Raw genomic sequence first — 1,043,646 nt, forward strand, 5'->3', positions numbered from 1 at the left:
CACCCCTGCTGCATATGTCCCTCTCCCCTTTCAGATAGTGGTTGTGGGGTCCTTGATCTGGACTGAGACAGCAGCAGAGGGAAGTTTTAACACTTTGCTCTGGTGTGATTTGCCCATTGAAATTTGCCCCTCAGGGGTTCCATTGCATCAAAAGGCACCTCGCAATGCAAATAGCTGTTCTGGGGAGAATTTCTACCAGGGAAACAGTGGGTGCAAAAAGGGTTAAAGCCCCCTTCACCTGCACCAGGCATGCTCCTGATCTGGATCCTCCCTCCCCTGGCTGTTTTAAAGCAAAGAATACACAAACACACACACAAAGAAAATAACATGTTTCCACCAGTTTGGCCCTGACCCAAGGGTGTCAACAACTGCATAGCTAACTGAGCTGATACCTGGTCCCCAATACTATGCCTGTTTGTTCAGAAGCAAGTCCCACTGAATTCAATGAGGCTCACTATCATTGTACATATCATTTCATACATTATAATGAAATAAAATCAAACACTTCCATAATATTAGAAAGTATAACTGAATATCCAAATGTATCACTACTCCCTAAATATGTTTGGCAGATTTTCAGAGCCTTTTCTCCAAAACTATGAGGTTCCCCCTGGTTGTGTCATGAGACTGCTGAAGCCTACATATGGTTTCAAAGCTCAGCTAATTAAAAATGTCCTTAGTTTATTACAGTTTTAATGTTTTCTATTTGCAACTTCTATAAAACATAGGCATTTATACTTTTAAATTCCACCTATATGCCGCATTTTGAATTTTGTGTTAAACTATAAACAATATATTTAATCTTATTAAAGCGACACAGTAAGTTTAAGTTTGATAAGACATTAAATATTGCATATATTTCAACCCACTCTGCCCCTTTCCCCCATGGCTTCATAATTTCCGAATCTCCCCTTCCCCTTCTCGCAAACAGTAAGGGAAACACAGCTCTAATTAGAGGAGGCTTCTTCTGTCTAACACATCCTCCCCTCCCTCTCTTGCTTCCTCCTTTTTCTATACACCCCCGGAGCCCTCCGTGAGACAATACCCTGGACTACATTTCCCATCCTGCTTCCGCGGGGCGGCCACTTCCGGGTTGCCGGAGCCGGGCGTGGAAGCGGGAGGGGTTGGGGAAATGTTGGAGGAAAGGCTGTGTGTTTACTTCCGGCCACCCTGAGAGTGAGAGCGAGAGTGTCTGTGTGTGTCACTCACTCGCTCCGGCTGGTTGGCTGAAGAGACCCGGCGGGCGCTGCCTGGGGGGCGGGAACCCGGCGGAGCCGTCCGGAGGAAGAGAGGGCGCAAAGTGGGAGAAGGTCCGGTTTGGGACAGGCACCCATGAGCCATCCCAGAGGCCGGAGGGGGCGGTGAGAAGAGGAGCTCGGACAAGCGGGCAGGCAGGGACACAGCCCGAGCCGCCTGCTTGCTTGTTCGCCCGGCCCAGCACCGCGGAGGCGCAAAGCAGCAGGCGGCGTCATGGACTGGCTCATGGGGTGAGTAGCCTTGGCCGGCGCGGTGGGTGCTGAGGGCTTCCTCGTGGGAGCAGGTCAGCCACTTTGCGCAGCAGCCCGCCGCCGCCGAAGGGGCACCGCTTGCCAGGGTTTGCTGCCCTCTTCTCCTTCCTCCTCGCTTAGCACCGTGGTTTGGGCTTTGGCATGGCAGCTGCTGTAGCTATCAACTCAAGGAGTTGTAGGATGTTCTTGAGTGGTATTTAAGGTGACTTAACTTGGATTAGTTAGCTTTCAATACGCTTTAATACTCTCTCCTCCCCTTTCTACTCTTTCTCAATAGGGTTAATCAAAAGAGTAGGAGAAGATGGAATTGGAACCCCGTATGATGTGTCTCTCTCTTTCTCTCTCTCTCTCGTGCTCGCACACACGTGTGTATGGAGTGGTGATGACAACTGTTAGTTATTGTGGCTCTAGAATCAAGAATGATTACTTATTCCAAGCAAGTGTATTCTGAGTTAAAAGGCTTGATTGTATATATGACTATTTTGGAAGCTATTTTACTTCCTCTCGTGCATACACTCTTCTTTGCCATTGTTTAAGAACCAGGGATTATAAAGAAATTAAGGCAGCGGATGCCCTGGATTACCGAAGTGCTGGGAGGAAGGTGGCAAATCTGGCCTGAATAGGAAGGTGTAGATGGATGTAATTGCCATGGAAACTTTATCTCTTACCAATGGTGGGAGATCTGGAAAGGGGTGCAAAGGGGTCTGGTGTGTGTGAGATTCCAAGCAGTTCATGCTGATGTGTATGGCAGCAGTGTATGGTACACTGGTCTCATATGCATTTGTTGTGACCTGTGTATTAAGATTCTGCTGAGTCCCAGGGATACTGAATCTCAGTAGGTAACACTTTCCAGGCAGACAGCATGGAGCATCAGAGCAGCTGGTTTGAACTCCTGTGTTGCTGGAAACCAAGTGATACAAAATGGTTGGTAAGACTTTGTGGGAAAGGGTAAGGGAGTTTCCAAAATACCATTACTTGTTCAGACTGAGGAGCAGAGATGAAATGTTTAGGAGCACTAGGAGTATAAATAGTAAATGTATGTATAGGCTTGTGCTTTTAAAGCACCATGTCTGGATGTTTGGTAGTTTTTTTGTCTAACTTGTCAGTTGCCAAGAGTATGAATATTGCTTATTTGGGCTGCAAGAGAGAAGAAATGTAGAGTACAAATTTGGCTGTAATTCATCAATGTAGTAATCGTTTGGGTGTAGAAAAGGCAAGTCTCAGCACATTTTCTGTCAACTTAGGCTTCTGTTTTTGCAGTAGCACTTGTGGTCACACCTTAAAACTTTTTCAACACTTGGTTTGCCTGAATGTAAAAGAGGAGACCTTGGCAGAGGTTAAACCAAATCATTGCCACGCCAGGGGGCTAAGAGAGCCTGGGATTAATAGGACTAATTACACAGAGAGGCAGAAGGTAGAAAGCGATTTGCTGCTGGTTTTAGGGTTGAAGATCTTGGGCAGATGAGGAGTGCTAGCTATGACCAAGTGCAAGTTTTGAATGGTTCCTGTATGGATATTTTTTACTTGGGTGGATATTATTTTCTTGGGTGTTTTTCCCACTTCTTGGAATAACAGTGTTTCCAGATCTGTAAAGTTTTCTTTTGTGATTAACACTTTCAAGTTATTTTGGTTTTATGCATTTATTTGTTCCTTTGCCCAAACGTGATGGTTTATCAGCATATTTTATAATATATGGAGTCAGTGTGGTGTAGTGGTTTGTGTTGGACTAGGACTGGGGAGACCTGGCTACAAATCTCTGCTCATCCATGAAGCTCACTGGGTGATCCTGAGCCAGTTTTCTTGCCTAACCTGAGATAAAATGAAAGTGGAGCAAGAGAGATGCATGTGTAGTGCTCTGAGTTCTTTGGCAAAAGAGTGAAATAAAAACGTAACAAATAGTAACAGAAGGCTTATGGGCTCTGTAAACTTCTAGGGTGCTTGGTATCCTACAGAAAAGGTGTCATACAGTCATGATGAAGAAATACTGTATGTCTCATAAGAAGACAGATCCCTGCAGACTGAATGAGATGCTCTTCCAAAATACCTGTTGGAATATTAGGAACATATATTGATTTTATGCCTATTATTAGCTTAGGCAAACAGACTGTTTCATTGTATGTTAGCATGCATATCCCTTAATAAAGATAGGCTATGTTCTAATGGATATTGTACGTATAAACGGTTGCTTCTTACAGGTTTCCAAGAAATGGACACTGTGCTCCCGTTACTCTGGTGTGGGAGCCTCAGCGGCACCATTTCCCCCAGTGTTGCTATGGTAACACAAGAAGTCCTAGCCTACAAAGAAGGAGCCCCTGTTGCAACTCTGCTTGATGCCAATGCCAACTTATTTTTGAGGGTAAATGCTGGTGTAGAGAGAAGCCCAGAGTGGGCTGGGTGGTCTGAGCCAGAGTGTGAAGGAATGGCTCCACTGCAGCTCCAGCTAGGACCCATGAGCCCTGGGTCCTGGTTACCACAGCTACTCTGCAGATATCAATATAGTTTTACTTTGTTCTTCTAATTGTTCACCTCTTAAACCTCAGGTTGCATTTTTAATATACATAAACTTTATTTTGAGTTACTTTAAGTTAGACTTGGTAGTTGCATGGAACACTTAAGGTAACAATGCTTATTTGCTCATAGTTTTCTGTAGATGACTAGAATCTTGTGCATTAGCGACAGCATATTGTCAGAATCAAGGCTGGACTTGTTTTGATGCTATACTATTGAAGTGCCCAGAGTACCTTGAAATAGCAATACAAAACAAACCCCAGCTAGCCTTTGAACCTTGGCAAGGGGTGGGAACCTCCCCGTCCAAGGTTGGGAGATAGCTTAGGGCTCACTCAACAGGGGCCACTTGAATACTTGCCATTTTGAGCACAATTATGGAAGCCTGATTACATGTTTTTGGTCTTTGCTGTTTCCAGATATATCACCAGCACTACTGATATCTGCTTTAACACAGAGCTTGACAAATCCCAGGTGCTGGGGAGTCGTGGCGCCTAGACTAGGATATTCAGAGGTAGAGTTATTTAATAAAATATTTATTTGTTCCAGGCAGCCTTGTTTGTTTTTTGCAAAGGTGATAAAGAGAAGCTTGTTTACCCTTCAGTGATGTCCATCACTAAGTCAGTAATGTTGTCACCTATCCATTGCCTGCGCTGTGGTACACTGAATGCAAATTGGGTTAGAATTTCTATAGGGGAAAGGGGCATGGGATATGTGAAGCCACAAGATGCTCAGTCTCTTAACCATAACTGGGAAATGTTACATCTGCACTGAGTTTGAGGAAGAAGAGGAAGCTTAATCCTCCTTGGAGGAGAGTAACTTAGATATTTAATGCTGCCCAGGAATACTGTGCTGCTTATGAGCGATTTTGAGTTTATTGAAGACTAAATACTATGATTTCCTGACCAGACAACAATAGTTCAGTATATAGCTTGTATTTCTACAATATGCTGACATTTAGGGGGAAAGAGCTAGCTATAATTCAGTCAGCAGTCTTTGTGACCTGTCATTGCACTAGGTAAATGCCCCATACTCTACTGCTGAGTAGTGTCATATGAATGTCAAGGTTACTGGCTAATGGGTGTGTGCAAATCCTGTTAACCTGAACGGAAGTTGTATTGTACAGAGACAATATTATGCAATATATTGCATCTTTTAAAGGATAGGAACTCCAAGTGTTCCACTGTATACTGAAAGTATAACACACAGCTTTAACTGGACTCCACAGTTCTTCTAGGATTTGGTTAACTTAAACCTGACATGGATCTGTGGAAGACTCTGTCTTTAACTTTGGAAAAGAACTGATCGCTATGAATGATTGCTGGTTTGCTGCCACTTCAGTGTTGTAATTTATGAAACATGCTGTTCTTTCAGTTATACAGTTTTCTTAATTTGAATTTTAAAACATGAAGGAACAATATCTTTATTGAATGTGACAAGACACTATCATCGTGGGATCTGGTGTAATGCTTATGTGCAAACTAAGCATGATTTACTTCAGAAAGGCTTGTTTTAGGAAACAGTTTTAAAAGTTTCTGGAAGCTGTAAACGAAAGGTTGTACAATATAAGGATTGTATTTAGTTGTAAACTTTAAAAAAATGATCCTTTTCTTTTTCTTCCACAAATTGGGGCACTTATGTACACACATAAATTTTTGCTGATCCCTCACACTTCCCAGTGTACTGTCCTGTTCCAGAGTGTCTCCCAATCCTCTGGACCCATAGTGGGAGCTGTGTAGAAAAGGGGAGATCAGTGAAAATCTTCCCCTGCCTTGTGTGAAGAGACATGCATTCTGTTTGTGGAAGGGAAAACTTGGTATACAATTACATTACACTTAAAACATCAGATTGGAAGAGGAAAATTTGTGAAGCATGTTCAATTTCTAAAAAATTATTTAGAAATCTCAGTGGCTGGTATCCAGACTAAATATTGCATGTGACAAAAATAATTCTGGGTGCACAGTGGGGGAGGGGCAATTTTTGCTGGTGGTCTTCCCTTCCCTCTGCTGCTGCCTGTGCCTCTAGAAAACATGTTCCTGAGGCTTCTGCAACCCACAGGGACATATTTTGGGGAGGCACAATGGCCTACAGAAGTTAGGGGGATGTGCCAAAAACAGTTGCTCCCCTATTGTGCATGTGGAATGTGTTTTGGCATATGCAGTTTTAGTCTGGATGTTGGCTAGTATTCTTAATTTCATTTTAAGGCAATAAAAACTATTTACTATCCAGTGTTGTATATCAGTATAATCATTTTTCCTGGAGTACTTTTCTGTGTCTGAAAGCTGGTGTGAGCATTGGAAGTGCTTATAAATGTGTTGCAGGTGTTGTCAGTAAAAATATATAGTCTTTTTGAGCAAGTATTGGTTAATGCTTTGAAACAGAGTAGTTTAGCCATGAGCCTTTTGGTCATATCTGTAGGTGCTGTAGTCATTTGCCATCTTTAGTCCTGGTGCCCTAGCGCTTCTCTTGTGTTAGTGTCACACCTGTCTGTGTAAAACAGGCTGAATAGGCTGCTTGGATGATTTTGCCTACCTACCTGAATAAAATTATTTTTGAGGCGCAATATTTGATTCTTTTCTGAACCAAAACTTTGTGATAGGTTCTAGCAATAGTAGCTCTTTGCTGTAAGTCTACACTGTCATGGTAGCATTGTGTCTCCATCAGTTAGGTTACTTGCAGGAGAGGTACAGCTAAACAAACCCAGCTTTTGTGATTCTTTTTTGCACCAACTCTTTGCACCAAAATTTTACTAAGCCAGGGCTGCTCAATTTTGGCCTTTCTGCAGATGTTGGCCTACAATTCCCATAATCCCTGGCTATTAACTGCTGTGGCTGGGGATTATGGGAGTTGTAGTCCAAAAACAGCTGGAGGGCTGAAGTTGAGCAGCCATGCACTAAGCCTTGGTGCCTATATGATATCTGAACCAGTCTGCTGTCTTTCAGCTATGAGCTTCCATCTGAAATATGAAAATGCAACTGGCCTGCTTTATAGGGTGGTTGCAAGGATTAGAGATAATAGAATTTTAGAGTTGGCAGGGACCTTGGAGATCTTGTAATGCAACTGCCTGCTGAGTACAGGAAACAGCTACAGTGTCATGGCTATCTTGCGTGTCTGGAAACCACTAGAGAAGGAATGTCCTTCAGGAGAGGAGAGCTGGTCTTGTGGTAGCAAGCATGACTTGTCCCCATAGCTAAGCAGGGTCTGCCCTGGTTGCATCTGAATGGGAGACTTGATGTGTGAGCACTGCAAGTTATTCCCCTCAGGGGATGAAGCTGCTCTGGGAAGAGCAGAAGGTTTCAAGTTCCCTCCCTGGCTTCTCCAGGATAGGGCTGAGAGAGATTCCTGCCTGCAACATTGGAGAAGCTGCTGCCAGTCTGTGAAGACAATACTGAGCTAGATAGACCAATGGTCTGACTCAGTATATAGCAGTTTCCTATGTCCTATGTCCACCACTGCATGAGACATACTGTTCCACTGTCAAACAGCTCTTACAGTTAGAATGTTCTTCTTATTCTGTTTCCTTGTAATTTCAACACATTGGTTCTAGTCTTGTCCTCAGGAGCAACAGAGAACAAGTCTGCTCCTTTTATATGACAGCCCTGCTGTGTCTGTGAAGAACTTCTGTGGCATATTCTTCTTAGGAGTAGCTTTTGGATGAGTGTGTCAGATGATTGAACTAAAAGACAAAAAGCAGGCTGTAACCTAATTCTGTCAGCAGGGTCTAGACAATAGTGTTCATTATATGCTACTTTTGCGCCCTATCAAGTATTTTGGATCTAGCTAATAACCTTCTTCTGTTCACTGTTTGAGTGCAAAGTCCACTTACATAGTGGAATCTTAAAGCTGATCAGTATTGACAACTGAGCTGGATTGGCTATAATACAGAAGTAAACAAAAAATCAAATAGGGTATGCCAGTGCAGTTAGAACATGTAAACATTCTACCATAATTACTAATGATAGAATCATTAATGATTAGATCCCCACCATGTCCGCAGGAATTACTTTTTCCAGTTGGAAGTCTCCATGTTGAAGACAGTGTCATATTTTGTTTGAGCCTTCAGTTTCCAAAATCATGCAGAGAAGTAATTAAGTTTTGATGGTGACATAGAAATCTGCTTTTGTTTCATTGCTGAGACAGAGTAATAACCTTAAATTCAAATTTCCAACTTGCTTGCTAATTTAGAGCTATGCAAATATTTAATGTTTAGATAATTGTCTGGTAGAGACATAGATATTAAGAATTACCCTGTTTAGATAGACCCTTGGTCTGATCAGTCTAATGGTCCATTGCCAGCAGTGTTCAGGCAGATGACTCAGGAAGCCCGCAAGCAGAGCATGAAGGCAGCTAACTTCACCCAGAGCAACTGGGATTCAGAGGCATCCTCCCTCTTTGATGTGGAGGTCTCATGGTTAGTAGTAGTAGCCATTGATAGACTTCTCTGTGGATTTGTATAATCTTTTCTTAAAACGTTCTCTAACCAGTGGCCATTCTCTTGTGGAAGTGAATTTGTAAGTTAGCTGTGCACTGTGTGAAGAAGTATTTTCTCTTGCTTGTTCTGAATCTACTGCTAATCAGTGTTGCTTCTTAAATTTTTCAGCTAGCCCTAGAATTTCATCTCTTGTAAGCTCTATTTGATGGTTCTTTAGATGTTTTCCTCCACTGCAAAAAGTGGTTGAGGTGTGGTATGTAACATCTTCTGCAGTGAAGACTGATGTGGAGAAGCTGAACAAAATTTTCCTGTCCTCTTTCAGTACTTTCACACATTTGGTGGTTTAACAGCCAGCTCTCTGGCTCCTTTTTTGCTTCTGTTCTTAAAGAAATGTTTATCTTTATAGCACTATGCTAAAATTATTTTGTATGCATTGTCATTTTTTTTTTCTTACCAGAGTTTGTGCTCCTTTTTATTCTCCTAATTCACCAGTCTTGCACCAATTCCTTGACACTGCTTGTTACCTACACTGGTTGTTAATTTCCTAATCTGTGGTACACACTTCAGAGTTTTAACTATAATTGGTAGCATCCAGGCATCCTGAAGAGATTTTATCCTGTTGATTCTCCCTGCCTTGTAATGAGTACCTTAATAAACTTGAAGGGGTTTTTTTTGCAATTAAATTTGATGATACTGAGACTCCCTGGTCAGTTTTCCATGTTGAATTTGATAGTGCTCTGACCACATTGATTCTGAGTCGTTGCAGCGTAATGCCGAGCAGCTCTATAATGAGGCAGCGAGTTCAGGGCCCCGCCTCTCCTCTCTGCGCGGCATTGCCTCACCTGCCTGCCACTGCCTTGCCTCAACACTTTCCCTCCCATCCAGCATTGGTGAATTCTCTTGCTGTACTGGCTGGTGCTCTCTTGCATGTGTTATGGAAAAATACATGTGTGAGAGAAAGCCTGCTGGCACCAAAAGAGAAACTACCGATGCTGGATGCCCACTGCCTACTCTTTCTCTGGCTGTGTTGGCTTCTCTTGTGAGATGGGGAGAGGGAGGGCCAGCCAGTGCAATGAGAAACTACTGATGCTGCCTGTTGTTGCCTGTGGTGGCTTCTCCCAGGACGCCTGGGGGAAGAGCCAGTGATGTGTGGGGTGGGGCAACACCGGCATCCAGCTGCTGCAAGGGATGGGAACACAAGCCTTGGGTCACTGGTAGACCTAGGCTGCCCGTGCATCATGCACATAGTTACCACTCAAAATTAAGACAAGAGTTGGCTCTGTGATAGGCTACTCTAAGATGGAGAGCCGGGTCTCACGATCAGTGAGACCCAGTTTGTAAAGCTAAGCGGGGAGAGTGGGCTAAGCTCAAGAAGGCTGAAGGTTACCCGCTCAAGTACCGCCGAGCCTGGTGTTCTCACAATTGTAGAAAAGCGGGCTAGTGGAGGCTAGCCCAATCTTCTACAATTGTGTGAATAGCCTCGGAGTCATTAACATATCTAGAAATGTGGTGTTGCTTTCACAGTTTTCAAATGTTACTTTCCATGGTGGCTGCAGCCATTGTAAGCAATGTGCAAGTTTGTTGTGATTCTAATTGCTTTTATCAGATTTCACATAATTCCTATTTCTACTTTAGTTCAATATTAGAGAAGCTAGAGATATCAAAGGGTTACATTTATAAAGTATTTATTTTATATAAAGCATTGCTGTGTTGTATATTATGAGGTTAGTATAATTGTCTTACTAACTTATCTCTGCAATGAAGCTTGTGAATACTTGAGAGACATTTTCATTGGAAAAGTACTGCTATTACAGTACTGACTAACTCTTGTTGTGTGTTCTGTCATTCACCATATTGTTGGGGTGGAGTTTTACATTGTAAAGTCTTTTTACAATAGCTGGTTTTTATGAGGCAATAAATATCTACTACTTGGTCATTTATTTCTAGGATTAGTTTTCATGACTTCTGAACAGACTGCATTATAGTGTGTACTTAGGAACAATGAATGAATTAACTATGTAGTATGATTTGCTATGAGGCTGGCAGCAACCCAAGACCAGTGTTCCCTCTAACAGGGATTCCCAGATATTGTTGACTACAGCTCCCAGAATCTCCAAGCAAAAGCCATTGCAGCTCGGAATTCTGGGAGTTGTAGTCAACAACATCTGGGAATCCCTGTTAGAGGGAACACTGCCCAAGACGGTTATGCAGATTAAAGCCAAAAGAAATATGCACCTTGTCTGAATATTAATCTGGCAAACGAAGCAGGGAACTGCCTCTTTAACGTTCATTGAAATCTGTAAGTCTGATGAAACAATTTAAACAATTTAGGAAGTAAATAAAGTAGATTATTTCCCCCATGCTTTCAGTGCTGCATAGAGAGGATTCTAATAAAACCTGCATATACAGGTGGATGGTATTTAACTGTGGGCACAGTTTGAGTGAAAGGGTGTAGTCATGTCTGTCATTAAGCTTTTTTCCTTTAGGGAGAAGAAGCCTCTTTCATGAAGTGACTTCCCCTGGTTTGACATGCTGCAGCCCTCTTGAAGAAGGAAATAAGTCTCAAGCTTGTGTGTGTGTGTGTGTGTGTGTTTACCTATAGTTTGGTCTCTGGGTCATCTTGGAGAGACAATATTACTCCTATACTAAAAGAGCTACACTGGCTTTCAATACATTTCTGGGCAAAGGTGTGGGTTATAAGCTATAAAGCCCTAAACAGCTTAGGCCCTGGGTATTTAAGAGGATATCATCTTCTCAATAATTCCTACTGTCCATTGAGATCATCTGGAGAGGTTCGTCTGCAGTTTCCACTGGCTCGTCTGGTGGCTATGCAGGGAAGGGCCTTCTCAGTTGCTGCCTCAAGACTCTGGAATGTACTCCCTGCTGAGATAAGAGCCTCGCCATTTCTGACAACTTTAAAAAGTCTCTAAAGATTTTCTCCACACCACCACTCAAGCTTTTTAACGACTGTGGTTTTAAATTGTGTTAAGGTTTTCATTTTTAATCTGTTTTATGTTGTAAAGCACCCACAGATGGAAGTTTGGAGCAGTCTACAAATCTGAAAAACAAAATGCAAAATAAAAAGCTGATGTGAGTTCACTCTTGCAAATTGCTCTTATTTAGATCAGGACAAATATTAGAAGCAGTGATATGTTAATGGAAACTTCACTGACCCATGTTTTTCTGTTTAAAAAAATGTGGAAAACTAATTTCTAAAATTTACTGAAAGTGAAAGGAACACCAAAACTATGGCTCTGATTGCATCAGATAGCTGAAAATAAAACCAAGATTTAGCACATTGAAGTGTAACTCATTTCTTGAAGTGTGAGGTAGGGATGTGCATAGACCATTTTCTGTGGTTTGTTCTGAAATAGGCTCTTTTTTGCTCCCCACCATCCCTCCCCCACATCCAATGGGGGCAGTTGCCCTGACAACACTTGATTTTGAATGATAACATACCAACCAAGGAGGAAGGAGATTGCAAGCCAATCGGAATGCAGTGACAGAAACCAATTAGCAAAGGAAAACCAAGACAACAGCCCTCCAAAATGGCACCTGGGGCTGCCTGGCATAGCCACTTGAACTGTTGAACCAGGTTCAGTTCAGATTGATCTCGGACCAGCCCCCTTTCCTGAAGGGTGGTCCAGTTTGTGATCAAACTTTTCAAACCAGACCCGGTTTGCAGTGGACTGGTTTGCAATTGAACCGTTCAGTACATCCCAAAAGTGGAGTCATGTTAAGATATTTATCTCCAATGTAATTTCCAAGTTAACTTTGGAATTTAATTTAATTGAACCACATTAGGTGTATTTGAGTGTCTGTCTCCCCTCATTGCAGTTCACCACCTTGGCTTCTTGAAAAACTTGAGAGATTTATGCAGCATGCAAAATTAGTATGGTGTACTTTGTGTGTGTGTCATAAACATGTTGGTGAAATAAAATACTAAATCAGATCAGTCTATTTTGGTTATTGGGAAAGTTTGCATAATAAAAAACTGAGAGGGGAGGGTCTTGATATTACATGCAAATAAGGAAAACTTGCATGTAAGTTTTTTTTCCCAGATTTCCAGTATTGTCCAGAAAACCCACACTGCAGTTATAATGCTTAACCTTCTTCTACCTGGCTCATCACATACCTGATGAGAAATGATGGAACTGTAGCATGCTCTTATTGATGGATGCAGTTTCAGAGTAGTTTTGCTAGAAGCAGGCTGCACATCATCCTAAGACACATAATAAGATGAAATTGTCTCCCTTGCTGAGGTAAGCTTTCTTAGTAATAAAGGCAAGCAGCAGTTTGTCTGGTTATGACACATCCATTTATTTCTGCTGTTACATCAGTATATGTCCTGAGGTCTGTAGGGTGAATACCAAAATCCTTGTCAAACTTCCCAATTTGATACTTGAACGTACCTAGAAGTGTTCCGTCGGGGTGGGGGGACACCTTGGATTCCGTTTAACTTTTCCTTCTAATCACAGGATCATGCTTATTAGTTCCTGGTTCTCTACTGAATGGAAAAATCCTTCCCCTGCTTTTTATATGTAGTTTTCCAGCTGTGCCTGGTTCCCATCTCTGTTGTGAGTAGACTTTTACAAGCAAGCTTTTCTATCTCAATTGCTTAACTGACTGCTGCATTCAGCAAGGCTGCTGCTTCCTATATACCGCGCCCCCCCTCCGCCAAAACTTAGCTTTGTATCTCCTCCTGCTACCCTGTCATGGATCCTGTTACTATGACTAAGGCCTTTAGCACAGTGAGAGCACCTCCTAAGCCTTCACCCCATTAAAAAACAAGAACCCCAAAATGGTCTAGCAAATGTTCACCTACCTTGTACAGTTCCAGGTTTGATCTAAGCCTACCCTGCCCTATTAATGTCTTTTAGCAATAGATTTTCTGTGAATACCCTTGTAACATTAGCAAGTGAATTCATTAGGGGATCCTTCACCTCAAACAAGTACCAGAAATTGTACTTCTGTGCTTTTTGTGGGGCTCATTCTAGAGTATTCTAGTTGACTAACAATTAAAAAAAACAAGAACTTGTGGCTTTTAAAGTGGTTTCCTGCTGAGTGATCTGCAAGCTTTTAAAGTGTCTCTGCTTCTTCCTGTGAGAATCCTCCTTTTCAGAGTAGCACACCAGGGTGTGTCGGTGTAATTTCTTTTGAAATTTAGAGACCTAGTTACTTATAGAAGATTCCTCAAAAAGAAGTGGTTCAGATTTTGTGGGAAAAGGGAGATTACTCCCTGGGGGTGGGGAGAAACAAAACACATCTCTTTTGCTGAAATTGGTGGTTGTTGCCCAGGGCCAACTTCTGGGGCCTTTTTCTCAGTTGTGTACTTTTTCCTGCTCTGCAGTAGTGTAAATTGGAGATTTCAAATTAATTCACCAGTTAAAGATTAATATTGGCAATAACCAGTATAATGCCAGTTTTAAATGAAGAATAAGATATTGTCTTCAGTCTGTGTACAAAAGAGAGAACTGCTAATTGGATATAAGTGGAAGTTAAAATCTCTACCAAATATTTTAAAAATCTTCCTCTGAGTGTGTGCATTCTTTAGTAGGACAGCCCCCAGGAGAGTGTCTCCTGGAAAAAGTGAGAACAAACTGCTGTGGTTGTCAAAATAATTAGGCAATGTGCATAGGAGATGGGTACTGATTCCCTTAGTTTGAAGAGATCTTCAAGGTATTAGGTATGTTTTTTTCATAGGCTGAATAGAGTTCATAAGAGGACACTCCTTTAGTTTTGGCTGCAGGCCAGGAGGTTTGTCATATCTGCTGGGCTGTAAAGTGAACAAAGATAACTGCAGATGTAGGCTTTATTATTATTATTTTGGTAAATCTTTGTGTAACTTGTGAAAGAAGTTCAGCTGGGAGTGGTTTTAAGAACACTGGTCTGTAGCTGTGTGTGATAATGTTTGGCTGTCCCATGGCCCCTAGAGAATGTGGGTATCATGTCTCGGTACAAAAGACAGTTGAAGGAACTGGATATTGGTCTGGGTTTATGACTGTGTGTACTGCACATACTGTGCAGTATGGCACTGATGCTCTGAAAAGATATATATGTAGTGTTCTCACTTATCTGTACTGTAATGGAATTCAGGATCTTTGCTTGGTTAACTGGTACATGGATGTGTTAGACCACCTCTTGCTTCCGCTTATGATGTCAGTGGCAAAGTTGCCTATTCTTCACTGTTTGCTTTCTTTTTCCTTATACTGTACAAGTTTTATTTACTTGTTTTATATATAAGTATATTGTCATTATATTGCACCTTGTCGAAGTGTGAAGCAAGAAGTCCCCTTTCATTTCTTCGTGTTGTGTTCCCTTAGTAACAAATTTATGGGTTAATAAACTCTAAATAAAGTTTAGATCTTTCAAATTTGTCTCCTGAAATTGGGCCACTTTCCTCTTGTAAATACTTGAAAATGTCATCTCATTGGGTTGGTTGCTGATTCTTCAGTGCACCAACCTCCTGAGTTGCAGCATAGGGACACAGAAGTGTAGGCTGTGATGGTATGAGTACATAGTTATATCTGGCTAATAAGAGTGGTCTGGCTATTTCTGTTAATCAGATGCTAACCTTTGCCCATGTACATGTTACAACTAGCCCTTTAAAGAAAATACTTGAGCTTTTATTGGAATGCTGTATATTTTAGAGTACTTTGAATTATTAATTATTCTTCCAGAGCACTTTATGATGATGATTAGTTTGACCTGTGACCTTCAGCTCTGCAGTACAGACTTACATCCAAATTGCATCATTAGATCTAAAAGTGTTAATTTGTCTTTTATGTGCATTTGTTGCAGAGGGGGACCTTTAATACTATTTGATGGGGATTTGTATTGCCACAATTTGTATCCATGATAACAGTTTATGCTTCCCTCTGAGCACTCAGAACAAGAGTGCATTGTAATGTACAGCTCACATAAACTATAAATGGTGAACTTGTTATAATCCTTTACAATCCAGGGGCTACCATAGGAGAGAACACAAGTTCTTCACTATCTAGTCCTAGCTATGTGCTTTTATGTAAATGGTTCTTGTAAAATCAGAACTATATGAGAATCTGATGAATAAAAGATGTAGACAAATATATAGCGAATGAAAGTTGGAGACATATTTACCCCATGAACTGAAATGTTGGAGAAGTGGCTTCTCCTCTCCAGTGCCTCAAAATAAAATTCCTGAAATGTGAGACACACACATTTTTTCAAAGTATTTATGTTGACAAAACATGTGCTTAACTTCTGTAAGAAATGTGAACAGAAAGTGTACAAACATTATGGCTTTTGCATGGAGCACTGCCACATAGAAATGCATTTCTGTGAAATTCATGGGACCATAATGTGTAAACTAACCCCATGATACCTCAAGGTGCTGCATGTCGCTTTCTCAAGGGAAGGGGGATTGACCTGCATCAGTTGATTTCTGTATAAAGATGCTGGAATGGCTTAGATGCATGCAGCCAGTTGTTACTGTGGGACAACTTTGTGCACATATTAGTGAACATTTTGAACATAATATCTTGGAGGAATGCACACTTGCTGCCATCTTTGTCTACTTCTAGAGGTGTTGTCTCTATTAGTTTTGCTATATGTTTTGGTTTTTTGCAAGAACCATGGATACTGGAAGGATTAACAAGGCTTATGGATATGATTAAGCTTGGTATGTGTTACCTTTTGCCATTTGTGACTACTTGACTTTTACAGTATATGCATGGATGGAGTGTTTTAATGTGGAGGCAGTAGGAAATAACTTCTTTGTTCTATCTTGCTCTTATCTTGCCTGCAAGATAAGATTGTCAGCAATTATCATATACGGTAAATATCTGCAAATATTATAAATAGGATTCCCCCCCCCCTTTTTATTGATGTTAGTTTCTCTTAATTTCTTGTTTAAAGTCACAGAACCAGGTAGTGATTTGGCATATTAGTGAATCCGCATCTTCATGCAGATACAAGATTACTTAACTAGCTCTCAGTTCTGATGTGTGGTATAAATAGAAGAGGGATATAGAGACAAGCATTTCCCCAGATGCCCAAACTGTCTACTGCCCAATCTTTGTAATGCACAAGCTGCATTTATGTAGACTTCCTGAACTCACTCAAGCAATGTGATGTCATCACAGCAACGTAAATAAATACTGTATGCTAGTTTAGAAGAATATACCCTTTGTAAACTGCAGAATAAACTAAATTCCCTAGTTGGTTTCAATTTATGACTTACTAGCGTGGATCTTAATGTACCTAAAAGTTTCTTCCAGTGTTCTTATGTAGCATTGTCTGCTTGCCTAGGGGGAATAGAAAATACTTAATTCAGAAATAAGTAACTTATTCTAAACCAGTCAGTTTTTGGAAGGTTTTAGGTTTTTATAGTAAAGTGTGTTTGGTTGGTTCTTTTTTTGGTGGAAGAGCTAGAAGCACTGTCATTCTGAACTCATGCAACCAGAACTTCAAGCTTCCTATTATCCAAGTTTAAATTTGCTGATTGGTGCTGTGTAACTTTAGACTTCAGCTTTGTTACAGTAAAATAATATGTTCCTGGCCACCTGTGTGGAAGTAGCTTCTGGTCTAAAGGTGTGACTTGCCTATGTTAAGACTAGTATCTAGAAGAATAGTGCAGGACAGGAGGAGAAGAATCTGTGGATAAAATATAGCATTAAGAAGGCATTTCTGTTTAATACACAGAGAAGGCCTTTCTCTGTACAGAAATATTTCAAATAACTTGTTCTTATATCAGAACAATATACACTAGAAAATCAAGCAGGTCTTACTTGACTAGGCTAACTTTTTCTTGTTGCTGGCATACAATGAAAATGTCTAATTTCAAATTTGAAAAGGTTTAATGAAGGGCAGGCTACACCTGCACTGTTGAGAGCTGCAGTCAGAAGTGGCAGGAAATGGAAGGAAGAGTCACCTGGAAATGGTAAGTGTGTTGTATGAAATGGTTCGACATATGTCTCTCTGCACTTGTCAGGTGTGATTAGCACATGCTGATAATTTTATTAAGCAGCCACTTAGATACATTCCAGTGCTCTGTAGAAAGCAGTCCAAGTAAGTTTTGGTGACGAGAGGAAGGAGGGAATCAAAATGGCTTATGTATTCAAGTTGTCTTTACTATGAACATATTAGGAGGTGCCAGATAGAACAGAACAAGTTCTTCTATATCTGTTCAGTGACTTATCTCTTGTTCAAAATGGGCTTTATTTTGATGTTTCAAATTACTTTTTAAATGTGTAGCTTGCTTCAAGGGTTATCATTTGCCTAAATAGTATCTTTGCATTGAAATGTTCTTCTGCAAAAGATAAGGACAAATAAAGTAAGGCCTAGCTATTTTAATAGGATATGCACACATCCATGTCAGGAATTTTTTTTTTGCTACGGTTTATATTACTGGATTTGGAAATTTACTAGCCCACATGATATTACTAATAGAATTGTCTATAGAAGGCCTGAACAGCCTTTGACTTAGCAAGCAGAGTATTTCACCAGCTTGTATGTATAGCAGCCCATTGTGGTCTCAGTACATTCTTGCTGCCTGCTTCAGATAGTATAAACATAGGCGATGACAAAGCACCTGATGGGTATCATGGTTGGTGGGCTTTGTTAAACTGTGGGTTACAAGTTGTGCAGGCCTGGTCAAGGATCCAGAGTACTGAAGCTTGCTCCAGAATCTAAAAGAAGGTTGAGGTTTCTTTTTCATTAACAGCAGCCCCCCAAGTACTGCATTGTAAACTTTAAATACTCAGGGGAGTTTTAAAGGCAGTCTGGGGAGAGGGGAGCTGCTGAAGAGTGAGTGTTTAAAATAGCTTTGGTATACACCATGTGCTACCTCTATCTCACCCAAGATCTAAAAACACATTTTTTCACAAACTGATCTTGACTGATCTCTTCACCCTACAGTTATCAGTGGCAGTAATTTTGAAGCATGTCACAATTTGCCTGTCATAACAACAGCTCTAGTGCTTTTTGGAAATGTAATTTGGAATGGTGCTGTTGCAGGTCCCAGAGAGGAGAGCTGGTCTTGTGGTAGTAAGCATGACTTGTCCCCTTAGCTAAGCAGGGTCTGCCCTGGTTGCATCTGAATGGGAGACTTGATGTGTGAGCACTGCAAGATATTCCCCTCAGGGGAAGAAGCCGCTCTGGGAAGAGCAGAAGGTTTCAAGTTCTCTCCCTGGCTTCTCCAAGATAGGGCTGAGAGAGATTCCTGTCTGCAACCTTGGAGAAGCCGCTGGCAGTCTGTGAAGACAATACTGAGCTAGATAGACCAATGGTCTGACTCAGTATATGGCAGTTTCCTATGTTCCTATGTTCCAGGTTACCTATATGAACAGATGAAGATAACTTTTCTTCGAGCAAATCCTCCTACAGGTTTGGGTGTTTAACCAACCAACTTAGTATTGTCATATGACGACTCCTTTCTTTATCAGATATCATTTTGATTCAATATTTTTTAAAGCCTCCTTTTACAGGAACAATATTCATGACTGATGTTTGACAATGGGCAGAGATGTGATCCAACTCATAGTAGTTGACCAGTGCCTGAATCTTGTGTTCAAGTAATAGCTCTATGCCCAGGTTAGTTCCTTTCTGCTGCAATGCATCTCTTTCTCAAACTGCATTGCCTTTGATGCAGTGGGAGAACACAACATGGCTTGCCTGTTAGAATGTGGCTTTAAGGTAGGGGGAAGTTACCTGCCTAGAGAGCAGGAGGCTGTTGGTTTGAATCTCCACTAGTGTGTTTCCCAGTACATGGGAAACTTCTGTATCAGGCAGCAGTGATATAGGAAGGTGCTGAAAGGCCTCATCTTACACTGCGCGGGAGAAGGCAATGGTAAAGCCCTCCTATATCCTACCAAGAAAACCACATCGCTCTGTGGTTTCCAGGAGTCGACACTGACTTGATGGCACAATCTTTCTTTTCTTTTATATAAAGAAAGCGTATCAGATCTGAAGATCCTCCCAACCCTGAAGACAGAAAGTAAATGTAATAGGTTTGATATCCTCTTATATGAAGTGAATAGCAGCTTTGCAGACACAGCTAGCTACCATTTATGGCAGTTGTGTTTTCTGTGAAGGCTTGCTGTGTGGTGCTTTGGGTTGTACATGGGATGTTCCTGCATTTCACACCAGCCTTGGGAGCTATCTATAAATGCACAGTGCTGATTGAAAGAGGCTTTTTTTATCTCACTAAAATGATTTGCATTTTTGGACAGAAGCAGACTCTTGCATGGGGATAGAATATCTTCGCCGTTAAAAATAAACCATTCTATTTTTAAAAAGTGAGTGTATCAGTCCCAGGTTCTGCTGTGACATTGCCGGCTATACAAGAAGATCTAAATAAAAATTGCCTTGGTCATCTTTGAACACTCTATATTTTATCACTTGGCAACTATACCAAAAGGCAACTTACTTTATTTTTTTTACTAGGTGAGGCCCATCACTGACTGGGCAAAGTCATTTTGTGTAAAGTTGTTTCCAGGTTTCCTCGAGCATATTCCAGTTTAAAATTGTTTTACTCTGTGAAATTTGTTTGGTTTTGTGAATTGTTTTTGTTTTTATTCTGTGAAAGTGTTTAAATTGTATTTTTATATTATAATTTGGATTATATACACCGCCTATGCATATTAGGAAGTATATAAACATGATAGATAAATACAGCACAGCGGGGAAATACTTGACTAACAAGGAGAAGGTCGCCGGTTCGAATCCCTGCTGGTACTATATCTGGCAGCAGTGATATAGGAAGATGCTGAAAGCCATCATCTCATACTGCATGGGAGGAGGCAATGGTAAACCCCTCCTTTATTCTTCCAAAGAAAACCACAGGGCTCTGGGGGTGCCAGGAGTAGAAAATGACCTGATGGCACCCTTTACCTAGTGCATTCAACTATTCTGAGTGACAGGATTCTTTATGCAAAATTTGGTATCTATAGGTAATTGGGAAGTGTGACTTGAATTTCCACAACTGTTAAATAGTAAAAACGTAACTAAAAAATTAAACAGAATCAATAAAATACTACTCATAAAAGTAACAGCAAAAACAAACAAGACACTCCTTAAAGGGCAAAGGCCAGTTAAAGCAGCCAAGTCCTTACCTGCTTTTTGTAGGTAGGGAAACTGAAGAGTGGATGTTCATTGGGAGGGCATTCCAAAGCCTGGGGACAGTGGCTCAGAAGGCCCTGTCCTCTGGGCATGCACATGGAGCAGAGTCCCCTCTGATCATCTCCAGAAACATTCAGGAGCGGGCAGTATCCAAGACCCAAACTGTTAAGGGCTTTAAAGATAATAACAAGCACCTTGAATTGGATCTGGAAACAAGTCAGCAGCCAGTAGAGTGTTGAGTATTCAGAGGTGCTGGGAGCTGTAGTCCAACATTTGGAGAACTGAAGTTGTGCAGTCCTGGCTTATATGATTAAGACAGGTTTCATGGCCACAACCATGCAAGGACCTACTAGGATGGTCTGCCCGAGAAGGCTATTGGATCCCAAAGAGGCCTTGGAAGGTTTTAGAGTTGGTTTTGTTGATGCCCTGGTGGAGACTTGGAATAAGGAGCTCACCAGGGCAGTGGACACAATCACCCCTAAGAGTACTCTCCATTCTGTTTCAGAATTGGCCCCATGGTATACCAAACATCTACAGGAGCTTAAGTGGCAAGCGGTATTTCAGCTCCCATAGCTGTTTCCAGAAGACTGGAGCGCAAGTGGAGAAGTCTACTCGAATCTGGTTTACACTATAAGCAGTTCTATTCTGCACATATTGCGCCCACAAGTTTGCATCCTGTGGAGTTGTTTAGTGTTTCTTGAGAATGGGGCACAGTTGGTATACTAGCTTAAGCTGTGCAAAGACACCTCTGGCCACTGCTTCCACCTGAACATCCCAAAGCAGAGCTGGTTCCAGCAGTACTTCCAAACTGCACACCTGCTCTTTAAGGGGGAGTGCAACTGAGTCAGTTTCTCCAAGTCTTCCTTCTGGAAGTAGATGCCATTTTATTTGCAGTGTGTAAGAATATGTAGAAAGTAACTTTAGTCTTGCATATAGGCAGATATATCCAGTTATTGTGGTGTGTGTGGGTGGGAGGAGGGCAGCAGTGTTTGGACACAAATATAAAGTGGTTGTACTTTCTGGCTGATAATAATGATGATTCGATTTCTGCCCTCTAGTAGGAATCTTGTTGCTTCCAGTCTCTGTACTGATGCAGCAGAATCTAAGTACTTTGTCTGTAGGCAGATGTGATGATTAAAGTCTAGGCTTGGTAATATTGTCTTATCTGTTCATGACTGTCACTTGGATATATGCAGTTAAATTACCTATCTGATTGTAAAAGGATAATGATGAACTTTCCCTAAGCTCTGCCCTCGTGGACCAGATGGTAAGTGTGTATTGTGATATGAGAATGGCAAATTGGGATGTGCAGTGTTTGATAGCCACTACTTAGTGTCTTGTTTAAAACCATAAATCACTTGGTTGCAGCACTTTCACCTTTTTAAATTAAAAAAAATTAAAATAATACTCATACAACCTGTCCCTCTGTAAATTACTTTCCTGGCTTCCTAAACCCACCACCAGATTAATGGGTGAGCGCACAGAGATCCTTCTGTGAATTTTACTGCTGTACTAAGCTTCTATGGATTGAGACAGAGAGATGCTAAAGATTCTAGTTGGGCTCTGGGGAGCTATGAGAAGGTTGTTGCTGGATCTGCTCCTCCTGCTCATGATGTTGGTCTGAAGTGCAAGGACTGAGGAAGTGGCTTCCTGCTGCTACTTGCTGTTCTTTGGGATCTTCTGCCTTGTAACCTCTCAATCTGTCCCACATTTATCAGGACTCTGGTGTGGGATTGGGAATAAGTGATGGTCTGCCACCAATAGTTTCCTAGATGCAGTATTTATTGCTCCCAAAGTAACTGCACTTCCATTTACCAAGGATTCTGTCCTTGGAAGTGTATGATAGTCAAATTATGTTGAAGTAGTTGTATGTCTAAGATTAGAAGCATATTTCTTCCTTCCCCTTTTTAAGAATTGAAAAGTAGAGATCATATACCAGAATCTGTTCAGCATATACAAATGCAGTTCCAGTGAATATTCTAATTTATTCTACCCTCCTCTTGAAAAGCTTTTGTTTTCATTTTGTGCTTCTCAATGCCTTTGTCCTCAGGCTGTCAAGCAGTGCATCAATATACTTGTTACAGCTTCTAAGTGTTCTGTGACAGTTTCATAGCTCTCTAGTGTAATATGAAAGGTGGTGGCAGCGGCGGCAGCAGCAGCAGCAGCTTAGGTTTATCAGGAGCAGCTGTTCCTGTACAGTAGACTGCTGTATGGGTGGGGTGCAGGGGAGGGGCCTTGTCACTTTACAGCAGATTAAGCTGTAATTGACAGGTTGCTTGGAAACCTTCCTGGTTAAAGAACTAAACCTCTAGGTAAATGCAAATAGAAGAAACACCAATACTTGTAAGCTTTCATTTATGACTCTTGCAGCAGCACCACCCTTTAAGCCAGGCCTGCACAACATAAGGCCCGGGGGCGAGATCCGGATTGACCATTTCCTGAGTTCCCAAAGCACTTCACATACACCAGTGATCTTCACTACTTTTCAAGTGGGAGCCACTTATTTTTAAACAAAACCCCATGGTAATTTCCCATGTTGCATCTCAAAGGTTTTTCAAGTAGCCAAGTAGTTGAACTGAAATATTGGGGTGGGGGTGGGGGTTCAGTAAAAATACTTAGTGGTTTAAATGTTATACTGAAAGAAATTCAAAGCTTTATGTAGAAATTATTTTTATTGAAATACTATATGTACATACTACTTAGAGATACAAATAAATGTTATAACTCAAAGTGACAAACTATCCTAATACTGCATTGACACCCAATCATCATTACTAATGAATTTTATGAAATAATGACTGACATTTGGACTAGCACTGAATGTATGCTGCAGTGCACGTTCCAGACTGCTGCCACCTTCTGTCTTTTTGCTGACTGCTCCTTCCTTCCGAAGCCCACCATGCATAACCAACACATGACCCTGAGGGTTTGCATAATCCTCAGGGACATATTTTTGTGATTCATGGTGGGCTTCAGAGATAAGGGATGATCAGTGAAAATCACCCCTTTGCCCACTCAAGCAACAGTATGTCAGGAGTTTGGAACCCTCACAGCTGCACTGTGCAGTACTATGTTGGCCAGTGAATTTTTAGCAATTGAAAACTTTCCACCGTCATCATCTAGGTCAAATGCTTCGTAGTTCAAAACCAGCCCTTAGAATTGTGTCTGGACAATGATAGGAAACCAGTGCATGCAACCAAGCATGGCTCTGATAGGTTTTTGCTAGGCTGGCATATTCGACATCAGCATCAACTTCCAGGGCAACCCACATACAGAGTAAATTACAGCAATCAAGTGTCAGTTATTAATGCATTAGCAAGTGAATTTGCATTTCAGATTAATATACAACTCCACTTAGTTTGAAAAATTTGGAATGTAAGACCCATACAGCTTTCCCATTGCTTACATGCTCAAATTCATAGCTTTATAATGGCTAGGACAAAGACTATTTTAATAGGACATGTATTTTTCTGATCTCTGGTCTGAAAATATAAACTTTATTAGTCTCAGTTCTAGTCTGAGATGTGGTAAGTTAGTGTGCTGTGAATGTATTTCCATTTTTATCCCACTTGTCTTCAGTAGAACGGAAGGTAGCTTGTATAGAGTTCCTAGGTGGTCTCCCATCTAAGCAGTGATCCGACCAGTTCCTTCAAGGTTCTGCATGATGGGTCTTTGGGCTGTATCTGTTTAAGAGTAAGGCCTGAAAATCTAATAGGTAATCTCAATGTACTCCTATTAATAAAATTCTCAGCAACTTCGAGCTAAAAATAATTTCAAAAATAAGTTCATTTTTATGTTAACAAGACTGTGGGGCCTGTGCAAATGGCCTTAGTTACTGTATATTACAGCAAGCAAATAAATACATGCATTCTAGTGTTTGGAGAACATAAACTTGACCATCCACAATCCCATCTAAACTGAAATTTTTAGAGAAAATTGTTCTCAAATTACAGCTGTGATGCCCTTGTGAAATGCCCAATTTATGTAAAATAAATACATTATTAAATATACTTCTATTTCCTGTGCTGATGAAATCAAAGATTTGTTATTCTTATAGCAAAATGATGGATTTATGTGTTTTTTTTGGAGGGGAAGAACAGCTGGGTTGCTCAGGAATTCTAAAACCATTTGTCCAATGTTGAGTTGAATAATAAGAGATGTTGCATATTGTATCTAATGTGCTATTAAAGTTGAGGTGGAGCTGGTGCAAACAGCTCTTTAGCAGGGTAGCTTTGTAGCAGAAACATTTTAGTAAGTACATAGTTTGTTCTGTTTTTCAATAGAGAAAAGAAGTAATACGGGAGAAGTAGCTATAGCTTTCAATTAGCTATTGAAGAGGTGTATTCCTCTTCCAGTAACACAGCCAGATTGTTTTTCACTTGTTGCCTGAAAGTAAGGCTGATCTCTGCCGCACTGTTTGGAAACTTGAGTTCTTGCACCCTGCCCCCTCCCACTCCTCAAAACGCGCTTTCCATCCCACCATAATTGGGAACATTTCACAATGCTAATGAACTTGGCAGGCATAAGGCTGCTGCTTGCTGCCAGAGTAAAGCACACAAATAAGGAAAACAACAGCGGCTCTTCCCTCCCCACCCTTTGCAGTGAGGTGGCTGGCACCACTGTGCCCATGCTGCAGGAAGGATAGAATGTTCTCCTTGCTGTTTCATACAGATGGCCTGGAATCAGTCCCACTGAGCAAGGGAGGGGAGGAGAGTGCCTCTTGCTGATCATCGTGCTGTTTGTGATTAAACCGGAGGAGAACATGTTTAATTTTCTTCATGGTGTGAACTGTGCACCAAGAGTAAACTCGCTGTAAAAGCAACCTGCCAGAAAGGATCCAGGTGGTATCCAGGAAATTATAGTCCTGTCAGTCTAATTCTGTTTCAGGTAATTGGGTGTAAAGCATTGTGGCTAGAATTACTAAACATACAGAAAAACAAAGCTGGCAGAGGAAGAGATAGAACAGATTGCCTCTATCAACCTTTTTAGCCTAATTTTCTTAAGGAAAATAAGCTTATGAGATCACCCCCCTTTCTGTGTGCTTCCCCCCCAAAGCAATGCCTGGACCAATTTGAATAAAATTGGATACAGTTGTAGGTACACCTCAATGGTGTAGTTTGTGATGTCATCCAATCCCGTTTCAAGATGGACGCATGAATGGTTGAGGCGCGAGAGGTCTAACTTGTGAACCGCCTAATCAATTTGAACCAAATTTGCTACAGCAGTAGGGACACAGAGGGACATCGCAGCAACGTAATTTGTGGTGATGTCATTCACCCCAATTCAAGATGTAAAAAATGTGACCATTTAAGGCTGAAGTGGGCTAACGTGAGGATTGTATTTATCAATTATTACTATTTATTTATAGTGATTATAGTGAAGGGGAATTATGCAGATTAGTACTTACCAGAACAGCTTGTTTAGAGTTCTTTGTGGGTGTCATCAAATGTTAGTAGGGTGAGCCTGTATATATTGTGTGCTTTGGCTTTCAGTAATGAAATTGGAGCTGGAAAAGGCAGCTAAAATGTTCAAGAGTACCTTCCCTACAACAAAAGGTGTAAAGTGTTCAGTGCTTTTTCAGTTTAGTAAAAAGTCAACTAAATGAAACATGATAGAGCTTTATAAAGTGGTGAGCAGTGTGGATAGAGAATTTTCTGTCTTTGGAATATACTGTACTTAAACTTGAGGCTACCCAGTTAAACTGGTTCTGGTCATTCAAGAGACTACTTATTCACATAATATGTTAACTTGTGGAATTCACTACCATAAGAAATGGTGATGGTCACTAGCTTAGATGCCTTTTAAAAAACACTTAAAAATTAATGCAGGAAAAGGCCTATTAGCAGTTATTACCTATGACTTGTACCAGCTGCTGGTGACAAAAGTGCACTTGTATGCTCAGCTTGTGACCTTTGTAGCAGATCAGATGGACCTTGGTTCTGTTCAAACGAGACATCAATTATTGCAGAGCAAGAAAGGGAGGGGCTGCTGATTAAGAAAAGAGCATGGATAATTGCTCTCATCTCCCCCGCCCCCCAGTTGCTTGAGCTTTAGAAATCTAATAACCTTTATTGTATCCTGGCAAACTCAGTAAAGAACTCCCCGACAAGTTAAACGACTAGGGGGAATGACCGACTGACGTTACCAAGGAACATGACCATGAAATCCAGAGAATGCCTCTTTTGAAGTTTCTCTCTATATTTTGTACAGGGAAAATGACATCAGTCTTCCTGGGTTGATTTGAAAACAAATGTCCCATTAATATAGGCAACAGATTGTGCTGGAGAGGTTGCAGTCCAAAGGCCTCCGATTCACGAGTGTGGTTCCAGTGTCCAAGATTCAGCAATTGTGATAGTTGACATAAGAAATTCAGGAAGGAACTGATTTTCAGCTAGAATTGATGCTCCAAAGGATCTTGAATTTAACATGCATACTGTTTGTACAAAAACCCAGTTGTTTGCTAACTACAGCATGCATGGTATTAGCTGGCTGATGGAAACAAAACACGTCTTCATCTAAATCCAATGGGAGAAGCAAAGGAGGTGTAACATAGCCCCAAAGAAGAAAAATAAACCATCATCATAAAGAATTTTCAAGGCTTACAGACAAATTCATGGAACTGACAGTTTTTGATGGCTTTCACATGCTGAAAAGCTCCCAGCGCAACATAGAATTTTGTGTTCCTGATAATTTTGTCAATATAACTGCATTTACCTTTAGTTGGGGGAAAGCTGAAAATAATTGGACTTGGCAGTCTGCAGCTAGAACTTCTAAGTAACTGCAAATCTATACATCTATAACTACAACAGCATTATAAAAACTTAAGACAGGCATCTATAGAGATGCTCTGAGGTTTCTGATGCAAGCTAGCAGGGGAAATATTTGACAGTCTGGGTTTTTGATGCCTGTCTGTAGGGCATCTATATTCTGTTCTTGTTTCTTTGGGGTTTTTTTTTTTTTTTTTGTGGGAGAGGGGGAATGTTTGAAGCCTTATTAAGGCTTCAGTAAAAAAAATTAAAATATTTCCATTGGGAGAAAAGGAGTGGGGTGGAGACTTGAAGTTTTGAGTGAGGTGGTGATTAATAGTCTGTTGTACTAGGAATAGGAAACCTGCATCAGAGTTGTAGAGGCTGTTGAAACCTCAGTCTCTTGATTGCTAGTGTTCGTGTATAGTCCCTTCCTAATTCCTGAGACTAGCCTTCTTCATGAGGGCTAGAAACTTCCTTAAAAAAATCCAAGGTGCCTGATCTTAATGCCTGTAATGTGTGCGCACACAGTGTACACATTCCGTGTGGTGTTGGAGTATGGCTGACCTTTACCTGTTGAGATTAGTCTGCTTGGACTGTTGAACCCCAGATTGATACTGACAAACTTAGTTTATGCTAAACCTAAATTTCTCACATTGGATTACAAACAGAATGTCAGATTAGAAGGACCGAAGGGACTGAGTTTCTTTCCCTAACTGTAGAGGAAAAGCTATTATACATTGTTCCCGTTCAACCTATTATTGTTCCTGTTCATTGTTCCATGGTTAACCAAGGAAACTGAGTCACTTGTGGCTGTTAGTCTTCTATTTTTAAATATCTATGACAGTTATATGTTGAGTTTTTGTGAACTTAAAGCATGCAATGCTTTTGCATTTTGGCCTTTGTGATATTGGTCATATAATTCTGGTTGACGGTTTAGAGGGGTGTGCACATAGTATTGAGTTTTTGGTGAGTTACCCTAGGAGCTTGAGCACTGCTGAGAGAAACACTGTCTATAGTGGGTGGACATAATTTTCCCCCACCAAATTGTCCTTTCTGCAGGGCTCACCCCAAACCTCCAACTGCTTTTTTTAAAAACTCAAAAGTATTTTAGAAACTCCATAGGGTGGAATTGTGAGTAGGCAGCCTCTCAAATAACTCCAGTTCACTGTGCTGTTTGCCAACCATTGCTCCTTGGAAGTAGAATTGCCTTTTTTCTTTAATTGCCCACAAAAGAAGCACTGGAAAGGAATGGATATTGGTTCTTCTTCTACCACCACTACTAAAATAATAATCTAAGACCCATAAGCTTTGCTGATCAGAATGTAGGTAACTATCAAAAGGAAAACCCTTTTCCTTTTTGCAGTCTTGTGTTTAGTCAGCCACTCTAGAGGAAGTGCAAGGACTCTTTCTTAAGGTCACATAGTTTCTGCTGCAAGTTGCTTATACTGATACTTATCCTGTTTATTAAAAATGTCTTGTCATGACTATGTAATTAGTTCTCCTAAACCATATCTGCTCAGATGAGAGGGTGTACAGATGGCTTTATTATTATTACTATTATTATTAATAATAAAGCCATCTGTACAAGATAGATACCAGCAACTGCCACTACAAAGATACTGTGCTGGGGTTGGATAGATAAGTGCCAGTTGCTCTCCCCTGCTAAATACTTATTTTTTAAAACATCTATAGCCTGCTCTTCCTCTGAGGAGCCAGAATGGTGTATGTGGTTTTATCCTCACAAAACCCCTGTGAGGTAGGTTAGATTGAGAGATAAGTGACTGATGCACAATCAACCACTGAGGTTCATGGCTGAACGGAGAATTCGAACTTGAGTATCTGTGATCCTATCCAACACACTAACCACTGCACCATGCTGGGTTTATAAGAGAATCACCACTTTAAAAGGTGTCTGCTAGGGGTGTGCATGAACCATTCAATCCTGAACCGGTTCTCCTCAAACCGGACTAGTTTGGCAGTTCAATCATGAACTGAACCAGAGGTGGTTCAGTCTGTGATTGAATTGAACCAAGTCGGATCCTGAACAGGAGAACCGGTTCAGGATCAAAAGGGCAGCCAGGGAAGGCAGTGAGAGAAGTAGTTTAAGGTTCTTACTGGCCCACCAGTGCTGCCACTCCCCCCCGCCCCCTGTGCAGCCCAAGCGCATGTTGAAGCCACCAGCTCCGTGGATGTGTGGAGGCCAGAGCCGTGTGGCAGTTTGCTGCATAGGGAGTGCCATACCAGGGGGGGCAAGCGGCCGTGTTGGTGGCTGCTTAGCCAGTAAGAACCTTAAACTTGCACTCCTGGTCACCTTTTAAAACACTTTTCAAAGGTTGCCCCTTGGCTTGTAAAGGGGAATCCTCACCGGATTCCCCTTTACAGGTATAGCTCCTCGAAACACTGAACCATATTGATGGACTGGACCGGACCAGTTGGTTGGTTTGACCGAACCAGTTTGGCGACAGGCAGTTGAGTTCAATTTCGGTCCAAATTAGGACAGAACCACAATTTTCGGTTCATACACAGCTCTACTCTTTGCCTATTTAGCAGAGGCTAATTGCTCTGAGTAACCAACTTGCCAGTGAGCCAAAGGATATCTGATTTATTTAGCTGGTGGAATTAGACAAGTAAAATTGTCTTTTTCCAGAATTCCTGTTTTGGATTAAGGTGGAGAGAGCTCCTTATTTACTATAGCCCTGTTAATACAGAGCAGGAAGCCTGTCCAGCAGTGAAAATGGCATTATGGAAAATGAGCAGACTTTTATATTCTAGGATTAAAGCAATGTGAATTTGAACCTCAAACATCTGGGTTCATATAATATTTGAGTCATGGATTCTGAACTGGTTTTGAACAAGCTGACATGTTGTGAAGATGAACAAACATAGGTTTGTAAAGCAGTTTGTGCTTTAAATTGCTATATTTAGGGACAGGGTGGATTTGATTTAAATAGCACTCAGGGTTGGCAGTTTTATAGCACAGTGGGGTTGCACTGCAATGCACTCCTCAGGCTTGGAACTGCCCCTGCCATTGTCTTGCCTTTTTCTCTTCACCTCCATCCAGTGTTCTCTCATTTTTTTCATCTGTGAGTGGAGTGAGTTTTGTTCAGGGCGGCAGTATCAAGGCAGTGTGTGCACACGTGCATTCAGAGTGGGGCCTTCCTGATTCAGCCTTAGTGAGATCTAAAATTAACCAAGTGGACATCAAAAAACTTGTGAGCATGCGCACTGCTTGGTGGGAACACTGAATCATGGAATGCATCAGGGAGAAAAGAGGCCATCAGCTTCTACCAGATACTGAAATTCAGGAAAATATATTGTACGTGTTAATACCATAAGCTTAAAACAAAACACAAAAATCCAGCACACACAAAAAACCCCTAACAAAACACTGATCTGTAGCATTGTTGGTCATTCCTTCCTCAACTTTCAGAATTAAGGTTTGGGCAGCTGAATTTGTTTTTTGCCTAAAATCCTAAATTAGAAGCAGCATAGGAACTTGCTCCCATTTAAGTGAGATCAGTTATTAGAGGCAAAATGAATTTAGGTACACAAGTTTCCAGTGACAATTAATCACCTGCATGTATTTTCTCTGAAAATCAGTTTGTCTCAACCAGCAGTTTTAAATATTTAACTTTACATTTTCTAATTCCACTGACCAGCTTCCACGTGGACTGGAATCTGACTGTGTATCTGGCTGTGTGAAATTTTTCAAATGTCTTTTGAGGAGCTTTGTTAAATTGGGGTTTTCTGGAAACTCTGCTGCCCCATTTTTGGGGATTGTTTACTTTGCTGTAAATTAGTATTATACAGGGATTCTGTTCAAATGCAGAAACACTTTCAGGTCAGTTCAGTTGTTTAGCTGGTGATCCTGCAGGGATCGATTGTAATCAGTCATTCCTGACTACAGATAAGTTATTCCTAAACTTAGCCTCTATGAACCCCATGGTGCTCCTTTTCTCTGCACCCGTTTATTTAGTCTGTTTATGTTCCATGTTCCCTTGCCACCTACATATTCAACTTTCACTCTCCCAGCAACACCTACACTGCATGAGTCACAGGTGCAGGCTAGCAGTAATGGCTGGCTGCAACAAGCTAGATAAAGTAGTATCAACTCCATCACATACCTCTCTGAACCCAGGAAGGAAGAGCAACACAGATGTAATAGACAGCTAATCTGCATTGTTGACTGCAGATGTTCTCCTAAAGAGATGGAAATGGGCTACAAATAATGGTTATTTGGAATTTTCTCCCCCCACCCCTGCCACAAACCACTGGGCTGCAATCAACATATTTTCCAGGCTAGGTCCACAGTGCAGAACTGGTTAGAGTACCTATTTTTAATGGCATATTTATATACCGCCAAAACCAAGCATCTCAAGGAAGTTTAAAATAAAATTTAAAAAATCTGTAAAAATTAAAATTGGATAAAACAGAAATCAAATTTAAAATCAACTAAACACCTGACTGGACATGTTTGTCTTTAATGCTCTTTTGAAGACCATCAGGGATGGTGCATCTCTAATTACAATGGGGAGTGTGTTCCACAGCCCAGGAGCAACTACAGAAAAGGCTCACTGCTGAGTCACCACCAGATGTGCTAGTGGAAACTGCAAACGAACCTCCTCTGATGATCTTAATTGGCAGTAGAGTTCACGGTAAAGAAGGCATTCTCAAATACTCTGGACCAAAGCTGTTAAGGGCTTTATAAGTAATAACCAGCACTTTGTGTTTTGCATGGAAACATATTGGCAGCCAGTGTCATTCCTTTAAAACAGTAATAATGGCCTTTTGGCTAAGGAAGCATTCTCTACTAAAGTCATCTGTTCATATTATCTGTTCGAGTTACCCCAGAGACCAACCTGGCTGCTGCATTTTGCATTAATTGTAGTTTCCAGATTATGTACATGAGGATGACAGAGTCCAGTTAGGAAACACAGCGTTCTTTCAGCACCAAGAGCATCCCCTGTTTGGTAATCCTGTGTGCCAAGTGTAATGGAGACCAGAAAAACAACCTTGTGTGAGAGAGCCTTAGAGAGAGATACCAGAATAGCTCAAAGGGGGGCACACATGAATGCATTAAAGACCCTACTATGGTTCCAGAATGGGAATCGGTGGACTGGGATGGGGGCAATGTTGCCAGACCTTTGTAGGAAATGCATGATGTGGGAAAATAGGGAGAAGGAGCCTGCCTGATTGAGCATGAGAACCGGCTGAAAACTGGTGCTTTATTAGGATGAAGACCCTGGTCGAGGCTGGCCTATAAAAAAAACCTAGAACCTTGGAAACAGTGGTCAAAGGTGGATCTACTTGCATCCTCCTCGTCCACTGGAGGAAGGTAGTCCAGGTATCCTGATAGATATAACTGGCAGTAGGCCAGCATGATGCTAGAATAGTGTTCCGAATGGCTATGGAGTAGCTCTCTGTCTCTACAATGGAGCGCTCAACTTCCAGGCATGGAGTTGTAGTTTGTCTGGGTGCAGAAGTGGACCCAACAATAGAAGATCTGGATGGAGGGGGAGATGCACAGGGAAGTGGTCAGCAAGGACAGCAGATCGAAAGCCCACGGGCACCTGGGCCAGTAATGGGTGATCAATATTATTTCTGTGTTTTCGATCTGCAACTTTGCTAGCGCCTTCGTGATGAGGGCTGTGGGAAAAATCAGGGGAGCCTGTAGTTTGGCAAAGCAAGCAGGTCCACCAGTGGCTCCCTGAAGTGCCTGGTTATGAGGCAAAATACCTTGGTATGGAGGCTCCACTCTGTCAGTTCTAGGGGTTGTTGGCTGAGCCAGTCCAGTTGGACATTATGCTGCTTAGGTGCTCTACCCTGGTGGAGGCTAGATGTGCCTGTGCCCAGCAGAGGAGGAGGCTGGGAGGTTGGGATTCTCTCTCAACAATCTATCTTTCTGTCTGTTTAAAATGAGAATGTGGTGGTGGTGTATTAGATGTAGGATTGGGATTAGGGCCTGGGCGCATGCAGTTCCAGCGAATTGACGCTGTGGTGGTGCTGCGATTGGTCCTACCTCCCACAGGCCACTCGATTGTTGCAATGGGCTCCCCAGCTTATTGGGCTGGCATCAGAGATTATCAGAATTCAGGAAGACTCCTTGAGAGTGAGGCCCTAGCCAGAGCCATAAAGACCATGGTAAAGAACCTGGGCAGTGCTGGCAGCCCAAATGGTAGGGCCCTGTACTGGAAATGTCAGTGTTTGTAACAGAATATCAGGTACTTCTGGTGGTGAAAAAAGGAATGTGCAGATGGGCCTCAAATAGATCTATGGAAGGCAGGAAGTCCCTCAGCACTAGTCTCCCTGATGGACACGATACAGAACTTCCGCTTGTGCATGAAGAGGTTGAAATGCTTGAAGTCTAGAATTGTTCTCCAGGTTCTCTGTCTCTTAAGTGCCAAGAAAAAAATAATAATAATAAACGCTTTGACATAATTCTGCCCAGGGAGCAGGCACTATTGCCTGGATGAAAACCAGGTGAAGGATGGCTTGATACATTATCAGTAATTTGTTTGGGTTATTGGAGACAGGAGAAGCAATATAGTGATTGCATGGGGAAAAGGCAGCAGGTCTAAGGAATGGCTGTGTTAGTGTTTTGAGAACCCACTGATTGTGAGTGGAGGAGGCCCACCTTGAGGCACAGTACCACAACCTGCTTCCTATGAGGAGATAGTCAGTTCTGCTTACAGTAGGCCTAGCCTGACAGAGGAAAGCTGTAGGTGGGCTGTGGATCCTAAGGCTGGTCCTGTCTTCAAAATGATTGGTTGTCCCTGAATTTAGTGAGGGCCCTAGATTGGCAAAAGGGGATTTGGTAGGGCAAAAGGCTTGCATGCTACAGCCCTCTTCTTGCTGCATGTCTCTGTCAGGACTAGTTCTGAATGGAGTCTAGGCTAGAGTCTGCCATGAAGGTAGTAGCTTTAGTGATTTTGTTAAGACCCTGTCTTATTTATTTATTTTATTTATATACTGCCTGACTCCGGAGACTTCAGGCGGTTCACAAAAACAAAACTAGCTATTAAAGCAAGATTTTTTTAAAAAAATAACTCATTCAGACACTTAATTTCAGCAATTAAAAATTTAACATATTCAAAGATTACTAAAAGCCTGGCTTAAAATAAGGGCTCTTTTGAAGGCAGGTAAAGGTGTTAAACCATGAATATCTATAGGGAGCGCAATCCACAGCCTAGGAGTGACTATAGAGAAGGCCTGCTCCCGAGTCACCGCCAGACGAGCTGGCAGTATATGGAGATGGACCTCTCTTGATCTTAATGTGCAGTAGGGATCATGCAGAAGGAGGCGCCTTCCCAGGTAACCCAGTCCTTAGCTGTTTAGGGCTTTAAAGGTAAATTACCAGCACCTTGTGTTTTGCCTGGAAACCTATTGGCAGCCAATGCAATTGCTTTAAAACAGGCATAATATGGTCTCTCTGAGACACCCCAGAGACCAATCTAGCCACTGCATTTTGAACCAACTGAAATTATCGAACTACATACAAAGGCAGCCTCATGTAGAGTGCATTGCAGTAGTCAAGCCTAGAGGTTACCAGAGCACCACAGTTCTGAGATCATGATTTTCAAAGAACGGATGCAGCTGTTGTGTATCAACCGAAGTTGATAGAAAGCGCTCCTGACTATAGCCTCCACCTGAGAAACCAGAGTGAGGCCTGGGTCCAGAAGCACTCCCAAGCTATGTATCTGTTCCTTCGAGGGGAGTGCAGCCTCGTCCAGAACAGGAAGATCTACCCCGTCCCTCTTAACTATGACCCCTTACCATGAGTACCTCCAACTTGCTTGGATTCATCTTCAATTTATTATCCCTTATTAGCCTTTGCCCCAACAGCAGTGCTGCTGCTTGGTTGGTGGGAGCTGGAGTCTGTTGTGTCTGTTCTGGCACTGAACCTGGCCAAGATGACAGAAACTGCACCACTGTGCTGTCCAATCCTGGAGTCTGGATTCACAACTCTCCACGCAGGGCTGTGAAGATGCAGCTGCAGGATCACCCTTTTAAACAACTGAACTGTCCTGAAAATGTTTCCGCATTTGAACAGAATCTCAGTGACTGACCAGGAGAGGGATCTTGGGGTCATGGTGGACAGCTCATTGAAAGTGTCAACTCAGTGTGTGTAAGCTGTGAAAAAGGCCAATTCCATGCTTGGAATCATTAGGAAGGGATTGAAAATAAAACTGCTAATATTATAATGCCCTTATACAAATCTATGGTGCGGCCACATTTGGAGTACTGAGTACAGTTCTGGTCACCACATCTAAATGAGGACATTGTAGAACTGGAAAAGATGCAGGAGAAGGCAACCGAAATGATCAGGGGTCTAGAGCACCTTCCTTATGAGGATAGGACTCTGTTGGTCCTTTTGGATCTCTTTGTGGCTTTCAGTACTTTTGACCATAGTATCCTTCTGGAACGTCTGAGGGGATTGGGGGTCGGAGACACAGCTTTGCAGTGGTTCCGCTCCTACCTCATGGGCAGATTCCAGATGGTGTCCCTTGGTCATCCTATGAAACTGACTTCCAAGAAATTTAGGAACGACATAAGGAAGTACTTTTTCATACAATGCATAATCAGCTTCTGCCATAAGATGTGATGACGGCCAATAGATTATATGGCTTTAAGAGGGGTTTAGATAAATTCATAGAGGGCAGCTGTAAAAAAGGCCAATTCCATGCTAGGGATCATTAGGAAGGGGATTGAAAATAAAACTGCTACTATTACAGTGTCCTTATACAAATCTATGGTGCGGCCACACCTGGCGTACTACATACAATTCTGGTCAAAGGACATTGTGGAACTGGAAAAGGTGCAGAAGAGGGCAACCAAGATGATCAAGGGCCTAGAGCACCTTTCTTATGAGGCTAGGCTACAACACCTGGGGCTATTTAGTTTAGAAAAAAGTCAACTGCGGGAGACATGATAGAGGTCTATAAAATCATGCATGGTGTGGAGAAAGTGGATAGAGAGAAATTCTTCTCCCTCTCCCATAACACTAGAACCAGGGGTCATCCCATGAAATTGATTTCAGGAAATCTAGGACCAGCAAACGGAAGTACTTTTTCACACAATGCATAATCAACTTGTGGAATTCTCTGTCACGAGATGTGGTGACAGCCAACAACCTGGATGGCTTTAAGAGGGGTTTGGATGACTTCATGGAGGAGAGGTCTATTGACAGCTACTAGTCGGAGGCCACCTCCAGCCTCGGAGGAAGGATGCCTCTGGGTACCAGTTGTGGGGGAGTAACAGCAGGAGTGAGGGCATGCCCTCAACTCCTGCCTGTGGCTTCCAGCAGCATCTGGTGGGCCACTGTGCGAAACGGGTTGCTGGACTAGATGGGCCTTGGGCCATACACTGAAGTATCTGAACTGGATGTGGCTATACAGAAAATGTCTTGTGGTTGTGATGGATAGCTCAGTAAAAATGTCCTCAGTGATCAGCAGCATAAAAAAAGAGCAGATTCCAAGTTTGGTATTATTATGGCTAGGAAATAAAATGGCTCGTATCATGTTATGGGCTTGCCATAATCTATTTGAACTGCAGAGGCCTGCCTTGCAGTTTTCAAGGGCCACTGGGCCAGACAGACTGGCCCAGTAGCTGCTCTGCCTGCCGCTGCTGCCACAGTGGGGGTAGGCCTGCTCAGCTTACCCCGCACTCCCACACATTGTGGCTAAAAGTACAGAAAAGCTGCAGTTTGGTGTGGCTGGGCCTGGTGGTGGGGGGTGGGGGTTTGTGGCAGCAGCAGCAGTGTTCCTGGCATCAAAATCAGGTAGGTATGCCACTGTACTGAGCTCAATGAACCAATGATCTGACTCTATATGGCAGCTTCCTATGATCCTAAGGAAGGCACCTAATGGTGCAGTGGGGAAGTAACTTGCTTAGGGAGCATGAGATTGCCATGTCTAAGCCCCGCTGGCGTGTTTCCCACAATATGGGAAACTCCTATATCAGGCAGCAGCGATATAGGAAGATGCTGAAAGGCATCATCTCATATTGCACTGGAGATGGCAATGGTAAACCCCTCCTGTATTCTACCAAAGAAAACCACAGGGCTCTGTGGGCACCAGAAGTCGAAATTGACTTGAAGGCACAACTTTATATTCCTAAAATAGCTTAACTGGATTTTCATTTTAAGTATTTAAGTAAGTGTGTGTGTGTGTGTGTGTGTGTGTGTGTGTGTGTGTGTTCCCATAGTAAATAATTCACTTTTATACACAAAGGAATATCTATAGTAGAAATTCACATAGGTTGCTTGTACTTTAGAGGAAATCCTCATTTGTAGTGCAAGTGCTTTTGGCACTCCTTATCACTGCAACAGTAAAACTGAATATGAAGCCTTGTGTGAAAAGAGACACCTTTTGACTCTTGCAAGTGAACAGTTGAGTTTGTGTAATAGTATGACTAAAGACTGGTGAAAGCTGTAGGAGTGTTCATTTGAGCATCTTGCAGTGAAAATATGTGTTGTGATTTTTGTTTGTCCTCTTAACTCAATACAGCAAGCCTTCAGACAGGCTACTGTATACCTCTGCTCTTCATCTTTCAGAGTGAAGGCAATAATGCTGTCCTATTTCACAGGATTTGTAAAGATTTTTGAGATAAAGGACTTGTAGTACTTTGAACACATAACAAAATACAGTATATAAAGTATAGTCTTTACTATACCCAGGGCCCACACAAATTACATAGTACAAGGGCATGAAGAACTGCATTATTAGTGGCTGTTGCACTGTTGTGGAATTTCTTTGTTTTAGAGACCCTTCCAAACCTGAGGATTTATACAATGTAAAATCCCCCCTTTGTTGCATTTAGGTCATTACATGAGTTCTTTGAGCTTCAAATGTGCTTTTTTTTTTTTGGCAGGATATCTTTATATTTTGTTTTCCTATCTGGGATCATGGTTAAAATAATGAAGCTTGCTTTTTTGCAAACCACGAACTAAACTCGTTTCCCACCCTGAGCTGACCACACTACAGGAGAGATGGAACAATATATATATTTTTAAAAAGATCACCAAAGATTAGACCATAGTGTGTTCAAAGAAGCACCCCCCACCCTATTTCATGAACCTGCCTTAAGTGATGGAAGGTGTCCTTGACTTTAATTTGACCTGGACCAACTCGAGTTGCAGGGTGCAGATCTCCTTGCCGTTCAGCTTTTCAAGCACTAGACTGACTTGTGTTTGTAACTAGAGAAGCAAGGTTCTCATTTATATTCCAAGTGTGTTACTTTAGAGTTTATGGAACGTCCAGTTTCAAGCAGCTACAGTGCTCAGATGCAGAAATGGGAGCTGATAAGAGATATGGCCAAACATAAGAATGTGTCTAATGGGACCTTCTCCAATCCTGCTCTAAAGTTAATGTTAAGGCTTATGTAGTTATACTGCATTTGGCAGGAACATGAGAGAGCAGCTATGCAAGGTGAAGCATTATTCTTATATTATCAGTAGTTGTACTTTCAGAGGTATCAGCGGTGTTGGTTTTGGAGAATAAAGAACATATACTTCAGCGCATTTGTTTGTGTTACATTTCTTAGTTGTCTTCCTTGTCAGAGAAACTCCTAATTGTTCTATGTTAAACTACATTTGGGGAGACCTCTAATCTTCTTATTTCCAATTATTGTTCTTTGCATGTTTTGTAGACTGTGTATTAATGTTTTTCACATGGGTCAGGAGTACACACATTTTTTTCTCCTAGAAAATAAAAGGATATTTATGAGGTGGAGACTACATTGGTCGGCCTGATGGATGATCTCCAATTTAGAATTGACAGAGGGAGTGTGACTCTGTTGGTCCTTTTGGATCTCTTTGTGGCTTTCAGTACTTTTGACCATAGTATCCTTCTGGAACGTCTGAGGGAATTGGGGGTGGGAGGCACAGCTTTGCAGTGGTTCCGCTCCTACCTCACAGGCAGATTCCAGATGGTGTCCCTTGGAGACTTGCAAATCAGAAATGGTGTTCCTCCTCCATATTGTCTCCGAAGTTGTTTAACATCTACATGAAACCGCTGGGAAAAATCACCAGGAGCTTTGGTGCAGGGTGTTATCAGTATGCTGATGACACCCAAATCTACTTCTCCATGTTAACCTCCTCAATGGAAGGCGTAACCTCCCTAAATGCCTACCTGGAGGCAGTAATGGGATAGATGAGGGATAACAAACTGAGGCTGAATCCAGATAAGATGGAAGTATTTATTGTGTGGGGTCGGAACTCGGGAGACAATATTGATCTACTGGTTCTGGATGAGGTCATCCTTTCCCAGAAGGAACAGGTGCGCAGTCTGGGGGTGCTTCTGGATCTGAACCTCTCCCTGGTGTCCCAGGTTGAGGCGGTGGCCAGAGGTGCTTTTTATCAGCTTCAGCTGATATACCAGCTGCGTCAGTTTCTTGTGATGAATGACCTCAGAAGTGTGATATATATGCTGGTAACTGCAATGTGCTCTATGTGGGGCTGCCTTTGTACATAGTCTGGAAACTGCAGTTGGTCCAGAATGCGGCGGCCAGGTTGGTCTCTGGATCATCTCGGAGGGACCATATCGCTCCTGTGTTGAAAGAATTACACTGGCTGCCGATAAGTTTCCAGGCAAAATACAAGGTGCTGGTTATTACCTAGAAAGCCCTAAACAGCTTAGGGCCTGGGTGTAAGAAAACGCCTTCTTCACCATGAGCCCCACTGCCTGTTGAGATCATCTAACGAGGTTCACCTGCAGTTGCTGCCAACTTGTTTTGCAACTACTCGGGAACAGGCCTTCTCCATTGCTGCCCCTGGACTTTGGAATGTGCTCCATGTTGAAATAAGAGCCTTCTCTGGCAACTTTTAAAAAGGTGCTGAAGACGCATTTGTTCGCCTAGGCTTTTAATTAGATTTATGGTTTAAAATTTTAATGTTGGTTTTAAATTATTTTAAAGTTAAATTAAGTTAATTAATTTTTTTCTTAATGATTTTAATGTTTCAATGATTTTAATTGTTTAATTGATTTAGTTTTGATTTTAACTGTTAATTGATTTTAATTGTTTTTGTTTGTTGTAAACTGCCCTGAGCTGTTTTTGAAGGAGCAGTATGTAATTCAAATGAATGAATACATAAATAAAATATCTTCTGAAAGGCATCCTATAGTCTGGAGTTTAGGGTTATGGCCTTATCAGTGTGTGACTTCAGAGCTGGGGTGCATGTGTGTGCATGTGCTTCAAAATGCGCTTCAGAATGCGCTTTCTACCAACTAGATGGGTTGGTTGTCTCTCATCCTTTAAGATCTGAGTCTTCAAATGGAATGATCAAATGCCAAAAGGAAAAAGCTGTTTGTCATTCCAAAATTCAGGAATTACAGCACTTTCCCAAGGTCAAAATACCTGAACCATCAGCTACAAGGTGTGTTTCAGTTTCCCTCCCTTCCAGCTGCTCTTTTCAAAAGTCTCTTGCAACCCTTTGATTTAACCTTCCCTGAGGGGAACCTTCACTTCCTGTCACTTCCTAGTTCCTGCTTGCTATGTGGACTTGTAATGGGTTGATCTGTCTTCTTGCAGTCAGATCCAATTAGTCCTCTGAACTCTTTCACAATCTGTTCTAGTCATTTAAGTATGTGTGCATGCCGTTCAAACATACTGCTGCAGTCACACAACATTGCGGAAGTTACACCGGCTCATTAAACAATGTACAATCTCATAAGCTCCAGGCAAATAAATCTTCCCAGATACACTGATGTCCATATCAATGTCCCTGGGGAAATTCTGATATTAGGTGGTTTTAAAAAAGGTTTTGAAAGCTTTAGAAAAACCCTCTAACTTGGCACTGCTCACTTTCCCACTTTTGGGGAAAGTGAGAGTGGGGAGGGATATGGAGTCTGTGATGTAGAGTGGCCAAAGACTAAAGCAGTCTGACCCATGTGCAGTACATTTATTCCTGACTACTGCCATTTCATGATTTGGCTAGAGTACATTGCGTTTTCTCTTTGCATATCCTCATGACAATGCAATCATAATATTCCTTTTTACAGATGGACAAATTGAGAGGAGTCCAAGGCCATCCGCTGAACTGAGGGCTGATCTATTGAACTCATATCTCAAATTATTAGCTGGCGCACACTGACTCTTAGTTTGTCTACTGCTTTTGGAATACAGCTGGCTGTGTTACTGAGGCCTAGCGTCTGCTTTTAGTGGGTAGCAGAGTGTTTTGCTAATTATTTTGGCTTGGGAACATAGGAGTAGCTTTGCTTTAAACAAGAACATAAGAACAGTCCAGCTAGATCAGGCCCAAGGCCTATCTAGTCCAACATCATGTCTTCCACAGTAGCCCACCAGCAAGAGGTGAGGGCATGCCCTCTCTCCTGCTGCTGCTCATGGCCCATGGGCTGGATTTGGCCTGTGCAGCTCCTTCCACCAAGCCCCATGTCGCCAAAGCAACAGTGGCTTCCTTCCCACCCAGCCCTACACATTGAGCCCTAACCCTTCCTTCTCCCCTCGAAACATCAGCATCCAAATTGCTGGCAGGCTTCCTTATTCCCCTGGAGCTGTTCCTTTCTTTCCCCTTGTCCCATGCTGTGCCAAAGCTCTGGGTGACTTCCTTCTCTCCCCCCCCCCACATGCCAACAGTGGTATTTCTTTTCCCATTGTCCATCCCCTTCTCCACATCTATCCTGACCCACCCCTTTTCCTTTGACCCACCCCCTTTCTTGTCAAGCCTTCCCTACCCCCTTTCTCTTTCTTTCCCCCCCTCTCCCTCAATGCCTCCCCCTCTGCTTCTCCTTAAAATACTGTAGTGATAGACTTATTTGCTGTTTCCTATCTGTTGTGATGTGAACAGCTGCCAATTTAACCTGCGTTTAACAAGTACTTGTGCTATTCTGTTCTGGCTTTGGTTTCAAATAAGAACAGCTCTGCTGGATCAGGCCCAAGGCCCATCTAGTCCAGCATCCTGTTTCACACAGTGGCCCACCAGATGCTGCTGGAAGCCCACAGGCAGGAGTTGAGGGCATGCCCTCTCCCCTGCAGTTATTCCCTGCAACTGGTACTCAGAGGCATCCTGCCTTTGAGGCTGGAGGTGACCTGTAGCCCTCCGACTAGTAGCTGTTGATAGACCTCTCCTCCATGAGGTTATCCAAACCCCTCCTAAAGCCATCCAGGTTGTTGGCTGTCACCACATCTTGTGGCAGAGAATTCCACAAGTGGGTTATGTGATGTGTGAAAAAGTACCTCCATTTGTTGGTCCTAAATTTCCTGGCAATCAATGTCATGGGATGACCCATTTTTGATATTCCTTACTTTTGATATATTCATTCTATAATGATCTCTCTCTTCAGTACTAGCCTATGGTTCTCTGTCTGTCTTGTGCTTTTTTGTTACTTAAGCTGGTGAACTGTATCAACTCCACCTCCTGCCCCCATAATCCACTTTCCTGTACTACCATTGCTTTTGTATGAGCTCCAATAGTGAAGTAGTTTACTCTGAAGTAAGTGGTTCCAAATTTCAGTTCTGAGAAATCATGAAACAAGTACTCTTTGGATAAACTTTCTCATATTAGGATCCAGAACAAGCAGTGACAGTTACCAATTCTGCTGGTACTATTTGCTGAAATTCAGCTTCAGGATTTTTGTGTGTGCAAGTACTAGGAAATTGGAATTGATGAGAGAATATTTGGAGGTACGGAGGGAAAAGGACATAAATAGACCTGCAAAGTTACAGGTAGAAAAACTAAGAACCAAATTAAAGAACTGGTTGTTAACACAAAGTGAATAACTGCTCTATTTTGTCACTATAAGTTCTCCTCAGACCTCTCTTGTTTTCACAGTGCTTAGCAAGGAAACTGTCTTACTGCTAGCCTTTTTCCTTTGAGTGAAGACTAGAAACTTAGTGGTGGTTCAGTAACTTACAGGTTTACAGGATTCTGCTGGCCACAATACTGAAGGGAATTCTGTGTGATGTGAGGTGAGTAGTTGGAACTAGATTTCAGCCACTGAGCTTGTCCGCCCCCCCCCCCGCCCCCCGCTATTTTCTAAACAGAGCCGTGTAGCAGTAGTAGTTTTATTTTCGGTTACTGACAAGAAAAATACAGATACATAAAATTCATAATGAATGAAATACTTTATTACTATCATTGATCAGTTATATATACAAACAGATGATGCTACATTGAGATAAGAAGTAAATCATACAGAATACACCAACACAGAAGCCTCATGTAACAACATCTAAAAATAAGGGCTAGAGGTTAGCTGTTGACGGATCTTAACAGCAGCTGCACAAAATATGGCAACCTTGTAGGTGGTTGAAGGTTTCTTATCTGCAAGGAGTATGGCGTAAAATTCAGCAGTCTGGCCGGGAAAGTGTGATAGCAAGGGAGAAGTAAGTCTGCACCGGCTATCATTATGCAAAGGACAAAACAGCACATGGTGGACAGATTTGACCTCACCTGAGCTACAGGGGCATAACTGACTGGCCAAAATGCATACAGAAAAATTGTTTTTAAGTATGTGCTTACAATATTAAAGTTTTGCAACCTAGGTAGTCCAAATTCTGGGCCCCAAAAGTTGAATTCTGGAAATTGAGCATATGTTCCTAGGAATAAAGACACTGAAGATTGAACCACTGAACAGCCATCCCTGGTTCCTGTATTATAGTAGATATTAATCATGCTTGCAAGCATGTCTTTGCAATCATAAGAGCTAGAAACTTGTTTTAAGCCCCAGATTTTTAGGAAGCTAGATTCTGTGACCCTATCACATTCTTTTTTCCTGTGGAATTGCAGGTTATGCACAGCTCTGCATCTCTCTCTTTCCCACCTTCAATTTGGCAAGTATCAAGAAAAGGACAGAACTATATAACAGATCTGGAGACTGTGTAACAATGAAATCTATTTATGAAGCAGCTTTGTATTTATATGCTTGGCTAGCTGGTGTCCATCATAACAGGCCTATTGATATTTAGCCAAATTGTGTTTGTAATCAATCAGTCAAACATTTTTAATTAATTATATTTGTGCACCATCTCAAAAATCTGTCTCTGGGCAGTTTACAGCAACATAAAACAAATTAAAACAAATTAAAACCTTAAAACAATTTAAGACTGCAAGTCTAGTTAAAAAGCTTGGGTGAATAAATGTGTCTCACTTCCTAGAAGTAGAAAGTTTATCCATATGATTTTAAATTTTCTATAATGTTTGCTTTGCTCAAGTACTTAATATGAATTATATTTCCCAAACTGGATTGGGGCACCTTGCACTAAAGGTTTTGGGTTGACCTGACTTGTATTTTTTACAGAAGTCTCCAGATTTATGTTTTTTCAGCATTCTGGAGAGTAATGGTAGGGATGTGTGGAACCGGTCTGTGGTCTGCCAGCTCGGTCCAGGGGTTTGTGGGTTCATGATCGAACTGAAACACACACACACCCCGGTTCCGTTGGACCGGAACCGGACCTGTAGCCCCTTTGGGGGGCTTGGTGTAGCGCGGGGTTGTGTGTCCCCGCACAGGTTCCCTCTCCCCCCGCCGGCCTTCTTCATCACCACCGTGGCTGGGTAACCGTAGTCTTTTTGGCTCTTTCGGGGCCTCGCAGAGGGCATTTGTGCATGTGTGACGGCCGCTCGCTTTTACGGAGGCCCAAAAGGGCCAAAAAGGCTACAGTTACCTGGCCAGCGGGCGGGGGGAGGGAACCCACGCGGACCCCCCTGTGGCTACACCAAGCCCCCCGAAGGGGCTACAGGTACATACTTTCACTTTCTATAATTTTTTTTTTTTTAAAGCAATGTTCGCGGACCAGTCCAGGACCGGACCAGGGGGGTGGTTCAATGGGGGGCAGACTGAACTGGCCTGGTTCGGTTCGAGGCCAGTCCGGCCACAAACCAAACTGGGCCAGATGGTTCCACGCACACCCCTAAGTAATGATATCTTGAGTGATATACTGTATAAGCTCAGTGAAGAACCTGAGGCAGATTTTCTGTCATATTTTCATTACTCCATAGCCCTAGAGGAGAAAGATCACTCTTGCTGAAAATGTAAGCTGCCAGCCTCCGTAAGAGATGCCAGAGAACTAGAAAAGGCATATAGCTTGAAAAGAAACATCCTGCTGGAATATGTTCCTGGGTGTCTCCCCAAAATATGTTCCTTAGGGACATATTTTGAGAGGGGGTCATTGGGGGCAGCAGAAGGAAGGGGCTTCAAATATTGTGTGAATTCCCCCCTACCTCAAGATGCTTTTCTTTAATGATTTAGCAAGGTGAACTGTCAAACTTTTTCAACCTCTATGTAGAGCAGGGATGCTCAACTTTGGCCCTCGTGTAGATGTTTATTTTTTTATTTTTATTTATTTTTACATTTCTATACCACCTTTCGTTAAAAGAAAACCCCAAGGCAGTTTACAACAATTAAAAACATACAATAAAAAGCAGTAAAAACATTAAGCTAAAAACAAGCATAAAAACAAGACAACAGATAAAAACACACAAAAGCAGCAGTAAAAAACGATTATGTAAAAGCCTGGGTAAAAAGCCAAGTCTTTACAAGCTTTCTAAAAGCCGTGATGGAGTCCGAGGGACGAATGGCCACTGGGAGAGCATTCCAGAGTCTAGGAGCAGCAACAGAGAAGGCCCTGTCCCGAGTGCACGACAGCCGGGCCTCCCTCATTGTCGGCACCCGGAGCAGGGCCCCCTCAGATGTCCTTGTCAAGCGGGCAGCAACCCTTGGGAGCAGGCGGTACCTCAAATAACCCGGGCCCAAACCGTTTAGGGCTTTAAAGGTCAAAACCAGCACCTTGAATTGGACCCGGAAACAAACCGGCAGCCAGTGCAGCTCTTTCAAAATGGGGGTGATATGTTCCCAACGGGCAGCTCCGGATAGAACCCTCGCTGCCGCATTTTGCACTAGCTGCAGTTTCCGGATATTCTTCAAGGGCAGCCCCACGTAGAGCGCGTTACAGTAATCCAGCCGCAGTGTGACTAAGGCGTGGGTAACCGTGGCCAGATCTGCCTTCTCGATAAAGGGATGCAGCTGGCGCACCAGCCGAAGCCGTGCAAAGGCACCCCTGGCCACCGCCTCCACCTGAGCTTCCAAAAGCAGAGCCGGGTCCAGTAGTACCCCCAAGCTGTGTACTTGCTTCTTCAAGGGGAGTGCAACCCCATCCAGAACTGGTAAAATCTCCTCATCCCGATTGGCTCTCCTACTGACCAACAGTACCTCCGTCTTATCCAGATTCAATTTCAGTTTGTTAGCCCACATCCAACCCATCATGGCCTCCAGCCCCCGATTCAGGACATCCACCGCCTCTCTAGGATCAGATGACAAGGAGAGATAGAGCTGAGTGTCATCCGCATATTGCTGACAACTCAGTCCAAATCTCTGGATGACCTCTCCCAGCGGCTTCATGTAGATGTTAAACAGCATGGGGGACAAGACCGAACCCTGCGGGACCCCACAGGCCAACGGCCACGGGGCCGAGCAGTAGTCCCCCAGCACCACCTTCTGGACCCTCCCCTCAAGAAAGGACCGGAACCACTGCAACGCAGTGCCTCCGATTCCCATACTCGAGAGGCGGCCCAGAAGGATACCATGGTCGATGGTATCGAACGCCGCCGAGAGGTCCAGCAGAACCAACAGGGACGCACTCCCCCTGTCTAGTTCCTGGCGTAGGTCATCCACTAGAGCAACCAAGGCAGTCTCAGTCCCATACCTGGGGCGGAAGCCAGATTGAAAAGGGTCCAGATAATCCGTATCATCCAAGACCCTCTGCAGTTGGGACGCCACCACACACACCATCACCTTGCCCAAAAAGGGAAGGTTAGACACAGGTCTATAGTTGTCCAGGTTGGAGGAATCAAGGGAGGGCTTTTTTAATAGAGGTCTTACCACCGCCTCCTTGAGGCACGATGGCATCCTGCCCTCCCTTAATGAAGCATGTTGGCCTACAATTCCCATAATCCCTGGCTGTTGGCCACTGTGGCTGGGGATTATGGGAGTTGTAGTTCAAAAACAGCTGGGCGTCTAATTTGAGCAGGCCTGATGTAGAACTATGGCTTGTTTTAGTGCTTTAGAATTAATCTTTTTCTCCCATGAGAGACACTAATGCAAAGTTCCGAGGATATGAAACTACTTCAACTCTTCCTTTATTATGCAGAGTGGCTGAAGTTTGTAGTTTTATTTAAAACCTGATTTCATTGTCAAAGTACAAAAATAGTGGATGGAAGTGATGACTCATCTCTTCAGGGACACAACAGATCAGTAACGGAACTGAGACTTAAACCAAAGAGGAAGCTATTAGTATCTAATCTACTATTTAATAGCCCTCTTAAAAATAATTTGTTATAGATGAGCATTGAAGCAGTGTTATAGCTTGTGTTTATCTACATTTTTTTCCACAACATGTTTGTGTATTAGTAATCTTCCGTATGCAAGATTTGCAATGTCAAAAATAGGGAGTGTTAGAACTTCATTTTTTGTGTATATTTAGGTACTGTATTTTGTGGCAGAAACGCTGCATCGGCATAAATGCTGCACTACAGAAAAAAGTTTGCATTTTGTTTAGAACCCATCAGAAATGCCGCATCAGCAGAAATGCCGCAACTATATGGTGGTGTTTGTTCCCTTGGTGGGTGGGGGGGAGCTTGGTTTGACCGCCAGAGGTGTGGGCGGGGGTTGCCTTCATAAAACAGTTAAGGTGCTCCTTACCTGTTCACCCCCTCCCTGCTGCTCCCCCCCCCCACTCTCGGGTTTGAAGGAGAGGTGCTGGACTGCAGTGTTCTTCCCTCCAGCCCCATTGTTGTCTGCCCGACCATGTGCCGATGAAGGTTGCAGGAAAGAATGCTGCATCCCCGTGCCTCTCCTTCAAATCCAAGAGCCGGCGGGGCGGGGGGGGGGACTAGTAGGGAGGAGGGGGCGAATAGCTAAGGAGCGCCTTACCTGTTTGAAGGCACCCACCCACGCCGCCTCAGGGAAGTGCAGGAACTGTTAGTGCCCATCCCTAGCCACAGCCCCCTCCCCCAGACTCGAGAGTGGTAGGAGCAGTGAGGGTACCTCACTGGAGCCCTTTCGCCTGCCTTTTTTCCTTAACAGAAAAAACCAGCAAGAAACATTGCATCAGCGTAATCCCTGCAGGTGGCGAAAATTAACTTTTAAAAACATATGTGCTGTGGCATTTCTGCCGAAATATATGGTAATTAGATTTCAGATTTTACTGTCTATGAATATTTCACATAATCTTATTTTTTGTGCCTCTGATTCTACAATTTGTGGTTTCAGTGTACCTCTATGCTTCTGATTCTACAATTTGTGGTTTCAGTGTACCTCTATGCTTGGCAAACTGTATTAAAGCTGTTGTCTTAAAATTACAGGTTCTTTCCCATAATTTAAGGAAAGGAGACTGGTTGAGTCCTTCAAATTAGACACAACCTACCAGCCCCCAGCCATTTCATTTAAGTTAACATGTCCACAAATTGTTCACCCCACAGCCCCAACCAGGAGCACTTGCTGAGAAGATGATTTCATGCTACTTAGCTTGTCCATATGCAACTCCAGTTGGTTCTGGCACCACTGCATTTATGAGCCTCAAAAGGTGTTACACTGACCTGCTTGTCAATTATACCTGTTCTGATCTGTCCATACAGACTTTGGAGTTTTGTGCAGGTGCACATATAATCCTCCCTTCCTTTTGACAGATACTGTATTTATTATGACTTGTCATAAGGTAGATAATTTTTTGAAATCAGAGCAGAAAGGGGGAAGATTGATTTGGTTTGATTCCTTTATTATGGTCATCGACCAGATAAGCAATCATAATACAGTTTGTGGCAGACAATAAAAGTGACATCAAAGTAAACATCTTCTTGTGTATTTTGCAAGCTATATAGCAGAATTTTGCCACATTTAAAGAAATGAAACCTTCATGGTCAGACAGAAGGTGGTGTATATAAAATATGTCAGTCTGGCCAGAGAAATTTGCTTAAAAGGGCAAAATAAAATTAATCCGAATGTCATTATAAAATGAGCAATAGAGCAAGACATGCACGGTTGTTTATACGGCATCTGTGCTGCAAGGGCATAGCTGAGCAGTATAGGGTATATTCTTAAATTTCCCTTCTAGTACCACAGTAGGGAGAGCATTGAAACGAGCAAGGATCAGTGCTTTCCTGAATTTTGATGTTACATGGTTTAGATAGCTTGCAGGTCTCAGGGGCACAAGTTGGTTGGACAGGAATACACCTTTTGGAAGGCTGGCTAGATCTAATTGTCCTTCAGTAGCCAGTAAGGTAATGTGTGCCTTCAAGTCGATTTCGACTCCTGGCACCCTCAGAGCCCTGTGGTTGTCTTTGGTAGAATACAGGAGGGGTTTACCATTGCCTCCTCCCGCGTAGTATGAGATGATGCCTTTTAGCATCTTCCTATATCGCTGCTCCCCGATATAGTACCAGCGGGGATTCGAACTGGCAACCTTCTGCTTGCTAGGCAAGCATTTCCTCACTGCACCACTTAAGGTGACCTCCCAGTATCCAGTACTGTCTGCTTAAATACTCTTTTGGCCTGATCAGAGCCCAGCTTAACAAGATCTTCCTGTGAGAAACTATAAGGAAATAATTTCTGCTCGAAAGACCTTTTCTACTTTGATTCAAAGTTGTCAACTAAGGTTAAGGAAGCTGACCCTACTGGACAGAATACTAATCTTAGCCAATAAGCGAAGACACACAGCCAGAGCTGTGTCTCAACTCTAATTACCCTTGATTCTTGGTGGAGGACCACATTGGGGACACAATATGGAACCTGGAATAACGATCTTAAGAATTTAGATTGAATCGATTCCAATAGAGTACAATTGTTATGTGGGCCAAGTTGTGTTGCATATAGGAATTGTGCTTGAGATTTTGCTAGAAATAGCTTTACTATAACTGGAACAAATAAAGCTCCTTTGGAATATTGAAAAGATGTTGCAGCAGCTGATTTATGGGCGTTTTGTGATACATAGTCCAGATGGGCATTCCAAAACCTGAGAATTGAAAAACTACTCCCAAATATTTGAAGATTTTAACTTGCTCAGTTTCGTGGCCGTTCAAATGCCATCAGCAGAGCGAATTTCGGAGTGTTTGGCAAATATGAGGATTTTTGTCCAAGGCTTCCTCCTTACAATATAACGCAAGAGAACTAAGAGCACGTTTTAGGCCGGCCTGAGTCTGGGAGAGCAGAACTGCATCATCTGCAGAAAGTAAAATAGCTAAATGTTTGTTTGCTAGCTTTGGTGGATGGTGAGCCAGATTATTTAAATAGAAGCCATGGATTTGATGTAAAAATGAAATAATGAGGGTGTCAAAAGAGGGGAATATTGATTGCAAGTTAAAGCTAGAGAACCATGCTCTTTCATGGATTTCATCACTTGGAAAGTGACGCAACTTTTGTGTGAAGCATTTTCTTTGTGTTAAAAAAGTGTTTTTTATTGTGTAACACAGGTCATTGGATACAAATAGTTTTTAACATGGTTGTATATAAAGAAATTATGAGGTCTCTTCATCGGTAATATAACTATTCATCTATATAACTATATGGGGGAACTATATAATCAGTTTCATTGTATGTTGCTCTCCAATTGTAATCAGGAAGAAACAGCTATCTGTAGTGTTTATGTATGGTATAAGTTGACTGCATTGAAACTTGACTTGTTTTCTTATACTTTGGAGACTCAAACATACAGGAAGCCCTCCTATACTGCGGGGTTACGTTCCTGGGAAATTCCATGAATGGCGATCTGTGATATTAGAGTGCTTAACCCTGCACCCAAAATGGGGTTAGGTTCACCACTCAGGCTGCACCAGTGGCTGGGACAAAAAGTGTCCTAGCTACTTGCACTGCCTCTTTAAGCCTCCCCATGCACCAGCTGGGGAGCTAGGAGAGTGGCCATTTAAACTAAACATCCCTAGTTCCTGCCCATCAGCTGATGGGTGGGGAGATTTAAAGTTGAAATGACCCCTGTCCTGGGTTCCCAGCTGGTGCATGGGGTGACTTAAAGAGGCAGTACCAGTAGATGGGAAAATTTAGTTACCATAGCAGGTAGAAAACTGCAAATGGACAAAACTGTCCAAGATAATTAAATTGGTATACAGGCAGGTGGCCCACGATTAAGCAAAACCATGGGAATTTAACCCACGGATATTGAGCTACCTGTACTAGATGATTGCAGTTAACCTTGTCAGATATGCCTTTTTATAGTGGAGGTTCTTTTATATTTAGCTGGTGGAGTGGAGCAGCTCTCTAACCATTCTGTTATTTTGTTTCTGGTGTCTTTGGGGGTTTTTTAAGATTGTGATCTCTTTTAGGACTAGGAACCATTTTCTTATTCCTTTTCTGTAAACTGCTTGGAGAATTTTTGTTCTTGTTGAGCAAGGTATACAAATATATTCTTAATAAAAGTGGTAAATGATTCTCTGCTATGCAAGAAGCTGGCCACCCCATTGTCATGTCTCCAGCAAGCAAATCTGCTGGCTCAAGGCTCACATTTCCATTTTGTTCTCTTTTAGTTGGGGCTGGGGAGCTGGGCGGCAAATAACACCTGCTAAATACATGTAGTTCTGAGTAGGTTAGTGATTGGCAATGCTCAGACTCCCAAGTTCTTTTTGCCTTGAGCTTACTATTATATGTATACTATAACACACATCTAATTAATTAATTAATTAATTAATTATCTGCATGAAGAGGAAGTTACCCAACCATAGTTTGTGACCCTAGGATATAAATGCTGTGAATATCTGTTTCTGAAAGTAGTTGCCTGAATATATTTGCATCCACTGTGCTGACGCATAGCATTGCTAACTCTCTAATCTGTTGAGCTGTTTCCCCCCATAGACTAGTCCAAGCTCAACCAGTGATAGAGAGCAGCTCCTTCCATCGCGCGTGTGTGTGCGTGTGTGTGCGTGTGTGTGCGTGTGTGTGCGTGTGTGTGCGTGTGTGTGCGTGTGTGTGTGCGTGTGTGTGCGTGTGTGTGTGTGCGTGTGTGTGCGTGTGTGTGTGTGCGTGTGTGTGTGCGCGTGTGTGTGCGCGTGTGTGTGCGCGTGTGTGTGCGCGTGTGTGTGCGCGTGTGTGTGCGCGTGTGTGTGCGCGTGTGTGTGTGCGCGTGTGTGTGTGCGCGTGTGTGTGTGCGCGTGTGTGTGTGCGCGTGTGTGTGTGCGCGTGTGTGCGCGTGTGTGCGCGTGTGTGCGCGTGTGTGTGTGTTCATTCGTGTGTGTGTGTCGGGGGGTGGGGGAGCAAGGTTCATTGTAACTTAGGTTTATTTAACAAAGCAGAATTGGTGCTGCAAATGATCACCAAAACTTAGTATATGGATATCTTTTTTCCAACAAAAAGGTTTTCAAAGCAGTTTATATAGAAAAAGAAAAAAAGATGATTTCTTATCCCAGAAGGGCTTGCAGTCCAAAAAGAAACACAAAGCAGACTCCAGCAACAGCCACCACAGAAATGCTGAACTGGTGTTGGGTAGGGTCAATTCCCCTGCTAAATAATATACCAATTTAAAAGGTGTCTCTTTGCTCAGTTAGCAGTGGCTTGTTGGTTTGGGTCTCACCCTCTGTCCTGTCCTCCCATGAAGTACCTGGATTCTGCCCCAGCCTGCTTTGCCCTGCTCTGCTGCTGGAAAAGCATTGCCTTGTTAGCTACTTCCTCCCCACAGATCCACTTAGAAAGGGGTTGTGGACTTCTGAGCACAAATTCCTCAGAAGTCTAGAAACACGGGAGCTGCTGTCAGTCTCCTTCCCCTACTGCAGACACTGCCCAAGCACAGTTAACCATTCCTACTCTTTCTGAGACTAGTGGAAACCAACACTAATGCCTGTTGGGGAAGCTGAGAGATGCTAGAGCCTAGGAAATATGAGGGAACCTAGAAAATATGAGGGATCCTAGAATGGGCCATTTGAACGAGCAGGCAGAAGAAAGCCAGCAGTAGGGCGGGGGGTGGTATAATGGGAGGACAAGATTAACTACATAATGGTGATCTGAGTTTAAATAGTGGAGGGTATAAGCAAAAGAATTGAAGAATTCATTTTGGTCCACTGTTTATAGCAGGCCTGCTCAACTCCGCCTGCCCCCCCCCCCGCCAGCTGTGTTTGACATACAACTCTCATAATCTCTAGCCACAATAGCCAATAGCCAGAAATTATGGGAGTTGTAGGCCAGCATCTGCAGGAGGGCTGAAGTTGAGCAGCCCTTCTTTATAGGCTTAACATTGTTTACCAGAAATATATTTTTTAAATTAAAAAGTCTGAATGAGGCATGGAAGCTTTTCAGAGAGACCAATAGTAAAAACTGCTACATTGTTTGGAGCTGTAAGTCAGTTATTTTATTGACTGATTGATTTGATTTGTATACTGCCCTTCCAAAATGGCTCAGGGCGGTTTACAATTAAAACAAACCACTAAAACAGTAAAGAGCTAAAACAAATTAAAATACTATAACAACTATTAACAATTTAAAAACATTTTAAAACAACAATTAAACAATTCCAGTGAATTAAAAAGCCCCAAAATCAGGTTAGAATATTAAAACCAGTTAAAAAACCCTGGAAAGCCAGGCCAAACAAATACGTTTTAAGGGCTCTCCTGAAGGCTGATAGAGAATTCAAATTGCAAATTTCTGCAGAGAGTGTATTCCACAGCCCCGGAGCAGCTATAGAGAAGGCCCGCCTCTGAGTCGCCACCAGACGAGCTGGTGGTAACTGGAGATGAACCTCCTCAGATGACCTTAATGTGCAGTGGGGATCACGCAGAAGAAGGTGCTCTCTAAGGTAACTCGGGCCTAAGCTGATAGAAAGCACTCCTGGCCATGGCCTCCACCTGAGAAACCAGGGTGAGGCCTGGGTCCAGGAGTACTCCCAAGCTGCATACCTGCTCCTTCTGGGGGAGTGTAACCCCATCCAGCACAGGAAGATCTAACTCACTCCTCAGATTCTGAGCCCCCACAATGAGCACCTCCGTCTTGCTTGGATTCAGCTTCAACTTGTTATCCCTCATCCAGCCCATTACTGCCTGTAGGCAGGCATTTAGCGAATGAGTGCCATTTCCTGAAAAAGGAAGGGAGAAGTAGATTTGGATTGTCATCAGCATACTTGTAACACCCAGCACCAAATCTCCTGATGACCTCACCCAGCGGTTTCATGTAGATGTTAAAAAGCATTGGTGACAGAATGGAGCCCTGAGGGACTCCATATAACAACTCCTGCTTTGAGGAGCGACTGTCACCAAGGTCCACCATCTGGAATCTACCCGAGAGATAGGAACGGAACCACTGCAGAACAGAGCCCCCTATTCCCAACTCCCTCAGGCGAACCAGAAGGATACCATGGTCAATGGTATCGAACGCCACCAAGAGATCCAAGAGAACCAACAGAGTCACACTCCCTCTGTCAATTCTCCGGTAAAGGTCATCCATCAGGCCGACCAAGGCTGTCTCAACCCCATAGCCTGTTCTAAAGCCAGTTTTAAATGGGTCTAGATAATCAGTTTCCTCCAAAAATGCCTGGAGCTGGTTAGCCACCACCCTCTCGATTATCTTGCCCAGCCAGGGGAGATTGGAGATTGGCCTATAACTGTCCATCGCCGAGGGATCCAGGGAAAGCTTCTTAAGAAAAGGTCTAACTATTGCCTCCTTCAAACAGGGAGGCACCCTATCTTCCGTCAGCGATGCATTTATGATATTAACTAGGCCATCTCCAACAATGTCTCCGCTAGATTGAAGCAGCCAGGTTGGGCATGGATCCAGAGAACAAGTGGTAGGCTGTACCACTCCAAGCAGCTTGTCCACGTCATCAGGAGTCACAGATTGAAACTGATCCAGCCTAACACTGCAAGAGGGATTGTGAGATACCTCCCTCACAGACCCTGCAGAAATAGTGGAGTCCAAGTCGGCCCGAATACAGGAGATTTTATCCGCAAAGAACCCACTAAAGGCGTCATAGCTAGATGAAGTCAGTGCTGTCTGGAAGGTGCTGAAACTGAGGTGACTTTTGACACACAAAAATCTGATCAGGTCCATTCTGCAGGTGGCTTAGATGCACACAGATTCAAATATATGAATAGATAGATCTTGAGCAGCAGGCCAGCTGCTTACCCCAGTACAGTACAGATTTATATTGTGATTTAAACTGATTTGATGTAAATCCAATCAACCCTGGTCCCTCCTGCAAATGAGTGGGGAGGGGAGGAGTACTGTCAAGCTGTCTAATTAAAGCAGGATGGGCAAGTGTTTGACCAAACTATGACTTGGCTCATGCTAATGCCAAACCATCATTTGGTGCTATGTCTTACGTGGCCCAGTTTGTTGTGTTCCCTTGACACTTGCACTGAGTTCATTTTGTAAAGCATTTGACTTCTATATTTTTGGAATTACATCTCTTGGGAGTGGCTTAGGCTGCTTCACGGAAGCAGCTGACATCTAGCTTCTCTCAGCGCAGGGAAGGACACAGTGCCTTCTGTAGCTAGCCAGTTATCTATGTGTCTCAGTAACTCTCCAGCAGTCGTGTCTGCCTGCAGCTGCACAGACTTGCTGAAGTGTGTATGTAGACTGTTCTCTTACTGAGTTTGAAGAGCTGGGTGCTGCCATCTTGGGAATTCTGGGCTCAGGCCTTAGGTTCAAGGTTTCCAAGGTTCAGGCCAATAGAAAACTACACTTTGCTGTTTCCATTATGAAACACATGAACTCATTCAGTCGTATTCCTTAACATGTTCCAGTCCTATTTTGTAGCCTCATTTTAGATAAATTCACATCATTATTATTAGCCCACAATTATTTTTGCTAGGCCTCCTGCTCAAACATCTGTTAGTTATTCATAGCATAAATGAAATAATTTCCACAGGTTCCCTGCTGGATCAGGCTTGGGGCCTATCTAGTCCAGCATCCTGTTTACAGAGGCCCACCTGATGCTTCTGGGAAGTCCTCAGACCAGATGTGAGGGCATGCCCTCTTGCCTGCTGTTGCTCCCCTGCAACAGGTACCGTATTTTACGGACTATAAGACGCTACGGACTATAAGACGCACCTTAATTTTAATCCAGTTTTTCAGAGTTTTAACATATTAAACTGTTAAAACATATAAGACGCACCTGAATTTTGGCGGATATTTTTCGAGGAAAAAAGTGAGTCTTATAGTCCATAAAATACAGTATTTAGTCACATCTTGCCTCTGAACCTGGAGGTGGTATATAGTCATCAGACTTTAAAAGAGAGGAGAGCTGGTCTTGTGGTAGCAAGCATGACTTGTCCCCTTAACTAAGCAGACCCTGCCCTGATATGTGAGCACCGTAAGATATTCCCCTTAGGGGATAGAGCCACTCTGGGAAGAGCAAAAGGTTCCAAGTTCCCTCCCTGGCATCTCCAAGATAGGGCTGAGAGAGAATCCTGCCTGCAACCTTTTAGAAGCTTCTGCCAGTCTGTGTAGACAATACTGAGCTAGATGGACCTATGGTCTGACTCAGTATATGGCAGCTTCCTATGTTCCTAGTAGCCATTGATAGACTTGTCCTCCATGAATTTGTCTAAGCCCCTTTTAAAGCCATCCAGGCTAGTGGCTGAGAATCCCATGGTTAATTATGCATTGTGTGAAAAAGTGCTTCCCCTTGTTGGTCCTAAATTTCCTTGCAATCAGTTTCATGGGATGAGTCCTGGTTCAAGTGCTATGAGAGAGGGAGAAAAAGTTCTCTCTTCACACCATGCATAACTTTATAGACAACTATCATGTCTCCCCTTAGTCCTAGTCGTCTTTTTAGCCTACTTTCCAGTAGGTTTATGAGATCACTCAGAATTGTGTGTGTGTCCTCCCGCCTGCCCGTATGTCCCCACTATCAACTTCACAATTCTGGAACCTATGCGAACCAAATCAGGTACAGTTGTAGGGACACCTCAACTGCGTTGTTTGTGATGATATCATCCACCCCAATCCAAGATGGCAGATGCATAAACTTTTGAGGCACACCACCTAACCAATTTGAACCAAATTTGCTACGGATGTAGGGACACACAGGGATGCCCAGAGGGTGTGGTGTGTGATGTCACCCACTCCAATTCAAGATGGTGGCCGTGTGAACATCTGAGGCGTAAGCAAGCTAATTTGTGGACTGTCTAACCAATTTAAACCAAATTAGGTACAGTTGCAGTGAGTGGCACATAGGGACACCTCAACGGCCTTGTTTTATGATGTCATCCACCCTGATCCAAGATGGTGGGTGTGTAAGCTTTTGAAGTGAAAGTGGGCTAACGTGAACCATTTAACCAATTTGAACCAAATTTGCTCCATCTGTAGGGGCACATAGGGGCACCTCAACAGCGAAGATTGTGACGATGTCAATTCAAGATGGTGGACATGTAAACTTTGGAGGCACAAGTGCACTAACTTGTGGACTGTCTAACTGATTTGAACCAAATTTGGAACAGCTGTAGTGAATGACACATGGGTACACATCTGTGGTGCAGTAATGACAACACCCACCTCGATCCCAGACGGCAGCTAGATGAACATTTGAGGCACATGAGATCTTACTTGTGGACCTCAATTTGCACCAAATTTTAGACCAGATGTAGAGACACTGAAAGGAAAGTAGTCTGATTAGTTCTAACTCGATAAACTAAAAAAACCCCAGGTTTTGTAGCCTTGCCTCATAAGGAAGGATTTCCAGGGCCCTGATCATCTTGGTTGCCTTCTTCTGAACCTTTTCCAGTTCTATAATGTCTGGAAGAAGGTTGCCAAGGAGTGATTTTATTTGCCATAGGTGACCAGGTGCATGTCTATCTAAAACTTTAAGGTCATTTTCTGTGGCAAAAGGAAATATTCATGAATCATGAAGGGGTTCATTATTAATAATCTACTGAAATTCTGATGACACAAAATGTGTAATTAGAAAACAGAAGTTTTGGATCTTCAACAAGCCTAACTACTTGATTTAGATTATTTTGTAGAAGATCTACATTTTAGTATTTCTTCTTTTTTAAAAATTTCAAACCATAGTGATATGTCACACTTCTATTTCCTTGTGAACTAAGAATGAAATACTAACAAAGGCATTACATACTTGGGAAAGTGGGCACTGGTACCTATCCATAAGCACTTTGCTACAGATATGGACATATGTATTAGGAGTTTCTAACATCTAAAATAAGAAAAATATCCTTTGAATGTTGAACTGAAGTTGCTGCATAATGCAAGGAAGGGAGGGAACAGATATTCCAAATAACACTTGAATTTCAGCCATGACCCCTGCTTGTTTCCTTGCTTACAATTTGCAGTTGGGGAAACTCCTGATGGGTTTCAATTTCTTTGTCTGATAGTCCAGATGTTGATTATTTTGCAAACTTGAAACTATGCTGCTTGTTTCATTTATTGAAGTTTTAAAATACTGCTTTTCAGGAAGTTTCTATTGTAATTTTTATTATGTCATGGAATATTTGGATGGGTTTCTAATAAGACTGCTTAAATGTGGACAATGAATATTCATATGCAGATTTTCAACAAAAGTTCCCAAATCAGTTTACATAGAGAAATAAAAATAAAGATGGATCCCTGTCTCTAAAGGGCTTACAGTATAAAAAGAAATATAAGGTACACACCAGCAACAGCCAGGGATAGTGTGCTGAGGATGGATAGGGCCAGTTGCTCTCCCCCTTCTCAATAAAGAGAATCACCACTTTAAAAAGGTTCCTTTTTGCTCAGCAGGGGGAAATGTGAGAAAAGTGGGAACGGACTTCTGGTGGGCTCTTCTGGTTGGAATAGTGGCTTCCATGTTCTTTAATCCTTCTACCTGCATCTAACAAAATCCAGCCCCTTAATTTCCTCCTTGAGCACCGGAGACCTGCCTAAATAAAGTTCACAGCCACAGCACCTTGCTCAGCACTTCAGACTACTTGCTATTACTGACGGCCCCTGCAGTACTCAAAATTTGTAAGACCCGGCTACTGGAGCCTCATCACTTTCCCTTCCCTTCTTGCCCCCCCATGGAACAGAATGGAGACTATCTGCTTGAGAAGGTTTGTCAACATCAGTAACTGCCTGAGAGCGGGAGGGGAGGGAGCAAACAAGGAGAGATGGAGGAGGATGGATGAGGAGGACAGGGCCAGGTCAGATGGCAGAGGGACAAACGAGTAAAGAAGCAGAAGGAGAATGAGTAAAGCAGGTTCCTGGGAATCCCTCCCTGCCTTTCGAATTGAAGCAAACATGGCCCTTTAAGTTCCTCCCTGAACACCAGAGTACTGCAACTGACTGGCCCCTCCCTTCCCCACACAGCAGATACTGCTGCCTGGGTGAGCTTTACAGGCCTCCCTCCCCTCCCGTCCCCATCTGAAAGAACCAGCAGTCAAGGGACCAATGGAGCAAGCTTAATCTTAGCCTGGTTACCTGAGAGGGGAGAATTAATGGAGGGAATAGTGAGAGAGAGGAAGACCAGAGGAGAAAGCGGAAGGGCCACGTGGCAAAGAGTAAGGGCAGTACAGAAAGAAATTTCAGTTCTGCAGGACCATGGCAAGAGAAAAGCCTTCTGTCCTGCCCGACCCTTTTGAACTATTGCGCTGGCGGGGGAAACACAGTTGGAGAGATAAGAGCACCCTCCCCTGCCCTTAAAGATATCCCTCCCACCTTCAAACTGGCTGAATTGCCGGTCATTTGAACCTGTTTGGAGGCCCCTGCACATCCCTGCACTTAACTTGCCAAAGCCCAGGCTTATTTTTCTTGAACTCGCCAAACTCCAGTTGAGATTCAAGCCTCCTGCCCTACTGGCTTTCCAGGACCCGCAGTCATTTTCCTGCAGCCATCCTTCCTGGCCAATTGTCCTTCTCTTCTTTAGCAAAGAACTGCCTTATTCCTCTCTACAGCTCTCTAGGTCCCACCCACCTGGTATGTTGATTGGCTGAGTCCTGTAGTTCACCAGCCTGTCAGTTAGGACAGGGTTCATGTCTGGTTAGCTCTTTAGGAGAGGGGTAGCTGATCACTACGTTTACCTAGTACATTACTTTGTACAGTAATGCTTTTTGGTATTGGGGTATTAGTTCAAATGGTGTTTTTGGTAGCTGCATAAATATATCCAATCCATCCCCCGCCCCTTCTAAGTCTGACAAGAAACCTAGTAGCAGTGGCTTTCTAAATAAATCATGGCAAGAAATGTAGGCTGGGGGTGGAAGTGAGTATATACAAGGAATTCCCCACAACTGAGATCTCTTTAACTTGCTAGTTTGTCACTAGAGGGCAGCACTAACCCAATTCGCCTTTAGAGTCAGTGAATCATGAAATTGTAAGCTACGCGTACAAAGCCTTTTAAAAAGCTTTATCCGTGTATCATAACAAGAATATTTATCTAGCTGTACAATCTAATATAAACTTGTGTAGATGAACACCTAAGGAGAATGTCAAAAGATCTGTTAGCCCTCTTAAAGTGCAAGGTGCATTGTATAAGATGTATAAAGGTTTCAGCATCTTCTTGTATTGCTGCTACTCAATATAGGTGTTTCCCATAGTCTGGGAAACATACCAGCGAAGACTTGAACCGGCAACCTCTGGCTTGCTACTCAAGTCATTTCCCTGCCATGCCATTAGATGGCTTATAAGAGATATATACAGCTTTTTAAAAATCACATCCCTCCCACTTTCATAAGTTCTTTGGTACCTTGATGAATTTCATAGACTGCAGTATGAAGCCACTTTTTGAAGTGAGGCTGAAAGTTGAAAAAAATGCAACAGGTACTGTACAATATTTGGATCAAATGAGCAATGAAAGTTTCTTTGCCAATGGGAAAACACAGATGAATTCTCTCCAGCTGGACACATAAGCTGTCCCTGTCCCATGGGCTCTGAGATACTAGATGAAGGTCAAAGATCTGTGGTAAAGGAGTTACCAAACTCTGGATTTGTTCAGAAAACATATTGTGTTTTTCTTTGCAGTTGTAGGTATCTCCCACAAGGTGGAGTACTTTCTCCTTTTGGAAACAAGGTTATTCTTAATGGAATAACACTGCTGAAATAAATTATTGAGAATTCTCTAATCTTTTTTTTTTTTTTGAAGAAAAATGATCTAGTATGGTCAAAACTCTGTTAGGCCAGAAAGCTTTGTGTTAAGTGTTAGTAAAGGTGGAAGAATCTGAACTTCCTAATGTTGAAAGTTCACTTGAAGGCATAGCAAGAGAGAGCTTTTTCTTCCATCACCTTAACTGTTAGTACGATAAGCAGTGTGTAGCAGTGAAGTTTCCTGAATATTGTAACATACCAGAAGCTTTCTGATTTGCATCTCACCCGCATATGAGGGAATATAATTTGGTGATATTTTTATTTTGTTGAACATTTACTGTATGTTTCCAGTGGAGTAATTTGGGGATTGTGGCTGCCACTTGCCACACCACTAATCCTCTCCTATTGGAATGTATTAGCACTACCATCCAGTGATAAGAATTTGGTACTAGAAAATGGTAAAACAGCACTAGCAATTGCTTGTGTTTGTACGTAGGGCTTCTCCCTTTGTACCAGCATGTGAACATGTAATCATGGAAATGCACTATTTCTGCTAATAACAGCTGCATATGTATGCTTCCAGCAGAAGTTAGGAATACTCTTTAGTATGCAATGGATATATAGTTTTTTCCTAGTAAGCATGGTGGGTTAATATGAAGCTTCAGTATCTTTGAGAGAGCCTATTGAAACCTTGATCAAGAAGAGATATTTGGAGGAAGGAGAATACTTTCAAAGTCCCTTTCTGCTAGTGAGAGCCCAGGCACACGTTTCCACACCCCCCCCTTTATTTTCCATGATTTTAGCATGTTGGGGCCCAGAAAAAATATAACCCTTCACTTCAGTGCTGTTGGAATTATCTGCTGATAGTTTCACTAGAATGGAATCTTTATATCTACCCATCCTGTAATAACCGGGAGATGGCAATGGTAAACCCCTCCTGTATTCTACCAAAGACAACCACAGAGCTCTGTGGTCACCAGGAGTCAACACCGACTCGATGGCACACTTTACCTTTATGATAATCCTTTAGGCTTATTCTAGGGGCATTGTTAGCTTTACCTGGGGACTTCAAAAAGAGCTTGCTCAAAACTGGGTGTTGATATTTGTTACATCGACTGTACAAAGATGGAATGTTCTGGAGCCCTATGTTAGAGATGGTTCTGAACATGTGGCACTTTTCGTTTATGAAGAAACTTGTTCAAGATGTGTGCAACATGTCTTAAAGACCCAGTTTCAAGCCTCCCTAGCACCAAAGACACTCCATACCCCAAAAACCCAACAATTGCAGAACCCCCCCAAAACTTAGCATGTTCCTCACAATATCTTCCACATTCCCATAAAATATGGTCAACTGTTTCCGGAAGGGCACACACAGAGCATAAATTATCATCCACTTTACCAAGCAGCTATAACTTCACGTAAACCACTATGCCCAGATAATATTCTTAATGTGGCAACTTGCTAAGTTCTATAGAAAGTCGTTCTACAGAATAGTTCATTTCTATGAGATTTGGAAAAATTTCATGAAAGCATTGTCCTGTATGATCAGTATCTCACTTCTGTTGCCATTCGACTTTCAACAATCTCACGTACTGACTTTTAACCTCAGACCTAGATAGTGGAAAGTCAGGATCAACAGACTCCCTTCCCAAAGCTCCCTTGGCCATAAACTCTGCCTCCTCGTGACCTGTAATTCCCACATGAGCAGATATTCATCTTAAAATTTACCCTTTTATCATCAGATTAATTAGATTTAGGATTTTGAAAGTTTCTGAATAGCTGATAGATTTTTTTCCTTCCTTCTCCTTTTCTTCTTTTCTTTCCATTCACAGAGAACTACTATTTTTGTATCTTTCTTATGAATGGGTTTTTTTCTTGGAAGGATAAGATCTTGTTTGTAAACATGTATTTTTGTTGGAATCTCAGAGATGTAACATTTTCTGTTTTTACTTATACTAATAAAAGCATTTTAAAAATCTTTTTTTAAAAAAAGTCATCACCAGTATACCCCTGGATCTTAACTCATTATCAGTGTCCCAAATTTCACTGATGGGGCGTGTGTGCACAAATAATCCAGACTTCTGTTCTGAATTGCCAATAGCCCAGACTGAGAATCTGATAAAATAAAAACCCATTTGCAAAGATGATCCCTTAATCCATTTTAGGGCCAACTTAATTGCTATTAACTCAGATGACATTATTTGTAAAATACGTACTGGTTTATTGTAAATGTTTGCTGGTCAATGACCGAATAAACTTATAACTAACTAACTCAGCTGACATAATATTTAACCTTCTGGTTAACTGAAAACCCCTCTTAACCCCCAACTTAGGGACAACAAATGCAGCTGAGACCCTATCCCCTTGTTCATTCCGGAAGCCATCCGTATAGACTTTACACCTATCCTGTTCCTCTGATAGAGATTCCAGTGCACCAATCGTAACCGTAAGATAATTTCCGATTTTAGAACCCTTTTATGGGCCATCTTGTATAACGACTGGAGGATGCTGCATCCAAACAGGAAAAGGCCAAAGCCTTCTCCCTTCACTTATTCCCAACCCCAGAGGATACAGGGCCTGCCACAACTTTACCCGCAACACATGGGGCAGTCTTATGTCATCTGCTCTACTGGGACCCAACTCCCAGCTGGGATCATAGATAGAACCTGTCGGTCCATTAGAATGTCTATGTAACTTTTCCCACACAGAAAGATATAAGACCAAGCATCATAGGTCCCTTGGCCATTCACCACCAACCCCCCAAATTATATTGCAGGGAGTAGTAATGAAAGTTCCACTGATTATACGAAGGGCTTTGTTCTGGATTACATCTAACTTCTGAAGGGTGGATCTAGATGCTGATGTATAGATGCTGACGTATAGGCCCATCCATGCGAATAAGAATAGCAACTCCACCTCCTCTATCCCATCACCCTATCCTTGCAAAGTGACTGTCCTCAACCAGCCAAGACTCCTGAATATAAACAACTGCAGGAGGATCCGGAATCATTATACTTAATTCTCTTAGCCAGCCACCAGCCATGTGTAGGGGTATGGCAAGGCTATGCGTACCAGCGGGGGAGGCACCTGATTGGCTGGGTGCTGGTTGGCTGCTGTTGGTAGCGAGGAGAAGCAGGCGAGGTGGCAGTGGGCCCAGCTGTGGGGGCAGGGAGATGGCGGCAGCGGTGGCGGGCCTGAGAGCGGGTAGATGGCGGCGGGGGCGGGCCCGGCAATGGCGGGGAGGTGTAGATGGAGGCGGGGGTGGGACCGGCCGTGGTGCAGAGGCGGGGGCAGGCCCGGCCACGGTGGGGAGGCGGCAGCACAAAGGAGGCAGCAGGCCGGCCGCCAGGGTGAGGAGGCGGCGGCAGAAGGGGAGGGGACAGGCCAGCTTGAAAGCCGGCCCTAAATGGAGCGGGGGGGGGGGAGTGGGCTGGGTGGGTGTCAGAGACGCCCCGGGGGAAGAGGGCACAGATGTTCTGCGCTGGGTCTGCTTGCTGTACTAAATTGCTTAAATTCCTGTCCATGCACTAAGACTATGGGCATTTCAGCAAATCTAACATTATAACCTTCTCGGGCAGACCATCCTAATAAGCCCTTCAGCCCTGCGAAGAAGTGAAGTGATTGTGAGTCCAACCTTAACCAGATTGTGGTCCGTCCATGACAATGGGGAAATCTCAGGAGTCCCCACTCATGGAACACCACCCTGATCAGAGTGAAAGACCAAACCAAGCGTGTGACCAGCAATGTGTGTCAGTCTCGAGACTACTTGGGATAGGCCCATAGTCGTCATGGCCGCTATGAATTCCTGAGCTGCCCTGGACAAATTAGTCCCAAAATGAATGTTGAAGTCCCCCAGCACCACAAGCCTGGGGGACTCTAACACCAAGTCCGAGACCAAGTCCATCAGCTCGGTTAGGGACCCTGTTGAGCAGCAGGGTGATCAGTACACCAACAAAAGTCCCCATGTATCCCTGGTCCCCAAACTTAGGTACACATATTTGATATGGTCTGGCACCTCAACAGGGATCCCGGTAAGAGAGATGTTATTCGTATAGATCACAGCCACTCCATTTCCCTGCCCGCGGTCCCTCGCCCGCTCCTCAACCGAGTACCCTGGAGGAAGAAGCTGGGACCAAACTGTGCCACCGGCCTCCCCCAAACAGATCTCTGTAATACAAACCAGGTTGGCTCCTGAATCCAGAATCCAATCATGAATGTTTTTCTTATTTGTTCTGGACCAACCTGGCATCACAAAGGAGCGAGGTGAGGTTCTGAGGGTGGTTGGCACTGCTCCCCAAGGTCAAAGAGCTGACAGGGCAGCCAGAAGGGGGAATAGCTATTAGATTTCTGATTCTCCTCCCCCTTCCCCTGTAATGACCTGCTGACCTGCCAGTATTACTTCTTCTGTTCACCACCACCACCACCACCACCACCACTGGAATTGCCCCCGTAATCAGTGGATACGGCCCCCATTTCCCCATCTCCAGCCAAACCTAGGCACATTATAAAAGAATCTCACCCAGGTCTCAACTAAAAACAAGCCAAACTATTAAATGTCCCCCCCCCCGCCACACACACATATGCAAGTACTTGGGCCAGGAAGCCTGGCCTTTGCCCTCACTGTCCCCCAAAGGGGCGACCCCCTTTGGTGTCGACCCCGCCGCCACTGGCAGCACTCTATATAGCCTTGAGCAGGCAGCTCTAGACAGATGGAATCCAGGATACTGCCAAGTCACCCCCTGGGCCTCAGTCTTGCAAAGCCTCACCTCAGCACAACAACAGGGACAGGAGCCCTGTGTTGAATCTCCTCACTCTTCTCCTGGATATCTAATTCCTTATGCTTCTTAATTGCCATAGCATAGGAGATCCCATGGATGATACAAAGGGATTGAATTTCCCAGGCCCACGTAACCACTGGACATCCTCTAGAACTGGATGCTTGGCTCCCTCCACAATTATAGCAGTTGGAGACCTGACCTTTTATCACAATCCTCCGTTGAGTGTGGGCCACCGCAGCAGATCCCTTACTTCACACTCATGCATTTGGAGAGTCCCCTAATCTTCAGGATCAGCTTTTTAAGGAGTCTCAAAGGGCCACAAAAGGGAGAATGTGGGAAGGAAGCTGTTCCCTGGATCCATACCCTGCATTTGTCTTAGTTTTTGATGGCTTTTCTTAAACCCTTCAATTCTAATCTGAAAAATATTAGAATCATATGGAAGTACATTAATATTCACAGAAATGCCAAAGATATGAAGGATATATGGTAGAGATGGTTACTCTGAACTTTCCATTTCCAGTTTCAAAATGTTTAGCTCATATAATGTATTATGGTGAAGTGGGGTTTTTTTGTGTTTTTACACTGAATGTTCTTTCTTTGGAGCCACTTAAGTTTCTCAGTGGAGTGAAAACAAGCATTTGGTGTTGCTTTGAGGACAGACTTCAAGAACTTGGAGTCTATAATAGTAAAGCCCTGCAAACATTTTCCTAGATAGTTCTTTATAGGTTTTTTTTTTTAAACCCTTAAAAGAAAGTTGGCATGTGCATTCTTCAGTTTGGAAGATGATGGAAATGTGGTGATGGAGGGAGGAAGCAAGTGATTTACCTGAAATAAATGTGTGGAGAGCTCTACATTTATATTGCTCAGACCGAAACACCAGTCTCTTACAGATACAGTACAGCAAGAATGTAAGGGTAGTCCAAATGATAGATGGCACCCCAACAGTTAAAGAGCACGGTTGTCTGGGAGAGGCTGCTTTCTTAGCTGGCAGAGGCTAGTTGCTTTATTTGTACAAGCTTTGGTATGAAGTATTAAAATAGCAATCCTGAAACAGAAGCCCACTCACTTCCTGAGGGTAACCATATGTAAGCCACTAACTGTAGCCTAAGATGAGAAGGGACTTCCTTCAGGAAGAAGCAATATAATAAGTAGTTAGCCTTGGCCCCTCATTTACTTCCTCATGTCCCATTTCTCATCAACAGTGAGAGGGAGTACCTTTTGCAAGTAACTGTCCCAATGTTTGGTGTTCTACAAGTGGGATGGGATGTTTCTCACATTCTTAAAAGTTCAGATGTACTCTTAAGGAGCATACCCTTGCCCAAAGAGGCATACAAAAGTAATGTGCAATTCCAGTCTCTGTCTTTCCCCTATACCTCTTCTCCAGTGTTCCCTCTAAGGTGTGCGCATGCTCCCAAGTTTTTGGATGTCCACTCAGTTAGTTTTAGGCCCTGCTCAGATTGAATCAGGAAGGCCCCACTCTGAATGCACATGCGTACGCACTGCCTTGATACTGCCGCCCAGAACAAAACTCATTTTGCATACAGGTGAAATTTTTTTTAGAGAGAACACTGCTCCTCTCATGTCACAAGTTGCAAACTGTTTTATTAGTAGTGCAAGATGTATTAGTGTAGCTTTGACTAGGGATGTGCTTGAAGCGTTTTGGCACCTCTATTTCGAGGTGCTGAAATGCTTTGAGCTGCCCCTGCCAAATCATTTTGACGGGGGTGAGCTGGTCACTTTAACTGGAGGAGGGCAAGTCTTACCTGCTCCTCCATTGCTCCACCACTGCCTGTGCTGTGGCATTGTTTGTATTAAGCAGCTGGGCTGTGTGTCTGAAAAAGGCAAAGTGCTTTGGTTGCATCAGTTCCCTGTTCCCAGCAACCTTTGGGCAGCGCCTGGAAGGAAATGGCATCGGAGCATGTGCAGATGCCATCTTGAGTGGTATGCAACACCATGCAATCTTGTTTATATCGGGCCATGAAGACAATACAACACCCTCATGAAGACAATACAACAGGCCTCAGAGGCAAGATGCCTCTAAATACCAGTTGCAGGGGAGCAACAGCAAGAGAGTGGGCATGCCCTCATCTCTTGCCTGTGGGCTTCTTAGAGGCATCTGGTGGACCACTGTGTAAAACAGGATGCTGGACTTGATGGGGCTTGGGCCTGATCCAGCAGGGCTGTTCTTAATAGTTTGGTGTTTGCTTTGCCAACATTTTACATTTCTAGCATCTTGAACAAATGCTCAATTGAAAGTATGGACACTCAACATCCTGGAGAAGGGTGATGTGGATTAAAGCAGCCAAATGTCTCCAAAACAGGGTTCAGTATATTTAAAAGGTCATGAGAAGCTTCTGACTTTGGCATGCTGAGCCTGTCTCCACAGTGTGTATATGTACTGTTGCGGGGTTGTAGCATATAGCATGCTGAAAGGGCAAGGGTGGGGGGGGGGCAGGGGGAATATGTGAGCAATTCTTGTGGTAATGCATGTATCTTCCAATGGAGTTCTTAAGGAATGGAGCCCTCCAAGCCATCTGGCAATAGTGGGGTATTACTAAACAGCACTGTCTGGAACCTTTGACAAATATAGGTAATATATTTGGCAACTATAGTATGTTGAGAGGGGGAGTGTTGCAACAGTGTTTTTCCAAGGGACCTAACTTCCTTCTGTATTGGTCACTTTTCAGCTGTGTGCCTGGATTTTAGAGATTGGGAAACCTTTCTTTCAGAACAAGTTGTTGGTCAGGTATTAGATGCTCATTTAAGATGCGACTGACAAATGGCATGACAGCTTGTTATACATGGATGATGTTTGCTCTGTCCTGGAATGAGTATCCAACTTGATAACACTGTCCTGATTCACACTAAATATGCTACTGTTGAAATTTTAAACTGCACAATTTCCCCCCGCCCCATGTATACTTCACTGCTAGGCATACAAAGGAATGTTGATTCTTAATATGTCTGTAAATCTATGAACAACCAAAATGTTAGTTGGTTCATTTGGAGTGATCTTGGCATAGCCCAATAATTCATGAGCCCAAACATCTTAAAACAAGTACCTGAATTCATTTATTTTTTAAAATAATGATAGGAATAACATTGAATGGAAGACTGTGTACTAATCTATTTTTGTCTCTTGGGTCCTGAACTTAGGGAAAAATTTTATCCATTGATTTATAGGATAGAAGTGTAAAAAAAAAAAAAAAACCCACAAAAAAGAGGAAGAGGTTGAGCAAAGAGATAGAGTTCAATGTAAACATCCAGTTTGAATATTACTTATCAAATGCATCAGTTGTCTTTAGGTGATCTTTTCCTAACCTGTAGGGCTTCTCTGTTGTCCTTTTAACCTATTTCTATTCTCCTGCAATATTAATTCTGGCTAATCCTTTTGTTTAAAGGCACAACTTTTATTACATAACCCTCCAAAGGGATTACCTATCATGAATACTGCAAGTGGCTAGAACGGGGTAAGAGCACATCAAGCTCTTGCCTTATAGCTCAGGAAAATATCATCTAAAAACAAACTGACGTTACCTGTATAATAATGATGATGGGGTGTGTGTCAATTGTTTTACAGAGCTATAATTTAATTTTTTAAATATCATTGTTATTTAAAAAAATGGGAAGTGGGATAGAAATCTAATAAAATAAACTACCATAATCATATAAAGAGTCTATTGATTTATACTCCATTATTTTCATTAGTAGGAAGGCATGCTGATTAGTAGACCAGTCCAGTATTGTCAATGGACCATGGCTGATATTCATGATGCAGCAATGTTGATTATGTTTGGTGGATTGGTCTGCTGCCTAATTAGCACAACTGTCCCCCCGCTTAAAAAACAACAACAACCCTTTTAAAATAGTAGTTATAAATTTGATTCTGTTTTAGCTTCATTTTAAAAAAATGTTAACCACCCAGGGACTTGTGTAAGGGGCCACACATTAAAATGTGTTAAATCAAATAAATAAATAAAACAAACCATAAGCTGACCCTAGTGTTCCCTCTAAGAGGGATTCCCAGATGTTGTTGACTACAACTCCCATAATCCTCAAGCAAAGGCTATTGCAGTTGAGGATGCTGGGAGTTATAGTCAACAACTTCTGGGAATCCTTCTTCAAGGGAACAATGGATCCTAGTGTTACAGGATAAAATCCAAAGGGAAATACTGTGTAAATGAATTGTTCACATTTGTGGAAACTAACCTAAAATGTATTAAAAGTTGTTCATTTTTTTTAAAATTCACAATAATTGGTAACTACTTCGTTGCTGTCATTAGCATAAGTATCAAACATTTTATGGTTTTTGTTCTAAAAGTAAAATTTAAAAAAATGACCAATATTTTCTGGTCAATTGACGGGGGCGGGCGGGGTAAGGCTGAGCCCTAGCCTAAAACAAAATAATTAATGACACTCTGTAGCCATTGTTGAGCTACCTAATGGCATAGCAGGGAAGTAACTTGCCTAGCGAGCAAGAGATTGCTGCTTCGAATCCCCGCTGCTATGTTTCCTGGACTATGGGAAACACCTATATCGGGCAGCAGTGATATAGGAAGATGGTGAAAGGCATAATCTCATACTGTGCGGGAGATGGCAATGGCAAACTCCTCCTCTGTTCTACCAAAGAAAACCACATGGCTCTGTGGTTGCCAGGAGCTGACACCGACTCAACGGCACAACCTAGCCATTGTTAATTCTAAGGTTTTGCTGTTTGCTCTGTGAATTAGCAGTTTACCTACATTAGAACTGGATTGGTCACTTGAGTAACTAGCTCTTTTTGCCCTGTCTACTTGCTGGTATTTCAAAGGCGGCACCTGAGTTCTATGTGTATTTTAAGTAATAGTAGAGATGGGCACAATAGAAGTAATTAAGGCCAGTTGACTTGGGCATAATGTCACAGGTCATTTATAGAAGTGTAAGCTAATTGTTTTTCCTCTGTTCAAACAAAGATGCACTAATTTAAGCTTCAGGGAAAGTTGTCAGAGTTGCAAAAAACCACCACAAAAACTGGTTTAAGTTCAGAGTTGTTAAGGGAACACCATGTAATGGAAAGGTCCATTCAGTTGTGGATGGATGAATATTACTCTTACTGAGTCACGTTAAAAGAAAGATACTCTGCTGCAGGACAAAAAGTTACTTTCTAGGATCTGCACAAAATACTGATATACAAATTCTTTTCTTTCAGTCAACCTTTGAAGTGAATTTGTGGTTATTTGTGTAATGATGAGGGAATAGCCAATGTAACAATGTGCTTATGGTTTGCTCAGTAGTAATTGGCTTTTGCCCTTTTGTGGGAAAGTGTCCAAGAGTTAATACATCAGGAACACTTGGTGCCCATCACAGTGTTTTTTGTTGTTGTTGTTGTTGTTACTGGAATTTGCTTGGATCTATCGGAGTAGAGGCCCTATAAAGAGTTGGTAGTTCCCAGACGATGGGAAACACCTATATCGGGCAGCAGCAACGTAGGAAGATGCTGAAAGGTATCATCTCATACTGCACGGGAGATGGCAATGGAAAATCCCTCCTGTATTCTACCGAAAAAACCCACATGGCTCTGTGGTCGCCAGGAGTTGACATCGACTCGATGGTACAACTTTACTTTAAGAAAACTGGTTCTCATTAGGAAGCAAATAAAAGTTTAATATTAGGATTGTATTGGGGAAAAAAGACATTTTAAAGAAATAGAGAACATATTTGCAGTGCAGAAAAGCATTTTCTGTGTGGTGTTTAGTCATACTTGCGCAGCTGTGGGGGGAAGGTAAATACAATGAAATGTTCTATTTTAAGGCATTAGTTCCCTTAAATGAAGTCTGCCATCTGGATAGAGGATGGCTGGATTGTTCCTGGAACATACAAAAAGGAATTCCAGGGGCTGAAATTAAAATACACTCTAGTCAGTGGAGACAGGAAGCATCTGAAGTATGGAAGGGCTGAGCTGCCCAGCCTTGTACTTGTTGCAGGAAAAATGAGAGTATCTTGCTACCACAAGAGCATCACTTCTTTTCCTATTACAATTCTAAGCTACCTAAACATCAAGAATGCTTTTATGAAATACTTAATTTTACAAGATTACCAGAAATACATTTTGTGGTAGCAGTTCCAATGTAGGGACCCTAGTAAGCTCACAGCATGGATTTCTATCATGTGGAAAGTCTTCATGCTAGCACCTGCATGGCCAATTGTTTTCAAATGTTTGGCCCCCAAATTAAGTTAAATTAAATTAAATTAAATTAAATTAAATTAAATTAAATTCACAAGTGTTTTCTGTACAAAAATATCTGTCTCTCTCATCACCTAAATATATAATTTATGAAGTCCTTGTATTTTTAATTCAGGCAGTGATTTGTGGTACAGTCTAATGGAGAGGTGGATAAGTTGGCAATTTGACTTGTAAAAAGTAATTTTACCTTACATTTTTTAATTTGAAACTGGAGATAAAATTTAGCCTGTGGTGCCAGACGTAGAAAAAGGTGCATAGTACACAATGTGACACAAACATTGTTCCTCTGAACAACCTGTTTTTTAATTACCTTCTGGTTTTTCTTTATCTCTAGGTTCTCAGTGTGATCAACACACACAAGAAAAGGCTAGTAATATGTCAGCAGATCTGCAGACAAACAGTATTACAGTAGCATTTAATAGAAGTTGTAGGCTTACTTCTTGGTCAAGGGTGGTATTCTGGGAATTCTGTTTTATAGTTATTTCTAGTTCAAGAAACTTCACCTGCAACAGGAGGAGTTTTTCAAAGTCATTTGTGTGCATGTATGGTCATTAGATGCCACTTTGTCCCAGCAATATGAAACTGAATTGAGAAGTCACCCAGCTTTTGTTAGAGAATATGCATATGTAGCATTGGGTTAATTTTTAAAAACACAAGTGTGACAAAACAGGTTGGTGCTTTTGCGCCTACTTTGAGCACACTGGTCTGGGATTCCTTCCTGAACTCTCGGTAATGTTGCCACTACTCTCAGTGAGGGAGAACGTTAGTTTTAGGGTCCCTTAGGCTTTCCTCAGCAATCCCCTCTGTCACTGCAGAGAAGGAGCCAAACTAAGTCCACCCAATATCAGGTTGACTTGTGAACAAGTAACTGAACAACAAATGATTGGACACATGGGAGGTAAAAGCCCCAGGGCCTCTAAAACACACTCAGTACTATGTCTTTCTTTAGGGATGCTCCACGTGGGCAGGATGACAGCTTTGGAGTCACTGGGGAGTTGAGACCTCCCTACACTACCTGGGAACCTGTAAGTTTGACACACACACTGTGTTTAAAGGAATGTAAATTAACATACCCCACATGAGTTGTGAAGTTGTCAGTTTTTGTGAGATGTACTTCCCCAGTGCCAATCAGGCATAGATCATCAAAGAGGTGTGATATCCTGCAGGGGATGAACATGGGGAGGACATGCCTGGTTCATTTCAGCTTTGTGGTGGAAATTCCCATAATGCTCTCTCTTTCTGTACAATAAGAGACACAAATGTCTCTCTCTCAAAGGAAAGAGAGCTATAAGTAGCTATTATATCTCACTTAGAAAGTTATTAACTACACTACTTCATGTAGTTGGTTTTTAGTGGTTACTCGATTGCAGTTCTGTAGAGCTTTTACAAGGGAGATGGTTCAATATTTGAGTTTAAAACCCCCCACAGATTTCCTATTCCAGTTATGGGATGCTCAGAAAGCTGACAATTATCAACATAAAGCAACAAAAATCAGATTTATTTATTTATCTATTTAACGCATTTGTATACCGCCCAAAACACAAGTGTCTGGGTGGTTTACAACAAAAAAGAAGCCACCAGTGACAAATACAAATCCACAGTAGATACAAAAGCACAATCCTGCAATCAAGTAGCAGCTTAACTCCTTGACAAATTGAAGACCCACAGAAAAAACAAACAACAAAAAAACAGTTTTTGGCAGGAAGTGGTACACAAGGATGGAATGGGGCCACAAAGCATTTTGTAAGTCAAGTGCCACTATGGAAAAGATATTTTCATATGTAACCCCCAGTTATGCCTCAGAGAAAGGTAGAATGTGCAAAAGGACCTCACAATATTGTTAGGGGTTGAGTAGAAAGTTGGAGGTAGTTCTTCCAGTACTTTGGTCCTAAACCAGGGTTGGGCAGACTTGGCCCTCCAGATGTGGCTAGGGATGATGGGAGTTGTAGTTCAACAACACCTAGAGGGCCAGGTTTGCCCAGCCCTGTCCTAAACTGTTCAGGGCCTTAAAAGTAGCAATCAACACCCTGAATTATATCTGAAAATTTATTGGGAATTTATCAGGGTAGCTGATAAAAATAGATCCCAATATCTTGTCAGTGTTCTAGCAGTTGCCTTTTGCACTAGACGGAGTTTCCAAAACGTGTTATCTTTAAAATGTGAGTGTGAGTGAGAGAGAATTTGATTTTTTTATTACTGGTCTACAGATCAAATTTTTTAAAAATGAAGCAAATATACAATTCCATAAACTGCTAATTAAAACACAAAATGCTTCAAAATCAGAGCATTTAAAAATTAGCTGGACATATCAAAATCAACAAACTGGTTTTAGAAACAACCAGTACCCATTATGTTCTTAATATTATGTTTACAAATTTTGATGGATAAAAATACAAACATTTAAACTGAGTTCCATAAGAGTGCGAACCCATCAGTAATCAGAAGTGTTATATGCCCAAATCTTTAATCTTTATAGAAAGTTCATAACAATAACAGTTTTTGTTTCCTCACTTTTTCAAGGACACACATGATTCACATAGGGGATGCCACATCTTTCAAAACGGAAGGAAGAACATTCAAAGAAAAATCATAAATGCTTTCCTATATTTACGGACAATTACCTCAAATAACACTGCCTCCTTGGTCAGAAAATATTTTGGGTAGATGCTAAAGAAGGTTGACAGCCAATATCTATAGTGAATTGAGATGGAAGAGGTTTAGTCTTAATATGGCCCAAATAGAAAACATGATACTGACGTTCTTATGAAATACACACTTTGTCCCTACAAAATAACACACAAATTGATCTTCAAAAGCTTTTAGAACCTTTGTTTCACAAGTTGTTAAAAGACCAGTGTATGTGATACCAATTGTGCTGCTTTATGCCTGTTTCTATTTGTTTAAAAAGAATTAAGGCTAACATTCAAAGGCGTTTATGCAAATTGTATGATTGCAAATTAGCAGTGATATATTTGGTGATTAGATTGTAGACCTAAATGTAGATCTTTACTGTAAAGGACTGTAGACCTTTTAGTTTTCTGCAAAGTAAATCCCTTAAATTGTTAGGACTTTACTAACCAGCAGGGAAAGGAATTAATCTTTACATGGATCAGTGTGTCTGCCTCTGTGTTACTCTCTGTTACTTAATAGAGTGTCTTGAATTCATCCTTGGCCTAACTTTAATTTTTATGTTTGAAGTGGAAGGAGAACAACACATGTACATATCGAAATTTTAGTTACATTGGTGCTAAGGGTTTAGCATGAGCACAGTTTGCTTTTAGTTTTCCAGACCTCTTTGCCGAAGAATGCATGAAAGTTTCTTACATTGAGTCAGATCCTTTGTCCATATAACCCAATATTGCCTTCTCCAGTGGCTCTCCAAGGTCTTAGGTGATGTGACCTCCAGCCAGTTACCTGAGATCATCTTAACCAGAGATAACAGAGACAGAACAGGACCCTTTTATGTGCCAGCATGTCCTGTACCAAGAGCTGCTACTTATATGAAATGTCACTTCTACTAATTACTACTTCTGCATAAGAAATTAGGAAGGGGAACCTTTTTATCTTCTCAACTGAAATAATTATTCAGTGGTAGTAAAGCATGAGGTTTGAGTTAAGAATAACACCCAATTTCTGTAGCATTTCAGTGGAATAAACAGCTATCATGTCTGCTGTACAGACTGGAAAACCTAGGCTGCAATCCTTTGTATGCTTCTTTCCTGAGCTTCAGTGGGACTCTTCAATCCTGAGCTTCAGTGAGTAAACATGTAGGATTTGCACTGTGATGCTTATTATTACTCCTCGTTTACATAGTCAGACAGGTGTTATTGACTGGTTTGTTTTATCCAGACATCGAGTCCTTCCCAAGGACCTGGGATGCCAGAATTTTATTGTCAATTGTTATAGATATCGTCGCAGAATATAGGCTGTTCCCAGTAAAGCTGCTTTTTGTAATTGGCTGATGGTGATTTCTGTGGCCCCGATGGTGTTGAGGTGCTCTTCAAGGTTTTTTGGAACTGCACCCAGGGCGCCAATTACCACTGGGATGATTTTGGTCTTTTTCTGCCACAGCCTTTCAATTTCAATTTGTAGATCTTTGTATTTGGTGATTTTTTTCTATTTCTTTTTCTTCTATTCTGCTATCCCCTGGTATTGCTATGTTGATTATTTTGACTTGTTTTTCTTTCTTCTCGACTACAGTGATATCTGGTGTATTGTATGGCAGATGTTTGTCTGTTTGTAGTCGGAAGTCCCATAATATTTTTACATCTTCATTTTCTTCAACTTTTTCAATTTTATGGTCCCACCAATGTTTGGCTACAGGTATATTGTATTTTTTGCAGATGTTCCAGTGTATCATCCCTGCTACCTTGTCATGCCTTTGTTTGTAGTCAGTCTGTGCGATCTTTTTACAATAGCTGATTAGGTGGTTCACGGTTTCATCTGCTTCTTTACAAAGGCGGCACTTGCTGTTTGTTGTGGATTTTTCGACTTTTGCTCTTATTGCATTTGTTCTTAGTGCCTGTTCTTGTGCAGCCAGTATTAAACCCTCTGTTTCTTTCTTCAAGTTGCCATTCTTAAGCCATTGCCAGGTCTTGGTGATGTCTGATTTTCCACTTATATTGTGCAAATATTGACCATGCAGTGGCTTATTTTTCAATTTTTCTGCTCTGTTCTTGACTTGTTCTTTCTTGTAGGCCTGTTCTGTTTCATTGGTGTTGAATAGTTTCGCATTATTGACCATTTGAAGTGCATCTTCTTCACTGTCCTTGATATATTCTTCAAGGCCTCTTTTCTCCTCTTCTACTGTTTGATGGACTTGCAGCATTCCTCTTCCACCTGAGCTGTGAGGGAGGTATAGCCTATCGACATCACTGCGGGGGTGCAGAGCATGATTGATGGTCATGATTTTCCTGGTCTTACGATCTAGCGTCTCTAGCTCTGCCTGGGTCCAGTCTACTATTCCTGCAGTGTATCTGATAATAGGTATAGCCCAGGTGTTTATGGCTTGTATGGTGTTCCTGCCATTGAGTTTGGACTTGAGGATTTTTCTAACTCTCCTGATGTATTCACTTCCAATTTTTCTTTTAACTTCAGTGTGTGCGATGTTATCAGCCTGGAGAATGCCCAAGTATTTGTAATGTTCTTTCTCTTCCAGGTTCTTGATCTTGCTTCCATTGGGCAGTTCTATTCCTTCTGTTTTTGTTATTTTCCCTCTGTTCATTATTAATGCAGCACACTTGTCTAGTCCAAACTCCATTGCTATATCGCTACTGAATATACGGACAGTGTTTAGCAGTGATTCGATTTCTGACTGGGACTTTCCATACAACTTCAGATCATCCATGTACAGTAGATGGTTGATTTGACTTGATGTTTTAGATGTTTGGTATCTGAGGCCTGTTTTGTTTAGTATTTGTGAAAGTGGGGTCATGGCGATTACAAACAACAGAGGGGATAGTGAGTCCCCTTGGAAAATGCCTCTTCTAATGCTAACCTCTCCAAGTGTCTCGCCATTGATTGTTAACTGTGTACTCTACATGCTCATTGCTTTTTTAAATAAATATTTGAATGTTTTTGCTGACACCAGTTGTTTCTAAACATTTTAGTATCCCTGTGTGAGGCAATGAATCAAAGGCTTTCTTGTAGTCAATCCATGCAACACTTAGATTGGTTTTTCTTCTCTTGTAGTTTTCTAAAATCATTTTGTCAATCAGCAGCTGGTCTTTTGTGCCTCTGGTGTTCGGGCAATTTCCTTTCTGTTCAACTGGAAGCTGTTTGTTAGTTAATAAGTGTTGCATCACTTCATCTGCTATTATTCCAGTTAATAATTTGAACATGGTTGGCAGACAGGTTATTGGTCTATAATTACTTGGAACTGCACCTTTTGCTGGGTCTTTCATGATGAGATGAGTTTTCCCAGTTGTTAGCCATTGTTCAATATCACCTCCTTGCAAAATGTGATTGAACTGTTTTGATAGTTGTTTATGAAGGCTTGTTAGGTGTTTAAGCCAAAAGCCATGCAGTTCATCGTCGCCTGGAGCAGTCCAATTTTTAATTTTCTTTGCTCTTTCACTTATTAATTCTGGTGTTATTATTAGATCTTGCATTTGTTGGTTACATTTTTTGACCTCTTTCATCCAGCCTGCTTTTTTATTATAATCTATTGGATTGTCCCATAATTTCCCCCAGAATTGCACTGTTTCTTCTTTATTTGGTGTTTCTATGTTTCTTGCAGTTTCTCCTTCTATGCTTTGGTAGAAACATCTCTGATTCGACTGGAATTGGAGCTTCTGCCTGTGTTGTGTAGTTCTGGCTTCATATCTGCTAATCTTCTTTGACACTGCTGTTATTTGCTGCTTTATTATTTCCAGGACTTCTCTAATTCTCCTTGAATCTAGGTGGTATTTTTGGATCAGATACTGTTTGGTGTTTTCATTCTTCAGCTTCTTGTCTTTCATATCTTTCAATTTACTAGCATCTGATCTAAGCCTGGAGATTTTATTTTCTAATCTAATCTTCCATTTAGGTGATGTACTACTTTCTTTTTTTACAGGTCCATTGAGCTCTTGTGTTGTGTTGTAATTGTTGCTGCACTGTACATTAGTTGATTTGTTTCTTGCAAATTATTGGTTGTTATTTCTGCAAGTGCAGCATTGACATCTTTTAATACCTGAGCAAGTTGTTTTTTGGCAACTGTTTTTAGAGCTGGAAGTCGAACCCTGGTGGTTGTTTGGTTCATGTGCTCAGTTACTTTTTGCTTTAGTTCTTGTTGCTTTTCTGTTAAACGGCATTCGGGTTTTTGAGGTGAAGGCAAAGGGGAGGTTGCCTGGTTTTGATTTTGAAACAGTTCAGCAACAGTGGCATCCTCTATTTCCAACACCTCCTCCACCTGCGCCTGAGCAACTTCTTCAGTTGGTGGTAATTCTTCTTCCATGTCTTGAGCCTGTGTTGCTCTTTGCAGTTCTTCCAGCTCAACTCCTGTGAATACCTTATTTCTTATTATGAATCTTCTCTGGTCTGCTAGCCTTTGTTCTGTTATTTCTGTATCTGGATGCTTCTCTTTCCAAATTTGGTACATTCTTTTTAAATAACCTCTTCTAGTTGGACTAGACTTGTAATAGCAGATTATGATTTTTATTATTATTATTATTATTATTTTTATTTTTATTCGATTTCTATACCGCCCTTCCAAATATGGCTCAGGGTGGTTTACACAGAGACATAATACATAAATAAGGTGGATCCCTGTCCCCAAAGGGCTCACAATCTAAAAAGAAACACAAGATAGACACCAGCAGCAGTCACTGGAGGTACTGTGCTGGGGGCGAATAGGGCCAGTTATTCTCCCCCTGCTAAATAAAGAGAATCACCACGTTAAAAGGTGCCTCTTTTCCAAGTTAGCAGGGGTTGAACTTCCTTCTTTGTAGGAAGGCTAAAAAGCGGCATATATGAAGAAAATCTAGATTTCTTATCTCCTACTCCTTTTGTATTCCTATTTCCTAGTTTGAGGCAAAGTGTCTGACCTGGCTGAAGCTTACTTGCTTTTTTTGGTGCAGAAATGGGTGATAAAAATGGTTTAGAATATCTTCAAAGGCAAAGGCAATTCCCCTGCTCCCCACAAAGACATGCCTGGTATGTATGAGTTGTTAAATACTAGTTTGACACAGCAAGAAGATAATATAAATCCAGTGTTCAACAACAATGCTTCATGCTATCATACTAATATCGTATTATATATCACAGCCCCTATTGTTCACTCTGCACCTCCATTTCAGGAAGGCTATTTTTAATTCATATGTGGACATAGTAGTTCACTGAGAGGACTGTAAAACAAAATGGACAGAAAAACCACCCTTCTGAAACTAAACACTTTCCTTTTGTTTTGTGTGTTTAAATATTGCAGATCAGATGATTGCATAAAGTTGTGAGATACATTGAGATATATACACTTTGGAATTTTGTGTATAGTTTGTTGGTTTGGTCAGGGATTGGATGAATAAGGATGCTGGAGAAGAATGAGGGAACCTGCACAACCTTTAGAGGCAATCACTGAAAACAAGCAATTCCTGTAACTCTCAATGAGATTTCTGCACCTGTCAACAGGTAGTTTGTCCCACTCTTTCTGAGCAAAGTGCTCCAGCTGTGTCAGCTTTGAAGGGTGCCTTCTCCAGACTGTATGTTTCAGTTCTTTCCATAGATGTTCAATAGGCTTCAAATCAGGGCTCATAGAAGGCCACTTCATAATAGTCCAATGTTTTGTTCTTAGCCATTCTTGAGTGCTTTTAGCTGTGTGTTTGGAGTCATTATCCTGTTGGAGGATCTAAGACTAACTGAGACAGAGCTTTCTGACACTGGGCTTTACGTTTCGCTCCAGAATGTCTTGATAGTCTTGAGATTTCATTGTTCCCTGCACAGACTCAAGGCTGCCTGTGCCAGATGCAGCAAAGCAGTCCAAAAGCATAACGGAACCTCCTCCATGTTTCACAGTAGGTATGGTGTTCTTTTCTTTGAAAGCTTCGTTTTTTCATCTGTGGACATAGAGCTGATGTGACTTGCCAAAAAGCTCGAGTTTTGTCTCATTGGTCCAAAGGACATTCTCCCAGAAGCATTGTGGCTTGTCAATATGCATTTTCCAAATTCCAAATTAGCAAAATTAGCAAATTCCAGTCTGGCTTTTTAATGTTTTTCTTTCAACAGTGGAGTTCTCCTGTGTCTTCTTCCATTGAGTCCACTGTCACTCAAAAAGCGACGGATGGTGCGATCAGACACTGATGGACCTTGACCTTGGAGTTCAGCTTGTATCTCTTTGGAAGTTGTCCTTGGCTTTTTGTCTACCATTCTCACTATCCTTCTGCCCATACTGGGGTTGGTTTTCCTCTTGCGGCCGCGTCCAGGGAGGTAGGCTACAGTCCTGTGGACCTTGAACTTCTTAATAATATTTGCAACTGTTGTCACAGGAACATCAAACTGCTTGGAGATGGTCTTATAGCCTTTGCGTTTAACATGCTTGTCTATAATTTATTTTATTTATTATTTATTAAAACATTTTTATACCGCCCAAAAACTTATGTCTCTTGTCTTTCTGATCTCCTAATTGTCTTTCTGATCTGCTCAAACAACTCTCTTCTTTGCTTTCTCTGGTCCATGTTCATTGCGGGAGACACGATGATACCAAACAGCAACTTTTCTCCATTTAAATAGGCTGAATGACTGATTGCATGATTGGAGACATGTGTGATACTAATAAAAGAAAACAAACTAATTTGAAAACTCACTCTAATCCAATTATTTATTATCTTTTCTAGGGGTACCAACAAATGTGCCAAGGCCACTTTAGAATATCTTTGTAGAATAAGCAATACTTTATCTCTTTTCACACTTTCTTTGCTTTACTCGATGACATATCAAAGGCATGCAGGTATACATGGGGCAATTGCTTTTCATTTAATCGCTTTTCAGGAGGCATAAAACACTTTTTCAATGAGCTGTAAGGGTACCAACAAATTTGTCCATGTGTATACAATTCCAGCGTTTGAAATTTACAGAAATGATCAGTTACTGCTTGATTAGGACCTCTGTATTTTCTATATTTCTTTTAATCTGTGTTTTTTCCTGGCACAGGATTCTTCAGGAAACTACTGCCAGTCTTATGGAAATATAGGTTTTTCTCATAAATTGAAGCCAAACTATACATTATATGCTGTTGCATGTAAACTTTTCCCTGATGTGTTTTGTTGTGTGAAATGATAAGTAGTCATGAGCATCTGTGGGGTTGAATGGTGCATCTCTGTGTGTGGAGAGGGTGGGAAGCTGTTTAAAACTTTCCCTTTGAGCAGTTTCCCCACTCAGTATTGTCCTGAAGATACTTTTCCTTGTAGGGACCTTCTGATCTAGAAATTTATATTGATTTTTAGTCCTTGTTTTATGTCTTGAGGCATTCATGAGAAGATGGGGGGAAAGTTATATTTCATGCAACTGGATGAATTGTGTTGCTTGGCCCAAGTGCAGCCACCATTGCGTGTTTCAGATGCTGAAACTGAATAGCCTTTGAAAGGGGAGAGTCCCGTTGTTTTAGGTCAATTGGTGGTGGTGGGGAATCCGAAAGTTTTGAAAATCAGCACAGATGTTGAGGACACTGTTGTAAGTAACATACTAACAGTCTTGATTGTTATGACTTGAGCGTTGGCTGCCATATTGGAAAAATGGCCACCCAAAGTAGTTTTTCACATACATTGTTGCACCATCAGGCAAATGTTAAATACAGAAATTGTAGAGCATCAGATTCCCTATAAAATGTGGTGTTCATTGTAGGTTTCAACAAATAACTTTGCCATAAAGTGAAGGTTTCCGTGGAATTATGCTACTTCATTGATAATGTGCCATCCCTGTTTTTGTCTTTTCCTCCAAAAACCAGAAACCTTTCCTGCAAAAACCAAACTGAAATATAATTAAGGAACATGAATTTTACTGTCAGTCACAAGAGGGGGTCCCCCCATTTTTGCCACACAATTCAAGGAACATACGGAGGGCAGAGTGTATGTAGTTCGTAAAACATGTGTCCTACAAACTCATTTCCATGCCATCTGAGGTAGAGTACTGATGCATAGCTGAGATCAGGTCCCAAAAGTTAGAGCCAAGCTCTGACCAGAGTTTCAAGCAGTGGTCAAATCGGGGCTGGATCTTATAGGGATTTGGACTTGGGTTAAATCCAATGATGGTAAAAGCTTGGGAGGTTCAGTTCTGTGCTCGGGTGGTGGTCTGGAAGAGATGGGGAGGTGACCCAAGTGCCCATTCAGTTGATGACTATAACAGAGTCCTGTTATTCCCAGTCAGCACACTTAAAGGGAGATTCTTAAGCTGATTATGTTTTGAAACTTCTCTGAATGCAAGGGGCCTCTCATGGCCTTGAACGTTTTTGAGGTATTAACATTTCAGTGGGGAAGCTTCTCATTCACAGGTAGACTTTTCCACTTGGCCAAATTCCAGCTGCCCAAATATGGCTGTCTGACCCTAACTGAGGCTAGAGTTCTTAGGTGCCAAATGCCAAGTTCTTACACTAGCTGTGCTCCTGTGGTCGGCCTCTGATTTTCAATGGGGACAAAGCAAAAAGGGTGGGCGGAGAAAGGCTGTCTGCTAACAAGTTATGACATGAGAATATGCCCTAATAAATTCCTTTCCAGAAAGCACCCAGAGACGGCATATTTCAGCTCCATGTGTATGCTGCACCATGGAGGAATAAACTGTACCCCTTGCTACTTTTAGGCCCCTGGACTAGTATTTTAAAAGACAGAAAATACTCTGTTGCCATTTGTGTGGACACCCTGGGTTCTTTTCAGCCCAGGAAGGGGTGTATCTCTCCCTAGCATTTCTGTGGAAGGGTTTCTTCTCTTTTGGACTACAAAAGATTCGTCTACAGTTGAATCAGGCAGAAACTAATTTCCCTTCCTGAATTCTTGTTCTCCCTTCCTAGTGCCTCCAAACCTTTCTCCTCCTCCTGGATTGTGTCACTGGCTATATTTTGCAGCAGAGTCTTTTATACCAACTGAGAGAACGCTGGGTGGAGCAAATTGGCAAGCTGCTCAGTTGCTTCCTGTATCTGGGTAAATCTTGTGCCTGTGCACAATTACCTGATTGTTTTTCTGTGGCAGGAGGAAAAAACCCTCCAATAAGCTGCAAGCTTTCGTCTCTCTCCCCCTTTCTCTACAACTTACATAACTTTATGAACTTGAACTCTTTTGGAAGTAGTGGTTTCATGGATTGGTATATATTTAAAACTTTGACCAAAATCTAACAGGCAGTTAAGCATGCTTATCTGTACTCTAGATTGTGGCTTTTGTTGGTGGCTGCAGTTAACAAATCCCTTAAACGGAAGTCTTCAGGACTTTTAACTAGCTGCTGTCGACTAACTGCATTGTGACAATGTATAGTTTCTAAAGCTTTTTGTGTTTTTCTGTATAGCTCAGTTTCTATTTTTAATACTTTGTTAAATTCTAATTTCAGACTTTGGGTAGCTCTAACTTGATCTGCATTTGAAAAATAAATTTGGAGCCAGAACCTACAATGTATTGGATCTGACATTTCAACTCATTACTCAGGCAAATTTAGAAATTGCTTACTTGGAATAGTATGCTGTGAAATTGAGCCTCAAGGGGAAAACGTGACATTTAGTAAGGGGGAAAATCCATCTGAGCAACTTCCTACATACACTAGCAATGCCACCTATGTGCTGGTTTTTTGTTTTGTGGTTTTCTTTTTTAGTCTACTTCCCATAAGGAAGAAGACTTAGAAAATTACCTTGTTTGTGTCCATACGTAGGAACAGACATAGTGATCTTTAAAGTCTTTTAATAATTAGAATATCTAATTATTAATAATTATCTAATTGCATTTACAGTCTGATACAAACCAAGTTATTAGCACATGGGAGGGAGTTCTAGGGGATCTGACCTTAATCCACCATGATTTTTCAAGATGGCAGTCACTCAAGTATGGGCATCATCCCTTTGTAACCCATGTGCTGATAGACTGATACAAGCCAAATTCACAGCACATAGGTGGTCCTAGATGAAAGTCTCCATGTTAAAAGTGGAAAATAGGCTCAATTTTGCTTGGGACTGCTTGTTTCTTTCTGCAGCAACAGGCCATTGGCACCTAATTCCTGAATCATTTCTGCAGATGTGTCTAAGTTAATTTCTTTAATGTGAGTATTGAATACAAACACAATGGATGCTTCTATACTGCTTTTCAGCAAAAGTCCCCAAAGCGGTTTACATAGATAGAAATAAATACAATTGGGGTTATAACCATCGGGACTATATCAGGAGTAACAAAACTCCTGCTAGGGGGAAAAAAGTGCCTAACCTTATGGCATTTAGACTTTGGGTTAGAGCAAGATCAGGCTTGATCTCTCAGCTGAGCTTACTTGTTCCCTTCATCACAGGCGGAAGATAATGGTGAAGAACAGAGGGGGAAGCACTTGATCCATGGCTCTCTTCTGATCTCATGATGAGGCAAAGCGTAATTTGAACAGCTCTTAAGATGCTTTGTTGATTAAGAAACCCTTCAGTTGTGGTTTGGATGCAGTTGTGAGTTTTTGGAGTGTATCTATCTGTACCTCTGTTTCTCCACTGTAGCTTCCCTGACTACTGGGAATGGCTTGTTTCTGTGATGGATTTTGTACACTTCAAGCACTCCAATAGTTGTATAGATCTTGGTTTTACTGAGCAGTTTGTTCTTGCTGATCTTCTGTAATAGCTTTCAGATGGAGACATAAAAACACACATACCCTTGTGCTGCTGTAATCTCTATATGAGACCAGGGAGAATGAAATTAAAAAGAGCATAGATACATTTTGGCAAGAGTACAGTTGACTCCTGAAGGGGAATATTCAGATTTATTTTAAGGTATTGAATAGGTTAACAGAAACAAAGGAGTGAGTCAGAGCTGGTGCCCCACCCTCTGCCATCCTCTTGCTTCTCCTGCTGCTGCTTAGCAACAGAGATGCCTCGTTCCTGCATTTAAAGGGGTGGAATAGCATTGGGAAAGCATGCTTTAAATAAAAGAATAGACACATGTGCAAGGATCCCTTTCATTGACTTTCATTTTCATTCCAGATTTAAAAGTCATCCAGGCTGCTGCAGGTGTTTGAGAGGTTCTGGGTTGGGTGGGCAGACAAGGCGAGCCCAGGAATGATTCCTATGTTCCAGGCTAATCAGTACCGGCTTGGCCTGGTGCTGCGGCGAATGCAAACCAGCCACCATGGCGCACTGTGGGAATGGACACCCATGGATTTGAAGAATCCCTAGACAGCCAGGTGACTGTGAGCAGCAAAACCAAGCATGGAGATGGGTTGTGAGGAGACCAGACTCTTTCAAGGGGCATTTATATTCTCATTTCCTGGCAGTCACTGGGACTAGGAGGGATGTTGCTGGAATAACCTTCTCAGAGCTTTGGTTGAACTGTCAACCAACCAAGTGATAAAAGCCCTCCAGCCCGCATGAGTGTCTCTCTGGCCAGGCACACTCATGAGAGAGTTGTCTGTTCCAGAGCAGGATCCATTGTTGTGGCCGGGGAGATCCGAGTTCAGATTCCCATTCAGCCACGTAACTCGCTGGGTGACTCTGGGCCAGTCACTTCTTGGCCTCGCCTACCTCTCAGGGTTGTCGTAACATAATCATATAGGTTCACTGCTCTGCGCTCTTTGGAGGAAGAGAGAGATATAAATGTTAAAATAAAGCAAATAAGAGGAATCTCTTATATGACTTAATCCTGCTCTAGATGGATGGTTCCTCTCAGGTTTGGCCAAGACCAAGGATGCTTGTACCCAGGGGAAGTGGCTGGTCCCCCCTTCGCCTACCAACTTGTACAAAAAAATAGAGCAATACTACCAGTAACTGAAGGGGCAAATCAAAAGTAATCTTGCCCTTTTCCTAGCAGTCTCACTCTAGCCATCCACACATAAACTGTCATACACAGAATAGGGATGGAGGTCTAGAGGGAGGAAAAAATAGAAGTCCCTGGAGAAATGGGGTGGCGGGGGGCATGCGTCTCATGGCGTATCTGCTGGAGAGAGGGCTGGTGTGGGTGTGTCACAAATGGCCACTGCCAGTTTAAAAAACAAACACAAACCCCTCCTTCTGAGTACATATGAGGAAAAGTAGATGGATCACTTCTGCAGTCTCTCTTGAACCAGTATAAGTGGAGGGGCCCAATCCTCTTTTCCTAGGGGAGGGAAGGAGCGGCATAAGACCCTTCCTCCCCAATTGCGGAAGACAGTGGCCCTGATGAGGGTGGGTGAACACTTCCAAAAAGGCACAATCGCACTGAGCACCTGTCCTCTAACCAGTGGTTGTAGCTTCACTAGCATGCTGGTGCTATGCCAGCAGTCTGGTGACATGAAAGCAACAGGGCTTGCTGTGATGCAGCCTGGGCCGACTAGGAAGAAGGAGGGGTTCCTTTGCCCAGAAGCCAGAGGCTGCTAAACCACAGTTGATCAATTATTTGTCGTATGATTCTCGGCTCACAGCTTCGTCTACCTGAGGTTTGACACTATGTCCGAACGAGACCATGGTGTCTGACTCAAGCTTTACAATAAAGTATATGTTTAGCTCTTAATTTTCTCAAGTGCTAATATCAGATCTCTTCAAAGGTTATGAAGAGTTCACCTGTTAGTATACTAAGGCTGTACTCCTAAGTATACTCACTATTACTGGAGAGTAAATCCCCCTCAACTTTGCTTTTGAGAATACATGTTTAGGATTGCTCTGTAAATGTAGCTTAAAAAAAAAAATTAAAAAAAATCCTAAAAAAAAAATTCAATACTAAAGATGAGATTTGTCAAGTAATAAAGTTTGAGAAACTATTAGAAAGGGCTTGTTTTGTTGCATTTCCCATTTGTACCTCATTTGTTTTATTTATCTCATGCCCAATTAATATTGCATAGTTTCTGCTTTTTGCTTGGATTTTTTTCTTTTTCATTGAAATACTGGAATAAAACAGGGTTGAGACTGCCATGGTCGGCTTGATGGATGATCTCCAATTGGGTATTGATAGAGGGTGTGTGACTCTGTTGATCATTTTGGATCTCTCAGTGGCTTTTGATAACATCAACCATGGTATCTTTCTGGATCACCTGAGGGAGTTAAGATTGGGTGGCACTGTTTTACAGTGGTTCTGTTCCTATCCCTCTGGCAGATTCCAGATGGCATAACTTGCCTAAATGCCCGCCTGGAAGCAGCAATTGGCTGGATGAGGGACAACAAACTGAAATTGAATCCAAATAAGGTGGAGGTACTTACTTTGGGCGGGGTGTGTGTGTGTGTGTCAGAGTTCGAGAGTTGGTTTAGATCTGCCTGTTCTGGATGGCATTTCACTCCAGAAAGAACAAGTACATAGCTTGGGGGTGCTCCTGCATCCAAAACTCTCTCTGATCTCTCCGGTAGAGGCAGTGGCCAGGGGAACCTTTTATCAGCTTTGGTTTACCTTAAAACAGTGGTACAGTAGTCAAGTCCAGGCTTGACTACTGTAATGCACTCTATGTGGGAAGACTGCAACTACAAATATAAAGCCAGTTCCCCACCCCCCACCAAAGGAGAGAGAGAATCACCACTTTTAATAGATGTCTTTTGTTAATGAAACTGCTTTAGGGTGATTGGTGAACACCCTGAAATCTGCTTTTGGGCTTGCATGGGGAAAATTAGCTCAGCAAGGAACAGTTTTCATGTTTGTGCAAATTAAAACTAAGTTGTGGACTCAGGAAGTGACTGGACTAAGACAAGATTCAAGTTTCAAAAACAAAAAGAAGATATATAAAAAGAAGAGATATATCAGTGAGACCCGGTTTGGGGCGGTGAGCGGGGAGAGAGCCCTGGGCGGCCGGATCAGCCGCCCACACAATTGCCGGCTCCGTGATGGAGCCAGCGGGGGCTGGGGGGCAATTGGTCCCCACAAGCTCCAGCATGCCCTGCGGCTCGCACAGGGCATGCTGGCAAGACCCCCGGAGCTGGGAGGTGGCTTCTCGCCTCCCCTCCGGGGAGGGTCTCCTCATGAGTAGCTGTGCCACAGCTACTCACGATCAGAAAGCCCGGGTTTGTGGAGCGCTCGCTCCACAAACCTGGGCTTTAGGGAGGGCTACTTGAGCGGGTTACCCGCTTGTAAATCACCGGGCTCGCCTGGTGGTTTACATGATCAACAAAAATTGGACTAGGCTCTCCTAGCCCGATTTTTGTTGATCATGAGAATAGCCCTATTGTAGAGAGGGGTACAGAGGAGATAAACGTGTGGTTAAAGCAATATTACTATCAAAAATAAGTCTAACTGTAACGAGGCTTTTTATTTTAGAGTCCTAATTGTGTAAGTTCCCAGGTGGGCAAGAGAAAGAGGCTTTTTAGAGAAGGAGGTAGTTGAATTTAAGAAAGGGGAATAGAGATAGAGTTTGGGCCCAGTGAGGGGCAAATGCTCATATCACCTGATCTGGATGAAGGACTCTGGGAACAACCGATGAATCTCATTCCTCAGGAACACCTTGGCCAAGGCAGGTGCAAGGAGGTTGGAAGAGTTAGTTGGTAAAGGTGAATCCATAAGGGTGCTTCCTCTGTGGAACCAGCTTCCTATGTTAGTGAGAAAGACTGGGCAGATCAGGCTGGGCAAGAAAACCAGTCTGGAGAGTGGCACGAAGTACTGAACACAGCCTTATGTGGTGGCCTGTGGACAGTAAATCGTCCTAAAGGCTGCTGGTAACTCCATTCATTCATTCATTCATTCATTCATTCAATGTATATACCGCCCTTCCAAAAATGGCTCAGGGCGGTTTACACAAAGATATAACAAACAAATAAGATGGAACCCTGTCCTCGAAGGGCTCACAATCTAAAAAGAAACATAAGATAGACACCAGCAACAGTCACTGGAGGTACTGTGCTGGGGGTGGACAGGGCCAGTTACTCTCCCCCTGCTAAATAAAGAGAATCACCACATTAAAAGGTGCCTCTTTGCCAAGTTAGCAGGGGTAAACTCCAGGGTAGTTGGTACGCAGGGAGCATGAAGATTGCAAGGAGCACATGGGATCATATAATTGGGACTTCTTATACCCAAAGGCATATCCTCATGGCCTATCCACCCCCAGCGCAGTACCTCCAGTGATTGTTGCTGGTGTCTGTCTTAAGTTTCTTTTTAGATTGTAAGCCCTTTGGAGAAATGGTTCCATCTTATTTATTTATTTCTCTGTGTAAACAGCCCTGAGCCATTTTTGGAAGGGCAGTTAGTTAATTCATTCATTCATTCATTCATTCATTCATTCATTCCTTCCATGTGACTTTTTTTGCCTGAGATGTGTGTCAGGTGGAACAGGCAAGGATTTCTTTTTTGCTGATCTTTCTTCCTGAGTGTAACTATGTGGGAATTGCTGAGGTATGCCAAGGTTTTTGTCATGAAAACAGAGTGCATAGATGTGAGAAGGGAAATCTGCATGAATAGGAAGGTCTAGTAATCCAATCAGTACTTTTAATGAGTGCATCTCTTAGGTCCTATTTTGCTGACTCAACCGTCTGTGTGTGTGTGTGGGGGGGGATTTACCTCTGCAAGCCTTATCTGTGTTCTTCCTCATTGGCACATTTAGCTGGCTGCTATCCTTTACAAAAAGGAAGGCTGGGGAGGTGGTTTACTCTGATGGCAGAGCGGCATTGGCGGAGAGTCAATCTGCTTTTAGTTAACTTCTTGGGTTGACTTAGAGTATCCCAGCATAGGGAGGGCGTGCTTCTGCTCCTCTTTCCAATTTCCTTGTTAGGAGCAAAATCTAGGGGCAACTGGCCCACTGTCATTAAGTGACCTGTTTCCCCCATGCCATAGATGGAGAGCTTATGATACTATGAGGCTCATGAGCATGTCCAGTGAAATCTCCAAGCCTGGAGACTCAAACACAAATGAGGGGGCTCCTGGGAACCAACAGAAAAGCATTGATGGCAACACTTTCTGTCCAGTTAATCTTTTTACGTAGTCTGAAAACTATAGTTGATGCAGAATGCTACAGCCAGACTGGTCTCTGTGATAACCCGAAGAGACCATATAACACCAATCTTAAAAGAACTGCATTGGCTGTCGATTTGTTTCCGAGTGAAATACAAAGTGCTAGTTATTACCTATAAAGCCCTGAATGGCTTGGGTCCAGGATATTGAACCCTCCTGTCTATTAAGATCATCTGGGGAGGTCCGATTATGGCTACCATTGGCTTGTTTGATGGCTACTTGGGACTGGGCCTTCTCTGTGGCTGTCCTGGTGTTCTGGAATGCACTCCCTGTAAAAATCAGAGTTTCTCCATCTCTGGCTGTAAAAATACCCTTAATATGCACCTGTTTCCTTTGGCTTTTAATTAATTTTAATTGGTTTTATATCATAATTTTATCTGGTTTTTATCTTTTATTTATTTATTTTATTACATTTATAAACTGCCCCATCCAGAGGCTCTGGGCGGTGTTTTTTGTTTTATTTTAACTTATATATATGCCTGGGGATGCATATCAGGTGGTGCAGAGAAATTATTTAAAAATACATAAATATATTCACTACCCTAAGACTTGAGCATCTTGAACTACTTACAGTTCCATCTGATTCAAATATACTACATGTTGTTCTCATAGCGCATCTCTCTTTCCAACCCTTCTCATGGAGCAGCTCAGTCATGACGTTTCGCCACATGGTTGTAGCAAAAACATTAGGTGTGAATAGTCTCAAGCTCATTCTGTCTTAATCCAGTTGTTTCACCATTAAAAATGCTCCAACCCACTGCTCTCCCCTTTCCCTTTCAGAGGTACCTCCAGCTTTGATCAGTTTACTCCTCTGACTCGTACTCTTCCTGCAACCTCTCGCGTGCCGAGCCTTACTAGGCTCCACCCTTGCCTAGGTGATTTCATGCCAAACCTTGGTTAGCATCTCTTATGCCTGACTCATTTTGTAGAATGGAGGGTGCAAAAAAGGTCACCTTCAAACTGTTCTCAAAGTATGAGAAATCGAAATGTGTCCGGCTTAAGTATTTTTAAAGTAGCTTTTTAGCAAACTACTAAACTCACACATTTTTCAGGGTTAGGTTTTCATAGAAAATCATAATAATAGCAATAGCAATAGCACTTACATTTATATACCGCTCTCTATAGCTGGAAGCTCTCTAAGCGATTTACAATGATTTAGCATATTGCCCCCCAACATTCTGGGTACTCATTTTACCGACCTCGAAAGGATGGAAGGCTGAGTCAACCTTGAGCCCCTGGTCAGGATTGAACTTGTAACCTTCTGGTTACAGGGCGGCAGTTTTACCACTGCGCCACCAGGGGCTCTAATAAGTAGGTACAGACCACATGCAGACTGTTGATAATCTGGCATCTGACTTCTCCAAGTTCCTTAACAATCTGGGAACATAAGAGATCTCTCCTGCATTTTGTCCTGAGATCCTAAACCTTGAGGAATATATCATTTGAAAGCTTGTTTTTCTTCAAAGACAAGTTAGTCCGACTCAAGTGTCCCTTGTATGCACAATGGGGCAGTTCATGTGATCAAGCATTCCTATATGGAAGGAGCTTTAATGTATGGAGTATGGAATATACATGTAGGTCACGTGTGAAGATCTTGCATTCACTCTTGGTAACTTGCATTTTCCAGTTGTTGGAGATTCAATTGTGCCTTCCTAGTGTGGATCCACAGACCAAGTACAGTAATAAATACTTTGTTTCATCTTCCCACATTCCCACATGCACATATGCTTACATTACATTTCTATGTGAAAAAGCCTTCCATGTAATATGAAACTGACCTTGTTCTGTGGTTCTAATGCAGTTACAAAAAATCCAGCTCACGTATAAGTAAACCTAGATCTCCCCTGAATATTACAAATTGCATAACAGCTACAGCTCCCTACAGAAACTGCATGATTCAGCAGCATAATGCTCAGCAGTTGGGAAGCAGGCGTCTATTTAGGAAGAGAAGCTAACCACCCAATCAGAGACCGTGTAATCCAGTGATTTATGCAGGGCAGCCTGCCCAGGACTGGATTGCTGGAAGCTCCCCCAACACACACACTCTCCAGTATACATGACTTGAGAGCAGACTGTTTTTTCTGCTAAACGTATCTTAACTACAAAAAAGCACTCTTTTGACATTTTGTGTAATTACTGTGTCCCACTTACACTCCTGCCTGACTGTGTTAAGCTTGATCTTTTTATGACATTAAAAAATCTGGGTACTAGCTACTCGGCTTTGTTTCTCCTTTGCCTTGTTCTCCTGAGGCAGGCATGAATACTTGAGTAATAAGTCACAGCAGGCTAGAGAGGAAGAGGGAATCTCTGAAGCTGCTTGCAGACTAATTAGAAGAGGAGGGTGAAACACATCAAACTTGATTCTTCTAGATGATTATCCTTTGAAACTTGGGGTGGGATGTAGCATTTTTCATCTCTTCCTTGCTCCCTGCTTCAGTTGCCAACTTCTGCTCCTTTTTGGAAAAGGTTTAAGAGTTTTGCTCGTAAAGAGGTGGGATATCTTACATCCTCAGGCTCTTGTTTTGCTTGCGGTTATTTCCTTTATACTTCCTGCTAATTGGCGCTTTGTGATAGTTCTGAACTGATGACTCTGTGAAACAGGAAAGAGATTCCCTGACCAACAAACGTCTTTCTGACAAACAGGTGCTTCAGTTCTCATTAAACTAGGAAAAGCACATTTCATTCTGGATTTTTTCTTTAAACTTCTGTCTGCAAGCATGAGACTCAAGAGGAATGGGTCTTATACGCTGAACAGGTAAGAAGGATAACCACAACCTTCTTTTGTCCCCCTACCCCCTGAAATGATATCAAAAGGGGGAGTTTGTTTCTGGAGTGAAGATAAAAAGTTGTTTCCTAAGGTGTACATACTACTGTATGTACATTATGACTATTTATTTACAGTATATGTATACTAGATTTCAGTCAAATAAAACCCAAATAATATTTTTTTTTAATTCTGTAAAGCACTGCACTGTACAATCTTTATACTCTTGAAACACCTCAGGAAGTAGGTGATTCTTGTTCCTCTTTTACAGACAGAAACTGAGGTTGAGAGAAAGTTGAATTGTCCAGGGTCATATAGTGAATTCATGGCAGATGTAGGATGTGCATAGATCTCCCAAAAGCAAGTTCCAACTGGACTATGCTGGCTCTTGAATAAGGAGCCTTGGTAGTTAAATGATTTCAGACTCTTATGCGAGACTTAGCTTCTGCTCAGAACAAGAGCTTAAAACCTGATTCTGATGGGAGGTGTGTGTGGGGTAGTGGGGGTGGTGTTCTCCCCACTTATCTCCAGAAAGGAGTTGTAGTGAAATGCTTTATGGTGCAGTAAAGCAGAAGAATTTAGTGTCTGATAGCTGGAATTTGATTTTGGAGTTTGAGAAGCAACCATAGGTTAACATGAACACCCTTAGCACAGCTTTATATATAGTTAGGTTGGTAAAGCCTAAGCTTAGAAGGTCAGGAGTGTGTTGGATTGTAGCTGGCTTTAAGTATAAGATTGGTAAGATTGGCGATATGTTGGGGTATCCTGTAAGTTGCACCAGGTTGCTATAATAACTTTGTAATTTACTTAATATCAAGAAATAGAGTAGTGGACTTTAGCAAATGCTTTCACACATGCAACAGGAGAGGGGCAATATTCTCCAGTCTCTCCTTCCCTCTGCAGCTCACCTTCTCCTCAGAAAATATGTCCCTGAGTATTATGGGACCTTCAGGGATATATTTTCAGGAGGCACAGTGGGCTCCAATGATAAGGGGAGATTGACGAAAATCACCCCTCCCTGTCACAAATGCAAAACATTTTTCATTACATCTGGATGTCAGCTACTATAAACTATTGATTACAGTGCAACCTCATTTAGTAGATCCTTTGGATCTCTGCCTAAGCCTTTCTACAGTATTATTCAAGAATGCTAGATTGTTTTTATTTACCTTATGCTACAGAAGCTTGATAGAAAAGCTGTCATTTTATATGGTGTGCATGGCCTGTATGATCAGAGAGGTCCTATTAGCTGTATTATGTGCTTCATCCTATTGACAGTATGTTTATAGAACTTTAGTGTTGTGCGGACTACGAAAATAATTATAAGAGTGCCAGTCTATAGCAGACTGGTATAAATTATTATTAGCTTATTAAAACCAAGGCTTCAAATCTTTGTGTATATAAGCAATCCAACTTGATTAGAGGTAGAATTCAGATTTGTTGCTTCACCTACAAGGCTCCGGTAGAAACAGCAGTATTATAAAAATAAAGAGATGGTTTACTGTCTTGAAGGAAAGACAGAAAAATGTGAAATTTGCTCACCAGAATTCCTCCCAGATTTGCCTGGTGCCCTGTGTCTGTCTTCCCACCTTCCCTTCTTTCAACACTGCTTTCCCCACAGGGAAATTTCAGTTCTTTTTAGCAAACTGAACCAAATGATCACTTCTTTCTGGTGCCTAGATCTGGCCTTTAAGGTATGTGTCATAAGCTTCCCTATAAACTGTAGTGTAAAGGAGAAGGGTTACATGTAGAGGTAATCAGCAGTCTTCTTGACCACCACCATCACCAGTGCTACAATGTTCTCATTGAAGTTTACGGTCAACCTTGAGTAGTAGTTTCAATTTCAACACTGCCAGTATCTGGACACAGTGTCTTTTTCAGTGTCTGGACACAATCTGGTACTAACAAATGTTTGACGTCTAAATTAAGCAGTATATGTGTGGGAGAGAAACTCTCTAATGAAATATATTCCTAATTTATGTTTGTCCATCACAGGTGGCCTCATAACAGTTTGTAATGGGAACAATGCCAAAGGAAATGTTGTTGTTCAGCTTAAACTTTTAACTTGTCAGCAGAAAGGGATTTGTCCTTGTAAATCTTGTTTTTTAATATTCTAGTTTTTAAAGTCACCATTTTGCCTTCTCCTCCTTAACTGCTTAATGGGTGTGGGACAGATATGGATGTTAGAAAACAGACAGGAGAAGGTAATAGACTATTTATGATGCTGCAGCCTTCTACCTGGTAAAGCCCCAGCTACCTCTAATCTTGCCCTGCTGGGGGGGAAAGCCTGCATGTGCAGGAGTGAATGCAATATTGGTTGGTGAACCAGTCACCCCTGTTTCCTACTGCTGTTTTCAGATCTTTGTTTTACATTTTGTTTCAGCATATGCTGCATGTGACCTCATTATTCTGGCAAGAGTGGAGTCCTGCTAGGTAGCGTCCCTGCCAAAAAAGATTTGAACGTTTTTCCGCCCCTTCCTCTCTATCTTGGAGAGGTTCACAGTGGTGATTGTACTATTCCTGCTTTTAAGGTCTTCCAGGCAAAGTATGGCAAAGATGTTCAGCACATCATCTCATTTGTACAATTTACCTTGTAGTTGCAAACCATCAGCAATTGTTTATGCAACTGTGGTGGTAATATGTGGTATTTCTTTGTTAGTATAGACAGAACATATAACTAGTCTTTTAATTGCTTCTCTGTCAAGGCAATAAAATAATTGTATTTAAATCACTTGTTCATACCTGCTGAGTATCTGAAATCTTGGGCCACTTGGAGCAGAAGTATTCTTCCTGTTCTAACCCAAGTGGATCCCCTATCCCTCATTGTTCACATTTATTTAACACTTAAAACGAGCTTTTTCCTGACAAACAAGCTGTGGACAAGCTGCTTGGAGCAGTGTGGCCTACCACCTGTTCTCTTGGCCCTTGGTATCACCCTCAAGGCTTATACCAGGCCTGCTCAACTTAGGCCCACCATCTGTTTTGGGACTACAATTCCCATAATCCCCAGCCACAATGACCAATAACTGGGGATTATGGGAGTTGTAGGCCAGCATCTACAAGAGGGCCAAAATTGAGCAGCCCTGGCTTATACTATCTGGCATGGAAGTTGTTGTAGAAGGCCTAGTACAGATCATAAATGCTTTTCTGAGGGAGGGTAGGATGCCTCCTTGCCTTAAGGAGGCAATTATTAGATCTCTTTTGAAGAAGCCTTCATTGGATCCCTCCGAGTTAAGCAACTATAGGCCCGTCTCCAACCTTCCAGGGTTGGGCAAGGTAATTGAGCGGGTGGTGGCCTCCCAACTCCATGCAGTCTTGGATGAACCTGATTATCTAGACCTGTTTCAGACTGACTTTTGGGTGGGCTATGGAGTCGACCAAGATTGATCTCCAATTGGGAATTGACAGAGGAAGTGTGACTCTGTTGGTCCTTTTGGACCTATCGGCAGCTATCAATACTATTGAACATAGTATCCTCCCCTGAGCGTCTGAGGGGATTGGGGGTGGGAGGCACTGCTTTGCAGTGGTTCTACACTTACCTCCCAGGCAGATTCCAGATGGTGTCCATCAGAGACTGTTGTTCAAAAACTGAACTTCGGTGGAGTCCCTCAGGGCTCCGTATTGTCTCTGATGTTTAACATCTACATGAAACTGCCGGGAGAGATCATTGGGAGATTTGGTGCAGGGTGTTATCAGTATGCTGATGACACCCAGATCTATTTCTCCATGTCAGCATCATCAGGAAAAGGCATAAGCTCCCTAAATGCCTGCCTGGAGGTAGTAATGGGATGGATGAGGGATAACAAACTGAGGCTGAATCCAGATAAGATGGAGGTACTCATTATGCAGGGTTGGAACTTGGGAGATGATTTTGATCTGCCAATTCTGGATGGTGTCACACTTCCCTGGAAGGAACAAGTACGCAGTCTGGAGGTGCTTCTGGACACAAACCTCTCCCTGGTGTCTCAGGTTGAGGCAGTGGCCAGAGTTGACTTTTATCAGCTTCAGCTGATACGCCACCTATGTCCATTTCTTGTGATAAACAACCTCAGAACAGTAGTACATCTGCTGGTCACCTCCAGACTTGACTACTGCAATGCGTTCTGTGTGGGGCTGCCTTTTACGTAGTTGGGAAACTGCAGCTGGTCCAGAATGTGGCAGCCAGGTTAGTATCTTGGTCATCTTGGAGAGACCATATCACTCTTATATTAAAAGATACACTGGTTGCTGATATGTTTCTGGGCAAAATACAAGGTCTTGGTTATAACCTATAAAGCCCTAAATAGCTTGGGCCCTGGGTATTTTAAGAGAATGTCTTCTTTGTTATGAACCACACCACCCATTGAGATGATCAGGAGAGGTTTGTCTGCAGTTGCTACTGGCCCATCTGGTGGCAACTCAGGGGCAGGCCTTCTCCGTTGCTGCCCTGAGGCTTTGGAACACGCTTCCTGCTGAAATAAGAGCCTCCCCATCTCTTACAACTTTTTAAAAGGCAGTCAAGATGCATTTGTTCCCTCATCTTTTAAATTAGATACTATTTTAATTGTTTGATTTTTAATAGTTTTAACCTTTTAAATTTTAAATTGTTGTAATGTTTTAACTCTTTCATCTGTTGTTTTTATTCTTTTGTTGTAAATGGCCCAGAGACTTGCATTTTGGGCGGTATGCAAATATGTTAAATAATAAATAAACGCGTTAAATAATAAACATCCTGACTCTCAAAGCTGTTGACAATAATGTAGGAATACAATTATAATCAACAATATAATCTTAATGACAAAAATAATAAAATACATTGAAGCAGCAGTTAAACAGAGTGCAACACCCATCCATACAGTCCTTGTGTGTGTGTGATGCTGTCCTAAGCAACACTATACCAACTTGCTGACTTAGACACGCATTTAGGGAGCAGCTTGGGTCGGCCTCTCAAAACTTCAAAATTGGGGACAACTACAGAATAGACTCTGCATTGAAATCAGATGATCTCAAGCAATCAGATTGTGGGGGAAGATGGTCATGTGCATAGCTAAAGATGTGCTGGAGCCCAATCATTGGGGATTGATGAGAGATGCTTAGGAACATAGGAAGCTGCCATATACTGAGTCAGACCATTGGTCTATCTAGCTCAGTATTGTCTTCACAGACTGGCAGCGGCTTCTCCAAGGTTGCAGGCAGGAATCTCTCTCAGCCCTATCTTGGAGAAGCCAGGGAGGGAACTTGAAACCTTCTACTCCTCCCAGAGCAGCTCCATCCCCTGAGGGGAAGATCTTCCAGTGCTCACACTTCTAGTCTCCCATTCATATGCAACCAGGGCAGAATAGAAGTGTGAGCACTGTAAGCTTGGGCTGTCATGTTCTCCTCTCCTGCTCCTCTTCCTTTGACAAGGGAGGGAGCATGGTTCTGAGGTCCACTCCTATTCTCACCTGTCCAAGTGGGGGTCTATTAATGAATGAATAGGATCTTAAGCAGGGGGAGGGAAGTGCTGGATACAGAGAGTAATTTTGATACACTTTTCTACCATGCAAGGAACAGGGCTCTTTCAGCAGTGATAGAAAAATGCATTGTTCATTCTATTTATGCGATATCAAAACCATATGATCAATTGCCTACTGATATATAGGGGAAATTATAAGTATACTTTGGATTATATATTTCAAGGCCTCACATGGGTTATAAAATTTAAATGTTTAACTAAGAATGCATAGGGAAGCTTCTGAAACTTTCATTTTGTCTCATTGTGGCCTTTGCTAATTGTCTTATAAGAAGCTAGTGTACTCCTGAACATTACCACTGTTCCATATATTATTCACATCTTAGATGTAAAAAGCCCAATGTATTGTGTTTGTCCACTTCTTAATAAGGTGACATTACAAATTATAACACACGAGAAGCTTAATACTGTACAATAACCTGCATAAAATATGTAAAATAATAAAAAAAATGTTAAATAAATAAAAGCCTGCACAATACTTTTACAATAACCTGCATAAAAGACACATACATGTTAAAAAGGATTTTTTTGGTCTAATTAGTAGTTTCAGTTAAAATATCTTGTTTATTTGGAAGCCATAACCCCCTCCCTCTCTTTCACCCTCAAGAGGTGAGAGAGTAAGAAAAGATAAATTCGCCAGTGGCATCTTTAAAGAAAAAAGGAAAGGAAAAGAGAGCTATTAGCAAATGCATGGAAAATTAAATGCCTCCTGAGGGCTTGTTCAGGGTGCTGAGGGAGGAGAAAAGGGCTGGCTGGCTTCCCTCTGGAGAAGGGGAGGCTGGAGAAAGGTAGCCAGGGCTCCTACCTGTTCCATTTACTTGCAGACTGGGTGCTCCCATTTTGCACAAAGGTCTCAAAAATGTATGCTCAGCCTGTCTGGAAGGACCCTGGGAGACTACAGGGCTGGCTTTGTTGCTGACTATTGGTCAGAATAGGTGCCTGTAAGCTATTCTGATTGGTTAGGGGCAGGGCTAGCCCCTGCCTACCCTTGGGGGAGGGAGGAAAGAAAAAAGGCACATTGGTGCTGGGGGTACTAAATATGCAATTTGGGTAGAAACTAATGCTAATTACTTCATTTGGGGCAACAGATCCCACTGAACACCCTAAAAGGGAGGAAATGGCTTTACAAAGGAATTTAGAAAAAAGACTAAGAGAAAATGCAGAAATGCAAGAGCAACATTCAAGTAAAAGTGACAAAAAGAGAGACAGAGGAAGAGATTATATGTTTGGTGAAACAAACATATGGGGGCCTGGCAAGCAGGGGGGCAGTGCTCCTCTGCCCCAAATGAGGAGCCTCCATTGCCTGTGCTGGTACCAATTTTGTGAGTACTGTTGCCACCAGAGAGAACTGCTTTGCAAAGGAGATTTTTCTCCAGTTGCTGCTACTTCTGATCTCTCCTCTGCTCTGCGCCCTCTTTGCGCAATCCACACACACTCTGAAGGAACAGACTGCCTTATCTTGCCTCTGGTGCTCCACTACCTCAATCATTTCTACTTTTGGTGGGGTTGGGCCAGGCAGAGCAGTGTTGTGCGGTTCGCATGGCAGAAGGGCCAAGTACCACCTGCCATGCTGGGAAGTATCACTGACTATTTCAAGTACCCACTGACTGGAAAGCACAGCTCTTATTTTAATCTTGCTTACAGGTTACAGTTCCTGTGCAGATCAGGGCAAGTCGTTCACTCTTTGCAGTTGCCTCACAACCCACAGTGTTCTTAGGAAAATAAAATGTCTGCATAACATCTTAAAGCCTCAACAGCTAAACTAGATAGCTTCCATCTGGTAATATTTCAATCAGAGAAGCAAAAAAACAACCACCTGTTCATTTTATTCCTTTCTCCTTGTCCATGTTCAAGTTAAACATTGATCCTTAAAGTGAAAATGTATTTATGTTCATGTTCATGTGCATATTGTGAACTTTTTTATTTTGCTGTTGATGGTTATCTGCTTGCTAGTTTGTGCATCCAAGTCTAAAAGTCACTCACTCGCAGGGGTCAAGAAATGATGGTTTTGTTCACCAGCCAGACAAAAGTTTTACTCATCAGGTGGTTCCTTGAGCTAAGTTGATACATTACTCATCAGGATTTTTTTCACTTGTCAGACATTATTTTTCATTCGTCACAGACAAGTAGACTAGTGGATTTCCTGAGTCTTGTTGGTTCATGTTCAAGGTCATGTACAAGCAGACATTTTATGGGTAGTTTTAGTAGAGATGTCATTAAAAGACATCAAGGCTATAGTTTGGAATATTTAACAAAATAATTTAATGCAAGCAAACATCACTCTATCCTTGTGTCCCTAGATAATTAATTTGTTCAAATCTATCCCCCCCCCCCGGCATACCTGTTGCTAATCTCATGTGTGGCAGCTCTCGCCAGAGTTTGAGTGAACTGCTGGGGGGCAGGGGAAGTGAATGGGCAGAAATGGATGGACGGGCAAGAGAGCGGCTGAGAATGAGGGGCTGAGAACTAGGGGCGCAGATGCTCTGGGGGTGGTGGGTGGACATGGAGTAATATGGGCTGTAGGAGAGTAGATGTTTATGGAGGTAGTTTAGGGCTACAAAAGGAGTTGTATTCATTTTCAGTCCACAACTGTCTCTAGCCTCTTCCTACTATTCATTTGTTCCCTGAAAAGGAAAAAAGAATGACAAGCTTCCTTGGCTAGTTGCCTTGATGAGATTTACTTTTCATACATGTATATACTCTATACACGTATATAAATATTCGTTGTATTCATATATGACCAGATGGCTATTTACAAGTTTTCCCATTTTTGTCATGCTTCTACATCTTCCAAGGATGAAGCAGGTATTACTGCCTCCGCTTTTCTCCTTTGTCCCTGTCATCACTGTGAAGTCCAGTGTTTTTGTAATTTTTCTTAAGTTTTTGTGCCCTTCCCCATCAATTCCCACTGGTCACCATCATTTTATGAATAATGTATGCCTGGCTGATAGCGTTACTGTACTTTGCTATGTATCCCTTTCCTGAGTATGTTTTTCTCAGCTGTTGATGCATGTACAGTGATGAAATTACATTTTGGAAGGAATACCCATATACTTTTGCAGAGCCAGTGTGGTCTTCTGCCATGTATTATGAGTACAAATGCTTGCTTAATTCAGTTTAGTACTCAAGGGAAGAGCTTAGATGATCATACTATGTCACCCTGATGGATGTGACCTATGCTCAGGAGAGCAATGGGGGAGTGCATCCCAGCTAATTCTTTTGGACCGGAGACAGTCAATTTAGTCCATGATTGTATCCTTATGTCAGGGTTGGGGGTACTGCTTTGCAGTGGTTCTTCTGCCTCTTACCAGGTTGTTTCCAGAAGGTGTTGCTGGTGAAGTGTAGTTCAGCACCATGGTAGCTGTGTTCTGATGATCCATAGGGTTCTATGTTTGCAAGAACCTTGCATTGTAAGGTTCACAATGTTTAATAACTATATGAAACCTCTGGATTTTGGAGTTGGGTGCAATCAATATGCTGGTGATAACAAACATATCTCCTTTGAATGAGACCAGGTGAATCCATGGGTAACTTAAATAGGTGCTTGGGGTCAATGCACTGGATGAGGAATAATAAACTTGCCTAATATTGCATTGGCGTTGACATCTGTTCATTAACAATGAATTTTATGAAACAAAGCTAGACATCTGGACTAGCATATTGCACAAGAAAGGAGCAACTTTCCCCAGACTTTGGTGATGCACAAGCAATCTGCACATCACCAAAATGTCTCTGAGGGTTGCCTGATCCTTGGAAATATTTTGGTAATGCAAAAAGGGCTTCAGAGGCATGGGCGTAACTGGGGGGGGGGGCAGCCAGGGCATGTGCCCTAGGCGCCACTGAGGGGGGTGCCAGGCCAGTGCCGGCCACCCCACCCCTTCCACCTGCCCAACCCCAAGACCCCTCAGCCACTTGCCTGTTCACCTTCTCTCCTGCTTGCCTTGCCCTCTGGCCTACAATCGGAGCAGCCTGCAAACTGTGACACAGCAGCTCCTTCTCACCCCGCCTCTCATCTGATCAGCGGGTGGGTGGGGCTTCCAGAGAAGCCTCCTTGCAGGCCTCCCTGAAGCCTGAACTCCAGGTCCCCAGCAGGCAGCCAACAAGGAAGGAAGGCCGAGTGGCCATCACTGGCTGCCTTTTATCCACTGCAGTTCTCTGTGCCCAGCACAGATCAGCCCTTGCCTGCTTAATGGAGGTGTGATGTGAATTCCTTTTTTTGGTTAAACCCCCCCCCCCATATATAGGAATCTGCTTGCTATAGGACTTTGATTGGGGTGGGGTGGGGAGACTGAGAAGTCTCTGAATATTCAATTTAAAACAGATCGGAAAATTTGCTGGCTTTAAAAACAAAAACTATTTTAAAAGGCCTGTAAGTGGCTTGTTTCATGGCAGAAAATTACAAAAACTTCTGGAACAAACAATATTTTATTTATTTATTCATCCATTCATTCATTTATAAATGCACTTATGTTCAAGTTGTTTTGCAACCCAGAAGGTCTGAGTGAGAACTGTGAAGCATGTGTGGTGCTTTTATTTTATTTTTCTTGTGTGTGAACTGCTCCCCAATAACTCTCTGGGACCTTCAGGGTAAATCTGGCCAACATGTGAATGCAGCACATCCATTCCAGAGGAGATGTATGTTAAAGGGCTTTAAAAGCCCCATGTGAAAAACCTCCTGGAATTAAACTTTACTGAATGTGTTCAGAATTCTGAGAAAACATACAGAGGCTCACACAGCATGGTTGAAAGTCTCCTTTGCTATCCTGCAGCGAGGGGCCTATTTTAATTATTTGTGTTTCTAATGTGTTCTAGGCATTAAAAGTAGCACAAATATTCAATGTATATCACTATATACTGTGAAGTGTGTGTGTGTGTGTGTGTATTCAGTGAAAAGTATTTCCAGACAGCATACTTATTTTAAAATATCAGACTTAAATCCTTGGGGGCCTGGGGTGTGTGGAGGCCCTGGACTCTGAGGGGCTGGGGGCCCATTTTAAAATCTCGTCTCTGGGTCCATTCAAACCTTGCTATGCCCCTGGCGGAATAGATACATATGTATTGATCACTGCACATGGGTTTCTGCACAACACCTGCACAGAAGAAACGTCCATGTAGAAAACGTGTCTCTTGTAAAATGGCCCTGAATTTTCCATCCGTGAGTGGGATAGCTGAGAGTTAGAGTCAATAATAAAAGAACAGCACACTGCTTGTGACAGGAAGGGGCAAATTACAATGATTTCTTAGTCTGGCAGGGGCTGGTTTTGACCCTGGCAGAACCTGGCTGTCTACTCCTGTTGCAAATTCCTCTGTCTAATGTGGCAAACTAATGTATCCTCCTCCCCCCGGTGCCAAAGTAAGGACTAGTGTGGTGAATGCACATATACCTGATCATGAGCCAACCGTCATCACAAGACAAAGACTGGCAGGAATCATTCATTGGTTTATGGGCTCCCCCCCCCCGCACCTTCTTCTTCCCCCATTTTCGCTAGTGGCTATTTGGACAGGTGATCCTCTAGGACAAAGTCATGTTTTTTAAAAAGCATGAGATGAGACAGAAAATGACACTTGGAATCCTCACATAACTCCTGACTGTTGTTCTAAGTCTTTAACGGAGATGGCTCATGTTTTCAGGTTTTGATCAACAACCATGTCTAGATGGTACAGTGTTCCTTTTAACAGGGATTTCCAGATATTGTTGACTACAAGTCCCATCATCCCTGTTTGGACAGCGGCGCAATTTCAGTGCTTGCCCTAGGTGCTATTTTCCCTAGATAGGCCCCTGTTCAGAGGGAAGGGAAGATTGTAAATAAATTGCTCCTTCCCTAGTCAAGCAATAGTGCAGTGGTAGTCTGGATCCTGCACAGCAACATGTGTGTGGTGTGTTAGTGCAACTGCTCCAGGGTAATTGGCGAACACCCTGAAATCTACCTTTTGGACTTGCATGGGGAAAATTAGCTCAGCAAGGAAAAGTTTCATGCTAGTTATAATTTGTACGTTTTATGGACTCAGAAAATGACAAGACTGAGACAAGTCAATTTTCAAAAATAAAAAGAAGATATTTATTGGGGGGGGCGTGTTACAGAGGAGAGAAATGTGTGGTTAAAGCAATATTATCAAAAATACATTAATTACATTAGGCATTCTAGCTTGGAGTCCTAATTGTGTAAGTTATCAAGTGGGCAAGAGAAAGGCTTTTTAGAGAAGGTGGTGGTTGGATTTAAGAAAGGGGAATAGACATAGAGTTTGGGCCCAGTGAGGCTGAGGAATGAGATTCTTTGGTTGTTCTTGGAGTCCTTCATCTGTTTGCTCATATCACCTGATCTGGACGAAGGACTCCAGGAACAACTGAGAAACCTCATTCCTCCAGAACAGCTCAAACCAAGGCGTGTACAAGGAGGTTGGAGGCAGTGTTCCCTCTAACAGGGATTCCCAGATGTTGTTGACTACAACTCCCATAATCCCCAAGCAAAAACCATTGCAGCTGGGGATTCTGGGAGTTGTAGTCAACATCACCTGGGAATCCCTGTTAGAGGGAACACTGGATGAAGGGGTTAGTCGGTAAAGGTGAATCCACAAGGGTGCTTCCTCCGTGGAACCATCTTCCTATGTTAGCAAGAGAAACTGGGCAGATCAGGCTGGGCAAGAAAGCCAGTCTGGAGAGTGGCACGAAGTACTGAACACAGCCTTATGTGGTGGCCTGTGGATAGTAAATTGTCCAAAAAGCTGCTGATAACTCCAAGGTAGCTGGTGTGTAGGGAGCACAGAGATCACAAGGAGCACACAGGATCATGTAACTGGGACTTCTTACACCCAAAGGCATACATTCAGGGCAGATTCCAAGTGACCTTTTTTGCTTGGCAAGTGTGTCGGGTAGAACCAGCAAGGATTCCATTTTTGCTGATCTTTCTTCCTGAGTGTAACCATGTGGGGGTTTGTCATGAAAACAGAGTGCATAGATGTTAGAAAGAGAATCTGCATGGATGGGAAGGTACAGTAATCCAATCAGTACTTTTAATGGGTGCATCTCTTCGGTCCTTATCGCTGACTCAACCTCTTTTTTTTGGGGGGGGGAGATTTACCTCCAGAAGCCTTATCTATGCTCTTTCCTGTTGAGCTAATTGGCACATTAGCTGGCTGCTATCCTTTTTGCAAAAGGAGAGGAGGGGAGGCAGTTCACTCAGAGGCAGAGTGACCTTGACAGATAGTAAACCTGCTTTTAGTTAATTTCTGGAATCTACTTAGAGTATCCCAGCATAGGGAAGGGCATGCATCTGCTCCTCTTTCCAATTTGCTTATTCAGAGCCAAATCTATGGGCGACTGGCCCACTGTCACTAAGTGATCTTTCCCCATGTGCTATAAATGGAGACCTCATGATGCTGTGAGGATCCTGAGCATATATAGAGTTAGATCTTCAAGCCTGGAGACTCAAAACACAAATGAGGGTCTCCTGGGAGCTGACAGAAAAGCACTGATGGCAACAGATGCTAATCTGCATGTCCAGCATTGTTTAATAAAATTCATTAGTGACGATGAATGAATGTGAGTGCAATATTACACAAGTCCAGTAATTTAAGTGTTGTAGTTAAAAATTTTCAGGTTTACTGGAAAGTGTGTGAGGCAGTGCATATGTTTTATTGATTTATTGAATATTCCAATTAAAAATTATTTCCACGAAGTTTTGAATTTGCTTCATATTTAACAATGAAAGCACGTCTTTCAGCTCTTAATTCAAAATTTTCTGGAAAACTCACACCTCTGCTTTGGAATAGTTTGGATGAACTGTTCACATTCCTGCATTTGAAGATTGACCCCAGCATATCAGGATGGACACTGGTGTATACATGTTCCTGATGTGCAAGGAGGACTGGTTGGATCATGTATGGTCTGAACTCAACCAATACTGTATATAACTGATTCTAAGACTAGTTCCCCCCACCCCGCAAGTTCTTTGATGTTAGAAATTGGTGGGTCATCTTAAATGCAGGGTACTTTTCCTTTTGGGTAAATAGTATAACTTATATTTAACCCATGTTTTTAAAGAAGCTTGTCTTAAATTCAGGGTTGTTTTGTATTTGAGTAAATACAGTATTTGTGTTTTCCATGGCGGGAGGAACAGTTTCCGGTTTTGCACAGGGTACCAGTTAGCACTGTGTTATTAGTTGTTAGTTATATTTGTTCTGATTTTTATCTCTTGGCTGGCCAACGGCTGTAATAAAAATTGATTGATTGATGATGCCAACCTATCTGGCGGTGACTCGGGAGTGGGCCTTCTCTGAAGTAACTCCTGAGCGGTGGAATGAGTTCCCTTCAGACATTCGTGGTTTAACATCTTTACCAGCCCTCAAAAGAGCGCTTGACACATTTTTTTAGCCTGACTTCTAGTAATCTTTGAATGTTTTAAATATAAATGTTTTAAATTGCTGTTATAACAGTTTGTTTTATTGTCTCTTTATTGTATTTATTTTTGTGAACCATAGAGCCTCTGGAGTCAGGCAGCATTTTCGTTGTTTTGTCTGATATATTTTTATACTGCCCAAAACTTGCGTCTCTGGGCGGTTTACAGTAAAACAATACAAATTACAGCAGAATAAAAGGTTAAAACATTACAAAGTTGTTGTGTTGTCGAGTCTGTTGATTCCCGGCAAGCATGTGGTTTTCTTTGATAGAATACTGGAGCGGTTTACCATTGCCTTCTCCTGCGTAGTATGAAATGATGCCTTTCAGCATATTCCTATATCGCTGCTGCACAATATGTGTTTCTCATAGTCTGGGAAACATACCAGCAAGGATTAGAACCAGCAACCTGTTGCTCCCTAGGCAAGTTACTTTCCTGCTGCACCACTAGGTGGCTCTAAAACATTACAGTAATTTAAAATTTTAAAACAAAGTTAAAAACAATTAAAACAGTATTTAATTAAAAGCCTGTGTGAACAGATGCATCTTTAAGGATTTTTAAAAAGTTGTCAGAGATGAGAAGGCTTTTATTTCAGCAGGAAGTGCATTCCAAAGCCTTGGGGCAGCAATGGAGAAAGCCCTGAGTAGCTACCAGACAAGTCGGTGGCAAATGCAGATGAACCCTTAAATAAATAAATAAATAAATAATGGTCAGTCTTTAAGGGAAGGAGTCAGTGGGGGCAGCTGAAATAAATAGGGACAGTATATACTAGGGTTATAAAATTAACACAACCACCACAGGCAGTGGCGCTGATTGTATGAATTGTAGATGTTAGGCTAAATTAGAACGGGTGTTTTCTCAGTTCTGTACTAACTTCAGGAATAGTCCATGACTACAAAAAAACATTTCTGTTCACAGTTCACTTTCCCAAAACTTTAGAATTCTGTTTATGATCATCTGCATTTGAAAGCTTTTATTGGCCTTTTTTAATGTGGAAGAAGTCTAAGAAAGTGAATGGTGCTTTCAGATTGTTTCAGCATGACTCCAATAACTGCCAGATTTTAAAGGCAATCTATTTATTGCTCTTGTATGATTTAGAACTAGCCAGACTAGCTTTTTAAGTGCAAATTTGGCACACCCTGTCAGAGCAAGTACACCACATTTGAAATCCATAGCAATAAACCTTTGTGGTATTGCATCATGCAATGGCGATTTTTAATGGCAGTATGCACCAAAACAATGGTGTTGCTGTCATCTCTGCAGAGCCCATGGACCCATGCATTGGTAATAAGTAGTCTTTTGAGTCTTCCCTTCCCCCCCCACCCCAAATGGAGATTCTTCCATTGGTGAAATGAGTTCTATTTTCTTATAGAAATGTGCTTTCCTAGATGTTCAAGACCATTGGTCATTGCATCTGCTTTAGCAATTTCTATTGCACATATCTCCTGAAATGTATTGTCCTGTCAGTTTTGTGTGCAGATTACTGTGTGGATTCAGAGAGATGATGATGATGATTAACATTTTAATATCCCGCTCTTCCTCCAAGGAGCCCTGAGCAGTGTACTACATACTTGAGTTTCTCTTTCACAACAACCCTGTGAAGTAGGTTAGGCTGAGAGAGAAGTGACTGTCCCAGAGTCACCCAGCAAGTATCATTGCTGAATGGGGATTTGAACTCAGGTCTCCACGGTCCAAGTCCAGCACTCTTTCTTATCCTGTTACAGACAGCTTGTCAACCAACTCTGCTTCATGGCCTACCGGCAGTCAGTAAGTTAACTCAGTAAGCTGGGATAATGAAATCTGCATGTGTGTTGCTACTAAGGAAAAGAAAGGGGATGCACAAAAAGACGAGGCTGGAGAGAGATAATTCTGTGGTGTACAATGTGATGCAGTAAAAGGGGTGGGTGATGGGCTGCAAAAATCCTTGTGTGTTGGATGGATGATAGTAAGACTATGGTGGCTGGGTAGCATTAACAGATGGGTTCAAAGATCTGTGAAAATTCAAAGACGAGTACTATGGGATGCATGGAGAAAAGAGGGTTAATGGAGTGGATTAAATAAATGATGTAGGGACTTGATGTTTCATGCAGCTTTTTGTGGGGGAGGGGGATACTTTTCCCCTCAAGTATCTGGTGCTGGATTCTGTTAGATGCAGGTATATTCGTACATTTTAAAAAACTTTTTTTTTTTTGCCATTCCAGGGAACTCTTGTTCTCTTTATAAATGGAAAAGTTAAAAAAAAAAAGCCTTCCAAGTGCAGCCTACACGTGATGAGAAAACTTTGTAACATGGCTGAGCAATTAAACTTGAGACGTGTGTTGTTGCACTGGAGCAAACCCCTTTTCACAGCTTCCCTTTCCTGAGTTAAAAAATCGACTCAGAAGGCTTATCCAAAATTGCAAAGAACAACAATAAAGGAAAACTTTAGAAATAATATAGGCAGTTTCCATCTGAGGCTCTCTCAGCTTTTAGGTACAGGTAAAAAGAAGCACTCAGTAGTTGCAAGAATACTTCAAAAAGCACCCTCAGATGATATAGGGGTGGCACTCTTCAAAAATCATGTTTACCCAGTTGCAAAGAACATAGATGTAGAAAATACAAAAAGCACCTTTGAGAGTTTACAGAGACTTTTGCAATGCCCTAGTTGCTGAGTTCGGCATAGGCTAGTGTTTCTTAGCTTCACTCAGGGGTGTAAGTATAATAGGGCAAGAGGAGACAGTTGTCTGGGGGCCCACTGCCTTCGGGGGGGGCCCAGAGGCAAGTCACATGACTGACTCCCCCAGCTGCACACTCGCCTGGGCTTCCTTCAGTGGTATTCATCCTCCGAAACTGATGTTATTATTATTTCTTGTTTACACAGTCAGACAGGTGTAATTGACTGGTTTGTTTTATCCAGACATCGAGTCCTTCCCAAGGACCTGGGATGGCTGAATTTTATTGTCAATGGTTATAGATATCGTCGCAGAATATAGGCTGTTCCCAGTAAAGCTGCTTTTTGTAATTGGCTGGTGGTGATTTCTGTGGCCCCTGTGGTGTTGAGGTGCTCTTCAAGGTCTTTTGGAACTGCACCCAGGGCGCCAATTACTACTGGGATTATTTTGGTCTTCTTCTGCCACAGCCTTTCAATTTCAATTTGTAGATCTTTGTATTTGGTGATTTTTTCTATTTCTTTTTCTTCTATTCTGCTATCCCCTGGTATTGCTATGTCGATTATTTTGACTTGTTTTTCTTTCTTCTCGACTACAGTTATATCTGGTGTATTGTGTGCAGACGTTTGTCTGTTTGTAGTCGGAAGTCCCATAATATTTTTACATCTTCATTTTCTTCAACTTTTCAATTTTATGGTCCCACCAATTCTTGGCTACAGGTAGCTTGTATTTTTTGCAGATGTTCCAGTGTATCATCCCTGCTACCTTGTCATGCCTTTGTTTGTAGTCAGTCTGTGCGATCTTTTTAGAACAGCTGATCAGGTGGTCTACTGTTTCATCTGCTTCTTTACAAAGGCGGCACTTGCTGTTTGTTGTGGATTTTTCGACTTTTGCTCTTATTGCATTTGTTCTTAGTGCCTGTTCTTGTGCAGCCAGTATTAAACCCTCTGTTTCTTTCTTCAAGTTGCCATTCTTAAGCCATTGCCAGGTCTTGGTGATGTCTGATTTTCCACTTATATTGTGTAAATATTGACCATGCAGGGGCTTATTTTTCCATTTTTCTGCTCTGTTCTTGACTTGTTCTTTCTTGTAGGCCTGTTTTGTTTCATTGGTGTTGAATAGTTTCGCGTTCCTGACCATTTGAAGTGCATCTTCTTCACTGTCCCTTATATATTCTTCAAGGCCTCTTTTCTCCTCCTCTACTGTTTGATGGACTTGCAGCATTCCTCTTCCACCTGAGCTGCGAGGGAGGTATATCCTATCGACATCACTGTGGGGGTGCAGAGCATGCTTGATGGTCATGATTTTCCTGGTCTTACGATCTAGCGTCTCTAGCTCTGCCTGGGTCCAGTCTATTATTCCTGCAGTGTATCTAATAACAGGTATAGCCCAGGTGTTTATGGCTTGTATGATGTTCCCGCCATTGAGTTTGGACTTGAGGATTTTTCTGACTCTCCTGATGTATTCGCTTCCAATTTTTCTTTTAACTTCAGTGTGTGCGATGTTATCAGCCTGGAGAATGCCCAAGTATTTGTAAGGTTCTTTCTATTATTATTATTATTTTTTTTATTATTATTATTACATTTATAGCCCGCTCTTCCTTCAAGGAGCCCAGAGCGGTGTACTACATCCTTGAGTTTCTCTTTCACAACAACCCTGTGAAGTAGGTTAGGCTGAGGGAGAAGTGACTGGCCCAGAGTCACACAGCTAGTATTAAGGCTGAATGGGGATTTGAACTCGGGTCTCCCCAGTCCTAGTCCAGCACTCTAACCACTACACCACGCTGGCTCTCAGTGAGTATTGAGTGATGTGAGTATTAAGACCTAGAGCTACCAGAACAGCATGTCTTTCTCTAGTACCATTAAATGACTTGCATCATCCACAATTTACAAAACCTTTAAAAAAATAATTTAGGATGATGTTCTATTGTGGCACATAGGTGTTATATATAGAGAGAAGATCCATCCAACTATAGACCAATAAGTCTCTTAAATATAATAAGCAAATTATATGCGAAACATCTATGCATAAAATTATGTTCCTGGCTGGACCAGGAAGGCTTATTAGAAGATGAGCAAGCCGGCTTTAGACAGGGCAGATTAGTTATAGATCAGGGCCGGATTAAGCTAGTGTGGGGCCTGTAGCATATGTTATGAAGGGGCCCCAAATTTAAAAAATGCACATAAATATTGAAACATAAATTATTTACTTGCATATGGTAGTAAAGTAATTCAATTTTTTCTTTTGCCTAGTGCCCCCCCACCAACCGCCCCATGCTTCCACTCAGCTGAGCCAGCCAGTCAACAAACTTTGCAAAACATACACACACGCACACACACACTTTTGTGACTCCTGACCGTGGCTTCTCCTTTGGAGTTATTTTCACAAAGAGAAAGGGGGTGGGGAACAAAACTCTGAATGTTTAAATTAAAAGGTTCTCAGGAATTCTGTACTTTGAGAAATCTGAACCTATTAGCAATTTTGGCACACAACAGTGGATGTTTGATTCCAATGTGTGCAGATCATATTGGATCCCAGCAGCCATCACATTAAATGGGCCATTTGACAATATTAAGAATATATGTTTAACCTCTTGTGCAAGCCTGACAGGAAGCAGATGTATATTTAAAGTAGTTGACGCATTGCAAATGAATGTGATTATGATGAGGTGCATTGGCAACTTCCATGAAAACAGAAGTATCCAAAAGACAATCTTTCGCAGGAGGCACAGCCTCTTTCAAGCTAAATTACACTAACATGCTTAATATTAAAAAGAGGAAATGCACAAATCATTCAGGGCAAACCTAAGCATGTTTACTCAGAAGTAAGTCCCACTGAACTCAATGAGCCTTACTCTCTAGTAAGCGTGTTTAGGTTTGCAGCCTCAGTTTATCTTTGGACAATTTCAACGGGCATCCCAATGTAAAGCTAATGAAGTTGGCAATGCAGCAGTAGTTATTTTAGTTGTAGAGGAGAGGAAAGGAGCTCACCTTAAATTTGGCAGTTCCTTGAAAAGCAATGATCACAAATTCCCTCCCAACAGCACTAGATACTAAAGGAGGATATAAGTGACCTTACCCAACAAGACCGTGATATAAGCTCCCCTCAATTGATCCACTAAACTTTGAGACTCCTTGCCGCGCATCTGAGTTATTTCCGGCTTTCTTTTTCCTCTTAAAGGTACACATTCTCATTGTTTATCTTTACCCTCTCCCAGTCAATTGGAAAACGCTGGCAACATTCAACTAGAATCTTCCTTAGCTTCCTTTCTTCCACCCGGCATTAATAGTTGGTTGTTTTTTAATCTAAACTACTTTTATTTCTTTTACTCTCTCTGTGTGTACGTTTTTAAAAAACTTTACAGTTTAAACAAATAAGGACCAACTCCCTGGCGATTAAGTTATCTTTGAGACCCCTTTGCAAACTATCTGTTCCTATTGTTGTTCTTACTACTCCCTCCTGTGCTGCTTAACATAATAGATAACCCAATCAACACCATGGTGCCAGGAAGACCTTGCTTAAACACCTCGACCGATTGAGAGATGAGAATGGGCAGCAGCAGGCAATGAAGAGAGTCAGCAGAGAGCACCAAATAGAGAGCAGAAAGAAGGGGCAGACGTTCAAGCCAGGCGTGCGGGGCCCGTAGCAAATACTACATTTGCTACTATGTTAATCCAGCCCTGTTATAGATAATTGTTTAATCCTGCAACATCTTATTGAAAAGTACATTTCCTTGGGTAAACGATCACTTTTTGCTGCATTTGTTGACTTTCGTTCAGCCTTTGATTCTATTTCTAGAAATTTATTGTGGGCAAAATTGGCTAATACATCAATTGATAAGCGGCTTTTACTGTTATTTTATAAGTTACACGAGAACTCTTCTATCTTTGTTTGTTTGAACTCTAGTGGTCACTTATCTAAAGCAATCCTAACTACAAAAGGTATGAGACAAGGGTGTATACTTGCACCCTTTTTGTTTAATTTTTATGTAAATGATATAATTAAACATTTACAGAAATTAGATACTTTTGCCCCTATATGAGCAAACAGCAGGCTGCCACTATTGATGTATGCTGACGATGCAGTGATTCTTTTCCAAACAGGATCAGGCCTTACAAAAGCTCTGTGGGCTTTGGTAACACATTTTCAAGAGGAACATCTGGTCATCAATTATTCCAAAATGAAAATAGTTTGCTTTAACAATAAAGCTAAGAGCTTTAGATGGACTGTTGGGGGACATCAAGTTGAACAAGTAAAGCAAATCAAATATCTTGGTGTGATATTTTAGTATAACAACAAGGCAACAAGCCCATGCTAGAACGGTTTCTGATTTGGCTCAACAAAGTGCGGAAGCTATTCTGAGATTTCACCATGCGCAGGGAGGAGGATATATTCCTGCCACCATTAAATTGTTCCTCGCTAAAACTGTTCTGCAACTTTTGTATGGAGTTCAATTGGGCCCCTTTGATAGTTTTATGCCCCTAGAGCGGATACAGTCGGGCTTTCTAAGAGCGCTTATTGGTACACCTAGATGCACCCCTAATGTGGTTCTACGACAGGAGGCTGGGTTGTGGGAGATTGAGACAAGGGCATGGCTGCATGCCCATGGTTGCATGCCCATAGGGAATAATGATCTGGTTCGAGTTCCATTTTCTCGAAGCTTCACCTCTAGCCAGTGGGACTTGTGCCTGGTTTTCTTTCGGCTACACCCCAGCCTATTTGGCTGGTAATGATTATGGCTAAACTTTCCAGTATTGGCCTAGATCCTGAATTTTTATTAGAAACTGACCTAGTGAATGCCAAAAAATTAGTTCGTCAACATCTAAATGATATGGAGTCTCAGAATGAGTTGGCTTGTCTGCCAGGATTTTACAGTCAGTTTAAGGCCAGGGTGGGTTTCTCCCCGGCTTCATATTTGTCCATCATAACTGTCAGAAAGGTCCACTGGGCTTTTTCAAGAGCACGCTTTAATGCTTTTCCTTCAGCTATATTAATGGGGAGATTTCAACATCTACCCCTGGAGGCTTGCTTGTGCCCTTGTGGTTCGGGTGAACCTGAATCAATCGCTCACATTTTATTACGCTGTAGATTCTACAGTAACATTAGATGTCATTTGATTCTGCTGCTTCTTTCTAGGTTTCAACATCAATCGGATGATTTTCTGGTGAAATTTTTACTTGAAGATGATGCACTCTGCATCTCTCATGTTGTAGCAAAATTGTTACTTCGCAATTAGAATTCGTAGTTCATTGATTGATGCTATAGTTAATGACTAAGTTAACATTGAATGCTGGAATAATGTTTATTGTTTGTGTTGTTGGTTTTTTTTGCCATTGGCCATAAATAATCTATCAATCATATATATATATATATATATGAGATAGATACACACACACAAATTTTACTATGTTTTTTTTAAACCACTATTCAGCCTCATTTAAGATTTCTTTACTTCATGAACTGAGCTTCAGTGAGGTGGGGGCATTTTAAAATCTTATCTCTGGGCCCACTCCAACCTTGCTACGCCCTTGGCTTTGCTTACAGATAAAACACAATAGACCAGTTGCAAGGATATGCAAGGCACACTTAAAGAAAATAAGTTTCTTATGCAAACTAACTAGCAAACTGTTCCCTAGACTAAATCCCCTTTTCCTTGAAAACTCACCTGATGAGCTTGAAGTATCCTGCAATCCTGTTTCTCAAAGATCTGCAGTCCTTTTCAGTAGCCAACTCCATGGCTACCATCCTGTTGCAAGCCCAGCCTGGCTCCTACTGAACAAAGGAAAAACCTTCTCTACCTGCTGCATGACTCTCAAGGTCCCACCCACCATGAGCACTCAGGCTGATCCTTAGAGGTCACTACCTGTCAGTCAGGACAGGGTTCAATTCTGGTTCACTCTTTAGGGGAAAGGAGGGGCTGTTCACTACAGCTTCTTTCCCTGCTGTCCTGATTAAGAACTGGGCACCTTGGAAAGTGTAGCCTTTTGTGCTACCATCGCAACTGTTTGAATTAGGGCAAAACCAAAGGAGGATTCACCCTGAAGCTTTGAATAAAATCAGGGGTGGTGGTGGGCAAAGTATCAATGCATCCTCTTGAAGTGGAGTTGTTTTGCACAGCCCTAAAAACTAGCCTCTTCTCCAAATCCTAGTGGTCACACCCTTTGAATTACAATGACTTAAATCTGGAACATAGGAACAACATAGGAAGCTGCCATATACCAAATCAGACTATTGGTCTATCTAGCTCAGTTTTGTCTTCACAGACTGGCAGTGGCTTCTCCAAGGTTGCAGGCAGGAATCTCTCTCAGCCCTATCTTGGTGAAGCCAGAGAGGGAACTTGAAACCTTCTGCTCTTCCCAGAGCGGCTTCACCCCCTGAGGGGAATATCTTACAGTGCTCACACTTCTAGTCTTCCATTCATGTGCAACCAGAGTAGACCCTGCTTAGCTATGGGGACAAGTCATGCTTGCTATCACAAGATCAGCTCTCCTCTCCTGAAATGTATCTGGATACATTTTAATAACAGTTACTACTACTTTGTTAGCTGCTCCATAACAAATTGTTCTCTGGGTGGCTCACAAACCTTTTAAGCCTAATACAATGTGTAGGGATGTGCGAACTGGTTTGAACTCGAACCGGTTCGAATTCGAACCAGGGTGGTTCAGTGGTTCGAATTCGAACCAAACCAGTCATCAGGTTCGGGCTGCAGGTTCGAATTCGAACCAAACTGGGGGTGGTTCGATTCAAACCAGTTAGAACCAGTTAAGTGATTTTTGAAGTTATGTGTCTTTACGGTTAGCAATGAGAGTGGATTCATGGTTTCTCATTGAAAACCTTATATGCTACCAAAGAATCTACACTCAGAACACTTCAGAAACAACAAAACCCAGTACCCCATGGGTTAGCAACTTATGGGGGTGGTTAGCATTCTCTTTTCACTACACCACCGCTCACTCTGGGCCACCCCAGCACCCCCCAAGTGGCTTTAAGGTTTTTCTCCATAGGGAAGAATGGAGGTTTCAGCAGCCCCATAACTGCACTTGGAGGGTGCTGGGATGGCCCAGAGCGAGGGTGCCAACCACCCCTATGGGTTGCTAACCCATGGGGTATTGGGTTTTGTTGTTTCTGAAGTGTTCTGAGTGTAGATTCTTTGGTAGCATATAAGGTTTTCAATGACAAACCATGAATTCACTCTCATTGCTAACCGTAAAGACACATAAACTTCAAAAATCACTTAAAAATCAGCCCTTTGCCCAATTCCTTTCTGATAGCTTCCTGGCCCCCCTTGGGCACTACCACCCACCACACTCTGCTCTAGGCCACCCCTTTGTCCCCAACATGAAGCTATATATTTGCTGACACCTCCTTGCTTCTTTATAGAGAAAAACCTTAAAGTCGCGTAAACTTCAAAAATCACTTAAAAATCAGCCTTTTGCCCATTTCCTTTCAAATAATTCTGATAGCTTCCTTGCCCACCTTGGGAACTACCACCCACCACACTCTGCTCTAGGACACCCCTCCCCCCCCTGACGTGAAGCTATACATTTGCTGCAATCCTCATTATTCCCTATGAGGAATTCCAAAATAATTTTAAAATTCACCAATAATCAGAGGAGTGTCCGATTGCCTTGGAGCTTTGTGGGTGGTAGGAACCCCTGGATGTCTACCACCCACCCCATTTTTGTGCCCCTAGGTGCTCCACAATAGGGGATATGGGCTGGTTCAGGTCCCATTATACCCTATGAGAAAAATTGAAAATATTTTCAAATATTCATTAAAAAATCATAGGGGTGTCTGATTGCTTCGGGGTTTGGGTAATTGTTGGCACCCTTGGGTGTTCCACAATAGGGAATAATGGGCTGGTTCGAGTTCCATTCAACCCTATGAGAAAAAATAAAATAAAATTCAAAAATTCATAAAAAATCGTACGAGTGTCTGATTGCTTTGGGGTTTGGGTGGCAGGTACCTCTGGGTGCCAGCTACCACCCTACCCATTTTTGGAGGTCTGAACCAGTTCGAATTCAAACCAAACCAGGGGGATGTTTGAGCAAAACCAAAATCGAACCACCCCCTCCCAGTTCGAACCTGATTCAAATTCGAACTGAACTGGGCAAACTGGTTTTGTGCACATCCCTAACAGTGTGGTCCTGTTTATGCCTCTAGCACAGGGATTCTCAACGTGTGGGTCCCCAGATGTAATTGGACTTCAACTCCCATAATTCCTACCAAAGGCCACTGGGGCTGGGGATTATGGGAGCTGAAGTCCAATCACATCTGGGGACCCACACGTTGAGAAACCCTGCTCTAGCATATCTGAAGAAAAGATGCCAGTTATATCTTTAGTGCAGAGTCACTGCACTAAGTCACGGTATAGAGTCACAGTCAGTACATTTCACCCCGAGAAATGTATTGGCTGTCATGAGTCACTTTTACTCTGTCTTTTTTTGGAAGACCTTTCTGGATAGGAATACAGTGCATACCTACTATTGCAATAAAGTTGTATTTCTATGTTTTAAGGCAAGCTGGGTTCTCTCTCAAAGTTAGAATCATTTGTGTAATACTTAACTGTGGATAGAATAAGAATTAAACCATGAACTGGTTTGTGTTCTATTTTGCTTTAGCTATAACCACAGTTTCATGCTTTTCAAGTACAGATGAAATTATATGGGCTGTCCTTAGCTGTTCAACCTTTCCCTTCCTTCTATAAAGTTGCCTTAGGTAGAGAGACAGGTGCATGATATAAACATGCTTGCACACTTGGATTTTGATGTTTTATGACTGATATGGAGGCGAATGGTGGGAGGAGAACTCTGACGGCTTATCTGCACCAAAGATATAAAGTGAATTTAACTGTTACATTCCATCCTGGGAACTATAGTTTTAAGGGGAAGGGGGCACTGTTCATAACCAAATTGGGGCTCCATTAGTAGTTCAGTGTCCAGGGGCAGGACTTCAAAAGAGTTCATAACTCCTCATCCCTCCTCATGACTAACAGAAGCAGAATAAATGATACAAGATAAGCAAATACATGCAAGTTTGTTAAAGAAGCATACTGATAACAGAATTAGGCTTTTCCTAGTGCTCAGTTTGCATGACTTGGACAATATTTCAGTATTGTTGTGTCAAATACATGAAGCTCAAATGAAGGCTAATAGTATATTAGTGCTTTTTACCGATTTGCGCATGCACAATTGTAATATTTCAGAAGGCAGATTCACCTTATAAATAGCAAGTGTTGAGGTATTTTGTCAAGGTATGTGTATGCTAAAACAAGTTCTTGAATCAACTTGTAAAACTTGCTTTTGTAGTTTAACAGGCCTGAATACTAAACATATACTAGGTACACAAGCCATTCTCTGTCCAAGTATTCGGCATAATTAGTAAAAGATCTTATGTACAATGGCTGATAGCATTTAAATGTTGATATGTTTTAATTCTACTTTCCTTATTTTTTGATGTTATAGATAAGATTCCCTGGCAGACTAACATAAGAATTTCCACAGCAGTGGAAGTAACCATCAATAAATCCAGCCATCCTTTTGCTTATCATCACTCTTTGAAAAACTAGTCTTGCCATACTCCACCTTTTCCCTGAAATCCATCTGTGTGGGAGTGAATTTAGTCCTATCTAACTGCTGTTTCCTTTTTCCCAGACAAGGGAGGAGTTTATGTTGTATGTAATTCCTTATTCTGAAAAACAGGAAAATGCTTGCCTGAAATGGACTAATTGCATTTGCAGCTAACATAGGGCTTATTTCAGGCTTACTTATAAACTAAGCATTACTCTGGTGCCTTTTTGGAAGAATTCAATTTGAAAAAAGTGTATTGCTTATACTGCTGATAAGATCTATAAAGTGATGCCCTGAATCAAAGCAGATCTTCAGTTAGTATCCTAAGAACTCATTTGTGGAAGAGGTTCTGTTTGGGTAAGGAGGGAAGGGCAATTCTCCCCCCCATGTGTCCCCCCCCCATGTGTCCCCCCTCTTGAGGAGTTTTGGTTCTTCAGATCCCTCATCAAACCCCACTCTTTCTGTGAAGTCCATTGCTTAGTCTTCAATCCCAATGGACATGAACCTGTATTTCCCTATACAGTGTGGTATGTAGTGTGATCATATTACATTGCTCTCACCCTCGGACCCTTCACTTGGACAATAAATGGGTGGAGAGGTATAACCCCTTCGGCTATGTGCCAGCAATGTAAATGCAGTATCTATCTGATGATAATTGGCTCACTTGAGGGAGTCTGAATTTCTGCTGTCAGCTATCTAGGTTACAATAGAGAGGAATATTGCTTGCTAATGGAAGTTCTTAGGATATAACCCTGTGTCTTAACTCATGCACAGGTTAGAGCACCCTCTGTAAGCCGCACAACTAGATAAGTAATTCAAGAGGATATGGTCCACTCACTAGTTATGGTAAAGAGCAAGCTGACCAGGAGAGGGATCTTGAGGTTGTGGTGGACAGCTCATAGAAATGTGCGGCAGCTGTGAAAAAGGCCAATTCCATGCAAGGGATCATTAGGAAGGGGGTTGAAAATAAAACTAATATTATAATGCCCTTATACAAAACTATGGTGCGGCCATACCTGGAGTACTGTGTACAGTTCTGGTCACATCTAAAGAAGGACATTGTAGACCTGGAAAAGGTGAAGAAGAGGGCAACCAAGATGATCAGGGGTCTGGAGCACCTTTCTTATGAGGCAAGGCTACAACACCTGGGGCTATTGAGTTTAGAAAAAAGATGACTGCAGGGAGACATGATAGAGGTCTATAAAATCATGCATGGTGTGGAGAAAGTTGATAGAGAGAAATTCTTCTCTCACACATATAACACTAGAACCAGGGGCCATCCCATGAAATTGATTGCCAGGAAATTTAGGACCAGCAAACGGAGGTACTTTTTCACACAACACATAATCCACTAGTGGAATTCTCTGCCACAAGATGTGGTAACAACCAGCAACCTGGATGGCTTTTAGAGGGGCTTGGATAACTTCATGGAGGAGAGGTCTATCAATGGCTACTAGTCGGAGGGCTATAGGCCACCTCCAGCCTCAAAGGCAGGATGCCTCTGAGTAGCAGTTGTAGGGGAGTAACGGCAGGAGAGAGGGCGTGCCCTCAACTCCTGCCTGTGGCTTCCAGCAGCATCTGGTGGGCCACTGTGAGAAACAGGATGCTGGACTAGATGGGCTTTTGACCTGATCCAGCAGGGCTGTTCTTATGTTCTTATGATCCACAGTACTGGTTCAGGCATGGGCAAGCAGCAGACTCCTGGCAATTGAGGTGAGGGTCAGCTGGGTGTAGCAAACATCGTAGGACGCGATCGGTAGTAGGGGAGCCCTTGCAGGCTGCTGGTCTGGAGGGCCACAAGAGCAAATGTGGACTGGGAACCCGAACAACATCTGCTGTGGTGGCCCTCCAGACCAGCAGCCTGCAAGGACTCCCTTCTTGCCAATCTTGCTGAGTCTGCCTTGCAGCCTAATCTGGTTCCAGAATCTTGCCCTGCAATGTTTGCTATACCCAGCCTTGGGCTGAGGGATATTTGTTGCATCTCCCCACCAGAAGATATTTGTATTTTCCCCACCAGAAGTCATCCATTAAGATTATCAAGGCAGCTTCTGTTCCTAAGGAGACTTAGCGAAATTGCCTTATTGACAGATTGAAGCCAACTCCTAGTGGTATAGCCAGCTAAATCATATGTATGATTTTTTTTGTGTGTTAAGCAACTTTGTCAGCTTAAAATAACTGCATGTTATGTAATATTGTGGCAAATTAAATCAAGAATGGGCTCATATCCTGCCTGTTACTTTATTTCTGAGCTCACCATCTTGAGGCCAAGTGAGGAATAAAAGGAGGAGAATGAAATGTGGCCAGAAGCAATTTGTGGTTTGCAAATTGTAATCCAGACTGTTTTTATCTCTGATGAGGAAACAGAGCAGTGTCGAGAAACCAAAATGTTCAGCTGGAGATGCTGAAGAGCAAAATTGCCATCCACACTAGAACTGAAATCTATCTTACAAATTTGTCTTATTTCATAAGAAGATTATGATTTTAGGCCTATTTCAGATGGAGCTGTATTTCTCACTTAGTGTATATACTTGCACTCATGTACTCCACGCATATACACACCCCACATTAAGAGATTGTTACTGTCTGAACTGGATTTGCATGGATGTTTACTATAGTCATGGTTTTTCTTAGATATGTTACTCCTGTACTACGCATAGAGGCACATAATAGAGTTCATTTCTGGATACAGGATAGAGATGCCATGCTACCATGGCAAGCATACATGGTAGTAACTGCCTCAGTGATAGATCTGAAAGTATACTTAACAGCATGTGGGGCTATCCATACAGCAAAATGCAAGGTTAGGTTCATGTTCTGATATACTTCAGTAGCCTAGTATGCCGAAATGTGAAAATGATACATATGTTAGTGATTAAGCTACTAATATAGAGGTCTGGATATCTTGGCAGAAGTAGTAAAATACATGTAGCCAGGGAGAAAAACATAACATGGCTAAATATAGTCATGAATCTAGGCAAAACTACAGGAATTACTTTCAAGAATTTGGAAGAAGAGATTTGAACAAGATCTCACAACAGTGGCTAATTCCAAAGTGTATCATGAGAGATTGAAAAAGGACGTGAATATAAACCATTTATTGGCTGACATGCTGACTATATTTCTCACAAGAAGCCCCACTGAAATTGAAACAAGTTAGTCATGATTTGTTCTATTTCAAATTATTCTACAATTTGTTTTATTAGTTTGCATGTCAACCAGTGACATTCCTGCACATCCCTATATGAAAGTCTTTTGAGAGAACTTAAAGAGATATTTCAATAATAAAAGCAACACTCTAATGATGAAAGTGGTGTGGTAACAGTTTAACTTCCATTTCCACAGGCTGTTATATATGTTAGGACAGTCAACTTTGTTGTCCTATAAGATGACAGATTCTTAATTATAACACCAATTAAATGCTGGATTGTCTTTCGAAGAGTAATTGTGTATTGCTGTCTCTTTGAAGTTCTTTAAGTCACATCTTAACGTTTTTGTTAAATTTTTATAGAATTCATTTTTTATGCATCATTGAAAATAATGATGCATATCCTGATCCTTTGAGATAGGGTGGTATGAAATATTTTTTTAAAAAAATCAGTTTAAAGATATTGCCTTTGATTAATCTAGAATAAATTCTGTGGTTTTTGTTTAAAGGAATTCTAAGTAATTTTCTCTGCCCTCTAGATTGCAAATATGATAGGTAACCAGCTGATAGAACAATCTTTATGGTTAAGGATTTCTCATGGCGTGATTCTTCTTTCTGGATTGATCTGAGAAGTTCTACTTGTGGTGTTGTATGTCAGGAAGCAGACAAGAACTCTTGACTTCCATTAGTGGTGGCTTCCTGCCTATTATTGACCCATGTTGGTTGTTCCAGGTGCTTATTCTTACCCTCTCCTTAAGTATCTAAAAAAAAATTGTATTGTTAACTAACAATTTCCAAAGGCATCATCCTGGGCTCGGAACTGCACACTGTACTACACAGCGCTGCTTGTCTGGGACGCAGTATGTGCTCCCAGAATCACAGCATTGCTCATCTGTGGGGGAAGGTGAATAAAATAAGCCTTTCCCCCACTGCCGCACCTACTGGTTGTGTTGAACGACCTCATGGCCTTCCTTATTTTTGTTGAGATGTTAGATGGGGTTCTCAGTCTTCAGAAAAAAATTCAGTGGCATACCAAGCTTGAGCCCAGTTAATGCAAGTCTGAGCATTTCCAATTCAGCTGTACTTTTACAGCTAACCTTTCTGGCATGCATTAGTGTTAAGTAGGTCATTGGAAGAGGTTCTTAAGCCTTTTCTGTAGCTTTCTGCTTGCCTTGTAGACATGCTGGCACAGGAAGTCTGTCTAAACAGGTTCTACTTTGGGGATATGAAGCTATCCTCCTTCCTCAGCCTTATATGTGGTAAAGTACAAAGGAAGAAAAAGTCAAATGAGATTTCTTCTGGCATACATATCGATAAGCTATTTCTGAAAGCGCTGGAAATGTTATGATCCTTATGAGCAAATGAATGGAGTGCCTGCGGGCAAGTGGGAGCTGCTAGATAGACTCAGGGTGAACGGTTAGTGTTCCAAAAAACCTGAAGAAAAAAACCTAAGAGGGCCAAATAACCCCAAGACTCCTCCATGTAAATCAGAGGGACTTGTAAATCAGAGCCATGTTCATGGGCTCAGAGTGCAGTTAACAAGCAAGTGGGTGGAGCTAAAGGAACTCAGTGGCGAAGCAGGGAGGAGGGCTTGAACAAAAAGAGCAGGGAACATCTTAACTTGAAGAATACTCCCTCAAGATAGTCACAATGCTGCTCTCGCTTTGTGTGTGTGTTTGTGGGGGGACTCCTGTCTTGCTTGCTAACTATTATTTTCACCATGCTTGGCCGCAGCGTGAGTAATACATGCACACCAGGGCTATATAGCAACATTTGCTCCATACTTGTATTACATATGTTCTGTTCCTCAGATATCTTCTGTGTATAAGAGAAATCATCTAATTATGAGCATAAGAGTCTTACTGGATTAGATCCAAAAAGTCCATCAAGTTCAGCATTCTGTTTCTTACCTGATGCCTTTGGGAAGCCCAGAAGCAGGGTGTGAAGACAATACCCTTTTCCTACTGTTGCTTACCACCAACTCATCTTCAATGACACACAGAGCCAGCGTGGTGTAGTGGTTAGACTGCTGGACTAAGACCAGGGAGACCCGAGTTCAAATCCCCATTCAGCCATAATACTAGCTGGGTGACTCTGGGCCAGTCACTTCTCTCAGCCTAGCCTACTTCACAGGGTTGTTATGAAAGAGAAACTTAAGTATGTAGTACACTGCTCTGGGCTCCTTGGAGGAAGAGCGGGATATAAATGTAATAATAATAATAATACCTCTGAACCAGGAAGTTCCATGTAGGCTTTATGACCAGTAGCCCCTAGAAGTGTTAAGCAGAGGTCCGGATGAAATGTAAAATCTTGCATATTAGTGATCTTTTAATTTATTATTAGTAGTGGTTTTGGTTTAGGAGTGAATTGATTCCTTTGTCATCAGTCGTAACGTGGTATTAATATATGAAACTGTCTTCTGAGATAGAGTTAGTCATGATAGCTATGCAGAATAAATGCTTCCTTTCTTCCAGTGCCATATGTTGGGAAGGGTGCAGTTTTGAAGGCTTCCATATCCCAACTTTCTTCCATTTCCTTCACAGCCAGAGTATTCACAGATTAAGCGACTATATAGTGAAAATCTGGGGGTTGTGACCTGCCCTATTTTTGTTTCTGATTAAATGTGATTCTGTTCACATTTCCAGATATCAAAAAAAGTAATACCAACATGGAGTCCATGTGGTAGAAGAATATGTGCACAAGTGAATTTTTCTGACCTTCCATCTCTGAAGGTTGAACCTGCGAACTAAAGAGCTCCCAGATTGCTCTTTGAATTATCTTGTGTTAAAAATCACTTTGAGGATTGGATGAGGGTGTTTTTAAAGAAGTGTTTAGGAAAAATCATGAATGCATATCAAAACCATTTACCTACAAATAAAGGAATTTTACACCAAGCCTCCAAACTTGCTTTTTGAAGTTAAGGGAATTCCCACAGTTGATTGGGGGTTGTTGGATACACCTTCTCAGAAGGAAACTGAGAATTTGTAGTGGGTCATGCACCCCTTGTTTATGACTAGTGTGTTCCTCAAAAGTTGTGTGTAGATTTAAGTGGGGTGGAGAAGAATGTCAGAATCCAAAACTAGGTGTCTGGTAGTTTTGCTCTATCTAAATCTGAACATTCAATATTGCCAGTGTCCCACAAAGCACAATATACAGAAAACCAGGGGAGAAAATGCAATAAATCCTTCCCTTGGATGCAGATTAGATATATAACCCTCCACCATCGTAACTGCATTTCTATATCAGTCTTGTTTGATGTTGACACATGACTGTGAAAACAGTAGTTGCATAGTAAAATGTGGAGTGAAAGGGTTATGTTATGCGAAATGAGTAGTTGATTATATTTATTGAACCTTGGGGAATCATCTTTGCCAAGTTTTTAGAAACTGCACTCTTTATATGAAAATGTGTCTAAGGTTTAGGTTCTGAGAAAGTTTTTTGGCACATTTCTATTATACGTATTGCATTGCTTGGCAGAACAGTGCATTTTGAATTTCAAAAGCAGAGCAGAAAGCTATTTTTAAAAATTGTGTGAAATTAACATTTTACCAATAATGTGCCAAATGTTACAGGTGCCCCCCCCCCCCGCCCCAAGTAAGAATGCCACAACTTGCTGGCTAGGAGTGTTTTGTAGTGCTTCCTATTACAACTTCTGTATAAACTAAAACAGAGCAAGGGTTGAGTACAGCAATGACAAACTTAAATAATTAGCACTCTTATTCCCTTTCCCCGGCTTAGCTGTGAGGAAAGGAAAATGAAGCAATGTGTCTTGAGTGGGCAGCGCTTGGGAAGGAAATATGCAGCTTGTCCCTAAAATCAGACTCTGTGCCAGAGGACTGGAAAGTAGCCAATGTAACACTGATTTTTGAAAAGGGATCCACAGGAGATCTAGGAAATTGCAGGTTGGATGGCTTAATGTCTGTTCCAGGTAGATTGATGGAAAGCATTTTAAAAGATTAAGCATATAGCAGAAGCCTTTCTGATGAACATGGCTGCTACTGTGAGAAACAGGATGTTGGACCAGATAGGCTTTTGGTTTGATTCAGGGATTTGTAGTCTTTTCTGAGGCTGTGAATGGTCTTGTAACAAAGTGGGGGGTAGGGCTGAAAGACCCAAAGTGAAGGTTTGGGTGACTTAAGGGTTCAGCTCAAAGCAAAGAGGGACTGAAGGGGGCCAAGATGAATAGGGGGATCCTTTGGAAGCTCTGAAGTGGTCGCTAAAGTGAAGTCGGGCTGCTTCACACAGGCCTGCAAAGCATGTAACAGCCTCTTTTACCAACAAAGATGGATGAAAACATAGAGTTCTTTCTCTCATGTTTTTACTGTGCGGAAGAATTATTGTGTTTACAAATGTTTTTCCATTTATGAGTGAAATGTTTTTCCGTCACTTCCAGTCAAGCACAAAATTTCAAACTGGTGTGGACATGTTGGGAGTCAAATTAAATAAAACTGAGTTTTAAAGCCACTGATTGAAACCACTTCACAAAGCTGCCTTTGCTAGAAGTATAGATCAGAGTACAGTACTACTTGTATTGCAGATTCCAGAAAAATATTGGAGACAATCTGCCCTAATAAGTGGTTTATTGAAAAATGCTTTGAAAGTACATGCTTTCTGAGATTATTCTGCATGTCGGGGGAAAACATGTAATTTACCAAATATGCATATTAAATTAAGTGTGTATTATTTAGTTGTACTATAAGGCTACTACCTGATATGTATACTACTTTGAGATTGTTTTAATGAAAGGTGGTACACGAATTCAACAATAAATAATGAATAAATAAACAAAAGAGCTGCAGCAGAAAATGCATTTATACTACCCTTATGCTGTGTAATAGCACAATTTCCCCTACATGTAGATTAATCCTTTAAGCTAAACATATCTAGGGTAACTGGCTAATTTTAGTAGAATGCTTTTTATTTTCGCTGGTAGTAGTAGCTTGTTAGATAAAACTAACAGTTGTTTAAGTGTTCCCAGTGCAAGAACTTGATGGAGGGTATTAGACATATATTCCGTGGGTTCTATTCCTCCCTTCCTTTCCCTCTTCCCCAGTTACCTTACTAATTTGTATGGCCTTCTCTCACTGTGCCTAGTCCTTCCCCAATCCTTGCCAAAATATCCAGATGCTTTTCACATCCAAATGTATGTATGTAATATTCCATTGAATAATTCTGAGTCCATTATTATAGTTTCTTTGGCACAAAGTTAAAACTTCTGGTTGTGCGTTGCATATGCCCCGCAAGATGTAGCTTGGGGTTTGGAAGGTGATCTTAATAATTCTTGGACATTAAAAGGATTGGTTATATGTTGGACAATACGTAGGGTTGATAAAAGTGAATTTAATTAATTTTTTTTTAAAAAACTGATTTTTAAAATTTAAATCAGATTTTTAGAATTTGCACATGTCACGTGCAGAGGGGGCGGAGCCCAAGTTCTGCAGAACCCGGGCCAGCCCTCTCAATGTCATTTGCAGTGAGGGTTTGCTTGCTGGATCATTTATTTCCTCTGGAGGGAGAGGAAGGAAAATAAATGCCTAGGCCCCTCCCCCTTTGTAGGTGACATCACATGCAAAGAGGGTGGGGGCTGGGCTCTGTGGAGCCCTCTCACTGTCATTCGTAGCCAGCGCTTGCTGCTCACTGCATTTATTTCCTTTCCCCTCTCTCCAGCAAACACTGGTTGCAAATGAGATCGGGAGGGCTGAGGCCATGCCTCTAGCAATCTGGCCATGCCCCCTTTGTGTGTGATGTCCCACACAACGGGTGCTCCGGCAGCTCTCTCTATTGGAGGCCTGGGTTCTTTAAACCCATTCACTCAATGGTGGCTTCACCCCTGGATCAAGTAGATCTGAGCAAGCAGGAGGAGTCTGGATATAAATGCAGGGGCTGGGGAAGGGAGGGAAATAGAGAGTGAAACGAAAAGTGAACAAAACATATTAATGCAGACCTGAGGAAACCTTTTCCAAGTGTATTCTCCATTGTAGAAGAGAAACGCCTATAATGGCAGCAAGCCACAAAAGAGATCCCATTTGGGAATATTTTAATAACGTTCCTGTACCTGTGGATAAGAAAGGTATGTGGACAAAATGCACACAGTGCAACAAAGAAATGCAAGGCCCGGTTACCAAAATGAAACAGCATTATGAGAAGTATATACCTATTATAGTGTGTACCTACCTTCTAAAAATGAAACCTACATCTATCCCTACATACGTATTAAGGTGATATTAGACAACAATAATGTACTTTTATAGAAAATGATTAAATAGAATCTTTGTGCCTACTAATTTAAATTGATCTTAATCATTAAAATTGAGTCATGTGGAGCGATTCAAATCATGATTTAAATCAAATCAACCCTGACAATAGGTAGTCGAGATACCTGGTAAGGTAGGAAATGGAAAGTACAAATCTCCTGGATTGGGACCGGAAATTCTACAGACTGGGGAGCAAGCACTTATGTTAAGAACAATGTATAGTGGCCTGAAAGACATAGGCCTTCGACACCTTCAGATATTTGTTCTTCAACATATTTCAGTCAGGGCAGACTGACTATCCCAGCAATTTGTGTAATCCGTTTCCCTTCTACTTGAAGTCCGTAGCTATTTTTTCAGATAACTCCTACTAGAACCAAGTTTGAGTAAAAGTGTTCTTTAAGAATGCTCTAAAATATTTAGCATGCCTGTGTGGCTGGACAGTAATCAACACACACTGAAATCAAACAAAAAAAAGAGTGATTAGCAGTGCTGAGCCATCCATTATGTTAGGCAAGACACGCGGTGTAAATAGGCTGCAATTTCAGCCTAGGGCTATGCAGTCAAATTCTGCAAACTGTTTGTCTCATAAGTGCTGGCCTGTATTTTAATCAAAATAATAAACTCTGGCCACTCCTTTAAACATTTTGAGAGAGTGTGATTTAACAAAAAAACTAACCCCACCCCCCCCAGACCTCCTCATATTAATTTTCTTGGTGCCTCTGAACACTTCATTTTTATTACCATAGAAAGAGACAAATAAATAGTTAATTGAGCAACAGTTGCTAATAAAGTGATTTGTAAACTCTAAGTGGGTTCTTAGTAATATTTCCCACTAACTATACTTTGTGTTGAATGGGCCATTATTATGACTGGTAAGAAATTGAAACAAAGCTCTTGCTATATGCCTCTGAGCTGGCATCATTTCTGTGTAAACATGGTTGAGCAGAGGAAACACATGCGTTTTTCTTGAGACCAGTCTTATTGGTATATTTCATGGTATTGAAGCAAAATGGTAGTGCTCATGGCTTACAGCTCACCACTCTCTGAACTTTAATACTGTTCTCTCTTGATGTCTGTACTTCTTACAATTAATCGTACTTTACCAATGCCCTTCTTATAGTAGTGAATGCTTGGCAGAATTGTCCTGCCTAACTATAGGAATATATTTGTATCTCAGTATCTCAAGTGGGACATAGCAGCAACAACTGAAGAAATTAACACAATGCAAGCTCAGGATGTTGGGAGGAAAATATGGCAGATCCTGAGCAAGTAGACTGGGAAAAGAATACTACCATATTAACCTTTTGGAAGTAGCCTTGTATATTTCAAACAAGATTCAAATTCCAAAATTGTTACAGTGTCTGATGCTGAGGTGTCCAGCAGCTCCTCTTATGTGGTGACCCTGGATCAGTTTCAGTTTGTGATTCCTGAGAATGTGGGCAAACTGCTTGGAATGGTGCGGCCTACTGCCTCTTGATCCTTGCCCAACGTGGCTCATACTATCTGGCAGGGAGACTGTTGTAGAGGGCCTGGTAGAGATTATAAATGCTTCTCTGAGGGAGGGCAGGATGCCTCCTTGTCTCAAGGAGGCAATCAGACTGCTTCTGAAGAAGTCTGCCTTGGGTGTCTCAGAGTTAAGCAACTACAGGCTTGTCTCCAACGTTCTGTGGCTGGGCAAGATGATTGAGAAGGGTGGTGGCTGCCCAGCTCCAAACAGTCTTGGAGGAAACTGATTATCTAGAACCATTTCAAACTGGCTTTTGGGCAGGCTGTGGGTGGAGACTGCCTTGGTCGGCCTGATGGATGATCTCCAACTGGGAATTGACAGAGGGAGTGTGACTCGGTTGGTCCTTTTGGACCTGAGGCTGAATCTAGATAAGAAGCAGGTACTTATTATGCAGTGGTACCTTCTATCAGCTTTGGCTGATATACCACTGCGTTCGTTTCTTGAGATGAATGGCCTCAGAACGGTGGTATGTATGCTGGTAACCCCAGACTGGACTACTGCAATGCACTCTATGTGGGGCTGCCTTTGTACATAGTTCGGAAACTGCAGTTGGTATAGAATGTGTCAGTCAGGTTGGTCTCTGGGTCATCTCTGAGAGGCCATATCACTCCTGTGTTGAAAGAGGTACACAAGCTGCCGATATTGTTTCTGGCAAAATACAAGGTACTGGTACATATAAAGCCCTAAGCAGCTTAGAACTTGGGTATTTAAGAGAACGTCATCTTCGCCATGACCCCCATCGCCTGTTGAGATGTTCTAGAGAGGTTTGGCTATGGTTACTACTGGATCGCCTGGTGGCTACTTGGGGATCAGCCTTCTCCGTTGCTGTCCCTGGGCTTTGGAATGTGCTCTCTGTTGAGATAAGAGCCTCCCCATCTCTGGCAACTTTAAAAAAGGCACTGAAGACATATTGTTCACACAGGCTTTTAATTAGATTTATAGTTTTAATACTTGGGTTTTAAATTATTTTAATGTTTACATTAAATGTTTTATTTAATGTTTGATGTAAAACGCCCTCAGCCATTTTTGGAAGGGCAGTATATAAATCAATCCAATCAATCAGTCAAATAAATAATTTTAGTTGTAAACCACCCAGATGCACATGTTTCAGGCGGTATAGAAATATGTTAAAGAAATAATAACTAGCTGATCCGGTGCAGAGCATCTGCGTCCCTAGTTCTCTCTGTCTCTCCCCCATCTTCATTTCTCTTCAGCCCCTGTCTGTTCTCCCCCTCCCAGTCTGCTTTCTCTCACTGCCCTCTGGCTGCACTTTCCACTTTTCCTCACTGCCTGCCAGCTACCTGGCTGCCGTCCAGCAGCCGCTCATGAACTGTCGCAAGAGTTGCCACGCATGGGATTAGTGACGGGTATGCCTAAGAGAAATAGTGAGTAGTGCTTTCCTTAATATTTATAGACATGTGTTTTGTATCGATAAAATTTTCTGTAATTAAGCATTACACTGAAAGGTAGAGAATTCTTGCTCTTGTAAGAAAGACATGTACTTTAAGTGTATTATGTTGAGCCAGGATGTAGTAAAACCTTTGTTCCTACTGATTATATTCCCTTGAAGTTCTTCGTAGAAACAGTAATAGTATACTAAATCTAAAATAAGGTTATTTGATATGGTCTCTGTGCTTCACACCAATAGCTGTGCTCCTGCACAGAGACTACATCAGGAACCTTCTAAAGCGTGTCTCTCTTGTTTTGGCCCGAACCAAAACAGAATGTTGGGGGAAGAGTGGGCAAACAGCAATGATAAAAAGCTATAGGAAGTATCTGAAAGTGTGCACAGATGAATGTATACAGTGAAGTTGTGTTGATTGTTTTGTAGTTATCCCACCTTAGACTTTGTGGATTGAGAATGATACTGAAGTAAAGTAGTTTGCGGGCTGCAACTTCAGTATGCAAAATTTGCTTGTGGATGAGTGACTAATGATTGCCATGAGCTCAGAATAGATGATGAGGGTTCTATCATTTGCTCTACTACACACTACTGTGTGTAACATTATCAAGCAAATTGCATCTGTTGTCTTGACACCATTTTAAAAGGAATGAATGACACAGAACATTCCTGAAGAATACACCATATACATGGAAGAGTAATCTGTAACAGGACTAAAAAAAATCAAGGCACCAGGGAGCTGTGGCACCTAGAAATTTGACAATGGAGTCTAGACTGGATTATTCGGAGGCAAAGTCATTGAATAAAATGTGTTTGTCCCAGGTAACCATGCTACTGTTCTAAGTATGTTACCTGCAAAGGAGATAAAGATAAACCCATTCTACCCCACTCCACAGTGTTCATTACTAAGTCTGTTAATTTTGTCAAGTGTCCATTGTCTGGTCCCTAAGTTTTTGGGCTGGCTCTTAGATCCAAAGAAAACTTGTCAAGGCCTGATCTGTAACATACTGATTTTTTCATCAAATTTCCCTCTTTAGAATAACTAGATTTGGGGTGTACATATCTAAGAACTGTGCTTCACACTCATGCTTGCTTCATTATTGACTAGGGCTGTGCACAAACTGGATTTTGCGTTTTGTTTCAAACTCAGAGGAAAACACAGATGGCTGGAACATTTCAATGGAACAGTGGTCAAATCAGCTGTTCAGAACAAGAATTGAAATGCTTTTAGTGTTTTGGCCATAGGGAATAATGGTGAGACTCAAAATACCCCATTGTTCCTAATGGGTAGCTCCTAGGGACACCAAAGCTGGTTGGGTGGTAGGTCATGAAGGGTGCTACCTATCACCCAACCACAAAAGAAATGGGCAAGCAGGCAATTTTTTAACATTTCCCCCAAACCCCCACAGCATCCTGTGTTTCGAGTTTCCCCATTGTTCTCTATGGCCAGAAAAAGCTGCACTCAGAGTGCACACCAAGTTTTGCATTGCAATTTGTGATGCATTTTGCAATCCTGCTTTGAAAAACACTGCAGAAGCACACAGTAAAAGGGATCTGTTCCTCCCAACACAGAACACGCATTTCAAACACAGTCCATAAATGACAAAAAATTATCACTGACCCAAAACCCACTGCCAGCCACAACACCTGCGCTGCAGTAACATCATTGGCACAAGTTGCTCTCTCACAATTATGATTCCTTACTTCGTAACATTGCAACACCTGCCACAGCAGCACGCATAGCCATAAGCTCAACTAGAGCAACTTCAGCCACATTTTGACTGAACGAGTACACCTTGGAATGCGAATTGCAGAGCAAACCAGAGCAGTGAGTGAAGCACAAGTTAGTCTCAAGACCATCACAGCAATCACCAAGAACTCCCCCCCTCTCTCATACACACACCCTCTGTCAATGTCTATTTCTCACTACAACCCTATCTCACAAACAAAACAAACCACAACTTAAGGAAGGAAGGCACCCAAGTTAGCCTTTGTCAGTCTGAGATCCAGCAAAACCAGGTAGTTATAGCAGCGATAGCACAGCATAATACTCGGTGCTGGAAAAAGAAAATCACAGATTCAAACTTTCCTCCTTCTCCTTCTCCTTCTGTAGTATCCCATTATTCAGGGGAGATACACTGCAAGGGCTCTCTCTGCCTCCCAGTCCCTTTGAATACATTTTGAAAATCCCTCCTTTTTTGTTCCCTCCCCCCCCAGCCAGTGGGGCAACAGTTGCTCATGGCAACATTTGATTTGTATGATAACAAGCCAACCAAGAAAAAAGGTTGCAAGCCAATCAGAAGCCCGTGCCAGAAAACCAATCAGCAAGGGGAAATGTTCTGATTAAAATGCAGTTGTTTTGTTCTGAGCCCAAAACAGGCTCTTTATTTAAAGGGCATTTTGTTTTGAGCTTGAAACACTTGAAATGGCCCCTTTTGTGTTGAAATGTTTCTATATTGAAACCTTTTTCACTTTTGCTGGTCAATGACCGAATAAACTTAATAACTAACTTTTTCACATCCCTAATATTGACTACTTCTGTAGGGGCAATGTGCCGATTTCTTTCCTTTTTTGTGTGCATATCATGCCATTTTACAAAGTAGTTATCCAGTACTTCATGCAGTAAAAGCAAGTATGGAAGGTGGTTCACTTGAAAATGCTACTCTATCCAACTACTCTCATTTTGAGAGAACAGGCATAACTACTCCAGTTCTTGAAACAATTTGCTCCACTACTGGTTAATTGTCATGCTTGAAATTGAAATATCTTCCAAATGGTAATGAAGTTCTCTCTTAATCTGAAACATTTGGGTGCGGATTGTGAAGGCACACTTTCAGTGTTGGTTCCAGTTGTAGGTTAAATTCTTATACAAGTACAGCTGTGATGTGTTGTCTGGTTTGTGCTTATGCACGCAAATTATTGCCTTGCTCCCTTGTTTACCCTGATTACTTAAATCAAGTATTTATATGGTGCCAATGTTGAGAGATTTTATTTAGTGGTTTAAGGCAGGTTAACTTCTGTACCTACGTGAACATGCATTAGTCAGGTTATTAATAGAAGCCTTGTAGTGCTGAAGAACTTGGCATACAGTGGATAGTACCACACCACCTGGATGAATGAGACCTGTGTTTGAGATGGACAAGATTCTGAAAAATTCAAGCATACTCCAAGCTATGTGTATTTTCATTGGTTACAAGCTTCAGTATCATATTGGGCTTCTCAGTCATGAAGGATGGTTCCATAAATGCTGATTATGAGAGTGTGTGAATGATATATGTGCCAATAAATGGATCCTAATCACAACTGGGTGCTTAATTACCCAGTGTCATGGAGGGGATATTCAAAATTGGCATCTGTTGAAGCATTGCCATAACTATTACAAGAAATCTGTTAATGTACAGCATCCTGCCTTGGGAAATTCGTGAAGATATGTCGGCAAGCTTTTGGGCTGCTCTTCTTACATCTCTGGAGTTCAAGTGTGAAAGAGCTCCCTCCTTTCCTCTGTGCATGTAGTATCTCTAACATTCTGCTGCAAAGAGGGTGCCTGAAAGAAGCTTGCTTATCCCCCACACTACTTCTCTTGTCCTGTTGCACAGCCGGCGCCAGTCTGAAAAGGCCGATTCAAATGCTTCCTTATTGGCACGGGCTCCTCAGGCTTGGCTTTTACTTGGGTTTGTAAAAAGGAGCAGCTGTTTGTCTTTTCCAGTCAAGGTTTTTTTCCCTGTTTCCTTTGCTGATCTCTTATTGGTTTAGGGAAGGAGGGAGGGAGGGCTGGAGTGAAGTAAACTGTGTAAACTCTGTGAATGTGGTTGGACTAGTTCTTTCAGGAGGGAAGGAGAGAGAGCTGGTAAAAGCGAAGCGAGTCTGTACTGGCAGTTCCAAAGTTTCCCCTCTCTTTCCCTCACTTTTGCTCTAACATGGTTGGGGATCACTGTAACCTTAGTGGCGAAAGACCTGTACTCTCCCAAAGTCCCAAAACTGGATTAAGCTGCAAAATGGTTCTACAGGCGGTGGGCAAAGTGTTAAGGTAACCATTTCTAAAAACAAACAAACCAGGAACCTCTTGATGTGTGGGAGTGGAGAGAGGAGTATTTGCCACGTTCTCAGTCGGGGACATGCTTGGTTATTCATGCACTTGGGGTGTATTATAGACTCTTATAGAGATAATGGCAAATCTCCCATTGACTTTAAAGGGGGCAAGATTGCAGCCTTGGTTTCTTGGGGAAATAGTTGTGCAAGAGAACTTTTTTCTAAGAACATGTTAAGTAGAATGATAACTTAAGTAGGACTGTAGTAAAGATGACCATGGTAAAGTGACTTAGTGTTGCCAAAATCTTCATGCAAATCATATGGGCTTCTCAGTTTAACTGAAATTTAGTTGAGGGTAATGTCCGTGGAACTTCTCATCTTTCACATGCACCTGTGCTTGAGTATCTTTGGTTCAAATGTTACTGGACTTGAATAGTAGAAAAATATGCATCGTGTGTGTGTGTGTGTGTGTGTGTTGGTTTTTGCCTTTTTGTGACAGTATTATTATTATTATTACAGTAGGGTTTCAATCCTATGCACATTTTCTCTGGAATAAGTTCCACTGAACTCGGCAAGACCTCTTTCTTAGTAAAGATAGGGTGTTTTCTTTTTTTGACAGAATGTCTTTCTATCTCCATGGATGTCTGGTTAGATGATACTTTCTGGTCAATTTTCTTCAAGTCAGAGTTTAATTGGGCTGTTGGGTAAGAACTTCTCATAATTAAGATCAGGGGTTGTGTCCTAAGGTTTCCTTCCTATAGAGGAAGGAATCCTTGGGATATAACCCAAAGAAGATGATGATTATAAAGCATATTAAAAGCGTAGTATAATAATTTATATGAAAGAGTGACTTAATGCTGAGCAAACAGCTTTCTGACTAGAAAGTATCCATTGTATCCACTAGAAAGTCACATCCATTGTGACTTGAGAGGGAGAAGCTTTACCGCAGGAGTAAATGGAAAATAGTTTTAAAAAGGAATCATTATTTAAATCAGACTTTTTTTTTTGAAGTGACAGATACAAAATTAAAATGGGTGTCCCTTATTGAAGGAGTTTAGTATTCTCACGCAATTTATTTTGGCAAGTTTGTGGGGGCTGCTTCCTGCTATGTGAGGCTAATTGTTAAAGCAGTTTCTCAGTCAGAATATGATCCCCACTTCCTTTCTTGTGCTTCATGTGCCCATCAGTCTGACATCTGTCTATGCTGTATGTGGCGAACTTAAGTTTTTTGTGACCAAAGAAAGGGAAAGATCAGATGCAGATCTACATTTCTAATATGGCACAAGGCTGCTAAATTATGGAATATCTGAGGTTCAGTGGATATAATTAAACTTTTCTTTTTTAAGGATTACCAGGCCCTTTCTTCTTTTTGTAAGTGTAGGTTAGTTTAACAAGTTGTACTAATCCCCATTCCAACATTGCGTCTTTTTTGTTTTATAATTTAAAGGGATGGATTATAAGACCTACAGAGAAATTGCTGCCATCAGCTGGGAAAAATTGCTAAAATTCTTGTGTAAATAGTTTTTAATACTAGCAATTACCTGTGGCTTGCAAATGAGAATATGTACACTTCTGTTTGGTGAAAAGTTTTTAAAAGTCAAAAGCCTTGTCTGTCTTCTCTCTAACTTCTTGCCATGCTAATATATGTACTCTCTATGAAAAGTACATGGAAGTGTATTTCATCCATATTAGTGGCAATAAATGTGCTTGTGTTTTTGTCTGATGTGACAGTCTTGCTTTTGACTTGAAAGTGATGAACTCCCACTGAGTATGCAGTGTCTTTGACTTCTCTAATGGATAAAACCTACAAACTAGCTGATTAGCAGTGACGACATGGGTTGTGTGTAGAACACTAATGATATGATATGTGAGTGTGATTGCCTCACTGAGAGTTAAATATAATGGCTTCTTTTTGAGGTGGAGTTGTGGCTTGCCTGACAGCCTGGGCTGCCATCTATTTGCTGAATCAAACTGCAATTAACATGGAAGGAAAAAGTGATATCACCATGCAGTTATTTCATCATTCTTGACCGCTGGACTCTGTTCTAAGTTGTGTGTCTGTACTACAGGTTAGCTTCTATAACCTTGAGCAAGTCACTTTTATCACTTTGGATAAATTTTAGAATAAGGATCCTTTTTCTGCATAGATTTTGCCAAATTTTAACATCTTTGAGGCACTCAGTACTCTGGGGTGTATCAGAATGGGAAGTAACAGGCCTTAGATATGTGTGTTGTGGAAGAGTGCAAGAATAAGACTTGGTGTGTGCTGCAGAACTTAGCTTCCTAAGAATCTCAGTGTTCTTTTTTTTTAAAGAAAACAAATTTCTAGCCTAGTGTTCATTGAAAGGCCCAGGAGCCAGTGGCAGCTGCCATTGACCCTAAGTGTGGCTTTCTGACTAATAGTTAGTTAGGCTTGTGCAAAGCTTCAGGCCTTTAGACCTGAACAAAGCCCCCCTGACACTGTGGGGTGGTGACTTTTACCCCTGTGCAGTGCTGCACTTTACCAAGTGCCAGTGGGGCACCTGGCGGAGAAACAGAGCTCCCTTGATCCAAGTGCCATCTTGAAAGTGTAGTTCTTCCAGTTCTTTCCCCATAGAGCTCTACAGGGAAAGCTCTGAAAGGAATTGCATGTCTCAAAGCTCTATGCATACCTTCCCAGATGGTGCTGTTTTCTACGGGGCTCCCTATCTCTGAAAGGGGACCCCCAGCACTGGTGGGAAATGGCTTTTGTGGAGGGGGGGGGCAAAGTGGTCTATCCCCATGGAGATCACTGTACTAGCCCTTAACATTCTGTGGATATGCTTGAAAACATATGGGTAATGCTTGGTGAAATTTCGGAAGCCAGGGGAATTTCTGAACAATACTTCCAGTAGTTAGTGGGCACCTTCAGTGCCTTGTATAGTTGTTTGCTCTTCCCATAGCTGGCAGATCTTGCAAATATATAAATTATGTCAGTTAAAAGTCACAGAATCCAGCTTTCCTTAACACAGAATTTGAGTTACCAGATTTTGAATTTTGTTTTTCTGTTATGCAGATATAGCCCTGAGCAAGAGATATGTTGAAACAAAAAAGTTAAAGGGAATGTCTTTAGTTCATTGCCTTTTCAAAAAAGCATTGCAACTAATTAGTATTTAAAACTAGTTACCCTTTATGTATCAAAGTACTCACCTATGGTGCCAACAAGAAAGGAAATGGCCAATTAGATCTTTCCACACTTCTTTGCAGTACTCTGTTATTCATATTATTCTCTGTCAACAAGAAACCTGCAAGAATCAATAGGCCTTAGAGCAAATAGGTTATAACTGAAAAGGGTGAATAGAAATAGGGCAAGGAAGAACATGCAGTAGTGCAGACTGCTGCGAAAAGTAAAGCAGTGGCCCTTTAGATGGGGGTAGAATGGGGAGATGTGACTGAAAGACGAAGATAGAATGTTGTGCCCAACAGATTGAAAATAAACACATGTTATAATCACTTTTAAGGGAGTGTTCATGGTAACTTTTAGGTGTCTGTTCTCTGTCCTTTCAGTTTGTCTGCCTTCAGAGAGGAAAACCAGGTTGTTCTGTATATTGCAGAAGCTAAAATCAGTAGAACAGTGGCCAGTTCATCATGCCATAAGCGCAATGAGTTACTCTTGTTGTTATGTTTGCTGCCAGTATTAGGAGTAGACACACCTGGCTTTCCCCTTGCAGTGCTACCACCTTTTTGAAGGTTCCAGATCAGACAGGAGGAGGAGGAAGCCCTTGTCTGGAGCTTTCCTCCTTTCTCACCGCCCGGGGTAGCCGAATGCTTGTGGAGTGGCAGGCAGCGGCGAGTAAGCAGACAGCTGCAGGCGTAGGCAGCTGTCCAGCGAGGGGGTGGGGGAGGCAAGAGGCGGCTCGTGTTCTTTGAACACGTCCACCCATTCATAGCTCTTCTCCTGTTACGCATTCTTTCATATGCAAGCTGTTCATTCTTCCTGTTATGTTTTGAATTATTCCGCCATTGTGTTGTGTTGGTTATTCTCCCCCTCCCAAATATTTTTGGTAGAAAAGATCATGGTAGTGGTGCAAAATTTAAAACTAACATTTTACTAATGTGGATGGATATCTAAATCATGTTTCAGAACATGGAATTGTGATGTGTCCTCACTCAGCAGTTTAGGCAGGAAGCCTACACACTCAGATGTGCAAAATTGAAGGATGGGTCTAAGGCTTTCTCTTTAGACGTAAAGTAGTAACTTGCATCATCCAGTGCCTTTACATTTTCTTTTGCAGAAAGTTCATTATTTTGGACATAGGTATCTTATTCAGCAAATGTTTACTTTGTCTTTGTTAGACTGTAAACACAAGACCAAAACATAGCATCACTGGGACAATTCATTCTTTTGGTCTTGCCTGTCTCCTTACATTGTTCAATGGCCCTACAATTTCTAGCAAAAGAAGAAAATTGTATTTGCAATAAATTATATTGTGTGAGTTAATTTTTCATGTATTTACTCAATTCTGCATCCAGATCTGTTTTAGAAATGATTTTTTAAAAATCAAGGATTGGTGTAGTAGGGAAGCTAGGAGGGATTCTGAGCAGGGTCTCTGTGAGACTGTCTTGGAAAAGGAACAAGGAACTGCATAGTGTCCCAAAGTCCTGCCAAACATGTGTTTGCACATGTTGTTGAACATTCCGCAGACTCTGACCACAATTTTTTAAAGCACTTTTGCACCACCATGAGAAGTTACCACTTTTTAAGGACACAACTTCTTCCTTGAATGTCTCTCTTCATCATAGATTGTCGGAAAGATCAATATGATAATCCTAGTTAGCTTTTTATATAATAGTCACACACAGTATTATAGTGATCTGATTCAACTAATTCTAATCGGATACTAGGAAGAACTTACATGTGTTTATAACACATTCCACCTGTTTCCTAATAAACATTGCAGTTGCATAGTAGTGTACATATTAAAACGAGTTCTTAACAAGGTTTTTTTGAACTGGATTTTGTCTCTAACCCAAGTTAACTTTTTGTAAGCCTAGTCAAAAACATGCCTTAATTGCAATCTGATCTACTCCATAAACAGATTATTTAAAAACTAGTTTAAATTATGTCTAAAATGGGCTGGAGGCTTGTGGGCAAAAGGCATTTGGACTCTCTGAACTATTTTTGTTTTGTTCTTTTCTCCAACTTTCCGTTGGACTAAAATAGTTTAGCAAGGAAAATGCTGAATTTAGCTGCAAATGATTGCCGCTAAAGCTAGGTGTCTTGAATCTCGGAATTGAAATCTGATTGCCGTTCACTAGAAATTTATCAAGTGAGGCTTGCCTCATTAGATCATGGTGAAAAGTTGATCAGAAGGCAATGTTTACTGAAGCTTGTCTGACAGAAGAGTGTTTATGTCAAATTTTAATGTTGTACTTTACTGGTGCTTGATAAAGGGCATGTCTGTATTCTATTCCAGAGTAGAATTATGGCAACAAAAGATGATTAACATGACTTGTATATATTTCTCAGGACAAATACTTTTGCACAGCCACAGAATCATAGAATTTACAACTCTGACAAGAAAGAATCTAAAATGATTTGTTTCTAACTTGCTTCCCCCCTCAATTCAAGTTTATTGCAAGGTATTCTACCTGTAGTTATAACAGGATACAAGAAATATGGAAAAAACCCACCTATTTTACAAACATTAGTTCAAATTTCATTTTTATGGTACTGCGTAACCTTGGATTTTACAAACATTAGATTAACATTAGACTCTGCAGAGTATTCAGCTTTGGCCGAAACTTCACACGGGCCCAATAAACAGTCAGCTGTCTGCACTTAGGGTTGATGGGGGCTGCCACGGGCCCCCAGGCCTTACAGTGAAGAACGCTGTTCTGACTAAAACAAATGTGTGTGATGCTTGGAAATTAAACATTCTGAAAGCATTCCTTAATTCTGCAGATGCTGAGTTCTCCATTTAGCAGTTATAAATTAAAGCCTGATCAATAGCTGCATAAAGTTCCTCTGTGTGTTAAACTCACCAGCTCTAAACACTTTAGTCTGCACTGCATAGCTGCCTCAAACATCTGCTAAAATACCCTGGTCTCTTGTGGTGATTTTCATCATTGCTGATTGAGAATGGTAATAACATATTTTTATAAAAAATTGATTTGGCAGTCATTTCTGAAGTTTCTCTGCAATTTCTTATAGTGAAAACCTTTAGAAAGAGATACGGGTATAAAAGTGTTTGTTTTGCTGTTTGCATAGACCGAAGTCCAGTTTTGGAAAATAATATCTATGTATCAGTCAGAATCATATGGCTCCTAAGATTATCACTTAAGGAACATTTTTCCTTGATAATTTCTGATGTTATCCAAGGTATAACATCTAAATGTGTCAGCTGGGTCCAAGGGGAAGCTGCCATATACTGAGTCATTGGTCTATCTAGCTCAGTATTGTCTACACAGACTGGCAGCAGCTTCTTTAAGGTTGCAGGCAGGAATCTCTCAGCCCTATCTTGGAGAAGTCAGGGAGGGAACTTGGAACCTAGATGCTCTTCCCAGAGCGGGTCCATCCCCTGAGGGACATATCTTGCAGTGCTCACACATCAAGTCTCTCTTTCATATGCAAGCAAGGTGGACCCTTCTTAGCTAAGGGGACAAGTCATGCTTGCTACCACAAGACCAGCTCTCCTCTCTGGGGAATTGTTGCAAATTCAGTGTCCTATTTCTAATCCTGCTAATTAAAGTTGCAAACTGATAACCAACTTTGAATTTAATGAGGTAGGATCTCTTGTGTGTGGAATGGCCCTGATAAGCTAATGAATTTTCAAAACTGGTAGAAAGTAATTTTTGTGAATTGTTAATCTGAGACATGTTTGAATTGACCAGTTTTTTAAATTCCTACAGCTCTGCAAACATGATCAGAACTGTTGTGCTTTAGTTGCTATTATGGGCATCTTCTTTTAGTATGGTATCCATGGAGGGATTTCTTGAATGTATGTACAGAGAAGGGGGAGGGGTAGAGGGGAGCTCATCACTTTAGTCTTTGTAGTTTGGCCAATACCTGCATGCTTAGGGGAATACAGGGTTACTTGTATTTAGTTGGCAAACATTCTTTTAGCTAATTTAGAAAGGCTCTCTATTAGTTTATATTACCATGGAATAAAATAAATTAGAAAGGAAATTTCATTTGCAGAACTGCGCAAGCGGATGCCAAAAGAAGGTGAAAAGTAAATTATGCAAAATGTTATTTATAGATTTTGTCCAGTGATCCAAACAGAGGGAGCATAACACAGTTACCTGCAGTGTTCTCTCTAATTTTTTTTCATCTGTGTGTGGAATGAGTTTTGTTCTGGGCGGCAGTATCAAGGCAGTGTGTGCACACGTGCATTCAGAGTGGGGCCTTCCTGATTCAGCTTTAGTGGGATCTAAAATTTACTGAGTGGATATCAAAACACTTGTGAGCATGTGCACGCCTTAGAGGGAACACTGGTTACCTGTATGCATGCATGTACATGTGGACATTCTGGTGGTGTCCGCAGCTTTCCCAAAAACAAAATACATGGGGAGATGGGACAGATGTCAAGTTCTGTTCACCAACAGTGGACTGCATCTTATTGTCTTGACAATACATGCTAGTCAAAACTCAGAATTGGATAAAATTATTGCTCTTTTGAATGATAGTCCTACCAAATTGATGTGCAGCTCCACATATAGGTGCTGAGGCAATAGTACTTTGGTCAAAACCAGTTGTGAGCTGAATTTTTACAGGCTATTAAAAAGGCATCATATGCTGAATATTATACACCACTTATAGTAACTACACATCTCTTAATTACTGCATGCTCCCATCAGAGTGTGTGCAAAGAGGTCACCAAGGTGGAATAATATCTTTCAAATGCATAAGTAGGGGATGAGTGAGATGAGATGTGAACAGATCTGAAAAATGTCTCGTTTCCCTTCCACTCCCACAAAACAGAAACCAAATCTCTTTAGCTCAGAGCACTTTTCATGCCTATATGGCCTTTTTGGCAGGACTAGGCAAGTCTGAATTAAAGACAGCCCTGTTAATGTTCCTCCCCTCTTGGGAACGCACAGCAGAAATAAGAAGACTGATGGAGCTCGGCTGAGAGCTGACAAGTTGCACCATGTTGAAAAATATTTATCCTTCAGAGAGGTTTCAGCCTGTCGGAATACTTCTCTGACTGTTCCGTTTACTCAGAAGTTACTGATGGTGATAGGTGAACACGGTTATCTTTGCTATCCAGCACAGCTCTACTTCTAATGTACGTTTTCAGGGAAACCGTTACCGGCTGTGCAAGTCTCTTCAAACATGACTGCATCTCTAGTAGATTATGGGGCTGCTTTGCTCTGCAGTCCTCACAGCCCCCTTGCTGGCTAGGAATTGATTGCCCCTGACTTGTCCTGGGTGTCTGTCTATTTCTTATAGTTCAGTCCCTGGCATCTCAATGTAGGGCTGGGACAGACCCTGCTGGAGACCCTGGAGAGCTGCTGCTGCTCAGTGCAGATGGTTCTGAGCTAGGAGGACCTGTGTATAAGTCAGCTTCATGCCTGCATCTCCTATGGTTAGAGCCAACCATTGTACTTTTAGACACATTTTTTCTATGCTGTCAGTCCCCGTCCCCTCCGAGTGGGGAAAAGGCAGTAGCGAAGAAAACAACCCCAAAAAAGCAGCTTGGTGTTGTTTTTTAAGGCAAACATGTCAAAGTTTTACTGTTTCCTTGGCAGAAAGCAACATATGTGGGTTTCTGCATATTATATTGCATAACAATGAACTGAACTACCTTTCTGTAAACCAAGCCTCATCTTGTTCTGTGTTGACTAACTCTGCATGCCATGAAAGCAACTCATATGCTGCCAGCATCTTCGAGTGGTCTGCACAGGGCATTTTAGATATGTAAAAGTATCCTTAGTAAGTGCCGTTGTTGGGTTATTGTGGTGGCAATACACCATAATTATAAAGGTGATGATGCTCTGATTATGTAAACCTTTGGGCTCCGCATCTCTCCTTCCAGCATTTCCTTTGAACTTTCTTATAAAGTCAATAGGGCTGTGCACCTGAACCACTAGCAAACTGTAGTGATTTATTTGTTGCTTCTAAAACTGATGTATCTTAGATCTGCAGAACTAGTGGGCAAAAACATAGGCCAACATTCTGAGCAGTACAATTTTGGTGTGAGGAAGCCTCCAGGGCTGCTGCACACGTGAAAGGCCGTCCTGGGCCCATACACCATTTTAAGGAGTTTTGCAACTGTTTTTTATGTGCACAGCAGCCCCAGCAGCTTCCTAATACCAAGATTACACTGTGCAGAATATCGGCCAGTCTCATTGAAAATAATATAAACAATGGGCGGGGGGGAAGTGCTTCTGATCATTAGCTGTAATTTGAATACAGTGACCAGTGCTTATTATTCATTCATTCATTCAGAATATTTATACCCCGTCACTCCAGTGAACTACTGCTTGGAATGGTTCACAACAATAAGATAGACACAGATAAAATAAAAGTAATAAAATGAACATTTTTTTTAAAAAGTCAGATTAAAAACTGCAATTATTAGGTTCAAATTAAAACTGAAAATTATAAAAAGCTACAGAAGCTAAAGGACCTACCAGATATAACAAAACAATAAAAGAGCATTAAAAATCCTCCTTAAAAAGGTGCATTTTGAGATGTTTTTTAAAAACACTGAGGGAGGGAGCATGGCGAAGCTCTTCAGGGAGGGAGTTCCAAAGCCGAGGGGCCACAGCCAAAAAGTCCCTGTTTCTAGTCCCTGCCAGCCAGATCTCTGTTAGTGGCGGGGTCATGAGCAGAGCCTGAGATGGTGAGTGGAGGGCCCTGGCAGATTCATATGGGCGAATGAGGTCTGGCAGGTACCCTGGCCCCAAGCCGTGTAGGGCTTTAAAGGTCAATACTAGCACCTTGAATCTAGCCCGGAAGCGGACCGGTAGCCAATGAAGCTGGCACAGGGTGCATGTAATACTTGTGAAGCGACTTGCACCCACGAGCATCTTTGTGGCAGCGTTCTGGACCAGCTGAAACTTCCAAACAGTCTTCAAGGGCAGCCCCATGTAGAGCGCATTGCGGTAGTCCAATCTGGATGTTACCAATGAATGAGTGACTGAGGTCAGGTCCGACTTCTCCAAGTAGGGTTGCAGCTGGCATACCAGCCGTAGTTGGTAAAAGGTGCTTCTGCACACTGCCGCCATCTGCGCCTCCAAGGACATCAAAACTGCCATCTTTCCTTGAAAGTTTTGGTATTTCTGGAGATGACTATCTGCCTTGGGAACATCAGCTTCTCTGCTTCAGACAGATGACATATAGAATGTTTCCTCTGTTTAGTTATTATGCATAGTCCTCATAGAATGATCACGATGTGTGATCTTCATTCTTATTCAGTTAGTGCAAAAGGAGGCAGGCATTATATGAAGGAAGAAGAAAACAGTCCCTTTGAAGGGGCTGATTTAATGGGTCCTCTTTCCTCCAAGATCTGCTTCCAAGAGTGAGATTCAATTATTAGAACTCTAGAGAAGTAAGTTTGCAACAAGCATGTTGACCACATGGTAGGTTGCCTTCTCAAGGTGAAAGAGATTATGTGCTATTTGGGTAGGCTGATAGTTTGAAAGAGGAGTCAGCTGTGATATGTCAGCACCAACAACTTGGAATAATATAACTGGAAAATCCTGTAAGTCGAACTCAGGTTGCTAGATGAGAGACAAGTTCAGAAATGTTACTTCTTCCATATGCAGAACTGCAGGATCTCAATGCATGGTTGAGATGGTGGCGCTGGGAGGAAGGGTTTTTGTTCTGTTAGCAAGAAACAGTTTTGGATATGACAAGCCTATTGAGAAGCTGGCTCCCCTTGAACAGTAGTGAAACCAAAGAGTTACTGCTTAGCATTGCAAACGTTGCAAAACGACTTCTATTGACTTCAGGGGAAAAGCTGACAGGAGCTGGGCTGTATCCAGTTCAGGACGAATCATCCCTTAGGGATGATATAAATATTTCAAGCCCTCAAAACTGGAATAGGATAGAACTTGGCAATGAGCATACTGAAACCAATGACAGCCATTCATCAAGAAGCAGGAAAACAGCTAGGAACATGGCTGGACCATTAGATTAAAAATGTGAAAGATTAACTGAAAGAAGATAAGACTGGAGAGAAGTTGTTGGACAGAGATCTACCTTAGAACCTGGTTTTCCCCCACAGCAAATGTTATGTCACGTTGGTTATATCATCTGCATTGGCTGCCATTCCCTTTCCAGGCATAATTCAAGGTGCTGGTTATAAATCCCTGAAATGGCTTAGTAAAGTAAAGTGTGTCGCCGAGTTGGTTTCAACTCCTGGCAACCACAGAGTCCTGTGGTTTTTATTTGGTAGAATACAGGAGGGGTTTACCATTGTCATTTCCCGCATAGTATGAGATGATGTCTTTCAGCATCTTCCTATATCTCTGCTTCCCAATATAGGTTAGGATCTAAATTATTGCCTCTCCCCATACAAATCTGCTTCCTTCATGAGATTATCAAGTGGTGTGTGAGCGTTTATGTGTACGCACACTGTCATTAATGGAGATTCCATTGGTGATGCATGAGAGGGCATTTCTCTGTTGTGGCACCCAGTCTGTGGAACTTCCTGCTTCAAGTGGTCCATTCATTTCCTACTTGGACAGCATTTTGCAGATTATGAAAAATGATTTTATTCCACCAAACGCTTTGATTTGGTTTAGAGGTAAACTGCTGTGGTTTAGTGTAAGGTTTATGCTTTCTCCGTTTTTCTCATTGCTGTTTAATTTTTGTTCTTATTACTTACTTTGTTCATATTGGTTGTTTTTAAAATGGTTAGACAATGTGGGCATCTCAATGCTGGAAAAAAAAGATGGGATATACATTTCATATAAATTGTTGGAGAACTATTTGTGGAAAGGATATACTATATATAAAAATAAATGGCTTATGGCCTTGTTTTCACAGATGACCTCTGCGTAAGGGTCTTGGGGGTGTTCAAAAAGCATTTTTGTAATCTAGAGTGTTTTCTGATCACTAGGTGAAGAGTAAAGGTAAATCCACACAATTTTGTTTCCCACCACATAGTGGCATGGGTGCATGGGTTTGCGCAATCTGTTAAGTCTCCTTTCTTTGGTGTGGGTATGTAGACTGACCTCTTCCAATCTGTTGGCCACTGTGTCATTCTCCAGATTTGCTGGCATAATTTGGTTAGAGGCTTGACTGATTCGTCTTCTGTTGCCTGCTATATATCTGTAGCTGTTCCATCAGTTCCTGTAGCCTTCTGACTTGGTAACGACCGGAGTGCTGATCTAACTTCATCTTCCTGTACTACAGGTTCTTGCAAGTAGGGAATATATTCTAGAGTATCTTGGATGCTGACGTCCTTGCTGTACAGATTTTCTGTATACTACTTCCATCTCATAAAGGAATGATTTACTTGCTTTATAATTCCTATATGTTTAAGCATCCCTTCTCGACCATGTGGGCTAGAAACATGGATGATATTGTCGCCCCTTTTCTTTGGAACACTCTCCCCTCCCCTGATTCATTCAGCCCCCTCCCTAGCTGTTTTTTGGCCCTTAAGATCCACTTGTTTCACCAGACATTTACCCTTTATTTTTTTAAAAAATAATAATTGTTATTGGTATTGTTGTTCACCGCCTAGAGTCTTTGGAGGAGTTGGTATATAAGAAAATTTTGCTAGAAAGGTTTGATAGATTGTCGGGATTCTCATAAGAGCAAGTTCTAGCACTAGCCACACATATGGCACATGTCAGTTCTCTCAGTCTGTTGTCTCCTTGTTTTTCTTAAGATTCCATATGTACAGTATGACGACAAATAATAGAGACCCTCCTAAAAAGAGTGGTAGCCCATAGTCTCCTAGTGACTGCTTCTGTGGGAGCCTGCATTTGTGAAGAGGGTGGATTAAAAGCATACTGAACACGTGCAAGAAGCCTGTCTGCATTCCTAAACTGGTTTTTCTGGATTGCAGCAAGTGTTTGGAAGGTTTAGGTTTGTCTAGAAAACGTTTTGTGTCATTGCAGTGATGAACTGTGTTAAATATACTGCTGGTTAAGAATTTGAGTTAAGCTCTTCAACTCTACTGGACACTCTAAGGCTGGGTCTACATATGTGACAAACCGGGCAGTACCTCTTCAGAAAGTGCAACCTTTCTTCACACAAGGAACATTTTAAAATGTTTTTTTGTTTGTTTCAAAAAAGTGCAGCTCGTAACTATGAAATGGTTATAGCAGGTAGAGAGCTGGTCTTTCTCCCTGATCTATTTTTCTGCTTGCTAGACATTATGTGGAGAAGCATTCAAAAATTGTTTCCACTTCTGGCAGTCTAAAGTGGTGCAATCCATTCTATCACCTCATTTTTCAGCATCGACTGCACCACCTTAAGTGGCACAGCGGGGAAATGCCTGACTAACAAGCAGAAGGTTGTCCGTTCAAATCCGTGCTGGTGCTATATCGGGCAGCAGCAATATAGGAAGATGTTGAAAAGCATCATCTCATACTGCGTTGGAGGAGGCAATGGTAAACTCCTCCTGAATTCTACCAAAGACAACCACCAGGCTCTGTGGTCACCAGGAGTCAACACTGGCTCGACGGCACACTTTACAGACCTGAGCTGACTGCTTTTACTATAAATTGTTCATTTAATTGTGGAGACCGCGGAGAAAATAGACCCATTTAAAGCAGCACTTTTAAATGCTTTTTGGGGTGGGGTGGGGGTGTTGCTTTTGCAGTAAGGCCTTTTCTGCTAGTCGCTGTGCTTGCTTTTTCACACCTACTCATTGCACTGTATTTGTTCACAGTGTCCCCTACCTGTAGATATTTCCACAAGACTAGAAATCTGTACTCTAAAACCTGAGACTCCACAGTCAGACTACTTAATAAAAATTTCCCTTTGAGGATGGAGAGAAGAGGAACCTTGGGAGGGAGAAAGTTGCTAGTTCAACACATTTTGCCACTTGGCACATTAACTTCTATAGGCCTACGTTTTCTTTGCACCTGAAGGCCGAGAGCCTTTCTTCACACAATGAATGCTCAGTTGAGAAAGCACTATTCTGAAACAAAGTTATGGCACTTGTCCCTTACATGCTTGCCATGCTTGGGCACCGGCAGCTCACAGCCCAGCAGCATCTGAAGCAAAGACAGAGATTGCCTTTTAAGGCAAAGAGCTGCTCTGGGAATATGGAAGAAAAACCTTTCTCGGGCGTGCAAGGAACTTCCTTCCTTCCTCCTCCTCTTAAATAAACGACTAGCAACTTAAAAATAAAAGACAAAAAAATGAAGGGTGGAGGGAAATCTGGTGGTTACAGCCAAAGATTCTTTACTTTGTGTGCTCCTTTTGACTGCCAGTTCACGATGCCTGCTGCTAGCTCATGACAGGAAAAGATAAGCTGCAAAATGAGGTTGGGGGGTCAGGCAGCTTGGCAAGGGAAAAGGCACTTCACAATTGCTTTGCTTGCTTTCCCTTTTTTAAAAAAAATCAGGAAAACAAACTAGCCACAACAATTTTTAGACTGCTGCTTTGCCACAAGAGACTATACAAAGTGTTCCTCAGTACCAAATATAAGAAACTGCAATTTTTTTTAATTGGACCAGCTTTTATCTTCTTTCTAGTATTCTGTTTTTCTCCATCCCATAGACTTGTTAATATTCAGTTACACTCCTGAGCTGAGTAAAGGACTAGATATTTTGCTAGAGGCCAAAACACAAACACAGGACATCCGCAATTTGATTTCCCAACTTTTCCTTTTGTACTTCAGAGCAGCTGTGGCATGTATGTTTGGGTGCTAATTTGATCAGGGAAGCAGCACTGGGGAAGGGATGTTTATTCCTTTCTCCAGTGCTATTTCCTCAATTATAACCCACCCACCTCATCACCAAAGCTCTTTTTAGTCCCAGAGAGAGAGAGAGTCGCCATACAGGTATATGTAGTTTTCCTCGGCAGATCTTAGAGCAGTTTTGGGAAGGATGATTTAAAAAGCAGACAGATGTCTTTAAAGCAGAGGCACACAACTCAAATGGTACATCTGTTGGTAACCTCCAGACCTGACTTCTGTAATGCGCTCTGTGTGGGGCTGCCTTTGTACGTAGTCTGGAAACTTCAGTTGGTACACAATGTGGCAGCCAGGTTGGTCTCTGGGTCATCTCGGAGAGACTACTTTACTGATGGAGCTACACTGGCTGCCAACAGGTTTCCGGACAAAATACAAACTACTAGTTATAACTTATAAAGCCCCAAACGGCTTAGGCCCTGGGTATTTAAGAGAGCGTCTTCTTCACTACGAGCCCCACCGCCCATTGAGGTCATCTGAGGAGGTCCATCTCCAGTTACCGCAAACTCGTTTGGTGGCTACACAGAGACGGGCCTTCTCGGTCGCTGCGCCGAGATTGTGGAATGCGCTCCCTGCTGAGATACGATCCTCCTCATCTCTGGCAATTTTCAAAAAACACCTGAAAACCCATCTTTTCGCCCAAGCTTTCTCAGCTTCCTAAATTTTGGGGGTTTTAATCTCTGGGGTTTTTTTTAATTGTTAAATTGTTTTAAGTTTTTTGTATACATTTTTAACTGGTTGTATGCTATTGTAAACCACCCAGAGATGAACGTTCGGGGTGGTGTACATAGATAGATAGATAGATAGATAGATAGATAGATAGATAGATAGATAGATTCCTCAATCAGATTAGCAGCCCCCACCCTACACAGCTGTTTTCTTGAAGGAGAAAAATGTTGGAGACTCAGTCATGGATCTCCATATTGAAAGTTAATAAATGAGATGCCAACAGCATCTGCTCCCCGAAAATTATGAATTCTTTTCAGCCTGTTCAACTGAATTCAACAGCCTGTTCACAGGATGTTGGCAGGATCCTCGGATTGCTGGGTTTGTCTATGTGCATGCTCTTTCCGTGTCCTTGGTTAATAAAGCTATTGTGGAAAGGAGGTGATGCCATCGTACCTTAAGTTTGTAATTGTTGTCTTTCTGTTAAAAACAAAAAACAAATCCTCCCTGACTCTCATCATTGATTGATTAAGTGTCGTCAAGTTGGTGTTGACTATTTGCCAGTTTCTAATATTTTTATATCCCGCTCTTCCTCCAAGGAGCCCAGAGCGGTGTACTACATACAACAACCCTGTGAAGTAGGTTAGGCTGAGAGAGAAGTGACTGTCCCAGAGTCACCCAGCAAGTATCATGGCTGAATGGGGATTTGAACTCAGGTCTCCGCGGTCCTAGTCCAGCACTCTAACCACTATACCACGCTGGCTCTAATCTCCCTTTTGGGGAGCACGGTGTTTGAGCGTGTGGTCACAGCCCAACTCCAGAGATTCTTAGAGACTGATTATTTTGGATCTGTTTCAATCCAGGTTCTGGCCTGCTTTGAGGTCTATAGAGGGGTTGTAGTGATGGAAGTTGTAAATATAGATTGAAGCCATGCTTTCTCACCACTGCCTTGTCTCATTTGAAATACAGTATAGTTAAGTGGCAGATAGTTTTTTGTTTTTTGTTTTAAATGACAGATGTCAATCAACTCAATGTAAATGTGTGGGTATTGGTATTGGAAAGGTGAAATAGCATTTTAAAGAAAACAGAAATGTCAGTAAGTTATACATTTGTATAACTATACATATAAGAGATTTGTGTAAACCAGCTGTGTCCTGTTAAGGGTGCTGTAGGCAGAACACAAGGGTGTTAGCAATCAGTTTTGTAATTTATAAACCTGTTTAAGCTACTGAGAGCAGAGCTAAAAAATGACACTTTGCCCTTAATGCAAACATGTTGGAACCAATGTTGGTGTGACCCTCAAAAAGAGTTACATTTCTTTGCATTAAATATTGGGCTAGAGAGCTTCCGGCTGCAAACCTGTTACCACTGGGTGTACTACTACTACTACCTTGATTCCATGAACATACACAAATATTAACTTGCAGATGTTTGACAGTCTTTATAGCTGCTGTAAGGGAAACAGAAGTGCAACACCCTCTTGCATGTTATGACATGTGCAAGGGGGCATGGCCGGAGCCCCCAGAAGGGCCACCCGAATCCTCTGGAGCTCATTTCCCAGCCATGTTTGATGCTGGGTGCCTGTTTTGGTCATGTACCAAGCAACGAACATGGCTGGGAAATGAAGACCGGCTAAAGCCTGGGGGGTTGGGGTGCATCAGGTGGCCTCCAGGAGCTTGGCAGCTCAGGTTCTTTGAACCCCCTCGCATTAATCAGACTTGAGAAACACTGCATGTTGTCTTGTCGGAGCCAGCTCTAGGTAACTTGAGACTGATTTATGTTATACTTTCCAGCTGTATGCTGGTGATTATGCTGCCTCATTGACATGGTTAATATATTTGCTTATTTACCCTGAAAGAAATTGAGTATATAAATATTTTACATCTCCTGGAGTTCTTGGCATACCAGCATGTACTATGCTGCACTTGATTACTTCTTGTTTAGGTCTAATTCCCATATTTAATAGTAATGATGAGTTACAGATTTTCAGAACTTCTCGTAGTATGTTCCTCCACTTTGGGTCATCTTTAAAGAACATTACATATATTCTGAATCACATAAAGAAGCAAATTAAATGCATGTTTCTTCTTCTCCCTATTGCTAAGCAGATCTTTGATTTAGGATTGGACATGCAGAGCCAGCCAGGGAGCAGAGCTGATCTAGATGCATTAAATTCATCAATTTTCATTGCTTCATACCTCTGCAAAGTAGATATTTGATAGATTTTTCTGGACATATTTTAGGAAATTATAAATTCAAAAGTATGGATATAGTTTCTCATGAAGAGCAGCCATTAATATACAAGCATCTTGTGTGTCGTGATTAGAATGGCCTGTGATCTCCAAAGAATAGCAAAGTTTGGCAAGGAATTATTGTCCAACTTGCTCAGATGAGTTTTGAGGGAAATAACCTTACCTGATGCTTAGACAACGGTTTGGATTTGCAGTCTTGTGACCCTTTGGAATGTGCATAAATATCAAAGTTGAATGTCAAGAGATACTTTAGAGCTGTGCTATAAAATAAGGGGCATTCATTATGTTTTATATGCAGCTGTGACTCTCAGAAATACAGAACATCCCTGAGCATAAAGGACATCTGGCAACCCTTAATGTGATAGTAAATGGGAACAGAACCTATAACTGTTCATTGTCGCCTCTTGATTTTAACAAGGCTGATTTATGAGGCTCCTTTAACCTACTCAGATAGGTCAGACCCTTTGTTATGTATATCCATGGATGACTGGGCTAGCAGTGAAGCAACACGTTTTTGGGGGATGGGGATTTTAACTTAACTAAAACATTTTAATAATCTTGTTCCTCAAAACTGTTCATTGCAGTTCATTCAGATGCACTTAATTTAGGGTGAAATATTGATGTCTTGAGTTGGATGGTGCTTAACTTCTTAAAGCTGTGTTTAATTGTTGATGTGCATTGCATCAATTTAAGAATATTGATCCAGGCATAATCTTATGGTTATTTTGATTATTTACTAATGTTCAACATATATATATATTTCTCCTAGGTGTGCCTAGGGAATATGCGTCCCGGCAGCCCAGCTGATTGGCTGGGTTGTGGAGGCGCCTGATTGGCTGGCGGGCCTGTTCTGGCAACTGGTGGTGGCCACTGGCGGGCCTGGCCTGGCGACTGGTGGTGGCCGCAGAGTGAGCAAGAGAGGTGCGCGGGGGAGGGGGGAGACAGGGTGAGCGAGAGTGGCGCGCGGGGGAGGGGGGAGACAGGGCGAGCGAGAGAGGCGCGCGGGGGAGGGGGGAGACAGGGCGAGCGAGAGTGGCGCGTGGGGGAGGGGGGAGACTGGGCGAGCGAGAGTGGCGCGCGGGGGAGGGGGAGACAGGGCGAGCGAGAGAGGCGCGCGGGGGAGGGGGGAGACAGGGCGAGCGAGAGAGGCGCGCGGGGGAGGGGGGAGAGAGGGCGAGCGAGAGAGGCGCGCGGGGGAGGGGGGAGAGAGGGCGAGCGAGAGAGGCGCGCGGGGGAGGGGGGAGACAGGGCGCGCGAGAGAGGTGCGCGGGGGAGGGGGGAGACAGGGCGAGCGAGGGAGCTGTGGGAGGACCAGCCAAACGAATTCTCCCAACTAAACCCAAAAAGGAAGTGAACTACCACACAGATGCTCTGTGTGGGTTCAGCTAGTTAGTAAATAAATCAAGACACTGATTTACCTAGATTTTAGGCATGTAAGTTTTAGTCCTGATCCTCCTAAACACAGCCAGTTCCAGTTCCTGTTAGTTGTGTGTGCCTGTAAACGTCCAAAAACTCCTGGAAAGTGGAGAGAAGGAATGATTTCGATATAAGTTTTGGGGAGGGCATTTTGGACTTGAGAATGGCTAGCCAGGTCTGCTAGCGAGAATTGTTTTTGGACTCGAGTTCTGAGCTGGCATTTGCTGGGAAACCAGTTTCTGTAAGGTTCAGTCTATCCTCTGTAACATGAGAGCAACAGGTTCAAGGCTTCAAAACTTTCCAATTGGTCGTTTGCTTGGGACAAGTAACAATTTGGTCCAAAGTAGCTTGTCAGACCCAGCCCTTTGTGACAGGTACATGTAGGCAGGAGCTTTCAGTAGAGTGGATTTTGTTGTGGACTGATAATGTTTGTACTTTATCTACTTGGCTGATGTAAAGCACAGTGCACATTAATTGTGCCATATACATATTATGATGATAGTGTTACAGAAGGAAGCTTGCAGCAGTAATGCTTTTCTCAGCTGAATTCAAAGCAGTGTGTGGAAGGCCAGCTAGAAGCAGCAAAGCCCCTTAGCAAGTGTAACATTTTGCTGAATGATTTCAGTACTCATTTCCTCTGGCATCCCGTCTCTCTTACCCCCTTGCAAGCCCCCTTCCCCCTCTCCCCCGTAGAGTGAATTGTGTCAGTGACATTTGCATCAACTCTGTTTGGGGTTTTTAACATAACCTTTGCTTGAGGATTTGGGTTGCAGTCATGTTTTCACTGGCTGACATAGCTGAGGCGTATTTCCTCGGAGACAGCAAGGAGATGTGACATGCCCACTTCAAGCAACAAAGGGGAAAAGCTTGCATTCCTCCTGCTGGATGTTAATTGACATTTAAGTGCCATGAAGCAGACTTTTCTTTTGCCCCTTTAACACTTAGGTCCAAGTTTGTGTTTCTAGCAGTCGCATTTGAAAATCAGTCAGGAACTACTGAAGGAATACTTTGAGATTGTAGATGCTTGTATAGATCTTACAGGTGACCTGAATAATATACCTTGTTCCCAGTGTCCTCTCTAATTTTTTTCATCAGTGTGTGGAATGAGTTTTGTTCTGAGCGGCAGCATCAAGGCAGGGTGTGTGCACATGTATTCAGAATGCAGCCTTCCTGATTCAACCTGAGCAGGATCTAAAATTAACTGAGCGGACATCAAAAAACGTGTGCATGTTCACTGATGGAAACAAACTTTCCTGTGATATAATAGGGAGTTCTGGACAGAAAAGATCCATAATACTTCATACTGCTGCCTGCCTACTGAATTGGAAATGCTGAGTTATAGGAAAATATGATCATAATGCTGATCCATATTACAAATTCTCTATTGAAGCTTTTTTCTCCAGAGGCCTGGAAATCTTGAATTGTGTTTCCTAAAAGACTTGGGATTAGGATGATCATGTAACATGATCATGTAGGATGATCATGTAAACAGCATAGAAAGTGCTGTTTATGTGAAGAGCTGCACTTTGTCCCAAAACAAACAAGGAATTCTATGTGGTGGTTGACAGGCAGAAAACTACATTAACTCAGTGAAATAAATTGTGTAAACCCTGAGAGACATTCTTTATTGTTACAAGCAGCCTAAATGTGAGTTTGTTTTTGTTGTTTTGTTTTTTTAATTTAAAGCCCTTCTTTACTTACCTCATGATTATGTTTTGGCTTTCTTTGACCCCTTAATCTCTTTGCCTTGCTTCCCATGGATAGTTGTTCCTGCCTAATGGGGTACAGCATAATTTCTCCAACTCCTTTCTGATGTTGCAGCAGCTACTTGTAAAGCAGTGGCTGACATACTGTGCAAAGGTACGTCGGCCTAGTGATGTTCCATTTGTGCCAACCATATTACACAAGAGTAAGCCCATTATTTCCATTGGGCTTGCTCTTGTCCAACACAGTTGGCACAGATTTTCTGTTTGCGCAAATTTGTGCAAATAGCATTACTAGACATACTACACAAGAATATGTTCGCCACAATCTTTTGATTTTATTTTATTAGTATTGTAGTTTCCATCATGAGTAACAACTAATACACTATAAGCACAACCTCTTTTCAGGCCACCATATTCAGCCTGAGGACGGTGTGTGCTCATGGTTCTCTTTGCTCTGCTTTTTCAGCTGATTTCAGTTTTGATCATCAATGCTTTTAGACTTGGTTTCTCCTAAAACACTGTTTGCTCATTCTGCTCTCTCTGCTCCATTACAGTTTATTTTCTGTACACAAGACAGCTTCGAGAGGAGAAGAGGTGTTAGAGGCATACTCTGTACAGAATCGGACTTGTTTGGCTGCAGTTTTCAGGGGCGTGTGTAGATTTCTCTTTAGATTGAAGCAAACTCATGGTGGTGTGCATTTTTCTTGCCTAGCTTCAGGCAAAGTTCATAGTTTGAACTGGACTGTGCTGTTTGCAGTTAGAATAAAACTGGTTCTAAGACTGGAACCTGACATTCCTGGAAGAAGAAGAGTTCAGGCAGATGGCTTCAAATGTTTACAGTTGGGCCTTTCTGAGAAATGTAGATTTAAATAGAGTTTTCCATGAGTATAAGACTCTCCTCTTCATTTTCCTTTTGATTTAGAAATAGCTGGTATTTGGGTCATGACTCAGCGCGAATGGAGATCAAAGGGAGATCTCAGGGCATGGTCTGAAAACCAGTGTCTGAATGGTAGATGGTCTGGGAACCCTGTGCTTTGGGCTCCATGGAGAAAAGATGAGGTGTAAGCATAATAAATGAGGGGCATGAACTTTAGTAGGCAGAAACCTGCTCCATGAGCTTGTGCATAATGCCAAATACTGTACAAATATTCTCTAGCATAAAATCTAGTTATGTATTCATGAAACCTAGACACCTGGTGACTAGAGTGGCTGCCCTAGTGTCAGCCTTACTTAATACTTTTATAGGTATGGTGTGCAAATCCTTTGTGTATATAGCGTCGTCATTGTCATCATCCTCATGCTTTTGAACAGAAAGTTCTAATGTGGTTTACATAGCAAAAAGTATTGTTCCCAAATGGTGAAAGAGAGAGAGAGAGAGAGAGAGAGAGAGCGCACAAAGAAGAAAGCAGTAATAGCTCCTGAGGCATGTTGTGCTGAATAGGGACAGTTGCTCTCCACCCTTCTTGCTCAATAGAAGAGCTACCACTTTAGAAGGTGCCTCTTTGCCCAGTTAGTAGGGGATTTATTTGTTGAATAAGCAAATACATCATCATTGGGATGGGGCTTGTGATACTGCAAGGGCCCATCCTGAGTTTACTATATCTTTCACAGCAGTTTTACTCTTGCCCTTGGCATTTCACATTTCTCCATAATGACCCAGAATTCTTCCTTTTTGTGATTCACTTGATTCATGTATGGTTCCAGATATTTTAAACAACAATCTTCTAAAGTGGACTCCTGTGGTATAGATGGCAGCATTAATCGATCATCTGGCAGAGGAAGGTTTAAATAAAATGCGGCTTGGCATGTACACAGTTTTTATTATTTGCTTGCCAGAGAAGCATGGGGTGGGCTGTAAAAACATTTAAAGATCATGTGGAACTAGCAGGGGGTGGGGGTAGTTATACCCCTTTTTATTGCTGCTAGCATAGGTTTTATAGGGCTTCTAACAGTAGGTCTCTTTAGATTATTATGAAAACTGGATTATAAAAATCCTCAGTTTAAACTAGATGTAAGGTGAACCCGAATTTTACTCATATTATGCAAAGTAAGGACATTCAGACTTAATGTCCTCACCTTCACTTCGCCATGACCCATTTCAGACACATTTCTGTATTCTTCTGTCTTTCAAAATTAGCCTCTATATACCCAGACTTTGCCTTCCTGTTTTCTATCCATATTAGTCTCACCAGAAATAGCTGAACACCAACATTTCATAGGTACAGGACACTTTCAGTAATCATCTGTTATGTGTGACAGTGATATCTCTGGCATTTTTGCAGCAATTTTAACCAAATCTTGAGACACAATAGTAACTTGTTAAGACTTTATCTATGCTAAATTTAAAGCAAATTGGATAGGCAATGTAAAAGTTATGGGTGAGAGAATGTGGAAAAACTTCAGGCGAATGTCAAGGGGGGGGGAATCCTCCATTCCCTCATCACCTTAAATACAGAGGCAAGCCTCTGTAATAAAAAGGGAAAGGTACACAGGATATATGCATGGAGTCAGTTTATATAACACATCTACACCTCTAGCTATGACTCATGCCAATGTTTTCCTCATTCTTTTGCAGGAAATCCAAGGGGAAACCGAATGGTAAAAAGCCAGCACCAGAAGAAAAGAAACTTTACCTAGAGCCAGAATACACGAAGTCCAGAATTACTGACTTTGAATTCAAAGAGTTAGTAATGTTACCACGTGAAATAGACCTTAATGAGTGGTTAGCCAGCAATAGTAAGTATTTTGACTCTTATAACAATTGAACACTTCAGTTAGCTAGATGTCACGCTGATAAGTTTTCATAATTAAAAGGAATAATTTATAAGGAGCGAACTGTTGCATTTGGGTACTAACTCTCTACCACATGTGTTTAGAAAGGTGAAAACAGGTTCTCCTTCCACTTTAACACCATTGAAGCCTGTTGAATGTTCTGTAGCTCTTTCAGGGTATGCCTTCTATTTGCTTTGGAAGAGGTTTCTAAAAGCTGCTGACTTGGCTGTAACTATAACTTGGGGGCAGTGATCTAACTGCTGAAATAATACCCTGACTGACTTACAAATGTCTCTGCTCACTGAGAGAAGACACACTACATTAGGGCATCAAGTACCTGCTTTAGTGAGCAACATCTTTATGATCCCTCAGGACTGAAAAATCGTCAGCCTTCTCCCAACTATTCATTTTTCATGGTCATCCAGGAACTAGGGATGTGCATGGAATTGGCCCAGTCCGGTCTTAGGCTTGGCTCAATCAAGTCCAGTCTAGTTTGGCCATCAAACTGGGCCGAGCCAGTCAGGCTGGCTTGGGGGGGGCGGGATACTTGTAAAGAGGAATCTGGTGAGGATTCCCCTTTACAAAAAAATGGGGATTCCCCAGCCTAGGGGTGGGGGAGTGAGAGGGGAATTTCTACCTTTGCTTTCTAGGTGGCAGTGGAGACATCAGCAGTGGGGACATCAGCAGTGGGGACTCCTCCAACACCTCCCCCCTGGCCTCCCAGTTCGGGTCTCTGTGCACATGCAGAGGCCATTTTTGTGACCCTCACACACAAATTGGTTGGAGCCTCTGCTGCCGATTGTCTCTGTGACCACCTCCGCCATCGCTGCTGCTGCTGCCCCCGCCATCCTCACTACCTGAAAATTAAAGATAGAATTTCCCCTTCCACTCACTTCTCCCCTTAAGCTAGGGAGTCCCCCTTTACTTGTAAAGAATCCTAGCTGGATTCCCCTTTACAAGTATACCTCCAAACTGGTCCGCAAACCATTCTTAGAACCGGGCCTGGTCCAGTTTGAACTCTGACCGGGATCTCCTTTGGGGGGCTGGTCCGATTCTATGTTGAGCCTGGCTCATGCATCCCTTCCAGGAACTTGTTAAATAGTTCAGTGAGGACAATTTACTTTCAAAACTGAGGACTGCTTCTTGATAGATGTCCATACTTGGAACTGCGTTTAGTGAAAACACCAAGAAATGTCCTTGGAAAGAAGCATTTTGATGCTTGTCCCTGTATTATAAATTTCCTGGGATCTTCCCTGCTGTCCGTACATCTCAGGCTTGTATTTGACATCCTCAGTTACAAAGGCTCATATCTGAAATCATTTTCTGGCTACATTACTACACACATTTTAAAACAGGAGTAAAGAGGCAATGTCAGACTCTGCTCTTTGAGACTGGAATTCAGTTCGTAAGTTCACCCATACTTCTATCTGCCATAGTTTGAACTCTTTCCTGATGTAAATTACTACATCTTCCAGAATTGCATAATAAATTATATGAATGTTCTTCATGAGAGGGAAGGATACTTTTATTTTATTAGGTCTAATTCTGAAGATCACTTAAGTCACTTGTAATCATGCAGCTCACAAACCTCTTTCTTCAGCCACATGTTCAGATAACTAATGGAAACACCTTGGTGTTTTTTCTTTCTTTCTTTCTTTCAGCAACAACCTTTTTCCACCACATCAATTTACAGTATAGTACAATCTCTGAATTTTGTACAGGAGAGTCGTGTCAGACCATGGCGGTGTGCAATACGTAAGTGGTGTATTTCCTTGGGTGGTGGTGGTGTGGACTGCTGAACTGCAGCAACATTATGAGGGATACAGAGCATTGCATTAAGATTTTGCCCAGGGAAGGTGGTCAGTGTATGGTGAGAATATGATTACCCAAAAAAGGATTAGAGGACTGAAGGCAAGAAAAAGCTGTCTGAATTGAGCCATATATCAATTCTTGTAATTTCTGCCTTATCAAGGTTTTTCATAAACAAAATAAAGATAATATATGAGCGTTTGCTGCTGTTAAAACAATATGCAAATAGAGTTATTACTTATAAATGTAGAGTTTTCTACATACAGCTTGTGAGCGTTTAAGTGAGACCCTCATTGTGAAATAAGTTCGATCTCCCCCACACCACCCCTAAAGAATCCCACATCATTCAGGTTTACATTCAATCAGGTTTACAATGCTAGACTTATGGAACAGAATTCTTCATCTTGAAGAATTTTTTTAAATGCCCACAAAACCCAACATGGAAGGACAAATGGCAGTTCTAAGCTGCTAACCTAGTCTGGGGGACTTGCTTTACCAAAGGAATGAGAGCTGGGCACCAGGCCGTTCTGCAGATAACCTCTAGTTAATGTCGTTGCCAAAGCTCTGTATTGGTGTGAAAACCAGTTGGCAGTTTCTCATGGTGTAAAGTAATGTTGTGATCCTGATGTTTACTCTCTGAGGTTGATCAAGTCTTTTAAAAACTGTTAAGTATGAAAGGGAGCTTTGTTGCATTATATTCTTGGAAGGAAAAAAATAATTAGCACAAGTTTACATGGAAATTTAATGCAAACAACTTTTATTAAGGTTCTCTGATGTGAGAAAATACACTCAAAGATGAAATTTAATTGCGAGGAACCTCTAATTCCTCAGTTGGTATTCTGCTATTTCCACCCACACTTCTAATCTGGAGCAAGACATGAAATTTCTAGAGAAGAACAGCTGTTGTTCATTTGCCTTTGCATGACAAAAAGCATTATCAATAAGAAAACTCTTGGTTCAGAAGTCTGGTGTTTATAATATGACATGTTCATCTGAAATCAAGAGTTGAGTATACAGTTTCAGGAGTGGTATCTACCAGGGGTGTAGCTATGGAAGAGGGGGCCCTTGTTCACCCCTTTCCCTAGCAGCCCCTTGGAGTGAGGGAGATAAAGGGGGGAAAAGGGAGGGTTGGAGCTGGGGACACCCCTCAGGAGCTGGGTGGGGGGCCCTCAGAAGCAGAAGGGCCCAGGTTCTTTGAACCCATCCGCTCAATTATAACTACACCCCTGGTATCTACATTATTTAGTATAGGAGGACCAGAGCACAGTGGCATTGGAAAATGATAATCTGTCTTTTATCTATTATATACACTAATTGCGTGTTCCATTAGTAGTTCTATACACAAATGGTACCCATCAAATTGGAAGTAAAATGGGGCCACCCCAAAATAAAGTGATTTCTAAATACTCGTGACATGTACTTCTGCATAACAAGGTAGTCAAGTCTGTAAAATGAGACCAAAAACCCAAGCCCACAGTCTGACATGGACTGAGCGTGCTCAGTGGCGCCTAGGAGCCACAAAATGTTTAAGTTTTCTGTTTGAATGGAAAATAGTAAATACTTCCCAATAGCCTGCTGACTGAGCTGCAGATTGTTAGTGTCCACTGGGAGTGGGTGGAGGCGGGGGAGGGGTGAAAAAAAAAGAATACAGCAGAACATTGGAGTGAGCAGAGGCAGTTCAACGGCTAGAGGTAGGCATTAGGGTTGGGCAAATGAAACATTTTGTATCAAGACCCACTTATGTATTTTCTAAAATTACTGTTCATGTCCAGTGAAAGGGTGGAATTTGTGTTCAGTAAAAACTTAGGTTTTTTAGCCCTAGAAAAAGCATTTTCATTAACATTTCCCCAAACACAAATGAGGATAATTTGCTAGTCCATTAGAGAATATGACTTGAGCCAAATTGTACAAGGAAGTTCACAATTTGGTCATGATACTATCTAGTCCCATCTGGTAGCTAGGGTTCTTTAGTGGCTGAATGCAGAAACATTTATATTTTTTATAGGCAGTGGCCATTCACCTTATTTTCCTTGTTACTTATTTAACCATTTAAAAGCATTTATGCTACTGGCCATTGCAACACCATGAAGAAACTAGTAAAAGATAGTGTGTCAGAGGCTTCAGTTGCTTCTGGCTTTCTTGAGAACAGGTACTAGGTTTGAACGTGAAGTATTGAATTAGGTCTTGAACATATATTCTGATCTCAGTCTCCAAGGTATGTGTTGAAATAGATTTTGTATTGCCCTCCTTTCTTCTTCTGAAAGCAGGTGCAGAAATTGAGTGCATTCAAACGGAAAACCATCTTGTCAATGTATATAGCATTTTTGTTGTGATACCTTATACTTCCAGAACAGATATTGCATTGTGTGTTGCTTTTTTCCTGTCTTCCTTTAAACATTTGCAGGGATTTGTCCTTGTACCAACATCTCTGATAACTCAAAGTTCAGAATAATAAGAGAATAATGAAGAGGCGAGTTAAACTAGAAGTCTCACTATCAATTATGCTTGTGCAAGGTAGCAGATCTGTGTCTGGACTATACCACTTCAGACTCTAGATCAGGCATCCCCAAACTGCGGCCCTCCAGATGTTGCTGAACTACAATTCCCATCACCCCCAGCTACAATGTATTGTGGCTGGGATGATGGGAATTGTAGTTCAGCAACATCTGGAGGGCCGCAGTTTGGGGATGCCTGCTCTAGATGATGGCTCACATGATGGACTGCCTGCATACAAAATAATTTCCTTCACATAGAAATCTAGATGCTAGGAAGAGGTTCTAGCCTAGTCCCTTACAGTCTTGTTTTCTGTGTGAAGGGAATGGTGTGTTGTTTTTTTAAAGAAAGGAACATTTAGTCCTGTTAGCTCTCACTTACAGTCTGAAGTGGTATAGATTCTTCCTTTGGACCACTCCATAAGAACAGCTCTGCTGAATCAGGCCCAAGGCCTATCCAGTCCAGCATCCTGTTCTTCACAGTGGCGCATCAGATGCTTCTGAGAAGCCCACAAGCAAGAGGTGAGGGCATGCCCTCTCTCTTGCTGTTGCTCCCCTGCAACTGGTATTTGGAGGCATCTTGCCTCTGAGGCTGGAGGTGGCCTATAGCCCCCAGACTAATGGTCATTGATAGACCTGTCCTCTATAAATGTATCTAAACCCCTCTTAAATCCACCCAGGCTGTCATCACATCTTGTGGCAGAGAATTCAATAGATTAATTATGCATAGTGTGAAAAAGTACTTCCTTTTGTCAGTCCTGAATTTCTTGGCAATCATAGGAATGACATAGGAACATAGGAAGCTGCCATATACTGAATCAGACCATAGGTCCATCTAGCTCAGTATTGTCTACACAGACTGGAAGTGGCTTCTCCAAGGTTGCAGGCAGGAGTCTCTTTCAGCCCTATCTTGGAGATGCCAGGGAGGGAACTTGAAACTTAGATGCTCTTCCCAGAGCGGCTCCATTCCCTAAGGGGAATATCTTACAGTACTCACACATCAAGTCTCCTATTCATATGCAACCAGAGCAGACTCTGCTTAAGGGGACAAATCATGATTGCTACAACAAGACCTGATCTCATCTCCAGTTTCATGGGATGACCCCTGGTTCTAGTGTTATGTGAGAGGGAGAAAAATTACTCTCTATCCACTTTCTCCACACCATGCATGATTTTATACACCTCTATCATGTCTCCCCTCAGTTGTCTTTTTTCCCCTAAACGAAAAAGCCCCAGGTGTTGTTGCCTTGCCTCCTAAGGGAAGTGCTCCAGGCCCCTGTTCATCTTAGTTGCCCCCTTCTGCACCTTTTCCAGTTCTACTGTGTCCTATTTAAGATATGGTGACCAGAACTGTACGTAGTACTCCAAATGTGTACTCCAAAAACACTCCAATTTCCTGTTCTCTGGTACAGAGCCTGCTTGTAAGGACAGGTTACACATTTTTGCTAGGAGATCATCAATTTCAGATTGGAGTTCCTTCAGAGTTCAAATTGGATTCCTTCAGAATTCATCTGGTCCTGGGGACTTGTTACTTTTTAATTTTTCAAGACAGTTTAGAACATCCTCTTTCGTCACCTCAAATTGACCCAGTTCTTCAGCCTCCAAGCCTGAGAAGCTCAGTTCCAGAGCAGGTATATGGTCAGTGTTCTCCACTGTGAAGACAGATGCAAATAAGTCATTCAGCTTCTTTTCAATCTGCTTATCCTCCTTAATAATCCGCATCATCTAGGGGTCCAACCACCTCCCTGGCAGGTCTTCTGCTTCTGATATATTTAAAGAAGCTTTAGTTATTCCCCTTGACACTTCTAGCTATATGCTCCTCAAACTTTTTTTGCATCCCTTATTGTCTCCTTGCATTTCCTTTGCCAGAGTTTATGTTCCATCATGTTGTCTTCATTTTGGCAGCACTTCCAGTTTCTAAAGGAAATCATCTTCCCTTTTGTAGCTTCCCTGACCCTGTTCGTTATCCATGCTGGCGTCGTCCTGAATTTGATGGAAATTTCCTCCTTCTCGGTATACAGTCCAACGGAGCTTTCTAGTATTGTGGTTTTGAATAAGTTCCATGCTTTCTGGAGTGATTTGACCCTCCCGACTTTACCTTTCAGCTTCCTTTTTATCAATCCCCTCATTTTTGAGAAGGTTCCTCTTCTGAAGATCAATGCATCTGTGTTTGACTTGGCAGTGCTCCACTCGCATAAAAGCTGAATTGGATCACACTTCTACAACTCTGAAATTTCACATCAGGTCCTGGGTATCACTCAGGATTAAGTCCAAGGTCGCCCTCTCTCTCGTTGGTTCTGCGACGGACTGTTCTAAGACACAGCATGTCTAGAAATGTGGCCTTCTGTTAATACCCGAACATGAATTTGTCCAGTCTATATGAGAATAATTGAAGTCACCCATTATTACAGCTCTGTCTCTCTTTGACGCCTCTCTGATTTGCTTCTCCAGCTCCAGGTCATTCTCAGCATTTTGATCTGGCATGTCCCTTGTATACATTTCCTTTCCGTCCTCATAGATTTTCTAGTTTGTTGGAATCTATTCCTCCTTTTATACAGTGGTAGTCCACCCCCAGTACTCCCCTCCCTGTCCTTTCTGTAGAGTTTGTATCCAGGAATAAGAGTCCTGGATACTGGTTCTCACCATTCTACTGGGTTTCTGTTATGCCCACTATAACTATGATTTCATTAGTAATCAAGCATTCCAGCTCATCCTTCTTGGCTTGGAAGCTTCTGGCATTGGTATATAAACACCTGTGTACAGAGTCTCTTGCCTGGGGTTGGTGTGTCCTATCTCCCTTACTGTCATTTGACCTTTTTGACCAGCTGCCATATGTTTCCATCGACTCTACTCCTTATTATACTCTGTCCCCTTCTGGTTTACCTGAAATGTTTGCACCCATGCACCTTAGGGGACTTTGCTTGCCGAACAAGATACCATCATATATTCCTATAGAAAGGTTTGCTGAAATAGTGCTTTCCACTAAAGTGGTTGAAGAGACTAAAATGTAAGAACAAATTCACATGAAAAAAACTGTTTCAAGTTGTTATAGAGCACCAAGATGCATTATTTTGCACAGAAATGTGTTTGTCTTGAGCAAGTGCTAGTGAAAACTGTGTTTCAGAAATTCAGCAATAAGAATTGCAAAGAGGATGTGCTCTCCCCCCACCCCAGCCTCATTATTCCATACTGCCTGTATGTTCCATACTGCCTTCATACTCTTTTCTTTTTGTACAGCGGACTTTTTGCGTGAAATGGAGGGTGTACCAAGGATCACATACCAGTAACAATGGGCCATTTATGCATTTGGAGCCTTATTGGGCTGCTTGCAAGGTTAAACATTCCCTTTTTGCCAGGCTAGCAACCACAGGCAGGAGGGTCGAAGACTAAAAACTGTTGTCTGGCAGCATCATATATGGATTGAAAGTCCCTGTAGGAAGAAACATGCTTATTTTATGTCATGCCATGCATCTGTTTCACTGCACATGCCACCTAATGGCGTAGCGGGGAAATGACTTGCCTAGCGAGCAAGAGGTTGCCGGTTTGAATCTGCGCTGGTATGTTTCCCAGAATATGGGAAACACCTATATCAGCAGCAGCGATGTAGGAAGGTGCTGAAAGGCATCATCTCACACTGTGCAGAAGGAGTTAGTGGTAAATCCCTCCTGTATTCTACCAAAGAAACCCACATGGCTCTGCGCTCACCAGGAGTCGACACTGATTCGAGGGCACAACTTTATCTTTAAACCACATATAACAAAATATTTTTTAAATTTAAGCATTAGCTATGTGTTTATCACACTTGTATCTCACCTTCTTCTAAGAAGCTCAGGATATAACATACATAAGTGAACTCCATTTCTTTCTCTCAGCAACTGGTAGGGGTAGGCAGTGAGAATGAGCCAGTTACTCCATTTTGTGGTGGAATTAGGAATCAGTCTCCCTTATCAAAGTCTGATTGCCAGTAAACCGGCTTATGTGGAATTTCTTTCACTGGAATGCCACCCACATAGAAAATTGTTAACATTTAACACAAAAATGAGTGTAGTGGAGATGCTATACAATCTAAACAAAGAAAAGCACAAAAAAATAGTAAATTAAAAGGCTTAGATAAATAAAAAACGGTAAAAGACAGTAGATCTGGTGCCACCTGACCCTCTCTGAAGAGTGTTCCACAAGTGGGATGCCACTGCTGAGAAGGCCCTCTTCTTGGTTGTCCATTGCCTTGCCTACGAAGATCCAGACAAGGTTCTCCAATGATCATCTTAATGATTGAGCTGTTCACATGAGAGTTAGTTGTTTCTTAGATACCCAGGTCCCAAGCTTTGTGCATTAAAGCCAACACTAGCACTCTGAATTGTGCCTGGAAACTTACTCGTAACCAGTGAATATATGTAAAGAATGGCGTCATATTTGTATCTGACTGGTCAAGCACCTAGATGACAGTCTAGCAGCTGCATTCTGGATCAACTGAAGTTTCCAAGTGGTCTTGATGTCCCACTTACAGCATGTTACAGTTGTCTAGTCTGGAAGTTGAATGTGTGAGTGTGTGTGCAGGAGCTGTCACAGCTGATACATCAAACATGTAGTGGAAGATGCTTAATGCCACTGAAGACACAAGGGCATGATGGGGCCAGATGAAACATCACCTCCAAGTTGAGAACTTGATCATTTAGGAGGAGTGCAGCATTGTCCAGAATAGGTTGAACAGCACCTCCATGTGGTGGTGGTGGTGATGTGGGCCACAGACTGTTGCATCACTTAGAACTGCTGGGAGGATAACTTTAGTCCTTCTATGAATCATGAAGATACTGTTTTTTGACATGGTCTCTGTGCTCTTACATGATTGGGCTTTGCTCCTGCGCAGATACCTTATTGGAGTGTCTCCAAGCTGAAAATTTTCTCACTGAAATGGGCGGTAGCCCCGCCCCATCTGGTGTAGTACACGTGTCCTGGCAGTCCTCTTCAGTCTTTCTTAGTCCGCCAAGAGATCAACACCTCAGTGAGGTTGTTCCAAGCTAGTCTAACCTCCCCCAACCCACCCTTCTATTTCCCCTTATATCTTTATTCCTTCTCTTTTAGTTCGTTGATCTACCTTTCTCTTTAGCATTTTCCTTTGCTTCCTCACATTTCTTCCCTGAGCCCCGTATTCCAGATCTTTGTTTTTGCCTATGGCCAGTAAGGTCACTTCTAAGGTTTTGTGCGGTACAGAGCTAAACTCCCCTCCACTGATGGACACAGCCATTGTTTGTTTCACCTTGGTGAGGCCCATAAGATCGACACCTGTTGCCACTGCACGAAGTTCACCAAACAAGCCAGAAAAAAACGTGCCTTGCGCCTTCACTCCTGGCTTTGGGTACAGACACTCAAATCCTCCCACAAAGCAGAAGTCCCTCCTAACACCTTGGGGATGCAAACAGCAAGTCCCCCTCAAATGGACTGGGGCTTACAGTTCCCCTCCTCTACTGTCTCCATAGGGGATACAGCCGCCCCTGCTGCCCGGCAGCTTACAGAGCCCACGGCTCTAAAAATGGCCGTCTCAGCTATGGATCCCACTGCTCCTGGCCCCTTGGGTTGACCGCCTCTTCATTACTGAAGAAAAAGAAAAAACCTCATCAACCCTCTCAGGAGCCTCAGGCCATTAAAATACCACTTCCCATCCAAGAACCCATTCTTAGATCAAAAAAGAAACAGACGGTCGCTGTACAATCTGAACCTTTATTGCCTCATTCGAATCTGACTCTCGATACTGACCAACTTTTTGAATCTGGGGAACCTCTTGATTGCCTCGATACCGAGCACACCCTCAATACCGAGAGAGTCTTTGATGCTGAGCATAGCCAACGACATAGCAGGCCTCCAGCCCATTCACGACTCTCAACCTTCTACCAAACTAGACCCAGACAACTGTCCTACATGGACCTACACTAACTGGCACAACAGATGTGCCCAGTGTTCTTACCAACCAGAGCCCTCATACCGCCTGAGACAATGGTATACCTATGACACGGATTGGCAGCCGCCACCTAGGGACCATTCCCAAACCTGATCCCAGATGGACCAGTGGAACTATGCCTCTGCTTGAAGAGACTGCTCTCACTCTCATCCTCAACCGTCCGCCACAGCTCCAAAGTGCCCTGACAGGTCGAGACCTTCTGCTACTCATCAACCTGATCCCTTCAATCCTCCTTTACTGTCACCAAGAAGGGCTCCTTCAAAGCAACAGGCCCAGCCTTTACAACAGATGGAACACACTATACAGGATTCAACCCAAGACAGACAACCAATGGTAGAATCCTCTGATCCTGAGGAAGAATACGAAGACCCTGATGCCCCATCGCCTAACTCCGACTTGGTATCACTAGGCTCCATCCCTCCTTACCTCCTTTCTGACCAAAAGCCAGGATCCCCTTCAGAGGACTATAGGTAATATGCTGACTATATCTCCTGAATGGCCTCATCCCTTGGAATCCAACTTTCTCAACTAAGTAACATGAATCCTGACCCTTTATTTGGTCTCATTGAAGCAGATACCCTCACTCCTGTGTCACTCCCTTTAAATTCCACCCTCTTGGAGATCACAAAGTCCTGTTGGACAAAACCATCTTCCCTAACTCAGCCTACTAAACGCCTTGAGAGCTTCTACCGAGTTCATATGGAGGATGAACAAAGCTGGGGCCTTTCTCCTCCGCCATCCTACACCAAACTAGTAGTAGAGTTGTCATTGTCTAAACACAGGTCTCACCCAGCTTCCACCCCTCCAGATAAGGAAGAAAATTAGACACTTTTGGCAGACATCTATACTCCATCTCGGCTCTCCACCTCCGTATTGCCAATTATCAGGCCTATAATGCCCATTACAGCCACTTCCTCTGGGAGCACTTCGTGCCCTTTTTAGATCATCCCCCTCCCGATAAGAAAGATCCTGCCAAGGTGTTCTTACGTGAGGCTGCACAACAAGCCAAACAGGAATTGCATGCGATTAGACACTCTACTGAATGCATGGCCAGTTATGTCCACCTCTATTGCAATCCGTAGACACGCCTGGCTCCGCTCTTCCAGCCTAGCATACGATGCCCAAGCTTATATAGAAGACCTGCAATTTGACAGTGAGGCCTTCTTTGGAGAAAACATGGATGAAACCCTTCAGAAAGTGCAATGCTTCTGTAATACCGTGCGCTCTGAGTCATCAACCTCAATCTTCCAGACCTTACAGGTCCAACAGATGGAATTGCGCTCCTCTGCAGCAACCCCCCTTCCTACCAAAGGGTGATTGCTCCATTCATTCCCCTCATTTCCAGCTATATGAAAGATGACCCTCCTCCTCTACCAAGCACCAACCCACCCCGAAGTCCAGGCCACCACCAGCCTTCCCCAAGAAGCAGAGACTCCTTGCTCCAAGGCCAAATCGGGACCTGACTCTCTCCCTTTCTACCAGCGTGGAAGAACATCATGTCAGACTCTTGGGTCCTCACTGTCATCTGAATTGGCTGTGCGCCAGAATTTTCCTCCATACCACCTTTCAATCTCCCCATCCCTACCATACCTCCTACTACTCTATTGGAAATCAAAACTCTCCTTGACAAACAGGCTATAGAACCAGTTCTCAATCCAAGCTCCCAGGATTTCCATTCCACATACCTCACAGTCCCAAAGACAGATGGCGGGCTCTGCCGTGTTCTACACCTTGGAGGCCTCAACCGTATCATCACCTAAAGATGTTTTCAGATGGTCACTATACCCACCATCCTCGCCCTCCTTTGCATGGCTTGTCTCCTTCAACCTCAAGGATGCATATTACCATCTGACCATCTGCCCACAACATTCGAGCTATCTCCGTTTTACAATACAGGGCATCACCTACCAATTCCAAGCTCTACCCTTCAGCTTTGCCTCCGTACCACGGGTCTTCACGAAGTGTATGGCCCCTGTGGTGGTGTATTTACACAGCGACAGGGCATTCAACAGAGCCAGCGTGGTGTGGTGGTTAGAGTGCTGGACTACGACCGGGGAGACTGGAGTTCAAATCCCCATTCAGCCATGAGACTTGTTGGGTGACTCTGGGCCAGTCACTTCTCTCTCAGCCTAACCTACTTCTCAGTGTTGTTGTGAGGAGAAACTTATGTAGTACACCGCTCTGGGCTCCTTGGAGGAAGAGCAGGATATAAAATACGTTTAAAAAACAAACAAAAAACCTCTTCCCATTCCTAGATGACTGGCTTATCGTGCAGACACCCCCCCCCCAAATCTTGAACATGCCCTCCAATCCACTATCTCTCTCCTAACCAGTCTCGGTCTCCAGATCAACTGCAAGAAATCCAAGCTCAGGCCAACTCAATGCATAGAATTTCTGGGTCTCCTTTTCAACTCTACACATGAGTCTCTTATCTGCCTGATCGCAGAATTCAAGCCATCCTCTTTAACTGCCAGAGTCGTTGCCCAACACTGTCACAGAGCTCAAGTCATCCAACAACTCCTAAGCTATATGGCCTCTACCACTTAGTACTCCCTCAGGTTCACCTTCGATCCAGACTGCTGCAACATTGGTTCCTACACAACTTTCACCCTCAATGCGACCCTCAGAGCTGCTGACTATGCGTACCTGTCCACGCCTGTTTGTCTCTCCACTGGTGGCTGGACCCTCATCACCTATGCTTTGGGACCCCGTTTCACACTCCATCTCCATGCTTCGTTCTGACTACAGATGCATCAGAGACCGGATGGGGAGCACATATGGAAGGCCTCCGCTTGCAAGACCTCTGGACTGTGTCAGAGGTCGCCATCACATCAATTAACTGGAACTTATAGCAATTTTCAAGGCCCTCCATGGTTTCCTTCCGCTTCTCGCTCATTCTACCATCACCATTCAAACAGACAATACTGCTGCCAAGTCATACCTCAAAGGACAATGGGGTACAACCTCGACTTCCCTTCTTTACCTAACCAAGGATTTCTGGCATTGTTGCATTCACCACTCAATCACACCTAAGGCGATTAATATTAATACACCAACTCAAGCAGACATCCTCAACAGACCAGGAGTCACCTCCCTCAGTAGCAACTACACTGCCAAACTCTTGAGACTCTTTTTCACCGCTGGTTCCGCCCAAACATAGACCTCTTCACTTCTCCACTGAACGCCCAGTGCCACCTTTACTGCTCCAGAGCAGGCCGAGGCCATCAGTCCCCAGGGGACACCTTTGCTATCTCATGGACAGGCCTCTCAGCATACTTGTTCTCTTTTTTCCTTTGATACCCAGGATCCTACTGAAGATCCTACAGGACATCCTCATCACCCCGTGGTGGCCCAGAAGGCCGTGGTTCCCTCGTCTTTTAAAATCTCCTCCCACAGATACTACCACCTTCCCCTGCTCCCTCACCTCCTTTTGCAGCAGTCCAGTCAACTGCTACATCCAGATGTCCTATGTCTCACAGCGTGGTGGATCAAATCACCTTTCCACAGGATCTCCTACTAGCAGCTTCACGCAAACCTGCAATGATAAAATCCTATCAGCATAAATGGACACATTTTCTATGATTCCTAGCCGCTAAGGGGTCATCTCCAGATACTTACTCTGCTCAACATGTCGGTGCCTACCTCCTCTCCCTTAAAGATGTCTTTCTTGAGGGTCCATCTAGCTGCCATCGTTGCCCACTCTCTCACTTCTCCACCTTGGTTTTGAGACCCTACCATTAAGTGCTTCTTGAAAGACCTCTCCCACCTCTACCCGGATGCCCCAGTTGTACCTCCTCATGGGATCTCTCCCTCGTATTTACTGTACCTGCCTGATGGGCCCCCTATTCAAACACATGGCTTCCTCATCCAGTGATCTCCTCTCCTGTAAGGTGGCCTTTTTGGTGGCCATTACTTCTGCACGCAGAGTCAGCGAACTCCGAGTCCTCCGTGTAGATTCACCTTACCTGATTTTCCACAAAGACAAAGTGGTCCTTTGTACGGACATCTCCTTTCTACCAAGGTTGTCTCCTCTTTTCATCGTTGACAACCTCTCACTCTACCTGTTACCTTCCTGAATCCTTTTGACAATGCTCAATGCCACCTACATATGCTTGACATCCAAAGGGTTCTGGCGTTCTATGTAGCTAAGGCAGCTGGCTGGCGTTCCTCTCCAGCGTTATTTCTTTCCCACACTGGTCCCAACTGTGGCTGTCAAACCTTTGCACAAACTATCTCTCGTTGGGTCACCTGAACTCTTTCAATATCAGCTCGCTAAGAAACAACTACCTTCATCTTGGAATGCTCACTCCACCACAGCCATGGCGGCCTCTGCCGCGTTTGACAAGGCCATCCCTTTGACAAGGCCATCTGCCAAGCTGCTACATGGGCATCACTTCAGTGTAATCCTTTCTGCAGGATTACACTGTAGACATCCATTCTTGTCGAGATTCCGCCTTTGGCACTGCTATTTTACAGTTACTCTACGCATGACATCCCACCTCCAGGTAAGATTTGCACAGGGTAAGCTTGCTATGCGCCCAGTCGTGTTGAGCACAGAGACCACATCAAAGAACAACAGGTTGCTTACCTGTAACTTTGGTTCTTCTAGTGGTCATCTTTGCTCTTACATACCCACCCATCCTCCCCTCTTAGTCTTTTAGGTTGCTGGACTCATTGACTGAGGAGGACTGCCAGGACGCATGCAAACTACACCGGAGGGGGCGGGGCTACCACCCATTTCAGAGAGAAAATTTTCAGCTCGGAGAAACTCTGAGGTCTCTGTGCAGGCTCAAAGCCCAATCGTGTAAAAGCACAGATGGCCACTAGAGGAACCAAAGTTACAGATAAGCAACCTGTCGTTCCTTTTCATGCTTCTGAGTTCTTAGATTATGAGAACTGAGTTCTCAGATTACTATTCTCAGTAGCCAGGAAACTATTCAGTAACAGGCTATGTAGATGGAAAGGTCTTTCTGGAAAGGAAAGCACTAGGGCAATTTTTATACCACACATTCAATTGCTAATTAAGGACAGATACATCAGCAGGGCTGAATGTTTTCGTGTCATTCTTTCAGTTTTCCCGGAAAGTGAAGCTGCAGCTGTTCGGGGAAATAAATGGCATCTGGGTGCAGTGCTGTTCAGTTGTTATGATCAAACTAAACAGAGTAGCTGTTTTTCCTGTGTCCTGGAGCAAATGAACAATCATGTTTGCAAACTGCAGTTTTGTTTTGATATTACTGCTTGATCTTTTCTCTCACATAATCCCTCCTTTGTATCTTCCAAATAAGGGAAGGATGCTTTCCAGCCAGCTAACTGCCTCTGTGCAAGCATGAGTAAAATGTATAGGAACTGGAGGGCATGTTCACAGTTGTCTGCCTCAGCAGCTCTTGTGCTCAGTTTGGACAGTCTTTCCACATTTGTCTTCCATGCTTCCTCCACAGTTAGTAACTCACAGTTTGCAGTAACAGCTACTATCCTCTCCACTGGTTTCTCTCCATTGCCTGCATTTATCACTTTTTCAAGCTTCAGCAATGAGTGGCAATGTTCCTGATCATAGATACTGCCTAATGAGGTCACTTGGTTCTTGCCATCCATTTCGCTTTTGCACGGGGAATGTCTGATACTGTTGCTGTAGAATGTCTACTACAGAGTGGCTTCATAGGATCCAGTTGCCTTTGTGGCCCTCTTTCAGTCTTATCTCTGCAAATATGTCTAGACTTCAACCAAGAATTCCTGTTGAGCCTGTCGAGTTGCCAATCCAGTGTTTTGGGGGAGAGAGAGAGCTTTGGTCATTAGGCACATGAACAATCAGATTTGAATTGGTTTTGAAGCTCTTCATTGCTGAGATGGGCAATCTGCAATTTGTCCAAAGCAAGACTTCCTGTAAACCTGCCTGGGCCAGAAGGCAGCCGTGGCTCTCGTTGCTCTCTTGAATGCTTAGAATTTTTTCTCCTGAAATTCAGCCCCTTCTCTGTCGGGCCATTGCAAAGTGCTGCGTAAAAACACAAACAGCTTAAAGCTTGGCCACTGATTACACTTTGCTGAACAAATGAGTACTGTGCAGTCTGTATACCACCTCTCAAATCCTGTCCCTGTTTCTGAATAGCACTGCGTTCATAACCCTGTTTATACAGCGAGAGAAACATTTGGCTGGCAGAGCCTTCAGCTTGGCTTCCTTTTAGGCAGAACCTTTTTTCAGACCAAGGCATGGTTAGTACTAGCCCAGGTTTTCTTGAAAGCAGATGACCAGTCCTTTCAGTCCAGTTTGTTCTAGCCCACCAGGACTTGACAGCTGGAATCTTTTAGAGCAGAAGGAGAGATGATTAATCTCTAGATGATATATCTGTTGTGCTATAAAACTAGGCAAAGGGATCAAAAATGAAACTGCTGATATGATGCCCTTATACAAATCTATGGTGCAGTCACATGCACAGTTCTGACAGCCACAGCTCAAAAAGATTACTGTAGAGCTAGGAAAGGTGCAGATGAGGGGGCTAGAGCACCATCCATACTAGGAAAGGCTACAGCATTTGGGGCATTTTAGATTTTTAAAAAGACAACGAAGGGATATCATGATTGAGACTTATAAAAGTATACATGGTGAATATTGAGGTTTTTCTCTTCTTCACAACACTAGAACCTTCTCACAGATTGGTAGGAGATTTAGAATGGGCAAAATGAAATATTCCTTTACACAGTGCATAATTAATCTATGGAATTTGCCACCAGATGTGATGATGGCTATTAGCTTAGATAACTTTGAAGGCGACTTTATATATATTCATACAATCCATCAATGGTTGCTTGTCTTGAACGCTATTTTTTATTTTATTACATTTCTATACCATCAAATTATAACATCTCATGGTGATATACAGCCAAACAAAATATAATTAAAACTAGATGAACCTGCACAGAGCATCTGTGCACTAGGACTTAGTTGCTCTCCTTGTTCCCCTGCTTTATTGCTCAGTGTCAACTGCTCGCTCGCTCCCTCCATGCTGCTCACCTCTATCTGCATATGGAATCCCCACTGCCCAATCACCACAGTGCTTCTGTTCTGTTACCTCTGACTGGTAAAGCACTGTGTGGGCGGGGCTTGCCACATAGGACCTGTGTGTGTGTGTGTGTGTGTGTGTACACTCTCTCTCTTTCTCTCTCTCTCTCTCTCTCTCTCTCTCTCTCTCTCTCTCTCTCTCGCTGGGCCAGACACAGAGCATCTGCACCTCTAGTTCTGCCCCCTCCTTCTTGGTTTTCACTCTGTTCTCAGCTCCTGCTGCCACTGCCATTTTCATTTCCCGCCCATCTGTCCGCTGCCGTCATTTTCTTTCCCCACCCGCTGCCACCGTTTTCTTCCCCCCCACACCCGCAAGCCTGTCCGCCGCCACCGCTACTTTCCTCTCCCCCTACCGACAGCTCACTCACTCAAACTCTGCCACGCATGGGATTAGCAATGGATACGCCTTAGAGGAATATATACACAGACAGTTAAAAATAACCTCCAAAAGCCACGTTAAAAAGTGTGCTTTGAAAGTCCACCTTAACAGCCACCAGAGATGTTAAGCATCTTGAAGACTATAAGGAGTGCATTCCAAAGCTCAGTGGCAGCTACAGAGAAGGTCTGACCCTGAGTTGCTGCCACACAAGCTGGCGGCAACTGCAAGTAGACCTCCGATCTAAATAAGCAGTGGGGATGATGTAGAAGGAATTATCTTGCGAATCCCAGACCTAAGCCATTGGGGTTTTATAGGTAATCACCAGCAGATATGCTACCTCCAGGTTTGGAGGCAGTATGCCTCAATACTATTAGTTAAAAGGGAGCAGTGGGACAAAAAGGGTCTGCTCTCACCTCTTGCCTGTAGGCATCTGGTGAGCCATTGTGGGAAAAAGGATGCTGGACTAGATAGGCCTTAGCAACATGATGCAACAGAGCTGCTCTTATGAAGTAGTGGTATCTGTTTCAGGAGCATAAGTTGGAGTGGGCCCAGAAACAAGATTTTATAATGACCCCCCCCATATATTTATATAAATATATAAATGTGCCACAATATATTGTAGCACAAAGGGTGTGTGTGTGTGTGTGTGTGTGTGTGTGTGTGTGTGTGTACACACACACCTACATGCCACAATAGAAGATCATTGTGGACGATGCAAGTCATTTAATGGTACTAGAGAAAGACGTGCTATTCTGGTAGCTCCGGGTTCTTAACACTCACATCAATTTTGGAGGATGAATGCAACTGAAGGAAGCCTGGGAGAGTGTGCGTCTGGGGGAGTCAGTCATGTGACTTGCCTCTGGGGGCCCCCCAGGGCAGTGGGCCCCCAGACAACTGTCTCCTCTTGCCCTATTATAGTTACACCCCTGATCTGTTTTGTTAACATACGTGACCAATGCAAATGATTTTCAAAACACTTTGCTATTGCTCCTTAATTTTTGTATTTTGTAGCTACTTTAGGATGCTTCTGTTTTGATGTTGATGAAAACAGGACAGTGCGTGACCATCTTCTTCCTTATTTTGGTATCTCTACTTCTGATGGTGGAGTTAGGTTATAGTAACTCCTGACCCAAAAGAAGATGGCTAGGATGAGGTCAAGATGACCATTATGCTCATTTTGTGTTTATGCTTTGCCATGAAGATATACATAGAGTGTATCTGTTGGAATCATCTTCTCTGTCTTAATTCTCTTCAAAATGTTACTTGTCTGATGAATGTTAGATAATAAACCCCTGAGCAAGAATTCATCTGTCTACCTGCTGAACTCCAAACAGTTATGCAAGAGAAACATAGTGTTGAGGTTAGGCAGGACAGCTTGCCCCTTTGGAAAGTCCTGTCCAGCCTTGTTTTATTATGCATCAGTGCCAGAGCTCTTGCCCTCTCAGCAATCTGAATTTGTAGGCTTTCAATTACCATCCGCTTTGGTTTGGTGGGTGTGTGTTTGTGTGTTTCCTGACAAGGGCTGTATTTTTTACTTTTCCACTCTTGTTTTATATGGCTTGACTGCATACTCTATTTGTTTGTTTGTTGTTCATAGAACAGGGGAAATGGTACTTGCTATTTTTTTGTTTTGACAATAGTGCTTTGGAGGAAGGGCACTTACTGTATGTACAGGAGCTCACGTGGAGAGCTCTCTTATAGGATTTGTTTGTTAGTGATAATGAAGACTTGTAGAGAATGCATCTTTGGTGTAAAAGCATTTAAAATTATTTCCTATTGTCAGATGGAATATTTACCTTAGTGATAACTAAAAGCACTCTAAATCTCAATATTGCTTAGATGATTATTAAAGGCTAGAACAATTTTAACCCAGAGGTGGCTTTTATTACTTGTAATGTTTATCAATTTTTGTTGTTGGAAATAATGGTTTACAGCTTGTACACCTTCTCTTTAAACTCAAAGGACATTGCGGGGACCATTTTGTAGCACTGGAAATATGAGTATATTCTTCTACCAGAGTTAGAATACTATACCCACAGATGTTAATAGTTAGAATTCTTAGCTTACTTAAAAGTTAAGGAACTTGATTGTATAAATACATCTAGATAAGAGCAGGTTAAAATTTTTAAAAAGCCCCACCTAATGCACAATGATGAGTTTTTGCAGGTTTTTGAGGGAGATTCTGAATAGCCTGGTACTATGGTGCCATCTCCTGGCAGTTGCTGCTGTTACAATTAACTTTGTATTTGGCATATATTTTACCAACACACATTAACATTTTGTTACAAATTTGGGCTTAAACTTCTATATTAGATTGTATAGTCGTGCTTTTATCAACACTTTTGTGCTTGCATAGAGATAATTAAGCACTGTAATTTGTATGTAAATAAGAGTGCTCTCCCCCACTGTATGGCTAAGAGAGACAAGTGATTAGCAATGCCCAAAGCTAATCAATCAGTCAGTGTTTATTTTGATCAAAGATCAGATACAGATGCCAAAAGCTGCATTGAGCTGCCATCAAAATAAGATGCATAGTAGTTATTAATGATGTTTAACTCTAACCTTAATCTATATTACATTATTAAATGTGTTGTGTTAAATGTGTTATTTATATATTATAAACTGTCTCAAGAACGGTTGCTTAATAGGCAGGGCACACATTTCTGATATTAATAAAATGAAGACCCTGGAGGACTGTTGCCATTCAAAATAGCAACATGGAACTAGATGGTTCTCTGGTCTGACTCAGTATAAAGCAGCTTCATTGGTTCAACTGGAGAAAAAATGTTCACATCTTGTGCAGATGAGTTGGGAAGAATACAGTTAATAGATTTGTCTGCATATGAATGTTGAAATAAAATGGCACCTGGAAGAAAAGGCTCTTAATATCCCCATCTGCTAATGTTGGAGAGAACAATATTGTTGCATTTGTAAGAGAAGCTTGGTTGTGTTCCAGTCAGATAGTGGTCCCCGTAAAAATTTGAAGTAGCCTTAGAGGATGTACCTGTTATGTCTCACAGTTAACCTTCCACAGTGGTAGCTGCTGTAATGCAATATTTCATTACCATTGATCACTGGAAGCTTCAGTTGTGATGCAAAGAGTAATTCATGACTCTGCAACTAAAGCAAGAAATTGGGCTACCCTCTGTGCATGAAGTACCACAAGAGGAGGGGAAAGCATGGGGCATGGGTTTGGACGGAGGGTTGTCCTGATTGCCATTCGAATAGCTGCTGCCTAGAGGCACTTAGCAACCTTGCCTCAGACTTGCACAAGTGATCTTGCCTTAGAAATGGCAGGCAACTGCTGCCACTTCAACCCTGTCAGAAGCTACTGCCTCAATACTGGGTCTCCAGTCAGTTCATGGTGCCACTTCATCAACGGTGGTATGACATAGGCATCAGATCTTAGCCTCTGTGGGACCACTGCAGTAGGAACAGGCTTTTAATTGGTACTTTCAGCTGCTCTGCTAGGTCAGTACACACTTGTAGTTACTTGAAAAAGACTTGGGCTACCAAGATCCAGGACAGAGATCACACTGTTCACAATCCTCTCCACAGACAATACTACTGGTATGATGAGAGGGGAAAGAAGATCAAGTGTACTGCTCCTCAGTATGTTGACTTCGTCATGAGTTCTGTGCAGAAGCTAGTGACTGATGAGGATGTCTTTCCTACAAAATATGGTATGTATTTAAACTATTTATAAGCTGCATCTCCGTTGCACAAGCTCACTGGAATAAAATGGCATCCAAATACCATCACGGAGGGGGGCAAAAGAGGCACGTCATTCCAGCATCTGGGTGCCACTGTGGAGAAGGCCCCCTCTCATGGTACCCACCAACAGAACTTCTGACAAATGGTGGTGCACAAAGCAGAGCCTCTCCGGATTACCTAGGCAGGCAGAGTAACACATGCAGGCAGGAGAAGATGGTTCTTCAAATTATACTCGTCCTGAACTGTTTGGGGTTTTCCAGACTGGAAGCCAGTAGAGGTGATTTAACAATGGAGACGAGTTAAATGCTTCAAAAATCTGGCCTTGTGCAAAGCTTTAGCTGCACTATTTTGTACTAGCTGACGTTTCCAACCACTCTTCAAAGGCAGCCCCACATATAAAGCACATTATAATAATCCATGTTTGATGTAACAAAGGCATATGTGGTCCTGGCCATGTCCTCCAGGAAGAGGCACAGTTGGTGCACAAGCGTAAGTGCTTTGAACACACTCCTCCTGGTCACAGTGGCTACCTGATCCTTCAGGAGCAAGGCTGGATTTAAGATTACTCCTGAACTGGGACAGTGCTCCACAGGAAATATTTACCTCAACCAAAGAATTGAATGGCTTTGACACAGATACATTCTACATGTGTATATGTACAAAAACTAGTTTAAAAAGTGATATGCAAATACATATTAAATAATGCTTGTTCTGGGATATTTATACAGACCAAAATTAAATTTCAGAAACCATCGGTGTCCAATTGCTTTTTCTGATATTCTGCATGTAAAGGTTTTTTGAGTTGCTCAAATGCAAATATTTATTTATTTATTTATTTTTACATTTATATCCCGCTCTTCCTCCAAGGAGCCCAGAGTGGTGTACTACATACTTGAGTTTCTCCTCACAACAACCCTGTATATGGACTGGGGCTGAAAGTATCCTTCCAGTCAGGCATAATTTAAGCATAACAAAGACCTCTGTAAGGCTGTCGACCATGCACTAGCCAGAGTAGCAAGAGGAGGAATAAGTCAAAGCAGTTAATTTGTCTAGAATAAACAGACATTCTTTGTGCCTAAAGTGTTGCAGAAATTATATAGAACATGATGGTGTCTCTTTTCTCTTCTTCCCTTTCCTCCTCCACCTCCCCCCCCCCTTACGGCAGGCAAGGAATTCCCCAACTCCTTTGAATCCTTAGTGAAGAAGATCTGCAAGTACCTGTTCCATGTGCTGGCCCACATCTATTCCTCACACTTTAAGGAAACGCTGGCACTGGAGCTGCATGGACATCTGAACACACTCTACATTCACTTCATCTTATTCATCAGGGAGTTCAACCTGGTAGACCCTAAAGAAACCACCATCATGGATGACCTCACGGAGGTCCTCTGTAGCAGCAGTGGGAGCAGCAGCAGTAATGGGAGCGGCAATGGTAGTGGTGGCAGCAGCAGCAGTGGCAGCAGCACAGGAGCACAGAACCACGTGAAGGAGAGATGAGTCTTCCCAACAGGAGCAAAACTAATGCTAACTTTTTTTAAAAAAATACTCTTATATGTGTGTATGTGTATGTATATGTGCATATGTGTATATATATATACAGACATACACAGCCATGACAGTTTAAGCAATTATGCTGCCACCACAGGACATGTAGACATATGAGACTGTATGGAGCTTTTGTTAAATGCATCATCCTTGGCGAAAAGTTGCACCAGTTCTATTTTATTGTTTCCTGCTCCCCGCTTCCTTTCCCCCCTCCCTTATCAGAGGGATGATGAGTGCTGTTTTAGAGAAGAACCACATTTTTTCTTAGTTGGGCCACTGCCTTGGGTTTTTTTTTCGTTCTGCCCACTTCCCCTCCACTTTGAGGGGTGGGGGTCTTTGAGTGCAAGTCCCTTTCTGTATGTCTGTCTTTCTCTCTCTCTAGGATGGTGGTACTGCCATTTTAAAAATGTTATAAGAAGTGACTTTTACTTGTGAAGTGGCTTAAGATGCAGGTATTTTGTTGGTTTCGGGGGGAGGGTTGGGATTTGTCTTTTCGTTTTTACTTAAACTGATCCTATTTCTTTTCCCTCCCCTCGGACCTTTTGCATCTAGCCCTTTGCTGGCTTGTAATAGGAAGAAAAGTGTTTTGGCTCAACTAGAGTAGCAATAAAGCTTCCAGCGCACTTAAGGGATGTGGTTCTTCAATCTACCTGGTCTCAACATGTGAACCTTGAAAGAACATCTACAAACATCAGTTGCTTATTGCTTCTAGGTTCTCTGCCCAGCTCTTTGGCTCCTCCTTTGCCAGACATAAATCCAAGAACAAAAATAGGGAAAGGATTGGAGACCAAAATCACTGGTAAAAGCCTCAACCATTTATTTTGTGTTGAATTGGAAGCCTGAGGCAGGATGGAAATGAGCACACAGTCCATCACCACCTGTGCTAGAGAGATGGCTGTTGGCATATAATTATATTGTTGGCTTATTTTAGTTCATCTGTCCGATAATAATAATAAAAAATTCTATCAGGCATAAGCCTTGTTCTGTTTGCTGTGTTAATAATCTTTATTTTCCTGCTAACTGCGAGTGTCAAGAGTGAAATATTTATCAGATTACAATATGGGAAATAGTTATTCTGTATGCAGCCAAGTTTCTTTATAAATGTTGTTAGCCAACTTTTAAGACAAGGCTCTGGAATGCTTGATATTTTCCAGTTAAGCTACAACCACTTATCTGGGTATTTGGCATCTATTTTTGTGAGTTTATTTTAAAGAAGCACAAACTTGAGCTTTGCCAATCAAATCATATCGAATAATCTTGTCAGCTGCAAATTTCAGGAATGGCATGCCCCACTTACTTTGCCCAGTTGCTATGAGAACCTGTGTTTACATTTGGAACTCATTGAGTTGCAATCAAGGGGGAGAAAGAGATGGTTGGTCCAAGACCTTATTGTCTACTCTTTCCTTATTGTTTATTTTTTAAAACTAACAAATATTATTTTGGGTATAGACAAAATTGATTTTTTAAAAACTCAGAGCAGCAGCATTGGTAAAATGACAAGAGGCTTATATATCGTAATAAGAAGGCACTTAAAATACATTTTAATTTGTTTAAGGCATTTGCCCTTTTGAAAAACACTTTGCCTATCTCTGCTTTCTCCATGAAAGGAACTTGAAGCCTGAACAAGAATTCTCACCTTAAATGTGAATTGGTAGGAAACAAATACAGAATATGACTTCCTGTCTTGTGGAGCAGATACGTGGCTGTATTTCATAGCAAATGTTTATCTATTTCAGATCTGCCTAGTTAAACGTAATGGAATATGGTCCAAACTAATTCACAATGTTTAAACTTGCTTTCATAGTTCAAAGTATTTTAACATTTTACATATATGTTGTTCACTAAATGAAATCTACTGTAGTTTTATCTTTAAATCAAACTCTCTTAGAACAGCACTGTTCAGAAAAACCAGTGTGGACTATCTTGACTAAGTGGTTCTCTTGCAGGTTGGTCTATGTAACAGACTTGGGGTTTGCTTTGACATGCTGTTTGGTAAGCTCAGATTCAGAAGCAGCTCAAGAAATAATAGTACCCTGTGCTGATGAGCCAGTCCTCAAACTTTACTATGTATTTGTGCAAAAATGCTTCCCGCCAGGATCAGCCCAAGAAAGTGCAGTTTTGTTGATTTACTTCTACAAAAAAGTGTTCCTTCACTGTTGGTAACATCTTCACAATATGCCACATTTCATGTCACTCATGAGGTAGAATTCATGAGGTAATCTTAGAGCGATATAGCTATATAAATGTCTATTGAGGAGGGGGGCACAGTTTTTTCTGGAATCCATTTCAATTTCCATCTCTCTTTGTATGCAGTCTTTAGAGAAGAACAGGTCTGAGGTTTTTTTAGTTAGAAAGCAGAACTGATGGCCATTTGCACTTTTTTTTTTGGTTAAGATAACCTGTGACAAGGATTATTGACCTGGCAAAATCAAAATCCCCTTGTAGGCAAACCTGCTTTATTTCCTTCAGCATGACTTTCCTGCCCTATTTCATAAGATGTAAATATATGCAGCATATGGATTTCTTGAATTCATGAGGTAGAAAATGGCCTGATAACAGTTCAGTAAAGGCACAATATTTAAGATCAGGTTTGAGGGACTACACGCTCTCACTTGCACATTCCCTCTAATTCTTCACCTTGCTGCTTAAAATGAAACTTCTGAGGGAAGCCGTTGAGAACAGCGGAGTGGACAGAGAGATGAAATTAGAAGGAGAAAGGGGAAGATGGGAGGTAAGAGCAAGGAAGCTAAGGGTTGCTGGGGAAACACAGGAAGGAAAACTACAGTCTCTGGGAAAAGGAATTGTCTAGTGAAAAAATGGCAGCACAGATTTCTAATATTAACCCATCTCCCTGAATTTTTATACTGCATTACCTAGTTACTGTCAAACAGAATTCTATCCACACAGCATATGGAACGCACTGAATAAAAATTGTGCTCCATATACTACGTGGATAGAATCTATTACAGATAATGTTTTGACAGTAACTAGTTAATCCATCATATAATAATTTAATCATTAGTCTTTGGTTTAAGAAGAGTTGCTTCAAATTTTTGCTCATGCTCTAAAAAGCATGGAAATTGAAAGTTAAAGTGTCCATCTTAATTTCCTTACTATATAAGCTGAAAAGACTTTCTACAATTTTAAATTAGGTTGAGTTTAGAAATAGGTGGCATTTTCAGGAAGCACTGACCTTTATAGAGATGCATCAGGTAGAAATTCATCAGAGGCATCTAATGAGTGGAGAAGCTGCACCTGTTGAATTCCTGCCTGGATGCATCCCCTCCCCAGACTAATCTTGAGTTGAAGGACTAAGGCAAAGAGTGGGTACATGGAGCTTCATTTGTAAAGTCCGCATCATACACAGGACTGTGCAAAGTATTTACATCTTATATGGTGCAGAAATTGTTAACTTGCAATTTCAATGCTATTTAGAACACCTTAACTCTAATCTTCAACAGAAGGTTTTAAATTACTGAATTTCCAAGCTTCTTAAAAAGGAAGATCTGATTAAGCGCAGCAGGATAGAGAAGTGTAACAGTGGCTCTTATCCATGCTGGCTAAGTAGAGCTTCCACATTCAGAGGCAGTGTACCTCTGAACCTTCACATTTGAATGTAGAGTTCTGGCTCCTCCTAGAGGGCAGAATACCTCAGCTGTATAACCTCCTTGTTTGAAGGCAGTTTGCCACCACTCTGTGTGCCTTCAAATGCCCCCCTGCCACCTCATGTACCTTCACAAGTTCATTTGCCACCCCACCACTGCCTCCCATGCCCTCCAAGTCCCCTTGCCACCTTGCTGCTTCCTCACATTCCCTCATAAAGTGCCTCACTGCAACCTCCGGGGCCCTTGTAGGGTGCCCTTGAGCTCATGGAAGGAAATGGAGGGGAGAGGGAATCGTTCTTTAACCATTCCCGTGCCAGGCTGCTCATAGACTCTCCTTAGTGGGTAGCCATGTTCAGAATCAGAAAGTTACTCTCTAGAGCTTGCCAGGACTTGCCCCTCCCAACTCTGGCTTCAGAACCCTCAGTGGGCAGAATAACGGATCTGTGCACAGTTGGTTTTACCTGTTAGAATGGGGACTCAGTAAACACTGGACTGGTTTTTTCTTTTCTTTTCTTCAAAACACAGGACAGTGCTTATACCTGAAGTTTTGAAAACATTTAAATGGACATTATTTTAAAAGGAGATCTGATGGCATAAAAACCTAGCCAACTATTGTTTTCCATCAGTTTTTAAACTGCTGCATCTCAGCCATTTTACATCAGATCTGCACCAGATTTGGCGGGGTGGTGTCACTTATCAAAATCTGATGTCTGCAAATGTTCAGGTGTATTAGAGAGATGGCATTGCTTGATGACCAAGAGAATGTTTAAGGCTTATAATGACAGAACCCTGAAACAACAGCTCCCCTTAACTATACTGGCACTCTGGGGATTTTCACAATCTTTATCTTCACCCCAGCTGCCTGTGAAATAGTCCTCATCTATATAGCAGGAGTAGTTCTATTCCTGCTATATAGATATGACTTAGAGCATTTAGACGGGATGATAAAAGGGGGAAATGGAAAGCACAAGTGACTAATGCTGCTCTACAGGGGCGTAACAAGGCTGGAGTGGGCCCAGAGACAAAATTTTTAAATGGGCCCCTCGCTGATACACACACACACTTCACAATATAGAGTCATGTGACTTGCCTCTGGGGGGCCCCTCAAGGCATGGGGGCCCCCAAGCAGCCACCTCCCCTTGCCTAATAGTAGTTATGCCCCTGCTGCTCTATCCTGTTCAGAGGGGATCTTTGGCTTCTCCCACTGTGGGGAGATATGTAACTCCCCAATACTCAGTTGCTTACACATCTCCTAGGAAAGAAGGTAATCAGATTTCCCCTTGGATATGATGAAGAGGACGCAACAAGAAGCATGTCAGTTTCACTTTCCCCATCCCCACCCTGGACAGGAAAACTATGCCTTTGTGTTGGCAATCACGCCCATAGGCACACAGTCCCATTATAAAATGTTCTAGTAGTAAGTTTGGGGGTAGAGGAAGGACAATTTGTTAGCCCCCAAATGGACCTCCAGTAGATGGCTATTTAACTCTTTCCTCCGGCTAGTTTCTAAAAACACTGCACTGTTCCAGTGATGCTAAACTGAGACAATTTGCACACCCAACAAGATTTTTACTTCATACATCCATGTATGCAGTTTTCCTAGACAAACTCAACCGGGTGAGTTTTCAAGTTAACAACAAAGAAATCTGTATTATTTTCTGTAGTATTTCCTTCACTATTACCAACATAGTATTTCTTTCCGTTTTTTAAGCTACAATTGCAGCCTAACAACCTTCATTTTACCTTCTGCAAGCAATGAATGGAAAACAGCCATCTGAACTGTCTTTGTAGGTATCATGCAAAATTCTGAACATCCAGCATTGTAAAATCTGTTGGATATATTATAGTAAGCAGAAATTCGTGGTTATGGTTTCTCTGCTCTGTATTTAGTAATAACCTGTAAAACTAATTAAGAAGCTAATCAGTATAGTGATCTTTGGGTACTGCAGAGTGTGGCCTGGGCCTCAGCTTAGATCAAGGCACTTGTTACGTTTGCATTCTGCTCTCCCTTCAGGGAGCCAGAGCAGAATAACTAGTTGCTCGGAGCAGCCTGTGAGGTTTTGTGTGTGTGTGTGTGTGTGTGTGTGTGTGTGTGTGTGTGTGTGTGTGTGTGAGAGAGAGAGAGAGAGAGAGAGAGAGAGAGAGAGAGAGAGAGAGAGAATAGCCCAAAGCCACTCGGGAAGAAGCTTTGTATAACACTGGTCTTTCTAATAAAAGTCCAGCCCCTGTAATTATTATTGGGGAATGGTTATTCCACTTCATAACACTCCATGTTGACCTCTTATTCCAGTATTAGAATACCTCCAGGACAAGCAAAAACTCCCCAGATACATGCACAGACAAATCACTAACCCTAAACGAAAAGAAAGCAATCTCAGAGCAGATTGCCTCATCAACTAAAACTAACAATGCTAACCAAGGTGGTTGTTCTCCAAGACCTGATGAAGATGGCCAGAGCCATAATGCTGTGCATCATGTTACCCAATGTCAGCAAACTGCAGGAAGGGAAGGCATCCAAATAAGTAGTAGTATCTAAAGGATGCAATATTTGAGTGTCAATACAGCACCCATTGATTGGCTGTTGTAACTGCAATCTTAAAACGGGACAAGCTGAAGCTAATAACTGCTGGTACAATTTGAAAAAGAAGGCATAAGACAGGCTGCCATCCATTCATGCCTCCTCCTGCAACAGAGCTCATACTGTGCTCATGTGGAACTCTATTGCCAACTTGTGGCTAAAGCACCCAATTGCAGATATGCATGAACTGGAAAAGGAAGCTGCTTTGCTATGAGAGAACTTTCCATTACAATTCAATTCAGTTTATTACGATCAAAGATCAGCACAAAGTTTCCATTACTACCTTTTAAATAGCATGAGATATTTCTGAACCTGGATGATAATTTTATTATGAAGATCACACTAAAGCATGAACCCAAGATGCTCCTTTAAGAACACAGGCAGTGTAATATTTGACAGTGAATGAGTACAGTTTTATAAGCCAGAATAGGGTAGAGGCCACCTAGTGACGCAGTGGGGAAGCAACCTGCCTAGAGAGCAGGAGGCTGTTGGTTTGAATCCCCGCTGGTGTGTTTCCCAGAATATGGGAAACTCCTATTTTAGGCAGCAGCAATATAGGAAGGCGCTGAAAGGCATCATCTCACACCGCGGAAGAAGGCAATGGTAAACCACTCCTGTGTTCTACAAAAGAAAACCACATGGCCCTGTGGTCGCCAGGAGTTGACACTGACTTGACAGCACAGTCTTGGCCTCTGGTAAATCAAATTACTGCTTGATAGGTAGCCAATGTCCCGCTCACTGTTTCTCAGCCTGGTCTACTTCACTGAGTTGAGAGGCTAAAATGCAATTCTGAGCTCCTTTCCAGGAGAGCAAGATGACAAAGTCAGCTAATGAGGAATTCACTCAGTGCTACTGAACCAGTCAGCATCTTTTGCAGCCATTTGATTAGGTACCCTGACGCACAATGCCCCCAGTAGCTTTAAAATATACATTTACTGACCAGCCCCAGGAAATAAGCTGTGTGTGTGGGGAGGGAGTGCCATGCAGTCGCCCATTCCTCAAATACCAGCAGTTTCCAAATATATGAAATTTCTGTTCACATATATTGGGCAGGAGTACAGTACTGACAACCAAATGGGTACAGCTTGCAGGTAATATCCAAAATTAGACACAAGAAGTGTATAGACATAAGGGAAGAGATACAAAGGCCAGACTATAGTAGAGATTTAAGCCCATTACAATAAAGGGGGTTAAGCAGGCTTAAGAATCTGCCTTCTGTGCAATCAGATCACTGGTCCAGCTAGCCCAGCATTGTCTGCTCAGATTGGCAGCAGCTCTGCAGGGTCTCATGCAGATTAGCTTCTCAGCCAAATCCTCCTGCTCAATCATTTTTAAGTGGAGAAGGTGGGGCCTCAGCCTGGGGCCTTCTGCATCCCAAGCATGCATTCTACAGCTCTGCAATGGTCCCTCCATAATTCTGCATTGGATTGTGGCATTACAGTGCAGACCGAGAGTGCTTCACAAGTGCTATGCAAGGACATTTCAGGACCAGGACAGTAAACTACCCTGCCTTATTTTGATATAGGCATGTAGAATGGAGAATGAAGAGCTTTCACATTAAAAGATATAATCAAAATCTGAACAGTGTAATCTTGTATTGCCAAAATTAAAAATAAAAATCTGCATTTGGCAAACTCCCTCCTGTTTTCCAGCTGTTAGATGTGAAACTTCTTATTTATTTATTTATTTATTTATATTTTGCATTTTATATCCCGCACTTCCTCCAAGGAGCCCAGAGCGGTGTACTACATAATTAGGTTTCTCCTCACAACAACCCTGTGACTTGACAAAGCCAATGGGAAAGCCAAGTTAAAAAAAATAATGCTGGGCCTCCCATACAAAACACAAACCAGAAGTAACTGGTGTGGAGTAATAGATCAGTCACCTTGTCTTGGCACATTATTATTATTATTATTATTTCTTGTTTACACAGTCAGACAGGTGTTATTGACTGGTTTGTTTTATCCAGACATCGAGTCCTTCCCAAGGACCTGGGATGGCTGAATTTTATCATCAATACTGTTGGTTATTATAGATATCATCGCAAAATATAGGCTGTTCCCAGTAAAGCTGCTTTTTGTAATTGGCTGATGGTGATTTCTGTGGCCCCGATGGTGTTGAGGTGCTCTTCAAGGTCTTTTGGGACTTGACCCAGGGCGCCAATTACCACTGGGATGATTTTGGTCTTCTGCCACAGCCTTTCAATTTCAATTTGTAGATCTTTGTATTTGGTGATTTTTTTCTATTTCTTTTTCTTCTATTCTGCTATCCCCTGGTATTGCTATGTCGATTATTTTGACTTGTTTTTCTTTCTTCTTGACTACAGTTATATCTGGTGTATTGTGTGGCAGATGTTTGTCTGTTTGTAGTCAGAAGTCCCATAATATTTTTACATTATTATTATTATTATTATTTTATTTATTACATTTATATCCCGCTCTTCCTCCAAGGAGCCCAGAGTGGTGTACTACATACTTAAGTTTCTCTTTCACAACAACCCTGTGAAGTAGGCTAGGCTGAGAGAGAAGTGACTGTCCCAGAGTCACCCAGCAAGTCTCATGGCTGAATGGGGATTTGAACTCGGGTCTCCCCAGTCCTAGTCCAGCCCTCTAACCACTACACCACGCTGGCTCTCACATGCAGGAAGCCATTGCCTAAACTCCTCCTGTCATATTCAGAAAGTTTGATTTGGGGAGGCTGCTCTTAGCTTAGTTGCTAGCAGGCCACTGGTCTTTTCTGTTGCTACCTTTTATTACATGTGTAAGATTCCCACTTCTCCCCCCCACCAAGGCATTCAGAGTGGCATATGCATGGCCCTTCTCCACATCCCCTTTTGTCTTCACAACCATCCTGTGAGGTGAGGTAGGGTGGGTCACCTAGGGGAAATTTGAACCCCTCTCTCCTCAGTCCTCGTTTGACACCCAACACTGCACAGTTAGAGCATGATCTATCTATCATATTCGTATGCTCCCCCAAACTTATGTCTCTCGTCAGCTTACATCAACATAAAACAAGTTAAAACACAAAAGTAAAAAGCTTAAAACAATTGAAAATCATAATTAAATTAAAAAGCTTGGGTGAAAAGGTAAGTCCTTAAGGGCTTTTAAAAAGTTGTCAGCGATGAGGAGACACTCATCTTGATAGGGAGTGCATTCCAGAATCTCAGGGCAGCAACAGAGAAGGCCCATACCAGATGAGGAAGGGGACTGAAAAAAATGCTAATATTATAATGCCTTTATACAAAACTATGGTGTGGCCACACTTGGAGTACTGCGTACAATTCTGATCACCACATCTAAAGAAAGACATCGTAGAACTGGAAAAGGTGTAGAAGAGCACAACCAAGATGATTAGGGGCCTAGAGCACCTTCCTTATGAGGCAAGGCTACAACACCTGGGGCTTTTTAATTTAGAAAAAAGATGACTGTTGGGAGATATGATAGAGGTCTGTAAAATCATGCATGGTGTGGAGAAAGTGGATAGAGAGGAATTTCTCCTCCTCTCACATAACACTAGAACCAGGGGTCATCCCATGAAATTGATTGCCAAAATATTTAGGACCAACAAACAGAAGTAATTTTTCACACAGTGCATAACCAACTTGTGGAATTATCTGCTACAAGATGTGGTGACAGCCAACAACCTGGATGGTTTTAAGAGGAGTTTGGATAACTTCATGGAGGAGAAGTCTATCAACGTCCACCTCCAGCCTCAAAGGCAGGATGCATCTGAGTACCAGTTGCAGGGGAGTAACAGGAGGGGGCATGCCCTCACTCCTGCCTGTCACTTCCAGCAGCATCTGGTGGGCCACTGTGTGAAACAGGATGCTGGACTAGATGGGCCTTGGGCCTGATCCAGCAGTTCTTATGATGGGCCTGATCCAGTTCTTATGGATCAAATTTGGGCTTCTTCAGAAGAGGTCTAATGACTGCCTGGAGACATCCTGCCCTCCTTCAGAGAAGCATTTAAAATCTCTACTAGGCCTTCTACAACAGCCTCCCTGCCAGATAATATAAGACATGTTAGACAAGGGCCAAGAAAACAGATGTTAAGTGGTCTTTTATAAGACCTCCAAAAAGGCCATGTATTTGATGCTCCTGGCCCTAGCAGGCCAGGACAAAATAAGACATGGCAGTTTGCATTAGGGCTGGGTAATGAAACATAACATGGTTTGAGCTTCTCTGTCCATTGTGTTAGCAGTTCTCCCTCTGTTTTTGAACTGCAAGCAGCAGAGTCCTATGTTTCACCCTCTTTTTGCCTGCACTAGCAGGAATGCTACTGTCTGGCTGCTTCTATGGGTAGTGCTCAGAAGCAAAACCACATGCATGTTAAGACTGGGATCTCAGAAATGAAAAGATAGTGTAGGTCTATAGCATTCATTCTTTGAATTCTTATAATCTTTTTTTTACAAGTATAAAATAAATAAATAAATAAATGTATTTTGACACTCTTGAAATGTATAAATAGCTTTGAAATCCCCAGCTTCTTCTAGATGGCCCTACACCTGAGCATTATTCACAGTTTTAATCGACCTCTTTAAGGCTGCACTATATAGTGTTACAGAATGTAACACTATATAGATGTTCTACCTACCAGTAAAATTTAGGAAAGATTAAAAAGATGTCTGGCAGAGGCTCGCAAGTACTGGAGCTCTGCATTTCCTCCATGAAAACTCAGTGCTGCTACCGTCTGCTTATTTTTCTTCTTACTGCGGAAGGAAGTTGCATGTTTTCTCTGTCCCTTGGATAGGTGAGCACGTTGATGATGGCAGCTTAGAATGACCCAAATTGCTCTCAGCTGCCAGAATAGGAACCCCCATTCTTGAATCCTTCCAAACCTTCCTGGCAACAGTCCACATTGCTGGAAGCCAAATGAGATTATGACACTAAAAATAACACTCACAATAAGCTGTGCTTTATTTGCAGAAGGTCTCAGCCTTAGTACCTTCTTTTAAAGAAAAGGAAAAGGCAGGGGCAGAAGCAGAGAAACAATTCAGCATTTCCACTTTGATATTCTGCTTTGGACAGAAACCCATTTCCCTGCAAATAAATAAAAAAACACCGCTCTCAGTATGTCAAGCCTAGACTTGCATATTACAAGAGCACTGTACGTGTTAGGCTAGATGCCGATGCCGATGGTGGGAGCAATGCACTAGTATGCTGTGACGGCAGCCACTATAGCCTTCTAAACATTTATTTATTTTATTTAACACATTTGTACACCACCCAAAACGCAAGTCCCTGGATGGTCCACAACCATGAATGGCTTAGATGACTATACAAGGACAGAGATTTATTGCAAGCTATGCACTCTTAACTGGCAAAAGGGCAGCTACCACTGTAACGAGACGTATCATTCTGGATTCCAGATGCTGGAAATCGCTATAACTGTGTTCTTCAGGGTAAGATCCGCCCTCCCTGCCAAGCCATTTTTGCATATGAGGCCAATGGGAAGCTTCAGCTAAAGATAATGTTTGGCAGAGTCCCCCTGGCACCATGTGGAATTGACCATTCCCACCATGCTATGCTGTGCTGTGCTGTTGAGACTTCTTTCAAGGGAAATGGATTCTACTTCAGCCACTGCACTATCTGATAGAAAGAGAATAGAATGAGGCATGTTGTCGTCTACTGTACTTAGGCCAGCATTACATGGTACACAGTCTGAGGGAAATGCTGGCATCTAAAAGAGGTGTGCACATACGTGTATTACTTCCATACATTATATGTTTGCTCTTACTCAAGTGTTATCTGCAGCAAATATATAGGAGGTCTGAGGTACTACATGCATGTGCATAAGTTTTGAAACAGAGAATTTCCCACAGATATTGTAACAAACACGGAGCACTGCCCATGCCCGGAGCCCTTAACTTCCTCCCAGAGCTGCAGTTATCCTACCTAGACTTGAGGAGGAAACTTTTTAATAGTCATAGGTTTTGGTCATTCCATTAAAAAATCAGGGTTTCCCAACCTTGGGTACCCAGCTGTTATTGGACTACAACTCCCATTATTCCCAGCTACAATGGCTGAAAATTCCATGATAGAAGACATAAACTGGACATGTGATAAAGCAAGTGTAATAGAGGGCTTCCCAAACAGAGCTTTTGCATGGATCCTGTTCCTTCTTCCTCATGTATGTGTGCACATGTGCTTATATTCACTGAGGTCTCAGTGACTGAATATCTTGCTGCAGATGCAGCTTTTATGTATGCCCATATCTACATGTAAACACAAGGCGAAGAAGAGACACTGCAGCTAACCAAGTGCTTTGCAACCTGTGTGTGCGCATGCTTGTACTACATACACACACAAACACCAGTGTTCCTTCTATTTTTTATTCATCTGTGTGTGGGATGCATTTTGTTCTGGGCAGCAGTATCAACGCAGTGTGCACACATCCATTCAGGGTGGGGCCTTCCTGATTCAACCTGAGCAGGATCTAAAATTAATTGAGCGGACATTAAAAAAACTTGTGAGAGCACATGCACATGCACATGCACATGCACATGCCTTAGAGGGAACACTGGCAGACACTCACTATGTGTCAGGGGGCTGGCAGAAGATGGGAAAAGGTGGCTTCAACTGATTTCTGAACATTCCTTATAATGTCTTGAGGCCAAATTTTACATTCTGCTTTCATGTCAGTACAAGTCCGCACTGGAATCCCTACGTTAGAAAACCAAAGGTTAAACTGTTGTGTTTCCTAAAAGGAAAAAGGCTATGAGGTATTTTTGTTCTCTCCCCACACCAAGGGCCAGTGCAGACAGCCAATGTCACTGTGCGTTATTGCCAGATGTCTCTCTACTCTTCTGTAGTGAAGTGTCTCTCAGGAAGAGTAATGGCATTTTCTCACTTTTAAATGCTTGTTCTCTATTGCTCCTATTCATCTTTCCTCTTTAATTTCTTTTTAAAAAGTTATTTCAAGGCTAACACATGCCATTTCACACTTCCATCAGGTTTTTCTGTGGCTGGAACGTTTTTGCCCCAGCTAGTTTTACAAGCTGGTGCCTCACACTTTTTGAGAAGTACCTCAAAATATATTTGTTTTCATATAACCAAGCTACCGTGTTTCCCCGAAAATAATACAGTGTCTTATATTAATTTTAGCCCCCAAAAATGCACTAGGGCAATTAGCGGTACATCAGAAATTACTGCTAGGTCTTACTTTCGGGGAAACAGGGTATTTTAATTTGATGTGGGTCTTTCTTTTCCTCTTGTGTCTATTTCATTTGTAAGCCTGAGGGTCACTATGGGAACAGAGGTGCTTAGCAATCAGCATTAAGCCCTTTCGGGGGCTGCAGGCTCTTCTCACCTCCCCAAATATATCGGCCCTGCACTTGACCATAGGCTCCTGCAAGATGGCATCCATGGCTTCTTCCACCTGCCCCCCAGCCTCTCCCAATCTCTGTATAATAAGCAAGGCTCTGGGTGTGTTGCCAAGCAAGTGGAAGAGAAAGACTGAGAAGCTACAGCTGTTTCAACTCCTAATGCAATGTCACATTTAAAAGTACAGAGGGATTTCCCTGAGCTCCAACTGGGTAACCCCACCCTGAATTTACCTCAGATCAGCAGAGTCACAGCCCTGAGGTGATACAAATGGTAGGCAATACTGAAGGAAGAATCCCTGAGTAGGCAATTCCTGTCATGGGTACCCCTCAACCAGTGAGTCTTGGCAAGGCGGGGGGGGGGGGACCAAGATGCCAGTGACTAAAAAGAGGTGATAGTTGGTAGGGGTGTGCAATTAGGATTTTCGGGTGATTCGGCTCGGACCCGAGCCGAATCACCCCCGTTCTGTTTTGTGCCCGAATCTGGGTCACCCGAATCACCCTTGATTCGGTTCGGATTCGGATTTCATCTGAATCCGAATCCGAATCGATTTGGGGGGTAAAAAGGGGCCCAGGGGCAAAATTTTGGGGTGGGGTGGTAGTGCCCAATGGGTAGAGTCTACCACCCCAATTTCATGGGGATTGGGCAAAGTCCTGATTTTTTGTGAATTTTTAAAGTTTTAGTGACTTTGGGGAAGTTCGGGGGCATAGCATGGGATTTGGGCAAAAGGAGTGGGGTGGGGTGGTAGTGCCTAATGGGTGCAGGCTACCACCCCAATTTCAGGGGGATTGGGCAAAGGGCTGATTTTTGGTAAATTTCTGAAATTTTCATGTCTTTGGGGCAGATTGGGGCATATTGGGGCAGAAAGTGGGGCCTGGGGCAGAATAGTGGGGTGGGGCGGTAGTGCCTAATGGGTGCAGGCTACCACCCCAATTTCAGGGGGTTTGGACAAAGGGGTGATTTTTTGAGAATTTTTTAAGTTTTGGTGACTTTGGGGCAATTTGGGGGCAGAAAGTGGATCTGCCCCAAAAGAGTGGAGTGGGGTGGTAGTGCCTAATGGGTGGAGGCTACCATACCAATTTCAGGGGGATTGGGCAGAAGGCTGATTTTTTGAGAATTTTTGAAGTTTGGGTGTCTTTGGGGCAGATTGGGGGCAGAAAGTGGATCTGCCCCAAAGGAGTGGGGTGGGCTGGTAGATAGTGCCTAATGGCTGGAGGCTACCACCCATCCCCAATTTAAGAGTGATTGGGCAGAGGGGGGAATTTTGGTGAATTTATTTTTATGAGGTTTGTCTTCATAAGGTGAAGTGTGCTAAATTGATTACTTCCTCATATTATTCATAGTAAAGGAAAGTGTGTAAAAGTGAAAGTGGGGTCATGAGAGTTGTTTAATTGAAAAATATCTCATTTGTTATGATAGAATGAGAATTCACACCTCAGAAAAAACTTCTGAGGTGTGAATTCTCATTCTATCATAGCAAATGAGATTTTTTTCAATTAAACAACTCTCATGACCCCACTTTCACTTTTACACACTTTCCTTTACTATGAATAATATGAGGAAGTAATCAATTTAGCACACTTCACCTTATGAAGACAAACCTCATAAAAATAAATTCACCAAAATTCCCCCCTCTGCCCAATCACTCTTAAATTGGGGATGGGTGGTAGCCTCCAGCCATTAGGCACTATCTACCAGCCCACCCCACTCCTTTGGGGCAGATCCACTTTCTGCCCCCAATCTGCCCCAAAGACACCCAAACTTCAAAAATTCTCAAAAAATCAGCCTTCTGCCCAATCCCCCTGAAATTGGTATGGTAGCCTCCACCCATTAGGCACTACCACCCCACCCCACTCTTTTGGGGCAGATCCACTTTCTGCCCCCAAATTGCCCCAAAGTCACCAAAACTTAAAAAATTCTCAAAAAATCACCCCTTTGTCCAAACCCCCTGAAATTGGGGTGGTAGCCTGTACCCATTAGGCACTACCGCCCCACCCCACTATTCTGCCCCAGGCCCCACTTTCTGCCCCAATATGCCCCAATCTGCCCCAAAGACATGAAAATTTCAGAAATTTACCAAAAATCAGCCCTTTGCCCAATCCCCCTGAAATTGGGGTGGTAGCCTGCACCCATTAGGCACTACCACCCCACCCCACTCCTTTTGCCCAAATCCCATGCTATGCCCCCGAACTTCCCCAAAGTCACTAAAACTTTAAAAATTCACAAAAAATCAGGACTTTGCCCAATCCCCATGAAATTGGGGTGGTAGATCGTTCTGTGCCCGAAATTTTTTGCACATCCCTAATAGCTGGATACTTTCTTCATGCCTTTCAGTCCTGCTCACAGATATGTAAAGCAGTGATTACAAGTCAGCCCTTCTCCTATTCCCATCCCTCCAGGTTGGGCTGCTAAACCCAAACTGTCCCATTCCTGGGTCTTTAGCAGAGACTTCATATTAATCAGCAGGTGAAGTGTTTCCTGAAATGAAACTAAGCATCATCGTCTGCTAATAGCTACAGATCAGACTGCTGTTAAAGGGATAGCTGCAGGAACTGGTTCAGAACTTGGCAACTCTGTTCAGGGCTAAGGCTCTTTCCACCTGGGACACAAAGATGCCACTAGATTAGGAAAAGCATCCAAGAAAAGACTCTGCCCAATTCCCTTGAGAACACAAGCTTTTTGAATGTGAACATTTTAAAAACCATATCAGCGCAAGGGTTTCAAAGTTACACTTTTCTCTAATGTGGCCTCTTGTCTCATGTCAAGTACCATTTTTCATAAGGGGCACTTGCAAGCAAATGGCTCCGCACAAGAACAGTTCCCTGTGAGAGGCCTGGACCACCTCAGTTAAGCAGATCTGAGTTGACCTCAAGACACATGAGAGGATTTAAAGGGGAGCTTGAAATTAGGGGCATGCTCAAACCAAGCACTGGTGTTGTGTGGGAAGGGAAGGGAAGCGGGGAGCAGGAGCTTTACAAAAAAAGAGAGCAGGTCCTTACCTCCTCTCTGCCACCCCATGCAGCTTCCCCCTGCTGGGGTAATGCATGTGCAGGTGCCACTCAGTGATACTTGGGCTGAGCACCACCCCAGCAGGAAGCTGCGTGGGGTGGTGGAGAGCAGGTAAGGAGCTGCTCTCCTCTTCCTTAAAGCTCCTGCTCCCCACTCCCCTCCCCATGCCAAGCTGGTGCTCGAATCAAGGTTTGAGCACATCCTTCCTTGAAATGCCCTTGGGTGTTTGAAAGCCATTGCTCCCAAGCAAGTGAATTAGCGACTGAAGTAGTCTGTCCTCTTCAAGCTTTGGAAGTTACCTTATAATTTGGACTGGCCACCAGCGTGTCCTCCTCTGCACCACTTCAGCAGAGACATTTCACTTGGCTGTGCTTTATCTAGGTATTTATAATAAACAAGTCAACTGATATCTTTCTGCTGAAGTAGTGCAGTGATGGGGAGAGGAGAGGCTCTTTCTTTACTGCCCCTCCTGTTAAGGAAGTGTAGCAATAAAAAATAAAATGACAGCTCCCTCTCCAGTGACAGAGAGGCACAGGAGAGTTTAAAACTCACCATCTACTATTACAGAACATTAACCACACAGCAAACGGTTATAGTTTTATCAGAAAAGCTAAATGCACTCCTGCTAGAAAACAGTTCCTGCTAGGATCTCTGGGTGAGGTTAGTTCTTGTTCCTCCTTGTAAACAAATACCTTGTAAACAAATACACGTTCAGGGGCCAGTCAGATGAACAGTCTCTCCCCCCACCCACACTCTCTCTAAAGCAGGGCTTCTCAATGTGTGGGTCCCCAGATGTTATTGGACTTCAACTCCCATAATCCCCAGCCCCAGCGGCCTTTGGTTGGGAATTATGGGAGCTGAAGTCCAATTACATCTGGGGACCCACAAGTTGAGAATCCCTGCTCTAAAGGGATGCACCAGGATGACACTGCAATAGGTGCACTGTAGGCACATCTCCTTCCCACGTGTGCGTCCACAGAATGCAGCACAATAACAGCATAGGACTTTGTTTTTAGCCGACCTCACCCAACACAGCCCTGTTGCTTGAGACAGCTTGGGGAACCCTGTCCATCCAGAGCACACCTCCTACTGGTCTCCCACCCTACCCTCAAGGAGTGCATCACTCCTCCCCCCCCCACCCGCCAATCTCTGGTTACTTGATAAGGGGCAGTGACCAGCATTCTCATTCTTCCCTCCCTTCTGCTCATTTCACCCTGACATTTCAAAAGGCAGAGGGCAGGGAATGGTGTGGCAGGAAACTGCTCTGTGCCACCTTCTGAAAAGGCTGAGCAGGAAAAGCAGGAGGAGAGCAAGTGTGGTGGTTGGCATGTATGTGCTGCTGGGTGGGGTTTAGGGGAGGTGGTGGGCTTGTTGTGGGCATCCAGATGCCTCTGCCAAACCACTGTCTGAGAGGTAACTTTTGCACTTGGGCCGCATTAGCCAGTCTCCTGTGCAATTATCTGCTGCCCACCCCACCCTCCCCTCCTGCCCTGCCCACCTGCCCCTCCCCCTCCCCCCAACAGGGGTGTTCCTAAGCAGAAGATATGCATTGCGCGTGTGCGTGGGGGGGGGGAGTGGCATTTCTTTTCTCTAGTGTTTCTTTCCTGGGAAACAAAGAGGAGAAACAATGCAATTGCCATCCTTTTCAGGGCCCTGTTCCTTTAAGAGCAACCAGCCACCAAGAGGAAGTAAGCAGAAGCTTTCCCCCATTGCTGTCTCTCTATACCAAGCAAAGGTTCACCACGAATTGATGCACCAGAGCTGCTGTTAAGAGGCACCGTTATAGGAGCAGAGAGAAAGAGAGAGAGGCAGCTCTTTAGAGAGAACAAGCAGAGTGGCTTCTTACTCCTGCCCCTCTACTAGGTATCATAAAAGAGGGGGACAAGTATCAGGTTAGTCTCCTGTTACCACTTTGAGAAAGATGATAGGTGACTGCTGCTGCCTGCCTTTGCTTACCTCTCATTTCTTCATGTATTGCCTGAAATCCTGAGCTGAAGGACTTATTGTGCTTGTGGCCCATCTCTGTTCTGAGCAGGGTTGGTGCGGTGGGGTGGGGTGTTGGTGGTGGACCAACTATTGACCAAAACTGCTTGACTTCAAACTCATCAAAGGGATGAGGATTCAGAGGGCAGCAGAGATCATGTCTACAGGGATGGGGTGGGGTGGGTGGACTTAAACCAGCCTCTGCACACACTTCTAGCTGCTGTCGACCTAGTCTCTCCCAGCCAATGAGTCTTGGGCATGTCTAATTTGGTGGCCAGTGATTGGATGGCTAGTCCTTGGCAGATGGACTCCAGTGCTTCTAAAGCAGTGGCGCAACTCTTTACCTTCTGAAATTTCTGTTTGTGCTTGCTGAGGTACAAAATTCCCTTTGGCCCCCATTTTATTACAGTATCTTACTCTGCATACTAGGGACACATTTTATATTAGAATTATTTTTTCCACTGCCCGTGCAAGTCAGTCCCAATTACAACGTCAGATAGAATTATACCCAGGTCTGCCTACATACATAGCACTTCATACACACTCTCAAAAATCTGCACATTTGAACACTTCACTCTCTATTGATTATGCCAATGAAATGCACTTGCATGCATGATCCTACTTTGCATAATTAATGCTTCCACGTCCTATGGTGAAGTGGGTATAGGGCATACTAGCTCCTCTTTGGAAATTCTACTACTTATTGCCCACACACAGGGCTGCCAAACATAAGGCCCAAGGGCCTTATAAACTGATTTGGAGTTGCCAAGAGTGGCTCTTGACCATACACATTATTGAACTAAAAGCAAGGAAATAAAGTCTTGTAGGGCAAAGGGGCTGACTCAGGTGGCTGATGATGCCTGCCTTAGGCTAGGTTTGCAGTACAGGTGCAGGGAGTGTGGAGTGCAGTGCATTAGGGCAGATCAGAATACAGAATGTGCAATTTGCCCATTTCCAAATGTGTTTAATGCCAAGACGGGTAGTAGCAGACTTAGGAGGAAAAAGGCTTCTTTCATGTCATCTTAAGCGGCGCAGCAGGGAAATGCTTGACTAACAAGTAGAAGGTTGCTGGTTCGAATCCCTGCTGGTACTATATCAGGCAACAGTGATATAGGAAAATCCTGAAAAGCATCATCTCATACTGTGCAGGAGGGGGCAGTGGTAAACCCCTCCTGTATTCTACCAAATAAAACCACAGGGCTCTGTGGGCACCAGAAGTCAAAATCAACTTGATGGCACACTTTACCTTTACCTAAGAGGGATGTTTGGGGAGAAGCTATTTTGGCATGTAAAAGACTCTTGGTAGGTGGTGTATTTTATCCAGTATCTTTTATGTTTTGTTGTTTAGAAGAGTGTCCTAGTGGGGATCCTATACAAAGTGTGTGTGGGTGGGTAGTGGGGGGAGTGTTGTCAGAAAGAAAAAGAGAGGGGGAGGAGAAGGAGAAAATGGAGTTATTTCTGAATAAGCTCTTAGTTAACTCTATATAAGATTTCTTTGTGTCTGTGAGGGAAACAGTTGGCCACAAGATTTTGAACCAGCTATGTGTGTGAGCCTGCAAAGCTTGTGAATGTTCATTTCATTGCTTTACTGGGCCTTCATTCCTGACCTGCTTTCTACTATCAGTGCTGCTCATTGCTTCTCCAGCTTCCTAACCTGCACAACCCCTGAAGGTACTTTTCCCTTATCAGTCCTGGACTCTGTTGTTCACTGGATGCCTACTGCAGCATGGCTCAGATCCCACCACCATCTTTTTTCTTGTCCACCCCAGCAGAACCTACTCTTCCCTGGCACAAATGGAGGTCCTATTTTTGCAATTATCTCCGCACCGGGATTCGAACCGGCAACCTCTAGCAAATCAGAAGACTATGTTGCTTCGCTGCCTGGGTCCTGAAGGCCAAATAATATATAATTTGCCCTTTCCTGCCAACTTGGGAGGGGATGCCTATTCTTATGAAGCTGCTCTTCAGGCCTTAGGTCATCATTTCAACCCTGCTTTGGATGTGATTGCTGAATGTTACAAGTTCTGTTCTGTTCCCAATTGCCTAGTGAATCAGTATGTCACAGCATTGCGTGCCTTAAGTGTAACCTGTGAGTTTACCAACTTTACTGATGAACTGATCAGGGATCAGATTGTTATGAAAATAAACTGCTCCAAACTGTGAGAAAAACTGCTGCTGGAGCAGGAACCTTTAATATATATATATATATATACATTTTATATCCCACTCTTCCTCCAAGGAGCCCAGAGTGGTGTACTACATACTTAAGTTTCTCCTCACAACAACCCTGTGAAGTAGGTTAGGCTGAGAGAGAAGTGACTGGCCCAGAGTCACCCAGCAAGTATCATGGCTGAATGGGGATTTGAACTCAGGTCTCCACGGTCCTAGTCCAGCACTCTTACCTTGGGGAAAGTTAAAGAGATGGCTGGGTGGGTTGAAAATGCTCTTCACTGTGCCAAACCTCTCTCTTTGGTAAAATCCAAGCTGAAATGGATTTCCTGAAATCCAAGCTGTCCAGTCTAAATCCTTGCAAGCCCAATATTCTCATATGCCATTGCCCCAGAAAGTGGCAGCACAAGAAAGGAGGAGCTACCACTGCTACTGATGTGGAGTCTCTGTCCACAAAGCCAGTTTTGCTCACTGTCCTGCATGGATGGCCACTTGCAAATGTGCAAGAAAAGGGGAGACTTTGTTAAGGCTTGCAAGTCTGCTGTCCACTCCATTACTGATTCACTGAAGCTATTCTCATGACCAGGAGAGATTGGGCTAAGGGAGCCTAGCCCGATCTCTCCTGGTTGCCTGCTGCCATGGGAACCACACAGCTCCCAGCAGCAAACTACCAAAACTACCCCGCCCCTTAAACAAGGTTAGCGGAGCGAGCGCTCTGCTAACTCAATTCTGTTGGTTGTGTGCTGCTGTGCTCCACACGGCAGCAACACATGAGGAGACCCCCACTGGAAGGATAAAACAAGTCTCTTGGCTCCAGGAGTCTTTCTAGAATGCCCCGCACACTTGCGCGGGGCATCCTGGAACTTCCAGGGGCCAGGTGACCCTCGATCCCTGCAGCCCCCACCGGCTCTGTGATGAAGTTGGTAGTCGTGTGGGCAGCCGATCCAACTGCTCAGGGCTGCAGGCATGATCGTCTGTGGGGAAAGCCCAGTAGGGTGCTTCACAGGGGTCATATGAAGTGCCTCGCTGTATGATGATGAGGCAGATGAACCACTTCCTGACAGTGTTCTAAGTGTGATACAATCAGAGCCTGCTTCTCCACATTGTCAAGTAAAACCTAATGGCCATGGTGTGGATGCTGGCTGATTCTGGTTCTCTGTACACTATCATTTCCCATATACTTCATAAGAAACTCTTTACTACATCAGATCTACACCTGCAGCCTTCAGACATCCACCCATGGGGATATGGAGGTTCCCCTATTGCCATAAGTGGATACTTCATTGCTTCCCTGGAATACAAAGGACGTACTGCTGAAGGGAAAGTATATGTGTCACAAAAAAGAGTCTTAATGTTGGGCTGGAATCATCAGAAAGATTTATTTATAGTGTTAGACCCAAATAGCACAGAAGCCGTATTACAGATGATGCAGCATCCATATGCTGACATGATTGCTGATTTCTCAGGTGTTTTTGCTGAGACTCTTGGCACTGCCATACATTTCAGACTTAAAATTCAGGTGAAGGCAAATGCAATACCTGTACAACACAAAGTGAGTAATGTACCCATATCGTTATACGAACCACTTAGAGAGGGGCTCTTGCATGCTGACATCATAGAACCTGTTAATTCATCAGAATCGGTCTCTCCTATTGTTCTTGTGTGGAAATCAAATGGTACACTTCAAATGTGCATAGATTTGAGAGATATGAACTCCAACATGGTAGTAGATTTACAGTCAGACCATAAATCGGTATCTGCTTTATTTACTACTCAGGGATCAAGTCGAGCAACTCCAAGAACAACCAAATGGATCACCAGATTTCCAGGTGGAATATCCTCCAAGTTTTCAGAATACAACTGCAAATTGTTTATCTCGACTTTCACTTCCAGACTAAGAGGAGATCCCAAAAGATGAGGATGAAGGAGTTTAAATTGCGCAAATAGCTAACATCACTCATGAAGTGATCACGTCTTCTGAATGGAAAGTGGCCCTCAGTCCTGATCAAGTGCTTACTGAACTTAAACCTTACATAACTAATGGATGGCCATGCAAAAACAAAGTACCTGAACATCTTCAACCATATATGCACATGGCAAGTGAGCTGTCTCTTCTCAAAGAGCAGGTGCTCTTTGATAATGCCAACCTCCTTACAAGCAAAAGTGATCAAAATTGCCCACGAAGATCACCTGAGCATGAGCTTGAATAAAAGGTGAATCAGAGACAGTTTCTGGTGGCCAGGTATGAACACACACATTGAAGATATGATTGGGCACTGCATGGCTTGTGCTGTATCTGACAAGTCACAGAAGACCTTTGCCACCCCCTTGACTCCCAATGATCCCAATTGACTCCTAAGTATCCCAATGGTCCCTGGGGAAAACTTGCTCTGGATATAATAGGGCCTTTTGATAACCAACCCACAAACCAAGGATTTGTTATAGTGATGATGGATTACTATTCCAGGTGGCCAGAAGTTTCATTTGCTGACAACATTACTACAAAAAAGGTGATCCAATTCCTGGCTGCAGTTTTTGCGAGAGAAGGTTTTCCTAAATAACTGGTGATCAACAATGGGACACAGCTTACCTCATTTGAAATGGAGCAATACTTGCCTAATCATGGGATAAAACACAAGACTACTTCCTTGTACCATCCTCAAGGGAATGGCTTAATGGAAAGAATGAACAGGTTAGTGAAAGAGAGTTCACAAGTGGCTGCTACACAACAATAAGCCTGGAAAGAGGGAATCTGTGAAACTTTATTTGCTTATTGAACTACTCCTTATTCCACTACAGGGAAATCACCCTTTGAACTACTGAGAGGACGCAAAGTAACCACTGAACTTATACAATGGAAACAACTGATAGGGCTTTCCATGCCATTTTGTCCTGAGGATGCAGAGATTTGTGATTGGGTAATGGAGAAGCAGTACCACCTAATGGCGCAGCGGGGAAATAATTTGCCTAAGGAGCAAGAGATTGCTAGTTTGAATCCCCGCTGATATGTTTCCCAGACTATAGGAAACACTTATATCGGGCAGCATCTATATAGGAAAATGCTGAAAGGCATAATCTCATACTGCACGGGAGATGGCAATCGTAATCCCCTTCTGTATTCTACCAAAGAAAACACAGGGCTCCGTGGTTACCAGGAGTTGACACTCCTGGTAATGGATGGCACAACTTTACCTAAGGGAGAAGCAACAAAAATATACATTGTATGTGTATCAGAAACAGGGTGCGAAATTGTGAACATTTCAGGTGGGGAACTTTGTTCAATTATGGCTGCCTTATAAAGTGAGAAAGGGATGTTCTTGATATTCTGGACCAAAACAATTTATCAAAATCCAAAGGTATTCTGCCATATTGGATGATGGAAAGAAATTGAACAGTTCGAGACTTTTCCGCATGCATATTCTGAGAAAAGAGCAGGGGCGTATCTAGGGTAGGTCAGGTAGGGCATGTGCCCTGGGCGCCACTTGAAGGTGGGCAAATTCTTAAAATTATTATTATTTTTTTTAAAAAATGGCCACCAAAAACAAAATGGCCACTGTACATGCTCAAATGGCCTCTGTGAGGCCCTAGGCCATGCCAGGCCTTGCAGAGGCCATTTGAGCATGCACGGTGGCCATTTTGTTTCCAGCAGCCATTTTTAAAAAAATTATTTTAAAAAATGGCCACAGCACATGCTCAAATGGTCTCTGCGAGGCCCTAGAGGCCAGCAGTGGGAGGGTTAACCTTTGCAGATGCCCCCCTCCCATGGCCTATAGGAAGCGCTCCGAAAGGACTACAGGTTAAAATAATAATAATATGTCACTGTACACATATTCAGTTTGGCACTATGTACAGAGAATCAGGGCTTGTGAATACTGAGCTGAAGCTTATGAGCTAGGATTGTAGTCATTTGCTCTTACTTTGCTTCTTATGATAAGTGAGTTAAATGTGGTGTCTTAATAATATGGCTATGGTGAGTTTGTCTTTGAATCAGTGTGAAATCCTTAATATTAAGGCCCACTGGGAGTTTCTTGCTCTCTTTCTCTCATTTTAACTGTCTTTCTGAAATACCAGAATATATTCCAAGCAGTGACACAGTTTACTCTGCATATCCTTTAATTATTTCCAGAGTATCTGGGAAAAGCCAAATTCTCCATTTATTTTTAAAACTTATGTAATAGTGATGCTACAATGCATAGTAGAGAATTAGACAGGCACTTCTGTTTAGTTTTCCAAGTACACCTCTAAATAGTATTTGGGTATTTCATGAGCTCCAGCATACTGAAATTTGTTGTTTCCCAGCATTTTTTTGGTCTGGTTACATCCACTGCTAAAAAGTTTTTGAAATTTTAAAAGATTAACAAGCTTGACTTGTATTTTTGAGCTGATATTATAGTAAAGTTATCTAAAAGATGGGTGTCAGATGTTTGGACAGGGGGAGCAATTTCAGTGCTTGCCCTAGGCACTATTTTCCCTAGATACGCACTGGAAAAGAGAGAAGACTGAGAAGACTTTCATCTTGCCTCCAGTTTTGACCTCACAGAGGAGGCTGATGAAAGTGATGGGCAATCCTCTTTACCAAAAAAAATATCACTAACAGCTCCTGCGCCAGATTACCCAAGAATCAGAAGTGTGCAAAAGACGTCAAGACTTTGTCACTGAATTTTAAATCAATTCAGTTCTGGTTGTTATAAAGGGGAGGGAATTGTTATATTCTATCTAGTATTGTTTATGTGTTGTTTAGAAGTGTGTCTCAGTGGGGATCCTGTAGAGAGTTTGTGGGGTGGAGTCAGAAAGGGGGAGGGAGGGAAAGGAGAAGGAGAAAATGGAGTTCTTTCTGAATAAACTCTTAGTTAAATCTAGATAAGATTGCCCCGTGTCTGTGAGAGAAGCAGCTATAAGACGGTAGGCAAACTGTAGCTTAGATGTTAGGGAGGTGCATAAACTCACAAGGAAGGGAACGGGCAATGGGGGGAGCAATGGTGGTGCTGCAGGCAAGATAAGGATGGACATTGGGATAGGATGGCAAAGAGTTATTCTAAAAGATAATCATTGGCCTGAACCAAAACTGGCAAATTTTGGTGGGAATGTTTAATGTGGCCCCTGGGTGAGGCATCTGGCTGGTTTGTGATTTTGATGCTACTGTTTTAACGCCTATTTTCACAGTGTAGAGTGACCAGGTGGGAAAGAGGACAGAGCTCCTGTGATAGGTGCACAGAAGAAGGATTTCCAGCAGGTACAGTACAGATTTTCTTTCCCCTGCATGACAAGCTGAACCTGCTGAAATTCACCCATCTGTGCACCTATAACAAGTATAGGAGTCCTGCCCACTTTTCTATTTGACTATCCTACCCCACAGCCAAAGAGAGCAGGATTTTTGTTTAATGAAAGCTTGGCTTCTCAGGATGTTGAATTCAATGTCCAATAACAAGTGTTGTGGCATTTCTGTACTCACATGGCATAAACACACAGTACATGCAGCTCTAATTTTACTTGTACCTGGGTGAGCCATTTTTAGAATGCTAGGGACACCTTACTATGGTTTGTGAATAAATATGAGTAAAAAAGGTCTCATGAGATTATGAGCTTTATAATGTGAATGACCTGAGGAAGATGCACCTTTCTGAAAGAAAAGGCTTTCAAAGCGTAGACCCTCCATCCCAATAGAAGTAACACACAGTTTACACAAACTTGTGCAGAGGGGGAAAGGACTGGGAGTGGGGGAAGGAAAGCTTAGGGGTGAAGGAATGAGAAGATGGAGCCAGAAAAGACAACTCAAGCAAAGAGCATTAATTGCCAACACTATTATGCAATAAAAATCACCCATGAACTATTTGCATCCCCAATTCCTCACTCCATCCCCAACTATCACCTTCCCATCAGCCAAGAAGACCTCCTGTGTGTGTTTTAATCCACGCTCCACGCTCCACAATCAATGTACAAGAAAAACAGGTCCAAGAAAGGGGGGGAATCCAGAAAGGCAAACACAAAGGAAAAATAATAGGAAAATAAAGAGTTAAGGAGAAATTTAGTATTATCATTAACAAAAATCTTTCAATAGAAAATATATGCATAGTAACCTAAGAAGCAGCAATTGAAGGTAATGAGAACTGATTGAACACGAATACTAAATTTACACTTTAAAATAAATATGGGAGACTGAAGCAAATAGCTCATCCCCATAATTTTACACTCACTTGTAGTCAAATTATCTGGTTGTAGAAGTTACAGCAGAGAATGCTGCAGCAGAACCAGACTTGCAGAGGTCTGTCTGCCTTCTTGTGAGAGTCAGCGTTCAGGGTCAGATGGTTGGTTTCTTTCTTTCTTTGTTTAACTCCCTCCCTTCAGAAGGGAAGGCCTTGGTTTGCATCGGTTTTCCCTTTCTCAGAAGCATAAGAACCACTACTTTCTCTTGAAATATGTTCTGCTTGACCAGCCTTGATCCTACCCAGGAACTCCTACCACCAATCTGCTGTATTTGCAGAGCTCCCCCGTGACACTCCCACGTTACGTGAACTCACCTGACATACATCGAACATACAAAAACATACCTTGTACTGCTGTTGTCGGAGAAGGCACCACCCATACAGTGCTGCCATAAATGCCTGGCAGATGCAGTTGCATATTAGTAACCATGCCAAAGAACTCCTTTTGTGTTGCTCCTATTTACCACCCTGAAGGTGAAGACCTGTGTTGACTGGGCAAAGAGGTAACAGTTGAAGGGGTCTCTCTCTCTCTCTCTCTCTCTCTCTCTCTCTCATATTTAGCAGGAGGAGAGTAACTGTTCTTATTCGTCTCTGCATAGGGTCCCTCCCTGTGGCTGCTGGTGGTGTCCCCCTTCTGCTTCTTTTTTAGGGCTTCTTTTAGAGCTCCCAAGCAGCTCATAGGAAACCATGTTGCCATCCTTTGCTTTATATTACATCCTTTTGAGAACAGTTTAAAATGTGCTATACATTTAATATTATTATTAATAGACGTAATGTAATTGGACTCCTGCAACTCCTATGTGAGCACAGCTTCTTCCTGGTTTTGCAGTCTGCATGATAGATATCCATGCCAGCTAACTGAATGCCCATGTTCTAGGTAAGCTGCCCACGTTTTTTTTTAAAAATGTAAAGCACCCCATACTGTCACTTTGCTTTTTAAAAAAGGAAACACTTGTAACAGCTTTGGGCCCTGGATATCTGAGGGGCTGCCTGCTCCCTAAGGTTTCTGCCTGCTTGACAAGATCATTGGAGGGGGCTCTGCTCCTTATGCCGACACTGAGGGAGGGTCAGCTGCCATGCATGCAAGACAGGGCCATCTCGGTTATTGCCCCCAGACTCTGGAATGCTCTCCTGGTGGGCATCTGCTCCTCATCTCCACAACAGTTTTTAAAGAGTAAGTGAAGTCTCAGCTTTTTACCCAGGGTTTTATATGAGTTGTTTTTGTTGCTGCTGCTCTGTAATTTATGGCCCTATTGTGACTGTTTTTTAAACTTTTAATTAGATTTGTATGTTTATTTTCCAATTTAAAATGTTTATTGTGCAACTGCTTTATAGTTTTCAATTGTTTTAAATGCTTTGTAAACCACCTTGAGATTGTTTTAATAAAGGGCAGTATAAAAATTTAATGATACATACATTTATTGACAAATAACACACTGCATAACTGCTTTAGGGATCTGGAGTGCTGGGATAAGGTGAGTTCATGTCACAGGTGCCAGACTATTTGCATTGTCCACAGCCAGTTCCTATGACAAACAATTTTTCAGAGCTCAGTCCTGGAGAAGAAAATTAGAGATACATTTGACATGAATACGAAGGCCACTTCCAAATAGCCTCACTGAGAGATCTAGGGACTTCACTAGCACTGGTGGTCAGACACTGTAATGCCTTTTGTGAGCCCTGGACACCTCTCAAATGCAGGCACAAGAAGCTTGATAGGGACTTAACCCATCTTCCTGCTATTGTAAAAATACAAGGTCCTGACTGGGCTTAGTAAGGTTCCAGAATGGTACTTACCTGAGCCTCTGTCTGATGGAAGCAGCTCCACCAACCAGCTACAGACATAAAGACGACACAATAACAGCCAGTATCTTTACTGAATGGATTTATTGTTTTTGAACTAAAGTTGCTCACAGTTATTTAACAAGAGATACATCAGAAAGTTTTTTGTCCATTTTAACTGTTAAAGGATGTCAGTTTGTGTCCATATGTGTGTGAGTGTGTGTGTATGTGTGTGTGTGTGTGTGTGTGTGTGTGTGTTTGTGTCTTCAAAGTACAAAATAGGAAGGATAACAAGAGGTATTGCTTTCATTTATTCTTATGTCTTGTGTAAGTAATCTCCTTCCTGCTTGTACCATATGGGTTTTGTTGTATTATTAATATTATTAGTAGTATTTTGTATTGAAATCCCAGCCTTTTGTAGAGGTACAATGTAACAGAAGCATCAAAATCTATACACAAGGGAAGAGAAAAGAGGGGGGAGGGCTGAGGGTGGCAGAAGGGAAGCTTGGGGGGGGAGGGAAGGAGTAGGTGGAGGCAGAAAAGACAATGAAAGCAAAAGAGACTAATTTACAGCAATATCATGCAATTAAAACTGCCTCCAAACCTCTTGCATCCTCACCTCTCTCCATCCCCAGCCATCACCCTCCCAGTGTCTGACATGCACACAGCAATACAAGAGAAATGTTTCAGATTAGGAAAAAACAAAGAAAAAACACCCTCCCATTTTTGTGTCTTTTTTAAAAAAGTTCTTTTCTTCAAACCTATGTACAAGAAAAAAAAGGTCCAAGAAGGAGAGAAGAAGGGGGGAAAGCCCATAAAGAACGAAGATAAAAAGTAAAGAAAATATAAAAAGAAAGAAAAGCATGAAGGAGAAATTTAATACCATCATTAAAAAACTTGCAGTACAACATACACTCATAGGAACCCAACAAATAGCAATTGAAGATAATAAGAGAATCGAACACTAATACTAAATCTACATTTTAAAAATATCAGTGAAGGAGAATGTCTCCTGCTTTTTTTTCTTTTTCTTTTTTTTGGTCTTTTGACACAAATGATCATGGTTTTTAAAACCTTTGAATGTGGGCCAGATTAAGTTATACTTGATTGTGAAACAACTGGAGAGGGGAAAAAAACTTTACAAAAAATAGACAGACACAAAATAAAATCTGGAATATTGGTGAGAGGAACAAGTTAAATGGTCTTGTCATTCTTTTTTCCTCCTCCCCCCAAAACATAGGAATCAGTGTTACCTCTACACAGTAATGAAAGCAGAAGATATACCTAACAGCTTAAATTTTTAAATATATATATGCATCATAAATAATAATGACCTAATAATAATTTAAACACACATGAGAAACTTCCAGCCCACCCACCCACTTTTGAAAAAAAAAAAGTGTATAAAAATATCTTGCAATACTTTTAAAAGTTTACAGTAGCTTTGTGTTTAACTCGCCCATAGTGCTATCTCCTCCATATCTTGCTCAGATGAACTAAGTACCAGTGGTTGTACACACGCACGCACACACGGGAGAAAAAAAATACTCTTATGTTCTTTCTTTTGCATTTTAAAAATAACAACCCAAATAAATAAACAGATAAATAAATAAATAAATAAAAATTAAACCAGCAAATAAATAATACTGATATATCAATGCAGCGCTAACGACACAACAGTTGCATTCAAATGCACGATGCAGCACAGAATTCAGCTGGTGGAACAAAGTCCCAATGCAGAAGGAAAGAGGGCAGGAGGGAGTGGGTTGAGGAGAGGAGGAGAAAAAGCAGCAGCAGCGGTGGTAGCGGCAACAGTGCTTGGCAGCAGAAGATATTGTCCTCACACAGGTGGATTCTCATCCCTCCTCTTTGTTGCCGAAGGTTGCCTTTCCCCTAAGTATCATGTTCATATCTGTTTGATGTTCATTTTGTAGATTTCCCTAAGTTTATTTCCTGCCCCTCCAGCAGGTTGAAAAGAAGTTTTGAGATTATAAAAACGTAAACACAATTTGAAAAGGGATAGGGAAGGGAGAACAGGGACAGGGGAAAAAATATTTGAGGACAAACCCTCTGATGAAACTCCTTAATGTTGGATGAGAACACAGCTTGAATATGTCATATAACATTCCCCCCGCCCCCACTGTAGTCCGGATGTGCCAGTGGGGAAGTGTGTTGTCAAGGGCTAAAATGCCATTCCAGTAATTCCAGCTGTGCAGTTTCAAAACTGAGCAATTCTCCAGCGCACAGCACCAAAAGAAAAGTGTGTGTTGAGGGCGAGTGGAAGGGAGGAGACCCATTTCCTGCAGTGGGAGAGGGGAGGCTGGGAGTCCCCAAAAAGAACCAGTCCGTGGACAGTCTTACATCAGTGGCCTTCCGTGAACAAGTGTTCGCAGAGCACAGAAGGTGAAGCTGTTGGCTGACATGTTAACTTTTCGGGATAATTCCTGGTAGCAGAGTGGAAACAAGTGGTGGTGTCAGAAACACAGAAAGAACCGAACAAGAACAAAATGGGGAAGGGGAAGGGAGAAAAAAAAAGGAAACTCAGAAGGGTGTGGGGAGAGGAAACCAGGAGGGAAAAAAGCAACCCAAGATCTGCCGAACTGGGTTTGTCATCTGTGCTACTACCTTTTATTTTCTCGTTGCTCTTGTGTTTGTTTCAGAGATGTATATTATATCATATAAATATATATGCATGTGTGTGAGGGTGTGTGTGTGTGTATATATATATATGTATGTATGTGTGTGTGTATACACACACACATATACATACATACATACATAGTCATTCCTTCATACAAAAGTTGACTATAGACAGTTCTGTTGTAGCAATATATATACACATCCATCTATTTTAAAGGCTAGCTTGCTAAAGAATACTCATTCATTTGGGGGTTCTGTGTTTTTCATTTTAGTTATTGAATCTGTTCTTTTTTTCTTTTTTCTTTCTTTCTTTTTTATTATTAAAAATGCATTTATTTAAGGTTGGTCTTGTAGGCCGAGTGACGAGACCATCTTTGCCTTCTCTTTGCCAGCAGGATATTTAGTGTCTCCTCTAGACCCATAGTCATTAGCATCGGAATCGCTCCGCTTGCTGTTTGCGCTATGCTTGGTTGGCGTGCCGGGGGGATGGCTCACCTGCCCATTCTTCTCGTCTGAAAAAAGTTGTTTAATTACGTCAAAGAAGTTACTCAATGGGCTGCCTGGGTATACAAAACAGAGGAGACAAAAAGAAAAAGAAAACAAAGCAAGAGAGAGAGAGAAGAGAGAGAGAGAGAAGAGAGAGAGAGAACAAACAAACAAATGAACAATGGGGTTTTAAACGAGAAGAACGTGATGAGCGGTCCAGAGCCACGTGCATGGGTGTATGTGGAGGATGAAGACAATGAGCAGAAAAGGAAGAGCATCAGGATGGGAGCACTGCACTGCCTATGGATATGAAAGCCTGGGGTCAGGAATGCCATGTTTGGTAGTCTGAATTTGCACTGTACAGACAAGAGAAGAACTTTTGCCTAGAAGGGAAACTACACAGATTTAGACAGCGTGACATACTGAAGAATGTCATGATACATTTAGCATAGAGTTACTACACCTACATGAAATTCCTTGGAAATTATTATCCTGAATGAAGAAAGTGAAGAGTAATGCAGTCTCTGGCACTACAGTCCTAAGAACACTTCGTGGGAAGTCAGTCACATTCCAGTAGACCTACTGATTTCAATACACCTTATTTCTAAACACGGGTGCCTAAATTATCTTTTGCTTCAGTGCCTGAGTAATATCTCTTCGGCCTAACCCATAGCTACATACCGGTATATATACACATACAGAACTCTTTACATGCTGGCTCCTTAATTTCAAGGGGAGTAGTATTGTGTATTCAAAGGAATTAGAATACAAATCTGGTTCCTCCATCAAAATTATACATTAATCCTTATGGGTAGTAGCACCTTCTGTGTGCATTGGAGCTCCTGTGCCTATAAAACACAAAATATCTGGATCCGTCTTCAATTATGTTCATTCTCTGTGTGAATACCTTGTTCCAAACTTGAGAATGCTCATTGAATTTTCCCTGTTAGATTCTGTCATCTGCTGTAAGCAGATGTAAGTTCTAAATATAAGTGCTTGAACCTGCATGCATGCTAGCAGCAGAGGAACATCTGAAAAAGTACACAAGAGCACATGGAAAGGCAACTATCATCAGCTTGTGTGAAGTATGCACAGGTACTTTCTAGCTGTGTATCCCTGATCTATACAGGATGGATGGATGGAAAGATAGCTTTCATCTAGGAGAATACGAGAAGCTTCTGGAAAAATTTTCTGGGACTGGCTATATGTAACCCATCAGCAGAAAATAGAAATACTGAAATGATTTATCAGGATTAATTTGAACAAGGGATCACTTGAGCTCAGCTGTTTTACACACACACAAACACACACACTCTCTCTCTCACCCCAGGATATAGCTTGGAAAAGCTGCTGCAGCTCACACCACATTCTGGGTGAAGTTGCTGATAAGAATTCTATTTTGGGGTTTGGTTACAGGAAAGCGAGTTCCCCATTAAATTCTACTTCTCTGTAATCTTCTGTGCAATGTCTGAGCAGATATCCCAAGGAACATGGAGTATACTCATGAGCAAGTAATTTAAATTACTGTGTGGAGTAGCATTGTGATGCTTACTCAAGAGTAGATCCATAGGCAGCAAGGGCTCTAGTCTGCTTCTGTAAAACTGAGCTCCTCCCAGTCCTAAGAGAGAATCATTCTCTTAGAGGAACAAAATTTTCATATATTAACTTAAGTATAAGTAGATTCGAAATTGGTCACTAAACAGCACTGGAGTTCAAGCTAAATAAGAAACCTGGCTTGAAGGGAACTTTGCCCACATTACCCTCAGTTAGATGGCAACCTGAACTGAATGGCATTAGGACACAGCCATGAGGACTAACTTGTAACTACAGCATAACTTGGATACTCTTCATCTCTTATAAAAGAATATCTCCCATTCATTTCTGGTAACTCTTTCCTGTCTTTGTCATAGATGAAAGGCCTTTCCCTTTTGGCCATCTGTCTGCAAGCATCAAAATAAGTGTCAGGACAGTATAGTGTCAGGACAGTATACAGGACAGTATAGTACAGATGTAGAAATATCCATTCTTACAATTTTATTTTTATATTTATGGTAGGCACACAGCCTTCTCTGGTTTGTGAAACTTCCACATGCCTATAATTTCTCCAGCATTCTAGGTTGACAAGGCATAACAACATTGGCTGACATCTTGACTGATGCTGTGTATATGCTTCTAACAGTATGCATGCAGTGCTAACTCCTGTATAAGTACTTCTAAAAGAGCGCTTCTGGAGCGCAGGGAAAGCGTTGAATGTAGTCATGCTCTTGCACGAGAGCACTCGCCTTTCAGACATGCAGGGGCTAGTGTGGGGCTTAGTACTGTGCACACACTGTTGTTAGCAGCATTTGCAAGTCAGTCACTGGCTGCAATTAATTACAGAAAGGTCACTGAAGTGCAATGATTTCAGTGGACTTGTGCACTTAACTGTGTGCTGTAGCCACCACAGTTCAGAAAGGGCTTGCAATTATGTAGGTTAGAACTGATTTGAAAAGTGTAGAACCAAAGAATAAATATCTTCTGGAGGTACTGTGACCATAAGCAAATGAGATACAATTCGATTGCTGCCATTTCCTTGCCCCACGAGTAAGGATATCAGAATGGTAAACTTCCCAGAAATTTTGAAGAGACTGGAAATAATTCCTCTCTCTCATCTTTTCTTCACTTTATTTTAAAACACAACCCTGAAATCTTGCCCCCTCCCAAAAAAGTGTGTTAAATGTGGTCGAATCTTTGGCATAAAGATAAAACAAGCTTCCATGTGTTGTTATACCCCTAAGTCCATGCTAAAGAAGCTCAGAAAATGTACTGGATCCAGTATACATAAGGGGGTGGAGATCTGTACCCCAAGGACCTGTACATCAAGCAGGAAGCTGCATGCCTCTGGCTGCACTGGGTGCAGTGATCCCCTTGTTGAGAAAGAGGAGCTAGTGCAGATGTCCCATTACCTCTCCAACTTGGAAATCCCAATGCTCCTCCGCTGAGTAGCCTGGGTTTTTTACTCGGGCTAAAAATGAGGTAGGAGGGCGCACATGTCACCATGCGTCCCACCATCCTGTTGTGTGGGAACATGGACTGCTGGCAGCCCTGTTTGGGCTTCTGGCAGCCATTGCAGCCATAGAGGCTAGGGGAAAGAACGACCTGGCCTCTGGAATTTCTACAATGCATCACACTGCTCATGTGGTGCATTGTGGGATAGTTGAAGGCCATCCCTGGCCTCTAGATTGGTGTTCCACTTGCCACAGTGCCAATTGTGTGGTCATGCAAATGGTGGCATCTGGTGCACAACTGATCAGCAGATGGGGGAGGGATGCCTTCCCTCCAGCATTCCCCAATGCCAGGCAAATGGTCATGTGAATGACCTTCACGTATAATTAACGTCAGGAATTTAATACAACAAAATGTATTGTTTTGTTGTAATTTTGTTGTAAAAATTATAGCCAGTAGTGTAAATGGTTATTTTAAAATATTTAAAAAATCATGAAGGATAGGTCTGTAAATGGCTATTAGCAATAATGGCTAAACAGAATCTCCATATACAAGCCAAGATATCTTTGACTATCTAACACTGAACACAAACAGGAAAAGGCCACCAATCATGTTCTGCTTATGAATTTCCAAATGCAACAAGCTGGATGCTTTTGGTAACAAAAGACTCCGCTTGAGTGTCCTTTGGTCTGATCTAGCAAAGGAATCTAGCAAATGTCCCCTGCCTTTGAAGCTAGATGACTCAAATTGTTATTAAATGTAGGGCAGGCCATTTTCTGACCTGTACCCCCTGAAAATTTTGTTTGAAGCTTGTCCTTAATGCTAAGTAAAAAAGAACCACAAGACCTATAGGGAAAGCCCTGAATTGTCTGAAGTTATTTCTGAAATTTGAGCTGGTTCACTGGATTGGGTCCCAAGCAGAGGCTCTCTTACCCCTAGACTTCGGCCCCAAAGTCCAGGGCCTGCACTCACCCTGGGGCCCCCCAAATCTCTTTAGTCTGCCCTGGGTGGTGTGGTTTGTGCCCTCAAGAACCAAAGTGTACCAAACTCTTTTCTATCCTTTCCTCAACAAAATAACTGTGTAAACGTAAACTGAAAATATTTTGTTGATGTTCATGATCAACCAGTCCAATGAGACAGGAATTCTCTTTGGAGAAACTACTTTGGGGGAAAAAATCTCAAGTGAAGTCCCTTGGGGTTAAAACAAAACAAAACACAGTTCAACCAAGATCACAGCACACAGCACATTTGAAGATCTATACTCTGGCAGTGTGGGTGGCAAAGAAGCGGTTCTTTTCTACTTGCATTACTCCCGCAAATTCATGTCCAGTCTAGGGTTGGGAGAGGGGTATGTGCCCCCTCCCCCCTGAATTTGAACTTGGACCCATCAGTCACTCACTGTGATGTCTTCAATGACTTTTTTGTGGATAAAATCTCTTGTATTCAAGCCAAACTGGATACCACAGTTACTGTAGAGTCTACTGTGGAGGTAGCAATCTCTCTTATAGGATTAGATTGGATCACTTTCAGTTTGTGACTCCTGAGGATGTGGACAAACTGCTTTGGATGATACATCCTACAACCTGTTCTCTTGGCCCTTGACCAACTTGGTTTATTTTATCTGGTATTAATATTATCAGAGAGAGTCTGGTAAATATTATAAATGCTTCTCTGAGGGAGGGCAAGTTGCCCCCTTGTTTTAATAAGGCTATTATTAGATCTTATTTGAAGAAACTTGCATTGGATCCCTCAGATTTAGTTAATTACAGAACCATTTCCAATCTTCCATGGTTGGGCAAAGTATTGAGCAGGTAGTGGCCTCTCAGCTCCAAGAAGTTTTGGATGATACAGATTATCTAGACCCATTTCAAACTGGCTTTCAAACAGGCTATGGGTTGAGAATGCTTTTGTCAGCCTGATGGATAGTCTCCAATTGGCCACTGACAGAGGGAGTGTGACTCTGCTGATCTTTTTGGATCTCTTGGTGGCTTTCGATACCATCAACCATGGTTTTCACACAACACATAATCCACTTGTGAAATTCTCTGCCACAAGATGTGGTGACAGCCAACAACCTGGATGGCTTTAAGAGGGGTTTGGATAACTTCATGGAGGAGAGGTTTATCAATGGCTACTAGTTGGAGGGCTATAGGCCACCTCCAGCCTCAAAGGCAGGATGCCTCTGAGTAGCAGTTGCAGGGGAGTGACAGCATGGGAGAGGGCATGCCCTCAACTCTTGCCTGTAGGCTTCCAGCAGCATCTGGTGGGCCACTGTGAGAAACAGGATGCTGGACTAGATGGGCCTTGGGCCTGATCCAGCAGGGCTGTTCTTATGTTCTTAGCATATCCTTCTGGGTCGCCTGAGGGAGGTGGGATTGGATGGCACTGTTTTACAGTGCTTACAATTCCTGCCTCTCTGGTAGATTCCAGATGGTGTCACTTGGAGACTTCTGCTCTGCAAAGCAAGTACTAAAGGATGGCATTCCACAAGGCTCCATACTGTTTCCAATGCTCTTTAAAATCTACATGAAACTGCTGGGAGAGATCATCAGGAGGTTTGGTGCAGGGTGTTATCAATATGCTGATAACACCCAAATCTATTTCTCCATATTGAACTCATCAGGAAATGGCACGTCTCTAAATGACTGCCTAGAGGCAGTAATGGGCTGGATGATGGACAAACTGAAATTGAATCCAAATAAAACATAGGTACTGACTGTGAGGGGAAGGGGAGGTCAGAACTCGAGAGATGGTTTAGATCTGCCTGTAGCCCAGAAATTGCAGTTAGTACAGAATGTGGCAGCCAGACTGCTCTCTGGGACAACTCAAAGGGACCACATAACACCAGTTTTAAGGGAACTGCACTTTCTGCCGATATGTTTCCAGGTAAAATACAAAGTTCTGGTTATTACCTCTAAAGCCCTCAACGGCTTGAGTCCAGGGTACTTAAGAGAGCATCTTTTTTTGTCATAAACTCTGCCGCCTATTAAGATCATCTGGGAAGGTCTGGTTAAATCTGCCACCAGCTCATTTGGTGACGCCTCAGGACTGGGCTCTATGCCTGTCTCGAGGGCTTTGGAATACGTGTCCTGTCAAAATAAGAGCATCTCCATCTCTGATAGCTTTTAGAAAGACCCTCAAGAAACACTTGTTTTCTCAGGAGTTTAAATGAAAGTAATTTTAAATTGTTAAATTGTTTTTATTCCATGAAATTGTTTTAACTTCTTTATTCTGTAAAAATTGTTTTAACTCTCTTTTATATTTGTTGTGTTTTAAATTGTGTATACCACTTAGAGATACACATATCTTCAGATCTGGGGGCAACTGAAGCCTCTTTGCTCAATCTGGGAAGTGCTAGCTCAAGCAGGTTGTAGTAGAGATGCCCAGACTTAGCTCCATGGACAGCTAACTTCATTCCATGGGATTTTTTCATGAGTGAGGGGGATACTGGGGAAAATTCTCCTGTCCTGTGACCCTTTAGCTGTGATGGAGTTTTAATGGGTCTTTGGAAGCCACACAATTTTAATAGGTCTTTGGAAGGGGTAGAGAAATTAGGCTCAGAGGACACACACCAACTTCCAGATTTGAAGAGAAGCAAGGGAAGGGCTCCTTGCTTCCCTTTAAGATAACATTAGCTGGCAAGATGAGATCTTGACCTTGAGCAATTTAGTGGGGTATGACTACAATCTTTCCACAAGAAACAAGATTTGCCTGAACGCCTCAGCTGTCATCTTCCCTATCTTGAAGGACCCTTCACACTTCCTGTTTACTACAACTGGTGTGTCAGCCCGTGTTCCGAGGCCAATGTGAAATGTGAAGTGGTTTCTTAGTCAACATGCAAGTCAACATTGCCATTTTCCCCCCTGAGTTCTTGGAAGGTTTCCTCTCACTTAAACATTTGAGTGTGAGATTTGTTGTATACCGCCTCCTCCAAAGACTCTAGGCAGTGAACAACAAAAAATACCACCAACACCAACACTGCCAACAACAAAAATTAAAGGGCAAAAGCCTGGTGAAACAGGTAGGTCTTAAGAAGGGCCTTAAAAGCAACTAAGGAGGGGGATGAACGAATCAGGTGCGGGGGAAGAGTGTCCCAAAGAAGAGGGGCAGCCACAGACAAGGCCCTCCTACGGGTCCAGACACCACGCACGACACCAGGGCCTGGGACAATAAGGAGGGCCATTTAAAGGGATATGTAAATTGGCTCCAACTATCATGGCTGAGGATCCGAAAATCTGACCTACAGTATTCCTTGTGGAACTTAAACAGTGGCTGATTCCTAGACTAACACAGTGTTGATGGAGCAAACATGCAGCACTTGCTATTTGTCAATTTTCCTTTCCCTCTAAAAGACACTGCCCATGAAGCCTTCAGGGGCATAGGCTTTGGAGGGAAAAGGAGATTGGCGAAAATCACCTCTCCCCCATAACACATGCTGCATGTTTGCTGCACCAGTGTTTCATTAGCCTGCATATTGGCCAAGGAGAATAATTAAAATGTCAGGAATAACATTTTTAAAAAATGTTCTAGGTGGAATCTAAACTGCAGTATGACGATGGCAAGAAAATGCTTTCCCTCCCAATACAATGAAGGTGCTTAAAACTTAATGATATTAAGAATTTTGTTGTCAATAGTGTGCTGGTCTAGGTCAGAATAATATGTCAGTTGTTAATTCTAATTGTTTAAAGTGAAGGGATATATAGAACATGAGGATATATTCTCCTAAACATCTTAACTAACAGCCACTGACAGTCCTGTCAAGTTTTAATTTGCTTCATGTTGAGAGGAGGTTGTTTGCTTGCTTGCTTGGACTTCTAGTCTTATTTACATAGCCATCCTCAGGTATCAACCACTCAACAGACTTTAACATTACATTTACTTACAAAATCGGGGGTAATTTAAAGCCTTGAAAATGAAAAGTGAAGGAAATAAAGAGCCTCTGGCTACCCTTATCTTAAGATAAATGAAAATGTAAAGAATCTATATAATTAATTCCTGTAAAGGGGATGTGTGGGGATGTGGCAAGCTCCATGCCCACTGAAGCCACGACCAATGGCGGGCCCAGAGGGAGTGATACGTGCAAGGGTGGGAGGGAGGAGCACGTGCCAGGAGCTGGTTGGGGTGGCGGGCAAGAGTATGATGGGCAGCGGGAGGAGGACAGGCGGCGGGCAAAGCCCCGCCGCCCCGAGGATGAGGATGGTGAGGCGGAGGGAGGCAGCAGCGCCACCCTGAGGAGGAGTGCAAGAGGACAGCGGGCAGCAGGAGGAGGACGGGCGGCGGGCAAAGCACCACCACCTCAAGGAGGAGAATAGGGAGGCAGCAGCGGCGGGACAGCCTGGCCCTTACCCTTGGGGTGAGACAGCAGCAGCATGTGAATAGTGGGGGACAGCTGGGCCCAACTAGAGGCACAGATACTCTGACCCCAGGTCCACTAGTATTGAAGTTAATAGTTGTTGAGGTAACAGAGCTGGTCAGAGTCACAGAAAGCACTAGGTGACCCAGGAAAACTCAGAAATAGTCAACAAGGAGGTGCAGCTCAAGTATTCTGGTCTCTAAGAGACCATGGAATAAGGGGACAGGTTCATGTGTGGATCGGTAACTGGACAAGAATCAGAGACTAGGAATAAATGGACAGTTTTCTCAATGGAGGTAGGTAGGAAGTGGGGTCCCCCAGGGATTGGTACCAGGACCAGTGATCTTTAACTTGTTCATAAATGATCTAGAAGTTGGGGTGATCAGCAAAGTGGACAAATTTGCAGATGACACTGAACTATTCAGGGTAGTGAAATCCACAATGGATTGTGAGGAGGTGCAAAAAGATGTCTCCAAACTGGGGGAGTGGGCAACAAAATGGCAGATGAGGTTCAGTGTAAGCAAGTGTAAAGTGATGCACATTGCGGCAAAAAACACCAACTTCACATATAAACTGTTAGGATCTGAGCTGTTGGTGACTGACCAGAAGAGGGATCTTCGGGTTGTGCAGGACAGCTCATTGAAAGTGTCGACTCAGTGCTCAGCAGCTGTGAAAAAGGCTAATTCCATGCTAGGAGTCATTAGGAAGGGGACTGAAAAGAAAAATGCTAATATTATAATGCCCTTATACAAATCTATGGTGTGGCTGTATCTGGAGTAATGCATACAGCTTTGGTCATCGTATCTTAAGAAGGATATTGTAGAACTGGGAAAGGTGCAGAAGAGGGCAACCAAGATAATCAGGGGCCTGGAGCACCTTCCTTATGAGGCTAGGCTACAGCATCTGGGGCTTGGAAAAAAGGTGACTAATGGGAGACATGATCGTGGTGTTTAAAATTATGCATGGGGTGGAGAGGGTGGACAGAGACAAATTTTTCTCCCTCTCTCACAACACTAGAACCAGGGGTCACCCCATGAAATTGAAGGTCAGGAAATTTAGGACCGACAAGAGGAAGTACTTTTTCACACAGTGCATAATTAATCTATGGAATTTTTTGCCATGGGATGTGGAGATCGCCACCAGCCTGGATGGCTTTAAAAGGGGATTAGACAGATTCATGGTGAACAGTTCTATCAGTGGCTACCAGTCTGGTGGCTGTGGGCCATCTCCAGCCTCAGAGGCACAATGCTTCTCAATACCAATTGCTGGGGAGCAACAGCAGGCGAGAGGGCATGTACATACCTCTTGCCTGTGGGCTCCCAGTGGCATCTGGTGGGCCACTGTGTGAAACAGGATGCTGGACTAGATGGGCCTTGGGCCTGACCAGCTGGGCTGTTCTTATGTTAAGATTACCTGTGTAAATTAATCCAAGATGGCAATATTGACTTGGGATAATAACTACACATCAACAATCTCTGAAACAATTCAGGAATCACCAGAGAGATAAAGAAGTTCTTGGTTATACTGCCTATGCTTCTATTACATTTAGTAGAAGAACATTCTGTAGCACAAAGCTGGCAATAAAGGGTGAAGACAGACATAAGAGAAAAAGAGAGATCAGAGCATGTTCCTCAGCCATGGTGTAAGCTTGGCTTCACAACTGAAATGGCATATGTGCACATCAGTGAGGTATACATCATCTGCCACTTGCCCCTTCCTTATGATTCTGGAAGGTTCTCCTTTAAAAAAAAAAAAAAGCACTACAGGAATCCTCCTGTGGGTTCCATTCATTATCCATTCATTCGTCACCTTATTTATAAAAAAGGAGGCTTTTTTAAAAAAAAGTGAAAACTGCTCTGGCAATATGGTATATACTGTATATGTGTTCTTAGTAATATAATAGGACCACAACAAAAGAGATGAAAAATGGGGAGGCATTAAACCAAGTAATAAAGGAGAGGAACCCCCATATCCCTCTGAATCAAACTTTATTCCTGGCCTAACATGTTTTGGCTAGGTCTTTGTCACACGCTCTAGAAGACTAAAGAATATTTGGGGTTTTCCTTTCTTTTGTTTTTTTAACTTAACATAATTGGGGGGGGGCATCCAATTAGTACTATACTCTGCTGTTTACTGATTAAAACTTGCAGAACAGCTTTTTTCAGAGCTCAACCCTGGAGTGGGATATGTATGTCTCAAATGTACATCGTGGCTGACATGTCATGTGGCTGACATGAGAGGAGAGCTGGTCTTGTGGTAGCCAGCATGACTTGTCCCCTTAGCTAAGCAGGGTCTGCCCTGGTTGCATCTGAATGGGAGACTTGATGTGTGAGCACTGTAAGATATTTCCCTCAGGGGACAGAGATGCTCTGGGAAGAGCAGAAGGTTTCAAGTTCCCTCCCTGGCTTCACCAAGATAGGGCTGAGAGAGATTCCTGCCTGCAACCTTGGAGAAGCCGCTGCCAGTCTGTGAAGACAATACTGAGCTAGATAGACCAATGGTCTGACTCAGTATATGGCAGCTTCCTATGTTTACTGCACAAGGGGACATGGTGGCTTGAGCATTGCCTCTGCCCCTGTGTAAACAGCTGCAAGGGGATGTGTGTACAGGGTTGCATGCTGCGCTGGCCATTATTTCCACTGTGTTGCACACTGAACAACTCCATGCACGGAACCCTGACTGCCATGTGCTGCTGCCTTGTAGTGCATCACCCACACCCCTTGCCCAGTATGTCAGTCAGTGAGGCTACTTCTAATCTAGTCCTACCAGGTAATACATGCTGGATTTTTACATGCTGGATTTGTCCTCTCCCAAAACTTTTGATCTCTCTCCCCCTCTTGTTCTTCCATCTCCTTTGCAGAGTAGCCTCAGTTGCACTTTCCCTTGCATGGCTTTAGATTTTATTTTGAGGGTACTGATTGTTTGAATCTTTACTGTCACATGGGTCTGTTCATTAATATTTTTAAATAGAGTCTTTCTCGTGTCAAGCAAACACTGCATTTTCCATGGGTAAACTGACACATGCAGACTTTCACACTACATCTGCTAGGTGGTCCATGGTAGCACATCATCCACATTGTTGGTTCACCTTGCAATTGACAACAAACACACTGGCCAACATCTTCATTAACCATACGCCACAAAGAAGTGTCCTTGCTGTGGAGAGGTTCTGGAAGACTTATTGGGAGGAGACTGGATTGATTTTGGACTGTTTCTTCTCTCCTCCCCCCGCCCCACCCAGAAGTGCCCTGTGCCACCTAATATGTTCCTGAAGGCTGCATGATCCTCAGAGATGTATTTTCATGTGCTGCAGGGCACTTCCATGGGAAGAAGAGATAGGTAGAAATTGGCCTCCCTTGTACATTATGTGCTCCAGAAGCTCTTCGCAGCAGGGATGCTTCTTCCTGGTGCATGGGTGCCAGAGTTGGCCAATGCATTCTTGATGTTTCAAGTGCAGTAAAACAGGTCTTGTATTTAGGGCCTTGCCCCCTTGGTTCTGAAAGATAAGTTTCACTCATCCTGGTGCAAGAGCCTCTATGACAATTTGGGCAGATATGGCTTCTTACCACAATATTTATTGGCTTTGGGTCATGATGCTGCCAAATAAATTATTAAACAGAGTGTGGCAGATATGGAAGAGCAACTGGATTCAAGTCTGGTTATCTCCAGTAGTACATTAGGTAGGTTTTCAAACTACCCCTGGCCAGCTGCATACCTCACCCACTTGACTACCTTAAATCAGAGGAGAGCCTTTTCGCTGGTGCGGTTTAATGCCTTGCCTTCTGCCATTTTGGATGGAAGATTTAAGGGGATACGGCTAAGGATCCGGTTATGTCCTTGTGGTTTGAGTGACATTATACTGAGTCTATACTGTGCCTACTATAGGGGCATTCATACTATCTGGATTGAACCATTTTTAAAAAATAGTTCTGGTCACTCAGAAGAAAATTACATCTCCTATCTTTTGGCAGATCAACATGCAGTTGTCACAGTGGGGACAGCAAGATTCTGTAGAGCAACCTGTAAACTGAGACGGGAACAACTGAGTAGTTATAACTGAGATTTTTGTAAAACCTGATGTTTTGTTATCTCGTTTTACTGTTTTGATTTTGTTTTGTTTTATGCTGATTTATATTTTTGGTGTGTAAGTTGACTGGTCATTGAGCATAATAAATTATTACTTACTAGGTCTTGTATTTGTAAGCAATATAAAAAATCCCAGGAGCAAACTGAATTTGCAATTGTGTATATCAATTCAGTGGTGTTAGGATTGCCACTATACTTGTTTTGCTCCTGTGGCTTTAACAAACAAGCCGATATGCAGAATTTTATCAAGTGAAACTTTTGCTGGCATGGAGATAAATAGGGAGAAAAGCTTTACCTGCTAAATTCCTTCACTTGTTCAAGCTGCTATCAAAGTCAGGAGAGCTGCACCAGGGTGAGGGCAGGGGAAGGTGGCAGTCCTAATAGCAATAGAGTAGTGCTTTGTAATATTGCAGACCCTGCTGTGATGAATGAACCAGTCTATTGCCACAAGCACAAATAGAAAAGTGCTCGCCAAAAGCAGGGCAGCTGCATGCATGTGCCTGCATTCTGCCTGGTACAAGGGCTTGAGTACTGCATCTCCTCAGGAGGGTGTTGAATCTCACCTGGTGCAAGATCTATTCGTTTCAAAAGTGACAGATGTTATGATAGTGTGGGCCTTCGCTAAACACAAAGCTGTTCTGGCTAAATTCTGTGACTCTGAAATAATCCCTGTGGCTCCTCATAAGAACATAAAATAAGCCCTGATGGATCAGGCCCAAGGCCCATCTAGTCCAGCATCCTGTTTCACACAGTGGCCCACCAGATGCCTCTAGAAGCCACAGGCAGGAATTGAGGGCATGCCCTCTCTCCTGCTGTCACTCCCCTGCAACTGGTACTCAGAGGCATCCTGCCTTTGAGGCTGGAGGTGGCCTATAGCCCTCTAACTAGTAGCTGATGATAGACCTCTCCTCCATGAAGTCATCCAAACCCTCTTAAAGCCATCCAGGTTGTTGGCTGTCACCACATCTTGTGGCAGAGAATTCCACAAGCCGATTATGCATTGTGTGAAAAAGTACCTCTATTTGTTGGTCCTAGATTTCCTGGCAATCAGTTTCACGGGATGACTCCTGGTTCTAGTGTTATGTGAGAGGGAGAAGAATTTCTCTCTATCCACTTTCTCCACACCATGTATGATTTTATAGATCTCTATCATGTCTTCCCACAGTTGTCTCCCCGCAGTCGTCTTTTTTCCATACTAAACTAAAAAGCCCCAGGTGTTGTAGCCTTGCCTCATAAGAAAGGTGCTCTAGGCCCCTGATCATCTTGGTTGCCCTCTTCTGCACCTTTTCCAGTTCTACAATATCCTTTTTTAGATGTGGTGACCAGAATTGTATGCAGTATTCCAGGTGAAGCTGCACCATAGTTTTGTATAAGGGCATTATAATATTAGCAGTTTTATTCTCAATCCCGTTCCTAATGATCCCTAGCATGGAATGGGCCTTTTTCACAGCTGCCACACACTGAGTCAACACTTTCAACTACAGGGGCGTAGCAAGGTTGGAGTGGCCCCCCGTCACTGAAGCTCAGCTCAGCTCAGCTCATGAAGTAAATAAATTTTAAAAATAGTGGTAACAAAAAGCATAATTTTTATACACACACACACACACACACACACACACACACACACACACCTACATGTCACAATGTAACATCATCCTAAATTATTTTTTAAAAGGTTTTGTAAATTGTGGACAATGCAAGTCATTTAATGGTACTAGAGAAAGACATGCTGTTCTGGTAGCTCCAGGTCTTAACACCCACATCAGTTTTGGAGGATGAATACAACTGAAGGAAGCCCGGGGGTGGGGGTGCGCAGCTGGGGGAGTCAGTCATGAGCCTTATCTCGGGGGGGTCCAAGATGGGGGGGGGGCAAGGTGGGGCGCCCGCAGACAACTGTCTCCCCTTGCCCTATTATAGTTACACCCCTGTTTAACAAGCTGTCCACCACGACACCAAGTTCCCTCTCCTGGTCAGTCACCGACAGCTCAGATCCCATCAGCGTATACTTGAAGTTGGGGTTTTTCATCCCAATGTGCATTACTTTACACTTGCCAACAATGAACCGCATTTGCCACTTTGTCGCCCACTCACCCAGTTTGGAGAAATCCTTTTGGAGCTCCTCACAATCTGTTTTGGATTTCACTACCCAAAAGAGTTTGGTATCATCTGCAAATTTGGCCACTTCGCTGCTTACCCCTGCTTTTAGATCATTTATGAATAAATTAAAAAGCACCAGTCCCATTACAGATCTCTGGAAGACCCCACTTCTTACTTCCCTGCATTGTGAAAACTCTCCATATACCTACCCTCTGTTTCCTGTCTTTCAACCAGTTAGCAATCCACACATGTACTTGTCCCCTTATCCCATGACTGCTAAGTTTTCTCAGGAGTCTTTGATAAGGAACTTTGTCGAAATATTTTTGGAAGTCCATGTATACAATGTCAACTGGATCACCATGTTCCACACACTTGTTGACACTCTCAAAGAAGTCCAAAAGGTTAGTGAGGCAAGATTTACCTTTGCGGAAGCCATGCTGGTTCACTCCCAGCAGGGCCTGTTCTTCTATGTGCTTTACAATTTTATCCTTGAGGATGCTTTCCATCAATTTGCCTGGAATGGACGTTAAGCTAACTGGCCTGTAATTTCTCGGATCGCCCCTGGATCCCTTTTTGAAAATCAGTGTTACATTTGCTACTTTCCAGTCCTCTGGTACAGAGCCCGATTGCAGGGATAAGTTATATAGTTTAGCAAGGAGGTCAGCAATTTCAAATTTGAGTTCTTTGAAGACTCTTGGATGGATGCTATCCGGCCCTGGTGATTTGTTAGTTTTCCGTTTTTCCAGACAGTTTAAAACATCATCTCTTGTCTCTTCTATCTGACTCAGTTCCCTCGATGGAAAGGGAGTGGCTTCCAGTTTGGTCATGGGCAAGTCTTCGATAAAAAATCAGGGCCGATGAAGAAGACTTTTCACCTTGCTCTGGGGGCAAATGCTTTCAAATAGCACAAAATTGGCGTGCAGCAGTTCTGTATCCTATGTCGGGATACTTCTGTACAATCTGAATGTTTCTTAGGCGTTAGGTGTGCTCACGGATTTCCCTTCAGCAATTATCTATATAATTCTGTCTTTCATTGGCCTTCATTTCCTTTAGTAAATTAAACTGATGAAGCTGACACTGACAGCCTTGTATAACTAGACATAAGAGTGCAGACGGGCCACCAAATGGCTTATTTTCTGTGAAGTTTAATTAACTTGTGTGAAAGTAGTACATTTTAGGATTTCTGCATGGCCTCACTGCCAGTAACTAAGGCTTAAGGGAGGAGGGAGATTTGCTGTTTGATGTTTTTATGAAGAAGCTGGAGATCTGCCTAGGATTTAGATGTCCCTCCAGGAGGAGGCTGGGGGCAACACATCCTGGTAGTGGAGATAACAAATCAAAGCAATCTCCCTCAGAGAAATGAACGGAAACATCTCCTTCTAGTTGAGCTGTGTAACTTTAATGGAAAGCAGGCATCTGCATAGGCAAATTCTATTCTCACTTACACCTATTGAAATCTGAAATAAATTCCATAGCAGTTTTAGTGATATCACCCTCAATTAGCCTACAGTAGTTAGCCGTGTAAGCACATCAATGGATTTGGAGCCCAAGTACTGCTAAGCGGCAAGAACCTTTGCCACTAAAGAGAAGAGGCCCTCTGAAGTCATGCTGGATGCACTGCCTTATCCCTGAGCCAAAATATACTGAATCTTCTTTCTAAGTCTCCGTGTTCTGCTTTAGTAAAGAGCCAGAGAAAGAAAACAATTTTTTTTTTTAGCAATGAAGGAGCAGGAGGAAACAAGAGTTAACTTCCTCAAGGAAGGTGGGATGCAAAATCCATATGGAAAGTTACTTACTTTGTATTATTTGTAGCTCTCACTATTTGTCCTATCAAAAGCAAAACAAAACTGGGCTGTAATTAAGCCCATTTACAGCAGCTAAGGATGTAACTCACAGAGTGAGATATTTCATGGGTAGTGGGGGAACAAGAGGAATTTCCCTAGACACACTGGGGTGAGACTGGGGGCACTAAGGCAGAACCTTGTTGTCCTCTTCTCAGCATGAGGTGTGGGGAGCCAGGCAGCAGCACAGCAGCAAGGAAAGTGGTACAAGGCTGCAGAGCAGAGAAAGGGTGATTTTAACATGAAGTCAGAGAGAGGCTTAAAAGCATATGTATATCTATATCTATACATATCACATGGGGAACGGTCGTGTGAGAAAAGGAACTTGCAAGTGAACCACATACACGTGTGTTGTGTGGCTTGAACCGTGGTGGCCTTGTGCATGTACAGGTGAAGGAAAAATTAGGTGAGGTGTGTGTTCAAGAGGCAAGCAAGAGGTAAGGGAAGCGTTCATAAACAGTGTTCAGAGGAGGGGTCCAGAGAGGGAGGGGTAGTTGGGTTGTCATGTTTGGTGAGGGCTGGGGAGAAGAGAAAGTGGAAGGGAAGTTCTTACCACATTTGGAAAGTCTCCCAGTCATCAACTCCAAACAGTTAGTGGTGTCTAGATCACAGAGCGGAAAGAGGAGGGAGGGAGGGAAACATATGAAAAAATGGTTCCAAGAGTTCTGTGTACAAGGCAGCAGTAATGTAGCAAAATTATCTCCTGGAGCAGAAATAATTCATGGGCTTCATATTCTCATGCCCTTTATCCCTCAATGTATGCGAGTAAAGTCTTTTCAAATGAGCTGCTAGTGTAGAGCAAATATCTCCTTTCTCCTTTTTCTTATTCCCATTGTTCTTGTATATATGATACAGTGAATGCCCACAGTCTGGTGACTGGTGACATTCACATGATAATGTTGACTATCTCAGACAAATATGGCAAATGTTGAAAAATTCATAGGTACAATGGTGATTGTTGACAGTCACCTAAATGTCTGAAAGTAGGAGAATCCTACATATTTTCAGACACTAACAAAATACTTTCAGGACTGTCAACATTCACATGTGAATGCTGACATTCACCAAATTTGTATCCACCTTAAAATATAGACACATAAAAAGAAATAATTGACACAAAACTCTTATTAATACATAGACATATTTGAAAAGCTCTCTATTTGGCTTGGATAGCTAAATAAAATGCATAAATCTGGTATGCGTTTCTGAGCATCTTAAGCAAGGTATTATTTTCAATGTGCTCTAGGTTGCAAGCTATCTTCTGTCACCATGAACTCATCCCACCTCCCCTTTCTTATGCTATAAGTGCAATGACGTCTTCGATCTTTCCAGTCAATTCTTGCCCCACGGCATTTCCTGTTACCGACACTAAAGTAATGCTAGCTTTAGTCTGTTGCCTTTGGTGATATAACCCCAATAGTGAAATGAAGATTGAGCAGGAGTGCGGGGGTGGGTGGGTGGATTTTTTTGAGTGTGTGTGGGGGGGGTCATGCCACCCAGGGCCAGAAATGCAAAATGGGAAAATTTGGGAAAATTGAAAACTCATATGAAACATTTTCTCATTTAGACTTATATGTGAAATGCTTTCCAAAGCATTCACTACCTGCTCATTATGCTCTCAATATGCCTTCTAATAAGTAGGACGATAACGCATTAGATACTCACAATCGCTATCCTGTATAGTTAGATATAACTCTCAAAGCTCAGATGCATTTCTGCTACAGCATCCCTAACAAAAGGCCATGCAGCCTTTCTGGAAACTCTAGCAAAGAGCTCACCACTGTGCAAGGCAGAATGTTTCAGCTCCAACTGAAATTTAATTGAATATAACCATATTTACTGCTAGCTAATACTGGGCAGTATCTAGAATAGTTAATAATGATAAACACTACAGCAATAAAGGAAGCAAGTTAGATATGACTAACTTAAGTCTCATTCATTTCCAATGGACTTAGTTCAACTGCCAGCTGTGATTTATGATGCTAAGTGGGAGTGGTGTGACATCCTGCCTAATGCCAGGAAAACACGTCCAAGCCATGGAGAGCATCCCCACTACCACGGGGGGTGGGTGGGTGGGTTGCCAATTTCCTTTGCCTCCTAAAGTGTCCCATGTCACCTGAAAAGATTGCCCAAGGGCTGCTTGACACTCAGATACCTATTTTCAAGTGGCACAAGGCACTTCTGGAGGCAAAGGAAGCGTGCCTGATGCTGTGCAGTTGGGACAGCTCTCCATAGCACAGATGCAGCTTCTTGGCATTCTCATGCTGCATTAGTCAGGATGTCAAAATGTTTTTTAAAAAGAGAACTTAAGATGATTGAAAGAGGGTTAGCTGCTATGGTGCACACTATTAATCCAATTTTGCCTATGCTAAGTTTTATGCACATCTGTATTGGTTGGGTTTTTTTAAAAATACAACTTTCAAAACCTATTTGACTAAAAGAAAGTGAACCAAAATATGTGTATCATGAGAAGCAAAAGCAATGCCTCAAACTACTTTCAGCTTTACTAAAAATGACTATCTCTAATCCCCATTCTTATTTCACATAGTAGGGATATTATTGTTTTTAGAGCAAAAGCTCAGAACATGAGTTTCCTCTATTTCTGCTCTACATAATGCTAACTACAGGAAGACGGGCCAACAGCCAGCGTGGTCCTCTGGTGATGAAGGAGGGTTGCAGATCCACAAGAAGCCTTCTGTGTCCCTGCCCTGAAGACTTCGTAGCACAGCTGACTGGGTGTGGAAGGGGAAGGGGAAGTGGTTTTTGCGCATCTCTCCCCTCCCTTGTATATGCCACTTGTATGTATCAGTATCTAAGGGCTGTGTGAGCTCCCAGGAACATATTTATACCACTGGACAGGGCATTTGGAGGGAGGGAAGAGATTAAAAAACCATCCTATCTGCTCCGCACCTGGCCCACTGTACAAAGCAGCCTTCAGTGCAGGGACACTGAAGGCTTCTGGCAGATCTGAAGCCCTCCTTCCATCACCAGAGGGCTTTGCTGGATGTTGGCCACTGTTTCTAATTCCAGGTAATAAAAGTCACCTTTTGTTCACTAAACTGTTGATAGTTCTTGTTTTCAGTTCTCCCTGCCTAATTTTCAACTAGCAAAATCTGACATGTTCATATATGCAGCAGTTTAGAGATCAGTCTCTAGCACTGGATATATTTGTAATTATTGTTTGATTAGGACATACAGAAGAATAAATACTATTGTTTTATAGAAGTCATTTCATGTTCTAAGCTTAGATGGTTCATTTTGTGTCTTTAAAACAGTAAACTTAAAATGATACAAAAAAGTACTGGCTGACATCTTTACTAACAGTGTGGGTGCTGAGGGCTGCATAACCCTCAGGGACATATTTATGAGTGTTAAAGAGCCCTTTCAGGAGAAGGAATGATCAGCAAAAATTGTACTCCCAGCCCATCCACCAGAACTCTGGATTACCAAACACTGCAGAGGCACTATGCATGCAACTCTTCTGTACAGTTAGTGAGGATATCAGGCAATATATATTTCAACTTCCCCCAAATTTCTACTTCCTAAAACAAAACAAAACTTCAGAAAAAAACACAAATTTTGAAAAGTTTTGAAATCTGGGCTGCAAACATTTTCAAAATTTTACATCTGTAAACAACATCCTATCATAATAAAAAGGGCTGAGACTCCCCTTGCTTTGAAGTGGGGAAAAGATGTTGACCTTACATGTAGGAGATGTGTACTCCAGCAGAGTCTTTGAAAGGGAAAAAGAAAAAAACCTAGAACACAGGGGCTTTCAGAAGGGAGGAGTGCAGGGACATGATATGCCTGCAATTATGTCAGGGGCATTTTCCAGTAGCACAAACACAGCTGAAATCTTGAGACATAATGGCTGCCCTGGTTACTGTTGCAGGGACAATAATCACTGTCATCAGCAACTACACCTTTTAATTTGAAATTAATGCTGATGGACATGGATTCCACCCACAAAAGAAGTCCATGCTGCTGGCACAACCAGCCAAAGGCCTTTGCTGCCAAAGTGAAGTTAAAATTCTGCTGCCCACCCCCCACCCCCCGCTTGTGTGTTATCATATGTTGAGCAGCACAGCAATTCAGCACAGTAATGTAGCTGGCCTGTCTCCAGAGGATTAGCTGCCTTCCCCTGCCTGCCTCATTGGCCAGTTCATTAGCAGAGGTGGTGGTCATCTCTATAGCTGGTAGTGGTGGTGGCAGAAGCCACCCCTCTCCCTGCAGTTGAAAAGATAGGGAATGGGACATGGAGTGGAAGGAAGTATGCAGAGGATCCCAGATTTCCTTCCTCTCTGTGTCCCACCCCCTGCCTTTTCAAATATTTAAGAGAACGTCTTCTTCGTCATGAACCCCACTGTCCATTGAGATAATCAGGAGAGGTCCGTCTGTAGTTGCCACCGGCTTGTCTCATGACCACTCAGGGATGGGCCTTCTCCACTGCTGCCCTAAGGCTTTGGAATGTGCTCCCTGCTGAAAAAAGAGCCTCCCCATCTCTGACAGATTTTAAAAAGTCTTTAAAGATGTATCTGTTCACCCAGGCTTTTAGTTAAATATTGTTTTAATAGTTTTAACACTTTAAAAATATTGTTTGCTGCCACCTCTAGATAGGAGGAGATGCAGGTGGTGATAGAATTAGTTCATGGCCCACTCTGTGAGTGACAGATGGGGAGACTGGGGAAGTAGATGGAGGAGAATATGGCTCACAGTGAGTAGATCCATAATCCAGTTTGCAAAAAGGAAAGAAAAAGAAAAAAAGAGAGTGCATCAGTTCATTATGAAGTGCCACAAGTCAACTCCCCTGAAAGGACAGGTTGATTACTTGTAAATGATGTTTGAATAATCTGTGTAGACACATATATGAGATTTGTGCCTATGCAGAGCTTCTTGCACTTAGAGAGCATTCTGGCCCTTGCCCTCACAGGGCTAAACCTCATGCTATACATTTACCTCAAGGGTGGGGAGGATACCTCTTTCCCTCAATTCCATGATGAGTGGCACAAAATTATCCAGTTCATAATTTTAAAGAGCCTACAGTGGGAAAAGAGGGTGGGTTGTGTGTCTGCACAGAAGACCACATGAAGAACGCCAGTTACAGATAAGCAACCTGTTTTTCTTCTTCATGGTCTCTGTACAATCACACAGATGGGAGACTAGAAAGATGATCTATCTGGAGGTGAATGCAGGAGGACTGGAGGACCAGGTGAAGATGCTTTGCATGACAGCTTGGCCTTGTATCTAGGGCATAATGCTTCACAAGCATCACATGTGTAGACTATGATGCTGGCTGGCATAAATCTGGTAACTCTGCCCATTTGAGGTTGGCTGCAGACAAGACGACTGGCTTACCAGTCAATTAAGTCAATTATTACCAGTCAATTATGCTTGTTTAATATGTTTTTAGCTTGGTGTTTTTATTGCTTGGTGTTTTTATTGCTTTTATTGTATGTTTTAATTTTTGTAAACCGCCTTGGGGTTTTCTTTTAATGAAAGGTGGTACAGAAATGTAAAAATAAAATAAAATAAAAAAGTAATCTTCTCCTATCTTAGTGAGTGCAAAGTGATTGTGTCAGTAACCCAACGGGCTAAAGATCAAGGTGAAACTTGACTACCTTTATGGAGCCCTTGGTAGCAAGCAGATAGAAATCTGCTTCAAAAGTCACTGTCCTGTTTAGATAAAAAGACAGAGCCTGCTTGAAGTCATAAGTGTAAAGGAATCATTCCCCTATGCAGTGAGGGTTCAGGAAAAACAAAGGCAAAACCAGATCTTGTTTAACATAAAAATTTGATATAGTCTTTGGGAGGAAGGTGATGTCTGACCACGAGATGACTTTAGTTCTGTTCAGACATTATGTTGTGCATGTGGATAGGTATCTGTACACATGTATTTGTATGCAAGACTGTACAGAATTCATTTTAAAACAATTGTACAGAATTAACTTTCTTCATTTTCATTAAGAATGTTGTTTTAAGAGAAAGTGGATGACATGCAAGGCAACACTGGCATTTCGGCCATGCCTGGGCTTCTATGCACATGAAAGCCAGTCCTGGTGATGTCGTGTAGGAGCACAGTTGCACAACTACTTGCACAGGGACACTTCCACTGGAAACCATGTAAGTAGCAAAGTGCAAATGACCATGTGCTCTTTTAAGTGGTTGCACAACACTACAGGGACTGGCTTTCATGTATGTAGCCGCCCTGGTGGATCAAAAATGCCGGCAGTGCCTTGTGCAACATATCGGACAGTGAATGTAAATCCACTAAGTTTGCCCAGGATCAATGATACACCTCAATTCAATAATGGGTTTCTGGCTAGTGGATAGAGATAAGGATCTTTTAACCATAGAGTAAGAAAAAACAGACATGTTTTCAGTCACAGGACAAAAGGTAGAAATAGCAGAGAGGTGTACTCTGAAACATACATTCAAGCCAGATTATTTTTAAAAAGTAGCACACTTATTTAGATGCCTATAAAGGCAGAAGGGCATGAGTACAAGCATATTCAGAGCATCTCTTCCACTTTACCATGTATGAATTCTGAATGGAATGTAAACTAGGTTAGGACATCCTAAGATTCTTTTTCTTCTCTTCTCTTAGGCTTACAACGAAAATGAGCTCTGTCAGTTGGAAGCTTACACTTCCTCAATCTGAGCTTATGCACAAGAATTGGTGTCAATATTGACATTACAGTCAAAACTGAGTTGAAAGCTGACAAAGGCACTGGATGAACTGGAACCACACCCAAAGAAGCTTTAGCAAGTAGCACTGAGGCTGGATTGGCCAGCAGCTGACATTTTATCCAAGCCCTCTTCCAGTGAGAAGCTTTTAACCTCAAAGTGCAATCACAGCATGTTTGCTTGGTAAAGTTCAAGCAGCTTAGGCAAGAGTTGACCTGCTGTGTTTTCACTAGAATATAGTTGTGTCCTAAACTAGGAGGTTTAGCTCCACAACTCATAAAGGAGCTCTAATGAACCATAAACAAAGATGATGGTGAAGGGAGAAAGTTCTTTTTTGCAAATAACAAATAATGTATAAAGTTGAAATTTGACAAACGCTGAGGTAAAATATACAGATGAGGAAAATGTTCTTCTGAAGAACTATAAGGAATTTCATGTTATGCTGATGAGGTGGTGGTCAAAAAAGAACTGAGAAAAAGGCATTCTACCTACCCTCAAGGTATGCATATGGCACAGTTTCCATGCAAGAGGGCTAGGTATAGAATGCTTTACTAAGCTCTAAAAGTTTCTAAAATGCTGTTCTGCACAAACACAGATCCTGAAGGTGTGACTGCACAGAGACTACAAAGCAGCAAGTATTTCTGTAACAGACTGCATGTCGTATGCAGCTTCTAATGAATCCTGATGGACAAGTATAGATTCATTTCAATCAGGCTTCAGGTCTGGCTTTTGGACATAAACTGCTTTGGTCACCCTGTGGGATAACCTGTGCAGAGAGAGATGGGGGAGTGCAACCCTGTTAATCCTCTTTGATTTCTCAGCAGCTTTTGACACCATTGACCATGGTATGCTTTTGGATAGGCTAACCAAGTTGGGTGTAGGAGGCACTGCTTGAAGGTGGTTCTGTTCCTACCTTAGGGCCCATTCTCAAAAGGTGGTGCTGGGGGATTACTGCTCCACCCCTTGGCAGTTGTGCTTTTGGGTTCCACAGGGTTCCATTCTTCCCCCTATGCTGTTTAACATCTACATGAAACCACTGGGAGAGGTCCTCCAGAGATTTGGTCTGAGGTGCCATCAATATGCGGATGACACTCAGTTGTATCTCTCTTTTTCATCAGATGCAGGTGAGATGGTGACTGTCCTGAATCAGTGCCTGGATGCGGTAATAGACTGGATGAGGGTGCATAAGCTGATACTAAATCCAGACAAGACAGAAGCACTGTTGGTCTGTGGTTCCTCTACCTGGGTGAATGATGTTCAGCCTGCTCTAGCAGGTTGCACTCCCCATGAAGGACCAGGTTCACAATCAGGGGGTGCTCATTGATCCAGCACTGTTGCTCAAGTGGCCTCTGTGGCTCGGAGCACCTTTTATCAGCTTTGGCTGATACACCAACTGCAGCCTTACTGAACAGAGATAGCTTGGCCTCAGTCACTCATGCTCAGGTAACCTCTCACTTAGATTACTGTAATGCATTTTACACGGGGATGCCAATGAAAACAGTCGAGAAACTGCAGCTGGTACAAAATAGGGCTGCAAGATTATTAACTGGGACTGGACATTTTGAGCATATTAGGCCAGTGCTTCTTCAGCTGCACTGTCGCCCAGTCCATTTCTGGACTCAATTCAAAGTCCTGGCTTTAACCTTTAAAGCCCTAAATGGCTTGGGACTGGGTTACTTGAGAAAGCGCCTTGCCGCATACATCTCAGCATGCTCAGAAGTCTTCATTGCAATCCAAGGAAGGGTTTAGAACAGTTCATGGTTTAGCCTTGGGAACAGTATCCCCCCCCCCACCTCCTAATGAGCCAGGGTGCTTTCCAGATGACATGCTAACAACAGTGTCACTACTGTCCACTAAGTTGCTTCTATACTGCCTGTGTTTTGACATCACAGTCCCTGCGCTGGGAGCAATGGAACGTACACATTTCCAATGCCTTCTTTTGGATTTCATCCTTGCATTTTAGTCCTATAACATTGCATGTGCATAGCAAAAAGGTGCCTGTATTTTCCCATTGGAGGATTGCACAAGCTATTTATGTTTTCAAAACGATCTTGCCAAGCTGAAGCATTTTACTGCTGAACAGCCTGTAATCTGGAGAGCGCACAGGAGGAGTAAAAAAAAAAATCTTTCAAGAGTTCATACAGGGGCGTAGCTAGCCCGCCAGAGGCCTGTGTGCAGCCGTGGCGGGTGCCCCGATAGCCCCGCCCCCTGCGTCTGATGTCAGACGCAGGGGGCGTGGTCTGGCTCCCGAACAGAGCCTTGAGGCTCTGTTTGGGAGAAGCAGCTTAACTGCTGAAGGGGCCGCGCGGCCCCTTCGGCAGTTAGACAAAGGCTGGTGCTGCGTTGCAAACACAGCACCAGTCTTAGCTGGCCCCTTCAGGAGCTAGTTAGGCTGGCACTGTGTTCGCAGTGCCAGCCAGGAGCAACTCTTCCCTGCCTATGCAGAGAAGAGCCACTCCTCCTGGCTGGCGCCAGCCTTTGTTTAGCTCCCAAAAGGGCTGCGCGGCTCCTGCTCGGGAGCTAAACTACCGCCCCGCATCTGACGTCAGACGCGGGGGGCGTGTCAGGGCCGCGAATGGCAGCTCCTGATTGGGCACAGCTCGGGTTCTTTGAACCCGTTCGCCCAATTATAGCTATGCCTGAGTTCATATTAGTTCTGCAGAATCAGCCCGTCAACCAACTGCCATTCCCCCTCCTTCCTTAGTGGGCTAGTTTAGACAAACACCATCCAGCACATGTGATCACGTTGAGGAGCCAGCACAAATACACCCCCCCACACCCGATGTCACCAGCTGATGTCCCAGTCCAGCATGTCCTTACATTGTACGAGTATTCATCTGCACTGCCCCTGTACACATATTCCAAAACACCGTTTAACACTCATATCTGCCAGTGACGTCAGGGGGGCAGGCACGCTTTTGGCAGGCCCCAATGTTATTGCATGTGCTGGGTTGTGTTCATCTGAACCAGCCCACTGTCAGCTCAACAAGCTGGGAAATGGGGAGGAGAGAAACAAGCAGATGAAAAGGCTAGTGTTAAGTCATTATAAACCGTGGCAAAATTCAGTCATGGGTTGGGATCTGCTCCTAATGGTCTGGAGATGCATGAAGTTTGTTTCTGAATCCCCACCCCCCACATTTCCAAAATTCCTTTCCATCCTAGAAAAACATATCCACAATACTTCTAATTATGGAAAGAATTGCCATGAGATTCCAAGATTCCCTGTGTCACATGTAACACTGCTCCTAGTTACTTACGCTTATAAATCAGCTGTGGCAACTTTGTCACCAGCTCTGTCTGTTTTAATATCTAACATTAAAATGCTGGTCAAACCTATGTTGAGGGCTTTAACATTCAGATCAACCCCTGCTGGACTGAAGGTAAAACTGAAAGAAAAACCCCATCAAGTCAATCAGCATTCTAGTTTCATCAGCTCTGAAAATTCAGTTTGCAGCATCCATTGCAGGGGTAGATTATTTCTAGTGCTCTTAATTCAGTTCTAGATTTCCCACCTACCACTTTTGCCTACTTTCCTATCAACACCTCAACACAACAAGTATTGCTTCTAATTGCACTCAAATGAATTTAATTCCACCAGTGCAAATGGCTGTGAATACACTTCTTAGAAAAACATATACATTTCCCTGAATTGTATCAATATCTGGATTCCAGACAGCAGCAAAAACACATCCGTCAATAGCAGCTCAGGACAGCCAGGCATAACTAGTGAACCCTAGTCCAAACAGCAGCAGTCGTCGTCATCATCATCACCATCATCACCACCATCCCTAAACTTGAATTACAGCCATTGACCTTGGCAGCTAGTTTTCAAGCAGAGTAACTGTTTTGGACTAGTGACTTGGATAAACATCAGATATGTTTCCAGCACTCTAGAAGAGATGACTGAATACACTCTGAAAAGTATTAACTTGTTTAAATGTGAAGGGAGAGGAGCAAAGCAAAAGGAAAGGTGTGTTGTGCATCACACAATTCAATTTTTGCTTTGAAAGCAAATATGTGAAAAGAGAGGTAGCACTGGTGTGACTGTAGGTAAGGAAGATAAATGAGTTTGAGAAAGGAGCCAGGAGGCTGTTCAGAAAGGACAGGCATCCCTCACTATCTTTCACCTAATTCACACATGCTATGTTTAATGCATTTACCATCTGTGTACTGTGTGTGCACGTCTACGTCTGCATACTTGTACAGTTATTCACAGGTTATGTTCAATGTACAGTAGTACTCTTCCTATCTGTGCCATACATTTGAGGAGGCCTGTACCCAGGTTCACATTTAAAATGACCAAATGTACAGTCATTCACACAAAGACAGGTACATGTGTCCCAACACCTGTACACATGTACAACATAATGTCTGAACAGGGCTTATTTATGTCTTGTACAAGGCAATACCCTAAAAAGGAAAGAATGGAATCTACTAATTTAAAAAGTTCATGGAGAGTCTGCAAATTGTTGTTGTGGTTACATCCATCTTTGAAGTAATTTCCAAGCATGGATGCATCTACCTGAACACCGAACCTCCACACAATTTGTTGGAGGACTAATCCAGGCACAGGTCAGGCCTGGTCTACACATGCAGTAGAATGAGGAGGTAGAACAGATTGCACCAGGCAGCAAGTAGGAAATTCCTTTTCCCAAAGCTCCTACAAACAGAAAACATCTCCTGCAAACAGAAAATGACCACAACATCAGGGACAAAAGGAGTCCCTTTTTTCCTTTTAATGTCGAGAAGAATTCATAAATAGAAGTAGCATAGTTTATCACATCAGAACTCTATCACCTCATTCTTCATGTGTAGACCCAGCCTCACACAATCATCTTTGAGCAAAGGGTGTGGAAGATACTTCATACAATATATTCACGTGAATGTAACCATGTAATGTTCGAGGTTGTGAAACATCATCAGAATTGGCTCTTGCTTTGAAGACTCCACTAGCCACATGGCAATGGGTAAACATGTTCAACTTTAATTACTTAACATTTACCTTCCTGTGATCCCACTGATTTAGTGTAAAACAGAAACAGAATCACAGACATTTAGAGCTAGAAAGGAGCTTGGAAGTCTCCTAGTCCAACCCACTGCTCAGTGTAGGAAACTACTACAGCATCCATGACACATGGCTGTCCAGCCTCTGTCTGAAAACTTCTAGAGAAAGAGACCCCAGTACTGCTTGAGGCAGAGAGTTCCACTGACAAATAGGAAATTCTAGCCTAAATCTGCTTCTTTGTAATTTCAACCCATTGGTTCTAGTCCTGCCCCCAGGAACAACAGAGAACAAGTCCGCTCCTTCTTCTGTATGACAACCCTTCAGATAATATATATTTTCCCCATTTACTGATTCAAACTGTAGTCTCCTGTTGAAGTGTATGAACACATTTGAGGAGTAGCAGTGAAGGGGAGACTGAGATATCTTCATTGATCCCAATGGCTGTGCAACCTTAAGGGATATATTTTTGGGTGCAAGCAGATTTTCTGTAAAAGGGGCCAGCTCTATGTTCTCAATATTAATGCTCAGAACACTTCCTGGGGAAACTGAAATCCCTCACTGCTGAACCAGCAGTGTAGCTGAGTTAATTGGACTTTTCAGAAATATTGGTGCTTCTCCTTGGTGTTGGTTGTGCCGTCGAGTCGGTGTCGACTCCTGGCAACCACAGAGCCAAGTGGTTTTCTTGGTAGAATACAGGAGGGGTTTAACACTGCCTTCTCCTGCACAGTATGAGATGATGTCTTTTGGCATCTTCCTATATCACAGCTGCCTGATATAGGAGTTTCCCATATTCTGGGAAACACACCAGTGGGGATTCAAACCAACAGCCTCCTGCTCTCTAGGCAGGTTGCTTCCCTGCTGTGCCATTAGGTGGCTTCTCCTCGGTGTACCAGTACTTTATTAGTTAGGATACCAACCACTATTTCATTCTGTGTTTCCAACACTGAATTCTAACTGGTCCTGGCATGTCATCTAGACTAGCAACAGTCAGATGGGCAACTGGCACAGTTTGTGTATGATTTGTGGATCTCATCATTATGATGGTGCCAGAACTCTGAACTGGATGTGTCTGTTGGAAATGAATTCCCTCAATTTAGAAAAATACAAAATCATTAACCTAAAACCTTCTCAAACTGCAGTCCTGGTTCGTAATAGCACACTTTGGCACAAGCATTCCCCACAGACAGGCCTCCTTGCCTCCAGAGTACCCCCCTTTCCCCAAATGTACCCTTGTGAAAAGGGTAGGGAGCAGGGGTGGCTGGTAAGGAGGGCTTCAGTTGCTGCTGAAGTAGAGGCCTAATTCTAAAGCCAAGCCTAACACTCCTGTGGAGTATCTATTGCCACTGGGGACCCTGGGAACTGGAGTTTCCAATGGCTCTTTGATTAATGCATTCAGTGGAGAGGCATGGGGAAATCCATTTACCAGGCTTATTGACTGTGGTAGACACTCTTGAGCATCGTCATCTTTTGCCAATAGGGAGTCTGGGAAATGGAGTTTCAGTCCACTGAGCCAGGAAGTATTGCAAACTTTATTTCCAAGGTCCCCTTGTGACAATGGATGCTATGTAACAGTATGTAGCTCTGGCTTAAAAAATATGTGGGTATCTGCGCTGCTGAAATTCTCCACCTTCTCCACCCCGCCATCTTCTCTTCTTAACAAGGGTACTTGGTGGGAAAGGGAGGAACTGGGGTGAAAGGGAGGAACTGCGGGGAGAGGACAGGAGGTGATCTCCCCCCTGGGCTTAGACATTCTGAGTTGTCTTGGAAAGAAATAGCTAATTATGAGGTGAGGTGGGGGAGCCTGCCTATCACTAATAATCAAGCATGCTAAATCACCACATGGGAAGCCCTCTGTCTGGAAGTTCCTATGTTTACATAGTGCCTTCCTTTCTCCTTCCTTAAAAACAAAAACAAACCCTACATGTAGCTGTTTCTCAGTCTAAACATAACAGGATTGGTTTTCTCGGACATCAGAGGACAGAAAGGAGATCGAACTTGATTTAATATTTCAAAATATGTAATGTGCTTGAATGTATACTGAATTCAAGGATTATACTGTTTGCATACTTACTATGACTACTAATACACACAAACTAACCCTAGACTTCTTTTTCTTAAATTGAATGGCCAATATCGAGATTCACTAAGTGCCAGCACTGCTAGTACTGTGTTGGTAATATAGTGAGGAGGCAGTTTTCATCGATCTTCCATATGAAGCCAACTGTGACTCCTGCAGATATGTTCCTAAGGGCTGTGCCAACTTCAGGGACATATTTTTGGGAATCACAGTGGGCTTTAGAGGGAAGGGGAGATGAATAAAAATCATCTTCTCCCTTAGCAGCAACACAGCTTTGCTGCACCAGTACTCCGTCAGTCTGAATGTCAGCTGATCACTTTTATTAGTGCTCTAACATTTTGATAATGCTTCAGAAGTTGAAAGATGTAAAACACAGAGAAAATACATTTCATGTTGACCGGATTCCTTGCTTTCTGTGTTTTTGATTTGATGGATGGAAATATAGAACATCTGGACTACTTTTGTACATTTTACTATAAAATGTACATTTTACTATAAAGTTAACATTAACTATTGGTGTTTCTTAAGGCTGCTTAAACTGAAGGCCCTTCCAAATACTTTTATGGCTTCTGATTTGGATATTTCAAGGTTCATCATTGAATTAAATGTTTATGTTTTGGTTAATGTTTTATGTTTGGATTAAATTTTTATCTTTTGGTTCCTCACCAGAAACCTGTTCAGAGGATATTATTGTATATCCTTGGTCTCTGCTCAGATATTCTTTATTGCTCATTTTCTCAACTGACGGTAGCTTTTATTTCACAAGCATATGTACAACTACCACTACAGATGCTAGAAACTGCATTCCTATCTCGGTATTATTGAGTTCTGTAGATAACCAATAATTGTACTAAGATGTCTGTGCCAAAAGCAAGCCATGAAGATCTACGAATGAATACAGCAAAACCAGTTATGCAGGCTTCCCCTTCATGCTACAGAACACAGAAGACAGCACAAATAGTAATCATTTAACTATGCATAAACTGAGTATGCATAAGAACATAGAGATGGCGCAAAGGAGCCATATGGACCTGCTTCTTTAAATATGACAGTGTCTGACTTTTAGGTGTTTGATGCTGAAAGCAGTTACCGGTACCAATCTGGAGAACCTAACTTTACTTGACATTGACAACGCAGCAGAAGATTGTCAGCTGCTGTACTTCCTGGCTGTTATTTCCCCAGTCCTTTTGCTCAGCCATCTCCATCTGCTGTAGCAAGTGGGGCTTTAATATTGTCCCACAACAGGCAGGAAAAGAGAAGGGCCAGCGTAAGGCCAGGCAGGAGATGTGTTTAAATTTATTGTTGAAACATATCATCAAAAGGTGTGTAAATTGCACAATCTCCTACTGCATTGCTAACATTAAGCTAAAATCAGGTCTTCTGGATTACAATCTGGCAATGCTGGAACTTGTGGCTAAAATATCTGGAAATTACCACAGGCATGAAATAGTGTAAGGGGAAAAAACAGAAAATTCACTGCCAAGTTGGAATGATAGAACACTTAGTACTGCCATTTTGTTAAGGGGATACACAGACAGCTAATTCCTTCCCAGAAGAAGGAATCAGTCATGCCAACAGAACTCACATAGAAATAACCACTGTTCATTTTTGAAAACATCGCTTTTCATTAACCGGTACAGTTTCCTTCCATGGAATAATGCCTCAAAAGACTGTACTGGAATGATACACAGAAAAAATTGTGGCAATTTTTTTGACCTATGAAGGCAGGATTCCCTTTTCATCCAAGGACATGCTGATCCATGGATTCAGGGACTTCCAGGCAGAGTGGTTTTCCATGGAGAGGGCATTCTCTCCCTCCCTCTCCCTTCCCTGGATACCATGATCCTTCCAGAATTCAGATGAGTATCAAGAAATGTGTGTGCTGAAGATTACTCCACCTGTTATCAATTTAACCTACAGTATTTGATCCCTACAGCACAGGGTTGATGTGCTTTGATGTCAAATGGCATTTTAATGTAATGTGCTTAACTTCTAGGAATTCATTTACCTGTACATTTAGGTTTTTCCAGTTTGCTTAAGATCAAAAGTAATAAGCAGAGTGAGTCCCAAGAAGAAGAAATGAGGATGGAAATGGAAGATACTAACTGAGATGCGCAGGTGTGACATAGGAACACATCACTGAAATGAGGTACACTGACACACAAGGAAATGACACAATGTCTATCAATGTTGGTGTGAACTTGCAAAGAATGAGAGACAACGGAAAACAGTCCTGTTCTGAAACCCAGGCAAGCCAGTTGAATGGGCTAGCCCATAGCTTAACAGACCAAGCAGGGTCAGGAGAGGCAGCAAGCATCCCCTCCATGAAGTCACAAATTCTTGCTGGCGGTGATGGAGCTGAAGAAACATTAACAGATGGGTTACCCGGTTGTAGGGCACATCTGCTGTAATATCTGGTATTATATCCCTCTCTCGCAGAGTATATAAGGTTTGTTCATACAGAGGCCTCCAGTCACTCACCTGTAATGCCACCTGGCCTGAAAGATGGGGGACACTACTTTGTTAGCAGGTAAGCTATCAGAACCTCTCTAGAGGCCAGAATCAGTACAATTGCTTTGCACTTTAATCTGTAAATTACAGATTAAATGCACATTCAGGGACTTCCAGGCAGAGTGAAGGCTGCTACTGAGGCTGTTTTTAAAGTAAGCAACTCTTCTTCACAGAATATAACTTGATTCTGAGTTATCCAGGCTGAAAAGATATTATGCCAAGCTGAATGGCCCATCATCTCTTGGGAGCCAGGGGACAAGAAGGCAGTTTTTGTGATGGAATAATAATTGCATTTCCCCCCATGCCCAGTCAAAGCTCATCTGGCACTGATACTGGTCTCAACTCCCCGTTTCTCCTGTTCCATCTCAAAATAGCTGATGAGCTGTACTCCTTGAAATCATCTGCCTTTGACAACATTTTGCTGACATCTTTCCCTCCTCAACCACAGTCTGGACTTCCATATAATTTTAAGTCACAGCCACTTATGAAATAAATGTTTGTCATCAGGAATTCCATCAGACACAGGTTTATTTTAGCCTGCAATCACACCACATGGTGCCTGCTTATATCATCACTGTACATAAGCTGCACACATAGGAGAAACCTGTTCTCTGAAAGGAATAGACCCAAAGTGAAGTTGACCTCATTGTGCTTTCACAAGAGCATGAAGATCTGGAGGTAGAAAATGTGTGATGAAGACAACATCGTTGGGTCGACAATCATTACAGGTGACTAATTTCCCATTTGGATACAGCCATTGCACGGTGCTTCCATAAGCAGTCATAATGCAATGCTGAATCATTGGAATCCACCCTGCTTCTTCCTTCTCTTATTAACTGTTTAATATATGCAGATACAAAATGTGACAGCAGTCTGGCTGATCAAATGTAATGCCCAGACACACAGTCCAAACTCAAACTGACTTGATGAGCACTGGACATTAAGCAAGTCTTTTTTTTAATCCCTGATCTCGGCTTGTGAAGGCTGTTCATCCTCCCTTATTTAAACATGAACATTGCCATACATCATCATCAAAAGGGTGGCTTTAAAGAACAAGATGCACTCTCCCATTGGTCTAGAGAGAAATCTCTTTGAGAAACTTCTAGCAGAGGAAAGAGAATGCAAACATTTAAAAATAAGATATCCTCATGGGAAAACTGCACTCTGGATCTATTTGCATCATGTTTTATTTTTTCCTCATACACTTCTCTGCTGAGAAAGGTTTCCTGTTGAGAGCTGCTTAGAAGTAGCAAAATCTACTTTCCTCTGGTGAGTCTAGAAGAGCAAGGAATGTGGAAGATTGGGGTAGAGGTGGGGAACAAGCAGTTGCCTGTTTAGGGAATGCTTCACCTCATTCGTGGAAAGGGACTGAAGGTAATATCGTGGTATCACGGAGTGGCATAAACCTGAAGTGGACAAGATATTTCTGTCAGTGCTCAACCATTTTAACTACACCACAGAGAGAAGATAAAATGGTGCATGGCTTTTCATGTTACCTTCAAAAACCATTTCCTCTAGAATTCAAGATATTTCCAGCTACAGACAAAAGTCCCTTTCCCAGGAGCTAACTTATATTGCTTCCATCTTAAAAAAAACCTGTAGAAGGCTTTTGAACTGGATCCATTTTAAAGCATGCCCACGTATTGGGGGGATTTCAGAATTACATGAGTAGCTGATGACACTTCCTGTGAGAGGGTGACAAATGGCTCTTGGGGCAGGGCGGGGCTGTTCACACAGGGGGATGGCATCTAGGAAATGGGAACTGGTGCAAGGCAGGTGGGAGTGGAGCAAATGGTAGGGAAGGGATGTGCAGAAAAGTCTTACTGTTTGGTCTGAATGAAACTAGGTATTAGGTGCAACGTGAGGGCTATGCTGAGAGGTGCTTCCAATTCATGTCCTTGCCTGAAGCAAAGCACTGAGCTGTGGAAGCTACTTACCTGATAACTGCTGCACTGAAGGCTGGTCATGTGTGCTTAACAACTGTGCCTGAATGGTTTCTACTACCCTCTTAAAGCGACGGCTTGGACCTGTGAAAAGACACATTGGACTGTGAGATGAGGCAGAACCGAAAGCGATTGCCATGCAGAGTGTGCAATGGATGGAAGGAAGGGAACTTTCCCTACCATTTCCCACTCAGTATTGGTCTTCAGCTTCAAGTCCTTTCCAACTCCCTCTTCTTAATTATCTCTTCTCTTTTGTATTCTGCATCTGCCACCCACTCACCCGCCCCAATGCCACCTTTTTGCTTCCACTGTGCTGCTGCATATACTGAGAGCCCCTTGGGCTTCCTTCTCCGAGTTATCTTTCTGCCTTCTGTCATGCTGTCCCCTATGTTTGGAATAGCACCCACCTCTCTGGTCAGCAAGCCACTTCATTTTCTTTCCTTCAAATCCATTTCTCAAAAGACTCAGGGTCAAACTGCAGGAGCACGCAAATGCATATTGCAGAAATAGGCTTCCAACCATATTTTTTGTCAAATACTTATTTTATACATATTTTATGTCGGCCCCTTCTTTATCTAATGAGGAAGCAGCATACACAGCCCGCACTCACTGAAACATGCCTGCAAATGGATCTAAGAAAAACCTGAACTCTTGCCACCAGTTGCTCTTATCTGAATGGCATCTCAGTCTCCACGTTCTCTGCATGGGCAATCCAACAACACGACACAACCTAATCCACACATAATGTAGGCAAAGTGGCCAGCTCAACCTGTCTACAATACTCTCCTCCTTTTGTATGGATATGGATCAACACTGCCCTGAGAAAGGAGGCTAGAGATGGAGACCTTTTTCTCCATCCAGGTCTCATTCCTCCTCTATATGAGGGCAAAAGGGTATATGGGGAAAGTGAATCTCGCCTTCCCATATAGAAAGTAAATGTTGGGTTACAGAAAATATATAGAAAAGAGTGGGGACGGGGGAGACAGCCTTTTCTCTTCTTTCTTGGAGCAGCATGGATCATACCCAAAGTGAAGGAGAAGGCTTGGGAAGGAGCAGCAGGTGACAGGAGCTGAGGTTTTCTAGGTCAACATCGAGCCGTATTCCAGGAAGTGGGGGCTGTGTGCTGCTGCCTCTCAAGGTTTTAAAAAACAGCTGTATTTGACACAAAAGAAGTGCTTCTGGCTGAAACTCATTTTCTATAGCATTTGTGTGCTCATGTAGTTAGACTCTCACTTCTTTAAAACAAGCCTTTCCTGAAGCCTTTCGCCCTAGTCCTTCCCTTTTCTTGCCCATCTAACAAAGAGACTGAATTCTGCACATGTATGTTATAACTTCTCCGTTCTGCTAAAGACCCTAACACAGTGTTAATAAAGCTATTATAATGTCAGACCTCTTTTTAGACTGTTCTCTCCTCACACCTGGAAACCTCACTGGGTATGCCACTCTAGTTCCTATGCCCCTTGTACTGCTTTCCCCACGCCTGCCTAAATCAGATATCAATTAGGCTGCTCCTTCTACTGCTTGCGTAACTTGGCATCTGGGAGGTTGTGTAACCAACTTCCTCTCTGCAAGGCATTTGCACGCCCTGCAGTGGGGGGTCACCTCCACCACAAACCTGGCCAGGGGATTGGCTCAGCAGAGGCCAGGTGAGTAGCAGAGGTGATCCCCGCCACAGGGGGTGCTGGGTGGCACACTGCTGCTCAAAGCAGCATTCAGGTGTGGCAGTAGCGGAGGCAAGCACCTATTAATTTACACTTAAATGTGCCTCACATCACCCTCCACCACTGGTGGCACCTGCACCAGCCACTACTGCCTTGTGGGGTGGATATGTATGGATATGGATCAACATGATATGGATCAACCACAGCATGACTGGTGGGCTGTGTTAAGCTTGGTGGGTCACAAGCTGTGAAAATCTGTCCTGAAGACTAGACTCAACAGCTTGAACATGTAACATGATCTTTAAGGTTAAATACTCTACACCTAATTCAGAGGAAGAACACGTAGTTCAAATGTTTGCTTCCAATATTTTGAAGCCAAATTTGCCTAAATTGGTTCCCTTCAGGGCTGCCTGAAACATGAACCACTTCCTATATGGGCAGCACTCTGATGTAGAAAAAAAAGTACAAACTATGTAAGTCATCATGTGTGATGCAGCATGTATGTGTGTGTATACACACACACACACACACACACACACACACACATGAGCAGCAGCCAATTGTGACTTTCCAACAGGCATAGCAGAAAAAAAACATGTGCAATGATGTGCAGTTTCCACATGACAAGCTATGCACAATTTGAACACCTTTTCCTGTTGTTTTAAGAAATGCATTACGTATGAGGCAGCCCTCACTACTTTGTCTATGTTTCAAGTTCTCCTCTTGAACGCAGACAGCAGGTTTATGGCAGTTACCTGATAAAAGCGTGAAAGTGACTGAGTAGATCCCATTCTCTTTCTGGGCTTCCCCACCTTCTGTGTATGTTATGTCCACTTGGAACTTCACTGGCTTCTGAAAGACAGCTGGGCCTCCCGTGGATTTGTACTCTGCACGGAAGCTTGTCTGTGAGATGACGCTATGACTGAGACTGGGAATCTAGATAAAAGAAAATGATAATAATAAATAAATAAATAAATAAATAAATAAATAAATAAATAACACATCAATTTAAAGGCAATTTTTTTCTTAGAATTTGAAAGAGGAAAACATTGCTTGTGGGTCTGAATTTTCTATAAAAACTAAAAGCTCTTCTAATCAAATCTGCAGTAATCTAAAATAAACTTCATCTGCATTTCATGAATGGATGAAAACAAAATGAGGCCTATAGCAGGAAGGCATTTCTAATACGGGAGAGAAGGAAGCATGGAACTATACCTATACTTGTAGGTATAGGCAGCACTTCTAAACCCTGAGGACCGGAGAGCTTTTTTTTTTTGCATGATAATTGTTTTGCACAATAAATGTGTATTTCTTTCTTATTTGTTTCATTATCATCCTTAAGGCTGCACTTCTGTGGTGGAGAAAGATCAGTTTCCCAACCACAGCTTTTACTATCTGGTGCAATGCTATACTTCCCCAAGAAAACACATTCATTGCTACTGTGTGGAATATGATTGGCCATCGTCTCTCAAACACCTTTTTGATAAAAATTAGCTCTCGCCCTTTGGAACTCTCAGTTGCTTGCTGTACTGATTGTTCCAAAGGATGCTTTGAGGGGGATGTTACTCAAGGGACAGGGTAAATAGGTAAAGAGGGGTTTACCATTGCCTCCTCCCGTGCAGTATGAGATGATGCCTTTGAGCATCTTCCTATATCGCTGCTGCCCGATATAGTAGCAGCGGGGATTCAGACTGGCAATCTTCTGCTTGTTAGTCAAGCATTTTCCCACTGTGCCACTTAAGGAAGAACCCCCCATATCAGTGATTGTTTTGGCACCCAGAACAAGAAATAGAAAATAATAGTTGTGGGGGTAAAGAAATTATTCCAATACGAGAATATTCCACTATGTGCAGTACAGCAACAGTTATCTTACCTGCACTTTTGGTTGGAGTGTGACTGGATTTATAAACTATGCTCTGGAAATATGCCTAAGAAGCCCATCTCTTTTTAATCTTATTTCTTAGAGAAGTTCCACTAAGAAAATCAGCTCTGAGTCTGACAGATTTGGGTGAGAAATGAATACATAAAAAAGCCTCAGAAATGAACAAATGCAGGAGAGATATGCGCAGTCTGAGAACAGGGAGACAAAGGTTGGTTCCACTGCAGCCATTCAGTCCGGAACTGACACCATCTGTTAACTCAGTTTTTACTGAGAATCCAGATGACACTGCTGCCAATTGGTTACATTCCATTTTTTTAAAAACAGATTGTCCTCTCGTTGTTTTCCTCCTTGCTCATTCTTTAAAAGCAGCATTTTTCAACCATGTTGCCCCAGCATTTCTAAATCAGTCCTTCATTTGTCAGTTTTAGTTGTGTGTGTGTGTGTATGTGTGTTAATAATAGAAGGGGTTAATGGTTTCCTCTTTGCAGCCAGAGCAAATGCTCATTATTATTTTTCCCTATTTTTATTATCTCAATTGCATGACTGCAATCATAAAAAGAAAAAGAGAGAGCAATTGCTCTGGTTGCAAAGAGGAAACTATTAATTAAGGGCCCCTCCTCCCTACAGGAAACAGGAACTGACCAATTAAGGGCCAGTTCAGGAATCCCATCTGAGTGAAAAGGAAACAGCTAACTAAAGGGACAGCAACTGAAAAGAAATTTCCTAGAAGAGAATGTCAAGGAGGAAACTACTAATTAAAGAGACAGTTGCAGGAAAAAGCAGGAGCTTTGCTGAAAGGGACTTATTTCTGACAAAACACATAGTAGGATCTTGCCCATGGATTTTTAAAGGAATATAGCATATACTAAGTGTGGTGTGGAAGCATCATTGCCTCAGGCTGATTGTGGAAAAGCAATGCCTCCAGCTGATTGTGGAAAAGTAATGCCTCCTCAGCAATCAGAAAATAGCCTAGGATAGAAGCAACCCAAATGAATGGAACTGAAGGTCGAGAGATCCCAGCTCAAGTTTTACTTAGTTATGCAAGTATGTTTTTTGTTTTTTTTAAATTTTGCACTTACCACAAGGGTGGTGGTGGGGGGTGGGGGTGGAGGTGGCAAACTGATCCTTATGGGAAGAGAGTTGGTCTGTGCTAACGAGCATGGATTGTTTCCTTTGCAAAGCAGGGTCCATCCTGGTTTGCATTTGAAAGGGAGACTACATGTGTGAGCACTACATGTGAAAGGGAGACTACATGTGTGAGTAAGATATTCCCCTTAGGAGATGGGGCAGCTCTGGAAAGAGCATCTGCATGCATGCAGAAGATTCCAGATTCCCTCCCTGGCTTCTCCAAGACAGGGCTGAGTGCGACTCCTGCCTGTAACCTTGGAGAAGCCACTGCCAATCTGTGTAGGCAATACTTAGCTAGATAGATCAATGGTCCAACTTGGTATAAGGCAGCTTCCTATGTTGGGGGGGGGAGCAACCCCTCAGAGAAGTAGTTTGCCCCCACCTTCCCCCCATTTCTGTTTCAGAAATCTTTTGTGTGGGACACAGCTTGCCCACCCATAAATGGACTTTGCCACCTCTATACCTTCCTCATTTTTTAAAATAGTGCTGCCACTTACTTACCGAGAGGAATGCATGAACTATGTCAGCCTTGATGGAACTCAGTGGTTTGTCCTTAATAACCACAAAGATCTGTTCTTCTTTCTCCAGGTTGATAAAGTTACCAAACCAAGACTTTTTGGCAAGCCTGACCAGGTAGGACAAGTGCCAGGGAGAAAGAAAGAAAGAAAGAAAGAAAGAAAGAAAGAAAGAAAGAAAGAAAGAAAGAAAGAGGGAAAAACAGAAAGCAAATACAAGAGTTAGAGATTACAAACATCATGCAACCAACACAGGGAATTGTTTTACCTGACCAGCTAAGAATGTGTGTGATGATATAATTCATTGTATCAAGAACACCTTTTTATCTCAGAGATAGAGAGCACCCCAAGGATTCATGTGGCTTTATTACAATAGCATGTACAGTCAGAAATAGGACAGGTATTGCTCAAGTAGATCTAGAGGAGCATGGCAGGAATGAATATAGCTGTGAAACAGCTTTATAAGATATAGAAGGGGCTGGAAAAGGAAGCTGTTGACAGGTTCCTGCGTGTATGTGTTTGTGTCATTTATATACACACACACATAATATCTGCACATTCTACTTGTCATCAGGTTTTTTGTACAGGCATGGAATTTCATAAGAATATCAGCCTGCTCAGTGTTCAACCCACTGACAATTCACTTCAACTGTCTAGTTTTGAGGTAATTTAACCGACAATCATATAATTCACTACACAGACAAAAGGAAAACTCAGATTTAGAGAAAGCAAGTTGGTATTTTTGAGAGGAGGATAAAAGCGGGAGGGGGGGGGGGATTGCATCTGTCAGTCTGCCTGACTAGTGAAAGCCAAGTTAAGCAGCCACAGTTGGGTAAATCTCTCCCTGATCCTCCGTTAAAGTGTGTTCAGAAAACACAGCTCTTTAAAATATTCATAAGCAGCTACAGCTGTCCACAAGCCAAAGATTAGCATGGGGAACAATAAAGAGGAGAGGCCACCCATTTAAGTGCGTTGTTAAGAAGCATGGAGTGGAACACGAAAGGACGTTAGATACTGATTTGCTTGTGTATATCTCAAACACATCCCAGTGACTCTGTAGGCTTCACAACAATCAAGGCATCCAGTCCTTGCACTTTAAAGGTCTTTGCAAATTAGGTATTTATAGATACTTATTCATCTATCCTGCTCAATCACTTTAGGGCTTGTATCAAAGTTAAGGCCACTTCATGGATTATTATTTTTTTCTGTACACAAACATGACTAGGATGGACTGAGTGCTGCTTTTGCTAGTGCAGGCACGTGGGTGCACACAGCCCATGCATGACTCTGATGAGGAAGTATGCAGCACAAAGGAACTCATGCCACCTTGCACATGTTAAAACAGAGAAATTCTTTTCTTCTACAGTTGTTTTTTTTTTAATTTCAAACTGGGACAAATAGGATTTCCCACACAGCAGGGTTCCCCCATCGCTGTGTTCTGTTAGTACATAAGTACTATTTAAGTACTTATTTAAATAAGTACAGTTTAAGTGTTATTGCTAGCAGGGAGAACACCACAATGAAAAAATTGTTTTGACTGCTCCAAAAAGGGTTTTTTTGGAGCACCAGTTATTCCAGATTAAAAGTGCTTTAATTTAAATAATGACAGGTTTTATTTTTAAAATGCTGCTAACCAAGCAGAAGATAACACTAGATCTGAAAGTTCAGCTGAGCAAACTGAGCTGCTAACTGAGCAAAGAGATACCTTTTAAAAGTGGTGATTCTCTGTATTTAGCAGAGGGAGAGTAACTGGCCCTATCCACCCCCAGCACAGTACCTCTAGTGACTGTTGCTGGTGCCTGTCTTATGTTTCTTTTTAGATTGTGAGCCCTTTGGGGACAGGGAGCCATCTTATGTATTTGTTATTTCTCTGTGTAAACCACCCTGAGCCATATTTGGAAGGGCGGTATAGAAATCGAACAAACAAACAAACACACACCTGTCTGACTGTGTAAATAATAATATAAAATACAGTGGCAGACATCCATCCTAACATTGTGCCATCATGCGAGGGGAGGAAGACAATTTTCACCCATCTCCTCTTCTGTCTGAAGTCTCTCAAAAATATGTCCCTGGGGGTTGCCCCTCATCAGGGAAGTATAGTAGGCTTCAGAGGGAAGGGGGTATTGTCAAGAATTGCCCCTTCACTCTTGTGCATCAGCACTGTTGCGCCAGTGCTAGACTGCATGCCAGCCAATGAATCCTGCTGGCTTGGCTTATGCTCTCCGGTCTGATTGAGAATGGGACAGAGCATATTTCACCATTTCCATCTGGTGAGCAAGCTATGCCCCTTTTCTGTGACATGTAGGCTTGCCTTTCATGTCATCATTGCCTCAAGGCTGGATGAATGTGTAATGTGTTCTATATTGGACTGGCTTTAAAGGGGGTTGGAAATTTCAGATGGTACAGAATCTGGCAACCTGCTTGTTAATGGGGCTGGGAATCATACCAGTACTCCAGGTTCTGCACCAGTGTCCTATTGGCTTTGAGACACAATTTAAGATGCTAATTTTGTCCTACAAAGTCCGACCTGATGCCAGCCCAACATTCTTCAGAGGTCACCTCTTTCCCTATACAGTACCTCATCATGACACCCAGGACTGGAATATGAACCAGATTCCAACAATAAGGGTACAGAGAGAGAGGCCCAATAGCTGCACCATGCATATGGTACTCTCCGTCCTTGGAAACACTCCAGAGCATAGGTATGCACAGGGGAGTGGTCATGGGGATGCATTTTCACTTCATTATCTTCCAACGGATGCATAAAAAAGTACAGTAGACTCTCTTTAATGTTGGCCGCTTTAACGTTGCACAATCACATACTTCCCCTTACCTGACATGGAAAAAAATGCATTATGCCTTCTCAATAACTTCTGTAGAATGGAGTGCACCTATATTTGTGATATTTGAGATTTTCTTTTTTATATGCTGTCACGGGTAGTCACACACCACTGACAACTCCATCAGATCTGTGTTATGTTATATTAATATCATTTATTAACCCTTGACATGGCATATGCACTATGTTGTATTACACCATTTTAAATGCTCAGTTACAGTATGCACCCCTGCTACTGACACCCTTCACATGCCTATGCTCTGGAGTTCAAGCCTGGACATCTTTGAGAAGCACTGGTCAATGTGTCTGCTTCAGCTGTTATTTTCTTTTTTGGGAGCAGGCGGGGGAATTTTTTTAGACATCTGAATGAATTTTACTTTGCTTTCATATATTATGTTTTTATGTGTTTTTCATATGATCGCTTAAGTCACGATGGTCTCTGCATGTAGCCCACACATAAAAAGCATCAGTGTGAAATGCACTGTGAGAGGAGAGAAAAGTATAAAAAGGAGAATGAGCATTGAGCACAGAGCATCAGAGGAAGAACTTGCAAACTAGAGCCAGACAGTAGGAGATGAATAGTTAATATGGCTTTGAGAAATGCAGCCAAAGTAACTGGCCTCCTCTTCTGCAAGGTTCTTCAAGAGATTGGTAGAAAGCAACAGATGTACTGGAAAGAAGATAAACTCTTATGTGATGTGGCAGAAAGTGCTGCAAACTATTCCTAAATTTTATTTTAAATCATCCCATGGAATTACAGAATTGTATTTCTGTAGGCTAAACATATTTTCAGAAAGGCTTTCACAATCTCAATTTCTATTAGACAATATCTTCTACAGGGGGGTTCTAAAAGCCCCTTTGAGCTTGATTCTAAGTTAGAACCCTAGTATGTACACACACACACACACACACACACACACACACAGCCTAATCCAGCAAGTTCTACATGAAACACATGATATAGGACTGTGCTGAATTGAGGCCTTGCTGCAAATCAGCATAGCTCCATCTTCTGGAACATGTTGTGAATTTTTTGTTGTTGTTGTTGAATGTCAGATTTTTGGAGGATAATAGCAAACAGAAACATTGAGAACACAAGTTAGGCAACCCCCTGAATCCATGCTGTTTCTACTGGCTTGCAATCCAAAGGCAGTTAACTCTAAGGATTGTTTCACGTGTCTGCAATTCTATATAAACATAGGATGTTTAAATCCCATTGAAAGACAGCAGTTGGAGTTGCTCTTTTCAGCTTGATGTGTAGTAGCTGGAGAACATAGATATGTACCAGAGAATATATCTGTACCTATGCTACTAGAATGAAGAATGCAAAGTATGAAAAGTCAATGGTAAATACCAACAATAGATACTTTAATATGGATCACAGAGATACTCCTAAAATGTGTTTGCTAGCTTTGAAATATGAGGAAATACATATCGAACATTTTATCATTTCTAAGGTAGTCCCCAGACCTCCAGTCCTTGGTTTTCAAGTGTCGTAAAAGAAGAAGATGGTCCCTGCCCCAACAGATTAAAGCATAAAACTTACACAAAGTTGACCAAGAGGTTTTGAGGGCCCTTTGATAACAGATCTTTCTTATATTTTGCATTAGTGGGGAAGTTCTTTGGTCACTTATGCTAGCAAGTGATGCCTTCATCCAACTTGACTTATGCTTAAAGCATTTCTGTGCAACTAATTGTGACAGAACATAGATTGGGATGCACATTTGAATGGAATGCAGTGCAGATGGAAGACACTGACCCTCAGATGAACATTCCCATATGCATGTGGGTGCACATCAGATTTAAACCTGCAGTTCCTGATGCAGCTATGCATGAGGAAACATACTTGGGGTGTATGGGCATATGACAGAACATGTGTGACACAACATATGACAGAACATGTGTGACAGAACATGTGTGACATGTGTATGGGCATATGACTTAACATGTGTGACGTGTTAAGATGATGGTACAAGGGGTATTACAAATATATTAGAGGCAGACTCATGAACACATTTAGGATGGAGGTGCCAGCTTGATATTTGCTAAGGATGCATATGTAAGTTAGGTTATTTTTCGTTCTTAAATCCATGTATTAAGGTTATGCAAAAATTTAAAAAGCAGATGGAGTCATGCTGCTTTACACCAGAAGGGGATGTGGGCCTATTCATTTAATTTCTATCGAGTTATCTAGACTTTTCCACAAGTAAAATGATACACATTACCTAGACATGTCAAGGTATAATATCCAGTCATCAGAACTGTTAAATGAATTAGAGTCATTAAAAGATGCAGCAACAGACAGGGAAACACATTTATGTAGCATTTGAATCATGGGGCCAGTCAAAGTGTTTTTCTGCAATCAAGACATCTTATTTCTAGAGTAAGAACAATACAACACTCGAAAGTGGCCACAGAACATAAAGGCCTTGATGGCTGAAATAAAAATGCAGTTCATTATTTTTTTACAACTTTTATTATGTTTACTGCAGGGTGCCATCCAATTGAACTCATTAATTCAGCAATTATATCAAAAAGGGGGAAAGGGCCTTAGGCTTTGAGTTGCATCCAAATTGCTTACTAAGTCTGGCTTTACCTCTACCCAGCAGTTCTTAAAGGGAGTGGGAGGTGCAGGAAAAGGCAGTATGTTCAGAGGATTTTAGATATGACTGAGAAAAGAGGGGAGAGAGAAAGAGTGGGGAGTGAAGGAAAAGGTAGGGAGTAATTTAAAAAGCCAAGGAACAAAACTGACCACTTAAAAATATTTGAAGGTAGTAGTCTATTTTCCATTGTTACTTTATGCTTTTGTCTACACTATCTTCAGTAAATATGACATATTTTATATTGTTTTACGCTTTTGCCTGAACCGGAATCTCCCCTCACTTTCACTCCTCAGCCCCTCCTTCACTCTTTACTGCCCTGCCTTGTATTACATCAGTGACAGATTACTAAGCTTTTACAATGTAAAGCTCTCAAATTGGGGCAGCTGCTAGAACCATACCAACACCTCCAGTTAGAGACCTTGGTCCAAAATCTTCAGCCAGAGTGCATGATTATTTCCATCTGTGCCTTAACCAAGTACCAGATCATTGCAACGGCCAAGGCTTATGGGGCCTGGGGTATACCCCAAAAGTCGGGAAAACAGATTTTGCATTCTTGCCAAATTTTGTATTCCTTGTAAATTTAGAGGCATTTAGAGATGAAAAATGACAATTTTAATGGTATATTTTCATTAAATGTGCTTTGGGTTTTATATATTATGGAGAGAATAAGTTTATGAAATAGCTTCTGTACTTCCTGATGCTACTGCACATGCTGTGGCAAGCAGGTACTAGGGATAAACATGGAACTGGCGCCTGCCGGTCCGAAGGCCGTGGGAGGGGGAGGGTGGATAACTTTAAGGGTGTGGGGGGTGCTCTTACCCCTCCCACTGCATTTCCCCCACCGGCACTGTGTATTCAAATTGTCTGGTGGGGCAGCAGCATACCTCCCTGCTGCCCCGTTGCTTCCTCAGACTGGAAGTGACCAGAAGTTCTTGGTGCACGTATGTACGTGCGTGCACCTGGACCTTCTGGTCACTTCCAGTCAAGGAAGCAAAGGGGTGGCAGGGAGGTATGCTGCCGCCCCGCTGGACCATTTGAATACACAGTACCGTGGGGGGGGGAATGCTGCGGGAGGGGTAGGAGCAGCCCCCACACCCTTAAAGTGTTGCACCCTCCCCCACTTTCTAACCGGCTCGAACACTGCTCCATGGAACCGGCTCGGCGCTCCTAGAATGGAGCAAGGAACAGTTCCACGCACAACCCTAGTAGGTTCTCTTTTTTAACTGTTGTAGCAATTTCTGTTCCTACATCAACCTCCACAGCATGGACTTTGTCATGGAGGGATCTGCACCCTAGCCCACTAGGCAATCTCCTGGCAAAGAAAACCCAAGAAAGCCTCAGCAGTCTCATGACATGGAACAAACACAATACTGGGGCTTTTGGACTGATTGATCCCCAAGAGAACACAGGATCCAATATATTTAAGGAAGCTTTCCTGAAGCAAGGGTTAACTTTTGTTTACTCAGCTTCTCAGAAAGGGATCTGCTAAGTGCACTAGAAATTGAATGTAGGTTCCCCATCATAGCCTTTTGCTATGACTGATCAAACACACAGACACTTCTAGGATTAGAAATGTTGTATATAATTTGAATTATAATGAGGGATATAGGAAGGTGGGGTTGGAGAAGAATGGGTTAAGGACCTTAGACATGTTGGCATTATGTTAGCTCAATGGATGACTCTTATTTTTATGCACAGGATCTAACTAATATCTCATTTTGAAGTCAGAAAGAATTTTTTCACTCTGATCAGAAAGCCAAATGATTCTGCCTGTATCTTTGAGCTGCTGGAGTTTGTATCCTTAAATGTATTCTTTGACTTAGCAGTATTTCTGATTATACATATCAGCCACTTCTACCCCCTGCTTGTTGCATGCTGTGATCTGATGATGTGAACTACTTTGTAAGGTATAGAATTCCATGCACCCGCTGTCAGACACACAGCTATCTTATGAACATGGTGCTTATATGAACAGTACTACAGTGAGTTACTTACTCTGGGGAAGATTCTGGAGTTAAATTGGACATCTCTTCTGGAGTTGGTACTGCATATATAAGTAGATATAGGCAAACAAAAAAGGGAGAAAGGAAAAAAAAGAAAATTACTGTATTATTAACAGAACCTCCTTTGCTCATCTTAAATACAATGAAGTCATTGCAAGCTCAAAGCCCACCATGTATATATCTCAAACACTACAGATTTGTCTTGATACTTAAATCAGTAATCCCAATTACTTCTATGTCCATGACACCTAATCACTTCCATGTGCACACTGATCCTATGTCCTCAGGTAAGTAACCCATATGAATATTTATATATTGAAATCTCATAGTTAGGATTAGGCATGAGTTCTTAGACTGAGTTCTTAAATATCAGTCTTATCATCATGCTTTGTACTGAGTTAGGATTCTTAGCTTAGGTCTCACTCACTTAATGATGGGGGTGTGAAAGAATTTACTCATTATTAACACATACAATGCTAAAGTTTGGTACACTGCACAGCTAGTCTATAACAGATAATCCCTGCTAACTAGGCAAAGAGGCACCTTTCAAAGTGGTAATTCTCATATAACCACCCAGAGATGTCAATTTGGGGTGGTATACAAATATAATAAATAATAATATATAGCAGGAGCAGAGCAACTGTCCTGTTCAAGACCCGTACAGCATCCTTCCCAGTAGCTGACTGCATGTTAGCTAACATCCTCACTAACAGTGTAGAATTATAGCATAAAAATGCCTCTGCAGAGTCCTACCATGCAGGGGTGAGGAATGGAATTTTTGCTGTTCTCCCCCCCCCCCGCCCCCAAAGCACTCAGAGCAACCTGGAAGAAGGCCAACCCACTTCTGAGTCTCAGGAAGCACTTCTGTGGGGAGGGGGAAATTGGTTAAAATTGTCTCCCTGCACATGCTCTGGGACTCTGCAACTCTAAGTTTCCCACAAATGTAAATTTTCACTGAATGTTGTATCATGATGAACATGCAAAAATTTCAGCTAAACATGAACTTCACACACATAGCACTATGTAATTTAGGCCTCAGATAGGCAGTACCATCTAATGAGTGCTGTTCTCTTTGGAGAAGAGCCATCTATTCAGCACCAGCTGAAACATGATGTAGAATAAAAAAATTTTAAATGTTAATAGTGTGAAAGCCCACTAGCATGATATTATTACGATCAGTTTGGAACTATCTTTTCTGTCATTTGTTCCTTCCCTAAGAGCTATGATATCTCCCAGGGCTCCAATCTTGAAGAGACATCAGAGGGGCTTCTCCTGCTGTTGCCCCACCTCTCTCCTTTCCCCAACCACCCTCAGAATGGATTTACAACACCCACTACTTTCTTCTCCCTTACTTCATCTCCTCAGTCACACTTCCCTCTGGGGGCCAAGGCTGCTGTTCTAGTCCAGAGACTCTCAACGTTGGGTCCCCAGATGTTATTGGACTTCAACTCCCATAATCCCCAGCCCCAGTGGCCTTTGGTTGGGGATTATGGGAGTTGAAGTCCAATAACATCTGGGAACCCAACATTGAGAATCCCTGTTCTAGTCAGTTATTTCCTCCCTGGCACTGTCTAGGCCTCTTGGAAATAGCTGGTCACATCCCTCACAGTCTCCCAAGAGTACCTGGTCCTCTTTGAGACTGCCTCCCATCCCTGCAAGATTACATGTCAGCTGATTGGTTTGTTACAGTCATGCCCTCTTACTTCCATGTCTGGCACCTCTCAGTCAGGAGTTGTTAGAAAGCCTTGTAGGACTGCCTGACCTGACTGCTGGGCTGGTGACATCCTCCCCAGTTCCCCTGCCAACACTGGGGTAGACTAGGCATCCTCCTTTGTAGGCAGGGGTAAGCACTTTTCTAGAGGATCATCCACCAGAGCCTTGGCAAGGGTTTAATAAATTGCCCGGTCTCCCTGGACCTTGAATCTATGCTTTCAGGCTTCTTGTCTCTCTTTATGTCTTCTTCTTTCTACTACTACTACTACTACTACTACTACTACTACTACTACTACTACTCCTCTTCAACCAAAGTTCTCAAAATGGTTTACATAGGAAAATAAATACATAAATAAGATGGTGTAGTAGGGAAATGCTTGACTAACGAGTAGAAGGTTGCCGGTTCGAATCCCCGCTGGTACAGCGATATAGGAAGGTTCTGAAAGGCATCATCACATACTGCACAGGAGGAGGCAATGGCAAACCCCTCCTGTATTCTACCAAAGACAACCACAGGGATCTTTGGGCGCCAGGAGTCGGAATTGACTTGACGACACACTTTACTGTCCCCGAAGGGCTTACAGTATAATAAGAAACATAAAGCAGACACAAGTACAGCCACTGGAGGGATGCTATGCTGGGGATGGATAGGGCCAGTTGCTCTCCCCTTCTACATATAAGAGAATCACCACTCTAAAAGGTGTCTCTTAGCTCAGGTAGCAGGAGTTGTCCACTTCTATGAAGCACAAACTCCAAGAGGTTTGGTTAGGAGCATCTGACTGTAACGGAAGAGGGCCAGCAACATATCTATATGTTCGCACATTTTGAAATGAGAAGAAGTATTGTGGAGAGTGACTGAATGCTAATACTTGCTCCCAGCTACACCCAGGAGCATGTCCACACTAGCAGCCCTTCCAATCTGTGTTTTGGATCCTGTAGTTTAGTTGAATGTTGTTTTGCTACATAACTGGTTCACAACCAAACAGAAACATCCTTAGGAGAAAAATAGCTGGGATGCACATCAAACATGAGCATGGCCAGAATATCCCCTCTGTAATCTTAGTTCCCCACTCCTGATGGCCATTTTTAATCCCCCATACATCCTAGCCATCCCATCAATAAATTAAAAATATTCCTCCTTCCTTCCCCAAACCCCACATCGGTTGCTTCCATCCTGATTACATCTGGATATACAATGTTGGTGATTTTGGAAACCTATGCCCATGAAGAAGAAAAACTCACTCCATGAAATAACTAGATTCAGCCCAATTTTCATAAGGATCTTCCTATTTTTCTTAAAGATGCACTTGAAGTAAATCCATCCATTATTTTTTAATGTTCAGGACAGAAATAAACCCAATTAACGAACACTGTTCTCACTCAATACTGACCATCTCCAGTACACAGAAGATCAGATCTAATGGGCTATTTGCAGATATCACACAGAAGGGGTGGCTCAGGACAGAAACAAGAAGGGAATCTACAGATCAGGTACATGTACTAAAGCCAAGCTACAGGATGGAGAAAGAATGTTCCACAATCCCCCTCAACAACTGTAGTCTTAAAATGAAAATGGGCATTTTTGGCTTGTCATATTATTCTTCAGGTGTATGGCTATAAATGTCTTTATAGAGAGCCATGCGGAGAACAAATCTAAAGTACAACTTCAGTATGATGCAGCTCTGTACTTCTATTCCCCTAAGAGAACAGAGCCTTGCAGCTTCTGCATCTTGGCAACACACTATCAACTTAAAGGGCACAATTTGGGAGGCATAGTGCTTGACAAACTGATAGGTAGTCTTTGCTTCTCAGCAGGCCCCATCTTTCATCAAGCATTACAACAGTACTTGGGAATGCAAAATTCTAGTACATTTTTCCTATTACACAAAAGTTAAGATTGTGTAATTTTCCAATTGTAGGAACAGAGGAAAAATAGGGAATTCAGTAATATGGTAATTTATATACACTGGAAGAGCTGCATGTGGCTCATTGTTTAAACAGCAAGTGTAGCAACACAGCCAAACAATTTCAAAAAATAAACAATTTTATAATCCTTTCAGTTAGTCTTGTGAGTGCTACCTATTTCTTTACTAGTGCTTCAAAACATCTGATTAAGACAGCTAATAAAATATAAGAATAAGCAATTTCAAGTTACCTTCCAAACTACCGTCTCTGTCCTTGCCATCTGCTACCCAACTTCTCTCTACAGTGGTATATATTTTTATATGCCCAAACCATCACATTTTGAGAACAGTCATACCTTGCAATTTCCTGCGATGGAATCGAGGAGATCCCAGGAAGCTGTTCTTGATCGAGTTGAGCCGTGTTCTCCAGGGCATTCCTCCAATGCTGGGACTGGATGGTGGCGTAGGGTTGGGTGTGCCTGCTGGGCTCTCCTTTGGCGTATGGACAGGTGTCCCCTTGGGGGTAGGGAGGGGACTGCCCCTTGGAGAGGGGTGAGGGGTGACCTGTATGATGGGGATAGATTTGGTGCTTGGGTCAGTACTAGAAGGGAGCAATCTAACAGGAGACATAGGGTTGGTTTGCACCATAGGAACAGCCAGCTGTGGACTAATCCCAGGAGCAGGTGGACGGCCCTGAGTGTTTTGTGCAGGGGTATTTTGGGATGGAGGGACAGTAGCATTGCTAGATGGCAGTGGATTCGATTTGGTAGACTGGAGTGGTTTCTCAGCCAATTTGCTCTTGGATGGCAAGGTTTGTGTCTTTGGATTGGGTTGAAGTGCTGGCTTTGGTTGGAGAACATGTCCAGGCCTGGAGGTGTTCCTACAAGCATCAGAGTCCAAGGAGACTTGGGGGCGGGGGGTGAAAGGGAGGTCAGGGGTCTGAGGGGGGATGAAAAATTTTCTGATAGGCTACAAGATACACAGAGAGAGTATCCATGCACATCAAGAAAAGCAAAACACACGCACGCACACAAAGTGGGTGAATCGAGAAATAAAGCCCATTGGAGTTGCAGTTGTGCACCACATCACAAGGAAGTACGAGTGATGGAGGTGAGGGTGAAGGAGGTGGGGTTAGGGGGTTGCAAAGAAACAAAAAACAAACACAAACAAAAACAAAAAAACATGCAGTTAGCTGGGAACGCAGCATAATCAACAACAGCAGCAGTGGCGGTAGTGAGAACAACAGTTTTGTCACAAGCTTCATTGTATTAACCAACCATGTGTCAGCAAAGAAAAACCACAAAGAAAAAAAGGAGCATGAAGAAAAACAAAGTAAAAATAACAGGGTGGGCAAGGGAGGGAAAGTCACGCACACGTGTGCGATAGAGAGAGAGAGAAAGAGAGAGAACTCCATACCCCTGAGCTGTTCTGACTGTATCATAGGGAGAGAAGAACAAGGCTGAAGGGAGGTGAGGAAGAGGGAGGAAGCACCATTCAAGCCACAGTGGAGACCAACATGTAAGCATGTAGGTTGAGCTTGCTCTGTCCCAGCTCAAAATGTCTACCACAGTCAAACACAGCAGGGAAATGTAGATCAAAATAATACGTGTGCAGCAGGTGATGGGAGACGCGCGCAAATTACTACATACATCAGTTTCCCCCCTGTCTCTGTCAAAGTGTTATAGGTTTCAGTACCATGGGGTGTGTGTGGGTGTGTTTAAGAGAGACAGGGGCCTCTATCACTTCATCCCCCTTCTTCCCCTGGCCTTCCATTGAGAGGGACTCCATTTTCTTGGGCAGGCTTCAGAATATGGCGTCTTAGGAGATCAAGGAACCATGGCCAATTTGGAGTTTAAACAGTGAATCCCAAGGGTCACCAAGGTTTTATGTTTGCTAGAAGAAAAAGTAACCCTCCACCCGACCAGCAAGCCCTCCCATTTTATCAACAGACAAATAAATCTGATTTTTCTTTAAAGCACTGCTTAATTTATACAACACAGCTCCAGAATGCCAGTCTGCGATGGATTACAATGATTATGTAGCAAAATGTAATTTGAGAAAGATAAAAAATAATTCATAATCCATCATATATAAAGTTCGAAAAGGGGATTATGACTTTTTTTTTTAAAAAAAAAAAGAACAGCAACCAAAACTGAAATAGCATCTATAAGTTCCAAGAACATATTCAGAAATATACTTTGAAACAGGAATCTAACATCTTTAGGGAACAAAATGCTTTTAAAATGATAGTTAGAATAAAAAAGCTTTAAAAAACAAATTAAAAAAGATCTCTCTTTCTTACTTTTAACAGCAGTATAGTTTAGAAAGACATGGCAATACATTTGTATTTCTTCTTTATTGTGAAACAGTGCAAGGCCATTAGAAGAATTAAAAATGTGGTGACAGCACTGACATCTGTGCTTCTGCAGCACAGATGCTCACATCGGGGGTAATTTTCACCAATACTCCCTTCACTGGAAATGCTCCGTGCGACCTGGACGTAGGTCCCTGAGGACTGTACGACCTTTGAGGACCTAGATCCAGGTTGTATGGAGTGTTTCTGGGGGAACTGGGGTTTGCAGAAATCACAGCCCCTACATGAGCATCCACACTTCAGAAATGTGGATGCTACCACTGTGCATGTGCTTTACTTGTACAGGTGCAGTGTTGGTCAGGATGTCAGCCAAGATCTATTGTCTTGCAATTTTGCAGTTAACTTTTAGAAAACAGTGAAGATGACATGAAACTATACTAAAATCTGCCTTTATGTTTATATATAATACCAGAACAATATCATTTCTAGTGCATTGTGTAACTAAGAGTAGAAACAATCTAAATAAACTGGTTTCTTCTCATTGCTACAATCAGGAAAAAAGCAGAATTCATATTCTGATATGGTAATAAGAACACAGTTTTGAAGCACCACTGAAACGGAATGGGCTCAATCTGGAATGGTAAATGATTATTTTTGATTTTCCTAATGGTTATTAACAGCAGGCAATCTGCTTCCAATTTAATCAACATGTGTTTTTTTTCCTTCAAGAGAATGTGACACCTCTAGTTTGTTTAAAGTAAATTGACAACATCTCTTTTTGCCACACAATTCCCAGCCTTAGCACATTCATAGTTAGCTGTGAGGTCTTCTACTCCATAGTGTCTTTGGCTTACATTTGTTTTTTTTAGGAGCAGTTGTATTTACCTCACAGAAAAAAGGCACAATTGTGTAGTGCTGTGCAGGACAGGTCCACGGTTGAACTGGTCCTCTGCAAACTGAGTGGTCTGAGTAGTTCAATCATGAACTGCTCCAAACCGGTTCAAGCTGGTTCACTTATTCAACCAGCCCAGGCAGGCAGTCCAACAAACCGGTTCACGGAGCTACAGTTTCATCTGAATACAGACTAAACTGCCACACACAGTCCATGCACACCCTTACAATTGTACAAAATAAATCCAGTCAAAAGCTCCCCAACACTGTGTGATACCACAAATGTCACAACCTCATCCTGCAGAATGTAAGTCTTAGGGGGAAGAATTGTGATATAATAATGAGTACTTTCAGCTACCCCACTCATTGTCCAACTCCCTCAAAGTAATGCTATCATTATAATAATGGTATCATTATGGGAGGAGAGCTGGTCTTGTGGTAGCAAGCATCACTTGTCCCCTTAGCTAAGCAGGGTCCATCCTCATTGCATATGAATGGGAGACTTGATGTGTGAGCACTGTAAGAAATTCCCCTTAGGGAATGGAGCCGCTCTGGGAAGAGCATCTAGGTTCCATGTTCCCTCCCTGGCATCTCCAAGATAGGGCTGAGAGAGATTCCTGCCTGCAGCCTTGGAGCAGCTGCTGCCACTCTTTGTAGACAATATTGAGCTAGATGGACCTATGGTCTGACTTAGTATATGAGGCTATCCTCACGATCGCACAAAAGTGGGCTAAGGGAGCTTAGCCGGCTTTTGGGCAATTGTGTGCTGCAATGGGAGCTGTGCGGCAATTTCCGGAAGCAAAGGCTGCCATTGGATTGTCTGCGGGGAGAAGTTCTTCTCACTGATCACGAGAACATGAAAGACCCAAATCTGAGGGTCTAGTTTGCTGATAAATTCAGGGGCATGAGTGCCTTCTTTCATGGTTTTATAAGACTTGTAAGACTTCAGAGCAGTTACTTTCTGTTAAGTAAAGTTTACTGACTTTAGATCAGTTACCTTCTGTTAAGGAAAAAATAACACTACGCACACACACACAAAACAAGTTTTGGTTTGCTCTGTAACTGACTAAAAACTGAGCAAGGGTATGTTTATTTTCTTGTCAGTGAGACTAAACCAGGGGTTCCCGATCTGTGATACTCCAGATGTGGCTGGCATCTAGCAAGCGCCAGCAGCTTTGTCCAAGTTGCACACTGGCACTTAGGGAGTGCAATTTACATTGGAAACAATGCAGGTTGTGCTCCCAAAATGTCAAGACACAAATTTAAATATGTGCGGACTTGCGCAAGACCACCGGTGCTTCCTTAGATGCCTGCAGCAGCATGAGCCAATTGGAAACACCAGCATAATAGTGCACAGCAGGTAGTTATGTGTCTCTTCCATTGCACACTTTCGTACTTCTCTGTGTTCCCCTTTTTACCTCTCAAATCCAAGTGATTCCTATTTTGACACTGGAGCAACATAATCCAACACGGTATGAGTCCTGTGCTGACTAGACTTCATTGTTTTTCCAGTATTGTTCAGCTGTTCTATTCAGTCCCAAAGTAGCTTTAGCTTTAATGGTTCAGTACCTCACTGTGGGTTTCCAATAAGCAGCAGATGCTCCTCTGATCATACGATAAGCTCTCCAGCAGGATCTTGTGTGCTGCCACCATGTTATGCCTTAACGATACTTGGGGCAGTAACACTGCTAGCAGTAACAATGTTAGACCCACAGGAGTTCTCGACACCAACTGCCAGCTAGATTTACAGGCAGCAGCTCCTTGCCCACATACCTCTGGCAGACAAAATGTTGCTGAAGTAATGGGGAAAAAATTAGACTGGGCTCACCTATGGGAGTAGCTACAATTAAGACCCTGAAATAATCCCACTTACCCTTGGACTGCTAAGGGGGCTGGTGGACAGGCCAGATGATGCTCCACTGATTGAACGAGACCTGGGTGAACACAAGAGAAAGAACAGGCCCTGAGAAACCCATGTCAAAGAAACACTATATAGTACTACATCATTTAATTTCCATATGAAGTTGCTGTTCATATTTCCATTGTGAAACCTTCTGGCAGACTGACATCCCTTTTGCTAAGGGTATTATGTGTTAAAGCCAGCTAAGTGCACAGCGGGGAAGTGACTTGATTAGCAAGCCAGAGGTTGCTGGTTTGAATCCCTGCTGGTATGTTTCCCAGTATATCAGGCAGCAGCGATATAGGAAGATGCTGAAAGGCATCATCTCATACTGCGCGGGAGGCGGCAATGGTAAACCCCTCCTGTATTCTATCAAAGACAACCACAGGGCTCTGTGGGCGCCAGGAGTCGGAATTGACTTGACAACACAACTTTACCTTATTATGTGTTAAACCAAGCAACCCATCAGTGTCTCTCTTTCTTTATAAGGACATAGGTTTTTCTGTTTGTGTCAAGAAATACCTTCCTTACAAGATTTGCCCCACAGCAAGATCACTGTATGGAGTTTTGATCTCTGTACTTACTGATAAAGACAGGAGAGCAAGGATGTAGCTATAATTGAACGAATGGGTTCAAAGAACCCAGGCCCTCCAGCTCCACCTCTTCCATTTTCTTCATTATTTCAGCTCACATTGAGGGGCCACCAGAGAGACGGGTGAACATGGGCCCTCTCTCCCCTAGCTACGCTCCTGCAGGAAAGCTTAAATTTTACAAGGAAGGTCACCACAATTGTTTGTAGTTTGGCAGACCAACAAGTTACCTCTATGAATTATCTACACTCCATCTCAATTCTACTATTGAGAATATTCTCCTTTTGAAATCAGATATACTCTTTTGTCCTTCCTTTCAGGAAACATCACTTCTTCCCCCCACATACTTGCAGAATGGTTGATTTAAATTAACACAATTCAAACCATGATTTAAACCACCAAGAAAACAAGGGCAATTTAAATCACTGATTTAAAATCAGACTGTCCCATTTATTATTCCGATACTTCCTAAATAAATTTGCACAATAACTGAGTGATTAGCAGGGAGGTAGAGTCAAATATATTTATAAATGGAGCATTGACTCTGAGCCAATTGCAGCTAGTTACTAAACATAAAATAGGAGTAAAAGAAGGTCATCCAGATGGACCACTGGATGATACCTGGAGTATATTTCTAGTTCCTGCCTCCCACAATCAAGTCATAATACAAGTACATGAATAATTGTCCTGTATGTTGATTGGACATCTTTCTTCATAGTTCATATGAGGGTCATAATTTCAGTTTTAAGAGATCATTTGTTTGTATTGAATCCACATTATGTTTCAAACCTGATTATTTTAAAAAGGAAAAAAGGTATTATACCTGAACCTTTTTTTAATTTTAATTTTTTTCCCTTTAAGTAAAAACAAACGAACAAAAAAACCCCAAACAAACCTCTGAACAACATCCAAACTAGCACTGCACTGGTGCACCAGTGTCTGACATCCACACCTTTGATGCGCTGTTGCGTAAGGGTGATTTTCAGCACACACACCCTTCCCTCTGAAGCCCACTGTGCCTACTGAAAATATGTCCCTGAGGACTGTGTAGCCATCAGGGACATATTTGATACATGAGACTGCATCCATGGTGCATAAGTAAAACTCACATTGGCCAGATACAGGGTACACTTAATTCCCTTCCCTTTTCAATACCCCATGAACATAGTTGCCCATGGGACAAATCCCACAGGAGAACCAAGACTTTGGCTAACCTCCCACATTCTAACGGAATGAGCCACTATTTGTCAAAAGAAGAGGCAACCGTGGATACAAACACATGTGACCAACAATATACAGTATGTTAGTTCCTTAATATTAATCTATAGGTTAGTATGTTATCAGCTTCTGAAGATAATTACAATTATTATCTTTTAATAAAACAAATAATTGAATGTATAAATGTCTGCAAAACAGAAAATTCCATTTTTGTGCATATGACCAGATCCATGCATGTGCTGGTACATGTATATATATTACAAGGCATACAATAGATATTTTATAATGTAGATAATTGCTCATCAAAAGCAAAATCTCTGCATGTGTCTCAATTTATTAATTGAATATCAGAAAGTAATTATAAATATAATTGTCCCTATTTTCAAAGTGTGGATGCACTGGGCAGAAAAAAGGGGTGAAGGAAAAGCCAGCTGGAAGTTCCTGCATCTCAGGAGGACCCAAAGGTTAGGATGGGAATTGTGTCTTTTAAAATAAAACATACTCCTCCAGTTCAGTAGAGACAGAGGGCTGTGCATGCTTGCTGCCTGTGAATATTGATAACATGCAGTTGTGAGCCCTCAAGCCATAAAGCTTTGAATGATGCACTCTTATGACTGTATTCTCCAAGTCCAAAATCCCTCCTCTACTGAAATAGAATAATTCATAAATGGGATGTGCATCTCAACCCAGATGGTCTATCTGAATCATCCAGCACTTCCAGTGTATACCATTGAAGGCACTGCACTGCATATCTGAGTACTGATGCTGTCTATTCACTTTGCATTGCTTTCAATGCACATTCAGATAGGCATTCAGAGGCACATGAAGTACACATTCCATTTAAAACAATGCTGTGTACATAAATCATCCACACTGAGAGGCACATTTGGATGCACATCTCTACACAAACTATGAGTGTTTTGTGTAGGTCAACACTTACAATTTCTAAAGTATCTCACATATTCTTAAAAATAAATAAATAAGATAGCAGAATGAAAGAGATTTCCACAGAGAGTTTAAATCAATATGCTAGATGTGTCTTCTCTTCCCAGAGTTATCATGCTGGGAAGCCTTCCATAGACACTTTTCCACATACCTGCTTAAATTTCATCCAGCATATATTTTATCTGTATAAAATTCCATTTCCCCAATCCAGTCCTAGATACGCTTTAAAAAGGTATTTGTGTGTGTCAAGTTGCACCAGAATATGGAAAGATGCATTTGAATGTGAATCCCATTGGAAGCAAATGAAATGCAGATAGATTATTTTATTATTTATTTATATGCCACTTTTCAACAGCAAAGTTCTCGAAGTGGTTTATACAGAAAAAGAATAAGACAAGGGAAATGCTTGACTAACAAGCAGAAGGACGCTGGTTCAAATCCCCGCTTGTACTATGTTGGGCAGCAGCTATATAGGAAGATGCTGAAAGGCATCATCTCATACTGCACAGGAGGAGGCAAAGGTAAAACCCTCCAGTATTCTACCAAGAAAACCACAGGGCTCTGTGGGCACCCGGAGTTGAAATCAACTTGACGGCACACTTTACCTTTTATCCCTATCCCTAAAGAGTTCACAGAAAGAAACACAAGGCAGGCACCAGCAAGGGCAACTGGAGGGACACCATGCTGGGATTGAATAGGGACATTTGCTCTCCCTCTGCTAAATATAAAGATATTCACCATTTTGAAAGGTACCTCTTGGCCTAATTAGCATAGCAGGTAGGATCATGCTAGCAGAATACATTTACACCCCTGTTCTCTGAGATCCCTTAACTGGAGATTCCAGAGTATGGGCATCCGCAGGGCTTTCCCCAGGGGATGGGGTGGGGAAACCAGCAATCCTATACTGCCCTCCCAGGGATTATGCCCCACTGAATTAAATGAGAATTCGTTCAGTCGGGGTGGGGAGTTGCCCTATCTCCCCCCCACCCGGCAAGAGGCCCATGTTTCAGAGACATGCAGTGCATGTTGTCTGCAACTCAGCCTTCCCCGGAATCTGAGGGAGGGATTTCACCTGGAAGGCTTGGTTGGGGTAGTCAAAGTGGTTGGTCTAGAACACAGACAGAGTATATAACACACACTGATGAAAATGAACTTCTGCTTTCTCTTCTGTATCCTGTTCTCTTGTTCTTAGCCTGTTCTAAGTACACTTATTTTTGTGCATGTAAAATCTTATCTTTTATTTCATTTCATTATTTATTTTATTTATTAGATTTTTATATCGCCTCATCCAGATAGCTCTAGTTGGTCCACAAATACAAAACCAGATAAAAACAAATAATAAAAACAAAATCTTATGGGACCACAGGCTGAGGTGTTTGAGTATCATGTCCTTTTTGTGTGTGACCATTCCCATTTTTAAATAGCGTTTTATTTCCCTTCCTCAGACTGTGGGAAGTTCAAGGAAACCTTTGCAGGAGTCAGCACTGGCAACACTGTAGTTTGTAGACTGTAGTAGAGATTTTCAGTAAAGTTGTAATACCCCAAATTCACATCCATGTTAGAGTGCAGGGGGAAAATAGCTCATTAGCCAATCATGGAGACAATGCTTGCTTTCTTAAAATATCTGGACTTTCTAGATAATTAGTCAGCTAAAAATTATTTAATCATCTTCCCTTTAAATAATAAAATCTAAATTATTATTATGATTCAAAATGTTTCTGTGCTGCTTTCAACAAAAAATGTTTTCATAGTGATTTAGAGCAGTGTTTCTCAACCACCGGTCCCTGGACCGCTGCCGGTCCCCGAAGGGTTGAGTGCCGGTCCCTGACTGGGAGTCAACCCCCCCCCCCTGAAATCAAGGCACTCACTTCCTCAATTTTGCACATGGCACGGAAGAGGAAGAGTATCACGGAGGCATGGGACCCTTCTTGTGCCTTGCCTCCACGTGCTGCTGAGATCTTCCTATAGCTATCTTATTCCCTATCTTTACAGCTTCAAACTGTATGCGATGCGGGGGCATGGAGGAAAAAGTATGGCAGTGGGCGCCACTTGAAGGGCTGCTGGTTCTTGCATGCTCATTGTTTGCAGCCAAAGGTTGGTTGATTGAAACCCAGCTGCCTGTTGTGATCGAGGCGCCTTGAGAGGGAACACTGTTTCCCTCTTGCATCAGTGGGGCTTGCTTGTATGTTGTTTTCATTGGCCCCATGTAGCTTTTGAATTTTTCCAATGGCCCAGCATCCCCTCTCCATTGAGTAATCACAAGCACCTCCACTCCAGACATACTGGAGACATATTTGTTCACCCAGGCTTTTAGATTCAGGGGTTCTCAACCTTGGGTACCCAGACATTGGTGGACTTCTACTCCCATAATCCCGAGCCATAATGGCCAAATGCCATTGTTGTTGGGGGTTATGGGAGTTTAACTGAGGGACCCAAGGTTAAGAACCCCTAATATTCAATGTTTGCAAAAGATTCCAAATTTAATTATTTTAATGCTTATATTATTTTCATTCTAAACTGCCCAGAGATGCAAGTTTTGGGCAGTATAGAAGTCTGATAGATAGACAGACAGACAGACAGACAGACAGACTTGAAACCCCTTTACTAACTGCTGGTCCGGGAAACTGCGCATGAAGAATGTAGCGGTCCTTGAAACTCTGCACGAAGAATTTAGCGGTCCTTGACTCCAAAAAGTTTGAGAAACACTGATTTAGAGGGAAGGATATGAAAAAATGATTCCCGGTCTCCAAAGGGCTTACAATCTAAACAAACACAAAAGAGAAATGCCATGCTGGAGATGTATGAGGACAGTTGCTCCCCACCTCCCCCCACTAAATAAAAAAAGAGCTACCACTTTAAAACATGCCTCTTTTCACAGGTAGCTGGGGTAAATAAATGTAGATGTTACCAATGCCTCAAAACCTTCTTGAGATATTATTTATTTTATTATTTATTTAAAATATTTCTATAAACTTGCGTCTCTGGGTGGGTTACAATTAAAATAATTTTAAACATTAAATCAATTAACAATTAAAATAATTTAAGCCTGTGTGAATATATGTGTCTTCAGTGCCTTTTAAAAAGTTGCCAGAGATGGGGAGGCTCTTATTTCAACAGGGAGCGCATTCAAAGTCCAGGGGCTGGAACGGAGAAGTCCGTTCCTGAGTAGCCGCCAGATGAGTTGGCGGCAGCCACAGGCGAACTTCTCCAGATGATCTTAGCAGGAGGTGGGGCTCATGGCAAAGAAGCCGTTCTCTTAAATACCCAGGGCCTAAGCTGTTTAGGGCTTTATAGGTAATAACCAGCACTTTGTGTTTTGCCCGAAAATGTATTGGCAGCCAGTGCAATTCCTTCAACAAAGGGGTAATATGGTCTCTCCTAGATGACCAAGAGACCAAACTGGCTGCTGTGTTCTGAACCAACTGCAGATTCCGGACTACGTACAAAGGCGGCCTCACACAGAGCAAATTGAAGTAATCCAGCCTAGAGGTGACCATCATATGTACCACTGTTTTGAGGTTGTTCATCTCAAGGAATGGACATAGCTGGCGTATCAGCCAAAACTGATAAAAAGCATCTCTGGGCACTGCCTCAACCTAAGACACCAGGGAGAGGTTTGGATCCAGAAGCACCCCCAGCCTGCGTACCTGTTTCTTCTGGGGGAGCGTGACCCCACTCAGAACAGAAAGATCAAAATCGTTTCCCAAGTTTCAACCCCACGCAATAACTACCTCCAACTTATCTGGATTCAGTCTCAGTTTGTTATCCCTCATCCAGCCCATTACTGCCTCCAGGCAGGCATTTAGGGAGGTTATGCCTTCTCCTGATGATGTTGAGATGGATAAACAGATTAGGGTGTCATCAGCATTTTAATAACACACTGCACCAAATCTCCTGATGATCTCTCCCAGCAGTTTCATGTAGATGTTAAACAACATTGGAGACAATATTGAGCCCTGAGGGACAACATATGAAAGTTCAGATTTTGAAGAACAACAGTCTCCAAGAGATACCATCTGGAATCTGCCCATGAGGTAGGAGCAGAACCACTGCAAAGCAGTGCCTCCCACCCCCAGTCCTCTCAGACTTTCCAGAAGGATACTATGGTCAATAGAATCAAAAGCTGCTGAGAGAGCCAAAAGGACCAACAGAGTCACACTCCCTCTGTCAATTCCCAATTGAAGATCATCCATCAGGCCGACCAAGGCAGTCTCCACCCCATAGCCCGCCTAAAAGCCAGTTATTAGAGGAAATGTGAATTCTTACAATTTAATAAGTAAACCTACCAATAATTGTCAGCAACAAAAGAAATCATTAATATTACAGAGACATGCCAGTACCAAAACAGCTTCAAAAATAAACAAGTCAGTACCTGAACAAATTAAAAATCTCATATTGGATTACACTTGTAAATGCAAATGTCAGCTAGGGGAGTGGGGTGGGGGGAAAGACAAGAAAGAAGTGTTGTGTGTGCAAGAGCGGAGGGGCTAGCCGGAGGGGCTAGCAGAGAGAGAGAGAGAGAGAGAGAGAGAGAGAGAGAACGCATGGCTGGCAACAAGGCAGCAGGGGTGGCTCTAGAACAAGTAGTTTGGGGGAGCAAAGAGGTTGCAAAGAATATTATTAGGGGAGCCAGGAGTTTGCTAAACATTAAATTCTTATAGAAGTAAGGTAATTCATGTTGTTAGTTCATTTACCTTATTAATGAAACTTGCATGACATTTTCAAACTTATTTAGAAAAGGACCCAGCTTCCTCTTAGAAAATGCTGTATTTATTTATTTTTAATTAGGCTAGACTTTTCTGTCTGCTTTCCAGGCTATTTTTCTCTGCCTGCCCAAAACCATCTGGCAGGAAAGACTGGGGTGTGGAGAGATGGGTCAGTACCAATCCAGTCAAAAACTGCAGGGGAGATGACTGTGTACCCCCACAAACCCTGCAACATCACTCAGCTGAGTTCCTGGCCAGGAAGGAATCTAAGGCCTAGTTCCTGGGAGGCTGGAGGAACCTCCTAACTACATGGCTGCATTGACTTCTGTTGCTCATTCTGAGGAAAGGAGTTAGAGAATGAGGCTTACAATGGAGCCCTTTAACAATAATTAATTCAAGCTATAGGACTATAATTTACTATGACTATCGTCTGACACTTTACTTTAAAGTTTCAGTCTGGTGGCCATGAGAGCAAAAGGAGGAGTGAGAAATATTTTGGAGAGCAAAAGGAGGAGTGAGAAATATTTTGGAGAAGCACCCGCTACTGCTTGAAGTCATCCCTGATAGGCCATCTGGCCTGGCTGTAGAATGTCTAGAGGCAAAGACAATGGCAGGTGCTCCCTTGCAGCAGCAAGAATATGAGCGAGAGCAAGTGGCAGCTCCGTTGTGTTGACCATGGGTGTGTGATCCTGCACCACCACCAGCTCAGGTGGAGAGCTGAATGTTGGTCCCATGACTATAGCAGGAGAGATGCTTTCCCACATAATCACATGACCAAGGAATTTCATCAGAGATATGGGTGGGAGCATGTGCAGCCTAAACACAACTTGAAAAAACCAAAACTATTGTGTGGCAGATCAAGGATGACTTCGCTCGAGAAGAAGAGGACCTGGAATGGCCACAAATCCACTTTCCTCCAATTTAGGCCATCCCTTTGGTGGTAGTCTGGTGGGGCCTGAAGACCTTACACCATTCAACAGAGAGGTGGCATGAGGAGGGGTCAGCACAAGAAGGAAAGATTAGAAGTGTAGAAGTGGGGGACAGAGGATGTAGTATGAGAGAGATGCACAGAGTGCACGTGCAAGGATGTGCAAGAAAAGGTATATGGAGGGACATAAGAGATAGACAGAGATTCTCCCTAGTCTGTTGATTAGGAGCCAACAAGAGAGTTGTATGCACCAGAATTTCCCAGCCAAAGAGTGGGCTGTAGAACTTAAGTGAATAAAGTGTTAGATGATTAATCTACCTTTAAAGCTTGCAGCTAAAGAAAATGTTGCAGCATCAAAGACTGCATCTAAATAATAGCTTCCACATGGATCCTAGAAACATCCTTGTAATTCAATGTCTTAAAATACATGACAATAATTACATTAAAAATAGATCTTCCGACACCCCCACTCCCATTGATGTCACCTTTGCAGGTAAAAGCTTATGTTTAAATTTTTTAGAGGAACATATTTCTTTGCTCTTCTTAATCCATTAGCCAGAACATAAGACTAGCTTAAAGAAACCAGGGGTCATACTCTCCTCATGAAAACTGGCCCGAAGCAGTGCTGAGATGAAAGAGCACAGAGAACTCAAAGAGAAAACAAGAGATCGTGCAATGGGTAAGTGATACAGAGCCTGTGTTTGGGGAAATTCCACAGGCAATAGTATATCAGCATGCAGAATCTGAGTAGTCATACTGTGTAGATATAAATAAGAGGAATGTGACAAACTATGGTGGGGAAGGGGTTTTTAACTTTGGATGTAATCCACAATTATTGAACAGGAAATGACTATTTGCAAGTAACTTGCCTGGAATCTCCAGAAGCATTTAGGATCACCGCAAGATTAGCATTTCTCTAATTATTGAGATGATATAAATGTCTCATAAGTGTTAATACTTTATATCTCTGCAGAGCTCTTCATTAAGATTTGAACAGACAATTTGTTAGACTATAGACACAGTCAGCTGCAGTCTGGTGAGTGGTACAGTGTTATATAAACAGTTTATTGCAATGAATTTGTGATAACTACATTGCTGGTAAATGATACAATTAAGAGAACTATAAAGAGGGTGTTTGTTAGGAATTAGACCAAAATATCTGCAAAGTATTTGCAAAGCTTGTTTGCGTCACAATAAAACTATTTTAGAAAAAACTTTCAGAAGCTGGAACTTTTCTCACATCCTTCCCACTTACAAAGCTAAAGGTCTTAGCACCATATGATACATCAGTCTGCCACATACCTATGTCTCACAGTACTCCTTTTGTTAAACTGCAGGCAGCTTGCTTTGTTAACTGAGCAAAATCAAATCTATTCTGATACAACACACAAACATCCTTTATAAGAACTACCTGGTAAAAACCCATGAAATATTTAAACTCTTAATTTTAACTCTTTTGCGTCAGGATTTTAAAAGAACAGTAATTTTGTTTCCTTTAAAGTCAAAGCTAAGTTGATCACAGACAATGTGAAGAATGTGGATGGCTGAGATCCTTCTGCCCTCTTCCACAACCAGCCTTTCCAGAAGAAAGCAAGACCTTTCAGAAGTATAAGCAGCCACTAACCAGACCAGTCAACAATAGAAGCAATGAATACACGATGTGTACATTCCCCTGCCACTGTGACCATGATCCAAGTATGGAAGATGAAACCATTCCCCTCTTTGCTTACCCCATTCTAACATCAGGAACATTTCAACTGACAGGGAACCTGCCCAGACTACAGTAGCTCCTCCTCAGCATAAAAGGCCAAATGGCATCTGGAAGAACCCTCTTCTTACATCTGTAGGAGCCACTTTCTTATCAGCGTAGGCCAGGCCTGCTCAACTTAGCGCCCCCCAGCTGTTTTTGGACTATAGTTCCCATAATCCCCAGCCACAATGGCCCATAGCCAGGGATTATGGGAGTTGTAGGCCAACACCTGCAGGAGGGCAAAAGTTGAACAGCCCTGGCTTAGGCACAGCTCAAGCCACTAGGATGGGAAGGAGCTGTGGCTTCAGTGGGGCAAGCAAAATGGCTTTTGCTGACCACTCTGTGGCTGCTATGACTACTTACCCATCTCAAAGGATGGAATGCACCTGTGAAAACCTCCATACAAACCCAACCCAGCTTGCTAGCACAAGGAGATTGAGTTGCTGTTGCTATTGAGAATGGATGGGGTGGCCTTTTCCCTCCTGCTTGTTATGGCTGTATCCACGTTAGTACTGGAGACAGCAAGGAGCAGAGGGAATTGCTTTCCATTCCCTGCTAGTTCCTGACAAAGCCCCATGTAATGGAACAAAGTAAATGGGTTGCAAGCAGGATGATCTAGCACCAACACTACTTCTGACCAAGGCTTGATGCTGACAGAGCATTGTGCTGGCCAATGAAGTGGGGTCTATGGCTTGGCTGCATTGTTAGCATGGACCTAATATCCCATCAGCCCACAAGTACAAATCTCATAGGTCATTACTGCACCATTTTTTGCAAAGCACGTCTGTGGACTTGCAGCCACAAATCATTACACAAAGTAAATATACACCAGTGTAAACAAGAACCTTTTCGGTCTCCAGGCACTTTAGATAGGTGCCAGTATTTCCATGTTCAGCCTTGTATTGCATTGTGGAGCATTGGAAGTGTCCAGAGAAAAAGGTGGGCATGTGAACTGCCAGTGCTCACTGGAGGAAGTCAGGGGTCTCAGGTGCTTCAGGTCACCATGGTTTAACATTAGTCCCCATTTCCTATGAATTCTGATGGTGAAGGACCAGCACAGGCTGAAAGACTCCATACCCGCCTGGACTGTGGCAAGCAAGAGCTGAAGTTCCACTAATCAGTTTCTAGGGCTACTTCATATGTCACTTAGTAGAAACATGTGTTTGCCACTGAGCAAACACACATCTGCCACAGTGTGTACATGTGACAGTGAGTCATAGCCAACATTATATACTTGCCTAATGCACATAACTGCAAGTACATGTTTATCATGGTTTGTTTGCTTGTTTATACATTTTATATCCCGCTCTTCCTCCAAGTAGCCCAGAGCTGTGTACTACATACTTAGGTTTCTCCTCACAACAACAACCCTGTGAAGTAGGTTAGGCTGAGAGAGAGTGACTGGCCCAGAGTCACCCAGCTAGTTTCATGGCTGAATGGGGATTTGAACTCAGGTCTCCCCAATCCTAGTCCAGCGCTCTAACCACTACACCACACTGGCTGAATATTCATTTAAAAAACAACAACCTAGAATGCACAAAGCAGCCCTCAACATAGTTGATGAGGTAGGTTCATCTGTCAGGAAAGTAGATGAGAAAAAAAGTTCTCCCATGCTTTTAAAAAGGCAAAAGCAGACATAGGGGGATTGTACCAGGGACATATTGGTGGGGGAGGAGTGGTTAATCCTCCCTACTGCTCCCCACCCCCCGGTGTTATTTCTCTGAGCTAAACTGTCCTGCCAGTTTTTTGCCCCACACAGAAAAATACATGTAACTGTTTGGTATGGTTTCCCTTTCTGGGGCAAATATCAACTTTGGGGTGGGAGGATTTTAACTAGGAAGAGTCTTGGGGGCAAAGGTTACACCCTACTTACACAGTGCTGTGGCCCCAATTCAATGTTCCCCAGTTGCTTTTATCTATTTTTTAAAAAACCATGGGAGATTTGATTATGGCTCTTCTAGCATCACATCTAGTTTGACCCTTATTCTGTAAAGATATGGGGAAAATCATGGCAATCATGTGCGTTCACACACACACAAAGTTGTACTAAAATCAATGGGCAGCATCCAAACTAAGTTAGTTATGGCTATGTCCCACTAAAATTAATGGGATTAAATTAGTTACAACTTGTCCCATTGAATTTAGTGGTGTGTAATCATGATGGATGCTGTCCATTTCTTCTTGGGACTTTCTTACTGTAATAAATTTTCATGCTGTAATATAGAATATTTAAAGCTGTGATCATCAAAGGAAATGTCTCTCCCCCCAAAGGCCCCACAACAGGTATAATCCAAAACTGGAGCTTACCCCAATGCGTCAGCACTCGTCATCCTTGGCAGAGGGGAATAAAGAGAGGAGAAGGAGAGAGAAAGAAAGGGACATGGAAGCAGGTGGAGAGAAGAGTACGAAAAGCAGAGTGAAATACTGTTCGGAGAACTACATGGTCATCATAATTGCCACAGGCATCTGCTGTTGATGGAAGCACCAGTGGGGAATACTCATGAGAGGTGAGGATTACAGTTTCTAGGCAAATATTTCCATATTGCTTATAATCACAGAGGATATTTACATTTGAGAATAAGGGGCAGACATAGCAGGTGTGAATGAGAAGAATAAAGCATAGCTCAACTAATTTGACTAAACAAGTCAGCAGAGCTAGCAGACCATGTTGGATCTGTTGCTTTTTCAGGGAAAATCATTAGATTATGCATATGGAGCTACAGTTACTGAAAAGAATGTGGACCATCTCCATTTTGCTCATGTAACACTTCTCCTATAATAATCTCCTGAGAATCTCCTTTGGTTATATGCTTCCTAGAATTTATATGTACTGTAAAAGACATGAGGGTGTTCACACAACTGTTAATAGGATAGGACATCTTAACCAGCTTTGGGAGCAGTGTGTACTCCCAATTTCCAGTCATGTGCTAATGAAAATGAAGGTGGAAGGAGGGGGAGTACACTCTGTGAGATGGGAGCGGGATAGGCTTTCCTACCCAGCACTTTAATGAGGCAGGCGGAAAAGCTGTCCTACCCTGTGCCCATCTCACAGATAATCACTCCGCCTCCTTCCACCTAGGTTTTCACTAGCACATGAGTGAAACTGGGAGTGTGCACAGCTCCTAAAGCTGGGCAGGATGTGTGTCCTACCCCATTAACGGTTGTGTGAACAACCATATGGATAATTGTAACCAACATTTCTGATTGGGCATGGGTGCCCAGTGAACAAAGTTAGAGATAAAGGCTGCTATTCACTGTGCATTTCTCCTGGGAGAGCTCAGCAAAAATGTATTTAAAAGATACACAATTCTGCATGAATCTCATTCACCTGAATAAAGCTTCAGCGGATTGTTTGCCAAGATGCATACATAATTAAATAATTCAGGCTTATTTAAAAGGTTGCTCCAGCTAAGAAACCTTCATTTTTTCTAAATTTTGAATTAAATGAAAACTGGTGTTTATAAAGATAAATTTTCTCTGCCTGAATACAATGTAAAAATAAAAATACAATATAAAATATAAAGACAGCATGACACTCAAACTATCAAGGAGATGTGAACTGCTTGGCTAACTGAAAAACAAAAACCTAACTGTGGCAAACTACATTTCTACCTTATTTTTTATTTTATTTTACTGCTACTCAAGCCACAAATAATGGTGATGGACAAGCAGAAATTTATAGATATGTTCAGAACTAAACTTCCATTAATATATTTGTTTATCCCCATACCTCAATCTCTACCTCTCTCTTCCCAATTTCTGTGGGAACCATGTAAAAAAAGGTCACAGTTAAGCACTAATCTCTTTTCAAGTAGGTTCTATGTATCATTTGTTCTGTATTTACCATTCCTATCCACTTGTCTATCTTTCTAAAGGAGGCTCTCAAGATACCAAAGTAACCAAAGTGTTTCTTTACAGCTACAGCAATACCAAGATTCACATTTTAAAATTACATGTTGCATCTGATTGTGGAAGTTGGATCAGCACTGGATCTGTGCAAAATGAGAGCTGTAAAGAAATCCTAAAACTTAAACACAACTGAATAATGTGAATCCATATATAAAAACGTGTTGATTGGAGTGCGGTATTCAAACTATGTTCCCCTTGTACTCTAAGAGGCTTACGTCCCAAGCGAACCCTCATCCTTGTCTCCTGGGGTAGAAACCTGCAACCCTACCCTACCATGCACTCTTTGTCCCCAAAGCAGGATATACTCAACTCTGTGACCTTACATAAATGATATCATTGGTAGTTCCATACATATAATTTTAGTCAGATTTCAACTATTGCTAGAAGGTCAGACGGATACATTTTGTTCACATCCTTAATATTCTTCACTGTTCCATACATTTCTTGCACCCTTTCCCACTTTATGAAATTCTGGTATATACTGCTGATGTAGAAGAGAATGTAGAAGATAACTTGTTCTTAAGTAAAAAATAGTTCATATGTAAAGGACCACATCTGGTTCTCAGTGTAGATCTATTTACAAAGAATGTTCCCACGTAGATTATCTGGTTCCCTGAATATGCATGTAGACCAACGTGCAAGTCCATGTGTCTGCACATAACACATACCCAATGCAGATAATGTAAGGGGTGTGTGTGTGTGTGTGTGTGTATGTATGTATATATATATATATGACACATTGATGCCATTCATGTTTCTTTAGTATTCCCCAAAAGGGAAAGTCACTGAAGATTTTGAGAATGGACATAGAATTGACAATGGAGGTGGGCTGGAGGGGAGGGAGATGAAGTTATTTAAACAAAACAAAACAAAAAATCCCAGAACACAATAAACCCAGCAGTGCAGACATGTGCATTTCCTACAGTACTGAAGCATGTGAACTACAGAGCTGCAGCAACCCAGATACAGAAGAAAAGCACTGAGGGGGTAGAGCAACAAATGAAGGAAAGAAAGAAAGGAAAGAAAGGGCAGAAGAAAGGAACAGTGGCCTCAGCTACCAAGACAACCGTGTGCATCTAGAGGGGCAGGATCCTTAAAGATGCAGTATTCCTCTTAAAATAAACGAAAAGTGAGAGAAATGTTAAGACACTGACCAGGTGTCTTACACTATAAAAAGTGTGATTGATTAACCCAACAAGGAAAGATTTTGATGGGGATTTCTTTGTTGCACATTCTTTCTGCTCCTGTATTTCCTTCAATTACATTCTCTATTCCTCTCTTAAAAACGCTTTCATCAGAATACACAAAGAATAAAATTTAGGAGATCTCTTTCCCCTTCATCCTCCTTCCTAATAAAAGAGGATCAAGAACGTTTTTCAGCTCTCTGTATGCATTTATAGTTCAGAAAACAGCCTCTGAGATATATCAAAAAGGCTGGTGTTGACATTAAGGGATTCCTGCAATAGCTTCTGAAGTACAATTCTTCCCACAGAATAAATACAATAGCCATTTTTTTCCATTAGAAAAAATATCTGGAGCAGGGTAGATGTTATCAGTTGATTTGCATGTGCTCAACAATCTTATAACTGACTTAATTTATCTCAAGACTGTGATGCAGCACAACTTGGTTCAACTAACTTTTCAAAGAAAGTTTTCAAGATATGAGTTATGATCTGTGATGAACTGAGACCATTCATGAAAATTGTTCAAATCATGCACATCCCCCAGGGAGAAAAAAAAACAACTTACAGTGACTTCAAGGTATGAAAAAGAAACCTCTGTTTCAGCATTTGGGGCTTCCACTTGGATGAACTCTCATGTATCATTTATTTGTATTATGATCTATCATTTATTTGTATTATCATGTAAAAAAAGAACCCACTGTCAGCTGTTGGGGCTACATTTTTATATAATAACAATAGTTCATCTAGGAGAAAACCCAAATACTTACAGAGAGGGTTCTTTTCCTGACATATAGCTTATTCCTGAAGTCACCTGAAGTCATACATCAGGAACAAGCTTACCTGAAGTCACAGTAAGTTGATTTTTTTCAGGGGATGTGCAAGATTTGAACAATTTCTATGAATGGCTCCATTCATCACAGATGCACTTCACATATGCTCTCTCAGCAATCCTTATTTTACAAGACAGGTCAGTATTACATCCCCCATATTATAAACTCAGTGCCAAACTAGGAAGGACTGGTAGGGCAAAGACATGACTTTTCTGTGTTTTTCACAAAGCGCGAGCACCCACCCATTTTAGGGCAATGATAAGTTGGCTTAACTCTGAGCAACTGCAAGGTAGGAAGACCTAGTGAAAATGGCTTTTCCTGAGGGCAAATGTATCAAAAGCCTCTACACTAAGGGGAAAAGAGGGGCTATAATCTTGAGCTGCCATGAAAGAACTTATAGACAAAGCTAACAAAATGTGGTTAGAGTTTTAGAACCCCATCCCCACTACAGTCACTCCAGGCTGTGATTTGTATCATGTCTCTGGCTCTTGCTTGGGGACTCCCTGATGAGTACTGCACAAGACAGCAGCTCATTATTTCTCCCTAGCTTGTGAACTTTTGATGAGTTTCTGGCAGCTTGACTGCAGTGCTTGTTTCCTGCAGGCCCTCATAAAATTGAGTGCCTTATATGCTGCGCCAGAATCAGACCAGCCATCTGTTGAGAGGCAGAATCCCTTCTATCTGCTGCTTTAAATGGGACACCTGTATGCCTTTAACATTTGTATTTAGTGGACCTTCCTTAACAATTTAGTGGACTTTTGTAGGATTCACAACCTACCAAAAAAGCTAATGTGAAGTTTTCAGGGCATAATCTGAGCCAGGGTTCACCAAAGCTTAGCCCAGGAAACTATTTTCAATATTAGAGTCAGTATAGCATCATGGCTCAATGAACAAGCTATACATCAGAAAAAAGTTCTACTTCAGGTCAAATCTTGCTGCTGCCATGAACTCACTAGGGTGCTTTCTAGACTAGCTTCTCATCAGCAGTAAAATGTCTCTGTTCGGGCAAGTCGCATTTGCAACGGAAACAGCAGGGGGAGCAGTCTCACAGCAACTAACAAAACAGCAACTTCTTCATGCCGGATGTACAACATCGTAGCTCCATTTCGCAGCGATTAAATTCGAAACAAGGCATCAGAAATGTGAACGGCACCCTGCTGTCCGTGTAGGGACTGCGGTAAGTGTGGAAGCACACTTCTGAGATGTGACCTGACCCCATTGCAGGGTCTAGTCTGGAAAGCACCTTAGTGCCCTTAATGCCAATTCCTCTCCATCTCAGCCCCTGATCTACAATAAGGGGATAATAATACTGACCTACCTAAGATGATACAGTGAAGTGCTTTAAAAGGCTATATTATTTGTTTGTTTGTTTACCACTTGTATCACCATGCCATGGTTAAGACTTCTTTCCTCTCTACCTGCAGGTTGACTATAGACCAAGATACCTTTGAATACTGTGTTTTCTTTTCACACCTGTGTCACCACAATGAGTCTCGGCATGTCAAGATTAAAGGCTTCGAGCTCACCCAAACAGGCTTGAGCATCAGTGCTTCTATGTTGCAGAGTATAAGAGTGACGTTGCAAAAGGTTTCTAGTTAAGAAGCTGGGGGTGCGGTCCACAATGACAAGGGAGATTTCCCCCTGACCTCAGCAAGATTTTAACACCACCCTGTTATCTATATTTGAAAGGAAAATGCTTCAGTGGTGGAGGCCTAATTCATTTTGTTTGTATTGCTGAGAGGAATTCTCCAGCTGAATGGATCAGAGCAGCCTCCACCTTGCTAGTGAATGTTTTCATGACCAGCTAATCTGACCCCTTAACTAGGTGAATTTGTGGGTTATGTTTGTCAAAGTTAACACATGTAGTGTTACACAAGATTATTGATATTAAGCCACAGCACAGACTAGGGCAACCATAAGCAAAAGCAGACCGGGCTCCTTTAGTTTTCACAGTTCTGTAGGAGAGGGAATTCTGGGAACTCCAGCTTATTATGCAGAGGTGAGAAAAGCTGCCAGTGCTAAAATTCTCTCTTCTATGCAACTATTAAAAATACAGGAGCCATGTGTACCTTTGCCATGCATAAAGCACCTCAAGACTGATGCACAAAAATGCATACTGTAATACTCTAAAGATAGTTAACGCTTTTCCATCCTTGGCTGCGTCTGTCTCTCAGAGTGCAAGCAAATTTGCCCCCAGTAGAAAAGGTAAGTACTGCATCTTTAAGGAATAGCAGTGAGGTAAAGGAGAGGAACAGATTGTTGGTGTTTATACCTTTCTTCTTTGTTGAATTTGGGATTGGCGTCACAGATATCCAGGCTTTTACTGAACATTGTTTTACTATGGCAGGAACAAAGTGAGAAAACAAAGTTACTAATGTGGACATTCATATGAGATTCACCTGATGCAGTCCCTGAGACCCACCCACCCAGTTACCCCAACCGCTCTTGAAGAAATGTGCCAAAATAAGGCCCTTGTTCCTTTACCAGTTGGTGCCCTGATCTTGATAGGACCAAGAGCTCCTTAAATTGATGGGTGCTTTTAACTTATATTTGGCCGTATCCTGCACCAGCAAGTCACTGGCAGATTTAACATTGATTTAATAGTGAAGGATCAAGTAGAATTTTTTTTGGCAATAATAGTCGTGACATGAGGTAAGGTGCATTTCATACAAACCATGTATATAGTATTTCTAGGACTCCTAAAATGACATGGCCTCCTAAAATACCATTTGCCCTGTTATATGGCGACCCAAGCTAGTATGATATATGCCAGCAGAGATGAGCACGACATGACACAATTCAGATGGGAAAATGAAAAGCCACTAATATTAAACATGGGCTGAAGAATGCAGATTCAGTCTAGCAATTCAAAATGGCCCTTTCTGCACAGGTTTTGTTGCCACAAGCCCTCTGCTCCCCACCATTACAAGGTTCAGTTTGCAAACAAGGGTCAAAAGAAGCAATAATCCATAAGCCCTTACAAATGGCTAGGCATGTGGCCTACAGGCAGTTGGGCTGGAAGACACCTAATATGAATTGCCTTTCCAAATAATCAGAGTAAGGACCCCCTCCCCACCCCGCAAAAAGGACTTCAGTTTGCTGATAGAACCAGCTTTAAGAAGTTTCCTTCTAGTTCACAATCTACTCACTCCACACTGTCCCGCTTGCTTTAACATGAATGTACAGCCTATGACACCCATCTTTGGGAAAAATAATCTGTTGCAGGAAAATGCACGATGAATGAGGCAGCTGCTATGGCATTGATGTATCTTGGGGGATATGGAAGGCTGATTTTAAATATGATGAACAAGAACAACTGGATGTACCAAAGCCCTCACGAGAGAAATAATACAGTAAATGGAAATGAAGTTTAAATAATCAAAACAGCAAATGAAGGAAGCAGGATTCTCAAAAGAGAAAAGTTGAAACCAAGTTGGCTTCAGGAGATTCACTGCATTTATTTCTTTCATAGACTTTTCCCTTAGTAGCAATGAACAGGAAGGTGAGAAGAACAGGAATGAACAGGTGGAGATACTGAGAGGAAAATACAAATATTCAAGGAGCTAAGAGCACTTTTCCTCACAGTACATTTGGTGGGCAATTAGCAGGATTAAGAAAGGCTGGCCAACCAGAATGATGCACAACAGATATTTGTGCACTTTTAAGTGTGCCTCAGACAGCCAGGAAGACAATGCAAGGCAACAAAAAATTTAAAGCACAGACAGACAGAAAGCAACCAGAGATAAAGTTATGCTGGTGCACAGCCATTTTTGCAGACCCCCCACTATGTTAAATAAAGGGAAGCTTCTTCAAAGTCAAGTCAAAGAAAGGCTAGATGTCTGCCCAAAGCCTATAAATAATTGTCCCATTTGGTTCTTCTCTCCTGTTTCCAAGCAATGGATGGCCACTCCTAGAGGATGTCAGAGCTATAGGAACCCCTAGTCAGCCACAGATACATGCAACAGTGGCACCATTATATATATTCTGCAAAGAAGCAACTGTTCACAGAAGCAGGAGTATGGCACTGGAAATTAAAAAAAACACAAGTAAGAAGGAAGAAAAACTCTTGCCTACTTAAGAGCCTTCCAAACTTTGTGTCAGTAGCAATACTTCTTTTTGTCCTTTTGTATATTAAACTAAAGAGGAGTGATTATTCTCTTCTACCCTTGTTCAATACTCAACCAACCTCTTGAAATCAATCAGAAAAAGAACATGCACATTATAAACTGATTGCACACCTATATTAGTTTATATCAGTTTTGCTAGCATAGCCTCCCTCAAATAATTCTAGGAATTAAACTACAATTCCTAAAATTATTTGAAATAAACTATGCTAGATAAATTGATATAAACTAATATAAGGGTGCCGAGAATGCTCAGTTAGAGATTTCTAGCCCTTCTTCAAAGAATTATTATTCCCTAGATTAATTGAGGAGAGGGATTTCCTGTTCATTTAATTCTGTACAGTATGGTTAAGTAGTATAGACACCTCCTGAAAATGAAGTTCGTCAGTGTAGCACTACAGCCTCCCAAAGATAGACATCTACAAACGTCTGCCTTACTTACACAGGCTGCTTGGTGCTAAGATTTTTGCTGTAAGTCTTAAAGTTTGCCTCTTTGCTGGAGGTATGTGCATGTGTTATTGATTATTCTGACAAATGATCTCCCTGTCAGATATTCATCATCTCCAGATACCTGCATATGTTAATGAACAGTCTACATCATCACTCTACCAGCAATCTATGCTGTGTTCCTTTGTCCTCTGAGGATAAGATACTATACCTGACTTACAAAAGTTCATGTCTGCACTGAAACACCTTCTCTCAAAGTGTGCACTCACAACTCAAACAATCCAGAACTGTTCCATCTGTTCTGTGTGTTTTCCCTTTCCTTTCCTCCAATCCAGGGGTGTAGCTATAATTGAGCAGATATGCTCAAAGAACCAGGGGCCCCCAGCTCCTGAGGGCCCCCCAGCTCCACCCCTCCCTATTTTCTTCATCTTCTCCCTCACTCCGAGGGGCCACCTGGGAGAGGGGCGAACACGGGCCCGCTTTCCCCTACCTATGCCCCTGCTCCAATCATATATTTGTTTCTTCCTTTAGCATCTGCTGGCGAACACACACACAAGTGAATATTCCAGATGTTATGTTGGGCCTGCATTCTGAATCCTTATAACCTACACTGTAGCAGGTTTGTATGGTGTTTCTAATAGCTCTGCTTTAAATTTTTTTTTAAAAAAATCCTTCTAAGCCCCTATCAGTTAATCAGTTCCCACTATAACAATGTTTTTCAACACTTAAAGCAAAAAAATACAAAAATAAAAAACCCCAAACCCACCAAACCCACCCAGCCTCATGAGACACACAGAACTGAAATATTTGCATTGTTCTGACAACTTGCTATGCATGCGATGTAACAATCCTAATGTGAGAGATGCTGGGAATTGCACAAGCTACCTCCACGTATCAGGATCTAGAGACAAGATTTTAGAATCAGGAAATGATCCTCCCCCGTCCCACCCCGCCACTAATCTGGGTTTTCTTTCTCAGGTGCTTATTGCTATTTTATTCGACCTAGGCAAGTATCTGGTGCAAACAACTGCAATGTAACACTAGGCAACAAACTGTGTGCAGATGAGTTGCTGAAACTCCCACAAGCTATGCCTGCAGCACTCCAATTCCAGTGAGCTGAATGGATCAGCACCCAGGAAGGACTATTAGAATTGAAACAGAGAACCAATCTAAGCATGCTGAGCAGTAGTTTAGCCTCAGCATGCCCAGCCCTGCTTTCTTCGCCTGTCATCTTGATGGAAGTGGTCTCATGAACTTCCTCACAGCAGCTTTACAACAGAATATATTTCTATTTACCGGTCACCACTTCTTTTTCAGGCATTCCACTACCATAGGTTTTGGAACCTAGAATAATAGAAATACCTCACCATGTATCCTAGCTATAAAACTCGGTTAGCTTTGAGGGAATTGTCTCTTTTCACACTAGAGGCTTACCTGCTATGGACCTTCAATCAGGACCACATGTGATCCTCACGCTTTGTATTTGGCTGCTCACCAAGAAACACTCTATGAGAGGGACCCTCTTCCTGCACAAAGCCTAACATTCGAAGCACTGAACTGATCTTGTAAGACTGAACTAAATTAGATGCTGAAAAGATTTGCATGTATAGATCTTTTGAGTATATTTCTGTATATTTCATAGACCTTAGTTCCTTCAGTACCAAGAATTAAGCTCCATTCAAAAGACAACCAGAAGAGATGCACTGAACTGATGATTTCTGTAAACTTCCTTTTCTTTAACCATCCACTGTTCACTGCCACATCATGTCTACTGTGTTTGCTCGGTCAGTGAGATCTGAAATAACACACTTCCACATACTGGGCTATGATTTTATTCTGATTTAATCCATGGTGTCTCTTTGGTCTACATTGGTTTCCTCTTGCTTACTAAGAACTCTGTTGGTATCCCCGCCCCCGCCCCTGCCCCCACCCCCCCAGGTCTGATCTGACTGAGAAGCAAAGATGTGACAAAAGAAGACACCACAAGAAGCAGAAAGAGTTTCCTGTGATGGGCCTCTCTTCCTCTAAAATGCTGCATGGTCAGATGCCTGAAGCACATATATCAGTGGTGCATTGTTATGGTAAAACCTGCTGTGCAACTGTGCCATCTGCTATAGCCTCTGAAGTGTAAGGCAAATGGCACAGACTTCCTGTCTCTTGCCTTTGGGGACCACTTACCTCTGTCCATGCTGTGCCATTTCAATTGCTCTGCGAGCTGGAACTGGTGATCCTCCATCTGTCACACTCAGAACCTCCATCGATTTCCTCTCCGGCCTCCGCTTCCCATGTCTGTTCAGCATTGGAGAGTCCACACGTTTTCTAGGGGGGTCTTTAGGTAGAGATAATGTAGTCAACTTAGAATGGCTTTGAATATCTCAGATTTCTCTGGCTGATAATACCTTATTTCCTCCTTAACCATATTTTCTGCAGAGACAGAGGAACCCTGGTGGAGAGCTGAAACATTAACAATCCTTGTCCCATATATCTCACTTTTATGTTTGACACTCCTGCAGTAGTTTAAGTATATCACAGCAGGTTTTCAAAAGTGACTTGCAGTGCAACAGATACAAATATATGAATAAATATAGAGATTGACTATCTGAAGGGTGAAATAAAAACAGGGCTTATCCTTTGGATGGGATGAAGTGCCAGGAAAGCTTGTATCAAAAAAATGTATTTTTCATCCATTTGTTTCTCTATAAAATTTAATCTTCTCTGATTGTGAAATGAAACCACCGTAATACTCCAGATCAAGAGTAATTTGCAAGCAGAGAGGGCAAAAGACCATTTTAGATATAGGTATTTTATACTATTTGTTTATAACCAACTATTTAGGTTTGATAAAGGCATCTTAGAAAGGCACCCAAGAAACAGCCTTAGCTTGCACTTTTCAGTTAAGATAGAGCCATTCACTGTTATGGGGTCCTGCAGTAAAAATGAGGAAACACAGGATGTAACGCTTCTTAAACTGGAGGAGGCTATATAGGATTTACACTGAAGAAACTTGCATGTTATGCTGATGTTACTCATCTGTTTTTGCTGGTCTTTGTTTTTGTATACTGTATTTTGTACTTTTGTTTTTTTAATTTGTTGTAAGCTGCTTTGGCATAGATAATAAATCAATGATATCATATTATATACTCCTGATCTACTTGGCCTTACACATCAGCCTACCTAGAGCTCCTACCCAGTTTCACAGTCACACAGAACAGTGGGTTGAAAAATGGGATATTCATATGTTTTACTTTTATGGAATTGAAATACAATGGAATAAGGATGCAGAAAACCTCTGGTAGCCTTCCATCACAAAAAGAAAAGCAGAAACTTTGGTCTAATAAAGGGGAAGAAAATAAACCTTTGAGAATAGGGAATCACAAACATGCATAGAAACACAAACAAATTAAAAATAGATCAGAATAACCAAATAAAGAATCAGATCTTTCCTTTAACATTAACCAGAATTCCAAAGCTGGCAACTTTTTCTCCAGTCTCTTTTCCAAACTTGCCCATGTGTACAGAAGAAAGGGAGCACTGACTCTGCATGATGTGCATCTTTGATGGAAGCAATTTTTCTAAGCAACTATTATTAGACTATCACCATTTATCTGATCCTTTCCTCTCATCTCTTTGTTCAAGGCCATAGTTAATGGCTAATGATGAGATATTAATCAGAAGCATGATTGCTCTCAATTAAACCTTGCTCTGCATTCCCAGAGATACTGTTAGGAGCAAAGAAGCTGAACTCAACCACCCTGCTTCCCCTGGGAAAGGAAGCGCAATTAACACTTGAATAATAATGCACAAGAATTCTTAAATATGATAACAGATAAATTCAGCTCAGAGATAAAGCTAACACATTCAGGGAAGACTTTTTTTTCTTTCTGCACAGACAAATTTAGTTTGCATTCGAGTATTAAATAAATTGTACGATATATGACTGTGATGTGCAAAACAAGAGGAAAGGATATATTGGAGGAATAACATTGCATTTGTCTGCACAGGAACTTAAAATTCAACTATCGCTGTAGTTGAAGTTTTGCTAGCAATGATCCTCTGCTCCTTTCCTGCCAAAACATGAAGCCAAAATCAATGCCTCATTATCTAGGGAGATCACTTTAGGAAGTCAGGAACAGCACATCCAAAAATACTCTCACTTAGAAAGAAGAGAGATTTAATGAGAGAAAGAGAGAGAGAGAGAGAGAGAGAGAGAGAAATGCTACATACAGTTCATTTAAATAAACTGGAAATGTTTCCCTTTTTCTGTTTGTGCCTACACTACCAAGGACATGCTAGTTGTGAGATGATACAAGGGTATTGCCTGTGGTCCAACGACATGTGCACTACAGCCCTATGCACTTGCTCTCAAAAGTAAGTCCTACTGTGCAAATGAGCTGAATTGTGCAAGCACAGCTTTTCATAGTTGAGGCTGTTCTATGCATGGAGTGAGAAGTGTGTAAGTAGAGTAGAGTAGAGTTGGAAGTTGGAAGCCTTTTCAGACATGCAAGTTCTTGTGTGTACACTAGACCTTTTGCATGTGCAAGGAGCATTTGGGTCAAGCTCAATATTGCACTATAATGATTGATTATGACAGAAAATGACACTGGAGCAAGGGCTACATCAAAAGAGAAAAAATGGGAGAGACCAGAATCCTTTCTAGATATACCTATTTCGTTTCTAGGAGGTAGGTCCTCATCTTCGTGACTGGGATATCTCTCTTTCCGATCAAGGAGAAGAAAATAAATCATTTTCTCTTGGTTCTCTCTGGAAAAACAACAACAATTAAATAAAAACTTCCCAGAGTTCTACAAAAAATTAATCCCAATGTTGACGTTTTAAACACTAGAATCAGGAGCCAGAGCAAGTGTTGTATGATTGTACAGTATATCTGTATGAGGAGTATGTATATCTGTATGAGGAGGGATGATACACTGCTTACATGAGGAGACCACTTGCAAGACCAGTTATTTCCACTGGTAAGCCGGCTGCAGTAATGTCTGTACTGGTTCTACCCAATATATTTCTTAGAATTCTAGTGTGTGCATGGGTTTTATAGTCTGTGCTTACCCTTTGAAAAAGGAATATCTTATTCAGATGAAGGCAATGCATGGAATGCAGGCATGCACTGGCATGCCCATATGTGTCAGGGTGTAGACCACCAAGTACTACGGCTGTGCTACCTGCATTCTTTTTGGTGGGCCCTGTGTAAACTCCATTAAACAAGCAGAGATTGTGCTGTAGAAGTTCCTTCATTCCTGCATCACCCTGTTGGCACTTGTGCAAAACTTATTTCTTAGGATGGGTTGTAGCTCAATGGCAAAGTACATGCTTTCTATGGAGGAGGTTCTACATTTGGTCCCTAAATCCACGAGCACTGTTTTTCAAATGTGCAGACTAGTATGTCATGCAGTCCTTTTGTGGGACTACCACTTCAGCTGGCAGGTCTTCAGGTCTAAATGCTTCCTCTGTTTACAAAACTTTCTGCTCAGGGAAAAACAGAAAGTAAAAGGGGCAGATTCCATGTGCAAGCAGATTTGTTTACTTGTTTTACTTGAAGGAGCATCTGAGTATACAACCCATTATCAGCAGTCTGAAATCGTCCCATTCAAGAAAGATTAATTATTCCTTCCTTCCTTCAATCACTAATTTTATTTAATAATACAACTACACATAAAAATAAATAATTCTGGGGGCTTGGGAACTAAGGGGAACGAACAAAGATACAAAAGGTTAGTGAAGGAGATAAGGAGAGTATCAGGAGGGAAGTCTCATACAGTTGGGGAACAAAATCCAAGAAGGATTACACAATGACATGCTATGTCTGCTAAGACAGCATAAGCCCTCAGCATCCTTGGAGAACTAAGTATGAGATCTACTGCCGATGAGGATTGACAGTACTAAGCTACATGGATCACTGGTCTGATTTACTAAAAGGAGGTTCTTTCACTTTCCAAACAGCTGGATAACAACCATTACTTCATTTTAACATAGCCCAGAGATAAAGAAAACCATACACTAGGGTGACTTACATAACACAGTTCCCACACCTATAACAGTTGCATTGAAGAAGAATTTTCAGCCATTGCTGTTTGTCACATCATAGTGTCACAGAGGTGAGAAATGCTGTATATGTCCAAACTCCCTCTTTAATGCACAACTATAAAAGAAGCATAAGCCCCCTGCTGTATCCGGTGGCTCTTCTCATATACTCACATAAGGTACGTGAAGAAAGACGGGGTACTTACTCTTCTGATAACAAGTCCTGTAAGAGTTTATTTCTATCACGGAAGCAACCTAATGAGTGCATGCTGTCTAAAACATCAGGATCAATGTCTTCCAAGGAAGGGAGGGAGCGAATCTGCACCTTTCGAGGAATGGGCTGTTCTGGTTCTGGCTCATTCTTGCCCCCTCTGCAAAAAAGGGGAAAGAGGGGAAACTAAAACATCGCAGCATTCGTTGCAATAATTGATCATGAAAAGCCACCTGTCCTACCAAGGAGGAAGCCTCAGCCAACCTCCATCTAACTTCAGAACTCAACAGCAGATGAACACCTTTAATACTTTGCAGGTTCGGCTCTTTAAAGAGTAACTTCTCTATGTACCTTATCAGAAAGGCAGCAGAAACCTCACAGCAACATAATGAGCAGCCTCACCGCTGTGCAATCTTTCAGCACCATATGCTTGTGAATCACTTGGAAGTGCCCCCCTGCTGTAATTACAGGTGTTGCTCCATGAACAGATCAAACTTTGAGCTATAGGTCTACAAAGCACAGTTCCGTTTACTGATTAATATTATTCCAAAGTGTGAACTATGAACAATTGCCACTTACAAGGCCTTCACCCAAACAAGTGTGTTTCAAGGCATATGTGGGTGGCTGCATCTCCATGAATGATTCTGTGTTTCAAATAGTGTATGCTAACAGTAACTCAGTTACAATTTCTTTCTTTCTTTCTTTCTTTCTTTCTTTCTTTCTTTCTTTCTTTCTTTCTTTCTTTCATACAGGGGTTCCCACAATAAATGGGAAGCCACAATAAATTGTATCTGGAGATGATGGGAGTTGTAGTTCAGCAACATCTGGTGGTACCACAGATTTGAAACTCCTAATTTAATAGAAGATATGTCTCAATATGGGCACTCAAAGTGTGTTCTCCTGTTTTCAAATACAGTTGTTTAAAATAGATCTTGATATTGGCCAACATCCAGTGCAATGTTACATGTCTGATGCTGAGGCAGTGTCAGAGCTGTGCAAAATGGACAGTTGTCCAAGGAGTGCCATTTACTCAATTGGCCATTTTGTGCACCCCGATGCTGCCTTTGAAGGGCACAGCAGCCTTGCAGTGCAGTGATATGAACATATAAAACTGCGCTGGATGTTGGCTATTAATTCCTCGACATTATGCTCTACTGATCCAACAAGGCTATTTTAATGTTCTTTTGCTATGTACTCTCCTGACTTAAGGACCATTCCAGATTAATGGCCTTTGCTAAAAGGGCAATGTTACTTTAATATTGACATATATTCAGTGGTATTTGCAGCCCTATAAAAAGAAAGGGTGGTGGGGAAAGCAAAACAACATTTGCTGGTGGGAAAAACAAAACAAAACACTCTGCCATGGGGTAGAACAGCTTAAAATATATTTCTTTTAAAAATGAAGATGACGTGCTTGAGCACTGAAGGGGATAAATGAGGAGCCTTTCAAATAATTAATGAAACAGAGGGGAATATTCAAAATTGCTATAGCTTTTAATGTGGAATGGGTAGATGGGATATAGACTTGTACTTGTGTGAGTAATCTCACACACCATCCATGATATTAGCACAACTGTATTGTATGTTTTAGTTCACTGGCTTCATTATTGATGTTTTCATTGTGAACCACCTTGAACACAATTATTAGAAAATAACATAAACTTATATATAAGTAAATAAGCCACTATACCCATCAAAACCACTGTGATAGTTGTGCTTGCTAGGATATGAATCATAGTTCACTTTCAGTGGTTTGAGTGCTGGTGAACTGTGATTCTTTAGCTGGCATCCCCAATTCTAAACAATCCTACTGGAACCAATATTTATTTCAGAGGAACTTATTTTCAAGTAAGTGTGTTCGTGGTTGTAAGCAAACTGTTGGGCAGAACCAGGCCGTTGGGTAGAAAAGCACAGCTTTTCAACAGTACAGACTGAGAAAAACTCTAGATAAATATTTACTGGCATAATAAAGATCCACTCAGCATGAGCATTCAAGCATCAGTTTGTTACCCACTTGTTATACAGGATTTTTATTTTAAGCCTACCAGCACTTTAATGCGAAACAAACAGCTATTCATTAGCACTCAATGAAGCACATCAACATCTTATACTACATATGAAACCCATGGTGCAGGATCCTTTTCCAGCAGTTAGCTGTCTTTTCTGCACCTGACCTGTAGGAACATTTCATTCTTGCCATTAAGAATGTCTACCTTTCTTTAAATCCCTTGAATGATGCCACTCCTATCATTGCAGTAGCAGATCTATGCACACTTTAGCAGAATTTGAAATCACAAGTCCTGCTCATTTTAAAGGAAGTTGTGGACTGGCTATGAAGGGGGCAACAATGGCTTGAAAATGTATATTGCTGCAGCTGAGTGGAGATAAGACCCAGGAATGCCAAAAGGATACCGAGGTATTTTGCCCAAGATTTTAAAGAAGACTCTGTCTTGTAATTGATTCTATCACATCCAAAAGGGGGAAAGCAGTATGCACCAGACTCTGACAGCACTGATCACTGACCAGTAGAAAGGGGAAGGGTGGGGCCTCTGTGAATGTCCAATTTCTTCTGCTCTGCACATGGTTTCCTGTACAGGAGCTGTTAACAAGTAGCCTCTAGAGTCCTTGAAATGCATTAATTTTAAGATAACTATCCAAATTTCAAGGGAAAGTTACTTACATATACCATATGTGCTTCTGAATGTGTTCTAGCTACAAGGAAAGAAGAAAACCAAAATGAATCATTACCATATAAAACAATCAGTTCCTAAATTACATTAGTGAAGATTGTAACTATCTATCTGTATATTTATTTCTCTAAGATATACCCGTGGCTAATTCCATGTGTGGCAGCTCTTGCGAGAGTTTGTGAGCAGCTGCCAGATAGCCACGGGTACAGGGAGAGAAAATGGTGGCCACCGCCGGGCTGGCTGGAGAGGGAAAGCGCCCGCCGCTGAGCTGGCTGGCAGGAAAGGAAAGCGCCTGCTGCTGGGCTGGCCAGCGAAGAAGAAGAACAGGAAGAACTAGGGTTGCAGATGCTCTGCGCTAGGTCAGCGAGTTATGTAGTAAAGTGCCTAGAGCTCAGGATTGTCAATCTCCTCACAAGGCTCTCGGTCCATTTGCAATCATCTGACAGAAAGCTATGACTATACAGTACTACTTATTAGGAGGGTGCACAGAACCAGCTGGTCTGGTTGAGTTTGAGTCTGGACCGGCCCGGGCCAGTTTGGTCCGGCACCCCCTTGAACTCCCTCTCCGTTCCAGTCCAGGGGGGGGGGGGTCACAAACTTTTAAAAAAAATTTTTTTTTTAATTTTACTTACCCTCTTAGGGGCAGTTGTTGGAGGTGGCGGGGGGATCCGCAGAGGTTCCTCCTCCTCCCAGGTCATGCAGAGGCCAATTGCACAGGTGTGGCAGCCTCAAAAATGTTCACCACGCCAGAGTGGGAAGACCTGGTCGAGCTGAAGAGCTGGCCGAATGGCCGGTATGGGCATGAAGGGAGGCCGGTGGGGGGAGAGGGAACCTCCACAGACACACACACACACACACCCCACTGCCTCCAACAACTCCCTCGAAGGGGGTAAGTAAAAAAATAATTCATACACACACACACACACACACACACAGTCAGGGGGTGTCCTGGGCCGGACCAAACATGAGATGGTTCAGTTCAACCCCGAGTGGTCAAACTGAACCAGTTCGACGTCAAACTTGTTTGCACATCCCTATTACTAATTCCTTCTCCAACAAACAGACTTGCATGTGTTTGCTCCTCATACTCAAACTGGAACCATGTTATATGTTTCCGATGAAGGCAACTGGCGGACAAAGACAAATAGATACCAAAATTCATAGATGTAAAAGGTTTTATAGTGGCAAGACTAAAGCCTACTGTTTTTTTGTTAAATCGTCTAGTATTGTTGTTATATGAACCAATTATAATTTTGCTGTATCAGATGATGAACAATTTCTACTTCATTTCTAAACATCCCATTATATGTCACATGAAGACTAGTAGTTTGGGCGGTTTCCTCGCCCACATGAGATCCCTGTTTCCTTACTGGCTCCATAGCAGGAAGAAGTTCCAGTTCCAACCTCTTGCTCTGCACAATTAAGTTCTCATTGCCTCCCTTGGAGGTTGGGCAAGGGAAGGACATGCCAAAACCTGTGTGAGATTAAGGGATTTCGTAAGGACACAGAAGCTGTTTGGGTAGACAAGTCCAGGGGTTGAAATAGCCATGGCAGAGGCTAAAGTTATGCCTTTAGTACAGCAGCAACTCTACACTGAAGGTATATGTCAAGTTCTCTTGTGGAATCAAAATTATCCAAGCCATATTCAAAACTCTCCTTTCCTGCATAAAGGTCATACGTCACACTTACTCTGGGTCATCAGAGACCACTCTTGCTAGAACCAGCCTATAACAAAGGAGGCAGACTGTTTGATGGCTACTGATTCCAAGTGAATGGACTTTATAAGAGTTGACTGAGTTTGCAAGGTAATATGCACTGTTCACATGGCCTGGCGCAATGTGTGACCTAGGAGTGCGCAGAGACCTGGAACACGTGTAAGCCCTAATGGCTGGAGGCTGGGATTAGAGGCCTCTTAAACTGGCCAGCAATAACTGAGGCAGCTGTCCCTCGCTCATGACTTGCCACTTCATTTCCAGGCTAATGAGATCTGGTAAGCCAAAACATGTGCGTGAATGTGTGAGCGAGCACAAGACTGCTTTGCGACAGAGGGAAGGAGGTCCCGACAGCCAGCAAATCACAGGCAATATATAACCATTGCTCCTTACCCTGGAAAGCTCTGCTGAGCACAGAATGACTTTTTAAATTTTATTAATAAGGCAGCTTTTTCAGAGTGACAGGGATTTTCCTAAATCAAAAGTACATTAAATAATACTCTGAACAGGATTTGAAGGTGGGTAAGAAAGACAAATAGTCCCCCTTAAAAAAAAAAAGAGGAACATGTTGGGCCTTCTGCTCCTAACCAGCTAGCAAACATGTCCTATCTCACCTTGGTTTAGCTGATTTGAGAGTTTGAGAACAGAGGGTGGTATATGTTTTCCATCAAATTTTGCAAACTCATGAGCTCCCTTTCATCATTTCTGGGTGGGATAGCCAGACTTTATGGACTATGCTGTTTCACAGTGATAACACGCTGGGAAGCTGTTATCCTCAAACATCTCTTTTCCAGATGGGGCAAAAGGCACAGCTCAAGGACAGAAGTAACTTTTATGCAGGGATACTGAAAAGCATATTTATTGTAATGCATTTATATCTCGCTTTTTCTTCCATGGAGTTCAAGATATTTATATATTGAAAATATTTATACCCTGCCCCTCCAGTACATTACTGCTTGGGGCAGCTCACAACATTTATAGAACAGTTACAATATAAAATCAGACTAATAAAATTAACCAAATTAAACAAGTTGAAAATCCAAGCTAAAAACCACTATCATAATTAACTTTTAAAATTCCAAATTAAATTCATAAAGCTAAAAACTAAGAATGATAAAAACTAAAATCTAAAGAACCTACCAGATATATGCAACAGGTGGAACATTTAAAAGCCTCTTTTAAAAGATGTGTTTTTAGTTGTTTTTTAAAAACACTGAGAGAGGGAGTATGGAGAAGCTCTTCAGGGAGGGCGTTCCAAAGCTGAGGAGCCACAACTGAAAAGGCCCTGTCTCTAGTCCCCGCCATCCAGATCTCTGTTAGTGGCAGAGCTATGGGCAGGGCATGAGATGACGAGCTGAGGGCCCTGGCAGATTCATATGGGCGAATGTGGTCCAACAGGTACCGCGGCCCCAAGCTGTGTAGGGCTTTAAGGACAACACCAGCACCTTGAATCTAGCCTGGAAGCGGACTGGTAGCCAATAAAGCTGATGCAGGATGGGTGTAATACTCGTGAAGTGACTTGCACCCATGAGCATCTTTGTGGCAGAATTATGAACCAGCTGAAGCTTCCGAACTGTCTTCAAGGGAAGCCCCACATAGAGTGCATTGCAGTAGTCTAATCTGGACGTTACCAAAGCATGAGTGACTGAAGTCAAGTCTGACTTCTCCAAGTAGGGTCGCAGCTGGTGCACCAGCTGTAGCTGGTAAAAGGTACTTCTGCACACTTCTGCCACCTGTGCCTCTAAGGACAGTGTTGGGTCCAGAAGTACCCCCAAGCTACCGATTTTGTCTTTCAGAGGGAGTGTGACCCCATCCAAGACCAGATTTACCTCACTACTAGGATAATCAGTTTTACCAATCCAGAGCACGTCCGTCTTATCTGGATTAAGTTTCAGCTTGTTTGCCCCCATCCAGTCCAGAACAGCCTCCAAACCAAAGATAGTGCATATAGGTTTCACAGGCAATCTTCCATTCAATCAAATTAGTTGATTAATTGATTAGGCTAACTGAATGGCTTGGGTCTGGGCTACCTTAGAGAGCACCTCTTTCTGTATCATCTCCATCGCACATTGAGGTCATCTGGAGAGGTCCATCTACAGTTACCATGGGTACGTCTGGTGGAGACTCGGGACTGGGCCTTCTCTGTAGATGCTCCTGGCCTATGGAATGAACTCCCAGCAGATATCTGCAATTTAGGCTTGCTGTTGGCCTTCAAGAGAGCCCTAAAAGCTTACGTGTTTGGCCTGGCCTTCCAAGGTTTTAAAATTGTTTTTAAGTACTTTAATTGGTTTTAAATGGTTCTGAATTGATTTTAAATTGTTTTTATATTATTTTAAGCAATGTGTTTTAAATAGTGTTTGTTTTTAAGTTTTTAAAAATTGTACACCGCCCACAGCCTTTGGATGGGGAGGTCTAGAAATATAATAAACAAAAAAAATAAACAAATAAATACTGGTTCACATGACCAGCCCTCCTGATCCTGCCACTCCTCTCCTGGGTAGCCCTGATTTTAAATGCTGGCTTATGGTAAGGTAGGAGGAAAATAGTGTGCCTCTTACCTCACTCACTGGTTCTGTGGATCATCAAGCTGCCAGCAACTGTTCCCAGATTGCTGGCAGCCATCTTGGTTAAAGAACTTGGGTGAAGGAGTGGCCCAGCAGCACGGATGTTCCCAATGCACTGCACTGCTTGTGCGGTGCTCTGTGGGATACCTGGCAGCCCGGCTTCGTTCCCCAATTGCTGCCTCGCTCACTGCAGCTCCGCTCATGTGGATTTGTGGGTTTATGTCATGTGGGATCAGGAAGGTAGGTTTCTGCCTACCCTCAAGCTCCCCATCGCTTGGTTGCGAGAACAACCATTGAGTTTTACTGATGTACAACAATGTGATGTACAACACTGCACTTCAGAGATGTTTTGTATTTTAAGAGATATTTTAAACAATGTTATGACTCTGAATAAACTTGCTTTGTCTAATTTTCTACCCTAATTTCCTAGTTCAGTGTACAATGCCCACCTTGAGTATTGAGAGAGTCTTCTGTCTGGCATGCATACATGACACATGATGTAAAGAAGAAATGATAGCCATTAATGGCTGCCGAAAGAGTGCAGATATGATTGCCAAGACATATCCAAGTATCATTTGAGACTCCCAGTCTTTCCTGGCTCACATCTGAAGATGTTTTAGTAAGAAATCAATGGTTTCCAAGAAAGAAGGATCTGCAACTTCACAATTCAAGTCAAAGACCAGGAGCGATGATGACGAGAGGCACCTTTAAGGAATAATTAGCAGGTGCTTACCAGTGTGTAAGCAGCACCTGCAAGCTGCCATGCTCCACCTGCAATCCCATGCGGAGCAGGAGTGCTCCACCTGACATCTGCAGAGTGCAGTGACCAGGGCCCCGCCATGGAAGATGCTGCATGGCGTGCCCCATGTGGGATTGCGGGCAGAGCATGGCAGCTTTCAGGTGCTGCTTACACACTGGTAAGCATCTGCTTATTACTTCTTAAAGGTGCTTCTCACTGACACACACACCCCCGGCACTGTCCTCAGTGGCTGCTCCTGTCAACGGCCTTTTAACCTTCCACATAAAGAGATCAAATGGAGTTCCATCTATTTCTGTAGTTCTTGCCACTTCAAGCTAATTCTGCTACACAGTGCCAAAGAGCAACTGGTCAAGAATTGCCCTTAAGAATACACTCACAGCGCTGTCTTTTATCTCATAGCACTGTGCCTTTTATCTCTGAAAGCATGTTCAGATTTCCTGGTTGGGGATATGAAAAGTGTTGTGTAAAACTAGTCTCTATTCTTATTCCAATTTAATTGCACAGAAATATTATGATAATAAATATCGCACGTGCCTGCTTGCTGCTGCAACATATTCATTGCTTCTGTGGTGTTTTTTAAAAATAAATACAGTAATTAATTAATGCTTTGTTGCTTTTCATCTACTTTAAAGTGACAAGGAAGGGTTGCAAGAGGGCAATTGATTTTGACCCTAAGACTGTAGGCTTTTTGCTGAGCAGTGCAAGGGAGGGTGATCCACAGTGGGAGTTAATCACACTCCTTCTACCTTCATACAAACAGGGCATTTAAATGCGTTTAAGTGACCAAGGCTTTTAACAAGTCTTCCCAAAGGATTTCTCTCGCTTCTTTCACTGGTGCTTCCTACATTTAGCACCATTTGGGAGGAAACATTTACAATCCCATTTCTCTATATGATGGGCCCAACTTAGAGAGTTTTCTACTTGCACTATAACAACAAGCGCCATAGAGACAGAGACAGTGGAAGTGCCGGTGTTATTCTGGAGAGGGAGGGAACAAGGACCACAGTTCTGCAGATGTCCATGCAATGAAGATGCCAAAACAATTGAATGACAAAACTGCTGTCAGCAAACTATATAAAAAAGGAACCCAGCAGCCAAATGAAAACGTTGGATGCAGTCCCCAGCCGTTGAAATCAAGGAGATTCTGAGACTGACTTCTATGCATCATCATTGGCTTGTGGCCAAACAGAGTCTGCAGTTATGTATATCCCTCTAAAATAAATAGGTATCGTGCTCTCAAACCTCAGATGTAACCAGTACATATCAGTACATATCAGAAGAATCCATAGCAGAACTCAAAATATGAACACATGCAAACTTTCATGTTGCACAGAGCTTACCCTCAGACACAGTGGAAAGAGTGGACAAAGCTGATTTCAAATGCAAACAGTCTTAGCCACTTCAGTTAAATTATGGCCTGATCATAAAACACTGCAATCACCCCCAAACCAAATTAAATCATGAATCACTGAAACTTTGCTTTAGTTTGTGTAATAGTTGCAAGTTGCAAACCAGGGAGTAGAGCCAATTCTAGAACACATACACTACAGTTTGAGACATGAGCAGATGGACAAAATGCCTGCATTCTTGGGGGCAAATATTCTCGGGCACATTGGAACTCAAAGATTCCTAGGATGCGATGAACCAGGATATTATTCATTTATTATTTATTTATTATTAAAACGTTTATATCATCCTTCCAAAAGGCTCAGGAAGCCTTTATTAGACAGAATTCATATGAATCACTCACCAAGCTGCATGAAACAGACTGATAATGAAAGATGAAAGATAGGTAACTGAAAGATAGGTAATTACAGTACTATGCAATGAGGTAAGGAGTTCATTTCTGTCCCTAGCAGATGTGTTTGGGGAGAGGCTCAAATCCTTAAATCACCATTCTGTTTAGAATGACTCAATAGTGTGCTATCTTCTGTGGAGAAACCAAACACTGATCTGAATTGTGATTTATAAATATTTTAGCAAATAAAGATCTAGGAGGAGTTTTAAATTTACATTTCTTTATGCAAACCTTTACACAGAAGGAATCTGTGAGCTCAATAACTACATACAAAATAGTATGTAATAGTATGTAATTGCCCCTGCTAACTGGGCAAAGAGGCACCTTTTACCGTGGTGATATCTCTTTATTTAGCAGGGGGAGAGTAACTGGCCCTATCCACCCCCAGTACAGTACTTCCAGTCACTGTTGCTGGTGTCTATCTTATGTTTCGTTTTAGAATGTGAGCCCTTTGGGGACAGGGAGCCATCTTATTTGTTTGTTGTTTCTCTTTGTAAACAGCCTTGAGTTATTTTTGGAAGGGTGGTGTAGAAATCGAAATAATAATAAAAAATAATAATATGTATTTTTAGCTGGTGACTAAATATATACTTTCCGAATTCAGACAGAAAAAGCATCTACAAAACTTTTTTTTTTAAAAAGGGAGTTAAAATCTTGCTTTTCAAAATTGCTGGTGAGTTCTTCTGACACCACAGCACTAATGTGGTATACATAAAGAGGCCATGCACACAACCTCCCTGGGGAGGGTTGGTGGGCTGTGGAGAAGGTAGGAGCTCGCTTGCCTTCCCTGGGAGATGAGAGGCTGCTGGCCTTACCTCTGCCACACTGTGCTCCCACACGTGTGGCAGCACAGCAAAGGGAAATGCTAAGAGAGGGAGAATTTCCCCTTCCTGCATCCCAGGGTGCCCCAGGGCATGAGCATGGCTACTCCCTGGTGGTAGGGCTGGGAGGGGGAGCTGTTTAATCTGGCGGTGATTAAACGTTGGGTTAAATACTGGGGCTTGCCATGGGGGCAGCATCAGGAGCAACCTTACTCCTGGTGCAGCCTAACTCAGGCTGGGCTGCCCTAGACTGAGTCAGGCTGTGCGTGTGAATACCCTTAAAATGTGCTACAAGGCAACCCTTGGCACAAGTTCTTAAGGGGCTGGGAAGCAAGAAGCACCTTGAGTAAAAATTCCCTAAAAAAAAGGTAATTCTCGCCACACACAAACACACAACAACATTACTGGCTATGAAGATTCTACAAAGGTTGATTCCAAATAGTGATGACACTGAAGTTCAGAAATGGAGGTCTATGATGGGAGACGTGTGGTTCAAATCCAACCCCACCATGAACTGATTATAAGCTGAGCCCAAACTCTGAAGAATTTCAGGCCCAGCTCATAATTAGTTTGCTGACACCATTACCAGGGGTCCCTGCCAACATAACAGCCCCCTCCCTTCCCACTACATGGTGATAGCAGAAAAGAGAAGATCTCAACGGAGAACTCTCTGCAAAGCCATCATTCCTCTCATCCAAAACTTCAATGGTAGCATACCAGGCACCAAGGACCTGAGGAAATGCGGATAGTCCTTAGTATGGACATCAGATAACCTGGAATATGCCTAGGATGCAGCATCTCGGGTACAAAAATTCCCAGGGCACGTTATTTCCAGGGTTTCCAAAGTCACTCCTGCCTGTCAGTCAGCTATTTGATTCTGATACAGATGACAGAGCCAGGACACTGAAAGGAGAGGATTAAAAAACAATAAAACAAGGCTGATTGTATTTTATGCTGGGGGTGGGGAACCATACTTCTACACCACGATAACTCAAATTCTGGGGCTAAAAAAGCTACTTTGCATATTTATGTTCTTGCTAATTATCTGGAGGGTAGGGAGGAAGAGATACAGGTTGCTGAAATCCCTCTACTGCCCTCTGTAACTTCCAGGGATGTGCACCAAATTGCTTCAATGCACATCCAAGGGCGGCAAGTGGTTCCCTTAAGAGGAGATGGGCAGGTCCTACCTGCCCGTCCTCCAAGCCCCCGCCACCCTGCCACGTTGCTGTTGCAATGGAAATACCTCCGTACAAGCAGCAGCTTGTGCCGCTTGCTCCTTTAAATCGCTGCTCCGTGGCAATGGGATGCATCCCCCGGCATCCTTCGCATGGCATTGGCATGCTGATGCCGTGTGAGGGATGTTGGGGTACGCATCCCATAGGCGCAGCATGGCGTTTTAAAGGAGCAAGCGGCACAAGTTGCCACTTGCACGGAGGTATTTCTGTTGCAACAGTGCAGTGGCAAACAGTTCCAGGGAGCCAAAGAATTTCAGCGCCTCTCCAAAGAGGTGCCAAAATGCTTCGGGCTCATCCCTAGTAACTTCTACTCAGATCTAGTCTGACAACTAAGATTTCAACTGGAATTACATGCATAGTTTCAAGCCTATCATCACAGCCATAAGAACTAGAAACTTGTATTCCTAAACAATTTTATTTTTTTAAATTTAAAATGAAAACTGAGATCCAAACAATTAAATTTTGTCCCAATAGCAAATTGTATATTTCAGCAGAGCTCTAACATTAAATAAAAATACATGTTTGAGATGCAGAGACACTGGTTACCTCACAAAGCTGAAGTCATGAGATCTACAGTGAACGCCTCCTTACCGTCAGCCGTTTCGAGGCATCCACTTCAATCATCCCTCGCAAGAGGTTCTGACAGTCTGGGGGGATGAAATGTGGCATATGGAACACACCACGTTTCACTTTCTCCAGCAGCTGCCGCAAGTTATCATCATCGAATGGTAGAGCGCCCTGGAGAAGTACGACAGAGGAAAAGGAGACAGAAGAAAAAGAGGAGGGGAATAAGGTAAATGAATGTTGACCAAACCAAAGAAAGAACAGCAGAAAGAAAAGAGGAAACATTAAGATGATTGGTCCATGTTGTGCTATAAAAAACAATGTACGTAGAGAATAATTTTCCAGCCTCTGAAAGCAGCATATCCCTTAGCACTGGTCAACCTTTACCAGCATGGAAAATAAAACCTTTCTTGAACATAGCTAATTGCCTTGATTTTTAATTAGAAAATGTGGAGAAGGAGACAATATGAATGGTTTTCAAGAAAATTTGCCATAGATACAAAGATTCACTTAAATTCAACAGAGTGATTAGTTGTAGTCACAAGGCTTTCATCTGCTGCCAGTCCTCCTGGGGAAACTCTTAGCAGCAGATGTGTTTATTATCTGCTCCTCAGTTCTAAATTCCTCTGGACATATTTACACCAAATACTGAAAGACTGTTTTAGCATCAGTTTTTCACCTTAGACAATGTCAAGAAGGAACTGATACTGGCCAGAATATGACCTGTGTGCATAAATAATAATATAAAGAGAACGTCATTCTAATGCCCTGATTCAGAATATTCAGCTCAGATAGAAGGTTACTATCAGTTAGTAATTCCAACCAGAATTTGGATCACTGCCTCATTGTTGACAAGAGTTTTTCAAGCTGGGCTGCATCCACAGCGAATGTACTTTTCCTCAGCTAGCATAAAATGAAGGAAAACACTCGCTGCACTGAAAAATACTTATTTAGTATCAGATAATCTCTCTCTGGTCTACCATTTATTCTGGCATTCAAATAAGTTTCAAATGTGATGGCCTATCCACGCCCGCCCCCCCCCGCCCCGCATTGTGCTGTTTCCATAAAAGGAATGAGTGGGGGGAGTCTATCAGATTTCAGGTAGTACCTATCCAAACTTGATTGAAATTACTTTTGTAAATTGAATATGTATATATTCAATTAATATTTCCAGGATTGGCACCAGGTTGCACTGCCCACCTGGTGGTGCTGGGTAGGTGGCAGCAGCTCCCTGCAGCACTGTTGCACCCACCAGGTGGGTGGCAGCAGCTCTTCTTCCCACCCTCAGAGCATGAGAAGAAGACGAGCTGCTGCCACCCCTGCCAAGTCCTTCTGAGGCAACTCTCCCCCCTCCACCGAGCAGTGGGCTTTCTCCCAAAGGCCCCTGCGTCCTCACAGTAGTCTTGGGGGGGGGGGCGCTTGCCAGTGGGAAGGGTGGAAGGAGGAAATGCCACAAGAATCTATTATCCTACCTTCCCTATAGGCCAGCGTTATGACACAAGAGCCTCTGGGGCAGGCCTGATTAACTTAGGCCCCCCACATCTGTTTTTGAACTCCCATAATCCCCAGCCACAGTGGCTAATAGCTAGGGATTATGGGAACTGTAGGCCAACATTTGCAGGAGGTCCAGAGTTGAGCAGCCCTGCTCTGGGGGATGCTCCCACTAACAGTTTCATATCCTGGCTTGTTCCCAAACCTTGGTAAGAACAAACTAGGATTTGCCATGTTCGGACATCATAGCAAATCTTGACTTGTTTCAAATCAGGATAGGAAGTAGAATCTTTCCTATCCTTCTGTGTGTTGTGGAGGAGGGAGTACATAAGCCCAAGGTGTGGGGATGTCACATGGAACCATGGTTTAATTTATTATGTTCTTCATACATGGCCTTTCTTTCAAAAGATCCTCAAGGCAGCATACCACTGCTTGTAATAATACAACAATAATTTAAAACACACTTGCAGGCACATAAACCAGGAGCCCAGAGGCCAGTGTGCACTTCTTTTCAGGCAACTGAATTCCAGGTTCCACATAATATCTGGACTAGGCCAGTACTGTATGTTTTCTATGGGCCGAGTTGCATTTTTGAAGTTGTACATACTTTTGACACAATCCAACCACATTTGCTTTTTCAAATAAGCTGGTTGATGCTGATTAAAAAGTAAAGGGTGAGGGAAACCATTATATTTCACTGATAAATAGCAAACTGCCTACAGAAATGACTTCTGTTATTTTTTTTTAAGCCCTCGCCGCTTTTGGTGGTTTCACCCAATTATAGCAGAGAGAAAAACGTTGAGATAATAAGCTCCTCCATATTTCTCCCCCTCCCCTTTATAGTGGGATTGGCATTTTATAGTAGTGGGAAAATATTTGTCCAGCATTTCTGCTATGGGAATGATACAAATTCTTGCATGTGGGAGTCATAAACAAGCAGAGAACTTGAGAAACTTGTACAGAATGTGAACATCTAAATGATAAAAAAGAAGAAAACAAATAAACCTGAGCAGCATTTTAAAAAACAACAACAGGTAGTGAAGACGATGACTCACCACTAACAATGCAAATAAAATGACTCCACAGCTCCAGACGTCTGCTTTTCTCCCATCATACTTTTCTCCCTGGATAATATGGAAATAAGAAGTTTTAACCAAAGGCTGGGTTGAAAAACAATACAGGTGTCCTTAAATTCAATCTCCAAGGGGGAATGTTTTCCACCACCACCACCCCCAAATATATAAATAGTGCATTACACAGATCTCAAATTCCTTCCTTTCTTCCTTCCTTCCATCAGCAAAATGGGGTTTTAAATTGTTCTGATTTTTTAATTGTTGTTTTATGATGTTTGAATTTTTTAATTGTTGTTTTGTGCTGTTTTATCGTTTTTGTTTTAACTGTTAATTGATGTTAATGGTTTTGTTTTAATTGTAAACCACCCTGAGCCATTTTGGAAGGGTGGTATAAAAATTGAATATAAACAAACAAACAAACAAATAAATAGATTATAGGATACCTAAATTACATAAATTCATATACCACTATCCAACCTCGCATAGGCACTGGGAAATGGCACAGGGCTCAACAGAACCCTTTTGCTACTCACCTCTCAAGCACACAGAGCTCCAGTGGTGTATAGATAAGAGAAAAGGCAGGATGGGGATAGGAAGTCACACACAGACCTCAAACTCACAATCCTGAGAATGGCCTGTATACCATGGTGTGGACTGTGCACATACCACAAGGGGAAGGGATAAAAGAGGTTCTACCGAGTCCGACACTGATCCCTCAGGATGGGCATTATGCCTGCCCATAAATTACCAAGATAAACTCCAGGGAAATGAAAATGAAATCAAGTGGGAACTTGAGAGGAATAACGACTGGAGAACTCATTAAAATTTGCTGTGTGTCCTTGTCTATGATCTGAAAGATGAGAAGGAGAATGTACTGGAATGGCATGAAGGAGAAAAAGACTGAAGCATCAGCACAAAAGCTGAAATGTCAGAGATGCCTTGAGGATATCAAGAAGCTGTTTCTCTCCCAGTTGGTTCTTTATGGAGCTTGGAATTAGTCATATTTGCCAGATCATAGCATCAGCTGTCAATTCTCTGCTACTGATTTTATGAAGCTTAGATACACAATTACTCCCCTCTGCAGGTGGAAAATAACACTTTGTGTGTCCAGGGCCACCAGGGGCTGCAAGCACATAGCCCTGAGGGAAGAAGGACACTATCTCTTTCATCAGTGGCACGCCAAGAGCAGTACAGAAAATCCTATTCCATCCCATTCCATCTTCCTTAGGTGAAGGGTATGAGTATGAAAGGGGATTCAAAGAGACATGGATGAGCTCAAGTGGGGAAATTATTCAAGTAAAAGCAGAGGGCTGGCTATTAACGAGCTGAGGGTGAAGTTATTCTTAGGAGAGCTTTTGCATTATTGAGGTAACCAGGAAATGTGAGGAAATGGAAGTCTTTTGCAATGTTTGCAGAAGGTTATCCAAACTCATCTGATAATAAATGGAGGGGGTTTGGTGCCTCCCCCTTGCCACAAGGTTGGAATTTCAAGATAACTTACCCGGATTACTTCTGGGCAGGCGTAATGCGGTGATCTGAAAAACAAAGTCTGATTAATTGACTGCAGAATCTCTAATTATTTTTGATTTATTTGACCTTTCAGTGTCTCTTTCTGTATTTGCCTACCTACCTATGTGTGTACATCTTGCTCTCTCTTTCTATAGCTCTATATTTGTATATATGTATGTATTTATCAAGAAATTCCCCAGAGTCCACTCAGCCACCTTAAGATCCCAAATATAGCTGAGTGGACAGTAACGTTTCCACAAACCATCTAAAACTCACACAATATAACACTTGATATCTCGTCACTCAAATGCATTATCACTTGATAACATGTGAACTGTCTTCATGAATGAGAATATATCAAAGCTAATTACTGAAGCCACTCGCCATAACAATATAATACAACAACAACAAGAAGAAGAAGCAAAATATAATCAATTGACAAAGCAGTGGAGAGAGGGGGGAGGGAGGAAGTTAAAATATAGGTTAATATTCAGTTAAATGCCATTATATTTCAACATTCTGACAACAAACTTCATTGCTAATAGAAACAGCTCCAATTTTAATAGCTGCTTAAGCCGCTAAGACCACACTTACATTGAGATCTCTAAAACTGAAGTCACCAAGTCCCTTAGCTGCATACCACTTGAGGCAACATTGTCAGGCACTGTTGAGCTAGAATCAGGAGTACTGCAGAGGAAGTTCCAGCTTCCTACTCCACCATGGCTGTTGGTTGCGGGATGAAACAGCAGGCACTTCCAGCTAGGGTACTGTGGCACAACTATTCTGGCCCAGGGAGTCAGATCACACCAGGGGGCCCAGACAGTGCCACTGTCTGATGGCTGCCTTCTAGCAGCGGTCCAGGCAACTTGTCAATAAGAAAAGCCCTAAGATTTTACATCAGCACCACCACACTAGAGTTAGTGTGGATGGTATTGTCCACCTTTTCATAAATGCATGGAAATTGTCATGAATGTTGCATACATCACAAACATTAATTAAAAGCATGCTGAAATTAAAAAAAAGGTGCCTATAAAACTGCATTTGCAAAACTGTGTTACACAACAGTAAGCCAATTATTTCCAATAGGCTTACTCTAATGTACCACAATTTGTGAAAAACCCAAGGCTACAGCACAACTTTACTTTATCGCATTTTTTGCATTGACAAATATGGAAATTGGCATGAATGTTGAATAAGTCACAAATATTAATAGAACAAGTTTTACATGTAGAACTCCAATATGGTGTGTCCTATATATTATAAATAATATATATTATATACTATATGATTTATAATAAAATAAGGCTATTGACACAAGCAGCCCTACCCTGAGCCTGCACGGCCCTACCAGGGTTGGGCTGCTCTTATGAAGCGCTGGGATCAAGGCTGATCCCTGTGCTGCCCTACCAGGAACCCAATAATTTCCTCTGGGCTATTTCCCAGGTAGAAGGGTGTGAGTGCACCCCTCTACCCAGGTACTTGGTTGTGTGTGCGTGCAGGCTGCAAGCAGCCCACACACACATAGAGCTGGGCAGCAAGAACACCCGGCTGAGGAAGAATCCCTCAAGACACCGCGCTCCCGGCACAATGCTTTGAAGGATGCTGTAATACTCTCTCTTCTGGCTCCCTACTCTGCTCCTTGATGCAGCATAGCTTGCATACCATGCAAGTGGCCGAGCATTGGTACTGAATTTGATCATGTGCAGGGAGGCAGCATGCCACCAGCCCTCCCCCCTGTGCCATCTTTACTGGTTGTGTGAATGACCTTTATTTGTCAGGAAACATAGATAGATAGATAGATAGATAGATAGATAGATAGATAGATAGATAGATAGATAGACAGATAGATAGATAGACAGATAGATAGATAGATTTAGGTGGCTACCTATATAAAACTGCATTATAGTTCTGATATTCATCACAGGCTTGAATTGAGAAAGTAGCATTCAAATGACTTGTAATATATTTTATTTGATGGAATTACACAACATAACACATATCTTATGAAACGGAACTAGTGTATCTGAATCATAAACAACAATGTTTACATTACTATAAGTTCAACTCAGCCTGTTCTTATGAGCAAAGCTATATATAATATATTATGCCATAATGAAGCAGTGAAGAAAAAATTATGCATTGTTGAAATAAAAGACATTTCTTATGAAAGTGAAGTACTATATCTGTATCGTAAGTAGCAATATTTTTACATTACTATACATTCAACTTAACTGTAATATATAACACAGTGGTTAATGAAATAAAATTTCATTGAAATAATATTGAATAGCATTCTGTTCCAAGCAAATACAGCTACACAGTCCAATGCTGCTGAGATCACTTTTGAAACATTTACACCTTCCTTTGCAGTTAGCTTTGCAGGTACATTTTGTATGCTCCTTGCGGCATTCCATGACAGGTGGGAGTGTTGTCCAAAGGGTTTTCAAGTACCTTACCCTTTTGTCCATCCCCATTCAGCAGGACTTGCTATGTTTGATTTGCAAGCTATAGCCTGGCCCCATACTATTCCTTCTTGGTACCCAGCCTGCTTGCGTGCAGCAAGAGGGCATCCTGTGTTGGTGGAATACCAAGATTGGGTTTTTCTTTCCTTGCAAACAGTTCCAGTCTTGCATCATTCACATGCACATCTGTACTTCCTCTTTTGTATATGAATCCACAAACCTCTTCAAAATGTGCAGATCTTGTTCTTCAACCAATGCTGGGCATTGACTCAGTTTGGTATACACACTTGACACATCATCAAAGACATTCCATGCATGCCACACAAACGTCTTTCCTTTGCCACGGAATGGTGATATTGTATCACATTCAATGAATACATGGAATAAGGGTAGTCCAGTAATTTTTTCAGGCCCTATTGAGTCCATGATTTTGTGGACAGGAATCCATCTGTGCTTTCCGCCTCTTCCAAAAGAAACCTACTGTATATGGTCTGAAAGCTAAGCTCTTTAAGTAATGGAAGAACTGACATGGCAGTGACAACAATGTCTGTGTCACTGGCTTTGATAAACACGTCCTTGCAAGTTGCAACCCAGTCTTACTGCACTGGCATGGACAAATATGTGTGTCAGTCTCTTCAAGTGAGCAAGGAGCCAAATTATCTTTGCAGATATTTTGGTTGATTAAGATGTATTATCTTTTGTTAAAATTATTATATCCTCTGTGCTGAGTCCTGCCACCTTGTCTGCTAAAAGGTAGAAAAGATCACTTTTGTTGCTCAAATGACTCTTCCAGTCAATTGGTGCGGTGTTCTCTCTGCTACCCTTCTCCTGGGACATTTGCCCCAGTCAAACCTGGTCTCTGCTTTCAGGTTGTCCTGAAAGTAAACATCAAAAACTATATCACATCTCTCATACTTTCGGCAGTATGCCTCCACTGCAGGAGGAAGCACATTCTTTGCATAGCAATCACAGGCAATTCCTGTTTTATGTGGTTTTAGGATATTGACCATTACTGTTGCATTTATTATTATCCCTCTTTTACCAAGCTGGCGGCTCAGCAAAAGAGTTGTGTGTGTGAGTGGGCTGCTTGGGGCCATCAGGAGGGTGAGTGGTGGTGAGCGGTGGCAGCTGCACAAGCCAGGTAAGCAGCTTACTTATGCGCCCACCACCCCTGCCCGGAAACCCCTTACCCTTGAAAGGGTCCCCTACTTCCTGAACTCCTACCCCCTGAACTCATGAAGGAGAACCCTCACCGGATTCCCCTTTACAAGTATATCCCCCAAACTGGTTGAACCAGACCAGACCTGGTTTGGGTGGACATGGAACTGGACTGGGCTGGGTCGGTTTGAATCTGATTCGGATTTTAAGCAAATTAGCCAAACCAGTTCCGGCACACCCCTAGCTTGTGGAACAGCAACCTGCTGTTTGAAGAAGCACAACTTGTGGTTCTTAATAAGTTGATAGAAGTTTTCAGCTTCATTGTCTAGTCCCACTATGAATGAATTGAACTGTTCTCTACCTCTGTCGTAGTGTGTAAAAATAATGTCAGCACAACATCAATATATCTGGTGTAGAGAACAAGTAGGTCTTGTGAAGATTTTGTAAAAGGCTGCCTCATGTCCAGTATCACAGTGGTGAGCTTGCACACTCCATCAAAGTATACTTGTTGAGCTCATCCACACTGTATGTGGCGAGTGCTGCTTTTCCTTAAATCTAGTCTCATATTCATTCACTAGATGGCTCAACTCTACAGCAATTATCAAGCACCTCTATGCTGATGGGTCCTCAGTTATTCCAATTGCTCCTCCATCACCCTTAATGTCTTTATTTGCCTGCTCATGTTGATCAAGCAGCAGAGCTAAGTATTCTTTCTCCAATTTGTGAACCACAAAGTTGCCTTTGTGAAGTTGCTCAGCTACCCATGGGTGTAGGTTTTCCAATGACATCACATCTCTTAAGTGGATGGGGACCCAACAGGAATAGTGGGAATTGTTAGCAAAAAAAGAAAAAGAAAAAGGGTATCAATTAAGATAAAGCTTCTCTAGATGACTGAATAAAGTTGAGGATGGTCAGTTCCAACAAAAGTATCAGGTACCAGAAGTGAAATTCTGGACTTTCTCATTTTCACTTCTCATACCATGTTGCAAAGTCCATGATATAAGGTCACTTACCTGAATTAAATCTGAGCCATCTAATTCTGAATGTAATGTCCAGTGTTGCGGGAAACTAGCTTCAGAGCATAGACAGAGTATAAGACTTAAAGTTACAAAGCAAGAAGAAGGGCCAATTACACGAAGGCTGATTGAAATATATTTTACTACAGACATAGCCCTCTTGTGCAATATAAGTATTGACTGGCATGTCAAGGCAGACTCAAGGAGAATGCTTACTTTCTGAAAATGAAACTTTCCAGCCACATTTCTGCCAAATCTTAGGTGTGATGGTGAATGACTCAGATGGCGATTGTTGCTTTTTAAACATTACATTTTTCCATTGTCTATCACAACACCATATTCATTTTGAGTCACCATATTAGGCTTTTAGCCACTAAACTGGGTTTGGGGGATGGCTCACATTATTTTCTAAAACCATCTGACAACATTTCTGCCAAATCTGAGGTCTACAAAGGTATGAATATTAAAAGTTAACACCGTGTCACAATACTTATTTTTAGCTGCCACGCAGGATTTTTGGGATGGGTCTAATACCATATGCATCTAACAACATTTTGGCCAAATCTCAGGTCTGTAACACTTTGAATCTGATTAATAATAACAGTTAATATCACAATGCCATATTTATGTTTAGCTACCATGTTAGATTTTTAGCTGCCATATTGAGTTTTTGGGGTGCCCACCATTACTTTCTAAAACAATGCTTATCTGACAACATTTCTGCCAAATCTCATGCTTTTAAGCCAAGGTGAATTTTGGCCATTTAGCTGCTCTACTATAACCTCTATCTACCTGCTGCCTGCCTGCCTAAGGTACTTACCTCCCCTTGGGCTGAGTGCTGAAAAGCTATGGTAACTACCATGCCACAATTGTATGCATTAATCAGGATAATTTGTCTTTTTCTCAGAGAAGCTTGAACAGGCTTTTTCTTAATCAAGGAGGAAACTAAAAATGTTTGCTGTAAATAAACCATTTTTTCCTTTCTGAATTTTATTGTATAGTCATCATTAAGCATATCATTTTCTTCTCTTTCTGTTTTTATTGGACATAATTACTTGCTGATCCATGATTTCTACATATGGCCCATTAAAGCACTGATGAAAAAATTGGACAACAGGAGTAACCCCCACCAATGTAACATGTGCTCAGACCACTGTCTGCTGCTGTGCTCCCTGCTTGGCAACTAATTGAGAAACAGTTCCCTGAAATCAATTATTCGTTCCAACCTGCCATGTAATAATTTCACATCCTAGAAATTATATAGCCACAGCCATTTGCTTTATAGCCTTCATTAGAAGCCACCTGACAAAGCAAGAGGGACCCAAATGGTTCTAATAATCTATGCAGACCTAAGCACACACACTCCTTTCGAACATCACATGGCAGATCACCAGAAACTGCTTATTGGGCATATATTCTCATGGGACAAAATAATCACACAACTGGTGATGCCAGCTTCATCTGTGTTTATTTCCTTGTCCTTGTTCCTTAGTTTTTATTAGGATATTACTGATGTACATTGTACATGATTCTTAACACTATTATGGATGAAAGATCCTAAAAGAACAGCGTTCTGTCATAGTAATGGCACAAGCATACAAAAATTATTTGTATCTTCATATTTCCTGTAGGCTAAATTAACAATGCAGACACAAATGAGTATGAAATAGAATCCTAGTTCAGCGGGCACAAATGCTGGAATCCACGAAAGAATCAAGTATTAGTATGTAGTTGGCCAAATACAGAATTAAGAAATGTTGACCATAGTTATGCTGGCTATTACAATTACTAGTTTGTATCAATACGGATCTACCCAACTGTCAGAGTTTGCACCAGAACTAGCTCTGAACCCAAGGAAGGACAATCTGGTGACACCAATCTATCCTCAGATGAAGAGTCACCGTACGAGGAACCAGTACTGAATCAATTCCAGGACCCCTGTGACCAAGACCCCTGAAGGTCCCTCAGAGGAAATGGAGGATGCCCCATCAACTCAGCCACCATAACCCTTGGAGCCAGCAGAATTTGTCCCCACATAAACCCTAAAGAAAAATCCTGAAGACGAGGCCTTCTGCATGCCACGACAAAAAGTGACCAGGCCTGGGACATCCTGGACCTGGACCCAAGACTCTTGGGGCCCCAGCAGATCCCCCCAAGACCCCAGTCAGGGAGGCTTGGTAAACTCAGGGAGGCCCTCCAAGCCAAATGAAAAAGCATATGTCTCACAGCCATACGCCTGCCAGACAATGGAGCTACACAAAAGGAGAAGTAAGCAGCCAACCTTATACTACTCAGGAGTAAGGCTTGGCTTGCTGCTGGCAAGGACGTGGCTCTCCAGTTCTGTATAAGCAGCTTTCTGGGCTAAAATCAGTGCTGGAGCTAACAGCTTACTGAGCACCATCCTCAGACCAGCCCCACCTCAGTACTGTGCATCACGTGTGTCTTTATCTTCCTTGAAGGCCTCTAGAGCCCTTCTCCCTGGTTAGAAACTGGCCCCACCTGGGCTTCTTGAACCCACCTGTTTGACCTGCTGCACTCTTCTGCTCATGCTAACTTAGCCTACATTCCAAGATGTGCTGGTGAGTCTCTGTTTGGACCTAGCCCAATGAAAGGGTGGGTTCACATGAGCCATGGCAAGTCTGGCTGGTGGGAACCTCCAGATCCTGTGAGCATGTGCTCCCGACACAAGCCAGTACCTCCGTCCATTTCTGTGTTGTGAGAACCCACCAATGATGGGCTGCTGAACTGCACTTCCCCCTGGGAACATAATGTTTCTAACCACTTTCACATCATGATTACAAATGATGGGTTCCCAGAGGAATGTGCTGCTTGGGAACCCGACATTGGATGGGGTTACACTTCTCCAGAAGGAACCGGTATGCAGCTTGGAAGTGCTCTTGGAACCAGGCCTCATCCTGGTATCTCAGGCTATTGCCAGGAGCACTTTCCACCAGCTTTGGCTGATTTGACAGCTGTGTCCATTCCTTGAAGAGCACACTCTCAAAACAGTGGTGCATCAGCTGGCAACCTCCAGGCTTGACTATTGCAGTGAACTCTACGTGGGGCTGCCTTTGTATGTAGTTCAGAAACTTCCGTTAGTCAAAAATGCGGCAGCCAGACTGGCCTCTGGGGTAAACTGGAGAGAGCATATTATGTCTGTTCTTAAATACTGTAGTTGCACTGGCTGCTATGTTTCTGGGCAAAATATAAAGTGCTGGTTATTAGCATTAAAGCCCTGAATGGCTTAGGTTCGGGTTACCTTAGAGAGTGCCTTCTTTTATATGATCCATACTGCACATTGAAGTCATCTGGAGAGGTCCGTCTCCGGTTACCACCAGTATATGTGTTGGCGACTTGGAGCTGGACCTTCTCTGTAGCTGTTCTTGTGCTGTGGAATGCACTCCCAGCAGAAATTCATCATTTGAGCCAGTGTTCCCTCTAACAGGGATTCCCAGATGTTGTTAACTATAACTACCAGGATCCCAGCTGCAATGGCTTTTGCTTAGGTATTATGGGAGTTGTAGAAAACAACATCTGGGAATCCCTGTTAGAGGGAACACTGTTTTTGGCTCATTGTTGGCCTTCAAGAAAGCCCTAAATGCTTATTAGTTTGGTCTGGCCTTCCAAGGTTTTTAAATTGTTCTTAAACGTTTTTAACTGGTCTTGAATGGTTTAAAATGGTTTTTAATTTATTTTGTATTATTTTGAGTCAATTGTTTTAAATGGTTGTTTGTTTTTGTTTGTGTTGTAAACCTCCCAGAGCCTTTGGATAGGGTCATACAGAAATGTAATAAATAAATAGATAGATAAATAATAAACATTTGTGGGTTCACTCAATACAGAAATGGGGCAGAAGTACTGTGTAATGACTGTACTGTATAATAGGCTGGCTGCCCAGCAGCTGGGAACCACTCTCTTCAATGGGGACAAGGGAGCCGCCAGATGCAGTCCGACAGGAACAAAGACAGAGAGTAGTCCTAAAATGTTGCTAAAAGTCAGCACCGGGAATTCCACAGACACCAAGATGAGGGGTGAACACAACTGTAGTCAGTCCAAACAAACAAGCTTGGTTCCAAGGTCACGGTTGCTCACGGTCAGGGCTGGTCACCATGGATGTTGTTTCCAGCACAGATCCAGCTTTCAGGCTGCTCTAAATAGGCTGTGTGCTGAGAGTCCTGCCCATCACTGCAGCTGAGCCTTGTCAGGGAGATGCAGCTGGGTCGGAGCTGGAACACCTGTTCCTTTTGGCCAGCCTTTCCAACCTGCGGCATTCCTCCCCTTGGGCCTGTAGTCTGGCCAGACGTCACTGCCCAGGATCTGGTACAGGTACCTCTACTTCGGGTGCCTCAGAGGCTTTATCAGGAGGAGGAAGGGAAGGTGGTAGAGGGGCCTGCAAGCCTGTCAGCTCTGGTTCTGCTAAGTCAACCAGAGTCTCAACCTGCACCACCTGCTCTGAGTCTTCATCTGAGGAATCCTCCTCCACAACCCCCATGGGGGTCATAACATACTGGCTCTTGCTGGGAGCACATGCTCGTGGGAACCAGAGGCTCTCACCAGCTGGACTTGCTGTGGGTCATGTGAGTGAAACTCAGGACCACAACTAGGTGTGATGTGGGACATTCATGAACAAGATTTTCCACTGGAGTGCAATTTGGAGCTGAGTAGTGGCACTGGGAGAGGGTGGTAATGGTACTCATATAAGAGTTAACAACTTCTCCCCACTGCCACAGCTCCAAATGCTCTCCTACGGCTGCTTTAAACATGTGGGAGATGTTGTTCACAGATTTCCCATGCTATATCTGCTATGGCCCCAGGCAAGCACATATTATTGTATCCGTATGTTCTCCTCTATGTTTCTTGCTCAGCCTGAGCTCCACTGAACACGAATGTTATTGTGCGGGGATCCCCCACCCCCCGTTTAATGACTGTTCCTTTTGGGCCATAGGTAAAAGGAGGCACTTTACCCTCATAATCAATACACTTCAGCCAAGGGTGTAAAGTCAGCCATCAGAACTTCTAGGTAGTGTTTATAAAGCAATTTAAACCATGCAAAATGAAGTAAGGATTTTATGTTGTCACATACTAGCGCAAGATCCTCCCCCCCCCACACACACCCCCCGCTCCAAGTATGGTTAATAATTTTTATGGATGAAACTGGAGGTCAGGGAGCAATAGGAAGAGAATGCAGGTTAACTGGACCACTCAGCAGTTGCACCTGAACTGCTGTGACAGCAGCATGAGCTCTTGGCATATCTACTCTAAATTTCTTGCCAATTCACAGCAACTGTATATCTGAAGCTTTATCTTGGCTAACAGTTCTAAATGCGATCCTCAGGCCAGCTTGGATGCACAGAAAACTCATTTCCATGCTGCCAATCACCAAACAACTTTGACTGCTTTAGAAAAGAAAATCCAAATTTAATCAAAAATCTATTTATCTTTCCACCAAGTCATGAATATTTCTTTGGCTCTTATCGCTAATTATTCAATCCATGTGCATCTAAGCAACTTCCTCCCTGCCTCTTCCCCCTAGGCCATCTCATCATCTTTTCTGCTACATCTCCAGGCAGCAAAGCCACAATCTGCACAGTGTCTTCAATAACAATATCACTCAGCAAGATCAAGAAGCAGTTTTTGCCAGCAGCCTTTGCTTAGTACATTGGAGGAGGCATGAGGATTAGGAACCCTTCTTTGAGGGGGAAGGCTGCCTTCTTTGAGTAACAAACTCTGTAGACAGCAATGGGACTCTGAAATGCCATTCTGTGGGCCTTGACTAGAACATAAAGCATAATGATCTGGCAACACAGCCTCATTCTGTCACTCTCAGGGCCGAACTATACACAACATACGGGTCTGGAAAGCAGCTGGCATGAGGGTACTAAAGAGGAAAACCAACAGACAGGGGTTTTCGGCATTAAGTGCTCCCCTCCTGCTCAAAGCTTCTCTGCAGCTAATCACAAGCTTCAAACACAGATTTCCTGGCTGAATTAGGAGAAGCCAGGCTTTAAAGATGTGGTGTGTGAATGTGGTTTGGCTATCAGGGATGGATCATATATTATGTGCCCTCCATGTGATCACATCAGGAGTGCAGGTGGCCAACAAATTTGTATGTGGCTTATATGTGGCTGTCCTGATGATCATGACAACAGTGGCTTGTGAAAAACGATGCCGTATAGACCAAACAAGTGGAAGTGACAGTTCATACATACTACACTCCCATGAGATTCCTGACTGACTGCAAGACTGTTAGAAAGCCCAATATGCTTCCTGGTTCTCTGGGGAGCTGCAGGTAGGGATAACAACGGTGAAAGACTCATGATGAATCTGATTGAACATAGGCTTAGAGACGACTCTGTTAGAGTATTATTCTGGGTCAGTGATGTTGGCAAAGAACATATCCACCACCATTGCATCTTCTCAGAGTTGTCTAACAAAGCGTTTCTGAGTGGTCAGAGGAGTTCCACATTTTGGCGCAAAGATTGGTGAGGATGATCACTTGATGGTCCACTATGATCAGTTTACAAGACACTTTGTGGGTAGTCAATTATATTGATTCCAGCTGGGATGTCAGGTTAGTGCAGAAACAGTGGATGTTCCTTCAGCACTTTCTTGTTCTGCTTTTATTTGTGCAGCCCAGGAATGTGAACAGGATTCTTGGAGAAAATCTTGGAGAGAATTCTTGCCCTTTATGACTGATAGAACTAGATAGTATGGGACTGGCCAAGTTAGTAATGGTCAATGTCTTCTGTCAGGAAGAGGTTGTGCTAGCAAGTTTTAAGGAGATGGTTTTGATCAATAAATAAAAATGTGTGTTTCATGTATGTATTTATTATTGTAAATAAGTAATAAAGTAAAACTTTTATTAAATCAAATTTCTTTGAATGGAGTGGTGCTGGATAACTTTTGGCCAGTCTCTGACATTCCATTCTTGGGCAAAATGATTATGAAAGCAGTAGGGATGTGCTCGGAACCAGCAGGGGTTAAAAAAAAATTAAGGGCAGGGGAGGGTGCACTCCCCACCACCACTGCGTTTCCCCCGCCTGTGCTCACTGGAAAACCGGTCCAGCAAGGTGGCAGCTTACCTCCCTGCTGCCCTGTCCGCTCCCCGGAATGGAAGTGACAGGGCGTAGCGCATGTGCACATTGGCATGTACGCACATATGGCATGCGTGCCCAACATGCACGTGAGCGATTGTGACAAAGAGCTTCGGTTGTTCCCTGAAGCAGAATCATGGAAATGAATCAATGGTGATCTTTGCCTATTTTATAAAGGTTGCACAATTCAGCTCTGCTTGGTGGAAAATCCAGATTTAAAGCACAGAATAAAAAGGGCCCTACCTTGAGGTCCGCTTCGTATTTCTGGCAGCAAGTTAGACATTGAGCCTGGACGCCCTCTCTGCACATAAGGAGCAGATGGGGTGGCAGGGAGGTACCTCCCCCTTAAAGTTATTCCCCTGCCTTCGAACTCCCCGAAATGCCCGGTGTTTGAACCTGTTTGGAAGCCTGTAAAAGAGCCTTTGAACAGGTTCATGCACATCCCTAGAAAAAAGTTATGACACAATTCCATGTGATATGTAATGATATGGATAAACTGTGTGATATGGGTTAAGCAGGCTGATTTCAAACTGGCTTCAGGCCTGGTTCTGGGACAGACACAGCTGTTCTGGCTGACAACCTATGGTGAGAACTAGACAGGGGGAGAGTATTGTCATTGGTTCTGCTGGATCTCTTTCTGCTGAAAAGTGACTTTTGGTATCATCAACAACCCTTCCAGACTATCTATTTGGGATAGAGTTTGGAGTAACAGTTTTGTGGTGATTTCAGTCCTTCTTGGAAGAGCAATTCCAGAAGGTGGTGCTGTGGGGACTCTTGTTTGACACCTTGGCTTTTGGCCTCCCACAGGGTTCCATTCTTCTAGCAGTTTCAGGTTGATGTTACATCATAGGGAACTATGATGTAACATCTACATGAAGCTGCTGGGAGAGGCTGACCAGAGTATGGTGTCAGCAATATGGTGATGACACATACCTCTATCTCTCTCTTCTATCAGGATCCAGTGAGGCTGCAGAGGTCTTGAGCTGGTGTCTAATGTGCTGGATGAGGACAAACAAACTGAAGATTAATCCAGTCAAGCTGCTCCTGAGCAGGACAGCTGATCTGGAAACAGGAATTTAACATTACTTAGATTGGGTAGCATCCCCTTGAAAATCCAGATTTAGAGTCTGGGGGTGCTGCTGGATCCAGCTCTGAACCTAAATGCTCAGGTGACACTTGTGGTAGGTGCACTTTTGCCCTACTTAGGTTGGTGCACCAGCTCTGTCCATTTCTGGGGAAAGAATATTTGGCCATGGTGACAGACATCTTAATTACATCATGTTTGGATTGTTATAATGTGGTCTATGTGGAAATGTCTTCTAAAAGTGTCCAGAAACATCAAACTGGTCCAGAATGCTGTAGTCAGATTATCAAAAGAAAAGTGCAATTTGCCTCTTGAAACAACATTACTTGTTAGCCGTTCATTTCTGGGCCTGATTCTAAATGTTTGTATTGATGTTTAAAGCCCCTTTACATCTTAGAACAGCTGTACCTAAAGTTCCTCAATCTCCCATATGAGCCTGCCCACCTATCAAGATCTTCTATGGAGTCCTTTCTCCAATCCAACATTTCATTGAGACATCAGAGAGGGTTTTTTTGGTGGACATGTCTTAGTTGTGGAACTTCCTGCCAAGGGAGTGTTGTGTTTGGGTGGGTCTCTGTGTCTGAAACATGATCTGTAAGGATGAAGCAAGGTCAGTGTCAGGAAGCAGCAGGTCAGGAGTCAGAAAGCAGTCCACAGAAGCAGACTAGGCCAGAAGTGCAACAGGCAAGAAGCCAGGAACCAGGGAATCCATTTCTCAGGAGTAAGCAAGGCCAAAGTCACTATAGCAAGATTCAAGTACTGGAAAATAAGTTTGTCAGGCACAAGCTAAGCTGTTCAAGCAAGCAAGAGATCAGCAGCCAGGGAACAAAAAACCAAACCAGCCTGGGTGCACTCACAAGCAAAGACAAACTGAAGCCTTTAATCAGGCCTGCTCAACTTCGGCCCTCATAAGAACATAAGAACAGCTCTGCTGGATCAGGACCAAGGCATCATGTTTCAGTCCAGCATCATGTTTCACACAGTGGCCCACCAGATGCCACTGGAAGCTTACAGGCAGGAGTTGAGGGCATGCCCTCTCTCCTGCTGTTACTCCCCTGCAACTACTACTCAGAGGCATCCCTGCCTTTGAGGCTGGAGGTGGCCTATAGCCCTCCGACTAGTAGCCACTGATAGACCTCTCCTCCATGAAGTAACCCAAACCCCTCTTAAAGCCATCCAGGTTGTTGGCTGTCACCACATCTTGTGGCAGAGAATTCCACAAGGATTATGTGTTGTGTGAAAAAGTACTTCTGTTTGTTGGTCTAAATTTCCTGGCAATCAATTTCATGGGATGACCCCTGGCTCTAGTGTTATGTGAGAGGGAAAATAATTTATCTCTATCCACTTTCTCCACACCATGCATGATTGTATAGACCTCTATCACAGTCATCTTTTTTTCTTAAATAAGTAGGCCTAGGTGTTTTAGGCTTGCCTCATTAAAAAAGGTGCTCTAGGCCCCTGATCATCTTGGTTGCCCTCTTCTACACCTTTTCCAGTTCTACAATGTCCTTTATTATATTATTATTATTTCTTGTTTACACAGTCAGACAGGTATTATTGACTGGTTTGTTTTATCCAGATATCAAGTCCTTCCCAAGGACCTGGGATGGCTGAATGTTATTATCAATATTGTTGTTAATTATAATAGATATTGTTGCAAAATGTTGTTATAATAGATATTGTTGCAAAAAGTGTTCCCAGTAAAGTTGCTTTTTGTAATGGCTGATGGTGATTTCTATGACCCCTGTGGTGTTCTGTGACCCCTGTGGTGTTGAGGTACTCTTGAAGTTGTTTTGGAATTGCACCTAGGGCGCCAATTACTACTGGAATTATTTTGGTCTTCGTCTGCCACAGTCTTTGAATTTCAGTTTGTAGATCTCTGTTATTGCTATGTCTATTATTTTGTCTTGTTTTTCTTTCTTCTAGACTACAGTTATATCTGGTGTATTGTGTGGCAGATGTTTGTCTGTTTGTTGTCGAAAGTCCCATAATATTTTTGCATCTTCATTTTCTACAACCTTTTCAATTTTATGGTCCCAACAATTTTTGGCTACAGGTAGCTTGTATTTTTTTCTTTTGCAGATGTTCCAGTGTATCATCCCTGCTACCTTGTCATGCCTTTGTTTGTAGTCAGTCTGTTCGATCTTTTTACAACAGCTGATTTCATCTGCTTCTTTACAAAGGCGGCACTTGCTGTTTGTTGTTGACTTTTCTACTTTGGCTCTTATTGCATTTGTTCTTAGTGCCTGTTCTTGTGCAGCCAGTATTAAACCCTCTGTTTCTTTCTTCAAGTTGCCATTCTTAAGCCATTGCCAGATCTTGGTGATGTCTGATTTTCCACTTATATTGTGCAAAGATTGACCATGCAGTGGCTTATTTTTCCATTTTTTCTGCTCGGTTCTTTACTTCCTCTTTTCTGTAGGCCTGCTTTGTTTCATTAGTGTTGAATAGTTTCCCATAATTGACCATTTTAAGAGCATCTTCTTCACTGTCCTTGATATATTCTTCAAGGCCTCTTTTCTCCTCCTCTACTGTTTGATGGACTTGAAGCATTCCTCTTCCACCTGAGCTGCAAGGGAGGTATAGCCTCTCTACATCACTGCTGGGTTGCAGAGCATGATTGATGGTCATTATTTTCCTGGTCTTACGATCTAGTGACTCTAGCTCTGCCTGGGTCCAGTCTATTATTCCTGCAGTGTATCTGATAACAGGTATAGCCCAGGTGTTTATGGCTTGTATGGTGTTCCCACCATTGAGTCTGGACTTTAGAATTTTTCTAACTCTCCGGATGTATTCACTTCCTATTTTTCTTTTAACTTCCGTGTGTGCAATGTTATCAGCCTGGAGAATACCCAAGTATCTGTAATGTTTTTTCTCTTCCAGGTTCTTGATCTTGCTTCCATTGGGCAGTTCTATTCCTTGTTTTTGTTATTTTCCCTCTGTTCATTATTAATGCAGCACACTTGTCTAGTCCAAACTCCATTGCTATATCGCTACTGAATATAAGGACAGTGTTTAGCAGTGATTCAATTTCTGATTGGGACTTTCCATACAACTTCAAATCGTCCATGTACAGCAGATGGTTTATTTTACTGGATGTTTTAGATGTTTGGTATCTGAGGCCTGTTTTGTTTAGTATTTGTGAAAGTGGAGTCATGGTGATTACAAACAACAGAGGGGATAGTCAGTCCCCTTGGAAAATACCTCTTCCAATGCCAACCTGTCCAAGTGTCTCGCCATTTATTGTTAACTGTGTACTCCACATGCTCATTGCTTTTTTAAAATAAATATCTGAATGTTTTTGCTGACACCAGTTATTTCTAAACATTTTAGTAAATTGTGGACGATGCAAGTCATTTAATAGTACTAGAGAAAGACATGCTGTTCTGGTAGCTCAAAGGCCTTCTTGTAGTCAATCCATGCAACACTTAGATTTGTTTTTCTTCTCTTGCAATTGTCTAAAATCATTTTGTCAATCAGCAGCTGGTCTTTTGCGCTTCTGGTGTTCGGGCAATTTCCTTTCTGTTCAACTGGAAGATGCTTATTAGTTAATAAGTGTTGCATTACTTCATCTGCTATTATTCCAGTTAACAATTTTAACATGGTTGGCAGGCAGGTTATCAGTCTATAATTACTTGGAACTGCACCTTTTGCTGGGTCTTTCATTATGAGATGAGTTTTGGCAGTTGTTAACCATTGTTCAATATCACCTCCTTGCAAAATGTGATTGAATTTTGATAGTTGTTTATGAAGGCTGGTTAGGTGTTTAAGCCAAAAGCCTTGCAGAGCAACATCGCCTGGTGCAGTCCAATTTTTAATTTTCTTTGCTCTTTCACTTATTAATTCTAGTGTTATTATTAGATCTTGCATTTGTTGGTTACATTTTTGACCTCTTTTACCCAGCCTGCTTTTTTATTATAATCTATTGGATTGTCCCATAATTCTTCCCAGAATTGCACAGTTTCTTCTTTATTTGGTGATATTATTATTATTATTATTATTAATTCAATTTCTATACCGCCCTTCCAAAATGGCTCAGGGCAGTTTACACAGAAGAAGAAAAAAGATGTATCCCTGTCCCCAAAGGGCTCACAATCTAAAAGAAACATAAGATAGACACCAGCAGCAGTCACTGGAGGTACTGTGCTGGGGGTGGATAGGGCCAGTTACTCTCCCCCTGCTAAATTAAAGAGAATCACCACATTAAAAGGTGCCTCTTTGCCAAGTTAGCAGGGGTTGGGATTTTAGATGTGATGACCAGAATTGTATGCAATACTCCAGGTGTAGCCGCACCATAGTTTTGTATAAGGGCATGATAATATAAGCAGTTATATTTCCAATCCCCTTCCTAATGATCCATAGCATGGAATTGGCCTTTTTCACAGCTGCTGCACATTGAGTAGACACTTTCAACGAGCTGTCCACCATGACCCCAAGATCTCTCTCCTGGTCAGTCACCAATAGCTCAGATCCCATCAGCGTATACTTGAAGTTGGGGTTTTTCGTCCCAATGTGCATCACTTTACACTTGCCAACATTGAACCGCATTTGCCACTTTGTCGCCCACTCACCCAGTTTGGAGAGATCCTTTTGGAGCTCCTCACAATCTGTTTTGGATTTCACTACCCGAAAGAGTCTGGTATCATCTGCAAATTTGGCCACCTCACTGCTTACTCCTGCTTCTAGATCATTTATGAATAAATTAAAAAGCACCGGTCCCAGTACAGATCCCTGGGCGACCCCACTTCTTACTTCCCTCAGGGCCTGTTGTTCTATATGCTTTACAATTTTATCCTTGAGGAAGCTTTCCATCAATTTGCTTGGAACGGATGTTATGCTAACCGGCCTGTAATTTCCCAGATCGTCCCTGGATCCCATTTTAAAAATCGGTGTTACATTTGCTACTTCTATTAGTAGCTATTTGCTACTAAAAATCAGTGTTACATCTTTTCGCACAGAACCTGATTGCAGGGAGAAGTTATATATTTTAGCAAGGAGGTTGGCAATTTCACATTTGAGTTCTTTGAGGACTCTTGGATGGATGCTATCTGGCCCTGGCGATTTGCTAGTTTTCATTTTTTTCAGACAGTTTAGAACATCTCTTGCCACTTCTATCTGACTCAGTTCTTTAGACTTCATCCCCCAAAAGCCCTTCTGCAGATGTTGGCCTACAACTCCCATAATCCCTGGCTATTTGCCACTATGGCTGGAGATTATGGGAGTTGTAGTCCAAAAACAGCTGGGGGGCCAAAGTTGAGCAGGCCTGCCTTAAACAGAGCAGGCAGGAGTTCAGTCCCAGCCTTGTCCAGAAAGATCCAAGCTTAAAGGGAAAGTACCTTATTCTCCAGGCACTGACTGAGATAGCTGCTGTTAGTGCTTCAACTGGGTGCCCAGGAACCCAGTAGAAGAAACCAGAAACCTACTTCATCTTCTGATTCAGCCCTTATGTGCTCCTGACTCTCCCAGTCCTGGCTTTGGACTTGTGCCCCTTGGTGACTGCTGCTCAAGGCTCAGCTTCCTGACACCATACAACTTGCATTAAAAAATAAAACATTGCCATTCTTTCTCTCAGTACAACCCTATCCTGCTCTGTGAGCACTCACAATCTGCAAAAGGCTTGTGTGAGATTGCATCTTGGGATAACAACACTCATTAGGATGTTTATCCATGCACTGTGAGGAACATTATGCCAAAGCAAGTAAGTATTAGGAATGTGCACAGAACCAGTTCACAGCTCCTTTTCTGGAGTGTTGAATCAGTTTGAAATGCCAGCATTCGAGCCGGCTCGGAGCACCCCCCCCCCCCGCTGGGCCGGTCCATTTGTTGCGGGCTTGCAATGATCTCTCTCAACTGCACAGGCGCACCTTGCAGTTAGCTCCAGCTGCTGAGCTGAACGGACAGGCCCAGCGGCTGCTTCAGCTGCTGAGAGGTGGGATGAGGACTACTCGGCTCACCTCTCGGCTGTGCGGTGGCTGAAATTTTAAAAAACATAGGTTCAGCATGGCAGGCAGTGGTGGGGCAGGTGAAGGGTGGCTGCAGGAGGCTCCCCGGCCATTTGGAGCCCCCCCGGACCTTCGAGGCCATGGACCGGGGCCCCAAGGTCTGGGCATTAGAGCACCTTTGGTAACAACTCACATTGTCAGTGAACTGTGCAATTACACAGGGCACCATACTTGGGATGTGGAGATCCTTATTAAATTATTGTAGGTTCTGTGGTCTGGAAAGGTTAGGGTCATCTAATGTAACCAATGGGACTACCTGAGAGTGGGAAGTCCTACTCATGAGTAAAAAGGACTCTGGATGAGGGTTAATGATAAACCTAGGCATAGAGTCCTAATCAGGGACTCCACTCAGGAGGAGGTGTGAACTGTACCAGCTCCTCAGGTGTCCCGGGAGTAGGGGTGGTGTGGGGAAGCAGCTGACACTGACATACCCTTATAGGTAAAAATCCTCTCTCTCCCCCCCCACATCCCCTCTCTATATCAGAATTAAGTAAGAAACTAATCATTCTCATTCCTCCTACATATATGTAGCTTTCTGGATCAGAATAAGGATTCCCTGCAGAGGCACTGATGTAAAACGATGCTGCATAGAAACAGTTAGTTAAGGACCTCTTGTCAGCTACATCAGTTTTTGTATAGAATGCATCTTTAGGGAATCAGGTTGGAGGCAGAGGCAAACCACACAGATGTGTCAACTTCACCATAGCTACTGCTCATTTTGAGCAGAGGGATTTTGAGAGAGGCAGCACAGAGACTTAGCACTGCAGCTTGTTTCTCAATCAGCCTGGCTGCCTGCAGCAATTCCTTTATATCAGGGACTCATTTTTTCTAAACTATGATAAGAGGAAGAGAGAGTTGGTAGCAGTGCAAAATAATAATAAAAAAGGAGGGGGAAGCTAATTTCCAAGAGAGTGTCGCTGGCAACAAGGAAATGTCAAACCCTCAACAACTGCCTGTACAACAACTCTATCTTTCTTTGGGAAAGATAAGTTGCCAGGTTGCCAGGACTGGCCCAAGTCATTTTATTGCCTGAAGAAGAAATGGCACACTTTCCTCAAATTAGTATGAGACAGAACCCTCTGGAAAGTTCTTCTACACAAATGCCATTGAGCTGTGCTAAGGCACTACCATTACTTAGTACAGTCGTTTATCTCACCTCACCGGAACCTACCACCTCACTTTGCTTCTTGTTAGGGACACCTCTCTAGGTTGCATACTGTGGAATTTAATGGCTAGAGAGGGTTTAATAGAATCTTGCCATTTCATATACTAATTATGTCACAAGAGTGGTTAGAAATGTTTGGTAAACAACTGCACAAGGCATTTATGTCAAGACGATCCTTCTGGACACCGCAATCCTAGAGAGGCAGCCAGAATGAGTCCCTGATCTGGCCAGTTCTTAGGAGCTTTGAAAGGTGTGTGTGTGTGTGTGTGTGTGTGTGTGTGTGTGTGTGTGTGAGAGAGAGAGAGAGAGAGAGAGAGAGAGAGAGAGAGAGGCAGAGGCATGTTGTAGGCACAACTCACAGCCAACTATACAACCAGAATAAATCTCATTTCCCTGGCATTTGGAAAAGTGCAGATAAATAGCAAGAACAAAGCAAAAGTGTTCAAAAATACATGTTGAAGCCATTTTCAAGCTTGTTTAACTGCCATGGCTCTCAGCTAAGGAACTGTGGGAATTGGTTATATGTATGAAGGGGCTAAGCAGGGCCGTAACTATAATAGGGCAAGGGGAGACAGTTGTCTGGGGGCCTACTGTCTTGGGGGCCCCCCAGAGGCAAGTCACATGACTGACTCCCCCAGCCACACACCCGCCTGGGTTTCCTTCAGTTGTATTCATCTTCCAAAATTGATGTGAGTGTTAAGACCTGTAGCTACCAGAACAGCATGTCTTTCTATAGTACCATTAAATGACTTGCATCGTCCACAATTTACAGAACCTTTAAAAAAATAATTTAGGATAATTTTCTATTGTGGCACATAGGATACATATCCTATGTGCCACAATTTTACTATGCTTCTCGTTACCACTATTCAGCCTCATTTAAGATTGTTTTACTTCATGAGTTGAGCTTCGGGGGGGGGCATTTTAAAATCTTGTCTCTGGGCCCACTCCTTGCTATGCCCCTGGGGCTAAGGATCTAATAGGGCATTCTTAGCACCTTCATCAGACAATTCCCAGGATTACTGCCAAACCCTGACAGTTAAGTCATTTCCAAACAAGTTGAAGTTGGGTGGTACTAAGGATGAACTTCCCTGATGTCCTATACTGGTCCATGAGAGTTCCCATCCCCAAGAGGCAATGCATCTACATAGCTGAGGAAAGCAAGAATTTCAAGCCCCTTATTAGAGAAAGGGCACTAGCATAGCAAATCCCAAGTTAAAATGTCATCTGTAGAGGAAGACCAAGTCTCCATGTCCCAGCCTGATACCTTCATCACAAAGCCATCCTGACTTTCCCTCTGGTGACAGCCAAGCATTTTGGGGCTATAACTAGCAATCTGAAATATCACAAAAGTATCACACACTGGAAAAGTGGCTCTGGGACAGATGGGAGAGCCTTCTCAGCATTTAATTGCCTTGAATTTTCTTTGCCCGGAAGGTAAAGGCAAGCGAGAGAATGAAGAAATCTGAACTAATAAAAGCGGCATCATGCCAACTCCCTAGTTCCATCCACTCTCTGCTGTTTGCTCATGGGCCTCTCCGGCTCCTGGAGAAATGCAAAGAATTGCTGAATTACCCCTGTGCTTCAGGGATCCACTTTCCAGCACAAAACTTGCCTGGCTGTACAAATTCTACAGCAAGCAGTACTTCTGGGGTTACCATTCTCCCAAAAAACTTTAAAAGTGGCATATTCTTCCCTTCGGGGGTCTGATGCATGCCCACACACATTTAAACTGTTCTTCTCTCCCTATGAAGATGTAATACGGGGTTCTATTAATGAGGAATTTATTACAAGCAAGGCCTGATGTGCAGTCAGTCAGCGACAAATTATATCCATGAAACAGCTAGTCTACTTCCCCTCCCCAGCTCTCCTATCCACTACTCTCCAAGATACATAAAAACAATCCCTTTTGATCATATCCTCTAGGGATGTTTTTATCCATAGCCATCAGCGTTAGAGCTAACAATCTGTGTTGATCTAATGAGTAATTCCCAGCAAATGCTAAAACTGTGAGATGGAATGTTATTAAGAAAAAAGGAAAAATCAGCAGCTGCATAAAGGTAACATCCAAGGCCACATCATAAATATTTCTGAAGACAAGCAGAGTTGGATGACACAGAGTCTTCTTCTGTAAGTGGATATTAGAATGAGCGGGACTGACCTCTGTAGAGAAGTCAACTGAATACTTGCACTTTTACACTACACTAACACAGAGTATCTGTTTCTCTGGAGCATCAAACACCATTTGATCCCTACAGTTCACAGACAAAGTTAACGGGATGCTTTTTTGGTGGCTATCAATGGAACACACTAAGTTGAATCTTGCCATCCAGTACAGATTTTTTTTTTTTTTAAAGACAGAAATCAACTTCTGAGCATATGGGAGAGCACGATTGTTAAGATTTAATGGCTCATTTATGATTCACTTTTTTAAAAAAATGGCTAAAAGCACTGGCTCCACACAGAGGACTAAGTACAGGTGAAACAGTTGCCTTTGAAATATCTAATGTCAGTTTACTAAGTGCCCCAGGAGAACAGTCACAAATCTGATGCTGACGGTAGTCTTCCCCACGCCCACGCCACTTTTCTCCCCCCAGTTGTTGGCATGACATTGCATTTTCCCTTCCCATTTTCTCCTTCTAAACCAGATACATCACAGGGCACCAGTATTAGCCATGCCGGGCCACACGCCAGGAAAATTAATGAAGTGGTGTAATAGCTCACATGGAGGCCTAGTGATTGACGCTGTGCTTAAAATGTATCTGCAAAGCAGGGGATCAGAGAGTTGCTGTGTTCTGCTTATTACATGCATGTCTCTTCCATTCCATTGATTTCTTTATTAGTGCATTTTAAGGCAGCAACATGGGGGTTTGTTCTGCTCCAGGCACCAAGGTTTGAATTCCAGCACTGCCCATAGACAACATATTCCCATTCTGAGATTCTAGGCAGGACTGACAGTGCCATCTGCTCTACTACCTGCTGAGCAGTTCCCTAGGAACATGAATGATCCTAAAAGGCAATCTAAAATTGGAAGGAGGTTGTTTTTAAGATGGGGGAAAGAGAAGGTTTCAACAGAACTGAATTATGCAGATTTTCCATGTGAAAGAAAGTGTGCACAAGAGTAGAACAGAAACAACAAAAAGCAACTGAAAGGAGGCAGGCTATAACTGATCTCACTTGAAATGAGGCTTGGGGAGATAAATAGTACTAATTACCCATCGTATCTTCTAAGATTCTGATGAAAGCTACTTGCCCAGAGTAGAGATGCCCAAATGATAGGCCAGAGAGTTCTCATAGGTTGTAGAAGCTTCATGCACATCACCAAGAGCAATGCAGTATAACAGACCACATAAACTAATTAATGGGTATGTCCCAAACAAGGACAAAGTTTAATGTATTCATTGCCACTCCCTGACACTTTACTAAACTGCGTGGAATCCCCGGTCTAAAGGAGCCTTTGGACAAGAGAAAAAGGTGAGCCAAGAAGGATATGCAATGAGGAGAGCTCACAATCCTTCAGCTTGCACACTCCTAAAAGGTTAGCACTGAGGATACTGATTAATATCTTTGCACTGTTTCCAATATACATGTCCCCTTAGGGATGTCTGAAGTCTCAGAAACTCCTGCTTCCTACACAACCCTTTCTTAAGACATCTTCCCTATTTCTACATCCCTATACACTCAAACAGTTTGAGCCCACAGTATCTGAAAGGGTGCTGCTTTTCATACATCCCCCCATGTCTTAAAATAAGCTGGGGAGGCACTGCTTAGGGTATACTTTTGCCATCTGAAAGATGATGAGAAGCTGTTAAGAGGAGAGCCTTCTTGATACTGCTGCCCTTGTTCAGCTCCCTGTCAAGGGAGTCTAGCTGGTCAATTCCCATCTTTTTTTCAGGGAATGTGTTACAGATTGTCTGTTCATGAGGGATTTGGGTTGCTGAGTTGGATTTAGATGCTAATATGGTGGAATGTGGTGGATGCTAATATGGTCACATATGGTGGAAACCTGTTCAATGTAGTGATCTTAATGGACTGGTTATATTGCCAAATATGGTGGAAACATGTCCTGTCTCAATCCCAAAGGTAAAGATATTTGAACTACCTCTTTGGTGTGCTACCTGTTATGTTACTTCTAGCAAATTTTCATGAGCATGTTCCCACTATATTTGACCAATGTCAATTCACAAGACCGATGTCCACTGGCACTTGACAAGAAAGTATCTTGAAATGCGGGTCACCATAGTGTGTGGACTTCTTCATTCATATTTTCATCTTACGGACTCCATTGCTCCATTTTGATACATAGTTTGTTGACTGTATCATCTATGTGTTGTATTCATTTCCACTATAATTCCTATTGTTTCTTGTTGAAATACAATTGTTCTATCTACATTCATTAACTAATCTATACTGAATATATTTTCCACTTTAGTAATACTCTGTCATATTATGTTTATTCTTTTCTTCCTCATTGGACAGTTTGGTGTGGGATCTTTTTGATTTTCTTTGTGGTATGTGTGTATAGAGCCCAGTATGCTATATTTTTTGCTCTTGGACTTTTTAACAAGACAGATGTCATTATTGTTTTCATGTAAAATTCCTGTATTTTCTTTTGTAAGCTGCTGTGAGAACCTATAGGCTGAGATAGTAGAGTGTTACATTTACTGTAATTTTAAAATAAATAAATGAAAGAGGGGAATGCTGAGGGAAAGGTACATAAGGGTTCACTCCTGTTGGATGGGTGCTCCTGGTATAGACAAACACTCTTGAGAGCCTTCTTCTTTCATTTTCTCACAGGTTCTGTTCCAATCTATGGGCTTGTTAAAATGAGTTAAACATGAATAATGTAAAATTACAAGAAATTCTGTGTGCTAATTTGTACAATGGCTGTCTACCAAATTGCTTTCTCCCCAGCATTTGCCGGACACATCAGAATGCTTTTCTTTATTGGACAACAGCAATGGTCAGTAAAGCTATTCCTTCTTGCTACCAGTAGGTGGTGGCAGCACACAGGATGTTCCATAAATAGCAAGTCTAAACTTCTTGGAGAAACCTGTAATAGAGTCTCCACAACAGTCTAAACACAAGGGAAAATCCTCACTCTTATGGTCTTTGGGGATTTAAAAAACATATCTAACTGTGCTGTTTTCTATTTTTAGGTGTTCTTGATGGGGATTCTTTTTCTATAGAAATTCATAGAAGCACATATCTGTAGGTTTTTAAAGGTTATTAGAATTTGAATTGCAGTTTGCTGTACATCTCCAGTATGAAACCACAGGTTTCACTGAAAATAAAAACAAATCTCTACTTGTTGTGGTGATGATTTTTTTTTTTAAGGAACCCTTATGTAAGCTTGAGTGGGCAATTTCATTTATTTATTTATTTATTCATTTGATTTCTATCCAAAAATGGCTCAGGGTGGTTTACACAGAGAAATAATAAATAAATAAGATGGATCCCTGTCCCCAAAGGGCTCACAATCTGAAAAGAAACATATGATAGACACCAGCAGCAACAGTAACCGGAAGTACTGTGTTGGGGGTGGATAGAGCCAGTTACTCTCCCCCTGCTAAATAAAGAGAATCACCACAATAAAAAGTGCCTCTTTGCCCACTTAGCAGGGTTTTTTTTGGTAGAGATGAGGCATGGCTCATCAAGCTGTTTTTTGTAGAGATGACGCATGGCTAAATCAGGGGACAAACAAAGTACTAACCAAGTGCTAATACCTTGGAGAAACCAATCCCATATCTTTGATAACGATGATGATGATGATGTATTATTTTTATTGGGAAAAGTAACCTTGGTAGGCTTTAGGAGCTACACACTGTTATATTCAAGAGAGCAGTTTTGTACAAATAACTTACTTTGGCATGGTTGCACTACCACCTCCATCCTGGCCAGTTCATGCACAGAAAGAGATTTGGGCACATACACCAGGAAATTAGGGGAGAAGCATTCTTAACAAATTTTCCTTTGTACAAAGACAATAATATAATAGTATATTGGGCATAGCTTCTATTGGACAAGGGGGGGGCAGTTGCACCTGGGCCCACATGGTTTGAGAAGCCCCCATGGGTCCCCAGGGTAGTCCCCCCTTGTCCACAAGTTGCTGTCGCCCCCACTGCCCTGCTGCGTTTGCTGCTACTTCCCCTCTTCGCTGCTGGGGAAGCGGCAGTGGTGGGCAGGCTTCCACCCCTCTACTATCACTGACGCACAGGCTTCCCTTCCTCCAAACAGCGCACCTGCAACTGTTTGGAAGATGGGAAGCCTGCACGCCAGTGGTAGTAGAGTGGGGGGAAGCCAGGGAGAAGCCTGCCTACTGCTCTGGCGGCGAAGATGTGAAGCAGTGGTGGCATGCCAATGGCACGGCAATGGCAAGCCCCCCCCCCATTGCCAGAAGTAATTAATGGGGGGGGGCCTTGAAGATGAAGCTGGCATGGTTTCGGCACGGGGTCCCCCTACCTAACTTTGTCCCCTGGCCACCGGGATCCTCGCCATGCCTTTGAGTACATCTTCTATAGCATGATGCTAGATGTGGGGAACACAGTTGCTCTCTTAGGATGGAAAGGGCTGGCTAACCATCTCTGCTTTATGACCACATTTGAACTTACCCACAGCTTGTTTCAAGCAAACTGTCCCCAACTTGAAGTGATGCCATCCCAAAGTCTGCTATCCGGATGTTATTCTTTTCATCCAGCAATAGATTTTCAGGTTTTAAATCCCTGTGGCTGTAAAGAAAATAGCACATTATGGGTTAAGGCAGAAAGCCTCCTCCTTCAGCTTCTCATGTTCTTTGCAATACATGAGGCTTATTATTTGCAAACATGAGGCTTATTTCTTTTGGAATGGCTTTCTTTGGATCTCACAGGAGGGAAAAAGTCTCTGAGGGCTACTTCCAATGCTATCTCTCTCTCTGTTGTATCAGTGGAGACAAATTAATGGAGGATAAATCTATGAATGCCTATGAATCTTGATGGCTATAGGCTGCCTATAGGTTCAGAGGCAGGATGCCTTTGAATACTAGTTGCAGGGGAGTCACGGCAGAAAAGGGGGCCTGCCTTGTGGGCTTCCCAAAGGCATCTGCTGCCACTGTAGGAAACAATGCTGGACTAGATAGGCCTTGGCCAAATCTAGGAGGGCTCTTCGTACATTCCTATGAGTATTGGAAGCAATCTAAATACAGTTCTCTCACCAATAGGGAAAAAGTGGCCAACATCCAGACTAATGAAGCGCTAGTGCAGTGACGCTGTGCTGGTGTTACAAGAGAGGGGTGATTTTCCTAAATTTCCTCTTTTTCCTGAATCGCTGCGATGACTTCCAAAAATATGGCCCTGAGGGCTGCACGACCTTCAGGAACCACAGCTGGCTTCAGAATGAAGGGGAGATTGATGAAAATCACCCCTCCCCCATAGCTGTGCTAGCATCTCATTAGCCTGAATGCCAGCCAGTGTTTAGTACAAATGAGAGTGATGAGATAATGAGAGTTAGCAACATGCCCACCTTGGCTGGGTAAAATCAACAGAGGAAGCTTGTTGCAATGGCCACTGGCTTTCCCAAAACAGCCTTGAACCTGCAGTTATTTCAGTCCCTTAAAAGCAATGCTGAGTATCCATTATGAGCACTCAATTTTCAAGTTTTCCTTTTGCAGAAAGATTGCCAGTTAGCTCCCTCATGCTTTTGGCTTTTCCAGCCTCTGCCAGTTTGGTTTTCAGTATAATATAAATTGTAGTGAGAGTCCACCCAGAGACACTGTATCTAGCAAATCCAACAAATCTTTCAACAGCCTTCGATAGCTTTGATTGCAAGGCACTGGTTTCTTAAGCATGGAGGTCAGTGGGCGGTCATCTAACTTTACTTTTTACTGTACTTTGCATCTAACATGGTCAATTTCAAGGGACTCCCAAGGCTGCTAACAACAAATGAATGAAAACAGCAAGATATAAATAACACACAAAACATCACATAAAAATGCAGCAGCATTACAGGGTGGGGGGGACCATCAGCAGACACTATCAGCATCTAAGAGCTTTCTTGAATAACCAGGTTTTAACTGATAACCAGAAGGCAAGCACTGACTGGTGTTAGTGGGCCATAACAGTAGTGCCCTGGCTGAAAAGGGCCTGCTTATCGTGCCCATCTGCATCACATCCGGAGGCAAGGGAACACAGAGCAGGGCCTCAGGTGTTGACACGTGGAAAGAAGAGTCTCCCCTACCAAAATATTCAGGGCATTAAAGGTTAACACCCAAGGGCAGAGCCACCATTGGGCGAATGGGTTCAAAGAACATGGGCCGCTGCCAATCAGGGGCCGCGCCTTGCGGCCCTGACACACACACATACACACACACACCGTGTCTGACATCAGATGCGGGGAGAATTATTTCACTCCCAAACACGGCTGCGCGGCCCTGTTTGGGAACAAAATCGGCCCGTACTGCATTCGCAGCGTGGGGTGGAGCAACTCCTCCTGCCTTTAAAGGCAGAGAGAGCCGCTCCTGGCCTCATTGCCAATGCAGTGGGGCCGATCTCCCTCCCAAACTGAGCCATGCGGCCCCATTTGGGAGGGAGATCAGCCCATGCTACATTGGCAGCATGGCCAGAATAGCTCTCCCAGTCTTTAAAGGTCGGGAGAGTTGCTCTGGCCTGAGCTGCCCAATGCAGCAAGGGTCGGTCTGCCTTCCAAATGGAGCCACATGGCCCTGTCTGGGAGGGAGACCACGCCCCCACATGGCTAGCCAGGCCCCTGCATCTAACATCAGACATGAGGGCGGGGCCAGGGGCCGCAGCTGCAGCTGAATACGGGCCGCCGCCAGCCTTGTTCCGCGGCTGTTAACACCTGTACCTTGAACTGGTCCCAGAAAGAAATTGGTAACACATAAAACTGTAATAGTATTGGACTTTTATGTGCCATACAGTAAGTCCCATTTAAAAGCATGCCTGCTTCACTTAGGACCAACTGGAGTTTCTGATGTTTTCTTCAAAAGCAGCCCCTCATAGAGTGTGTTATACTAATTCCACCTAGATGTTATGAGTGCATGAATAAGAGTGGTCAGCTCTTCTTTTCTGGCAATCCAGACCAAGCTTGTAGAAGGTGTTCATGATCACCACCTCCACCAGCACTACCACCCAGGCATTCAGAAGCATTGTTGGATCAAGAACCTACTCCAAGGTGCAGACACACTCTCTGAGAGGGAGTACAATATCATCCATAACAGGATCTATCAACTCCTAGACAAGCTTTCTCCCTAACCAAAGTCCAATTGTCTTGACTTTTGAACTGATAAGGAGATCACAACAAACCAGGTGACAATCATAATGTCAAATTCATGCCATTGCTGCCCACATTCCTTTTTTTAGTAAGGTAAGTTGTAGTAAATAACTTTGGTACTATTTTCAATGTGGTAACACTTCAGTACATTGTTTCCCAGATACTGTTATTACAGATATCATAGTTCAGAAGTGTAGTATTTCAGAACATCATTTACCCAAATCAAATAATGAGGACATTCCCTAAGATAAGTTGAGCTTAATGCTGGACATTTATGCAGCATCTACTTGATTCCTCAATCTCCATTTGCTTGTTAAAACTGAAGCATAAGGCAGAGAGACACATGGAGCAGGGGATGCTAGCCGCAATTTCCTTAAGAGTCCAACAGCCTGGATGATCTAATTAATATTCAAAAAGAAACCCCTTGTGCCAAAATGAAAGAAAACAAAAACAAAACCCCACAACATGTGCTAATTACTCAGCATTTAACGGAACATTGCAGGGTAAATGAACTTCATTTGGTTCCTTTCCAACTGATCTCTCTGGTTTCATGTCTTACATGATCAGTGTCACCTCCTCACCTTGTAGGTGAACAGAGGACACAATACCCTTTCATTGTTCTAGAGGCTAAAATGCCCCAGAGGCTTTCTTCACATCGGCTGGAAAGGAGGATTAAACAAGGCAGCAGCTTTGGTGAACAAGCAAGATCAAGTGCTTCATACAGAGCTGCATATGCTAGGAGGGAAGATGAAAGACAAAGAGATGCAGCACACATCACATCCGAATGCTGGTCCCTTTCAGAATGGTAGTTAATGAAGGCCACAACCCTTCTGCTGATGGTGAAGCAAGCAGCAAGTTTACTGATCCCATGTGAAGCACAGCTTTTGAAAAGATATTTGTATGTGTGCACAAGGCTCTGTGGTCACCAGGAGTCGACACTGACTCGACAGCACAACTTTACCTTTACACACGTACGTGTGTGTGTGTGTGTGTGTGTGTGTGTGTTGGGAGAGGGAGAGGGAGAGGGAGAGAGGCTTTCTTATTAGAAATCATAGAGGCTTTTTCTGGAATGCACGTGCACACACACAAAAATAATTTGATCTAAGTACAGTACTCATAAGAACATAAGAATACCCCCTGGTAGATACAGTTAAGACCCATATAATCCAGTATCCTGTTTCCCTAGGGGCCAGCCATTTGCCTCTGGAAAGCCCACAAGCAGGAGAGCATGCCTCCTCTCTTGCCTTTGCTCCCCTGGACCACAGTTTCTCAACCACCAGTCCCTGGACCGCTACCAGTCTGCAAAGGGTTGAGTGCCGGTCCCTGATGGGGAGTCAAACTCCCCTCCCCCCCCCAAACTGCAATCAAGGCACTCACTTTTGCATATGGCACGGAAAAGGAAGAGGAGGAGTATCACAGAGGTGTGGGACCCTGCTTCCACCTTGCCTCCACGTGCTGCTGAGATCTTCCTACAGCTATCTTATTCCCTATCCTTACAGCTTCAAACTGTATGCGGTGTGGGGGCGTGTAGGAAAACGTATGGCAGTGGGTGCCACTTGAAGGGCTGCTGGTTCTTATTTGTTCATTGTTTGCAGCCAAAGGTTGATTGACTGAAACCCAGCTGTCTAGTGTGGCTGAGGTGCCTTGAGAGGGAACGCTGTTTCCCTCTTGCATCGGTGGGGCGTTGTGGTCCCTCGGCCCCCTGTAACCCCCTGGTCTGCACCGCTGGTGGAAGACGGCAGTCCTTTTTGTGACCTTGCCAGGGGGTGGAACCTCTGGCCGGGATCATGCCGTGGTGAGGGCTAGGTGGCGGAGGGAGGGAGGAGGGCTTCCTTGGCTCGGACTTTGCAGAAAGGGAGTGCAGGTGGACCTTCCTCAGAGGAGGGGGAGCAAGCATGCGTACCAATGAGGGCTAAGTGGCGGAGGGAGGCAGCGTGGTGTGGGGGAGAGGCAAGATACCATTTTGTGCATTCATGCAAAAGGGTCATTGGATGAATGGCACTGGAATGAAGTGATCCTGGGGTATTTGATGCCCAGCGCGGTTCGTGTCCGATCCCAACCAATTTAAAACCAGCTGCCTGTTGCGGCCAAGGCACCTTGAGAGGGAATGCGGTTTCCCTCTTGCATTGGTGGGGCATTGTGGTCCCTCCACCCCCATAACCCCCTGGTCTGCACCGCCAGTGGAAGACAGCGGTCTCCTTTATGACCTCGCCGGGTGGCGGGGGGGACAGCCTCTGGCCAGGATCATGCCGCAGTGAGAGCTAAGCGGTGGAGGGAGGGAGGGAGCAGGGCTGCCTTGGCTTGCCTCGCAGCTACACATGGTCAGCATGTGGGACTACGTGAGCTGCGTGGCCCCAAAGGCAGGCTGGTGTGATTGGCACATGCAGGAGAGTTGGGAGGGGGGCGCAGAGGCATGCGCTGTGAGAGAGGATGGGGGAACACCTGCTACACTCTGGTGCGCAAGCACAGCAGTGGCAGCTCTTGGACCCAGGCGACCTTCCAAATGCAGTCTGGTGCACCATTGCCTTGCCCACCCTGAACAGTGCCTCATCTCCCCAGCGAGGAAGACGAGGCATCCACCACTACAACTCCCCATGCCCACGCCATCTCAGAATCGCCCCCTTCCCTTTAATTCCAGGTCCCCACTGCTCTTCTTCATTTTCTTTCACCATTAAAAAAAACCCATCCCCAGCACCTGCCACGTAACCATTTTTCAGGAGTTTTGGAGGAGTTGCGTGGGTTTCATTAGATCCACCACAAAGTGCACATTTAAGAGCAGGATCCAGATCAAGCCAGGTGATCATGACCAAGCAGCATTGACACAAATTAGAGATGACTAAATTAATTTAATTGGTTGTCCTGACTAATGTTGTCTTGATCCGGCCCTGCGACTACACAACTCCTGCTAAAACTCCACCTCCATCATGAGAGGGTTAAACTGTAGACTTCAGGCTCTGCTGACAACTTGCCCAGCTCTCCTCTCCTCACTTCCTTTTTGCTTTGCTTGACATCCAGTCTGATGAAGCATTTTGGGGAATTTAAAAGCTTGCTTGTGTGTTGTTTTCATTGGCCCCGTGCAGCTTTTGAATTTTTCTAATGGCCCAACATCCCCTCTCCATTGAGTAATCACAAGCACCCCCACCCCGCACATACTGAAGACATACTGGAGACATATTTGTTCACCCAGGCTTTTAGATTCAGGGGTTCTCAACCTTGGGTCCCCAGATGTTGGTGGACTTCAACTCCCATAATCCCCAGCCATAATGGTCAAATGCCATTGTGGTTGGGGGTTATGGGAATTTAAGTCCACCAACATCTGGGGACCCAAGGTTGAGAACCCCTAATATTCCATGTTTGCAAAAGATTCCTAATTTAATTATTTTAATGCTTATATTATTTTCATTATAAACTTCCCAGAGATGCAAGTTTTGGGCAGTATAAAAGTCAGATAGATAGATAGATAGATAGAGAGATAGATAGATAGATAGATAGATAGATAGATAGATAGATAGATAGATAGATAGATAGATAGATAGACTTAAACTTGAAACCCCCTTACTAACTGCTGGTCCAGGAAACTGTGCATGAACAAAGTAGCGGTCCTTGAAACTCTGCACGAAGAATTTAGCGGTCCTTGACTCCAAAAAGGTTGAGAAACACTGCCCTAGTGCATGGAAGAACCAACTCGTTTATTCATGTATGTCCTGTAAATCATATCAGCAGCATTGGCTTCAACTGTTCCGAGTTTCACAGTGTCCCTCATTATTATGGTGCTTGTCGATCTTTCCTGCTGCCAGTTGGATGCCACGTCCTGTTGGCTCTTCCTGGCTGTACACAAGAAATGCCAACAGGAACAAAGGGACTCAGGCTTGTAATTCTTGAGAAAACCAATCACATAGAGCCTCTTTTCACGACCAGCGAGAAGGGCTAGAGGGCAGGCTGCAGGGAAGGCTGGTTAAACCTACCTTCTCCGCAGATGAGCAGTCCTTCTTCCTTGGGCAGGAGGGCGGATCGCCCAACCAGACAAGCACTGGCTCCTGCCGGTAGCTATGAGGGTCAGGGTGCGCAGGGTCAGGGTGCGAGTGCGCAGTGCATTATTGGTATCCCCCTCCCCCCTGAGTCTGGAAGCAGCCGCAACTGACACACGATTGGCAGAATGGGGTTAGGAGACTGCTCGTTCTCCTAACCCCCTTTTGAGAGGAGGCTCCACAAACAGGTTTGCCACCATGGTGCCGCCAGGATTGGCTACAATCCTGGCGGGTCACACATGTGTGCAAAACTGGACTGGGCTCCCTTAGCCTGGTTTTGCATGTGTGCCTCATAGAGTGATACACATTGCTTTGTTTCTTAAATGACAAGTCCTGGAGTTCCCTATGCATGTGTTCTCCCCCCCGACCTCTGCCACCTGCAGAGGATAGCTTGGACTAGCAGCTTGCTGCTCAGAATAACAAAGACAGTGTTATCTGCTCTGCTCCCTTATTTCGTCCAGGAATGGGGAGCAGGCGCAGGTTCTTTTGAGGACAGCTTGCTCTTTTCCCAACCACTGAGATGGAGATAGAAGAAATTTCACTGCCATTGGCAAGGGAGGATGGCAATGCCATCTCTCTCCTGTGAGCATACTAACTGCCATGAAGCCAGCGATCTGTGGGAAGAATTTGGCAGTAGGAGCAGCTCTGACCTCCTGACCCAGACATGGTTATCTGCTCTGTTCCCGGATTTAGTCTGTGGGATGGATGCTTTCTAGGGCAGGTTTAATCGGTGCCCCACCAGAACTGCTGCTGACATCAGCAAGCAATTCCATTAAACCTTTTCCTGTGAGGATTCTAACTATCATCATGCCAACACAGTGATCCTCAAGAACAGATATCAGATGGAGGGTGGGAGTCTATGGGTTTGTTGTAGGATAGAAGATCTGCATATGAAATTTTACAATGCTATGACTTAAAACTTAATTCAAAGATGAATATTAGCCACCTTGAAGACCTAAAGGCTGGAAAGGCAGAAGACAGGGACATAGGAAGCTGCCTTATACCAGATCGGACCATCGGTCCATCTAGTTCAGTATTGTCTTACATTGACTGGAAGTTTTTCACACAGGGCTTTTAAAACCCTTTAACTCACATCCCCTCTGGAATGGAGGGGGTATGTTCACATATCGGCCAGATTTACCCCGAAGTCCCTGTGAGTTATTGGGCAGTAGCTCAAACACAATTCAGGTTTTTCACAGCATGTTAGAGTACAGCCCAATTTATATCTGGAGTAAAAAAACAAACATGTTTTGTGTCGGTTTTTTTGGACAGCTTTGAGTTAATTTATTCATAAATGATCTAGAAGCAGGGGTAAGAAGTGAGGTGGCCAAATTTGCAGATGGTATCAAACTTTTTCAGATAGCAAAATCCAAAACGGATTGTGAGGAGCTTCAAAAGGATGTCTCCAAACTGGGGGAGTGGGTGACAAAATGGCAAATACAGTTCAGTGTTGGCAAGTGTAAAGTGATTGGGACAAAATTCCCACATTGGGACAAAAAACCCCAACTTCAAGTATATGCTGATGGGATCTGAGCTGTTGGTGACTGATCAGAAGAGGGATCTTGGGGTTGTGGTGGACAGCTCATTTAAAATGTCCACTCAATGTGCCGCAGCTGTGAAAAAGTCCAGTTCCATGCTAGGGAACATTAAGAAGGGGATTGAAAATAAAACTGCTAGTATTATAATGCCCTTATACAAAACTATGGTGCGGCCACACCTGGAATACTGCATACAATTCTGGTCACCACATCTAAAAAAGGACATTGTAGAACTGGAAAAAGTGCAGAAGAGGGCAATCAAGATGATCAGGGGCCTAGAGCACCTTCCTTATGAGGCAAGGCTACAACACTTGGGGCTATTGAGTTTAGAAAAAAGACAACTGTGGGGAGACATGAAAGAGGTCTATAAAATCATGTGTTGTGTGGAGAAAGTGGACAGAGAGAAATTCTTCTCCCTCTCACATAACACAAGAACCAGGGGTCAGCCCATGAAACTGATTGCCAGGAAATCTAGGACCAACAAACAGAAGTACTTTTTCACACAACACAACACATAATCAGCTTGTGGAATTCTCTGCCACAAGATGTGGTGACAGCCAACAACCTGGACGGCTTTAAAAGGGGTTTGGATAACTTCATGGAGGAGAGGTCTATCAATGGCTACTAGTCGGAGGGCTACAGGTCACCTCCAGCCTCAAAGGCAGGATGCCTCTGAGTACCAGTTACAGGGGAGTAATAGCAGGAGAGACGGCATACCTTCAACTCCTGCCTGTGGCTTCCAGTGGCATCTGGTGGGCCACTGTGCGAAACAGGATGGTGGACTAGATGGGCCTTGGGCCTGATCCAGCAAGGCTGTTCTTATGTTCTTATGAGTTCACAGTAAAGCCTCCCAGTAAACTGACAGTAAAGCCTGCTGTGTGTAAAAGTCCTTGGCAGTGACTTGCGCAAGATTTCAGGCATGAGTCTTTCCTAGCCCTACTTGGAGATGCCAGGGATTGAACCTGGGATCTTCTGCAAGAATCCATAAATAAGTCTAACACAACTTCTGATTGGTTCCAGCAAATCTCACAAGATCTGAAAGATTCCTTATACATACAGAGAGATGGAACAAGAGCTTAGCCTCAGTTTATTTCCTCAAGGTAATGCATTTGCAGTCTGGCAGGGGCTTGCTGGTCCAAAGCAAAATGTACCTATTCCTGTAACTATGAATATTTATAAACCACTTTTCAACAAAAGTCCTCAAAGTGCTCTATATAAAAAATACAAACAATAAATAAATCAGATGGTTCCCAGTCCCCTAACGGCTCACAATCTATTAATAAATCTAAGGAAGACACTAGCAACAACTGGAGGAATGCTGCAGTGGGCTTGGCTAGGGACAGTTGCTCCCTCCCTGCTAAATATATGAGAATCACCACTATAAAAGGTCCTTCTTTGCTCAATTAGTAGGGTTTTCTCCCCTACCCCATGGTTGGGCCCTGGGTTGTCTTCAATTAATTCTCAAGGAAGTTAAGCTGGAACAGAAGTCTCTGTGGCCCATATCACAAACTATATAATAAATTACTTTACTGACTGAAGCACAGTTAATCAGTTCCTATCAATTGCCTCTCTCTCTCTGTCCATATGTTTATACATGATTATTCCAACAAACGGCTCAGCCCAGACAAACCCAGTTTATAGCTCCTCCCCATGGACATTGCTCAGAAATCCAGGAAAGAAATCTCTAGAAAATCTGATGAATGTATATTTGTGGAATTAGTAATAAACAGAAGTTTCTTAATGGGGAAAAAGTGTGAATTCAAAAATCTAGGTTATCAAATCTTATATTCATCAGTCTAGCTTCAATCTTTGAAAGTGGCTCTTGTTTTTCAGAAGTAGATATTGGGATGGGAACTGGTGGCAACCAGGCATTTCTTACTGGAAAAAATGACATTCAGTTTACCAAATCACATTTACATTTAAATGTAATAAATAAATTAATAAATTACATTTATTTATTTAATTTATATACTGCCTGACTCCAAAGGCTCTAGGCAGTTCACAAAAATAAACACAAGAAAAACAAAATAAAACAAACAGTTAAAAACAGCAAGTTAAAAATTTAAAACATCCAAAAAGTACTAAAAGCTTTATAACCTATGTTTTGGCTGCCATGTTGGAAAATGGCTCCCATTTTTGAGGGTGTTATGCCATAAAAAACATGAGTTGTGGAACTCAAAATAAGCTTTAGGCCACCCTAAATAATACGTTAACACAATCAGAATACAATTGCTTTCAAGATGCCAGTGTGTTGAGCTGCCCAGCTCAACACTTGATTTTAACACAAGTCACTCAGAAGTGTGTTTTCCCCACACAACAGCTGGCAATATACATAAAAAGAATAAGGATCTGGAGTTGCACACTCCCAAATATGGTCCACCCAAAGTGGCACACCTACCCACCCACCCACCAGGAGAGTATTTTCTACAAGATGCTTTAGCATCATTGCCAGTACCATGGGTGGCTTTAAGAGGGGTTTGGATAACTTCATGGAGGAGAGGTCTAAACAGCTACTAGTCGGAGGGCTATAGGCCAGCTCCAGCCTTAGAGGCAGAATGCCTCTGAATACCAGTTGCAGGCAGTGTTCTCTCTAATTTTTTTCATTTATATGAGAATGAATTTTGTTCTGGGCAGCAGTATCAAGGCAGTGTGTGCACATGTATATTCAGAGTGGGACCATCCTGATTCAATCTGAGTGGGATCTAAAATTTAACTGAGTAGATATCAAAAAATGTGTGTGCACGCCTTAGAGGGAGCACTGGATGAAAGGGAGTAATAGCAGGAGTCGGAGAGAGGGCATGCCCTCAACTCCTGCCTGTAGGCTCCCAGTGGCATCTGGTGGGCCACTATGTGAAACAGGATGCTGGACTAGATGGGCCTTGGGCCTGATCCAGCAGAGCTGTTCCTATGTACTTATGTACCACACTTTGTTTTTGTGTAAATCTCAATCACAAGTATGCCAATCTTTGCTAATATATAAAATAAATAAGAAACTCAGGGTGTGCAGACTACAAGCAGCTTTGGGCCACTCCAAATCACACACACACATATGGTAGAAGCTGCCTTATATTGAGTTAGACCATTAATCCATCTGCCTCAGTTTTAGGCTATTTACATGATCATTGGGGGGTAGGTTGGAGGGCAGGCGAGCTCCTACCACTTGCAATGAGCAGCTTCTCCGCTTGGGTCTGAAAATGCAGGAAACCATACTTTCCATTATGGTGACCAAAGCATGTTGTATAAAATTTGCCAGTCTAGATTTCCAGTTCAATGCACTTTTCCATGATGAAACACCTGATTGCCACTAATTGCCCTGAAATACCTCCACCTTCCATATTTTCTGGAAATCGGACTAGTCTGATGCTCCCTCACCAGGGGTAGAGCTACAATTGGGCAGACAAGTCCAAAGAACACATGCCACCCTGGCCTGCCTCAGGGGCTGCCTCACTTCTCCGCATTGGCCAGCTTGCCAGTCCCCCTTGCTACTGCACACTACCATGCTCCTTCCCACGGCACGCCATGCTGCTCATCCCCAGTAGCAGTGTGCTGCACTTCTGCAGCCTGCTGTTGCTTCCCAGCCACTCAGGGTACTGAACCTGAGATGGCTGAGAACGAAGATGCATGCACTCTTCATTTCCAGCTGTGTTGGGATCAGAACTGGTTGGAGGTCACCATCAGGGTAGCAAGCACATCACTGCAGCAGGAGGGCTGTATGTCAGAACACGGGCTGCTCATGCTCTCCCTATACCACTGCTCCTCACATCTTCTGCAGTTTCCCCTCAATCTCCTGCCATTTAATTCTGGATATGCCTTCTTGCTTTTGTTGCCTTGGCTGTAGAAGTGGTATCTGGAGTCTTCATCTCTGGGTAATAATATATTGTGGGCAAAGAAGCCTACTGCTTCCATAAGTGTGGTGTTCTGGGCAGCTAAATGGGCTTTTTCCTAGTGGAAAAAGCCATGTTGTTGTCGAAGGACAAAGTCTACAACAGCAGCAATAGCCGCAGCACAATGTTGATTGGGTCAGAGGAGGGGGAGAGTTCTGAGCTTTGGGTTACAGAGGGATTGGCATACATTATGTTTGGTAGAACTACCTGGAGCCTGGCTGTTTCTAAATGACACTTGGCATTTAGAGAACATCTTAGACTTGACTCCCAATGTCTGAATTGCTTTTTAATAAATCATATATGTATACAGTGGCATTTTACAATGTTATAGCTTGCAGAATCATGAGTAGCTCTTTTTGTTCCACATCTCTGGTATCCTGACATATGGCTTTCAAACCATTCTCTCCTTTTAATAGGAAGGATGCAGACAAAGCTCTTATTCTCTTCCATTTGTCCCCACATAAACATACACACAGAGATTAGTATGAGCCCTGACTGCATACCCCAGTAGACATGGCCTCAGGCAATGGAAAGAGATGAGGCTTTAATAATTGTCACTTATCAATATTCATGCAAAATCCTGTCTCACCCCTTCCATGTGCCCCCTAATAACCTCTCATAACCCAAATAAAAATAAGATGAAAACAGAACCCAGCTACTAATCACCAGAGGGAATTTCCTCTCAATGTTTTCCTCCCCTGTGGAATAATTGGCATTATTTATTACCATTGGAGCCTAATCAAGTTTGCCATAGGGCCTTTCCTGTAATCATATTTTTATTTGTCAGCACTGCGAAATACAAGCACCATACAGGAGTCTGACCAAAAGGGAAAAACCAACACACACACACACACACACACACACACACACACACACACCCGATCCCAGAAACTGGTCCAATCACTGTGTTGTTCGATGATGTCACAAAGAGCCAATCCAGAATCTTTTAGCTGTTCTCCCTTGTTGTATTCTATCTAGTAATCCTTTTTATGTTTTGTTGTTGCGAGGTTTATCCCAGTGAAGAGCCTGTAGAGCGTGTGGGGGGTGGACTCAGAAAGGAAAAGGGAGGGAAAGAAGAAGGAATGTCCTTGCATAATTCCCAGAGTGACTACAGATGGAATTGAAGCACCAGCTAAGTGTGTTGAGCCTGCAAAGCTTGTGAATATTTCTGCAGCCTCATTTCATTACATTATTAAGCCTACATTCCTGCACTGCTTTCTAGTATTGCTGCTAATTTATTCAGCTCCCTACCTTCACAACCCCTGAATGTATTTTTTCCTTATATATACTGGACTCTGTTGTTCCCTGGATGCCCACTGCAATATGACTGCAATATCCCACCACTACCTTTTTTTTCTTGCCCACCCCAAGAAAACTTACTCTTCTCTGGAAACAATGGAGGTTCTTTTTTCTGCAATTACCTCCTTACCATATAGAGCCTTGATTTAGCAAATTTAGCCTTGATTGAGCAAAGCAGAAGGTTATATTGCTTCACTGCCTGGGCCTTGAAGGCCGAAGAATATATAATCATTTGCCCTTCCCTGCCAACTTGGACAGAGATGCCAATTCTTATGAAGCTGCTTGTCAAGCCTTAGATTATCATTTCGACTCTATTTTGAATGTGATCCTTGAACATTTCAAGTTCTATTCCAGATCCAAACTGCCTGGTGACTCTATTGATCAATATGTCACAGCATTGTGAGTTTGCCAACTTTACTGATGAAATGATCAGGGATCAGATTGTTATGAAAACAAACTGGTCCAAATTGTGCAAAAAACTGCTACTGGAGTGGAAATGTACGTTGGATAAAATTATAGAGAAGATGGCAAGGGAGGTAGGAAATGCTTTTCACTGTGCCAAATCACTCTCTTTGGTATAGCCCAAACCTAACCTCCTGAAATCAAGGCTGTTCAGTCTAAATCCTTCCAAACCCAATCTTCTCATATGACACTGCCCCAGAAAGTGTCAGCACATCAAAGGAGAAGATACCTATGCTACCAATGTGGAGACTGCCCACAAAGCCAATTTTGCTCACTCTCCTACACAGAAAGTCACTTGCGACAGATGCAAAGAAGGGGGACACTTTGCTAAGGTTTGCGAGTCTGTTGTCCATTACTGATTCACTGTATGATAGGAGTGTGCACGGACCGGTCTGGGGCCATACAAAAGGCCTCTGGACCAGTCCAGAATTTGGCCGGTCTGGCGGTTTGGCGGGGGGCGAGGAGTGTATCTTTAAGGGGGAGCGATAGCACTCCCCCCCCCCGCTGCTCTTCCCCCTCCGGCACTGGACTTTCTTAAAACGTTCTTGGGGGGCAGAGTTCCTCCCTGCCGCCCCTGCCCCCATCGTTGTCTTTAAAGTTAGCAAACCGAAAAAGTTGGAGCCACGCATGTGGTATTCGCTGCGCGCGCCGCATATGTCACAATGATGTATGCAGCGTGCGCCAGCGGCGGCGAGCGCGAATGTGCCGCAAAGGGCGCATGCGTGGCTGCAGCTTTTTCAGCTTGCTAACTTTAAAGACAACGACGGGGGCAGGGGCGGCAGGGAGGAACTCTGCCGCCCCAAGAACGTTTTAAGAAAGTCCAGCGCTGGAGGGGGAAGAGTGGCGGGGGGGGGAAGTGCTATTCCCCCCCTTAAAGACACACTGCCCCCAGTGCCAGACCACGCCTCCGTGGTTCCGTGCACATCCCTACTGTATGATGAAGATGAGGCAGGTGAACCACTTCCTGACATCGTTTTAAGTGTGACAGAATAAGAGCCTGCTTCTCCACATTGTAAAGTTAAACTTAATGGCCACGAAGTGGCTGATTCTGGTTCTCCATACAAAATAATTTTCCATTTATTTTACAAGAAACTCCTTAACACATCAGATATGCACTTGCAGCCTTCAGACTTCCACCCATGGGGATATGGATGGAGGTTCCCCTATTGCCATAAATGGATATTTCACTGCTGTCCTGGAATACAAAGGAATACAGCAGAAGGAAAAGTGTATGTGTCCAAAAAGGAGTCTTAATATTGGGCTAGAAACATCAAAAAGATCTACGGATCATATTAGACCCAAATAGCATGGAACCCATATTACAGAACATCCATATACTGATATAATTGATGATTTATTTGATGTTTTTGCTGATACTCCTGGCACTACCATACATTTAAGAACATAAGAACATAAAATTTAGATGAAGGCAAATGCTATACCTGCATGACAAAAAATGAGGAATGTACCCATAGCAATTGAATCCGGATAAGACGGAGGTACTGTTGGTCAGTAGGAGAGCCAATCGGGATGAGGAGATTTTACCGGTTCTGGATCGGGTTGCACTCCCCTTGAAGGAGCAAGTACGCAGCTTGGGGGTACTACTGGACCCGGCTCTGCTTTTGGAGGCTCAGGTGGAGGAGGTGGCCAGGGGTGCCTTTGCACGGCTTCGGCTGGTGCGCCAGTTGCGTCCCTTTCTCGAGAAGGCAGATCTGGCCACGGTTACCCACGCCTTAGTCACGTCGCGGCTGGATTACTGTAACGCGCTCTACGTGGGGCTGCCCTTGAAGAATATCCGGAAACTACAGCTAGTGCAAAAAGCGGCAGCGAGGGTTCTATCCGGAGCTGCCCGTTGGGAACATATCACCCCCATTTTGAAAGAGCTGCACTGGCTGCCGGTTCGTTTCCGGGTCCAATTCAAGGTGCTGGTTTTGACCTTTAAAGCCCTAAACGGTTTGGGCCCAGGGTATTTGAGGGACCGCCTGCTCCCAAGGGTTGCTGCCCGCTTGACTAGGACATCTGGGGGGGGGGCCTGCTCCGGGTGCCGACAATGAGGGAGGCCCGGCTGTCGTGCACTTGGGACAGGGCCTTCTCTGTTGCTGCCCCTAGACTCTGGAATGCTCTCCCGGTGGCCATTCGTTCCTCAGACTCCATCACAGCTTTTAGAAAGCTTTTAAAGACTTGGCTTTTTACCCAGGCTTTTACATAATTGTCTTTTACTGCTGTTCTTGTGTGTTTTTATTTGTTGTCTTGTTTTTATGCCTGTTTTTAGCTTGATGTTTTTCCTGGTTTTTTACTGTATGTTTTTAATTTTTGTAAACCGCCTTGGGGTTTTCTTTTAACGAAAGGCGGTATAAAAATGTAAAAATAAATAAAATAAATAAATTAAAAAATTGTGCCAACCTCTTAGAGAGGAGCTCTCAAGGAGCTCTTAGAGAGGAGCATGCTGACAACATAGAGCCTGTTGAATGATGAAGAAAAATTCCACTATCCCCTTTCACCTAGTTGTGTTACCTTCTTAAGCTCTAAAGGTCACCAGTTTCTACACCCTGCTGTTACATGGCCCCTTTTCCTGGAGATAATACTCTGCCCCGCCTGACTCGAGGTCAGCACCTGTTGACTATACCTTGCCCTGCTTGACTAGGGATAAGCTAATCTAAAGCTGATTGGTGCATTATTGCTGGTTTCTGCCTTGTAACTGGTCCACCTTGTCTACCAATGGCTAAGCTTTATTCTGCTTGTACTAGTATTATTGGTGTATACTATGAAAGGTTGGCCTCTGATAGGCTCTGTACTCAATCCTATAGCCTGTAAACGGTATAAAATACTCTTGCCAAAAGCCTGATGGTTTGCTCTTGGAAGAGATACACCTGGCACGTTGTGATCAATAAAAGCTTGAACCTGATGGACAGTGATGGCCAGAATTCCAGGAATTTCTCCATCATGATTCATTATAAGAACATAACATAAGAACATCCCTGCTGGATCAGGCCCAAGGCCTATCTAGTCCAACATTCTGTTTCATACAATGGTCCACCATATGCCTCAGGGGAGCCCACAGGCAAGAGGTATGTGCATGCCCTCTCTCCTGCTATTGTTCCCCTGCAACTGGTAATGAGAGGCATCATGCCTCTGAGGCTGGAGGTGGCTCACAGCCACCAGACTAGTAGCCACTGATTGACTTGTGCTCCATGAATTTGCCTAAGCCCCTTTTAAAGCCATCCAAGCTGGTAGCAATCACCACCCATGGCAAAGAATTTCATAGATGAATTAGGTGCTGTGTTAAAAAGTACTTCCGCTTGTCAATCCTACAGTAAATTTCCCAACCTTCGGTTTCATGGGATGACCCCTGTTTCTAGTGTTGTATGTGTGTGTGACAGAAATTTCTCTCTCCACTCTCTCCGCTCCATGCACAATTTTATACACCTCGATCACATCTCCCCTTAGTCACCCCTTTTACTAGGCAAAGAGCCTTGCCTCTTAAAGAAGGTGCTCCAGGCCCCTGATCATCTTGGTTGCTCTCTTCTGCACATTTTCTAGTTCTACAATATATTTAACAGTGATAAAAGCTGTATGCAGTACTCCATAGATTTGTATATGGGCATTATAATATGAGCATTATTATTTTCAATTCCCTTCCTAATCACTCCTAGCATGGAGTTACAGTATCCTTTTTCACAGCTGCCGTGCACTGAGTTGAAACTTTCAGTGAGCTGTCCATCATGACCCTAAGACCTCTCTCATGGTCAGTCACTGACAACTCAGATTCCATCCGTCTATATGTGAAGTTGGATTTTTTTGCCCCAATGTGCCTCACTTTACACTTGCTTACATGAACAGCATTTGCCATTTTGTCACCCACTCCCCACATTTGGAAAGATCTTTTTACAGCTTTTCACAGTCTGCTTTGAATTTCACTGACCTAAATAGTTTAGTGTCATCTGCAAATCTGGTCACTTCACTGCTTACCCCAAATTCTAGATCATTTATGAACTAGTTAAAGAGCACTGGTCCCAGTACTGATCCCTGGGAGACCCCAGTTCCTACTTTCCTCTATTGTTTAAACTATCCAATTATTCCTACCCTCAGTTTCCTATCCTTCAACCAGTTACCGATCCACACATGAACCTGTCCCCTTTTCCCATGACTGCTAAGTTTACTCAAGAGCCTTTGGTGGGGAACTCTGTCAAAAGCTTTTTGGAAGTCCAAGTATACTATGTCAACTGGATCACCTTTATCCACATGCCTGTTGACACTCTCAAAGAACTCTCAAAAGGTTAGTGAGGCAAGACTTGCCCTTGCAGAAGCCATGCTGGTTCTCCTTCAGCAAGGCCTTTTCTTCTATACCCAGCACTGAAGTTAAGCTGACCGGCCTGTAATTTCCCAGATCCCCCTTAGATTCCTTTTTGAAAATCGGAGTTACATTGTCTACTTTTCAGTCCTCTGGTAGAGAGCCTGATTGTAGGGACAAGTTACATATTTTTGCTAGGAGTTCAGCATTTTCACATTTGAGTTCCTTCAGAACTCTAGGGTGGATGCCATCTGGCCCTGGCAATTTGTTAATTTTTAGTTTTTCAGGACAGTTTAGAATATCTTCCCTTGTCACCTCAAATTGGTCCAGTTCTTCAGTCGCTAAACCTGAAAAAGCTCTATTCCAAAGAGGGTATATGGTCAGTATCCTCCACCATGAAGACAGATGGGAACAACTCATTCAGCTTCTCTGCAATCTCCTTATCCTCCTTAATAATCCTTTTCACACCCTCATCATCTAAGGGTCCAACCGGCTCCCTGGGAGGTTTTTTACTTCTGATATATTTAAAGAAGTTTTTGTTATTCCCCTTGACTTTTCTAGCTATATGTGCCTCAAACTCTCTTTTTGCACCCCTTATTATCTCCTTGCATTTCCTTTGCCAGAGTTCATGTTACTTGCTGTTCTCTTCATTTGGACAGGACTTCAATTTTCTGAAGGAAGTCCTCTTCCCTTTTATAGCTTTCCTGACTCTACTTGTTAACCATGCTGGTGTCCTCCTGAAATTGGTGCTATGTTTCCTCCTTCTAGGTTTACATTCCAACTGAGCTTCTAGTACTGTGGTTTTAAATAAGTTCCATGCTTTCTGGAATAATTTGACCCTCCTGGCTTTCCCTTTCAACTTTCTTTTTACCAGTCCCCTCATTTCTTAGACATTCCCACATCTGTGTTGGACTTCCTTGACAATTCTCCACTCGCATATATGCTGAATTGGATCACACTATGGTCACTGCTTCCCAGTGCTTCTAGTACTGTGGTTTTAAATAAGTTCCATGCTTTCTGGGGTGATTTGACTCTCCTGGCTTTCCCTTTCAACTTCCTTTTTACCAGTCCCCTCATTTCTTAGACATTCCCACATCTGTGTTGGACTTCCTTGACAATTCTCCACTCGCATATATGCTGAATTGGATCACACTATGGTCACTGCTCCTCAATGATTCTGCAACTCTTACATCTCACACCAAGTCCTGGGCACCTTCTCCCTGGTTGGTTCTGTGATTAACTGTTCTAAGGCACAGTCATTTAGCATGTCTAAATTTTGGCCTCTCTTTCATTCACTGAATGTGAATGTTCCCAGTCTATGTGTGGGTAGTTGAAGTCACCCACTATTACTACCCTGGTCTGTCTTTGATCCCTCTCTTATTTGCTTCGTCGACTCCAGATCACTCTCAGCATTGTGATCCGGAGGGTGACTTGTCCCTAGTAACCCATTTCCTTTCAGTCCTTTCATCAAAATGGGTATCTCCCATTGTTATTGTGCAAATGGTACACTTTGAATGTGCGCAGATTTAAGAGATGAAACTTGAACATAGTTGTGGATTGTCATCCATTACCCAATATCAGTGAAATGCTGCTTACTCTGAAAGAGCTTCCTCATCTCTGGCAACTTTTAAAAAGGCATTGGAGACGCATTTATTCACCCAGGCTTTTAGTTAGATTTATGGTTTAAATTTTTTTATGCTGGTTTTAAATTATTTTCATGTTAATGTTTTTAATGTTTCAATGTTTGATTAATTTATTTAGTTCTGATTTTTGTTTATTTTATGGATTTTTATACTGCCCCAAACAAAAGTTTTAACTGTTAATTGATTTTAATTGTTTTTATTTGTTGTAAACCACTCTGAGCCATTTTTGGAGGGACAGTATATAAATCAAATAAATAAATAATAAATCAAGTGCTCCCTAAACCAAGGCTACGTGCTCATGTGCAAGCCAGGTTGCTTCCAGACTGGCCACACACAAAGATTGGTGCCTAGAGTGCCCATCTCTTGGGGGAATCCCCTAATGCATTGTGAATGTTGCATGGTGGATTGTAGGGTTCCTGGAGGCCAGGACAATGAGTCATAGACTCAGTTTATCCATGCTGTTTATCCTCATGGAGATCCATCTGCATTGGTCCCAGCAGTGCTGGTTGTGTGGACGTGTGCATTGCGTGCCTTCAGGGCAGCGAACAGTTGTCTGGGGGAACCATGCCTTCTCCCCTGCCTCCCCTACTGTGCACGTGCATGGTCATGTGCAAATCCCTAGAACTGGGATAAATCCTTGAAGGCTAGTTTTTGGACTATCCAATCAGCCATTGCTGAAAGCCCTGCTCTCACTTCTTTTGACACCAACAGGCACACTATTGTAACCACTGATGCTTCTGAATATGGTTTGGGTGCTGTCTTAACCCAGCAAAAAGGGGGAAGGAAAGTTACAGTTGCTTTTGCTTCCAGAGTGTTTACTGCTTCAGAAAATATGTATTCTGTCATTGAAAAAGAAGTTCTAGCATTTTTCTGGGTGGTGAGGCACTTCAGGATTTACTTGTGGGGCAGAAAATTCACTTTACCTCAGACCATAAACCTGTATCTGCTTTATTTACTACTCAGGGATAAAGTTGAGCAATCCCCAAGAGTAGTCAAATGGATTACCAGGGTCCTTTATGGATTTTGATTTTCAGGTGGAATAGCTTCCAGGTCTTTGGAATACAACTGAAGATTGCGACTTCCACTTTCAGACCAAGAGGAGATCCCAAAAGATGAGGATGGAGTTGTAATTACACAAATAGTTTCATCCATTCATGGAATGATCATGTCTTCTGAATGGAAAGTGGTTCTCAGTGCTGATCAAGTGCTTACTGAACTTCAACATTATGTAACTAATGGATGGCCACACAAAAACAAGGTAACATCTTCAACCATACTTGCACTTAACAAGTGAGTTGTCTCTTCTCAATGAGCTACTGCTGAGGACTGATCGTTTGATGGTGAAAACCTTCTTACAAGCAAAAGTGATCAAAATTTCCCACTGTGCTAATAGTTGTATACTAGCTGATCTGGTGCAGAGCATCTGCGCCGCTGGTCCCCCACCCCACCCCTGCTGCTTTTTTGCTTGCCTGTCCCCACCACATTCTTCCCCACCACCCGTCTTCTTCTCCCCCTGCCCGCAGCTGCCTTCTTTTTCTTCTTCCCTGCCCCCAACTTCTTTCCTGCTGTTCATGGCTGCTTGGGCACCCGCGGCTGCTCTGGCTGCCCATTTGCTGGGCCCGCCCACTGGCTGCAGCTGCTCCGGCCACCCGTCTGCTGGGCCTGCCCGTCTCTCCGCCTGTCTTCTTCCCGCCCCCCCCCCCATGGGCAGACATTGACCAGGCTGCCACTACTCTTCCCCCTGCCGTGGTCCCTGTCGCCAGTCAACAGCTCTCGTGTGATAGCTGCCACACATGGGATTAGCGAGAGGTACTGTGTAGGGAGAAAGGGAAGGTTTGGAAAGAGAAAATAAAAGTCAGTTTCTGTTTCAGATCAACATGGGCCCAACCGCAGAGAACATAATCATTTCAGGGGGACTCACAGATGCTCAGATGAAACAATGTAACGTAGTAAAATGGCCACTGGACAAACATTTCTTACCCCGGTGTAATATTATTTTTGCACAGGCCCACTTTCATTCACACAAACAAGAGAATGGGGAAATGTATCTGATTTTATCACAGCTCTATATGTCCTGATCCAATATTGTGGATATGGAGAAATGAGTGAAGATTTCACCATCTCTGGCAATTTTCAGAAAACACCTTAAAACACATCTTTTGGCCCAAGCTTTCTCAGCTTACTAAAAAGATTTTGGGGTTTTAATCTCTGGTTTACTTTTAAATTGTTTTTAAGGTTTTTGTATATGTTTTAAACTAATTTTATGTTATTGTTAACCACCCAGAGATGAAAGTTTGGGGCGGTGTACAAATAAATAAAAAATAATAATAATAAATAAATAAATTAAGATATCATCAGGGTCAGGTTGGTTGTAGGACTTCGCAACTATGGTGCAACCACACTTGGAGTACTGCGTACAATTCTGGTCACCACATCTTAAAAAGGACATTGTTGAACTGGAGAAGGTACAGAAGAGGGCAACCAAGATGATCAGGGGCCTAGAGCACCTTTCTTATGAGGCAAGACTACAACACCTGGGGCTTTTTAGTTTAGAAAAAAGACGACTGCAGGGAGACATGATAGAGGTCTATAAAATCATGCATGGCGTGGAGAAAGTGGAGAGAGAGAGATTCTTTTCCCTCTCACACAACACTAGAACAAGGGGTCACTCCATGAAATTGATTGCCAGGAGGTCTAGGACCAACAAACGGAAGTACTTTTTCACACAACGCATGATCCACTTGTGGAACTCTCTGCCACAGGATGTGGTGACGGCCAGCAACCTGGATGGCTTTAAGAGGGGTTTGGATGACTTCATGGAGGAAAGGTCTATCAATGGCTACTAGTCAGAGGGCTGTGGGCCACCTCCAGCCTCAAGGGCAGGGTGCCTCTGAGTACCAGTTGCAGGGGAGTAATGGCAGGAGAGAGGGCATGCCCTCAACTCCTGCCTGTGGCTTCCAGTGGCATCTGGTGGGCCACTGTGCGAAACAGGATGCTGGACTAGATGGGCCTTGAGCCTGATCCAGCAGGGCTGTTCTTATGTTCTTATGACACAGGCACCTGTCAGACACTACAGAATGACCCAAATCTCACCCTAGAGACAGCCAAAGCTAAAGCCCTCCTGGCTTCCTACATAATAGACCAACAGACTCTCCTCTGGAATGATTTCAAACAGGAGACCACAGTAGAAGCCATAGACGGTAGCAGAAAGTCATCCCAGATGCTACATATAAATAATAAACCCAGATTCCAGCAAAAAAATCCCCAGATGCCAGCAGGGTTGGGGATCAAAGGACATTTGCAAGCCAGGGGTACAAACGACAGCCTATGGTAAGGCATGTTGCCCCACAGAAGGGAACAGTGTCCTACTCGTGATACAATATGCAGGAACTGTAGAAAAACAGGGCATTATGCAAAAATATGCTGCTCCATAACTATGCTTGAAACAGTATCACAAGAAGAGGACTTGAGTGAAATGGAAATAGGTTTTCTGGGCTCCACTGAGAGACACTGCAACCGAACCACCATAGTTACTATATGAGGCCTCCAAGCAGAATTTTAAATTGATTCAGTGGTGGATGTAATGGTGATCCCCCTCTCAAAATATAGGAATTTACAAGTACCAACACTTCAAGAATCCCACAAGATATTGAAAGGGCCAGGACAGTCTTGGCTAAATGTGAAGGGGAAATTTTACACTACACTCAAACATGGTCGAGACACTATACCCAAAGAGATTAGGGATGTACGAACCAGTTTGAATTTGAACCAGTTCGAATTCGAACCAGGGTGGTTCGAAGGTTTGAACCGAACCAGCCATCAGGTTCGAGCTGCAGGTTCAAATTTGAATCGAACCGGGGGTGGTTCGGTTCGAACTGGTTTTAACTGGTTCAGACATCCAAAAATTGGTAGGATGGTATCTGGCACCCATGGGTACCTGCCACCCAAACCCCAAAGCAATCGGACACTTGTACAATTTTTTATGAATTTTTGAAAATTATTTTTATTTTTTTCTCATAGGGTATAATGGGACTTGAACCAGGCCATTATGCCTTATTGTGGAGCACCCATGGGTGCCAACAACCACCCAAACCCTGAAGTAATCGGACAGTCCTACGATTTTTTTATGAATATTTGAATTATTTTTAATTATTTTTCTCATAGAGTATAATGGGGCCAGAACCAGTCCATATCCCCTATTGTGGAGCACCTGGGGGCACAAAGGCAGGGTGGGTGGTAGACAGACAGGGGTGACTACCACCCACAAGACCCCAAGGCAATTGGACACTCCTCTGATTATTGGTGAATTGTTAAATTATTTTTGAATTCCTCATAGAGAATAATTAGGAATGCAGCAAATGTATAGCTTCACGTCGGGGGGAAAGGGGTGTTGTAGAGCAGAGTGTGGTGGGTGGTAGTTCCTAGGGTGGGCAAGGAAGCTATCAGAATTATTTGAAAGGAATTGGGCAAAGGGATGATTTTAAAGTGATTTTTGAAGTTTATCCGTCTTTAATGTTTTTCTCCATAAAGAAGCATGGAGGTGTCAGCAAATGTATAGCTTCACGTCGGGGGCAAAGGGGTGGCCTAGAGCAGAGTGTGGTGGGTGGTAGTGCCCAAGGGGGGCCAGGAAGCTATCAGAATTATTTGAAAGGAATTGGGCAAAGGGCTGATTTTTAAGCGATTTTTGAAGTTTATGTGTCTTTAAGGTTAGCAATGAGAGTGGATTCATAGTTTGTCATTGAAAATCTTATATGCTACCAAAGAATCTACACTCAGAACACTTCAGAAACAACAAAACCCAGTACCCCATGGGTTAGCAACCAATGGGGGTGGTTGGCACCCTCTTTGCACTAGACCACCACTCACTCTGGGCCACCCCAGCACCCCACAAGTGGCTTTAAGGTTTTTCTCCATAGGGAAGAATGGAGGTTTCAGCAGCCCCATAACTGCACTTGGGGGGTGCTGGGGTGGCCCAGAGCGAGGGTGCTAACCACCTCCATGGGTTGCTAACCCATGGGGTACTGGGTTTTGTTGTTTCTGAAGTGTTCTGAGTGTAGATTCTTTGGTAGCATATAAGATTTTCAATGACAAACTATGAATCCACTCTCATTGCTAACCTTAAAGACACATAAACTTCAAAAATCTCTTAAAAATCAGCCCTTTGCCCAATTCCTTTCAAATAATTCTGATAGCTACCTGGCCCCCCTTGGGCACTACCACCCACCACACTCTGCTCTTGGACACCCCTTTCCCCCTGACGTTAAGCTATACATTTGCTGCAATCCTCATTATTCTCTGTGAGGAATCCCAAAATAATAAAATTCACCAATAATCAGAGGAGTGTCCGATAGCCTTGGAACTTTGTCGATAGTAGGCACCCCTGGTTGTCTACCATCTACCCCGCGTTTGTGCCCCTAGGTGCTCCACAATAGGGGATATGGGCTGGTTCGGGTCCTATTATACTCTATGAGAAAAATTAAAATATTTCAAATATTCATAAAAAATCATAGGGGTTTCTGATTGCTTTGGGGTTTGCATGGTTGTTGGCACCCATGGGTGCTCCACAATAAGGAATAATGGGCTGGTTGTAGTCCCATTATATCCTATGAGGGAAAAAATAATTTTTAAAAATTCATAAAAAATTGTACTAGTGTCCGATTGCTTTGGGGTTGGGGTGGCAGGTACCCCTGGGTGCCAGCTACCATCCTACCAATTTTTGGGTGTCAAAACCAGTTTGAATTCGAACTGAACCAGGGGGAGTTTCGAGCAAAACCAAAACTGAACCATCCCCTCCTGGTTCGAACCTGGTTCGAATTCGAATCGAACTGGGCAAACCGGTTTTGTGCACATCCCTAAAAGAGATATATGTAGTGGATGGCCTCTACGTGCCTTTCCTGGGCTGCCCAGCAATCAAGGCCTTAGGCTTGCCAAAGAGTATATATAGAGTATTACAACAAGTTGTAATACAGAATATTACAACTGATCCAGCTGCAGACATCAAGAGAAGATTCCCCAAACAGTTCCAGGGCCTAGGCAAACTGGAGGATGAGTATAACTTAAAGACAATGCAAAGCCCTTTACCCTAGCAATACTGCCCTTATTGCCCAGTGTAAAGGACAAACTGGAATGCATGCAAGATATGGGTGTCATTTCAGGAGTAGACATCCCAACCGACTGGTGTGCAGGCATGGTGGTGGTACCAAAACCCAATGGAAAAGTACGGATCTGTGTTTATTTTATAAGACTCAATGAAAGTGTCCATTGCAAAGAGCATGTTCTTCCCTGTGTGGAACACACCTTAGGACAACTTTAGAACTGAGCATAAGAACCCAAGAACCTAAGAACCACCTTGCTGGATCAGGCCCCAGACCCATATAGTACAGCATCCTCCTCCTGTGGCTTCCAGCGGCATCTGGTGGGTTACTGTGTGAAACACACAGTAACCCACCAGATGCCGCTGGAAGCCACAGGAGGAGTTGAGGGCATGCCCTCTCTCCTGCTCTTACTCCCCTGCAACTGGTACTCAGAGGCATCCTGCCTTGAGGCTGGAGGTGGCCTATTGCCCTCCGACTAGTAGCTGATGATAGACCTCTCCTCCATCCAAACCCCTCTTAAAGCCATCCAGGTTGTTGGCTGTCACCACATCTCATGGCATCTCATGGAAGAGAATTCCACAAGTGGATTATGCATTGTGTGAAAAAGTACTTCTGTTTGTTGGTCCTAGATTTCCCGGCAATCAATTTCATGGGATGACCCCTGGTTCTAGTGTTATATGAGAGGGAAAAGAATTTCTCTCTATCCACTTTCTCCACACCATGCATGATTTTCTAGACCTCTTTCATGTCTCCCCACAGTTGTCTTTTTTCTAAACTCAATAGCCCCAAGTGTTGTAGCCTTGCCTCATAAGGAAGGTGCTCTAGGCCCCTGATCATCTTAGTTGCCCTCTTCTGCACCTTTTCCAGTTCTACAATGTCCTTTTTTATATATAGTGACTAGAATTGTACACAGTACTCCAGGTGTGGCTGCACCATAGTTTTGTATAAGGGCATTATCATATTAGCAGTTTCATTTTCAACCCCCTTCCTAATGATCCCTAGCATGAAATTGGCCTTTTTCACAGCTGCCGCATATTGAGTCGACACTCTCAACGAGCCATCCACCATGACCCCAAGATCCCTCTCTTGGTCAGTCACTGACAGTTCAGCTCCCATCAGCGTATACTTGAAGTTGTGGGGGGGGGGGGCGGTTTTAATCCCAATGTGCATCACTTTACACTTGCCATCATTGAACTGCATTCGCCATTTTGTTACCCACTCACCCAGTTTGGAGAGATCCTTTTGGAGCTCCTCACAATCTGTTTTGGATTTCACTACCCGAAAGAGTTTGGTATCATCTGCAAATTTGGCCTTTTTAAACAAAAAAAACCAAAAAACAAAACAAAACAAAACAAAACCACCTTGTACCTCCTATCTTGTACTGATAGTTAACTTTTCTAAATTTATGGAAGTTGCTCAGCTACCCAGTACTACTACTCAAGTGGTTATCAGTAAAATGAAGCCCGCCCACCCACCCCACTTTGGAATACCTGAAAAGGTCATTTCTGATAATGCACCTCAATTTTCATCAGTCCTTTTCCAACAGTTTGCAATAGATTTTCAACAGATTTTCTGATTTTCCTCAGAGCAATGGCAAAGTTGAAAGGGCAGTCCAGTCATTAAAACACCAATTGTCCAAGGCTTCTGTTACTAGCAATGCTTTTCAGCTGGCTGCCAGGAGCGCCCCCCCCCCCACAGTTGTGTTTGAGTTTCCAGGATTGGAGATCTCACTCTTGACATGCTCAGGAGCTTTAGAGCATTGTGAGCTCCTCATTTGTGGCACATGGAGAAAGGTCACTTAATTGACAATGGGCCAGTCACCCCTAGATTTGGCTACTAACAAGCAAATTGGAAAGGGGAGCAGATGCATGCCCTCCCTATGTTGGAATACCCTAAGTAGACCCCAGAAGTTAACTAAAGCAGGTTAACTTCCAGCCAAGTCCACTCTGCACTCAGGGTGAACTGCCTCTGCCCCTCCCCTCCTTTCTCAAAGGATAGCAACAAGCTAATGTGCTAATTAACTAATTAACTCAGTAGGAAGAATGCAGATAAGGCTCGCAGAGGTAAATCCCCCCCCCCAAAGAGTCTTGAGTCAGTGATAAGGACCTCAAGATGCAGCCATTAAAACTGATTGGATTATTGGACCCTCTGTCCATGCAGATTTCCCCTTTTCATGTCTATGTACTCTATTTTCATGACAATCAGCCTCATTCATTCATTCGCATTTGATTTTTATACCACCCTTCCGAAATGGCTCAAGCCTTGGCATCCCTCAGGAATTCCCACATTGTTACACTCAGGAAGAGTGATCAGCAGCAATGGAATCCTTGCAGGTTCCACCCAACACACCTATTCAGCAAAGAAGGGCAACAGGAATGTGGCCCCAGGATATGTTTTTGCATATATAGCGTGGTGTAGTGGTTAGAGTGCTGGACTAGGACCGGGGAGACCCGAGTTCAAATCCCCATTCTGCCATGAAACTAGCTGGGTGACTCTGGGCCAGTCACTTCTCTCTCAGCCTAACCTACTTCACAGGGTTGTTGTGAGGAGAAACTGAAGTATGTTGTACACCGCTCTCGGCTCCTTGGAGGAAGAGCGGGATATAAAATGTAAATAATAATAATAATAATATATCAAGCCTCAATTTCATGATCCAGTGTGCTCTTTGTGTACCATCTACCTTGGAGTTACCAGCTGCTTGGGTGATTTACTGTTCACAGGCCATCACGCCAGACTGTGTCCAGTTCTTTGTGCCACCCTCCAGATTAGCTTTCATGCCTAGTCTGATCTGCACAGTCTTCCTTGTTCGCATAGGAAACGGGTTCCATGGAGAAAGCACCTTTGTAGATTCACCTCTAACCCCTCCAACCTTCTCGCTCCTGCCTCTGACTGAGCTGTCCCTGAGGAACGAGGTCCTTTGGACATTCCAGGAACCCCAAGGTTTATTCATTCAGATCAGGTGATATGAACATTTGCCCCTCACTGGGCACAACTCTATCCCTATTCCCTTTTCTGAAATCCAACCCCCTTCTCCTCTAAAAAGCCTCTTTCTCTTGCCTGCCTGGGAATTTATACAATTAGACTTTAAGCTAAAACGCCTTTTTGTAGTTGAACATACTTTTAATAGTAATATTGCTTTAACCACACATTTCTTTCTGCTGCAGCCCTCCCTCCAAACTTTCTTTTGATTTTGAAATGTGAATCTTGCTTCAGTCCAGTCATTTCCTGGGTCTACAACTTTGTGCAACTTTAATCTGACATGGAACCGTTCATTTCTGAGCTAATTTCCTCACACCAGCCCGAACGCAAATTTAAGGGTGTTCACCAATCACCCTGGGGCAGTTTCATTAACACTCCTGACCCCTACCTTGCCTTGCTGGCCTATCAATCAACACTCTTGGCTAATAGTTTCAGCCCTGCAGAGCTGCTCATGGGCCAGAAACCTTGTTCCACAATCCGCACTTTGCTGCGCAGCTAACTCCCAGGTGGACTGATTTTCACAGTCTCTGAGAACATGATGAACATTACAAAGCTTCTGAAAAGAGAGCTTATGATAAATGCCACAAAGCAAAATCCCTACCAGCACTGAACATGGGAGATTTAGTTTGGGTGAAGGACTCCCAAGAAGAAGGGACAGTACAGGGAAATGCAAAGGCTCCTCGATCCTATATGGTTGCAGTCGTGACTGGTATCATTTGTCGCAACTGGCAGGAGATTCAACAGGGTCTCCAGAAGACATCACTGAAGCACAGCCTGCAGAAAATACCACCCAAGACATACCCCTAGTTGATGCTTCAGCCCCTTCTTCTGTGAGAAAGTATCCAGACAGGAAGAGACAACCTCCAGATTTTCTAAGAGACTTTATAACATCTGGAAGCATACGACATACTCAGGCTTAGTGGCTAACTATCTATGCGGCAGAATAATCCCTGACAGGAAATTGAGGTTTCAGGTAGTCTACCCTGGCCTCACAGGACTATATAGTATATTGTATATTCATTTAAATGGGGAGGAGGAGTTGGAGGAGTTTGGGGATGTTATCCCACCTTAGAAAAGGGAATGTGGTAATAGTTGTATATACTTCACGGCCACTAGGTGGCACTGTGTGGTGAGAAGGGGAAGGTTTGGAAAGAGAATCAGTTTCTGTTTCAGCTCAACATGGTGTGCAGGCTCTTTTTGCTACCTCCCAAACCACGAATGTCACCTAGGCATGAATTTGACTAAAATGCTAATCAGATAAAGTTTCTGGTGTCCAAGTATTGAAAATGTAATCCAGGACTATATGGCTTGTGCTGTATTTGACAAATTGCAGAAGACCTTTACCACCCGCTTGACTCCAGTAGAGTATCCCAACGGTCCCTGGGAAAAACATGCTCTGGATATAATGCGGCTTTTTGATAACCGACCCACAAAGCAAAGCTTTGTTATAGTGGTGGTGGATTACTATTCCACGTGGCCAGAAATTTCATTTGCTGACAAAATTACTACAAACAAGGCAATCCAATTCCTGGCTGCAGTTTTTGCCAGAGAAGGTCTTCCTAAAGAACTAGACTGAGCTTACCACCACTGAAATGGAGCAATGCTTGCATAACCGTGGGATAAAACACAAGACTCCTTCCTTGTACCATCCTCAAGGAAATGGCTTAATGGAAAGAATAAACAGATTAGTGAAAGAAAGTTACAACTGGCTACTACGCAACAACAACCCTGGAAAGAGGCAATCCATGGAACTCAATTTGCTAACTGAACAACTCCACATTCTATTACTGGAAAATCACCGTTTGAACTGATGAAAGGACATAAATCAACCACCAAACTTACCGAATAGCAACAACTGATAGGGCTTTCCATGCCATCTCAATCTGAGGAGGCAGAGATTTGTGATCGAGTAAGGAGAAAACTATACCAGGATATACATGAGAAACCTATACACAGGACAAGAAACCACAGTCCAGATGGAACATGGTGAAACAGACTGGTTCCAGATCAGCAAAGGAGTAAGACAAGGCTGTATACTTTCTCCTTCTTTATTCAGTTTATATGCTAAACATATACTGAGAGAAGCTGGACTGGAAGAAGATGAGCATGGTTTTAAAGTTGGAGGACGAAACATCAATAACCTGCGCTACGCTGATGACACCACTCTGATAGCTGAGAATGCAGATAATCTGCAAGCTTTATTAATGAAAGTCAAGGAACACAGTGAAAAAATGGGACTACAACTAAATTTAAAGAAGACTCAACTAATGACAACAGATACAGCAACCAGCCTCAGAACTGACAATGAAGACACTGAAGTGGTGGATAGCTTCTGCCTTTTAGGATTGACCATCAACAGTCAAGGATCCAGCAGTCAAGAAATACGCCGCAGACTAGCACTTGGTAGGGTTGCAATGAAGGCCTTGGAAAGGATATTTAGATGCTGTGACGTGTCTATACCTACAAAGATTAGAAGCAATGGCTTTGCCCATGACACTCTATGGATGTGAAAGCTGGACTTTGAAGAAGCAATACAGAAAAAACATTGATGCTCTTGAACTTTGGCGCTGGAGAAGACTTTTGAGGATACCATGGACAGCCAGGAAAACAAACAAATGGATCATAGAATAGATCAATCCAGAATTTTCACTTGAGGCACAAATGACCAGGCTCAAACTATCACACTTCAGACACATAATGTGAAGACCCAACTCCCTTGAGAAATCCATAATGCTGGGGAAAGTTGAAGGAAAGGAAAGAAGAGGATGACCAGCAGCAAGGTGGATGGACTCGATTACATCAGCAATGAATGCACCACTGAGAGACCTTAAAGGCCAAGTTGAAGACAGATCATTCTGGAGAGAATCTATCTATGTGGTCGCTAAGAGTCAACACCAACTTGACAGCATTCAACCAAACAACCAACCAAACAACCAATCAATCAAGGAGAAGCAACAAAAATACAAATTGTATATGGATCAGAAACAGGTGGTAAAACACCTAACATTTCAGGTGGGGGGATTTTGTTCGAGTATGGCTGCCTTATAAAGTGAGAAAGGGCTGTTCCTGATAGTCTGGACCAAAACAAATAATCAAAATCCAAAGAAGCTCTGTCTTATTGGATGGTGGAAAGAAATGGGACAGTTCAAGACTTTTCAGCATGCATACTATGAGAAAAGAGGGGTCTGATTTCCAGAAAGGAACTGGAGAGGACTTCAATCTTGCCTCCAGTTTTGACCTCACAGAGGAAACTGATGAAAGTGATGAATAATCCTCTGTACAAGAAAATCACTAACAGCTCCTGTGCCAGTGAACCCAAGAGTTAGGAGAAGCATGTGCATCAGGAAACCACCTAAAAGACGTAAAGACTTTGTCACTGAATTTTAAATTCATTCAATTCTGGTTGTTCTGAAGGGGAGGGATGTGTTGTATTCTATCTAGTAATCTTTTATGATTCCTTGTTGAGAAGTTTGTCCCAGTGGCAATCTTGTAGAGAATGTGTGTGTGGGGGGTGGGTGGGTGGGGGCGGAGTCAGAAGGGAGGGAAAGGAGAAGGAGAATATGGAATTGTTTCTGAGTAAACCCTTAGTTAAATCTACATAAAATTACTCTGTATTTATGAGGGAAGCAACTATAAAACATCCTTGCTGTTCCTTGCAGACACCTCATGCTGTTTAGAGTTTCTACTTCTGTCAGAAGAGGAAATGCAGCTCTGCCAGGCTCTAACAACACCATTTCCAAGTGACTCAGCACTGCTATCTACAGTGTTCTTCATTCCCAGAGTGACCAAAGATGGAACTGAAGCACTTCCAGGCTCACCCCACCACCAACATTTACAGGCCTGAATGACTTGGCAGTTTCCCCACAGCAAATGCTCCCATGCTGCAGCTGAGGCTCACCAAACTGGGAGTTTATCTCCAACAATGGCCAGTGTTTCAATAGTAGCTCCTAATTTTGAGTGCCTGGCCTGACATGCTATAAAGAAGATTGATTTCCAGTCAGTTAACAGCCAATGTTCAATCTGATCCTTTAATTTTCATTCTGAAGCCTTTGGAGGCTACTTTCATATAGCCAAAATTAGCCTTTGATCCACAGTACAGCACTGGGCTGCCAGCCTGTTCTCTGTCCAGTCACTATCTTGACAAGGTAGTTAATAAACTTGCATGTTGCAAATCTGGCTCTTTGTTGGCAGAATACAAGTCCAGTTTTTCTCCCTGGATGCTTTAAACTAAGTACTGGCCAAGTCTCCTTTGGCACTGCAATAAGTCACAGGACTAAATTCATCATGGGCTTCACTTGCTATTAGTTCTATTTCCTGTGAACCATACCTCATTTGGGAATGATAGATGGGGCAATTTATGAGTCATCTCACCCTTTCATACAATGCCCTGTGTAAGGTGTAAAGTAGGGAGGGCCTCAGCCAAACAGCACAGTCAAGCAGGCCAGGGGTCAGGTGGCAGCATGGGTGGACAAAGAGCCAGAGGCAGAGGGTGTGGTCAACTCTATGGCTAGTAAATGGGTTCTAGAGCAGCCAGACAAGAGGGTGAAGCACAGTAAGGGGAGCCAGAAGTTGGTTCGCACTTTCTCTAGTGATGAGACACTCAGCCCAGAGGAGGTCTTATATAGGGCCAGCAGGAGCCCTGTCGGCTCCCCAAGTCACATGATTCTTCCAAGGTCAGCTGGCTGCGGTTTCCCTTCCTGTCATTGTGAGAGGGTGTTGTGGAACAGCAAGGTTCAGGCCAGCCAGTACTTCTCCCTGTGAGCTGCCTCAGAGTAAGGCAATGGAGTCCTGTCACCAGAGTTCCTGGGTCAAGACCCCTGGCACCTTACAGACGTACATAGATTCTGATATTATTTTGAGATGCCCACTTGTACTTTGGATAGAAAAAAAGGGAGAGTATATCATATTTCCACATTTTAAATTTGCCCATGAGGTAAATACAATCTGCTCCCCATTATACAAACACACATTCTCTCTCACTCTCTCAGGTGGTAGGAACAGCATTTTTAAGGGAGTTTAAAATGACTTGAGAAAAGCATCCCATTCCATGGTATACACACATTTATTTCATCCCATTGTCACTTCTGGTCAAACAGATTTTTCAGATTTTTGAAATACAAACCCCTGTAAATTCTTTTTATTGGGGTGGAAGAGTGAACAATGATTCCTTTTTCAAACTTCTTTCAGTTCTCAGAAAGAAACTTGTCTCCAGACTATTTTGCACTCATGAGTGATGCTGCTTTTACCTTATGGGGGGAAAAACACCAGTTAAGCATTTGGAACTCCATTCCTGGTTGCCAAGGTCCACACAGATGGGGTGCCAAGGCCAGATCAAAAGAGCTGTGGGGCCAAAGAAATAAGAAGTGCTATATAAAGTGTTGAGAGTCTGATATATTTAACATGACTTTCGAACAAATTAAAAATCTGGTGTGTTATTCCTCAACTGGCCTGTTCCTTCAGCAGACAAAAGTGATTTTTGAATGTAGACTAAAATCAGAAGCATCTAATCTATGCACTCTCTGGGGAAAAGCTTTCACATTATCAAAGCCTGGATTCCATCCTAGGCCATCAGTAAATACAAAACTGAGGGAAGAGAACATAATGGGGGCCTAGAGCCATTTCGGAAGGGCGGTATATAAATCAAATAAATAAATAAAATAATAAATAGAGAGATTTCCTCAGATTTCTCTGGCTTGCCTACTTCTAGAAGAAGTATAAGAACAGTAGAAAGAACAAGAAGAAAGCATAAGAACAAACACAAAACTATCAATCTATTCTATAGGTAGGTAACAAGCAACCATGTTCTGTCATTAGCCAAAGGAGAAGCCTTCGTTTTCAGCATGGTCATGACTGGATAACCCAGCTGATTAGATGATTTGTCATCTTGTAGCCCCTTGTCAGGACAAGGTTAAACTTCATCATTTTAAAAAGCACATTATAGTGCCCCCCATGAAGCTAATCCCTCCCCACCCTATGTTTGATGTCTCAGATTCAAACATCACCACCACCATCCTGGAGGCTGTAAAGATCACAAATAGTGATTACAGAATAATGCTAATAATTAACTTCTTAAACAGGGTCCCCCCCTCCCTTTCCAACTCCATTATTATAAAATGGGATAGCCTTCCTTGAAAATGCAGTTCTGCACAAACAAACTTATGGACCGATGAGTGAGCACAGCAGATCACAGGAATAAGAGTAAAGTTCCAGCTCAACGCCTGCATGAATGCACAATCGGCTAGGTTGGTCAGAATGGAAGTTTAAATCCTGGGCTCAAATCCATGGTCAACATGAACTCACTGAAGAGCTTTGGGCATGTCACACTCTCTCAGCCACAATTATCTGTCTGTAAAATGGAATACTCATGATCTACCCCATAAGGTTGAGGTGAAGAAGGTTGCAGGTTTTAACTTTCTAAAGGTTAAAGATTTTGGAACACTATGCATATCAAAAGTACATCAGATATGATATAAAAATGGTTATGTTAGGGCAAGAGGACATGGAAACATAATTAGGATATTTATTTATTTCCAGAAGTGGTGAGGAGAGAGAAGCCTGGCCTGCAGTGGGACCTGACTCAGGTCTCCCAAGTCATAGACCATCACTCTTCCAGTAGACCAGACCATCTCACATGCTAAGCATCCTCTAAAAGCATAACACAATGGAGTCTGCCAAGCAAAACAAACAGCAGCCTATTAAAATAAGGCACTTTTGATCATGTAAGCAATAACCTGCAGGCCCTTTGTTAACTGTGAAACTGCAAGTGTCTGCCGGACTGATGAATTACCAGTCCAAAGGACTTATGAGTTTGGTCATATAGTTTAATAAGGAAAAATCTCTTGGCCTGATCCAATGGCTACCAAAGTAAGTGGGACTCTCTCCATTAATTTTAATGAGTTTCAGATTGGGCCCTCAAGCTGTTATTGATTTCTGTCAGCTCTCCCTTGTGCTCTGTTGACTGTTATAAACCCATATGTGCTACTTGCCTATTTTCTCTGGACTTGGCATTCAATCTACCCCATATTCTGTCACCACTCTTGTAACTTAGTGCAACTCAATATTTGTATGGTGGTGGTTCACAATGCATGCAACTGTCTCTAGACTGTCAGGCTACATACTTGCCATATTAGGGGTGGGGGGAAACTGTTCAAAAATAATCAAGAAAATATCTTTATTTTAATATCTTTATTGCATCAGAAAAGTTCTGGCCAGTGCCCTGCTAGGCTCTCTCGTATGATTTTCTTGGTCAACCCGCCCCCACCCCTTCTGTCCTTTTATTCCCTCTCCGCAGAAATCTCATGGAGAAATGTACAACTATACAACAATCACACTGCAGATTTATGCAAATGTGTAAGCAGCTCTACCAAAACACAAACCTAGTGGAAAATAATTTTCTTATGGAACAGAACAAGGCATGAGAGGAAAATAAACAGAAGGCACAGAGACAGATCTGTCAGTCCGGCCCACACAGGAAAGCCATGATGGTCAAGGATGGGGCTAGGTTTTCTGTCACTACTCATTATAATATCATTTTAAGTCTAGAAAAAAAATCTCTTATGTTCAATTTCATTTTGAAGCACACAAAGAGAGCTTCCAGAGATACCTTCAGAGATGCTCAAATTTAAAATTAAAGAATACAGGCTATTGCTGCAATCTTATGCACCCCTTACTTGGGACTAAGACCAACTGTGCCCTCTTACTTGGGATAAGACCCACTGGATTCATTTGGACATCAGATTCAACTCAATAGTGATCTGTAGACCAGCTTTACATCTTCTCTATATTTTTGCTTCCTTCCCTTTCAAAAGGGAGGTATAAAAATTGTCTGTAAGATAAAGAGGCTCTCCTCTTTGTTATGGATATAACAGGACTGGAGTCAGTCAAGCAAAAAGGATCTCTGTAATCACTGAACATTTATTAAGAGGTAGCAACACAGTGGTAATGCTGTGCACACTCTTCATCTAACTATAGTCTTAGCCTATCAGACTGAAGACAACTGACTGCCATCTGTACTGAGAAACATCCATACATCAATCATATAAATCACAGCCCTCAACCAATAAAAGTTTAGGAAATAGCATTACTTGGAAATAAGTGTGCAGTTATGGGTCAGTAGCTGTACAGAATCTTGCATTCCAATTGGTGGCAACTGCCCCCCTGCCCCTCAGTTTTGGTGTAATATAAAATTACACAAACGTTAAAGCAGTAAGTGGAAACTGGTTCAATTTTAAACATGGCCTATAAGTTACAAGTTACACTCAAGAGTTAAATCATCCAAGTGAGTTAATAAGTTTCAATAACAGACTGATAAAGAAAATTACTCCCTACCGGAAAGGAAATTAAAGGCAACAGTGATTCAAATGCCCAGAAGGGGTCTAGGCAAAGCTGCCAAACACCAGAAGATTTTCTATAACCCAAGGATGCCATAAAATGAGCTTGTTGAATTGGTAATTGTCCCAGGTTTCTTCAGGGACTAGGCTCAATATGACACATATTATTCTTATTTATTGGCAAGTACCCCCAAGACCCTTATAAATTAAGACACTGGTCCCACTGGGCTTTGCTTTTCCTAGTTAAAGTGTTCACTGTAAATGAATGTGACAGTAGGTGCTTCTTTCTCTTTAAGCGCACTTTGGGGGGAAAAGGTCTAGCATACAACAGCAGACAGATATGATCCACTCCATATACTGCATATTCCAGAATGTAACCAAGAAAGGCCATAGACAGCCTTCAGCATAAACTTGTGTATAATTAGCACACTAAGGAGGTAATAAGGGCTGGCTGCTGCATACACACAATAGAATGGATTCCTAATTCTGTCCATGGACTAGTTCATGGCCTGTAAAAAACCCAAGAGCTTTCAAGAATTTACAAGTAGATCTGCTGCATCATAAGCATCACAAGTTATATGCAACATGCTATAAATTGCTGTACTCACCATATAGAATGACTATGACAAAAATCTAAAGCAGAGATGATTTGTCGGAAAAACTTTCTAGCTTCTTTTGGCGTTAATCTTCCCTTCTTTACAAGATAGTCAAAGAGCTCTCCACCAGACACATGTTCTAGCACCAAATACCTAAAACAGAGAGGAAACACATCTTTGTTTATACACAATCAGACACATATATAACAACACACATCTTCAGAAGGACAGGCTTCCTCCATAACCAATTAGTAACTTTGTCGACACTCTAGAGATTACAAAGCAAGAAAATCTGAAAAACTAATGCACTTGCACATATTTAGGTGGGCTGTAAACAATTGAATTCCTAGAGTTCCCAGATCTTCTACAAAACAGACTCTCTCTGTCTCTCTCTTTTTTTTTTAAAGTTTCAAGACAGGGTGACTTCATTGCTTTCAACATCATTTTGATTGATTTCCAAGGTTTGGAAAGAAATTCAGCTAAAAAGGCCATGAAAAGTAATCGAGATATGATCTTCTAAAGTGGCATTGCTGGCTGTAATACTGATACACATTTGAACTCCATTTGCAGTGACATCACATTTTTGCATGAAATTCCCTGTGGAAACCAAGTTTCAGGGGGAAAATATACCAGAATAAACAACAGTAATGTAGAAGTTACATAAAAAGTTGACAGGACTTCTGCATAACTATTCTTTAATCTGGTACATTGCAAATTCATTGACTCAATCCAATAGGGCTTACTCCTAGTTAAGTGTGCAGCATCAGAGTGCATTTTTCCCACTTTACTTACTTTTATCTGATTTTTCTTAATCCAGTATGAAATTTGAAGCCCCTTATAAGAGGGGTTCAAAGAAAACCATTCTTATGTAACAATGAATTTATGAAATTGCGTTATAACTGAGTTAGATCATTGGTCCATCGAGACCATCAATGCACAACTCAAGTGCCCTGGTGGGTTGGAACCAATTATGACTTTGTGTGTGTGTGTGTGTGTGTGTGTGTGTGTGTGTGTGTAGGGGGGCGAAGTCAATTTTCAGTACATTAATTATTACATTAAAATTAATTATTAAAATATCAATGAAAGCAAGGAATAGAGTGTTGGAGTCAGGGGGAAAGGTGAGGGGAAAGAGCGATGAGGGATGGTGTCAGTGTGGCCCTACCCCAGGGGTGGGGCCAGCAAGGCAGGTGGGACACAACTGGGTCTCAAGTGGCCAACTATACTGAGTTGCTGCTGCTCATCAGTGGGGCAGACCAAGAGCTCTTCATAGCTCCTGCTGTTACCGTCTGCAGGATATTCCTCCCTGCAAGCTGGTTAAAAGAAGGTCTCCCTGACCAGATCAGATCTCCAGGCCTTCTATTGTGCAGGCTTGATCTAGCCCAGGCCTGCTCAACTTCGGCCCTCCTGCAGATGTTGGCCTACAATTCCCATAATTCCTGGGTATTGGCTGCTGTGGCTGAGAATTATGGCAGTTGTAGTCCAAAAAACAGCTGGGGGGCCTAAGTTGAGCAAGCCTGATCTAGCCTAATAATGACAGGTAGCAGCTCTCCAAGGTCTATTCCTTTGTAACTTTCAGGACTGAATGTAGGACCTTAATGTATACAAATCATTTGCTCTACCACTGACCTATGTTCCTTCACCAGGAACATTGTCCCACCTCTAAATCATTACTTCACTATTTATTTTATTTCCTTTAACAATTTATGTTTCACCTTTCTACAATACAGCACCCAAAGGGGTGCATCTTAAAAGGGAAAAACACAACCCAATTAAAAAACAAGTACAAAAAGTCATATAAGGCTGTGTTCGCACAGTCATGGCAATCCTGGTGAAAGAGTTAAGCAGGATTGCTAAAGCCTGCAGAGTGGGTTGTAAGGACAAAGGGACTATCTGGTTTTGGTTATCTATTCTGGTTAAATGCAGTTTATCCACAGTGGTTTGACCAGGACTGCCTAGGAAATCTGCCTTCTTACAGCCAGTGCCACAGGGCTCAGCAATCCTGGTTAACTCTTTCAGCAGGATCGGTGCAATGGTGAGAATGCAGTCTAAAAGATTGCAAAAACAAAGCATAACATTAAGACATAAAAGACTCATCAGTGCCTGCCATGCCCCAAGCGAGCTTCCTGTAGTTTAGTCCCCTCCTGTGGCCTCAGAGTACGGCCTGGACTGTGGAGTTTTGCCAGTGTCCCGGACCTCCCTGTTGCTTCACAGGCAGGTCCAAGGGTGTCTGCTGCCACTTGCCTCCTTTTAGGAGTCACCAGGCTCCTTCCTGTAGCAACCCTCCTCCTTGACTGGACCCTCATCATAGGCTGGACCAGTCTTACATAGCCCCTGACACCAGGGGCGGCTCCAGGATGAAATTACAGGGGGTGCAACAGGAATACCCCCCCCCCAATATAAAAATGCTGCGGCTTGGATTTTCTCTCTCTTGCAAATGCACTATGCCAGGGGTGCCAAACTCAAATCTGATGAGAAGGCCAGAATGGTTTCCGATAAACCTCTGGGGAGCCGCACATAGTATTATGCCACCTTCTGCCCACATCACACCACTTTCTGTCTTCCTCTTTCCCCACTTCTCTCATTCACTTTCTCCCCCGCCCCTGCCCCTGCCCCTGTGCCTTGCCCTGCCATTTAAATTGTTGGATATGGAGTTCCAGTGCATCAACCTTTTTGCACTAACTATCCTAATGACCACTAGGGGCATTGGGAGCAGAGATAGTGAGTAAGGGTCTCCTTACCTGTCCCTGCTTGCCTCTACTCTATGACCCTTGATAGGACTCCTCAAGCATTTCTTGTGAGAGTCAGATTCCCTTCCTTTCCTCTTAGAGTAGTTCTGTAGATTAGGGTTAGGTCTTTCCTATCCAAAGTGTACTTCACCAATAAATCTACTTAGTATTTAGTTCTACAAGAATTTCCATGTGTCTTCTCTAAATAGCTGCAACAACTAAACTCTGCATTCTACTCTGTAACTGGTGTGGGTAGCTTCTTTAGTGCTCTGCTAATTAGTCGGAATAAAAATTACAACCCCCAACATAAATTAGCTGAATGCTCTACTTCTTACACCCACTCAGAGGAATATTGAATCTTTTAAAAATTATTTTTAGAAGAAATTCTGAACATACCTGCCAATACCAGATTTTGCATACATAATCCTGCCACTCTCCCCTCTTCCTCTCCCCCTTACAGAGGTGTTGCTAGGTACTTTAAAGATCCAGGGCTTGGGGCTACAGGGCCTGCCTGGGGCCCACAGCCTCCTCACATTTTGATAATTAAACCCTTTCATACTTTCTAAAGGTATCCAACATTCTCCACACACTGTTTAGAACCAGTGTGGTGTAGTGATTAGGGTGTTAAGACTAGGACTGGGGGACTTGGCATTCCCCAATCAGTCATGAAACCCACTGCAGGACTTTAGGTGACACACACACACACACACACACACACACACACACACACACACACACACACACACACACTCTCTCTCTCTCTCTCTCTCTCTCTCTCTCTCTCTCTCTCTCCTCCAAACCTGCCTCACAGGATTGTTGGGAGAATAAAAGTGGGGAGGAAGATCAGGTACACTACCCTGAACTCTTTGGAGAAAGAACAGGATATGTGACATAATGAAATATATGTGTCTAAAACATATACATATTTATATTGACTTTTAGCCACATGCACTCACCACCACCTGGGGATAATCTCTCCCCTTAAGTGCATGGCTTGGAAGTGCTGTCTGTAGGTTTCTTCTGTTATTTCATAACGGTCCAAAATGGCCTGTTTTACTGTCTTTTAGTCATTTAATTTGCGGGCGGGGAGCACAGACAACCTGTGTGGGGCCCGTCAGGTAGGGTCCTAACATGGTTACCCACTGGGGTCAGGACCATTGGGCCACCTCTGCCATCCTTTCACATGTTACCAAAAATGCCTCCACATCATCTTCTGCAGTTAGCTTCGTCAGCTGGAACAAGAACGGATTAGGGTGGTTTGCTCCCTCCTTGGCTGTGCCTGTTGCGGGAGTTAGGCATGGGTCCAGTCTTTCACAGATGCCCCTCACCAAGTCCAACTGAGCTGTTTGTTGCTGCTGCATCAGCTCCCTTGTAAAGTTGGCCTGCTGTTCCACTAGCCATTGGCTGAACTGGGTCAGATCCATGCTCAGCGGTGTTTTGCAGGCTATGTATGAGCTTTCTGTCTGACCAGGGCCATCACAGAGAGTCCTATACCCTCTGTTCTGCACCAAATGGTCTTGTGGGCCCCAACAACCACCCACCCACCGTCAAAAATGTAAGGCTGGAGATACTTCCTTGTAGTAGGGATGTGTGAACCAGAACACTATGGAAGCCCATAGTTCAGTGCGACGGCCATTTGCTCATGCACAGCAGCCACAATTTTGTCTGCAGTGCTGATCTACAGAGGCCCAAACAGGCCAAAAAACTGGCCAGAATGGCTGGAGGCAATGTTTTCTTCCATATGCTGTTCCTGCTGTGGGTGACAAAGATGCTAGGTTTGTAATTTTCTGAACGTTTATGTTTGAAATCTGTGTGAAGGATGGTATATGTACATATAAAGTGAGTAGCATTGTTTCTAGGGATGTGCAAAACGATTCGGGTACAAAATGATTTGTGCCCAAATCTGACCTATTCAGGTGATTTGTAGACAAAATAAAATAACCCCTGTCCTCAATTTCCCAGATTTGGGTACAAAACAAATAACCCCAGATTTGGACCCAAAAAATTCAGAGATTTAGACCTCCATTTTGTGGCCAAAGGTCTTGTGAGACCTTGTGATCTCATGAGAGCTGCCCCCCCCATGTGTCATGGACTATATGAGACCAGACCAGCCTATGATAAGGGGCCAGTCAAGGAGGACTGCCATGGGAAGGAGCCCAGTGACTCCTAAAAGGGGGCAAGGGGTAGCAGACACGCATGGACCTGCCTACGAAGCAACAGGCAGACCCGGGACACTGGCAAATGCCCCACAGCCCAGGCCGAATCTCTGAGGCCATGGTCAGGAGTGGGGGCTAAGCTACAGGAAGCCCAGTTGGGGCAAGACTTATGGTGCTGAAACCCAGGAGCTCTGTGGAGTACAAGGTAGGGGTGTGCACGGAACTGGCTAGCCCAGTTCGGTTTGAGTCCAAAGTGGACTCAAACCTGACCAGAACAGCTCGGTCCGGCACCCCTCAACTCTCCCCCCAATTCAGTTTGTTCTGGGGTGGGGTTCACGAATCCCCCCCTGTAATTTTTTTAACCTTTTCTCCCCTCCGGGACAGTTCTTTGGGGCAGCGGGGGGCATGTCTGTGGAGGTTCAACATTTTCATAAATGATGTGGAGGGCATGGTAGAGGAAGTAGGGAGTGATTAATTCGTTAGGGCTAGTCTTTTCTAGGCTTTGATTTCTGGCTGGCTAGTGGTTTGTTTTTGACAGGGCAGTTGGAGTGGGGGATTAGCTGCAGGTGAGCCACACAGTTTGTGGGAGGGGCCACATTGCTGAGGTGAATCAGTTTTGAAGCAGCTCTTGAGAAGACAAGGCTGAGACCTTGAGAAGACAAGGCTTAGCCTGCTTAATTGCCCCCCCCCATGAGGTTAGCAGAGCGAGCGCTTCGCTAACCTGATTTAGTTGATTGTGAGTTGCCACAGTGTGGCTCTATGCCATGGCGACTCATGAGTAGACCCCTGACCAGGAGGTAAAAATAAGCTTCCCAGCCTCAGGAGTCCCCCCACAATGCCCCATGCACTCTGATGGGGCATTCTTAGACTTCTGGGGGCCCCCGATCCCCACCGCCCCTACCGGCTCCATGACGGAGCTCGTAGTCGTGTGGGCAGCCAATCTGGCTGCCCAGGGCTAGCCTGATTATTGTCTGTGGGGAGAGCGGGCTTGACCCGCTCTCCCCGCAGAACCGTATTAGGCTCTACACACCAATCGTGTGTAACAAGCAAATATACAGAGTTTGTTTACTTGAAAGCAAGGTCTTAGCTGCAGTTCTCAGCTAGGTAAAGGTTTTAAGCTCTGTCTAGTGAGCTTACAGCCAATAAAGCCAGTTATTAAGATAGAATGCAAGTAGGGGAGGGGATACTTCCCAATGTATTGTACGGAGTGTGGTATGTATGACTATCTGCTTGAGTGGCAGAAGTTGTGGGTGTGCGCTCAGTGCAAAAAGCTCCTGGCTCTCAGGGAATAAGTTTGTCCCCTCAAAAGCAAGGAGGCTCACCTGGAGAAGCTCAGGGACACACACACACACACACACACACACACACACACACACACAGAGATAAGTTTATTCGGTCATTGACCAGCAAAAGGGAGACAGAGAGGTATGTGGGTGAGATCCTCAGGGACGTGATAGAGGCATCTCACTCCCAGGCTGACAGCTCCTCTGCTATCACGGAGAAAGAAGGTCTCAGGGAAGGAGGACATCAGTCTGAGGAAAAGGGGAATGCTCCTTTAGAAGGGACCCTTCCTTGGGTTATGCAACCATATCCTCTTGCACAGAGAATACTCCTCCAGGGTCTGGGGGCCTCCTAGTAGTGGGTAATTTGATTTTTAAGAGCATAGAAAGATGGTTTCGTGACCTGCATGTAGGCCACACAGTGACTTGCCTGCCTGATGCAAAGGTTGTGGATATAATACAGCATCTAGGGATGCTGTTATGCAGTGCTGGGGAGGAGTCAGTTTTCAGGGTGCATGTTGGCACAAACCAAGTTGGGAAATGCAGTCGGGAGGTCCTGGAAACCAAATTGAGACTAGGGATGTGCACGGATCCACTGTAGGGAGGCTCAAAGGTGGCAGGGGCCTCCCTTTAAGAGTGGGTGGTGCACTTACCCCTCCTGCCGCTTTTCCCCACCAGCATCCATGTTTCTTAATGCCCATCAGAGCAGCAGTGTACCTCAGTCACCCCGTTGCCCTCATCTTCTTGATATGACCAGAAGTCACAGGCGTGCATGTGTGTGTGACATGCACGCCCCTGTGCTGACGTGCGCAGGTGCATCAGCGACTTCCAGTCATATCCGGAAGACGAGGGCAATGGGGCTGCAGGGAGGTATGCTGCTGCCCCAATGGGCATTAAGAAACACGGACACTGGTGGGTCTCTTAAAGGGAGACTCCGGCCACCTTCGAACCAGTTTGGAGGCCCATAAAGTTTGGAGGACCATAAAGGGCCTCCAAACCGGATCTGGGCACATCCCTAATTGAGGCTGTTAGGGAGCATATTGAAGTCTAGGATCTCCAGGGTAGCGTTCTCTGAAGTGCTACCTGTTTCATGTGCAGGGCCAGCAAAACAGGCAGAGCTGAGGGGTCTCAATGTATGGCTGAGACAGTGGTGCTAGGAGAAGGGGTTTAGATTTGTTAGGCACTGGGATACATTTTGGGGGTAAGCAAAGCCTGTACAAAAGGGGCGGGCTCTACATGTACCAAGATGGAACCAGACTGCTGCCGCTTAAAGTTAAAAAAAAAAAATACACCTCACAGAGCAGCTTTTAAAATGATGCCTGGGGGGTTATCAACATGAACTGGGCGGTAACTGATTCTGCAAGCAAAATCCCCCAAAGTGTAAGGGTAAAAACATTTCAGATAAACCAGAAGGGGACAGAGTACAACCAGGAGTAGAGCAGATGGAAACACATGACAGCTGGTAAAATAGGTCAAATGATGGTAAGGGGGATATACACGTGCCAACACCAGGTGAGGGACTCGGCATATAAGTGTCAATATAGGTGAGATCCAAAGATAATTTTGATCTCCCTGTTCTAGATGGGGTCACACTTTCTCAAAAGCAACAGGTTCAGAGTCTGGGAGTACTTCTGGATCCACACCTCTCCCTGATTTCTCAGGTTGAGATGGTGGCCAGAGGGGCTTTCTATCAGCTTCGGATGATACTCCAGCTGCATCCATTTCTAGAGATTAACAACCTCAAAACAGTGGTACATATGTTGGTAACCTCTAGACTTGACTTATGCAATGCACTCTATGTGGAGCTGCCTTTGTACGTAGTCCAGAAGCTTCAGTTGGTACAGAATGCGGTGGCCAAGTTGGTCTCTGGGTCATCTTGGAGAGATCATATCACTCCTTTGCTGACAGAGTTACACTGGGCTGCCAATTGGCTTCCAGGCAAAATACAAAGTGCAAGTTATAACTTATAAAGCCCTAAATGGCTTAGGCCTTGGGTATCTAAGAGAATGTCTTCTTCATTATGAGCCCCACCGCCCATTGAGGTCGTCCGGAGAGATCTGTCTCCAGTTGCCACCAGCTTGGCTGGTGGCCACAAGGAGATGGACTTTCTCGGTTGCCACCCCAAGATTGTTGAATGTGCTCCCTACTGAGATACGATCCTCCCCATCTCTGACAATTTTTAAAAAGCATTTGAAAACCCACCTCTTCACCCAAGCTTTTTCAGTTCTTTAAAATGTTAAGGTTTTAATTTGAGGGTGATTTTAAAATTGTTTTAAGTTTTTGTATACATTTTAACTTGTTTTATGTATTGTTAACCACCCAGAGATGAAAGTTTGGGGCAGTGTACAAATTTGATAAATAAATAAATATATTCCAACACCAGAAGTCTCCGAGCCAAGATGGGTGAGCTAGGTGCAGGGTTGCTAATGGAAACATAAATATTGTGGGTATAACAGAAAGCTGGTGGAACGGTGAGAACCAGTGGGACACTTATTTGTGGGTACAAACTCTACAGAAAGGACAGGGAGGGGTGGTTGGGGGTGGAGTAGCACTATATATTAAAACAAGGAAAGAATTCAACAAGCTAGAAAACCTAGGAAGACCGAGTCCTCTGCAGAATAATTATGGGTGATAGTATGAGGACTGAAAGGAAATATGTTACTGGGTGTCAACAGGCATAGGAACATACGAAGCTGCCATATACTGAGTCAGACCATTGGTCTATCTAGCTCTGTATTGTCTTCACAGACTGGCAGCGGCTTCTCCAAGGTTGCAGGCAGGAAATCTCTCTCAGCCCTATCTTGGAGATGCTGCCAGGGAGGGAACTTGGAACCTTCTGTTATTCCCAGAGCAGCTTCATCCCCTAAGAGGAATATCTTACAGTGCTCACACTTCTAATCTCCCATTTATATACAACCAGGGTGGGCCCTGCTTAGCTAAGGGGATGCTTAGTCATGCTTGCTACCACAAGATCAGCATGTGCATGAAGGTGATCCAGTTGATTAGTATACCTGGACTTCAAAGAAGTTTTTGCCAAAGTTCCCCACCAAAGGCTCATGAGTAAACCTAGCAGTCATGGGGTAAGGGAAAAAGTTCATATGTGGATTGGTAACCGGTTGAAGGACAAGAAACAGAGGGTAGGAATAAATTGACAGTTTTAACAATGGAGGAAAGTAAGAAGTGGGGTCCTCCAAGGATCTGTTCTGGGACTACGTGCTCTAACTTCTTCATAAATCACCTAATTGTGGTAAGAAGCAAAGTGGCCAAATTTACAGATGACACTAAACTATTTATGGTAGTGAAATCCAAAACAGATTGTGAGGAGCTCAAAAGGACCTCTCCAAACTAGAGGAGTGGGCACTACAAAATGGCAAATGCAGTTCAATGTAAGCAAGTGTAAAATGATGCATATTTGGGCAAAAAAACCCCCAACTTCACATATATATTGATGGGGTCTAAGCTATCAGTGACTGACCAGAAGAGAGATCTTGGGTTTGTGGTAAACAGCTCATTGAAAGTGTTGACTCAGTATGTGGCAGCTACAAAAAAGGCAAATTCCATGCTAGGGATCATTATGAAGGAGAATGAAAATAAAAATTCTAGTATTATAATGCCCTTATGCAAATCTATGGTGTGGCCACATTTGAAGTATGTGTGCAGTTCTGGTCACCATTAGGGGTGTGCATGGAACTGGCTGGCCCGGTTCAGCTCGAGTCCAAACCGGACCTAAACCGGACCTGTTCAGTTCAGCACCCCCTCAACCCTCCTCGGTTTGGTTGGGTCTGGGGTTTCTCCCCCAGTGAATCCCCCCCCCATTTTTTTAACCACTTACCTCCTCTAGATGACTTCCTCTAGGTGGTGGGTGGGTGTGTCCTGCGGGGGTTCCCCCCCCACCAGGCCTCCTTGCCACCCTAACCCAGGCCACACAGAGGTACATTACGCAGGCGCAGTGGCCTCCAAAATGGTCGCCGTGCCGGCCTCCAAAATGGCCATCATGCCAGTGGGGGACCTGAAGATAGGGCTGAGAGAGACTCCTGCCTGTAACCTTGGAGAAGCTGATGCCAGTCTGTGTAAACCATACTGAGCCAAATGGACCAATGGTCTGACTCAGTATAACGCAGCTTCCTATGTTCTTCCTAAGACACCCCAAGTAGCACTGTAGTGTTTGTGTGTGATATACATACATAGATACATACATCATACATACATACCTCCCTCCATGGTCCCTTCCAATTCTAAAATGCTATGAATCTATGAAAAGGCAATGGTTGGGAGTGGAGGGAAGGGGAAACAGAAAGGTGGGTGAGAGGTTCATGGGTGAGGGGAGAGGAGGAGGGAGAAAGAAGGGCAAAGGGCTCCCCCCCCACACACACAGTTTGTTGTGGGTTCTCTTTTGTTCCTATTATTGTCTTTGGAATGGCTTCTTAAACATGGGCAAAACTCACTAATGATTAACCACAAATCCACCATGATGAGATGAGAAATCCATTGAGGAAAACCATGGGGGGAAACTACATCAGGGTACGGTTCAGAGCTTAAAGGAAATGAGATTCTATAGGGAAAGAAGCAAGGTGCTCAATATGACAAATGGTTTCAACTTTCAAAGAAAAGTGGAAAAATGCTATGAAGCAATTTGAAGTGATTCTTCCAAAAGATGTTTTATTTATTTTGGTCTATCTGCTTTGTCACTTTTCTGTCTGTGTCCCAAACTCACCTCCTCTCCTAATCACAAAGCTTCTGACCTCAAACGCTCTCTAGGTATCGCATCAGGAAGACTAGCAGCTGTGATAAGCAGCAAAGATAGACATTATTTCTCGCTTGGAACTCTAAGCTGATCTTAAAGGCACAGAAATCTGTAAAGACACTGCAGTCTTGTGACGGCTAAACTGTGTACGGTACTGCCAAACTCTCTAGAGGCATAGAGAAGGAGGAGATGTCTGGAAGGAGCAGACTGCAAAGACAGCTTCATTCCGTTTTCACACTGTACTTCTCAAATTCTAGAGCAGGGCTGCACAACTTCGTCCCTCCTGCAGGTGTTGGACTACTACTCCCATCCTCCCTGCCTATTGGCCACTGTGGCTAAGGATGATGGGAACTGTACTTCAAAAAGTCTATAGGAGGGCCGAGATTGAGCAGCCCTGTTCAAGAGAGTTCCCGGAGAGTCTTTAGTTCCCAACAGACATATCAGGAAACAAGATAACTCTCCTCTTCTTGGTTTATGTAAGATTCATAAGAGAGCCAGCATGGTGTAGTGGTTAGAGTGCTGGAATAGGACCGGGGAGATCCAAGTTCAAATCCCCATTCAGCCATAATACTAGCTGGGTGACTCTGGGCCAGTCACTTCTATCTCAGCCTAACCTACTTCACAGGGTTGTTGTGAAAGAGAAACTCAAGTATGTAGTACACCGCTCTGGGCTCCTTGGAGGAAGAGCGGGATAAAAATGTAATAATAATAATAATAATAATAATAATAATAATAATAATAATAGCTTCCTCTTTTTATAAGCTTCGGAAGAATACAACAATGAACTCTGAACAACTATTAGTGGAGTGGGACTGCCCATGAGTCCTCATGATGTGTGGAGCCTTCCAGTGCCACAGGATTCCTGAGGTATGTGGCCTGTCCTCTTCCTTCATCCCATAGCAAATCAGCAATAGCAGACATGTATTTATTTACTAAAATGGAATCCCGGGTTAATGATTAGCAACAGACCTGAAGTTCCTGTTCAAAAGTATCAGAAAATATTTGACAAAGATTGGCTGTGACACTCAAAACTTCATTATCTGTGATGGCATCAACTTATTTGTTCTATATACTATATTAGGTAACACTAGATGCAGGGGCGTAACTATCATAGGGCAAGGGGAGACAGTTGTCTGGGGGCCCACTGCCTTGGGGGGCCACCCAGAGGCAAGTCACATGACTGACTCCCCCAGCTGCGCACCCGCCTGGGCTTCTTTCAGTTGTATTCATCCTCCATCCACAATTTACAAAACCTTAAAAAAAATAATTTAGCATGATCTTCTATTGTGGCACATAGGTGTATGTATATACACACACACACACCATCATCTAGTCAGGGGTGTAGCAAGGTTGTAGTGGGCCCAGAGAGAAGATTTTAATCCCCACCCCCCACTGAAGCTCAGCTCAAGAAGAAAATAAATCATTCATACACACACACACACACACACACACACACACACACACACACACACTGCTTTTTGTTACCACTATTTAGCCTCATTTAAGATTTATTTTCTTCATGAGCTGAGCTTCAGTGGGGGTGGGGGTGTTAAAATCTTGTCTCTGGGCCCACTCCAACCTTGCTATGCCCCTGACTAGATGGTAGTTCCATTTGCCTTTGGCAAGTCCCTTAGCTCAGGTCAGAGTGTAATCACACATGACTCCAACACCAGTGATTACTTGCATGTGTGAAACCATACCCTTACACAGCGAGTTCACATATTTAGCTGAAAGTCACTGAGTGATGAGAGCTCAGTTAATTTACCAGCATGTGTGAATCAGTTCTTATCTATAAAATGGGAAGTATGGCCTACCTCCCAGGCTCAAGAATGAACAAAACAAACTAGAAAACATCAAAACACTATACAAATGGATACTAAGCGATACCATATATAGTTTTAAAAGAATTATTCTCACAGCAACTTGCCTAGTTGCTTAGAGTAAGAACTAACTTCATGCAACCAGGAAGGGAAGCTTTAGCTAACTGAAAGAGGAAACAGAGACTGACATCCAGATGAATGAAATGTTGGTGCAGTGAACATAAAGCACAGGCTACAGGGGAGGGGCAATTTCCATCAACCCCCCTTTCCTTTTGAAGCCCACTGTGACTCCTAAAAATATGTCACTGATGGTAGTGCAGTCCACAGGGGACATATTTTCAGGAGTCACAGTGGGTTGCAAAAGGAAGGGAAGATCAGGTAAAATTGCCCCTCTCCCATAGCGTGTGCTATGTGCTCACTGCACCAGCACCTCATTAGTCTGAATGTCAGACTTTCTTCTTTTCTAGCCATCAATCTGCCACAAGTAACTAATGTAGGCATCTATGGACAGGCTGGCTAGTAAACATCTTCTGTGGGCTAATAGGAACAGTGGAAACTGCCAAATACTGAGTCAGATCACTGGTCTATCTAGCTCAATATTGTCTTCACAGACTGGCAGCGGCTTCTCCAAGGTTGACGACAGGAATCTCTCTCAGCCCTATCTTGGAGAAGCCAGGGAGCGAATTTGAAACCTTCTGCTCTTCCCAGAGCAGTGGCTCCATCCCTTAAGGGAGATATCTTACAGTGCTCACACTTCTAGTCTCCCATTCGTATGCAACCAGGACAGACCCTGCTTAGCTAAGGGGACAAGTCATGCTTTCTACCACAAGACCAGCTCTCCTCTCAAAAGAGCTTTGGGGTGTGCTTCCATGTCTGCTACGCACCATGCAGAGCAAGTACTCAATCAGACCATCAGCATAGAATTGAATTGGCTACGGCTGTGCCTGTCCATCTGAGATATAGCAGTTAGTGGCAGGAGTGGGGACAGATATAACATCTTTTTGATCAATCAGGCTGGTCTAGTTACTCCTGTATGTTGTCATTTATTGCATATTGCAGTTTAATTTTTTTTTAAATTGGTTGTTAGCTGATTTGGGCCACTTATATTGGAAAAGTGGGACATACGCTACTAAAATGCATAAATATTATTTAGAATGCTTTATGTATAGCTTTTCAACAACAACAAAGTTCTCAAAGCAGTTTACATAACAAAAGGAATGAGAAAATGGTTCCCTGTCTCAAAGGGGCTCACAATATGGCTCACAAGCAGCCACAGGTAGGAATGCTAAGCTGAAAAGAATAGGCAGAGTCACTTTCCAATTTGCCCAGGTAGCAGGGGTAAGTAAATATAAAATTTTAAAATTCCATCCTTAGGAAAATAAAATAAAGAAATGAATAAAGCCCTGCTTTCCAGGGGGAGGAATAAATACATTCTCTTTCTTGGGAAAATAATAAACAAGCTCCCTTGCTTGTGAATAAATAAATTCCTTCCTTAGCAGCAGTTCATGGCTTCCCTAAGGAGCCCTAGAAGTACATCCAGTGAATGCAAAGAGGGTGCCAAAATGCCTGCTAGGAATCCCAGCATGAAAAAGGAGATGTATCAATAGCCCTATGCTACCCACAAATTCTCTCTAGCATGCCATGTAATTTGGAAACAAGAATGACCATAGAAATCAACACAGCAGTGAACAGTGTCATATCCTATGTGAAACCAGTAACCCACGTCAGAAGACTAGTATTCACATAACAGCAGCTTTTCCCTCTTCAAAATTCTTGATAGATAGTCCAACAGATATAAACAAACATTGACCTAAACCTAGAACCAAATTCCCACATAAAGTATTTCAGCTTTTTCAGATTCAGGACATTCCAAAATATGGAGGGGGAAAAAAAATCCCAGTTAGATACACATGCAAAAACAATTGACAGGGATTTTATTGTGAAACTTTTATGAGTGCAAAAACACTGCATGAAACACCAATTTACATGCTTTAATAATTAGCAGCTTTTAAAAAAAACCTGCAATGAAACTGAAAGGACCCAGACCGGCCCGCAGTACCAAGCGGCCTCTCTGGCCACCGCCACTGCCACGGTAAATAGAAGGTAACTATTTATGGGGCAGCATGGTGGAGTGGGTGCACAGGGTGGCAGCAGGAGATCCCTCAAAATGCTGGAGGGGTGCGCGGCAGGGCGGTCCAGGCACCACTTTGGGATAGGTGTGCTACTGTGCAGTGGATCAGGTCCACTAATCTATTGGGCCATTTGAAGGTTGCTGGTTACAGGATGTGCAGGATATTGATATTTTCAATGCTAAGATGTCCAAGGCTTTACAGAAAATGACAAAAATATTGCTGTTCCTGACATCACATCATCCTTTCAGCCTGTATCTTATTGCTCTGTGCAAAATATTCACTGGTCATTCAGACAGCCAGAAGAAGGTTGTAGGAGGAAATCAGGGAGGCATCAAGGAGAGGCAGGGCAGTAATAATGGGTGACTTCAATCACCCACACATAGACCGGGTAAACTCACAGTCAGGTAATGACAAAGTGGACAGATTTCTAGTTACGCTGAATGACTGTGTCCTAGAACAGTTGGTTTTGGAACCAACCAGAGAGAAGGCGACCTTGGACTTAATCCTGAGTGGCACCCAGGACCTCGTGTGTGATGTCAGTGTCATTGACCCTTTAGGGAACAGTGACCATAGTGCAATCAAATTCAGCATACATGTGGGGAGAGAATCACCAAGGAAATCTAACACAGACACTTTGAATTTCAGAAGAGGAAACTTCTCCAAAATTAGGAATATGGTGAAAAGAAAGCTGAAAGGGAAAATCAGGAGAGTCACTTCACTCCAGAGTGCATGGAGTTTACTCAAAACCACAATACTAGAAGCCCAGTTAGACTGTATACCCAAAAGGAGGAAAGGTACCACTAAGTCCAGGAGGATGCCAGCATGACTAACAGGTAATGTCAAGGAAAGCATAAAAAGGAAAGAAGACTTCCTTCCGAAATTGGAAGACTTTCCAAATGAAGAGAACAGAAAGGAACACAAACTCTGGCAAAAGAAATGCAAGTTGACAATAAGGGAGGCGAAAAGAGAGTTTGAGGAACATTTACCTAAAAGCATTTAGCTAAAACTAACAAAAACTTCTTTAAATACAGGAGAGGAGAGCTGGTCTTGTGGTAGCAAACATGACTTGTCCCCATAGCTAAGCAGGGTCTGCCCTGGTTGCATATGAATGGGAAACTTGATGTGTGAGCACTGCAAGATATTCCCCTCAGGGGATGAAGCCGCTCTGGGAAGAGCAGAAAGTTTCAAGTTCCCTCCCTGGCTTCTCCACGATAGGGCTGAGAGAGATTCCTGCCTGCAACCTTGGAGAAGCCGCTGGCAGTCTGTAAAGACAACACTGAGCTAGATAGACCAATGGTCTGACTCAGTATATGGCAGTTTCCTATGTACATCAGAAGAAGGAAACCTGCCAGGGAGGCAGTTGGACCATTAGACAATGAGGGAGTGAAAGGGATTATTAAGGAGGATATGGAAGTTGCAAAGAAGCTAAATGAGTTATTTGCGTCTGTCTTCACGAAAGAGGATTCTGAGCATATACCTGTTCCTGAACCAGTTTTTTTTTTTTAGGGATGAAGGCTAAATAACTGAGTCACATAGAAGTGACAAGAGATGATGTTCTAAACTGCCTGGAAAAAACGAAAGCTAGCAAATCACCAGGGCCAGATGGCATCCATCCAAGAGTCCTCAAAGAACTCAAATGTTAAATTGCTGACGTCCTTGCTAAGATATATAACTTATCCCTGCAATCAGGCTTTGTACCGGAGGACTGGAAAGTAGCAAATGTAACACTGATTTTCAAAAAGGGATCCAGGGGTGATCTGAGAAATTACAGGCTGGTTAGCATAACGTCCGTTCCAGGCAAATTGATGGAAAGCATCCTCAAGGATAAAATTGTAAAGCACATAGAAGAACAGACACTGCTGGGAGAGAACCAGCATGGCTTCTGCAAAGGTAAATCTTGCCTCACCAACCTTTTGGAGTTCTTTGAGAATGTCAACAGGTGTGTGGATCAAGGTGATCCAGTGACATAGTATACCTGGACTTCCAAAAAGCTTTCAACAACATTCCTCATCAAAGACTCCTGAGAAAAATTAGCAGTCATGGGATAAGGGGACAAGTACACGTGTGGATGGCTAACTGGTTGAAAGACAGGAAACAGAGGGTAGGTATAAATGGAGAGTTTTCACAATGCAGGGAAGTAAGAAGTGGGGTCTCCCAGGGATCTGTACTGGGACTAGTGCCTTTTAATTTATTCATAAATGATCTAGAGGTAGGGGTAAGCAGTGAGGTGGCCAGATTTGCAAATGATACCAAATTCTTTCAGGTAGTGAAATCCAAAACGGATTGTGAGGAGCTCCAAGAGGATTTCTCCAATCTGGGTGAGTGGGAGTGACAAAGTGGCAAATGCAGTTCAATGTTGGCAAGTTCTTCAAAAACTGGTGTCCCTCAGGGCTCCATATTGTCTCCGATGTTGTTTAACAGCCACATGAAACTGCTGGGAGAGATGATTAGGTGATTTGGCGCAGGGTGTTATCAGTACGCTGATGACACCCAAATCTATTACTCCATGTCAACATGATCGGAAGAAGACATAACCTCCCTAAATATCTGCCTGGAGGCAGTGATGGGCTGGATGAGAGGTAACAAACTGAGGCTGAATCCAAATAAAATGGAGGTACTTATTGTGCAGGGTTGATCTGCCTGTTCTGGGTGGTGTCACAGTTCCCCAGAAGGAACAGGTACACAGTCTGGGGGTACTTCTGGACACAAAAATCTCCCTGGTGTCGCAGGTTGAGGCAGTGGCCAGAGGTGCCTTTTATCGGCTTTGGCTGATATGCCAGCTGCGTCCATTTCTTGAGACAAATGACCTCAGAACAGTAGTACATCTGCTGATCACCTGTAGACCTGACTACTGCAATGCGCTCTATGTGGGGCTGCCTTTGTATGTAGTCCGGAAACTGCAGTTTGTCCAGAATGCAGCAGCTGGTTGGTCTCTGGGTCATCTCGGAGAGACCATATCACTCCCTATCTTAAAAGATCTGCACTGATTGCTGATAAGTTTTCGGGCAAAGTACAAGGTTTTGGTGATAACATATAAAGCCCTAAACAGCTTGGGCCCTGGGTATTTAAGAGAACATCTTCTTTGCTATGAACCGCACCACCCATTGAGATCATCTGAAGAGGTTCATCTGCAGTTGCCAAGGGCTTGTCTGGTGGCTACTCGGGGATGGGCTTTCTCCATTGTTGCCCGGAGGCTTTGGAATACACTTCCTGCTGAAATAAGAGCCTCCCCATCTCTTACAACTTTTAAAAGGGCAGTCAAGACGCCTTTGTTCACCCAGGCTTTTAATTTGATTTTGTTTTAATTATGTTTTAGTTGTGTTTTAATAGTTTTAACTTTTTAAATTTTAATTGTTGAAATACTTTAATCTTTTTATTGGTTGTTTTTATTGTCTTGTGAACTGCCCAAAGAACTTCCTTTTTGGGTGGTACAGAAATATGCTAAATAAGTGTAAAGTGATGGATATTGAGATGAAAAATGCCTATTTCATGCTAGGGATCATTAGGAAGAGGATAGGAAATAAAACTGCTAATATTATAATGCTCTTATACAAAACTATGGTTTGGCCACACCTGGAGTACTGCGTACAATTCTGGTCACCACATCTAAAAAAAGGACATTGTAGAACTGGAAAAGGTGCAGAAGAAGGCAACCAAGATGATCAGAGGCCTAGAGCACCTTTCTTATGAAGCATGGCTACAACACCTGGGGTTTAATGGAGAGGAGAGCTGGTCTTGTGGTAGCAAGCATTACTTGTCCCCATAGCTAAGCAGGGTCCACCCTGGTTGCATATGAGACTTGATGTGTGGGCACTGTAAGATGTTCCATTTAGGGGATGGAGCCGCTCTGGGACCGTGGCTGACATGTCATGTGGCTGACATGAGAGGAGAGCTGGTCTTGTGGTAGCCAGCATGACTTGTCCCCTTAGCTAAGCAGGGTCTGCCCTGGTTGCATTTGAATGGGAGACTAGAATTGTGAACACTGTAAGATATTCCCCTTAAGGGATGGAGCCGTGCTGGGAAGAGCAGAAGGTTCCAAGTTCCCTCCCTGGCTTCTCTAAGATAGGGCTGAGAGAGATTCCTGCCTGTAACCTTTGAGAAGCTGCCGCCAGTCTGTGAAGACAATACAGAGCTAGATAGACCAATGGTCTGACTCAGTATATGGCAGCTGCCTATGTTCCTATGTTTTTAGTTTAGAAAAAAGATGACTGTGGGGAGACATGAAAGAGGTCTATTAAATCATGCATGGTGTGGAGAAAGTGGATAGAGATAAATTCTTCTCCCTCTCACATAACACTAGAACCAGGGGTCATCCCATGAAACTGATTGCCAGGAAATCTAGGACCAACAAACAGAAGTACTTTTTCACACAACGCATAATCAACTTGTGGAATTCTCTGCCACAAGATGTGGTGACATCCAACAACCTGGATAGCTCGAAGAGGGGTTTGGATAACTTCATGGAGAAGAGGTCTATCATAGGCTACCAGTCGGAGGGCTAGAGGCCACCTCCAGCCTCAAAGGCAGGATGTCTCTGAGTACCAGTAGCAGGGGAGTAACAGCAGGAAAGAGGGCATACGCTCAACTCCTGCCTGTGGCTTCCAGTGGCATCTGGTGGGCCACTGTGTGAAACAGGATGCTGGACTAGATGGGCCTTGGGCCTAATCCAGCAGGGTTGTTCTTATGTTCTAAGGTAACTGCAGATAAGGGTGAGGATACTGGCTGGAGAATATATGACAAAGTGACAGAAAAATCTTTTAAAGATGTGAAAATGGCCATGCCTTCTTAAGCCATAACAATGAAAGCATTGAAAAAGAACATCACTACTAATGGAAAGATCCATCATGTTGACCCACATTTCATGACCCCATGTCCCAATGAATGCTCACCAGCTTATCACTAAACACAGACTTACAAAAACCATGTGCCAATTCAAATATGAGCTGTGCTTTTTGCCTCCTCCATCTTTGTTCCACCCTGATATGTAGTGTATGAGAAAAGCCGACAAGTCATCTCTGGCAAGAACTCTTGATGCTTTGATAGCGACAGTCATTAGAAGGTCTGAAAAAGAGACTTATTGAGGCAGGTCTCACGATCCGTGAGACCCGCTTTTGCTGAAACTGACGATCTCTGCAAAAGCACTTGGGGGGTGCTGGGGTGGCCCAGAGCGAGTGATGATGTAGTACACATAGGGTGCCAACCATCCCCGTGGGTTTCTAACCCATGGGGTACTTGGTTCTGTTGTTTCTGAGGTGTTCTGAGTGTGGATTCTATGATAGTAAATGAGAGTGAGTGGATTCATGGTGTCTCATTGAAAATCTCATTTGCTATCATAGAATCCACACTCAGAACACCTCAGAAACAACAGAACCAAGTACCCCAATGGGTTAGAAACCCACGGGGGTGGTTGGCACCCTATGTGCACTACATCACCACTTGCTCTGGGCCACCCCAGCACCCCCCAAGTGCACTTATGGGGCTGCTGAAAGCTCCATTATACCTTATGAGGAAAAACCTTAAAGACGCGTAAACTTCAACAATTCACCAAAAATCAGCCCTCTGCCCAAATCCTTTGAAAAAATTCAGATAGCTTCCTTGCCCCTACCTGGCACTACCACCAACCCCACACTGCTCTAGGCCACCCCTTTGCCCCCGACGTGAAGCTATACATTTGCTGACAGGTCTTCTTTATGGAGAAAAACCTTAAAGACGCGTAAACTTCAAAAATCACTTAAAAATAATCCCTTAGCCCAATTCCTTTCAAATAATTCTGATAGCTTCCTTGCCCACCCTAGGAACTACCACCCACCACACTCCACTCTACAACACCCCTTTCCCCCCGACGTGAAGCTATACATTTGCTGCAATCCTAATTATTCTCTATGAGGAATTCAAAAATAATTTAACAATTCACCAATAATCAGAGGAGTGTCCAATTGCATTGGGGTTTTTTGGGTGGTAGGCACCCCTGTCTGTCTACCACCCACCCCGCTTTTGTGCCCCTAGGTGCTCCACAATAGGGGATATGGACTGGTTCAGGTCCCATTATACTCTATGAGAAAAATAATTAAAAATATTTCAAATATTCATTAAAAATCGTAGGACTGTCCTATTGCTTCAGGGTTTGGGTGGTTGTTGGCACCCATGGGTGCTCCACAATAAGGTATAATGGCCTGGTTCGAGTCCCATTATACCCTATAAGGAAAAAATAAAATTAATTTTCAAAAATTCATAAAACATCATACGAGTGTCCGGTTGCTTTGGGGTTTGGGTGACAGGTACCCCTGGGTGCCAGCTACCATCTTACCAATTTTTGGGTGTCCAAACCGGTCCAAACCAGTTCGAATCGAACCACCCCCTGGTTCGGTTTGAATTCGAACCTGCAGCTCAAACCTGATGGCTGGTTCGGTTCAAATCTGAACCTCTGAACCACCACGGTTCGGATTCGAACTGGTTCACACATCCCTAGTGGTAAGGACAACATTTGAATAAAATCACAACTGCAGGGAATGAGTTTGATAATGCTTGTTTATGTCCAACAGAAAACGCAGCACACTACCATCCCCACTAGGGATGTGCATCAAATTGCTTCAGTGCACATACAAGGACAGCAAGGGGTTGCCTTAAGAGGAGGCGGGCAGGTCCTACTTGTCCGTCCTCTAAGCCCCTGCTGCGTCACTGTTGAAACGGAAATACCTCTAAGCAAGTGGCAGCTTGTGCCGCTTGCTACTTTAAAACGCAATGCCATACCGTGGCGATGGGATCCCAGCATCCCATCGCTGCGGTGTGGCGTTTTAAAGGCGCAAGTGGCACAAGCTGCTGCTTGCACGCAGGTATTTCCATTTCAACAGCGCTGCGGCAGGGTGTCGGGGGCTTGGAGGATGGGCAGGTAGAACCTGTCTGCTTCCTCTTAAGGCAACCCCCCACCCCGTGACAAAACGTCTCGGGTGCCAGGGAGCTGAAGTGTTTTGATGCCTCTCCAAAGAGGCACCAAAAAGCTTCGGGCTCTTCCCTAATCTACACCATACCCATTCCCACTGCATCGTTTTGAAGATCCTGGGCATCAGTGTTCCTGACCCGACACACTTTGGATGGAAAAGTGTGGATGCAGGACTGCATCCTGTAACCACTGATCTTGGTCTGGCCCCTGACATGTTACTGGACTTGATCCACTGCACCTGTAAAGTATCTGTTGCTAAGCCAAGCACTAGAAGTTGCAAATACAGGCAATATGGCATGTTGTGCTTTGCAGTTTGTGAAAAGTGTTGTGAGGGTTTGTACAAATGCAGGCACCGTAGAAGACAAACACGAGGAAGAACAGTTATATTAGCCAGCTATATCAGTGATCTTCACTATTTTTTCAAGTGGAGGCCACTTTGGCAAAAAAACAAGAACAACCTTCATTGTGAGAGCCATTTCCCACTGTGCTGATCTTTTCTCAGCGCTGGGAGAGCCCTTTAAGAAAGACAGAGCTCACTCTTAAGAACTTCATGGGGAAAGTGTTGGCAAGGCTACACTTCCCAGCACTCTGTGTATAAAATGGCACATTTATATACTTCTATATTTTTGATATGCTGAAATACAATGCACACTCAAGTTTAAAGCAAAAACTGCTTCTGTAGGATTTTTTCCAACCTGAAGCTTTATATCTAATGGACTAATATTTAGAAATGGAGTACAGGTGGCCCTCATTATTCATGGGGGTTCAATTCTCGTCAAGTAGTACAAATATAGAAACTGCAAATAAAGAAACCTTACCCAATGGGAATCCAGGGGTTAGATTCCTTACTCTGGAAAAACTGCTTAAAAAGCAAGGAGGGGGCAGAAATAAGGGTAGAAAAGCATGGTACCTTGTTCTTCATGTCTAATGACCCCCCTAGTCCTCTTATTTTTCATTTAAATTTAAAACAAAAACAAAACAAAGAAGAGCCACAAAATGGCTCAGTGTGCTTCAAAATGGTGGCCAGAAATGACATTTCTGGCCACTCAGTCATTTCTGGCCACTCAGGAACTGCAGATAGGCAAAAATTGCCTATATTTCATGCAGCAGATAAAGAATCTGGGTCTCAAAGACCTATCTGCAGATACATGAAACATGAAACTGCTAATCATGAGGGTCTCCTGTTATTCACATTGACCCACACAACAATTAGGAAATTCATATCTCACAGCACTAGTTGTGCACAGCCAGGGATTTGGCAAGTCTAAAATGAAAAGGCATCAGAGAAGAAAGTTACAGAAGAACAAGAGCTCTTCTACATCTAAATCGGCTTTATAAAATATCTTAGTACTTTTCTACTCAGTGGGGGAAGAGTTAAAAAGTGGTCATCTCAGAGTAACTTGTTCCAATTCTTTGATGACTTTTTTTTTGCTATGCCATTTTCTATTGATTAAATAATCTCTATTAGATATTAAGCTCCTTGTTATTGGTGCAGAATATAAATTATTCAAGAACTATATAAATTCTTATGGCGGGCATGAATTTTTAAACCCTAATTTGGTGCTGAGCCAAGACCTCTTCATTTAAAAATTGTGGGTTTTTTCTTCTTGTTTCTGTGGCAGAAAATGAGTACATGCATGCTTGCGGATGGTTGTTGTTGAGGTTGCTGTTGTTTAAAGAACTGGTTTTAACCATTCGCTGCTCATTTGAAGGGGAATGTTTTTAAAAGTTGCTATGTGTACTTAGGGTGGAGCTGAAGTTTTTATGACGTTGAACCAATTAACTCTTAAGATTTATTGGGAATGAAAGGTTATTCAAATGCCGTTTTGCTTGTTATTTATAGTGTATGCCTAAACAGCCCAAAGATTAATATGGGGCATGTGATGCTAAGCAGAATCCAGCTATAGGGATGTCTGGTGCAGATCGGACTAGCTGAACAGTCCAAGGGATTCTTCATCAACCAATGCCCTTTCCAGGGGATCAAATATCTTTTGCTCCATTGGCCAGTTATTTGTGAACCTCTAGCAAGCTTAAAATATTTGTGACTTTTGGTTTGCAGATTATTCTTAATCTGTTGAGTCATGTGTGATTGAGGACAAATTCCTCTTGCTTTACAGACAGGCACCTTGCTTGTATAATCTATGATTGAATAATACCACAAGTGAATTTATAGTGTCATTTGACATGACACTGCAAAGCTCCTCAAAGTAAGTGAAGCAGTGGTATGCAAAATTACAGCATCTGCTTACAGATGACCCTGACTGCCACAAGCAGAAAGCCCCTATGGACAGAAAAGGAACAAAAAGCCAACACACAAATAGCCTGGTTGTATACAGCAGCCTGGAGTTAACCCATGTTTTTCCTTGCAAAAAATGCATATGCACCAGCAGTTAGTAATATGATGCATACATTTATGGTTCTATGTTGGCATTGCTGAGGAGGCATTTCATGGAATCCTCTCAAAGGATGTGTGGTTCTTGGACAGAGGCATCATTGCTGTAGTTTGTGGTCCACACAGATGTGTTTTTTTACAGAAATAATGGGGTGATTCTCACGATCACCAAAAGCAGCTGGGTGGGGGTGGGGAAGGCTCCAAAGAGCTTCCCTTCCCTGCAGATGACCCAAGCCTTGGTGGTGGGAGTGCGCTCAGTGCTCCCACACGAGTAGCATTGCTCTGTGATGCACAGAGCAGGTTGGAGGGATCCAGGGCCGGAACTTGTTGTTCTGGCTTCCAGCATCCCACAATGCAACATGTGACATGCAAGTTGCATTGGGGAATTCCCCTGTCAGACGGACACTCTATGTGCCTGTCTCTGAGTCTCCTTGGTCTGAACTCAGCCCGAGGAGACACACAATACATGGCGGCCATGTTAAGGGTGCAAGCACACCCATAACCTCAGTTAAAAGCTGGATTGTTTAGGAGGGTTAGGCGGGTGGGAAGCATAGTATCCCACCGCTTCTCATGACCAGCGTAACCCAGGCTGGGTTAGGCTGGTCATGAGAACAGCCTCAATGTGAGATTTAGGCTCTTATCTTAAGCTCCATTAGAAAATTAGAAATAATGGTGCCTTATTTTATGAAGGAACTTCCACAGCATATTAAATGAGACTTCGTTTCCATTTAGATGGCATCCCACAAAAAAGAGGTAGCAATTTGCTGTGGCTCTGCCTGATAAGCTTGGCACATTGTTCTGCTGCCACTTAGTTCAACTGAATAAATCTGCATGCTGCAAAAAGACTGGAAAATGTGTGACTTAGAACTGATCAACACATGCAATGGAATCACATGATGCAATTGGAATATCATCCCTTGCGACCTTCATTTGCAGCCAGTTCTGGATGAGGAGGGGGGGCAGGAAGGAGGACTACAGGTCGAGAATCCTTTATCTGGACTACTTGGGACCAGAGGTGTTCCGGGTTTTGGATTCTTCTGGATTTTGGAATATGTTCATAAATGAGATATCTTGGGCATGAAAGGTTACTGGGTTTTTTCCTCCAACAACCCCTGAAGTTCCTTCCTGCCAAGCTCCTTCCCGCTTCCACTCTCGCAGATCAGCTTGAGAAGCATGTGAGTGGCAGTGCAATCCCATTCACAAAACCAGCTTGGCTCCACCCCGAAGGAGAGCTCTTCCCCCGTTCAGAGCGCCATTGCAGATGGAGCCCAGGGTGCTGCTTAGCCTCCCTGGCCCCTGCCCTGCCTGCAAGTGCCCTTAAATGCCTCCAGCAAAGTGCCCGTCCATATGGAAAGGGAAGAGGAGCCAAGGCTGAGGAGGGGCTGGGCAACCGCCATTGCAGACAGAGCCACGGGTGCTGCTTTGCCTCTCTGTGAGTTGCGGGTGCTGCTTAGTTTTGGGGGCTTTTTGCTGCTTTGCTACTGTTAGCTGCTGAGTTTGGGCTGGGATTGGTTTGGGGGCTTTGTGAGTGGTTGAAGCTACAGTTCGAGAATCCAAGCGGAAAATACAAGCGTTTTTTTCTCTCTCTGCGTGGTGTCCAGATTTCGGAGCTTTCCGGATTTCGAGAGTCCAGATAAAGGATTCTTGACCTGTAGCCCATTTGGGACTTTCTTCCTTTCCCACTTGGGAACAGGCTACATGTGGAGCAGTGGAGTGGCGTGACAGGCAGTGGTGAGCTTGAGTGGCGAGCAGCATTCTCACTGCCCGGGCAAGCTGCCTGGGTGGTGGTGAGCTTGAGTGGTGGCTGATGTACTGGCAGCAGGGCTGCCAATGGCAATAGAGTGTGTTCACTTTGTGCACATGCCACTGCAGATGGAGGTGGGGGCTGCCAGAGGGAGGCGAACCCAGGCTCACCCTCCCCTAGCTATGCCGCTCAGCACAAATACAGAAGAGCTTTATAGTGATTGGTGAAGACCAGGGGCAGAGCCACCAATGAGCAAATTATTATTATTATTATTATTATTATTTTTACATTTATATCCCGCTCTTCCTCCAAGGAGCCCAGAGTGGTGTACTACATACTTGAGTTTCTCTTTCACAACAACCCTGTGAAGTAGGTTAGGCTGAGAGAGAAGTGACTGGCCCAGAGTCACCCAGCTAGTTTCATGGCTGAATGGGGATTTGAACTCAGGTCTCCCCGGTCCTAGTCCAGCACTCTAACCACTACACCTGTGCCTTGTGCCCCAGACACACACACACCCCGCATCTGACATCAGACATGTGGGGCATGGTTTAGCTCCCAAATGGGGACGTATGGCCCCCTTTTTGGAGCTAAATTGGACAGTGCTGCATTTGTAGTGTGGATGGGGCAACTCTTCCTGCCTTTTAAAGGCAGGGAGCGCCGCTCCTGGCTGTGCTGCAAATGCAGTGTTGGCCGATTTAGCTCCCAAATGGGGCTGCATGGCCCTGTTTGGCAGCTAAAGCATGCCCTCCACATCTGATGTCAGATGCGTGTGTGTGTGTGTGTGTGTGTCCGGAGCACGAGGCAAAGCCCCTGAGGAACGGTGGCATGAGTTCTTTGAACCCGTTTGCGCAATATACTTTATGCTGGTCTATGACCGTAATAAAGATTGATTGATTGATGTGCCTGCATCAGATGGGGGGGGGTGCATGGCTACATGTTCTCTGCATCTGACGTCAGATGCAGAGGCCGGGGCTAGGGGGGCTGCAGCAGCAGCAGAACCCAGGCCGCCACTGGCTTCCCTCCATGCCTGGTGAAGACTCTGTTGAGTGGAGTCTTTGGGAAGAGTCTTTGGCAGGGGGAGGAAAAATGGGGATGCTTGATCAAGGTCTGTGTTCTAAAGGAGCCTGGACTACTCAATTTACTTTTCTCAGTGTTATCAATCACTTTTTACAACATCTAACACAATACAGCTTTTGGAATGATTTGAATTCTTGACCTGCACAAATATTATCTTAGAACTGCACATTAAAAAAACCAAAAACAACCTTTGGCTTACACAAAGAAAACTAGCATGTTGGGAAGAACCATAGATTATACTTTCTCCCTATCATGTTAGGTTTCCATAAATATGCAAACATTTCTTTTCTGTTGTGGGTGGGGAAGAATTTGAGTATGTGATTCTCCTGCCTTCAGGATCATTATAACATATTATTCTACTGCATGCATAAATTAGCTCTGAGCCAACTTAACCCCTCTGAATACTGAAAAAGAAAAAGAAAGAAGTTGTAGTAAAATTACTGTCACATTAGCTTAGCTAGCTGCTAATTTTTTAAAAAAAACATTCCAAATGCATTTTCAACCTTAAATAAACTATAGAAAAAGGATTTGATTCATGACTGCATTAGGAATCTACTCAACCAAAGCCCCTTGTCACAAATTAAATCATAAACCAAAAGTCAAACATGATTTGTGAAATTAACATTTATCGGAGAAATATTCCCCTGCGCTGCACTGCGATTAGTCTTTGGCATCTGAAAGATCAACCATAATTCATAAGATGCCTAAGAAACCGTGCCATCAACACCATCATCAAGACATGATGTTTGATGGAAAGGTGATGCAGTAACCTGAGACTCATTCATTCGGGGTGAGGGTGGCGGGGGGGCACACTGTGCTATGTTATTTTTGCTGCGAACATCAGCATTCATCCTCTGAATCCTGAACTGTACTATCAAACAACTTGCACAAACTCTTTTATCCCTGCACAGGTCTACCACTACTTGGTAGTATTATCCAAACCTCATTGATTGATTGATTGATTGATTGATTATCTTTCATACTGCCAGTCTTAACAGATTGCTTTAATAATAAGCAATGGCATTTAGCACAAAATCTGTATAATATTCTTTAAATTATCATCGTTAATCATAACAGCTAGTTATTTACAACTTGACAATAACTATCATTCATCTGATGATCCCAAGATGTATTTCTCTGAGGCGCATTTTATTAACCCCATATTGCAGATGGATCAACTGAGGCTCAAAGATCCATGAGTGAACTGACAAATCCACACAACCATTCATTGATAGTATCAGGACTCAAACCTAGAATTCAGAACTAATATTTTCCAAAAGTAATCGGAAGCTTGATCAAAATCCAGTTTTCAAAATAATTGTATGATTTTGTTCCTTCTTCTCTGGTTACTGATTTTAGGATTCAGAGACACTCTAATGGTTCATAATGAGCAGGATGAACATAACCAGAGAAAACCCAAAAAGAAATAAACAGGGGTGCTGTGGCCATTCTCCTAGAGGGCCCCATGATCTTCACCAGGGGGAAAGTGGTTCCCTTTTATATTTCTGTAATTTCTTGGTCTTGAGTTCTGAAATTTGGCACAGATGTAGGACAGGCTAGCAGGACTCAAAGTATTGATTTTGAAGTGAATTGGTCAATTTGTTGATGTTTAATGATTTTTCTTAAACTTCAAAAAAGTCAATGTCCTATAAGTGGCTTCTTTCATGGAAGAAAATAACAAAAACTTCTGGAATTGAAGACCCCCATCTCCAGATGATCATTCCATCCCCATATGAAGGCCCTTTGCCCCTGGTGGCGCAGTGGTAAAACTGCTGCCCTGTAACCAGAAGGTTACAAGTTCGATCCTGACCAGGGGCTCAAGGTTGACTCAGCCTTCCATCCTTCCGAGGTCGGTAAAATGAGTACCCAGAATGTTGGGGGCAATATGCTAAATCATTGTAAACCGCTTAGAGAGCTCCGGCTATAGAGCGGTATATAAATGTAAGTGCTATTGCTAAGTAAGCGCTATAAAGAAGTGTGACATGCCCAACCCTTTACGTTTCCAGAATGGCTGGTAGGGATTTGCAGAATGTTTCGAGCTTGGAATGTTTTCACTTGAAACAGGCCATTGAGAGTGTTCCATTCTGAAACAGAATGCCCTTCAAATGAAGGGCTCATTCGAACTGGTTGTTCCAATGGAACATTCTGGGCATTTGCATTCCATGAAAATGACAGGAAAGTTCTGTTGGAACAACTTTTTGAGCCGGTTGTTCAGATAGAACGAGCCCTTCGTCTGAAGGGCATTCCATTTTGGAATGGAACACTCTCAAAGGCCCATTTGGAGTGAGAACGTTCCAAGCTCAGAATGTTCTGCATATCCCTAATGGCTGGGCTTAGAGTTCTGAAATTGGGCACACATGTAGTCCAAGATAGCAGGACTCTGTGTATTTTTATTTCAAGGAAACTGATCAATCATGTGATTGCAATAAAGCTGCTAGAAAAATCTCGGCATAGAGTACTTCACATCTAATGAATGTGGAACTGTTTCATTTGAACAAACTTTTGTTTATTTGTTTGTTTGTTTGTTTGTTTGTTTGTTTTTACAAATGCACTATGCTCAAGTTGGTTTGTGATCCAAAAGGTCTGCATGAGAACTGTGAAGCAAGGGGCATGTGTTGTGGTTTAAAATTTCCCCCTCTACTATATGCCCAAACAGTTTTTTGTTTGAAATGTGGATTAAGGGACATGTGTTGTGTCTGTTAGTTTGTGAATGGACAAGAAGCTGTGTGAATCCACTGGGACTTGCATAGTCATCTTCTTCTTTTGGCAAATGTGCTCTGGCCCACATCTGTGGGTTTGTGGTGAATGATCAAGAAGATGTACAGTATGGATCCTTTGGGGGTTGTGTAGTCTCTCCTCCTGCCCCCAAATGCACTCTGGCCCAGACCTGTGGGTTTATACACACAAAGAGAATGCTTATTTTTCAGGGGAGCCCCGTGAGCTCATTAGGTCCAGGGTCCAAAATTACCTAGCTGCACCTCTGAAAATACAACTGACAAGACACAAATACCATAGCTAATGATAAATCCCAGAGGGCTACTTGTGTTACAGTCTGAACCGATGCGGGTTTATACATTGTCTATGCACAATTAAATCAGTGGGCTTTGGCATGCCAAACTCTGCATATTATTGGACTGCTTCTTCTATTATGGAAACACACACACAAAAAGTCTTGTGGCATCTTAATGATTAACAAACATATAGTGGCATGAGCTTTTGTAGGGAGTGCTTACCAGCAGATGCTTCTTGCATCACAGCCAGTACTCACTGGCTAGGGTGACGGACATGGATGTAGGAAACCTTAATTCAAATCTGTAGTCAATTATGAAGCTCATTTGATAGCTTTGAGTATTTCTCTACCTCTCAGCATAACCTGCCTTGCAATAGGATTTGCAACCTTTTCCATACTTTAAAACATCTTGACAGAAGTCATTTGCATCCATTAATTCATATTAAATAGGCAGATATATAAGAATGAGCATTATTCAACATAGCAACATGGTGAGGCCAATTTAACTGTAGCCAAGTGGCAATCATATTCAAATGATACAGCTTGGTTGACCTTCAAGGCCTAGTCACTAAGTCTAGAAGGACTCAAGATTGTATGCCTTTAATTTCTGAGTAAGAAATTAAATTCTGTTATTAGTTTTTTTTAAACCTAGCTCTTTGGCAGGTCTTAGCTACTCATCTTCAGAACAGCCTCCTACTGGAGGATGAATACTAGAATAATTTCAAAATAATCGGTTACTGCTACCTGCCCTTTTCCTGACTACATGCCAGCCAGGATATGCACCGCCCGCCCGCCTGCCCGTGTACACACACACACACACACACACACCCACACACACCATAACAACTGCTTCCACTAATTCTACCCTGAACTCTTGAAACTATCTTATTGGGTAAGAATTCATCGCTTTGGTTGTATGGTCCATGTGGGATTATTACATCCATTCAACACTCTTTCTTTGGCTCAGCAAATCTACTCTTACGGGGTGAGGTTAAAAGGGTTACCTTTAGCAAAAGTTTAATAAAGAAAATAAACACACTTCTCACTTCTTTGTTGGCAATGTCATTAGAAACTTGAAAATAACATTTTGTTCCCTTCTATGTTTAGCCTTTCCCATTTTCAAATAATTCCTCCTTATCCATAATATGCAATTAAATATACATAATATAATATACAATTCAGATTAAAATGAATTGTCTGGCAATAAATTCAACCTTTCTGGCTTCCTCCTACTAAACCTGGGAGGTAAGGAGACAAACCCTATAGTCCAGATTCACTGCCTGGTGGTGGCAATGCTCTGGAAATAAGCTATGCATATATGGACCCACCACAATATCCCTAGTGTGAATGTGTTACCTGAGCCTGTGTCTGAGCCCAGTGAAAGTTTTAGGTACCTTTCCCCCTCAGAAGCAAAAGGGGTTGTGATTGTCTTGAGAGAGTATTCTTCACGATGAGAAATTTCCCATACTTTTTGTCCAAGCCCCTCTCCCTTCCCCACCAATGAGTTCCATGAGTGCACCTACCTGGTTGTCTGTTTACTGCTCCCTAACTCCAGATACATTCCACTCCCTTGTGTTACACTGGGGCAGATGAGAGATTGGCTCCCTTAGTATTTTTTTCTTGCAGATTTTTGTTAAACTGGTGCATCTGCAGGATACCCTGGGTCTGCCCGGACCTCTCACACGCAGGTGCTGCAGTTAACATTTCCAGCTCTTTCCGAAACAGACTTTACATTATTGTAAAGTCAGCAGAGAGAGAGCAAATCACTGGATAGGATCCGAAGTACCTCTTATGCTAATAGAAGGAATATACATTTGCACAACTTCTCCTTTCTCCTTCAGCCTTCCCTGCCCCGTACTAGCTTGTTCTACAGATTTTCAGGGGGAGCAAGGGACTGCTGTAGAAAAAAGCAGGCAAGGAAATCTGTTTGCAAGAGCTTCCTCCCATTTACACTCCTTAAGAGCCAACCCATGACTATTATTTTTTTGGTAGACCAATAAAAATCTTGAATATGTCAACTGAGTTTGGAATTTTAATTACTTTTTGAACACAAAAACAGGATCCCATTCAAATTCTAGAGGATTTTAAAGACTAAGAGTTTTATTAGGTGATCAGTTGTGGAGTCTATTGGATTTGAATTTGGGTGACCCAGTTTCAAACGACAATACAGCCGTAGACTCACTAAGTGGCCTTGCACAACTCATGCTCTGTTAGCCTCACTTCTCAGTGTCGAAAGTGACCATAATTATGGCTGCACCAAGTGATCTTCTGCTTTAACAACCATGATTTCGGAGGGGAGGTCAGGAATCTCTCCCCCTGCCCCTTCTTCAATTGGAAATTCTTTTTCTAAATGGATATTTGTATGTTTTAATTGTTAAAATTTCTTGGTTTGTTTTATTACTGTAAACTGCCTAGAAACTTCAGTAGTGGGTGGTATGCAAATATGTCAAATAAAATAAATAAATAAATAAATAATATCCTACCCGGTACTATTGTTTTCCTGCTCTTGCTTTACTATTCATTTCCTCTACTGCTTCTTCCTGGATTAGTTACATGGGTAATCCCATGCAACGGGGTGAATGGTGATGCTAGGGATGTACATATAATTTAATCAAATTAAACATGTAAACTGCTGGAACTTCCCCAACTATTCCATATTTCTATTCTCCCACTTCCTATAGAAATGAGTAATACCTACAAATATTTTTTGTTTTCGTAAACATCGTGCAGCTTTAAAACATGGGGGTGTTCTATCAACTTCAGGATGGCTATTTCTCGCTCCACCTGGAAAGATAGAGAAGAAGGGGTGGGGGGAAAGGAAAGATTAGAAGCTGTGTCTTAGATTATATTAAGTTATTAACCTGTTGCCCCCAATGCCCACCTCCTATCTACCACAGATCTTCCAATCATGGAGAAAAAACATTCAGGAAATAACACAATATAATAATAGAAGCAATAATATCTATGCATTTTTGCTGACAATTTTATTGAACTTCCAGATAAACAATTTTATTACACTTCCAGACAAACCTATATATCAGCCTTGCAATATTTACAAAGACAATTGCTTTTATTTTTGCAATAAATCAAAAATTATTTCAAAATCTACCATACCATTAAAACATTGAAAAATATGTTCATGTTCCTTCCAGAACTAAATCAGCTGATTCCATTTCAAACAGAAATTATCTGTTAGAATCATGGGCCCTGCTAACTAATTTAACATTTGATCATTTTTTCTATAAATGCTACATCCTGTCTCCTAAGTAATTAGGATCTTACCTCCAGGACTATTATTTCTTTCCAAAGTTATGTTAAACATATTTTACTTTTAAAAACATTTATATCCTGCTTTTCCATTCCAGAATGAAACACTCAAGATGGCTAACACCAAGTTACTATAAAGCAAAGCAATTTTAAACAAGAAAAACACTAAACAGGCAAAGAATGGCAGAAAAAAAACAGTAACCAAGATGAGAGAGAGCAGGTATGGTCAATTCATACATCATTCAGACCAAAGAACTGCCATGTCTCCATTTGGTATTGGAGCACCATTTGCCCAGCCTCCGCATATCCCACAAGGCATGATGGTGCCATGGGGGATTCCTCCATCCGACGGGTGCTCTAGGCACCTGTCTCTGTCACACGAACCCAGCAGCTGGGTTAAGAGAGCACTTGCTCCCTTAACCTTGGCTAAGAGTTGGGCTCAAGAACGGGGTTAGGCAGAGCTGGAGTGCCAGGATCCACACGGATCCCAGCTCTCCACACAAGCAGCCTAGCCCAGGCTAGGCTGCTTGTGAGAATAGGCTCTTTGTATAACTTTAGTAATTGTTAAAGTACACTTTAAAAACTGGGCTGTTATCTAAGTTTAGAGCCATCCCCATGAGCTAAATCTCAGGGCAAGTTGGCCCTGAGATTGTCTATTTCATTCACTCACACAACAATTCTGTGAAGTAGATTTGTATAATTCTCTGTTCTAAAGTAGGGAACTGTGGCTGACAGTAACCTGCCCCAGGCTGCTTAATAAATCCACTGAGGAAAGAAAGCCAGAGTATTTTCATCCAATTCCAATGCTCAATGCACAGATCACTCTATAATTATTTTAGCTGCTGTACAATTCCCTTAAATAAATAGGTCCCAGCAATATATGTTGCTTATTGCTCAAAATTTTCAAGCATAACTTTTATATCACCAGTAAATAATTAATAAGAATGAGTACTCAAAAGATTTCATCTTCATAGGTACCACCATAGATATGCTAGTAACATGAGGAAAGGTATGCTAGTAACATGAGAAAAGATATGCTAGTAACAATGAGGAAAGGCTCCTATGGGGGTTTGGGGAGAAGGTTAAAACATTTTTAAAAATAACTTCAGCCACATTTTGACTGAGTACATCTAGCAATGCAGCCCCTGGTGGTGCAGTGGTAAAACTGCCACCCTGTAACCAGAAGGTTACAAGTTTGATCCTGACCAGGGGCTCAAGGTTGACTCAGCCTTCCATCCTTCTGAGGTCGGTAAAATGAGTACCCAGAATGTTGGGGGCAATATGCTAAAATCATTGTAAACCGCTTAGAGAGCTTTGGCTATAGAGCGGTATATAAATGTAAGTGCTATTGCTATTGCTATATTGCTAACAGACTTGTGCTTTTTGCCTACCATACTGTTCAAATCCTATATCTTTCATATCTGGACAGTTCTCATCAAAGAATTGACCTCACTAGCTTGGATTTGCTTTAAGGACATTTTCTTTTTAAAGCAAACAAAAAACCTAGTTTATATTCAGGATTATTTTCCTGGAATCAATTCTCCCATCTACCTTCTCAGGAAAAAAAGAGCTACCCAATTGCAAGATAGTTTGCCAAAATAAAAGTGACGGGCTGCTGTCGAGATGCAATACCTTTCTAATGACCCATGGCAGTTCAGCCTATTTGCATTCATTCTACCCTCCCTCCAAGGTCAGATCAGTTCAGAGAAAAGATGGTTGTTCGCTGCTTGCCCTATTGCTGAATTTTCTCTTTGGGCTCTAGCCCAAGCTTCTGTTTGCCTGCCCCATGGAACTGAACTCCATCTTCAACAGACTTGGTACAGATCCCACTGAATCCATCTGGATGTCAAACACCAGGTACTTTGAAAAATAGTATTACCTGTTATTCCTTTTATATATCCATTTATGATAAGGTTTCTCATCAGTTTTACAACAGAAAGAAGAGAAAGAATAGGAGGTTGAAAGAAAGAGAGGAACAGAGAAGGGGTAACTCTTGACAGTCACATTGCCATTTGAGCAGGCTGATGGAATCAAGCAAAAGGGCCAGTGGACATCTCATAACCTTATGGAGTAGCACTTATGTGTCATATTTGTACCACTCCTAGGGTTATGTAAATGGAATTATCCCATTTTATCCTCACAACTCATCTTTGAATGAAATCAGGCTGAGAAAAAATGATTAGTCTGACCTAGAGCACCTAACAAGCTTTATGGCTAGCAAGAATTTGAACCTGTAATCCCCACATCCAAATCCAATGCATGTCAGTGCATCATACTAGGTCTAAAGCAGGGCCCTCCTGAAGATACTGGCCAACATTTCCCATAATCCCTGATGGTTGGCCACTGTGTTTGAGGCTTATGGGAACTATAGTCCAAAAACAGCTGGAGGGGCAAAGTTGAGCAGTCCTGGTCTAAAGGAATGGTCACTACGGCAAAACCTATAAGGCAGAGAGATGAGATGGAGATGATGATGCTCAAATATCAGAACCGGTCCATACACTGTATATGCAACAAGATGGGAGGAATAAGCATTGGGTAGGTGTACATTCTCATATAGTTATTAATAGTTCATACTGAACTATTAATATGAACCAAAGCATACACGTGGAAATCCTTATACAAGAAGGTCCTGCTCTATCCTTCGCTTTTTGTGGTGGTTGACTTATATGAATGGAGACTCCTTATGTGGGCATTTATGCACATATGCTCTGGTTTACATTCACAGTTCTATATATGGTAGAAATGGCACATCAACTTGATGCTCATTCTCATGCATTACTTTATCTAACACACTGAAGTTATGTGGAAGCCAGCCCTCAGAAGTCCATTAAACCAAAACCACAGATCTAACTGAATGATCAATCTGAGAAATATCGACCTCTCCCTAAACATTCATAAACTGCCAGCTAGAACCAGGACGATATGATATTGCCTCCTAGCAAGCATATGTATTGCAATTAACAAGTGCTGTATGGAAGGGGGCTACATAAATGTTACAGCCACAAACTGGTAACTGCCAGCAAGACCAGAGTGGTGAGTGACTGAAACTCTCCCTACCACCATGCATCATTTAGTTTATTATTATTATTTTAAAAATAATTTTAGAGGTTGCATACTTTTTTGTTTTACCACTGAAGAGAGAAGTGGCCATGTATTCTTTTCAAATGAATTAAGTACTGATCACCAATGAATCTACTCGCTCTCTCCCCCCTCCACTGGTTACACAAAATTTGACTAACATTTTTCTTTTCTGATCTACATGTATGGAGAGCATATGTAGTCCCCTGGAGACTGCACATTTCCCCTCCCTGATCCTAGAGCATGCCACACACCCTCTCTCTCTCTCTCTCTTTTTTTGTGGTGGTGGTGGTGGGGAAGTATTCAGGCCCACCCTTCATCAATAAGGGCAATTCCCACATTGTACATTGTGGGGAGGGGGGGGAAGATGTATGCCACTGAAACTAGATATTGGCCAGTGCTATATTCTCCTTAAGAATAAAACTAGAGGTTTTCTCTCTCTTTTTGTCTGAAAAGGCCTTCAGCACTCTGGAGATTCATTGCTTTTGAAAAACCCCTGCTGTTGATGGTTGTGGCAACATGTCCAGCCTAAGTGAGTGATGTGATGCTAGCGCTCTCTCAGGGTGCTTTTTAGTTACTGTCCAAAAGCTTAAGATGTACGGGCATACAAAAGCAGAGATTTATGGCTTAAATAGCTCAGACAAAGGCCACAGTAACAGTATTTTCTGATTTACTTTCAATAGCAAGAAGAAATAGATAACAAAACAAATCATCAGTTGCTGCAACACAGCAGTTTATGCTGGGATCCACACACTTTAATTAGTTACTAGTTGATCCGGTGCAGAGCATCTGTGCCCCTAGTTCTCCCTGTCTCTCTTCCCCTTCATTTCCCCCCTCCCTTCAGCCCCAGTCTGTTCTCTCCCCCTGCTTCAGCTCCAGTCCGTTCTCCCCCTCCCAGTCTGCTTTCCACCGCTGGCCGGCCTGACCGGCGCCTTCCCTTGCTGGCTGGCCTGGTCAGCTCTTTCCCTCCCCACCTGCCAGCCGCCACCATTTTCTCCCCTGTCCCCGTCACTATCCAGGCAGTTGCTCACGAACTCTTGTAAGAGCTGCCACACATGGGATTAGTGATGAGTACGCCTTGGAGGAAAAAAAATGTGTGTGTGTGTGTGTGTGTATCTCATACAGTTATTAGGACCAACCAAAATGAAACAGAGGCTGCATTCACATGTAACACGGAACCATGGGTCTAATGGACACACAGTTCTACTCCTCACCCCACCCCATTCTCCTGTCCAAATTGGGATGTAATGGAGAGCACTCTCTCTGCAGTCAGTGAGACTGCAGAGAAGAGAGGGACTGGCTGTGCGGGCTTCCTTCTGGCATGAAGTACAGCCCACACAGCCAATCACAGCCGGAGAGAGGAACTTCTTCCTAAACTCCAGCTGAAGGGAACTCAGCCTCCGGTTCCAAATTTGGATGCAACGTAGGCTGTGTTTAACCTCGGGTTGGAGTGACGAAACTCACTACAACCCAAAGGTTTAGATTGAAGTTTTTTAAAAACCCAAAACTTCTGGTTGTTCCCCTCGTGGAAGAGGAGTTGCACACATTTAGAAGTAATGGTAAGACAACCTCCAGCCCCTTAAACTCCAGTTCCACATTACACATGAATGTGGCCAGAATCTTGAGCAGTAAAGGGCCATTTCACCAGGTTCAGCTTTCCACCTGCATGCACACAAAGTTTTACTTTTCTTACCATCCAACCTGATGAAGAATTTTCAGAACCTAAAAACTAGCTGCTCAAGATTTTGTGTAATTTTGATTGGTTCTAAAAATGTATTGCTAGAATGTGGCTTTTGGGGGGTTTTCCGTTCTGGCTTACAACTTTCTAACATTTTAAAAAAACATTAATTAATGTAAGTGAGAGGCATATCTGCGGAAAATAGAGCCCGGGGCAAGCACTGAAATTGCACCCCTGTCCAAACATCTGACAAATGCAAACTGCTTTGTTCCAGTAGGGTGGGGGAAAGTAACTTGGAAGGGAAATACAAAAACAAGCCCACCTCCCACACAAAATCAGCACAAGGTTCCTGTAAGAATTCAGCAATAAACTGGGTTTTCCAACAGTCCCCAAAATTGTCGCCTCCCTATTGACTGAGCAATCCATGATTGATCCCTACAGGGAGCATAATTCATTACAGTAGAGGTTTTCAAATGTGTGCCCTCTGATGTTGCTGGACTACAGCTCCCATCATCCACAGCAAGAAAACCACTGTGGGGGATAGATGTTGTAGTCCAACACATGGGGACCCATGTCTGAGAATGCCCTGCACTCAACAACCGAGAAACAAAGAAATAATAATAATTATTATTATTTATTTACACAGTCAGACAGGTGTTATTGACTGGTTTGTTTTATCCAGACATTGAGTCCTTCCCAAGGACCTGGGATGCCAGAATTTTATTGTCAATGTTGTTGCTGTTGTTATAGATATCGTCGCAGAATATAGGCTGTTCCCAGTAAAGCTGCTTTTTGTAATTGGCTGATGGTGATTTCTGTGGCCCCTATGGTGTTGAGGTGCTCTTCAAGGTCTTTTGGAACTGCACCCAGGGCGCCAATGACCACTGGGATTATTTTGGTCTTTTTCTGCCACAGCCTTTCAATTTCAATTTGTAGATGTTTGTATTTTATGATTTTTTTCCCTATTTCTTTTTCTTCTATTCTGCTATCCCCTGGTATTGCTATGTTGATTATTTTAACTTGTTTTTCTTTCTTCTCGACTACAGTTATATCTGGTGTATTGTGTGGCAGATGTTTGTCTGTTTGTAGTCGGAAGTCCCATAATATTTTTACATCTTCATTTTTTTCAACTTTTTCAGTTTTTCTTCAACTTTTTCAATTTTATGTGCCACCAGTTTTTGGCTACAGGTAGCTTGTATTTTTTGCAGATGTTCCAGTGTATCATCTCTGCTACCTTGTCATACCTTTGATTGTAGTCAGTCTGTGTGATCTTTTTACAACAGCTGATTAGGTGGTCCACGGTTTCATCTGCTTCTTTACAAAGGCGGCACTTGCTGTTTGTTGTTGACTTTTCTACTTTGGCTCTTATTGCATTTCTTCTTAGTGCCTGTTCTTGTGCAGCCATTATCAAACCCTCTGTTTCTTTCTTCAAGTTGCCATTCTTAAGCCATTGCCAGGTCTTGGTGATTTCTGATTTTCCACTTATATTGTGCAAATATTGACCATGCAGGGGCTTATTTTCCCATTTTTCTGCTCGGTTCTTGACTTGTTCTTTCTTGTAGGCCTGCTTTGTTTCATTGGTGTTGAATAGTTTCTTGTTATTGACCATTTTAAGTGCATCTTCTTCACTTTCCTTGATATATTCTTCAAGGCCTCTTTTCTCCTCCTCTGCTGTTTGGTGGACTTGCAGCATTCCTCTTCCACCTGAGCTGCAAGGGAGGTATAGCCTATCGACATCACTGCGGGGGTGCAGAGCATGATTGATGGTCATTATTGTCCTGGTCTTACGATCTAGCGTCTCTAGCTCTGCCTGGGTCCAGTCTATTATTCCTGCAGTGTATCTGATAACAGGTATAGCCCAGATGTTTATGGCTTGTATGGTGTTCCCGCCATTGAGTTTGGACTTGAGGATTTTTCTAACTCTCCTGATGTATTCACTTCCCATTTTTCTTTTAACTTCAGTGTGTGCAATGTTATCAGCCTGTAGAATACCCAAGTATTTGTAATATTTTTTTCTTCCAGGTTCTTGATGTTGCTTCCATTGGGCAGTTCTATTCCTTCTGTTTTTCTTATTTCCCCTCTGTTCATTATTAATGCAGCACACTTGTCTAGTCCAAACTCCATTGCTATATTGCTACTGAATATATGGACAGTGTTTAGCAGTGATTCGATTTCTGACTGGGACTTTCCATATTATTATTATTATTATTATTATTATTATTATTATTATTATTATTAATAATAATTTGATTTCTATACCATCCTTCCAAAAATGGCTCAGGGCAGCTTACACAGAGAAATAATAAATAAATAATATGGCTCCCTGTCCTCAAAGGGCTCACATTATTTTAAAAAACCAAGATAAACACCAGTAACAGTCACTGGAAGTACTGTGCTGGGGGTGGATAGGGCCAGTTACTCTCCCCCTGCTAATTAAAGAGAATCACCATGGTAAAAGGTGCCTCTTTGCCCAGTTAGCAGGGGATAATTACTTTGACATTTATTTTTTACATTTGTATTCGACTCTTCTTCTAAGGAGCTCTGGGTGGCATATAAGGTCTCCCACATTTTAGTCTCAAACTTGAAAGGAAGACCCTCAAAAACATTCAAAAACCTGATTCCCACATACACCCTGAAATAAAAGGTAAAGGTAAAGTTTGCAGCTAAGTCAATTTCTACTCCTGCTACCCACAGAGCCCTGTTTTTTTCATTTGTTTACCAAAGAGGGGTTTACCAACCCTGAAGTGGTACAGTCCAATCTTTCATCTCAGGGCTGTACCACATCATTTTAATGAATACGTAGGCTAGAGCTGCAGCGGGCTAACACATAAAGTCCAGAGTGGAGGACTAGTTCTCCCTGGAAAAAAGGCCTATTTCCCCAGCAGAATGGGCTTCAAAATGGCATTTTTTTAAAAAAATTATTTGTTAAATTTATACCCCGCCTTTCATTAAGAAAATCCCAAGGCAACTCACAATAAAATTTAAAAACAAGATTATAAAAAAGACACATTAAAATATTGAGCTAAAAATATAAAAACAAATCTGATTTTAAAAAATTAAAACAAGCATAAAAACAGTATAAAATACAAGAAGCAGCAGTGGAGACAATCATATAAAAGCCTGGGTAAAAAGCCACGATTTGACATGCTTTCTAAAAACTGTGATGGAGACTGAGGAGCGGATACCCACCGGGAGAGCATTCCAGAGTCTGGGAGCAGCAACAGAGAAGTGCACGACAACCTAGCCTCCCTCACTGTCGGCACCTGGAGCAGAGCCCCCTCAGATGATCTCGTCAAGCGGGCAGCAACCCTTGGGAGCAGAGTGATTTGAATCACTCTGATTCAGATTGAATTGGGGGATTTGCTTTGACCCCTAATCGGGCCCCCTATTTTATGGTGATTCAATGTCAAATCTGCAAATTGCCCCGATTCAAGCCAAATCAATTCACTTTCTAATCAAATTGCACATCCCTAGTGAGCAGTGGACCCTGATTGCAGCCTCAGAACCTGATGATAGAACTTCCAAAAGTTAATTGTCTGATAGCATTCCTAATAGTGATTTGGACCTGCCCATTTCAAGAAATTTTCAGTGCGAGACCTTAAAAAGTGCCTTAAATCAGTGGTGTATGTGAATTAGCCAGTGGAGTCTCCCCTTTAGGGCCAAATGGGGACAGGTCATCCCAAGAAAAAAAGATAGACAGAAATTAAATTAAATATTTAATTGTATAAAATCAATTTTTAAAAGATTCCTGTGTTACTTTAATCACTGACTATTTAATCCTAGTTTTTATTTTGGTTTTCCATTGCTTCTCTCATGTCAGAATCACGTGTCTAGGCTCTTGTTGGCAGAAGAAGAGACCTGCAGATTGCAGATCACAGGACAAGGTTTCTTTGCTCCAGTCTTCTCAATGCAGGGAGGACCAAATTGGCTTCTCTTGTCTTGGCCACCTCTGGGCAGAAAAAGTCCCATGGAAATTGCTCAGTTAGCAAATGATCAGCAAATAGAAATGTTCAGCAAACAGGAATTTTCAGTCAATCACATAAAGCACAATGGCATAAAGTAATCTTTGGCAGGGCCAGCCCCTAAGATACTAGGGATTTACACGGAATAACATTTGCATTCCGAGCTCAGAATGGAATGCAAATTCCTGGAATGTTCTGTTGGAACAACTGGTTGTACTAGTTGAGTGCCATTCTGAGTGCCATTTTGGACTCCGAAATGGTGCTCTTCTGACCTCTGTGCATGCACAGCAACCATGTGCGTGGTGGTGTTGACCATGCAAATGGCTGCCATGTGAGCCCAGAAGAGTGGTATTTTGGAGTCCAACATGGCAATCTGAATGCTTGTAACATTCCGACTCAGAACAGAGTAGTTCCATTCCAAGCTCGGAACAGGCCCTTCATTTGAAGAGTGTTCTGTTCCGAGCTTGGAACACTCGAAACAGCCCTGTTTTAAGTTGGAATGTTATGAGCTCGGAACGTTCTGCACATCCCTGTCAGATACTCCTTCAGATACAACTTCTCTCTAATTGGTCAACTGTGAGGTCTGGGCCATGCACAGAGATCAATGGTCATATTGGGAAGAAGAGGCACAGTTCTAAAGAGCAGATTATTCCCCTCCCCTTTTGTTTTGCTGTTTCTAGACACAGCAAAGGGACCTGGCTCCAGTGGATGGAATTCAAGGTAAGTAGGCCTAGGCTAGTATGCCTTTATTTTCAAATTTGTGTTCTAGATAGTGTTGGCAATGCCACTGAAGCTATTACTGCAGGATCTGTCGCCTCCCCCCATATTTTTCACTACATTAACCCAGTGGAAGGGCCTGCCTGGCTCCTGTAACAGGAAGCTCAGTGGGTGAATTACACAAGGTACTAGGCCTTGCCTAGTCCACTTAGGCCTTTATTTTCAAATTTGTATTCCAGTTAGTGTTGGCAACTCCTGCTGAAGCTATTCTTATAGGATTCCCACCCACCCCCTCTGCAGCCAATGTTTTTAACAATATTAATATAGGGGTAGGGCCTGCCTGCTTCTCAAAGCAGTTTACATAGCAAAAGGTATGAGAAAATTGTTCTCTGTCTCCCCAGGAAACTCTCCCCAAAAAAGAGTGTAGTGGTTGTTGTTTTAAACAAAGCCTTGATCTATGCTTATAACAGTAGTACATACAGATATCATTTAAATATTGTCTGTTTTTATAAGCTTCCAGTAGAATAAAACATCCACCTTGTTTCTCTGTTCTGCAAAGGCTTAGAGACTCAAAACCAAGAATTACAAATTCTCCCTTCCTTCACCAATAATACATTATTTTGTAGTCTGTTCTTTTTTGTTACATCAAAATAAGATTTCAGAGAATGACTCATGGGGAAGCGCTCACCTAGTAGAGGGCAATTTGATCATTAGGGATATAGAGAGATGGGTTTGTGACCCGTATGTTGACCCTGTGGTGACTTGCCTGCCTGGTGCCAGGCAGGAGTCAGGTGTTATGGTGCACGTCAGTACGAACAATGTTGGAAAATGAAGTCAGGAGGTCTCAGAGCCAAATTTAGGTTGCTAGGTAGCATATTGAAATCCAGGATCCCAGGATAGTGTTATATGAAGTGCTACCTAGTCCATGTGCATGGCCACCAAGACAGGTGGAGCTGAGGAGTCTTAATGTATGGCTGAGAGGTAGTGCCAGGGAGAGTGGTTTAGTTTTGTTAGGCACTGGGATACATTTTGGGGCAAAGTCTGTACAAAAGGGACGGGCTGTACTTTGTATAGTTCTGGTCATCATATCTTAAGAAGGAAGTTGTAGAACTGGAAAATGTACAGAAGAGGGCAACCAAGTTGATCAGGGGCCTGGAGCACCTTCCTTATGAGCCAAGGCTACAGCATCTGGAGCTCTTTACCTTGGAAGAGAGGTGACTACGGGGAGACATGATCGAGGTGTATAAAATTATGCATGGAGTGGACAGGGTGCATAGAGAGAAATTTTTCTCCCTCTCACATAACACTAGAACTAGAGGTCATCCCATGAAACTGATTGCCAAGAAATTTAGATCCGACAAAAGGAAGTACTTTTTCTCACAACACACAATTAATCTATGGAATTCTCCAAAACTGCCTGGAGTTGATCAGCCACCACCCTCTCAATTACCTTGCCCACCGAAAGGAGGTTGGAGACTGGCCTATATTTATCCATCACTGAGTGCTCTAAGACCTTTTTATAAGTACAGATCTCACAGTTGTTTCCTTCAATCATGGAGGAGGCATCCTGCCCTCCCTCAGTGAGGCATTTATGATGTCAACTAGGCCATCTCTAACAGCCTCCCTGCTAGATGTTATAAGCCACGTTGGGCATGGATTCAAAGAACAAGTGGTAGGCTGAACATCTCCAAGGAGCTTGTCCACATCCTCAGAAGTCACAAATTGAAATGGATCCATTCTAATTGAACCAGAGGAGTTACTGGACACCAGTGCAATTGACCCCGCCAACACCGTGGAGTCTAAGTTGGCTCAAATGCAAGAGATTTCATCTGCAAAAACATTGTTAAGAGCATCACAGTGGGATGATGAAAAGTCCAAATCTAAGTTCAGAGAGAATAGAACCTGAGTCAATCCCCTCAACTCTGAACAACTCTGCTGGATGTGAACTTGCGGACTTAATACACACAGAATAGAATTGCTTCTTCACTGCACGTATTGCCACAGAATAAGCCTTCAAATGGGCTTTATGTCGTGTCTTGTTGGATTCAAGTTGAGTCTTCCTCCACATATTCTCTAGCCTTCTCCCTTGCCGCTTCAGCTGCTGTAGCTGTTCGGTGTACCATGGAGCCAGTTTTGAAGTGGAAGGGGCAATAAATAGTGTCTACTGCCCTGGTAAGCTCCTTGTTCCAAGTCTCCACCAGGACATCAATCGAATCACTGGCAGAACCAACTCTAAAACCCTCCATTGGAATCCTATAGGATCCAACAGCCTTCTTAGGAGGACCATCCTAATAGGTCTTGCACCTCTGAAGAAGTGGGTTGTGGCCATGAAACCAACCTTAACCAGATGGTGGAATTTCCATGACAGTGCAGACACTCTAGGAGTCTCCAACCATTTAACACCGCTCTGATCTGAGCAAAAGACCAAATCAAGAGTGTCACCAGCACTTTGTGTTGGCCCTGTAACCAATTGGGATAGGCCCATAGTTATGGCTGCTATGAACTCTTGAGCTGCACCAGACAAGCCAGCCATGAAGTGAACATTGAAGTCACCCAACACCAAAAGCCTGGGCAACTCTAACACCAACTCTGCGACCAGCTCCATCAGCTCAGTTAGGGACTCCATTGGGCAACAGGGTGCTCAATACACCAATAGAATTCCCAATCTATCCTGTCCCAGGCCAACATAGACACACTCAATATGGTCCAGTTGTCACATAGGGATTCTGGTATATTATTTAGATGGATCACAACAATTCTACCCCTCTGCCCCCTTCCCGTAACCTGCTCCACCCCAAAGTACCCAGCAGGGAGAAGCTGAGCCCATACTAGGCCACTAGCCTCCTCCAACCAGGTCTCAGTTATACAAGCCAAATCGGATCCCTCATCCATGTTCAAATCATGGATGATTTTGGTCTTCTTTTGAAATGACCTAGTTTTCTATAACACCAGTTCTTATTTTTAACTGACCGATGTTATTTTTAACTGACCTAGTATAAATAATAGTATTTATATTATGTTTCTGAGTGTTACATCATAGAAACAATTTCATGAACCATGATAAAAGTACTGTAAAGTAGGTTAGTTGGGGGCAATGGAGGTAAGCAATATGAGTTGGCTACCTGCTAAGTTCATGCAGATGCTATACTAATTACCCTTTGAATCATTTCTCAATAGCACACAGTGATTATCCAAAAGTATATATTCCCCCCACACCCACCCACAAAATGTGTGTGTTGTAGTGGTGTGACAAAAAAACCTAAATTGGCCCCACCAACTTTGACTTCACCAGCCTCCACTGGAATTAGCTCTTGCTAGTTAAGCAGTGAACACAGAATCTGTGGCAAAGTGGCCATGCAGCTCTTCAGACAGCAGGCTTTACCACAGGCTTACCACAAGGCTTTACTGTAAGTCTGGGGCATAACAAATACTCCGATGCAAAAAGAGGATTTTTTTTTTACTCTGGACATAAATCGGGCTAGGTTCCAATATGCAGAGAAAAACCTGAATTGTGTGTGAAGTGCTCTCTGGAATATTGCACAGACTTTGGGGTAGATCTGGCTGATATTTGAATGCACACCCACCCTTCCAAAATAAAGTCACAGTAAAGTCACCATCTGAAAAAAACTCCATCTAATTGCTTCTCTAAACTTAGAGAAGTGAAATAGGTAAAGTAGGTTGGAGCATCCTTAACACTGCCTCCCTCCCCCCCCCGCCCCAACCTTGATGCTTGCCTCTGGGCAATAATCAACAGCTAAGACAAGCAGGCTCTCTTCTCTCCATCCTCTTGGAGGGACTTCTTTCTTCTCTTCACTCAGCCTGTGTCTCGTGTACCCCTAGCAGGGGTACATGTACCACAAGTTGAGAAACTCTGCTCTAAAGGATCGTCTCATTGTTCACTATACCATAAGAAATGAATTGAGTGGTGATTTGGTGAGCACTAAGAGCATACAGTGAAGCTTGCATTTCGCTTCACTGTATGCTCTTAGTGCTCACCAAATCACCACCATTTCGCCTTTACACTATTTTCTACATCACACATACCCACACAAATACCCACCCACACCTTTTGAGCCTTTATTATGTTATTTATGTCATCTCTAAATTTTAATGAAAGGTAGAACGCAAAAGAGAAAATGAATGTGCATGCTTATCAGTCTTAGTTTTATATTTTCAGTAGCTTAGCAACATGTTTGAGTAGGAAGGATGGCAAGAGCCAGTCTTTCCCCCTGCTCCCTCATCCACACTCCCATCCATTTCTGAGGCCATTGCCTCACAGGAAGGACAATTCATAAGCCGTGGCCTGCTCTTCCAAACCTGGGCTTGCCTCCTATTTCCCCAAAATAAATACAGCTTCTGGGCCCCATGAAGGAAGGTTTCTTCCACTTCTCAGCCAAGAAAAAGGATGTGTGGCGGAACGTGAGAAAAAGGAAACAGTCTGCACTGGTCCCTGCCCTCCACAGCCAGAAGTGCTCGAAACACTGGCCTTCCCATAGAACCCTGAAGCTGCCCTCATGAGGAAAAGCAGTGGACTTTTCTGCCCGCCCCACATTGTCCCTCTCAGTAAGAACTTTGCCACTTAGAGTAATGTGCATTGGGTACATTTGCCCACATCACAATTGCCCCCAAGTGCAGCATTGTTCCCCAATCAACCTAACCTACTCTGATGATCCTAGGGTTTGAAATGCGAAACACACTTTGTCCCCTTCTCAGCAGTGTATCAGATAAATTAAAGTTGTGCCTTCGAGTTGGTGTTGACCACAGAGCCCTGTGGATGCCTTTGATAGAAAACAGAAGGGGTTTACCATTGCCTCCTCTGGCTCAGTGTGAGATGATGCCTTTCAGTACCTTCCTATATTGCTACTACCTGATATAGGTATATCGATATACCTGGGGATTTGAACCAGCAACCTCTTGCTCCTTAGACAAGTCATTTCCCCGCTGTGCCATGTATCAGATACTAGCCATTTATTCTGTCCAACAGAACTTAAATGGGAGCCATTAAGAAGCAAGTCAGCCCTTGACCACATAGGCTGGACTTAGTCACACTAAAGCCCTATTCAGACATTACATTGTACATTTGAACAGGTGTATGTACAGATGTATATGTTTTTGTGTGAATGACTGTAAATGCATTCATTCTAAAAATGGGTATAGCCCCTCAAATGCAGAGTACAGATAGGAAGGGCACTACTGTATATGCATTGAACATAAAATGTGAATAAGTGTACATGCACACAGACCTGCACATATGTACATTCTAGATAGACTGCACATGCATTGATTGTAACATGTGGAGGGCCTAGACTGGGGTGCAATGTTGGAAACAACACACAGAGGGGCTTTTATTAAAAATGGTTTAAAACTCATGTGTAAAACCAACCTTAGACTTGCATAACATCCGTCCTAAAAACCTTCCAACGTTTTTCAAGGCAGCTTGTCTACCTTTTATAGTGGAGCCCTCAGAAACAGTGCTTCTGTTCAAGAATTAGCCCCTGCTTTCTTTGTGACCTTTGACAAGTCAATGATTTCTTCATGATTTATAATCCCCATCAGTGACAGGAGAGATTTGGTAAAATTGCAACAGTTATCAACTGGATTGTACTTACCTAGGAACAGGGGAAATCAGACTCAGCTAAAATTGCAAGAACACCATGAGGATAATAAATTTTACCTGCCTTTGTCTCTGCTACTTTCCAATGAAATGCCTGTCTGTATTTATTATTACTATCCTGTGTAACTGAATTAAACACTGAAAGCCAGGGATAATGACAAGATCTCTATCCAGATTGCTGTGGAAATTGATACAATGCTGCTATAACTCTTTCCTCTTCCTATGGAAACATTACAGAGTCATTGTAAAGTAGTGTTATCCAAGGCTTAAAGCACAACCATGATTCCTAAATTATCTCTGCAGTAGTGAATGCCTACCCAAGAACATGATTTCACATTTGCAGAGGAACACCAGTGGCCGAAAGGAGTAAAGACATAGCTTGTAGGAATTCCATTGGTGGACTGGTTAGGACAAGATAATAGCAATCCATATCATGAGCAGACCACAGGCACAAGGCATCTGAAACCAAACCAAACAGACCTTACATATAGGATACAACACTGCATTCTTCCCCTGACCTTTGCCAGCAATTGGTATCACTTTTACGCCTCTTTGCACTAGAAAGCTCGCATATTGCTGTCTGGCTACAAGCCGGGAAGGGTGAGAGAAGCAAGAGCCCTGCAGGGCTGACTGCTTTAATGCAGACACAATTATTGGAGAGCAGGCCAAGCTTCAAACTACTAGGCTGGAGAGAGGCTCTGGGACCTGCAGTAAAGATGAATCATGGAGTGACATTTGCATAATGTTAAAAAGATACATCCATCTGCCACAGAAACCCTGGGCCTCAGGAGAGGGTCCCAGATTCATCTCAAGCCCCCTTTTCCTGCAAGAGGAATGAAACAAGCTTTTGTCCAGGTTGTGGCAGAAGCATTTATGCTGGAAGGAGAGGCCCGAAATAGTTTTAAAGGTCCACAAAGGCACATCGCTTGGTTTGTGACCTTGCAGGTGCCAATTAGAGATTTTTAGGATCTAAGCAGGGAGCTGATTAGCTAGTAGGATGCTTCACTGACTCTGCTAATGACAGAGAGCAACATGAGGGCAATGCTGCCCTTAGCAGAAGCAATACAATATCTTCACTTATGTCCCCACCCCCACCGCTTTCCCTTTTCTTTAAGCTCATTTCACACGGACGGTTGTCAGTGAGAAGCACTGCACTTTCTCCCTTGAAGGAGGAGGTCACGGCTCACACAGGGTTAACTTCCACTCCTTGCTCCATGGAGACAGGAAATCTCAGGTATTTTCAGGTAGCTGAAGTCTGTCCCCCTTCTCCCAGCATGCTCAGGTGCAATACCCCAGTTCCTTCCTGTCTTCGCTCCTGTTTATTTTATTTATTCGATTTTTATACTGCCCTTCCGGAATGGCTCGGGGTGGTTTACAATTAAAAACCCTGTTGTTGGGGGCACCCTTGAGTCAGGTTCTATTCCTGGGAGCACAGTGAGGCAGAGGCATCCGGTAGGGAAGATGGAGAACTCTCTGAAGAGGAGACACCCCAGAACTCAGACTCTTCTCCCAGGAATGGACCTCTCTCAAGCTGGGGTCACCCTACAGAACTGAGACTCTTCCCCCAGGAAGGCTATTTGGTAATGCTAGCCAAGGCCTTGAGGGTCATTAATGCAGCAACTCCTCTACAGGAATCACAAGAAGCCTCAGGGCAGCTGTTGCAGGACGTTTTCCCTGTCACCAGGCATCAACTTCCTGTGGTACCCTTCCCAACTCTCTTCCGCAGTGCTATGTGGGCTGAATGGGCTAATCCCGCTGCCCTTAGAAATGCTGGTACATTCCCTAAGAGGTTCTACATCCACACTGAGGAGGTTATGGCGGAGATTGGATTGCGGTGCCAAAAGTGGACCCGCCTGTGGTGGCCCTAGTATTGGGGGCAATCATGAATAAGGAAGGGGATGAACAACTCAAAGGGTCAGAGGATAGGAAAGCGGAAGCTCTCCTTTGCAAGGCCCATGAGGCTTTGGGAAACTCCATCCAAGCCTCAGCCTGCACATCCGTCATGGCCTGGGCTTTGGTCTTGTGGGTCAATGAACTCCTTCCGAAGATCGAGCCAGGACAAACAGTTCTCAGAAAAGGCCTAAAGCTGGCAAAGGCTGCTGCCTTCATGGCAGATGCAAGTCTGGATTCCATTCAGGAGTCCTCAAGGGCCATGGCAGCTAATGTGGTCCTGTGCAGATCACTATGGCTTAAGAACTGGCAGGTGGATGCTAAGTCTAAGGCCAATCTGGTGTCCACTCCCTTCCAAGGGGGCAACCTCTTGGGTGAGGCATTGGATGAGGTTTTGGTGGAGACATGGGACAAGAAAAAGGCCATGTCTGTGAGGCACAGGGATTCATGCAGACCCTTTTGCTATAACCGGCATTCCTTCCATTCCTCTAAGCAGGGAATTAGGTTCCAAGATCAGTGATCAAACCATTTTCAGAGATGACCCCAATGGGGGGCAAACACGCACAGGAACCAGAAGAACAGATCTGGGTTCTGACAGCCACAGTACCCCACCCCTCAGACGGGAGGCCGGCAGAACCGAAAACAAAACTGACTATCTACCTGTAGGGACCAGGTTGCAGCACTTTGCCGCCGTGTGGGCAGGCTCCACACAAGACAAGTGGGTATTGAAAACACTGGAGTCAGGTTACTGCCTGGAGTTCACCACTCTGCCACGCAACCAGGTCATCATCTCTCCAAGGTTCAGGGAACAAGTCAAGCATCGCCGGATGAAGCAGGCAATAGACAACCAGCTCCAAATCCAGGCCATAGAACCCATGCCATCGACCGAATTATGTCATGGCGTTTACTCTATCTTGTTCTATAGTTGGGGGGGGCACACTATGGAGAGCAGATGGCACAGGGCCTCTGATCCCCGGAGGAGGCCCTCACAGCATCAATTGGCTGGAATTAAGAGCCATCAGGCTGTCTCTAGTCTGATTCTCAGCCCTCCTTCAAGGGAGGCATGTGTTAGTGGGAACTGACAACATGACAGCCAAGGCCCATGTAAATCAACAAGGCAGGACCAAATCCAGATCACTGATGGAAGAGACCAATGCCCTTTTTCAGTGAGCAGAGGAGCACCTGGCGTCGATCAGGGCAGAGCACCTGCACGGCGTTTCCAATGTTCAGGCAGACTGGCTCAGTCGCCAGACAATGGACCAGTTGGAGTGGGCTCTCCATCCCAAGGTGTTTGATCAGATACAGCATCACCTGGAGGTCCCCTAAGATGGACAAAGGCTCTCTTCATGTTTTTCCATGCCACTTCATTGGGCGCTAAGGCGTCTAAGGTAACCTTAGCCCGTTGGCTGAGGGCATGCATAGCCACAGCCTACCAGGCCCTATCACTACCAGTGCCACAGGGTATCACAGCTCACTCTACCCATAGTGCAGCCACCTCAGTGGCCTTCTCAGCACAAGCCCCCCGCGTGGCCACATGGTCCTCCGTGTCACCCTTCCTCAAGCATTACAAAATTGAGTTGCTGGTCTCAGAGCAGACAGCTTTCAGGAGGACGGTGCTACAACAAATGGCACACAGCTGATCCACTCCCCCCACCCGCCCCGGTACCTGTACTGCTCTGGTAGGTCCCTGTGTGAGCTGTGACCTCCTACTTCGAGAGAGAAAGAAGCATTGATCTTACCATGAAGGGTTCTTTCTCCTCTGAAGTAGGAGGTCACGCGGCCCACCTGTGGATCAGGGACTAGCATGGTGCCAGGCCACGCCTTTTCTGCACCAATCTCAGGACTAGTTGTTCCAATACTAATCTGGGAACAATCTCCATTACTAACTGTCTAGTATCTCAGGTCCTTTGTCCTCTATCCTACACCCTTGCATGATAACCTTTAGTTTCCTCAACATTGTGGAGTTCTGCGGCCAAATTATGACTCTCAGCAGTCGGAACTGGGGTATAGCACCTGAGAATGCTGGGAGAAAGGGGACAGACTTCAGCTACTTGAAAATACCTGAGATTTCCTGTCTACATGGAGCAAGGAGTGGAAGTTAACCCTGTGTGAGGCGTGACCTCCTACTTCAGAGGAGAAAGAACCCTTCATGGTAAGACCAATGTTTCTTTCCCATTTCCTAGCTCACAGTGCAATATGCAGAGCTCATCGGATGGTTCTATGAGACAAAAAACAAACAAACACCTCAAACAATGTTATCAGCCATTGCGAAATCACCATGACCTAAAAGATATACATGAACCTCTATATGCTATGAGACCTCAGACTGTATATTAACAAAAATTAATAAAATAACTTGACTAAAATAGTGATATAAAACAGTATACATAGAAAACAATAATCATAATTAGTATACATATCAATCAAAACCAGAGTACAAGTAAATAGCTATTTACTTTGAAGACCCAAGTCAAAGAGGACGTTTTGGGTTTATACCACATAGGAGTAACTTGTACTCTGGTTTTGATTGATTGATATTTATACTAATTATGATAATGTATTGTTTTCTATGCATACTGTTTTATATCACTATTTTAGCTAAGATTTTCTATTAAATTTTGTTAATATACCGTCTATAGGCCTTATACCATATAGAAGTTCATGTACATATTTTACGTACTGGTGCTTTCCCATCAGATGATAACATGGTTTTGGGTTCTTTTTGAAATACTGTTATATTATACTGTTATATAATGTTATATTGGTGGAACTCATTTAGGTCCTTTTAGGTATTATGTCTATAAGGCAAATGCCATAGCATGCCCCCTCATATATAGGCACTCCATTATTTTTGCATTTCTCTTCCTCACTATTTATGACTTTTATTCAGGCAAGGCTGTACTCCATGTGTTCGCCCCATTAAGGTAAAGTGTGCCATCAAGTCAATTTCGACACCTGGTGCCCACAGAACCCTGTGGTTTTCTTTGGTAAAATGCAGGAGGGGTTTACCATTGCCTCCTCCAGCACAGTATGAGCTGATGCCTTTCAGCATCTTCCTTATCGCTGCTGCCCGATATAGCACCAGCAGAGAGCTGAACCAGCAAGCTTCTGCTTGCTAGTCAAGCATTTCCCCACTGCGCCACTTAAGGCACAGATAAAAATGGAAGCTCATGCTATCTTATTGTTTCCATCTATTTCACCCACAGTACCAATATCTTCTTCCCTGAATGGTAGAAAGCTGAAAAGTTGATCTTTCTGCAGCTCAGATAAGAGGTCATGGGAAGGCAGTAATTAAGGAAAAACTAGGTTCTATTTCCAATCAATAAATTTCCTTTCAGAAGGTAAAGAGGGAAGAACTGGAGACTAATGGCTTCTTTGTAAAATATGTTATTTACAAATGTACAGGTTGTGAAGTAGTAACAAGGACGCAGAAACCAGCCCACAAGAAGTGTGTATGTGTGTGTGTGTGCGCGCGTGTGCATTACAAAATTCTTAAAATCTGTCCAAGCTCCTGAAGATAAATAGGAGACAAACTGATCCCCAAAACTCTGTTTTAGCAAGTAACTCAATCAGTCATGTCCACAGTCCACAGAGTGCCTGTATGTCTCACTGATTTTTTTTTACAAAGGTATGCATCTCAGAGCTCTAAACAAATTGTAAGGGCTTGTTTCTAGGGCTGTGCAATTCGGGTATTCGGTGATTCGGTTCAGGACCCGAACCGAATCACCCCTGTTCTGTTTTGTGCCCGAATATGGGCCACCCGAATCACCCTTGATTCGGTTCGGATTCAGATTTAATCCGTATCTGAATCTGAATCGATTCGGGGAGAAAAAGGGGGCCCAGGGGCAAAATTTTGGGGTGGGGTGGTAGTGCCCAATGGGTGGAAGCTACCACCCCAATTTCAGGGGAATTGGGCAAAGGGCTGATTTTGGGGGGATTTTTGAAGTTTTAGTGACTTTGGGGCAGTTCGGGGGCATAGCATGGGATCTGGGCAAAAGGAGTGGGGTGGGCTGGTAGTGCCTAATGGATGCAGGCTACCACCCCAATTTCAGGGGGATTGGGCAAAGGGCTGATTTTTGGGAAATTTCTGAAATTTTCATGTCTTTGGGGCAGATTGGGGTAGATTGGGGCAGAAAGTGGGGCCTGGGGCAGAATAGTGGGGTGGGGTGGTAGTGCCTAATGGGTGGAGGCTACCACCCCAATTTCAGGGGGATTGGACAAAGGGCTGATTTTTTGAGATTTTTTGAAGTTTTAGTGACTTTGGGGCAGTTTGGGGGCAGAAAGTGGATCTGCCCCAAAAGAGTAGGGTGGGGTGGTAGTGCCTAATGGGTGGAGGCTACCACCCCAATTTCAGGGGGATTGGGCAGAGGGCTGATTTTTTGGGAATATTTGAAGTTTTGGTGTCTTGGGGCAGATTGGGGGCAGAAAGTGGATCTGCCCCAAAGGAGTGGGGTGGGCTGGTAGATAGTGCCTAATGGGTGGAGGCTACCACCCATCCCCAATTTCAGAGTGACTGGGCAGAGGGGTGAATTTTGGTGAATTTCTGAGGTTTGTCTTCATAAGGTGAAGTGTGCTAAATTGATTACTTCCTCATATTCATAGTAATTGAGAGTGTGAAAAAGTGAAAGTGGGGTCATGAGAGTTGTTTAATTGAAAAAAATCTCATTTGCTATGATAGAATGAGAATTCACACCTCAGAAAAAACAGACACCATTTCAGCCACCAATGAGAGAACCACCATATCTGGCATCCATTTGTAGTGTATGTCTCTTTAAATAGTGTCTGGGCTGCATGCAAGCAACAGTGATGAAAGCTGACAAGAAGAGGATTTGTTCATTCAGCAAGCAGGATTATCTGCTGTCCAATGGTAAATGGCAAATCAACCAACTGATGTACAGCTCCCCAACAACGCTTAGCAGAATTAGGCCCCCTGAAGGAGGAACCCAGATCTGTCTCCAATACACTAATTTCAGCTTAAATAACATTACAGGACGTACTCTGTTGTTGTTTTTTGTTGTTGTTTACCTTTCCCTAGCTTATCTCCCTCTCTAACTCCAGACCTCATTAAAATCATAGAGGAACTATATGTCTTAAGCTATGGGCAAGACTCTTGGAACAACCGTTATTGCTGTTTTCCGTTCTACCATAAGCCACAAACCTCCTTTCCATGCCCATTGTCTGCTCACACATGAATGATGCTGTTTGTCAAACTGGTGATTAGGGGCAGGAGATGGTGTCCTCTTTACACAGGATGGTCATCAGCTTAAAGAGCAGCTGCATCCAAACCTTTCCCTCCTCCTTGGTCAAGGGAAAATGCAATGAAAAGAGAGTGTCAGAAATGGATAATGGGAAACCACTTGGGTACATTTTTTAGACATTTACTGTACCTTGTCTAATGGGCATCTTGGGCCTGTTGCACTATGGTCCTTTTCTCCGTGTGTCCTAAATTAGTGTGAAGGATGGAGGCTCATCAGTTAGATGATGAGAAGCCAATTTCAATAAGGCAAGCTTGTATATGAAATGACCAACTCCTGAATACCATAAAAAGAAAGACCAGATGTGTGGAAGGGAATTGATATCAAATGTCTTAATTTACACTAAGTTCATTGTTCACTGTGATTTTCAAAAAAACTGATTTCATTTGCACAATCCAACCATCACAATCAGCCAAGGAATACAGAAATGTAGGCAGTTGCTGGGTTCCTCGCCTCTTCATAAAACAACAACGAGAAGCTTGGGAGAACAGAAGACAACATTCTTAGCCTTTCAGCACTCATATAATTCTTGAAACATATAATTCTTGAAATGCCTCCATCTGCCCTGACAAAAGCACCTACCACAAGCAGGCAGGTTTTCATTCTCCTTCCATTAAAAAGAAGTACATGCTCGTACTTCTGCAAAACTGCAATGCTCGGGAGAATCAGTGACATTGTACAAGGCAAGCAGCATCACCACACACCATTATCCAGGGCCTCCGAGGAAAGCCAAAGGACAGCACACACACAATCAAAAAGTCAAGTCTGCACTTTTCTCTCTCCTTTCAGGGGAGGGTGGAGGGAGGAAAGGGAAGGCCTCAGCTGATGCAGTGCCACGTGCACTCCTATGATTGATGAAGCTGAGCTGACCTAGTCTTACCCCTCTTCCCTAGTGGGGCTTCAACAGATTTGGTTGGAACTAGCAGAGTTGCCCACACCTGCAACATATTCCATTTCTTTGTCTTCTCCACCAGCCATGGCAAAGCCCGGGTTCAAGCTCAATGAACTATTTACACAGAGGTGGAAACTAGCAGCAAAGTAATAAGGTAAGCATTCTGGGAAGCAGGGAAACACCCTCCTGAATCCATTTGTGAGGAATACATCAAGTGTTCACACCCTTGCAGACTCCTTAGCAATTCATTTCATCACTGCTTACTAATATTTTTGCTGGTGACAAGCTCAATGCAGAGCTACAAGAAATGAGATATTCTGATGGTAGCTAGCACTGATTTTATTGACAGACAATTGTAGAGAGCAGCCTAGGGAGCAGTATATGGGGAATGCCACCTTTAGTGGGCCGGTGCTATAGGGAGACAAGGAACACCTTTGCTGGCAGAAGAGGATGGATGAAACATTCAGTGAGCACAGGAGGAATATCATCGATGGGTGAGTGGCTTGCAGCAGCCACAGATTGTCCAGAGGATACAAACTGGAGGCAGCACAAGCTTGTGCTGCTCTCGACTGGGAAGGAATAGGCAGTGTGCAGCACTGGCACACACATGGCATCCAGGCATGTGCAGGTGCCATTTGCATGGTCAGTATGGCGTTGCTGGCCACGCAAATGGTGCCCATGCTGCCCAGATGCCATGTGAGTGATGGCACTGTGCTTGGGTTCTTGGGGGCAGTGCAGTCGCAGCAGGAAGCTGCAAGAGATGGTGGAGAGCAGAGCAGTAAAGGACCTGCTCTCCTCCTCTTTAAAGATCCCACTCGCTGTTCCCCTCTCCACAGCGCAGAACTGGCTCAGAGCCGAACCAGAGCAGGGACCATGGTCCATGCACATTCCCAACACAGCGGCTCCTCTCTCCTCAAACCTTTGCATGATTATGCAGTACTATGCAGCAATAGAGAGGGAGGGAGAGAAATATTTCCCCCCTCAATCCAAACCTTTCATTGGCTGTTACTGTATGCAGTCGAGGCTGCATATAATAACAGTGGGACACAGCAAAGGAAGGCAAGCAGACATGCAGACAGACAGAAAGAAAAGCAAAATATTATATCACAAAATCCGTCTGTGTTGACAGCAGAAAAGCTGTCTGTGCTCAGCCCAGCATCACCTCAGGCTGGCTGTGCGACAAAGGCGATGACAACAAACTTCCCAGTCCCCCTCAGTGAAGACAACAACGTCCTATGCTTTAGACAGGCAATCAGAACAGCGGTGGCATCAAATCATCCCATCAGCTCCCCTGCCACCCAGGATCCTACCTGGCAGGGAGCTGAGTGATCAAAGTAGCAAGAAGACATCATTTTGTTTTAAAGCGATTTAGATGCCCCTGCTTTCCACCACATATTGCCACCCACACATCTCTCTCATTAGTGGGGGCACTGGTGACATTCTGCCAGCCAATCAATAGCAAGCAAATATTAGTTCTAGGAGGAATCTGCAGGGGAAGCCACAGAGAGCACAATCCTCTAGTCATGAGGTTTGTGGGTTTTGTTTGGAGTTTTCCTTGGCACATACACAGCTGCCCAAACGTTGTAACCGGAGGCTTTTCAGCAGTAGCATTATGTCTGAATGTGGATGCCACCATGACCATGGTTTCATGCAGTTTCTGGTACCATAATCATAGAGAGGATGGCCCAGATCTGCCCGGGATTGCACCTACTCCATGCCTGTGGCACTTCTTGCAGGCCACCTCTCTGAGTATTTGCACTGCCAACAGTGACAGGGCAGATTCCTCCTCTGTAATGCTGACGCATGCTGTTCCTGAGTGGACCGCTCACTCAAGAGAGTGTAAGGCCATGGGGTATCCCTTCACAACACGAGAAGAACCAGTTGTGAGGATGGGGGTGTCAGGTAGAATAGCTAATAATGTATGATGGCATCCCTTCTCCCATGGACTGTTCTCTCATGAGAATGTCTGGCCATGGAGAAATGCATGCGGACCAGGTGGCTGATGGCACCCAGCCTAGTTGCTTGAGACAAGCAAGCTGTGGAGACAGGCACCCCTGCAACACCTCTCCTTGTCTTGCTGACTGCTGCAAAGAAGCAGTCAAAGAGGATCCTCTGCCACCCTGTCTGTCCATTAGAATATATCCATCTTTATTTTTGCCCAGAATGGCGACTTCACTCTCTTGGGGCCACAGACAACCAGGGTTCCCCTGTCCTGCAATTCCCCACAATGGCAGATCTGCATACACTGCAATACTGGTCCAAGCCCAGGAAATTTGAAAGAGAGTTAAGATCTTTCCCCTGTCCCAGTGTTTCCCTAGTCTGCCCACCTGATTACTTTCAGAGATATGGAGTGTCAAAATCTGCTTTGGGTGCATCAAAGGCTTCCCTGGAGAGGAGATTGCTATGCAAAATATCTATAATTCACCAAAGAGAACCGGGGCCCCATGCAAGCACCCCCTCCCCTTTTGGATAGCTCAACTTATCAGCATGCAGTTCAACAGAAGACCAGAGGCTGGCAAGCCTAAGGTCCTCCCCAGTAGACTCACCCTCTCATGAGAGTGCTAGTCCCCTGGCAGTAAGCCGCCACAGGGGCAGGAGTGTAGTTTGGTCTCCATGGACTGCTTTGCTGGGGTGAGGTTTCTCAAGAGCAGCCTTGGTCACAGTGGACTAGAGCCCAGGATCCTTTGCCCTCCCTCATATACATACCCCCTTCTAGGAAGTCATCATATTCCCTTCCCTGAGTAATAGAAGAACAGTGTCACTCAGTATCCTCCCCTGCCAGAAATTGTGCTTGTGCAAGACTGTTTTGTTGGGGAGCTCTTAGGAGGGTGTTGGTGCAATCACTGTCAGATCAAGCTCTTGCATGGCATTTCAAAGGATTTAAATGCCCTTTCCCTGCCAAGGATGGGCTCAACCATGCTGAAAAGGCATGATCATGCCTGGCATGCCCCCTGGAAGAATGGCCAATGGCTGCCACACTAGAGATGTCCTGATGCCTTGTGCACAGTCTGGTGACATGAGTATTACAGAGCTTGCTGGGATGTAGCCTCAGCAGACCAGGAAGAGGGACAGGCTTCCATGCCCTGAAGACGGAGGTTAGTGGGCTGCAGTTTGACCCATGTCGGCAATGCAATTTGTGATTAGAAAAATTAACCACAGGTTTGGCAACCTCTGGATTCATGTTGTGTGTGAATGTGGCTATTGACTAAATGAGAGGTACAAGTTTCCCTGTTCCCAACAGTTCTGTAACTCTTGCAGCTTGTTGTGCAGAAAGATGCAGCAGAGTGACAGGTGATAATGAACTTATGCAGTCCAAGTGCAGAGATCACGTAAGTTACACCTGCTCCATCTACTCTATACAGTTCTTTGCAATTGTCATGTTTAACCCCCTGTTGGATCCTAATTCTGTTTTTCAAAGTTCAATCCAACTTTGCTTGTAAATAACAGACCAGCTATCATCCCAGTCCTGTGTAGCACTTAACAAAGCTTAAACATTTTCCTCTGCTTGGTTAATTGTCTGAATTCTGTATAGAAGAAAAAACAAAACTGTGGGGATATTTTTAGAGGCCCATTCCCCACACAGAAGATTGCTAAGAATCTGCTCTTGGGTGATTTGGATGAACACCCACAGGGTTTTGCGGTGCATGTAGAGGGGCAATTTGGACCCCTCACATGCAATTACAGGATGTGCCAAGAATGTGTCATCACATCCACCAGTGACAGTGGGGTGGGCACACTGTTGCCATGGCCCTGATGTTATTATGTGTAGCAGTTGCTGTTCACCTGAACCAGTCCACTATAATTTTGTTCTTTTTTGTAAGGCTCAGAGCTACAGTGTAACCTTATGTTTTTGTTGGCATGTTTGTTTAAATCCTCACAACATCCCTGTAAAGCTGGTAATTCAGAATGAAAGGAAGGAAGAGTGAATGCACCAGCATGTGCAAATAACCTGTCTTTACACTTCACCACCCTGGCCCCCGCTACTAATTTTTTTTCCATAGGAAGTTATTTTCCTGGCATCCTCTCTGTCTTACCACTGGATTCTGTGAATCTGAGCCCTCCCTGTTCCTGGCTTCCAGCTAGGAGTAGAGAAAACACCACTAACAATGCACTTTTGTCATTGTTTAGCTGGGCTTGTAACAGTCTTGCTCATAGTGGCCATAGTAGCTCTCAGCTCAGTGTATATTGTAAATACACTGTCGCTCATCATCACAGGCAGCATTTGAAGCAACTTCCACAGAGCAAGTCAAGTGGATCAAAACCTGTAGGACTCTGCTTATGGAAACCAAGCTTCTTTAAAAACAAAAACAGCTTGCCATGATCAAAGATTTGCCATGGATAGTCTTCAAAATAAATACTCTGCAATCCTTATTACTGTATCATAATAATTTATAATATTTTATAAATTTATAATATAATAAATTGCCTTAAGGATTGGAACAGTGGGGGTTGCATCTCAATGTTATTATTCCAAGGCACAATACAATGAAAGCGGTGATCACAATTTTGTAACCTAAGATGAAAGCTTATATTTTGGCCCTTTAAATGGGGGGAGGGTGTGAATAACCAAAACAGAACACCCCTGAAACTGTCTGTCTTAGAACTGCCAACTTTTATCCTCAAGGAGCTTCTGTGCCTTTATAAGTGTATGATAGGCAGAAAATTAGCAACTGAAACTTTTCCTACCATAGAAAAATGACAAGAAAAACATCAGCTACTAAACTTCTGCCTATCACACAGCTGTTAATGGCACTGGAGTCCCACCAGGAACAGAAGCTGGCAATCCTAGTCTGCATTTACCATTTCAGTGGGAAATTCTAAAGCAATAATTTTTCTTCTCAATTTGCAACAAGAAAATAAAATGTGCTCTCAAAAGGTTTACAGTTTCACACAGGATAGGAAATCAATTTCCCAACCAACCCTACTGTGAAGCATATGCTAAGACAAGGATTTGTATCTACAGGTACACATAGGGTCATAAATACTTTCATTTTAAGTGGAATCTAAATTCTTCTTATATTATGCCACAATGAAACCATAAGAGCAGAATATGCTATCAATAGGCTATCAATGAGTTAAAAAGGCATCTTCCTTTTCTTTTTACCAAAGGCTGAAGAATTCTCCCATTTCCAGTCTCTATGTTTTGGCACCCTGCATTTTCTTTTGAAGCAGTGATCTTTTTTGTGTGTGCTCAAAACCCCTCCAAGCACCAAGGGGTCAAGCGAACATCTTAGCTCCTTTGTTGAACAGAGCAATGCGGGGGCGCAAACTATCTCTGTGCAGGAGCTACCAGTCCAGCTGGGATGATTAAGACATCAGCATCATTAAGAGCTGCTACCTTCTGTGCCGTCAGCTTTGCCTAAGCCACCCACAGACCCTGACATACTGGAGCAGCCCACCTCTCCCTGGAGGGTTCCCATAGCTAACTGTGTATCCTGCATGCACATCTTCACTAGCACACAGAGCATATGCTCATTAATCATTTGGGATAGAGCTGCCGCCGCCACTACCACCTAGAAATGAAGGATATTATCTCTTCAAGGCTGAACAAAGATTCCTTCTTCTCTTCCCCCATATTTCTTTAAAGGTGATTTTCTTTATTTGGTGCCCTTGTACCCAAATGTGGAAGAAATGTCAGTAACAACAGGGATATCAACAAGGAAGACTATATGGTCAGTCTCCATGGGAATGCAAGTCAGGATTCCTATAGATTGCTTTATGATAGACAGCAACATAAAATGACCTTAAAATAAAAGGGAAGGCCATTCTGCTCAAAGGGTATCCCAGACTGGTAAAGAGCTAAAATTACACAACAGTGATGCAAATGAAGAATTTTAGGCTATAGCGAAGGAAACCATGAAGTCTAGCTACCCACACAATATGCCTCCATATGCAACAACTAGCGGCAGGGACCAAATTTCCGTGGTGAAACACATACTTTCCATGCAGATTATCCCAGTTTCCATCTCAATCATTTCCAGAAAGGGCTGGGAAAGATGTCTGCCTGAGACCCTAGAGAGCCACTGCCAATCAGCACAGAGACCTAGGTAGTACAAGGCAGATTCATATGAACAAGCCAGCCCACAATAAGGGAGCAGAAGTTTTAAAAGCACAATTCCAGGAAGGCTGTTGAGGACAAGCATTGATGCATAAGAGCCTTTCAGTGGCTCCAATACTGGAATATGGCTAAAACCTATTGCAAAACATCTGATTTTTTAATTATTATTTCCAGGTCTCATAGGGTTGTGTGTTAGAAGAATGCCCCTTCTTTGCTTTTTCCAAGATATGTCCCTTTCATCAATGCACTTAAAACATGTAAATGAGCTTCACAAGCAAGGAGCAGTATTCTTCCCATGCTTGACATAATCATAAAATGCCCTGAAACCACTACTTTGGCCTAAACAACCCGAGACTTAAAAAGCAAACCAAAAAACACACCGACATTTCGCCTTCCTCCCTGTGGCCTAGAACTATTAAGAACCCCTTCAAGATAGTCTCCATAGGGTTAAAAGAAAGATAATTAAGTTTTTGCTAAGGTGGGGGATGTGTCCACTCATTATGACTCTAAGCAATGGGCTGCAGGTCATTTATCAAGTATTATGAGACTGTGATAGATTGGCTCCAGTTGGCAATATTGCACCAGTTTTATGGTCCAGTGGAGGTGTAGTTACTCTGGCTATTGATCAGAAAGCACTAGGTACATTGCAGCTCACTCTGTGTACTGAAGAGGGCTGTAATGGAATCTAAAGAATGTGCTGCTAGGAGGAGAATAGTGTGGTGATGGGTTGCACCCAAGCGCTACAAGACAAAACAAAGTATAGAGGAAATGGTACTTCCAGATGTCAATTCTCCCTTCAATTCCCAGGTAGTTGCAGTCCTGTCAAAATGAAACAGGGAATACTTTAGAGATAAGGTACTTGTTATTACAGGGGTTTGGAGCTGTTGACATTTCTGCAAGATGCTCCTGTCCTTCTCCTCACTAATGACAAAATCTGCCTGGTGCATTTGAACTAGGAACGACTAGTACAGAAATTAACATAGATCACTACAGGCTTGTGAGTGCCGATCATAGAATCATGCTGGTGTGTCAATGTGCCAGTCAACTGAACAGCCATGATGATACCTGGGAATGCCCTAGATGACTATCAAACCTACAGTATAGGTCATGGATGGGCAATGTGCAGCATGCCAGAAGTAAGACAAAAAACTGTATATTTGGAATGCCTGGTCAAGAGCAGGAGGGCCTGTGGGCCTAGCTTTGGCATACAGCCAAATCTATACTCTTGCCAGCCTCTTCAGCACTGTGCTGCTGCTTGTCCCCAGCTCAGCAGACAAGACCCTGAAGTGGAACTAGAGGCCCTCCAAAGATGGGTCACAGTCATTTCAGGGCTTTGCCACCCCCGTTGATGACCAGGCAAAAAAGACTGCTGGTTGTAATCATGGCTGCTTGATAAAGAACAGCGTGGTATAGTGGTTAGAGTGCTGGACTAGGACTGGGGAGACCTGAGTTCAAATCCCCATTCAGCTATGATACTTGCTGGGTGACTCTGGGCCAGTCACTTCTCTCTCAGCCTAACCTACTTCACAGGGTTGTTGTGAGGAGAAACTTAAGTACATAGTACACGGTTCTGGGCTCCTTGGAGGAAAAGCAGGATATAAATGTAAAAATAAAAATAAGTAAATGCAGCCCATTCTCTAGAACCCTGAGACTCATCGCAGAGCCCTAATTGCTGTGCTTTAGGAACAGAGCTTAACCATAGAGAAAAAAGCTGAGCTGAACTGAGGAGAGCAAATAGGTGGAGAAAGCAAGAAAAAGAGTTAGTTGGTTGAGATTCATAGTGGAGAGGCTGAGTCCCGAATAGGAAGCTTCTAAATCACAACTGTCATCATCATTCTATAGTAATAATTAACCGTGCCATCTCAGTATAGCTGGCATCCCCTTTGAATATAATTTTAATCAATATTGTTTGGAGAAAGGGCAGGCACATTATGTCCTATGCATGTTCACTCAGAAGTTGTCATACCTGGGCAAATCAAGTGTAACAGGAAACACACTGTAGGAGCAGACCAAGCCAAAGTCACAATAAGTCAAAGATCAGAAGCCAAGGATCAATCCAGCAGAAGGAAGCAAAGTCAGAATCAAGCAGGCCAGGGGTCAAGATCCAAGGATCAATCCAGAGCAGGTAAGATCAGAATCAAAAGCAAGCAAAAAGTCAGAAGCCAAGGAATGAAAAAAGCAAAGAATAGGGCCAAACATATCCACAAACAAAGGTGCTTCAGCAAGAAGCAGAGGCAAAATGAGGCCTTAAGTAGCATCCAGAGGTGCAGCCCCACCCCAGCCTGGAATATCCTTGATCTTAAAGGGTCTGTCTCCTCAATTCCAGCTGCTGGTCCTGTGGGGCATGGATAGCTGCGGATGAAGGTTTTGGTGCTCTGCTTCATTCTCTGGGTGAGGACCAGGGGCATAGCTATAATTGAATGAAAGGGTTCAAAGAACACGGGCCCTCAGCTCCTGAGGGCCCTCCAGCTCCATCCCTCCCTATTTTCTTCATTATCTCCCTCACTCTGCAGGGCTGCCAGAGAGAGGGATGAACATGGGCCCCCTCTCCCCTAGCTACGCCCCTGGTGAGGACCAGGGTAGGGGAGTGTTGAGAGGGTCAGCAGGCATGGGAGACACTGATATTGGAGGTAGAGGCCCCTAGAATCTCCTTCTCCTCTGATTCCTCTGTGTTGTACCCTGGCAAGTGGGGGGTCAAATCTGGGGCTAAAGACTGCCTCCTCAGAGTCTGGCCCAGGTAGCATGAGGTTAGGCTTGGGAATGGGTTCATCACAGAATTAAGTCTCACTTAGTGATTGGGTTGTGCTCCCAAATAAGTCTGCAAAGGCTATCAGCTAAATAAATAAGTGTGCTGGCCTCAATTAATGTGGAGTAAATTGTGTTGTATGCAAATTGGAGGGAAGCAAGATAAGTCCCAACACACACACACACACACACACACACACTGCAAACAAAAACAAACTACAGAGTGAGTAAAATGCCTTAATCAGAAAAATGTTACAAGAGATCTGTCTCCAACGGCAAGAGGTCAAGGCATTAAAAACAACATACAGACTGATCCCCTTCCTTCCCTTTGCCCACTTTCCTAAAGGTTAAGGGTTGTTGCTGTTTTGCCCCAAAGCATGTCTTTTTTCATCCTTAAATATTAATGACAAGTTGCATAGGAGTATTTGTAACTCAAAGAGTGAAGACCTAACAAAGTACTAGAATAATTGTTGTTTGGTAGACTGATGGATTTTGAAGGTTCTTGTTTTGTTTGCTTTTGCCTTTGGTACATCATAGTAGGCTTATGTTGTAAAAGCTGAGGGTTACTTTGTGAGTAAAGGGAGAAGTGACTTTTGCTCCACATCCTTGCTCCTTTCAAAGAGGGGCCACATAAAAATATCTAATTATAACACAATATTATCACAAAATAAGTTTCTAGCTTTTATTTAGCTCAGGTTTTAGCTTCTTATTAATAACTTTTAATTTGAACCTTTAAAAAAATGTAATTTTAAATGTGGTTTTAGCCTGGTCTTTATTTTAGTCTTATTTTACATTGTACCTATTTTATTAATGTTGTGAGCTGCCCCGAGCAGTAGGGTACTGGAGGGGTGGGTATAAATATTTTAAATAATAATAAAATAAAAAATAGTAATTAAAATTTGTTTTTATATTTGCTGATTATATCTGATACTCCAATAATACATTAATACATTCTCACTTTCTCCAAAAGACCTTACTTTGTGTCTTTCTCTCCTCCTCTGTAGCGAATAATAGGATTAGCTCTAGCATACAAAGAGTGTTCCATGACAGAATTCTGTGTGCGCTATAATTTTTACTTTGATCAATTACTAAAGGTAAAGTGTGCCATCAAGTCGATTCCGACTCCTGGTGCCCACAGAGCCACGTGGTTTTCTTTGGTCGAATGCAGGAGGGGTTTACCATTGCCTCTTCCCGTGCAGTATGAGATGATGCCTTTCAGCATCTTCCTATATTGCTGCTGCCTGATAGATTTTTCCTTTGTTTAAATTCAAGTTTATGTATGATTGTGATACTCATTTTAAATAAGTAGAAAGAAGCATGCATCTGAAAAGCAGGCAACATGTATCACATCCTGACCACTTTGAGCCCCTAAACTTTAAAAACAGTTCTGGGGTTTGTGAGACTAGAAATGAAGTCACCCCAAACTATGGAGGAGCTGCATTTGTGCTGTTGTGCATATTAGGGTGTACTCTCATATTCTGAACTTGATTTACTAGGGGAACAATAATCATGAAAAAAGGTCAGTCATGATTACTAGTATAGGTTATGATTATTCAACTTCCCTCTCCTAGTACTGAGACCCAAGCATACTAAGCACAATCACACCAGACTCCATGATGTGGAAAAGGACTGCAGTATTACTGCACTCCAAGGACATCTTATCCTAGTGGGGAGGAATGTTGTAAAGTAATTGCAAAAGCAGTTCTGGCAGACTGGAACAGATTCACCCCAGGTTTTAACACTCTGCTCAGTCACCCCATCCTTTGTTGAACAGAAATACTGGCTTTTAAAATATGTTAAGATGCTGATATTTGAAACAAAACAGAAAGTGGGCATGTGAGATCAATTGGACCAAGAACTGTGTCCTTTTTCAGGGTGAACAGATTGTCCAAGCAGGGTCTACTTGTGTACGTACTTTAGACATACAGGTCCTGGTTGACATTAGAAGTTTTATACACAGCAAGGGAGGCCATACCAGCCCAATAGGAAATATATTACAGCCAGAGAATAACCTAAATTTATTGTCTGGGGCAAGCAACTTGTTCACAAAAAGGGCACACAGCTAACTTCATGAGCCCAAGAGCTACAGGTGATTTGCACAGTTAATTAGAAGTTATTCAGTTTACTTATATGGTCCCACAATGACGAGCCTAAGGGCATGATTTGCTCCACAAACCCAGCAGGGCTTTTGAAATGCCTTTCTTGAACAGCAGGGGAGCTTCAAAAGCAGTTTGTGATATAGCAGGGGGTGGTCTACTGTTCAAAGGAAAAACAAAACAATCTCAGTGGAGCTATACAAGCTCTTGAGACCACCTAAAGCAGCTATCTGGTTTCAGTTTCTGACCTCTGGCACAATGTATACCAAATCAGAGCTGATGTGGTTATTACATAACATGGCCTTTTAACCCTCCAAATTAAAACACACACACAGATCAATATTGAATCCCCACCAAAAATGATGTCCTGGAGTGGGTTGGTTTTTTGTTTTACTTGCTTTTTAGCTTTTAAGCCTTAAGAACATATTGGACCGGGTCTCACGATCTGTGAGACCCGGTTGGGGGCTGTGAGCGGGAAGAGCGGGCTAAGCCCGCTCTCCCCACTCACGAGCGGGGAGGGAGCCCTGGGCGGCCGGATCAGCCACCCACACGATTGCTGGCTCCGAGATGGAGCTGGCGGGGGCTGGGGAGCTCGGGGGCCACACAGCCCCTGGAAGCCCCAGTATGCCCTGCGCGAGCGTGAGCATAGGGCTCCCCTGGAGCTGGGGGGGGGGCGGCTTTTTGCCTCCCGGTCGGGGGTTTACTTGCGAGTAGCCACGGCTACTCACGAGCAGATAGCCCGGGTTTGCGGAGCGCTTGCTCCGCAAATCCGGGCTAAGGGGTGGGCTACAGGAGCGGGTTAGCCACTCCAGAACCACCGGGCTTGGCTGTGAGCCCGGTGGTTCTGACGATCAGCAAAAATCGGGCTAGCGGAGGCTAGCCCGATTTTTGCTGATCGTCAGAATAGCCCCATTGAGGCTATCCACATATGCCTGCAAAACAGGGCTAAGAGAGCCCAGCCCAGTTTTGCACACGCGGAGCTTCCCCACAAAACAGGGTTCAGAAAGCAAGCACTCTCCTAACCCTGCTTTATTGCTCATGTGTCAGCCATGGCTGCTTGCAGCCACAGTTGGCAGACTCAGGGAGGGGAGGGGAAGGGAGAAGCCCATAATGCACCACACACTTGCACAGAGCATGATTGGAGCTCCGGGGGCAGGGCAGGGCATCCCAGAGCGTCCAGGCACCCTGATCTTTGGAGTTGCAGGCAGCAGCCGGTGCTCATCTGGGCAGGTGATCCACCCACCCAGGGAAGCAGAACAATCGTCTGTGGGGAGATAAGTGCTTTTGGGTTTCCTCCCCGCAAACTGGGCAGCCCTTTTCCTCTGGTCATGAGAAAGGGCTCCTTGTCGTCATTCTCAGTTCAGCAACAAACTCATATCCTTTGATAGCGGACCCTCTATGATGGCTGATTTACCTCTCTGCTGCTACACTGAACATTGTCTCTGTTGTAGTAAACTTGTAGTTTACTTTCATTTTGTAAATTTCTTCAGCTTCATACTTTTGTAATAGAATATTTATTTTACACAGTTTACACAGAGAAATAATAAATAAATAAAATAAGATGGATCCCTGTCCCCAAAGGGCTCACAATCTAAAAGAAACATAAGATAGACACCAGCAACAGTCACTGGAGGTATTGTGCTGGGGTGGATAGGGCCAGTTACTTCACCACCACCACCCTGCTAAATAAAGAGAATCACCACATTAAAAGGTGACTCTTTGCCCAGTTAACAGGGGTGCAAATTAATGAAAAGGGGCTCAACTATGCAAGATCTCACTTTCAAGATAATTAAGATTGGAATAACGGAGGTTACATTTACAGTTCAAAATAAAAATATAAGATGTCTAATGTTTTTGTTTTGGAACATATACTCAAGAATCCAATCAGACTTGTTATTTTCTAACTTCAGTGGGACCTTCTTGTACACAAAGTGCTTTTACAATTTTCTCATTCTGAATGAAGGCAAATATTAAAATAGCTGAGCTAATTTTGTTCTCTGCATGGATAAGAAGGGGATGCCTCAGTCAAGGGATCTGACTGAAGTAAGTTTGGGGACTTCAAAATCAGGTACAGAATCCTAGATCAATTGATCTTGGATTTCCAAATGTTTGCAAGAATATAATTTCAAGTTTATCTTTAAAAAGCAATTGTTGCAAGATGAGCTAAGAGAGTTCTTTGGCTGCCATCTTTCCTTCTCTTCCCCTCCCCACCTTGCACATTTCTCTGAGGAAATTTAACACAGTTGGTTTTGGGTTTTTTAAAAGCCAGATGCAGCTGGGAGCATACTCATATCTGCATTGCTGCATACTGCCTGCTACAAAAGGTGGATCACCACTTCAGATCATGCAGTACTACAGGCCAATACTACACCAGGGAGAACCACACAAGAGATATAAAACTTTAGGTTAAAATCCTGCTTATGGTTAGGCTGCTTAAATCCCACCAAATTCAATGAGGTTTAAGTAGCCCAACTGTGCACAGCACTGCAGCCTCTTGCACTAGAACAAGAGGGAAAGCCTTCCTTTAATTCATAAAAAGCTCTGAATTGCCTTGATACATGCCCTGTTTCTTCTTTAAGTGGGGTTTGGGGAGCACCTTGATAAGTGGATTGAGCGGGCTGCCTTGCTTCTGCTGCAGTTTCCTTAAGTGCCACTGTGTCCTCCACTGAACTGCTGTTTTGTAACATCTTGGAGGTGAAGCATATTCCTTGGAGAACTGCAGCAGCTATCCTTTTATTGCAAGAGCAGTTTAGAGGGGCTTTCTTACCCACCCACACACCCTTTCTCCAACACAGGGCGACTCAAAATCATATGCCAAAGCCATTATTGATTATACTCTCGGCCTTTCTACAATAGTCCCAGTCTTGTACTTATACCAAAAAGACCTTTAGAAGAGAGAAATTGTTACCTGCAATCGATGCTACGTGCGCGCTTCATTGTGCATGATTGCAGATCAGTGCACACCACACTGCATTTTCCCCCAAAAGAGCACTAATGTAAATGCTGCAGAGGGTTTAGAGCTATGGTTCATAATTCATAATAAGTACAAGTCATAGCCTCACTTTCTGTGTTGCTGTTTAGCAGTCACTGTAACAGCCTATTTTACAAATAAAGGTAAAGGAGGGTGTTTCCCCATAGCTACATATGGACCAAACAAGCTGTGACTTTAATCATGTCACTGCCCTGAGCATGCTTACTTTTCCTGTAAATAGCATGTGCAGGGAACCTGATCCAGATTGGCACCATTTAATAAACAAACAAACAAACGTGGCAGATGGAATCCACAGGTAAGTTAAAAGGAATCTGGAAAGCCATTAGAAAGTCCAAACAATGCTCATATGAAAAGGTTCTCTTTATAATTTAACATTTACAAAAGTTCCTTTCTCCTTAAAGCCAAATATACTCCCCCTTTGATCTTTCGGCTCAACAGTATCCCTATCCTGTGTTCGAGCTGCTGCAGAACAGCCCTTTGGAATCTTCAACACCCAAGTCTGTTAGTTAGACGCTTCCAAGGCAGGCCTCCCACTCCTGCCTGCTCTTCATGGCTATTCTGTCCTATGCTGGTCTCCTGATGGTTCATCAATGAAATGGCTCTTCTTCTTCTCTCTTCTTCCCAACCTCCTTGACTGCTTCCTTCCTAACATTCCACATCCTTGGCCATGGTTGCCTTGACCCTGTTACCTGGATACTCCCTCTGACATCAGCCACACCCAATAAACACAAGAGTTGTCGGGGGGAAACCGCCCCCCCCCCAGTAAAACAGCACAAATAGATGGTTCCTCCAAGGTGTCAATCTGGATTGACCCTGTGTGCATGCTAATTATAGAAAACGTCTGGTTTTGCCTTGCATTAGCTATGGGGAAACACTCTTTACTTTTATTTCTAGCTATTTAGTAGCTGTTATTTATTTGTAGCTGTTAATTTACTTTTATAATGAGCTGTTACAGCAACTCCAAACAGCCACATAGAAAGTGAGGCTGCAACTCATATTGCAATGAGCACAATGAAGCATCTGCCGCTACAAGCATAAGTCATGGGGTATTTTGCTTGTGCAAGGATGTCAGGGTGGAGCAGGCCCTATTTAACTGGCAAGATGACAGACTTCAATCCTGTCTGGAAGTCATGTCTTCTCACCTGTAACCTTCCCCAGATACATATGAACTTGTTCATAGCAAGACAGGTGGAGCTGAGGCGGCAGGCAGTAGTCTGAGGATTCCGAGGAAGAATTGTCTAATTCACAGCCCCCTGAGGGGACCCTCCTGCAGGATGGTGAAGGAATAAGCCCCTTGGACAGAGCACTCACCTGCTGTGGTACTGCAGGAGATTGCTGGGGAACCATTGCCTTCCTCAGATACAGAGGAGCCGGGACCAAGCAGCAGGCCGGTGAGCCATGTGGAACGCTAAAGAGAATGCAGAAAGGAGCAGCATCTTGGGCAATGTAGAAGCAGCCAGTTGGCTGCAAGGGCAGACAGGAGTGACATCTGAACTTGCAGCCTAGTGGCAGGTGGGGGCCTTAATTGGCTTCACCTGGTGTGAGACCTTGAAGAACTATAAAGCCGGACTGCTCCTTTACATCGCTCTGGTTTTAACAGATCACTCTGGCATGCAGATCTAGTCTCCAGCTCCCAGAACCCTTGTGCTGTTTACTCTTGGACCCCGAGCTTGGTCTAGATATTGATTTGTGACTTTTTCTGGAACCCTCGGACCTCCGAACTGGCGATTCGACCCTTCTCCTGGCAATAACCCTGCTTTGGACTTGGCATTGACTATGACTGATGGACTGGCGAGTTTAGAGGGGGAGGTAATTTCCCTTGTTCCCATACCCTCCGTGTACTTTTCTGCATTTTGGCTGCTGATAAACAAAGGCTTCACTCCTCTGCACTCCAGCAGCTGATTTAATTTATTGCAGGAACGGGTGCCGCTGACATGAGGGATCTCAATACGTGGATGAGTTGCTGGTGCCAGGGGGAGGGGTTTTGATTCGTTAGGCACTGGGATACATTTTGGGGCAAGCGAAGGGACAGGCTCCACTTGAACCAAGATGAATCCAGACTGCTGGAGCTTAAAATAAAAAAAAGGTTGCAGAGCAGCTTTTTAAATGATTTGGGGGGGGGGGTGCCAACAGGAACTGGGTGGTATCTGGTTCAGACAGCAAAATCCCCTAAGGTGTAAGGGTGCACATATTTCAGATAAACCAGAAGGGGACAGAGTAGAGCCAGGAGTTGAGCAGAAGAAAACACATGACAGCTGGCCAAAAAAGTCAAATTATCGTAAGGGAGATAGCACACGCCAACAACAGGTGAGGGACTTTGTGTATAGGTAGATGTCTACATACCAGTACCAGAAGCCTCCAAGTGAAGATGTGTGAGTTGGACTGCTTGGTTACTAATGAAAGCATAGATATAATGGGCATAACGGAAACCTGGTGGAATGGAGAGAACCAGTGGGACACTGTTATTCCTGGATATCTACTCTACAGAAGAGACAGAGAGGGAAGGATTGGGGTTGGAGTAGCACTGTATATTAAAGAAGGGATAAATTCCAACAAGCTAGACAACCTAGGTGGACCCGAGTCCTCCACAGAATCATTATGGGTAACAATATGAGGACTGAAAGGAAGTGTGTTACTAGGAGCGTGCTATCACCCTCCGGATCAAAATGCTGAGAGTGACCTGGAGTTGGAGAAGCAAATAAGAGAGACAGCAAAGAGAGACAGGGCAGTAATAATGTGTGACTTCAACTACCCAAACATTGACTAGTAAGTTCACATTCAGGTAATGAAAGAGAGGCCAAATTTCTAGACATGCTAAATGACTGTGCCTTAGAACAGTTAGTCATGGAACCAACCAGGGGGAAGGTGACCTTGGACTTAATTCTGAGTGGTGCCCAGGACCTGGTGCAAAATGTCAGAGTTGCAGAACCATTGGGGAGTAGTGACCATAGTGTGATCCAATTCAGCATATACTGTATGTGAGTGGAGAATTGTCAAGGAAGTCCAACACAGATAAGTTGGACTTCAGAAGAGGAAACATCTCAAAAATGAAGAGACAGGTTAAAAGGAAGTTGAAAGAGAAAGTCAGGAGGGTCAAATCACAACATAAACCATGGAACTTATTTAAAACCACAGTACTAGAAGCACAGTTGGAATGCATCCCTAGAAGGAGGAAAGGTAGCACCACCAAGTTCAGGAGGACACCAGCATGGCTAACAAGCAGAGTCAGGGAAGCTATAAAAGGGAAGAAGAGTTCCTTCAGAAAATGGAAGTCCTGCTGAAATGAAGAGAACAGGAAGGAATATAAACTCTGTCAAAAGAAATGCAAGGAGACAATAAGGGATGCAAAAAGATAATCTGAGGAGCATATAGCTAGAAGTTTTAAGGGGAATAACAAAAACTTATTTAAATATATCGGAAGTAGAAAACCCGCCAGGGAGGTGGTTAGCCCCTCAGATGATGAAGGTGTGAAAGGGATTATTAAGGACGATAAGGAGATTGCAGAGAAGCTGAGTGAGTTATTTGCATCTGTCTTCACAGCAGAGGATACTGACCATATACCCTCTCCAGAATTGAACTTCTTGGGTTTAGAGGCTGAAAAACTGGGCCAATTTGAGCTGACAAGGGAAGATGTTCTAAATTGTCTTGAAAAACTAAAAATTAACCAATTGCCAGGGCCAGATGGCATCCACCCAAGTGTTCTGAAGGAACTCAAATGCACATGTATAGGCTTGTGCATGTACAGTTGTATGTGTATTTGGTATTGTTCACCCCACAAATCCTGGAAATGAGCTACAAATTCTGCCAGAGATCCCTCTCACAGAGGGTGTGGCAGATGCCCCTGTGTGAAAGTGGCAAGAACAGTGATGGTAGCAGCAATGGAGGCAAAACAGGGAAATTGGAGAATAAAAAGCCATTGATAGTAGCGAATAATAGTCACAGTAGGAAGTCACAAGCAATAATAGTCACAGTAGGGAAAGAATTATTCCATATAAAATACTTGGTTTGAAACATTTGAACCTTTCCGGCCTCTTTGCCCTGAGTCCCATAATAGGAAGTGTGAGGTGTACATTAATACCATACACTGCTACAGTTACTACAGAAATGAAAATGGGAGTTGACTGACATGTAAGTGATAACTGTGAATGCTAACAAAGGATAGCATCTTTGGCACAGGCCAACCCTGGAGTCAAACAAAAAATGCAACTGTACATTTCATTTGCACTAAATCAACACATCATACAGAGCATAATCTAATCACAAAAAAATAAGACATTCTGGCAAATACACTAAAATGGTAATGATAGCTAAGCTACCATATGCTTACAACATTTGCTGGTTGAGGAAATCCGTATACAGTACACAAAATTGGCTAATCACCAATTTATGCTGACTACATGTTTGTACCTGTGTCAACTGAAGATGCTTCCCATTCTCACTGTACACAACATAGCCATTCCAGGAGAAATCTCTTAATTTTAGGCAGGAACACAATGGTACATACTGCAATCCTACTCCCATGCTGACACCACTATCAGATGGAGATAGGATCAGTTTAGATCCTAATGCAGAATTCAAAGTTTGATACCAGCTTATGTGAATCCAATGAGGATCCGTACCCACCCCAAACAGTAGAGGGCAGATGTCCCTCAATTCAAATTAAAATCACTTACTTGGTAATTTGTTAACCTGCTACATATAATATCACTTTAAAGTGAACCCTGACACTCAGGATCAGGAAATGTTGGTAGGGCTATTCACACATTACATTGTGCATGTGTGCAACCCCATGTACAGCTTACACAGACTATTGATCTGCACACATGTACAATTATGCACATATTATATTCAACAAATATGCAGCAGTATGCACAATCTGAACCCTACATTTAAGGGGTTCAGTGCCCGGGTTCACTTCTAAACTGAAGACATGTAGTCATTCACACAAACACATCTGTATATTATACATGCTCAATATGATGTGTAAATAGCCCTTCTGAGAGAATTTAATTTAAGCATACAGAGGATAATTAAACTTTAAATATGTTTAAGAAACTCTTATGCACCTTTCACCAGGTTAAAAAAAGTTGATGGCCAATATGACCTCTTTTGACTGTAAGGGGCCCACCAGGGGTGCTGTGCAAGTTGAAAGGCAGCCCCAACATGATGGGGCTGCTTCAGAATGACTCAAAACAATGGAAGGGGAACTGTGCCACTGCCTGGGAGTGGTTTCAAGTAGTTCTGCAACTGCCCCTTGACGCTACATCGACAGGGCTACATTTCAAGATGCGCAGCAGTTCCAGAAGACCCCGAACATCAACAGAGAGCTGTTCATCATGTTGGCCACTGACTATTGGTGTGAAAATATAACAGTGCTTCCAACCAGACAGTGTAACCTTTTGAGATAAGGGGACAGATATTTGCATTGGTATCTGAAAATAAATCAGAGCTCTTTCTAGGGTGACCAGAGGCAAGGGAGTACCAAGCTCATGAACCTTGAATACTTTGTATACAAGACAAGAAAGAACTCTCGCAATTAGAGATTGCTGTGCAAGGGTGAGAAAAGATGGACCTGGTGAAATTCTCTCTTCTGCACAACACAGCAGAAATCCTATTCATATCTGGTCAAGGGTCATTCTGACTCTTGGAAACAAAAAAATCCAGATTAGGGACAGACAACCATTTGCGCATTGATGCACATGGCAGAACAGAAAGTAAGGTTGTTCTCATGACCAAAACTTACCCAGTCTGGGGAGAGGTAGGGGGAAGGCAGTCCCCCACACGACCAGTGCATGAGTGCTCTGGGAGTAATGACAGAGTGTGGGAGAGGTAGGCTGCACCATGCTCCTCACATGGTGCATTGGGGGATTTCCCTGCTGCCAGGAGCTCTTGCCACCCGGCTTTATGGATGCTCGAGCTGCAGGCAGCCTGAACACTCATGAGCTGGAAATGAGAGAGGAGGCATGCACACCTGGGTAAAAAAATAACTCCTTTTAACCAGGGTTAACAAACCCGGGCAACCTGGCTGAAGAGCACCAGGATTGAAAGCAATCCCAGTGCTACACACAACCAGCCTTACCTGGGTAGGCCTGGCCGTGTGAACATGCACAACCTTAGTGTTTCCCCCTTCTAGAGCTGCACTGTTCAGCAAACTGTGATTGGGAAAATTCATCAGGTGGGGATTCAGGAGAGAACTAAGAAGTCATTTTAATGGTATTTTCCCTTCTTTAAAGCAATGCTTTAAGCTTTCAAAAACAAGAGCATTTCACTGAGCAGCCAGAGAGAAGATCATAAAGAAGGAAGAGAAGAAGGAAACAGGGAACAGCTTGGGTGGGGCACTGACTGTTTGTTGCCTCTGCTTCACTTCTCTTCCAGGTGTGTACCATCTCCTGGGCTGTTGCTGAGCTGGGGCTTCTGCCAATATAAAGGGCAGGCTGGCCCAGGGGCACGAGCCTCTTGGCGCGAGCCGAAGGGCGAGAGCACAAGGGCTCTCGTCCTTGTGGCTCTCAGCCGTGGGGCGAGCTGCCTGGGGCCTGAAGACCTTTTTTGTCTGCCTTGAAGATCTGTTTTCCTTCAATTAAGACATCAGCAGAGGTCGTATAAGCCTGGTCCTGGTTTTAAATTAGCCAAGAAGCTGTGGTGGGCTAGTCTGGGGAGCCAAGACTAGTCTGGGGAGCCAAGAAGCTGTGGTGGGTTAGTCTGGGGAGATGTGCCTGGGAGAGCGAAAAAGTGGGTCTGGAGTGGGGGCGGCAATATCACGGGTAGCGGGCAGAGGGAGGTATGGCGGTGGGAGTTGGGCAGGCCGTTACTGGGGAAATCAGTCCAGGCAATTGAGGCCTGTTCCTTTTTCTGGCCCCTCTCCCAACCCTCTGACCCTAGGGAGCTCTGAGAACACTCCTTCGAGGATTAGGGTGCTGCTGCTGAATGCCAGGTCAGTTAACGCAAAAACATCTCTCATCCACGATCTGATTGTGGATGAGCGTGCTGACCTGGTATGCGTGACGGAGACCTGGTTGGATGCGCTGGGCGGGGTTGGTCTCTCTCAGCTTTGTCCTCCAGGTTTCCAGATCGTGCAGCAGCCCCGCCTCGAGGGCCGGGGAGGAGGCGTTGCAGTCATCTTTCGAGAGACCCTCCCCGTTTCCAGGTGCCCGGTCAGGCAATCTCAGAATTTCGAGTGTTTGTCCTTGAGGGTGGGCCTCCGAGATAGGCTGGGGATTCTGTTGGTGTACCGACCACCCCGCTGAACTTCAGTCTCCCTACCTGAGCTGGTGGGGGTGGTCTCGGAGGTGGCCTTGGGTTCCCCCAGGCTTATTGTTTTGGGGGATTTCAATGTCCACGCTGAGGCCACCCTAGTGGGTGTGGCTCAGGATTTCATGGCCTCCATGGCAACCATAGGCCTGTCTCAATTAGTATCGGGCCCTACCCACGTGGCGGGACACACTCTGGATCTGGTTTTTGCCGACCGGGAAATAAATGATCTGGAGGTGGGGGAATTTGAGATCACTCCCTTGTCATGGACAGATCATCACCTGGTGGGGTTTAGTTTGACTGCTCCGTCTGCCCTCTGCAGGGGTGGTGGGCCGATTAAGATGGTCCGCCCCCGGAGGCTTATGGATCCGCTTGGATTTCAGACGGCCCTCGGGGAGTTTCCAGTGTCCAGAGCTGGTGACCCTGTCGAGGCCTTGGTTGATCTCTGGAATGGAGAGATGGCCCGGGCTGTTGACACGGTTGCCCCCAAGCGCCCTCTCCGGCTTGGTGGAGCCCGTTCTGCTCCTTGGTTTTCCTCGGAGCTTAGGGCAATGAAGCAACTCGGACGACGGCTGGAGCGACGCTGGAGGAAGAGTCGTCACGAATCCGATCGAACATGGGCTAGAACCCATTTTAGGGACTACGCCGTGGCAGTGGGGGCGGCGAAGAAACGTTTTTTCTCCGCCTCCATTGCGTCTGCTCAGTGCAGGCAAACAGAGCTGTTTCATGTGGTGAAAACATTGCTCCACACATCCCCCCGGACAATGGGGGAGGAGTCATCTACGGCTCTTTGTGATTGGTTTGTCTGTCGCTTTGCAGATAAAGTCGCTTGCATCCGTGCTAACCTGGACTCCAGAGTTTTGGCAGTTCCGGCAGACGTGCCTCTGGTACCATCTGGTCCTGTTGTTTTGGATTCTTTTCAGTTGGTGCGGCCTGAGGATGTGGACAAGATCCTGGGCCGTGTGCGGGCGACTTCGTGCGCTCTTGACCCTTGCCCTTCATGGCTAATAAAAGCTGCCAGGGAGGGAACAGGCAGATGGCTGGAGGTGATCGTTAATGCTTCGTTAAGGGAGGGCAAGATGCCATCATGCCTTAAGGAGGCGGTGGTAAGACCTCTATTAAAAAAGCCCTCCCTTGATCCCTCCAACCTGGACAATTATAGACCCGTGTCTAACCTTCCCTTCTTGGGCAAGGTGATGGAGCATGTGGTGGCGACCCAGCTGCAGAGGGTCTTGGATGATACAGATTATCTGGACCCTTTTCAATCTGGCTTCTGCCCCGGGTATGGGACTGAGACTGTCTTGGTTGCTCTAGTGGATGACCTACACCGGGAACTAGACAGGGGGAGTGCGTCCCTGTTGGTTCTGCTGGACCTCTCGGCAGCGTTCGATACCATCGACCATGGTATCCTTCTGGGCCGCCTCTCGAGTATGGGAATCGGAGGCACTGCGTTGCAGTGGTTCCGGTCCTTTCTTGAGGGGAGGGTCCAGAAGGTGGTGCTGGGGGACTACTGCTCGGCCCCGTGGCCGTTGGCCTGTGGGGTCCCGCAGGGTTCGGTCTTGTCCCCCATGCTGTTTAACATCTACATGAAACCGCTGGGAGAGGTCATCCGGGGATTTGGACTGAGTTGTCAGCAATATGCGGATGACACTCAGCTCTATCTCTCCTTGTCATCTGATCCTAGGGAGGCGGTGGATGTCCTGAATCGGGGGCTGGAGGCCGTGATGGGTTGGATGTGGGCTAACAAACTGAAATTGAATCCGGATAAGACGGAGGTACTGTTGGTCAGTAGGAGAGCCAATTGGGATGAGGAGATTTTACTGGTTCTGGATGGGGTTGCACTCCCCTTGAAGGAGCAAGTACGCAGCTTGGGGGTACTACTGGACTCGGCTCTGCTTTTGGAGGCTCAGGTGGAGGCGGTGGCCGGGGTGCCTTTGCACAGCTTCGGCTGGTGCGCCAGTTGCGTCCCTCTCTCGAGAAGGCAGATCTGGCCACGGTTACCCACGCCTTAGTCACGTCGCGGCTGGATTACAGTAATGCGCTCTACGTGGGGCTGCCCTTGAAGAATATCCAGAAACTACAGCTAGTGCAAAATGCGGCAGTGAGGGTTCTATCCGGAGCTGCCCGTTGGGAACATATTACCCCCATTTTGAAAGAGCTGCACTGGCTGCCGGTTTGTTTCCGGGTCCAATTCAAGGTGCTGGTTTTGACCTTTAAAGCCCTAAACGGTTTGGGCCCGGGGTATTTGAGGGACCGCCTGCTCCCAAGGGTTGCTGCCCGCTTGACTAGGACATCTGAGGGGGCCCTGCTCCGGGTGCCGACAATGAGGGAGGCCCGGCTTTCGTGCACTCGGGACAGGGCCTTCTCTGTTGCTGCCCCTAGACTCTGGAATGCTCTCCCGGTGGCCATTCGTTCCTCAGACTCCATCACAGTTTTTAGAAAGCTTTTAAAGACTTGGCTTTTTACCCAGGCTTTTACATAATCGTCTTTTACTGCTGTTCTTGTGTGTTTTTATCTGTTGTCTTGTTTTTATGCTTGTTTTTAGCTTGATGTTTTTGCTGCTTTTTATTGTATGTTTTTAATTTTTGTAAACCGCCTTGGGGTTTTCTTTTAATGAAAGGCGGTATAAAAATGTAAAAATAAATAAATAAATAAATAAAATAAAGCAGGTGAAGTGCAATCTCTTCATGGATGTACAGGAATATATAGGGTGACAGGAGAACAGGGATTGTGAGAAAATTTCTGCAGATAACCACATCAAAAGCTGAACCTGGAAATTTTGCTTTTCCACAGCTAAAAGGTAGAAGAGCCCTGCAATCTTTGGCATACAGTACCCTACAAATGTATGTTGGTTAAAAAGGGATCACAGAAGCTTTTGGATTTTATAGCATACTGTAGACTAATTTTGTTCAAAATAAGTTGCCCCCTAGACGCTCACTTTACTAGCTCCTGCACAGTGGCAGTGTGTGGCCCATATATTCTGCCATGACGAAGGCAGAAGAAGGTCTGAGCCCTTGCAGAGAGGTTGGAGCATTGCTGTGGCAAATGCTTCTTCTGCAGCCCATCACACAGGAAGGGGGAAGCGATTTTTGCTTATCTCTGCTTCTCCAAATTCCCTTTTCACTTTCAGAACTACTGTATGTCTATGAGGAATGCATGACTTTCAGATAATATTTCTAAAAGCAAAAAAGGTTTTGGAGGGAGGGGAGAGAAGCAAAAATTGCTTTTCTCTTCCCAACACAAAGGTCAGACCTAATCGCTGTACTGGTGTGTACAGTTGCGACCATAGTGACAATACAGAATTACTAGCACTTATTATGAATGCAACCATTTTAAAATGGCCCAAGATACCCTGCTACTTGAGGCCAAGCAGGGTCTGCCCTGGTTGCATGTGAATGGGAGACTAGAAGTGTGGGCACTGTAAGATATTCCCCTCAAGGGATGGAGCCATTCTGGAAGAGCAGAGGGTTCCAAGTTCCCTCCCTGGCTTCTCCAAGATAGGGCTGAGAGAGATTCCTGACTGCAACCTTGGAGAAGTCGCTGCCAGTCTGTGAAGACAATACTGAGCTAGATAGACCAATGGTCTGATATGGCAGCTTCCTATGTTCCTAAATTGCAACCTCTCTATAGTGGTATAAATATAATTGACCATCTTCTGTCCTTTAATGGTACCCTAAAATCTGCTGCCTGAGAAAGACTACCTCATCTTGCCTAATGGTAGGGAGGTCCCCAATTATTGCCTCATAGAAGGCAGTAGTATTTCATCAAGCTTTTCTAGAGCACATTATGGGCAAACAGGGAGCCTGGAGAGGATGCAATCAGAGCAGAATTGAGATAGCTTATCTATCCACCATATTAAAGGCATTTTGGTTACCATGGAGCCAACAACATTGGTGCAATCCTATCTTCTGGATGTGCAGCAGTAGCTCATTATAAGACAATTGTGCAACACAGCAAGACTTGCCTTGCACAAGATGCTCAAGTTGCTAAGTCAGTGTAAGCAGACTGTGTGTACATTCACTGCTAAGCATTCAGAATTAGGGTGCCAGTCATTTACAATACACTGAGCCCTTTCTCATGATCTGTGAGAAGGGCTTGGTGGGCGGATGGGGAGGAAGGTTTCATTCTCTTCCCTTCCTGCATTATTTGAGACCCCTGAAATTGAAGATAGGTCATAGACCATCGTCTCGCTTCAGTACCATGAAGTACCTGAAGCAGAAGCTGCATTGGAGTTATTGAGTGACTTCTTGAATCACTCAAGGAGATTCTGCACTTCTTCTCAAAGGGGTGGTGTTGTACAAGGACTTAACATGAGTGGTGTTTCAGAGAATTCTGTCAGGTAACCATATTTGATGATAGAGAGAATCCAATGGTCTGCTGTAATGGCTTGCCAGTGAGGCAGGCTAATTTTGTGATGTAGTCAGACCTTTTTATTATAGGTAGACTGTCGTGGCTTGGTGGTTGCAGGTGCTCTTGTGGAGGACTGGCTGTGGAGGACTTGCTAGCAAACTTAGGAAAGGGCTGATACTTGTTAGCATGGTAGGAGTCACAGGATACTAGACAAGGCCCAACAGATGTGGATTATTGATTCCACTGCCTGGTCGATAGGGTTTCTGAGAAATTATCATTGAACGTGCGATTGATTTCAGTTTTTGCACATGCTCTAGGGTGTCATCAGTCTTATTTCCAAACAGATGTTCCCCATCAAATGGTAGGTCCTCAATCCTGGAGTTTGCTTCAGAGGTCAGGAAGGTAGATCTAAGCCACGCATGTCTTCACAGGGCAACAGCAGATGAAATAGTGTGGGAAGCGCAGTCTGCATTGTAATGTTCAGAGTGGAACAGTTGCTTTGTGGTTTTCTGGCCTTCAGTAAGAATACTGCAAGCCACCTCTTTCTGGTCAAGCTGAACCAGTTGGTCCATAAATGGAGACATCTTTTTCAAAAAGCATGTGAGAATATTGCTCCATGTAAGCTTGATAATTGGCAATACACAGCTGTAGTGTTGCCACAGAGTAATACCTCTTTCCAGTAGTATCTAATATATGCCCATCCCTGCTGGCATTGATAGTGGCCTCTGTCATGATCAGAACATCTCCACTAACACTGAGCTGGGTACTAGGTGTTTAAACAAGAAATTGCAGTCCATCGGTTGCATGAAGTACATATGGTCCAGACACCTAGCGATTGGAGAAGTCATAGCTGGTTTTTCCCATGAGCACTTGACCACTTCCAGAATTGTAGGAATAAGAGTTAATGAAAGCAGAGTCCTTACATCCAATTCAATGAGGATGAATATGGAGTTGGGTGCCATGGAAGCATCCGGGTGTGTTTTGACACCAAGAGCCTTAGCCTTGTGTTCTATTTGCTCTTAATAAAAGAAGAACTCTTCAGTAGGGCAGTCTGGTTTTGCATCAGGTTCTGCTACGTCAGGTGAGATGTCAAGCAGAGGGTCAGATGGAGATTCTAGTGGCAGTTTCAGAATCGGACTCATATTCTGAAGCAGAAGCAACTGTATCCAGATCTGGGTCAGGGTCAGTGGGAGCAGCAGGGACTGGTGGATTCACAGGAGCAGGTGTGTTCCCTGTAGGGTCCAACAGAGTGTAGTGTGTTGGCATTTTGGAGGAAGGTTGGTTTTCTCTAAGAGTTTTGACAGGCGGTAAGGCACCTCTGCCAGAATGTGAATGATGTTTATAGTTTCCCTTGTCACAAGAAGGGGTTAGCCTTCTGTAGAGATCATAGGGGTACCTGCTCCAGGATCATGGGCGATGGTACCAAGGTGGTAATGAATAGGGATGTGGCTGGTTCCGTGCACTCCCGGGAGGTGGGAGGGTAGCATTAAGGCATGGGGAGGGTGTGTCCTTACCTCCCCCGCCACATTTTCCCCTCCAGCGCTGCTTACAAAACTGTTGTCATAAGGTGGCTGCATACCCTCTTGGCACCTCGGTCAGCATAATACCAGAAATGGTCTTAAGAAAAGTAATCACAATGGTGGCACTGGTATTTGCAAGGCTCTGCAGGGTAGGTGTAATCCTCATAACATGATCAAGAGTACAAGGCACATGGGCGATGATCTGTTCAATTCTTGCCAGGGATGCGTGGAAATTCTTCTTCATCCCCATTGTGCGTATAGCAATCAATATCAGAATCAAAATCTGGTGGATTAAAGGGCTTGTCAGATGGTATTTCAGGTGGTTCTGACTTGGAATTGTGGGATGGTTCTATGTCAGGAAGTGGAGCAGGAATCATAGGAGGCTCCACCAGTTTAGGAGAAGCAGCATGGTGCTTCTCCTTTTTCTTTTTCTTGGAGGGCTCCCAGGCAGCAGTTATTGCCATAGGTCATTTCTCTTTGGTAAGCTTGGCTTTTAGTTTAGACTTGGTCTGATCTGATTTGGCAGTCGACTGGACGGTAGCGGTAGGAACCGACAACGGGAGCTTGAGTGGCAGAGTCAACTGGCTTGTTGCAGCAGTAGAGACCAAGGTGGAGCCCATACGGGAGGATTAATAGATGGTTTGGGAAGCAACTGAAGCAAATGGCACTGGCAGAATGGGCACTTCTGAAGCCATTTTAGAGGAGGCTGTATTGGCAATCCCTGTAGGCAGGATGGGTTGGGCCAAAAATGCTTTCTCCCACAGAGAGAAGCGGAGGCACAAAGCTTGATTATGGTGAGCTTTATGGTAAAGCCATGGCAGATGAGACGTGCCTCAACCCTGTGTGTTTCTCCCAAACAAAATAAGCACTGTGAGTGCTTGTCTGAAATGTGTAGTTTGGCTGTATAGGAGCTACAGCACTTAAAAAAAATTCTGCTAGCCATAAACTAGACAAACGAGAAGGGGGAAGGGGGGATACCGATGGAAATAAAGACGCTAATACAAAGGGAGGAAGCAATGAGAAGAAAGAGGTAGAATAAAATTAAGGGTAAAAGATAGGATACTTCCCTCTAAATCTCTAAATGTGGGGTTTTTTGTTTGTTTTTTGAAGGCTCAAAGCAGTGCAAGCTATGCTAACTCTGCAGAGGTTGGCAAACAACTGAGGGGATAGATAGGACGGCTATGGAATGGATACAAAGGGGGCAGGGCTATCGCCAAAATCTTTACTCTCTAATCTCTAGAAGGTTCTGAAGCCAGTTTTTGCCCACACACAAATCCTACATGTGTGATGCACAGAGGCAATGATGAAGAAAATAAGTTTTCAGGTGTTTTACAGAAAGTTGGATGTGTTCACATTTGCAAGTTGGACCAAATAAAGGGCATACACAGCTTTGTCCATTTTATGTCCCCCATTCACATTCACAGCACGGCACTCTCCCAATGTAATCTAGAAGCAGGAGAAAGAAGTGGATAGGATTCCCTACCTAGCAAAGAGAGTGATGGTGCTTTTATGTTTCTGCAAAACTACTGCCTGTTCTCCCTCTCTTCCCCAGTCCCCGACCAAAAGAAAGCATCTTAATGTAAAACATTGCTTTGGGGCTGGAGATAGAAAAACTAGGACACCACAATTCGGAAAATACTCAGTGCTGCATAAAATATTCACTATCAAGTGAAACAAGTTTACTCCAAGGAAGGAATGTCAGAAATAAGGGAAGGAAAGGAAATCAATTTAACTGTCCTGTCCTATGGACAGTTACTTTGTCATCTTTTCCTCCATAGAAATTAAGCATCTGTTGGATACAGTTCTGTCTGATCCAATTCTCTTGCAGACCTCCTGTTCCCCCATTGCCCAACCTAATGTAATATAAACACAATGTAGAATCATGTTACTTAGAACATAAGAGCAATACAGTAGGGTTACTTGGGGGCAGAGGATTGTCAAGCAGGGCAATCCATCATACATGGTTCATGAGGATGGGGAAACACTGCAAACGATTCCACAATCCCTTAAGAGACCTTCTTATTTCCTTGTCAGAAAGCAGTAAAGCAAAGCAGAGGTCAAATGATAGAGTAATTCTAACTCTTGCCCTAGTCTCCTCAATGCCAATCTCTGTTTACTTCACTTCTACTACATCTAAGATTTTGAAGGGAGCTAGACAGCTTTTGTACAATCAGGATGAGATGAAGAGGCCAAGTTAAAATATGTAAAATGAGATACATATGAGAGGAAAAAACTCACAGATTTTACCCTGCAGCTTTTTCTATTCCTTCCTATCAACATGTGGACAGTCTTGGGTGCAAACACAGGGATTGAGAAGTGAGAGACAGCCTTCTAAGGGAGAATGTTTTATCATAAGCACACACAAAATGTAATAGGATCCTGCTGACTAAAATTCTGATGTCTAAAGGGCCAGTCAACATGTCTTAGAGTTGGCAATTTTTCATGTTGGCAGTTTTGCAACCACCCAGAGATGAAAGTTTGGGCGGTATAGAAGTTTAATAAACAAACAAACAAATATATGAAAATAAAAATGTGCATTAAGCCGGCACGTATACTGTAATAATACATCATGTGATTTAAAACACATTTGCATACACACACACACACTTTATGATTATTATTCTCCCATTATGGGACAGAAGGATCACAAGTATCAAGCATATGTAGAGTGTGTGGTAGGTTTGGTGCGGTAGGAGGGCCCCCAAAGTAGGTTTTGGGGGGCCTTGCGGTGGGGACAATCCGGGTGCCAAAATTACCTAGGTGTACCCCTGGAGACAGGAAAATGGGAAAACTCTAGAAAAGCTAATACAGTTGTACAAAAATCTTGACTATGAGCTGAAAATAAAACAAGTTGTTCTAGTAAGAACTAATCTGCCTACCTCCCTTTCACTATCTCTAGGAATGGACTAAATCTGGTTTAAATCGAGGTCCACAAGTTATATCTCTTGCACCTCAAGTGTTTATGTGTCCGCCGTCTTGGATCGGGGTGGATAACATCATTACAAACTACACCATTGAGGTGTCCCTGTGTGTCACTCACTACAACTGTACCTAATTTGGTCCAAATCAGTTAGACAGTCCTCAAGTTAGTGCACTTGTGCCTCAAAAGTTCACATGTCTGCCATCTGGACTGGGGTAGATGACATCATCACAAACTATGGCACTGAGGTTTCCCCAAGTGCCCCCTACAGCTGTAGCAAATTTGGTTCAAATTTGGCAGTTCACAAGTTAACCCAATTGCACCTCAAAAGTTTACGTGTCTGCCTTCTTGAATTGGGGTGGATGACATCATCACAAACTATGGCACTGAGGTGTCCCTATGTGTCATTCACCACATGTGTACCTCTTTTAGTTCAAATCGGTTAGAAAGTCCACGTTAGCCCACTTGCATCTCAGATATTCACACATCCGCCATCTTGAATCGGAGTGAATGGCATCATCACAACTACGCCATTGGGGCATCCCTATGTATCCCTAGTATTTTCCCAAAAGGAGAACTTTCTACAACCTCACAAAAGCAAGGTGAATGATGAGGGGTCAGGATTGCAGTTGAAGATTGATAAGGAGTTGATCACAAAGTATCTGTCTGTTTTACTTCAAGGCTGGATAAACTATATCCTAGGATACTAACAGAACTTGTGATGTACTCTCAGAACCTCTATCATCTCTGAGAAATCCCAGAGAACAAGTAAAGTGCAAGAACACTGGAGGTGGGCTACTGTTGCAATCTTCAAAAGGAGAGAAAGGAAGATCAGGAAAGACCAGCCAGTGACTTTGATAATATACCAGGGAAGATAACAGAACAGAAGATAAAGCAATCAGTCTGTAACCATCTGGACAATAATGCCAAAAACAAAAAGCCCTCCACCTCTATGGAGCTTGTGCTGTCTGTCATCAGGATGGGGGCTTGAAAGAAAACACCAAAGGAATTTTGCAAGTGGGAAAATGTTCCATACTTCACCTCATGGTTTCTACCAAAGATCAAAAACTTTACAGAGCTTTTCTGAATTCGTTTTAATTAGGTTTACTGCTTTTTATCTCCAGGCAGAACCTCTGTGGCTTATTAAGAACTGCATGACAGGCAGAAATTCAACAGGTGACTCTTATTCCATCACTACATCTTCATGATACAAAAAAGTGTTACCTGAAAACATGCAGTGTCAAAGACCCAAGAACTCTACAAGATTAGCAACCCTATTTGTAAAGTGACTGGCCAGCCTAGGCTACCTTCTTAAAAATTGCTTACCGCAGATTAATTAATCCTATCATTTAGCAACCCCTTTGTTTACACAGTATGGTTAAGCAAAAATGAAACATTTCCCAATTCTTCTAGGTCATTTTATTAGAGGAATTTAACAATCACAATCTCACTCCATAATTTAGTTTGATCTAAATTGGTCAGGAATGTTTTCATAACCACTCCTTAGAATAATCACTCTAACCTTTTAACTCTCTTGGTTGAAAGTGTAAGCAGTCCTGGGGCAGGTTTGGATAATCCAGTCCCTGCTCATGTGATTAGGAAGGGGATACATTGCGAGTACACCCACTGGGACGTCCACAGAGGTGTGCTCTATGCCAGAGGTACACCTAGGTAATTTTGGAGCCTGAACCTAAAGGCCTTTGGAGCCGCCACCCTGCCCCGCCCCCCCGTGCTGCAAGTTAAGCATTATCCCCCTACACACACACACACACTGCCACACACAGTATTTTTAACAAATGGGTTCTTGAGAGCAAAAACAGCAACTGAACTCACAAGAATGTAAGAATATAAAACAGTTATATTTATGCAAATATGCAGCAGCAGAAACATTTCAACATACAACATATTCCCATCCCACATATTTCTTTCCCCACTCTCCCCTATGTCTCTAAAGCAGAGGTCACACTCGGCCACCTGGCGCAGGTCACAGTCATGCCCAGCCACCTGGTGCAGTGCAGGCCAGTGATATTGCATGGCAACCACATCACCAGGGTCAGACTAAAGGGGGGGGGCAGGGGGTGTGGGTGCCCTGGACTTTGGCCTGGAAGTCCAGCGCTAAGAGCATCTGTGCTCTTGGCATGCCCCTTCCTAATCTCATGGGTGGGGCCTGTTATCATTCAAACCAGTCCCTGCTCTTCTTCTTTCATATCCAGCCTGCTTTTGTAAACTCAAGGGTGCTCAAGGGTATTAAGTAATAGTTCATCCATGGCACATCGTTGTTTTTAATGCCAGGCCTATTGAGACAACAGTCAAGCTTTCAGTCTATTAGCCCTGGATACAGAGGTGCTCTGACCCCTGGACTTTGGGGCCGAAGTCCACGGCCTCCACACCCCTTGGGGCCCCCCAAATCCTCTTTAGTCTGCCCTGAAGTGATAATATTCTAACTTCTGGTATTGGCCCTGATTTTGACATTCTAAAACTATTAGTCTATAGGAAGCATTTTAATATTTCTTTTATTTTATAATGTACCTGAAGGCCCTTGAAAGGACCGAAAGTGCAGAATATAAATAACTAGACTGATAAATAAATGCCCCATGTTACTTGAACCCCCCACCCCCGTGGTATTGTCTGTCTGTCTGTCGGATTGAGAAGCTCAGACCTAAACCCACATAAGCTCCAATCCACTTGCTACTATGCTACCCGGATAGCGAAGGAAACTGAGCTTCTCTAGCTTTGACACTATAGAAGAAAGGGATGCATAGATTTCTCATTACAGCTCCTGTTTGTGTTACTCAGATGAAGTAAAGCAACTGCAGCTTCCCTGAGAAAGATATCAGATCCGTATGAAAACTAGTTAACCTACTCCTTTTATTTATATTTATTTTACAAATAAACATCCCACTCTACAATAACATTATATTTATAGCATTATTTATAGCTAAATAATACCAAATAAAAACCAACACAACATTACAGGAATAAAATAGCAGATCCATTAGCAGCATCAAACCAACAACAGCAGAAGCGGAAAAGCCCGGGAAAAGAGAAAGATTTTTGCCAGACACCAAAAAAGACCCAAGAATGGGTGCCAGGCAAACCTCTGGCATTCCAAAGGTGGGGCACCACAACCAAGAAAACCCTCCCTTCAGACATAACCCACCTCACTTTGGACAGTGAGGACACCAGGGGAGGGCTTCCAAAGAAGACCTTAGTCTACAGGCAGGTTTGTGTGGGAGTACAGTGTGTTAGCAGTCAGGCCAGAGTTGGTTCTGAATGTGAGACGGATGGTGGCTCAACTACTTATCAGTCACTGGATCTGTGACAGCCATCATGCTGTCTGCACACTTATGAATGTGTGTATAGCTATGTACTGTAAACTTCACTTGTCCTACTTCAGGATGGAACTGACCTGGGACAAATCCTCTGCAGGTATAAATACACCAGTGCTGCTTAATGGAGGCCTCTGCAGCTTTCAAAGAACTCTAGATTGCTGATGTGTGGGATCAGGCCTAGGCTAGGGTTTTAAAGACTTGAGTTTGGGGCAGTATACAAATATGCTAAATAAATAAATAAATAAATAAAGGTAGATTTTACAAGCAGTAATCCACAGAAACAGCATATGACATAGAGAACCAACAGCTGCTTCAAGACAACACAGAGCTATGCTGTTTAATGGTCTTGGGATTCAGCTGATGGCCCCATAGCGTGGTGTGAAAAAATACTTCCTTTCGTTGGTCCTAAATTTCTTGGCAATCAGTTTCATGGGATGAAACCTGGTTCTAGTGTTATGTGAGAGGAAGAAAATTTTCTCTCTCTCTACATTCCATTCATAATTTTATAGACCTCTATCATTTTTCCCCTCAGCCATCTTTTTCTAAACTAAAAAGCCCCAGGCGTTGTAGCCTTAGTTTGTAAGGGAGGTGCTTAGGAGGTACGTTCTATAAGGTCCTTTTTGCAGTATGGTGACCAGAACTCTACATAGTACTCCAATTGTGGCTGTACCATAGTTATGATAATAGTTATGATAATAGTTGTTTTATTTTCATTCCCTTTCCTAATAATTCCAAATATGGAATTGGCCTTGTTCATGCTCCTCACAATCTGTTTTGGATTTCACTACCCTAAGCAGTTTGGTGTCATCTACAAATTTGGCCACCTTGCTGCTTACCCCAACTTCTCGATCATTTATCAATACTTTAAAAAGCACTGGTCCCAGTACAGATCCCTGGGGGACCCCACTTCTTACTTCCCTCCGTTGTGAAAAATGTCCATTTATTCCGACCATTTGTTTCCTGTCCTTTAAACCAGTTACCAATCTACACATAAACCTGTCCCTTTATCCCATGACTGCTAGTTTACTCAATAGCTTTTGGTGAGGAGCTTTGTCGAAAGCTTTTTGAAAGTCCAAGTCAGAGGTGGAGCCACCATTGGGTGAACAGGTTCAAATAACCCAAGCTGCTGCCCCTCAGGGGCCATGGCCCCAGACACCCCCCTGCATCTGACATCAGACATGGGGGGCATGATTTAGCGTCAACTGGATCACCTTTATCCACATGCCTGTTGACACTCTCAGAGTTGGTGAGGCAAGATTTACCTTTGCAGAAACCATGCTGGTTCTCCTTGTAATTTGGATTGGGGGATGGAGAGACTGAGATAAAGATACTGATGAACTAGAGCCTTGTAGGAATTACTGAGAGGGATGCTGACGAAGTGATAATAGTAATCAGGTGATGCTAGGAAGAGGAAGAGGTGAAAATGGGTTGCTGGTGGACAAAAACATCTACTATGTTTGGAAGAGAGGTGCTCTAGGATTCAGGAGTGGGTCATCTAATAAGGGCAGGGTGTCCAGAAGGGCAAACAGCAAACTTGTTGTAGCTATTTTTGGATTGAAATTACACACTAAGGTCTTAGCTCTGCCACTGACCTTCAGTGTGACCTGGAAAAATCTACTTCATGCTTCTGTGCCTCTCATTTCCTTTAGCTTGCTCTGCCTTTTTGAGATACTCTTTTAGAGCAGAACTATACATTAGGAAGCAAACACTGAGCAAGAACAACTGAGTTGCCAATCCTCCATTTGCTTAATAATGTTGATGAAGGATGGGAGGCATTTGCAGGGGAGATTAGCAAGTGGGAAGGAGTGCTTCCCACACTCACTGATTCTCCCCCACAAATGCCACCTAGGCGCTTTCCAGATTACATCCTGCAATGGGGTCACGGCGGATCTCTGAAGTGTGCTTCCAGACTTCCTGTGTTATGACACTGCAGTCCGTACGCTGACAGCAGGGTGCTGTTCACATTTTCGATGCCTTGTTTCAAATTTAATCACTGTGATATTGTGCTATGATATCATGCATCCAGCATAAAAAGGTTGCTGTTTTTTCGGGTTGTTCATTTCCACAGGACTGCTCCCCCTGCTGTAGTTTACATTTCAAATGTGATTTGCCTGAACGGAAGCATTTTGCTGCTGTTGAGCAGCTAGTCTGGAAAGCGCCCTAGTGTTTTCTTGTTTCAGTGTTCTCCCCAATCTGGCTCTGAAGCAGAAAAAAGCCAAGCTGCAGGGAGAAATTACTAGGGATGTGCACAAATGGTTTTCGGCACCGGCGGGGGTAGTACTTTAAGGGCGGGGGAGGGTGTACTCACACCCCCACCGCGTTTCCCCTGCCGGTGCTCTGTAAATTCCAACCCCCTTGGGGCGGCAGCGTTCCTCCCTGCGGCCCTGTACCCCCGTCGGCCAGAAGTGGCCGGAAGTTGCGAGTGCACGTGCGGCCGTCATGCGCGCGCCCGTCTGCCATACGCACGCACGCACGATGGGCACACATGTGGTCGCAACTTCCGGCCATTTCTAGCCGACAGGGGGAACGGGGCGGCAGGGGGGAACACTGCCGCCCCAAGGGGCTTGAAATGTACAGAGCGCCGGCAGGGGAAACGCGGTGGGGGGGTGTGAGTACACCCTCCCCCGCCCTTAAAGTACTACCCCCGCCGGTGCCGAAACACCGAATACCGCCCCAGCCTAGAAATTACAAATTACACATGCCTAGAAATTACAAAGAAAGGTTTTTGCAGGAAAGAAGCTGTGAGTGCAGGGAGAGTTAAGTCAACGGTTCCCAAACTTTGGCCCCCAGATATTTTTCAATTACAGTTGCCATCATCTCCAGTCACAATGGCCAGATCATTGTGGCTAAGGATTATGGGAGTTGAGGTCCAACATCTGGGGATCTAGGGTTGGGAATTCCTGGGCTCAGCAATCCTCAGTACCTCCTACTGACTCTTCCCTACAAATCCCCCACCACCACATTTACATCACTTTGGCAAACACAGTTTGCCAGTGAATTGTGTAGATCTGCCTTCAGCATCATGAAGCCGGGACTGCTTCTTATGGTACTACCCCTGCAACCCCATTCATTTCACTCAGCCACAAGAGCATTTTGATAATATGGGTGGCTGAAGACCGATTTAATGTGCATAACAAATAACCTCTTGAGCCAATCCATTTGGCTGCTGATGCAGTCTCCAAAACCAACAACAAAAGAATTTTAAAAAAGAAATAATTCATCTTTAAAGATGAAAATGTATGTTTTTCTTTGTTTCAAACATGCTGTGCAAGTAAGGCCTTCCAAGGAGGTAGGGAGAGACTATGCCTTCTCATTTCTCCCCCCACCCTCCCTGCAGGAGCCTCTGAGATAAATAACCCTCCTATATCTAATTGGCAGCAGCTGTCTTATTGGATTAATAATGCCTGCTGAAGTCCTGCCTGGCTTCCAGAAGGGTGACTTCTCCGGGGTCACCAGTGTTCAGAAGCTTTTCCTCTGGAGGAGGTGTTTACAGCCAACACCTCAGAAGTCTGTGTTCTCCTTGGGGGATTTCAATCACTTGGCTTGAAGTGATGTCAGCTTATGAAAAACCATAGTAAGTCACCTCTCCCATCACTACTTACCCTTCTCAAAGTTAGGCCTTTGCCAAGAGGCGACCAAGCAGGCAGACAAGAAAATACCAATCCAAACAAAATGGGCACAGTACCTTGGACATGTGCAGCTTGCTGGGCAGTGACAGCACACGTGCAAGTCCTTAATTAGATAATTTGGCACTTTGTCATCATAACAGAGTATTATAATCAAGGTGATAAAACAACTGCCTCTGAGCTCAGTCATCTGAAAACTTCAGTAGGTTCCAAAGCAAGGAAGCAGGTGGGTGGAATCAGAGATCAGAGTTTGATCTCTGCATGTGCATACTTTAGTATGTATCAGTATGTGCATACTTTACTACTCTGCATTCCTGTCTTGCTGACCTTGGCTGATGATTAATGTTCTTCCGTGGTGTACAAAGGACCATCCTTTATACAGACCCCTCTGGCATGACACTGGAAAGAATGCCACTCAAGATGCAGGAAGTATTTGGAAGGGGCTAGCACAGGCTATGATAACCTTAATGACTTTGTTGCTTTGCTAACCTGACTTTTTTAAAGAGTTGAATGCCAGAACATGTGTTGGTTGTATTTCTTTAACCTCTGTGATTAGTTATATCAACCTATAGAACAGACTCAACTCTATAATCAAGTCAGATGAGGTGCCAAGTATTGCACCTACTAGCTACTGCAGCCTCTGCGGGCCAACTAGAAATATTTCTGCTCTCCATAGTCCTTCCTAATCCCACCCCTTTGATTACACTATCAAAGCTCTTGGCAAATTCCTTCTTTGGAATTTTAAAAACTACACATGAGAATTATCTGATTGAAAATTATCTGTTTCCGTGTTGAGGAGTCCTCAGTTGACTACTGAGCGAAGGAACACCTTGGTAAAAGTAAAGTGTGACTGTAAATTTCTGGATCTGGATGCTTCTCTTTCCAAATTTGGTACATTCTTTTTAAATAACCTCTTCTAGTTGGACTAGACTTGTAATAGCAGATCATTATTTCCTTGTTGGCATTTTTCATATATTTTTTTCGGTTAAGCGACGTTTCTTCCAGTAACTTTGCTGTCTTCAGCCCTGGTTGCTCAACTGAAGATCCTGAGTCCTGTTGCCCACTTGCCACCAGATGTCCAGGGACTCCAGCACCTGGCGTGGTCCTTGTTGACCCAGGCGATGACCGATCCGGTATAGATTTATTAAAGTTACGTCTCACCATATTGTTGATGGGAGAGGCACTCTTTGTCTGGCTCCTCTGGTGAGACCTGTCCAGTATGGTTGGACCTCTGGCATAGCTCTCACCTTCCTCAGAGCATGCAAGCCCCACAAACACGCCAAGGTAGTGCCTTTCTGGGGGTGGTGGTGGTTGTTGTTGTTATCCAACCATGTTCAACACATGTATAGTAGTACCTTTTGTATCTTTTATTTGAGGGGGCTTGTGCTAAGGTATACTTTTACAATGAATTCATGAACAGTCATTCACGTGAAAACATGTACATGTGAACAGACACTTGTATACAAGCACAACATAATGTCTGAATAGGGCCTTGGATATGATTAGCACACATGTGTTGGCCTCCGCAATTCTTAAGGACAAGCAAGTAAATAAATAAAAATTGACAGAGGGGCATAGAGGTGTGACAGGCGACTTAACCCTTTACCACCATCACCCTGCCCGGCAGAGTCATGGAGAGGACGCATCAGTACTAAAGCACCAATGAGCACTGTGGCCCTGCAGCTGAATCTCAATGCCAGATAGGATGAGTTATCCCTTTTTGCTGCTGCTGTGTCTATTTCATTGGTTCTTAGGAGCTACTCCTTCTGCACAGTGGCTCATACAATCAGCCCATAAGATACAAGCAGAGCACACAGTTATTTCCTTGTGTGATTTATACAGGATATGCATTTTGGATTCCCTTTGTATGGTAAAATGTTTATCTTGCGTCTTTCAACAGTAGAAAAATATGTCTTTTTTTTTTTTGACAGCTATGGATTCTGGTAGTATTCTTCAGTCAGTTGTGTGATAGTAGAGCTTTCCAAATGTTGGCTGTCCTGAAATGGATGCTGAAGTATGAAAATAAGCAAACCTTCTCACTTTGCTGTAACTAAAGTAGGCTGCAGTGGCAGCACCAGAAAATTTTTTTTTGAGTTGGCGGGGGGCGAAGGATGAAAGTGCATTTATGGGTGGGTGAGCTGTGTCATAGGAACATAGGAAGCTGCCATATACTGAGTCAGACCATTGGTCCATCTAGTTCAGTATTATCTACACCAGGCCTGCTCAACTTTGGCCCTCCAGCTGATTTTGGACAATAACTCCCATAATTCCCAGCAACAGTGGTCTATAGCCAGGGATTATGGGAGTTGTAGGCCAACATCTGCAGGAGGGCCGAAGTTGAGCAAGCCTGATCTACACAGACTGGCAGCAGCTTCTCCAAGGTTGGAGGCAGGGGTGTCTCTCACCTCTTTCTTGGAGATGCCAGGGAGGAACTTGGAACCTTCTGCATGCAAGCATGCAGATGTTCTTCCCAGAGCAGCCCTATCCCTTAAGGGGAATATCTTACAATGTTCACACATGTAGTCTCCCATTCAAATGCAAACCAGGGTAGGCCCTGCTTAGCAAAGGAGACAATTCATGCCTGCTACCAAAAGACACAGAATTAGATTATATAATAGTAATAGTAATAATAATAACAACAACAACAGGCACTAAGAACAAATGCAATAAGAGCAAAAGTCGAAAAATCCACCACAAACAGCAAGTGCCGCCTTTGCAAAGAAGCAGATGAAACTGTGGGCCACCTAATCAGCTGTTGTAAAAATATCGCACAGACTGACTACAAACAAAGGCATGACAAAGTAGCAGGGATGATACACTGGAACATCTACAAAAAATACAAGCTACCTGTAGCCAAAAATTGGTGGGACCATAAAATTGAGAAAGTGGTAGAAAATGAAGATGTAAAAATATTATGGGACTTCCGACTACAAACAGACAAACATCTGCCACACAATACACCAGATATAACTGTAGTCGAGAAGAAAGAAAAACAAGTTAAAATAATCGACACAGCAATACCAGGAAAACAAGTTAAAATAATCAAAAAACAAGTTAAAATAAAGAAAAACAAGTTAAAATAATCGACACAGCAATACCAGGGGATAGCAGAATAGAAGAAAAAGAAATAGAAAAAATCACCAAATACAAAGATCTACAAATTGAAATTGAAAGGCTGTGGCAGAAAAAGACCAAAATAATCCCAGTGGTCATTGGCGCCCTGGGTGCAGTTCCAAAAGACCTTGAAGAGCACCTCAACACCATAGGGGCCACAGAAATCACCATCAGCCAATTACAAAAAGCAGCTCTACTGGGAACAGCCTATATTCTGCGACGATATCTATAACAACAGCTACAACATTGACAATAAAATTCTGGCATCCCAGGTCCTTGGGAAGGATTCGATGTCTGGATAAAACAAACCAGTCAATAACACCTGTCTGACTGTGTAAAATAATAAATGATAATAATAAATGAATAAATAAAACAGATACATAATCTATGCATGTATGTACATGTGTAACTGTACACAGACTATATGTGCATTGAACATAAATGTGTGAATAGGGCTTTAGGGTTTCCTAGCTAGCAGTGCAGAGGTGATGAGCTCTGCCTGCTTCCCAGGTATAGCACCCCACTCTTCAGTTGCAGGGGCACCAACCAATCACCACTTGCACCACTAGAGCTCAAACAAATCTATAGAACTGGTTGACAGATTCTGGGTAAGACCCGGCCGTCAAAGGCTCACATACAGTCAGTCAATTCATGTTCCAAAACTAGAAGTTAAATTCACGAAGTAAAAAATTGAGACACTCTGGCAAGCTGTGTATGTAGTTCAGAACTGAGAATCTCTGGCAAATGGGAACCACCAGGCTGGAGATGCCAGCTTGTCATAGCACTGGTGAAGCTATACATAAAGAGATGGAATGGAACATCCTCTTACTGTCCTATGCCAAGCTTTATCATAATCTCATCTACCTCATGGATTAATTCAGACAGACATTTTATGGCATCTCATCTATTATTTTGCTTGTTGGGCTGCTCTCTCTACATGCCTGTGGCAGCCATTGCACCCAGCATGTCTGGCAGAAGCTTTGACTGAGTGGATCTCAGCAGGATTCTCAGAATCAACGCACAGACCTGAAAGGAAATGACAAGAACAAAGCCTTGCACGACTGACACACATCAGCATTGCTTAGTGGCTGTGATGCCACTGAAACCCTGTTTTTCTAGGAGCACTAACTGTTGCATGACGGCACAAAAGCTCCTGTATCTCTCTGGGGAATGACGATAGCAATCTCTCTATGTTCCTAGGCATGACGCCCAAGGCAGGCTTAATCCAAATCTCTCTCATGATGCATAAACCCCTCATCCCCACCTTTTTTGCCATTTGCACACTTCCTGAGGAGAACTCAGCTGACATATGGCATCGGTTTTCAGCAAAGTTTCTGCATTTTACTCAATTTTCCAGCTGGGTTGACTAAGGCACGCAGGGGTCAAGTGACTTGCCCAAGGCACATAGTCAGTCAGTTGGTGGCTCAGGCAGCATTCAATTCCAGACATTTCTAATCTTTCTGTCCTTTGCCCCTGACGAACGTGCTTAGGAGCCTCTAACCTAGCCACACATGGTACACAGTACCCAGTGGACCACAGCACTCTTCTCACTGACCTTTAGATATCATGCACAAAGCAAGAAAGTTATCAAAGTGGCAGGGGGAGGGGAAGAGCTGAGGGGATGCAGCCATAATGAGGGCTGCGTTAGTGCGGGAATTATCATGTAGGAGACAAACAGCTGTGCTAAGTGACAGACAATGCCTGTAAGTGATCACTTTAATGAGAATGATTTATAAGTATTCACCCCAGGCTTGCACAGGTAGCACTAAACACCTTGCTAAAAAGAATACTTTACTCAATCCAAATGAGAAAGAAAGAGAATAGCTCATTTTAAAAAAAACCCAAGTATTTTTCCTTCTGAAAAACTGACCTCAGCTCACACAGATAAGTGACTGCAGTATATAGGACAACTATACACTTTATTCATGACACCTATACACTTTATTCATGACAGTAATGTAGGTGAGGCAGGGAAAGTATCCTAAGAACAACCCTGAGTAGAATGATCAGTCCAGTTCCTGGTGGGGTGGGGCACGTTTCTAGATCTGAGAATTAAAATATACTATAAGGAAAACAAGATGGCTTCTGGGTCTGGTTTGTAATCTGAATGGCAGGACAAAACCAAGTGACAACTAACATCACTCTATTTTCTTTCCTCTAAATGACTGCAGAAGGCAACCTTTCTGACTTAGAACTGCAGCATCATAATGGCAAGGAGAAGTAACATAAAAGCAGACAAGACATTTGCAAACTGGGATTACAGAAATTTGCCGCCCCCGCCCCATATAGGCTGAAGACATATACTTGTCCAGCAACATTAGTAGCTTGCCACTGATTTTGGGGGCAGAAAAACCGTTATTCATTCCCTTTGCTATGCTCAGCCATGTCCCTAAATGAATACTCACAAAGTCTCAAGCAGTTCACAAAGCAGCTATGTCTCCCTTCTGCTTATGAAGAAGAAAAGAAACATATTTGTCTCTGTATATACAATATGCAAGTATCAAAAAACAATCCAGCATGGGTACATTTGAGAATCATGATCCACTAATCGGGGCCCAAGAGTTAGAAGGTCTGTGTCCATATCTAATCAAGGCTTCCTTTATGATGAAATGATGGCATGTAAGCAATATTACAGAAAAGATAAACGCACAGTTAACTACAGATGTCATCATATTGCATATTTAAGAAAAAAGAATGCTGGATACATTTCACATCAAGTCCAATGCACATAAAGTACTGCTTGAAAAGAGAATGTGCCAGATTTGGATGTTTACGTTATTTAATCATTATTTTGATGTTTCTCTTTATTGTTGGTCATTGATTATAAATAAGATCTGAATCTGATGTTTCTCTAATCCTATCCTGAAGGCTCAAGGTGAATTACAAAATATATAATTAGGACCAAACTGGACATGTGTTTTCTGTTTGGGTATCACTTCCATGTTAGAAAACTTACACATACCATACTGTGAAAAACATGTCTCACAAAATAGAGAGGATGGGAGGATATTGCGTGGGAGGTGGGAGCTAGCTGGGCTGGACAGTTTTTCCTCCACCTTTGCTAAAATGCTGTGGATAGAATCTGGGTAGGGTGCGTCTGTCCTGCCTCCCAGACAATCACTCTCTCATCCTCCTACCTTGATCTTGGAGTTGACATGATTGCCAATTAGGAGCATGCCTGGTGCTCCTACCCTGGCTGGGCACTCCTCCTACCCAGATTTCAATCGTGTGAACAAGCCTTATATCTATTCCTTTCAATTCATTATTTAGACACATGCACCTTGCTTGCTGTATTGGGACATTGTTCTTGTTAACAGTTACAATCACGACTCAGCTCCACCTCACTCCTTCTCAGCATTTACTTAGTGCTAAGTTCCTTGCCAACCAAGAGAAACACCAGATGGTGGTCTATTATCCAAGATGAACCAGAGGCAAGAGAAAGCCACCTGACTATACAGGAGCTCTTACTTCATCTGCACTGAGCCAGCCGTTGAGTGGAGAAGTTCAAGTGAGCTCTGTGATTACCTCAGGATAAGCAATCACTCTTAATACAAACGTTCTTAGCAGATGCAATGTATTTGGAAGGCTGATGGTCAAAATTTCTTTTAGTCTTCTTTAGTGCGGACAGGGGAGAGCAAGAAACTCTGTTCATTCTGCAGTTTGGCAAGTTTTGAGGAGGGCAGAACTGGGAAACCAATTATCTCTTCTCACTCTCTTTTTCCTCTAGGAGTATATCATAAAAAGAAAAAGAAAAACCTAGTCAGCTAAGCAGATTATGAGCCCTACAGTGAAAAAGAGTAGCTGAGAGATGCAGAAGTCTTGAGAATATTATGCTGAAGCCAAGTGCCGGCAGGAGAGATTGTGCAAATGAGTTTGGAGAATAGCTTGCTGCTTCTTCCAACTGTAATGGTCAAACTTATGACCTAGAAGAGGAAGGGGTAAAAAAAACCTTACCCATACTTCTGCTTTTCCTAACATATTTGTGCTCTGCATTTTTAAGTTCGGCCAATTCTTACATTCAATCTAAAAACCACAGTTTCAGTACTTTTAACACAGGACTGAGTCTCACGTGGATCATCAAAGTCATATAGTTTTTGGTAGGAGTTTCCAGCTATTGTTTAAAGGCTTGTCCATTCTATCTGTATGTATTCTAACTTCTGCATAATGTATCCACTATTAGTGTTCTAATAGTGGCTAATTATATAATTTTTAAAATAAAGGAGATGAGTTGTTTCTCACAAAGAGTCAAAAGTATGATCATCTTTATGAATAACAAACTCAGGTGGTTAAGTGTGTATCAGTTTAGAAACAAAACAGGGCCACCCAGAAATAAAGCAGTGGTACCCAAGGGATTCCCTAGGTATGCAGAAACATATTAATTTCTAAATTAAGACCAGGGCATCAGCAAGACTACCAAACAATGTAAGTCTCGGGCAGTCTTGCTGATGCCCTGGTCTCCCTTTGGAACGAGGAGTCTCTAGACATCCTCACACACTCAGCTCCCTAGTGTACAGAAGGGGCTGGAAGCAATGAAATGGGTAAGTCCATTATTAGAGGGCATGTGGTGCAAAACTTGTAGTGAATCTGGCCAAACTCAAGCTATACCTCCATTTAGAGCCTTTGGTGGTGATGATTGCAGGCTCTGTGGTGGTGGTGGTGGTGGTGGTGACTAAAGTATACTTCTCTGTCACCATTACACCTACACAGTGTTGGCCAGAAAAACTATACTAGTTGAGACCAGCCTTCTGCATTCTGGCTCATATAATCAGATGGATGAGGACTTTGTAGTCTGCTGTGCAGGGCTGGCCCATCCAATAGGCAATTCCTGAGGGCACCAAGTGGGGAGAACCCACCAAGTGGGGAGGGCCATGAATGGCCTGGGTCATGGCCACCCACCCGCTAGGCAGACATAGATGGCCACCTAGGATGGCAACCTGTGAGGTGCACTATTGCATCCCCCACACCCTTTGCCTGCTTGGGCACTGCCTGCCCCTGCAGGTGCACACACTGCCCTCCCGAGTGGGTAGGCCACCAAGCGGGCACTCCCCACCCCTGCTGCCCGGCCACCTACTTGCTCTCCTCACTGCCTCTGCCTGTTGCTCCTGCAGCTGTTTCTGGACATCGGCCTGCTGTGGCACATTATAATCACATTGCAACATCATTATAACGTTCCGCAGCAGGCTGGCTGCCCAGAAGCAGCCAGCAGCGGCCGGAGAAGTGAGCAAGTGAGTGGGTGGAAGGGAGGCAAAGGGGACCACTCACCCACTCAGATGACAAGGACTGCCTGCCCACCTACCCACTCACCCACTTGGATGATGGGAAGTGTCTCCCTATGCAGGCAGGGGTGGATTAAGCCTTTTGCTGCCCATCGGCAGCCAAGGGTTTTCCACCCCCACTGCAGCAAGGAGGGTAGGGGTGGTGAGGATGAAGCCCCCCTTTTACTTCTAAATGTCACCGCTGCAGCTGCAGAGAGTGGGGGATGAGAGGCAAGTCCCCCCTTCTACATTAAAATGCCACTGGGCAGAATGGGGCAGCTGGCTACAGCGGGGACTGGGAGGGTGTGGGGTGGGGAGGAAGTTCCCCCATTTTACCTCAAAGCAGCTTCTGCTGCTGTGTGAAACCTCCACGGTGGAGGAACAAACAGTTAACTGGAGGAGCGAGGGAGAGCACCTTCCAGATCCCCTCCTCCCTCTCAAATAAGTGCAGTGTTCCACAATTAAAAAACCCAAAACCAAAACAGACACAGAGAATCCTCTCCAACTGACTTTTACAAACTATTTGACAAATCCAGATATGTTACTAAAAATATAGGCTCTGAAAATCCCATCATTATTTGAGAGTATGTATGTGTGTGAGCACACATTCTCCCTCATGAAACTGAACAAACCTTCCCTGCATTCAATACTGACAGATCAAAATTTAAGACATTAATAAAGCAGTGGCAACAAGGTTTTCTCTAGACATCAGTCGAACAGCAAGTGCGAAATGGTGCAAGATCTCATATTGACAAAATATGTAGACCTGGCCCAAGCTGAACAAGTGGTTTGAGGTACTGAGCGAGATGTTGCCTTAATCACATGGCGCTTGGAGTTGAGTCGTCCCCATTCCCCACTTCTGTTTCCTTTTCCCTGGTGTGATACATGCACTCGAGAGCAGTTTGCATGATGGGTAATGGCAAGAGGGGCCTACTCCCTGAATCATCCTAGCTGATGTGACTGTGCGCAGGCTCTCCCATCTGGAGGAGCCTGGCCTCACAGTGCAGCTACCTGTGGTAGAAGTCATGGAGAGGTCCTCCCCTTTCACAGAAGAAGCTCTTCTTCCTGTGGCAGTGGAGGAGGAGGTGTCGTCGGCTGCTAGCCCAGATCATTCACTCCATTGTCCCCAGTCCCCATTTGCAGTGCGACCCCTGTCTGAGACTGAGGAGGAGCAGGCAGATGTCATTCCGGTTGTTCCTGGACCTTCTCAGCCCTGGAAAGAGAACAGTGGTGGTGGTGGCCACCAGAATGAACCAGCAGTCCCAATACTACCACCATCACAACATGGTCCCAGACAGAGAGCAGCATGATGTAGGATCACTTTGCACTCTGCTCTGGTGACCCACACTATGCTGTCTGCATCCACTTCAGGACACAGGTTGGCAGGGGTAAGGACCCCAAGTGTCTTGAGATGAAGGTTATGCTGCAGCACAGTACGGCACTTTATTTCAATTATTTCCACCATTTTTCTGACTCACCCCCTCCCCCAGGAATTTAACCCCCCAATTCCCATTCACCCCATGACTCATTATCCACAGTTTCGTTACCTGGGGAAATTGGTGGGAACTGACCCACTGCAGATAATGAGGTCCACCAGTATTACAGAGAGCCAGCGTGGTGTACTGGACTAGGACCGAGGAGATCCGAGTTCAGATCCCCATTCAGCCATGAAACTAGCTGGGTGACTCTGGGCCAGTCACTTCTCTCTCAGACTAACCTACTTCACACGGTTGTTGTGAAAGAGAAACTCAAGTATGTAGTACACCGCTCTGGGCTCCTTGGAGGAAGAGCGGGATATAAATGTAATAATAATAATAATAATAATAATAATAATAATAATAATAATAATAATATTTCATCCTGTACCTCTCAGCATATGTCCCATGCAGTTCTATCACTTTCGCTTTGTAACAATCAGCCTCTGATCAGCCCCTCCCCTACCCTAAAGAGTGAATCGGAAGTGAACCCTGTCCTGACAGGCTGGTGACCTTCAGGGATCAGCCAATCAGCACCAGGTGGGTGGGACCTAGAGGGCCATGAGGCAAGAAGAGAAGGGTTTCTTTGTTCAGTTGAAGCTAGGCTGGACTTGCAACAGGATGTGTGGCCAGGGAAATAGTTGCAGAAAGGAGAACTGCAGTTCTTGGAAGATAAGACTGCAGGGGCTTGTATTCTCTCCTGCAGTTTGGGGTGAGTTCAAGAGGAAAGGAAGCCATGGGTTTTGGCTTCTGGAAGTTTAGCAGAGGGAACAGTTTGCATTAGACTTTTATTTTCCTTTTGTGTGCTCTCTATATCCTTGCAACTGGTCTAGGACTGTAACATAACTAAGCTAAGAAACATTCCTCCAGGGCAGTGCAAAAGTCTCTGTAAACTTTAAAGGGTGCTTTTGTATGTTCCTACTTCCTGGTTCCTTACAACTGGGGTGCTTTTTGAAGTATTCTTGCAACTACTGAGCAGTGTTCTCTCTAACAGGGAGTTCCAGATGTTGTTGACTTCAACTCCTATTGCCATTGCAGCTGGGGATTCTGGAAGTCATAGTTAACAACATCTTGGAATCCATGTTAGAGGGAACACTGCTACTGAGTATTTTTACCTTTAACTAAAAGCTAAGAAAGCCTCAGACAGAAACAGTCTGTAGTATTTTGAATAAAATTTATTTTTCTTTTTTGTTCTTTACAATTTTAACCAGCCTCTTTGAGTGGATTTTTAACTCAGGAAAGGGGGCTAGAAAGGGGTTTACTCTGGTGCAAACACATCTAAATTTGATCATTCAGCTACCAAGTTTTTCTCGCCATGTGTAAGAAATTCACCCAAATAAACAAACAAACAAACAAACAAACAAACTCTGATAATCGGGTGTGGTGGCAGTGTATTATCTACCAGGAAGGTTTCTGGGGAGGAGCCTTTGTTCAGAAAGCATGGGGATGATTCAGCATTTTTCTTCTCCTCACATGGGCTTCCTCTGAGACAAAGGCTGGGTTTAAATCTGCTACACACTTATCCTGCCATCACTGTAAGGTTCACCCCTCCCATGGTCCATATAAATGAGCTAAAGAAGATGTATGGGAGAAACCAACCATTCAAAGACAGGCCTGGACTTGTGTGCCACTTCCAGCATGTTAGGAAACTTTTGAATTGGCCATCTAGGTCTGCCTGCCTGCTCAAGCTAGTCCTAGCTCACAGTGCTGCTCATTCTCCCTTCCTCTTTTATTGCCTCTTGTTTCATTTTTGTGTCTCAGTCTGCAGCTCATTCACTGCCTGTCACACTCCTCACCCTCTCCATACTGCATTCTTTTCAAATGACAACAAACATCAGTGGCAATTCTTCCACTACTATGGCTGGCTCATATCTCTTTTTTAATGGTCTGTTGCATTTTAAGAAGCAGCAGAACTGACTGGAATACTGTGGTGAGCAGGAAAAGAGCTGTGAAGGACCCTGCACCAAGTGCCAGGACTGAGGAGACTGACTTCTGTCCCTGAATGGAGCGCTAACGCCATATAAAGAATTTGTGCTTATCCTTCCCCACCCAACCCCCGCTCCAGCCTCTGCAGGATTATTTTTTGGTGTTTAGGTAGCAAGGGTTGTGTTTTTTTACATCTTGGACATTTATTTTTTTTGTTTTTTTAATGAATGCATTCTTGGTTATGCTTTCCTCACTGTGCTGCTACTGTATTTTGTTGGGGGGGAAATGTATTCTATATTTTGTTTTTATTTTGTTGACCATTGCCTTGATTCACATTTGCAAGAAAGGTGGCATATAAAAATAAGCATGTAGATGGAAAGGTCAGCATCTTCGTAGAACAAGAAGATCCGTTTTAGGAACTTCCTTGTTCAGAAGCAGTTTACCCTTCAAGTACCAGATGCCAGGACAAAGAATACAAGATGGCTCTTGGCTTCATGCCCTGCTTGTGAGCTGCCTGGTAGCATCTGGCTGGCCACTGCTAAATGCTGGACTAGATGAACCTTTGGTCTGTTCCAGAAAGGCAATTTTCATAATCTCAAAAACAACAGAAAGCAATTCTGCCTGAAACCAATGGGATGAGCTGAAGAACCTTGTCCAGCTGTCATTTCTGCTTCAGTGAATCCAGAGCACATTAGGATGTGACATAAAGCCCAAGACTAAATCCTCGTCACATCATTATCAAACAAGACAAATTATTATAATAGAGAAAACACGATATTAGGGGATTGTGCATGACATCACTGCCAGCCAATCAGGCAGAAGATCCTATTGCACAGAGAGCTCTCGAGCCAGTTAGCAAACAACCGAGATGGGGAAGCAAATCAACAAGGAAAGCCACGTGGATGGACAAGAAGAGGTACATTTATTATGTTGTGTGACTTCAAGCTGGGTGACGACAGGAAGAGCCTGGGGTAGCACATTGAGAATTCACACAGTAACTTAGAGCAAGTAGCCATCTGCAGTGATTTATGGCCTAGCACAGCAGTGGGTGCAAATTACAGCTGTGCTGATACAGGCAAAAATAAGTCCTGGAAATGAGATACCAGCCAGCACACAGCAAAAAGCAGATGCAGGCCCCTAGAGCGTCTCCGATTGAGAATAACACCCTCTGCCGCCATGAAAATAATTGTCTGGCTCCCATTAGGAAATGTTTTAGCTCTGATACACAAACTACCTTTTATTAATATCAGTATTTCCCAGCCCCAGAAAATCCCAGCAAATCATTAAAACATTAGAATGTTTCAATTTATCCTCCATGCCAGAAAGCTGAACCATTTGGCTATAAGGGCAAGAGGAAGAAACAAGCAAGCAAGCAAAAGAATAGGACGACTTTGAAAATCAGCACCTTTAGATTCAGTCAAGTCAGAGTTATTAGCATGCTGCTCTTACATCAGTGTTGCACTGAAATCCCTCACTGTCATGCAATAAATGTATTCTGTAAGGAGAGAATACTGTTCTATGAGGACTGAACTGAAGCTGGTGGTGGCACATTTAGGCCTAAGCAATGTCCTCCACAAGGCCAAAGACGCACTGAACCTACAGAAGGCCAGATTATGGCTGTTCTGGGTGAGCTGCATGTTTGGATATTTCCAGGGGTGAACTCCCCTCGCCAAACCTAATAACCCATATCATCAATCCCCCAAACATATTTTCTTTCCCCCTGCAAAACAGTGTACCCCTCACCAATTAAGTGAGGAGTTGCTCCTCAAACTTTTTCTCTGTCTGTACTCTGAATGCTTCCCCAGAAACATGCACCTACCCATAGAAAACCTGGCCCAGTTGTGGTGGGTGTTGCAATACACAATGTGGGAGTGAGTATCAAAGCATTCAGTATTTATGTGGCTGCTCCATATCTAGTTTTTAGCACATCTTTCTGCTCCCTAACAGTTTTCCTCTTGCATCAGTGGCTCCCATGAAGGATGGCTTGAACTGACTTGGCTAATACCTGATAAGGATTCCTGTTATGTCAACTTAATTTCGAGTAGACTGTTACAGTGTCACAGGCTGCAGCGACTCTGCTGAGTAAACTGATGTATAAGCAACAATGAAGCTGGCCCTTAGTCTTGTGCTCTGATTCCTAAGGAAAACATATTGAATTGACAAGGGAATAGACTAAACTATCTAATTGCATTTTCCATCTCGCATTGCTATGCTTCTGCAACTTTTGCTACTGTTTTATGAACCATGGCTGATAGCCATATGCCTAAAGACATCCAAAGCATACGCAAGAGAAATCCTCTTTTCCTGCGTCTGCAGCAATCAAAGCACATTGGCACCATCAAGTTTTCTGTATGCTAATGCTAAATGCATGGCCATTTAAGGTTCCAAAATCTAGTGTCCTCACCTGAACTAATGTGAAAATGCTGGCATTCAAAACTCAACTTTTGCAAGAGCAGAATCTGACAAAAACCAGGTTTAAAAAAAATGGAAAGGATGCAATGCAAAGCAAAATAATAATAGCTAGCTTAACCCATGCAGAGCATCTGCATGCTAGTACTTGATTCCTCCCCTCACCCGCCGCTACAACCCACCTCAACTCAGAGATCTCCTCACTCTCACCTGAGCTGCACTCCTGCTCCTCCTCCGCCACCCCACTGCTTCCATCCCCCTCACCCCTCTTGGTCGCAGCTGCAGCGTTGCTGGCGCCTATTGGCCAAGCTGCAGCCCCCTATCCCCAGAGATCGCCCCACTCCTGCTCCTCCCCACAGGAGCAGCAGCAGCGGTTGACTGGGACCTTCCTTGCTGCCACCACCACCATGGCCTCTCATTCCCCTCAGGCCACTGACAGGCCCTTGCCTGCCTTCCTGCCTGCCTCCACCAATGGCCTCAGTAACCCTGCTAGCAGGAGTGGTTGACTGGGCCCTTTCTTGCTACTGCCGCCGCCATGACCACTCGTTCCCCTCTGGCCGCTGACAGGCTCTTACACCTTACTCTTACTCCGTCCCTTACTCTTCCTTCTCTCTCTCTCCCTCTCTCTCTCTCAATCTTCCCCCTTCTTTTTCTCTGTTTCTCTCTCCTCCGTTTGCTCTTCTCCTCTGTCTTTCTTCCCCTCCCTTCTCTCTCTCTCTCTCTCTGTCCCTCCCTGTGTTAACAGATCTTGTTCATCTTGTTTCCTCATCTAATTCACACAACGGCAGCCTCCTTCTCCTGAAGGGGTTCATTCGTCCCTCATGCCCCTCTCTTCGCAGACCCGTGCCCACTATTATACATAGGAACATAGGAAGCTGTCATATACTGAGTCAGACCATTGGTCTGTCTAGCTCAGTATTGTCTTCACAGATTGGCAGCAGCTTCTTCAAGGTTGCAGGCGGGAATCTCTCTCATCTCTATCTTGAAGAAGCCAGGGAGGGAACTTGAAACCTTCTGAATATATATATTCCTCTCCTCTACAATCAAGAACATCTTCCGAACAGTAACAGTTGCATTCCAACTGACCTTAACCATCACAGGCCCCTCCTCCCTATCTGCAAATGGAATCCCCACTGCCCAGTCTGGTGTTTCTCTTCACAAACTCTCCTGAGAGCTGCCACGCACGAGATTAGCCATGGGTACACCTTAGAGAATTATATATAGAGATAATAATGAAGAAGAGGCTTAGTTTGCTCTTTTGAGTTCTACAAAGACAAATTCTAAGGCTCAAATCTCCCTGGAAGACATACCTTCTCTGAAATGAACATGCTGCCACTCACTTCACATACTGGATGTGAGAAGTATGCATCAGCAACATTCTTAACAGTTCTCTCTCTCTCTCTTCCTTAGTATTTCTTCATATGGTTCCAGGGGGGAATTAGTCATTAAAAAAAGGTTTCAGCGTTGAGTTCTGGTATGTCTTGGTTCAAATTAGGCTAACAAAAAGATTGTACAGATATCTTGTTCAATATATGCCAGCTCATTAAAAATACTCTTGGAGGCAATCTTGCTCATCCTGCCTGCAGAGCAATCACATTCCATTCCACATCACTCTTCCCTTCCACCAGCTTACATCTGGGTGCCAAGAACAGAGATGCTCCTCACTGTGACTAGAGCATTCACTCCTAATGCCCCTCCCAAGCCTCACCTCAAAGCATTCAGCAACCTTTTCCTCCTCTGAGTCCCACTCCCAGCTACTCCAGATAGAATCAGGCGTACTGCTACCCTATGGGGCAGGGCTAGGAAAGAGCAAATTGCTGAACATTTCAAGGCAAGGGATGGGATAGCAGTGGAACTGAAGGCTCTCGTTATGACGAAATGCACCAGGCATAAGGTGCTGGTAGGGGTCCATACACTTCTCCAGGGGAGTCAGTGCTGATTTTGTAGATGGGCGAGTAGGATTGCGGCCTTTATGTCTTGTTATAAATTTGACTGTCTTGGTAATGGTTTAATCTGACTAACCTCATGGTGTTCAGTAGGGCTGGCCATTTTCATGTGTGCTAATGAAGGTGGTCAGGATGATGATGATGATTACATTTATATCCCGCTCTTCCTCCAAGGAGCCCAGAGCGGTGTACTACATACTTAAGTTTCTCTTTTACAACAACCCTGTGAAGTAGGTTAGGCTGAGAGAGAAGGGACTGGCCCAGAGTCACCCAGCAAGTATCATGGCTGAATGGGGATTTGAACTCAGATCTCCTACACCACGCTGGCAATTGCATTGCACTAGTACTAGTTATCAGCTCATTGCACTGGGATGAGGGTCAAAGTCACTTTTATAGAAAAGCTGGTTTCTTTGAAAAAATTGACTGCCTTCCATGGAGTTTCAAAAGGACGCCTCTCCTTTCCTGATGATACTGCCCTGATGATAATGCATCAGGAAAGGAAGCGGTGTCATAATGCTGTGCCATTTTCCTGGTGTATAACTGGGCGGGGTGGAATTGCCACACCATATAGTTTCAGTGCTGCCATCCTGCCCCTCCAGTAATACACCAGGAAAAAAAATGCAATGACATGATGTTGCTTCCTTTCCTAGTGTATTATAAGGTGGTACAAGGAAAGAAAAAGCGGCATTTTTAAATGCTTCTGTTGTCGGAAAGCAGCTGATTTTTTCAAAGAAGTCAGTTCTTCAGAAAAAAGTAAGTCCCACCCGCACTCTCCAATCCTATTTGATGCCATAGCAATACAATGCTGTATGGTTTAGAAGTGGTTGCCAATATCGGAGGAATTTCCTCTTGAATCATTTCCAGAGTAACATGTCCCAATAGGGTCTATATCACCTCGGATGTGATTATCAATTTGATGCGATGCACAGCCCTAGAGATCAGGTGCCTAGCAAAAGGACTGAGTGTTCCTTAACTTCTCCAGCCTCCAGAATGTAACCTGCATTCACATTTGGAGTAGGGTAGAGATACAGTTAGAAGCAGTTTACAGCATGAATTTGGGCAGAGACAGAGGGACATATTACACGTTATTAAAAGATGCATGCAATGAAAACCCAACTTTAAACAAATTAAATGCAGTCTCAGATGGCTGACATTTTCAATAAAGGAGCAGAAAGGGGAGGGGCAAGGAGGGGAAGAAGGCTATGAACCTTTTCCAGCTCAAAACCACCCCCAGCTGGGGCTTCAAACAGGGGAACATGCCTTTGTTCCCCTGTTTGAAGCCCCAAACAGGGAGCTTTGGGAGGTGGTTCAAAACCACCTCCCCGTGGGGCTTCAAACAGGGGAACATGCCTTTGGAACTCCATGGGTGAGGGGGAAAGTTTGACATGTTCATGCATCTGGAACTCTATGAGGGGAAAAGCAATGGGGGTGGTGGTGGGGGTGGCAATTCTGAGTTGAAAAATGGCTGAAGACAGTATCCCACATTCTGCTTGCTACTCTCACCCAGGTGAGTGGCCCATCGCTTTCTGGCAAGGGTGGTGAAAGGAGAATCACTTCCCTCTCCGTCTTGGAACTGGGAAGGGAGTGGGCATCACCTCTGCCCTAGGAAAGGTCCCCACTCCCTCTCCAGCTGAGAATGGCTGTTGTGGCAAAGGCATCAGCAGCAGCACTTGGAGCTTCTTTGCCTCTCACTACCAAAACAAGCCTCAGCCGTTCCCTCTGGCTCCAAGAAAAGGGAAGGCGGGTGGGCAGGGATAATCTCTGTAGTTGCACTGGCCTTCCAAAGCCACTGCTGCAGCCCAGGGTAACTGTTGGGATGATCCCTGCCCTCAGCAGAGAATTGTCCCTGATCAGTGCAAGATTGAGTCTAACAGTGCATGACTGGGTCTAATGCTGCAAGCATATGCACAGTGGTTTGGGAATAAGTTCCATTTTAACACTGGCGAATACATGATTTCCCACTAAATAAAAGAAACATGCATAGGACTGGACTGAACAGAAGGGGTAGGATCCTGACAGCCATAAATTTTAGCTTGGCTACCAAGGCTAATCAACCCTGGCTTGAGGAGTAAGTACTGAGCACTCTCTTCCATGCTAATGCTCCTCTGAAAACCTTGGCCTCCAGAGACTGCTTGCTTCTCATTTTAGGGAAAAGTTGGAGCTTTGTTATACATGTAGCTTGTGAGAGAAAGGGGGGGGGATGAATATACAGACTTGGGGACTTCAGGGGTGCCCACACTTTTCCTTTGAAAATCTGATTTAGTTATGGTATCTTATTCTAAGAATTTTCTCACTTCTGAATGCTCTGCCAGTATATTTGTAGATACAAAGATATCACAAATACTGAGATTAGAAATAAACAGATATCACAATGCACAAGTGCGCTCACGCTCGCTCTCTCTTTCCACAAGGAAACGAAACCCTGGAACATTGCCTATAGACTTCACACAGGTCACGTAAGTGAAGCTGGTCTTGTGGTAGCAAGCATGAATTGTGGCTTTTGAAAAGCAGGCTCCACTCTGGTTTGCATTTGGTTGGGCAACTATATGTGTGAGCACTGTAAGATATCCCCTTAGGGGATGGGGCCACTCTGGGACGAGTGTAGATGAGCATCTACGTGCTTACATAAAAAAGGTTCCAAGTTTTCTCCCTAGCGTCCCCAAGATAGAGCTGAGAGGGACTCCTGCCTATAACTTTGGAGAAGCCTCTGCCAGTCTGTGTAGATAATACTGAGCTAGATGGACCAATGGTCTGACTCAGTATATGGCAGCTTCCTATGTTATTATATAACATGTATAAAGATATTTCTTGATAGATATTATGCATACATTTGTATTACATACACACTCACACATACACACATGTGCACACACACACACACACACACATATTAGAACACAATGCACACACACACACACAAACATAATAATTAAGCTATCACAGTACTTTGCTTACCCAATAAAATCAGATTAAGTAGGTAAGGGTAAAGAGACAAATCATTTAGCATGTTCAAATGAGCAACAGAAATGGAGAAGTGGTGTGTAAACTGCATATTCTAGGGTTTTTGTTTATCAAGAATGCATTTTCAGTCTGATTGGGAAGAATCATTATGGAGGGAATTCAAAACATTTTTAAACAGCAACGGCCATCATTAAGAATTCATTTTCAACAGGAAAGCTGGGGGGAAATTAAAATTAATGAGAAGGATAAGGGGAGGGGGAAACTTTGAAGATGACAGCTTTTTGCCATTGAAAGCACATACTTAATGTTAATCGGAGGCAGGTTACATACAAGTGCTAGCCCTTGTCCTGCTGTTATAGTCTGCAGGCTCAAATCAGTGCTGCATTTCAGTCCCTATGTGCCAGGCCCCGTGTGCAGCTACCACAGAAAAGAGAGGAACAAAAGGACAGATGCAAAGAGGGAGAAGACGTTGACTGCAATAAGTCTAACAGCCCAATTTTTAAGGCCACTTGAGATGGGGACTATCAGCTGCCACCACAGCTCAATATCAAAAACAATGAGATTGCAACAATGAGGCAAAAGGATGTGAGGATATAAGTAACCGATTCATATGAAGTCACAGAAATGGACCCCTAAGCTTAATACCATCAAACATGGTTGACATTCCCTCATCTGCACCATCTCTCTCTCACTCTTCTAAATTTCCCATCTTGCTCTCTCCACTGCATGCAACCTTTAGTGCTAGAGAGCCCCCTCCATCCCCACCCCCCCATTTCTTCCCTTCTTCAACTCTGGCGTTCAAGGTTCATGCCATGGTGCTCCTCGTGCCAAGAATAGACCCTCTCTCTATTTATGACAATCCAAGTCCCCTTTCTCTTTTAATTTCCTGTAACACGCACATCTTCCACAACCCTCTCTCAGGCACACCATAGCCGTACCCTTCTTACTCTCTCATGTCTCTGGGCAGGGAACAGGTCACTTCTGGGTTCTGCACAGCACCAAGTTATTGATGATGCTTATTAAACTGCAACTTCAAGTTACTGAGCCTTGGATCAACAAGTACCTCCAGTGTTTCAGAACAGAAGAAAGGTCTTCATATTTCTACAGTGTGCCATGGGGAGAACCATTTCTTTTTTAAACAAAAGGTGGAAAGGCACTGCATGCATGAAAATGTGCTGGAAACCCCTATCCCCAAGAGTGGCAGTTTCATGGCTCATGCTTGACACAGCATATTTTCAGAAATGTCAATGCCTATCAAACATAACGGAAAAGATGCAATGCTCTGCCACACAAATCTGCTGTAGGTAGAGGGCTTTTTAACTGGTCCATCAGCACATGATATGGGTAAAATCCAGGTCCTTATTATAATTATTCATATAATAACAATTGTATATCAAAGGTTTTCTATGGCTACACTATTAACAAAGATTCTTTCTATGAGGCTGTCACAGGTCCCATCAGGTTCAGGCGCACACAAGACATGCTTCCTCCTCTCAAGCTGAAGCCTCTCCTCCAACATACATAGCACTGCAGGCAAATCAGCTGACACAAATGTTTAGGAATACAATGCTATGTGTTTTCAATGCAATTATGTTGCCATAAAAAGAGTGTCCCGGAGCGGGGTAGGGGGTGGAGGGGGCAGGACTTCAGCCATAGGTCCATTGCCATGAACAGGGTGTGGTGGGCCTTTGCAGGTGCACGGTCCCCTTGTAACTTTGCTTTAGTGCTGAAAATCACTGGAAAATTATTACTGCAGTTGTCGGGAGTAAAGGAAAAGAGCAACCTAAGACCATTGTCTTGGGCAATTGACTCTGAGGTGATTTAGGAGAAAGGCAGGAGTTCTCAAACTGGGGTTCCCCCCCCCCAGGTGTTGGACTGCAGCTCACATCTTTCCCAGCCACAATGGCCAAAGTTTAAAAGAAAGACCTCTGGGAAGGGGGGGGCAGAGAAATGGAGCTATTATATATGCAAGTGTTGTATATAGCTCCTAATCCTAAAGAGAAACAGTTTAGCTCAGGGTTTCTTAACCTTGGGCCCGCAAAAGTTTTTGGACAACAACTCCCATCATCCTCAGCCACAAAGGCCATATCTGGGGATGATGGGAGTTGTAGTCCAACAACATCTGGGGGCCCAAGGTTAAGAAACCCTGGTTTAGCTAGTCTGGGAAACCAAAGCCCAGTGAAAAAACATATTTGGGGAGAGGGGCTGTGGCTGAAGGGTCGAACACGTGTTTTGAAAGCAGAAGTTACTAGGCTCCAGTTCCTGGGAAGGACACCTGTCTGAAGCTCTGGTGAGCTACTACCAGTCAGTGGGGGCAATTCTGAGCTCCTCAGTGTAAGGCAACTTCATCTGTCCACAGCTAAATCATTCTCAGGTGAGGAAGCAGAACAGGTTTTAAAGAAGGATTTCAGTGGGAAATCAAATCCTGGACAAAGAAGAGAGTCTTCCTGCTCTGGACATAGCTTGAGGCTGAAAACTTCCAGTAGAAGTCATCTTTCAAACATATCTGGTTTTCAGCAACAGTATATCATAGTCAAATAACTATATCTCATTATTCTGCACTCATATACATCTCTGAGTGTAGCATTTTCCACTCTGCTGCTTTGGCAGAGGCGCTCTTACGGCTGGACTTCGGGACTGAAGTCCAGGGCCTCCATACCCGCTGGGAGCCCCCAAATCCTACTTAGTCTGCCCTGGGTGGTGTGGTTTGTGCCCTCAATAACCTACATGTTAAAAAATGATGTTTAACTTGCGGCGGGGGGTGGGGGGGGGGAGCAGCTCCAAAGGCCTTTAGGTCGAGGCTCCAAAATTACCTACGTGCACCTCTGGCTGTTGGTTGAGATTTTCCCTGTCTATCATGATAAATTCAACAAATAATTATAATCCAATCACACTACAAATTGCACAAAAAGTGTTACAGGAAATCACCTTTTCTTCATTCTTATCTAGATTGTAATATACCCTATAAAAATGCTCTACCCAAGTGGCTTTTGAAAGAACAGCCGCAAATAGTGGAACATAGGCACATCATTTTAAAAGAGTCTTGCTTATTAATATTTGCCCCAATTCTTTAAGGTTTGGCATCTTTCTCAATAATGTATGAAAGTGGGTTGAAGAGAGTGCACATACATTCTGCTTTAGGACTCAGCTGACCCAAATACACAGTTCCCCTAAATGGCACAGGGAAAGTGTTGTCTCTTTTCTTACTCCCTCTTCTGCTTCCTACACTGCTGTATTGCAGGGGTGAGATTTCAGATTATTATGCATTATCATCCTCTGATGGCTCCTAAACCCAAATTCAAGTGTTTTCGATACTCCCAGGATAATTCCTGCTCTTGCTGTTTTAGTCAAGGAGCAAGTGGTAAGAAAAGTAGGTTCTGTGGGAAATTTGTGGCACAATACTGGGGTATGGTTTTCCTTGAAGAGTTTTCTCAAAGATCAAAATATCTGATTGCCGTAGTTCAGTAAGTTGTAAGTCTGTGCATGATCAAAATGCTCTTTAACTTGTTCATAAACGATCAAGAAGTTGGGGTGAGCAGTGAACTGGCCAAATTTGCTGATGACATTAAACTATTTAGGGTAGTGAAATCCACAACAGATTGTGAGGAGCTCCAAAAGGATCTCTCCAAACTGGGGGAGTGGGCGACAAAATGGCAAATGAGGTTCAATGTAGGCAAGTGTAAAGTGATGCATATTGGCGGGGGGGTGGAATCCAGCTTCACATATAAACTGATGAGATCTGAGCTGTCGGTGACTGACCAGGAGAGATATCTTGGGGTCATGCCAGACAGCTCACTGAAAGTGTGGTGTAGTGGTTAGAGTGCTGGACTAGGACCGGGGAGACCCAAGTTAAAATCCCCATTCAGCCATGAAACTAGCTGGGTGACTCTGGGCCAGTCACTTCTCTCTCAGCCTAAACTACTTCACAGGGTTGTTGTGAAAGAGAAACTCAAGTATGTAGTACACCGCTCTGGGCTCCTTGGAGGAAGAGCGGGATATAAATGAAAAAAATAACAACAACAACAACAACAACAAAGGTATGACAAGGTAGCAGGGATGATACACTGGAACATCTGCAAAAAATACAAGCTACCTGTAGCCAAACATTGGTGGGACCATAAAATTGAAAAAGTGGTAGAAAATGAAGATGCAAAAATATTATGGGACTTCCGACTACAAATAGACAAACATCTGCCACACAATACACCAGATATAACTGTAGTAGAGAAGAAAGAAAAACAAGTCAAAATAATCGACATAGCAATACCAGGGGGTAGCAGAATAGAAGAAAAAGAAATAGAAAAAATCACCAAATACAAAGATCTACAAATTGAAATTGCAAGGCTGTGGCAGAAAAAGAGCAGGAGAGAGAGCATGCACATACCTCTTGCCTGTGGGCTCCCCAGTGGCATCTGGTGGGCCACTGTGTGAAACAGGATGCTGGACTAGATGGGCCTTGTGCCTGATCCAGCAGGGCTATTCTTATGTTTTTAAAATGACACATTCGGACCCAACTCGATACAATCTAACAGTGGCAATGTAGGTATGGACCATATTAGCTCCTCCCAACTGTTAAGTTGTCAGGTCAGAGATCCAACATGTCTGTTGGACCTCTGAACCCCCTCTCCTTCCCCTTCCATCTCCTCCTCCACTCCTTTACCTGGAACCAAGTGAGTACAGGAAGCAGGCTGCTTCATATCCTCCTCACTTCAGAGGGAATGCTCAAACAACTGTCTTGCCTTCCGTGGCTTCCATTTAAAGGGCACTTTCCCCCCCTAAATGTCCTTTTATGTCCCAAGTGGTGTGAGTGATTCAGAGATTCAGGTTTTTTTTCCTGAGGCTGTAGTCATAGAATCATATAGAGTACAAAACTATTGGTTTGGGTTTTTTTTTTAATTTCCCAGAAGGAAAAAAGAGGATGGAAGCACCACCAAAGAAAGAAAGAACCCTCAAATGCCTCACAGGTATATTTTTTACTGTCAGTCACAACAATGCAGAACATTTGCTGGCATATCATTGGGTTTCATCAAAGTCTTGATATGACAACATTTGTGTCAGGTGAGTATATGTGAATCAATGTGACACCTCTTCAAGTTGCACCAAAAAAATAAAGTATAATTTTGGTGTTTGCTTCTTCTTGTGTGCTCTTTATATTATTTATTTATTTAACTTATTCATCACATTTATATACCGTCCAAACTTTCGTCTCTGGGCGGTATTATTGCTATGTGCTGTTTTATATTGTTTTAGTTTCTGATCATTTTACTGGTTTTAAATGATTATGTCATTGTTTTATTTATTGTATACTGCCCAGAGCTAACGGATGGGGCGGTCACAAACATATAATAAATAATATGTGGGACATTGAACTATGAGTGGCTGTCACTGCTGCTCTCCATGACACAATTATAAGCTGTTGTTTGCCAAACTTTTCAAGGAGTTGATTCTCCTTCTGTCTGAATTGCTGACAGCAATATTTTTAAGAACACATTCATAAGAACATAACAGCCCTGCTTGATCCGGCACAAGGTCTATCAAGTCCAGTATCCTGTTTCACACAGTGGCTCACCAGATATATCTGAGAAGCCCACAGGCAAGAGGTGAGGGCCTGCCCTCTCTCCTGCTGTTGCTTCTTAGCAACTGGTATTCAGAGGCCTCTGGCCTCTCAGGCTTATAGTCAACCACCTAGTAGCCATTGATAGACCTGTCCTCCATGAATTTGTTCAAGCCCCTTTTAAAGCCATCCAAGCTAATGGCCATCACCATATCCCGTGGCAGAGAATTCCACAGATTAATTACATGCTGTCTGAAAAAGTACTTCCTTTTGTTGGTCCTAAATTCCCAAGACTTCAGTTTCATGGGATGACCTAGAGTTGTGATGTCCTTCTTAAGACACGGTGACCAGAAATGTACTCAGTACTCCAAATGTGGCTGCACGATAGATTTGGATAAGTGGATATGACTCCACTGTGAAGACAAATGCAAAGAACTCATTCAGTCTATAATCTCCTCTGCAATCTCCTTATCCTCCTTAATAATACCTTTCAGGCCCTCATCATCTAAGGGTCCAACCACCTCCCTAGCAGGTTTTCTGCTTCTGATATATTTAAAGATGTTTTTGTTATTCCCCTTGACACTTCTAGCTATATGCTCCTCAAACTCTCTTTTTGCATCCCTTATTCTCCTTCAGTTTCTTTTGCCAGAGTTTATATTCCTTTCTGTTCTCATTTGGGCAGGACTTCTATTTTCTGAAGGAAGTCTTCTTCCCTTTTATAGCTTCCCTGACTCTACTGGTTAGCCATGCTGGCATCCACCTGAACTTGGTGGTACCTTTCCTCCTCCTTCGTATATATTCCAACTCAGCTTCTATTATTGTGGTTTTTTAAAAGTTCCATGCTTTCTGGAGTGATTTGACCATTCTGACTTTCCCTTTTAGCTTCCTTTTAACCAGTCCTCTCATTTTTGAGAAGTTTCCTCTTCTGAAGTCCAACGCATCAGTGTTGGACTTCCTTGGCAATGCTCCAGTCGCACAGAAGCTGAATTGGATCACACTATGGTCACTGCTACCCAATGGTTCTGCAAATCTGACATCTCACACCAGGTCCTGGGCACTGATCCTAGTTCTGGCCAATATTCCATGTTGTGGAACATCAGCATTAGGGACCCACCAGGGCTGCTGCAAAATGTGAAAGGCAACCTGGTAGTGTTGCAGATGCAGGAAGTTGCACAATGGCCTACATGGGCATTTCCTTAACATTATTTCCATATACAATTTTTGACAAACTTTTCCTAGGCTGCCTCTGTGACATTTCATGGAGACATTTCAGTCACGAATGTCCTGCTTTATCTTGTCATCCACTATACTCTTTGTCATACAGCTCAACAAATCTCCAGATGTTTGTTTGAACATGTTGCCTTGGTTTTGTAGCACATGAACAAGCTGGTGACATTATTTTCCTGCCTTTTGAAAAAAGCTTTTGTATCTTCATGATGTCCACACCTCTTGTGTTAACAGTATTTGTCCTTTTCTTACAGGGTTCAGCTAGAGAAGCCAGGACAGATGCAATTAAGAAGAATCATGTGTAGGCTGGTGGTTTCTTTATCAAACCTATTAGACCACCACTCACTTTCATGCTTCAGTTTACATGTTCCAGAGCATGATCTGCTCTTACAGCACAGAAGGACACAATGTTTTTCTTAACAACCTAATTAACTCATAACTAATCTGCAAATAACTCTGTATTTATCAGTGGCATATTCTGCATCTCTGCCAGACACAGGGATATCATGTGTGCATAGTACTGCTTACCATGGGGAAAGAAGAATTTCACAAGTGTATCAAGAGAAGGCAGATGAAGCTGCAAATTGCCTGTTAACCTTTTCCCACTGCCACCAAGTAGACTTTTTTTTTCATGGCTGAGTCCACTGCCACCACCCTTCAAAAATTACCCAAACCCCAAACTCTAGTCGTGTGGAAAGGCTTTATAGACGTGGGGTGGAGACAAATCAACAAGCCTCAAATTTTTAAAATAACCAGAAAGTTTACATTTAGGAAGAAAAATTGGTTCATTTAAAACATTTTTTGTACAGCAAAAAGTACAAACTCAAAACAGTTACATACAGAGCAGGTCTGGGGAAAATAAAAAGCTGGAAATCCACAATAACTATCTGGTTCTATACTGGTCCCTACTCATAGTTCTCTGTACTTTCTTCCTTCAGCCTCAGGCTTGCTGGGCAGTCTCTTGTTCTGGTTACAGCACAAGTCTGGGGCTCAATTCAGCCTGGCTCTTCCTTTTCTTCCAGTTATTTCAGCTAGGCTTCTCTCACAACTTCTCTTCTGCAGATGGACCAACTGCACTGCAGACAGATTCTTCTTCTTATGGACTGCTCTCTTGGACTCCTCTGGACTCACTCTAATTTTCTTCTGCAATCTCCAGCTCAGCTTCTCTCCAGCAGACTGACTCCCTTCTTCTGCAACCTCCAGCTCTGAATCGTTCCAGCTGCAGCAGACCTTCCTGGCCTGTTCTCCAAAACTCTCTCAGTATATGTACATTTTTGCCTCAACAGTTCTCAGCTCAGCCAATCAGGACAAACAAAAATTCCCTCCTTTAAAAAAAAAAATCTTTCTAAAATTCAACTGTCAAACTAGAGAAAAACGAGTGTGAACTTTTGACCCTGCACCCTCTCCATACATAGGGATTTGCAAGCACAGAACTCCTATTTACAACAATGCAGACGTTTTTAGAAATATAATACCATTCATTTATCAGGGCTTATTAACAAGAAAAGGTCTGGGAATATCAACAACAATACAGGGGCTTATTTACAGAAACCCAAGTGGTCTAGGCCTCATTCCTCCACATGAGCAAACATAAGTCTAATGCCATTTGCATAAATAGCACATGATCTTGGCAGTGGAAATGGTTTCCAAAATTCCCTCACATGCATTCATTTTTTGACTACACCATGTGACTGAAAAACCTGGAAAAGTTGCTCCAACTATATTTTCCCCCATTGCATACTGCTTGTAGACTTTCAACAGTTTATTGGATATTATTTTTCAGATCTGAATTGAACACAGTAAATGCAACCATATACAGAATGAACAAACCCTGAACAGTCATTAAATGTGTATCTATTACTCTTTGCTCATGGTTACTTGCCAGTATAGCATCTATCATTGCAGAACTGTATAAATCACTTCCAAACTGTGTAGTATCAACAAGGATTGTGCATGGAACCATTCAATGCTCCATTCTAGGAGCACTGAACTGGTTCTGGCAACCAGCATTAGAGGGCAGCAACCAGCAACCAGAGGGCAGTGGGGGGGGGGGTGTACATTACATTGGCAGGGAAGGCCATTTATTTGCTTTAAATGGCAGGGAAGGCACGCACATCAGCCATTTGCGTGGTGACGCTGGTCTAGGCTGCAAGCAGGCCTGCTGCAGCCCTGCACACCTGCTTTTTGGAAGAGGCCCAGAAGGAAAAAAGTGGCAGGGCGGGGTCTGGCAGGTGGGCAGCGCCTTCCCTGTCATTTAAAGCACGCACACCCCATCCTCCTGGGAGTCCACGGAACCGATTCCACACACATCCCTGATAGCAACGGCACGGTTTTCTATTAAAACAACAAATACATTTTTGTGTGTTTCCTTTTTCATACACACACACACACACACACACACTTAGGGTCCTAGAAGAAAAGCTAGGTGCCTGAATGGTACAGTTCCTTTTGGGATTACCTGGGCCACTCGGGCATCTACAAGGACAGCTAAAGGATAAAAAAGGTCACTTCAAAAATCAAGCCTCTTGCTGCATGCCCCCTCCAGAATAAAGAAGAGAGGCAGACTTCCCCCTGTCCCCACCTAATTACAGGTAAAGAAGGTGGAGCAATAGGAATAGGCATAGGAGGATGATCTAACAGACAAGTCAGATTTGTAACATGACAGTCAGGTGGTCCCTCCTGACAGTGCTGTTTTCTTGCCATCTCAGAAGATTCAAGGTGATTTACAATTCCATACATTAAAATCATTACAAAATATATCATTAAAAACAAAAACATACAAAAATCAAAACAGTGCACAATAGTTTTTGTGCATATCACACATTATTGTACATTGAACAAATAGCACCATTGTGAACAACACATTAACTGGTTTTGTCTCACTTTGCACTTTAGATTAAAATTAAAGAGCATAAAATTACATTTAATTTGTGCTATGAATGGCTGCTGTATGACCATTAATAATGGGCATATAGCGAGGTTTAATGAACTAAGAGAGTCAGCCATTTTGATTTAATTCCATCCCCACAGCACTTGTGGGGTTGACAACACATGAATTCCAAATCAGGGGAAAATATGCCCATCCCCAACACACCCCAATATTGTACTACAAACTTCTCACAGAAAATCATTTGTTCCTTGACTACCTGGATGTGTATTTGATATGGAATTATTTAATCCAAGCTTATAAAAGTGTATCAAATAAGTGTATAAAAGTTAGTTTGGTTCATGTCCATAACAATTTATAGAGCCACTAGGCTTGAGATAAAGAAAATTGTTCAGTCCGGAGAAGTGTTCAAACCAGGAATGTGGGCCACTCTCAAGAATGTGAGATAGGAGGCCAGAAATAACAAATGCCAGAACCTGTCAGGAGATAACATAGGCATGCAACTAGTCCATTGGCCAAATCCCTCACTCAAGCAAAAATAGACATCCCTGGCACCAGATACTGATAGGGAGTAAGGTTATCAGAAAGGCCAAGTAATATCTTCCCAGGCTCTAAATAGCACCTCTGGAATGTGTATGCTTAATTACCAATGACATGTATTAATTGCTTTACTGATATGCTTGTTTGCTGAAACCTATATAAATTGGTGAACTGCACAGCTTCAATGCATAGTACCAGCCAGATTCTGTCTGACTGTACTCGTGCCTTTTATTTCAAGAAATAAAAAGCTTATTGTGAGCATGCATCCTTGCTGCATTTGACTTCATTCAGTCAGGCAACAAGTATACATGCAGGAACGCTGTCTAATCCTCTTTGGTTCTGGCAAGATGCCTCATTCTCTATCCATGTGATAGAAAGATGAACGTAAGTGGCTGAATCAAACAGGAGGGCAAGGTTCCAGAGGACTTTTCCCCGCAACATATTTGTATCCTCTTCAGATGTAGGCCAGAAGAAAGAGGACTTGTAATCATGGAATAAGTCATGTAAACTTTGTTCCTATTTATCCCACTGACATTACCATTTTTGGTAAAGAGTTATATTTATTTTATCTGATTAAAAAAAGTATTTCTTTCTCTATTTGGGCTCTCCGTAAGGAGCCAGTGCATCTATTATAAACTACACACTTCCTCTTTAGTTCACATTTCAGCAGCAATATTGGTCATCAGATTCCCTCTATAGAACCTTCAATTAACTGAGACCTATCCTCAACCTTTGATAATACAGTCCAATTGCTTCAGGAGTAATGGTGGCAGCAACTATCAAAATAATGTGCCCCACACACACACACACGTTCCAAGCTGCTATGCAATTTAAGGTCAATCCATACAACCAAAGTGCTGTTTGAAAATGGTGAATGAATGGATGTTTGCAGAGTTCGGTGAGCTGGTAGTGTGATTCTTTAAGTATGTGCTTTGGTCACAATTCAACCCTCAGCAATCCTAGTTTCAGAGTTTTGGAAATAAAGATTCTCTCACACATCAAATTATTGTCTGACATGATGTGCAGTGTTATGGCGGACAATGAGGAAACTTGTGGACATGGTGGTTGTGCAACCACCCCTTCTGAGCAACCCCGATGCTCCCCTTGAAGCCTGAAACAACCTCACAGTGCACCTCCACAATGCTGAGCATCGTGTCATCCATTATGCCTAAATCCTTAGATCTGCTAGTATGACTGAAAACTCTAAGAACACCAATCACAATGTCACAGTATGCCTTTCAGCTCAGTTTCCTTTGCTGCAAACAAGTCAAATGAAGGCACATAGGGAAAACTAAAACTCATCCAGTTCAGTGAACCACAGAATTAAGTTCCTCATCCCCACTGCCTCCTCTGGCAAGTAGACTTTGTCTCTACATTCAGCAAATTAGATGAAAGAATCCTGAGGTGGTAAAATAGACTGTACCATTCAGAGCGCAGTCTGAAATGATACAGGTCATTCTGCTACCTCAGGACTTTTCCATTAGGTATCTGTACACATGTATATATTTTGTGTGAATGACTGTACATGCATTTACTTCCAAAATGAACCAGGGTACAGACTCTTTCAAATGAAGGGTACAAGAAGTGTACTGCTGTACTTGTATCAAACAAAGTGCATGAATAACTATGTGTGTACAGATCTGTACACGTGTATATTGCTGACATCCAAACTAAGTTATCCAGTAGTACTACTAAGGAGTTACTCTACTAAAATTCAGCAAGATTTCCATTTAGACAGAATCTTAGCCAATGTGCATAGATTGTACATGTGTTGGACATAACATGGGAATAGAATAGGGTTATCTGGATGGACATGGAAATGCAATAATTACAGAATTAATGAGAGTTGTGGAAAGAACAGAAGAGAGGGATAACTTGCAATGTAACAAAGATGAGTGCTTAGTATAACATTCATTGCTTGACTTTTGATACTTTTTCTATAAAGTTGCACTTCCAGGAAGCAGATGTGTTAGCGATTCTAATAAGGCTGGATGTCAAAAGGCTGGATTAAACCTGCCCATTCAATCTGGAGTGAAAGGAGGGAAGAGCAAGTGCAAACCATTGCTGGTGTAACAGTTTTCTTTGACGTGAGTGTTCACCAAAATCAATATCTTAATGTGAAAATGAGTTTTGTAATGGTATGGGTTTTGGGGGCGAACCACAGATTGACACCTCTATTACTGGACCACTGAAGGCACACAATACTACAGAAGGTGGTAGAGATAGCGAGCAGGCAGCAAAGAAATGATTTCTGTCACAAAGGTGTGGGAATCTGTGTGGAAGGGTCAGCCAATGAAGTGGCTCTGCTTTTTATGTGGCTTGTTCTACCTTTAATTCACTACAGTTTTGAAGACAATTCCCACCCAGTAGCACAGGTATCTTCATGACATCTGAAGGGACTGTGCATGCAGGGCCAGCCCTTCCATGCTCAGGGTAAAGCATGGAAATATCAGAAGTGAGTCGCTTCAGGCAGTGAATTTGAGGCGGTGTCAATTGGAGACTGTTGTTCTTCAAAATCTGAGCTTTAAGTATGGTGTCCCTCAAGGCTCCGTACTTTCTCCAATGCTTTTTAACATCTACATGAAACCACTGGGAGAGATCATCAGGGGATTTGGAGCTGGGTGTTACCAGTACGCTGATGACACCCAGATCTACTTCTCCGTGTCAGCTTCTTCAGGAGCTGGCATATTCTCCCTAAATGCCTGCCTGGAAGCACTAATGGGCAGGATGAGGGAGAACAAATTGAAGCTGAATCCAGACAAAATGGAGGTACTTATTGTGCAGGGTCAGAAATCTAGAGACGATTTTGATCTGCCTGTTCTAGATGGGGTCACACTTCCCAAAAGGAACAGGTTCGCAGTCTGGGAGTACTTCTGGATTCACACCTCTCCCTGGTTTTCTAGGCGGTGGCCAGGGGTGCTTTCCATCAGCTTCGGCTGATATGCCAGCTGCGCCCGTTTCTCGAAATCAATGACCTCAAAACAGTGGTACATCTGTTGATGACCTCCAGACTAGACTTTTGTAATGCGCTCTACATGGGGCTGCCTTTGTACGTAGTCCGGAAACTTCAGTTGGTTCAGAATGCAGCAGCCAGGTTGGTCTCTGGGTCATCTCGGAGAGATCATGTTACTCCTTTACTGATGGAGTTACACTGGCTGCCAATAGGTTCCCGGACAAAATACATAGTGCTAGTTATAAAGCCCTAAACAGCTTAGGCCTTGGGTATCTAAGAGAGCGTCCTTCATTATGAGCCCCACCGCCCATTGAGGTCATCTGAGGAGGTCCGTCTCCAGTTACCACCAACTCGTTTGGTGGCTACACAGAGACGGGCCTTCTCGGTCGCTGCCCCGAGAATGTAGAATGTGCTCCCTGCTGAGATAGATCCTCCCCATCTCTGGCAATTTTCAAAAAAACACTTGAAAACCTATCTTTTCATCCTAGCTTTCTCAGCTTCCTAAATTTTGGGGGTTTTAATATCTGGTTTATTTTAAAATTAAAAACCTGATTTCGGTATTTTAATCACTGTAATTGTTTAATTGTTGTTTTAAAACAAATTTAAATTGTTAATTCTTATATTGTTTTTTAATTTGTTTTAGCTCTTTACTGTTTAAGTGGTTTGTTTTCATTGAGCCATTTTGGAAGCGCAGTATACAAATCAAATTAATAATAATAATAATAATAATAATAATAATAATTTGGGAGAGTGCCAGATGCAAAGACATCCTCTCACCTCTGCTGTGGCTGGCAGCCCCACAGAGCTGCTGGCACCACTCCAGCGGCATAATTTAATAGTAGAAATTTCTTCTCCTCTCCCTACCTCTTTGGCTTCCTCTCCTTCTATCAGGACTGCTGCCATTGCCAGACACAGCAGTACTCTTGCTTGCTACTAATCCAGCAGCAAAGAGCAGAGAAGGTGTGACAGGAACAGTCCGGTAAAGGGCAGGGGATAAGCATGCACTGGTGAGAGGAATAGGGGGTGGCATGTGGCACTCCACTTCAAGTGTCAAAATGTCTTGGGTCAGCTGTATGTGTCCGTGTCTGCGTCTGTGTGCGTGTGTGCAAGTGCAAAAGAGAGCAAGAGAGAGCATATGTTCTTTTTGACTTCACACATGTATGGTTGTTAAGATGTAAAATATGGAAACACATCAGAAGCAGTTCTTCATCCTGAAGATTTTTTACAGTAGAAGTCCTTTGCTCACAGCATGGTAGGCTTCTCAATCTGATTACCAGGTTTGAATCTGTTGCTTAAATCATGCAGCATCCAGAGCGCCATTGGCTGAGAAACTGGGCATTCTTCAGGAAACTGGAGGCCAGGTACCAAAAGGACAGGTGTTCAGCTGGCGCGTCCTCCCTGCCTTCAGCTTGGGCTCATCCCTGTGCCCAAAGTGAGGCTCATCAGCACCAACAAATTATACCAACAAAAATCTACTCCAGTAGCCCTCCTACCCAAAATCTGAGCGTGGCTTCTCCTGCCTGATATGCCCAGTTCTGTCAGCTGCACCTGGGAGCAGGTGAAACAGTTATCCATTGACTTGCTCAGTGCCAGCGTGTCAGCATCAGACTGTGGACCCAGTTGTTGACAATCCTCTCAAAACTAGCTGCCAGGCTCTCCAACAAAATGCAGCTATCAGATATCACTACTGGAAGTCAATCCCTCCTGCACTGGCCCCAGGTAAATCCCCATGCCCCACAATCAGTTTCTTTCTTGACTGGCCAGTAGGGGCTAATTACTGAATGTGGGTGCCAGTTTTTACCCTAACACTAGCCCTCTTCAGATGTTATGAGTGCTCTCACGGTTACAATGGGCAAAAGCAAGGAGGAAGTCCCACCACCCCGCTGTCAATCACTCCCCCCCCCATTCTGATGATCATGGTTAAGGCACTGTTGCAGCTCACAGATTCACCACAATCACACTTGCGATGCCACCCCCTTCAGGTGAACAGCACCACGATTATCGGCGTGAGGGAGTGATTGACAGCAGAGCAGCGGGACTTCCTCCCCACTTTTGCCTGCATTAATTATGAGTGCCTGGGGTGCTCCTAACATCTGAAGAGGGCTACTTTTTACCTGCAAATACGTGAACTTACCAACACCCCCAAAATGTGTCAAGTCTGTGTCTCAAAAAATGGCTTTTTCACACAAGGTGGAAAGTGTAAGAAAAAAATAGAATACATGTATAAGTAAAGGAAACTGCAGAAAAGGTTAATTAGCAGGGCTAGGGAGTTGGGAAAGGTAGATTGAACAGACCAGGCAAGACATTTCATAATTCAAATTGCTTAGTAAAGAAGAATTTAGCCTTTGCCTTTAATTATGTCTTTGACTCCAACAAGCTATGCAGGTGTCAAGATCTGGATAACTGGGGGCAAAAGGAAAAAAGAGTGCAAACTTGAGAATATACAATATGTGAAGGCAGAAAAACCAGCTGTTGAAAATCTGCTTTCCCTTGGGTCCCCATTCAGCAGTGGAATAGGAATATTTATCCTAGATAGTGCACGTTGGAGCTAAAGTTGTGGAATTAGGAAGCCATTGTTGATGCTCCTGCTTAAGATGTGTCTTCAATTCCACACAAATACAGTTCAATTTTATATCAAGAGGACACTAATGAAAACTAGCAAATGCAAGAATCTACTTCTTTAAACACCTAACAATCAATCCCTTACATATAGATGCCAGACTGACATTTTAAACACCAAGTCCTGACACAATGTAACAAGAACTTTAGTGCAAGAACAGCAGGAGACAGGGATCATTCCCAATCCTCTCTGAAGCCATCTTTTCTGGCTGCTATGCAACTGACACACAAGAGCACAATATCCCCATTTCTGATTAGAACAACTGCTGTCTCCACATTGTATTCTCATCACACCGCCAGTCTCCATCTGCTCAGGCAGAATAAATTAATTTTCAGGTAAGTAAGCACACCAAGGAAGACCCTCAGTGCAACTCAGAGCTGTTGGGTGGTGAGATAGCCATGCTTTTAGATGGCTATATAAATTTAGCAGCCCTAGTACTACAACGGGCTTCTGTTAGGCACACTTTCTCCATGGGCATTTGTAACAGTCATTTTGTGGTTTGGCTGATCAGCTCACAGAAAAAATGATGTCATGAACGTTTCCCCGCCCACAGCACAAAGAGATCCACTTGGGCATGAGGAAAACAGAGGGCAACTTTAAGGATAATGAAATGCTCCCTTACAGTGCTTTGGCTGATATGTCAAGAAGCCACAGAACTCTCTGCATTCTTTTTGCATCACAGTGGCATAGCCTGAGAGGGAGGTGCCCAGGAGCAAAGTAGTGTTTACCATAATGACTCAAACTGGCTTTGAGCACTTGAAATCAGCCAGTTGATGTTACTATAATGAAGTTTCATTTTCTAGGGTTAACAGTCTCCAGATGCACAAATATTCCCTCTGGATATTGCTTTAAAATGAATTGAACAAATAAAAAATACCAACATCAAATCACCTGCTTAAGAAGCAGGATATGATGTTTTAGAAAATGCATATAGCGGGTGGAGCAAAACCACCAGTGGGTGAATCACTTATCTACCAGTCCTCCTGAAGTCTTTCTATCTCACACTAGGGACAGAATGGGAGCTGAAAAGCATGGTCCTGACTCAGACATTGTGCAAGCTTGTCTGGAGGAACATACTGTGAACACCAGTGCAAGTTGTGTCTGCGTACAAGGAAGAGTGACTTTGGCTCTTTGACTTTTCATTATACATATACAGATGTTTTGATACTTAATTAACTGCATTCAGTTAATTGTTCCATACGTAACTCTTTGCATACACAACCTACATCAACAGTAACCCCATTTCCCCAAAATTTGTAGAATATTTAAATATTTAAGCTTTTTGGATGTCTTTTGGTCCTGCAGGAGACGACAAGGGACTATCTAACTAACTCACCCTCCTTATAGACAGCTTACTAAAAACAAATTGAAAAACTACCTACTCAGAACATTGAATGTATGCATCAGAATAACTTTATTTCTTGACATCAATCTCTCTCTGTCCTCCAATTATTTTGTCACATTCTACAACAGTATCATATTTAGCAGAGGTGGTTTCTTTTTTCTTGCCCCAGGAAAAACTAATTAGTCCCAGTTTAAGGCATTGACACTTCTAATTTTAAAACTGTTCTGTCAATACACACCATACTATAGAGGATTAGAGTTAGCTCAGTTTATATTCAGACTATGATTGCATAAAAGAATAGATTCAGAAATTAAACTTTTTAAGGTCATGCAAATAAAAAGGTAAAACTCTGGAACAATATTAACATAAGTAATTTAAAGTTAAATGCAGCTTCTGCATGTCTATATACATTTGGGTTTAATTCTTTTGAAGTAATAAAATATTAAAAACAGAAATCTCTTGTGACATAAAAAATCCTACTTACTACTCGGTGATGCTGCATTGTCTGTGCTGTCATTTTAAGAATATGATTCCAGTACTTGCATATACGTAGCAGAGGTTCTGATCTTTATTATTACTTATTAAGCACTTAAAATTTTACTAAGCATTATACAAGAGTCAACGCACTCTTGGCTAAGGGGGAGTGTAACTCTTTCCCCTCACACCTCTTTCATGCAGAAAATCACCCTCTACCCCTCCCCCACTCCTTGACAATTTGTCCCTGAAACAACTATTTAAGGAAATTGCTGGTTTGGGACAAAAAACTGCTTAGGCGGGCGGGGGTATTTTCTGTGAGAAAACAGCATAAGGGAAATTAATTAACCTTCCCCACCCCAAGTTTCCCAGTCCTGATAAAGATCTATACCTCCTCATGGCTGGCTTTATATGATGATGATGGGAAAGAGGCACTTATATTTGGAAGCATGCCTTCTTTAGCATATTTATTAATGTGTGATATGACTCGAAGGTAGTGGTTAAAAAGAACAAGGCTCCTTCCCACTTGTAGAAAGACTCCAGTTCAGTACTTATGGCCAAAGGTTCTAATATTGATAACTAGAATTCTTCCATTTCTGAAATTTCAACAGAACCAAGATACACATTTTGAAACTTCACATTCATGAGGGACAGAGCCTTATTTTGCAATGAAAGATGAGTCTCAAGCAAAAATGGGGGAGAACTTGAGTTGCATTTATGTCTTGCTATTAATTCAGTCATATGGTGTCATTTCTTAATTATCTAGTGTTTGACTTCTTATTCTCTAAAATCAGTGATTCACAGTATTTTTAATTCCTAAGTAATTGCAGTGGCAAGTGCTGTTCTTAGCCTCGACATACTCTATGAATGAAACTTGCTTCACCCATATTTCTGGAATCCCTGGACAGTTAAGAAAAGCACAGGTTCAGTCATTCTAAGCATTGGCTCCATTCCTCTTAAGATCACAAGATGGGAGAACAACATAGGAGAAACAAAACCACCATTAAGTACTTGGAGACCATGGCTGGATTTGGATGTAATGTGAAACTGGAGTTAAATGGGGCAGAGGTTGGAACTCCATTACATCCAAATTTGTGCAACCATGGTTTCAGGGCAAAAGTGACCTGTGATTTCCCTTGCCAAATTCAAATTTAAACCTTTGGCTTGCAGGAAGGTTCACCTTTGAGACAAGAGTTTTGGCTGCCAAAGCATGATGTCTGAATGCAGACGGGGCCATAAACAGTTTTTGAAACTGCAATCATAGAGATGGCGGCACAGACTCTACCCAGATCGCACCCGCTCCATGCCTGTAGCGCTTCTCACTGGCCGCCTCTCCAAGCACCAGCCCCACCCCTCCTGTCTCCATTGCAGCTATGCAGTTGCCCAGCAACAGGGATGCAGCCAAATCCCAGCCTGTCAAGCGGCAAAGTAGCACAGGGGAATTCCCAATCCCCACTCTGTCCCTTACTCCCCCCTTTGGGGAGGTTTGTGCTCCCTAGGCATCCTCATGAGAAGGGCTGGGCAATAGGAACAGCATTGCCAACACTGAGATGGGAGATTGTTCATATGTTCTGTATTTATTTATTCATTTTCTATATCGCCCTTCCAAAAATGGCTCAGGGCGGTTTACATAGAGAAATAACAAACAAACAAGTTGGAACCCTGTCCCCAAAGGGCTCACATCCTAAAAAGAAACATAAGATAGACACCAGCAACAGTCACTGGAAGAATACTGTTCTGGGAGTGGATAGGGCCAGTTACTCTCCCCCTGCTAAATAAAGAGACTCACCACCTTAAAAGGTGCCTCTTTGCCCAGTGAGCAGGGATTGTAATAGATGCTGATCCTAAGCGGACTGCTAACTCATGAGTGCGTAAAGCTATTGGGACACCCCCTCAGCACTCATAAAAGAACTTTCTGTGGGGACTGGGGTATTGGTAGAATCTCTAATAATGTGTGATGACAAAACAATCCCTTCTTGTATGTACAGATCTCTCACAAGAGTGCCAGGCCATCATGGCTCTATAATGAGCTAGGTTGCTCTAGCTGCGGAGAAGGGTACGCCGGCAACTGCTCGCCCTATCTTGGCGGCAGCTGCCAAATAGCGGTCACAGTGTTCCCCCTGCCAGCCAGCCAGCCCGCCCACCCATTTATTTATTTATTTATTGTGGACATGTGCATCCTTGCTTGTGTCCCGAAATGGCAACCACTTTCATGGAGTCACTGGAAATCGGGGCCCCCTTCTGCAATTCCACGTGGCAGCAGATCTGCATACAGTGCAACAATTGCTTGCATCCAGGAATTTTGAACGAGAGTAAAGATCCGTCCCTGCACCTGTATCCTCCTCTCTGCACAAGTGGGAAATATGGAGTGTCACGATATCTTTTTGGTCCATGCAAGGCTTCCCATGGGAGGAGGAGGTTGCAGTACAAAAGTTCTGTCTTTTACCAGAGAGAGTGGGGGCCTCATTCGTGTGGGGTTTGCTCAGCTCATGAACACACAGTCCAATGGAAGACCTAGGGTGCTTGACCCAATGATAGGGTGCTCGATCTAATCTCCCTCTTATGAGCTAGTTCACCAGCAGCAAGCTGCCAAAGGAGCAGGAGTGTGGTTTGCTCTGCATGGACTGCTTTGCTGGGGTGAGCTCCTGCAAGAGCATCCTAGGTCATGGTCGACAGACCCTCAGGATCCTTTGACCTCCCTCATACACACATTCCCTCCTAGGAAGTCATCATGTTCCCTTCCCTTGCCTGAATAACTGGGAAATATTGCCCTCCAAGACCTCTCCTCCAAGAAATTGTGCTTGTTGTGCAGGACAGTTTTGTTGTGTGGCTTGTAGGAAGCAGGTGGTGCAATTGCTGTCAGAAGAAGTGCTGGTATGGCATGCCATTTAAAGGGATTTAAATACCTTTCCCATGCTGAGGGTGGGTGGACCATTCTGATAAGGCGTGATCAGCATGCCCCCTTCAAGATCGTGGCCAATCGCTGCTGCTCTGGTGACATGCTGTTGCTTCGCCCACAGCTACAGAGCACTGGGATACGGCCTTGGTGGCCAAGAGTAGGGAGAGGCCACCCTGGCCTGAAACTGGGAGGCTGCTAAACCGCGGTTGGACAAACATCTGTGGTGCAATTTACAGTTTAAAATTGAAGCCACAGGTACGTCTACCTCTGGCTTCATATTACATGCAAATTGGCCCATATAATAGGGCTCCCTGGCCATACTAGGAAATGCTAATCTAGCCTGAAGTTTTAAACACAATTTATTTTTACTCCTTCAACCCTTTTCCCCACACTGTAATTGTCAGGGGCTCTGTAGTTTTAACAGCTGCATAACAAGATTTTACCATCGCTTCGCCTCCATGTCAGGAAAGGCTTCACCAGTTGATTTCAGCCTGTCATGCAACTGTTTAAGTGCAGAGCCTCTGTCCATAAAAAAAGTGGCAACCTTAATATGCTTTCAGGAAAGACCATTTCCAAAGTAACAGATTACAGGATGAGCTACCAGACATTCGCTTTGAAAATCAAGGGTCCGATTTAAAAGAGATGGATGAAATTGATATGCAATCACATCACTCCAGTTTGCTTTTTCAGTGCTCTCATGGCTGGGCAGTAGGGACATTGGGAGGTTAACAAAGGACAGAAGGGATTTAAAAAGGAAACTCAGGAACAGCTGAGAGAGTAGGAGGGTGGAGAGAAAATTCATCAAAGAAAAAAAGGATAAGAACATTACAAAAGGGGATTTATTTCAGAGTCTTCAGGAAGGAAATTTCAGAGAGAATAAAAAGGGCATTTAAAAATAGCTTTCACTTCCAATATTAGAGAGTTTGGTAAATTGATCCTGCCTCCCTTTGAACCCATTTGTCTAGCAAAAACTCCTCCTCCCTCATGTGATATGCACTTATTTTTTCTCCGTGAGCAAAATTATAATCAGTAATCCAAAAACCTTTGGTTTAAGATGAGAATTATAATGCTTTACATTTTTACTTATGTTCTAAAAAAGAATGGAAATTGAAAGTTAAAGTGCCTATCTTAACTTCTGAGCCATATAAGCTGTAAAGACGTTTTACAGTCTTGTATATGATGATGGCTTTAGAAATGAGGCTCCATGTACCCACACTTTATCTTGAGCGGAGATGCTTCAGGCAGAAATTCATCAGGGGCATTTCTAGGAAGTGAACAGAGAAGCTGCATCTGTTAAATGTCTGCCTGGATGCATCCAGCCCCAGCTCAATGTCCAACTGAAAGAGCAAGGCAAAGTGTGGGTGCAAAGTGGGTGATAATTAAAAATACCGAATGCCTTAACAACCATATCTCTGAAACTACAGATTATCTTCCCAGAAATTTCCCATAAACCTCACAATTCTCGTGCTTGATTCAATTTCCTTCAGGATGCTGTTATCAGGAAAATAGTGTAAATGCTGTACACTAGTGAAGTAGCCATTCACACTGCAGCCATACGCGCGCGCACACACACACACACACACACATTGCAGGCATCCACACCCACAACAGCCATACACACACACACACACACACACACACACACACACACACACACACTCCCCACAAGCCATCCACGCACACACATGCATATACACTTCAGCCATCTCCACGTATGCACACACACACACACACACTGATGCCACCCCCCACACACACTGCTGCCATATACACACAAACACACACATTACCACCACCCCCACACACTGCTGCCATATACACACTGCCGCCATCTACACACACTGCTTTCACCCCCACACACACACTTCAGCCACCCACACACACTTGCTTTACATTTGTAGTAGCAAGCATGAATTGTCCCCTTTGCTAAGCAGGGTCCACCCTGGTTTGCATTTGAATGGGAGACTACATGTGAGCACTGTAAGATATTCCCCTTAGGGGATGGGGCTGCTCTGACAAGAGAACCTGCATGCTTGCATGCAGAAGGTTCCAAGCTCCCTCCCTGGCATCTCCAAGATAGGACTGAGAGAGACTCCTGCTTGTAAACTTGGCAAAACCACTGCCAGTCTGTGTAGACAATACTGGGCTAGATGGACCAATGGTCAGACTCAGTATAATGACAGCTTGGAATCACACACACACACACACACACACACACACCAGCAGCCATCCCCCCCCCCACACACAAGAAACTCCCACTTGACATACACACAACAGCCTAGAGAAGCCCAGAGGAGCCTGTCGTAGCCTAGCTAAATGGAGTGCGTCTCCTTCCCTCACTCCTCACACCCGCTGCACAGAGCAGAGTACTGGTTTTGGCTGGAGGCCGGGAGGAAACATACATGGTTTTGAAGAACCAACAGCCATGGAGTAACCAATGCCCAGAGCTGAAGAGTGCTTTTTCTAAGGCAAAGGATTGCCATCACTGCTTGTACACTGTAAACAGCTTTACTAAGGCAAAGGAGTGGTATTAAAAGGGAGCACTGCAGTGGAGGAAAGAAAGAAGAGGGCAGGGAAAGCAACGGAAGGGCTGTGCTCCCAAGGCTCAGACAAGGAAGGAGCTGACTTCCATACTGGCTGCGGACAATGCTGTGGGCACCACAGCTTCAAAAGTCCTACTTCACAGACTCTTTTAGCAGAAAAGATGCATTTTTCAGCTTCTTAAAATGCATCTTTGAGGATCAGTTGTGAAATAACCATCAATTGGGTCCCAGGGGGGCACCCACAAAAGGCACTTTTTTGGCATGCAGTCTAAAGGCTGCAACTATGCAAATAGACTACAAAATCATTGAAATACTACTTCCTCAGTCCAAAAGAACATTGACAACCCTTATTAACCTCTGTTCAAAAGAGAAAAACCTTAAACTACATTATCTAAGCCATTTTTCAACAGATCTTCACCAGATTTGCAGGGGAGGTATCACCTAGTTTCTGTGAACTGATGGCCAAGCAGACTGGACAAATGGTCTTGTTTTTAGAAGCAATAGAATGTTCAGGGCTTATAATGGTGGAATGTTGAAACTACTCTCGATCTTAACTAAACTAGCACAACTGTGCCAACATAATCAAATCAAGTTGCTGGCCACACACTTGATTTGGTCATTTGTTCAGATCGTTGTGGGGGGGGGAGGTGTTATGTGTGTGGTGGATCCGGTGGTTTCCCCATTGTCATGGACGGACCACTACCTGGTTAAGGTTGGTTTCACAGCCACAATCCACTCCTGCAAGGGTGGTGGACTATTAGGATGGTCCACCCACAAAGGCTGCTGGACCCAGTAGGATTCCAAAAAGCCTTGGAGGGTTTCCAAGTTGGTGCAGCTGGTGATTCTGTCAGTGCCCTGGTGGGAACCTGCAACAGGGAACTCACCAGGGCAGTAGACATGATTGCTCCTAAGCGTCCCTTCCAACCTGCTTCTAAAATTGGTATACTTGGTAGACTGAGGAGTTGTGGGGGCTGAAGTGGCTGGGTAGGCAACTGGAACACAAGTGTAGGAGAACTCGGCTTGAATCTGACAGGACGCAGCATAGGACCCATTTGAACGCTTATGCAGTTGCAGAGCGTGCATCATGGAAAAAAAGATTTTGGTTTACACACATTGTGTCAACAGGTTCGTGATCAGCAGAGCTATCCCGGGTTGTGAGGAGTTTAATTTCTGCTCGTTCTGCTTCAAATCAGTCTCTGGAAATGTTCTACTGTGACACTTTTAGTGGGTTCTTTGCAGACAAAATCTCCTGTATTCAGGCCCATTTGGACTCCACTGTTTCTGCAGGGTCAATGAAGGAGGTGTCCAGCAGTTCCTCTTGCAGTATTAGATCGGATCAGTTTCAGTCTGTGACTCCTGAGGATATGGATGAACTGCTTGGGGCAGTGCGACCTACCACTTGTTCTCTGGACCTTTGCCCGACTTGGCTGCTTCTATCTAGCACAGGGATTGTACAACGTGGCCTAGTTAATATAATAAATGCATCACTGAGGGAGGGTAGGGCACCTCCTTGGTTAAAGGAGACAATAGTTAGGCCACTTCTTAAGAAGCCTTCCCTGGACCCCTTAGCAATGAATAATTACAGGCCAGTCTCTAGTCTCACTTGGTTGGGCAAGGCAATTGAGAGGGTGGTGTCCAATCAGCTCCAAGTAGTTTGGAGGAAGCTGATTATCTAGACCCATTTCAAAGGGTTGAGACAACCTTTGATGGCCTGATGCAACCTCTACCAGGGAATCGACAGAGGGAGTGTGACTCTGCTGGTTATTTTGGATCTCTCGGTGGCATTCAATATCATCAACCATGGTATCCTTCTGGATATCCTGGGTGACAGTTGCTCCTCAAAACAGGAGCTGTTATACGGAGACAGTCCCTCAGGGATCCATTCTGTCACCAGTGCTTTTTAATATCTACATGAAACTGCTGGGTGAGGTCATCAGGAGATTTGGTGCTGGGAGTTTTCAGTATGCTGATGACACCCAAATCTACTTCTTTTCATCATAATCAGGAAATGACATTCATTCCCTAAATGCCTGCCCACAGGCAGTAATGGGCTGGATGAGGGATAACAAATTGAAACTGAATCCAAGCAAGATGGAGGTGCTCCTTGTGGGGGCTCAGAATTTGAGGGATGAATTAGAGCTTCCTGTGCTGGATGGGATTACACTCCCCTGTAAGGAGCAGGTACACAGCTTGGGAGTACTCCTGGACCCAGGCTTCACTCTGGTATCTCAGGTGGAGGCTATGGCCAGGAGTGCTTTCTATCAGTTCCAGCTGATTTGACAGCTGCTCCCATTCCTTGAAGAGGACAATCTCAAAACAGTGGTGCATCAGCTGGTAACCTACCAGCTTGACTACTGCAATGCACTCTATGTGGGGCTGCCTTTGTACGTGGTTTGGAAACTTCAATTAGTTCAAAATGTGGCAGCCAGATTGGTCTCTGGTGCAACCCGGAGAGACCATATTATGCCTGTTTTGAAACAGTTGCACTGACTGCTGATATGTTTCCGGGCAAAATACAAAGTGCTGGTTATTATCGTTAAAGCCCTGAACAGTTTAGGTCCTGTTAGCTTAGAGAGCGCCTTCTTCTGCATGATCCCCACCACACGTTAAGGTAATCTGAGGAGGTCCATCTCCAGTTACCACCAGGTACGTCTGGAGGCGACTCAAAGGCAGGCCTTCTCTGTAGCTGCTCCTGGGCTGTGGAATACATTCTCTGCAGACATCCGTAATCTTAATTCATTATTGGCCTTCAGGAGAGCCCTTAAGGCCTATCTGTTTGGCCTGGCCTTCCAGGGTTTTTAAACTGTTTTTAAACTGTAAATATTTGGCCTGGTTTTCCAGGGTTTTAAAACTGTTTTAAATGTTTTAATTGTTAATTGGTTTTATATTGTTTTTATAGTTTTTGATTTTAACTGTTAATTTATTTTTGATTTGATTTTAATGTGAACCGCCCTGATCCATTTTTGGAAGGGCAGAATAAAAGTCAAATAAATAAATAAATAAATAAATAAATATCCCAGTAATTTATCGGGGATTCATGCTAATATTCTCTGTAAGGTGCCAGCTGAATTATCTTAAGAATGTTGCAGTCCTAATCCCTTGAAACTCTTTTCCATTTATTATTATTATTTATTTATTTAATGTATAGACCGTCTGACTCCTTGTGACACTCTAGGCGGTTCACAAAAATAAATACAATAAAGAGAAATATTATTTAAAACAATTTAAAACATTCAAAAATTTAAAAAAACTTTGGGTTAAGGGCTCTTTTAAAAGCTGTTAAAGATATTAAACCACAAATGTCTATATGGAGCGCATTCCACAGCCCAGGAGCAACTGGGCAACATCCGAAAATGGACCTCTCTTGATAATAAGTGATATGGTCCCAAGAAGCCCACAATGCATGATTCTTCTGAACATGTAAGCCCAGTTCTTCCAACAAGGGCAAACCCAGGGAAGTGGGACAGGATTTGCTGGATCAGGGATAGGGCATGGCAGTACTAATTCTGGTGACAGACCGTGTCCGGTAGTGTGTCCTGCATTTTTGAATCAGCAAGAAGTTTTGTGTAAGAAATGATAGGAGGAATTGAAGAAGGTGAGCAAGTCAGGCTGGCAAATAGAGAAGGGTGGTCCAATCCAGACATGGAAGATACAGAGACTTCAGAAGGCAAGCTTGCATTCAGTCGAGCAAGCAAGAAATTTAACAGAGAAAGATGAAAGAATACATACTTTGGGCAGTGATAGAGTGTTAAGTGTAACAGGGAATTCTGCAAAAAGTAACATGGAGTTAGTACTGAAGAAAGAGGAAAGAGGAATGAAGTATACTGTGTTTTTAACTTTATACTGTTTGTATTGTTGTATTGTTGTGAGCTGCCCCGAGCACAATTGTACTGGAAAAGCGTGATATAAAAATTTAAAATATTAATAATACTGCAGGACTCCGCCCCATCCAGGTAATATGGGTGCCTAGAACTGGAAACGATAGTATTCAGTACTTTCTTATTGCTCTCTAACAACCTTAAAGCAGGCTTGCAAAATCGAATTCGTTTTTCATTAGAACCCCAAGGTCCACTAACTGGATATACACTTAGAATTAAGGAATGCAGTGTCTCTGAGCACATACCCAATCTAGGAATTTGCTTTTGGTATCAGAACTGAACTAATTGTCCTTTCACACAATACTCCACTTCCGGCTTTTCTCCAACCTTTCGTCATTTTAACTGCCCAATTTAAAAGGCAGAAACCATTTTCGTTTTTCCTTTTAATTAAACATTTGGAAGTCAGAAACCCTTGCTGACCTACTGCAAATTAACTAGAGATCAGAAACCCTTGCTGATCTAATGCAAATCACTCAGAGATCTATCGGTAGATCCAGGTATCCTTATGCCCACCTCTGCCTGGAAGTACAACACAGCAAAATTCCACTACCCTGCCCTATAAATAACTACGCCATTGGAGAGGATAGGGACTGAGCATGAGATTACAGTAGAACAAATAAGTCAGTCACAAACAAAACCAAGTCCACAGTATACCAATAACTAACTTGTATAATGAAATTTTGCATTCTTTCCAACATCCCCCACAGAAACTCCATGTCAACGTAACCCTTTGCATACCACTAAGCTTCAACTAGCAATATGTTTATGCTATTAACCAATAAAGACAACAAAATAATAGTAATAACATAAACTTAAACCCACCACATTAATTTTATTTGAAATCAGCAAACATGCTTATACAGAAGGAAAATGAAAGATGTGCATGAAACATGCAGATGTTCCAGTGTATCATCCCTGCTACCTTTCATGCCTTTGTTTGTAGTCAGTCTGTGCGATCTTTTTACAACAGCTGATTAGGTGGTCCACGGTTTCACCTGCTTCTTTACAAAGGCGGCACTTGCTGTTTGTTGTTGACTTTTTGACTTTTGCTCTTATTGCATTTGTTCTTAGTGCCTGTTCTTGTGCAGCCAGTATTAAACCTTCTGTTTCTTTCTTCAAGTTGCCATTCTTAAGCCATTGCCAGGTCTTGGTGATGTCTGATTTTCCACTTATATTGTGCAAATATTGACCATGCAGTGGCTTCTTTTTCCATTTTTCTGCTCAGTTACTGACTTGTTCTTTCTCGTAGGCCTGCTTTGTTTCATTGGTGTTGAATAGTTTCTTGTTATTGACCATTTGAAGTGCATCTTCTTCATTGTCCTTTATATATTCTTCAAGACCTCTTTTTTCCTCCTCTACTGTGTGATGGACTTGCAGCATTCCTCTTCCATCTGTGCTGCGAGGGAGGTATAGCCTATCGACATCACTGCGGGGGTGCAGAGCATGATTGATGGTCATGATTTTCCTGGTCTTACGATCTAGCGTCTCTAGCTCTGCCTGGGTCCAGTCTATTATTCCTGCAGTGTGTCTGATAACAGGTATAGCCCAGGTGTTTATGGCTTGTATGGTGTTCCCGCCATTGAGTTTGGACTTGAGGATTTTTCTAACTCTCCTGATGTATTCACTTCCTATTTTTCTTTTAACTTCAGTGTGTGCATTGTTGTCGTCGTTGTTTTAAACAGTATTATCCATTTATATGGTGCTTTATAAAATATGAAAAGTACTTGCCCCAAGGAGCTCACAATCTAAAATGTTAAGATAAAATGTTAAGATATTAAGATCACCTGGAGAGGTTTGTCTACGGTTGCCGCCCACTCGTCTGGCGGCTACTCTGGAACGGGCCTTCTCCATTGCTGCCCCTGGACTTTGGAATGTGCTCCCTATTGAAATAAGAGCCTCCCCATCTCTGGCAACTTTTTAAAAGGCACTGAAGACACATTTATTCACCCAGGCTTTTTAATTAGATTTATAGTTTTAAAGTTTTAATATTGGGTCTTAAATGTTTTAAAAGTTTTTTTTAATGTTTTAAATGATTTTAAGTGTTAATTGATTTGATGTTCTAAATTATTTTCATTGTAAGCCCTCCAGAGACACAAGTTTTGGGCAGCATAGACATATTTTAAACAAACAAACAAATGAGACACATGGGAGACGACAGAGGAAGAGGAGGGAAGTTGAGAAAGATAAAGAGAAGAATATGCAGTTATTTCACAGTCATGAAGTTAGGTTTAGTTGCAGTATTCTATGGGGACAAGGGGCCTGTGTCGAGGTCTCAGGGGACATATGGGTTTTAAAGACAAATTTGAAGAAAGTACGAGTCAAGGCATCACACAGGTGATCTGGGAGGGGGTTTGAGGCATCAGGGGAAGCAGGGAGAAACTGGCAAGTTGTTTGAGGGAGCAGGAGAGTTGTTATGCCGTTTTAGTTGTTTTGCTGTTTTTGCAAAGCTTCCTACTGAAATCTGTTCCCAGATACTGTGTTGCATTGCAAAGATGAGTCCTAAACAGTTTCCCAAATCTGTTTACAAGCTTGTAGTACTGAACAGATGTCCACTCTCAACAGATGTCAGCATTCGGATTCCAGGCATGGCAGGCTCTTGAAAGTAGAGCAGTGATGCCTTTGATGACTAAATCTTATCCAACCCCAAACACACCTTCAGTTTTTAAGCTTGAACTCCCAGATGAGCACTGAAGGCCAGATACCTACAAGAATGCAGAATCCAGCTTGTACACAGACTGGCAGGAAGTGCACACTAGTGTACTAGGCAAACCAGCTATCCTAGCACCAAACTCCCATGCTACAATGTGCCTTTTGTCTGATGTACTTCCTGTTCAGCTTCATATGTTAGCACTATGGTAGACAAAGATGCTGTTTGCTTAGCTGGCTTCTTCAATCTCCATTTTTAGGTGTCCTGTCAACACCACTATATTTCTCTAGGCCTATGTTCTGGAGTGAGATTGCTTTTTGCCTGGCTGCAGTATGTTTTTAGTTTATCAAATTTCTCTCATTGTTCTGTTGGCTTTAATTGTTTTGATGGTGTTTGCATTTTGAATATGATGATAGACATCCTAATTAACGTCATGTGCATGCAACCAAAGGATGCACACCCACAGCAACTGTGCTCCTGCTTCAGCAGCATGCAGTCTTGTGCAGGAGGGGGTGATTTTCACGAATCTCCTCTTTGCCTGGAAACATTCTATGCCATCCGCAAATATGTCCCCAAGTGTAACATGACCCTCAAAGACATATTTCTGGATTGCACAGAGGACTTCTGGATGAAGGGGAGATTCCCCTCGACCCCAGGCATTACCACCCGCATTGCTGAAGCAGAAGCACATTTGCAGTGGCACATGTGCAGTTCTAGGACACTAAAACTGAGGGTAGAGGTTTCAATCATGCTGCCACATCTAAGTACTTATGCATAATAATTTAATGTGAGACAGAAGGCAGGTTCACATGACTGCCCAAAAGTCGGCAAACCGGGAACCAGAGGCGCTCTCAGCAAGTAGGGTGTAAGGAGTCACCAACTGTCAGTTTCCATGCCACATTCCTGAGGTTCACTTGATGGCTTTTGCCCAACTTCAAATCTTGGTTATGGAGGTTGGGAGAATCTTGCTTACATGATATGGGAACCAGCCATGGATGGCTTCCCACAACATGCCCTACAGGAACTCATGCTCACTTTCCAGCTTACCAACTTTTGGGTGCTTGTGTGAACCTGCCCAGCGTCTATATTTCCAAAATTCTGACTCTAAGGCTGCTGCAGGTGGAATTGTGAGCAAGGAACGTACTTAAAGAATCACACAATCAGTTCACTGAATTCTGCAAAGATCCATTCATCCACCATTCTCAAACACAGCACTTTAGTTGTATGAACTGATCTTAAATTGCCTAGCTGTCATCTTGGAACCTGAATGTGAAACAGAGAGGGCAGGGAAGGAAAAGAGAAAGTGTACGAGGCATTGTTTTGATTATTGTCACTATTAATCCTGAAGCAGATGGACTGCACACATTCAGCATTAGTTAGGATGTCAGCCAATGTTTTAACTGTTGTACACTGCCTTGGGTACAATTTTGTTTAAAAGTGGTGTATATATATATATATATATATATATATATATTATAAATAAGAATAATAAAAATCTTTAGAACTAAGGCTTGAGCCAAAGCATATCTGACTCAGTGGAAGAGGGGTTGTCAGCTGCTCATTATTAGTTACAGTACAATGAGAAAGTATGGGGCAGTGGCAACTTCCAGCTTAATTCTGCAAAAATCCATTCACTCATCCTTCTCTTCCAGCTGCTGGAGTAAGCAGGACTCTAGATTCAACCCACAATAAGGAGGAGACAAGGAAAGGTGAATGGATCACTCCTTCACACTGTCTTAAAAGTGGTATATAAATATCCATTGTTGTTGTTAATAACCTAGGACTGTAAGAGAATCATATGCTGTCTCTAGGTCAGGAGCTGGCATTTCTAAATGGAAACATTCACAATGACGTAAGTGGCATTTGTAGACTCGCACCTTGAAATTTCTTAGTGGTACCTGAAGGTTAGAGATCAACTATGTGCACTTCCTAAATCCACTACTTTCTAGCATGTGAATATACAAAGAACAATACCTGAGTTGTTGTTGTGTACAAGTAAAAATTAGAAGTCTGGGGTATAGGTCAAATGAGTCTTAAAGTTTGCTCAACCGAATCAGTTTATCCATCAAGTTAAATTTAGAGTGAGATAACTTAGACTTGTTGACAGGTTTGCTTTTTTGACAGGTACAGCATGTGTTCATGAGTCTTGTTTAATTTTACTCTTAAGAATAATTCAAAGTACAAGAAGTTGTGGGTGTGATGAAAAGGTGGGGAGAGAGTAAGTCTCCTCTGTGGGAAAACACGATTATCCAACTTCTTTAAATGCTAAAACAGATGACAAGTGAGCAAGCTTTTAGTGCCACTTGTGAGTTTCAGATTAAAAACAAAGCACTTTCTTGTTTCAGTCAGTAATAGATCCACAATCCCCAAGCTTCCATACAGCAGGAGAGAGTCGGGAAAAATAAGCTACACACACACACACACACACACACACACACACACACACACACACACACACACAGATGCTTTTTGTGTCTTCGAATTCAGAGGACATATTCTCACTCATGAAGTTCTGCTGCGCTAAATGAGTTGTTATTAGAATACAAACTAGGGCCACAGAAGGGGGTCATGTGTGTGTTTGTGCACTTGAGTTCTTTGATGAGTGTCAATCATTTATAGTTTGTTCACCACCTACGTGCTTTCAAACACACATACCCCAGACATGCATGCACTTCTAATCTGCTCTCCTCAAGATAAAAGAAGGCTCAAAAATAGTACTTCTCTAAGACAAACTCCACAAGATTGGGCTCCAGTCATCCCCCAGTGTCTATGCAGAAATGACCTGTGAAAAGATTGGTATGCAATAGTCTGGGTGTGGTTTATTTGTTGTAAATTGATCCCCCCCCCCACACACAGTGCTATTCAAGTCTCCTGGGAGAGAAGCAATCTGACAGCTTTACTGGCAATCAGTCTATCAATCATGTGCATTATCATGTCACATAAGCAGGCCAGGGTGCTGGTTTTTAATCACTGACTGACAGCTTTCTCGATTCCCCCCTGCTGCCCGCTTCTACTTTGAAGGTTGCATTAAATAAAATAATATTTTAAATATTCTAATGCTACAGTGCTCAGTGTATGAATGTGTGCATGATTCACTGCCACACGCTGCCGTGTTGACCACAAGCTTAGGAAATTTTTAATGTTGGTTAGACAAATGGGGATTGGTCTGTCAATGCCCGTTAGCCATGATAAAAAGATGCAATGTCCATGTTCAGAGACCGTTGGCCTGTGAAAACCCAACAGCAGGGCCCACACACACACACACACACACACACACACACACAGAGGAGAGGGCTGTTTCTTTATGCCTGCTTTTAAGTTTCCCAGAGAAGAATCTGCGTGGCTATTGTTGGAAACAGAATATTGTCTGACCTTTGATCTGATTCATCAGAGCTCTTATAAAGTGAGAGTTGCCAGGGATCAGGTCCCCCACAAACATTCTATGATTGGACTTCCAGTTTAACATCTCAGTAGGGAAGCAATTCATCACCCTTGTGGAGAGACACAGACTTTCCAAATGCTTGCAGAACTTGCAGAACATTTGATATACTGAGTCAGACCCTTAGTCTATCTTGCTCAGTATTGGCTACACAGACTGGCAGCAGCTTCTCCAAGATTGCAGGCAGGAGTCTCGCTCAGCCCTATCATGGAGATGCTCTCTCTATTTTGCATGTTAAAATGGAAGCACAAACCAATGACGCATTTCATTTAAAATTTTCTTTTAATATCCAAAGCACCTCTGAGTTATCTCTGCAAAAACATGAAGATTTTTTTTCTTGACTTAGGGGCAATGTTTAAAAACCTATGCTACAGTATGATGAGAGAGACTTTGCAGGTGCGTGTACACCAGAACCTGTGCTTCAACAAGGGCCCAAAGAACCCCAAATGCTTTGATGTTGGCCCCTGACCAGAGCTGTTCCCAGCAATAGTGGCAGGAGTGGTAGAAACAGGTACTGAGGCAGCAACTGTGAGCAGCTAGGGGCAGCAAATAGTAAACATGGTAAGAAAAGATTTCCTTATTGCCTGGCAGTTCCAGGTACAAGTGGACAATGCTGGGATAAAGTAAACTAAATTTTTACTAAACTTTAGTGCCAGAGAAACAATGCTAACCAAGCTTACTCTTATTCCAAAAGAACAATATTCATTTATGTCTGGCAAGGCTGTATCTGTACCCGGCACACGACAACAGGCCCAGAGACACACTTTAGTCAACTGTTCAGCAATGGCACTATGAGTTGCCTAGGAATGACATTAAGAATCATCTACAGAGGCAGAGCTGTGCAAAATGTGTCTGAATTTAAAAGCCTGGGAAGCCCAAGTGGACACTTTGAGGATAATCCCTATGCCTATACTTAGCAATCCACCCACAATCCAGTCCCTTGGATAGGGCAATTCAGGCTCAAATGACACATTTATTGCAGTTTCATTCTCCACCACACTGCCCATGTATCATCTCCACAGCAGTGGTTCTGTTAATTGAGACCAGCTGCTTCAGTTTTGAATTATTCTCTCCAGAAATATTGATAGTATTACGTTATGATTAGAAAGCACTTTACCAAATGCCTCTCAATTCCACACAGCTCAAATGAAGAGCAGCTGCACAGAAAAGGCCAGGTCCCTGCATCTATACAAAATAAAAAAGCATTAGCTGAAAAAAAAAAATCTAGAGCGAAGCGGGGAGGGAGAAAAAAAGAGGGTAAGCATTGTTGAAGGCAAACCAATTGAAGCAAAGAGCACCTTATTCTGTGGACTTCCCTCATCATTTCCCATGCTGATATGCTTCCTTGCAGGCTGTGTGCTCATACCCTAAGTACTGCAAATGGCTCCCAAGGGCCACAGTTAGGATACAAAGTTATAGGCTGATTCACACATTGAGGTTGTTCTCACGAGCATCCAAGACTGGGCTAAGGCAGACAGCCCAGGCTTGACAGCTCGTGAGAACTGCTAGAAGGCATACAGCTCCCAGCGGCACCTCGCCAGCAAACGTGCCTGGGAAGCCTGCCTCTTAAACGAGCTAAAGGGAGTGAGTGTTCCCTTAACCCCGTTTCCTTGACCACGTGTCAGTGCCGGCTGCTTTCAGCCAGTGCTGCAACACTGATGAGCGCCCGCCCATTGATGGGGGGATCCCCACAAGGCACCATGCACTTGCACGGTGCATTGTGGGATCTCCAGAGGTCGGGGTGCATTGTCCCTGCCTCCAGAGCTTGGTGCTGCAGGCACGCAGTGCTGATTGTCTGGAAGCATGGTTCACCCCCAACAGAAGAACTTGGCCATCTGGGGGGAAGGTGAGTTTACCGAGCCTTCACCTCCCCCCCCCCGCTTGTCTGCTGCCTCACCCACAGCAGATCGTCATGTGAACGATCTCATTGTATTTTAGATATAATCATGTATCATTCTAGGTCACTCATCCAAGATCCACACGTAGTAGCATCTTCCTGTCAAGTGTACCCTACGGCTTGGTCTGTAATGCAGCTGAAGCAGGAGAATGGCATACACTACTTCAAATTGCAGGTGTGGAAAATAAACTTGTAAATGCTCCCAAAGGTTAAAAATAAAATTTTAAAAAGCTATCTAGATATAGAAAACCAGTATATAGGGTGAAGACTGGCCATAATCTTTCACCCTAATGTGCGAGTTTTTTACTCACAGGATTATTATTTTTCTTTTTTGCATGAAGGAGCATTAAAAGAAATGTGTCCCCCTCCTCCAGAGGTACAGCCTACTCTACCAGCATTAGAATTCTGCCACCTCATTCTCTGCCCCCCCACCCGCAAATTCGACTAAACCTCAGTCACAGACAGTCTGTGCCATATGTTGTGTGGGGGAACCCTATCTCCTCTAGAGATGGCAAACTCTTTGGCCTTTGGAACTCTTGGATCATCCAGTCCTCCAATAGGCTCCAATTGTCCCTATTTTCTGGAATTTATTCCTGGTAAATCACTGTCCCATTTTTGTCTGTTTTTGCCTCTTGGAGATGCCCCCCTCACCCCACATATGAGTTGCTAGAATTCTTCTTCTTCTCCCACCACTGTCTCTATAAATTAAATCTCCAAGTAGGTGGGTGGATGCATCATGTCCCTAGCGCACCTGTATGTACACACTGCACAGCCCATGCAATAGCCAGCATACAGTAGGTGGAATCCAGTCTTCAGCTATGTAGAATTGGTAGCAATTTTTGGTATGAGAATTGATTGTTACAAAAGCATCCCTATTTTCACCTACAAAATGTTGGAGATTATGTGCTTGGCTCACCTGCGTTGGTAATCTAGAATAATGTGCTCTGCATGCACTGTTACTTGCTTCCCATTTGTGGCATGGTTGTAGTCAAAACTGTTCTTCCCAGGTTGATTGGCCACACCCGCTACACATTCACAGGAGGAATCTACCTCAAGACTATGCTGAAATCATCCCTATCAGACACACACTTATGACTTTTTCCTGCTTAAAATTGCTATACTGGCTCCATACCAGCTTTCGCATCTACTTTAAGCTCCCTTACTTTTTTTAAAGGTTTCCCACCCTGACTCTATTACCTCTCCCATCACCCCATCTCCTATTTTACATTCTCTCTGCTCTGTGAGCATCTGCCATTGTTCCACTTTCTTCCCTCTTCCTACCCTCTATTTTTGTTCCTTTTTCCATGCTGTTTCTCCTGCCTAAAACAAATCCTACTCCCCCCTCCTGTTCCTCAAAATCCATTTTTGTTCTAGAAACACACCTGTGCTTGTCTGTAGCCGCTAAAAGACCCAAAAGCAGTGTGTCACCTTAGCGACTATCTGATTGATTTTGCAGTGAGCGTTCATAGGTAACACTCTAGTTTATCAAATGCAATGAAGTTCACCGAGAGGTTGGCAGACAGAAACATATGAGCTGAAATACAACAGATAATAAATCAAACTCATGAGGTGAGAATTAGGGCAGAACTAGATGTTACAGAAAGCATGCAGCTGCCATTGAAAACAGCAATCATATGTAGAGCTCTCATTCTACCCTGGAAGCATCTACTACAGATTGCCACATGTCCAGGCATCATTTTGCTATTGTTTCTTCACCATTGCTCCGTAACATTGTCTGTAATATTTGTTCAGAAACTATTAATACTACTATCGGAAGCCACACAGAGAGAGTACAAAGGAACCCACTCCTGCTCCCATGTTCCACATATTTTAAATATGCCAGACTATAATAACACAGTATTGATTGATCAAGTGAAGCCCATTTTCAGTCAGCTCCAATCAAGTTCACTAAAACTAGCTTGAATCAGAAATATAATATCTTCATTAATATGTGATTAATGCTCTTTCCATTACTGTGAGTTCTGTATGTCAATGAAAAGAAAAGCCTGGATCCTACATAGCCATTTTGACAAGAAAATCCCTGCTGGCAGAAACAACCCAGCTTCCACTTCAACAGTTACAAAGGAGGGAAAGAAACTATACGCTATTCTTGCTGCCTAAATTGGACACCAATTACTGTAAAGAATTAGAGTGCCTGAAGAGGCCCAAGGAATCAAAACAAGCACATGTGGACAAAAACAGATGCTGGTAAAGGCAGGCTAATGGCATCATCAAAAATATTTCATTAACATTTAAATTTCCATCTTGCCCATCTCATTATATACCATCAAAATGGCTAGAAACATACAAGTGAAGCACCCTAATTCAGTCTTTAGTCCCAGCTCTTGTCTATCGTAAAAGTTTCTCACAGGCCCAAAATCTGCTTCAGAGACTTCTTATAGCAAGGATGAACTCTGAAGACTCAGTCACTTGTAACAAGAGAAATTCTAACTTCAAAGAAGTACTGTGCCCTATATAATCAATCACTGGCCATGACCAGATGCCCACATCTGTCAGAACAGTGCAACCAGAACCACCCCATTCTAGTTGGGCAACTTAGATTAGCCCAACCTAGACATTAACTGTTTTACATTCAATTACTGCACCACAAATGGACGTTAATTTTTGTTCTTAATTAAAGCACATGCATACGCCCTCATCTTTAATTCCACTCCCCCCCCCGTCCTGAATTATTAGTATTATTATTATGCAAAACACAATCCTAACACTGACAGGGTTGTTTGTTAAACATAATTAAAGATATTAATTTTGCACAGAACAGAAGCCACTGAGCCAAGAACTCCCTCTCCCAAATTTTTTCAGATCTCCCATTAGAAAATTACCTTCATTAGCACCGACTCACTGAGCTTCTCTCTGTTGACAATTTTTATAGCGACCTTTTGACATGTTACACAGTGAACCCCCAACTTCACAAGCCCTGCAGAAGAAACAGACAGAGAGAGAGAGAGAGACAAAGAGTTGGTTAGAGACACACTCAGTTACGCTTCTTGCTGCTAGCATCTTACTCAACCATCTTGGATATTTATATGTAAATTTTTTCCTGCTGGACCCTTTTTTACACCAATATGAATAATGAACACACTTAAAATAGGTCTTGCAACAACAAATGTATCCAAGCACCATCACTGGCATTTCTCAAGGCTTTTACAGAAAATCTGTGGGCTAAACAAGGTTATTTACTTTCAATCTCTCCCCAACTAGATCAACTAGAAGACTAGATTGTTTACATTATTTGAATTCATATCTTTTCTTGTTCTGTCTTGAAAGCTTACAGCATTTAACAATATTAAAATATATTTACAAGCCTAAATAATCTTACAGGTGATCCTATGTATATTTATTTGGAAAGACATCTCACTGGCCAACATCCAGGCTAACATCATGGCTGTGGAAGAGATATTTCCACTGGGCAAAGTGGGAGGGAGAATTTTAACCGATCTCCTCTTCCCTCTGCAACACTCTGCCTATCAAAAATATGTCCCTAATGGTAGGGGGAACCTTGGGGACATATTTTCAAGATGCATAGGCAGCTGCAGGAGGAAAGGAGGATCATTGAAAATTTCCCCTACCCTTATGCACAATCATAAATGCTCTCCTTCGATGCATTATTAGCCTGGATGTCTGAGTTCAATGGAATTTATTCTCAAGTAAAAATGCATAGAATTGCAGCCTTGGTCACATTGCTGCCTGACTCGCCTTCCAGGTTTGCTCCTTTGCCCCTGACTCTTACTATGGTGGTAGTGTCAGCTTGTTTTGATAGTCTGAATGGAAAATAGGTTTTAACAAAAGTTTGGATGTTGCTGTCACCTCAAAAAGAGGTGAGAGAGATTTACAACTCCACACTGGTCATGGAAAACATAAGTAGTAGAGAGTTCATTTCTCCATCTCAGAAAACAAATCTGTGCATAGGTCCTCCCTTGGCGTACACAACTCTCAGAAAAGACAGAGAAAGCAGTCTGGCTCAAGAGTGCAAGTCTTCACATTCTGGGATGGAGAGGAGCCTTTGTACTCCCTGACCTGTACCTTCACAGCAGCAAGCCTACCGTCTCCTCCTCTCACCCTTCCTCTGTTGTCTACCACTTTCTTCTCCTGCAGAGGTGGCACAAATCTCTGAGTAGACAGAGTAGACATTGGATCATGACAGTACAAGAAAGTGTCGTCCTAGATGGGCAGGTGCCCAAGGTGATCAGAGAGCCCACAGAGGCTGGAGGCAATCCTTCATCTCCATTTCTATTACCATGCTGGCAAGCAAAGCGGGAAGGGACCCCTTTCATGAACATCAGCACACCTTTGTCACATCAGTCGAGAAGGTGCAGTAGCAAGGGGAAGGTTTTCTAAGTCTTGTTTAGGATGCCACTTCACTGCGATGGCACAAGCCTTTTATAAAACAACAGAAGTCTGTCCAATGCATATGGCAGGGCTGCACAACTCTCCAGCTGTTTCTGAATTACAGCTCCCATCATCCACAGGCAAAGTAACCAATAATCAGGAATGATGGGAATTTTAGCTCAACATCTGCAAGAGGGCTGAAGTTGTGTAGCCCTGGCATATGGCAACCCAGAAAACACTATGGGGATATTCACTCCCTTATCTGGTTCCTCACATCACCAGCATCACTGCTGGCAGAACTACATTCATACCTCAAAATAGCTGCAGTGATGCTTCTAAATCTGTCTTTGGCTTTGGTTTCTTGACTGGATACTAAATGGCCACTTGGCTGATGTTTAAAAGTGTGGAGAGAATCAATCCTTTATATTAAACTCTTATTTAGCTCAGCTTTGAAGAGCCTCCATTGCTCTATCAACACAATTAGACAAACTTTTCCATCATCCATAGCTTTCTGAACTCATGATGCAAAACTTCACTTTCAACTCCTACCCCCTGTAAACTCCAAGCATCCCATGGATAGTTCGAAAGAACAGTCTAGCACAAAAGCTAAGGGCGCAGCAGGGAAATGACTTGACTAGCAAGCCAGAGGTTGCCGGTTCAAATCCCTGCTGGTATGTTTCCCAGACTATGGGAAACACCTGTATCGGGCTGCAGCGATATAGGAAGATGCTAAAAGGCATCATCTCATACTGCATGGGAGGAGGCAATGGTAAACCCCTCCTGTATTCTACCAAAGACAACCACAGGGCTCTATGTTTGCCAGGAGTTGACACTGATTAGACAGTACACTTTTCAGAGCACTGGCTGTGGAGAGGGCATTTAAGGTTACAAAGCACTAATCTATACTACCACTTTTCTTCCCTAAAGTGCTCAATTGAATTGTTGTCCCCTTAAGTCACAAACTCAGAATTTAAACTTGATTACTCACAAATCAAGATGGATACTCCCTTCTTAAAGGTCCTTTTAAAAAAAATCTATAATATTACATCTCTTTTGTCTTCCCAGAAGTAGATCTTGAAAATAGGTCATCGGATCATGACGGTACAAGAAAGTGTCATCTTAGATGGGCAGGTGCCCAAGGTGATCAGAGAAAAGCTCCTTGAGTTCAGGCTGCATCACTGTTTTTTTCTTTCTTTCACATTGCAAAAAGAGTACTCTCATTTACCATCATTTTGTCAGACAGACAAAGAAAAGTCGGATTCTACTACAGTTATTAGTGGGCAGCTTTATCCTGTGAGTACAACTTTGCTGCAGCAGTGCAAATAATGGTTTGCTTTGCACCAATAAGTCCCAGTGAGTAAAGCAGGAACAGCTAACCCTGCCCAACTTGGGGGATAAGCCCACTCCTGAGACCTCAGTGGTTGGAAAAAGGGGTGGCTTCTCTTCAGCTTTACTGTCTGAAAGGCCATAAATATGGCACTTAGCAGAGCAACTTATGACCCCACTATCGTCTCTATCTAATAATGAGTTGACTTAGGCAGCAGATTATCAGTAGGGATGTGCACGAACCTCTTTTACAGGCCTTTTACTGTAAAACTCTACTTTTTACGGGCCTTTTACCTGTCAAAGGAATTTTTACCCATAAATACTTTACCCATAAATATGGGTAAAATATTTTTACCCGTAAATACTTTTACAGGCCTTTTACCCTATTATGGGCCTCCAAACAGGTTTGAACACGGGGCCAGTTCGAAGTTCGACGGGGGGGGGGGGGGCGGGGGAGATGGCTTTATGGATGGGGGTTGGTGCACTTACCTCCCCTGCCGCGTTTCCCCCGCTGGAGGGCGAGTATGTAAGAGTCTGTCAGCCTGGCAGCATATATTGTCTTATACAGAGTCAGATCATTGATCCATTGAGCTCAGAACCGTCTGCTCTGAGTGGCAGTGGCTCTCCAATGTTTCAGGCAGGAGTCTTTCCCAGTCCTACCTGGAGATACCAGGGCCTGAAATGTGGAACTTCCATGCGTAGAGAAGTTCTACCACTTAACTACAGCCCCATTCCCTAGGATATGATGGGGTGAAGAAGAAGGGCAAGACTCCAGACCACAAGGCTGCCCCTCTAAGTATCTTCATTCTCTAGGCAGATAGGCAGAGCCTGGGAGGCACAGTGTGAGCTCAGAGGGATTAAAGGCTTTATTCCACCTCTGACCTTTGATGAAGCAAATTTGGAGCTCGCCATGAGGACGTAGCATATGTGCAATTGGGAAAACACTGTTGAAAGTTTGCCTGATGTACTACATTACACAAACGGGTACGACAGATCATCCCAACATTATGAGTTGAATTTTTGAGGATTGTTACAAATCAGGTAGTTCTCCCCACATAGCTCCCAGCTTTCCCCCATACAAACTCAACTCTTACTTCAGTGGTTACAAATGAGCCGCATTAGATAAATTGCTCACAATTCACTCACCATGGACTAAAACTTTAAAGTTCCTAACTTTAACGGAACATTAAATAATGTTCCAATTAAAGGAACATTCAAGAAACATACTTTAATTTTAAAAATCATTTCATTTCAATATTCTAACATTAACTTATATTTGGAAAGATGGTCAGAAATGAAGACTTGTATTCTTTCAGCTGTTCCATTTTTCCAACTGCTCTCAGTCATTTTTCTTTAGCATATTTTTGAATTTAAATCAACTTTTTCTGAACTTTGGTCAGCTTTTACACCTCACCAACCTAATTCCACATTAATAGGACAAATATAATTTTAATGCTTTATAAAGGGAGGAATACTATAAAGTCTATTCCACCTAACTAATAATATCAAATTTACTACTACTACTACTACTACTACTACTACTACTACTACTACTACTACTACAGAGCTGCCATTGTGGTTCTGTCATCTGTATCATTCAGCTAAAAATATTCCTGTTCCTCCAATTCTCTCCTCTCCACCCCTTCCCAGGGCATGCCACCGTTCCTTCTCCTTCAGGTATCCCATTTCCGTTCACATTGGTGTTGCTAATTACAATATTTGCTGTGAGTATTCAGCAACCAGCTGCTTAATGCTTCCTGTAAGGTCAGCAATTGTTTATTTTATTATATTTGTACACCATCCCAAACTTCTGTCTCTGGGTGGTTTACAGCAACATAAAACATATTAAAACAGAACTTAAAACAATTTAAAACCAATTAGAACAAATGTCCTATCACTTCAGTAGCTTGGCTGACCCTGCTTTTAGCACATGGAGAGAAATGGCTTTATAAGGGATTTGTCTCTTTGTAGGGACTGGCCTCTGCATAACATGCAACCCCTGCCTGAAAAGTGCAATTCTGATCTGAACAGTGCAGGGGAATCTCAGCCTCTGTTTCTGTGAGTCAGCTCCATATCAAAGCTCATATAAATAATGGGAAACATATTTTGTAAGGAAAATTAATAACAAAAAACAAGGTTTTTGATCTAGTTTTCTTTGATAAAGCACTTTTCTTTTTATCTCAGAGTTGTCACTTAATCCTCCCTCCCCTCCCCACAAAAGGTAAACATCACAGAGTAAAAATGCATAAACATTTGGGAGAAATCCTAATGACAAACAGTTATATCTTGTGTCGTTACTAATATCACCTTTTTAGTTGGAGTAGTGGACTTGTTTCTGACAGGCACATCCACACAATTCATTTTTCCTACCATGTAATTATTCTGAAAATAATTCCCTTTATTAACTATCTAATCCATGTGATATGGAAATAAGCATTCATGCATAGAAAGGGTATGCCAGCTCTGGTTTCAGAGCATGTTTCCAGCTATTTTTGTAGGAATTACAAAATGGGAACAGTGCTCGGAAAAGAGAAACATGTTACATGAACAGATCGTATTCCTTCCAGGAATGGAACTGAGAGCTGCACTGCAAAAAAGGTAGAAGCCACAAGGTTCTTTTTAAAATGTGGAGCATCCCTTTTTAAACATGGCATATTTTTAGACAAACAACAAACAAACAAACAAATATGTGCAACCATAATAAAGTGTGCCTGGGCAAGAAGTAGTCAGACTTCTGAACTAATGCCAATGGGAAAACGAAGGGAAGAGATGGGCCCTTGGGAGAATTGCATCTATGGGCCACATACTGAGGAACAGGGTCTTAAGATTACCTGTGAGAGGAAGTTAACACATTCATTCTAACAGACAGAAATCATGTGATAGTGACATACCATTCTTAACACCTTAAAAAGCTTAACACCTTTCAGCTTGGCTTCTCTGACTGAATAATCATGAGGTGATAAAAGGCACCACATAACTTGCAGATTATAAAGTGACAGCCAAAGGTGATTGTGTAAATTCATCCTTATAGATGACTCTTAGTTATTTTAGACTCATATACATTATGTCTTCAGTGGGAAATGATGTTGTATGAGGTCAAATGAATTCAATGTATTGATTTCAGTCTATGAAAAAATGATAATAGTAGCATTAAAAGCAGTCTGTGCCCGTGGAGACAGTGACTGTAAAGTTAAAGTTAACATCTTATTGTTGTTGAACTATAATCTAAAATCTATGGGGTGTTAATTAAAAATGTTAATTAAAATATGATGATAAAATAAATGCATAGAGATTAGGAAGTTAGAGACGGTGAGCAAAAACCTAAAATCTATGAGAAGTTATATAATAGTTAAGATTAGAATTAAGATTTGATTAAAATATGATAAAATGAAAACTGTATAACTGGGTAGCAAGGGTGGCAGTGCAGGTATGAGTTGTGCCAGGCCTGTTTAATTCTTGCTGGCGGTCAGATCCTGGTGGATTTTGTATGCTGCCACACTGAACTTGACAACATTATTTATTATGAAAGAGTTGCAGTCAAAGAGTAGTCGGGAGATGTAGAACTGGCTTGTGCGGCCTGGCAATCTCGTAAATAGTGGGAGAAGGAAGGTACCATGGATGTCTCTATGGAATAGGCTCATATACTCTACCCCTTCAGTGGGCAATGATGTTGTATGAAGTCAAAGACACAGCCCTCCCCACAAACTGGGTGAGGAGCAGAGCAGAAAATTTATGCATTCAGCCTCCTCCAGTCATGGGTGGAACTATAATTGGGAGAACATGTTCAAAGAACACGAGCCGCCCAGCATCTGGGAACTGCCTCCCACCTCCCCTGCCCCTGCCCTTCCCCCCACTGGCCAGCTGCCCACTCTTGCCACAGGCTGCTTGCTCACAGCTCAAGCTTGCCCCTGCCCACCTCTCCACACCGCCACTTCATAGGGCCACTCCACAGAACCTATTCTCCGGGCGGTAGGAAAAGTCCCGTAGGGGCTTCCTGCCATGAGCCCCAAGTCCGACATGGAAGAGTCCCAGGATGAAGGGTTCATATCCCTTGAGCTGGACACCAGGCATCTTGAGGTGAAGTGGTTGTGACCCCTGAGCCTGACTCTGACCGAGAGGATTAACAGAACGAGGCAAGTTTCAAGGGGTCCTCACCTCCACCAAAGGAAGTGCCAGCACCTGCTGAACCGCTCAACATACCCTTGCCTGTGTCCTCTGAGGATGAACCCGAAGCACTCCAGTCCCCACCAGCAGCCAGGCAGCTACACTTCAGCCTTAAGAAATAGGGTGCAGCCCCTTTAAGACATTCCAGGCTTGGGTGAGGCTGCAGTGCTGACTCTGTATTTAAGGCCTGTTTTCCTTCACCATTCGCTAAAGTAACTTTGCTGTGGATGTGTGCTCCCTTAATTTGGCTCCTATGCCTTGTTCTTATTTTTCTTGGCTTCTGACCCTTTGCTTGTTTCTGCCTGCTCCCAATGGACTTATCTCTGGCTCCTGACCTCCTGCTTGTTTGACTTCACCTTGCCTGCTCCTACAGTATGCTTCCTGCCACACCTGACCTGCCCAAGTATGACACTTCCACCCAGCCTGGAACTGACTGCAAATAAAGGACATGCAGTTGCAAGAGCCACCTCCACAATTCAGCCTGTGTAAACATCATGGCAGTTTCCACCAGAGTTGGCTCTGCTGCACGGCCAATGTGTCCTCAAACATTTCATGAATGAAATTAGGAATGTTTCTGTGCCTGCGTAAGCAGGATTAAAGGTAGAGTTAGGCAGCCCACTGAATAGATCACACTCCAGACTCAAATGTGTGATAAGCAGAAAAAGTGGGAACTAAAAATAGCATGTGAGCAGATGGCTTCAGATGGCAGAAGTAGTGAGGCACACTACACATTACATGGCAAGGAAAAAAGCCATAAAATATTCACATGCAGTATACGGTATTGCATTTATACCATTTAGAGGACTGGTCCCTTTTAAAGCTGAGGAGCAATGAGGCACAGCAATAGATGACTTAACTCAAGTTCATCTTGGACAGGAATCAGGATACTTAAACAGAAATGACAGTAAGCTTAAGTACTGTTATTTAAATACAGCAATTCCTCTGAACATATGCAGAGTGTTTTCCTCTCACCGATGAGCAATTGCAGCCTCCCTCCTCCAATACACTAATAATTAAGAAAGGCTGATGGCATATCTCCTGCAGATCAAAATTCCAGCATTTATTTCCTTAATAGTAAAGCATTAACTCCACTTCTGGCAGAGGTGCAATTAGATAATTTTGGACCTAAAGGCCTTTGGAGCCCCCCCACTGGAGGCTCCCCTCCTGCTGCAAGTTAAGCATCATCCCCCCCCCACACACACACTATTTTTAACACATGGGGTATATTTATGCAAATATGCAGTAGCAGAAACATTTCAACAACTTAACATATTCCCATCCCACATTTTTCTTTCCCCACTCCCCCTCTGTCTCTAAAATATCCGGCACAGGTCATAACCACACTCGGCCACCCGGTGCAGTGCAGGCCAGCAGCAACCACACTACCTGGGACAGTCTAAAGAGGATTTGGGGGGCCCCAGGGAGTGTGGAGGCCCTGGACTTCATCCCCAAAGTCCAGGCGTAAGAGTGACACTGATCTCTGGTCTCAGTAAATTAAAACCTGAGAATATATAATTCTATATCACTCCACACAACAATTCACTCCTTTCCCCTCCTCATCTAGCAACTCTGCATAAAGGGTCTTTCAAGACAGCACCTGGAATAGTGTTTTTGAAAGCATGACTTTACTTGCTTTCCACACACACCAGCAAGCTTCTGTTGTCCAAGCCTGTGTTCGATTGCCAGACCCTATCTCTATAGCACAGTCCTGATCAAGTCTGCTATTGTAAAGTGAAAATAAGCCCCAAACTAGACCATGACATAGTTAACATTATGCCTCGTTGGACCCAGAGCTCTGAAAAATGTGGTTGTTCTGGCTGAAATAGGAGAGTAAGGATCAAGGCATAAAGGTCCAAAGAATGATGTGAGAAATGCAACTTAGGTTGCTAACGCTAACCTAAGCAGTCCCAGCCTGGTGGGTGACTGTTTGGGAGTCCTATGTAAGCCACTTTGAGCTTGCCAGTGTACAGCAATACATAAATCACACTATTAAAACTTTGTAGTGGAAATATAGTTAGAATTAAGTAAGGGCAGATTGTTATACAAGCCTACCAAAACCACCTGCCTGATGTGATTTCTCTCATGCTTACAAGTAGTTCTCCATTTGCTATGCCCCACATACTAGCAGTTCTGCCACACAGATATCCAGGGGCTGAGACAGATTGCAATAGATTCTGCTACACCAGCATTAGACTATTCCTGAAGTTTCCTTTGATCTCAGTCACTGAGCTTCACTAGGAGCAGAGCCCTATAATTTCAGGTTAGGAAAGAAAAGGGGGGGCACAGGGAGAGAGGCTAACATCGTCTTTTCATTTATAATTAAAAGCCATGAACTGTAAACTGATGAAAGCTCACTGCTCCTTTCTACCCAAAGAAAGCACAAAACCCCAAGATGATACAAGAAAAAGACTGACATGAGAACAAGAATAGTGGGAAGAAGTTTCTATACGTGATATATTCTAATAGTCCACTGGCAAATTCTGCAGCTGGTACATAAACCTCCCAATACACAGATATTTGAAGAGGCATAGTACCACTATTTGGAGAGAGTGAATACCAGAGACTGCAGCCTGAACCTTTGCACATTTAGACAGAAGAAAACCCACCTTGTTCCATGGAGTTTACTGTCAAGTAAGCATGCTTAGGATCAGTTTCAATCTTGTTTCCTATCAAATGAATGTGTTGCTGCTGCTAACAAGAACACTATATAACAGCAGCAGCAGCAGCAACAACAACAACAGCAAAAGAGTTCTCCAAGTCACAAGGAAGACACCAGAAAACAGCCACTGGGAGGGATGTTATGCTGAGATGAAGAGGAACAGTTCATCTCCCCCACTAAACAGAAGAAAGCCACCACCTTACAACATGCTTCTTGTCCAGTTAGCAGGGGGCTGTTGAACAAGAAGTACGTTTAAGCCTTCTCCTTGCTAGGATGCCAGTCTAATGCTGGAGGAGAACTGTTCATAGGTGAATTGCAACCAATAATCCTTTTTTAATTTCTATCCAATGTCAACAGTCATCTGGTACTCGACTTTACTGCCCCTTAGTTTGGCCAAGTCCCCTGCTCTCATCCACATCTACTGTGGCCAAAAGGAGCTCTCACAAAAACAGGTTTGACTTAGGTGTGTGTGAGCCAGCTTGGTTTGAGCCGGACTTGACATTGAGCCGGCTTGGCTCAAAGGGTCTGGGGCTGAACTGAACTGGCCTTGGCCAGTCTGAGTTTGAACCAAACCAGGCCTGGTTCAAACTGAGCCGACTTGGAACTCTACTGGTAAAGGGGAATCCAGTGAGATTATCCCTTTTCAGTAAAGGGCAAGGAGTTCTTCCCTAAAAGTAGAGTGCTGGGAGGGGAGTTAAAAAGTACCTCATAAGTGCTGCCACCCCTGGCTGCGGTGGCAGCCATGGGAGGAGGGGTGGCAGTGGCTTCCCCCCACCCCTGTCAGTCTCCCCCAAGTAGGCCGGGGCAGTTTGGGCCTGCATGGAGGTGCATGCATGGGGACCATTTTAGTGACCTCCACTCCTGCGCAGAGGCCTGAACCAGGCCTGAACTGGCCCAGGCTACTCAGTGGGAGGCTGGTGGGAGTGGGGGGGAGCCACTGCTTCACACACACTCACAGCAACCACCACTGCCACAGCCACCATCAATGGCATTTTTGAGGTACTTTTTTACTCCCCTCCCGCCCGCTCTACTTTTAGGAAAGCTCCCCTGCCCCCCTTTACTTGCCCTAACCGGATTCCCCTTTGCCCTTTACTTTACTTGCCCTCACCGGATTCCCCTTTGCCAGTAGAGCTCAGAGCAATTTTGAACCAGTTCAGTTTGAACTCAAACTGGGTCTGGTTCAATAGTGCACAGAACCAGAACAATTGGCTTGGCTCTAATCTGGTTCAGATTTGAACTGAATCAGCTTTGCCGGTTTTGTGCACATCCCTAGTTAGATTTTGGTCATCCAAGTATCTTGTTACTTAATAGCATGGTAAAGTTGTGCAGTCAAGTTGGTGTTGACTCCTGGCAACCACAAAGCCCTGTGGTTTTCTTTGGTAGAATACAGGAGGGGTTTACCATTGCCATCTCCCATGTAGTATGAGATGATGCCTTTCAGCACCTTCCTATATCGCTACTGCCAGATATAGAAGTTTGGGGAAAATGCCAGCGGGGATTAGAACCAACAGCCTCCTGCTCTCTAGGCAGGTTACTTCCCCACTGCACCATTAGATGCAGATTCTAGATATCCACTCTGCATTTCTGGGAGCTAAATCATAAGGGATAGTGTGGGGTAATCAAGCAGCAACTGCAAGACGGTCAGCTATGTAGTGCAAGTCACAGATGGCTGAAATAAGCTTCCCATCACTACTGGGAACACTTTTGGAAAATAGAGTCACTCCAGATCTGTGTTAACAAGCAGCAGAATTTTAGCACTTAATGACTTAAAGTCTCTCATGCTGTAAAATAAGGATAATAATATTTACTTACCTGCCTCGCAGGGATTCTAGGAGGATTAATTGATTAATCCTTATAAAGGACATTGCAGAATGAATATTAAAATCTGATGTAAGCACTAAGCATTATTACTGGCAATACTATATATGGAATATTATTTGAAGACAAAATATTCTGGATCAACAGTGAGCCTTAAAAGTATGCTTTTGTTCACCCAGTTTTGTGTATATTTAATCCTTCTCTGAAATACATTTCCTCTAGTTTTCCTACCTGAAGTCACCACAGCCATAAGATGAAAGATCTTGTTTATAGGAACCAATAATTATTGTTTACTACTTTTGTCTGCTCACTGAGTCAATGTTTATTTATAGCAATTGTTATCTTAAGGGCAATAATTAGAGAGAGCGGCCTGGTATCCAGTGATATCCAAAATATATGGTGTCAGCTTGTAATTGCACATAGGGAGGGGCCAAGTTTCTTTAAATATAAATGAAAGTGGATGGAACGACTCCATTTTTAATAAGATAATTTTAACCATTGGCTCTTCAGTGTGACATTCTTTACTAGAGGACTATTTTCAGGAATTTGTACAATAACTGCTTTTAAGCTGATTCAACTGTAATTATATTAGCATCCAAGCCAGAGTTTGAGAGCTCTGCTGGAATGCTCCTTGGGTGCCAAAATTCATTATTCTGGCTTAGAAGACAACAATAGACTCACCAAGCTAGAAGGACTAAGGGCCCTCCAGTTAATCCACTCCACCCCCGCTTTGACCATTTGCAAGACAGAACCACTCATGCACACTCCCCAAGCACCATTTCTCTGGGCACAGTACATACTTGCAATATAGGTCTCCCCTTCCCCTCCTTATCAGTTTTGAAAAAAAATTGGCAAGAAAGGCACTGAGCTTTTCCACAATATAGTACTTTAAAGCACTTAAATGAGCTCCAACAAGACAGCAGATATTTCAAAAATAACCCAAAACAGTGTTATCATCCGAAAGAAAAACACCAGTGCCAGAGAGCCAGTGTGGTGTAGTGGTTAGAGTGCTGGACTAGGACCGGGGAGACCCGAATTCAGATCCCCATTCAGCCATAAAACTAGCTGGGTGACTCTGGGCCAGTCACTTCTCTCTCAGCCTAACCTACTTCACAGGGTTGTTGTGAAAGAGAAACTCAAGTATGTAGTACACCGCTCTGGGCTCCTTGGAGTAAGAGTGGGATATAAATGTAATAATAATAATAATAATAATAATAATAATAATAATAATAAGATGTGCATGACCCTCTATATGCTAAAAGACCTGTAGACAGTATATTAACAACAATTAATAGAAAACAATAATCATAATTAGTATACATATCAATCAAAATCAGAGTACAAGTTATTCCTATGTGATATTAACCCAAAAAGTCTTTCTTGACTTTGGTCTTCAAAGTAATCAGCAATGGAAAAGGAATCCCACACTTGTAATCCAGTCTCTCACAAGAGGCCTTCTGAAGTCCCAAATGTCCAGATTAGCAAATAGGTAATCCAATAAACTTTTCCTGTAGGACCAAGATTCAACCACCACGAATCATGCAAGGAGATAGTTCTTCTGATACTTTGTTATAACGCCAAATGTGTTTTGGCCTTAACATGGCCTTCTTCAGTGGCATTCACACAATGAATCCTTGTGATTCTTTTAATGAGAACTAAATAATACTAAACCAGGCTAATTATTCCTGGTACCTCCTATTGAGAACAGGAAGTATGGGCTGATAGTCAATGGAGCAAGGCATTAGTAGTTATAAGACCTTGAAGATTATACAGACCAGAAAAAGAATCTGGTTTAGTATTGTTGTTTAGTTATCATTAAAAGAATCACAAGGATTCATTGGGTAAATGTTGCTGAAGAAAGCCATATTAAGGCTGAAATGCATTTGGCATTATAAGAAAAGTATCAGAAGAACTATCTTTTTGCATAATTCATGGTCCTACAAGAAAAGTCTACTGGATTACCCATGTCCTAATTTGGACATTTGAGACTTCAGAAGGACTCATGTGAGAGACTGGATTACAAGTGTGAGAGTCCTTTTACATTGCTATTTATTTTGAAAACCCAAGTCAAGGAGGACATTTTGGGTTTATACCACATAGGAATCACATACTCTGTTTTTGATTGATATGTACACTAATTATGGTTATGTATTAGGGATGTGCAAAAAATTTCGGGCACAGATCGATCTGTGCCCGAAACGAGCAATTTCGGGTGATTCAGGTCCGAACCGAATCACCCCCGATGTCCTCTGATATTTTTGGGGGCCGATCCGAATCACCCCTGATTCGTGCCCGAAAAATTCGCGTGATTCGGGATGACATCTCTTTGAATTTCCCGCCTTTTTGTCTCCATTGATTTGAATGCAAAAAGGTCTGATGTGATGTCAGCTCAAATTTCAGGTCCTGGGGCAAAATATTGGGGTGCGGTGGTAGTGCCTAATGGATGGAGGCTACCACCCAAATTTCAGGGGAATTGGGCAAAGGGCTGATTTTTGGGGAATTTTTGAATTAGTGTCTTTGGGGCAGTTCGGGGGCATAGCATGGGATCTGGGCAAAAAGAGTGGGGTGGGGTGGTAGTGCCTAATGGGTGGAGGCTACCACCCCAATTTCAGAGTGATTGGGCAGAGGGCTGGTTTTTGGGGAATTGTTGAAGTTTACGCATCTTTAAGGTTTTTCCCCATAGAGAAGCATTGAGGTGTCAGCAAATGTATAGCTTCACGCGGGGGGCAAAGGGGTGGCCTGGAGCAGTGTGGGGTTGGTGGTAGTGCCAGGTAGGGTCAAGGAAGCTACCTGAATTTTTTCAAAGGATTTGGTCAGAGGGCTGATTTTTGGGGAATTGTTAAAGTTTACGCGTCTTTAAGGTTTTTCCTCATAGGGTATACATGGAGCTTTCAGCAGCCCCATAACTGCACTTGGGGGGTGCTGGGGTGGCCCAGAGCGAGTGGTAGTGTAGTGCACATAGGGTGCCAACCACCCCCATGGGTTTCTAACCCATGGGGTACAGGGTTCTGTTGTTTCAGAGGTATTCTGAGTGTGGAGTCTATGATAGCTAATGAGATTTTCAATGAAACACCATGAATCCAATCTAATTTGCTATCATAGAATCCACACTCAGAATACCTCTGAAACAACAGAACCCTGTACCTCATGGGTTAGAAACCCATGGGGGTGGTTGGCACCCTATGTGCACTACACTACCACTCGCTCTGGGCCACCCCAGCACCCCCCAAGTGCAGTTATGGGGCTGCTGAAAGCTCCATGTATACCCTATTGCAGAAGCTTCAAAAGCTTGGAATAAACTCATATGGGGGGGGGGATCCAATCTATTTTGGAAAAATGAAGGATAGATTGGTTCCCTTTAACTTCTTAAAGTCTCTTTGTTTAAGCTGCTTATATTACTGGCTGGTTTGTATTTACAGCCAGGCATAAATATGTTGCTCATGTATAATTGACAAATGCCCTTTAGACTAGGGATGTGCACGATATTTATCGGCGCCGGCAGGGGTAGGGCTTTAAGGGCGGGGGAGAGTGTACTCACCCCCCCGCCGCGTTTCCCCCGCCGGCGCTCTCCGAATTTGAAGCCCCTCGGGGCGGCAGCGTTCCTCCTTGCCGCCCCGTTTGCCCCCTCGGCCGGAAGTGGCCGGAAGTTCCAAGCGCGCGTGCGTCCGTCGTGCGCGCGCACGCGCGCTCGGAACTTCCGGCCACTTCCGGCCGAGGGGGCAAACGGGGCGGCAAGGAGGAACGCTGCCGCCCCGAGGGGCTTCAAATTCGGAGAGCGCCGGCGGGGGAAACGCGGCGGGGGGGTGAGTACACTCTCCCCCGCCCTTAAAGCCCTACCCCCGCCGGCGCCGAATCACCGAATCTGCCCCGACACCCGAAACGTTTCGGCGGCCTTTTCAATGGCTGCCGAAACGTTTCGGGCACAAGCCTACTTTAGACACTGTAAACTGTTCCTGAGATATATGTATTCTGGCTCCAACCAGAAGACTAACTTATTTACTTACATATGTCCGAGTCTGTAAATCCTATCAATAGCAGCAACTCCTACTGCTCCTGAGATCACAATGTCCCTGATTACTATGGTATTTATTGCTCTTTCTTGCTGCTATTTGGATGCCACACCCTGTGGGCTCCTCTTGTTTGTTCCAGAGTTGTAGTTCTTGAAAGAGCATATTACCTAAGAAGGCAACCATCTCTCTTTGAAACTACAGGTCTTGGAGTTTCTTTGGCAAATCCTCTCCCCACACTCTGTGTTTTCAAGCAAAAACCAGGGCCAACAGCAACTCGTACAGAACATTCTTTGCTCTGTTCTAACACTTGTTCTAATTGGCTCCAGTAGATCTTACAAGCTCAGGATACTCCTTACATATAGATACAGGGAAGCTAACCTCAGCTTTTTCCTCATAGTTCTGAGCTTGTGGTCCAGGTATCCCCACACACATCCCTCACTTAGGGACCCTCATAAAGTATACTAGTTTTTCCTTCCTTCCATGTTTATGACCCCGGTAATGCATCACCATTAGGTCACTCCCCTGTTCCTCCTGCCAGTGTGTACCACATCAGGTGCACCACAGTGGCACAGGTATTCACATGACCTCTAAAGAGGCCATTGATAAATAGTGCACAAGTACTTATGGTGAGTAAAAGGAGGGGAATATGTATCTTTCAAGAGCATACTATTTCATACGGGGGCAAACGAGCTGAAATTTAATCCAGATAAGTGCTCTGGGTTGGTAAAACTGATCATCTGAGCAGTGAGGAAAATCTGGTCTTGGTTGGGGTCACCCCCTTCCTGAAAGACTAAGTCCACAGCATGGGGGTGAGTCTGCAGCATGGGAGTGTTTCTGGGTGTCACACCCATCATGCAGCAGCTTAATTGGTTACTGGTGTGCTTCCGGGCTAGATTCAAAGAGCTGGTCTTGACATTTAAAGCTTTACACGGCTTTGGGCCGGGGTACCTGTCGGACCACATTCGCCCATATAAACCTGCCAGGGCCCTCCACTAAGAGAGATCAAGTTGGCAGGGACTAGGGACAGGGGCTTTTTGGCTGTGGCCCCTCAGCTTTGGGACACCCTCCCCAAAGAAATTTGCCATGCTCCCTCTCTCAGTGTTGTTTAAAAACATTTAAACACACATCATTTTAAAGAGACTTTTTAATTATTTTATCTGCTGCTTTTATATGGTAGATTATTTAGTTTTTATAGTTCTCAGTTTTGCGCTTTTGATTAATAAATTAATTTGAAACTTTTTTAAAAAATTGTAATTTTAACTATGGTTTTAGCTTGGACTTTTAAGTTGTTTAACTTAACTTGTTTAACTTTATTTTATTTATTTATTCTTTTATTTTACATGGTATCTATTTTATTCATGTTGTGAGCCAACTTGAGCAGGGGCAGGGTATAAATCTTTTAAATAAATAAAATAAAAAAAAATGTCTCAACAAGGAACTCACTGTAGATTACTGGAATTTGTTTTGTAGCAGGTAAAGGGACGTAGATGTTGCAGAGTTTGTTTGGTTTGGTTCGGAATATGGATTTGTTTGGTTTGGTTCGGAATATGGATTACAGAGAGGGAGGGAGGGAGAGAGATCCAAAACCTATACAATTTGAGAAACACAAACCTTGGCCAGTTATTTAAACTTCTTGGTTCCCAGATCAGTGAGACCAAACACTACAGCAGCTGGAGTCACCCTCTGAAGCCCTGAGTTTAGTCTGCTATTGCTAGGTTTCATACTTCACACCATGGAGATGATAGTAGGATTGCCGTCTGAGCTCAATAGGATCAAAATATACAGAGCTGAGATCAACTCCATTGATTTACCCCTTAGTATCTTATAACATATAACCCCTTATAACATTTCATGTATAAGTATGTCTTGCAAATCTTTTATGCCAGCTGAACAGAACAGACACATAAGACTACGAAGGCTCTGCTCCTCTCTCTCTCTCTCTCTCTCTCTCTCTCTCTCTCATGTGCTCTGTTCCTCTGTTACTGGTTACATATGTACAAATACATATATACCCACGTTCAAAGTGTTTCCTTAGGGAAATAAGGCAAGCAGTTTAATGGAATACTGATACTGCTATTACCAAATGTTTTTATTTCCTTCAGGTGGAAAAGAAGAGAGCTTTCTTGGATTATTTGTTTAAATTCCTCTCTGTCTTAGATTTTAATTTAGCCAGTGGAGAACTTTAAGGATTGCGATGCTTGCTTGTTACTGAGGGAAGCATTACAAACTTCCCTGGAGTTATATCCTGAGCAAAGTCTAGGAATCCCCAGCACTTTGGGCAGGGAGTGGGGAGGCATTTTACAGTCCCTGGGGATTTTGACCAAGTACCACAAAGTTGCTTAACCCAGTCTGCCTGTAGCTTTTGTAGACTACATATTGCTTGGGATTTGCCAGCAGTCTATGATTTCCAGTAGTTGGGCTTGGCTTAGCTTGCTTTTCCTCTGCAAAGACTTGGCGACCACAATCCTGGGGCAGCAGTGTGAAACATCTACGGGAAGGGGCTAGAAAAGCAGCTTGACATTTCATTCTCTTATCAAAAAATATGACTAAACACCGCAGATTTCTTATGTGGCACTGGCTGCCACAGTGAAAATAGCTTTTTTCACAGATGTGAAAGAGTCCATGGAAAATGCTACTGCTAATTCAGACTGAGCCAGCTGTAGCATCTGTGAAAGCATGAAAGAAATAGTGGATCCGATCCTACTCATGGGAGCCAGTTCTGTGACTAACCCACATCCACCCGCCCCAAATTACTTCACTAAAGAATGGCAAAATCAAAGTCCATCTTTAAGGGAGTTTTTCAGGCATCATTAATCCATTCCCTCAGGTACCAGAGAGGTGATAGGAGACAGAACAGAGCCCTGTCTATCTTTAGTAAGGCATCTTTCAGAAACATGCAAGTGTAATTAGGTAGTATATGGGTAACGAGCCATGCTGGCCTGCCTTGGTCCAGTGATCTACTGAGGAGGATTGATGCAGTGCAAGGAAGAAACATCATGGGAGGGAGAGACAGCAGGGAGGAGATTACGCCTCGTATTTTCTTTTAATTGATGTTTCAATCCTGCCTGTTTACTTCACCTGCTACTTACTAACTTATCCCCCTCTCCCCACCTTCCCTTCCATCTTTCTTGTTTGTGGCTTCTTCATGCAGACAGATCAACCCAGCTTTTTCCTACACTTGAGGGATTTGCCTTAGTACATTTCTATTCTGTATAACCCTCTCCTGATGATGCTCATACAATAATTAGTGTCAATATTCCACTAGCCTTGCTGGATGCCCTCAGCTGCCCTCAGACTTTGTGTAAACCTCATATGGCCCACATTTATGGCGCTCCAATGTAAATGCAGAGATCTTTGCCAAGAGGAAAGAGCTGCAGAAGACAAGGCAAAAAGCTATGAATAGGATTATTCCACATTTAGCAGCTATGACTACAGGGGGGGAAAGGCCCCAAATAGCAGCACACAAAAGACAGACAAAATGTTAATTAGGCCAATAAACTAGTACACAGTGCGGCACCAACTGCTTCTCTGGTATTGTTTCCATTATATAGTCTCTCCAGAGATACATATTTATTACTGTACCCCAGGTCAATAGAAGTGCCAGAAAGTAAGGAAGCTGATACATTATTAACCAATAAGAAAGCCATTCCCTGCCGCCACGTTCTGAGGTAGTGCGAGGGGCAGAGTTGTGCACCTGGCCCCAGAGACAGGTACGGGGCCACCATTTTGTCTCCCTCAACGTGTCTCGGGTTGGCCAGTGGGAGTGGGGGGGTGGCTGCTTAAGCCAGCTCCCTTCCCATCTCCCTCAGTTGCTCTGGCAGCTAAGCACCCCTCCCATTTCAGTAAGGGTTATCCGGTTGCCTTTTGGGGCCAAGTAGGATTTTTTGGGGTCACACCTGATTGGTTTTGGGGTGGCCTTTTTTTCACTTACTTCTTGCTGACTCTCTTTGAAGAGTTGTCATTGTTAAATGTTTGGTCATTTTGCAGGTGAGTGCCTGGTTGGGGTAGGTTGTCTTATTCGGTGTCTGACTGGAGAACCATTTAAGGTGAGTAGGCAAGCTGAGGAACAGCCCTTGCAGGTTTTGTGGCCCTTGGGATGGGATCCACCTCTACTCGGAGGCTGGTAGATGCCCACCACTCAGAGATTTGTGGCCTGGGTAGGGCTGGTTGGCCTCCTTAGCAAGGTTAAAAGCTCATGGTTGTGGGGCTAAGCGGACTTGGCACCAGGCTGAATCAACACCCAGTCCTTCACCATGTTGTGGGCAGCCCTCCTTATGAGGCTGACCCACAGAGAGAGTACCAACATTCAAATTGTAATTCCTCGTTGCATGTTATTGTAATTTAATTTTAAAAAGTGGCCCTAGTTAATCCAAACACACGTGCCTTGTTGTTATTGGGGCTGAAGTATGCAACTAGAGTAGAAAATAATGTAGGAGCACACTACTACATCTTAAAGCAGGTTCCAAAAAGCAAGATTCTTGGGGGTAGCTGTTCAGCAATACCAGGCATATGTAACAGGAAAAGAAGAATAGTAACATACAGCCAAGGTTGCAAAATCATAGCTGTGGATGGACATAGTCTCACCCCCTCAAGCATTCACAAATGTGAGCAGAGCCTCTGCTAAAGGTGGGAGGGGCTACAGCAAAGTCCAGTTAGGGGTGTGCATGGAACCATTCTGGGCGGTTTAGTTAGAATTCAAACTGAATTTGAACTGAACCACCGGTCCGTGAACCGGTTCAGTTTGTGCAGTCAACCTGGGTTGAACAAGTTCGGTCCAGTTCAACCTGGCTCGGTTGACTAGGGAATCCCTAACTAAGGGGGTTGAAATGGTGGGCAGGGGGTAGGTGAGAGAGCACCTTACCACTGGCAGCATGGTAGAGGTGGTGGCTACTTGGTGACAGTTTACCAGGCCTTGCCAGCACTCCCCGCTAGTGGGGGCATGCACAGAGGCTGGAACTGGGCCCCTGCCAGCCTGTACTGCGGTGGAAAGCGCTGACAGGGTCTGGCGGAGCCACTGCTGGGGAGCCACCACTGCTGCAATGCCAGCAGCAGTAAGGTGCACTCTTTCCTGCCCCCACCTCTAACCCCGTAGAGTTAGGGGAATCGTTACTAGATTATAAAGGGGAATGCTTCCTTACTGGATTCCCCTTTACAAGCATAGCCCAGTTCAACCAGGTTGAACTGGGGCAAACTGGTTCAATCCAAACTGGGCCCAGTTCAGTTCGAACTTGGACAGGTCCGGTTTTGGGGGGGGCTCGACCAGTTTGAGCTTGAACCAATTGAACTGGGATGGTTCCATTCAAACCAATTCTGCACACCCCTAAAGATCGATTTTGGCATCATTTTTGCCTATTATTGTGCAATATCATTTTGTAACAAGCAAGCGTGTGTTGCTCAACAGCATCCTATTCACTGCAGATTGTGATGCACCCCACTGGCTTCATATTGAAATGTGACTGAGTTAGATGCCTCTAGAGACAGGGCTGTTAGAGGCAGAGCTATTTATTTACAGAGAGGAAGAAAGAATGTTTGGAGTAGAAAGGAGGAACTTTCACCAGGTTTATTGGCAGGTGCTAACTTCCAAGGCTTCACCACAAGGCAGGAAGTCTGTTTATGTAGCAGATAGTTCCTTCTTTCTTTATTTTTCAGCTAGCACAATTTAGATCATCAATACCTCTTTGATTACCAATAACTTGGGAATCAAGTTATTTCCAAGAACTGAGCATCTCTAAAAACAAGATCCCAAGCTCCAGGAGGCCACTATTTGCCACTAGCAGTCAGAGACTCTCATACATTGTGGTTCCATCCTTTTTTCATGAAGGATATTTTACACTGTTTGCATAAATACTTGTACACAGGGATAAAGAGATATCATCAGGTGGAGATGTGATGCTGAATTACAATATGCAAGAGGGTGGAAGATTTTATTTTTGTAGGCCTTTTAACTTGGGATATGTTTATGCTGCTGGTTTTTATTGATTATATTGATTTTGGTATTTTGTTGCTTTTATTATGTATTTATGGGATTTTTAAAAATGTGAACTGTCCTGGAAATATCTAATGAAGGGTACAGTATTGTAAAAATGTATTAAGTCCATAAATAAAATATTAGCTTATTGTGTCACTGTTTCTTCTGTACATGATATAGAAATGCTTGGTATATGGAAAGGCATGGTCACGGAAAGGTTTTCATCTGCATTTTCACAAACTAATAAAAACTAATTTTGGGGGTCTGAATCCAGGTGTTTGGGGGCAGGATGGCCTTTTCAAACCTTACTTTTTAAATGGTTCATGGACTAATACAGACACTAAGATTTCATGTCATTTACTTAATCTGAATACCAAATTAAATTAATCATTGCCTAGGCCTCATTAATTGTAATTACAATATAAATTCCTCTTAAGTGGCTTTAGAAACAGGCAAAATAAATTAAAATGTATGTTAGGGGTGTGCAAATAGGTTCGACTGTTCAGGTTCGAACCGAACCACCCCCTGTTCAGTCTGACCCCGGACTGAACACACACACACCCCAAATGTTTAGGGGGGTCACGAGCTTCATTTTGTTTTTAAAAAATTACCTTTTACTCCCCTCAGGGGAGTTCCTGGAAGTGGCATGGGGGGGGTCCATGGAGGTTCCCCTTCCCTGCCCTGGTCTTCTTCATACCCTCCTCGGCCAGTTCGGCTGCTCTTTGGCTGGTTTCTGGCCTTCACCTGATGGTCTGGTGACCACTGTGGAGCCCGCATGCCTGCACACCTGACCTCTGTGTGGCCCGGGCCACACAGAGATCAAGTGCTCAGGTGCACAGGCTCCATAATGGCCACCAAACCGCTGGGTGAAGGCCAAAAACCGGCCAAAGAGCGGCCAGACCATCTTAGAGGGGTATGAGGAAGGCCAGCAGGGGGAGGGGGAGCCTCTGCGGACCCCCCCACCTCCAGGAACTCCCCCGAGGGGAGTAAGAGGGTTTTTTTTAACAAAATGAAGCTTGTGAACCCCGCCCCCAACCAAACCAAACCAAGGGGTTTTTGAGGGGGGTGCCAAACTGAACTGGCCCAGTTGGGTTCGGGACTGGTCTGGCCTGGAACTCAACTGGGCCAGCCGGTTCTGTGCACTTCCCTAATGCATGTACATCAATTCTGTGGAAATGACAGGCATATGATTTCAGGCTTATACAACATATTTCAGAACCACATTAGAATATATTTGTGAACTTCAATTTTCCTCAGCAAAATCATTAATATTTAAAGCAAGGTAGTTTTTAATATTGTGTATTACTGTTAGATACATTGTGCTTATAGCCACCTAATGGTGCAGCGGATAAATGACTTGCCTGGCAAGCCAGAGGTTGCAGGTTCGAATCCCCGCAGTTATGTTTCCCAGACTATGGGAAACACCTATATTGGGCAGCAGTGATATAGGAAGATGCTAAAAGGCATCATCTCATACTGCACGGGAGAAGGCAATGGTAACCCTACCACCCGTATTCTACCAAAGACAACCACAGGACTCTGTGGTCGCCAGGAGTTGACACGGAATCGACGGCACACTTTACTTTTACTTTATATTGTACTTAACGTGAAAAGCATTTTAGAAGGTTTGTCTTATTGTTCTAGTATAGGGTCATCCACTGTCCCTGTTCACAAAGAAATTATGAATTGCTCAAGCACATCAACACTTATGGCAGGATATGAACCCAGCACACAACCCACTGAATTTCACTCACAATAATAAATCTTGTCTATTTGAGGTGGGGATGTCCACAAACCGAGATTTGGCATTGTGGGGAGGGGAGCAGGGAGCAGGATCTTTTTAAAAGGGGAACTGGTCCTTACCTGCGCACCACTGCCCCATGCAGCTTCCTGCGTGGTAGTGCTTGGCTCAAGAACCCCTACGTGGCACTAGCAAGTATATGGTATCCACACATGCACGGGCATCATTTCCGTGGTCAGAATAGTGTTGCTGACTAAGCAAATGGCAGCTGCACAGGGGAGTGCTAGGGGCAGAAGCCTGATTGGAAGGGGTCAAAAACAGAGTTGGAGGAAAGTCCAGGCAGCAGGAGTTAGAAACATGTGCCACAAATTTGGAGGCAAAGGTTTGTAGGGATGTGAGAACTGGTCTAAGTTTAAAAACAAAAACCTTTAACACTCACCCCTGGCTTTGGGTTGGTGGCCATGCAGTGGGGCGTGATCCTCTGCCGTCTCCCCCTGCTGGCCTTCTCCCATTCTAGAAAGAGCCAGGCTGTTCCAGTCCCTCCTCCGGTGGTGGCCATTTTGGAAGCTGCTGCATATGCCCAATGGGCCTCTGCATGGCCTGGGTCATGACCTGGCCATGCAGAAGCCCATTGGGCATGCGCAGCAGCCTCCAAAATGGCCACCACAACTGGAAGAAGGGCCAGAAGGGCCTAAAAATGGGCCAAATTGGCCCTTTTTAGATTGGGAGACGATGGGCGGCGGCGGAGGAGATAGCAGATACACACACACCCCTGCGGCCACCACTTCCAACCCAGACCCGGAGGTGAGTGCTAAAAGTTTGTTTAAAAAAACCCCCTTAGAACCCCTGAACCAGCTCAAATTCAAGCCAAGCTGGGGGTATGTGGGGGGATGGACACAAAACCGAACATGCCGAGTTTGCTTTGAGTCTGATCCAGTCTAAACTGGGTGAACTGGTTTTGTGCACACCCCTAAAGATTAGTAGGTTGGTTGGGTTGAAAGATTGTTTTTGAGGGCAGAGGTCAGAGGATAGCGACAAGTCTGAATGCAGCAGAGAAGGAGCCAGAGGAGAGAGATGATGTAGGATAATGACAAGGGAGATGGCAACCAGAAGTAGGGAATATAAATATTATACATATACAAAGATAATATTGTATTATATATTACTGTTTATTGTACAGGTATAGTATCTGAATCCATAATAACTATGGATATGAGAAGATTATCTTCCTTTGAGGCCTTCGGGAGAGCCTTAAGGACCCATCTTTTCAGCCTGGCTTTTAATAATATCCAGTTTTAAATAGTTTTTTATTTTAACTGTAAACTGTCCTGAGCTACTTTAGGAAGGGCAGTATATAAATCAGATAGATAGATAGATAGATAGATAGATAGATAGATAGATAGATAGATAGATAGATAGATAGATAGATAGATCCTTAACCTCAATTGCCGTGCACTTTTCTTCTTCAAATCAAAATCTACCAAGTAACAACAATTACAACAGAATGGTTAAACACATCCTTATCTTCACTACTACATCAATATAAGATTCTTGCTAAATGACAGTTTGCACTGTATTGGGACCTTTGGGGCCTTATATCTTGGATATGCTGTGATTCATTTCCCCATTTTTTTAAACTGGGGATTGAATTTGACTCCAATACTATTTTAATACGGTCTTCAGTTAAAAAAAAATGCAAAGGGGGAGAATGAAGCTTCAAAGAACAAGGAGAAAAGTTTTAAATTTTTTATAGCCCCATTGGGGTCACTTATAACACACAAAGCACAGAAAGTTTAGACATTCCATTACATACAGTCTTACCATTCTAATCATTAAAGTAGAGATATAAGAGTGAGAGGTTATCTCAATATAACCAGAAATTACTTGGAGGTTTTGGTCACAACACACTTTAATAAGGATGCCAGCAGCTGAATCCTCTGCCATAACAGGTCCACCTCAGTTTATCCGCGGCTGATATAGCCTGCAGTGCCCTTCTTACCCCTCTTAATCCTCCCTGTTAGAGCACTAACAGGATTTTCACCAGCTGCAGAGATGCTGGTTGCCAGTAATCACCCTGGGGGGAGGGACATCTGGAGTCCCTGTGCCTATATCTGTGTTAAACACAGACATGCCTAGTAAAGGATCTTGGGTTAACTCAGCATTCCAAATTTCTGAGTAGGCTCCTGGGTGTTAAGAGAGGCAACACTTGACTGGTGTCTCTCCACATCCAACTTGCAGAATTTAGCACAGTGACTCTCCTTAACTTCAATGGAGAGACGGATTAACATTGAACAGTGGAAGAGAAGTGCCTGAGCCCTTAAGCAGAGGGAGGAAGGATTAAAATGAAATCAAAACCTTGGGTTTAGAAAGCTCTCTGAAATTTTATGGATATTTAAAACAACCTCTGAAGTTCAGGCCCCAACCTAATGCAAACTGAGACTGTTGCTTTGTTCAAGGGGGGGGAAAGGGTGATTTATCAATTAAATACTGGTTAAAGATTATTTTACTACTCTGGCTTTTCTTCTGTTAAAGAGAACATTTTGATCTTAAGCATTTGTGCTAGCATTATCTGTCCTGATAATTCTTTCTTAATTCTAATTATGATTTATCATAATGATAATTCTATCATCATTATCTGTCTTTAGCCTATCATAATGGAAGTAGACTGTATTTTGTGTTAATTATTTTGCCGACCTGTTGGTGTACCTCAGAGTTGATAGGGATCCAAGAATTCTCATACATGGACAAGAATCAAGGGCCTCCATGCAAGACTTACACTCTTGCAAACAAAGATGAGAATTCAAGATTAGTACGAGTGTGCAGTGTGTGTGTTGCCTGTGCAAGAGAGAGTTTTGATTGTATTTCCCCATCTCCAGGGTTGGGGAGAAGGCTTCCTTCTCTCTACGTTTGTCTTGGTGGATTGCACATTGCTAGACTCTGCAGATGCTGCTGCAGAAGTGGGATGGAAAAGGCTGAGAGTTTCTGTAAGAGATAGAAGATGCTGCATCCCTTAAAATAAGCGTGAGGATCAGCCAGTTTGCCTGGGATCATTCAGGGTAGGGGGCCAAACTGGCAGAGGCCAGGGGTGCAGTCAGTTTAGGAGCACCCGCCCAGTCATGTTCCCAGTGTCCTCTTGCCCTGCCGTGGCCGACCAGCCTGAGAGTGGAGTGGGCACAGGCTAACAGCTGCCTGCTGCCACGAGCTCATTTGCTGGGTGAGGCTAGGGACCAGGCAGGGGATGGGTGAGAGTGAGAGAGGAGGAGCAGCAGCAGCAGCCCGAGTCACTCCCCTGCCTGGCCATAGCAGGCTGTGAGCCTGCTCAGTGAGAGCAAGTGAGCAATGTGACACATGGCAAACGAGAAGGTGCAAAGGAGAGGAATGTAGGGACAAATGAGACTCTCTTACTTTTTCAAGAGGAGCGAGGGACGCAGGGAAAGAGAGATGGGCTTTCTTTCTTTCAATTGCTTGGGTTGGGGAAATAATCTAGTTGTGCAACCAGCCTCCATTATATCCATGGGCGTCTGGAGGTGGAGCCATGCCCGCCCCTGGATTGAGGCCCCTGGATTGAATACTCCAATCTTTTAAAGATAAAACACCCGAAAGAAAACGAGCATGGAGGGAGATTGGTCAGTCTGTCCAGCCAATCAAGCCATCTGGCAAACAAAGGGGCTGTATCATCCCCATCACCTGATTTTTTTTAAAAAAAAAAAAATCCAGGCCCCTATCTCTCCAAACCAGGCTTCAGCCCTTGGTAGGAACGGGCAGAGGTGCTCCTACCAATGGAGTTTGGGGCCGAAGTCCAGGGCCTCCACAGCCCCTGGTGGCCCCCAAATCCTCCTTAGTCTGTCCTGGGTGGTGTGGTTGCCCGGCGGAGAATGATGATGTTTAATTTGCCAGAGAGAGTGGGCCTGCAAAGGGCTTTAGGTGCAGGCTCCAAAATTACCTGGATGCACCTCTGGGAGTGGGAGAGGGCTGCCAGAGCAATGGGGCTCTCTCCCTCTAGGACTGCTGCTGGTGCAGCTGCCTCTCTGTCTGCTTTCCTCCCTTTGCTCCTGCCTCTGCCTTGCTCAGCGCTTGCTCTTTTTCTTGGACCTTCTCCCATAGCCTGCTTCTTCTCCCCACCACACCAAACCAACATTTTGCTATTTTCTCCGTTATTTTCTCTCTTTTCTGTTGTCTTCTAGCAGTTTTTCTCCTCCCTTCCACTCCCTCGCCTGCCCTTAACTTCTTTTTCTACCGCATGTTTTCCTCCTCCCTTCCTTTTCTCTTCCCCTTTCAACTGCAATTTAATGCAATGTAATGCCACATGGGAATGTGAAACCGAGGGGGGCTGCTGACCTTTTCCCACACTGCAAGGCCGGTGTGGAAGGGCGGGCTTTGGGGTGGGGTTTCAACACATGTGCTGCCACTTGTGATTGTTAGTGAGGGATTCAATTGTAGATGTATCCGATATCATGGCAGAGGAGGAGACAGAATGTCCTATTTACATAGGGCAATGTGGAGAGACAAGCAGCTGATTTTGAAAGGTGTTTTTATGTGTTTACATTTATATCCCGCTCTTCTTCTAAGGAGCTCAGAGCAGTATACATAGTCATTTTTCCCCTCACCACAACCCTGTGAGGTAGGTTAAGCTGAGAGATAAGTAACTCAGAGTCACCCAGTGGGTGTCATGGTTGAACTAAAAAGAAAAAATACTATATACAAAATGGGAGGAGGTGCCAGAGCAAAATTGGCCAAGGACACCACAGACCCTTGAGCTGGCACTGGGGCCATTGCTGTGTGAGGTGAAGAGAGGAAATTGCTGAGGAACCAGGCTGCCATATGCCTCCACAGTACTTGTTAAGGCAAAGTGGATTGTTCTGCTGCTGTGAGAGGAAGATGAGGTGGTGCAGAAGGAGGTTATTGTCCTAAATCTGTTAGCTTGGCTAACCCAACAGGATTTACAACCCACTTCAGCACTCCCCCTGTGAGATTTTATTTATTTATTTATTTATTCATTTCATTTCATTTCATTTATATCCTGCTCTACCTCCAAGGAGCCCAGAGCGGTGTACTACATACTTGAGTTTCTCCTCACAACAACCCTGTGAAGTAGGTTAGGCTGAGAGAGAAGTGACTGGCCCAGAGTCACCCAGCTAGTTTTATGGCTGAATGGGGATTTGAACTCGGGTCTCCCCGGTCCTAGTCCAGCACTCTAACCACTATACCACGCTGGCTCTGATAACAGAAAGCAGAAGCAAAACTGCAAGAAGGAAAAGAAAAGAAAAGGCTCACAAAGAAAATAGTAAACGAATTAAGTCCCCTGAACTGAACTAGGTACCCCCCTCTAATAATAACTGAGTAATAAGTGAAAAGAAAACACAAAGCAAGGAATTAATTGAGCGAAAGACACCAGAACAAAGAATTAATGGAACAAAGCAGGAAAGCATAAAAAAGGCAAACTGGAACTCTGAAAAGTCTGGAATTTAAATAGCACACTCTCTACTGCCAGAGAAAGTTGCAAACAGCATCTGAGCAAGTGAGAGACTACTAAATATATATGGTTCAAGAGAACCAGCAGCCAATCAGGCTTCCCTGAGTCAGCACTTCGGCTTCCTCTCTTGTGATCTCCTGCGCCTGCGTGGCTGCCACTGAGCTTGCCTCTTGAGACGCCTTCTCAAGACAGGTGAAATCCCAGGCTCCTCCCCATCAGAAATCATGTCTGGCAGCTGTTGCGAATCCTCAGCTCCAGAGTCTGGTCTCCCTGCCAAATCCTGTTGCTGTGCCAAGCCCTCACTAGTAGGCAAATCTTCCTGCTCTGACTCTTGTGAGTCAGAAGTCGAAGCCATGACAGTTATGGGTGGATTGGATTCCCCCCCACCACCCATGAGAGAATTCTGAACAAAATCTGACTTTGCTGAAATTCTGAGATAAGAATTCCAAACTGACAATCTAAAAATTTATCCCTGTTTTGACAAAGGATAGTAGGATGTGAGGAGAGAATCCGCCTCCTCTACCTGTCCTGCTAACCTCACACTTGACATCTGTCATATTGTTGGGCCCTCCTGCCGGCTGTGGGGATGCCCGAGTTAAGTACGCACCCGGTTGGGAGCCCAAGAAGACAGAGGCAATACAGCGCCTGAGTATAGGCAAAGCCAGCTGGGACCTTACACAGTTGTCAGAGAGAGCCAGGACACCCAGGAATCCACAGACCATGGATGGGCCAGCAGGGCCCAACAAGTTGCCTCCTGGTGGCAAAGAGGAGAAGGTAGGGCCTCAACAGACCAGCAAGACCAGCAACAAGTGAAGGAGGGAAGATGCAGGCATTGGAGAGGGTGGAGTCAGGAGGGTGGTTGGGCTTGCCCTGATTGCAGGGCTTTATATTAGGGATATGCACAAAACCGGTTCACCCGGTTCGGTTCAGATTCGAACCGGGTCCGAACCAGGAGGGGGTGGTTCGGTTTTGGTTTTGTTCGAACCAACCCCTGGTTCGGTTCGGATTCGAACCGGTTCAGACTGGTTCAGACTAGTTCGGACACCCAAATATTGGTAGTATGGTAGCTGGCACCCAGGGGTACCTGTCACCCAAACCCCAAAGCAATCAGACACTCGTGTGATATTTTATGAATTTTTGAAAATTATTTTTATTTTTTTCTCATAGGATATAATGGGACTCGAACCAGGCCATTATTCCTTATTGTGGGGCACCCATCCCTACTTTATATAAGGCTTGGATGGCCAGGGATGAGGAGGTCTGGGGAGATGGGAGAGATTTGGACCTAGAGACTCCCAGTGAGGAGCAGTCTTACCCCTCTCCCTGACAGCTGGTGGAGGAATAGGGTGACAATTAACCCCATCCCCAGCCTATGAACAGAATCAGAGGAAGGGAGGCAGTTGGAGACTGTGATCCCAGGCCAGTGTGTGACACATCATATATGTAGAAAGGTCATTCTGCTTCTTATGCTAGGCGGATTTACTACTAGCATTTTGAATTTTTGCACACTGAGAATCTGGCCACTTACCCCATTATTCTGAACAATCAAGTGTTTTGAAAGTGCCTCATATTGGTTAGCAGAATAGGCATTTCTTTCATAGGCAACCTCAAAAAGCTGTGTGACAGCAGGGACCCAAAATGGGCTGGAATTATATTCTAGAGCATATTTCACACAATGATTAACGCTACCTGCCTTTCTCTGTTTTATGTATTCAATTTATTTTGTTTCAAACAAAGTTCTGTACATAGATAAAAACGAAATCAGGTTCTGCCAATGGATTCTTCTACATGGTGGGCTGTGCCCACACTGACAATAAAGAAAAAATGTCATTATTATGAAAAACATGTATACAAACATATTAAAAAATATTTTTAAACAAAAACATTCTTAAAGTAGTTTATATAGAAAAAGGAAGAAGCCTCTTTCCCTGACCCAAAGCAGCTTACAGTCTATAAAGAAACACAAGTCTAGGGACTTGCGGCTCCTGATTGGTGGCAGCCTGGGTTCTTTTAACCCATTCGCCCAATGGTGGCTCTGCCCCGACCCCAAAATCTCTCTCCTAGTCAGTCACTGACAGTTCAGATCCCATCAGCACATATGCTCAGGTCTGGCTACCCCCATTTGGATTGTCAAATCTTTCTATGCTCCCTAAAGAAATTCAGTTCACATATTCTGTTTTTGAAGCCACTAATCACCAGCACATGCTTATTATGCCTGGTGTGTTTTGACCAGGAACATTGCTAAGATCCTAATTAGGACTGCGTTCCTGGCCTGCAGTGTTTATGTTATTTTCACATTCCCTTGCTTTTGCAATCACTTTCTGAAGCAGTCACATCACTGTGTGAAACTGGGGTGTGTGTGAGGATTTACTATGTAAGAATACTTTCTGAGTTTAGGGGGGGTTTGTGAACATTTAAAATTAATAATAATAATAATAATAATAATAATAATAATAATAATAATAATAAAATAATAACAGTTGCCAAAAAACAACTTGCTCAGGCATTAAAATATGTCAGTGCTGCACTTGCAGAAATAACAACCAATAATTTGCAAGAAACAAACCAACTAATGTACAGTGCAGCAAAAATAACAACACAAGAACTCGCATATAAGATCAGTGGACCTGTAAAAAGAAAAGTAGTACATCACCTAAATGGAAGATTAGATTAGATTGTTTTAATTTTTATATATGTTTTAATTGTTACCCGCCCAGAGACGTATGTTTGGGCGAGATATAAAATAAATAAATAAAATAAAATAAAATAAAATAAAATAAAATCAGCAGGCTTAGATCAGATGCTAGTAAATTGAAAGATATGAAAGACAAGAAGCTGAAGAATGAAAACACCAAACAGTATCTGATCCAAAAATACCACCTAGATTCATGGAAAATTAGAGAAGTCCTGGAAATAATAAAGCAGCAAATAACAGCAGTGTCAAAGAAGATTAGCAGATACGAAGCCAGAATTACACAACACAGGCAGAATCTCCAATTCCAGTTGAATCAGAGATGTTTCTACCAAAGCATAGAAGGAGAAACTGCAAGAAACCTAGAAACACCAAATAAAGAAGAAACAGTGCAATTCTGGGGGAAATTATGGGACAATCCAATAGATTATAATAAAAAAGCAGGCTGGATGAAAGAGGTCAAAAATGTAACCAACAAATGCAAGATCTAATAATAACACCAGAATTAATAAGTGAAAGAGCAAAGAAAATTAAAAATTGGACTGCTCCAGGCGATGATGAACTGCATGGCTTTTGGCTTAAACACCTAACAAGCCTTCATAAACAACTATCAAAACAGTTCAATCACATTTTGCAAGGAGGTGATATTGAACAATGGCTAACAACTGGGAAAACTCATCTCATAATAACGACCCAGCAAAAGGTGCACTTCCAAGACCGATAACCTGCCTGCCAACCATGTTCAAATTATTAACTGGAATAATAGCAGATGAAGTGATGCAACACTTATTAACTAACAAACAGCTTCCAGTTGAACAGAAAGGAAATTGCCCGAACATCAGAGGCACAAAAGATCAGCTGCTGATAGACAAAATGATTTTTTGCAAAATGATTGCAAGAGAAGAAAAACCAATCTAAGTGTTGCATGGATTGACTACAAGAAAGCCTTCGACTCATTGCCTCACACATGGATACTAAAATGTTTAGAAACAACTGGTATCAGCAAAAACATTCAGATATTTATAAAAAAAGCAGTGAGCATGTGGAGTACACAGTTAACAAACAATGGCAAGACACTTGGACAGGTTAGCATTAGAAGAGGCATTTTCCAAGGGGACTCACTATCCCCTCTGTTGTTTGTAATCGCCATGACTCCACTTTCACAAATACTAAACAAAACAGGCCTCGGATACCAAACATCTAAAACATTAAATACGAGCCATCTTATTTGTTATTTCTCTTTGTAAACCGCCCTGAGCCATTTTTGGAAGGGCGGAATAGAAATCGAATTATTATTAGTATTAGTATTAGTATTAGTATTATTAAATAAAATAAACCATCTGCTCTACATGGACGATCTGAAGCTGTATGAAAAGTCCCAGTCAGAAATCGAATCACTGCTAAACACTGTCCATATATTCAGTAGCGATATAGCAATGGAGTTTGGACTAGACAAGTGTGCTGCATTAATAATGAACAGAGGGAAAATAAGAAAAACAGAAGGAATAGAACTGCCCAATGGAAGCAAGATCAAGAACCTGGAAAAGAAAGAACATTACAAATACTTGGGCATTCTCCAGGTGGATAACATCGCACACACTGAAGTTAAAAGAAAAATGGGAAGTGAATACATCAGGAGAGTTAGAAAAATCCTCAAGTCCAAACTCAATGGCGGGAACACCATACAAGCCATAAACACCTGGGCTATAACTGTTTTCAGATACACTGCAGGAATAATAGACTGGACCCAGGCAGAGCTAGAGACGCTAGATCGTAAGACCAGGAAAATCATGACCATCCATCATGCTCTGCACCCCCGCAGTGAAGTCGATAGGCTATACCTCCCTCGCAGCTCCGGTGGAAGAGGAATGCTGCAAGTCCATCAAACAGTAGAGGAGGAGAAACGAGGCCTTGAAGAATATCTAAAGGACAGTGAAGAAGATGCACTTCAAATGGTCAATAACAAGAAACTATTCAACACCAATGAAACAAAGCAGGCCTACAAGAAAGAACAAGTCAAGAACCGAGCAGAAAAATGGAGAAATAAGCCACTGCATGGTCAATATTTGCACAATATAAGTGGAAAATCAGACATCAGCAAGACCTGGCAATGGCTTAAGAATGGCAACTTGAAGAAAGAAACAGAGGGTTTAATACTGGCTGCACAAGAACAGGCACTAAGAACAAATGCAATAAGAGCAAAAATAGAAAAATCAACAATAGCAAGTGTCACCTTTGTAAAGAAGCAGATGAAACAGTGGACCACCTAATCAGCAGTTGTAAAAAGATCGCACAGACTGACTACAAACAAAGGCATGACAAGTGAGCAGAGATGATACACTGGAACATCTGCAAAAAATAAAAGCTAGCTGTAGCCAAACATTGGTGGGACCATCAAATTGAAAAAGTGGTAGAAAATGAAGATGCAAAAATATTATGGGACTTCCGACTACAAATAGACAAACATCTGCCACACAATACAACAGATATAACTGTAGTCGAGAAGAAAGAAAAACAAGTCAAAATAATCGACATAGCAATGCCAGGTTATAGCAGAATAGAAGAAAAAGAAATAGAAAAAATCACAAAATACAAAGTTCTACAAATTGAAATTGAAAGGCTGTGGCAGATGAAGACCCAAATCATCCCAGTGGTAATTGGCACCCTAGGTGCAATTCCAATACAACTTGAAGAGCACCTCAACACCATAGGGGTCACAGAAATCACCACCAGCCAATTACAAAAAGCTACTTTAATGGGAACAGCCTATATTCTGCGATGATATCTATAACAGCTACAACATTGACCATAAAATTCAGCCATCCCAGGTCCTTGGGAAGGACTCGATGTCTGGATAAAACAAACCAGTCAATAACACCTGTCTGGCTGTGTAAATAAATAAATAAATAAATAAATAAATAAATAAATAAATAATTTTTTTAACCTTACCCCCTTTGGGGGAGTTGTTGGAGATGGCGGGGGTGTGGTCCGCAGAGGATCCCCCTCCCCCCGTTGGCTCCCTTGCAACCCAAACCAGCCCGTTCAGCTGGCTCTTCGGCCATTTTGAAGGCCGCCACCTCTGCAATTGGCCTCTGCGTGACGCAGGCCACACAGAGGCTAATTGTGCAGGCATAGCAGCCTCTAAAATGGCCACCGCACTGGAGGGGAAAGGCCTGAATGGGCCAAAGAGCCGGCTGAATGGACCAGTTCGGGCTGCAAGGGAGGCCAGCAGGGGGAAGAGGAACCTCCGCAGACACACACCACCGCCTCCAACAACTCCCCTGAAGGGGGTAAGTAACCAAAAAATTCTTTTTATTTAAAAAGAAAGAAAGAAAGAATGAAGTCCGTGAACCCCTGAACAGTCAGTTGGACCCAACAGGGGATAGTTTGGTTCGACCCCGAACCATTGAACTGAACAGGTTTGACGTTGAACATGTTTGATGTTGAACCTGTTTGCACATCCCTACTTGCTTCCTTTTACTGAGGCTTTGCTGCCATACAATTTTTGTGGGCTCTTACCACCACCACCTCCACTAAGACCAGCAATGGATGCTCACTGCTGCCTCCACTGAGCCTAGCAGCTGGCTAGTTGCTGGACATGAGGGCTGTCCACCATCCCTGCATTAAGCCCAAGTTGCTGCTGGGCATGATAGGGCAGACCATGCTCAGTTATACAAAAGGGGCTTGGCACAGCTTTAAGATTAATAGACTCTGGATTATCCTCTCCCCCATTTCTGGAACAGACATCTTTAGATGAACAATGAAGCACCCATTGAGGAGTTTAAAAATAACACTCCTGACTTTGTCCCTCCCAGTTCCTGCTTCACTCCTTGACTCTAAAATCCTTTCCATGGGTTTTCAGCACCACCAGCTGCTCCTTTCTCTTCACCTGCCTTATCTCTCTGGTATGTCTTCTGGAATTGCTTCTCTAGCTATAACCTTTTCTTGTTCCTTGGTCACAAACTTTGGCCAGACCATCTCACTGGAAAAAGACCCAATCTTGCAAAGATTCAGATCATTTTTTTCCCAAGAGGGAGGTGTGTGGGAGATGCCTCCAGAGATAGGAGGCGAAAGGTACTCTATGCCTTGAACACCCAGCTGAAGAGCCCTCAGGAGCTTACTAAACAACAACAACCAAAAAAAAAACAACCCAGCTCCCTTTGCCCTGCCCACATCCAGAAATACAAAGAGAAGAGGTGCCAAAAGAAATTATATTCTTACACTTAAGCGCCAAGTCCAAATAGCTCCATGGCTAAGGGGAACAACTGCAAACTTGAGCTCTAGCTTACTAAAAGAACGACAATGGGAGAGAAAGAGAGAGAAGTCTAAAGGTCAGAATAATTAGACTCTTAGCACTTTAATGAACCAGCAGAAAAAAGGCACATTATAAAAATCTTTTCAACATAAAGTTTTTAATGTAGAAAATGTGGGAGTAATGATTTGGGTCACAGCACAGATTAGAGGCATTTATAACTGTCAGCAGTGGGGAGTACAAGAACTACCAGCTCATGTTGTACAAAATGCACTGATCCTGGCTCACTGTGTTCTCTCTATAGAGAATGGAGCAAGGGGTCAATTCAGTACATCTTTATGGCAAGGAAAGGCCCTGCTGTTTCCTCATTATTTTAATGCTGTTCTTTATAAAGAGGCAACATAAAGACATCAACAGAGGAAGCGCTTGGCTGATCCTGCAAAAGTAAAAGTAGGATTCCAGTCTTCCCTTTTGAGATTAAAAAATGCTGAGATCAATGTATGTGCAGACACATGTTCACACCAAAAAAGCCCCGCTTCTGATGTTCAGTTACATAACCATCAAGGAGTAGGAAGGGTATGAACAGTCAGCTAGGCAAACTCCTGCATCAGTGAAGCCCCACCTCTGTTATCCAGGGTATTGTTTTTAATCAGGAAGGAGTACATGTACTTTGCCCTGGGTGTCTTGATGACAAGAGGTAGAACTAAGGGCCAGCTCAAGGTTTTTTACTGCCTTAGGTGGCGTGATGAAGGTGCCTTTGCACAAATTGAGAGGGAGTCCCTGACTCACAGCAAGGATTCTGGAGCACAGCCTCAGTTTATAGAGGGAGCTTCCCATGCTGGAGGGAACCTAAGCAGGATTTTTATACTACTCCCTGAATTTTTATACTACTTCCAGCATGGCAGGTGTCCCTTTTAAATGTGCTGCCATAGGGGGCTGCCTAGTCTGCTGATGTGGTAGAACCAGCCCTTTGAAGCACATCCATGTCTTAAGCCAGCCAGCCATGGTTGGCAGCTCATCAACCAGCAGAGACTGTGGATTACAATTTCTATGGGCAGAGACCGTGCCAACTCTGTGGCCCTGAAGAACCTAGCATATGTATGTGCACACGCTTTCTCTCTCAAACCCAATAACAACAAATATTGTATTATTATAACAATAGCAGTAGTAATCATCATAGAGAAGAATCCCATATTAAGTAATGCAAGTATGCATTATTCCAGTTGGTCAGTGACACTATTGATGTTGAAAGACCATGTTGGATGTTGAAAGACCACGTTGATGTTGAAATGTATGATGTTGAAAGACCAGCGGGGGTGGGGGGAGGAGGCGGAACGTGAAACCAGAGGTTGACAAACCCGCGATTTCAATTTGAAACCGTAAATTGCATTGCAGACGTTCGTCCAACCGCGGTTCAGCAGCCTCCAGTTTCATAGCAGGGTGGCCTCTCCCTGCTCTTGGCCGCTGAGGCCTCATCTCAGCAAGCTCCATATACAGACTGTGGGCAAAGAGTCAGCATGTCACCAGAGTGGCTGCAAATGGCCACGATCCAGAAGGGGGCATGCCAAGTGCAATCATGCCTTTATGGAATGGCCCGCCCCCCTCAGCATGGAAAGGGCATTTAAATCCCTTTTAATGCCATGCCATAGCTTCTTCTGACAGCAATTGCGCCACCCCTTAAGATCCCTGCAACAAAACTGTTCCACACAAGCATGATTCGGGGGGGGGGGGTTGGGTTGGGGTTGAGGGGGAATGTTTCCCTGTTACTCAGGAAGGGGAAGAGGAATGGTACATGATGACGTCCTAGGAGGGGATATGTATATGAGGGAGGGCAAAGGATCCTGGAGGTGGGGTCTGTTCCACTGGGACCCAGGATGTTTTTGTGAGGGCTCACCTCAGCAAAGCAGTCCATGCAGATCAAATCATACTCCTGGTCCTCTGGCAGCTTGCTGTCAGTGGACGACTCCTCTCATGAGAAGGCCAGTCTACTGGGGAGGACCATCATGTTGGACACCCTAGGTTTTCCATTAGACTGCGTGCTCATGAGTTGAGCAAACCCAATAAGGGGGGCTCTGCTTGTGTACCCCCATGGTGGCATCCCTGTTGCCGGGCAACAGCATTGCTGCATCAGAGACAGGAAGGGTGGGGCTGGTGCTATGAGTGGCGGCCAGAGAGAAGTGCCACAGGCATGGAGCGGGCACGATCCTTGGAGGGCCTGTGCTGCCATCTCTATGATTGCGGTTTCAAAAACCTCACATAACCGTGGTTATGGCACCATCCATCTTTGGACGTAAGGCTTTGGTGGCCAAACCTCTGGTCTTGGTGGTGAATCTTACTGCAAACTGAAGGTTCAAAATGGAGTTTGGTGAGGCAAACCGCAGGTCGCTTTTGCCACGAAATCACAGTCACACAAATTCAGATGTAACGGGATTCCAACCTCTGCCCCTTTTAACTCCAGTTTCGCATTACATCCAAATTTGGCGAGAGAGAAAGAGAGCACACAATTGCCTTCTATCAAGCCAGATAGTAAGGCATAGTAAGCCCACTGACTAACAGGGGTGTCTAATGCCTAACTGCAAGCAACTCTCAAAGATCTCAAGCAGGATGTTTCCTAACGCTGCTATCAGGGATTCTCCTAATTGCTAGATGGGGACCCATTTCCTCCCCGCACTGCACTTCCATACTACATATGAGATTATCTCTCAGGAGGTCCTGTGCATCTGGCTAATGCACTGGTTCTTTCACTGGGGATAGGCCCATCAGGTATTTGGGCCACTGCTGTTGTGTGCAGCTCTGTAGGTGGAGGGGAGAGGAAAGGGGATGAGACAGACAGACATAGGGGGAAACAACCCATGTCTAGTGTGAATATTTATAGATTGCACAAGGATATTATTTTGCCTGTAGCCCCCACCGCCCGCCACACACACACAATGTACAAGTGCAGAGGTGTCATTTGTACTGGTCCGAGAGCACCACAGTGGAGAGGAAAACTTGCTTTTGTAGGCTCAGGCGGCTTCTTTTATTTAACCAAGCAACAGCCTCAGCTTGGCTTCTCTGTGCTTAGCAGGCTTGCTCAGCAGGCACCATCAGTTTAATCAGTTAGCTAAATGACTTGATAATTCCTCTACATCAAAACTTTGCGGTGGATTCTGCAGTGTAAGCTACAGTTGGGATAGAGGTGGCCTTGTAGTATTTTGCTTCCCTGTGATTCTCCCCCTCCTCCCCGGGCCAAAGCTATTGGTTTTCATTTACATATTTTGATATTTATGGCTATGCAAAACATCACTCTGTGCTTCTTCTGCCTCCCAGGGAGCTCCGGCTAAATACAGGGCAAATTCCACATTAAATTTCCAAACCAATGGCTATATTTTCATTTTCCCCCTTATCTGCTTCATTACAAATAGTATAATTCTGACTATGTGAATTACAGCTTTGGAATCTATTTTAATAATGTCTGAAGTAATAAGAGCTTAATATCTTTGACAATGTTTAGTGTGTCTTTCCCTTCATTACTAGTGAGCACAGCAAGCCCACACGCAGCTGGGCAGAGATGAAAAACCTAAAACCCACATTCCCCTTTCTAGCTCTCCCCAAACCAAACTGTTTCAGAAACTTATTGCATTTGTCCTCCAAGGACTTCACATCATTCAGGGGTGGGGAGCAGGGAGGAAGGCAATGAAAAAAAATGTCTTGATGGGGACAGCTAGATGTTTGGGGCCGACCCTGTGATATGTACAGTGCAAACTATTTTGTACTACACTTTGAAATTATTATATTTTTTTCAGAATATTTTTTAAAGTCTTATTTGTTAAGCAGGGTGCTCTTGGTTGCTACTCTTTCTTGACTGGGGACTGAGAAACAATGTAAAGCTTATTCAGCGCCATCCAATGAATTCATCACTGAGATGAGATTTCAAGATTTCAGCTTATAGTTTGGCACTTATAACCACTGTGCTATATCAGCTCTATAAGCTGTACACTTAAAATCAGTGAGAGAGAGAGAGAAAGAGAGAGGAACCTATATCATCACAATAGGGGTGTGTGTGTGTGTGTGTGTGTGTGTGTGTGTGTGTGTGTGTGACAACTGGTCTGTGACATTTGCACCTTACAATTTATAACACCACCTTTCTCGGCTTTCACTATATTGCCCATACCTCTATTAACCTCTATGGGCCACTGTGTGAAACAGGATGCTGGACTAGATGGGCCTTGGGCCTGATCCAGCAGGGCTGTTCTTATGTTCTTAACCTATCTATTTGTTGCTGAGTACTACATACTCAGAGGCGCTCTTACTCCTGGACCTCCAGATGTAAGTCCAGGGCCTCCACACACCTTGGGGGCCCATCAAATCCTCTTTAGTTTGTTCCAGGTGGTGTGGTTGCCATGCTGCCAGCCTGCACTGCACCTGGTGACTGAGCGTGACTGTAAACTGTGCCGGGTGTGATCTCTGCTCTAGAGACAGAGGGGGGATTGGGAAAATAAATATGTGGGATGGGAATGTGTTAAGTTGCATGTTGAAATGTTTCTGCTAATGCATATTTGCATAAATATACCTGTTTTATATTCTTACACAGATTTTCAAATCTCTGTTGAAGACTTTTCTTTTTTGTCAGGCTTTTGCTCTGTAGTTTACCTTTTTGTTGTTGTTAGTTACTCTAGTTTTTAATTTAGAATGTAATTTTTAATGTTGCCTTGTTTGCATGTTTTTGTGCACCACCAGGAGTCTTTGGCGTGGGCAGTATATTAAATGTTTCAAATAAATAAATAAATACAGACAGACAGACAGACCCGCCATCCATTCTAGAGGAGATGCAAACTAAACGCTGGGTGTGAAAAACTTCCTGGTGCCTGAGCTCTTACCAAATTCACTGTGCAGAAACTCAGGCAGCAAATGTACTTCATAACAGAGTTCAAGGGATGAATCTCCTTGCCTTCCCACCAATACACCAGAGTTTCCTAGATCAAAAACTCTATTAATGAATTATCTCTATGAGGACAACAAGATCGGATCAACGTTATCTGTGTCATCATAGAGATGTTGCTGTTCAACTTTGAGGTGGCAAGATTGTGTTCTGGTTTAGTAAAAGAGCTGCCAACTGCTCCTGTAGCTGGATTTAACAACCAGATAAATGGGCAGAAGGGGATCTGCACAGCTGGGAGAGAGGGAAAAGGAGACTTGTGGGGAGTGGGAGGGACTTGGAAGCTGCCTGAGGGGGTTCCAGGAGCAGATCCTATCACACTCCCAATGACATCACTGGGTACTCAACATGGTACAAATTGGCATATAATTTGGTTCAGTATAAACCAAGCTTCCCCTCCCCCCTAAGTTTAGAGGGAAATAGTTTGATTTTCTGAGCCCAGTTACAACCTACAGTGTGGGCTGATACTAGTGACAGGCTATTCCATCACTAGTTGCTCCTAGAGACAGTGGCAGGCCTAAGGTCAGCCAATGAGCAGAGGTATGAAGCTGGGTCTCCCTAGTACCCAGTTAAATATTTTATCTGTATCCATTATTATACAGTACTAGCTCTACAACTAAGGAACAGAAAAGCAAATACCGGACCCAATCCAGCATACACATCTAATACAACCAAGCTTCTGTCAATGCAACAATAAAGGCAAATGAACCCAGCAATAGCTTATTTTCAATTACATACCCAACTGCTATAGGAGGAATTCTTGGGTAATGAACCATTATTTCAATCATATACCAGGACAAATTCTACACTCAGCTTGTGCTGATGTAAATATACAGTTCCAGTTGATGCTGTCAAGATTTCTTCCAGACCTACACCAGCATCAACTGACAGCAAATCCCTCCCACCCCAAGTGTGTGCACACACAGACAGAAACTGTATTAACTTGGTGAGTGGTTGAAAAATTTATGTTCCATTTTTTACAAAGTTGTGACAAAAGCCTTCAGGCAGGGTGGGGGAGGATGCTGGTTTATAAAAATGTGTATGTGTGCACCAGCAGGGTGGAGGTAGATTATTAAATGCCATAAAGGAAAATATATCTTCTGTTTTTCTTCTCTGCCCCAACCCCAACAGTCACCCACTCCTCATCCTTGCAATAAAATTCTATGCAACAAATTGATAGAAAAAATATATTTACACTGAGTCATTTAAATGCAGAGAGTTAAATTGATTCAGCTACTGGAGCAGGACAAGCAGAAATAATCATCTTACAGGTATGGTATGGAATCTTTTTCTGGAAGCTGAGCAGGTGCAGGCTAGTTTTGTGTTATAGTGTGGGTGGGTAGGTTATTCATTTATTTATTTTAAATATTTATAGCTTACTTCATCCTACACTCCCACACACCAAAACATTCTCTGTCACTTTCCTTGCAGCTCAAAAGGTGTCGCTCCTGACCATTTGTTAATCCTCAGCATTGTTTAAGAATGCTGTTTAGAACTTGGTTTTTTATTCCTATCTCTCAGACACCTTGTCAAAATAAGATACATTAAACACCTGGACAGCAATTACTTTTGCCCCTCTGAGGGGTGATGAAGAGCATCAGCCCAGCTCCCTCACCCTACTCCATGTGGCAAATTCCATGGCCACAGCTACCACTCATGAAAAGTGCACTTTCTGGCCTTTGATTTGGCTACTATGGAGGTGGGATGATGATTTACTTCAGGGGGCTGGACTTGACCTTGGGGGCCACCAGTTGGCATTGCTTGCTTTAAGTCATTTGAGAAGATCTCCATCTTTTCAGATATAAGCTTCCAAACACTTCTATTCAACATGATTGAACATATCATGCTTCAGTCCAGAGTCAACTAGAAAGATGAGCTAATTTAACAGGATTCGCTCTATTTGGAGGAGCCCTATTTGATTTCTATATTGTTCATTTGTGATCACCTCTGGGAGACTGGAAAACCTAAGGAGCAATCAGGTGTCACAAACCTATAATACTACAAGGAAACCTAGTATGGAAAATACAGCCATGAAATTTGGTGAACAGCAGAATCTTAACTGAGGTAGGCATGATGCAGAAATGAAGCACAATTTTTATGCGGTCTTGAAGGCTGTGAATTTTCAGCTTCACATCATGGGGCTCTCTCAAGTCCATACACGTTTTTAATATCTGAACTGCTCAGAGAAAGAAACTTTATTTGGGGAAATCAAAGCAGTCTACAACTGCCATTGAAAGTGATCTATTTACCTACATCTACCCTTGAATAAAAGTTGATTCAGATGACCAACTTTGTTCTTTCACTTTCAAAATTATGCAGCCTTTTTGTCCAAACGGAATATGCACCAGTGGGATTGGTCATGTGAGCACAAGTTATTTGAAAAAGGTACATAACTCATTGCAGGCACAGTTACAATTTGTGTCAATGATGGCCAATTAACACAACAAGTTTACCATGCACACAGTTCCGTCTGGAAGAAGCTGCCTTCATTGACAGAAATGGGGGGGGGGGGAGAGAGAAGCACTAGTGCTGGCCAGCAGCAATGGACCTAGGAGATGCCAGGAAACAAAACAAAATGAAACAAAACAGAACAGGGGCAACCACAACATCCTAGAAAGATTGTGTATTTTTAAACAACCCAATAAAACATACTTCTGCCTGACACATTTCAAGCAATGTAGCTGTTTCTCAGAATTGACTACAAGATAAGCATGAGAGTACACTATCATTCAAAAACAGTATTGTCATTAAACATGCAGTGCCATATTGTTAAAAGCTTTATATAATGTCAAAAATGAAATATATTATCCAAAAAGGCATGTAAGAACTCCAACTATCTTGGTTTTTCAAAAAGTCAAAATAATCAAAACTTCCCAAATGGTTAAAAAGTGTGCTTTTCTATATTTAAAAAAAGTATCAAGAGGGACTAAGTGTCATTTTGCTGTGGTAAACTCTTAAAGAGTTTCTTTTTTTAACCTTTAGAATCTTCATGAACCCCATTAGGGTATTACAGGAATTTAAAAGTTGGGTTTGAGCAGGAGCTACTGTATCTTGCTCAAAATTCATCAAGAGCAAATACATTTGACTGGAATGTTTGGAAATAATATTTCCAACAACTTGAGGTTCCCCTTTCTCCTCTTTGGTTGCAATCAGTGCCCCACCACCACCTTATATCATTGACCTAGGAGATGGCCCATTAAGGGAAGATCTAAAAGTAGCCGTTGTAAGGTATTTGTTTAACACAGAGATAAAACTGGTCTGTGCTACAAGTATTCGTACATCTACAAGTAAGAAGCATGTTCATTTGTCATGGACTACTGATAGAGGCATGAGCATCCTCCAGGAAGATATTCTCAGTGCGCAATGAATTTTATAGAAACAAAGCTGGCACATGCAAAAGTGCCATGAAATCCCTCAGTGAGTCACCTATTTGTCAATGGGGAAAAATAAGTGCTGAAGATTCTCAGTAGTCAGTAGTATAACACTGGCCTAGTACCACCAGCCCTACCAACATACCCTCATTAGCTGAAACCTTTGCAGGTGATAAGTAAATAAGGCACTGGTATCAGAGGGATGGTCCTTCTAGTACGAATAGTTAGAAATAAAGGCAAGTAATCAAGGCACTTCCCAAAAATGCCCTCTCTAATTCTTCCCACAGCCCTGGAAGGCAGGCCTGCATGTCACGGATGTGAGCAGGGGTGTGTGAGCAGAGTGCTGAGCTTGAGAGAATGGTCACTTGCCTAAGATCAACTAGGAATTTTGAGGCTGAGGAACGATGTGAACTGGGGACATCCCACCATCACACTCTTTGCCCCTGTGAAGCAACCATTCTCACCCAGCACCGTCTAGTCTGGCAGCAGCTTTCCAACATATCAAGCAGAGATCTTTGCTACTTCTGTTCCCTGGGATAATTTAAGCAGAGACATCAGAGACTCAACTAGGACCAGCTCATACATGCCGAACATCTGCTCTGCTGCTGAGCTATAGCCCCTTCCTAACCACTGATTATTCTCCTTAGGAGGCGAAACAAGCTAGTAGGCTCTGGCCTACTTTAACAGATCTGAGCAAAACTCATTCAAAGGAACATCCCGTCCTGAAGTTCTCTCCTTTATTTGAACTCACCAGAGACCATGTCAGCAACTGCATGTACTCTGGATTTGCAGATCAAGGGCAGCCCAGCACGTGGTCGTCTCCCGCCAGTTATCATCACAGCAATTAAAGGGGGAAAGACTATGGGACGAGACATTTCATCAGGGCACAGACGCATATATTATTTGTCTCATTATGTAGATACAATGTGATTTTCAATTAGCTGTCTAACAGTGTGATCGAACACAAAATACTTTAATTATGTATTTCATGGACATGCTTCAAAGGTACCACTTCTAGCTCAGAATAATTAGCTGAGTGCATAGAAGACTTGAATTCCAGAGGGTCTTCTGTTAACTTCACTTTCAGATAGCAAGAACACATGTATGAGTCAGTGCAAGAAGCTGACATTTCTATGTACAACTGGACAGGAAGGAAGCCTTGCCTTTTTCTTGAAGGTCTTCTCCTATTAGTCTGGGGAGAAACAGACCTTGGTCTGAGAAGTGAGCAGTTCAAAATGTGCTACCTTTCTTGAGAATTAGACGTAATTATTTAGATTTCTTCTCTGCCCTGCCTGAGGTAATGGCAATGGTGACTGCTGCAGCTGCTATTATACTAATCATGGCATTGATGATGTGCTGGATGCATTCAAATAAAATAAAATGGCCTGCCCATGTTTCACATGCCTTAGTTAAGTCTAGAATGGATTACTGTTCACATACTGTCTGTGCAGCTGCCTCCGAAAACCATTTGGAATCTCAACATGGTTACAAATGCTGCTCAAGATTTCTGAATGGAGACAGGCATTTCACTGTGTTTACAGATCCATTTCCAGGTACAATTCCAAGTACTGGTTATTACCTTTCAAGCCCTAAGTGGCTTAGGGCTATCGTATCAAAAAAATTGTTTCTCCACAATTGAATCTGCCAATTAGCAGTGAGCATAGAGGCAGTAACTAGTGCCATCACCTTGGGTAGATCTACTAAGATCATCTGGTGAAGCCCTTTGAGCATTCAGATACCAAGGCAATTCTCACGATCGGGCGAAATCGGGCTAAGGAAGCCCGGTTTCATCAGAACCACTGGGCTCGCAGCCAAGCCCAGCCTCACCCAAGCGGGTAACCCGCTTAACGTACCCTCCCCTAAGCCCAGGTTAGCGAAGCGAGTGCTTCACTAACCAGGGCTATCAGATTGTGTGTTGCTTCAGTGCAACTCTGCGCCGCAGTAACTTACGAGTAGACCCCTGACAGGGAGGCTAAACAGCAGCCTCCCAGCTTGGGGGGTCTCTCCAGCACACCCTGTGCACTCAGGCAGGACATGCTGGAACTTCCGGGGGCCGCATGGCCCCCAATCCCTGAAGCCCCCACCGGCTCCGTGACGGAGCTGGCAGTCATGTGGGCAGCCGATCCGGCCGCCCAGGGCTCTGTGAGTGCTCGTCTGTGGGGAGAGCGGGTTAAGCAGTTTCTGTTGGTTTCCACCGTCAGTTTCCATTGGTTTCCACTGATTGTGGGAACCACCTCACCTTCAGAGATACCTTCTGACACCTACTAACTGGGGAAACTTTTCAGACTGGTGATTCTCTTTATATTTAGCAGGAGAAAAGCAACTGGCCCTATTCAACCCCCAGCACAGAGTCCCTTCAGTAGCTGTGGAGGTGTGCGTGTCCTTGAGTGTGAGTGTGTGTGTGAGTGCAAGAGAGATAAAGAGAGAGAGTGCCCTCTGGGGAAAGGGAAACATCTTATTATTATTTTTCTATGTAAACGGCTTTGAGAACTTTTGTATTGAAAAGTGGTATATAAATAGTAGTAGTAGTAGTAGTAGTAGTAGTAGTGGTGGTCAGGGGTGGCACTTCCATGAACCAAGGTGGGGTATACAGCTCAGGCAGATTACTGGAGCACCAGCAAAGTGGTAAGATGCCCTGCTGCTTTAAAAAGGGAGGGGGAAGGAGAAGGTGCACACAAGGGAGGGGGTAGCATTTGGCATCTTGCCTCAGATGCAAAGAGGCCTTCAGCTGGTAGTCGTAGTCATAATAGGGAGTTGTTTGTGCTGTGGCACTCAGAATGTGGGAACCCCTGCCTCAGTAGACTCGCTTGGCCAATTCTTTACTTTTGTCCCACTGTCAACTAAATACTTTGTTTCCAGCAAATGTTTGGTTGGTTTGTTCCTAAAGAATATTTTTGGTCACTGGTTCTAGATTGACTGATCTGTTTTATTTGCTGCTCTGTAGGTTATTGTTTATTTTTCATGATTTATTTCTTTTAAGTGTACAAGCTGCTGTCAGTGTTTCTGTCCAGAAGTGGAAATATGGGATAAAAATGACCTAAAACAGAATAAAGAAAAACAGCACAATTATATGCATGTTTATCCCAAAGTAAATCCCATTGAGCTCAATGGGACTTTCTTCTGAATACGTGTGCTTAGGATTGCACTGTCAGTCACTGAACTAGAAAGCATACAAACACAAGGTATGAATAGATGTAAACTTCAGATCTTCAGGACAGATCTTCCTCTCTGTCCCAATAAAGCTAATTTATATAATTAAACCAGAGATTCCCCAAACTATAATGTTGGGGTCCAAAGTTTTTCTGTCTTACATAAGCCAAGCAACCCTTGAACCCAGAATATATGTTCCTTATAAACTGGGCACACAGAGGAAAACCTGGAATGCATGTCAACAGACATCTGATCAGATTCAGAACAGATGGATGGTAAGGAAATGACCTGGTAAGGCTGGAGTACGTTATCACCTTTCCATTTTGTAGTCAAAGAAACAGAGCTGGAACAACAGGATAACAATGAATTGATATGCTGGCAGGAAATTATAACAGCCACATCCACCTTCTGAGCATGGAAACTGCAACTATACATATTATTTATTTAATTTCAGTTTATTTATTTATTTTATTTATATGCTGCCTCACTCCAAAGGCTCTAGGCGGTTGACAAAAACAAACACAACAGAAACAAAATAAAACAAACTGTTAAACCCATTTGAAACCTTCAAAGGTTACTAAAAGCCTGGCTAAAGGGCTTTTTAAATGAAAGTAGGGAAATTAATATCTTTATAGTACTAGCTCATCTATATTATTAATCTATATTATTAATTCCTGTAGACAGATCAGGGGGATGCGTGGGGATGTGGCAAGCTCCACCCTCGCTGCAGCCACGACCAGAGGCAGACCCAGAGGGGGAGACACATGCAAGGGCAGGAGGGAGGAGCGCATGACAGGAGGCGGTTGGTGAGACTCCACAGGGGTCGCAGTTGAGGGTAGGTCATGGCTGAGGGAGGCTAATCGTTGACAAGCTGAGGGATGACAAGCAGGGAGGAGAGGCGCCTACGGGAGCCGCTGGGCTGCCCAACAGCTGACAAGCACTGGATGAAAATTGTGGCCTGCCACCTGGTGAGGTGAGTGGCTCTGTGTGGGGTCAGCAGAAGTGGGGGGGAGAGCTGGAGTGACAGGGGCAGGAGGTGGGAGGGAGATTGGGACAAGAGAGACTGGGGACTGGAGGGGAACAGGAGACTGGGGCAAAAGGTGGGGGGCAGGGGGCCTGAAGGTGGGGGGAGTGTACTGTCGCACAGATGCTCTGTGCGGGGTCAGCTAGTATAGTATACATTGTGTGCCAGTCTTCTTTAATGAGTGCTCTGCCTCTAGTCATAGTAGAGCCCTCTGCAGCTTGTATCTAGCTGTATGTGTTCTTGCATGGCAAGGCCAAGAGCTGTCCACAGAGAAGTATATCTCAAACCTAATAGTCACACTTTTCTTTTGAGTTGTAAGGTTATCGTCTCCTCATCTTCTGAATGCACTTTCTATGTAGTAAAATGCCAGATTCATCAAGTCCAAGAGTTCTATTGAAAATTTCAAAATTCTGAGCGGTAGCAATCTCAGCTCTCACCACAGGGGGGCACATTAGGAAGAAATACTGTATTCACCATACAAAAATGGCAAGCAAAAGTCACACATTGCAATGGTTTTACATCAAATATTCCACCCAAATATTTACAGTTTGGCCTACATCTACAACTAGTTATTGTGATTGCCCAATGTGAAACATCTAATTAAAAACAAAAACCAGAAAGCACATTACTCCTTGACGGGTTGATCCTTTAAGCTAGAAAGCTAATATGTATTCCAGAGTGTGGTAAGTCTGACTGTCTTCCAGCCCTATTCACATGTTATATTCAGTGTATGTACCATCTGCGTATAGTGTGAGCATGCACAGATCTGTACGCACAAATAGGTTGACACACATTATGCTGAATGCACATACAGCAATATACTATCTGTGGTTCACTTTTAAAAGGAACACATGTACAGTCATTCACACAAAAATATGTACATGTTACAGATATGTGAATGTTTATATAGCATAGTGTCTGAACAGGGCTCCTGACTGATGAAGTTGTGGATGTTTGCCCAGTGCAATGTGTTTCTAGCTCTCTCTCTCAACCGCCCCCCCCCCCAACTTCTCTTGAGGCCAAGACAGCTCAGAGCGGCAGGGGCATAACAACAATGGAACAATGGGGTGGGGACAAATGTTCCTGGGCCTGAGAGGTATGTAGAGGAGACTTCCCGGAACATGGTAGAGGGAGCCTGCTCCCATACTGTGATGGAGACATTCCGGGAATTCTGGGTTTGTTTAATGAACAAAGGCCCTCACCATCCATCAGGTTCAAGCTTTTATTGATCACGGCATGCCAGGTATCTCTCTTCCAAGAGCACACACTCAGACTTTTGGCAAGAGTCTTTTATAGTGATTACATACAGGCTATAGGATTGAGTACAGAGCCAATCAGAGGCCAAAGTTTCATACAACAATCATACTAGTACAAACAGAATAAAGTTTAGCCATTGGTAGACAAGGTGAACCAATTACAAGGCAGAAACCAGCAATAATGCACCAATCAACTTTTAGCTGTTCTTATGCCTAATCAGGCAGGGCAAGCTGTGGTCAACAGGTACTCTACTCAGGCGGGGCAGAGTATTGTTCCCAAGAAAAGGAATCTTTGTAACAACATGGTGTAGAAACTTGTGGCCTTTAGGACTTATGTACTGTAGGTAACACAACTAGGTGAAAGGGAATAGTGGAATTTCCCTTCATCATCTGACAGCTTGTCTGTTGTCATGGAGAATCTGGCTTTCAGTTGGAAGGTGTCACAGTGTGGGGAAAATGCGGGGAGAGGCTATAGTGCAGAGGCAGAGTACATGTTTTGCAGGCAGAAGATTCCAGGACCAATCAGTTTCCAGATAGTCTGATAAATATTTCTGTCTGAAACTCTGGAGACCTGCTGCCAGTCAGTGTAGACAATATTAAGCCCGATGAACCAATGGCCTGAGTTAGCATAAGGCTACTTCATATGAACTCTTAGAAGTGAGAGGGACCAATTTCTTGGGTGATAAACTGATATCCTCTCACACCAAGGATACACCTCGGCAGAGGCAAGGATCCTGGTAGCAGAAGAGTCAAAAATTAGGACTATAGAATAATGCATGGGTTTTCTGAGAGAGCAACTATCTCTATTCATACTAGCATAGAACCCCTCCCAAGGTGTCTCCTTTGAGTTTCTTTTTAGATCATGAGCTCTTTTACAACAGATATATATTTTCTCATACATTTTGGTATGTAAACCACTCTGATACCATTTTTTGTTGAGAATTAGTCTATAATTTTATAATTAATCTATAACATTAATAAACAACAACAGGCATGATGTGCAGCCTACCACCTCCATAAGGATCTGCTGCAGGACTCTTGCAGATTTCAAGGAAAGCTCTGACACTCAGGGCTAGCCCATCCACTAGGTGAACTAGGTGGTTGCCTAGGGTGCCTGGTGAGGAGGGGCACCAACAATCTGAATCACATGCCACCTGCATGGGTGCACACACCTCCCATCATCAGAGCAGGCAGACAAACAAGCGGGAGGCCCCCATCCCTACTGCCCACTTGGCTGCCCACTTGCTCTCCTCGCAGACTTCGCCTGCTGCTCCTGCCATTGCTGGCTGCTTCTAGCAGCTGGCCTGCCATGGCGCATTATAATCACATTGCCACATTGCACAGCAACGTCATTATAATGCACTGTGGCAGGGCAGCTGCCCAGAAGCAGCTGGCACAGCAGAAATGATGGGCAGAGGCAACAAGGAGAGCAAGTGGGCATCTGGGCAGGCAATATGGACCACCTGCCCACACAGGTGAAGGGGGTAGGGGTGCCCACATGGGCAAAGTGGATGAGGGCGCCAAAGCCAGGCTCTGTCTGGGGTGCCACCAATCCTTGAGCTGGCACTACTGATGCTGACCTTGGTCAGTGATTGCAGAAGCTGCATTTCCACATGTTCCTCCATTGTCCCAAATGAAGAAACCTTCGGGCAGCATCAGAACTTCCCTTGAAGTCCACAAGAGCCCTGCAGTGGATTCTTATGGAGATGGTAGGCCTCACATCATATCAACCAGTAATAATCATATTGTTTGTGACAGGCATGCTGGCTAAATAGGGACTTGTCTGCCTCGATAGGTAAATAGATAGTGGGAAGGAAGGGCAGAAAAATTAATTCTCCAAGAAGGATATTGATTTCAAAAATGTACGTGGCAGCAGAAGGGCTGAGACAAGAGTTCTCCCTTATGATAACTTTCAGCTTGAATTTTGCAAAAGGGAGACAAGAGAGAAGCAAAACTGCCTTAGTCCTTTTGCACTGCTGTTCCTCCTAGCATCCACTAGCCATCATTATTTCCAGAAAGAAAAAAGAGGGAAATAAACCCAAAAGTGCTGAATAAATTGTTACCATCTTTATTCTGTAGTCTGATGCATTTCGAGCGCCATTTTAAAGAGATTCCTGCTGATGCAAGATTTATTTCTCAAGAAGAGAACAAAGATGCAGCATATTTGCCTCTGAGGAAGAGCAACGCTCAAAACGCGTCAGGCTACAGAATAAAGACAATACCAATGTATTCAGCACCTTTTGATTTCTTTCCTTCTTTTTCCTTTCTGGTTTTTTTTTTTTTTTTTTTGGTGCTGTGTCATTTTTCTCCCCCTTCTTTTTCTTGTTCCACAGTTATTTCCCACAGAATGCCCCTCAGAATAACATAAAGTCTTGATATAGCATTGTTCCCGAGGCATTGGGGGTGGGGATTGGGGCCTTCAGGAGTTTCACTGTTACTACCTGAAAAATCACAAAACAAGCCCCTTCTGCAGCCTGCAAATGAGCTACTAAACTAGGGGACCATTTGGTCCAGCCTCTCGAAGAACTACTACCTGTTCCACATACAGGGCCATGTAGATATGCAGAGCCACAGAATCTCAATCCATGGATGAGACAGTGGTGCCAGGACAAAGGATTGGTTACATGTTAAGGAACATTTGGGGGGAAGTCTTTGTATCCAAGACATGGGCTGCTTAGACAAATTCACGGAGGACAGGTCTATCAATGGCTACTAGTCTGGTGGCTGTGGTCCACCTCCAGCCTCAGAGGCACGATGCCTCTCAATACCAGTTGCAGGGGAGCAACAGCAGGAGAGAGGGCATGCTCTCAGCTCTTGCCTGTGGGCTTCCCAGAGGCATTTGGTGGGCCACTGTGTAAAACAGGATGCCAGACTAGATAGGCCTTGGGCGTGATCCAGCTGGGCTGTTCTTATGTCCTGTTTGTGAGCTTCCCAGAATCAACTGGCTGGCCACTGTTCAAAACAGGCTGAAGTACTAGATGGACTTTTGGTCTGATCCAGCAGGGCTCTTATGTTCTTAAATTTTATGGGATCTTGAACTACATACTCATATACTCAAACACCAAGACACACAGCCTTACCAGGCACACTAGAGCGCACACATGCATTTGTATGTTCTGTTGCAGTGCTTCTCAACTTTTCTGACAGTATTTCCATCAGAATGCAATTCATCAGCAGAACCAGCTCAGTCCACATTTTGCAAAAAAGAAAAAGAAAAAGTGAGACATATTCCATTCTTGCCAAATAGAGATGCCAGCACCTTTGCATTAGCCTTGCTAATGAGGAGGAGAAAAGGAGCAGCCAAAGGCTGAACATGAGTCTGAATTCACAGTAAACTGCTAGAGGAAGACCCTTGGAGTCTTGACTGACAAGTGCTGAAAAGATGCAGTGTATGAGATTGCATGGTTACCACATGAAGACAGATGGCTAAACATCATCACCAACCCATGGGATTTATGACTGGGAATTCCAAATGGGCCCAAGGGAGTTAGGTGTCAACTTTCCTTAGTCCCTTCTGAAAATCCAAGCCTTAAAGAAGCAGATGGTATGTTTAAAGTAGTGATGACCCTTAGAAATACTGATGGTGCTATGAAAATAGTCACAATTAATTAGCTGTCCAGTTGTTATTAACAACAGCATACCAATGAATCCCATCTTTCTCTGCCTTATCAGTTTTTATCCATGTCAGTGTTGCTGGAAAGTGCAGAGAATCTAGAGAGGCTCAAATTGGTGCCAAACGGCATTAGGCACATTAACTTGGGGTGTGGGGGTGGGGGAACTGGCAAGTATAAATACTACTGGAAGGATAATTAATTTCACAACAGTCTCAGTGCTGCTGTGTGACATCTCTCTCAAGAAGCCGTTAACTTTTATACTAACTACTCAATAACTCAATTATCTGCGTCAGTGTCAATGCAGGTCTATGCTCCCTTGCACTCTCTCTAGTACATATTCACGTCTTCCTACATCACATGAGCCTCACCAGCACTAGGGAATGAGCTCCCTTCAGGAAAACAAGGGCTGACAGGAAAGCAAGGCTCAAGTTTGAAGACATAGTGGCACCTTCTGCAATTAAGCATTTCAGACAGGGTTTCTTTTCTTTTTATTTTCTTTTTTTACAGTTTCTTTTGCTCATCTCCTCACAAAGAAAAGCCTCTAGGTTTTAAGAAACCATTTCACAATTTGTTAATGCTTCATTCCAAGGGGGAGCGTGACACCAAGGAGTGCTCTGGAAACCACCAGGGAATGAAAGAAATGTTTTAAGAAACTGTTTCAGTATACATAATATGGTGACAGGACTAAAAAGCTAGATTATTGTATTACTCGTATAATATTATTCTAATAATATTACTAAGAAACACATTTCACTCCAAAAGCACTAGGCAAAAGACTATACTACTATGAGGACAACTTGACTAGCAAGCCAGCGGTTGCTGGTTCGAATCCTCGCTAGTATGTTCCCCAGACTATGGGAAACACCTATATCGGGCAGTAGCAATATAGGAAGGTTCTGGAAGGCATCATCTCAAACTGCACGGCAGGAGGCAATGGTAAATATTCTGTATTCTACCAAATACAACCACAGGGCGCTGTGGTCTCCAGGAGTTGACACTGACTTGACGGCACACTTTACCGTTACCTTTTTCAACAAAAGCCCAAAGCAGTTTACATAGAGAAATAAAAATAAATAAACATCCTGATCAAAGGACTTGCACTCTACCGAACCAGCAACATTATAATTATCAGGAGTTTTTAACACTCTCTTCCACTGAAGCCAGACTGTACTCCAAGGCAAAGATGTTTATACTTTGTGCTTAAAACCTCACAAAAATTCCATGCTGAGGCAACAAAATCCCATACCAAGAAATGGCAAATTCCTTAACCTATACACATTATTAAAATTAAAGACATTTGCATAATTCTGCTAATGATGGAAAAGGGCAAGAAGCTTACTTAGTGCCTCTCTGGTTTCAGATATTACACCAAATACTGGCACCCACTAAGGGCCAGATATTTGCATTTCTTAGAAAACGCCTGGAATTATCAAAATGTTGCATCTTGTGCCTATGCTAAGGACAGGCCAGCTTGAGCTTTCTGTGTTCCTGGCTTAGTCTTTTCACGCAAAACCAGAAGAGCAGCCAGAAAACAGTCCCTGGGCAAACACTTTCTCATTGAGTGAAGTTTTTGGTGCCCTTTCCTTATGAAGGCTCACAAAATGTGTCGATTGTAGGATTCCTCCAGTATGCTGTGTGTCAGCTACTGGGGAGCTGGGCACAGAGTACCCGGTGGCTTGTATTATTTAGTTACGTTGAACTGGAGCGGCTCAGCCCTGAAAAAAGCCCTGGGCAAAAGCACCCTGGATAATGCAAGATAAATGTGAACAAAAATGACAGGATTTTGTGAGGCAAGTATGAAATGGATATAGCAGGACAGAATTAGAAGAAGGCTGTGAAGAACAAGCAGGGCTCCAGTACTGTTCTGTTCTCTCATAAAGAGCCAGTATGGTATAGCAGCTACATTTCTGGTCTTTAACCAGACAACTTATTGCACTGAAAGTCTCTGAGCCTGTCACTCTCCACATAATCTTATGCATCCAAAAGCGGTGAATATTTATATTCAACAAAAGTTCCTAAAGCAGTTTACATAGATATAAACAAACAAACAAATAAAATGGCTCCCTGTCCCCAAAGGGTGCATAATCCAATCTAAAACAGAAACATAAGATAGACACCAGCAACAGCCACTGGAGGGATGCTATGCTGGGGATGGATGGGGCCTGCTCTCCCCCACTGAATAAACGGAATCACCATTTGTAAAAGCCGCTTCTTTGCTCAGTTAGCAGGGATCTTAATCTTCCTTTACAGGATTGTTGTGAAGATAAAATGCAGGGGAACCATGTGCACCATTCCAAGTGCATGAAGAATGTCAAGTGCATGAAGTGCATGCCAAGTGCATGAAGAATGTCAAGTAATATAAATAAGGCAACCAATGAGTGTGACTTGAGGGACATTGTTTTATAGCTGCTTCCCTTACAAACACAAAGTAATTATATGTAGATTTAACTGTTTATTCAGAAACAACTCAATTTTCTCCTTCTCCTTTCCCTCCCTTTTCCTTTCTGACTCCATCCCACACTCTCTAAAGGATCCCCACTGGGACAAACTTCTCAATAACAAAACATAAAAGATTACTAGATAGAATACAACATATAAAAATAAAGGTGACATGACTGAAACAAAAAAGTAGGGGTGTGCACTAATCAAAATGTGTGATTCCATTTGAGATAAAAAGTTTGTCCCTGAATAGTCAAAGACATACTTCAAAATGCATCTGATCCATTGGAAATGAACCACCAAAAAGGACCCTTGCACTTGGAAAAGACTTATTATTTCTTGGTGGAAAGGCATTCAGTCTTCATAAGGACTTTGGTTCACTGTGAGTCTACTTCGACTATTTAGGGACACACTTTTATATATTCCTTTATGTGATTTTGTATTGTACTATTGTTTGCACAGGAATGTTTTTATGGTGTGATTTTAAATGTGTGTAGTTGTTCTATGTAGAATTTGTAAATCATATTAATATATCAATTTTCATTTTCATTATGAATGTTTGACAGCCTATTACACTAGTTTCTTGTTCCGGTCTTTTTTTTTTTTGGCATCTACATTATTTTTGGATCAGCAATACACCCTATTTTGAGTTAGGGAGGATATCCCTTCTCCTGATGATGGTGACATGGAGAAATAGATTTGGGTGTCATCAGCATACTGATAACACCCTGCACCAAATTTCCTGATGATCTCTCCCAGCGGTTTCATGTAGATGTTAAACAACATCGGAGACAATACAGAGCCCTGAGGGACACCATACGAAAGTTCAGATTTTAAAGAACAACAGTCTCCAAGAGACACCCTCTGGAATCTGCCTGTGAGGTAGGAGCAGAACCATTGCAAAGCAGTCCCTCCCACCCCCAATCCCCTCAGACATTCCAGAAGGATACTATGGTCAATAGCATGGAAGGCCACTGAGAGATCCAAGAGGACCAACAGAGTCACACTCCCTCTGTCAATTCCCAATTGGAGATCATCCATCTGGCTGACCAAGGCAGTCTCCACCCCATAGCCTGCCCAAAAGCCAGTTTGAAATGGGTCTAGATAATCAGTTTCTTCCAAGACCACCTGGAGCTGGGAGGCCACCACCTTCTCAATCACCTTGTCCAGCCATGGAAGGTTGGAGAAAGGCCTGTAGTTGCTTAACTCCGAGGGATCCAAGGCAGACTTCTTCAGAAGTAGTCTAATTGCCTCTTTAAGGCAAGGAGGCATCCTGCCCTCCCCCAGAGAAGCATTTATAATCTCTACCAGGCCTTCTACAACAGGCTCCCTGCGGGATAGTATAAGCCATATCAGGCAAGGATCAAGAGGGCAGGTGGTAGGCCGTAACATTCCAAACATCTTGTCCACATGCTCAGGAGTCACGAACTGAAACTGATCCAGGGTCATCACATAAGAGGAGTTACTGGACACCTTGGCATCAGACTCTGTAACAATTGTGGAGTTTGAATCTAAGTTGGCCTGAATAAGAGAGATTTTGTCCACAAAAAACCCATTAAAAAGGTAATTGTTGATTCCAACAATTACAATTGAGTAATTCTTGATTCCAAGTACTGATTCAAGGGGGGAAGGGGTACACACTAGCCCCTTCACAACTCTGAACAACTCCACCAGATGAGAACTTGCAGCTGTGTTACAGGTGGCAAAGAATAACTTATTTGCTGCATTTATTGCCTGAGCATAGGTCTTCAAATGCGCCCTATGTAATAACCTGTCAGACTCGAGTTGAGTCTTTCTGCACTCTAGTTGTCTTTCTCACCATTTCAGCCCCCATAGTTCTCCCGTATACCAAGGGGCCAGTATCGAAGTGGGTCGGAGAGGACACTTAGGAACGATCATGTCCACTGCCCTGGTGAATTGATTGTTCCAATTCTCCACCAGAGTGCCAGCAGGGTCACTGGCAGAGCCAACACTGAATCCCTCCAAGGCTTCTTGTAATCCTATTGGATCCAATAACCAAATAAATATTTGATTGAGGAAAAAAGTCAATACAAGGTGTTTTTATTGAGAAGTCCGGTTATGGTTGGTGCCCGTCTGTTTGGTGGCGACTCAGGACCAGGCCTTCTCTGTGGCTGTCCCAGGAAATATTCTCCTTCTTAAAATAAGAGCATCTCCTTCTCTGCTTGCTTTTAGGAAGACCCTCAGGACATGCCTGTTTTCTCAGGCTTTTAAACTGTTTAATTTAAATTGTTTTTATTTTAAACTGTTTAATTTGTTTTTATCTCGTGAGATTGTTTTAACTTTTTTCTGTGAAATTGTTGCAACTGTTTTTGCTCTGTTTTGTATTTGTTGTATTTTGGCTTGTGTACACCGCCTAGAGACGCACATATCAGGCGGTAAATAAATATGATAAATACATAAAATGCAAAATGTTATTTCAATGTTATATCTAAGCAAATTCAAATTCAAAAGTTTTACTTTGATTTATGTCCCTACATCTGTAGCAAATTTGGTTCAAATTGGTTAGGCAGTAGGGACACATAGGGATGCCCAAAAGGGGTGGTGTGTGATGAGGTCATCCATTCCAATTCAAGCTGGCAGCCACATGAACATCTGAGGCACAAAAAAGCTGATTTATGGACTGTCTAACCAATTTAAACCAAATAAGGTAGAGTTGCAGTGAGTGACACACACAGAAACCTCAATGGCATAGCTTGTGATGTCATCCACATAGATTCAAGATGGTGTACACAAACTTTTGAGGTGCAAGTGGGCTAACTTGTGAACTGCTTAACTGACTTGAACCAAATTTGCTAAAGCTGTAGGGACACATAGGGACACCACAATGGCGAAGATTGTGACAATGTCATCCACCTCAACTCAAGATGGTGGATATGTAAACTTTGGAGGCACAAGTGCACTAACGTGTGGACAGTCTAACCGATTAGAACCAAATTTGCTACTGCTGAATGGACACATAGGGATGCCCCAATGGTGTAGTTTGTGATGATGTCACCCACCCGATCCCAGATGGCGGATACTTAAATTTTTGAGGCACAAGTGCACTAACTTGAGGACTGTCTAACCAATTTGAATCAAATTTGGAACAGCTGAAGTGAATGACACACAGGGACACCTCAATGGTGCAAATTTAGTCCAGATGTAGAGACAGTGAAAGGAACGTAGGCTGATTAGTTCTTACTAGAACAACTTGTTTATTTTTCTCATAGTCTGGGTAAGGTGTGGAACCTATCTGTAAAATGGCATGTGTCTATGTTTCATGGTTTGGTCTGGGAGTTTCATATCAGTGAGGCCCAAGTAGCTTTATATTATAGATGCATGCATGCTTTTTCGTAATAGTTACATACACTACCACTGCACACACAGCAAGGGGGAACAAATTTTGACAGTCTGCGCTGCCTCCCAAAGTGTCCTGTGTCACCCAAAAATATGTCCCTGGGATATATTTTCAGGTGACATGGGGCACTTGTGGAGGCAACACAGACCACTGAAATGTACTCCCCATGGATGCATGCCTTACATCACACAGCTAGGAAAGCTCTCCATAATGCAGATGTGTCTTCCTGGTATGCCATGGAAGAGTTGCTCTGGATGTCAGCCAAGGCATTTTTGGAAACAGAAATTTATAACTGAAAATCAGTAAATTTCCTGTTGCTATTTTTTTCTGTGGATTTTTTCCTGTAATTTATGTGGCATGTAAAGGGCTCATAATCTCCATCTTTTTCATCTTCACAACATCCCTGTAAGTTAGACCTGCATTATTCCCATTGTACCAAAGTATTTATTTCCTGGCTGACAAGGAGGAAAATTAAAAGGACAAGTTAGACAATGCCTAATGGAACTACTTTGAGCAAATTTCCTTATCATGTAGGCCATTGTATAAACAGTTTTCATACACATGTACATAGTTAAAAGTTGCATATTTAAAAATGCATGCAGTATTTATCAGCAAGTAAGTATATGTGGGAGGTCCCCAAGAATTGCTGATCTACCACTGCCAGAATCTGCCAAAACAAAAGCATTTCTACTTTCAAACAGAGAAACAAGTCAATTTACATTCCTTTTATCAAAATTGAAATAGTTTGGCATCATTCATGCTCTTTCATAACAAATGTGCTAGCTAACAGCACTACCTGGAGACCTTCAGTTAACTAGACATTGACTTATCCATCCATCCATGCTGTGAGTGACTCATGCTTCAGCCTCACTTGCCAAAAATGCTCAGATCAGAAAAAGTACAAAAGATGTGAACTCACTTATCACACCACATTGAAACTGCAAACCAAGGCGTGAAGGATAAAGCATGTTAGAAGCAGATGCCTCTCATTCTCCAAAAATCTCCTACCATTCTGACCCAAGGAAAGTCATGGGGATTATACATAAGCAACATCTGAGGATGAACTTAACAAACTGATATATATATATTAAAATCCTATTGATAGCAGCAGCAGGCACCAACTTTGGGGGAAATACTCTTCCAGGGTCAGAGCTCTACAACCCCAGTCCAGCAAAATAAATGCCAGCACTTAAGCAGAGAGAAGGCCTTCAAATAATAATAAGCAGTGGAACCATAGATGGCACAAGGAAAAGGCTACTTGCCAAATATGTGGCATATTTGCACTGAAATTTTTACTCACCTAGATTCCCTGCATGAAGCCCCTAGGACTAAATGATTCAAATCACAGCCACCCACAAACATAACTGCATAAGATAATTGCAACAACAGACACAATAACAAGTGGTGCAGGGGGAGCTTTTAAAAGTTTCCGTCTTATGCTTGGAGAGTAAAAGGAGTTTTCAGGACATTTCTAACACCTGAACAGCTATATCTCCTAAAACCCTAAAGAAAATCTTCAGAAGCACAAGAAATGATGAAACTAGCACTGCCCAGCAATGAATCAATCATATCCACCTGAATATTCTCTTCCAGGCTGGGGCCTCCAGGGAGTACTGGTCAAGAACAGAAAGAGTCCAGAAAGAGTCAGGGCCCCACTGTGGGGCATGTTACAAGGCAAACCAAAAAGCAAAGAGCTTGGAATGCTGCTATAGTCTAGAGCAGGGATTCTCAATGTTGGGCCCCTAAATGTTATTGGACTTCAACTCCCATAATCCCCAGACCCAGTGGCCTTTGGTTGGGGATTATGGGAGCTGCAGTCCAATAACATATGGGGACCCAGTATTGAGAATCCCAGGTCTAGAGCTGACAGAGTGCTTAAGTACTGTAGTCATGCAATACGGTGGCTGGTGCAAACTCTATCACTTCAGAGGTAAACTGCTTGGATTTAAGGGAGCTCCACCCTGCCCTGCATATGCTGGCTGCAACAGGACTGCGGAACCTCCTGCTGCCCTGGACATGGTGTGGTGGTAATTGATGGGCACTATGCACTACAAACAGTAGTAGTTGTGGGTATGAGTACTCTGGGTCAGCGAAGTGAGTCAGAGCTATATCCTCAGGTACCAAGTACAGATAAATTGCTCTCTGCTGAAGTTCCCACTTTGGAGGCTCTCACCTGGGATGGCTCCCAAACCCAGTCTGCCCCATTCTCATGTTATCCAACCTCTTCTGTGACCAGGGGGTCCAAATCCTCTTCTATGATAATGAGGATATAATCACATATTCTGTGTGACAGTAACTATCCAATAGGTGCCAGTGTGCTACTGTTGTTTCGACAGTGTTTGCCAAGCAAACACACACAATTAGATGCCTGATGTGATGCATATGGTGCTGAACTATGTCACTTCAGCCAGGGGCTGGCATCAGGTTTCAGAGGGCCCTTGGCAAACTGTCCTCCATGGGCCCCCTCAGGCTCATGATGAAGCTCATCTTGGCAGATGAGACAGAAGAGAGAATGTTTTATTACTATTACTACTACTATCATCACCACCACATACCACTTTTCAACAGAAGTTTTCAAAACAGTTTACATAGAAACATAGGTGATGAAATAAGATGTAACAAAAGTGTGGTGGGGGCGGGGGGAGAGAACAGTCAGTTGAAAGAAAAGTGGCCTGTAGCCTCTGCACAAAGGCTATGAGCATAGCATAGGTCTTGAGAAGCAGTGAGCCTTTCTAAGTCTGAGGGCTATTGTAGTGCTAACGAGGAAACTTCTGTCATGTTGCTCTGAGAAACTGGCTGCCCAAGCCCTTATCTTAGGAGTGGGTAAGGACCCTATGAAGAAGTAAAAACAACCAAGTGTCTTGTTGCACTTCAAAGACTAACAAATGTATTGAGGCATACATTTTCATGGAGCAGAGGCCTCTACTACAAAACAATTATGCTGTCATCTACTTAAAGTAGTTATGCCTATATGCATATCTACAACAGCTGTGCCTACTTCTTCAGCTTCCACACTTCCTGTGATGATCTTCTGCCCTAGCCCTGCATGCTAATCTACAATCATTTCAATTTCCATCACAGTACTCTTCAAATAGAAGCCCTCATTCTCCTTCCCATTATATAGATGTTTCCACAACCACTTAAAGCATTTTATAAGAGGGAAGGGGGGCAGAGAACCCAATAGACAATCCTATAAAAAAAAATTAAAGCAGCTTCCTTTACCCTGATAAAACAAGGACCAGCATTAGTTGCTTCTAATTAAATCCTTATGGACCCAGTTGCTTCAACTCAAATCCGCATAGGCCGAGCTAGAATAAGGATTTCTTTCTGAAAAGCCGCTAGGACTTCATTTCCACTGCCTTCCCTGGGAACGGACTAATCCATCTATCCCCAAATCTCCACATATACATATTACCTTAAGCCAGTTCAAACAACATTTCAGCTGATAAGTAGAAGACGAGACAGAAAGAGACAATATCATTTTAATTTCTCAGGCAGCGAAATGGCAAAAGAATACAAGGGAAGGGAGAAAATAAACCAGTGCACTAGTTCAAAAGGAGAGAGAAAAGAAATGTAGTTATTTAACATATATCTAGGTCATTCACATGACCAGCCCTACCTGAGCTTGCACAGCCCTATCCGGGTAGGGCTGATCATGCAGAGCACAGGGATCAGTCCCTATTCCGGCGCTCTGCACTGAGGTAGCCTGGGTTTTGTACCTGGGCTAACAGTGAGGTCCAAGGACGTGAGCAGCCTGCAGCTCAAGTATCCATAGAGCTGGGTGTCAAGAGCACCCAACAGCGGGGGAAAGCCCCAATGCACTACACTCCTTGTGCACTGTATTGTAGAATGTGGGAGGTCACAGCTTGCTTCCCCGCCCCCCTCACCACTCCCAGAGTGCTTGTGCGCTGGTCGTGTGGGCATGCAGTGCTGGGAAGCCCAAGAGTGGCACTGCTTGTGTGAGGGAAGGCAGGAAGGCTCCTGCCTTCCCACCAGCCCTCCCCAGGCTAGGTAAGTCCAGTCATGTGAATGGCCTGATTCTCTTTCAACCATCGTTCCTTTCACTACAAAGGGCTGCCTGCTTGAGAATCAAAAACCTGCAAACCAAGTCAGCAGAAATGGCTTAAAGTGGTAACTTGAAAACAAAGAGTTAATTTTGCCCAAAGATTAGAATGTGGATTTTGGTTGTTCACAGAAAGGGAAAGAGAGTTCCCATATCTCATTCCATCAAACACACCACATTTTAGGACATAAAGGAGCTTGACTATGAAACCATACCTTTTGAGCATAATTGCTAGCTGCAGGAATCTGTCTGTAACAGAGTGCCTATAGTCATGTCATCACACAGTTAGTTGGAGGTTTCCTGCATGTGCTTGTCAGACCATAGTTCTCTTTGTAGCTTATCCCAGGCCCCTTGTTAACAGCCTGCGGATGGTCACCAAATACGAGCCATAGCTTTGTGCTCAGGGGGTCCCAGACTCAATCCCTGGCATTTTGTGCATTTCCTCATTCCTTTTGCTATGTAAATAGTTTGGAGAACTTTTTTTGCTGATAAGCAGCATTCTAGTGTTTTAATCACAGCAGCAACAACAAAAGGATCTACATGTCACCCCCCTGTAGCTCATAGCAGCAGATCCAGCAGTCACTTCTCTACTGCAAAGCAGCACTGGGTGAGGACCATTTCTAGGAGAGATGTGGCAGGCAAGCAGAGGGGCACTTAATCCTTCTCAGCTGGCTCTTTCCCCCTTGTTTTCTACCAGCTGGACTTTTAGAGGAGGAGTTGTGCTTGGGATTGGGATCTTTGCTTGGAGTAAAGCTGGCTGGGCCCGGGAGAAGGAGTTGCAGGGGGAAGGCAGCAAATAGGAGGCAGGGGTGCTCCAAGCTTTCCTGGAAACCCCTTCCCTCCTACAATTCCCCCCAACAGCCTTTCCCACCAGTCCTGACCACAAACATAGATCTAAAATTCTGGCCAGGGATAAATACAGCTGAGGGGCAGGGGTGCGCAGAACTGGTTCAAATCGAACCAGGTTGGATTTGAAGCAGACCAGTTTGAGCAGTTTGAACTCAAACTGAACTGGCCTGAAAAAAGAGGCAACCGGTCTGAGTTTGAACCAAACCAGGCCCGGTCCATTACAAATCATTTGAACCCGGTTCAAGGGGATATGCTTGTAAAGAGGAATCTGGTGAGGATTTCCCTTTTCAAGCAAAGCGGGGTACCTTGCCTTTAAAAGGCTTCTGAGGGTGGCTGGGGCAAGAGGGCATCTTACCGTCAGCACCTCTAAACTCTGATGCTGCCCCCAGCAGTGCATCCTGCGTGTCGGCAGTGTGGTTCTGACTTCCGCGCATGCCAAACCAGTTCATGGACCAGCAGTTTGTTTTGAATTCAGTTCAAATTTGAACCAAACCACAAAAAAGGGTTCCGTGCACACCCCTTCTGAGGGAAGTTGCAGGAGGGAAGCAATGACAGCTTGCCACTTCTTCTTTGCAATTTGTGACTCCTGAGGATGTGGACAAGCTGATTGGAATGGTGCGGCCCACCACTTGTTCTCTTGATCCTTGCCTGACATGGCTTATACTATCTGGCAGGGGGGTTGTTGTAGAAAGCCTGGTAGAGATTATAAATGCTTCTCTGAGGGAAGGTAGGATGCCTCCTAGTCTTCAGGAGGCAATTATTAGACTGCTTCTGAAGAAGCCTACTTTGGATCCCTCAGAGCTGAGTAACTACAGGCCTGTCTCCAACCTTCCATGGCTGGGCAAGGTAATTGAGAGGGTGGTGGCCTCCCAGCTCCAGACAGTCTTGGAGGAAATGGATCATCTAGACCCATTTCAAACTGGCTTGCGGACTGGCTATGGGGTGGAGACTGCCTTGGTTGGCCTGATGGATGATCTCCAACTGGGAATTGACAGAGGAAGTGTGACCCTGTTGGTCCTTTTGGACCTCTCAGTGGCTTTCAGTACTATCGACCATAGTATCCTTCTGGAGCCTCTGAGGGGGTTGGGGGTGAGGGGTACTGCTCTGCAGGGGTTCCGCTCCTACCTCTCGGGCAGGTTCCAGATGGTGTCCCTTAGAGACTGTTGTTCTTCAAAATAGGAACGTTCGTATGGTGTCCCTCAGGGCTCCGTATTGTCTCCGATGTTGTTTAACATCCACATGAAACGCTGGGAGAGATCATCAGGAGATTTGGTGCTGGGTGCTATCAGTATGCTGATGACACCCAAATCTATTTCTCCATGTCAGCATCATCGGGAGAGGGCATAACCTCCCTAAATGCCTGTCTGGAGGTGGTAAGGGGCTGGATGAGGGTTAACAAACTGAGACTGAATCCAGATAAGACAAAGGTACTCATTGTGTGGGGTCAGAACTCAAGAGGCGATCTTGATCTGCCTGTTCTGGATGGGGTCACACTTCCCCAGAAGGAAGAGGTACGCATTCTAGGGGTGCTTCTGGATCCAAGTCTCTCCCTGGTGTCCCAGGTTGAGGCAGTGGCCAGAGGTACCTTCTATCAGCTTCGGCTGATACACCAGCTGCGCCCGTTTCTTGAGATAGATGACCTCAAAACAGTGGTACATCTGCTGGTAACCTCCAGACTGGATTACTGCAATGAGCTGTTTGTGGAGCTGCCCTTGTACGTAGTCCAGAAACTACAGTTGGTCCAGAATGCAGCAGCCAGGCTGGTCTCTGGGTCATCTAGGAGAGACCATATGACTCCCATATTGAATGAGTTACACTGGCTGCCGATATGTATGCGGGCAAAATACAAGGTGCTGGTCATAACCTATAAATCCCTAAACAGCTTAGGCCCTGGGTATTTAAGAGAACGTCTTCTTCGTCATGAACCCCACTGCCCATTGAGATCATCAGGAGAGGTCCGTCTGGTTTTGCCACCAGCTCGTCTGGTGGCTACTCAGGGACGGGCCTTCTCCGTTGCTGCCCCGAGGCTTTAGAATGTGCTCCCTAGTGAAATAAGAGCCTCCCCATCTCTGACAATTTTAAAAAAGTCTTTAAAGACACATCTGTTCACCCAGGCTTTTAACTGATATTGTTTTAATTGTTTTAATGTTGTTTTTAGAATATTGTTTAATTTTTTTTTAATTGCTGTATTTTAAATTCTTTGTTTTTGTTTTTAACTAATGTTTTACCTTTGTTTTTATTTGATTGTAAACCGCCCAGAGACATAAGTTTTGGGCGGTATAAAAATATGTTAAATAAACAAACAAACAAATAAATAAAATTGCTCACTCTTGATGCCACTTTGCAGCAAAGCAGCAGCAGCTGCCAGGGACAAATAATATAGGTTGTGGACAGAAAATATAGTTCTTCCCTCAAGTATTAGGACTGAGAAGGGCCTCTTCCTAGATTTTGAAGAGCTGCTGCCTGCTAATCAGTGTACATTGAGCTGGGCTCAATGCACCAATGATCTAGCTAGAAATGGCAAGTTTTTTATATCTAGGACTAACACTATGTCACAAAACACACACACAAACACACACACACACACACACACACACACAGCTGTTTGCATGTGGAAGTCAACCATGTCTCCTTTGAGTTTGTCATTGTGATTTATAACAAATACACAGCAGCTAGCAAAGAAAAATTATTTGCATTATCTCTTTGAACAGCTCCATGCCAAAAGTAGAAGGCCAGACATATAGGCCCTATAATAATCCCTATCAGATGTGTAGACAGAAATAAGATTCAAACATAACAGCAAACCATGGTTTCTAAGTACAAGGAGATGACCACGTCATGCACTCCTTTCTCCCCTTCCCCTGCACACTAGAGGAGGCAATCAGAAGCTTAAGTTTCTAGTTAGGGGCAAACCATAGTTTGTTATTGGCTCAATATATGGAAAACTAGTAGGTGAAGCTCATTGTTGACCATTCAAAGTCATTTTGGATACATTATTACACTTATAGGAAAATTCAAAAAATTAAACACATGTAATAAATTTTTTATTAATGTGCATGGAAAAGTGAAGTAAAATAATGGTTTGAAATCTGTAAGATTTCAACTTCAAACATGATTCCTTTTATTGAATAACGACCGTATACTGTAAATTTGAATCATAGTAAATTTGAATCGGAGAAAGATCTGCTCTTCTTGGAATGTTGTCATTTTGGAATTATTGTTCTGATTAATAAGTGTTAAAAATTGGCTGAGAACAATAGTTAAAATATTATTATTATATTCAGAACTTTTTTTAAAAATACAAAAAAGTAAACCTTTCACTGAGTATATTCCAGTGTAAAAAGTAGAGCATTCAGCTAATTTCAGTAGGAGGATTGTGAATGCAAAATTTGGTGTCTATAAAGTAAAGTTGTGCCGTTGAGTCGGTGTCTACTCCTGGCGACCAGAGCCCTGTGATTGTCTTTGGTAGAATACAGGAGGGCTTTACTACTGCCATTCCCGCACAGTATGAGATGATGCCTTTTAGCATCTTCCTATATCACGGCTGCCTGATATAGGTCTTTCCCATAGTCTGGGGAACATAGGTCATCAGAAAGTATGATTTCATTTTGCACAAACAAATTCAAAATATATAAAGACTATGGTTTGGCAACAGCAAACTATGATTTGGTCAAACCATCATTTCACCATAAACCTGGTTCCCAAACATGATATGGGGTTAACATATCATTCACATATTAACAAGGTTTGGGATCCATGTTCAGATGCGATGGCACATCAGAAACAGGAAATTCTAATCTCCTTTCCCAGAGGAAGAGAAAAGGGAGCATGTGAGCTCAAGGCTCATGCTAGTAACAGCAAACCATGATTTGCCATCACACTTAATTTTATTTCTATGTATTTATAGCCCACTTTTGGGTCAGAAAAGGACCTCTAAAGTAGCTTACAGGAATTAACATTTAAAATATTCATATTAAAACTAAACAAGACAAGATGAAAGAAGAATACAAACAACATTTGATAATCTAAAAACCAGAACAGTATCGAAGAGACAGAACAGAAATATATCTGATTTTCTCCGAGCTGAAGCACCTCAGATGTGTTGGACTGAAGGAAAAAAATGCACTACTACTAGCAGTGGCTGACATTCAGAGCAGCCTAAGGAGATACTGCTAGACATTCCACACTGCTGCATGCTTGCAGCAAAGAACAGACTTCTTGCACTTTTGTGGAAGAGTGCAAATAATTTGAAGCACTCACCCTCGCTCCAAAAGACTGGACTGCTTGACTGTCAGCAATGGGTTTCTGGTCTATGGAGTGCTTTCTGGTCTATGGAGTGCTTCTTGAGTGTGGACAACCTCCTCAAAGTATTTCCACTCTTGTACAAAAGCACAAGACTAGGCACATGCATGAACCGAGGTTCATGCACAGGTTCGGCGCTGAACCAGTTCGGGTGAGGGCTGAATCAGTTTGACACCCTGAAGCACTGCTTTGGGGGGGGGGGGCACCGAGTTTGTGCACATGTCTCCACAAGACCACCCGTACTTCGCTGCAATGTTTGGGATAATTCCCAGGAGTCCTTGCCCTTTCTTTTCAGTGTCACTTTTTGGGGCCTGCATATGTGGCTAATTGGCACAACTCATGCATGCACATATTCTAGCATGTGTTATTTTCAATAGTTTTTAATGTGTGTGTTTCATCAATTTCTGGTTTTTAGCTGTGTTCCATGAGCCTACAAAAAATCAGAATGGGCAACAAAAACAGTTTTTTAATAGAACAGTAGTCTGACAACAAGCAAACATGTCAGATGGACAGCCTTTTGGCTCTAAATCAAACTGCAGTCCCATTTGAACAGCCTAGGTTACAAGGTCATCTAACAGTGACTCAAATACAAACCCTCTAACTCTTCTGCAATAGTTTTGCAAAACATTTAGGCCACATTATCCTGACTTAGTCAGTTTGAATGTACTTATTACTCTGCAGATGGATAATTATAAAGACATATGATAGACACAGACAGAGGAAGGGAAAAAACATAGATGCTGACTTAATCTTCCTACATGGTATACAGAAGACTGTGTGACCCAGATATCAGATGTTACCATGTAGTCAGTAGGTCAGCTGAGAGAATTATTCACATTGAATAATTTATTCAGTGACCGTAGCATCTTGTCCTGCTTGCAGAATGTCTGGGTGAATCATATTTGCTCCAGTTTATTTGCTATTGAGATCTACATACAATTCTCAGACTGCTCAGATGACATTCCCAACATTGTACCGAGCTCCAGGGATATCCACAATGAAATTAATTATTTGTGGGTTTTTTTACAACTTTAGCTGTGGACCACTGAGGTCAAATAAGGAAAGAATAGTAGATGGACATTTCAGCCACACAGAAGGGGCTTGTATTAAATAGGGCCCCACTGTTCCACACATTGAACGCACATTGTTCCACATATACACCACAAATTAGGAGGCCTCTGTCCAAGAGCAAAACAAATTTTCATCATCATCATCATCATCATCATCATCATTATTATTATTTAATATTAATATTATTTTATTATTATTAATAATAATAATAATATAATATACCTGCAGTGGCTGTTGCTGGTGTCTATCTGATGTTTCTTTTTAGATTGTGAGGCCTTTGGGGACAAGGATCCATCTTACTTATTTATTATCTCTCTGTATAAACCGCCCTGAGCCATTTTTGGAAGGGCAGGATAGAAATCAAATCAAATCAAATCAAATCAATCAATCAATCAATCAATAAATAATAATAATAAATCATCGCACAGACTGACTACAAACAAAGGCATGACAAGGTAGCAGGGATGATACACTGGAACATCTGTAAAAAATACAAGCTACATGTAGCCAAAAATTGGTGGGACCATAAAATTGAAAAAGTGGTAGAAAATGAAGATGCAAAAATATTATGGGACTTCCAACTACAAACAGATAAACATCTGCCACACAATACACCAGATATCACTGTAGTCAAGAAGAAAGAAAAACAAGTGAAAATAATCGACATAGCAATACCAGGGGATAGCAGAATAGAAGAAAAAGAAATAGAAAAAATCACAAAATGCAAAGATCTACAAATTGAAATTGAAAGGCTGTGGCAGAAAAAGACCAAAATAATCCCAGTGGTAATTGGCGCCCTGGGTGCAGTTCCAAAAGACCTTGAAGAGCACCTCAACACCGTAGGGGCCACAGAAATCACCACCAGCCAATTACAAAAAGCAACTTTACTGGGAACAGCCTATATTCTGCAACGATATCTATAATAACAGCAACAACACTGATAATAAAATTCAGCCATCCCAGGTCCTTGGGAAGGACTCAATGTCTGGACAAAACAAACCAGTCAATAACACCTATCTGACTGTGTAAACAAGAAATAATAAATAATAATGACAATTATTATTATTAAATTATTATTTGTTTTATTTTTATAGTTATAGTTATTTTCATAGGACTGGTGGTTATTTACTATAACCAGGTTTAGAGGCCTAACTGGGCTATTTAAGTGAGATTTTAAATAAGAAAATACAGAGAGGCTGTTCACACAAGCAGCCAAGCCCAGGCTTGGACAGCCCAGCCTTGGCTTGGCTGCTTGTGTCAAGTGCCGGGATCAAGCCCGATCCTGGTGCTGCCTCAACCCCAAGCCCAGGAATTTACCCCAGGCTTTAATCCGGGTTTAAGGGCACGAGTGCACCCTTAACCCCAGGGTCAGGGTCGTGTGTGTGTGCATGGGCTGCAGGAAGCCCATGCACACACAAAGCCAGGTAGCAAGAGCGCCTGGCTAATGGAGGATCCCTCAATGCACCACGCTCCTGGCATGAAGCACTGAGGGGTGGGAGGACTTCCTCCTCTGGCGCCTTACTTGGCCGCTCACTGTGGCATGGCTTGTGTGCCACACAGGTGGCAGAGCTTTGATAATGAATTTGATTGTGGGGGGTGGGGGTGGGGGTGGGGGTAGGCAGGCCGGAGCCTGTCTCCCCGCCAGGTCATGAGCATGACATTAGAAGCTGTTTGCCCTGTAGTGTGGCCACTGGTATGTTCATTAGAAGGCGGTAGCAAAGAGCAGCAGCTGCTCATCTGTTACATCCTATGGTGAGACAAACTACAAGTAGTGAGGCAAACTGCATTATGCCCTTGCTTCTCTTCTTTATGGACGGATCCCAATACAGTCATCTTCACTATTGTTCATGCGGGGGCCGCTTTGGCAAAAAACCTTCAGTGTGAGAGCCATTTCCCATACTCCACACAGTACTGCACTTTCCACAGTTGTGAGAGAGCTCTTGAAGAGAGAGAGAGAGAGCCCTCTCTTAAGAGCTCTAGGAAGAAAGCACTGAGGAGAATTGCATTTCCCAGCACTCTGTATATGCCTTCCAAGATGATGCAGGGGCTCAAGAAAGTTCCATTTCCCTTAAAGGAACACCACAAGTGCTGGGCAAATTGCAGCACTGCATGGTGGGAAAGGTCACCTCTGTATAGTGGCTGGGGGACCGTACAGAGTATTTAGCTTTGGCCAAAGCTTCACACATGACCCAAACCACACAGAGGCCCATTGGACATGTGCAGTGCCCTCCAAAATGGTTGTCACAATGGAGGGCAGGCCAGGTACGGGCCAAAGTCTACCTGAACCAGGTGATTTATTCATAAATGGAGGCCAGCAGGTGGAGAAGGAACATCTGGAGACCTCCCACCATGGCTGAATCTAAGCACCCAGACCGGGTGGCAGTAAGTAGTATTTAATTATTTGAAGTGTTTTTAAAATGTAACTCGTTAACCCCTGCCCCCCCAAACCAAACCGGGGCGGGGTGTTCAGGGGGTGGTGGTGCCAAAACCAAACATGACTGGCCTGGTTCGGGTCCAATCTCTGCACACTGCTAATTAAAAGGGTGACACATCAAGTATGCACCCATCCTGATGTCTTTTGTGGACACTCCAAAGTCTTCCCGATGCATTCCCTATTGCATGGGGGATCCATTTCATCCAAACTGCTGCTTACACACAACCCAAATACTAGTTTAAACTAATATCTGGGTTGCATGTAAAGCACCTATTTGAACAAAATGGACCCCCCCCCGTGATAAATAATGTGCTGGTAGGATCTCTGGACAACCGCAAATGACATCAAGATGGCCATGCTCTAATGCGTCCTCCTTTTAACCATGTGGGCTAGAAAAGTGCCAGCCAAACTGGCCCATGGTTAGCATTTTATTACCAAGTTGTGTTGCTTGTGAAGGTTTGTAAAACTTATTAGCATAATAGGCCCAACTGTTGCCAAGCTTTCCCAGCAGTGCCATGAAAATGGCCCAGAGCTAAACAGTTGCCCCGTGTCCAGAAGCAATGAAGACCAAGTGCTGAGGACAGGGGAAGGCTTTGTGCCCTGCTTCTGAGCTTCTCAGAAGTACCTGACTGGTCACTATTGGCAACAGAATGCTAGACTATATTGGAACCATGGCCTAATCCAACAGGACTGTTAGCAGAAAGAAAGTCATGAAGACTGCCCCAACCCTACCAGTTCCACATTCATTCCTTTAAGTTGCATAGACAACTTATGCTTATGAACACACTAAGCTACTTTACAATGTGCCAGACTATTGGTCCATCTAGCCCAGTGTTGACTACTCTGAACAACCATGTTTCTCTAAAGACTCAGCCAAAGGTTTTTGGCATTACCTGCCACTTTACCATTTTAATGGACACTGCCAGGATTGAACCTGCTGCCTGTAGCACATGCACTCTGCCACCAAGTTGCAGGCCCTCCCCATAACACACTCGGAAACCAGAGTAAGCTAATATACTCTGTACGTGCAGATTATGGGTCATCGTTTCACTGGATTCAGTCCCCTCTAAAAAAAAGGTTAGACATGTGCAAATGTACTTCTAATACAGTATAATCAAATGGAAGGGCTTATCTGTTGGACCCTGAGAGCTCAAGAATCAGCTAGTGCTACAAAAGTCCACCTGCCTCCCTTCCATCAGGTCGTCTATCTTTTGGCAATGATGTCTGAAGCAGAAATATTATGAACACCCAGTTCTCATGAGCTAGGTTGGTGCCTCAGGGCAGAGGGTAGTGAAAACTAGTTTTGACAAGTTAGTCAGGCAAACATGGCATGCAAGTCACTGAGTAAGTATCCCTGTGCAATTCTGCAGTGCCACTTTCTGCAAAAGCTAATGCACTGTGACACATTTCATACCCATACCTAAGCCAGTCCCATTTGAGTCAGATTTTTAAAAAAACCAAACAAAGATATGCTTACACCTGTTAAACCACAAAGAATGCTAGGATTTATTTTTTTTAAGCAGCAAAATGTGTATTTAAGAAAAGCAAAGCTCTGTGTCCGCTAAAGTCCACAGATGTAAGAAAAACAGAATAATTCTTTATTTGTTCTGACTTGTCCTTGATGAAAATGTCATGTCTTATGTCAAAGCTGATTGAAACGTTCAGCAGGAAATGTGGGTACAGTCTGCAGAACCTCCACAAATATAATTCTCCCTAAACATGTGAAGCTAACACATAAGGTATAATGCTAAGGTAGATGTCTTTCTTCTCATGTGCTAGCTTTGCATGTATGTATTTGAGGTAGCACAGCCCCATGTGTCCCAACTAATGTTCAACTGGCTCACTCAGTGGTGAGGTATATTATTCGTTCCAACCTGTTTAACACATGGAGCACTTTTTGGGGACATGAAGGATAAGGGCTGGCACATAATGGGCTAACAATAGCCCCCGGCAATACACCCATAACTGATTCCAGAGCTGGAAATAATGCCATAATCTGGCAATATTTTATAGGAGTAAAGAAATGTTGGGCTAAGGCGGTGCTGCAAGTTTTATTTATTTACTACAAAGATTCATACTCTGCCATTCTAACACTGAAGGCAACTTACAAAAATTAAAGCATAACACAATCTATTTTAAACAAAAACAAGACAATCTAAAAAGTAGTTTTAAAGCATCTAAAGAAACCAATTGAAAAGAGCAGATAAACAACATCAGACAGCAGGGTGGTTACAAGTTTGATGGAATAAAAATGTGTTCACGCAGCAATGAAAAATTAACAGTTTCTGTTCCCCTCTTGCCAATTAAAGGGTGTGGACTTGGCCCTGATGTCCAGTAGCATGACTGCAATCCTAGACGCCTTATATTTCTAATGAAATGAAATGAAGTTACTTCCATACATTTAGGATCAGAGTATGTACATTAATGTTTTGCACTCAACAGAAGATTTACCTCTTGGCTTCTAGTCTACCTGCTCGTTTGCATTGACGGGTTTGAAAATGCCAGTTTCAGTCTGACTGAAATTTCAAGATGACCAAGAGCCAAAGTTGGAAAGCGAAGTCCCCTATAAAGCTGGTGTAAGGCCTTCAGTTAAACTAAGACACTGGACCGCACAAACAGAAGATGTTAGACTCTGATGCATTCAAGATCTGCAGCCAGAGCTAGAATTATAGAGCATGCATAGTCAGTGCCAAAAAAACAGCAGACTCATGTCTCTTCCTCCTCCCTCCCTCAACAACATCTAAAAACACAAAATATGAGATGTTGCATCATCATACTTGTGTCTCTCTGCTCTTGCAAGTGGCAGCCAATGAAGTGGTGGGGAACTGAGTGTGATGATGTCATTTAATGTGTTTTGTATTACTAGACATGGTGGGGGAGAGAGGAGCAGGAGCCAAATGGCTGCTGGCTTTGGGGGCAGTCACGCAGCCTCCACAATGTCTAGTTCTGGCCTGCGTTGCTCCTTTCATATAACACACTGAGATTTCTAGTTTTAATTGGTCCTCCATCAGGCCCTCTAAACTGTTTTGTTAACGTTTGCAAGATTCTCCCTCCCCTCTTCATTCCTTTTCTGTGCAGCTGAGACTTGACTTTCTACAACAGTCTATAATTCATTGATGGTTAAAAATAAAGGTGGACAGCATTCCTGTCATATGTACATCTGCAATCCTCCTCCTCCTCTTTCCAGTTTCTGTATTTAGAGACAGAAAAGGAAGCAATTTCCCATACAGCTTTGATGCACGCCTAAGCTGCACTGAAGCACAATTTAATGCAAACAGTTGCTTTACATTTATGGTGTAAAGGTCCAGCAAGACAACTCTGCTGGATGCCTTCAGTCCTCCTTGTTCCCTTTACAGGTGATGCCGAATGCTGCTGTCACCCTCTCACTCTTCAACAGAGGGCACATAATCTGCCACAGCAGGTGGCCCTGTTGTCTCCCTTGCTCTGTCTAGCTTGTGATAGACTCTTAATTGCATTTCCCTGGAAATAGGAAAGAACTTGAACCTCTGACCTCCTGTTTAGATGGCATCATGCGGCTTACAGCAATAAATTAATTTGAGAAGTACTCCAGCAGTCACCCAAGAAAAAGAAGGGAATTTCCAAGGGACACATTATTTGCTGTGCTTATTATTATGCTTCATTTCTTTCCATTCTCAACAACAGGGAAAGAGTCAGGCATTTGACTTGCACGGCTTGAAATTATTACAGGAAAGGGAAAGGAGGCCTTTGCCATTGTAAGCCCGCCATCATAGACCAAATGTGAATCAGCAAGACATTTTCAAAAAGACAGTCCTTAACAAAAGCTAAGTTTGTGAAACACTTCTGTACTTGACAGCAATATGCAATTTCAGGCATCTTGGAGGGGCAGCAAAAGATATTTAGATAATGCAACCACTTGGCACAAAATTACAAGTTTCAGGGCACTGTTTTTTAAGGCATCATGTGATTTTCTAAAATGTGAGAATGCTCAAAAATAGCTGTTGAGCTACCATTTGCAGATGTTAATATTTTGGTTCTCCCCACCCCACCCCAAAGGTACAGTTACCCATCCTGCCCTGCAATTATTCAAAGGACACATTTATTGGTGCATGTTGGTGTCAAAGTAGAAGCTGTATTGCATAGTGGTACAACTATAAGAAAAATATTAAGTCAATTGCTTGAACATCATACTTGCAAACGTTTCTATTATATTTTCTGCAGAGTCACTCCATGAACCCAAGCCAGAATACTTTGGAATAAAAACTCTGTGGAGGGTTGCTGCTCTCCCTAGTTAGGAAGAAGGAATAAACTGAATTTTCTACCCTGGATTTTCAGAAGTATCTGCTTCAAGAATATTTTGTTAAAGCTACTGACAGGTATTAGAAAACTCCTGCTAGGTTTCCTATTATATTCTCCCTATGTCATTGTAACTAATAATACAACAGAATACAGAATGTTCAGCAACATGTGAACTTTCATTACACTTTCCAATTGGGTATCTGGCTGTTAAATGCATCTTAAAATGTCAGCATCTCAGTTATTTGTATCCAAATCAATTACAAGTACACAGAGTGGGGAAGAGAAATTGAATTGTTGAGGATATGTTGACACAAGCTTATTTCCTCATGATCAGTTACTAGCATCACTTCATTGATATGGATATGTTTTCATTATTAAACTTCATAAAGCTGCAAACTTCCCTGTAAGTTGTCACAATTATTCCTTATTGTTCTATACTTGGAAGCCCACAAATATGGTCATGGGCAGTCACCAGAAATGTAATGCTGGTGGCTAGCAAGGAAATCACACTTAATGTTTCTTGTACTGGGATGCAGCATGAGCTCTAACATACATACATGGCCACTACTCCTCACTATTAAAAAACAACAACACAACAACTTGCTAGGCAACAGATATAAAAAGGACACCTGTGTTTCCTCTATAGATCAGAAAGCAAGACAACTTAACCTTGCTGGCTACTAGAAATAATGACTGGCTACCAGTCCCAGGCAACCCCCATTTATCAACACCTGTCTGCATCTTCCTCCTACATTGCAGGGGTCCTTTTACTTCCAAATAAAAATCAAGCTGATTTCGTATCTCTCTACTCATTCCCTATAGACACGTTGCTCATGTGTTGAAATGTGTGTGTGGAGAGGTGCTTCTGATCTTGCACAAACTTGGCTATTTCACAGTCCTTCAGGGATGACTCAAGATCATCCTCCCTTTTGCACACTGCATCAAAGTCTTTATCCATGCATTCATTCATAAAATTTATAAGTCTAGAGCATGTGTTCAAGGCAACATGTATGAAAACATAAACACGTCACGCTCGCTCATGTGCATATCAGTGCATGTGTGATGTGTGCACGCTTGCACAGATGCACGCATGTGCTTGGAGTACTTCTGGCCACTTCCGGTCCGACGAGGGAACAGGGTGGCAGGGAGGTATGCTGCCGCCCCACCAGACTGTTTGAAAGTGCAGCGCCAGCAGGGAAAATGCGGTGAGAGGGGTAAGAGTACCCTCCCCCAACTTTAAAGGTAACCCCCCCTGCTTTTGAACAGGCCCCTGATGGTTCCATGCACATCCCTAGAGTGAAAGATCAACAATATTTCGTATAATATGTTTCAGACTAGATTATGATAAATTCTTAAACCCCTGCTAATTGGGCAAGGAAGCCCCCTTTAAAGTGGTGGCTCTCTTATGTTTACCAGAGGGGTAGAAACTGCCCCTAGGATCTGTTGTTGCTGTCTCCCTTATGTTTCTTTTCAGCTTGTGAGACAAGGAATCACCTTTTCTTTCCTTTTGCTATGTAAACATACAGAGCAATTATAATAATTGGTCACTGATTTTAAATTGTTTTAATGTTTTGATTTTTGCTTTAATCTCTGGGGTTTTATTGTAAACCACTCAGATGCATGAGTTTTGAGCGGTATATAATTATGCCAAACAAACAAACAAACAAATTTCAGGACTTTTGTTATTGCTGAAAGGCTGTATAAAAATATTTAATAACAACAATAGGCAGCATCCAGCATGGCAACAGGGACACAAAGCAAAGTAGGGATGTACATACGTTTCAATGACAAAACATTTCAGCTCGAAACAGGCCATTTCAAATGTTTTGAGCTCGAAACAAAATAAAGGGCCTCTTTCGAGCTTGGAAGAGAACAACCCCATTTCAGTCAGAATGTTTTAACATTCCAAGTGCCACTTTGGAGGATCCTATGGCAGTTTGGTCTGCTTGTCCTTTTCTTGAGTGGGTTAGGTGGTAGAGAGCACCCTACCACCCCAACCCATTCTGGTATTCCTAGGAGCTATCCATGGGGAACAATGGGGTGTTCTGAGTTTCCACATTGCTCCCTAAGGCCAAAACACTTGAAATGTTTTGAGTTGTTTCATCAAAACAGCCGGCTTGATCGCTGTTTCGATGAAATGTTTTGGCTGTTTTGCATTTTGTTTTGAGCTTGAAAGGAAACAAAAAATCCATTTCATGCACATCCTTAAAGCAAAGCACTTCCTGATGGTGGCATCTCAACTGTTTCCCAGCAGGTGTCTCCCAGGTCCTGCTGCCCACTGCTCAACATCCTTCATCTTATTTTCCAAATCCTTTTAAAAACATTTAATTATTTAATGCACTTCCTTATTGATAATACTGATTCAAACTGTTAAACATTTAAACATTTAGTATTTAACATTTAGTATTTTACAGCCCTACCTGCAGGTGACTGTGGGACAGTGAGAGTGGGGAAGATGCTCCGAATGAGCTTCATTTAACTCATAAATTAGAACTGAATCCACTTAGTGCTAAACATGCAGGTGTGAACTTTCTCTAAAATAAGGCAGTATGCTATATTCTCAGAAACTATTAATTGCCAAACCATTAAGAGCATCATAATAGGGACAGTTCAACACATATTTTCAGCTGCCAAGATTTCAGAACACTCAGAAAAGCTTTCACCACCCTGAATAATGTATTTGTTTTTGCTTAGGATCCAGTATGGGAAGTCATTCTTGTCCAAAACTGCTTGTTCAAAATCATGCACATGCCTCTTGCCTGTGGGCTTCCCAGAGGCATCTGGTGGGCAACTATGTGAAACAGGATGCTGGACTAGATGGGCCTTGGGCCTCATCCAGTAGGGCTGTTCTTATGTTCTTAAAACTGTATATACTTATTAAGTTGTAATTAAGCATATTGTAAAGGATACATGAACTACAATTTTTCTTTGAGTATATGGAGCCCTGGCCGAGTCTGGATGGACAAAAGTCATTTGTTAAGTGACCTCTTGAAGACTAGCCATAATACTGCAGTGAACCATTTAGTACTGAAGCTTTCAGATCATGTACACTTTAATTATGAGATGTTTCCAGTGGTAACTCTATTAGCCACTCTCCAAACACTTAGCAGAGTTAATAAAGTCTCTTCCATCCAAGGGCAACACCAGCCTCCCTCTAGTTTCTGAGCCTTCAGCAGGCACTGCTCAGCCATTGCCAAACTTTACTCCACAAGCATGAAAGCAAGCAAATTGTTTAACCAAATGAAGAGAAGATCCTTTGGTTTGTCAAAAACTGCAGAGGGTTAAGGGAGGCCTTAAGATGGTTTTTTCATACCTTCTGCATGCCTTCAAAGCATGGTATAAATCCAATGAATAATGAGTGCTTCTGTACATTTGCAAAGTCAACCGAGTGAGATAATGATACCACACCTCCCAGAGTCCTCTGATATGTGGGGAAGGGGCAGCAGAGTTGGACTTCTAACATTTTTGAGAAATTTCTCACTGATAAGTGTCTGCAAAGCACAGCACACAGTGAAAGACTCACTCCTTCCTTGAATCCCTTGTGTATGCAAATGAAGGCTGGCCACTAAAGGCAGCCAAAATTTGTAGTCCTCAAGTCCATCCAAAGCAGGATAGAGCACAGATGCAAGGGAGCAGCAAAAGGAAAGGCAGGGCAAGAAATCTGGATAAAAGATAAAAGTAGATGAACAAGGAAAGGCACCTAGAGAGAGCCTAGTGAGCACCATACAGACAAGGCCAGAATCCAGCTGTTGCCAGACAGACCTGATCTGGATGCATTGTATTTACAGCCAAGCCAGGTCAGGCCAGAGAGAACAAATGGGCTGCTTGATGGGTGGAGCAAAGCAGGAGCCTGGGATCACAATACTTCCCTCTTTTTCTCCATTCTCTGCCCTAATACATGCAGAGGTGCACCTAGGTAGAGAGCTGGTCTTGTGGTAGCAAGCATGACTTAGCTAAGCAGGGTCTGCCCTGGTTGCATACAAATGGGAGACTAGAAGCGTGAGTGCTGTAAGATATTCCCCTCAGGGGATGCAGCTGCTCTGGGAAGAACATTAGAAGGTTCCAAGTTCCTTCCCTGGCTTCTCCAAGATAGGGCTGAGAGAGATTCCTGCCTGCAACCTTGGAGAAGCCACTGCCAGTCTGTGTAGACAATACTGAGCAAGATGGACCAATGATCTGACTCAGTATATGACAGCTTCCTATGTTCCTATGTTAGGTAATTTTGGAGCCTGGACCAAAAGGCCTTTGGAGGCCCCCTCTCCACTGCAAATTAAGCATCATCATGCTCCACTGGGTGACCACACCACCCGGGACAGACTAAAGAGGATTTGGGGGCCCCCAGGGGTTGTGGAGGCCCTGGACTTCAGCCCCGAAATCCAGGGGTGAGAGTGCCTCTGAATCCATACCAATCAGCTTGCCAGATAAATGGCTCAGAGAAATTCAAGCCACTTGATGATTTAAAGTCAGCTGTTATAATACTATCTTATAGTTATTGTTACAATATCTCTCTCACAGCATCAGATTGCAGGGCATTTTCCCACTGTGCATTGAAGAGGACAATATATTTTTATTTACATTTTTATTTTGAACTACTCACATACTGTACCTGCTTTCCATCCAAAATCTCACAGTGGTTCCGTCAATAAAATAAATCTTAAACTGAAGAATGAAAAAGCAGCATAATCTAAAAATAGGAGCAGTAAAGAGTGCATATAGGAGGTAGATCGAGATCTCAATCAGCAATTTCCAGAGAGTTTCTGCACTTTTTACAGAAACAGGGATGAAGCTGCAAAGATCTCCATTGGAAAAGAACTCCAGAACATTAGACTTGCTATCAAGAATAGCAATATCACTTACATTTATATACCGCTTTATAGCCAGAGCTCTCTAAGTGGTTTACAATGATTTCGCATATTGCCCCAAACATTCTGGGTACTCATTTTACCGACCTCGGAAGGCTGAGTCAACCTTGAGCCCCTGGTCAGGATCGAACTTGTAACCTTCTTGTTACAGGGCAACAGTTTTACCACTGCACCACCAGGGGCTCTTGAAGGTACTTCTCCAAGTGGAAGTCAATCTAGCCTTCATTTGCATTAACCTTTGAAACAGAATACATGTCAAAATGGGGGTGGGGGTTGTACAGGAGGAGACATTCCTTGGGATAATCAGGGCCTAGTCTTGATGGGAGAGGGTGCTTTCTGCCTGGAAACTTTGTTGCTCATAGCAGAGGGCTTGTTTCTCAGAGGCCAGTTGTGAAAACCTCACACACTCTACTCAATGCTGAGAATGCAGCAGGGGAAACAGTTTCGGGTTGTGCCACAATGGAAGATCCAGAGCTGAACAGTCTCCCTTCCTTCACTTATTTGTGGATCCTGGGCTACAGCCTGATTTGCAGTTGCAGACATCCAGTTTCACAAATTAAAGTAGAAGTTAAGCACTAGTCACTTGTGCTTCTCCTTTCCCTGCTTGTACAGGTACATAACAAATGAACTGCCTCTCAGCCTGTACTATACTGCAAACAAGCCTGAAAAATCTTCACAATGCAATTTTCAGTTCCATATTAAGGCGTCTCTTTTTCTTGTTTACTGCATGTTGATGAGTCACTGTATGTAGAATCATAACAAGGGGTTTGGAATCTTCCCTATTTTAATAATAGTAAGCGTCTTTTCAGTCTCAAGGGATCTTATTTCTAGAAATAATAATGCATACAGTTTATTCTGGTCTAATTCCTGTTTGTAGACAATTCTGTTTCTCTATAACAGGAACAAACAACCTGTTTAAGCAAAAATGTAACTGTTTATTTTAGCATCTAGAACCTTCAAAAGCTACAGAGGGCGTCCCCCCGCCCTTCGTTTGTGAGAACTCTCTGTTGAGTGGGGATGGTTGCTGGTTTCATTGACAGCCAACTTTCTGTTTAGCACTCAAATTATTTTGCTTGTTTTAATGAAATCTTGCAGATCAGGGTGGACATAGTGAAGTCCATTAGTAGTCCATTTGGACAAGCAACTAGGGGTGGGCAAGCAATTAGGTCATTATTCAACAACCCATAGTTTTCTTTTGGCTACTGGGGAAATTGGGAATAAATTCGTACAAGGCCTAGCTCACAATGAGATAGAGCTTGCTTACAGCACTATTCTCAACCCCCTGCCGCAAAGTAACATTTTATTACCTATTTTCAACTCATAAAACCCATGTAGCTATGATGTATGTCCAAGATAAATTTCATATTTTGAAAATGACCTTCTGCTCCAACCATAACATTGCATTATTAAAATGGAAAGTGTACAGAACTCCAAATTAGTTTTCACTGGTTACTGTCTGCTATTTGAGAATATATCTCATTTCACTTAGTTTACACGACAATACAGTTATCATGTTTATTTGATCCTAAAATTTGGTTTTGGTCTTTTATTGACTAGTTGGGACTACATGAGATTAACTCAAGACTTGGTTAACCTCTACTTCCTAAGCCTACTTTTCTAGAGATTTATATTTAGAACAAGTAGTTTATTTTCACAATAATCTTAATTGATAATTACCATCTTCAAAAGTTAGTTGTCAGTAGGATGGTGTCGGGGGTGCATCTGGCAGTTCTGGGGCAGCTATTACTGTAGTGGTGGGGAATAGAAGAATTGGTGCTGGCAGAGCAGTTGGCTGTTACAGGGGAAGGGAGATCAGCAATTTAGTAACTGTTTCCATTTCCAACTGCCTTGTCAACTCTCAGGCCTCGGGGAGCAGCTCCAATTACCCACAGAGCTAGAGACGCTGGATCGTAAGACCAGGAAAATCATGACCATCAATCATGCTCTGCACCCCCGCAGTGATGTCGATAGGTTATACCTCCCTCGCAGCTCAGGTGGAAGAGGAATGCTGCAAGTCCATCAAACAGTGGAGGAGGAGAAAAGAGGCCTTGAAGAATATATCAAGGACAGTGAAGAAGATGCACTTCAAATGGTCAATAACAAGAAACTATTCAACACCAATGAAACAAAGCAGGCCTACAAGAAAGAACAAGTCAAGAACCGAGCAGAAAAATGGAGAAATAAGCCACTGCATGGTCAATATTTGCACAATATAAGTGGAAAATCAGACATCACCAAGACCTGGCAATGACTTAAGAATGACAACTTGAAGAAAGAAACAGAGGGTCTAATATTGGCTACACAAGAACAGGCACTAAGAAGAAATGCAATAAGAGCAAAAGTAGAAAAGTCAACAACAAACAGCAAGTGCCGCCTTTGTAAAGAAGCAGATGAAACCGTGGACCACCTCATCAGCTGTTGTAAAAAGATCGCACAGACTGACTACAAACAAAGACACGACAAGGTAGCAGGGATGATACACTGGAACATCAGCAAAAAATACAAGCTACCTGTAGCCAAAAATTGGTGGGACCATAAAATTGAAAAAGTGGTAGAAAATGAAGATGTAAAAATATTATGGGACTTTTGACTACAAACAGACAAACATCTGCCACACAGTACACCAGATATAACTGTAGTCGAGAAGAAAGAAAAACAAGTCAAAATAATCGACATAGCAATACCAGGGGATAGCAGAATAGAAGAAAAAGAAATAGAAAAAAATCACCAAATACAAAGATCTACAAATTGAAATTGAAAGGCTGTGGCAGAAAAAGACCAAAATAATCCCAGTGGTAATTGGCACCATAGGTGCAATTCCAAAACAACCTGAAGAGCACCTCAACACCATAGGGGCCACAGAAATCACCACCAGCCAATTACAAAAAGCAACTTTACTGGGAACAGCCTATATTCTGCGATGATATCTATAATAACAGCAACAATGTTGATAATAAAATTCAGCCATCCCAGGTCCTTGGGAAGGACTCAATGTCTGGATAAAACAAACCAGTCAATAATACCTGTCTGACTGTGTAAACAACAACAACAAGAAGAAGATTTTGGTCTCTGCACATTGCATCCACAGGTTCACATTCAGCAGAGCTATCCTGGGGTGAGAGGAGTTTAAGTTCTGCTCCTTCTGCCTTAAATCAGTTCCCGGAAATGTTCTGCTGTGATGCTTTTAATAGGTTCTTTGCAGAAAAGATCTCCTGTATTTGGGCCAACTTGGACTCCACTATTTCTGCAAAGTGTATGAAGGGGGTGTCCAGCAACACCTCTTGCAGTATTAGGTTAGATCAGTTTCAATCGTGCCTCCTGAGGATATGAACAAGCTGCTTGGGGTGGTGCGGCCTACCACTTGTTCTCTGGATCCTTCCCCAACTTGACTGCTTCTGTCGAGCAGGGAGATTGTTTGAGGTGGCCTAGTTAATACCATAAATGCATCACTGGGTAGAGTGGCTTGTCTGAAAGACTGCTTCTTAAGAAGCCTTCCCTGGACCCCTTAGAGAAGGCAAGATGATTGAGAGGGTGGTGGCCAACCAGCTCCAGGCAGTTTTGGAGGAAACTGATTATTTAGACCCATTTCAAACTGGCTTTAGAGCTGGCTATGGAGTTGAGACAGCCTTCGTTGGCCTGATGGATGACCTTTACTGGGGAATTGACAGAGGGAGTGTGACTCTGCTGGTTCTTTTGTATCTCTTGGTAGCATTCGATACCATCGAATATGGTATCCTTCTGGATCTTATGGGGGAGTTGGGGATAGGGGGCATTGCTTTGCAGTGGTTCTGCTCCTCTCTCTCAGGTAGATGCCAGATAGTAGAGCTTGGTGACAGTTGCTCCTCAAAATGGGAGCTGTTATATGGAGTCCCTCGGGGCTCCATTCTGTCACCAATGCTTTTTAATATCTATTTGAAACGGCTGGGTGTGGTCAACAGGAGATTTGGTGCTGGGTGTTATCAGTATGCTGATGACACCCAAATCTACTTCTCCTTTTCATCTTCAGGAAATGGCACTCATTCTCTAAATGCCTGCCGACAGGCAGTAATGGACTGGATGAGGGAGAACAAATTGAAGCTGAATCCAAGTAAGACGGAGGTGCTGATTGTGGGGGCTCAGAATCTTAGGGGTGTGTTAGATCTTCCTGTGCTGGATGGGGTTGCACTCCCCCAGAAGGAGCAGGTACACGGCTTGAGTGTACTCCTGGACCCAGGCCTCACCCTGGTATTTCAAGTGGAGGCTATGGCCAAGATTGCTTTCTATCAGCTCCAGCTGATTTGACAGCTGTACCCATTCCTTGCAGAGGATGACCTCAAAACAGTGGTGCATCAGCTGGTAACCACCAGGCTTGACTATTGCAGTGCACTCTATGTGGGGCTGCCTTTGTACATAGTTCAAAAACTTCATTTAGTTCAAAATACAGCAGCCAGATTGGTCTCTGGGACAACCTGGAGAGACCATATTATGCCCATTTTGAAACAACTGCACTGGCTGCCGATATGTTTCTGGGCAAAATACAAAGTGCTGGTTATTACCATTAAAGCCCTTAGGTCCGAGTTATCTTAGTGAGCACCTTCTTCTGCATGATCCCCCCCGCCCAACGTTAAGGTCATCTGAGGAGGTCCATCCTGAGATGCCATCACTTGTCTGGTGGCGACTCAGAAGAGGTCCTTCTCTGTGGCTGTTCCTAGGCTGTGGAATGCACTCCCAGCAGAATTCCGCTATCTGAGTTTATTATTGGCCTTCAGGAGAACTCTTAAAACCTATCGGTTTGGCCTGGTCTTCCAGGGTTTTTAAACTGTAAAGGTTTGGCCTAGTTTTCCAGGGTTTTAAAAACTGTCTTAATTGTTTTAATAATGGTTTTATGTTGTTTTTACAGTTTTTGATTTTACAGTTAATTGATTTTAGTGTTGTTTTAATGTAAACTGCCCTGAGCTATTTTTGGAAGGGTGGTATAGAAATCAAATAAATACATAAATACATAAATCTTGAACTGGGATGGATGACATCATTACAAATTCCGCCCTTGAGCCATCCCTATGTCTCCCTACAGCTGCAATACATTTAGTTCAAACTGGTTAAGTGGTTCATAAGTTAGCCCAGTTATGCCTCAACTGTTCATGTGTCCACCAGCTTGAATGGTGTGGATGATATCATCACATACTATGCCTCTGAGGTGTCCCTACATGTCCCTGAAACTGTTCCAAATTTGGTTCCAATCACTTAGGTGGTTCACAAGTTGGTACACTTGCCCTTCAAACATTAACACATCCACCATCTTAAACTGAGGTGAATGACCACATTACAAACTATGCTCTTGAGGCATCCTTGTGTGTTCCTACAGCTGTAGCAAACTTGATTCAAATCGGTTAGGCAGTTGACAAGTTAGCCCACTTGCACCTCAAATGTCTATACATTCACCATTTTTGAATTGGGGTGGATGACATCATCACAAACTATGCCATTGAGGCATCCCTATGTGTCCCTATCAAGTGTCGTTTATGGGGGTGGGGGAATAGACACACAGAATGCCGGATGATCTCCTAAGCTTACTTTCCTTAAGGAAAGTCGGCTACAAAATTCAATACATATCCGAATATCCAGAAACTATAATGCCCTTGTGACCACTTAGTGTACATACAAGTTCCCTGCTATGAGAGACTAACTATACTGTTCCTTTCAGTACCATGCACTGTGTATGTTAAACATTCGTAGACACCAAAACAAAGAGGGAAAGATTCCACTCTACAGAACTTCTTATGTGCATTGCAGACATTAAATATTACCATGTAGAATTATTTAAGCCCATAGAAATGGCAATTTTATCACACACTGGTAGGTGGTCGGATTTTTCTCCATTTGGGGAAATGGCAGGTGATTATACATAGACAGCCATGAGTGCTGGCCTTGAAGTGATTCTGTCATCTCTGTGGGTTCAGAGTGGCTTCCACACATTACATGTCTGTAATGTGTGTACAATTCCAATTCTCACTGATTTCAGTGACATCTATAAGATCAAAATAACTGTGGAAACAACTACAGCTATAATTATTTCACAAATAACTAATACAGAGGCAATCCTAGTATTTCATCGTAAGATCCTTGTGCTTGAGATACAAAGAAAGAAAATGGCCTATTCCAAATTTGTCCCAGACTTCTGAATCATGCTGAGATGCTGCACCAGTCTCTTAATATCTCAGCTCCTCAATCTTTAAAAAAGGACATAATATTATTTGACCCTCAATAATTTAGAAACCCCCTTCTCTGAAAGTAGTACAAAACTTCTTTGACACATAATCAGTTGTCCCTACTCTGTTGATATGTGTTGCAATATCTCTGCAACGTTTGACTACATGTTCACAAAGCAGCTAAAGAGAAAACAAGAACATGGGACCCTGATTTTGTATCTCACAGCTAGACTGTGAGAAGGGACTCATGCCTTTCATTAAATTTGCCTTGCTGAATCAGACCAAGATCGGCCTAATGCAGCACTAGCTCTCCAACATTACATAAAAGGGAAACCTTTTCCCTGTTGCTCATAACCAGCACATCATCTTCACAGGCATACTGCCTCTGTAATGGAGGCTCCATTGAGTCATCTTGGCCAATAACTGTTGACATACTCAGTGCTCAAGGTGGAGTGGGGTGCCATCCCACTTTATTTTAGGCAGATCCTCATAACTAAAACCATCCCACTTCCTTTTTTCTACTACCAAGCACTGTCTGCCTATATTTCATCTAAGCTAGTGGTCATCACATGATCATGAATTCATATAATAATATATTGTGTGCTCCCTTTTGGCAATTCAAAGCTTTTTGCCATTCAGCATCATTGGTGAGGTGATCCTGACTTCTGAAAATTTCCCTCTTTCCACATCAATAACTGTAGAAGTTCCTCCTTAAGAGTCTTCTTTTTTAACTCCCACCACATCTTATATGAATGTGTATGTTTGTGAACTGATTTTTATCCACACAGATATACTCTGAACTTAAACGCTTCACTTGAAGGCAGTATCTCATTTACTGCAATAGAATGTACTGCTACATAAGTGTGCTTGGATCTACCACCCACAATATAATATAGCTCCATCTTCTGAACTTCTGAATATCCAGTTCATTGTCTGTTTCACAAGCTGCCCCTTGTCAATAGCATGCCTGTCTATTGAAAACTCTGAGATACAAATGCTTTGGATGTTTCTTTGAGTAAAAGATTGAAATATATACCTATCTATTTGGCAGGTGATGGAATTTAAGGAAAGTATAACAGAATCTTAAAAGATGCAAAGTTAAACAGCTGTTACATGTGCAAAGCGGCTTCTAACCTCTAGGAGGAGCTTCTGACATAGGGTGTGAAAGGCTTGCTATACCAAAAAGGAAGTTAAAAGTTCCAACTTCACCTTCAGTAACCCACATACATGCATAACCAGGTTCAATGGATCAGTCAGTGTTCACCAGAAATCTCCCATACTCTATAGATAAAATAACAGATCATGTTTTATGTACATCTGATATAACTCTAAACGTTCCTTCTCCTCCAAACTCAACACCTGAAGAACTAGAATATACTGGTTTTGATGAAGAAAATTAAGGAAATTTTTTGGTAAAATTTTCAACATTTATCCTTAAGATTTACCATGGCAATTGAGAATATAGGAAAAATGTCCAAATTATCATAATTTTAAACAAAGGTTCATATGTGAAAAGGAGAGAGAGAGAGAGAATAAGAATGCATGTGCCAAAGAACACACATGTATGAAAACAGGGCTTGTGCCTAAAAGTACACAAAGCACTAGAAGAAATGATTTTGAAAAAGTTGGATTTGCTCAAAGTGGCTTATCTAAAAGCAAGACACAATGAGCAAAGGGAAAAGTGAGGGGGGAAGGAACAAGACATGCAAACAACAGCATGCTGAAAAATATGCAGATATAAAACACCTTTTTTATAATGAGTTTTTAAAAAAGGAAAGGATCACATGCCAGATTTGAAACTGATGGCCATTTTAATTTAAAGATAATTGCACTGACTCAAAATTTCATGTATGATCTATGAAGGCAGTTCTACACATGCAAAGGAGCACATAGACAGAGATGCCACCTACATTGGGGCAGTTCATATGGTCAGGAGATCTGTGTACATGCATCAGACTGAGCCTTCATGCCTAAAACAAATCAATGAGTCAGGATGTTTAAAAATCTAAGATCCCATGATAAATGCAATTCAGCCTTAACTATTCAAGCCTAACTTATTATGGATCTGAATAATAAATGGCAAGAATTAGCTACTGTGCTTGGAACAAGCAGAAGCAACTCCAGGTCAAAAAATGCTTATTTGGTACATAATGCATGATTAGATACACAAGTAGACTGTTACAGGCCACTGGAAACAAGAAGCTTAAAATGTAAAATGCCATTACAGGGTTAAGTATCATGGAAACTGCTAACGAGAAACTTTAGGAACATTTTATTTACAAGGATGATGGACAGATTTCAGAAATATAACTAGTAGGTTAAGATATAATAAAAATTCTTTTTCACTTGAGTTTTGCAGAATCTATTCTAGTAAAATGTCAAAGAAGATACCTACAAATCAAAATGCAATAGAGCAATCTATTGAACTGAAGATGAATTTCATTTGCAAAAAGATAGAGCAGAAACACAAAGATACAAAGGTAATATAAACCTGATAGGCCCACTGATCATCTAAAATCAGGGGGAAATCAAGCACATTCAAAGCACCAGCCATGCTCAACAAGATACACTATGACTCTCTTTTCATTTCAAACAAATAATAACGCTCTGGCAAATCCTAAGAGGCACCTTTTAAAAGTGGTGAGCCCCTTTATTTAGCAGCGGGAGAGCAACTGGCCCTATCCAGCCTCAGTACAGCAGCACCTTTCTATGGGGCATTTGCTAGTGTCCTTCTTATGTTTCTCTTCAGATGGGGACAGGGAACCATCTTATCTACCTATCATTCATTTATTTTTCTATGAACATAAGAACAGCCCTTCTGGATCAGGCCCAAGGCCCATCTAGACCAGCACCCTGTTTCACACAGTGGCCCACCAGGTGCCGCCGGGGAGCCCACAGGCAAGAGGTATGTGCATGCCTCTCTCCTGCTGTCACTCCCCTGCAACTGCTACTCAGAGGCATCCTGCCTTTGAGGCTGAAGGTGGCCTATAGCCCTCAGACTGGTAGCTGTTGATAGACCTCGCCTCCAAGAAGTTATCCAAACCCCTCTTAAAGCCATCCAGGTTGTTGACTATCACCACATCTTGTGGCAGAGAATTCCACAAGCTGATTATGTGTTCTATGAAAAAGTTCTTCATTTTGTTCGTCCTGAATTTCCTGGCCTTCAGTTTAATGGGATGTCCCCAGGTTCTAGTGTTATGTGAGAGGGAGAAGAATTTCTCTCTATCCACTTTCTCCACACCATGCATGATTTTATACACCTCAATCATGTCCCCCATCAGTAGTCTTTTTTCTAAATTAAAAATGTATTTATTATTTATTTAAAATATTTATACCCCACCCCTCCAGTACACTACAGCTTGGGGCAGCTCACATTTATAACATAAATGTATTAAAAAATAGTTACGACGTATAATAAAATTACCCAAATTTAATTAATAAAATTTAAAAGATGTCTTCTTAGTTATTTTTTTAAAATACTGAGGAAGGAAGCATGGCGTAGCTCTACAGGAAGGGTGTTCCAGAGCTGAGGGGCCACAACTGAAAAGGCCCTGTCTCTAGTGCCAGAAAACTGGGAAAGTCAGGGTCAAATCACTCCAGAAAGCATGGAACTTATTTAAAACCACAGTACTAGAAGCACAGTTGGGATGTATACCAAAAAGGAGGAAAGGTACCACCAAGTGCAAGTAGAGTCAGGGAAGCTATGAAACGGAAGAAAGCTTCCTTCAGAAAATGGAAGTCCTGCCCAAATGAAGAGAACAGGAAGGAACATCAACTCTGGCAAAAGAAATGCAAGGAGACAATAAAGGCTGCAAAGAGAGAGTTTGAGGAGCATATAGTTAGAAGTGTCAAGGGGAATAACAAAAACTGCTTTAAATATATCAGAAGTAAAAAACCTGCCAGGGAGGGGGTTGGACCCTTAAATGATGAGGATGTGAAAGGGATTATTAAGGAGGATAAGGAGATTGCAGAGAAGCTGAATGAGTTCTTTGCATCTGTTTCATGGCAGAGGATACTGACAATATACCATCTCTAGAACTGAGCTTTTCAAGTTTAGCAGCTGAGGAACTGAGCCAATTTGAGGTGACAAGGGAAGATATTCTAAACTGTCTTAAAAAACTAAAAATTAACAAATCACCAGGGCCAGATGGCATCCACCCTAGAGCTCTGGAGGAACTCAAATGTGAAATTGCTGAACCCCTAGCAAAAATATATTAACTCGTACCTACAATCAGGCTCTGTACCAGAGGACTGAAAAGTAGCCAATGTGACTTCGATTTTCAAAAAGGGATCAGGGGAGGGGATCCAGGAAATTACAGGCCGGTCAGCTTAACTTTGGCACTGGGTAAATTGATGGAAAGCAAATAAGGACAAAATTGTTAAGCATATAGAAGAAAAGGCCTTGTTGAAGGAGAACAGCATGGCTTCTGCAAGGGAAAGTCTTGTCTCACTAACCTTTTGGAGTTCTTTGAGAGTGTCAGGAGGGATGTGGATAAAGGTGATCCAGCTGACATAGTATACTTGGAGTTCCAAAAAGCTTTTGATAAAATTTTGGTGGGGACCAAAGGCTCTTGAGTAATCTTAGAAGTCATGGAATAAGGGGACAGGGTCATGTGTGGACCAGGTATACTATGTCAACTGGATCCCCTTTATCTACATACCTGTTGACACTCAAAGAACTCCAAAAGGTTGGTGAAGCAAGATTTACCTTTGCAAAAGCCATGCTGGTTGACCCTCAGCAGGGCCCGTTCTTCTACAGGTATATGCTTAATTTTATCCTTGAGAATGCTTTCCATCAATTTGCCTGGAACAGATTAAAAGCTAAGCAGCCTGTCGTTTCCTGCGTTTCCCCTGGATCCCTTTTTGAAAATTGGTGTTACATTGGCTATTTTCCAGTCTTCTTGTACAGAGCCTGATTGTAGGGATAAGCTATATATTATTTGCAAGGAGGTCGGCAATTTCACATATGAGTTCTTGAAGAACTCTTGGGTGGATGCCATCTAGCCCTGAAGATTTGTTACTTTTTAATTTTTTCCAGACAGTTTAGGACATCATCTCAATTTTCAGGGGCATAGACATTACAGCACTAGCAAAAAAACATTAGTCTGTTTTAATAAAAACAACAATACTCAAACGTGTCTAATTAGGCATCAGCTTTTGTGAGCTGAAGCCCACTTCAAATGGCTTATACCATCATCAATGTGTTAAATTTTCTAAGGTGTTTCTCTTAGTTGTTTCTAATCTTCACATAAATATGTGCTGTTGCTATTCAAACTGGGTATCAGAATATTACAACTGCATAAAATGTCTTTTTAAGGAGAAGGATATTAACTTGCAAAGTGGTGAGAATATTGCATAAACTCATGGAGTATATAGATGCAGTATTCAATTGTGATGGCAGGCTTATCAGATGTTAAGGTAATCCTTGATAACTACACTGAGAGTCAGTTGTATGAACTGGCCCTAAAGCATGGGACTTTAAACTTGAATGTTTTAAAGCACTCATGAAGTCAGAACTTCAGAAATTAAACTGAAGTTTAACAGATACAGACAAATATTCTTTCCAGGTCTATTAATATACTCATTATGAATTTCCCCCAGGTAAGCACTTTTCTCAAATAAAAGCATTTGAAAAATATAAGATTAAAAATTCTCTTGCTTTTCTACGTGTGTGCTTAGCATAGATTTACCTCAAGACACTGAAGTAAGTGTGGGTGATTTTTAGGAAGGCAAGAAGAATTTCAGAAAAACTGGAGAGTGACTACGTCAGCTTTTGACAAAGAAATGCAAAAGCAGCAAGCTATAATAGTATGACAGAATGAGTAAGCAAATGGTGGATGAAGGAGCGAATGGAAGAGATGTGACACAAATGAGCAGTCACTTTTTTGTTATTCAAGGCTAAAATATGATTTATTCCACGCAACGGAATTCTGTCTTCACGTCATTCTTTGCAAAAGGGAAGTGTCAATGCCAGGAATAGTATCGCAGGCCCTGGATGACATATACGAAGAATGGAATTGAAATACACTGGAAAACTGAAGGATTAGATGTTGTGGAGACACAAAACACAGCTTCAGACCTGGAGGCTTAGGTGAAAGATTGAATTTACCTTTTCCATACTCTTTATCAGAACCACCTGCCTGTCAAGAGCACCACAGTAACATAATGAGAATCCTGGGCACGTACTATGAATGGTTAAACCTTTTAAAACATGTTGTCTTCTTCCTTAGCAAGCCATTTGAGTCAGCTTAAAAATTTTCACACACTATTTTCTCCTACAGGAAATGTATAATTGGTGCAGGATAGGGGCAGGAATGACCAAGTTTGTGTGAACGTTGGGAGCAGTTTCTTTCTTAATCTGGGTATATTTGTTGGGACGCTGATACATGGAAGGTTTTGGCATGCAATGAAAATGTCCATGATGTCATCATCCATACTTTATGATGCACACATTTTCCCAAAGCAAGAATCATATTTATGTGGGGTGGGGGGAGAGATATTGATTGTACAAAGTAAGCTCAGGAATACTTTTTACAACATATATTTGATTTTGGTAACTCCTATTCTATGCTTGCATCAAAATAAAATGATGAATTCAATGTCAGTTTAATTGATGTTTTGAATTAGTTTCAAAAATTATGCCTGGGAAAGTAAAGTAAACTCAAAGTACATTAAAACACACACACACACACACACACATGCCAAAAAACCTTAAGAATAACTCATTAAGAGAATTTATGGGTTGTTTCTTTTAAAAACTTTTAGCTCTGGAGGTGAAGTGCTTCTCAGCATAAAATTCTGTTTTATTAGAGTCCTGGGATGTAACTTCTGATTTTATGGGTAATAAAAAATGAATCACTTTTATTCTGAGTGAGGCAACTGAGATTAAAAAAAAATAATCTGTGAGAAAAATCTGCTGCAAGATCCATAAGAATATCCAGTGTAAGAAGTTCTAGTTCTCCCCCTTCTTCCCCCACTTTCAGTTTTCCCTCTGTTCTCAGTCCACTGCATTTTCATTCCTCACCCACCCACCAGGCGCTACCAGCGCCACTACCCCCTGCCCGCCACCGCTTTCTTTCCTGCCCACCTCTGCCGTTGCTGTTTTCTCCCCTCACCATTGCAGCCATTTTCTTTTTCCCCTCGCTTGCAAGCCTGTCTGCCACTGTTGATGCTTTCCTCTCCCCCTGCTGGCAGCTCGCTCACAAACTCTTGCAAGAGCTGCTATACATGGGATTAGCAAGAAAGAAAGAAAGAAAGAAAAGGGGGGAAAAGAAAGATGTTTTGAAAATGTTGGTCGAATGTTATTGAAGGGCATCAAAATGGAAAACAGATTTATCTTCCAAAGCTATTTGTTGCCCAACAAGAGGCTGGTAATGGACACATCCAAACAAAGCAGAGAAGATGGCCAAATGTGCTACAAATACTAGTTTACCAAATCTGGTGAATGCCAGAAAGCAAAGAGAGAGATAAAGAGAGTAACACAACAATGATCACTAGTATCAACATCCCATTTTGTTTGTTTGTTTGTTTTGTTTTATTGGATCGCTTGTGAAAGAGTGCAACGCTGCAACTAAATTCTTGTTTTGGAGTGGCGCTTTCCCTGCCATTGCTTTTTGTTTTTCATCAGACTTATTTTCCAGACACGTTCATGTTTCCTCAGGAAAACATGTTTCCTCTGACAGGAAGCAGTTTTCTACAGCGTCCATCCGTCATCATGCCCCATGTGTTCCCGGTGCTCTTGCTAGTGCAAAGCAGAGCAGATGGAGCTGCGCCCCTGCTGGTGGTTTTGCGCGAAGGCTCCGAGATGGTTGTTAAAAAGAATTTGTTGCATCAGCGGTTCCCTGCACCCTCTGCAACCCTATTGGCCTGAAATGGAGGAGGGGGCAGTGAATGCGATTCAGGTGGACTATGGACACCCCCTACCTGGAAAACCCACTGGAGTAGCAGGGCAATATGAATGGCCAAAACCCCTGTCACAATGCATTGAAAAATGCATCAAGAAATGCTGGACTTGCCGTTTCAAGCCACTGCCTCATACCATCACACTTTGCAACACTTAAACCACTTAAACCATCACAAATCTCATAGTCCGGAAAATGCCCAGAAGAGCTAGGGCACAGGACTACTGTAGTATTTTAAAACAGAAGACCCTGTTAGGATCCTATGTGTGGAACTTTTATTTGATAGATTGTAACTACATTATAGGTTATATAATGCAGGAGAGCTGGTCTTGTGATAGCAAGCATGAATTGTCCCCTTTGCTAAGCAGGGTTCACCCTGGTTTGCATTTGAATGGGATACTACATGTGTCTGCACTATAAAATATTCCCCTTAGGAGATGGGGTCACTCTGAGAAGAACATCTGCATGCTTGCATGCAGAGGGTTCCAAGTTCCCTCCCTGGCATCTCCAGATAGACCTGTGAGAGACTCCTGCCTGTAACCTTGGAGAAGCTGCTGCCAGTCTGTATAGGAAATACTGAGCTAGATGAACCAATGGTAAGGCAGCTTTCTGTGTTCCTATGTAACTAAACAATCACTGGTAGTTTTTAGCTTACTTTCCTTAAGAAAAGTAAGCTAATTAGATTACTCAGCTTTTCGTGTGTGTGTCCCATCAACTTTGCAAAGTGTGGACCAATTTGATACAGATCGGGTACTGTTTTGGAGCCACATAGGGACATAATCCCCAAACAAAAGCCATTGCACCTTAGGATTCTGGAAGTTATTGTCAACAGCATTAGGGATGTGCAAAAAACCAGCTGGCCCGGTTTAGTTCGAGGCCAAACTGGCCTTGAACTCAACCAGGCCAGTTTGGTCTGGCACCCCCCAAACCCCCCACCCCCCGCAGTTTGGTTCGGTCAGGGGGGGGGGTTTGTGAACTTTTTCAAGTTTTTTTTTCTTTTTAAATTTTACCTTAAAAGTGATCGTCGAGGCAGCAGGGTGGGGTGGTGGTGTGCGCCCTTCAAAATGCCTCCCTTGGGCCTTTCAGAACCGTTTTTTTGGCCCGTTTGGGCCTTCCTAAAATGGTGCAGCAGCCAAAATGGTGGCCACCGCACATGCACAAATGGCCTCTGCAAGGCCTGGCATGGCCCGCGGCCTCACAGAGGCCATTTGCGCTTGCACAGTGGCCATTTTTGTTTTGGCGGCCATTTTTCAATATTTTTAAATGGCCACTGCGCATGCGCAAATGGCCTCTGAAATTAAAGTCTTTTTCTAGGGTTGCCCTGGGAGTTTGGAATGCGCTCCCAAACAAAATTAGAGCCTCCCCATCTCTAATCTCTAAGAAAAATCGGAAAAACATACCTTTTTAATCAGGCTTTTAGGTTACAGCTTTAAATCTATATTTTAAATAGTTTTCATTGTTTTAATTATTGTGTTTTTAAAATGGTAAAACCACTGGAGATTTGCATAAGGGGCAGTATAGAAATGTGTCAAATAAATAAATAAATAAATAAAAGAATGAATCTATTTGGTTGGTTATTGCCTCCTCAAGGGAAGCTTGTGACCAGATAGTTGTAACTGTTTAAGAACTGTCTTCAGTTCTTAACTTCAGCTAGTTTTTCTGTACTGGCCTCAAAATATCTCCCATGCTAAATTCTAGGAGGAACTGTCCTTCTGTGTCTCTGCAAACTTGCTGGAAAGGAGGAGAGCGCCTTTTCCATGCCATAGGACAACCACAGCTAGCCAGAAGTTCTAGGTCAGAAGTAATTGAGTTCAAGGCAAGACCTGATGGCACAGATCGAACAACCATACGGAAGCTTACCCATTCTGGGTCTGGCCATTAGCTACGGGGAACCCTATATACACACAGATATTACTGTGCAAATTAAGCACTAATGATTATGCACATTAACTGTATAGCTGATAGGGCTTTAGATGACCAGTCTGAAGAGGGAGAAAACTGAACTGTGTGGTAAACCAGAAGGAATACAGCTGGGTTTGCTCAGAGTGCAGGGAAGTGGCTCCTCAGTCATAGGTGCACTACAACCTATTTTCACATTAGCTTAAAAGCTGCATATAACATTTCCAGTACCTATGTTGCATAGTTTTAGTGCTTATTAGCATGTTAAATAGCACTTAAATTAGCATGTTAAATAGCACATTGGGGAAGAGGGGCTTTTTAAGTGCTAATGGAAGTAGATGGCAGACTTCTTGACTTTAGCTGTACAAACCAAAACAAAGACCAGAATACTCCAGATGACCAAGAAAGTCAACAGACTAGAATAGAAACAGATCTAAAGGCTGAATTGAGCCTTGAGTAAAGTCTGTGTGAGAGAGAAGTGACAGGATCTCTCCTAGAAGCTTCTTTATATCTTAACATGTTGAAGATAGTTTATACCCAGGAGAGCTCCAGGACGGGAGAATTTGACCTGATGGGTAGCATAAGGATCTGGATGCCCCTGAACACTTTGCTGCTGTCAGTATTCAACCCCACAGTAAGATCTATCTGAAGCTTTGATTGGAAAGTGTACTTTACATAGTCTAGCATTTCCTGCTGAGATTTCAATGATAGATTTCAGTCAGTTTTCTTTTTAATTGCAGAGCAGCTGTTGACTAATTGCTTTTCATTGGTTAACATGGGGAAAGCATTGACTGACATAGTACACTGTTGCTCACTACTTAACAGGATGCAATAGAAATTCAGATCATGAAACTGAGGAACAAGCCTTCAGGAGGGGGAAATACATGTGCTAAAAAAAGAAACCACAACAGTGAACACCCTGTTCTCCTGTTTGCAGAAGCCAAAAGCACCTGCCTGGTAACTAGAATTACAGCACTTACTAACAAAGGAATCAAGAGGACCGAACGTTACAAAACTAATAGCTGCCTTTGTGCTTATATTTATAGTAAAAGGGAAGCTAAGCTAACCCTACAAGAAACAAATCATGATCCTCAGTTACCAAATGCTTGCTTGCACACCCACATATTCTCTTTCTTGAATCGCTCCCCTGCGCCACTGCCACCCCCCCTACAAACTTTTTTTACCCTAACTGTATTATACTGAGAGAGTTGAGACAAGCCTGTCTTTTCCAATAGGTTTATTTCAACTACATAACAGGCCTGGAGCCTTTCTCCTAGAGGGGATTAACCTTTTATACTACAGACCCCACTTCTCTGGAAAAGGTTCAAACTTAAAACAATGGCAATCAACATTTCTAACATTAATATGTTTCTACAGGAACTGGAACTCAGGGTCACAGCCTCTCCCCAATTGTTGTTGCTGGTGTCTACCTAATATTTCCTTTGAGACTGTGAGCCCTTTTGGGACAACAGGGAGCCATCTTATTTATTTATTATTTATTTTTCTACATAAACTGCTCTAAGCACTTTGAAAAATGGTCTCTCTCTCTCTCTCTCTCTGTTCATCTATCTATCTATCTATCTATCTATCTATCTATCTATCTATCTATCTATCTATCTATCTATCTATTCATATTCATCATAGTTGTACAGTCATCTCTCACCAACCAAAAGGGTTCCATTATGGCCAAAACCCATGGTTGGCAAATTTGTGGTTGGTGAGCCATTGAAAAGAATGGGAAATGGGGTTAGGCGAAATGAGATTGAGAAAAGACCAAAAAATAAAGGGGGGAGGGAATCAGAAAAATCACCACAAATCCATAAATAATGCCAAGAGTCACCCAGATGAATAAGCAGGTTGAACATCTGGAAATTTTTTGAACCCCCTAAAATAACTCAAAGGCACTTTAAATCATGAGAAGTGGGTAAGGGTCAGTAAGAAGAATGAGCGAATTGAATCTCTGAACCCCCACAACCCACTTACCACCCCCGATCACTAAAAAACCTCACCAACCGTGGATACCCAGGTCCAGTTGGTAAAACCGCATTTGGTGAGGGATAACTGTAGTGCCAGAAACTGCCCCCCTTTAAAAAAAAATGTTCATGACTATACCAAAAGCAGGCAAAGCCACTACCCTACTGAGAGTTAGGTCAATCAGTAAACCACCTGATTGGAATCCCCCATGTGACTAATCCAAGAAGCACTGCCCTCACTCTCAGTTGCCTTTGCCCCACTACACATTCAAGTGGCTATAGCATCATCATATTCACAACAGCCTCCTTCAGATGTTAGTCGCAAGGACAATGTACTCATATACACCATCCTAAGAGGAAAGCAAAGTTTTGCCCCCTCTGCACATCTATCATTCACCTCGCTTTCCACCATGCCACTTATGCTTAAAGATACTTACAGCCTTTGTCTAAAGCAGTGAAGGTTGTAAGCATGATGGTGGTGGGCTGGGCGCTTCTGTAATCCGAAGACTCAGGCACCAACACATCCTAGTCATAGAAGTGCCCACCATCACACTTACAGCCTTTGCCGCTTCAGACAAAGGCTGTAAGCATGAGATCCAGGAGAGGAGGAGTGAGGGGGAATGATGGACAGTGGAGGCAGGGCGGGACTTCCCTTCCATTTTAGGACAGTGTATGCAGGTAGACAGTCCTTGCAACTAACATCGGACTGAGGCTATTGTGAAGCAGATAAAACAAACAGGCGTGGAAAAGGTTAAATTTTCAGCCTCCTAAAATCTAGAACATTGTTTGAAAGATCAAAACATCCAGAGAAGTCTTATCCTTGATTATTTTAAAGCCACATCAAAAGCTTCTGTGATTTTTACTATACTTTTTAGAAAAATGAATTAATATCTTATCATATTGCTACATTTAGCCCAAGTCAGCAGTCTATATCCAAGCAAGATACTAAGCTTACCTTACTTTAGAAAGCATTACTGACAAATTAAGTGCTTTTCCTAATGTGCAAAAACACTCAGTGTACAAAATAATTTTAAGGGTACAAGAAATGTTGTTATAGTATTCAGATAGGAGTGGAACATTCTTTTCAAGGGTATGCATACTAGTGGGACACATCAGTGCAGCAAAAGAACTGAAAGTGATACGATAAATATTTGAGGAATTAATGCATAATGATTGTTGTCAAAGAACGTCGGTATAAGATTGCATTATGAAGGAAAACACAGCAGACTAGATGCCAAACCAGATGAAAGAGAGGGAGAGCAACAATCCAATTTCTGATTGAAAGCAGCTGTGGGGGACTGCTTCTGAGGTGGGAGCACAGTGCTCGCAGGGGCGGGGGGAGTAAACTTTCCCCGTGCCACTTTCCCCAATCTAAATCTTCCTCCATAGCTACTATTTGCCCTGTGGGGCTGGAAATACAGGCATTATGTGATTTAGAGATTTGGAAAATAGTTCCAAAGGGAAGGATTTTACATCTTCTCCCACAGCATTGTTCCCCTGATCAGATTACATATATACAGACATGTCACCTGGGATCAAATTGAACTAAACAACGACAACAACAGTAGTGCAGGAGATCGTGCATTTCTCAGCATCTCACCTACTTGGCCCACAGATAGTCATGACATTTGGATAAGTTCTGGAACTGTAATTAAAACAGAGGTTGCTATGTTTATCAGAAAATGACAGCAGTTTTTACTCTCTTACACACACACAACTAGAGACAACACGCCATCTAATTTCAGCACTATGGACAAGGGACATCCATGCTGATGGTTCTAAATATATGCTGTAGCTGTGAATGGTGTATGGTGAGCCAGAACTCAGCATTGCCACCTGGCAGATTTCTCTTGCAAACTTATTAGTACATAGCAAGACATCTGGTGACTGACAAAGAGCCACTGATCCTCAACCTCTCTTGCTAAACCCTTCATCAGTTTCTACACTCCTTTACTAAATGGGAATAGCTTCCAAATGGAGCCCCAGCTCAGATTTGCTTTTCTCAAACAAAACAAAACAAAATGAGGATGGTACACAAAAAGCCAGAAATAGCCAATATTGATACATCTATTATAACTGGGACATTTAAAAAGGTAAGATTCACACAATAGTAATATATCAATTTTGGGTCTTCTGTAATCATGCCGTAGGGCCTTTGCACGACATTTCAATAATATATTTCCCTCCTTTGGCTGGTTCCTCTTTGTTCCCTGATATCCTGGGACTCATCTTTGTGTATTTTATAAACATTTGTGATCTCTGCATCCCTGGCTTAGGGAGAATTGGCGGGCGGGGGGGGAGGTGACTTTTTAAAACAATAATGCTGATTATGAGAGAACACAATATATTTCTCTGATATGGGGTCCTGGTGAATAAGAGGATACATGCAAGATCAAAATAAAAAATTTAAAGGGGAAAATGCTGTTCGTGGAGGAAGAGAGGTGGTACAATGACTGACACGGGATATGCAAGAAGTTTGCTTCGCCTAACATAAGGGACAATTTGGTAACACAGCACAGTTTAATGAGCAGTAGAATTTTATGCTAGAAATTTGGAAGTGGACCACTATCTGGAACAGTTCATGTGGTGAGATATGGACTGCAATGTGGTCTTTCCAAGTGCTAATATCTTCCACTATCAATGTTCCCTGAGTCTAATTCACTATTGCTACCCCTTTCCCCTTTCATCTATCATGCTGAATCCTTCAACACAGCTGAAGCTAATCAAATACTTTGAAATTATTAATATATTTCACCTTTTGGTAAAACCTCCATAAATTATGTCGTTTTCTTCTTTTTGTTAATGATACATTTGATGCAAATATTTCTGTGACTTGCAGATTTGTCAAACATTACCATCTTGGGATTGTTTTTAATGAAAGGCGGTATATAAATTTAACAACAAACAATAAATAAATGTAAGAATGGGGAAAATAAAATCTGCAGTATTTCCTTAACCAAGTCAGTGAACCACAAGCCAGTGAAATTAATAAAAATTAACACTTAAATTTGATATGTTAAAAACTTACACAAGCTATCCATGACCTTCTCTCAAGAATGTGTGCCAGGTAAAACTTAATTTTTTTAATGCTTCCTCAGTGCAAAAGGTTTTGTACATGTAAAAACCAACTTTCAACTACACTTGTACTTGCACCTTCCTATGTGTGCAAGGTAAGAAATATAATAGCACTGGTTCCATGCAAGAGTGGAATTCTAACTCAAGAAGATCTGTTAGGGCCTGTGAACCACTTGAGGCTAGTGGGAGTGATTTCTGTATGTACATAGCGCATGTGGGCCCCAGAATGTATATACAAGAACTTTTGTGAAAAATTGCAAGATTTCCACATGGCACTGCTCTGCACATAGACTTCAGCTTACTGTGAACAACATGGTCATTAAAGCAGGTGGTGTTCATCAAGTTTGTGTTTTCTGGACAAACACTTAAAGAAGCTCTGAATGCCAGGCCTATAGAGGCCGACCCCAAATTCTACCCCTGGTCCATTCATATAAAGACAATAAAATATAGAATATACATTCCAAAAGGTATCATTCCATGTGTTACCTTATTACAGTGAACATGAGATTCTTAGTCACAGTGCCACAGAAAGAGAGAATGAGCAACCCATCCTTTTGATGTCAGTGGGAACTTGGCAATCTCTTAGATTCTTAATCATAAGTGAAGGCAGTCCTCATATACAATTTCATATAATGAATTGCAACCTTAATTAAATGAAGGCGACATTACTTGCTCCTGTTTCTCCTCTTATGGGTTTCTTCAGCTACAGAGCAAGGAGTTCACATTTCCAATGGATTTCCTCAGTCATCTGAGAAATCAAAATATTTCTTTTTTCTATGGCTTCTGTCACTTTTCTATTTGTTCCTTTGCTTGGCAGGGTTAGAGTCCTCTACTGTCCAAGCAGACTTACCACATTTGCAACACTGAGCAAACCATGAGGATTTTTAAAAGGGGGGATCAGGCAAAGGATGCTGCGCTGTACTGGCTTGTTCCAATGGCCATAAGCTGTGGTCAATTGATAGGCAATGGATTCTACTCAAGGTAGATTGAAAGGGTTAAAACACATATTTTGTTAGTCGTTTTAATTCCATTGATAATCATTTCTCACAGGAGAGTTCCCCACTTAATTGGACTTTTGCAGTAATCTTTAAAATGCTCAACCCACCATCCCCTCTGTAGAGCATTCAACAAAAGCATAAGACACTTTCCACCAGCTTGACAATGAAGGTGTTTTGCTTTGATAGGCTTACAGCCCAGCAAGAAGCCATCTGCAGACTGGGAGGACACAAGGCAGAGACTGATTAGCAATTCTGTGCAGGTTTTTCTTCTTCCCCCCTTGCTCCCCTCCCCCTTCTCATTCCCTAAGGAGATGAGCTCCATATTCAAAGCAGCCTGGGGTCTTCAGACAGAGAAATGCACATGATTTGTTTTTGGCATTAAAGCCAGAATAGAACTCCAACATGATAGCAGCTGCGTCTGGCCCCTGAGACAGGCCAGACCTGATAAGAGATGCAAAAGGTCCCATAATTCATTTCACCTGCAGAAGAGTCAACGGGGAGGCTCAATGTGTCACTCCATCACAGAGAGGCAGTAGAAAGGGGGTAAGCCATCATTCATTCTGTCAGCTTCCCATCTCTTTCTGTCATACACCAGCTGGGGTGGGGGGATGAGGAAGATTTCACATACGCATATAACAACTCAGTGGGGTGCTCACTGGCCTTATGGGTTTCTCTTCTAATGCATCTATTAACTGTGAGCATCTGCTTCTCTTCCTTCGTTTAGTAACTCCTCCCCACCCTCCACACACACTACTTCATCTTTTTCATTCAAGTGGATTTTGAAGCACTTGCTCAAACAAGACATTTTGAGGCATGTCCCAAGAGTTACCATCAAACTGCAAGTTTGGAAGAAGTCTCTCTTAAAGGAAAGAATGATGTAGAACAGGTTTAGTTTAGTTTAGTATTTATTTACGGACTCTGACCAAATGATACAACACATTTACATTTACAAAAAAGAGAAAACAAAACATACTTTAAGAAAATTTGAAACATTAAATAAAAACCAGTTTGGAGTACATGTGCATATTGTAGCTTCCCAGAAGCCTCAGAGACTCTATTCCTTTGAGGGCCATAATCTTGAGGCCACATAACAAAACTTGGCTACTGCGGCAGAAGTTGATATATCCTTGTCCTCTAATAAGTACGTTACCACCAGGTCATCGTCTTTTCCATTCAGATCTTTTAATAATGGACCAATTAATTGATGTCTTATGTCCTGATATATAGGGCATTTCCATAAAATGTGGGCCATAGTTTCAACCGCCTGATCGCAAGAACATTTCCTTTCTTCATAGGGTAATTTTGCGTATTTCCCGTACAGTAAAGCCGATGGGAAAACGTTGAACCTAGCCCTAGAGAAGGCCCATCTAAATTTACTTAAGATGATTGTAAATAAGTATGCTGCCGGAGTAAGATCCGCCTTAGCATAGACTGATTTGTAGAAAAGCGGTAAGCTGGCCTTCTCAGTTTGTAAATCTATGTCTATCAATCTCTGTCTCACCAGTCTACGGGCTGTGTTTTCGCCGGCCTCCAGCAGTAGGGCAGGAGATAGTCCACTTTGACTAAGTTTGTCTGTTATCTTCCTACTCCAGGATGATTGCGGCTCAACCGATAAGAATTTAGGAATTAGTCCCGTCGGGTAAAGATGGAGTTTAATCCAGTAAAATATTCTTATTAGCCATGCCCTGGAAAAACCTGTTTTTTGTGGAGCTTAAATAGATAAGGGGATAGCATGGGTTAGTAGTCTATCCTCTCCATGGAAAGTTCCATAAAGGCATACCCTGATGCATGCCCCAATCCAGTAATTTGTTGTGAGGAGGCATGGGGACACCAATGCCAACATGGAGTACTCCCATTTATTTCAAGGGAAGATCAAGCTGCAGATGAACAGGAACGTATACAAAGAGCTGGTTGTTATTCTCCATTGAAACCTGCACACAAGATATAAATGTGTGTGTGTGGATAAACAAAGATCTCTGGACTACAGTGAATGATTGTGTAACAGACTATTTGAAAGAGTCAACACTGCTGGATGGGATAGTAAATTCATTCCAATAAAGTTTAATAGGCAGAAGAAGGTAGTGCAACATATGTCCTGCCAAAGGACAATAGAAAGCAAAAAATTACAGATATTTATTAGCACTTTTCCCCCTTCAGAACTTCTTTCAGCTGTTTTCACAAATGAATAATATAGATACTTCACTTTTTCAGAGTCTTGATTCAAATTAGGGTAGAGTTTAACATTTAATTAATTAGCTCTTTTTATCCTCCATACAAGGGGAGTGCCCACACTTTCTATGATCTATAAAGGCTATTCATACAGGCAGCCTAGGACAGCCCAGTCTGGGCTAAGCTGCGCATGTGAAGCACTGGGATAAAGCTCGATTCCAGTGCTGTCTCTGTGCCAAGCCTGAGTTTTTTAACATGGAGTTTATCATCTGTGGTGGTGCAGTGGAGTAGCAGCTTGCCTAGGGAGCAAGAGGCTGTTCGTTCAAATCCCAGCTGGTGTGCTTCCCAGACTCTGCCTATGGCGCAGCAGGGAAATGACTTGCCTAGCAAGCAAGAGGTTGCCAGTTCGAATCCCTGCTGGTATGTTTCCCAGACTATGAGAAACACTTATATCGGGCAGCAGCGATATAGGAAGATGCTGAAAAGCATAATGTCATACTGTGCAGGAGATGGCAATGGTAAAGCCCTCCTGTATTCTACCAAAGACAAACCACAGGGCTCTGTGGTCGCCAGGAGTCGACACCAACTCAATGGCACACTTTACCTTTATATGGGGCAGCAGCGATATAGGAAAGTGCTGGCTGTAGGGATGTGCATGGAACCAGGCGGGGGTGGCTCGAGTAGGTGGGGGGTCTCACTTTTAGGGTGGGGGAGTGTGCACTTACCCCTCCCCCTGCTTTTCCCCTGCCGGCGCTCGGTGTCGGTAAAAGCTTTTGGGGCACCAGTGTACCTCCTTGCCACCCCTTCCCCCTCTTCAGCCAGAAGTGGCTGGAAGTACCGAGCAAGCATGCCTGATACTGCACAGTATTAAAGTGAGACCGCCCACCTTTGAACCTTGACCCCCGCCCCCAGTGTTCAAACCTGTTCAGAGGCCCATAAAAGGGCTTCCAAACAGGTTTGTGCACATCCCTAGCTAGAGGTGGATGCTCACTTCAGTGACAATGGCAAAGGTATCATCTCATATTGCCTGGGAGAAAGGCAATGGTAAACCACTCCTGTATTCTACCATGAAAACCACATGGCTCTATGGTTGCCAGGAGTTGACACTGACTCGACGGCACAATCTTTCCTCTTTTTCCTCTTAGGTTTAAACTTGGCTTTTGATCGGCTGGGCACCCACCGCTGGATTAAATGGTTTCCCACTGGCCTGTTAACAATTCCAGCAACTAGCTGGTGGGGAGAAGCTGTTGCTCTAACAGCCAACGCACCCGTGCCCTGGGGCACCCTGGGATGCGGGAGGGGGGAAGTCATTCCCCACCCACCCCCCAGCATTTCCATCTGCCACACCACCACTCATGTGGGTGTGAGGTGTGGCAGAGGGGAGGACGGCGGCTGTTGGGGAAGGCAGGTGAGTTCCTTCCTTCCTCTCAGGCCACCTGCCCTCCCTCAGTGAGGCTGTGTGCACAATCTCATAGTCTTGTCTTGGACATCACACTGGATGAAAAAAAGCAGACCTAAAATGCATGAACAGGCTGAAAAGAAAGGTCTTGGCTCTCATCACTGTTCAGATCATAGTCTAAAATGACAACAAAAAGCCCTGTTTCATATTTTTCCATAAACAGACGGGCTAAAAACAAGAAGAAATAAAATCTAGAACAGAAGTGAGTAATTCCCAGTTTTCCCAGCTGTATCCTATATTAATCTTCAGAAAGAAGCACATAATGGTTTAAGATAACCAGAAGTTAAATGTCTTTAACAAGTATAACTTCAGGAGCAGATATGGAACGTCTGTCCCGTCTTCATTTCTTCCACTTCAGATACTGAACTGTGTATAAATAATTTTAAATTCAACTATTGACAGTGTATTTCAGTTTCTACTCCACTTGTGTAAATAAGAAGTGCTCATGAATGGCTACAAATAATTCTCTTTTATTCCAGAGACCAGAGTCCTAAGGAAATCTAATCAATTTCATCAACTTAAGAAATGCTTTCAGAATGAAGCACCATTTGTTTATTTGGGTACAGTGTGGATTCTCTCTCTCTCTCTCTCTCTCTCTCTCTTTTTGATACCCTGCCAAAGATAAAATAGAATCGAATTGAGAACTATTAAATAAATACAAATACAGGAACAGAAATACAGTTTTCATGGCTTGGGGCTAAAGCTCTGACACATTTGAACTGTATTTTTTCCTCTGGCTTGCGCAGCTAGCAGCCTTGGGCCACTGACAATCTGTTCTGCTATGCAGCTGAAGCTATTCCAAACCTTATGGACATCTAAAATGAGCAAATGTACAGTGCAAACTGATCACACATAGTTTTGTAACATTTGCAACAAAGTAATTAACCAGACTTCAGAGCATTTTAATGACCTCCCATGTCCTTTAGAGTAAGATCCTAAGCACACCTGGAAAGAGATTCTACTGAAATAAATGGGATGTGCATCCAAGTAAATACATTTTGGATTGTGATGCTATTCTAATTTTTGCAGATGATTTTTAAAAAGTCATCACACCATTGAGACACAAATCTCTGGTGTCTTACTTTTTGTCCTAGGTAAACTATCCATCTTATTACTTGCACAGACAAAGGGAAGGAGTAATAGTTGATAGAGAAATGGATTCCAATGGATCTAAAACATCAAGTACAGTATCCCTCATAGCTGAGATTTTCTTTATGCCCCATCAGTAGCTGGCCCCAACTCAAAGGTAACAATAACTGCATTTTTAAAAACATTAAAGCTGATTGGATTCAGTTTTAAGCATGCAACATTTCATTTGAGGCAATATTTTATGTTTTCACACTTCACCACACTCTCGCTATACAGCTTGCAAGCTATCTTCAAATGTTTGAGTGTTTATGCAATAATAGCTAATTCAGTGATGGTCATAAAATATATGGGTGGGTGGGTGAAAGTGAAGGTTATCTGATGCCATTAACACCCTTTTCACAAGAAAGAGACTGCTGAAAAAAACACTAGCCCAAGGCTTCTGGTCCACTTAATCTTGCTTGCCGTTTGAGCAGATCTCAACATTACTGTCACCTAACGTCTGGATCCAGCCTAGCATAGGGCATACCTCTCCCCGATGCAAACCTCTTGTCACTAAAGATTGGCAAGAGAGGCCTAGCTCCAGTTACCCTCACCTGTGTGGATGAGGAGCACGTCCCACCGCATTATTCTCCCAGTTCTATGGAGCACCCTTGAAATCCTGACTGGAGTGGATTATCTTATCATTCTTTCTTGTCATGACTTGATAACATGTTGTAATCTGGTTTGCTTTACAATAGCTCAAAAATATTCTCTGTGTGTTCCCTTGATGTTGTTTCTGCACTGCCATTTAGGAATTGTAGTACGGGAGCACAGGAAAGTAGTGTACTGTCTATGCAACTATAACATATCTATCTCCACTCTTGAGAAATGGCTTATCCAAGGCTTTACTCATGCGCCAAAGAGCCAGAGTATGGCCTGGCCAGGAGGAGCAGATCAGCCAGATATGCAACTCCAGGCGGAGCAGATATGCAAGACAACAGACAAGAGTCTCACTCAGCAACTTTAGGCACCCCAGCTTTTGTTGAACTACAATTCCCATAATTCTCACCCACAATAAATTGTGGCTGAGGATGATGGAAGTTGTAGTTAAACAGCTGGAGTGTCAAAGTTTAAACAGAGGAGAAAATAAACTGAGAAAGGATACCAGCAGTCATACAATGTTTTTCAGGAGCCCATCCCACACTCCCAAAATGATCTGGGACTAGAACATCCCCTCAAGCATCTCCTAGCTACACTTTTTTTAAAAAAAAATGGCACTCTGTTTACATTACATTGATACATGCCCTGTATAATTATATTGATATATGCCCTGTATATGTACCAATTGCCATGGGTGCATACAGGGTTTTTTTAAGTTTCCATGTGAAGAGAAAGAGCTGGGCTACTCCTCTTACAGATCAGGTGCCTTGTCGGATTAATGACAGCTAGGCATGTGCAAGAGCAGGATATCAGTGTCAATCACCTCATAATTAACTGTGATTGGATGAATGCCTTTAGGAATGGGTTGCTTGTCCCATTCCTAAATTTCTTTTATCTTCTGTAAAGGTAGATTGCAGGTAGGTAAAATTTACAGTATGAACGATACTCCTCAACATAATTAACATCAACTGGGAACATCCTAGGCCCAGAAAAGAAAGTAGGCGATCTGATGTTGGAGCTCCTATGTTGTTGTTGTTTTAAATGTAGTCACAGTGAGTCCCAGTTTAAATTGTGACCATGGTGCTGGAGAAGAACTTTCCCTTCCATTGTTTTCCCATCTGAACCACCACCAGAAAGATGAACTGTGCCCCATGAGGCAAAACATATAGATACCATACAGAATATAGCAGCCTTAAGTGGCACAATGGGGAAATGCTTGACTAGCAAGCAGAAGGCTGCCGGTTTGAATCCCCCCTGGTACAGCGATATAGGAAGATGCTAAAATGCATCATCTCATACTGCATGGGAGGAAGCAATGGTAAACCCCTCCTGTATTCTACCAGAGAAAACTACAGAGCTCTTTGGGTGCCTGGAGTCAAAATCAATTTGACAGCACACTTTACCTTTTTAAGACAGGGTTATTCAGATAAGAAAAATCACACAGGGAACAGAGTTTATCTGGGGGGGAAACTTTATCAGTTTTGCAACCTCATTCCACATCTCCCCTCTGTTACCCTTTTAAAAAACAAAATCTGACCCAACATATTGGCAAGGCAATACTCAGCATGAATTTAGGGGAAAGGAGGGGCATAACATGTTTCTTAACACTCCTTAAAACTTACCTTGATTTTTGTTCTTCCATGGCTGTTTACAATAAAGCTCTCCCTTGCCCTTACCTAGCACAACTGCTGAAATTCACTGATGTCTGCAGCACATAAATGAAACATGATAAGTTTGTAGTTCACAAAAAGAAGCACAAAGTCGAAGCTTTTTTTGGTCACTCCTAAGAAAAATGCAAGAATCCATAATCACCTGCCACCCCATCTACTCACACCCTGAAAACCATCTTTTTAGGGAGTCATCCAGCTGATCCTTTCAGTTTTAATAAGTTTTAAGTATTTTTTCTTTGTATGTTTATAAACAATCAGAACTGGAATGTAGAGACACACTGAGAATCATATATATAGCAAGGAATATGCATAACAAAGCAAAGAAATCTAGGCTTGACCCATAACCAGTTTTTGACTAACCAGAAGTTTGGAGCCCCTTCATATTACCAAATAGCCACGTTGAGAATTTAGGAAAAGTAACGCAAAGGATCACTGTAAAGGAGGAGGTACTCTAAATGACTGGCACATAAACCATTCCTGTAGAGAAACTGATGTATACTACAGTATATTGTCAATCTGACAACAACAAAGACTGAGAAATATGAAAGAGAGCTGAATACCAGCAAGACAACTGACGCTAAACAAAGACATGATGAAACCATAAAGGGTGAATACACAATGGCAGATTAAAGGATAGGCAGTAGATGCGGCTGCCTACGGCAGCAAAATTCCCCCAGTGGTAAATTCGGGAAATGTTTAGTTAAATGTTAATTTTTATTTAAACCGTTAAAATTGCCACCATGCACAGCAGAAACACACACACACACCCCGCTTCTAACTTGAAAAGGGAAGGGTAATCCTTGCCGACCTGGGTCGGCAGATCTATGGCTGCCTACTGGCGGCAAAGACTTTAATCCGCCCCTGTGAATACACAACCTATGGAACTCCATGAAGTAATCTAATACATGCAGTCTCTGGGAAGATGTGACGTCTATTAGTCTGTGAATTCCCTGTTGATATAGACAGGGCCACATCACTAGATTTTTGACATCCTCAACAGGGATGCTGGTCCACTTCAATTTCAACTATGGAATCTTACTCAAACTTTGCAACATTCAAAGCTTTTCAGGAGAATGCCAGTTCAATAATAAATAATTGATCACCCATACAATGGTGGGAACAGGATGGTTCTTAATTAAGGCAATTAATGCTGGTGATCTAGTAGGGAGAATACACGGCTTATCCACTGATTTAGTTTGGATATCGGCATTCTGTTGAAGAGCACTGCGTGTTGTACAGTATGGCTTCATTATAAAGACTACTTAGTTGAAATTAGTGATGTTTCAAAGTTCATAATTATCTGGTCCAGAATACAGATGTGTCTAGATAGTCCTTGGTTGTAAGGTTGTAAGCATGCAGCATTTTCTCCAAAAGTTCTTTTCTGGCTCAAAATGTTTAAAAAGCTAATTATTTATTTACATAATGTATAATCCATGTTTCACTTTGCTTGCAGCAATGAGCAATGGACAGACAAGTGAGCAAACAAGCCAGTCAGTTGCTGGAGCAGTGGCAAAGACAGACAGACCCTGCAGGCAAAGATGTCTGCTACAGTAAGAGCAGCAGCAGACAAGAAGGCAGGCAAAGAGCACCCTGGGAGAGGGAGGCGAGGGGAAAAGAGGAAGGAAGAAGTAGGATCTGCAGGCTTCAGCCCAGGGGGATGAACTGACAACATGGGCAGAGCATCCTGGGAGGGGGAAATGAAAGGGAAGAGCCAGGAGAACATGTGGTGGCAGCGGAGAAGAGACAGTGGACCTGTAGCATGCAGCTAGGTGACCTGATGGCAAGGTGCCCACACTCACTGCTCTGTGGTGTGGTTGCCACCTGAGGGCATCACCTCCACTGAAAGAGGTGCTGCTGCCTAGGGCACAAACCATCTTGGACTTGAAAAATCATCACAAGAACTTCAAATCACACCTGGAAACAAACTAGAAGCCTGGGCAGTTTACAACAGAGCAGAGCAATATGGTTCAAAAGTTTTGAACCAGTCAAGTCTCTGGCAGCTGCATTCTGAAATAGCTGAAGTGTCAGCCCCATATACAGCATGTTATACTAACCCAGCCTAGATATAAAAAGGATGTGGAGAACAATGGCCAGGTCTGACCTAGACAGATATAGCTGATGCACTAGCCGAAGCTGGGCAAAAGCCCCCAGGCCATGGAAGACATCTCTATATATAGTTCTCTAAGGCATGCCCATGGCTAATCCTGTGTGTGGCAGCTCTCATGAGAGTTCGTGAGCAGAAACACCATAGTGATTGGGCAGTGGGGATTCCATATGCAGATAGGAGGAGGAACCTGCGATGGTTAAGGTCATTTGGAATGCAACTGTTACTGGCTGGGATGTTCTTGATTGTAGAGGAGAGGAAGATAGATAGATAGATAGATAGATAGATAGATAGATAGATAGATAGATAGATAGATAGATAGATGGCAGGGGTCTGCGAAGAGAGGGGTCATGAAGAAGGAAAGAGCCCCTTCAGGAGAAGGAGGCTGCTGTTGTGTGAATTAGATGAGGAAATAAGATGAACAAGATCTGCTAACTCAGCAAGGGAGAAGGAGAGAGAGAAAGAGAAGGGAGGGGAAGACAGACAGAGGGGAAGAGCGAGTAGAGGAGAGAGAAGAAGAAGGGAGGGGAAGAGAGAAAGAAGGAAGGCTGAGGGACATTAACTGAACATTAACTGTGAACGCTCATAACCACCAATCCAGTTCTAAATCAAGCCAAGAAATGGGCATTTAGACCAGTGTCCCCATCCAGTCCATTATTTAGCTACATAAATGCACATGCTTGTCCAACATTCAGAATATGGTAAGTTGGGTTTTGCCCCAGCTTCTCCATGTGCCCAACATACATGACATTTACTGTGTCACTGTCAAAATTGAATGGGGTGGTTTTGTGGCAAAACCTGGTTGAGCTGAGATTCAGAGATTTATGGTTGGGCAAACACGATGAATTCTTCATGGTTATACTCAACCCACAACAATGAGGCCCTGAGGCCAGAGCACATGTGCCACAGAGAGCCACATCATTGGGTTTTCAATTGCACAGTGTGGATACTAATGCCTTAACACATAAAGCTATATGCCCAAATTCTTAGTGAAAATGCTTGGATAGATGAGGCCAACGGAAGGTCAGCAAAGCCATGTGTTAATTTCTAAAATGTATGTGAGAATGGTCAGCCTTTGAGGTCTTGTTTTCCCTGACACTGAAAAGTAGTAAAAACTTCAAAAGCATATTAATCCTTTCCACCTGAATGGAACAGAAAAATAAGACAGTCTGCATCCACATACACCCAAAAGCAGATTCTAAACACCTGGTAGGGCTGCCTGTCTGTCAGGAAGTCAAATCTTCCCTTTTGCCATCCATCACAACTGTTGAACCATGGTATCTTTTGGAGTCAAGTGCAACCCCACTGAAATAGGCTGACTATTTCTGGTGCACTGAAGCTGAGACCTGTCATTTATTTGATTCTCCAGCTCCACGCCCCCACCCCACCCCACCCGCTCTCTTTTTATTACTGTCACCGTGAGCTCCCACTGACATAGTTCCAATGAAGAAAAACTCCATCATCTCTATTGCCTAAAATGATTCACTGATGCTTATTATTCATAGTAAAGCAGGTGCCAATCAAAACAATCAGTGTCAGTAAGCACCCATGTGCAAGCTACAGGAAAATGCAAGTGGGAAAGGGCCATTACCCTCGAAGTACTTACAGGCTAACCTCATCCCAGATGCAATAAGCAAGAGTGGCTAAATGGAGGAGTGAGAGGAAAGAGAGAGAACTAAAAAGGCACAGCATGGTTATTACTAGAAGAGGCTTGCAAAGTTACACACATTAGCTATTTAAAATCAGCAGGGCAACTTTCACTATAAACAGATAAAGAAGATGTTCTAGCTGCCATTGGTTGGCAGCTACCTTGTAGCTCATAGGGAATATGGGAAAGGTCTCTGCCAATGCTTGTTTCTTGGCAACAAGAACCAGTTTAGGTAAGTGGCTGGGGGGTGGGGGTGGGGGTGGGCAGATCTTCATTCACTGGGGACTCTGGCAGCAGGACACAAGAGCCTTATGCAGGGCACCATCATGACAGCTTGCCAGCGGATAGGAGCTGCTAGTCTGTGTTTCAGCACCACCAATGAGTTTGGCTAGAATGAGGTGGCACTGCAGCTATTAAAGTTAACAAACATTTTGCAATTAATTAAAAAAACAATTTTAAAAGCCAGCTAAAAGGATATAGTAGGAGATCTGAAGAGAAGCCTAAGTTGAGGTGGGAAAGGGATGAGGCTTGACAAGATCAGAGAACAGGAGGCTGGAGCGATCTGCATGAGATAACAGAAGCCCTAATAAGAGTTTTCGTCTTTTGGATATATAGAAAGGTCATGAAGAGAATAGTATGTGGGAGTCCTAATGATTACATATAAAAGCTGAGTTAATAAAATCTGCACCCAGAAAGGGGGGGGGGAGAATATAGCTATTTGACAGAATTTAGGTCCCTCCCCCTTTGGGCTCAATATAATTTAATAAAGTGAATAATAAGTGTTCCTATAGAAAGTGCTTGCTGTCTCCAAGGTAGACATCCTCCACCAGACTCTATTTACTCTTGTTACCCCCAAGAAAGCAACGTTTCCCAATATAATTGTCACTGACATCCGAGCATGAGATTTTCAGGAATCCTTGCTTGATATTGTCTCCATTTGGTCTCTGTATGATCAAACTACAGTAGGGATGTGCGGTTCGGTTCGGATCCGGACCGGTTCGTCCGAACCGGTCCGGATCCGGCGGCTCGATCCCGGACCGAATCGGGCCCTTCCGGGACTGAGCCGGACCGAATTCGAGCCGGTTCGGTACCGAACCGGCTCGGGTTTCCCGAACCGGTTCGGGAATGAAATTGAGTCTCTGGAGTGTCTCTTTAAAGTTCCAAGTCTGTCCTCCATTTTGTGTCTCCTTCCCGAAACTTTTGCTCCTCCTTGCATCCATTTTGTGATGCTATTTCCAGGCATTGTATTGGCTGCGCTATTGATCCTTGATTGGCCAGAATGAGTCCTTTGGTCTGGTAGGCTGCTTGGCTGTTGCACTGTTGAGAGCTGGCACCCTGTTGGCCGTGGGGGGAGTGCAAAGGTGGGGGCTCCCAAAGGAGGGAATTTCAAACCTATATAAACCCAAGCCTCTTCTCTGGAAACTTCTCTTGGCTGCAGTTGTGGGATCATCTCTGAGACCTGCTTGCCCTTTGCTGGCTGCTCTGGTGTCTCTGTGAGTCCTGACTGTGTCCTGTGTCTCTCTGTGTGTGCTCTGTCTAATCCTTTGTCCACCTGCCCTTTGTGACTCTCTGTGTGTCTCCTCTCTCTGTCTGTCTCTTGTCTGTATACTGTGTGTTACTTCACTTTACTTTCTTCTTAATTTCCCCCAATTTTCCCTGTTCCTTGTCTGTCTGCTTTTCTCCCCCCCCTCCCCCCCCCTTTCCCTTCTCATCCTTTGGGCCTACCCTCCCCCTCCCCCACTCCCACCCACTGCATCCTCATTGCTTTAAATCTTCTTCCATTAATTATTGCTCTTTGTCCTGCCTTGTTTTTGTCCAACTTTTTGATTTTCACATTGCATTCCATTGGTTTCATTTATATATTGCTTGCTGGTTTTGCTTAAATTGTACCATTTTGTTTGTTTCTGCTGACTGCTGCTGCCCTGCGAGTTGGTTCCCTGAATCCCTCCCCCCCACCCCCAGAGGATTCTGTTGTTGTTTCTTGTTGTCCCATATAATCAGTTTTGGTTCCCTGCTCCCAACTTGCCCCTCCAAGTCCAACCACACCCCACCCCAACCCCACCCCATCCAGCCTTCTCCCAAGTTTGCTGCTGCCAAACTGAGTCCAGTTTTCTTTGCTTGGTTCCACTTATTCATTTGCTATTATTAATTTGCAGCAATTGTGGTTTCATTGTCTCTGTTCACTTAGTGGCCCCCCTCAGAGTCTGTGTTTGGTTCCCCCTCCCCACACCCCCACCCCCAAGTTTTTTCTGCTGGTTATAGTCTTTCTTTTAATTTTTTTTTTAAACTTCTGGCTTGTGTTCTCTTGATATATATTGCTTTATATATTTTGCTACTCTCCTCCTCCTCCTCCCCCCCTGCCTGCCCCCCCCACCCTCCCTCCTCCCAGACCCTACCCTAGCCCAGGCCCAGCTCCTCCCCCAACCACCCCATCCAGCCTAATCGCTGCTGCTGCCCGAGTTGTTCCAGTTTCTCCTTTGCTGTTTGTTGTTGCCCCCTCCCCTTCCCCCCAACACCCCTCTGCCACACACTAGCCCCCAACCACACACACCCTCTCTGCTCCCCCCACCCCACCTCTTTTCCTCCTTGCCCCCGACTCTCTCCACTTACCCCAGGCCCCCTGCCACACACTAGCCCCCAACCACACACACCCTCTCTGCTCCCCCCACCCCACCTCTTTTCCTCCTTGCCCCCGACTCTCTCCACTTACCCCAGGCCCCCTGCCACACACTAGCCCCAACCACACACACCCTCTCTGCTCCCCCCACCCCACCTCTTTTTCTCCTTGCCCCCGACTCTCTCCACTTACCCCAGGCCCCCTGCCACACACTAGCCCCCAACCACACACACCCTCTCTGCTCCCCCCACCCCACCTCTTTTCCTCCTTGCCCCCGACTCTCTCCACTTACCCCAGGCCCCCTGCCACACACTAGCCCCCAACCACACACACCCTCTCTGCTCCCCCCACCCCACCTCTTTTCCTCCTTGCCCCTGACTCTCTCCACTTACCCCAGGCCCCCTGCCACACACTAGCCCCAACCACACACACCCTCTCTGCTCCCCCCACCCCACCTCTTTTTCTCCTTGCCCCCGACTCTCTCCACTTACCCCAGGCCCCCTGCCACACACTAGCCCCCAACCACACACACCCTCTCTGCTCCCCCCACCCCACCTCTTTTCCTCCTTGCCCCCGACTCTCTCCACTTACCCCAGGCCCCCTGCCACACACTAGCCCCCAACCACACACACCCTCTCTGCTCCCCCCACCTCTTTGGACCGCTGCTACTGCTGTGTCCTCCCCCCACACCTGAATCCCCCCTCCCTGCTGCACTGCGCTTCTCCTCTCTCCTCTTTCTCTCTATCATCTCTCTTTCTCCTCTCTCTCTCTTTCTTTTCTCTCTCTCTCCTCTCTTTCTCTTTGTCCCTGCCCCCCCTCTCTTTTCTCTCTCTCTTAGTCTTTTCTCTCTCTGCTCCCCTTCACTTTCCACCTCCTCTCCCACAGCTGCAGCCACACACAGTAGCCTACCCACCTGGCGGCTGCCATCGGTTTTTTTTTCTTTTTATAGTTTTTGGTTGATTTTGTCTCTGCTTGGGGGTGAGTTGAGCGACACAAATAGTGTTGTCTCCTCACTTCTGCCCCTCCATCGTTGTTGAACTACCCCGGTTGCCTGTGTGCCTCGTGCGGCCGCCCTGCTGTGTCTCAGCCCAGGGTGGCTGGCTGGCGGCGGCGAATCCGTGACCAGCAGTGAGCGGCAGGAGAAGGACCGGAAGAAGAGGGGTTAGTGCGTGTGCGATTGTGCACCTTTTGTTGCCCCTTTCTCTCCCTAGCTGGCGGTTTTAAATAGGGACACCCCTATTCTGAAATGCATTTGGGTGTGGGGAGGAGGGAGGGAACCTTGGAGAGGAGATGTACTGTTGTAAAACTTGTGTCTTCATGCCCATGCCCAGTAAAGAAATTGCTGCTGTGTGTTGCGTTGCATTGCATGCGTCTTGCAGGTGGTTTTTGAACAGGTGCCTTCCAGAGTGCTTCCTTGCCTCTGGGGCAGTCTGAGTGGGGTCCAGGGTTCTGATGCGATGCTGCCACTACATGCTGGGCCCATGCCATGCCAGAGTGCTTCCTTGCCTCTGGGGCAGTCTGAGTGGGGTCCTGGCTGGGCTCTGATGCTGCCACTACATGCTGGGCCCATGCCATGCCAGAGTGCTTCCTTGCCTCTGGGGCAGTCTGAGTGGGGTCCTGGCTGGGCTCTGATGCTGCCACTACATGCTGGGCCAATACACACGTATGATGATGATCATGATGTTCAATCCATGAGGCTGCCATCAAGTGTTTGCTGCTGCTTGCTTGCCATGGCATTGGGCAGGCAGAGTCACAGAGTGGGTGGGTTCAACCTCTGTGTTGGTGTGACTGGGTTCTGGTTTTGGTTGTGTGCAATTTAGAGTCACTAAATAGGCTGCATTGAGTTTGATGCTCCCCCCACAGGAGCATTACTTGAGAACCACCCCCCAGAACCCACACTTTGTGTTCCAGTTCACTAAATAAGGGTTTCCTCCTTTGATCTGCAGGTTCCCAAGCGTTGACTGCATCCCTCCCCCACCCCCGGTAGGTGCTGTGCCCTCCCCCCATCCACTCCCCCCCCCAAAAAAGCTAAAAACTTGCCACCCACACCACAACTACTCCACCCAACTGCCCGTGCCACCCTCCCACACCGGGGTTCCACCCTTTAACCCCCTATTTTTCTAAAAAAAAACCCTCCCAGACCCATCTCCCCAATTGGCTTGGTGGTTGACTCCCAAATTCAAAAAGGACACCCTCCCCCTCACTTCGATTGGCTTCCCCCCCCATATCAAAAAGTCTTCCTTTCCCCCCAATTGGCTTCCTTTTTTGAAAACAAACTTCCCCCCCGCCGCCTCCAAATCAGCTGCCTTTTTTTTGGCCCCTAAGCCCCTCCAAATTATTTTTTTGACCCTGTCTGGCCTTCCTCCTAAAGTCTCCCTCCTTCTGACCTAGCAGCATGTCTGAGCGCCGTGTGGCGGGCAGGGCTCGCTCAAGGCTGGCAGGCAGAGGTGGGAGAGGCCAGGTGCGGGGTGCGCCTGCGGCACGGGGAGGGAGAGGACGCGGGGAGCCTGAGGACACCCCAGTTCTCCCCATTGGAGAATTCTTTGCTCTGGCCCCATCTTTGGTGCGCAGGATTCAGTTCCCCACGCCTGCTGCCGCCAATCGCGGCAGAGGCAGAGGCACTGTTAGGGCTGTGGCGGGTCCCTCCTCGCCGGCGGCACCAGGTGCTGCTGAGCTACCGCCAGTTGTTGAGGTGGAGGAGACTGTGGAGTTGGAAGAGCAGGTAGAGGGCGGTGAGGACCGTGCGGCTGGCAGCGATGCAGCCAGGTTCTCCCTCCCTCTGGGGCCCCTTCCCCCTATCCTTTCGCCGCTCAGTGGGGCCCCCCCTCGTGAAGCCCGACACTCTGGTGGGGAGTGGTCTGGCGAGGTGGTGGAGGAGAGGCCTGCCTCTCCGATGCCAGTTGAGCCGGGCCCTTCCTCCGCTGTGGAGGGCGGAAGGGGCGGGTTGGGTGGCAGCAGTGGGCAGGCAGCGGCGGCCGCCCCCCCCCTAGGACTGCAGCCACCCTGCGAGAAACGGCCTAGGACGGCGCCCAGGGCGCAGGAGGCCAAGGGCAGTGGTGCATGGGTGCATTTTGAGGTCCCTCAAGATGCCCCATTCCACGCCCGCTGTGTCCACTGCAGGATGCTTGTCAGCCGTGGAAGGGACCCTGCGCACCTGGGTACGACGCCTATGTGGAGACACCTAGAGCGTCACCACCCAGGTCTCAGGGGACAGGCTGGCAGCGCTAGTGCGCCTTGTGCATCTGCCACTAGGGCGGGCAGCGGCAGTGTGCCAGCCAGCAGGCAGGCTACACTGCCCGTCCAGCGGTGGACGCAGTCCTCGGGCAGCCAGCGTATTGTTCGCGTGGACCATCATCACCTCACCCGCCTCATAGGGGAGATGATTTCCACCGATGACCAGCCGTTTCAGGTGGTCGAGAACAACGGCTTCCGCCGGATTCTCCAATACCTGGCTCCCGAATACGTCATCCCCTCAAGGACGACGTTCAGCCGGAACGTGGTCCCCTCCCTGTACCGCCGGTGCAGGGAGCTCGTGTCGGCCGAGCTGCGTGCAGCTCCGGCCGGGACAAGCGTGCATTTCACGACTGACCTCTGGACCAGTGTCAGTGGGATGCACGCTTCTTTCCTGGCCCTCACTGCCCACTGGTGGGGACTGGAGAGTGAGGGGACCTCCGCGGGCGATGCTTCCGGGTCCGGCGCAGCTCCCGATGCACTACGGCACAGGTGGGCCGTCCTGCACGTGGAGACGATGGACACGAGGCACACCGCGGAGGAGGTGGCGGCCGTACTCGACCGCCAGATAGAGGAGTGGATTGGCGGGTGTCCACACCTCTCCCGCGGCTTCATTGTCACCGACAATGGAGCCAACGTTACCGCCGCTGTCGAGACAGTCATGGACTGTGTGAACATACGGTGTATGGCACACACGCTCCATCTGACCGTCAGGGACGCCCTTGGCCTTAAGGAGCTGAGGGCGTCCCAGGAGAAGGGGGCCCGCCCCATCGCAGGTGCTGTTGCTGCCACGGCCACGCTTGTGGATAAGTCCCGCAAGCTGGCCGCCCACTTCCACCGCAGCGAGAAGTCCAGGAGACTGCTTCGCCAGAAGCAGGATGACCTTGGCCTTCCTCGCCATCTCATCCCTACGGATGTGGAGACGCGGTGGAACTCCACCTTCCTCCTGTTCCAGCGCCTGTTGGAGCAGGAGAGAGCCCTTGTCGCCCTGGCGAGGGATGAGTCCTTGGATGTCTGCGACTTCTCGAACGCAGAGTGGAAGCAGATGTCCGAGGCGGTGTCGGCACTCGAGCCCTTCCAGCTTTCCACGAAGGGCTTGTGTGGCGACACCACTCCCTTGAGCCAGGCGCTGCCCACAGCTGTTGGTCTCGAGAAGCTGATGGGTGGACTCCATATCTCTCTGACCACGCCAGAGGGTCGTGCTCTGGCTGGGAGGCTGAGGTCTGGGGTTGACAAGCGGCTCGTTGATGTGCTGGGAGACAGGGAGGAGTATGTCCTCGCTTGTCTCTGTCACCCAGCCCTCAAGGGCAATGCCGTGAGTGCCGACGACTTGCCCAGGTGGAAGGGCATCCTGGTCGAGAAGGTTAGGGAGGAGGAGGCCGCTAGGGCCCGCAGAGACCAGGGTGTTGGTAGTGGTGCGGGGGCAGCCCTCGCGGCCCAACCCGCACCCAGCAGCAGCATGGGCGGCCAGCCGGCGTCAGCTTCCCCTTCCCCTCCCTCTTCCCAGTCCAGCAGCGCGGCATCCCAGGCGGCGCCATCGCAGCAGCCATTTGCTACCGACTCGAGATCCGCCCAGTGGTTTCAGCGGTTCTGCTATGGCGCCATGCCTGGTATGCGGGAGGCTCGACCTGCCAGGCCCCCCTCCAGTGCTGAGCAATGCGTTGCGCAGTACTTGGAGGAGCCTGTGGAGGGAGACGGCGTGGACTGCGCACAGTTCTGGGCGAGCCGCCGCCAAGTCTGGCCGGACCTGGCGGTGGTGGCTGTGCGCCTCCTCTCCTGCCCCCCAACCAGTGTCCAGAGCGAGCGGGTGTTTTCACGTGCCGGGGACGTGGTGACACCCTCTCGCTCCCGCTTGGACCCTGGTCTGGTGGAGCAGCTGGTCTTCCTTAAGGTGAACCTCCCCCTGTTGGGCTACCCCAAGCTGCAGTTTGAGACGGGCGAGTGATTACCGTGGGTTGCCCCATGGTTGGTCACCTGCCTGGCTCGAACTCTGTGCTTATCCCTACCCTCCCCCCTTCCACCTCTAGCTGAGCTGACGTGACAGATGCTGAGCCGTGCCAGCCAGTCACAGCGTGTAGTGTGCCCACACAGAGATGCAGTTGTAGTAGTAGTTGTAGTGCTGCGACTGGCCAGATGTTTACAATGCCCACGCCCACCTAAAAAGAAACCCAATGCTGACCAGCACAGGCCCTTTATCTATCCACCTGTCAGCATTTGGGGACCTGGCGTGGGCACGGCACACCCCCCCAAAGTAGCACAGCCCACGGAGTACTAGACTTAGCGGCAGCGGCGGGTATACGTTCAAAAATGCAGTGTAGATATGTAAATACTGTATGTAAATAAACATGTAAATAATTTTTTCTTTAAAAACCCCATGTCAAAATCAAGCCTCAAAATTATGCAAAAGAAAGAAAAAAAGGTGACAAAGGGAGAACAAAATGATGAATGCCAAATGAATTGATTTTATTGAAAATGTCACCAGAAATCATGTGTGGGGGGCTTGGTTTACATGGAGAAAATGATTGGGTGATTTTTTGAAATGAAACGAATGAATTATTATCATCTTATGTTCATCTTGATTGTGGTCACTGTTGATGTTGGCTGATGGCAAAAAACCCAAAACCATCAGAATAGCAATGAACTGGCTGCCAACACAACATATTGATTGATAACTGTGCAGGGGGGGAATTGGGTCTGTGTGTGTGTGTGTGTGGTGCAGGCTCAGTCTGTCTCTTCCTGTTGTGTGTCTGTCTGTCTGTCTGTCTGTGTGAATGGATGCCTAGCACTGTCTCTGTGTGTGGATGCTTTCTGTGTGTAGTGTGGTGTGTGTCTGTCTACATGTTTTTTTTCCTCCCCCCCATGCCTCCCTCCATCCTTCCCCTCTCATCCTCTCCCCTTCCTCTTCACCACCTTCCATCCTCCCTCCCTTCCAGCCCACCACCGCCTCACCTGCCCCCAACCCCGGTCTGGCAGATGATGAGAGTCTGGTCTCTCCCACCGAAGCACACACGTGAGCACGTGTGTGCACAAATATGTGGCTGACCAACTCTGAGCCGGACCCTCCCCCCTTCAATCCCCTCTACATCCCTCTCCCCCTCCCCTTTCCTCCCCCCTGCCTCCCAGCCTCCCTCCCTGCCTCCCTCCCCCCTCCTAGCTAGCAGCGCACACATACACACACAAAACACCTGTGGTGGCAAACACCACCAGCACACATGCACTCACACTGGTGCCACCACCTCTGCCTTGGGCCTCTGTGTCCTTGAGCAGATATGTGGTGGTGGACCAGAGAAGCATTTCTTTCCAGCAAGGCAAAAGGCATGCACTCACTGCACACACACACACACACACACACACGAAGAGGTGAAGACGAGAAGAGGCAACTTCTAGAACCAGCAGCAGCAGGTGAGTGTCGTGTAATTGTGTTGCTTCCCAAGGCCACTGCCCATGCTCAATGCTCAGTCTGCTGAAACTAAAGAACTAGCTACAATCACCCTTCCTCACATGCAGCTCAGCTCAGCTCAGCTCAGCTGCACAGCACACTGACTAACTAGACACTACAGCTGGTGGTAGAAAAAACAGAAGTCTAGATTCTAGAAGATGTCCTGGTGGATTTTAAACTTTCAAATCTGTGCTAGGATTGCCTCGCCCGCCTCCTCCTCCTCCTCCTCCTCCTCCTCCTCCTCCTCCTGCCTGTAATTGTGCCCTCTCCCCTTGCAGTTGCGCCGTCGTGATGGGTTGGTGATGTGCGTGCGCCGTCTACTTGTTAGCTCTCTCCTCCTCATGTTGGCTGGGCTTGCCAGGCACTGGCTGGCAGCAGCTGTTGGCTGTGTGCTAGGCTCAGGCTGTGGCGCGCGTGACTGGACTGGGAATGTTATTGTAGCGGCAACACTGGTTGTGGTGGTAGCAGTAGTAGCTGTTGTTGTTGCTGGGCTGGTGGCTGCTGGCCTGTGCTGACTCTGCGCACTTGGTCTGGTCTGGTCTGGTCATTGGGATGCAGATGTAGGGTGTGTGTGCATCATCCATGGGGAGCATCAGAGCAGAGCAGGTTGGCTGGCTTCTGTCTGTCGGGCCTAGTCAGTGGCAGGCACTGAGTGAGGCGGTGGTTTCTTTGGGCATCACGTCACCCATCATGCAGAGCGGCAGGTCTGCTGCTCTGCTGCTCCGCCTCCTGCTTCTTCTCTGTGTGTGCTGCTCTTGTGCTTAGTGTGCTGCTCCGCTGCTGCTGCTGTGCTGGCAGGCAGCACAGCAGTGGCCTTTTTGTTAGATCAGAGAGTGGGTGTTGTCTCTCTGAGTGTCCTCCTCTTACTTGCTTGGATAGGAGTGGTGGTAGTAGGTAGGCATTAAGATGGACTGACTAGGTGTTACATGTTAGGGCGCCCAGAGAGAGGCGCCAAAAATATGGGGTGGCAATTGTTGGGTTGCTCCTAGTATTATTGGTGAATTTCTGAAGAAAAATTTTTTTTCCATTGGCTAGAATGGGGGTTCGGGGCTGCCCCAGACCCGCCTCTGTGGGGTGGCAGCACCGCCAAAGTGGGTCCGGGGCCATGGCAAAAATGCCCTCAGTCCCTCCCAGCAATCCCCGTAGAGATAGGAGTGATGGTTCTGTTGTTTTTCTGAGGTGTTCTGAGTGAGTGTGGATTCTGTGATAGCAAATGAGAGTGGATTCATGGTGTCTCATTGGAAATCTCATAAGCTATCATAGAATCTACACTCAGAATACCTCAGAAAAACAACAGAACCATCACTCCTATCTCTACGGGGATTGCTGGGAGGGACTGAGGGCATTTTTGCCATGGCCCCGGACCCACTTTGGGGGTGCTGCCACCCCACAGAGGTGGGTCTGGGGCAGCCCCGAACCCCCATTCTAGCCAATGGAAAAAATTTTTTTCTTCAGAAATTCACCAATAATACTAGGAGCCACCAATTGCCTTGGGATTTTTGGGGTGGAGGACACCCATGGGTGGCTACCACCCACCCCAGCTTTTTTGCCCCTAAGGGCTCCACATTGTGAGTTATGGGCAAAAATTTATTTTTTGAAAAAAAATTGTAAAAAATCAGAGGAAGGTCCAATCGACTTGAAATTTGGGTGGCAGGTAGAACACAATGTCCCCTTCAAAACCAGCCACTTTTTGTGATCTGAACCAGTTCGGTTCGGATCCGAACCGGTTCGAAACCGAACCGGACCGGGGGGGTGGTCTGGCAAAACCAAAACCGAACCACCCCGGTCCGGTCCGGACCCGGTTCGGACCCGAACCGAACCGGGAGAACCGGTTTTATGCACATCCCTAAACTACAGAGTGTATCACATGGTCTTACTTCATATGCTGACATAAGAAAAATGTTCTAAAGGGATTAAGTTACTCCTTACACATCTCCTTTTGCTTTGGTTTCTGATGTTGTTGTGAGTGATAGGGCTGGCTCTTCATACAAAATGAAGGGAAGGAATAATGTCTGCTATCAGAAAAGGCTGAATGCTGCATAGTGTTTTTAGAATGTTTCCTAGCTAGAAAAACATGCCTTCCATTAGAATAGTTTTAAACTGAGTACTAATCAGTTGTCTGAGTAAACTGGGGACACAAGCAATAATAACTGCGTGATGTAACAATCAGGAATAAAGAGAAATCAGAACATTCTTTATATGGGATTTTAAATAGATTCATTCATACTATTAACATTTCTATAGCATGATTGGTAAAAAAAAAAAAAATCCATTGTAGCTGTTGCCATTCATCCACATAAAAACCCTGCATGGTAGAGCACTAGCACTTCTACTTTGTAGGTGAAGGAAATGAGGCTGAGAAGATATTTTTAATTTTACATTTTATATCCCGCTCTTTCTCCAAGGATCCCAGAGCGATGTACTAGATACTTATGTTTCTCCTCACAACAACCCTGTGAAGTAGGTTAGGCTGAGAGAGAAGTGACTGGCCCAGAGTCACCCAGCAAGTATCAGGGCTGAATGGGGATTTGAACTCGGGTCTTCCCTGTCCTAGTTCAGCGCTCTCATTGACACACTTGACAACATGACCCACCTGAGCTAATTAAAGGTTAGGAATTAAGCAGGGATTTGAGCAAAGATCATTTGAGTTCAATACTCTATTCACCTGACTGGCTCGGTTATGAAGCTGATTCAGTCTCCTGCACTTCATTGATACTCACTTACTACAGATAGTACTCATCAAAAGTGGTAACGACTTGTTCTCACAACCATCATTTTTGGGATATGAGGCAGTAATTGCAGGTATACAAGCTCATGGGAATCCTGCCAACCCATCCCCTGTAAATGTGTGGAGCCCAACATTTGCACTCAGTAGCAGCTATCCTACCTTTGAATTTCATCATGAAGGTGCCATTCTCAACAGCAACTGGTAGTCAGCCACCATCTGTGGCTAGAGGGGCCAAGCGGAAAAGAGCTGCCTGTGCAATAAGGGCTTCCTCTCTGCTAGGAATGCAATGCATCGTGGGATATTTGGAAGACCCAGAACGATGGAACTGGCAGCAACAGCCTTGATCATCTGGGTGCAGGTCTTGTCTGTCTGCACTAGGGTAGGACATCTTCCACCATCACCCAACCACCTCATATGGTTGTGTAAATGGGCCTACTATAAACTATTACTAATATGTCTTTAGATAACACACCCAATGTACAAGGTGTTTTACCATTCTGACATATGAGGTAGGTCACTTTTATTACAGGTACATATCAAAAACTAAAGCAGGGACAATGCAATTTGCTCAAGACAATGCAATTTGCTCAAGTCCACTGCAAGATATCCCAGCTCCAGTGCTACATAGCATCCAGCTGTCACTGGTAAATGTGTCTGTCTGTACATGTTTACCCAGTAGTATATATACAAAACATGAAAGAGACCCACCAACCTCTACAGATGCAAAAGGGGAGGTAGTGCATTCCTCCTGAAGGGAGATATATACATTCCTAATACAGGGACAAACTGTCAGGGGACAATAAGTAGTAAGCTAGCAAGTCCTTTATTCCCAAAGTCACTAAAGTGCTAAAGTGCTTGTAGACAGAGCATCGGACTTGGCCCCAAAAGACGTGGGTTCAAATCCCTGCTCATCCCTGAAATCCCTTGGGTACCTTTGGGTAAGTAGCTATCTCTTGGCCTAATTTAGCTCACAGTGTTGTGAAGATACAATGGGATCACTGACATATACAGTATCCTGAGTTCCTTGATGGAAGAGCAAGATGCAGATGATGTGATAATTTAGCAGAATTAATAACAGTTTCAAAGAGTTAGTCAGTGTTGAGCTCTCTTTATTCAGAGGTTTAGTGATGAAAGGAGGCAAGGTGACTATTAACTGAAGTTTGTTGACTAGATCTCTGCCAGAGGCTGCTTGTTTTGTTTCCAGCCCCTTATTTCTCTTCAATGAAACCCATCTGTGAATGTCATGCCTCACAATCCTTTAGGTTTCCAACCATGACTATGGTGGTTCTACACTGAGTGTTTGCTCAGCCTTCCTTAACACCATTGATAGGTTGACATTTAAACACACACACACATACACTCAAACAATATCAAAGCATATGAAAGAAGAGAGAATCCAACTGCAAACTCTACAGTCCACTGATCCAAACAGACTTGCAATATGAAACTACAATCTGAAATCACATTCTCACTCCTCTCATGCAAATATAGGCCATTCCTAAGCCTCCATTGTTGAAATTTCTTACTGAGGCTTTTCTTTCTTAGAAAAAAAAATAACATGGTGCTTTAGAAACTGTATAATAATGCACTTTCAACTTTCTGGACTGGAAAGCTTAGAACCACATCAGTAACATGAACAATTAAAAGTTTTGCATGGCAGCAGCATGATTAGACAGGTAGTGTCCACAAGGTCTGCTAAGCTGTAAATACAGCAACTACTGATATGTTGCTATGTTTGGAGTGTTCTTACAAGCTATATGAGGTTGTACTTGAAGAATATTTGAGATCTACTGCAGACACAGAACACAACAGCCCACCTCTCGATGGAGCAGAGTTAACTAGGAACTCACTATTTGGGAGTTTTGCTGTTTCCCTACACCATTCTAGACTCATCTAGCTGTACCGTATTGTCTACACAGACTGACCTTTAATGCCTGAAGTGCCAATCGTCTTGAGAGGCCTTCAAATGAATTTGTTTATTATTTCACATTTTAATTTAAACTTCTACATACTCCATGTTTAGGGATTATATACTGTTCTTGGTTTTCGATATACTGCAACCTGTCCTGAGACTTCTATGTGGGGGAAAAATCCAACGAAGTGCAAGCCAATATGAACAATGCGAGACTTAAGAACTCACAAAACTCACTTTCTTTTGATTGTTCTCAAAATTTCAGGATTATACTGGCAATGCAGGGCATCCTTGTAAGTTGAAAGCTGACATCAAGTCCAATGTTAGCAGGTACAATGTCAGACAGGATGATAGCATTTCACCCAGACTGAGAGAACTGCTTCGGCATGCCAGAAAATATACCGTAGCAAATCATCTCTGATCAGTTGGAGATTGACTAGATGACTAAATAGATTTTCCATACTAACTTCAGAAAGTCTGTTGGAGTGAGACAATTTTTTCCTGGTGGGAAATAATGAAAGTCATTTTATTATGCTTTGTAGTGACTTTAAAAGCCTAGTTATACTGACAAAATAGAGCATACAAGCACTTTGAGTCTTAGGCTAGTTCCCCATATCACTTGCTCAGGCCACATTCACAAAACATCTACCCATAGATTTCACCCTGCATTTTAGCAGATTTGATGTATTTGCTCCATTTTTTCACTGACCCTCTTAAATTTCCAGCACCAAACTAACACATTGTGTGAAAGTTGGCTGTTTTGTTCTGTTTAGGCCTACTAGCATTTTCAATCCCAGTCCAATCCCAGTGGGCTAATTGATCGTGTGTCGGTGTTGTGTGGCTTGCATGACACACATGCAGCCTTCTGACCAGTGTTGGAAGGCTCCCCATAATGCACCTATACTAAAAGAGTTTCACTGGCTGTCAATAAGTTTCCAGGCAAAATACAAAGTGCTGATTATAACCTATAAAGCCTAACTAACATAGGCCTGGTGTATTTAAGAGAACGTCTTCTTCACCATGAGCCCCATTGCCAGTTGAGATCATCTGGAGAGATTTGTCTTTATTTGCCACTGGCTCGTCTGGTGGCCACACAGGCCACACTCTTCTGGTGGCCTTCTCTGTTGCTGCCAAAAGACTCTGGAATGCTCTCCCTGCTGAGATAAGAGCCTTCCCATCTCTGACAACTTTTTAAAAGGACCTAAAAACTTACCTCTTCACCCAAGCTTTTTAATTTGTCTGTAGTTTTACATTGTTTTCATGGGAGCCAGTGTGGTGCAGTGGTTAGAGTGTTGGACTAGGACTGGGGAAACCTGAGTTCAAATCTTCATTCAGCCATGAAACTCACTGGGTGACTCTGGGCCAGTCATGTATCTTTCAGCCTAACCTACCTCACAGGATTGTTGTGAGGGTAACTATAACCATGTACCCCACTCTGGGCTCCCTAGAGGAAGAGCAGGATATAAATGTAATAAATAAATAATGTTTTTATTTTCTGTGTTTCAACTTGTTTGATGGTGTTGTAAACTGCCCAGAGACGAAAGTTTGAGGTGGTATACAAATTTGAGAGAGAGAGAGAGAGAGAGAGAGAGAGAGAGAGAGAGAGAGAGAGAGAGAGAGAGAGGAGGGAGGGAGGGAGGGAGGGCGGGCGGCGGGCCTTCCCATATATTGCAGATGGATTGACCCAATCAACTGCTACAGTCTCATTTGCTTCATAATTCTTCTGTATTACTGGAGTGTGTGAATAGGCCCAGAGTGTCTGCAAGTTCCTGTTAAGGATGCGGGGGGGGGGGGGGGACGGGACACACAGGGATATAGGAAGCTGCCATATACCGAGTCAGACCATTGGTCTATCTAGCTCAGTATCATTTACATAGACTGGCAGCGGCTTCTCCAAGGTTGCAGGCACAAGTCAGGCCTATCTTGGAGATGCCAGGGAGGGAACTTGGAACCTTCTGCATGCAAGAGCTCTTACTAGAGTTACCTCATCCCCTAAGGGGAATATCTTACAATGCTCACATGTAGTCTCCCATTTAAATGTAAATCAGGGTGGACCCTGCTTAGCAAAGGGGACAATTCATGCTTGCTACCACAACACGAGCTCTCCTCTAGGCATTTGTGAGTGTTGGGGGGGGGCAACAAAGCTTGTCCCAAAATGTTAGTTTTGGGGGCCAAGGCTGGACCTCCTCCCAAGAACAAAAAACAAAAAAACGCTGAAGAAACAGGGAGTTCACGCACTTTACAGCAGGACTGCATAACTTTGGCCATCCTGCAGATGTCAGACTACAAATCCCATAAAACCTGACTATTGGCCACTGTGGCTGGGGATGATGGGAGTTGTAGTTCAAAAACAGCTGGAGGACCAAAGTTGTGCAGCCTTGCTTTACAGTCATGGAATGCTGTAAAGGTTCTGAAAGGAGATTCTCTTTTCTTGTCAATCAACAGGGAACAGCCAATAAAAATGCAAGTTGTGGGGGGAAGGGGGAGAGACAGAATTGGAGAATGGGGTGAGAGAGGGAGGGAGGAAGCAAAGAAAATCCTTGGCAATGGGTGGCAGTTGGTGTTATGCAAGACACAGGTTATGTAACCAAAAAATGGGGGGCAGGCATGCCAAAAACAAAAACAATGAAAGGGCATCCTAAAAACAAAAAGAAGAAAGCTTATTAAAAAAAAAAGCATTGTAAAACCAGCAAAATCTACTATACCAAACACAAAAACAAAGACTATACTGACAGCATTCTCCCAACCCTATATTTCCATCTTCCTGCTGCCTATCAATGCCCTAGTCTATCTCTTCCTCACCAGTATGGCACATGAGTTTTAAGATCTGACATGACATTTTGTCACAGGTCCCCCTTGTACATATTAGATTCCCAGCTACACATTCTGACTCCTGCTTTGCAAGACAATTTACAGAATCTCAGAAGGTACAGATAGATTTTTTTTAAAATGCTGGTAAGATACATGAGCAACTTTGAAACAATACAATGTAGTGTACTGTAAATATTTGTGCAGGACTGGGCGAAAGGGATTGGAGATGGAACACTCTCTGGCATGATTAAGAACCTGCGATTTTGGCTTTTGTCTCTGGAGAATTTCACAACTTGCTAGAGATGGAGATGGAATCATATGATCCACCGCTGGGATCATATTACACCCATTTTGAAAGAACTACATTGGCTGCCAATTTGTTTTCGGGTCCAGTTCAAGGGGCTAGTTTTGACTTTTAAAGCCCTTAACAGTTTGGGCCCTGGATACCTGAGGGACCACCAACTCCCATGGGTTTCTGCCTACTTGACAAGGTTATCAGAGGGGACTCTGCTCTGTGTGCCAACAATGAGAGAGGCTTGGCTGTTGTGCACATGGGACAGGGCCTTCTCAGTTATTGTCCCCAGACCTTGGAATGCACTCCTGGTGGGCATCCACTCCTCAGTCTCCATCACAGTATTTAGAAAACAAGTGAAATCTTGGCTTTTTACCCAGGTTTTTATATGAGTGTGGTTTTTGATGATGATGAGGCTCTGGATTTTATGGTCTCCTTATGTATGTTTTTTCCAACTTTTAATTAGATTTGTATTTTTATATTCCAATTTAATATTTTTTATCATGTAACTGTTTTATAGTTGTATATTGTGCTAAACGTTTAGTAAAATGCCTTGAGATTGTTTTAATGAACAGCGGTATAAAAATCTAACAATAAATAAATAACAATGAATACATCTTACAGGTTCTCCATGGCAGACCCTTCTGCTTGCCAGTTGATTTGCAGGTTACATTCTCTCTCTTTAGTTGTGGCATACATCTACAGATTGCTAAACCCACCTCAGTAAGCTAGTTCTTGGTGCTAAATCTGGGGCTTCAGAAAGTCTGCAGTGCCTAGCATTTCACATTTCTGGCAGATTGTTTAATGTAATTTTCATCACAGCACCATCTCACTCTTAACCTAAGAGGGGCAGACAGAAAGGTGGGGGCATCTGACTGGAAAGAGCAAACAAAAAGGTAAATCTTCATTGCTTTTGTATGGATAGATATTCCCCAGTGATATGACTCACCTCAGGGGCACAAAAGAAAAGTTAAACATCATTGCAGAGTCTCAGATGAAATAAATGAAGAATGATTTAGAGCATTTCAACAGTTTTCCACCCTGTACTGACAAAGGCCCACTCTTAACAATATCAAAACTCCTGGCAGCCTTTGTTCCATCCTCTCAAGCCCCAGTTGCCCTCTCGAAAAACATACAGCTCAGTTTAATGAAATATCGATACCTATTAAAATCAAACTGACGACGTTCTCTCTCTTTTTTTGTCAAAGGTTTGGGATTGCAGGGAGAAGGGCCTTCCTGCACCACCGCTTTGAAGTTTTCAGAGACATCAAAAGAATACACTCACCATCAACATCATTAGTGAGGCTTGAGGATATGTTTAATACTTCAGCATACACAGAAAATGCATCACAAAATCTCCCAATAGACTTTGCCTTATTTTTATTCCTTAATTTAAAAAATTGCCTCAATATGGCAATTCATAGGACTCTTTGGTGAGTATCTTTTCACAACATAACTCCAGCATGTGTATGAGAATGAGCCATGAGGGTCTGAATTGCTTCACAAGCATGCGCCCTATCAAGATGAATGCAGCTCACCAGCCATGTACTGTAGCCTAAAGTAAAGTGTGCTGTTGAGTCAGTGTTGACTTCTGGAGACCACAGAGCCCTGTGGTTGCCTTTGGTAGAATACAGGAGGGGTTTACCATTGCCATCTCCCGTGCAGTAGGAGATGATGCCTTTCAGCATCCTCCTAGATCGCTGCTGCCCGACATAGGTGTTTCCCATCATCTGGGGAACATAACAGCGGGGATTCGAACTGGCAACCTCTGGCTCGGTAGTCAAGCCATTTCCTCGCTGTGCCATTAGGTGGCTGATTGCAGCCTAAAATTCTGTCTTCGTCGTCCTAGTGCTGGGGAGTCTATGGTGGGCGCCATACATAGCTGACATGGTGCTTGGAACGGATGCATCATAGGGATGAGCACAAACTTGTTCGGAGGTCCTTTTAAGGCCTCCGAACTGGTTCAAACAACCAGCTGTTCAGCCATCATGAAGGCGGAGGGACATACCTTTAAGGACAGGGAAGGGTGCCCTTACCCCTTCTGCCACATTCCCCCCACCAACACTCTATTTTAAAATTGTCCACCAGGGCGGCAACATACCTCCCTGCTGCCCCATGTCCTCTTCGGCCGGAAGTAACAGGAAGTACACAGTATGCATGTGCATGTCAGGCACGAGCTCAACTTGCGCATGCACGTGCACCAGGTACTTCCTGTTTCTTCTGGCCGAAGAGGACACAGGGCGGCAGGGAGGTACACTGTTGCCTCAATGGACAATTTTAAAATAGAGCGTCAGTGGGAGAAATGTGGCAGGAGGGGCCTGCCTAAGGCCTTGTCTGCACCAGGAATTAACTTTGGTTTCTGCACCATTACAATTTTTTTGCCAATACAGGCAAATGAATAATTTGGGTTGGCATTATGTAGCACCTCTTGAGCAATAAGGTTCTTCACTGGGACAGTCCTGAGGCTTTGTTGTTCATCCTGGTGGTTTGATTGGGAACAGCTATGCTACTGGAAGAAAACAGAGCTAGTTTCAGGTATGCCATACCAGTTTAATTCTTCACTTAAATGCTCTTCCTTCCATCCCCATGGATATCCACTGGAGTCCACAGTTCTTTGTTTTTGTACAAATCCCTGTCCTCCTTACCTTTTCTTCACAATTTAAAGAACAGATCCAGCTGGACTGGATACACTACTAGCTTTTATCTCTGCAAAGCTATTATTGAGAGTAGAGAGCCTCCTAGAGAAAAAGTCATTAACTACCAGTCATTAACTACTACCCAGATAGTAATTAGTATATTATATCCTAATGTATAATATAGTATATTTTCTTCTATCTCTCTATATAATTCTCTTAAATGTACTCATCGCTAATCCTATGTGTGGCAGCTCTCGCAAGAGTTCACAAGTGAACTGCCAATTAGCGCTGGGGACAGGTGGCCTGTCCACCTGCTGAGAAGAAGTGGCCGTGGCGGAGAAGTGGCGGCCAGCCCCAGAGGAGAAGTGGCCGCTGTCAAGCCAGCCGGCTGCAGAGAAGTGGCGGCCAGCTGTGGAAGAGAAGCAGCGGCCGCCAGGCTGGCAGGAGGCTGCAGTGCAGCCAGCCGGTGGGCGGGGAAGGAAAGCACCAGCCAAGTCGGCGAAGGAAGCCACCTCTGGTGGGCAGGGAGGGAAAGGAAAGCACCACCAGGCTGGCTGAAGGGAGGGAAATGAAAGCAGACTGGGGCTGAAGGGAGGAGGGGAAATGAAAGTGGGGAGGAGAGATGGAGAACTAGGGGTGCAGATGCTCTGCACCGGATCAGCTAGTAGAAGTAAGTTTTATTTACAGTCTTAGACCAGCAAAACAAAAACATTAAATACAATAATCTCAAAACTCTCAGCTGGTACAAATAAACAGCAATTTGCCATTAGTAGTGTTGCTGCTATATCTATACTTCAATGCTAATTTGCTATACCCACAATTTCAGATGCTACCAAAAGTTGAGGTTATCTCATGGTGGATTCTGCAAGCTGCCATACAAAATTTAACAACAAGATATGCATTAGCATAGTTATAATATAACTTTATTAATATAAATTTAAATCCATCATAATATAATCACTATAACAATAATTCTAATAAGAATAGTTTTAATTGTGTTTTATGGATTTTTAGTCTGTTTCTACTTTTTATATTGTTTTAAATTTTGTACACCACCTAGAGATGTACAGTACATATCAGGCAATATAAAAATATGATAAACAAACAAATTATTTTTATTTACTGCTTTTTAACCAAAAAAGTTCACAAAGCAGCTTACATAGCAAAAAGAATGAGAAAATGGTTTTCTGAGGGGCTCACTGTCTAAAAAGAAGCACAAGGGAGACATCACTAACAGCCACTGGAGGGACTGTATGCTGGGTGAAATAGGGTCCTACTGTCCAAAAGAAAAAGTGCAGGCAGTTGCTATGTACTCAGTGTGCAGAAGAATTGATCTCCCTCCCTGAAGTGATACAATAAGCCCCCTGCCTGCAGCCTTCCACACCACAGGTTCTTCCCCTGTATAGTGTGAATTGTCCCAGTCCTCCTGCCCCACACTCTACCCTGGCTCTTCCTTCCATTCCCCTCTGAACTCTGCTCTTCTCTCCACTCCTGAAGTGCTGAAAGCACACTGCTGTTCCCTCCCCCTAACCCAGCCATGTCCCTTCCCAGCCAGTACCTATACACCAACAATGCCCCAACCCTTCTCCAAGGTCAAGGGATAGGAGCAGAAGAGGAAGCACAGAGGAGAAGAGTAGAGCTTAGCCAGAGGGGCATTCTCCTCTCCTCCTCCACACTTTTGTTCCTTTCCCTTGGCTTTTGAGAAGTAGAGGTGAGAATGGAGGGTGGGGGGAGGCTGCTAGGTGACATTTGGAGGTGTTGGTGGGCTAGCTGAGGCATCAAGGCAGCTGGCAGGCAATTGGCTGCCTCTGCCAATCTGCCACCTGAAGAAATTGCTTCACCTGGCCTAATGAGTGGGCCAGTTGTGTCCTTTGGGATTAAAACAAACACTCCAATGACGTTAATGCTGGCTAAGGAACATTGTGGTTTTTTTGCCAGTAAAGGCAGAACTGAAGCAGGAAGTAACAAGAAACTGTACTCCCATGAATCAAAACATGAGGCACCTGAGTTAACCTTTTCATGGTCACATCATTACTGAGAATGGTCTGAAGGCATATAAAACAGTTCTATTAACAAGTCTTGTTCTATAAGATGCCTCTATGGGAGACCACCTGGGAACAATACATAAGCCACTCTAAGCATTCTGGAGGATTGGTAAACAACAACAAAAACAACAACAAACATTTCTATAGTGCCTTCGGAGGTTTAAAGCACTTAGTGTGCAATATCTTGTAATCTCTACAACCCTGCAAGGGTATAGCAAGGTTGGACTGGGCCCTGTGACAAGAAGTGAAGATGGGTCCCTGTCCCTCACCAGCTTCTCCTTCTCCTGGTGTCTTTGCTGCAGAACAACTGTAGGGACATGGTGAAAAGCCAGACATTTATTGCCACACCATTTCTTTCACTCCTATGCAAATAATATCACACGTTCCTTAGGCACGTGTGCGCGCACGCATGCACACACACACACTCAGACTTGTGCTCACACACTCCGGCTCAGACACATTTTTCTACGTATATACCGATGACAATCACCTAATATATCATACCTCAACAGCACTTCTGTCTTTCTTATTAGGGATGTACACAGAAATCTTTGGCGCCGGCGGGGGTAGCACTTTAAGGGCGGGGGAGGGTGTACTCACCCCTCCAGCCGCATTTCCCCTGCAGGCGCGGTGTTTTTTTTAATCCCTTGGGGTGGCAGCGTTCCTTCCTACTGCCCCGTTTTCCCCGTCAGCCGGAAGTGGCGAGTGCACGTGCGCCTGTTGCATGCACGCATGCCCTTCTGCTGTGTGTGTGCACATGCATGAAGGGCGCGCACGCACTCGCAACTTCCAGCCACTTCCAGACGACGGGGAAAACAGGGTGGCAGGGAGGAACGCTGCCGCCCCAAGGGGCTTAAAAAAAACAACGCGCCGGCAGGGGAAATGCGGCGGGAGGGGTGAGTACACCCTCCCCCGCCCTTAAAGCGCTACCCCTGCCGGCGCCGAAACACCGAAACCGCCCCCAGCGGCAAAACGTTTTGGAGGCCTTCATAATGGCCTCGAAAACGTTTCTGGCACATGCCTATTTCTTATTCACCTGTTCATGCTGTTTCTCTTTCTCATACATACACACAACCCAGTCAAAGTTTTCCACAGGAAACTGTGTCCCAAATTTCACCCCAGCATTTATGGATAAAGTGAACCCAATTGCTAAGGAATTTTTTTTTAAAGGGAAAGCAGAGAAAAGGAGTATTGTGGTTTCACCTTAGGCTGGTGTGGTTTCACAAGGGCAAGATTCAAAACGGGTCCTTAAGCTCCTTTAATTGAAGAGCTTTTCAGCTTCAGAAGAGAAGGGGGAGGGAAGAGGTGTCCAGCATCCTCTCTCCCTCCTTCTCTCCTCATGACTGGCTGGTTGATGCTCACTGTTGAGCCTAGGCTGAGGGAGGGAGGGGCTGAATCTGAGCATTAGCCAGCCAGTCAGGAGGAGGGAGGGACACGGCCTGACACTCCTCTCCCCACTGGAGAGGACACATCTCACATGAAGCCAAGGATGAGATTCCAATCACGATGAGTCTGTCAGTGAGTCGGGGAGGCAGGAAGAGGGCAGCAGACTGAGCTGCTGCTAAGCCTGCAAGCCCCCTCACCTTGTTCAATTATAGCTATACCCCTGAAACCCTGTCCCAGCTTGTTCAGTTATAGCTAAATCCCTGAAACCCTGCAAGTGTATATTATATTATGACTCCCTCATCATAACTAAGCACCACTGAGAACAGTGAGACAAGTTAGTCATGACTTTGTCTGGATGCTGTGCAGTGGCAGCTGGTGAGGGTGGCGCTGGCAGGGCCACAAGAGGTACCTTGATTACCAGTGGTACCACCAGCACTTGCACCATGCTGCAAGCAGCAACAGCTGCCGCAGCTCCAACACTCACCTGGCCTCTCTGCACATGTGGAGGTCAGGTGAATGCAGCAGCTGCCACGCAGGATGCCGAGCAAGGTGCCGCTGCTCACAATGGGGTGCAGCTGCCAGCATTACAGCCAGTAATCACTCTTTTAAGGTACCTCTTGCAGCCCTGACAGCGCAGCCCTCACCAGTCACTACTGATGCTGTGTCACCCCAAGCACTATGTATTCAGAAGGTCCTAAGGCAGAAAGATATGGATAAATATTTATTTATTTTATTTATATTTTATATCCCGCTCTTCCTCCAAGGCGCCCAGAGCGGTGTCCTACATACTCAAGTTCCTCCTCACAACAACCCTGTGAGGTAGGTTAGGCTGAGAGAGAAGTGACTGTCTCAGTCACCCAGCAAGTCTCATGGCTGAATGGGGATTTGAACTCGGGTCTCCCCAGTCCTAGTCTAGCACTCTAACCACTACACCACGCTGGCTCAATATGTCAGTGAATGAAAGAAAAAGGGAAAGGGAAGTAGTTAGTAATGAGTATGATCTTTGGATCGTACGTCTTGCTTTGTTATCACTATAGCAGTGGGGCGAACACTTTAAAAATGTAGCATTAGAGTTGAGGCAAACTGCTTAGCCTGACACCAGTATTTCCAGCTTCTTGTTTATTATGCTTTAATAATAATACACTTTAGAAAACAGGCACCTCACAAGGAGCCTGAAGACTGCTTACAAACAATTCACAAACTCGCCCTTTAAGATCCAGAAGTATATCTTAGCAAAGACAGGCATCATCTCAGGTCACCTTCAAGGATTGGCATGCTTAGTTCACACGCCTGTGCAACGTGAGGTCAGGAGGAAAAGCGCTCTTTCTAAGCTGAGCTTCTTGCATTGCCTGTTATCAGGCTCTACACTTTTTCCTGGTTAAGCTCCTGATCATTAGCAACCTAATTGGTTTCTTCTCTGAACCAGGCACCCTTCCTCGAGAACTCAGGCCACCATCCCCCATTTGCTAAAGCTGAATTAAGGAACGTGTTCTGCGCAGAGTGCACCTAATGCATACACTGTATCTTGAGGGGAAGAAAACAATACTGAAAGAAGTGGCAATTAACCCAATTAAATAATGTTTGCATTCTAGTTAATGATTTTGGCATTGGGAAGTAAGGCAAGGCTGCTGTCCGACACTCCTGCCCTTTTCCCCTTGCCCTCTGTTTCCACTTTCACACCAAAACCCCAGTGCATTCCTTGATCTGAACTGCATACGATATACTCATGGATGGAGTATAGCAATCTCATTGCTAGCTGATTTTCTTGCTTTTAAAACATAAATCCAATGTAAAAGGGCTAGCAATATTACAAGTACCCACAAAGCACAAATATCACAATTTCATGGCACAGATTAATCTTTTTAATATTTATTCATCTACCAGAAAATGGGATGTGAATTTTCTATCAAGAATTCCCAGAAGTTTTCAGCTATACACAGTCTGATATTACATTCCATGTTTGCATCATAGTGTATGAAGAAAGCAAATTATTCTATTAAACTAAATAGTACTGAACAGTAAGTCTGAAAATATTAAGGTGGAGGGAAATATATTCATAGTAACTGCAGTTTTCCTTAGACACTTCACGTGTTCCTATGGTGCATTTTATATATATGTTTCATAGATTACAATTTTAGTAGGTACATAATGTGTGTCTGTAGCACCTATGTAAAATACATGAAAAGGCACTGAAGGATCTCACAATGCCTTAAAAAATCTACGAGATCATAAAAAATGCTAAATTTGATCAAATTGATTCAGTCACTCTAATGCATGAATGTTTTGCCTTTCAAGTCTTAAGGTACTTCCAGATGGGATATATATATATATATATATATATATATATATATATATATATATATGGATTGTTACACCTTATTCACTCACTCTTTACGGAGGCAATCAAATGACATCATCATTGATTCATTGTCCATTGGCATTTTCCACATGCTTAACGAATTGCATTTATTAATGCAGAATATCAGACCTTTTTTCTTTTTAGAACGGTGGAACAGGAGAGCAATGACCACAGGTATAGACTGTTGTCAGTGCTACTCTTTCAGCACTCCCCTCGCCTCTTTAGGAACTTCCTGCCCAGATACTGCAGACTAGAAGAAGTAAAGGGGGAGGGGTCAACCTAGTGTGTCCTTAAAAAAAACAATATATCTACTGCAGTGTAGAAGTAGCATCATATTTCTGCTTGCAGTTCATAGTACAAACATCAACAATTGAATGGGGCCAGAGACATGAAGCTGAAAATTTCCCCTTAGTTAATTTTTCCGTGGGAAATTCTCCATTTCTAAAAATTCATCAGCTGTCACTCAGATTACCAGTCTGTGCATGAAGTGCAAGTTCCAGACTATCACTATGGAGAGGAGAGCTGGTCTTGTGGTAGCAAGCATGACTTGTCCCCTTAGCTAAGCAGGGTCTGCCCTGGTTGCATTTGAATGAGAGACTAGAAGTATGAGCACTATGAGTTATTCCCCTCAGGGGATGGAGCCGCTCTGGGAAGAGCAGAAGGTTCCAAGTTCCCTCCCTGACTTCTCCAAGATAGGTCTGAGAGAGATTCCTGCCTGCAACCTTGGAGAAGGTGCTGCCAGTCTGTGAAGACAATACTGAGCTAGATAGACCAATGGTCTGACTCAGTATATGGCAGCTTTCTATGTTCCTATGTTCCAACTATGCTGTTGCTTGAGTGAAGGAAGGGGCAATTTTTGCCAATCAACCCTTCCCTTTGAAGCCCACTGTGCATCACAAAAAATATATCCCTGAGGGTCACACCATGCTTGAGGACATGTTCTGGTGACACATAGTAGATTTCAGAGGGAAGGGGAGATCAGTCAAAATCCCCCCTTCCTCTGCTCAAGCAACAATGCAGTGGTAGTCTGGAAATTGCATTGATGCACACACGCAGTGCTAGTCTGGATGTTGGCCATTGCTTCAAAAAATGCATTAGCAACAGTGAAAGGATGCCAATGCAATATTATGCAAGCTTACCAATCTAAATGTTGTACAGTCATCCCTCGTTAACTAAGAGGGTTCCATTCCTGGAAACCCTCACTGTTGGCAAATTTGTGGAAGACAAGCCCATTGATTTAAATGGCAAGCTGGGGGTTAGGGGACTCATGGTCACGAAGCTACCGAAAACAAGGTAAAAAATTGAAAGAATCCCCTGTGCCCCCAAAATAACCCCCCTGACCCCTGGAAATGACCCCCCAAACCACCAGACCCCCCCCAAAATCACCCAACCCCCCAAAAAAAATCACCCCTGAGCCCTGAAAATGACTCCCTGGCCCCAGAAATAACTCCTGACCCTGGAAATGATCTCACTTTTTAGGTCACCAAACCGAGGATACTCAGGTCGTGGTTGGTGAGGGCAGTCACAATATCCCAGTCATGGATACTCAAATCTGCAATTGGGAAAACCACAATAGGCCAGGGATGACTTTAATGTTATTTTTCAGGTGATTATTCCTACAAAGTGTGTGAGAAATATCATATATGTTTTATTGATCTATTGAATGTTCCAACAGCAACAAAAATTACATATAAAAGCTTTGATTCTGTTTCAGTATAACATTTAAATCACAGTGTCTTTTCATTCCCCCTGCTCCTAAATTTCTGTTCAACTACTTGAAAAACCTTTCTGATACAGTATAGAAAATGAATGTGGCAGTTTATATATATATATATATATATATATATATATATATATATATATATATATATATATATACACACACATACACACACACACACACATGCCAGATCAGAACATAATCTATTCAGGGCATCAGGAAACTTTATGTAATAAACTGTTATAAGAAAAATATGCAAACCATATGCAAATGAGAAAAATATACACATTGTATGCAAATTAGAAAAATTTGCCTGAGGAATTTTCCCATAAAATTTCCCAATTCAACATTTCCCAGAAAGCCCAAATTTCCGGCTGGTGCTTCAAGAAGCATCTCTAGAAGTGTCATGGGCTCGTATTTTCTTTATTCTTTAAGCAACATGCATCTGAACATCTTGCATGAAACATCTTGCTGATCCCTACAACAACTACAACTTCAGTGCACATTTCATGAATTAGGAAAAGCAATAGAAAGCACGGTGGTCTTTTAAATGCTGCCTGGTTTATTGTGGGATGAGATTTTGTGCCCACTCCTCCAGCTGCATGTGATGAAGTGGGCTCCAATCCACAACAGCTTATGCCACAATAAATCTATTAGTTTTTAAGGTGCAACTATGCTCTGCTGTTTTTGCTGCAAGAGACTAACACAGTTACCCCTCAGCAATTAGGAAGACGCTTCATGCCTGCAGTCAAATGTATGAGAGGAGGCCGGAAAATGCTAGGCCTGTTTAACTTAATAAAAAGGAGGGTTAGAGGGGACAGAATTGCACTAGAATTCAGCAAAAGAGCTGACATAGTGGAGAGATGGGTGATAATTATTTAAATTAAATTAACTGCTATAAACTGGTTGGCAATAAGTTAACGCCCCAGTCTTAAATGCATTTGCTTAAAAGTTGGCTTCATGTATGTCTGTTTCCCAATATAGAGCTTCTAAACACAGTTTTAGGACAGATATATTTTTCATTAGAAATACAAAATGCTTTCTGTTTCAGTGTAATATCATGGGGCATGGGGACATTCCAACAACAATAGTGGGTGCTAAGAAGCTCAACAGTTTCAAAATAAATGAAGGAGTTTCATGCCAGGAGGGAAGCAGGCCTCTATTTGGACCGAAAAACTAGGTGGCCAGATTTGGCTTTTAAAAAGCCAAATTCTGGCTTACAGCCCGTTTGACCCACGAGTATACCCCTTAGGTTCTGGCAACTCTGCCGAAAAAGCATTATCCTACAACTTGAATAGGTGCAAGCAGCCTGGAAAAGCAAACCACCCACCCTAATCTTTGAATTCTTAAAAAGTTGAATTTCCATATGGTACAAACAGGGGTCTTAGACAAAGGAGAATCCCAGCGAAACAGAGAAACCTCATCTGAACATTCAATCAAGGCAAGATCCAAAACAATTAATTAGATTGGCCTTAACCTTGTATCTGGGAGAGCCTTCTGAATGGCAAGCTCCCCACCCACACATTTCTCCCTAACTCCCCCCAAAATATTATCTTCTGTTCTTGAACTTTCCTGCCTGTGCAGGCCCTGTAAGGAGAATCCAGAGGGGGGGGGGGACTATAAATATTGTCTTGACACATATGTGATTTTCTGCATGGGACTATGGTGTTATGATCTGCCCTCTAGTGCTCTGAAGCCTTGCCCAGCCAAGCATCCATTTGTGTGCTCAAACCGCTTCCATTTAAACTGAATCACTGGACTGCAGAGTTCCAATTCCGAGCTGAAATCCATTCCCCTTGGGTGATTTCTTGTGTGGCTTTTTGCAAGGAGACCTGCATAAGACTGCTCTGGATATTTTTGGAACTTAAAGCAGAAATCGCTGTCCATGGACCACCATCCCTGTGTGGGTTTGCTACAAGCTAATCCCTGTTTCTGACTGCTGTGGTGGTATACACAGAGTACACATCTGACTCCAGTGTTCTCCCAACAGGCTTTTGGTACATGGAATGCCTTAGCCCTTGGTGCCAAGCCAGCACTCTGCTACCTTTCCTTGCCTGCCACTTTGGCAGCACCCCTGTGGATAGGACCCTTTGGATCTGCCTGATGAGATTCACCCTCTGATGAGACAGCAGACTAAAAGATGGGTATAAGAGTAGCTCTCCCGCTCTCTCTTACTCCCCCCATATTCCCCCCATGTGGCAATGTTCACCAGTCATTGGGCTTTCCAAGTTTTCATCCTCTCTCCCCGCCACATGGGGAAGTGCCTTTGCTCCCAGTATTACAAAGCTCATCAAATACCATATTTTTTACATTGTGCCTCTGCTTTGTACAAAAAAAAAAAAATCAACTTTTATTTATATGTAAAAGTCTTGGCTCTGAGACTATTTGCACCTCTAGAGTATTCTAACTTGCCTTGCCATTATTTGGGCTGTGATCAATTTGTTATTGACACTTGCAAATTTGTTCTGAGAAATTCCTCCATTTTGATCTCAAGACATATGTGTAGTATATGCTGGTGTGAGCAAATGTGGTAACACGGGATATATTTTATTAGGAATATAGGAGGAACATAGGAAGCTGCCTTATACTGAGTCGGATCACTGGTCCATCTAGCTCAGTATTGTCTACACTGACTGGCAGCATAGCTCAGTGTGAGCTACGCTGACTGGTTTCAGACAGAATCTTTCCCAGCCCTACATGAAGATGCCAGAGATTGAAAATGGGGACCTTCTGTATGAAAAGCAGATGCTCTACCACTGAGCTATCGTCCCATCCTGTAAGGGGAATATCTTACAGAGCACACATGTAGTCACCCATCCAAATGCAAACCAAGCTTTATCCTGCTTAATGAAGAGAACAATTCATGTTCACTACTGCAAGACTGGTATAATCCCATTATTTTTAATCCAGTCCACACCTGAGTTGGGGCTCTCCCTTACCATTTGAAGTTTTTCTCCATTTTGAAGATGGCATTGCGTCTGTTGAAAATCTACCAGTTTCAAGATCCTATATTCAGATGCAGGAAACTTTACTAAGTGCTAGTTCACACTGCTGACAATGATCAGGGATACAGTATTAGGCATGGACATAGGCATCGCTTTCTTGGGGTTCCCAAAGCTTGCTGATCTAGCGGAGGTGGTCTGATGTGATCAGCCATACACACACTAACGACATGTGCAAAATAGTTCTGCAATTGCTGCCCTCCCTCCACCCAGTGTTTCTATAACTGCGGATATAAGCTGCACTCACATGTAAAGTGACGGTATATTAGCAATGATGCCAACGGGTAGCAGGCATTCTCTCCCAATTATTTATAACTACCCCATTCACTCCCCCCACTTTCAATGATAGTATACAGAGGTTTTCGCAGCATTGTTCGCCTCAGAATGGTTTCCTTTGCTTCCCTAAACTATTTTTTCTGGAGTCACCCTTATTGTGCATAGGCCAAAGAATTTTATAAAGCCTTCACATCATAAACAAGTGAGCAGGAGTCTTAAGGACAAGGCAGATATGTCCATGCCCTGCATCTATACCTAGAAAGGGGCACCAGCCCAAGAAAAGACTATCCTCAGAGGCTCAGCAGGTGGGATTTTCTTTGCAGGCCATTCTGAACTGGTTTGACTTGATTATTGTTAGGTCCATCCCGGCCTTCTGACTAAGTCTTTTATGCATTTTGCTGAGAAACACAGACTGGGTGTGATGTAGATAATCCACTGCATATTAAGAGAAGATGTATGCATTTGACTGAGTAGCTTGGGAAAGCGTTAATATTCTTTAATTGCCTGCACTAACCCAGCTATTTGTTTGTTTGGAAGTTTTTCCCACCCAGGATGTATGGAAATGAGCTGCCATTTAGAGAGGAAAGTGAGCAATTTCCACAGAATGCTTCCCTGTCACGTATCTGATAGAAGAATGACAGTTAGTTTTGGGTTTCAGAAACATGGTATGGTCACAAGTATAGTTCTATTATAGAAATAGCTCACTGTGGAATATTTCTGCTTTCTTCTCCTAAGGGGGTATGTTCTTCCAATGACTGGATGCACTCAGTTTAATAGCACATTGTCTGGAAGCACTGGAATTGCTGGAAGCCTACTATCCTTCACACATCCTTTGGCTACTCTCTCACCTGGCAGGGAGGAGTAGCAATGCTATGCCCAGGTATGCAGTCAGCAAATGTGGGTATTTAGTACTAACCTCAACTAAATTGTACCTACATACATCAGCTCAGAAGTTGGCCTAATGTTCCCAGCTGTCTAGAAATATTCTATCATTAAGGTCAATCCCCAGTATGAAGCTGGAAAGGATGTCGTAAAAAAGTTAGAGAAACATCTAGGAACTGGGAGTAACAACAGGGATGTAGAATGCTTCCCATGATTAGAAGAAGTATTTGTATAATGTCTTCAAGTGCTCAATGCATTCTCTTGTTGTAATCCTTACAACAACCCTGTAAGGTAAGTATTATTTCCCTTTATTGCAGCTGAAGCTGAGAGGGCATGGCTTGCTTAAGGCCATGTAGAAGGATCACAACAGAGCTGATATTTGAACCAGGGAAGTCTTGCTTAATAGCTTAGTCTCTTAGCCACTACACTACACAAGTTCTTGCAAGAAGTGAGGCTTAGGAAAAAAAGTCACAGTGGTCCTTGGAGTCATTTGAATTGTGCACCCCAGCTTCACGAAAGCACTCTGTATTGTGAAGATATCATAAAGTCTGAATTGGCCGTATGTAAGGAACCAGTTGTGTGAATATTCTCTGGACCTAGAGCAGAATATAAATTGAATGAATAATGAACAACACTTCAGAATTATGACTGACCACATCCTTGAAAATCTTCTAGATTTAGAACAGAGGTTCTAGAACTGGTTCACAAGAGGCGGAGTCAGACGAATAGCATAGGTGAAGAAAGAAGATTGCCACACTTTACACAGAATCTAGGTTTGTTTTATGTATTCATTCACTCAATGTATAAGCCAATTTTCACAAAATGTCCACTGGTGCGTACTGTGGAAAACATGCAAAGAGACGGGAGATATACATCCCTATGCATGCACTGGATGCATGCCAAGGAAACACAGTCATGGCTTCCTAATGTTTATTCAGTGTGTGTCTAGGAATATATATCTCCCATCACCTTCCATGTTTATCTCAACAATTATTCAGCAGTCTAATTCAGCTGCCATGTAAAGTGGTAGCCCTGGGGTGCCAAATCATCAAATTTTAAATGTGTAAATGCACTATGAATTCTCTGGTAAAATCTTGCTTCACCATCTCCTCCTATTTCACAACACATTTCAAGAGAGTTCCAAGAGACTTTGAGCTGCATTCTCAATATTTGGCATTTAAGGGTCAGACCCTCAATCACCCAGATAGTGGCATCACCCCACCAAGCTTTTCATCTGAATCCATGCTGTGCAGCACAGACAACTGGGAATGACTTCACAAGTTAGCCAAAATTGTTTGCATAAATTGGCACTTGGAGATCTACAAAGGAGGGATGGTGTTATTGGCACTTGGGATTGTATTATATCTTGCTACTGTCACATTTTATTCATCATTATCAAACTGGTCCATGAAGGAAATAGTCTTAAGCCCTTATATCATTTTACTGTATCTCTCAGATATCAGTATACAATGTTGCAAGCAGGGGCTGGTAATATGCCAGAGAGAAAGATGAAGTTGTGAAACAGTCTCTCCCTTACAGAAACACCACAATTACGTGGCATTTCAAAGAGAGATGACAAATTAAAGCCCACGCCCCAGGCTGAAATCTTGTCAAAAGTCATGAACAATTAGGTCCACAGACTTGGTTGGTACACACCTGTTTGCAACAATATTGCCCAAGTGAGTTTCCTCTGATTTTGAGGATGTAATGGCAGGAGGTGGTTATCTGGCATGCTTAAAATAGGCCTCTGTTTCAGGCCATCTTCAAGGCATTTATTCAGTATGTATCACTGAGTTCACAGAAACCACAAATCAGTTTTAAAGGTTTTCCCTATAGTGTTCATAGTAATTTGTGTAAAGCTGTAATTCTTTGGGAATCAGCCTAAACATTTCTTAATATCAATTCAACATTAGAATGTAGATGCAGCAAAGAAGCTTCTTCCATTAATTAGAAGGTTAAGCCTCTGATCTGCAGGGAGCATAGAAATTCAGGGATCCTTACAATGGCACCTCTGACATCTTACTGTATGTCTTCCTCTGCCTTTCTATCACTCAGATATGACTGCATATGGATACATGTACAAGCCAGTATAAGCTGTTGCTATGTCAACACTAACTACTCAGGAGAAGAGAGGGAGATACCAGAGGCAGCCAAAATTAGCAACATCCCCTCCTAAGCTACAGTGGAGTCATTTACTTCTAAGATGGCTGAATTAAAACAACAAACCTTTAATTAGCCTTGTGGAAATCTGCAACCGTCTTTGCAATAATTCACAGCATCTGTGCTGTAAACCAAAAGCACACATGCACTCTAAAAGAAGGAAATTCAAGGGAAGCTTGGGCTTTGGGAAAATGGAGGAAGGCTAGAACAATGGCTGAGCTGAGAGACTGATTCAGAGGCAGCCTGTCTGCATGTGCTATCTTCACCCTGCACACAAAAAACCTGAAGTAACTCTGTGTTTTACACAGCAATCATGTCTACTGGTGTTTCCTGAAGCAAACAAGCTCAGTATGAGCAACATAAAAGGTTGTCCATGTACACTGGTGTACATATGTTTGAAAGCTGCAATTCAACCACCACTCCTCAATATTTGTACACGGTTGTTTCAGAGCATGTGCCTGTTGTTCACGCATTCCATGTCTGCTGCAGGAAGCTCCAGTGTAAGGCAACAACACACTTGCTATGTAAAGTGTGGAGCTGCTCTCAGAGGGGATTACTGCATCTAAACAAGATCTAGCTTCTCAAGCTGTGCAAATATTGCTAATGGGCAGGGAACAGCAACAATGCTGCCAAGACAAACAAATGAACAGAACATAAATTAACTTAGGGAAAACTTTACAGACCAAATAGGCTAATATATACCACAGGGGCATGCAGGGAATAGTGTGAGTGCACACATCGGTGCACTCCCATCTATACAACTGTTATCACTTATTTGACCAATATCTAGAGCAATAAGAAGTCTAACAAACAAGGAACAATGCAAACATTCTGATCTTCTTTTTGTAGTGATGGGAAACTTTGGGGGCCTTTAATTATACATCTGGGCCCTTCAGACCTACCATGTGAGATAATGATCAATATATATCACATTGGTTTATTCTGTCTCAATTCCTTTGAATTTACAGAAGGTTTGAGCTTTACAGTCTGAAGTTGCTATATAAAAGTAGTAAATATGTTTACTTTCATTGTGAGCACAAACTCCGGGTCAACATTGCTAAGAAAGTATGTTGTTTATGATAATGGGTTCCCAAATCAGAGTAGGAGGGAAGCAGACTATGCTTTTGGAGAGGTGGCATCAACTGTCCTATTCAAGGAAGACAGATCTATCAGTGGCTACTAATCTTGGTGGCTATAGGTTGCCCCTAGGCTCAGAGGCAGGATGCCTCTTAATACCAGCTACAGGGGAGAGGGCATGCCTTCATCTCCTGTGAACTTCCCATAGGCATCTGGTGGACCACCATGTGAAACAGGATGCTGGACAAGATAGGCCTTGGGACTGATCCAGCAGGGCATTTCTTATGTAACTTTTGATAGAATTATGAGACAGTGACTGCACTCAGTCATCACTACCAGGTGATGCTGTTATGGCTGAATCTTGAACCAGGGCACCCAAGAGTCAGGATCCAGAACCTATGCCATCAATGTTCTGCCTGCCTTTGCAAACCCAGCTAAATATTGAATGCAAGGGCACCACCTAGGCTGCAAGAACTGTCAGTTGACCCTGCAGGCCAATCACAGCTCACCCAGGCCTATAAAGCCTTGGCCTTAGAGTTGACCTATAAGTCTGAGCAACTTGTCACTGTAAGTTGCTGCAGCAGCCTCTTGCCTTGAACTCAGACTTTTGACTGAGTCTAAGATTGTTGGAAGGTGCAGCTACAGAACATGTTTCAAAGGCAAAAAAAAAAGTACAGATTGTCAACTGGGCTAAGGGAACTTGGCATCCTTTTTCAGAATGTTAGTAAAGTTCTCCATATCCAGAGTGTGAAAGAGAGGCCTGAATAAGGCCAAATAAACACAATTATTTGAATCTAGATTTAATGTTAGTTACCAACATAGTATGATTGTGTGAACCCACACCAAAGTAGGAATATCAGTTTCCTAAACCATCTTGCCATAGGTTCACACATCACACTAATGTTGGTTACCCACATTAAACCTAGAGTCAAATATGTGAACCAGGATGGAGTCTTGTAATCTTTCTGAGAGTAAATGGCTTTGAAGAACGTTATCAGGCTTGTTTCAGTGAATCCAGTCCCCTGCCTTCATTATACCTGCACAGAAAGTTATTGTTTATTAAGCCACTAATTTTCTGGTCAGCTATTTTTCTGGCTTCTGCTAGAAGCATTATTCACAGAAACAGAAGAGAATGAGGCTATTCTCATGATCAATAAAAACCGGGCTAAGGGAGCCCAGCCTGGTTTTTAGCAATCGTCAGAATCACCAAGCTCGTGGGTGAGCCCGATGGCTAACCCGCCTAATTCCCCTTCCCCTTAAACAAGGTTAGCGGAGAGAGTACTCTGCTAACCCCCACTGCCTTGATCGTGAGTTGCCATGGCTCGGCTCCATGCCATGACGACTCATGAGGAGATCCTTGGCCGAGAGGCTAAAACAAGCCTCCTGGTGTCAGGGCCTCCCCAGAATCTCACCAGCACTCACACAGGGCATTCTGGGTCTTCCAGGGGCCAGACAGCCCGCAATCCCCACCGCCCCAACCAACTCTGTGATGGAGCCAGCAATCATGTGGCCACCCAGGGCGGGTTCCATGCTCGCCTGCAGGGAGAGTGGGTCAAGCCCACTCTCCGCGCAGAGCCCTCCTTGGTTCTCCACACTGCTTGTGCGGAGACCCTTAATGTCTCCTGTTATACTGACTGAACAAACACACTCAACGTTTCTTCAGCTACAAGCAGAACTATAGCCAAAGAGCATGGATTTCTACTGTAATCACTCACTTTGGGAGTCCTGGCAGAATGTAAAATAAATAAAATATTTTGATGGGCTTTTTGGAGTTACAGAACAGATTTGGAAAAAGAACTGCAAGAGTTCAGATCAACAAAGAATACAGGAAGGTGATATGATATAATTTGCACCTCATCAATTAGGTGCTAATTCCTAAAGACTGAAATACAACAGCAATGCCACACTTCGGGCAACTTCCAACATTACTTTTTACTAAAACTATTTATTTACTAACATTTCATTTTACAAACTCTCTTGCCCATTAAGATTGAAGAAAGAGGCTTGGCTATATTTTAGGGTATTTCAATTTTGATGTTTTAGGGTTTTAAAGTTTTATTTATGGTAATTTTAATCTGTTTTATATAATGTTTAGGTTTTAGTTGCTGTTTGTTTAAGTTGTAAACTGCCCTGAGATTTTATATGGGGCGGTATATAAATGTGTTAAATAAATAAATAATAAAATATTGTGCTAAAACTGACAAACTAATTATATTGTCAGGTGTATAATATCGCATTTTCTGGAAATGGCTTTATTATGTGAGCCATCAAACTTTATTGTACATCTTTGCATATGTGTGTGAGTGTGTAAAAATATACTACAGAGAGAGCAAGTGAGAATAAGCTTTTTTGTTTGTTGGCATTAAGATAGCCAACGTGTTTCCTATGTATTTGGGGGAAGAGGTTCATTATACTTTTTAAAAGAAATTGATTTAAAAAAACAACTGCCTCGGAAGACTCCTGGAAGACAGCATATGTCAGCAAAACTTCAGAATGGATAAATGTGTGCCTGTATTCACAGAAGTAGCCTAGATAGTCACCCAAAACACATTCCAGCCTGAAACTATTACACATCAAAGTGTTCAGTCAGTAAACCTAGTAAAAAGGCTCTATAGCACCAAACAGAGGAGGAGATGAGAATTCTTGACCTAATATTGAGATGGAAAGAACACTGAGACCGCAATCCAACACAGAGTTAAGGACATTTGAATTACATTTATTTCAGTAGCCCTAAGTATACTTAATTCTATGCGGAATTGTGACCCAGGCATACAAATAAGTGGAGAAAAATAGAGAGAAAAACAGGGTGATAAACTTGGGACAGCTACACACAGAGTGAAGGTCAAGAAAGCCTAGCTGGAATAGAAGTAATAAGGTTCTACATTCGCTAACATTTAATATCTGGCCAGCAAAGGCCAGCTATGGTCACTTCCCAGGGGCACCTGTGTCTTCCTTCTTCCACAGCAGAATACACATAGTAATGAGGTTTTTTATGGCTTAAATTATTTCTTCTGCAACAGGATAAAGAATGATATTTATTGAGTCCCTGTGACCTCTGCTTATTGATCCAGCAGGTGAACAAACATTCTAGCATGAAAGACTCACAAATCAATGGTTTGGTTTCACAACTAATGCAACAAGCTGTTCCTTAACTTGAGGTAGAAACAACAAGCAAGTAAGGTATAGAAGGCTAAACTGAGTATAGACAGAAATGACAGCTATTATGCCTGACATCTCTTCTGGTCAGAGAGGCAAAGGAGTTCAAATACCAGAAACAAAGACTGTACCTACTGTGTGAATTCCAACTGAAAGCTTATTAAATGTTACGACAGAATTTTTCAAGAATTTAAGATCTCAAGAATATAAGCTGAACTTCAGCAGAGGTCATTAGGCACATACAGGGAATGCCTGGCTTCCAGTCAAAAGTATCAAACCATGCTTAGGGCATTCTTAAGAAGTGAAAGAATGGCATCATGTGAAAGTACCCTTGAATACCTCTGTTCACAAAGGGGCACAGGTAAAGAATACCAGCAGTTTAAACTGGAGCTGACACTATAGTTTCACTACATCCATCATGTACACTGAACTGTCAAACAGACAAGAACTTTCCTTCAGCTCAGTTCCACTTGAGCTGGCCTCCATATAGAAGATAAAGCTCTGACGCTCATAGGTAACACACTCAATGACTGACCCTGGTTCAACAGAAAGGGGTGGGGGAGGCACTTCCAATAGCCAGAAACAGCCAAATAAGTGAAATAAGGTGTTTATGTGATATTTTCTCCTCCTTTCTATGCTTACAAGCACAAGCGCCAGTTCTCTAATAGCCAAAAATCTCCCCTTTTTGCATGTTAGATGTGCTTGCATGCTCTATATAAGATGAAATCTTGAGTGGGAGGAGGCTGTGCTCCAGGTTCCTCCACCACCAGAGATTCTGTTGGTGGCAACCCAGAACTAGGTGGTGGCACCTAGGCTGTAGAACTCCTTCCCTCTTGAGTTTTGGCAGGCCCCCTCCATTGTAGCTTTTCATCAAAAGCCATACAGTTTATTTGATTGATTTATTTGTATGTTTGTTTTATTTGGCAAATTTATTGACCGCCTCACTTCCTTAGACTCGAGGCGGTTTACATAAATTAAAACAATAATGAAGACAAGAGAAGAAGGGGGGGAAGGGGGGAGAAATAAAAGGGGAAAAGAGCCCCCCCCCAAGTTAAAAACTAAATGTCTGGCAAAATAGATAGGTTTTCAGGAGCTTCTTAAAGGACAAAAGAGAGGGGGCATTACTGTATACATTACTGTGTATACAGCTGTATACACATACAGCTGGTAACACCCTCAATTTGGTTTTTTGCTCAGATAAGGATAGTGTTACATGGGTGGAGACTCCTAGAGTGTCTTCATTGCCATGGAAAGACCACCATCCAATTAAGCTTGGTTTCATGGTCACAACCCACCTCTGCAAGGTTGCAGGGCCTATAAGGATGGTCCACCCGAGAAGGCTATAGGATCCCATAGGATTCCAAGAGGCCTTGGATGATTTTAGAGTTGGTTCTACCAGTGATTCTGTTGATGTCTTGGTGGAGACCTGGAACAGGGAAATTTCAGGGCAGTAGACACAATAGCCCCAAAGCTTCCTCTCCGTTCCGTGTCAAAATCGGCCTCATGGTATACCGAACAGAACAGTTACAGGCGCTGAAGTGGCAAGAGAGAAGACTGGAGCCAAAGTGGAGGAGAACTTGACTCAAAACTGATAAGATATGACACAAAGCCCATTTAAAGGCTTATACTGTGGCAGTACGTACATCAAAGAGGCAATTCTATTCTACATGTATTGCTTCCTCAAGTTCACATCCAGCGGAGTTGTTCAGAATTGTGAAGGGATTGACTCAGGTTCTATCCTCTCTGAATTTGAATTTGGAGTCTTCATCATCCCACTGTGTCGCCTTTCACATTTTTGTGGATACAATCTCTTGGACTTGGGCTGGCTTGGACTCTACCGTTACTGCAGTCAAAGGTAGGGGTGTCCAGTAACTACTCTTGTTTTATTAGAATGGATCAGTTTAAATTTGTGACTCCCGAGGATGTGGACAAGCTTCTTAGAGGTGTTCAGCCTACCACCTGTCCTCTAGATCCATGACCAACATGATTTATATCATCTAGTAGGGAGAGATGGCCTAATTGACATCATAAATGCCTTACTGGGGGAAGGCAGGCTGCCTCCATATTTGAAGGAGACAATTGTGAAACCTTTACTTAAGAATCCTGCCCTAGAGCCCTCAGTGATAAGGAGAGCTGGTCTTGTGGTAGCAAACATGAATTGTCCCCAGGTCCACCCTGGTTTGCATTTGAATGGGAGATTACATGTGAGTGCTATAAGACATTTCCCTTAGGGATGGGGCTGCTCTGGGAAAAGCATCTGCATGCTTGCATGCAGAAAGTTCCAAGTTGCCCTCCCTGGCATCTCCAAGATAGGGCTGAGAGACACCCCTGCCTGTAACCTTAGAGAAGCCACTGCCAGTCTGTGTAGACACTACTGAGCTAGATGGACCAAAGGTCTGATTCAGTTTAAGGCAGCTTCCTATGTTCCTATGATGGATAATTATTGGCCAGTCTCCAACCTTCCCTAGTTGGACAAGGTGATTGAGAAGGTGGTGACTCATCAGGCAGTTTTGAAGGATACTGATTATCAAGACCTATTTCAAACTGGCTTTAGAGCAGGCTATGGAGTTGAGACAGCCTTGGTTGGCCTGATGGATTATCTATACCAAGGAATCGACAGAGGGAGTGTGACTCTGCTGATTCTTTTGGATTTCCCTGTGGCTTTCGATACCATCGACCATGGTATCCTTCTGAATAGTCTGAGGTATTTGGGAATGGGAGTACTGTTTTGAAGTGGTTCTGTTCCTATCTCTTGGGCATATTTTAGATGGTATCACTCAGGGGTAGTTGCTCTGTGAATTGAGAGCTATTGTATGGTGGCCCTCAGGGTTCTGTCCTATACCCAGTGCTTCTTAACATCTACATGAAACTTCTGAGTGAGATTATCAGGGGGTTTGGAGCAGGGTGTTATCAATATGCTAATGACACCCAAATCTATTTCTCCATTACATCATCATCAGGAAATGGCATAGTTCCCCTGAGGGGAGGGATAGGGATAATAAATTGAAGCTGAATCCAGACAGCTCAAAGGTACTAATGGTGAAGGGTCATGATTTGAGGGATGTGATATAACTTCCTTTTCTGGATGGGGTTGCACTCTCCCTAAAGGAACAGGTACGTAGGTTTATTTTATTTATTTATTTTACATTTTATATCCTGCTCTTCCTCCAAGGAGCCCAGAGCGGTGTACTACATTCTTAGGTTTCTCCTCACAACAACCCTGTGAAGTAGGTTAGGCTGAGAGAGAAGTGTCACCCAGCTAGTATCATGGCTGAATGGGGATTTGAACTCAGGTCTCCCCGGTCCTAGTCCAGCACTCTAGCCACTACACCACGCTTCTGGACCCAAGCTTTGCCCTGGTGTCTCAGGTGGAGGCTATGGCCAGGAGCACTTTCTATCAACTTTGGTTGATACGACAGCTGTGTCCATTACTTGAAGATAATGATCGCAAAACTGTGGTGCACTCACTTGTAATTTCTCAGCTTGACTATTGCTATGCACTGTATGTGGGGCTGCCTTTGTATGGCAATTTCAAAATGCAGCAGCCAGATTGGTCTCTGGGGTTTCTTGTGGAGACCATATTAGGCCCATTTTAAAACAGTTGCACTGGCTGCCAATATGTTTCTGGGCAAAATATAAAGTGCTGATAATTATCTTTAAAGCCCTAAATGGCTTGGGACCGAGTTACCTGGGAGAGTACTTTTTTCAGTATGATCCCACCGCACTTTAAGGTCATCAGGAGAAGTCCGTCTCTGGCTGCCACCAGCTCACCTGGCAGCAACTTGGGATTGGGCCTTCTCTGTAGGTGCTCCTGGTCTCTGGAATGTGCTCCTCATGAATATTAGGGTCTTAAGAGTTTTAGGAGCCTTTAAAGGGCCCCTAAAAACATATTTTTTTAGTCTGGTCTTTAGTGAGTACTGAAATGATTTTGTTTTAATGAGTTATTTGTTTGTATTTATGTATTTATATTTGAGAACCTCCTAGAGCCATCTGGGTGAGGCGGTATAAAAATCTAATGAATAAAATAATAGAATAATAATGAAATGAAATAAAAAATAATAAAACATTGGTTATTGAGCTGCTGTAATTTTGCTGCTTTATCTGTGTCCTGTCTTTTAAAAATGAATTTATAGTATTTTAAATGGTCTTGTTTTATTATGACTGTATGCCATTTTGTGTACATTTGAATTAAAATGTGGCATAAAAATATGATAGATGAATAGATAGATAGATAGACAGATAGATAGATATGCTGTTATATGACATACAAATAACTGAAGTGTGTGTTTGTGTGCGCACACACACATGTGCATGTATATGTGAATTATTATTTTTCCTCCAACTGTTTTTTCCACACAGGAATGCAGTGTTACCAACTTGTCTGATTTTTCCGTAACAGTGCCAAAAGAATGCATTTCCTTTCTTTGGCCAGTTGGAATACACAATCATTGTTAGTGCCTATATTATCATCTGATGTAATTTTATAAGTCAAGTTCACCAGGAAATTTAAATTCTTTCCCTTCTCCCACACTGATGCTGTTCTCACACAAACCTGCAGATGAAAACTGAAAACAGAGCATTGATGTGGAAAGGCTGGATGGGAATAGGAAATAGGGAATAGGAACTGTTCTGCTCTTACACCTCGTCAAATCACTATAGACTTTCTCATACAAGCAGCAACTATTTGTCATGCATGACAGACTCAGGTGTTCCTTCTTCTTCTCCCCTAGTTTTCTGGAGAGATTTTCTTTGACACCTTTAGTGCTCTTGATACTTCTAAGCCTTCAGCTTTATAAGGAGTATTTACATACATTCCCTCAAGCAGAAACAAGTTTGCAATCTCCTTGAACCAAAGACTAAACTCCCAGCATAGAACATTCACATTAGGCTTTCAAATGTGGAGCTAGGCACCTCTTGAGTCTCAAGAGGTCAACCTGTTGAACATAAACAAAAACATCCAACAGAATTGCATTGGTCATTTAGCAGAATATTATGTCTGTCACCACATAAGAATACAACATAAGACAGTAACGCATTGCCTGCACATGCCACAGTATAGTCGTTCACAAGCAGTGTGTGTGTGTGTGTGTGTGTGTGTGTGTATATATGAATGCTGTTATTAGTCTTCAACACGGTATATTTTGTGTGAAACTGAAGCTTTCCTTTTTGCTATTATTATTATTATTATTATTATTATTATTATTATTATTATTATTCTACTGCTAGGTCTGGGAATGTGCACAAAACTGGTTTGCCCAGTTTGATTCGAACCGGACATGTTTGTTATTGGCACCCCTTGAGCCAGGCCCTGTCCAAATTAGAATCGGTTCAGGCCTGGTTCGAGGGTGTTGGAGGGGGCATTAAAATAGAGTCATTCAAAGCAATGAATTACCACCACTAAGGGCTGCGGAGGCCTTGGGGAGTGTTGTGGCAGCCGTGGGGGGTCGCTGGCAGCTCCCCCTCCCCCTGAGTCTCCCTTGGCAGTTTCAGCCCATTTCAGGGCCATTTTGGTCCTCTGTGCACAGCAGTGACCATTTTGGGGGCCAACACACATGTGCACAGGCTGATTTGCATGACTGTGTGATCATGCAAATGGCCACTGCATGCATGCAGAGAGCTGAAATGGCCCCAAAACAGGCTGAAACAGCCAATGGGGAGACTTGGGAGGAGGCCGGAGGGGGGGAGCCGCCAGAGACACTTTGCAGCTGCAGCAGCAGCAGCATCCCAGAGGCCGCCACAGCCCTTGACAGTGATAAGTCATTACTTAAAAAAAACCAACCAATTTTAACACCCCTCGTCACCCTCGGACCGGCCCATAACCAGACTGGACCTGGTTTGGTCCAAGGTCAAGCATCTGAAACAAACCAAATTTGAACCAGTTTGCACACCCCTCCCTGTCTATCCTCCACGACTGTAATCTTAGACAGCCGTAGTGTGTGTGTAGGGGAAAAGCTCCTAAGGATGTGGAATTGTTCCAGGGATGATGATGATGATGATGACTTTATCATCATCATCATTATCATCATTATTAGAGCTCATCATGGAGAACAGCCAAGATTGTTTTAAAGGAAAAAGAACTTCACCCATTCTTCCAGGTGATCAGCTGCTGCAATTCTTTTCAAAAGATCTCTGTCTATATATGTACTTCTCTCCCCACAAGCATGCCCTGGTATTTAGCACATAAAAGCTATTGATGCTATTGGCCATCACGCAAACAAGTGCTCAGTAGCACATAGTATGAAGTGCGATCTCTCAGTTTCATTGAAGGATTCTAAGCTTTTCAACTCTGAGATGATTTCCCCATAGTTATGTTCATAATAGTCACAGCTGCATAAACCTATATAACATCCTGTTCCTTGTTCAACCCTGCCCACCAGGTTGCTATGATTAGCACTCATTACAGAGTACATAGAAGCATACATTAGAGCAGAGATATACATGAAACAAATATGGAGAGCAATAGGAAGGGGTTGGACTATAAGTGAGCATGCAAGGGCAGATAAAAGCCATACAAAAGGAAACAGACAGCAAAAGACTGCAGGACATAGGGATCGTATAAGGGAGAGGATCTGCCCATCTCCCAACTTTTCCTGCAATGAGAGTAAATTCACTTTGGGCTATCTAGCAAAAAACACAAGAGAATGGCTGCGGTCCAATCATGGCTCCATACAGCCAACACATATACATGTGGAGGTGGAGGGAGGGCAGGGGGAAGCGTAGCTGTTGCAATGATATTTCATCTTGAACAACATTGTTAAAACATGTGGTAGTTAAGAATCACTGTAGTGCATATATTTTCAAAAGTGTTTTTGAATTAAGCAATGAGCTTGTGGCTTGAAGTTGATATAATTTAATACTGGATACATGCCTTTAAAAAAAATCACAGTGAAATATCCCTGGGGTCTTAATATTTGCTTCTTTGAAATACTCAGAATCCTAGTTTCCTGGGGCTCTTAAGAAGCTTATGCAGTAGCTCCAGAGAAACCAACTTTTCCCCCTAGAGTGAAATACTGCTTAGCAGATCTAGCAGCCAATGAGACTGTTACATTCAACAGAATAGGCTCAAAAAGTTGGGCTAATTTTCAGGCTGCTTTTAGTTAGCTTACATCTTCAAGATAATCCTTCCTTCAAGATCCCTTTTCCCCATTCACCCCTTCCTCCCTAGACATCCTTTTCCATGTCTCACCCCTGTTTTCTTATAGCTCACTCTTAAACGGGTTTACTCAGAAGTGAAACCCACAGTTAAATGGGCCCTTACTTCCCAGTAAATATATTTAGGATTACAGCCATTAATTCTCTGCTGCTCTTACAGAGACTTCTATCTAATTTCCTTGCCCCATTCCCATTTGTTTGCTAGTATAATCCAATAAAGCATAGAGTAATGTACATCCAGGGTAATTACTGTGTTACAGATAAATAAAATCTGAATGCTCCTTATGTTTGCTTCAGAATGTTGAAAGGTATAATCTTTTTATAGAGTGTGACCATTAATGTTTGGAAAATCTTAGTTGATCTTAAGCTTTGTTGGTAGGGAAAGTTGCAGAGGAGAGGTGCACTGGATCCTGATTCCATTCATAGGAAGGGGTGGGGCAAACCAAGTCAGCCCCTTCCCACTCCAACTTTGGGGTTTAATCTGCATTGGCTGCCAGCTCCTCTGGGTTTCCAAGAGGTTTTCAGATACCTTCCTGAAAATGCGTGTACATTCCAGGTCTATATTCAGAAGTAAGCCCAATGAGTTCTGTAGGGCTTACACCCAAAAGAATGTACCTAGGGTTGCAACCTGAACCACATTACAAGCCTTACTAATCCATTGCTGCAAAAAGGCAGGTTCTGAGTCAAATGTCCTCCTTTAAGGCTTTCTCCTTATATAGAATAATCACTGTTGTCCTGTACTTCTGCTTATGCTGCCACCACACTGATGTGGTGTTTTAAAACACCAGTTGGTGTTTTTAGTAGCTCGTGGTCAGGACTAGGTATGTAGGTATTAACTGTAAAGAGACTCTATCACACTTTATGTTAAAATAGCTAATAAAATAGCTAATAAATAATACACATAATTTACAAGTGGACTCAAGGTTTCAGGGTATTCTTGCTCAACTTGACTACAGATTTGAAACTGGTATTTGACAACTTGACAGTGGCTGGTATGCTTAGGGTGACAGGACTTAAAGATTTCTTATAGATGATATTATGTTCAATTTATGTTACAGGTGATGACTTTTACTGGAGGACTGATTTTACTCTGGATATCCCAGGCAGCAGCAATGACAAATGCTTGCTGCCTGCTGCCCCTATAGCAGGTTGGAGAAAAGGTCCCATTTTAAAAATTCAATGAAAAGGTCCCATTTTAAAAATTCAACACACACACATCCACTTCCTCTTCCTGTTCCAGCACTCACCCTCCAACCTCCCTCAAGCACCACTGTTGGGCTAACAATGAAAAGGGGAAGAAAGAGGGAGTGATGAAACAGCAGACTGATTCCCTGGTTTCCAACTTTCCCCTTTGAGTTCTACTATTTCTTCCAGTTCGACCTTTGGACTGAAAATCTAGCTGACCCAGCACTTTCCCTGGTCGTGGGTCAGGGACTCCAGGGACAGATAATCATCTTGTCTCTCACACTAGGTTGCAAACACTGAACTGTGAACATTTGGGTGTCTTCCCTCAGACCAAATCTAAGTCTGTGGCTGTAGAAAATTCTTTTGCAAGTAGTCCATTAATATATGTATTGGATCTAACAAAATAAACATTTTAATTAAAATGTCTATCAGATTATATTTCATTTTACATTGCTAGCTTTTTGTCTTAGTTTTCACCCAGTTCAGACACCTTCCAAACTGCTGAAAAGAAATGGCAATGTTTCTATCCAATGGGGATGGCCATTCGAGGGCATTCCATAGCAACAGCAATTCAATCAGCCATTTGAGCTGTAGAGAACTTTGCCATTATCAAATCTTTTTCAGCACGGTTCAGCGTGCAGCTCCTTGAGAGAAATGATTCCTGACTGGAAAGTTCAGACATGAACATAAGTAGACACAGGCCTCAGCATGCCATTGATCCAAATCCACAGCAGTCATGCCTTTTCATGCTCCAGTCTAATCTTGACAGGGCTAGCCTCTCCATTAAAGTGAGAACCATTCCCCACATCTGCTTCTCTCGCTTTTCTTGTAATACAATACCATATGAGAGTGGCAGAGGAGGAAAATGGTTTCCCTAAACCAAGATCAAACAAATTCTTATTGAAAACATATCCAGTCTTAAGTATATTGCTATTTGGAGCTATTATTACCCCAGAAGATGACCAAATCAGTTCTCAGAGCCTTTCTACAGCCTGTAGTTGCAATGGGAGAACTGAAGAGCCATGGCTGAACCAACAAGACAACTTTGCCTTCGCATGGGAAATCACCATTCACTGATGATAGCCAAGACACATACGTAGCATGTATCCTGAGCAAGATACATGCTGAGAAGCAACCACAAATGACTCAGGCAATTGATTCAAGTTACAAAATTGCAAGGAACAGGAGCAGTGGTTATTAGGGATGTGCAGTACATTCCAAGGTCGGAACGTTCCAACTCGAAATGGGTCATTTTGTGTGTTCTGAGCTCAAAACAAAACACTTTTCAAATAAAGGCCTGTTTCGAGCTCGGAATGGAACAACCCCATTCTAAGTTGGAACGTTCCGAGCACTATTTTGGCGAGCTCTTTTTCCTTTGCTTCCTGTCTTTGGCACTGGCTTCCAATTGGCTTACCATCTCCTTGCTTCTTGGTTGGTTTGTTATCCTACAAGCCAACCAAGAAGCAAGGAAAACACAAGCCAATCGGAAGCCAGTGCCAAAGACACTTAGAATGTTCCAAACTCATTCCGTTGTAACAACCAGCTCACCCAGTTGTTCCGACAGAACCTTCCGGGGATTTGCGTTCCATTCCAGGTTCGGAATGGAATACAAATCCCGTTCCATGCACATCTTTATTTGTTATATCTAAAAGCATGAACAAGCAATTTGAGCAAAGCAGATTTCCCTCCCTTTGCTTTGTGCTTAGCCCATATAGTCACTCAGCCAGATCTTTTTCCACCTCTTTTCGTCGACTGACACCATCTGCCCACCCACACCATGCCTTTTGGGGAGCAATTTTCCTAAATAAGCAACTGTCCAATTAAATCCACCCATACAAAAAGGCACATTTTACCTATCCAGCCATGAAATACATTTTGCTTTTCAGCCATGTTATGTCAGAAGCTCCACATCACATTAATAAACTTATCCAAGTGAGCATGCTGATAACTAAACAATGTGACATTTTCAACAGTGAGAAGACAGAAAACCAGAAACAATTACATCGAAAGATGAAGGAGAAACACACACGTGCAGGTTGGTAAAGAGCTCTCACTCGAAGGAAAGTCTCTTAAGTTCTGATCATGCACTCCTGTGAGGAAACAGGCCTTCAAAGCCCTTGAATATCAAGTTTCCAGTTCCCTTCCTAGTAACCTCACTCTGACATTGTTACAAGTGCTGAATTAAGCAAATTGTGCTTTTTCTTGGAAAGTCTCAAAGCAGAAGGAGTTCCCATAAAATCATTAAGCCATTCCTAGATACTATGGAGGGGGGGAGGGGGATCAACTAACACGTTTAAAGGGGCAAACATATTTGATGTATAGCATTTCTTCAAGGCCCACTGTTTGTTTGTTCTTTAAATGATAGTGTGGGGGTAGGGGGAGTCCTGAGCATATTGAAATGGTTGGTGGGAGGCACTGTTTTTCAGTGGTTCCGCTCCTACCTCTTGGATAGATTCCAGATGGTGTCAATTGGAGATTGTTGCTCTTCAAAATCTGAGCTTAGGTATGGTGTTCCTCAAGGCTCCATACTCTCTCCAATGCTTTTTAACATCTACATGAAACTGCTGGGAGAGATCATCAGGGGATTTGGAGCTGGGTGTTACCAGTATGCTGATGACACCCAGATCTATTTCTCCATGTCAACTTCTTCAGGAGTTGGCATATCCTCCCTAAATGCCTGCCTGGAAGCAGTAATGGGCTGGATGAGGGAGAGTAAACTGAAGCTGAATCCAGATAAGACGGAGGTACTTATTGTGCGGGGTCGGAACTCTAGAGACGATTTTGATCTGCCTGTTCTAGATGGGGTCACACTTCCCCAAAAGGAACAGGTTCGCAGTCTGGGAGTACTTCTGGATCCACACCTCTCCCTGATTTCTCAGGTTGAGGCGGTGGCCAGGGGTGCCTTCTATTAGCTTCGGCTGATACACCAGCTGCGCCCGTTTCTTGAGATCAATGACCTCAAAACAGTGGTACATTTGTTGGTAACCTCCAGACTGGACTTCTGTAATGCGCTCTACGTGGGGCTGCCTTTGTACGTAGTCCGGAAACTTCAGTTGGTCCAGAATGCGGCAGCCAGGTTGGTCTCTGGGTCATCTCAGAGAGACCACATTACTCCTTTGTTGATGGAGTTACACTGGCTGCCAGTAGGTTTCCGGGCAAAATACAAAGTGCTAGTTATAACTTATAAAGCCCTAAACGGTTTAGGCCCTGGGTATCTAAGAAAGCGTCTTCTTCGCTATGAGCCCCACCGGCCACTGAGGTCACTTGAGGAGGTCCGTCTCCAGTTGCCACCAACTCGTTTGGTGGCTACACAGAGACGGGCCTTTTCGGCTGCTGCCCCGAGATTGTGGAATGCGCTCCCTGCTGAGATACGATCCTCCCCATCTCTGGCAATTTTCAGAAAACACCTGAAAACACATCTCTTCAGCCAGGCTTTCCCAGCTTTTTAAAATTTGTTTTTAAATTGTTTTGATTGTTTAATTGTAGTTTTATGATGTTTTTAATTGTTAATCATTGTTATGTTTTATAATTTTAATTTTAATTATTAACTGATTTTAAGGTGTTTTAATGTAAACCGCCCTGAGCCTTTTGGAAGGGCGGTATAAAAGTTTTAATAATAATAATAATAATAATAATAATAATAATAATAATAATTTTGGTCACATCTTGTTGGCATTATAACTTGCCTTTCTTCCTTTTCTGGTTTTTTCCATCTCCATGTGTGGCCACTCAAAGGAGGTGGCAAGGAAAAGGAGGTGAAAAGAAAAAAAGAGAAACAAAAGTGATAATGATACAATAAAAATATTATTTCCCCCAGAAATCAACTGAAGGCATATTAAGGTTGTACCATGGGGAAGAAGATTTGATATATATAAGCCTTTTAATTTATTTTTTAATTTGCTTGACTCTCTTCTTTTTTTCTTGTTGTTAATGAGGTATAACCTTCAACATGAAGACTGCATTATCTCACTTTACTCACAAGGAAGTGTTTTCAAGCCGCCTCTCTGCTGTGGTAATTTCTGTCACATGTTTCTTGGGGTATGCCTTGTAGTGTTTGGTTTCAGACAAATGCCATGCCAGAAATGCAATTCTGACCCTAATTCCTGAGCTGAACTGTTTAGTTACTGCAAGTTACTGCAAGTTTAGTTACTGCAAGTTACTGCAAGTTTAGTTACTGCTAGTTACTGTTTAGTTACCCCTCAGACATTCCAGAAGGATACTATGGTCGATAGTATCGAAAGCCGCCGAGAGATCCAAGAGGACCAACAGAGTCACACTTCCTCTGTCCATTGCCAATTGGAGATCATCCATCAGGCCGACCAAGGCAGTCTCCACTCCATAGCCCGCCCGAAAACCAGTTTGAAATGGGTCTAGATAATCAGTTTCCTCCAAGACCACCTGGAGCTGAGAGGCCACCACCCTCTCAATTACCTTGCCCAGCCATGGGAGATTGGAAACTGGCCTATAATTGCTCAACTCTGAGGGATCTAACGCAGTAGGCGTGTGTCCGAACCGGTTCGGCGGCCATTCTATAGAATGGCCGAACTGCCGGACCGGTTCTGCCCTGGTTGGTCCGGGTCCGGGTGGGGGGGGTATTGCTTTAAGGGCGGGAGGGCTTGTTTACCCCTCCCGCGCCTCTTTGCCCCCGCCAGTGGCCGTAATCTACTGTAAAATTGGGGCGCTGGAAACCAGCCGCCCCAGCCGCCGCCGCCGCTTCCGCCGCGTCCCCCCCCGCGAGCAAATTAGAGATAAAAAAGGCTACTGCCTACAAGGAAAGGCTACTGCCGCCCTGCCGCCCCCCCACCCGCCACTCGCCACCCCCCCACGAGTGCTCACCAAGTTAGAAGAACTTAGAGAGGAGCTCGTGAACAGAGCTCCTCTCTTATCGAAGCCTCCGGCCCAACTGGGGCCTTGGGCGCGTGCGCACGCGCACTAGAGCTCTTTAGCCTATAGAGCTTTTGCCGGAGGCCCGGTCTACCCGCCGGGAAGAAGCCGGGTAGACCGGGCCTCCAGCGATCGGAGGCCCGGTCTACCCGCCGGGAGGAAGCCGGGTAGACCGGGCCTCTGATCGCCGGAGGTTTCCAGCGCCCCAATTTTACAGTAGATTACGGCCACTGGCGGGGGCAAAGAGGCGCGGGAGGGGTAAACAAGCCCTCCCCGCCCTAAAAGATAGGCTCCCCTTTGGTGCTGGTCCGGACTGCTCCGGACCATGCACATCACTATAACGCAGGCTTCTTTAGAAGAGGTCTGATAACTGTCTCCTTAAGACAAGGAGGCATCCTGCCCTCCTTCAGAGAAGCATTTATGATTTCTACCAGGCCACCTACAACAGCCTCCCTGCTAGATAGAACAAGCCATGTTGGGCAAGGGTCAAGAGAACAAGTGGTAGGCCTCACCGCTCCAAGCAGCTTGTCCACATCCTCAGGAGTCACAAACTGAAATTGATCCAGCCGAATCGTATAAGAGGAGTTGTCGGACACCTCCAGTTCAGACATCAGATTAATTGTGGAGTCTCCATCTAGGTCGGCCCGAATCCGAGAGATTTTGTCTGCGAAAAATTCATTCAACACACCACAGCGGGTAACTGATGCCTCCAAATTCTGGTTCAAGGGAGGGGAGGCAGATACTAGTCCCCTGACAACCCTGAACAACTCAGCTGGACGTGAACTCGCAGAGGCAATACGGGCAGAAAAGAACCGCTTCTTTGCCGCACGTATCGCCTGAGCATAGATCTTTAAATGTGCTCCATGTCGTAATCTGTCGAATTCGAGTTGAGTTTTTCTCCACTTGCGCTCCAGTCGCCTACCTTGCCGCTTCAGCCCCCGTAGATCTTCCGTATACCAAGGGGCCAATTTTGAAGCAGGTCGGAGGGGACGCTTAGGAGCAATCGTGTCTACTGCCCTGGTGAGCAAGTTGTTCCAGTTTTCAACCAGGGCATCAACAGGATCACCTGCAGAGCCAACATTAAATCCCTCCAAGGCTTCTTGGAATCCTACTGGATCCAGTAACCTCTTCGGGCAGACCATTCTAATAGGCCCCTCGCCCTGCGGAGGTGAGAAGTGGTTGTAAGTCCAACCTTAACCAGATGGTGGTCTGTCCATGACAACGGGGAGATCGTAGGAGTCCCCACCCACGGAGCACCACCCTGATCAGAATAAAAGACCAAATCAAGCGTGTGACCTGCAATATGCGTCGATCCAGAGACCGCTTGGGATAGGCCCATAGTCGTCATGGCCGCTATGAGCTCCTGAGCTGCCCCGGACAAATTGGTCCCAAAATGAACATTGAAGTCCCCCAGCACCAAAAGTCTGGGAGACTCCAACGCAAGTTCCGCGACCAAGTCCGTGAGCTCAGTAAGGGATTCCGTTGGGCAGCGGGGCGATTGGTACACCAACAGAAGTCCCAATCTATCCCTGGTCCCCAAACTCAAGTACACACATTCGATATGGTCCGATACCCTAACAGGGAACCTTATAGACCACAGCCACTCCACCTCCCCGCCCACGTCCCCTCACCTGCTCCTCTACAGCATATCCTGGCGGGAGAAGCTGGGACCAAACTGGACCACTAGCCTCCCCCAACCAAGTCTCAGTAATACACATCAGGTCGGCCCCTTCATCCATGATCAAATCATGGATGAGTTCTGATTTATTTTGGACCGACCTGGCATTGCAGAGAAGCAAGGTAAGGTTATGTGGGATGTTGGCAGTGCTCTCTGAGATCAAAGAGCTGGCAGGAGAGCCGGAAAGGGGGACAGCTATTAGATTTCTGACCACCCTTCCCCCGGAACAGCCTGCTGACCTGCCAGCATTTCTTCTTCTATTCCCCACCACCACAGGAATAGCTGCCCCACCTTCAACGAAGGCACTCCCTGGCTCCCCATCTCCAGACAAACCCACACACATTGCAACTTCAACCCAACCTCAGCACAACCTAAAATTGATTAAACAGAAGCCTCCCTCTATACAAATGGTTGGACAAAATTATTACTATTATTTTTACATTTTATATCCCGCTCTTCCTCCAAGGAGCCCAGAGTGGTGTACTACATACTGAAGTTTCTCCTCACAACAACCCTGTGAAGTAGGTTAGGCTGAGAGAGAAGTGACTGGCCCAGAGTCACCCAGCAAGTCTCATGGCTGAATGGGGATTTGAACTCGGGTCTCCCCAGTCCTAGTCCAGCACTCTAACCACTACACCACGCTGGCTCACCTTTGCAGGCCTTTGCACCTTCAAAAAGATAAAAAATCAATAAGATTCCCAAGTGCCATTAAAAGGCACTCTCCCTATGAATATGGTGAATGAAATAGTCTTCAAAATGCATTTTTAAAAACACTGCCCCACATGTTATGAAGTCTAATGCAAGCAGTGCTGATTCACCCATGCTGCAGTCGGCTCCTAGCAAAGCACTTGGAAGTCTTGTGCTTTTGCGCAAGAGTGCAAATATTCAAATGCCACATCCACACTCTGGAAGTTCTATTTAGATTGGAAACAAGTTGCTTGACGATAAGTGATGTGTTTCTGATCTTAGTAGTGCTTCCAGCATGCAGGTGTGCTACTTTAAGTATTTGCACTCTTAAGCAAAAGCGCAAGATCACTGGCACTTCACTAGGAACCCACAGCAGCGTGGACAGATTGTTACCAACAGTGTTAGGCTGCACAAAATGTGGGCCACATGTTTGTCTTTGGCTCATGTGGAAGCAATGCCAAAGAACATATGTATATTGACAGGATAAACAGAGGGGTTGTCCAGGGGTATTTGCCTGGACAATGGGGACATTGCTTGCAGACCATGCATATTGCAGACAGGCCAGACAATGTAAAGCGTTGCCAGTTTATGTTGTTTTTGCAAACATTCCCCATGTCTTCGTAGACATTTTCTGATATTGCAGCACATTTTCCATTCAAGTCACATTAGCCAAAACAGATATTTGATACAATACTTCCAGTTTGGTTTTAACTACAGCACATTGAAAGCTGTCTGATTGAAGTAAGGCCTCATTCTATCAATGAGGCTCATGTCTTCCTAAGTATTTTAATAGCTGTGCATCAGGCTCTGCCCACGTATATTAGCAATTATACAAGATGTTTGACAGTACAACAGATATGCCAGCAAGCAGACTACAGGGAGTAAATGATGGAAGGCAACTTTTTGACTTCCTGTGCTCTTCTGAGACAGATGGTGCATACCTGCTGCAACAGGTATGCAAATATTTCCATTCACTCAGATTATATTCCTAAAACTGTATTACAAAAGCCTCATTAGAAGATTGCCAACTATGAGCATTTAACTGATTTTACCTGCTTGATTTTACCAATTTTACCTGATTTTACCGATTTATGGCAGGACTTGTCCAAGAAGTAGCTGAGCTCTTGAAGGGCAGGGTTGTAGTGGAGGGGGGACACACAGGATCGGAGTGCTGGTACTTCTTGGCTTCTCTAGTTGTCAGGGTAGGCATGGCCATGGGGGCTATCATGGAGAGTGCCTGCACTTCTGAATTTGCAACTACATCACTGTGCAGGGAGTCCCTAATAGAAGCTAGCAGATCAACTCCCTTTTTTCTTGAACAGCCATTCATTTAAGAAACCTACACTATTACTTGGAAGCACTTGAGATGAAATTGACAAGGTGTCAACACCCCAGTTTATGATGCAAATATTATAGCCATGGGAGTACTTTCATGGCAGGTAGAACTAGGAGGCTTAACACAGAACATTTTCTAGAAGCAAAACTGGCTGAAGGACAGTTAAAAGACAGAACAAAATCATGTTGGAGATGAACTAAATCTACAGAAGTCCCTGTTCTTTTCAGCCAGCTTTGGGTAAAGCTATTAAATGGGCAATTGTGTTGCATTTTCAAGGTTTTATTGTAAACCTAATATCTGTTATATAGCCTTACACCTGTTTTCTTGCTTCCTTGTTATTTTTTTGGAATGGTTGGCTGAGATTAAATAATTCATATACCACTATATACCGAGAGAAAGAGACATCAAAAGCTCCTCCTATGGGTGAAAGGTCAAAACTGAAGAGGAAGCAACATTATTTTCTGAATTACCAGCAAAAATGAAAACTGTGATCAGAGTGAAATAAAAATTATAAGTATTTCTTATTTGTAAACGGTGGGGGGGGGAGAACCCATAGCTGTAGGCAAGTTAACAAATATTTCTACTTCAGTTCATGCTGGTGGCAATTTATTTTCCCAGCATGACCCCTTAGTTTTAATAACCTGATGTCTCAGAAGCATTTATTTCCCCACCTCCATGTGTCACTTTGAACTGTGGCAAACTGTTTGACCATGGGAAACCTGTAAAACAACATTCGGACATTCAAAAGCAACAAATATAAAGAAAGAAGTATCTTTTTCAGACACTGGCCCTCCCCTGCTCCCCCTAGAACCCTTTACTTAAAGTTATTATTCTTACCAACGTATCTGAAATGTGTTGTTTTTTAAAAGAGACTAAATGTGGGGTGGGTGGGGACTCTAAGTGACTCATTAAGTTAAGCTTTTCATTCCATCAAATAGTGGGGGAAGAAACTCCAAGTGACTCAATAAATTAACCTTTAATCTGAATTCTTCTGCATGTTAATGGTTTAGATTATATGGCGAACACGTAAAAAACAGCCAAAGTTTGGTTTTTCCAACTGAAACAGTGAGGCACGATCGGTGTGTAGAGCCTCACCATGCTCTGCGGGGAGAGAGGGCTTAGCCCGCTCTCTCCGCAGACGAGCAGGGAGCTTGCTTGGGCAGCCGGATCCGCTGCCCACATGACTACTGGCTCCATCACGGAGCTCCATCACGGAGCACCTAGATTTTAGGGGAGGGGTTCTTAAGCAGGCTAGCCACCACTGAACCACCAAGCTCACCCGCAAGCCCGGTGGTTCTCACAATGGGGGGAAACTAGGCTGGGCTCCCTTAGCCGGGTTTCTCTCCTTCGTGGGAATCGCCTCAGTATGTATGTAATAATAGAATGAAACATATCCAGCTTTACTGGAATTCTAGCAGATAATAAAGATACACAATAGATAACATTGTATCTTGTACTGACTTGGCTTGCACAGGTGTTGAGAAAAAGCAATATTGAGATAAACCATCAGATAGAACGGGAAGTAGCTAATTCTCAGCAACAGAGAGTGCAGGTCTACCCTTAGAAATATGTTTATTCACTTTAAGTAGACACTGGTCTAATTACAAAAATCTGAGCACTTGAAAAATATACACTGCTGGTGAGTGTAATGACTATTTTAAAGTTTACACAGTTGTACAAACAGAAGCTGGTCAATTACATGCATAAGCAGCAATGATTGCCTCTGTTCCCATGAAAGACTCCAAGACTGCTCAGTCTCATTTACCTTCCAACATTTTACTGTTGAAAATAGGGTCATGCCTGTGAAAGTGCAGGGGGTATGTCAAGCAACCTGAGAGGTGTGGTATACAGCCAGAGGCGTATCTAGGGAAAATAGCGCCTAGGGCAAGCACTGAAATTGCACCCACTGGCCAAACATCTGACAACCATCTTTCAGATAACTTTACCATAATATCAGCTCAAAAATACAAGTCAAACTCATTAATGTTTTAATATTTCAAAAACTATTTAGCAATGGACGTAGCCAGACCAAAAAATGCTGGAAAACTACAAATTTCAGTAGGCTGGGGCTCATGAAATACCCAAATACTATGTGGAGGTGTACTTGGAAAACTAAACAGAAGTACCTGTCTAATTCTCTACTATGCATTGTAGCATCACTATTATGTAAGTTTTAAAAATAAATTGGAAATTAGGCTTTCCCCAGCTACTCTGAAAATAATTAAAGGATATGCAGAGTAAACTGTGTCACTGCTTGGAATATATTCTAGTATTTCAGAAAGACAGTTAAAATGAGAGAAAGAGAGCAAGAAACTCTCAGTGGGCCTTAATACTAAGGATTTCACACTGATTCAAAGACAAACTCACCATTAATAGCCATATTATTAAGACATCACATTTGACTCACTTATCACAAGAAGCAAAGTAAGAGCAAATGAATACAATCCTAGCTCATAAGCTTCAGCTCAGTATTCACAAGCCCTGATTCTCTGTACATAGTTCCAAACTAAATATGTGTACAGTGACATATTATATTATTATTTTTTATCTGTAGCCCCTTCAGGGTGCTTCCTAAAGCACCCCTGTGGGGGGGGTCTGCAAAGGTTCCTCCTCCCTGCGCTGGCATCTAGGGCCTCGCAGGGACCATTTGAGCATGTGTCGTGGCCGTTGTTTAATTTTTTAAAAAAAATGGCTGCTAAAAACAGGCCATTTGAGCATGTGCAGTGGCCATTTTGTTTTCAGCGACCATTTTTAATTTTTAATTTTATTTTAGAGAATGGGGCCCCCCTTCACGTGGTGCCCAGGGCACGTGCGCTGCCTGCTCTACCCTAGATATGCCCCTGTATACAGCTCTGAATACAAGCATGCCACAAATGGAGAGCAGGTGATAAAGGGCATGTAAAGCATATTATTCCAGATTACCAAAGTAGATGAGCCAAGCCCATACCTTCCAACATTACCCAGATGAGAACAGAGATGCATGTGTGACAACCAATTCTCATACTAAGGATTACTGCCCAAGCCCACCCACTATTTCACATGGCTGAAGACTGAATTCCACCCACTATTTGCTGTACTCTGCATAGTGCTTAGTGTTGTGCACCCACTGACATGCAGATGCACAAGAGACATCTTAACCTTGGGCCCCCAGATGTTGTTGTACTATAACTCCCATAATCCCCAGCCACAAATGCCATGTCTGAGGATTCTGGGAGTTGTAGTCTGACAACATCTGGGGGCCCAAGGTTAAGAAACCCTGCATCCACCCATTTACTTGGAGGTTTAAGTTCTAGAAACACTGGCTGACATCCAGAACAGCCATCTTGGGATGCAGCCAAGCTGCATCTTAGCACAGAGAGGCTGCTCTGAGCACAGCCAGAGTGTTGCCTAGCTGCAGAGTATGTGTGCAGGTGGAGTAATTTTCACTGCTCTGTATCTCTGAAAGTGCTCCATGTCTTACAAAAATCTGTCCCTGAGGGCCATGCAACCCTCAAGGACATACATTTGAATAGGACAGAGTACCTACAGGAGTGGCAGAGAGCAGCTAAAATCATTCCCCCCTCCCTTCAAGTGCACACTCTGCTACTTGGCAACAATCTGGTTGAGCTCAGAGCTATCTCTCTGAACCTAAATACGGCTTAATACCATGAGAGGAGGTTCCAATGACACTTTAACATGTGCAATCTTTGATTTGTTATTTTAAGATTTATTATTAAATAATAAATTATTGTGAGTGAATAAGTTATTGTGAGATTTATTATGTGAGACTTATTGTGCCTATTTACATACAAAATAAACATGAAAGACATTCACAGTATGTAGGTGTGAGGATGCTAGTTAGGCAATAAGGATATTTGATACTTTTTCTCTCTGTACTAACACACCAATAACCACCTACATGTCCCTGTTTAAAAAATCTAGCTTAGAAATAATTCTGCATATGCAAAATTCTACTATGGATGTACAGCAGAGATTAGAACAATGAGTCCTTCTAGAAGTCAGCTTTAGGAACATATACAATCAAACCAAAATTATAAATCTGCTATGAAAAATACATTTTAACAATGTTCCTTGAAAGGACATAATTCACCACTGGGTTCTGTATGGCTTCTTCATCAAATTAACCTGCATATACAAACAAGAACTTTCCGCACATGAAAGGATAGGTCATTCTCTGACCTCTGAAAATCTGCCCCATGGCATGCAATTACAGAGCGGAAGCATGCCGTTCATCTCACTAGAGATGTCAGAACAGGGCAGTCAGAGCTAAGGCCCCGAGCAACATAGAAAAAAGGGACTGCCCTGATATAGGTAGCTCCAATGTTCTTGAAAGTGCCCATTCTGCAACAGACACTGCAAGAGATTCTTGCTCTATTGACACAGCAAAAAAGCAACTACAATCAGCAGATGGTGACATCTTTGTGTGATAAAGGACAGCATCCAACATTCCAAACATATGGAAGGCATAGAATGGTGCAGAAAATAAACATAAGGAACGCAATCATCATCAGACAACATAATACCAAAGGCATCCCCATATCTTGTAGCAGAGACTGAAATTTGGAGGGGAAGTTCTGCTTCCATTGATCACAGCAAAGGGATTAAGATTCATGGATCCTGGTTTCAATTACCATTTCCAATAGTAGCATACTGTGCAGTTTTGTGATATTCAGACTTGGAGATGAGATCGAAAAACCGATAATCCAATTTTTCAAAGGCACTATTTCAGATTTCAGTGGGGAGATTTCAGTTGGGGGAAGCAATGCACAGCAAAGGTCAAAGGTCTGTTGTTGGATATGTGCACGTTTAAACTTTAAAAGGGGAGAGGGGTTAAAAACATTGGTAGTATGTATAAACCTGAGAGTGTAGAGCCCTCTGTTGGATGGGGAGTGCACTGAATTACTTTTGGCCCAGGTGGGTTGTGTAGGGACATGTCTGTGAGAGAGAATTCTGAGAATTCTTTGTAAGGAATGAGATTAAGAAGAAGTGTTTGGGACACGAAGACTAAAGACAGAGACTGAACTGTTGAACGGGAGAAGATAATAGATAATATTTCTGTTCTCCATCATCATTCACTCAGCGGCAGAGTCAACATCCAGACCAACAGGTGTGCCAGAGGGAGAGTGGTTTCTGTTCCAGAAGGGTGAGAGGTGCCCTCCTTGACCCTGTGCTCCTGTCTTCCTGCACATATTTCCAGGAGGCACAGGCAGCTGCAGGAGGAAGGGGGTATCACTGAATATTGCCTTTCCTGACTTGCACAACAGAAACCACTCTTCCACTGATGCATTGTTAGTCTGAATGTTTGCCTGTTATTATTAAATCAATAATAATAATAAAAACAACAACAACAATTATTATTATTATTATTGGTGGGACCATAAAATTGAAAAAGTTGTAGAAAATGAAGATGCAAAAATATTATGGGACTTCCGACTACTAACATCTGCCACACAATACACCAGATATAACTGTAGTCAAGAAGAAAGAAAAACAAGTCAAAATAATCGACATAGCAATACCAGGGGATAGCAGAATAGAAGAAAAAGAAATAAGAAAATACAAAGATCTACAAATTGAAATTGAAAGGCTGTGGCAGAAAAAGACCAAAATAATCCCAGTGGTAACTGGCGCCCTAGGTGCAATTCCAAAACAACTTGAAGAGCACCTCAATACCATAGGGGCCACAGAAATCACCATCAGCCAATTACAAAAAGCAACTTTACTGGGAACAGACTATATTCTGCAACAATATCTATCATAACAGCAACAACATTGACAATAAAATTCAGCCATCCCAGGTCCTTGGGAAGGACTCGATGTCTGGATAAAACAAACCAGTCAATAACACCTGTCTGACTGTGTAAATAAATAGTATTAGTAATAATAATAAAATAAATATTGTGGATCAAGTGCTCGCAAACTGTGGTACTCCAGATGTTGCTGAAATACAATTCCTGTCACTCCCAGCTACAATTTATTGTGGCTGGGGATGGTGTGAATTGTAGTTCAGCAACAACTGGAGTACCACAGGTTGGGAACTCATGTTTTAGATGTTTTATACACTACTTTTCAGCACACACACAAAAAGAGTTCTCAAAGTAATTTAGATGATTCCCTGACCTCAATGGACTCATAACCCAAAGAGAAGCACAAAAAGGAGACATCAGCAACAGCCACCGAGAGATGGACACTAGGCTGGCTTGAATTGGGATAAATATAAATATACTAAAAGGTCATTCACACAATCAAAAACTGTGTTCTACCCAGATTTAGGAGCTGTGCGTGCTCCCCATCTTCATGTGGAAATCTGTGTGGAAGCGAGGTAAGAGGAAAATCTGGGTAGAAGGGATTAAGGCTATTCTCACAAGTGAGCAAAGCTGGGCTAAGGGAACCCAGCCCAGGTTTGCTTGCTCTTGATAACCACCAGGCTCACAGGCGAGCCAAGAAGCTCCATGGCAGAAAGCATGCCTAAATACCCTCCCCCTTAAATGGAGGCGCTGCTTTGCAGTGGTTCCACTCCTACCTCTCGGGCAGGTTCCAGATGGTGTCCCTTGGAGACTGCTGTTCTTCAAAATCTGAACTTTTGTATGGTGTCCCTCAGGGCTCCATATTGTCTCCAGTGTTGTTTAACATCTAGCCAGGTTCTACTCTTAACTTGCTTCCACACAACCAAAAATTGGGTGAACACACAACTCCCAAACCTGATTAGAACACAGTGGACCGGGTCTCACAATCAGTGAGACCCAGTTTGGGGCGGTGAGCGGGGAGAGCGGGCTAAGCACGCTCTCCCCACACACGAGCGGGGAGGGAGTCCTGGGCAGCTGGATCGGCCGCCCACATGATTGCCGGCTCCATGACAGAGCCGGCAGGGGCTGGGGGGAGCAGGGGCCAATTGCCCCCCGCAAGCTCTGGCATGCCCTGCGCGAGTGTGCAGGGTATGCTGGCGAGCCCCCCGGAGCCGGGAGGTGGCTTTTCGCCTCCCCTCTGGGGGTCTCCCCGTGAGTAGCCGTGCACAGAGCTGCGCCACAGCTACTCACAATCAGAAAGCCCGGGTTTGCAGAGCGCTTGCTCCGCAAACCCGGACTTTAGGGAGGGCTACTTGAGTGGGTTACCGACTCGTAAACCACCGGGCTCACCTGCGAGCCTGGTGGTTTACACGATCAACAAAAATCAGGCTAGGCTCTCCTAGCCCGATTTTTGTTGATCATGAGAATAGCCCCAGTTTCTGATTGTGTGGATGACCTCTAAATGTAAGAGAGCCACCACTTTAAAAAGTGCCTCTTTGCCAAGCTAAGGAGGGGTGAGCAATTTTAGGATCATGCATTTTAAAAGGAATAGCACTGATGTAGTGTGTTTTCTTTTACTTGTGTGTCTGAACTGTAACCCAGCTTGTTACACAGTGAGAAATGAAACATGTTAAGTTCTTGATACACCTTGGCTTCATTTCAGTCAGATTGATACTGGATACAGACTGACCCTGGCCAGACACTGTGAGTGTGAGTGTGAGTGAGAGAGAGAATTGCAGACTATGTCAGGCACACACATATTTAAAAATATACACAACCCAAAGAAAAAAGTTATGCCTAAGCAAGCCCCATTGATTTCAGCCCCATTGATTGCACCTCGGTTTCTCTAGATGGTGCCCACTGTATTTATAAATCAACTTATTGCAACTTATTTCAAACAACTTATTCTGCTTTCTTAAGTTACAAGATGTGAAGATTGATTAATTCATTGATGCCAGAAAATGTCAAGCCTTAAGTAAAATGTGGCTTGGATGTAGTGAGTAACACTACTGTGCACATGCTGTGTCTGCTTGGATGGGCAAAAAAAAAAAAAGTAGACTTGCAAACCAAAGCAAAAATCACCGACAAGCAAAAGAGAAAACAAACAAATATTTGGATTGCTGAGGATGGGACAGAATTTGTTTAAACATTTTACAAACAGAATAAGAAAAAAAATCTATGTAAATGGATCATACAATCTCCCGTTCAACGGAAATTTGATGACTAAACTGTCAGCAGGCTTCTCTCATATCACAGTACAAAAGCAAGGACTACAAAATCAGAGCCTGAAAAGATGACAGGAGAACCAGCTGCCCACTACTTCCACCCCCACCCACCACGCATACACACACAGAGCCATCTTTCACCTGATTAATCCTCTCCCAGGGCAGATTAACGCTTATCTGCTCAATATCCATCTGCTTTGTGATTTCTCTAGATTGTAACCAATCCCAGGGTCCTATCTGCACCACTTCCCCCATATGTGGATGGGGAAAGATAGGAATCATCTTGTTCTATTAGTAAAGGCAATGACATGTTATCACAGCTGCTTCTTCCCCACACTCTCTGAATTTAGGTTACACGTCACAGAAACATGTGAAGCAGAGGGACCTTATTGTGTGTGTCTGTACTGACAAAGCGACACAACCCTCCCCCCCTTCTCACTTCATTTTAACATTAGCTGAATTGTGCCCAAAGGTGTTCTGTATGTCTCTGGGATACATATTTTGCATCCCATCTACCATACATTTTAAACAGGATGCCTCTATTAAATATTTGAATACACTGTGGATCTGTTCCATCTCTTTGAGTCCTCTTGGCCCCAAATTAAGCATCTACTATGAAACAACAATGTACATAAGAACAGCCCTGCTGGATCAGGCCCAAGGCCCATCTAGTCCAGCATCCTGTTTCACACAGTGGCCCACCAGATGCCGCTGGAAGCCACAGGCAGGAATTGAGGGCAAGCCCTCCTTCCTGCTGTTACTCCCCTGCAACTGGTACTCAGAGGCGTCCAAATGTATTGTTAAGAATGGAGGCAACGATCCTTCTCAGTTACAGTAACATCAGCTGTTGCGTACTTCGTAAATGCAATATTTGCATTAGCTCTTAGTCCAATATGTTTTAGCCGATAGTCAAAGCGCTTCCTTGTGAATTTTAAAAGCTTAAATTCTTAAGAATCATCTCTTTTCCCAATCCCATTACAATACTTAAAATCAACTAACACCATCCTCTTAATCCCATATTCTGCATCCTATGGCCTATTTTATGATACTTCCTTTAGCATGGTCTTGTGGTAGCAAGCATTCTGAATGCATATGTAGTCTTGGGTCCACTTTGGTTGCATAGAATGCATATGAATGCATATGTGAATGCATATGTAGTCAACGCAGTGAATACATGCATGAACACTGCAAGATATTTCCCTCAGGGGATCGGACCACTCTGGAAAGAGCAGAAGGTTCCAAGTTCCCTTCCTGGCATCTCCAAGATAGGGCTGAGAGAGATTCCTGCCTGCAACCATGGAGAAGCTTCTGCCAGTCTGTATAGACAATACTGAGCTAGATGGGCCAAAGGTCTGACTCAGTATATGGCAGCTTCCTATGTTCCTATGTTCCATGAAAGCCAGCAAAAGCTGATTTGTCCAGGATTATTTTAATGTATTCTATTATACATGTTATATTTTACCTGCCCCAAACTTTTTGAAAGGAGTGGAATGTCATTAGAAATAACTCATTCACTAAGGCTGCAATTCGATACATGCTTGCCTGACACTGAGCTCCATTAAACACACTGGGACTTACTTTAGAGTAAACAGTACAGGACTGCAATGCACAAAACCTTCAGAAACTCACATGAATTAAGGGATAGAGGAGACTGAAGGAGTTAGCAACAGGGAGTTAAAAATAAAAAGTTTGTGTTGCTATTTAGCCAATTTTCTAGCAGCCTCCAATTGAGGATTTATGCCCTGTACCTACTTGTTTAGGGGCTCAGAGTCAAAGCTAAGCATATTATGACAATATTTGCAGTTCAATTCTATCCAATTTTTCTTGGACATTAATTCAATAGGACTTACTTCCAAGTGAACTTGTATCTTAATTTCTGTGAATTGTCAGGAACAAGATAGCAACATTTCCATGGCTGAATTCTCATGTTCAAATTTTGCTTGTAGTAATGTGCCGACATGTCATTTCCCATGGCAGGAAGGATTCAGGCTAGGAGTGGCTCTTCTTGAGCATACAGCAGTGATCTCCACTATTTTACAAATGGGAGCCACTTGGGCGGTGGGGGGGGGGACCTTCAAAGTGAGAGACATTTCCCACTAAGTTCACCTCCACATAGTACTTTGCTTTTTTCAGTGCTGGGCGGGTCCTGACTGAGCCCTCTCTTAAGAGCTCCAGGAGAAAGCACTGGGAAGGGCTACACTTCCCGGCACTCTGTTCAAGCCTTCCAAGTAGGGATGTGCACCGAACCAGTTTGAACAACCAGTGGTTCCACTGGTTCGAAGGCAGGTGTGGACTTTAAGGGTGTGGGAGGGTGCAGGTGTGTCGGGTACTTCCGGTGATGTAAGGTCCAATCGGGATGGGGCAGCAGGGAGGTACGCTGCTGCCCCAACGGACACTTTGGTAATGGAGTTCGGGGGGGAGCGGAGGGAGGGGTAAGTGCGCCATCTCCCACTTTTAAAGTCCACCCCCCCTGCCTTCGAACTTCCCCCACCTGGTTCCGTGCACATCCCTAATTCCAAGATGGTGCAAAGGCTCAAGAGGACTCCATTTCCCTTAAAGGAGTCCTCCAGCACTGGGCAACATGCACCACTGCTCGGTGAGAATGGTCATCTCCACATTGGTGCCAGGGAGACTGTGCAAAATATTCAGCTTCAGCTAATGCTTCACGCAGGACCAATCAACTATTTGTCAGGAAGCCGCATATAGGATTGATGGGGCCACCACTGCCCCCCTGGTCTCACAGTGAAGAACACTGGCCTAGAGACTGGAATAATTCCCTCCCATGTTATGCATTCAGGCTTCACTTTAACATGAAACACCCACCAGTATCTATCTATGCACAAAAAGACGACTTGGACTCTTGGTCTTTACAATTTTTTAAAAAAATTACCATACTTGCACATAATGGAACAGATCCATATCAGTTATATCCAATGTTTTGCTCTTCTGATACTCTATGAATATGTCACATTTGGGTTCGCCTCTATGGCATATTTTGCACTATTTATTTGGCGCACAAATCAAGCTGTAGGCATTAGTCCACATTTCCTGCTCTCTGAGAACTGTTTGTACTCTTCCATCTGTTTTTCTGACTGAATGGATGTCTAGGAAAAGGAATAGCTCTTTCTACCCACATCATATATTTTTGCACACATCTAATAATAATGTTAGTATTATTTATATCGCCCTTACATAATCAAAACATGTAAGTGTAAGATTGTCAGGCAAAGGTGTAAGATTGTCAAGTATTGTTAGTATTATGAACCACAAGGAAGTGAGGGATTGTGTTTTGCCTAGTGCCACCCAGTGAGTTCACAGCTGAGCTAGACTTAAATAGAGGTATCCAGTCTATGGCACACGTATTTATCGACTACACCAACAACCTCTTAAAAGAGGTGATATGGTGGCATCTTACATTGTTTAGGTAGGGGTTCGCAGCAGAGGCAACTGAGCAAAAGAGAATCTGGGTGACATTTTCAGAAGTTTGCTTAGATATTTTCTTCTGTGTCTTCAGGATATTCTGAATGTAGTTTATTATTTACCCTTATGAGAGAGGATGTCTGTGATCTATGGTGGGCGACACCATCTGCCCATTCACAAAATACATTCCTGCTCTGAAGAGAGAAGCAAGGGCTGAACATAAATTATGGAAACTACAACACACAATCAGCCAGGGTTGTAAATAGCTGGTTGCTTGGTCAGTTGTGGCAAGTACAAATCGGCGCCAGGTGACCTGACAGTGACGTCTGAAATACGTCCATTTTCTCTTTTCTTTTAGGTCACATATAATTAAAACAGGCACAAGAGGACTAGTGATTTATTTGTGGACTTTTGTGGACTTATTTGCAAGGTGCAATAAACTTTAGGCTCTGAAATGAATAATTCATAGCTTGCAGAGAACATCCAGAAACATATTTTGTAACAGTGTTAAGAACTCTGAACATCAAAACACAGGGTCCACTTTCTACATATAATTGTTATTCCACTGAAGCAGTGGACCTTGCCTGGCTTCAGTTATCCTAATTAATGGCATACAGAGCCAGATGAGATATACAGATGAGTCACATATGAGATATGTGATTCCTGCATGAAGAAGGAAGAGTTTTTCTCATATTCCTGCTGCAGTTACTCTGTTCACGTAGGCAGGAGGAGGAATCTTGAACAGCAACGTGTCCATAAGGGATCTCACACAGCAGCACAGGGAACATTTTCTAACTGAAGAGTTATGTGTTTATTACGTCATCAGTAGTCAGATTTGACAGCAGCAGCCATGGCTATGACAAAAGGAGAAGCTCTACTGCAAAGGGGAAATGCATGTTCTGCATCTGCAATCCTTGCCACCTCTAGTTAAGAGATCTATGGTGTAAAAGGGATCCGAAAGGCTACCAGTGCCCAGTCCCTCAAACAGCTGCTGTGAGTCTAATCTCTGTGTAGCAAAATGCAAGTTTAGGATAAAGTGCAGTATGCATGCTTTTCAAAGTATAAGTGCACTCAAATCAGGCAACCAGTATATGCAGCCCAATTAGTGAACTTATGGCATGAAAAAACCCTCACATATGACTTCATAATATGGTAAACCTGCAGACTGTGCTTTCTGCACAAGCATAGTCATCATGTATAGCTTAAGCAAGGACAGGACTAGTGCAAGGTAGGTGGGCAGAGGGAGTATCAGATGTTCATGGAAGATTTGTCTTAACTTGCATAGTCTGTGCACCACCAGAAATATCAGATCCATGCCAATCTGATAACAATATGCAACAAAAAATATATATCAAAGAGGCCGATATGGCCTCACCAGCATTATCAGTATCAGGTTTGAACGGACCCAATATTTTACCGATAATCCTTACCAGAAGCCAGCTTAGAGAAAAAGTCTCTCCAAACTTGCTCCAGATGTGGATTTAAAGGATGGCACCACCAAAATGGGGGTTGGGCGCAAAGGAACCCCAGAGGAGGCACCCACTGGGCCAGTGGGTGCTTCCTAAGAGGTCCCCTTGGCCCCCACCCATCCCCAATTTCAGGGGTAGAGCCCTTAAAAACCAACCTGGAGCTGGTTTGGAGAGAAAGTATCTTCAAGCTGCCAGGTTGGTTTTCTTCCAATAATACTATCAAAAGTAGAAGGATTTCTGATTGCAGGGATTTTACTCAGAATTTTGACTATCAGGGCTCCCTGCTGTCATACTGGAAATTCTCCCAATGATGCCCAATAGTGAGCATATTGGTCCAGTATTCCTATGGCACAGATATGATATGATACCTAAGCAAATCATGTGCACATGGGTGTACGAACCCTAAGCCCCCTACATACAAGGCATGTGCACTGCTACTGAAATGTCACGAGACCTTTCCTATTATGCTAATATACAATTGCTGGAAGAAAGCAGGCCTGCCATTTCCTGCACCCCAGCTATTCCAGTTTAGGGCTACATTTCTTAAAACCAAAGAACAAGTTCTCCCTTCTTTTCTCTTTGGAATCTGAGACTTCTCTATCTGCATTTAATTCATTTCGCTTGATACTTCTGACTAAGGCACACTGTTTCATTTTGTTAGGCCGTACTGTATATGAAAGGAGAGACAGGTAAGAGTCAGTGGCTGATATGCTGCACAGTGTAATATAGGTGGTTCAGAGCTGTCTGCACCACTGCAGAGCTCTAACATACATGCCCATGGTGTGTGTATTGCATGGTAATAATACAAGCAGCACATGACTTGCAGTTGTACAAGGGTGAGTTGTATTGTAAAAGCCCTCTTGCTCAGGTGTATGTGTTAGAGCCCTACAGCAGTGCAGGTGGTTCTGAACCATTCGTGTTATGCTGTGGGTCATGTCAGTCAGTATTAATGACAAATAATTCATGATCTATAAATGATGTATTGCAAGTTTCAGTGCTGCATTTACATGGTAACACAACCCTTTTATTGATAGCTAAAGTGCACCTTATGTGGTTAAGTGCTCCTAGATCCCACAAGCAATGAGCAGTCCAGGGGTCACTCTACAGGATTATTCATTCATGCATGCATGCATGCATGCATGCATGCATGCATGAGAGCACAGTGGAACCAGTGGTGTAACAAGCCCAGAAAGGGGCCATGTGCAAGAATTGGACACAAACACAGCCCTCTTTCTTTGGTGGCATCTAAGGTACTGCCACATTTTTTGGGGAGGACTTTCTTTCCAACTCCCAGGGGGTTTGGCTAGTCCAAATGACCCCAAGACAGTCTTATTACGGTGAAAGCCAGGAGTACACACTCTTGCCTGCCCCCCTACCCTCCCAACTTGACCTCAACCCACATGCACCCCATCCCAATTCCTCATTCAATGGCTCTCCAAGTGCCTCTATTTCTCCCTTAGAATCTCCACCAAACCTAACCTTCACACCATATCCTCTTTGACTTCTCACCCTATTTCACCCATGGGTCCCCAAATGCTTCCATGTTCCCCAGCCTCCTCAGAATTCCCTGCAATCCTAGCCTTCAACCCCCCCCACCACCACCACACATACACTCTGTTCAAAAATCCTTGTGTAATCTCAGTTACAACCTCCATGGGCCTCCAAATGCCTTCATGTCCCCCATCTCAGTCAGCAACTCCCCCAGCACTTTCACTCAACACAAACCCATTATGCCCTCAACATGTTGTTCACATCCTCCACAGGTCCCAAAAAGTATCCATGCTCCCCCACAAGCCCCGGCCTTCATTCCACACATACTCTCCCCCCCCCACACACACAATAATTCTCCTCCTTTGCATGGGTCCCCAAAAGCTTCCATGTCCACCACCCTTACCAAAGCCAGAAACCAACAGTGCTGAAGGAACTCCCCAGCCACCACCACTGGTGCTTCAACGGTGGGCCTGGCAGTGGGACAGACACTGCTTAGGAAGAGGAGGAGGTGGGGAATCTCCCTCTGATCAGGAAGCTGATGGGGCCTTGCTTTGCTTTGCCATACCTGTCCCATCTGTTATTGTGGGGGCAGCAGTGGCAGCTTCTTCCCCTGCTGGCAGCCAGATCTCTCCCCTTTGGTGGCCCATATGTTCTGCACACGTTCATTCAGTTATGGATCCAACCCTGCTGGAGACTCATGGTGTCTGTAATATTATTTGTTTTAATTATAAATATACAAGCATCACCTACTGGGAGCAATCAGCCTCCTAAAAATGAGGCAGCAAAAGCACTGATTTTGCATCAGGTTCCCAGAGAGCTCAAGTGTGGAGTTCTGCAATAGTTCCTCAACCTGCTTCCAGTCCACTCACAGCTTTCTTTGTCCTCTATATGTCTTCAAAAGTAAAACAAAACCTTGCCAGCTGCTTTCTTTTCTCACCCACAATCCTGCAGAGCATCGGTATTAGACTTCACCCTGCAAATAAATTGCCCATTCAGAAAAGGATCTCATAACCATTAGTTCCCACTAAAATAATACCAACCAGTCAGCTATGACTGTTAGCAAGCCTTCCACTTGATAAAGGACTCGGCATCTGTGTTACCATTTAGCACTTTTCAAGAGGAAGCAGGGAGGGGCAAAAAAAGTGTGGTAGAGAAATTAGAAAAATTAAAACTAACTATTAAAATGTTAGGAAAAATAGGAAGGACTGATATGCTCATGTCTTCAAAAAGATGTAGTATTTCTTAAATAATAAAACTGCTTCCCAGAAGCTATAGTCATTTCAGTTATTTTTGTTTGCAGTCGCACTCTACTCTCTCCTCACCATATATATATAGTAAGGATCGAGTAGAGTGTGAGTGTGCAAACAAAAGTAATTGAAATGACTATAACTTCTGGGAAACAGTTTGATTATATATGATATATATCTATATGAATATATATGGTGAGGAGAGAGTAGAGTACAAGTGTGCAAACAAAAATTATACACACACACACACACACACACACACACATATTCTGGGGATCACTGAAAACTGATTCCAAGCTTAAATAGAAGTGTACACTTGGTTGCTGTGAGAAAAATAGGCATTGGAGCAGAACATACCTCCCCTATCCACAAAACTTCCCTTAGTTATTTCCCTTAAGGAAGATAAGGCAAAACATTGCCTTCAGGGCAAATAACTACCACGCCTTTGGGGTCAGTTTATTGTAAAGACCACAAGAAATTCCTAAGCATGGCCACTTGAACCAAACCTGTAAAGGTTTCAGTATGAGACTGTGAATTAGACATGTCTGCTCAGAAGCAGCTAGTTTCCAGCCAGGATTCAGTGAGAAGTGGTGTCTCAAAGAAACCCTTTGAAGACTGGGGGACCTCAACTGGGGGACCTCAATCATGTCATGATGATTGGAAGGAGCTCTGAAAAGACACAAGCTCAATTTATAAGGCAAGAATGACAGACATGAGCTGATTCCAGTTCTGCTGAGAGTAAGGAGTACCAAGTGTTAGAGACCAGGCCTGATTTATACACCAAATATGCTCATTAGCTAGTATACAAAATTAGGTCTGGCCCACAATGTCATCAAGTTCTTTATATGGTGACCCGTGTGTGATCTGGGTGCAAGAGGAAAGGAGATCAAACCACTCCTGAAAGGGTTCAATGGGCTTTATTGAACATAAAAGGCTTAACAACAACCTAGCAAAGCAGAATTGCTAACAGTATTAAAACAGAACATCTAGCCAGTACTAATATTTTCCACCCAGTGTGCCTAATTAGCTTATGTCCGTGCAATTAAATCTTCCTAGGTCTAATACCTTTCAAATATAGGCAGAAAAGAAAGGGGGGGGGGAAGGCTGCGGGCTGATAAGGTTTTGGGGGAGATCAGAGATTAGTAGAAGGGAAAAACTGGGGGGGGGGACGGAGAAGGGAGCAATAAAAGAGGAAGGGATAAGGGGGTTCCGAGCAGCATAGTACCAGGATCAGAGGCTGGAGAGAGACGAATCACTTTAGCTGAAGCAGTGAGGTGCTGGCGGAGACAGGAGTTGTGCAATTGTTTCAGAGCATAGCTGAGAGCTCCATGGCTGGGGAGCCTTGACTTCTCACTGCGCAGTGAGAGTCATAGCCTCTGAGCACGGGCAGAGTTCCTGCTTAGCCCCTGTGGCTGTGCAGCAAACTCTGGGAAAGCGTGTGAGCAGATCTTGTTGTAGGCACAAGAATGCTAACGTGTGAGCAGAATGCCCGTAGGCACAGAACTGCTAAACTGCCATGTCCAGAGACTCCTTCTTATAGTGGTTCCATCCTTTGATGTCCCTTTTTAGTCTTCTGGATCACAAAAGGCATTTATTCCTGCTATCCTTGGAATATTGTCTTTTAATTACCAAAATTAGCTCAGGATATTTGATCAGTCCAGAGAGATCTCACTCTCATCTCCTGTTAGCTGTTATCTTGAGGAGGGGACAAAGTCCAAAAGCAAATCTGCATCCCAGATGTGCTAGCCTGGTCCCAGAAGGTGTTAAAAGTTAGCAATTAGTGAGAGGGAGTTAATTCTATTTGTGTGAGACATTATTTCTTGTATACCTCTACCTAGTGTGTATTTGCAACAAAAGAATATTCAAAGTAACATCAAAAGGGTAAGCGTGAGTGAGGCAAGTTAATCAACACATTTGACTTAAGGCAGAAGCATCCTGTTACTGGACACAGGTTAATTTCAGCAGTGTGAGATTGGTAATTAAGCCTGGCCCATTGTCTCAGTGAGTTTCCACAGATGCTGATAACCAATGCTAGATTACCCCTGCCTCTACAAATCATTGACCAGGCAGTCATGAGATTCACCTCCAGTTCAGACATTGAATTGAACTCTTAACAAAATGAAATCAGACACAGGCCTATATATGTATTAATATTTTGGGGTGCTCATAACATATTCTCTGACAAACTTTGAAAAGGAAATGACGCAGCCTGCTAATCAGCTGGTCTTTGAATCTAATGGCTCCTTCAAGCTACCCAAAGTCTGTCCATCCCCTTAGATAAGTTGAGATGGTTAAGGAGGCACAGGGCACCCATACCAACCCAGGAAGCTGCTTAGTCAAGGCATCATCTCATACTGTGCAGGAGGAGGCAATAGTAAACCCCTCTTGTATTCTACCAAACAAAACCACAGGGCTCTGTGAGCGCCAGGAATCGAAATCGACTTGATGGAACACTTTACCTTTACAGTATAAAGGTTGTGGTGTTTTAAATGAGTTTTTTTGCAGATAAAATCTCTCATATTTGAGCTGAACTAGACTTTACAGTTACTGCAGAGCCTACTTTGGAGGTGTCTAGCAGCTTCTCTTCTATGGTTAAATTGGATCGATTTCTGTTTGTGACCCCTGAGGATGTGGACAAGCTGTTTGGGACACTTTGCTTTACTACCTGTTCTCTTGATCCTTGGCCTGCATGACTTATACAATCTAGCAGGGAGGTTATTGGAGAGGGTATTGTAAAGATCTGTAATGCTTCTCTGAGAAAAGGCAGGATGCCTCCTTGTCTCAAGGAGGTAATTATTAGACGTCTGATTTTGGGGTTTAAAAAAATTTACAATAAGATTACAACAGTGCATATAACATAATCAGGGATGGCAATTATATATGTAAGTAAAACCTTTTTAAAATAAGAGAAGAAAAAGAGAGAAGATCTCTTAAACATAACTTTAACATAAGATACAACCTTCCTAGAAAAAAAGAAAGAGAAGGGGAAATAAAAACACACACCTTCTTCTAAGGATATATATCTTTTGAATTAGACCACTGCTGAAGAAAAATGCATTGGATCCTTCAGAATTAGAATTATTGGCCTGTCTTCAACCATCCATGGTTGGACAAAGTGATTAAGATGATGGTAGCATCTCAGCTACAGGCAGTCCTGGAAGAAGCACTGCTCTTCCATTAACCCTGGTCTTCCATTAGCTCATTCCAAAATGAGCCATTTTGGAAGGGCAGTATACAAATCAAATCAACTCAAATCAATCAATCAATAAAATAAAACCCTATTCATTTAAATACGATTTGCGCAGAGGGTGGGGGATGCCAGGGACCAAATGTGGCACCTTATAGGAACATAGGAAGCTGCCATATACTGAGTCAGACCACTGGTCTATCAAGCTCAGTATTGTCTGAGCTTGACAGACTGGCAGCAGCTCCAAGGTTGCAGGCAGGAATCTCTCTCAGCACTATCTTGGAGAAGCCAGGGAGGGAACTTTAAACCTTCTGCTCTTCCTAGAGTGGCTCCATCCCCTGAGGAGAATATCTGACAGTGCTCACACTTCTAGTCTCCCTTTCATATGCAACCAGAGCAGACCCTGCTTAGCTAAGGGGACAAGTCATGCTTGCTACTACAAGCTCTTGTGAAGCATGTATTCTGCTAGTTAGCTGTGTTCTTCCCCTTTTAAATTACTGTGTCTAAGTTCTGAGGTTACAAAAAAACAACACTATTCAAAACAAAACACACTATAACATGCAATGCAAAAGAGTTTCCAATTCTACATAAACTATTTCGTTCCATTTTTGTTCACGTGCTGTTCAGACATGATGCACCATTTCCTCCCCCAACAAAGTGCCAGCCCAGATAAGAAACCCGTTTCCTACCCTGGCATCCTAAGCAAAGGCAGCAATCAGAATGAGACAGAACCTGTAGAAGAGCTTTCTTAAAGAAAAATTCAGACCTGCACAATGGTATGTGAGTGTCATCTGTGAGTGTAGTGTGTACCACTACAACACATACCAGTGCATTTTCCTTGTCTGTGCACACATACATTGCTGCCTAGAGTCACATTCTATGACATTCAGAAGCCTACAGAGAGTGGGAGAAAAGCCTCAAAACTGGGAATTGGTCAGCACTGTCGCAAACAAGTCTTATATTCATTGGTGAAGAATATACATTGAGAGCAGCAGTGGAGTCTATGGGAAGCATCTTATGCAGCAGGAGGAGAAACAGCTAAGCTTGATCAGGGTCTGGGCTCTAAAGGAGTCTGGACTACTTGCTTTACCTTTTCTCATTGCAATCAGTCTCTTTTCACATCATATAACACAGGGGTTCCCAACAGAGGCTACTATAGTACAGGCATAATACTTTTGCATGACTTGAATTTTTGAACTATAAAAGTGTTCTTTTAGAACGGCACTTTTCTTTTCTTTTCTTTTCTTCCCCTTTTGAACTGCATGTTTTGTGTCTGGTTGTACATTTTAAAAAGCCACTGATTCCTTTGTTAAGCTACCAAAACCTGAGGGTTCTTCCAAGATACCTGGCAAAAATGCATATACTTCAAAATAGAATGTCCTTCCTCAACAGACAGTAAAGAAAAATGTTCAGGATTCGTGGTTCTCAAATCACTCAGGGAGATGCACTTAGGGATGAAGCAGATACAATTGCTGCTGTGGAGATGGTGTGGTGAAATGCATGCACGCATACACCTGCAGACAAATCCCTAACAGGTAAGGTCATATCAACCTTGAATATTCCCTTCTGAAGAAAACACAGGAGACTTGTCTCCAGCAGAATCTCAGCGATCATGAGTTTCTATCGGCAGGTTCACACTGTGGGGCTGTTAACATAGTGAAGATATCTCAGCACCAGTGTCCATGCCAGTTACTAGACAACCAATTACTGAGGGAGAAAAAGCATTGTTTTCCCTCCAGCATCACGCCAACTTCAAAACCTTTCTGCAGCAATGAACATTGTGGATTATACCAGCTATTGCTCAGAGCAAGGAAAGCCCAGAACCCTCCCGTGATCCAGGCTGTGCTGTCTGCCTGTACGGAAGTGCAGCTGGGGTTGGGGCCAAACACTGTGCCTCCACCATGAGATGCTAAGTGCCACTGTGCAAAATTGCTTTGCAATGCACGTGTCCTGCTCAAAGCTGCCTCTGCTGCCTGCACCTTTGGCATCAGAAAGGATTTAATTTCCCCGCAAGGGCCCGTGAGAAATGAACAATACAATGTGCACAGTGGGCATAATCCTTCGCTCTTGTTGACGCCACACAGAAATCCATTCTGTCTTCTTCTAATCCTAGCACACAGCCGAGGCTTGCACGATGAAGCTGAAGGGACAGGCGCTATTTATAGCCTTTAATTTCACCCTGCATCAGTGGATTTTTCAGGCAAAGAAAAACAGAGCTTTTAGCTCGTTTCCATTTTTAACCTGTTCACTGCTCACAGATTGAGGAAGTCAAAACAGGTTTATTTTGAGTGGTTTCGAGCACAGGAAAAATAACTTAAATGAAAATGGTTTTCAGAGTGCTGGAGCACAGACCTACTCTGGTTCATCCACTGGCAAGTAGCAATGCCCATTTATCCAATATCGCCCGTAGTGCTCTGTGGAGGAAAAGGCATGGCACAAAGTGGATGGCCATTACTGATTTGGGTGGATGACAGATGAGATCAAAATCTCCCCTCCCCCTCCGAAACTTTTATTCTGACTTGTTTGTGCTCCCGTATGGTGACTACGGCACTCCTGCATTCTCCCTGGCGTTTCACATCATTTAAAAAAATACAGAGCTGCATTGCTGCAAAAGATGAATTTCATGCAGGCACACAAAGCAGACAGCAAGCTGCTTGTGTAAGATAACAGACCTCTAGAGGGAACATGCTTGTTAAAACTACTAATCCTAAGCACACAGAACTCCAGCCTCGTACACAGAGAACAAATGAAAGAGACAGTAAATACATTATATACAGAATTCCATCCACTTTTTCCATCTGAAAATTTGCTTTTAAAATGCTTTGTCGAATTGTACTTTCATGAATTAACTCCACCCACCTCCTTTGATTAGCAATGGCAGTTTTTCTTGTTTGCTTTTAAATGAGGGAGGCTTGGCTGCTTCACCTTAGTTTGGACAGAATTCCACTGAAGACATGTCCACACAATAACTCCCCCCCTACACACACTTTGTTAAGCACCAAATAGGAACTGAGGATATTGTACCTGGAAAAAGACACTGTGGGTGTGTGTTTGTGTGCGCACACCAGCAGTATCCTTTCCAATTTGTGGAATGTGCCACATAAGAGCTTCCCTGAATCTGCCATAGGGACAGGCAAGAGATCAGAGTAAGTAATCTGTGGAGCAGCTCTCATATGATCACTTGCCCTGGGACTTGCTACAAAAGATGGCTTTCTTCCTACCCCTTCCCAAGGGCCCAATTTGGACATGTCTAAATTTTACAATTAAAGATTAATATAATAGGGATCATCGGAGTAAATATTATTTTTCCTTATTATCCATGCAAGCAAAATATCCCTTTACATATGATACAATTCTTTCCCCTAAGTTTCCTTCTAAACAGAATGGAAAAAGATAACTTATTGGCTATCTTTTTCCTAAAGCATCTCTGTCTAGATGTGCCACCTTCCACAGATCTGTACTCATGGCTCAGGAGAGAAGCAATCATGCAGCTCACTGAACTGTTTCAGTGGCATGCACAGAACATGAAATGCACAAGAACTTGGGCCTGATAATTAATTTGGTGTAATTAAACCCAGTTAGTAAAAACACTCAAAGTCTCCCAGTGGATAGCCTTATTTCTCTTTACTAGGGCTTAGCATGAGTTAGCTTAGAGATTTTATTTAGAACAAACTGAACTGAATTAAACTACACTTGAGCAGAAATCATAGCATCCACACTGAGACTTATTTAGGTCAGCAGGTTAACTTTTTTGAATCAAACTAAGCCCCACTAAGCCCCCAGTAGCCCATGCCATATATAAGAACACTATAGTGTCTTATTCTAATGGAATACCCAGATTCCAGTCATATCAAAGTCTAACTGATAGAGCAATAAAGCAAACACAACTATACCAATAGCAACACTGAAACAGTGGATCTAGGAAGAAAACAGAGACAGTAAAATAAACCAGAGGGTGACCATAAGGCTGGCACTATTTCAGAATATTGTAGGTTTGTGTATACAAAATTAAGACTAATTTGACAATCAACTGAAAGCATTCATTAAAATATATGGATCAGTAAATAGCAACAACAACAAACACTATCCACATATAGGCTGCCTCAGTGATTTCTGAAGCCACATCTAATCTAAGTCTCAAGGAGAACTGAATGGCTCCATGAATTAGTTCAAAGATGGAACATTATGCATATTATAGTGAGAAGTGCTGACATCCAAACTTATGTTGCATTGGAGTAGTTTTTCTATGACCCCCCTCCCTCTGCAGCCTCCTGAAAATACATCCCCTAGAGTCTCACAACCCTCAGGGACATATTTGCAGGAAGCATAGGCAGCTGTAGAGGGATGGGGAGGGGATAATCGAAAGTCATCCTTCCCCTCGTGTATGCTTTTCCACAAATGGCATTAGTCTGGATGTCAACCAAGGATATTTGTAGAAGCAGTTAAATGACAGAAGTCCACTGCTGTCTTTTGGAATTACAGTCTTGATGCTGTTTAAGAAGTGCCTTGCTGAAAGAAGAAGAGCCTGTTTCTCATAGTGGTCGACCAGATGCATTTGGGAAGCCCTCTCCTGCTCTTGCTCCCCAGCAACTAGTATTCAGAGGCATGCTGCCTTTGAACCAACAGGTATTATCTAGCCATCACTAGTAGTTATTGACTGACTTACTCCCCATTAATTTGTCTTCTGAAGTAATCTAAGCTCGGGACCATCCCCTCAGCCCAAGACAGCCAAATTCCATAAATTAATCATGAAAAAAGTACTTCCCTTTGTCTGTCCTGAATCTCTTGTCATTATTTTCACTGGAAGGCCATAGGGTTCCAGTATTATGGAAGAGTAAGAAAAACCTTTCTCTTTCCACGTTCTCCACAGGATGCATAATTTTATCTGTTGATCACATTTACTCCTCAACCAGCTGCATTAGACATTGTTTTCTGCAGAATGAAGGAGTATGACCAGTCAAGGTTAATTAAGCAGAGGCATCCTGACTAAACAAAATTCAACTAACTCAGCTCCACTGTTAGTTCAGTAGTGGGGGCAAATGTCAATGACTGCCCCTTCTTTCCAAATATGTCCCTGAGGGATATGCAGTTCTCAGGGATATATTTTTGAGCAGCACAAAGCACTTCCTGGTAAAGAGGAGGTCACCAAAATTTGCCCACACCACTTAGCCAGCAGGAGCTGAGTTAATCAAACTTTTTAGAAGCACTGGTGCTTCTTTCATTGCACTAGTGCTTTGTAAGTCAGGATGTCAGGCACTATGTCTTTTTTTCCTACACAAGCAGGCCCAACTCTCCTCGGGACTGTGGGAATAAATATTTCTTATTCTTATTCTTGGATGAAAGGTGGTACATGGCGATCTCGCTATTCGTGGTTCTGTGAATCCATGGTCCCCAAAGAGGCATCCAACCTTGGCATATGCAGAACGCAGAAGATTAATTTCTGTGTACATGCGGTATTGGGGTGGCCGAAAATAACCTCCAAAGTCATTTCCAGATGCCATTAATGAATTAATATTATTTATTTACAATATTTATATCTAGCCCCACCAACACACCACTGCTCAGGGCAGCTCACAACATTAATAGAATAGATACAATGTAAAATAAAAGACTAATAAAATCAAACAAGTTAAATTAAAATTGTGAAAGACCAAGCTAAAATGACATTTAAAACTATATATATTTTTAAAAGTTTTAAATTAAAAGTTATTACAAAGCTGAAAACTGAGAACTATAAACACTAAAGAACCTACCAGATATAAGCAATAAAACATTTAAGAGCCTCTTTTAAAAGATGTGTTTTAATTGGGTGTTTTTTTAAACACTGAGGCAGGGAGCATGGTGAAGCTTTTTGGGGAGGGCATTCCAAAGCTGAGGGGGTCACAACTGAAAAGGCCCTGTCTCTAGTCATTTTGGGAGAAGGAGCCATTTTGTGGGCTGGAGACCCACGGAGCACAGTAGAGCAATTTCTTTCACAACCCCTCCCATTTTTTACCCTTTCCTCCAGCCTCCAGGACCTTAAACACCCCTCCATTCCCATTGTCCCATTGTCCTGATATCCATGGTTCCAATATCTGCTGTTCCCCCATGGAACAGAATCCCCATGGATAACAGGGTTCACCTGTATAGAATTTTAACAATAAATGAATAAGAACCAAAGCAAAAAAATCATACATTTGTTTAGAGAGACATAATAGCAATGGACACAATCCAGAAAAGGTTAGGCATGCTTGATCTATATTAAGCATCAATGAAATGCTTACCTGTGCAGTTAAGTGTCCTAGTGATGGGATGCAGGTATATCTGGATTGTACCCCAAACCATGACTCAGAGGACTGACTCGTGATTTTTAAACTTTTGGTACCAGCCAAATGTATATTTGGTTGGCCTGTTAAAATGTTTTCTACTGCTGTGTAGTCTTTGTGAAAACATTCAGCTGGGGTGGGGTGGGGTTGGTCAAGTTACAGCTATAGAGGTTGCTTTGGCTACAAACCACAGGCCTGCAACATGATGTACTAATTGTCATGTAACCCCAAACAGAAAGAACTAACTGACAAATGGACAGATTCCATTGTCACCATTTTCTACAAATACTGTCAAACTAAAGTAAAACTCTTCAGACCAGCACATCTGTTATCTACATACTGCTGAGAATCAAAGCTAAAAATAATATGCTTGCTACGGTCAGCAGGAAACTTGGGGGAAAGATGCTTGCAAATTTTATTTCTCTCTCTATTTCTGGCCCCACAATATTTAGAGGAGAATGTTATCACTTACTGGGAAGACAAATACATGCTATGTTCTATAATGCCAATAGATCAGTCTAGATATACTAAAGATCTGTCATTTCTCTTGAGCATTCACTAACAGAGATATCAGCCATTCTCCTTTCTGAGACAGGCATGCTCGCACCCTCCCACATTAACACTCTCTCTCTCTCTCTCTCTCTCTCTCTCTCTCTCTCTCTCTCTCACACACACACACACACACACACACACACACACACACACACAAACACCCCTACCTCTACCTTGAGTCACCAAGGCTGGAAGATAGATACTATTTTATAAAGAACTGTAATAGGAAAATCTGAAATAATGTATACACATATAACACTGAATTTATCAATTATTACATTCACTCAAATGAGCAAAATATTATTTTATTTTTAAACATTGTAAAACCTCTGCAAGAGCAAAGTCTCTGCCTAGTGGATTGACTCATCACCACTTTTGTCTCATTCAACAAAGCCTGCCATGTACTAGGGAGAGGTTTTAAGCATTGTAGCTGCATTTCACCACTTACACAAAATTGTAGTTGATTTGATGAATGAAGGAGAAATTCTGCTGAAGACTTGTGAATGCATAAAAGTGTAATTAAACACATAAACATGCTACTGATTAGTGAATGTGGTAGAAGTATAAAATATAAGAACTCTAATACATGAGGAGGCTCGCAGATTATTTCTTGATAAGCACTCTTGCCCATGGGGATATCACACAAGCTTGGGAGAAAGCCAACATACCACCCAAAGACATCAGGATAATGACGATGACAAATATTTATACACCACTTTTCAACAAAAGTGCTCAAAGTGGTTTATATAGAAAAATAAATAAATAATATGGGTCCCTGTCCCCAAAGGACTCACAGTCTAAAAGGAAATATAAGGTAGACACCAGCAACAACCACTGGAGAAATGCTGTGCTGGGGTTGGATTGGAATCATTGCTTTCCCCCTGCTAAATAGAAGAGAATTGCCACTTTTAAAAGTTTCTCTTTGCTCAGTTAGCAGGGGTGGTTGCTAGTTCTCATGCACATTTCTCAAAGAGGAGAAACAAAATCCAGCAAGATTGCCCTTATTCTGGTCCCCTCTATCAGTAGGCTGTCCTGTTCTAGCCATCCCTCTCAAACATTTCAGCTGACCTAAGTGATATTCAATCATTTAGTCTGTCATCAAAAGTCAGAAATTAAGAGGATGTTTTCTGTCTGCATACTAGTGTTGAACACTAGTAAACTTTATCAAAGATCTCAGATCCTTGTCTGTCAAAACTTGAAGAGATAAAGAAACTATTAATTTTGGCTATTAACAGTCTAGAAAAAAAAGTATTTAATTATGCTGCCTGTTTCCTTTATTGTATGAAGTAATTTGTCGGTAGGCAGCTTTTAAATTGAATTAAGAATTTAGTTATTTTTACATGTTTAGTCAGTGAGTGAGTGCATGTGTACACAAAGATGTTAGAAGCTTTGTTCAGAAATATTCCCGTGTAAACACTGTATCCAGGTACAGTGTTCATAAGAGTGCACCTGCAAGTCCCACCCCCAATGTTGACAGGTTCCATAGCCCTGGCCAACACTGTTCACAAATACTGTGTTTGAGGAGACAAACCCTGTAACTGGGGAGAGATTCCCTCCCCCACCCTGAGATTAGGAGCACTGGGTTACCACAATCAGAGGAAGAATCTCTCCCAGAAGATAGCACTTGTCTCCCTCTAACAAATGTTGTACTTGAGGACAGTGTGTGTGTGTGTGTGTCTGTGTGTGTGTGTGGGTGTGGAGTAGGTGGTTGGAGTTAAACAGCATGTCAGTATCGGGCAGGGCCTGCCAGCATGTAGATACTGCCAGTACAGTATTGTATAGCTACTGTAACTGGGTACCACTCTTGGGATAACTGAGTCTTCTGATGGCACAGTATGCTGTCAAAGGAAGTGGGGTTGGGTCAGAAAGACCCTTGCCTGAGACTTTGTAGGATGGTGGGCTCTCTGTACAACAGATGGCTGGACAACCATCTGTTAGGATGCTCTAACTCTGGATTCCTGCATCAAGCAGAGAGTTGGACGATGGCCTCCAAATCTAGGATCTATAAGGAAAGCTGGAGAAGTACCCATTCTTCAGACAAGGTCAGATCAGGTTTGTAGCTTGGTAGCGATGGGCACACTCTCCTTGGCTCATTTTGGAATTGGCTCAATATTTATGGATTTCTTCAACGAGCATTCAGAAAAAGTGCATCTGTTTTCTGACTTGTGATCTTTCTTTCTTTCTTTCTTTCTTTCTTTCTTTCTTTCTTTCTTTCTTTCTTTCTTTCTTTCTTTCTTTCTTTCTTATACTGCCTGACTCCAAAGACTCTAGGCAGTTCACAAATTTTGATGCATGTCTGCTGAAGATGCTGCACACATGTATCTTATCGGTTAATTGTCCCCTGGCAATGGTAGTTCCCAATTCATATTCTGAACCCAGAAACAGTCATGGTTGGGAAGAGATGCAATCCTGCCTCCTCATATAAACATATCTAGGAACAAAAGAAGGCCTTCAGTTTGAATGGGGGAAAACAGCAACCACCACACATTTGCAAGGAACAACTGAGACTGACCCACATAAAGATACTAGCTGCTTGGTCAAGTAATGAGGCCAGATAATGCAAAGCAATAAATGAGATTTTCTTCAAGAGCTTACCACTAAAAAAAAGTTATGCTCATGCACTGCAAAGCAGCCTATTCTGCCTGAATTATGACTGCATATATGCAGAATCTCATTATGCTCTGCTCTCTAAAAATGACTTCTTCAGGAACTGGTGCTCAATCTGCAATACAAGCAAGTATTACAAGTTAGACAAATTCATATTCTGAACCAGATGATTACAAACTTCAACAACATCTCTACAGCTTGGTGATTATGGACCCAGCACTGCTTTTGCAATCTCAGGTAGTGAGTGTGGTCTATGGCAGGAGCGCCTTGTCCTAACAAGCCAGGGAGGTACAGCTGGGGAGCAAAAAAAAGGCACAGCTGCCCCTCCTTCCCAGAGCTTCATTTGATCCTCTCCCACCCTGCACTGCCTGCAGGCTGGCCGTTTGTTGGAACTCTGCAGGCTCTACCTGACGAATGGCCAGCCTGAAGGCAGCGCAACTTTTATTAACGCTGGAGTGGGGTATGGCTGCAGAGAGAGGAGCAAATGGACCTCTAGGAAGGAGAGGCAGCTCTGCCTCCTTTGGCATACAACCAGCTTCTTAAGTCAAACTGTACCGGGTCTGTGGTGCTTTTTATCAGTTTTGCCCCATATGCCAGCTACACCTGTTTCTGCAGAATAAGTTAGTCATGACTAAGTCCCATCTATTTATTTATTTCTCCTAGGCGTACCTGTCACTAATCCCATGTGTGGCAGCTCTTGCGAGAGCAGCTACCTATGGGATAGCAACGGGGATGGGGAGGCAATGGTGGCAGCGGCAGCAGGCAGGGTGGGTTGGCTGCCAGGAACAGGAGGCGGTGGCGGGCCAGCCTGGGTCAGCCGCTGGGAGAAGGGGGCGGCAGCGGGCTGGCTGTCGGGAATTGGCAGGCCGGCGGGAGGTGGTGGGCCGGCTTCCTGGCTGGCCCACCAGCCAGAATGCACTGGGCAGGGGGTGGGGAGAAGAAGCGGGCTACCCCCCCACACACACACAGGTGGGCAGCTGGCCACAGGAGCAGGTGGGCCGCTGGGAATTGGCAAGTGGGCAGGAGGAGGTGGCGGGCCAGTTGGCTGGCCCACCAGCCAGGAAGTGGTGGGGGAGAGAATAAGCGGGCTGGGTGTGGGGGAGGGAGAAGTGGGCAGAGAGAGAAGCGGCCAGCGGAGGCGCAGATGCTCTGCACCCAGTCCAATTAGTTGAAATTAATGGGTCTTAAAATGGTCATGACTAACTTGTCTCATTGATTTCAATTGTGCTTAGTCATGTCTTAGTCTGGAAACTACCCCTGGCCACTGTCATTTATGCTTTGGTGACTTGTAGATTAGATTATTATGATGCATTTTATGTGGGTCTGTCCTTGAAGAGTCAAACATTTTCAGCTACAGTACCATGCTGCTACTCAGTTGTTAATAGGTATAAGTTGGTGTGTTCACATTTCACTTATCCAGGGACATCTTCATTGGCTGATAAGCTCTTTCTAGGCTCAGTTCAAGATGGTGGCTTGGACCTGTTAAACCTAAATGGTCAGAATCAGATGATCCCAGGGAACTTCTCCCACCTTACCTCCATACCCAAGTCTTAGATCTACCAATGAGACCTTGCTGGAAATGCGATCTCATATGACACCAGGAGTATTTTCAGACAGCAAGCTTTACTGTGAGTTTACTGTGAGGCTTTACTGCAAGTTCAAAGTTGCCAAACAAAAAACAAAAAAAACCCGACACAAAAGTTGATTTATTTTTTTTAACCCTGGGTATAAATCGGGCTACACTCTAATGCACAATGAAAAACCCAAATCGTGTGTGAGCTGCTCCCTGACAGCTTGCAGGGACCTCGAGGTAGATCTGGCCGATATGTGAATGCACACCCTACATTCTGGAGGAGATGCGAGCTAAAAGTTTGTTTGAAAAAGCTCCGAGTACCTCCATGAGGTGCCAGGCCTATAGCTCCAGAACTCTGGAATGCTGTCCTGCAGGAGGCCCTCATGGCTTTCTCCCTGGCTCTCTTTTGGAGGCAGATTAAGATCCCTCTATTTTGTTATACCTTCAGAAGCTGAGTCTGCTAAAATTAATTTTCTGTTCTGCTGCTAATTTATTAGATGTTTTACTTGTATATTAGCTGGCCTGGGTGCAGAGCATTTGCGCCTCTAGTTCTCCCTCGTTTTTGGCCCCCATCCCTTGTTCTCGGCCCCTCGTTCTCAGCCCTCCCTCTCCTCTTCCCCCCCTCCAATGTTTTTTCTCTCTGGCTGGCCAACTGGCTAGCCACTTTTTCCAGCCACCCACTGCTTTCTCCACACACCCCACCAGCTTTCTCTTTCCTCCCCCACCGCCACTTTCTCTTCCCCCCTGCTGCCATTGCTGCTTTCTCTTAACCCCCACTGCTTCTTTCTCTCTCCACCTGCCCTCCCATTCGCTGGCCTGCCCATTCGCTGACCTGCCCGCTGGCCAGTGAATGGGCAGACCACTTTCTCTTCCCACTGCTGCTGTCACTTTCTCACCCCCCCCCCCGCTGCTACTGCTGTTTTCTCTTAACCCCCACTGCTGCTTTCTCTCCCTGCCTGCCCTCCTGTTTGCTGGCCTGCCCATTGGCCTTATGTTCCCCACCGCCGTCATTTTCCTTTCACCCTCCCCTCGCTTGCGAACTCTTGTGAGAGCTGTCATGCATGGGATTAGCAATGGGTACATTGAAGATAATTATATAGAGAGAAGATAGATGTTTGGGGTGAACTGTTTTATAACGTTCTGTCATTTGGCTGTTGTACACACTACTTCAGAAATAGTTATACTGAAAGGTAGTATACAATTTCATATATAAATACAAATATATATGTGGGGGAGAGGGAGGGTAAGGTATAGCTGCGCAGTAATTAGAAACATGTACTCTCCACGTGCTCTGAGGTACTGTTTCTCATGTATTTCAGGACTCAGACCAGTACTGAAAACAGATTCATGGATGTATGCCTGGTGAGCTCTAGCCCAAATGAAGCTTTGGGCAAGGCACTATTTTCTCTATGCTTTGGGATAGTTTCTTGCATAAAAGAAACAGTATGTGCATATGACCCTTTGCAGACTGAGAATCGGGGACCAGAGATGTGTGGCTTGAAGGAAATAGGGAATAATTGGAAAGGCAGTGAGAAACTGGAGCTGAAAGAAAACATCACATACAGCCATAAAGTTGAATAGGGTGAACACACTAGGTAAATTTTGTGTGAGTTGCTTGGGGAAAAGATACTCAATGTTAAATAGTTATGGAAGCTTTTCAGACAGAACTTTGACTGTCAGACCACCAGCTATACTTTAAACACAAGACATAATTCATGTGTTGTGAACAGGGAAACCAAAACACTGAAAAACTAGCAGTTTCCCTTTTTTCCACATAACATGTATGTGGCACAGCCAGTCTCTCTCCCAACACCTGATTTTTGTGCTTTAACTACATATTCATTAATAAGAGACTGAAATATAGTTACTGAATATTAGTTAACATCATGTGATCCAAAGTTTTCAGATAGCTGTTTCAAATTTGTTTTTAATTATGTTTTTGTGGCACCGATAAACTGTGATCATAGTTTTCATTTTGACTTTTTTCCAAGTCGAGTGGAAAGAAATTCTGAAATATGAATAAAACAATTAGCCATTACCTATTTTTCTCCTTGACAATTCTATTTTTTTTCCAGAGTTTCAGTTTAGACAACCCCAGGATTTAAATACACCTGCTGATAAACCAAATGTTGAGCAGAGTGCAGAGATCTGTAATCTTAACATCTGTAGAGGCTGCTAGCATTATATCATCATGAAACCACCATATATTTTCACTCATATATTTGTGTTTAAGAAGTCAGCACAGCTCAGAAGACCTCAGGAACTCTCCTTTTCCCTATCAGGTGTCAACTTTAATTTCAGCATATTTCCCCCATGTGACAATGCTGGGCCCAGAAACAGGCAGTTTCTCCAGCTATTGGAGATACTGAGGGCTCCAGATATTGCCATACCCTTCAGAGTCTTTCTGATCTGGGACATTTAAGGAAATATTGATCACCTGTAACTAGTGGATTGGAATTAAAAAGGTCAAATACGTTAGAAGCTACCATTTTGAACACAGAGATCTTTCATAACTGGTAACCATGCCAAATGTAAGATCATGAGGAGGAAGGGGTTGCAATGCCGTTCCTTCTTTTCCATAGATAATTCTCTAATCTCTTGCATATCCATTTCATTTGAATTTAGGAATCCAGGGAATTTCATGGATTCCAAACAGTCAGCCAGGAGATAAATAATTAATTATCTTATTAACATTAATGCATACTGTACAAGTGGAAATTACAGGCTTTTTTTTTTTTTACAGGACAAAACTAAAGTACATCTTAAAACAAGTAGTCCCTCTGCCTTTCACTCGATTTTACCTTCTACCTCAACAAATCAACCAGTTAAAAAAATTAATACTTGTGTGCTAATGAATTGCTTCTCTCTAGTCCTTCCTCTTCTCCAGATATCTGCTTTAAGGCAATAAGCTCCTGGATTGTGACATCAGTGTCTGTTGCTGTGGGGAATTATTGGCTATGTCACAAATTGGAGATTAAGGGAGTAAATGATGCCAAAGGCAGCACGGAATTACAATAGGAGATTTTGCTAGATATACCTGAGCATTCACCAATTAGGGAATTTTGGGGACATAGGAACCCAAACACTGTTTGATTTGGATCTTCAGGGCCAATTCTCTGTTCAACAACAGACCAAACTAGTATCAAAGAATCATATCCCAAAACAGTCAATGTCTGGTTCTCGTCCTCCATGTACTATAGCAACATGTGACTAAATCTCATAACAGTCTGTTTCTGGGCCCAACTCAACATGTTGGTTTGAACATTTAAAGCCCTGAACAGTTTGGGACCAGGTTAGCTGAAAGAGTGCCTTATCCCATGTGTCCCTACCCACAGGGACCCTTCAACTGCCTCTACTCAATGAGTTTAGGCAGGTGGCAACTAAGGATAGGGTTTTTTCAGTGGTGGCACCCCATTTACTGAATAGCCTCCCCAGTGAGGCTCACCTGGTGCCATCATTATCCTCCTTTAGATGCTAAAAGAGGACCTTTTTGTTTACCCAGGCTTTTTCAATGCTTTTGTCTTATAAAGTTGTATTTTATGGTAGTTTTTGGTTTTGCTTGCTTTAGTTTGTTTTGAGTTATATGTTTTGTTTTATAAATTACCCAGAGAACAAATTTGTTATTGAGCAGTTATATATATATATATAAAGTATACATGGGGAAGAGTGCTGGTCTTGTTGTAGAAAGCACCAATTGTCCCCTTTGCTAAGCAGGGTCTGACTTGGTTTGCACTGGAATGGGAGACTACATGTGTAGCACTGTAAGATATTCCCTTTAGGGAATGGGTCCGCTCTGGGAAGAGCATCTGCAGCTTGCATGCAGAAGGTTCCAAGTTCCTCCCTGGCAACTCCAAAGTAGAGCTGAGAGAGATTCCTGCCTTGGAGTAATCTTGGAGAAGCTGCTACCAGTCTATGTAGACAATAGGGATGTGCAGGGAACTGGTTTGGAGGCCCTTTATGGGCCTCTGAACCAGTTTGACAAGCGGGTGGCTCTGCCAGTTCGAAGGTGGGGGATGCAACTTTAAAGGTGGTGGGGTGCACTTACCCCTTCCGCCGCTTCCCCCCCCCCAGCATCTGATTTCAGTAAAGCCCATTGGGGCAGCTGCGTATCTCATTGCCATCCCGTTGCCCCCGTTTACAGGAACTACCAGGAAGTATTAGGCATGCCTGCATGCCTGATGTGTGCGTGGGCGGGTGTGACATGCGTGTGCCTATAGTGGTACACGCAGGTGCGCCAAATACTTCCAGGTAGTTCCAGTGAATCCCCACCTTGGAACCTTCCCCGCCCGGTTCTGTGCACATTCCTAGTAGACAATACTGAGCTAGATGGACTGATGGTCTGACTCGGCAGCTTCCTATGTTCCTAGAGTTGTTATTATGTTCCTATTGTTGTTATATATGGCAGCTTCCTATGTTCCTAAAGTTGTTATTACTACCCATAGTATCAAGAACTCATTTAGCAATGTGTTTTCTACTATAATATGTGTCCCCACCTGTCAGCAGTGCCCTTCAGCAGATTACATAGGCCAAACCGGGCAGTCCCTGTATAAGAGAGTGAATGAGCACAAATCCGACATTCTAAATGGAAACATACAGTAACTAGAGAAGGAAGATTTCAGTCTGCTTGGACACTGTCACCTAAACCTCCATGTTGTTAAAAGAGGTGGAACAGATGACAAGGGACAACAACAAGAGATTACAGGCTTGGAAAAGGATTGTGTTTTGTACTTTTCTCCTCTAGTGGCAAATGTAGCAATGTGGTCTATTGTAGGCTCTTCTAAGAATTGGATAGGCTGAACATCAAGGTAGACAGGCAGATAGGAAACAAATCTTATTCTTGCAGTGTAATCCTGTGAGCTGCTGGGCTGGGAATCCGAGTGCTGATGCTAGATTATAGCTCTTCATTGCCACCCAGCCGGCCTTCCTATGGCAGATGCTATCTTTGGACTACTTTAGTATGGCAAAGTGGGGTGGTGCTGTCCCATTTTGCCCTCTTCTTGGCAGCTTACTGCCTTAATTCCTTTTTGCATATAGGAGCTGTGAGTGCCTAGGCAAAGCTATGCAGGCCATCATTAGGTGTAAGGAAGGCTTAGGATTTTCTTAGGGCATTGGATAGCACTTTCAGCAGTGCAGGCAATTCTGAAACCAATCAATAGTACTGGAGTAATAACCTTCCTGTCAAACAAATGCATTGATGCCACATATCTTCATTCTCAGGCTTTCACGACATTTTCAGTACAACATCTCTTCTTTCCTATTTTGCATCTTTGGATTCTGTGCATACAAGACCAACGCATAGAATGATTTCAAACAATTGTCTGGTTCTGCCTCCTTAAATATTTCTTCTTCTTTCTCAACCAGAGGGCTTATATATACATAGGAGAAAAATTGTACAGAGGCATGTGGGTTACATGCAGATCATAGCCACAGCACTTTTGAGAAGATCTCCATTAAGGAGGAAAGCATAATTGTCCCCATAAGGAGTTCAATTCCTGTACACTGCAGCTCACAATGGTTCCACGTACTCCATCCTGACTCCTGTCTTTCTTCAGTTACTGTAAATCTTTTTAACAGAATGAATAATTTAAGATGGTAGATTACATGAATGTTATTCCAACCGTAGATATAAAGCCACAATTCCAAGTCTATTTTGCCCCCTTTCTCCCTCCCAGCACTATAATTACTCCGCCTTTTTTCATTCTAGTGCATTTCTGTCTCAGCTGAATCTCTACAGCCAGGGCTGTGCTATTCCTCATGTTCTTGTATACTGCTGAGGAACTGGGCACAAAATTTGTCTGCCTTAGATTTTCAGCTTTCATATTATTACTGCTCTGTTTATGTAGCACCAATTGCATCCCACACACTGTATCAATCACAAATGTGGCACAGACTATACTCAGAACTCTTACAACCTACAACGGATAAGCTGGACAGGAAGAAAAGGAGAGAGGTAATCAATAAACACTGAGAATGGGGAGGTAACAGAATAGTCATGGCATATATATATACTAGTCATGGATATATAAGCTATAAGAATGTTGATACATCTTAGGGGGGGTTCTATATGAGCCTATCCATGCACTCAGATCATCCTCAGAGGCCCTCCTTGGGATGCCCTCCTGCTACCTGAGGGAAGGTGGCTGGGAAGATATCTTCTTCTGGATTTCTCTTCTTAGAAAAGTTCAGCTGGTACATATGCTATTGTCTTTTACATTGTTTTTAGCTACTGCTTCTAATTTTCTGGTTATGATTGTGTTGTAATGAGTTTGCCATTATCACTGTTTTCCTTGTATTTTATCATTATGGAGTTTTATTTTTAAAAAATCGCTCTCAAAACACTTGATGGGTGGTATAAATACATAAAAATAAATGTATTTACATGGAATTTTGGGACCATTCAAACAGTGGACAATATGTCAGAGAGGGCCTCAGGAATGAGAAGAATATATTTTAACCATGATGGAAAAGCCAGGAGGTACAATGATCAGAAGCAGTGTCTTTGCCATTACCATTTGACACAATAGGCTGCATCAACCATGTTTCTAGCTCACATAGTTGGGTAGCAGGATTTGAGAATATGCATGCCCTAACCTGCTGAAAGCATCAAGCTCAAGGGAACCTCAAGCAACACTGATAGCAGACAGGGAGCACATTTCCCCTCTGTAGTACCCAACCCTTGCCTTCACATTGTGCTCATCCTTTGCCTTTTGTCACCTTTGCCTTTTCTCTTTGCCCCAAACAGAACATTAGACAAGTGAAGTTGTACAAACAGCTGCAATTTATTCTGATTGCATAAGGATTGTGTAACACCCAGCCTTGGTGATAGATGGACTGAAACCAAAAAGGAGAGACTTGGAACAAAAGTGGATGCCAAGTGGAAGTAAGAAGTGGCCATAACACCCTCCCTGATCTCCAAGGGGAAAGTCAGTAGGCGAGAATTATATGGCCAGCCAGCAAGAATAAAAATGGGTTCAAGAAAAGGGAAAGTTGCACACCCAGCCATAGGTTTACTTTCACTATTTTTTCCTGCAGTTGTTCTTGCTGCCAAACATACAAGCCACTCTTCAGTCTAAAAAGCAACCTGTCAGCTTAGCAGTAGGAACCAATGGAGCAATGTCACGAAGTATAACTCCAGCTGTGTGGATGGTTCTCTTCCACAAGCATAGATCCTTTCTTTGGATTTTAGCTTAAATATACTTCATATGATAACTCCAGGTCTCAAGATAATATAGTCTGTGCTCACTCTTATGTACATTTAAGTGTCATGTCATTTAAAAATGCATTATGACAAAGCTTTTGAGAACCAGTCCCAGTGCAACACAGCTTTAGTTACATGCCATATCACAATCATGCCCATCCTCTCTGGAGTATCAACTGACAGTGAATTCATTTAGAGAGCGTTACAACATGGTAAGGAGAAATAGCACAACACACATTGAGCAGTTCACTACCATCTGGTTGGGTGAAGATGGAGCATCTATGACAGCCTCACAGGGGCAAATGCAGATGTCCAACTATTATTCCCTGGATTCAGAGTTGCTAAGCATTAATAGGGTTGTAAATCACTGCCAAAATCAGGTGCAGAAAGTATAAGTGTGAACCTTTATTTGCATGCTGAAGAGTATGTGGTGTATGAAGGATGCTTGCTGTCTGTTCCATGAACAAGTCCACTGTTTAAATATGTAACCATTTCAGGGGGTTTCAGTCCAAACACAAAAAGAAGGTCCTATAGCTGAAAATGGGCGATAAGAGAATATGATGGATGGACTGCAGACATGCACTAAGCTTTCATCAGGAAAACAAACAGCCAGAATGAGAGTTTCAGGAGAAAACATCCAAGTCAATAATCACATGATCACAGTGTAGCATGGTCTTAATGGCTCCATAAATCATCATTATTATCATTATTATTATTATTATTATTACATTTTCTATCCCACTCTTCCTCCAAGGAGCCTAGAGCAGTGTATTACATACTTAGGTTTCTCCTCACCACAACCCTGTGAAGTATGTTAGGCTGAGAGAGAAGTGACTGGCCCAGAGTCACCCAGCAAGTCTCATGGCTGAATGGGGATTTGAACTCGGGTCTCCCCGGTCCTAGTCCAGCACTCTAGCCACTACACAATGCTGGCGTAACACTCACATCAATTTCAGAGGATGAATACAACTGAAGGAAGTCTGGGCGGTGCGCGGCTGGGGGAGTCAGTCATGTGACTTGCCTCTTGGGGGCCCCCCAAGGCAGTGGGCCCTCAGACAACTGTCTCCCCTTGCCCTATTATAGTTCTGCCCCTGGTTCCTGCTCTTAAAGAAATATCACAGTATGGACAATACATGAAGTTAAGCAAGGGAACAAAGTTAAAAGTGAACAAAAAGGAAACAAAACCAACTAGACACAGAAGTACAAATGTCAAGCACTCTTCTCTCTTCTACCCTCCAAATTCACAGCCCAGTTTCAAGCATGTCACTTCTATTCTCTTTTCATTCAGTACAAGGTCAGGAAGCTTCACTCCCTCTGGCACTCCCTGGATCTTGACTATTCTAGTTCAGCACAAATTTGGCACTGAGGTTATTGATAATGATTGTGGCACTGATGTCAACAATAAGAGCAAGTAGAAATACCCCATAGTTGCAAGCATGGCATAACCACTGACAGAAGTCATCTAGAAGGAGGAGTTGACAGTGACTGATAGGTCAAAAGGTGTGATGGGGTTGCAGAGAGAAGGCAAGAAAAACATGTGGAGGATGAATATTGGATGGGAGTCAGGTAAGCAGGGTTGGCAAAGGCAAGTGGCTGAATTGGCCTAATTTAAGAGCAAGAAATAGGAAAAGCGACAGCGCCTGCATTTTGTTAAAAACAGCCCTCTTTAATAGTCACAATATTCAACTGAACTGGTTGAAATCCTTGGCATGTGTTCTAGATTTCCCATTTTCTTAATTTGTTGATATAATCTGAAAGTATGGTCCTAATTCAAAAGTGAATGTAGCCCTTTCCACCTATATAATTTTCATCTTTTCCAAAATTCCTCTTTCAGTTTTTTAAGATGGTCCATCTTTTCCATATTGTTTAAATCCAGGAAGCATGCCAAGCAGTTTTTAACACACATATACATTAAGAGGATGTAGAAACAAGCACTGAGCAAGCTTGTAGACAGTTGAGTGTAGAGGGCATGTCTACAGAGTATTTCATAACTATACAAAGCTTACAGATATCAACAAAAATGCAAGCATCATTATTACAGCTTCTGGGCATCAGCATGCAAAAATGTAGAGAATCTGCTTAAGTAAGGTTGCAGACATTTTTGATACCCAGGGGACAAACCATGCCTTGCACTTCAAAACACCATTTTGGATATGAAATCCTAGGATATATCTCACACAGTTTTGGATGTGAGATATATGGGAGGAGAACTGGTCTTGTGGTAGCAAGCATGAATTGTCCCATTTGCAAAGCAAGGTCTACCCTGGTTTGCATTTTAATGGGAGATGTATGAGCACTGTAAGATATTCCCTTTAGGGGATGGGGCTGCTCTGGGAAGAGCATCTGCATGTTGCATATAGAAGGTTCCAAATTCCCTCCTTGGCAGCTCCAATAAAGGGTTGAGACTCCTACTGGCAACCTTGGAGAAGCTGCTGCCAGTCTGTGTAGGCAATATTGAGTTAGATGGACCAACGGTCAACATAAGAACGTAAGAACAGCCCTGCTGAATCAGGCCCAAGGCCCATCTAGTCCAGCATCCTGTTTCACACAGTGGCCTACCAGATGCCGCTGGAAACCTAGAGGCAGGAGTTGAGGGCATGCCCTCTCTCCTGCTGTTACTCCTTTGCAACTGGTATTCAGAGGCATCCTGCCTCTGAGGCTGGAGATGGCCTATAGCCCCCAGACTAGTAGCAGTTGATAGACCTCTCCTCCATGAAATTATCCAAACAACTCTTAAAGCCATCCAGGTTGTCTGACTTGGTATAAAGCAGCTTCCTATGTTTCTATGTGTCATCTATCACATACTGCTGTGTAAGACATGTCTACCATTAACAATGCTATATTTAGTCACAATCTTCAAGCTTAACTGAGAGCTTTACTCTGAACACCTTCCAAATTTGACCAGTTTGTCATTCGCATCTACCATGTCTATCAATGACTGTAGTAAATGAAACCCCCCTGTAAGAGATAGCAGGCTCATTCACATTATCCTCATCAGAGTAGGAGGAGAACCAGCCAGGGTAGGAGAACTGGGTGTGTCCCCAGTCAGCAGTAGTCACAACTCCAAAATCAAGGTAGGAGGACAGGAGAGTTATTGGATGGGAAGTGGGAGCTGGGTTGAACAGGTACACTCTACCCAGATTCACTCTCCAGTATTTTACCAAGGGTGGATGAAAAGTTGTCTGACTCAGCTCCTGCCACACACACACACTCTCCTGCCCTCCTACCTTGATTTTGGACTTATAATGACTCAGTGCCAATCAGGAGTGTGCCCAGCACTCTGACTAGGTGCTCATTGAGGATTGTTTGAACGAGTCTACCGTCTCTCAAAATACCAGATGCTTGGCTGCTATTGGAAGCAGAATGCTGGTCAAGATCAATTCAGCAAGGCAATTCTTATATTCACATATGTTAAAATATGTCTGCACACTTCTGGGTCAGTGAATAGACTACTGAACTTCCAATGGTTGACACCAGCAGGTTCTAAACCTCAGCTTTGACATAGACTCATTTTATATCCTTGGGCAAATGATTCTTTTCAGGCTTCCCCATCTGTGAAATGGGAACAACAACAACAACAACCTACCTCAAAATGTATTGAGATAATTACTAAGATAAGGCCAAGAAATCCAGTCACAGATAAGCAATTTTGGTTTCAATTACATCAATGGAAGGGAGTTAATCAGATGTTTAATTTTCTAATTTACATCCATGGGACTTGAGAGTACTTAACTTGCCTAAATTATGTCCAAACAGGGCAAATTAGAAGATACTAGTGGCTGTGCTTCAAGCCAGTGCATGTGCATAAGGGAACTGCATGTAGAGCTGAGGGCTTTTCTTTAATTTTTTATATGGCAGCTTCTATAGCAAATTTATTTTTTCAAACTGAATAGCAGCTGGCATCATCTGTTAGGAGAGATGTAGCAGTGAAAACTGGAGAAAACTCCAGCTCTCCTGCAGTTCCGTTGCCTGTACATAAATGGTTTCTTTGGACCACAGCCAAAGCAATAATAATACAGCTCCCAACATGAGTTCACCAACAGGATGTACTTATCAAAGGTCATTATTAGATGGGATGCATCTATAATACTGCAACCCTGTCCTGTTAATAGGTACTCTGAAGGCAAACATACATTTGTTACCCTGCACGGGGAAAAGTTTTTTGGAGCAAGAAATTGGAGCAATTTGGAGCAAGAAAATGCCCCTCCCCCATCACTCTCCATTCCTGATCATCCCTGTTCTAAAAGGTCCATGATCAATACATGTAGTTTGGACCTCAGCTTGATGACAGACTTTTCCTTTGAGCTACGAGTCCTTTCAGTGTTAAAAGTACTATGTTTATTCACTGAAGTTAATAGAGACATTATTATGTTGAAAAGAAGGAGCATTTATATTGTTCCAAACTAAACTGGATAGAAGGCAATCAAGAGAGGAGGAGTAAAGATTTGTTGGCATTTAAAACTAACAGGATCCTATTTAGATGAAGTCAATGTAAGTGTGAATAGGAGAAAGTTATTCAATTAATCAATAAGCTAACAGAAGAAGCAACTTTAACAATAAAGAATTTGGGGCTTCCAGATGGATACCAAAGCTTCCAGATTGTGTGGTGCCTAAAATTGGGAGAGACAACAGCAAAGTGACAGGCTGAAATTAACTGAACAGGAGAGTAATTGGAAAATGTAGATTCTCTAGTTCCTATAGCAAAGGGAAGACTCTTTCTTAGGTTCCAGTTTTTTATTTGCTATTACACAAGTTACATTTTGTACACAGCCACTAAACATAATATTACACCTCAGTTCTCTAGATACGGCACACATGATAACTTGTACCAGTGTAGTTATAACATTGTCCTATGCTTCATTAATGGAACAAGACTGCTCTACTATGTGCCAGTCAATCATAATTGCATTATAAGTGAGTCCTGCTAAATGTCAGGCAGACTAGGATTGTTCTGTCTGTATGGTTGATACAATGGTGACCAAAATGCCGTTATAATGCTTCATCGAAGAACTCTCTGAAGTTCAGTTTCCTTTCCAATTACTTACATACAACAGGTTTGCAAGTCCTGGTCAGCTCACAACACCAAAGGCATGACATGATACTGGCATAATACTCCATCCTTAATACAAATTTGATGGCATAGTATGATCAGGCTTTGTACATTTGCAGGACTCAAGATACTCAGTTACTTCTTTTTAAAATGATTAAAGAGCCCAATCCTTTTGCACGTTTACTTGGAAGTATACTCCATTGAACTCAGCAAGATTTTAATGGAAAAGGGTGAAATAAAGCTGAACAAAACTTCATATAATCAGCAACAAGGAGTAAAACTTATTTGGGCTGAACAGAGATTTCCAAATAAACTGGAGCCCACAATTGCAAGAGAAATACAAAGAGTTTCTCTGGTCTTTAGAAATTATTAAAAGTTTACTTTCTGAATTGCATTTCCTTTATCATATTATCTGTCTATCTATCTATCATATTTTTATATCACCTGATGTGTTCATCTCTAGGTGGTGTATTATTCAACCAGATTAAGTTGCTTCTCATTTCCCGATATTTCTGATTTTTGTGTTCCACCTACCTGAATTCAGCAGGCAAAATATTATTTTCCCCTCCACATTCTTCCCCCTTTTATGCATATGTTGTTTTAATTTATACTGTAAATTTGAGAGGAGGACCATGTTTATCTTTTTTCTTTGTGCAGTACTTATTATACTGTAGATACTTTATTATTATGGTGATGGAAGAAATAAGTTACCAGGTAGGTTGTAGAATCATTTTCAATAAAAGATTAGACATACAACAGCTGGGGATGTTTTGTGTGCACAAGGTATCCTCTTCGAGCAGGGGATTGTACTTGATCACACATTTGATCCCTTTTTTGCAGCTCTTGATCCTATTGTATCATGGGTGCTGTACTGTACATTCATTAAGATACAGAAATAGGGATAGGAAAATGTCTACCAAATACACACACACACAAGGTAGGAGCTACTTATGCATAAACAGGTATAATTCTGATCTAGCTTCAGCAGCAAGTTACACACTTTTGCTACCTGGTCTAAATTTGGTCCCCACATGTAGGGAGAGCCTCAGCCAATATTAACAGGTTTTATCACTACTGAAATCATGGAGCTCTTTACATCAGCATTTGGCTGATATGTGTGTGACTCTGTTTCATTTAGAGTTCTGGGGGAGGAATTCATTCTCCTTCAGCAAATTTAAATGGCTCTCAGTTACCATGGTTACTCTGAAGACATTCAAAACCTTCCTGCATGATGCAACCAGCTGAAATGACTAGGCACAAAAATTGATGTCCCTGTGAAAGAGGCTGCTTGTCCAGCACTTAAAACCAAGCGGCCTGGATGTAGTGACACTGTGGCTGTAATATTTAACTCAGTGGCTCCGGCTTAAAGTCTTGCAGTGCTGTTAAAATTAGCATTCCCCACTGGTCTACTTGGTGTCATGGAGCAAAAGTGGAACGGTGTCATGGAGCAAAAGTGTATTTGTTTCAACAAAGCCCAGTGTGCCAAGTTAACTCCAACGAGGCTTTAAGACAATGGTAAAACACTATTCAACAATGAATCCCATTCATTGGGCATAGCAGACCAAAAAAAAGATGGATGGCAGAAACATTGTTTGTGCAGCAAATTATGTCACAAATTGCACGAGAGGCTGGTTGTGGAAACCCTGTGCCTGCTGTCACGCCATGCTGAGCAAGCAGCTCTTAAAAGAGAAAGAACATGGAGTTCCTTCTCCCTGCCTCCTTCTGCACCGGTTGGGGTGGGGAGGGCAGAGCAATTTGAGACACAAGCAAAGCAGTACATTAATACAAATAATCTATTCTTTCTGTTTTCCTCCACAGCATGGCTATTCATGCGCACACACTAAGCCAAGTATTTTTAGCGTGACAAAATCCTGCTATTTTAATAATGATCTAAAGAAAGCATTGGAGTAATGTTTTTTCCCCTCACACATTTTAATTCTCAGTCTTTGAGGCCTGCTATTGAATGGTTTATTACTCTTACCTCATATCATCTATGTTGCCAAGCAAGGAAAGATTTGCTACACAAGATCTACTGGATGGATTCAGATATTTGATTTTCATTACACTGAGGGACAGACAACACTGTTTATGACTTTAAAAGCACAAAATAAGTGCCTCTGTATGTAAAATGGTATACACAAGCTTTCTTCATTCATCATCAGCAGAGACTTCAGGATTTTGTTTTTGCTTAGCAGCTAAACACAGCAACATACTGAAAATTCCCATAGGGCACTGCAGTTTTAGGTCACAGTCCTAATTCTCTCAAATGCTATGAGGCAGGACCATCTGCCCACCTGTCAGCACATCTTGGAGACAGACCAGTCTTCTACATTTTGGAATAAAATGAGACACATGCAGGGAACTGGTAAAGTAAAGTGTACAAAGATACCTACAGAACAAATAGATGCAAGTGCCCGCCACAAGCGTGGGTAGGTGGCGGCAGTTGGGGTGGGGGAGATCAGAAGCCCAGGTCACTGGTCAAACTGACCTGAAGGAAAATTCCTTCCTAACAGTGCTTGAATTACAGGTGGCAAGAGAAGACCCCTTTTGTATGTCTCCTCCCCAGCTACTGTTTTTAGGAGACTACGAGCAGAGCTGACCAAAACAAATTCAATGAAATTATTTTCATTTTATTTCATACACGATTCCCACCCCCCAAATATGGGCAGTTTCAGGGGAGGGTGCTTGGATTTCCCCAAATGTTTGTGTGATTTGTGGAGCAGTTCACTTCTACTGAAAATGGAGATGGCAGTGGTATCCTTGTGATTTTAACAGAAAATGCTGCACCATTGTGGGGGGTGGAGGCCACCGTGCTGAGAGCATTGCTGTTTTCTCCAATGGCTGGTTCCTGCATGCCACCATTTCTCACCTCCCGCTGCTGCCCCAGACTGTGCCAGAGAATGAAGCAACGTCATGATATCACATCATTCTTGGTGAATTCTAAGGCGGGCGGGCGGGAGAGATGGTAGTTGTCAGGAGCTGCCTGTTGGGGAAAGCAACAACTCATGAAGAGCTACCACCACACTGCCTATTAGCACAACATTTTCAATAAAATCCAGAAAGTGTCACTGCTATCATCACCTGCAGTAAAGGTACCCAACCCTCACTGCAACTGCTAGGACTAAAACATTTAGCAACTTTTAAGCATTATCTCAGTGCAGATAATACTAAGCTAGAAGGATCAACGGTCTGACTCAGTATAAGGCAGGTTCTTATGTTCCTATGACCATTTATGGACCCTTCAACAAACTTTGAACACTCTCCAATTTTTGTCTCTTGTGAAAAGAGTGGGGAAAATGGGAGGGGGTGTTCAGGTCAGCACTCCTAAAGGGAGGCCATGAGGATTTTGTTAAGAGCCTCCTACCTTTCCGCCATAATTCAAGTGTTGCTTCCTGAACGCATATGTAGCAGTCCCTGAGCAAAGCTGACCCAATGAATCATCCCAAAGCAAATTTTATTGGGTACAATTCCACACCAAATATTCGCTTTTGGGTTGAAGCAGTCCCAGAAGAAAGCAGATGGTGGAAGTAAAAAAAAATTAAGCTCCAAATCCAACAGCTTATCACAAACCCTCTGCTCTAATGGCTCTCCCACAGGGTTTTATTGTCATCCATTTCGCCAAAAAGCCAGATCCATACCAAGGGACCCAAAGTACATCCCTTCCACGGACTAGAACAGCAATTCTCATTACATGGAATGAGCCATCAAACTATGTGACACAAAGAGTTGTTTTAGGCAAGCTGCTTCCTGGCCACACCACCTTTGGACTGAAAAGATCCAACCCATCCCTATCACTTCTCCAAACAGTATATTGTGAATACTTCCCCATTCTTGTATTGCCAATGTTAAGAATCAAGAAGACAACCCACCTGTTTGCACAAATGGAGCCAGAAGACATGATTTAGATCCATGCAGCCATATTTATTTTCATTTGCATTGATCCTTCTATCCCTATGCTGTGGACAAAAAGCAAGCAAGAACAATCTCTCTTTGCTTTTTCTTAGGCACTTCTGAGGAGGCTTGGACATTTTCTTTCAGGTGGGATTTTATGGAAAGTCTAAGACATACACACAAGAGAAGTAACACTGCTGCCAAGAGAAGTAACACATAAACTGTAATTTCACAACCACACAAACGAATCATTTATTTTGAATCAGTCAGTTCAAAATAAATCTGAGGTAGTCCATGACTTGTTTATGGATGAAGGAGCCAACTTAGTATGGATTACGGAGACCTGGTTGGGAGAGGCTAGTGCTCCGGTTTGGACCCAGCTTCTCCCAGAGGGTTACTCCATGGTGGAGCAGGTGAGAGGATGTGGGTGGGGAGGTGGAGTGAATAGCATCTCCCTTACCAGGATCCCTGTCAGGGATTTGGCCTATATTGGATGTGTGTACCTAAGTCTAGGGACTAGGGATAGACTGGGATTTCTGCTGGTATACCGATCACCCCACTACCCAGTGGAGTCCCTAACTGAGCTGACGGACCTAGATGCTGAGTTGGCATTGGAATGGCTCAGGTTGCTGGTGGTGGGGAACTTAAATGCTCATTTTGGAACTGGGTTGCCAGGAATGTCTCAAGAGTTCATAGCAGCCATGGTGACTGTGGGCCTATCCCAATAGTCTCTGGACTGACACATGATGCTGGTCACATGCTCAATTTGGTCTTTTGCTCTGATCAGGGTGGTGTTCCATGGGTGGGGACTCCTGTCATCTCCCCATTGTCATGGATGGATCACCATCTGGGTAAGGTGGAACTAACAGCCACAACCCATCTCTGCAGGGGATTGGTCCACCTGAGGAGGTTATGGGATCCAATAGGATTCCAAGAAAACTCGGAACAGTTCAGGGTTAGCGCTGCTAATGATTCTGTCTATGCTCTGGTGCAAACATGGCATAATAAACTTGCTAGAGTGGTAGATGCAATAGCTCCTAAGTATCCTTTCCTACCTGCTTTAAAGTCAGTCCTGTGGTATTCGGATGAACTACGGGAACTGAAGAGGTGAGGTAGATGACTAGAGCACAAGTGGAGGAAGACTTGGCACGAGTCTGATTGGGCACAACACAGAGCACATTTGAAGATCTATGCTCTGGCAGTGAGGGTGGCAAAGAAGCAGTTCTTTTCTGCCTGCATTGTTTCAGCAAATTCACATCCAACTGAGCTGTCTAGAGTTGTGAGGGGGCTAGTATGTATTCCCTCCCCCTTCGATTTAAACTTGGAACCATCGGTCACTTGCTGTGATGTTTTAAATGACTTTTTGTGAATAAAATCTTTCAGATTCAGGTTGAACTGAATTCCACAGCAACTGCAGAGTTTACTGTGGAGGTGTCCAGCAACTCCTCTTATGGGATCAGATTGTATCATTTTCGGTTTGTGACTTTTGAAGAAGTGGACAAACTGTTTCAGACTATGTGTCCTACAACCTGTTCTCTTGACCCTTGTCCAACTTGGCTTATCTCATCTGGTAATTATATTTATTTTTAGTAATTATATTTGAAGAAACCCACATTGGATCCATCAGAGTTGGCTAATAACAGACCTGTTTCCAATCTTCCATGGTTGGGAAAGGTATTTAGCAGCAGTGGCCTCTCAGCTCCAGGCAGTTTTGGATAATGCAGATTATCCAGACCCATTTCATACTGGCTTCTGTGTTAAGACTGCCACAGTTGGCCTGATGGATGATCTCCAACTGGCTATCGACAGAGGGAGTGTGACTCTGATCCTTTTGGATCTCTCTGTGGCTCACCTGTTCTCACAGGCTTTTTATTCGAATTAATTTTAATAAGTTGTTTTAATTATCGTTTTATGCTACTGTTTTAATTGTTTCCTGTATTTTAATCTGTGCTTATTTTTAAATATTGTTTTAAACCGCCTAGAGATGTAGATATCAGGCGGTATGATAATATGATAAATAAATAAATACATAAATAAATAAATAAATTCTGTTTTGCTGTTGCACTTATATGTATGTGCATTCAAAATTCTCCCCATATATATGTTTTGTGGATATAGTTTGATTGTTGTCATTAATTCCCCACCACCACCCTGTGATTCTTTAAGACCTAGCTCTGCTCAGGACTCCGCCTTTAGAGAAGCAAGAACAACTATGTGAAAAATCAAGACTTTTTCTTTTATTGCCCTGAAGCTTTGAAATAAGCTTCTGGCTCCTGCATGGGCTTGTGGCTCCATTATTATTATGAGGAGGAAAATGTAAAGCTTGTCTGTTTCATATACATATACAGAAATATACATTTCTAAATGTACCACTGCTGTGGTACTGCTGCTTAAATTGGTGCTTCTTGTTGCTGTAATAGTTATATGAAGGAGTAAAATACTGTGAATATGTTTGAGTCCTTGGGTTTTTTATTGTGTGTTTTTCCTTATGTTTTATTGTTTTATATTTAGATTGTGAGCTGCATCAAACAAATTGGATGATAGAGGATATAAATTCAGTTCAGCTATTTGACTTGTTCAGGGGCTATTACCTTCTAGCTCCAAAGATGGGACAGAGGAAACTGCCTGCTTTGACAGGTTTGCAAGACACTTTGTGGATAAAGCTACTGGAGCATTTGCTCCAGCCCTGACACTCTACTGAACATAGCTCCTGTTGAGATACCTCTAGCTTCTGCTTGTCCTTTTTCTATGGTGCAGAGCAGACTGAAAATGCGGACGGGATTTTTGATAAAGCAAGATAGACCACATGTGTGCTTGACTCTTGCCCTTCTTGGCTGGTTAAGGCAGCAAAAGGAGCCAAGAATGTGGGGATTGGGGTGGTCCTTTCATGAGACAAGGTGAAGCAGTTGCCTCAGGCAGTGAATTATTGGAGTGCTAGGAAGGTGGGAAGAGCAACTCTTCCAGATCAATCTGACCCTTGCAAGCTTTGCAAGGTGGTATCTCTGCTTAAATTCCTTGCAAAGTTAGCAAGGAGCATGAAAAGAGAAGAGGATGCTGCCGGCAGGCTCCCCTCCTCCCTGCCTCCTGCACTGCTTTTAAAGCTTGGGTTGGTATGACATGAGACAAGGCGGAGCCTCACCTGAGGCATCACAATACCTAGGGCTACCCCTGGGTGGGAAATGTTGTGAATGCTTCTCTGTGCAACAGCCGTATGTCATCCTGGCTAAAGAAAGCTGTGATGAAGCTGCTGCTGACAAGCCCATCACTGCCCAACTTCCCTGCCAGTTATAATCTTACCCTTGGGGACAAGGTGTGAGCCCCTAATAGCAACTTAGCTCCAGGATTTCCTGTGAATTATTATCTTGATCCTTTTCATTCTGGCTTCAGGTCTCCTTTTGGAACAAACAGTTTTGATCTTCCTAGTAGATTATCTGTGCTGGGACCTAGACGGAAGGGAGAGTATGCCCTTGGCTTTCTCAACATCTCAGGAGCCTTCAATACTATATTTATTATTGTTTATATAGCACCATTCATATACACCACACTTTTCTCATTACCTGTAAAGTGCCATGTATGTGAATGGTGCTATATAAATAATAGGTCCCTGTCCCAGTGGACTCGCAATTGAAAATCAACACAAGGGAGACAAGAGAGGAAGAAGAGAGAAGCAGAAATAAGGATAAACTGGGGGCGGGGGGAAACATGCAGTTGTTTCATGTTAATGTCAAGCAGGGTGTACAACGTTGCCTTCCAGCTGTTGTTGGGCTACAACTTCCATCATCCCCAGCCACATTAGCTAATAGTTATGGATGATGGGAGTTGTAGCTCAACAATATCTAGAAGGCCAAAGTCATGCATTACTTGGGTAAAGCTTAGTCACATTATGCTGTGAAAGTTGACTGGATAGTCGTTCTGCACCGGAAAGAATTTAATGTAGCAGCCCTGCTTTCTTACCAATGTCAGTGGCAAATCTGGCTCAGTCATGATATCCTTCTGGGCTGCTTCTCAAGGATGGAAATCAGGGACATCACACCATGATCATTCTGGTCCTGCCCTGGATAGGGGGAAGGTGCCAGAAGGTAGTATTGAGTGGCCCTTGACACTACTGAGTTCCACAAGTTGTAATATGGTCCCCATGATTATCACCTGAAGATCTGGAGTTCACTATCATCAGTACAATTTGTTTTTATTTGAACAAGATAATAAATAAAATTATAAATAAGAAAGTAAGAACTAGAAACTGGCCTTTGCCATGAAGAAGATGGATACATGGACACACACACTTCTGAAGGCCATTGTAGAGGAAAAGATCAACAAAATAAATAGCTTTCAAAAATTAAGCCACATATTTCATGGCACAGGCGAAGGAGCAGATCAATATGCTTCCAGATGTACAGCCTAAGATAAGAGTTGTTCAGTTCTTCGTAAGGTAAAGAATTAGCACTGCAAATGGCAAAGAGAAATTCTGTTTTCCTATTCAATTTCCATGGATGTACTTGCAAAATGTAAAGATCACCATTTACTTCTGTAAACCTGTTACCCAGTGCTCAACTCCCACATCTTCTCAAACCCACAGATTTGTATTCATGGGCATATAAACTGGTGTCCAGAGTACTTCCAAAGGGACTGTATCTTATATAGTTACAGAGGCAGGTATGTTCTTCATAAAGTCCAATGACTGAAGGCAACAGATTCCAAGGGTTAACAAAGCTGAAATCCATCTGGCATACTTAACTCAGAGGTCATTTATATGTGCATATGCAGCTTCTGTTAGAGCAGGACATAAAGATTTGTGAACACCTCTTCAGATGATTCACACCATGCTCTTTTATTGCACAGCAGCAGGAATGTTAGTGTCATGGCGGTCCAGTGCCTGTTCTTCGTTCAGCAAACAGAAGATGGCTGGTTAGGCTATAGAAGAAGCAGCAGGCAATCCTTTGTTGGCAGTCTATTCCTGCCTCACAGAAAAGGAGAGGAGCATGAACCACATCCATTTTCTGTGCCCTCCAAGTCACTGTGACATGAAGACAGTGCTCAGCACTTCATGCCACAAGTAAGCTCGGGAGGGCATCTAGCCAAATGATGAATTCCAAAACACCGAACAGAAAACTGAATTCATTGAAAGAAAAGCCTCTTCATAGTGAGGCCCATTTGCCAAACAAAAACAATATATTAAAACTTAGGTTAAAACACTTCCTCAGCCCTAATAGCTGAATGTGGGCCTCTTGATTTGTTCTGGGAGTGCAGCATTGCAAATGCATCAGGCAGGGCACTGAGAATGAACACAATGAACATATGCCGGTGTCTAGCTGTTTATGTTTCAGTGTAGGGAAGGAAGTAGTTGTTCCAATAAATTGTAGATGCACTTCTGTCATTTCCGAGATAAGAAAGCCAATAATGTTCTCTAGGTTACCGAGAAATGCAGCTGCAACAAATTTATTTTCCAAATACGCAAGCTTTGAAAAAGCAAAGCCAAACCAGTACAGGAGCGTTTCTCTTATCAGCAACACATGCCAAGCTTCCTCTATACTTTCCAAATTTAGTGCACTTGTTCTAGGCAAATACAATGCAAAAGCAATGTATAAAGTACAAGAAGGGAGTACCATATCCAGAGATTCGTACAGCATTTAAAGTTACCAAAGAGTGGTTCTCAGACTTTGTGGGGCCTTCAAGCCACTACTCCCACTAATCTGAAGAATTTGCAAAGTGGACCTCAGCTAAACAATTGCCTCTCTGACAATTTTTTTTAAATATTTAAAAACCCATCTTTTTACTCAGGCCTCTTCAGCTTCTTAATAATGTATAGCTTTTAATTCTGTGATTGATTTTTAAATTGTTAGTTTTAAATTGTTAGTTTTAAATTGTTTTTATGTGGTTTTATATGTGTCTTAACTGTTTTATCATTGTGAACCACCCAGAGACAAGTGTGTGGGGCGGTATAAAAGTGTAATAAATAAATAATAAATAAATAAATAAACAGCCAAAACCAAACAAATAAAATAAGTTGCTAGATTTCATATTGATTGAGCTCAGTTTTGAAAACTTGTGAAACCCTCTTCTAGATTTTATTTCAAATTTTGAAAAGATGCCACCATTGTCCCCAATATGAAAATGAGTCTGGAATGTATAGGTGTGCCTCAGTTGTAGAGGCACATATTAAATCACCTGCAGCTTTCTCCCAAAATTACAGATCATCACACACTTCCCCCTCTCCATATTAATCCAGAAATACTACCATCTGCCAGTTTCCATGCACCTAATCGCAAATCAGAATATCTGCAGTGCTTATATGAATGTACTGCAAGGGCAGAAATAATGTACCTTTAACTCTTCTTTAAGTACTCCAGTTGTGAGTACAAGAGAATGGTTAAAGGGGAATGCTAATGTAGTTTAGTTATCTCTTGAGCATGCACCTTAAACTGCCCCAGATATTCCCTCATTGCAGGTGGAAACACAGATAGGATAGATTATCGTCAACAAAACAAAGAGAAGCAACCAGTATTACCTTGTCTCAAGAGAAGGTGCCAGTTGTGGATTGATTTAAAGAGGACATATCTGGAGGATTACAGCTGAAAGCATCAAGGTTTGCCAGCCATTTCTGAGCTAGAGAGGCTGTTTTTGCAGCTCAAGTCAGCCGAATCTCAGTAATACTTCAGCATCCATGATTCCTTCACAAGAGGTTTATGATTATGGCTTCAGGGTAAAAAAGGAAAGGCCACACCAGCGACAGAAAAAATGAAACCCATACAAGATACTGAGATTTAATGACCAAATCAGCCTTACAGCACAATGCTTCAGTCAAGTTTATCCCAATGAGCCTAAACAGTTATGCTGACACAAGACATACATAGGTCATGCCTGCTTATACAAGCCCTGTAGCGGTAAGAGTAGCTGATTGTCAGTCACATAGGATTTACCTTTGTGTGGGTGTCTGAGAATACAACATATACCACCGGGGCAACTCAAGTTGCACAGCAGAATTTTTCTGCTGCCCAACCTCCCACTTTATTTACTGGTGCTATTTCCAGAATTAGAAACGCATTTCCCATCTCCACTTTACGTAAGAGCCCAGCTGGTTCAGAGCTAAGGTCCATCTAGTCCTGCATTCTATTTCTAACAATTGCCATTCACAGTTATAGTCCCCCAAATGCTGAATTAAAAGAAGGCATGGGCTCTTTGCCAAAGCATATTCTTAAGCCACCATACTTCTATGATTTATGCAAATCTCTCCCTTCTCTTCTTCTTTTAAATAATCAAAACAATAATATTTAAATTTAACAATGCAATGTTCATGCCAACATCAAACTATATTAAGTCCCAAGAGATTGTGAAATGGCTACAAACATAATGGCACAGCAGGGAAGTAACTTGCCTAGGGAGCAAGAGGTTGCTGGTTTGAATTCCCGCTGGTATGTTTCCAGGAAACACCTATATCAGGCAGCAAAGATCTAGGAAGATGCTGAAAGGCATCATCTCATACTGCACGGGACATGGCAATGGTAAAACCCTCCTGTATTCTACCAAAGAAAACCACAGGGCTCTGTGGGCGCCAGTAGTCAACACCGACTGGATGGCACAACTTTACCTTTACACAACAACATGCATGGATTAGGAAGAATTGTGCACACAGCTGGAGGTATTTTGACTTTTTATATGCAGTCAAATGCAGTCATCCAGTCACTTGGATGGACAGGCAAGCTGGTTTAAATACAATGGTGACTTGTCCATTCCTCTGGGTGACTGGTTTCAGTACGAACTTCCAAAACATTCTAGCTCTGCATTTCACTTCTCCCCTGCCTGCACATATGACTCTCTAGGATTGCTGCCTAAGATAGTAGGGATGCTAATGAGCTGTTTGTGCACTCCCTTGCGGGGCAGGGAGGGATGCAGGTAATGACCATGAAAATAGCCAGTATTGCATGCGCCCCGGCCACATGTGTGCTGATGCCATGCGGGGCTGCAGGAGGCAGTGCTGCAGCCCGGAATGGCTATTTCTAAAATGAGAGCTGGTGAGGGGAAAATGGCTGTGTGAGCAAGTAAGGAGCTACTTACATGCAACTTAAAGGTACCCCTCCCTGTCAGCTGAGTCGGCTCAAATGCTGGCGTTCAGGCCTGTTCAGCACTTGAAAAAGGAAGCGCCAAACAGGCTCATGCTCATCCCTATAAGACAGAACTCATGAAAATCAATAAATTGACTCCAATACAGCAGCTAATAAATAATGCTTGCTTTGTTGGTGACAGCCTCCTCTGTGGCTGTTCCCAGGATTTGACAGGTAAAGTACATTTGCCACCAGAACATAGCCTAAAGCAAACTCAAAGCAGGTTTGAGGGCTCCTCAGACAAAATATCTGAGGTTTCTAGCAGGGGTGTAGTGAAGTCAAAGGCAGCCCTGAGACAAGATTTGAGGATGGGATCTTTACTGCCTGCCTTCATGGCCCCTCCCCACTTGCCAATGCAGCCCTGTGTGCCCCACCCCCACCCCGCTTCTCCTGCTGCCACCCACTGGCCTTCTTTCTTTTTTGTTGTGACCAAGCACCATACTCTGCCCTGGCTGCTCCAAAACGGTCTGCTGACTTTGGCACAACCACACTGCCACAGATGTGACACTGCAAAACTGGGTGCCTGGTATCTCAGAGGCACTGCACAAGGACCCACAACACACCAAGTAGGCCATGGGGGCAGGGGGCCATGGGCAGACCCTGAAGTCTGGCAACTGGGGGGACATTTGTCTTCTCCCACTCAATCATACCTACACTTGCGGTTTCTAAGGTCATTAAAAAACTCTGTTTCCTCTCTGCTTGCTCTGACCATGTGCTTCCCACTCTATACATCTTGACAGTAGCTTCTTGCCCACTCTCTGATCAAGCACAATACAGATACAGCTCCTGGCCAGAGAGGGCCCTGACCTTGCCCCATCCCACCTCTCTGCTCTCACCTCCCAACATTTCCTTGCCCATTATGTCACTCCCAACTACACAAAGGTCTACTGCTCCCTCAGACATTGCTGCTCTTTCTTTCCTGCTGCCCCTCTTGCCTGGAACTGACTCCCAGAACATTTGCATGGCGATGCCCTCACTCTGACTTCTTGCAAATCCCTCCTCAAAGATCACTTCTTCTGTGAGGCCTTTGACATTACCTCCTGGGCTGCATACGGTACTATATCTAAGCCTAAAGATGTATAACAAATGCATTTTATTTATGTTTAGATGCTTCAAAGCCACTTTCCTCCCATAGGACTCAAGGCAATTTACACTATGACCATAAGGTTGTCATCTCCCCTGGATTTCTGGGTATCTGCCAGATTTTAAGCATGTTCCCCAGTGCCCAGTTAGCCCATTCGCCTGCCCAGATCCCCAGATTTCATTAAATACATTTTAAAAAGCTAAGCTCTAGCCCTTGTAGAAGCGGAGTTAAGGAAGAAAATGTGTGGTCACTATTCTGGCCACATTTCTGTTCAACTGCTGGACTTAGAGAACAGCAGGTGAAGCACAGGTATCTGGCTGGGTGAGGTGCACACGATATGTAACCCCCTGAGGAATGTTGACGTTGTTTTTGGTTGCGGGGGGGGGGTCTATAGAGCAGCTGAGAGGATAGCTTGATTTTGGTGTAAATCACTGCCTACCAGTATACTGTGATGTTTAAGGATGTTGGCTTTATAATGCTATCCATTCTATGCATGCCTACTTAGAAGTAAGTACCTGGGTTTCAATCAGATTTTCTCCCAAGTAAGTGTGTATAGGACTGCAGCCTTAACTGAAAAGCTAAGTGTAATTTTGTTCTATTGCTACTATTAATATCTCAAACTTATGTAGTTTTATTTGTTTTCTATAGCTATTATATTGTTTTTGTGTGTGTTTTAAATTTTGATTTAAAATGTCTCCCTGCCCCCTGCTATTTTCCAGGCTGTTCTAGTATTCTAAATCAGAAGGAGTCATTTTGGCATTACATTTTATGTATTTATCTCAGGATGTAAATGGTGACCATGACAAAGCTTAAGTATGAAAGCCTTAATCTCTAGTTCCAGTCTTGTAAGGTCAATTGTAGAATTTAATGGAGATGAAAATGCACTCAGCACTGCTCCTCAGCCTGAACTTTGATTTGGTATCTTCACCTTCACCAATAAATAGCATATTCAGGAATTGGAAGATGGAGTGGGGTGGTAGTCTGCAGTTGGTGAGGAATCCATGAGAATACTACACACAGCTAATAAGGCAAGGTTAAAGGAGGTTATTCCTCCCTTGGGAATATTATCAATCTTTCCCTGGAGACGGGGATTTTCCCAGGAGAGCTGAAAGAGGCATTGGTTAGGCCACTTTTGAAGAAGTCATCATTGGATGCCTCAGAGCCAGCTAACTACCGCCTGGTATCAAATTTGCCTTTTTTAGGTAAAGCGATAGAGCAAGCGGTAGCATTTCAACTTCACACATTTTTGGAGGATGCAGGGATTCTCAATTCCTTCCAGTCTGAGTTTCGGCCTGGGCGTGGGTTTGAAATGGTCTTAATCGCCAGCTTGATAAGGGAGGGTCAGCGCTGCTTTTGCTGTTAGATCTCACAGCAGCGTTCAACACTCTGAACCATGATATTCTGATCCACCACGTAGCTGATGCTGGGATTCGAGGCGTGGCCATGTTGTGGCTGCATTCTTTCCTACAAGGCCGGGGTTACAGAGTAGCTATGGGCGATGAGAGGTCTTCACATCATGTATTAACATGTGGCATCCCTCAGGGGGCTATTCTCTCACCCTTGCTGTTCAATATTTATATGCAGCCTTTAGCAAAGCTGGTGAGGGGTTTTGGGCTAGGGTGCCATCAATATGCGGATGACACCCAGCTTTTTCTGCTGATGGATGGCAGGGCTGAGGACACCATAGCTCAGCTGACCAGGTGTTTGGAGGTGGTCATAGACTGGCTGAAGCAAAGTCATCTACGGCTTAATCCAGATAAGACTGAAGTTCTGTGGCTGAGCTCAAAGAGGTCAGGGGGGAGTTTCCAATTACCGACACTTGATGATGCTTGTTTGATACCTCAGCCTACAGTAAAGAGTCTGGGTGTGATTCTTGATGCCTCTTTGAATATGGAGGCTCAGATCATGAAGGCTGCTCAAAAGCCTTTTTTCAGTTACGCCAAATACGGCAGGTAGCCCCTTATCTGTCCCCTCTGGATTTGGCCTCTGTGATCCATGCGATGGTCACTTCTAGGTTAGATTATTGCAACTCACTTTATGTGGGGTTGCCATTGCGCCTAACTTGGAGATTGCAACTGGTGCAGAATGCAGTGGCCAAGGTCCTTACTAAGGTGCCTTGGTGAGCACATGTGACACCTTTGCTCGTTCAACTGCACTGGTTGCCAGTTGAGTCCCGGGTTAGGTTTGAGATATTAACTTTAACATTTAAAGCCCTACACGACATGGGCCCTCCATACCTCCAGGACCACCTTGTTTGATATGTCCCTCACTGGGTCCTGAGATCGGCCACAAGTAATACCTTGGTGATCCCAGGCCCTAGGGATGTTAAACTGCAATCAACGAGAGCCAGGGCCTTCTCAGTGGTGGCCCCTGCTCTATGGAACGGTCTCTCGGATAATATCAGCGCTCTCCATGACTTGTTGGCTTTCTGTCAGGCATGCAAGATGGAAATGTTCCGTCGGGTGTTCAGTCACTGAGATAGCTGGTTGTAGAGTGATCTGGTAATCCATCGTTATTATGTCTTGTAATGAGTACTGTATGGGGTTGTGGTTATGATGTTATGTATGTTGTATTTTATAGAACTGTGTTGCTTTGTATGTTATTGATTGTAAGCTGCCCTGAGTCCTATGGGAGTAGGGCAACATATAAATCTAAATAAATAAATTGTGATGCCAGCATGGTGTAGTGGTTAGAGTGCTGGACTAGGACCGGGGAGACCCGAGTTCAAATCCCCATTCAGCCATGATACTAGCTGGGTGACTCTGAGCCAGTCACTTCTCTCTCAGCCTAACCTACTTCACAGGGTTGTTGTGAAAGAGAAACTCAAGTATGTAGTACACCGCTCTGGGCTCCTTGTAGGAAGAGCAGGATATAAATGACAGCTACATAATACACTTAGTACAGAACAGCCTATGTCCTGAAGATTTTGGAAAGGTTGAATCCTGTTTGCTAAGCTCTACTGTCTCAAAATGCACACTAATGTGAGAATCAAGGAGCATCAATTATAAACTGACCTGAATTAAGGAGCATCAATTATAAACTGACCAAGACAAAAAGACTGATTACAATAAAATCTGCACATTTCATGTAATTACACCTTGAATAAGATGCTTGAAATCTTCTAAAAATATTCCTCCGAGCATTTTTATTGCATTAAAAATAGTTCTACTTACAAAAAAAATACAAACCCCTTCGAGTTAGAGCACATATAATGGACACATACCTATAAATATTAAATATTAATATATGTATATAAATACTGCCTGATACCTCTGATGCAATGAAGAGACAGCATGGCTAACTATAAGCATGACCTCACAGATTTCACAAAGGGACGTTCATTGTGACTGGGAGTGTAAGCAAGGCCTCTTCTGGATTTCTCATTTGACTCCTTTCTTTCCAAAATGATTGGAATCACACCCCCGCCCCGCGCCCTTCCTCTTGACTGTCGATAACAGCAGGAAGGATTCTTTGGTGCCCTGACAGTTCTGACAGTCCTCACAGTTACAGCTCATTAAAAAGAGTGCCAAGTGAGACACTTATGCTTTAGAACCGCCTCCCAGTTCCTACATTTCCTCACACATATTTCCTAACCTTGCCTGGCAGCTCACCTTGTTCTCCTGGGATAAGGTGCTTGTCAGTAATTGAAACTCCATGACACCATCTATCGCCAGGGAGTATAAAAATATCATCAAAAACCCTCTACTTTTTCCATAGATTAGCTCACCAGAGAGGAAAAATCATGAATGCCAAAACATGGATCATAAATTCCATCCAAAGTGAAACCTTGTCAGCAGCAGTATTTCCACTGTCCATCTTCCGATTTGGGTGAAACCCATGAATAATTAATTTAGAATTCAGAGCATCTTCTCTCTCTCTCTCTCTCTCTCTCACACACACACACACCCCCCCCCCAAAATATTCTGAGAAGCCCAGGGTGTTTAAATGACTTTAAGACTTCATTTACATGTACCCTATCCTGTGTGGTTACTATCATCTCTTTCCTCCCACACTAACTGGGAACCATGAAAAGAGAGTCTTGAGAGTTAACCTAAACACTTCAAAAATCCCTTTTAAAAAACCAAATTGCCCCACCCCCAACCCACTTTGGACCATGTTGGCACTATCCACGGGGAATAATGGGGCTGCTTTGAATCCCCATTATTCCCTATGGAAGAAAAAATAAAACCACTTCAAACTCAAAAACCCCTCCCTAAAATCACCCCTTTACCTGATTCCTTTGGGGTTTGAATAGTAGTTACCATCCATGGAACATGATGCAATGGCAGTGACAAAGTGAAAATTGAATCTCAATTTGATTCGAGTTCTATTTTGGCCAGGGGTAACAGGGCAGTTTCATTTTGAGCTCAAAATACTCCAACTGACCAGATCTGAGTCAACTCAATTCAGGCTTGAAACGATCTGTACATCTTTAGTTCAAATCAGCAGGGCGGTTCCAAAGCTAGCCCACCTTCACCTCAAATGTTCACACGTATGCCATCTTGAATCAGGGTGGATGACATCATCCCAAACTACACCGTTGAGGTTTCCCTATGTGTTCCTACAACTGTATCGAATCTGGTTCATATCAGTCCAGGCATTGTGACATTGATAGGGACACACATACGGACACATAGAATGCTGGGTGAACTCATAAGTTTACTTTCCTTAAGGAAAGTAGGCTAGAAATCAGCCCCAATGGCTTTTCCTAGTCAATTTCCACTGGAAGGCTACCAAAATAAAAACAGCAGGTAGAAATCCGCGCCCTCCCCCCCAGTTTGGTTTGGTCTGGGGGGGCTTAACGGACATTTTTTTTAAACTTAAAAAACATTTTTCTAACTTACCTCCTTTGGGGGAGCTGGCGTCGTCGTCGGGGTGTGTGTGTCTGCGGAGGTTTCCCCTCCCCCTGCCAGCCTCCCTTCATGTCTATGCTGGCCGATTGTGCAGGCGCGGCAGCCTCCAAAATGGCCACCACGCCAGAGGGGGAAGGCCCGAATTGGCCAAAGAGCCAACTGAATGGCTGGTATAGGCATGAAGGGAGGCTAGCGAGGTGAGGGGGAACCTCCACAGACACCACCACCTCCGCCGCCTCCAACAACTCCCCCAAAGGGGGTAAATTAAAATATATAAATATAAATGTAAATATAAATAAATAAGTGTGTGTGTGTGTGTGTGTGTGTGTGTGTGTGTGTGTGTGTGTATGTATGTATGTCCGTGAACCCCCTGAACAGCCCAGGTGTGTTTGGTCCGGGGTTTGACCCAACAGGCAATGGTTTGGTTCAACCCCAAATGGTCAAGCCAAACTGGTTTGGTGTCGAACCTGTTTGCACATCCCTAGTTAATAGTAATTAGGTATTCAACTGTAGGCTGGCAGATACATATTAACACTCAAATTTAAAGGCTCTTTTACAATTCCACTGCAGTTTATAGAGTTCTCAAACTCTTTACAGATCTGCAACGGAAGAGATAATCAACCCCATCTTCCAAATGAACTGTATAAAAAGAGTATACTGGTGAAAAATTTAAAGAAGGTCTATAACTGTTGTATTCCTACATTTGAGAATTCAAAAGGAAAGATGAGAAATACTATAGCTTTCTGGAGAGCTAAACACTCACCTAGGCCCCATTCAGACATTACTCCAAACTGGAGGCAAACTCACCTCAGGTTCACCCCCCATGATGCCTGAATGACTGGAACTGCAATTCCCGGACCCAGTGGTTCTGATTTCCCCCCCAAACCTAGGAATGAACTCTCAGTCTGTAGTGAGTTCCACTCACTCAACCGAGGGTCTGTTCCCTCACCATTACATCCGGATTGGGATTCCACCCCAAACCCCAAAAGGAGGAAACTCCTTCCGCAGGCTGCCATCCCATTGGCTCTGAGTAGAAATGCTCCCTGTTTGGGGGAGGAAGAAACATTTTGCAGATCACTACCTGAATCTAATGCTAGATTTGTCCATGTTATTTTATGTTAGAAATTGGGGGCATCTTAAATTCTTAAATACATTTGGGGTCAATACAGGCAAAACCTATATTTTTATTTATTTATTTTTATTTATTTAACATATTTCTATACCACCCCAAACTTGCATCTCTTGGCAGTTTACAATTAAAATCATTTAAATATTAAAATCAATTAAACAATTAAAATCATTTAAACATTAAAATCCTTAACATTAAAATCAGTTAAAACCCAACATTAAAAGTATTAAAACTATAAATTTAATTAAAAGCCTGGGTGAATAAATATGTATTCAGTGCCTTTTTTAAAGTTGCCAGAGATGGGGAGGGTCTTATTTCAACAGGGAGCACATTCCAAAGTCCATGGGCAGCAATGAAGAAGGCCCGTCCCTGAATAGCCACCAAACGAGCTGGTGGCAACTGAAGATGGACCTCTCCAAATGATCTTAAAGGGCAATGGGGCTCATGGTGAAGAAGACATTCTCTTAAATAACCAGGGCCTAAGCTGTTTAGGGCTTTATAGGTAATAACAAGCACGTTGTATTTTGCCCGGAAACATACTGGCAGCCAGTGTAGTTCTTTCAACACAGCAGTAATATGGTCTCTCCTAGATGTCCCAGAGCAACCTGACCACCACATTCTGAACCAACTGCAGTTTCCAGACTACGTACAAAAGCAGCCCCACATAGAGCGCATTGCAGTAGTCCAGACTAGAGGTTATCAGCTTATGTACCACCACTCTGGTCATTCATCTCAATAAACTGATGCAGCGGGTGCATCAGCCAAAGCTGACAGAAAGCACCAGGGTATTGCCACTTGATGGGTCCTCAGTAACACCAATTAATGTTTCAGTCCCAGCATTCAAAACATAACCTGGCAGAGTGAGCAGCACTGGACACATCAAGTAGCCCATCAGAAAGGAAGCTAGCATAGCCTAAGTCTTTAAGGTGACCTTGTACCACCCCACTCAAGCTCAGAATTGGATGGAATAGAATGAAGAACTGGATTCATAGTACCATCCTGTGGACCCAACAAATCCTCGAGAGCAGACTACAGGAGCGTAGGTGGAAAAAGCACAAAAGAGAAAGAGACTGTGTGTGTCTCCAGCCCTTTCCAGCCTGCTAAGTAACCAGCCTTGGTGAGGGTTAGTCACTTGAGTAGGACTTTGAGAAGCCAGGTATGAGGCTGGAGATGCTGACTGCATGGACATATTAATATATTTATTATTTTATTTTATTTTTTATTTATTTTTACATTTATATCTCACTCTTCCTCCAAGGAGCCCAGAGCAGTGTACTACATACTTGAGTTTATTCTCACAACTACCCTGTGATGTAGGTTAGGCTGAGAGAGAAGTGACTGGCCCAGAGTCACCCAGCTAGTATCATGGCTGAATGGGGATTTGAACTCGGGTCTCCCCGGTCCTAGTCCAGCACTCTAACCACTACACTACGCTGGCTCTCACATATGCCCACTGAGTTACTTAAACATCTGCCTGGGTTCTCTGCCTGGTATCCAGGACACCACATTATACTTTATAGCAGGAAAACCAGTATTTTGTTTTTGTATGTTTTTGCAAATATCCTAGCTGTTTCTTTTAGTTCTATTTGTCAGTTTTGAATCACTTATAAATAATTATAATTGGATGGGTAATGGTGTAAGCCAGAAGACGGGCAAAAATATTTGATAGTGTTCCATAGAAAGAAGCCATAAGATTAAATATAACATCACCAGCTGGTGGCAATAAACTAGTAATATGGCACATTACCATATTACCTGGTTTGTGTGTGTGTGTGTTTTCAGAATTCCTGATCACTCAGAGAGCTCTATACATGTGCAGTTACACACATAAAGGCTCTATGTTGATATTCAATCGAACAAGTGGAGATAGGAAGTGGGGATACTGTATACTTTGGCAGCTAGGGTTCTATCTGGGGTTGCCTGGTGTGATTATATCACACCTGTTTTGAAAGAGCTGCACTGGTTACCAGTGTGTTTCTGGGTCCAATTCAAGGTGCTGGTGTTGACCTTTAAAGCCCTTAACTGTTTGGGCCTGGGATATTTGAGGGACTGCCTGCTCCCAAAGGTTTCTGCCCGCTTGACAAGATCATCTGAGGGGGCTCTGCTCCGGGTGCTGAAAATGAGGGAGGCTAGGTTGTCGTGCACTTGGGACAGGGCCTTCTCTGTTGCTGCCCCCAGGCTTTGGAATGCTCTCCCTGTGGCCATTCGCTCCTCAGACTCCATTACTGTTTTTAGAAAGCTGGTTAAATCTTGGCTTTTCATCCAGGTCTTTACATGATTGTTTTATTGCTGCTTCTCTGTGTTTTTATCCATGTGTAGTTTTTGTATATTATATATTTTAATATTGGATTGTTTTTATATTTTAGCTAAATATTTTTAATTCATTTTTATTATGTGTTTTAACTTTTGTAAACCACCTTGGGGTTGTTTTTAGCGAAAGGCGGTATAGAAATCTAACAATTAAAAAAATAAATAAAAATAAAAATACTATACTGCTTGCCTTCCCTCCCTGATTCCACATGATCACTGCAATATTGCACCTTGCTAAAGTGTCAGGAGTTTGGTACAGGAATTATTTGGAACCCTGCCTCACTAGTCTTGATTCCCAATTCCTTTGAGCAGATACTTGACACTTTCTAAAAGGATCCCTCCTTCATTCTGAAGTGAAATCTCAGGGCTGGAAATCTCAGAGTGAAATCTTGGCTTACCTCCTGCTTTCAGACATCTACTGGTTACCTCCTATTCAAAAGGCTTGTTACTGGGTTATTGATTTGAGGATAGTCAAGGGCGAGTGAAAGTGCAGAGTGAAAATTGGCCTCAAAACAGTCAAACACCCAAGCCCTGATCAGGCATTTTGAAAAACCAGAAAGACACTGGACACGAGTAGAGCATCCAAAGCTAGTCCTCAAGTCTTGTTTGGCTGCTCCTCACTGCTCACATTCATTGTGGCGTTCATTTGAGGAGGTGAACGCAGTAAATGAGACGGTGGGCATGGCCTGCCAATCATGGAAGTGCCTAACATCACAGTTACAGCATGTGCCACCCATGTAAGCAGCATGGGTGAAGGACAAGCCAGGCAGGACTTCCGCACCCACTTTGGATGTTGTACTTGTGTAAAGCATCTTTTTTTAAAATAATGCTTGAATGTTGTCCAGTGAAGTAGCTCTGTCTTGCCAAGCTAGAAAAAGTGCTGAAATAATATATTTGAAGTCCAGAGAATTTCATTATACTTTTCAGCTTGCAAAACACTCCACAGACTTCCTGTGCCCAGCTATACAAAACCTCCCAACAGACTTAAATGTTATTTTCCTATATTACTGAAGCAAAAACTGGGTTCTCATTTCCAATTTGGGCTGTACCAGTTGATTTTATCTGATTTTTCATAAGCTTTCCTTTATGCCGCAGCTCAATATTTTTAAATTAGCACAATTCAATATTGTGATTCAGTTCAATAACAATTTTGTATTTCAATGAGACAAATGGTTTTTACTACATGTACTAATTTACTATGCCAGACCTCTTCCTTTTTGCAATTAATATTATGTTTATTGTGATCCAATCAATAATGAATAAAAGGACAATTTTCAATGGGAACTCAATGATACAGTGAGTTAACACCTGACTCACAGAGCAGTTAAGCTGAAGTACTAGAACCGACATGCCAACTGAAGTGGAGGACTAAATATGCAAGTTCAGAGAACTTTGATTAAACTAAAACAGCTCCCTCATAAGGAAATTAAGGGTGCTTCTCTATGCCTTGCAGATGAAGTTTATCACACAGCAGGCAGCATGGGGTACCTTGTAACTTGTTTAAAAGGGAATGTGGACACCATTCTGCTTCCCCCCCTTTGCGTGTACAACAGCCATGTGATCTGAGGAGGAATTAAGCCATGTGTTCTGGGCCATGTGATCATTAACCATGTGATCTGAGGAGGGATTAGGGAGAGGAGAGCTGCTCTTGTGGTCCCCTTAGCTAAGCAGGTACTCTAAGATGTTCCCCTCAGGGGATGGAGCCGCTCTGGGAAGAGCGGAAGGTTTCAAGTTCCCTCCCTGGCTTCTCCAAGATAGGGCTGAGAGAGATTCCTGCCTGCAACCTTGGAGAAGCCGCTGCCAGTCTGTGAAGACAATAATGAGCTAGATGGACCAATGATCTGACTCAGTATATAGAAGCTTCCTATGTTCATTTGTTCCTAAGCCGGTTGGCTTCTGCCACCACTGGCTGTGTGTCTTTCATGGGGGACAATTGCAAACTTTAGCTGCACACATCCCAGAAAAATGGGTACCACAGAGAAATCTCGACATGGTATGAAATACTAAAATTCTATAAGACAGTCCATTGTGTCTTGGAGGAGACTTTAAACTGGAGTCGTAATTTGAATCCCACAACAGAAGCACTATTTGTGTCTGGCATGCTGCTAAGCAGTGCCTCAGCACTAGAGGGGAGAAAGCCCCCACACTAGCACCTCAGGTAAGCAGATGGCTGGGAAGAGAAAGGTTTTGGGCTGTGCGGAGCTCAGAAAGAGGTAAGAGAGCTCAAAGGGATGGGTTAAGGAAGGCTCATTGCTCAATACATCACAAACTGGCAATTAAAAGGGATCTGAACCCATTCATACAGTTGCTCTCCCTCTGCTAACCATTAAAAGAGCTACCACTTTAAAAGATGCCTTTTTGCCCCACTTAGCAGCAGGTGTTGTTAACTATAAGAATCATACATACTTCATTATTATTGATTATAGTTACATCTCAAAAGTAGCAATGGTTTCTTATTTCATGTGAAGAACCTATAAAGTGTGGGCTTTACCACAGTGAGCTCCACCTGGATATTTATTTATATTTATTTATTTATTTATTTATTTATTTTTATTTAACATATTTTATACTGGCCGAAACCTACATCTCTGGGCAGTTTACAACAAAGCAAAATAAATGACAGCAGATAAAGTTAAAACATTACAACAATTTAAAATTTTAAAACAATATATTTTAAAACAATGTTAAAACTAATGAAACAATATTTAATTAATAGCCTGGGTGAACAGATGCGTCTTTAAAAGACTTGTAAAAAGTTGTCAGAGATGGGGAGGCTCTTATTTCAGCAGGGAGCATGTTCCAAAGCTTTGGGGCAGCAGTGAAGGCCCGTCCCCAAGTAGCCACCAGATAAGCTGGTGGCAACTGCAGATGAACCTCTCCTGACAATCTCAATGGGCGGTATGGTTCATAGCGAAGAATATGTTCTCTTAAATACCCAGGGTGGGTAAGTTTATAGGTTATAACTAAGCGCTTGTATTTTGCCTGGAAACCTATCAGCAGCCAGTGTAGATCTTTTAAGATGAAAGTGATATGGTCTCTCCGAGATGACCCAGAGACCAACCTGGCTGCTGCATTCTGGGCCAACCACAGTTTCCAGACTACGTACAAAAGCAGCCCCAGTAGAGCGCACTGCAGTAGTCAGGTAGGGAGGTGACCAGAAGAAGTACTACCGTTCTGAGGTCATGTATCTCAAGAAATGGATATGATTGATATGCAGCTGGCATATCAATCAAAGCTGATAGAAGGCACTTCTGGTCACTGCCTCAACCTGGGACACCAGGGAGAAATTTGTGTCCAGAAGCACCCCCAGACTGCATGCCTGTTCATCTTCCACATCTCTTATCAAAAGTTTATCTCTTGTTTGGCTTTTGCTGTGTTTTGTTTACTAATAGTATGACACAGGATTTTCTTCCTTTAACTTTAGTCAATTTCCATGCCAGATTTTCATACATACACATTCACATTTCTGTATGAGAGCATAAATATTTCAAACTGCTTTTCCAATTAAAATCTTTATTCCCCAGTAAGAACCTCAGTCTTCCAACACTTTAACCCTTTGTTCTGTTCTCAATTTTTTAAAAAAAAGGGTAATCAAAAGCTTTCCTTTTTCTCAACAAACTGTGTCAGTTTTTCCTATGTGCATATATAAAATCTAGCAAAGTGGGGCCTGACCTATGATGTGCTGCCTAGGTCGTCATTTTGCCTATCAACAAATGTTCTAGTATTTGAGCATCCAGAGGCCAAATGCAATCACAGCCAGCAGATACATGCCTTCAAACACATCCCCTACATACTATTCAGAAAAGAAGAGATATCCGATATCAGTGCTGCAAGTCAGGCACTTGCCAATTCAGCTCATCATAACTTCTTGGTACGTTCTTGGAGAAACTTTCAACCATTTGAACTAAAATGGAAAGACAGGTGCCTTTGTAAAGATTTTTTCCCCCCTAAACAAAAATGTTCTCTGACTTCATGTCATATCTAGTATGGCATAAAGTCACCTACAATATATAAGAATGTAAAGTCTAATCTTTGGCACTTGGAGCAGTAAAGGAAAGTACTAATGAGGGGTTAAAGTGAATGTCTTAAATGTAGTAAATATTGATAGCACCAAATGAATTTTGTGAATGTCTAAGCAAAGAGAATACTGTACAAACAAAACCATTTGCATTCATGTGTGTATGTCTGAAAAACAGCATACTTATTTGGGCATTCACAAACTTATCTGAGCTGGCATTATCAGCATGCATCAAATTTTGGACATTCGTGGTAACATGCTATGATAACACTAATATATAATAATGCTGATTTTAATGAAACAAAGCATGAAGGCTGCCACAAAACTTTCCCATCCAAGAACAAAATCTAAATTCACTCTTTGAAAAAGAGTAATGATTTCTTAATGTAAGTGCCTTGTCAGTACTGTATAAGGTAGGAGGTGGTTTCTGGCACTATAAGATCAGAATCAAAACAATCAAATGGAGCTCATCACAGTGGTCCTAACAAAGCATTCCTTTAATGTCCACACAGATCAGAGTTCCCATTTGGGAGCTAGAAGTAAATGGAGATCTGTCTGCAATTTAAAAAAAAGGCATTCTAGGAATATGTTATCCAGATGAACAGTAGTAATAGATAAGTAGCCAAATGTAATAATATTTCAGTGCAAACAATATTTCATCCCAGAAATCTTAGAGAGTTCTGGTGCTACATGCATACAAATGCTCTCACACACACCCTTTGCCACTCATCATGCTTCATTACATATAGGAAAAATGCAAAACACATGAAGAAAGGGTGGAAAAAAGGAAAGCAGGGATGGAGGCAGGTTGTACAATTCCGTTGAGCAATTGACTTTGTTCTTCCTCCCATTTCCACCCCTCCCCCTACTCCTCCTCAGTCATCCACCATGAAATAAGCTTGTTAATTGCTCTGTAACCAAAGCAGCCCTTCTCTCCAATTGACTGAGAAGGCAATCCTACTGTCTAGGGATTACGGGCCCTATGGTGACAGTTTTAATTCTGGCCAGAGTGGAGAAGTCAATAAATCGTTCTTGCAGAAGTCGTTACTGACCCTGAGCAAGCCCTGGGAGAAGAGAAGCAATCTCCATCTACTGGAAAATTATATATCTCCACAACCCCAAAGCAAACAAATAAAAACAGAAGCAAATAATACCATTTCAGTGGCAGGAGGAGAGCAGTCTTCCGCTTTGTCTGTAACTAGTGAATACAAGGAAGTAACTGGGCATAGGGCAGAACAATAAGGTAGGATACACTGCTACCCACAGAAACAAGAAATCTAACATAGGATAGCAGCTGTTATGCCAACTCAGCAACACAGCACCAAGGTACAGCAGTGGAATAAAGATTTATCCCTATATGCCCTGGGAAATAAACACACCTTCAAGTACCAGTCCCCAGACTGAATTTCACCTTGAGTTCTGTGAATTATATTTTCCAAACCAAGCAAGGCAAGCCACAGAAAGGTGCTTAAGTTAAATAGAAGTTTATGAAGTGCTTCAGAAGGCTTGTTATGCCTGACACACTTGAGTAAAATGTAACTTGTCATTTAATATATCCTGCATGAGAAATCTTCTCCTTGAAGGAGTGGCCAACATTCTGCGCAGTGCAACCTCGGCATCAGCAAGATGCTGGAGCTCTTGCCCAAGTAAAAGGCAGCCCTGAAGTTGTTGTGGAAGCAGGCTATTGCAAAACTGCTTAAAACAGTGCATGGGCATTTGCTTCGCACCATGGAAGTCGTGCAAAGCAAGTACCCGCGTGTTTTTTACAGGAATTTCACAACAGCCCTGGGCTGCCTTTTACGTGTGCAGCAGCCCAATTAGCAGCTTGCCAACGCGGAGGCTACACTGCACAGAATGCTGGCAATTTTTTTCTTAGCACCTTTTGGAGGTCTTTTTTTTTTTCCCCTCAAAAGCAGTGCTGCTCAAATTTTGTCTGGTTATATTTCCCCTCATATTTTAGTTTTAAAAAACTGAACAACTCAAAAGATCAAGTGAGTTGTTTGGTAGCAGGTTACCCAAATAACCAGTCCACCTTAAGTGGTGCAGCGGGGAAATGCTTGACTAACAAGCAGAAGGTTGCTGGTTCGAATCCCTGCTGGTACTATATTGGGCAGTAGTGATATAGGACGATGCTGAAAGACATCATTTCATACTGCATGGGAGGAGGCAATGGTAAACCCCTCCTGTATTCTACCAAAGAAAACCACAGGGCTCTGTGCACACCAGGAGTTGAAATCGACTTGATGGCACACTTTACCTTTACTACTACCATTACCATGAATATGCATATGCCACTTTTACATTTTAAAAAAATAAATAAGATGGTTTACTGCTCCAAAAAGGCTTACAATCTAAAAAGAAGCATAAGGCAGACACCAGCAACAACCACTGGAGGACTCTTGTGCTGTGGTTGAACAATTTTTATCAAAATGAATGTGTTAACTTCAGAGATCTGTTTACACAGTGTAGTAGAAAGAGTTAATTTCCAGACCAAGTACTGAGATAGGATGATGTCATGAATACTGAACGGACTTGCTTTTGTATTAGAGTCAGTTGAAATAAAGCACTGAGAAAGCACAGTCCTGCTTCTGCTCTCTTTCTCCTAAATAATGCATATAGTTCCAACTGTCCCTACTTACCATGGCCAGTTCCTGTTTTCTTAGAATGTGTCCCTGGTAAAGTATGTTCCTATTTTGTCCCTACTTGTTATCTTTTGGGGGTACCTTGCTCAATTTTTTTGATATGAGCTGCTAGAGTGGTCATTCTTCAAGATTCCATTCCCTCCCCAGAGTGTGTAGAATGTAAATATCCAAGTGGGTATGTGGGTGCATCCTGTCTCTATTGCACTTGCATGTAAATAAGTGCACAGCACTAAGGCATTATACAAAGCACAGCATGTAGTGGATGGAATCCAGTCTTCAGCTATGCAAAATAGTATGGGGGGGGCCCTTGGGCAGTAATGTTTGCTGCAAGCATGGGTTGTTACAAAGGTTTCCATGTTTTTTTCATCTGCAAAATGTCGGAGGATATGGGCTTGGCTCAACTGCTTTGGTAATCTGAAATAATGTGCTCTGCATGCACTTTATTACCTGCTTTCCATCTGTGGCCTGCGTGCAGTCAGAAATGTATGCCACACCTCCCAGGTTGCTTGGCTATGCATCCTATTCACAGCATGTACCCATTTCATCAGATAAATGTTGGAGGGTATGTGATCTCCCATCAAGCTCCAGGAGAGGGCCATTCTAAAAGACCCACTTCCCACGTGAAGGGAAATGCTTGCTGTAAGTCTGAACCAGTGGTTCTACTCAATCTTTTGATTTTGATATTCTAATTATTTACTGGCTGACTTGCTACATCAGGGTTGAAGCATCAAGTAAGGATTGATTTGTAAGCCATCTAAGAATAGCTTCTCGCCCTCTCCCTTATTCTCTTACAGGTTTAGGGTGGAACAAGGATATTTTTAGGCAGCAGTTATAACATGATATGATATAATATGAAAATAACTTGTACAGTTAAATATAAAAAGGAGAATGCAAGGATATGTGTATAAAACCATGCAGTTTATTTCCCCAGCATATGAAAAAGTCACACCACTTCTTCAGAAGAACCAGATTAAGTGACAAATATTTTCTGTTGTAATTTCATACGCAGCTGAGCACCAGAGTGTCCATATGCACAACAAAGCCTAGAATACATTGATTGCTAGATTACAACTGGCTTAGCAACACTACCCATTCAAATTGAACAAGGAATGGTGATAAAAGAATCTTTTTAAGCATCTCTCTACAAAGCCATCTTTCTAGCAGACAACACCAGCCAGAGTTTTGTGGGCTCTAGTATTATATAACACACTCAACTTTGACTGGATCATGGTCATTCTTAGTGAAGGATATCTCCACACCTAATAAAACTTTTCCGGAATTAGGAAACAAACAAACAAAAAGAAACACATCGGAAGTGTCACAGAAGATAGTGGCTGAAGTTGAACCTCTTTGCTGATGTAATTCTCTATCACTTTTCTTACACAGATCTCTCCCTCTCCCCCCCCCCCCCGCCATGTACTTTGCATAACTAAAAAACCAATGACAACTGTGTCCAAGTAACAGCAGAGGTAAAGAAAACAAGCCCAGCACATAAAATGGTTTGTTATTGCTTCAATTCATCATTAAATGGAACACGTGTGTGTGTGTGTGTGTGTGTGTGTGTGTGTGTGTGTGTGTGTGTGTGTGTCCAATAAAAACCCCATGTGAACACATCTACCCTAAGTGGCTTACATATATCAACCACTAACAAGTGTGGCTTGCAAGTGTAGAGAAGCAAAATGCCACATACAAGGAAGGAACTTATGAAAAGGTTGCCCACGGGGGGGGGGGGGGAGACTAATTGTTTAAATCAATGAAGTATTAAAAGATGATGGCCTGGTGTGTATTGCAAGCCCTATGACACACATGGTCTTGAAAGGTTAGATGGTGCAAACACAGCATTCTAGCCTGTATTAAACCAACAGTCAAGGGAGGAAAGGTCACCAGCATGGCAGTCTCATCGGCCAGCTTCATATTTAACAAGGGTTCTTAGCCATGATGAGTGCCATTTTACCACACTAGCACAGTGCCCATGTGGGCCACAGATCCCTGACATGCTAGTGCTAATAGGAGAGGAGAGCTGGTCTTGTGGTAGCAAGCATGACTTGTCTCCTTAGCTAAGCAGGTCCACCTTGCTTGCATATGAAAGGGAGACTTGATGTGTGAGCACTGTAAGATATTCCTCTTAGGGGATGGAATCGCTCTGGGAAGAACCAAAGGTTCCAAGTTCCCTCCATGGTTTCTTCAAGATAGGGCTGAGAAAGATTCCTGTCTGCAACCTTGGAGAAGCCGCTGCCAGTCAGTTAAGACAATACTGAGCTAGATAGACCAATGGTCTGACTCAGTATATGGCAGCTGCCTATATTCCAATATTCCTAATGCTGTGTGAGCAAGTGAGCCAGCCTGGGAATAAGTAAGCCATTGGGCATGTGGATTGCTGCTCAGGACTGTTTTGCTTACACATCTGGTGTCACTTTTTAACTGAGCACAAGACACAGCTATTTAACAGAGGCAAATTGCTCTTTAATAGAACTTGATTTATTGATTGATTAAGTGACGTCAAGTCGGTGTTGACTCTTAGCAACCACATAGATAGATTCTCTCCAGGATGATCTGTCTTCAACTTGGTCTTTAAGGCCTCTCATTGGTGTTTTCATTGCTGTTGTAATTGAGTCCATCCACCTTGCTGCTGGTCATCCTCTTCTTCTCTTTCCTTCAACTTTTCCCAGCATTACAGACTTCTCAAGGGAGCTGGGTCTTCGCATAATATGTCCAAAGTATGATAGTTTGATTCTGGTCATTTGTGCCTTGAGTGAAAATTCTGGATTGATCTGTTCTATGATCCATTTGTTTGTTTTCCTGGCTGTCCATGGTTTCCTCAAAAGTCTTCTCAACTATCAATGTTCAAAAGTATCCATGCTTTTTCTATCTTGCAACTTCAAAGTCCAGCTTTGGCATCCATAGAGTGTCACGATAAAAACCATGGTCCGAACAATTCTAATCTTTGCAGGTGTAGACACGTCACGGCATCTAAATATCCTTTCGAAGGCCTTCAGTGCATCCCTACCAAGTGCTAGTCTGCAGTACATTTCTTGACTGCTGGATCCTTGACTGTTGACGGATGAAGGAACACAAAAAATATATCCTTTCATGCTGCTATTTATTATGTTATAGAAGTTGTTGTGTTTCTTACACAACAAATGTTTGTGTCACAAATTGTTCATTGAAGATTCCCCTCCCCTTGTCAATGGAATTATGAGAATGAAGAGAAAGTAATACATGATATAACAAAAAAGTAGTAGTAGTAGTAGTAGTGGAGGAAGAAGAAGAAGAAAAAGAAGAAGAAGTAGAAGAAGAGCAGCAGCAGCAGCAGCAGCTTCTTCAAGGCCATTTTATAAAGCATGGAGGGGGAAACTATCCCACAAGTAATGCAACCTATTCAATCTTTCTATAAATTTTACAATGCAGTTCTCAGTTGTTCTCTACATTTTATGATTCTCAGGATTAAAATTGTTATTTTCCCATTTTACAGGAAATTGTGAGCTACCTCAACTTTAGGAATGCAGTTGCAGCGCTATAATACTACCCCACTTATCTCTTAAAGGGAGATTCCTGTGGAATATAATGGATACTCTAATCACTGTATTTAATTACCAAAAGAAGAGAGAAGGTACTGGGGAAAATTGTGTTTCAGATGTATAAATATATTTAGCAATCAACTAGCAAGCTGCCTCACAGCATGCTGCTGTTGTAGAGCAGGAGGGACAATTACATTTCAGATTCACTCAGACTTTCAAAGAGGATTTAAATGTGCTATATTTTTTAACTATTAATAAAAAACAAGGTATTTAAAAACACTAATTTAATAACTAACCTTTGATCTACAAAAAGTAACCTACAACCCAAATTTCAGGGCAGTGTGGCACTTGGCTGATTTTTAATTTGTTTTTTGTTAGTTTTTACTAAGATTTTGTATATTTCTGCCTTAGGAAATAATGGGACTTTGAGGTCGCCCTATCCTAACCCTAACATGGATCTCCAGCTTTCTTTCTTTTTTTAAAAAAAAGCTAAGCTTTGGGAAGTGGAGTTATGGAGCAAAATGTGCAGTCACTGTTTTTCAAGTGTTTGGATTATTTGGTGTATAATAGCTTTTCCTCATAATGAATCCTTATGAGATTCATTGCACACCAGCATTTTTTCTGTTCATTATTATGACTGTAATTTGACAGTGCCAACTGTCAACCGCCATGTGCCAACTACACCCCTCCACCTGCAAGGCAGTAGGGTACTCAGTTTATTTCTTAGGAATATTGAAGTGTTTAGATTCTTTGGTGTCTAATAACGTTTCCTAAAAACAAATCCCAAATCCCATTTTGACCCCACTGCTTTGTGGGTGGGGGTGGGGAATTAGTGGCATCCCATGTGCCAACTACCCCCCGCAACCCGCAAGGTGTTCAATTGACTCTACACCCGCAAGGTGTAGTTGGCACATGGCAGTTCACAGTTGGCAAGTAAAATTTTATGTTACATTGATGGCAGTAAGATTACCCTAGGGTAAATTGTTTGGGGGCACCTTATTTCTTTTCTGACATAAATGTTCATCACTCTGTTCTTCTAATAAATAGGGCCCAGAATCTGGGAACCACTGGATTAGATTTGCTTTGGTTTCATGAATGTCCAGGAATGTATATGTAGAAATGGAGGTCATGTATTTTATTGGATAAATGACAAGGGACCTTAGAGAAGTTACCTACTACTGCTGGCCACTAGGACATCCATGCTGTAAGAACATGTTCCTGTGCACATGTCTTTAGAAGGAAGTCCCACTGGGAAGTCCCACTGGCACTCCCACAGTGCACACTTAGACAAAGGCTGTAATCCTATCCACACTTACTTAGGTGGTCCCAGTGGGGACTCAGCAGAGAAACACCCCCACAACAGGATGCTGCCACCTCCATGCTTCACTGTAGGTATGGTGTGTTGTGGATGGTGAGCTGCATTGGATTTACGCCAGGTGTACTGTTTGGTGTTGAGGCCAAATAGTTCAATCTTGGTCTCATCTGACCATAAGACCTTTTTCCATTTGGCAGCAGAATCTTCAAGGTGCCTTCTGGCAAAGCTCAAACGAGTTTAATGTGGCCTTTCTTGAGAAGTGGCTTTCTCCTTGCGACCCTCCCGAACAAGCCACTTCTGTGGAGTGCTCGTGAAATTGTTGTCATATGCACAGAACAACCACTCTTTGCCATGAAGTCCTTTAACTCCTTCAGAGTGGCCATTGGCCTCTTGGTAACCTCTCTTACCAGTTTCCTCCTTGCTCTTCCATCCAGTTTGAGGGGCGACCGGATCCAGGGAGGATAGCAGTCCACCAACACCTACCATCCAATGTGACCGAACTTGAACAGTTCTGTATGGAGGAGTGGGCAAATATTGCTCCGTCTAGATGTGCAAGGTTGATAGAGAAGTATCCCAACAGACTCAAGGCTGTTATTAAAGCAAAAGGTGGTTCAACAAAATATTGACATTGGGGTGTGTGTGATCCTTTTTCAATCTCAGTAATTCTTGTTTTTTGTTTCTGACACTTTTTCTGGACTGTAATTGTGATGTTTTTCAGCTGGATGTTATAGGTTGCATTGGATAAGTACAGCTGGTGAAGGGAATTTTCTTTGTGTTTTCATTTCAGGATGTAAGGGAGCCAGAATTTAAGGTCTATCAAAGGGGGTGATTCTTTTCTATACCCACTGTAGGTGCTTGACTTAAAATACCTGGTATAAACACTCAAAACTAGGGGTCTGTGGGATAGAAATCTTGCAAGATGGAATCCCTATAGACCATAGCATCCCCCCAAGTTATTCATGTGAACAGAGATTGTTACCCTACAACAATAATGATGGAATAACAGCTTCCATATTGTAACTATTTCAAGAAGCCCTTAAATGAAAGAAAAAAAGAAAAAGAAGAAGAAGGGAAAAGAAGCAAGGAACATTTTAGCAAGTTAAAGAGAGACGAGCATTGTCCAAATAATTTGGGCCATATTTATTCCACACTTTCAGATATGAAGTTGGGGGGGATTATTATCTAAAGATTGTTTACTGTAGGGGATATGCTTTCAAGAATGTGCTTAAATTAACCAAGTTAAATATATTTTTATGTTTAACTTGATTAATTTAAACATTCTTGAAACAAGAATTAATTTAAATTAATTTAAGCACATTCTTGAAACAAGAAAAGGAACAAGAATACTGAATAACTACAGAGCAACTAGAGAGGATATGCTTCATCTCTAATATATTATTAGAGATGAAGCATATACTCTCTGGTTACTCTGCAGTAATTCAGTGTTCTTGTTCCTTTTCACTCATTCCTTCAGGTTACTACTATGCCAGTGTCCTTTTAACAAGTTGAGCTTTCTTTACACTACTCTCCCATAAGGCCAGAGGTGCTTTTAATTCAATCTTTAGGACATCTGAATCAATCTCTAGATTGTGCCATGTCAAGGGAGCAACCCTTTTCAGAGTGCAGCTAGTCGTATATGTCTCTGGCGTGTGTTATGTGAAATATCTTCTTTAATTCCGTAGGTGTCAGTGTTTAATCCTAGCACTGGCAGCAAACATAACTCACTTTCTTGTGAAAACAGGGGAGAGGAAGAATAATTTCTTTTATAGACTCCATGGCAGATATCCTAATACACAGTGGGCCATCAAGGCACTGATCTATGAAGAATGGATTTGGCCAACATTCTCTACAAAATTAGGTTTTGAGAAGCTTCAGCCTCATAGCTGATCTAAAGCTACTCTACAGTACCACTCCACTTTTCCATGTATCACTATACCCCCTTATAAGTATTTCTTTTCAGGATCTTTAAATGTAATTATAAGTGCATTTTAACTTCTGAGTTCCCCTTCTTTTGTCTCATCCTTTCCCTTAAAACAAAGAGCATCTTTTAAAAATTTGGTGGCTGAACAGTACCAAGTATTGGGGGGGTGGGTGTACATGTACACACACACACACACACACACACGTATGAATAACATGAATATTACTTGTTATCAGTATAGACAATGCAGGAATCACTTCCACATGCTTACTAGTAACATAGGCTGGGATCAGATTAAAGAGGCATGTGCACAGGTCTGAATGCTGCCACTTGCCCACAGGGATTTCCCCAGTTTCATTTTTCAGCTGAAGTTTTTTGCTCTGCATTGGCTGTTGTCCTGTAAGTTTCCCCTCTCCCTTCCCCCACACAGATCATTTGCTGGGCAGCACAGGGGAGCCGCTGAAGCCCCAGCGCATACATACTGGGGGCATACACAAAACCTACTTGCACACCACTCTGGATCCTGGCCTTAAAAATCTGAATCACACTGACACACAAATCCCCCTCCACGGTTAGTTGCATGCAGTGGCTAGTGTGTTCATCTCTGGCTGCATATTTTAAACAAACCTCTAGGCTAACATTAATACCATTACTTATTTTAAAGTGTACACAGTAACTCCATACATATGAAGACAAACATGGAATGTCCTAATCCCAAATACCTTACATGGAACTAAATCCCATTGATTAAAAAAAAAAATCAAGTTAATTGTTTTCATCCAGAAAAAGGGAGTTTAAATTCAATTCTCAATGTAACATTGGTGTTGGGGAACTGTGCTGATTTTTTTTTAAAAAAAGGAAAAAAGTACAGTAGCTGCATGCAGATGAATAGGTTTACTGAGTCCTGAGCAATATATTTTAGATCTTTGACAAGTGGGTACTAGAAATGCCTTACAGTCTAGAATATAGTGTCCTAAAAGGTGTGTATTCCTGCTCATCTCCCATTCATTTCAGTGGGGTTTGCATAATTCCCATCAACTACGTTGAATGTTATATCAGCCACAGTTAACACTATCCATGGTTTATTGTAAAGATGCCATCATCTCCTATCATTGAAAGCATATCATTGATTACACTAGGCTGCAAAGGCCGCAGAAATATTTTCTTCATGAAAAAAGCTACATAAATATAAGGTCATTAACAACAAGGTCATTAACATTGCTCTCTCCAAGTTGTAGAGTCCAATAGGACTTGTATATATTTATTCACTTAGAACAGGTTTATCCATTAAGAAGAGTGTAAAGACCATGATTATCTACACTCAGGAGACCAGTTTTATTTCATTATCAGACATCTTCTCAATGCATTCACCTATGCAATAGAGTAGGGATCAATCACTACACAGTAAACATGTTCTTTTAAAAACAAGATTTATGCTCTGATTGGTGACTCTTTCGAATTGCCCTCTCCTTCCAGATAGCTAAAGGTGTTTGCCAGCAATTTTTTACCCAGAAGGAAACATGGTGCTTTCACAAATCACACTAAGGATATTTATTCATATATTGCAGGAAATAAACATGTGGCTGGGGATGATGGGAGTTGTAGTTCAACAACAGCTGGAGAGCAAAGGTTGTCTATCCCTTTTCTAGAGAAAGGTATCCCATATTATGAATCTTTTGCTTCAGTTTTCTTTCCGCTTTTTCATACTCTGCAGTAAGTGCATGTCACCTTAAGTGGCACAGCGGGGAAATGCTTGACTAACAAGCAGAAGGTTGCTGGTTCTGAATCCCTGCTAGTATGTTTCCCAGACTATGGGAAACACCTCTATTGGGCAGCAGTGATATAGGAAGATGCTGAAAGGCATCATCTCATACAGCGCGGGAGATGGTAATGGTGAACCCCTTCTGTATTCTACCAAAGACAACCACAGGGCTCTGAGGGCACCAGGAGTGAAAATCGACTTGATGGCACACTTTACCTTACCTTTAAGGTAATGGCTTGATGGCACACGTTACCTTACAAAGTGTGCCATCAAACGACTTGATGGCACACTTTACCTTACCTTACATACGTGCATGGCCTTATTTTATGTCTCCTGCATGGGATCAATACATCTTGTCCAATGGTGGCCAACCTTTCTGGCAGGTGTGCTATATCAAGCCAGGAAATAGCACCACAGTTCTTCCTCTGTACCAAGGCTCTTTCTTCCCTCATCCATTATACGCAGATGGGAGATGGTACTTTAGAAAATCAGTTTGTGGAAGTATTGCACAGTGGCTAAAGCACCCTTGTGGCATGCTTTCTATGATCACATGGAGAAGCCCCTTGAGAGCCACAAGTATGCTAAAAGAGACTGAGGGGGTGCCAAGAAGTTTCCTATAAGGATTATCTTTCTTGGCACACTCATAATCTTCCTATAATAAACAGCATTTATTCTGAATGAAATATTGCATTAATCCAATGAGATCACTTACATATGCACTTACTGTTCACAATGCAATTTACAAATTATATCAACACATAAACATATGAAGAGATTATCTGATCAGCTGGCCTCTAAAAAAAACCCAGTCATATAAGGAACTGTAAATAACAACTGTTTAACATCATTATGCATGGCATAGTTATCACCTACTATTGCTGAAGCATACATACTGGAAAGGTCACATCATGGCTGCTACAGCACTTACTAAAGGGATAGGGTTATGCTCTACTATTGGTGCAAGGGCACCATCTGTATCCCCCTACTGATCCTAGGATCCTAGTGCCTGGTCCCCAGAGCTGCTATTAGTATGTAATTATTTATGAGATCAGAAAATATTCTAATCTCATTTGGCCTTTTTAGCCTCACTGGTGACTACTCTAGTAAACTACTACACCGTAGATACAGATACCAGGAGGTACATACCTGGTACATACATATGATTGATTGATTGATGGAAAGGGGGAAGCATCTATATACTTAATTCTCATAGACGTGCCGATGGGGATGCGTGGCGGAACTCTGGCGAGAGTGGCGGCACCCTCGCGAGAGCCTGACTGAGGGCGGGAAGGAGTTTGGCTGTGCGGCAGAGGAGCGTGTGAGACAGGAGGCAGTTATTGTTATTATTACATTTATATCCCGCTCTTCTTCCAAGGAGCCCAGAGCGGTGTACTACATACTTGAGTTTCTCTTTCAAAACAACCCTTTGAAGTAGGCTAGGCTGAGAGAGAAGTGACTGGCCCAGAGCCACCCAGCTAGTATCATGGCTGACTGGGGATTTGAACTTGGGTCTCCCCGGTCCTAGTCCAGCACTCTAACCACTACATCACGCTGGCCCGAAGCCCCGCCGGCGTGAGGAGGCAGCCAGCAGGAGGAGGTGGTGGCAGGCAGGCTGGAAGTGGTGGGAAGGGACTGGAAGGAGGAAAGAACTGTGGTGGGTGGGAATGAACTGGAGTAGGGGGAAGAATGAAATAAGGCTGAAGGGCGGAAGAGTCAGGGAGACGTCAGGGAGAACTAGGGGCACAGATGCTCTGCTCCCGGTCAGCTGGTAAATTATTATTGTCTGATTGATTGATTGATTGATTGATTGATTTACATCCAGCTTTGTTTTCAACAGAAAAGTACTTGAAGCAGATTACATAGTAAAAAGAGCAATTATAAGAAGAAGGTGATTAGGGGCTCACAAGCTAAAAAGAAACACAAAGCAGACACCTGCAACAGTCACTGGAGGGATGCTGTGTGGGGACTGAATAAGGACAGTTGCCCTCTCCCTGCTAAATATAAAGAGAATCACTACTTTGGAAGTTCTTTGCACTCAAATAACCTCTCATCCACAAAAACAGAGACAACATATCTATGATACAACACAAAGGGGAGGGAGAAATCTCTTTACAGCAAGATCTCTGCAGCTGGCCCACTGATTCAAGATTGTTAGCTGGAAATGGTGACAACAACTTCAAGTCCAGCTAGCCATTCTTGAAGTGACTTTGAATAAATAAGTATAGCAATGTGCGGGCTGACGGAGGAATAGACATGTTGGAGAGAGTGGTTCAGACTAGTGTTGAGCTGAAACCAAGGATGAAAATGATCATGTCTTGTCCCAGTTTGGTGATTCCCACCACCCCTTGGTGTGTGTGTGTGTGTGTGTGTGTGTGTGTGTGTGTGTGTGTGTGTGTGAGATTAAAGGGTATAAACATGTTGGATCGAACAGTGGCAGAGAACATATCTCCAAACTACAACAAACTAGCTAGGGAAAATGTATGGTTGTCTCGACATTATTCTTTCGCTCCCCCTGCACTAATTCAGTATCAAGGCAAAGGGCTGGCTTTTGTTTGTCCTCAGTAATGTTCTTACATAGCCAGATTTGATGGGCTATATGGCACCATGACTGGGCCAATTTATCTGCATTTAAAGGTGCTGAAAGCCCTTCCAAGAGACTGTCATGTCTGCAATTTTCATCCAATTCAGACAATAAATGAAAACATTACTGATGTCTCCCACTGAAAAATCCTTGTTCCTTATTTCTGATCTGTGCTGATGCTGGCTGTCAGACTACACACACAGAAATGCAAAGAAATTCCACGAAAAAACCCTGGGATCTATCTGCCTGAAATTTGGGGGGTTTGAAGCACTCCCAAGAGACAGTCATGCTGCAACTTTCCTCCCATTCTGGACAAGAAATTACTAAGCGGTTGATGCCCCACTTCCATTATACTTTATGGACAACGTCTCGATACTGAAAGCTGCTTCATATCAGATGTGAGCCAATACCAGACTACAACCCAACAGCCATTTAAACAGAGGGCCACCTGAGTCAAAGGAGGACACATGATCACAATGTTATCAGGCCTGTGAACAGGTATGTACAAAAAGCTTAAAGCACAAAGATAGAGTCGTGGGGGTTGCATTCTGCAAAAAGCTAGTTTTCACCCTGAAATGTAGGACTATGGAAATCTGGTACAGCACTAGTTCACACCAGCTGAGTCGAGAGGATTTACAATTTGGTGCACTAGCTTCTAGGAACATCTCTACTTAATGACATAGTCCTGACTAGGGGCTCTTATGATTGCATGCACTTACCTCCAAATGCACAAAATGAAAATTAGTAATGTTAATTTGAAAGAACTATCATTCCAGTATTATTTAAATTTATGTACAGTATGTACATAATTGTACATTATGTACAGGCATGCACATATAAAAATATTTAATGGAGATGGGAAAGAGGATAACCTCATTCCTTTTTCTAACTTCCCTCTTCACTCATACTTCCCAGCTTTGCAGGACCAACTTCATGAAGATGCCTCTGAAGTCCCTTCATTCATTCATTCGATTTCTATACCGCCCTTCCAAAAATGGCTCAGGTCGGTTTACACAGAGAAATAATAAACAAATAAGATGGATCCCTGTCCCCAAAGGGCTCACAATCTAAAAGAAACATAAGATAAGACACCAACAACAGTCACTGGAGGTACTGTGCTGGGGGTGGATAAGACCAGTTACTCTCCCCCTGCTAAATAAAGAGAATCACCACATTAAAAGGTGCCTCTTTGCCAAGCTAGCAGGGGTTAGCTTCCTCAAGCTAAGAAGGCCTCCAGCTCCAGGAGACGGGGCTGTGGCAGGGCAAATCCACAGGGTTGGTGGGCAAAAGGAACCACGTGGCAGCCATCTAGCAGCTGTGCCCTGAGAATTTGGGATGCAGTTGCCACCTGGCAGACTCTCATCTCACTAAGAAGCTCTGTGGTGGGTAAGAGGACATAGCATGCCATTTTGGCCGTGCTTGCTCTGCCTCACAAACACAACCTCCCTGATCACCCTAGAAGGTGACAGACCAGCATAGAGCCTCACAGAATGTGTGCTTGAAGTTACACATCCTCAGAGGCTAAAGGCTAACCCCCACTTTGGGCCTTTATACACCTTTGTGTCTCTGTGCTGCTCCCTCCTGCCAACATGCAATGGCAAGCATGAGCAGCATGCGTGCATACCTTCTGGGCCCCTGCAGGTTTGGCAGGGAGGGAGCCCTAAAAAAAACACCACATGGTTTTCCTACATACCTCAGGGATTCCTGTGGTATGCAGGAACTATCTCCTAACCTGGCCTTCCCTGTACCCCCTCCTCCACCGCGTGACCTTGCTCAGTTGTTCATCCACATGCAGAGGACCCACACTAAAAACAGGAAGAATGATTATTTTACAAACCCTTTGTAAGCAATATATGAGAAGGAAGGAAGGAAGGGAGAGGAGAGCTGGTCTGGTGGTAGCAAGCATGACTTGTCCCCATAGCTAAGCAGGGTCCGCCCTGGCTGCATATGAATGGGAGACTTGATGTGTGAGCACTGCAAGATATTCCCCTCAGGGGACGAAGCCGCTCTGGGAAGAGCAGAAGGTTTCAAGTTGCCTCCCTGGCTTCTCCAAGATAGGGCTGAGAGAGATTCCTGCCTGCAACCTTGAAGAAGCCGCTGCCAGTCTGTGAAGACAATACTGAGCTAGATGGACCAATGGTCTGACTCAGTATATGGCAGTTTCCTATGTTCCTATGTTCCTAAGGGACAAACTCAAATGCCATAGTGTTAGAGCATATACTACACACACATTTTTCTTAACATAATGAGATCATACCATTACATACCTTGATACTTATAACTTACAAGGCACTCTCTGGCTTTATGGGATATTTTTCTTTCATTCAGACGCAGAATCCATTATGCATTACAGATAATGTATATAAGGGATGTTAATGGCAGCAATTCCAATAAGCATTTCATAGAGATAATGGAAATGATGCATGATGCCCCAGGAGCTCAGCATGGATGGAGAAATCCCCTTATCAGACACTCTACAGTATTTATAGCTATTTATGTTAAGTCCAGGCTTTATTTTCCAGGGGTAAAGGGGGAATTATAGGGGAAAGAAGGCTAGTCAGTTGTTCCAGCCACCTCTCAGAGGACCTTGACAAGAAATTTAAAGGCTTTTGTATTTACTCCACAAAGACGTAAGGATCCATGAGAGAACTGGAAGTGTTTTGAAGTGGATTTTTCTCCCACTGTGCCATTTGTCAGATAACATTTAACACAGGGCTAGCTAGAAATGTTTCTGCATTCCAGAATCTAGAATCTTTTCAGACATGTACTTGTAGCTGGGTACATCTGAACAGCATCCAAATTGGAGTCCATACATTTGATAGACAATAGTAGAACATGAACCATAAGAATCAGTAAGAGACCAAATGTGAAGTGAGAAGTAGATGGCAGGCTAAAACTCCTGATTAGGAGGAATGACCAACTTCTGTATTCTTGTGGCGGTCACCACCCTATTCTTAAGATAGTGGTATTGGACAGGAAGTGTATTCTGTCATACAAATTGAGTGCCCCATGGATGACCAGGATGACCAGGGTGAATATAATTATAATATAATATAATATAATTCAAAACATATTAACATTCCTTATGAAAAAGAATTGCAGGAAGTCTTTTTACCAGACATTGACTAATGTTTGGTTGTGCTAGCAGTGCCCAGATCAAATTGTGTGAGCCCCAGATCTGACTTGCCGGCTACCAGTTGGCCAAGTCCATCTAGAGAAAAATGTAAGGGAGTTAGGAACATAGGAAACTGCCATATACTGAGTCAGACCATAAGTCCATCTAGCTCAGTATTATCTACACAGACTGGCAGCAGCTTCTCCAAGGCTGCAGTCTCCCATTCATATGCAACCAGGGTGGACCCTGCTTAGCTAAGGGGACAAGTCATGCTTGTTACCACAAGACCAGCTCTCCTCTACCATACTGGGCACAGAGAATGAAAAGGTAGAAAAGATAATTTTTTTAAAAATGGGACTATTTTATATTTGTAAAAGCCAAACAAGCTTTCAATGTGCGCAGGAGATCCCCATTAGTGCATATCCATATATATTGTTTTGCCAAGAATTTTGTGATTGCTCAAATTCCCAGACAGTTGGGTATTTGCACATCTGAGCTTCACAACTGCATGTCAAACTCACTCTCAGGTGAGATAATTAATGGTATCTTAGATCTGAGTGGCAAAGATGTCTCCAGTTATAAGCACAGCCCCTCCCGCCTAGATATTTACATAGTGAGTAAATAAATCTGAGCCAAAATGTTAGGTTAAGCATCAACAGAAGTCTGTGCAGAGTTTGAATATTCCTTTGCAGCAGAAACATTTTATTTGCAGTATTATGCATTATTTATTGTAATCTGTTTTAAATCTCTTTGAGAAAACTAGGGTGAAATCTGAAATAATTTAATAAATCCCATAGTGTGTTATATTGCTATTCCTGCTTCCATCCTCCTTTTGGCCCTGTTTGTTTGTTATCATTATTATTATTTCGATTTCTATACCACCCTTCCAAAAATGGCTCAGGGCGGTTTACACAGAGAAATAATAAATAAATAAGATGGATCCCTGTCCCCAAAGGGCTCACAATCTAAAAGAAACATAAGATCAACACCAGCAACAGTCATTGAAGGTATTGCACTGGGGGTGGATAGGGCCAGTTACTCTCCCCCTGCTAAATAAAGAGAATCACCATGTTCAAAGGTGCCTCTTCGCCAAGTTAGCAGTTTGTTTCTTTTGCAACCTCACCCCCTATTGGGGAAGCAACTATCTGTTCTAGCAACTTCTTATTTGAGAACAGTCATATTTTACAGTAGAGTGCATATTCCTATAAATATGTACATTTACATAGCACTCACATTTAGCACTTACATTTATATACCGCTCTATAGCCAGAGCTCTCTAAGCGGTTTACAATGATTTTAGCATTATACTGCATATAAATGAACTACTGGCCCACATACTCACCCCTCAAAGCAGCTTAATTTGGCCATCCCTGAACTGAACAATTTCTTCTTAAAATCTGTTTACTACATGATTTCTCTGTATGGCCATTATCAATTTTCAGAGCTATTCTGTAGAAGATCGTACAGAGCTATTCTGCACGATCAGTCACTGATCAGCCCTCCTCTCCCCAAAGTGTTAACTGGAAGTGGATCCTGTCCTAACTGACAGGCTGGTGACCTCCAGAGATCAGCCAATCAGCAACAGATGGGTAGGACCTAGAGGGCCATGAGGCAAGAAGAGAAGGGTTTCTTTGTTTAGTTGAAGCAAGGCTGGGGTTGCAGCTGGACATGTGGTCAGGGAAATGGCTGCAGAAAGGAGCACTGCAGGTCTTGGAAGATAAGACTGCAGGGGCTTGTATTCTCTCCTGGCATTTGGGGTGAGTTCAAGGGGGAAGGAAGCCAGGGCTTTTGGCTTCTGGAAGTTTAGCCAAGGGAACTGTTTGTTAGTCAGTTTGTGTTAGACTTTTATTTCCCTTTTGTGTGCTCTGTATATCTTTGCAACTGGTCTAGGACTGTGTGTCTTTAACTGTCATGGCTCAGAGTTCTGACTCAGAAGAGTCAGAGCAGGAGGATTCGCCTGCTAGTGAGGGCTCAAAGGCACAGCAACAGGATTTGGCAGGGAGACCAGACTCTGGAGCTGAGGATTCGCAACAGCTGCCAAACATGATTTCTGATGGGGAGGAGCCTGGGATTTCACCTGTCTTGAGAAGGTGTCTCAAGAGGCAAGCTCAGTGGCAGCCACGCAGCCACAGGAGATCACAAGAGAGGAAGCCGAAGTGCTGACTCAGGGAAGCCTGATTGGCTGCTGGTTCTCTTGAGCCATATATATTTAGTCCATACATTTGATAGACAATAGTAGAACATGAACTGTAAGATTCAGTAAGAGACCAAATGTGAAGTGAGAAGTAGATGGCAGGCTAAAACTCCTGATTAGGAGGAATGACCAACTTCTGTATTCTTGTGGCGGTCACCACCCTATTCTTAAGATAGTGGTATTGGACAGGAAGTATATTCTGTCATACAAATTGAGTGCCTCATGGATTGAGTGCCTCTCTCATTTGCTCAGATGCTGTTTGCAACTTTTGTTGGCGGCAGACAGTATACTATTTAAATTCCAGACTTTTCCAAGTTCCAGTTTGCCTCGTTTATGCTTTCCTGCTTTGTTCCGTTAATTTGTTGTTCTGGTGTCTTTTGCTCGTTTCATTACTTGCTTTGTGTTTTCTTTCACTTATTACTCAGTTATTGTTAGAGCGGGGTACCTAGTTCAGTTCAGGGGACTTAATTTGTGTACTATTTACTTTGTGAGCCTTTTCTTTTCTTTTCCTTCTTGCAGTTTCGCTGCTGCTTTCTGTTATCTCACAGGGGGAGAGCTGAAGGCGGTTGTAAATCCTGTTAGCCGAGCTAACAGATTTATGACAGTAATGTAACTAAGCTAAGAAACAATAGCCTGTGCCCATCCATTTGGGGTGCTGCAAAAGTCTCTGTAAACTTTTAAGAGTTCTTTTGTATTTTCTTACATCCATATTCCTTGCAAATGGGTAACCATGATTTTTAAAGTGTGCCATTCCAGTTTTAGCTGGAGTGCTTTTTGGGAAGGAACATTGTAATCTGAATATTTTTACCTGTAACGAAAAGCTGAGAAAGCCTCAGGTGGAAACAGTCTGTAGCATTATGAATAACATTTTTGGTTTTTTGTTCTATGTAATTTTAAACAGCCTCTTTGAGTGAATTTTTAACTCAGGAAATGGGGGCTGGAAAGGGGTTTACTCTGGTGCAAACATGCCTCAATTTGATTATTCAGCTACAAGTTTTCTCATCACATGTAAACTTGCACGAGGAAGGTTTTTGTACTTTTCCAATAGTAAGAGAAGGAGAGTTTTCCCCGGAAATCCACCCAAGTCCAGGGAGGGGGGGTTAAACTATGTTCATAATTGGGTGGTGGTGGCAGTGAATAAGCTATTAAGTACAGGGATGTTTTGGGGAGCAGCCTTTGTTCATAAAGCATGGGGATGATTCAGCATTTTTCTTCCCCTCACATGGGCTTGCTCTGAGACAAAGGATGAGGTAAATCTGCTACAAAAACCAAGCCAAAATTTCTTAAAATCTGTTTTAAGAACCTAAAACCAGTAGATTCCCCTCCTTTTAAAAATATGGGAGGAGGGGATAACATACCCTGAGAAACAGGTTTTTCAAATAGCCTGTTCTCAGGGAACACTTTCAACTCTGCTTTCTCTGCTCAAGAATCCATGTGCACTGCAGAAGATCCAGTGCTTAATTTCTAGAAAAGGTGGGGGAGCTCACATCTGCCTGGAAATAGGAACCGTTCCCCTAATGTGGGATGAACCCAAAGAACCTTTCCCCTAATCTGGGATGTTTGGAGACTCTGCATTTACCCTGGGTTGAGTGAAAATACATATACATATACATATATGCTTTAACTATTCAGAGACATTTTTCACCCTTTCTACAAATGTTCCAGGTTTGTACCCTTGGCACTGAAAATTGAGGTTCCAAGGTTGAACCTAACACAAACTATGTCCTGAGACAATTCTGTGAAACATTCTGGGGCATACATTCTATCTGGGTGGGGTGCTGGGCAGACACCTTTGCTCTATCACCTGTGAGAATTGAGAATGAGTACAGGAACATAACCAGCATTAGACAAACTATATGAAAGCTCATCTGCTACTACCAACTTTCCAATCAAGAAACCCATGAAAAGCTTCTGATGAACCCCAGAACCCCAGAAATACCATCTAAAAACCTCTTCTCTATATATAGAATCAACCAATCCAAAAACAACACATCCCACAATGATTTAAATTTATCTATTGATATAGAAAGTGAGGAAACAGGCAACTGCTGACCATTTTTTCCTTTACTGATTTTGAAAACCCCGGGGAGTAGCATATTTTTGTTTCTGCAAAGCCCTGGTGCTGAAAGTTTATTTTAAATGTGCCTTATTCCAAGTTTCACACTTCCTTCTTAACACATTGATTGGCCCTGCATCTGTAGTGAAAATAAAAAGGCTTGGTGGGTGAATTGAGGTGGCATTGCTTTCAAAACAGCCACAATAACGATATATAGAGAGCAACCCTCACTGGGCTGAAATGACGCTGCCACATGTAAAATCATTTCACCTTTTTTTCACTCACCACTCAAGTTAAAAATAGCTTCACCTCAGATGAAAACTGCATAATCGGTAAAGAGAGCCGCACTATTTTCCTCTGCTACAAATGCCTTTCCTTTTGTTCTCTTGCAGCACACAGTTTCCTGTGTCATAAACGTAAATGTGAGTCAGCCTTATCCTTGTGGCACAGACCATATTCTGTCACAGTCTTAGACCATTTTCACAAGGGATGGTTAAATTGGTTTTCACATTTCTCCCATCTTTGAAATGTGAAACATACATTGGCTATATACTACAGTATACGTTTGATTTAAAAATAGTCCTTGCCTGCTTTCTATCCCACATTCACAGCACAAATAAGAGACACATCCTAGATAAGAGGGAGTGTGTTATGGTAATGTCCATTGCCCACACTCTTCAGATAGGTTGCTAACCCCAACCCCCCAGAATTGGCCTGGAGTCGGAATCAGTCTCCAGGTCACTAGTGAAAGCGGTGATGGAGATTTTAATGGCTTGATATCATGAAAAGCATTGGTTGGGTGGAGAGGAATCTCCAGGAAGAGCTTCAGTCAGAGATTCAGAGGGCCAAACAGATGTTGCAGAGGAGCTGAGTGAACAACTGTTCAATTTTTTAAAAAATTAAAAAGCAGCTGTAGGATGCAGCCAGTTTCAGTATAGAAATTTATTACATCCATTTGTGTGTGTGTGTGTGTGTGTGTGTGTGCGTGTGTGTGTATCTCCCACCTTTCCTCTGTCATGGAACTCAAGGCAGCATACATGGAGTTTCCAGGAAGTCACCCATCCAGGCACTCACCATCCCCAGACTTCTTTGCTCACAAAAAACAGAGGCCCTGCTCCTTTCCCCTGCAGATACGTTTACATATCCCTGTGAAATGTCTAGCTTGGGATGGAGACACCTTTATTTATTTATCTATTCATTCAATTTTTATACGGCCCTTCCGAAATGGCTCAGGGTGGTTTACAATTAAAACCAGAAACCATTAAAACCAATAACAATTAAAACAGAAATATAAATATTAACCCCAATTAAAAAACCTCTTACAAACAATTAAACTATCATAACAATTAAAACCCTGAAAACCAGGTTAGCATTAAAACAATTAAAACTAATTAAAAACCCTGAAAGCCAAACAGATGGGTTTTTAGGGCTCTCTTGAAGGTCAGTAAGGAATTAAGATTACGAATTTCTGCTGGGAGTGCATTCCACAGCCTGGGAGCAGCCACAGAGAAGGCCCACCTCTGAGTCGCCACCAAACAAACTGGTGGTAACTGGGGACAGACCTCCTCAGATGACCTTAACGTGTGGTGGGGATCATGTAAAAGAAGGAGCTCTCTAAGATATCTCGGACCCAAGCCATTCAGGGCTTTAAAGGTAATAACCAGCACTTTGTATTTTGCCCTGAAACATATTGGCAGCCAGTGTAATGGTTTCAAGACAGGCATAATATGATCTCTCCAGGTTACCCCAGAGACCAATCTGGCTGCCGCATTCTGAACTAATTGAAGTTTCTGGACTAAGTACAAAGGCAGCCCCACGTAGAGCACAATGCAATAGTCAAGCTGGGAGGTTACCAGCTGATGCACCACTGTTTTGAAGTCATCCTCTGCAAGGAATGGGTGCAGCTGTCGAATCAGCCAAGCTGATAGAAGGCACTCCTGGCCATGGCCTCCACCTGAGATACCAGGGTGAGGCCTGGGTCCAGGAGTACTCCCAAGCTGTGCACCTGCTCCTTCTGGGGAAGTGTAACCCCATCCAGCACAGGAAGATCTAACTCACTCCTCAGATTTTGAGCCCCCACAATGAGCACCTCCGTCTTGCTTGGATTCAGCTTCAATTTGTTATCCCTCATCCAGCCCATTACTGCCTGTAGGCAGGCATTTAGAGAATGAGTGCCATTTCCTGAAGATGAAAAGGAGAAGTAGATGTGGGTGTCATCAGCATACTGATAACACCCAGCACCAAACCTCCTGATGACCTCACCCAGCGGTTTCATGTATCCTGTAGATATTAAAAAGGACAGAATGGAGCCCTGAGGGACTCCATATAACAGCTCCTGTTTTGAGAAGCAACTGTCACCAAGCTCCACCATCTGGAATCTACTCGAGAGATAGGAACGGAACCACTGCAAGGCAGTGCCCCCTATCCCCACTCCCCCAAGTGATCCAGAAGGATACCATGGTCGATGGTATCGAATGTTGCCGAGAAGAACCAGCAGAGTCACACTCCCTCTGTCGATTCCCCGGTAAAGGTCATCTATCAGACCAACCAAGGCTGTCTCAACTCCATAGCCAGCTCTAAAGCCAGTTTGAAATGGGTCTAGATAATCAGTTTCCTCCAAGACTGCCTGGAGCTGGTCGGCCACCACCCTCTCAATCACCTTGCCCAACCAAGGGAGATTGGAGATTGGCCTATAATTATCCATCGCTAAGGGGTCCAGGGAAAGCTTCTTTAAGAGTGGTCTAACCATTGCCTCCTTCAGACAGGGGGGCATCCTACCCTCCCTCAGTGATGCATTTATGATGTTAACTAGGCCACCTCCAGCAATTTCCCTGCTAGATAGAAGCAGCCAAGTCGGGCAAGGATCCAGAGAACAGGTGGTAGGCCGCACCGCCCCAAGCAGCTTGTCCACATCCTCAGGAGTCACAGATTGAAACTGATCCAATCTAATACAGCAAGAGGGATTGCTGGACACCTCCTCCATAGACCTTGCAGAAATAGTGGAGTCCAAGCTGGCCCGAATACAGGAGATTTTATTTGCAAAGAACCCATTAAAGGCATCACAGCAGAGCAACTCCGGGGACTGATTGGAAGTAGAAGGAGCAGAAACCAAACTCCTCACAACCCAGGATAGCTCCACTGATCATGAACTTGCAGCCACAATGCACGCAGACCAGAATCTCTTTTTCGCTGTGCGCACTGCCACCGCATAAGCCTTCAAATGGGTCACATGCTGAATCCTGTCAGATTCGAACTGAGTTCTCCTCCACTTGCGCTCTAGTCACCTACCCAACTGCTTCAGCCCCCGCAGCTCCTCAGTATACCAAGGGGCCATTTTTGCAGCAGGTCGGAAGGGACGCTTAGGAGTGATCATGTCTACTGCCCTGTTGATTTCCCTGTTCCAGGTTCCCACCAGGGCATCGACAGAATCACTGGCTGCACCAATGTCAAAATCCTCCAAGGCCTTTTGAAATCCCACTGGGTCCAGCAGCCTTTTTGGACGGACCATTCTAATAGGTCCACCATCCCTGCAGGGGTGGATTGCGGCTGTGAGACCAACCTTAACCAGGTAGTGGTCTGTCCATGACCATGGGGAAACCACCAGATCCCCCACCTATGGAACACCTCCCTGATTCGAACAAAAGACCAAATCGAGTGCATGGCCAGCAACATGAGTAGGTTCAGGAACTAATTGGGATAGGCCCATAGTTGTCATGGCCGCTATGAACTCCTGAGCCACACCAGATAAGCCAGCCCCAAAGTGGATATTGAAGTCCCCCAGCACCAAAAGTCTAGGAGACTCCAACAACAACTCCGCGACCAGCTCCGTCAGCTCAGTTAGGGAGTCAGTTGGGCAGCGGGGTGGACAGTACACCCCCAGAATCCCCAATCTATCCCTAGTTCCCTGCCTCAAAAATATGCACTCAATATAAGTCAACTGTCTCACAGGGGTCCTGGTAAGGGAAATGGTATTCTTATGGACCACAGCCACTCCACCCCCACCTTTGAATGTATACATACCCTCACCAGCCAGACATCCATTGCAACTTTATGTTTCAGGAAACAAATCAAAACAAAAACAAGTGTCCCTTTACAGTAATCCACGATTTCCCCTTTAGTTTCCATTTCGTGAAAATAAAAAACAAACAAACAACAACAGCCACTCAGGGCAAATATTTTAAGGGAGTTCACATATTTACTAGGGAATAAGTCCCATTCAGTCATACTTACCTCCATTTTTAGGGGCTTTTTAGTTTAGAAAAAAGACGACTGCGGGGAGACACGATAGAGGTCTATAAAATCATGCATGGTGTGGAGAAAGTGGATAGAGAGAAATTCTTCTCCCTCTCACATAACACTAGAACCAGGGGTCATCCCATGAAATTGATTGCCAGGAGATTTAGGACCAACAAACGGAGGTACTTTTTCACACAATGCATAATCAACTTGTGGAATTCACTGCCACGAGATGTGGTGACAGCCAACAACCTGGATGGCTTTAAGAGGGCTTTGGATAACTTCATGAAGGAGAGGTCTATAATTGGCTACTAGTTGGAGGGCTATAGGCCACCTCCAGCCTCAAGACAGGATGCCTCTGAGTACCAGTTGCAGGAGAATAACAGCAGGAGAGAGGGCATGCCCTCAACTCCTGCCTGTAGGCTTCCAGCAGCATCCGGTGGGCCACTGTGTGAAACAGGATGCTGGACTAGATGGGCCTTGGGCCTGATCCAGCAGGGCTGTTCTTATGTTCATTAAAAATGCATAAGCTTGGGCTACTTGAAGGAAAAAACTCACATGCCATCCCTCATCAAGAATTCCCCAATAAAATGTATTGAAGCTCCTTTGCCTTGGTCTTGGGAGGTGGTGCTATCCTGGGGCAAAAGGAACAATGAAGAAGCACTACACACAAAGCTTTCTTGAGGCAAGGCACAGTACAGCATCCTGAAGGCCTTGGGATCAGCCCCTTTTCTCTAGCACCACTAGCACTACCTAGTGCCAGAAAAAGATGAAGTGAAATGTGAGTTTCAGACAAGCAAAGGAGTTTGGGGGGCACAACATCCATCATAATCACAGAATGGTCCTATAGCAAGACTTTGTCATAGGGACAGTATTTACTTATTCATTACATTTCTAACCTACTCTTCTTGCAAGGAGCTTGTCAGCATACATGGTACTCCCTGCTCTTGCATTTTATCCTCACAACAAACCTATGAGGTAGATTATGCTGAGAAATAGTGACTGGCCTGAGGTCACCCAGTGAGCGTCAAGGCTGAAGGATTTGAACCTGGTCTCCCCAGTCCCAGTTCTATACAATCTCCTCTACCCGCCCAGTACAAAACAACAACACACATTTTTTTAAAAAGTATAGGTGACAGTTGTCTTTGTTTTAGCTCCTGGCAAGGATCCTGTGCCTTTAAGAGCCATGTGTCGCTTTCCCTATCACTGCATATCCAAGTTGGGAAAACAGTTGCCTATTGACACAGTAAAACAGAGCATGGCAGCACAACCAGGAACTGCAGGACAAGCTATGCAGAAAGGCAAAGCTTCACTAACCAGACTACTCCTCTGTGAACTGAATCAATAACTCTTTCCCAGTCCCTGTGTAAAAGGAGGGCTGAACGTCAGAAAAATTGCCATACACTGGATTTTTTTTTAAAAGGAAGAACATTAAAAACATCTGAAATGCAACAGTTCAGCAGCAACATCATCTAGATTTTCCAGAAAAAACAGAGTGTATGTTATCAATTGTGGTGAAAGGGGCTAGTATGGAAAAGCCTGAAGACAATCAAACAGCTTGCCTTATTACACAATGAGCAACTCAGCTGCAACAGGGCTCATCTTGATCCTTTACAGTTGAGTCACCTAGTCCTGAAATCCGAAATGAATGACCTGCTCTCTCCAACACCTCAGCTAAGGAGATGAGATTCAGCATGAAGGTCTGTGCCTGCTTTCTTTTGGTACTCACATTTCACTCTGGCAAAGGAAGCAGCATCAAAAAAATCCACAGTTCTTAAAAGATGTTAGAATAATATTGATCTTCATGCTACACTTTGGCATATTCTCTCTGACAGGCAAAAACTATTCTACTTTGAAGTGTAGTGCTCACAAAAAGTCACATGAACTGCTACAAAACACAGGAGAGCCCAAACTATTTACATATGTTAAAATGATGGATGAATTTCTATATTTTTGTATTAAACAAAGTGGGAAAGCGTTGCAAAAGTAAGAAGAAACCCTCAGATGCTTGCAACTGTCTTCACTTCCATTAAAATTTCTCTCCCTGTGTGGTTTCTGCTGCTGCTCCAAAATGTACTGTGCTAATTTATATGAACTATATTTATTTTTCACTACAGAAAAACAATCACTACAAAACATCCTGAACATCCTGAAGGGTGTTACCGAGAAGTGCCAGACTTTCAGATTCATGTTTAAATATCAATACAAGGAATAAAAACTAGTGCTGCTCACTCATTTGCAGTAGCTTTGGATGTTAGGAAATATTGGAATGAATTAAGGAACAGGAAGCTATATTCTGTTTGATCTGAGAAAGAAGAGCAGCTTGACAAAGTCAGTTGTCTGTTGGTGATCTTGACAATTAAAATTATTTCCCTTGTAAGTTAACTAAAATCCAGGCCTGAGCACTGGAGTTATTGTAGAAGAGTTGAACTTGGATCTGATATTTGGTGTCTGGTTTAACTGGGGGTGAGGTTGTAGGAGTTTTTACAATTATTATTTATTTTCTAGTAACATGTTGCTACCTGCACTGCACAGTTGGATATGGCAGGATGCACATTTTAAACAATGAATAAGAACTGGCTCTTGGTTACATGACTGTCCCTAAGAGTGACCTTCAGACATGAAACAGATGCAGTAATAGTAGATGCACAAGTGATTTACACATTTACACTCCCAGAAGAATACCCAAAGGGGATATTCATGCACCTCTCTAATGGTGAGACATGAGAGCTATACCTGAGGGCAATTCACCAGAGTTTCCCTGCTGCACATTATAAGTACAAAAAGCTGATATACAAAAGCAGTTCTTGCTTCTGTGAAACATTCTGACTGATTGATTAAGTGCTGTCAAGTCAGTGTCGACTCTTAGCAACCACATAGTTAGATTCTCTCCAGGATGGTCTGTCTCCTACTTGGCCTTTAAGGTCTCTCAGTTCTGAACATCTGAGCATCTTTAAATTGTGGACATAAAGTTGATTATAAAATTGCTCACTGGTCTCCTTCATCCTTTTCTATTCTTAAAGAAAACAGGCGTTTCCCATGATTAGAATTGTTCATTTGTCTTGTGATTGGGGATTACACCAGCATGCACAGTTTCAAGAAGGTCAGTGGGGTGCCACAGGCTTAGATTGCTCATTTGTAGGGAAAACACCAAAAGGCCAGTAGGTTTCCTAGTTCAGAAGAAACCTTAATATTAAAGTATAAACTTAGCTTGAGCACCCTGCAAGGCATATATACAGACCTGAGCAAATCATTTCCAAACTAAATTTCCATGCCAGCTAAAGCTCTCAGTTCCTGAGCCTGATCTTATAATTGGGAGCTTCAGTAAACTAAAGAAAATGATCGGCAATTTCATGGACTGGTCATGGCAAAACAAGAGAAATTTCACACTTTCTTTCTGGAAATGAAGAGTAACGTAACATTTTTTCATTCAAATCTACACATGTTCATTTTCACTGCTGATGTTTAAGGTAAAAGAAGAATAGGTTTGGGCAGGGTTTCCTAAACACAAATAAAGGGCACATAAAAGATCTTCCCACAAGCAGATGCTTTCACTTGACAATCTTCCCCCTGCCCTTGGTTGCTTTTATGATCGCTTCTGAGCACTGTGTTTTACATTTTCCTGAAATATACAAATAATAAAACCTACACAAACAGTTTAAGGATTAGGGCCAAGATGATGGAAGTAAAAAGGGAGCCATTATAATACATGAAAAGCTCATTGCAACTGCAGCCAAGGTACTTACAAGTATTTACCAGGAGGTTGCCCTTTTGCTTTTGATCTTATATTCCTGCTCCTCTGCTTCATTGTCCTTGAAAAAACAATCAGCAAGGACCAAGAAAGCTATGGAAGTAAAAATCAGAGATGTACGTGAAGTGCTTCGGCGCCTCTAATTAGAGCCGCCGAAATGCTTTGAACTGCGCCAGCGGAATGGTTAAGAGGGGGGCGAGTGGGTGCTTTAAAAGGAGGCAGGGCAGGAAGTCTTACCTGTCCTGCCATCACGCCTCCACTGCCGCTGCCCCCCGCAGTGCCACTGTCAGTATTAAATGCCATGCTGTGTGGCTGCAGGGCTAATCCCAGCAGTCCGTGAGTGGCATTGGCACGTAAATCTGTGACCATGCAAATGGTGTCTGGGCATGCGCAGAAGCCATTTACTTGTTGACTGTTAATGTAACTGCTCTGGGGTGATTGGTGAACACCCCAAAATCTATCTTTTGGGTTCATGTAGGGAAATTAGCTCAGAAAAGGATAGTTTCACTTTAGTTTTGATTTGCGCAAAGTTGTGGAGTCAGGAAATGACTGGATTGAGAAAAGATTTGAGTTTCAGAAAATAAAAGGAGATATTTATTGTGGTGGGGTACAGAGGAGAGAAATGTGTGGCTAAAGTAACATTACTATCAAAAATACATTTAATTACAATGAGACGTTTTAGCTTAGAGTCCTGATTGTGTAAGTTCCCAGACAGGCAGGAGAAAGAGGCTTTTAAAGAAGGAGATGGCTGGATTTAAGAAAGGGGGTTTAGAGACAGAGACAGAAAGAGACAGAATTTGGGCCCAAGAAGGGGCAAAGGTTCATCTCACTTGGTCTGGATGAAGGGCTCCAAGAACCACTGATGAAGCTCATTCCTCAGGTACAGGTCAGGCCAAGGCAGGTGCAAGAAGGTTTGAAGGGTTAGTCAGCAGAGGTGAATCCAGGACAGTGCTTCCTCCATGGACCCAGCTTCCCATGTTAGCAAGGAAGACTGGGCAGATCAGGCTGGGAAAAGAGCCGATCCGGAGAATGGCACGAAATACTGAACACAACCTTCCGTGATGGCCTGTGGACAGTAAATCACCCAAAAAGCTGTTGGTTACCCCAAAAGACCTGGCTCATAGAGAGCACGAAGATCACAAGGAGCATGAGACGGAGTCCCAAGTGAAACACACAAAGGAGCATACTGGATCATGTAACTGGTGGTACTTATACCCAAATACATATCCTTGGGGCAAATTCCAATTGACAGTTGCTGTTTGGCAGGTGTGTTGGGAGGGACTGGCAAGTATTCCATTGTTGCTGATCTTTCTTCTTGAGTGTAACAATGTAGGAATTGCTGAGGTATGCCAAGGCTTCTGTCATGAAAACAGAGTGCACAGACATGAGAAAGTAAATCTGCAAAGACGGAAAAATTCCAGTAATCTAATCAGTATTTTAAATGGGTGCATCTCTTAGGTTCGTATCTCTTGCTCAACCTCTTTTGTGAGGGGGGAGATTTACCTCTACGAGCTTTATCTGTGTTATCCCTGTTGAGCTAATTGGCCCATTCGCTGGCTGCTATCCTTTTTGCAAAAGGCAGGGAAGACAAGGCAGTTCACCCTGAAGGCAGATTGGCCTTGGCAGAGATTTAACCAGCTTTTCATTAACTTCTGGAGTCTGGAGTGCATCTGCTCCCCTTTACAATTTGCTTGTTAGGAGCCAAATATAGGGGGGACTAAGTGATCTGTCCCCATGTGTATAAACGGGGAGCTCACGATGCTGTCAGGCTCCTGAGCGTATACAGAATAAGATCTCCAAGTCTGGAGACTCAAACACAAATGAAGGGGCTCCAGGAAGCCAGCAGAAAAGCTTTGCTGGCAACATGAAACTGCCCGCAGGCTGCTGGGAACAGTCCTGCAGCAGCGCAGCATTTAATACCAACAGTGCTGCAGTGGGGCGGCAGAGGAGCGGCAGAGGGGCAAGTAAGACTGCCTTCCTCCTGTTAAAGTGCCCGCTCTCCACTACCTCCCTGGATGGTGCAAGACACTTTGTGCGCATCCCTAATAAAAATCCGGATACACACAACCGTTATCTAATATGGGCTGGACCGCATTGCGATGTGATCATGGCAACAGTGACAGATGAGGTCTCCATATAATCATGAACGTAGACAACATTCTCTCATTGTGTGCCACAGCAAGAAAAACACCCCATAAACCTGTCTACAATAGCCAGCAAACAGGAACTTTAGACTGTAGCTAATCTATCTAAGGCATGGGTGGTCAGAAGGCCACAATCTCTATAGGACAATTAGTTGTAATAGTAGTATTAATTTTAGTTATTTAACAGTAGTATTAGTTATTACTAATAGTAGTAGTATTTTTAGTTACTACTATGTAATAGTAGTATTAAATTAAGTTATTTATTTTATGTGGCAAGAAGGAGGGGAAAGAGAACTTAGGTATACTTTTCTAAGATAGGTGGGATATATATTTTTTCTTTTGGTTAAAATTCAGCTATGTGGAATGATAGTTTATCGCACAGAGAGGGGCTTCTTTTTTATTTAAGGGAAATAATGTTCAAATATGATGATTCCCCACCTGTAATCTTGAAAGATTGAACCGCATACTTGACAACATGCTTGAATCAGCTCTGAGATCCTGCTCAAACAAAGATCATACAACTATGCTGTCATCTTTTACTGATTAGAGTACAATATGTATATAGCTGTAATTCTTGAGGCACAAAATCAAGCCTTGTCTGCCTAAAGATATAGCGTTCACATGCCGTTATTATGCAGGATGTCTACAGAATATCTGGACTTAAATTGGTTTTTTAAGCTAATTCTGCCCTTCATTTTGCTCATGAGATGGCTACCAATAGCAAGGGGGGGGGATTTGCTTAGCTGCCCAATCTGATCAGCAGGGGAAGAAGAAGCCACAGCAGTGGTCAAAGTAATGTTTGACATTCACTTGGCACAATCGCAGTAGCTCAGCAATCAGAGTATTCACTTCCTTATGACTCAACTACCTGCCTCCTCTCTAATTGTGTATCACTGATATCCTCCTTCTAAAGGTCTGCTATGTGCCTCTTGAAGCTCCACACAATTTAGGACACCTCAACACGATTAAGACAAGGTCATTTTTTTAGATTTGATAGATTACGGTTCATAAGGCGTATTTGAGGAAAAGCTGACAAACCAGTTATTTTAAAAGATTCCAGTAGGACATGGACTCCCCTCCTTTCTTTTAACACACTGTAGGCAGCAGCAACAGCATTTTAAATTGCCACTTTTGTTCCCTTGCAGCCCATAATGTCCCGGAGCAATAAAATATCTATTTTGTCAAAGGACCTTTCCAAGTTCATGACATGGTTCCGAAATGACTCTCCAAGCTCACTAAGTGTCTGACTCCTGCAGGCTTTCCAAGTGCCACAGCTGGGATTTGGCCATCTATCAACAGACAGGATATTCCATCAAGGGTAATCTCTGTTGGACAGGTCACACCTTTTGCCCAACACAACTGCCAATAGCTTTGTTGCCTGTCCTTAGGTTGCCATTTGTGTATGCAAGGGAAACTTGCATGATTATGAGCTCTTGTTGTAATACCTTGTATATATCCACTTTTCTGCCAGCTTGATAGGCAGTGATTAGGTAAGCAAGTATATTTCTTTTTGCCTTCAAAGGGCATTCTTTCCCCTTAACTTCTATCTTTCCTTCATAGAGGAAGGAGAAGGTCAGTACCTATGACTTGTGAAGTAGATTTGTTAACTTAATTTTTGTATGCCCATCATCAGAAACAAATCTATCCATTACAAATTTGTTCAGCTGTGTCTGGAAGCTCACAGGCCATCTCTTTAGTGTTCAGGAGTGATTTTTGAATACCATTTGTTGCGAAATCCTCAGTAGCAATGTTCTGAAGAACATCACATGAAATTGATATGCAAATGCATAGTATTTCTGCAAACTGACAGAATATTGTTTTCATCTTCATTTTCCTTTTTTAATGTAGCTGGAGTGGTTTCATTGAGAATAATCTTGTAATCACTCCCAATAACAAAAATTTCTCATGCAATGCAGGTTCTGAGATTGTATTGTGACAATCTGTTCAATGCTGATACAGTTTTCAGAATTCTGATATTGCCTCCTTTTTTGCCTACTTCATTTAGCCATTGTAGGCTGGCATCAGGATCCACTTGGTTGGACTTTTGTTCTGATCTCTTCATGATGGTTACCTTTCATTAACTCATCTTTTACTTCTTCAAGTAGCTGTGTCATCTCAGCCATGTACTCAAAACCCTATCTTGCATAATTAGTTTGATTATTAAAGTGGAAATATTGAATCAGTTCCCAGAAAGTAAATGCATAGTTTATGTGATGGTCTTTGGGAACAGTAGTGGAATGCATACCATGTTCACATACTGCCATCAAGTACTGAAAGTTGATGTTCTTCTCTTTGCTGAGTATAAATGCAGCTGACTCCTAAATGTTACTAGAGCACAGAGGTACACCTAGGTAATTTTGGAGCTTGGACCCAAAGGCCTTTGGAGCCCCCCCCCCTCCAAATTAAGCATTATTATGCTCCACTGGGTGATCACACCACCCAGGACAAACTAAAGAGGATTGGAGGGGGCAAGGGCCCCAAAGTCCAGTCATAAGAGCGGCTTTGCTAGAACATCATAATCTTGTGGATCACCTGACTGGTGCTTTCACTAATTAAGTCAGAATACTGCTCTTGAAGATATGATGATAGTTGAGGAAACAGTATTTGCCACTTAGTTTGCAGTGTTAGTTTTATGCATGTACTCCCTTCTCCACAGCTTTACCAGACGCATGCACACGCACACACTCCATAAACATGGAAGGAAAGAAGTGTATTTAACAATTCTGTTCTATTTATAAAGTTAGATTTTTACTTTCTTACACTTCACATTTAAGTATCTAAAACAAGGCAGAAGCAAAGCTGAAAGATTTAAACCTAAAAGGGGGCATATACATTGCAAAGAATTGTTTCTTTTTGGAAAGGGGTGTGATTCCTACTTGGAGCGTATTCAGTGAGACACAAAACTTTACACTATTATTGCGTTTGTGTGGTAGGTTGTGCTCCTTCCAGAGAGTATTTACTTCATCAAAGCAAGTAAATATTTATAGGAACTTATTAAATATAAGTTCCTATATTTAATATTTTTGATTATTGATACTTATTTTGATGAAGTAAATACTGTCTGGAAGGAGCACCACCTATCAAACAAATGGAATAATGCTGTAAAGTTGTGTGTCTCACTAAATAAGTTCCAAGTAGGAATCAAACTTCTTTCCAAAGAGAAATCACTACTTTTTTTAGGAACAATAATAAAAATATTATCCACAGAAAAGAAAATCATGTCTTTGTAACATTATATCCTTGATAATATTATCAATGTCCTCCTAAAATTATTTAGTGTAGTTGTCATCTTGTATATAAACAATCACCTTTCTTTCCCTGTTTTTATCTGAGGACTTCCTTTTTGAAATCGTTTATCTTCACCAAAAGCACTGATAATAACGACACCATTAGGCAATTCAATGGAACCAACACTAATGGAATGGAACTCATACTACACACATTTCTTGTTATTTTCTCAAAGAATCACATTTGCTGAATGATACAACTGGGAAGAAGGCAACATTTTCTTTCATTTTAAGAGCAACGGAGACCTCACAGTATTCCAAAGGCAAGAAGCAAGCATGTGTAGCAAGGTGTTACAGCCCAGTTTTCTCTAAAAGCATCATCTTCCCATGTGGGGCTCACCTCCTTATCCTCACACGGCCTTTTGGTTACTCGACTATGAAGTTTTTCACATGGAGCTTTTAAAGCCCTCTAACTCTCATCTCCTCCAGAATGGAGGGCGTTTACCCAGATTTACCCTGAAGGCCCTGCAGAGAACAGTTCACACACAATTTGGGTTTTTCACTATGTGTTAGAGTGTAGCCTGATTTATATGTGGGGTTAAAAAAATCCAGTATTTGCACTGGGGTTTTGGGACAACGGTGAGTTCGCAGTAAAGCCTCCAGTAAACCCACGGTAATGCTTGCTGTGTGTAAAAGAACTATGACATGCGGAGAAAGAGGGGCTTTGCAAGCAGGTAATGCTAGGAAAGAGAAAAAGGAAAAGGAAAATGGGGAGGAAAAGCAGACAAGAGAAGGCAAGAAGGTCAGAAAAGACAGCAGAGAAGGATGAAGAAGGGGGAAAGGGCAGGTGGGAAGAGGAATCAAAGAGAGATCTGGAATTAGGAAGGAAAGAAGTAATGATGACAGAACAGAGGAGGAGAAAGTGTAGGGGAGCCCAAAGAGGAGAACGCTGCAAACGTTGCAATGGGATGCACAGGAGAGAATGGCAAGGGGTGGTTAGGGTCCAAAGAGGAGTCCAAAGGGTCAAAACAGCAGCCAAAAACTATGCCCCAAATTCCAGAGGAGTCCCTCTGGAAAGGACAAGGACAACTCAGGACAAACAAGAGAGACTGTTACGGCAGCATTCAGTAAATCTAAACCAGTGACTGTGCCCCAAATTCCAGAGGAGTCCGATAAGGGGAAAGTGGCAGAGACAGACAAAGAAGGAAAAACTGTTAGGAGCTAACAGTAACACCAGAAATAGTAACTACCAAAAATAAACACAAGAACAAACAAGGCCAAGTTAAAAGAGAAACGAGCAGGAAGATGAGGAGGAAGAGGACTAGGAGAAAGAGAAAGCATTGCAAAGGGGACTGAGCACAAGGGAGGTGAGAGGAAGACCTGACAGAGGGTGGCTGCTCAGCTCCAGTCAACTGCCACTCCTCCCTGCAGGTTCATGCTGCCTCATGCTCATCCTCTCTCTTAGTCTGCGCCATGCGTGAGGACGGCATCATGTATGCAAGTGCATACACAGCACGGCTGCAGCCTGAATGGTGGGCAGAAGCAACTGTCGGCTCCACAACTTTCTCACTCTCATTCGGTGCAGGCTTGGACTGGTCCACAGGGCAAGAGGGCATATTCCTGGTGCGCCCCATCTGCGGGGCACCCCTGCGCCCCGCCACACTCAGCAGCAGTGAGTACTCCCAGCCTTAATTACCCATCCTGCTCAAAACTTAGCGCCCTCCCCACAGATGAAAACTGTATCAGCATTGAACAGATTGTCACAATACAATCTCAGAACCTGCATTGCATGAGAAATTTGTCTGGCCCTGATTCGGTGGCTGCTGCCTGCACTGAGCCTGGCTGGCTCGGGCTGCAAGTGGGCAGGCAGGCTGGCAGGCAGCAGCACAGCCAGCCAGCACTGCCCCACCATTCTTGGGACTCGGGACTTGCAGGAGAGAGCTAACTCAGCGGACAGGGGGAAAGATGGCATCGGGGAAGGCGGCAATCGAAACAGCCATCGCAGTTCAGGGGGAGAGTGCACAGCGGCTGGAACTGGCTGAACAGCGAGCTAATCTGTTGTGTGCGTGCTCAGCCGGGCAGCTTAGAGGGAATAGTGACCCAGTTGTTTTTTCGGATCTACCACATTGTGTTTTTGGTTAAAAGATGTACAACCTTGTTTCATTTCTTCATATGATGTGAACATATGAAGTCATGTCTATAGCTGTGGCTTCTAATGTACACATTCTTTGGTTTCTCAAACCATTCTGCTTTCACTTCTCTGAACTTCCTTCAGATTTTTCAAACTTATTTCTAGATAAAATGTTGCTCAAAAATTGTTCACTTAAAAACATCGAATGCACGCTTTCCCCAACATGCTTATTATTTTAGTGGATACAGAAATCATAACAGACATACAAAGTGTGTCATTAATGCCTTCCATATAGCTGCTATTGCCAAAGGCAGTTGTGGTTGGCAGTCATTTTGATTTCTGAGGATATTATTTATTTTTTATTATTATTATTATTTATTACATTTATATCCCACTCTTCCTCCAAGGAGCTCAGAGCGGTGTGCTACATACTTGAGTTTCTCCTCACAACAACTCTGTGAAATAGGTTAGGCTGAGAGAGAAGTGACTGGCCCAGAGTCACCCAGCTAGTATCATGGCTGAATGTTGAACTCGGGTCTCTCTGGTCCTAGTCCAGCATTCTAACCACTACACCATGCTGGTTCACCATGCTTTTGACCCCAAAGCTTCAAAATACAATTTAGCAAATGTGAGATTTGGTTCAGCATACCCTAATCCTTTGGGGAAATGGTTTGCTGGCTTTTCCTCAAAAATACCACATATGTTCACCTTTTCTGCAAATTGTCCTAGTCTATATTCTGTTGGGGATGTGCACAAACTGGTTCAGCACTCCTTTTCTGGAGCGCCGAACCAGTTCAACAGTCCAGCATTTGAGCCAGTTTGGAGGTGGGGGGGCTCCTTTGAGGGGCAGGGAGGGTGCCCTTACCTGCCTCACCACTTTCCCCCTGCCAGCTCTCTCCCCAAAAGCATTAGTGTGGGGCTGCAGCGTACCTTCTTGCAGCCTCGTTCAGCGTCATGATGTCAATGGCCGACGTGGGTGTGTACGGCTCCTGCTGCCACTGTTGTTCCCACTGCCCACAGCCATCATCACTCCTGTGGCCCACTCACTCCCTGCCGATTTCTTGCCAGGGTTCCCACTTCCCGGGCCGGTCAGAAGCAGGAATTGAGGGTGCACATGCACCCTGATGCAGAGTCCTCAAGGGTCTCTGGCAAGCAGCAGGCAGGCAGCAAGTGGGATGCAGGAGCAATAGCAGCAGCAAGTGGCCAGCTGGTAGGAGGCAAGGGAGGGGGCACCCAGACCCCTGGGCAGCTCATGTTCCAAGCACACTTGGGAACACTGATAGCTCTGCCTATCTTAGGCAGTGCAGTACACCTTGGGCTGCTAACCTAACCTCTTAGGTTAGATGTTTAACCTAAGGAGGATATGGTACAGTTCATTTATCTTGTCCTAAACACAACAGGTGACTCAAAGTAAAAGGAAGCAGGAATCAGCTCCTGAAGATTGTGAAGAAGAGAGTCCTACATAGCCTTGGAACTTTCCTCAGAAGTCTTCTTGTGCAGTTCATTCCTTCATTGAGCCTGAGAAACAAACTAACCCAAGGCCACCTTTGAATCTTTTTCTGGAGGGTGCTGCAGAAAGCCACATGTTCATGAAGATTCCTGCCATATGGTTCTGAGGATTATGGACAATTCATCCAGCTCTAAGGACCATCTAGTGGAGGACTTTTGCAGTTGCAAAAAATAGGGAGGAAAGTTCACACTCTCCTTGGACTGGATTGATAGCAAAACAGCAATAATACAAATATGACAAATATGTATATACTGCTGTTCAACAAAAGTTCTCAAAGTGGTTGACATAGATATAAATAAATAAATAAGATGGCTCCCTGTCCCACAAAGGGCTCACAATAATAAAAAAAGAAAACATCCCACAAGATAGACACCAGCAACAGCCACTGGAGGGATGCTGTGTTGGGGATGGATAGGGCCAGTTGCTCTCCCCATGCTAAACAAAGAGAATCACCACTTTCAAAAGGTGCCTTTTTGCTGAGTTTACCAGGGGACAAATAATCAGTTTGTCAGTTTCATTAAGAGCCTGATCTTTGCTGGCACAACAGCTCGATGTAGAGTTCCTCTTGAACACATCTCCAGTTCCAATTCCTACTGTCAACCTGCCTTTGCCTAATTCCCACTCCCCTCCAATCCTGGCCTCAACCACTTTCCAGGCTTTGGCCCTGCCCCCAAACAGACAGCATCACACCTTTATCCTTGCTGGCTAGACAAGGAGCCCCTTTCAAAGTGGCCCCTCTTTGAAAAGGTGGTTCTCTCCTATTTCGCAGGGGGGAAACAACTGTCTCTATTCAGCCCCAGCACAGTATCGCTCCTGTGGCTATTGCTGGTAACTGCTGTGTGTTTCTTTTTAGATAGTGAGATCTTTGAGAATAGGGAACCATCTTATTCTTATTCTTCTTGTTCTGCATAAACCAGTTAGATAACCTTTTGGTCAAAAAGCCCTGTATTCATAGCAATGAGAAAACTATGCTCAATATGTAAATTACACGCATCCAACATCCTCTGAAAAAAAACCATTTAAATTTTGGCTTAATGAACGAAACCATACTGGCATGGTTATCTCAGACTGCTATGGACTGTGCCATTCACAATAGTTAGTACCAATATAGGCAGTATCATCAACGGCCATCAACAAAATCCATCCTCTTGCAATCTCTTTGCCAATCTCAAACAGCAGCCAGGATGAAGGTTTCTTTCTCTTCCCTTTGCTCTTTCTAGCAAGATTGCTGAGAGCTGCAACAGCCCCAGTATTGCATTCTATATCTCTGAACTATCATGGGAACTTTAGGCAATCAAACACATAGGCTGCCATGAAAATGAAGATGAATTGCAGAATCCTGCCCTGCGTTCCCCAGACTGCCAATCACCTTTCATCTTCAATAAGGAGTCAGGGGAATGGACCAACCCCCCCCCCCAACAAAAAACAAAACAAAACGAAAACATCCAAGAAGAAGAGGAAGGAAAGCTTTATGTGATCATATATGGAGTGCATTTAAAGATTTTCATGCTGAAGAAAATGAGCATCATCCACAGACAAATACAGTTGTGCTTGCTTACACAGTCTAATCACAGTCATACTTACGAAGGAGGTATGCTGCTGTCACATACTCCTTTCTCTTATTGCAGCTTATTAAAGTGATTGCTGAATTGTGGATGTTAACAACATCTGCTCAGTGTAGCACCTTCTGTAGTATTATGCAGCAGTAATAATTTAGCACTTTATAGCCAGCAGTTTCAAAACAACCACTTCCTGGAATCACATACATTTAATGTTTATCAAGTGGTACAGCTTAGCTGAACATTGTGGCCTGTAGTTGGGGTGTATATAGTTGCGTACACTTGGGGGCTTCTTAGGCACACCTTTCCAATGCAGTTCCCTCGTAGGCCATAAAAAAAATCTGCTTCCAAAAATCAGCAGGTCCTTGGGAACATAAATGCAGCATGAAGGGCAGCACTTAGAAGTGGAAATTAGGAATGCTCTTCAGCATGTGGTATAGTGCTTGGCCACACATGGGTGTCTCTCAATCCCTGCCAAAGCCCTTCATAATCGTCGATGAGTTCTTCTTAACTACCAAACACACAGCAGAGGTATAAACTGTTCTTTATCACTACTTTAGGATAGATTTTGTTCTCAATGGATGCAACAGTAAAAATTAAATAGCACAGGAAGGCGTTCAATGACCATAAGTTAAATTCTACAAAGACGTTGGAACTCACAATTATTCTATTTTGGCCTCTAGCAACTATCGCAGCATCCCAAATACCATGAATGCCATTTACTCTCTTCTGTGTGCATCTTCTATTATCAAGAAAAATGGACATTGATATTTTTTCTTCAGCTGCTACTTCCCCGTCCACCTCTTTAAACATATTTTGTAAGACCTATACTAATAATAAAACAAAAATAAATGCTAATATTAATTTTCCAAAGAGCATTTGCTGCATAGAGAATATAATGCTTTTAAAAGTATGTTAAATTTTAATTCATATGCTCCTTGGCAGGGACCTATTTACCATTCTATCAGGGTTTATTACCTACCAGTCAATTACTGCAAATGCATTAGGCTAGGAGAAACAGAGGTGAATGATTGTTCATTAACTGCATAACTTAATTACCCACTCTAATGCCCCTGATGACATCTCTCTCCATGTTGTTCTTTTAGGTCAGTGGTGGCAGTGCTCCATTTGTTTTTATAATAAGGTATACGTGTATTTGCTTATTTCTGTCTCCCTTGGCAGCAAGAGGCAAATTAGCTGGTGGGGTGGGGGATTCTGCAAGTTAACCAAAGATCAGCAGCCAACCCAACATTTTCAGGTGACCGTCAAATGCAAAACTCTGCAGCACTGCTGCAGTTCCACATTTGCCATGGAGTGAAAGCAATGGGCTTCTCTAAGGAGAGGAGAGCTGGTCTTGTGGTAGCAAGCATGACTTGTCCCCATAGCTAAGCAGGGTCTGCCCTGGTTGCATCTGAATGGGAGACTTGATGTGTGAGCACTGCAAGATATTCCCCTCAGGGGATGAAGCCGCTCTGGGAAGAGCAGAAGGTTTCAAGTTCCCTTCCTGGCTTCTCCAAGATAGGGCTGAGAGAGATTCCTGCCTGCAACCTTGGAGAAGCCGCTGCCAGTCTGTGAAGACAATACTGAGCTAGATAGACCAATGGTCTGACTCAGTATATGGCAGTTTCCTATGTTCCTAAAGGCTGCTTCAGATGAATGCCATACAAAAGCAGCATTCACATGATGCAATCTGAAGTGGCCATTATTAAACTGTGGCTGCTCATGTATCCCACTTCCATTGTTCATATACAGCTACCTGAATGGAGCAGTGCTACATTCTTCAAGAAGAAGGCAGGAAGGTTGAGGAATTGGGAACAGAATGATTTGGAAATGCCTATCTCTGTCTCAAAAGCAGCAATGGGTATTGAAACCATCACACGTGACTATTTCCAACATGGGCACGAATTACGGAAGCATTCTGCTGTGTTGTAAATTTTTTTGTACAGTCATCCCTCTCCAACTGTGGTTTTGTATATGCATGAATGGATGTATGTGGGCATGCTCGCCTACTACGATCCAAGTATATGCAATTGCTCATGTGAACCAGGTCATTAGACTTGTGAGTCCTGCGAGACATGCGACCAGCAGCACGAGAGAGAGGAGAGATAGCAGTTTGAGCAGCTTTGAGCAGTTAACAACATGGTTCCCAAGCATGCCAGAAAGGGAGAAGAAGGTGCTGTGGCCAAACAGCCAAGACATGTGATGTCCCTAGAGGAAAAGATCAAAGTCCTGGACTGCCTAAGAGAAGGCCAAAGCAACAGGGTGGTTGGAAGATTGTTTGGGGTCAACAAATCCACCATCCACATCATAAAGAAAAAGGAAGCCGCCATCAGAGACAGTGTTGCCAGAGGGGCCTAGACCTCTCTAAAAGTGTCCTATATGCCATGAGACCTCAGCATCGAAAAGATGAAGAAGGCCCTGAACATTTGAATGGAAGACCAGACCCATAAAAAAGTTCCTCTCAGCACATGCATGATCTGCATCAAGGCAAGAAAAATCTACAAACATCTGGTAGAGAGCTCCAGAGAGGGAGACCCAGACAAGTTCCAAGCAAGCAAAGGCTGGTTTGAGAACATCAAGATGTGTTTCAGCCTCCACAACATGAAACCCATTGGAGAATTTGCATCAGCAGACCAGGCAGCCACAGCCACCTTTCCCGCAGAGCTGAAGAAACTGATCCAGGAAAAGGACTATGTGCCTGACCAGGTCTTCAATACCAATGAGATTAGACTCTTTTGGAAGAGAATGCCTGACCATACCTTCATTGCCAAGGAGGAAAGAAGGGCTCCAGGATTCAAGGCTGCCAAGGATAGGCTGACTCTTCTCTTCTGCTCCAACACTTCAGGTGGCCTGATGGTGAAGCCCACGCTCAGCTACATGTCCTTGAATCCACATGCACTGAAAGGCAAGAATAGGAACCACCTCCCTGTGATCTAGAGCGCACACATGAATGCCTGGGTAACACATACCCTCTTTGTGTCATGGTTCAATTACTTTTTCGTCCATAAGGTGGAGTGCTACCTAAGGGAGAAGAACCTGGCTTTCAAGTTGTTGTTATTGCTGGATAATGCTCCTGGGCATCCTATGGACCTGCTGCTTGCCCACCCCAATGTAGAAGTGCTTTTCCTGCCTCCAAACACTACATTGCCCATCCAGCCTTTGGACCAAGGCAAGATCCATGCCTTCAAGAGCCACTACACCAGGTGCAACTTTGAGCATATTGCCGACTTGATGGAGAGCAACTCTGAACTGACCTTGAAAGAAGCATGGAAGAGATTCAACATCGTCCGTGGTTTGACCATCATCAAAGAGGTGATGGATGAGATCAAGATCAGCACCCTGAATGCCTGCTGGAAGAAGTTGTAGAAGGTGGCCATGAAGGATTCCAGTGCTGCGCCTGCTGTGGAGGAAGAGGTTGGGAGGATCGTGACTTCAGCCAGATGATTTGGCGGTGAGGGACTTGAGGACGTCCAACCAACTGACGTTGCTGAGCTCCTGGAGTCACACCCTGAAGAGCTCACAGAACAAGATCTGAAGGACCTGATCAAATCATCCAGTGAACAGAAGAAGATGAGGAAGAAGAGGAAGACTGCAGGGCCACAGTGAAGTTGACCTTGGACAAGCTGAACAGCTTCTTCAGGCATGCCTCAGAGCTAGCAGATGAAGCAGTGGACTTAGATCCCTTCATGGAATGCAGCCTGACATTCAGGCAAAGACTGAATGAACTAATTTGCCCCTACACACAAGGTCAAAAAAGATTTGAGTAAGAAGATGACACAGCCTACCCTGATGAGTTTCTTTGAGAGAGTGCACAGAGAGGAGCCTGACATTTCAGGGAGCAGTTGTCAACCACCTGCAGCTGTGGACACATCAGAGGAGGAGAAGGGTACAGGTGGCCCCTCTTATCCATCTCCCCCTCATCCCCAGCCCCATTCCCCTTGATACCACCCCACCCCACCTCTCCTCATCATCATCCTGACCAACTGGATGGCAGTCAAGTAGGAGAAAAACTTCATTCTGATTTTTAATGGTTTTTAATTGTTTCCCCTCTTTCCTTTTCCTGAGGTTCATTTCCTAATACAGTTCCCCTAACCCCTATTCCTATAAACCTTTAGTCTTATGAACCACGATTTTGCCAAATGCAAGGTCTTCCTTGTATGAAACCCTTATGGTCGGCAAGGAGTTGCTGTATTTTATGAAGCATTTTTGCTCCACTTTGGGATGGATATAATGGACATCCTGATATGCAATGTAAGTATTTGAACTTCAGCATTGCCTAAGTATACACTGCATCATTCTAGTACCTTAGAAATCACAAATATGTGTACATCTGAGCTTCATGTATTCATGTCCATTGTGGTTAAGCAAATTCTAATTGATTAAGGAACTAAGTGCCTATTTCTTGAACTTATTGACCAGAACAAAAAAGCAAGACTGAACAGAACCCAGTGTGTAAATAGTAGGTCATGGTCCCTGGCATCCATAATCTCGTTTGTTAGATTCCTGCTTTAAAAGCTAACTGGCACTGGTTTCTTACCTAATCAGTTCTTTCATGCATTCAGCAAAACAGAATTATAGACTCTCACTTTAACTCAACTTGCCTTTTTCTCAATATAAAAGGATTTTTTTCTTAAAGGGAAAACAAATTTTGTTATCTAGAATGTCATTTGTTCCCTACAGACAAATTAGCTCTTCAGTAGATTCCATGTATAGTGTGTAACATTTTAATGTAGTGTATGAATCATAATTCCTAAGACCATACAGATACTTTGATACAGGGAACACAGTTCACTTCTGATCCCTGCTTGCACAAACCATAATCTAGAAGATGTGGGAATATGGCATGTGGATGTGGTATGAAGGATTTTGTCTTAGGACAGAGGATTGAAATAGATGCTTTTCCTTCTCCTTCCAACTGTTATGATTCTATCTATAAGGCCTTGCTACCAAATTTTACTTAAGGACTAGGAATGTGCCCAAACTGCATTTCAAACCACAGTTCAAGCTCCTTTTGGGAGCAGCATGAGAGATCTTTAAGAAAGAGGGGAGCAGGTCCTTACCTGCTCTCCACCACCCCATGCAGCTTCTTTCTGGGGTGGAGCTTGGCCCAAGTACCCCCATGCAGTGCCAGCACACACATGGCATCCATGCATGCACGGGCGCCATTTGCATTTTCAGCACCACCATGTGCGGGCACATAAATAGCACCCACGCATGCACAGATACCATGTGTGTTTTGGCACTGCATAGGGGTACTCGGGCCGAGCGCTGCCCCATGAGGAAGCTGCATGGGGTGGCATAGAGCAGATAAGGAGAGCAGGTTCAGGCATATCCCTACTTTGGAGGTTCCTGCTTGGGAGTAATATACAAGAGATCTTGAGGGAAGCAAAAAGAATTTAGATAACTATGGAAGCTTCTTGCGCAGGGGCAAATTCCTAAATTATACCTCCCAAGTTGAAACACTGAGACCTGGTTCATTCTCTCAACAGAATGGCTGCTGACAACATTTCTGAGGGGCTGGGGCTCCAAGAAACTGAAAGAACACTTGAGCCCTTTCTGGTGGAGAATTATGTGAAGTTTCCATGCCAACGCCACTGCCCCCAAGAAGGTCTTCCACTCACAGAGGCCCCCAAGGAGGCCTGGCACTCACCTATGAACACAATTCAAATGTACGCAGCCAGATAAAGCCCAACTGCAAGGAAGCAATTCCTTACAGGCCATCCTATTGAGAGAACATCTGAATGGGGTTTAAGTTTTTGGTTTCATGTTTGGCAGAAAGTGAAGCTGTTTTTTTACTGCCTCAGTCCCCCTCTGATTCACTGCGTGTGAAAACATGAAAACAGTGCTTCAGGCAGGACTAGATATTTCTTGGGTATGTGTTGTTCAAGATTGCTTTCATTATTATCAGATTGCAGACAAAATGATAGACAGAGATAAATGCATTAGGAAAAGGGGGAAAAACAGATGGGTGAGTATGCTTCCCTTTCTCCCACTTCTTGTATAACCTTACAGACAAAGATCAATAAATAGTATTGCACAAAAAATTAAACCCAGCTTCAAGTAATCCTCCTGATTCTTATGGTGTATTCCAAGTATGGTCTTGCCTTCATTTGTAGAGCTACAAATAGTTATGTTCTTCAAATGATTCACTATCATATTTACTCATCTCTGGTGGCTCCCTGCTATATTGTATTGGTTTGAAAATGGAAGATTTTTGTAAGTTATATAAATAAATGTTTGCAATTGGGCAAGGAAGGTCATTTACAAATTACAATGTGGCTCAAGGATCATGAAGAAGCTGGCCTGGGATTATTTGAAGGACATCTAGCTAGACTTGGATGCTGGTAAATCTTAGATGACCCTGTAAGAGAAATACACTACTGTGAAAATTGAATCAAAGTTCTTAAATGCTGCTAGATTTCCTCCATCTGCTCCTGTGTATTCAATTAGCCCAGTTCTAGCAAAGTCACATGTCTGTTTCATAAAGTAGAAGAAACATATACATTTTTGATAACTACCATGGACATGATGCGGTCGTGGTTATCTAAGTTCCATTGATTTTAATGGGATAGGCAGGTTTAAGCACATGCTTAATTCTCGCACTGGGGAAAAAAATTGTCTTAAAATTAAAAGCTCTTATCCAGCTAAAGCTAATGTTCTACATTTCTAAACCACTCATGAAATGATTTGGAAGAATAAGCATGATATAGAAACTGGTAGTTATTTTCTCAGTGGAATCATATATGGAATCATATAGATTCCATCATTATAACATGTGCATAGCACAGACATAATATTCACAAACATATACAAAACATATATGGCAATGCAAAAAAGCTGACAGTGTGGAGTATTCACACAATATTCAGAAAACCATTGCTAAGAAAATATGAAAATGCTTTGTTCCTAATTTTAAAAAGGCCAATACAATATTTATGAAAATAATAAAATTACCTAGGAAAATGTCTATTGCATGCAGAACTGCTCATCAAGTTACTTTACTAACATTTTCCAGTAGTGATAGCTGTTGTGGATTCTGAAAAGCCTCAGCTGTGGTTTAATTTCCATATAGAGTATTGATCCCTTCTAAAACAATGGGGGTCCCTGTCTGCTTTAGTTAATTACTTTTGAAACATGCCACAAATACATGAGTGAAAGGAAAGATACATTTGTTACTGAAGGAGAAGTCCCAGGACTTCACCTTAAGAGCCAAAATTGACATCAACATTGTTATAGCTGCTGTTAATAGCTGCCAGCCTCTTCAGAACACAAAAAGTCTCAGATTGTCGAAGAAAGGATGTGGTGACATTAGAATATGCTTGGCTGGCAACATGCTGGAAGCAGGGAGTATAAAAGACAACAAGTCAAACTGAGACTAAAGTGATGTTTTAAAACCCTTTTGAAAACACCACAAGCATTTGTCTGTCTCCCTACACAGAATTAAAAATGGTTTATTGGAAGATCTAAGGCTTTACACATATCCATGAATTAACCTTCATAGTACCCTGAAGAGGCAGGGGAGTGCAGAGGGAACACCAAGAAATGTGTGATATGAACTCAGTAGATCCATCCTTCCCAAAACAGCATGAGGTCCCTTTCAAATTTTAGTGGCAAATTTTAATTTTCCATCTGTCCTTTTAAAGCAGCCAAACGCTTCACAGAATTGCTGCATATGCACACACTACGTTCCAGGTGACGCACACAGCACTGTTTCAGCCAACCTGTCTTCAAGAGCTACATCTATGAATCAGCATGCATATACGCCCACCATCACACCATCTATTCTTCAGATCAGTGTCACCAGCAAGTATCTTGGGACCAGAAGTGCAACCAAGCCAGTGACAATGTTCAAACGACTCCACTGATTTTAGCGAGCAGTACTGTAGGGGCTGCACTTCGGTGAATATGATATGTTTTCCCCAAAGGACATCCAGAGTGTTTCATATAAAGTAAATCATCATGAAAACAATGGTCTAGGGTTGCTTTCATCTCACCCTGTCCATTCCCTTGAAGGGCAGCTACTGTGGGAGGTCAGTGGGTCAGGTATGCTTAAAGGTATGCTGGAGTATGTTTAAAGCTACTAGATGTAAATGTCAACAGCTAGTCTCTTCACAGCATCTTCTTCTTGTTCTTCAGGCTGTAAGATGCTAATCTACATCATTACCTTAATTGTTGTTATTTCCATTCCATGAAAGGGCCATAATTAACCCCCTCTCTTTTTCGCAATTATCAATTACTTATTAAACCAAGTTACTTGTTATTAAGTATCAGTTACTTATTAAACAAAGTCTATCTTGCAATTACACCAATCAAGGAAAGAGAATGAGAAGAAAATGGGACAATTTAACTATTCTTCCAAACATTGCAGAATGAACCAAAAGGGAACAAAGAACTAACTACATATTACAAGCAAATGCATGTAAATGAAGCCTTATGCTTTTTTTAAAAGCCAATTCAGGAGAGGGGAATTTATAGCAGAGACGTGTTAGTGCAAAGGGTACAACCCTTTCTGTGCATATTCCAATGCTCCAAATCTCCACACAAAAATCCAAGGGCATGCTTGAGCATGGAACCCCATAGGAAGAAGCCACTGAGGGGTTCAATTTGGAACAGAGAAATGATGGGCAGGAAAAGAACCACTGCTTTTACCCCACCCTAAATCCCCCCCCCCTTTAATGTGACTTATTTTTTTAAAAAAAATCAGGGCTTCGTTACACACATTTATTTGCAACATCTAGGTATCCACAAAGATTACAAGGTCAGTGGGAGAACACAGACATCTGTAAAGGAGAACCTCGTTACTTCTGGAACTGCTATTAATGATTTCACATATCCATGAAGTGTCTCATTGACATCTGTTTTCAGTATCCGAGGATACAAAGAGATTAAAACCCATGTATCTGTGGTTGCTAGAAGGCCAGAAGTAACCATGGAGATCACTTCCACCCATCATTTTGTCTCCAGGGAGCCATTTTGTGGCTCCAAATAAGTGGCCTTTTGGACTGTTTTCTGTGATTATTTGCAGTTTGAGGGGACATTCCTGGGCAAATGGGGGGATTCCTGGCCACAAACAGATGACACAGAGCAAGCCACAGTAAATCTGCACACAAAAATACAAGGGCATGCTTGAGAATGGAACCCCATAGGAAGAAGCCACTGAGGGGTTCAGTTTGGAACAAAGAAATGATGGGCAGGAAAATAACCACTGTATAGCTGTGTTCAGCCTCAGAATTAGAATACAAAACATGATTCAGAAGATGCAGGGGAAAATAAATTGAACCTGGATACAACACATCAACAGAGGCCTAAGCAGAGTTGTGTAGACCACCTTTCAGAGTGCTCCACACACCTCATCCAGTATGTACCAATGAGATAAGAGGATCCTTGGATCCTATTCAAATGATTATCTCAAGCCAGGACCAGAAGAAGATATAGAAGTGTACCAAAAAAACCACAACCCCACCAAAAAACAAGTGTCCATTCTTTTTTTTTAAAAAAAAAATCTTATTCTAGTCTGTGTCCATTTGTGAAAATAGCTTTCTCTGGCCTATAACTTTGCAGTTTTCCAGCCAATTTGCATGGACTTTTACTTGTACCTGAAGACTTTCCAAGGAATCATGGCTGCCAAATTTCAGACAGAAAGTACCATTTTATAAGGTGTTAAAAAGCCTAATTGCTATCTAAACAAATAGTAAATAGAAATAAAAATGGAAATAGTATGGTGTTGGAACAGTTGAATCTTTTCAAGCTGTATTTTTCCAAATGCAACATTTATTTATTAATAATAATAATAATAATAATAATAATAATAATAATAATTTGATTTCAAGTCAAGAAGTGCACCTCTAAAGAGTACCCTAGTCTCCAATTTCTTGGGCAAAAGGTATAAAGTCAGGTGATAGATCCACTTCTTGGACAGGAGATTTCAAGTCTCCTGTGGAGAACAGCACACTGAAAACAGTGTATGTACTACAAGCAAAACAATCCTTTCTAGTAAAAACCTGAGGACAGACTCTTACCAAGGGAATATAACTGTCTCATCACTGCCACTGAGGAAGACCTACAACAGGTTGAAATGCATTTGTCTTGGATAAAGTGCTTTCTTATACTCCTTTTGAAATATACTACAAGATAGCTGGACCAACTTAGAGCCTTTGGCCTGGACAAAGTGCTTTCCTCTTTTAATATACTACAAGAAAACTGAACCAACTCAGAGTCTTTTTGGCCTGGATAAAGTACTTTTTATATCTTCTCTTTGGGACATTGTGAGACAGCTGGACCGACCTAAAGTTTTGGAAATTATTTCTGGCATAGTCCTCTCATTTGAGAATGGTAATTAGACATTGATAGTTTTATCTTCATTAAACTATAAGGGTTTTATTTGAGTGTAACATATCTCTTTTCATTTGATTGTTTTCAAACTTATTGAGGTCATTCACACAACCAAGAACTGGGTAGGATAAGTGTCCTGCCCAGGTTTAGGAGCTGTGTATGCTCCCAATTTCTGGTTGTGTGGGAGCAAACAACTAGGTAGGAGGAGGGAAAACTGATTGTGTGGAATCAAGGTAGGAAGAAAAGCTGGGTAAGACAGCACTGACCTACCCAGCTTGTATACCCAGTATTTGATCAAGGTAGATCCTACCTTGATTCCACACAATCACTTCTCCCTCCTCCTATCTAGTTGTTTGCTCCCACACAACTGAAAACTGGGAGCACACACAGCTCCCAAACCTGGGTAGAATACTTATCCTACTCAGTTTTCTGTTGTGTGAATGACCTCATTAACTTAGAACTTTCATGTTTTGCTTTTATATTTCATGGGAATATGCATGAATGAATTTGTATATTTAAACATAGATTCAAGCTGCAATTTAATTATATATGACTATAGGATATTTGGATTCTCTTTGGATTGTTTCTTGTTATCATTGGATCCAACAACATAAGATTCAGTGATTATCCCAGATGCTTGACTGGCCAGAATTTGCCTCTCCAGGATGAGGTGTGTGGCATTTATTCAGAAAGGACAAGAGTGACACGTTGAAGGGACAAAAAAAGAGAGGAAGCAAAGGGAGTTGTTGGAAGAGGCCATAGTCTACAATTCAGTTAAATAGTTTGTTCTTAAGGCTATTTTTTTCAGAGAAACAAGGAAAAGAAGGGGAGAAAAGTGGCCTTGAATGGTTATATATGGTTTCTGTATTGTAAAATTCAGAATATGAGCAGGGGCACCCTCCCAGGCAGAGGTACAGTCCCCACAGGCCTTGGGGGCCCCCAATTCTGCTTCTTGTTGTGCCGCGGCAGTGGCCAAGCATGCTGGTGGAACACACGCAGTGGCTGGGTGGGTGGGCCAGCCAGCTGGCCAATCAATCAAGCCTCCCACCAGCCAGCCAGGCTCTGTCCTTGGAGTTGGTGTGCACAGAGGTGGTGGGGCCGGGCAAGAGAAGCTGCTGAGCAGACAGCAGCTTCCACGCTGGCTGGCCATGAGGCAGCACACGCCTGCAGGGCTGGGATGGAGAAGAAACAGAGAGGAGGAGAAACACCGGAGAGAGGAAATGTGGTGGGGGGCGCAGCGGTGGTGGCAGCAGCAGCCACAGCAGGAAGGCTGCACTAGCTCCTGGGGCCAGCTGGGGACAGGGATGGGAGAGGATCTGCTGCTTCCTGCCACTACGGGGACATTTCTTCCCCCACCCCACTGCCCACACCTGCAAAGTGCCAAGGAAGAGTTTCTTCACTGTGTTTCTCCTCTGCCCTCTCCCTTTGCTGGGCCTTGCACTGGTACACTCTAGGCAGAGGGAGGGGAGGGGAGGGAGGAAGAGGGAGCAGTAGCAGGACTGTCCATGAAAAATGTGGTATGTACAGGTCAGTGGGAAGTATATTATTCAAAATTTATTCTAAAAATGGCAGCTTTTCTTGCAGTAGTGGTTGGGGGACAAAAGACCTTTAGTTCCAGGCTCAAAAATTACCTATGTGCACCTCTGAATACAAGAAAGAGAGGACCCCTAAGTAACGGTGGTCCAACTGGTGGGAGGATGAGCATGTTGCCAACTCCCCCATCACATGAATATTTTGAGTTGTATATGTGGGTCTTCTTTATTAATCAACCAATACGTCTGTCTTGTGGTTTTTCTTTGTAATTATCTGTAATTATTTGTAGTTCTTTTTGGAGTGTAGAGTTTTGATTGCTATAATTGCTGGGAATGGGGGGGGAGGGACATTTCCATGTACCTGCTGATGTATCTATTGTGATTTTGTAATATTTGTATACTATAAACAAGTGTATTCCATAGTGATGTGATTTTTAAATAAAAATCAACCTTGTAAAAAATCAACCTATCCCTTTTTTGCCATGGATAATGGGCAGTAGAAGGAAGACAGAATTGTCTCTGTATGTTATATTTATGAACATTCCTCTTCTTACCACTCTGTCATCATATGACTAGAGTTGTGTCTCAAGAACCCCATCAGATTATTGCACTTTAGCTAAAATATGTCTGCATTCAAGGCTGAAAAGTTTGTGCTATTTCTCCTCTGCTCACTTATTCCCTACACACTCTGTCCTAGCTCTGTCTGGTTGTGGGAACTGGAACCAAGGGAATGAAACAAAGCCAAACACCAGACTGGATCACTTTTCCCTTGGGGATGAATGTGGCCACTGCACTCAACTGGGGGCATGAATGTTGAACACAACAAAAATAAGTCTTAGCATTCACCCCCAAATGAATGCATACCCCTAGAGGACAGCCCCTTCTGACTTCCAGTTGTATCAGCCCGTGCTTCTTGCCAGGTCAGGTCAGCTTTTGACACACTACCACAAAACTGAACTTTTAAAAAACTGAGCTTTTAAAAAGCCATTCTGACACAAACACCTAGGGCAAAGGTTTATGAATCAGTCCTGACTCACAAAGTGTATTTACATGTCATGAAAGATACAGAGAGGAAGAAATCCTTGGTGTGTCTGTAAAAAGCTCCCCACTTTTCCCTCTCCTTTGCAAAACAACTTTGATCTGAAAAACATACTAGGAAGTCAACAGAACAAAATGAGTCATCCAAATTCATGTAAAGTGCTGGGGGAGGGTGTTAAAGTTTTGGTTACACAACTTTTTTGCCTTTCCACAGCTCAGTGAATATTTCTGTAAATTCCTACAGAATCACAATGGCTTGGCAGATGTTTTATAGGTTTAAAGTATTTTAGCTTTTCACAACTTTCACTTGCCACATGTCATAAGGTTACAGACTTGTTCACTAGTATGAACCCCGCTCCATACCCCTTTCCCAAGAAGAGAGCAAGCATAATGTGCATCTCAAAACTCACAGCTCTGCTCCCTCTTGTCCAAGTGGCTACACTTTGGTCTTTTAACTGTTGCCAGCATATTAATTCCATTATTTTGATAAATAGGGCCCCCAGGAACAAACAGTGCAGACTCTAGAGAATCAAGATGCCCAAGATGACTCTTGTTTAAATTAAGGAAACAATATTAGTACATAATCTAGCATTTGTGGATGTGATAAGGAGGTGGGGCCCACATCAGTAGTACTTTTGCCCTAGATGTACCCACACTGCATCTTGAAGCAAAGTTACGTGGAATCTGAGCTGCATTCAATATGATTTGTCCTTCTGCAGTGCTCAGCTGTGCCTGTGTGGGAGCAGGGAGAGCATGCAGTGAGTGACAGAAAGCAGGAGCAAAGACACAGCAGTAAATTACCACACAGCCAGGTCCTAATGCCAGTGGCAAAGGGATGCACTGTCCCTTTAACACTGGCACTGGAACCCTTACATTGACTCCTTATGCACTGCTGCTATAGCTCAGTAAAGTATGGCATTCAGCTGAAAAAAGAATGAAAGCAGAAATCACCTATCATTGCCATTGTTGCTGTGGTATTGTTATACAATACCACATTGTTGCTGTGGTATTGTTGCTGTGCTAGTTATAACTTATAAAGCCCTAAATGGCTTAGGCCCTGGGTATTTAAGAGAGAATCTTCTTCACTATGAGCTACACTGCGCATCAAGGTCATCTGAGGAGGTCCGTCTCCAGTTACTGCCAACTCATCTGGTGGCTACACAGAGACGGGCCTTCTCGGTTACTGCCCCAAGACTGTGGAATGCGCTCCCTGTTGAGATATGATCCTCCTCAATCTCTGGCAATTTAAAAAAACAACAACTGAAAACCCATCTTTTCACCCAAGATTTCCCAGCTTTTTAAAATTCTCTGTTTTAATTTTATGGTTGATTTTAAATTGTTGAATTGTTTTAACTTATTATATGTGTTTTAATTGTTTTACGTTAACCGCCCAGAGACGAAAGTTTAGGCAGTATAGAGGTTTGATAAACAAACAAACAAACATGGTTGTGCAGCATTCAGATTTGTCATTGCCAAGTATTGGCACAAAGCTAGGCTGACAAATCCCTGTAGCAAAGGTTGTCATATGATTAAAGAGCAATCAGAGCACAGCTTGGTGGCCCAGCCTCTTTCGTCTTCTGTGGCATGCAGCTTCTTAAGTGCAGAAGTAGCAGAAGCCTCCACTCTGCTGGCACTACAGTAAACAAAGCAGAAAATATTAGGTTATGGAGCTTATGCTTATGCTCCATAAACTAACAAAGCAGAAAAAATTCCTTCTAGTGCGGTTAAAAAAAACTTTAAGAAGAGAATGAACTCTACAACTTCTCTCAACACCACAGTTATCACTAACATAACTAGTATAGAAGATTTTTTTATTGATGTTGGGGAGAATAAGGCTGGTACTGTAATCAGAGGCTTGAAAACCCACTGAACACTTTCACAATTCTACAGTACTGAAGTCTTTTAAAGAAATCCCACCTGCATTTATTTATGCACCATGAAAACCAGATGACATGTCCTTCACTGGTATATTAAAAGGACCTTTAATTCACAGAGGCATGTACATGCAGAAATATGTTTTATGCCTGTTTATATGTATTGCAGATCTCTTTCTTTAAAATTGTCAGAAGATGTTTTATCTATACCACTTTATGATTAGCCATAAATTCCCTAGGATTTTTTTTGTTTGTTTAAACTCAATGCACTATAAATCCAAAAAGAACCCTCCATCTCTTTATAGATAAACTGGCACCTAACCCCTTTCTTATCTGTCCAGCACAGCAGCTTCCTCCAACCCCCTTCTCCCTGCAATCAGAAAATATATTTTCTATCTACACAATGTCTAGCCTCTGACAAGTATTTTTTCTTTTTCAAATGTCACCATCTTTCCAGTGGATTTATTTTAAAAAGTTGTCATTTACTAGGAAAGTACTTTCTCTAAACACAGCATCTAGAAATGCTAAATTACATTTACAATCCTTCATTCCACCCCTTAGGGATGCTTAAAATATTATAGATTTTCCATACAGAAAGCACTTCCATACAGGAAAAAAAGCAGAAGCCATGTGTAGGCAAATTGGCTGTAACTCCATAGCAAATATATATCACATATTGGGACCTTCTATAGAGTATGTCACTGAAGAGTGGGATGGGGTAAGAGGTAGAAAGTTTGGGACTTTGGAGGGCAAGTGTATTAGCAAAAATTGGACCAAGTGTGACAAGAGGGAGTAGGTCTTTAAAAAGGCCTTTAAAAGTGTGATGCATTATAAATGGTTCCATACTTGCACATATAGAGCAATGAATATGTGGTCCTTACTTTATCTAGACTTTAACCTACTTTGTCCTTAGATATGCTGCAGCAACAGAATATATTCAAAGTATATCCAGTTGCCCTGTTGCGCAACATACCATTCAATTAGTCATTACTCATCACATTGCAATACTTCAGGTCATAAAATTTAATTAAGGCATTCTTAAGTAAGAAGCAAATCTGCTGTAAAATAATTGTCATCAAACAGTGGCACAGATATCCTTAGGAAGGCAAGTGGGTGCTAGGAAACAATGAGGCTCTTTACCACTGGCCCTTCCTCCTTTCCAGTTCCTATGTGTAGGATAGGATAGCTGAGGGCAGCTGAGCCTTGAGAGAGAGAGAGAGAGAGAGAGAGGGAGAGGAGAGGGGGGAGGGTGTGTGTGAGTGAGCTGCAGCCTTGCTTTTCACATCTCTAATGCAATGTATACAGGGGAAACTCCTCTGTCATTCCAGCACTGAGATGCATTAGCTCCAGATGTGGATGTGCAAAATGTACAATTCACTTGTGCTTCCTCTCTCTCTCCACTTCCTTGATAAGTTCAAAGCCAATGAGACAGGAGATGGATTATGTGTGGTTTCTGCTTCTGAATCCATTTTTTGCATCCTTCTTATACATACTCCTGAACATCTCCAAGCAATACTCCCTTTCAAAGTAAAGAGCAGGAAGTGAATGAGTGCCAGCACCTTCACTTCTGGCCAATTCTTCACATTGCTCTAATTTTGGAGAAACTTGAAGGATAATTTAATTTTTTTCCTCCCACACAATAAGGCATTGTTTTTTTTCATACAGTCTATGTGAAGTTATCAACATATTTTCTCTCTCTCTCTCTCTCTCTCTCTCTCTCTCTCTCACACACACACACACACACACACACACTTTTGACAATGGCTTCCACAGAAAATGTCTTAAGATTATCATGGTGCTCACCAAAACTAACAGTAAAATATTTGCAAAGAGGCTTTCTTCAACCAGAATCGAGAAAGCAGCACAAGTTGAAGCAACAGCCTGAGCCCAAGATCCTCACTTCCTTATGGCAACACCAGCTCTTTTAAAAAATATATATTACAGCTCCCATCACTACACTCAAAAGGATTGTCAGCTTCTCAGTTAAAACATCACATACATTTAGCCCCCAAACTAGATGCAATAGCAGCAGACCTGTCAATCATACATAAAGTGGGGAACATAACATAAAAATAGCCCTGCTGGATCAGGCCCAAGGCCTATATAGTCTAGCATCCTGTTGCATATAGTGGCCCACCAGATGCTTCTGAGAAGCCCACAGCAAGAGGTGAGGGCATGTCCTCTCTCTTGCTACTGCTCACCTGCAAGTGGCATTTGGATGCATCTTGCCTCTGAGACTGGAGATGGACTATAGGGGTGTGCAAGCTGGTTTGATTCAGGGTCGAACCAGACCAGACTCAGCCATTCTGTGCTCGAACCAAACCAGTTCAGAGCTCTACTGGTAAAGGGAAATCCGGTGAGGATTCTCCTTTACCAATAAAGGGGCGGTGGGGGGCTTCCCTAAGCCTAGAGGAAGTGGGAGGGAGTCATTTAGTACTTAAAGGTACTAGCAGTGACAGCAGCTGGGGGGGGGTATTAACATTTTGAAAGCAATATTAAATTATAAATTTATGCATTTAAGAAACAAGATATTATGTATACAGAAACTTGACACAAGTTCCTGCCTGCATGTTCATACACAAAACAGATACATGAGGAGTAAGAAAAGACAGAATTGGAAAAATGAAGTGTAAGGTTGCAACATATTTTTAAAATATGGTAATGTTAAATCTGGACTTGACAAATCTCAGGTGCCAGGGAGCCAAGATGCCTCAACCTTTCCCCCTCTTCCTTCTGATCAAAACGTAATCTTCTTATCCAAAATTATGAGATTTATAGTTTTAATATTTAATGTTTGCTTTTAAATTATTGTAATTTTAATGATTATAATGCTTATGATATTATTTTAATTGTAAACTGCCCAGAGATGAAGGTTTGGGGCAGGTATAGAAGTCTGTTAAATAAACAAATAGATAAACCTTAGCTTGAAACTCCTTTACTAACTGCTGGTCTGGGAAACTGCGCAGGAAGAATGTAGCGGTCCTTGAAACTCTGCACAAAGAATTTAGCGGTCCTTGAGGCTATTCACACAAGTGTAGAAAATCGGGCTAGCCTCCACTAGCCCGATTTTCTACAACCATGTGAACAACTGGGCTCAGCTCTAAGCCCGGTGGTTCCTGAGCGGGTAACCCGCTCAAGTAGCCCACCCCTTAAACCGGGTTTGTGGAGCGAGTGCTCTGCAAACCCGGTTTTTAAAATCATGAGTAGCCACAGTGCGGCTCTGCACCATGGCTACTCATGAGTAGACCCCCGACCGGGAGGCTTAAGAGCAGCCTCCTGGCTCGGAGGTCTCTTCAGTATGCCCTGGGCACTCACGCAGGGCAAACTTGAGCTTCTGGAGGCCGCGCGGCCCCCGAACTCCCCGGCCCCAGCTGGCTCTGTGAAGGATCCGACAGTCGTCTGGGCAGTTGCTGCGGCAGCCCAGAACAGACTAGCTGATTGTCTGAGAGGAGAGAGGGCTTAGCCCACTCTCTTCGCAAACCCCCCTAGGGGCTCTTCTCACCAATTGTGAGAAGAGCCTCCTTGACTCCAAAAAGGTTGAGAAAGACTGGTGTAGTGTATCATAGCAGCAGCAACTATTGCTAATAATAATCATGATCTTTGCTTGCTCTTGCACTCTCGCTCTCTCACAGACACACACACACAGCAAAGGGAATACTCCTGATAACATATTACTGATATGACTACTTTAAAAAGTGGTTATCTATGTGAGACTAGAGTTGCATCCTTCAGAGGTTTATACACAGAAGTGGATGATAAAACAAGCAAGGAAAAGAGCATTGTATCTGCAAATGGCACCACTCACAATGAGAAGTGATGACAGTCTGATTTAGTCCAGCTTCTACAAATAAGTCGCAGACATTTATGAGATTGTGAGAGAGAGATCAGTTGAGCTTTTAACGGCTGCTTGGTGGCATTCTGAATTAACTTTCCCCCCTCTTGGATGACTCCTTTTTATAGGTAGCTCATGAAAACCAAACACAAAAAGTCAAGAAATTTTATGTATCATTAATTCAGAATAGTTTTTCTTTCCTTCCTGTTTAAAGGAAAGTCTTTTCTTTGATAGTTTTGCCGGCCTTAGAAGTGATGGTGCTCCATAATGAAGGCCAGAGAAACTGAAAACAGAAATTGTGAAAGGCATAGGAATAACATGTTTGCTACTTGAAGGAGGAACTTCAAGCTTCCCCTCTGCCCTCCACCACCACATGGCCTTTTCCCAATTCTATCATTGATTTGACACAAGCTTATATTTTGGAGCTATGTCTGGATGCCTCAAAACATGTCACATCATGGCATGACAATCCCTCTGAGGATGATGGACTTTCTGCACATCTCAACCTTTCATAAAATCAATAGCTTGTGGTGTATTCAAGAGGAAAGTCTCATGTTAACTTGTGTGTCATACTGACTTCCAAAGATCAAACTGCAAACAATGTTGTGCTTTGTATATAGCCAATGACCATTTCAAATACAGGTGTACAAATCACACAGAGACAAATCTGAGAGAAGTTGGAGGCATTTTTTATGGCTGAAAGGCAACATTTAAAAAAGAAAGCAATTTAGGTTTTAGCAGTGCTTTAATATCTTCAGCATGGGAGATGCTGGACAGCTCCTTTTACTAGCTAAAGAAAGAATGATTTTCCTCTCTTGCACATGACCTTCTGTGGCAGAAAACTAAGTAGAAAGGTTACTTCTATGGGGTCAGGAACAACATGGAAGAAAATACAGTACAACAAATCATGGTGGCATAAACTCCCATAAAGACATGTACACAATACCTAGTTCCTATTTTTAGGTCAATACTTCAAGTAGAGGATCAGCCAAGAGAGGGGTTAGATCCTGTGCCTGAAATTTCTATGCAGCATCTACAAATATGCTCTCAATGTAGTAAAAGTGGCAACATAAGGATGCCCTTTAATGGGCACACCTGCAGGAAAGAACAAGAAGAGCATTGTATTGCAATTCATCCACTGCTGCTTTAGTCCAAGAAGTTACAAAACAGCATTTCACCAGAGCCTACAGTAGGCGATCTAAATGCTGAAGTGATATGGAACAATCTTTTAATCCATTTCTTTAAAATATCAACTGTTCCCATTGCAAAGCATATGAAATGGCAAATATGCACAGTAATGAAGAAAACTCAAAGAACACAAAGATGCCAGTAGTATCCATTGCTGGTATTGCTGCATAACACTTACAGGATAACTGACTCAGTGTGCAAGATCAGGTGCAAGCAACATGAGACCTGAAGAATCATATTAAACCTATTAATGCTTTCCCCAAGGAATGGTTGGCTGGAAGATGGGTCAACTAATGGCAGTATCAGACTGGAAAGTCCAGGAAAAGTCTGGGCAGATAGAATATGATCCATGATCTTACATTATCCATATTAAAGCTAGATGATTTATAGAATCAAAAGGCAGCTCTTATTCTGAACAGCTTACCCGCCCCACCCCCACCCCAATTATTTCAGTGAATCCTACTTCACAGATGTGTCGTGAACACAAAATAAGATAAACTATACACTGACCTCCTTGAAAGGCGGGCAGGATACAAATGTGATCAACAAAAATATTAACCACTGAGATGAGAGAAGATCTTCTAGGCTCAAAGACAATTTATCAAACTTAAATGTGATTCATAAACATTTTAAAAAATCAAATCTTGGATGGTCAACTTCAGGGGGGAAAGTAGAGAAGTGCAAATCAATTTGGGTACAAACTAATCTGTACCCAAATCTAGCTGATTCGGGCGATTTGGAGACGGAACAAATCACCCCTGCGGTCCATTGCCTAGATTTGGGTCCAAATTGAATTGCGTCAGATTCAATTCGAATTTATTTGAGAGTCAGATTCCTCCTATTAATTCCACCAGTTTCCCAGCTTTCACTTAAAAAAAAAAAAAAAAAAAAGCTAAGCTCTAGCCCCTGTAGAAGTGGAGTTATGGAGCAAAATGTGTGGTCACTATTTTTCAAGTTTTTGGATTCTTTGGTATATATTAACTTTTCCTCAGTGAATCCCTATGAGGATTCATTGCACACCTTCATTTCTTCTACTCATTTTGTCTGTCTTTGGACAGTGCAACTGTCAACTACTATGTGCCAACTACATCCCGCTCCCACTTACAAAGCATTGGGGTACTACTCAGTTTATAATCTAGGTTAAAAAAAAAAAAGTGTTACAGGGCTCTGTGATCACCAGGAGTCGACACCAACTCATGACACACTTTATCTTTAGACTCTTTGGTGTCTAATAACCTTTCCTCATAATGAATCCCTATGAGGATTCATTACACACCAAAGAGACTAAACACCTCAAAAATTCATAAAATATAAACTGAGTACCAGTGGCTTGTGGGTAGTTGGCACAAGGGATGCCGCTAATTCCCCACCCCCACCCACAAAGCAGTGGGGTCAAAATGAACAGAAGAAATAAAAGTGTGTAATAAAGACACCAAAGAATCTAAGCACTTCAAAAATTCCGAAAAAATAAACTAAGTACCCCAGTGTGTGAGTGTGGGGTGTGTGTAGTTGGCACATGGCAGCTGACAGTTGGCACTGTCCAATGATGAACAGAAGAAATGAATCCCCATTATTTCCTATGGTGGAAATATACAAAATCAGTAAAAACTAAAAAACTAAAAATCATTAAACAAATCACCAAGTGCTCCACTACCTTGTAATTTGGGTGGTAGGTGGCACCCATGGGGACCTACCCGCCACCCAAATTTGGTGCCCCTATGACCTTTATAAGTGGCCTGAATTGATCCAAATCCAAATGGAATCTGGGGTGATTCGGGGGGACAGATTCAGACACAAAACAAATCAGGGATGATTCAATTCTGGCACAAATCGAATTTAAAAAATCAATTCATGCACATCCCTGGGAAAAAGCAAAGAAGAAGAAAAATATTTGAGGCAGGAAACCCATAGAGTTTTTACTCTAGTAGACTGCTAAGCAAAATGGTTACTATGTCCAACTGAACCCACCCAGATACCAGCATGTATCTTTCTACTCCATCCCACTGTATTATAAAAGCACAATTTCCATAATCAGACAACCATCCACTAAACAGCTGGACACAGTTTGCTGATTTCACAGCAATCAGTGAACACTGACCCCATCATCGTCTCTTTCAAATCAGAATTCCCCCCTCCTGCCAAAAAAGAAGAAGATATAATCAGCTTGAGGGGGATGAAAAACACAATCTTCCATCTGTTCACATTTTCCTCTTTCTAAACTATGCATTTTGGATGGGCTGATACTTTTTTTGGAAATAGTAGGGAGAATCATCACAGATGATTTCACCACTCCACTGCTTTGTTTTAACTCAGCTGCTACCTTGGAATTAAACATATATATATATACATGAAGCTTCATATATATGAATATATTAAATAAGATCATCGGTCACCTAGCCCAGCATTGTGTACCCTGGCAGTGGTTATCCAGAGTGTCAGGTAGAGGTCTTTCTCATCCCTAACGTAAGAACAGCCCTGCTGGATCTGGCCCAAGGCCTACCTAGTCCAGCATTCTTACTCAAACAGTGGCCCACCAGATGCCTCTGGGAAGCCCACAAGCAAGAGGTGAGGGCATGCCCTCTCTCCTGCTGTTGCTTCCCAGCAACTGGTATTGAGAGGCATCTTGCCTCTGAGGCTGGAGGTGGCCTATAGCCACCAGACTAGTAGCCATTGATATACCTGTCCTCCATGAATTTGACTAAGCCCCTTTTAAAGCAATCCAAGCTAGTGTCCATCACCATATCCCGTGGCAGAGAATTCCATATGTGCTGTGTGAAAAAGTACCTCCTTTTATCTTTTCCAGACCTTCAGTTTCATGGGATGGCCCCTAGTTCTAGTGTTGTGTGAGAGAGAGAGAATCTTTTCTCTGCCCTCTCTCTCTACTCCATGCATAGTTTTATATACCTTGATTCCCCATAGTTGTCTCTTTCCCAAACTAAAGAGCCCCAGATGCTGTAGTCTTGCCTCATATAAAGGAAAGTGATCATCATAAGGAACTTGATCAACTTGGTTGCCCTCTTCTGCACCTACTACCCAAGTTCCTTTAAAGTGGAGTTCTTGAGGGAGTGAACTTGGTACCATTTATTTATTTAAATTTATCATATTTCTATATTGCCTGACATGTGCCTAGGTGGTGTACATAAGTTAAAATATGGTATAAAATAGGATAAAATGATTAAAACAATTATAACATAAAATCAATTAAAATTAATTAAAATCCTGAGAAAAAAGGTGTGTCTTAAGAGCCTTTTAAAAAACAGCCAGAGATAGAGAAACACTGATTTTAACAGGGAGTGCAGAGCACTGGGACAGCCACAGAGAAGACTCGATCCCGAGCAGCCACCAAACAAGTTGGTGGTAGCCGTAACCGGACCTCCCCATTTTACCATAATAGATGGGAGGGTTCATGACAAAGGTGGCACTCTCCTAGACTCAAGTTGTTCAGGGCTTCATAGATTATAACCAGCACATTGCATTTTACTTGGAAACATTTCAGCAGCCAGTGCAGTTCTTTTAAGATCAGTATTATATGGTCCCTTCAAGTTGTCCTGGAGACAAGTCTGGCTGCCACATTTTGCACCAACTGTCGTTTCTAGACTATGTAGAAAGGCAGCCCCACACAGAGTGCATCACAATAGTCAAGCCTAGAGGTTACCAGCATATGTAAAGGTAAAGGTAAAGGTAAAGGTAGAAGTGTGCCATCAAGTCGATTTCGACTCCTGGCACCCACAGAGCCCTGCGGTTTTCTTTGGTAGAATACAGGAAGAGTTTACCATTGCCTCCTCCTGCACAGTATGAGATGATGCCTTCAGCATCTTCCTATATTGCTGCTGCCTGATATAGTACCAGCAGGGATTCAAACCGGCAACCTTCTGCTTGTTAGTCAAGCATTCCCCCACTGTGCCACTGTGATGACCCACCAGCATACGTACCACCGTTTTAAGGTAATTTTCCTCCAGGAATGAGTGTAGCTGACATATCAGCTGAAGCTGATAAAAGCACTCCTGGGCATGACCTGAGAAACCAGAGATCGTTTGGAATCCAGGAACACTCCCAAGCTACGTACCTGTTCCTTCTGGGGGAGTGTAAACCCATCCAGAAAAGTCAGATCTAAACCATCTCTTGAGTTCTGACCCCTCTGACAGTCAGTACCTCCATCTTATTTGGATTCATTTTCAGTTTGTGATCCCTTATCCAGCCCATTACCACCTCCAGGCAAAATTTAGGGAATGTATGCCATTACCTGATGAAGTTGATATAGAGAAATAGATTTGGGTGTCATCAGCATATCAATAACACCCTGCACCAAATCTCCTGATGATCTCTCCCAATGGTTTCATGTAGATGTTAAAAAGCATTGGAGACAGTATGGAGCCTCGTGGAACCCCATACATTAACTCCCACTTTGCAGAGCAACAATCTCCAAGTGACACCATCTGGAATCTGCCAGGGAGGTAGGACCAGAACCACTCCAAAACAGTGCCACCCAATTGCACCTCCCTCAGGCAACCCAGAAGGATACCATGGTTGATGGTATTGAAAACCACCGAGAGATGCAAAAGGATCAGCAAAGGAACACTCCCTCTGTTAGAGACTGAATTAGAGATCATCCATCAGGCCAACCAAGGAAGTCTCAACCCTATAGGACACCTGAAAGCCAGTTTGAAATTGGTTTAGATAATCTGTTTCCTCCAAGACTGCCTGGAGCTGAGAGGTTACCACCCTCTCAATCACCCTGCCCAACCATGTAAGATTGGTTTATAATTGGCTAACTCTGAGGGATCCAGTGCAGGTTTTTTCAAGTAAGGTCTAATAGCCTCCTTAAGCCAAGGGGGCATCCTGCTCTCCCTCAGAGAAGCATTTATAATATGTACCAGAGCCTCTCTGATAATACTATTGGCAGTTGAAATGAGCCAAGTTGGGCAAGGGTCAAGAGAACAGGTGGTAGGACTTACAGTCCAAAACAGCTTGTCCACATCCTCAGGAGTCACAAACTGAAATTGATCCAATCTGATCCCATAAAAGGAGTTGCTGGACACCTCCCTAGTAGACTCTACAAAAAGTGTGGAATCCATTTTGGCCCAAATATGAGAGATTTTATCTGCCAAAAAGTCATTAAAACATCGCAGAGGGTGATCGAAGACCAAATATGCTCAAGTGTTCCTTTTAATATTTCTGTTAACAGTGCTGATGAAGTCAAGTAAATTCCCAAAACCAACTGTGAATGTCTTTTTGAGGTTATACTGTATGTGCTTCATTTTGACAGAAAGCAGGGCTTAGCAAGTTATTTCTTGGTGATTGTTCTGGTATTGTGCTATTCACTTCTCTTGCAGGCTTGCCAAAGCACAAGTAAATTATATGAGCACACTGTCAAATTTTTGCTCAAAGAAAACAAATGTCCACAGCTACTTTACCACCCACGCAGCACTTGCTTTCTAATGTAAAAAATACTGGTACTCAAAACATTCCTACTTGTAGCATCCCTGGCAGTCCTGATGTGTCAGGCCCAGCAATGCCTACTTATGAGTGAAAAGGTGCACTCTTCATGTTCCAAGGTAGAGATCCGCAAGAGGAAATAGGATGCAATGCTGGCAGAAAAATATGGCAGCATAGATTGTGAAACACATCCAATCTACAGAAAAGGGAATTTTTCTTGATAGTCTCTCTATGGCCAGGACTAAACCAACAATAGTATTAGACTTCTAGCATATATTTTCTTGTATCCTAGTCATAATTTATTCTTATATAGCTTTTGATTTTAAATTGTTAGCATATATTATGAGTCATTTTGAGGCTTTTACAGAATAGGTTACATAAAAATAAATAAATAAATGTTGTAACAGCCATCTTTATTCTTAAAAATAAGAAAACCTGGCTTCTGCACTTGAAGATCTAAGAGCTTTCCAAATGGAACAAAGCCCAAGGACACATACATTCATCCCTTGTGACAGTCCCCATTCCGCAACTCTCTCTTGCCCCTGCTGTCTCTTCCAGTGGTGAAACACTGATTGTAAATTTCGGGTGAGGAACTGCCTTCTTTGCTTATCTTATTCTGAAAAGGAAGGATGCTAAATTAATAAATAAAATAGGATGCATTCGTGCCACTATTTTACAGAAGGGAAACGAGAGTTAATATAGGAAACGAATGACAAAGTCAAAGGATCCCTCAAGCCTACATCCAGTTTTGCCAACCCAATTGGTCAAAATATGCTGAACAGCAAACAAGACTGATATAATTCCAGAGTACCAGTTACGGTAACATTACAGAGCCTTATTGTGATCTTCCCAAAGCAAAAACTCTCAAGGATGTGTTTTGAAACACTGTTTAGTATTACTAGTAAAGTGTGCCATCAAGTTGATTGCGACTCCTGGTGCCCACAGAGCCCTGTGGTTTTCTTTGGTAGAATACAGGAGGGGTTTACCATTGCCTCCTCCCATGCAGTATGAGATGATGCCTTTCAGCATCTTCCTATATTGCTGCTGTCCGATATAGTAGCAGTGGGGATTCAAACCGGCAACCTTCTGCTTGTTAGTCAAGCATTTCCCCGCTGCGCCACTTAAGGTGGCATTTAGTATTACTAATGATCCTCTAATTATAAAAGAAATAATATACAAATAGAATCAGCAATTATCAACATTGCTTATTAGCTACCCCAAGCCTGGCACACAATTCAGAATCTCAGGTCCAATCTAGCTTGTTGCTCTTTTCTTCTTGTTGGTGATGTTTATTTGAGACCTGAAGTCAAGGTTTGGTTCAGGGCTGGAAGGGCTATCAAATGGAATTGATTCCTTCTTGTCACCCCAGAAAAAGAAATACACAGTAGTACATATGTGATTAATCTTATAGGCTGCACCATCTTATAAAGGTTGAAATTTACCCAAGTGCTGCAGGCCAACACAAGTGCAGTGTATCACTTAAGTGCCACTTAAGCCCTTAAGATAGGAAAATTACAGAGATAGGTAACTGGGCAACATCACAGAAGATGGCATTTCCTATTGAAAAACACAAAACAACACTACAGGAGAATGTCACATAGGAAGCTGCCATATACTAAGTCAGACCATTGGTCTATCTAGCTCAGTATTGTCTTCACAAACTGGCAGCGGCTTCTCCAAGGTTGCAGGCAGGAATCTCTCTCAGCCCTATCTTGGTGAAGCCAGGGAGGGAACTTGAAACCTTCTGCTCTTCTCAGAGCATCTCTGTCCCCTGAGGGAAATATCTTACAGTGCTCACACATCAAGTCTCCCATTCATGTGTAACCAGGGCAGACCTTGCTTAGCTAAGGGGACAAGTCATGCTTAGTTCCACAAGACCAGCTCTCCTCTCCTTGAACTGCTCAGAAGCATGTTTGGCAAAAAATTAACACCAACTACTCTGGGGAAAACCTTTCTGTCACTGGCTGGCACCCTAAGAAAGCACTGATGCAATTGAGAAGCACTGGTGCTTCTGAAAAGTTCAACTCACTCAACTCCACTGCTGCCTCAGCAGTGGGGGCAAATTTTGATGACAATCGCCCTCCCCAGGAACTGCTTTGTGCCTCCAAAAAATATGTTCTTAAGGGTAGTGCAGACCTTGGGAAATAATTGTCTGTAACACCGAGGATTCCAGAAAGGGGAGGTGGTTGAAATTCCCACACATGCACTAGCATCAGTGCAGCATTAGTCTGGAACTCTTCAGAAGCACTGATGCTGCACTGGTGCCTCTTCTGTTGCAACAGTGCTTCGCTAATCAAGGTATCAGCCACAGTATGCTTCTTTTAATATAATGTTGTACAACTCACCAATGCAATTCATGTCCACAAATATTAAGATCTAAATTTATTTATTTTATTTATTACATTTTTATACCCAGATATCTCTAGGCAGTTCAAATGAATAAAAACAAAATAAATAACCCTTTAAAACCATTTAAAACCATTAAAATCACTGATGATCAGGCTTTTAAAAATGTGCCTTTAGGACCCTTTTCAAGGCTGCTAACTCTCTTACACCTCAGATATCTATAGGGAGCACATTCCATAGCCCAGTAGCGGCTACAGGGGCAGGTGACAGCCAGAGACAGACCTCTCTCAATTACCTTAATGTGTAGTGGAGATTATGCTGAAGAAGGGGCTCTCCTGGGTAACCCAGTCTTAATCCGTTTAGGGATTTAAAGGCAGCACCCACTTCTTTGGAAAGGAGTAACTCATTATTTAAAACTCTAAGTTGTGTGCCTAAAGAAATACACAGTACTGTATAACTGTGATGAATTTGACAGGCTGCATCACCTCATCAAGGATTAGATTTATCCAATTGCTGCAGGCCAACACAAGTCCAATGTATCACTGAAGCCCTCAAGCGAAGGGCATTACAGAGATAGGGGCATAACATTCCTCTGTTTAACCTGCTTCCACTTCCACTTCCCTCTCCTTTCTTTATTGCCTCTCTTGTGTTCACTTTAGACAAGCTTTGTAAGCTTCTCAGCACAGGGACCTCTCCTCTTATACTCTGTAAAGCACCATGTACACTGATTGCACTAAATAAGAATAAGCCAGGTATTGATCTAGTAGAGATGGCACTTTTCATTTAACATTGGGTTTGGACCCAACTTGTCACTGAAGTAAGTTTTAGGATTTGTATTATAAACGTTATCCCTTCCATTCTGGGAAAATTCAAGTTCAGGTTTGAAGTTGAAATTCTGGTTCATTTCTAGGCATCCATCCTTCACTTTCATGTTACCACGAGGTTTTCAAAAACTAGAACTGCAACACAGCCTAGAAACGTGCATTTTTTAAAAAATTACAGACCCTGTTGCAAGGCGTTACAGCGAAGTAATCAAGTGAATCAACTTTAAATGAAGGATTGTCCTTATTTTCAAGGACATAGTTCCAACAATAAACTGAACCAGTGACCTTCATTTCCTTCTTGCCTTCTGCTTTCCACAGTAAGATAATCAACTACTTGACTGATTTTAGGTTATAAAAATTTCAAAGAGGTAAAAAAAAACATATCTGGACTAACCTTGTGCAACTCTCTGAAGAAGTGACCTTCTTTATGTGGCTTAAAAGTATATGTTACATAAAGAGGTAAAAAGGTTACCTGGGAATAGGTGCTGTGGATATAATGTTTATGTGTAGGCCTGGGAAGGTGTAAGAAGAATAGCTTTCCAAAAGAGCCCTGTGTCACCTGAAAATATATCCCTGAGGGCTGTGTGATTCTCAGGGACATATTTTTGGGTAGCAAAGAGCACTTCTGGAGACAGCAGAGACTGACAGAATTCCCTTTCCCCACTGCGCACCCAGTACTGCACAGCTGGGCAAGTTCTCTGCAACTTCCTGATGTGCCCACACTGCTTAAGTAAAGATGCCACAAAATGACATATTTTCTCATGTATGTTCAAGGAAGAGGCTCCTTTAATTTCCAGTTTGGGAGAGAATTCCTGTCTGAACTAAAATATAGTAATTGTACTATGCTTATACTTTATTTTAGGCAGGAATTTTCTTCTGAACTGAATGAATGAGTTAGGAAAGAATGTACATCATCAATTACTTACTTTGAATAATCTGAATTGGTTTCCTAAATTTAGGGTCAATTAAAATATATAATTAATCAGCCCCAATTTACACATTTAACTGCTAGCATAGCCTATTCACACACACCACCACTATAGAGAAGGATACTCAACAACTACAATGGTGTATATAAAACGGGTATCCATATTTTTAACGCAATCTGCTCATAGAGGTAGCCATGTGTCCTCCAAACATGCATAATTAACTCGTGGAAACCACAAAATGAGAAGTTAGCCATTAGCTTAGATGGCCTCAAAAATAGATACATGAATTTGATTGTCCATGACCACCTTAAGATGAAAATGCCACCTGTAAACATTGTAAATACATACTGTATAAAAATAAAATCTGAGGCTAGTCACACCAGATAAGTGGAACCCTCATGAACAATTATCTTCTTTATATATATTTCTCTTATGCATATCTGTTGCTAATCTCATCCATGGCAGTTGGCGAGCAGCTGCTGGATAGCGAAGGGGACGGGCGGGAGGGAAGAAAATGGTGGCAGCAGCCGGCCAGTGAGTGGGAAACAAAATGATGTTGAACGGCGGTGGCAACTGGCCAGCGGGTGGGTGGGTGGGTGGTGGGTTGCTTGTTGGCAAGAAAACAGTGGCAGTGGGCGGGTGGGTGGGGGGAGTAGTGGCCAGCAGTTGGGCAGGAGAAGCACCAGGGGGAAATGGCGGCAGAGGCTGGCTGGCAGGGGGAAACAGCGGTGGGTGGGCAGGGCGAACAGTGGGGGCAGGTGGGGATGGCGGTTGTGGGGGTGGTGGTGGTGGCAGACTAGAGGCGCAGCTGCTCTGCGCCCAGTTCAGCTAGTTATTATTTAGAATATTTATACCCCGTACCTCCAGCACACTACCGGAGTCAGACTGTATCAGTATAATGATCAGTACCACAATACTGGAATAAATAGAGAATGGCTGCCAATAGCATTCCCTCTAAGGCGTGCGCATGTGCATGCTCACATGTTTTTTGATGTCTGCTCAGTTAATTTTAGATCCCGCTCAGGTTAAATCAGGAAGGCCAAATTCCGAATGCATGTGTGCACACACTGCCTTGGTACTGCCGCTCAGAACAAAAGTCATTCTGCACACAGATGAAAAACATGACAGAGAACATTGGCTGCCACTTCCATGCCTTACTCTTGAGCTTACAGAGGGATGACTGGCTGACAGCTATTGGGAACAGAATGTTGGATTAGATGGATCTGTGGTTTGATAAAGCAAAACCATTCTCACATGAGTACTGGCCTCCAGCTTTGCACTGTTCTTAGGAAAAGACCAGTGGCGTAGCAAGGTTGGAGTGGGCCCAGAGACAAGATTTTAAAATGCCACCCCCCCACTGAAGTTCAGCTCATGAAGTAAAGAAATCTTAAATGAGGCTGAATAGTGGTAACAAAAAGCATAGTAAAATGTGTATTATTATTATTTCTTGTTTACACAGTCAGACAGGTGTTATTGACTGGTTTATTTTATCCAGACATCGGGTCGTTCCCAAGGACCCGGGATGCCAGAATTTTATTGTCAATTGTTATAGATATCGTCGCAGAATATAGGCTGTTTCCAGTAAAGCTGCTTTTTGTAATTGGCTGGTGGTTATTTCTGTGGCCCCTATGGTGTTGAGGTGCTCTTCAAGGTCTTTTGGAACTGCACCCAGGGCGCCAATTACCACTGGGATTATTTTGGTCCTTTTCTGCCACAGCCTTTCAATTTCAATTTGTAGATCTTTGTATTTGGTGATTTATTCTATTTCTTTTTCTTCTATTCTGCTATCCCCTGGTATTGCTATGTCAATTATTTTAACTTGTTTTTCTTTCTTCTCGACTACAGTTCTATCTGGTGTATTGTGTGGCAGATGTTTGTCTGTTTGTAGTCGGATCTCCCATAATATTTTTACATCTTCATTTTCTTCAACTTTTCAATTTTATGGTCCCACCAATATTTGGCTACAGGTAGCTTGTATTTTTTGCAGATGTTCCAGTGTATCATCCCTGATACTTTGTCATGCCTTTGTTTGTAGTCAGTCTGTGCAATCTTTTTACAGCAGCTGATGAGGTGGTCCACGGTTTCATCTGCTTCTTTACAAAGGCGGCACTTGCTGTTTGTGGTTGATTTTTCGACTTTTGCTCTTATTGCATTTGTTCTTAGTGCCTGTTCTTGTGCAGCCAGTATTAAACCCTCTGTTTCTTTCTTCAAGTTGCCATTCTTAAGCCATTGCCAGGTCTTGGTGATGTCTGATTTTCCACTTATATTGTGCAAATATTGACCATGCAGGGGCTTATTTTCCCATTTTTCTGCTCGGTTCTTGACTTGTTCTTTCTTGTAGGCCTGCTTTGTTTCATTGGTGTTGAATAGTTTCGCATTATTGACAATTTGAAGTGCATCTTCTTCACTGTCCTTGATATATTCTTCAAGGCCTCTTTTCTCCTCCTCTACTGTTTGATGGACTTGCAGCATTCCTCTTCCACCTGAGCTGCGAGGGAGGTATAGCCTATCGACATCACTGCGGGGGTGCAGAGCATGATTGATGGTCATGATTTTCTTGGTCTTACGATCTAGCATCTCTAGCTCTGCCTGGGTCCAGTCTATTATTCCTGCAGTGTATCTGATAACAGGTATAGCCCAGGTGTTTATGGCTTGTATGGAGTTCCCGCCATTGAGTTTGGACTTGAGGATTTTTCTAACTCTCCTGATGTATGCCTGACGTCGCCTGGAGCAGTCCAATTTTTAATTTTCTTTGCTCTTTCACCGATTAATTCTGGTGTTATTATTAGATCTTGCATTTGTTGGTTACATTTTTTGACCTCTTTCATCCAGCCTGCTTTTTTATTATAATCTATTGGATTGTCCCATAATTTCCCCCAGAATTGCACTGTTTCTTCTTTATTTGGTGTTTCTATGTTTCTTGCAGTTTCTCCTTCTATGCTTTGGTAGAAACGTCTCTGATTCGACTGGAATTGGAGATTCTGCTTGTGTTGTGTAGTTCTGGCTTCATATCTGCTAATCTTCTTTGACACTGCTGTTATTTGCTGCTCTATTAATTATTATTATTATTATTATTTTACATTTATATCCCGCTCTTCCTCTAAGGAGCCCAGAGCGGTGTACTACATACTTGAGTTTCTTTTTCACAACAACCCTGTGAAGTAGGTTAGGCTGAGAGAGAAGTGACTGGCCCAGAGTCACCCAGCTAGTTTTTATGGCTGAATGGGTATTTGAACTCCGGTACACACACGCACGCGCGCACACACACACACACACGCTCTATGTGCCACAATAGAACATCATCTTAAATTATTTTTTTACAGGTTTTGTCAATTGTGGACGAAGCAAGTCATTTAATGGTACTAGAGAAAGACATACTGTTTTGGTAGCTCCAAGTCTTAACACTCACATCACTTTCGGAGGTCAGGTGCACGGCTGGGGGAGTCAGTCATGTGACTTGCCTCTGGGGGGCCCCCCCAAGGCAGTGGGCTCCCAGAAAACTGTCTCCCCTTGCCCTATTATAGTTATGCCCCTGGAAAAGACAACTTGTATGAGCTGCTAAATGTGTATGTGCTTGAGCCAGTTCATAACATACGGATTGGCCTCTATTATTTGCCTTTCAGACACCTCTGCCGTGGTGCATCTTGTCCTTCCTGTTCATGTTTATGCTCCGATATAATTGTGGTAATATGGTTAATGTATTAGCTTGTGGATGGAGAAGCCTGCGTCTGTGCAAGGGTTTGGTCTAAAGTACCTTCAGATTCATTCCAACCCTACATTTCTGCTTCTAGACTACATAACTTTTCTAATGTTTTACAAATTACAGAGATGGCACCAAATAGGATTATAAATTGTACTGTTTGAAATGATACATAATTAGATATTATAGCACTACATTAACCATAACGGTCAATGCAATCCTTCTAAAATGCAGTTCAAAAGGAAATGCAGCTATCTCAGTCCAGAACATGCAGTTTCCTGAAGCATGCCACTTCTTGGGCCTCTCATCACATACAAATGCTGTTTGATTTCACAGGGAGAGCCAGGAATCATATTGTATCTCCAGCTGGGAAAGAAGCCATAGGGAAAGAGAGATATCAAAGGATAATCAAAGTAGGTAGAGCAAATTTATCTCACTCACCCACTGGTACTGGTCAATGGAATAAAAGCCCCGTAGCTGCTAGGACTGGTGAGGGAAGGCATGTCAGACTGCGGTGGTAGTTTGAAACACATCAGTATCTGCTGCCATGGGTGCCAGAGGCACTTCTTAAGAACTAAGTAAAAGAGAACCTTAAAAGGGGAGCTCTTATTCATCTTCATAACCTTAAACAGTTGAAATACTATTTGAAAATTTAAATATGCATAAACAGTGACAATAAGAAGCTGGATACATTTCTAGTTTCTATCAGACCTCAAATTAAGTTAATTTATTTCCAGCTAGAGTTTCTCTCATATGCATGCATATATATTCTCTATTAGCCAGTAAGGCATTTGGCCTAAATCTGCAAATAGAAGTCAAGAACACCTGGCGCATTTCAGGAAGAGCAGTCGCAGAACCGTCATCATGCTAAGATAGAGCTAACTGACGTGGCAACCTTATATTTCTTAATTGTATCAACTGGAGCAGCTTGAATCAACTGGAGAACCTTCAAGATTATTCTAAACTATTGAGTCATTGATTGATTAATCAAGCGATTGATTGATTGTATTTCTATACCACCTGAAATAGAAATCTCTAGGCAGTATACAACATAAAACAATTCATAAAACAGATTCAGAGGCGGGTCTCATGATCAAGGAGACCAGCCTCCAGAGAGTTAGCGGGGAGAGCAGGCTTAGCCCACTCTCCCGGCACACGAGCAGTCAGTGTGCCAGCTCCATAATGGAGAGACCCCCGAGCTGGGATGCTGCTTTTGAGCCTCCCGGTTGGGGGTCTACTTGTGAGTTGCCGCAGTGCGGAGCTGTGCCAACACACAATTTAAAAAACCGGGTTTGCAGAGCGCTTACTCCACAAACCTGGTTTAAGGGCAGGGCTACTTAAGCCGGTGACCCGCTTAAGAACCACCGGGCTCGCAGCCGAGCCCGGTAGTTCTCCCATCATGTGAACAGCCTCACAATCTCAATAAATAAAAACACATTAAAAGTAGTCAAATGACAACTGTCCCAAAAGGATCAATATGTTTGCCCATGGAAGACAAGAAAGCATTTGGACCCTCATGGTCCCCCCCCACACACACACACAAAGCAATGTTACCATAACAAACACTCCATTTAAGCCCTAATTCAACAGTGTCCATATTCATAACAAGCTCCCATGGAAAATTATAATTTGCCATAATGTAGATGTGTGAAGTAGGATCCCCATGCTGCAAGGGCACATGCAAAAGGACAAACACAGAACCATCCATAATACAGGGAGGGGGAAATTATGTCTCCACTCCATCTGCAGAGATACTTGTGAAGGTAAAATATATATGAAGGGCCTGAGAAGTAAAAATTCCTCTCTGAATATAACTGCACATTGTGGCTAATGAGTACATATTTTATGAAGAGAGATATGAACAAATCCGGGGCCCCTTTGTAAACTGTTAAAACACTCTGTAAGCATCACCTCTGCCCTTTCCTTTCTTTTTTCCTTTATATCACTGTGCCTTATTTTTTACGTGATTCCTCTGTATTTGTGTGAAGAATGTTTGAAATTGACACAAGGAACCTTAAGGGGGAGAGTTTTTCAGAATGCAGTGGATATGATGGAAATCCAATGATTTGTATCTTTTGCACATTTCTAGTAAATGTCTAATAAAAAGAGCTCAGCCTCAGATCTGATTGATTTATTGTTTAAGAGTCATCAAGTCGCTGTTGACTTTTAGCAACCACATAGATAGATTCTCTCCAGGATGATATATTTTCAACTTGGCCTTTAAGGTCTCAGATCTACATCTCGCTAAATGTTTCATTGTCTCTCAATCATCTTGCATGGAAGTGGATTCACTTACTGTAGTTCAACAATTTGTGCAACTCCATATTGAGAAGACAATTAGCCTTGCATGAGACTTATGTTGCAACATGCACGACTGCAGAGCTGCAGTGATTTTGTTGGAAAGGAATGGAATTCCAGGGTGGCTGGAACAGGAGAAAAACTATGTATAGGTTCAATTATTGGTGCAAAGCTCAAATCCAACAGCCCTCTCCATCAAAGGGACTAAAAGGTCTAGGATACTCATGTCACTGTGTGAGGTCAATGATCAAAGACTTGTGGCTTGCAAATGAACCCCCTCCTATTATAAAACTTCAAAAGACTAAAAAGCGAGTGGTGCTGACTGCTTCCTACCAGGGCAAGTGTCAGGAAGGCCACGTTATCACAGTTGCTCAGGTATGTGGGGAAAGCATAAAAACCACACACACACACACACACACACACACACACACACTAGAGAGGCATTTTCCTTAAAAAAAAGAAAAGAAAAGAAAGCCCTTCAAGGGTTACAAGATTATGCAAAATGGAGGAAAATCTGCATTTCAAAGACCCGACTATCACACATAATGAAGGAGAGTTGAGTGAACATCAAGCTAGTGCTGTTGAAGTCATGGTTGAGAGATATTTCCATTATAACTATCCATTTAGGTCATTATAACTTCCCAGGGAAGCTGAGCAAAGGGGTGGGGGGTGGGGAGAGTCCGCTTCTTCTGGGATTTAATTCATCATACCTGTTCCCATTCAAAATGCTGATTTTGCTGTGGAACATGAAGGGAAAGCTCTTCAGAGTTTTAAAAAAATGGAAATGTGATGAATGCTTCACAACTGGAAATTAACTCTTATCTCCTCCCTACCTGACCCTTGTTCTTCTAATTCAAATTTTGTTTCTTTCTAGAACTAAAACCAATATACCCTGGAGCAGACTATTCTAGATCCAGAATGCTGGATGTTATATAAAGTTGCCACCATATAAAGCAGGTTTTGACACCCCCATTCAAGGAATTTTAGAGAAAATGTTTTTGCTTCTGCTTCTCACCTTTAATTTGACAACATCATCCAATGAAAACAAATATATGCAAGAGCCTATTTTTGACATTATGTTCTCATATCATTGCTCCCTATCTTTGGAATGGGCAATAAATTGCAATACTTTTATTTCATTAACCACCAGAAAACTTGTTGCTGCTCTCTCACATCTATCTATCTGTCTTGAAGCAGATAACCAGAGATACTGACACTTTAGTACTTTGCTGGGGGTGAGGGCACCATACTGAGAGAAAAAGAGCCAGACACTTTTTATTCCCATTCTCCTGCAAAACATAAATGTACTGCTGGGGTTCTCAAAGGCTCTGACCCTTCAATCATACATAGCCTGAATCTTTGCTTTCACTCGTCTTTGTGAATTTGTGTCACTTCAACGCATATGATTTCAATTTACACCAGAGAAGAACTGTAGAAACAGATGCAGGAACTAATGTCTTTCCTGGTGCCAGTGGCCAAGCAACCTAAATGACTGATGCCCTTCAAAACTGATTAAATGGCTTGGGAACTACATATCTGAGGAACTGTCTCCTGCCCTCACCTGATCATCCTCTCTGCAAAGTCAACCAATGTAGACCTCTTGAGTATATTGAACTTGGCCTATATGAAGAGGGATGCAAAAAGATACTGTATTCTCAGTGGCTACTTCAGATTTGTAAGTGTTAACGTCTGAAAATCTAGAAGAAGAGATTTAAATTATTGCCTCTGAAGTCCTCAACGCTTGGTCCGAACCACTTTACCCACAATGAAAGCAACGATATCTGCTCTGGTTTGCTTAACATTCAGTTCATTTTCACAATGCATGCTAAAGTAGAAATTTTCTAGCTGCTTCTAGTTCCTAAGGTCAAAAACAGATTCAAATTTTATTCTACTCAGTTTGAATATTCAGATCGAGGTGCCTGCTCTTAGCTTGTGGGAAAAGAGTAAATTATCATGTGCTACAGAGCTATGATCTGAGGTCTTGCAAACAAGCCTGCCAAGTCTATAAATCCGAGCTTTTTGGTAATTCAAGTTTAGCAAAGTTGTTTGGGTTTTTGTTTTTGTTTTTTAATTTTGGCTCTTTTGCCAGCAAGCTAAAAAGGATTTACCCAGATTCAAATGTGCAAACTTGGTTTTTTGTAACTTTTTGCATACATTTTAAAAATATGAACTGAATGTTAATAATTAAAATATCTACTCTGGTTTTCTTATCTTTACTACTCCTACTATCACTATTTATATACCACTTTTCTACTAAAATTCCCAAAGCAGTTTAATAAAATAATAATAATAATAATAATAATAACAACAAGAAATAGAAAAAAAATCACCAAATACAAATATCTACAAATTGAAATTGAAAGGCTGTGGCAGAAGAAGACCAAAATAATCCCAGTGGTCATTGGCGCCCTGGGTGCAGTTCCAAAACAACCTGAAGAGCACCTCAACACCATAGGGGCCACAGGGGCACCATAGGGGCCACAGCCAATTACAAAAAGCAGCTTTACTGGGAACAGCCTATATTCTGCGACGATATCTATAACAACTGACAATAAAATTCTGGCATCCCAGGTCCTTGGGAAGGACTCGATGTCTGGATAAAACAAACCAGTCAATAACACCTGTCTGACTGTGTAAACAAGAAATAATAATGAACAGAGGGAAAATAACAAAAACAGAAGAAGAAGAAGAAGGAAGAGAAGGAAGAGGAGGTGGTGGAGGAGGAGGAGGAGGTGGTGGTGGTTCCCTGTCCCCAAAAGGGCTCATAGCCTAAGAAGAACCTTAAGGAAGACACCAGTAACAGGCACTGGAGTAACACTGTGCTGGAGTTGGTTTGGTCAGTTGCTTCCCCCCTACTAAATATAAAAGAACACCCACTTTGAAAAACAGCTCTTCACCTAGTTAGCAGGAGATCTTTGCTGTCATTGTGGGTAAAGTGATGGGGACCCAGGAGGCAAGGATTTCAGAATCAGTTACAGGCTGGGTTCATACAAACACAAAGATCCTGGTTAAAAGGTTAATAAAGATTAGTGAGCACAGTTAAGCTGATTGTGTGGACCCAGAATTTCAGGGCAGTTCTGGTCAAAACGCTTCAGTTAACCAGCATTTAACCAGGATAAATAACCAGGATTCAGTCTATCTAGAAAGGTTTGCTTAGCAACTTCCTTTGTATTTGCCAGGTGGAAGGCCTTCCAGCAAGTTTTTAATTTATAATTGCTGCTGCCAGCTCTGTATATACTTACTGAGGCTATTCTCATGAGCAGCAGAAACCGGGCTAAGGGAGCCCAGCCCAGTCCCTGCTGCTCGTGCGCTGCAATGGGAGCCACGCGCCTCCTGGCAGCAAACCTCCATAAATGCCCTCACCCTTAAAGGCGGTTAGCAGAACGAGCACTCCGCTAACCTTGTTTACCTGATTGCGAGTCACCACAGCGCAGCGCTGTGCCACCTCATGAGGAGACCCCTGACTGGGAGGCTAACACAAGCCTCCCAGCATGGGGTTCTCCCCAGAATGTCCCACACACTTGTGTGGGGCATGCTGGGTCTTCCAGGGGCCAGGCGGCCCCCGTTCCCCACTGCCCCTACTGGCTGCATGGTGGAGCCAGTAATCATTGGGGCGGCTGATCCAGCCACCCAGGGTGGGCTAGCCACTCATTTGTGGGGAGAGCGGGCTTGACCTTACAGCTCTCCACACTGCTCATGTGAGCAGCCTCACTGACTGCTTTAGCTTTTTGTGTTTTTGTGATTATTTTTATTTTTATTGTTTTAGATTTTGCTCTTACTGTTCTTTTTGTAAACCACTTTGAGGACACTGCTCAGCTGAGTGCCATATACATAAACAAATAAATGTGTGCTAGAGAGTAATGAAGTTATTGTACCTCGTAAGCAGCATGTCTTTTTCTGGCATAAGGTTCCCAGGTGGACTGTACTGATCTGAACCTACAAGGTGTCATGCAAAAGCACATACTGTATTACCACACATAACATATTTAATTTCACACAAGATGCTCATGGACCTTTGAATTTGGATTCTAAGGTCTCCAGTAACCCCACAGCACAAAGGTGGCCAGGTCTTCTTTGACCTCAGAGCAGCTAAAAGCAGACATGTCTCCTCTGCCGACTATGGCAGAAGAGAGGCATGGTAAACAAAAGAGACAAAAAAAAGGAGAAAATAAACATGAGAGGGGTTGGACAGAACTATGAGCGAACTAACTTCTAGCAACTCATAGGCTCAATTAGCTGCACTTGTCTTTGGGAATGGGCCATTGCTCAGTGGTAGAGTACTTGCTTTACATGCTGAAGGTCCCAAGTTCAATCCCTGGCATCTCCAGGTCGGGTTAGGAAAGACTCCTGCCTAAAACCTTGGAGAGCCACTGCCATTCAGTGTAGACAGTACTGAGCTAATGGCTTGTCTCGCTATAAGGCAGCTTCCAATGTTCCTATGTTGTTCCTATGATATCAAGGAAAAACCCTGACACTTATAAGGGAGCCTTCTTTCAGGAGGACGATTGGCTCATTAAAGGCTACCGAAATGACCAGCATTACTCTTTAATCATATCAATGAACCCAGGGTACTTGCTGTTCCGTAAATAGCACATGTGACAAAAATAATCCAGATCAGGAGAATTTAACCTTACCCTGCCACAGTCCCAATCCAGATCATACACCTGCACACATACATACATGTACACACACACACACACACACACACGGTGCTATCTGCCAGAGTGGGGTGGGGGGGAGGGAAGGCTCCCATTGGAAGACACCCAGATCAGGAACATAGTGAGGGGTGTAGGATTAAATCTCCTTTACTCACTGCCATGGTCCCAGTTCAGATTCCCCCACCTGCGTCTGCTATGCAGAGGGGTGGGGAAGAGACACACATGCCAGTCTAATGACATTATTAAAGTCCTATCTAATTTGGCCCTAACTGTAATGTTAATTATTTAGGCAGTCTTTCCTAAGAATCTACTAACATTGCCACCTTCTTCCATCCTCCTACCTTTTCACAGCAACATTTATGGAAATCAACAATGACTGACCAAGGGTTACTGAGTGTTGCTTTACCAAGTAAGCTTGTTGGTGTCTGCATTTGTCTTTTCTGGGGGTCTGTATCCACAATCATCAACTTTCTGAGGAACATCATACTGGTAATTTAAAAATGCAAGGCAATGTTTAATATTCCCCTTATGGGAAAAATGTTATGTAAGACTCATCTCACCCACCAAAAATCCCAGAAAGAAGTCTTTCTTTTTTAAAGGAGAATTCTACCACACTTTTAAAACAATGTGAAAGAATTATATGAGCTTTATGGCAATATAAATAACAATGACTAACTTATAAAGCCTTCATAAGCAGCACACACCACATCATATAAACATAGCTTAACCAGTGACATTTTGTTTGAGAGATCAGGGACAAATATCCCTAAGGAAAGAGGAAATGGAAATCAGCAGGACCCAAGACTGTCAAACCAGGAACATCAAAGTAATTTCTTCTAGTTTGTGAAATGCCTAAAATAACTTTCATTTTGAAGTATACTATGGACAGCCCTTGGGATTTCTGCAAATGACATTTACCATACTATACAGAAAGGACCCCCATAGACAAGTTGTGGAAAGAAGAAACAATAAGGTCTAAAAGAGAAAAAGGAACTTTGGTGAATTGGCTCTTACAAAGTTTATCAGTAGTAAACTCTCATTTCATTGTGACTGAACCACTTGCTCCAAGGCTGGTGCTGTGCATCTGAAACACATTCATCTGAGTCAGGTATGGTGCCAATTATGTTAGGTTTGGGACTGGAGAGGTGTATTCCACATTTCTGCTCTCACTGAAACAGGAAGCATCTGATCCATTACCATCATCTTCTTGAAATATAGGAAACTGGATTTGTGACCTACTACTAAGGCTATATTGAGCTAGATAGACCATTTGCCCTCCCTCAGAAAATCATGGTTCCAAATAATCTAAGGCTCTTTATTCCCTCAGCATCTAGTAAGGACACAGAATAAAGTTGCAGTCTACAACCCACTTACTCTGGAATGGTTAACTGCTAAGTTGATTAAAGAAAGCAAGTTTAGATTCCACCATGGATTTTGGGTTACTTTACTACACAGACACACGCGTGTGTCTGCGCGCACACACACACATTTATTTACTTGTTTGTTTATTTATTTTCAGTCATCAACTGCGAGTCTACTGTTTACTGATGCAAAGAACAAATCCATAACCATGCTAGTTTGACAGGACTGGAAGATCAACCTTACTGATCTGTAAAACACAATGGACACAATACACCTCCTTTTGACATCAATGGCAAACCTCTCACTAGGTAACATTCAGACTAGTTAGTCATGCGGCATGACTCATGCCTAAGAATCACTGAAAGCAATGAGACAAGTTAGCTGTTCATTTCAACAGGACTTAGTCTGGGTGTAGTCCACTGATTTTAACAGAGCTTTGAATACCCGCTGGTACCTATATCAGGCATCAGCGATACAGGAAGATGCTGAAAGGCATCATCTTATACTGCGTGGGAGGAGGCAATGGTAAAGCCCTCCTGAATTCTACCAAAGACAACCACAGGGCTCTGTGGGCACCAGGAGTCGACACTGACTTGGCGGCACACTTTACATTTACTTGCACTTAGTATCCCTCTTAAACACTTGCAGTGACTTCAAGGGGTGGTCCAAGGTATTGAGTCACCTTGCTCAACAGCCCTGGTGGGGCCATCCCTCTTTCAAAGCCAATTCTTGCAAGCTTTGAAAGTGGCACGGGGGCAGGGAGGAGGAAAGATTGTCAGCAGTCTTCTCTTCTCCCCTTGGACTTCTTGCAAGATCTGTGAGGAGTACAAGGAGCTAGCCTTCTCTTTTCTTCCCTCATTCCTTGCAAAACTTGCCAGGGTTGGACTGGGAGCTCCCAGCCTGACCTCTGCAAGCTTCTGCCTCCTGTTCCTCCTTCAGGGTGGCAACACTTGTTCCCACCACTGTCTGACTCAGTATGAACCTTCCTACCCCACTTGCGTACCAATACCAGGCTTGTACTGAAAGGGGAAAGAAAGCAGAAGAGAAAATGATGAAAGGGCAGTAGTGTACTGAAGATGCCCTTCAGAACATCTCCTGTATCATAATGCTTTTTCCACAGCATACAGGAGACACTCCATAGAACATCGCCAGTACCTGCCTGACCACCCTTTTATCATTTCTTCTTTCACTTGATTTCCCTTTCCATTACTAGCTGGCAGAGGAGGGCAAAGGAAATGGGAGAATGCATGCCCAGTCAGGCAACAACAGCAAGTCTCACTGCCCCAAAGGAGGCACCGGCAGAGGAGCTGGAGGATAGTCTCAGAGTGGCTCATTGACATTCTGGTGACTATGCCACTATTTGGAAAAGTGCTGCTCCAATGCTGCTGGATGGCATGCAGCAAAGAGAGATGGTGGGTCAACAGGGGGCATTTTGCCAACCTGTTGGCATCCCAATAATCCACCATTTGAGGCAGCTACCTCATTTCTCCTCATGAAAGGGTCACCCATTAATTAATTCATTCATTCATTCTAATGCATCAGTTAGTTCTGTGCCCTTAATTCTGTCTAACATTCACTGCACAGAAAATCGGATCCAACCCTCTGCAATAGGCTTGCATCTGACCTCAGCAGCAACCAGAATTGGAAATTACAGGCCTAAATTATCCTCACAGTGCAACATCTTTGAAATCATCAGGACTTCAATTAAAAAAATGGAAACTTGGGTTTATGAAATCAGCTGCCAGAAAGGAGTCAGCAGTAAAGTTGGCAGATGCCCCTTGTTTAAGTACAGTAATCCTCACTGGAGGCCATCACAGCTTCACAGAACATAGGAGATTAAGAAGTTGAGAAAGTTTTCCTTTCTCTGTAAAAAGACATAATGCATTTGTGTCCAAGTAGGGGAAATTCCAGCCACCAGTTTCAAAAACACAGCTGTAGGCCAAGATGGCCTATGATGCAATCACCAGAACCCAGCATTTCAGGAGAATATAATAGATGGGGTTTGCAGTTGAAGCCCACTGACACTTGAGGCAGTAAGTTATGCCCCTGCCAAGGTGCAATACACCTGGCCTGTTTACTTTTGACTGACCCTACAGTTACACTGGCAGGGAAGGGAGAATGAACATTTCTGCTATTTTGCAGCCTCAGGGTTGTACCTGGGCAAGGCAGGTATGCAACAAAGCAGTCCCCCAGGAAAAGCAGAGTAAAGAGCACCTGTCAGGGGCAAAGCTAGTCCAGAATCAAATAAAAGCCAGAGGTCAGAAGCCAGGGAATAAGTCAACAAGAATCAGCAAAGCCAGAGTCAAACATGAACAAGAGGTCAGAAACAAGGCAATCACACAGCAAGAACTAGGAAACACAAACCAAGTTGCTTCAGCAAGAAGCAGAGGCAAACAAGAGCAAGCAGCCAGAGGTACGACCCCACCCAATTCCAGGTGCTGGTTCCAGCAGGCTGGGGAGTTGCTGGTGGAGGTTGTGGTTCTGCCTCATCGTCTGAGGGCAAGGATAGAGGAGTGTAAAGAGGATCAGCAGGCTTGGGGGATACTGGTGTTGGAGGCGGAGGCCTCTCGAACCCAGCCTCATTCTGAGTCCTCTCTGTTAGATCCTGGTGCTGTGGAGTCAGGTTCAGGACTACGGACTGCCTTCTCCAGCAAATTCTTTGAGTCAGGCTCAGGGTTCATGACACTCAGCACAGTCATCATTTTCCAACTGCCTCCTGGAACTAATACTTGACCTAAACCACCTCAACAGTGCCGGGATAACAATATCATTTTCCAGTCTTTGATGTCATGAGATTGTTGCACCTTCAGAACATTCCTCAGTTTGGAGTGTTTGATTGAGTAACAGATTTGTAAACTATAGAAACTCTCAGTCTTTGTTGTTGAAAGAGAAAGCATGAGCTAAATTCTCAGCTGCTGTGAATCGCCACTGGTTTAAATGAAGTTGAGCTAATTGCATCAGATGATATGGCCCAGTTTCTTTTCTTTAAAAACAAAACAAAAAAACATTGTTTCAAAATTAGCCTTCCAAAATCAGAGGAAAGAAATGCAGTTTTCAGCAGCTGGGATCTACAAAGCAGAAAGCTTCTCAAAAGCTGCACAGCTCATGGCTGTGCCCTTTCTAACTAAACAAATGTCTGTGTTTAACCGGGCTACAGTGTGTGTCACTGCCAGCTCTGAATATAATACTGAGCTTTGTCTTTGTGTGACCATAATTACACAGACATGCCTGGGGAACACAGACATACATACAGAGCCTGTTGTTCCTCCGTGGCCTTCTCTAGGAAAGGCCTGCTTGCAACAATGCCTGTGTACCAAAATGACAGCACACGGAACACACAGTGAGGATTTATTTCTTTCTTTCTTTCTTTCTTTCTTTCTTTCTTTCTTTCTTTCTTTCTTTCTTTCCAGTCACTCTCTCTTATGGCAGGACCTCGCTTTGCAGACACTGAGAACAGACCCTTGCTTCCATTGCTCTGCTCCAGCAGTTTGTGACAGACGAAAAATCCAGTTGGGAGAGGAGTTGGGAAATCCCAGAGTGGTAAGGGAAGCCTCACTGGGCTTTCCATCACATGCCCCTCCGGACTCTTGAATAACAGGCTTGACAACTTAAGGTGCAGCAACAGCTGGAAAGATGCCAGGTTGCTTTACTTGTCACCTCTATAGTAGTGGTGTGGCAGCTCCAAACTATGTTGCATTCTAGAATCAACTCCTACACACACACACACACACACACACACACACACACAATCTAGGGCAACAAACAAAAAGGGCATGCAATGTATCATACTGCATTGAGGTTCGAGTCCTTAGCCTGCATTCTGATTCAGCTCCAAAAGTTCCTTGTGAAAGAGAACAAATATGGCTTCAACATACAAATACTGCAGATCAAATACTTAACTTAAAATGTCAATTTTTCAACTTTCCCATGGATCTAGAAGCATTTCCAGTGGGGGCACAAGCTTATTGGTTTATTTAATCTTATTTAATTTAAGTTTATTTAATCTTCCCAGACCATTAGCAAAACTTTACAGCAAAATTGAGATGCAAATAGGGAATGTGCTGTTTGAGTCTCCCATTTGTTGGTTGAATCAGCTAGGGTTAAAGAGAATCTGCTTCTCACCTCCTGTACCAATGGCAAAGCTTTTTCATTCCTAACCTGTCCCATATCAAGGTCATGGTGAGGGTGAAAACAACTGAAACAGTCACTCAATGAAATAAACAAAAAAAAAAATAACATACTGTAAAGGATCTATGTAGGGCTGACTTTGTATGTAGTCTGGAAACTGCAGTTGGTGCAGAATGTGGCAGCCAGGTTGGTCTCTGGATCATCTCAAAGAGACCATACAACTTCTATACTAAAAGAGCTACACAGGCTGCCAATAAGTTTCTGGGCAAAATACAAAGTGCTGGTTACCTATAAAGCTCTAAACAGCTTAGGCCTTGGGTATTTAAGAAAATGTCTTCTTCACAATGAGCCCCCATCACCCATTGAGACCATCCGGAGAGGTTCATCTACAGTTGTCACCAGCACATCTAGTGGCCATACGGGAACGGGTCTTCTCTGTTTCTGCTCTGAGCCTCTGGAATGTGCTCCCTGCTGAAATATGAGCCTCTCGATCTCTGACAACTTTTAAAAAGTACCTAAAGACTTATATTTTCACCCAAGCTTTTTAAAATTGACTGTGATTTTAAATTGTTTTAAGGTTTTTATTTACTGTGCTTTAACTTGTTTTATGTTGTTGTAAACAGCCCAGAGATGAAAGTTTGGGGCAGTGTACAAATTTGTAAATAAATAAAGTAAAAACTGAAATTATTCCAGAAGAGCTTCAGTTCAGCCAGCACAAGCCAGCTCAAAGATCTTATAATGTTTACAAAAATGCTCTAGCTTGGACTTTGATGACTCTCCAGGGAAAATGAGTTCTACTGTTATGCCTTAGCCACTGAGAACATCTCTTTGTGTGCTCTTGTTGGAACTGGGGTATGGATGGCATAGGCAATAATGAATTATTTGACTGCAGTAGAACATAAGGGAAGAGATAGCATTTATCAAGCCTCACATTATCTTCTGAAGTGCTATGCTGACAAGGAAAGACATACCAAATATATTTCTTATCAACTCTATTACTATAGACCAACTGAAAAGAAGTGAGAGGCAGCCCTTTTGAGCAACCATTGCAGAAATCCAAATGAGACACACACCTCAAACATACAAATCTGTGGAATGGGATTGGAACTCAGACGGAAAGAGTGTGGTATGTATATCTTCTTGGAGCCTAAGTCAAAGCAGAAATCTGTGACATTCAAGTAACTGGAAAGCATCTGGTCTATATACAAACAAAGCCAGGGTCCGGCAGTTACCCCAGGAAAGACTCAGGTCTGACCTGAAAGCACTTACAACCAAGTTAGGGAGAACCAACGGGCTGCTTGATAAGGTGGAGATATGCTGGAACATGACAGAGGACTACAACTGTTACAGCCTTCACTTTGCAGACCTGAGTGGCTTATTGCAACAGCCTACATAAATCAAGAATCCTCTAGTGGTTGTAGGCACACTTGTTCCTCACATTATTCAAATTTCTGCTCATTCAACTCTGCAACCATTCAGCTTTTGTGAAAGTAAGTGCAGCTCATATCTGCTCTATGACCTTGCCATTGACTTAAACAGGGCTGGGATTACAAAGGACAGCACTAAAGAACTATGATGATATCAACAGATCTAAGGTGCTCCTTAAGCCTTTAATTTTACCTCTGCTGTAAGAGGCAGCAAGCATATAAGAAGTCAAATGTGACTTGCAACCCACTCTGCCTTTAGGGAAAAAATCAGACTTGAAAGTAATGAATCTGGCACACTGCACCACTTTCTGGTTCAATGAGGTGACAGCATCCGAAGGTGAAAAACAGAAAAGTGCAACAACTGGAAGAGGAAACAACGAGAGAGAGGAAAACCTGTTTGTGTTTGTGATGAGCAGACATAAGAAGAGCTCCACTGGAACAGAAGTTCCAGAAACACTAAGTTTCCCACAACGGCCAAGACAATGCTTCTAGGAAGCCCACAAGCAAGACATGAAGGTAATATCCCTCTTTCTTCCCCCAGCAACTGGTATTCAGAGGCATGCTGCCTGAACCTGGAGGTAGCATAGAGCTATCATGATTACTAACCATTGATAGATTTATCCTTCTTCAATCTAATTCCTTTTTCAAGAAATTTAAACAATGGCCATATACACAAAAACAATGGCTAGCTAGCTCCAAACTCAAGCCATTTCCCTCTCTCCCCACTTTAAGCATTTCCGTTCCAAGCCTTGACACACAATCAGTAGCTTCATGGCCTGTTAGAGATGTGCAGAACATTTCTAGCTCGGAATGTCCCAACTAAAAATGGGCCATTTCATGTGTTTCAAGCTCAAAACAGACCCCCCCCCCCTTCAAATGAAGGGCCCATTTCAAGCTTGGAATGGAACTACTCCATTCTGAGTTGGAACATTCCAAGCATTCTGGGTCCCATTTTGGAGGCATATTTTCCCCTTGCTGACTGGTTCTTGCACTGGCTTCTGATTGGTTTGCGATCTCCTTGCCTCTTGGTTGGCATGTTATCATACAAATCAACTTGATTTGTATAATAAACTCTCTTCCGTGCACATCCCTAGGGCCTATCAAAGGCAAGACCATGCCAAAGAAAGAGGAATTTTGCAAAATGAAAGAAAATATTGCAACAGTTTTCTTGTTTTAAATCTGATACCTGTACTTGAGAACCTTTGATATGCTGATAAAGAAATGATAAAAGCTGAAAGCTTCTTTTCACTTGCCTCCATGTTTGCAGACTATTAGATATTTTATATCACATCACGAATCTGTAGCCACAAAGAAGGCTAGTAACTTAGGCCTGATTCACATGACCCTGCCAGAATAAGAAGAAGTAGAGTAATACAATCTCATTTTCTTCATAATGAAGATGTCATCACCATCTGTCTTGAGAGATGAGATCAATATTTGGGCAACACAAATGTGTTTCATAGATTGCATATATCCCATGAATCTGAATGTTGCCTATCTCTGATGTCAATGGCACAATTCCACCCAGTTTTATGAAACATAAAAGGACCATACAGCTTTAAAGGTGGGAAACCCCAAAGAACTCTGAAAAGATATGGCAGGCATAATCAGGGAAATTGGTTTAACAGACTCAAGCACGTCCCATTAACATAAGTTAGTATCCAGTTTCTACTATAATAAACTGCTGGGTTGACTCTATCCACCCATATTTTCTTTGCCACCTCAACTGCATCCAGGGTAACTCTTGTAACTCTTTTCATATTGAGCAGCAATACACTCTTATGTGCACCCATTTCACCCCATGATTTCAGTCTGGGGAGATGGTGTTTGGAAAGAATAAAAATAAATTAATTACTTTGGTGCCAACAGATTTGTTCTGAGGGACACCCAAGTTCAAATGCATCCAGAATGAGAGAAATATTGGGAAATTGCCAAAAAATGGTAGCAAATTCACTTTCTTTTTATAAAAAACAAAACAGCAGGTTGCTGGCCAAAATTAACATTGTACTTATCTTGGTGCTCATATTGCTGACCTGGAATACAAAAATGTAATGGACCAACAGAAAATCCTGGATCATGTATATATTCCCTTTACATCTAGTTTCATTACCTGACATATTAGGAAACACAGTTTAACAGTTTAGGCTTTTAAAAGCCTAAATACAGGCTATGTCTTAGCCTCCCTCAAATATATGCCAGTCAATGACAATTTTAATGAAATGGCTGAAGAACTGGGGGTTTACAGGAGCTTTCACTGGCAAGTTTAAGCAAACCTGCAATACCAGCATTTCTTAAATGGGGTTGTATCACACTATTGAAATGCACACACAAACACACATTCATTTTTTACTCCTCTGAAAGCAGCTTGTACTGCAAAACTGTAGTGTTACAAATGGCCGGAGCCTCAGGAGATAGGACGGCCGTTCTTGATAAATTGTGCAGGCAGCTAGAAGTGCATTTACTGAATGGATGTCTGAAAATAGTTTTCCGCTAACCTCCAAAAAGTGAAATAAATAAAAAGTGAAACATTTAATTGAAAATGCAGTCATACCTACAATGCTAACACGTTGCATGAAGTACAAATATATAATGGTGGGGGTAGGGAAGAGAAACTTGATCAGCACGTTGGGCAACATTTTTCACTCACCAGCCCAAATTTACATCTGAATGTATCAAAACCTTAGTGATTATGAAAAGCCACAATTAATTTTCTGCCAATATAACTAACTAGTTTGCTTATCAGAATCTATTGCTTGGCTCAGGCATCTTCATTGTCAATCTAGTGATTACTACAATTACCACCAATTGTCCTCTGTTTTGTATGAACAGTGTGGTAGACACTGTTAGTACCAACAGCAGGCTAAATTGCCATTGATGGTTCATAACGGAAAACACCCCATTAGAGGATCTCCAGTACAGGATGTTTACTGTTCCTTAAAGACAGTAAGAACACCAGACAGCCTTTGCAGAACTTACAGGACCATATTTTTGAACCTTTTAAAAAACAAATCCCCTTGAATGATGAACAACACTTGCTTTATGGCTCCACTTTGCACCTGTTGATTCTAGGGTTTGTTTGTTTTGTTTTTTTAAAACACTCATCACTGAAGTATGTATACTTTAGCTCAATGATAAAACACCTGTTTTGCATACAAAAGGTCCCCAGTTCAATCACTATCTTCTTGAGGTAGTGTTAGGAAAGGCCCTTGTCTAAAATCCTGGAAAGTCACTGCCAATCAATTAGACAAAAGAGAAAGGTACACAAATGGTCTGACTCAGCAAAAGTCAGCTTCATATGTTCAAATTAGCGGAACTCCCCAACTCTTTATACAAACTCATGGCACTGCTTACTCAAGAAGTTGTGCATATTTAGCATGTGTAGACTCAACTTTCTAAATTCATACAGTATTTTTAATTCCTTCTCCAAGTATAATTTTGCCCCTCTCCTTTCAGAAACTGACAAAACATAAACATATATGCCAAGCAGCAGGGGAATACAAATACTTGTGATTCAAGGACAACACTGGACCTGGAACCTAATCATCATATCAAGAATAAACTGATGTCCAAACATTTTGATTTAAATACTCCACTATTCTGAGGAGCCAAAACCAAATCTTTCTCTGCATTTGGAAGTATCTGGGATGCCATGAACAGGAACGTGTGCATATAATATACAAATAGGAGCCGGTCTGGCAGCAGGAGTCATTGCTGGGTCATGCCTGAGGACCCATGGCTGACACCCAAGGCCCCAGTATGGGAAGTGACCACAAGAGGCAGCACTGCAAGTTCCTGCCTTCTCCCACCCACCTCGCTGTCCACATGTGGGAACCCCACCAGGGCTATTCACATTTGCTGGTGGGGAGCAAGCAGAAGAAGGCAGCAGTGGAGTGAAAGAGATTTGACACCACAGCCTTCTCTTGTCTCATTTTTCGTGGCAACACAGTGGACTCTGGGAAGAAGGCCCATTTGCTGAGGGAATGGGAATAAGGAGAAATGACCTCCTCCAGGGGACTTGCCAGCAGGTTTCCCCCCCTCAGCAAATGCAGGGCAGGGAGGATGTGGTGGCTGCTCCTCTTTCTTCCACCCTCTGAGGGTAATGAGCAGGAAGAGCTGGTGCCACCAGCCCTGCATCCTGCCATCCCACCATATGAGGGGGAGGGTGGGAAATGCTGACTTCTTGCCAGCCAGCCAGCTTACCCTCCCTGCTCTGTCCCCTTCCCTTCTCTTCAGGTGAAGGATGCACCATCAGGGGAGGACATGTTCTTGAGGCTCAGGCTCCAGGGGCCCAATGCAGGGCTTTGCCTCAGAGCCCCAACCAACTCTGCACCGTCCCTGAATAGGAACTTGTTTGTGGCTAGATCTAGTTATCTTGTGTTTCACTTGTATTGAATACACATCACAAATGTATATGCCTAACACAAATTCTGTGAAGTAGATAGTCTCACTTGAGACGAACTCTAGGAGGCATGCATGTAATCCATAGGTCTTAGGCCAGGCACAGTCATGAATTTTCTCCATGCTAATTTGGATATTTAAATAGATTAAAAAGTGGGGGGGAACCTGTCACCTCTTACCATTACAGTTAAATCATATACCAATTATTCATGATGTTAAAGTCAAAATCCAATGATTCACAACCAAATCAGTAGAGGGAGACCTATAATAATAATAAACCAACCCTCCCAGCATTTGATGAATATTGATATGAATAAATGCTTATATTAAATATATTACTTGTTTACGTTTGTGACCCTTTCACTTTCAGCTAAAAATCCACAGATACAAAAGGAAAATGAATCAGTATAGTTACCCCAAATCAATGAAGACAAACTGCATGTAGGAAAGGGCAGTCATGAATGGTTCTCCTCAATAAATTGGGTCCCATGCAAACAAGGATGAATATGTATAAAAATATGAAGCTGCTTTATACTGAGCCTGACCCATTGACCTAACTAGCACAGTATTGTTTTTAGTTCTGAGTGACAACAGCTCTTTAAGGTTGCAAGTATTTTATTTATTTATTTATTTATTTTTGCATTTTTATACCGCCTTTCGTTAAAATATAGCCCCAAGGCGGTTTACAAAAGTTAAAAACATACAATAAAAACACAATAAAAACAACATGCTAAGAGTATAAAAACATATAAAAACAGGCATAAAACAATACAAGAAATAAAAACACCCAGAAGCAGCAGTAAAAACCATTATGTAAAAGCCTGGGTAAAAAGCCAAGTCTTTACAAGCTTTCTAAAAGCCATGATGGAGTCCGAGGAGCGAATGACCACTGGGAGAGCATTCCAGAGTCTGGGGGCAGCAACAGAGAAGGCCCTGTCCCGAGTGCACGACAGCCGGGCCTCTCTCATTGTCGGCACCCGGAGCAGGGCCCCCTCAGATGTCCTCGTCAAGCGGGCAGCAACCCTTGGGAGCAGGCGGTACCTCAAATACCCTGGGCCCAAACCGTTTAGGGCTTTAAAGGTCAAAACCAGCACCTTGAATTGGACCCGGAAACGAACCGGTAGCCAGTGCAGCTCTTTCAAAATGGGGGTGATATGTTCCCAACGGGCAGCTCTGGATAACACCCTTGCTGCCGCGTTTTGCACTAGCTGCAGTTTCCGGATATTCTTCAAGGGCAGCCCCACGTAGAGCGCGTTACAGTAATCCAGCCGCGACGTGACTAAGGCGTGGGTAACTGTGGCCAGATCTGCCTTCTCGAGAAAGGGACGCAGCTGGCGCACCAGCCGAAGACGTGCAAAGGCACCCCTGGCCACCGCCTCCACCTGAGCTTCCAAGAGCAGAGCCGGGTCCAGTAGTACCCCCAAGCTGCGTACTTGTTCCTTCAAGGGGAGTGCAACCCCATCCAGAACTGGTAAAATCTCCACATCCCGATTGGCTCTCCTACTGACCAACAGCACCTCCGTCTTATCCGGATTCAATTTCAGTTTGTTAGCCCACATCCAACCCATCACGGCCTCCAGTCCCCGGTTCAGGACATCCACCGCCTCCCTAGGATCAGATGACAAGGAGAGATAGAGCTGAGTGTCATCCGCATATTGCTGACAACTCAGTCCAAATCCCCGGATGACCTCTCCCAGCGGCTTCATGTAGATGTTAAACAGCATGGGGGACAAGACCGAACCCTGCGGGACCCCACAGGCCAACGGCCGCGGGGCTGAGCAGTAGTCCCCCAGCACCACCTTCTGGACCCTCCCCTCAAGAAAGGACCGGAACCACTGCAACGCAGTGCCTCCGATTCCCATACTCGAGAGGCAGCCCAGAAGGATACCATGGTCGATGGTATCGAACGCCGCCGAGAGGTCCAGCAGAACCAACAGGGACGCACTCCCCCTGTCTAGTTCCCGGCGTAGGTCATCCACTAGAGCGACCAAGGCAGTCTCAGTCCCATACCCGGGGCGGAAGCCAGATTGAAAAGGGTCCAGATAATCTGTATCATCCAAGACCCTCTGCAGCTGGGACGCCACCACACGCTCCATCACCTTGCCCAAAAAGGGCAGGTTAGACACAGGTCTATAGTTGTCCAGGCTGGAGGGATCAAGGGAGGGCTTTTTTAATAGAGGTCTTACCACCGCCTCCTTAAGGCACGATGGCATCCTGCCCTCCCTTAATGAAGCATTAACCATCACCTCCAGCCATCTGCCTGTCCCCTCCCTGGCAGCTTTTATTAGCCATGAAGGGCAAGGGTCAAGAGCGCACGAAGTAGACTTCTTTCCTACCTCTGCTCTTCGAGGTCCTTTAACTGGAGATGCCTGTCTCAACCAGACATGCCAAAGCAGTGCCTTTCAACTTGGCTATGGACCCTTCTACAGGTCCACAGAGCTGTGCCTGGTGATCTGTTTGCATAAGGTCCAAACACATGCCTATATATGCCTATAGGTAAAAGGTGCTGTTACCTTTTACAAAACCAATCATTGTGCTAGGGGAGTTAGGGAGCTAGGCAGGGGACCTGAGTAGATTATTGACCCCTGCTAACTTGGCAAAGAGGCACCTTTAAACATGGTGATTCTCTTTCCTTTAACAGGGGGAGAGTAACTGGCCCTATCCACCCCCAGCACAGTACCTCCAGGGACTGTTGCTGGTGTCTATCTGATGTTTCTTTTTAGATTGTGAGCCCTTTGAGGACAGGGATCCATCTTATTTATTATTTCTCTGTGTAAACCGCCCTGAACCATTTTTGGAAGGGCGGTATAGAAATCGAATAAAAATAAAATAAAATAAAAATTATTATTAAAGCTGATCTTTATCATTACAAGCACACAAAGCCCACAGAGAAGCCTATGATGAAGATCTTTGATTCAGGCCACTATGTATGAAACCAAATGTAAAGTATAGGAATCACAGTTACCTCACTACTCAATCAGTGTATTGGCCATGACACAATAGGTGAGAAACGAATGAGGCGGTTCTCAAACAGCCAAGCCCAGGCTTAAGCAGCCAAGCCTGGGCTAGGCTCCCTGTGAGAACCGCTGTGATTCCAGTGGTGGTGCCCACTCCGACATAGAGACGAGTGAATAGAGTGCTTGTCCCCTGGGGGAATCTCCCTGTGCACTGCATTCGGCACGTGGTTCACTGTGGGATTCTCGGAGGCTGGGACAATGAGTTCCAGCCTCAGAGCAATCCACACTGCTCTGCGATGCACAGAGCAGCATGGATTGTGTGGAGGTGCACAGCGCACTCTATGCTCCCACCAGGAAAACACTGATCATCGGGGGAGGGGAGGTTTGGGAAGCCATGGTAGGTCATGTGAATGGCCTCAGTAAGAAAACAAGCACACCACTCAACTGCAAATACAAATGCACCAAAATCACACTACAGAAAATTAAAAAAAAGTATATGCTCAATAAATTCAGATTACAAATAACACTGAGGAAATCACCATCTGGTTCCCAATGTTCCATGTAAGAAAGAGAGTTTAAATTCATTGAGCAAATTATTTGGAATCATGAGCCACTTTGCTGAAGGGAAAAAAACAACAACAACCCACCATGAATTTTGTAGGATAGAAATGTGTAGTCTTGTGTGATCAAAACAATAGGCAAAAATTAGAAACCACACAGGCTCTGTGAATAGACTGTTTAAAGGCAGTACCTGCAGAACTCACTCCAAATAGTATAGATGATATGGGTGTGCAAACAGAAATATAGGGTTATGCTTTTTACCTTAAAAAAAACAACCTTTATTTTTTAGAAGTCCTATGTGATCCTTAACTTTATTGCTATGTTTATAATCCACTAGTCCAGAAGGTATATAATACAACAATTTGTCTGGAATAAAGTTCTTGTTCCCAGAGAAGCTAATTTGAAGCTGAATTTCATGTCACTTCTGTTTGTCAAACTGGAACAGCATGAATTTACAAAATTACTGATATTCACAACTATGGCTGCTACTTTCACAACATTGTTCACAGTTATCAGTCAGGGAGGAGGAAAAAAGAGGGATACCAGCAACTGATTCTAGGAACACATACGCTTAATTTGCTGCATTCAACATAAAATAAAATTCCAAACACTTCTACGAGAATCTTCTTTCAGGACGACAAGTGGCCCACATTAAAACAAGTGTGTATCTGTGCAGAGTCGGGGTCCCTGTCATATTTCCCCCCTTTCCACCCTCTCATGACTGTCTATCAGGGTCTTGAACTAGGAACCTTATGGACTAAGATAGGACTTAGGCAAGGAACTGTTTTTGCTCAAGTCTCAGGACAGTCTTTAACAGAGAATAGGGATATGCAATATCAGCCCCAACAGTTGGCAGGCAGTACAATGCCTTTGGATTGGACAGGCCTGGTATCAATACTAGGAACTTGGCTTTTGATCTTGCCAAGAAAGCAGAGCATTAGAATCAGTATATTTTGCCTGTGAATATGTTAGGCTCAGTGTTGTCCGTTCCCTGGTCCAGCATAAGCTACCAGTTCCATTACCAGCAACTGACCTCAGGGACCCTGGACTAGAGAGCACATCCTCAAGTATAACTAGAATCCAGCCCTGACAACCCCCTGAAGTAGGGTTCAGGGTGTTGAATAGTATCTGTACTATTGCAACTAGTCTCCATTTATTGTTTCAAGTTAATAACATCAACCTAATTTTCAGTCAACTTGGTTTCGGAAACAATTCACAAATTACCTTATTTTCAGAAACTCTCCTGTAGCTTTTTTAGATCAACCTCATAACACTTCTCTCACACTCTTGTCATGAAGAGTATTCATACATGATGCAGCCTAACTCAGGCTAGGGCAGCCCAGCCTGGGTTAGGCTGTGCATGTGAAGCGCTGGGAGTGAAATCGCTCCCAGCACTGCCACCACACCAACTCCCATTTTTAAACCATTGCATTTAGGCAAGGTTAAGTGAACCTGTGGTTCACTTAACCTCGGCCAGCAATTGTCTGGGCAATCACCACCAGATTAAACGGCTTCTCCCTGGTCTGCCACCATTTCTGGCAGCGAGCCAGAGGGAAGGAGTGGCTGTGCCAAGCGTGGCAGCTGCTGTAACAAGAGCAGCCACTGCACTCATGCCCCAAGGCACCCTGGGATGTGGGAGGGGGAAGTCCTCCTGCCCCCAGTGCCTCCTTCCGCCACACCACTTCTCGTATTGGCTGCTCATTTGCTGGGGAAGGCAGGCGAGCGCCTTCCTTCCCTGCAGCCCACCCTCTCTCCCCAGCAAGGTCTTGTGAAAGATCTCCTTGAGTAGCAAGCTCATTTCTCTCTGCTCTTTGACATCGTTCTAGTACAGCTGATAACATTTTGCCACTGCAATCTGTTTGATTAAAAGAATGAATCAAAGGTCTCTCGGCTCTCCCGCTTCTGTTGGTCTTTTTTAAAAATGGTGGTGGTTGTTTGGTATTTTACGGTTTTTACTGTTTAATTGATTTTAAGGTTCTAAATGTGATTTTTATAGAGTTTTATTATTGTATTTTAACTTTTGTAAACTGCCTTGGGATGCTTTATGAAGGGTGGTATAAAAAGTGAACAATACATAATTAATAAATAAAAGCCATTAGATTAGATTTCATGGAAATCCTCTATACCATTTCAAATCTCAATACTGCAATTGATATTTTGATTGTACAAAACATTTATGATCATAATTTTTATGAGACAGTATTCAGTGAAGCTGAGCGGTACATTACAATATACAAAAACAAGGTCACATTAAAAACACAGCAGTCATTCTTCAAGCAGAACTTTGAGACTTCAGTCCAAGTAGAAGCACATCCTGCTGACAGACAAAAGTATCTGCCGTTCTCTAATGTACAATCTGACCACACAGTGAGTTTCCACTTAATGTTACCAATAATGTTATCATTTGTGACCTAGAACACATGAAAATGACATTTGTCACATTGTAATTATAAAGCACTTTGTGATCCATTGTAATTTACTACAACTTTTGTTTCAAGGATAGCCAATAAATACTTAGGAAAGCCAGTATGCATTGACTAGCAGTTACATGAAACATGTGAGCTCACAGCTCCTAAATGGAATGAGGATACAAAGAGGAAAGCTGTCTTAACAGTGTAGAACCATATCTATTGAACTGCTATTTCTGTAACCCTGGTGATGTCTGAGATTTAGGTATATAAATAGCAATATAATCCCACTCATCTGACAATGCAGCAGAAAAGCAAGCTATGTATTTCAAAGTAGCCATAAAATACGAGGGGCTTTTCTCCTGTTTTTGAACTACAATTAATATCTTTGCCTGATATTTCTTATTTATATAAATATTTGTACAAAGAGATAAATACAGTGGTATATAAATATTCATCATATTCATATATCTGTGTATTCATAGTTATATTAGATGGAATTTTGAGTCCCAAGCATTTTTTGAATTTGGTCTGAATATCTCTCAAATCAAGGAAACTGCTTGCTTTTGAAAAGATTGTCCTCTTAAAAAGCACATCACTATTCCCATTTCCATAGTTCAGCCTGATAGTCTACATAAAGAGGCTGTTCTCACGTGCAGCCTAACCCCGAGCCCAGGATGAGAACCACCTGGATTGGGCCTGATCCCAGTGGGGCAGCGCCTCCTAGCCCCACTATTTACCCCAGCTGTTAGCCAGGGTTAAAGGAGTGATTAATCCCCCAGCTACTTGCTCGTGTGTGAGCACAGGCGGCTTCTAGCCCAGCTGCACACAGAGACGGGCATCTAGAGCGCCCGTCTCTTGGGGGAATCCCCCAATGCAGTGCATGTGTCACACACTGCATTGTCAGATTCATGGAGGCCGGGATAATGGGTCCTGGCCTCAGATCAATCCGCCCTGCTCCACGCTGCACAGAGCAAGGCTGATCATGTACGAGTGCAGAGTGCACTTGCACCAACAAAACAATGATCATCTAGGGGGTAGGCAAGGTTTTGGAAGTGTTCCCCCTACCCGTTCATCTGGTAGGTTGTGTGAATGACCCCATATACATGGAAAACTAGTGTGGTCTAGCAAATAAAGAAGAACTTGGCTTGACTCTCATAGAATTGGCTGCCAATCCTTGGCCAGCCATGGGTTCAATACAAGGCTTTGTCAAGTAATCTATACTCAGATCTACTTCTTCTCTCAGAGCAGCTTTGAATCTTAGACTGAATATTGAACACAGACTCATCCAGGCTTTATTTATTTATCTGATTCATAGAACACCCTTCCAAAGGTGCATCAGGGCGATTTACATCAAAATAAATAAATAAAAATTTAAAAAACAATTAAAAGCAGATTCAATTACAATTAAAACTAGATAACATTAAAATAAAATACCATTAAAAGCCAGGCAAAAATGATGGGTCTTTGGGCCCTACTTCCAAAGCAACAGCCAAGATACACATAATTCCTACAACAAAATTTGTGGGCCTAAGACAAACTCAGAAGCACACAGATTGCTAATAAATCTTCACATTTTCAAATGATTTGATGCCTTTTAGACAGATATCCACCTGAAGTGGCACAGTGGGGAAATGCTTGACTAACAAGCAGAAGGTTGCCGGTTTGAATCCCCACTGGTACTATATCGGGCAGCAGCGATCTAAGAAGATGCTGAAGGCATCATCTCATACTGCGTGGGAGGAGGAAATGGTAAACCCCTCCTGTATTCTACCAAAGAAAACCACAGGGATCTGTGGGCACCAGGAGTCAAAATCGACTCAACGTAAAGTTTAGGCAGATATCACAAAAACCAAAACAGAAATCTTTTTTAAAATGTTAACAGTGTTTTGAGAACACACGTGTCAAAGGACTACATAAGGTTTATTGTTAAGGCATGTTTGTCATATGAAGTCACATGTAGGGTAGTCCCAATTGCTTTGCTAAACATCTCTTCTAGCATGCTTAGGTCATACATGGGCATTTCCTCAACTTTGGACAGTGCATCATCAGATGCTATTTAAGGGCAAGCCCAGGTGTAACTCCTTCACATGCAGTACCAGCAGTCAATCAAACATCTTGGTGCTCTGCCTAACCTGTAACCTTAAGTAGCGACATCTCCCACTTTTGCATTAGAAGCTTCATTTCTGGGCAGTCCTTGCTGGTGCCATGGCTGGCCCACTAATGAGGTTTGATGAGACAGTCACCTCAGGCAGTAGACTGGCAGCCCCTACCAGCCCACTGCCTCTGGCCTGCATGACTAACTGCTCCATTAGAAGTGAGTGTGTATGCAGCCACCATCAGGTGACTCTTCCTTCTCCTGCTCAACTGCCTGGCAGATGTGGAAATATTTTATGTGCCTAGTTCTGCCCCATACAGACAAAAGTTGAAGCCATTGGGGTGCATGGCCAGTGGGCATGTTGGCATCAGAGGGTATGGTCAGCAAGCAGTCCTACTCTCCCCTCCTCATGTTAACTGAACATGAGGAGGATCACTGAACAGGGCTAGCATCTCCATCTTACCTGGACTGAACATCAGTTTATTAATCCTTACCCACCCCATGCCAGCTCTAGGCACCCATTTAGTGACCTCACTGCCTCATTGGGATTACAGGAAAAAGAAAAATATGACTGTGTGGACTGTGTGCCATCAGCACACTGATGACAGCTTATCCCAAAACTTCTCCCAACCTCCCAGAGGTTCAGATATTAAATAGCATGGGGAAATGATGGAAGTACCCTGTATGACAGCTCCCACAAAGCAAAACAGATATTCCCTAGCACTACTTTCTGCATTCTCCTTGAAAGGTGGGAATGGAACCACCACAAAACAGTGCCCCCTATTCTCAATCCAGTGAAGCAACCCAGGACAACCAGTTACAACCAGTTACATTCATCCATCTATCACCTAGCAAAGATCATCCACCAGTGTGGCCAAGGCAGCTTCACTCCCAACCATAAGTAGCCCTGAAAACTGAACTGACATAGGTCTAGATCAGGGTTGCCCAATATATGGCCTGCACTGGCTTGTGGGAGGTGGGGGTTGCAATAGAATGGCCATGTGTCAACTCTGGTCAGCAGCAGCACCCCAGCTCCACAACAAGACTTTGCATTTATGTCACTGTCATTCTCAGCCTGCACGGGTGAGTGGAGAATTGGGGAGGCCTATCTAAGTTCTCTGTGTGTATTTGCTCATGAAAGGGGGAGGGAGAGATGGACAAAAATGATTTGAAGAAACAAGATCAAGAGAAGACCCAAAGTGGTATAATGAAATGTGTTCACATTAACAAATGCAATTTGTTTAATACATGTATTTTGAATAAGAGTTTATAAAAACAAATATGGCAGCCCATGTAATTTCCAGTAAGGAAAAAAAATGGCCAGATCTCTCACTAAATCACTTTTTGTTATTGTTTTGATTACTAGTCTTATTATTCTGAAACTTGTTCACAGCCTCCTTAGTAAATAAAAACGTTGCAATGTGGCCCCTCATGCAAAAAGGTTAGACAACTCTGGTCTATTTCAGGGGTTCCCAACCTTGAGTCTCAAGATGTTGTTGGACTACAACTCTCATAATCGCCAGCCACAATGGTAAAAGCTGGGGCTGATGGGATTTGTAGCTCAACAACAGCAGGAGACCCAGATTGGGAATAGATGATATAGAATCTGATGTCCAAAGCAACTGCTTCATTTCTGCATCATGGTAAAGCTGACCCTGTGAATGGAAGCATCCTTCCTTGGACTAAAGTTTCATTCAGTCAGTGAGATCTGCTTCTAAATGAGTTAACTGAAAATCTGAACGGCATTCACTAAGGTATTTTTGAAAATGCCCACCAAATCTGAAAGAAAAGGAAAAGGAAAAGGGGGAGGGGGAGAAGCCAACTGGCAAAGAAAGCCCTAAGTTCATCTTCTATATCCTAGTTAATAAACAGCCACTAAAGCAGTATGAAGTATTCTAACAGCACTTAGGATGGAAGACTAACTTTTAATATGAGTACAACATATAAAACATGGCATTGCACGGGCTTCACAAGCACTCATGATACTGTAAGTGTTTAGATTTGGGAGAAATCTTTGAAGCTAGTGCTTCAAGCAGGAGTAAAGTGAAAAGAAATGCAAAACAAACTATGATCAGATTAAAATGAAATTACAAAATGTGATGAAACATAAAATGCTGATTTCATGCAAAACACACTTTGCAAATTAAAGAAGGTTTGGTTTCATTTTCGTAATAAATCTGAATCTTTGTGCTTTTGTCATCATATCTGATCTGTTATTGAAGCACAAATGTTTCCTGGTGTGTTATTACAAACACAAAAGCACATCCTTTTTGTTCATTACTGTTAATTACAGTGCAATCCTTCCATAATTAACTATGCTACAATGTAATTCAGTGCAATGTATATAAACCATCTCTTCCTCATCCCTTTACTGTATATGTTGTTTGTTGTTGTCAGCATTTTCAAAAATGTTTCTTCATAACATAATTTTACAAATATGATCATTAGATTGTCGCATTACTTCATATATCCAGAATCCCCCTGAATGTAGATTCCACAAGTCCAGTTTTAGGATACAATAGTAGAACCCCTTTGAACTCTGCCTTATAAAGTAACAAAGGGCCAATTGTCTTACCACAGCAGCCTAATTTAATTATACATGCATAGAATTCTTACACTGCCTTATTACAAATTTCTTCCCTTTGCTCTTGCCACACTCCCCATTTTATGGAAAGGCTGCATGCAATGTTTTGCAGCCTTTTGCTCTGTGCCCCCTCTTCCTTTTAAAAGGAGGCCATAATCCTCCCTTTGTGACATCCATCATTTTCAGCAAGCCTGATGTGCCAGCTCCGGAGCTCCTCAGGACAAGCTTTGCTTCCCCTGCTTTGAATGAGAATCAGCACAGTCATCATCCAGCCCTTTGAAATGCATCCTGAGTATGTTTTGCCAGGTCAGTTTTGCATACTCAGGACCAGATGTCACCAGTTTCCACTGATAGCACAGACACAGCATCTGGACTGCTTTGCAGAAAGCAGCAGGGTCTTGTCTGTAAACATTCCTCCTTGTTTCACACTCATTAAGAAGAACACCATTTAGAGCTAAGTGGGGGCTGAAGCAAGCCATTCAAAGTTCATATGGCACACGAAAGTTCTCCTTTCACAACAGCCTTGAACCACGCAGGGGCTGACACTTGCATTCCCAATTCCTTCTCCTTTGATCTTCAAAACAATATCAAATTTTAGAGAAGAGCAGGTGGGGACCCTTAAAAGGTTTGTGTAATAGTTCTGTACAGCTCAGACAGAAGGAGAACCTTATGCCAGAAATACTTTTGGAGTCAAGGTTTCTTCAACTTCAAGGGGTGGGGGGCAGTGAAGGAGAAGAAATATGAGATCCACCAAGAAACAAAAGGCCTATGGATAATAGGATGAGATCTTCTGCTTCTCATGATATTTGGCCAAATTACCTTTCAAAGTGACAACAAGCTCCTTCCATTCCTTATCATACCTTCATGCAATGCTATAATATCTGATTAATCACTGCACTGCTTTAGTTGCAGAAGGCCTACACAACTTTATTAAATTATCTACCACGTGAATATAACTTGATTATGCCATCTCCAGTCACCGGGCTTTCGTCTTCTTCACACTCTGCTCACCCCAAGCTTTCCATCACCCTCTAAGAAACATAGAAGTGATGGGCACAAACTGCACTGCTTGGCTCCGTAATGCTGAATCTTTCAAAATCTGATCACAGATGAAAAATGCCAGAGTTCATCACACCCAAGCGTACTATGGGCATATACAGGGGAAACAAAAATATATTCTCCTATGCGTGTCTAACTCAAAAGCAAGTCCCGGTGAGTTAAGTGGGACTTACTCCTGAGTAAGTGTGCATAGGACTGCAGCCAAAAACTGGCAGCTACTACTTTGTAGGCTTTTAGATACAATCGCTATATCACTGCATTGTGTGTGCACACGGAGTGCATCAATAGAAGAGCAAAGGCCCAACTATAGTTAGCTACAGAATCATAAAGAACATTTCTGCCCCAGCTCAGCCCCTCAAAGAGCAGCAAAGCCAGACAGAAAACCTCCGAACACACATGCACTTACTCCCCCACCCCACCTCCCTCACTCTCTAATCACTTAGGAGGAAGATAGGAAGATTAGCAAGGGGAGGGGGGAGGGGAAATTGCAGCCAACCCTTTAGGAGCATAATATCAGACTGGGTGGTTTGGATCCAAAGGCTGCAATACTAGGTACACTTAGCTGTTGAGCCCAGTGAGGCTTACTTCAGAGTAAACATGCACAAGAACAGTCTGAAATGCAACTAAACATAGGTCTGTTTTTTTAAAAAAATTGAAGATATACTTTTCATAGTTAGATAACAAACGGAGAAAGTAGGAGATCTCTGATGGTACAAGGGAGCGGGGGTGGGGACATGATGAAGAGAATAAGGCTGTATTTGTACATCTCGCGGGCCTCTTACATAGTCACCAACCAAGATTATACACCAAGAGATCACCTCTAGATACATCATTCAGTATTTGTACTGGCGCACCAAGATACTGCAATCATGTTGGTTGGTGAGAGTTTTATTTTCCTCAGCTCCATATTCCTGTCAAGATATATTTCACAATGAATCAGGCTGGCAAGAGGAAGGCTATTTTACTCATCATTGTGAAGAAGAAAGGTGAAAAGATGCATTAAGCTACTGCAGTAGGAACGAGGGATGATTTAAAAAAACCCAGAAGTCTCTTTCCATTTTAAAGCAATGTCATTCTCATATAACCATTCTGATCTGCAAGCGGTTGCTATGGGGTTTGAGGGGTAGGATGGAGAAGAATTGGGGTGGGGGCTTCACAATCAATCATCACAGAACAGCTTTGCCCCCTTTCAGGGAAAGATCTGGATTGCAACTCAGTCCCTAAGAAAATTGCAGGGACTGCAGAGCTGCTGCCATGCAGGGCAGCAAGAAAACAGGCAGAACCGAGGCAGCAGCTGGGGATGGAAACGCCTATTAAATCCTTGAGACAACAGATGGGCAAACCTCGTCTGTCCTTTTAAAAAAGCAAAACACAATGCACCATGTTTTATTGTCCCACCATAATGAACTGAACACTTAACATCCACAAGCCCCAGAGAAGACCTATTTGGTTTATTATTTGTCTGTATCTATATTTTCCTCCCTCACTCCAAAAATGTTAACCTGGAGAGATTCAGATCCACTTCTGGGGTCTCACAGTGAAATCTGATTGCCAGACAAGATTGCCCACTACACCTGTTACCAAAAAGGGGAACAAAAACTAGGAAAGGGTCGAGATTTGACATTTTTGCCATGCTCCCTTCTTTGCAATTACTGCTCTCCTGCCCTTGAAGTGAATCTACCAATGCAAGCAACCAGCAAGTCCAAATCTTGAATGCATCCAGAGGATCTAATTATGTCACATAGGGCAAAAGCACCTGCTCCCTGCTAATGCCTTACACAATATTTCCTCCTTTTAATATTTCTTGCTATTGTTCCTTTCAGGCAACAACAACAACAACAACAACAAAAACCTTCTGCCAGCTGACTGCAGGGCACGGAATTTTAAAGCAGCGATCACACATACACAACACACAGAGACGCGCACACAGAGAGAGAGGAGAGTGCAGAATTAAAACAAAAATAATACAGCGAGAGCAGGGCTTTGGGTTTTTTTTTGCTTCTGGTTACTTTTCCAGTTTCTCCAGTGCCAGGGATGCTTTCCAAAGAACCCCAGAAGGTAGTGTCGTAGATTGCACAGTACGCCCACCCCCCCCCCGCCGCCGCCACCGTGCACCTCCACCAACTGCACCTTAAGGACTACACCCTTTTCAATCATGATGTCATAAAACACTGCTGGTGACTCCCAGCTTCCTCCTCCTCTTCCTCTTCACTATCTGCTATGTGCCTCTCAATTCAGTTGCATTCCAGTTTTTAAAAAAGGAAAGAAATGAAAGTGGCGCACTGAATCAAAGTGAAATTCGCCAGCAGCAGAGCATCCTTCTTTCCTTCCCCCCTCTGCACTCAATCAGCCCCTCCCCGCATGCACTTTGACTGTCATCAGAACACCACCCCTTTCCAGGAGTGATCCACACAAAGCAACCTGGGCTTGTTAAAACAAGATTGAAATTACCAAAGAAAGAGAGAGAGAGAGAGAGACCTTGAAGTCAAACCATCTATTGCCACAGTAAAAGACAAGCAATGACCAGAGAGCCTCGACTCTCCCATCTCCGGAATCTCTGCAACTGCTACCTTCTCTCTAGGGTTGCTGCTGCTGCTGCAAATGAACCAACCTGTCTGTCCTTTGCCCAGGGTTTTCTCCAAGCGGTAGGGTCCAACATATTGTGCGTGCTGAGCTCCGCTGCCTTCTTTGCCCGTAGATGTCATTTCTACCTGGCTGTGTAATTCTGCGAGGTTATGCCTGTGTTGTGGTTGGGGAAGCTCTGGGTTCTTTTTCACTGCAGTTCTTTAAATTCCCACTTTGCCGCTGTGCAAGCAAAGCACCCACTCTGTTTCTCTCTCTCTCTCTCTCTCTTTCTCTCTCTCTCTCTTTCTCTCTCACTCTCTGACTCTTTTGCTGATCTTAGTCCACTCGGCTGAAGATTCACTCTTCCTCCTTTTGCCTTCTGATGCCCAGGAACGGTTATCAAGCAATGTGTTTAGTGAGGGGGGGAATCTTAAGATCCAAGCATAAGAAGCATGGTGCTGGTCATCAGCACTCCGCACGCCTTAGTTCTCTCTAGGAGCTGTTCAGGGAGAGCTGGAGCAGCGGAAGAGCTGGGGCCCACAGCTCCGACTGACATTAGAGGCAGCCAATCCCTGACAACACCTCGGCCTGCCTCCCCCACCCCTCTCCTCCACTACCTTTTCTTTTCCATCAGCATCAGCAGCAGTTGCTGCCTCTGCCTGCTACAGAACATCATAACCAGTGGCAACAGCAATAAAACTATAAGGGGATTTGTCTTCTGATAAGGTCAGTAGTTAATCAGATTTCAAAACTCTGCCCTGTTTTAAACTTTGCATGCATAAGAGATGAAGTCAGAGCAACCGATTCCGATCCTGTGGTTCAGTCACCTAAACCTGCAAATAGGCTGCAAACCATGCTGAGGTTGTGACATAAACGTCAGGAGAAGGGGAAGGAAATTCAACTTGGGAGATGAGCCATAAGATTTCTGGGAAGAAGTAAGCAGACACATAAGACACATATATAAATAAAATAAATAATAATAATAATAATTTAAAAAGTCAATGACTCTTTACAAAGCAGAGTTGGTTCATAATGGATTCAGGGGGAGTGTTACTTTGTGCATCAGGTTCAAGAAGATCTAGGGGTAGGTGCCCTTACAATGATGAATCAATCACACATGCAAACACAAATCACAATAGAAGATGCCTCAAATTAGAACTACGTGTTAGAGGAATGAATACAGAAACAGATCTACTGTCTCACTCAAGGTTTAACTAGACATGTGTTGTATTGAGTACATATAATTTGAGCAGGGGTGCTTTAAGGCAGGGCTGTGCACACTTCAGGCTTGCAGGGTTTTATTTTGCTTTTTGGTAGAACCCAACTGGAGCAAGGAGCAAAATAGTGGCTGGAAGGGGAGACTCAGATGCAAAAAGATAGCTTAGAGCTTTGTTAGCTATTGCATCTCATGAGCCATAGACTGGGATAACCTGCATATCCAAGAGAAGCCCCAACACCCCTCTCTTTAGAAAATAAGGATTGTCCTTAGCTTTTGCAAATACTGGAAAATAAAATAAATAAAACAAAATGTATAATCAGAGTACATACTCAGATCTGGTCCGCACATACATCCACTCTTGGTCCCCCCCCCTTTCCTGCTATCATTAGCTTTCAGGAACCTTCATTAAACTATCCTCTTCCCTAGGGATGTGCATAAAACCGGTTCTCCCGGTTCGGTTCGGGTCCGAACCGGGTCCGGACCGGGGTGGTTCGGTTTTGGTTTTGCCAGACCACCCCCCCGGTTCGGATCCGAACCGAACCGGTTCGGATCACAAAAAGTGGCTGGTTTTGAAGGGGACATTGTGTTCTACCTGCCACCCAAATTTCAAGTCGATTGGACCTTCCTCTGATTTTTTACAATTTTTTTTCAAAAAATAAATTTTTGCCCATAACTCACAATGTGGAGCCCTTAGGGGCAAAAAAGCTGGGGTGGGTGGTAGCCACCCATGGGTGTCCTCCACCCCAAAAATCCCAAGGCAATTGGTGGCTCCTAGTATTATTGGTGAATTTCTGAAGAAAATTTTTTTTCCCATTGGCTAGAATGGGGGTTCGGGGCTGCCCCAGACCCACCTCTGTGGGGTGGCAGCACCCCCAAAGTGGGTCCGGGGCCATGGCAAAAATGCCCTCAGTCCCTCCCAGCAATCCCCGTAGAGATAGGAGTGATGGTTCTGTTGTTTTTCTGAGGTATTCTGAGTGTAGATTCTATGATAGCTTATGAGATTTCCAATGAGACACCATGAATCCACTCTCATTTGCTATCACAGAATCCACACTCACTCAGAACACCTCAGAAAAACAACAGAACCATCACTCCTATCTCTACGGGGATTGCTGGGAGGGACTGAGGGCATTTTTGCCATGGCCCCGGACCCACTTTGGCGGTGCTGCCACCCCACAGAGGCGGGTCTGGGGCAGCCCCGAACCCCCATTCTAGCCAATGGGGAAAAAAATTTCTTCAGAAATTCACCAATAATACTAGGAGCAACCCAACAATTGCCACCCCATCTTTTTGGCCCCTCTCTCTGGGCGCCCTAACACGTAACACCTAGTCAGTCCATCTTAATGCCTACCTACTACCACCACTCCTATCCAAGCAAGTAAGAGGAGGACACTCAGAGAGACAACACCCACTCTCTGATCTAACAAAAAGGCCACTGCTGTGCTGCCTGCCAGCACAGCAGCAGCAGCGGAGCAGCACACTAAGCACAAGAGCAGCACACACAGAGAAGAAGCAGGAGGCGGAGCAGCAGAGCAGCAGACCTGCCGCTCTGCATGATGGGTGACGTGATGCCCAAAGGAACCACCGCCTCACTCAGTGCCTGCCACTGACTAGGCCCGACAGACAGAAGCCAGCCAACCTGCTCTGCTCTGCTCTGATGCTCCCCATGGATGATGCACACACACCCTACATCTGCATCCCAATGACCAGACCAGACCAGACCAAGTGCGCAGAGTCAGCACAGGCCAGCAGCCACCAGCCCAGCAACAACAACAGCTACTACTGCTACCACCACAACCAGTGTTGCCGCTACAATAACATTCCCAGTCCAGTCACGCGCGCCACAGCCTGAGCCTAGCACACAGCCAACAGCTGCTGCCAGCCAGTGCCTGGCAAGCCCAGCCAACATGAGGAGGAGAGAGCTAACAAGTAGACGGCGCACGCACATCACCAACCCATCACGACGGCGCAACTGCAAGGGGAGAGGGCACAATTACAGGCAGGAGGAGGAGGAGGAGGAGGAGGAGGAGGCGGGCGAGGCAATCCTAGCACAGATTTGAAAGTTTAAAATCCACCAGGACATCTTCTAGAATCTAGACTTCTGTTTTTTCTACCACCAGCTGTAGTGTCTAGTTAGTCAGTGTGCTGTGCAGCTGAGCTGAGCTGAGCTGAGCTGCATGTGAGGAAGGGTGATTGTAGCTAGTTCTTTAGTTTCAGCAGACTGAGCATTGAGCATGGGCAGTGGCCTTGGGAAGCAACACAATTACACGACACTCACCTGCTGCTGCTGGTTCTAGAAGTTGCCTCTTCTCGTCTTCACCTCTTCGTCTGTGTGTGTGTGTGTGTGTGCAGTGAGTGCATGCCTTTTGCCTTGCTGGAAAGAAATGCTTCTCTGGTCCACCACCACATATCTGCTCAAGGACACAGAGGCCCAAGGCAGAGGTGGTGGCACCAGTGTGAGTGCATGTGTGCTGGTGGTGTTTGCCACCACAGGTGTTTTGTGTGTGTATGTGTGCGCTGCTAGCTAGGAGGGGGGAGGGAGGCAGGGAGGGAGGCTGGGAGGCAGGGGGGAGGAAAGGGGAGGGGGAGAGGGATGTAGAGGGGATTGAAGGGGGGAGGGTCCGGCTCAGAGTTGGTCAGCCACATATTTGTGCACACACGTGCTCACGTGTGTGCTTCGGTGGGAGAGACCAGACTCTCATCATCTGCCAGACCGGGGTTGGGGGCAGGTGAGGCGGTGGTGGGCTGGAAGGGAGGGAGGATGGAAGGTGGTGAAGAGGAAGGGGAGAGGATGAGAGGGGAAGGATGGAGGGAGGCATGGGGGGGAGGAAAAAAAACATGTAGACAGACACACACCACACTACACACAGAAAGCATCCACACACAGAGACAGTGCTAGGCATCCATTCACACAGACAGACAGACAGACAGACACACAACAGGAAGAGACAGACTGAGCCTGCACCACACACACACACACAGACCCAATTCCCCCCCTGCACAGTTATCAATCAATATGTTGTGTTGGCAGCCAGTTCATTGCTATTCTGATGGTTTTGGGTTTTTTGCCATCAGCCAACATCAACAGTGACCACAATCAAGATGAACATAAGATGATAATAATTCATTCGTTTCATTTCAAAAAATCACCCAATCATCTTCTCCATGTAAACCAAGCCCCCCACACATGATTTCTGGTGACATTTTCAATAAAATCAATTCATTTGGCATTCATCATTTTGTTCTCCCTTTGTCACCTTTTTTTCTTTCTTTTGCATAATTTTGAGGCTTGATTTTGACATGGGGTTTTTAAAGAAAAAATTATTTACATGTTTATTTACATACAGTATTTACATATCTACACTGCATTTTTGAACGTATACCCGCCGCTGCCGCTAAGTCTAGTACTCCGTGGGCTGTGCTACTTTGGGGGGGTGTGCCGTGCCCACGCCAGGTCCCCAAATGCTGACAGGTGGATAGATAAAGGGCCTGTGCTGGTCAGCATTGGGTTTCTTTTTAGGTGGGCGTGGGCATTGTAAACATCTGGCCAGTCGCAGCACTACAACTACTACTACAACTGCATCTCTGTGTGGGCACACTACACGCTGCGACTGGCTGGCACGGCTCAGCATCTGTCACGTCAGCTCAGCTAGAGGTGGAAGGGGGGAGGGTAGGGATAAGCACAGAGGTCGAGCCAGGCAGGTGACCAACCATGGGGCAACCCACGGTAATCACTCGCCCGTCTCAAACTGCAGCTTGGGGTAGCCCAACAGGGGGAGGTTCACCTTAAGGAAGACCAGCTGCTCCACCAGACCAGGGTCCAAGCGGGAGCGAGAGGGTGTCACCACGTCCCCGGCACGTGAAAACACCCGCTCGCTCTGGACACTGGTTGGGGGGCAGGAGAGGAGGCGCACAGCCACCACCGCCAGGTCCGGCCAGACTTGGCGGCGGCTCGCCCAGAACTGTGCGCAGTCCACGCCATCTCCCTCCACAGGCTCCTCCAAGTACTGCGCAACGCATTGCTCAGCACTGGAGGGGGGCCTGGCAGGTCGAGCCTCCCGCATACCAGGCATGGCGCCATAGCAGAACCGCTGAAACCACTGGGCGGATCTCGAGTCGGTAGCAAATGGCTGCTGCGATGGCGCCGCCTGGGATGCCGCGCTGCTGGACTGGGAAGAGGGAGGGGAAGGGGAAGCTGACGCCGGCTGGCCGCCCATGCTGCTGCTGGGTGCGGGTTGGGCCGCGAGGGCTGCCCCCGCACCACTACCAACACCCTGGTCTCTGCGGGCCCTAGCGGCCTCCTCCTCCCTAACCTTCTCGACCAGGATGCCCTTCCACCTGGGCAAGTCGTCGGCACTCACGGCATTGCCCTTGAGGGCTGGGTGACAGAGACAAGCGAGGACATACTCCTCCCTGTCTCCCAGCACATCAACGAGCCGCTTGTCAACCCCAGACCTCAGCCTCCCAGCCAGAGCACGACCCTCTGGCGTGGTCAGAGAGATATGGAGTCCACCCATCAGCTTCTCGAGACCAACAGCTGTGGGCAGCGCCTGGCTCAAGGGAGTGGTGTCGCCACACAAGCCCTTCGTGGCAAGCTGGAAGGGCTCGAGTGCCGACACCGCCTCGGACATCTGCTTCCACTCTGCGTTCGAGAAGTCGCAGACATCCAAGGACTCGTCCCTCGCCAGGGCGACAAGGGCTCTCTCCTGCTCCAACAGGCGCTGGAACAGGAGGAAGGTGGAGTTCCACCGCGTCTCCACATCCGTAGGGATGAGATGGCGAGGAAGGCCAAGGTCATCCTGCTTCTGGCGAAGCAGTCTCCTGGACTTCTCGCTGCGGTGGAAGTGGGCGGCCAGCTTGCGGGACTTATCCACAAGCGTGGCCGTGGCAGCAACAGCACCTGCGATGGGGCGGGCCCCCTTCTCCTGGGACGCCCTCAGCTCCCTAAGGCCAAGGGCGTCCCTGACGGTCAGATGGAGCGTGTGTGCCATACACCGTATGTTCACACAGTCCATGACTGTCTCGACAGCGGCGGTAACGTTGGCTCCATTGTCGGTGACAATGAAGCCGCGGGAGAGGTGTGGACACCCGCCAATCCACTCCTCTATCTGGCGGTCGAGTACGGCCGCCACCTCCTCCGCGGTGTGCCTCGTGTCCATCGTCTCCACGTGCAGGACGGCCCACCTGTGCCGTAGTGCATCGGGAGCCGCGCCGGACCCGGAAGCATCGCCCGCGGAGGTCCCCTCACTCTCCGGTCCCCACCAGTGGGCGGTGAGGGCCAGGAAAGAAGCGTGCATCCCACTGACACTGGTCCAGAGGTCAGTCGTGAAATGCACGCTTGTCCCGGCCGGAGCTGCACGCAGCTCGGCCGACACGAGCTCCCTGCACCGGCGGTACAGGGAGGGGACCACGTTCCGGCTGAACGTCGTCCTTGAGGGGATGACGTATTCGGGAGCCAGGTATTGGAGAATACGGCGGAAGCCGTTGTTCTCGACCACCTGAAACGGCTGGTCATCGGTGGAAATCATCTCCCCTATGAGGCGGGTGAGGTGATGATGGTCCACGCGAACAATACGCTGGCTGCCCGAGGACTGCGTCCACCGCTGGACGGGCAGTGTAGCCTGCCTGCTGGCTGGCACACTGCCGCTGCCCGCCCTAGTGGCAGATGCACAAGGTGCACTAGCGCTGCCAGCCTGTCCCCTGAGACCTGGGTGGTGACGCTCTAGGTGTCTCCACATAGGCGTCGTACCCAGGTGCGCAGGGTCCCTTCCACGGCTGACAAGCATCCTGCAGTGGACACAGCGGGCGTGGAATGGGGCATCTTGAGGGACCTCAAAATGCACCCATGCACCACTGCCCTTGGCCTCCTGCGCCCTGGGCGCCGTCCTAGGCCGTTTCTCGCAGGGTGGCTGCAGTCCTAGGGGGGGGGGGGCGGCCGCCGCTGCCTGCCCACTGCTGCCACCCAACCCGCCCCTTCCGCCCTCCACAGCGGAGGAAGGGCCCGGCTCAACTGGCATCGGAGAGGCAGGCCTCTCCTCCACCACCTCGCCAGACCGCTCCCCACCAGAGTGTCGGGCTTCACGAGGGGGGGCCCCACTGAGCGGTGAAAGGATAGGGGGAAGGGGCCCCAGAGGGAGGGAGAACCTGGCTGCATCGCTGCCAGCCGCACGGTCCTCACCGCCCTCTACCTGCTCTTCCAACTCCACAGTCTCCTCCACCTCAACAACTGGCGGTAGCTCAGCAGCACCTGGTGCCGCCGGCGAGGAGGGACCCGCCACAGCCCTAACGGTGCCTCTGCCTCTGCCGCGATTGGCGGCAGCAGGCGTGGGGAACTGAATCCTGCGCACCAAAGATGGGGCCGGAGCAAAGAATTCTCCAATGGGGAGAACTGGGGTGTCCTCAGGCTCCCCGCGTCCTCTCCCTCCCCGTGCCGCAGGCGCACCCCGCACCTGGCCTCTCCCACCTCTGCCTGCCAGCCTTGAGCGAGCCCTGCCCGCCACACGGCGCTCAGACATGCTGCTAGGTCAGAAGGAGGGAGACTTTAGGAGGAAGGCCAGACAGGGTCAAAAAAATAATTTGGAGGGGCTTAGGGGCCAAAAAAAAGGCAGCTGATTTGGAGGCGGCGGGGGGGAAGTTTGTTTTCAAAAAAGGAAGCCAATTGGGGGGAAAGGAAGACTTTTTGATATGGGGGGGGAAGCCAATCGAAGTGAGGAGGAGGGTGTCCTTTTTGAATTTGGGAGTCAACCACCAAGCCAATTGGGGAGATGGGTCTGGGAGGGTTTTTTTTTAGAAAAATAGGGGGTTAAAGGGTGGAACCCCGGTGTGGGAGGGTGGCACGGGCAGTTGGGTGGAGTAGTTGTGGTGTGGGTGGCAAGTTTTTAGCTTTTTTGGGGGGGGAGTGGATGGGGGGAGGGCACAGCACCTACCGGGGGTGGGGGAGGGATGCAGTCAACGCTTGGGAACCTGCAGATCAAAGGAGGAAACCCTTATTTAGTGAACTGGAACACAAAGTGTGGGTTCTGGGGGGTGGTTCTCAAGTAATGCTCCTGTGGGGGGAGCATCAAACTCAATGCAGCCTATTTAGTGACTCTAAATTGCACACAACCAAAACCAGAACCCAGTCACACCAACACAGAGGTTGAACCCACCCACTCTGTGACTCTGCCTGCCCAATGCCATGGCAAGCAAGCAGCAGCAAACACTTGATGGCAGCCTCATGGATTGAACATCATGATCATCATCATACGTGTGTATTGGCCCAGCATGTAGTGGCAGCATCAGAGCCCAGCCAGGACCCCACTCAGACTGCCCCAGAGGCAAGGAAGCACTCTGGCATGGCATGGGCCCAGCATGTAGTGGCAGCATAGCATCAGAACCCTGGACCCCACTCAGACTGCCCCAGAGGCAAGGAAGCACTCTGGAAGGCACCTGTTCAAAAACCACCTGCAAGACGCATGCAATGCAACGCAACACACAGCAGCAATTTCTTTACTGGGCATGGGCATGAAGACACAAGTTTTACAACAGTACATCTCCTCTCCAAGGTTCCCTCCCTCCTCCCCACACCCAAATGCATTTCAGAATAGGGGTGTCCCTATTTAAAACCGCCAGCTAGGGAGAGAAAGGGGCAACAAAAGGTGCACAATCGCACACGCACTAACCCCTCTTCTTCCGGTCCTTCTCCTGCCACTCACTGCTGGTCACGGATTCGCCGCCGCCAGCCAGCCACCCTGGGCTGAGACACAGCAGGGCGGCCGCACGAGGCACACAGGCAACCGGGGTAGTTCAACAACGATGGAGGGGCAGAAGTGAGGAGACAACACTATTTGTGTCGCTCAACTCACCCCCAAGCAGAGACAAAATCAACCAAAAACTATAAAAAGAAAAAAAAAACCGATGGCAGCCGCCAGGTGGGTAGGCTACTGTGTGCGGCTGCAGCTGTGGGAGAGGAGGTGGAAAGTGAAGGGGAGCAGAGAGAGAAAAGACTAAGAGAGAGAGAAAAGAGAGGGGGGGCAGGGACAAAGAGAAAGAGAGGAGAGAGAGAGAAAAGAAAGAGAGAGAGAGGAGAAAGAGAGATGATAGAGAGAAAGAGGAGAGAGGAGAAGCGCAGCGCAGCAGGGAGGGGGGATTCAGGTGTGGGGGGAGGACACAGCAGTAGCAGCGGTCCAAAGAGGTGGGGGGAGCAGAGAGGGTGTGTGTGGTTGGGGGCTAGTGTGTGGCAGGGGGCCTGGGGTAAGTGGAGAGAGTCGGGGGCAAGGAGGAAAAGAGGTGGGGTGGGGGGAGCAGAGAGGGTGTGTGTGGTTGGGGGCTAGTGTGTGGCAGGGGGCCTGGGGTAAGTGGAGAGAGTCGGGGGCAAGGAGAAAAAGAGGTGGGGTGGGGGGAGCAGAGAGGGTGTGTGTGGTTGGGGCTAGTGTGTGGCAGGGGGCCTGGGGTAAGTGGAGAGAGTCGGGGGCAAGGAGGAAAAGAGGTGGGGTGGGGGGAGCAGAGAGGGTGTGTGTGGTTGGGGGCTAGTGTGTGGCAGGGGGCCTGGGGTAAGTGGACAGAGTCGGGGGCAAGGAGGAAAAGAGGTGGGGTGGGGGGAGCAGAGAGGGTGTGTGTGGTTGGGGCTAGTGTGTGGCAGGGGGCCTGGGGTAAGTGGAGAGAGTCGGGGGCAAGGAGGAAAAGAGGTGGGGTGGGGGGAGCAGAGAGGCTGTGTGTGGTTGGGGGCTAGTGTGTGGCAGGGGGCCTGGGGTAAGTGGAGAGAGTCGGGGGCAAGGAGAAAAAGAGGTGGGGTGGGGGGAGCAGAGAGGGTGTGTGTGGTTGGGGGCTAGTGTGTGGCAGGGGGCCTGGGGTAAGTGGAGAGAGTCGGGGGCAAGGAGAAAAAGAGGTGGGGTGGGGGGAGCAGAGAGGGTGTGTGTGGTTGGGGGCTAGTGTGTGGCAGGGGGCCTGGGGTAAGTGGAGAGAGTCGGGGGCAAGGAGGAAAAGAGGTGGGGTGGGGGGAGCAGAGAGGCTGTGTGTGGTTGGGGGCTAGTGTGTGGCAGGGGGCCTGGGGTAAGTGGAGAGAGTCGGGGGCAAGGAGAAAAAGAGGTGGGGTGGGGGGAGCAGAGAGGGTGTGTGTGGTTGGGGCTAGTGTGTGGCAGGGGGCCTGGGGTAAGTGGAGAGAGTCAGGGGCAAGGAGGAAAAGAGGTGGGGTGGGGGGAGCAGAGAGGGTGTGTGTGGTTGGGGGCTAGTGTGTGGCAGGGGGCCTGGGGTGAGTGGAGAGAGTCAGGGGCAAGGAGAAAAAGAGGTGGGGTGGGGGGAGCAGAGAGGGTGTGTGTGGTTGGGGGCTAGTGTGTGGCAGAGGGGTGTTGGGGGGAAGGGGAGGGGGCAACAACAAACAGCAAAGGAGAAACTGGAACAACTCGGGCAGCAGCAGCGATTAGGCTGGATGGGGTGGTTGGGGGAGGAGCTGGGCCTGGGCTAGGGTAGGGTCTGGGAGGAGGGAGGGTGGGGGGGGCAGGCAGGGGGGGGAGGAGGAGGAGGAGGGTAGCAAAATATATAAAGCAATATATATCAAGAGAACACAAGCCAGAAGTTTAAAAAAAAAATTAAAAGAAAGACTATAACCAGCAGAAAAAACTTGGGGGTGGGGGTGTGGGGAGGGGGAACCAAACACAGACTCTGAGGGGGGCCACTAAGTGAACAGAGACAATGAAACCACAATTGCTGCAAATTAATAATAGCAAATGAATAAGTGGAACCAAGCAAAGAAAACTGGACTCGGTTTGGCAGCAGCAAACTTGGGAGAAGGCTGGATGGGGTGGGGTTGGGGTGGGGTGTGGTTGGACTTGGAGGGGCAAGTTTGGAGCAGGGAACCAAAACTGATTATATGGGACAACAAGAAACAACAACAGAATCCTCTGGGGGTGGGGGGGAGGGATTCAGGGAACCAACTCGCAGGGCAGCAGCAGTCAGCAGAAACAAACAAAATGGTACAATTTAAGCAAAACCAGCAAGCAATATATAACTGAAACCAATGGAATGCAATGTGAAAATCAAAAAGTTGGACAACAACAAGGCAGGACAAAGAGCAATAATTAATGGAAGAAGATTTAAAGCAATGAGGATGCAGTGGGTGGGAGTGGGGGAGGGGGAGGGTAGGCCCAAAGGATGAGAAGGGAAAGGGGGGGGGAGAAAAGCAGACAGACAAGGAACAGGGAAAATTGGGGGAAATTAAGAAGAAAGTAAAGTGAAGTAACACACAGTATACAGGCAAGAGAAGAGACAGACAGAGAGAGGAGACACACAGAGAGTCACAAAGGGCTGGTGGACAAAGGATTAGACAGAGCACACACAGAGAGACACAGGACACAGTCAGGACTCACAGAGACACCAGAGCAGCCAGCAAAGGGCAAGCAGGTCTCAGAGATGATCCCACAACTGCAGCCAAGAGAAGTTTCCAGAGAAGAGGCTTGGGTTTATATAGGTTTGAAATTCCCTCCTTTGGGAGCCCCCACCTTTGCACTCCCCCCACGGCCAACAGGGTGCCAGCTCTCAACAGTGCAACAGCCAAGCAGCCTACCAGACCAAAGGACTCATTCTGGCCAATCAAGGATCAATAGCGCAGCCAATACAATGCCTGGAAATAGCATCACAAAATGGATGCAAGGAGGAGCAAAAGTTTCGGGAAGGAGACACAAAATGGAGGACACACTTGGAACTTTAAAGAGACACTTCAGAGACTCAATTTCGTTCCCGAACCGGTTCGGGAAACCCGAGCCGGTTCGGTACCGAACCGGCTCGAATTCGGTCCGGCTCGGTCCCCGGGAGGGCCCGATTCGGTCCGGGATCGAGCCGCCGGATCCGGACCGGTTCGGACGAACCGGTCCGGATCCGAACCGAACCGCACATCCCTACTCTTCCCCCCTGTTTTCCCCTGAAGCTTAATGCAGAGAAGACAAAGTTGCTCTGCAGATCTAGGTAGTAATAAACGAGGTACCACTCCGCTTAAAGAACCAAGTCTGCAGCTTGTGGCTGCTGCTGAATCTGACATTATCCTTGGATATCCAGGGGACATCAATGGCAGGAATGCCTTTTACCACATCAGCAGGTATGCCAGCTGTTGCACCAGCTGAGAAAGGCAGATATATCAGTTTCCAGTGCACTGGTCCAAAATACTGGCACAAGAATGCACAGCAGCTCACTGGCATAATTTCTAGTCTGTGACAAATCAACTGGTTACCTGGTAGTTTCTGAGCCAAATTCAAAGTGCTGCTTCTAAAGCCCTTCGTGGCGTGGGACCAGGGTACTTCAAGGAATGTCTGTACCGATATGAACCTGCATGGATTTTAAGATCAGCTTTTGAAGCTCCGCCCTCTGGTCTGCCATTAGCTCAAGTTCGGTTGACCAGAGACAGGGCTTTCTCCGTGGTGGCATTGCAAATGTGGAACACCCTCCATGGAGAGATCAATTAGGTGTGTCTCTGCTTCTTTCAAGAGGGCTGTAAAAACTTTATTTTTCCATGAGGCTTTTAGTTGATTTGTTTTGGTTTGCCATCATACAATCTGGTCCAAGTAATTATTATGTTGTGCTATAGTGTGATTCTAATTAAATGTTTATGTAATTGTGCTTTTTACTTTTTTCTGTTAGCTGTCCTGCAAATCATTGTGCCCTAAAGGCAGGATAAAAATATATTAAATAATGAATACTGTTTTTCATGGGCAAGACATACACTCAGAATTAAGAACAGGATACCTATGACCACAAGCTCATCAGAAATTTGTTTTCGATATCAGAACTGAGCTCACCATCCTTCCACACAAAAACCCACCCCTGGTTTTATCCCAAGCTTTCTTCATTTTAGCAGCTTAATTTAGGGGCACACACCACCACCCTGTGCTCTATTTTTTTTTTGCTATTAACCTTACCACACTTTTCTGCCCATCCCTTCTCTACATGAAACTTTAGATCTATTTGGCAGCAATGCGTGTGTTAAAGGCACTGCCAACCATCATGTCTAGTTAGACCCCTTATGTACCTCATGTTTTAAGAACAGAGATGCATTGGTGGAACTTGGTAGTTTAGGTGTTGTTGCTTCTACTGCTGGGCAGATGGGACTCTTTCTCAAGAAGGGTCTTACACATATAGCCTCCTGAAGCTTTGAGCATGCCATTTCAAAGGATTTGTGCATGTGCTTAAAGGAATGTTCCCAGAATCTTAGGACTAAAGGTCTACAAAGAGAACTTTAATAACAACTCCATCCTGCTCTCCATTAGGGATCTGCCCAAACTGTGGATGACATGTGTGTGCTGGTGCTGCACAGGGGTACTTAGACCTAGCGCCTCCCCAGCAGGAAGCTGCATGGCGGGAGCAGAGAGTAGATAAGGACCTGTTCCCCTCTTTCTTAAAGCTCCTCCGTGCTGCTTCCAAATTGTGCTCAAACCACAGTTCGGACACATCCCATACTCTCCATATTCCAGTGACTCAGATAGGCTTCCTCCTATAGTTTACAGTCCACCTAAAAGAGTACCACAGAGGAATTTTTTTTAAAAATCCAGACTAGAAATCAGAATTTTTTACCAGACTAAAAATCAAGACAAAAACAATTCTCTGAGATAATCACCATGTCTGAGATAATCATAGTGTCTGGGAATAAAACTCTTTCCTAACCCAAAATGTGGTCTAAGATATCTTAAAAATACCAGTATGAACCTGCCCTGTCCAGGATCTTGTCCTATATGAACCTGTCTGTACTTAAGGATTGGAGTCCTTCTGCCATCAGAGTTACAGTGGATGGCTACCTGCAGCTGGGCCTTTTCAGAAGTAGCACCAAGGTTATGGAAAGCTGTCTTGGAGGAGGTTCACTCCCTTTTGCTTAAGTATTTGTTTAAATGTTTATATTAGGGGTGTGCACAGAACCGCCAACTGCGGTCCAGCACTGGGGTGGGGGGTACCTTTAAGAGTGGCGGGAGGGTTTACTTACCCCTCCCGCCGCTTTCCCGCTCTGGCGCTGTAAACTTACGAGTAATTGGGGCGGCAGGATACCTCCCTGCCGCCCCTTCCCCGATGTTGCTTGCAAAACCTCCCAGGAGTGCTTTGCGCTTTGCGCATGCTTTGCGCATGCGCTCATCTCTGTGACGTATGTTTACGGCGCCAGAGCGGGAAAGCGGCGGGAGGGATAAGTAAACCCTCCCGCCGCTCTTAAAGGTACCCCCCACCCTGAACCGAACCACCCAGGTCCGGACCGGTCCGGGCCCATCCCTAGTTTATATGCTGCCCTTCAGCTGGCAAACTGACAAGGCAACTTGGACATGAAATGATATTTTAAAATTGCCAAAAGTCAAAATAAAATGATGCAGCAGAACAATAAAATAAAAAAATGGGGGGGGGGTGGAGCTGTAATTTGGAGGATGTGTTCAAAGAGCTGCCCAACATCTTGGAGCCACCTCTCACCTCCTGGCTGGCCCCACTGGCCAGCTGCCCATTCCTGCTGCCACAGCAGCTGCTCACTCACTACAGCAATGCTCCACATTCCGTTGGTTCTCGACTGGTGGGAAGAAGGAAATCCCTGAATGAAAGCTTCCTCCTTCCTCCAGGCCCAGAACTGGCTGCAAATGAAGGACAAGCATGCACGTCCTTCATTTGCAGCCAGTTCTGGGCTGGGTAGAAGGAGGAAGCTCTTGTTCAGGGGTTTCCTCCTTACCACCACCAGGGGAGTCAGCGGGATGTGGAGCAGCAGAGTGGCACAGTGGGTGGCGAGAGGCAGGATGGGGCAGTGTGGGTGGCAACAGGCATTCCCACCACCTGGGAATTCCCACCACCTGGGAGGCTGCCCAGAAGGTAGCAGGGCTCCCAATGGTAAGGCGGGGGTGCATGCGCAAAACACACTCCATTACTTATGGGGGTGCTGCACATGCAATCAACTCATGGGGCTGCCGGAGAGGGGGCAAACACAGGCCCACCCTCCCCTAGCTACTCCAGTGAAGCATTTTTATCAGAAATTCTAAAAGGTCACCAGATTAAAACCTGCTAGATTACCCAGGAAGGCCTGGGCAAATAAAAAGTTATTTGGTGCCAGAAATACCTCAGGTGTGGCACTAGGTGAGCCTAATTGGGAATATATTCTATATATGGGACACCATAACCAAAGGACCCTTTCTCTAGTCACCAGTCACCTAACTCTAATTATGAAAGTAACAACTCGACAGACTGGTGCGGGAGGTGGTGGTCCTTTAGATCAATAGTTTAGAATTAATAATTCAGAGGTTCTTGAACTACAATTCCCATAATTCCCAGCTACAGTTTATTGTGTCTGAGGGTGATGGGAGTTGTAGTTCAGCAATGTCTGGAGTACCACAGGTTGAGATCACCTCCTTAAGATTATATATCTGCTGATCTTTTTGCTTAAGCAAAGCCTTTCTCATAGAGCTTTTGGGAGTTTGTCATTTTCTTGCATTTGCTGGTCCCATTGATTGTTTCCTCCTGCTGAATCTAATCTGTTATCAATCTCTTGTTGCATTCTGCAGTCTATGTTATTAATTTCATCTTCATCTTTATTCATATTATAAAATTGTAATTTATGCTTAGCTTTATAGATCTCTTTATAGATCTCTTTAAACCAAAGTATGGGATATAAATGCCTTAATGAAAATAAATAAAATAAATATGGTTATCAGTTAGATCCAAAATCTGAAAGCAAAAATCTGTTCACTAGATCTCTCTAAGAGCAAGATTTTCCTGGACTGTAGCATAGCAGACTATCCCATCTAGTCTTTCTGTCTGCCACCACTGTGAAATAACTAAGGTCATTCACATGACCAAGGCAGGGAGAGCTGGGGGGAAAGCAGGATCCTAACTGCCTTCCCTCTGATGATCTGAGCCTCTTCTGAGCTTCAGCTTCTCTGCTCACATGCTCACACAACTGGTGCGGCGGTGGACTCCCAAAGTGGAATAGGGAGGAGGAAGTCCTCTTGCATCCCACAGTACACCCCACAGGCAGCAGAGAGGCAGCCCTCTGCAATGCTACAACATGCCTCTCTCTGGCTCCACTTTCCCCTGGACTCACTCATAAACATAGCTGCCAGCTCTTGGAGCTGCAGAAACAGCTCCAAGCACCCACATGATCTAAAGCTGAGGTAGGATAGCGGAGGTTTCTGTCCTACCTTGGTTAGAGTGTAGGTCTAAATCTAAGCTACCCACTTAGGCAGGCATTGGGTAGGAGAGGTTCCCATGGCTCCAGACAAGCCTCTGTACCAGGCTTAACCCTCTCCTACCCACAACTGGCTGGTTGTGAAAATGACCTATCTGATAAGACTGTGCAAGTTGGAAGAATCAGAAGCCCGCATCAGGATTCCTGCCCCCACCACAAGCAGAGGCAGCAGATTGTGGGGCAATTTCCCCAGGTAGTATGGTGGGGTGGGTGGGAGCTCTTTAAATGTGGACCCAGCACTGGTGTGGGGATAAAATAAAGAGCAACTTGCTCTCCAATTTCAGGGTCTTCTTTGCAGCACCATACAGTATTGTCTTGCTACCTCCCATAATGTCACTTATTGAGGCAGGGAAGAACAATGAAAATTGCTCCCCATCACAGATATTAAGCACATAACTTGCATATCACCAAACATCACTTTTCCACAGAATGATTCACACAGTTTAATGTTTATTTAATTTAGTTTATTTTATTATATGAAGTTGTTAATAAATTGTTTCAATTGTTGGAATGAGCAGCCTTCAGCAATTGTAGAAATGAGGAGTGTAACTCTTAAGTAAATAAATATTGCCAGTCAGAAAGTGTACAATAAATCAATTGATATGATGTCCATTGATGTACATTAATGTGTGAAGTTGAACCAGTCCTGTGTATATGCATGTGTGAAATTGGCTCTAATTCTTTCTCTCATTTCCATTCTCTCTCATTCCTCCCCTGCCAATTTCAATTAGAGCTTTCCTTTGGCATCTTCCTCCATAGGAACTGTGATTGTGATCCCTCAGAGCAGGGTTGGGGGAAATAATGTGCCTGAACAATTTGATGTTAGTGCTTAAGAATGCTGACATTTTCCATTCCTGCATATGGCTGGCATCTCAGAATTTGCTGCTGACTGCTAACATTTTATTCTTGTACCTAGGAATTTGAAATATTTTTCAAGCTCCACATCACACTGCTACAACTGGGCTGTGTGGTCATAGCTGGAACTCTCTGGTTCAAATCTACATTCAACCCTGAATTCATTAGGAAGCCTTAGGTCACTAATCAGATCCACCATCTATCTTGCAGGGATAATAATAGTGGCCTAGCTTACAGGAGAGTTGCAAGAACTTCTTAGAAAAATGAACCACTGTGGGCACATAAGAGTACTGCTATATAAATATATATTTATTTAATTATATACACACACACACACAAACACACACAAATAAATATATATTTATTTGTTGTTTCTCTATGTAAACCGCCCTGAGCCATTTTTGGAAGGGTGGTATAGAAATATTACTAATATTACTACTACTACTACTACTACTACTACTACAAAAACTAAGGCTGGGCTCACACAATCAGAAGGATTCTGGTTAAAAAGTTAATCAGGATTATAAGCCCAGGAGAGCTGACTGAGTGAACCCAGAATTTCTGGACAATCCTAGTCAAATTGCTCCAGAACCAGCATTAAACCAGAATAGATAACCTATTTTTGCTGTCAAAAATAGTCTCACCAAGGTGACTTGTTCCCTTGATTTCAGTGGAATCTCTTGCCGTTGTATCCTTCATGAGTGAGTGAGAGCAGAACCTTCCAGAGCTAGAATCCTTTTGGCGACAGCGCCCCCCCCCCATCCCAACTGGCTTGGTTTGCTCATCCTGCCTCTTACCTCAGTCTCTTGGTAGGTGTATTTTAAATTCCCTCCCAAAGCACCCCCTCCCTCCCTCCCTCCCTTTCCCCAGGCAATGGGAACACAGTTGCAATGGGAGCACAATTGGAAACCAGTGCCAGAAAACAAATCGGCAAGGGGAAAAACCTGCCAAAATGGCCACTTGAATCACATGAATTGATTCACGTCAAATTGGGGCTGATTCTATTAGACTTCAAATCAGCCCCTTCATTTAAGCAGCTATTTGATTTGTGGTAGAATCGGCAAATCACCTTTGATTCAGTAAGACTCAATTTGCATGCAAATCAAATTGCAAATGCTACTGCAATCTGCACTAATAGAGCTTCTAAAGTCTTCCAAGGCAGCCTAACATACATCACATTGCAGTAGTTGAAGCTCAATGTAACAAAAACATGGGTCATTGAGGGTGGTTCCATCATAGGATAGAGTATGATGATGGAGTGGCATGTAGTGTCAATCATTTTGTGGGTGGTCCTTGCTCAGACATAACATTGAAAGGAACCATGCCTGTAGATGCCTGATACGGAGCCAGGCTAAGGGAAGGATTGCAGTCATGGATGCCATGAAATCTAATACATTTTGATTGGAATCGGCCTTGTGAGAATCTTGGTTGAGAGGATTTGATGTGCCATACCTTAATAGCTGTGACCCTGCATATTGGGAAGGAGGCCATCATAGTCGAGGAACCTAGTATGATCCCTATAAAGTCTTGTGGTGGTGGTCGGGTAAGTTCGGATTTTTCCCAATTGATCTGCAAGCCCAAATGGTCCAACAGAGCCTGTGTAATCCACAAACGGCAGCTGAATTTTTGTTCTGTCCTTGCTACTAGGAGCCAATCATCGTGGAATGGAAAGAGCCAGATGGATTGTTTTCTCAGGTGAGCCACCATGACAGCCATACACTTGGAGAAAACTCACGGAGCAACAACAGACCTAAAGGTAATACAGTGTATTGGTAAATCTTGTTGCTTACAAAGGCATCATCTCATACTGTGTGGGAGGAAGCAATGGTAAACCCCTCCTGTATTCCTCCAAAGACAACCACAGGGCTCTGTGGTCGCCAGGAGTTGACACCGACTCGATGGCACACTTTACTTTTACTTTACACAAAATTGCAGGTATTTTCTGTGAGAGGGGTGAATGGAAGTAGGCATCACATATGTCAATTGAAGTGAACCAAGTATTGTGGACAAGAAGCTGCAAAATGTTGGTCAAGGTAATAATTCAGAATCTGAGATAGCAGACAAAATCGTTCAGGTCTCACAAATGTAAAATGGACCGCAGTCTGCCATCCCGCTTAGGAATTATTTATTATTTATTTGCAGTTTACATTAAAACAAAACAACTGAAATCAATTAACAGTGAAAAACAGAGACTATAAAACACCATAAAACAATTAACAATTAAAAAATTCAACACAGTTTAAAAACCCTGGAAAACTAGGTTACAGGAGATTAAAAACATGTACAATAAGTTAAAAATCCTGGAAGACCAGACCAAATTGATAGGTTTTGAGGGCTCTCCTGAAGGCCAGTAATGAATTCAGATTACGGACTTCTGCTTGGAGTGCATTCCACCGTCCAGGAGCAGCTACAGAGAAGGCCTGCCTCTGAGTCAACACAAGATGTACCGGTGGTAACTAGAGACAGACCTCCTCAGATGACCTTAACGTGTGCAGAAGAAGGCGCTCTCTAAGGTAACCTGGACCTAAGCCATTCAGGGCTTTAAAGGTAATAACAAGCACTTCGTATTTTGCCTGGAAACATATCAGCAGCCAGTGCATTGCAATAGTCAAGCTGGGAGATTACCAGCTGATGCACCACTGTTTTGAGATCATTCTCTTCAAGGAATGGACACAGCTGTCAAATCAGCTGAAGCTGATAGAAAGCATTCCTGGCCATAGCCTCCACCTGAGATATTAGGGTGAGGCCTGGGTCCAGGAGTACTCCCAAGTTCCATACCTGCTCCTTCCGGGGGGAGCATAACCCCATCCAGCACAGGAAGATCTATCTCATCCCTCAGATTCTGAACCCCTAACATTGAGCACCTCCGTCTTGCTTGGATTCAGCTTCAATTTGTTCTCCCTCGTCCAGCCCATTACTGCCTGTAGGCAGGCATTTAGAGAATGAACGCCATTTCCTGAAGATGAAAATGAGAAGTAGATTTGGGTGTCATTAGCATAATGATAACACCCAGTACCAAATCTCCTGTTGACCTCACCCAGCAGTTTCATGTACAGGTAGATATTGAAAAGCATTGGTGACAGAATGGAGCCCTGAGGGACTCCATATAACATCTCCTGTTTTGAGGAGCAACTGTCACCAAGCTCCACCATCTAGCATCTACCCAAGAGATAGGAGCAGAACCATTGCAAAGCAATGCCCCTATCCCCAACTCCCGTAGGTGATCCAAAAGAACCAACAGAGTCATGTTCCCTCTGTCGATACCCCAGTAGAGGTCATCCATCAGGCCGATCAAGGCTATCTCAACCCCACAGCCAGCTCTAAAGCCAGTTTGAAATGGGTCTAGATAATCAGTTTCCTCCAAAACTGCCTGGAGCTGGTCGACCACCACCCTCTCAATCACCTTGCCCAACCAAGGGAGATTGGAGTTTGGCCTGTAACTATCCATTGCTAAGGGGTCCAGGGAAGGCTTCTTAAGAAGCAGTCTAGCCATTGCCTCCATCAAACATCGAGGCACCCACCTACCCTCAGCGATGCATTTATTTTATTTTATTTATTTATTATTAAAACTTTTATACCGCCCTTCCAAAAGGCTCAGGGCAGTTTACATTAAAACACCATTAAAATCAGTTAATAATTGAAACAAAAATAATAAAGCATAAAAACAACAATTAACAATTAAAAACATCATAAAACAACAATTAAATAATCAGAAGAATTTAAAAACAAGTTTTAAAAAGCTGAGAAAGCCTGGTTGAAGAGATGTGTTTTCAGGTGTTTTTTGAAAATTGCCAGAGATGGGGAGGCTCGTATCTCAGTATGGAGCGCATTCCACAATCTCGGGGCTGCAGCCGAGAAGGCCCGTCTCTGTGTAGCCACCAAACGAGTTGGCGGAGACGGACCTCCTCAAGTGACCTCAATGGGCGGTGGAGCTCATAGTGAAGAAGACGCTCTCTTAAATACCCAGGGCCTAAGCCATTTAGGGCTTTATAAGTTATAACTAGCACTTCGTATTTTGCCCGGAAAACTATTGGCAGCCAGTGTAACTCCATCAACAAAGGAGTAATGTGGTCTCTCCGAGATGACCCAGAGACCAACCTGGCTGCCGCATTCTAAACCAACTGAAGTTTCCGCACTATGTACAAAGGCAGCCCCACGTAGGTTACCAACAAATGTACCACTGTTTTGAGGTCATTGATCTCGAGAAACGGGCACAGCTGGCGTATCAGCCGGAGCTGATAAAAAGCACCCCTGGCCACCGCCTCAACCTGAGAGACCAAGGAGAGACGTTGATCCAGAAGTACTCTCAGAATGCGAAACTGTTCCTTTTGGGGAAGTGTGACCCCGTCTAGAACAGGCTGATCAAAATCGTCTCTAGAGTTCCAACCCCGCACAATAAGTACCTCCGTCTTATCTGGATTCAGCTTCAGTTTATTCTCCCTCATCCAGCCCATTACTGCTTCCAGGCAGGCATTTAGGGAGGGTATGCCAACTCCTGAAGAAGTTGACATGGAGAAATAGATCTGGGTGTCATCAGCATACTGGTAACACCCAGCTCCAAATCCCCTGATGATCTCTCCCAGCGGTTTCATGTAGATGTTAAAAAGCATTGGAGACAATACGGAGCCCTGAGGGACAACATACTTAAGCTCAGATTCTGAAGAGCAACAATCTCCAATCGACACCATCTGGAATCTGTCAGAGAGGTAGGAGCGGAACCTCTGTAAAACAGTGCCTCCCACCCCCAACACCCTCAGATGTTCCAGACAGATACTATGGTCAATAGTATCGAAAGCTGCCAAGAGATCCAAGAGGACCAACAGAGTCACACTTCCTCTGTCAATTCCCAATTGGAGATCATCCATCAGGCCGACCAAGGCAGTCGCCACCGCATAGCCCTCTCGAAAGCCAGTTTGAAATGGATCCAGATAATCAGTTTCCTCCAAGACCGCCTGGAGCTGAGAGGCCATTACCCTCTCAATTACCTTGCCCAGTCATGGGAGATTGGAAACAGGCCTATAATTGCTTAACTCTGAGGGATCTAACGCAGGCTTCTTTAGAAGAGGTCTAATAATTGCCTCCTTAAGACAAGGAGGCATCCTGCCCTCCCTCAGAGAAGCATTTATGATGCTTCTCTACCAGGCCGCCTACAACAGCCTCCCTGCTAGATCAAACAAGCCATGTTGGACAAGGGTCAAGAGGACAAGTGGTAGGCCTCACCACTCCAAGCAGCTTGTCCACATCATCAGGAGTCACAAACTGAAATTGATCCAGTCGAATCGTATAAGAGGAGTTGTCGGACACCTCCAGTTCAGACATCAAATTAATTGTGGAGTCTCCATCTAAGTCGGCCCGAATCTGAGAGATTTTGTCTGCGAAAAATTCATTAAACACACCACAGCGGGTAACTGATGCTTCCAAATTCTGGTTCAAGGGAAGGGGGCAGATATTATGATATTAACTAGGCCATCTCCAACAATCTAGGCCATCTCCAACAATCTCCTTGCTAGATAGAAGCAGCCAAGTTGGGCAAGGATCCAGAGAACAGGTGGTAGGTCACACCACCCCGAGCAGCTTGTCCACATCCTCAGGAGTCACAGATTGAAACTGATCCAACCTAATACTGCAAGAGAGATTGCTGGACACCCCCTTCATAGACCCTGCAGAAATAGTGGAGTCCAAGTCAGCCCAAATATAGGAGATTGTGTCCACAAAGAGCCCATTAAAAGCATCATAGCAGAAAGTTTCTGGGGACTGATTTGAAGCCGAAGGAGCAGAAATTATATGCCTCACAACCCTAGATAGCTCTGCTGAATGCGAACCTGCAGATGGAATGCACACTGACCAAAATCCCTTTTTTGCTGCACATACTGCTACTGCATAAGCCTTCAGATGGATCCTATGCTGCATCCTGTCAAAATGGTGAAGTACCTAGAGTAAAATCCCAACCTGATATCATGAGGCACTGGTTGAATGGCATGTTTCTGCAGGATGTGTTGGACTTCCTACAGTAGTGTTGGGGTAGTTCTCCATATTCCCAGAAAGTGTGGTGGACTGACGAATTCTATGACATATCACATTCTAACTATACAGCTATGTCCATGTGGTTCAGGCAATGTCAAGTCCATCTCATATGTGCTTTTATATTGTTTATATTATAGGGACATTTGCATTGCCTGGATTGAACCAGATAAAAAACATGCCAGGTCGATCAGAAGAGTATTATACTTCCTTTCTTCTGGTAGACCAGTATACAGCATTTATTCTGTCATTTATTATTTATTTAACATATTTGTATACCGCCCAAAATGCAAGTCTCTGGGTGGTTTACAACAAAACAATAAAAACAAGTAAAAAGGTTAAAACATTACTACTACTACAAGAACGTTAAAACTGTTAAAAATCATTAAACTATTATAACAGTGTCTAATTAAAAGCCTGGGTGAACAAATGTGTCTTGGCTGCCTTTTTAAATGTTGTAAGCGATGGGGAGGCTCTTATTTGAGCAGGAAGTACATTCCAAAGCCTCCGGGCAGCAATGGAGAAGGCCCGTCCCCAAGTAGCCACCAGAGGAATCATTGGCAACTTCAGAGGGCCGGCTCAAGCCATTGACCAGATTGGCCTTAACAAAGGGCATCAAGGGTTAATGGGCATCAAGAAGAGCCAAGCAGACCTCCATCATCTCACTCCACAAAGTCTAACAGACCCTTCCTTCACCAATTCCCTAATCTTATCTGACACAGGAAATAGGGACACTTTGCATCTCACCACCCAGAGGGGAGGGATTTAGAATACTCTTTGAACTAGAACAGGTGTGAGCTCGTCCCCCCTCCCTCATGGCTTTAAAGCTAGAGGACAATGGCCTGGCCAGTGTTCACCTTTTTTCCTTTGCAATAAGGTGCAGATCCCCGCTGGGGCCTTTCCTGAGCAAGCCACCCCATCAGCTAGCCAGGCTCCAGAAGCTGCCCTGACCTCAAATGAATTGAACAACCCCTAACAAGACTTCCTTGTGTGTGTTCACATTACAGATTCAAATGCCATTCCTGCTGAGCATCAGGAAAGCATAATTATAAATGGGAGGGTGGAAAGGGGGTGGAGAGACTCTGGCACTGATGTTACCTCTGTGCATGGAAGCCTTGTAAGACCAGAGATGATTGTGCCGGAGAGAAGTTGGACAGTTAAACCCTTTGAAAGTGCAATGATGCACCTCCTGCTTGCCCAAGAGTGAAAGAGAAGGAATAATGTATTGGATGAAGCACAGCAAGATCAATAGCCCAATCTACCAAGGAGGCTTGTGAGGGTGAACAGGGACTGGGGTGGCTGCTGCGCTATCCCTAGCAGCAGCAGCAGCAATAGCAAAGGATAAATGCCTAGCTTTTCTGGAGTATAGCCCTTGGCCAGTGGCTCCCAACCTCCCCACCACCTCTCCCTACACATACGTACATACATATGTATAATGAATATTTATATACCACTTTTCAGCAAGAGTTCCCAAAGAGAAACTGCTTTTGGGAACTTGAGTTGAAAAGTGGTATATAAATATTCATCATAGTTATGATGACAGCGTGGCGTAGTGGTTAGAGTGATGGACTAGGACCGGGGAGACCCAAGTTCAAATCCCCATTCAGCCATAAAACTAGCTGGGTGACTCTGGGCCAGTCACTTCTCTCTCAGCCTAACCTACTTCACAGGGTTGTTGTGAAAGAGAAACTCAAGTATGTAGTACACTGCCAAGGGCACCAAAACCCCTTTAGCTGGCCCTGTGAACCTCTCCAGATGATCTCAATGGGTGGTGTGGTTCATAGCAAAGAAGACATTCTGTTAAATACCCAGGGCCCAGGCTGTTTAGAGCTTTATAGGTTACACCCAAGAATAACCATGATCAATTACAGCTGGGGTAGCAAAATTCTGTTCCGCTGCATGCAAACTGAGCAGTTGATTTATTGTAATTAAGACCTCTGTATGTATATTTTTTGATACTCTATTACTCAGTCCTGTTTTTTATTTTATTTTACTTTAATTTTATTTTCCATTTTATTTTTTGATTGCTGGTCACTGACTGTAATAATAAATTCATTCATTCGAACAATGGTTAAGACTAACTCTGTATTCTGCATATGGTCGGTAATCCTCTGTAGAGGTAGATTGCTTTCCTCCATCCAGCCTGTCATCTGAATGTGGGGAGCCCTGTGGCAAGTCCAGGTCACCCAGGGTTGAACCTGTGTACTCCCCCAAATGAGACTTGCAGTCTGGAGGTGGTGTTGGTTCCTTGGCCTTCAAAGTGGACATGATACTCTTTATAGGGACTCTTTATAGGTGCTTTCAGCCCCTTGCCCTTAGGATCAACATTTGGTTGTGTTGCAGTTGAGGTCTTGGTAAGGACAGAAGAGATGTTATGTGAGCCCATTCACCAAGGTGAAACAGATCTTGAGAAAGAACAGCAACTATGGGGGCTGTACCCACAGCAAGAATCCTTTCCCAACTATCTTGTGCCTTGAGTGTCTGTGGTGTTAGGAGTACCTGGGGCGGTAGGGGTTCATATGAGGCTCGACCCACATGTACTCCATGTGTGGTCAATTGTAGCAGTCAATAGAATAATCCCGCCAGTAGCTCTCCCTTCTATAGTCAAGGGATCTTTGATCGTCAGGGGATCTGTGTTTGTGCCTATGTCTCTCGCAGATGGATGAATGCAGCTTATAGGAAGCATCGGGATCATACCCCCCCATTGGAACAGAGAGCGTGGTTTGATCTGCTCTTGTCAGGATCGAGATCCGGCCATAGGTCCTGGTCGCTTCCCTTCCCTGATGGATAGCAGGAGGGAACCCTGCAAGAGCTGGGAGGTCACCACAGAAACTATCTGCTTAGGTTTTTGAGCCAGAGGCTTGTCAGCCTGTATTTCTTTTTCCTTTTTGAGTGGCTCCCTGGACATTTAGAAACATCCACTCTCAGTACTGGAGTGGAATGAGTCAGTCATTTACTGGAGTGGCTAGGAAGTTCCCACAGCTAATGGCCCCACCTTCGTAACATGTCTGGGGCAGGCACGTTCTGATAGTCCAGTTCAACCACACTAAAGCTCATATTGGAGCTGGTGGCAGATGAAAATGGCGGCATTGCAGAGGTAACGTTGCACTCTTCCTGGTTGTTTGGGGCTGATACATGCACCAGTGCATCAACGGCTCACAGGGCCCTATCCCACAATGTTGTGTGAAGTCTCAAGGCACAGTTCCTGCGTGCCTACCTGGTAAAGGCCTGACAAATTTTGCAAATGTCTACTGTGTGGGATTTTGCAAATAACCACTGTGTGCTTATCCTCTAAGGCAGGACAAGCACTCAGGGTGGCTGTCAGAAGTGGGCAGTTTCGAGGAGCAGGACATGCAGCATTTGAAGGTGGCCCTCATGGCCATAAGCCAAAGAGTGAAGGCATGGGTAAGGGAGATATAAAAACACAAAAAAGACAGACAGAATTACCGAGGATGAGAAAGATGGAAAACATAGGAACATAGGAAGCTGCCATATAGTGAGTCAGACCATTGGTCCATCTCGTTCAGTATTGTCTTCACAGACTGGCAGCGGCTTCTCCAAGGTTGCAGGCAGGAATCTCTCTCAGCCCTATCTTGGAGAAGCTAGCAGGGAGGGAACTTGGAACCTTCTGCTCTTCCCAGAGCGGTTCCATCCCCTGAGGGGAATATCTTACAGTGCTCACACTTCTAGTCTCCCATTCATATGCAACCAGGGCAGACCCTGCTTAGCTAAGGGGACAAGTCATGCTTGCTACCACAAGACCACCTCTCCTCTCTATGTAACCAAAGAAAGAGAAGGAGAGGGAATAACCAATTGAAAAGATTTTTTTGTTTGCTTAGCTTGGTCACGAACAACGGGGGGGGGGGGAGAGGCTCTCCAATATACTGTATATACTTGAGTATAAGCCGATCCGAATATAAGCCGAGGTACCTAATTTTACCTAAGAAACCAAAAAACTGATTGACTCGTGTATAAGCCTAGGGTGGGAAATGCAGCAGCTACTGGTGAGTTTCAATAATCAAAATAAATGCCAATAAAATTACATTAATTGAGACATCAGTGGGGTATATTGTGACCAGTATGTACTTTATTACAGGGGGACATTTTAGCATGAGCAGATAGATGACTCGAGTATAAGCCGAGGCTGATTTTTTCAGCACATTTTGGGTGCTGAAAAATTCGGCTTATACTCGAGTATATACGGTAACTGCTGTGGCGGTTGAAAAGAGACAGGTAAGAGGCGAGAAACAGGATGGGCAAACCGGAGGGGTGTGTGGCTGCTGCCAAAAGGGTCCTGGTTGTGGAAGGTTCCAAGATACGTTCTGCACATGACAATGGCCACTATGAATAATTTAATTTTTTGGTCAAGCCTTTGTAGTGTTCAGAAATCAGTGAGCCTATCACTTGTCTTATGCTGCTGCTTTATACTGATTTTATTGAACTGGGTATTCTTAAAATTATTCTTTATTGTTTTCATGGATGTTTTGTTTATTGGAAGTTATCTTATGCTTTTTTAACTTGGAAAAGTGGAGTGGAATTAATTAAAACAAATATATAAAATTGTCAGATATTACGGGGTGGGGGGTATTGTGATAGACACCACTCTCGAATCAGAATCACAATCAGTGTCTGGTAAGCACTATTTCAAAAAGACAGCTTAACAGTTCAAACAAATGTTGTTCTAATGCAGTCCAAGACAGTATGCAGTTTTTTCCCTCCAGGGTCTCACAAAGCCCTTTGTTTTATATCTGTAGGATTAGGAAACTCCCCTTGACTTCTTGAGGCTGAACCCCCTTCCCCCAATTATTGCATCTATCTAAAGGGGGGTGACCATTAGAGTGGGCGTGGCTATGGGGGGCCATTGTGGAGAATGCCTGCACTTCAGAATGTATTGCTACACCACTGCATACAACAGGAAGTGCCTGAAGTAATCATTTGCTACCAGTTAAATGCGAAAATGACAATTGGATCCAATTCTTGGATCTTCTTTACAAACCAATGGATGGCATTTCATAGAGCTCAAGTTATCAGTTGCCTTGGTGTGTCTCCTTTGGTGGAGATTAGACTGATGACCACATAGACCAGGTGGGAACATTATGCTTATGGAACGCCTTCAGAAGTTGGTCTCTCAAGCCCAGATTGTGAGGTGCTCCAAAAAAATCTGTCCAAACTAGGGAGTGGGTGACAAAATGGCAAATGCAGTTCAGTGTAAGCAAGTGTAAAGTGAAGCACATTGGAGCAAAAAAACCCAACTTCACATATACACTGATGGAATCTGAGCTGTCAGTGACTGACCAGGAGAGAAAACTTGGGGGCATGGTGGACAGCTTGTTGAAAGTGTTGACTCAGTGCACAGCAGCAATTAAAAAGGCAAATTCCATGCTAGAGATCATTAGGAAGGGGACTGAAAATAAAAATGCCCTTATACAAATCTATGGTGTGACCACAAATAGAGTGCTGTGTTCAGTTCTGGTCACCATATCTTAAGGAGGACATCGTAGAACTGGAAAAGATGCAGAAGAGGGCAACCAAAATGATCAGGGGCCTGGAGCACCTTCCTTATGAGGCAAGGCTACAGCATCTGGGCTTTTTAGTTTGGAAAAGAGGCGACAAAGGGAAGACATGATAGAGATAAAATTATGCATGGAGTAGAGGGACTGAACAGAGAGTAATTTTTCTCTCTCCCACACAACACTAGAATCAGGGGTCATCCCATGAAACTGAAGGTTAGAAAATTTTAGGACTGACAAAAGGAAGTACTTCATACAGTGCATAATTAACTTATGGAATTCTCTGCCAGAGGATGTGGTGAAGGCAACTAGCTTAGATGGCTTTAAAAGGGGCTTAGACAAAGTCATGGAGAACAGATCTTTCAACGGCTACAAGTCTGGGGGCGACAGGCCACCTCCAACTTCAGAGGCAAGATGCTGCTAAATTCTAGTTGCAGGGGACCAACATCAGGAGCGAGGGCAAGCACTCACCCCCTGCCTGTGGACTTTTCAGAGGCATCTGGTGGGCTACTGTGTGAAACATGATGCTGGACAAGATGGGCCTTGGGCCTGATCCAGCTGTTCTTATGTTCTTGCATTTTAGGAGGACTGTTAAAACTTTTCTATTCCTCCGATTCCCTGAGTTCTATTATTTGTGGCTTTCAGAAACTGGTTGTTAATATTTGTCAGGGCTGTGCCATAGGTAGGCTCCTGTGGGTAGTTCAGAGTTGGAAGTCAGGACTATGAGATCCAAGCAGGGAATGAGGGATGGGGAAAACAACCAAGAACCAGAAAGCAACCAAGAGTCAAAGCTGAGGCCAGGGATCAAAACCAGGCAGACAAACCAGGAACTAGGTTCAGAAGCATCTGAGGCTCAAAGATGGTGCCAGCATTGGAAGCCAAGCAGACAAATCAGTAATTGCAGGCAACAAAGCATCAGGACCAAGGCAAAAACTTACTCCAAACAGGAAGCTTTTATAGTTATCCTGTTCTGCAAGGATCCAGTGGTTAGCCTAGCAGGACAAAAACAACCCACGGCCAGAGACAGTGTTCTGTTGCAATTCAGCAGTCTGCCACACAACACAAATATAGACAGAAGCTATGGCTCTCAGCCTCAACCCAGGTAGCTCCTACCAATATTATGGTGCAATTTGAATATTTTATCATTTTTAGCCTACTTTCCAGTAGGCTTATGAGATCACCCAGCATTCCATGTGTCCGTATGTGTGTGGTCCCCCCTTCCCGCCACCATCAACTTCGCAATGCTTGGACCAACATGAACCAAATTTGCAGCAGCTGTAGGGACACATAGGGATACTTCAACAATGTCATTTGTGATCATGTCATCTACCCCAGTCCAAGATGGTGGACACGTGAACATTTGAGGAACAAGTGGGCTAACTTGTGGACTGCCTAAGCAATTTGAACCAAATTAGGTACAGTTCTAGTGAGTTACACACAGGGACACCTCAATGGCATAGTTTGTGGTGATGTCATCCACCCTGATTCAAGGTGCATAAAGGTGGATGCATAAACATTTGAGGCGCAAGTGGGCTAACTTGTGAACCACCTAAACAATTTGATCCGTTTGCTACAGCTGTAGGGACATATAGGGACACCTCAATGGTGTAGCCTGTGATGATGTCATCCACCCCGATTCAAGATGGTGGGCATGTAAACATTTGAGGTGCAAGTGTCCAGGTTTACGCTTAGGTTCAGGTTACCTCAGAGAGTGCCTTCTTCTGCGTGATCCCAACCGCATGTAAAGGTCATCTGAAGAGGTCTGTCTCTAGTGTGTCTGGTGGCGATTCAGAGGTGGGCCTTCTCTGTAGCTGCTTCTGGGCTGTGGAATGCACTCCCAGCAGAAATCTGCTATTTGAACTTTTTATCAGCCATCAGGAGAGCCCTTAAAACCTATCTGTTTGGCCTGGCCTTCCAGGGTTCTTAAATACTTGTAAATGGTTTTAATATTGTAACCTGATTTTCTGTTTTTTTTAAATTGTTCTGATTGTTTAATTGTTGTTTTAATTGTCAATTGTTGTTCTATGCTGTTTTATAATTTCTGTTTTAATTGTTAACTGATTTTAATGGTTTTGTTTTAATTGTAAACCGCCTTGAGCCATTCTGGAAGGGCAGTATAAAAACTGAACAAATAAATAAATAAGTGGGCTAACTTGTGGACTGTCTAACCAATTTGAACCAAATTTTGTACAGTTGTAGTGAGTGACATACAAAGCAGCTCAATGGTGTAGTTTGTAATGATGTCATCTACCTTAATCTAAGATGGACGATGCGTGAACATTTGAGGCACAAGAGGTCTAACTTGTGGACCACCTAACTGATTTGAACCAAATTTAGTCCAGTTGTAGGGATAGTAAAAGAAAAGTAGGCAGTTTAGTTCTTACTAGAACACTTTGTTTCTTTTTAATTATGTCACCCTGAAAACCACTGATGGATTAAAGGGCAGAATATAGATTTTGAAAATAAAATGTGCTTGTACATAGCTACTTGCCCTACATGCTTGGCAGGTAAGAATTGCCTCCAGATGAGCAGGTAGAGAACCTTTTGGAGACTGGATAACTATGTTTTTCCTTCTCTCCTTTGAGGCTGTCGATGTGCCATAAGTTATTTACACAGGCATATACGGACAGGTGAATTAGTACAAATGGTTGTGGGCTAGTAATTTTGGTGTACTTAATTGTAATGCTGAAAATAAAATAAATCTGGGAGCACACTGAAAATGAAATTTTAATTATAAGTGCTCTGAACTCTTACTACCCTTTGCTGTCCACATGGTTTAAAGTTCTGTTGCTTCGGGCACTGCTATAGCTGAAGTGATCTTCAGTAGAAGAAAGGCTAAATGGATTGAAAAAGCTGTCTAACCAGGCCACAAATATTCTGGAAACCTGGAACATTAAAATCAATTCTATCCCCCGCACCCTACAAATTTACTACAAGAGGTGTTGTGGTCCTGGCTTTTATTATTCATTCATTCATTCATTCATTCGATTTATATACTGTCCTTCCAAAATGGCTCAGGGCAGTTTACAACAGGATAAAAACAATTAAAACCAGTTAATAATTAAAATCAAAATTATAAAAACAGAATAGCACCAATTAAACATTCAAACAGCTAAAAACCCTAGGAAACCAGGGCAACCACTTTAAATGATTTAAAACAATTTAAAAACCCTGGAAGGCCAGGCCAAACAGATAGGTTTTAAAGGCACTCCTGAAAGACAGTAATGAACCCAAATTGCAGATTTCTGGTGGGAGTGCATTCCATAGCCCAGGAGCAGCTACAGAGAAGGCCCACTGCTGAGTCACCACCAGATGAACTGGTGGTAACTGGAGACGGACATCCTCAGATGACCTTAACGTGCTGTGGGGATCATGCAGAAGAAGGCGCTCTCTAAGGTAACTTGGACCTAAGCCGTTCAGGGCTTTAAAGGTAATAACCAGCACTTTGTATTTTGCCTGGAAACATATTGGCAGCCAGTGTGTAACTGTTTCAAGACAGGCATAATATAGTCTCTCCGGGTTGCCCCAGAGACCAATCTGGCTGCCACATTATGAACTAACTGAAGTTTGCGAACTACATACAATGGCAGCCCCACGTAGAGCGCATTGCAGTAGTCAAGCTGGGAGGTTACCAGCTGATGCACCACTGTTTTGAGGTCATTTTCATCAAGGAATGGGCACAGCTGTCAAGTCAGCTGAAGCTGATAGAAAGCACTCCTGGCCATGGCCTCCACCTGAGATACCAGGGTGAGGCCTGGGTCCAGGAGTAAGCTGGAGTAAGGAGTAAGGAGTAAGCGGCACACCTGCTCCTTCTGGGGGAGTGTAATCCCATCCAGCACAAGAAGATTGAACTCACCCCTCAGATTCTGAGCCCCTATAATGAGCACCTCCATCTTGCTTGGATACAGCTTCAATTTGTTCTCCCTCATCCATCCCATTACTGCCTGTAGGCAGGCATTTAGAGAATGAACACCATTTCCTGAAGCTGAAAAGGAGAAGTAGATTTGGATGTCATCAGCATATTGATAACACCCAATCCTCCTGATGACCTCACACAGTGGTTTCATGTAGATATTGAAAAGCATTGGTGACAGAATGGAGCCCTGAAGGACTCCATATAAAAGCTCCCATTTTGAGGAGCAACTGTCTCCAAACTCCACCATCTGGAATCTACCCGAGAGATAGGAGTGGAACCACTGCAACGCAGCGTCCCCTATCCCCAATTCTTCCAGGCGATCCACAAGGATACCATGGTCGATGGTATCAAATGCCGCTAAGAGATCCAGAAGAACCAACAGAGTCACACTCCCTCTGTAGGTTCCCCAGTAAAGGTCGACCAAGGCTGTCTCAACCCCATAGCCAGCCCTAAAGCCAGATTGAAATGGGTCTCTCAATCACCTTGCCCAACCAATGGAGATTGGAGATTGGCCTGTAACTATCCATCGCTAGTACTGCCCCAAGCAGCTTGTCCACATCCTCAGGAGCCACAGATTGAAACTGATCCAACCTAATACTGCAAGGAGGATTGCTGGACACCTTCTCCATAGACCTTTCAGAAATATTGGAGTCCAAGTTGGCCCGAATACAGGAGATCTTGTTCGCAAATAACCTATTAAAAGGATCACAGCAGAACGACCCTGGGGACTGATTTGAAGTAGAAGGAGCAGAAACTAAATTCCTCACAACCCAGGATAGCTCTGCTGAGCGTGAACCTGCAGACCAAAATCTCTTTTTCTCTGCAGGCACCACTATTGCATGTCTTCAAATGGGTCACATGCTGCATCCTGTCAGATTCAAACTGAGTTCTCCTCCACTTGCACTCTAGTCACCTACCCAACCGCTTCAGCCCCTGCAACTCCTCAGTATACCAAGGATCCATTTTTGAAGCAGGTCAGAAGGGATACTAAGGAGCAATAATGTCTACTGCCCTGATGAGTTCCCTCTTCCGGGTTCCCACCAGGGCATCAACAGAATCACCGGCCGTACCAACATCAAAATCCTCCTTAAGTAGTAATACAAAATCCTTTTGTATTACTACTTAAGTTTATCAGTTTGCAAGAGAGTAGAAGAAATCAAGAGATAGTGTGTATGTGTGAGCATGTGGCTGAAGGCCAGCCAAGAGGAAAATCCCAGGCTTTATGATTTCCTTTTATAGGCAAGTATGGTTGGAAGCCAAATGGGTCAGATTAAGTGCCTGTAACACAGACATACTCTCCCTGGTATCTTTTCAGAGCTTTTCATAAGTACATATAAATGAACAACACAGAGACAATTGCCAGAACAACATATCCTCCTTTGACTGGTAAAAATTATATTTTGCTATTTTTCTAGCACCATGGAAATCATTTATATTTTCTTCTTGCATTCAACAATTTTAGTGAGCATATTAGTAGCTTTTTATGGAATTTGAATCTAGAACTGTCAGCTAGACTTGCCAAATGTAATTTTGTGGGCAGGGGAAGTATCTTTGCAGGGGGCAGGAATTCAACAAATATTGCAGCTCTTCCATTTCTGAATTCTCATCTAGTAATTCTGCTAGATAATGGGTGAGTTCACATGATCCACTGCAAGTAAGGAAGTTGGGGAAATATTGCAAATTGGCAGCACATGCTCCGAGACCAGTGTTCTCTATCTAATTTTTTTCATCTGTTTGTGGACTGAGTTTTATTCTGGGCAGCAGTATCAAGGCAGTGTGTGCCCATGTACATTCAGAGTGGGACCTTCCAGATTCAAACTGAGCGGGACCTAAAATTTGTTGGAGATGGAGTTCCAGTGCATTGACCTTTTGCACCAACTATCCTAATGACCACTAGGGGCATTGGGAGTAGAGATAGTGAGAAAGGGTCTCCCTAACTGTTCTACCTGTCTCTACTCTATGACCCCTGATCTGACTCTTCCGCACTTCCTGTGCCGAGTCACAATCCTTCCTTTCCTCCTAGAGAGCAGATGGAAACATCTCTCTCCCTCTTACCTATTCATTATGTAGTCCTTTAGATTAGGACTAGGACGTTCCTATCCAAATGTACTTAACCAATAAATACTTAGTATTTAGTTCTACAACAACAACAACATTTATATACCGCTTGTCAACCAAAGTTCTCAAAGCAGTTTTTCTCTGCAACAACTAAACCATCCTCTGCTACCTACTCTGTAACTGGAATGTGTGCTCTCTTCCTTAGTGCTCTGCTGTTTACCTACTGGTAGGGGTGTGCATGGAACCGGCTGGCCCAGTTTGGTTCCACACCCCCTCGAATCCCCCCCTCCCTGGTTCCGTTGACAATTTTTTTCCCCCTCAGAATTTTTTTAAAAAACCATTTGAAGCTCCTCGGGGGGGGGGGCGGTCCGCAGAGGTGCCAAACAGCTGTAGTTCGTTGTTTCGGTGCGTTGCCCAAAATGGCAGCCGCCATGCATGCACAAATGGTCTCTGTGAGGTGCCAGGCCTCACAGAGGCCATTTGCACATGCACGGCAGCCACCATTTTGGGCAATGCACCATTTTACGAAGGCCCAAACAGGCCAAAAAAAATGGCCAAAAAGGCCAGAGGGGGGCATTTTGAAGGCTGGCAGGGAGGAGGGGGAACCTCCACTGAAGCCCCCCACCCAGCTTCCCTGAGGAGCTTCAAACGGTTTTTTAAAATTCGGGAGGGGGAGTTTGTGAACTGGCGGGGGGGGGGTGTTGGTCCTGGTCCGGATGGAACTGCGGGGGGCAGTTCAGTTTGACCCTGAACCATCAAACCAAACCTGTTCGGGGTTGAACTGGTTTGCACATCCCTACCTACTGGGGGTAAAATTAACAACCCCCAACAAAACGAACTGAGCGGACATTAAAAAATGTGTATGCACATGCGCACACCTTAGAGGGAACACTGTCCTAGACCCATTTCAAACTGGCTTTCAGGCAGGCTATGGGGTGGAGACTGCTTTGGTCAGCCTGATGGATGATCTCCAATTGGGAATTGACAGAGGAAGTTGTCTTGTCTGTTGGTTGTCTTGGATCTCTCAGCCACCTTCAATACTATTAACCATAGTATCCTTCTGGAATGTCTGACGGGGTTGGGAATGGGAGGCACTGCTTTGCAGAGGTTCCGCTCCTACCTCACGGGCAGATTCCTGATGGTATCTCTTGGAGACTCTTGTTCTTCAAAATCTGAACTTTCATATGTTGTCCCTCAGGGCTCCGTATTGTCTCCAATGTTGTTTAACATCTACATGAAACCTCTGGGAGAGATCATCAGGAGATTTGGTGCGGGATGTTATCAATATGCTGATGACACCCAAACCTATTTCTCTATGTCAACATCATCAGGAAAAGGCATTCCCTCCCTAAATACCTGCCTGGAGCAGTAATGGGCTGGATAACAACTGAGGCTGAATCCAGATAAGACAGAGCTATTTCTTGTGCGGGTTTGGAAATTGGGATATGATTTTGATCTGCCAGTTCTGGATGGCGTCACACTCCACTGGAAGGAATAGGTATGCAGTCTGGGTGTGCTTCTGGATCCGAACCTCTCCCTGGTGTCCCAGGTTGAGGCACTGGCCAGGGGTACCTTTTATCAGCTTCGGCTGATATGCTAGCCAGGGGTGTAGTGAAACACCTGGGGGCCCAGGGACAAAATCTTTGTATGGACCCTCCCTCTATCACATGTGCCCCAAGCCACACCCCCTACATCTGACATCAGGGGCATGGGCATGGGCAGGTGCGGTCTGGTCTCTGAATACCAGTTGCAGGGGACTAACAGCAGGAGAGAGGGCATGCTCTCAGCTCCTGCCTGTAGGCTTCCAATGCCATCTGGTGGGCCACTGTGAAACAGGATGCTGGACTAGATGGGCCTTGGGCCTGATCCAGCAGGGCTGTTCTTATGTTCCTATGCTTAGGGGCCCCTTGGGAGCCCCCTGGCCCCCTAGGCCCAGGGACATTTGTCCGTGTTTGTCCAATGGGTGCAACACCCATGAGCCAGCTGTGTCTGTTTCTTGAGATGAGTGACCTCAAAACAGTGGTACATATGCTCGTAACCTCTAGGCTGGATTACTGCAATGTGCTCTATGTGGGGCTGCCTTTGTACGTAGTCTGGAAACTGCAGCTGGTCCAGAATGTGATAGCCAGGTTGGTCTCTGGGTCATCTAGGAGAGACCATATCACTCCTGTGTTGAAACAACTACACTGGCTACCGATAAGTTTCCGGGTAAAGTACAAGGTGGTGATTATTACCTAAAAAGCCATAAAGAGCTTAGGCCTTGGGAATTTAAGAGAATGTCTTCTTCACCATGAGCCCCATTGCCTGTTAAGATCATCTGGAGAGATTTGTCTGCAGTTGCTGCCAACTTATCCAGCGGCTGCTCGGGAACGGGCAGGCTCAGCCTGGCCTACAGGGCAACAGGGCATATTCCCAGTGTGGCCCACCCGTGATGTGCCCCTGCACCCCAACTCTCACCCTTAATTACCCATTCTGCTCAAAACCCGGCGCCCTCAGCACATACATTCCACCACCCTCTCAGTGCCTCCAGTCCGGCCCTGGGAACGGGCCTTCTCTGTTGCTGCCCCTGGCAGGGGCATAACAAGGCTGGAGTGGGCCCAGAGACAAATTTTTAAAATGGGCTCCTCGCTGATACACACAAACACACTTCACAATATATGGTCATGTGACTTGCCTCAGGGGCGGCCCTTGAGGCGGGGGGGGCCTTGAGGCGGGGGGGCCCCCAGGCAGCCGCCTCCCCTTGCCTAATAGTAGTTATGCCCCTGGCTTTGAAATACACTCCCTGTTGAAATAAGAGCCTCCCCATCTCTGGCAATTTTTAAAAAGGCACTGAAAATATATTTATTTGGCCAAGCTTCTAATTAGATTTATAGTTTTAATATTTTTAATGTTGGGATTTAAATGATTTTAATGTTATTTATTTTAATGTTTAAATGATCTTAATTGTTTAATTGATTGAATGTTTAAATGGTTTTAATTGTAAACCGCCCAGAGACGCAAGTTTTGGGTGGTATAAACATATGAGATAGATAGATAATGGGCAAGACATCTGAACTTGCCCAAGTCCGATTCTCAGAACCTCTGCCCAACAATCTCCTGACTTCCACCTGACATCCTGGTCACTACAGATGGAGAATATTGGGCAGACAACCTGGGAACTGGACTTTGGTGGGTTCACATGTCATGCCCACTGGGGGCATGCCATGTCAATTCCTGACATGTATCTGGCATTTTCCCAACTTCCTTACTTGCAGCAGATCAAGTGAACCCACCCTCTGTGAAATGGACTATGGTTTCCACAAATCTTCTAACAGGGGCAGAGCTACATGTTTTAAGAACGGAGGGCTGTGGGCCACCTCCAGCCTCAAAGGCAGGATGCCTCTGAGTACCAGTTGCAGGAGAGTAACAGCAGGAGAGAGGGCATGCCCTCAACTCCTGCGGTAGGCTTCCAATGGCATCTGGTGGGCACTGTGTGAAACAGGTTGCTGGACTAGATGGGCCTTGGGCCTGATCCAGAAGGGCTGTTCTTATGCTCTTATGCCATTTAACACAGCAGTCCCATCTTCTATTCCCACCTCCCTAATATGCACTCTTCTCATGTCCTAATGTTATTACAATGTGTATTTCTCTACCCCACATTATTGGCTGCTGCATTAAGGATGCAACTAGACATTACAGCTATGTGTAACTTTCTTCCGCTATTTTTAGCCTACTTTCCTTAAGGAAACTAAACTTATGAGATCACCCAACTTTCTCTCTCTCTCCCTATCAACTTTGCAATGCCAGATTTGGTACAGCTGTAGTGACATATAGGGACACCTCAACAGTGTAGTTGGTGGTGATATAATCCACCCCAGATGGTCAATGCATGAATGTTTGAGGTGGAAGTGGGCTAACTTGTAAAGATAGTAATTATAAATTAAAATTATATTGAAAGGAAAGTAGACAGATTCGTTTTTATCAGAACCTTTTTTTAAAAAAACCAAAAGCACCCTCAAGAGGTTGCTAACTGGGATTGGCTGCTCAATCCTTTCCAGCATTTTCCTGCTCAAAATCACCTAGAAAAGCAGCTAGAAGGGCCATTTCAATCATTAAAGCGGGAAGGTTTGGCCCTAAAACAGTGCTTGTGGCAGTGGAGTCCATATGTGAATTATACATTGTACAAGATAATTCTGTCCATGTAAGGCATTAGAGAACCAAGCTCAAGGTTCCTGAAGTGACTTATTCCCTGTTCCCCCAGGATGGCTCTCAAGCAGAGCGAGTTATTAGTCCTACTCTTGCTGCATTGCAGCACCACCCAGAATAATGGCCAGTGGGTACTGCTGCTCAATAGGCTGACCAGAACAGGTGATCTAGCCAATTGGAGTTTGCTGGCTCTAGATAACCAGTACCTCAGTCTTGGTTCTGCATTCTGAGCTACTTGTTGCCATGAACACCCACCACAGACACTTGCTGCCTTGCCTTCTCTTGCCCTGTTTGGCCCAACTGCCTTCCTTAGAAATCAGCCCTCAGCCCATTTCTGCCTCTGGCCCCTTGACTTATGATCTGCTAGGTCTGGCTTCAACCTTGCCTCTTTGGATCACACCCTTCTCAAGGAAGCTGACAAGAGCAGACCCTTGCTGTGGCCCGGCAGTCCTGAAAAGTGTTTCCTCTAATCTATTTCATCTGTCTGGAATGTGTTTTGTTCTGGGTGGCAGTATCAAGGCAGTGTGCATGTGTATGCATTAAGAATGGGGTCTTCCTGATTCAGCCTGAGCAGTATCTAAAATTAACTGAGCGGACATCAAAAAAACTTGTATGCATGCACACATGTGCAATCCTTAAAAGGAACACTGGTCCTGAATGTGGGCTAAACTAATCAAATTACAAAAAGATTTGATATGACAGTAAATAAATGAGTGATAGGGGAAAAAAGAAAGAAAAAGAACATTTCAGACTCCTAGTGAATTCTGCAACTAACAAAAGGAAAGCAAGTGTTCTGCACCTAGAAAGGTACAGTAATAAGTGGAGACAATAGCATGTCCTCCAGTTGTCATCACTGCATGAGGCATCTGTGCCTTCAGTTACTATGGGTATGCTGCATTGAAAATTTTGGATCAGATCAGATCAAATTCTGAAAATATCAAAAATGGATTCTGGGACCCCTGGGGGTGTCAGATATCATATTGGAGTCAGATTTCCGGCTGGAAATCTGATTTGAAATAGGACACACACACACCCGAGGTCAGTGGGGAGGGGGACTTTTTAAAAAAACCCTAAAAAACAGTTGGGCCTCGAGCTTTGAAATTGGGCACACAATTTCAAATATTTGAAACTGAGCACACAAGAGGGAGGAATGGCAGGACTCCCTGTAGTGAATTGGAAGTGATTTGGTCAATCCTGTGATTTTTAAATGGATTTTTGAAAATATTTTTAAAATGGCTAAAAGTTGTGAAATCTGGCTTGTTTCAAACCAGAACTTTACAAAAAACGTCTGGATCTGAATCCCCCTCTCCCCACAATCAAGCTTGGACCATTATTCCACCCCCATGTGGTGGAATCTGCCCTTTACCTTCTGGGAAAATGCAACACCACCACTTCTTTTCACTCCCCTTTTATATTTCTGGAATAGCTAGGGATAGAGTTCTGAAATTGGGCACATATGTAGTACGGCAGTATGGCAGGACCCTGCCTGCACAAGGCAAGCAGTTCATTCTGTGATTTTTAATTATTTAAATTAAAAAAGCGGCTAAAAATGGTTAAACCCTGCATGTACCACCTGTGTGCTCAATTTCAGAATTCTATGCCCAGCCATTCCAGAAATATAAATGTGGGACAAAAAGGGCTGATGGTTTTGCTCTTTTTCCTGAAGGCAAAGGGCAGATTCCTCTACATGGGGATGGAATCATGGTCCGGGGCAGGGGGGCTTCAGATCCAATCTCTATAGAAAGGACAGGGAGGGGTGCCTTGGAGGTGGAGTTGCACTGTATGTTAAAGAAGGCATAGAATCTAGCAACCTAGAAAATCTAGGTGGACTGGAGTCCTCCACAGAAACCCTATGGGTGACAGTACAAGGCCTGAAAGGGGACGTACTCACACACAGACTAGGTAAATTCACAGTCAGGTCATGACAAAGAAGTCAAATTTCTAGATACACTAAATAACTATGCCCTAGAACAGTTGGTCTAGGAACCAACCAGAGAGAAGGCGACCTTGGACTTAATTCTGAGTGGCACCCAGGACTGGGTGTGTGATGTCAGTTTCAATGACCCTTTAGGGAACAGTAACCATAGTGCCATCAAATTCAGCATACATGTGGGGAGAGAATCACCAAAGAAGTCTAACACAGGCATTTTGAATTTCAGAACAGGAAAGTTCTCCAAAATGAGGAGTATGGTGAAAAGAAAGCTGAAAGGGAAAATCAGGAGAGTCACTTTGCTCCAGAGTGCATGGAGTTTACTCAAAACCACAGTACTAGAAGCCCAGTTAGATTGTATACCCAAAAGGAGGAAAGGAACCACTAAGTCCAGGAGGATGCCAGCATGGCTAACGGGTACCGTCAAGGAAGCCATAAAAGGGAAGAAGACTTCCTTCCAAAATTGGAAGGCCTGTCCAAATGAAGAGAACAGAAAGGAACACAAACTCTGGCAACATAAATGCAAAGTAACAATAAGGGAGGCAAAAAGAGAGCTTGAGGAACATTTAGCCAAAAGCGATCCAGGAAATTACAGGCCGCTTAGCTTAATATCCGTTCCAGGCAAATTGTTGGAAAGCATCCTCAAGGATAAAATTGTAAAGCACATAGAAGAACAGGCCCTGCTGGGAGTGAACCAGCATGACTTCTGCAAAGGTAAATCTTGCCTGACCAACCTTTTGGAGTTCTTTGAGAGTGTCAACAAGTGTATGGATCAAGGTGATCCAGTTGACATAGTATACCTGGACTTCCAAAAAGCTTTTGACAAAGTTCCACATCAAAGACTCAACTCCTGAGGAAACTTAGCGGTCATGGGATAAGGGGACAAGTACATATGTGGATTGCTAACTGGTTGAACGACAGAAAACAGAGGGTAGGGATAAATAGAGAGTTTTCACGATGGAGGGAAGTAAGAAGTGGGGTCCCCCAGAGATCTGTACTGGGACCGGTGCTTTTTAATTTATTCATAAATGATCTAGAAGCAGTGGTAAGCAGTGAGATGGCCAGATTTGCAGATGATACCAAACTCTTTCAGGTAGTGAAATCCAAAAAGGATTGTGAGGATCTCCAAAAGGATCTCTCCAAGCGGGGGAGTGGGCAACAAAGTGGCAAATGCAGTTCAGTGTTGGCAAGTGTTAGGTGATGCACATTGGGACGAAAAACCCCAACTTCAAGTATACGCTGATGGGATCTGAGCTGTCGGTGACTGACCAGGAGAGGGATCTTGGGGTCGTGGTGGACAGCTCGTTGAATGTGTCAACTCAATGTGCGGCAGCTGTGAAAAAGGCCAATTCCATTCAAGCAATCATTAGGAAGGGGATTGAAAATAAAACGGCTAATATTATATTGCCCTTATACAAAACTATGGTGCGACCACACTTGGAGTACTGCGTACAATTTTGGTCACCACATCTAAAAAAGGACATTGTAGAACTGGAAAAGGTGCAGAAGAGGGCAACCAAGATGATCAGGGGCCAAGAGCACATTTCTTATGAGGCAAGACTACAACACCTGGGGCTTTTTAGTTTAGAAAAAAGACGACTGTGGGGAGACATGATAGAGGTCTATAAAATCATTCATGGTGTGGAGAAAGTGGATAGAGAGAAATTCTTCTCTCTCACACATAACACTAGAACCAGGAGTCATCCCATGAAATTGATTGCCAGGAAATCTAGGACCAACAAATTGAAGTACTTTTTCACACAACGCATAATCAGCTTATGGAATTCTCTGCCACAGGATGTGGTGACAGCCAAGAACCTGGATGACTTTAAGAAGGGTTTGGATAACTTCATGGAGGAGAGATCTATCAACAGCTACTAGCTGGAGGGCTGTGGGCCACCACCAGCCTCAAAGGCAGGATGCTTCTGAGTACCAGTTGCAGGGGAGTAACAGCAGGAGAGAGGGCATGCCCTCAACTCCTGCCTGTGGCTTCCAGCGGCATCTGGTGGGCCACTGTGAGAGACAGGAAGCTGGACTAGATGGGCCTTGGGCCTGATCCAGCAGGGTTGTTCTTATGTTCTTATCCAGGGTTTTGTAAATTTCTGGCTTGTTTCAAGCCAGATTTCACAATTTTTAGCCATTTTAAGAAGTATTTTTTAAAATTCATTAAAAATCAAAGAGAAACTCTGGAGATGCCAGAGACTGAATGTGGGACCTCCTGCATGCAAAGCACATGTCCTGTCACTGAGTTACAGCTCCATTCCGAAGTATGGTTGGATCCAAACATCCACAAGTAAAATAAAACATGTACCCTTCCTCTTCACTGCAGCTGCTTAAGGACTTCTTTGGGACTGGGGACTCTTGGGGACAGTGTGGATTTAGTTCAGGGGTCTGCTGTGGGAAGGAAAAAACCCCATAATTGGTTGGAGGTACTGCTCACAAGCAGAGCTCTGCTCACAGTTGGTGTCTTCACCGGGTTTCTGGTGATTCCCCATTTCACTGCAGCCTCCAGAGTAGCATTCCACACTTGCAAGCAGTATGGATGAGTCCCCTGAGAAGCTTTTCAGGAGGCTGCAGTGAGGAGGAGGAGGGAGCAGAGAAGTTCTCTTTCATGAGTTTCATTCCTCTCATAAGAGTTTGCATCCAGCTCTTTCTCTTCTGCATTTCTATGGGCTTATGGGAGATCAAACAACACTACACATGTTTTCACCACATAATATTCACCCAAATGGGAAAGTATACTATGACTGGGATTTGTTCAAAGTTGAGTTCCTACTCACATTTTGCTTTGTGGCTGATGAAAGTCTTCATAGCAAGTTTACTACTAATAATAAAACTTTTGCGATTCCACTTATTTTTATCAGCATTCTGGTGTTTGGATTATTGAGGCAAGTGTTTTTGGCCTATTTTTCTGAGCATGATGAAGAAGTGCCTTGGTATTTCTTGATCCCTTAATAATCACACAACTGTTTATGCCAACACCCCCCCCCCCCCACACACACAGAGCAAAACCCCGTTATCAGCTACTCTTTGATCTGAAACTCACTATTCACTCTTATTTGAATCTAGGTTATGTCCCCTGGTGTGAAGTACTTACACAATAATTCCCTCAATTATTTGAAGCCTTATTTATCCAAATGTTTTGATGTCCTAGAAATAGTTTGAATAAACAGGAATTTACCACCCCTGCCTGCATTTGATCTTATCATTGGGGACGTGATGCTAGGACAACCCCCAGTCCTTTTCATGTATCATCTCATTTTCAAATGGCCAAGCAATGCATACTTTTGTGGTCAGCTAGCATGTCAGCTTGGTGCCTGACAGTGTCTTAACGTTGTTTGATTGAGTTCCTAGATTGCATTATTCTTGTGCCCTGACCCATCGAGCAGCCTTCTGTGTGCACAGTCAATAAGGATGCACATGTGCATCTACATTACAATGCGTATTTGGGCCCCACTGAACTGTTGATGCATCTTTTGATTCATCAAGGAGAAGTAGTTGTTGCATACTCAATAGGAGTCATGCAGTGACAACCTTATGCAGATTACTGCTTCTTATATCAGAATCTAAGGGAGCAGATAAACCAATTTCAGGAAGAATTTCTTTCCTACATAAGTTCTCAGGAATTTGCTTTAGGAGAAACTTAATTGCTCCAATCCCTCTCCTACTATTATGCTTTGACTGTGCTCAATATATGTCCTGCACCATTACATATATAAACATTTGCTATAAGACCAAAGGATGTGTTCCTTACCCTTTCCACTGGCTGACAGTGCAGCAAGTAATTTGAGCAATTCTATTGCTTTTGAAAGGCTTTTGTTTTCCTTAGCACTGTCTCCCATGACCAAACAGCACAGTTAGACTATGGGCTGATCATCAGTCCAAACTACCTGATGACTTCTCCCAGCAGTTTCATGTAGATGTTAAACAGCATGGTGGACAATACTGAGCCTTGCGGGACCCCATAGGCCAAGGAATCAAGCAGAAGTCCCACAGCACCACCTTCTGTAACACCCTCCCCCCACAAGAAAGGATCAGAACCACTGCAATGCACCACCCGCAACACCCAACACCTGAGAATCAGTCCAGAAGGATACCATGGTTGATGGTATCAAAAACTGCTGAGAGCTCCAGCAGAACCTATAGGGCACATGCTCCCTGTCTAGTTCCTGGTGTAGGTCATCCACCAGGGCTACCAAGGCAGTTTCAGTCCCAAAGCCAGGCCAAAAGACAGACTGAAAAGGCTGTAGATAATCTGTATCATCCAAGACCCTTTACAGTTGCACAATCACCACACAATTTATCATCTTGTGTAAAAAGGGAAGATTTGAAAGAGCCTGATATTTATCAAGTAGGGATGTGCACAAAACCGGCTTGGCCTCTTTGGTTTGAATTCGAACTGGCTTCAAACCTGGGTGGGGTTTTTGGTTTTGCTCAAACCCCTCCTTTGGTTTGCTTCAAATTCAAACCCAGTTTGAACCAGTTTTGGAAGGTTCATTATAGGCTATAATGGGGATTTGAACCGGCCCATTATAGCCTATGTAGAGCACCTAGGGGTACAACCTTGGGTTGAGTGGGAGGCACCCATGGGTGCCTCCCACCCACCAAACCCCAAGGCAATCGGACACTTCTCTGATTATTGGTGAATTTTTGAAGATTTTTTTTTATTTCCCATAGGGAATAATGGGGATTTGTGGCAACCCCACCCCTTTGGGGGGTGACAGGGCACCCCAAAGTGGGTCTGGGATCCAGCAGGGCCAGCCTCAACTCCCCCAAGCTGCCCCCAAGTTGATAGGATTTATTGTTATTTATTTATGAATTTTTAAAGAATTAATTTCAGGCTCCAGGCACCTCTGAGTCCAGCTCAGAGGTGGATCAGTGGAGGTCACACACACAACGCAGTTTGGCGGGAAACCACATACTCATCATGGCTGGTGCATGCGTGTGTCAGCAGAACCAACTGGAGAGTGAAGAGAAGAGGGAGGGGGACGGCATTGGTATACAAATATGTTAGATAAATAGATAAATACAGGACATAATAGCATATATACGAATCCAGCTATACAGCAGCTATACAGTAATATTTACAACTATATACACTGACCAGACCGAAAACACTAAAGGTAAGAAAAAACCTACTGACCACACACACACACACACACCAGCAAAAGCCTCCATGCATGCGTGCACACATACACACACACACACACACACCTTTCTAACTAGACAAGTACACGTAATACACTGAAATATTTACAGACATAGTTTTGGGCACAGTCCCAGTACCCTGCCCTCCCCACTAGCAGCAGAACCCATTTAAAAATCAAGATGTTTATATCAATAGAGAATCAAGCTTTTCAAAGACTCATCATTTGAACAATCAATCAGCATGTTTAAAAATTTATCTTTTCAACAATCAAATCAAGCTGTTTTGAGATTATCTTTTTAAAAATCAAGCTTTTTTTGGAATTCATCTTTTTGAAAATCAAGCTTTTATAAATTATATATTTAAAATAAAGCTTTTTAAAAATGCATCTTTCGACCAATCAAGCTGTTTTGAGATTATCTTTTTAAAAATCAAGCTTTTTTGGATCCAGCTTGTTAAAAATCAAGCTTTTATAAATTATATATTTTTTAAAAATCAAGCTTTTATAAATTATATATTTTTAAAAATCAAGTTTTTTGGAAATTTACCTATTTACAACACATGTAGACCACTGCCGGTGCCTTGTAATAGTTTGTGTGTGTGTGCCCACAGCCCCCGGAATGCTGTGCTCAGGTGGAACCAGGGGCTGGTGTTCAGCAGTGGGTTACGGCAGTGGGCAGGGTGTATCAGTTGCCAAGTTACAGCACTAGTGGTGGGCACGCTGCGACTTGGTTGGCATGGCTGTCACTCATGTCAGCAGAAGGTGGATGGGGGGAGGGTAGGGATGAGCAGAGGCTGCTGCCAGGCAGGTGATCAACAACATGGCTCAACTATGGGCCAATCACTTGCCCAGCTCAACCTCCAGCTCGTGGTAGCCCAGCAGGGGGAGGTTTACCTTGAGGAAAACTAACTGCTCGACCACACCAGGGTCCAACTGGGACCAAGCAGTTGTTACCACGTCGCCAGCACATGAAAACACCCGCTTGCTCTGGATGCTGTTTGAAGGGCAGGAGAGGAGGTGCACAGCAACCACTGCCAGGTCCAGCCAGACTTGGTGGCAGCTTGCCCAGAACTGTGCACAGTCCATCTCTGGGTCTTCCTCCACAGGCTCCTCCAAGTAGTGGGCAATGCATTGCTCAGCACTGGTGGGCCTGGTAGGTCGAGCCTCCCGCACACCAGGCAAGGTGCCAAGGCACACCCGCTGAACCACTGGGCTTCCCAGAGACAAAAGTTTGGATGCCCAGAGACGAAAGTTTGGGTGGTATATAAATGTGATGGATGAATGAATGAATGAATAAAAGAAAACTAACCTACCAGCCTTTTTTTTTTAAATGGGGAAAAGGGAACCTAAACCAAAAGTTTTTTTTAAAAATAGGGTTTTTAATCCTATTTAACTAAAACCCCTTTTAACACAAAAACCTACCCACCCACCCACCCCACACAACAATGCAATAAACAATGAAAACAAAGCAATCAACAATAACCCAAACGATGGGCGGGGGGGGGGGAGGAACCTCTAAAAAAGAGAAACAACCTGCAAAAAGAGAGACACAACAACCTGCAAGAAAAAACACAAAATATCCCTTCCCCCACCCAAATGCAAAATAAGGACACCCTATTTAAAACCCACTAGTGGGGAAAGGGGACAACAAAAAGTCAGAACTCACCCCTCATCTTCCGGTATCTTCTGCCCCACACACTGATCAAAGGAAGCAAGGACAAAAAAGAGACCAGTGGCAGCAAAGGCTGGCACCCAGCACAGGGCAGCACAGGTGGGCACAGCCAGGGGCATGGGGGAGGGCAGAATGAGACGCTTTCCAGCGACTCACCCACCCAAACAAACAATTTAAAATAAGAACTTTGAAAATAAATTAAAAGGCTGGCTGGTGATAAGTCTGAGTGGGAATGGAGGGAAGGAAGGAAAGTGGGTGCTGGCAGCCAGGCAGCCACCAAAAGAGTGGGAGAGTGGCGGGGGGGAGAGAGAGAGAGAGAGATATGGCTAAGCACAGGAGAGAAACAAACAACACCACACACACTGGGGTTTAAAGTTTAAAGGGACTGAGGGAGAGAGAGAGAGAGAGCGAGAGCGCAGAGCAAGAGAGTGAGGGAGGGAGGGATGCAGGGCAATGCAAGTGCGGGGAGAAGGGATGAGCAGGGCCAGGCCAGGCAGCCCTAGCCAAAGAAACTGAGGAGGACTGGGATGGGATGCAGGGAAAAATAAACACAAACAGTTAAATATCAAAGCAAAACAGGAGAAGAGTGAGAGAGGGATGCAGGGCAATGCAGGTGGCGGGGGGAGGGCCAGGTAGCTCTGGAGAGGGAGAGAGAGAGAGAGAAGCAGCAGAGAGAAAAACAGAGACTGGTAAAAGGTTTAAAGCAGAGGACAGGGCAGAGAGAGAAGGCAAAGAAGGGAACACAGGGGATGCACAGCTAGTCTGAAAGGACTCACACACCAGCAGCTACAGAGAGCAGCACACAGGCCAGAGCCAAGCAGGAACCAGAGAGAATTTTCCAGGCCAGAGGCTTGGGTTTAAATAGGTTTGAAACTCCCTCCTTTTGGAGCCTGTACCTTTGCATTCCACCCCCTGGCCAACAGGGCGCCAGCTCTCAAACACTGTCACAGTGCACAGCCTATCAGAGAGCCAGACTCATCTGTGGCCAATCACAGAATCAATAGCTCAGCCAATACAAAGTAAGCAAAACAAGTCTCACAAAATGGAGGACAGCCGATGAGCCAAACTGAGCAAAACGATGTGTCACAAAATGGCGGACAGACCTGAAATGGACCCCAGGAGCTTTGAACTGGTTCGAAGCAATGCCCGTTTTGGTCTGAGTTCAAACCGTTGAACCGAACTGGTTTGAACTCGAACCAGTTTGCACATCCCTATTATCAAGGTTGGTGGAACCAAGGGAGGGCTTTTTTAATAGTGGGCTTACCACCACCTGCTTGAGGTTTGATGGCATCTTACCCTCGCTTAATGAAGCATTAATAATTGGCTCCAGCCACCTACCCATTTCTTCCCTGGCAGATTTTACTAGCTGTGAAGGGCAAGGCCCAGAGTTCGTGCTGTTGCTCACACACTGCCTAGGATTTTGTCAACGTTCTCAGGCTGCACTTACTGAAAATAATCCAACACAATTGGACCAGATGGTTGCCAAGGCACTTCTCCGGGAACTGCCAAAATCTTGTCCAAATTGACACAAATGCAAGCGGCTTTATCAGTGAAATGACAAGCAAACTTGTCACGGCAGGCTGCTGATGGTTCTTCCCGCCAGGGACCTGTGTGAAGCAGTGGCTTTGTCACATGAAACAGCTCTGCTGGCTTACACTGGGCAGATGCAATGGAGGCAGAGAAAAAACATTTCTTTGCCACCCCCATCGACCACGGAGTAGCCCTAAAATGGTCTCTAGCCTGTGTTCGGTCAAATTAGTTGTGGGTATTACTCCAGCATCACTCTAGCTGTTATCCAAGTTGTTTCATTGTCTTCAGTTCCAAAGTGAACCAAGGAGCAGAACGGGCTCCACCAAGCTGGAGAGGGCACTCAGGAGCCACCACGTCAATAACCTGGGCTGTCTCCACATTCTAGAGATTCACTAGGGTCTCAAAAGAGTAACCAGTTCTGGACACTGTAAACCCCAAGGCCTGTCTGCAAACCAAGCAGATCCATAAGCCTTCGGGAGTGGACCATTCTAATTGGTCCACCACCCCTGCAGATGTTGGTCAAAGCAGTAAAACTAAACCCCATCAGATGATGATCTGTCCATGACAAAGGACAAATTTCCCTTCTCTTCCCCTTCCCACTTCTCTTTCTTTTGAAAATATTTTTCAAAAATATTTTGTGTGAGTTTATTATTTATTATTCTGTGTTGCTGCCCCCAGGCTCTGGAATGCTCTCCCAGTGAATGTCCACTCTTTGAGATATGTGGCTGCTTTTAAAAAAAACAACTAAAGACCATTTGACCCCTTATGAGCTGTCACTTCCCTCTGCCTGCTTCTGTTTGTCTTTTTTACGGGGTATATGTGTTTTTTTATGGTTTATTGTTAAACTGATTTTAAGGTCTTAAATGTTGTTTTAATGGAGTCTTATTGTAAACCGCCTTGGGATGTCCTGTGAAAGAACGGTGGTATAGAAATTGAACAAATCGATCAATAAATGATTACACCAGCAGAGAACTAACAGTGGCCTTGTAAAATTGCTTGGAGAACACAGCAATTTTAAGGCTCACTTAAAATATGTAAACTCATTCTTTGTGATTCTTCAATTGATATGTGTTTTGTACAGTGGAGAGTTCTCAAGGTCTACATCTCATGTCACAATTATTACACAAAAATAAATTTTATAGATATCAGTGCAATTTGTTACCACATAAGGTTCAGTGATCCCCAACTCCGAATGACCCTCAGCCACGCAAGCACTTGCGTTTTCCCCTTTGTTCTCACTGCAGTAAGTCTCAGTGCCAAGCTGCTTTGCACACGGAGGGCAGTTTTAAAAGCAGCTTGTGGTTCAGTGATGGCAAGTGCTATAGTGCAAATGAAGAAACACCCAGGAGTGCATTTGTTATGGGTTTCTCTGGATATGGGCCAGTGTTTTTAAGACTAGGATGCAAATGATATGTTCCTCAAGTAAAACTCTCATGCAGAGGTACACCTAGGTAATTTTGGAGCCTGGACCTAGAGGCCTTTGGAGCCCCCCCCCCCAATTAAGCATTAACATGCTCTGCTGTGTGACCACACCACCCGGGAAAGACTAAAGAGGGTGGACCTCATGCATACTATTTTTAGTCCTTTTAGTACTATTAGTCCTTATGTTCTTAATTTTAATTTTTAATTTCTATTTGTAATCGCTTTTATCTAATCTCACTTTTAACATGTAATCACTCTTACATTGGCTTCATATTTTTATATGTATTATTTTATATACAAGCATTTCTTTTATCTTATCTTGCTCTCACCATGTAATCACCCCTATACTTTATGCTGGTCTGAGGCCGTAATAAAGATTGATTTGACTTGACTAAAGAGGATTTGGGGGCCCCCAGGGGCTGTGGAGGCCCTGGACTTTGGCTCTGAGGTCCAGGGGTAAGAGCACCTCTGCACCCATGCAGAAATCACTGTGAGTTTCTAAATAAAATGAGTATGGCAGGGGCAGCTCCCCTATGAGGTGAGGCAAGGTAAGGCGACAGCCTCAGGCAGCAACTGTGCCATAGCGCAACAAGTGCAGGACTGCATACCATCCTCCGAAGATGTTTCCTCACATGCCTGCTGTCCCACCACCCTGGCTCCTTGCTGCCTCCTGTGGGTTTTCTCCTGCTGGCCCTACCTTTGACTCTGTTGCCAGCCCCACCCACCTCACTGGCACTGCTTTCATCCCCCTTGCCAGGCTACTTTACCTTCTAGGCACACGTGAAAATGATAAACGTAAAGGGGAAAGAGGTTTAATGAGTAAGAGAGACAAGCAGAATGCAGTAGCAGGAACCAAAACTATGTGGGAGGTAGAAAACTGATGCATCTAGAAGTAAATAGCGTAATCTGAAATTGAAGGCTAAATTTATCTCCTGATAAAAACAAGAATAATACTGTGCATCTTAGAGACTAACTCATTTATTGCGGCATTAGCATTCATAGACTAGAACCCATTTCATTTATTGTATGTTCTCTCATTTGAGTTATTTATGCACTGTCTTTTAGGCCAATGCCTCTCAGAGCAGTTAATATAAAAAGAAAGACCAAAAAATAAATAAAAATCAAAATTTCTGGTGATGGCAGCTGCCACTGGTTGGTTCTTAAAGTTGAAGCAGGCCTTATTTAAATGGTTGCAAATGAGGAGACAAAAGTCCCATGGTGCTGTAAACTTATTTGAGCCCAACATGTTTCAGCCGAAGCCTTCTTCAGGGGCAAAATCTTATCCAATGTAATCCTGTTTTAAAAACCTTTCTTCAAAAAAAGGAAACAATATCTTGGCCTACCAAAGTTGATGGAGCACATTTGCTGCTATTTTCTTAATGTGAGCTTGTCCATTGTCTAATGTGAACTTTTCAATAGCCCCCTTGAAAACAGCCACCCGGAAAACCTAAGAGCAGAAGGTGGGGGTAAGCTTACTCTTCAATTGGGCCGCCAAAGCAATAATGAATACAATTGTTGTGTCTTTTTTGCAGCAGCTCCAAGAAGCAGAAAGGACTGGGGAGATCAGTTGGTAACAAGTGTTTTGGCTGATGCTGCTTATTGTTAAAGCTGTGGCAGGCTTGATATAAGCAGTCCCCCAAATGGACACCATTTTTTTTTTAGTAGTATCACCAAAGTTCTGATTCTTCTTGGTCCCAAGAGGACTAAGAAGTTTCAGGGAGAGATAAATAAGTAAGGTGATTATTATGCAGGGGCAATTTAGATTTAGATTTTCTTTCAGAGGGCCCTCAACAAATTTTCTTCCAAAGGCCCCCTCCTACCTGGGTGAGCCCCAAAAGAGTCTCTCCACCACCACCACCACCACCACCATCATAGAGAGGCTATGAGGTAGTCTTAGGGATCAGAAGTTGCCCAACAGTACAGGCCACAGCTAATAAAACCCTTTGCTTTATCTTTAAAGAAAGCCAGCATGGTGTAGTGGTTAGAGTGCTGGACTAGGATTGGGGAGACCCAAGTTCAAATCCCCATTCAGCCATGATACTAGCTGGGTGACTCTGGGCCAGTCACTTCTCTCTCAGCCTAGCTTACTTCACAGGGTTGTTGTGAAAGAGAAACTGTAGTACACCGCTCTGGGCTCCTTGGAGGAAGAGTGGGATATAAATGTAATAATAATAATAATAATCTTTAGCTCCTGAAAGATGATGCAGCCATGGCAGCTCTCAGTGATGCCAACCTCTGAAATCAGCCCTGGTCTTTTCCTCCTCCACACTATATAGTGCCAAAATCCTTCAGATCCCTCCTCAAAACCCACCTTTCCAAGAAGCTTTTTACATAACCCCTTCGCCTCCTTCCTCAATTGAAACAAAGCTATATACCTAATTGCCTTTGCTCACACTGACTCTTTGTTATACTTGCCTTTCCCATTCCTTCTTCCCATTTGTTGTTTCCCCATTATCAGTACTGAGATTTCAAACTCCATCCAGCTTGGGCTGAACACATTTCAGACATCCCTTTTTCAAAAGACTTAGGAGAAGGAATGTGCAGAGGGTGACGGAAGAGAAAAGGTGAATCTGACAGGGGCATTCTGATTCTGAATGGTTTGAAAAAGTATCTACAAAACAATAAGAGTCCAGATGAACACCGAGGTTACTATACAATTCTGTAAAGAAAAGCATTTTTCATGAAAAGCCCTTTTCACCCCCCCAAATACTTGCTATTAAAAAATACAGCATGTTACAATATTCAGGAATTTACCTACAATGACTTCTTGTTAATGTCCTCTTTTCTACTGGTTAAACCTTTGAGATTTTTGTGGGCATCTAAGGCAAGGTTTGTTTGTTTATTTATTTATTCAATTTCTATACCGCCCTTCCAGCAATGGCTCAGGGTGGTTTACACAGAGAAATAATAAATAAATAAGATGGATCCCTATCCCTAAAGGGCTCACAATCTAAAAAGAAACATAAGATAGACACCAGCAACAGTCACTGGAGGTACTATGCTGGGGGTGGATAACTACTGACCAGTTAGAGGGCATCTGCAGCTTTCAGCTATACTTGAATTCTTCAGATCATAATAAGCCATACTATGGTGGACAACAATGGGATGGAAAGTCTCCATATGGAAACTGAGAGATGGCTGTGCCAACTACAATGCATGGCTTCACTGAATTTGTGTAGGTACATGAGAAACTCTGGAGAAAAAGGTAGCCAGGTGGCAGGAAAGATCAACTGGTATTATGAAGGCACATTACTCAGCAGTTTAACAAAGACTATTCCTGGTCTTCCAGGGCCACAACCTTTTTGCTAAACAGTCTAAGCAACAGAGTAACACATCTAGTAACTCCAAAGAAAGATGTGGCAACAACAGCAGTAACTAAGCAAGTAGTTCTTGTTAGATCTTGTTTAGGAGAGAATTTAAGATGAATGGACAGCTTGGGGCCTTGAATTTCAAAAGACTGGATTCTTGTAGCAAATCAAATTGAAGTGGGACTTTGATAGGGTTATTCAGAGATGAAAATAATGAATTGCAATAATGAAAGCAATTACTCCCATAATGGTTTGAGAAGTATGTCAAATAGGATTGCATGATGACCCTGTCTAAATTAAGAAGGTTTCTAAAGGTTTATTATCGAGAAGAATGCTACAGAGCTCGATGCCATCTTAGTTAGTGCTTCTCAGGGGGTTAGAGAAAATGCTCAAGATTTTTTTGTTGTGGACCATGGACTTGAAAGAAAAGGTATATATCATTCCACTTTAAAATATTATCCCTGTTTGGTACAAAGCACAATCCTTCATTCAGTTTTCATGGAACTGCAGAATAACTTGGTTGGCACACTGTTACTTACAAGATGGCTCACTCACAGATGAAGCTCTGCTGGAGAGGAGCAGTATTGTTACTGGCTGGAAAAGACAGAAACAGTGGGAAGTGACCATGAGAGTGAAGGAAATGTCAGCAAACTTCATGTACTGCCACAGGTGTTGGCTGATGCTGAATCAAGGATTCATTCCTGAAGTGATAAACATCAACAAAGTATTTCCATGTGGGTGCAGATCAGTGGAAAAAGAGAACAGATAAATCAAGAACGGTCCTACAGAAGTGAAAGAGTTGGAGATGGAGATGGCCACTGTTAAGGAAAACTTTCAAGGCATTGCTATGAACGGATGGATACCAGACCCACATAATCCAGAAAGAGTTATGAGGAAGTGAGGATGCACTAGATGTCAATTAGAGGACCAGGGAAACTCTTACAACATGACAGTATTAATTACAATTCAGCTTCTTCTTTCTCTTCCTCCTCCTAACAGTACTGAGAACTTTTTTTGGTTGAAAAGCAGAACAATTGACATGCAGTGCAGACTTACAAGGTCAGTGCAAGAGCTCTGTGCTCACAAAGACCTTGTCTCGCAGCCCAGAGTGCAGGGAGGAGGAGGGAGGGAAGCTATTTTTGCTTATAACCACCCCCCTGGCAAAAACACCTTTCTCTGCCACAAATATGTCCCTGATGGCTGCACATCCTTCTGGGACATATTTGTGGCAGAGAAAAGGGCTTTTGTGGAGGGGGAAAGAAGTGAAAATTGTTTCCCCATATGCTACATTGTAAGCTAAACCTTGCAAGTGGCTAGTTTACCAGCTCCATGTGGAGAAGGAGCACTTGCTCTAACATTGTAAGGCTGTGCTGCATGTCAGCCACTAATAATCTTAAGTGTAAAGAAAGTGAATATGAAAAAATAATGCATTCATATTGCATGTGAAGCCATTGTTTGACATTATCAATTTATAAGCGTTTTATGCAAAATTATTATATGATTTGCTATTTCTCCCACCTCATAGCATGTGGCTTGTTGGAGATGGTTTGAAGACAATCAAGGTCTTGTAGTATACAAAGTCAATCATATCCCCCTGAGTCCATTAGCTGGACTGAAAAGCATCAGACAATTTTAGAAATGCAATTTAATAAATGCTATTATTATTATTATTATTATTATTTTATTTTTTACATTTGTATCCCACTTTTCCTCAGGAGCTCAGAGCGGTGTACATGCTTATTTTTATTCTCACAACAACCCTGTGAGGTAGGTTAGGCTGAGAGAAACATGACTGGCCCAGAGTCACCGAGTGAGTTTCATGGTTGAATGAGGATTCGACCTTGGGTGTTCCCGGTCCTAGTCCAACACTCTAACCACTATACTATGCCGGCTCAATGTTGACACAATCTCCAGCTGTGGCTTATCCAAATTCACCCAACCATTTATTTTACATATTCATATGTCTTCTGAAGGGATGGACCAGTGTTATATCAATAAGAACAAAATAAATTGAGAGTTGTAGGCTATGGGTCAAGAACATTTTCCATAGCAGAAAAACCAATATAATTTACATTCAGGGTGACTTGAGTATTTGGCCCTGAAATGGGCAAATAGCAAACAATTTTGTGGGATGGGGCCATAGCTCAGAGGTAGAACATCTATTTGCATGCAAAAGGTCTCACGTTCCATTCCTGGCATATCCAGGTAGGGTTGGGAAAGACTTCTACCTGAAGCTTTGGAGAACTGCTGCCAGTCAGTGAAAACAATGATAAGCTAGATAGATCAGTGGTCTGACTTGGAACAAGGCAGCATCCTCTGCTCCTATAATTTAGGGACCACATGTTGTCATTCCAGGAGAACCTCCATATTCGCTGGGTTTCCATTCTCCACTCCTACCACAGATACAGAAACCATGAATACAGAGGCATTGAGGCAATGGAATTTTATTTTATTTATTTATTTAACATATTTCTATACCGCCCCAAACTCACGTCTCTGGGTGGTTTACAACAAGCATATTGTTGTATCATAGGGGTTAGATTCCAGAGATTGGGAAAATCTTTTTAAAAGGGGAAAATTGCCCTGAAATATGTGGGGTGGGGGAGGCTACCATGATCCACAGGTCCCCGGCAGCACAGCAATGCCTCACAATAGCAAAGAATCCTCCAAAAATAATGTTTTTTCCTGGGTTTTTTTTTTTTTAATTCAGAGAGAACCTTTTTGAGGCTTCCAATCTCAAAATGGTGGTCAGAAATAACCTTAGAGGCCATTTCCAGCCACCCCCAACCTGCAGATATGCAGAAATTAACCCCTTAGTTGCCCCCCTCCTGGCATATACTGAGGTCGAGGGCCAATTTCCCAACCACGGATATGCAAAACCACTGATATGGAGTTGGCAATTAATGAGGTTCTCCTGTATATACAAGTAAGAATCAATTGATGACAGTCTTTAATTTTAGTATAAAATCTCAGTCTTGCAAAATACATGTGGATGCTGCAATTTGTCATGCATACTTCTTCAAATACATAATATTCTAAACAAAATACTGGGAAGGGTCCTATGAATACTGTGAGTGGTATAATACGTTTAAGGAGACAACTTGTTCCAGTGGATCACTGCTATTAAAATGGACATTGCAACTTAAAGAGGACTGATCATACCATTTTATCTCCAATAAGAGTCAATTCCATTACAATAACAATAGTATGGGGTGGTATAGAAATGTAAGAAATATGAAATAGCTGAAGACAGCACTGGGGGATGATCCAATTATACAGCCTGCTGCAGAGGCAAAGATTAAATAACAGAAGCCATCAGTGAAAGAAAGACAAGGATAGGATAAAGCAACTATTTTATGGTGTGGGTGGAAGTGACTATATCTGGATATTAGATGGCATCCTTTATCGTAAGACTACCATGCAAAATCAACTGGTGTTACCCAAATGATATAGAGCGAGAGTTTATAAGGAGCTGCATGAAAATATGGGATACCTCACTGCTGATAAACTGACTGATCTGGCTAGAGATCAGTTCTCCTGGTCACTCTTAGGAACATAGGAAGCTGCCATATACTGAGCCAGACTATAGGTCCATCTAGCTCAGTATTGTCTACACAGATTGGCAGCGGCTTCTCCAAGGTTGCAGGCAAGAATCTCTCTCAGTCCTATCTTGGGGATGCCAGGGAGGGAAGTTGGAACCTTCTAATCTTCCCAGAGCAGCTCCATTCCCTAAGGGGAATATCTTACAGTGCTCACACATCAAGTCTCCCATTCACATGCAACCAGGGCAGACCCTGCTTAGCTAAGGGGACAAGTCATGCTTGCTACCACAAGATCAGCTCTCCTCTCTTCATCAGCACTATGTGAAGCTCTGGCTCAGTTTATTTTGATCTTTGACCAGATAAACAGATTTCAACTCAGACCCAGATGAAAAGAAGCTTAAGGGTAAATATTGATACAGATATAGAAGAATACATATATAGAAGCTATTGCATAAGAGTAGAATAAAACAAGTTGTTCTAGTAAGAACTAATCAGCCTACTTTCCTTTCACTATCTCTACAACTGGACTAAATTTGGTTCAAATCAAGGTTCATAAGTAAGATCTCTTGCACCTCAAATGTTCATGTATCCACCATCTTGGGTCAGGGTGGATGACATTATTACAAACTATACCATTGAGGGGTCCCTGTGTGTCACTCACTACAACTGTATCAAATTTTGTTCAAATGTGTTAGACAGTCCTCAGATTAGTGTACTTACAGCTCAAAAGTTCACACGCTCACCATCTTGGATCAAGGTGGATGTCATAATCACAAACTACACATTTGGGACATCTCTGTGTGCCCATACAGCTGTAGCAAATTTGGTTCAAATCAGTTAGACTGTCCACATATTATTGCACTTGTGCCTCAAAAGTGTGCGTGTCTGCCATCTTGAATTGGATTGGATGACTGTCACAATCTATGCTGTTGAGGTGTCCCTACAGCTGTAGCAAATTTGGTTCAAATCATTTAAATGGTTCACAAGTTAGCTCACTTGCGCCTCAAAAGTGTATACATCTGCCATCTTGGATTGTGATGGATGACATTATCACAAACTATGCCGTTGAGGTGTCCCTGTGTGTCACTCACTGCAGCTGTATGCAATTTGGTTTAGATTGGTTAGACCAGGCATCCCCAAACTGCGGCCCTCCAGGTGTTACTGAACTACAACTTCCAGCATACCCAGCCACAAAAAATTGTGTCTGGGGATGCTGGGAGTTGTAGTTCAGCAACATCTGGAGGGCCGCAGTTTGGGGATGCCTGGGTTAGACAGTCCACAAATCAGTCCACATGTGCTTTGGATGTTCGCGCAGCCGCCACCTTGAACTGGAGTGGATGACATCATCACACTCCACACCCTTTGGGCATCCCTATGTGTCCCTACGGCTGTAGCAAATTTGGTTCAAACTGATTAAGCAGTTCACAAGTTAGCCCACTTGCGCCTCAAACGTTTACACATCTGCCATCTTGGACTGGGGTGGATGACATCGTCACAAACTATACCGTTGAAGTGCCTCTATGTGTCCCTACAACTGAACCTGATTTGGTTCATATTGGTCCAGGCATTGTGAAGTTGGTGATTGGGGCGGTGGGGGGGAGGTCAAATGGACATGGACACACAGAGAATGCCAGGTGATGTCATAAGCCTACTGGAAAGTAGACCAAAATGATGAAAACAACCTAAAAACCTACATTAGCCATTTCTAACAAACCATGTGCAGATCTTAATATGTGAAGCTCCTTTACATCATATTACCACAGAACTACCACAAAAGCATTTGAGCCGATCTCAGTTGATCTCCTTCAGCTAGAAAGATGTTGTGGAAGACAATACAACTTGATAGTTAAGTATCTTTTAACCTGTTTTTCTCAGAACAGCCAACATAATTTTTAATTATTTCATTTTGAAGTTTGGATTCCTGAAACGTATTCTTAATTATCAAGGTGGTGAATTTGAAAATCAGCTGTTTTACATATTGACAGTACTGTCAAGTAACTGGGTCTCCAACTTCTCCTTATCATCCCCAAGGAAATGGGCAGGTGGAATGGTTTAACAGAACTTTGTTATGCATGCTTATAAGAACTCTTCCAAACAAGCAAAAAGGGAACTGGAAAGATAATTTAAATAAACTGGCTTATGCTGATAATTGCACTCATAATGAGATCACTGGATTTATTCCCTTTTTCAGACCCCTCACTTGCCTATAGATCTTCTGTCCGAACTGCTGACAGATACAAGACTTGAATAAAACTATAGTGATTATGTGACAAAGTGGAAAATTCAAATGAAACAGGTCTTTGATATAGCAAATAAGAATGCAAAATGTCTGTCCAGAACAAACATTATTATGACTGTACTGTCCACAACAAACTTTTTCTGGGTGGCAGGTGTTGGTCTTTGAACCTGTCAAAAGGATGGAAGTTCTAAAAACTAAGATCTTATTGGAAAAATGCAATCTGTATTGCCTTGAACAAATTGGAAATTTACTAGTATATAAAGTAACTCCAAAGAATCAGAGAGAAAACAAGAGTATTACATTGCAGTATTATACAGTATTAAAGTAAAGTGTGCCGTCGAGTCAGTGTCAACTCCTGGCAACCACAGAGCCCTGTCTTTGGTAGAATACAGGAGGGGTTTACCATTGCCTCCTCCCGCGTAGTATGAGACAATGCCTTTCAGCAACTTCCTTTATCGCTGCTGCCCAATATAGGTGTGGGGATTCGAACTGGCAACCTCTGGCTTGCTAGTCAAGTCATTTCCCCAATGTGCCATTAGGTGGCTTGTGATTATTTTGCTATTCACACTCCAGTGATAAACAGGGATAGGAAATTGAAATGGGCTATGGACCAAACCAAAAACTACAGTTCTGCTAACACACCAAATAGTTCTGCTGAGAACTTAGATGAATTTAGCTGTATTCAGTATCAACATAATGCCCAGCCCACTGGTGATTCAAGCACGTCTTTTGATATTACCTTCACTAGCTCACAACCCTGAAGCTGAGAATGAATAACTTTCTGGAATTGAAAATATTAATGCAGATAATTATGTGATTAGTTCTCAAGAACCTTTGTTTATATCAGCAGAATCAGATGACATTGGCTGGGTATCCTGATAAGGAAGTAAGCATGTACACAACAGCTATGGGAACGCAGTGGGACTGTCCTCAATGTGCCATGTTCCTGTTATGTGTGCATTGTTGCACAACAGAGCAACCGGGTACTTTCCCCCCAAGTGTTCTTCTGCACTCCAGAAGCCCTTTGTCATAGCAGAAAAAACTGGGACCCCTACCCCTCCAAATCAATTCAGAAAATTTGGGTACAAATCAAATCTGAGGTGATTTGCGGGGGCAGATTTGGACCCAAAACAAATCAGGGGTGATTCAATTCAGGTACAAATTGAAATGAAAAAATCGATTTGTGCACATCCCTAGAAAAAAGTTCCTGAGAGCCTGCTTCATTAATCAGGATGTCAGTCAATGTCAGCAGTTATAGTTCACAGAGATCTATACTCATACGTGAAGAAACAAAAGGCACCTTACAACAACCCACAAGAATAAAATGTAGGCCAAAAATGTTAATTTATGAACACTTTGGAATTCCTAAATACCAGTGTAGGGTCTTTCATAGCAATTGAAATAACATGTTTTTGTTAAAAAGTTATTAAAGTTTGAATTTTCTTATATTTTCCTCTAAGTTGTATTCTAGGACAAAGTTACTGAGTAAAATGTTATGACAACTTTTGCTATAAAAAAGGAGTGGGTTGTAGAATGTAGCTTGGTTGTGGTAGTTAGAATGGAATAGTCCATGGTTTAAGAAAAGGAAAGCTGACAGTTGGAGATGGGAATCGTTACAGTCACTATATTATTATTATGAGCTGGATCTGTATTAATAAACAAAGCCTTGTTTGAGGCAGTTTTAAGCACCATTTAGGATTCTGTTTTATTGATAGTTAATAAAGCAGAACATTCCTGTTGTAATTTCTCAACAAAATGTATGCCTCTTCCAGTACTGAAGAAGCAAACCCAAGTGTAAATGCAGGGCACCTTCTTTAAAATGGGCTATCGAAATATATTTCGGAAAAGTGATATTAAAACATCACACATTAGAAATGCAAATGAAAAAGTTGCACACCTTCAGGATCACACAAGCTTTAGAAAGAGACAATCCAATAACTTCAGACGTCGTGATGGCAGGCCAGGATCTAAATCATGTAGTAAGGAACACTCCAATTTTCTGGTAATAATATCCTTTGCCACTCCAATGGAAGGCTGGTCCACTGACCTGTTTCAAACCAGAATCTTCCTTGTGGAGGTTATACTTCATATACAGGTGACTGAACATCCAACCCATAAGACCCCATATAAATTTATCAGAGAAACTCCTTTATACTCAGGAAAAACTGTGAAGTACAGGAACCCTTTTCTCCCCTTATTCCACAGCATAATGTAATCAACAAAATCAAACCAAGTTGAAAAAATTAAAACAAAACTGATTTTGAAAAAACTGCATATACAGTATTACACACTTGAGATATATCTTTTCTATAAAAGGCGAACCTAGTCATTGTAGGGGAAGAATGGCAGGGAAGAATGGCAGTTCAGTCCCCAAATAGCAGAGCAAAACCAGTTTGATGAGAAAGCAGCAAAGCAAGCGGTCTTGAGACAGTTCTTTAGTATTGAAGACTGGCAGGGATTTATTTAAAGAAAAGGTTACGAACAAATGTTAAAGAGCCTGCAGCTTATTTCAGCTGTAACTCATGGCTGAAGAGAAAAACCAAAGCAAAGAGCCATCCCTTGGAGAGTCAAAATGGAGACTAACACTGGAAGAACAAAGAGGGGAGGAGTCCAGCATTTTTATCCATGACCCCCAAACCCCTCCAGAGGTCACTATGAGACACTGCAGTGGAGAGCTGATGCTGCCAGGGTCCTAGCTCCAGCAGTCTTAAGGGCAGCACTTTTGATGCAATACTTGATATAAAGTGCCCACCCCCGGCACTGCCTTATTGAGAAAGTAATCACAACCAGTCATCACATATCTGAGAGCAGAATGAGCCCCAGTGCCTCTCCTATCCCTTTTAACATTATATATGGGGTGGTATAGTGTGCAATCACTATTTACATATTTTATCTACAGTGTGAAAATGCTGGACCTGAACAAAGCCAGAACCTACCCAGATGTGAGCATGAAAAAAGGAAGCAACCGAGTCCATTTTATAGCATTATCAGGATGAACAGCCTCACAAGGAAGGTATAATCTTGTCTAGTCTTATCTATGCTACCACAGTGTTAGAGAATGCTAGCCAATCCATTAAAGAGCTGTGATTTACATTGGCTACAAGACCGTGTTCCAGAGTTGCAGACAAGCCTTGAGTAGAATTTCTTTATAGCTGTCACTTGGGTGTCTCTGGGACTGGGGTTTAACAGCCACCACCATAAAGGAGGTACATCATTTGGAGGCTGTGGGATAGGGCAGTTACCCACTCTGTATTTCAAATCAGCACTTATTATACCTTAAGAGTACCTTTCCCACTCATATAAGAGCACCTCTCCTATGAGCTATAAAAAGTAACAACAACAACTAGCTGACCCAGCACAGAGCATCTGCACCCCTAGTTCTCCATCTCCCCCCCCCACACACACACACAACTGATCCGGCTCCCTGCCCAGTCTTCATTTCGTCTCCATCCCTTCAGTCAGTTTGCTCTCCCCACCCACCCTTCGGCCAGTTCACTCTCAACCACCACCACCCACCTTGCTGCTACCTGTTTGGCCATCCTCCTCATGAGGAGGCAGGCGGTTTGAGTTGATGTGCGCTCTCCTGCCAGCTCAAAGTGGTGCTACCGCCTTGTCCTCAGTCGGCTGGCTCAGAGAGAGGCTCCTCATGCTGTGCTCTGCCCTGCCTGGAAATCTTGTGAGAGCTGACACGCATGGGATTAGCTATGGGTTGGGTACGTCTAAGAGAATTATATAGATCAATAAAAATGACAACAACAACAAGCTGGCCCAGGCGCAGAGCATCTGCACCTCTAGTCCCCCCCCCTCATTTTCAGCCTTCCCCCATCCCTCTTGGCTCTCCCCTCTTCTTAGCCCCCGTCCCTTGTTCTCGGCCCTCCCCGATTCTCTCCCCTTCCCTCCCCCTCAGCTCTACCCCCATTCTTGGCCCATTTGGGGCACTGCTTTCCCACACCCACCCCACCGCTTTCTTGCTCCCCCACCCACTGCTGCTTTCCTGCCTCCCTCCGCCGCTTTCCCACCTCCCCAGCCACTTCTGGCCCCACCACCACTTTCTCTTGGCCATCCATTAGCCTGCCTGTTTTCTCCCCCCACCCCCGCCCGGCATCTCGCTCGCAAACTCTCGTGAGAGCTGCCATGCATGGGATTAGCAACAAGTACATCTAAGAGAGTTATATATAGAGAGAAGATAATAAATGTTCTTAGAATACACTACTTTTTGGCAATTTAAGGGCACTGAATGTTGCCATTAATCCATACCCTTGCACACACATACAGAGACATCTCCTTATGCTCCCTTAACACAAAACAGTGCCCTGTCATAGAAGAAATGTAGTTTAGAAGGTTTTTAAATATATATACACAACATTTTAAAATACTCAATACAGAACTTGTGCTTTAACTGTTAACAAAGAATAAACATTTTAGTTGCATTCACTTAAAATGTGTTATAACATAAAACAAAATTACACATACCAAGTGTAGTGTCCCTGCCTCTTCAAGAGGTTCCATGCATTTTCAGGGTAAAAGCCAGCCTATTGTAAGAGGGAAGGGTGGGAGATTTGTGTTATTCTTTCAACTTAAGAGTGAACAACTCTAGTTTAAAAAAAAAATCTTGTTCTGGAAATCCTGCATTTAAATTTTCAGTAGAATGCAAGCTCTTGTGTACAATATCCAAGGTGCATTTTTAGTAAATACTTCCAGGCCAAACTACACATAATGTTTAAAGCACTTTTAGCCTTATTAACTTAGTTTTTTCTTTAGTCAAAAACATCCAGAACAGGACCCCTGCAGATTACAAACACAGAGTGGTAGTAGGCAGGCTTTAACTCTAACCCCCACCCCCGCCTTCCCCAGTCTCAACCTGTAGGTTGCCCCCATATGACTGCTGCTTACCTTGGAAAAAGCTCCTATTGGCACCAAGTTTGATCCCTAGAAATCAATACACAATGGGAAAGTTACTTTCCCACTGAGTAACTGTTTGACCCCAAATCCATTATAATAAAAGCATTATATTCAGGAGCATAGAGTTCTTAGTTCCCTGGAGAAAAGGCAAGAAACTAGCCCAAATCTGGGGAAAGTGAGGGCTTATTAGTCTATATGGTTATGCTGTCTACATGACAGCCTGTCCCTGGTAAAGATAAAGGTAAAGTTGTGCCGTTGAGTTGGTGTCGACTCCTGGTGACCACAGAGCCCTGTGGTTGTCTTTGGTAGAATACAGGAGGGGTTTACCATTGCCTCTCCCCGTACAGTATGAGATGATGCCTTTCAGCACCTTCCTATATCGCTGCTGCCCGATATAGGTGTTTCCCATAATCTGGGAAACATACCAGCGGGTATTCGAACCGGCAAACTCTGGCTTGCTAGTCAAGTCATTTCCCCGCTGCACCATTAGGGCCCTAGTACTATACTATATATACCTGCAGATTTGAAGCTCAAGTTCCCTCCCCACAATAAAGAAAAACAAGGAACTCTTTATTACAAAATTTAAAAAAAATAAGATTTGGAACTGCAAAAAGATGTGATGGCAATCCATGCATGTAGCATGTCACTACAACACACTGGAGGATTTTCCTTGTGTACATGCTTTGCTGCTTAGAATTATTTTCCATGATATTTTGAAGCCTATGTAGAAGGGAGAAAACCTTCAGAAATGGGAATTTGAAAGCACTAATGCAGAAGTATTAAATTCAAGTTACACAAAGAGGCATCATGAGCTCCAACAAAATCTTATTTGGAGAGCGGGATGTACAAAAGAAGAACAGATATACAAACAAACACAGTAGGATGCCTCAGCTCAAACCCTACTTCGTATACATCCAACTGTCAGATTGGCAACAACCAGGAAGTCAATTCTTAAAGAAACCACTCTCTCTCTACCAATATTCCCTGCACCAGAGAAGAAAGTAGTAGTGTGCACGGACTGGTCCAGGGCCATAGAAAAGGCCTCCGGACCAGTCTAGAATTCCGGTGGTCCGGCGGGGGGGTGGGAGTGTGTCTTTAAGGGGGTGGTGGTAGTTCTTACCCCCCCACCCCCACCGCTCTTCCCCCTTCGGTGCTGGACTTCCCAAAAATGTTCTTGGGGCGGCAGAGTTCCTCCCTGCCGCCCCTGCCACTGTTGTTGTCTGCAAAGGGTTAAAGTAGAAAAAGCTGGCGGCGCGCATGCACATTTCGCGGCGCGCGCTCGCCTCCGCCGCTGGTGCACACCAACAAAGCCAACAGCTAGTGCAGTGCTCCCTCCAGAATGAAGCAAGGCAATCTGTCCCCTGCCTCTAACACTATCTGGGTCCCAGATAAAAGAGGAAGAGGAGGAGAGGGCAGGGGGAGTCCGACAGACATGTCTGACCACCAATGGAATTCTGCAACAACAGCAAGAAAGCTCCTCAAAGTTGAAGGCTCCCTGCTACTCTAACATGTGGGTTCTGAAGGGCCCAAACAGCAATGGAATTTGCAAGAGAACATTAAAAGTTAAACAAGTTATACCTATATTTATGAAAATATTCATTGACAGAAACATTTCACTTAATAGTTCTTACATGTCTTTCTCACTCCCCCCTTTTGTCTTTAAAAGTTCAACTGATCCAATCCACTTTGGGAAGAAGGAAAGTAAAACAACTGTCCAGTTTGAACTGCTGGCTTGATCCAGCTGTCCTATTTTCAAGCACTTTACTTGCAGCTTTCCATGAAGAGCCCACAAGACAAACTCAAGAATTACAGTCCTATAATTAAATAACCACCACCTTAAGTGGTGCAGCGGGGAAATGCTTGAACAACAAGCAGAAGGTTGCCGGTTTGAATCCCTGCTGGTACTGTATTGGACAGCAGCAATATAGGAAGATGCTGAAAGGCATCATCTCATACTGCATGAGAGAAAGCAATGGTAAATCCCTCCTGTGTTCTACCAAGGAAAACAATTAAGTAACCATCTGCTCACCTAAGCAAGGGGTTGGGGCTGGTTCTGTCTCATGCGTTAGACATCCATCCAGTCATTGTCTCCCTCTGGATCTACTCACAGCAGACTAGCCACTTCACCACACCCACCAGCCCAAACCAAGTACTATACCCAGGGGAAGGTTGGGTTCTTACACTTCCATTGTGGAACTTCCTCCAACAACTCCTGACAGAGAGCACGTTGGGTCCAACATGTCTGTTGGACCAACATGACGACACAGCTGTACTTTCCATGCTGATTTCAGTCACTTTTTATATCAGCTTAGCTAACATAATACAACTTTTGCATGACTTTCAATTTTTGAACAATACAGATATCAAGAGTGTCAGAGAGTGGTCCATGGGGCATGGGCCCCCAATGATTTATTATATTTATAGACCGCCCTTCATCCTAAGACCCCAGGACAGTTAACAAGATAAAAACAATTCAATAAAAACAAGGAAACAGAACAAATACAGCTTGAAAGTTTAAAAGGAGCAAAGGACAGCTCATTGGCCAAAAGCCTTGATAAAAAGGGCAGTCTTAAGTTTCCTCCTAAAGGTTGGGAGCCATGTGGGTCTCAGCTGAGAGCGAGTTACACAGTCTGGGGGCAACAACAGCTCAGAAGGCTCTGTCCCACATGATTGACAAATGGGCTTCAGCAGGTGTCAGCACATGGAGCAGAGCCCTCCCAGCTGATCTAGACATCTAATAATCTGCTCAGGGCACCGAATCTCATGAGCCCAACGCTGCCATAGTGAAATTTTTCTTAGCCCATCATATTTATTTTCTTACCCAGCAAAGTTTTCTGATGGACAAGAATATATTTAATTTTTTATGTATGTATTTATTTATTTTTACATTTATATCCCACACTTCCTCCAAGGAGCCCAATCTCTTACCACATCAGATTTTCTCACCCAGTAATGTTTTCTGATGGACAAGAATGTAATGTTTCATTAGCCTCTCAGATTTGAGTACCAGGGCAAACTTTTCTGATGGGTAATGTTTTATGATGGACTAGACTGAAATTTTACACACCCATGCACATTTCAATACTGGGGTAAGCTTTTTCCATGGGCGATGTTTTCTGATGTACTTGATTATAGTTTCTCATTACTTGGTCAGATTTTTGTATTTTTCAGTAATGTTTTCTGATGGACTGGATCATAATTCTTCATTACTCTGTCAGATTCTGGTACCAAGGAAAGCTTTTCTGATTAGTATTATTTTAGGATGAACTATATCATAAATTTTTATTACTCTGTCAGATTCTAGTACTGAGGTAAGCTTTTCTGATGGATTAGACCATAATTGTCAGGTTTAAGTAGATGGACTGGACCATAATTTTTCATACTCTGTCAGGGTAAGAGCACTGGCTATAAATGAGAAACTGGGCATGCGTTTTTCCTGCCAGACATTTCACAGTACTTCAAATTCCCTTTAACAAACAACACTGTAGTCTTTCCATCTTTGTATTTCAGTTATTTAGGTGCCAAATAACAAAAGCAACAAAAAAGATGCTTTTCTGTAGAATTTGGGTTTGACATTTTTTATTTTTAAACATTGACATTTATTATTATTATTTTTAACTGCAGGGTTGTTGCTTTTCCTGGAACTGCCCATTTTGTCCAGTTGCACTTAAAAGAAACAACAACTTTGCTTTATGAAATAAAACAAAATAACTATAGCTAGTCCAAGAGAGCACCAAAGAGTAATTTAGCAGAGAGAGAGAGAACAAAAAGCATGAATTTATTCCTTGTACACAATACTAGAATTCTTCCACACCACTGAATGTATTTATTCCAACTGGTGCTATCGGATGAACTCAGATTCTTATGTCCAACTCCCCGAAGCAGAAAATAATTGCCTCTCTTTTAGGCAGGGCAGACCTTCTGAGGCCCTGATCGGTGGATAGATCCCTCTGTGATGCCTTGACCAGTCCTGCCAGTCATTAGGGGTGTGCATGAACAGGTTCAAACACCTGCTGGTTCCGTGCACATCCCTACCAGGCGTTCCATCCCTGCCCTAGACTCCTCCAGTCTCAACATTGTTTCTTCACAGACAAGGATTGCCACCTGAAGAGATCATTCCCTTCTTATCCTTTTTTAAAAAACAAACCTATAAACAAGATAGTAGTGTGCGTCTTAGGGACTTGCTGAATGATTATGAAGACAAGACACAGGGACTGGCTGATGAAGCTGTGAGCCTGCTGAAAATCCCTGGCAACTGGGGAAGGGTACCTCCCGCAAAATTCTAGAGCCTTGCTGCCCCCCCTCACAAAGTTTACACCCATTAAAGTGCTGGTTATTACCTATAAAGCCTTTAACAGCTTGGGCCCATGGTATTTAAGAGAATGCCTCTTTCGTCATGAACCCTGCCACCTAATCAGATTGTCAGAAGAAGTTTGTCTGTAGCTACTGCCAAATCACCTGGCAGTGACTCTGAGGCAAGCATTTTTTAAAAAATAGTTGCCCTGAAGTTGTGGAATGCACTCCCTGTTGGAATAAGAGTTGCACTGTATCTTATGGCCTTAAAAAAAGGGGGGGGGGAGAGTTGAAAACACAGTTTGTTCAGTACGGCTTCTAGTTGAAATTTAATTTAATTTTAAATTCACCTCTTTATTTTTAACTGTTTGATTTTAAATTATGGATTTAAAAACCTGGTTGTGAACTGCCTTGAGACACTGATTACAGGTAGTATAAAATATGTTAAATAAATAAATTTTAAAAGTCCAGATTCCCTCCTAACTTTACTTAACTCCTCTAATATCCACATGTATCTATTATCTCCTCACCCAGTGCAAGTCAAATCTGATCAAATGAATAATTGAAGGTCTTACGAGTCTGCTCACACACCACAATATGTGGCAGGTCTTGTAGAGCAAGAACTAGGAAAACTTGCACGTTGGCTCCAAGATGATCATGAGCCCACACGAGGTCACACAAAAGTCATACATGGTACTAAGTTTTAGCAAACTATCACAAATATCCAAAAGCACTTTCTGAGAATATAACTGTATTACTTGCCTGTTGATTCTGGCTGACAAGAGTATCTTGCTCCTTAATGATCTATAGTCAATGCCATCTGAGACCTGATCTGTAAAATGCTATTTTAACTATTAACAACACTTGGACTATAGTTGTTATTCAAGGCAGTTTTTAAAACCACTGCTCCGAAATTGGTCTGAGTGTTTTAATTACAAAATTAGGGAGGGATATTGATTTTTGACCAGTCCAGTGGTGGACTGGTCTTATAAATCTTATAACTTTATAAGATTTGTAACTGAAATCTATTTGTCTATCTGTCTGTCTAGACCAGAGCGGCACAACCTTATCCCTTCTACAGATGTTGGCCTACAACTCCCATAATCCCTGACTATTGGCTACTGAGGCTGGGAATGATGGGAGTTGTAGTCCAAAAACAGCTGGAGGGCTGAAGTTGTGCAGCCCTGGTCTAGACCAAGAGACTGACAGATCAAGGGTGTCTCTCTCTGCACTATTTATATAGTACTTTTCATGCAATAAATGAATAAGCCTAGGCCTGTGAATGGCCCAAAATGTTCAGTTCCAACCTGACCTGACAGTCACACTGTAGAGAGGGGTCATGTTGGCTCCTCCCAACCGTTGTGTCATGTCTTGTCAGGTAAGAGAACCAACATGTTTGTCAGAGCACTAGCCCCTCCCTGCCCACCCTTCCTCCTCCTCCTCCTCCTCCTCCTCTGCTGGGACCAGGTAGGCTGCTTCATGCCCTCTTCTCTCTGGAGGGCGCACTCAAAGAGTCACCTTGCCTTCTGCAGCTTCTACTTAAAAAGACATTTTTAAAAATATAAATTTCCTTTTTGATCCCTGAGTGGCTCAGATGGTTCTGGGGTTTGTAGTTTTTTCTGAGGCTTCAGCTATGGCTGAGAAAAAAGCTGAGAATCACAGAACTACCCATACCACTCAGGAAAGTAAAGACAAATTTACAGAAGGGGACAAGTGTCTTTTAAATGGAAACTGCAGAAGCCAAGATGGTTGTTTGAATGTTCTCTCTGGAGTGAAGAGGATATGAGGCAACCTGTCTCCTGCCCCCACCTGGTCGCAGGAAAAGGGAGGTGGAGAAGGCAGGGTGAGGGAAAGTTTCTAACAGGCAAGTCAAATATCAGTGGAGTTCTTCAGCCACAACAGCAGGGGGGCTTCTGATCATTCCTACTTTCAGAGACTCCCTGCTATTGTGGTAGAACTTCCTCTAACAATGCCCACCAGCGAGCATATCGGTCTGACATGTCAGGAGACCAACATGACTGCACAGCCCTAAAAAATTCAATTCAGATTGTGCTTTTATCAGTATGAAAAACTCCCATTAATGGATATCACATGAAGGCACTGAATGTACATGAGGGCACATTTCTCCAGTTAAAACTACCTGCAGAAAAGAGTAACAAATACTTGTGTTTCTGATCATATTGCTTTTTTTTCTTTTTGTGCCAGAAGGTGTTTTTAAATACCCTAAACTTGACATTTGTTTTGCACAGCATGTGCTTTTCCATTAATAGGAATTCCCAAAGTCTGAGTTATATCATTAGGAAACACCACCGGTATTTAAAATGTCAGACTCAAGCTGCTTTTTCTGGTACAAAGGCTGAATACCAGGGCCCTAAGGAAAGTTTTATAGCATCGATTAACAGCAACCATTTATAGAATTGACAAAGAGCTGTGTAAAATGTTTATTCTGACTTCTAGATGGGAGCATTGTGTATCATTTTTATAACATGCAAGCCAACAATATTGTACTTTGTTATTACAGGTCAAAGTGACAATCTCACCAGGTAAATCATACAAACTGACATTTGGTAGCTCCAGATAGAGTCATAGCTCGTGAGACACAAGTTGACAGGGGTCATATAAGAGGTGCTTCACTGGTTTTTTCCATTTACTCTCATTCCACAGAGAAAAAGAAAAATTGACTCCAACTCATTTACCAAGAAACAAATCACATGTAAAGACCAGACACCAAATTCAGAGATGAATGTGGGGAGGCAGGTAGTCACAAGAAGGTGAAACCAAATATACTCACATTTGGCCATGTGGTAAATGTTCATAAACTCATGGTGGGATTACAGTGATTACAACAGTATAAGCGAGTTAACCACCTGTACTATCAAGACACATGGTGAGGTTAGTTTTATAATGTCTCTGCTACCTGACACTTCTGATCTGTTTCAAATATGTGATAAAATTCAGTGCTGCAGTTCAGCACAGGTGTTCCAAGGTGATGTTTGAAGCCGTCCCGTTCCTGGCTATGATGACTGAAACATTAGCACTATGCCTATTATGGTCCAAAGCTGAACTGCACACTCTGAACAGGAATCCTCCAAAACTGTATGCAGAGCCTCAACCTTCAATTAGCTACCCATTTCACCTGATCCTGGAAGTGCAGATAAGATGAATTCTAAATCCAAACACCATACCAATTCTTGCAATTACAGCAGCAATGTTCAGGAGGGCATATAGAAAGACAAAAGGAATCAGAGAGGTGCCTAGGGTGGTTTGAGAGGTTGACTTGGACATATAGCTATGGTGATAGTGGTATGGTATATTCTTGCCTTAATTTGCTTGTAAGCCCTACCACAAACAATGGGAGTATCTGTGCTAAGGTCCTATCAGATGACTAAACTTACTACAGGCTGGGAATGGTTGATATTGATAACAGCAATTTATGGCACTGCCTGTTCCATAAAATTCTCTATTCCTTCTCCAAACCATGAGCATTGTCTTATTGCTAAGGCTAGGATTTTCAAGAATAGCAATGTACTGTACATCTGAAAATAATGCAGCTACCAGTGTTTTGCTCCACAGCACCAGAGATCAGCTATGCATCACAATTGCCTTCTAATGCAGGCCTATAAAAAATACCACCTACCCATAGTCTTCATAGGTTATTTATATTCCCCATGGTTTAAAGAAGCACATCCATGGAGTTTCTTGGAGATTTCCAATGGTCTGCTTTAGAAACAGCACAGAAACATGTTATCAGGATGTTTGTTCTGGATGTCCATCCCTACACCCCTATTTCCAGAACATGGGACTCACATAATTGGCAAAGAGCAGAGAAAAACCCTTTCTTCTTGGGGAAAGATTTCACTATACAGGGGTATAGCTATAATTGTGCAGGTGGATTCAAAGAAGCTGGGGCCCCCAGTTCCAATCCTGAGGGCCCTTCAGCTCCACTCCTTCCATTTTTCTTCATTATCTCCCTCACTCTGAGGGGCCACCAGGAAGAAGGGCAAAAATGCACTCCCTCTTCCCTAGCTATGCCCCTGTCACTATACATTGTTTTTGCAGTGGAAGCAAAATGCTCATGTGGGGAATGAATACACTGCAGAATTTACAAACAGCCCAGACTTTGAAAGAACTCTGTTTACAATTGCTGGAAACATGAAATACCCCAAAAAGATGTATTGCAAAGGACATAGAAAGAGCTGATGAAAGCGGCCAAGGAACAGGTGTGAAATATAACATTCCTTTATTTAAATGTTAAAATTTCTAAAAAGTCTTAAGGCAGTGGATGGGATGTTCGCTACTGATATCAAAGCAGAGTAGACCACATTACTATTTCGAGAAACAGGTTAAAAAGAGTTCTACTGTACTTTAAAATTTTCAACACAAACGATAACTTTTTTTAACCTGTATAAAAAGCCTTATCTTAGTATAACCATTTTGGCCTGGATTAAAATATATATTAAAAGTGTACTGTACATATTAATGGGTTTAAAAACAACAAAAACAGATTGCAGATGGTTTTCTAACACAATTACCTCACCTTCTTTAAAAACCACTTTTGGTAACCTTTGCTTTTTCAGGAAAACATTCTCTAATGCCTCTTGATAGTTAAAAGAGAAACTACTATTGCTCCTCATAGTTAAACTTTGTTGCAAAGACTCAGCTTGCCCCACCTGAAGTTTATTAGTTACCTCACACAATTACATACCCCACTGCTGCAGCAAATATTCTTAAAGGAGCTTACCACATGCCTTATAAATATCTTATTTTGGCAGGCACTTAAATATGAGGTGAGCCTTTGCATGTATCTTGTAAATTAAAAATGAAGGGAAACTAAGCCTCCTTCAGACGTTATCAAAGGGCCCCACTGTATCCGTGTACAGCAGGGCAAAGGGCAAGAGGTCCTGCCCCTGCCACGTCACTCCTGCCGCTCACAGTTAGGCTGAGGCTTGTCTGAAGAGGGAAGAGCTCTCCCCATGATGGCAGGCACATCCATGATTGTGAGAATCACAGATGTGCCCACCAGCATAGAGAGTAGAGGTGTGCAAAAAACCAAAGCAGCCTCGAACCGGACCAGGCCAGTTTGGTTTTGCACCCCCTCAAACCTGCCCCCCCCCCGTTCAGCTCAGTCCTGCCCACAACTGTTATACTTACATTCATAATGTAGCTGCATTGGATAAAGTCTTACTCCCAAGGAGCTGCACAGGTGACTGAAACTGGCCATTCTTTTGGATTAAAAGGTAAAGTGTGCCGTCAAGTCAGTTTTGACTCCTGGCACACACAGAGCCCTGTGGTTTTCTTTGGTAGAATATAGGAGGGGGTTACCATTGCCTCCTCCTGTGCAGTATGAGATGATGCCTTTCAGCATCTTCCTATATCGCTGCTGCCTGATATACGGTAGTAACAGCAGGCATTCGAACCTAGATTAGGGAAGGGGGAAAAGAGGCAATGCCCAGGCCAGCAGTGAAGAGAGAAAGAGAAAGCAAACTCCAAAAAGGTACAAAAACTCTACCCTCACATATTGAGTTGTACTGCACGAGCATAAGAACATTCTTTGTGCCTTCTTTTCCCCTTGAAGGGAAAGGGGGAAACTTCTCCCCAACTGTGATATATGTCCAGAGGACCTTGGGGGCAGCAGAGAGAAGGAGGAACTGCAAAAATTGCACCTCTCCCTTGCATGTATTAAACATTCTAATACTCTCTCACACACGTATATTAGTATATGACCTGTAAAATTTAATATGAAAATATGCCTCAATAGTTCCAATGTTGCCAGTATGCCAAATTCAGGAGTAGCACAGAGAGCACCCCTTTGTTCAATGTTTCAGCAGCACTACATCGTGGGCTCATGATCTTAGACCCAACTTCTCCCTGCCTAGCCAAAAGATTTGGCCAAACAGATCAATAAACATAGGCTGCACTGGCAGCATGCTTTCTGGTCTAACAGATAACAAGACTGAAATAGGATGCTCCCACCCCTTTGTTAGCAAGGTACGCCCAGCTATTCAGACCCTACTTCGAAAAGGTAAAGCTTTTAGGGAAGAAATCCTCCCTTTTCACAGTGATAACAGTTTGAAGCACTCTTCAGGAGCAACATAGATAATGACACAGTTCCACCTCATTATAAGCTAACAAATGGGCTGGCAAGGACCCAGTAGAGAGGAGCTCATCAAAACTTGTAGTGAACACTCTCTCCTTTTCCCTAAAGAGTGAACCAAAAGTGAACCCTGTCCTGACTGACAGGCAGTGACCTCTAGGAATCAGCCACTCAGCACACGGAGGGTGGGACTTTGAGGGAGGAAGAGAAGGGTCTCTTTGTTCAGTTGGAGCCAGGCTGGGCATATAACAGGATGATTAGCCATGGAGTCCTTGAAAGACAGGATTGCAGGATACTTGAAGCCCATCAGGTGAGGGGTGAGTTTTCAAGGAAAAGGGGATTTAGTCTAGGGAACTGTTTGCTAGTCAGGGTCAATTTATATCAGAAACTTCTTTTCCTTTAGCGTACCTTGCATATCCTTGCAACTGTTCTATTGTGTTTTATCTGTAATTTAACTAAGCTAAGAAACACTAGCCTGTGCCCAGCTCTGCAACTAGGGCTTTGCAAAAGTATCTGTAAACTCTCAAAGGTGCTTTTTGTATTTCCTTACATTTATGTTCTTTGCAACTGGGTAACCATGATTTTTAAAGTGTGCTGCTCCAATATCATCTGAGGGTGCTTTTTGAAGTATTCTTGCAACTACTGAATGTTTCTTTTTACCTGTACCTAAAAGCTGAGAGAGCCTCAGATGAAAACTATCTGTAATATTTCTGAATAAAGTTTTCTTACTTTGTTGTTGTTCTTGTTGTTCTTTTCAACTTTGCATAAGCTTCTTGAGTGGATTTTTAACTTGGGCAATGGGAGTTGGGAAAAGTGCTTGCTATGCTGAAACATGTGTCTCAAGTTTGATTGCTCAGCTACTCTACCAAACTTCTTCTTCATGTGTAGGCTGCACGTGGAAGATTTTTTTTGTACTTTTCTGTTGGTAAAGAGAAGGAGAGTTAACTGGAATTGCACTATAATCCAGGGTTTTTAAAAATCTGTCATAGTTAGGGTGTGGAGGCAGTGATTAAGCTATTGAAGAAACAAGAAAGTTTTAAAGGAACAGCCTTTGTGGGTGAAAGCAAGAGAGAGGGTGATTCATTATTTTTCTTCCCCTCACATGGGCTTGCTTTGAGACAAAGGCTGGGTTAAATCTGCTAAAAAAACTATAGACATGTAATCTTTTTGCACCTTGAAGACATCCTGGTCATAAGATAGTTAACCAAGCACAACTCTAGTCACCATGTACAACACATTAGCATAGCTTACTCTCACCTTTGTCGGGCAAGCTAAACCCAGAGTGACTAAATTCAAGTAGCAATGAACTTATTTGTTTTACATGGAATCTGTCACTCTCTGGGTAAGCAGAATGGCTTGGGAACTGCCCCGGGGCATGTTTCAAGGTATATCGACCCCTGCTCAGAAGCGCATGTGCTTGGATAGTGTGTGTGTATTACACTATCCTACGGGCTTTCAGACATATGAGTTGTAGCCTTTTGCTCCTCTTCATCCCTGCTTTATGCCTCTTACTCATGAGGAGACCAACATGCAAGGTCTACACCAACTTAACCAGGAAGGATAGGTAAACTAACATCTTGCCCTTCCAAGCCTCCTCGCCTCTTTCCTCCCTTCTCTGCTCCCCTCCTCGCTTTTCAGACACTTTTCACTGCAAGCCTTCAGCCAGGCTCTGGTTTAAAACCTTAGCCAAACTTATTGCAACCAAGATTCCAGTTTAGAATACTAGCCAAGATTTATTGCATTTGCCTATCAAACTCACTTTACTTTCTGTATCCCCAGTTTTACTCTTAATAAATCTTTTAAACTGTGTCCTTGTTCTTCCCAATATGCCAAAACTTGCTTAAATTGATACTGGAGCTTAACTGCTCCCCAAGCCAAGCTAATTTCCCTAATTCAAGCCAAAAGCATAGTTGAAGTGTCTAGCCAGCATCTCGAGGCAGTTCTGGTAACACCAATGCATTTCAACAAGCTGCTTTCTGGGACACAAAGACAGATTCTTGTAGTAACATAAAACACCTGCCAGGATAGTCCCAGTCTGTAGGGATCCATGCCCCTGAATTGGTTCTATACAGATACATTTCCATATTATATTATATTCTTCTGTACTCTTTTGGAGTTTCCCTCTTTTGCATGTTTTTGATTAAACTCATCCTTCTGTAGCTCCTCTTATTTATTTTTTGCATACAAAAAAGGAGTACAGGTACACTTTTTACCTCCCCAAGAAACTTTAACAGTACACAATTGAGTAGGGTTGTATTCTGCTTTGGTATAAACTGGAATATCCACCAAAGAAGGGATCTAAGAGTACCATGAACTGTTGGAGATGAACTTCCAGTGCATCGACCCTTTGCACCAACTGTCCTAATGACCACTAGGGGCATTGGGAGTAGAGACAGTCAGTCAGGGTCTCCCTAGCTGTTCCTACTCTATGACCCCTGAACTGACTCTGCAGCACTTCCTGTGCTGAGTCACAATCCTTCCTTTCCTCCTAGAGAGCAGATGGAAACATATCTCTCTCTCCTTACCTATCCATTATGTAGTCCTTTAGATTAGATATAGGTCTTTCCTATCCTATCTAAGTGTATTTAACCAATAAATATTTAGTGTTTAGTCATACAACGATCTCCATGTGTTTTCTCTAAACAGCTGCAATATCCAAACCATTCTCTGCTACCTATTCTGTAACCGGAGTGTGTGCGCATTCCTTAGTGCTCTGCTGTTTTACCTATTGTGGGTAAAAATCAACAACCTCTAACATGAACAGCTTCAAGTGCAAGGAATCAGCACCTCAGTTACTGCCAAGCAGAATCACAGAAGCTGGGTAATGCAACGCTAATGGAATGTTGCTCTTGAGACTGCCATTTCTTATGACTGCTGCCCAGGTAGAATGAATTAGCTCTGTTCCTTTCCTAGAGAAGACTATGTATCTTAAAGGGGCATTGTTTGACTTCATAGGCACTGATGATGCTCAGGGGCTTCTACTAAAATGGGTAAGTTCTCCAGGGATTCCTCCAAGTTGGAAGACAAAGGCAAGGCTGCATCCTTGGGTCGCAATAGAGGTACTGGATGAGGTTCTCCTGTTTCTTCTGGCATTAGGGAGTTCCAGTAGTATGGGGTCATGCGCAGACTGGGTCATAGGTTCTTCCCATTATGTCTCATGCCCATAATTGTCCACCTTGTCCTCCAGTTGGAGGATGAGTGTCCCAGTGCTCATGACAGATGGCCAATATATCTTCAAACCTACTTGTTAGGAGAGAATTCCCAAATTAATTTGGTAGTTAGCTTTGGAGTCCATTTCAGAAAATGAGTGAAAGCCGAGTGAATGTTTGAGATCCATTTAAAAAATTATTGACAAACCTCAGATAATTGCTTATCAGAGGCTTCTTGCCTGATTCTGGCTGAAAGGCCTGTTGGTATTTGTGATTAGGCCATCCATATCAGTCACTTCCAGTGACCATCATTATTGTTGTGTGTTGTGCAAAATGTACCTTGTTACCTTTAGATTATGTGCTTGTTTCATTATGTTTCCAACCCTACAAATGGCGATGCACATGAGGAACTTAGGTTAATAATCTAATTGAACTCGGTTGCTCATGTATGTAAAGTTACTCATGTGAACCTTTAAAAAACTGTACAGTTTTCCAAGGAAGGCACTATATCCTTCAAGTACTCCTGTAGTGTTGCAACCTAGCTCCTTCTTTCTCTGAACTGCAGAATCATTTTTAGGAAGCAGTAGGAAAGAAATTACTAATCGTGTCTTTATATCAGCAGAGTCTGGAGTGCTGAAAAGGTGCTCTGTTATTATGGGAGTAACAGACAGTACACATAACTAGCCTAATATGAATGTACATTTTTATTTTCAAAAGAATGTGATGAGTAGCAAAGGAAATAGCTTTTATTTTGGATGAATAAAATAATTTAGGAACTGGGTGTATTCTATGGCAATATATGATACAAATAAAATATTACATATATATTGGCCTGGTTCGGACTTAACATACAACCGTTCCATACCCTCCTCCCTCCACCCTCCCTTCCGCACTCATACATTTGGAAGCTGTGCAGGCTTCCTTCTTTCCTGAAGGACAGGCTGCACAGCCAATGGAGATAGAGTGAGGGAGGCCCTTCCTCCCTGAACTCCAGTTTCAGAATGGTGAAACTGTGTGCCAGCGTTCGTATGTAATCCTGGCGCAGGCAAACCGGAGGCTGGGACAACAAAACTTTAAGATTGACAAATGCAGTTTGGGGAGGGAAACTATGGGTCCATTTTTTAATTTAACTGTAATTTCCCAGGTTCTTACATTCAGGTTTGGGAACCAGAGGTGAAGGGACCTCCGCTTTCCCATTATGTATGGACCGGGCCCTAGTGTAGACACGAGGAAACCTATGATATCTCAAAACACAGTCTAGCATCCTAAATAGTCCCATCCCCAACACTGGGAAGCCACACAATAGAGAAATGATTTGGGAGTAGTTCTGCATGGACTACATACTCTTTATCTGCAACTGACACCAGGAACAGAAGTTAGAGAGGTCTGAGAAAAGCAGTTGCCCTCCCAGCATTTCATATCCCATTCACCAGGAGCACCTAAATGAAGAGCTGACTTCTTAGGCAGAACAAACACCATCTTGGTTTCTTGGTGGTAGGGATGTGGGTGGAACCAGTTATGGCCCCTTTATAGGCCTCCAAACCAGTTCAAAGAATGGGGGGGGGGTGCGTGTGTGATGGGCGTGTGCCTGTGTCAGCACGTGCAGGTGCTTCGGCAACTTCCGGTCATATCCGGAAGACGGGGGCAGCAGGGAGGTATGCTGCTGCCCTGATGGGATTTGAAAAACATGGATGCCGGCAGGGGAAAAGCAGTGGGAGGGGTAAGTGTACCCTCCTCCACTTTTAAAGATAGACCCCCTCCGCCTCTGAGTTTCTCCGCCGCGGTTCCGTGCACATCCCTACTTGGCATAAGGCTTACTGTGTGCATCTTTGATCCTTGCCTTTCCTTGCTTGTGAAATCTGTTAGGGTGAGGCTGGCCTGTTGGATGTCAGAAATTGTTAATGTGTCAGAGGGAAGGTGTTATACTAGCTCTATTAAAGGAGGTATCTGCTGAAGAAGTCCTCATTAGATTCCCTGAGTTACATAATTAATAGTCATTCTCATAATTCTATATACTTGGGGTGCTGAAGTGTGTGGTGATAGACCAGCTCCAAATTTTCCCAGATTTAGTAGTTCAGATTTGGGAGCAGATTATCCCACCTTTCCTGCAGATGCAAGAATTGAAAACGAAATCAAAGTAACTTGTCTTTGTTTTGTCCAGCACTCTATTAGCCAGCCTATGGAAAGCAGAGCATAAGAACAACAGCATCCTCCTATTATTTTCAACAATTCAGAGATATACTGCCTCTGGGCATGGAGGTTCCATTAAGCTGCCATAGCTGACTGGAGAAGCTTCCCTTGTTAGAGCTGGGGTGGAGCAGAGAGGAAGAGCTGTGGGTAGGTGGAACCAATGGAAAGTATGGAGGACATAGCTCAGCAGAGTGGGTGAGTCTTGTAGCACTCTCACTTTTGGGAAGCACCAGCCACCAACAGCCACATCTTTGGCCAGCTCATTGGTTCTATACACTGAGTGATTATTATTATAAATAATTAAGCAGGATAATGTTCTAGGTATTCATGCCAAAGAGACAAAACGCTTTGCATAAAACATTTTGGATTAGTTTGCTCTAGCTATTGTTATAAAAAGCAGCTCTTAAAATGCACATTTTGTTGAGTTGTTGTTGGGGTTTTGTTTTGTTTTGCTTTTTGCAATTAGCCTTGACTGTGTCAAAGATCAGGCATTTATTGAACCTTGACATGAATCTTCCCCATCCCACAATGACATTTGCAACAGCCCTCTGACTAGTGGGATAGTCAAGGATTAGAAGTGTTCTTTACACCACTAAGGAAGGAGCTAGTCTAGGCTCAGAAGTGGGGAACCCAACTGCACTTTCTGGGTTGGGCTGGGGAGCACTGCTGATCAAATATGGGTTGCTGCTGGGGCTGCAGCTGTCTAAAACTGCCCTTCTACAAGCTTTGGAGGAATTGAGTGGCTCATATAATAGCCAAGTAGACCTAAAGGATAGCAGATTGTACCACTGCTCTCCATTGATTTATTTTTACTTTAATAGAAAGAGATTATTGTCCCACATTGTTTTAAGTGGCAGAGATGTGTGGTTTTGTACTCCTAAAGCAAGGACTCTATAGCTTATGCTCTGTATCAGGGTTTCTTAACCTTGGGCCCCCAGATGTTGTTGGACTACAACTCCCATCATCCTCAGCCACAAAGGCCATGTCTGTGGATGATGGGAGTTGTAGTCCAAGAACATCTGGGGGCCCAAGGTTAAGTGCTCTATATGGCTGATATTATGCAATTGTGCATTATGCATTTTAGACCAGTAGATCAAAGCAGAAGATCCCGGGTTCAATCAAGGCATCTCCAAGTTGGGCTGGGAAAGACTCCTACATGAAACTGTGGTGAGCCACTGCCAGTCAGTGTAGAGCAGGGCTGCACAACTTTGGCCTCCAGCAGTGTTCCCTTCCCTCTAATTTTTTTCATCTGTGTGGGGAGTGAGTTTTGTTATGTGCGGCAGTATCAAGGCTCTGTGTGTGCGCGCACACACACACATTCAGAGAGTGTGACCTTCCTGAGTCAACCTCAGTGGGATCTAAAATTAAATGATCAGGCATTTTAAAAACTTGTATGCACATGTGCATGCCTTAGAGAAGGGGTTCCCAACCTGGGAGCCTCCAGATGTTGCTGTACAACTCCCATCATCCCCAGTTACAATTGTAGCTGGGGTTGATGGGAGTTGTAGTTCAGCAACATCTGGAAGCCCCCAGATTGGGAACCACTGCCTTAGAGGGACACTGCACTCCAGCTGTTTTTGGACTACAACTCCCATCATCCTCAACCACAGTGGCCAATGGTGAGGAATGATGGGAGTTCTAGTCCATCTTCAGAAAGGCCAAAGTTGTGCAGCCCTGGTATAGAACTAGATGAACCAATGGTCGGACTCGGTATAAAGCAGTTTCCTATGTTCCTAACATTTAGCCACAGATCTGTTGTTGGCAGACAGCCTTTGCCCACCCTGCTTCATTTTGAGAAACTCTGGCTTTCTGCAGAAAGCAATGACAATGGAGCATAGACTGCTTGGAGCCAAGAGGAAATTGGCCTCTGCTTGATAATGTTGTGCAGGAACTGAAACAATGCAAAAGCTACCCAGCAAAAGGTGACACACTCCTACTGCATTCTTAATGAAGCCAGAGTTTCTGACAAGCAATAGAATATTTGAGGCTGGAGAGCCTTTAAACCAGGCATCACCAAACTGCGGCCCTCCAGATGTTGCTGAACTACAACTCCCAGCATCCCTAGACACAATTTTTTGTGGCTGGGTATACTGGAAGTTGTAGTTCAGCAACATCTGGAGGGCTGCAGTTTGGAGATGCCTGCTTTAAACCATCAAAGCACCCTGGGGTGTAATCAAAATCAAGTCCCACGTCAGTTATACAGATTTGGTATAACAGAGCCCTTTTGTTTTGTGCTTCCTCTGAATAGCTACCTTGACAGCAACACCCTTCTCCAATATAGTCCCTTTGACCACTCCAAAACCTAAATTTGCCCTTCCTTTGGGGTTGGGCAGAGCACAGAACTTTATAAAAGGTTTTGTCCCCCAGTCACGTGTGTAGAAGTTTCCTGGGAAGTGTCTTCGGTGTTGCTGTCATGGGAGTCTAGTGACACAAGCTGCCTGCTACTGCCCAGGATCTACCTGACTGAGAACCCAAACTGTGTCCTCAAACCCTTTCCCCCTAAGCTGAGCCACTGGGCTGCTGAGCCCCATGTCAGAACAAACCTACACAGAGAGTGACCCAAGGACTGGCTCCTAAGAATGTCTAGGGCAGTCCAGTGCAGGTCTCTCCATGGTAGTGCCATGCACAGAATGTTCAAGGCTAGAGATTTCAGCTCAGTAGATATTCTGGACCACGGGTGTCCAGAATATCTACTGAGCTGAAATCTCTAGCCTTAAACATTCTGTGCATGGCACTACCATGGAGAGACCTGCACTGGACTGCCCTAGACATTCTTAGGAGCCAGTCCTTGGGTCACTCTCTGTGTAGGTTTGTCCTGGAATTATCCCTGGGCTTCACTGCCTAAAAGCCCCTAGACTCCCAAGTGGACCCCTAGAGTGATCTTGAGATTGAGTCATTCCCTACGTGGAACTGCTGAAGGGTAACCACTGTGCCTGACTGCCTGGGAATCTCACTGTTTCTCTTTGCCAGCACATGTAGTGCCATAGATGTCAGTGCCATGCTGGCACCCTGCAGCCTCTCCTTGTCCTCACTTTGACAACACCTTTGTGGGGGACCCCAACTCTTCTTTTAGAGGGAAGTCGTCCCTTTTGGCATTGCACATGAAGCAGCAAATTCAGATAGTTAATAAACTGCTCTTTGCCCTCATTCTCCCTCTCCCTCTCCCCCCTGCTTCCTCCTCCTCTTTCTGCCTGCATTCCAACACCCACCAGCCACTAGGTCACTGGAGGATTCCCAACCTGGAGTCCTCCGCAAGTTGCTGAACTATACTCCAAATACCCCAACTACATTTATTGTGGCTGAGGATGCTGGGAGTTGTAGTTCAGCAACATCTGGAGGACCCCGGGTTGGGAACTATGGCACTAGCCCATTAAAGCCTTTATGCCCCCTTATCTAGTCCCCATAAGCTGTCTTCACTGACTTCGCAATTACAACAGAATCAAGGTTGCCAAATATCACCATTTGCATTCTGCTTTGGTTTTACCATTAACTCTGTTTATTTGCTTCAAAAGTCTTGTCTCTGAGTCTGTTGTTCTCTTGGAGTACCCTAATGTTGGCATTTGCCTGTGTCCAGCCTGCAACCTGTTGGTTATGCACAATTGCAAATTTGGTTTTGGTCTAAATTTTCCCAAGTCACTTTAAGAGCATAGATACATACATGGGCAGGGTACAGCAAGCGTGGTAACATTGTAATGTGACTGTATACAATAGTAAGGACAACCTGCTATGCTATTGCAGTCATTAGATCTGATAAGACTCAGTGATGGTCCATTTGTGCATGCTGACTCTTCAGAATATACAAGATGTCTTACATCATCACATTTCTATTGGAGTTTGTTTTTTTTAAACTGGATGCTCAGACATTTTGATGAAGAAAAGTATATTCATATATGTGTGCACCCAATTACAAGCAACTATCAATCACATTTCTGTAAGGGTAGCAATAGTTTTCTACTGTCAGCACAAATGTCTGGTAATATTTGTGTAATATACAGCCAAGCATGAATACTCAATATGTCACAGGTAATATCCTCAACTAGTATATATAACTGGAGATCAAATTATTATCTCAAGTACTGAGACTAGCATTTGGAAGTTATTCAACATGTCAACCCTTAAGTTCAGCTTTTCACAAATCAATCAGGCCTTCCAAGCCATTTTCGCATAATCCCTCTTTTATACATAGTTTTATTTACCAGCGTGATGTTGAAATCCATGTAATAATGGAGCATATTCTATTCACATCTTTGTGGCAGCCCCAAAGGGGGAAAGACTTCTTACAGAAAGGGATTATACTTGCACCAATCCTTAGCAAAATGTTAGGGTTCGTTAATTGTGATACTTGCTGCAGGTTCAAACAGAGACTAGACAAACATCTATTGGGAATGCTCTAGAACTGGATTTCCTTTATTAAGCAGTGGGTTGATCTGATGGCTTACAAGATCCTTCTAAATCTGCAGTTCTATGATACCTTTTCTATAACACTCACAGTTGCGGTCCTACTATGCCTCTGGAGCTTACAGTGGCTCTGGAATCACATCACAGTGTTCTTTTTGGTATATAAAGGGCTTGTTCTCATGACCCACACAATTGAAGTTAAAGGGTTAACTATGTTAATCAAACCAGGTGCACTCCCTTGATGTAAGAACCCATGCTTTACCAGCAATTGTAGTCCTGCTGCTGTTAACTAGGATTAAACTATGATTAGCAGTTACAATCTGATCATAGTTTAATTAGTTGTAGTTTAATACTAGCTAGCCGTGGTAGTGGGATTTACAATTGCCAGTAAAGTGCAGGTTCCCACATCATGCTCCACAGGAGCATGTCTAGCACAGTGATCGCCTAGCACAGCGATAGTAGCTAACACTTTAATTATGATTGCATGGGTCACGAAAACCAGTCCTTACTGTGATATTTACTGATCATCTTTTTGTATACACATCCACATCAAACACACAGGCATCATTCTATCAACCTTCAACCCTCATTATTCACTGCTACACTGTACAGTTGATATATAACTGTCTCTGAGAACAGTGGTTTTTGTGGTTATGATATCAAGCACTTATTATTATTATTATTATTATTATTATTATTATTATTTATTATTTACATTTATAAACTGCCCCATCCAGAGGCTCTGGGCGTTATCTTAACTTAACTTAGTTAAGATAACCTGGATTTTCTGCAGAGCTTATATTGTAGTTTTTATCCCTACTAGAAGGGAAATATTTGCTTTCCCAGATAATCTTTGGTTATCTATGCTATAACAAACTATTGCCCAAATAGCTTGTATTTTCAGCCTCATTAAAGTATGGTCAGAAGGCATTACTCTGATTGTAACCTAGGCTTGGATGCTGCTTTTTAATACTGCTGAGAAACATTTTCAAGGTTAGCAATCACAATGATATACATGGACCTTAACAACATCTACCATAACATCTTACTAAAATTATATCCACTGCAATGAAGTTACTGCCTCACAAACATACTCATGATTAGATGATATGCTGTTACCAGTGATGGTCATGGTACTTGGTCTTGTTGAATGCAAGAACACAGAGGAAATCATTATTTGGATAGTTTCACTTCCTGCTCTACTAGGCATCCCATCTGTCAATCACATCATCTCCACAGAAACACTGGTTTGCCTTTTCATAACTCATCAGTTGCTTGCTGCACCTAGTCAAAGGCCATATGGAGGTCAATAAAGAGCAGTGTGCAATGCTTACCGAATAGGTTTCCATCTCCTTGGCAATTTTCTTGATTGCAGATTCAGTTACAATGGCCAGTTTTCATCATATCTTCAGCCAGTACCATCCACCACCTGACTAGGAATGCGTGTGTGCATGCTCCACTTCATCATCTAGCATGCCATTCCACTTTTAATAATCACATGGAGGAAGTGGTCCAGATGAACTCGCCAACACAAGTATGAAAAGCACAGTGGCACATTGGATGGGTGAAGGGGATGTGCATATGCATATCCCTAATAGTGTGGTAGATGGGGCTGGTAGGATTTATTTTCTAAACTGACCCCAGGCCCAGATAGAGGCTCCTAGTGTATGGGACAATTGTGATATTTTATTTTCCATTAAAGAACAATTATAAGATTGAATAATGCGATCTTCTTAAAAGTCCAAGTGGATATTATGATGAAGGAACTGGTATAGCTCTTTCTAATCTTAAGTCTGGGGCCTGATACTTTTGTTAATGTAGTTGAAGACGGATCATCCTGGAGAGAATCTATCTATGTTGTTGCTAAGAGTTGACACCGACTTAAGGGCACCAATCAATCAATCAATGGATTATCCCTCCTCTGCAGCTTGATCCTATATCACAGCAGTACTGGAAGGTGGGGAACTTGTTCTTTTTTATTTCCCCCTGTAATTTGTTACAAAGATAACTAGCTTCCTTGAGCCACATGATCTCAATATGCTTTCATTTCTTACCTTACAGGTTGTTTTGGCATGGTGCGTCTACTTTTATGTTGGCTGTGATGGGGCAGAGAGGGCTAATTGGTTTATGTATAGATAGATAAGGACAGTAAAAATGAATTGGAAACTAAGATTCATTTTCTAGACAATGGAAGGAGGCAGCTGTTTAGGCAATATGAGGAGAAGCATTTGTGTTACAATAATAATCTCACCTATTTCCAATAACAATGGGTTAATGTTGCAGACCACTGGTGCCTTCCTGGATGATCTTATTGGTTACAATGCTAATCTCTTTTTGGTTGAAGGGAGGTGACTCTCCCTATTATTTTCTCAACTACAACTGGAAATTGATGGCAACCTATTGAGAAGTATCTTGATAATGGCTTTACTATGCTCATAAATAAGGCTTCTGAATTCAGGACTCTGTGAAGCCTGATTATTTATTGGGCATTCTTATTCTACCATAAATTTCAGATGCATCACTAAAGAACAGAGATAGTTAACGTCAAACTATGTACCAGTGTCTGCTAAATTGGCTGCTTTTGTTAGATATCAGACTTCTGTAGCTTCTCTTATTATTTCAAAGTCAACTCTTTTTATCCTTTGTTTTTGCTCAAATGTTTGCTTCTTCCTGTATTCCATTGTCTTCCTGCTGCTCATCGACTATTGACATTTGAAAGGTTGCAACCCAGCACTAAGCTGACAGCATTCAGCACTGATGACTTAAAACAATGCCATTCCTCACTGCCTGCAAGGGGATGAGAAGTTGGTCCCCAATGGATCAGTGGCTTTAAGCAGTTCAGCCTGAAAAGCTGTCTTGTTGTTTGGTTTAACAAGATATTTTGATTGACTAACTCATTTTGGTCCAGTAACTAGCATGTCTTAAAGCAGCATTTGCATTTTTGTCAGCAGAAACCAGTAGGCATTACAGAAATAAGGAACGCCAACCATCAGTGACCACACGCTTTGTTAATAAGGACACGTGATCAAAACTGGCTGTGGAAAGGCTGAAACAAATTATTATCAAATGGAAAAATTCCCCCCAATTAATACTTTTTCTCTCCTTGGAAAATGTTAAGCAAGAGTTTTTACATGAAGGTCATGGAACATGCACAATATTATGTGATATTCATTAATTTGGCATTTTAAAAAATCCACCACTGTTTCCAAACTTTTATGAAATTGTGCTCCTTTTTAATTGTCTAACCCGTCACTCTCACCCTCTTTACCAGAATATTGCTCCTTTGCTCATATGCTGCTAGGGAGCTAAACTCTGTGCTCTTTCATACTCTACCCCAGGCCTGCTCAACTTAGGCCCCCCAGCTGTTTTTGGACTACAACTCCCATAATTCCCAGCCACAGTGGCCAATAGCCAGAGATTATGGGAGTTGTAGGCCAACATCTGCAGGAGGGCCGAAGTTGAGCAGGCCTGTTCTACCCAGTTCCTACATACCCTTGATTTTTGAAAACTCAAGCCTTGTTGCTGGATATGTGGAGCAAGGCTTTTTTAGTTTGTACTAAATGAATAAGTTTCAACAGTCTTCGACAATATTTGATTGCTTCGAGACTAAGTAAATTAACTGAATATGAACTTTAACCTCAGAGCTGAGTAACTACAGGCCTGTCTCCAACCTTCCATGGCTGGGCAAGGTAATTGAGAGGGTGGTGGCCTCCCAGCTCCAGACAGTCTTGGAGGAAACTGATTATCTAGACCCATTTCAAACTGCCTTCCGGGCGAGCTATGGGGTGGAGACTGCCTTGGTTGGCCTGATGAATGATCTCCAACTGGGAATTGACAGAGGAAGTGTGACTCTGTTGGTCCTTTTGGACCTCTTGGCAGCTTTCAATACTATCGACCATAGTATCCTTCTGGAGCGTCTGAGGGGGTTGGGAGTGGGAGGCACTGCTTTGCGATGGTTCCACTCCTACCTCTCTGGCAGGTTCCAGATGGTGTCCCTTGGAAACTGTTGTTCTTCAAAATCTGAACTTTTGTATGGTGTCCCTCAGGGCTCCGTATTGTCTTCGATGTTGTTTAACATCTACATGGAACTGCTGGGAGAGATCATCAGGAGATTTGGTGCAGGGTGTTATCAGTATGCTGATGACACCCAAATCTATTTCTCCATGTCAGCATCATCGGGAGAGGGCATAACCTCCCTAAATGCCTGCCTGGAGTTGGTAATGTACTGGATGAGGGATAACAAACTGAGGCTGAATCCAGATAAGATGGAGGTACTCATTGTGTGGGGTCGAAACTCGGGAGATGATTTTGATCTGCCAGTTCTGGATGGAGTCACACTTCCCCAGAAGGAACAGGTACGCAGTCTGGGAGTACTTCTGGATCCAAGTCGCTCCCTGGTGTCCCAGGTTGAGACAATGGCCAGAGGTACCTTCTATCAGCTTTGGCTGATATGCCAGCTGCGTCCATTTCTTGAGATAGATGACCTCAAAACAGTGGTACATCTGCTGGTAACCTACAGACTGGATTACTGCAATGCGCTCTATGTGGGGCTGCCCTTGTATGTAGTCCGGAAACTTCAGTTGGTCCAGAATGCGGCAGCCAGGCTGGTCTCTGGGGCATCTAGGAGAGACCATTTTACTCCTGTATTGAAGGAGCTACACTGGCTGCTGATATGTTTCCGGGCGAAATACAAGGTGCTGGTCATAACCTATAATGCCCTAAACAGCTTGGGCCCTGGCTATTTAAGAGAATGTCTTCGTTATGAACCCCACCACCCACTGAGATCATTGGGAGAGGTCCGTCTGGTTTTGCCACCAGCTCGCCTGGTGGCTACTCAGGGACGGGCCTTCTCCATTGCTGCCCCGAGGCTTTGGAATGTGCTCCCTAGTGAAATAAGAGCCTCCCCATCTCTGACAATTGTTTTAAAGTCTTTTAAGACACACCTGTTCACCCAGGCTTTTAACTGTTACTGTTTTGATTGTTTTTAATGTTGTTTTAGAATATTGTTTTAAAAAAATTTAAATTGTCATTTAAAAAATTTCTTGTTTTTGTTTTTAACTAATATTTTAATGTTGCTTTTATTTTGTTGTAAACTGCCCAGGGATGTAAGTTTTGGGTGGTATAAAAATATGTTAAATAAAAAAGTAAGTAAGTTGGCCAAATACCTGAATTACTCATATATACTGAAACTACAATTTGCCGTATGAAACTATTTAGACTACACGGAGTCCACTGATGATAACAGAATCAGAGAGCTGGAATATATCCAAAACCTGGCTTTTCTAGACTTACATTGTGAAGCAGAACTAGTCATCCTTCAACCCCTACAAATCAGTCTACAGCAGGCCTGCTCAATTTTTGAAATTGAGCCCTCCTGCAGATGTCGGCCTACAACCCCCATAATTCTTGGCTATTGGCCACTGTGATGGGGGATTCTGGAATCCAAAAAGAAGCTGGGGCAGGCCTGGTTGAGCAGGCCTGGTCTATAGCCAGATGACTGGCAGTAGGGTCATCTGCAATGTGGGGGTGGGTGGGTTATCCATCTGCGTCTCCACAGTACTTCCATTGACAAGAGAGGAGGAGTGGCAGAGAACAACTTGGGCCTGCTGCAGGACGTCCATGCCATAAAGACTTGACAGACATTTCTAGAGTTGCCATATATCTGTGGCCTGCCATGGTGGTAGGATCATCACCAGAGTAGACAACACTAAGAGGGATGTTTTAGCCTTTTGATTGCCACTATGGTGAGGATGCTCTTACTTTTTCTGGTGTAGGAGATGGGACCCTGGTGAGAGAAGACCAAGTTTGCTAGGCATTTGTTCGACGTGGAACTAACTCGGAGTACTACTTATATATACATACACACACACACAAATTAAAAGTCCTCACAACATTTTACATCGCAAAAGAAATGAGAGAATAGTTCCTTGTCCCCAAAGGGGCTCACAGTCTAAAATAGGCACAAAGGAGACACCCGTGCATAGCCACTTGGTGAGACTATATCCAGACTTTTCTAATTTATAGCCTTCTGTAGTGTATTCAGAGTAAGTCAGCAGAACTGCTTCAGCTTTTTCTTTTAGAATAGTTTTACCATTTGGAACTCCTGTGTAACATACCAAGGGAGCGCTACGGAAACTTTTTCTCTCTTCCATTCATCTTCCACAATACATATTTAAATGGACTGGATTGGACACTACACCTTGCCTGATCTGGACTATCATGTGAAGAGGAGCACTTAGCCTCATTTAAGGCAATGAGTATTTTGTCAGGTTTGCTGCCAGGAGCTGCTTGGCTCCTGTGGCAGCACACCAGAGCCATCTTTAGGGTGGGGCAACTGGGGCAATTGACCGGAGCCCCATTCTGAGACAGGGCCTGCTCTGGGCACACTGCAGTGCAGCCTGCCCTCCTCCTCTCTCCCCCAGTCCAAGCCACTTATCTTCCCCACAGCCCAGCCAGAGCCAACTTTTGTGTCTGTGTGCAGCTTGAAAGGCTCCCAGGCAAACTGCTAGAGCTCCATTTCTCCCCACCTCTCAGCAGTTTGGTGGGTATGCGGGGCTTCCAGAGAGGCCTCCATGCAGGCCTCCCTGAAGCTCAGGAAAGCAGCAAGCAGGCAGGCAGAGAGTGTCCAGCACCAGAGCTCTCTGCAGACCCTCTGCCCAGCCCAGCCCAGACTTAGTAATGGAGGTATGATGTGATTTCCTTTTTGTGGTTATCTTCCCCCTGCTTTGATATTTAGGGATTGGCTTGCCATAGGGCTTTGGTATTGAGCAGAGATGTGGGGCAGTGTGGGAGGAATATGTATATTTAAATTGAAATGGAGTGGACAAATTGTTGGTTGTTAATTTTTTCTTTAATTAAAAAAACTCCATCCAAAAAGTCCTATAAGTAGCTTGCTTCATGGCAGAAAGTTTACAAAAATTTCTGGAACTGAAGCACCCTCCCCCTTAGACAATCATTCCACCCCCATATGGAAGAATCTGCCCTTTGCCTTCATAAAAAAGGGTAAAACGCCCCCCTTTCTGCCCAAGCCTTTAGGATCACCTGTCCTGGAATGACTTGGCCTAGGGCTTTGGTATTAAGCAGAGATGTAGGGCAGGGTGGGAGGAATATATATTTTTAAATTGAAATGGAGTGGACAAATTGTTGGTTGTTAATTTTTTCTTTAATTAAAAAAAACCCATCCAAAAAGTCCTATAAGTAGCTTGCTTCATGGCAGAAAATTTACAAAAATTTCTGGAACTGAAGCACCCTCCCCCTTAGACAATCATTCCACCCCCATATGGAAGAATCTGCCCTTTGCCTTCATAAAAAAGGGTAAAACGCCCCCCTTTCTGCCCAAGCCTTTAGGATCACCTGTCCTGGAATGACTTGGCCTAGGGCTTTGGTATTAAGCAGAGATGTAGGGCAGGGTGGGAGGAATATATATTTTTAAATTGAAGTGGATTGGACAAATGGTTGGCTTTAAAAAAAACCATCCAAAAAGTCCTATAAGTGGCTTGTTCATGGCAGAAATTTACAAAAACATCTGAAACAAACAATATATAATTTGTTTGTTTATGAATGCACTATGCTTAAGTTGATTTGCAACCCAGAAGGTCTGAAGTATGTGTTGTGCTTTTTATTTTTATTTCTTTAGACATGCATTATATGTCCAAGCTGGTTGGACATGTCCAAAAACCTCACTTACACTATTTACACTGTATGTCATCAATCAGTATGATTCTGTAATGATATGAAATGTTAAGGAGGCCCCGTACATGCTGATTAACCCCCAGCCCCGCACCCCACTAGGACAGTCCTGCAGCACACAACCAGGAGGAACTGGTCTAGGTTCCCTTAGCCCGGTTCCTTATGGTTGTGAGAATAGCCTCACAAAATACCCCTCCCCTTAAACGAGGTTAGCAGAGTGAGCGCTCCACTAACCCCATTTAGTTGCTTGTGTGCCAGCGCCACGCCACGCCACTGCAACACATGAGCAGACCACCAACTGGGAGGCTACAACAAGCCTCCCAGCCTTGGGGGTCTCCCTGGGATGCCCAGCACACTTGAGAAAGGCATTCTGGGACTTCCCGGGGCCAAGTGGCCTTCAATCCCTGCTGCCCCTACCGGCTCCGTGACAGAGCCAGTAATCGTGTGGGTGGCCAATCCAGCCACCCTGCTCATGTGGGGAGAGTAAGCTAAGTCTGCTCTCCCTACAAACCACCTCGAGGCGCTTCACTTTGCTTGTGTGAAGCGCCTCTAAGAGTAGCAAGTCAGCCACATGATTAGGTGGTATCCAGATGTTCTGTCATTGCATTTGGATGTTGTGTACCATTGTGTGTACATGTGGTAATGGAGATGGTGTGCTAGATGGATGGAGAGAAGATTCACACACTTTTTCTTTTCCACACTATGGGCCAGATTGGGGGAGACATATGATCTGATCTGGACCAATGTAAGGCTACTTCCCATCATAACACATGATCAGCAGCCTTTTCCCTTGCTTTGGGTAGCTTCATGCTTGTAGCAAGGGATAATATCAGTTAATAACTTATAATAATAAATAACAATAGTTTGCCATGAACAAAACTACTTTGCTTGCTTAACTTTCCAAATACAGATTGGGTGAAAGATGTGTGAAACCCACACAATACATTTCACTAATCTTAAAGTCTTTTAACTTGCCATGAAATCTGCACATATTTCTCCTGAGAAAGACCCTCCAGATTTTCTTTGAATTTTGCTTTGTGTGAAGGTGGTGGCAATTCCAGATTGAGCCAGGGCAAGTTCTCATACACTGGAAAGAGATTTTGTAAATGGGAAATTAATTCTGGGTTCAGGTTTTTGCACTGATACAAGAAATTAAATCATTTTCTCACAGACCCTAATGTCTAGCTGCCACATGTAAGGGGGGTGGGAATTCAAAATGAAATATAAGAGGAAACCTTGCAAAGATGTCATTTCGGATTTCCACAGAGTCTGGGACAGAGTGGTGTGAACGATGCTATTTGTATCTCTAAGTGCTAAAGCAGGTGCCACTAGTGATACTTCAAATGTCAATACTGGTAGCTCATCTAATGTAAGAAAGGAAAAGAAGCATAATATTATGAAGAATTACAGTGACATTTCCCATGATGCCCAGAGTAATAGAATTGTCATGAGTGGGCTTCGGAAGTGGTTGTAAGACACATTTGGTGTTTGGGGAAATGCTGCTTTAGTGAAAATAAGGGTCTAACTACAAGTTATGTAGTAGAAGATGACTGGATCTCCCCAACATTTTTATTTAGACTTTGATGTCATGTCTGGGGACCCCTGAATTGAAAGAGCAGTGGTGTCACAGGACGGGGGATTAATCCTTTCTCCCACAGTCTTTTTCCAAAGTGATTGTACCAATGACATCCTGATAACTGCATTGAAGTAAAGACAAAAATGTTAGGAACATAGGAAGCTGCCTTATACCAAGGCAGACCATTGGTACATCTAGCTCAGTATTGTCTACACAGACTGGCAATGGCTTCTCCAAGGTTGCAAGCAGGAGTCACTGCCAGCCCTATCTTGGAGATGTCAGAGAGGGAAATTGGAACCTTCTGCATGAAAGCATGTTGGGAGATCCAATCAAGATCTCCTGCATAATGTATGACCGGGTCCTTTTTGTATATTATTTCATTTCATTTCAATCAATCACATTTTTATTGTGGTCAATATACCAGAGTTGTGGGGGGCAGGGCAGTCATATTTGCAACAAAAGGTACAGCAAAAGTAACCAGCAGTATAGTACATAAATACAAGACAACAATGACCCAAAATAACACCCATCCTAAGAGACAGTCCTTCCATCCACAATTCACAAGGTGTTTCCTCATTCTTATAGCCACTGGCAGAAATTTAGCCACTGATAGAATCGCCCTTGGGATTTTGTCCTTCAACAAATATTTGTCGTACAACTGAGAGGATCTGCCTGCTCATGCAGTCAATATAGGTGTGACCAATTGCTGGCAGGCTCCAGTATAGAAATTGCAAAACAAAAGAATGTGCTCCACAGACTCAACTTCCTGGTCATTATGTGGACAAATATCAAAGACAGGAATTTTGGCATACCTTCCCTGCAGAACTTGTGAGGGGAGCACATTCAGTTTTGCCCAAGTAAAGGCAAGAACAGGTCTATCAATGGCTACTAGTCTGAGGGCTATAGGCCATCTCCAACCTCAGAGGCAAGATGCCTCTCAATACCAGTATCAGGGGAGTAACAGTAGGAGAGAGTGAATGCCCTCAGCTCTTGCCTGTGGGCTTCCCATGAGCATCTGGTGGGCCACTGTGTGAAACAGGATGCTGGACTGGATAGGCCTTGGGCCTGATCCAGCAGGGCTTTTCTTACATTCTTAAAGGCAGTTTAATAGTTAATTGCATGTAGACTACTAATATAAGCAGCCGGCTGAAAAGCATTTTCAAATGAAATGCCCAAATGGCTTGGTGAACCAGATGTACCAGCATAAACAGAGAGAACCTGAAGGGAAATGTCCCAGAGTCTTTTTTTTGTTAAAGATGCTGTGGAATTATACCCCAAATGATAAAGAAAAGTGACTGATAGCCCAATATGGCAAGCTGTTTGGGTGCAGTTGTGGTCATCTGCAGAGAGATAAGACAATAATCCTGGGGCTATCCTATATACTCTCATCCAGAGTTTCAGGGCAAGCAGCCATGCTCTGACCTCTAAAGGGCACTGTCCTATCTACACTAAAATGGCTGCATTGGAAACATATTTTGGGGCATGTAAAATAGTACATAAGAAACTGACTTGCATATGATTTAGATCTGAAGGCACCCCTTTAATCCAAATGGTGGCTCCATAGAGGAGCTGAGTAGTTACCTTAGTGTTGAAGATCTTAATAACCTCAGGAACATACTGACCCCTTTAGTATTTTAAAAAACCCATGAAGAACAGTTTGAGTAACTGAAGCTTTCTGGGAAGCATGGCTTTTATGCATGGACCATGAAAGTGACTGATAAAATGGAAATCCCAAGTACAGGAAACTTTTAACTTGTTCCATGATTTGATCATCCAGGAGCCACCTAAAAGGAGTGAACTTCTTCTCAAAGGCAAGGAACCTCTTCTCATGAGCAGTGAGAAGGGCTCCAGAGTGGGCTGTGGGGATGGTGGGTTAGATTTACCTTCCCCGCAGACTAGCAGCTCTTCTTCCTTGGGTGGGTGGATCGCCAACTCCTGCCAGTACCTCTGAGGGTCGGGGTGCACGTGTAGCCCCACATTGCCCCCTCTTCCCAGAGCTCCAATAATGCACCATATTAGTTTGTGGTGCATTATTGGGATTCCCTTTCCCTCCCCCCGAGTCTGGCAGCCGCGGCTGCAAACAGTTGCGGCTGACACACGATTGGAAAAACGGGGTTAGGAGAGTGCTCACTCTCCTAACCCCATGTTGAGGGGATGCTCCACAAGTGGGTTTGCTGCCCTGGTGCCACCAGGATTGGACACGATCCTGGCGGTCCACACACACGTGCAAAACTGGGCTGGGCTCCCTTAGCCTGGTTTTGCACAGGCATGTAAATAGCCTCTAAGATTTTTATTTTACTTTCTTTTGCTTAAAGAGAATAACAGTGTTTCCTCACCCAGCATAACATTCAAGTTTTTTATCTGGAGAGGGCATGAAAAAAGGTATTAGAGACTAGGGGTGTACACGGAACCAGCTGGTCTGGTTCAGTTTGACTCTGGACCAGACCCGAACCAGACTGGGCCAGCTTGGTCTGGCACCACCTCAAACCCACCCACCTACCCACCCACCCCGGTTCGGTTCAATTCGGGGGGCTGGGTGGGCTTGCAAACTTAAAAAAAAAATTTTTTTAATTACTTACCTCCTTCAGGGGAGTTGTTGGAGATGGTGATGGTGGGGAGGTCCACAGAGGTTCCCCCTCCCCGCTCCAGCCTCCCTTTTTGGCCGGCTCTTCAGCCTGTTCATGCCTTCCTCCTCCGGCATGCCAGCTATTTTGGAGGCCGCCCTGCCTGTGCAATTGGCCTCTGTGTGACCCAGACCATGCAGAGGCCAATTGCACAGGTGCAGCTGCCTCCAAAATGGCTGGCGCGCTGGAGGAGGAAAGACCGAATGGGCTGAAGAGCTGGCTGAATGGCCAGTATGGGCATGAAGGGAGGCCGACAAGGGGAGGGGGAATCTCCATGGACATGGACACACACACACACACACACACACACACCCCGCGGCCTCCAACAACTCCCCCGAAGGAGGTAAGTTTAAAAAAAAGATTTTGTTTTTTTTAAAGTCTGAGAACCACCTGAACAGTCGGGGTGTGTTCGGTCCAAGGTCAGGCCGAACAAGGGATGGTTCTGTTTGACCCCAAACAGTCAAACCGAACTGGTTCGATGTCTAACCTGTTTGCACATCCCTATTAGAGACTCTTCCTCTGAAGTAATTATCAGGAAAGTAATCTCTGGCCTTGGCCAATGCCTCTCTAGTTCCTAAGTCTGCACGCTGCATAGGGGCTGAGCCATTAGCAGCATCTCTGCTAAGGATTTTCTATTACAGGCTGCATTGCTTAGGCTAACCATAGTCCTTAGGGCTGGGACTTCCCTTCCAGTGGATCTCTTCCTGTGGGCTTACCTAGTGTTGTACTCTTAGGATTTCCTCCTCAGCAGCTCGCCTCTAAACCCAACTCTATCTGAGTTGGGTTTCTATCTGATCCTTTGAGCTTCTATCTTCTATCTCAGGCATCCCCAAACTGCGGCCCTCCAGATGTTGCTGAACTACAATTTCCAGCATACCCAGCCACAAAAAATTGTGTCTAGGGATGCTGGGAGTTGTAGTTCAGCAACATCTGGAGGGCCGCAGTTTGGGGATGCCTGTTCTATCTGATCCTTTGAGCTCATGCCAGGGCTCTCTAGTGTGACAATGTGCCACCACACACCCCTCCCTGGTCCTGCTGCTCATCTTCTACCTTGCTGCCTTCACCTTCTGGGGGCTACTCCCCTGCAGCCGATGTTATTGCTCCCATGGGCATCCATAGGACTTTTTTCAAATGGGGGTGAAAGCTGCCACCATCACAGAGCTGCAGCTGCTGCTGTGGCAGTGGCTGTCCCCCCCACTCCAGCAACACTCAGCAGCACCCACTAACCACTGCCACCATCTCCTCCTCCTCGGCCACCTCTGCCTGTACCTCCTCTGCAAGCTGCCACCGGTCTCACAATGCCAGTGGCAGAGGAACTTATCTGCATGCCCAGTGTGCAAAAGGCTGCTGGGAAATGGTGCATGCACACCCGCCACCATTTCCCAGCTGGCTTTTCACATGCTGGGTGCACTGTTTAATTCCTCTGCTGCTGGCGCCACAAAAGCAGGGACAGGGGCTGTTGGCAGTGGCAGAGGCGGCAGTGTTGGCAGTCCCATTGAATTCAATGGGGCCTGACTCAATCCAAGCAGGGCAACTGCCCCCTCTTGCCCCCTCTCCAGATGCCCATGATTGCTCCTATTTAAGGAGGAGACAAAATGGACAAATTTAGTGCTGGAGCAGGAAAGGGAGTTGGTGCTGGAGCAGTGTCAGTGGCAGAGAGTCAGGGAGGGTAGTGAGGCTGGATGCATTCTGCCTGCTACAGCAACAGCAGCACCAGTTGAAGGACAGGCCAGCAAGGGGGTTCTGTACCCCAGAAGGCAAGGCTAAGAAGGGGAAAGAGTGGTAGTGTCAGCACTGGGCTCTGGCTGGGGAGGAGGGGCTGGGCAGGCCGGGGGGCAAGACGGACGTTTGCACTTTCCACCCCATGACATACTCGCTGCCTGAGCCTATTGCCTCATGGGAGAGTCACCGCTGCAGTCTCCATCTTCATCAGAAGTCAGATGAGGTGGGGGTTAGTACTAGTTTGAGCAGCTGGAATCTTGGCACAACCCCGACCATGTTAGGGGTCTGCTGGAGATTTGCTGCTATCGTAGAACTTTCCTGGGCCATACCATGTGGTTTACTTTCCCCCTTTGTTGATGATGGTGGTGCAAGACTCAGTCCAGAACCTTGACAATGGGTCCTCCTCACTCCCATATCACACCGTGGATTTTGGATGATGCATTGCAGGGGCGTAACTATAATAGGGCAAGGGGAGACAGTTGTCTGGGGGCCCACTGCCTTGGGGGGCCCCCCAGAGGCAAGTCACATGACTGACTCCCCCAGCTGCACACCCTCCCGGGCTTGCTTCAGTTGTATTAATCCTCCGAAATTGATGTGAGTGTTAAGACCTGGAGCTACCAGAACTGCATGTCTTTCTCTAGTACCATTAAATGACTTGCATCGTCCACAATTTACAAAACCTTTAAAAACATAATTTAGGGTGATGTTCTATTGTAGCCCATAGGATATATATATATTACTATGCTTTTTGTTGCCACTGTTCAGCCTCATTTAAGATTTCTTTACTTCATGAGCTGAGCTTCAGTGAGTGGGGGCCAATTTTAAAATCTTGTCTCTGGGCCCACTCCAACCTTGCTACGCCCCTGATGCATTGTGAACTAAAGGAAACAGAACAGAGTTTGCTGCTATTTTAATCATGTCTTTTTGAAAGCTCCAACACTGGAAATAGAAAACACTTTACAGATGCTCACTCAGTTAGAGAAAATACCTCTTCCTTTCTTTAAAACAAGTTTCAGTCCAACTGTAATTGAGGCTATTGAATATTTGTTGGACAGTCTGGTGTTTGAGCTGTAGGTGGTGGTGTTGCTTTGTTAGAATTCAAGTTTAATGCAGATAAACTCACTCAGAGGGGCAGAACAAATTAAGAAAATCAGAACTAAATAATACACAGTATCCCATCTGCTGAAAACTGATGCCTTCTCAGGCATTAACATATTTCTTTAGTGCTCTTCCAGTCTGCCATGCTCTGGTAAATAGAGATTGGTATGGAATGGGTGAACTTCAGCACTTCCATTATTATTTTTAAATGGGAGAACAGCTTCTAAGCAGGCCTGCTCAACCTAGGTCCCCCAGCTGTTTTTGAACTACAACTCCCATAATCCCCAGTCACAGTGGCTAATAACCCAGGAATTATGGGAGTTATAGGCCAACGTCTGCAGGAAGCCAAAGTTGAGCAGGTTTAGATCAGAATCTAAAGGGATGTATATGGAAACTGCCAAGTAGTACTCCATTAATCATGATGCTAAGTATGTAAGAAAATAGGATCCTGCTGCTCCAGCCCATTTGAATCTCTTCCTGTATGGTGACCAGTTGTGTTAGCCTGGAGACAGAGAATAGCTTTTTTCAGAGTGCTGAAAAAGGTGTGAAAGAGTCACGCTTCCTGTAGTGTATGTTGCATGCTCCTTTAGGGGGTTCTTTTTTGGCTGAAAAACAGCACAGAAATTTTAATATGCATATATGTATGTATGTATTATGAATAAGTAAAAGTAAGTGGTAGCAAATTTAGTTTCCATTAGCTAAGATAGCTCCGCAGTTTTGAGAAGCTGTCACTGGATGACTTAAAAGCATTTTGTTCAACCAATTGTGCATATATTTTGATTGAGAAGAAACACATATGAACTTCATTCTGGATTCAGAATTTCATGAGCAAAAGAATACCTCATAAGCAAACAAGAAAAGCTCATTGCTCACCTAGAGGCCTTGGAAAAGGAATGCAGGGCACCATAGGAGGGATCGGGAAGAGGGGGGCCTTCCAGTGTACCATCACAGCCAAGGAAGCTCACGAGGGCAGCTAAGCAGGCTGAATTAATGCAAGCCCTTTCTGATCATCTGTTTGTTCTTGAGGCTGCAAAACCAACTCCAGCGCCTGTTCTTCTGGAAGTGACACCGAATCTTGTTCCAGTTCCATTTGGTGTGCTTCCTGATGTTGAAAGTAATTCACCTAAACCTCGGGGGCTGGTGGTGATGAATGTGAATCTGGAGAGGCTGGTGCGGGTGAGAATGCAGGTTCCGGCACGATTGCGGATTTTGCAGGGGGAAACACTCGGGGATTAGCTGCCCGCACACCAAAGGCTTCTGTGGAGGATTCAGGAACCAGTCAGCTGGGAACAGGAAAGGGGGGGGGTGCTACACAAGGGGGTGGGTCTGGAAAAGGGCCCAGCCCAATTAGATTGTTGGTTTTATGCGGGTTGTAGAGTGATTTCCCGAACAGGGGACACACTGAGTATTTATTGTCAGAGTTCTCTTTAGGTTTTAGGATTCTGTGCCAGTGGCCAAGGATGCATAGCTTTGCCAAAAACTTGGAATCAGTGCAGGGGTTAGAGGTGGTGGAAAAATCCAGAAGGAGGTGAATCTCAGTAGGGTGCTTGGCCAATTCCCGGTTTCATCTTTGCCCACGCTTCGGGTCTCTCTGTTAGGAGTGGTGCCGAAAAAGGCTCCCAGGGAATATCGGCTTATCCACCACCTGTCCTTCCCCCAGGGTAGCTCAGTGAATGATGGGATACTGCCCAAACTTTGTTCTGTTTGGTACACCTCATTTGACGAGGCTGTGTCTATGGTATGGTTCTGTGGCCGAGGGGCCCTTATGACCAAGTGCAACATTGAATCTGCATTCCGTCTGTTGCTTTTATATCGACAGGGCATTGCCTATGGGCTGCTTGGTCTCCTGCACCACTTTTGAATCCTTCAACTTCATGTTGGAATGGGCTGCATGGCAAAGGGTGGGGCTTCATTCTTCAGCGCACCAACTTGATGATTTTATTTTTTCGTGCAGGGTGGGTACATCCCAGTCTGTGCATCTGCTTCATTCTTTCATAGCCCTGTGTAGTGAATTAGGAGTGCCCCTCACCAAGGAAAAGATGGAAGGTTCCACTGACAAATTGACATTCTTGAGGATTGAATTGGATACTAGAGAGGAATGTTCACGCCTGCCTGCAGAAAAGTTGGTAACTCTTAGAGGCCTTTTGAGGGACTGTGATTGTGCTAGAAAAATTACCCTCAGGCAATTACTAATCAGCTAATCAGTCATCTGAATTTTGCCTGTAGGGTAGTTGCTCCAGGCCGGGCTTCCCTTAGGCGCCTATGTGATGCCACAGTCAGGGTGCGGGACCCGCACCATCATATTTGTGTTACTGCCCCAATGAGAGAGAACATTAGGCTTTGGTCTTCACTCACTGACTCATTCAATGGGGTTTCAGTCTGGCAAAGTCTCCAACTTCTAGAGGCTGACTTGCAGGTGCATTCAGATGCAGCCAGTGGCCTCAGCTTTGGTCTATACTTCTGGGGCGGTTGGTGTGCTGGGTGTTGACCTGCAGAGTGGATTGAGGGTGGGATTACTCGGGACCTCACCTTTCTGGTGGTTCACAACTAGGCCCAGCTCTTTCAGGATTCAATGGTGAGTTTCTGGTGCGATAACCAAGCCACTGTACATGTCATCAACCATCAGACTTCCAGGTCACCTAGGATTATGGGATTGGTCCAAGCATTTGTTTTAGCCTGCTTGCAGCATAATGTTCTTTTCATGGGGCATCATGTTCTGGCATCCAGAATGGCATTGCAGATGCACTCTAGAGCATTTCACAGCTGTGCAGGGCTCTGTAGGCAGTGTCATTTCGTACACTCAGATGGCAACCCCTATCACAATTTCAGTTCTGGGCTGTGATGCGTAAAGCGCTTGAGGCCCCTTGGGTTTCCACATATTGCCTGTCTTTTCACTCTTTCTGGATTGGTGCTGCCTCTGCAGCATCCAAGCTGGGTTACCCTGGGACAGCCATTCAACGACTCGGTCAGTGGCATTCAGGTGTGTACTGCAGGTATGTGCGCTAGAGTGTGTGGCTGCAGTCACTAGTGTCTCTCCTTTCCTTACAGGACCAGTGTCGCTGGCTGAGCGAGGGACTCGTTTGTCTTCTGGGTGTTCAAGTGGGCACATGGTGCTGAACCTGGAACGCAGCTTGGCTTGGGAAAATGGGCCTTAGTTACCTGGCCTGGCTAGTGGGGCATGTTATTTGCCCAATTTTTGCCTTTAATGATTGAGTTTTTGGAGGATAATCCACCTCTGGATATCCTCGTAGTCCATTTGGGTGGAAACAACTTAGTGAGTCAGTCAGGGCTCTCCCTTATTCATAAGGCATGCACAGGGCTAGGGGTGGTACAAACTCGGTTTCTGGACCTGATTATCATTTGTTCCGACATGATCCAGTGTAGGATATGGAGGGGTGTGCTTAAACCTGGTAGGATCAACAAGGTGAGAAGGAAGGTTAATGTGGCCCTGGCCCATTTCGTAGATGCCTTAGGTGGAGGCTGCTTAACCCACCCTGATATAACATTTTCTGAGCCCAGCCTCTGCAGGGGTGATGGGGTGCATCTTTCGCCTACGGGCATGAAGATTTATGTTGAAGACTTGTGGCTGGGATTGGCAGTGATTCTTTGTGGTTGGTGGGCAGTGTGGGGTGTTAAGCTAGGCTAACCCCTGCCATGGCAGGTGCAGTGTGGTTGGAAATAACAAGGACCAACGCATATTGCTGGTCACACGCTTGATCCGGTCTTCCACTCTGAACAGCGTGGTGTTCTGGCAGAGTTGTTCAGGATCGTGAAGGGGCAAATGTGTGCCCCTTGGCCCTTGAATCAGTACTTAGAACCAACAATTACTTGCCGTGACATTTTTAATGAGTTCTTTGTGGACAAAATCTCTCGTATTTGGGCCAACTTGGATTCAAACTCCACAACTGTTAGAGTCTGATGCTGAGGTACCAAACAGCTCCTCTTATGTGATGACTCTAGATCAGTTCAGTTTGTGACTCCTGAGGATGTGGACAAGTTGCTTGGAATGGTGCGGCCTACCACCTGCCCTCTTGATCCTTGTACGACATGGTTTATACTGCCTGACAGGGAGGCTGTCGTAGAGGGCCTGGTAGAGATTGTAAATGCTTCTCTGAGGGAGGGCAGGATGCCTCCTTGTCTTAAGGAGGCAATCATTAGACCGCTTCTGAAGAAGCCTGCCTTGGATCCCTCAGAGTTAAATAATTACATGCCTGTCTCCAACCTTCCATGGTTGGGCAAGGTGACTGAGAATGTGGTGGCCTTCCAACTCCAGGTGGTCTTGGAGGAAACTGATTATCTAGACCCATTTCAAACTGGCTTCCGAGTGGTCTATGGGGTGGAGACTGCCTTGGTTGGCCTGATGGATGATCTCCAATTGGGAATTGACAGAGGGACTGTGACTCTGCTGGTCCTTTTGGATCTCTTGGTGGCTTTTGATACTATTGACCATAGTATCCTTTTGGAACGTCTGAGGGGATTGGGGGTGGGAGGCACTGCTTTGCAGTGGTTCCAATCCTACATCACGGGCAGATTCCAGATGGTGTCTCTTGGAGACTGTTGTTCTTCCAAATCTGAACTTTCCTATGATGTTCCTAAGGGCTCCGTATTGTCTCCAATGTTGTTTAACATCTACATGAAACCGCTGGGAGAGATCATCAGGGGATTTGGAGCAGGGTGTTATCAATATGCTGATGACACCCAAATCTATTTCTCCATGTCAATATCATCAGGAGAAGGCATAATCTCCCTAAACGCCTGCCTGGAGGCAGTAATGTACTGGATGAGGGATAACAAACTGAGGCTGAATCCAGATAAGACGGAGGTACTCATTTTGTGGGGTCGGAACTCGGGAGACAATTTTGATCTGCCGGTTCTTCGACGTGGTCTCTGTGCTTTACACAAATGGGCTTTGCGCCTGAGCAGAGACCTCGTCGGAGCTTCCAAGCTAGATTCCCAACTTTTGGTGGTACCCCACCCCCATGGTATATAGGCGGCTATACGGGCTCTCCTCTCCAGTCTTTCTTTGTCCGCAGACAAGTAGACATCATTGGAGAACTTCTCTTGCTAGAGTTTCCTAAGTACCAACTTTCCCCCTCTATTTTGTTTAGTATTCTCCCCTTCGTTAGCTTTTTAAATTTCTCACTCAGTATCCACCCTCTTCATTCCTGCCGCAGCCTTTGGGCCCAGTGTGCTACGGTTTCTTTGCCCTTGCCTTTCCAGCCTATGGCCAAGACTATGAAGTTTAAGCAGTGTGGTTGCTGCAAATCTAAGATCGCTTCCACCAATAGCCACAGACTCTGCCTCTTTTGCTTAGGGGAAGCTCACAAGGTTGGTTCTTGACCCCATTGTGCAGCTTTTACCAAACAAGTGAGAAAGAATCGAGTATCTCGCCTTCGATCGTGGCTTTGGGAACAAGCCTTTTTTTCGGGCTCCGCTAAATCGAATCCAACCATGCAGGCATCGACGAGCGGTTCTCCTTCTGCCCGGGGCTTACAGTGCATTTTGTCCCCACCGGGGATCGTTGTGGCCACTCGTGAGGCTAATTTAATGGTTGATCCTGACGCTCTCCAAGTTCCGTGGATACACGTCTTCGTCTCCACCTGATAAGGAAATTAAACACATTTGGGAGATGTCTGTATTCTATTTCATCTTTATTGACAAGAACTGCAAATTTTCAGGCCTACTACTCCAGGTACCAATTGTTCCTATGGGACCACATTGCTTCCTTTTTGGACCACCTGCCAGAGGTACAGCAGGGCCCTGCCAAGGTCTTCCTACGTGAAGCTACGCAAGTCTCCAAACAAGAACTTCATGCTATCCATCATTCCACGGAAGGAGCTGCCAAGGTAATGGCGACCTCTGTCGCCCTCCATCGACACGCCTGGTTACGCTCCTCAGGCCTTACTCCCGACGCCATGTCCAGGGTAGAAGATCTACCCTTTGATGGCTCCTTTCTATTTTCTCCTTTCTATTGTCCAAGAAGACGGACAATACACTTCAAAAAGTGCAAAAGCTCTGCAACACGGCACGCTCTATAGGGTTCCAACAACCCTCATCCCGCCCTTACAAACCTCAAAGATGGCAACAGCAGCACTACTCTTCCAAATCTCAGTATTATCAGCCACAGGACAAGTCCTTTCATCCTTCCAAATACCAGCCATATAGGAAGCGCTCTCAGTTCACTGGCTCAAAGCAACAACAGCACCCTAGGGCATCTCAGCCCCAGACCAAACGACAATGACTTGCATCCTAACCCCAGTTTGGGGTATCAGACTGCCCCCTTCATTTCCACCTGGGAGAGCATCACCACAGATTCCTGGGCCCTAACTATTGTAAGAATCAGCTATGCCATAGAATTCTCCCACCTACTTTGCCACCCTTATCAACCGGCTCGAACGATCCGTCTGTTAGGCCACATGGCCTCCACTACCTACGTCCTCCCTCACGCCTGATTGCACGCCAGAATACTTCAACACTAGTTCCTCTCAGTTTTCTCTCCACACGAGGACTCCCTGATGCGCAACCTACAGGTTCCACCTCTAGTGCTCCTCTCCTTTCTATGGTGGACAGATCCTGCCAACCTCCGCATCAGCTCCCCATGCCAAACCCCTCATTCTAACCATGGATGCCTCCATGGAAGGCTGGGGAGCTCATGCCAAGAACTACAATATCCAGGGCCTCTGGTCCCCAGTAGAAGCTTCCCACCATATCAACTACCTCAAACTTCTGGCCATCTTCAAGGCCCTGAGAGCCTTTCTACCTCTTATAACAGGATCTTATGTTTTGATTCAAACAGACAACACTACCGCAAAAGCTTACCTGAACAGACAGGGCGGCACTTCCTCCAGCTCCCTGCTGTACCTCTCCATAGATCTCTGGCTGTGGTGCATTCAGCACAACATCACACCCCTGGCAGTCCATATCCAGGGACAACACAACATGACTGTAGACAGACTAAGCAGATCCCACACAACCTCTCACGAATGGCAGGTGCACCGCCCAATGCTTCGCTGCCTATTCTGCCGCTGGTTCCTCCCAGACATAGACCTCTTCATGTCAGAAATGAACGCACAGTGTCACCAGTACTGCTCCAGGTCAGGGATTGGTCTCAACTCCCTAGGGGATGCGTTTGCCATGTCTTGGACAGGCCTCCTAACCTATGCCTTTCCACCAATCCCTCTTCTTTCTCGAGTACTTCAGAAGATTTCACAGGACCTTCCCCACTGCATACTGATTGCCCCTGGTGGCTCAGGAGACCCTGGTTTCCCTGCCTCCTTCACCTGTCCAACCGTCACTACCACCACCTGCCATACCTACATTACCTCATCTGCTCTCCCAACAGGATGGTCGCCTCCTGTATCCTGATCTCCAGCACCTGAACCTCATGGCTTGGCACATAACACCGACCTTCCCATAGGTCTTCAATGCGGGACGTAAACTAGCTACCATCGCTTCCTATAGACATAAATGGACACGTTTTCAGAAGTTTCTAACAGACCGCGAAGTTCCTTTGCACTCTGTTTCAGTGGAACATATCTGTTCCTATTTACTCTCTCTCAAAGAATCAGGACTTAAAATACGCTCACTACGAGTGTACCTCGCAGCCATAGTGGCTAACTCTCCACCTTCTACACCATCTTGGTTTCAACACCCGACTGTCAAACATTTTCTAAAAGGGCTTAGTCGTCTTTATCCAGACCTACCAGTTATGGCCCCAGCATGGGACCTTACTCTGGTACTCTCTTGAAGAATCTCTTCCCTTATGTACCCTCCCTTTGAGCCCATGGCTACAATTTCTTTGGATCTCCTATCCTGTAAGGTGGCATTTCTCACGGCTATCACTTCTGCAAGGTGGGTCAGAGAACTCAGGGCACTAAGAGTGGATCCTCCTTACTTTGTTTTTCACAAAGAGAAAGTAGTGGTCCGACCTGATATCACCTTCCTGCCTAAAGTGGTCACTTCTTTCCACCGCTCTCAACCCATCTCTTTACCTGTATTCTTTTTGGAACCATCTATGGATGCTGAACGTCATTTCCACTTTCTCGATATTTGCAGGGCACTCACCTTCTACGTAGATCGGACTTCTACTCTCTGCACATCCACCGCACTCTTTATTCTTCATTCGGGACCCAATAAAGGCAAACAAGCTTCAGCTCAGACTATATCCTGATGGGTGGTCTGCACCATCTCTCTGGCGTACCAGATTTGAAGCCTCTCCCGCCCTCTATCAGAGCACACTCAACGAGGGCGGTTGCGGCTTCCACTGCCTTCAACAGGTCTGTCCCTCTGGATGTTATCTGCCAAGTGGCTATGTGGGCTTCAAGGCACTCATTCATTCAGCACTACACCCTTGATGTCCAAGCCAGAAAAGACACGGCATTTGGCAGGGCAGTGTTGCAATCCATCTTCGCCTGATCCCACCTCCAGGTAAGCATGGCAAAGGTGCAGCTTGCTATGTGCCCATTCATGTAAAGCACTGAGACCATGTCGAAGAACGACAGATTGCTTACCTGTAACTTGGGTTCTTCTAGTGGTCATCTGTGCTCTTACACGCTCACCCATCCTCATGTCTTTTCTGCTAGTCTCTTTCAGAATGCGGACTCAGAAGACTGGAGAGGGAAGCCCTCACAGCCGCTTATATACCGTGGGGGAGGGGTTACTGCCAAACGTTGTGACTCTAGCTTGGAAGCTCCAAAGAGGTCTCTGCGCAGGCGCAACGTCCATTCGTGTAAGAGCACAGATGACCACTAGAAGAACCCAAGTTACAGGTAAGCAACCTGTCATTCTAGATGGGGTCGCATTCCTCCAGAAGGAACAAGTATGCAGTCTGGGGGTGCTTCTGGATCCAAACCTCTCCCTGGTATCCCAGGTTGAAGCGGTGGCCAGAGGTGCTTTTTATCAGCTTCAGCTGATATGCCAGCTGTGTCAGTTTCTTGAGATGAACGACCTCAGAATGGTTGTACATCTACTGATAATCTCTAGGCTGCATTACTGCAATGCACTCTATGTGGGGCTGCCTTTGTACATAGTCCGGAAACTGCAGTTGGTTCAGAATGCGGCAGCCAGGTTGGTCTCTGGGTCATCTAGGAGAGACCATATTACTCCTGTGTTGAAGAAATTACACTGGCTACCGATAAGTTTCTGGGCAAAATACAAGGTGCTGGTTATTACCTATAAAGCCCTAAACAGTTTAGGCCCTGGGTATTTAAGAGAACATCTTCTTTGCCATGAGCCCCACCTCTTGCTAAGATCATCTGGAGAGGTTCACCTGTGGCTGCCGCCAACTCATCTGGCGGCTACTCGGGAACGGGCCTTCTCTGTTGCATCCCCTAGACTTTGGATTGGGCTTCCTGTTGAAACAAGAGCCTCCCCATCTCTGGCAACTTTTAAAAAGGCACTGAAGACACATTTATTCACATAGGCTTTTAATTAGATTTATAGTTTTAAATAATTTTAATACTGGGTTTTAAATGTTTTTAATCTTTTAAATTATTTTCATTGTTAATTGATTTAGAGTTTTAAATGATTTTAATTATATACTGCCCAGAGACGCAAGTTTTAGGTGGTATAGAGATATTTTAAATAAATAAATAAATGTTTGAAGTCCATGCCTTATTTACGCCTTAAGTTAATTCAACAACAAATTGTTTTGTGCACGTATTGGTCACCTGCAAAATTATTGTCATTAGGGAAGTCAAATACTGACTGTTGGTTTCAACCTTTAAAGCCCTAAATGGCTGGAGACCAGATTACCTGAGGGAGTGCCTTGTCTCATATGTCCCAACCTCGTTTTTAAGATCTTCAGTGTTCCTCCTCCAGGAGCCCCTGCTAAACGAGGTGAGGCAGATATCTACCAGGCAGAGGGCTTTTCAGTGGTTGTATCTTGTTTATGGAATAGCCTCCTCAGTGAGGTTCACCTGGCTTCATCCCTTTGTTCTTTTAGATGACAGGTAAAAAGACCTTTTTGTTCACTCAGGCCTTTTAAATATTTTTAAATGTTTGATCTGATTGTGTAGTGATCAGCCACTGACCAGCCCCTCCTCTTCCCTAAAGAATTAACTGGAAGTGAACCCTGTCCTGACTGACAGGCTGGTGAACTCCAGGGCTCAGCCAATCAGTACACCAGGTGGGTGGGACCTAGAGAGCAACTGGGAGGAAGAGAAGAGTTTCTTTGTTAGAGGAAACAGGCTGGGGATGAGGGCAGGATGTGTGGTCATGGAGAATGGCTGTGGAAGGAACCGCAGATCCTTGAGAGTATTGCAGGAAGCTTGATTCTCATCAGGTGCATTTTCAAGAAAAGGGGGATTCAGCATAGGGAACAGTTTCTTAGTCAGATTTTGCATTAGAAACTTATATTTCTTTTGAGCGGTTTGTAAATCTCTGATACTGTTCTAGGATCAGCTATCTGTAAGCTTTTAAAGGGTGTTTTTGTATTTTTCTGCATCCATGTTCTTTGCAACTGGGTAACCATGATTTTTAAAGTGTGCCACCCCAACATCATCTGGGATGCTTTTTGAAATATTCTTGTAACCTACTGAGTATTTCTTTTACCTGTAACTAAAAGCTGAGAGAGCCTCAGACCGAAGCAGTCTGTAGCATTTGAATAAAGCCCCCCCCCCCTTTTTTACATTTTACAAGCTTCTTGGAGTGGATTTTTAACTCAGGGAAAGGGGGCTTTTTCTCTGGTGCAAAACATGGCTCAGGAGCTCAGCAGCTATTAGTTTTCTCACCATGTGTAGGATTGCACGTGGAGGATTTTTGTATACTTTTCCAGTAGGAAAAGAAGAAGAGTTTCCCTAGGATTCCACCCAAGCCAGGGGAGGGGGTTAAACTCTGTCAATAAGTTGTTGGTGGTGTCAGCCTTGGAAAGTTTTGGGATAAGCCTTTGCTTGGAAAGCATAGAGGGGATGATTGAGCAACCTTCCCCTTTGTATGTAACATTGGGTCATAGTATTGGGTCATTCTGGACATAAAGCTTGGGTTTCTAAAGGTAAAGTTGTGCCCTCGGGTTGGTGTCGACTCCTGGCAACCACAGAGTCATGTGGTTTTCTTTGGTAGAATACAAGAGGGTTTACCATTGCCTCCTCTGGTGCAGTGTGAGATGATGCTTTTCAGCACTTTCCTATATTGCTGCTGCCCGATAGAGGTGTTTCTTATATTCTGGGAAACCTACCAGTGGGGATTCGAACTGGTAACTCTTACTCACTAGGCAAGTCATTTCCCCGCTGCGCCATTAGGTGGCTAGAGCTCTCTTAATAGGTAGATGACTCGTCTTACAGTGGAAATTGAAGGTTGCTCCCAGCATTGAGGGCTGGCAAATGGACTTGGTGGCTTTGCCAGTTTTTAAAGAAAATTACTTCCAGAAACATGAAATAATGAACAAATTTGAAAGTTTTTCTGGACTTGTTCATATATCTGAGAAGATGCTATTAATTTGTCTTGTCTGTCACTTCTTGTAGAGATAGTGTTTGGCTAGTCTGTTATTTATTTATTTATTTCATTTACATAAAGTCAATGTGTGGTATATTTTCTCCCTCCCACTTTTTTTCTTTCCTTTTTTGTCTCCTCCCAGAACTATTGAAACAGAAAAGTGTCACAGGAGTGGGTGCATGGGTATCCTGAATTTGAAATAGGCAGCATATCAAGTAAAACCAAGTTTAATACATGCATTACTTGTTTTAAGTAATTTATTGCAATAAAATGTTAACAACAACAGCTCCTCACCAAACTGCAGTTCTCAAGACTCCTAGGGGGGATCCATGACAGCTAAAGTAGTACAGCATAGCATAGTGGCTAGAGTGTTGGACTAGGACCAGGAAGACCCAAGTTCGAATCCCCATTAAACCATGAAACCCACTGGGTGACTCTGGGCCAGTCACGTATCTCTCAGCCTAACCTACCTCACAAGGTAGTTGTGAGGATAAAAATGACCATGTACCTCTGAGCTCCTTGGAGGAAGAGCAGAATAGAAATGTAAGAAATAAATAAATATGAATAACTGTAGATATGCCCAGTTGTTTACTGTAGCATGTTACTGTAGGTTCCTAGGTACACACTGGTAATGTCTCTTGAAACTTGTCAAGAGACAAAGTTACAAAGTATAAGCACAGTGCTTATACTTTGTAACATGACAGGCTGAAGTAACCAACACCGTGCGGTTTGCATTAATAGGGCTCTCCTAACCATGAAAGATGGTGCTATGATACTCTGTTGGTTCCGGGTCATGGGTTGCACTGTTGAAGCTAATAAGAAGGTACTGTTGTAGCAACAGTGCACATGCATTTGGGGGGAGGGGCAATTTTCACTGAACTCTCCCTTGCTTTGAAGCTGACTGTGACCCCCAAATATATGCCCCTGAGGGTCACACAGTCCTCAGGCACATATTTACAGGGTCACAGTAGGCTCCAGAGTGAAGAGGAGATAAATGAAAATTGCCCCTCCCCCAAACCCCAAACATTTCCTGTACCAGTGTTTCATTAGTCTGGATGTCAGCCAGAGAACATAAGTGGCTTATTGCAATTAATTAATCAGCTCTAAAAGAGCCAGCTTGGTCTTCTTTTGAAGGCTGGGAAGATCATTTCCTGCATTTCGGCAGACTGATGGCAGCTGCAAACATGGTGATGTTTAAGCTTAAATCGTGGGGGAGGCATTGAGAAGAGAGCAGAGGGTAATTGAGGAATTTGGTACAAATTCCCAAACATAGACTTCAAAATAGACTTTGGATCCCCTCATCCAAATTGGTCCAACAAGGCCTATTTGAATCTTACTGGAAAGGGTGTGCACATCTGAATGCTGCATCTATTTTTATGTGATGGGTTCACATGGAGTGGGCACACTAGGGTTGCATCCTGAATGAAGGATCCTGGCATCATCATGTCTGAATATGCCAAGTTTTGAGTAACTCTTGTAAATTTAATCCATTAGTACACATTTCTTTCTATACATAGAAAACACTGACTGGATTGAGTTGTATATCTAGCTTACATGAAGGTCAGATAACTCTGTGTTGCAGAAGACCTTAAAGACAGGGCAGCAGCAATAGGTGATTGGAAAGGGTGTTTAGGTATCAGTGTTCATCTTTGTGCCTTTGCCTAAAGTATAAAATATTAGGCACCACTACTCTACATAGCTAGGAGGAAAGTAAATATTGTAATATGATTGTTCAGTAGCCAAGGAAATACAAATAGAAAATGCATGCAACCTACAAAGGACCCATTTAAAATGCACATATTATAAACAGACAACAAGCACAAAATATCCCAATAGGAAAGTGAGTTTAGCTGTACTGTAGTTGATTTTCTCCATGAATACACTGAAAAGAATTGATATATGAAGGAACTGTGGCAAAAGCAATTGGGCATAAAATAAGCAAAGTTCTGTGTACTCAGCTGATTTATAATAGGTTATATCAAAACCTAATAATGCTAATACTCATGTGAAATGCAGCTTAATATTCCATGCATTTTAGTGTAACTATCTCTGTGTTTAATGAAATATGGATCTGAAGACCTTTCACAAGACTTCTTCAGAGAGAAAACTCTGTGGAGAGGAAGATAAATGTACTCATACCATGTAATGGGACCAGTTATTTATGATTTCAATTAATTTATATTACATTTTTCAAATTAGAAGTATATCCAACTTCAGATATTACATGAAAAGAAATCCATGTAGGAGAAAGATGAAAAATGAAGGCTTATTTGGATATACATTCTAGAGCTGAGTCAAAAGATTCTTTTTGGCTTCATCTTTGCTTTTTGTTGTTGTCAAAAAGATCTCCATTTTGTTATGCTTTCAACTGCCCTCTTGAAATTTCATTTATTTTTCAAATCAATCCTGGAAACTAGAAGGAAGTGTGCAAAAGCCTCCAAAGGCTGGTTTTTAAGGCTCCAGAGACTTGTGCAGTCTCTGAGGTAGCCCACAGGGCGGGGCATTGCTGAACTTGTCTGACCAACAAGTTCAAGGAAGCCTTCCAGCTGACTGAGGTAAAATATAGACAGAGTTGCTTTATACAGTGTCTGAAAACTCTGTCCCTCTAGCCCAAGTGATTGGTAACAGCTCTGTCCTATCTCCACTTCCAGTCCTACTATATATATAACTGAAAACTGCAAATCTAATAATCATATACATGTGCAGTCCATTTACTATTTAATTAATTTGTAAATAGTCATGCCAAAATATTTCATTTGAATGGAAGTTACTCAGAATGTGAGATATCATGGAGCTATACAATCAGAACTAGAACAGAAATCAAGTTATCTTGAGCAAATCCCTTCCCTTTACCCTTCAGTTTCTTTATTCTCCTTTACCCACTAGCCTCCTTTTGCACTTTTTCAGCTCTTTACGGGGTGCATTTGTGCCTAGCTATGTAAAGAGCTTGTGGCCCGTGTTGCAATAGTTGACTACCTTGCAGCCATCAGCCTGCATTTGCATTCCATAGCAGACAGTGGGACTTGGTTTAACATGCTGTTCACTGGACTGGGATTCTCATATTACTCTGGGTGATGAGAGACCCCTCTCTCCATTGGATGGGCAATATTAATACTTCTGGCATTGCTTAAAATGTTCACTAAAAGTAAATGAATGAAGATTTAGTGATGCCAGAATTACTTACAACATATTTCAATAGGTCAAATGTGAAAATTTCATTGGGTTGAGAAGCTGATGAGTGCAAATACTGTCCTGCTAAAGCCACTTGTCATCAGTGGTACCAATGATTTCTAAAGGTATAAATGGTAGAAATGATTTCTAACCTGCAATTAAGAATGGGGGTTGTGGGAAAGATTGACTTTAAGAGCTGACCTTAATTTTTTGTTTGTTTAAAACAAAATCAACCCCATGGCAAAAGGCAAATACATTGCATTTTCAGTTAATTAAAATGCTAACATTGCAATGTAAATAATTGTGCTTTATTAATCATTGGCCTTCAAGCTTGCGACAGCAGCAACACTGAAGACAATTAAGTTGCTGGTGCTGAGTGCAGTGCCTTAATATAATTACATAGTAGTTAATCCAGAATGCTTAAAAAAAACAACTGGGAAATTTGGCTTAGCAATTAGGCTGTCTAAATGAGCTTTTTAGGATTGAATATGCAATGAACAATGGAATCCTATCCTTCAACTGTTCTCACTGAATGTACATTGAATATTGTGATGAGATCTCCTGACGTTTTCAGAGATTACTTAAAAGCAGCTGCTAGTAGTTGAGGGTGAATAGGATCAGGGCAGCAGTAATACAGTAGGGAGTGTCAACCCTTTCTCCGTATCATTTCCCTAAACATATTCTCATCCCAAGCTGCTGTTACCCATATTGCACTTGTCCCCTCCCCCCCGGAAAAGGGTTAATAGCTCATGGGGGGGGGCATTTTTTATGAGGGAAAAGCATGGGGGCAAGTGCTAACTCCCCTTCCCTCAGCACCATTGCCCCTATCCAGTTCCACCCCTACCATAGCAGATGCTTTTCAGTTTTGTTTTTGTTTTTTTGAAGTGAGGAGATCAGTCATGGGTCTCCCGAGTTTAAATACCTGGTTTTAAATCCAATCATGGGTTTCTTGACTTCAAATATATATTGTGTATACTTGGGCCCTGAATTCCCTTGCACCAGCAGAACGTGAAGATTCACTGGCATAGTGGATTTATGCTGCATAGTGATACAGCTGCATCAGGATTATAGTATGCCAGTGTAGCAGCTACACTACTGTATCAGACAACCAGTTTGAGTAGGGCTGCAATTATTCCCATAGAAAACACAAGGGAAATTAAAGTTAAAATATAAACAAAAACTGCATGAAGAACTAAAGCTAAAATCAAAATCAAAACAAAAACAAAATTAAAACTAATATGTTGCTGTCTGTAGACCCTGAATCTATTCTTTAACTCTGTCACCTGTACTTACCATGGTCTTTCTAGAGTTTCTAATTAAGAATATCTGGGATCACTATGGAGTCAGTAGCCATAATCAAATGGCAGGCTTACTAGTACCTTTGTGTGTAGAACCAGCATTCCTGGGCACTAGAGATAACCTTCATGGTTTTTATGGTCCAGTCCTCAAGTTGTTCCACCATAATCTCAGTGGTGTCCCAGTCAGACGCAATGGACATCACAGTCTAGAAAACTACAATTCTAGGATTTTCCTCTTGAGAATGATGCATTTAAGAAAACTGTTAAGTATTTAGCTGACACATTCAGAGTATATCTATTTCTGTCTGCCAGACAATACTGGCAAAATAATTTCGTTAGGGTTTTTCCCCTTAACTTTTTGCTTTCTCTTATATGGGACCAGAGTGTCCAGTAACTTACAACAAAACAGTAATAATTTCAATAGCATCAAAATCTCAGAGCATGTAAACATTGCTTTTATAACATTTTGACAACCACAGGGCTCTGTAGTTGCCAGACGTCAACACCGATTCGACGGCACACTTTACCTTTAGTAATAACAGGAAGTAGAGAGTTGGATCTGAAGGTGCAGTTCTGCATGTGGAAGGAGTCTTATGCTCATGGGAAGGTTGTTTCACACATTGCATTGGACCAGGACTGTACAACTTCTGTGTGCCAGCTGTTGTTGGACTACAGTTCCCATAATCCCCAGCCACAGTTGCCAATAGTCTGAGATTATGGGAGCTGTAGTCCAACAGCAGTTGGAGGGCCGAAGTTGTAGCCCTGCACTAGAGTGTTGCATGAGAAAAGTAAAACTAAATCCCAAGCTGATATCCCACTTCTCTAAAAATGTGTGCAAGCTGAAGCATGAGAAGGGCTATAGAATTGGCTAGTTATAGCTCTGTGCTTCCTCTTCTGCGAGTGCTTGGAACAAGCCCAGTGTCACAGTGCTAGCAGCTAATTTCATTCTACTCATGGTTCTTTGGGTCCAATACTGTATCTGTGAGGTCACTGAGATACAGGGCACACCAAAGCTAACTGGTAAATTACGATCAGCCCTGGGCAAATGGCTAGTAGCCCTTATGGACATTATTGTACAGAGAGCCAGGAATTATTTCTTAAAATTAGGAATTAATTAGATTCTTAGCACTTCAGCTAAACACAGAGTAAATGAGGTCAGGCTGATCCACAGTTAAAACTGAAGCTCTTTTGAAACATTGGCTAAGCTTAAAAAAAACCAAGGAAACAATGACGTCTAAAATGAGTGACTTGACAATACATCTGAGCCTTATTCACAATCAAATTAAATGGAAGTACATGAGTTTAAATGATTTACAGCTTGATTCTATGAACTGTTGCTCATAGACTCACCCCATAGGATCAGGTGGCAGGATCTCAGGACCAGTACAAGGAGATTTCCTACTCCTTGGTGCCTCTGCATTGCTACAGCAATTGGACATCATTTCAATGCAACACCAGTACATCAACATAGGCATTGTGTGGACTCTGTTTTTTAAAGCCAGGGTAGGGATTTTTTGTTTGTTTTTCCAACCTGCAGGAGAGCTGTCCAGCTACAACCTTGACCTCCTAGCCCTGCAGTTAAATTCTCTGGCTGAATTCATGAGGCTTGGTGTCTGAAGGAATTGGCAAAAACAGGACACTGGGGTGAAATCAAAGCAGTTAATTTGTATAACCTTTTCTTCATATAGGCTATTGTCCTGCTCCAGCATGGCTTAGGTAAGTCGGTAAGCTGGTAACCAGAGGTTCCGAGTGAGCAAGCATGCCCAATGGGCATGTTGTAGGAGGCAGCAGACTTCTGCTTCCTGCACCACATTACTGAAATTCTCCTGACTTCTTCCACCCAACTTAAAATCTTGATTACAGAAGTTGGGTGGAAATTAAGAGAATCTCAGTAATGTGGTGTGGGAACCAGTGGTTGGTGGCTTAACATGACATACCCATCAGGAGCGTGCACTTGTCGGGAACCTCTGGTTCCTGGCTTAGGAACATTTGGGCAGTTGTAAACTCACCCGTCAATTATAGCCAGATATTGGGAAGATTCCCACCTTAAGTGGCGCAGTGGGGAAATGCTTGTCTAACAAGCAGAAGGTTGCCAGTTAGAATCCCTGCTGGTACTATATTGGGCAGCAGCAATATGGGAAGATGCTGAAAGGCATCATCTCATACTGTACGGGGAGAGGCAATGGTAAACCCCTCCTGTATTCTACCAAAGACAACCAAAAGACTCTGTGGGCACCATGAGTCGAAATCGACTTGATGGCACACTTTACCTTTATTGAGAGGATTGGAAGAACAATGGTTGGATGAGAGGCCACTGTGATCCTTCCAATCACGTGGTGGTTATATTTACATGATATATATTATTATATTGAGTTTCCACATAGCACTTCGTGTGTGTGTGTGTGTGTGTGTGTGTGTGTGTGTGTGTGAGAGAGAGAGAGAGAGAGAGAGAGAGAGAGAGAGAGAGAGAGAGAGAGGAAAGAAAAATGTCCGTGTTTTGCCTGCACAAGTAGCAGAGTGAATTAAGGTTCTACAGTAGATTGATTAGAAACATATAGAAGCTATTATCAGCACTAGCAGTTTGAATAGCCAAATTGATGAGGGGCTCAGTGAAGATGTTAGTAAATTAACAGGAATTAGAGATATTCTAAAAACATTATAACACTGGACTTTTAAAGGACATGCTTATTGCAAAAATGACTGCATGTAGATAAAATTGAAAAGGCTGTGTTCATTCAATGCCACTTCATTGCAAGAAAATGTATCTATTACATATTTTATAGTGAGCTTGTAAAAGAGCAAAGTATGCTACTGGGCAAGAAAAATGAGTGTGAATCAGAGCGGGATGAGAGAGCTGAAATAGAACCTTTTAATTGCTTTCTGATAGCCCCGGTCAAATGCTGAATGTGTTTTTTAAAAGGCCAACATAGAAGTACATGATTTTCTGTTTGATACTAGTACTCCCTCCTGCTGCTCTTTGAACAGATGTAGGGAAGCTGAGGGAGAGAGAGAGAGAGAGAGAGATCTGTTAAGGTTACCTGCTTTTGTAACGGAAGATTCAAAACTGCTTTCTGGCTACTAGTCATTACAGCTGAAATATGCTGCTACATTGTGTAGTGTAAGCAAATTGTATTTAAACTTCTTGGACTTATCTATCTATCTATCTATCTATCTATCTATCTATCTATCTATCTATCTATCTATCACCTTTGAAAGTTAAATTTGTGGGCAAGAGCCTGAGGGGTGGGTGGATTTTTACATCCATTTCACTTAGAGTAATCTGCTTTGCATTTCTGCAACTCCCTTTATGTGAATGAAATACTTCCATCAAGAAAGCAGGCTCCATTCACTGACTCAAGGGATTAATTTGGTTTAGTGTGTTCACATTTGTTTGGAGGAGGGGCTGGGAGACACAGCTAATGGCTTATATTCCTCACAAGATGCCTGCCTTCATGATTTTTACCTTTCTTTCACAGCACCTTGGAGAGCACATTACTTTTCCAGTTGGGGGCATTAGCCATTATTTTGTTCAGTAGCCATTTTGAACAGCATGGCGAAGAAACTCCTTTCCCCTTAATTATTATGGGCTGGCTCATATAATGCCCCTGTGTGTAGGCTCTACATAGAGTGGAGCATGGGAGTAATCTTCAGGTCCATATATGTTCTATAACAATGGAATTTTCACGCTTTCTGTCTTCAAGGGACCCTGCCCAGATCAGCATCTCCTGAGGAACCCCTGATCATCTGCCATGGAACTTCTAAATGCTGCAGAGGATTCCGAGGAATATCCTAGGGCAAAATCTTTTTTCACATTGCACATGAGCACCATTTTGCCAAGGCAAAAATATGTTCCTGCACAAGAACATCTAACCAAATATTTTAAAAATCAATGGATGGTCTGATTTACTTAAAATTCCATACACAGAATCCTCTCATCTTGAACTAAATGTATGCCAAATTTCAGAATCTTTTGCTCAGCCATTCCTGATTTTTTTCTTATTTCTCTTGGACCTCAGAAGTGAATGCTGTGCTTGATAAGCACTGCTTATGCTTGTAATGTTCTGGGAAGAAGGGTGGTTTTTTTACCACTTTCACTAAGCTATTAAAGGATTACTAGCCTACCCGTACAGAGCATCTGTGCACTTTTTGGGCTGGCTGTTCCCTCCTGCCCCACTCTGTCTTGCCCTCCCTTCTGCCCCACTCTCTCTGCCCCACTCTTGCCCTCCCTCCCCCTCCACTCTCTCTTGCCCCCTCCCCTCCTGCCACACACTCTCTTGTCCTCCCTCCCCCTCCCTCCTGCTCCCCTCTCTCTTGCCCCTGCCCTCCCCTCCCACCCTTCTCCCCCTCCCTCCATGGGCCAGCTGCTCCCTCCTGCCCCACACTCTCTTGCCCTCCTTCCCTGCCCTCCTGCCCCACACTCTCTTGCCCTCCTTCCCTGCCCTCCTGCCCCACACTCTCTTTCCCTCCCCCTCCCACCCACCCCTCTCCCCTTCCCTCCCGCCCCTCCCTCCTGCCCCACACTCTCCTGCCCCCTCCCCCTCCTGCCCCACACTCTCTTGCCCTCCCTCCCCTTTCATTCCTCTCCTCCTCCCCCCCCCACACTGTGCATCTTAGCTCAGTGGGTGGGGAACAGGGAACCTCCTCCCGGGCGGCGAAGTCCCACCACCCATTTCCCTCCCACCCTGTCCTCCAACGGGAGCCGGGGCTTCACGCCATTGCCTGTTTCCCACTCACCCCTCTCGCTGGTGCCTACTCTGGCCGTCCTGCCACTGGTGCCACCTCCCACTCCCACTCCCTGCGGCCAGGCCAGGCTGGGCTGCCGCTGCCTCCTTGTCCTTACCCGGGACGGCCTGACTTGGCCAAGCCATCCCCCCGCCTCCCGGCGGCCAGCCGAGCCCACCTCCTCAGGCCGTTTTGTGGCCCGCTGCTACTGCCCGCTGCCATTTTTCTTGCCTGCAACTCTCGCCTTTTGGCAGCGGAACTCTCAAAACATGTCACGAGAATTCCGCTGCCAAATCCAGGACACGCATGCCGGCTAAGAGAATTAAATATATAGATTGAAAGAGAAAGAAGTGGGGTGCAGTACAATTGCTTTCTGCTGACTGACTGCTCCAGCATGGGGGGGGGCGGAACCATTAAACATGAAAGGATAGACTAGTTCACTTCAAATTCAATACATGGATTCCTGTCATCCTGTCTTATATGAATCCAATTTTAAAACTCTATTCCCAGCCAATCTTGGTTGTATAAAGGGGGGCAGAAACTGGGGTGGTGTCCCCTTTTTTCATGAAAGCAAAGGGCAGAATCCTCCACCTGGGGGTGGGATTATGGTCCGGGAAGGCGGGGCTTCAATTCCAAAGTTTTTGTAATTTCTACCATGAAACAAGCCAATTTTAGCAATTATAAGACATTTTTTTAAATGTTCACAAAAATTCATTAAAAATAAGGGGAGTGATCATTTTCCTTGGCAGGGGGGTGGGGACAGAGTCTGATGGGAGTCATAAATCCAGCAATATCTGGGGACCCAGATTTGAGAACCCCTGCCTTACAGCATTGACTTGTTCCATACCCATGCTGAAGATGGAAAATGATGCAGATTTGTAATAGGCAACAAGAGGATTCATGTGACTTCACATCATCACAAGTTCAGCCCATTCAACCATGGCCTCTACTCTCTTTATCACAAATCGCTCCCACACATAAGCCCTATTTACATGTTATCTTCAGCACATGCACAATATGTCTTACTGCTACTATTACTACTACAATTTATATACCACTTTTCAACACAAGTTCTCAAAGTGGTCCACACAGGGGGGAAATTAAATAAATAAGATGGCGCCCTGTCCCCCCAGGGCTCACAATCTAAAAAGAAACAAAAGGTAGACATCAGCAGCAGCGACTGGAGGGATGCTGTGCTGGGTTGGAAGGACAGTTGCCCTCCTCTTGCTAAACAGAAAAGAATCGCCTCTTTACTTGTTTCTTTGCTCAATTAACAATCTGAATTATTCATACTGTATGTTCAAGCACATGCAGCATTACACTTCCTATCTCTACCCTGCCTTTAAAGGGGCCTATACCGAGGTTCATTTTTAGAATGAACACATATACAGTTATTCACATAAAAAACTTGTAGATGTGTACAGACACCTGTATACATATACAATGTAATGCCTAATCTGTCTAACACCAGTTACTAGACAGGCAGGCACATGCAGCATGGGACAAGGATCCTCCTACCAACCTCTTGCTCATTCTTGTGCAATTGAACAAGAGGTTGGTAGGAGGATCCTGGTCTGGTAACAAGGGTCACTGTCATGCCCCCTCCTTTTCTAGGGACCAAGGTGCGGTTATAAAGCAGGCAGTTTCCAACAAGAATTGACAGCCACAGGTTTAAAATCCAGTTAGAATATATATTTTACTGAATACACAATGAGGCTTCAATCATTATTAAATCATATGAACATGTAGGGCCTTCCCATGTGACACAAAACACGTTAGATGGCACACACGACTGGATGCTAACACTTAACCTTTATTATAGGTTATTAGGACTAGAGTGGATTCTTGAATATGATGCAAACTAATGGATTCTCTAATATGTATGTAACTAAGCAATTGACTAGGCAATAATAATCAACTAGGCAATGAATGGATTCAATAACTAACTAAATATTAGAGTGAACTAAGCCATTAACTCCTATGGAGAGTGGAAAAGGACAGCAGTGAGGGACATGTATGCAACCAAGGCCAAAGAGAAATCAGTGCCAGAGGAAGGATCCAAACTAGTTTGGGTGAAAAAAATGATTGGTCCCCATCGAGACTTCCAAGGAGGGCAGCTGGGTCAATTTGAAGTGAGATTCCCAACATAAGGTCATGTTTCCTGATGGATCAGGAAAGCTTGGGGAGAAAACCATTGTTCAAAGAAGGGAAGGCCACTAATCAGCTTTCCTGCTGTAGAGCCATTCTAATGGGGAACTATGTACTATGAATGATGGGAGAGGGATAGATCCTGGGGCTAGGAAGCTACACTATAGGCGGTTCCTGGTGAGCCAGGTGGGTGTTGCCTTTTGGAGTGGAGAACTATTCTGAAGCTCTAAGGAATTTAGCTGACAAAAGAAGCACTTAAGGTGCATGGAAAAGAGGGTCTCCTGAATTTAGAAGGATATTGCACGCGTGCTCTTAGGAGAGGAAAATTGGCAGAAAATTATTTTAAGCCAATAGGAGAGTTTGCTCCTGGGCTAGCACAGTGCTCTGATTGCTCAACACACTCTCACAAGAGTGTGGCTTGCCTTTGGAAAGGCTCGAGAGATGTCTCTTTTTGTCACTGATGCTGGAGGCATTTAACTCTCATAGCTACAACATTCTCAAATGGCAAATCTTTTTCTTATGAGGTAGCGGTCTTTGAGGGGATTCTCTTCTTATTCTGGGGAGGAGTTGACCACCTTCCCTAAGGGGAGGGGCTGGTTCCCTTCTCCATCTTTTCAGTTGAAAAACAGTTTATTCTGGGAAAGAGTTGAACAATTTCTCAGTCGCCTTGAGGAAGGGCTGGTCTCTCTTCCCACCTTTCCTAGTAAAAGATGGTTTTAAAAGCTTCTGGACTGACTGAATGGAACTTTAAATCCACACACACACGCCCCCCGCCCCCTGTATACTCGGGTTGGGAAAGAAGAGACATGTAAAAGACTCCCGAGGGTTGTGGAAAGGTGGGATGCCCTCTATACATACCTGGTCTAGGTGAGATGTGTTGCAAAAGAGACTGTTGTGGTCAAAGCCACAAAACTTGGCCTGGAGTTGCAGGAACAGAAAGCTAGGTTTAGGCCTGCTTCTGATACTCCAATTTCATTGAGAAATTCTGTTATGCCTGGTATTGATGAACTCTGAATGAACCAGCTAACTCTGAGTCGACAGGCAAATCCACCTGGTCTTTGCTTAAAGGTTTATGGTCTAAGATGCCAGATGCAATCCTGTAGTTCCTCTTGCAAGATAATTTACAATGGTATGCAATTGTTTTGTGTTTACTGCAATTGTTACACTGATTTCTGACTTCACATATATTGTAAGAGAATCACCCGTGGTATCAGTTTAGGAATGCACCCATAGATAGGAGTCTGTGCACATAATTTACAGGTGAAACTCGGAAAATTAGAATATCGTGCAAAAGTCCATTAATTTCAGTAATGCAAATTAAAAGGTGAAACTGATATATGAGACAGACGCATTACATGCAAAGCGAGATAAGTCAAGCCTTAATTTGTTATAATTGTGATGATCATGGCGTACAGCTCATGAGAACCCCAAATCCACAATCCCAGAAAATTAGAATATTACATGGAACCAAGAAGACACATAAAGCAATCTGATTGTTCTTTTACACACACACAACTTAGTCTCTTCCTCCTTAACATTTTGATTTCTAACACCTCTTTGGGCAAGGCACCCAGAGTCAGCCAGCACAGCAATGATTCATCTGCAAAGCTCATAAGTGCAGATTATTTTGAGAACACCAAGAAACAATGTCCTCCTGACACAGAAATTGGGGATACACAGGAGATGGCCCTCAGTTTCCTCAGACAAATAGACATTGTCATGAGCAATTAACACTTTGAGATTCAGGACAGATGCTGATATCTTGAAGAAACTCAATGTCTAGATCTAGATCCAGATGAAACCAGCCATCTGGGCATAGCTTCAGCAATCTTTTGCCTAACAAGCAAACTTTGCTCACCTAAGAACTTGCTGTCTGAGCTATGGAGTGAAGCAGAAGTTATCTCCAGCTAGTGATTCCTGTTGTGGGATGAGGAAACATGACTATTTCTGCTTAGACACATCTGGACTCCTGTCCAAGAACGCAACATGCCTGCTTGAAGCCGTCTGCAACGCTCACCAGCATCGAACCCAAGCTACACTCACATCCATTTGGCCTTGACTAGATCCAGTAATATGTCCTGTTCCGAAGAAGCCTCAACCCTTGCCCCACTTCTCTTCCCTACCCAAACCCTGGCACTCTGCCTCTACTCTCCTAAACCAATCCTTTGTTTCTTTCCTTCCCACCTCCCTTTTCCTCCTTCTCTCAAGAATGTCTATGATAGGGAAATAGCTAGCTTAATATTGATTTCACACACACCCAATACATATTCTAGGGACATCACGCTAAATTACACTAGAAATATGATTGACTTGTCTCATTTGTCTGATTGCATTATTAGCTTCATTTAATGCTTATTCTTTAATAAAAAGCCATTGAACTATTTATGGTGGTTTCTCTACTTCCAGGTTCAGAACATACATGGTTGTTGTTTGAAAAGAACTGGGTCACTTTGTGACCACTGTGAACAAGTCTCATTCTCATTGCTAGCTCCGGAGCATAAACAAAGTGTGAATCAGGCTTGGCTCACAAGACCTGGCAGACCAGATCCTTGGAACTGCACAAGGCAGCTCTATCTTGGATCTTTTGGGTTGGAATAGTTAAGTATAACTATTGTTGAAAAGGGAGCCATTTTTGGCTTCATGTGCTAATGGTGGTCCACTGACACTTCCAATAGAAAGGCAATGGGGACACTTGAAAAACAAAAGAGTTTTAAAAGGTGCCAGACAGGAGCCATATGAGCTTCTCCTCCAGGGAGGAGAGCGGGTCTTGTAGTAGCAAACATGAATTGTCCCCTTTGCTAAGCAGGATCCTCTCTGGTTTGCATTTGAATGGGAGACTAAATGTGTGAGCACTGTAAGATATTCTCTTTAGAGGATGGGGCCACTGTGGGAAGAGCACCTGCATGCTTGCATGCAGAAGATTCCAGGTTTCCTCCCTGACATCTTCAAGACAGGGCTGAGAGAGACTCCTGCCTGCAGCCTTAGAGAAGCTGCTGCCCTATATAGACAATATTGAGCTAGATCAGGGATTCTCAATGTGTGGGTCCCCAGATGTAATTGGACTTCAACTCCCATAATTCCCAACCAAAAGCCACTGGGGGTAGGGATTATGGGAGTTGAAGTCCAAGAACATCTGGGGACCCACACGTTGAGAATCCCTGAGCTAGATGGACCAATGGTCTGACTCAGCAGAAGGCAGCTTCCTATGTTCCTATGAGGATTCCATGGGTAAGCCAGGAATCTCTGAGGGTGCTGGTCAATGACTGAATAAACTTATATCACTTATATCTCTGAGGGCAGTGGATGGGACTCCAGAGATTTGAATTCTGTGGCTTTCACGTAGATCCAAAAGGAATTGGGCCATTTGGCATAAGTGTTGGAATGAACTGAGTGTGGTAAATGTAGTCTGGGAGTTTGGGACAATGGATATAGAATCTGGGAATGTCACAGGATTTCTGGGAAATAGCCATATGGTTAACCTGGTTTGGAATGCAGGGAGTCCTTGGCAAACTCTCACAGGGATGAACTGCACTCTTCATGCTTCTTTCTCCCTGTTGCCTTCCTAAGCGAGTCCTAGCATTAGTGAGAGAACACGAATTTATTCCTGGACTGTTTCCTTTCAGACAAGTGTCATTCATGCCCAGCACCTCTGTAAGGGTGCAAAAAGAGGAGGAGGTGTGTACTGCCAGGTGCAAAACCGAGTCCCCATAACAATTTAATGTGACTACTTCCATGTTGTCTGTGATTCCTCTAATCTGTTGGAGGCTGCTTCCTTTCAACCTCAGTTCCTGTCAGGGGCAGATTAAGCCTTAACCCGTGCAGTTCAAATGAGTGCACACCCCACCCCCGAAGCAGCCCATCCAGGAAACAGCCCTATGAGTCCAGTAAAATAGTGTTGCTTCAATACCTAATTAAAGTGTGTAAAGTGCACTTTAATGGCTAACATGTTGAGCATGGGGAACAAGCAATGTTGCGTGAAGGCAGGGCTTCCCAACCTGTGGTATTCCAGATGTTGCTGAACTACAACTCCCATCACCCCAGCTACAACTTATTGTGGCCAGGAATGATGGGAGTTATAGTTTAGCAACATCTGGAGTACCATAGGTTGGGAATCCATGCACTAATGTGTAAGAGGATGCCATAGTTGTACTAAAAATTGGATTGTGCCAGAGCACTATAGTGCTACAGGACTTGTGGAAAGGTTCCCACTAACACAAACAAGGCATCAGTGGCAGAGCTGTAATTGTGCACACGGGTTCCAGGAACTCATGCGCAGCTGCCATTGGGGCCACTGTGCTCACTCGATGGGCACCTGGCAGCAGCTGCCCCACAGTCCCTTTTCTCCCTGCCATGCACAGTAGCATGTGGCAGCAGTGGCAGCCTTCTGGAGGGATCAACTACACTGCACACAGCGGGGAGAGAAGGGGTGCCCCCATGCATGGGGTGTAAAGAGAAGGGGTGCTGCTGGGGGATTGCTGTAGTGGGGGGGGGGCACCACCACGTTGGGGGCAAGCAACTTGAACTCAGACTGTCTATACCTTCTGTACGCTACCGCAAGGCATGCTGCAATTGCACAAATGCTGAACAACTGCAAGCAGGCTTGCAGTTGCATAACACTAGTCTGAAATACAAAGACAAATGTAGCACAAGTAGCTAGCACAGCAGCTTTGTGCTAGCGCAACTCCTCCTGCATGCAGTATGCTGCTCAGCATGTCGGCCATTGATTTTAATCATTTCTGAATCAAAATGAAATACTTATATTAACTATAAATGATAATAATAGGGTACCCATGGTGGTTTGATCTGTGAAGTGGGTTTAAGCCCAAACACTTCAAATGCCAGCCCGGATAGAATAGTCTCATATCGTTCATTTTCATTCATGAGTCTTACATCACCTCTGAGCCTCTCTTTTACTGTTCAGCTGAAGAAGTGATTGTTGACAATGTGGAATAGAAAACAAAAGAGAGGCTTCTGGAATATGCTCTCTGGTTTACATTTATATTATGAAGTCCTTTTGGCATAACCTGATCTAAGTGTTATGTGTGAACAACGCTTTTACGCTGCTTCTGGAGGGTTCTCAAGCTTATGCAGAAGTGAAATCAGAAATCCCAGGAGCCACTAAGCAAAAACAAGTTGAGCCTCATGACCTCAGAACACCTCCTGTCTCCTTTTCCCACAAAGTGCTTTTGGGATGATAGGAACTCCTCTTCAAGAAGTATTTGTTCAGGGCGAGTTTTTGAAGCCAGTCAGAATTGGCTTTATTTGATGCACCCAATGTCCCTACAGGGAACTAATTTGCAGCATGGGGCTTTGTAATTTCATGCTAGAACAGCATAAAATGGAAGAAGAACAACTCACCCAGAAGGAGGAGATTATATAAGAGCAGCACAGAAGAATCTGTAGTGACAGTAAAGATCCTTTGGAACAATCTTCTTGCTAGTTCTGTAATACCCCTCTAATTGATTTGAAATAAGAAGAGAATAAAAAGAAATAAATAACCCAGAATTAATTGGCTTCAGTTTTCAAATTTGTTCCGAAAATAAGCATATTACAACTGAATACAATTCTTAATGTATTGCTCAAATTTATTCTCATTAGACACTACTTCTCATTCCGCTCGCCCGATCCTCCTGTTTTTATCTTGGCTAAGATCGGACTCTGTTAACTGCTTGCTCATGTGGCCTGTACACAATGCAGGAGGTGCTTCTGCTGCTGGAGCAGTTTCACAAATTACCAGATGCAAACTGGTTTTGCCACTGAGTGTACAATCAGTTCAACAGGGAACTGCTACCAATCACACACTCCTTGACAAGCATACCTGTAGAATACACATTTTCAAGCACCTGTTTGTTACATCCACACTTTACATTCTTAGATGTACACTGAAAAATGTAAAATGTGTAGAGCTGACATGGAACTGCCCACAGAATTACAAACAGAGGGTGGCATTTTTAAAAACTAGGCATTGAATTCTATTTCTGTTTCTGCTGCCATTTTCTGATTGCATTGAAACTCAGAAACCAATTGCGAGATTACAGCTCATGTGGTGCCAAGGTTGTTTTGGGACTGGGGCACAGGAGGTCAATAATTCTAGTGCAAAGAGCTAAGATTGCTGGAAGAGGAATAGAACTGTTTTCTAAAGATCAATTCTGCACTACGGAAACTCCAAGAACTGGCTGCTCAGGAACACAGCGAAATGAAGCTGCTCGGGGTCCCACTGTAGTGAATCAAGGTTGTCTGAAGCATGGGATGTTGGCTAATATATTGGATGGGATTTGGCAGTTAGGGAGGGAGTTTTTGTTATGGTCGAGGGACCTGGGTTGAGAGAGGAGAGTGGTGTAGATCCTTAGGTTGGGTAGGTTTGGGAACCTATTAGAAACTATGTTCAGACGATAGAAAATAAACACATACATTTGGGAACATTTTGTATATTTTCTTTGCTTTGTTCGCAATAAAACAGGTAAACTAGAACATCTGGTGTGTTCTCCTAAGACTCATGTATCTTCAAGGCTGAACACTCACCCCAAAGTCTGAGGCATGTACAGCTCAACTTTAACATCACAATACCTACATTTAACTTTTTAGATTATATACAGTATCTTCCTGACCTAACAGCTATGAAGGAGTTTCCCATATCTTTGATGTACATTCAGTTCAGAACAACCATAGAGAGGAAATCAAGACACATTTAACTCCATAGTTGAGCCAAGACAGTTAAAGTTCCTTGTGATGGGGTATAAAGTGTCTCATCCCACCTGGCACACCTTAAACACAATACATACATTTCTGTAAACAATGAAGATTGAATCCTTCTGTGCTTCTTGGGCAAACTCTAAAACATATTCACGGTGAACTGCTGAATATGTCTGGGGCACACCCCTTATCAGATGTCCAGAGCTGTCCTGAAAAGGAATCGTGTATATGTCTGGAATAGGAATCTGGAAGAGGAGGGAAGGCTGAGTGTGCTGGTTTGCAAAACAAAAATAAAAATAAAATAAAATTACATTTCTCATCACCAAGGTATCTATGGCTACCAGGGACTAAAATTCATCTTCCTCCCATAAATGTGTCAATATATTCCAGATTTCTTTCCAACACACCTTACTTTCTGTTTCTCAAAAGTCAACTTGGTCTGCCTTTGTGCTGCTCAGTCTACTTTGTTGTATTCCTCATGTATGTCTTGTCTTCACTAAATATTATTTATGATGTCATTTTACTGCTCCTTTGTCAGATTTATTACAAATATCAATTGTGCCAGAGCAATTATTCTTTCAGAAACCAGGTTTTCATACCTCCCCACCCCCCCCAATTGCAGGTTAATGACGACCTCTCCTGCTATGACTGCCATCCCCTTTGCTAGATAGCAGATCCCTTTGCTGGATAGCAGAGATAGAGTTGCAGATGTATCCTGTTGGTTAATTATGGCATTATGACATCAGAGTGATGGTGAAGCTGAAAATTCTGAAATGTCTCACTGCGTCCAGAGTATTTTCTCAATAGGAACGTGCAGCTGATAAATGAAGAATTCTCACGATCCCAGTGGAACAGCTGCAAAACAGGATTTCCCAGGTCAGATGTTGATGCAAGAAAACATCACTGCAAAGAGCCTGAGAAGAAATTTAAAAGACAAAACACAGCTACTGAAGAAATGGGTGGAAGAACTGGACAAAGAAGTGGATGTGGCTATAGAAGTGCTAAAGAAGAATGAGCAAACAATTCAGCAGTTAGAAGACTATAGCAGAAACTTGGCAAAAATCAATGAACAACTCAGCATGGAAACTGAGGACCTAGCCGCCAGGATTTCTCTAGCTCAGGACCAAAAAGCTTGCAAAGTAAAAGATATAAACTTGGGGACCAATCATGAAGGTGATTCGGAGCCAGAAACGGTCATAGCTTGTCACTTAAGGGACTCTGCAAGTGAGGAGTTTTATAGAAATAGCAAGTGGGACATGAAAGAGCAATTCAAAATGTTGATGCCCCAAATACTAGTGTTGCCTGAGGAGACTGTGGAGAAGAAGGATATAGTTTCAACATTGCTTGAAGGTGATGAACCCAAACCAAAGGAAGATTTGCTTATAAGGTCTCAGGAACCCAAATTATGGAATTGCCTCTGGGACATTTTAAAACTGTTGCTTGCAGTAGTGTTTTGCTTTGGACTTTGCATAGGTTTAATATTATCATATGCTTACCTTTTCAACAATAATCTTATAGCTAACAGCCTTCCACTGCTGTTTAGTGACCATGACATTGCTGAACTGATACAACTCTTGTCTCCATACCTTACCTGGAAAAATAATGGTTTGTTGCCTTTTTAAGAATGGCTTCCAGGCATTTTAGGGACACTTGGGATTGTGTTATTTTAAAAATAGGATTTACTTTAAAATTATAATTTTGTACAAAAATCTGTCATTTGATTCTTCTTTGACTATTTTGCTATCGTGAATTAAAAATTTCAGCAACATATTTTTTCTTCACAGAAGAGATGATGAAATATTCATATCACACGCCTTTTCAATTTGTGTGTTTTACGGTACTGTGTTGAAGTCTTTCAGCTCTAATTTTTCTGTGTGCCAAATGAAGGATCACTTATTTATAATTCTCAAAATTATATATGGTAATCATTAAATATGATAGCTGAAAAATAAAAGGAAGGGTGATTTAGGAACAGGCTATAAACATATTTTAATAACATACTTAGCATTAGTATTATACAGCATGTTAGAGTGTTCCAAGCACCTCACATACATTTTCTCAAAAAGCTTTATAACAGTTAAAAGAGATTTTGAGAGAGGGACATTGGAGCAAGGGGAGACAATTGCCCTCCGGCCGCCAGGGTCTGGGAGAGCCACCAAGGCTCCCCCTTGCCCTCGGCCCTTTGCCCCTCCCACACTCAGTCAGTGAACAGTGTTCATTGGCTGGGAGTGTGAGGCTCACCCCTCTCCTCTCCAGTCAGTGTTTCACTGAAATTCTGGCTGTGCTGGGGGGAAAGCCTAGCCAGCCAGTGTTTCCATGAAATGCTGACTGGGGAGGGATGGCTGCAAGGGGGTATCAGGTGCAAGGAGCAGGGCCAATGCTGAGAACAGGGCCTGTCAGCCCCAGCAGAGCTTCCCTTCCCCTGTCAGCGGGTCATGGAATCACAGACTGGGAGTTCCTTTCCCTGCCTCCTCAAACAGGCAGGGAAAAGAGTTCCCAGTCAGCAATTCCATGAATGAATGACTGGGGAAGGGAAGCTCTACTGAGGCTGACAAGCCCCATTCTCAGCATTAGCCCCACCCCCTTGTGTCTGATGTCAGATGCAGGGGGTGTGGTTTGGGGGGTTGCTCTATGTACACACAATGGTAAAGCCTAGGGGTGGGGGAACCACTGGAAGACTTTGTGCTCCAGCTGTAGCCAAGCTCCCTACAACACTGTTTGGTAAGGAGATTGTTTATCTACCCCACCAGCAGTGGAAGTGCACAAGTAAGGAGGCACTGCTAATTAAATATTGCCTGGAGACATGGAGTAAAGTTCTAAGTAAAGTAGTTTATTTAGGAAATACATCAGAGAGACAGGAAAGCTGCTGGTTCCATCAGGAAGGGAAGGAAAAAGAAGTCTGTCTCTCAAGTGAGAGAATGAAACCTGAGATGATCAATCTAACAAAGGGGAAGCAAAGTATCTGTATATATAGAAGGCTATGGATGGACAGGGCAGGCACCGCCCACACAATGCTTTACCTATCAGAAGTAATGGAGCACAAGCACAGTGGTGATTGGGCAGTGGGAATTCCATATGCAGATAGGGAGGAGGAACCTGTGATGGTTAAGGTCAGTTGGAATGCAACTGCTACTGGTTGGAAGATGTGCTTGATTGTAGAGGAGAGAAGGGGAAAAGAGATAGATAGATAGATAGATAGATAGATAGATAGATAGATAGATAGATAGATAGATAGCAGGCAGGATGCCTCTGAGTACCAGTTGAGGAGAGAGTGAGTGGAGGAGAGAGAAAGAGAAAAAAGAAAGAAGAGAGGGGAAGAGAAAAAGAAGGAAGCGTGAGGGATGGGCCCGAGCTTGTCAGCAGCCTGAGGGAACGAGTGGCCATGGTGGCGGCAGTGAGGAAGGGCCTGGTCAACTGCCACTGCTGCTGCTGCTCCGGACTACTGAGGCCATTGGTGGAGAGAGGCAGGCATGCAAGGGATGGTCGCAGGCCTGTCAGCATCCTGAGGGGAATGAGTGACAATGGTGGTGGCAAGAAAGGACTCAGTCAATCACTGCTGCTCCTGCAGGGAGGAGTAGGAGTGGGGCTTAGGTGGAAAGGTCTTTGGAGCTAGGGGGCTGCAGCTTGGCCAGTCAGCGCAGGCAACACTGCAGCCATGACCATGGGGGTGAGGGAGATGGAGTAATGGGATGGAGGAGCGACCAAGAGGGGTGAGGGGGATGGACTGAAAGTATGGAGGAGGAGGAGCAGGAGTGCAGCTCAGGTGAGGGTGGAGCGATCTCTGAGGTGAGGGGGCTGTAGCAGGGTAAGAGGAGCAATCAAGTACTAGGCACAGATGCTCTGTGCGGTTAAGCTAGTTAGTATTAATATTAGAGTAGCAGAGTCAAGGATAAGTAATAACTAAAACCAAGATCCATTTAAAACCAAACTTTGAAAGCTAGAAGTTAAAAACCCACCAGATATATAAGCTGCAGATAAAACACTAAAAGGCCTCTCTAAAAAGTTGGGTCTTTAAGTGCTTTTTAACATTCCTGAGAGAGTACAGCAAAAGTCTTCCAGGACAGCATTTGAAAGCTGAAGGGCCACAACTGAAAAGGTTCTCTTGTCCCCACCAACCAAATCTTAGTCTGTGGCAAGGCCACGAGCAGGGCCTTAGATGTTGAATGAAGGGTCCTGGCAGGTTCTTCTGTGTGAATGCAGTCTGACCAATACACTGGTCCCAAGTCATGTAGGGCTTTAAAGGTGCTTTGAATATAGGCGTGTAACAGTTTATGGCAGAGGTGGGATTTGAACCAGAGATTTCTTGATTCATAATCTTAGCCAATATACTGCACTAGTGTTTCTAAATTTTTCATTTGATATTTTTCAGCATAACACAAAATGTTTAGAAACAAATAGGCAATACAGTTTCACAATCACCATAGTAAATAATTTCACCTTTGACAGAAATACGTCAATAGAGACATACCATATTCAAAAATAATATTTTAACAAATATTAAAAGTAGTAAATACAAAGTTCAACCTGCAGTACTTTATAATGCATCATTAAAATAGTATAATTTATCCCACAATTATATAATTTTGAAACATCCATATTTTCAGTAGACATTTCACTGAATTTCATTTGAGATTCAAATTTGTTAATAAAGTACAGCCTTCTATCTTTTGAGCTATTAGCAAAACTCTTATTATACTTGTTTAAACTAAAAGCTGCCCCCCCCCGGCCCACTAATATTTTATCTTTCCAGATAATAACACATCCATAATGATTTACATCTCTTTTCTTCTGGTCAGTGTTTCCTGTGTGACTTCTTGAAAGACCTGCATGGTAGATTTCATACAAGAAACGTCCTTTTATCCTTGCTTCTCTTAATATTCTTTCTGTGTTGTTCTAGTACTGTTGAGGCCACATTTGCACGTAACACAAAACCGGAGGTAAAAGGGCTTCTGGTTTCAATTTCCGAACATCTAAATGCAGGCAACTGCAGTTATGGCAGATATCGGACCTGCTGTTTCCTTCCTCAGACAGTGATTTGTACCTTCAGTGTGTAGTGAGGTTTGCCACCTGGACCTCCGGTTCTGTGGTGCCAGCATTATGTTTGAACACAACACCACAGTCTGGTTGCTATTCAACCAGAATTGAGGGAGGAAGCTCCTCCCTTGCCCCTGCTGTTATTGGCTGTTGAGGCTGTCCTTCAGTCAAGAAGGAAGCCCCGGCCGCCAGTTCCCCCTCCTTTCTGCAGTCTCACTGACTGCAGAGAGGAAGCTCTCCAGTATGTCCAAATTTGGATGGAGGGGGTGTGTATTATGTGCAAATGTGGCTTTGTGACAGAGCAAATGTGTTTTTGTTCTAATAACTGAGGAATCAAACAGGGCCTCATGATGTTTCAGTCTCAAATTATCTTCCTCTGTTTTCTGTTGGTGTGAATCATTTTGTGGAAGCCTTACATTGTTTTCCCTCTTATCATTTGGATTTGAAGTTTGTGGAAGAAAGGTCTGCTTGGGTTGGGAGATGGAAGTGAGAGCTCCTTTCCTCTTGGAAGATGCTAGTGGGAAAGGGAAGAAAAGTTTTGTTGAATAAATTTGTCATTGTGGACTTTGACCTAGATCTTGTTCCATATTTGTATTAAGCAAGCTAAGCAAATGCATTTTTAATGTGGATTTGTGAGCACATGGGCACATTTAAAATCAGCCAGAATAAACAGATAGTATTTTGTGAAAGGCAAATAAAAATCCCGAAGATCAATATGGCAGCTGGCCAAATGGCAGGCAAGCTGAAGCTTCAGAATGATTTCTGACATTTTTGTGTAAAGCAGATACACAAGCCTGCCAGGCAGAGGCCTGTAGGTAAACAGCAAACTGAACAAACAAGATACAGAAAATAAAAATCATACAGGGAAGGCGCAATATGACTCCATTGCTCTATTGCAATGCATACCTCAGGCTTTAGCAAAAATAAGCCAAAAACAAAAACAAAAACACTTGGATGAAATGGGAAAACCACCCAAAACTTGTGGCGAAGAAGATGAAAAATAAATTACAGAATAACTAATTAATCTATAGAATTCATTTGACATAGGATGTGATGGCCAGTTACTAGCATAGAAAGGATTAGATAAACACATGGAACATAGTCCTATTGGCACCTGCAGGCTGTGATAACCAGCAGCTCAATCTTCAAGTTTGGAGGCAATGTACTGCTTGTGCTGGGGCTGTACTGCTTGGACTGTTTTCAATATGACCTGCTTTTCAACTTCCTTGTGGCTTCTGACTTGTCAATGTCAGAATTCAGAATGCTGAGCTAGACAGATCATTGCTCTGACTCTTAATCAGTTTCTTATGTACCTATTACAATTTGGGGGCATGTTTATTAAAATATTGATATATTGCTTTTCCAAAGCTCAAAGTGGTATATACCCCACCCCATTTCCCCTCAAATAAAGCCACATATAATCAAAAGAAACAAAACAATCCAGAAAAAAGTGAGCAAAATACTGAAATAAGTAAGCCTCACACAGCCTCTTTAGAAAGACAATAGAGAAAGTTTTCCTAAACTCTTTTGGAAGAAATGTACAAAGTTTAGGGGCAGCTGCAGAGCGGATTGGCTTGACTTTATTTAGTGAGCGGGTTCATACAGGAGAGATTGTTCCCTAAAGTAAATGAGGTACCAAATACATGCAAAGTTTTAAAGCTTAAAACCAGCTTTGAGCTGGACCTGGAAACCAGTATTACTGGCACAGAATTCATTGAATATGTGTCTGTCTCCCTACACCAGTTAGGAGATGGGCAGTTGTATTCTAGACTTTCCTAGTTTTCTTCAAGGGCAACCCCAAACCAAGACTGGAAGTGTAGATCACTGTGGCAAGATCTGACCTCTCTAAAAGGAAAACGCCACCTGGTGGCTTTAAAGACAGGGCTTCTACCCCGGGAGAGAGTGTGTGAGTTCAGACACCAGCCAGACTTACCCTGAAGTCCCTTCAAGATCCTTGGACCCACTCCACACACAAGTCAGGCTTGGTCTTGTAAATTCTAGCTTATCTCGAGGTATTTCTGGGTTTTAAAAGTGCTGGTTTTAAGCTACTTTTTCTGAAAGCACCAGAGCAAATAGGGAGAGGCACTGACATAGAATAATTAGCATGATAAGAGGGATACTGTCTTTGAAATGCAGATGTATCTCTTTGGTAATCTGTCTCTCTCTTCCTCCAACCTCCCACCGCCCCGCCCCACCTGCATTGGCTAGAAGGAAAACACAGAAGCCTGTCATGTGAACTTGTAAAAACAAAACCCAGAACAGAGGGGAGGGGCTGCTTCCCTCAATGCCGTGAGTGTACTTTGAAGTGGATCCACTCAACATTTACCCCACAGCATGAATTCATGTGCCAATAACTCCCTGGAAGTAATGGAAAATATTTAAGACGATTGAGTGATATGGCCATAGTCCACAGTATCAAAAGTCACAAACAGGACAAACAAAACCAACAATCAGATTTTCCCTTGCCAATCTTCAGATGATCCACTTGACTGTTCTCATATCCAAGGTAGGAGTGACTGAAAAGGGTTAAGGAGAAATGATTCATCTAGGAACACCTGGAGTTCCTCAGCCACAATAAATTCCAACACTAACTAGGAATGGAAGGCTGGATACTGGTTAAAAATAAGCTTCTTCAGACATATTATTGCAGACAATAAGGTTGTTCTCATGGCCATGAGCAGGGTGGGGAGGACGTAGGTGGGAAGACAGGATACCTTCCCCCTAGATCAGGGCTGCTCAACTTCGACCCTCCTGCAGATGTTGGCCTACAATTCCCATAATCCCTGGCTATTGGCCACTGTGCTGGGGATCATGGGAGTTGTAGTACAAAAACAGCTGGGGGGCCTAAGTTGAGCAGGCCTGCCCTAGATGATCTTTGTTCTTCTGTGGGATGCCCAGATCGTGCACCCACACGAGCCATGCTGCTCCCTGCAGCAGTGCAGCATTCTGGAGGCTAGTGGAACACAGCCTGACCTCCAGATATCCCTCAATGCACCACGCATGGAGAGCAGTGTACTGGGGGATTCTCCTGCAAGCCAGGCACTCTAGGTGCCCAGCTCTGTGTCTGCTTGGGCTGCCTGCAGCCCGAGAAGCCACATGACTGGGAACCCCGGGAGAAGAATGCACTTGCGCCCTTCTACCTGGGCAAAAGCCCAGGTAAAAATCCCATACTATCTGGTGAGGCAGTGCTGGAATCAGCCTGGTCCTGGCACGTCACTCAAGCAGCCCTACCCTGGTAGGGCTGTACAAGGCTGGGTAGGGCTGCTTGTGTTGACAGCCTTAATATGTTTTCAGTTCCTGAAGTCTGCACTCGGTCCCAAAATAGAGATGGGCTAGCCCTCAAAGACTTTCCTCTCAGACATGCATTCCTTTCTGAATTTCTCAAAGAAACACTGAAGAAAAGGGAATCGCGATAAGGAACCGTACAGGGTATTTGAATCCATGATAAAGAAAGCACCTTTGAGTTTCCTCAGTGTACACTATTTAGGTATATGTCTGAGGATTACTAATGCAGAACAGAAAGTGGAAGTCCACACAGGGACACCGAGATTTGGGGGGGCCCCAGCAAGGGCGAAGCAGCTATAAATCTTGGGAATTGTACTGATGTGCAAAACAAAAACAAATATGTTAACAATAATGTTATTATTTATATATTAAAATAATGTTAATAATAAATATGATATAATATGATATAATGCTAATAATAAATACATAATAGTAATCATTTTAATAATAAATAGGATAAAACCTGCAACCTTGGAGAAGCCACTGCCAGCATGTGTAGACATTACTGAGCTGGATGGATCAATGGGCTGACTCAGTATATGGCAAGTTCCTATGTTCTTAGGTAATGGCCTTTGGCCAGTGTGGCTGGGGATGATGGGAGCTATAGTCCAACAGCATCTGGCAACCCAAGCAGGGGAAACCCTGCTCTACTACACAGAAGCTCATTGACTACTACTTCTCTTTTCCCTGAGGAGCCTGCATGCTTCCAATAACCCAGCTCAAAAACCACAGATATCAATGCAAGTTTGTCAGTCACTAGACCTGTTCCATCTGACAGATAGCCTGACCCTTGCCTTGAGCCGAACGCTGACCCCAGGAAGAAGCAGTAGTTCTGGTGGATGGATGAAGACCCACAGCTCTTCTCCCCCACCCCCATTTGCCAATGCTTCCTGGAGTTGGGGACTCAATGTACAGAACAGAAAGGAAAGAGAAACAGAGAAACTGCAGTAGAGATATAGGGGAGGGGGAGAAGGGAGCAACTATCAGAAAGAGAGTGAGAGGATGGATAGACAAAACGAGGCAGGCAGCAAGATGGAGAGATAAGGACGAGGAGGGGATGCAGCGAGAAAGACACCTCTCCCCAAATATTCCTCCAACCCACATCCTCCACCTTCATTGTTCTTCTGCTCAGTATTTTAATTTCTAAAGTGAGAGGGACTAGTATGTACTACTCAACTAATAAATATTTGTTTTAAGCAATTTATCTCCCACCCCATCCCTATTTTATCCCTCTATCTCTTCCTTCCTACGTCTTCTTCATAGTAAAAACATGGATTCAATAGGGCTCAATTAAGTCCTGCCTGAGGGCCCCTAATTGCAATTTGTGGGGCTGGCTGCAGACAACCCAGTCGGGCTTCTGCTGACTCTTTTTCTAATGCACCACCGAAAATTGGTCTCCGACTAATACTAAGACATTTCTCTTCCCTTCTGGTCTCTTCACGGCCCAGGAGGGCTGCTGCGGTGCCACTGCTGCTTGCTGCATGCTGTAGCATTCCTGGACTGCACGGTGCCTGCACGAGGTGTCGGGAGAGAGCACGTGCGCCCCGCCCCTGCCAGCAGCGGAGCCAGCACGCACTGAGCCAGGACGCTGCAGGGTCATCCTTGCCCCAACTGCTGGCCCCACAGCTGCAGGATATACAAGCAATTATGATCATTCATTCTTGGAGGAGGGAGAGTTTGGAGGCCTGGCAGCCAGGCCCCGCTCCAACCACTGGGCCCCGGTAATTTGTACCAGCTCCCCCACCCTCTCATCAGCCCTGAGTAAACATCCCAATTGTAGCCATTGGCATTGTAGCCAGTAGTGGCTGGTGCCCACTGGGGCTGGTGTGTGTGTGTGGGGGGGAGTGTTATTATTTATTATTTATTATTTATTCAATTTCTATATTGCCCTTCCAAAAATGGCTCAGGGAGGTTTACACAAAGAAATAATAAATAAATAAGATAGATCATAAGATAAATAAATAAGATAAGATAAAGAAATAAGATATTAGGGTAGCACTCCATTATTACCTAGCAAAGTAAGATTTTTTAAAAAAATTAAAGAAAAAAATCAAAATTGGGGCAATGCATACATTCTGGTATCAGGACAAGCACCATATCAAAACTTGGATGAATGCTCCAACCATGCCTGAATGCTCCAACCATGCATGTGCACACATGCGTGAGTGCACACACACACACACACACACACACACTCTCTCTCTCTCTCTCTCTCTCTCTCTCTTCAGGGGGGCATCTACTAATCCCCCCACCAAATGCCCCCCTGGAAGGTAAAATGGCAGATTTCCCTACAGAAATCTGGAGCTTCTTAAGTCAGCACCTGTAGAGCCTGAAAAGCTTGAAGCAACACCCTCAGGACCTGAGACCCTGTAGGAACTGGCTCCTCCCCTTCCATCACACTCTCTGATATCTGCATGTCAGCACTGGTGACAGGTGAGAGAGGATCAGCTGGAGAGGAGATAGAGTGCCAGACTCCAGGCCAGAGGGTTGCCTATTTAAGATTGCTGCTCTCCAGGCAGAGAGGAACATAGCAGCATAGGAAGCTGCCTTCTACCGAGCCAGACCATTGGTACAGCTAGCTCAGCATTGTCTACACAGACTGGCAGCAGCTCTCCAAGGTTACAGGCAGGAGCCTCTCTCAGACCTATCTGGAGATGCCAGGGAGGGAACTTGGAACCTTCTACAAGCAAGCATGCACGTGCTTTGCCCAGAGTGGCCCCATTCCCTAAGGGGGAATATCTTACTGTGCTAACATGTATTCTCCCATTCAAAAGCAAATCCAAGCAGACCCTGCTTAGCAAAGGAGGCAAGTCATGCTTGCTACCACAAGACCAGCTCTCCTCCCATGATCAGTCTCAGCAGGGGTAGACTCAGCGCAGAGGTTTTTAAGAGCGTCTGGGTCTGTCTGCGTCTGGCTGTTGTTGCATTAATGTGTCCCATGAACCTGTTAATGGTGCTATTCTGACCAAACCTACCTCATTGCCTCATCTCATTAGCCACTAGGACTGACAGGCCTGGACACCTGCCTGTCAATAATGGAATTATTGGAAGCCATTGGAATTGTGAGGACAGGAACTCTTGCAAGATAGTATCAAAGACCCCAGTCCCAGCTAGTGACTTGGATGACCCTGAACAGGCAGGGCCAGAACAAAATCCAGCCCTGGGCCTTGACATCAGGCCAGAGCCTGAAAGAGCCAGAGATGGAGTCCCTTGAGATAGCACTCACACAGCCTGAACCTCCTGAAGTGACACCCTTGGAACCTGTCCCACCAAGGGGACCTAGCTCCTCTCCTTCCATCACCCCACCCCACCCCACCCCCCAATATCTGCATATCCACACAAGTGACAAGTGAGGCAGGATCAGCTGGAGAGGAGGAGGAGTGCAAGACACGAGAGATGCTCGTTTAAGGCTGCTGGTTCCCAGGCATGGTGCCCACCAGGGGTACATTCAGCTCAGAGGCAGGGGTGGAGCTATAATACAGGTGAAACTCGGAAAATTAGAATATCGTGCAAAAGTCCATTAATTTCAGTAATGCAAATTAAAAGGTGAAACTGATATATGAGACAGACGCATTACATGCAAAGTGAGATAAGTCAAGCCTTAATTTGTTATAATTGTGATGATCATGGCGTACAGCTCATGAAAACCCCAAATCCACAATCTCAGAAAATTAGAATATTACATGGAACCAAGAAGATAAGGATTGAAGAATAGAACAATATCGGACCTCTGAAAAGTATAAGCATGCATATGTATTCAGTACTTGGTTTGGGCCCCTTTTGCAGCAATTACTGCCTCAATGCGGCGTGGCATGGATGCTATCAGCCTGTGGCACTGATGAGGTATTATGGAAGACCAGGATGCTTCATTAGCGGCCTTCAGCAATTCTGCATTGTTTGGTCTCATGTCTCTCATCCTTCTCTTGGCAATGCCCCATAGATTCTCTATGGGGTCAGGTCAGGCGAGTTTGCTGGCCAATCAAGCACAGTACACTGTATACTTTTCAGAGGTATAGGATTAGCTCAGGCTTAATTCATGCATGGTTCGGGCCTTCTTTGGCCCATTTCAGGTCTCTGCACATGCGTGGAGGCCATTTGTTTGACCTCCACACATGTGCATGGGCTATTTGTGTGACAAATGGCCAGCTGACCCTGGATCCTATCCTTACAAATGGTATGCATCTAAAAGCTAGGTCCTGGCTCCTAAGAATTTTATTTTAGTGCCTAGGCATTTGAAATATGTTTCCTGCTTTGCTCCATAATTACGATATGCCAAGCCTTATAATATCAGTAGACAGCCAATGCACTACACCAAGAGCAGCATGCTGGAACTGCAGCTGGCATGGCTGACAATCTTCTGTTGAAATCAGTCTTATTATTCTCAATCCCACCAGCTGAAAAAATGTGCCCAGGAAATCTTCCTTACCTGAACATGTACATAAATATGTCACTATAGAGACACCACCTCAAGTGTCCTTCAAAACTAGTAGCTCTTCTTCCAAAGTCTTTCCCTGAACCTCCTTGACAACCTGCCAGACCCAGCAGGAATAGCCCAATGGTAAGCTGGTGGAAATGGGGTGTGGGGGGACTCAACTTCAGACCAATTACTTAGTAATGTATCATTCAAAACCAAATCTTTTCCAAAGGGAATTTTTAGACTGGGGTCTTTAAGATGACAGGGTTTTACGGCTGACAAATGTGCTAGCGTGTCAATGTGGTAATGAAGTTAGTTCTGCATCGAGTACAGCATGAAAAACAGAAAATTTCCTTGCAAGGTTTGTGATTAAACATCTAACAGAAAATAATGATTTGCTTGAAGGCACTCAAGCACCAAAAACAGTGAGGCAGTGAGAGAGTGGGAGAGAGGGGGGAGAGAATATGGGGGGTGGGGGTGGGAAAGCTCCTGAATATCACTATTGGGAGTGTCTATTATCTTAAAATCTCTTTAATATTCACTGTTAATTATAAAAACTAATAGCTATAAAATTGGAGTACCCAATGGGGGAATGTATGACATTCAAGTGGCAGAATCTCACCCCCCTCCATTCTTGCTGCCTGACTTTCCTTTTCACACATGAAATTGATGGGGACTGATTTGCATGTCTATCCTGTTACAGCAGGGAGAGGAAAGGATTAGCTAAATTATAGAGGATAAACACAGTTTTACTGCATAAAAGCAAAGACTACTTGTAATGAACCAGAGTCAAAAGAATAATGATGTTGACTTTTCTTGGGAGAGAGAAATGTATTTTTTTCACAGAGTTAATGAGGAGGAGGCTTCAGAATTACCCTCCATTTAAATGCCATAAAATCACCAGGAGGATAGCTTCAAAAGGATTTTTATTTATTTATTAGTGACTACCCTGGGTCCAGAGCTAGAAAGCTATTATAAATTTAAGAGGACAAGAAGACTATTTCAGTTGTCTGGGTGCCAACATGACATTTTTACGAACGAGCTGCCTCACATATTTAGGCATAAAGTCTGCCTAGAGCCATGGCTACGATACGAAAAGGTGCAGAGGGATTTCAAAATTTGGCCCCTGCCATAGGCCTGATCTAGACTGCACATTTATTCCTCTGCCTTGAGAGAGAAAATTCCATCAGCACCATACTGCCTCTTCCTGCCCACTTCACTGCTAATCACCTGGTCCATGGGCGTCCAGGCAGGAGAGCTCCACGCAGGGGGCCTTCCTCCTTCCTTCCTCCTGGTCCAGACTTGGCTGCAACACACATGCCACCAGGGCCACGGATGGAGGTGGGGTCTGCACATATAACCTGCTGACAGGGCCTCCAGGGAGGGGGATGAACACAGGCTTCCCCTCCTGTAGCTGTGCCAGTAAATACTCAACTACCCCCCCCCGCCAGTTCTGATCCAGTTTGTCTATGCACACGCAAACACATGCCATACAGGAGCAAATTACACATTTAAAGTACCATGTGGCCTTGTTTACCTATTCCCCAGCTGAACAATTTTCAGAACTCAGTCCCTTTTGGTAAAGAGCCCTTTCCTCCAATCGTAAACAGATTAATTTTCAAAACCAGTGAAGGGGTGGCACAAGGATCAAGCAGAAATCTCTTGGCAGATGCAGAGGTGTGGTTTTGGAGGGTTTTCAGTTCTTTTCCTGATGCCTACTTAGATGCAGCACAGGGGGATGGGCACTGCCCTAAGGCCCAGGTAGAAGATTAACCAACACTATTTTGAAATGACTTGCCACAAACACCTTTTTGAATTTGTCTTTTTCAACATACACCAGTGACTGTTACTTGTGTCCATCTTATGTTTCTTTTTAGATTGTGAGCCCTTTGGGGACAGGGATCTTTCTTTCTTTCTTTCTTTCCTTCCTTCCTTTCTTCTTTCTTATTCCTTCTCATTATTTTTCTCTTGTTCCTTTCTCTCTTATTCTTTCTTCCTCTTTCTTTCCTTCTCTCTCTTTCTTTGTTTCTTATTCTTGTTTCATTCTCTCTCTCTCTCTCTCTCTCTCTCTCTCTCTCTCATGCCATGGCTACTCATATGTGCCAGAGTACTCAGGTATTATTGGGTTTATTTTTACCTGATAAATAGTTAGATGTGTCAGCGTAGTGAGGTTCTACAGCTTCTTCCTTTGAGGTCAGCAAAAAATGGATAATGGAAATGACACAGGCTCCTCTTTGGAGAGGTTTTGTTCTTTTCCTTTCAGTTGTGGTTCTGATATGCTAACCAAACCCCAAATAAACTCAGTAAGCATAATTCAAAGCCACACCCTCTTGGGCGCTTCCCCCTTTGTGATGAAGAGCCAGGTTTTGTGCCCATGCATGGCATTTTTCAGTCACATGTGCGGAGCATTCTCTTGTTCATAAAAGAGAACAAAGATGAAGCACCATGTATTCACAGAAACCATGGGAACTTGTCCCACATTTTATAATTCACTAGCTGTGAGAGCTAGTGAGCAGAGATTTGTTCAAAATCTAATCCTACCTTAGCTGGGTATAAAGACAATAGAATGCTACATCACAGCCACACAATCTCCCTGGTTATCAGATCAGATCCTGGTTATCTATCCTGGTTAAATGTCATTTAACCACAGCACTTTGACCAGGATTGCCCAGGAAATCTACATTCTCACATCCAGTAAGGGTGTGCACGGAACCAGGACAGTTCGGTCCGGCCCCATCAGAACCACCACCACCCCGGTCTGGTCTGTGACTTAATTTTTTTAAAAAATTAAAAGTAACTACCTGTAGCCCATTGGGGAGGGTTGCTGTAGCCGCGGGTGTGTGTGTGTGTCCTCGCGAGGGTTCCCTCTCCCCGCCTCTGGCCTCCCTCATCACCACAGCGGTCAGGTAAACGTAGTCTTTTTGGCCCTTTCAGGCCTCCGTAAAGGCAAGCGGTGGCCATTTTGGCCGCTGCCGCATATGCGCAAATGCCCTCTGCGAGGCTGCATGCACGGCAGGAGCCAAAATGGCCACCGCTCGCCTTTACAGAGGCCCGAAAGGGCCAAAAAGACTATGTTTACCCGGCCGCGGCGTTGATGAGGGAGGCCAGCAGGGGCGAGAGGGAACCCTCACGGACCCTCCCCCCGTGGCTACAGCATACCCCCCCAAAGCGGCTACAGGTAGTTACTTTTAATTAATTAATTTTTTAAAAAAAGGTTCGCGGACTTGCCAGACTGGACCGGCGGTTAGGTTCCGATCCAGATGGAACCGGGGGTGGTGGTGTTGCGGTTTCGGTTCAATCACGAACCCACAAACCCCTGGACCGAACTGTTGGACCACGGACCACTGGACTGGTTTTGCACATCCCTAACATCCAGTTCCACAGGGCTCAGCAATCCTGGTTAACTCTTTGATCAGGATTGCCATTGTTGTGAGAATGCAGCCACAATAATGATAGTAAAACACTTTGCAAATTAAAAGGGTTCCAAAGACATTAAGTATGTCTTTGGACATGGCATATTGACTGCTATCCTGACACAAATCATGGCATTGTACCAGCCCTGCAGGTAGAGTATTGGGGGATTATAGGGATTTTCACTAGTTTGGATACTGAGCGATGTGATGTCAATCATCTTGTCTACACTTCCTAATGATTCACTGTTTACTTTGGCCACAAATATTTCCTTTTGTCACTATGTTTTTCTGTCTGTCTGAACATACTTCCAAAGAGCTGGGTATTAATCTTGTTTTGATGTTGTCCTTGCAAATGTCTTCAGATAGCACTACGCAGGTAAGATAGCTGTATGTATTTCACAATACAAGCTCACTGGAATAATGTATGTGTGTATGTTTGTGTGTACACACTGAATGTGCTGAAATGTCACACCTCATTTCACTGAAATATTGAACATATTACGCGGCATCATTCTAGGTCAGACTGTCAAACATATTAAAATAAAACCATGCCATCTTTCCTTATTTTGTTTGATTCAGCTAAGCCTATTGATTATGAACTACAGGTAACCGTTTTACCTAAAACCTTTGCTCCTGAAACTCATTTGTGTATCAGGATGTGTTTTCAGGACCTAAATTTCCTCTTCTTTTCAAACATAAACATTCGAGAAGAGTTTAATTATGGATTCAGTTAGACTAACAAAAAGTCGAAGCAGCAGCAAACAAACTTATATATGACAACTAGTTTTATTCTAACAGAGAATTAGAATGCTCATGTGTTTCACTTAGTTATGATTTTGAACAGTCATGAGAAATTTTAGGGTAAAAGTGAAATTTTTGATGGAGATTAAGGCTGCCTTTGGGCTTCTTCATTGACTCTTTCCTTACTTAAAGTTTACAGGTTGTAAGTACAATGCTCGTTGAAACTATTTTTCATGAAAGGTCCTGTGTAATAAATGATGCTTTGAGTGATGTCTTAAGTTTTGTCTGTGTTTGTGTCTAGATATGCAGTTCTAGAAATAAACTAGTGTTTTTATAGAAGTTTTTCCTCTTGAGTTCTTTTCTTATGTATATATTATATTAAAATACCCTCATGGGGACCGTGAACCTCCAATGTGGTGTAATTTCTGGACCGGCGCCTTGTACACAACAGTTTCCTAATGCAGCTTACAGCTAATCTAAATACTGTGTTGTAAAAGATCATCTACCAGAGGCAATCCTCAACAAGACCAGTCTTGTCTACTGTAGTGAACCTTTCCCCTAAAGAGTGAACCATAAGAGAACCTTGTCCTGACTGACAGGCTGTGACCTCTAGGGATCAGCCACTCAGCACACAGTTGGTGGGACCTAGAGGGCCATGAGGCAGGAAGAGAGAGTTCTGTGTTCAGAAGCAGCCTGGCGAGAGGTGAGAGAGGATGGGTGCAAGGCTTAGTGAGGAGTGAGTGATGGAGTTTTGCTGCCTCATGGTTAAAAGCTAGCCTGGATAATTCTCTAATGAAAGGAAATGCAGATCCTTGAGAGACAGAATTGCAGGATACTTGAATCTCATCAGGTAAGGGGTGAGATTTCAAGGGAAAGGGGATTTAGACTAGGGAACAGTTTGTTAGTCAGCTGCATCAGAAACGTATCTTTCTTTTCGTGTGCTCTGCTTATCCCTGCTATTGTTCTAAATTGGTCTATCTGTAATGTAATCTAAGAAACACTGAGCATGCGCCCAACTATCCAACAGGGTGTTGAAAAAGGCTGTGTAAACTGTAAAATGGTCTTTTGGATTTTCCTACATCTCTGTTCCTGGCAACAGGGGTGCTTTTTAGAAGTTTTCTTGTAACCTACTGAGTATGTTTACCTATAACTAAAAGCTGAGAAAGCCTCACATGGAAACAGTCTGTAGTATTTTTAATAAAATTTGTTTTTCTTTTTTTTGTTCTTTGGAGTTTTAACCAGCCTCTTTGAGTAGATTTTTAACTCAGGAAATTGGGGCTGGAAAGGGGTTTACTCTGGTGCAAACATGCTTCAATTTGATTGTTCAACAACTCTCCCAAGCTTTCTCATCACGTGTAGGCTTGCACGAGGAGGTTTTTGTGTACTTTTCCAATGTTTTATTTATTTATTTATACAAACATTTTTAAACCACCCAAAACTTACATCTCTGGGCAGTTTACAACAGAATAAAAACAAAGTAAAACATTAGTTAAGACAAAAATGAAAAATTTAACACATTACAACAATTTAAAATTTTTAAAAGAATATTTTAAAACAACCTTGAAACCATTAAAACAATATTAATTAAAAGCCTGGGTGAACAGTCTTTAAAGATTTTTTAAAAGCTGTCAGAGATGGGGAGGCTCTTATTTCACTAGGGAGCGCATTCCAAAGCCTCGGGGCAGCAGTGGAGAAGGCCCATCCCTGAGTGGCCACCAGACGAGCCAGTGGCAGCTGCAGGCGGACCTCTCCAGCAGATCTCAGTGGGCGGTGGGGTTCATGTCGAAGAAGGCATTCTCTTAAATACCCAGGGCCCAAACTGTTTAGGACTTTATAGGTTATAACCAGCACCTTGTATTTTGCCCAGAAACGTATCGGCAGCCAGTGTAGCTCCTTCAATACAGGAGTTATATGGTCTCTCCGAGATGACCCAGTGACCAGCCTGGCTGCCGCCAATAGTAGAGAGAAGGAAAGTCTGCCTGGAATTCCACCCTAATCTGGGTGGGTGGGGGGTTAATCTCTGTAATAATTGGGTGGTGGTGGCAGCAAATCAACTACTGGGAGAACAGGAACGTTTTAAAGGAACAACCTTTGTAGGTGAAAGCGAGAGAGAGGATGATTCGGCATTTTTCTTCCCCTCACGTGGGCTGGCTTTAAATCTGCTACATCTACTCTGAGGGCCAAACCAGATGTTGCAAAAATCATTGATGAGTTTAAAAGGGCATACAATAAATTTCCCTAAGATTTCTTGAATCAGGCAACAGCGATAAAATAAATAAATAGCATCTGTCCTAAGCAGCACTTTATAAAAGGCAGTAAGAACTGTTTCAATGTTTTGATGATTCTGGCATGTTTTTCTGTATCAGCCAATCTTTTTGCACACCTGATATTTGGTGTTCCCAGCCTCCCAGTACTAATGTCAGCCATTATTTTAATCAGAACTAGTTGTGCTCTTGCTGAGCCTGGAAAACAGTGTATCTTACAAAGCCATTTTCTTTATTAAAAAAAAAAAATGCAGTCTTGGTGCTGTTCCCATTAATCCAGCATGTCATAAAAAACACTGAAATGAAAACAAAGACCCCTAATCTGTTCAGCTGGAAACAACTGCCACCTGAAATTATGTGTAAAGAGCCCTCTCTCTTTTTCTTTCCCAGCGAAGCCTTCCGAGAGCTGGCGTGAACTGGATTCACATTGAAATAACTTTCATTTTCAGACTGGCTGTGTGATGAAGATGTAGCCATGAAATAAATAATGATTCTGCTCTAACGTTCAATTTTGTCCCTATTGAGCTGCTCAACCAGGTGTTGAAACCAATAGAATTTTCTTTTCTCCCTTTGAAAAGCTATTCCAAGTGCCGCATGACTGAAAAATGGCCACTTATTAGTGTCTCGGCAATGCTCTCCACTCTTCTACTGCAGTCCCCAGCAATTGTCAGAACACCAATTTTGCCAATATTAATCAAGTTCAATCAGTAAGTATGACAGTGTGGCACACAATTATGAGCAGAAGGGAGGGAAGAATGCTTGCTGTTTAGTCTAACGCCATTATTTTACAACACTGTGTTGGTTAAGGGGGAAGGTGTTGGATTTATTTTTCCCCCGTGCAAAGCAAGTTATGTGATTTTTATCTTTGCTTGATATCTATTATGTCCTGCCTCATAGACATGGCTTTGGAAATCATTCAGTAAAGGAGAAAGGATATTTGTGAAAGGGTAGCCTCTTAAGGTGAGGCAATGAGAAAGCCTCAGTTATTACGAGTACTCAGTTATTAGCTGAGCCCTGCCTCACCATCAGCTGAGCCCTGTCTCACCATCAGCCAGAATGAGTTTGATTGTTTAAGTGGTGTGAGGCGGTTTACTTTGTTCAGAAACATTTCTCATCTGTCTCCAGAAAGGGAGCCCTATCTTCTTCTCGCATATTCACAGGAGAGTTATGATGGTGATGATGTGTGTTATATCAGCTCTATGGTAATCTGATTTCTATTTATATGTAGACTCCAGTTCCCATCATCACAGAATCAAACCACATTGCTGTGTTGGTGGATCGCAAAGTAACTAGCAAAAGTTGGAAAGACTTGCTTTCTACAAAAAACAAGTGAAAAACTTTTTAAAACAAACAAACAGTATAGCTGGGATGAGAGCAGAATTTGTGGATTGGGGTGGAGGAAGAGAGGTCATGGGAAGTGACAAAAAAGGAAAAATTGAGAAAAGGGAAAAAATGAGGGGGGGGAAGTAATCGTGTTGTCTATAGTGGTTAAGTTCAGTCTCCTTAATTTGTTAATATTTGCTTAATTTCTGGTGCCATCAAGTGTCTGAAGAGGTGCTGGGGTTTCAGCTGTGATGTGTTTGTGAAATTTCTTCCCCAAAAAGACATACTTGTTCGTGTCTACACTGTTATTCTTTTAGTGCCAGCTGAAGACCTTTTTATTCTCACAAGCCTTTTAATGTTTTAACTGTTATGCTGGTTTAATATTATTCTGATTCTCTTGTGATTTTATTTATAAAATGCCTTGAGAAATTTGTTGAATGGTGGTATATAAATACTCTAAATCAGTGATTCTCAAACTTGGGTCGTCAGGTGTTATTGGACTTCAACTCCCATAATCTCCAACCAAAGGCCACTGAGGCTGGGGATTATGGGAGTTGAAGTCCAATAACACCTGAGAACCCAAGTTTGAGAATCCCTGCTCTAAATAAATAAATATGTGCCATTCCCATTGGTGGGTGTGACATAGCTCTGTGGACAGTAGAAAACCAATGATTCTGAACATGCTGTGTTAGTATGCTGTGTTTTTTAATATAAATCAATAAGTATAGTTATAGGTATGTATATAAAATTTAAAAATGTGTGCTATGATGCTTTTCCATACAAGTGCCATTGTGTGAGTATAGGCAAAAATGTGTTGTGTGAATTAAAAGACTGGCAAAAAAATAATTAAATACTAGTTTAAAGTGGTGCCAACCCAAATGGCAATGCATTTTTAAAAATCAATGTTAAAGTTTGCGCTAGCTCACGGTATCATTTTTGTGCTACTGAATGAATATTTTAATCATTTTTTAAATGTACACAAAGAAGTATTGTATATACTGAAATATTAATTAAAAATAATTCAGTTGTAAAAGGCATTCACCAGGAAAGGCAATAGTGAAGATAGGCCAAAGTGTAGATGCCTGTCAGTAGATATGACTGCCTGATACTTCACTGCACATGCCAAAACCATGCCTCTTAAATAGATATAGATATAGATATAGATATAGATATAGATATAGATATGGATATGGATATGGATATAGATATAGATATAGATATATAGTGTGAAGGTCATCTATACCTATGGATAATTAAACTGGGGGTGGGGGACTGAATAGTGTTAGTGAATAGTGGGGGACTATTCAGTCCCCCATCTCCAGTTAAATTTTCTGCAGTCTGAAGAGATGAATGAACCCAGAGGCACTCTTAGCCCTGGACTTTAGGGCCGAAGGCCAGGGCCTCCCCAGTAGCTGGGCCCCCGCAAACCCTCTTTAGTCTGTCCCAGGTGGTGTGGTCGCCTGGCCAAATATGATGATGCTTAATTTACAGGGAAGGGGGGCCTCCAAAGGCGTTTAGGTCCAGGCTCCAAAATTACCTAGGTGAACCTCTGAATGAACCATGGGGGGGGGGAGAGCAATGATTTGATGCTGATGTCATGTAGATTCCCCAGTAAACTACCTAGTACAGAAGCAGTCAAATAGATTACTGTACCCACTTCAGAACAACATCTGCTAGCTGTTGCTCACAGGTCTTTCTAGATGCAACCTGGAGATAATCCGTTAATTTTTTTATTTTTAGCTGGATCTACCTTAATCAAATATTGAGGTTTCATTGTTTGATGGATAGTAATATTTTGCTTTCTGTTTAGTCTTTAATCCTTCCTCCTATTGTGCTAAAATATGTTAGTCTAAAATGTAGGGGATGTCATCATAAATCTGTATTGTGGGTTTGAGAAGAATGTCCAAGAGCTCAAGAAGCTCATCAAAAGGAAGATGCTCTTAGGCACTTAAGAACTTCAAGATCAAATTTAGCAGTAAGGAAGTTAAGTTGAATACCATTGGGTCATTTCAGAAAGATCATATTTGTAGGGGAAGAATGGCAGTTCAATCCCCAAATAGCAAAGCCAAGCTAGTTTGGTGAGACAGCAGCAAAGCAAGAGGTCTTGAGACAGTTCTTTAGTATTGAAGAACTACAAGGATTTATTTAAAGAAAAGGTTACAAAAAAGTGTGAAAGAGCCTGCAGCTTGATTTCAGCTGTAGCTCATACCTGAAGAGAGAGACCAAAGCAAAGAGCCATCTCTAGAGAGACAATATGGAGACTAACACTGGAAGAAAAAAGAGGGGAGAAGTCCATCATTTTTATCCATGACCCTAACCCCCCACTCCAGTGGTTACTATGAGGCATTGCAGCTGAGAGCTGGTGCGGCCAGGGTCCTAGCTCCAACACTCCTTCTCATCAGTTCATTCTGCTGTCTATAATTTCCAATTTCTCTCTCAAGGTTTGAAACAATCCCTAGGCAACGGCTTACTTAGCACATCTGCTATCATTTTTTCACTTGGACAATACATCAATTTCACACCTCCTTTTTCTTGTGCATCCCGCACATAATGATATTTGGTTTCAATGTGTTGTTCTAAATTTAATTTTGTCCATTTGTGAGACCTGGATGCAGCTTTGATTATCCTCAAACATCTCAGTGAGTTTTGCTTTGTCTATGATGAAATCCAACATTAGCTTGTGCAGTCTTGATGTGCTTGACTAGCAGATACATATTTTGCATCAGTAGATGAGAGAGCAACTATGGATTGCTTGCAGCTATGCCAACTGACTGCTCCACCACCATAAAAGAATACATAACCACTCCACTGGATGACTTCTGGTCTGTTTGATCCTCAGCCCAGTCTGCATCCATTTGCCTACCAATATGTACACCTGTTTCCATAAGTGTACAGTGGGGAAGTAACTTGACTAGGGAGCAAAAAGCCCCTCCTGTATTCTACCAAAGAAAACCACATGGATTTGTGGTTGCCAGGAGTCAACACCGACTTGACAGCACAACTTTACTTTACTTGTTTCTTTGGCCTCTGTAAGTCCCAAATATTCTAGTAAATAATTTATTTTTTGTTTTTGGTTAAGCAAATAGCTTCCATCCTCTTCTCTCTCTATGTGTATCCCAAGATAGTGTGAAACAGGCCCAAGTTCTTTTACTTCTGCCTCACTATTCAAATGCTTTTTTTATTTCAAAGCTATCCTCTCTATTTTCATAACAAAGTATCAGATCATCAACAAGTATGTACGTATGTAAGTCTATCTGTTGTCTTTGAGCCTTGAGTACAGGCAAGGGTCAGCCTTTCATTACCCAATGAGGGTAAATCCCTCATTGACTAGCAACTGGTTTAATTTGACATTCCAGGCTCATGCAGCCTGATTAAGTCCATAGATACTTTCCTGCAGCTTACATACAAGTTTTTCTTTGCCAGGTTCTACAAATCCTGGAGGCTGCTCCATATAAATATCTTCTTTGATGTCTCCATGAAAAAATTCAGTTTTCACGTCTGCGTGATCCATTTGCATTTTCTTTGCTGCTGCAATGCTTAGGAGTGTCCTTACTGAGGTATGTTTTACAACAGGAGCAAATATCTCATCATAGTCTTTCCCCATATTTTTGCAAGAATCCCTTTGCCACCAGTCTTGCTTTGAAACGCTGGACATCTTCTGCATTTTGCTTAATTTTAAAAATCCACTTGCACTCCACAGTCTTTCTTCCCTCAGGTAACTCTATGAGTGTCGATGTGTTATTTTTCTGCAATAATTCAATTTTTTCATTCGCAGCTTCCTTCAAGCTTTGTGCTTCAATAGCAAGTAAGTTATCAATTTCTTTCCACGTGCTTGGTTCTTGAAACCTTTCTCCCATTGCAGTGTAGGAAAGTTTCTTAGATGGAACTCCTTTATTTTGTCATGTTGAACAAAACTTTGTTCATCATCAGCATCCTCTTCTGCTGAATCACTGCCAGGTGTAAGAATTACACTGGATCCTTCCTTTTGATCATATTGCCCTATTCTTTCCCCAACTGAAAAATTAGGTTCTAAATTTGGCAGCTCACTTGTGGTTGGTTTTTCATTTTCACTGAAGTATGCTACATTGCATATTTTAATTATTTCTGTGGCAAGATCTAAAATCCTAGATCCTTTACATCCTATGGAATAGCCAACAAGTATTCCTTCCTCAGATCTACAGCTGAGTTTGGTTCTTTGGGCACATAGGTGTATGCTTTAGATCCAAACACTCTTATATGACTCAAAGTGGGCTTGTTGCCATGCCATAACTCATGTGGCATTGTTCCTGTGGCCTTTGTTGGCAATCTGTTTTGCATGTAAGTAGCAGTCATCACTGCCTCTCCCCAAAATTTAGTAGCCAAATCTACAAGCATGCATCTTGTCATTTCCACAAGGGAATGGTTCTTTCTTTCCGCCATTCCTTTTGCTCCGGAGTATAAGGAACAGTCTTTTGGTGTTCAATGCCCTCCTCCTTTAGGAATCTTATGACATCATTCCCAGTGTACTCACCACCATTGTCAGTGCGGAGGATCTGTGGCTTTCTCCCAAACATGTTGTTCACGTGTTGCTCACTCAGACATCCTTTGTGTGTGTGCATTCTTTCACAGTTTTGGCCTTTTCAGTCACACATTCTACTTCAAAAAATCCATTCTCTTGTAAAACTGCTTTCATAAGCGACTCCTGTTGATGAGTAATGAAATGGTATCTTCCTTTAAATTTTACTTTGTAGCCCCTTTCTGTAGCATATTTTGCAGACATCAGACTTGTTTCTAGAGTAGGCACATACAAAATTTCTTCAATCCAATGGTATCTCCTTTCTCCAGTTTGCAGAGCAACTGTACAGATCCTTTACCTTCTGCATACACCAGTTTCCCATTTGCCAAGTCTATTGGGATTTTACAACTTGTATCTAGGTTGATGAATCTTTCCCTTTCTATAATCAGGTTACTTGTAGCACCTGAGCAGATGCCACTGCTGCATTTCTCTGGCTTAGCTTCCAAAACATTATCTGTCTTGCATGGTATATCCTTTGCTTATTAGCGTTAGTCCCTGGTTGCTTACAAGTTCTGTATTCTGTGTTCCCAGATGGCTCCATCTCTTTGCAACTTTGTTTTGCTTGCCTTTTGTCTGCAAACTCTTTATTCTTGGGGGACTTATTCTGCAAGTGTTTGGAACTTCCACAAATAAAGCATTTCTTATTTCTTTGCTTTGACTGAAACAAAGTGTTTGGCTGAGTCCTTTTTAGCTTACATGCATTTTATCTATTCTGTTTGTGTTTTATATCATGTTTTAAATTTTTTTATTTTTAGATTCCCTCCCCCTCAGTCTTAATGCTACATCAATTTTAATCTCCGTAATACTGCAACACTTTCTTTATATTACATTTACTGTATAGTATTACTGTTTTACAACTTGTGCTGGTCAACGACCGTAATAAAGATTATTATTATTATTATTTCTTTGCAAGGTTCTAAGTGCATTTTCTTCACTTTCCTTTGGTTGCCTATCATCTCTTCTGTGCAAATCAAAGTCCTCTAGATGGTTAATTACATATTGTAAGTCTCCATCCTCTTTGACTTCCAATGCACTAGTCACATTGACAAAGTTATGTGGTAAACTATTCAACAGTAATCCTATCAAAATTGAATCTGGCATGATTACCTCTTGAGCCTGCAGTTGCCTAGATATTTCTTTCACTTTTCTAACAGATATTTCTAATATTTTCAAGCCAACAACCTGGATGGCTTTAAGAGGGGTTTGGATGACTTCATGGAGGAGAGGTCTATCAATGGCTACTAGTCGGAGGGCTGTGGGCCACCTCCAGCATCAAGGGCAGGGTGCCTCTGAGTACTAGTTGCAGGGGAGTAATGGCAGGAGAGAGGGCACACCCTCAACTCCTGTCTGTGGCTTCCAGCGGCATCTGGTGCGCCACTGTGTGAAACAGGATGCTGGACTAGATGGGCCTTGGGCCTGATCCAGCAGGGCTGTTCTTATGCACTTATGTTAGACAGACGTTCTCCTTCTCTAAGTCTTTTATTGCTCAGTTTTCTTACTAGATGCACTTTGGAAACCACAGACTTCTTTTTATATAATCCCTTCAGAGTTTCCCACATATTATTTGCATTTTCTTTGTCTCTTAGATGCACCAAGATTGGGTCACTCACCGCAAAACCAATAATTCCTGATGCCTTTTCATCTGCTCTGTCCCATTCTTTCTGTTCCTTTCCTGCATCTTCAGGACACTGGGTGTGCAGAACAGTGCCAAGTCCATGAATTTTGAGGAGCATCAATATCTTGAAAGAGCAGAGCTCATACCCAGGACCTTGCAACTTTTCAATCATCTGGAATCCTTGTGCTGTCTCCATTTTCAAAGCTTTTCTCTTTGCTTTGCTTTCTACTTAATTCTCTAGGCTTTTCTCTTTTCTTTACTCGCTTCTGGGTCTCATAACCCTTTGTAGAGAAGAATGGTAGTTCATTCCCCAAATAGCAGAGCAAAACCAGTTTGGTGAGAAAGCAGCAAAGCAAGAGGTCTGGAGACAGTTCTTTAGTATTGAAGAACTATAAGGATTTATTTAAAGAAAAGGTTACAAACAAATGTGAAAGAGCCTGCAGCTGTCAGGAGCCTGTCCGCTCACCAGATAGCATGGTTCCAAAAAGCTGGGCTCTGCCCTTCAGGTTCCACTGCAGCTGCTGGCAGACGGCCAGCTTCCCCTTCCTCTTCACTGTCTGAGGATGGGGGCATGACAGCAGCTTATTTCAGCTGTAGCTCATGGATGGAGAGAGAAACCAAAACAAACAGCCATCTCTGGAGAGACAAAATGGAGACTAACACTGGAAGAACAAATTGGGGAGGAGTCTAGCAGTTCTATCCATGACCCTAACCCGTCTCTCCAGTGGTCACTATGAGACATTGTAGCTGAGAGCTGATGCTGCTAGGGTCCTAGCGCCAACAATATTATTTGCTGTAACTCAGCAAAGTCTAGAAATTTATTCTCAGCCCTGAACAACTGGCTCAAAGTTGTCATTCCTCTAGCAGCCCAAATACTCGAAATATAAGGTTTCCATCATAATACAAGATTGATCTATTCAGAGAGAACTGTACATGGATCAAATTTCAAAAAGTTCCCTAATCTGAGCCATTCTTGTCCAGTGCCCGACCTCGGATCATTTCATTATGGACTAGTGTTTTCAGGCCCGTTAAATAACGGGCGCTAGTAAGTGATCCGGGCCCACCCCCACTCCCTCTTGCCCTCCCCCCTCCCCAGAAGTCTTGCGCTTCACCCACCACTCACCCGGCAACTTTAGTCAGTTGGGGCCCAGTCTTCCCCTTGCCACCGCCTCCATGGCCACGCTGCCGGTCTGATCTGGGCCGCCCCTGCCCCCTCCTAACATTCCCGGCCGGTCTCTCCGGCCGGGCAAGGGCCCCAAAGTGTCTCCGCCACCGGGCGTTGCCGGCGCCGCCAGGCCTCGGTGGCGGCTCCGCCGCCACCTTGGGTGGCTTTCCTCGCCACCTCTTGCCCCCACCCGGATTCCTCTGGCCCCCCGCCCAGATTCCTCTGGCCCCCCGCCCGGATTCCTCTGGCCGAGACGGCGGCTCTGCTGCCGTCTCGGCCAGCTTACCCCGCTGCCTCTCTCCTTGCTTCCCAGCTTCTTCGGGCAGCTGCTTCTGGCCGCCCAACATGGCCGCCGGGTGCTGGCGGTCGTGTCTCTCTTGGACTGTTCTGAGCATGCGCTCCGCGCATGCTCAGAACAGTCAAGGCACGAACGCACGCTTGGTGTCCGTCCATGGACGGACACCAAGCGTTTTATTAGAGAGGATTGTTTGGTAAGCTTGAATTTGGCGGCTTAGAATGTTTTGTAAACCACCCAGAGATGGAAGTTTGGGGCGGTCTACAAATTTGTTAAATGAATACATGAATAATAAACCAGCAGGAACATTCCATTATAAATTCTGAGATTAGGCCAATTAAATTTACCTTGTTCTGTAAGAAATTCAAGCTTGCAAAATAGTTACAAAACAATTTAATAAATGGCAATTGTGATCCCAGTACTGATTGTTGTACTGTTGCTGGCTTCATCAAGTGGTACTAAAACAAATGTACAACACAATCCTTCCCACCCACATATTTTTACAGTAATAAGTCACTGTGTTTGTTTATTTATTTATTTATTTATTCATTCATTCATTCATTCATTCATTCATTCAATTTTCAATCAAAATGGCTCAGGGCAGTTTACAATTAAAACAAAACCATTAAAATCAGTTAACAATTAAAACAGAAATTATAAAAAGTGTAAAGCAACAACAACTAACTATTAAAACATCATAAAACAGAAATTAAACAATCAGAACAATTTAAAAACCCTGAAAACCAGGTTACAGCATTAAAACCAACTGCAACTATTTAGAAACTCTGGAAGGCCAGGCCAAATGTGATTTACACCCAGGTAAGCATACACAGGATAGTACTCTAAGTGGACAACAGCCTAATGCCTTAGTCTTCAAACACCTTTACCTGGAAGTCAGTTTAGAGCATTTCAATTTCAAAAACATGAATGAAAATGCTGCAAAACAGAAATGTGATTGGTCACACATGACGTGACAATTTAAATGTGTTCATTTCCTCCCTACATATTCCTTAGCAGACGTGTGAAGTGGCCCTTAGAGTGTTTAGGATTAAGTACTGTTCCCAAAGAAGGAACAGTGTTGCTTTCATAGTCAGGAAGGATATAGCAATGACAGTACTTGGGTACAAAGTGGTTAGTGACCAAGAATATCAATTAGATTTCATGGACAACCCTTTAACATGACAGTTCTTCAAGTCTATGCCCCATTGACTGACACAGAAGAAGAGGAAGTTGATGAGTTTTATGCTCAAGTTCACTCTGAAATTGATAGAACATGCAAGCAAGATGTGATGCTGGTGGTCGGAGACTGGAATGCCAAAGTTGGAAATGGTAAAGAGGAAAACACAGTCAGTCTATATGGCCTAGGAAACAGAAATGAAGCAGGAGAACAACTTATTAGTTTCTGCCAAGCCAATGATCTCTTCATAGCTAACACATTCTTCAAACAACCAAAGCGGTGCCTACACACATGGACATCACCAGATGGAGTTCACAGAAATCAAATTGATTACATTACTGGTGCGAGGAGGTGGGAAACCTCAGTTATAACAGCAAAGACATGGCTGGGGACCAACTGTGGAACAGATCACAAACTGCTTATGTGCAAATTCCAAGTCAAGCTAAAGTGGAAAAACAAAGCTATCCAGCTTCCATGATATGATCTTGAAAATGTACCTACCATTTTCAAGGAGAACATCAGGAACTGCTTTGAAGTTCTGAACCTCATTGATAAGGAACCAGAGGAACTTTGGAATGAAATCAAAGAAGTTGTTAAGGATGAATGTGAAAAGAGACTGCCAAAGATCAAGAAACACAAGAAAGCAAAATGGATATCACAACTGATGGTGGAAATTGCCCACAAGAGGAGAGAAGCCAAAAACAAGAAAGATAAAGACCTCAGGAAGGAACTTAATAGGGAATTTTATAAAGCTGTTAGAAGAGACAAGGAGCATTACTACAATCACATCAGAAAAGACCTTGAGGATGGAAATAGACACAGCAAAGCAAGGGAAGTTTCCCAAAAGATCTTTGAACTCAGTGGGAGGTTCCCACCTTGAACTGGTATGTTAAGGGATGCCAAAGGACAGATAGTAACTGATTCAGAGAAGATCAAACAGAGATGGAAGGCGTATACTGAAAATTTGTACAGCATGGATGTCAAAATCCAAGATACTATAGAAGATATTCCCTACTTACAAGAACCTCTATTATAGGAAGATGAAGTTAGATCAGCACTCTGGTCATTACCAAGTCAGAAGGCTACAGGAATTGATGTAATAGCTACAGAAATATGGCAGGCAACATAAGAAGAATCAGATGCAGACTGGATAGTTGAGAACCAAAGAATACCAGAAAGAAGTCAATATGTACTTTAATGACTACATAAAAGCCTTTGATTGTGTCGACCATGTCAAGTTATGGAATATCCTTAGGAAAATGGGTGTCCCAGAACATCTCATTGTGCTCATGAGAAACCTATACACAGGACAGGAAGCCACAGTCCAGACAGAACATGGTGAAACAGACTGGTTCCAGATCAGCAAAGGAGTAAGACAAGGCTGTATACTTTCTTCCTCTTTATGCAATTTATATGCTGAACATATACTGAGAGAAGCTGGATTGGAAGAAGATGAGCATGGTTTTAAGTTGGAGGAAGAAACAGCAATAACCTGCGCTACGCTGATGACACCACTCTGATAGCTGAAAATGAGGATGATATGCAAGCTCTAGTAATGAAAGTCAAGGAGCACAGTGAAAAAACGGGACTACGACTAAATGTAAAGAAGACTAAACTAATGACAACGGGTACAGCAACCAGCCTCCAAATTGTCAATGAAGATATTGAAGTGGTGGATAGCTTCTGCCTTTTAGGATCGATCATAAACAGTAAAGGATCCAGCAGTCAAGACATACACTGCAGAATAGCCCTTGGTAGGGTTGCAAAGAAGGCCTTGGATATTTAAATGCTGTGATGTGTCTATACCTACAAAGATTAGAATCGTTTGGACAATGGTTTTTCTTGTGACACTCTATGGATGTGAAAGCTGGACTTTGATGAAGCAAGATAGAAAAAGCATTGACCCTTTTGAACTTTGGTGCTGGAGAAGACTTTTGAGGATACCATGGACAGCCAGGAAAACAAACAAATGGATCATAGAACAGATCAATCCAGAATTTTCACTTGAGGCACAAATGACCAGGCTCAAACTATCATACTTTGGACACATTATGCAAAGACCCAGCTCCCTTGAGAAGTCCATAATGCTCGGGAAAGTTGAAGGAAAGAGAAGAAGAGGATGACAGCAGAAAGGTGGATGGACTCGATTATGACAACAATGAATGCACAATTGAGAGACCTTTAAGGCCTAGCTGAAGACAGATCATCCTGGAGAGAATCTATCTATGAGGTCGCTAAGAGTCGACACCAACTTGACAGCACTCAATCAATCAATCAATCCATCACTGTCCCCAGAATCCTCTGAGCTTTTATTTCCATTAAGAATGGTACACTCTTTTCTTTTTTTAAAGTACTCATATTTTTGGACATTTGGTAAATATTCTCCTCATCAAATGTTTGCATTGCTTCCTTTTCCATCCACAAACCAGAATTTTGTCAGCTGTCTTTTGCTTCAGTTTAACTTGGCCAATGATACCCCATTAAAATATTGGTCAGAAGGTGTGTGCTGTGTTTCTGTGGGTGACTTAACAGAGTAGCCTCTGCTCCATTGAAACTCTCTATCCACTAGAACAAAATTGCCCAGGGGGATTGAGCTCACATGAACTCTTTTCACTACTGAAATGATCATATGTGATCAAGAAATAATGTAAACAGAGCCTTGTACTAATGTAGGGATGTATTTCTGTCACTGGCACTCAGCCACAGTGATATGTCTAGACATACATATTATCATGCTGAGAAAAAAAGTAAGGTTATGTGTTAAATTACAGGGGGAGGAAAGTCAAGGCTGCAGAAGGAACAATGGAGGAACTCAGATTGTGAGATAGAAAAACGTGGCATCAACTTCTTTATTACAAAATAAATTTAATTTATTGCCATCTTAGATGCCCTAATTGCTTTCCCAACCTATTTTTATAAATTACATCCATATGTTGCCAACAGCAGATTTTAAGACTTCTGTTCTCTCACCTTTCCCATGGCTTCAATTTGCACTTTAATGACCAGATTCACCATGAATTCATCAGATGACTTTGTACACCAGTGGTTTCTACTTCTAGTGATACTGCACTTGGGGAAATATTTAACAGCTGTCATTCCTATTTATAGACTACTTTAAGTTCTCTGAACTGCTCACCAGGAACATTTCCAAACAGCAGGCTTTACTGCAGGTTTACTGCAAGACTTTACTGTGAGTTCGAAATTACCCCAAAAGCCCAACGCAAAAAGTGGATTTTTAAACCCTTGATATAAATCGGGCTACACTCTAACGCACAATGAAAAACCCGAATCATGTGTGAAGTGTACCCTGATAGCTCACAGGAACATCAGGGTAAATCTGGCCAATATGTGAATGCATATCCTCCATTCCAGAGGAGATGCGAATGAAAAGCCATATTTGAAAAAGCTCCAGGTGGTAATGGTAGTAGGTTTTGGGAGAGATGATCCTGAGTTTTATCAAAACATTAATTTTTATTACCCTGAAACTGTGTCCACTAGATATGTACAATACCAGTTTCTTTAGTGGGGATAATTATTATAATGTGGCCAGCAATGGATCAGCCATACAGAATAGAGAGAGACAAAACTTCTGCAGCAATTAGCTTGCATTACATTTTGTCCTAGCTTAATTTACCTCCATTATATAAGGGGCAAGAAGAGGGAGAGAGAAAGTGGAAGAGCTCCTCCCCCTTCAATCAGTCACAAATATTCTCGGAGTAAATGCTGCAAAATATTAGTTTGAGTAAATCCCTGTTCACTCATTATGTAACTTTAGGAGCTGTCAATGGGAGGGAGTACACTGGCAAGCCTGCACTTGCCCTTCACTCACACACTCCATAGCCCGATTCCTGCTCTCCGTGGATACAAAATTTATCTGCAGAGACAAGCTTTGTACCTGGGAACAGACCCTCTGTTTGAGTAAGAATGGTGGAGGCCCAGCATTCTTCCAACCTCTGCAAATATTTAACATGGAACCAACCACCTTCAGTAACTGGGAGGCATGAAGAAAATATATTGCCACCCTTCCAAGTAACCTGTGCTTTGCTATTTTTTTGTTTTGTTTTGGTTCACCTAGTTTTATCACAAAATTAGTTTCTCTGCATTCCTCCTAATTCAAAGCAAAATAGTTTTCCTCTCCAGTTGTATGCAATTATGTTGGTGATACTGAAGCTTTACATTATATTTGTTTAAAAAAAAAACGAGTTCATGTCCCTTGTAAGGTGATGTTCTTGTACTTACCACTGTTACTGTTTTAATGAGTGGAATATTTACATCATTGTGGTTGAAATGTGTCAACTGAGCTAATAAGCATGCTCACATTTAATATTTTTATTTCATTTCATCTCCTCAGCATGGAAAAAGCTCTATAATAAATGAAAGAATAACCTATATTTGAAGATTCAGAAACTTTGCTAAACTTTAAGCATAAGTAACTTGGATCCAGTTAGTAAACAACTAATCAGGCCACATTTAAATAATTTTTAAAATTGGTTTTCATTTTCAATTTTTAACTTTGTCAAAAGCCTAACAGCTTTACATACAAACCACACGATGCATGTTCTAACAGATTGAATTGTTGGCACCTACCTGAAAGGTCATTCTCCTCAGTGGTAAGGAGTGTATCCATAGGTCAGGTTGCTCCTCCTACCTGCTCCTAAGACAGGGCCAATAGCAAAGCGTAACCCATGCAGGAGGGGCATAACCACTGCCTTCCAGGTTCCAAGCCACTGAATTGCTCTGGTGTCAACAGTCAACAATGACAAACCAAACTGTAATAATACAATACAAAATTTATTGTATTGCGTTGTATTGTATTGTATTGTATTAGTAATTGAAACTAATTAGGTGTAATGTGGAGAAACTAATTTTAACCAAATGAAAGGAGGACCCCCAGGGAATGAGTTGTGACTAGCACAATACCCAAAAAATGATGGGCCCTTCCCAGAAAGGAAACTGCCCAACAGTATAAAGCAAAGACCTAGATAGACCTGACACTGAACTGGGTGGGATGGATATACTCCTGACTACTGAGGAGAATGACCTTTCAGGTAAGTGCCAACAATTCATTCTCCCTTAGTGGAATGGTGTATCCATAGATCAGGACATGCAAAAGCCTTCCCCAATTAACGGGAGGGAGTTCAGGGTCAGGACCTCACTGAGGAACCACCTGCTGACCCTTCTCCCAGAGGAGGCATCAGAGGAAACTAAGGTCTGCAGCTTAAAGTGCCAAACAAATGACGACAAGGACATCCAGGTAGTTGCTTTGCAAATATCAGTAAGTGGGGCCTGAGTAGAGAATGCTGCAGATGTGACAGTGTGCACCTAGTAGAGTGGACTGTGATATTCCCGGAAGGAGTCAAATTCTTGAAGGAGTATGCCTAGGTTTAGACACTGATGAATCCAATAGACAAGAGCATTAATAAAGACCTTACGACCCAAAAAAAGAAAAATTCTGAAATTCTGAAACACCTCAAATAAATATTGACTGTCCTGCAGTCAATATCTAGTGTATGCCACTCTCTTTCTTTGATTTGGAGCAAAAAGAAGGTAACGTTAACTCCTGAGATCTGTGAAACAAAGTATTAATCCTTGGATTACATGTGGGATCTGTCCTTAATAGAACAAAACCATGGTAGATTAGAAACAATTTCTTCTGTACAAACAGAGCCCCCAACTCAGATACACTGAGGGCAGAAGTCATTGCTATTAAGAATTATACCTTGTATGTCAAAAATTTAAAGGGGCTGACCAGAACGGATGCAATGGCTGGCACCTGCCTTTTAAGGTGTTGGGTTTGTGCTGTGGAGGGAAATAGAGGTTGAATGTTATTAGACCTGCACCATGCTACAAAAAGTTTCCATGTGGCCTGAAATATTGTCTTTGTGGAAGGCCTTCATGATTCCAAAATGGTGTCTGTGGAATATATCCACTGGCCCTCAAGCATCCAGTCACACAACTTTATCCTGGAATAGGAGATAAGGTGCAGCGAACCGGTGTGTGGAAATTTCCTTTCCTAACTCAGATCAGTCAATGATTAAACTGGGAGAACTGGTTTTAACCAGCTCTTAGTAGCTGTCTCAGTCAACTAGCTTTGGAATGACTCCTATCAGTGAGGGGTCATTCCTGTAGTGTGCTCAGAGAAGCTGCCTATGAACAACTAAAAATCCTTAACTTTCAAAATCCAGAAAGCTAGGGGAAAGATTCTGGTAAACCCAGAAGTTCTGGTAGGTTACTGCTGCCACCAAGCACTCTAAGGCTTTCAGAGAATCTGAACGTTGAGCTAGAGTGCTTTAGTCCTAGAGTGCTTTAGTCCTCTCTGTAACCAGGCATTTGGCAATTTTTTTTTTAAAAGTCCCCCCTTGCAAAAGTAAAACCAATTGTTCCCCCAGGCATCTGCCTGAACATTGAGTTAATTGCTAATTTGGCCAAGCTCTCATTGAGATGCATTTTGCACCAGATAAACCCTGCCTCCCCCACACTTTTGGCCCCCTTTTCTCCTGCTGGGTTAATAACCAATCATGGAAGCCTTGTAAAAAGTAAAGAACAGAGGGGGGGGGAGACTTTATTAAAATTACTACAGAGTAGTTCCATCTGAGGCTTTTAGCTTTTTAGATACACTTAAAAATGTTTAACTTGATACAAGAATACCTCAATACGCCTTGCTGGTTCTAAGATGGCACACTTTGAAATCTTAGTTACTCAGTTGCAATGAACAGATATTTAGAACAATGCAAAGCACACACACAAACAAATATAAATTCCTGATATGAAGTCTTACTAAACACACATTTCCTATGCTAAATTCCCGAAGCCGAAGCCCTGGCTTCTTGTCCTTGAACTCACCAAACTCCTGATAAAAATCAAGCTTCCTGAAATCCTGTCTTACAATGATCTACAGTCATCCTGCTGCAGCAAAATTCCCTTGGTGCATGTTCTCCTCCATGTTCCCAGCACAGACTTCCCTTATTCCTCTCAGAATCCCCCCTGAAGCTCTCATTTCATACCTACTAGTTGAATGATTGGTTGAGCCCTGGAGTTCACCAGCCTGTCAGTCAAGACAAGGGTTCACTTTCTGTTAACTCTTTAGTGGGTGGGGAGACTAGTCACTACACAAGGATTGTAGCCTAGAAGTGGGCGGCAATGGGGTTCCCAGGAGAGGTCTATGACATGTGGATAATTTTGTGCCACTGAGATTCTGCTTATTTGGGGCAATATAGCTGTTGGAGAAAATGAGTATAGTAGACCCTAGGGCCAGCTGGTTGTCAAGGCACCTCTCACTTCTACTGCTCCTGCACATGCCTGGACAGGAAGTGGGCCAACTTGGCATTATCCAGGTGTTAAATAAATCCACCATCAGCTGATTGAACCTACGCACTATGCATGCAAAGGCCTGATAGCTGAAAACCATTCTGCCTGGTCAATCTATCTGTGGCTTAGCCAGACTACTCACACACATGATTTCCACTTGTAGATCAGCTGTGACATTGGCCTCTGCCCCTGTTAAAATCAGTTGTGCTTCAGACATCAGTGACCTGGACCTCATGCTGCCCTACAAGTTCATATGGACCTTGGTGGTGAAATTGCTGGTTCTGATGAGCACATGATAATGCATCAGAACCAGCTGGAACTCCATGAGAGCTTTTTTGATCGCCTGGAGTTCCAACCAGTCAAATATGTGTGTGGAATGAGTTTTGTTCTGGGTGGCAGTATCAAGGCAGTGTGTGTGCACATGCATTCAGAGTGGGGCCTTCCTGATTCAACCTGAGTAGGAGCTAAAATTAACTGAGTGGACATAAAAAAATGTGTGAGGACGTGCACACATGCACACCTTAGAGGAAACACCGCTCCCACCAAATTGCATTGGTGGTAGACTGAACCCATTTGTGTGGGTAGAGGGTCTATCCCCTGTAGAGTTGCTGCTCCAGAGGTGCCACTACCTGAGGTGGAACTGTGGCTCTCCTTAGAGATCAGGCAACAATCTGGTCCTGCTAAGGCAATAGAGACTGCTGAAGTGGGTGTGCTAAAAATTTTGCCCAAGAAATAATCTCTGCAGGGGAAATTATTGACCCCTGGAGTAGAGCATAGAGCTGACATGGTTGCTCCTTAGAGAACTGCAGATCTTTATGATCTTGTCCCTTCAGCTGGCAGGCAGGGATACCAGACCCCTGCTCCTGTTTATAACAGCACTGGGTGCTGGAACTTTTCTACCTGTTTACAACAAATCCACCTGCATGTCTCCAGGCAGTCTAGTGTCTGTTGGACTTTTTTGAGCCTTTTCTGTCTGGAGGGTGATTGGATCAATAGATCATCCAGAGAAGAATGTAAATGCATACCCCTGGTCCGCAAATGTGTCACAAGTACCACGAGTACCACAATGACCTTGATAAACAGTCATGGTGCAGGGCTCAGACCAGTGTTCTAATTTTTTTCATCTGTGTGCAGAATGAATTTTGTTCTGGGTGGCAGTATCAAGGCAGTGTGCGCACACGTATATTCAGAATGGAGCCCTGATTAAACCTGAGCGGGATCTAAAATTAACTGAGCAGACTTGAAAAAATGTGTGAGTGTGAGGACATGTGCACGCTTTAGAGGGAACCAAAGGGTTCCCTCAATCCAGGGCTCAAACCAAAGGGAAGTGTGCAATGTTGGTAGTGCTGATTGTTGTACATGAACCTGAGAAACCTTCTGTTAGCAGGGTGAATAGGGATGCAGAGATAAGCCTCCTTGAAGTCAAAGGAGGTCAACATGTCCCCCTCCTGAAGTGATGCTAAGATGGAGCGGAGGGTCTCCATCTGAAAAATCCATTCTCCCAATGAACTTGTTTAGGGATTGTAAATCTAGTATAGCACTCCAATATCAATTTTTCTCTGGGCAATAAACAAGATGGATTATACTCCCTGACAGTGCTCTGTAAGGGGAACACATTCAGTTGCCTGTATCTACAGGAGATGATGAATTGCCTGAGATATAAACCTCTTTCCCCGCCTCCTGCAGGATCTCGAGTAATCTGTTTGGAGGCTGGAGGCTGAATACTAGGGAGTACCCCTGACTGACTGTTTGCTGCACCCATTGGCCAGATGATGATAGGTTCCAATGGTTGGCAAACCTTTGAAGTCTGTTCCACAGTGGAATGACAGTCCCACAGTCATTGGGAGATCTGTAGCTTGAACCTATTGTGCTGAGAGTTATGGATATCCTTGAAGGGGGCATTATTCGTAGAGTGTGGCCATGACCTATTCCATTGACTTTGCCCTGCTTGGAATGGTTGTGAGGGCAACATGGGTGTCCCTTTGGTGAGAATTGGACTCCCCCCCACTTATCCTCCTTGGAAGAAGGAAAATAGTATGACCTTTTTGTCTTTAGTCTCAAGCAGAACCAGATCAAAACTTTCACCAAATAACAGTATCCAAGTTGGAACAAGACTTCTGATTTACTTTCTAACGCTTGAAACCTAAGTGTTTCCTAATGCTTTCAGGAGGACTCTCAAGACATACCTGTTCTCTCAGGCTTTTAACTGAATTTTAAAAGATAATTTGATGTGTTTTATTTTAACTGTTTTATTTTAAATATTTGCTGTATTTTTAGCCTACTTTCCAGTAGGCTTATGAAATCAACCGGCATTCCGTGTGTGTGTTCATCTGTGTCCCCCCTGCCCCCGCTCCATCAATTTTGCAATGCTGGGAATAATATGAACCAAATCAGGTACAGTTGAAGGGACACATAAGGACACCTCAACAGGATAGTTTGTGATGTCATTCACCTTGATTCAATATGGCGGATGTGTAAACGTTTGAAGTGCAAGTGGGCTAACTTGTGAACTCCCTAAACAATTTGAACTAAATTGGCTACAACTGTAGGGACACATAGGGATGCCTCAGATTGATCCAGAACAATAACTAGCAGTTTTTTGTGTTCAGGGCAGATCTCTGCTTAAGGGGGTCCAAGAAATGGTTTTCCAGGGTTTTCTGTTTTAGTTGCAGAGCCCTTACCTTTCATCATGGCTTCTTTAGCTATTACTATAAGGTGGCTATTGGGGGCCATGATCCAGATAAATTAGGGGTGCGGGGGAGGTAAGGCATATGAATTTCACTATATATGCCTCTACCATTTGCCCAGAATTGAAGCACTGAGGCATATAGCATACTAGTTTTATCATACCAGCACCTTTCCTGGGGCTGCTTTCTGGGCAAGTGCTCATGCTGCCCCATCTCTACTACAATCATAGACTTACCCCCCTCCCTCCCCTGAGATTTTCTATTTCATGGGATAAGTGGAAGTCTATTTCACAACCTCAGCACAAAGAATCCACAAATTTCCTAAACCAAGCATATATCTTGCAGAAGCACCCTGAAGAATCTTAGATAGCCCCCATAATGCCAATAGGTAAGTTTGCTGCCTAGTGCCCCCTCTTTCGGCTGCCATCTTAAGAGCAAAACTGCCCTTCTGTAATTGCTGGTTTAGCTTGGCCTCAGAGACCAAGGCAAACCCAGGTGAGAATTTTTCCCTTAAACTCTTCTAATATCCATTTGCTCAAACTAAATTCAGTTTTGCTGCTGACATTTGGTGGTGTTTAGTTGCCCTGCTTGTATCTGGTGGATGCTGTCTTCTTCCACACACTATTAAGTACATCACAACATAACCGATGTCTTTATTGGAGCCCGCATGATGATAACACTGAGGTGCCTTCCTGTCATGCATGTATTACAACGGTGCATAAAAATATCTGTTATACATTTAGAATGCTCTTAATTGCACCATTCTATTTCCAGCTGTTGGGATCTGCAGCATGAATTTTAATTAATGACTAAATTAATGCTGCAGATCTTAGCAGCAGGAAACAGCTACATTATTTAAATAGGCTTTGAAAGAATCAGATTTTATCTCCCAGAACAGCACTTGGATTGATATTAAAGTTGCCTTTGTTCTGTTGAAGAGACTGAAATTACATGAGAGGCTGAAGGAGGTCAGATACTGAGCATTCAAAAAGATTGCTAAAGCGGAGGTTATTGCCATTTGTTGCAAACACACCTGTAGTGATAGCAGAAGTGGATGTTCCTCCACAAAGACCAGCTGGATGGCTTCTACAGAAAAACAGGGGAAGGGATATTCAAGGAGACTCCATGAGCCAATTCTCACACTCAGGGACATCACTTGAGTTTGGTTCATTATTTGTCCCAGCATGTATGCTATATATAGAGGGGTACAGGAACAACAAATGGTGGGCTCATGCACACTTTTCCTATTTTGTGGCTTGCTCTCCACATGCAGCCGAATAAGATGGTAGAATCCTGAGCTTGTAAAGTGGACTGTGCCACCTCAGAGGCTGCAGTGGCAGATGATGCTGTTGTTGAATGTTCCCCCTATTAAAAAACAAAAACAAAAACCAACTAGCACAGCAGGGAGCAAGCTTCTAGCCCAGATAATGTGAAACGTGTGATGACTTGTTCACACAGATGATCACTTGATGTTTTCATCATCATGTGATGGAAGAACATATGTGAACAAGGTGGGATAAAATACAATAAATAACTATACGAATGGGTCTAACAAGAACTCTAAGGCAAGAAGTAATTTCTTTAGCAGCTGATTGTAATTTAATCCTAGTTAACTGCAGCAGCAGGGCACTTTCCAGATTACTGCTACAACAGCAGTAAAATGCTTCGGCTTGGCAGGATCGAATAGGAAATGTAATTAAAGGGTGTTGCGCAAAGCCACCAACAGGGGGAGTGGTCTTTTCTAGTTGTGCAAAACTCTACAGTGGGAAAATACAGCTATTTGTGCCACACATGCAACGTTATAGGACTGTCACACAGCAATAAAATCCGAAAGAAGTCATCAGAAATGTGAATGGCACCTTGCTGTCAATGCAGGGACTGCGATGTCAAAACACAAGTAGATCGGAAGCACACTTAGCGGACACGTAGTGACACTGTTGTAGTGTCCAATCTGAAAAGCACCCAGGACTACAATCTATATATTTAATTCTCTTAAGCGTACCTGTCACTAATCCTATGTGTGGGAGCTCTCGAGAGTTCGTGAGCAAGCTGCCAATTAGTGACAGGGATGGGAGGAGAAGTGATGACCAGCCGGCAGGCCAGCTGTGCAGGGGAAGCGGCTGCTGCCAGGCCAGCAGGCAGCCGCGCAGGAGAAGTGGCCACCAATAGGTGGTTGTGGAGGGGAAGTGGCCGTCACCAGTGGCCGGCTGAGAAGTGGCGGCTGGTTGGTGAGAAGCAGCAGCCGCCAGACCAGCCAGCCACAGAGAAGCAGCCTGGCCACTGAGGGAGAATGGGCTGATGGCGGGGAGAATGAAATATGGCTGAAGGGGGGAGAAAGAAATGAAGATGGGGGAGGAGAGACAAGGAGAACCAGGGGCGCAGATGCTCTGTGCCAGGTCAGCTAGTTTTTAGTAAAGCACAAGTTTTCACGTCACGCTCAGTGGGAGCGCACCCAGCTTGGTGATCTTAGTTAACCCTTTAACTACAACTACAGGTTGTGAGTACAAGCCCTTATGCTGAATCCAGTACTCTGTTGTGGCAGAGTGGATGAGGTGGATGATGCAGAAGGCAATGGGGGAATCCCCATCCCTATTAATTTAAATAGGCTTTTTGACCTTCTCCATAACCGAAACTGGTGTAACTTGAGGCCATCGTTGGGGGTCTGGCCATGACTAGAGTGGGTATAAGATCTGATGTAAGCCACCTTCTCCTAGTCCTGCACACAACACAACACCCCCACCCCATCTCCACTGATTTTTGAACTTTGCACTGGCTAAATTGCCCTAGTGGTGGAGTTACACTGTTGTAAATTTGCTGCAGTGGAGTATCTCAAAATAAATTAGTGTAGGGGATTTTTAAAATACAAAATTCTATGCTTCTCTAAACTGTTAAAAAGTCCACCACCACCCCCAACTATTGGACCCTCACCCTCACACAGGTAGTATAACACAGAAACAATCAACGCATTTGAAATTAACTCCCACGCCCCCTTTCTGGAACTTTAAAAAAAAAATCACATTTTTTTTCAGTTCTTGGAAAGGAATGCAACAGAAGCAGGAATACCATGAAGAAAAATGGGCATGATTCAGCAAACCTGTACACGTCGTGCATTGAAATTCTTTGTTTTTACCATATTTGCTGGTTAAATAAAACAAATAAAATAATAAAAAATAAATAACAGACGAATAAAAAAACCATAGCTTGATCCTGTTGCTTCCACTCCCTCTTTTCCCAGCCCTTCTTCAATCCATCCCTCTTGCCTCACCCCTGAAAGTTTACTGCAACTTAACAACACCGACACTTGCTCCTTGCTTCAACCCATCAAAGGAGGTGTCTTATTTTCCTTTTTCCTTTGAAACAGTTTTTTAATGGGCAGCAAGAAAATCCGAGCACAAAGCAAAATAGTAATGATTATAAGGGGAAAAACACTGAGAAAATTATTTTCTCATATTTTGTTATTTAAGCCATTTTGAGTACTTTGTTGCTCAAAAAGCAACATATGAATATTTTTAAATGGGAGAGAAACTGCCCCCCCAACCAGATTAGAGCTATATGAAGCGGGGGCGTAGCAAGGTTGGAGTGGGCCCATAGACAAGATTTTAAAATGCCCCCCCGCCGAAGCTCAGCTCATGAAGTAAAGAAATCTTAAATGAGGCTGAATAGTGGTAACAAAAAGCATTTTATATATATACCTCACATTTTATATATATACCTAACCTACCTCACAGGGTTGTTGTGAGGACAAACATTACCATGCACCCCGCTCTGTGCTCCTAGGAGGAAGAGCGGGATATCCTAAATTATTTTTTTAAAGGTTTTGTAAATTGTGGACAATGCAAGTCATTTAATGGTACTAGAGAAAGACATGCTGTTCTGGTAGCTCCAGGTCTTAACACTCACATCAGTTTCGGAGGACTGAAGGAAGCCCGGGTGGGTGCACGGCTGGGGGTGTCAGTCATGTGACTTGCCTCTGGGGGGGCCAAGGCAGGGGGCCCCCAGACAACTGTCTCCCCTTGCCCTATTATAGTTACGCCCCTGATATGAAGTTTAGTATCCTCAAGAACAAAACCAAAACCAGATCTATTTTGTTAGAGCATTTTTTCTTCCCTCTTTATTCTCTTTAAAGCTAACTGACTAATTTCCTCACAAGGCGGTATACTGTATTGTTGGGATGGGGAGGGTTTTTCTTAGAAGTGTGTACAGTTTTGGCATACTTTGATAAAGATTTTTTAAAAGTGTAAAACTCCCCCCCTCCCCACACACGGAAGAAACACATGCACACAAATTGAGATTACTTCTCTCTCACACACAGTTCATGGTTTAAGTAAGAGGAACAAACCACTCTTACACACAAAACAGATACTGGTTGGGATTTTTTGCTTTACCTTCCTGGGGGGAGACAAACCCAACAGCCAACTAGGTCCCACTAACTCAGCAATTCCCAGTGGGTACAGGGGTGGGGGAGGAGGAGCACAAGACCAAACCCCAGAATAACAAATCAGGAAGTGGGCAGGCACTTTAGGTGGGGAGGGGAAGGTCTTACCTGCCCCTCCCACACTCTGTTGCTACCCTCTGCCAGCTCTCTGTGGCCTCATGATGATGAGCTGGTGCCTCTGTTGGCAATTCCACTTGAGACCACATAAACAGGTGAGAAGAGCTTGGCTATGAAATGTGACACTGGTGCTGATGCAGGCATTGGCCACTCTCATGCCCTCTGTCTCTTTAAATGCTGAGTATGACGACACCCCTTTTTTTTGTCAGGAGGAGCTTCAAGTCCCACCTTTCCACCAAAAAGAATTTTTTTAAAAGAGGTGGGTCCAGGCCCTCATCCTGCCCAGGGCTCTTGCTCCAATTGCTTTCCTCTGATGCATGAACATAATGAAGAGCTGTTTGCGCTTCTCTCCACCTCCTTTTAAAGACAGCTGGATGAGGGCTAGGCAATTTTTGCTGCATGAACTGGGGCATCATTACTTAAGTCATACCTCAGCTCTTTTGTTGTTGTTTAATAGCTTGAACCTTGATGCACTACTTGTAATAAGATTTTGCCAAGTGTGTGTCCAATTATTAGACCTTGATGTGCAGATCTAGTCTCTGGACATCTCAAGGCCCCTTCTTAATGTTGTGTTGGTGAAGCAACTAATGGGTTTTTATGAAGCTCATCCTCCAAGGAAGGTAAATTTGTCCAGGTAATCTGGCTGGAGTGTGTGTGTATCGTGACAGGTCAGATCAAGCAATTTATTTATTCGAAATTTCAGTTATTATGCCTGCCTTCAAGTGGATTGCCACAACAAACTCATCTAAAATGTGCCACAGAATTGAATTAAAAACAAACAAACAAACAAACAACAAGTGTCAAGTACCATAACAAGAGCCAGTGCCCCCAACTAAAGGAGCCACTGTTGCTCTTTAACCATATACAGTTATGGAAGGAAGGTGGACGTTGCTATTCCTGGCTCACTACTTTTCTACCACATTTGAGATCTTTTCTAGCAGGCATTTCCCCCCCAGAACTTTAATCTTCATCAGCACAAAATTAGTCATACCCAAAGCCACAATCCTAATGAATGCATTTTCAATACCAATTTTATGATTATAAGGCAGTGGTTCCCAACCACGGTTCCTCCAGATGTTGATGAACTACAACTCCCTTCAGCCTCAGCAACAATTTATTGTGGCTGGGGATGCTGGGAGTTGTAGTTCAGCAACATCTGGAGGAACCCTGGTTGGGAACCACTGCTATAAGGTGTATATTTTTATTACTAGACTGGAGAAAAGACAAGCCAAATGAAAACCTCATAATGGCCTTTCAGGCTATCTTGTGCCTTTGAAGGAAATGTCTGTTGTCAGTTTCTACAGGCCCAACAAATACTATTTCATTGCATTAGTCTATTATTTGTGTTTGTCTTCCTAAAGACCTCTAATTGCCAAATGACAAAAGCTACAACCCAATGTGAGTTTGGAACATTTTGTTATTAAATTCTCTTTAATATTTTACAATATCCATTTCAGGAAAGCTCTTTATCAAATTGAACTTTCCTCAAGTTTGTGCGGCGACTATTTGCTCAGATTCTCTTATTTTGTCATCATGTCATAACACTTCATATGAAATTGCTAGCATCTTCCAAATAAAATAAATTATAAATGCGGGGTATGAGGAGGAGGACTGCTGCCTGATAAGCAAATCACCAGGCCTTAGAAAAGCCTGCAAGCGATCACAATGCTTTCTAAAGCACAGCCAGTTTGTTTTCTAGTGTTCTATATAGCACCCACCACATCACTGATGTAACTAACTACATGTTAGATGAAACAGCACGTAAGTGCAGAATATTTTTTAAAATGAGAATCTGTTCTGGGAGAGAGGAATTTTAAATGGAGATTATGTGCCTACACATGTAACCCTTTCCCCAGCATATCTCAACTCCAGTTTCCACAGTTGGTCCTTCCACTCCTAGAAGGGCTTCAGCTCAATATTATGTACAACCTTACAAACACATAACTAGAACCCCATAGGGGAGGGAATCACTTAGAAGGCAATTCGGAACATGAAAATTGCAGGTAGTTAAAGGGTTACCCTTCATCCCTGTTTCTCTGCTCCAAATTCCTCTCTTGATTGTTTTAAAAACAGCGTCTGGCTCTCATATATGCTTCTATGTGTAATGAGCAACTAGCTCTTCCTGGTCAACCATTATTGTAAACAACAGTAGGAAATGGCATGTAAAACCCAGTTTGTTGTTTAATGGTTCAAATAATTCTGGGAGAGTTTAACATCCTAGCTTTTCATCCCGCTAGTTTAACATCCCCCAGCAGCTCCCTTATTTTTATGTAACATTAAGTCACAGTAATATTCAA

The 1,043,646-nt window shown here is 43.3% G+C and overlaps 2 protein-coding genes and 2 long non-coding RNA genes across 23 annotated transcripts; 2 read left to right on the plus strand and 2 right to left on the minus strand.

Moving 5' to 3' along the window:
* The first annotated feature begins 1,120 nt into the window (after positions 1–1,120).
* On the plus strand, positions 1,121–183,531 carry MOB2 (MOB kinase activator 2). 3 transcript variants are annotated; one of them, XM_053284215.1, is made up of 5 exons: positions 1,121–1,487; positions 159,411–159,571; positions 161,269–161,362; positions 180,856–180,980; positions 182,177–183,531. In XM_053284215.1, exons 1-5 carry the CDS (start codon positions 1,471–1,473, stop codon positions 182,506–182,508), a joined length of 729 nt encoding a protein of 242 aa, XP_053140190.1. In that variant the 5' UTR covers positions 1,121–1,470; the 3' UTR covers positions 182,509–183,531. The 3 variants fall into 3 exon arrangements, with proteins under 3 accessions (XP_053140190.1, XP_053140189.1, XP_053140188.1); XM_053284214.1 differs by lacking the exon at positions 1,121–1,487 and adding an exon at positions 93,388–93,502; XM_053284213.1 differs by lacking the exon at positions 1,121–1,487 and adding an exon at positions 135,738–135,950.
* Positions 183,532–193,631: 10,100 nt separating this feature from the next.
* On the minus strand, positions 193,632–195,403 carry LOC128344798 (uncharacterized). The gene is made up of 2 exons (XR_008316056.1): positions 195,274–195,403; positions 193,632–193,778 (listed from the first exon to the last, which is right to left on the minus strand). It is a non-coding gene; the product is annotated as an uncharacterized LOC128344798 (long non-coding RNA).
* A 15,458-nt stretch (positions 195,404–210,861) lies between these two features.
* Positions 210,862–942,185, minus strand: BRSK2 (BR serine/threonine kinase 2). Of its 18 annotated transcripts, XM_053285867.1 has the most exons (24): positions 942,057–942,124; positions 933,218–933,253; positions 932,798–932,856; positions 527,853–527,947; positions 410,479–410,564; positions 377,772–377,912; positions 339,959–340,075; positions 313,359–313,392; positions 311,840–311,908; positions 309,321–309,467; positions 299,830–299,861; positions 297,145–297,309; positions 295,566–295,663; positions 293,081–293,231; positions 288,604–288,669; positions 282,716–282,739; positions 270,245–270,305; positions 265,523–265,730; positions 261,542–261,590; positions 254,088–254,211; positions 251,332–251,512; positions 248,910–248,999; positions 231,249–231,296; positions 213,658–214,359 (listed from the first exon to the last, which is right to left on the minus strand). In XM_053285867.1, exons 4-24 carry the CDS (start codon positions 527,856–527,858, stop codon positions 214,184–214,186), a joined length of 2,073 nt encoding a protein of 690 aa, XP_053141842.1. In that variant the 5' UTR covers positions 527,859–527,947; positions 932,798–932,856; positions 933,218–933,253; positions 942,057–942,124; the 3' UTR covers positions 213,658–214,183. The 18 variants fall into 18 exon arrangements, with proteins under 18 accessions (XP_053141840.1, XP_053141839.1, XP_053141846.1 ...); XM_053285866.1 differs by lacking the exon at positions 933,218–933,253 and having other exon boundaries at positions 942,057–942,185; XM_053285864.1 differs by lacking the exons at positions 213,658–214,359; positions 932,798–932,856; positions 933,218–933,253; positions 942,057–942,124 and adding exons at positions 211,294–213,651; positions 868,651–869,100.
* On the plus strand, positions 434,214–478,227 carry LOC128340593 (uncharacterized). Its single transcript, XR_008313819.1, has 3 exons — positions 434,214–434,287; positions 437,392–437,462; positions 477,862–478,227. It is a non-coding gene; the product is annotated as an uncharacterized LOC128340593 (long non-coding RNA).
* Positions 942,186–1,043,646: the final 101,461 nt, after the last annotated feature.

Source organism: Hemicordylus capensis, chromosome 1 (genome assembly GCF_027244095.1).
Source record: "Hemicordylus capensis ecotype Gifberg chromosome 1, rHemCap1.1.pri, whole genome shotgun sequence".
Classification (NCBI taxonomy): Eukaryota; Metazoa; Chordata; class Lepidosauria; order Squamata; family Cordylidae; genus Hemicordylus; species Hemicordylus capensis.

Coding starts and splice junctions, on each gene's coding strand:
- MOB2 (XM_053284213.1), top strand. CDS start 135,841: ATGGTTGGGGATCACTGTAACCTTAGTGGCGAAAGACCTGTACTCTCC. Junction 135,951..159,410: donor GCGGTGGGCAAAGTGTTAAG/GTAACCATTTCT, acceptor ATTCTTTTGCAG/GAAATCCAAGGGGAAACCGA. Junction 161,363..180,855: donor ACCATGGCGGTGTGCAATAC/GTAAGTGGTGTA, acceptor TCCTCTCCACAG/ACAATACTACTGGTATGATG.
- BRSK2 (XM_053285855.1), bottom strand. CDS start 868,744: ATGACATCTACGGGCAAAGAAGGCAGCGGAGCTCAGCACGCACAATAT. Junction 311,909..313,358: donor CCTGCCCAGAAGTAATCCGG/GTAAGTTATCTT, acceptor CATATTATCCAG/GGAGAAAAGTATGATGGGAG. Junction 295,664..297,144: donor CAGGACTTGTTATCAGAAGA/GTAAGTACCCCG, acceptor TTGTTTTTCCAG/AGAGAACCAAGAGAAAATGA.